The sequence below is a fragment of the Bufo gargarizans genome, chromosome 5, assembly GCF_014858855.1.
Source record: "Bufo gargarizans isolate SCDJY-AF-19 chromosome 5, ASM1485885v1, whole genome shotgun sequence".
Taxonomy (NCBI): domain Eukaryota; kingdom Metazoa; phylum Chordata; class Amphibia; order Anura; family Bufonidae; genus Bufo; species Bufo gargarizans.
The window spans coordinates 233,245,089-234,154,655 of NC_058084.1; the positions used below are offsets into that span (position 1 = coordinate 233,245,089).

The 909,567-nt window shown below is 44.1% G+C and overlaps 1 protein-coding gene across 6 annotated transcripts; it reads right to left on the reverse strand.

Annotated features, from left to right (window-relative positions):
- Nucleotides 1-162,712: 162,712 nt before the first annotated feature.
- TMEM245 (transmembrane protein 245) lies at nucleotides 162,713-881,792 on the reverse strand. 6 transcript variants are annotated; one of them, XM_044293864.1, is made up of 17 exons: nucleotides 881,093-881,792; nucleotides 794,695-794,812; nucleotides 793,835-793,936; nucleotides 721,849-721,962; nucleotides 690,214-690,393; nucleotides 674,674-674,843; nucleotides 619,740-619,844; nucleotides 617,838-617,920; nucleotides 617,136-617,226; nucleotides 557,652-557,750; nucleotides 554,561-554,692; nucleotides 542,039-542,161; nucleotides 439,754-439,899; nucleotides 385,185-385,285; nucleotides 308,776-308,950; nucleotides 282,958-283,152; nucleotides 162,713-162,929 (listed from the first exon to the last, which is right to left on the reverse strand). In XM_044293864.1, exons 1-17 carry the CDS (start codon nucleotides 881,714-881,716, stop codon nucleotides 162,887-162,889), a joined length of 2,601 nt encoding a protein of 866 aa, XP_044149799.1. In that variant the 5' UTR covers nucleotides 881,717-881,792; the 3' UTR covers nucleotides 162,713-162,886. The 6 variants fall into 6 exon arrangements, 5 of the variants coding, with proteins under 5 accessions (XP_044149799.1, XP_044149798.1, XP_044149801.1 ...); XM_044293863.1 differs by having other exon boundaries at nucleotides 690,214-690,396; XR_006390012.1 differs by lacking the exons at nucleotides 162,713-162,929; nucleotides 385,185-385,285 and having other exon boundaries at nucleotides 283,022-283,152; nucleotides 690,214-690,396.
- Between the last annotated feature and the right edge of the window lie 27,775 nt (nucleotides 881,793-909,567).

Genomic DNA, 909,567 nt, shown 5'->3' on the forward strand with positions numbered 1-909,567 from the left:
CGTAGTTATGGAGAGGGGGATCTGTGGACGGCGTAGTTATGGAGAGGGGGGATCTGTGGACGGCGCAGTTATGGAGAGGGGGATCTGTGGACGGCGCAGTTATGGAGAGGGGGATCTGTGGACGGCGTAGTTATTGAGAGGGGGATCTGTGGGTGGCGCAGTTATGGAGTGGGGGATCTGTGGACTGCGTAGTTATGGAGAGAGGGATCTGTGGACGGCGTAGTTATGGAGAGGGGGATCTGTGGACGGCGTAGTTATGGAGAGGGGGGATCTGTGGACGGCGTAGTTATGGAGAGGGGGATCTGTGGATGGCGTAGTTATGGAGAGGGGGATCTGTGGGTGGCGTAGTTATGGAGAGGGGGATCTGTGGGTGGCGCAGTTATGGAGAGGGGGATCTGTGGGTTGCGCAGTTTTGGAGAGGGGGATCTGTTGGTGGCACTATTATGGAGAGGTGGATATGTGGATGGCGCTGTTATGGAGAGGGGGATCTGTGGGTGGCGCAGTTATGGAGAGGGGGATCTGTGGATGGCGCTGTTATGGAGAGGGGGATCTGTGGGTGGCGCAGTTATGGAGAGGGGGATCTGTGGGTTGCGCAGTTTTGGAGAGGGGGATCTGTTGGTGGCACTATTATGGAGAGGTGGATATGTGGATGGCGCTGTTATGGAGAGGGGGATCTGTGGGTGGCGCAGTTATGGAGAGGGGGATCTGTGGATGGCGCTGTTATGGAGAGGGGGATCTGTGGGTGGCGCAGTTATGGAGAGGGGGATATGTGCACTGTTATGGGCATAACAGTGCACAGATCCCTTTCCTCATAACAGTGCACAGATCCCCCTTCCCATAGCAGTGCCATACACAGACCCCCCTCCCCATAGCAGTGCCATAGACAGATCCTCCCCCCTCCCCATAGCAGTGCTATACACAGACCGCCTTCCCATAGCAGTGCCATAGACAGATCCTCCCCCCCCTCCCCATAACAGCCCCGGCCCCAATGCTTGCATCTTTATTTTACCTTTTTACAATGACGCTCCCGCTCCTGTAACAGCCAGGCAGAGCGGACGGCGGCGTAACGTCACTCAATCACGTGACGCACCTGCTTCGCCCACTTCATGAATGAAGGAGGCGGAGCAGGCGTGTCACGTGAGTGAGTGACGTTACGCCGCCGTCCGCTCTGCCTGGCTGTTACAGGAGCGGGAGCGTCATTGTAAAAAGGTAAAATAAAGATGCAGCGACCGCCCGCCCGAATAGCAACGAATCGGCGATTATTCGATAACTGGATTCGTCGACAACGAATCCAGTTATCGAATATAATCGATTACATCGATTAATCGTTGCAGCCCTAGTTCAGAATTAAGAAATCACATTCAAAGGGCATACACTTGCCATCATTTAAAGTGCCTCTGATTAACCCCAAATAAAGTTCAGCTGCTCTAGTTGGTCTTTCCTAAAATTTTCTCAGGGTACTTTCACACTTGCGTTTTTCTTTTCCGGCATAGAGTTCCATCACAGGGGCTCTATACCGGAAAAAAACTGATCAGTTTTATCCCCATGCATTCTGAATGGAGAGTAAGGGCTTTTTCACACCTGCGTTATTGTCTTCCGGCAATCTTGGCCGCGAGTCAGCGGTTCGGGGCCTTCTCTCTACACTACTGGTGCTGGCCTGGCGGTGCTGTGGACCCTCCTGTCCTTCTGCTTTTCTGTGCCTGCAATATAAGAGGTTCATACCTGGAGGAGAAGAAGATCGCTGTGCTGGAGGTGGTGGGGTTATCCCTTATGCTACAGTGAAGACTCATTTAACTCAGTGACGCAGCTGGAGTACGTTTATTCCTGGGGAAAGTGAGGGCTGGTGGCCGGCTGATACTGTCTCTAGCAAGAGTGGCTGCCTTATGGGCCGGAAAACAGGCACCTCAGGACCGGCTATTCCGCCTAAATTAATGCTGGACAATATGAGTCAAACGGAGGATAGAATTGTTGGGGCCCCTTCTACACAGCCGGAGGGTGATCTGACGAAAGTTATGACGGCTATTACTGGTTGTCAGACTGCACTCAGTTAAAATTGATCATGTACAAGATGATCTAACTCTGCTCAGGCATGATATTGACAAGATAAGAGAGAGAACAACCGAGGTGGAAAGGAGACTTAGTGACGTGGAAGACAGATCTCAGCGTGAACATTCTGAAATTCACTCACTCCAGACTCAAGTCAAGACCCTGATGGAGAAAGTTGAGGATGCGGAGAACCGTAATAGACGGAACAATGTCCGCATTATGGGTCTACCCGAAAAGGCGAAAGGTACCGCACCTGAGGAGTTTGCGGAGAACCTCATTAAACAAGTCCTGAATCCGATAAATCTTTCAGGGACTTTTGCAATTGAGCGGGCCCACAGGATCCCTACTCGTCCTCTACCTCCGGGGGCTCCACCCCATCCTTTCATTTTTAAAGTCCTGAATTATAGGGACTGAGATGCTGTGCTGGCAGCTGCCCGTCGTCTAAAGGACATACGTTTTGACAACACTCAGATCTCTTTCTACCCGGACTTCTCTGCAGAGGTGCAGAAGCAACGTAAACAATTTACAGTAGTGAGGACCCGGCTACGGGAGAAGGGACTTGTCTACGCCATGATGTATCCAGCGCGGCTCAGAATCCAGGACGGTGATCTGGTGAAATTCTTTACCAACCCTGAGGAGGTCTCAGACTGGCTTGATCGCAGGGGCTGAGTATAACAAGATGTCTGGGCGGAGGGTCTTAGCATATACTTTCAGATGACTACACTGTATGATGGAGCTGAATGTGTGACGGTTACGATACTTTGCTGTCTAGGTTAGGTTCAGTGGTTTACCTAGACTAGTTGATTGAGTACGGGTCTTCGTCCCTATTTTCTCTAAGAGACGAATGGGGGGAGGGTATTTAGGCTTGGATGTGTTGGGGTTATCTGGGCAGGGTGGGGGGAGGTGTCAGGTGTTTTGGGCTTCTGGGAGACTTTTGGATTTGAATGTGAGGAGCGGGTATGAATGTGTGAATGTATGGCTTGGGTGGTGCAGGTTCTTTTGGGATCATTGTCTTATCAAACCGCCATGATGACGGTCTGTCTGTTCGTCTCCTGGAATGTCAGGTGTCTCAATGATAAAATTAAACGATCTCTGGTCTTTAATTTTCTATGTAATCACAACCCAGACGTACTGATATTGCAGGAGACACATCTGCAGGGACGCAAACTCTTGGCACTGCGGAGGCCATGGGTGGGCGCAGCCTATCACACTGCATATAATTCTAGAGCTAGGGGTGTATCAATTTTGGTGGCGAAATCCTATCCCTTCCGGTTGCATTATGTGCATAATGACATGTTGGGACGTTTTGTGGTTCTTCATGCTGCAGTCAGAGGCATTGACTACCTTGTGGTTGGGGTTTATGTTCCCCCCACCTTTCGGAGGGAAATTTTAGATGAGATTATGAGACGTGTAGCAGCCTTGGCCCCGATGCCTCTGATTGTGCTTGGAGACTTCAATGCGGTCCTATACCGTTCACTGGATCGGCTTCGCCCCAGTGACACCCATAGTGAGACGTTAAGCTCCTGGGCTGAGGTGTTTGATTTAACGGAGGGTTGGAGGTATTTGCATTCAGAGACGCGTCAATATTCCTGTTACTCTGCCTCTCACGCAGCTCTCTCCCGGATAGACTTAGTGTTCCTTAGTAGAGACCTGTTGTCCTCTTTGGTGGTAGCTGATTATTTGCCAAGAGGTGTTTCTGACCATGTTCCCCTGTTGGTGGTCCTGAAACAACCTCTTACACCGGCTGAAAGATTGTGGAGACTCAATAGTAAGTGGCTGGAGGTCCTACCTGTAGTTTGGTCTGCACAGCAAGGATTATGAAGGACTATTGGGAATTTAATGAGGGCTCAACTAACCCGTCAGTGGAGTGGGAGGCTTTTAAGGTGGTATTACGTGGTACTCTGATTCAGGCGACAGCTACGCACAGGAAGGAGTTGAGTGCTACTAGGTCTAAGTTAGAAGGAGAAGTAGTAGAGAAAGAACAGGCTTTTATTGCAAACCCGAATGCAGAGAGTCGTAGGGTATGGGATGAGGCACAGAGGAAACTTAGTTTACACCTAACTGAGTATACCCAGAAGAAGCTATTGTATCAAAGGCGCTTAGTATTTGCTGACGGAGATAAGAACGGGAGAGCTTTGGCCTTCCTGGCTAGGACTGAGATGCCTCAGACGGTGGTCCCGCACATTACGTGTGGGGATGGCTCGAGGGTATATCGGCCGGGAGAGATCTGCAAGCAGTTTGCCCATTTTTACGCAGACCTGTATAGTTCTAAAATTAGCTTGACCCCGGATGAGATCCGATCTTTCCTTCAAACCATTCCTCTTACATCATTAGCGAGGGCTGACTGTAAGTACCTAGAGGGACCTATTGATGAAGGGGAGATTAAAGGTGCGATTGGAGATATGGCAGTGGGGAAATCACCTGGTCCGGACGGCTTCCCAGTGGAATGGTACAGATTGGATGCTGAGTTACAATCTGCACGATTGGTCAAACTGTTTAACTACGCCTATGAATCCGGTGGGCTGCCTTCATCCTTTGGAGAAGCAACCATCGTGATGATTCATAAACCTGGGAAGTCTCCGGACCACTGTGCGTCATATAGGCCTATTTCCCTACTGAATACTGACGCCAAAATTTTAGCCAAAGTTTTGGCCAAGCGACTTAGTAGAGTAGTCCTATCTATCATTGATCCCGACCAATCTGGGTTTATGCCTGGGAAAACAACGGATATCAACCTTAGGAGGCTATTTACAAACTTGCAGGTCAGGCATGATAATGCGGGTTCAAGGGTTCTGGCGTCTCTCGATAACGAGAAAGCCTTTGACTCAGTAGAATGCCATTTTATTTGGGAGACAATGTCCCGCCTTCATTCCCCCCCCCCCTCATTTATTAAATGGGTCCAACTGCTGTATCAGGCGCCCACAGCACGCATCAGAGTAAATGGCTTTACTTCCCGATCTTTTAGACTGTATAGGGGCACAAGGCAGGGTTGTCCCCTGTCTCCTTTGCTGTTTGCCCTGATAATGGAACTCCTTACACAATTAATCAATAATAGCTCCTTGATAGAGGGGTGGTCGATAGCCGGGATACAAGAGAAAGTGTCGCTATACGCGGAAGACCTGTTGGTGTACTTGGCTGACCCTGGCCCTTCCTTAGAATCCCTGCTGGATGTGGTGAACGGATATGGGAGATATTCTGGCTTGCGAGTGAACTGGGCTAAATCCAGTCTATGCATAGTAGATGTAGATGAAGAGGTAGATATTTCTCCGGTGTCCCCCCTGAGAGTGGTGGACAGCTTTATTTACTTAGGGATTCATATCCATAGAGACCCTAGGCAATTCTGTCTTTTGAATCTGAGACCCACTATGGAATACGTTACACGTAAGCTAGAAGCCTGGGAAAATTTACCCTTGACCTTAATAGGCAGAATCAACATTATTAAAATGGTGCTGTTGCCTAAGCTACTATATGTCTATAGAGCAGCTCCGGTAAGGATTCCGAAGTCCCATTTTGATGTTTTAGACAAAGTCATGTCTCGATTCTTGTGGTGTCACCAGACCCCAAGAATAGCAAGAAAGACTTTGAAAGCTTCCTACTTACAGGGGGGTTTGCAACTTCCGGACATGTATATTTACTACATAGCGACACGCCTGATGTATGCTTCCTGGTGGATTAGAGTGGATGCCAATAATCTAGCGGTGGTTTTGGAGGCGGCGCTACTTGGGTCGTATGAAGCTCTGACGAACCTGGTCTATAGGGGAGGCGGGACTCTGGTTCATGGGAGATATACGGAGGCCATGGTGACGGTTATGGAGACATGGGCGAGATTTGTGAATACACATATGGTTACCCAAACAGGAGAATCCTGGTCTCCGTATATCCCACTATGGCGTAATAAGCACCTCCCTGAGCTTTTACACCTGTCAGATATAGAATTTTGGCCTAGGAAAGGGCTTAAGTATTTGACACAGTTGTTCCAAGATGGGATCTTTCGCTCCTTTGAGAGTCTGCAGCCGGAATTCCTGTTACCTCGGACGAGTTTTTACCGGTTCCTCCAATTGAGACACGCTTGTGATAAGCAGTTCCAATCTTTGACCCTAAGCTTAAAGTGTGGTCCTCTGGAATCTGTAGCTAGGAGAGAACAATCACACAAACCAATTTCCTCCTTTTATGCTGAAATTATTAAGATGCAAGACTCCCCTATCCAGCGATCATTTGTTAGATGGTCGGCGGATATCCCAGAACTAGAGGATTCTCACCACTTGGAGGAATGGCGTCTAGGGTGGAGGAAGTCTGTTATAAGCGCCCGGGATCAACTCATTCAGGTCAAATGGATACATAGGGTATATCTGACCCCGTTGCGCTTGTGTCAGATGCGGCAGATACAGAGTCCTGGGTGTGACAGATGTGGGGGGGACAGAGGATCCTTTTTTCACATGGTTTGGAGGTGTCCGACATTGCAGATATACTGGAAGGGTGTGTGCAATTTTATTAGTGTTAAGTTGGGGCTTACAGGGATCTGTGATCCAATAATATGCGTTATGGGATTGGTTTCTGATGTAACCCCATCCAAGTATAGTAGAATTTTGCTACGGTTACTAATGTTTTATGGTAGGAAAAACATATTGTTGAACTGGAAACCACCCAAGTGCCCCACGGTGGATCAGTGGGTGCAACTTATTAATAAAGACCTTCAGATGTACAAATTGACATACGAAGCAAGAGGAGTGCCCGATCGATTTGACAAAATCTGGGGAATATTGGTACAAGCGGAGGGCACTGTTTGAGGTTCATTGATGATTGGGCCTGCATTACCCAAGTGTGTGATTGCGTGTGTGGATGTGGTGTGGGCGAGTGCAGATTTCTCTTTGTGACGACAGTAATGCTCTGTAATAAAGATACATTTATGTTTTTTACTGTTGCGCAATATGATAATGATGGATTTATCTATACTTGCTTATGTGTATGATTGTCATGCTGATTGTTTTTCCCTTTGGGATTGTTGTTTTAACCTTTACAAAATATATTAAATAAAGGCTATTAAAAAAAAAAAATGAATGCTATTATTTTCCCTTATAACCATGTTATTTTCCCTTATAACACAGTGAATAGACTTTCATCCTAGCAACCATGCGTGAAAATCGCACTGCATCCACACTTGCTTGCGGATGCCTGCGATTTTCACGCAGCCCCATTAACTTCTATGGGGCCTGCGTTGCGTGAGAAACACACAACATAGAGCATGCTGCGATTTTCAAGTGATGCATGAAAATCACCGCTCATGTGCACAGCCCCATAGAATGAATGGGTCTGGATTCAGTGCGGGTGCAATGGGTTCACCTCACGCATTGCACCCACGCAGAAATCTCGCCCATGTGAAAGGGGCCAAAGGTGAATAGGACAAGGGTTGCAGCATTGTGATCCGGCAAGCAGTTCCGTCGTCGGAACTGCCTGCCGGATCCGCCGATCTGGATGTGACTGAAAGCATTTGTGAGATCCATCTCACAAATGCATTGCAAGAACGAATCTATCTCTCCGCTTGTCGTGCGGACAGACGAATCAGTCTTGTATCTTTTTACACATTTTTACCGGTCTGCGCATGTGCAGATCGGAAGGACAGATCCTGCATTCCTGCACTAATACATTTATATGGAGAGAAATGCCGGCATTCAGGCAAATCTTCAGTTTTTTTTCGCTAGCATGCTGCGGTTTTATCTTTTGCCTGATCAGTCAAAATGCATGGGGATATGCCTGATCAATTCTTTTCTGGTATAGAGCCCCTAGGACGGAACTCTATGCCGGAAATGAAAAACGCTAGTGTGAAAGTATTCTAAAATATTAAGTTTAAATCCCCCCTTTCCCAATTTTACATATAAAATATATAAACAATAAATAAATAAACCTATTACATAGCGCTGCGTATGAAAAGTCCAAAATATAAAAATTTTGTAAAATATCTCCTATGCGGTGAGCATTCGCCATTTTTTAGTCACCTTGTCACCCCAAAAAATAGGATAGGACTGTTCTATTATGGGCCGAACATTTCAGAAAATGCGAAATGCACGTGGCTTAACAACTCAAAAAGGTGCTTTTTTTTCGCGGTATTAAGTATGGCAATACTTTTTTATGGTGACGAAAGCAAATCAAAATGTTGGTATCGAAACAACCCTACGCCGATCAGATCGGCATATGGTTGTTTCGATACCAACATTTTGATTTGCTTTCGTCACCATAAAAAAGTATTGCCATACTTAATACCGCGGGAAAAAAACACCAAAAAAAAGCTGTGTGCATTTCGCATTTTATGAAACGTTCGACCCATAATCGTCACGATACCAAAATTTTGATTTGGTATTTTTTTTTGTCTGGAACACTGCCTCTACCTAAAAGATTTTAGTTCCTAACATTTTTTATTGAATTTTCTTAGCTCAAAAGTGTAAACACTTGAGATAGCAGTTTACAATTGACATTGTGTGCAAGCATGTCATCATATACATTGAACATATTCATCTCAGCAGAGCCTTAACATGAAAGTCCAGTATATAATTGTCAATAAAGGCATGTGTATCACAGAAAAGTAGCCATTTACAATGGTCAGAATAGTCAGAATTGACGACTTGAAAAAATTATCACAGCGGCGCCATACTATGAGAATTACGCTTATAATTTCCATTGCAGGCAAACATGACATCTTGTATGTTTTACGACTTCTACTTGCACCTGAAGCCAAAAATGGTATATGCATTGTTATAACATATCAGCCAAAATAGAAAAATAACAAGAAACAAAAAGGGGGGGGGGGGGGGAAGGAGAGGAAGGGATTGGGGGAAGATGAATGATTGCAGCACACGTTTCGGCACCTCCTGAAAAAAGAAAAAATTTACCTCACTCTCTAAGACATTGAGGAAGAAGGTGGATAAGCTACCTTAAGTGGATTGGATGCCTCTATATGTTACCCATGGGTCCCACACTTTTTGGAACATATGAGTGGATCTATTCTCCCAACCTGCTATCTGTTCCATTCTATATATATCGTCACATCTAATTTCCCAATTCCCCAATGGAGGGGGGAGTGTTTTCCGCCAATTAACTGCAACTAGTACTCTAGCTGCTGCCAGTAATTGCGTGATGAGGCGTTTGGTATCTACCGAACATTTTATCTGGTCTAATAAGTTAAGTAAACAGATCTGTGGAGAAGGCTGCAAATCAGTCTTGCATACCTTTGTAATAACTAAGCAGATCTGTTCCCAATACGTTTTGATTATCTCACATTCCCACCATATATGTAGAAAGGTGCCTTTACCTCTTTCACATCTCCAGCAACTCTCACTTACCTCGGGGTACATTTTATGTAAAACTTCCGGCGTGTAGTACCATCTGGTTAATATTTTAAAATAGTTTTCTTGCAACCGCACACAGGTTGAAATCTTCGGGGTAAGTGAGAGACACCTGTGTAGAGACTTTTGACCTTTATCTAAGCCCATTTCTGTAAATAAGGGTTAACACCCGGGCTTGTAAGTGCTAGTATCATAGAGTATAAAGTGGAGATTTTTTTAACAGGTTCCTGTCTCTGAAGGACTAGTGTCTCAAACCTCGTTGGGTCCGACTTGTTTATAGGTGGAATTAGCTTTAAGTAATCCCTGACATAAGATTTTTGTAGAAAAGATAAACAGGAAACATTTTCCTCACTATCCCACTTCTCTCTCAGCGCGCCCCATTCGTCTAAAACATCCACTATTGGCTTAGTGATAGCTTTAGCCTCTCCTGAGAGAGTTTGTATAAACTGCGGAGATGCATCTTGCAGGATATCCCTCAGTTGTGTCAAGGGGGAGAGTGTAGCAGTGAGAAAGTTATTTTTCATTTTTTGTCTCCATATCCGTGTCGTATTTTTAGTAATGGGATTCCCAATATTAGTTTCATTAACACACTTGTCGTGTAGAAGTAAGGGTCGTATTGAAGATCGACTAATGGCAAACTCAGATATCAAGTCTATCCCCTTGATAGCGTAGCCACTCCAGACACCTCATCCCCTGAACTGCCAAGTAATAGCCATAAAAATCCGGCATTCCCATACCTCCTCGTTTGACGGGTAAAGTAGTATATTGTTTAGTAAGCCTGGGTTTCTTCTTGTTCCATAAAAACTTAGTGATAGTCGACTCTATTCTAGTAAAAAATGAGCAGGGTATAAAAATGGGTAGGGTTTGAAGAAGGTATAGAACTTTAGGTAATATAATAGTTTTGATAAGTGAACATCTGCCAAACCATGATGTAAATGGTATCTCCCATGAGTCCAGTGTACGTCTGATATCCTCGGAAACGCCTCGATAGTTTTCCTCAAATATCCGAGCAGGATCGGATGTGAGCTTAATGCCCAGAAACTTAAGGCTGGAAGCCGACCATTGATATGGGGTATTGAGCTCCAGTCTTTTCTGCCGCTGCGTGTCTAATGTCACATTTAAAACTTGAGACTTTGTGGGGTTAATCAGGAAGTTAGATAACTCCCCAAAAAGATCAAATAGGGATTGTATAGCCATAAAGGCTTCCTCCGGGTTCGAAATCAACACCAGTAAGTCATCAGCAAATGCAGCCAACTGGTGATGAACCCCCTGTAGCTCAATACCCCGTACTCTGTCGTCTTGTCTGATAGCCTGAAATAGGCATTCAACTGTCAGGACAAATAACAGGGGCGACAAAGGACAACCCTGTCGCGTTCCATTAGAAATTTGCAGAGGGGGAGAGAGCGTACCATTAACCACTACCTTAGCAGATGGCTTGGAATACATGGCCATGATAGCATTGACAAAATCCGCAGGAATTCTAAATTTCGTCAAGGCTTTTTGCATGAACATCCAGTCTATACGGTCAAACGCTTTTTCGGCGTCTGTCCCCAGCAGTACTAGAGGCACAGAACGGCTACGTGCGTGATGTATAATGTTGATAAGGCGAACAGTATTCATTCTACCCTCTCTCCCCGCTACAAATCCCACTTGTTCACTATTTATAAGGTTTGGCAATAGTGGTTTTAGCCTGATCGCCAGGAGTTTGGCGAACATTTTTAAGTCATTATTCAAAAGAGATATGGGTCTATAACTAGCACACATCGTTTCATCTTTTCCTTCTTTAGGTATAATAGTAATGTGAGCCATTAACATCTGTTCTGGCAGAGATTTCCCTTTAAACGTATCATTACATAATGCTAGGAAATGAGGGAGAAGGACTGTTTGAAACTTTCGGTAATAGACCATTGGAAGGCCGTCAGGGCCTGGACTCTTATGCATCTGGATCGATTTAACCACTTCTGTCAATTCCTGCATTGTAAATGGTTTTAATAGAGAGGCAACCTGTTGGTCTCCAAGTGTGGGAAGATTTAAAGAAGCTAACCAATCATCAATCCTTCTGGATCTCTTATCCCTATCTTGCAATGTATCATTGGAACGGATATTATATAATGACTCATAGAATTCCTTGAACCATATCGCTATCTCTTCTGTATTTCTAGCTAATGAGGATGTTGTCGTACGTATCTTTTGAATGTATGACTTAGCTTTCCTCTTTTTGATCTGTGCGAGTAAGAATTTCGAAGCTTTGTCTCCGTGCGCATAGTATTTAAAGCGCGCAGAAAGAAAAAGCTTAGCTGTTCTCTGGTTCAAGAAATTTTTGAGGGAGGAGCGTGTTTGATTCAGAAGGATTAGATCTTCCTCGGATCGGGTTTTTTTGTGTGAAGTTTCTAAAACTTGTATTTTCTTTGTGAGGGATAGTACCTGTTCTTCCCTTTTCTTTTTAAGGAAGGAACCCAGGCTTATAAAGTGGCCTCTGATCACGGCCTTATGGGCCTCCCAGATTATGCCTTGTGCTACATCAGGGGTAGCATTAATCTGAAAATATTCCTCTAATTTTTCTGCAGCCTTCTGAACATGATCCGGTGAGTCCAGCAACGTTTCATTGAGTCTCCAATTTGACATTGGCTTAGGGACAGATTTAAAACCCATTTCTAGAAAAACCGGAGCATGATCCGACAGCAACAAATTTCCTATAGAGGCATCAATACACGAGGTCAGAGTATGAGCAGGTACGAATAGATAATCAAGTCTTTGATATGACCTGTGGGCTACCGAGTAATGAGAGTAATCTTTAACAGTGGGATTTAGTGTCCTCCAGACATCTACCAATCCTAAAGAACTGATAGCTGAGTGAACTCTTTTCAAGGCCATTCGCGAAGTGGATGAGGTGCCCGTAGAGGAGTCTAACAGTGGGAACAACGTGATATTTAGGTCTCCACCCAAAATCAAGGTACCTTCCGCAAAGTCCTTCAAAAGGTTCAGAGTAGCACCTATCCATTTAGTTTGTACAGTGTTTGGCGCATACAGATTGCCAAATGTAGAAGTGCTATTCCCTATTACACCCTTTACAAAAATGAATCGCCCCTCCGGATCCACTAATGTGGCGCTGACATCCAAAGGGAAGTTTTTGTGTAAAGCGATTGAAGCCCCTTTTGAGGCTGAGGAGGGCCATGTACTGTGGTACCACCTATTATAAGTGAGGTGGCTCAGCCGCGGCACATGGTCCTTCTTGAAATGTGTTTCCTGTAGCATTAGGACGCTCACCTTTTGTTTACGCATAAGCTGAATTACCTGACTTCTTTTGGCAGGTGAGTTTAATCCTCTAGCATTGAAGGAACATATCTTTATAGTAGCCATTTCATCACATCTAGTAGGTTCATTGAGCAGCCAGTATGGCCTGAGAGTGAAGAACGCCGAAACGCCTGCTGCAGGGAAAAGGGTGGGACGGAAAGAAGGGAAACACGGAAAAAGCAATCCAAAAAAATAAAATAAATAGCAACATTAGTAGATAAATCCAATGACATATCTAAACTTGTAGCACATATGGTAGGTACTAAAAAGTTAACCATATTAATAAAAGAGTCTCCTCAAGAAGGAGATAGTGTGAGGGGAGAACCCAGCTAATCCGCGCACACTAGCAGATAGAGCTTTCTTATGTCACAACTAGAGATAGCAATATAGATACAGGTAAACAGGTCTATGGATAATAGGCGTGTCTAATAAATCCAACAGAACTATAAAGAGAACTGAGCGCATCGGCTCATTAAAGAGGATCTGCAGGCGATAGGGGAACGTGGGAGATGTACACTTCCTGACATTTATAGATGCTCATTCTATTAAAAACTAGATTAGAGGACATACGAAAAACACTTTTAACAACAGCATAACATATCCCCTAGTTACTCTCTATGTAAGTATAGTGCTCTCCGACGCCCCTTTGCATAGATGTAAGCACAACAGCAGAAATCACCATACAGTTTCAATCAGGATGCAATGTTAGCCTCTTTGGAGTCATCTTAGGAGGATTCCTCTTGTGCCGTGGAAGTCTGGAGGACGAGGCAGGGGTCCAAGCAGCTAATATCGGAACAGCAGGGAGGTCTGTAAGGTTCCGTACAGTGGTCCAGTCCTGGATCTCCAGTGGCTCTATTTCCAGGGTATTGTAAATCTGCATGAGGTCTGCAGGGGACCTGATCACCACCTTACGACCTGGGGTATTCACCAGCAGTCCAAATGGATGGAGCCAACGGTAAATGATGTTCCTACTTCGCAGGATTTCCAGAAGCGGTTTCAAAGCTCGCCTTTTCTGCAATGTCATAGGTGACAAATCTTGGAATAAGGTGATAGTGGAGCCGAAGCAAGCTATTGGGTGTTTATCTCTTGCCGTTTTAAGCAACTTCTCTTTAGTGCTAAAGCTGGTGAGACGGCATATTATATCCCTTGGAGCTTCTTGAGGCTTAGGGGGAGGGCGCAATGCTCTATGAGCCCTGTCCATTGTGAAATCCTCAGTGGCGTCTGGGCCTAGTATCTTGTGAAACAGTTCCACCATTGATGTCATGATGGCGTCTGCAGGCAAGGTCTCCGGCACCCCTTTAATGCGCAAGTTATTCCTACGCCCGCGATTATCTTGATCTTCAATAAGATTGTACAGCTGGTTAATATGGGCTTGGGCATGGTCAAAGCTATTAGTAACCGCTGAGTTAAATGCTAGAGTTCCTTCCCAGCCCGCTTCCAGGGATTCAACCCTGTCTCCAACCTGCTTCAGGTCGGATTTAATGTCCTGAAGGTCCCGTCTCAACGGAGCCAATGCCGCTCCTAATGCTTTTGTGATAAAGTCCCTAGACACTGGGAGGTTATCTCCGGGACATCTGGAACCAGCCTCACTATCCCTACCTCCATCGGAGTCGACCGAGGCGTCTGTTTGCTCTCCTTGTTCGGAGGCTTCTCTTTCCGGCGCCATCTTGGATTCGGCCCGAGTCGGCCCGGCTCCTCTCCTTAAGAATTTCTCCATTTCTCCTTGAGAATGGAGGGATCCACGTGTGCCCGGGGTATCTCTGGTCTTATCCCTTCCGATTTTCCCCATTTCTGGGCTCTCGTTGTGTCTTTAAAAGCTTGTGTGCACGCAGCCGTTAGCAGAGCTCACACAGACATGTGCGTCTCGCTCTGCAGCCAAGCTCCGCCCCTACCTAAAAGATTTTAGTTTGTTTTCCAAATGAGTTGTACAGTTTATAGGGCACATTAAAGGTGGAAAAAAGTTCTAAAATGTATCTTTCTAATTTTTTTACATCACAGAAACCTGCCATTTTAACAGGGGTGTGTGGACTTTTTATATCCACTGTAGGTATAATTATGTCTGTCCATTATGTATTCACTGTATTGCTTATTTTGTATAAATATGATTTACTATATTAGGGCTGATATGGTTGACACTCACTTATAATTGAGTCACTTTTAACACTTCAGCTATAGGATGGTTTTTTATTAATCTTTCTTGGGTATCATGTTTTTTTTTAATGTCCCTATGAGATTGTGGTGTTCCTAGCGTTGTACCTTCAGATTTAGATATCCATGTAATTATCTTGTCTTGTGCATCTTTTATCCAGACATCTATGGAACTAGCTCCCCTGCGTATCTGGATGGCTTGCGTTCCACCCAGTTAGAAAACAGGCGGTCCCCTCTTATCACTTGTGTTTCCCAGTGTCGCGGACCTACGCATGCGCTACCTGGCCCCATCCTGACGTGCTCCGGTGTCGTCATCACGCATTATCGTCATCACGCATACATACACACACACACCCTGTATTTTAATCATTCTTTACCTCCTGCCGAAGACTTCAGGGTGAAATGCGCACCAAGGTTCTTTGCGTGGAGCTGTGCCTCTCCAGTTACCTAACCATGTCTCAGGGTACGTGTGCTCTATTATGAGCTATTGGATGTCTTCTTGCATATTATTATATCTGCACTTGGATTCATCGCTGTGACTACATTGATGAAGTGTTTAATCTATCTTATGGTGTCTCTTGACAGTATTTTACTGTTTAAGACACTCTTGTATGTCATGCATGGTCTGTAATCTATTGCAGAATCAATTCATCTGTGGGTTACTACTTCTTGGTCATATTTTGACTAGTTTAGTGCCGATTCAACTATATATATATATATATATATATATATATATATATATACCCCTTGCTGACCATACATGATCAACATACATCTTTGATAAATACCATCCTTTGAATATGGTTATAGTATATAGTCTTTTTTTCCATCCTGCCTTTTCTCCTACTTTTTTATGTGTATATTATATGTATTATATATCAATAAAATTATTATATTTTTGTTGGTATTTTGTCTGCATTAGTTTTTTGTGTTTGATCTGCATGTTTTCTCTGTGGGCTTGTGTACGATCTCAGCGATAGGGAGGTTTGTAGGTTTTATTAGAATCCTTTCTAGCTGATATAGTGGAACTTGGTGGCGTACCACAACCTAGAGCATTGGCTTCTTACAGTACCAATTTCCTGGATACAGCAGAAATCGTATCCTCCTGTAGGGTGCTGGCGCAGAGGAGGGAGGGCATGGGGGATCATACCTGGTTTGAAAAGCTACTCTCCCGAGACAGCCTCCCCCGTAAGTCGATCTCCATACTATATAACTCTCTTTTAGGTATCATGCACACGGCCACGTTCCGCGGCCGCGTGCATGAGGCCTTAACCAATCAATGTAGAGGGACTCCTGCATACATTTTAAAATGGTCGGAGGAACTTAAGTCCTTTTCTAAGACAGAAATCTTGCACATTCACCTTTGTTCTCATGGTTTTTCTAGGTGTGTGAGAATTCAGGAGCACTCATACAAAGTGATGACACACTGGTATAAAACTCCTAAACAAATGTATTTACTAGGTTTGCAGCCATCAGATCTGTGTTGGAGATGCGAGGACAAAGAAGGTACACTGAGTCACAGCTTCTGGTCTTACCCGAAGATTTCAAATTATTGGAAGATGGTGGCAAGGGAGGTTAATCTGATTACTTTGGCTAATATTAAGCTAACTCCGGAGCCAACTTTATGATACCTGGTGCCAGTCTAAGAGTGACCTTGCTACCCACCTAATACAAGCGGCACGGTTATTGATCCCCCTTAGATGGCTTAGTAAAGAACCCCCTACTTTAGAACAATGGGTCGATAAGGTAGAGCAGATATGTCACCTTGAAGAGCTGGCAGGGTGGGAAACCAGGAACCACCAGAGATATGAGAATTTTGGGTCCCTGGAAGCAGTATCTAAGATCTAATATAGTGCCGTAGATCCCCCACTCTATCCGGGCAGCAATACCTATGAAGGCATAAGGATTAAACCTTGGACTCAATGTTAGTCAACACAGGACAACAATCTGAAATTCCATCCTGTCCTTGTCACAGATCTGCATGGTGGTCTAGAGGGAGAATTGTTGGCCTTATGAACCCCCTCTCCCCCCTTTTCTCCTACCTAATCTTTCCCCAATCCCCATTCCCTCACCCCCATGTTTCATTTATTTCTTTATAGTTTTCACTTCTCTATTCTGTTCTGCAATATTAGACTCAGAGACAGCGGTCAGACTGGGGTGAATAGTCATAACATCTACTAATGGGGCTTCAGACGCTCCACTTTTATTTGCAGTTGTAAACTTGAGATATATGTGATTTACAATATATATTGTTCAATCTGACTGTATCATTTTGCTGATCAATAAAAAGAATTTTGAAAAGAAAAAAATGTGTGAAATCATTCCTTCTTCCTTGTGGCATCGCCGGCGTCTGTTAAGAGACACCATAGAGGAATTCTGGAGTTCTATACCAGCTTTTGAAGAGCTTAAATTAATTATCTTGTATTTTCACAGACAGTGAAAACTCCTCGGAATGAAACATTATAAGGGAGCATTCTAGGAGTGACAAAGAGGTGTTGAGTAAGGATGAGTAAATCCATTCTAAACAAATCAGTTCACCAAAGGAATCCAAAACGTTTGCATTTGGTTTGGACGAATCTGTTAATATTGGTGGGGAAAAATCATGAGGAAGGAAGAAAACAGAGGATCACATGACACTGGGATGTAACAGAGGGAGTGCTTGCTCTGACTGGCCCAGTGGCTGAAATACAGCTTCATTACCCAATCAGGCAGACAGTAGGCAGGGATATGCCTATGCTTAACCAGCAGAAAGCACCATAGTTTGTTCAGGTTCTGACCTGGAAGGAGTGTGTTTAATGTTTTTGTTTTTTTTTGTGTGTGCAGAGCCACAAGCATTATGATGTGATGGGGACACTATAGTGAAAGAATAAAAATATATAATTTAAGGAATTTTATCAGGGGAATTGAGGGGCTGTTCACATTGTGCACCAGCTGCTTGCTGCTGCAGCACCTCAGCCTTGCAATTCTTCATAAGAAAATAAAAATAAATAAGGATTGGTCTCTGTTCATATATATATATATATATATATATATATATATATATATATAAATAATAATATTTCTTGTAGGAAGCACACTTTGAACCATATGACCCTGGTAAATGTATGATATATGCATTGCATGCAAATACAATTAGCCTATTGGCTACTAACAAGCATTTTTTTATTTACGTTATTTATATGCATTAAAACTTTTAACTTTTATTAGATTTATGAAGAACAAAAGGAGAGTGAGTTAAAAATCTCAGGACAATTAACACAATACTACTATCACAATACTTCTATCTGTTACTTATTACTTGTTAACTATTTGTTATAGAATGGTGAAATGGTGTGCTCTCCATTCACATAGTATCTGCTCATTTTCCTGTAAATATATCATTCTTGTTATCGCTCTCCCAAAACGCACACAAACATTCACTTTCTGCCTTTCAACATGTTTCGCCAAATACCTGGTGTTTTGGGGGATTCACTACTCAGATGCCAGGGATTTATCTAAACATGTGGGGGGCAGAAAGTGAATGTGTGCTTTTAGAAGTCGCAATAACACAATAGCAAGAGTGATCTAATTACAGGAAAACTAGCAGATACTATGTGATCAGCGGGAATGCATACCACTTCACCGCTCTATGACAAATATATGATGTATAGTACTATTGCATTAATTGCCCTGAAATTTTTAACTAATCGCCCTTTTGTTCTTAATAAATTTCATAAAAATAGTTTTAATGCACATAAATATGGCAAATAAAAATTGCCAGCAAACACTGAATAATTGCACCTTTTTTTCAGTGCATTATATCTGTTATTACACACATTGCATTGATATCAAATTAGTGTTACTGCCGTAAAATGATTTTTCTATAATGCATAGTTCGAAGCAAACACTGCATTGGTATTTGTGTTAGTGAACACATTACTGCATCAAATTGCAAATTGTCATTTGCAATGTGTTTGTGGACGAACAGGATGAGATTGTGGACTGGATGGCTCAGCAGGATGTTGTGGAGGTCACCTCTGAGTCTGACACTGCCTTGGAGCAATGGGTCACAGCATTCCTCCAGCTCCTCCTCCTTGCAACCCAAGAGAAGTCGCATCCTGTCTTTACTGCCCCCTGCTAATGGGGCACCTTTTTTCCTAAGAGGCAACAAAACCCCACCACGCGCTACGGAAGATACTCAAAAATGTCTCCCTGTTGAGTTGTGTGGAACTGGTCTCTTCTACCACAAGTGGCAGAATCCTCAGCAGCCAGTTCAGTATAATTAACATGATAGAACAGTTATTTCATGTGCTGTTCCAGACTAATGCAAATTAACAAATAGAGAAGTATAACCTCAACACCTAGGTTCAGTCCTACCTGGACTCTGGCCTTTCTCTGTCACATACCGTGTTACTTAACCCCATGGACTTATGGACATGCAGACTGAAACAGTGGCCCAAACTGGCTATGTTCTCTATTGTCCAGCCTCCAGTGTCAAACTCAGAGTTTTCAGCATGTCAGGGTTCATTATGACATCCAGTAAAGTTGTCCTCCTCCAGTGTACAAAACATCACTTTTGTCAAAATGAACAAGGCATGAATTTTCCACGTCACTATTGCCCTACCATTTCCACATCCACACTGTACTTCTGCCGCTCCCAATTAAAAGGGATAATTTATTAGAACAAGCTACTCTTCTGACAACTAACATGCGTTTATAAATATGAGCAGGCATTCTTCCCCATTGACATATAATGTTTGGACTAGGGCTGCAACGATTAATTAAAGTTATTGATAATATTTGATGAGATTCGTTGTCGACAAATCCCGTTATCGAATAATCAGCCAATTTGTTGCTATGCGGGCGGGAGTGGGCGGTCAGGCGCTATGCCTGCAGGTCCTTAACCAGCAGTAACTTTTACTTGAAATTTAAATCAGCGCACATTATTACCTGACAATGAAGCTCCAATAACAGGCAGAGCAGGTGGCGGCCTAACGTCACTCACTCACGTGACGCGCCTGCTTAATTTATAAAGTGGGCGGAGCAGGCGCGTCACGTGAGTGAGTGATGTTACGCCGCCCCCCGCTCTGCCTGTTACCAGAGCTTCATTGTAAGGTAATAAAGATGCACTGATTTAAAGTTCAAATAAAAGTTACTGCCGGTTAAGGAATAGTCTATTGCGGTGAGCTGCCGGGGCTGTTATGGGTAGGGGGATCTGATCTGTGCACTGTTATGGGGAGGGGCATCTGTGGATGTCACTGTTATGGGAAGGAGGATGTGTGCACTGTTATGGGGAGGGTGATCTGGGGATGGCACTGTTATGGGGGAGATCTGTGGATGACACATATAGCATAAGATGCTATATAGTGTCATTCACAGATCCCCCTCCCCATAGCAGTGGCATTCACAGATCCCCCTCCCCATAGCAGTGCCATTCACAGATCCCCCTCCCCATAGCAGTGCCATTCACAGTTCCCCCTCCCCATAACAGTGCCATCCACAGAACCCTTTCCCCATAGCATTGCCATCCACAGATCCCCCATAACAGTGCCATCCACAATTTGTTTTAATATGGCATTTGAACATAATTTTTCAAGTAAAATCATATAAACCACTTTTTCTTTGTCATTGTTTTTTTCCCCGATTAATCGATTAAATTATTGACAAATAATCGTTAGCTCAGGCCCTAGTTTGGACACATGCAGAACAAGCGCTGTTTCTTGTGACATTAACGTGTTTGTGTTTATATAAACAGCAGGGATTTGCCCCCGTTAAGCAGGCTCGGACTGACCCACAGGGGAAGAGGTGAATACCCTGGTGGGCCCCTAAGCAAGCTGGGCCCTTGTCCCCCACCCACTGCAAATGTGGGACATGATGGAATAGACTGACTGCACTGCATACAGCTGTAGCTAAGCTAAACTTGACTCTGATGACACAGAGTTATCTTATGACAAAAGCCATTGAAATCCATTCTTTAATTAATGCATTAACCATGAAGTTTGCTGCCTGTTTATACAGATGCAGCCAAGCTAAACAGCACCTCAACCACCCTTTGGGCATATAACAAAACTGGGTATTTTATTTAGCAAACTATTATAGATGCATCAGGTTGCTGAGAAGACTTCTAGGCACAGAGGTAGTCCAGCTAGTATCCTCTTTTCCCAGGGACCGTCTTTCTTGAAGTTGCTCCATTATCAATGCTCTTGAGCACCTTGCTGCTGTCTGGTAATCCAGAATGAAAGGGGTTCTCCGGGCTCTCCTATTTTGGTGACCTATCCTCAGGATAGTGTAATTTTGTATGTAGAGCAGCATTTCTGTACCTTACTGACTCAAATCAGGAGATATGCATCAGCCTGTCTCGGGCACCAGATCCACGGTTGCCCATGATAGCTGTTCAAATAGTAGGTGACGGCAGCATTATTCTCCATTAACTCTTTATTTGTTGTTAATCCATGACCTATGTGCAAAAAAGACTAATAATTACAGCAACATTTCGACTACAATTTAGTCTTTGTCAAGCCAGGATAGGTCATCAATATCAGATCGTCAGGGGTCTGACACCCTGTACCCGTGCCGATCAACTCTCTTCCTGCTCTGCTTTGCCATAGATAGCAGTGGTGACACCCGGCACCCCCTCTGATCTGATATTGATGACCTATCCTGAGGATAGGTCATCAATATAGGAGAGCCCAGGAGAACCCCTTTCATTTTACTCGTGGGCCCCAGGCACCCCAGTCTGACACTGCCGTTAGGGCATAGTTTTTGGACAATTAGTCACAACAAGCCACTGTTTTGTTTTTTTCCACAACACTGTGTTTAACCCCTTTAAGGACCGGGCTCATTTTCACCTTAAGGACCAAGCCATTTTTTGCAAATCTGACCAGTGTCATTTTATGTGGTGATAACTTTAAAGTGCTTTGACTTATCCAGGCCATTCTGAGATTGTTTTTTCGTCACATATTGTACTTCATGACACTGGTAAAATGGAGTAAAAGAAAAATCATTTTTATTTATAAAAAAAATACCAAATGTACCACAAATGTGGAAAAATTTGCACATTTTTAAGTTTCAATTTCTCTACTTCTATAATACATAGTAATACCTCTAAAAATAGTTATTACTTTACATTCCCCATATGTCTACTTCACGTTTGGATCATTTTGGAAATATTTTATTTATTGCGGGTGTTACAAGGCTTAGAAGTTGGGAAGCAAATCTTGAAATTTCTCAGGAAATTTCAAAAACCAACTTTTTAAGGACCAGTTCAGGTCTGAAGTCATTTTGTGAAGCTTACATGATAGAAACCACCCAAAAATGACTTAATTCTAGAAACTACACCCCTCAAGGTAATCCAAACTGATTTTACAAACGTTGTTAACCCTTTAGGTGTTCCACAAGAATTATTGAAAAATAGAGATACAATTTCAAAATTTCAATTTTTTGGCAGATTTCCCATTTTAATATTTTTTTTTCAGTTACAAAGCAAGGGTTAACAGTCAAACAAAACTCTCCATATTTATGGCCCTGATTCTGTAGTTTACAGAAACACCCCATATGTGGTCGTAAACTGCTGTACGGGCACACGGTAGGGTGCAGAAGGAAAGGAATGCCATACGGTTTTTGGAAGGCAGATTTTGCTAGACTGTTGTTTGTTTGTTTTTTACACCATGTCCCATTTGAAGCCCCCCTGATGCACCCCTAGAGTAGAAACTCCAAAAAAGTGACCCCATTTTAGAAACTACGGGATAGGGTGGAAGTTTTGTTTGTACTAATTTAGGGTACATATCATTTTATATAATTTATATTACACTTTTTGTGAGGCAAGGTAACAAGAAATAGCTTTTTTGGCACCTTTTTTTGTTATTTACAACATTCATCTGACAGGTTAGATCATGTGGTATTTTTATAGAGAAGGTTGTCATGGACGCGGCGATACCTAATATGTATACAATTTTTTTTATTTATCTAAGTTTTACACAATGATTTCATTTATGAAACAAAAAAAAAATCATGTTTTAGTGTCTCCATATTCTGAGAGCCATAGTTTTTTTCAATTTTTTGCGGGATGAGATGACGGTTTGATTGGCACTATTTTGGGGTGCATATGACTTTTTGATTGCTTGCTATAACACTTTTTGTGATGTAAGGTGACAAAAAATTGTTTATTTAGCATATTTTTTATTTTTTACGGTGTTCACCTGAGGGGTTAGGTCATGTGATATTTTTATAGAGCTTGTCGATACGGACGTGGCGATACCTAATATGTACAGTCGTGGCCAAAAGTTTTGAGAATTACATAAATATAGGAAATTGGAAAAGTTGCTGCTTAAGTTTTTATCATAACAATTTGCATATACCCATACTCCAGAATGTTATGAAGAGTGATGATGAATTGCATAGTCCTTCTTTGCCATGAAAATTAACTTAATCCCCAAAAAAACTTTCCACTGCATTTCATTGCTGTCATTAAAGGACCTGCTGAGATAATTTTAGTAATCGTCTTGTTAACTCGGGTGAGAATGTTGACGAGCACAAGGCTGGAGATCATTATGTCAGGCTGATTGGGTTAAAATCGCAGACTTGACCTGTTAAAAAGGAGGGTGGATGCTTGAAATCATTGTTCTACCAGTGTTAACCATGGTGACCTGCAAAGAAACGCGTGCAGCCATCATTGCGTTGCATAAAAATGGCTTCACAGGCAAGGATATTGTGGCTACTAAGATTGCACCTCAATGAACAATTTATAGGATCATCAAGAACTTCAAGGAAAGAGGATCAATTCTTGTTAAGAAGGCTTCAGGGCGTCCAAGAAAGTCCAGCAAGCCCCAGGATCATCTCCTAAAGAGGATTTACCTGCGGGATCGGAGTGCCACCAGTGCAGAGCTTGCTCAGGAATGGCAGCAGGCAGGTGCGAGCGCATCTGCACGCAGAGTGAGGCGAAGACTTTTGGAAGATAGCCTGGTTTCAAGAAGGGCAGCAAAGAAACCACTTCTCTCCCAAAAAAACATCAGGGACAGATTGATCTTCTGCAGAAAATATGGTGAATGGACTGCTGAGAACTGGGGCAAAGTCATATTCTCCGATGAATCTCTTTCCGATTGTTTGGGGCATCAGGAAAAAGGCTTGTCCGGAGAAGAAAAGGCGAGCACTACCATCAGTCCTGTGTCCTGCCAACAGTAAAGCATCCTGAGACCATTCATGTGTGGGATTGCTTCTCATCCAAGGGAGTGGGCTCACTCACAATTTTGCCCAAAAACACAGCCATGAATAAAGAATGGTACCAAAACACCCTCCAACAGCAACTTCTTTCAACAATCCAACAACAGTTTGGTGAATCACAATGCATTTTCCAGCACGATGGAGCACCGTGCCATAAGGCAAAAGTGATAACTAAGTGGCTCGGTGACCAAAACATTAACATTTTGTGTCCATGGCCTGGAAACTCCCCAGATCTTAATCCCATTGAGAACTTGTGGTCAATCCTCAAGAGGCGGGTGGGCAAACAAAAACCCACTAATTCTGACAAACTCCAAGAAGTGATTATGAAAGATGGGTTGCTATCAGTCAGGAATTGGCCCAGAAGTTGATTGAGAGCATGCCCAGTCGAATTGGAGAGGTCCTAAAAAATAAGGGCCAACACTGCAAATACTGACTCTTTGCATAAATGTCATGTAATTGTCAATAAAAGCCTTTGAAACATATGAAGTGCATGTAATTATATTTCACTACATCACAGAAACAACTGAAACAAAGATCTAAAATCAGTTTAGCAGCCAACTTTGTGAAAACTATTTTTTGTGTCATTCTCAAAACTTTTGGCCATGACTGTATACTTTCTTTTATTTATGTAAGTTTTACACAATAACAGCTTTTTTATAACAAAAAAAATATGTTTTAGTGTCTCCATTTTCTGAGACAGTTTTATTTTTTTTTGGGCGATTGTCTCAAGTAGAGGCTCATTTTTTGCGGGATGAGGTGACGGTTAGATTGGTACTATTTTGATGGGCGTACACCTTTTTGATCGCTTGCTGTTGTACTTTTTGTGATGTAAAGTGACAAAAAAAAAAGTTTATTTAGCACAGTTTTTATTTTTTACGGTGCTCATCTGAGGGGTTAGGTCATGTGATATGTTTATAGAGCCGGTCGATACGGACGCAACGATACCTAATATGTCTATATGTCTTTTCCCTATTTTTTTTTACAATTTTTTGGGGGCTGGGCCTCTTAGGCTTCCATAGTTAACAGGCCCCAAGCCTCGGAATGGCTTGGGGCTGCCATGGCAACGATCGAGTCCCCGCCACAGCACAGCGGGGACCCGATCCATCAGGTGAGGGAGCGCAAACCTCCCATATGCCACGGTCAGCGCTGACCATGGCATATGAGGGGTTAATCCACGGTCAGTAACTGCCAGATCTCTGCTGCTGACCGGGGGGGACCGCACGCAGGGGGAGGAACGACTCCAGGACGAGAGCGCTAAGTGCCGGCGTTTGAGGACGAGCCATCTCGTCCTGGGGCATTAAGGTGTTAAACACCATAAGGGACAATTTTTGTAAGTTTTCTAATATGAAAAGCATAAGGCTACGGTACTTTCACACTCTCATTTGGTCCGTCATTAGGGTTGAGCGAACCCGAACTTTAGGATTTTTGGACCCCAAACCTGAACTTTTCAGTAAAAGTTTAAGTTCAGTGTTCGGCGATTTCATGGCTCTGTTTGAAAGGCTGCAGAGCAGCCAATCAACAAACGTTTAACTCTTGTGCCCTTAGAAGCCATCACAGCCATGCCTACTAATGGCATGGCTGTGATTGGCCAGTGCAGCATGTGACCCAGCCTCTATATAAGCTGGAGTCACGTAGCGCTTCACGTCACTCTGCTCTTACTAGTGTAGGGATAGGATGCTGCTGCTGTGAGGGAGAGAATAGGAAAGAAGAATCTATCTGTTATCAGAACTTGTTAACTCTGCGATCTACAGCAATTGTGTTTTGAGGGTGCTGTGCAACATTTTTTTTCTCTGCCCTGAGCCCAGTGACACAGAAAAATAACTTTTATGATAACTTCTAAATCGTTCTGTGACTTCAGGTACTTAGGGGGTGACGTACTCACATTTTTTTCTACAAAGTACAGTCCAAGTAAATCCATCTGTTAGATTCTATGGGGACAAATTATTATTTTTCAATACTAGCGTTGAATACCGCAGTTATATTCAGATTTTTTTTAAAACACCCATTTTCTGCAAGACCCTACATTTGGGGCATTTGCTGCATTTGTGACAGTCAAATACAAGCTTTAAATACTGCAGTTATATTCTGGGTTTTAAAAATACAGTCATTTTGTACAAGACACTTCATTTGCGGCATTTGCTGCATTTCTGAGAGTCCAATACAAGCTTTAAATACTGCAGTTCTATTCTAGGTTTAAAAAAAATACTGTGGCGAAACCAACCTCGCCACTGGGTTTTGGAGAGGCCTGTTTACCAGCCTCTTGCCTCAGGACTACGGCCCTTTAAGATACTTTTACTAACTTTAAAACCCCTGAACCTATTGAAGTGAATTTTGGATAGGTTTGTCCCCAAGTTATACTGGTTTAATTGATGTAAGTTATATATGTATGTACAATGTAAACTCACAAAGTTGTAACAATTTATAAGAAGTGTAACTTTTCAGCGTAGGAGATAGTTCATTAGATACAGAAATTGACTCAATTATCTCCTAGACAGAGGGGAGGAATATGCTGGGTGTGTTTCTATTGTCCCATTGTCCCATTGTGTGTTTAAATGGTGATTTCTGTCCTGTTGTCTCCACATGTGACCAGTGGCGAGTGCCGTGGTGCTTTTTTCTTCTGCTATCATCATAACTACTATATCACCGACAGAGCACCACCGTGAAGGTTCGGGATACAAGTGTTTTATGTGCTCCAGTGACTGTATAGGCACATGTAGCAGTGCCGGTTGCGTTCTTTTCTTTCATTCCCTGTGATTCTTAGGTGACATTAATTTTTTTTTTGCCGTATACAAACCCCTTCTCTGCATAGCGACTTGGCCCTCGCCCCTTGGTTCCTTTGGACGCGGCAGCTCCAACCTGATATCTAGCTAATCCAGCGGACCTTCATCACGGTTGCACCCAATTGGTGCAACCTAAACAGGTGAGCAGCACATACTCATCTTAAATTGAAGAATGCTGTTTCATCTTTACCTATTTACCCTATGAGCGCCTTTCTCATCCTGTGGCCACATATTTGCTGTATTGCCCCGAGTTTACGGGTGAAGAGTGTTTAACTCACTCCGAGATACGGCGGCTCTAGGTTTTTATAAAGGGAATCCAGCAACAGTAAACCGATACAATGGACTACTGCGAACACCGCCTACATGAACGAAAAAAATTGACCAGTATCTGGTCAACGATTGAGTCCAATCACCACACTTCAAAGGGACTGACGGCAGATACAGCCTCCCAACAGACGATCAACTCTAAAGAACTAGCGGAACTATTCTACAGACTACAGTCCAGTCTCAAAGATGAGATACAGCATCATCTAGACTGAATCTTACTGGAAACTTACCTTAAAGAATCCCTTGTCCCACGTGGACTGAGACTTAGGTTCAAGAGCCCGTTTCTAAATGATACAGAATTTACAAAAGACTGGAACAATTATATGCTAGAATGCGCCAGAGGCATGTTAACACGCCTGGTCACCAAACGGGAGTCTTTGTGCCAAGACCTCAAAGACCAGATCGAGACACACACCAACTCACTCCGTAGACATACAAAACACACTGATTACACTAAATTCGATAGACAGATCACCAGTAGGCTTTTACAATATGAACGTGATACTATTGAAAAGAAAACCTCAAAACTTATTAGAGATAGAAACGACTTCAGATCAAATAACATCCAGTTCTGGCTCAACAGCGACAAAAACACTAACAAAAACACAAACAATAATTACACCAACAACACCATAAACCCAACCGCAACCAAACCCTTAATAACAACACGCATGCCTACGGAAACGACAGTCCAATATTCTACTAGGCCCAAAACAGGATCATCCACCATACAACCACTATTCCCAACCATGAGACAGAAACACCATCAATACACCAAATCCACGCAACAATCTTCCACCACCTTTAAGGCCCGTATTCTGTCCAGACCTAGACTAACAATTACCCAGCCCTTCCAAACCAAAGCCACCCCTAAATCCAGCCCCACTATACCAAACGCATCCAAAACCTAGTTCCCCACCAAACCCACCCTTCCAGGACATCAATACCACAACCACATCACCATACTCATTCTCCATCCATCCCACCACCGGGACTCCCATATTTTTCACCCCACCCTCCATACCACTTAGAGAATGCCAGTTACCTTCATCGCCCATTGATCTACCCCAAGGTTGTCCCCTCAACCTGCCACCCACTTCTTTCATTTCCGTCCGTCTTGAGACTGATGACCAACTTTCTCCAAAACACATGATTTTTATCACAGACGCAATTCGGTTCATCTTGAAACATAACATCTTTACATTTGAAAACAGCATATATATACAGCGCAAGGGGACCGCGATGGGAACGCGATTCGCGCCGAGCTTCGCGAATCTCTACATGGGACGATTCGAAGAACAATTCATCTACAGTGACCATGAATGGAGGGACAGGATTGTGTTCTATAAGCGTTACATTGATGACCTTATCATCATATGGAAAGGCAGCAATGAGGAAGCTGAAGCATTCATCACCTACCTCAACGCAAACACCTGGAATCTCACATTTACAGCCAACAGTTCAACAACATCAATAGAGTACCTGGATCTTCTCTTATATTCATGTAATAAAACCATACTAACCAAAACTTTTAAAAAAAAGTAGCCGGGAACAACTACTTGGATTACAGAAGCTCACATTACAAAAAGTGGAAAAACAATATACCATTTAGCCAATTTAAGCGAATACGAAGAAACTGTTCTACCGCGACCGACTTTACTACACAGAGCAAAATATTACGCAACAGATTCCTAAACAAAAACTACCCCAATAGAATCATAGATAATGCCCTTACACGGGCAAGCAACCTTACCCAAGAGGAGTGCCTCAAAATTAAAACAAAACCAATAGCAATGGAAGATCCCAAAAAATTCAGATCCTCCTTTATAACCACATATAATTCCAATCACCAAATTCTGAGAAATATTTTAACAAAACACTGGCACATACTAACGAATGATCCCTATCTCAAACAAGACATCCCTCAGAGGCCAAGAATTACGTTCAGGAGAGAGAGAACCCTAAAAAATGTACTGGCCCCCAGCAAACTTAAACAAAAGACCTCCAGCTCACTCTCAAAGGCCGTTTGGTACCTGGACCGTGCAGGCAGCTATAAATGCAGCCATAGTCTATGTAAATGCTGTAATAACATCTCTCATCAAAACCTTCAAAAGCAACACCACAAATGAAGAATTTCGGATTAAGAACTTCGTTAACTGCTCTTCATCTTATGTAGTTTACCTCTTGGAGTGTGGATGTGGACTACAATATGTCGGCCGCACCATCCAAACACTTAGAGAGCGTTTGAACAAACACCGGTCAAATATTGCAAAAGGCTATATCAAACATAGTGTTTCCCGACACTTCCTTACTGCTCACAACAAAGATTCCAATAGGCTGACCATTACTCCTATCGAACAAATCGAATAAAACTGCTCGGATAGATATAGAACACTCCAGAGAAGGGAGATGTTCTGGATTTTCAAATTACAGACATTGGAACCACACGGGCTCAATGAAAGCTTAGAGAACAAATGTTTTTGAGGCTGTCATGGTCTTACCTTCTTGCTGTTCTCCTTCGTTTGACATGTGCTGGCGCCCATCTTGGTTTCTGGGTTTCTTGTAGCCTCCCACCCTGCGGCTTCTCCTTCCCACTGGGAGGAGCTGGATGCCTAGCTCATATATATAGGAGGTCTGTGGCTTCAGTTCCTTGCTTGGTCCTCCTGTGTTCACATGCTTCTAAGACTGCTGCTGCTTCTGGTTCCTGATCCTGGCTTCGTCTGACTACCCTGCTGGTTCCTGATCCTGGCTTCGTCTGACTACCCTGCTGGTTCCTGATCCAGGCTTCGTCTGACTACCCTGCTGGTTCCTGATCCAGGCTTCGTCTGACTACCCTTCTGGTTCCTGACCTCTGGCTTCACAAGACCCTGCTTCGGTTTAGCCATCCGTTTGGACTTTTGCCTTTCAGCTTGGTTTTCAATAAAGCCTTCTTATTTCCACTTATCTCTTGTTGTACGTCTGGTTCATGGTTCCATGACATTAGGACCAAGCCCTGAATTCTGACGGTACAGGGCCATCCTCGCTACCTACGCTGGTTGCCAGACTTGATCAGCAGGATCACCTGTTGGGTCGGTTCGCTGTGGCGTTGCAAACCCTCCTGGGCCCGCTCCTACTGCCGCTCCGGTTGTTGCGCCAGAGTCTACCCCGACACCTGTTGCTGCGCCTGCGGTGTTTCGGGGTATGACCGGTTCTGCCCCCCTTCCACAGCGCTTTGGGGGAGAGCCAACTCAGTGCCGAGGTTTCCTTAACCAGGTGGGCATTTATTTCGAGTTGCTGCCACATGCCTTTCCTACTGAGAGATCAAAGGTGGGCTTCTTGATCTCGCTGCTCTCGGACAAGGCCTTGGCCAGCCCTTTATGGGAGAACAACAATCCGGTGGTTGCCGAGTTTTCCGGTTTTGTTGCTTCTCTTCGGAAGGTATTCGATGTGCCGGCTCGTGCTGCCTCTGCTGCGAAGCTCCTTATGTCCATCAGACAGGGTTCACGATCCGTAGCTGAATACGCCATTGAGTTTCGTACCCTGGCAGCAGAGGTGGGCTGGAATAATGAGGCTCTGGTCGCTGCTTTCTCTCATGGTCTCTCGGATGCCTTGAAGGATGAGGTTGCAGCTAAGGACCTACCAGTGGAGCTCGAGTCTCTTATTTCTTTCCTGATTTTGATTGACACCAGACTCAGGGAGAGACCTTCCTTTAAGGAGAGCCTGCGGAGGCCTTCTAACAGATTGGCGCCTACGTTTGCTGTCCCACCCGTGCCTCCCTCTCCTCCCACGCCTCCTGGGGATGACTTGTCTGGGGGTGAACCCATGCAGCTGGGGTTTGCTCGCCTGTCCGAGGGGGAGAGGGCACTCCGGAGACGCGAGGGCCGATGCATGTACTGTGGTCTCGGTGGGCATTTTCGGTTGGCATGCCCGAACCGTCCGGGAAACGCTCGCACCTGAGATCCTGTCGGGGGCAGATCTTGGGTGGAGTCTCCTCGTCCCCGGTTTCCCGTGTTGACAAACCACTGATTACTGTTGTCCTCTCCTGGGTCGGGGGCTCGGTGACGACCCAGGCGTTGGTGGACTCTGGTGCTGGTGGTTTGTTCATTGATAGTGTGTTCGCTGCCGCCAATTCCATTCCTCTGCAGCCTCGAGGTTCCCCACTGGCTCTTGAGGCGATAGACGGCAGACCCCTTTTGCCGCCACACGTGACTCATGAGACCCTTCCAGTGGGGATGGCCATTGGTGTCGTTCACAGAGAGTCGGTCTGTCTCCAGGTTATTTCGTCTCCACACTACTCGGTGGTCTTGGGGTACCCCTGGCTCCAGAAGCAGAATCCTCTCGTGGTCACTGCAGTGTGGGGCTAGTTGCATCCATGGGTCTGTCAAGTTGCTGTGTACTTCCTCGGACTCTCTGTTGCCTCCTGAATACGAGGAGTACCGGGATGTATTCGATAAGGTGCATGCGGTTGCCCTACCTCCGCACCGCCCATACGATTGTGCCATAGAGTTACAATCTGGTGCCGTTCCTCCTCGTGGCAAAGTCTATCCACTGTCGGTAGCGGAGAATGAGGCCATGGAGGAGTACGTGAGGGAGGCGCTTTCACGCGGACACATTCGCAAATCCTCGTCCCCGGCAGGGGCTGGATTTTTCTTTGTGAAAAAGAAGGGCGGTGAGTTGAGGCCTTGCATCGATTACAGGGGTCTCAATCGCATCACGATCAAGAACGCTTACCCGATACCCTTGATTTCCGAGCTGTTCGATCGCCTCAAAGGGGCCACGGTCTTTACCAAACTCGACCTGAGGGCGGCATATAACCTGGTAAGGATCAAGGCGGGCGATGAGTGGAAGACCGCGTTTAACACCAGGACCGGTCATTATGAATCCTTGGTTATGCCCTTTGGGTTGTGCAATGCGCCCGCAGTCTTCCAGGAATTCATCAACGATGTTTTCCGTGACCTGTTGCAGCAGTGTGTGGTGGTCTATTTGGATGACATCTTGGTATATTCTGAATCCATGGAGGCCCACATTCTGGATGTCAGACGAGTGTTGCAACGGTTACGAGAGAACAAGCTGTTCGCTAAGCTTGAGAAATGCGAATTTCACCGATCCCAGGTAACCTTCTTAGGTTACATCATTTCCGCTGAGGGGTTCTCCATGGATCCTGAGAAGGTTTCGGCTGTCTTACAGTGGCCCCAGCCCAGTGGTCTTCGTGCCCTGCAGCGCTTTTTGGGCTTCGCCAATTATTATCGGAAGTTCATCAGGGACTTTTCCATGCTAGCCAAGCCTCTCACGGATCTGACCAGGAAGGGCAGTAATCCCCAGGTCTGGCCGCTCGAGGCCATCCGAGCTTTTGAGGCTCTAAAGTCCGCCTTTGTGTCGGCTCCCATTCTGTCGCATCCCAACCCTGGGTTGCCTTTTGTCCTCGAGGTGGACGCGTCTGAGACGGGAGTAGGCGCCCTTCTGTCTCAGCGTAGAACACCAGAGGGTCCTCTGCTTCCTTGTGGGTTTTACTCCCGGAAACTGTCTTCCGCGGAGTGCAACTATCAGATTGGTGACAGGGAGTTATTGGCCATCGTGCAGGCCCTTAAAGAATGGAGGCACTTGCTCGAGGGCTCGGTGGTTCCGGTTCTCATCCTGACGGACCACAAGAATCTGACCTACCTCTCTGAGGCCAAGAGATTGACACCACGTCAGGCCAGATGGGCTCTGTTCTTGTCACGTTTTAATTACGTGGTCTCCTACCTACCCGGTTCCAAGAACATCAGAGCGGATGCCTTATCACGGCAGTACTCCGAGCTGTCCGGGGAGGAGTCGATTCCGACTTCGGTCATACCTCCGAATCAGATCCTGGCCGCCATTCGCACCAGCCTGACCTCTCCCCAGGGTGCGCAGATTTTGGCGGCTCAATCTGGTGCTCCCTCTGGGAGACCCAACGGCAGATGTTTTGTGCCTGAGGAGTTGCGCACTCGGTTGTTGCGAACCTACCATAACTCCAAAGCCGCGGGGCATCCTGGAAAGAATCAGCTGTCCTGGGCTGTTTCACGTCTGTTCTGGTGGCCTTCTCTACGTTCCGACATCGCCGCATATGTAGCGGCATGCTCCGTTTGTGCCCTGAGTAAGTCCCCTCGGCACCGTCCGTTGGGCCTTTTGCAACCCATAGCCACCGGGGAGCGTCCATGGTCACACCTGGGGATGGATTTCATTGTGGACCTCTCTGCATCCCGAGGCCATACGGTCATTCTCATAATTGTGGATCGGTTTTCCAAAATGTGCCACTGTGTTCCTCTCAAGAAGTTACCCTCTGCACAAGAGTTGGCCACGATTTTTGCCAGGGAGGTCTTCCGGTTGCACGGTTTGCCCAAGGAGATTGTGTCGGATCGGGGGAGTCAGTTTGTGTCCAGGTTCTGGCGCTCCTTTTGCTCCCAGTTGGGGATTCATCTCTCTTTCTCCTCGGCCTACCACCCTCAGTCCAATGGGGCCGCAGAACGATCCAATCAGGCCTTGGAGCAATTCCTTCGTTGCTATGTCTCCGATCACCAAGACAATTGGGTTGACCTCCTGCCTTGGGCTGAGTTTGCCAGGAACACGGCGGTGAACTCTTCCTCTGGGACGTCTCCCTTCATGGCCAATTATGGGTTCCAACCTGCCGTGTTACCGGAGGTATTCTCTCCCCAGGATATTCCGGCTGTGGAGGATCACCTTTCTGTCCTACGTGCTTCTTGGGTACAGATCCAGAGGTCCCTTGAGGTCTCCGCGCAGCGCCAGAGACTCCAGGCTGATCGCAGACGAGCGCCCGCTCCTTCCTACCAGGTCGGAGACCGCGTATGGTTGTCCACCCGCAACCTCAACCTTCGAGTGCCCACTCCCAAGCTGGCGCCTCGCTTTGTTGGTCCCTTCCAAGTGCTTCGCAGGGTAAACCCGGTAGCCTATGCCCTTGCGCTTCCTCCTGGCATGCGGATCTCCAACGTGTTTCATGTCTCCCTGTTGAAGCCACTGGTGTGTAATCGTTTCACTTCCTCGGTTCCTCGGCCTCGTCCGGTCCAAGTGGGCAATCGTGAGGAGTATGAGGTGAGCAATATCCTGGACTCACGCCTGGTCCGCGGTCTGGTGCAGTTTTTGGTCCATTGGCGTGGTTATGGTCCAGAGGAGCGTTCCTGGGTTCCCTCCGCAGATGTCCATGCTCCTGCCTTGCTCCGAGCCTTCCACGCACGCTTCCCTCAGAAACCGTTCTTTACTCCGCTGAGGAGGGGCCCTTGAGGGGGAGGTACTGTCATGGTCTTACCTTCTTGCTGTTCTCCTTCGTTTGACATGTGTTGGCGGCCATCTTGGTTTCTGGGTTTCTTGTAGCCTCCCACCCTGCGGCTTCTCCTTCCCACTGGGAGGAGCTGGATGCCTAGCTCATATATATAGGAGGTCTGTGGCTTCAGTTCCTTGCTTGGTCCTCCTGTGTTCACATGCTTCTAAGACTGCTGCTGCTTCTGGTTCCTGATCCTGGCTTCGTCTGACTACCCTGCTGGTTCCTGATCCAGGCTTCGTCTGACTACCCTGCTGGTTCCTGATCCAGGCTTCGTCTGACTACCCTTCTGGTTCCTGACCTCTGGCTTCGCAAGACCCTGCTTCGGTTTAGCCATCCGTTTGGACTTTTGCCTTACAGCTTGGTTTTCAATAAAGCCTTCTTATTTCCACTTATCTCTTGTTGTATGTCTGGTTCATGGTTCCATGACAGAGGCCCACACCATTTTTTATCTTTGATTGACGCGCGCCCCCTCCTTTAATTCGGTCCTTCCGTCCCACATTTCAGCTTGATCACCTTGCAGCCATTGACCTCCCTTGGATGTGGTATCCCTTTCTTACGGTCCCTCTCCGGCGTGGAACCCTGATTCGCCGCTAACCGTGATCAACATGGTAGGCGCAGAAAAGAACATCAAAATTTGATAGACAAGATATCCAATTGGATCAGGGACGTGCGATCAGGCAGAAGTTATTTAGAGTCAACAAAGCAGCAACAGGGCCTCTCCGGTTTAACGTCTTCAAATCCAAAATACCCCGGTGACATTCCATTTTATTAATCATTCCAATAACAGGGCATCTTAAGAGTCCTGTATTATTATTTATCGTCACACAGGGGCGTAGCTAGAAAAAACTGGGCCTCATAGAAAAATTTTTTTTATGGGCCCCCCTCTCCCGGATCTCCCAACCCCACATACCTCTCAGACCCCCACCCACCTCTCAGACCCCCACCCCTTCCAGAGCGCCCACCCAAACACCCTTCCAGGACCTCCCACCCCAACATCCCCACACCCCTCCTAGACCTCCCACCCTAAATCTTCCACCGCCAGTCCCCAGATATAATGGTCCAGACATCAAGTGTCCTGCTCCCCCCTCCTGCCTATATAATGGTCCAGACCTCCAGGTTCATGCTTCCCCCTACTCCCCATATAATGGTCCAGACCTACAGGATCCTGCTTCCCCCTACTCCCCATATATAATGGTCTAGACCCCCAGGATCCTGCTTCCCCCTATATAATGGTCCAGACCTCCAGGGTCCTGCTCCCCCTTCTTAAATATAATGGTCCAGACCTCCAGGGTCCTGATCCCCCCCTTCTCCTTAAATATAATGGTCCAGACCCCCAGGATACTGCTTCCCCCTACTCCCAATATATAATGGTCCAGACCTCCAAGGTTTTGCTCCCTCCTCCTCCCTATATAATGGTCCAGACCTCCAGTGTCCTGCTGACCCCTAAATAGAATGGTCCAGACCTCCAGTGTCCTGTTCCCCCCTATAGAATGGTCCAGACCTCCAGGATCCTGCTCCCCTCTTCTCCTTAAATATAATGGTCCAGACCTCCAGGGTCCTGCTCCCCCCTTCTCCCCAGATATAATGGTCCAGACCTTGGGGATCCCACTCCCCCCTCCTCCCCAGATATAATGGTCCAGACCTCCAGTGTCCTTTCCCCCCCTATATATTGGTCCAGACCAGACCTCCAGGGTCCTGCTCCCCCTTCTCCTTAAATGTACTGGTCCAGACCTCCAGGGTCCTGCTCCCCCCTTCTCCTTAAATGTACTGGTCCAGACCACCAGGGTGCTGCTCCCCCCTCCTCCCCAGATATAATGGTCCAGGACTCCAGAGTAAGTTTTACCAGTCCCAGAGTCAGCCAGCCCTCACCTCACAGCCACTTGAACGTCTGCACGCCCACACTCCAGCAGCGCTGCCAGGCCCAGCAGCACACAGCTTCGCTGTACGCTCCGCCTCCTCCACTTCCGGCCAGTTGGACTGCCGCCCAGACTGGGAGTGGGACCACTCCATCTCCTCATTGCAGGTATGCCTCTCTGCCTCCGGTCGCGCCCTATCTCACCGCCCACAGCCTGCAGGCCCTGCAGATAGCGCTTTCTCTGTCTGCCCTGGAGGGGCCTGCGACCCCTGTAGCTGCGCCACATGAATTAAAAAAATAATAATAATCCTTAGCCATGGCCTGGGCCCCAGTGGCGTTGGGCCCCATAGCCATTGCTATGGCTGCTATGGTGATCCCCACGCCCATGTCGTCACAACCTCCCCGAGTCAGTAGTGGGTAATTACATCACAGGGACGTGCAACACGATAAAGCAGTATGTGTGCACACGCCTACATGTACTGACTGATGGGTCTGCCCCCTTCAACTTCTGGGTCTCCAAATAGGGCACATGGCCTGAGCTTGCGCTTTACTCCTTTGAGGTGCTGACCTGCCCTGCCCTGCCTGGTCTCACAGTAGATTACATAAAAAAATAAAATTTAGACTGTAATATCATTGCAATTACTTGACTGCAAGCATGTGTGTCAGGCCTACAGCGTCAGCGTGTACTGTGCCAACTACTGCCAGTGTACAGTGCCACTCATATCTGGTGTCATAGTAGATAACATAAAAAAAACAAAAAAAATATTTTGACTGTAATATAATTGCACTTAGTTGCCTGCAAGCGTGTATGTCAGGCCTACAGCATGTACTGTGCCAACTACTGCCAGTGCATAGTGACACCACTCATATTTGGTGTCACAGTAGATTACATAAAAAAAAAAAAAACTGCAATTTTGACTTTAATATAATTGCAGTTAGTTGCCTGCAAGCGTGTGTGTCAGGCCTACTGCGTGTACTGTGCCAATTACTGCCAGTGCACAGTGCCACCCGTGCCACCACATATCTGGTGTCACAGCAGATTACATAAAAACAAAACAAAAAACTATTTGGACTGTAATATAATTGCAGTTAGTTGCCTGCAAGCATGTGTGTCAGGTTTACAGCGTGTACTGTGCTAACTACTGCCAGCGCACAGTGCCACCAGTGCCACTCATATCTGGTGTCACAGTAGATTAAATTAAAAAAAAACAGCAATTTTGACTGTAATATAGTTGCAGTTACTTGGCTGCAAGCGTGTATGTCAGGCCTACAGCGTCAGCGTGTACTGTGCTAACTACTGCCAGCGCACAGTGCCACTCATATCTGGTGTCACAGTAGATTACATAAAAAAAAAAAAAATGCTATTTTGACTGTAATATAATTGAAGTTACTTGTCAGGCCTACAGCGTCAGCGTGTACTGTGCCAACTACTGCCAGTGCACAATGACATGACTCATATCTGGTATCACAGTAGATTACATAAAAAAAAAAACATCAATTTTGACTGTAATATAATTGCAGTTACTTGGCTGCAAGCGTGTGTGTCAGGCCTACAGCGTCAGCGTGTACTGTGCCAACTAGTGCCAGTGCACAGTGACACTACTCATATCTAGTGTCACAGTAGCTTGAACGCATAGTACCACTAATTGGAAAGAAAATGACAGGCAGAGGCAGGCCACCCCGCAGGGGCCGTCGTGGTCATGGTGCTGTGATTTTCTTTGGCCCTAGAATAATGCTGTGTTCAGAGGCCACGTACCCTGAACTTGAAAAGTTCTGAGGACATAGTTGACTGGCTAACACAGGATACCCAATCTTCTACAGCTTCCGCTCGGAACCTTGACGCACCATCCTCCTCCAGCTCAGCTTCGGGCACCTCTCAAGTTACCACTAGACCGCCTGCCGCCACCACCAACACTAGCACCACAGCTGCTTCACTTGATCTGTCAGAGGAGTTATTTACACATCAGTTGGAAGAAATGAGTGATCTGCAACCATTATTGCCAGAGGATGTAGATAACAGGGATATGTCTCAGTCAGGCAGCATTACACACATGGACGTACGGTGTGATGACCCGCTGCTGCTTCCTTTGCTGATTTGTCAGATACAAGTGAAGAGGTTGATGATGATGATGTGTCCGTGTATGTCACCTGGGTGCCCACTTGAAGAGAAGAAGAACAGAGGGAAAGTTCAGATGGGGGAGGTCGTCGCAAGGAGCTAGTGGCACAGTCAGACAGCATGTATCGGAACCCGTGGTCAGCCAGACAGCACGCCAATGAACGCATGCTGTTGCCACCACCAGAATGCCGTCATTGCAAAGCTGAGCAGTGTGGCATTTTTTGTGTGTGTCTGCCTCTGATAACAGCGATGCCATTTGCAACCTGTGCCAAAAGAAACTGAGTCGTGGGAAGTCCAACACCCACCTAGGTACAACTGCTTTGCGAAGCCACATGATCTCACATCACAAACGCCTTTGGGATCAACACATGATGACATACAAGCAGCACACAAACTCAAAGCCACCATCCTCCTCCTGGTCCAGCATCTTCAGCCACGTCAACCACTGCTGTCCTCCTTGCCCCCTCTCAACCACCCGCCACTCCGCTTCTCGCCTTGAGCAGTTCCTGCTCATCTGCCCACAGTCAGGTGTCTGTCAAGGACATGTTTGAGCATAAGAAGCCAATGTCACAGAATTACCCCCTTGCCCGGTGTCTGACAGCTGGCTTGTCGGAACTCTTAGCCCGCCAGCTTATACCGTACAAGCTGGTGGAATCTGGGGCCTTCAAAAAATTGTTAGCTATTGGGACACCGCAGTGGAAGGTACCCAGCCGAAATTTCTTTTCACAAAAGGCAATCCCCAACCTGTACTCTATTGTGGAAAAGGAAGTCAAGGCATGTCTGGCACACAGTGTTGGGGCAAGGGTCCATCTGACCACTGATACCTGGTCTGCAAAGCATGGTCAGGGCAGGTATATCACGTACACTGCGCATCAGGTAAACCTGCTGACGGCTGCCTAGCATGGAATGCGTGGCTCTGCAGAGGAGTTGGTGACACCACCACGACTTGCAGGCACGCCTGCTGCCACCTCCTCTACTTCTCCTACTCCATCCTCTTCGCTAACCTCCACGGAGGAGTGCTCTTCTGCTCCGTCTTGCTCCACATCAACTGCACACCCCCAGCTCCCCAGGGGCTATTCCACATCCCAGATACGACAGTGTCACGCCATCTTGGGGTTGACTTGCCTGAAAGCAGAGAGTCACACCGGACCAGCACTCCTCTCCGCCCTGGTGGATCAGTGGCTGACTCCGCACCAACTGGAGATTGGCAAAGTGGTGTGTGACAACGGAAGCAATTTGTTGGTGGCATTGAATTTGGGCAAGTTGATACATGTGCCGTGCATGGCACATGTGTGTAATCTGATCGTACAACGCTTTGTGCATAAGTACCCAGGCTTACAGGACGTCCTCAAGCAGGCCAGGAAGATGTGTGGCCATTTCAGGCGTTCCTACACAGCCATGGCGCACTTTTCAGATATTCAGCGGCGAAACAACATGCCAGTGAGGCGCTTGATTTGCGACAGCCCAACATGTTGGAATTCAACACTCCATCCCATTTGTTTTCTTCCTTGAGCGTGCCCTGCAAAGAGTGCTGGATCAGGCCGTAGATGAGCATGAAGAGGAAGAGTTGTGGTCACCATCACCACCAGAAACAGCCTTATCAGCATCGCTTGCTGGACCTGCGGCAACGCTGGAAGAGGAGTGTGAGGAAGAGGAGTCAGAGGAGTCAGAGGAGGAATGTGGCTTTGAGGAGGAGGAAGCCAACCACAGCAGGCATCCCAGGGTGCTCGTTGTCACCTATCTGGTACCCGTGGTGTTGTACATGGCTGGGGGGAAGAACAGACCTTCAGTGAGATCAGTGAGGACGAGGAGCGGGACATGAGTAGCTCGGCATCCAACCTTGTGCAAATGGGGTCTTTCATGCTGTCGTGCCTGTTGAGGGACCCTCGGATAAAAAGGCTGAAGGAAAACAACCTGTACTGGGTGGCCACGCTACTAGACCCCCGGTATAAGCAGAAAGTACCTGAAATGTTACAGAATTACCGGAAGGATGCAGCAGTTCCAAAACAAGTTAAAAAGTATACTTTACACAGCGTATAAGGGTGATGTCACAGCACAACGGGAATCTAACAGGGGAAAAGGTGAAAGTAATCTTCCTCCTACTACGACCACGTCGGCAAGGACAGGTCGCTTTACAGACGTGTTGTTGATGGAGGACATGCAGAGCTTTTTAAGTCCTACGCATCGCCACAGCCCTTCGGGGTCCACCCTCAGAGAACGACTCGACTGACAGGTAGCAGACTACCTTGCCTTAACTGCAGATATCGACACTGAGGAGCGATGAACACCTTGACTACTGGGTGTGCAGGCTTGACCTGTGACCTGAGCTATCCCAATTTGCGATAGAACTTCTGGCCTGCCCCGCTTCAAGTGTCCTGTCAGAAAGGACCTTCAGTGCAGCAGGAGAGATTGTCACTGAGAAGAGAAGTCGTCTAGGTCAACAAAGTCTAGATTACCTCACCTTTCTTAACCACTTCAGCCCCGCTAGGTGAAACCCCCTTCATGACCAGGCCACTTTTTACACTTCGGCACTACACTCCTTTCACCGTTTATCGCTCGGTCATGCAACTTACCACCCAAATGAATTTTACCTCCTTTTTTTTCTCACTAATGGAGCTTTCATTTGGTGGTATTTTATTGCTGCTGACATTTTTACTTTTTTTGTTATTAATCAAAATGTAACGATTTTTTTGCAAAAAAAATGACATTTTTCACTTTCAGCTGTGAAATTTTGCAAAAAAACCGACATCCATATATACATTTTTCACTAAATTTATAGTTCTACATGTCTTTGATTAAAAAAAAATGTTTGGGCAAAAAAAAAATGGTTTGGGTAAAAGTTATAGCATTTACAAACTATGGTACAAAAATGTGAATTTCCGCTTTTTGAAACGGCTCTGATTTTCTGAGCACCTGTCATGTTTCCTGAGGTTCTACAATGCCCAAACAGTAGAAAAACCCCACAAATGACCCCATTTCGGAAAGTAGACACCCTAAGGTATTCGCTGATGGGCATAGTGAGTTCATAGAACTTTTTATTTTTTGTCACAAGTTAGCGGAAAATGATGATGATTTTTTATTTTTATTTTTTTCTTACAAAGTCTCATATTCCACTAACTTGCGACAAAAAATAAAAAATTCTAGGAACTCACCATGCCCCTCACAGAATACCTTGGGGTGTCTTCTTTCCAAAATGGGGTCACTTGTGGGGTAGTTATACTGCCCTGGCAATTTAGGGGCCCAAATGTGTGAGAAGAACTTTGCAATCAAAATGTGTAAGAAATGACCGGTGAAATCCGAAAGGTGCACTTTGGAATATGTGCCCCTTTGCCCACCTTGGCAGCAAAAAAGTGTCACACATGTGGTATCGCCGTACTCAGGAGAAGTTGGGGAATGTGTTTTGGGGTGTCATTTTACATATACCCATGCTGGGTGAGAAATATCTTGGCAAAAGACAACTTTTCCCATTTTTTTATACAAAGTTGGCATTTGACCAAGATATTTTTCTCACCCAGCATGGGTATATGTAAAATGACACCCCAAAACACATTCCCCAACTTCTCCTGAGTACGGCGATACCAGATGTGTCACACTTTTTTGCTGCCAAGGTGGGCAAAGGGGCACATATTCCAAAGTGCACCTTTCGGATTTTGCAGGCCATTTTTTACACATTTTGATTGCAAGGTACTTCTCACACATTTGGGCCCCTAAATTGCCAGGGCAGTATAACTACGCCACAAGTGACCCCATTTTGGAAAGAAGACACCCTAAGGTATTCCGTGAGGGGCACTGCGAGTTCCTAGAATTTTTTATTTTTTGTCACAAGTTAGCGGAAAATGATGATTTTTTTTTTTTCTCTTTTTTCCTTACAAAGTCTCATATTCCACTAACTTGCGACAAAAAATAAAAAATTCTAGGAACTCGCCATGCCCCTCACGGAATACCTTGGGGTGTCTTCTTTCCAAAATGGGGTCACTTGTGGCGTAGTTATACTGCCCTGGCAATTTAGGGGCCCAAATGTGTGAGAAGAACTTTGCAATCAAAATCTGTAAAAAATGACCGGTGAAATCCGAAAGGTGCACTTTGGAATATGTGCCCCTTTGCCCACCTTGGCATAAAAAAAGTGTCACACATCTGGTATCGCCGTACTCAGGAGAAGTTGGGGAATGTGTTTTGGGGTGTCATTTTACATATAACCATGCTGGGTGAGAGAAATATCTTGGGAAAAGACAACTTTTCCAATTTTTTTATACAAAGTTGGCATTTGACCAAGATATTTTTCTCACCCAGCATGGGTATATGTAAAATGACACCCCAAAACACATTCCCCAACTTCTCCTGAGTACGGCGATACCAGATGTGTGACACTTTTTTGCTGCCAAGGTGGGCAAAGGGGCACATATTCCAAAGTGCACCTTTCGGATTTTGCAGGGCATTTTTTACACATTTTGATTGCAAAGTTCTTCTCACACATTTGGGCCCCTAAATTGCCAGGGCAGTATAACTACCCCACAAGTGACCCCATTTTGGAAAGAAGACACCCCAAGGTATTCCGTGAGGGGCATGGCGAGTTCCTAGAATTTTTTATTTTTTGTCGCAAGTTAGTGGAATATGAGACTTTGTAAGGAAAAAAGAAAAAAAAATGAAAAATCATCATTTTCCGCTAAATTGTGACAAAAAATAAAAAATTCTAGGAACTCGCCGTGCCCCCCACGGAATACCTTGGGGTGTCTTCTTTCCAAAATGGGGTCACTTGTGGCGTAGTTATACTGCCCTGGCAATTTAGGGGCCCAAATGTGTAAGAAGTACCTTGCAATCAAAATGTGTAAAAAATGGCCTGCGAAATCCGAAAGGTGCCCCTTTGCCCACCTTGGCTGCAAAAAAGTGTCACACATCTGGTATCGCCCTACTCAGTAGAAGTTGGGCAATGTGTTTTGGGGGGTCATTTTACATATACCCATGCTGGGTGAGAGAAATATCTTGGCAAAAGACAACTTTTCCCATTTTTTTATACAAAGTTGGCATTTGACCAAGATATTTATCTCACCCAGCATGGGTATATGTAAAATGACACCCCAAAACACATTCCCCAACTTCTCCTGAGTACGGCGATACCAGATGTGTGACACTTTTTTGCAGCCTAGATGCGCAAAGGGGCCCAAATTCCTTTTAGGAGGGCATTTTTAGACATTTGGATCCCAGACTTCTTCTCACGCTTTCGGGCCCCTAAAAAGCCAGGGCAGTATAAATACCCCACATGTGACCCCACTTTGGAAAAAAGACACCCCAAGGTATTCAATGAGGGGCATGGCGAGTTCCTAGAATTTTTTTTTTTTTTGCATAAGTTAGCGGATATTGATTTTTTTTTGTTTTTTTTCTCACAAAGTCTCACTTTCCGCTAACTTAGGACAAAAATTTCAATCTTTCATGGACTCAATATGCCCCTCACGGAATACCTTGGGGTGTCTTCTTTCCGAAATGGGGTCACATGTGGGGTATTTATACTGCCCTGGCTTTTTAGGGGCCCTAAAGCGTGAGAAGAAGTCTGGAATATAAATGTCTAAAAATGTTTACGCATTTGGATTCCGTGAGGGGTACGGTGCGTCCATGTGAGATTTTATTTTTTGACACAAGTTAGTGGAATATGAGACTTAGTAAGAAAAAACAAAAACAAAAACAAACAAAAAATGTCCGCTAACTTGTGCCAAAAAAATGGCTGAATGGAGCCTTACCAGGGGGGGAGTGATCAATGACAGGGGGGTGATCAATGACAGGGGGGTGATCACCCATATAGACTCCCTGATCACCCCCCTGTCACTGATCACCCCCCCTGTAAGGCTCCATTCAGACATCCGCATGATTTTTTACGGATCCATGGATTGGATCCACAGAACGCATGCGGACGTCTGAATGGAGCCTTACAGGGGGGTGATCAATGACAGGGGGTAATCAGGGTGATCACCCCCCTGTCACTGATCACCCCCCCTGTAAGGCTCCATTCAGACATCCGCATGATTTTTTACGGATCCATGGATACATGGATCGGATCCACAGAACGCATGCGGACGTCTGAATGGAGCCTTACAGGGGGGTTATCAATGACAGGGGGTGATCAGGGTAATCAGGGTGATCACCCCCCTGTCACTGATCACCCCCCCTGTAAGGCTCCATTCAGACATCCGCATGATTTTTTACGGATCCATGGATACATGGATCGGATCCACAGAACGCATGCGGACGTCTGAATGGAGCCTTACAGGGGGGTAATCAATGACAGGGGGTGATCAGGGTAATCAGGGTGATCACCCCCCTGTCACTGATCACCCCCCCGTAAGGCTCCATTCAGACATCCGCATGATTTTTTACGGATCCATGGATACATGGATCGGATCCACAGAACGCATGCGGACGTCTGAATGGAGCCTTACAGGGGGGTTATCAATGACAGGGGGTGATCAGGGTAATCAGGGTGATCACCCCCCTGTCACTGATCACCCCCCCTGTAAGGCTCCATTCAGACATCCGCATGATTTTTTACGGATCCATGGATACATGGATCGGATCCACAGAACGCATGCGGACGTCTGAATGGAGCCTTACAGGGGGTTATCAATGACAGGGGGTGATCAGGGTAATCAGGGTGATCACCCCCCTGTCACTGATCACCCCCCCTGTAAGGCTCCATTCAGACATCCGCATGATTTTTTACGGATCCATGGATACATGGATCGGATCCACAGAACGCATGCGGACGTCTGAATGGAGCCTTACAGGGGGGTTATCAATGACAGGGGGTGATCAGGGTAATCAGGGTGATCACCCCCCTGTCACTGATCACCCCCCCTGTAAGGCTCCATTCAGACATCCGCATGATTTTTTACGGATCCATGGATACATGGATCGGATCCACAGAACGCATGCGGACGTCTGAATGGAGCCTTACAGGGGGGTTATCAATGACAGGGGGTGATCAGGGTAATCAGGGTGATCACCCCCCTGTCACTGATCACCCCCCCTGTAAGGCTCCATTCAGACATCCGCATGATTTTTACGGATCCATGGATACATGGATTGGATCCGTAAAAATCATGCGGACGTCTGAATGGAGCCTGACAGGGGGGTGATCAATGACAGGGGGGTGATCAATGACAGGGGGTGATCAGGGAGTGTATATGGGTGATCACCCGCCTGTCATTGATCACCCCCCTGTAAGGCTCCATTCAGACGTCCGCATGATTTTTACGGATCCATGGATACATGGATCGGATCCGTAAAAATCATGCGGACGTCTGAATGGAGCCTGATAGGGGGGTGATCAATGACAGGGGGTGATCAGGGAGTGTATATGGGTGATCACCCGCCTGTCATTGATCACCCCCCCCTGTAAGGCTCCATTCAGACGTCCGCATGATTTTTACGGATCCATGGATACATGGATCGGATCCGTAAAAATCATGCGGACGTCTGAACGGAGCCTGACAGGGGGATGATCAATGACAGGGCGGTGATCAATGACAGGGGGGTGATCAGGGAGTTTATATGGGGTGATCAGGGGTTTATAAGGGGTTAATAAGTGACGGGGGGGTGTAGTGTAGTGTAGTGTGGTGTTTGGTGGGACTGTACTGACCTACCTGTGTCCTCTGGTGGTCGATCCTAACAAAAGGGACCACCAGAGGACCAGGTAGGAGGTATATTAGACGCTGTTATGAAAACAGCGTCTAATATACCTGTTAGGGGTTAAAAAATTCGGATCTCCAGCCTGCCAGCGAGCGATCGCCGCTGGCAGGCTGGAGATCCACTCGCTTACCTTCCGTTCCTGTGAGCGCGCGCGCGCGTTCACAGGAAATCTCGGCTCTCGCGGGAGGACGCGTATATGCGTCCACCCAGAAGAGCAGGACCGCCGGCAGGACGCAATCCTGCGTACGGCGGTCCTGAGGTGGTTAAGATGAATGAGGCATGGATCCCAAAGGGACTGACAGTGGGCGATACATTTGACTAAAAAAGGCCTGATGAGATGCCTTGGCTAAAAATGGTCCACACGCTGCTGTATTTTATCTCTGCATGCCGGATGACTTGCGTGACTTCTCCGCCACCAACTAGGGTTCAAGCCGCAATGTTTTAGGGCACTTTCTGCCTGGAAAACAACAATATCTAATTTTTCAGGCATGTGTCCATGCCTAATTTTTCTGGCCTCTGGTGCTGCACTGTTGGCACACCCCAGTGCTTCATTGTGAACAGACCAAAAGCGATGGATAGGCTGGATAATTTTGTATAGAAAAAACAAATTTTCTTTGTGATCATCTAAGGTTATCATTAAAGCCTAATAGGCCAACAATGGGCCCACACTGCAGAATCATTGTCTTTTGGGTCACTTAACTGTCACTGAACTACCTCAGCACGACCATAGTTTGAAAAACCGCGATTGCCTGCAATCTCCCAAACGTGCGCATGAGCACAGTCATCACTATACCAAGATTGACGCATAGAGGAATAAAATTTATGTCATGAGTGTGTCAACTATTGACAACTCTTTGCGGTTGTCTACAATCTATTCGATACACGTCCCCTGATAGGGGACGTAACAGGGATTAAACTGATAGCAATAGTACTACTTAACACACCACTCATATCTGGTGGCACAGTACATTGCACGGCGCAATGGAATTTTAGTAGGTATACTGGACAGCACTCTATAAAAAAAATCATAAGTGAAGCTGAGTACTCTTTCCTTAAACCAAACTCACCACAGATAGCTAAATTTTATGGGCTACCGAAGATCCACAAAGTTCTGACCCCCTTAAAGGGTTGCCCGATTGTTTCAGGGGTAGACTCCATTACCCAGAATTGTGGAATTTATATTGACACAATTTTAAAACCCTTTGTGTCAGCTCTTTCATCATACACAAGGGACACAATGGACTTTCTCAGAAAGATCGAGACTATCAACATAGATCCATCGTGTTCCTATCACGATCGGCGTAACTGTCAGATACGTGACACGGAGGGAGGTAAAGAGGGAGGCCCTGCCCTAGTGAGAGGGAAGGTGGTGACCCCTGACTCACCTTGCGGCTGGCGCCTGGCTGCCCTGTCGTCCCTAGACGGGTTCCTCACCCGTACGCCGATCACGTGCCTAAAACCCTGGCTTTCCCTAGGATGAGCCCTAGATAGTGAACAGGGCGGTGGGAACACTAGTCCGCACCACTAGCTCTAAAGGAAAACACCAAGGGGAGGACAGACAATACAAACTAAACATATAATCCCAGGTGGGCAACAACAGGAGACAACAAAAGCCCAACAGGGATCCGGAGGGTAGCACTCTGGAACAACAACCAGATTCTCAGCTCCAGTGGGTCAGCATAGATGTCCAGGCAGGAAGCTCTATAACTGGCAACAAGAGAAGTGTGAGAGGAGAATATAAGAAGTTTGGGAGTGGCAGACAAGAAACAGCTGAGGAGGAGAAGCTACGGATCCCTGAGTGAGACAAAAAGGATAGCAAGGCAAACACAGAAAACAAACACTAAGAAACACCGTGATCTTTAGACATAGAGCGCGCAGCCACCCGCTGCGACTTCCTGACCCCGGGTATAACGGAGTCAGACGTGGCTCTTGACACCCTCGTGACAGTTCCCTTGCTAGCATTGACGTTGAATCGTTATATAGTTCCATCCCTCATTTAAAGTGTCTTATGGCAGTAACAGAGTTTTTGAAAACTAGAGTGGTCAGCTTTAACGCACACAATGACTTTGTCCTTACGTTGCTTGAATTCGTGCTTATGCACAATTATTTTCTGTTTGATGCCAGGTTCTTTCACCAGCTCAGGGGGACCGTGATGGGGAGCCCTTGTGCCCCCACTTACGCTAATCTCCTCCTGGGCTGGTGTGAGGATAAGTTGGTTTTTCCTGACGTGCAACCATGGTGTTGTGAAAAAAATATATTCTGGACTTATATTGACGACGTGTTTCTCATTTGGAGTGGTGACTTGGATCACTTTAAGTCGTTTGTAAAAATGCTCAACTCCAATGAGATAGGGCTGTCATGTACGTTCGAGTTCCATCATGAGACACTCACCTTTTTGGACGTCAGGATCACCAAAAACACGGATAGACCGGTAACCACTACCTACAGAAAGAGAACTGCCACAAATAGTCTACTACAATGGGATAGTTATCATCTGACAAACTTGAAGAGAGGGATACCTCGAGGCCAATATCTTAGAATGAAGAGAAACTTCTCAGACCCTGAAAGTTTCCATGACGAATCTAGGAAATTGCAGGACCGGTTTAGAACAAGAGGGTACCCCCAAAATCTACTAAGGGATGCATTCCAAAATGCCAAAAGATGTGACCGAGAAAATCTCCTGGTGCCCAGGTACTCTGACCCGAAAAACAAAATTATGAGAATCATCTCAACATTCGATTTTAGAGCAGGGATGGCCAACCTGAGGCTCTCCAGCTGTTGAAAAACTACAACTCCCATCATGCCCGGACAGTCTACAGCTATCAGCCTACAGCAGGGCGTTGTAGTTTTACAACAGCTGGAGAGCCGCAGGTTGGCCATGCCTGATGTAGAGAATAGGGATATCAGGGAAATACTTAAAAGGTGTTGGCCCATCCTTCTCATGGATGCAGACTTAGCAGAAGCCCTTCCATCTAGCCCAGGCATCACCTTTAGACGGGGTAGAAGTCTAGGAGATTGTTTGGTCAACAGCCATTTTGCACGCCCAAAACCAGCAGGCACTTGGCTTGATCGTAAACCACTAGGTACATTTCGTTGTGGTACATGTTTGGCATGTGGTTATATCAACAAGACTAAATCCAACGTATGTTCGGCTACGAAGATTAGCTATGTGATAAGATATTAATTGTCAGAGTAAAGGAGTGGTTTATTTGTGTCAGTGTTCCTGCCCCCTTGACTACATCGGGAAAACAGCTAGAGAGTTTCGACGTAGGATTCTGGAACATGTTACTGACATAAAAAAAAAAAGAATAGTACTCCGGAGGCCAACCATATTTGGGAACACCATAATGGAGATCCCAAGGCCGTATCATTTTCAGCACTGGAATTGACGACACCCTCTCCTAGAAGGGGTTACTGGGATCGACAGATCCTTCAGAAAGAAACAGAGTGGATCTATAGGCTTCGGTCCAAGTCACCCGGAGGACTTAATGAGAGGTTGACATTCTCATGCTTCATTTAACCCAGTTTTCCTTAGTATATCGCCTCCAATAGTATAGGAATCCATGTATCTACGCAAGAAGCGTTAATAGCTTTTATTGCTATGGTGGCTCTTTATTTTGACCACCTCTGATATCCATTAATTATAAATTTGTAATATATTTTGGTGTTATTTTACTGGGACGTGTACTTTAGGCTAATATCAACATGAACGTGATGTTGCAGTTCTCTCGTGTGTAATATGGGGGGTTAATAACTATATAACTGCACTAGATTGCAGATTTTTCCCAATTCCCCCTTTTTTTTTTTACTGTCCACATGAGGAGGCTTGGAATGCATATTGTTTGGTGCCATGTTGGAGACTGTGGGTGTGTTTCTCATTTCTCACCCTGCCTATCTTGTAGCAGATGGCTTGAGTGATCAGCTAGCCAGCAAACCAGGAGATTGCATGTGACGCCCACACCCTCCTTGCCCCCCATTTTAAATCAGACAGTTCCCAGGTATAATGGAGCTATCATCTGGCCCCAGGAACACATCTCTGGTCACACATTTGGCAGATTGAGAGTTTGTATTAATTCTACTTGCACCTCAAGTGGCTTGGTATGTATGATCCCACTTAGTATCTAATGGAAACAACACAGGATGCAGTGATGCAGGTAATATCAGCCCATAAATTGTGTCACAGTATGACTGTCAAGCAAGTGTGATTATGGTCTCATTGATTGGTTTGTTTATAACCCCTCTGTTACAAACTCAGCATTTCATGAATATATGGTGCATATACTATTAGTCCTTGCACTGTTGCATAGTATGAATGCTAAGGGACTGTGACTTATGTTGTTTCTATCTGTTGGTTACAACTTTGCCAAATTGTTTTGCCATAAACTCTGTATCTTAGGAGTACATGAGTGTACCACTGGTTCGATTTTTGTGCGTTTCTGCCCCTACATCAATGCGCTGTTAGTCCATTAAGAGGCCGCACACTTTTTCTGTATTGACCCATTTAGGTATTGTCCCCCGATGAACCCTCTGTTGTATTAAGAGGGGGAAACGCGTTGGACCCTGTGAAATTGGGATACATCTTGTAATAGGGTCTTTTCAAGGACAGTTCAGTCCTAGGTACGCGGGCAGAGTACACCTACCATTTAGCAGCTGTGGAGGAAAAGTTTAGGGATAGTTATTCCCTGTATTCCTGTTTCTCAGGCTTTTACCGCCCTTTGTTTACCGTTGATAGCTTTCTACGCACAAATTAGGATGCTTTAAAATATTTTATTTTATTGTGATTATAAATAAAAGTTAAGTTTTAGGTCCTTGCCCTATCATCATCTGATTAATGTCCTCCTTGCTCGCTCCACGAGTTTTGGTGGGCGGACGTCTCCTGGCAGGTTTGCTGTTGTGCCATGTTCTTTCCATTTAGTTATGATAGATTTGATGGTGCTCCTGGGGATCATCAAAGATTTGGATTTTTTTTTATAACCTAATCCTGACTTGTACTTTTCAACAACATTGTCCCTACTTGTTTGGAGAGTTCCTTGGTCTTCATGACAGTGTTTGGTTAGCTTAGGTGTTGCAGCCTCTGGAGCCTTTCAAAAAAGGTGTGTATATGTAATGACAGATCATGTGATACTTAGATTGCACAGAGGTGGACATCATTTCACTAATTATGTTACTTCTGAAGGTAATTGGTTGCACCAGAGCTTTTTAAGGGCTTCCTAACATGCACATGCCAATTTTCTGTTTTATATTTCTAAACAATAGTTTTATTGACATATTTTTCTCATTTCACTTCACCAACTTGTGTTCTGATCCATCACATAAAATTCAGATTAACAAAACATTGAACTTAACCCCTTAAGGACTCAGCCCTATTTCACCTTAAGGACTTGGCCATTTTTTGCAAATCTGACCAGTATCACTTTAAGTGCTCATAACTTTAAAACGCTTTGACTTACCCAGGCCGTTCTGAGATTGTTTTTTCATCACATATTGTACTTCATGACACCGCTAAAATTGGGTCCAAAAAGTTAATTTTTTTTGCATAAAAAAAATAAAATTTTTACCAATTTTTTTGAAAAATTAGCAAATTTCAAAGTTTCAGTTTCTATACTTCTGTAATACATAGTAATACCCCCAAAAATTGTGATGACTTTACATTCCCCATATGTCTACTTCATGTTTGTAGCATTTTGGGAATGATATTTTATTTTTTGGGGATGTTACAAGGCTTAGAAGTTTAGAAGCAAATTTTGAAATTTTTCTGAAATCTTCAAAATCCCACTTTTTATGGACCAGTTCAGGTTTGAAGTCATATTGTGAGGCTTAGATAATAGAAACCTCCCAAAAATGACCCCATTCTAGAAACAACACCCCTCAAGGTATTCAAAACGGTTTTTTCAAACTTTGTTAACCCTTTAGGTGTTCCACAAGAGTTAATGGCAGATGGAGAAACAATTTCAAAATTTCAATTTTTTGGAAAATTTTCCAATATAATCTATTTTTTCCAGGAGTAAAACAAGGGTTAACTGCCAAACAAAACTCAAAATGGGTTGCCCTAATTCTGTAGTTTGTAGAAACACCCCAAATGTGGTCGTAAACTACTGTTTGGCCAAACAGGAGCACATAGAAGGAGGGGAACACCATATGGGTTTTGGAAGGCAGATTTTGCAGGACTGGTTTTGTTTCTACCATGTCCCATTTGAAGGCCCCTGTTGCACCCCTTGAATAGAAATTCCAAAAAAGTGACTCCATCTAAGAAAGTACACCCCTCAAGGTATTCAAAACTGGGTTTTCAAACTTTGTTAACCCTTTAGGTGTTCCACAAGAGTTAATGGCAGATGGAGAAACAATTTCTATTTTTTGGAAAATTTTCCAATATAATCTATTTTTTCCAGGAGTAAAACAAGGGTTAACTGCCAAACAAAACTCAAAATGGGTTGCCCTAATTGTGTAGTTTGTAGAAACACCCCAAATGTGGTCGTAAACTACTGTTTGGCCGAACAGGAGCACATAGAAGGAGGGGAACACCATATGGGTTTTGGAAGGCAGATTTTGCAGGACTGGTTTTGTTTACACCATGTCCCATTTGAAGGCCCCTGTTGCACCCCTTGAATAGAAATTCCAAAAAAGTGACTCCATCTAAGAAAGTACACCCCTCAAGGTATTCAAAACTGGGTTTACAAACTTTGTTAACCCTTTAGGTGTTCCACAAGAGTTAATAGCAGATGGAGAAACAATTTCAAAATTTCTATTTTTTGGAAAACTTTCCATTTTAACCCTTACTTTATTACTGGAAAAAATGGGTTAACAGCCAAACAAAACTCAAAATGGATTGCCCTGATTCTGTAGTTTGCAGAAACACCCCATATGTGGTCGTAAACTACTATTTGGCTAAACGGTAGGACATAGAAGGAGGGGAACACCATATGGTTTTTGGAAGGCATATTTTGCTGGACTGGTTTATTTACACCATGTACCCTTTCAAGCCCCCTGATGCATCCCTAGAGTAGAAACTCCAGAAAAGTGACCCCATCTAGGAAACTACGGGATAAGGTGGTTGTTGTTTTGGGACTATTTTAGGGGTAAATATGATTTTTGGTTGCTCTATATTACTCTTTTTTGAGGCAATGTAACAAAAAAAAATAATTCTAAAATTGTTTCTACATTCGCTATTTAGTTTTGTGGAACACCTAAAGGGTTAACATAGTTTGTAAAGTAACTTTTGAATACCTTGAGGGGTGTAGTTTCTTAGATGGGGTCACTTTTTTGGAGTTTCTAGTCTAGGCTACATCAGGGGGGCTTCTAATGGGACATGGTGTCCAAAAATAAACTGTCCATCAAAATCTGCCTTCCAGAAACCGTATGGCGTTCCCTTCGTTCTATATGCCCTGCCGTGCGGCTATATAGCCATTTACGACCACATATGGGGTGTTTCTGCAAACTACAGAATTAGGGCTATAAATATTGAGTTTTGTTTGGCTGTTAACCCTTGCTTTATTACCGGCAAAAAGGATTCAAATGGGTGTTTTGGCACCGGTTTTATTTTATATTTTTAACACAGTTCATCCGAGGCGTTTGGTCAAAAGTTATTTTCATAGCGACGACTTTTTTTGCACGCGACGATGCCCAATATGTATGGCTCTCAGACTTTGGAGACACTAAGCAGGCATCCTAAAACTGCGGCCCTCCAGATGTTGTAAAACTACAATTCCCACCATGCCCTGCTGATGGTTGTAGGTTGTTTGGGCATGCTGGGAGTTTTACAACATCTGGAGGGCCGCAGTTTGAGCATGCCTGCACTAAAACTAATATTTTTTGGGGAAAAAAAATTTGTTTCCGTGTCTCCAAAGTCCGAGAGCCATAGTGTTTTATGTTCTCTAGTGAACTGTTGGGGATTATAAAAATTTAGTACTCCATGGAAGTGTGATACTCCCTGCGGCAATCGATTACGCAGAGGCCCGGATGATCGGGGCACGTGTCGCACTGAGTGGTGGTGTCCTTCCATATCCCCCTCCTGCGACACAGTCTGCACTTTTTTTGGGTTCGTCCCTTCTTTCCAGTATGGGGGACCACACCTGGAAAGTGTTGGCCAGGGACGATCCGGGCACCTCCAGTTTCCGAGGTACTCCGGCCTGCTCTTTCCCGGTCCGAAAAGATCAGGGCCTTGAGGACTGCCTCATATAATTGGAGGAATGTCCCTGTGCTGCCAGCGCTTCGGGATAGTACAAAAGAGTTGTACATGGCAACCTGCACCAAGTAGACCGCAACTTTTTTGTACCATGCCCGGGTATTGCGCATGGCGTTATATGGCTTGAGGACTTGATCAGAGAGATCAACTCCTCCCATTTACCGATTGTAGTCGACGATACAATCGGGCTTGAGGACCGTTGCCGTGGTACCTCGCACAGAGACTGGGGTGGTGCTGTTACCGTGGATTGTGGACAGCATAAGGACATCCCTCTTGTCCTTATACCTGACCAGCAACAGGTTTCCACTGGTAAGTGCACGGGTCTCACCCCTGGGGATAGGTACCTGGATTTTTCCGCACGGTCCCACAAGCGAACGTGGATCTGGCGGCAAGGGACCTGAACAAGGGAATGCTGGTATAAAAGTTATCCACGTACAAGTGGTAACCATTATCCAGCAGTGGGTACATAAGGTCCCACACGAGTTTCCCGCTAACACCCACAGTGGGGGGACATTCTGGGCGTTGAATACGGGAATCTCGCCCCTCGTACACACAAAATTTGTAAGTGTACCCTGAGGTACTATCACAAATTTTGTATAGCTTCACGCCATACCTCGCCCGCTTTGTGGGAATATATTGGCGGAAACGGAGTTTCCCCTTGAACGCAACGAGAGACTCATCAACCGCAACCTCCCTTCCAGGTACGTAGGCCTCCATGAATTTGGCCCCAAAGTGATCGATGACCGGCTGCATCTTATACAGCCGGTCATAGGCAGGATCACCTCGGGGTGGACATGCTGCATTATCGGAATAATGTAGACATTTCCGGATGGCCTCAAACCGGGGACGTGTCATGACCATACTCTACAGTGGGGTCTGGTATAGGACGTCCCCACTCCAGTATTGCCTGACACTGGGTTTTTGGACTAGACCCATATGCAGCACGAGGCCCCAAAATGTCCTCATCTCGGCTGCACTGACCAGCGTCCAGCAACCGGGTCTAGCCAAAAATGAGCCTGGGTTTTGAGCGACGAACTGTTGGGCGTACAGATTCGTCTGCTCCACCATCAGAGTGGCAAGTGGCAGGGGGGGGTCTGGGGTCTGATAGATGGAACAAAGAAAATTTGGAATAAAAGTGCTTTTTTTTTTTCCTAACTAACTTTTCCCTTCTTTCCCTGCCTAACAGTGCCTCTCCCTCACTGACCCTAACCTACCTGGGTGGCGATGGGTGCAGGAGGGTGATGGATGTTGATTAGGGGGACACAGGAGCTGGTGCTTGACGATGCTGCCGGGTGCTCGTGCAGAACAGGAAGAGGAGGGGAGAGAGGAGCGCAGGAAGTTTGAATCTCCCGCTTCTCTCCACTGCACCAATCAGCACCCTGGACAGCAGTGTTCAGCACCAGGGCCAGCACCACCTCTGCAAATCTTCACACTGTGATTGGTGGTGTGTAATCACGCCACCGATCACAGTGTTTTTCCGGTTCATCGGATCACAGGACACCCGAATGGACCGAAAACGCAGAAAACCGCAGGTCTGAATTGACCTGCGGTTTTCTGCAATCGCCGATACGGGGGGTCAAATGACCCTCCCCTGCGTTGTTACGGGATGCCGGCATCCCGTTCCGATTATCCCCCGCGGTGCCGGAATCTCGATTTAAAGTTAGGACGTACCGGTACGCCTTGAGTCCTTAAGGACTCGGGGAATAGGGCGTACCGGTAGGCTTCAATGTAAAAAATAAAAAGTCAAGGGGGTGAATACTTTTGCAAAGCACTGTATGCTAATGCCAGAAGCCTGACTAATAAAACCGATAACTGGAATTAGTAATCTCTGAGGAGGACTATTAGAATAACTAAAACATGGCTGGATGATAGCTATAACTGGGCAGTTAATGTACAGGGGCATACAGTCTGTTTTGAAAGGATCATCAAAACTGCAGAGGGGGAGGGGTTTGCCTTTATATAAATATCCTCTATAAAGCCCTCATGCTGGGAAGATATAAGTGAGGGAACAGATGTGCAGGTTGGGGGTACACCTGGGAAATAGTGGCCATAAAATAATAACCTCCTAATTTTAATTCAAAACAGTGTTCCTTCAGGGAGGCAGAAAAATGCTAAACTTTAAAAAAGCTCAATTTGACCAAAATGTATGTCTCAAAAATAAAAATGCAGCCACAAAATTGGATATTTTTAAAAGCATCGTAAAACTATAATTCTGAGAGGTACATACCATATGTATCTACCGTAAATAGAGCAATGAATACTAAAAATAAAGCGTTCAAATTTCTAAAACAGGATTTTTTCTCGTGACACATTGTACTTCATGAGTCAATATATTTCACCTTTATTTATGAAAAATCCAAAATGTACAATTTTAAAAATGTCAATTTCTCTGCTTTTAAAACAGAAAGTGATACCTCATAAAATATTTATTACTTAACATTCCCCATATGTCTACTTTATGTTTGCATAATTTTGAAAATGTCTTTTTATTTTTTTGGAGAAGTTAGAAGTCTTAGAATTTTAGAAGTAATTCTTTAAATGTTTAAGGGTAATTTCACACTAGCGTTTTTCTTTTCCGGCGCTGAGTTCCGTCCTAGGGGCTCAAATCCGGAAAAGAACTGATCAGTTTTATCCTAATGCATTCTGAATGGAGAGTCAGTCCTTCAGGATGCATCAGGATGTCTTCTGTTCAGTCTTTTTGACTGATCAGGCTTTTCAGAAAAACGTAGTATGCAGTATTTTTACCTCCGGCCAAAAAGCCTGAACACTTTGACTGAACGCCTGATCAGGCTTTTTTCCCATTAACTTGCATTAAAGCCGGATCTGGCCCCGTGTGTTCAGTCAAAACGGATCCGGCTTTTGCATGTTAAACCCGAAAAATGTGAAAAAAACGTTAAAGTCCATAAATGGCGGATCCGTTTTTTCCAATGCATTTTTCCATTGTGATCGAAAGCCTGATCAGGATTCAAATGTAATCCGTTTTCACACGTTTTTCCGGATCCGGCGGGCAGTTCCAGTGTCGGAATTGAACGCCGGATTAAAACAACGCTAGTGTGAAAGTAGCCTAAGAAAATTTCCAAAACCCACAGTTCAGGTCTGAAGTCACTTTGTGGGGCTTAGTTTTTATTTATTTATTTTTACAGCGTTCACCGGAGGGGTTAGGTCATGTGATATTTTTATAGAACAGGTCATTATGGACGTTGCAATACCTAATATGTATACTTTTTCTTATTTATTCAAGTTTTACACAATAATAGCATTTTTGAAAAAAAAATATACATATTTTAGTGTCTCCATTGTCTGAGAGTCATAGTTTTTATTTATTTTTTGGGTGATTATCTTAGGTAGTGTGTCATTTTTCGCGGGATGAGGTGACGATTTGATTGGTACTATCTTGGGGGGCTTTCGCCTTTTTGATCGCTTGGTGTTGAATTTTTATGATATAAGGTAAAAAAAAAATGTGTTTTTTGGCACAATTTTTATTTTTTTTACTGTGTTCACCTGCGGGGTTAAGTCATGTGATATTTTTTTTAGAGCTGGTTGTTACGGACGCGGCGATACCTAATAAGTATGCGTTTTTAAATTTATTTCACTTTAACACAATAATTGCATTTTTGAAACAAAAAAATATTATGTCTTAGTGTCTCCATGTTCTGAGAGCTATATTTTTTTTGTTAGGGAGGGCAATTGTCTTATGTAGGGGCTCTTTTTTCGCGGGATGAGGTGATGGTTTTATTGGTACCATTTTGGGGGGCATGTCCCTTTTTGATCGCTTAATGTTGCACTTTTTGTGATGTAAGGTGACAAAAATGGCTTTTTTTTTAAACCGTTTTTTTTTTTTCATTTTTATGGTGTGTACCGAATAGTGATATATTTATATAGCCGATCGTTACGGACGCCGCAATACTTAATATGTGTGTGTTTTCTTAAAAAATTTTTATTTTTTATATAAGCGCGTTTTTTTCTTTTTTTACTTGAAACTGTATTTTTTTTTATTAAAAACTATTTTTTTTACATTTTTTTAAACTTTATTTCTGTCTCACTCTGGGACTTTACTTTTGGGGGTCTGATACCCTCTGCAATACATTACAATACACTGAGTAATACACTAACAGGTTGCCTAGTAGACCCAGCCTAAGGCTGTATCTCATGGGCACCCGTAGAAGGCAGGTCCCAATCCCTCACCCGCCGCAGTCAGTGCTGATCGCAGCATAGAAGGAGTTAATCCGCACGGCATCAGCTCGTACAGCGATGCCGTCAGATACAGCAAGAGCCCGGATTTCAGGGACTGCCAGGCCCCTGCAGTGATCGGGCACACACTGCTCCAGTGCCCACCCGATTACCATGACATAATAGTACATCAGAATACGGGAACGCACCTGCCTCAATGACGTACTATTATGTAATATGTCGGGAAGGGGTTAAGCGAAAACATAGAACATGTAAAAGACGAATAAAAGCAAGCAGCTGGAGACAGAGAGACACATTAACAACCCTAAAATGTTCTTTAATTACAGTACAGACCAAAAGTTTGGACACACCTTCTCATTCAAAGAGTTTTCTTTATTTTCATGACTATGAAAATTGTAGATTCACACTGAAGGCATCAAAACTATGAATTACACATGTGGAATTATATACTTATCAAAAAAGTATGAAACAACTGAAAATATGTCATATTCTAGGTTCTTCAAAGTAGCCACCTTTTGCTTCCATTACTGCTTTGCACACTCTTGGCATTCTCTTGATGAGCTTCAAGAGGTAGTCACCTGAAATGGTTTTCACTTCACAGGTGTGACCTGTCAGGTTTAATAAGTGGGATTTCTTGCCTTATAAATATGGTTGGGACCATCAGTTGCATTGTGGAGAAGTCAGGTGGATACACAGCTGATAGTCCTACTGAATAGACTGTTAGAATGTGTATTATGGCAAGAAAAAAGCAGCTAAGTAAAGAAAAACGAGTGGCCATCATTACTTTAAGAAATGAAGGTCAGTCAGTCCGAAAAATTGGGAAAACTTTGAAAGTGTCCCCAAATGAAGTCACAAAAACCATCAAGCGCCACAAAGAAACTGGCTCACATGCGGACCGCCCCAGGAAAGGAAGACCAAGAGTCACCTCTGCTGCTGAGGATAAATTCATCCGAGTCACCAGCCTCAGAAATCGCAGGGTAACAGCAGTTCAGATTAGAGACCAGGTCAATGCCATACAGAGTTCTAGCAGCAGACACATCTCTAGAACAACTGTTAAGAGGAGACTGTGTGAATCAGGCCTTCATGGTAGAATATCTGCTAGGAAACCACTGCTAAGGACAGGCAACAAGCAGAAGAGACTTGTTTGGGCTAAAGAACACAAGGAATGGGCATTAGACCAGTGGAAATCTGTGCTTTGGTCTGATGAGTCCAAATTTGAGATCTTTGGTTCCAACCACCGCATCTTGCAGCGGCATGCTATTCCATCCGGTTTGCGTTTAGTTGGACCATAATTTATTTTTCAACAGGACAATGACCCCAAACACACCTCAAGTAAGGGCTATTTGACCATAAAGGAGAGTGAAGGGGTGCTGCGTCAGATGACCTGGCCTCCACAGTCACCGGACCTGAACCCAATCGAGATGGTTTGGGGTGAGCTGGACCGCAGAGTGAAGGCAAAAGGGCCAACAAGTGCTAAGCATCTCTGGGAACTCCTTCAAGACTGTTGGAAGACCATTTCAGGTGACTACCTCTTGAAGCTCATCAAGAGAATGCCAAGAGTGTGCAAAGCAGTAATCAAAGCAAAAGGTGGCTACTTTGAAGAACCTAGAATATGACATATTTTCAATTGTTTCACACTTTTTTGTTATGTATATTATGTGTTAATTCATAGTTTTGATGCCTTCAGTGTGAATCTACAATTTTCATAGTCATGAAAATAAAGAAAACTCTCTGAATGAGAAGGTGTGTCCAAACTTTTGGTCTGTACTGTATATAAATGGTAAACAGTATAAAGCTGAAAGTGTTGGCCCTTTACAGAGTGATAAGAGAAGGGCTGTATAGAGCAATGAGGAGAAAAAGAAAGGAAAACAAACTGTCAAACAAACTGAAAATTAGAGTGTAATAATACATTATCCGTTAAAAGTGGCCTGCAGCGTGGCAGCAGCATCTTAAAAAGATTAAAATAGATAATCACCGGGCTGAAATGGCATACACCCTATATTCTAAGAGAATTAAGTAATGTCAGAGACAGATTCTTATTTCTGATATATAGGGACTCTATATTAACAGTGAATGTTCCACAGGATTGGCACTTAGCCAATGTGGTGCCAAAATGAAAAAAAGAGGTCAAAAACAGAGCCCGGAAACTATAGGCCGGTAAGTTTAACATCTATCATGGGTAAACTGATTGAATATTTTTTAAGAGATGCTATCTCTGAGTATCTCTATGAAAAAAGGGCCTTTCATGGGTCAGAACATTGTAAGATAACAGTCTGGACATGTAGAGCGTCGCCCAGGAATCTCACTGCAGTGATGCTGATGGTGGCATCATAACAGATAAGCGTAATCCGCTTGTAAACAGAAAACATAAATCTCACTTAAAGCAAGTTTAATAATCTGCCCGCTGTGGCCCCGTTACCTTCTCCCGCGCTGTATGGTAATTGCTACTATCGGTAAACCAGGGAGGAGTCTCCCCTGTTTCTCCCTAGGCATTCCTTCTCCCTTGCTGTAGCGCTGTGCAATCGCAGCGTAGAGCTCACAGGCTGGGACTCTCCCTGGTTTACCTATAGTATCATTTACCATACAGCCCGGGAGAAAGTAATGGGGCCACAGCGGGTGAACGGAGCGGCCGCTCTACATGTCCAGATAGTTATCTTAAAATGTTTGGACCCATAAAAAAAGGTCCTCTTCAATATTCCACAATGTAGCAGCTCTAACACCTAAACTTTTAATGCCACGTAAACAGAAAACATAAATCTCACTTAAAGCAAATTTAATAAATTATTTTTCATCAATCAAGTCTCTCTTGAACAACAAAATATTACGAACTTTCCATAATTAATTTTTCAAGCAGTTCACCATAGTCCATAATACCTGCTTCTTACCTGTCTGCGGCACAGTACAAAGTCCAAACATTACTAGTACATGATTCAAGAAGCCCAGATCCCAAGTATGCTTCACCAACACACCCACCCTCCCCTATAAGAAGTTCTATGCATACTGTAGGAAAGCGCAAGGGGCCGTCATTGACGGAAGATATGTGTCACTAAGGTTCCTGGCCTTGGTGAGGTAAGAGCCTGTAATTTTAAGTGCCAGCAGCAGCTAGTGCTGACTGACAATATTGGTTATTTAGTGTGGCTGTAAAGTCGATCCGGGCCGGCTCTTACTGGGAGCAGCCAAAGTGCAGGGTGGGTGGCTGTTCCCCACGTTCCAGGCTGGGTTTTGGTTAGGGATTAGTGATGAGCGAGCACCAAAGTGTTCGGGGGTTCGGTGCGAGCACATCACAATTTTTGTGTGCTCGGCCAAGCACCCGAGTATAATGGAATGAATGGGAGGCGACCAGGCACCCCCTGCTCGGAGGAGGAGAGGGTGCCTGGTTCATAGGAAAAGGACTGAAAGTGATGGAAACACCTCTGAAATCGATCAGGAACAGCAGGGGGACAATGTCTGGATGCATCTTGAACACCAATGTCGCTGCTGGGAACCATGTTCTCCTAGTTGTAGGCCACTTTTACAGACTGACAAAAAAACGCCCAAAACCCGCCCGACAAAAAAAAAAAAAAAAAAAATCCTTTTTAGAGAAAAAGATTGTTAGGAAACATTCTTTCCTGTACATTCAATTGTATATACAGTGTAAGTGCTGCCAAAAATTACAAGGAAAAAGAAATACAGCCTCTATATCACATAAAGGAAGGCCTCATTCACATGGTGCTACAATTGTTCAGGTACTGGGACTCCTACACTCATACAGCTTATGCACTAAGTAAAAGGCCTGCCCAAAATTACAAGGAACAGGCAGTTCAATGCACCTTTTGTTACACATAAATGAGGGCATCATACACACCCTTTAAAAAATTTATAATAGCCTGCTGCTGACCCTCAAAAAACATTAGGAGCAAGGGCCTGCTGGTTACCCTCTAAAACATTACGGGTGAGGGCCTGCTGCTCAGCTGACCCTCTTAAACATTATAGTTGAGGGCCTGCTGGTGAGCTGACCCTGGAAACCATTGGAGGTGAGGGCCTGAAGGTGAGCGAACCCCATAAAACATTGTAGTGAGGGCCTACATGTGAGCAGACCGTATGAAACATTGGAAAGAGGGCCTACAACTGAGCAGACCGTATGAAACATTGGAGGTGAGAGCCTACAGGTGAGCAGACCGTATGAAACATTGGAGTTGAGGGCCTACAGGTGAGCGAACCCCATAAAACATTGTAGTGAGGGCCTTATGGTGAGCAAACACCATAAAACATTGTAGTGAGGGCCTACAGCTGAGCAGACCGTATGAAACATTAATAGTGAGGGCCTACAGCTGAGCAGACCGTATGAAACATTGGAGGTGAAGGCCTACAGGTGAGCAGACCGTATGAAAAATTGGAGTGAGGGCCTACAGGTGAGTGAACCCAATAAAACATTGTAGTGAAGGCCTTATGGTGAGCAAACCACATAAAACATTGTAGTGAGGGCCTACAGCTGAGCAGACCATATGAAACATTGTAGAGAGGGCCTACAGCTGAGCAGACCGTATGAAACATTGGAGGTGAGGGCCTACAGGTGAGCAGACCATATGAAACATTGGAGGTGAGGGCCTATAGGTGAGCAGACCGTATGAAACATTGGAGTGAGGGCCTACAGGTGAGCAGATCATATGAAACATTAGAGTGAGGGCCTACAGGTGAACAGACGGTATAAAACATTGTACTGATGGCATATATACTGTATGGAACCGGAGGAGGATGAGTAAACAAGATTCAAACATATGCCCTTTTTTGGAGGTGAAAAGGGTGCATCTGAATCTTGTGGATTGATTACATTGTAAAGCATACATTTAAATTGCGTGTTTGTTCCTCATTAGCTCAGCGTTCCTCTGGTGGAGTGGAGAAGTCAGGGGCAATCCAGGCCTTGTTCATTTTTATGAGTCAACCTGTCAGCATTGCGAGTGGACAAGTAGATACGCTTATCTGTTATGATGCCACCATCAGCACTAAATGCACGCTCAGACAAAACGCTGGCGGCAGGGCAGGCCAACACCGCCAAGGCGTAGAGTGCAAATTCGTACCGCGTGTCCAGCTTGGACACCCAGTAGTTGTAAGGCACTGAGGGATCATTTAGGACGCTGACACGGTCTATATGAATTCCACCATTTTCCAAAACTTTTCCCTCCTTGTACCACTAGGCCATGCTTCAGGGTGAGGTTGCTGGTGGGGTGTCATGAAAGTATTCCATGCCTTGGAGAGTGTTGCCCTGCCTTTGTTGGAACTGCTGTGTGTTCCCATTCTTTCCCTTACCCGGTTGCCTAAGGAAGTACGGACTCTGGCGCCAGCGTTGTCATATGGAAAATTCCGGAGCAATTACCTTCTGGTATTGCACCATTTTATTCGTCCTCTCCACCACAGGTATGAGAGGTGAGAAGTTTTCTTTGTAGCGGGGGTCGAGAAGGGTGAACACCCAGTAATCCATGTTATCTAAAATGCGTATAACACGACGGTCGCGGGAAAGGCAGCCCAACATGAATTCAGCCATGTGTGCCAGAGTACCAACAGGCAAGACGTCTATCTCGACATCAGGATGGCTTTCCATCTCCTCCTCTTCAGCCCATCCACGCTGAACAGATGAAATTAAAGTTCAATAGGTACTAGCCTCAGTAGCAGAGGCAAAAGTCTCCATCTCCTCCTCCTCTTCACGGCTCAATTTGTGCTGAGAAGACAAACTGTGGGTGGTCTGGGTATCACCCTGTGAGATGTCCTCCCCCAGTTCCTCGTCTGCCACATTCAGAGTGTTGTCCTAATTGTGAGCAGTGATCGTTTGAGTAGACACAGCAGTGGGGTGGTTACGCTGATAATAGCATTATCGCAACTAACCATCTGCATGGATTCTTCAAAGTTTTTTAAAACCTCACACAGGTCTGACATCAATGCCCATTCCTCGCTTGTGAATAGTGGCAGTTGACTTGAAAGGCAACAACCATTTTGCAGCTGGTATTCCACAACTGCCCTCTGCTGCTCACAAAGCCTGGCCAACATATAGAACGTAGAGTTCCAGCGCGTGCTCAAAGTCGCACAACAGTCGGTGTGCTGGAAGCTGCAAGCGCTGCTGCAGCGTTGACAGGCTGGCTGAAGCTGTGGGCGACTTGCGGAAATGGGCACACACGTGGCGCGCCTTCACTAGTAGCTCTGGCAAATTGGGGTATTGAAAGTATCCTTTCCTTCTCAATGCACCTTGATTCCTTTCTTTGTCTCCAAAGACAGGCCTGGAGAACTATCAATGACATACAGTCTGATGTCAGAAACAGCTCTGAGTTTATTCTTGACCATACGGGCCTTTTATACATCCATACATACATACAAGAACAGCTGTGGCTCTCATTACAATAGTGCTGACTAGGAACAGTTCCTTATACAGACAGAAGGTCAATGTAAATATATATTCACCCTCTAGTATGATGTCACCCAACCTCCTGTCCAGGGGCGTAGCTAAAGGCTCATGGGCCCTGGTGCAAGAGTTTAGCTTGGGCTCCCCATCCCTCATTGCTTTGTGGCCAGGGGCAGGGAAGCACATTGCCTTCCTGCTGCCTGGGGGCAAACATTTAAACTGCACCCCCACCATGCCAAATTCTTGACTTAACACCTTCCCTCCAGACAGAGGTGTAACTTGACCAGTGTGCACCTTCTATAAAACAGGTGTCTTCTCATGTGGTACAAGGGTCTTTGGGGCCCCTCAGCGACCGCTACCTCTGCACTCCCTATAGTTACACCCCTGCTCCTGTCCTTCATACAGATCATAAAGCTTATTCTATTTAACCCTTCAACCAGGCATGGGATCCAGCCGGTTCTCTCCGGTTCTGCCGAACCGTTTGTTAAAATTACAGGCGGTTCGCAGGACCGGTGAGAAGCAGGGATCCCGACCCGGTCCTGCAGCTGCGCCTGCACCAGTGGCGTAGCTATAGGGGTGGGGGCGGAGCGGAAGCCGAGAGGAGAGGCCCTGTGTGACGCGCACTGTGCAGGGCAGCTGGGCAGGCGAAGTGAGGAGGGGCCGGGGGAGCGGCTTCAGTTGAGGTGCGACGCAGGACTTAGTCACGTACCTCACTGTGACCTCCTGCGGCGGATCTCGCGAGATGACGCGATGACGCGGCGCGGGAAGGCACAGTGAGCGAGGCATTGGTGACCGCCTGTACCAGGATGCCACAAGCTGTGAAGGAGAGAGAGGTAAGTATTAATTATTTCTCCTAAGCAGGTGCCTACTCCACCTTCCCCTCATCCTGACCCAATGTTTAGATTCTTTTAGCCAAACAAGAGTTATGGATGGGGTTGATGACAATATTTAAGGTGGCCACACACAGGGAAACACATCTATTTTGCCCACAGAGTAAGAGCAGCTTTTTTAAGCGGTACTCCACTATGTAATGGCCCCCTCTTTATTATTAATATAATGGCCCCCTCTTTATTATTAATGTAATGGCTCCCTCTTTGTTATTCATGTAATGGCCCCCTCTTTGTTATTAAAGTGGGGGCCATTATATTAATAATAAAGAGGGGGCCATTATATTAATAATAAAGTGGGGGCCATTATATTAATAATAAAGAGGCGGCCATTATATTAATAATAAAGTGGGGGCCATTATATTAATAATAAAGTGGGGGCCATTATATTAATAAGTGGGCCATTATAATAAAGTGGGGGCCATTACATTAAAAATAAAGAGTGGGCCATTATAATAATAATAAAGAGGGGGCCGTTACAGTAATAACAAAGAGGGGGCCATTATATTAATAAAAAAGAGGGGGTCATTATATTAATAATAAAGTGGGGGCCATTACATTAAAAATAAAGAGTGGGCCATTATAATAATAATAAAGAGGGGGTCATTATATTAATAATAAAGAGGGGCCATTATATTAATAATAAAGAGGGGACCATTATACTAATAATAAAGTGGGGGCCATTAAATTAATAACAAAGAGGGGGCCATTATATTAATAATAAAATGGGGGCCATTATAATATACAGGGGGAATAATATTATGGGGGACTATCTGTCTGGCTCTAGCCCAGTATTGGGGGGCAGCAGGATGAGTTGTTGAGACACCAGGAAGGAGAGGATGAGAGTAAAATGAGGAACCTAAATTTTTTTCTGTGAAACTCTGCAGAGACGAGAAGCGGTTGAAAGAAGGTATCATGGCGGTCTTATCTCTGGATGAAGATGTTGAGAAAAGTCTACATCACAGGAGACGTCACTGGATGTAACAGGTATGGTGCGGCATTCTCCTGTAATAATATTATCCATGCACATATCTGTTTCTTGGTAGGGTAAGGGGTATATAGAATTTGACCCACACTGCCTCAGCCCGGCCCCAGACTTCAGGTCACACTGTCCGTGTTCTGAATTCTGGGGCCTCACACCCATCTACAACATTATCTGTACTCAGAGAGTTATCACTGTGTTACATAGGACTGCTACTGATCTACTACAGTATTTGTTAAAAGAGGCGTGCCCGGGGTAGGGGGGGGCACCATTTTTGGCTTGCCCCGGGTGCAGGCAACCCACGCTACCTGATACTGGTCAAGTTGCCGGCCGGATAAAAGGGGTTAGGTCAGGAATTTGGCATGGTGGGGAGGGAGGTGCCGTTTAAATTTTTGCCTCAAGCAGCATAAAGGCTATGTGCTTCCCGGCCCCTGGCCACAAAGCACTGAGGGAAGGGGGGGCCCAAGCTGAACTCTTGCACCGGGGCCCATGAGCCTTTAGCTACGCCCCTGGCCTGCACCCCTGTATTTTTCAGCCTGCGGCTGTTACTTACAGTCAGTCAGCGTGAGCGTGGCTGTGTGTGTGTCAGCCAGTCTTCCACAGTGCTGCCGCCCTGCCCCCAGCCTCGCAGTCATGGCAACAAAGGGGAGTGTCTTGAGAGTGAGCAGCGCCGCGAAGCTGCCAGCCCAGAACAGAGAAGGAGAGAGGAGTCCTCTCACTGTCTGCAGAGTGCCCTAGTTGCTGACAGTCCACACCCCACACACAGCCATGAAAGATTGAAGAGCCGGCCCCTAGCCTAACAGAAAGGAGTCTGGACAGGTCAGGACTCAGGACAGCCTGGTTGGTTGAGTGTGATTTGTGTGACACTGACAAGTTGGCATCAAGGAGGGGACCACCGATCAGGGGCTGAAATTGAAATGTGACAACATAACAAAAATGGAGGGGGCCATGAATCTGTGGGGAGAAGCTATATGAGAAGTTTGAGAACATGGAGGGGGCCATGAATCTGTGGGGAGAAGCAATGTGAGAACATGGAGGGGGCCATGTGGGGAGAAGCAATGTGAGATGTATGTAAATATGTCGTGACTGTGTTGCATATATATGGTGTATGTAAATATGTGTCGTGACTCGTGACGCGCTGCGTATCCACCGCTGAGTAGGGAACCTGTTGTTAAAAATTTGAATCCCACCCCTGCCTTCAACCCTCTCTTAAGTCATGAATATGACTCATCTTTTTTCTCTCATAGAGAGGTAAGTAGCATATGATTGTCCAGGGTCTCTGGGTTTTGGACACATTACCCAAAACATCTGTATAAGGGAAGGGATATATATGACAGCAGGGGGACAATGTCTGGATGCATCTTGAACACCAATGTTGCTGCTGGGAACCATGTTCTCCTAGTTGTAGGCCACTTTTACAGACTGACAAAAAAACGCCCAAAACCCGCCCGACCCAAAAAAAAAATTCCTTTTTAGAGATTTAAATTGCGTGTTTGTTCCTCATTAGCTCAGCGTTCCTCTGGTGGAGTGGAGTGTCACGGCTGTTTAAGGGTAACAATAGCATACACAGTAAAAAGAGCTACTGACCGGACCCAAACTAGGGAAGAGAAAGGGTGACCCCTGTCAGACCCTCAACACTCTCCCTATGCTGCTAAAGCACATGCCCGGATCCATGTGGTGGAACGAGGCATGCCCGCGTGCCTAAGACTGATGAGCCCTGTAACCCCTACAATAGTGGAAGGGGCACGGCCACCGATGCCCTGCTCAGAATATGGAGGGAACCGTGGCCACCTCAGATCCAGTCAGAAAATCACCAGGTACACAACAATGTCTGCACACTTAGCTGATGGAGCTGCAGCCGCAGAGAAGACGGATCCAAGGGCCGCTGGCAATATCCGGAGTGCTTGCGGCAACAGAACACAGGTCCAGAGAACTAATAGCTTAAGAAGTGAAGATACTCAAGGCAGAGCTACAACTGAAAAGAGAAATATAATCCATGCCCTGCAATAGGAGGAGGGGTGATTTAAAGGCAGGGAAATCAAACGCAGGAGGAACAGCTGAGAGTAAAGACCTCATCACAGGGGCGGAGAGACAGAACAGTGAGAACACCTCCAAACTCTAAGTGACATCATCACAGGGGTGGAGACACAGAGCTGTGAGAACGTCTCAAAGCTCTGGTAGTGACAGTACCCCCCCCTCTACGGGTGGACTCCGGACACCCAGGACCCACCTTCCCAGGATGAGCCCTATGAAATGCCCTGATAAGGCGAGTGGCTTTAATGTCCGACATCGGAACCCATATCCTCTCCTCAGGACCATAACCCTTCCAATGAACGAGGTACTGAAGAGAACCGCGGACAATGCGAGAGTCCACAATTCTGGAAACCTCAAACTCCAGATTGCCATCAACCAAAATCGGAGAAGGAGGCAAAGAGGAGGGTACCGTGGGCTGGACATATGGTTTTAAGAGAGATCTGTGAAATACATTATGTATCTTCCAAACCCGTGGAAGATCAAGGCGGAAGGCAACAGGATTGATGACTGACAAAATTTTATAAGGCCCAATAAACTTGGGACCCAATTTCCAGGAAGGAACCTTCAGTTTAATATTTCTTGCAGACAACCACACCAGATCACCCACATTCAGGTCCGGACCAGGCACACGTCTCTTATCAGCCACACGCTTATACTTCTCACTCATCTTTCTGAGATTACTCTGAATCTTTTGCCAAATGGTAGACAAAGACGAGGAAAATCTCTCCTCCTCAGGTAAACCAGAAAGAGCCCCTCCCGAGAATGTCCCAAACTGCGGATGGAACCCATATGCACCAAAAAATGGTGACTTATCAGAAGATTCCTGACGACGGTTGTTCAAAGCAAACTCAGCAAGAGGGAGAAATGAACACCAATCCTCCTGGTTCTCTGCCACAAAACAGCGCAAATATGTCTCCAGATTCTGATTGAGGCGCTCAGTCTGACCATTCGACTGCGGGTGAAAAGCAGAAGAGAAGGACAGCCGAACCCCCAGGCGAGAACAGAAAGCCTTCCAGAACCTGGACACAAACTGCGTGACTCTATCGGAAACAATCTCAGAGGGAATGCCGTGCAATTTAACAATATGATCGACAAAAGCTTGCGCCAACGTTTTAGCATTGGGTAAACCAGGGAAAGGAACGAAATGAGCCATCTTGCTAAAACGTCCACGACCACCAGGATCACCGACTTCCCTGAGGAACGAGGAAGATCCGTGATAAAGTCCATGGACAGGTGTGTCCAAGGACGGGAAGGTATGGGTAACGGGAGAAGGGAACCTGAAGGTCGTGATCGAGGGACCTTAGCGCGAGCGCACGTCTCACAAGCCGCCACAAAACCCTCCACAGACTTACGAAGAGCCGGCCACCAAAATCTCCGAGCAATGAGATCTACTGTGGCTCTACTCTCGGGGTGACCAGCAAGAACCGTATCATGATGTTCCTTAAAGAGTTTGCGACGTAGCTCAGGAGGCACGAACAACTTCCCGGAGGGACAACGGGCAGGTGCCTCAGACTGGGCAGCCTGGACCTCGGCCTCTATATCGGAATATAGAGCAGAAACAACTACCCCCTCCGCCAAAATGGGACCCGGGTCCTCGGAGTTTCCTCCTCCCGGAAAACAGCGAGAGAGAGCATCAGCCTTCACATTCTTGATCCCAGGGCGGAAAGTAACAACAAAATTGAATCTGGAGAAGAACAGAGACCATCTGGCCTGTCTCGGATTCATACGCCTGGCCGACTCCAAGTACGCCAGATTCTTATGGTCGGTAAAAACAGTGATAGGGTGCCTGGCCCCCTCCAACGAATGGCGCCATTCCTCGAAAGCCAACTTGATGGCCAACAACTCCCTATCTCCCACATCATAGTTTCTCTCTGTCGGGGAGAGTTTTCTAGAGAAAAGGGCACAAGGTCGCCATTTGGCAGGAGAGGGGCCCTGGGACAAAACTGCACCCACACCCACCTCGGAAGCATCCACCTCAACAATAAAAGGTAAGGAAACATCGGGATGCACCAAGATGGGAGCGGACGCAAAACTCTCTTTAATCTTAGAAAAGGCTGCAAGCGCCTCCTCCGACCAAGAGGAAAAATCCGTCCCCTTTTTTGTCATGTCAGTAAGGGGTTTGACAATAGAGGAATAATTCAAAATGAACTTTCTGTAGTAGTTAGCAAAACCAAGAAAGCGCATCAATGCCTTCTGATTTTCAGGAAGCTCCCACTCCAGCACAGCACGGACCTTCTCCGGATCCATGCGAAAACCAGAAGCAGAGAGGAGAAAACCCAGAAATTGAATCTCCGATACCATAAAAAGACATTTCTCCAGCTTGGCATACAGTTTATTTTCCCGCAGTATCTGCAGGACCTGAAAAAGATTATCCTGATGGGTCTGAACATCAGGGGAAAAAATCAAAATATCATCAAGATACACCAATACAAATTTCCCCATTAAATGATAGAAAATACTATTAACAAAATGCTGAAAGACAGCCGGAGCATTCATCAGGCCGAAAGGCATAACGAGGTTCTCGAAATGCCCGTTAGGGGTATTAAAGGCCGTTTTCCATTCATCCCCCTCTCTGACCCTGACCAGGTTGTACGCGCCTCTCAGATCTAATTTGGAAAACACCTTGGCCCCAACAATTTGGTTGAAGAGGTCCGGGATCAGAGGAAGGGGATAGGGATCGCGAATCGTGATACAGTTCAGCTCCCTAAAATCTAAGCAAGGTCTCAGAGAGCCATTTTTTTTTTAACAAAAAAAAACCCCGCGGCAACAGGCGACTTTGAGGGACGAATATGCCCCTTCTCGAGACTCTCGGAGATATAGGTTCGCATTGCGAGTCTTTCCGGTTGTGAGAGATTGTAGAGGCGTGCCTTTGGAAGCTTGGCGCCGGGAATGAGGTTAATGGGACAGTCAAACTCCCGGTGAGGAGGTAGCTCCCAAACACCGCTCTCGGAAAACACATCCGAGAAATCAGAGAGAAATGATGGCAGAGTTTTAGTAGACACCTCTGCAAGAGTGGCTGTGAGACAATTCTCTCTACAAAAGTCACTCCTCTCATTTATTTGCCTTCCTTGCCAATCAATAGTGGGGTTATGTCTAGTGAGCCAGGGTAGCCCCAAAACTAGAGGAGAAGGCAATCCGTTAAGGACAAAACAAGATATCTCCTCCACATGAGTGTCACCTACAGCTAGCCAGATATTGTGAACAATGCCTTTCAGAGATCTCTGCGAGAGTGGGGCAGAGTCAATAGCAAAAACAGGTATATCCTTTTCTAATGTACAAACCTGAAAACCATGCAAGGCTACAAATTGAGTGTCAATAAGATTGACGGCCGCTCCACTATCGACAAAAATCTCACAAGGAATGACTTTGCTCTCTAGCGCCACCCTGGCAGACAGGAGAAAACGGGAACTGCAGGTCAGAGGAAAAGCATCAATTCCCACATCAACTTTGCCCAAAGTAGCAGATGAAGCAGAACTTGATGATCTACCTCTTGAGGTTTTTCTCTTATTATCGCTCTTAGTACAGTTCAGGAATCTCCTAGACGGACAAACATTTGCCAAATGACCTATGCCCCCACAACAAAAACACACCATATTCTGAGGACTAAATCCTCTTTTATCAGGGGCAAGTCGGCCTAGCTGCATGAGCTCCTCCTCAGAGGGGAGCGAGACAGGATGAGACCCCTGCATACTGAATGAGTCCGCACCATTGCCCGTAGACTGACAAGGGCTGGACGGAGAGGTCTTGTTTCTTTCCCTTAGACGCCTGTCAAGGCGTACCGCTAATGACATGGCAGACTCTAAGGACGTTGGTCTCTCATGGAAAGCAAAGGCATCTTTCAAACCCTCTGAGAGACCATGACAGAACTGACTTCGGAGTGCAGCATCATTCCAGCCTGAATCAGCTGCCCATCTCCGAAATTCAGAACAATAAAGCTCCGCAGACAGTTTGTTCTGGCATAGAACACGTAAGTTCGATTCTGCCAGAGCAACACGATCCGGGTCATCATATATCTGCCCCAGGGCCACAGAAAATCTTTCCACGGATCGAAGGGAAGGATCCCCTGATGGCAGCGGAAAAGCCCAAGTCTGAGCATTACCCCTGAGCAGGGAGATGACAATCCTCACCCTCTGTTCCTCATTACCAGAGGAGTGGGGACACAAACAAAAATGGAGTTTACATGCCTCTCTGAAGCGAACAAAATTCTCACTGCCCCCGGAGAACGTTTCCGGAAGTGAGACCTTTGGCTCGCAACAGACTCCATGAGCCGGAGCAGAGCCCAATGCTTGTAGCTGAGTCACAGATTGACGGAGATCCGCTACTTCCAAAGAAAGACCCTGCATGCGGTCAACCAGGTCAGAAAGCGGATCCATGTCAACAAGGACGGTTTTGGTGGATTATAATGTCACGGCTGTTTAAGGGTAACAAGAGCATACACAGTAAAAAGAGCTACTGACCGGACCCAAACTAGGGAAGAGAAAGGGTGACCCCTGTCAGACTATCAACACTCTCCCTATGCTGCTAAAGCACATGCCCGGATCCATGTGGTGGAACGAGGCATGCCCGCGTGCCTAAGACTGATGAGCCCTGTAACCCCTACAATAGTGGAAGGGGCACGGCCACCGATGCCCTGCTCAGAATATGGAGGGAACCGTGGCCACCTCAGATCCAGTCAGAAAATCACCAGGTACACAACAATGTCTGCACACTTAGCTGATGGAGCTGCAGCCGCAGAGAAGACAGATCCAAGGGCCGCTGGCAATATCCGGAGTGCTTGCAGCTAGTGTTGATCACGAATATTCGATTTGCAAATTTTAATCGCGAATATCGGCACTTTGAGAATTCGCGAATATTTCGAAATTCGCAAAATATATTCGTAATTGCGAATATTCGATTTTTGTGAAAATACCAGCCCATGCGAATTTTTAACGCGAAAATTTGTATGCAAATTTTATGCGAATTTTCGCAATCAAGAAAATAATGCCTGGAGATCATGAATTCGCGAATTCTCGAATATATGGCGAATATTCGCCCAAATATTCGCGAAATATCGCGAATTCGAATATTGCCCCTGCCGCTCATCACTACTTGCAGCAACAGAACACAGGTCCAGAGAACTAATAGCTTAAGAAGTGAAGATACTGAAGGCAGAGCTACAACTGAAAAGAGAAATATAATCCACGCCCTGCAATAGGAGGAGGGGTGATTTAAAGGCAGGGAAATCAAACGCAGGAGGAACAGCTGAGAGTAAAGACCTCATCACAGGGGCGGAGAGACAGAACAGTGAGAACACCTCCAAACTCTAAGTGACATCATCACAGGGGTGGAGACACAGAGCTGTGAGAACGTCTCAAAGCTCTGGTAGTGACATGGAGAAGTCAGGGGCAATCCAGGCCTTGTTCATTTTTATGAGTCAACCTGTCAGCATTGCGAGTGGACAAGTGGATACGCTTATCTGTTATGATGCCACCATCAGCACTAAATGCACGCTCAGACAAAACGCTGGCGGCATGGCAGGCCAACACCTCCAAGGCGTAGAGTGCAAATTCGTACCGCGTGTCCAGCTTGGACACCCAGTAGTTGTAAGGCACTGAGGGATCATTTAGGACGCTGACACGGTCCATATGAATTCCACCATTTTCCAAAACTTTTCCCTCCTTGTACCACTAGGCCATGCTTCAGGGTGAGGTTGCTGGTGGGGTGTCATGAAAGTATGGGGGGGTTTTAAACCTATGTAAATACTGAATTGGTAGTTGTAATTACGAACACTATCACAGAAGTCAACTACCTAAAATTTAACTTTTAATCAAGAATCAGCTAAAAGATACACATATATGATCCCTCACTTGGGGATTGATAGACAAACAGAAGACATACACAGAAAAAATAGAGCCATGTTAAGGACCAGGTCAAGGAGGGCCAATCTCGTGATATGGTGGGGCCAGACACACATGGGTCACTAAATGTATCCCTGTGATGTCCCTGTGTTATTCTCAGCCCGGAGATGATCCCTGATGGTGGGAACACTCCGTCCCCGTGCCTAACCTAATTGTCCTTGGAAAGCCCTAATCTCAGAGAGAGACCCATATGGATGTCCGGGTCCTGAGATATCCGCTATACAAACAAGTAATGTCCTATCGGACAATCCAGAAAGATATCTGGATGAAAAAAACAGAGTCACAACTTATACAGATGCCTAAAAAGTGGCGCTCTGAAACAGGGTCTCGACGCGTTTCCCCTCAACTATATGGTTCATCAGGAGACCAGTAACATTATGATAGGTTATGATAAACACACAATGTATAGAAAATAAGTTGCCTTGTAGATCAAATGGCCACTGGTTTTTCAAAACAGTGACCGCACCAGGACTTAATCCATATAAATGGTCAGACCAACAAAAATAAAGAAAAAACAAAATAACTGGGGCACCTCCATGCGGCACCGCACTGTCTGAATTAAAACAGAACAACTAACATCGCATAGAAGGACCATTGATAATGATAAGGTACTTATCCATTCTAGTTGATCTTCAGCAGGCAGTGAACAGCAGCATGGGGTGCTCCAGCGGGCAAAAAAGATATGGCTCCACCATATCACGAGATTGGCCCTCCTTGACCTGGTCCTTAACATGGCTCTATTTTGTCTGTGTATGTCTTCTGTTTGTCTATCAACCCCCAAGTGAGGGATCATATATGTGTATCTTTTAGCTGATTCTTGATTAAAAGTTAAATTTTAGGTAGTTGACTTCTGTGATAGTGTCATGAAAGTATCCCATGCCTTGGAGAGTGTTGCCCTGCCTTTGTTGGAACTGCTGTGTGTTCCCATTCTTTCCCTTACCCGGTTGCCTAAGGAAGTACGGACTCTGGCGCCAGCGTTGTCATATGGAAAATTCCGGAGCAATTACCTTCTGGTATTGCACCATTTTATTCGTCCTCTTCACCACAGGTATGAGGTGAAGGTTTTCTTTGTAGCGGGGGTCGAGAAGGGTGAACACCCAGTAATCCATGTTATCTAAAATGCGTATAACGCGAGGGTCGCGGGAAAGGCAGCCCAACATGAATTCAGCCATGTGTGCCAGAGTACCAACAGGCAAGACGTCTATCTCGACATCAGGATGGCTCTCCATCTCCTCCTCTTCAGCCCATCCACGCTGAACAGATGAAATTAAAGTTCAATAGGTACTAGCCTCAGTAGCAGAGGCAAAAGTCTCCATCTCCTCCTCCTCTTCACGGCTCAGTTTGTGCTGAGAAGACAAACTGTGGGTGGTCTGGGTATCACCCTGTGAGATGTCCTCCCCCAGTTCCTCGTCTGCCACATTCAGAGCGTTGTCCTTAATTGTGAGCAGTGATCGTTTGAGTAGACACAGCAGTGGGGTGGTTACGCTGATAATAGCATTATTGCAACTAACCATCTGCATGGATTCTTCAAAGTTTTTTAAAACCTCACACAGGTCTGACATCAATGCCCACTCCTCGCTTGTGAATAGTGGCAGTTGACTTGAAAGGCAACAACCATTTTGCAGCTGGTATTCCACAACTGCCCTCTGCTGCTCACAAAAGCCTGGCCAACATATAGAACGTAGAGTTCCAGCACGTGCTCAAAGTCGCACAACAGTCGGTGTGCTGGAAGCTGCAAGCGCTGCTGCAGCGTTGACAGGCTGGCTGAAGCTGTGGACGACTTGCGGAAATGGGCACACACGTGGCGCGCCTTCACTAGTAGCTCTGGCAAATTGGGGTATTGAAAGTATCCTTTCCTTCTCAATGCACCTTGATTCCTTTCTTTGTCTCCGAAGACAGGCCTGGAGAACTATCAATGACATACAGTCTGATGTCAGAAACAGCTCTAAGTTTATTCTTGACCATACAGGCCTTTTATACATCCATACATGCATACATACAAGAACAGCTGCGGCTCTCATTACAATAGTGCTGACTAGGAACAGTTCCTTATACAGACAGAAGGTCAATGTAAATATATATTCACCCTCTAGTATGATGTCACCCAACCTCCTGTCCAGGGGCGTAGCTAAAGGCTCATGGGCCCTGGTGCAAGAGTTTAGCTTGGGCTCCCCATCCCTCATTGCTTTGTGGCCAGGGGCAGGGAAGCAGATTGCCTTCCTGCTGCCTGGGGGCAAAAATTTAAACTGCACCCCCCACCATGCCAAATTCTTGACTTAACACCTTCCCTCCAGACAGAGGTGTAACTTGACCAGTGTGCACCTTCTATAAAACAGGTGTCTTCTCATGTGGTACAAGGGTCTTTGGGGCCCCTCAGCGGCTGCTACCTCTGCACCCCCTATAGCTATGCCCCTGCTCCTGTCCTTCATACAGATCATATAGCTTATTCTATTTAACCCTTCAATCCTCTCTTAAGTCATGAATGTGACTTATCTTTTTTCTCTCATAGAGAGGTAAGTAGCATATGATTGTCCAGGGTCTCTGGGTTTTGGACAAATTACACAAAACATCTGTATAAGGGAAGGGATATATATGACAATCAAGGAAACAATTATAATTATAATACTGATCAATAATGTTCTTAACCAACTCAAATCCGGCAGCGAGCTCAATAACCAGTCCCACCAAGAGGATGAATCAACATATTTATTGATATTATTAGCAATTTCATGTAATGCTTGAATATGGGACTGGATTGATCTGGAATGGTAAGATAAATTAAAGCAACACATTACTTTAAAATCTTGACATCCTATATTATGTTTAAATAACAGATAATCCACAGCAAATCTAGTTTCTAGCATTGCTCCTCTTACGCCTTGTATATCTAAAAGCATGTCTGGTAAGGCAATAAATGTATGATTCAGAGATTTAGTCAAGTCACATGCAATAGAATTTATAGTACGAGTATTATATATAGCCAGTCCAGGCACTCCTAATATAGAGGCACCCAAACTTGTATATTCTGAACGGCTGAAAAGGGGTAAAGTAGAGTCACAGTCTTCTGATACAGTCTTGGTAACTGATCTGTAAGCTCTCCTGATAGGGGGTTGACTGGGAAGGGCCAAAGTCAGCCTGGATAACGCACAGGGATCTCCAATAACATTAGCAGGAATGTAATTGTAAGTGTTGTTGGCACAAAACAAAAAACATCCCTTATGGAGCATTATATTATAGATAAAACTGGGAGTCACAATGGTCTTATTACAACTCATGGAATTATTCAGGGAGCTAGCAAGCCTACTATTCTTTTTACAAGTGTTGTCAATATAATCATATACACTATTCTTAGGTAATCCACTTTTTATGTCTCTATTATCACAATATAAAGTCATATCCTGGGAAAAGGTAAAACAAGTCTCTGCTGCAGTCACGTTATAGTAGTTATTCTAATATTATCCCTGCTATTTCCTAATTTCTGACACTCCTCACAGAAGTCATACAAGGGAATAAAGGATTGTGTATTGTTAGCCATTGACCAGACTTCAAGGAGGGATTCATCGGGTGTAGGCACAGCAATAACACATGTTTGTATAAGATCCCGTGGGCTCTGTAAGTCTTTAAGGCACAATGAACTAACATTTAGGGCATCTGCCATCCTGACTATACTATTCTGTTCAGAATAAAAGGGGACGGGAGCAAAGGGATCTTGCTCCTGAGCTCTTTTATATACTGGCCAATCATTGGGTGCACCACAGAAGAAACTCATCTCCTCTGGGTGATAAATACATGAAGTAATAAGCCAGACTGTCAAGAAAACACAAAGATTTATAATTATCAGCAGACAAACAAATCTCCCAGAATATTGTGGGGTCATCATCTTCAGCCTGTGGCAAGGCACTTTTCAGGGAAACTTCTTCTGTGCTCCCCTCTTTGTTCAGGGAATTCACACCTGCTTCACCCTCTTTGTCTTTGTCTGTCTCAGAAGAAGCCTCAGGGACCCTTTTCACTCTGCTAGCGTGAATCCAGATTGGAGCCTCTTCTGTGAGAATCGCTGTTCTGGTGACTGATACCACTCGGGTGGATGGTCCAAACGGGAACTCAGTCTGTTTTCGTCCTTTTGCCAGGCGCTGGACTATCACCACATCTCCTGGTTGGAAAGGATGTGGAGAGAAACAAGAGGCACGAGCAACATCTCGTTCAATTTGATCTAAAGTTTCTACAAGTAACATAGTAACATAGTACATAAGGCCGAAAAAAGACATTTGTCCATCCAGTTCGGCCTGTTATGCCGCAAGTTGATCCAGAGGAAGGCAAAAAAAAAAAAAACCCTGTGAGGTAGAAGCCAATTTTCTCCACTTTAGGGGACTATAAACTTCCTTCCCGACTCCAATCAGGCAATCAGAATAACTCCCTGGATCAACGGCCCCTCTCTAGTAGATATAGCCTGTAATATTATTAAGCTCCAGAAATACGTCCAGGGCCCTCTTGAATTCCTTTATTGTACTCACCATCACCACCTCCTCAGGCAGAGAGTTCCATATTCTCACTGCTCTTACCGTAAAGAATCCTTTTCTATGTTTGTGTACAAACCTTCTTTCCTCCAGACGCAGAGGATGTCCCCTCGTCACAGTCACAGTCCTGGGGAAAAATAGCTGATGGGATAGATCTCTGTACTGACCCCTGATATATTTATACATATTAATTAGATCTCCCCTCAGTCGTCTTTTTTCTAAAGTGAATAACCCTAATTTTGATAATCTTTCAGGGTACTGTAGTTGCCCCATTCCAGTTATTACTTTAGATGCCCTCCTCTGGACCTTCTCCAGCTCTCCTATGTCTGCCTTGTTTACAGGAGCCCAGAACTGTACACAGTACTCCATGTGTGGTCTGACTAGCGATTTGTAAAGTGGTAGGACTATGTTCTTATCACGGGAATCTATGCCCCTTCTGATGCAACCCATTATCTTGTTGGCCTTGGCAGCAGCTGCCTGACACTGGTTTTTGCAGCTTAGTTTGCTGTTTATTAAAATTCCTAGATCCTTTTCCATGTCAGTGTTACCGAGTGTTTTACCATTTAATAAGTACGGGTGACTTGCATTTTTCCTTCCCATGTGCATAACTTTACATTTATCAGTGTTAAACCCCATCTGCCACTTATCTGCCCAAGCCTCCAATCTATCCAGATCCCTCTGTAGTAGTATACTGTCCTCATCAGTGTAAATTACTTTACACAGTTTAGTGTCATCTGCGAAAATTGATACTTTACTATGCAAGCCTTCTACAAGATCATTAATAAATATATTGAAGAGAATAGGGCCCAATACTGACCCCTGAGGTACCCCACTAGTGACAGTGACCCAATCTGAGTGTGTACCATTAATAACCACCCTCTGTTTTCTATCACTGAGCCAGTTACTTACCCACATACAGATGTTTTCTCCCAGTCCGAGCATTCTCATTTTATATACTAACCTTTTATGTGGTACAGTGTCAAATGCTTTGGAGAAGTCCAGATATACAACATCCATTGATTCGCCGCTGTCAAGTCTAGAACTTACCTCCTCATAGAAACTGATTAAATTAGTCTGACATGACCGATCCCTCACGAAGCCATGCTGATATGGCGTTATTTGCTTATTTATGTTGAGATGCTCTAATATAGCATCTCTCAGAAAACCTTTAAACAGTTTACCCACAACAGATGTTAAACTTACCGGCCTATAGTTTCCAGGCTCTGTTTTTGGCCCCTTTTTGAATATTGGCATATGTGGTGCCAATCCTGTGGGACATTCCCTGTCAGTATAGAGTCTGCAAATATCAGAAATAAGGGTCTGGCTATGACATTACTTAATTCCTTTAGGATTAGGGGGCTGTACGTCATTCGGTCCTGGCGATTTGTCTATTTTAATCTTTTTAAGTCGCTGATGTACTTCTTCCTGGGTCAGACAGGACACTTTTAATGGGGAATTTATTTTTGCATTCTGCATGTCATCTGACAATTTATTTTCCTCAGTGAATACATTGGAGAAAAAAATATTTAACAGCTTTGCTTTCTCCTCATCACTCTCTGCGACTTCCCCCTCATTACTCTTTAAAGGGCCGACAACCTTCAGATTTATACTTTTTAACATTTATATAATTGAAGAACATTTTAGGGTTAGTTTTACTCTCTTTGGCAATTAATCTCTCGGTCTCTAGTTTGGCCGCTTTTATTTGTTTTTTACATGTTCTATTTTTTTCCTTATAGTATTTCAGTGCTTCCGTGCTCCCCTCCTGTTTCAGTGAATGATATGCTTTCTTTTTGTCATTTATTGCTTTCTTTACAGTTCTATTTATCCACATTGGTTTCTTTTTGTTCCTTAACCTTTTATTACCATACGGTATGTACCTCTCACAATGAGATTTTAGGATGTTTTTAAAGATATCCCATTTTGTGGCTGTATTTTTATTTTTGAGGACTTTGTCCCAGTTAGTTTGGCCTATGGCCTCTCTTAGTTGGCTAAATTTAGCTTTTTTGAAGTTTGGTATTTTTGTTCCTCCCTGTAGAAACGCTCTTTTGAATGATAATTGGAAGGTTATTACTTTGTGGTCACTATTTCCCAGGTGTCCCCCAACCTGCACGTCTGTTGTTCTGTCCGGCCTATTGGTTAATACTAAGTCCAGTATGGCCGTCCCTCTTTGGTTATTGCCAAGAACCTGTTTCCTTTATGAGATATACAAGTTTCAGTTTCCCAGTCTATATCTGGGTAGTTGAAGTCCCCCATAATAACCACCTCATTATGATTTGCCGCCTCGTCTATCTCGTTTAGTAATAGATTTTCTGTGGACTCTGGTATATTAGGTGGTTTATAGTAAACTCCTATTAGTAATTTATTGTTGTTTTTAGCTCCATGTATCTCTACCCACACTGACTCCACATGTTCATGTCCCTCACTTATATCTTCGCGGAGTGTGGGCTTTAGACCGGACTTTACATAAAGGCAGACCCCTCCCCCTCTCCGGTTTTGACGATCCTTTCTAAACAGACTGTAACCTTGTACATTAACCGCCCAGTCATAGCTATCATCCAGCCATGTCTCAGTTATTCCCACTATGTCATAGTTCTCCTCACACATCACTAATTCCAGTTCACCAGTTTTATTAGTCAGACTTCTGGCATTAGTATACATACATTTGAGAGGTTTATGTATATTTTTTACCCTACACCTTTCTTTCTGAACTGTTCTAGTCCCTCCTTCCATTCCTCCCCCAGTCCCATTACCTTGCCCCCGGTCTCTATCTGCGCTATCTTCCCGTCCTATAACGTAATTACCCTCCCCCCCAGTCCCTAGTTTAAACACTCCTCCAACCTTCTAGCCAACTTTCTCCCCAGCACAGCTGCCCCTTCCCCATTGAGGTGCAGCCCGTCCCTACGATAGAGCCTGTAGCCGATAGAGAAATCGGCCCAGTTCCCCAGGAACCCAAACCCTTCCTACACCAGTTCTTGAGCCACTTGTTAATCTCCCTAATCTCCCGTTGCCTTTCTTGTGTGGCTCGTGGTACAGGCAGTATTTCGGAAAATACTACCTTTGAGGTCCTTGCCCTCAGCTTTTGACCTAAATCCCTGAAATCATTTTTAAGGACTCTCCACCTACCTCTAACTTTGTCATTGGTTCCGATATGGACCATGACCGCTGGATCTTCTCCAGCCCCTCCCAGTAATCTGTCAACCCGATCCGCGATGTGTCGAACTCTAGCGCCAGGAAGACAGCACACTGTTCGGCGATCACGGTCTGCCTGTACTACTTCTAGATCCCCTTTTTCTATCACAGGAGCCTTTGGACCTCAAGGGGCAGTGAAGGGTCTTCCCATTAGGACCTCAAATAGTACCAGTAACCAGTATTCTTATTAGGCTGCATCCTAAATTCTGCTAGGGCTATAGGCAAGAACTTTTTCCAATTAGTGAATGTGCCTCCAGTAATTTTCCTAATTTTCTCTTTAATTGTTCTATTAATTCTTTCTAATACCCCTGAACTCTGCGGGTGATAATGAAGATGAAACTTCCAGTCAATCCTAAGGGCTTTGGAAAGCTCCTTACATATCCTGGACGCAAAAGCTGGGCCATTATCTGAGTCAATTTGAACAGGACACCCCCATCTGGGGATGATCTCCTGTAACAAAATTTTTACAACAATTTGTGTGGTTTCATTGGTGGTAGGAAAGACCTCCGGCAATCTAGAGAACATATCCACAATTACAAGGGCATACTCCTGCTTTCTTCCTGTCTTTGGGATATGTGTGAAGTCAATTTGTAAGTGAGTGAATGGCGAAGTCGGGTAATTCAGATGCTGATGTTGGGCCTTTTTTTAATTATTTGGGTTGTTTCTAAGACATATAATACACCATGAAACATAAGATCGTACCTTTTGTCTAAGACCTGGTATAAAAAAAATTCTCCGAATGAGGTCAGTAGTTGCCTGTGCTCCCCTATGGCCAAGACCATGATATTGTGCAATTAAAATCGGGACGCTTGCAACTGGGATACATGGTTTCCCCTCTTTGCAGATAAGACCCATATTAGGGTCTTGTACTGCACCTACCGACTGCCATTCTATTTTGTCACTACTGGTAGCCAAATCCTGGAGGCTGAGCAATAGATTGTCAGTAAGGGTAATGTCTGGAACTAGGGAGGGCATTTGAACTGTTGCTGCCGTTCTAATAGCAGCCTCTTTTGCTGCCTGATCAGCTAGGGCATTCCCTTTAGCTATGTGCGTTTGGAGACCAGTATGTGCCTTAAAATGGATAATAGCAACTTTGCTTGGTAATTAGATGGCGGCCAGGAGATCATGTACTAGGGTGGAATGTGAGATTTGTCTCCCATCTGCAGCTATGTAGCCTCTCCTCTGCCAGATTACCCCATGATCATGTACAACCCCAAAGGCATACTTGGAATCGGTGTATACATTTACATCTTTCCCCTCAAAAAGACAACAAGCTCTAGTGAGGGCAATCGGTTCAGCTGCTTGGGCTGACTAAAAAGGTATAGGATTCGATTCCAGTAGAACATCAGGAAGCTGAACCACAGCGTATCCTGCATGATAAGTGTTGTCATTAGGGCGGGAACAGGATCCATCCACAAAAAGATCAGGTGCTCCTTCAATGGGTGTGGACTGTACGTCAGGCCTAGGTGAGGTATGTTCATGTATAAGTTCAGTACATGCATGGGGAGGAGGCAAATCATCCTGCTCTCCCTTGTAGCCAAATAGGGCATTCAGTATAGCCATTGGACCGAATGTGGGTGCTGAGTATTTGATATGAAGTTGAGGATTAGATAGCAACAAAACTGCATATCCACTCAGTCTTTGTGCTGACATATGTTGCGTATGTATGTTCCTCCATAGGGCCTGAACATTGTGTGAGGTATGTAGAGTAGTGTGATGACCTAGGGTGATAGGCGTGGCCATCTCAGTGACCATAGCACAGGCTGCCAAACTCCTGAGACATGCAGGCATGCCCTGAACCTGTACGGGAACTATTTTTGAGAAAAAAGCAACAGGGCGGAATTTGCCTCCATGATCTTGCGCCAGGACTCCCTCCATGGTTTTACAATTGTCCCTGGCAAATAAGTGAAACATCACGCCATAGTCGGGTAGGCCCAAACCAGGACTTGAAACCATTGCACATTTCAAATGACTAAAAGCTTGTAACATTTCATCAGTATTAGTGGCTTGTCTCAGAATATTATCATAATAGGAACAATCAGCAATCCATTGGCGGCAGTAACCAATCATGCCAAGAAAGGTCAACATGTCTTTCTTGGTTTTTGGGCAGGGCAGACCCAGTACAGAGGTAATTCTAGCATGGATGATTTTCCTCTCACCTTTACTGAGAACAAAACCCAAATACTCAACACTTTCCATACACCACTGTAATTTCTTCCTAGAAACTTTGTGACCACTTTCACATAACCACAGTAATAAACTAACACAGTCTGCCTGGCAGGCCTCCCGAGTAGAACTACATATGAGGAGATCGTCTACATATTGTAGAAGGACAGAACCATGAGGGGCAGTCCAAGGGCACAGTGTAACTTGGAGTACAATGGAGTAGACTACTGGGGAGTCTACATCACCCTAAGGCATTCTACACCAAGTATACTGGCGAAATTTAAATGTGAAGGCAAAAAGTGACCGTGTCTCTTTGTCAAGTGGGACAGAATTTTTTTTATTTTTTAAATCAATAACAGAGAAAAACTCTGCATGGGCAGGAATAGCCGATAGCAGAGATGGTACGTCTGGAACCACAGGGGCTATAGGTATGATCTGTGCATTTACCGCTCTAAGATCCTGGACAAACCTAAAGGTATTATCTGCCTTTCTCACTAGGTTGATAGGTGTATTATAGGGGAGATAATTTCCTCAATAACCCCTGCCTCTAGGAATTCCATCAACATAGACTCAATCCCCTTTTCTTTTTCTGGGGAAAGGGGGTATTGTTTAATGTAAACAGGTGCAGCGCCGGGCTTAAGCATTGCCTCATATGGTGTAAAAGAGATAAGGCCAACATCTTGGTCAGTATTTGCCCAAACCTCAGGAGGTACCGGATCAAGTAGCGGATCCTGAGGTTGGCATTCCAAATATAAAAAAACAATTATCCTTTGGAACATGAATGGGCATAACTGAGGATGTGACATGTAGGTGTCCCGTCTTGCTAATCCACAACTGCAACTTTAACAGAACAAACAAATCTCTCCCTAATAAATTCACAGGACAATTTGTAATGATCCTAAAACTGTGTGTGAACATTGACTGGTGCTGGTATGGATGTTGGATCGAGAGGGGTCAGCATTCACAGAGGGGTCAGCATTCTCTCTTGCACCACTATAATAATCCTCACATATAGTACTACTAGTAGCACCAGAATCCACAAGAAAAGGTAGAGGATGTCCCGCTATGGTTAACACCATCAGTGGTGATTCCTTATAGTGGTTTGTGATGAGATTGAATGCTGGGATACTGTCCCCCGGGCATCCTCATTGTGATGTCTGCTGCCCCAGGCTACGGGAAAATGAGGGGTATTATTCTGGGGCTGTGGCAGTGGTGGGGGAAGATCTCGGATCTGAGCTTGTGGGTAAGGTTGGGTGCCTTGAGCTTAAGTATCATTTGGGGCATGTTGCCTGAGTGGGTAAGGGCATCGACTGATCCAGTGGTCAGTCTTACCACAATTAAAGCAACCTGCAGGACGATTTCTATTATTCCCTCCTCTCCCAGAGCATGGCCCTCTTCTTCTGCCACTTCCCCTATTGAGCTGATTTGAGGGACAATTCCTATCCTGAGTTTGGTAATGGGCCTCTTTAGGTCTTACTATTTCAAAACAACCCACCATATCTTTCTCCAGTAACTTATTTTGGAATTGATCTTTATTAAGACTAGGCCATTCGAAGATCATTTGTTTAACAGTAAGCTGGAGATATGGCTGTAGATTGGTAAAGAAAGTCTGACTGAGCATAGAATGCATATTATCCTGAATACTCATCCTTCCCCCAGAGTCCAAACTTCATTGAACCTCTTCCAAAAGTCTATAACAGACTCTCCTGATTTTTGTTTACAAGCTACAGCAGTTGGCAATGAGGACCAAGTCTGAAAACACCTCTCCATTTCACACTTAATTTCTTCCCATATTGTGTCTATGCCTGCCTCAGTATTTAATTTATAATTTCCAGCAGGCATATTCGGGGGCTCTACAGTGCGTATAGAGGGGACCTTACTCCAATCCCAGGGGGAATTGTGTCCAACTATCCCATCTATTATAAGGCGCATATGTTCCTGAGTCAGACATCTTCCTTTACAAGCTCTCTTCAAATAATGAAATGTCCCAGATGAAGATGAAGAGGGTTTAGGGCAGTGTTTAACAATCTTATTAATATCATCTACTTCAATAGGTTTCTTTAACAAGGTGTCCCCTACAGTCATAAAAGGGAACTGTTCCTCAAGGTCACTGTCCTCATCATGATGAGGTATATGTTCAGGTTTGGGAAATTCTTTTGTGTTCTAAGGCGCATAGGAGCTATGACATCCCTAGCACCAACAGCACCAGCCGCTGGATCCTGACCACTCTGATCAGGCATAGGTTGTGGTAACTGCGGAGGTGGCTGCGGGGGCTGGGGAGCTGTAGTTGGTTGGATATTGGTAGCAGTATATCCAGCCAGTAAATCTAAGTCATCTTTTGAAAGGGATGGATATATCTGTGGGATATTTCCTAAATAGGGAGGAGGGGACTTCTGGAGTGAATCCCTTGTCAATTATTTTTCTAACTCATGTTTCTTTTTATATCCCTCCTGGTTCTCAGCCTTCTGTTTGTTAACCTTTTTATTTGGTCTATCATACCAATATGGTGCATAAAATAAGCCAATTTTCCCCTCCCGACTTCATATACTGCTTCAGTGTCACCCAAACATAACCCTTTTACCATATCCATATGGAAGGTGTCATTAGCCCCTTCCCGAGGGAACGAATTTATACTCTTTATCCCCTCTGTCCATCCTGCCATATTTTCCACCCAGGGATAACTAAATAATAATCAGTCCCACAGATCCGGGCTACATAATCCTTACATGTTTCTCCTACATTCAGAGGGGGTGGAGAGACCTTTCCTTGCTTTGCACCCATTTCTTATAACTTAATTGAGACGGAGGCAGAACAAAACTCTCCCCAGGACTGGCTGTACTGAACCGTAAAGGCTCTAAAAATTCTTGTCAACCGGGTCAGAGGACTTATGTCTATGCTCAACTTCCTTCTCAACAGACTGTTAGTATTATCCCTTCAAACCGTCACTTGCGTTCACTAATTTCTGGGTTAGCAGGTTTAACCTCACCAGAAAAGTGGGGCGTCTTACGGTTATCCAGGACACACACAATAAAGTTAGTACTGTTTTCAAAGTAACATTTGCTGCTTACCCTCAGCATAAAAATTACTTCATGCTTCATAACATGAAAGCGACAGAAAAGAAGCAATAGAAATTGGGTGACAAGAGAAATCAAGGTGCAGACACTATTTGAATTCTTCCCAAAAGAATTCCTCTTTTAAATCCTACCCTAAATAATGTATCTGTTAGACTTGGCCATTAGACTTGGCCATGTATCTGTTAGACTTGGTCTATCTTGCCTAAAGATAGATACTATTCCTTTCAGTGTGTCTAAAGTGGATTCAAAATAGAAGAAACAGAAAAATTTTCGGAAAGCATCGGAATGTCCTCAGTCTTTAAAGACAGGAATGTTCCGTTATGTACCGAATTCCTGTATACTTTATTCCGGACAGAGCCCCCAGCTGAAAGTATCCTTTCCTTCTCAATGCACCTTGATTCCTTTCTTTGTCTCCAAAGACAGGCCTGGAGAACTATCAATGACACACAGTCTGAGTTTATTCTTGACCATACAGGCTCTCATTAAAATAGTGCTGACTAGGAACAGTTCATTATACAGATCAGGTCAATGTAAATATATATTCACCCTCTAGTATGATGTCGCCCAACCTCCTGTCCTTCATACAGATCATATAGCTGTATGAAGGTTTTGATAAACCGCTGAACCACGAAGTTTAAGACGCGGGCTAGGTATGGGATGTGTGTCAGGTTGCCGAGCTCCAAAGCCGCCACCAAGTTACGGCCATTGTCAGACATAACCATGCCTGGTTGTAGGTTGAGTGGAGAGAGCCACAGCTCGGTTTTTTACCTTATACCCTGCCAAAGCTCTGCGGTGGTGTGCTGTTTGTCCCCTAAGCATATCAGCTTCAGCACGGCCTGTTGACGCTTACCCACAGCAGTCCTACACTGCTTCCAGCTAGCGACTGATGGCTGCTGGAGGTGGAGGAGGATGAGGCAGAAGTGGGGGTTGGAGCCAGTAACATTGCTGCATGCGGAGACCCTGATGGACGAAGGGCCCGCAATGATGGGCATGGGTAGCACCTGTGCCATCCCAGGGTACAACTCACTCCCGGCCTCCACCACATTCACCCAGTGTGCGGTCAGGGAAATGTAGCGTCCCTGGCCACCAGCATTTGTCCAGGTGTCCGTTGTTAAGTGGACCTTCCCAGTAACTGCGTTGGTCAGGGCACGGGTGATGTTCTGGGACACATGCTGGTGTAAGGCAGGCACGGCACACCGTGAAAAATAGTGGTGTCTGGGGACTGTGTACCGAGGGACCGCGGCCGACATCAGGTTGCGGAAGGCCTCAGTGTCCACAAGCCTATATGACAACATTTCAAGGGCCAGTAATTTTGAAAGTTGGCAATTAAGTGGCGTAGCGTGGGTTGCCAGCACCCGGGGCAAGCCATGTATTGCGCCCCCCCCCCCCAAACCTGTGGACTCACCCCTTTTTACAGATAACGTAGTAGATGTCACCTGCAGTCCTATGTAACACCACAGATAACTCACTGAGTACAGATAATGTAGTAGATGGGTGTCAGGCCCCAGAATTCAGAACACGCACAGTGTGACCTGAAGTCTGGGGCCAGGATGCAGCAGGGTGGGCCATATTTTTAATCCACCTCTGAACCCTACCGTGAAACAGATGGGCATAACATACATTGCTACGAAATATACAGTATAATACAGCACCACATACCTCATCCATCCAGTGACATCTCCTGTGACGTAGACTTTCCTCAACGTCATCATTCGGAGATTAGACCGCCATGATACCTTCTTTCAGCTGCGTCTCTACAGAGTTTCACAGAAAGCATTTTTAGATTCCTCACTTTACTATCATCCTCTCCTCCTTGTACCTCAACACTGTTATCCTGCTGCCCCCAATACAGGGGGCTATTATATATTATAATAATACAGAGGAGCCATTATAAATTATAATAATAGCTAGGGGGCTATAATATATACTAATAATACAGAGGCGGCCATTATATATTCTAATCCATGTGGAGGGGGCACAGAGGAGGCAAAACCACTGTGTAGGGATGAGTGAACATTTGTTTGTGCTTCGTTTGGTGGCAGAAGCAGAATTACACAAACGAAGTCTAAACAAATTTCAAAATCTGAAATTATCTCTACCACTGTTGGAGGGGGCACAGAGGACACAAAACCCACAGTGTGGAGAGCGCACAGACGAGGCAAAACCACCATATGGAGTTAAAATACCTAATGTAAGGGGATGTACTGTATGGTGAGCAATGTAACTGTGGGTGACTTTATAAAAGCTTCTAGCAGCTCTCACACCCCTCATATACTCCACTACAAACTACATAAAAATACAGCCCCCAGTCCCCTCACCAGAAATCACTGACCACAGCATACTGTAAGTGCCTGCCCTTTCCCTGCTCTGGATGCTGCTCTGCTTCTCCTTACAGCCCTTTTCCTGCATCTGGCACAGTCTGTAAGGGGCAGGAGGAAGCAGTCACATGATCTCATGACGTCATGCCCTCGAAGAAGCCAATACATTCTAGGCCTGTCCTGAAGCCTATGAGGCAGAATGGAAATACCTGCTGCCCTCCTTTAAAAAATACCTGCTGCCGGGTGCCCCCATCCAATCTGGCACCCGGGGCAACGCCCCTCCACGCTACGCCACTGGGAACACCTACCCCTTGCTAAGGTTGATTTACGCATGGGGGTGATCGGTGTAATGGTTGCGGGCCTGTTTGGTGTGGGCTGACTTCTCCCTTTTGCAACCCCATTGCCTCTTCCAGCCTGTTGCGGTGCTGCGGATCCCACCCCCTCTGTACTGCTGTCCTCGCTCGGCTTTTCACCTTCCCATGTTGGGTCAATTACCTCATCGTCCAACACCTCCTCTTCCACTTCCTCACTCTGATCATCCTCCTGTCTTGACCTAACCACAACCTCAGTGATTGACAACTGTGTCTCATCGTCATCCACCTCGTGAACTAATGATTGACGTTCACCACCGTCATCTTCTTGAGACTGTGAAGGCTCAAGAGGTTGGAAATCAGGGCACAATATCTCAGTTCCCTCTTTAAGCATGCTGGCCGCGAGTGCCAAATCTAATAGTGGGGCTGAAAAGAGCTCCTGGGAATATCCGAGTGTAGGATCACTCGTTTAGCAGGCCTCTCCATGGTGGGAGGAAGGATGATCTGAGCGAGGAGTTGGCTGACCAGACTCTTGGCTACAGAGACTGGACTTGTTGGAAAAGAGGGTGGTGATTAGACGACTGGAAGCATTATCGTCAGCAAGCCAACCGGCCAACTGTTCGCACTGGTGCACCGCCTAGCTAAGTTGGACACAAAGATATTGGACAGTATTTTAGCCACAGATTATTGTAATCTGCAGTACAGACACTGTTTTATGATGTTTTTATATTTATGACTATATTATTCCCAATATATGGGCCTGAAGCGCACAGACGGTACAGAAATGCAATGCACTGCAATTAACGTTTTATACCGCAGACAAGAAAACTGGGTGCTGATTTAGTGAAATGTGTATATATACTGATTTTCAATTTTTCCAAATATATGGGCCTGAAGCACTAAGACTGTAAAGAAATGCAATGCGCTGCAATAAACGGTTTCTAGCGCAGACAAGAAAACTGTGTGCAGATTCAGTGAAATTTGTATATATATTGATTTTCACTTTTTCACAATACATGGGATTGAAGCACTCAGATGGTATAGAAATGCAATGCGCTGCGATAAACGGTTTCTGCCGCAGACAAGAAAACTGCAGATTCAGTGAAATTTGTATTTATATTGATTTTCACTTTTTCCGAATATATGGGATTGAACACTCAGACAGTATAGAAATGCAATGCGCTGTGATAAACTTTTTCTAGCGCAGACAAGAAAACTGTGTGCAGAATCAGTGAAATTTGTATATACAGGTCCTTCTCAAAAAATTAGCATATTGTGATAAAGTTCATTATTTTCTGTAATGTACTGATAAACATTGGACTTTCATATATTTTAGATTCATTACACACCAACTGAAGTAGTTCAAGCCTTTTATTGTTTTAATATTGATGATTTTGGCATACAGCTCATGAAAACCCCAAATTCCTATCTCAAAAAATTAGCATATCATGAAAAGGTTCTCTAAACGAGCTTTTAACTTAATCATCTGAATCAACTAATTAACTCTAAACACCTGCAAAAGATTCCTGAGGCTTTTAAAAACACCCAGCCTGGTTCATTACTCAAAACCGCAATCATGGGTAAGACTGCCGACCTGACTGCTGTCCAGAAGGCCATCATTGACACCCTCAAGCAAGAGGGTAAGACACAGAAAGAAATTTCTGAACGAATAGGCTGTTCCCAGAGTGCTGTATCAAGGCACCTCAGTGGGAAGTCTGTGGGAAGGAAAAAGTGTGGCAGAAAACGCTGCACAACGAGAAGAGGTGACCGGACCCTGAGGAAGATTGTGGAGAAGGACCAATTCCAGACCTTGGGGGACCTGCGGAAGCAGTGGACTGAGTCTGGAGTAGAAACATCCAGAGCCACCGTTTACAGGCGTGTGCAGGAAATGGGCTACAGGTGCCGCATTCCCCAGGTCAAGCCACTTTTGAACCAGAAACAGCGGCAGAAGCGCCTGACCTGGGCTACAGAGAAGCAGCACTGGACTGTTGCATGTCATTCGGAAATCAAGGTGCCAGAGTCTGGAGGAAGACTGGGGAGAGGGAAATGCCAAAATGCCTGAAGTCCAGTGTCAAGTACCCACAGTCAGTGATGGTCTGGGGTGCCATGTCAGCTGCTGGTGTTGGTCCAATGTGTTTTATCAAGGGCAGGGTCAATGCAGCTAGCTATCAGGAGATTTTGGAGCACTTCATGCTTCCATCTGCTGAAAAGCTTTATGGAGATGAAGATTTCATTTTTCAGCACGACCTGGCACCTGCTCACAGCGCCAAAACCACTGGTAAATGGTTTACTGACCATGGTATTACTGTGCTCAATTGGCCTGCCAACTCTCCTGACCTGAACCCCATAGAGAATCTGTGGAATATTGAGAAGAGAAAGTTGAGAGACGCAAGACCCAACACTCTGGATGAGCTTAAGGCCGCTATCGAAGCATCCTGGGCCTCCATAACACCTCAGCAGTGCCACAGGCTGATTGACTCCATGCCACGCCGCATTAAAGCAGTCATTTCTGCAAAAGGATTCCCGACCAAGTATTGAGTGCAGAACTGAACATAATTATTTGAAGGTTGACTTTTTTTGTATTAAAAACACTTTTCTTTTATTGGTTGGATGAAATATGCTAATTTTTTGAGATAGGAAATTTGGATTTTCATGAGCTGTATGCCAAAATCATCAATATTAAAACAATAAAAGGCTTGAACTACTTCAGTTGGTGTGTAATGAATCTAAAATATATTACAGTCTAATGTTTATCAGTACATTACAGAAAATAATGAACTTTATCACAGTATGCTAATTTTTTGAGAAGGACCTGTATATTGATTTTCACTTTTTTCCCAATATATGGGATTAAAGCACTCAGACTGTATGGAAATGCAATGCGCTGCGATAAACGGTTTCTGCCGCAGACAAGAAAACTGTGTGCAGATTCAGTGAAATTTGTATATATATATTGATTTTATCACAAGACACGGAGGCTCCTATTGCTTTAACTCTCTCTACTGTTACCATAGCAGCAAAGAATGAACATGTCAATCACAAAAGAAAACCATAGTAACCGACTCCTCCCCACCATCCTAGTATATAATGCCTCCACACTCTGGGATCATCCTCTTTCTTTGCTGCTGCCATGGCAGATACGTAGCTTTGTGTCATTATCTGTGTTAGGTTCATTGGCTTTGCTGTGTTTTCTCCCCTCTCAGGTTTTATTCCTGGTATTGTGCTTCCCGGTAGCCGTTTTTTCCCCTTGGTATTAGACTGCTCTCCCTATGTTTGGTAGTTGATGCCCCCCTCGCTTCTACCAAATCGCCTAGCTTAAGGGCCCATCTGCGCCTCTGTCTGTTCCGATTTTCCTTCAGCGCTTACCGCTTCGCTCCGATTCTCTGCTGGGCCACCCTATTCTTTCCCTGTTCTTTGCTGGCCGAACTCTCGCGATTCACGAGACTTCGGCCGCCATCTTGGATCGCCCTGCTTGCTATCCCCGCGATCTTGCGGGACTTCAGGCCTCCTCTTGCGACTTCTCGCTGAGATCTCGCGGGATCTCGGCGCCTTTCACCTGCGGTTTTCGCGCCCACACCACGCTTGTTCTTGGGCCCCTTGCACCGGTACTCTTTGTGAGTAGGGCCTCATTAGTTCCTTTTCTTTCCTTCCAGGTTTTTCTTCTACTGTGCAGTCCTTGGTGGTCTGGGGTGAATTACTCCTACCATCTTTCAAGTATGTCTCGCCGTAGAACCCCTTCTACCCCTAGACAGGGTGAACCCGCTACCTCCATTAACCCCTCTGCTGCACTCAGCCACTTTGAGGATCCCTCACATGAGATGCAGAATGCTGCGCTGCAGCAATCTATTTCTAATGCGATTATGGCTGCGATGGGCTCCATGTCCTCAGCACTTTCGCAATCTATCTCCCAGGCCCCGTGTTCTCAGCCCGCCAGGTCCATTCAGAACCCAGGAACGGACCTTAACATGCCATCTGCCTCCAGAACCTCTATGACCGATGGGAATCCATTGCATGATCACGCGGTTGTCCTGCGTAAAAGAGCCTGCCCGCGACAGGCAGAACGGTCTCGCGCGTGAAAAACGGCCAGGACCTTGCCTTGAGCCATTGTCTGATTCAGATAAGGAATCGATTGAGAAGGCACAGAACGAGTCACACTATGACTCAGTTGAGGAGCTCGAGGATGTGGCGGTTGATCCTCTAGATTTATTGCCTGATCCCGTACCAACAACGGCTGCGGCTGTTATGCAAGAGAGTCAGTCTATGCGAGACAACCTTCTAATTGATCCTTTATTTAACCCTGATGAGCTCCATCACCCCCACTCAGCGGAATGGCTCCCTGCCACTCACGTGGCGCAATACTTGGAATCAAAAATCCGCACTCCCTTAAGTAAGGAGTCCCACAACAAGTTGCGAGCCGAGTGCCCTCGTCCTCTAATCCCCAACAAGGTGTGTGAAAACACCTACGGTGGACCCGAAGATGGTCCAGTTTCTGACTAAAACTAGGTTCAACCCCAAGAAAGGGCTAGAATCGGCGCTGCAGGCCGTTCAGGATAAGCTCCTGGATCTCACGGGCCCCCTTGCCAGGATTTTTGACATGGCGGAATCCGCCAAGGCAGAAGGTAGATCTGTAGACCCTATGTTGTATTAAAATACTATGATACTGCTCTTAGGGACATATTACGGTTAGTATTGATGTACAGGTATTACAGATATACTTTATCTGGCACACAGAAGTACAGTCATGTGAAAAAATTAGGACACCCTTTGAAAGCATGTGGTTTTTTGTAACATTTTTAATAAAAGGTTATTTCATCTCCGTTTCAACAATACAGAGAGATTAAAGTAATCCGACTAAACAAAGAAAACTGAAGAAAAGTCTTTTCAAGATCTTCTGTAAATGTCATTCTACAAAAATGCCTATTCTAACTGAGGAAAAAGATAGGACACCCTTGCCCCTAATAGCGAGTGTTACCTCCTTTGGCTGAAATAACTGCAGTGAGACGGTTCTTGTAGCCATCTACCAGTCTTCGACATCGGTCTGAGGACATTTTACCCCACTCCTCAATGCAGAACTTTTTCAGCTGTGAGATGTTTGAGGGGTTTCTTGCACGTACAGCCCTTTTCAAGTCACCCCACAGCATCTCAATGGGATTCAAATCTGGACTTTGACTTGGCCATTCCAGGACTCTCCATTTCTTCTTTTTCAGCCAATCTTTGGTTGATTTACTAGTATGTTTTGGGTCATTGTCATGTTGCATGGTCCAGTTCCGCTTCAGCTTTAATTTTCTAACTGATGGTCTCACATGTTCTTCAAGCACCTTCTGATACACAGTAGAATTCATCGTGGATTCTATGATGGTGAGCTGACCAGGTCCTGCTGCAGCAAAGCAGCCCCAAACCATGACACTTCCACCTCCATGCTTCACAGTTGGTATGAGGTTCTTTTCTTGGAATGCTGTGTTTGGTTTACGCCAAACATGTCCTCTGCTGTTGTGTCCAAATAATTCAATTTTGGACTCATCTGTCCAAAGAACATTATTCCAGAAGTCCTGGTCTTTGTCAACTTTATCTCTGGCAAATGTCAGTCTGGCCTCGATGTTTCTCTTGGAAAGCAAAGGTTTCCTCCTTGCACACCTCCCATGCAAGTTAAACTTGTACAGTCTCTTTCTGATTGTAGAGGCATGTACTTCTACATCAACAGTAGCCAGAGCCTGCTGTAGTTCTCGAGATGACACTTTAGGGTTTTTGGAGACCTCTTTTAGCATCTTGCGGTCTGCTCTTGGGGTGAACTTGCTGGGGCGACCAGTCCTGGGCATGTTGGCAGTTGTTTTGAAAGCCCTCCACTTGTAGACTATCTTCCGGACAGTGGAATGGCTGATTTCAAAATCTTTTGAGATCTTTTTAAATCCCTTCCCAGACTCATAGGCTGCTACAATCTTTTTTCTGAAGTCCTCTGACAGCTCTTTTGCTCTCACCATGGTGCTCACTCTCACTTCAACAGTCAGGAGCACACCAAACTAAATGTCTGAGGTTTAAATAGGGCAAGCCTCATTCAACATGCAGAGTAACGATCTACTAATTATGTGCACCTGGTGTGATATACCTGTGTGAGATCTGAGCCAATTTAAGAGGGAATACATGTGAGGGTGTCCTATCTTTTTCCTCAGTTAGAATAGGCATTTTTGTAGAATGACATTTACAGAAGATCTTGAAAAGACTTTTCTTCAGTTTTCTTTGTTTAGTTGGATTACTTTAATCTCTCTGTATTGTTGAAACGGAGATGAAATAACCTTTTATTAAAAATGTTACAAAAAACCACATGCTTTCAAAGGGTGTCCTAATTTTTTCACATGACTGTATGTCAGTGTACAGGTATTTAGTTGGTGTTACCCAGTGTACCTGCAATGAAGATTTCACTTTGTGCGCTTCTGCTCACGTTCCGGTACTAGGTATGGAGGTTTTTTACTCTCTTTCTGTTTCTCCACTTGGTCCTTCTTAATGCTGGAAATCAGGATCAGTCCAGGTATGGTGTGGTTTGGCGTGCTGCATCGCGCCCCGGGCGGTGGCGCGCAGCTGCTGCAGGTGGGGGTGTGTACACAGGAGTGATTAGCGCTCGCTCGGAGCGGTGAGTGACGTCACTTTCAGCGGTCAACAATGACCGCCGGTACCAGGTATCTCCTCTCCAACGCGTTTCGAACAGACGCTGTTCTTTGCTCACGCTCTTTCTTTTTATGCGCTTCTCTGGGTGTCACGGCCACGGTTATGGTCGTGACTCCTTGGGAGCCGCATACAGTTGCCCGCGGTTGTGGTTGTTGTTTCAACCGCAGCTGAGGCATATTGTAGTTGGCCTCAGTGCGGTTGCCGCGGACAACAGCTATGTGTGCGGTTCCCGGGGAGTTGTGTGCGTGTGTGGATGCACTTTGTTTGCATGTCTGGTGTGCACTTGTTGTTGTTTGATGCGCACGGACATCGTCCTTTCACTGTGGCTGCCCGTGGCAACGTTTGGTATTATGTACATGTGGTGGCAGTGTCTCGGCCTTCGGGCTGTCTCCCTGGACGGCTGCCACCCATGTCATTGCCAGCGGCAACAGCCACAGGGTGATCAGGTTGGTCACTTCCCATGTATGTGTATTTTCCCTTCTGTGTGCTGGAAGGGTTAACTTCCTTCCCAGTGTGTGTGTTGTGTCACTGGGTGTGGGTGAGCGGTGGGTGTGGCCCCTTTGCCCTATAAAGCCTGTGTCTGGTGCACAGCTCAGTAGGTTGCTTTCAGTCATGCTTGGCTGAAGCAGCCTCCTGTGGATTCCATCCTTCTTGTAAGGGCCACCCTTCCGGTCATAAGTTTAAAACCTTTGTTAGTAAAGACTATGTTTCACGGTGTTATCTAGGTGTGTATGGGATTGTGTTATTGCAGCCTATGGTCCAGGGTTCCTGTGTGATGTCTGGTGTGTGCTGTGTCCGTTGGTGTCTTGTACTTACAGCACCTGCACATGGGTTCCTGGTTGTGTTGTCTGTGGCAGGTGAGTGATGAGTTGGTTCCATTTGACTGCCACTGCCATAGCTGTTTTTGTATCCCCTGTGTTGCTTGGCCGTTGAGACTCCTGCTCCTCCGTGTCTAGGAGGAGCAGGTAGTCTTACTCTGTCCCCTAGTTCAGGGCCGACTTGAGGGCTTGCAGGGACTTTTAGGTTCCGGCGTATGAGCCCTCCTACCACCAAGGTCGGGACGCAATAGGAGGTGACCTGCTCCCTAACTCTGTGGTTTTCCCCCACCCCCAGCCATGCGGTGCCAGGAGATGGTCAGGTTACCCCTTGGCCGGGACCACAGAGTTAGGGAGCAGGTCACCTCCTATTGCGTCCCTAACGCTGACCCTGTCTCCTGTCAGTATGAGCCGACCTTGGTGGTAGGAGGGCTCATACGCCGGAACCTAAAAGTCCCTGCAAGCCCTCAAGTCGGCCCTGAACTAGGGGACAGAGTAAGACTACCTGCTCCTCCTAGACACGGAGGAGCAGGAGTCTCAACGGCCAAGCAACACAGGGGATACAAAAACAGCTATGGCAGTGGCAGTCAAATGGAACCAACTCATCACTCACCTGCCACAGACAACACAACCAGGAACCCATGTGCAGGTGCTGTAAGTACAAGACAACAACGGACACAGCACACACCAGACATCACACAGGAACCCTGGACCATAGGCTGCAATAACACAATCCCATACACACCTAGATAACACAGTGAAACATAGTCTTTACTAACAAAGGTTTTAAACTTATGACCGGAAGGGTGGCCCTTACAAGAAGGCTGGAATCCACAGGAGGCTGCTTCAGCCAAGCATGACTGAAAGCAACCTACTGAGCTGTGCTCCAGACACAGGCTTTATAGGGCAAAGTGGCCACACCCACCGGTCAACCACACCCAGTGACACAACACACACACTGGGAAGGAAGTTAACCCTTCCAGCACACAGAAGGGAAAATACACATACATGGGAAGTGACCAACCTGATCACCCTGTGGCTGTTGCCGCTGGCAACGACATGGGTGGCAGCCGTCCAGGGAGACAGCCCGAAGGCCGAGACACTGCCACCACATGTACATAATACCAAACGTTGCCACGGGCAGCCACAGTGAAAGGACGATGTCCGTGCGCATCAAACAACAACCGCGGGCAACTGTATGCGGCTCCCAAAGAGTCACGACCATAACCGTGGCCGTGACACTGGGACTTTAACCCCTTCCCTGCCGATCCTGCATGGATTTATCACCAGTCATTATTCAAAGGCAAAAAGTTCTATCTCTGCATTTAGACCGTTCGGTATTAGGGTGTCCATATTAAATATCCACTTTGATTCTCTTTTGGACATCTCTTTAATGTAGTCCCCTCCCCTTTTATTTGACTGTATTATTTCTACCCCACAGAAACGGGAACCAGCAAAGCTGCCTCCATGTTTTACATTGTAATGGCGGGATAGTGGGTGACCTTCATATTTTCTATTTATATTGTATATATGTTTCCCTATTCTTTTCTTTAGCGCTCTTTTGGTACGACCCACAAGTCTTATTGCAGGGGCATGTTAATGTGTATATAACGCCTTTGCTGTTCCAGGTGATGAAGTGTTTTATAGTCTGTTTATAGGTTCCCTCCGTATTATTTATTTGTGTTATTATTTTCTTATTTTTGGATATTTTGCATCCTCTGGATGTTTTGCATGGATAGAAGCCACCTTTTTTCCTTTCTATTTGTTTTTTATTTTTCTCGTCCGTATTTATTCCTGTTCATCTGCCTGTAGATGCAATTATGTTGCCCACATTTTGTGCCCTTCGAAACACAAATTTGGGGATAATATCGCCTATTATTTTGTCCTCTTTGAGGATATCCCAGTGTTTTTTTATGATTTTTTTTAAAATTGGTACCGGCGGTCATTGTTGACCGCTGCAAGTGATGTCACTCACCGCTCCGAGCGAGCGCTAATCACTCCTGTGTACACACCCCCACCTGCAGCAGCAGCGCGCCACCGGCCGGGGCGCGAGGCAGCACGCCAAACCACACCATACCTGGACTGATCCTGATTTCCAGCATTAAGAAGGACCAAGTGGAGAAACAGAAGGAGAGGAAAAAACCTCCATACCTAGTACGGGAACGTGAGCAGAAGCGCAGAAAGAGAAGTCTTCATTGCAGGTACACTGGGTAACACCAACTAAATACCTGTACACTGACATACTTCTGTGTGCCAGATAAAGTATATCTGTAATACCTGTACATCAATACTAACCGTAATATGTCCCTAAGAGCAGTATCATAGTATTTTAAAACAACATATTGCCTCCCTTTGTGTGGCAGATCTTGTGGTTCTGCCGCGATACCGCTGCTGTTACATATAGTACCCACTGAGCACCACTATAGCAACTCCTTATCTCCTAGATCTGTAGACCCCATTGAATTGGGGGGGATGGATCCAGAGGGCCATCTGCATTACTGGCAATGTAAATACCTCCTTGGCCATAGAAAGGCGAAAAGCCAGAGGTTATCCTTTCAACGACCAGTTGGTAAGTGCCCATCCCGTTCTTCCGTTGTCTTCTTCAACAGATTGTGTCGGGGGCAGACTCCGTTTCTTTTTCCATGCCTGGTCCGAGATCACCTCAGACCGGTGGGTGCTGGACACCGTCAGAGGCTTCACAATAGACTTGGTAGCCTCCCCAGACCTTTTGCCTGTTCCCCCACCCCATACACTTGAACGGCCCACTTCGGCAACACTTACACAGGGAGCTGAGAGACTTAGTCCACAAACAGGCAATAGAACGCACCACGCCTCAAACCGCGGGTGTGATCAGCAATATGTTTCTGGTGCAGAAAAAGAGTGGCCAAATGCGCCCAGTTATCAATTTGAAATTTCTCAACTCACTGGTACAATATCGCCACTTCAAGATGGAAGGCATCCATCTTTTGAGGGACATGCTCCTCGCGGGCGACTGGATGTTTAAACTAGACCACAAGGATGCGTATCTCACGGTCCCGGTGGCTCCTACCTCCAGGGATCTGATTCGTTTTCTTTGGGGAGACCAGATATGGCGTTTCACTTGCCTACCCTTTGGCCTCTCGTCCGCCCCTTGGTGCTTCACCAAGGTGATGAAGCCTGTGGTGGCTTGGCTTTGCAGCAGAGGGGTACACATGATAATTTATCTGGACGATATTCTTATCATGGCGCAAAGTCCGTCCCTTCTCCGTAAACACCTTACCATGTCCACCAATCTCCTCTCAGGGTTAGGTTTTATCATAAACCAAGAGAAATCTTGTCTCACGCCATCTACGTCGATGGAGTTCCTGGGCTTCAGAATAGACTCCTCATCTCTGACCCTTCATCTACCTTTGTCCAAGGTCTGGTCGATTCACAAAGAAATGCGCCATGCACTGCTTCGGCCACAGTTGTCACTGCAACACTTGGCACGCCTTATAGGTCTTCTGGCATCGTCTATCCAGGCCATATTTCCGGCTCCCTTACACTACCGGGCCCTCCAGAGGCTCAAGATTGCCCATCTCCGGGCAGGGGCCACGTATTCGGACATGGTTACTCTAGACAGAGAGACGAGGGACGAGCTACGATGGTGGATCCAGAACCTGTCGGTCTGGAATGGCAAGGCCTTATTCGGTCCACTGCCGGACTTGATCATAGAATCGGACGCCAGCTTGCGCGGATGGGGAGCGCATTGCAATGGGATATCCACCGGAGGCCCCTGGTCCCCCAAGGAATCTCGTCTCCATATCAATGGCCTAGAGTTGCTGGCAGGGTCTCTGGCGATTCGCAGTTTCGCCAATGGCACGATCACGACCTGTATCAGACTGCGGATGGACAACATTTTCGCGGTCCGATACGTCAACGGGACACGTTCTTCGGTTCTGACCTACCTGGCACAGGACTTTTGGGAGTTCTGTCTCGCCAAAGGCATCGTGGTGATAGCGGAGCATCTTTCCGGCCTCCACAATGTGTTGGCAGACTGGAATTCTCGTTACATATTGATTTTCACTTTTTCCAAATATATTGGATTGAACACTAAGATGGTATAGAAATGCAATGCGGTGTGATAAACGGTTTCTAGCACAGACAAGAAAACTGTGTGCAGATTCAGTGAAATGTGTATATATATTGATTTTCACTTTTTCCCAATATATGGGATTGAAGCACTCAGACGGTATAGAAATGCAATGCGCTGCAATAAACGGTTTGTACAGCAGACAACAAAACTGTGTGCAGATTCAGTGAAATTTGTATATATATCGATTTTTACTTTTTCCTATATATAGGATTAAAGCACTCAGACGGTATAGAAATGCAATGCGATGCGATAAACTGTTTCTGCCGCAGAAAAGAATACTGTGTGCAGATTCAGTGAAATTTGTATATATATTGATTTTCATTTGACGGGGGTATTGGTTATCCATAGTTTGCCCCCCCTTTAGTTACCTCAACACACTTTCCTGCATTCCACTCCACCACCATTACATCTCTCCGTCACCATCCCCCGAACCCACATTAGACTCGGACCACCGACTGGAATGAAATGGCCACAGCAGCCGTTTATTAAATAACAAATGCACAAATAACCACAACAATAATACTGATATAAAATGACCTAATAACTTAACCAAATGGGGGAAGGTCCTTGAAGCCCCCAAAAACATCGAGCTGCCATTCTTGCCTCCAGCCGTTACCCCCAGCTCAAAGGCACCACCGAATGACCCCCCTCAATTCACCACAACCGCTCGGTCCACCTGGGAGTCCAGCCCCAACCGTGGGGCCCCCCCAATGTCCTCAGATTCGACCATGACCAACTCCAAGGGCCCCCCCACCGCCCCTAGCCGCAGTGACATAATTAAGCTCTAAAACATATCCCCTCCCCCTGCTCCAACTAACTCCCCAAAACAAAGAAAAGGAAGGGTGGGTGGGAGCTTCTCTCTAACCTAAAATGGCTCATGCCTTCTTCCTCCCTGCCATATTTAACCCCGCAGCTCCTCCCCCTTACTTAAAATGACCTATCCAAACCAATTGCGCCCATTTAGCCACCTCCCCCCTCTAACCTCGTCCTCCAATCCCACTAACTCTGGGGCTCTCTAACCAAACCCCCCATCATGGGGACCTCCCCTAAAGGGGGCTTCGCCCCCCCCTCAGTCCGGCCATTGCTTTTTACGAATATATGGTATTGAACACTCAGATGGTATAGAAATGCAATTCGCTGCGATAAACGGTTTCTAGCGCAGACAACACAACTGTGTGCAGAATCAGTGAAATTTGTATATATATTGATTTTCACTTTTTTCCAATATATGGTATTAAATACTCAGATAGTATAGAAATGCAATGCGCTGCGATAAACAGTTTCTGCCGCAGACACGAAAACTGTGTGCAGAATTAGTGAAATTTGTTTATATATTGATTTTCACCTTTTCCAACATATGGGATTGAAGCACTCAGACGATATAGAAATTCAATGCGCTGCGATAAACGGTTACTGCTGCAGAAAAGAATACTGTGTGCAGATTCAGTGAAATTTGTATATATATTGATTTTCACTTTTTCACAATATATGGGATTGAACACTCAGATGGCATAGAAAAGCAATGCGCTGTGTTAATTGGTTTCTGCCGCACATAAGACAACGGTGTGCAGATTAAGGGAAATTTGTATATATTTTGATTTTCACTTTTTCCTAATATATGGGATTGAAGCACTCAGCTGGTATAGAAATGCAATGCACTGTAATAAACGTTTTCTAGCACAGACAACAAAACTGTGTGCAGAATCAGTGAAATTTGAATATATATATTGATTTTCACTTTTTCCCAATAAATGGGATTGAAGCACTCAGCTGGTATAGAAATGCAATGCGCTGCGATAAACGGTTTCTAGCGCAGACAAGAAAACTGTGTGCAGAATCAGTGAAATTTGTATATATATTGATTTTCACTTTTTCCCAATATATGGAATTTAAGCACTCATATGGTATAGAAATGCAATGTGCTGCGATAATCTGTTTCTGACGCAGAAAAGAATACTGTGTTCAGATTCAGTGAAATTTATATATATATTGATTTTCACTTTTTCCCAATATATGGTATTAAACACTCAGATGGTATAGAAATTCAATGCACAACGATAAACGGTTTCTAGTGCAGACAAGAAAACTGCGTGCAGATTCAGTGAAATTTGTATATATATTGATTATCACTTTTTCCCAACATATGGGATTAAAACCCTCAGACGGTATAGAAATACAATGCGCTGCGATAAACGGTTTCTAGCGCAGACAAGAAAACTGCGTGCAGATTCAGTGAAATTTGTATATATATTGATTTTTACTTTTTCCCAACATATGGGATTAAACCCCTCAGACGGTATAGAAATACAATGCGCTGCGATAAACGGTTTCTGCCGCAGACACGAAAACTGTGAGCAGAATTAGTGAAATTTGTTTATATATTGATTTTCACTTTTTCCAAAATATAGGATTGAAGCACTCAGACGGTATAGAAATACAATGCGCTGCGATAAACGGTTTCTGCCGCAGACACGAAAACTGTGAGCAGCATTAGTGAAATTTGTTTATATATTGATTTTCACTTTTTTCAGTATATGGGATTGAAGCACTCAGACGGTATAGAAATACAATGCGCTGCGATAAATGGTTTCTGCCACAGAAAAGAATACTGTGTGCAGATTCAGTGAAATTTGTATATATATTGATTTTCACTTTTTCCCAATATATGTGATTGAACACTCATGGTATAGAAATGCAATGCGCTGTTAATTGGTTTCTGCCGCACATAAGAAAACTGTGTGCAGATTAAGGGAAATTTGTATATATTTTGATTTTCACTTTTTCCTAATATATGGGATTGAAGCACTCAGATGGTATAGAAATGCAACGCACTGTAATACACGTTTTCTAGCGCAGACAAGAAAACTGTGTGCAGAATCAGTGAAATTTGAATATATATATTGATTTTCACTTTTTCCCAATAAATGGGATTGAAGCACTCAGCTGGTATAGAAATGCAATGCGCTGCGATAAACGGTTTCTAGCGCAGACAAGAAAACTGTGTGCAGAATCAGTTAAATTTGTATATATATTGATTTTCACTTTTTCCCAAATTATACGATTGAAGCACTCAGATGGTATAGAAATACAATGTGCTGCGGTAAACGGTTTCTGCCACAGACAAGAAAACTGTGTGCAGATTCTGTGAAATTAGTATATATATTGATTTTCACTTTTTCCCAATATATGGGATTGAAGCACTCGGATGGTATAGAAATGTAATGCGCTGCGAAAAACGGTTTCTGCCTCAAACAAGAAAACTGTGCAGATTCAAGGAAATTTCTTTTCTTTTCAATTTTCTTTTTATTAGTTTTTGAATAATATATGAAAAATCCAATAAATGTACATTATATACATAATGAGGAAGAAGTACAGTTATTCATTAGGCACCATAACAATGTACAGCATAAAGACAGGTAGTACAACATGTCAGTTTGCGCGTTTTAAATCTAAAAGAGTAACCATAATACAAAGTGGGTGACGGAAGGAGGTGTGAGTTGGTCCAAGGTTGGAGACTACAATATTCCGTCATATAGGAGAGGGCGGAAAGCATCAGGAAGAGGAGGCAAGGGGGGGGGGGGGAAAGAGATGGGAGGACCTCAGTTATATGATGGTGATTATAATCACCCTAGGTGTAATTTAAGATGATTTGGTTAAAAGTTGTATAGCAGGAGTGGAGGAGCAGTATTTAATCCTTCCCCAGTCGTCTCCATGACACCACATGCTGAGATTGACTCCCTCCTGATTGGACAGGAAAAACACAGAGAGGTTAAAACCCCCACCCCCTCCTCACATCACCAGTGTTTTTCCTGTCCCAGCACTCAGATGGTATAGAAATGCAATGCGCTGCGATAAACTGTTTCTCTTGCAGATTAAGTGAAATTTGTATATATATTGATTTTCAATTTTTCCCAATATATGGGATGGTATATAAATGCAATGCACTGTGATAAACGCTTTCTGCCGCAGACAATAAAACTGTGTGCAGAATTAATGAAATTTGTATATATATAGATTTTTCACTTTTTCCAAATATATGGTACTGAACACTCAAATGGTATAGAAATACAATGCGCTGTTATAAACGGTTTCTTATGCAGACACGAAAACTGTGTGCAGAATCAGTAAAATTTGTATATATATTAATTTTCACTTTTTTTCCAATATATGGGTTTGAAGCACTCAGACGGTATAGAAATGCAATGCGCTGCGATAAACTGTTTCTGCCGCAGACAAGAAAACTGTGTGCAGATTCTGTGAAATTTGTATTTATATTGATTTTCACTTTTTCCCAATATATGGTATTGAACACTCAGATGGTATAGAAATACAATGCGCTGTGATAAACGGTTTCTAGCACAGACAAGAAAACTGTGTGCAGAATCAGTAAAATTTGTATATATAGATTTTCACTTTTCCCAATATATGGTATTGAAGCACTCAGACGGTATAAATATGCGATAACCAGTTTCTGCCGCAGACACGAAAAACTGTGTGCAGATTCAGTGAAATTTGTATATATATTTATTTTCACTTTTTCCCAATATATGGGATTGAAGCACTCAGACGGTATAGAAATGAAATGCGCTGCGATAAACAGTTTCTGCCGCAGAAAATAATACTGTGTGCAGATTCAGTGAAATTTGTATATATCTTGTATATATATTCCACATGTGTTAATCACTACAGGACCGCCGTACGCAGGATTGTGTCCTGGCGGCGGCCCTATTATTCCTCCTGGATGCGCCGGGGGCGTCATCTCGCGAGACGCGAGATTTCCTGTGAATGCGTGCACACAGGAACTGCAAGTAAACTAGCTGATCTACAGCCTGCCAGCGGCGAATGATAACAGTGTCCAATATACCTGCTACCTGGTCCTCTGGTGGTCCCTTTTGCTTGGATTGACCACTAGAGGACACAGGTAGCTCTGTAAAGTAGCACCAAACACCACTACACTGCCCCCCTGTCACTTATTAACCCCCTGATCACCCCTGTCATTGATCACCCCCCTGTAAGGCTCCATTCAGACGTCCGTATGTGTTTTGCGGATCCGCGGTGTCCGTCTTTTGCGGATCCACAAAACACATACGGACGTCTGAATGGAGCCTTACAGGGGGGGGTGATCAATGACAGGGGGGTGATTACCCCATATAGACTCCCTGATCACCCCCCTGTCATTGATTACCCCTCTGTAAGGCTCCATTCAGAGGTCCGTATGTGTTTTGCGGATCCACAGATCCATGGATCGGATCCGCAAAACACATACGGATGTCTGAATAGAACCTTACAGGGGGGTGATCAGGGAGTCTATATGGGTGATCACCCCCCTGTCATTGATCACCCCCCTGTAAGGCTCCATTCAGACATCCGTATGTGTTTTGCGGATCCGATCCAAAACACGGACACCGTGGATCCGCAAAACACGGACACCGACAATGTGCTTTCCGCATTTTGCAGATCCACACATTGCCAGAACTATATAGAAAATGCCTTTTCTTGTCCGCAATTGCGGACAAGAATAGGACATGTTCTATAGGCTCTACAAAAAAAAGCAGTGTTCACCCGATCAGGCCTGATCTTGAGCGCACACTTGCGTTCAGTCTGCCAAACCGCAATGACAGAATGGGTATATGTAAAAAGACACCCCAAAACACATTGCCCTACTTCTTCTGAGTACGGCGATACCACATGTGTGACACTTTTTTGCAGCCTAGGTGGGCAAAAGGGCCCAAATTCTAAAGAGCACCTTCAGGATTTCACAGGGCATTTTTAACACATTTGGATTTCAAACTACTTCTCACGCATTAGGGCCCCTAAAATGCCAGGGCAGTATAACTACCCCACAAATGACCCCATTTTGGAAAGAAGACACCCCAAGGTATTTCGTGATGGGCATAGTGAGTTCATGGAAGTTTTTATTTTTTGTCGCAAGTTAGTGGAATATGAGACTTTGCAAGAAAAAAAAAATCATAATTTTCCGTTAACTTGTGCCAAAAAAAAAAATTCTAGGAACTCGCTATGCCCCTCACGGAATACCTTGGGGTGTCTACTTTCCGAAATGGGGTCATTTGTGGGGTGTTTGTACTGTCTGGCCATTGTAGAACCTCAGGAAACATGACAGGTGCTCAGAAAGTCAGAGCTGCTTCAAAATGCGGAAATTCACATTTTTGTACCATAGTTTGTAAACGCTATAACGTTTCTACAAAAAAAAATATACACTTATTGCATTTTTTTTAATCAAAGACATGTAGAACAATACATTTAGAGAAAAATGTATATAGATATGTATTTTTTTTTACAACTGAAAGTGAAAAATTTCATTTTTTTGCAAACACTTTGGTAAATTTTGATTAATAACAAAAAAAGTAAAAATGTCAACAGCAATGAAATACCACCAAATGAAAGCTCTATTAGTGAGAAGAAAATGAGGTAAAATTCATTTGGGTGGTAAGTTTTATGACCGAGCAATAAACCATGAAAGTAGTTTAGTGCAGAAGTGTAAAAAGTGGTCTGGTCATTAAGGGGGTTTAACCACCTCCCGACCGCTGTACGCACCGATGCGTCCGGGAGGTGGTTGATTTGTTCCTCCTGGACGCATCGGCGCGTCTTCTCGCGAGACGCGAGATTACGTCACAGCCGGCCCGCGCATGCGCATCGCGGCCCGGCATTTCGAAGCAAAGTATTTCGTCAGCAGCCTGCCGGCCACGATCATTGGCTGGCAGGCTGCTGATTTTTAAAAAATCCAATCAGCAGCCATTTAACCCCACATATTAGTAAATATGATGGGGTTATATGGCTGCTGTGCTCCTCTGCTCCTTCTTCTGCTCCTTCTTTTGGTCGGTTGGTTCCAGCAGAGGAGCAGAGGAGCACACATCACTGTGAGTACCCACTACACCACACTTAGCCCCCAGATCACCCCAATTAACCCTTTGATCACCCCTGTCAATCACTAGTGAAAGGAAAAAAGTGATCAGTGCAAACTGTCACTTTTTTTTTTTCACTGGTATTGACCGTTAGGTTTCAGTATAGTTTAGGCCCCTTGGTTAGGTAGTTTAGGGATCGGTTAGCGCCCAGCCCACCGCACCGCAGTCCGTTATTCGCTGATTAGCGTATCGCTAATCAGCATTTGTACTTTTATAGTATCTGGAAGTGATCAAAACTGATCACGGTCAGATCTATAATAGTACTAGTGTCACTTTAGTTCTCCCTCCACCCAAAATGCAGTGTTTGCCCGATCAGGCCTGATCGGTCGCCCACACGTGCGTACACCCACGCCCTCCCCACCGCAGTGACAAAAAAAAATATTTTTTGTTGATCGCTGCACATTCACTTTACACGCACTGCGGCGATAAAAAAAACAGTTTTGATATTTTTTATCAACCGCAGCAGCCTCCGGTACTTCGCTAGCCTCCCATTTGTAAGACAGGCTTGCTTTTTTTTTCTTGGGTAGTCTCAGGGAATACCCCGAAATTTAGTTGCCCACATGTCTAACAGGGGGTATTCTTCTGAAGAGGCCTACAGGCTTCTGACCCAGTCGGATGAGGAGTGGGAACCCTCATCTGATGAATCCAGCGGGTCAGAATACGAACCTGTAGAAAGCAGTGGCTCTCTGACCCAAAGTTCGGACGAGGAGGCTGAGGTCCCTGATAGCACCAGGCGTACCCGGCCCCGTGTCGCTAGACCGCAGGTTGCGCAGGATCCGCTTCAAGAGCAGCAGAGTGGGGCTGGTGCTGTCGGATTACGTGGTGAGGCATACACCAGCAGCCCAGCCCTTCCTGGACCTAGTACCAGCACTGCCGTACAACCTGGTGAAGTAGCGAGCACCAGAAGGGCAGTTGAAGCTGGTACGGTGGCACGTGCAGTAGTGACCCCGTCGCAGCCACCGCAAAGACGTGCCCGTAGAGCCCCTAGAATCCCAGAGGTGCTGGCAAACCCTGATTGGCAGTTCCCAACTTCAGCCGCACCCGTAGTTTTCCCTTTCACCGCCCAGTCTGGAGTTCGGGTTGAGACAGCTCAGATCGATTCGGCCCTGGGATTTTTTTAGCTGTTCTTGACTGCGGAGCTTTTAGACTTAGTCGTGGCAGAGACAAACAGGTATGCCACACAATTTATCACCGCTAACCCGGGAAGCTTTTATGCCCAGCCTTTCCGGTGGAAACCAGTCCAAGTTTCCGAATTTAAAACTTTTCTGGGCCTCCTCCTCAACATGGGCCTGACAAAAAAGCATGAATTGCGGTCATATTGGTCCACGAACCCGATTCATCACATGCCCATGTTCTCTGCTGCTATGTCCAGGACACGATTTGAGGTCACCCTGCGTTTCCTGCACTTTAGTGACAACACCGCCTCCCGTCCCAGGGGCCACCCTGCTTTTGACCGGCTCCACAAAATTCGGCCCCTCATAGACCATTTCAACCTGAAATTTGCAGATTTGTATACCCCTGAGCAAAACATCTGCATAGACGAGTCCCTGATACATTTTACCGGGCGCCTTGGCTTCAAACAATACATCCCAAGCAAGCGCGCCCGGTATGGGGTCAAATTGTATAAGCTCTGTGAAAGGGCCACAGGCTATACCCACAAATTTCGGGTCTATGAGGGAAAAGATCAGACCCTGGAGCCGGTCGGTTGCCCTGACTACCTGGGGAGCAGTGGGAAGACAGTTTGGGACTTGGTGTCACCCTTATTCGGCAAGGGGTACCATCTTTATGTGGACAATTTCTACACAAGTGTGGCCCTCTTTAGGCATTTGTTTCTAGAACGGATTGGCGCCTGTGGTACCGCGCGAACTAGTCGCGTGGGCTTCCCCCAACGGCTCGTTAGCACCCGTCTTGCAAGGGTGCAGAGGGCCGCACTGTGTAACGAAGAACTGCTCGCGGTGAAATGGAGAAACAAGCGTGACGTTTACATGCTCTCCTCCATTCACGCAGACACGACAATACAAATTGAGCGAGCAACCCGTGTCATTGAAAAGCCCCTCTCAGTCCACGACTATGACCTCCACATGGGAGGGGTCGACTTCAATGACCAGATGTTGGCTCTGTATTTAGTTTCCCGACGCACCAGACGCTGGTATAAGAAGGTGTCTGTATATTTAATTCAATTGGCTCTGTACAATAGTTTTGTTCTCTACAGTAAGGCTGGGAGAACTGGATCCTTCCTCAAATTTCAGGAAGAGATCATCGCGAACCTCCTGTATCCAGAAGGTTCCATGGCCCAATCCACCAGTGTAGTTAGCCGTCTACACGAGCGACACTTCCCCAGTGTCGTTGCTGGTACCTCAAACCGACCGCCACCCCGAAAAAAATGTTGTGTCTGTAGCAGGAGTGGAATAAGGCGTGACACCCGCTATTTCTGTCCTGACTGTCTCGACCACCCTGCCCTATGCTTAGGGGAGTGTTTCCGAAAGTACCACACACAGGTACACCTAGCATAGGGATCACATCTCACCAGGACAGGCACACAGGGCTATTAGGGCCCATTCACTCACAGCTGCTGCAAACATCTCCTTTCACATGGGACAAAGTGCATAACGCACTTCGCCACATCTTTGGGCGATTTGCGCTTTGCACATTGACCTATGGGGAAGGAGAGGTTTGTTCTATAAAGGTAAAAAAAAAAAAAAAAAAGAAAAAAAAAAAACACCAGTAAGCAAACAGGTTAATGTTTAGTTCCAAAAGTTAAAGTTACATGTTCTGTTCCAAAGTTAATAAAATTATTGCGTTGTGGCCTGTTTTTTTTTTTTTTTTTTACCTTCCAGGTGGACCAACCGATCTACTAGCTGCAGCACCGATGTGCATTCTGACAGAAGCATTGCGCTGCTGTCAGATTACACGCAAGTCGGTGTATGCGGCGCTGCAAGACGGGATTTTCTCCTCTGCAGTGACAGATATGTTTGCCGAGGCATACGAGCTGAGGAGGAGGCGGCGTTCCTATGCTTTGGCAAGCACTTTGTATATATATATATGTATTAAAAAAAAAATCCCGGCAATGATTTATTCATCCACATCGATTGATGCGAATGGAGAAATCTGGTTTGCCAGGGCATACGAGCTAAGTGGGTATGGATGTAGGGCGGAGCTCCTATGTCCTGGCAGATGCCTTTCCCCTCCATTTTTTTTTTTTGGCAGAGATTTTTTCATCCACATTGATCGATGCGAATGAAGAAATCTGTGCCGTTCATTTTTTTCTTTCAGCCCAGAGGCTGAACGGAAAAAAAAAATCTCATTACCTGTATGCTCAATATAAGGAGAATAGCAGAAACTCCTAATGCTGGCCATACATGTAATGATTGCGGAGACCCTCAAATGCCAGGGCAGTACAAACACCCCACAACTGACCCCATTTTGGAAAGAAGACACCCCAAGGTATTTGCTGAGGGGCATATTGAGTCCATGAAAGATTTAAATTTTTGTCCTAAGTTAGCGGAAAGTGAGACTTTGTGAGAAAAAAAAAAATCAATTTCCGCTAACTTATGCGAAAAAAAAAAAATTCTATGAACTTGCCAGGCCCTCATTGGATACCTTGGGGTGTCTTCTTTCCAAAGTGGGGTCACATGTGGGGTATTTATACTGCCCTGGCTTTTTAGGGGCCCTAAAGCGTGAGAAGAAGTCTGGGATCCAAATGTCTAAAAATGCCCTCCTAAAAGGAATTTGGGCACCTTTGCGCATCTAGGCTGCAAAAAAGTGTCACACATCTGGTATCGCCGTACTCAGAAGAAGTTGGGGAATGTGTTTTGGGGTGTCATTTTACATATACCCATGCTGGGTGAGATAAATATTTTGGTCAAATGCCAACTTTGTATAAAAAAATGGGAAAAGTTGTCTTTTGCCAACATATTTCTCTCACCCAGCATGGGTATATGTAAAATGGCACCCCAAAACACATTCCCCAACTTCTCCTGAGTACGGCGATACCAGATGTGTCACACTTTTTTGATGCCAAGGTGGGCAAAGGGGCACATATTCCAAAGTGCACCTTTCGGATTTTGCAGGCCATTTTTTTACACATTTTGATTGCAAAGTACTTCTCACACATATGGGCCCCTAAATTGCCAGGGCAGTATAACTACGCCACAAGTGACCCCATTTTGGAAAGAAGACACCCCAAGGTATTCCGTGAGGGGCATGGCGAGTTCCTAGAATTTTTAATTTTTTGTCGCAAGTTAGTGGAATATGAGACTTTGTAAGGAAAAAGAGAAAAAAAAAATCATCATTTTCCGCTAACTTGTGACAAAAAAAAAAAATCTAGGAACTCGCAGTGCCCCTCACGGAATACCTTGGGGTGTCTTCTTTCCAAAATGGGGTCACTTGTGGGGTAGTTATAATGCCCTGGCAATTTAGGGGCCCAAATGTGTGAGAAGTACCTTGCAATCAAAATGTGTAAAAAATGACCGGCGAAACCCGAAAGGTGCACTTTGGAATATGTGCCCCTTTGCCCACCTAGGCTGCAATAAAGTGTCACACATGTGGTATCACCGTACTCAGGAGAAGTTGGGGAATGTGTTTTGGGGTGTCATTTTACATATACCCATGCTGGGTGAGAAAAATATCTTGGTCAAATGCCAACTTTGTATAAAAAAAAATGGGAAAAGTTGTCTTTTGCCAAGATATTTCTCTCACCCAGCATGGGTATATGTAAAATGACACCCCAAAACAAAATTTCCCAACTTCTCCTGAGTACGGCGATACCACATGTGTGACACTTTTTTGCTGCCAAGGTGGGCAAAGGGGCACATATTCCAAAGTGCACCTTTCGGATTTCACCGGTCATTTTTTACACATTTTGATTGCAAAGTTCTTCTCACACATTTGGGCCCCTAAATTGCCAGGGCAGTATAACTACGCCACAAGTGACCCCATTTTGGAAAGAAGACACCCCAAGGTATTCTGTGAGGGGCATGGTGTGTCACACTTTTTTGATGCCAAGGTGGGCAAAGGGGCACATATTCCAAAGTGCACCTTTCGGATTTTGCAGGCCATTTTTTTACACATTTTGATTGCAAAGTACTTCTCACACATTTGGGCCCCTAAATTGCCAGGGCAGTATAACTACGCCACAAGTGACCCCATTTTGGAAAGAAGACACCCCAAGGTATTCTGTGAGGGGCATGGTGAGTTCCTAGAATTTTTTATTTTTTGTCGCAAGTTAGTGGAATATGAGACTTTGTAAGAAAAAAAAATATATAAAAAAAATCATCATCATTTTCCGCTAACTTGTGACAAAAAATAAAAAGTTCTATGAACTCACTATGCCCATCAGCGAATACCTTAGGGTGTCTACTTTCCGAAATGGGGTCATTTGTGGGGTTTTTCTACTGTTTGGGCATTGTAGAACAGGAAACATGACAGGTGCTCAGAAAATCAGAGCTGTTTCAAAAAGCGGAAATTCACATTTTTGTACCATAGTTTGTAAACGCTATAACTTTTACCCAAACCATTTTTTTTTTTGGCCAAACATTTTTTTTTATCAAAGACATGTAGAACTATAAATTTAGCGAAAAATTTATATATGGATGTCGTTTTTTTTGCAAAATTTCACAGCTGAAAGTGAAAAATGTCATTTTTTTGCAAAAAAATCGTTACATTTTGATTAATAACAAAAAAAGTAAAAATGTCAGCAGCAATAAAATACCACCAAATGAAAGCTCTATTAGTGAGAAGAAAAGGAGGTAAAATTCATTTGGGTGGTAAGTTGCATGACCGAGCGATAAACGGTGAAAGGAGTGTAGTGCCGAAGTGTAAAAAGTGGCCTGGTCATGAAGGGGGTTTCACCTAGCGGGGCTGAAGTGGTTAAGCTAGGGGAGCTGAGGTGGTTAATTCATAGTTTTGATGCCTTCAGTGTGAATCTACAATTTTCATAGTCATGAAAATAAAGAAAACTCTTTAAATGAGAAGGTGTGTCCAAACTTTTGGTCTGTACTGTATATATTGATTTTCACTTTTTCCCAATATATGGGATTGAAGCACTCAGATTGTATAGAAATGCAATGCGCTGCGATAAACGATTTCTGCCGCAGACAAGAAAACTTTGTGCAGATTAAGTGAAATTTGTATATATATTGATTTTCACTTTTTAATAATATATGGGATTGAAGCACTCATATAGTTTAGAAATGCAATGCGCTGCGATAATCTGTTTCTGCCGCAGAAAAGTATACTGTGTGCAGATTCAGTAAAATTTGTAAATATATTGATTTTCACTTTTCCCCAAAATATGGTATTGAACACTCAGATGGTATAGAAATGCAATGTGCTATGATAAACGGTTTCTAGCGCAGACAAGAATACTGTGTGCAGATTCTGTGAAATTTGTATATATATTGATTTTCACTATTTCCCAATATATAGGATTGAAGCACTCAGATGGTATACAAATGCAATGCGCTGCGATAAGTATAAGCAAGATATTGCTGCATTTGTGGGAGGGGAGGCTGATTACAAGGCTATTCATACGTGCCTGTGGGTCCAGGCTGGCTGATTGCTAGGCTATTTTCAGGCACCTGTGGGGCAAGGCTGACGCTGCTTCAGCTGATTTCACTACCTCTGAGTCAGTTTTAGGATACAGCAGCATGGTGTGGAGGCTCCTTACGGCTGGGCGACGGCAGAATGTCTCAGGAGGGCGCTGGAATTCATGGTAGGATCGGAGTTGTTGCACGGGACCCACGCTGCGGTCCGCCACATGTAGTGCTCTGGGATGAAGCAGAGTTTGGCGCTAAGGGTCGAACGATGGTTGTATTGTTTCTCCGGCTATTTCAGAGGCCTGGTGGGGCCATTGCATACAGTATTGGGGTAGCATGTGCTTAGAGTGGGCATGGTTGTATGTTTTCTGATACCTGGTTTACATGCGGGGAGCGTGTCTGCAGCTGGCTTAAGCTATGCATGCTGTGTTTAAGTGATGGTAAATGTGGATCAATGGCGAATTTAAAAAAAGAGAGAAGCCGCTACATTGTGCGGAGGCTCGTTCACACTTTGGCAGCGGCAGAAAGTGCCAGGCGAGTGCTGGTGTTCACGGTAAAATCTGACTTGTTTGCACGAGACCCACATTGCGGTCTGCGCATACGCTGGGACGAATGCAGAGTTGGGCGCTAATGGTCAAATGACTGTTGTTAGTATAGTTTGTCTGGCTGTTTATGGGCTTGTTGGAGGCTATTGCATATTGTTATTGGTGTAGCATGTGCCAGAACGGGTCTCTCACGCATGGCTCCGCCATTAGAGTCTCCCGCGCATCGCTTCTTCGTTTTAGCGTTACACGTATGACTCTGCCATTAGAGTCTCTCACGCACCGCCTTTTCGATGTGTCTGCATTTACGTTTTGTCCTATACACCATTCACCACTAGAGCTGCGTTCATGCGTCCGCTGTTGCATTGCATTAATACTCTGCTCACTTTCAGATTGCATTCATACGGCTGCTTCATACCATGTTCTTCATGCTCATACTTAGAGCCGTGCCCCACCACTCGCATTCAGAGCTGCGTTCACTCACTTGTTCTTACATTATGTGTTATACTCTGCTTCCACTTAAAGCTGCATTTCTTTAAAAAAAAAAAAAAAAAAAAGTTTTTTTTTTTGTCCTGGTTTGCATTCACTCAGACTGGTCTCCTTTACTTCTGGGTTTGCATTTGCTCAGATTGGTCCCCTGCCCCAGTTAACCAAATAGCTTCCTAGCAGTCAGTGGGCCAATAGGAGTAAGTTCCTACTATGTTTTCACAGTTGTTCATTCGTTTGTCACGACAAGGGTCTTCTCTCAGCGAACCGTAATGCCTCTGGCTCTTGCTTTTTCTCCCATCTGTTTCAATTTTGCGGTTGGTTTAATGTTTCATTTAGGCACGTGGTTCAGATCATTAATGTATATGCATTTTCCATTAGGTCTGGCTCACGTTTTAATTACTTATCGTCACTGTAAGGTCAACCAGGTCAGTCTCTTGGCTTCGGGGGGCCTCATGGCTTCGGGGGCCCAATGACCGTGCTTAATGTTGTTCGTTAGGGGTACAATATGGTTGTAGGCTGGTTAGCGTCCTAGGTTTATTGTCGGAGAGGGTCATGGTTATGAGAGACCACAAGTCATACTGGTGCTGCTCACACATGGCTTCTCCATTTAACTTTTACACACAGGACTCTGCCATTAGTCTCGCACGCATGACTCTGCAATTAGAGTCTCACACATGGCTTCTCCGTTTTAGTTTACACGTACGGCTCCGCCATTAGTCTCTCTCGTATGGCTTTGCCATTAGAGTCTCTCACGCATGGCTTCTCTGTTTTAGTGTTACACATACGACTCCGCCATTAGTCTCTCACGTATGGCTCCGCCATTATAGTCTCTCACGCATGGCTTCTCCATTTTAGTGTTACACATACGACTCCGCCATTAGTCTCCCACGCATGGTTTCTCTGTTTTAGTTTTACATATATAACCCCACACCACAGTGTGCGCCCACCATCGCCCCCCCCTCCCTCTATTGTAATAAATCGTTGGTGGCACAGTGCGCCCACCATCGGCCCCCCCCTCTCTCTATAGCAGTAACAACATTGGTGGCAGTGTGCGGCCTCCCATCTCCCCCCCCCCCCAATCATTGGTGGCAGCGTGGTTCCGTTTAATTGCTGGGGCTCCGATCGGTAACCATGGCAACCAGGACGCTACTGCAGTCCTGGTTGCCATGGTTACTTAGCAATAGTACAATAGTAGAAGATTCATACTTACCTGCTTGCTGCTGCGATGTCTGTGTCCGGCCGGGAGCTCCACCTACTGGTAAGAACTGTCACAGACATCGCAGCAGCAAGCAGGTAAGTATGAATCTTCTACAATTGTACTATTGCTAAGTAACCATGGCAACCAGGGCTGCAGTAGCTTCCTGGTTGCCATGGTTACCGATCGGAGCCCCAGCGAATAAACTGGGACTCCGATCGGAACTACGCTGCCACCAATGATCGGGGGGGGAGGATGGGAGGCCGCACACTGCCACCAATGTTGTTACTGCTATAGAGGGAGGGGGGGCGATGGTGGGCGCACACTGTGCCACCAACGATTTATTACAATAGAGGGAGGGAGGGGGGGCGATGGTGGGCGCACACTGTGCCACCAACGATTTATTACAATAGAGGAAGGGGGGGCGATGGTGGGCGCACACTGTGCCACCAACGATATTCAAACTGGGGAGGGGGGTCTGCCCCCTGCTGCCTGGCAGCCCTGATCTCTTACAGGGGGATATGATAGTACAATTAACCCCTTCAGGTGCGGCACCTGAGGAGTTAATTGTGCTGATCACGGCCCCCTGTAAGAGATCGGGTGCTGCCAGGCAGCAGGGGGCAGTCATGTACACAGTTTGTAGTATATTCTAACTAGAAGCGTCCCCATCACCATGGGAACGCCTCTGTGTTAGAATATACTGTCGGAAATGAGTTTCACGATGTAGCTCATATCCGACAGTATATTCTAACATAGAGGCGTTCCCATGGTGATGGGGACGCTTCAAGTTATGTTCGGGTGTCCGCCTGGCCGTGCGGAGGCAAGCGGATCCGTCCAGACTTATAATGTAAGTTAATGGGGACGGATCCGTTTGAAGGTGACACACTGTGGCTCAATTTTCAAACGGATCCGTCCCCCATTGACTTTCAATGTAAAGTCTGGACGGATCCGTCTGAGGCTACTTTCACACTTAGAAATGTTTTAACAATATAATGCAGACGGATCCGCTCTAAACGGAGCCACCGTCTGCATTATATGAACGCAAGTGTGAAAGTAAAGGGACTCCTGACTTTACATTGAAAGTCAATGGGGACGGATCCCCTATTGATTTTCACTTTTCCCCAAAATATGGTAATGAAGCATTCACACGGTATAAAAATGCAATGCGCTGCGATAAACGCCTGTCTGTGCGGTCTTGGTAGATGATATGCTAAGTATAAAATGGTTGTGATGCCAAGACAAATGCTGCTTTTGGAGATGACGGCCACTCCTGACGGCAGTAGTGAATTCCCCCGGCCGGAGGAACCCGTAGAACCCTAGGTATAGGGTGGCTTTGGTGCTGACTAGAGGCCCAAAAGGATTACCGTCCAGAGCCAAAGACAGCTGTCTGAACATGGAGCCGGACAGGGTTTCCCAGACCACTGGCCTACTTGTACCGACTTTTTCAATGCCCCCGAGAGTGGCTTTGATGGCTTGTGACATAAAAAAAGAGACTCGGGCGGGGTCGTGTTGAACTCCTGCCAAGTAAAGGCGGATGGTGTTGGACGTGAGGCCGAGGTTGGAATGACAGTGAGCGATAAAAGCCATCATGAATGAAACGTAGTCGACGTTGCCCTGAGGCAAATCCCTATAGAGATTCCAGCCTGTGCGATAATTCCTGATGGTGTTCCCTGAAAGGCTTTGGTGCAATAGGTCTTTTGCTGTTCTGATCAAAGATGCTAATCCCACACCAGGTCGCTGTATGCTGGAATGCCCGCCCCAGTTGCGTCCACGTGTGGCATGTTCTGGAAAAAAACATTAAAGTTAAAGCGGGACAGAGCATCAGTGGCCGTATTCCTGGAACCCTGAATGTGGGAGCACTCAAATCAGAAATTATGCACCATAGAAAGCCAAACCAACCTACGCATGAGGAACATGATTTTAGGGGATTTCGTTCTGCCACTGCGGATGATATCAACCAAGTCCTGACTGTCAGTGACAAACAACACCCTAGAATCCGACCACTCGTGGCCCCACACATGAGCCGCTGCCACCAATGGATACAACTCTAATAGGGGAGAAGAGCAAAGGGCCTCCTTGTCTACCGTGATATGAGATGGCCAGGAGCTGGCAAGCCAGTGATTCCCAAATATGGCTGCAAAACCCTTTGATGCGGCCGCATCCCAATAAATCGTGGGGGAGGAAGGGCCCTGTGGGGAATGAACTATATCACCCCGTTCCATGAGGACATAAACGTGTTCCACATGGACAGGTCCGCCATGGCTTGTTGGTCCAATCGAATGACACTGTCCTGTTCCGGGGCAGACGGCAGGAGCAGCAAGAGCTGTGAAATGAAGGTACGTCCCTGGGGCATGACCCTCATGGCGAAGTTCAGACTGCCCAGTAACGACTGGAGATTTGTCTTGGTCAGGAAGCAGGACTCGGAAGCCTCCTGGATGGCTAACCAGATCTGCTGCAACTTCTCCTCGGGAAGCCTTGCTTCCAACCAAACTGAGTCAAGAATGACCCCCAGGAAGGTGATCGCCTTGGAAGGGCCTACCGTTTTCCCTGGGGCGACAGGAACCTGAAGCACAGAAAATAATTCCAACAAGGAGGACAAGCTAGAGGGCTTCCGGGAAGGGTGTTCTACCAGAAGGAAGTCGTCCAGGTAATGAATGCACATGGGGGCCTCCCTGTGCTCGACCAGGATCCAGTGCAGGGCCTGAGCGAGCCGGTCAAACAGCCAAGGGCTGCTCTTGGAGCCAAATGTCAGGCGTAGACTCTCCGGCGGCTCATATCATCTATAATGCCCAGATTGGAACAGAAGATATGACACATGAATGGAGTGCCGTTAAGGGATGGCACGCAGGACCACAACCAGCAAGAATCACAGTATTTTTTTTTTTTTTTTTTTTTTTTTTTTTTAAGAACCACAGGGCACCCTCATTGGGTTGCCTGCCTTACGCAGGACAGGACAGGTCCTCCAGCAGGAGCCACTGCCTGCCACTGGTCTGCAATCTAATCATGGACCAAACGAGGATCCAAAATCGGAGACCCCCATCAACTCCAAACCTCTAGCGCAATATTTACATATGAATCCATTGCCTCAGGCTAATTTAGTCTAGTATTAAGTGAACTGATAATAGACACCAAAGTTAAATGAACCCAGATGTAACAGCGTTCTATGTATCACACTAACACACAGCATCATACTACTATAGTGTACAAGTATTCAGAGAACCCACTGCTGTACCGGGCTACTGCAGAAGATCAGATTTAACTCTACTGATTACCGAGGGTAATGAATACCCCCCCGGACAGGACGCCTCTGGCTGTGCAAGGCTCCCCATTGCAGGAGCGATCGTGGCAGGGGGCGGAGCCGCCGTGTGTGCCTAGCAACCGGCAACACAGCGGCCGAACGCTGCACACTTGAGCACGTGACCGACGGGGGCGGGGCTGAGCTGTCCGGCCCGCCCCAGGATCCCGCAATGCTGAGGACCAGTCATCAGCTCCCCCTGCGTCCGACGAGGGTAAGAACCCTGACGCCCAGGGCGAGCAGCCGACGCTGGCGCTGTGCGCGACACCGGAACCCACCGCTTACCTGTGGCCCCATGAACGCCAAGACAGCCGACCAGAAATATTACTTACCTAAGCCAGTCGCGAAGGTGCGGGACGTGCAGGGAACCAGGCATGCGAACATAACCCGGAAGTACCTGGGTGCACATCCCGATTGTAAGTCCCGCCAAGGTTATAAAGGCCAAGGGGGTGTGGCCTTAGCCCCTCCCACAAATACAGGCTGCCTGGCAGCCTTAACTACATATATTGTTTTTCACTTTTTCCCAATATATGGGATTGAAGCACTCAGATGCACGTTTTCTAGCGCAGACAACAAAACTGTGTGCAGATTCAGTGAAATTTGTATATATATTGATTTTCACTTTTTCCCAATATATGGGATTTAAGCACTCATATGGTATGGAAATGCAAAGTGCTGCGATATGTTTCTGCCGCAGAAAAGTATACTGTGTGCAGATTCAGTGAAATTTGTATATATATTGATTTTTACTTTTTACCAATATATGGGATTAAAACACTCACACGGTATAGAAATGCAATGCACTGTAATAAATGTTCTGTAGCGCAGACAACTAAAACTGTTTGCAGAATCAGTGAAATTTGTGTATATGTTGATTTTCAATTTTTACCAATATATGGGATTAAAACACTCACACGGTATAGAAATGCAATGCGCTGCGATAAACTGTTTCTGCCACAGACAAGAAAACTGTGCAGATGCTGTGAAATTTGTATATATATTGATTTTCACTTTTTCCCAATATATGGGATTAAAACACTAACACGGTATAGAAATGCAATGCGCTCAAATAAATGATTTCTAGTGCATACAAGAAAACTGTGTGCAGAATCAGTGAAATTTGTATATATATATATATATTGATTTTCATTTTTTCTCAATATAAGGGATTGAACACTTAGATGGTATAGAAATGCAATGCACTACGATAAACTGTTTCTAGCGCAGACAAGAAAACTGCGTGCAGAATCAGTGAAATATGCATATATATAGATTTTTACTTTTTCCCAATATATGGGATTGAAACACTCAGATGCGCTGTAATGAACGTTTTCTAGCGCAGACAACAAAACTGTGTGCAGATTAAGTAAAAGTTGTATATATATTGATAATCACTTTTTCCCAATATATGGGATTGAAGCGCTCAGATGGTATAGCAATGCGCTGCGATAAACGATTTCTGCTGCAGACACTGTGTGCAGATTTAGTGAAATTTGTATATATATTGATTTTAACTTTTTCCCAATATATGGGATTGAAGCAATCACACGGTATAGAAATGCAATGCGCTGTGATTAAGGCCCCTTTCACACGGGCGACTTTTCCGTGCGGGTGCGATCCGTGCGGCGAACGTATGGCACCCGCACTGAATCCTGACCCATTCATTTCTATGGGGCTGTGCACATGAGCGATGTTTTTAACGCATTACTTGTACGTTCAGTGCAAATCGCAGCATGCTCTATAATGTCCGATTTTGACGTGACGCAGGCCCCATAGAAGTGAATGGGGTGTGTGAAAATCGGATGGCATCCGCAAGCAAGTACGGATGCCATGCGATTTGCACGCATGGTTGCTAGGAGACCATCGGGATGGAGACCCGATCATTATTATTTTCCCTTATAACATGGTTATAAGGGAAAATAATAGCATTCTGAATACAGAATGCATAGTAAACCAGCGCTAGAGGGGTTAAAATAAAATAAAAAATAATTTAACTCACCTTAGTCCACTTGCTCGCGAAGCCCGGCATCTCCTTCTGTATCCTCTGCTGATGAACAGGACCTGGGATGAGCTGCTCCATTAAATAGAGCTTAAGGACCTTCGATGACGTCACTTCGGTCATCACATGATCTTTTACCATGGTGAATCACCATGGTAAAAGATCATGTGACGTACCATGTGATGACTGGAGTGACGTCATGAAAGGTCCTTAACCGGTATTTAATGGAGCAGCTCATCCCAGGTCCTGTTCATCAGCAGCGGAGACAGAAGGAGATGCCGGCTTCGCGAACAAGTGGACTAAGGTGAGTTAAATTATTTTTTATTTTATTTTAACCCCTCTAGCGCTGGTTTACTATGCATTCTGTATTCAGAATGCTATTATTTTCCCTTATAACCATGTTATAAGGGAAAATAATACAATCTTCAGAACATCAATCCCAAGCCCGAACTTCTGTGAAGAAGTTCGGGTTTGGGTACCAAACATGCGCGATTTTTCTCACGCGAGTGCAACGCATGACAATGTTTTGCACTTGCGCAGAAAAAATCGCGCATTTTCCCGCAACGCACCCGGCTCTTAGCCGGGCCAAAAAAATGACGCCCGTGTGAAAGAGGCCTAACTGTTTCTAGCACAGACAAGAAAACTGTGTGCAGAATCAGTGAAATTTGTATATATAGATTTTCACCTTTTCCCAATATATGGGATTGATGCACTTAGATGGTGTAGAAATGCAATGCGCTGAAATAAAAAGTTTCTGCCGCAGACAAGAAAACTGTGTGCAGATTCTGTGAAATTTGTATATATATATTGATTTTCGCTTTTTCCCAATATATGGGATTGAAGCACTCGGATGGTATAGAAATGTAATGCGCTGCGAAAAACGGTTTCTGCCTCAAACAAGAAAACTGTGCAGATTCAAGGAAATTTCTTTTCTTTTCAATTTTCTTTTTATTAGTTTTTGAATAATATATGAAAAATCCAATAAATGTACATTATATACATAATGAGGAAGAAGTACAGTTATTCATTAGGCACCATAACAATGTACAGCATAAAGACAGGTAGTACAACATGTCAGTTTGCGCGTTTTAAATCTAAAAGAGTAACCATAATACAAAGTGGGTGACGGAAGGAGGTGTGAGTTGGTCCAAGGTTGGAGACTACAATATTCCGTCATATAGGAGAGGGCGGAAAGCATCAGGAAGAGGAGGCAAGGGGGGGGGGGGGGGGAAGAGATGGGAGGACCTCAGTTATATGATGGTGATTATAATCACCCTAGGTGTAATTTAAGATGATTTGGTTAAAAGTTGTATAGCAGGAGTGGAGGAGCAGTATTTAATCCTTCCCCAGTCGTCTCCATGACACCACATGCTGAGATTGTGTTTTTCCTGTCCAATCAGGAGGGAGTCAGAGAGGTTAAAACCCCCACCCCCTCCTCACATCACCAGTGTTTTTCCTGTCCCATCAGGATAAGGAAGCAGGAGAGGTGCACGGAGCTTGTTGGGCTCACCTGAATCGTCTCATCCACAGGCCGAGGTCGGATCTGCAGTGCAGCTCTCCCTCCTCTGTTCGGTTAGGCCTGGGCTCGGGCACGCACGTAGTGCCCCTGCGAAGATTCCCTCTGCGGTGGTCCAGGAGGGCTTGATGCAGAGGGAAGGAGGACGCGGCGGATCGGCGCTGAGATGCGTCCCTTCCGGCTGGCAGGCAAGTGACGTCAGACGCTAGGGGGCGGAGCAAGAACGCGCTGACGTCATCCACATGCGCCACAGGTCCTGAAGCGAGGGAACACCATAAAAACACACAGGACCTGGGTTATGGCGCCCTGCTAAGCGTGGCTCATACGAGGAGCATCTGTGGCGGTCGGGAGTCAAGATGAGCACCCCCCTCGCGCCGGGCTCTGGAACCGAGCCTGCATCAAACCCTGGGACAGTGAGTAACATGCTCTCAGGCATATGATTGGTATGGTGGGTTCAGTTTGCTCATCCTTTCCTCCCTTAACATTTTCAGGGAGAAAAGGATTCCACTTCTGCAGCCAAAAAAACCAAAAAATGTGGTATTTGTGGCAAGAGATTATCTAACACAGCATCCAAAGCCCTGTGTAAAGAATGTACAGCCAGTGTCATCAAGGCTGAGTCTTCTGGTTTAATTGAAGACATTAGAAAAGTGGTAAAAGAGGAGGTCCAGCTAGCCTTAGCTGCCAGAGAACCCCCTCCCCCCAAAGTTGCCCCCACTCAGGATTCCCGTAGTGTTAAATCACTCATCCTGGATTCCGACTCTGAGGGACTGGCGGTCTCAGACTCCGAATCGGTGCAAAAGCACCCAGGATCTTCAGACGAAGAGAGCGAATATAAGCGCTTCCTGTTCAATCCTGAAGATATTGAGGAACTTATCAGAGCCATCAGGGCCACCATTCAGATGGAGATGCCTAAAGCCCCTAAGTCCACCCAACAAGAAATATTTGGGGGTCTAGGGGAAAGAAAGAAGGCGGTTTTTCCGGTCCCTGATAGTGTACAAAAACTAATTCGATCAGAATGGGAAAAACCGGATAAAGGATCCTTTATTCCAAGGGGAATTAAGAGACGCTACCCCTTTAGCCAAAAGGATTGTACAGATTGGGAAACTATTCCAAAAGTGGACGCGCCCGTGGCCAAGGTAGCAAAACATACGGCCCTGCCGTTTGAGGACTCGGCACAGTTGAAAGATCCTCTAGACAGGAAAACGGAGAGTCTCTTGCGAAAGACCTGGGAGACTACGGCGGCCCTTCTCAAACCAGGCGTCGCCTCTACATGTGTGGCCAGAACACTGAACCTCTGGCTAGACCAGCTAGAGATACATCTGGTTAACAAAACGCCACGAGATCAAATTCTAGAGAGCTTGCCCCTACTAAAGATGGCAACCTCGTTCCTAGCAGACGCAGCAGCCGAATCAGTGAAACTATCTGCCCGTACAGCGGTTCTCTCAAATACTGCGAGGAGGGCATTATGGCTCAAAGCGTGGTCAGGAGACATCACATCCAAAAATAAATTAATCGCACTCCCCTTCCACGGTCAGTACGTCTTTGGTGAAGATTTGGACAAAATCCTAGACAACGCAACAAATAAAAAAAGGGGGTTTCCCGAGGAAAGATATAAACAAAAGAGACAGCCCTTTCGTGACCGATTTTTTTCAACCCGAAAATAAAAAAGATAAAGGGAAGACTGGGAGGTGGAGTTATGCGAAGGGAGGCAGAGGGAGAAGTTTCCTCTTCAACCCAAACCGGGCAGAGGCCTCCTCATCCAATAGCAAACAATGACGCTATACCTGTGGGGGGAAGACTCAGCTCCTTTCTAAAATCTTGGGAGCACGTAACAAACAGCAGGTGGATCTTAAGTATTATACAGGAGGGTTATCAGATAGATCTTCTTCCCCCCCCCCCCCCCCCACAGAAATATGTACTCACTACCCTTCCTCCATCTCAAACTGTGACCTTAAAAAAAGATATAAAAAACCTATTAACCTTGGACGCCATAGAACCAGTTCCAAAAAATCAGACAGGGCTGGGATTTTATTCCCGCCTCTTCATTATAAAAAAAACCAAACGGGAAATCCAGGGTAATTATAAATCTGAAACATCTAAACAATTATGTAAGATATCAAAAATTCAAAATGGAGACCCTGAAGTCAGCAGTGAAGCTCCTGAAGAAGGACGCGGTGATGGCCACAATAGATTTAAGCGACGCTTATTATCATGTTCCAATTCACAGGTCATCAAGGGAGTTTCTAAGGTTCGCAGTAAAATTGGAGGGAAACATTCAACATTTCCAGTTCAGGTGTCTCCCCTTCGGGATCTCTTCTGCCCCGAGAGTTTTTTACCAAAATGATGGCGGAAGCCTTGACAACCTTGAGAGAAAAGGCAGTTTGTGTGATCCCCTATCTGGACGACCTACTGGTAGTGGCAGACAACATAGAGACCATGAGAAACCATCTCGGGTTAGTCCTGGGGCATCTACAGAACCTGGGTTGGATCATCAATTGGGAAAAATCGGATTTAATCCCATCCAAACTGAAAGATTTTCTGGGCATAACCTTAGACACAGTCTCCCAAAGATCTTTTCTACCACCTCAAAAGATAGTAAAGCTTCAGTCAGCTGTGAGGAAGTTCAAGAAGGAGAAATTCTGTTCGATAAGACAGGCCATGAAGGTATTAGGGAGTCTGTCTGCTTGCATTCCAGCAGTAGCCTGGGCACAGTTCCATCTAAGACCACTCCAGAAATTCATCTTAGACAAATGGAACAGATCGCAATTAACCCTAGAGAGGAGAGTATTCTTAGATACAAAGACCAAAGAATCGCTAACTTGGTGGCTCAGCAGATCCAACCTAGAAAACGGGATTTTCTGGGCACAAGATCTCCCTCTAGTCATCACAACAGATGCCAGTCTCCACGGTTGGGGAGCGATCGTCCAGGGGAACTCCTACCAGGGAACATGGGGGAGTTACGTAAGTCAGCAATCCTCAAATTTCAAGGAGCTGAAGGCAGTGTGGGAAGCACTGAAACATACGAGTCAGCTGGCAGAAGGACGTCACGTCCTAGTCTACTCGGACAACGCTACAGCCGTGGCCTTCATCCAACACCAGGGAGGCACAAGGCATCACCTGTTACAGAACCTGGCGAACAAAATCTTTTCCTGGGCAGAAAACAACATCCAATCTCTTTCAGCAGTTCATCTGAAGGGAGTATTAAACATTCAGGCCGATTACCTAAGCCGGCACAGACTAGACCCTGGGGAATGGATGTTAGCCCCAGAAGTCTTTCATTTAATCACAAAGAAATGGGGCAGGCCGACGATAGACCTGTTTGCATCCAGGAGAAATCATCAGCTAAGCCAGTTCTTCTCCCTCAACCCCAGGGATCATCCGGGGGCAGTAGACTCCTTCAATCAGAGCTGGACAACAAACCTAGTCTACGCATTCCCCCCATTTCCGCTTATTCCCAAAGTATTGCAAAAGTTCCTAAAGGAGAGTTGTACACTAATACTGATAACCCCCTTCTGGCCCAAAAGAAGTTGGTTCTCCCTCTTGAAAGCCCTCAGCGTGGAAGCTCCTTTCCTTCTACCTCGGAGGCCGGACCTTCTAAGTCAGGGGCCCATCACTCACCCAGACCTGGAAATACTAAAATTGTCAGCCTGGATTCTGAAGAATCCAACTTATTAAACTTCGGTTTATCAAAAAAAGTAGTGAACACCTTACTCCTTAGCAGGAAGCAGACTACCAACGATAAGTACCAAAAAATATGGAAGAAATTCGTGGATTGGTCTGGAACCTCCTTCAACCAGTTCAGAGCCAACATCTCACTAATCCTGGATTTTCTTCAAGACGGGCTAGATTTAGGACTATCCCCTAATACCCTTAGGGTCCAGGTATCGGCCTTAGGGGCACTATATAATACCAAGCTAACAGAACATCCCTGGATATCCAGATTCCTTAAAGCAGCAGACAGGATCAGACCTACGATTAAAAACATGGTGCCACCATGGAACCTTAATACGGTACTAGGGGGTCTAACCTCCAATCCATTTGAACCTCTGGACTCTAATCACATCAGATGGCTTACAATTAAAACTATATTTTTGGTGGCAATAACCTCAGCCAGAAGGGTCTGTGAGCTGCAGGCCTTGTCCATACAAGAACCATTCCTTACAATATTTGAGGACAGATTAATTTTCAAATTAGATCCAACTTTCCTCCCCAAGGTAGTCTCGACCTTTCATAGGTCTCAGGACATTGTTCTCCCTTCGTTCTGTAACGATCCGAAAAACGATCAGGAATCTACTTACCACACATTAGACGTCCGGAGAGCGGTATTAAAGTACCTGGAAGCTACCAGTCTTTGGAGAATAGACAAAAATCTGTTTGTCCAATTTTCAGGTCCCAACAAGGGGAGGAAAGCGGCGAAAAGTTCCATCTCTAGATGGATTAAGATGGCCATCTCGGAAGCATACAAAGCTCAGGGAAAAGATGTCCCCGCTTCACTAAAGGCACATTCTACCAGAGGCATGGCCGCCTCCTGGGCGGAAAAAGCTTCAGCCTCCTTACAACAGATTTGCAGGGCAGCAACCTGGAAGAGAGCTCATACTTTCACTAAGCACTACAGGCTAGACTTAGCCGCTAATGATGACCTAAGATTCGGACGTAAGGTCCTGTCGGCAGTCGTCCCCCCCCCTAATGATATCTTTGATATTATCTCAGCATGTGGTGTCATGGAGACGACTGGGGAAATGAGTATTACACTCACCGGTAATCCGGTTTCCTGGAAGTCTCCATGACACCACATGCTGAGATTGACTCCCTCCTGATTGGACAGGAAAAACACAGAGAGGTTAAAACCCCCACCCCCTCCTCACATCACCAGTGTATTTTAACGAAGAACCCCAGGATGAAAGGATAATAGCTAATAGCAGAACAAAGGGTGGGATGTATGTGGTGTCATGGAGACTTCCAGGAAACCGGATTACCGGTGAGTGTAATACTCATTTATGATCTTCAGGAGATGGTGATAATTGATCTGGCTTTTGCCAGGGGTGAGCGGTGCAAGGACAATCGACTGGATCATGATGTGACCTGGATTAGTTGTATCACGAATTCTCATATATTTTTTTTATATACATTATTATTATTTATTCAATTTTGGAGCATTATACTGTATAATCATTTTTTTCTGTACTTAGCACATGGACATTACCATGCACAGCATTGCCATGGGGGACCGACGATGTCCAGACGGTGACCTGCATTTTCTGGCCGGTTATATGGGGGTGTCTTTGGAGTCAGTGGCACCAGAGGGATAGGCGACACTAGGATTTTTCCAATGGGTGTTCATATGATTGCCCCCCAGCCTAGAGGATGATCCCGGGTCTGGATTTCCAGTTACACTGGATTTCCAGGAATGGTATCCTATGAACAGGGGGGTTATTCCAACCTGTGGTTGTGTGGTGACAACCGGGCCACAATGGTTGTGCTCCTCGATATGACTGGGGGACATTATAATAACCATTTTGAGCTAACAACTCGATTGGGTACTTGGCGGTACTACCGCGCACTATGCACCTTCTTCTTCCTCTTTTATAGCTATGGTACTTCCGTCCAATATGTTGCCTGTCAAATTCCCTGATGAACCACTGACCCATATGTATATGCCTCTTACATCGGAGCCGGTAATTTGCGGTTAACACTGACACTCGATCGGTGGTCAGGATATGCTGGTGCATGTGACTGCTTCATGTGTCGAGTTGCAGATCAGCTGTTCTTAAGGAACACTTAGAATCCCCTTTCTCTTTTTGTGATGTGATACATCTAGTCACGTGATCGGGTGCGTGATCACATGGTGAGAGCACATGCTCCAAGGTCCTTGGGACATGCGCACTGTGACCGGCTTACGCGCGATCATGTGACCGGACTGTTTGGAAAGGTCCTCTGACATGCGCACTGCATCGTTTGATACGCCGAGATCCATGTGTCTTGACTCCATCACACACTCCTGCGATCCATATCATCTCCCACTGAAGGTACACCTGTGCACTTTAGATTATTAGGTTATCAAAAAGACCTACACCTGTGTTCACTATTACAATCAATTTATCATGTTATATTTTCTATGGTTATGCTGTAGTGTATAAGAAGGAATAATGTTATTTTGACACACTCAAATGAGTTACAGGCTTTGACTGTTCAAATACAAATGATAATATTATTTTTATTGCTGTTTTCACTGTATTAAATGTGATGAATGTACTTGATTTGCTAATTGTTTAATGATGTTTAAACCGCATAAATATGCACTATGCACTGCTCACTTTTGTCACTGCTTGAAAAAGATCCCATTGAGTGGATCGAAACGTTGCGTGTCTGGTGAATAAAGTCGCTTTTTTACTATTTGGATGTGCTGTGGATTTCTCTGCTTCTATATCTTTGGAGGTGGATCGCCTCCTCAGCCGCTGGCACTCCGACCGTACCGTCCAGACAGCTGTGCTGCCCACACCCCTCTACCTGTGTTATATAGATATATAGATTTTCACTTTTTCCTAATATATGGTATCGAAGCACTCAGACGGTTTAGAAATGCAATGCGCTGTGATAAACAGTTTCTGCTGCAGACACGAAAACTGTGTGCAGATTAAGTGAAATTTATATATATATTGATTTTCACTTTTTCCCAATATATGGCATTGAAGCAGTTATATGGTATAGAATTGCAATACGCTGCGATATGTTTCTGCCGCAGAAAAGTATACTGTGTGCAGATTCAGTGAAATTTGTGTATATATATTGATTTTCACTTTTTCCCAATATATGGGATTGAAACACTCAGATGTGCTGTAATAAACGTTTTCTAGCGCAGACAAGAAAACTGTGTGCAGATTCATTGAAATTTGTATAAATATATTAATTTTCACTTTTTCCCAATATATGGGATTGAAGCACTCAGACGGTATGGAAATGCAATGCGCTGCTATAAACTGTTTCTGCCGCAGACAAGAAAACTGTGTGCAGATGAAGTGAAATTTGTATATATATATATATATTGATTTTCACTTTTTCCCCAATATATGACATTGAAGTACTCAGATGGTATAGAAATGTAATGTGCTGCGTTAAACGGTTACTGCCACAAACAAGAAAACTGCAGATTCAAGGAAACGTACACTGCTCAAAAAAATAAAGGGAACACAAAAATAACACATCCTAGATCTGAATTAATTATTCTTCTGAAATACTTTGTTCTTTACATAGTTGAATGTGCTGACAACAAAATCGCACAAAAATAAAAAAATGGAAATTACATTTTTCAACCCATGGAGGTCCGGATTTGGAGTAACACTCAAAAATAAAGTGGAAAAACACACTACAGGCTGATCCAAGTTTGATGTAATGTCCTTAAAACAAGTCAAAATGAGCCTCAGTAGTGTGTGTGGCCTCCACGTGCCTGTATGACCTCCCTACAACGCCTGTGCATGCTCCTGATGAGGCGGCGGACGGTCTCCTGAGGGATCTCCTCCCAGACCTGGACTAAAGCATTTGGCAACTCCTGGACATCTGTGGTGCAACGTGACGTTGGTGGATAGAGCGAGACATGATGTACCAGATGTGCTCAATTGGATTCAGGTCTGGGGAACGGGTGGGCCAGTCCATAGCATCAATGCCTTCGTCTTGCAGGAACTGCTGACACACTCCAGCCACATGAGGTCTAGCATTGTCTTGCATTAGGAGGAACCCAGGTCCAACCGCACAAGCATATGGTCTCACAAGGGGTCTGAGGATCTCATCTCTGTACCTAATGGCAGTCAGGCTACCTCTGGCGAGCACATGGAGGGCTGTGCGGCCCTCCAAAGAAATGCCACCCCACACCATTACTGACCCAATGCCAAACCGGTAATGCTGGAGGATGTTGCAGGCAGCAGAACGTTCTCCACGGCATCTCCAGACTCTGTCACGTCTGTCATATGCTCAGTGTGAACCTGCTTTCATCTGAAGAGCACAGGGCGCCAGTGGGGAATTTGCCAATCTTGGTGTTCTCTGGCAAATGCCAAACGTCCTGCACGGTGTTGGGCCGTAAGCACAACCCCCACTTGTGGACGTCGGGCCCTCATATCACCCTCATGGAGTCTGTTTCTGACCGATTGAGCAGACACATGCACATTTGTGGCCTGCTGGAGGTCATTTTGCAGGGCTCTGGCAGTGCTCCTCCTGTTCCTCCCTGCACAAAGGCGGAAGTAGCAGTCCTGATGCTGGGTTGTTGGCCTCCTCCACGTCTCCTGATGTACTGGCCTGTCTCCTGGTAGCGCCTCCATGCTCTGGACACTACGCTGACAGACACAGCAAACCTTCTTGCCACAGCTCGCATTGATGTGCCATCCTGGATAAGCTGCACTACCTGAGCCACTTGTGTGGGTTCTAGACTCCGTCTCGTGCTACCACTAGAGTGAAAGCACCGCCAGCATTCAAAAGTGACCAAAACATTAGCCAGGAAGCATAGGAACTGAGAAGTGGTCTGTGGTCACCACATGCAGAACCACTCCTTTATTGGGGGTGTCTTGCTAATTGCCTATAATTTCCACCTGTTGTCTATCCCATTTGCACAACAGCATGTGAAATTGATTGTCACTCAGTGTTGCTTCCTAAGTGGACAGTTTGATTTCACAGACGTGTGATTGACTTGGCGTTACCTTGTGTTTTGCTTAAGTGTTCCCTTTATTTTTTTGAGCAGTGTATATTTATATTGATTTTCACATTTTCCCAATATATGGAATTAAAGCACTCACACGGTATAGAAATGCAATGCGCTGCGATAAATTTTTTCTGTCGCAGACAAAACTGTGTGCAGAATCAGTGAGATTTGTGTATATATATATATATATATATATATTACATAGAAACATAGAATGTGTCAGCAGATAAGAACCATTTGGCCCATCTAGTCTGCCCAATATACTAAATACTATGGATAGCTCCTGGCCCTATCTTATATGAAGGATGGCCTTTTGCCTATCCCATGCATGCTTAAACTCCTCCACTGTATTTGCAGCTGCCACTTCTGCAGGAAGGCTATTCCATGCATCCCCTACTCTCTCAGTAAAGTAATACTTCCTGATATTACTTTTAAACCTTTGCCCCTCTAATTTAAAACGATGTCCTCTTTTAGCAGTTTTTTTTTTCTTTTAAATATTCTCTCCTCTTTTACCTTGTTGATTCCCTTTATGTATTTAAAAGTTTCTATCATATCCCCTCTGTCTCGTCTTTCTTCCAAGCTATACATGTTAAGGTCCTTTCATCTTTCCTGGTAAGTTTTATCCTGCAATCCATGTACCAGTTTAGTAGCTCTTCTCTGAACTCTCTCCAAAGTATCAATATCCTTCTGGAGATATGGTCTCCAGTACTGAGCACAATACTCCAAATGAGGTCTCACTAGTGCTCTGTAGAGCAGCATGAGCACCTCCCTCTTTCTACTGGTAATTCCTCTTGCTATACACCCAAGCATTCTGCTAGCATTTCCTGCTGCTCTGTGACATTGTCTGCCTACCTTTTAAGTCTTCTGTTTGTTTTAAAATTGTTTTTATTGGTTTTACAACAGTAGGACGTACAATCTTTGTTTGCCTTCATAGGCGCAAATACAAGAATGCATCTGAGACAGTACTGTCGTATAATAAAGTGCAAAACACATAATAACAAACAATAAGAGGGGAGACAAGAACATAGGAAGGTCTGAGGGGAGGAAAGGGTCGGGAGGGGGGTCTGAGGGGAGGAAAGGGTCGGGAGGGGGGGGGGGGGGGGTTAAGAGAAAAATCCCCATGTTGCCACATGGATGGACTATTACCAAATACTTGTTGTTGTGCTACAGTCGATGTATACGATAACCCTACAGCTGTACAGGTCAGATCGAGAAACCTCTATAGTCTTTCCAAGGTTTCCATATCGATTCAAATCTGTGTGGTGTTCGGGCCTCCCAGTGAGCTATCTGCTCCAGGCGGTACAACTGGTCACATCTAGTGACCCATTGTTTTTTTTTTTTGTTTTTTTTTTAACAAATTTTCTTTATTTTATTCAAAATAAAATGTCTTGCATAACATCTTCATTGCATGTCACAGATCATTGGATAATGCAAAATACTGTTTACAATGATGGATATCGGTTATACAGCACAGTATAATCAGCAAGATACTTGTTTTACAAAAAAAGGAAAATCATAAGTAAGAATATAACCTTTAACACCCCCCCTCCCACCCCATGCTCATGGATGTCCGATCCTTCGACCTCCTTTACTTGCTGCACTGTCATTACCACATAATACTCAAAAATATGATGCTGAGCTTTACCTTCCCTAGTGTCCTATATGTAGTCTCCCTATGCTCCCACTCAATACCGCCTTTGAATACCACTCCGTATATTTAAAGGATGCCATCAGCTCTCCGACATCCCCCCGCGAGAGGTGTTTTTCAATAAAGGTTTGCCATTTGCGAAAGAAACCCCCCCGTCCTTTTCTCTTTTTGGTGTTCCGTATCCAATTTGTCAATATACATAAAATGAGACATCTGGGAGATCAGTTCACCAACTTGAGGGACACTTGGTTTCAGCCAGTTGTGCAAGAGGCCTCGGAGAGGTGTCAGAAGGGCAACCTCTACTATCAACCTAGGTTTAGAGGTGTCATCGAATATATGGAAAAGGAGTGTCTCAGGTTTACAAGACAGAGTTTCCCCCCACGTTCTCTTAATCCAATCAGTCACCTCTCTCCAGAAGGTTTGAACATATGAACACTCCCACACACAATGTAGCAGATCTGCTCGGTCTGCGTCACATTTCGGGCATTTAGTCAGGTAATCTGACTTGGGACCTTTTTCTCACAATATTGAATGCATAGATCGCCGAGTGTATAAGGCGGAAATGTGATTCTCTCCATTTTTCACAGGGCGCTGCCTTACAAACTCTCATCCATCCCGTCAGCACCTCTTCCACTGGCAAGGATTTTTTCAGTTTCCTCTCCCATTTCTTAAAGAGACCAGCAACTACTTTTTTATCAGCAGACTCTCTGATATTGCTATATATGTGGGAAATAGAGTGTCTACTTTCCCCGTGCGTTAGTGAAAATGCTAGGGACTGACTTGTACATTCACTAGAGACATCCAGTAATCTCTGTTTGCAGAAGTACATAAGTTGTTGGTACGCCAAGAACTGGGATTTTTCAAGGCCAAATCTTTCACACAGCTCTGGAAATGTCAGGTACCTTTTCTCAGACACGTGAAGAACATCCAAAAGTCTGTGTATTCCTTTGGAATTCCAGGTTTTGAACATCTTATTTTGAGCCCCTAAGGGGAACTCTGGATGGGTCCATAATTCCAGGTACCTAGAAGCCAAGAATGATTTCTTAGCTATCTTGCGTACCTCTTTCCATGTTACCATGGTGTCCTTTAATATCAGTGAGTGCCTTATAGGGGGCGGAAGTATCCGTCTCCTCGTGTGTAACAGATTAGACAGTGGCCAATCACCAGCCAGTTGCTGCTCTAAAGAGGTGTTTGAGTAATGGTGAGATCTCTGCATCCAATCTATACAGTGTCTAAACAAACAAGCTAGATTATATAATCTTATATTTGGGATGTTCAAGCCCCCTTGGTGTCTAGGCAACATCAACTTAGGTAGGGACACGCTAGACTTCTTTCCCGACCATATAAAGGATGTAAACATGGATTGTACACCCTTGATATCAGAATGCTTCAAAAGCAACGGCAGTGTTTGCATGGGGTACAAGAGTTTAGGGAAACATACCATCTTAATTAGGTGGCTTCTGCCCGTTATAGACAGTGGTAAGTGCTTCCACCTTTCTAAATCGTTCTTAATTGCTTTAAACAAGGGTATGTAGTTTAAAATGTAAAGTGATTCAGGGGTTCTCCCTATTTTAATACCCAAGTATTTAATATATGCAGTGGCTACTACTATCTGGCTACATGACTCTGGTAACTCAAAATCTGCTGAGGGAGGTCTCAATGGGAGTAATACACACTTGTCCAAGTTTATTTTAAAGCCAGACACCGGTCCAAATGAGGATAACAATTGTAGCACCTTTTGAAGGTCCGTCAGCGGGTCAGCAAGGAAAATGAGTAAGTCATCCGCAAATAGCGACGTACGCACTTCACACTTCCCTACTTTTATACCTTGAAAGATCTCTCCTTCCTCTAATAATCTGATCAGGGGCTCTAGGGCAATATTAAACAACAAAGGCGAGAGGGGACAGCCCTGGCGTGTTCCTCTAGCCAAATCAAAAGTGGATGACAAAAATCCAGGAGTCGAGATTCTAGCCTTAGGGTCACTATATAACGCCGAAATAAAGGTTCTGAATGGACCAAGAATCTGCATTCTGTCCATCACTTTGCCTAACCAATCCCATCTCACATTATCAAATGCCTTTTCTGCATAAAATGCAACTAAGGAAGGCATAGTTGATTTATCAGATTTCCCTCTAACTGCGTCTAGCACTGTGAGGACTTTGCGAATATTGAAAACCGCTGCTCTGTTTCTAATAAATCCCGATTGCGACGGGGATACCAAGTCAGGCATTATAAGCGAAAGTCTGTCAGCCATTATTTTGGCGGCTAGTTTTAGATCGACATTGATAAGTGAGATGGGACGGAACGACGATGGAAGCAAAGCATCCCTTCCGGGCTTGGGAATTAATTTGATATATGCTACATTATCAGAGGAAGACAGAGATGAGCCCGCAAGGAAACCGTTAACTTTTGTGAGAGGTTCTACTATCTCTCTTTCCATGATCTTGTAGAATTCAATTGAGTACCCATCAGGACCTGGCGCCTTATGTAATTTCGAGTATTTAATAGCCCTCGTGACTTCTGACTCAGTAATAGGGGAGTTTAAAGCCTCTAGCTGGGTCTGCGATGGCGAAGGGAGATTGGTGCACTTCAGGAAAAACTCAGACATCGGGTCAATTGGTCCCGGGTCTTCATATAACTTGGCATAAAAGTCACGTAACACAGAGATTATTTTCTCCGGTTTTTGATGCATCTCCCCCCTAGGGTCAGCGATAGTCGTTATGTGGTGTTGTCGCTTAGCATTTTTCACTAGTGACGCTAACAATCTACCTGACTTGTTCCCCTCTCTGAAAAACTTGGCCGTGGAGATTGACATGTCAGTCTTTGCTTTTCGTTCATACCACAACTCGGAGTTTTCCCTAGCTGTTTTCCATTTCGCTCTATTCTGATCAGAAGGATTGGACAGATGTTCAGTGTATGCTGATCGGAGCAATTTACTATACTTTATCAATTCCTGAGCTATTTTCTTTTTGAGTCCCTGTGTATACGCCATAATACGCCCTCTTAACACCGCCTTAGCCGCGTCCCAGTAGATGGACGGCGAATCCTGATAGGAACTATTATCTCCCTTATATTCCCAATACCAACCCCTAAGTAGATCCTGAAAATTCTCATCATGGTATAGGTATGATGGGAATCTCCATAGAATGTCTGAACCTCTAGGCTGCTGTTCTGCTATATTTATAGAGATGGGGGCATGGTCAGATATGATTAGGTCGTGGATCTTGGTTCCTGTCACTCTATTAGAAAGATTACCTGAGGTGAGAAGGTAGTCGATTCTCGACCACGAATCGTGAGGACTAGAGTAAAAAGTAAACTCCCTGCTGTCAGGATTCAATAGCCGCCAGGAATCAATCAACGCCGTATCCTCCAAAAAGTTAACCAAAGCTCCCTCCATTAAAGACGGCTTTTCCCTAGCTATCTTTGGGGATTTCCTATCTTCCTTCACGGAGTGTACAGCATTCAGGTTCCCCCCCCCCCCCACTACCTTAGTGGCAGACGCGTCATTGATAATGATTCCCGCCAAATCGGATAAGAAAAGCCTATTATCTCCATTAGGGGCATAAACATTGTATATTGTAAGTTCGTCCACTCCCACCGAGATTTTTGCCATGCACCATCTCCCCTCATCATCACACGACCGATCCAAAACAACTGAGGACAGATTTTTGTGTAATAATATTAAGACCCCCGCTTTGCGGTTGACCGCTGCAGAGTGACCCATTGTTTTAATGGGGGAATCTCCGTCTTTTTCCAATAAACTGCAATGAGTAATCTGGAGGCCGCCAGTAAAATTTGGCTCAACTTTCGCGTGTCTCTAGGGCACCTGAGATCCCCGAACACCCCAAAGAGGCAAACTTTCGGAGAGACCGGAAATGGTATCTTGCATATCTCAGACAAGACTCTACATATTTTCTGCCAATAGGGAGTAATCTTTGCACACTTCCACCATAAATGGCTATGATTGCCTATCTCCTGTCCACATCTCCAGCAGTTTGGGCTGCATTCAGGGAACATGCGGTTAATTCTTTGTGGCGTATAATACCATTGAGTGAGTACCTTTATAGCTATTCTCTTGTAGTTTGACACACCTGGACACTCCATGAGGAGCCATTAATACACAATGCAATTCTTTCGCTGAAAACTGAATACTTAACTCACTCTCCCACTTGGATATGAAAGGAAACTTGTCTAGGCGGGATTGGGCGATTAGCAGGCTATACAATTTAGATATCTTACCCTTTGAGTCTTTTAATTGCAGAGCCATTTTTTTCAAAAAGGGAGTTTTCTAAAGGGGCACTTAAGTTTTTAAGATGGGATCTCATGGAGTGAAGAAAATGTGCTTTCTGGAAGTCCGATAGGCACGCTACTGTTGGGTGGTTTTTCAGATCTTCAAAAGTTGGGACATCATTATTTGGGCATAACGCCAAAACCGGAGTGGTAATAGCTTTGGCTCTGTCCGATACAGTTTCCCAAAACTGGGTCGAGGAGTGGCAGAGTACATCCCGAACCTGCATTTGAATGAGATAATTAGACAGTAGATGCTGTGTCCATTTGGAATCTTTCCATATGTCCAAACCGTATTTAGTGATGCTGCTACACGTTTGTAGTCTGGCGTGTTTTGGGGAATGATCCAAAAAAATGAGAGAGTGAAGCGGGAGATTTAGCAAATTATCCTCTATTCAAATCTAACCGCTCTGAATATGGTCTCAACCACTCTAGGCATCTAAGTGCAATCACTGCTTTATGATATGTATACAGATCTGGGATACCCAAACCCCCATTTCTAGGGTGTTGCACCATGAGAGTGAGAGGTAGTCTAGCTCTCTTTCCACCCCAGAGGAACTTAGATAGAATTCCCTGCAGTTTTACAAAATAAGTTTTGGGGATCAGAATCGGCAATGCTTGTAGGTAGTATAGAACTGTGGGTAGCAGTATTGTTTTAATCAGTGTTCTTCGCCCGAACCATGAAACAAATGGTATATCCCAAGAACCCAGAAGATCCTGTAAACATTTTGGCAGTGGTTGGAAGTTATCCCGAAACAAGTTTGAAAAATTTGGGGTCAAAGTTATCCCCAAGAAAACTATGGCTTCATTGGTCCACTGGAATGGGGTGGTTTTCTTTAATGAAGCCATGGTTTTCGCCTTCAGGGACACATTTAGCACTGTGGATTTTGATAAATTCACTGAGAAGTTGGATAACAAGTGGTAAGTTTGAAGAGTAGACATAATTGCTGGAAAAGCTCGGATTGGGTTGGTGATGAATAAGGGAACATCATCAGCGAAGGCGGCCGATTGGTGTATAACCATACCCAATTTTATTCCTTCTATTTCAGCATTTTGTCTGAACGATTGGAGAAGCGTTTCTATGACCAATACGAACAATAGGGGTGAAAGGGGGCATCCTTGGCGCGTTCCATTAGAGATCGCGAATACAGGGGACAAGGTACCATTCACCAGGATGCGTGCTGTTGGATTGCTGTACATTGCCATAACCCCCCGTATGAACATATCTGGGATTCCAAATTTTGACAGCGTTTGAGTCATAAAGAGCCAATCAACCCTGTCAAACGCTTTCTCAGCGTCCATACTTAAAATAACTAATGGAGAATTAGATTTGGTGGCTAGCTGTATAAGATTTATGACCCTGACTGTTATTTTTCCCTTCTCTCCCAGGAATAAATCCTACCTGTTCAGCTGAGATAAGTTCCGGTAAGTAAAGTTTTAATCTGTTAGCAAGCATTTTTGCATACAATTTCAGATCATTGTTGAGGAGCGATATTGGTCTGTAATTGGAGCAGAGAGAGTGGTCCTTGTTAGGTTTAGGGATGATGGATATTTGTGCAGCTAACATATCTCTGGTGAATGGTTTTCCCTCCCCTGCATCATTGCAAACCGCCAATAGTCGCGGTAGTAGGACTTCCTTAAAAGTGGAGTAATAAAAGACTGAAAGGCCATCTGGCCCAGGGCTCTTGTTTAATGGAGAACTCCTTAATGCCATGGTCAATTCCGCCAAGGTATAAGGGGAGGATAGTTTTGCTGTTTGTTCCTCAGTTAAAGTGGGGAGATTAAGGGTGTCTAACCATTTTTGGATTAATATTGTCTTTTCACTAATTTGAGACAGGGTTTGATTTGCCTGCAGGTTATATAAATCACTGTAGTATTTGCAGAACTGTTCAGCTATCAATTCCGTTTTATATACGTCCTGCGAGTTTTGGGATTTAATATGAGAAATGTAGGACTTCATTTTCCTTTTTTTAATTTGAGACATGAGGACTTTTGTGGCCTTGTTTCCGTGTGCGTAATATTTATATTGAGTGGATAGGAACAGCTTTGCAGTGTTAGCATTTAGTATATTTTTTAATTCTGACCTCAGGGTGTCCAGGTGTGCCAAAGTATCTTCTTTCAATGTACGTCTATGCTGCAGCTCCAGTCTGGAAATATCAGAGGTGAGTTCCTGTATTTTCTTTAATTTTTGTTTTTTTACGTGAGCTCCCAAGGCAATCAGATGACCCCTTATAACAGATTTATGGGCCTCCCATAATATCACTTTTGTTATATCTGCCGAGTCATTCAAGGTGAAATATTCCTCAATCAGATCTGCTAATTTTGGGACACTGGAGTTGTTTAATAAGGTTTCATTCAGCCTCCACTTATATTCCGTTTTTGGCATGTTGGGAATGGAACATGTGATGAAAACCGGGGCATGATCTGACAGAAGAATATTCCCAATCTTGGACGAGACACAATATTGGAGTGCTGGCATATTAAAGAAGACATAATCTAGCCTCTGGTAAGAGCAGTGAGCAGAAGAGAAATAGGTATAATCCTTCTCACTAGCATGCATCACTCTCCAGACATCTATCAGTCCCTGTTGAGAGAGAGCTTGCCTTATCTTACAAAGCGAAGATTTAAACATGGAAGAGGTTCACGTGGATGAATCCAGGCTGGGGACCAACGCAACATTAAAGTCGCCGCCTAGCACGACGATGCCTTCAGCAAAATTCTCAAGTTTTTTTATGTTATCTAAAAGCCACGTGGTCTGCGCAGTGTTAGGTACATATATGTTGCAGAAAGTGAATAATTGGGGCCCGATCAAACCTTTCACAAATACATACCTCCCGTCCCCGTCCACCAAGGTGTCTTGAAGAATAAATGGAGTATTTTTATGGATGGCAATACTGACCCCCTTGGTGGCCGTGGACGGAGAGGTGCTATGGTACCACTGGCTATAAAGCAAATGAGACAGCCTAGGTACATGATTTGAACGGAAATGGGTTTCCTGTAGCAAAGCTACTTGTATTCTCATTTTGTGTAGATATTGACACACTTGGCTCCTTTTTGAAGGTGCACTTAAGCCCCTGACATTATACGTACAGATCTGTAGGCTAGCCATACACAACTATATGTAGGACGTAAACTGTAGACCCTACCTTAGTCCAGTGGCAGTAGCGTTTACTACAATAGGGGGGGGGGGGAGGGAAGAAAGAGGGTAAAAGAGGGAGGACCTATAACAAGAGGAAAAAACAGTAGTTAACAGTTAGTTACAATAATACAATTAACATAAAGTCTCCATATGTGAGACATCTGAGGTAGGGAGTGGGTCTACCACAGGTGGACCGAGTCCCCACTTGAGCTAGCTGACATGGGAATTATATCCAACTAAATAGAGCAACCTAGGAAACCTGAGTGGTATGCAGGATGACTTGCCATGAATACATCGTAATTATTTCCATTGCCACTAGGTGTCGCCCTTTGATCAATAGACAGTAAACTATATGATTAACCAGTGCAACTCCACATAGAAGTTAACTTTCAAATTATGAAAGAGACCTTATCTGTTAAGGTGAGCAAAATTTGTAAAAGCCCTAAAGAACATTAGATGCATATACCTTAGACTAGAGATAGGGGTGGGTCAAGTATAATGGCACAGAAACCTTCTATAACCGGTCTTGACCGCAACATAACATATATCTCTACTGCACATTTAACACAAGAACATGTGACCTAATATAAATAGGTCGCTAGATATATTTCTTTTAGATGACGTTCCTTGACCGTCCATATTGAACTGTCTTCAGCTGAGTAGTCGTCCCTGGGATTTCTTTGATTTCTGCCTTCTATTTGTTCCTTCCTGCCAGGAATCTCTGATGGGCAGAGAAGGTAGCGAGGCCATATTCTGTGCAAGGCACCAGTCCTGAACGTCCAGATCTTTAATGTCCAGAACCTCACATACCCTCTGTAAATCGGCATGCGACCGGATAACTTGCTTTTTAATCGGTGTGTTGATAAGTAATCCGAAAGGGTGAAGCCAGCGATATGTTAGCTTTTTCTGCTGTAGAATGTCCAGGAGAGGCTTCAGGTGCCGTCTCTTCCTGAGAGTCATGGGTGAAAGGTCCTGGAAAAGTGTAATGACGGAACCTTCAATGTCCGCTGTTTTGTTATTTCTCGCTGCAGCGAGGATTTGCTCCTTTGCTATGAAGCTGGTCATGCGGCAAATAACATCCCTAGGCGGGTCTTGTGGTTTCGGAATAGGCCGCAATGCCCTATGGATTCTGTCCATCTCCAGGTTTTCTAGAGGACACTCTGGTATAAGGCGGGAGAAAAATTGCACCACCTCGTGCTTCAGGGATTCAATGGGAACAGATTCTGGGACCCCTTTGAGTCTTATATTGTTCCTTCTTCCCCTATTGTCTTGAGGGATTGCTGCCCAGACTCGAGTGCTTCCACTCTGGCACTAAGCTGATGCATATCCTGTTTAATTTCAGATAGATCCTGTCTGAGGGGCTCTAAAGCGTCATGCAGGAGGTCTCTCATAAAGACTTGTCATGGTCTTACCTTCTTGCTGTTCTCCTTCGTTTGACATGTGCTGGCGGCCATCTTGGTTTCTGGGTTTCTTGTAGCCTCCCACCCTGCGGCTTCTCCTTCCCATTGGGAGGAGCTGGATGCCTAGCTCATATATATAGGAGGTCTGTGGCTTCAGTTCCCTGCTTGGTCCTCCTGTGTTCACATGCTTCTAAGACTGCTGCTGCTTCTGGTTCCTGATCCTGGCTTCGTCTGACTACCCTGCTGGTTCCTGATCCAGGCTTCGTCTGACTACCCTGCTGGTTCCTGATCCAGGCTTCGTCTGACTACCCTGCTGGTTCCTGATCCAGGCTTCGTCTGACTACCCTTCTGGTTCCTGACCTCTGGCTTCGCAAAACCCTGCTTCGGTTTAGCCATCCATTTGGACTTTTGCCTTACAGCTTGATTTTCAATAAAGCCTTCTTATTTCCACTTATCTCTTGTTGTACGTCCGGTTCATGATTCCATGACATTAGGACCAAGCCATGAATTCTGACAGTACAGGGCCATCCTCGCTACCTACGCTGGTTGCCAGACTTGATCAGCAGGATCACCTGTTGGGTCGGTTCGCTGTGGCGTTGCAAACCCTGCTTGAACGCACGGCTCATTTAGCTTCCATTGCCGATGGGTCGGTTGTCGCTCCTGGGCCCGCTCCTACTGCCGCTCCGGTTGTTGCGCCAGAGTCTACCCCGACACCTGTTGCTGCGCCTGCGGTGTTTCGGGGTATGACCGGTTCTGCCCCCCTTCCACAGCGCTTTGGGGGAGAGCCAACTCAGTGCCAAGGTTTCCTTAACCAGGTGGGCATTTATTTCGAGTTGCTGCCAAATGCCTTTCCTACTGAGAGATCAAAGGTGGGCTTCTTGATCTCGCTGCTCTCGGACAAGGCCTTGGCCTGGGCCAGCCCTTTATGGGAGAACAACAATCTGGTGGTTGCCGAGTTTTCCGGTTTTGTTGCCTCTTTGGAAGGTATTCGATGTGCCGGCTCGTGCTGCCTCTGCTGCGAAGCTCCTTATGTCCATCAGACAGGGTTCACGATCCGTAGCTGAATACGCCATTGAGTTTCGTACCCTGGCAGCAGAGGTGGGCTGGAATAATGAGGCTCTGGTCGCTGCTTTTTCTCATGGTCTCTCGGATGCCTTGAAGGATGAGGTTGCAGCTAAGGACCTACCAGTGGAGCTCGAGTCTCTTATTTCTTTCCTGATTTTGATTGACACCAGACTCAGGGAGAGACCTTCCTTTAAGGAGAGCCTGCGGAGGCCTTCTAACAGATTGGCGCCTACGTTTGCTGTCCCACCCGTGCCTCCCTCTCCTCCCACACCTCCTGGGGATGACTTGTCTGGGGGTGAACCCATGCAGCTGGGGTTTGCTCGCCTGTCCGAGGGGGAGAGGGCACTCCGGAGACGCGAGGGCCGGTGCATGTACTGTGGTCTCGGTGGGCATTTTCGGTTGGCATGCCCGAACCGTCCGGGAAACGCTCGCACCTGAGATCCTGTCGGGGGCAGATCTTGGGTGGAGTCTCCTCGTCCCCGGTTTCCTGTGTTGACAAACCACTGATTACTGTTGTCCTCTCCTGGGTCGGGGGCTCGGTGACGACCCAGGCGTTGGTGGACTCTGGTGCTGGTGGTTTGTTCATTGATAGTGTGTTCGCTGCCGCCAATTCCATTCCTCTGCAGCCTCGAGGTTCCCCACTGGCTCTTGAGGCGATAGACGGCAGACCCCTTCTGCCGCCACACGTGACTCATGAGACCCTGCCAGTGGGGATGGCCATTGGTGCCGTTCACAGAGAGTCGGTCTGTCTCCAGGTTATTTCGTCTCCACACTACTCGGTGGTCTTGGGGTACCCCTGGCTCCAGAAGCATAATCCGACTTTCGATTGGAGATCGGCCGAGATCCTCTCATGGTCACCGCAGTGTGGGGCTTGTTGTATCCATGGGTCTGTCAAGTTGCTGTGTACTTCCTCGGACTCTCTGTTGCCTCCTGAATACGAGGAGTACCGGGATGTATTCGATAAGGTGCGTGCGGTTGCCCTACCTCCGCACCGCCCATACGATTGTGCCATAGAGTTACAATCTGGTGCCGTTCCTCCTCGTGGCAAAGTCTATCCACTGTCGGTAGCGGAGAATGAGGCCATGGAGGAGTACGTGAGGGAGGCGCTTTCACGCGGACACATTCGCAAATCCTCGTCCCCGGCAGGGGCTGGATTTTTCTTTGTGAAAAAGAAGGGCGGTGAGTTGAGGCCTTGCATCGATTACAGGGGTCTCAATCGCATCACGATCAAGAACGCTTACCCGATACCCTTGATTTCCGAGCTGTTCGATCGCCTCAAAGGGGCCACGGTCTTTACCAAACTCGACCTGAGGGCGGCATATAACCTGGTAAGGATCAAGGCGGGCGATGAGTGGAAGACCGCGTTTAACACCAGGACCGGTCATTATGAATCCTTGGTTATGCCCTTTGGGTTGTGCAATGCGCCCGCAGTCTTCCAGGAATTCATCAACGATGTTTTCCGTGACCTGTTGCAGCAGTGTGTGGTCGTCTATTTGGATGACATCTTGGTATATTCTGAATCCATGGAGGCCCGCATTCTGGATGTCAGACGAGTGTTGCAACGGTTACGAGAGAACAAGCTGTTCGGTAAGCTTGAGAAATGCGAATTTCACCGATCCCAGGTAACCTTCTTAGGTTACATCATTTCCGCTGAGGGGCTCTCCATGGATCCTGAGAAGGTTTCGGCTGTCTTACAGTGGCCCCAGCCCAGTGGTCTTCGTGCCCTGCAGCGCTTTTTGGGCTTCGCCAATTATTATCGGAAGTTCATCAGGGACTTTTCCATGCTAGCCAAGCCTCTCACGGATCTGACCAGGAAGGGCAGTAATCCCCAGGTCTGGCCGCTCGAGGCCATCCGAGCTTTTGAGGCTCTAAAGTCCGCCTTTGTGTCGGCTCCGATTCTGTCGCATCCCAACCCTGGGTTGCCTTTTGACCTCGAGGTGGACGCGTCTGAGACGGGAGTAGGCGCCCTTCTGTCTCAGCGTAGAACACCAGAGGGTCCTCTGCTTCCTTGTGGGTTTTACTCCCGGAAACTGTCTTCCGCGGAGTGCAACTATCAGATTGGTGACAGGGAGTTATTGGCCATCGTGCAGGCCCTTAAAGAATGGAGGCACTTGCTCGAGGGCTCGGTGGTTCCGGTTCTCATCCTGACGGACCACAAGAATCTGACCTACCTCTCTGAGGCCAAGAGATTGACACCACGTCAGGCCAGATGGGCTCTGTTCTTGTCACGTTTTAATTACGTGGTCTCCTACCTACCCGGTTCCAAGAACATCAGAGCGGATGCCTTATCACGGCAGTACTCCGAGCTGTCCGGGGAGGAGTCGATTCCGACTTCGGTCATACCTCCGAATCAGATCCTGGCCGCCATTCGCACCAGCCTGACCTCTCCCCTGGGTGAGCAGATTTTGGCGGCTCAATCTGGTGCTCCCTCTGGGAGACCCAACGGCAGATGTTTTGTGCCTGAGGAGTTGTGCACTCGGTTGTTGCGAACCTACCATAACTCCAAGGCCGCGGGGCATCCTGGAAAGAATCAGCTGTCCTGGGCTGTTTCACGTCTGTTCTGGTGGCCTTCTCTACGTTCCGACATCGTTGCATATGTAGCGGCATGCTCCGTTTGTGCCCAGAGTAAGTCCCCTCAGCACCGTCCGTTGGGCCTTTTGCAACCCATAGCCACCGGGGAGCGTCCATGGTCACACCTGGGGATGGATTTCATTGTGGACCTCCCTGCATCCCGAGGCCATACAGTCATTCTCATGATTGTGGATCGGTTTTCCAAAATGTGCCACTGTGTTCCTCTCAAGAAGTTACCCTCTGCACAAGAGTTGGCCACGATTTTTGCCAGGGAGGTCTTCCGGTTGCACGGTTTGCCCAAGGAGATTGTGTCGGATCGGGGGAGTCAGTTTGTGTCCAGGTTCTGGCGCTCCTTTTGCTCCCAGTTGGGGATTCATCTCTTCCTCCTCGGCCTACCACCCTCAGTCCAATGGGACCGCAGAACGATCCAATCAGGCCTTGGAGCAATTCCTTTGTCTCCGATCACCAAGACAATTGGGTTGACCTCCTGCCTTGGGCTGAGTTTGCCAGGAACACGGCGGTGAACTCTTCCTCTGGGACGTCTCCCTTCATGGCCAATTATGGGTTCCAACCTGCCGTGTTACAGGAGGTATTCTCTCCCCAGGATATTCCGGCTGTGGAGGATCACCTTTCCGTCCTACGTGCTTCTTGGGTACAGATCCAGAGGTCCCTTGAGGTCTCTGCGCAGCGCCAGAGACTCCAGGCTGATCGCAGACGAGCGCCCGCTCCTTCCTACCAGGTTGGAGACCGCGTATGGTTGTCCACCCGCAACCTCAATCTTCGAGTGCCCACTCCCAAGCTGGCGCCTCGCTTTGTTGGTCCCTTCCGAGTGCTTCGCAGGGTAAACCCGGTAGCCTATGCCCTTGCGCTTCCTCCTGGCATGCGGATCTCCAACGTGTTTCATGTCTCCCTGTTGAAGCCACTGGTGTGTAATCGTTTCACTTCCTCGGTTCCTCGGCCTCGTCCGGTCCAAGTGGGCAATCGTGAGGAGTATGAGGTGAGCAATATCCTGGACTCACGCCTGGTCCGCGGTCGGGTGCAGTTTTTGGTCCATTGGCGTGGTTATGGTCCAGAGGAGCGTTCCTGGGTTCCCTCCGCAGATGTCCATGCTCCTGCCTTGCTCCGAGCCTTCCACGCAAGCTTCCCTCAGAAACCGTTTTTTACTCCGCGGAGGAGGGGCCCTTGAGGGGGAGGTACTGTCATGGTCTTACCTTCTTGCTGTTCTCCTTCGCTTGACATGTGCTGGCGGCCATCTTGGTTTCTGGGTTTCTTGTAGCCTCCCACCCTGCGGCTTCTCCTTCCCACTGGGAGGAGCTGGATGCCTAGCTCATATATATAGGAGGTCTGTGGCTTCAGTTCCCTGCTTGGTCCTCCTGTGTTCACATGCTTCTAAGACTGCTGCTGCTTCTGGTTCCTGATCCTTGCTTCGTCTGACTACCCTGCTGGTTCCTGATCCTTGCTTCGTCTGACTACCCTGCTGGTTCCTGATCCAGGCTTCGTCTGACTACCCTGCTGGTTCCTGATCCAGGCTTCGTCTGACTACCCTGCTGGTTCCTGATCCAGGCTTCGTCTGACTACCCTGCTGGTTCCTGATCCAGGCTTCGTCTGACTACCCTGCTGGTTCCTGATCCAGGCTTCGTCTGACTACCCTGCTGGTTCCTGATCCAGGCTTCGTCTGACTACCCTGCTGGTTCCTGATCCAGGCTTCGTCTGACTACCCTGCTGGTTCCTGATCCAGGCTTCGTCTGACTACCCTGCTGGTTCCTGATCCAGGCTTCGTCTGACTACCCTGCTGGTTCCTGATCCAGGCTTCGTCTGACTACCCTGCTGGTTCCTGATCCAGGCTTCGTCTGACTACCCTGCTGGTTCCTGACCTCTGGCTTCGCAAGACCCTGCTTCGGTTTAGCCATCCGTTTGGACTTTTGCCTTACAGCTTGATTTTCAATAAAGCCTTCTTATTTCCACTTATCTCTTGTTGTACGTCTGGTTCATGGTTCCATGACAAGACTCTGGACAGAGGTAAGTCATCTGCAGAAGTTGTCTCCTCTGTATCGCTGTCTCTCTCCCCCTCTGAGTCAGCGTCTTTACCTGCAGTCACTGCCGCTCGGCGCGCGGTCGCCATCATGGATTCAGACCTCACTTCGGTCTTCCTCACAAATCTGTCCAGATCGCTTTGATTTGAAGCAGCCCTCAGCTTCCCAGGTGTTTCTTTAGGCTTATCCTTGCTGATTTTTCCCATCTTGTGCTATGAAGATCGCTGTAATATGCTCATAAGGGCTCGGTCAGCAGCAGAGCTCTTCACACAGCCTGCATCCGGCTCGGCTGCTTACCTTTAAGTCCTCTGAAATAATGATCCCCAAGTCCCTTTCCTCAGATACTGAGGTTAGGACTGTATCACTGATTTTATATTCTGCTCTTTTTACGTCCCGGGTGCATTATCTTGCACTTATCAACATTAAATTTTAGTTGCCAGATTTTTGACCATTCCTCTAGTTTTCCTAAGTCCTTTTCCATTTGGTGTATTCCTCCAGGAACATCAACCCTGTTACAAATCTTTGTATCATCAGCAAAAAGACACACCTTACCATTGACGCCTTCTGCAATTTCGCTGATAAAGATATTAAACAATATGGGTCCCAGAACAGATCCCTAATGCCTCGTTTCCACTGAGCGGATCGGTTCGGTACGGTACGGTTCGCTATTTTGGGTGTTTCCACTATGAAAGCGATCCATACAAGCGAACCGTACCGCACCATTCAGGGTCCTGCTTCAGATGTAGGGCCATAGAAAAATGGAATGGTTCGGTTAGGGCGGAGCTACTTGCGTCACACAATACATTCTCCTGATTGGCGGCCTGAATAACGTCAAACGTAAGCGCAACATAAACACCGTTATCGCACTAGCGTGACATCACGCTACACATTTTTTTTCTAAACCACGTATGGACCTGGCGGCCCGAGTTGCAGTGGAAACGCTCACCTAAATAGACCGGACCATTAAAAATCTTCCAAACTGTGCCGACCCGAACCGATCCGCTCAGTGGAAACGAGGCATAAGGTACCCCACTGGTAACAAGACCTTGGTCTGAATATACTCCATTGACTACAACCCTCTGTTGCCTGTCCCTCAGCCACTGCCTAATCCATTCAACAATATGGGAGTCTAAGCCCAATGACTGCACTTTATTGATAAGCCTTCTATGTGGGACAGTATCAAAAGCCTTACTAAAGTCTAGATAAGCGATGTCTACTGCACCTCCTCCATCTATTATTTTAGTCACCCAATCAAAAAAATCAATAAGATTAGTTTGACATGATCTCCCTGAAGTAAACCCATGCTGTTTTTCATCTTTCAATCCATGGGATTTTAGATGGTCCATCATCCAAGTATGGTTTCCATTAATTTCCCCACTATTGATGTCAGGCTTGCTGGCCTATAGTTGCCCAATTTCCTCTCTACTACCTTTCTTGTGAATGGGCACAACATTTGCTAATTTCCAATCTTCTGGGATGACTCCTGTTGCCAGTGATTGGTTAAATAAATCTGTTAATGGTTTTGCTAGTTCACCGCTGAGTTCTTTTAATAGCTTTGGGTGTATCCCATCAGGCCCCTGTGACTTATTTGTATTAATTTTAGACAGTTGACTTAGAACCTCTTCCTCTGTAAAGACACATGCATCAAAAGATTCATTAGTCTTCTTTCCTAACTGAGGTCCTTCTCCTTAATTTTCCTTTGTAAAAACTGAACAGAAGTATTCATTGAGGCAGTCAGCTAGTTCTTTATCTTCTTCCATATACCTTCCTTCTTTAGTTTTTAATTTGGTAATTCCTTGTTTTAGTTTCCTTTATGTATCTGAAGAATGCCTTATCGCCTTTTTTCCCTGACTGAGCTAATTTCTCTTCTGTCTGTGCTTTAGAAGCTCTTATAACTTGTTTGGCCTCTCTCTGACTAATCTTATAAATTTTGTCTTTCATCCTCGTTTTTTTATTTTTTATTTATAATTCCTAAATGCTATCTTTTTGTTTTTAATGATTTTGGCCACTTCTGCTGAGTACCACAGTGTCTCTTCCTTTTTTTGCTTTTACTGACAAGCCTAATGCAATTTTCTATTGCCTTCAATAGTGCCACTTTTAAGTAGTCCCATTTCTCCTGGACTCCAATGAAACTGTTCCAATCTGATAGGGGCTCGTATACCACTAATCTAATTTTAGAAGTCAGTTTTTCTAAAATTTAAAACTTTTTGTGTTTGTGTGGTGTGACTGTCACTGTACTTATAGTAAACCACACTGACTGGTGATCACTAGATCCCAAGCTTTCCCCTACAGTAATATCAGATACCAAATTCCCATTTGTGAATACTAAATCTAAAATGGCCTCCTTCCAGGTTGGCTCCTCCACTACTTGCTATAGAGATAATCCCAGTAGGGAATTTAGAATATTTGTACTCCTGGCAGAACTAGCCATTTTGGTTTTCCAGTTTACATCTGGAAGATTGAAGTCTCCCATAATGATAACTTCCCCCTTCAATGTCATTTTAGCTATTTCCTCAACTAGTAGATCATCTAATTCTTTGACTTGGCTAGGTGGTCTATATATCGCACCTACACGAGTTACCTTATGATTATCAAGCTGCAAGGTAACCCAAACTGACTCCAAATTGTTCTCGCTAACTTGTATCAAATTAGATTTTATGCTATCTTTCACATACAGGGCCACCCCTCCCCCTTCTTGCCTTCTCTGTCTTTCCTGTATAGAGAGAACCCTGGTATTGATATATCCCAGTCATTACTCCCTTTGAACCACGTCTCAGTAACAGCCACTACATCTATATTCTCAGATGCCATTATAGCCTCAAGTTCATTGATCTTATTCCCTAGACTGCGAGCATTTGTAGACAAGACTCTAAACTTGTCATTTCTTAACCTTTGTGCTACTGGCCTCTTCTGGCATTGTCCCGGGGGGCAGTTGGACTGCTGGATTATCACTTTTGCCCCCCTTTCCTGGTTGAAATGCTTCTTAGCAAATACTTGGAACTGTTCACCGAGGACATTCGTTCCCTTGAGAGAAAGATGCAAACCATCTTTCTTGTACAGTTCTTTTTCATTCCAACAAGAGCTAACATGAGACACAAAGCCAAACCCTTGGTTCAGACACCATTCACCAAGCCATACATTGAATTCCTTAATGCGCATCTTCCTGTCATGCTGAAGGTTCTGCACAGGCAAAACTGCAGAGAATGAAACAGTTGATGCAACCTCCTGTATATCCTTTCCAAGTGTGTGTGAAAAGCTTCCTTCACCTTTGAAACCTCATTGCAAGCCAGATTGTTTGTCCCAAGATGGAGAATAACATCCACTTCCCTTTCCTGCTTTGCTTGCCTAACAATATTTAGGATCCGTTGTCTATTCCTGCTAGCGGTAGCACCAGGGAGACATCTCACAACACCATTCTCCTCAAACTTCACACCTCTTATGATGGAATCGCCCACCAACAGCTGCTTACTATCAATCCTCACCTTCTCCTTTTTGTCTTTGGCTGCAGTCTTACATACTTTAGGCATGGGAGATGATTGTTTCTCACCCACTGTGCTTGAGCCATCCTCCATGTTGCTCTTGCACTCTGAAAGTGCTGCAAATGAATTATGGAGAGCCACAGACTGTGGGACATGCCTTCTATCCACAACTCTCCGTCTACCAGAACCTACAGTAACCCATCTTCCGTTTCTAGGGGGCCTCTGTGGTACTGGCATTGCAATGTTCTCAGCCTGAGTTTGTTTAGTGGTTAATTTAAAAATCTCATATTTCAAAAGGGTAATTTCCTGCTGCATTATGGAGAGCTGTCTACAGACCAGACAGTATCCAAGCCTTTGAAGAGTGGAACCTGAAATAAAAGCACAACAATTCCTGCACAGAACCAGGTCTGCCATTGTAAAGAGGGGAAAGATTTTAAACAAACAAATCTTACTTGTTTTAGATTATATCCACCTCCAGATTACCTCCTGAGTATCTCCTGAATATCTCCAATGTACTTATACAAGCAGCACTTGAAATAGCAGCACTCCCACAAAGGCTCCAACCCCAACAGCAAATTAACACCTTACTTGCCTATGCTCATTTGCTATGACAATAGAGTGTCTAGCAAATTCCTTACCTCTTTTGAAACAGTGTCTGAGTATTCGCCAGAAACACCACTGAAGTTCTGCTACAGTGGAAAAACTCTGAGTTAGACTCTTAGTCTCCTGAATATCTCCAATGCACTTATACAAGCATATTGATAATATTGATTTTCACTTTTTCCCAATATATGGGAATTAATCACTCATATGGTATAGAAATGCGCTGCGATTAATGTTTCTGCCGCAGAAAAGAATACTGTGTGCAAATTCAGTGAAATATATATATTTTCACTTTTTCCCAATATATGGTATTAAACACTCAGATGGTATAGAAATATAATGCACTACGTAAAAACGGTTTCTAGCGCAGACAAGAAAACTGTGTGCAGAATCAGTGAAATTTGTGTGTGTGTATGTATATGTATATATATATATATATATATATATATATATATATATATATATATATATATATATATATTTAGAGATTTAGAGATTTTCACTTTTTCCCAATATATGGGATTGAAGCACTCAGACGGTATAGAAATACAATGCGCTGTGATAAACTGTTTCTGCCGCAGACAAAAATTTGTATATACAGTACAGACCAAAAGTTTGGACACACCTTCTTATTCAAAGAGTTTTCTTTATTTTCTAAAATTTTTCTATGAAAATTGTAGATTCACACTGGAGGCATCAAAACCACGAATTAACACATGTGGAATTATATACATAACAAAAAAGTGTGAAAGAGTGTCATATTTTTGGTTCTTCAAAGTAGCCACCTTTTGCTTTGATTACTGCTTTGCACACTCTTGGCATTCTCTTGATGAGCTTCAAGATGTAGTCACTTGAAATGGTCTTCCAACAGTCTTGAAGGAGTTCCCAGAGATGCCTTTTGCCTTCACTCTGCGCTCTAGTTCACCCCAAACCATCTCGATTGTGTTCAGGTCCGGTGACTGTGGAGGCTAGGTCATCTGGCGCAGCACCCCATCACTCTCCTTCATGGTCAAATGGCCCTTACACAGCCTGGAGGTGTGTTTGGGGTCATTGTCCTGTTGAAAAATAAATGATGGTCCAACTAAACGCAAACCGGATGGAATAGCATGCTGCTGCAAGATGCTGTGGTAGCCATGCTGGTTCAGTATGCCTTCAATTTTGAATAAATCCCCAACAGTGTCACCAACAAACCTCCTCCTCCATGCTTCACGGTGGGAACCAGGCATGTAGAGTCCATCCGTTCACCTTTTCTGCGTCGCACAAAGACACGGTGGTTGGAACCAAAGATCTCAAATTTGGACTCATCAGACCAAAGCACAGATTTCCACTGGTCTAATGTCCATTCCTTGTGTTCTTTAGCCCAAACAAGTCTCTCCTGCTTGTTGCCTGTCCTTAGCAGTGGTTTCCTAGCAGATATTCTACCATGAAGGTCTGATTCACAGTCTCCTCTTAACAGTTGTTCTAGAGATGTGTCTGCTGCTAGCTGTGTGGCATTCACCTGGTCTCTAATCTGAGCTGCTGTTAACCTGCGATTTCTGAGTCTGGTGACTCAGATGAACTTATCCTCCGCAGCAGAGGTGACTCTTGGTCTTCCTTTCCTGGGGCGGTCCGCATGTGAGCCAGTTTCTTTGTAGCGCTTGATGGTTTTTGTGACTGCACTTGGGGACACTTTCAAAGTTTTCCCAATTTTTTGGACTGACTGACCTTCATTTCTTAAAGTAATGATGGCCACTCATTTTTCTTTACTTAGCTGCTTTTTTCTTGCCATAATACAAATTCTAACAGTCTATTCAGTAGGACTATCAGCTGTGTATCCACCTGACTTCTCCACAACACAACTGATGGTCCCAACCCCATTTATAAGGCAAGAAATCCCACTCTTATTAAACCTGACAGGGCACACCTGTGAAGTGAAAACCATTTCAGGTGACTACCTCTTGAAGCTCATCAAGAGAATGCCAAGAGTGTGCAAAGCAGTAATCAAAGCAAAAGGTGGCTACTTTGAAGAACCTAGAATATTACATATTTTCACTTTTTTGTTATGTATATAATTGCACATGTTGTTAATTCATAGTTTTGATGCCTTCGGTGTGAATCTACAATTTTCATAGTCATGAAAATAAAGAAAACTCTATATAATAGATGCAGTGTGCACAGGTATATAGTATATACAAAATTTAAACTCAAGGTGGTGGCTCACTTCAGGCAGGGTTCTGGAATCGGTGCTACTAACCCAAATTAGAAGGACACCCACCCTCTAGTAATGAGTAATAAATATATAACCAGGGTTAGGGCGAGCACACAACACTTGGACCACAGTAATGGATACTGTGAATAAAATGTAATTAAATCACAATCAAGCTACACGTGTATAATATAATATAAAATCCAAAATAAGCAATGCTTTATAAAATTCAAATAAAATCAATTATAGTACTAAATTCCACACAAATAAGTTCATAGATAGGATAAGTCCCTTATATTCACAACACGCTAATATGTAGATAGATCTGCACCGTAATGGATTGCTTTAAAGTTGCTGAACTTCAATGTCCAATATGCATGTAAGCACACACAGGTTGATGATAAAACGCCCAACTCCTGCACACTATTCCAGTGCTTATGAAGTCTGTGGGTTCCAGTTTAGCAATGCGGATTTACCCAACTAAACTCCTGCTCATGTGATGTCTCACACCGCAGTTTGGTTTAGCACAAAATGTATGTAGTAGGGTTTTTTATGCTGGTTTTTGTATCGTACCCATCACATAAAATTTCACAAGTAGAGTCTTCTTACCTTCCGATTGATTTGTATCGTGTGTGCCTCTTTGCGGACGTGTTGTCAGCATGGCCATGCATAAAGATGCGGAGGTGCTTCTCTCACAGGTGTGCAGCCCAGGCGCGTTTCGGGAACTCACCTTCCCTTCGCCAGTGGTACAGCATCACCTGTCTGCCTCCGCCTTTTTATATCGTTAATGAGCACCAAATCCTGGATCACTGGATTCACCTCAAAGGAAAAGATTTGCATGCGTTTTTCATATGCGTTTTCCATGCGATTTTTCAGTATACGTGCGCTTTTTCATATGTGTTCCTTCTTGCATTCTACGTATCTTGTATAAACAGAATTGTTACAGATTGCATGTGTAAGTTATTCCTATTTTTCTCCAACATAAGATAATATGGAGTAAGTTATAGTCCGCCCTATTCTGTGGATACATTCATTTGACCTCACTGTTGGTCATTTGAGTTTCATTGCAATGTACATTTTTAAAATATTAATAATAAATACATAATCAATAAAAATATAAAATGTATAAAATATACATTTATTAAGATGGATGAGAGAGAAAGTAAAAATGCACAATCAGGTAAAATGAGAGAGACACAACTTTTGGGGTCCAAATTGTATTTGACTTGATCGTGGCATATAGAAGCTGTGTATCCACCTGACTTCTCCACAACACAACTGATGGTCCCAACCCCATTTATAAGGCAAGAAATACCACTTATTAAACCTGACAGGGCACACCTGGGAAGTGAAAACCATTTCAGGTGACTACCTCTTGAAGCTCATCAAGAGAATGCCAAGAGTGTGCAAAGCAGTAATCAAAGCAAAAGGTGGCTACTTTGAAGAACCTAGAATATTACATATTTTCAGTTGTTTCACACTTTTTTGTTATGAATATAATTCCACATGTGTTAATTTATAGTTTTGATGCCTTCAGTGTGAATCTACAATTTTCATAGTCATGAAAATAAAGAAAACTCTTTGAATGAGGTGTGTCCAAACTTTTGGTCTGTACTGTATATATGTTGGTAAGGCTGATTAGTCAGCCTGCATTTGTGGGAGGGGCGGAGGCTCTTCATATACGAGCCACACCCTCACTCACAGGTGTGTGTTTTCAGGTGCACAGCTGCCGCTGGCTGTCATTAGCACACTAGGTTCTCTGGTGGTAGGATTCTTTCTTTGCAGCATGGAGCTTGTTATTTTGCTCTCTGCTACCGTAGCATGCACGCGCCATACTACGTAAGTAGGTTGGGCCGGGGCCATCTCTCCAGGCCGGTCGGATCCGACTTTGCTAGCCAACGGGAGGCTTCGCCTCAGAATCTGCTCGTTTGGGCCTAAATACTTCCATTTGCTTTTCATTTTTGTTTGTTGGAAATGAGAGTTGGTTCCTATAAATCTTACAAGTTTCACTTTGCTTAGTTCGTCTCATATGAAAAGTTTCTTTACAGCAATCCGGCTGAAGTAAGAGTCACCCGGGCTGCACGTGATGTCCTGTTTGGAGATCGGATGCAGTGTTTATTGTTTAGGCCTTTTGCTGTAGCTGTTCCTTGCCATGTGTCTCCCTCCCCCCTTTTCCCCCCGCTACCACCATCTTTAAACTTCATGTATTTCACTTTCGTAAGCCGGGGTGGGCTCCCCAGGATACAGCAAAGTCACAGACTTGGAAGCAACACTGACACCAGCTTTATATGCAAGAATATAAACTTTACTTTGGAAACAGTATTAACACAAGTACAAACAGTATAAGTAATACCCCAGGCCCACAGTCACTGTCCCTGTCCGAGGGACAGGCCTAGCCTGCTGGCGTACACAGCAGAGCCTACAAGTCGTACTGTGCCGCTATAGAAGACACACCTAACCGGTGGCAGACGGAGCAGAGCCTGCAAGTCAATTACTGCGCTGCAGTCCAGTACAGTAAGGCCTAACAAAGCTATAACCCTATCTAACTAGCGCATACAAGGCCTAGGCTAGTCTCTGTTACTTTAGGCACCAAACAGTGAAGTACAATTCCCACCTTGCTCCACTCACAACCAGAGCTGTGTTTATACCAATTTTGATGCTCTGCTTATACCCAAAGTTGTGTTCACACTTCTACTGCTACACCAGGTTGTATACCCCACTCACCAAAGCCGCTTTCCATGTCTGCGGTCACATCAAGTTAATATTCTGTTCACATCCAAAGCTGCGTCCGCATGTCTGCTTTTCACATCTTGTCCTATACTCCTTTCACTATTAGAGCTGCATCCACATGTCTGCTTTTGCACCACGTCAATACTCTGCTCACTTTCAGGTTGCATTTATACGTCTGCTTTATACCAGGCTTTTCATGCGCTACCCATACTCGGAGCTGCGCCTATACCATGTTTTTAGGTACCACTCACATCCAAAGCTGCATTCACCAGTTTGTTGTTACATCATGTGTTGTACTCTGCTCCCACTCAAAGCTGCATTCTCCTGTTTATTGCTACATCATGGTTTTGCTCAATCTCACCGGGGCAGTCTGCACCCACCGCTCTGGTACCTCTCTCCTGACAAACATAACTGCGTTCTTTTCAGGCTTACGTTCCCTTCCTCGGTGGTCTGTCACATTCCATAGGCCTAGTTTCTGTTTAATCCTGGTTCGTATTCACTCTGATTGGTCTCCTGCCCCAGTTCACCAAACAGCTCCTCAGCGGAGGTCAGTGGGCCAATAGGAGTACATTTCCTGCTATGTTTCCACAAGCTGTTCATTTGTTTGTCACGATAAGAGACTTCTCTTAGCGAACTTGCAATGCCCCAGGCATTTCATGTTTACGTTTATGGTTTGCGGTGGTTAGTGTTTTATGTATGCACGTGTTTTGGATTACTAATGTCTATTTTTAATGCCTGTTGGCAGTCATGGTCCTTAGGCCACCTTCTAGCCAATCCAATCATTCAAGTCGCTTCATATGCCATCAGGTCCGGCTTACATTTAAATTACTTATCGTCACCGCAATGTCACCCCTCTGGCTTCGGGGGCCCTATGACAGATCCGGCCTCATGGCTCCGGGGGCCCCTTGACCGCTTTTCATGTTTTGTTTGTTAAGGGTACGACATGGTTGTAGGCTGGTTAGTCTCCCAGGTTTCTGTTGGAGGTTATGCGAGTCCATGTCTTTGTCTTTCTAGGTTATCGAGTCCCGGTTGCTTACTAAACCCGTTGGGTTAAGGCCCAATCTTTTCCCCATCCGTCCTTAATTCTAAGGTTCGCATCCCGGCGGCTGCCCGGCCCCGTGGGCCCCTGGTGGTTGCTTCAGCCCCATGGCTTCAGGGGTCTGACCAATGGTGTCTGTCCACCTATACAGCTATGCTTTTGAATGACTCATATCTTTACCTGCTTGCCAGCTTATGTTATTAATTTTAGTTAATGTCCTCCATTTTCTGTCACGCTTCCCTTCATCTTTTCAGGTCATGCAGTTGAACTATTGGGGTCACCTTCCACGTCGGTCAGGTCTCGTTCCTAACGATATTTCGCCTTGCATGTTATTGAGGCCACGTAGTTTATCTTGGGTATCGCCTGCCACATCGGTCAGGCTCATGGTTTAATTCACGTGCACCTTATTCATGTCACTTTTCATAGTTATAATTCTTTTTAAAAAAAACGACGACCTGCTTTGGCCCCATGGCTTCGGGGGCCCGACGACCTGCTTTGGCCCCATGGCTTCGGGGGCCCGACGACCTGCTTTGGCCCCATGGCTTCGGGGGCCCGACGACCTGCTTTGGCCCCATGGCTTCGGGGGCCCGACTACCTGCTTTGGCCCCATGGCTTCGGGGGCCCGACGACCTGCTTTGGCCCCATGGCTTCGGGGGCCCGACGACCTGCTTTGGCCCCATGGCTTCGGGGGCCCGACGACCTGCTTTGGCCCCATGGCTTCGGGGGCCCGACGACCTGCTTTGGCCCCATGGCTTCGGGGGCCCGACGACCTGCTTTGGCCCCATGGCTTCGGGGGCCCGACGACCTGCTTTGGCCCCATGGCTTCGGGGGCCCGACGACTGCTTCCCTAATAAGCAGTCGTTCACCCTACAGCATTGTCATGTTTTACGCAGATATTTAGTCTTTCTTTAATTGTTCATGCTTTCGTTCAGGTCCTGCCAGAGGAAGAACAAGTAGGGCAATTCGCTCTAGCATTTCAGTCTCTGATTGTAGTCGATCATATCTTGTCAACCAGGTCCCTGCACAAAGTCTTTGCCTTTTTACCACGACCAGGAATTCATTTTCGCCAGTAGCTTTATTGCATTGCATTCCCTCACTCATGGGAGGGCATAGACAGAATCTTGTATATTATGGCTTCATAGCTTCTTGCCGCACTAACCTCCGACTCCCTACAACCACGTTGAATCGGATTTTGGACAAGGTCCAGCATTTTCTCACGGTAGAAGATTCAGGTAGTAGGTCGGTCTTCACGTCTCAAGCGTAAAAACAATTATCAGGGGCGCACAGTAGAACAAAGCGCAGATAGCTGTTGTCTGGGTAACTATTCAAGGATTCTCTTCCTATCTACATGGTTCTTTTTGGCCCTCGTTCCTGCATAGTCTAGGCAGTTTTTGGTCCCACGATCTCCTGACGCTAGGGCATTGCCAGTACTCTCACTAGAACCAAACTTTACAAGTTTCAGTTGGTTTTTATGATCCATTTCACAACGTTTTCTCGGTCCTCCATTCCGCTTTGGTGCAGTATCCGCAATATTGAGCATCATGTCTCTGGCCTTGTCATCCACAAGATGGGTTGTAGGTTTCCTACTGGTCTTGCCTCACATACCCCAAATTTTCGCTCTAGATCCCAGATGCCTTGCAGTTGGCTTGGGGATTAGTTTGTACATGCCATTCAAATTCCTCTTCTACCCTACTTGGCTTTGTTTTTGCCCACTTATAGGCCTACCCACGATCATGGCTTAGGGCACACAACAAGCCATTTAGTCAGGTCAGCTAAGACACGCCTAGCTGGGTTAGGTTGTTCCCGTTGTTTTCTCCCTAGGGTTCTTCGTATACCTCTTGGCCGTAGCCATGACCACAAATAAATAATATATATATATATATATATATATATATATACATACATATACACACACACACTGCATATATTACACAGTTATAGATGCAATATGTAAAAATATATAGTATATACAATAGTGTACTGATATGTGAGGTACAAGGTATAATAGATGCAGTGTGCACAGGTATATAGTATATACAGCAGTGTACAATGTGAGGTACGAGGTATAATAGATGCAGTGTTTATAGATATATAGTATATACAGCAGTGTGCTGAAATGTGAGGTACGGGATATAATAGATGCAGTGTGTACATGTATATTGTATATACAGTGTACTGATATGTGAGGTACGAGGTATAATAGATGCAGTATGTTTAGATAAATTAGATAAATAGTATATACAGCAGTGTACTGATATGTGAGGTACGAGGTATAATAGATGCAGTGTGTACAGATATATAGTATATACAGCAGTGGGGGCCCAATTCAGATTATTGCTATGGGGCCCAGTGATTTCTATGTACACCCCTGCATCTGACACTGCACTTAGAATGGAGGTACATATGTGATGACAAATTGCCTTTAAAGTGTTTTGCTCATCAATCCAAGCCATATCTATATGCTTATGCTATATGGACATCACATGAAGGAGTACCCTGCCATGGTTGCTCTCTATAAGCAAAAAAATGCTAAGGCTTCTTTTACACTAGGGTGTTTTGCGTATCCGTCATGGATCTGCAAAAACGCTTCCGTTACAATAATAGTCACGTACAGATCCGGTTGTATTATGTCTTTTATAGCCATGACAGATCCATCCTGAACACCATTGAAAGTCAATTGGGGGATGGATACGTTTTCTATTGTTCCAGATTGTGTCATAGAAAACGGATCCGACCCCATTGACTTACATTGTGTGCCAGGACGGATCCGTTTGGCTACGCTTCATCAGGCGGACAGCAAAATGCTGCAGGCAGCGTTTTGGTGTCCGCCTCCAAAGCCAGAGTTCCGTGTGCATTCTGCATCACGGATGCGGACCTATTCACTTTAATGGGTCCGCAAATCCGGAATTGCGGAACGGCTGCACAGAACAGGACCCCTCGGAAGCACTACAGAGTGCTTCCATGGGGTTGCGTCCTGTACTTCCGTTCCGCAAAAAGATTAAACAGGTCCTATCTTTTTGCGGAACGGGCGGATCGCAGACCCATTAAAGTGAATGGGTCCGCGATCCAATGCGACTGACCCACGGCCGGCAATTGTGCATTGTGGCCCGCAGCACAGGCATGGGTCACACACGTTCGTGTGAACTCTGCCTAAGTTGGATAGCTCCTGCAGAGGCCGATTTGTCCATGTAACATTACAAGGTAAATTCATGGTAGCGCAAAATTTCCATAACAATATATTTTTCATTGGGCAGCTGTTTTTAGACAACTTATTGTCTTGATTAGGCAACCCCTTTAACTAGATCCACCATTACTGACTTTATTGCAAATTAATTCTATAAGTCCGTTTAACATGTGGTTTTACTGCTGCTGTACCATGTGACTATTTTCAACAAAAGAAACCACTACCACCACTTGTGCAGAAAACTGTGGGTGGTAATGCATTGATAAAAATGCATTCAGCTTTTAAAAACACACAAAAATACCACTACTCGCCAAACGTTAGGGATATTTGGCTTGTAGGTAAAATCTAAGTAGATCCATTATTACTGACTTTATTGTGAATTAATTCTATAAGTCTGTTTAACATTGTAAGACTTTTGGAAGTTTTCCTTTATTCAGTCAACAAATATGACGCTTGTAATTAAAGTGTTATTTTTACTAACAGACTTCATCCCTTGGCGTCTACAGGGCACAATCACTTCTGTAAAGGTCCATTGAAGGTACAAAAAAGGCCACCACTTTCAAGACAAAGTGAAGAAGTCTCTATCACTCAGGTTGCTTCATCTCTTGTAGATGTTCTTTGAATGGCCTACAAAATATTACAGAATATTACAGAAGGGTTATAAAATTCACATCAACTTTGTATTGCCTTTTAAAAATGTAATTAAGATATGGGAGGGTTTTTTAAAGGCTGTTCAGCTTTCTGCCATACAAAAATTTGGTCTGCTAGATTTCCTATCATTTATGCCAGAAACAGGCATAAATTACAGCTTAAAGGGGTTGTCTCACTTCAACAAGTGGCATTTATCATGTAGAGGAAGTAAATTCAAGTCACTTACTAATGTATTGTTATTATCCATATTGCTTCCTTTGCTTGCTGGATTTATTTTTCCCATTACATTATACACTACTTGTTTCCATGGTTATGAACGCCCAGCAATCCTTCAGTGGTGGCCATGCTTGCACGCTATAGGAAAAAGCATCTGCCTCTCTGGTGGCCGGGACCATACATAGGCTAGTGCTTTTTCCTACAGTGTGCAAGCACGACCACCACTGGTGGATTGCAGGATGGTCATAACCATGGAAACTAACAGTGTATAATGTAACGGAAAAATGAATCCAGCTACCAAAAGAAACAATATGTATAATAATAATAATAATAATAATAATTTAGTAAGTGCCTTGCATTAACTCTCTATACATAATAATAAATACTATTTGTTGAAGTGAGACAATCCCTTTAACCCTTTCAGAACTCAGTTTTCAACATTAATCTGATGTGTCACTTTATGTGGCAATAAATTTGGAATGCTTTTAATTATTCGGGTGATTCTGAGTGTGTTACTTATCACGGAAAATTGGGATGCTAAAACTAATACAATTTATTGATACTAGTTAAAAACAGGGGGAATATATAACATTATTCACTCATATAAAATCTAAAATACCCAATAATCGGGTTGGGTCTATTTCGCACGCCCAATTCCGATATTAAGGTGGATTACAAGACAAAATTGGGTGGATGGTGTCTGTAGGTAGTATGAGAGCACCTAGTGGTCAGTATTCTGCTCACTGGAATATGACCAGCTTACACAGACTGACCCCTTACAGGTGAAACTCAAAAAATTTGAATATTGTGCAAAGTTCATTTATTTCAGTAATGCAACTTAAAAGGTTAAACTAATATGAGAGAGACTCATTACATGCAAAGCGAGACATTTCAAGCCTTTATTTTTTATAATTTGGATGATTATGGCTTACAGCTTATGAAACCCCAAAGTCTCAATTTTGAGGTACCCTTTGCTCAGGGAGTATGGATTAATTAGCTCACTAGAGTGTGACAGTTTGAGCCTAGAATATTGAACCTTTTCACAAAACTCTAATTTGAAGCTGCATTAATACAATTCCTTTATATTTGCATTACTGAAATAAATGGACTTTTGCCCGATATTCTAATTTTTCAAGTTTCACCTGTATATATGATACCCACCGCATGGTTATTAATGACAACAACCAGCCAAAATGGGAAAACGTGAAAATGTGAAGCTCAGAGAGGAAAGAGATCGGTTCTTGGAATTCAGTAGAGTTTCTAATTTTTGTGTGCCAAAGAAGGGTACATTACGGGCTTTGTAAACCATTTTAACTCTTAAGACCTAATTTGAATAGAATCCCTCCCCCTAGGAAAAACTGGTTTTGAGACCTGAAAATGAATCTGAAGCTGTTTGGTCTGGGCAAATTAACATTTCAATGACTGGGTGGGTAGAAATTCTTCTGTACGGTTTCAGGGGAACCCTCCAAGACATTGATTTGTTAATTCAGTCCTATACAATTGTGTTCCTAAGGTTTTAGGTTTTGCATCTGAGTTTTGGGTTTTAAGTTAAAAATAACTTTTTACTGAATCTCAATGTATATAACAAGACTGTAACTGAAGTTTTCTATGTTGTTTTTTTTCTCTCCTGTTTACAGGTCTTCTACTAATCCATTTTTATTTTTAGGTTTTATTGTTGTAATCAAGTTTTTCCTTTTTCATATTTTGGCATCTTTTTCAGTTTTTATTTTGAGTTATTTTTGTCTATTTTTGTTTGGGTATTTCTTTGATTTTATATTTACATTTTTCTGCAGTTCTATATTCAATCTTAACATACTTTTTTCTTTCTATTACTCTTTTCCAAGTGATGGTTCTACACTCCAGGACTCTTTAACAACCAGAGGTTAACACAATATTTATTTTTACTTTATCAGCAGGAGATTGACTGGAGGAGCCACACTGAGCTGGAGAAAAGCGGGTCTCAATTATTGGCTAGTCATTGCTGGCCAAATACAGGCGTAGCTCAGCTGTGTGTATAGCCCCTTTAGGAGGCATACTGGGAATCCAGCAAAAGGAGCTTTGGCTTAAATGCCCTGTGGGAGTGGAAAGAGCATTGAGAGTAGCAATAGGCCACCCTCGGTGCAGGAGATTTCTAGCTGTCTGACATAGGCTGTGTAAAAGTCGGGGTTGGGCAGACGTACCATAAGAATGAGCCGGGCGGTACCCTCCATGTACGGTCAAAAGCGTGTCCCTGGACGCAGGCAACACTGGTAAGGCTTGGTTAACCAAGGATGGGTTGTGGCAGATCCATTTTTGGGGGGGAAAACATAGTTCCCCTCGTGGGGTCAGACGGCTGCTCAGTACATGAGATCTAGTTATGGGGTGAAGGCCACAAAGCCCATTAAAGAATGGAGTAGGTGGTCCAAGGGAACTAACTGGAGTATCCCTCTGGACGTTAGGTAGCGCAATTGTGGCTGCAAAAGTCAATCATGGTAATTAAGCAGGGCATACAGAACCCAGTTTTAATCCGGAAGAACCAAGTGATATACGGCCTGGCCTGAGGGGTAAAGTGAGTTTAGGGATCTGATGCAGGAAGCAGAGGAGGCTCTATCTGGGCTGACTTTGCTGAAACAGGCCGGATCCACTAAACCTGGGCCTACTGAAACAACCAGTACCCGAGGTAAGTGAGTCCCTAACTGTCACTTCCACTACTGAAACGGTTGCTTTTCTCTTTCTCTCTCATCCCTCTATCTAACCTTGAGACGATGCACCATGTTTAATCCAGCTTCTCTTCATCCTGGTTTTAAGGACGATGAGAAGGGGGAAAGTGGTGCAGAAAACAACGATCTTCAAACTTTTTACTAACCATTCCAACCTCTCAAATGTCAATCATTTTTCAAACCTAGTAGAGAATTACGTCGAGGACTATCACAACTGCCTTTTCTTTGACTGTACTTGGGTCAGATTTTTGCAAAGAAGGTAAAAATCACAGCCGATCCATGGCCTGAATGTTTAGCTGTAACCCTTTATTCCATCAGGTATGCCCACAGGCAGCCCCCCGGGTTATCACCCGATGTCCACCACAGGGTTCGGGACTCTCTCCCGGACCCAGACTCAATAACCAGCGTTCATTCTAGTCAACCAGGAGATCTGGTCGTGCTAAAGAAACATCCGAGGACGGGACTAGAGCTGAGATATCTTGGGCTATTCCAGGTGCTGCTGATGACGCCAACCTCTCTGAAGTTTGAGGGACGAGACAACTGGATCCACACGGGTCACTGCAAGAAGCTGCTCAACTACGTCAAAGAATGAAGCGTATCATTTTTGTTTATTTTAATGTTTGTTGATAGCACTGGTTTTACATTCCTATAGGGTAATATCCGCTATAGGTTTAATAGCTCTGGCTCTTGCTCCTCGCTTGTTAATCCTGTATGGGTGTCCAGGCAGCTAGGCGGCCCGTAGATGTGGTAAAGGGCATACGTTTGTGGGATCCTCCAGTTGTGAGGAAGGTATAACTGACAACCTTACTAATGAAACCCCTGATCTCTTTAATAACACCCATAGACCAGATTATATCTGCTGTATAGAAGGGTGTGATGTTGAGACTCGGGGAGCGATCCCTCAGTCTATTCAGTTATTACTGGAAGCCCGTGACCGTCAGAAGTTCTTGTGTGGAGTTGACGGGTCTGTACTATTTCGTATGCAGTTAAGCCGCTTATAAGGTAATTCCCCCTAATACCAGAGGTTCATGTGTCCTGGTGAAGCTTGTCCCTGTATCTTACATTGCAGCCGATTGGGAGAAACTAATGGTGTGGAAGGAGACAAGAAGGGCAGGGAGAGCTGGAAGGGATTTGTTTTCTGGCTGGATGGGATGGGGAGTTGGACTTATGAAGTGATTGAACAATTCCTCGTCCATAGTGGATGAGATGTTCAAAGAAACCGTTGAGGCAGTGAGAGAGATCACCGAGAAACATCAGTAGAGTGTCCAGAGGAGGGTTTCTGTGAATTAGATAATGGTTATACCTGGCCAGCAGACACCATTGACAAGGATCAGGCCCATACTGACAGGAGCAGGGCAGAGGCAGAGTGAGGGTTGGAATCCTTTTTAAAGCTTTGGGAGGTCTTGGGGCTCACTGCTTTTCCATTAGATCTGGGCGAAAGGAAATAGGACATGTAACATAGTACATAAGGCCGAAAAAAGACATTTGCCCATCCAGTTCGGCCTGTTATCCCGCAAGTTGATCCAGAGGAAGACCCCTCTCTAGTAGCTATAGCCTGTAATATTATTAAGCTCCAGAAATACGTCCAGGGCCCTCTTGAATTCCTTTATTGTACTCACCATCACCACCTCCTCAGGCAGAGAGTTCCATATTCTCACTGCTCGTACCGTAAAGAATCCTTTTCTATGTTTGTGTACAAACCTTCTTTCCTCCAGACGCAGAGGATGTCCCCTCGTCACAGTCACAGTCCTGGGGAAAAATAGCTGATGGGATACATCTCTGTACTGACCCCTGATATATTTATACATATTAATTAGATCTCCCCTCAGTCGTCTTTTTTCTAAAGTGAATAACCCTAATTTTGATAATCTTTCAGGGTACTGTAGTTGCCCCATTCCAGTTATTACTTTAGATGCCCTCCTCTGGACCTTCTCCAGCTCTGCTATGTCTGCCTTGTTTACAGGAGCCCAGAACTGTACACAGTACTCCATGTGTGGTCTGACTAGCGATTTGTAAAGTGGTAGGACTATGTTCTTATCACGGGAATCTATGCCCCTTCTGCTGCAACCCATTATCTTGTTGGCCTTGGCAGCAGCTGCCTGACACTGTTTTTTGCAGCTTAGTTTGCTGTTTATTAAAATTCCTAGATCCTTTTCCATGTCAGTGTTACCACTTTGTTTCCATTCCTTCTATACGCCGGAGTAAGATGTTCCTGATGTCTAATCGAACAGATAAGATGCCCTGAAGACCATGGACCAGATGCAGAGGATTACAAACCAGCCGGCGACCAGCTCGAAACACCACCTCCTGAGTCAGCTCCCGAAGAAAAGTATCTCAGAGTCAAGATTTTCTACGTGTCAAGATTAACTTTGTTTTCCATCATCTGTTTTTTTTTTTTTTTTTTTTTTATGGATTCAGGACTTTTCTTAGACAAGACCAGTTTTTTTTTTTTTCAAAGAAGAAGATCGAGATTCGTCAAGGGACTCTGGGGAGCATATGACAAAGAGGAGGGACTGTTGTGGAAATTTTATTAGGATGTGTATTTAATATATTGTTTTGTCATCATGTCTTTCAGTGTCAGGGTAAACCATTGGAGTGGATATCTTCCCGTGTATGTCCTGTCACAGCTGCTGGGCGCAGGAGTCTCCATCCGCGAATGGTCCATGTGCTAAGCACTGGGCTGTGGGCCGGGGGAAACTGATGTGTACAGCAGAGCAGGGTTTTGTTGGCTGATATATGGACGCCGGCTAGGGCCCCCGTGCAAGACGCAGATTTATTGGCTTGGCGTGGATGCATTTGTTAAGAGAACAATATAACGAAAGGAACGTGCGTTTGTTGTCTCTAGTGCGCCTGATCAGCCACTGGAGATAATGACGCTGTACTGTAAATAAACATGCATGTGGATCATATGAGCAAGGCATTGATATGGCATTGATCACTGAGCAAGGCTGGATAAAGTTCGCTCCAGTGGTAATGGTAGATTATTGTATACATGTGTTTGTTGGCTAGGGTATTCTAAATGATGGTGTTTTGTCTTCCTATGTCATCACTTCCTGTTCCCTTGTTTTGGGCCAGCCCCTTTTACACCTTTTGTTAGTAAATAAAAGAGAACAGACTGAGCAGGGCCGGGCAGATGCTCAGCAGAACTTAACATGAGAACACCTTTGGCTGACTGCGGTTGAGATTTTTAACTTTCCTTACACAAAGATATTGGAGAGCAGATTACAACTATTTATATTTCTATTTCACTACTAATGGCATGGCTGTGATTGGCCAGTGCATATGACCCAGCCTCTATATAAGCTGGAGTCACGTAGCACTGAGCGTCACTCTGCTCTGATTAGTGTAGGGATAGGATGCTGCTGCTGTGAGGGAGAGAATAGGAAAGAATCTTTAATCTGAAGTGCTTGTTAACTCGGCGATCTACCTAGATTTTGTTTTGTGGATGCAGTGCACAATCTTTTTACCCTGCCCTGAGCCCAGTGACATATAAAAATAACTTTTAACCGTCTGTTTGTTAGGTGGGCGGCGGTGGCCATTTTATGCAAGTTCAGTGCGCCAGCACAGCATATATGCATTTGTGATACAAGCTTGAAATACTGCAATTATATTATGGGTTTAAAAAAATCACCAATTTTTTTTAAAGACCCTACATCTGTGTCCTTTTGAGCATTTGTCAGTGTGAAATACAATCTTGAAATACTGCAATAATTTTCTGGGTTTAAAAAAAGCACCCATTTTGACAATAGCCTACATCTGGGGCCTATGCTGCATTTGTCAGTGTGAAATATAATCTTGAAATACTGCAATGATTTTCTAGGTTTTAAAAAACACCATTTTTGGGCAAATTACTAAATTTTCTGCCTTTGCGGCATCTATCAGTGTGAAATACACGCTTTAGATATTGCTGTTATATTCTGCTATAAAAAAACACAAATTTTTGTAAAAATACTAAATTAGCGGTGTTTGCTGCATCTGTCATTGTTAAATACAAGCTTGAAATACTGCAATTATTTTATGGATTTAAAAAAGCACCCATTTTTAGCAATACCCTACATCTGGGGCCTATGCTGCATTTGTCAGTGTGAGAAATAATCTTGAAATACTGCAATAATTTTCTGGATTTTAAAAAACTCCCTTTTTGGGCAAAATACAAAATTTGCAGCCTTTGCTGGATCTGTCAGTGTGAAATACAAGCGTTAGATACTGCTGTTATATTCTGTTATTAAAAAAAAACACCCATTTTGGGCAAGATCCTAATTTTGCAGAGATAGAGGAGAATGTCGAATAAGGGACGTGGCCCTGTTCGTGGTGCTGGATATGGTCTATCTGTGCCAGCTACATGCACAAGTAAAACACTTTCCTCAGGTGCGAGTAAGTGACAGAACCTTCAGCGTTATTTGGTCGGGCCTAATGCGGCTCTACGAATGGTGAGGCCAGAACAAGTACAGGCGATAGTAGATTGGGTTGCTGACAGTGCCTCCAGTTCCTTCACATTGTCTCCTGCTGAAAGATCAGTGTTAGCACCTACAGCTGATGTCCATCCGTCTTTCACCTCACCCCCTTGCAAATCAGCCAAGCAGTCTGAGTTCCAAGTCATGCAGCAGTCTCTTCTGCTTTTTGATGACTCTGCTAGCAGGGTTTCTCGATGCCCAACCACTTATGTTTCAAGATGAGTAAATGGAAGGACCACTGCAGGACGTCTCGGATGATGTGGCTTTCTGCAGTGTGCAGACCGACAAGGAGGGCAGGGGTGAAGACTGGGTGGAAAATGATGTGGAGTTCAATGAGGTCCTCGACGCCACATGGAATCAAGGTCATGTGAGTGACCTGTGTAGTTCGGAGGAAGAGAAGGTGGTCACACAGAGCCACCAACACAGCAGAAGAGGGAGCAGGGTGCAAAAGCGGAGCGGCTGTTCCCTAGACAGTACGCCTGCTACTGCCCAACGCAGCGAGGGACTGAGCACACCAAAGCCAGCTCCAAGGAGTTCCCTGGCGTGACAGTTCTTCAGACAATGTGATGACGACAAGACACGAGTGGTTTGCACGCTGTGCAATCAGAGCCTGAGGCGAGGCATATACATTCTCAACCTGAGCACAACCTGCATGACAAGGCATCTAAGTGTAAAGCATGAGTTGCAGTGGGGTAGACACCTCAAAAACAAAGGAAGCTCTCTGGCTTCTCCTGCTTCCTCTTCTGCTGCAGTTTTGGCCTCTTCATCCACCTATGGAGTGACAGTGGCACCTGCCACCCCGCAAACAGAGGATCTGCCAGCAACACCACCACATGGGTCACCAAGCATCTGAACAATGTCCCACGGAAGCGTTCAGCTCTCCATCTCCCAAACACTGGAGCGGAAGAGGAAGAACCCCCCTACCCACCCGCAATCCCTGGCCCTGAATGCCAGCATTTCAAAGTTACTGGCCTTTGAAATGCTGTCATTCCGTCTGGTGGAGACGAAGAGTTTTAAAAGTCCCACAGTACGTCGTGCCCAGCCTCCACTACTTTTCCAGGCGAGCCATCTATTCCCTGCAAAACCAAGTGGGGGACAAAATCAGGTGTGCACTGCTCAACGCCATCTGTGGCAAGGTCCACTTACGGATACGTGGACCAGTAAGCACGGTCAGGGACGTTATATCTCCCTAACAGCACACTGGGTAAATGCAGTGGCGGCTGGGCCTGAGGCGAATAGCGTGCCGTCTGTGTGCACTTTTGGCATTCTCATCCTGCTGCTGCTCGCCTGTCAGCACTGCAGTGTAACTTCGGCCTTCCCTCTCACCGCCTTATATGCGACGTGCCCACAAGGTGGAACTGCACTTTTTGCACATGCTGGCCAGACTATGCTAGGAGCAGCAGGCGATAGTGGAGTTTCAGCTGCAGCTCTGCGGAACAGCACCACTTAACCACCAATGAATGGGCCTCCATGCAAGACCTGTGTTCCTTGTTGCGTTGTTTTGAGTACTCCACCAACATGGCCGGTGCCAATAATGCTGATTTCAGTGTTACTATCCCACTTCTATGCCTTCTTGAAAAAACGCTTCTGGCGATGATGGAAGAAGATGTGGCACAGGAGGAGGAGGAAAAGGGATCATTTCATAGGGTTTCCGGCCAGTCATTCACAAGCGGCTCCGAGGGTGGGTTCCTGCACCCACAAATGCCAGGTACACAATTGTCCAGACAGGACACAGTTCTGGAGGATGATGAGGTGGAGGATGAGGAGGAACAGTGTTCACAACAGAGTGGCACCCAAACCAGCTCATGGCCATCACTGGTGCGTGGCTGGGGGGATACGGAGGACACAGACTATACACCTTCCACAGAGGACAGCTTTTAGTTGCCTCTGGGCAGCCTGGCACACATGAGCGATTAAATGCTGCAGTGTCTCTGCGATGACCGCCGAGTTGCCCAAATTCTTACTTGTGCTGATTACCGAGTGGCCACACTGCTGGATCCCCGTTACAAGGACAACGTACCGCCCTTAATTCCATCACTGGAGCGTGATCGTAAGATGCGCGAGAACATGCGCACGCTGGTAGATGCACTGCTAGTGGCATTCCCACCTGACAGCGGGGCACAGTGGAAGCACAAGGCAAAGGCAGAGGAGGAGGAAGAGGTCACCAACACAGAAGAACTCACTCAGAAGGCAGGGTAAGCATGGCCGAAATATGGAAAAGCTTTCTCAGCACGCCACAACAACCAGCACCACCAGCTGATATAGAACGTCTTAGCAGGAGGCAGCATTTCACCAACATGGTGGAGCAGTATGTGTGCACACGCCTACACGTACTGAATGACGGGTTTGCCCCTTCAACTTCTGGGTCTCCAAATTGGGCACATGGTCTGAGCTTGCCCTTTATGCCTTGGAGGTGCTGGCCTGCCCTGTAGCTAGTGTATTATCTGAACGTATGTTTAGCACGGCAGGGGGCATTATCACAGACAAGTGCAGCCGCCTCTCCACAGCCAATGTGGACAAGCTCACGTTTATTAAAATGAACCAGGCATGAATCCCTCAGGACTTGTCCATACCTTGTGCAGAATAGACATGTATACCGGCCTTACCCAGCCATTGTTATAATACATCGCAATTGCTCATTGTTGTATTTTTTTTTTATATTTCCCACTCTTTTAGGGTGTATTCTAATTTAAAATAAAAAATTAAAACCAGTGTTGGCTACCTTATTCTCCTCCACTGCAGCTTCCACCTACACCGTTACGGCCACCGCCTCCTCAACCCCCTACTCCATATGGACCTCATTTCACTAATTTGCCTGTTACATTTTCGGGTGACATTCAATGATTTTTGGCTGTGATATACCCCTGCTCTACCTAGTGGACAGGTTAATAAATTTCACTAATTTTTCTGTTACATAGTTGGGTGACATTCACCAATTTTTGGCTGTGATATACCCCTGCTCTACCTAGTAGACAGGTTAATACATTTCACAAATTTTTCTGTTCCATTGGGGGGTGACATTAACCGATTTCTGGCATTGAAAACCCCCTGCTCTGCATAGGTGACGGGGACCGAAATTGTAAAATTCATCTTTAATTGGCCCTTTCATTTGATCCTTCCGCTTTAAAAACTTATCCCACATTTCAGCTCGATCACATTGCAGCCATTGACCTCCCTTGGATGTGGTATCCCTTTCTCATGCTCCCTCTTCGGCGTGGAATGCTGATTCGCTGCTAACCGTGATCAACATGGTAGTGTCACGGAAGGTGTACAGGAAACAAGACAATGCAAAATGAATATGACTCACTGGATCCAAAACTAAGGAACAAAAAGGGAGACCCCTGCATAAGACCTGACACTCAACCTGACTGCTCAGCCTATGCGAACATCCCAATGGTAGATGATCACATATCCTCGTACCTCGACTGTATAACACCTGAATACCCTATAATAGTGAGGGGACACGACCACCGGCTCCCTACACTAGACGCGGAGGGAGTTGGGGTCACCTGGGATCCAGCAAACAGAAAATCACAAATGAATGTACAACACTTATCTTGTAGAAGACTGGTAAATAGGATCAGCATGCACACACACTCCAGGAAGTTGTATAAACCACACTCTAATGCATTATGGGGAGGAATTTAAAGGGATACAATCAGTTGAACTACAAGACAGCTGAGAGAGGCTAACGAGATGAGGAACTGAAAACCAAAACAAAGGAAGCTCAAGGAGGAGGTTCTGAAAGGCATCTGTCAGAGCTTCTCAGATGTCTGGTGGTGACAGGTAGGCGCAGAAAAGAAAAACGAAAGTTGATAGAGCAGATATCCAATTGGATTGTGGACATCACGGGGACGTGCAACATGGTGGAGCAGTATGTGTGAATATGCCTACACGTACTGACTGATGGGTCTGCCCCCTTCAACTTCTGGGTCTCCAAATTGGGCATATGGCCTGAGCTTGCCCTTTATGCCTTGGAGGTGCTGTCCTGCCCTGCATCCAGTGTATTGTCTAAACATTTGTTTAGCATGGCTGGAGGGGGTTATAACAGGTAATATTTCCCAATGTTTTGGGGTGTCCCCTAATTTAAATAAAAAATAAAACCAGTGTAAGCTACCTCCTCATCTTCTACCACCACTTCAACCTACACCGCCACATCTACTGCCCCCTCAACCTCCTACTCCATTTGGACCTCGTCCTCTTAGATCAAGATTATTATCTTTTATTTTTACGTATATTATGTTATTTTAAGTCATTTCCCTATCCACATTTGTTTGCAGAGCATTTGCCATGCTCTTAACCACATTTTGCTGCCATTTGCAGCCCTCTAGCCCTTTCCATGACTTTTTTTTACAGCCATTCAGGGCCAGATGGCATGCACCCCTGTATCCGAAGAGAATTAGTAATGTTATAGCCAGACCCTTATTTCTGATATTTACAGACTCTATACTGACAGGGAGTGTTCCACAGGATTGGCACATAGCAAATGTGGTGCCAATATTCAAAAAGGGTGCAAAAACAGACCCTGGAAACTATAGGCCGGTAAGTTTAACATCTGTTGTGGGTAAACTGATTGAAGGTTTTCTAAGAGATGCTATCTTGGAGGATCTCAATGAAAACAAGCAAATAACATGATATCAGGATGGCTTTACGAGAGATCGGTCATGTAAAACTAATTTAATCAGTTTCTATGAGAAGGTAAGTTCTAGACTTAACAGCAGCGAATCAATGGATGTCGTATATATGGACTTCTCCAAAGCATTTTGACACTGTACCGCATAAAAGGTTAGTATATAAAATGAGAATGCTTGGGAGAAAACGTCTGTATGTGGGTAAGTAACTAGCTCAATGATACAAAACAGAGGGTAGTTATTAATGGTACACACTCAGATTGGGTCACTGTCACTAGCAGAGTACCTCAGGGGACAGTATTGGGCCCTATTCTCTTCAATATATTTATTAATGATCTTGTAGAAGGCTTGCACAGTAAAATATCAATTTTTGCAGATGACAATAAACTGTGTAAAGTAATTAACACTGAAGAGGACACTATACAGCTACAGATGGATCTGGATAGATAAGAGGCTTGGGCAGAGAAGTGGCAGATGAGGTTTAAGACTGACAAATGTAAGGTTATTCACATGGGAAGGAATAATGCAAATCACCCGTACATACTAAATGGGTAACACTGACATGGAAAAGGACCTAGGAATTTTAATAAACAGCAAACTAAGCAGTAAAAACCAGTGTCATGCAGCTGCTGCTGCCAAGGCCAATAAGATAATGGGTTGCATCAAAAGGGGCATGCCCATGATGAGAACATAGTCCTACCACTTTACAAATCACTAGTCAGACCACACATGGAGCACTGTGTACAGTTCTGGGCTCCTGTGAATGAGGCAGACATAACAGAGCTGCAGAGGGTTCAGAGGAGGGCAACGGCTGAATCTTGACCAGAGGTTTTGGCTCTGGTTTTGGAGAAGAAAGACCACCAAGACTACCAGTAAGGGCGAGAAGCATGACAGACGCAAGAATATGGTTATCCCATATATAGCTGGGGTGTCTGAGAAACTCAAAAGGATTTTTAATAAACATCACATTCCTGTTTGCTTTAAACCCAGCAACACACTGAGGCAACAACTGGTTCACCCCAAAGACCCAACGCCTAAACACAAGATGGACAACATTGTGTATGCAGTCCAGTGCAATGAGGAATGCTCAGAACTGTATATCGGCGAAACAAAACAACAACTACATCAGCGTATGGCCCAGCATAGAAGAGCCAAAACCTCTGGTCAAGATTCAGCCGTGTACTTACATCTAAAAGGAACAGGTCACACCTTTGAAGACAGTCAAGTATGTGTTTTGGATAAGGAGGCCAATTGGTACAAACGAGGCGTGAAGGAGGCCATCTACGTAAAAATGGAGAAGCCAAGCTTGAATAGAGGTGGGGGGGGTTAGACATCTATTGTCTGCCACGTATAATGCTGTCTTGACACCTTTTTCTGGGAAGTCTTTATCACCTACTGACTCCAATTAGGATAATGGAATCAATACCTTTGACTCAATGCTGGGTCTAATTACCAGATGTGGATTCAGTTACATATTTATTCCCAGAATTTTTTGTACAATCACTCAGAATTGAGAAAGCTCGTTGGAAGAACGAGTGAAACGTTTTCAAGAAATCTACAGTACGTCCAGTTGCCTTGATTTATTCTTTACAGATATATACCATGACCTGGATAAATGAGAACCTTCACAGACAACCTTAGGGTTATTCACTTTAGAAAAACGACGACTGAGGGGAGATATAATTACTATGTATAAATATATCAGGGGGCAGTACAGAGATCTCTCCCATCATCTATTTATCCCCAGGACTGTGACTGTAACAAGGGGACACCCTCTGCGTCTGGAGGAAAGAAGGTTTGTACACAAACATAGAAGAGAATTCTTTATGGTAAGAGCAGTGAGACTATGGAACTCTCTGCCTGAGGAGGTGGTGATGGTGAGTACAATAAAATAATTCAATAGGAGCTTGGATGATTTTCTGGAGTGTAATAATATTACAGGCTATAGCTACTAGAGAGGTGTTGTTGATCCAGGGAGTTATTCCCCTTAAGTGGGGAAAATTGGCTTGTACCTTACAGGGGTTTTCCGCCTTTCTCTGGATCAACTTGCAGGATAACAGGCCGAACTGGATAGACAGATGTCTTTTTTCGGCCTCATATACTATGTTACTATTTTAGTGCTCAAAAGTTCGGGTTCCCATTGACTTCAATGGGGTTCAGGTTCGGGGTCAAGTTCGGGTCCCGAACTCAAACCTTTTTGTGAAGTTCGGCTGAACCCGTCGAACACGAACATCCAGGTGTCCGCTCAACTCTAGTTGTCATTAATAACTATCCGGTGGGTACCATATATAAGGGGTCAGTCTGTAGGAGCTGGTCATACTCCAATGAGAAAAATACTGATCACTAGGCGCTCTCATACTACCTACAGACACCATCCACCCAATTTTGACTTGTAATCCACCTTAATATTGGAATTGGGCATGGAAAATAGACCCAACCCGATTATTAGGTATTTTTCATAGAAGATTTCATATGAGTAAATAATGTTATATATTCCCCCTGTTTTTAACTAGTATTAATAAATTATATTGGTTTTAGTGTCCCAATTTTCCATGATATGTAATTCTTACTGAGACGTACTCCCAAATAATTATTGATTCTGAGTGGGTTTCTTCGTGACATGCCGTACTTAATGTTAGAGGTAAATTTCCATCAATATGTTTTATCTTTATTAGTAGTATAGGGAGACCATTCTCATCAAACTTAAAGTGACAGGTGGCCACGCCCCTTTTCCAGCTGTCCTGACAAGCCCTAAAAATAGCTTGATTTTCTGCGACCTTCACAGACAATTATTTAACTATCAAAAATATAAAATATACAGATATAAATATATGAAAATTATAAATCTATTTAACAAAATAAAATATTAATCAAATTTTTTTTTATATAATATCGTAGCGTGATTTTATCAAAATATTTTATCGATGCATCTAACGCAGATACGTAGCAGTTATATTGTCCTATTTCATAGCCGCATCTATAACAGAAATTCAATATCTGTCTACCTATCTATCAAAAATATAAAATATACAGATATAAATATATAGATTTATAGTTTTTATATATTAATATACAAAATATAAATCTATATTTTATATAATATTGTAGCGTGATTTAATCAAAATATTTTGATTGCCGCATCTAACGCAGATAAGTAGCAGTTATAAATAATTGACAATAGCTAATTACGGCACACAATTTCCCAGGCTGCGACTCTGTCTTCCCATTTTGTCCTATTTCATAGCCGCATCTATCGCAGAAATTCAACATATCTATATGAACAGCTGTTCACAGACATGTTATAGCTATCTGTCTAGCCATCTTTCTATCTACCTATCTTTCTATCTATTTATCTTTCTATCTATTATCTAGCTATCAATTATATATCTATTCTATCAATTATCTATCTTTCTACCTAGCAATCATCTATCTCTCTATCAATTATCTAGCTATTCTAGCAATTATCTATCTTTCTATCAATTATCTTTCCATCTAGCAATTATCTATGTTTCTATCTATCTTTCTATCTATTATATATCTTTGTATCTATCTATCTATCATCTATCTTTCAATCATTCTATCTATCTATTATCCATCTATATATCTGTCTTTCTATCTATCAATCCTTCTATCTATCTATATTTCTAATATCTATCTTTCTATCTATTTATCTTTCTACAGTCTATCTTTCCTAGCCTATGAACAGAGGTTCACAGACATGTAATATATAACTATCTATCTGTTATCTATCTATCTATCTATCTATCTATCTATCTATCTATCTATCCATCTATGAAGTAAAAAAATAGATGAGCAGCACACAATTCCAGTAGGTACAATTCCTTGGGACAGACCACGGACTTCATCCTGATTAGATATATGTAGAAAAAGAATCCAAGGCAGCACACAAATATCCGTAAAAAGCAGAAGGGTATTTTATTCACCCATGTGTGAACAGCAACGTTTCAGCTCTCTTTATGGAGCCTTTGTCAAGCCATAGTGCTTAGTGCAAAATCAGGTGCTTATAAAGCGTACAAAATGACTATGTGATTACATAATTACATTCCAATTAGTACAAAAACCATAAAAATAGTTACTCAATTCTACAAAATCATAATATACAGAATGTAGTCAAACACTACAGTTTATCAAAATAAGTGTCAAAATGTAATAGATAAAATCAACGATACATATAATTATAGTGCATAAACATGATCATTAATCATTGCTTACAGGTGCCAATAATTTTGTTAATTAAAAATATTCATTCATTTACTTGTGGATATCTCACATACTGTTGAAGAACGCAGGACTCACTCGGCGTCCGGAACTCGACACTGCGCATGCGCGGGACCTAATTCATACCGCGAGACTATCTATATTAAGCGGAAACCAGCGGCCCACAACCAAGATGGCCACGCGGCAACACAAGCAGACTGAGCATGCTTGATCCCAAAAATGGGCGGACATAGATCGGCAGGCACAACAATCATGTGAACAATCACATGACACTCACACTAAGTCACGGACCTATCATAATATTAATTATTAAGTTACATAATCGTAACAAAGGGGGTCCAGCGGTGTATTCCAAAGCGGTGGCCAAAGCCACTCCCACATTTTACCACCTCATCCATCTAAATATGGGGATGGGGTGGTAAAATGTGGGAGTGGCTTTGGCCACCGCTTTGGAATACACCGCTGGACCCCCTTTGTTACGACTATGTAAAAACACTTACCAAATGCATAATAAAGGTATAGATTCTTTGCATATATCGATTGGCAGAAATAAAATCCAGAGATATGGTATAATGAGACAGAGTCCATCACATCTACGCTCTGTGACTGCATGGCAGAATGTCATAAAAGCACAAACACCCACGCAAGGCTGTGTGAGTACATCAGCATGTGGTAAAAGCAGATGATGTTTAGGAAACAGCTGCAGAATTGCTGTATAATAAGCAAACAAATTACAAACAATGCAATATTTCTATACATCTTTTTGTCTGTCTAATATCTATTATGTCTATTATGTATTTGGCTATCTATCTACACATAGACATTTCTCACTTAATGTGCAATAAATACTGTGTAACTGTCTAATACACTGCCTGTCCCATAAAAAGGTCGCCACCTGGATTTAACTAAGCAAATAGTTATGAGCCTCCTATTGGATAATTACTGCATGGGCGATTATCTTTCAGCTGGCAATAATTTATTTAACCCCAACTGGTGCAATGAGTTGCTTCTCATTTCTTAAATAACCATGTCGAAAGACACATCTCGTGGTCGTGAAAAAGATGTTAGTCTGTTTGAGAAGGGTCAAATTATTGGCATGCTTCAAGCAGAGAAAACATCTAAGGAGATTGCAGAAACGACTAAAATTGGGTTAAGAACTGTCCAACGCGTTATTAAAAACTGGAAGGATATTGGGGACCCATGGTATTTGAGGAAGAGATGTGTCTGGAAAAAATCCTGAATAATCGCGATCGGCGATCACGTAAACATTTGGTGAAATAAAAATAAAAAAAAAACAACAGTAGAACTCAGGGCTATGTTTAATAGTGAAAGTAAGAGCATTTCCACATGCACAATGCGAAGGGAACTCAAGGGATTGGGACTGTGAACAGCTGTGTAGCCGTAAGAAAACCACTAATCAGTGAGGCAAACCAGAAAAAAAATGCTTCAATTTGCTAGGGAGCATAAAGATTGGACTCTGGAGCAATGGAAGAAGGTCATGTGGTCCGATGAGTCAAGATTTACCCTGGCACGAAATAAAGGAACAAAATAACGGATCAGTTGGTATCCTTGTAAGATAAATGATGTCCTATTCTATAACAACAAAACTGTAACTTAACATTAACTCGTGTTACCCACGTAACATCAGAAACAGGATGCTGTTTTTTCCTTAATTTATTTTAGATGATCTCCTGTTGCTAAATTAATCTGCAGTTGTGTTCAAAATAATAGCAGTGTGTTTGAAAAAGTGAATAAAGCTCAAAATCTTTCTATTAGCTTTTATTTCCATACACACAAATGCATTGGAAACACTACACATTCTATTCCAAATCAAAGACTGTTAAAAAAAAAAATAGCCGTGTTTGTATTCTTCTTTACAAACTCAAACATGCACTATATAAACTGAAAATTGTTTGAAGATTTTGCTTTCCTTTGAATCACTTAACTAATATTTAGTTGGATAACCAATGTTTCTGAGAACTGCTGTACATTTGTGTTGCATGGAGTCAACCAACTTCTGGCACCTGTGAAAAGGTATTCCAGCCCAGGATGATTGGACTACATGCCACAGACCGTGTTCACACCATAGTTAGTGCACCAGAGTTAGCGCAGTGGTAGGACCCCTTGCCATGCTGAGTGACCGTGACGTGGTGCATGATGGGCTCCGATATCTTCCTGACAGGAATATATTGCCAAAAGTCTCAGCTTTTAATATCTGCTTGTATGACCAGCTAGTATAGTCAGTGACATATCTGTTTGGTGCATTTTCTTCAGTGATTCATATAATTGTATTTTCATCCGCACAATGCTCCAGTCTGTGTAGGATGCTTTTTTGGTGCATGTGGACCGCGCTGGTGTCCTCCTTTGTATGCATTATTTGCTCGGGATGGTCGTTTGCTGCGGTACACATGCGGTGGGACTGCTCCCCCAATGAGAAACACGCTACAGTGTTTGGGGTTTGAGCAGCTCCCCCATACTTGCCACTGTATTTCTGTGGTCCATATGTGGTGGGACTGCTCGCCCAATGAGAAACACGCTACAGTGTTTGGGGCTTGGGCGGTTCCCCCATATTGGCCACTATAGTTTTGTGATTACATTCCACAGTTCCTCTCTCTTTCTTGGTTTTGCCTCAGAAACTGCATTATTGATGTCACCTCACAAGTTTTCTATTGAATTACGATCCGGAAATTGGCCTGGCCACTCCATAACATCAATCTTCTTGGTCTGGAACCAAGATGGTGTACATTTACTGGTGTGTTTGGGGTCGCTGTCTTGTTGGAACACCCATTTCAAGGGCATTTCCTCTTCAGCATAAGGCAGCATGAACTCTTCAAGTATTCTGATGTATTCAAACTGATCCATAATCCCTGGTATGCCATAAATAGGCCCAACATCCCCATATGATGATGCTTGCACCAACATGCTTCACTGTCTTCACAGTGTACTGTGGCTTGAATTCAGTGTTTGGGGGTCGTCTGACAAACTGTCTCCGGCCACTAGACCCAAAAAGAACAATCTTTCATCAGTCCACAAAATGTTGCGCCATTTCTCTTTATGCAAGTCAATGTGGTCTTTGGCAAATTGTAACCTCTTCAGCACATGTCTTTTTTTCAACAGTGGGACTTTGCAGGGGCTTCTTGCAGACAGCTTGGCTTCACATAGGCGTCTTCTAATTGTAACAGTACTCACAGGTAACTTTAGACCTTCTTTAATCTTTCTGGAGCTGATTGTTGGTTGAGTCCTTGCCATTTTGGCTATTCTTCTATCCATTCGAATGGTATTTTTTTCGCTTTCTTCCACGTCTGTCAGGTTTTAGTTGCCATTTTAAAGCATTTGTTATCAGTTTAGCTGAGCAGCATTTCATTTTCTGCACTTCTTTATATGTTTTCTCTTCTCTAATCAACTTTTTAGTTTCAAAAACCATTTATTTGGGTTTTTTACATAGTGAAAAAGGAATGCAATTACATGAAAAAAAAGTTCACCTAATAGGTGACATAATACAAGTACGTCTCTTGGGTTTACACAAAAGGCATGGTACAATAAGCAATGCATGTTATGGCAGATCATGCAAGAATATATCAATCTGACATCTAATCAACTTTTTAATCAAGGTACACTGTTCTTCTGAACAATGTCTGGAACGACCCATTTTCCTCAGAATTTCAGAGAGAAATGTACTGTAAACAGCATGTACAACATTTGCTGCCTTCCTTCCTTAAATAAGGGCAATATTTGCCACCTGTTTTTCAAAGAATGAATGACCTCACTAATTGAACTCCACACTGCTATTAATTTGAACATGCCCCTTTCAATAAGTGATTGAATTACAGAGAATCAGCAGCATGCATGGCATGATTGTTGGGTCTGTTGGATTAATATTACTCTACTACAGCTGCTAGTAAATTATTTGCCATGTAGAAATATATTTATTTTTACCAAAAACAGTGATTGATCAGAAATCACATTGCAGCATTTAAGTTGCTTCTTATTTCATATCCAGTCCCCTCTATTTCATGTTTAGTCAATGAACATGAAATGGAGCGGAATTGGAAATTAAATGAGGGGGGACCTGGCTGGCATGGGGGGGGGGGGAATCATACTGACCAATTAAGGGCTAGGTTCTTCTTACCCCTGTGTTGCTTAGCTGGTGTTTACTCTTTCTAGGTGGCAAAACAAGTTATCAAACTGGATAAACCAAAAGACTCAGGCAGTGCAATAGCAGATTTTTCATTGTGGTTCCCCTAAATTTGGAAACCAAAAAGGTACCAATGCCATAATTATTGGCTAATGTTCTTTACACACTTGCTTGGCTTAGATCTTGACAGTTTTTAATTTTTTCTAGAGGAAGAAAACTGGAGAAGACACACAAAGTACAACAACAGATTTATTCACCTACATTAGGCAAGGAAACAGGTATTTGTGCCAATTCTTATATTGCTCTATGCTCTTGCCCTCTCCACAGGTCTATCATGAATATAATGTCTTATTCTTGTTTAATATAACTTTAGAAAGGCAAGTAATAGTTATTAATCATGTCATGTTTAACTTTCCAGTGTGCTGCAAAGTGAAGACCAGGTGAAGATGGATGCAGTTGCCAGCGAGACAGACACTAAAAATGATTTATTGCCTAAAAAAATTGCTATTTTGGCTTTACGATAACCGACACTGAGCAAAAAGAGGTACTCTGCAAAACTTGAAAAGTCAGAATTGCTACGTCATGTGGCAACACAACACATTTATACCAGCACCTAAAACAGCACACAGAAAAGTATGAAGAATGCATGCTGCTGCTCTACAAAACAAAGAACAAGCAAGTCGAACAAGCCAGAGCACAATTACAGATGCGAGTATCACGCCACATGCCAAGTCTTCACAGCAAAATAAAGAAATCACTGACGCCATGACCCAATGCTTGTCAAGAGACATGATGCCCATATACACAGTTAGCAAAGTGGGATTTCAGAAACTGAGCCACACTCTGGACAAGAGCTATCAGCTGCCCTCACGAAACTACTTCTCTCAAACAGCTATCCCCTAGCTTTACAGCAAATGCCATGATGGGGTTCAACAGGAAATGGCTGGGGTGAAATTCTTTCCCACCACTACGGACTTGTGGTCCAGCAGAACAACTGAACCATATATTAGTCTAACTGTGCACTTTGTCAATGAGGAATTTCAACTGAAAAGCCGTTGCCTGCAAACATCCTATTTTACTGATGACCACACAGGAGAGAACATAGCGTTGGGCTTGAAGGAGGTATTGGCTGCATGGAACCTCTGTGCAGATCATCAGGTGGCTATCACAACAGACAACGGAATGAATATGGTCAAAGCTGTGGAGCTTAATCAGTGGACAAGATTTCAGTGCTTTGGGCATAGACTTCTTCTGGCCATTGGTAAGTACATTTTTTGTCTTGTTTGTGTTTCCTAATACAACTGTAACTGTTACTGTACTGCTCTGTTTGGAGGACTCAGGGCAGCAATTTATTCATTGGGTTTGGGGTAGCTGTACCGTCTATTTAACATTCTTAAAAGTATGGTACAACTACACCCAAACTCTATGGTTAACTGCTGTCCTGTCCTCCTAAATAAAATTGAGAAAAACGTTTTAATGTTGTGCTCTTCTCATTCAGAGGAAATGCCATGAAGAATAATGCGCATGCCCAATGTATTAGCAGTGACACTGGGATATGCAGGAAGTTGGTGGGCCACTTCTCCCATATCTGGAAGAAGAGAGTAGCCTTGAGGGAGACACAAAGAGAACTCAACCTTCCAGAACATACTATGGTGACCGACTTCTCAATAAGATGGGGTTCCACTAAGAAAATGATAGCACGAGTCATAGAGCAGCAAAATGCTCTGTGCAAGATTCTTTCCACAGACCGTAAAGTGAGACACCTACTGCCCTCATGGCAGAACCTGGAGGTTTTGGAATCTGTTAACAAGGCCCCTTTTTATTTGGGTTTTTGGCTTTTGTGGCAACCGACAAACTATGGGTGGGGAGGCGGGGAAATATTTATATGCAATTAACTTATGTAACTATGTACTAACAAGATGTTTTATGCAAATTTGAATATGAAATAGATGAATAGAAAAATTGTAATAAAGAACTATTAAAAGAAAAAAGAAAAAGAAAAAAGGCCCTCAGTCAGTCCACTCCAAGATTTCACAGATGCCCTAACAGGTGAAAGTTATGTAAGCATTTCCTGTGTCAAGCCTGCTCTCAATCTCCTGAACACCTCTGTGTTGGCTGAAGAGGAAGAGGACGCTGACCTACCCAAGTAACTAAAACCAAGAATTCTACAATACCTTAATGAAAAATATGAAGTTACCCAAGACCTGTTAAACATGGCATCTTTTATGGACCCACAGTTCAGAACGCAGTACCTGTCAGCCGATGAGACCCAGAGCATCAAAGATTGAGTCATCGCTGTGTTGCTAGTGAGTGAAACCAGTCTGCTTAACTGGTTAGAATTTCATGCAACATTTCTAGAAACATGCATTTTTATTTAATTTGTTTCAGGAACTTCAGCAACAGCAGCCTCAAACCCAAAGCACTGCAGTGATGGAGGGGGATAGTCATGTGGGAAACTCACCTGATGCGAAAACCAAGAAGAAAAGTCTTGCAAGTTGTTTCAAGGAATCTACACATGCAGCTGCAGCAGCACCACTGTCAGGCAACACCACATTTGATCCCATAGAACAGTTTAGAGAAGCAGTGGCTGCAGAACTCAACATTAACAATTATGTGCCACTTATTATGGAGAAAGTTGACCATACTTGAGACATGTAGGCCTAAGCATACAGTAACATAACACATAACATTAACATTGATAACCTGAATACTTCGGGTCCAGACCCGACTAATTCGGGTCCTTAACTCGGGGACCTGCATGGTGTAGAACCGTACAGGTTGTGCTCCCTCCCTCATTACGACTGGGGCATAAAAACTGCTAGTATTAATACATGACATTGGGAAAAATCGACACAGCGTCCACGATTATACTCAGAGAAGTCCCTGAGGATTAAGTGTGCATTCCCAGGAGGCCAACAAAATTGGGCAGCATTCTTAAAAAGTGGCCGGGAAACACTATATCACATAGCAAACATCATTAAAGTCAGGGGGTCCTCAGACAAGTCCCAAATGAAACAGGCATGAGGGAATGATCAATACTTGCTGTGTACAGACGGTGAGTAGATCAGCGCTGTGGAAGGCGCGCAGACTTCCGTGAGGCCCAGTCCTCAGCCTCCCTGGGGTCACTAAAGAAAACGGTTTTATTGCCATCTATGACTCTGAGGTGGGCCGGATAGGCCATAGAGTACTGTAGGTTTAGTTCCCGGAGGTGGTGTTTAACTGCAACAAATGTGGCTCTGCTCTTCTGCAGGTCAGCTGAGAAATCCGGGAAAAGGGAGACCCATGCATTATCATGCCTGATATCCTGCTTGCTTCTAGCCTGGATAAGAATAAGATCGTGGTCTCTCCAATTCAAAACGCGCGCCAGGAGGGGTCTTGGGGGAGCTCCGGGCGGAGGGTATCTGGCTGGAACACAATGAGTTCTCTCCACCGCATACACAGGAGAGAAGGGCGCCTCAGGGAATTGCTCTCTGAATCAAGCCTCCAGGAACGCTGCCGGATCTCTGCCCTCAGCTTTCTCGGCCGTCTGCGCTTTGTTGGGCCCCATATTCGGTGTGTGGGGTCTCCTCCTGCGTCTACACACCGTCCACTCTGTGCCTGGAGTCGGCAGTTTGTCAGGATGGTGCAGGATTGTTGAGGGTAAGCGGAGCTGCTCTCAAACGCGCGCTCTCATGCCGGCTGTTGGCCACGCCCCCTCGTATATTATGTCCACTTATAGATATTGGATCCTTTGAAATAGTGAAAGTTTCACAAAATCAACTTCCCTATGCAAATTAGCACAAAAATATCTGTGTAACCAAGCAACGAGCTCTGCATCAGAGAGGGCTTTTAGCAGCAGTGGTAATATTGTATGTAATCATCGTTCCTGTCTGAAACCAGACAAGGTGCATATGCTGGTGTTTTTGTCAAATAACCTCTTAGTAGTGGTTGCAACTGCAAGTTTTTAGAAATAGGATTTGGGAAGTACTTATAAAAAAGTTTGTGTGGATTTAGTAAGTCTGCAGGCCCAGAGTACAATTGTTTCAGGGTGCAGTACCAAAAGCTGCTTAATTAAAGGGTTTCTCTTTAAATTATGTCCCAAGGAAGGGATAGTTCTCGGATTTATTTATCACATCTTTTTTTAGGATGCTGGACAGATGTCCCGTAGGGTCAGCTCCTTTCACCTGAGGTGGTGGAGCCTTGACTGACTGAAATTAGGTGCGGCGTGCCACTGGGTGATGCAGCAGTTGCTGCGGCAGGCTGGACCACCACATTGGAGCCACAGTTCTCCCAGTGCGCAAAACAACTCAGACTTTACTTTGAAGAGGTCGCCAAAGCCATCCATGAAAACCCTACAAACTGTCAGCCCTGCCTGAAACGGAGGTTGGCTTAATAAATGTCTCTAGTCACGGCTGACACCCTCTATAGAAAAATGATGAAAAATATAGTTATTTTCAGTTATATTTCTCCAATCTCTGGCCCTGACACACAGAAGGCATTGGACAGATGTCTGTAGTCACTGCAGACACCCACTATAGAAAAATTATTGAAAATGATGGAACAATACAGTAATTTTCAATTATATTTCTACAATCTCTGGCCCTGACACACAGAAGGTATTGGACAGATGTCTCTAGTCACTGTAGACACCCTCTATAGATTTTTTTTTTTTAAATAATGGAAAAATATATTAATTTTCAGTTATAATTCTCCAATTTCTGGCCTGACACATAGAAGGTATTGGACAGATGTCTCTAGTCACTGCAGACACCCTCTATAGAAAAATTATTGAAAATGAAGGAAAAAATATATCAATTTTCAGTTATATTTCTCCTATTTCTGGCCCTAACACACAGAAGGCATTGGATAGATGTCTCTAGTCACTACAGACACCCTCTATAGAAAAATTATTGAAAATGATGAAAATATATTGTATTTTTCAGTTATATTTCTCCAATCTCTGTCCTTGACACACAGAAGGTATTAAACAGATGTCTCTAGTCAGTGCAGACACCCTCTATAGATTTTTTGTTGTTGAAAATTATGGTAAAAATATATTCATTTTTAGTTACATTTCTCCAATCTCTCGCCCTAAAACACAGAATGTTTTGGACAGATGTCTCTAGTCATTGCAGACACCCTCTATAGAAAAATTATTGAAAATGATGAAAAAATATATTAATGTTCAGTTATATATCTCCAGTTTCTGGCCCTGACACATAGAAGGTATTCAAGAGATGTCTCTAGTCAATGTAGACAACCTCTTTAGAAAAATTATTGAAAACTATGGAAAAAATATATTAATTTTTAGTTATATTATTCCAATCTCTGGCCCTGACACACATAAGGCATTGGATAGATGTCTCTAGTCACTACAGACACAGTCTATATAAAAAGTATTGAAAATGATGGAAAAATATATAAATTTTCAGTTCTGTTCCTCCAATTTCTGGCCCTGACACACAAAAGGTATTGGACAGATGTCTCTAGTCATTGTAGACACCCTCCATATAATTTTTTGGGAAAATTATGAAAAAATATATTAATTTTCAGTTATATTTCTCCAATTTCTGCCCCTGACACACAGAAGGCTTTGGACAGATGTATCTAGTTACTACAGACAAACTCTATATAAAAAGTATTGAAAATTATGGAAAAAATATATTCATTTTCAGTTCTCTTTCTCCAATTTCTGGCCCTGACACACAGAAGGTATTGGACATATTTTTCTAGTCACTGCAGAAACCCTCTAGAGTATTAAAAATGATGGAAAAATATATTATTTTCAATTGTATTTCTCCAATTTCTAGCCCTGAAACACAGAGGGTATTGGACAGATTTCTCTAGTCACTGCAGACACCCTCTATTGAAAAATTATTGAAAATGACAAAAAAAATATAGCATTTTTCTCTTATATTTCTCTAATCTCTGGCACACAGAAGGTATTAAACATATGTCTCTAGTCATTGTAGACACCCTCCATAGATTATTATTATTATTTTTTTATTATGGAAAAATATAGTATTTTTCAGTTATATTTTTCCAATCTCTAGCCCTGACACACAGAAGGTATTAAACAGATGTCTCTAGTCATTGTAGAGACCCTCTATAGAAAAATTATTTAACATTTTGGAAAAAATATATAAATTTTTAGTTATATTTCTCCAATCTCTGACCCTGACACACAGAAGGCATTGGACAGATTTCTCTAGTTATTGAAGACACCCTATATCGAAAAATTATTGAAAATGATGGAAAACATATATTAATTTTCAGTTGTGTTCCTCCAATTTCTGGCCCTGACACACAGAAGGCATTGGACAGATGTGTCTAGTCACTACAGACACCCTCTAAAGAAAAAGTATTGAAAATTATGGGAAAATATATTAGTTTTCAGTTATATTTCTGCAATTTCTTGCTCTGACACACAGAAGGTATTCGAGAGATGTTTCTAATCAGTGCATACACCCTCTATAGAAAAATGATTAAAAATGATGGAAAAATTTGTTATTTTCCATTATATTTCTCCTATCTCTGGCCCTGACACACAGAAGGTATTGGACAGATGTCTCTAGTCACTGCAGATACCCTCTATCGAAAAATTATTGAAAATGATGGAAAACATATATTAATTTTCAGTTGTGTTCCTCCAATTTCTGGCCCTGACACACAGAAGGCATTGGACAGATGTGTCTAGTCACTACAGACACCCTCTAAAGAAAAAGTATTGAAAATTATGGGAAAATATATTAGTTTTCAGTTATATTTCTGCAATTTCTTGCTCTGACACACAGAAGGTATTCGAGAGATGTTTCTAATCAGTGCATACACCCTCTATAGAAAAATGATTAAAAATGATGGAAAAATTTGTTATTTTCCATTATATTTCTCCTATCTCTGGCCCTGACACACAGACGGTATTGGATAGATGTCTGTTGTCACTGCAGACACCCAGTATAGAAAAAATATTTAAAATGAAGTAAAAATATACAAATTTTCAGTTATATTTCTCCAATTTCTGGCCCTGACACCTAGAAGGTATTGGACAGATGCCTCTAGTCACTGCAGACACCCGCTATAAAATTTTCTTTTTAATTATGGAAAAAATATATTCATTTTTAGTTATATTTCTCCAATCTCTGGCCCTGACACACAGAAGGTATTGGATAGATGTTTGTTGTCACTGCAGACACCCTGTATAGATTTCTTTTTTTTAAATGATAGAAAAATATATTAATTTTCAGTTACATTTCTCCAATTTCTAGCAATGACACACAAAAGGTATTCGAGAGAAAATTATTGAAAATAATGGAAAAAATATATTAATTTTCAGTTATATTTCTCCAATTTCTGGCCCTGACAAACATAAGGTATTGGACAGATGTGTCTAGTCACTGCAGACACCCTCTATAGAAAAATTACTGAAATTGATGGAAAAAATATTGTATTTTTTAGTTATATTTCTCCAATCTCCGGCCTTCACAAACAGAAGGCATTGGACAGATGTGTCTAGTCACTACAGACACCCTCTATAGAAAAAGTATTGAAAATGATGGAAAAATTTGTTATTTTCCGTTATATTTCTCCTATCTCTGGCCCTGACACACAGACGGTATTGGATAGATGTCTGTTGTCACTGCAGACACCCAGTATAGAAAAAATATTTAAAATGAAGTAAAAATATATACATTTTCAGTTATATTTCTCCAATTTCTGGCCCTGACACACAGAAGGTATTCAAGAGATGTCTGTTGTCACTGAACGACACCCTCTATAGAAAAATTATTTAAAATGATTGAAAAAATATATTAATTTCCAGTTATATTTCTCCAATCTCTGGCACACAGAAGGTATTAGACAGATGTCTCTAGTCATTGTAGACACCCTGTATAGAAACAATATTTAAAATGAATTAAAAATATATACATTTTCAGTTATATTTCTCCAATTTCTGTCCCTGACACACAGACGGTATTGTACAGATTTCTCTAGTGACTGCATGCACCCGCTATAAAAAGAATTATTGAAAATGATGAAAAAATATATTAATTTTCAGTTATATATCTCCAGTTTCTGGCCCTGACACACAGAAGGTATTCAAGAGATGTCTCTAGTCAATGTAGACACCCTAGATAGAAAAATTATAAAAAATTATGGAACAAATATATTAATTTTTAGTTATATATCTCCAATCTCTGGCCCTGACACACAGAAGGCATTGGACAGATGTATTTAGCCACTGCAGACGCCCTATATAGAAAAAATATTTAAAAAGATTCCTCTGTATCAACTTGCAGGATAACAGGCCGAACTGGATGGACAAATGTCTTTTTTCGGCCTTATGTACTATGTTACTATGTTAAAAATATATACATTTTCAGTTGTATTTTATCCAATTTCTGGCTCTGACACAGAGAAGGTATTGGACATGTGTCTCTAGTCACTGCAGACACCCTCTATAGAAAAGTTACTGAAATTGTTGAAAAAAATATAGTATTTTTCAGTTATATTTCTCCACTCTATAGCCCTGACACACAGAAGGTATTGGACAGATGTTTTTAATCACTGCAGACACCCTCTATAGAAAAATTATTGAAAATGATGAAAAAAACATAGTAATTTTCAGTTATATTTCTCCAATCTCTGGCCCTGACACACAAAAGGTATTGGACAGATGACTCTAGTCACTGCAGACACCCTCTATTGAAAAATTATTGAAAATGATGGAAACAAATATTTTAATTTTTTGTTATATTTCTCCAATTTCTTTCCCTGACACACAGAAGTTATTGGACAGATGTTTCTAGTCATTGCAGGCAACCTCTATAGAAAAATTATTGAAAATGATGAATAAATATAGTATTTTTCAGTTATATTTCTGCAATTTCTGGCCCTGACACACAGAAGGTATACGAGAGATGTGTTTATTCAGTGCATACACCCTCTATAGAAAAATGATTGAAAATTATTGAAAAATATTTTAATTTTCAGTTATATTTCTCCAATTTCTGGCCCTGACACATAGAAGGTATTCAAGAGATGTCTCTAGTCACTGTAGACACCCTCTACAGAAAAATTATTGCAAATTATCAATTTTTTTTTGTTATTTTCAGCTATTTCTCTAATCTCTGGCCCTGACACAGAGACAATAAATGTCTGTTGTCACTGCAGACACCCTGTATATAAAAAATATTTAAAATGATGAAAAAATATATTAACCCCTTAAGGAACGAGCTCATTTTCACCTTAAGGACCAGGCCATTTTTTGCAAATCTGACCAGTGTCACTTTAAGTGGTGATAACTTTAAAACGCTTTGACTTATCCAGGCCATTCTGAGATTGTTTTTTCGGCACATATTGTACTTCATGACACTGGTAAAATTAAGTAAAAAAAATAAAAACATTTTATAAAAAAATAAAAAATTTGCCAAAAATTTGTAACAATTGCAAATTTCCAAGTTTCAATTTCTCTACTTCTATAATACATAGTAATGCCTACAAAAATAGTTATTACTGTACATTCCCCATATGTCTACCTCATGTTTGGATCATTTTAGGAATGACATTTTATTTTGTGGGGATGTTACAAGGCTTAGAAGTTTAGATGCAAATCTAGAAATTTTAAAGAAATTTTCAAAAACCCACTTTTCAAGGACCAGTTCAGGTCTGAAGTCACTTTGGGAAGCTTACATAATAGAAACCACCCAAAAATGCCCCCATTCTAGAATCTACACCCCTCAAGGTATTCAAAACTGATTTTACAAACTTTGTTAACCCTTTAGGTTTTCCACAAGAATTAATGGAAAATAGAGATACAATTTCAAAATTTCACTTTTTGGGCAATTTTCCATTTTAATATTTTTTTTCCAGTTACAAAGCAAATAAAACTCAATATTTATGGCTCTGATTCTGTAGTTTACAGAAACACCCCAATTTTTTTATTTTTTTTATTTAAGTTTTACACAATGATTTCATTTTTGAAACAAAAAAAATTAATGTTTTAGTGTCTTCATAGTCTGAGAGCCATAGTTTTTTCAGTTTTTGGGCGATTGTCCTATGTAGGGGCTCATTTTTGCGGGATGAGGTGACGGTTAGATTGGTACTATTTTGGGGGGCATATGCCTTTTTGATCGCTTGGTGTTTTACTTTTAGTGATGTAAGTTGACAAAAATGGCTTTTTTATACACAGATTTTTTATTTTTTATGGTGTCTATCGGATGGGGTGGATCATGTGATATATTTATAGAGCCGTTCGTTACGGACGTGGTGATACCTAATATTTTTTATTACATTTTCTATTAGAAAATCAGGGGAATGGGGTGTGTTTTTTTTTTTTTACTTGAAACTTTTTTAACTTTTTTTTTTAAACTTTATTTCTGTCCCACTCTTTTAGGGCTCTGCAATGCATTACAATACATCTGTCATACACTAACAGGTTGCCTAGGAGACCCAGCCTGAGGCTGGATCTCCTCGGCTCCCGTAGAAGGCAGTTCCTGATGCCATGCAAGGCATTGGGCAGCCTCTGCATGGCATCTGGCTGCCTTGTCACGCATCGGGGCCCCGCCACAGCAGCGCGGGAACTCGATGCGATCACTCACCTGCCGCAAACAACTTCTATGTCGCTGTCAGCGCGGACCGCGGCATAGAAGGGGTTAATCCGAAGGACATTGCTGTAAACAGCGATGCCGGCGGATACAGCAGGGGCCCGGCTACCAGGGACTGCCGGACCCCTGCAGTGATCGGGCGCACACCGCTCCGGTGCCCGCCCAATCATCCAAGTGCAAGTACGCCGGAATGCATTCTGGCAATGCATCCCCCGCCGTACAGGTACGGCGTTCTACGCTAAGGGGTTAATTTTAAGTTATATTTCTCCAATTTCTGGCCCTGACACACAAAAGGTATTCAAGAGATGTCTCTAGTCACTGCAGACACCCTCTATAGAGGAATTATTGAAAATAATGGAAAAAATATATTAAAGGGACTCTGTCACCAGTTTCTAACCCCCCCTTTTAAAACTATTGTTCTCTCCATGGTGCCCTTGTGATTACAAAGCTGTTGTTATAAGATAAATCCGCCGTCTAGTTTTGATAAAAATTGCTTTTATCTAACCTGTCAATCTTCTAGATAAGGTGCCCAGGGCGTTTCTGAAGGTCTGAAACTGCCGCTCGCCGCCGCCGCCGTTGGTGCCCAGCTCCTCCCCTGATCCTTTCAGCGCCGCCTGAATGTAAAGAAATCCGCCTCCGGCTCTCCTCAGTGCCCCCTCCTCCTTTTCAAAGATCCCGCGCGTGCGCACAGGCCTGTGCCTGATGCGCCCGTGCGGACTTTTAGATTCTGCCTCGTTGAGCGAAGCGCGCGCGCATGCATGCGCACTTCGCTCAACGAGGCAGAATCTAAAAGTCCGCACGGGCGCATCAGGCACAGGCCTGTGCGCACGCGCGGGATCTTTGAAAAGGAGGAGGGGGCACTGAGGAGAGCCGGAGGCGGATTTCTTTACATTCAGGCGGCGCTGAAAGGATCAGGGGAGGAGCTGGGCACCAACGGCGGCGAGCGGCAGATTCAGACCTTCAGAAACGCCCTGGGCACCTTATCCAGAAGATTGACAGGTTAGATAAAAGCTATTTTTATCAAAACTAGACGGTGGATTTATCTTATAACAACAGCTTTGTAATCACAAGGGCACCATGGAGAGAACAATAGTTTTAAAAGGGGGGGGGTTAGAAACTGGTGACAGAGTCCCTTTAATTTTCAGTTATATTTCTCCAATTTCTGGCCCTGACAAACATAAGGTATTGGACAGATGTGTCTAGTCACTGCAGACACCCTCTATAGAAAAATTATGGAAAATGGTGGAAAAAAATATTGTATTTTTCAGTTATATTTCTTCAATCTCTGACCCTGACACACAGAAGGTATTGGATAGATGTCTCTAGTCACTAAATACATCCTCTATCGAAAAATATTGAAAATGATGGAAAAATATATTAATTTTCAGTTATATTTCAACAAACTCCTGCCCTGACACACAGAAAGTATTGGACAGATGTCTCTAGTCACTGCAATGAGAGCACTAAACCATCTAGTCACTACAGACATGCTCTATAAAATGTTTTGTTGTTAAATTATGGTAAAAATATATTCATTTTTAGTTATATTTCTCCAATCTCTGGACCTGACACACAGAATGTATTGGACAGATGTTTCTAGTCATTGCAGGCAACCTCTATAGAAAAATGATTGAAAATTATGGAAAAATATATTAATTTTCAGTTATATTTTTCCAATCTCTGTCACTGACACACAGAAGGTATTGGACAGATGACTCTAGTCACTGCAGACACCCTCTATTGAGAAATTATTGAAAATGATGGAAAAATATAGTATTTTTCAGATATATTTCTCCAATCTCTGGCCTTGACACAAAGAAGGTATGGTCTATAGAAATATTATTAAAAATTATGGAAAAATATATTAATATTCAGTTATATTTCTCCAATCTCTGGCCCTGACACAAAGAAGTCATTGCATACACCCGCTATAGAAAAAATATTGAAAATAATAGAAAAAAATATATCAATTTTAATTTATATTTCTCCCATTTCTGGCCCTGAAACACAAAGGGTATTGGACAGATGTCTTTAGTCTCTGTAGACACCCTCTATCGAAAAATTATTGAAAATGATGGAAAAATATATTAATATTCAGTTATATTTCTCCAATCTGGCCCTGACGCACAGAAGGTATTAGACAGATGTCTCTAGTCATTGCAGACACCCTCTATAGAAAAATGATAGAAGATTATGGAAGAAATACATTTCTTTTCAGTTCTAATTCTCCAATCTTTGGCCCTGACAAACAGAAGACATTGGACAGATGTCTCTAGTCACTGCAAACACCCTCTATAGAATAATTATTGAAAATGATCAATCTTGGGGTTGCATTTCCCCAGTAACTGGGGCTACTATGTCAGCCCGAGGTACAGGAGAAATCAATAGTGAAAAATAAAAAAGTAAAGTTAAATGTCCCCCAGAGGTCTTGTATGACCTTATGGGGGATGCAAAGTGTATAATAAAAAAATAAAGTATTCTATAAAAAATAAAAAAGGTTTCACACATAAAAAAAGAAAATCCCCAATTAAATAATAAAAAAATAAACAGATTTGGTATTGCCGGGTCCGTGACATCCGGCTCTATAAATATATCACATGATCCACCCCATCCGATAAACACAATAAAAAAAATATAAAAACTGTGTATAAAAATGCCATTTTTGGCACCTTACATCACAAACATAAGAAAATTGCTGAAAAAAAACAAAAAACTATAACTCAAAGAAAATGGAGAAATGTAAACATTTTATTTAGCAAAAATGCAATTACTGTGTTAAAGTGAAATAAATAAAACAGGTATACATATTAGGCATCGCCTTGTCCCTAACAACCAGCTCTATAAAAATATCACATGACCTAACCCCTCACATGAACACCGTAATAAAAATAAAATTAAAATGGTGCCAAAAAAGCTATTTTTTTGTCACTTAACATTACATAAAAGGCAATACCAAGAGATCAGTAAGGCATATGTCCCCCCCAAAATAGTACAAATCAAACCGTCACCTCATCCCGCAAAAAATGAGATCCTAGCTTAGACAATCGGTCAAAAAATAATGGAGACAGTAAAACATAATTTTTGGGGGTTTCAAAAATGCTATTATTGTGTAAAACTTAAAATAGAAACAGTGTACATAATTAGGTATTACCACGTCCGTAACAATCTGCTCTATGAAAATGTCAATTGACTTAACCCCTTAGGTGAACACTGTAAAAATAAATAAATAAAAACTGGACTAAAACAACCAATTTTTTTGTCACCTTGCTCCATGAAGTGTAATAATGAATGATCAAAAAAATCATATGTACCCAAAAATGGTACCAATAAAAACATCAACTCTTCCTGCAAAAAATGAGCCCATGCAGAAGATGTTTGGCAAAAAAATAAAATAAAAAATATGGTGTTCAGATAATAGAGACACAAAAACATTATTCTTTTTTCTAAAAATGCTTTATGTAAAATTGAAACAAGGAAAGTAGTCATATATGATATAATTGTGTCTGTAAGAACCTGTTCTATAAAAATAGCACATGATTCTACCCTGTCAGATGAATGTTTAAAAAAAACAGTGCCATTTTTTGTTACCTTGCCTCACAGAAAACGTAATCCAGAGCAATTAAAATTTATATGTACCCCTAAATAGTACTGATAGAACTGGCACCTTATCCCCAAGTTTCCAAAATGTTTTTTTTGGGGGGGGGGGGGGAGTTTATAATATAAGGGTGCATCAGGGGGGCTTCAAATGGGACATGGCATCTAAAAACCAGTTAGGCTGAGTTCACACGAGCGTGACAGATTAGGTCCGGATGCGTTCAGGGTGCGTTCAGTTAAACTCGCACCATTTTGCAAGCAAGTTCAGTCAGTTTTGGCTGCAATTGCGTTTAGTTGTTCAGTTTTTTCCGCGCGGGTGCAATGCGTTTTGATGCGTTTTTCACGCGCGTGATAAAAAACTGAAGGTTTACAAACAACATCTCCTAGCAACCATCAGTGAAAAACGCATTGCGTCCGCACTTGCTTGCGGATGCAATGCGTTATTAACGCAGCCCCATTCACTTCTATGGAGCCAGGGCTGCGTGAAAAACGCAGAATATAGAACATGCTGCGATTTTAAAGCATTGCAGAAGTGATGCATGAAAAAAAACACTCATGTACACAGCCCCATTGAAATGAATGGGTCAGGATTCAGTGCAGGTGCAATGTGTTCACCTACTGCATTGCACCCGCGCGGAAATCTCGCCCGTGTGAACGCAGCCTTAATCAAAATCTGCATTCCAAAAACCATACAGCGCTCCTTTTCTTCTGCGCCCTGCCGTGTACTGTTACATCAGTTTATGACCACATGTGGGGTGTTTCTGTAAACCACAGAATCAGGATAATAAATATTGAGTTTTGTTTGGCTGTTAACCCTCAATGTGTTAAGGAAAAAAATGGATTAAAATGTAAAAATCTGCAAAAAAAGTGAAATTTAAAAATGTCATCTAAATTTTCCATTATTTCTTGTGGAACACCTAAAAGGTTAACAAAGTTTGTAAAATCAGTTTTGAGTAACTTGAGGGGTCTAGTTTCTACAACGCAGTCAATTATGGGGGATTTCCACTATGTAAGCCCCACAAAGTGACTTCAGACCTGAACTGGTCCTTAAAAAGTGGGTTTGGGACATTTTCTTAAAGATTTTATGACTTGCTTCTAAAATTCTAAGCCTTTTAACGTCCTAAAAAATAAACTTACATTTACAAAATGATGCCAACATAAAGACACATGGGGAATGTTATGTAATAAATATTTTATGAGTTATCACTTTCTGTTTTAAAAGAAGAGAAATAGAAATATTGAAAATTGTGAATTTTTCAAAATTTTGGATTATTTTATAAATAAAGGTGAAATATATCGACTTAAATGTACCACTGTCATGAAGTACAATGTGTCACAAGAAAACAATCTCAGAATGGCTTGGAAAAGTAAACGCGTTCCAAAGTTATTACCACACAAAATGCCACATGTCAGATTGGCAAAATTATGCCTGGTCAGGAAGGGGATAAATGGCCCGATCTGGAAGTGGTTAAGAAATTGACATTGAATCAGATAAATCATTTAGAGAGGGACATTCAATAGGAAGAACTAGAAAGGGCAATGAGATCTGTTAAAGATAAAAAAGCACCTGGAGGAGATGGATTGCCCTTTGAAATTTATAAGGAATTTGGTCAAATATTGTTACCGTAAATTGAAGGAAACTATCTGTGAGGCCATGCGGTTAGGAAAGCTGCCGGAAGAGGCTATCATTGTGGTTATTCCTAAAGCAGGAAAGGATTTATTGACGCCAGAATCATATAGATCTATATCTTTGTTGAATACTGATAAAGTTTTGTTGGATAGAATCTCAAAAGTAATTAATAATATAATTGAAAAAGATCAAACAGTTTTTTTTCCCCTGGGAGACTGATCAATACTAATTGTGATGGACTGAACCATCACTGGGGCTGCTGGAGAAGCCTGAGGGCCAGCCTCCTTCCTACAGACTATGGATTGAGAACTATGGAGACCCCTTCAGACCTTTTGGGGTTACAAGGTACTATGAACCCTGATTTATGTGTGTAATTTATATGCCACATATTTCCTATTGCCCATTAAAAAGGCATGGTGTGGATTCAGCAACACAAAAAGGGTTACCTCTGCACTGAGACTTCCACTGATTGTGTTAGTGATGGGATTAAGATAGTTGATTACAATAGCAGCCGACTCCTATGATACACTGAGGAGATAATCCTATCACATGTGTCTACTCTTCCCATTCTTTCATTATGGAGGGGGTGAAGATATCTGTTTGCATGTTCATTGGTGATTGCGTCAAAGACAATGCCAGTGTGTTTGTTAATTGCATCACAAACAATGCCATTGTGTTTGTTGAAGAGGGTTAGTTTTGTGTTTAAACTGTACAGGATTGGCTGCTATGTCATGTGTATATAAGTAAATGCTGTGTGTTCAATAAAGAGTGCCTGTTTTACATTCAACATAGAGCCTCGTCTCATGTGTATGGGGATTGCTATATGCTGTATACTCCCCTGGCTATAACTCCTAACTCTTGTAAGAGCTGTTCCTGCTCTCTGGATTTAGGAGAGGTTCAACCACTGGAGCCTTGTCGTAGGTCCAGGGTGGGTAGGAGATGGCGAGACCTCAACCAAGCTTCGGCGGTTCGTGGGGTCTGCAGCACTTACAGTGTCAAGTGGAGTGTTTGGAGTCCTCGGGAAGCACTAGGAGCATAATTTGACGGAGGTACCCGGTCGGAGAGCGAGAAGATCCGTTACATTGGTCGCAGCGGTGGGATGGCATCCTAGTGAGAGGAGAAGCAGCTCGGAGACACCTTTCGTGGATTTACAAAATTGAGGGCAACGCTAGTATCCGTACAGCGGCCCTGGCTACAGCAGGATGGAATTGGCTAGTCTTCGAACAGCGTTCCACAACGAGGAGGAGGATGGCCCGGACTGGAGGGATGCAGTCCGTAAAAGGTATCTGGCACGAGGCCCTGGAAGATGTACAGCGTCAACGGGGCGAGTGTCTCCCCAGTGAGGACCAGCAGTTGCGGATGCGAGTGGCCCTGCGAATGCCCCTTCTGGGAGAGAAGCCCCTGGATGAGTGGGTGACAGAACTCAAGAGCCTGGTATGGAAGGAGCTTTGGCTAGACGACACCTACCAGGCACTCTGGTGGTGTGATTCGGCACTCCCCCTGAATGGCTGAGCACGACAGACCCGAGGGTGAGGATTATGATGGCCCTGGCCTGTTGTTTGAGGCCTTTGCAGAACCGGAGTTCGGAAATGCTGGAGAGCCCCGGTTATAAGATATATATGACTACAGGGAGGCTATGCCTGATTACAGCGAGAGAAGCGAGACAAGACCTGGCATCTCTAGTGACAAAGGAGTGGGAGCTGGAGCAGGATTACCAATACTTCTTCAGCTCAATTCGGCCCCAATATACACTGCCAGAGAGCTGGGTGGCAGTCCCAGACCTACAACCCTACAGCTGGGAAGACCCGACTGAATTATCCCCTGCTTCAGTACCAGCTACAGAGGTAGGGGACCTCATAGACTGGTCCTGGGGGGGACCCCATATGGCAGGTGGAGATAGGACCGAGATCTCTCCACCGGCCCTACAGGGATGGTGGGCGGTCGGCCCAGATCCCCAATGGCAGCTAGAGTTTCAGGGAGTAGGGACAGTCGGTCCTGCTCCCCAGCGGCAGTATGTTTTGCAGGGAGAGGAGAGCATCGTCTCCATTCCCCAGCGGCAGTGTACCTTGAAGGGAGAGGAGACAATCGGTCTCTCTCCCCAACCACAGGGGGACAGCACCCCTAACTCCGATGGTTCTGATGGAACCGCAGTCTCTGCACCAGGCCTACCGGGATACTGGACAGTCGGTACGGATCCCCCACCAACCCCGCAGGAATGCCAGGAGGAGGAGTTAAGCGATCCCCCCTCTCCACAGCTGATCCACAACAAGGTCCTGGGGGCAGGATTCCCTGACCCCATTCCAGCGGAAGAGCTGGCATCTGGGAAGAGCGCAGTTGGCCTTTGCCCTCCTCTATCCTCTTCTCCAGAGCCTGACTCCCCACAGGATACCCCAGCGGAAGAGCTGGCATCTGGGCAGAGAGCAGTTGGCCTCTGCCCTCCCCTATCCTCTTGTCCAGAGGCTGACTCCCCACAGGCTACCCCAGCAGAAGAGCTGGCATCTGGGCAGAGAGCAGTTGGCCTCTGCCTACCAAGTACCCACAGCCCCAACAACAATGAAGCAAGGAGTAGCAGATGCCCACTCAACAGCTGGGGACATACAGGACAGAGCCAGGCCCCAGAGTTCAACAGGACCAGTGTTTGTTTATGGGTGGGCTACTCGACTAACTCAGGCACCGACCAACAGGCGGTCAGGTACCTGGTTAGTCTACTGTTGGGAGGGGAGAAATGTGATGGACTGAACCGTTACTGGGGCTGCTGGAGAAGCCTGAGGGCCAGCCTCCTTCCTATAGACTATGGATCGAGAACTATGGAGACCCCTTCAGACCTTTTGGGGTTACAAGGAACTATGAACCCTGATTTATGTGTGCAATTTATATGCCACATATTTCCTATTGCCCATTAAAAAGACATGGTGTGGATTAAGCAACACAAAAAGGGTTAACTCTGCACTGAGACTTCCACTGATTGTGTTAGTGATGGGGTTAAGATAGTTGATTATAATAGCAGCCGACTCCTATGATACACTCAGGAGATAATCCCATAACATGTGTCTACTCTTCCCATTCTTTCATTATGGAGGGGGTGAAGAGATCTGTTTGCATGTTCATTGTTGATTGCGTCAAAGACAATACCAGTGTGTTTACTAATTGCGTCACAGACAATGCCATTGTGTTTGTTGAATAGAGTTTTGTGTTTAAACTGTACAGGATTGGCTGCTATGTCATGTCCTCAGTATGTCATGTGTATATAAGTCAATGCTGTGTGTTCAATAAAGATTTCCTGTTTTACACTCAACAGAGCCTCGTCTCATGTGTATGGGGATTGCTATATGCTGCATACTCCCCTGGCTATAACTCCTAGCTCTTGTAAGAGCTGTTCCTGCTCTCTGGATTTAGGAGAGGTTCACCCACTGGAGCCTGCAGCGCTTACGGTGTCCTCGGGAAGCACTAAGAGCATCATTCGATGGAGGTACCCGGTCGGGGTGCCAGGAGATCCGTTTCACTAATATTAGGAGGGTCTTCTTTAATATAGAAGCAAATAGATATAAACTTAGAGAAAAAAGGGGTAGTAACGTTTTAAAACCTAACTTTTATTAGGACAATTTAAGATCCCAATGATGTGACGGAAACCCCTAACAAACAAACAAAACACGCAACAACAGGGAACCTGGGGTGGCAGGTCGCCTGTGGTCAGGTCCGCGTTAACGCCTCTAGGTGGGGCGGAAGGTGGACTATATGACCTGTAGACATAAACAAAAATGGAGACCGTGGCCGTGGTCAATAAACATGCCATAAGGCGAGATAAGGGTGGGTCTTACTGGTGGTGGACGAACAGGACCTTCAAGTCCAATAACCAAGGAGAGATTGGACATCTGGATACGTCCTCCAGTTGGCGGTCACTTTATACAAGAGAGCCACAGGGAAAATCTGTCCCTGTTAATGCCCTACTTGGCCTATTATGCCCTGAAGTGCCTCCTAACACGGGGTCCTATCCCCACAAGGGGTGGCCCCGTCCGGAACCTAGCCCTAAAGTAGATAACCCTAGGTGACCCTGTGGGGACAGGGAAATGGCCCTATTGGGGCTTGCAGACCCAGGTTAACTACTAATATGAGGGTAAAGAACTAGTATGGAATTATGCTCAAAGTCCCTATGTGTTTCGTTGGAGAATATATCCTACTGTATATTGTTCAGCGACGACACCACTTGCCGTCAGATGTCTGTTTTGCAACTGCCCGACGCCCCGCGACTCCACCTTGTATATGCTTCATGGGATGCTCCAGCAGAAACGTGCTGTTAACGACTACTTGTACGAACTCTGCGGCAGGACAGCTTCCGGGGAGCTTGTTTGTTTTTTTCACTGCGTCAGTGGCTGCTTATGCACGACGCATGCAGACATCTGCGGCCATTTGATGAGATCACCAAACTGGTTAGTCGCAGCCAGGGAGCCATCAGTGACAACGTACCTTACGCCTTCTTTCTGGAGCGTGCATTGTGTCGTGTTATTGATCAAGCTGTCGAGGAGCAGGAAGATGAGGAAGTCGCAATGCTGAATGAATTCCCGGGGGGGGACTACTCCATTTGAGACAAGTTAGCAGAAGTCTGAAGAGGAATCAGAGGAGGATAGTGCCTAGGGGGAGAAGGAGCAAGAAGAGCAGGATTTACTTAGACCCCCGATACAAACACAAAATGGCGGACATTTACCAGCATCACATAGGGCTGTCAGAATGCAGCATTTCCAGCCTTTGATTCGAGAGATGCTGCATTCTGCTGTTGCAGGAGTTGGCAGAGAAATTTCCACCCACAGAGAAACAGTTGTGGGTACAAATCCTACCGCACATGCAAGAAGAGGGCGGTTTGAAGATGTGTTTGTCACTTTGGATATGAGATCATTCTTGCAGCCAACCCATCGACAGCCACCCTCCGGATCCAGCCTCAGGGAACGCCTAGACCGACAGGTGTCAAACTAATTTAATCAATTTCTATGAGGAGGTAAGTTCTAGACTTGACAGCAGCGAATCAATGGATGTCATATATCTGGACTTCTCCAAAGCATTTGACACTGTACTGCATAAAAGGTTAGTATATACAAAAAGAATGCTCGGACTGGGAGAAAATGTATTTATGTGGGTAAGTAACTGGCTCAGTAATAGAAAATAGAGGGTGGTTATTAATGGTACACACTCAGATTGGGTCACTGTCACTAGTTGAGTACCTCAGGGGTCAGTACTGGGCCCTAACCTTTTCAATATATTTATTAAAGGGATTCTGTCACCTCCCCTCAGCCAAAAAACGATTTAAAAGCAGCCATGCAGCACAGCTTACCTGGATTAAGCTGTGCTCTTTTATCTTGAAATCCGTCCAGCAGTTAGTGCAAAAAACGACTTTGATCGATATGTAAATGTGTCCTGAAGGTGCCCAGAGGGGCGTTTTTTCTTCTTAGTGAGCCCAGTACCACCCCTCTTTCAGTGCCCAGCCCGCCTTCCTTGTACTTTCTAACCGCCGCCCCCAGCCTGCCACAGCCTCTCCTGCCTCTCCTCCCCCTCCCTCACGCCGAACGAAGTCTCGCACAGGCGCAGTACCCACTGAGGGCTGCGCCTGTGCGATCATCAGGAGACTGAGGGCGGCAGCTTCATCTTCGTCACTGGGCATGCGCCGAGCCCAGTGACGTCCGATGTTAGCTCTTTCCCTCAGTCAGCCTGGTAGGAAGCGCAGAGGATTGCCGATCGGCTGCTGCACCCTGCGCTTTCTCCAGTCTGCCTGCCTTTACTTAATATAATAATACCTAATTCGCCCCAACAAATACTTATTTCTTTCCTGAAGGGAGGGTGGGGAAAGAAATCGCTGGCCGTCTTCACTGTGGCAGGCAGACTGGAGAAAGCGCAGGGTGCAGCAGCCGATCGGCAATCCTCCCTAAAGTGAGGAAAATTTACTTCTACCTCCCAGTTTTTTTTTTGCCTTCCTCTGGATCAACTTGCAGGATGACAGGCCGAACTGGATGGACAAATGTCTTTTTTCGGCCTTATGTACTACTAACGTACATACTAAATGGTAAAAAATTGCAAATAAATATTAGAGAGGGCTCACCTACTGATCAAGAAATGGTATGGGTGCACCTACAAGGAAGATTCACCAAATCTTCTAGAGGTATTTAGAATAGAAAAAAGGAAGTAGGGCACACCTTCATTCAGCTACACATGGTGAATTTATAACACAATAGATTTATTCAAAATATATTTACTAAATATATCCACACTTTAAATTGTTCCCATAAAATCGATATTACAATCATAAAATTAAAATTAAAACATTAAAACATAAATGCGTAACGGGGAATGATCCTAGTAAATCTCTATATCTGATCAGCACTTTCCATGGAGTCAGTCTATATAGGTAAAAAATGTTATTCCTACAGTGAGTTCACTGGCTGGACTGATCTCACAGTTGGTAGTGTTTAAAGTTATATAGGACAGTCAAATAATCGGATGAAATCCTTGGTATAGTCGCTTGAGTTATTGAATTTAATCGCTTTGTATATTCAATATAGTACTACAGATATCACTTCCTGCATACACAATCATTCAGTATTGTTTTACTCACTATTTTGCTGAGTTTTACCGGTCTTATTTCGTCTCTCGTGGCGTCCCACGTGTAGTGTGATTGCTGCAGGCAGTAGTCTGGTTTCAAGGAGATTTCTCGGAGGCTTGTCCATGATTTTGTGGATCTTCAGTAATTGGTTGTAGGTGTGCCGTGCTAGTAGTTGCCTGTTGTTATTCCTGCGCAGATGATTAATTAAGCGCAAGGACAGGTCACACTAGACTTGTAGATTTTTTGGCTTTTCCTTTATAAATTATATTACCGATCCTTCTCCTCTTTCATTAGCTTGAAGAGCTTCGATTCTCCAGTCCTGTACATTATTTCATGGGCCTGTTGATCACCATACGCGTTTCGGAGTGAACTAAGACTCCTTCCTCAGTGGCTAGGTGTACTCCAAATTAATTGAGTTGTGCTATGTTGAAAATGTGCCACGGATTTCTTAGGATTTCACAATATTGTAAAGGGGCATAATATCTTATTTAGATATAGACTAAAAGTTTCAACTATAAAATTATATAGAGTATCAAGTTTAAAAATATATTAAATCTGTATGTGGATATATATTTATAAACGCATAATAAAGTGACAAAAATAATAAAACATGATATGATAAAATGATATAAAATAAAACAAAAATGGCATAGTTCAACACTATCGTTGTAATATATGGCTGTGTTTCATACTGATATTTCTTAATCTTAATTTTCAGAGAGAACCCTTTTATATATGGAAAAACGCATATTTCACACTTGCAGTTATGTTGCGGTTTCTCTTAAAAAAGTTCTCAATGCGTTTTTCATATTATTAGCTTCCTCCAAATATTTCAAGGTATATCTATGTAATATAGTCTTCTTCTGTGAATGCTAGCGTTGCATTTATACCATTTTTGTTGGAAAACAATATTTTTGTGTCATTTGTAGTTAAATCCCTTTTTTGGGAAATATCATAGAACGTCAATAACTGTTTAATAGCTGTTATGATCTGTAGTCTTAAAGAGTAGAAGATAATAAATAACAAAGTGGTCGGTGGCAAGGTGATAGGTAGCAGAATAAATGATAGGTAGCAGAATAAATGGGGAAGGGACTACCTATCATTGCTACCTATCATTTATTCTGCTACCTATCACCTTGCCACTTTGTTATTTATTACGGTATCTTCTACTCTTTAAAACTACAGATTCCCTTACGTCCTACCAGCAGCACAGATGGGGTTAACTGCCCCCCGTGGACTGGTAGGACCGGCGGAATTTTTAATGAGCCCAAAGACCTAAACCAATAAAAGAACTCCAGCTCCCTTAAAGGGAGGGGTTCATCCCCCAGCCCACCGTGTTTTTTTCTGTCCTTTGGACAGGTGGACTGGCGAGTCTTCTCCCTGGTTTATTTATTTTAGACAGGGTGTTTTGGGACGTTAGCGGTGACCTGAGAAGGTCTCCTTTAGTCCCCTATGGATGCGCTTATTTTTTGCGCCCCATTGCAGTGTGGTTTCACCTGCTCACATGTCGTCCCTCCGTCTTCTCCCCTGCGATACCCGGCAGCGCTCCGCTGAGAGAGCTTGCCTGGGCGCCGCCATAACCGGAAGTGACGCGGGCCATAGCCGCGACGTCACTTCCGGTTTCCCCGGCGTCTGCCGATCGAGTTTCGGCTCTTGTTTTTTCTATGCGCAGGGGGGAATAGGTGATGTGGGGGACACTCTCACTTAGGCTTAGGCCTTCTTTTCCCCTTTTTAACAAGGGAAGGCTGTTTTAAGGTATAGCTGTTTCAGGGGGAGGTTTAGCCCTGAGCCTCACCACTCCCCTGGGCGGAGCTATCCTATTTAAGCTCCCTGATTCCCTCAGTCGGTCTCTGGTTGCGCTGCTTTAACAAGCTAGCTCCAGAGTCTCCTGTCATTTGTGAGACATTGCCTTCAGACCGGTCTTTTTTTGCTTTAACAGCTATCTTTGCTCTCTCCTCTGGTTCGTGCTAATCTGGAGTGTTTTTTCTTTATTTCCATTTTTGTATGATGTTTAAAATTCCTCTCCTTTTGTTTCCTTGTAGCTATGGCCTCTCCTGCAGAGCCCGATCAGCCACGGAAATCAGCCACCAAGAGGAGACACCTGGCTTGCTATGATTGCAATACGCCTCTTGAGGACAGCTGCCCATTCTCCAGATGTAACAGCTGTCATTCCGCCACTGCTACTGAGCCTTCAATGCAGGAAATGTACCAGTGGGCTAAGACTTATGTCGACGACTCCATCAAGGGGGTCGTAAGTCTCCTTAACGAGAGACTACCCGTTCCCCCCTTTCTGTGGGGTCATCTTCCTCGGATGAGGAAGAAGCGACTTCTGGCTTCTTTCCGCCGGAAAAGACCCAGAAGCTTCTAAGGTCCATCAGGTCGGGGGACCATGATGTTGACGTAGGGGAGTCTTCCGATCCCGCCTGCCGGACCCAGCGGGTCTTTAGGGCAGATGAGACCCTTCTCTCTGTGATGCACACGGAGTGGAAAAAGCCAGAAAAAGGCCCAGTCCTTACCAGGAAGTTCAAACAAATGTTTCCTATGGCTATACCCTTAGTGGAATCATGGGGTTCCATTCCTAAGGTGGACATGGCGATTGCCAAGTTGTCCAGGCGCACTCTGGTCCCTGCAGATGATGGGTCTAGCCTGCAGGACCCCCTAGATAGGAGGGCAGAGTGCACCCTCAGAAGAGGTTACTCAGCGGCCGTAGCCTCGGCCTCGACTTCTATTGCTGCCACAGAGGTCTCCTCCTTCCTCAGAACCAAGCTGAACCAGATCCAGACGGATATTGACCAGAGTGTCTCTCGGGATGATATCCTCGTTGCCTTTAAGTCCGTCAACCTAGCCATGGATTTTCTCTGTGACACAGCTCAACTCCAATTAAAGTTGGCGGCTAAGACTATGGCTTTAGTGTCTGCCGCCAGGAGACCTCTGTGGCTCAAACCGTGGAACGCGGATAACGCGTCCAAATACAACCTCTGTGGGCTCCCCTTTGAACCAAATCGTCTATTCGGATCTGAGCTAGACACCATTATGGAGGGTCTATCAGACAAAAAGGGGAAGAGCCTTCCCCAACAGCCCTTTCGAGGCAGGGGAAGACAAGCCCGCGGAGGCCGACCAGGACAGCAGGGACGTAAGGATTGGGGGGGGGCCGCCTAGAAAGTTTTCTAGGCGTTCCCGCAAACCCACCAGGGAGGCAAAGCCCTCCTGACTATGGGCCTCTCAGAGGCTCTTGGATAAACCTTGCTATCCCTGCCGTTACGCCTCTGGATTTTCCCGTACCCCTCCCCCACCTTTCTGTGGGGGGGCGTCTTCTTCACTTCAGCCACGTATGGGCCCAGGAAATCCGGGACCCCTGGGTCCAAAATATAGTAGCCGTCGGCTATCTAATAGACCTTATTTCTCCCCCCCCCCCCAAGGAAGATTCATTGCCACACGCAGTTTTTTGCCAACCAGGCAAAGAATCTTGGAATCCTATATCCAAGACTACCTTTCCAAGGGAGCCCTGGAGGAGGTACCGGCAGGGGAGAAGGGTCTAGGGATTTATTCTCCAGTTTTCCTGGTACCCAAAAAGACAGGAGATCTTCGGATGATTATAGATTTGAGATTTCTCAATCGTTTCATAAGGAGGACCAGGTTCCGCATGGAAACCATAAGGTCAGTCAGCCACCTCCTCAACCCTGGGGATGTGATGGCTACTCTGGACCTCAAAGATGCTTACCTCCACATCCCGATCCATCCTTCCTCCTGGAAGTTTCTCAGGATCGCGGTCCAGATATCAGGAGTGTGCAAACATTTCCAGTTTGCCGCCCTTCCCTTCGGAATCTCGTCTGCCCCCCTGATCTTCACCAAGGTGGTAGTGTCGGTTGTGGCAGCATTGAGACTCCAAGGTCTGACCATTGTCCCTTATCTGGACGACTGGCTTCTTTTAGCCCCTTCAGTCCCGCTACTTTCCCACCATCTTCATGTCGCAATTTCTTTTCTGCTCCGCCTAGGCTGGATAGTCAACTGGTCGAAGTCGAACGTGAGCCCTTCGACTTCTATCCATTATCTGGGATTCATAATCGACTCTCTGCAGATGTCCCTCCAGTTGACACCGGAAAGAAGAATGCGGATTCAGGACCTAGCAAGGTTCCTTTATGTACCACGACGAGTCTCCATACGGACCCTCATGAAGATGGTGGGGCTCATGTCAGCGGCTGCGGATGCAGTCCCTTGGGCTTTATGGCACCTCCGACCTCTTCAATCGGAGGTCTTAAGCAAATGGAACGGCAGCCCCAAGGGGCTAGATTCCCTGTGCTCCCTATCCAACCAAACCCGGAATTCCCTCAGATGGTGGTTCCATCTACCAGAAGGGAAGTCTATGACCCAACCAGCTTGGCTCATATTGACCACGGACGCGTCCCTGGTAGGCTGGGGCGCTCATCTAGACGGGTCCCCAGTTCGGGGACCCTGGTCTCCTCAGGAGCGGCATCTTTCTTCAAACCTCCGCGAGATGCGTGCTATCCGGCTAGCCCTCCTTCACTTCGCCCCTCGGATTCGGGGCAAAGCAGTGAAAGTCCAGTCAGACAATATGACTGCCGTGCTTTATATAAACAAGCAGGGAGGCACAAGATCCATACCCCTTCTTTTAGAGATTGGGGTAATTCTTCGGTGGGCAGAGCTGAACCTATCCCATCTATCCGCCACTCACATCAGAGGCTCCCTCAATGTCATCGCGGACCGCCTAAGTCGCGGCCTACCGACCATGGAATGGTCATTACATCCGGAGATCTTCAAACAATTAGTCTTCAGGTGGGGGATGCCAGAGGTGGATCTCATGGCAACCAAGTTCAACGCCAAGGTACAAAGGTTCTGTTCCCTTTACAGGGAGGACAACCCCCTGGCGATAGATGCTCTGACAATACCATGGAGGTTCAGGCTGGCGTACATCTTCCCTCCCTTTTCCATGATTCCGAGGGTATTGATGAAAATCCGTCAGGATCAGGCCTCGGTAATAGCCATCATACCGTTTTGGCCCAGGAGATCCTGGTTTACCCAGCTCATTCAGATGAGTCGGGGACAATATTGGAGACTCCCCCCAGAGCAGACCCTGGTGTCGTGGGACACTCATCTCTGCCCAGATCTGCACAGATTCAACCTGACAGCCTGGAGGTTGACCAGTCCCTTCCCAGAGTAGAAGGGCTCTCTGAGTCGGTCCTGAGAACATTATCGCATTCCAGAGCAGAGTCTACCAGAAAGGCCTACTCCCGGATTATGAGGATCTTCACCTCTTGGTGTAGCTCCAATCAGGTGGCGTTTGCAGATCCGCCCCTCGCAGCGATCCTACAGTTCCTTCAGGATGGGATAGACAGAGGTCTCTCCCCTTCTACCCTGAAGGTCCAAATATTTGCCATCTCGGCCTGTCTTAACAGACCATATTCTCGGGACCCGCTCATCAAGCGCTTCCTTAAAGGAGCGGAAAGATTGAAGCCTACAATACTGAGACCCGTTCCTCAATGGGATTTGTCAGTTGTTCTTAGGGGGCTAGCATCTCCCCCCTTTGAACCCTTGGAGGAGGCAAGTTTTAAACTCTTAACACTCAAGATGGTTTTTCTTCTGGCCATAACTTCGGCCAAAAGAGTTTCGGAGCTTCAAGCTTTCTCCGCGTTATACCCTTATACCATGTTTTTACAAGATAGGGTCCTTTTGAAATTTCTACCTTACTTTAGACCTAAGGTTTCTACCTTTCAAAATATTAATCAGGTAGTCTCTCTTCCTGTATTACTCTCTGCCTCCTCCCCAGATGCCCCTGTCCGACATCCACTGGACATAGCTAGATGCCTTCAGATCTATGTGGATAGATCCAAAGAGTTCAGGAGGGATGAAAATCTCTTTATCCTGTTTGCCGGTAAGTCAAAAGGCCGTAAAGCGTCTAAGACGACCATTAGTCGCTGGGTTAAGGAAGCCATTAGGGAAGCCTTCATTTCCCAAGCCTTAGATCCTCCGGAGTTTGTGAGGGCCCATTCTACAAGGGCCGTAGCTACCTCTGTGGCAGAAAGAAATCTTCTCCCCCTAGAGTTGATCTGCAAGGCAGCTTCCTGGAGCTCGGAGTCTACCTTCATCTCCCATTATAGGATCGATGCTAGGATATCTGAGTTCTCGGCCTTTGGGCAGACAGTCCTTACTTCTGATGAGCATGAGGACCCTCCCTAGGGGATTCTTCTTGCTATCTCCCCATCTGTGCTGCTGGTAGGACGTAAGGGAATCGTTAATTTCTAACGATAATTTGTTTTCCCTTAGTCCTAACAGCAGCACACAAATTTCCCGCCCTAAAGTACTTTTTTTTTTTTTTTTTCTTGTAACATACACGGTGGGCTGGGGGATGAACCCCTCCCTTTAAGGGAGCTGGAGTTCTTTTATTGGTTTAGGTCTTTGGGCTCATTAAAAATTCCGCCGGTCCTACCAGTCCACGGGGGGCAGTTAACCCCATCTGTGCTGCTGTTAGGACTAAGGGAAAACAAATTATCGTTAGAAATTAACGATTATCACAGCTATTGAACAGTTACTGACCTTCTATGATATTTCCCAAAAAAGAGATTTAAATACAAATGACACAAAAATATTGTTTTCCAACAAAAATGGCATAAAGACAACGCTAGCAATCACAGAAGAAAACTATATTACATAGATATACCTTGAAATATTTGGAGGAAGCTAATAATATGAAAAACGCATTAAGACCTTTTTTAAGAAAAAACGCAACATAACTGCAAGTGTGAAATATGTGTTTTTCCATATATAAAAGGGTTCTCTCTAAAAATTAAGATTAGGAAACATCAGTATGAAACACAGCCATATATATTACAACGATAGTGTTGAACTATGCCATTTTTGTTTTATTTTATATCATTTTATCATATCATGTTTTATTATTTTTGTCACTTTATTATGCGTTTATAAATATATATCCACATACAGATTTAATATATTTTTAAACTTGATACTCTATCTAATTTTATAGTTGAAACTTTTAGTCTATATCTAAATAAGATATTATGCCCCTTTATAATATTGTGAAATCCTAAGAAATCCGTGGCACATTTTCAACATAGCACAACTCAATTAATTTGGAGTACACCTGGTCAGGTGTACATAAATCGACCATTTTCATGGAAAAAACTAGCCACTGAGGAAGGAGTCTTAGTTCACTCCGAAACGCGTATGGTGATCAACAGCCCCATGAAATAAAGTACAGGACCGGAGCATCAAAGCGCTTCAAGAGGAGAAGGATCAGTAATATAATTTATAATGGAAAAGTCGAAAAATCTACAAGTCTAGTGTGACCTGTCCTTGCGCTTAATTAATCATCTGCGCAGGAATAACAACAGGCAACTACTAGCACGGCACACCTACAACCAATTACTGAAGATCCACAAAATCATGGACAAGCCTCCGAGAAATCTCCTTGAAACCAGACTACTGCCTGCAGCAATCACACTACACGTGGGACGCCACGAGAGACGAAATAAGACTGGTAAAACTAAAAAAAATAGTGAGTAAAACAATACCGAATGATTGTGTATGCAGGCAGTGATATCTGTAGTACTATATTGAATATACAAAGCGATTAAATTCAATAACTCAAGCGACTATACCAAGGATTTCATCCGATTATTTGACTGTCCTAGCTATAGCTTGTAATATTACACTAAAAAAACACTGCCGACTGTGAGATCAGTCCAGCCAGTGAACTCACTGGAGGAATAACATTTTTTACCTATATAGACTGACTCCATGGAAAGTGTGCTGATCAGATATAGAGATTTACTAGGATCATTCCCCGTTACGCATTTATGTTTTAATGTTTTTATTTTTATTTTATGATTATAATATCGATTTTATGAGAACAATTTAATGTGTGGATATATTTAACAAATATATTTTGAATAAATCTATTGTGTTATAAACTCTCCATGTGTAGCTGAATGAAGGTGTGCCCTACTTTTTTCTATTCTAAATGGTAAAACAGTGACATGGAAAAGGACCTAGGAATTTTAGTGAACAGCGAACTAAGCTGTAAAAACCAGTGTCAGGCAGCTGCTGCCAAGGCCCATAAGATAATGGGTTGCATCAAAAGGGGCATAGATGCCAGTGATGAGAACATAGTCCTAACACTTTACAAATCACTGGTCAGACCACACATGGAGTACTGTGTACAATTCTGGGCTCCTGTGAACAAGGCAGACATAGTAGAGCTGGAGAGGGTTCACAGAGGGCAACTAAAGTAATTACGTGAATGAGGGAATTACAGTACCCTGAAAGATTATCAAAATTAGGGTTATTCACTTTAGAAAAAAGACGACTGAGGGGGTATTTAATTACTATGTATAAATATATCAGGGGTGAGTACAGAGATCTCTTCCATCATCTATTTATCCCCAAGACTGTGACAAGGGGACATCCTCTGCGCCTCAAAGAAAGAAGGTTTGTGTAAGGAAATTATGTCTGTATCCACACATACATGTATATATATTCAGCCTTATATGCTTGTATTAATGTATACAAAGTTCTTCTTATAACAACAAGTCTAGTAACACAAGCTAACAGGAAATGGCTGTCTGAAGCTCAAAACCGCATGGCTAGAAAGAGATATGCATGCTTTGCAAAAGAATGCCACATTTATGAAGAAGGTACCTGGAGAGAGAATTGCTGAATGCATGACATCATAACTGCAGAAACATATATACGCATATATACCTTTGTACGCTGTAGGGATTCGCTCTGGTAGGCAGGGTAAGCGGACGCAGTACAGAGGCAAAAACAAGGTTGTAAAGCAAAAGTCAGTGTTTATTCACACAACAAGGAACAAAATAACACAAACACTTGGCAGAGTCCTGGTGTTAATTCACACCGCAGGAATTCCTCTGTGGTTTTTCACACAGCAAAAAGTCCAGCAAACTCAAACAAACATGTCACCTGGATATCCACAGCAGGCTTTTAGGGCGCCTGGCTTCCAGCTGGTGGCTCTCATGCAGCTCCTAGAAACCCAGAGCCTTCACAGCTCCACTCTCACTTGGAGGAACATACCACACCCAGCTGAGCTTCTGGCTGAGCTTTTAAACCCCAGCCCAAAACCTGGCCTGGACGTGGGGAACAGCCACCCACCCTGCTCTTTGGCTGCTCCCAATAAGAACCGGCCCGGATCGGCTTTTCAGCCACACTAAGAATAAACAGTGTCAGCGAGCACTAGCTGCGGCTGACACATAAAATAACCAGTTCTTATCTCACCGAGGCCAGGAACCTCGGTGACACGTACCTTCCGTCAATGACGGACCCTTGCGCCTTCCTACAACGCATATATCTAACATGTGCATTAGACATATATTTTACACTTACTGCAATATGGGTTTGTATATTGACGTTCACCTTGGGTTTAGATAAAGTGAAGGACGTTCTATCAGGTAAATGTTGGTACAAAATAAACCAAGATAATTCCGCGAAATATTTGAACAAAGCGAAGGGCGACAAAGATGGTGATTAGATATCTAAATTCTAAGAATAATAAATGCGTCACATATGTACCTTGTTTCTAAGAAATTATCATGACTTTTTTTACTTTGTTTGAATAAAGATGTCCTTGAAAATTCGTTACCTGATTGGATGAAACGTAGGGAAGGTCTATGTTAATTTGCGGTTTGAAGCTATAAATTGTCTACGATGTCTAAATAAAGTAGCAACCATTTTATACCTATCAACGTGTATTGGTCTTCAGTGGTTGTCCGGCCGGTGATTCACCCACAGACAAACCAGGGGCTCCTTTCAGTTTGTACACAAAAAAGAGGATTCTTTATGGTAAGAGCAGTGAGACGATGGAACTCTCTGCCTGAGGAGGTGGTGATGGCAAGTTCACTAAAAGAGCTCAAGCGGGGACTGGATGTATTTCTGGAGTGTAATAATATTACAGGCTATAGCTAGTAGAGAGGGGTCGTTGATCCAGGGAGCTATCTGACTGCCTGGAGTCGGGAAGGAATTTTTTTCCCCTTAAATGGGGAAAATTGGCTTCTACCTCAGGTTTTTTTAGCCTTACACTGGCAAAAGATTGGGTTTGGGTTTATTTATAGGTTAGGGGTAGGGTTGAGCGAACCTGAACGTTAGGATTTTTGGACCCCGGACCCGAACATTTCAGTAAAAGTTCGGGTTCGGTGTTCGGCTATTTTATGATGCTTTTTGAAAGGCAATCAACAAGCGTTTAACTCTGTGCCCTTAGAAGCCATCACAACCATGCCTACTAATGGCATGGCTGTGATGATTGGCCAGTGCAGCATGTGATCCTGCCTCAATAAAAGCTGGAGTCACGTAGCGCTGCACGTCACTCTGCTGGTACTAGTGTAGGGAGAGGATGCTGCTGCTGTGAGGGAGATAATAGGAAAGAATCTTTAATCAGAAGTGCTTGTTAACTCAGCGATCTACCTAGATTTAGTTTTGTGGGTGCAGTGCACAATCTTTGTACCCTGTCCTGAGCCCAGTGACACAGACAAATAACTTTTATCCGTCTTTTAGATAGGTGTGTGGCGGCGGCCATTTTATGCAAGGTCAGTGCACAAGCACAGCATATGTGCTTTTGTGACATTCAAATCCAAGCTTGAAATACTGCAATAATAATCTGGGTTTAAAAAAAACACCAATTTTTGGCATTATCCTACATCTGGTACCTTTGCAGCATTTGTCAATGTGCAATTTAGGCTAGAAATACAGCAATAATTTTCTGGGTTTTAAAAAACACCATTTATGGGCAAAATACTCAATTTTACAGCACTTGCTGCATCGGTCAGTGTGAAATTCAAGCGTTATATACTGCTGTCATATTCTGTTAGTAAAAAAACACCCATTTGGGCAAAGTACTTAATATTGCAGCCTCTGCTGCATCTGTGATTGTTAAAAACAAGCTTGAAATACTACAATAATTTTCAGGGTTTTAGAAAACACCCGTTTGTGGCAATACCCTCCATCTTGGGCCTCTTCCGCATTAGTCAGTGTGCAATTTAAGCTAGAAATAGAGCTATAATTTTCTGGGTTTAAAAAAAACAAACATCCTTTTTGGGCAAAATACTTAATTTGCGGCCTTGTCTGCATCTGTCAGTGTGAGATACACGCTTTAGATACTGCTATGCTATTCTGGTATTAAAAAAACACCCATTTTTGGCAAAATACTTAATTTGCGGCCTTGTCTGCATCTGTACGGCTGAAATTCAAGCATTATATACTGCTGTCATATTCTGTTATTTAAAAAAAACACCCTTTTTGGGCAAAGTACTTAATATTGCAGCCTTTGCTGTATTTGTGATTGTTAAAAACAAGCTTGAAATACTTCAATAATTTTCTGGGTTTTAAAAAAACACCAATTTTTGGCAATACCCTCCATCTTGGGCCTCAGCCGCATTTGTCAGTGTGCAATTTAAGCTAGAAATACAGCTATAATTTTCTGGGTTCTAAAAACCCCCACCCTTTTTGGGCAAAATACTTAATTTGCGGCCTTGTCTGCATTTGTCAGTGTGAGATACATGGTTTAGATGTGCTATTCTGGTATAAAAAAACACACACCCATTTTAGGCAAAATACTTTATTTGCGGCCTTGTCTGCATCTGTCAGTGTGAAATTCAAGCGTTATATACTGCTGCCATATTCTGTTTTAAAAAAAAAAAACACCCTTTTTGGACAAAGTACTTAATAGCCTTTGCTGCATCTGTGATTGTTAAAAACAAGCCTGAAATACTTTTAGGTACAATTATTTTCTGGGTTTTAAAAAACACCCATTTTTGGCAATACCCTCCATCTGGGGCCTCTACAGCATTAGTCAGTGTGCAATTTAAGCTAGAAATACAGCTATAATTTTCTGGGTTTTAAAAAGCACCCTTTTTGCGCAAAATACTAAATTTTACAGCCCTTGCTGCATCTGTACGTGTGAAATTCAAGCGTTATATACTGCTGTCATATTCCGTTATTAAAAAAACACCCATTTTGGGCAAAATACTTCATTTGCGGCCTTGTCTGCAACTGACAGTGTGAGATACACGCTTTAGATACTGCTGTGCTATTCTGGTATAAAAAAAAAAAAACACCTATTTTGGGCAAAATACTTAATTTGCGGCCTTGTCTGCATCTGTCAGTGTGAAATTCAAGCGTTATATATTGCTGTCATATTAGGATATTCAAAAAACACCCTTTTTGGGCAAAATACTTACTTTGCAGCCTTATCTGCATCTGTCAGTGTGAGATACATGCTTTAGACACTGCTGTGCTATTCTGCTATTAAAACAACCTATTTAGGGCAAAAATCTTAATGTTGCAGCATTTGCTTCATCTGTCATTGTGAGATACACCCTTTAGATATTGTTGTTCTATTCTGCTATAAAAAAAATACCCATTTTGGGCAAGATCCTGTATTTGAGAAATTTGCAGAGAGCGTCAAATAACAGACGTGGCCCTGGTCGTGGTGCTTCTGGTGGAGTTTCTTTTGCAGGGAGAGGACGTGGTCGATCTGTGCCAGCTACACGCACAAGTGAAACACCTTCCTCAGGTGCGAGTAGGCGAAAGAACCTTCAACGGTATTTGGTCGAGCCTAATGCGGCTCTACGAATTTTGAGGCCAGAACAAGTACAGGCGATAGTAGATTGGGTTGCTGACAGTGCCTCCAGTTCCTTTACATTGTCTCCCACACAGTCTTCTGCTGAAAGATCAGAGTTGGCTCCTGCAGCCGATGTCTATCAGTCTTTCACCTCACCCCCTTGCAAATCAGCCAAGCAGTCTGAGCCCCAAGTCATGCAGCAGTCTCTTCTGCTTTTTGATGACTCTGCTAGCAGGGTTTCCCAGGGCCATCCACTTAGCCCTGCCCCAGAAGTGGAAGATATTGAGTACACCAGTGCCAAACCACTTATGTTTCAAGATGAGTACATGGGAGGACGACCACTGCACGGTCACGGCTGAGGATGGGCAAAACCCTCAGCCGTGTGATGCCATGAGATGTTAGTGGCTGCTCGGCCAGGACGACAGAATTAGGGAGCAGGTCACCTCCTAATGCATCCCTAATACGACCCTAACTCCTAGCTGCATGAGCCGACCTTGAAGGTAGGAGGGCCCATGCTCAGGAACCTCGGATCCCTACTCACCCTCCGCCGATCCCTGAACTAGGAGCTGGGTAGACCACCTGTTCCTCCTGGATGCAGAGAAACAGCAGTCTCTAAAACTGGCCGAGCTGCAATGGGATATAAACATAAACAGACTATGGATATGGCAGGAGAGTGAAAGACTTCCACCTCTACCTGCCACAGACACACTGACTGTATCCCTGGACACCAGTGCTGGCTGTCCACACACAAACATAAAAGGACACAACACACATAAACACACAGGGACCCAGAGCCATAGCTGCAATAATAACAGACACCACATAGACATAAACTTAACATCACATAAACATATAGTATCACAATTTATGACCACATATTGATTTGCCCATATTCTAAATCCATCCTCTTTGGGTAGAGTGCCCTCTGAAGGAAAAGTTACCAACCTTCAAGAGTCCATTCGGCGGGCGCAAAAAACCAAACCGCAGGCAACTGCATGCAGATCCTGAGTCACGACCATGACCATGGTCGTGACATGCACGGCTCAGATGATGACTAAACACAGGTGCCAACTGCTGTGGCTTTCGAAAGTGTGCAGACCGACAAGGAGGGCAGGGGTAAAGACTGGGTGGAAGATGATGTGGAGGACGATGAGGTCCTCAACCCCACATGGAATCAAGGTCATGTGAGTGACTTGTGTAGTTCAGAGGAAGAGGCAGTGGTCGCACAGAGCCACTAGCACAGCAGAAAAGGGTGCAAAAGCAGAGCGGCCGTCCTCTAGACATTACGCCTGCAACTGCCCACCGCAGCAAGGGACCGAGCACACCAAAGCCAGCTCCAAGGAGTTCCCTGGTGTGGCAGTTCTTCAGACAATGTGCTGACAACAAGACTTGAGTGGTTTGCACACTGTGGAATCAGAGCCTGAAGCGAGGCATAAATGTTCTCAACCGAAGTACAACCTGCATGACCAGGCATCTAAGTGCAAAGCACGAGCTGCAGTGGAGTAGACAACTCAAAAACCAAGAAAGATCTCTGGCTCCTCCTCTGCTGCAGTCTCGGCCTCTTCATCCACCTCTGGAGTGACAGTGGCACCTGCCACCCCGCAAACAGAGGATCTGCCAGCAACACCACCACCTGGGTCACAAAGCATCTCCACAATGTCCCACGGAAGCATTCAGCTCTCCATCTCTCAAACACTGGAGCGGAAGAGGAAGTACCCCTCTACCCACCCGCGATCCCTGGCCCTGAATGCCTGCATTTCAAAATTACTGTCCTTTGAAATGCTGTCATTTCGTCTGGTGGAGATGGAGTTTTACGTGGCTGTCCCACTGTACGTCGTGCCCAGCTGCCACTACTTTTCCAGGCGTAGCATCCCTTCCCTGCACAAGTGGGGGACAAAATTAGGTGTGCACTGTGCAACGCCAGGTCCACCTAACTACGGATACGTGGACCAGTAAGCAAGGTCAGGGACGTTATAACTCCATAACAGCACACTGGGTAAATGCAGTAGCGGCTAGGCCTGAGGCAGATAGCAGTTTGGAGCATGTCCTTTCACCACCGAGGATTGAAGGGCGCTTATCTTTGCCTCCTGTTGCTTCCTCATCCTCTACCGGTTCCTCACCTGTCTGGGCCTTCATGCGAGACCTGTGTTCCTTGTTGCGCTGTTTCGAGTACTCCAACAACATGGCCAGTGCCGATAACGCCTTTCTCAGCCTTACTATCCCATTTTTATGCCTTTTTGAAAAAACACTGCTGGTGATGATGGAAGAGGATTTGGCACAGGAGGAGGAGAAAGAGGGATCATTTCATAGGGTTTCCGGCCAGTCATTCACAAGTGGCTCCGAGGGTGAGTTACTGCACCCACAAACAACAGGTACACAATTGTCCAACCAGGGCACAGTTCTGGAGGATAACGAAGTTGAGGATGAGGAGCTCATGGCCATCACTGGTGCGTGGCTGGGGGGATACAGAGGACACAGACGATACACCACAGAGGGTAGCTTTTCGTTGCCTCTGGGCAGCCTGGCACACATGAGCGATTACATGCTGCAGTGTCTCTGCATCGACCGCAGAGTAGCCCACATTCTAACTTGTTCTGATTACTGGGTGGCCACGCTGCTGGATCCCTGTTACAAGGACAATGTGCCATCCTTAATTCCGTCACTGAAGCGCGATCGTAAGATGCGCGAGTACAAGCGCACGCTGGTAGACGTGCTGCTGGTGGCATTCCCACCTGACAGCGGGGGCACAATGGAAGCACAAGGCGAAGGCAGAGGAGGAGGAAGAGGTCGCCAATGCAGCTGGGGCACCACCAGCACCTCAGAAGTCAGGGTTAGAATGGCCAAAATGTGAAAAAGCTTTGTCAGCACGCCACAACAACCAGCACCACCAGCTGATATGGAATGTCTTAGTAGGAGGCAGCATTTCAGCAACATGGTGGAGCAGTATGTGTGCATACGCCTACACGTACTGAATGACGGGTCTGCCCCCTTCAACTTCTGGGTCTCCAAATTGGGCACATGGCCTGAGCTTGCCCTTTACACCTTGGAGGTGCTGGCCTGCCCTGCAGCCAGTGTATTGTCTGAACGTGTGTTTAGCACGACTGGAGGGGGTTATCACAGGTTATATTTCCCAATGTTTTAGGGTGTACCCCAATTTAAAAAATAAATAAATAAATAAATAAAACCAAAAAGCAGTGTACGCTACCTCCTCCTCCACCGCTGCTTCCACCTACACCGCCACATCCACTGCCTCCTCAACCTCTTACTCCATATGGACCTCGTCCTCCTAGATTAAGATTATTTTTACGTATTTTATGTTATTTAACTGGCTTAGGACCGCCGTACGCAGGATTTCGTCTCCGCGGCGGTCCTGTTGTTCTGGGTGGACGCGCCGGTGCGTCCTCTCGCAAGACGCGAGATTGCGGGGAAAGCCGGCCCGCGCATGCGCATCGCGGGCCGGAAAAATTCAAAGGACAAGTTCGTCATCAACCTGCCAGCCAATGATCGTGGCTGGCAGGTTGATGAATTTCAAAAAAACGAATCAGCAGCCAGATACCACATCATATTAGTAAATATGATGTGGTTATATGGCTGCTGTGCTCCTCTGCGCCTTCTTTTGGTCGGTTGGTTCCAGCAGAGGAGCACACATCACTGTGAGTACCCACCAACACCACACTTAGCCCCCAGATCACCTCCCAGCACCCCAATTAACCCTTTGATCACCCCTTCTTGCCCCTGTCAATCACTAGTGAAAAGGAAAAAAGTGATCAGTGCAAACTGTCACTTTTTTTTTTCCACTGGTATTGACCGTTAGGTTTTAGGTATAGTTTAGGCCCCTTGGTTAGGTAGTTTAGCGATCAGTTAGCGCCCAGCCCACCGCACCGTAGTCCCTTATTCGCTGATTAGCGTATCGCTAATCAGAATTTGTACTTTTATAGTATCTGGAAGTGATCAAAACTGATCACGGTCAGATCTATAATAGTATTAGTGTCACTTTAGTTCGCCCTCCACCCAAAACGCAGTGTTTGCCCGATCAGGCCTGATCGGTCGCCCACACGTGCGTTCACCCACGCCCGCCCCACCGCAGTGACAAAAAAATTATTTTTTTTTGATCACTGCACATTCACTTTACACGCACTGCAGCGATAAAAAAATCTGTTTTGATATTTTTTATCAACTGCAGTGGCCTCCGGTACTTCGCTAGCCTCCCCTTTGTAAGACAGGCTTGCTTTTTTTCTTGGGTAGTCTCAGGAAATACCCCTAAATTTAGTTGCCCAAATGTCAAACAGGGGGTATTCTTATGAAGAGGCCTACAGGCTTCTGACCCAGTCGGATGAGGAATGGGAACCCTCATCTGACGAATCTAGCGGGTCAGAATACGAACCTGTAGAAAGCAGTGGCTCTCTGACCCAAAGTTCGGACGAGGAGGCTGAGGTCCCTGATAGCACCAGGCGTACCCGGCCCCGTGTCGCTAGACCGCAGGTTGCGCAGGATCCGCTTCAAGAGCAGCAGAGTGGGGCTGGTGCTGTCGGATTACGTGGTGGGGCATACACCAGCAGCGCAGCCCTTCCTGGACCTAGTACCAGCACTGCCGTACAACCTGGTGAAGTAGCGAGCACCAGAAGGGCAGTTGAAGCTGGTACGGTGGCACGAGCAGTAGTGACCCCGTCACAGCCACCGCAAAGACGTGCCCGTAGAGCCCCTAGAATCCCTGAGGTGCTGGCAAACCCTGATTGGCAGTCCCCAACTTCAGCCGCACCTGTAGTTTTCTCTTTTACTGCCCAGTCTGGAGTTCGGGTTGAGACAGCTCAGATCAGTTCGGCCCTGGGATTTTTTGAGCTGTTCTTGACTGCGGAGCTCTTGGACTTAGTCGTGGCCGAAACAAATCGGTATGCCACACAATTTATATCCGCCAACCCGGGAAGCTCTTATGCCCAGTCTTTCCGGTGGAAATCAGTCCAAGTTTCTGAAATTAAAACTTTTCTGGGCCTTCTCCTCAACATGGGTCTAACTAAAAAGCATGAATTGCGGTCATATTGGTCCACGAACCCAATTCATCACATGCCCATGTTCTCTGCTGCTATGTCCAGGACACGGTTTGAGACCATCCTGTGTTTCCTGCACTTTAGTGATAACAACACCTCCCGTCCCAGAGGCCACCCTGCTTTTGACCGGCTCCACAAAATTCGGCCCCTCATAGACCATTTCAACCTGAAATTTGCAGATTTGTATACCCCTGAGCAAACCATCTGCGTAGACGAGTCCCTGATACATTTTACCGGGCACCTTGGCTTCAAACAATACATCCCAAGCAAGCGCGCCCGGTATGGGGTCAAATTGTATAAGCTCTGTGAAAGGGCCACAGCCTATACCCACAAATTTCGGATCTATGAGGGAAAAGATCAGACCCTGGAGCCGGTCGGTTGCCCTGACTACCTGGGGAGCAGTGGGAAGACAGTCTGGGACTTGGTGGCACCCTTATTCGGCAAGGGGTACCATATTTATGTGGACAATTTTTACACAAGTGTGGCCCTCTTTAGGCATTTGTTTCTAGAACGGATTGGCGCCTATGGCATCGCGCAAACTAGTCGCGCAGGCTTCCCCCAACGGCTCGTTACCACCCGTCTTGCAAGGGGGCAGAGGGCCGCACTGTGTAACGAAGAACTGTTCGCGGTGAAATGGAGAGACAAGCGTGACGTTTACATGCTCTCCTCCATTCACGCAGACACGACAATCCAAATTGAGCGAGCAACCCGTGTCATTGAAAAGCCCCTCTCAGTCCACGACTATAATTTGCTCATAAGAGGGGTGGACTTCAATGACCAGATGTTGGCTCCGTATTTAGTGTCCCGCAGAACCAGACGCTGGTATAAGAAGGTGTCTGTATATTTAATTCAATTGGCTCTGTATAATAGTTTTGTTCTCTACAGTAAGGCTGGGAGAACTGGATCCTTCCTCAAATTTCAGGAAGAGATCATCGCGAACCTCCTGTACCCAGGAGGTTCCGTGGCCCCATCCACCAGTGTAGTTAGCCGTCTACACGAGCGACATTTCCCCAGTGTTGTTCCTGGTACCTCAAACCGACCGCCACCCCGAAAAAAATGTCGTGTCTGTAGCAGGAGTGGAATAAGGCGTGACACCCGCTATTTCTGTCCTGACTGTCCTGACAACCCTGCCCTATGCTTTGGAGAGTGTTTCCGGAAGTACCACACACAGGTACACCTAGCATAGGGATCATCTCACCAGGACAGGCACACAGGGCTATTAGGGCCCATTCACATACAGCTGCTGCAAACATCTCCTTTCACCTGGGACAAAGTGCATAATGCACTTCGCCACATCTTTGGGCGATTTGTGCTTTGCACATTGACCCATGGGGAAGGAGAGGTTTGTTCTATAAAAGGTAAAAAAAAAAAAAAACACCAGTAAGCAAAAAGGTTAATGTTTAGTTCAAAAAGTTAAAGTTTATATGTTCTGTTCCAAAGTTAATAAAATTATTGCGTTGCGGCCTGGTTTTTTCTTTTTTTTTTTACCTTCCAGGTGGACCAACCGATCGACTAGCTGCAGCACTGATGTGCTTTCTGACAGAAGCATTGCGCTGCTGTCAGATTACACGCAAGTCGGTGTATGCGGCGCTGCAAGACGAGATTTCTACTCTGCAGTAACAGATACGTTTGCCAAGGCATACGAACTGAGGAGGAGGCGGCGTTCCTATGCTTTGGCAAACACTTTGTATGTAAAAAAAAAATCCCGGCAATGATTTATTCATCCACATCGATTGATGTGAATGGAGAAATCTGGTTTGCCATCTGTATGGATGTTGGGCGGAGCTCCTATGTCCTGGCAGACGCCTTTCCCCTCCTTTTTTTTTTTTTTGGGCAGAGATTTTTTCATCCACATTGATCGATGCGAATGAAGAAATCTGTGCCGTTCATTTTTTTCTTTCAGCCCAGAGGCTGAACGGAAAAAAAAATCTCATTACCTGTATGCTCAATATAAGGAGAATAGCAGAAACTCCTAATGCTGGCCATACATGTAATGATTGCGGAGACCCTCAAATGCCAGGGCAGTACAAACACACCACAACTGACGCCATTTTGGAAAGAAGACACCCCAAGGTATTCGCTGAGGGGCATATTGAGTCCATGAAAGATTAAAATCTTTGTCCTAAGTTAGCAGAAAGTGAGACTTTGTGAGAAAAAACAAAAAAAGATCAATTTCTGCTAATTTATGCCCAAAAAATACATTTCTATGAACTCGCCATGCCCCTCAATGAATACCTTGGGGTGTCTTCTTTCCAAAGTGGGGTCACATGTGGGGTATTTATACTGCCCTGGCTTTTTAGGGGCCCTAAAGCGTGAGAAGAAGTCTGGGATCCAAATGTCCTAAAAGGAATTTGGGCACTTTTGCAGCCTAGATGCTCAAAAGTGTCACACATGTGGTATCGCCGTACTCAGGAGAAGCTGGGGAATGTGTTTTGGGGTGTCATTTTACATATACCCATGCTGGGTGAAATAAATATCTTGGTCAAATGCCAACTTTGTATAAAAAAAAATGGAAAAGTTGTCTTTTGCCAAGATATTTCTCTCACCCAGCATGGTTATATGTAAAATGACACCACAAAACACATTGCCCAACTTCTCCTGAGTACGGCGATACCAGATGTGTGACACTTTTTTGCAGCCTAGGTAGGCAAAGGGACCCATATTCCAAAGTGCACCTTTCAGATTTCACCGGTCATTTTTTACAGATTTCGATTGCAAACTACTTCTCACACATATGGGCCCCTAAATTGCCAGGGCAGTATAACTACGCCACAAGTGACCCCATTTTGGAAAGAAGACACCCCAAGGTATTCCGTGAGGGGCATGGCGAGTTCCTAGAATTTTTTATAGCAAGTTAGTGGAATATGAGACATTGTAAGGAAAAAAAATATATAAAAATCTACATTTTCCGCTAACTTGTGACAAAAAATTTAAAATTCTAGGAACTCGCCATGCCCCTCACGGAATACCTTGGGGTGTCTTCTTTCCAAAATGGGGTCACTTGTGGGGTAGTTATACTGCCCTGGCAATTTAGGGGCCCAAATGTGTGAGAAGTACTTTGCAATCAAAATGTGTAAAAAATCGCCTGCAAAATCCGAAACGTGCTCTTTGGAATATGTGCCCCTTTGCCCACCTTGGCTGCAAAAAAGTGTCACACATGTGGTATCGCCGTACTCAGGAGAAGTTGGGGAATGTGTTTTGTGGTGTCATTTTACATATACCCATGCTGAGTGAGAAAAATATCTTGGTCAAATGCCAACTTTGTATAAAAGAATTGGAAAAGTTGTCTTTTGCCAAGATATTTCTCTCACCCAGCATGGTTATATGTAAAATGACACCCCAAAACACGTTCCCCAACTTATCCTGAGTACGGCGATACCAGATGTGTGACACTTTTTTGCAGCCTAGGTGGGCAAAGGGACCCACATTCCAAAGTGCACCTTTCGGATTTCACCGGTCATTTTTTACAGATTTTGATTGCAAACTACTTCTCACACATATGGGCCCCTAAATTGCCAGGGCAGTATAACTACACCACAAGTGACTCCATTTTGGAAAGAAGACACCCCAAGGTATTCCGTGAGGGGCAAGGCGAGTTCCTAGAATTTTTAATTTTTTTGTCGCAAGTTCGTGGAATATGAGACTTTGTAAGGAAAAAAAAAATCATCATTTTCCGCTAACTTGTGACAAAAAATAAAAAGTTCTATGAACTCACTATGCCCATCAGCGAATACCTTAGGGTGTCTACTTTCCGAAATGGGGTCATTTGTGGGGTTTTTCTACTGTTTGGGCATTGTAGAACGTCAGGAATCATGACAGGTGCTCAGAAAGTCAGAGCTGTTTCAAAAAGCGGAAATTCACATTTTTGTACCATAGCGTGTAAACGCTATAACTTTTACCCAAACCATTTTTTTTTTGCCCAAACCTTTTGTTTTATCAAAAACATGTAGAACAATAAATTTGGCGAAAAATTTATATATGGATGTCTTTTTTTTGCAAAATTTTACAGCTGAAAGTGAAAAATGTCATTTTTTTGCAAAAAAATCGTTACATTTCGATTAATAACAAAAAAAGTAAAAATGTCAGCAGCAATAAAATACCACCAAATGAAAGCTCTATTAGTGAGAAGAAAAGGAGGTAAAATTCATTTGGGTGGTAAGTTGCATGACCGAGCGATAAACGGTGAAAGTAGTGTAGTGCAGAAGTGTAAAAAGTGGCCTGGTCATTAAGGGGGTTTTAGCTAGCGGGGTTGAAGTGGTTAAAGTCATTTCCCTATCCACATTTATTTGCAGAGCACTTGCCATGCTTTTAACCACATTTTGATGCCTTTTGCAGCCCTCTAGCCCTTTCCATGACATTTTTAGAGCCATTTTAGTGCTGAAAAGTTCAGTTCACCATTGACTTCAAAGGGGTTCGGGGTCAAGTTCTTTTTTTTGGGGAAGTTCGGCCTAACCCGAACATCCAGGTGTCCGCTCAACTCTAGTTAGGGTTGACATCGCCATATGTGCGGAAACATCTCAATTGGCTGTCCTGTCACACCTAATGGATGTGTCATGGGTCAAAGTTCTGCACAATGCAAAAAAATATGGCGTCGGCGGACATCGCCATATGTTTGCCTGTATGGCGAACCGGGAACGAGCAAAGTTCGCTGCGAAACGATCGCCGGGCGAACCGCAAGGCCATATCTATTCAAGAAGACCCTACAAAAGATTTTTAAAAATCCCTCTACGAATTAGTACTATCAGGATACATAAAAGGCATTTTAACCAAGAATGATAGAGCCTTTCTAAAAATCCAACACCCATTCTCATCCCATTTTTATTTCCTACCAAAAATACATAAATCTCTGGTTAATGCCTCCGGTAGACCCATCATCTCTGGGGTAGACTGTCTTACTTCCAACTTGTCAGCATGTGGACAGTTTTCTGCAGAAATATGTCCCTTCACTCCCCTCCTACCTTAGAGATACTGCTCATCTCCTCCAATTACTTGAATCCTTCATATGGGAAGAAGACTATAGGTGGGTTACTTGACGTTACTTCCCTATACAGTAATATCGTGCACAACTTAGGACTGAAGGCCATAGCAAACACACTAAGCAACGACCCACTATTACCAAAATCCCAGAAGGAGTTTATACTTAGAGCCATTGAATTCATTCTCCACCACATTTATTTTACATTCTACGAAACCTTCTATATCCAAGTCAAAAGTACGGCGATGGGGATGCCGCTTGCTGCATCGTATGCCAATCTGTTTATGGGGGTCTTCGAAGAAACATTTTGTATATCGTCTCATCCCAAAGTAAAGTTCTATTGTCGCTAAAGCGATAATATTATTCTTGTATGACAGAGAGAGACTCGTGTACTCAATGAATTTATCAAATCACTTAACTCTAATAACTGTAATTTATCTTTCAGTCTTCAACATAACCCAACCAAAATACTATTCTTAGATATACACCTTACAGCTCACAACAAAAAATTCCACTAAAACACATTTTAAGTTTCAATGCCAACAGTTATTTGGATTATAATAGCTGCCACCACCAAAAATGGAAGCGAAACATACTCTATAGTCAAATGAAGAGTATAAGAAGAAACTGTTCAGACGATAAGTGTAAGGCCGATTCATTGGCCTGTATTTGTGGGAGGGGCTTGGCCGCCTATATCAGCCGTCAGCACCCTCCCACATGTGTACGACGTACGAAGTTCTCAGGGTCCCGGAGCGTGCGTTGTACCTGTCAGTCCTGCCGAACAGGCCAGGTAAGCGGACGTCCGGTTGTGCGGTCGGCCCTGTTGGTAAGCGGGTCCCGCGCTCCGGTACACTTCGCCCCCCCGTCCCGCTCCCGCTCGTGTCCCCGCTCCCGCTCGTGTCATGGAGGTGGTGGAGCACAGCGGCAGACCGCGCCTCCCTCCCCCGCTTCTGCTCACCTTCACAGGCGCGTCTCACGCTCCATGTCGCCGGCGCTGCCCCGCTCCCCCACGTGGTGTGGGCGTGGCATCCAGCGGCGGGCCCGCCCCCCAGCTGAGGGGTAGCGCCCCTGCCACCGCACTGTGCCGAGGGTCAAGGAGGCTTCATGCGACCCTCCTTACCACAACCGGGGTGGGGCTATGCACACATGCCCCCCCCCCCCCGTCTCTGTCTAAGCCAGGGGGCACCACCGTGTCCCCACACGGCGGATTTGCCCAGCCGACGGTGGGTCGGCCCTCCGGACTCAGGGGGGCACCACCGCACTGGGCACTCCACCAGGGAGCGGTGGGCCTCCCACGTGGCTCGATGTTCAGGGGAACAGGGGGGAAGGCGGCGCCATGTCCAGAACCCCCCCCCTGTTCCAGTTATGCCAGGGGGCTAAGCCGGTTCCCCACGCGGCGGGTGCGCTCAGCCGGCGGAGGGTCGGCCCACAGACGGCAGGAGGGCACCCTCGCACTGGGCGCTCCGCCAGGGACCGGCGAGGCCCCCCACGCGGCATTTTTCATTATCGGCAGGGGTAGGCCCTCACCACGGGGGGTCCTCCCTGCGCCGATCCAGGCCTGAGGGCTGCGCAGCTCCCCACGTGGCAGGTGTGCCCAGCCGGCGGGCAGGTTAGCCCTCGAACGGAGGGCGCCCCTGCACTGCGCACCCTGCCAGGGACACGCGTCACTCTCCACGTGGCACAAAATCGTGTAGTGTGAGGCGCGAGCTGTTGCTCACAAGTATCCCCCCGCTTGGTCCTCTGTGTCAGGGAGCTCCGCGCTCCCCACGCGGTACAGTGGAACATGGTGGGGGATGCAATGGCCAGCGCCGCACACACACTTAAAGTCTGGCACGGGCCGCCGTGCTGCTTAGGTAGGTAGGGGTCCACCACATACGACAGACAGAGTCGGGGGGGCGAGAAAAAAAAAAAAAAAAACGTCAATCAACGCCATCCCCATCCATTGTTCAAATCCACTGCCCACAGCTCGCGCTCCATCAGTTTGTACCTCACGCATTGATTTGTTTTTCTGTGCTGCTTGTTTCCCAGGTCAGAGCAAGGAGAAAAATTTTATATTTTTTTCTCAAACATACACACAAGAGAAGCCAGTCTAGGATTCACCGAGTTCTCACGAACAAGGTAGCGGGGGCTCACGTCAGTGGACGGGAGGTATTGATCACTAGCAAGGGAAAGGTCTCATGCACTCTTTTACGTCCAGGTTTCCTTTTCCATTTAAAAACATCCGTGGGGTTCAGAACACAGTGTTCCTCAGTTGCTGTGATGTCGCACGCATCTGATATCATGGAAGCATCAGTGGATGAGAATGCTGCAGGGACGTCCGAAGGGGGCAGCACGTTATCCCTCCGTGCTTGGACTATCCCCAAGCTGATGGCGGAGCTGACGAGACGGGGTGTTCCTTTCCCGGCGTCAGCTAGGAAAGCAGAGCTATACCGGTTATGGAAAGACTCCCTGGTGCCCAGCGGCGGTGATCCCCCCGCAGCCACGATACAGACATCGCTGGCCCAATTACACCTCATGCTGAACAACTTGACTTCGGCCGTCACGTCCATACAGGCTAGACTCGAGTCAGTCGAGGCTCACAACTCGGCAGTGTCAGTTTCTTCACCCGAGCCTCCGGTCGCCTCCACCTCGGCGGCAGTAGACATTCGCACTGCCCAGCCAGTCCCCAACGTGGCTCCGTCTCACTTTGTCCCCATCAACATCAGAAAGGACATCCTTGAGGGTAGGGACATCAACCTCGCTTCGCTACTGATAGCCTCCAGGGACCTTTCCGACAACAAGGTCATAGCCTGCGGGGAAGTCTCGGTGGTGCTGAGAAGCCGCGACCACCGGCTCAATCGCAAACTGAACATTCCGGAGTTCGTCATGGCTTTCAGCCTTTTCAGGGACGTCATCTGTACTGCCAGGCCGGACAGGAGGGAGGAGCTAGACCTATACCTCTTTAGGGTCACTGAGTTGGGACATAGGTATGGTGGGAATGCGTTCTACGATTACCACTGTTCATTCTCAGCCAAAGCGGCTGCAGCCCTGTCCCAGTTTCAACATGTCACAGACTGGTCCGTCCTGGACACTGAGTTGTTCTGCAGACACTTTGCAGGCCTGAAAGCTCCCTCCTGTTCGGCTTGTCAGTCTATCTTCCACTCAGTAGAGTGGTGCCATAAGTCGGCAGTCGCCACGACGTCATACCCCTCCAGCTCTTCAGCAGGACCACTCGACGTCTTCAGGCCCCCCAATTCAGTAGACAAACTAGGACGACCCATTGTCCAGTTAGGTAGGGCACAGATATGCAACAATTTTAATTACGCGTCTTGTAATTTCGGCCAGTGCCGCTTGTTGCATATCTGTACCAACTGCTTCAGGGCTCACCCCCGAGTAGCTTGTTCATTAAAATCGGTGAAGAATTATATGAGCGTGGTCGATACTAATCGTCTACAAGTAATGTTGCAAGGTCATCACAACCCAGGATTCGTGCAGTTCCTGGTGTCAGGGTTCCATGAAGGGTTCCACACAGGGTTAATCACGACCCCCGAGGTCACGCATGAGTGTGGGAACCTTCAGTCAGCCGAAAGGAATCCTGGCTCAGTAGACACACTCATAGAAGCCGAGTTAGCTAAAGGGTTCTTAATCGGTCCTTTCGAAGCACCCCCATTTCAACGGTGGAGAGTCAGTCCCGTAGGAGTCGTCACAGGCAAGTTCAGTAAGAAGGAGAGACTCATCATTGACTTGTCTGCCCCACATGGTTCACAGGTTCCCAGTCTCAATTCCCTCATTCCTTCGGAAGAAGTGGGTATGAGGTATGCTTCCATAGACCAAGCCATCGCCATCATCATGCAGACAGGTCCCGGGTCCGCATTGTCCAAAGCAGATATATCGGACGCTTTCAAATTGCTCCCCATTATGCCAGCACTCTGGCAATGGCACGGTATCAGGTGGCGAGGCCTGTATTACTTTGCCACGAAACTCACCTTCGGTTCCAAGAGCAGCCCCTGGCTCTTCGATCAGCTGGCCCAAGCCCTCCACTGGGTTCTGGTACACAAGGTGCGCTGTGAATTCGTCATCCATTACCTGGACGACTTCCTATTGATTGAGGGGCCAGGGGCTGCTCCTCTGGGGCTGGGGAAGCTACTGAGGTGTTTTTCCCAGTTGGGGGTACCCGTTTCTTCCAAAAAAGTAGAGGGCCCGTCCACCGTGATCACCTTTTTGGGCATCGAGTTGGACTCCCAACGCATGTTAGCCAGGTTACCCTCGGACAAGCTAACGAGAGTCCGAGAAGTGATCCACAGGTTTTCAGCCACGTCGGTGGTCACTAAGACTGACCTTCAGTCGCTACTGGGTATGCTGAATTTTGCCATGCGCATCATTCCGCAAGGCAGAATGTTTGTATCCCGCCTGCTGGCGCTCCTTAGCACCGCCCCAGAACAGGACAGCCCAGTGCGTCTGGACAGCCAGGCCTTAGCGGATCTCCGTATGTGGGATCATTTCCTGGACCAGTGGAACGGGGTGTCCCTATTCGTCCCCAAGCTGTCGTGCCAGTCCCCCTTAGTCTTCTCGGACGCGGCAGCCGGCACAGGGTTTGCCGCTGTTTTTGGCACGCACTGGGTTGCAGACAGATGGCCGGCTGAGGCGGTACTAATCCCAGGGTTCCTCCACTCCTCGGCACTGTTTGAGCTGTACCCCATTGTGGTAGCTGCTCACATATGGGGCAGTCTCTGGGCGAACCAGTCCGTCCTGTTTGTGACGGATAACGCAGCCGTCGTAGACATCATAAATAGTGGATCGTCAAAGTCAAGCCACGTCATGGGTTTCCTTAGGCGGTTAGTTCAGCTGTCCCTATACCACCATTTCCACGTCCATAGCGCACATGTACCAGGTGAGCAAAACCTGGCTGCCGACGCCTTATCCAGGGCTAACTTTTACCGTTTCTTTCAGATCATGCCAGAGGCAGATGCGACAGGCGCCACCGCTCCTCCTCACGAGTCCTTAATGTTAACATAACCGACCACCTTGAGACGGCCCATGCTCTGATTCGCAATTCTCTCTCGCCCAACACGACCCGAGCATATCACACCGGGTGGAAGATGTTCTGCAGGTTCCAAGGGGAGCATCCTCAGGGGGAATCCAGTTTTCCAGATTACATCCTGGCGTTTATTGGCTACTGCCACTCAGTGCACAAGCTCTCTCACAGTACAGTAAGGTCATACCTAGCGGGAGTACAACATTTTTTCTCCGTCAGTCATCCCGATCAACCATCAGTTTTCGCCATGCATGCTGTTAAAGCAGCACTCAAGGGCTTAAGCAAATGCGGGCCTCAAGGCCGAGGCAGTAGGCAAGGGGTCACCGGGCCCCTCTTCCGCAATCTATCCGACATCCTGGACAGTAATCCGTTCGGGGTTTTGCCCAGCTTGGTACTCAAATCTGCCATCTATTTAGCCTTCTACGGCTTTCTGAGGCCCGGAGAGTTCACCTGCTCTTCCGGCAACAGTAAGTTCCTCACGGTCAGCCAGCTGGTCCAGAACTCCGAGGGGTTCACGTTACTGCTCAGGACGTCTAAGACCTCCCAGGTGGGCCCCCCGGTCCCGGTGTCCTTCTATCCCACTTCACACCAGTGGTGCCCCGTCACGGTGCTCCGTCAGCTACGGTCCGCCTTGTCGGGGTCTGGGCCTAACAGCCCACTGTTACCCTTCGGGGTGGTTCCACTCACCACCCATCAGTTCGTGTCCCATGTCAGGTCACTGGTGGCCAGCCTGGGTGGTGACCCCTCCGCTATCTCGGGACATTCATTCCGCATAGGCGCTGCGTCTGCAGCCTCCAAGAATCAGGTACCTGCACACGTAATTCAGAAGTTAGGGCGTTGGCACTCGGCATGTTTTACCCGATACATACCTCACCCCGATACCGAAATGTCAACAGCGTTTCAGAACCTGGCTTTGTAATTCCGACACAATAAAATACTTTGCCTATCAGTATGTCTCTTGCCCTCTTTCAGGCGTCCCTCCACGACGCGGTTGCGGCACAACTCTGACCGCTTAGGGTTAGGTTCCCTAGGTAAGGGTCAGGTACGTACCTGGTGGCCACGACCACAAAGAGATGAAAAGGCCAAATCCACATTTTAAAAAACGGATTTAAAGACAAGGGTTTCCCGAAAAAACTTTTAGAACAATCCATGAAAAGAATCTCCCAAGTCTCCCAAAAAGAGAGTTTACTATCCCCTGAAGACCCCAAGATAGTAGACGTTGAGGATAACCCACAGAAAGACACTCACCAACTAAACTTGATTACCAGGTTTAACCAACATACCAAGATTAGAAACAGCCTAGTTAAACACTAGACTGTTCTATTTAAGGATGCTATTCTGGGTAAAACCATCCCTTGTGCCCCCAGGGTCATTTTCGGTAGAGCCAAAACACAAAAAAATGTATTAGCCCCTCATGTCTGAACATCAATACCGACAGAAGACATACAACCAAACATCACCAAAAAGAAAACACGGGGGTCTTTAAAGGGAACCTGTCACCAGTTTTATGGTGTCCTAACTAAGGGCAACATAAATAAGTGACTGATTCTCTTAGCACAATGCTGGGTCACTTTCTTTAATTGACCCAGTCAATCTGCCAACATCTTGTATTGAAAAGCTCCAGCTGATAATGATGAGTCATGAATATTTATGAGCTCCTGACTCTCCCCGCACACCTGCTGCTGAGTGACAGTTTGTTTCCATATGAACCAGCAGCAGGTGGGCAGGGGAGTGGCTATATCTCTGAATTAAATATACGGTGGACTCAATGATCTCACACTGGACTCCAATCAGCTCATTTGCATGCGGCATGCGGCATCTGTGTGTGTATATTATGAGGTAACCATCTGTCACACCAGTAAGTGAATACATCTAAGGCACTTTTTAGTAGTTAATGATTGTATATAATTAGTTAGATTATAATCAAATATTCACATGACAGGTTCCCTTTAAGTGTGATACTAACAGATACAAATGCTGTTCATTACACACAATAGGAAAGAAATTTCTATTCCTAACCGTAATGAATCCATAAACATCCGACATAGAATGACCGGTGGGACAACAAATGTCATATCTTTTACAATGTCCCTGCAAGTTGCTATATTTAGGACGCACAACCCAAACTTTAAGAGAAAAGATGAATAAGCACCACTCAAACATCAATAGGAAGATCACAACCCACAGTGTCCCATGTCACTTTGCATTATCTCATGATGGAGACTCGACTCTTACAAGTTACCCCAAATGAAATGGGTACCACAATCCTATCAAATGCTATCCTATCAAATGCTAGAGTATGCCGTAGAGTAAACTAGTGTTGAGCGTGAAAAATTGAATAGCAAATATTAATCGCCAATATCGGCACTTCGAGAATTCGCGAATATTTAGAATATAGTGATATATTATAATTTCATAATATTCATAATTTCAATTCTAGATTTTTTTTTTCATCAGTAACCTCCCTTCTTGCTTGTGGGACACTGAGAAGGCTACAATGTCTTTGTCTGAGCTTAGCAACATCCCTAGCAACCATAAAGAAAGTTGCCTACCCCTTACTTTATAAGAGCCTCCCCAGCAGCCCTTGTATGCAGTATTTTGCAGATGTAAGAGAGATAGCAGCGTTATTGCTGTGCTCTCTGCTTTCCTGTGTCATTACATTAGATAGTTAGCTTATGTATAATACAGATAGTTAGTGGGAGATAGTCAGTGTAGGTTAGATAGTGATATAGTGCAGCAGGTTCTGCTGTCCATACATACATGCTACATACATAGTGCTGTATCTATGTATGTATGCTACATACATACATAGTACTGTCATGTCACAAGTGCACCAATCACTAATAAGTAGTCAGACCTGTTAAAATGTGAAGCTGCATGTATTGCGCCAAAATATTTGCATCATTAGTGCCGATTTCGCAAATGTGAATATATTGGAGCACTCTATCTGCATATAAAGCTATTGTAATATTCTGCCGTGCCAACCATTTTTTCCCCAAGAAACTTCTAGCAGCTTAAAAAATGTAGCTATAGTGACCCACGCAAATATTACATTGCCGATTTTTCGAGATCAAGAAAATAATCTCGAATTTGCGAATATATTCTACCAAATATTTGTGAAATATTGCAAATTCTAATATTGCTGCTGCTCATCACTATTAAACACCATGACTTCTCGTCAGTCATTCCGTCAGCAATCGATCACCTAAGCGATTGCCAAGAGACAACAGTATGCATACACGCTTCCAACGGCACAGAAGATGAACGTTCTGCTGTCCAAGTTGCTGGTGCTGCAGTCCCTCCCTTTACAAATGGTGGACTCTGCACCTTTCAGAGAACTGATGGCTTTTGGCGAGCCGAGGTGGAGAGTCCCAAGCCTTTAGTGACGGATTTAGTCAACGTTCAGCGCTGTAGTTATATGCGGTAAAATCTTTTGTGACGTATTTCGGTCGAAAAACTAAATTAATTCAGCGGTCAGCACTGCAGTTATATGTGGCAAAATCTTTATTGAAGTATTTCGGTCGAAAAACAACATTTATTCAGCGGTCAGCGCTGCAGTAATATGCAGTAAAATCTTTAGTGAAATATCTTGAGGAACTTCGCGACTCTTCCGGGCAACTCCTCTCTTAGGCAACACTTAAATTTTATTGTTAAATTTATTAAATATTGAATATTAAATTGGCCCAAAACTTAATTAAAATTATAAGAAAGTAAACTTAAATTTGCCAATATATTATCCCAATCTTCGATGGAAATTCACAGACAATCAATTTGCCAAGCCTTTTGTGATGTGTATTATTAAATTGTGTTTTAAGCAACACTTTATGCTGCTTCCACCTCCACACTATGTCACCTTGCCACTCTGTGGCCCCCTCATGCTGCTGCCGCTGCCACTGCCACAATCTCTCGTCGTCATGCCACTCTGTGGCCTCCTGATACTGCTGCCATCTCAACAATATGTCACCTTGCCGCTCTGTGGCCTCCTGATGCTGCCGCCACCTCCACACTATGTCACTGTAATGGTCGCGTACACACACACACACACACAGGGGGGAGGGAAGTGACCACTGCGCTCCACCCTTACCCCTGGCCCTGCCTACTTGCCTCGCGAGTCCAAATGACAGGGGACAACTGGACGGCAATCCCTAGCTTGAACTAAGTGCAGGGATGACAGACAGACAAACAACAGAACGTGAACGGACCGAGTCAATACCAGGAAAGCTACAAAGTACAAATGGAGCAAGCAGAGAATAGTCAGGAGAAGCCGGGGTCATAAATACCAGGAGAGTCGTGAAGTACCAAAGGAGTAAACAGAGGATCGTCAGGAGGAGGCCGGGGTCAGAATACCAAGAGAGCAGCAAAGTACACAAGGAGCAGGCAGAGGATCGTCAGGAAACAGCAGGAGGTAAGTACTCCAGGAAATACAAGATCACAGTCCGTTCACCATACAGGTAGAAAAAAAATGACGTTAATATATGCATTTTGCTGCACATTTGTATACATCAAACCAATAGGAGATAAAAAAATTCTAGGCTCCAGCAGGGCACATTTTTGAGTGTTTCCCTTTAAGATGCATAAAAATGGCATGATTAAAATTTGTTGCCAATGATGTCCCTCTGGTATATCATTGTCTGTGTCAGGACTCGAACCGGGAACCTCCAGCGTTCCAGGTGGGAGCTCTGCTGACTGAGCTACCCATCATTCTGGACAGCTCCTTTTCTGTAGATCTTGGTGTTCTACCTCACACCCTAGTTCCCAGTGCAATCAGCTCAATTAGCCTCAGTCGTGCACTCCCTAGCCAACGACTTCACTTCCTACTTGCCTGATTATTCTGTTAGGGGTATACGATACTGTAGCCCCTTGCTAGCGAGGAGTGGTGTATCACACAGGGAGAGGAAGGAGTCCAATGGCAGTGACACTGCTAGAAACGAGGTGCAGGGATGGATGCAGTAGGTAACAGTGGATCCGGAGTGCTGGACTGGGAACAGGAGGGAGACCAGCAGGTCCCAAAGTGTGCTCGAAGGCAGAAGCGTGGTCAAGAGGAGGCGGCGGTCGGTACACAGGATTGTAGTTCAAGCAATGAAGGATGAGGCAAAAACGTGGTCGGTAAGCAGGTAGCGGTCAGTTCACAGGATTGTAGTTCAAGTAGTTGGGAGGAGGCAGAGCTTGACTATGGCTGAGAGCACAATAATCAGGCAAGTAGGAAGTGATGTTGTTGGCTTTAAATAGGGAGTGCACGGCTGAGGCTAGTTGAGCTGATTGCACTGGGAACTAGGGTCTGAGGTAGAACACCAAGGTCTACAGAAATGGAGCTGTCCAGAATGATGGGTAGCTCAGTCAGCAGAGCTCCCACATGGAACGCTGGAGGTTCCCGGTTCGAGTCCTGACAGTCTGTGTTGTGGGACTATTTGTGTACTTCTATTAAGTGTATGCTAGCTGCAAATATGACCTGAAGGTTTTTCAGATTCGCCTGCTATTAAAGTGAATGGGGCCCACCGCAAACACGCAGTTTGCGAACATTTAATCGCGAATCGTCCAGGCCGATGTTCATCCATCACTATTTACATACCCTTGCAGAATTTATGATGATCATTGTTCAGAGAATATGAATAACAACACAAAAACTTTTCTTTCACTCATGGTTAGTGGTTGGCTAAAGCCATTTATTGCCAAACAACTGTGTTTACTCTTTTTAAATCATAATCACAACACAAACTACCCAAATGACCCTGATCAAAAGTTTATATACCCCAGTTCTCAATACCATGTATTGCCCCCTTTAACATCAATGACAGCTTTAAGTCTTTTGTGGTAGTTGTGGAAGAGGCTGTTTATCTTCTCAGATGTTAAAGCTGCCTATTTTTCCTGGCAAAATGCCTCCAGTTCCCCTAAATTCTTGGGCTGCCTTGCATGAACTGCACGTTTGAGGTCTGCTCAGAGTGGCTCAATGATATTGAGGTCTGGAGACTGAGATGACCACTCCAGAACCTTCACTTTATTTTGCTGTATCCAATGACAGGTCGACTTGGCCTTGTGTTTTGGATCATTGTCATGTTGGAATGTCCAAGTACGTCCCATGCGCTGCTTCCGAGATGATGAGTGCAAATTTTCCTCCAGTATTTGTTCATACATTACTGCATTCATATTGCCATCAATTCTTACCAAATTTCCTGTGCCTTTGTAGCTCAAACATCAGCGATCAACCACCGCATTTCACAGTGAACCTTTCATCATACACCTTGTTGACTCCTCTCAAAATGTAGCAATTATGGTTGTGTCCAAACAGTTAAATTTTAGTCTCACCACTCCCAATGACTTTGTGCCAGAAGGTTTGAGGCTTGTCTCTGTGCTGTTTGGCATATTTTAACCACTTCAGCCCCGCTAGGTGAAACCCCCTTCATGACCAGAGCACTTTTTACACTTCGGCACTACACTACTTTCACCGTTTATCGCTCGGTCATGCAACTTACCACCCAAATGAATTTTACCTCCTTTTCTTCTCACTAATAGAGCTTTCATTTTGTGGTATTTCATTGCTGCTGGCATTTTTACTTTTTTTGTTATTAATCAAAATGTAACGATTTTTTTGCAAAAAAATGACATTTTTCACTTTCAGCTGTAAAATTTTGCAAAAAAAACTACATCCATATATAAATTTTTCGCCAAATTTATTGTTCTACATGTCTTTGATAAAAAAAAAATGTTTGGGCAAAAAAAAAATGGTTTGGGTAAAAGTTATAGCATTTACAAACTATGGTACAAAAATGTGAATTTCCGCTTTTTGAAACAGCTCTGACTTTCTGAGCACCTGTCATGATTCCTGAGGTTCTACAATGCCCAAACAGTAGAAAAACCCCACAAATGACCCCATTTCGGAAAGTAGACACCCTAAGGTATTCGCTGATGGGCATAGTGAGTTCATAGAACTTTTTATTTTTTGTCACAAGTTAGCAGAAAATGATGATGATTTTTTTTATTTTATTTTTTCTTACAAAGTCTCATATTCCACTAACTTGCGACAAAAAATAAAAAATTCTAGGAACTCACCATGCCCCTCACAGAATACCTTAGGGTGTCTTCTTTCCAAAATGGGGTCACTTGTGGGGTAGTTATACTGCCCTGGCAATTTAGGGGCCCAAATGTGTGAGAAGAACTTTGCAATCAAAATGTGTAAAAAATGACCGGTGAAATCCAAAAGGTGCACTTTGGAATATGCGCCCCTTTGCCCACCTTGGCAGCAAAAAAGTGTGACACATCTGGTATCGCCGTACTCAGGAGAAGTTGGGGAATGTGTTTTGGGGTGTCATTTTACATATACCCATGCTGGGTGAGAAACATATCTTGGTCAAATGCCAACTTTGTATAAAAAAATGGGAAAAGTTGTCTTTTGCCAAGATATTTCTCTCATCCAGCATGGGTATATGTAAAATGACACCTCAAAACACATTCCCCAACTTCTCCTGAGTACGGCGATACCAGATGTGTCACACTTTTTTGCAGTCAAGGTGGGCAAAGGGGCACATATTCCAAAGTGCACCTTTCAGATTTTGCAGGCCATTTTTTACACATTTTGATTGCAAGGTACTTCTCACACATTTGGGCCCCTAAATTGCCAGGGCAGTATAACTACGCCACAAGTGACCCCATTTTGGAAAGAAGACACCCCAAGGTATTCCGTGAGGGGCACGGCGAGTTCCTAGAATTTTTTATTTGTTGTCACAAGTTAGCAGAAAATGATGATTTTTTTTTCTCTTTTTTCCTTACAAAGTCTCATATTCCACTAACTTGCGACAAAAAAAAAAAATTCTAGGAACTCGCCATGCCCCTCACGGAATACCTTGGGGTGTCTTCTTTCCAAAATGGGGTCACTTGTGGGGTAGTTATACTGCCCTGGCAATTTAGGGGCCCATATGTGTGAGAAGTACTTTGCAATCAAAATCTGTAAAAAATGACCGGTGAAATCCGAAAGGTGCACTTTGGAATATGTGCCCCTTTGCCCACCTTGGCATCAAAAAAGTGTCACACATCTGGTATCGCCGTACTCAGGAGAAGTTGGGGAATGTGATTTTGGGTGTCATTTTACATATACCCATGCTGGGTGAGAGAAATATCTTGGCAAAAGACAACTTTTCCCATTTTTTTATACAAAGTTGGCATTTGACCAAGATATTTTTCTCACCCAGCATGGGTATATGTAAAATGACACCCCAAAACACATTGCCCAACTTCTCCTGAGTACGGCGATACCAGATGTGTCACACTTTTTTGCTGCCAAGGTGGGCAAAGGGGCACATATTCCAAAGTGCACCTTTCGGATTTTGCAGGGCATTTTTTACACATTTTGATTGCAAAGTTCTTCTCACACATTTGGGCCCCTAAATTGCCAGGGCAGTATAACTACCCCACAAGTGACCCCATTTTGGAAAGAAGACACCCCAAGGTATTCCGTGAGGGGCATGGCGAGTTCCTAGAATTTTTTATTTTTTGTCGCAAGTTAGTGGAATATGAGACTTTGTAAGGAAAAAAGAAAAAAAAAGAAAAATCATCATTTTCCGCTAAATTGTGACAAAAAATAAAAAAATCTAGGAACTCGCCGTGCCCCCCACGCAATACCTTGGGGTGTCTTCTTTCCAAAATGAGGTCACTTGTGGCGTAGTTATACTGCCCTGGCAATTTAGGGGCCCAAATGTGTAAGAAGTACCTTGCAATCAAAATGTGTAAAAAATGGCCTGCGAAATCCGAAAGGTGCCCCTTTGCCCACCTTGGCTGCAAAAAAGTGTCACACATGTGGTATCGCCGTACTCAGGAGAAGTTGGGCAATGTGTTTTGGGGTGTCATTTTACATATACCCATGCTGGGTGAGAGAAATATCTTGGCAAAAGACAACTTTTCCCATTTTTTTATACAAAGTTGGCATTTGACCAAGATATTTTTCTCACCCAGCATGGGTATATGTAAAATGACACCCCAAAACACATTCCCCAACTTCTCCTGAGTACAGCGATACCAGATGTGTCACACTTTTTTGCAGCCTAGATGCGCAAAGGGGCCCAAATTCCTTTTAGGAGGGCATTTTTAGACATTTGGATCCCAGACTTCTTCTCACACTTTCGGGCCCCTAAAAAGCCAGGGCAGTATAAATACCCCACATGTGACCCCACTTTGGAAAGAAGACACCCCAAGGTATTCAATGAGGGGCATGGCGAGTTCCTAAGTTAGCGGATATTGATTTTATTTTGTTTTTTTCTCACAAAGTCTCACTTTCCGCTAACTTAGGACAAAAATTTCAATCTTTCATGGACTCAATATTCCGAAATGGGGTCACATGTGGGGTATTTATACTGCCCTGGCTTTTTAGGGGCCCTAAAGCGTGAGAAGAAGTCTGGAATATAAATGTCTAAAAATGTTTACGCATTTGGATTCCGTGAGGGGTATGGTGCGTCCATGTGAGATTTTATTTTTTGACACAAGTTAGTGGAATATGAGACTTTTTGACACAAGTTAGTGGAATATGAGGCTGGCAGGCTGGAGATCCACTCGCTTACCTTCCGTTCCTGTGCGCGTGCGTTCACAGGAAATCTCGCGTCTCGCGAGAAGACGCGTATATGCGTCCAGGAGGAATAAAGCAACCACCTCCCGGACGCATATACGCGTACAGCGGTCGGGAGGTCGGGATACTTTGTGGCATTTGCTTAGTAATGACTTTCTTCTGGCAACTCGACCATGCAGCTCATCTTTCTTCAAGAGCCTACTTAGTGCTCATGCATATGAACGTATTTTCTTTCCACTTCAGTTCTTTTTGCGGACTGTATGCAGAACCATTCACTTCAATGGGGCTGTAGAAAATATGAAAGTTACTCTGTGTGCATTTAGTTTCCGTTTGTCTGAAAGGCCGGTCCGCAAAAAAGTAGTGCATGTCCTGATGTCCAAGTCAATGGGTCCGCAAAAAAAAAACGGAACACATCCATATGTCATCCGTATTCTTTCAGAGAGTTCTGTATTTTACCTGAAGTTATTTGTGGGTTTTTCCTTCCATCCCGAACAATTTTTCTGGCAGTTGTGGCTGAAAGTTAAGGCTACTTTCACACTAGCGTTCATGGGTCCGTTCGTGAGCTCCGTTTGAAGGAGCTCACGAGCGGACCCAGACGCCTCAGTCCAGCCCTGATGCAGTCTGAATGGAGCGGATCCGCTCAGACTGCATCAGTCTGGCGGCGTTCAGCCTCCGCTCCGCTCGGACAGGCGGACAGCTGAACGCTGCTTGCAGAGTTCGGAGGCGTGCGGATCCGTTCAGACTTACAATGTAAGTCAATGGGAACGGATCCGCTTGAAGATGAGCCCATATGGCTCAATCTTCAAGCGGATCCGTCCCCCATTGACTTTACATTGAAAGTATGAACGGATCCGCTCAGGCTACTTGCGAACTTAGAAATTTTTTTGTTAGTTATTAATGCAGACGGATCCGTACTGAACGGAGCGTCCGTCTGCATTAATATGATCGGATCCGTTCAGAACGGATCCGATCAAGCGCAAGTTTGAAAGTAGCCTTAGTTGGTCTACTTTTCCGCTTCTTAATTAAGAGTTTGACCACTGCTGATTGGCATTCTCAAGTCCTTTGATACTTTTTCATATCCCTTTCCTGTTTTATAGTTCAACTACCTTTTCCTGCAGATCCTTTGACAATTTTTTTCTCTTTCCCCATGACATAGAATACAAACAACATCAGTACAACACTGAATGAAAGATGGAAGGGTCTGTCAGGAGTCAAGAAAGTCATTGACCTTGAAAAGACACCCACTAATTACAAGCAAATAGATCACAGGTGAAGATGGTTAACTTTAATAGCCATTGTAACCCTTTTGTGTCAAGTTGTGTGCATGTTATCAGGCCAAATCACCAAGGTATGTAAACTTTTGAAAAAACACATAAAACACAGTGGCCAACTTTTTTTTCACTCATGGTTAGTGGTTGGCTGAAGCCTTTTATTGTCAAACAACTACTGAATAGACTGTTAGAATTTGTATTATGGCAAGATATAAGCAGCTAAGTAAATAAAAATGAGTGGCCATCATTACTTTAAGAAATGAAGGTCAGTCAGTCAGCCGAAAAATTGGGAAAACTTTGAAAGTAAGGGCTATTTGACCATGAAGGAGAGTGATGGGGTGCTGTGCCAGATGACCGGGCCTCCAGTCACCGGACCTGAACCCAATCGAGATGGTTTGGGGTGAGCTAGACTGCAGATTGAAGGCAAAAGGGCCAACAGGTGCTAAGCATCTCTGGGAACTCCTTCAAGACTGTTGGAAGACCATTTCAGGTGACTACCGCTTGAAGCTCATCAAGAGAATACCAAGAGTGTGAAAAGCAGTAATCAAAGCAAAAGTTGGCTACTTTGAAGAACCTAGAATATGACATATTTTCAGTTGTTTCACATTTGTTTGTTATGTATATAATTCCACATGTGTTAATTCATAGTTTTGATGCCTTCATAGTCATGAAAATAAAGAAAACTCTTTGGATGAGAAGGTGCATCCAAACTTTTGGTCTGTACTGTACCATTGAGGAAGAAATTATTAATTTCGAAACGCGTCTGGTTATTTGTTTCCCGTCTATACCTACGTACATTCTCCATAAACAACTTATGTATTGAAGTATCCTAGGCTGGACACGACTACGTAATATTTCAACACCACGAGGCAAACTCAGCGCATACTGCAAAGAGACATGCGCAGGAAACCACAGCGCAGCTAACAATAGTGCCGGTACTTATGCGAAGGAGACTAGCCGAATTCATCTAGCGGGACACTGCCAACAGGATCCGACCAGATTGACGTGACATGAAGTTCCATCTCACACGTATGGGTCAGTAACAGCAGTTATCTGCAGCTTTGTAAATAAAGTGCTGTAAACTGCTACCATAGCCACTTGATGTACAAGCGTAATCAATAGCCATATACAGAAACTGTCCACACACTGAGCACTCCAGAGTGGAATAGATCTGTGATCATTTATAAAACTTACATGGAGAAATTTACATCTAAGATATACGGGACATTTATTATCCTCACTATCAGTGTGTGAGCTCCGCACTAGTGAGGAATAGAGGGACTGTGCTATATATAGTTGCAATATTATTGAGTTGATTTTATGCTTTTTATAACTGTATTTGGTATATTAAATAGGTATTGCATTCTTGTATAGCAGCTGGCCACTGTGTTTTATGCGTTTTTTCATTGAAGCTATCAAGTGGAATAGCGGGCTCAGCCTTGCTTGTTTGCCCCTTGTCCCATCCATCTTATATGCCGGTATACTCAGAAGATCCGATGGTATATTCTAACCCCCAGGCGTTCCCATGGTGACGAGGACGCTTTCCTGGGCGTTAGAATATACCATCGAATCTGAGTTTTCACGATCTCAGTGAGATCGGGAAAACTCAAATCCGATGGTATATTCTAACCCCCAGGCGTTTTCATGGTGACAGGGACGCTTGCCTGGGGGTTAGAATATACAGGGCCACGCCGCTTACAGGAGTACATTTATAAACTAATCAGTAACTTTTATCATTGCTGATCTCTTTACTGGATACCATACTCTGTCTTAGCTCCGGTAACAGCAGGCAGTGTGGGCGGGCAGCGCTCACTCACTGACGTCACGCGCCTGCTCATCTGCACCGTGGCCAACCACCTTAATAGAGACTTCCACAGTGCCCTGTCCCCTTAACAATAACCTCCACAGTGCACACCCCTTAACAGTGACTTCCACAGCAGCCACCTCTTTATTAGTTATCTCCACAGTACCCCGTCTCCTTAACAGTGATATCCACAATAATCCGCCCCCTTAACACTGACCTCGATAGCGATAGTCCCCTTAACTGTGACCTCCACAGCAGCCTGGCCCCTTAACTGTGACTTTGACAGCACTCCGCTCTCTTAACAGTGTCATCCACAGCGCCCTGCCCCTCTAAAGGTGACCTACAGCAGTGAAGAAAAATGGCTGGGTTGTTATGGTAACCTGGTGTAAAACTGTGTGTATGTCGAGACTGGAGGACCTGCGAGCTTCAATTGGCTGAAAAGGGTCATGTGACCGTGTGTGTGGCAGTTGGGATATGAGTGAAAGACCAACAGGCTTCTACTGAATAATGCAGATCATGCCATATTTGCATTTTTTTTTTTTTTTTGCAACGGTACGTCCTAGAGAGCTGAGACCCGGTCTAAAACCTTTCATGACACCTGATGTACCTATATGCCAAATTTTGTGCAGATTGGTCCAGACAGACAGAAATTCATTTGTGCGTATATATATATATATATATATATACACACTCATCTAAATAATTATTAGGAACACCATACTAATACGGTGTTGGACCCCCTTTTGACTTCAGAACTGCCTTAATTCTACGTGGCATTGATTCAACAAGGTGCTGATAGCATTCTTTAGAAATGTTGGCCCATATTGATAGGATAGCATCTTGCAGTTGATGGAGATTTGAGGGATGCACATCCAGGGCACGAAGCTCCCGTTCCACCACATCCCAAAGATGCTCTATTGGGTTAAGATCTGGTGACTGTGGGGGCCATTTTAGTACAGTGAACTCATTGCCATGTTCAAGAAACCAATTTGAAATGATTCGAGCTTTGCGACATGGTGCATTATCCTGCTGGAAGTAGCCATCAGAGGATGGGTACATGGTGGTCATGAAGGGATGGACATGGTTAGAAACAATGCTCAGGTAGCCCGTGGCATTTAAACGGTGGCCAATTGGCACTATGGGGCCTAAAGTGTGCCCAGAAAACATCCCCCACACCATTACACACCACCACCACCAGCCTGCACAGTGGTAACAAGGCATGATGGATACATGTTCTCATTCTGTTTACGCCAAATTCGGACTCTACCATTTGAATGTCTCAACATAAATCAAGATTAATCAGACCAGGCAACATTTTTCCAGTCTTCAACAGTCCAATTTTGGTGAGCTCGTGCAAATTGTAGCCTCTTTTTCTTATTGTAGCGGAGATAAGTGGTACCCGGTGGGGTCTTCTGCTGTTGTAGACCACCTTTCTTTCCCATTCTGACATTCAGTTTGGAGTTCAGGAGATTGTCTTGACCAGGACCACAACCCTACATGCATTGAAGCAACTGCCATGTGATTGGTTGACTAGATAATCGCATTAATGAGAAATAGAACAGGTGTTCCTAATAATTCTTTAGGTGAGTGTATATATGTATATGGAAAAAAATAACTGGCAGCGCCATCCAAACTAATGAGACAGAATAAAAAGGGTGCAATGCCCGAGTATGGTAACTGGTGCTTACCCACTAATACGGAATAAAAAAATCGGACTGCACTCCAGAAGAATCTTCAGTGAAGTATAAGTTTATTCACCCATACGGTGGCACAAGCGACGTTTCGGCTCATACATGAGCCTTTCTCAAGCCATGTATGAGCCGAAACGTTGCTTGTGCCACCGTATGGGTGAATAAACTTATACTTCACTGAAGATTCTTCTGGAGTGCAGTCCGATTTTTTTAATATATGTATTGTAGGGGATTAGCTCTTTTCCAGGGGTTGCAAACACACACTTCTTCACAGAAACCAGGATTTAGGGGCCAAACTGTGCTTTATTGTGGCACACGGCATAAAGCAAAAACACACAAAGCCAAAATAAAATACCTTGCCCGTCTGGGCCCTAACTAAACACATAGGTTTCCCTGACTCACCTAAAGCGTGCAGCAGTTTGGCAAGAGAGAAAAGAAAGGGGAGAGGCGCTCATAGGGTGGTGGGTAGCGGTTGTGTTGTTCTGCGTAATGGTCGAAGTGTGCTCACCTTTTGGTGTTGTGCTGGTTGGAGCTCAACGTCCGTGAAGGTAGGCACACGTGGAGAAATAGGGGGGCGTTGGTTATTTTGGAAAGGTCGGTGCTGCCAATACCCGTTCGGTCCCTTAGGTGGAGTTGCCAGGGACTCCTAGGGACTGTGAAGGAAGAAGTTGCTGGTTTGTGTGCGATTGCACACAGTAGGGTATTTGTTTGGCGCACAAAAGGACGACCTCAGACAGTGGACTTTGGTGAAATAGCTGTTTTTATTGTTCAGTAGACAACGCGTTTCGGAGTTTATAACTCCTTTATCAAGTCTAAAACAAGGGTATAAAAGAAAAAAATGCCGGAGGCAAGAGATGTATCCCCACCTGGTTAGATGGGTGTGGACATGCATTGAACAGTGGAATATTTAGAGAGTTTGTGCGCGTGCCTTTAAGCATTAAAATGTGCATAGTTATATACAAAAAAAAAATAATAATTTATACATAAAATAATGAAGGCAATAATAAGATCTGTAGTTTGCAGAGAAATAAAAATGCAAATGTCAGTGACAGCAGCAGCAGTTGATTAAAAGCGAAGAAAGTCAGTAAGTATTCGGTGGTCCGCGTATGAGGTCACTATTGGGCCCAGGTGTGTATTATTTCTGCTGGCATAAAAGATTGTGTGCTCAAGTATGTTTCAGGAGGACTGTGGTTATCGGATGAGTGAATGTATATGGCGTGTGAAGGCTGGTGTCCCTAGTGCGGTATGTGTGTGTGTTATGACGGTATTAGGTTGAATGTGGTTGTGGGGGGGGGGGGGGGGGGTTTACCTTAATCGGGCGTCAGCATAGAGACAGGCCAGATGGCTGTGGGAATAAAAACACAACAAATGAGAAGACGGACACTGGGCAAAGGGGCATGATGATGTATGTGTTTGTGGTGATGGAACTGAGGGGGGGGAGGTTGCGAGGAAAAAATATGACAGGTGGCAGGTTGGGGGGGGGGGGGGGAAACATGGTGCTGTGCAATGTGATGTAGTATGTTGTGTTTGGAATATGGCTGTGGGGGTAATAAAGAAGGTGGGGGTAATAAAATGAAGGGGGCGGGTGGCCGGTGGTGATGAGAAGGGTGGGTGCAGTGTGTGGTGGTATTTTGATGGTGCTGGAGGGAGGAGGAAGGGTGTCCTGTATAATGGTGGGGATTTTGAGCTGCGCTGGTGGAATGTGGCCCCACATGGTGGTTAGATAGGCTGACCAAGTTATTTGGGGTGCAATGGGGGATGTGGACATCACAAGCGCTGTGGCAGTCTGCCTCTTACCTGGAGCGTCTGGTTAGTGCTGGGAACGCCGCTCTCCATGTGTCTGAGCGCGCGCTTTTTGAGTTCGGGTGGCGGGGGCGGGGTTGTGACGTCAGAAGGGGGCGTGGTCGTGACGTCAGAAGGGCCGTGGTCGTGACGTCAGAAGGGGCGTGGTCGTGACGTCAGAAGGGGCGTGGTCGTGACGTCAGGCGGGAAGGCTACTGGTAATGCTGCGCCGATCAGCTGATGTGCTAAGGGGGCGGGGGAGGGCGGTGTACATAGTTGTTATGCCGATCAGCTGGTGTGCTGGGGGCGGGGTTGTGGCGTCCTTGAGTGCTGCTCGGCTGACGCTGGGCAGTGAGGGAATATGTAATGTGATGAGTAGTGGACAGTTTAATGTGTTATGTTGGCAGCACGGGGGGGGAGAGGGAAAAAGGGGGGGGGGCTGGTGCTGTGTAATGTTATGTGTTGATGGGGTGTTTTGATGGGGTGGCTGTGATGGGGTGTTTTGATGGGATGTGATGTGATGAAGGGGCTGGTGTGTTGTGGCTGGTTTGATTCATTTGAAATGGAGTGGGGAGTATACTAGGGTGGCTGGTTTGAGGCATGTATATGACCTAGAGTGGCGCGGTAGTTGGCAGGTGGGCGGAAGGGATGTGGTGGTGGAGAGAAGGGGGGGGGGATTATTGGGATGGATGGTGGTAAGGTGGGTGGGAACGGAGAGGTGGGAGCGTGAGTGCTGTGGGTGCTGGAGGTGGTGGGCACGTCGGGGGTTTGACATGGTGGGGTAGGATGATTGGAGATGGGGGAGGGGAGTGGATGGGTGTGGAGGGGGGGGCAGTGAAGGAAAGGGCAGTGGTGTGTGTGAAACAATATGGAGTGGTGCGTGGCAGAGTGCGTGGTGTGATTTGAAGGGCAGGGATCCGGGTTTGTTTAGATGCAGTTGGTTTCTAACAGTTCGTTTAGGCAATCTGGGTTTTAGAAGCAGTTGGTTTCTAGCGATTCATTTAGGCCGTATGGTTCTATGGTTTGTAGTTTGAATATCCAGTACATTTCTTTTCTCCTCAATTTCTGGTAGCGGTTACCATGGGTGGCTGGGATTTCTTCAATGGGTAGTAGGGAGAGGTCTCCTGCATCCTTGTTGTGTGCCTGCAGGAAATGTCGGGATACTCCATGTTTGAGGAAGCCGTTCGTGATGTTCCACCGGTGTTTGTTCATCCTCTCTCTCAGAGTGAGGGTGGTCCGGCCAACGTATTGTAATCCACAGCTGCATTCCAATAAATAAATGATGTATGATGATGAACAGTTTAGGAAGTGCTTTATTTCAAAATTTTCTCCTGTTATATTACTGGAGAATTTGGTGGTCCGATTTGAGATGTTCAGACAACACTTACATCTTTGGTGTCCGCATTTATAACTTCCAAGCATTTTGGGAAAGAGGCTCAAAATGGCTGGGGGATGTTTTTTCTGAATGCGCAAGCGACTAGGGGCGATGAGATTTTTGATTGTTTGGGCTCTTCTGAACGTTATGTGTGGTTCTGGTCGTATATGTTTCGTTAGGAAGGGATCCGCTTGTAGTATCTGCCAGTGCTTCTTCAGTATATTTCTCAGGGTCGTGTGGTTGGTATTGAATGTGGTTATGAAGGATGTCTTGTATTTTTTGGTGGTATCTGGATCACTAGGTTTGGTGATTGGTGGTTTTGTTTCTGATGGTAGGCAGTCATCCTGGGTGTATTTCTGTGCTTGCCGTAGTGCTGCTTTGACGACGCCGCATGGGTATCCTTTGTTGCGGAATCTTTTTTCAATTACCTGGCTTTGTAGTTTGAAGTCTTCATCCTTTGTGCAATTTCGACGGATCCGCTTGAATTGGCTGAATGGTATGTTATTTTTCCATTTTTTGTGGTGTGTGCTCCTATAGTCCAGATAACTGTTTCCATCTACTTTTTTAAAAAAGGTTTTTGTTTCGATGATATTTTCCTTAGTGGATAGGACTAGGTCCAGGTATTCAATAGATGTTTCGGAATAGTTGGCTGTAAAGGTGAGATTGAAGTTATTTTTGTTTAGGTGGGTGGTGAAATTGTTGGCCTCTTCTAGGCTGCCATCCCAGATCAAAAGCAAGTCATCGATATAACGTTTGTAGAAGACTAGTTTGTCTTGCCAAGGGTGTTTGTTGTAGATGAATTGGTTTTCGAAGATTCCCATGTACAGGTTCGCGAAGCTGGGCGCGAATCGCGTCCCCATAGCGGTCCCTCTGGTCTGTTTGTAGATTTTGTTCTCAAAATTGAAGATGTTGTGTTTGAGAATGAAGTCGATGCCGTCCAGAATGAATTGTCCCTGTGAGGTTGGCAGGTTCGTGTCTTGTTGTAGGTACTGCCGTATGGCGTCTATCCCTGTATTGTGTGGGATGTTGGAATATAATGAGGCTACGTCAAGTGTGGTCCAAATGTATGATTTTTTCCAATGTACCCTTTTGAGCAAGGTGATTAGAGTGGCGGAGTCCTTCAGGTAGGAGGGTAGTTGGATGACATATTTCTGTAGAAAAATGTCGATGTAGTGTGATAAATTGCATGTGAGTGAGGAGATGCCAGATATGATCGGTCTCCCTGGCGGATTGTGGGTGGATTTATGTACTTTTGGTAGATGGTAAAAAAGTGCCAGGTTCGGGTGGTCTATGGTAATGTATTCTTTTTCCTTTTTGGTTAATATTCCCTGTGATTCTGCTTTTTCCAGAAGGCCCAATAGTTTTTTGGTGTCTTCCTTTATCGGGTTGTGGGATAGGATTTCATAGTAGTTTTTGTCTCCTAGGATTTTTTGTGCTTCGGCCAAATAATCCTCGCGGTCCTGGATCACGATGCCGCCTCCTTTATCAGCATTTCTGATGATGATGCTGTTATTATCCATTAGCTCTTTGAGGGCGATTTTTTCTTTTTTGTTTAGGTTATTTGTTGTATTAAGATCTTTATTAATGGTTCTGAGGTCTTTTGTTACGAGTGCAGAGAAGGTTTCGATGTGGCTCCCCCTATGGTATATCGGGTTGAAAGTGGATTTGGGTTTCAGACCTGTGGTGATGGCTTTTATGATTTCGTCAGGTTGTGCATTTTCGGTGCTACTTGGTTCGGCGATTTTTGGTTTTGCGGACTGGATTTCGAAGTGCCTAGCTAATGTTAATTTCCGAATATAGGAATTGAGGTCGACGAATAGATCAAATTCATTGAATTTGCCGCTTGGGCAAAATGACAACCCTTTTTGTAGCAGGCTTATTTCCGCTTCATTGGGTTTGTGCGATGAGAGGTTGAAGATCCTTACTGATGTTTCGTTTTGTTCCGTTTGGGACTTAGCTGATTTGGGGTCTGTTTCTGGATTGCCCCAGTTTTCTTTTCTTTCTGTATTTGTTCTGCCTCTTCCTCCTCGTCGTCCTCTTCTAGGTTTATTTGTCTTTTTATTCCTCTGTTTGGGACTGGTCTGAAGAAATCGGTGATCATGGTTGTCCCTGACGGATGCCGCAAGGCATATGTTGCTTCCGGGGTCAGGGCCCCGGGGAGGGGTAAAAAAGAAGATGAATGTTGGTGGACTGATGCGGTGATATCCTGGTTGCTGGTGTTGTGGACAGTGATTGAGGAGCAGTTCTGTTGGTGGTCCGGGGGTTCCATAGTACCAAGATTGCTGTGGTTATGGATGGTGATAAGGGAATCTTCAAAGAGAGCAGAGTTTTCGGGTGTTGTGGTGGCGTGTTCGGGAGTCCGTGGTGGGAGGTCGGTGGTGGGCATAGGGCTGGGAGTGGGGGGTGAGGTGGGGGGAGGACAAAATGTGGTGGGGGGGAAATGTAGGCGATTGTTGGATAGGTGATGAAGGTCCGGAGGCGGGGTTGGGCCGTGGTCGTTGGGAATGAACCATTTTATGGAGGTGGGTTTTTGGCTCGGGTCTGTGGGGCCTTTTGGTGTGTGTTTGGAGGTGTTCGGAGGGGCGGGCTGTAGTGCTGTGGGGTGACTGGTCTGGTAGATCAATGGTGGTGTGGAGTGTTTAGTGGATGTGGGGTTTGGAGGTGGTGAGGGTGATGTCTTGCGGGGGGGTTTGTGGGCCTCCCTAACTTCATGATTGGGTTTGTTGTGTGTGATGGGAGGTTTGAACCTATGGCTGTTGTGGAACGTGTTCCTTTGATACCGTTTGTTGGTGGGGTGGTGTTTGTAATGTTTACTGGAGGGGTAGGGGGAGTGGTTTCTGGAATGTGTAGCTCTTGGCGATCTGGTGTGTTGTGGATGACCGTCACTGGTCTTGTCTGTGGTGGTTCTCGGCGGTTGCATTGTTGGGGCATGTTGGTTGTGTGTGGTGGGCAGTGGGTGGTTGTCTGATCCATTGAGCCAAAAATGGATATTGTTGGTGCTAAAGTCAGTTCTATCGCGATCAAGTTTAGAGAGTTTGCTATCTAGTGTTTCTTTCTCGTATTGGAGTACTCTTGTGGTGATGGATCGGTCGTATTTGGTGAAATCTATGTGGGTTGCATACTGAGTTAGGGTGGCTGCTGATTCTTCAATTTGTGCCTTAAGGATTTCACAGAGTTTTTTCTTTTTGTCAATAGCATGATGAGCATGCCGCGTGCGCATTTCAATAGGTATTCATCCCATTCTTTAGAAAAAAAGGGATCGTTTGCGAAACTGCTTCTGAACCTCAGTCTGAGACCTCTCGGGACGAGGTTCTCTTTGAGGTAGATTTCGAGGAGTAACCAGTCTAAATGATGCTGGATTTCCTCTTTTAGTAATTTTTCCAAACCAAAGAATAAGTGGAGAAGGTCTCTACTTTCAATCTTTGGCGTCGTCTTTGTTGGAGTCTCTACGCACTGTGTGTGTTCAGTGGTTGCTCCATTATTTGTCCAGATCGATATCAATTTGGTTCGTTGTTGGATTCTCTTAGAGCAGTAGTCCATAGTGGGCGTTCAAGTTTGTCAAGGTGGGTGAATTCCACGGGGAACCTAGAGCCGCCGTACTCCCAGGCCAAAGGTATTTGAGGCCTTGGTCCTGACGGAGTCAGGAATATACAGCAGTTTGGCAAGAGAGAAAAGAAAGGGGAGAGGCGCTCATAGGGTGGTGGGTAGCGGTTGTGTTGTTCTGCGTAATGGTCGAAGTGTGCTCACCTTTTGGTGTTGTGCTGGTTGGAGCTCAACGTCCGTGAAGGTAGGCACACGTGGAGAAATAGGGGGGCGTTGGTTATTTTGGAAAGGTCGGTGCTGCCAATACCCGTTCGGTCCCTTAGGTGGAGTTGCCAGGGACTCCTAGGGACTGTGAAGGAAGAAGTTGCTGGTTTGTGTGCGATTGCACACAGTAGGGTATTTGTTTGGCGCACAAAAGGACGACCTCAGACAGTGGACTTTGGTGAAATAGCTGTTTTTATTGTTCAGTAGACAACACGTTTCGGAGTTTATAACTCCTTTATCAAGTCTAAAACAAGGGTATAAAAGAAAAAAATGCCGGAGGCAAGAGATGTATCCCCACCTGGTTAGATGGGTGTGGACATGCATTGAACAGTGGAATATTTAGAGAGTTTGTGCGCGTGCCTTTAAGCATTAAAATGTGCATAGTTATATACAAAAAAATAAAAAATAATTTATACATAAAATAATGAAGGCAATAATAAGATCTGTAGTTTGCAGAGAAATAAAAATGCAAATGTCAGTGACAGCAGCAGCAGTTGATTAAAAGCGAAGAAAGTCAGTAAGTATTCGGTGGTCCGCGTATGAGGTCACTATTGGGCCCAGGTGTGTATTATTTCTGCTGGCATAAAAGATTGTGTGCTCAAGTATGTTTCAGGAGGACTGTGGTTATCGGATGAGTGAATGTATATGGCGTGTGAAGGCTGGTGTCCCTAGTGCGGTATGTGTGTGTGTTATGACGGTATTAGGTTGAATGTGGTTGTGGGGGGGGGGGGGGGGGTTTACCTTAATCGGGCGTCAGCATAGAGACAGGCCAGATGGCTGTGGGAATAAAAACACAACAAATGAGAAGACGGACACTGGGCAAAGGGGCATGATGATGTATGTGTTTGTGGTGATGGAACTGAGGGGGGGGGGGGAGGTTGCGAGGAAAAAATATGACAGGTGGCAGGTTGGGGGGGGGGGGGAAACATGGTGCTGTGCAATGTGATGTAGTATGTTGTGTTTGGAATATGGCTGTGGGGGTAATAAAGAAGGTGGGGGTAATAAAATGAAGGGGGCGGGTGGCCGGTGGTGATGAGAAGGGTGGGTGCAGTGTGTGGTGGTATTTTGATGGTGCTGGAGGGAGGAGGAAGGGTGTCCTGTATAATGGTGGGGATTTTGAGCTGCGCTGGTGGAATGTGGCCCCACATGGTGGTTAGATAGGCTGACCAAGTTATTTGGGGTGCAATGGGGGATGTGGACATCACAAGCGCTGTGGCAGTCTGCCTCTTACCTGGAGCGTCTGGTTAGTGCTGGGAACGCCGCTCTCCATGTGTCTGAGCGCGCGCTTTTTGAGTTCGGGTGGCGGGGGCGGGGTCGTGACGTCAGAAGGGGGCGTGGTCGTGACGTCAGGCGGGAAGGCTACTGGTAATGCTGCGCCGATCAGCTGATGTGCTAAGGGGGCGGGGGAGGGCGGTGTACATAGTTGTTATGCCGATCAGCTGGTGTGCTGGGGGCGGGGTTGTGGCGTCCTTGAGTGCTGCTCGGCTGACGCTGGGCAGTGAGGGAATATGTAATGTGATGAGTAGTGGACAGTTTAATGTGTTATGTTGGCAGCACGGGGGGGGAGAGGGAAAAAGGGGGGGGGGGCTGGTGCTGTGTAATGTTATGTGTTGATGGGGTGTTTTGATGGGGTGGCTGTGATGGGGTGTTTTGATGGGATGTGATGTGATGAAGGGGCTGGTGTGTTGTGGCTGGTTTGATTCATTTGAAATGGAGTGGGGAGTGTACTAGGGTGGCTGGTTTGAGGCATGTATATGACCTAGAGTGGCGCGGTAGTTGGCAGGTGGGCGGAAGGGATGTGGTGGTGGAGAGAAGGGGGGGGATTATTGGGATGGATGGTGGTAAGGTGGGTGGGAACGGAGAGGTGGGAGCGTGAGTGCTGTGGGTGCTGGAGGTGGTGGGCACGTCGGGGGTTTGACATGGTGGGGTAGGATGATTGGAGATGGGGGAGGGGAGTGGATGGGTGTGGAGGGGGGGGCAGTGAAGGAAAGGGCAGTGGTGTGTGTGAAACAATATGGAGTGGTGCGTGGCAGAGTGCGTGGTGTGATTTGAAGGGCAGGGATCCGGGTTTGTTTAGATGCAGTTGGTTTCTAACAGTTCGTTTAGGCAATCTGGGTTTTAGAAGCAGTTGGTTTCTAGCGATTCATTTAGGCCGTATGGTTCTATGGTTTGTAGTTTGAATATCCAGTACATTTCTTTTCTCCTCAATTTCTGGTAGCGGTTACCATGGGTGGCTGGGATTTCTTCAATGGGTAGTAGGGAGAGGTCTCCTGCATCCTTGTTGTGTGCCTGCAGGAAATGTCGGGATACTCCATGTTTGAGGAAGCCGTTCGTGATGTTCCACCGGTGTTTGTTCATCCTCTCTCTCAGAGTGAGGGTGGTCCGGCCAACGTATTGTAATCCACAGCTGCATTCCAATAAATAAATGATGTATGATGATGAACAGTTTAGGAAGTGCTTTATTTCAAAATTTTCTCCCGTTATATTACTGGAGAATTTGGTGGTCCGATTTGAGATGTTCAGACAACACTTACATCTTTGGTGTCCGCATTTATAACTTCCAAGCATTTTGAGAAAGAGGCTCAAAATGGCTGGGGGATGTTTTTTCTGAATGCGCAAGCGACTAGGGGCGATGAGATTTTTGATTGTTTGGGCTCTTCTGAACGTTATGTGTGGTTCTGGTCGTATATGTTTCGTTAGGAAGGGATCCGCTTGTATGGCTTTATTCCCACAGCCATCTGGCCTGTCTCTATGCTGACGCCCGATTAAGGTAAACCCCCCCCCCCCCCCCCCACAACCACATTCAACCTAATACCGTCATAACACACACACATACCGCACTAGGGACACCAGCCTTCACACGCCATATACATTCACTCATCCGATAACCACAGTCCTCCTGAAACATACTTGAGCACACAATCTTTTATGCCAGCAGAAATAATACACACCTGGGCCCAATAGTGACCTCATACGCGGACCACCGAATACTTACTGACTTTCTTCGCTTTTAATCAACTGCTGCTGCTGTCACTGACATTTGCATTTTTATTTCTCTGCAAACTACAGATCTTATTATTGCCTTCATTATTTTATGTATAAATTTTTATTATTTTTTTTGTATATAACTATGCACATTTTAATGCTTAAAGGCACGCGCACAAACTCTCTAAATATTCCACTGTTCAATGCATGTCCACACCCATCTAACCAGGTGGGGATACATCTCTTGCCTCCGGCATTTTTTTCTTTTATACCCTTGTTTTAGACTTGATAAAGGAGTTATAAACTCCGAAACGCGTTGTCTACTGAACAATAAAAACAGCTATTTCACCAAAGTCCACTGTCTGAGGTCGTCCTTTTGTGCGCCAAACAAATACCCTACTGTGTGCAATCGCACACAAACCAGCAACTTCTTCCTTCACCTAAAGCGTAGCACAGTTCACACCTGTGATGAGATGCGGCTTTCCCAGGCCAACCTCCAGCAGCCTCCAGGCTGCTCCCACACCAGTGTCTCTTGGGGGATAGTGGTCTCTCAGCCTGTCTGTCCTCAGACCACACAGAGCCACTCCAGCCTTCTGTGTGCAAGTCCCCCAAAGTCCAGGCTATTGCATAGCCTCGTGGCCCCTCAGCCTGGCTTATCTGAGACCACACTGACAGAGCCTCACCAGGCCTCTGTCTGCACACTCTCCAGAGTGAGACACACCCAAGATCCAGTAGCAGGATTAAATAGGATCCCTGGACATGAGCATGCCCTAAGTCCCGGACTGGAACCTGGGGAAAACACTTCAATGTTCACATTGCTACATATCCCCCCCCCTCTGTTCAAACCTGTGGGGGTGAACACATGTACCAACTGGATGCTCGTGACAGGGCATCCACATTTTCTTGCCATCGCCTGGCTCAACCTTCCCCCTGGAAGATGTGGTCCGCGTCAGAGGCTTCCCTTTATTTTGCCAGACCCATGCCATTAGTGCTAGGTTTGTTACCCACACTGACATCTTGCCCAAGAGACATTGTCTGCAATGTTCCCATGTCCATGTGACAGGCAGACCCTCTCTTTTTATTTTTTTATCTTTCTCTCTCTTTGACTTACGCAGCTGCTTCAGCCGAGCACGCTTTTTATGACTCGCCTCTTTTTGTCGTTTTATTTTAACAGCAGATCGTACATTTCTTTTTCCTTTACTCTTAGAATTTCGATCTCGGCTTCTGGAACTCCCGTCAGAATATATTTTTATGCAAACGACAGACTCTCTGTTTGACTTTGCTGGCTCTTGCAGACGCTTAGGCCTTTTTTTCTTGTCTTTGCGAAGCTCCATCAGCAGAGCTGGCTTGCACCCGCTCGCTTCTTTTCCAGCAGTGGTTTTCTCAGATGGTGCCTCAGTTTCAGGGTCTTCTGCCTTTTCACTGCCTCTCCCCACTTCGGCTTTACCCTTGATCTTTGGAACATCCAAGGATTTCTCCCACTTCAAGAGCTCGGCCTTAGCTTCCATGGCCTTTACTTTATTAGCCTTCTCACCCTTCAGGGACATGGCATCATATCCTTGCTTTCTTAATTCCTCCTTCCCTTTCGCATCAAGGTTGGAGGCATTGGGGTCTTCAGCATACTTCTTGTCTTCTGGCGTTTTCTCCAGAGGCTCACCCAGGACACTGGTCTCCTTTTGGGGAGGAGTCAGGAGAGACAGCCCATCGTAATAGCCCGGATCTGCATACTGGTCGTCCATCTCCTCATTTTTCTTCCCCAGCAGGCAGCTGGCTACTTGGAAGGCCTTGTAGGCGGAGGGGACGTCTTTTGCGACCTGGTCCTGGTTACACACTATCATGAGACTCTTGGCCTCTGCATCGACATCAGCCTCATCAACTGGTTCGTGTGGTACACCCTCTAGCCCCGCCACATTGTCTACAATGGGGTCTCCTAGCAGTGTTTCTTCAACATTTATCAACACTTTTATATCAGACACATGTTGACAAACAGGGGGAGCTTTTTCCCCAATCACAGCCTGCAAAGGAAAAGGCATGTCATTATTATCACATATTTCACATGACTTCACATTTCCATTATGCATTTCGGCAAACATGGTATCATCACTGTTTTCAATGGTCCTTTCCCTTACAGGTTCACTTATAGGTACAGGTACACGTTCTGCAGGAGTTTTTGCACTCTCTGCAGAAGTGTCTCCATTACTCCACAACTCCCAGCATAAGGGAAAAGTACACCCCAACACTCCCTCATGCATAAGCTTATCTGTAACATCACGTTCATCAGTCTCTGTTCTCATTGGAGTCTCACGCTCCGTGAAAATCAGCGGATAGTCCTTCTCCGCACGACTGTCCAGCACCTTTATTATTTTACCAGTCTCAGGTTTCAATATTGTGCTACCTCTTACCCGGGCTAGCATGGGATCCCGGATCCTTGTCATCCCATGTCTAGCTTTGGTCATGGGCAACTGAGGTAACACAGAAACCTTCTCCCCTGCAGGTTTCTGCGAGGGAGCAGTCACAGCAGGCTTATCCGCCTGTTCAGACACAGCTTTTTCTCTGTGTGACTTATTACCTACCAGCCCAGCAGGTATCAACTGCCGCCGGCTCACTGTCACTGGCTCTGCCACACAGTTAATAACAGGAACCGTCTTACCCTTTGAAATCAACCATTCTGGTAAAGCAGTGACATTCTCTTCCACGGACTCATCAAGGTTGTGGTTGCTCCTAGCAACAGCTTTACTGCACCTCCGCACTTCCTCTCTAGGACTCCGGGCACAGTCACAGGGAAGATATGCACTCCTGAGAACCGCACCGCTCTCCACCTCCTTTTCTTCCCGACGGTTGCCCTTGGCAACGGCATATCTTTGCTTTTTATCAGGAACTCCGCTCCACAACTGCCCAAACAATGGAAAGTCCTTGCCAAGCACAAACTCCACTTCCAGGGTCTTACATTTTATCAGCTCCCACTGCACAGAGCCATAGTCAGTCACAAAGGTCAGTGACACCGCAGTTTTTGTCTCTGGCCCCCTTGTTACAAAGTCCAGAATTTCAGGCAGGACCCGAGACACTTGCTGGCGAGAGTCTAGAATGACCCCCAGCGGGATTCCCCCGATCACTAAATCGCAGGATTTCTCCCATGGGCTATACCATTTTGTAGCCATTTCCACTGATCAGTCTCTTGTACTGGGCTTCTGGCCCTTTAAATCCTGCACTGTTTGCACCACAGAAAAAAAAATGTCCAGATTAACACCAGCAGTCTCTGCTCTTGCAAACTAGCAGGCTTCCGGCACTTTAAATCACTGCACAGTAACACAGAAATTCCTTGGCAACATTCAGCAGCACCTGCTCTTGCCGTTGCCCCTAGCAACCAGTTATCTTCTTTCAGCAGGGACGCTTGCCCGCATCCGACACCAAATGTAGGGGATTAGCTCTTTTCCAGGGGTTGCAAACACACACTTCTTCACAGAAACCAGGATTTAGGGGCCAAACTGTGCTTTATTGTGGCACACGGCATAAAGCAAAAACACACAAAGCCAAAATAAAATACCTTGCCCGTCTGGGCCCTAACTAAACACATAGGTTTCCCTGACTCACCTAAAGCGTAGCACAGTTCACACCTGTGATGAGATGCGGCTTTCCCAGGCCAACCTCCAGCAGCCTCCAGGCTGCTCCCACACCAGTGTCTCTTGGGGGATAGTGGTCTCTCAGCCTGTCTGTCCTCAGACCACACAGAGCCACTCCAGCCTTCTGTGTGCAAGTCCCCCAAAGTCCAGGCTATTGCATAGCCTCGTGGCCCCTCAGCCTGGCTTATCTGAGACCACACTGACAGAGCCTCACCAGGCCTCTGTCTGCACACTCTCCAGAGTGAGACACACCCAAGATCCAGTAGCAGGATTAAATAGGATCCCTGGACATGAGCATGCCCTAAGTCCCGGACTGGAACCTGGGGAAAACACTTCAATGGTCACATTGCTACAGTATATATATATATATATATATATATATATTAGCAGAAGGACACGGCTTCGCACGGATATATTTCATTTAATGTTTCCGTGTGTCGTAAAAAAACATCAACAGTTTCCCCCATAACAGTGGCCTCTACAGTGCCCGCCCCTTTAACTGTGACCGTCCGTTTAACTGTGACTTTCACTGTGACCGCCCCTTTTACTGTGACTTTCACTGTGACTGCCCCTTTTACTGTGACTTTCACTGTGACCGCCCCTTTAACTGTGACCACCCTTTTTACTGTGACTTTCACTGTGACCGCCCTTTTAACTGTGACTTTCACTGTGACCACCCCTTTAACTATGACTTTCACAGTGACCGCACATTTAAGCAGTAAAGAAATATGTCTGGGTTGTTATGGAAACCTGGAGTAAAACTGTGTTTATGGCAGTTGGGCTTTGAAGAGAAAGAATTGCAGACTTGTATTTAAGGGGGGATAATTTTTGGGGAATATCCCAGTAACGGTACATCCTAGAGAGCTGAGACCCGGTCTAAAACCTTTCCGGACACCTGATGTATCTGTGTGCCAAATTTGGTGAAGATCTGTCCAGTCGTTTGGTCGCGCATAAAGAACGTCCAGACAGACAAACAGACAGAAACTTATTTTTATATATATAAGAGATATATATACATACATATATACACACTAGCAGAAGGACCTGGCTTCGCACGGGTATATTTAATCTATTCCATTTCACGTTTCCGTGTTTCGTAAAAAGATATCAACAGTATCCACCATAATAGTGCCCTCTACAGTACCTGCCCCTTTAACATTGACCTCAACAATGGCTGCCCCTTTAACATTGACCTCCATAGTGTCTGCCCCTTTAACAGTGCCCGTCCCTTTATCATTGACCACCCCTTTTACAGTGACCTCCACAGTGCCCGCCCCTTTAACAGTGAACTCCACATTGGCCGTCCGTTTAATAGTGGCTCCTTCCCCCAATGCATGTAGCAGTGTAGTTGTGCAGTTATACGTCATGTGACTGAATATTTAAGGACCTGTGATCTGCTAAAACCTGTGATCAGTTGTTATGGCAACCTGGAGTAGGACCTGCGAGATTTTATTGGCTAATAAGGGACATGTGATCGTGTATATGGTAGTTCGGATTTAAATGAAAGTCTTGCTGGCTTCAATTGGCTAATGCAGGTAATTTTTTGGGACTATCTCAGGAACGGTAAGTCCTAGAGAGTTGAGACCCGGTCTAAAACCTTCCTGGAGTACCTGTGTGTCAAAGTTGGTGAAGATTGGTTGAGTCGTTTGGTCACGCATAAAGAACGTCTAGACAGACAGACAGACGCTCATTTTTATATATACAAGATATATATAGATAGATAGATAAAAATAAGAAATTCCGCAGCACATCCAGGTGGTAAGAAGGTAAAAAAGGCTTTATTCACCAAGCACCTTCTTACCACCTGGATGTGCTGCGGAATTTCTTATTTTTATACATTTTGGAGGTGGATCGCCTACCCAGCCGCTGGCACTCCGTAGACACCGTACAGACAGTGGTGCTGCCCACACTTTCTTGTTTATATTTAGATAGATAGATATATCTAATATATAAAGCTGAGTGTATGTAAAAAGGATATAAAAAGTCTACACACCACAGGGTAGCCAGTAGTGAACTCTGGAGAGAGTCGCAGTTTAAGATAATATCCATAGGGCGATATATGGCTTCCATTCTTCGAGAGATCCCTCACACAATGTGGAAGGGAAAATACCACATTGTCCTAAATGTCTGGCACTCAATACGGATATAACCCATGGTCTGTGGCTCTGTCCTGATGTTCAAACCTTCTGGGGAAAAATACTTGATGAAATACAATCTAAAGGAAAATTTAAATTAGCTAAGGATCCACAGCTTCTCTTGTTCCATTCGCCCAAAGAGACCGAAAAGACCAAGATACCAAAGGCGATACATGTGTTAATACTTGCGGCTAAAAGAAGCCTGCTCAGCCACTGGCTGTGTCCAGAAGTCCCTCCAATACAGGTCACTTTTCAATTAACACTGGGATGCCTACAATTGGAACGGATGGAAACGGAATTAAATAAATCCAAGTTGACAAGCTCTTTTTTCAAAAAATGGAGGCCATATATGGAAGCTTTCTTGACAAGGGAGGAAACAAAGAGAGTTGTGAAACCCTTCCAACATACTGAATGGTTCCTGAAGTTGAGGGAAACAGATCCATGGTCTTCTCTCTTTACAGGGGTTATTTGAATATATATTAATAAAATAAGTAATAGAAGTTACTCTAGCTGAGGGTGGGTCCTTACATATGGATTATGTACTAGACGTCTACGCATGATGGTTAAATTGTGTATTACAATGAGCATGTCATCTTTATCTTTACTTGCTATGGAAAAAAAAATGGTGTATTCTTAAATAAAGAATAAAAAAAAAAAAAAAGTCTATACACCCCTGTTAAAATGTCAGGTTTCTGTGATGTAAATAAAGATAAATCATTTCAGAACTTTTTCCACCTTTTAATGTGACCTTTAAAACTGTACAACGCAATTGAAAAAAAAACTGAAATCTTTTAGGTAGAGGGAAGAAAAAATATAAAAATAAAATAATATGGTTGCATAAGTGTGCACACCCTTAAACTAGTACTTTGTTCAAGCACCTTTTGATTTTAATACAGCACTCAGTCTTTTTGGGTATGAGTCTATCAGCATGGCACATTTTGACTTGGCAAGATTTGCCCACTCTTCTTTGCAAAAACACTCCAAATCTGTTGAGAGGGCATCTCCTGTGCACAGTCCTCTTCAGATCACCCCACAGATTTTAAATCAGATTCAGGTCTGGGCCATTTCAAAACTTTAATCTTCTTCAGGTGAAGCCATTCCTTTGTTAATTTGGATGTATGCTTTGGGTCGTTGTCATGCTGAAAGATTAAGTTCCTCTTCATGTTCAGCTTTCTAGCAGAAGCCTGAAGGTTTTGTGCCAATATCGACTGGTATTTGCAACTGTTCATAATTCCCTCTAGCTTAACTAAGGCCTCAGATCCAGCTGAAGAAAAACAGGCCCAAAGTATAATGCTGCCACCACCATGCTTCACTGGGTATGGTGTTGTTTTTGCACCAAACATATCTTTTGGAATTATGGCCAAAAAAGATCTGACCATTTTCAGGTTTCATCTGACCATAATACCTTTTCCCACATGCTTTTAGGAGACTTCAGATGTGTTATTGCAACAAAATGTAGCCTGGCTTGGATGTTTTTCTTCGTAAGAAAAGGCTTTCGTCTTGCCATTCTGCCCCATAGCCCAGACATATGAAGAATACGGGAGATTGTTGTCACATGTACCACACTGCCAGTACTTGCAATATATTCCTTTAGCTCCTTTAATGTTGCTGTAGGCCTCTTGGTATCCTCCCAGACCATCTTTTAGTCTTTTTATAAATTTTGGAGCGACATCCAGTTCTAGGTAATGTCACTGTTGTGCCATATTTTCTCCACTTGATGAGGACTGTCTTCACTGTGTTCCATGATATATCTAATGCCTTGGAAATTCTTTTGTACCCTTCTCCTGACTGATACCTTTTAACAATCAGATCACTCTAATGCTTTGGAAGCTCTCTGTGGACCATGGCTTTTGCTGTGGGATGCAACTTAGAAAATTACAGGAAAGACCAACTAGAGCAGCTGAACTTTATTTGGGGTAATCAGAGTCACTTTAAATCATGGCAGGTGTATGCTGACTCATATTTAACATGATTTTAAATGTGATTGCTAAATTCTGAACACAGCTACATCCCCAGTTATAAGAGAGAGAGTGTGTAGACTTTTTATATCCACTGTATGTAAGTCGGCTAAAGGAATCCGCGAACTTTGGCACACAGGTACACCAGGTGTCTGGGAAGGTGCTCGCAGGCCCTTAGTCTCCACATTCACACAGCTTTACACCAGGTTTCCATAACAACCCAGCCATTTTTCTTCACTACTGTAGGTCAGCTTTAATGGGGCAGGGCGCTGTGGATGACACTGTTAAGGGAGCGGAGTGATGTGGAGATCACAGTTAAGGGGGCAGGTAGGGTGGCCATTTAGGCCACCCTCAAAAGATGACTTAAAAACTCTGCCAAGCCATGCCTCCGACCGGTGTCCGCCTGACGATGTGGAGGCAAACTGATACGTCCTGACACACAATGTAAGTCAATGGGGACGGATACATTTTCACTGACACAATCTGGCACAATAGAAAACAGATCCGTCCCCCATTGACTTTCAATAGTTTTCAAGATGGATCCGTTTTGGAAATGTTAAAGATAATACAAACTGATCCATTCTGAACGGATGCATGCGGATGAATTATCGGGCGGATCCGTCTGTGCAGGCGTCTGTGCAGATCCATGATGCAGGAATGAGTCAGAAAGCTAGCTTTGTTACAGAATACCGAAGCAATTATTCATCTTTGCTGTGTTTACAATAAAGGAAGCGGTAAAACCATCTCCTCTATTCTATTCAAAGTAATTTTGTGCTAAAATATAAAAAAAAACTGACACTGATACCACCACTACTTGTAGGCCGAAGAAACGGTGTTAAACACTATATCTTGATATATAGATATCAAGCTACAGAGTTACTATTTACTCAGTGCTAATAAGTAGCAAGAACATTTATTGAACAAGCAAAAAGTGTGAGACGATGTATGTTAATCATTAACCCCTTCAAAACCAAGCCAGTTTTCACCATAAGGACCAAGCCACATTTTGCAAATTTGACATGTTTCACTTTATGTGGTAATAACTCTGGAACACTTTTATTTATATAATTCAGAGATTATTTTCTGGTGATATATCAATATGTTTCACCTTTATTTATAAGAAATTCCAAAACTTTGGAAAAATTCTCAATTTTTTTTATTTTAATTTCTCTGTTTTTAAAGCAGATTGTGATACTTCATAAAATAGTTGTTACTGTACATTTCCCAGATGTCCACTTCGTGTTGGCATCATTTTGTATACGCCATTTTATTTTTTTAGGACATTAGAAGGCTTAGAATATTAGAAGCAATTCTTAAAAAGAATTTCCAAAACCCACTTTTTAAGGACCAGTTCAGTTATGCAGTCACTTTGTGGGACTTACATAGTAGAAACCACCCATAAATGACCCCATTTTAGAAACTGCACCCTTCAAGTTATTCAAAACTGATTTTACAAACGTTGTTAACCCTTTAGGTGTTCCACAAGAATAAAAGGAAAATGGAGGTGAAATTTCAAAATGTCACACTTTTTTTTGCAGATTTTCCATTTTAATATATTTTTCCCTGTAACACAGCAATGGTTAACAGCTAGAGAAAACTCAATAGTTTTTACCCTGATTCTGTACTTTACAGAAGCACCCCATATGTGATTGGAAACTGCTGTATGGGCACACTATAGGGCGCATAGGGAAAGGAGCGCTATGTGGATTTTGGAGGGCCCATGTCACTGGGATTAATTTTAAGTTGCCATGTCATTTGAAGACCCCCTTATGCACCCCTAGAGTAGAAACTCCCAAAAAGGTACTATGGGATGATGTGACAGTTGTATTTGCTACTGTTTTGGGGTACATATGATTTTGGATTGCTCAATATTTTGCTTTTTGTGAGGGAAAGGTAACCAAAAAATGGCTGCTGTGGCACAGCTTTTATTTTTAGATTTTTACAAAGTTCTCCTGACAGGATACATCATGTGTTCCTTTTATAGAGCAGGTTGATATGGACGCGACAATAGCAAATTTTTTGTTTCAGTTTTACATAATAAATAATTTTTGAAAACAAAAATAATGTTTTGTGTCTTCATTTTCTGAAAGCTACATTTCTTTTATATTTCTGCCGATGGTCTTGTGCAAGGGCTGTTTTTTTGAAGGAAGAGCTGCCATTTTTATTGGTACCATTTTGGGGTACATATGATGTTTATGACACTTTTTTGGAGCAAGGTGGGGTAAATCAAGTGATATTTTTATAGAGCAGGTTGTTAGACGCGGCGATACCCAATATGTCTACTTTTTTATATATTAAAATTTTACACAATAAAATCATTTTTGAAAAAAAATAATATATATTTTAGCATATTTATTTTTTGAAAACCAGATATATATATATATATATATATATATATATATAGTTTTCAAAAAATAAATATGCTAAAATATATATTATTTTTTTTCAAAAATGATTTTATTGTGCAAAATTTTAATATATAAAAAAGTAGACATATTGGGTATCGCCGCGTCTAACAACCTGCTCTATACACACCCGACTGTCTTATGTAGGGGCTCATTTTTTGCAGGAAAAGATGACGGTTTAATTGGTACCATTTTGGGGTGTGTATGACTTTTTGATTGCTTGGAATTATGCTTTTTGTGATGAAGGTGACAAAAAATTGCATTTTTGGCACCGTTTTTTTGGGGCGTTCAATTGAGGGGGTAAATCATGTGATTTTTTTTATAGAGCAGATCATTACAGATGCAGTGATTCATAATATGTCAATTTTGTTTACACTTATTTCAGTTTTACACTATAAAAGTTTTAGTGTCTCCATTTTCAGAAAGTCATTTTTTTAATCTTTTGGGCGTAAGTCTGGTGTAACTTTTTGTACAAAGAGGTGACGGTTGTATTGGTACTATTTGTTTTTTTTTGTGATGTAAGGTTACAAAAAATTGCATTTTCTGCTCTTTTTTTTTTTTTTTTTTTACTGCGTTCACCTGAGGTGATTATGTGACATTTTTATAGAGCACACTGTTACGGACATGGCAATACCTAATATGTCTGTTTTTTAAACACTATTTTATGGTGAGGAGCTTTTATTTTTTACTTGAAACTTTAATTTTTTTTTATCATAAAAAATAAAATAAAAATTTCACTTTCTTTTAACTTTTTATTTTTTTCCCCACTTTGGGACTTCACCTTTTCAGGGTTTGATCCTTGTTTCAATTTAGTACAATAAATTATGTATTGCACTGAATTGAACTGTCAGCGTCTTACACAGCAAGACGCTGACAGTTGCCTAGGATACCTAGCCGGCAGACTGGATTTCCTGGGCTTCTGTAGCAATGGCAACCATCGGCCCCCTGTCACCGCAGTGTGGGGGACCGTTGGAGTCAAAGGGGACCCCCTCCCTCTGCAAACCTGCACGTGCCACACTCGGCGCTGACCGCGGCATGTGAAAGCGTTAATCTGCTGGCATCACCGCATACAGCGATGCCGGCGGATGCAGCAGGGGCCTGGCTATCAGTAACAGCCGGACCCGTGCTGCACCTGCCCGATCACATGACATACATGCATGTGAGAATGTGGCAAGAAGACGCATTCCCTCACGTACATGTAAGTGATAATGCGTGACCTTTCAATGAATATGGCCTTAACCATTGTGTATTGCAAATCAATAAGGCAGCGCTGCTGAAAATGATTATTTGATTCTTTAGAAAACCCACTGTGTTTATCAACCAGGCTAACCTGTTGCATTAACATGTGTGTTTGGCAGCTAAAGGCATCTGTGTTCGCCCCATGTTCATATATGTCTGCAACTCACTAGTTTTATCAACCATTGGCTTTTGACCACAACCACAACCCTGCTTTAACCTTGGCTATGCTAATGACTGTCAACAGCAAAAGAATCACAGGTGGCACTGCTGATGCGTGTTCACACTGGTGCGTGCCTGCACAAGCGTCTCGATAACTCCAAACAAAAACCAAAAGATAAAGTCATTAAATATTGCAAACTAAGTCAATGGTTCATTTGCTTCTTTTTTTCAAGCAGACAAGTGCTTCATGCGGCAAGGTAGCAGTGAGCCAGAATCACATACCAGTGGCAAAGGTCATTTTGCGCACGAGTGATCGTGCTTCCTCAGGCCAATACAAGTGCACGCCCATATGTGCTGACCTCTTATACCCCGGCGTCAGGTTGCCATGGAAATCCACAACAACCAGGCGCCATGCACACAAGAGATCATTAATCAACATGTTACAACAAAGAGATACAATATTACAAAAACGCATTTAAATCATTGCGGTCATTCAGACCAAGCTGACCTGTTGCTCCTGTACAAATGATCCACTTTGCTTCTTTTTGCAAAAGGGTGCGGTGTCTGTCTCCTCCCTGAACTGGGTATGGGACAGTCTCTATCCCAGCAAGCTGCAGTGCTTTCACATTACCTCCATGTACCTTTCTCACATGGTCAATTAGTCTGGTGCAACCTTTTCCCGTCTTTATAGAGTTAAAGTATTCCCTGATCCTCTCAAATAAACATCTGATGGTCTTTCCACAAAGAAGTGGCCACAATCACACATCAAAACATATACTACATAAGTACTTACTTCTACAGTTTATGAAACTAGTGATCTTTTTTTGTGATGGGACCTTTCTTTTGGCAATTAAGTTCACATAGTGAACAACTGGCACATTTATAGTTACCAGCCGGCAACCTCTCCTGCAACCAATTAGTCTTTTTTTCGCTCAAAAATCTGCTTCTCGCAATCCTAGCTTTTATTGTGTGACTGCATCACAGTTTATCATCCACTATGCCTCTCAGACTCCCATCTTTTTTCAGGATATCCCAGTGCTTAAATATTGCTGTGCATATAGAATTAGCCATTGGGCTAAATTTAAATGAAAATACACATCTCTTTTTGTTGTTATTTTTATTTTCATGTTGCCCATTCCTACCAATCCCTCTTTTTCCTGCTAATAACTCATCTTGGGACAATTTCTCAACCTCTTATGTTCTCATCCAATAAATGTTCAGGATAGCCTCTCTGCAATAACCGTTCTTTCAAATGCAGTGCTTGTTTTATATATCCTTCATCTTGGCTATTTATGCACCTCAACCTGACAAATTGCCCATAAGGCACCGATCTTTTGACGGGATATGGATGGTGTTGAGGAAGGGTGGCAGGTATGCATAAAAATATATGCATGCCTACTGAGGCATGCATATATATTATATATATTTATTAGTGGTGCATAATGGTCCCCTCAGAGGGCGATGTGCGCAGATGTGCTCAGCACCTGTGCCCATCCGCCTCTGATATTCCCCAGGGGCTCATTCCTGCCCCTGTGGGAATTCATGTATTCAATATGCCCCCCTGAATAATATATGCCCCCTGAATAATATAACATATGCCCCCTGAAAATACATCATACAAATCCCCCCCTACATGGACCCAGATGCATCAATGTGAATGTGCCCCAAGCATTCACATTGATGAATTCTGGGTGAAGGCGCCAGGATGACCGGACAAGGTCCGGTCATTCTGGTGAACTCAAAGGATTCAAATTCTAAAGAATTTTAATCCTTTTGTTCTAATTATCTGCAGCCCTGCTGGAGATAATTAAGCATAATAGAGAGAGAGGAGATACCTCCCCTCCCTCTATTATGCGCATTCCAGCATCGCAATTACCATTGCGCTGCCCGGAATGCCGAAAGCTACAGGCGGGAGATCAAAGGATCTCCCGCCTGTCAGCAAGTGCACACGGCCCTGCGGCGCACGTGCAGGGACGCGCGGTGACTTCATCTCACTGCGCCGGCCCCGCTGTGTGGGCGGTACGGCAGAGCAGGCGGCCGGACATATAAGTCCGGCAGGCCCTGCAGTGAGGAGAAGAGAGCCGGCCGCCCACCCTGAAGAATCATCCCCAGGACGACAAGCATCCCCTAGGCAACGAGCGGAAGGACTAAGTATCCCCCCCACTATCCCACCAACGAATTCTCCATTAACCCCACTATCCCACCAACGAACCCCCACTCCATTAACCCCCCACTATCTTCATTAACCCCCACTATCCCACCAACGAACCCCCACTCCTCCCCATTATATATTTAACCCTATAACCCCTGATACCACTATCCCACTCAACCCTATAACCCCTGATTTACCCCCTTATTATACCCTTTATCCCTTCCACTATCCCACCAACGATTTACCCTTTAAATCCCTGACCCCATACTGCCCCTTGTGAACCCTATAACCCCTGATTTCCTACCACCCCTGATTAACCCTGTATACCCTTGTTACCCTGTACCTGATTTACCCTAGTCCCTGCCTTGTTTGTGTCCCTGATCTATGCTGCTTACTCCCTTGTAGATCATAGTTAACCCTCGTCGCACCCTATAGGGATAGTAAACAGAACCAGGTGGGTGGGCTGTGAATATTACTTGTATGTGTGAACTGTATAGTTAGTTTAAGGGTGGAATTTGGGGACGTGTAGTGCAGTTTAGGCTGTGTATTTACTGTATATCGTGTGCGTCAGGTGTTAATAAATACTGTTATATTTGTACCCTTTGTGTAGCGTGTACTTGTTAGCAGTAGTGAGTTAGTTAGGCGCATGCAGCTAGCGTAGTGATTAGTGTAAAGCATAGCGAAAGTATTGTATTGTTATATAAAGGTATAAATAGGCGGAGTCATCACTAGACGTCTCCTCCTATTTAGGAATATTAATTATCGATATTTGCATAATATTGGTGATTAATATTCCCTCTTTTACAGATGGAAACTGTCGTGGTGTAGCAGAGAGTTGGTCGCCGTGGGCTTGCAATAGCCCTCCGTGACCAACTCTCCACCACAAACCGCGACAGACACATAATTCCAAAGGTGGCCCCCCTGAAACTCATCGTGAATTTCATCGCCATACAATTCTCTTCATTGAGGCGCTGTACAAATACCCTACACATGTTCTCTGTCCCGGACCAAATTATAAAAACATCGCCCACAAACCGTAGGAACAATTTAATGTACTGTAGGTAAGGATTACTGGTATTGAAAATACACTTATCTTCCAATCTAGCGAGGTACATATTCGCAAAAGTACAGGAGACAGGAGTCCCCATTGCAGTATCGATTTTTTTGTCTATACCAGTCCATTCCAAACTTAAAGACATTGTTCTCTAGAATAAACGACAAGGCTTCCTGCACAAAGTCACAGTAAAGAGGGCTCTTTCCTGCTTGATGTAAAACCTCAATCACTGCTGTAACCCCTTCAGTGTGTACAAGAGCTTTAGAAGCAAAAATAATGCAATTGGCTGACCGTGAAGTCTGTTTATTTTGGACTATTAACTCGTTTAGATCTTACAAGGAGAGCAATAGAGTCCCAAAGGTTTGAGATTATATAAGGATCCTAATGCAATATGGAAACGATGAGAAATTCATGAAGGAGTGGCAATATTTACATGCACAATTCTCCGTCCAGATCATAGAACTGGTTTTAAAGAGGGATACGATTGAATATGAAAAAGTGAAAGAGGATCTGAGTAAAGCAAAATCAGAGTTAAAAACAAGACGGAATCTCAACTGCAAAGCTAAACAAAAAATTAATTGTGACACAAGCGGAGGTGAAAGAACGAAAAAAGGATAAATTCCCACGTGATAAGCAAGACTATGATTTCAGGAGGGTTTTTGATTGGAATATACAACGGAAAAAAACAGAAGAAGATTCAGTCGCCAGCAAAGAAGTGGGGGTTGGACTACTGATTCTGACTCAAGCGTATCAGATGATATGGTGCGAACACCCTTTAGGCGACGCACCAGAAGGAGTCGTAGGAAAAAACGACACCAGAAAATCCTCACGCCAGAGGAGACAGGTCTTATGGAGGCATTAGTACCTCCATGTAGAGCTATCCCCCTGACTATTGTTGATAATGTGGTTATTAATTTGATGGGGTATGAACTGTCTCCAGACTGTATCTCAGTCTTTAACAGAGGGCTGGGATACAGTCTTGGTGAACAGTTTGACCCTGTTATGTTTGAGGTTGATCTACATAAAGCAGTCAGGAAGTTGTATTTACAAAAAATGTTCCATGATAAAAACAAATCAGAGGTCCCGAAAAAAGAAGGGGAAATACCATTGCAATCTGATCCACTAGCCTTTAGCATTATTACACAGCTTGATGAGAATAAATCATGCCTGGAGTTACTGACTGGGACTGATTTTGATAACCCGGTTGAGACGGATCCAGGGCATTTTAAAAGAGGTGTTGGATCCACGTTTTGTCCCCCTATGCCGGCTGGCAGTGTTTTCACCAGCATGTTTTGCAAGAAATAAGGACTATTGTTTACCCCCAGGTACAGGAAAATATCACAAATGGGGAGAAAAGAGCCCTTGATTGGTTAAAATCACATGATGATATTATTGTGAAGCCAGCCGACAAGGGGGGCAACGTGGTCTTTATGACCAGGGATTATTAAGTGTCAGAGGCTATCAGACAGCCAAGTGATCAGCTTACCTATGAAAGATTAAAACAGGATCCAGTTGCATGCATTCAGAGTGAGCTAAAACTGTTGGTATCCAAGTACGTTGCCATGGGTTTTCTCCCAAGTAAGTTCTTGGAGAAATTAATACCTCCTCATCCTATGAAACCCTCATACCCAAGGTGCATAAGTCACTGAGCCATCCCCTGGGTCGCCCTATTGTGGCCGGGATTGGCTCAGTGACAAAACCATTGTCACAGTATGTTGACTGGTTATTAAGACCAATATTAAGCAGTGCCCCAGCCTACATCAGGGACACTAATGATTTCCTCCTGTCGTTGAAGCAATTTCATTGGCAGGAGGGTTATCAACTAGTGTCCCTGGATGTGGAGAGTTTATACACACGCATACCACACACTGAAGGGGTTACAGCAGTGATTGAGGTTTTACAACAAGCAGGTAAGAGCCCTCTTTACTGTGACTTTGTGCACAAAGCCTTGTCGTTTATTCTAGAGAACAATGTCTTTAGGTTTAGAATGGACTGGTATAGACAAAAAATCGGTACTGCAATGGGGACTCCTGTCTCCTGTACTTTTGCGAATATGTACCTCGCTAGATTGGAAGATAAGTGTATTTTTAATACCAGTAATCGTTACCTACAGTGTAGGTTTGTGGACGATGTTTTTATAATTTGGTCAGAGACAAAGAACATGTGCAGGGAATTTGTACAGCACCTCAATGAAGAGAATTGTATGGCGATGATATTCACAACAAATTTCGGGGGTCGACGTTTGGAATTTTTGGATGAGTCTGTCGTGGTTTGTGGCGGAGGGTAGGTCACGGAGGGCTATCGCAAGCCCATGGCGACCAGCTCTCTGCTACACCATCCATATTCCATCAAAAAATCTGTGCCTTATGGACAATTTGTCAGGTTGAGGCGCATAAATAGCAAAGATGAAGGATATATAAAACAAGCACTGCATTTGAAAGAACGGTTATTGCAGAGACGCTATCCTGAACATTTATTGGATGAGAACATAAAAGAGGTTGAGAAATTGTCCCAAGATGAGTTATTAGCAGGAAAAAGAGGGATTGGTAGGAATGGGCAATATTTAAGCAATGGGATATCCTGAAAAAAGATGGGAGTCTGAGAGGCATAGTGGATGATAAACCGTTAGTCACATATAGACATAGACACATAATAAAAGATAGGATTATGAGAAGTAGATTTTTGGGAGAAAAATAGACTAATTGGTTGCAGGAGAGGTAACTATAAATGTGGAAGTTGTTCGCTATGTGAACATAATTGCCAAAAAAAGATTGTCAAAATAGGTCCTATCACAAAAAGGATCACTAGTTTCATAAACTGTAGAAGTACTTATGTAGTATATGTTTTGATGTGTGATTGTGGCCACTTCTATGTGGGAAAGACTCGTTAATTTCTAACGATAATTTGTTTTCCCTTAGTCCTAACAGTGGCACAGATGGGGTATTCTGCCCCTGTGGACTGGTTAGGACAGGTGGAAGTTTAATGAAACATAAAAATAAAAAACACTGGCATGCACACGCCCTCCCTGCCCCCTATAAAGAGGGGCGTAGCCCTCATGCTGTTGTGTAGTAACAAGTAGACAAAACCCATAATTAAAAAACAAGGGGGGGAAATTTGTGTGCCACTGTTAGGACTAAGGGAAAACAAATTATCGTTAGAAATTAACGATTCCCTTACGTCCTAACCAGTGGCACAGATGGGGATTTAGCAAGTAGAAACCCCCATGGGAGGGTCCTCATGCCTGGCGGAAGATAACACTGTCCGGCCAAATGAGGAATAACTATGTATTCTAGTATCCACTCTATAGTGTGAGATAAAAGTGGAGTGAGAACTCCAAGAAGCTGACTTACAGATCACATCCAATGGGATCGAGCTTCTCTCTGCAAAAGAAGTGGCCACTGCTCGAGTAGAGTGGGCCCTTACAAATTCAGGGGGCTCCGAGCCCTGAGACATATAAGACTCCCGAATTGCCTCTTTAATCCAGCGACTGATGGAGGGCTTAGAGGCTTTCCTCCCCTTATGGGTACCGGAAAAAAGGATAAGGAGGTTTTCATCCTTCCTAAATACCTTGGAGCGTTCCAGGTAAATCCTAAGACATCTCGCAATGTCGAGGGTATGGAGCCCTCTTTCCTCAGAGGAGGGGGATGGAGCCAATGTTGGTAGGGAGATCACCTGGTTAATATTATCAAAGGAGGGAACCTTTGGGATGAAGGTGGGTAAAAATTTGAGGAGTACCCGATCCTGCAGGAACTTTGTATAAGGCTCAAAGGCAGAAAAAGCCTGGAGTTCCCCAACTCGCTTTGCAGAGGTAACAGCCAACAAGAAGGTGATCTTCCAGGTCAGGAACCTGAATCCCGCCTCCTCTAGGGGCTCAAAGGGGGGAGATGTTAACCCCCTGAGCACGACCGATAAATCCCAAACAGGGATAGGTCTGATTACTGTAGGCTTTAATCTTGAGGCTCCCTTCAGGAATCTCTTGATAAGGGGGTCTTGAGAAGCCGCTCTGTTGAGACAAGCAGAGATTGCTGAAATCTGCACTTTAAGGGTAGCAGGTGATAGCCCTTTATCCAGACCGTCCTGTAGAAACTGTAGGATCATCGGGATGGAAGCTTCAGCGGATGTTTGCTGATGCCTAGAACACCAGGACGAAAAAATCTTCCAGATTCTGGAGTAGGCCTTGTTGGTAGCTTCCGATCTGGAGTGCTCCAGGGTTCTCAAGACAGACCCCGATAGCCCTTCTATCCTTGGAAGGGACTGATCAACCTCCAGGCTGTCAGGTTGAACATTTGAAGATTTGAGGAGACCTGGGTGCCCCCCGACACCAGTACTCTCTCTGGGGGAAGCCTCAGAAATTGACCCTGACTCATCTGTAAGAGTTGGGTAAACCAAGCTCTTTTCGGCCAGTATGGGATAATGGCTATAACTGACGCTTGGTCCTGCCTGATTTTCATCAAGACCCTTGGTATCAAGGAAATTGGAGGGAAGATGTAGGCCAGCCTGAACCTCCATGGGATTGACAGTGCATCTATTGCCACCGGGTTGTCCTCCCTGTAAAGGGAGCAATACCTCTCCACCTTGGTGTTGAACCTCGTTGCCATGAGATCGATCTCTGGCATGCCCCACCTGAGCGTTATCTCCTTGAAGACCTCTGGATGAAGTGACCATTCTCCGGTAGGAAGACCTCGGCTCAGGCGATCCGCAATCACATTGTGAACTCCGCGAATGTGAACGGCTGATACGTGGGTGAGGTTCAGTTCTGCCCAATCCAAAATCACCCCTATCTCTCTCAGGAGACTTTGTGACCTCGTGCCTCCCTGCTTGTTGATATACAACACAGCGGTCATGCTGTCTGATTGTACCTTCACTGCCTTCCCCCGAATGATGGGAGCAAAATGAAGAAGAGCTAGCCTGATTGCTCTGATCTCCAGGAGATTCGATGACAATAACCTCTCCTGAGGTGTCCAGGTTCCCTGGACTGTCTTGTCCTGAAGATGCGCACCCCAGCCTACTAGGGATGCGTCTGAAGTAAGTATGATCCAAGAGGGCTGGATCAGGGACTTGCCGTCCGTGAGGTGGGACCACCACCTCAGAGAGGACCGGACTTTGTAAGGCAGGGAGAGCACGGAATTGAGTCCCCTTGGACTGTGATTCCACTTGGCTAATACTTCCGACTGGAGCGGACGTAGATGCCATAATGCCCAAGGTACCGCCTCTGCGGTTGAAGACATTAGTCCCAACATCCTCATCCATGTTCGGATTGTTACCCGTTTGGGTACAGAGAGGGAATGGGCTGTCTGTTGCACGGATTGCTTTCTTTCGGGAGTGAGATGAATCATCATCCTGACTGAATCCACCATGAACCCCAGGAACCTTACTGAGGTGGCTGGTTGAAGCTGGGATTTGTCCCAATTGATTACCCATCCTAACTGATGTAGGAATGTAACAGCCTGTTGGATGTGTTGGGACAGGATCGCTTGGGAAGGGGCTCTGAGGAGCCAGTCGTCCAGGTATGGAACTATACTCAAGCCTTGAAGCCTTAGTGCGGCCACCACAGAGACCACCACCTTGGTGAAAGTGTGTGGGGCTGAAGAGATCCCAAACGGGAGGGCCACAAACTGAAAATGCTTTAGGACCCCCCCGATATTTACCGCGATCCTTAAGAATCTTCTGGACCCAGGATGGATGGGAATATGGAGATAAGCATCCTTGAGGTCCAAGGTTGCCAAGAAATCTCCCGGCATAAGAAGATTGGTCACTGACTGGATAGTTTCCATACGGAACTTCTTTTGTCTTATGAAACGGTTGAAGAACCTCAAATCTATAATCATTCTCCACCCTCCTGTACTCTTGGGTACCAGGAAAACTGGGGAGTAGATACCTGTTCCCCTCTCTAGGAGAGGAACCTCTTCTAAGGCCCCCTTCTGGAAGTATTCTAGTACGTAACTTTCTAGAATCTTCTGCTTGTTGCTGGGAAGAAGCCTTGTCTGGACAAATCTGTCCAGAGGCCGACTGCTCAGGTCTACAAGGTAGCCCTGGGAGATTACACGCATGGGGGGTCTAGAACCCCGAGAGGATTTCCCTCCTCTACGGGAACCCCAATTCCTCTGGGGTCTGGGTTGCGGTTCCGCTCTGGAACCATACCCTCTGCCCCGACCACGAAAGGACTGCTGGGGAAGGGACTTGCCCTTCTTGTCCGACAGCCCCTCCATTATATGGTCTAGCTCTGCACCAAAGAGCTTGCCGGGTTCGTACGCCATGGCACAAAGATTGTGCTTCGAGGTCGTATCTGCCTTCCAGGGCTTCAACCAAAGCGGACGCCTGCCCGCGGTTGACAGAGCCATAGACTTAGATGCCAGCTTAAGTTGTTGTGGAGCTGCGTCACACAAATAGTCAATGGCAAGGCTGGCCGTCTTGCATGAGGCCAGAATGTCATCCCTAGAGACCCCCTGGTCCAGGTCAGACTCAATTTGGGAAAACCTTGTTTTTAAGAAATTCGCCACTTCGGACGACGCAATCGCGACTGAGGCGGAGGCCGAGGCTGAAGAATAAGCGCGCCTAAGGGATCAGGGTCCTCCTGGAAAGCTTCGCGATGGCCATGTCCACCTTAGGGACAGGCCCCCAGGAAGATACCTGATCCTCCTTGACCGGAAACACGGCCTTAAACCTTTTGGTCAACACTGGACCTTTTTCTGGCTTTCTCCACTCTGTTTTCATCAGAGACAGGAGAGAATCATCCGCTTTGAAGGCCCTAGGCCCCCTAGAGGCAGAGGATGAGGCTTCCCCCGGGTCAACGTCCTGGTCCCCCGACCGGACGGATTTTAGTAGCCGCTGGGCCTTCTCCAGCGGGAAAAAATAGGAGAAACCATCCTCCTCGTCTGAGGAGGAAGCGGAGCCCTCCCTCGCCTCCTGACCCCCCGAGACCTCCATCGCACGATGGGGGGAGGAGGGACGATGACGCTTGGCGACCAAGGCACTCTTCAGCTCCTGTATGGAGGCGTTGACTTGGGACATGTTTGACTCCATGTACCCTTTTACCCAATCCACCACATCGTGGACAGATGGCTCCAACTGGGGGAGTGACTTGGCCCTACAGGGTGGGCAGCGGGAGAAATCGTACGAGTCCTCCAGGACAATCTGGCAATCATGGCACTGCAAGTGGCGCCTCTTGCCCGCGGATTTCCGGCTGGGGTCACGCTCTCCTCCGTCACCGGTAGACGACATGGCTGAAAATCAAAGAAACATGAATTTAACAAAATTCAAGAAAAAATAGAGCTTAATCGCAAGTTTCAGGATCTTTACCCAGAAGATCCTAGCAAGCTCTTTATAATAAGACAACAACTGATTTACAGCACAGAGGTAACAAGACTCTCTAGCACCAAACCACACTCAAGGTTGACAGCAAGCTGCGCTCCAGGAGACTGAACCTGGAGCTTCACCAGGTTTAAATAGGGCTTATTGGCGCCAAAACGAAAGTCCCGCCCCCAAAGGGGGCGGGGTAAACCTCAGATTTTAACTCATTGAAAAACAAGGAAAAAGATCTCTGTATTAGGGCCCAGAAAGGGACCCTGCACATATTAAAGGCCCCTTGGCCTAATTTCACTAAAATACACCTCCGGCCGCGCTAACAAACGGCCGGAGCGAAAAACCGGAAGTGACGTTACTTAACGTCACTCCCGCAAGATGGCGGCGCCCAGCAACATGCGGGACGCCGCTTCACCGCTCCAGCCAACCATCCGTCGGCCGGAGCGAAAACCCGGAAGTGACGTAACCCGACGTCACTTCCGCAAGATGGCGGCGCCCAGCCGAACATGCGGGCACCGCCGCTCCAGCCACTCCACCCCGAACAGAGGTACAACCTAGACAGGGCATAAGGAGACCAGCTAAGGCCGGAGGGTATCCTCCGGCCGCATAGGGGGAGCGGCACAGGTCCTAGGAACCTATAAAGAAAAAAGGGAATCGCACTCTCTCCACCACAAGGATGGAGGAGTGCACCACCCGTCCCGTCCTGTCCGCAGGACAGAAAAAAACACAACAGCATGAGGGCTACGCCCCTCTTTATAGGGGGCAGGGAGGGCGTGTGCATGCCAGTGTTTTTTATTTTTATGTTTCATTAAACTTCCACCTGTCCTAACCAGTCCACAGGGGCAGAATACCCCATCTGTGCCACTGGTTAGGACGTAAGGGAACATTAGATGTTTATTTGAGAGGATCAGGGAACACTAACTCTATAAAGACGGGAAAAGGTTGCACCAGACTAATTTACCATGTGAGAAAGGTACATGGAGGTAATGTGAAAGCACTGCAGTTAGCTGGGATAGAGACTGTCCCATACCCAGTTCAGGGAGGAGACAGACACCGCACCCTTTTGCAAAAAGAAGCAAAGTGGATCATTTGTACAGGAGCAACAGGTCAGCTTGGTCTGAATGACCGCAATGATTTAAATGCGTTTTTGTAATATTGTATCTCTTTGTTGTAACATGTTGATTAATGATCTCTTGTGTGCATGGCGCCTGGTTGTTGTGGATTTCCATGGCAACCTGAAGCCGGGGTATAAGAGGTCAGCACGTATGGGCGTGCACTTGTATTGGCCTGAGGAAGCGCGATAGCTCGTGCGCGAAACGGCCGTCGCCACTGGTATGTGAATCTGGTAAAGGCCTCATGCACACAACCGTTGTTTCATTCCATGTCCGTTGTTCAGTTTTTAGTGATCTTCTGCGGACCCGTTGACTTTCAATGGGTCCGTTGAAAACTCGGCTAATGCACCGTTTGTCATCCGTGTCCGTGATCCGTGGTTTCAGTCCGTCAAAAAAATATAACCTGTCCTATTTTTTTCACGGAAAACGGTTTGTAGACCCATTCAAGTCAATGGGTCCGTTAAAAAAACGCAGAGGCACACAAGATTGTCATCCGCGTCCGTTTTTTTCCTATCATTTGCATGGCAAACTTGACTTAGACTTTTTTTTTTACTTTCCTTCATGTCTGGTGATCATCCAAAAATAAGGGAAGACACACGGAAACAAAAACGGAAACGGATCACGGAACAGCGGAACCCCATTTTGCGGAACGGAACACAACAACGGTCGTGTGCATGAGGCCTAACTGCTACCTTGCCGCATGAAGCACTTGTCTGCTTGAAATAAAGAAGCAAATGAACCATTGGTGAGTGCTGCCTATTTTTTCTTCATCTCAGTTTGCAAGATATGCTAATGACTATGATTCTGCTTTAGGCTACATTCACACTACCACATGTGTTTTGCGGTCCACAAATTGCGGCCGTATGGCATCCGATTTTTTTGCGGATCCATTGTAACAAAATGGACAAGAATAGGACATGTTTTATTTTTTTTGCGGGGCTACGAACAAACATACAGATGCAGATAGCAAATGATGAAATGAATGGGTCCTCATCCAATCCGCAAAAAAAATGGAACGGAAACAAAATACGTTCGTATGAATGTAGCCTTATCATTTGGGATTGGGTCTGTATGGTTTTGACCCTTCTTGAAGAATATGATATCATTACTATCAGTTGTCTCCACATACTACATGCTCCCATATACTCTCGAGAAAATATTCCTCTAGACCACAAACATGCACTCAAGTCCTGTAGCCAAGAGACAAAAGTTGAAGAAAAAAAACAGGTGCTATAGGTGAAATGTGCAGTTTACTTTTTTCTCAAAACCAGGTCTATCATAATACAATAGATAAAACTACACATACAGATTTTTGTTTATCTATCATCCTAGTTGTGCAGTGTTTATTATCAAATTTATATTTAGTTTAATTTTGTAGACTTAAGTTTTTCCTATCTACATATCGTCAACAACATTTTTTCTGTGGCAAGACAAGCAGTGTCTGATGGATTCTTGGCTCCCTTGCTGTCTTTCATACAGTACAGACTGTTCAGGCACCAGAGCTATATTCACCAGGTGTTAAATTAAACTCCACTAAACTCCAACTTACTGGTGGCAGTAAACTCAGTCATAGACATTTTTCAATGCCAACTATTGCAGCAAATGATTGGCCTCAGCAGTGAAGCGTCTCCAAACCGTAGGTCACATGCCATCTGGGAACAAGTCACTGCTGATGCTAGTCATTGGCTGCAGTGGCGCATGTGACCCTATCCATCCGGATATTTACAGGACATGTTCCAGAAGAACACTAAAGGTGCCAAGGATCCATGAAGTCAGAACAGAACAGGCAGCAGGTGAGTATGATGTTTTTAACTGGTAGAGCACATTGCTACTAAAAGTGAATAAAAAAAAAAAAAAAAAATGGGCAACACATTTAAGGTTACATGTAGAGCAATTGCAAATGGGTTTCATGAATAAGGCAGACTGCTCTAGTGTAAGTGCCCACACTTTCTTGGGAAGTGCAGGTGGTCCATATGTGCCATCAGCAAAATATCAAGTCACCACAGTAGCATGGCGATCTGATGGACTCAATTACTACATCATTTGTTTCTAAGCAATGACTAAAACTGAATAGCAAGAGGTGCACCCAAAGACATAAGCATTCAGCACAATACTGCACAATTTTAGGTGAGTAAATATGATATGCCATGAAAATATAAGAACCTTGGCAACTTTAATGCATTAAGACAGCTCACCGATGAATTTGTAAAGGCCACGGAGTTGTTGATGGAGTAGGTAATGTAGAGGTTGGGCTAACTAGCATTGCACTGTAAATATTAGAAGCCACAACAAGGATACAAAGGAGAATAGGTCCGATGATTGCGCCTTCGAGTCCTAAATAATATGCACCTCCTGCCACTGCTAAACCAGTCAAGTAAGGATGACCACCTCTGTATAAGAAACAAAAAAAAGACAATTACATTACACAAAACAGAACTCCTTTACTGTAAAAACAAAGAAGATAGTGATCAGCACTGCTGAGAGTGTAGATGTCAAACATATGCACAAAAGCAATTTTGTTTCTCACGGAGTCTGTGCTCGAAGACAGAACAAAGTCCCAATAACAAAGAAAATAGTCATGGCACTCACCAGCATACAATCTTCCTTTATATCTCCATAAAAAAAAAAAAAAAACAGGGTAGTCAGATGTAGGGCACCCAGGCAACAGCTGTTTCGTGCTGGCCAGCACTTCCTCAAAGCCTGCATAATGACCCGATTGTGCACTGGTCTAATACAGCCATGCGCACTTCACATTAATTCATGCTAAACAGCATGCAAATTTACATATGCAATTACTTCTTAACCACCTCAGTCCCCCTAGCTTAAACCCCCTAATGACCAGACCACTTTTTACAATTCTGCACTACACTATTTTCACGGTTTATTGCTCGGTCATACAACTTACCACCAAAATGAATTTTACCCTCCTTTTCTTATCACTAATAGAGCTTTCATTTGGTGGTATTTCATTGCTGCTGACATTTTTACTTTTTTTTATTAATAAAAAAATTAACGAAATTTTTGCCCAAAAATGACATTTTTCACTTTCTGTTGTAAATTTTTTCAAATAGAACTCAATTTCTATATACATTTTTCTCTAAATGTATTGTTCTACATGTCTTTGATTTTAAAAAAATGCAATAAGTGTATATTTATTGATTTGGGTAAAAGTTATAGCGTTTACAAACTATGGTGCAAAAAAATTAATTTACGCACTTTGACTTTCTGAGCACCTGTCATGTTTCCTGAGGTTCTACAATGCCCAGACAGTAGAAACACCCCACAAATGACCCCATTTCGGAAAGTAGACACCCAAAGGTATTCGCTGGTGGGCATAGTGAGTTCATGGAAGTTTTTTTTTTTTGTCACAAGTTAGCGGAAGCGGAAATTTATATATATTTTTTTCCTTACAAAGTCTCATATTCCACTAACTTGTGCCAAAAAATACAATTTTACATTAACTTACCATACCCCTCACGGAATACCTTGGGGTGTCTTCTTTCTAAAATAGGGTCACTTGTGGGGTATTTATACTGCCCTTGCATTTTAGGGGCCCTAAAGCATAAGAAGTAGTTTAGAATCCAAATGCGTAAAAATGCCCTGTGAAATCCTAAAAGTACTCATTAGAATTTGGGCTCCTTTGCGCACCTAGGCTGCAAAAAAGTGTCACACATGTGGCATTTTTACATATACCCATGCTGGGTGAGATAAATTTTTCTGTAAAAAACAACTTTTCAAATTTTTTTTATACAAAGTTGTCATTTTACAGAGATATTTCTCTCACTCAGCATGGGTATATGTAAAAATACACCCCAAAACACATTGCCCTACTTCTTCTGAATACGGCGATACCACATGTGTGACACTTTTTTGCAGCCTAGGTGCGCAAAAAAAAATCACATTTTATTTAAAAAAATTGCGTAAGAGAACCTATGAAAAAATGGCAAATCGGCCATTTTTACCTTTTTTTTCCCGTTACGCCATTCGCCGTATTGGATTATTTTTTTCTATTTTAATACTATGGGCATTTTCGGTGGCGGTGATACCCATGATGATTATATTTATTATTTAGGTTCACATATGTTTTAACATTTTTAATTCTTTGTGCCTTATATATGAGCTTATTAGTTTTTTATTTTTGTTTATCAGAAATTTATTATTAGCTTATTTTGATAAGGGCTCTTTCACACTTGCGTTGTCTGGATCCGTCGTGTACTCCATTTGCTGGAATTACACGCCGGATCCGGAAAAACGCAAGTGAACTAAAAGCATTTGAAGACAGGATCAGTCTTCAAAATGCGTTTAGTGTTACTATGGCAGCCAGGACGCTATTCAAGTCCTGGTTGCCATAGTAGTAGTGGGGAGCAGTATACTTACCGTCTGTGCGGCTCCCGGGGCACTCCAGAATGACGTCAGAGTGCCCCATGCGCATGGATGACGTGTCCATGCGACCACGTCATCCATGCGCGTGGGGCGCCCTGACGTCACTCAGAAGCGCCCCGGGAGCCGCACGGACGGTAAGTATACTGCTCCCCCGCTCCCCACTACACTTTACCATGGCAAACAGGACTTTAGCGTCCTGGCAGCCATGGTAACCATTCAGAAAAAGCTAAACGTCGGATCCGGTAATGCGCCGTAACGATGTTTAGCTTAAGGCCGGATCCGGATTAATGCCTTTCAATGGGCATTAATTGTGGATCCGGCCTTGCGGCAAGTGTTTAGGATTTTTGGCCGGAGCAAAAAGCGCAGCATGCTGCGGTATTTTCTCCGGCCAAAAAACATTCCGGTCCAGAGCTGAAGACATCCTGATTAGGGATGAGCGAACCCGAACTGTATAGTTCGGGTTCGTACCGAATTTTGGGGTGTCCGTGACACGGACCCGAACCCGGACATTTTCGTAAAAGTCCGGGTTCGGTGTTCGTCGCTTTCTTGGCGCTTTTTGAAAGGCTGCAAAGCAGCCAATCAACAAGCGTCATACTACTTGCCCACAGAGGCCGTCACAGCCATGCCTACTATTGGCATGGCTGTGATTGGCCAGAGCACCATGTGACCCAGCCTCTATTTAAGCTGGAGTCACATAGCGCCGCCCGTCACTCTGCTCTGATTAGCGTAGGGAGAGGTTGCAGCTGCGACAGTAGGGCGAGATTAGGCTGATTAACTCCTCCAAAAGACTCCATCCATTGATTGATCTACAGCTGTGGATGATTGAACTGCTGCTATTGAATTTCTCACTGTTTTTAGGCTGCCCAGAGCGTTTTTCAGTCACTTTTTTCTGGGGTGATCGGCGGCCATTTTGTGTCTTGTGTTGCGCCAGCACAAGCTGCCACCAAGTGCATTTAACCCTCAATGGTGTGGTTGTTTTTTTGGCTAAAGCCTACATCAGGGTGAAGCTGTCACACCAAGTGCATTTATCCAGCAATAGTCTGTTTATTTTTTGGCCATATACTACATCAGGGGCAAGCTGCGCCTGTCACCAAGTGCATTTAACCCTCAGTAGTGTGGTTGGTCAAGCTGTCACACCAAGTGCATTTAACCAGCAATAGTCTGTTTATTTTTTGGCCATATATTACATCAGGGGCAAGCTGCGCCTGTCACCAAGTGCATTTAACTCTCAGTAGTGTGGTTGGTCAAGCTGTCACACCAAGTGCATTTAACCATCAATAGTGTGGTTATTTTTTGGCCATATCCCAGTGTAATTCTGTCCGTAAACGTATACCTGTCACCCAGCGCCTAAATACTAGGCCTCAAATTTATATCCTGCTAAATCTGTCATTACTGCTGTACTGTTGTGGCTGGGCAAGTTATTTAGTGTCCGTCAAAGCACATTTTTTGTTCTGGGTTGAAATACAATTCCCAATTTAGCAATTTCCTAATTTAGTGGTTTCTGCTGTATCAGAGCTATTTTAAATCTATCCCTAAAAGGGTATATCAGATTCAAGGTGCACATAGGGTCATTCTGAATAACTTCACACACACGCTACTGTGCATTTCAAAGTCTAATTCTGTCCGTAAAACGTATACCTGTCACCCAGTGCCTAAATACTAGGCCTCAAATTTATATCCTGCTAAATCTGTCGTTACTGCTGTACTGTTGTGGCTGGGCAAGTTATTTAGTGTCAGTCAAAGCACATTTTTTGTTCTGGGTTGAAATACAATTCCCAATTTAGCAATTTCCTAATTTAGTGGTTTCTACTGTATCAGGCCTACTTTAAATACATCCCTAAAAGGGTATATCAGAATCAAGGTGCTGATAGGGTCATTCTCAATAACTTCACACACACGCTACTGTGCATATCCCAGTCTAATTCTGTCCGTAAAACGTATACCTGTCACCCAGCGCCTAAATACTAGGCCTCAAATTCATAGTCTGCTAAATCGGTGGTTACTGCTGTGCCTGTATTAGTGTAATACGGTACCTAAATAGATAGCCAGATAGTGTTAGGTGTCTGTAAAAAAAGGCTTGAATTTGAATTCAATACATTGGGCCAAATAATATTTTTGTTGTTGTGGTGAACGATAACAATGAGGAAAACATCTAGTAAGGGACGCGGACATGGTCGTGGTGGTGTTAGTGGACCCTCTGGTGCTGGGAGAGGACGTGGCCGTTCTGCCACATCCACACGTCCTAGTGTACCAACTACCTCAGGTCCCAGTAGCCGCCAGAATTTACAGCGATATATGGTGGGGCCCAATGCCGTTCTAAGGATGGTAAGGCCTGAGCAGGTACAGGCATTAGTCAATTGGGTGGCCGACAGTGGATCCAGCACGTTCACATTATCTCCCACCCAGTCTTCTGCAGAAAGCGCACAAATGGCGCCTGAAAACCAACCCCATCAGTCTGTCACATCACCCCCATGCATATCAGGGAAACTGTCTGAGCCTCAAGTTATGCAGCACTCTCTTATGCTGTTTGAAGACTCTGCTGTCAGGGTTTCCCAAGGGCATCCACCTAGCCCTTCCCCAGCGGTGGAAGACATAGAATGCACTAACGCACAACCACTTATGTTTCCTGATGATGAGGACATGGGAATACCACCTCAGCAAGTCTCTGATGATGACGAAACACAGGTGCCAACTGCTAACGTCTTTCTGCAGTGTGCAGACTGAACAGAAGGTCAGGGATCAAGACTGGGTGGAAGACGATGCAGGGGACGATGAGGTCCTAGACCCCACATGGAATAAAGGTCGTGCCACTGACTTTCACAGTTCGGAGGAAGAGGCAGTGGTGAGACCGAGCCAACAGCGTAGCAAAAGAGGGAGCAGTGGGCAAAAGCAGAACACCCGCCGCCAAGAGACTCCGCCTGCTACTGACCGCCGCCATCTGGGACCGAGCACCCCAAAGGCAGCTTCAAGGAGTTCCCTGGCATGGCACTTCTTCAAACAATGTGCTGACGACAAGACCCGAGTGGTTTGCACGCTGTGCCATCAGAGCCTGAAGCGAGGCATTAACGTTCTGAACCTTAGCACAACCTGCATGACCAGGCACCTGCATGCAAAGCATGAACTGCAGTGGAGTAAACACCTTAAAAACAAGGAAGTCACTCAGGCTCCCCCTGCTACCTCTTCTGCTGCTGCCGCCTCGGCCTCTTCCTCCGCCTCTGGAGGAACGTTGGCACCTGCCGCCCAGCAAACAGGGGATGTACCACCACCACCACCTCCGTCACCAAGCATCTCAACCATGTCACACGGCAGCGTTCAGCTCTCCATCTCACAAACATTTGAGAGAAAGCGTAAATTCCCACCTAGCCACCCTCGATCCCTGGCCCTGAATGCCAGCATTTCTAAACTACTGGCCTATGAAATGCTGTCATTTAGGCTGGTGGACACAGACAGCTTCAAACAGCTCATGTCGCTTGCTGTCCCACAGTATGTTGGTCCCAGCCGCCACTACTTCTCCAAGAGAGTCGTGCCTTCCCTGCACAACCAAGTATCTGATAAAATCAAGTGTGCACTGCGCAAAGCCATCTGTAGCAAGGTCCACCTAACCACAGATACGTTGACCAGTAAGCATGGCCAGGGACGCTATATCTCCCTAACTGCACACTGGGTAAATGTAGTGGCAGCTGGGCCCCAGGCGGAGAGCTGTTTGGCGCACGTCCTTCCGCCGCCAAGGATCGCAGGGCAACATTCTTTGCCTCCTGTTGCCACCTCCTCCTTCTCGGCTTCCTCCTCCTCTTCTTCCACCTGCTCATCCAGTCAGCCACACACCTTCACCACCAACTTCAGCACAGCCCAGGGTAAACATCAGCAGGCCATTCTGAAACTCATATGTTTGGGGGACAGGCCCCACACCGCAGAGGAGTTGTGGCGTGGTACAGAACAACAGACCGACGAGTGGTTGCTGCCGGTGAGCCTCAAGCCCGGCCTGGTGGTGTGCGATAATGGGCAAAATCTCGTTGCAGCTCTGGGACTAGCCGGTTTGACGCACATCCCTTGCCTGGCGCATGTGCTGAATTTGGTGGTGCAGAAGTTCATTCACAACTACCCCGACATGTCAGAGCTGCTGCATAAAGTGCGGGCCGTCTGTTCGCGCTTCCGGCGTTCACATCCTGCCGCTGCTCGCCTGTCTGCACTACAGCGTAACTTCGGCCTTCCCGCTCACCGCCTCATATGCGACGTGCCCACCAGGTGGAACTCCACCTTGCACATGCTGGACAGACTGTGCGAGCAGCAGCAGGCCATAGTGGAGTTTCAGCTGCAGCACGCATGGGTCAGTCGCACTGCGGAACAGCACCACTTCACCACCAATGACTGGGCCTCCATGCGAGACCTGTGTGCCCTGTTGCGCTGTTTCGAGTACTCCACCAACATGGCCAGTGGCGATGACGCCGTTATCAGCGTTACAATACCACTTCTATGTCTCCTTGAGAAAACACTTAGGGCGATGATGGAAGAGGAGGTGGCCCAGGAGGAGGAGGAGGAGGAGGAGGAAGAGGGGTCATTTTTAGCACTTTCAGGCCAGTCTCTTCGAAGTGACTCAGAGGGAGTTTTTTTGCAACAGCAGAGGCCAGGTACAAGTGTGGCCAGCCAGGGCCCACTACTGGAGGATGAGGAGGAGGTGGAGGAGGATGAGGATGAAGCATGGTCACAGCGGGGTGGCACCCAACGCAGCTCGGGCCCATCACTGGTGCGTGGCTGGGGGGAAAGGCAGGACGATGACGATACGCCTCCCACAGAGGACAGCTTGTCCTTACCCCTGGGCAGCCTGGCACACATGAGCGACTACATGCTGCAGTGCCTGCGCAACGACAGCAGAGTTGCCCACATTTTAACGTGTGCGGACTACTGGGTTGCCACCCTGCTGGATCCACGGTACAAAGACAATGTGCCCACCTTACTTCCTGCACTGGAGCGCGTGATAGGAAGATGCGCGAGTACAAGCGCACGTTGGTAGACGCGCTACTGAGAGCATTCCCAAATGTCACAAGGGAACAAGTGGAAGCCCAAGGCCAAGGCAGAGGAGGAGCAAGAGGTCGCCAAGGCAGCTGTGTCACGGCCAGCTCCTCTGAGGGCAGGGTTAGCATGGCAGAGATGTGGAAAACTTTTGTCAACACGCCACAGCTAACTGCACCACCACCTGATACGCAACGTGTTAGCAGGAGGCAACATTTCACTAACATGGTGGAACAGTACGTGTGCACACCCCTCCACGTACTGACTGATGGTTCGGCCCCATTCAACTTCTGGGTCTCTAAATTGTCCACGTGGCCACAGCTAGCCTTTTATGCCTTGGAGGTGCTGGCCTGCCCGGCGGCCAGCGTTTTGTCTGAACGTGTATTCAGCACGGCAGGGGGCGTCATTACAGACAAACGCAGCTGCCTGTCTACAGCCAATGTGGACAAGCTGACGTTCATAAAAATGAACCAGGCATGGATCCCACAGGACCTGTCCATCCCTTGTGCAGATTAGACATTAACTACCTCCCCTTAACCATATATTATTGTACTCCAGGGCACTTCCTCATTCAATCCTATTTTTATTTTCATTTTACCATTATATTGCAAGGCTACCCAAAGTTGAATGAACCTCTCCTCTGTCTGGGTGCCGGGGCCTAAATATATGCCAATGGACTGTTGCAGTGGTGGCTGACGTGAAGCCTGATTCTCTGCTATGACATGCAGACTGATTCTCTGCTGACATGAAGACAGATTCTCTGTTACGGGACCTCTCTCCTCTGCCTGGGTGCTGGGCCTAAATATATGCCAATGGACTGTTGCAGTGGTGGCTGACGTGAAGCCTGATTCTCTGCTATGACATGCAGACTGATTCTCTGCTGACATGAAGCCAGATCCTCTGTTACGGGACCTCTCTCCTCTGCCTGGGTGCTGGGCCTAAATATATGACAATGGACTGTTGCAGTGGTGGCTGACGTGAAGCCTGATTCTCTGCTATGACATGAAGACTGATTCTCTGCTGACATGAAGCCAGATTCTGTGTTATGGGACCTCTCTCCTCTGCCTGGGTGCCGGGGCCTAAATTTATGACAATGGACTGTTACAGTGGTGGGTGACGTGAAGCCTGATTCTCTGCTATGATATGAAGACTGATTCTCTGCTGACATGAAGCCAGAATCTGTGTTATGGGACCTCTCTCCTCTGACTGGGTGCCGGGGCCTAAATTTATGATAATGCACTGTTACAGTGGTGGCTGACGTGAAGCCTGATTCTCTGCTATGATATGAAGACTGATTATCTGCTGACATGAAGCCAGATTCTGTGTTATGGGACCTCTCTCCTCTGACTGGGTGCCGGGGCCTAAATTTATGATAATGGACTGTTACAGTGGTGGCTGACGTGAAGCCTGATTCTCTGCTATGACATGCAGACTAATTATCTGCTGACATGAAGCCAGATTCTGTGTTATGGGACCTCTCTCCTCTGCCTGGGTGCCGGGGCCTAAATTTATGATAATGGACTGTTACAGTGGTGGGTGACGTGAAGCCTGATTCTCTGCTATGATATGAAGACTGATTATCTGCTGACATGAAGCCAGATTCTGTGTTATGGGACCACTCTCCTCTGCCTGGGTGCCGGGGCCTAAATTTATGATAATGGACTGTTACAGTGGTGGGTGACGTGAAGCCTGATTCTCTGCTATGATATGAAGACTAATTATCTGCTGACATGAAGCCAGATTCTGTGTTATGGGACCTCTGTCCTCTGCCTGGGTGCCGGGGCCTAAATTTATGATAATGGACTGTTACAGTGGTGGGTGACGTGAAGCCTGATTCTCTGCTATGATATGAAGACTGATTATCTGCTGACATGAAGCCAGATTCTGTGTTATGGGACCTCTCTCCTCTGCCTGGGTGCCGGGGCCTAAATTTATGATAATGGACTGTTACAGTGGTGGGTGACGTGAAGCCTGATTCTATGCTATGACATGAAGACTGATTCTCTGGTGACATGAAGCCAGATTCTGTGTTATTGGACCTCTCTCCTCTGCCTGGGTGCTGGGCCTAAATATCTGACAATGGACTGTTGCAGTGGTGGCTGACGTGAAGCCTGATTCTCTGCTATGACATGCAGACTGATTCTCTGCTGACATGAAGCCAGATTCTGTGTTATGGGACCTCTCTCCTCTGCCTGGATGCCGGGGCCTAAATTTATGACAATGGTCTGTTACAGTGGTGGGTGACGTGAAGCCTGATTCTCTGCTATGATATGAAGACTGATTATCTGCTGACATGAAGCCAGATTCTGTGTTATGGGACCTCTCTCCTCTGCCTGGGTGCCAGGGCCTAAATTTATGACAATGGACTGTTACAGTGGTGGCTGACGTGAAGCCTGATTCTCTGCTATAACATGCAGACTGATTCTCTGCTGACATGAAGACAGATTCTCTGTTATGGGACCTCTCTCCTCTGCCTGGATGCCAGGGCCTAAATATCTGAGAATGGATTGTTTCAGTGGTGGGTGACGTGAAGCCAGATTCTCTGCTATGGGACCTCTCTCCAATTGATATTGGTTAATTTTTATTTATTTTATTTTTATTCATTTCCCTATCCACATTTGTTTGCAGGGGATTTACCTACATGTTGCTGCCTTTTGCAGCCCTCTAGCCCTTTCCTGGGCTGTTATACAGCCTTTTTAGTGCCGAAAAGTTCGGGTCCCCATTGACTTCAATGGGGTTCGGGTTCGGGACGAAGTTCGGATCGGGTTCGGATCCCGAACCCGAACATTTCCGGGAAGTTCGGCCGAACTGCTCGAACCCGAACATCCAGGTGTCCGCTCAACTCTAATCCTGATGCATCCTGAACGGATTTCTCTCCATTCAGAATGCATGGGGATAATCCTGATCAGGATTCTTCCGGCATAGAGCCCCGACGACGGAACTCTATGCCGGAAAAGAAGAACGCAAGTGTGAAAGAGCCCTTACTTTTGCTCATTTCTTATCCTGGCCTGCCACCTGGTGGCCAAAATAAGCATTTAAGTTTTTTATTTATTTATATTTTTATTGATTTTCCAAAAAAAGAAGGAACAAGGGGTAACAGGGCCCCAAGGTATAGGCACGCAGGCCTGACTGACAAAAACTTGTAAGTACATAGTGAAAGTACTGAAATACCGCATTGATCCGATGTTTACAATTTAGCAGGGAAGACCGTACATGGCAATCTTTAGAGAGGCGTACAAACAAGTAATGAGGAGAGGTTTAGGCATCAAAGGATTAAGATAATCAGACAAATTGGTGTGTGCTAAGATAAGACTGTGATTAAGATGACAGTTTGATTAGGGCGCTAGACCATGTATCAGCAGGAGGAGCATTGCGTAGGATAATCCCAGACCCAACCTATAGCTATAGAATTGCAGTTTTAATACTGTTCGCTTACTCAGTAAAGCTACCAGTATTCAGCGCAACTACCTATGCCCAGATTGGACACACAGAGCATAGGTAGAAAGCTCGTGCTTCTGGGTTTTTGCGCATTTAGGTGCCGTGATCTCACTTGATCATGGCATCTAAAGCATTTAATTACCATGATCAGCATTACACAGAAAAAGTTTATGTGCATAACTATTTACCCTCCCTAAAATCAATACTTTGTAGAGCCACCTTTTGCGGCAATCACAGCTCCAAGTCGCTTTGGATAAGTCTCTATGAGCTTGCTACATCTTACCACTGGGATTTTTGTCCATTCCTATATTGGATGGTTTGCGCTTGTGAACAGCAATCTTTAAGCCTGACCACAGATTTTCTATTGGATTGAGATCTGGGCATTGAGTAGGCCATTTCAACACATTTACATGTTTCCCCTTGAACCATTCAAGTGTTGCTTTAGCAGTGTGTTTGGGGTCATTGTCCTGCTGGAAGGTGAACCTCTGTCCTAGCCTCAAATCATGCACAGTGGTACAGGTTTTGCTCAAGAATATCCCTGTATTTAGCACAATTCATCTTTCCCTCAACTCTGATCAGTTTCCCAGTCCTGGCTGCTGAAAAACATCCCCACAGCATGAGATGCTGCCACCACCATGTTTCACTGTGGGGATGGTGTTCTTTGGGTGATGTGATGTGTTGGGTTTGCGGCAGTTTAGAGGGCAGTCAGGTGGGCGTATATATAGATTATATATATGTATCTGCCCCTTCATTTAAATGCGTATATGCCGTATTTTTCGCCCTATAAGACACACCGGCCCATAAGACGCACCTCTCTAGGTTTTTGAGGAGGAAATTAAGAAAAAACATTTTTTGAACCAAAAGGTGCGCTTTTGGTGGGCTTTGAACTAATGGTAGCCTGTGAATGACACTATTATAGGGGATATGTGGATGACACTGTTATGCAGGATCTGTGGCTGACACGGTTATGGGGCTGAAACTGTTATGGGGGATCTGTGGATGGCACTGTTATGAGGGATCTGTGGATAACAGATAAATAGCATCTTATGCTATGTCATCCACAGATCCTCCCACCCATAACAGTGTCACTGTGTACTGTGAATGACCCCCAATGCAGGGTTGGGGGCTAGCATCTACACTAGTTTTGTAATGGCAGCGGGGCCCAGTGCAGTCGTTGTATTCTATTGCACCGAGCCCCGCTCACTGTAGTAATCTTATCTAATTGCAGGCAATGTTTAACTATAGAATATCTTCAATCCAGCAGCCTGTACTTACGTGTCTATAACAGGCAGGAGGCTAGGCGGCCAATATATATTCCCTGTATGGCCATGTATATATTGGCCAGTATGGGCCCAGGTATGTGTGTGTGTGTATATATATATATATATATATATATATATATATACACACACAGTACAGACCAAAAGTTTGGACATACCTTCTCATTTAAATAGTTTTCTTTATTTTCATGACTATGAAAATTGTAGATTCACACTGAAGGCATCAAAACTATGAATTAACACATGTGGAATTATATACATAACAGAAAAGTGTGAAACAACTGAAAATATGTCATATTCTAGGTTCTTCAAAGTAGCCACCTTTTGCTTTGATTACTGCTTTGCACACTCTTGGCATTCTCTTGATGAGCTTCAAGAGGTAGTTACCTGAAATGGTTTTCACTTCACAGGTGTGCCCTGTCAGGTTTAATAAGTGGGATTTCTTGCCTTATAAATGGGGTTGGGACCATCAGTTGCATTGTGGAGAAGTCAGGTGGATACACAGCTGATAGTCCTACTGAATAGACTCTTAGAATTTGTAATATGGCAAGAAAAAAGCAGCTAAGTAAAGAAAAACGAGTGGCCGTCATTACTTTAAGAAATGAAGGTCAGTCAGTCCGAAAAATTGGGAAAACTTTGAAAGTGTCCCCAAGTGCAGTCACAAAAACCATCAAGCGCTACAAAGAAACTGGCTCACATGCGGACCGCCCCAGGAAAGGAGGACCAAGAGTCACCTCTGCTGCGGAGGATAAGTTCATCCGAGTCACCAGCCTCAGAAATCGCAGGTGCCACACAGAGTTCTAGCAGCAGACACATCTCTAGAACAACTGTTAAGAGGAGACTGTGTGAATCAGGCCTTCATGGTAGAATATCTGCTAGGAAACCACTGCTAAGGACAGGCAACAAGCAGGCAGAAGAGACTTGTTTGGGCTAAAGAACACAAGGAATGGACATTAGACCAGTGGAAATTTGTGCTTTGGTCTGATGAGTCCAAATTTGAAATCTTTGGTTCCAACCACTGTGTCTTTGTGCGACGCAGAAAAGGTGAACGGATGGACTCTGCATGCTTGGTTCCCACCGTGAAGCATGGGGGAGGAGGTGTGATGGTGTGGGGGTGCTTTGCTGGTGACACTGTTGGGGATTTATTCAAAATTGAAGGCATACTGAACCAGCATGGCTACCACAGCATCTTGCAGCAGCATGCTATTTGATCCGGTTTGCGTTTAGTTGGACCATCATTTATTTTTCAACAGGACAATGACCCCAAACAAACCTCCAGGCTGTGTAAGGGCTATTGCGCCAGATGACCTGGCCTCCACAGTCACCGGACCTGAACCCAATCGAGATGGTTTGGGGTGAGCTGGACCGCAGAGTAAAGGCAAAAGGGCCAACAAGTGCTAAGCATCTCTGGGAACTCCTTCAAGACTGTTGGAAGACCATTTCAGATGACTACCTCTTGAAGCTCATCAAGAGAATGCCAAGAGTGTGCAAAGGAGTAATCAAAGCAAAAGGTGGCTACTTTGAAGAACCTAGAATATGACATATTTTCAGTTGTTTCACACTTTTTTGTTATATAATATAGTTATGTGTTAATTCATAGTTTTGATGCCTTCAGTGTGAATCTACAATTTTCATAGTCATGAAAATAAAGAAAACTCTTTGAATGAGAAGGTGTGTCCAAACTTTTGGTCTGTACTGTATATATATACATATATATATATATATATATATATATATATATATAGATCCAGAAAAAGGACGGCACTCCGGTCTTGAAGAAATAAAATTAGTCTTTAATCAACCTTGCGGTACAACGTTTCGGCTCCAATACTGAGCCTTTCTCAAGCACAAATACAAATCAAGTGTCTGCAGTTATATAGGTGAGTTAATTGAATTACAAACCATGTGATCACTACACGTCCCACCCCAAGGGGCGTGTTCCAAACTAACCAATACATAAACATGATTGCATAAAATGCATGTGCAAAAAATAAAGCGAATGTCATCAATTACATATATCCAATATTAATACAATGTGAGACATCAATCAGGTGCGTGCATCAGACATTTGCAAACTTATAATGACTAAAATAAAGAAGAGGGCAGACCCATCGGCTGCACTTTTGTACAAGTACATAGCCGGTGGATGCGCTCAAAGCGTGTAAAACATGCTGAGGGAGGAGCTGAGAGACGAGTCAAAAGGCACTTGAAAATTAAGAGCCACAGCTGTGCGATTACTAGATCCTGTATGGATTGAAAACCGCAGCTGTGTGATCGCTGGGTCCCATATCCAACTCACTGTTGTCTCGGCCTGGCACCAGGGAGGGGATGATGTCTGTTGTCCGTCGCCATACGTCATCAAAGGCCGCCCTCCACTACGTCACCACTGCATCATTGCATCCGGCCGAGGTGCTTCACGGCGCACGTCCCGTTCACGTCCCATCTCGGGACGCCATCTTAGAGACTGGAAAGATGCCCTTTACCTGTATCTGGACACCCATAATGAAGTACATCAGCGTATAGCAGACCAGACCGGCACGGACAGCCCAGAAACCAGATTGTCCTCATGCCATGCCCTGATTGGAGCCCACCATCACAACGATAAACGTTATGTGTAGGGGGTTATCCATCACAGGTGTCCGGTCGCTAACATACCCAAGAGGGTTCTCCTCCAGTTTGTACCCAGGTGTTACAGGGAGCAAATCTAAACCAGATAGATGGTGGAACAGCCGTGTCACCATATCGGCCCAGCTGTGGTGCCCCTGGTGCGTGCCAAATCGAACAGTGAAAAATATCAATATGAAAACAAAACGAAAAAGAAAAAAAGCATAGCTGTCAGAGGTATCAACCTCCTGTGTATAATGTGTCAACTTCATCCTCAGGCTCCACCCCTTCGCATGGTGAGTGCTAGTGATCTGTGAAAAAAGAAGAAAAAAGAGAGGAAGAATCAAATTTTCTGTTGATTCAACAGTTTTTAAATAAATGTATGTTCTGCGTGTACACAAACACACCTAGGCATAATCTGCATGCCACAGAGGGCAAGCCACTCATCACAACACCTCTCCAAAGTTGAACTCAATGTTCAATCCATTGGGTTTAAGGCTGTTAAGCCTATGGATCCAGCGAAGTTCCCTATGTTTAAGTAATTTAGACCTGTCACCGCCACGTCTGGGCTGGGGTACATGGTCGATGATCCAAACCTTCAGATCACACTCCCTGTGCCCAGCCTCAGAAAAATGTTTGGAAACCGGTAAATCAAGGCGTTTTTTCCGAATGCTCAGGCGGTGATTATTAAGGCGGGTCTTCAGGTCAGTTGTCGTCTCGCCCACATAGAGTAGTTTGCAGGGACATGAAAGTACGTAAATAACGTAACTAGAATTGCACGTAAGATGGAACGATATACCATGTGATTCACCTGTGAGAGGATGTATGAATGTTCTCCCTTTGCGAATGTACCTACAGTTGACGCACCCCAAGCAGGGGAAACATCCCAGGCCCGGTTGCGCTAATGTGGTTTGTCTACAGGACCCTTTAGGGCCAATATCGGCCCTGACCAATTGGTCACGAAGATTTCTTGACCGGCGGTAGGAGAATAAAGGTGGGCTTTGAAACTCTGGTATCCCCTTGAAACAAGATCCAAGGAGATCACAGTGTTTCCTGACAACCCTGTTGATAGATGGGCTGAGCTCATTATACACTGACACAAACGGAATCCTGGCTGATCTCTGCACCGTCTTCCGCTGAGTCAGCAATGTATCCCTGTCCATACTGCGTGCCTTGGCCATATGTTGATCTAACAGGCGTTTAGGGTATCCCCTTTCACGGAATCTCGTTGCCATAGACTCCAGGGCTATGTTAGACTTCTGCTCATCAGAGACGACCCGTTTTACCCTCAGGAACTGTGAGAAGGGAAGTGACTGCACCATTCTCCTGGGATGGGAGCTATTATAGCATAGGAAGGTATTGGTGTCTGTGGGTTTGGTGAATAGTTCTGTATGTAGTGTTCCCTCCTTGTACACAACCCTGGTGTCCAGGAACTGAATGTCTGTTCTGGAATGTACGAGAGTGAATTGTAAATTGGAATCATAACCATTTGAAAAGGCTTGAAACGCAATCAATTCCGTCTCGCTACCTGTCTATATGAGGAAGATGTCGTCAATATATCTCCACCACCTCAGCACATGGCTGAAGTGGTGGGACAGATAGACGACATCCTCCTCATACATGCGCATAAATATATTTGCATAAGTGGGGGCCACGTGGGACCCCATGGCCACACCCCGCTGTTGCAAATAATAGACATCTTCCTGACCGCCTGAACACCACTCTCATGCGCAATGGACGTGTAAAGTGATGTGACATCAAATGATGCCAGCGTCAGTGACTCAATCTGTGACACATCTGTATCACGTAATTTCACAAGAAAATCCAATGTGTCCTGTATGTAAGAGGACCCACCGGTAGAAAAATCCCGCAATATTTTGTCAAGAAAGATGGCTATGTTGCTCAGGATGGAATCCGAACCCGAGACGATGGGACGTCCCGGGGGATCGATGAGGGTCTTGTGGATCTTGGGCAGCACATAGATCACCAGAGTGACCGGATGTGCCACCTCAAGAAACTCAACAAGACCCCCATCGATAATACCAGCAGCCATAGCATCCTTTAGACGATTGCGGATGATGTCAGCTATTTTAAACCTTGGGTCAGAGTCCAAGACCTTATAGACATCTGGGTCACCAAGTTGCCGCCTGACCTCTTGTGTATATTTAATGGTGTCCATCACCACCACAGCTCCACCCTTGTCTGCAGGTTTCAGAACAAGGGGGAGTCAGACCTCAAAGCATCAAGAGCCTCAACCTCAGCACTAGTCAGGTTCGGATATCTGAATATCACGGAGGCCCTGAGTTCAGAAAGCCCCCTGCGGACCGCATTAATGTAAGCCTCAACGGCTGGTTCATTGATGTTAGGTGTAAAATTGCTCTTCAAAAAAAGATTGAGAGATCCCAGCGTGAATTCACAGGTCTGGGGTTTCTCAAAACTGATTTTATTATGATGCCATACTTTCAGTTTAATGCGGCGGAAGAAAGAAAACAGGTTAGATTCAAGTTCAAACCAGTTCACAGAGGAACTGGGACAGAATGAAAATCCTTTAGATAGGACACTCACTTGTGTGGAGGTCAGTTCTTTAGAGGACAAGTTAATCACAGTCATTTTTTCTTCCCCACGTTGCTCCTGGTTGTCACAGGACGACTTTTGTAGCGTGGTTTGTTTGAACCCCCTGTGTCCACGTCCACCTCTCCTGATGCGTCGCCTCAATCTGCCGGAGTCTGTGGAGCCCGGTCTAAAAAAGACTGCTCGCCTGTGGGAGAACTTTGTGTGGTCTTTCTTCTCTTTCTGACATCCTTCTGAGTGTTGAACTGTCGCTCCAACTGCCAATTGGGGTAAGAGGTCGATTCCCCTGGAACGTGCACCCATTTTTTCTATCTTTGCAGTCAGTGCCGCCATTTTTCGTATTTATATACAGTGGAGGAAATAATTATTTGACCCCTCACTGATTTTGTAAGTTTGTCCAATGACAAAGAAATGAAAAGTCTCAGAACAGTATCATTTCAATGGTAGGTTTATTGTGGCAGATAGCACATCAAAAGGAAAATCGAAAAAATAACTTTAAATAAAAGATAGCAACTGATTTGCATTTCATTGAGTGAAATAAGTATTTGAACCCTCTAACAAAAAAAGACTTAATACTTGGTGGAAAAACCCTTGTTTGCAAGCACAGAGGTCAAACGTTTCTTGTAATTGATGACCAAGTTTGCGCACATTTTAGGAGGAATGCTGGTCCACTCCTCTTTGCAGATCATCTCTAAATCCCTAAGGTTTCGAGGCTGTCTCTGTGCAACTCTGAGCTTGAGCTCCCTCCATAGGTTTTCGATTGGATTAAGGTCCGGAGACTGACTAGGCCACTCCATGACCTTAATGTGCTTCTTCTTGAGCCACTCCTTTGTTGCCTTTGCTGTATGTTTTGGGTCATTGTCGTGCTGGAACACCCATCCACGACCCATTTTCAGTTTCCTGGCAGAGGGAAGGAGGTTGTCGCTCGGGATTTCACGATACATGGCTCCGTCCATTTTCCCGTTTATGCGAATAAGTTGTCCTGTGCCCTTAGCAGAAAAACACCCCCAAAGCAAAATGTTTCCACCCCCATGCTTGACGGTGGGGACGGTGTTTTGGGGGTCATAGGCAGCATTTTTCTTCCTCCAAACACAGCGAGTTGAGTTAATGCCAAAGAGCTCTATTTTGGTCTCATCAGACCACAGCACCTTCTCCCAGTCACTCTCTGAATCATTCAGGTGTTCATTGGCAAACTTCAGACGGGCCTGCACATGTGCCTTCCTGAGCAGGGGGACCTTGCGAGCCCTGCAGGATTTTAATCCATTGCGGTGTAATGTGTTTCCAATGGTTTTCTTGGTGACTGTGGTCCCTGCTAATTTGAGGTCATTAACTAACTCCTCCCGTGTAGTTCTAGGATGCTTTTTCACCTTTCTCAGAACCATTGACACCCCACGAGGTGAGATCTTGCGTGGAGCCCCAGAGCGAGGTCGATTGATGGTCATTTTGTGCTCCTTCCATTTTCGAACAATCGCACCAACAGTTGTCACCTTCTCTCCCAGCTTCTTGCTAATGGTTTTGTAGCCCATTCCAGCCTTGTGCAGGTCTACAATTTTGTCTCTGACATCCTTGGACAGCTCTTTGGTCTTTCCCATGTTGGAGAGTTTGGAGTCTGCTTGATTGATTGATTCTGTGGACAGGTGTCTTTTATACAGGTGACTAGTTAAGACAGGTGTCCTTAATGAGGGTGACTAATTGAGTAGAAGTGTCTAACCACTCTGTGGGAGCCAGAACTCTTAATGGTTGGTAGGGGTTCAAATACTTATTTCACTCAATGAAATGCAAATCAGTTGCTATCTTTTATTTAAAGTTATTTTTTCGATTTTCCTTTTGATGTGCTATCTGCCACTGTTACAATAAACCTACCATTGAAATGATACTGTTCTGAGACTTTTCATTTCTTTGTCATTGGACAAACTTACAAAATCAGTGAGGGGTCAAATAATTATTTCCTCCACTGTGTATATATATATATATATATATATATATATATATATATTCCAAAAAGCAGGCAGCACTCTCCATCAGCCCCCAGTGCCTCTTATCTGCCCCCAGGAGCCTCTCCATCAGCCCCCAGTGCCTCTCATCTGACACCAGCAGCCTCTCATCTGCCCCCAGCAGCCTCTCCATCAGCCTCCAGTGCCTCTCAGTAGCCTAAATATAAAATACAATAAAAACACTTTTCCTGCTCCTGGACACTGCCGAACTGCCGCTCCTCTCCTCCAAAGCGAGCTGCATCTGCTGTCGGCTGAGCAAGGCTGCGCACAGCGTGACGTCACAGAGCGCCTTATGCCTGTGCGCAGCCCTGCACAGCCGACAGCCGATGACCAGGAAGCGGTGAGTACAAAGCCTTCACCACTTCCTGGTCCTCCGGTGCTCAGACTCAGACAGCGGCTGTTTTTACTGTGCTTTAGGGCGGCCTGGGGGGCAATTGCCTCCCTGCCCCTCCCACCATCCAACAGGACTCCGGACCCCCCTCCAGGGAGTTTTGTCGATATGCAAGAAGGCGGTCTCTGTGATGTCATATCACCGTGCCAGCTGACGTGCACGGTCTGCGTGTAAACCTGGAGGTAGAGCGTTTGGCAGTGGAGCTGAACACACTGAGAAATTCATGCCCAAAGCAACAAGCACTCCCCTGGGACAACAAGCAACCCCTGGATAACAAACAATTTATGAGCCTAAAAAGCATTAACCTTTGCCTGTCAATTTCCCCCTAGACAACAAGCATTACCCTTTTCCTACAACATTAATTAATTAATTAACCCTTTCCCTGCCTCTATCATTTACCCCTATTACTCTTTCATTCCACAAGAGCTAGCTGTTTAACCCTTTCTTTGCTAACTGGTTAATCCTTTCCTTGCTAAGAGCTAGCTGCTTACCTTCTTTCTACCCCATATTGTGGTAGGGCCAGATAGAACTAGGCGGGGGAGGGGCCGCTGGTGTGTGTATGTGGGTATTTGTATATTGGGTGGGTAAAGTAATATTTAGAGGGTGTGGGTTTTTATAGTTTGTAGTGTCTAGATGCAGCTTCATATTTATATAAATATATATTATCACCAGCATATTGATATATAAATATACATGTAATGCACTGAGTGTGAAAGACATTGCAGTTGTAACAGGGAATCGGCGGTGCACTCCCTCCTTGCAGCACCGCAGGCGTCCTGCTGATGAAGAGGGAGGAGGAGCTGGCGTCCTCATCTCCCTAATAACAAGGGGGTAGGAAGGACCCGGCGATGCATGCTTTCCCAGCGCAGCCGGCGTCCTCCATCCCCTAGGCAACGAGCAGCAGCAGGAATGATCACCGACAGGTATGAGTCGGTGCTCAGGGTTTTGTCTGGGGCTGATGCAGGGTCACATGACGCTGACCACGTCATGTGACCATTCAGTCTGGCCCATTTAACAGGCAACCTGCTGGCCACAAGTTGCCTGTGATTGGTCTTATGACTCCACTAGTGTTTTCCTGAACGTGAGATTTTGTGTATTCGACCTCGGCTTGTATTTGACCTTGATCCTGTGTTATTCCTGTGTATTGACGAGACCTTGTGGCTTCTGATCTCAGCTTGTAGTTGACCTTGATCCTGTGTTATTCCTTTGTGCCGACGTGACCTCCTGGCTCCTGACCTCGGCTTCCATTTTGTTCTGATTGTTGCTTAAGGTTGGTTATTTGCCTATTTGGTTTCTGACCCAGCCTGGTTGCTTACGTTTCTGTGTTTGCTGTCTTAGTCTCTTGTTTTCTCCCACCTTGTTCCCTCCCTGTAGGCCCCTGCACATATGTAAGCTAGGGACTGCCGTCCAGTTGCGCACGTTGGTTAGAACGGACTGTGCAAGTAGGTAGTAGTAGGGATAGTGGTGTGGGTGGAGCTTAGGGCTGCACTATCCCTATCTATTTGTGACAGTAGTATACAATAAATATATTTTCTTAGTAAATAGCGTGTCAAGTCTCAGTGCACAGGCCTAGAGAGAACAGAACATTAATTGGGAGGCGGAGTCAGCCCTTAACCTTTTACAGAACCATGCCATTGATTGACCATGTGAAAGAGGTTCATGCAGGCAATCCCAATGTGTTGTGGTTTGGGGGCATTTTATACCCCTGGTAAAAGGAGAAGATTGCCTTAAAGTACAATTGCAAAAAGAAGCTTGGTTAATAATACAAACCAGAGCCATGGGTCCAATAGGTTTCAATGACAAAAATGATTTGGGCGTGTTCTTTTTAGGCTACTTTCACATTAGCAGGCTGTCCCTGCCAGATCTGTACTAATGCTAGCCCATGTGCACTGCCGGAAGTCCGCTCCAGCCCTATTCACTATAGGTCTGGCCGCAGCACGGCAAACATGCTAAGAGGTGGCTGGAAAAAAACGGCAGATTTGTACCTATGCAAAAGGCTGACCTGCTGCATTTGCATGTGCGTTTGGCAGCTGAAGGCATCTGTGTTCGTCCCATGTTCTTATATGCCTGCATTGCTAAGAAAAATTATGCTTTAACATATACAAATGAGCCTCTAGGAGCAATAGGGGAGCTGCCATTACTCCAATAGAGGCTCTGCTCTCTCCGCAACTGTAGTGCCCTCTACATTTTGACTAACAGGGCCAGGCAGTGAAAACATCATCACGCTTGGCCCTGTCAATCAATGTGGAGAGGGTGCAGGAGTTGCAGAGAAAGCAGAGCCTCTAGGTGTAACGGCAATGCCCTAGTTGTTTCTAGAGGCTTGTTTGCATGCATTAAAACTTTATTTTTCTCAGCAATGCCGACACAGATACAGATGCCTTCAGTTGCCATGTGCACGGATCAGCCAGTTTCATAGGTACAAACCTGCTGACAGATGCCCTTAAGTTTACATGCATTAAAAAATATATATATATTTAATGTGCTTCAACACATTAGTGACCAAATAGCAGCAATCATGTGACTGATGTGCGGCCAACAGAATAAGGGAAATTCACATGGTGCAGTAACCTTCCCATGACAATGGCAACATATAAATACTCTGTTCAACCACAGAGAAACGACTATTTTCTATTATGGGGCCAAAGTCATATCTTTCCCATCTCAAAAAATTGTGTTGTGTATATTTAGGTACATGTATCTTTGTACAAGCTTTCTGAAACATGCCTATTGTCCACGTTTCCTTTATACACTGATGAGCAAAAGGGTAACAATGTTTTGAACCTTTGACTTTCCGGCTCCATACCTCACCATCCACTACAGCTTCGAATGTGAGACTTACCATCATTTTATAGACAATTATCTTGGCTATCTCATATATAAACAAGACTTCCAACTATTTAGCATATGATTAGTTATGCAGATTATTGTCATGTAACTGCATTGTTACTGTTTTGCTCCTAAAACTCAAAATGTTATTTTTTTTTTGTATTTTGTAAATCCACCTTTGGCTTTCAACACTGCCTGAATCCTTCTGGGCAGCTTTTTCTTCAACTCTACCCACAAGTTTTCGATTAGGTTGAGGTCTGGGGACTGTGGGGGCCAATCCAGCACATCTGCAGTACTTCATTGTCATTGAACCATTTCTTTGTCAATCTCGACGTATGCTTCAGATCGTTGTCCTGCTGGAACACTATGTCGTCCTTTTCATACCTACAGTACTCAAGTATACACAATAGCTAATCTTGTAGGATACTCATACAGTCGGGTCCATAAATATTAAGACATCGACACAATTCTAAGATTTTTGGCTCTATACACCACCACAACGGATTTGAAATGAAACAAACAAGATGTGCTTTAACTGCATAATATCAGCCTTAATTGAAGGGTATGACCGAAGAATTCTTGCCCTGGTGAAGAAAACACCCTTCACAACAGTTGACCAGATCAAGAACACTCTCCAGGAGGTAGGTGTATGCGTGTCAAAGTCAATAATCAAGAGAAGTCTTCACCAGAGTGAATACAGAGGGTTCACCACAAGGTGTAAACCATTGGTGAGCCTCAAAAACTGGAAGGCCAGATTAGAGTTTGCCAAACGGCATCTAAAAAAGCCTTCACAGTTCTGGAACAACATCCTTTGGACAGATGAGACCAAGATTAACTAGTACCATAGTGATGAGAAGAGTATGGAGAAGGAAAGGAACTGCTCATGATCCTAAGCATACCACCTCATCAGTGAAGCATGGTGGTGGTAGTGTCATGGCGTGGGCATGTATGGTTGCCAATGGAACTGGTTCTCTTGCATTTATTGATTATGTGACTGCTGACAAAAGCAGTCACATAATCAATGTTTCAGGCAATATTATCTGCTCATACTCAGCCAAATGCTTCAGAACTCATTGGACGGCGCTTCACAGTGCAGATGGACAATGACCCAAAGCATACTGCAAAAGCAACCAAAGAGTTTTTTAAGGGAAAGAAGTGGAATATTATGCAATGGCAAAGTCAATCACCTGACCTGAATCTGATTGAGCATGCATTTCACTTGCTGAAGACAAAACTGAAGGGAAAGTGTCCCAAGAACAAGCAGGAATAGTTGCAGTAGAGGCCTGGCAGAGCATCACCAGGGATGAAACCCAGCATCTGGTGATGTCTATGCATTCGAGACTTCAGGCTGTAATTGACTGTAAAGGATTTGCAACCAAGTATTAAAAAGTAAAAGTTTGATTTACGATTATTATTCTGTCCCATTACTTTTGGTTCCTTAACAACTGGTAGGCACATATGCAAACTGTTGTAATTCCTACACAGTTCACCTGATTTGGATGCAAATACCCTACTGTATGCTATGGGTCGTTGTCATGCTGAAAGATGAAAATGCCCCAAGAACAAGCACAAACTGAAGACAGTTGCAGTAGAGGCCTGGCAGAGCATCACCAGGGAAGAAACCCAGCGTATGGTGGTGTCTATGCGTTCCAGACTTCAGGCTGTAATTGGCTGCAAAGGATTTGCAACCAAGTATTAAAAAGTGAAAGTGTGATCTATAATTATTATTGTGTCCCATTACTTTTGGTTCCTTAACAAGTGGGAAGCACATATGCAAACTGTTGTAATTCCTACACCGTTCACCTGATTTGGATGTAAATACCCTCCAATTAAAGCTGACAGTCTGCAGTTAAAGCACATCTTATTCATTATATTTCAAATTCATTGTATAGAGCCAAAAATGTTAGGCGACACCTAATGTTTTTGCTATGTCTCTGATGGGTTTGTTTTGTTTTTTTTCAGCCTAATGATGGCTTGCTTCTCTGATGGTGACAGCTCTTTGGATCTCTTCTTGAGAGTTGACAGCAACAGATTCCAAATGCAAATAGCACACTTGAAATTAACTCTGGACCTTTTATCTGCTCATTGTAATTGGGATAATGAGGGAATGACACACACCTGGCCATGGAACAGCTAAGAAGCCAATTGTCCCATTACTTTTGGTCCCTTAACAAGTGGAAGGCAAATATGCAAACTGTTGTAATTCCTACAAAGTTCACCTGATTTGGATGCAAATACCCTCAAATTAAAGCTGACAGTCTGCAGTTAAAAACATCTTATTTGTTTCATTTCAAATCCATTGTGGTGGTGTATAGAGACAAAAATGTTAGAATTGTGTCGATATCCCAATATTTATGGACCTGACTGTATATAGCTCAGCATTGAGACCACCACCGACTTGATCTGGTCAAGTATCCAATGCTTTTGGCTGTGAAACAACCCCTCCGAACTTGATAGTTCCTTCAATTTCTCAAACAATTACCTCCTTTTACCTTGTTTCTTCCAGACCCATTTGCACCCATCAGAGCCCAGTCTCTTGACTTTCATCTCATCGCTCCAGATCACCCGTTTCCAATCTTCTACTGTCCACTGTTTGTACTTTTTTGCAAACTCGAACCGATGCTTCTTTTGATGATATTGATGTCAAGGCTTCTTCACCTTTTTGTCGGGCCATCATTGCAGACTTGTGGAATGCGTGTCGCATGGTGCTTGCATGGACGTCTGTGATCTCACTATTATGAAGCATACAGCCATCTCCACTGCCATGTGTGTTGCAACAGAACGGATAGACCTTGTGATGAGCTGGCTTGTTGACTCCGATATTTTGCCTGGACATCCACCTCTTGGCTTTGGAATGGATGGATTAACTTCATTTTGTATTCTTCCAATGGTCATGGCACTTGCATGCAGTTCAGAAATTTTCTTGCCCGAGATACCGCTATCGATGAGCTGGATGATGTTACAGTTTCTCTTTTTTTGGTAAATCTTCTTCATGGCTGCTCCTCAATTCGAACCAGTGACCTTTTGCTTGGGAATCAACCTAATAATACACTGATACACTGAGCTATTAAGAAATTCCACCACCACGAGCAAAACGGTAACAATACAATTACATGGCAAAAATCAGCATAACTAATCATATGTTAAATAGTTGCAGGTCCAATTTATGTATGAAATACCAAGCTGATTCTCTATAAAATGATGGTAATCTCACATTTGAAGCTGTAGTGGATGGTGAGATATGGAGCCCGAAAGTTAATAGTTCAAAACATTGTTACACTTTTGCCCAAAATACTTGCATGTCTACCCCTTGTGCTGGCTGAATTTGATATGCACCTTTGATCAAAACCATTGGCTGTATCTGAGGTCTTATAATACACAAGAATCAAGTCAGAAATAGGACATCTGAATTGACAGGCTGCTAAAGGCATCAAATCCATCTACTCTTTAATAAAATAGGGTCATTGGTTGGTTACAAACAGTGCTTGATAATTTTGAAATAACCACATTACTTACCCAGATATATCAGAGTAGATAGCAGTGTCAACACAATATGTTGGCAGTAAATGGCTCACAAGCAGTAATACAGCTTTACAGCTTTCACCCTGAGAAAACCACAGGTCCAGAACAGCAGGTATAACGGCCCAGTAAGTCCCCAGAAATGGCACTGCTCCAAGAACTGCCGCCAGAGCTTGCACATAAAAGGGACACAGGGAGATAGTTTAAAATGCTTGATAGGTTATTAAAAATGTACAAAATTATAAAAATACTTTGAATAGATATTGTATTATCATGAGATCGGAAGTTAGGGAAAAATAGACTTAACACAACTTAGGTGCATAAAGAGTTTACAAAAATATGATATATACAAAGATTAAGTAAAATAACAGTCACCGAGAGTCATCTACAAATGGGCGCACTCCTACATCTTACCCTAATGATGTCTTCAGTGGAGCTGGCTCTCTGTTCCAAAACTAAGGGGGTCATTTATGACCAAATAAACACCACTTTTTGGCTTGTGTTTGGTGCAGATTTGGTTGCAAAGGTGATCTACAGCAAAATATGTAACTTTTTCCCCTTCCACACCATGTACGTCAGTTCTAAAAATGGGGACGTGTCATGGGTGGGCCGGCAGGCCCATCTCACTTATTTTCTATGCCAGTTTTTGGTGTAGAATATGATGTAATCATACATCTGTAAGGGTTCATTCACATGGCCATATGTATTTTGTGGTCTGCAAAAAACGGATCTGCAAAAAATACGGATGACATCCGTGTGCATTCTGTATTTTGCAGAATGGAAAAGCTGTCCCCTAATAGAACAGTCCTATCCTTGTTCGTAATGCAGACAATAACTGGACATGTTCTATTTTTTTGCGAAACGGAAAAACGGACATACCGAAACGGAATGCACACTGAGTAACTTCCATCTTTTTTGCGGACCCATTGGAATAAATGGCTCTGCATACGGTCCGCAAAAAAAAATGGAACGGACATGGAAAGAAAATATGTTCGTGCGCATGAGCCCTAAGGGAGCTGGCGTAGATTTAAGGGTTTTGGATGCCACTAAGTTATGCCAGCGCATCAAGTACCAGCGCAGGGTTAAGATGGACGTCTAAAATGTTCATCTAAATAAATTACCCCATAAGTGTTTTCTACTCTCTTGGCACCTCTTAGCCCCACCTAAAGGTTAGTATGCATGTACAGTTGCCTCATACTGCAGAATTGCTGCCAGGTATAGACATCAATATAAAATAAAAACACATTAGGGTCCATTCACACGTCAGCAGAATGGGTCCAGATCCGTTCCGCAATTATCTTAAACGGAGACGGAAAAAATGTGGACAGCATCCACATTTCCGGTCCGCAACCGCAAAAAATAGAACATGTCATGCAGCTGCAGACAAGAATAGGCATTTCTATTGGGGTGCCGGCCGTGGGAATGGACCCTTAGTTTGAATATCTTTTCCTTTGTTGATCTCTTCAATATAAATCTTTTGATATCTTCAGTGTAAACATTGTAACCAGTATTATCAGTTTAATTATATACTCTTGATTATTGATAATAACAATTAACACGATTACTACACATCTATTCAGGAATCTCATAATATCCCCTAATTTTCTCATTGTTATATAGTGGTTAATACTCATATCCTTAGGTATTTAGTTTGCAGATGTACCCAGTTTCATTATGCATTAATTAAAAGCTTTGTCGATTTTCCATAAGGACACATATAATAATATATATTCACAATACACTTGACACACAAACTGAGTGTATATGTCATATCAGGTGTATACTCAGCGAACAAACATCCTAAAAGACAAAAAAACTAAACTTCTTTCTTTGTGGGGGTGGCTTGTAGTGAAGGGAGGAGCAGAAGAGTTTGTCTTTGTGTCCTATGTTGTCCACCTTTTCTCCTCCATCTGCTCTGTGTCATCTAAGTACAACCCTCTTGTTTGGGAAGTGTGATCATCTACAAGTCATTAAGGGACATTTATCAATGGCTTTACTCCATAATTGTGTGCACCATAATTTGCTAGTTTGTTTTAGCTTCTCAACACTTTTCTGAAGTGCCAAGAAAAGGTTGCGTGGTTTCATACCACCCGGCGCATTTACTACAACTTTCACCAGAAAGTGGCAGCAGTTATAGATGAAGTCTACGCCAGCTGCTTCTGTTTCTGGCGCAGGGAAGGGCAAAGATCAGGCGCATCATAAGTCACTGCAGGGAGATCGAGACTGGCAGATGGATCCGCTGGTCTTGATATACAATATCTCCCCCATGGTCTCTTTAGCACTGTATGTGGTCAGACCACCGGAGAAAGAGAAGCAGACGAACATAAAGGGCCAATGTCACACGCAAATCTGAGTTCATTGTACTCCAAAAAATCCCTTGGAGCTCCATAAAAAAACAAAACGCCTATGTGGATTCCATAAAACAATATAAAAATCTAAGTGGTTCCTCTCCACACTCAGTACCTCAATGTATGCCTTAACTTTTTCCTTGCTGTTAATATGCCTTACTGTTATCTCTTAGTATTGTAGTCACGTATAGTGAAAGGAGATGCTAAAACTGCAACTTTATTAGGTATGCACTAAAACCCTCTAAGGAAGGGAAGGAAAACCTTATCAAATCCCTATAAGAAAGCTTCCTACTGGCGGCAGAGCTAGCATCCGCTGTGTACAGAGGACTTAAATACAGGTCCTTCTCAAAAAATTAGCATATTGTGATAAAGTTCATTATTTTCTGTAATGTACTGATAAACATTAGAATTTCATATATTTTTGATTCATTACACACCAACTGAAGTAGTTCAAGCCTTTTATTGTTTTAATATTGATGATTTTGGCATACAGCTCATGAAAACCCAAAATTCCTATCTAAAAAAATTTGCATATCATGAAAGGGTTCTCTAAATGAGCTATTAACCTAATCATCTGAATCAACTAATTAACTCTAAACACCTGCAAAAGATTCCTGAGGCTTTTAAAAACTCCCAGCCTGGTTCATTACTCAAAACCGCAATCCTGGGTAAGACTGCCGACCTGACTGCTGTCCAGAAGGCCATCATTGACACCCTCAAGCAAGAGGGTAAGACACAGAAAGAAATTTCTGAACGAATAGGCTGTTCCCAGAGTGCTGTATCAAGGCACCTCAGTGGGAAGTCTGTGGGAAGGAAAAAGTGTGGCAGAAAACGCTGCACAACGAGAAGAGGTGACCGGACCCTGAGGAAGATTGTGGAGAAGGACCGATTCCAGACCTTGGGGGACCTGCGGAAGCAGTGGACTAAGTCTGGAGTAGAAACATCCAGAGCCACCGTGTACAGGCGTGTGCAGGAAATGGGCTACAGGTGCCGTATTCCCCAGGTCAAGCCACTTTTGAACCAGAAACAGCGGCAGAAGCGCCTGACCTGGGCTACAGAGAAGCAGCACTGGACTGTTGCTCAGTGGTCCAAAGTGCTTTTTACGGATGAAAGCAAATTTCGCTTGTCATTCGGAAATCAAGGTGCCAGAGTCTGGAGGAAGACTGGGGAGAGGGAAATGCCAAAATGCCTGAAGTACAGTGTCAAGTACCCACAGTCAGTGATGGTCTGGGGTGCCATGTCATCTGCTGGTGTTGGTCCACTGTGTTTTATCAAGGGCAGGGTCAATGCAACTAGCTATCAGGAGATTTTGGAGCACTTCATGCTTCCATCTGCTGAAAAGCTTTATGGAGATGAAGATTTCATTTTTCAGCACGACCTGGCACCTGCTCACAGTGCCAAAACCACTGGTAAATGGTTTACTGACCATGGTATTACTGTGCTCAATTGGCCTGCCAACTCTCCTGACCTGAACCCCATAGAGAATCTGTGGGATATTGGGAAGTGAAAGTTGAGAGACGCAAGACCCAACACTCTGGATGAGCTTAAGGCCGCTATCGAAGCATCCTGGGCCTCCATAACACCTCAGCAGTGCCACAGGCTGATTGCCTCCATGCCACGCCGCATTGAAGCAGTCATTTCTGCAAAAGGATTCCCGACCAAGTATTGAGTGCATAACTGAACATCATTATTTGAAGGTTGACTTTTTTTGTATTAAAAACACTTTTCTTTTATTGGTCGGATGAAATATGCTAATTTTTTTAGATAGGAAATTTGGGTTTTCATGAGCTGTATGACAAAATCATCAATATTAAAACAATAAAAGGCTTGAACTACTTCAGTTGGTGTGTAATGAATCTAAAATATATGAAAGTCTAATGTTTATCAGTACATTACAGAAAATAATGAACTTTATCACAATATGCTAATTTTCTGAGAAGGACCTGTACATAGGTAATGAGCCAGCGGGGTGGACACAGTATGATGCTAGTAGGTAGCTGCCACCATTGCTATTGCCGCCTGGAAGTATTTCTGTATTTCTCTTAGTCTGGTTGTTGTTGGTAAAACACTAAACGCAGGGTGTGGTGCGTTAAGAACACCATATACGTATGCAAATGGCACCAAGATAACAACCAGGCAAGAGAGAAACAATGTAGCTTCACTGTTGTCAGCCCCTATCAACCCCTGTATGTTAGAAAAAACAGAGGAAGAAGGTGGGTAAGTAATTATGCACACCTGAGGCTAAACTAACTCAGTGAACACACTAGGCAAGTGGCATTAAAATCCACCAGGGATCCCAACATAAACTAGGGGATTTGATTTATCACCCTGTGCGTGGAGAACTTGGAGGAGCACTACACCATGTGTATAAAAGTAAATCCCTAAACAAGGTGTAGGAAGACACTCCTAACTGCCACTTGCACTCTAGAGCTATATCGCTAACTCAGCTTCAACTAAACATAGGATGTGCATTGGATATAAAAAGTCTACACAACCCTGTTGAAATGTCAGGTTTCTGTGATGTAAAAAAATGAGACAAAGATAAATAATTTCAGAACTTTTTCCACCTTTAATGAGACCTATAAACTGTACAACTCAATTGAAAAATGGAAATCTTTTAGGTAGAGGGAAGAAAAAATATAAAAATAAAATAATATGGTTGTATAAGTGTGCACACCCTTAAACTAATACTTACATTTTATTACAGCACTAGTCTTTTTGGGTATGAGTCTTCAGCATGGCACATTTTGACTTGGCAAGATTTGGCCACTCTTCTTTGCAAAAACACTCCAAATCAGTCAGATTGCGAGGGCATCTCCTGTGCACAGCCCTCTTAAGATCATCACACAGATTTTCAATCGGATTCAGGTCTAGGCAATGGCTGGGCCATTCCAAAACTTTTATCTTCTTCTGGTGAAGCCATTCCTTTGTTGATTTGGATGTACAGTCAGATCCATAAATATAGGGATATCGACAATTCTAACATTTTTGGCTCTATACACCACCACAATGGATTTGAAATTAAACAAACAAGATGCGCTTTAACTGCAGACTGTCAGCTTTAATCTGAGGGTATTCATCCAAATCAGGTGAACAGTGTAGGAATTACAACAGTTTGCATATGTGCCTGCCAATTGTTAAGGAAACAATAGTAATGGGACAATTGGCCTCTCAGCTGTTCCATAGCCAGGTGTGTGTTATTCCCTCATTATCCCAATTACAATGAGCAGATAAAAGGTCCAGAGTCCATTTCAAGTGTGCTATTTGCATTTGGAATCTGTTGCCGTCAACTCTAAAGATGAGATCCAAAAAGCTGTCACTGTCAGTAAAGCATGCCATCATTATGCTGAAAAAAAAAAAAAAAAAAACCATCAGAGACATATCAAAATCATTAGGCGTGGCCAAAACAACTGTTTGGAACATTCTTAAAAAGAAGCAATGCATCAGTGAGCTCAGCAACACCAAAAGACCAGGAAGACCACAGAAAACAACTGTGGTGGATGACCAAATAATTATTTCCCTGGTGAAGAAAACACCGTTCACAACAGTTGGCCAAATCAAGAACACTCTCCAGGAGGTAGGTGTATGTGTCTCAAAGTCAACAATCAAGAGAATACTTCACCAGAGTGAATACAAAGGGTTCACCACAAGATGTAAACCATTGGTGAGCCTCAAAAACAGGAAGGCCAGATTAGAGTTTGCCAAACGACATCTAAAAAAGCCTTTAAAGTTCTGGTACAACATCCTATGGAAAGATGAGACCAAGATCAACTTGTACCAGAGTGATGGGAAGAGAAGAGTATGGAGAAGGAAAGGAACTGCTCATGATCCTAAACATACCACCTCATCGGTGAAGCATGGTGGTGGTAGTGTCATGGTGTGGGCATGTATGGCTGCCAATAGAACTGGTTCTCTTGTATTTATTGATTATGTGACTGCTGACAAAAGGAGCAGGAGGAACTCTGAAGTGTTTTGGGCAATATTATCTGCTCATATTTAGCCAAATGCTTCAGAACTCATTGGACGGTGCTTCACAGTGCAGATGGGCAATGACCCAAAGCATACTGCAAAAGCAACCAAAGAGTTTTTTAAGGTAAAGAAATGGATTATTATGCAATGGCCAAGTCAATCATCTGACTCTGATTGAGCATGCATTTCAATTGCTGAAGACAAAACTGAACAAGCAGGAATAGTTGCAGTAGAGACCTGGCAGAGCATCACCAGGGATGAAACCCAGCATCTGGTGATGTCTATGCATTCGAGACTTCAGGCTGTAATTAACTGCAAAGGATTTGCAACCAAGTATTAAAAAGTAAAATTTTGATTTAGGATTAATCTGTCCCATTACTTTTGGTTCCTTAACAACTGGGAGGCACATATGCAAACTGTTGTAATTCCTACAAAGTTCACCTGATTTGGATGCAGATACCCTCAAATTGAATCTGACAGTTTGCAGTTAAAGCGCATCTTGTTTGTTTCATTTCAAATTCATTGTGGTGGTGTATAGAGCCAAAAATGTTAGAATTGTGTCAATGTCCCAATATTTATGGACCTGACTGTATGCTTTGGGTCGTTGTCATGCTGAAAGATGAAGTTCCTCTTCATGTTCAGCATTCTAGCAGAAGTCTGAAGGTTTTGTGCCAATATTGACTTGTATTTGGAACTGTTCACATGTCCCTCTAGCTTAACTAAACTGGTACAGGCCAAACGGGGTGACAAACGCCGACTTAGGGATGGCGTCTTCGGCTAGGGGAATCTGCCAATACCCCTTACAAAGATCTATTGTGCGAGAAGAGTGATTTGTGTCTGAAAACACACGATAAGGTACCTCTTTGGCGCACAGGGGCGACCACAGTTTCAAGTTTTTTTTGGTATAAATACTATTTATTGTTCAGTTGACAACGCGTTTCAGAGTTTATAACTCCTTTTTCAAGTCTAAAGTGAAACAACAAAGAAAAAAAGGGGAAGAATTGCCGAAGCCAAAAAAAAACTAAAAGTCACAGAAAGGGCCCCCCTACGGTTGGGGGGAGGAGATATATATATATATATATATATATATAGAATATATATATATATATATATATACGCATACAATTCAGTTATAGTAAATAAATCAATTGATTAAAAATTACAGCATATAAAAATATAATTTTTTTGTTGTATATATGTATAAAAAATATATTGCACGTTGGATTTTCCACATTCTGGATGGTTGGTGGAACTAGTGTTAGCCCAAACATGAACGCAAAGAAAGGCTCTAACCACTTCTATTGGCAAGGGCTTAGTGTGCTCCAATCTGTCCAAATTGGACGCTGTTTAAGTAAAGTAAAGTAAATATATATATATATATATATATATATATGTACATACGCTCAAGAATGGTGTGAGGGATGTATAATGTTAGACCATAATATACAATGTACATTGGTATTATACTGATGTAGTAGGGCGTGGTGCTTATGTGGTGTGATATGGACATGAAGTGGAGTGTGATGGGTAGATGTTGGTATTATTAGAATAGTGATGTTGATTAGTCTAGTCTCTGCTTGGATTGATCCTTTTATTTTAATTGGGGAACAGGAGGGAAGTTTAGGGTTTTTCTGATGATATCAGAAAATTAATGACTCTTCTGGAAACAGCTGAATCCCAGAAAATACTAAGTAAAAAGGAGAAGGAATACATTACCATAGATCATCCTAACTTAGCATTGTTCTACCACTTACCCAAAGTGCACAAATCAATCAATAACCCACCAGGGAGACCTATTATTTCTGGAATCTCCTCATTAACATGCAATTTATCCCATTATATAGATTTTTTTTACAGAAATATGTGGTCCAGTTACCATCCTACCTTAAGGACTCCGCCACCCTAATCACCCTCCTTAACAAGGTAAAATGGAAGAAATCCTACATCTGGGCCACACTCGATGTGGCCTCACTATATTCAAACATCCCACATACAAAAGGGATAGATGCTATACGACACTTCCTACAACAAGATGTGAACCTCCCGGCCTCACAAGGACAATTCATTCTGGACGGCATTGACTTCATTTTGAACCATAATATCTTCACTTTCGATAACAAAGTCTACAAGCAAACAAGGGGGACCGCAATGGGGACGCGATTCGCGCCTAGTTTCGCGAATTTATATATGGGGATTTTCGAGGAGCAACTCATTTACAATGAACACCCATGGAAAAACAAAATAGTTTTCTATAAACACTACATTGATGATCTACTACTAATCTGGGATGGCAGCCTAGATGAGGTCAATGATTTCACCAGCCATCTGAATAACAATAATTTCAACCTCACCTTTACAGCCAACTACTCCATGAGATCTATTGAATACCTGGACCTAGTACTTTCCACCACAAATAACACCATTGAAACTAAGACCTTTTTTTAAAAAAAGTAGACGGCAACAGCTATTTGGACTACCGGAGCGCCCACCACAAAAAGTAGAAAAACAACATCCCCTTCAGCCAGTTTAAGCGCATTCGCCGTAACTGCACAAAGGACGACGATTTCAAAAGACAAAGTAAGGTTATTGAAAAAAGATTTTATAATAAAGGGTACCCAGGTGCTGTCGTTAAGGCAGCACTACGGCAGGCACAAGAATACACTCAGGAAGACTGCCTACCATCAGGAAGTAATCAACCAGTGAAGAAACAAACTGACCCAGTCATCACCAAGAAGTATAAAACCTCCTTCATAACCACATTTAATACCAACCATAATATTCTGAGAAACATATTCAAGAAACATTGGCAGATATTGCAAGCGGATCCCTTCCTAATAAAACATATACAGCCGGAGCCACACATAACCTTTAGAAGAGCACAAACAATTAAGAACCTTATTGCCCCCAGCCATTTGCGCTCTCTAAAGAAAGACCCCCCTCCTATTTTGAGCCTATTTCCCAAGGTGCTTGGCAGTTACAAATGCGGACATGGCAGATGTAAGTGCTGCCTCAACATTTCAACCCGAATTACGAAGTTCTCCAGTAACGTAACAGGAGAAAACTTCGAAATAAAACACTTTTTAAATTGCTCATCAACATTTGTGATTTATCTATTGGAGTGCACGTGTGGACTGCAATACATTGGCCGTACCACCCTCACCTTAAGAGAGAGGATAAACAAACACAGCTGGAATATCACAAACGGCTTCCTCAAACACAGAGTTTCCCGGCACTTCATCCAGGCACACAATAAAGATCCAGGGGAACTCTCCCTGTTACCCATTGAAGCAATCCCAGCTACCGATGGGAACCGTTACCAAAAACTGAGGAGAAAAGAAATGTATTGGATTTTCAAACTTCAAACCATCGAAACATATGGTCTAAATGAATCTCTAGAGACCAACTGCTTCTAATCTCCCAATTTACATAGTTATTCCTCATCAGCTCCACCATGCGCCATTTTCACCATTCCCCTGTCCCACATTTCCTTCATACGCGTCCACACACCACTTCACATCCCAACACTTACCCGTTCTCACTCACCGCTATACACCTTACTCCCCCACATCCACCGTCATCCCCTCTGGTCACCTTTCCATTCCCCCCCGCTGTACCATCATTTGCCCCAAACCCCCATCCCCCAGCTCTTTTCCCCAGCCACCAGGTCCACTGCTCTTTCCGCCACCAAAACATTAAAGGTTCACCATACCCTTCATCCATTTACTCATATTCTCCTTCACTCATTCATCCTTCTATTTTTATTTTAGTATTTTATATTCATTTTTATTTTTTATTTTTATTTATATTCATATTTATTCATATTCATTTTTAAATTTTTTCGTATTTTTATTTTTATCTTCATTTCATTCATTTTTTTCATTTATCCATTCACCCATCCCATAATCTCCTTCCATCTGTCATCCAGTTTCACCATACTCCCCCAGCCCCCCCCCCCCTCCCCTATAACCAGCTGCGCTGTACCAGCCTCCAAAACATGTACACACACCATTACTACGTCATCAGCATATCAGCCTGATCCACCCCCTTTGATCTGCTGTGTCCAACTTGCGCTACCCCTGGAGCACCAGCCTGAGCGCTCGATCGGCATAACAGCACTGCAGCAGGAGGATCTCCCTGGCCTCCAGCGCATCAGCCGAATAGCGCCGCCCAGAGAGGCTTCCCCCGTGACGTCACCCAGTCCCCGCCCCCTATGCTTTAGAAGCGTGCGCTCCCAGACACATAGTGAGTGACGCCAGACACAGCAGCAGCACACATCAGGTAAGCCTTACAATAGCCCTGTAGAAATTTAGGTCAATTCCTCTGCACTTTCAACTCCCCCTATATATCTATATAATAAAACATTAGACATTGGATCTTTTTACCCATTTATTTACTTAATCTTTCAATAAGCTGTACAACAGCCCTGTAGAGCTTCATTGCCACTTCCCTCTGCAGCCTATCCTCATTTCCCTCTATACATTCAGGCATTGGGCCTTTTATTCTATTATGTCATTATCATTCATTTATTTATTTTTTCATCCTCTTCCTTCTGCAGCCACCCGACCACCTTTTGCCTGTTGCCCCTTGCTGTCGGTGCCCCCAAGGTAAACCCTATACTTCCCTCCTGTTCCCCAATTAAAATAAAAGGATCAATCCAAGCAGAGACTAGACTAATCAACATCACTATTCTAATAATACCAACATCTACCCATCACACTCCACTTCATGTCGCCATATCACACCACATAAGCACCACGCCCTACTACATCAGTATAATACCAATGTACATTGTATATTATGGTCTAACATTATACATCCCTCACACCATTCTTGAGCGTATGTGTATATATATATATATATATATATATATACACTTTACTTAAACAGCGTCCAATTTGGACAGATTGGAGCACACTAAGCCCTTGCCAATAGAAGTGGTTAGAGCCTTTCTTTGCGTTCATGTTTGGGCTAACACTAGTTCCACCAACCATCCAAAATGTGGAAAATCCAACGTGCAATATATTTTTTACACATATATACAAAAAATATATATATTTTTATATGCTGTAATTTTTAATAAATTGATTTATTTACTATAACTGAATTTTATGCGCATATATATATTTTTTCTATATATATATATATATATATATATATATATATATATATATATATATATATATCTATCCTCCCCCCAACCGTGTGGGGGCCCTTTCTGTGACTTTTTTTTTTTTTTTTGGCTTCGGCAATTCTTCCCCTTTTTTTCTTTGTTGTTTAACTTTAGACTTGAAAAAGGAGTTATAAACTCCGAAACGCGTTGTCAACTGAACAATAAATAGTATTTATACCAAAAAACCTTGAAACTGTGGTCGTCCCTGTGCGCCAAAGAGGTAACTTATCGTGTGTTTTCGGACACAAATCACTCTTCTCGCACCTAACATTCCCTAGGAGTTTTTGGCAACTCCATCCAAAGGGACTGAACGGGTACCAGCAGCACTGAGCTCCCTCACCCTCCCAACCTTTGGTGTGTCTAACCTGTTGTGCGTTTATACCTGCACAACACCCAAAGGTGAGCACATTCAATCCATCACGTTTATCTGCTTATCATCGCTTACTACCCTATGAGCGCCTCTCCCTTTTCTCTCTTGCCATAATTGCTAAAGATCTATTGTGGTGAGGTATTGGCCCCTGGCCATTTTGTCCAGGAGCTCGTCTATCCGGGGCATAGGGTAGGCATCGGATACGGTCTTATCATTAAGCCTCCGGTAGTCTACGCAGAAGCGGGTAGTCCCATCCTGCTTCGGCACCAGAACTACTGGGGAGGCCCAAGGGCTTTCAGAGTGCTCTATGACTCCTAGTTGTAGCATTTCTTCAATTTCCTTGCGCATATTATTCTTTACGGATTCAGGTATGCGGTAAGGAGGTTGGCGGAGAGGGGTCTGCCCTGGTGTTTCTACTCTGTAGGTGGCTAACGGGGTGTACCCGGGGAGATTAGAAAAAGTGGTTCCTTTTTCCCTTATTAGACTATGAGCCTGCGCCCTTTCCTGGGGACTCAGCCGTTCACCTAACTGAACCTCTTCGAGGTCCTCTTTCTGGCCCTCTTTCTCTAGGAGGTCTGGGAGAGGTAAATTGTCAAAGTCCTCTGCGGCAGAGGCGCAAATAGCGGTCACCTCTTCTATGCGCTCGTAGTAGGGCTTCAGCATGTTCACATGGAGCATGTGCCTGCCCCCTGCTCCAGCGCACGGGCCGATCCCATAGGTAGTATCGCAGATTTGCTCCATCACCTTATATGGGCCCTGCCAGGAGGCCTGCAGCTTGTCATTAGGGACTGGCCATAGGATTAGCACCTTCTGCCTGACCTGAAAGCTGCGGTCCCTGGCCCTATTATCAAACCATCTGCAATGTCGTTGTTGGGCCGCTTGGAGGTTAGTACGTACCGTCTGGGTCAGAGCCTCCAAGCGTTCCCTAAACTCCACCACGTATGGGACAATAGGGGTACCATTCGTATTTACCCCTCTCTCCCAGTGTTCTCTGATAAGGCCTAAGGGACCCCTCACTCTCCTCCCGAACAATAAGGGGAGAATCCCATGGATTCTTGGGGTACTTCCCTATAGGCAAAGAGCAAGTGGGGCAAAAACCGTTCCCAGTCTTTTTGAGTGTCTATGAACGTGCGGATCATCTGTTTAAGTGTTCCGTTAAACCGTTCACAGAGCCCATTGGACTGGGGGTGGTAGGCGGAGTTTAAGATCGGTTTCACCCCACACACTTTCCAGAGTTGGTGGGTGACCTGTGCAGTGAACTGGGTGCCCCTATCCAATATAATCTCTCGGGGAAATCCCATACGGGAGAATATTCGCATAAGGGCATCGGCTATAGTCTCTGCATGTACATTGGTCAACGCCACTGCCTCTGGGTATCTAGTGGCGTAGTCCACTACGGTCAAGATGTATTTCTTGCCGGAGGGACTGGGTTTCGCTAGGGGTCCTATTATGTCTACAGCTACTCGACTGAAGGGTTCTTCAATTATGGGCAGGGATCTGAGTTTGGCTTTATAGGGATCCCCTCTCTTCCCTACCCTCTGACAGGTGTCGCACGTTTGACAGTATTGCCTAGTATCCTTTAAGATACCTGGCCAGAAGAAGTTCTGCGTCAGCCGACGTTTCGTTCGGCTGATACCTAAATGTCCTGATAATGGTATATCGTGCGCGATGTGCAGCAGCTCTTGTGTATGCTATCGGGGTACCACTAAGGGCTCTTTCACACTTGCGTTGTCCGGATCCGGCGTGTACTCCACTTGCCGGAATTACACGCCGGATCCGGAAAAACGCAAGTGAACTGAAAGCATTTGAAGACGGATCCGTCTTCAAAATTCGTTCAGTGTTACTATGGCAGCCAGGACGCTATTAAAGTCCTGGTTGCCGTAGTAGTAGTGGGGAGCGGGGGAGCAGTATACTTACAGTCCGTGCGGCTCCCGGGCGCTCCAGAATGATATCAGAGCAGCCCATGCGCATGGATGACGTGCCATGTGATCACGTCATCCATGCGCGAGGGGCGCCCTGACGTCACTCTGGAGCGCCCCGGGAGCCGCACGGACGGTAAGTATACTGCTCCTCCGCTCCCCACTACACTTGTAAAATCCTCATAGGCAGTTCTGTGGTTAGTCCATTAAAAAACTGCTCTATTACTATTAACTGGAACATCTCTTCCATAGTGGTGACCCGTGTAGCTTCCATCCATCCCTTGGCCTCTCGTTTTAGTCGGTGTGCCCATTCAGTGTGTGAGTCTTTTGTTTGTTTGTTGATGTCCCGGAATTTGAGTCGGTATGCCTCAGAGATAATGGCATACTGGGCTAGGATGGCTTGTTTGACTTTGTGATAATTCCTGAAGTCTTCATCTGGGACGGTTTGGTATGCCTCTGCGGCGTGGCCTGACAATCTACCTGCCAGCAGGGGTACTTGGTCGGCTGGGCTGATGTCATGTAGCTGGCACAACCTTTCTAAATCCTGTAGGTATTCGTCAATATCACTTTCTCCTTCTGTGTAATTTTTAAAAGCTTGGTAGGGAATCTTAGCTTTTCCCTGGGTAGTGCTGGTGGGCGCTGGGGCTCCTTCCCCAACTCGCTGAATAGCATTTTGCTTAGCTACAATGTACTCGTGTACATCAGCTATCAGTCTTTCTAGTGTCTCCACGGAGGGGGTGTTTGGGTAAAAACCTGCTATTGAGCTCTCTTGTAAATTCAGTTGGCTCTGTCTCCTGTGGAGTTGCCGCAGTGGTCCCCCTCCATGAGTTCGGCTACAAGAGTAGCTTTGGTTTTGTTGTTGGCTTTTCTTCCCCTTGCTTACAATAATTCCTTTAACGTAGTTCGTTTCAATGGTGCATAATTCGTCTCCATTCACCGTTCGTTCGAATGACTGCACATATTCTCGAACTCCGGTATATCCGAATAGCTGTTTCAACGAACTGTTGCTTTGCTGTGCTGCAAGGCTTGTATCCCACCGCTGCTACCAATTGTTGCGGAGCTAAAAGGTATACCCTCAATATCTTCACTTAAATCCCCTTGTAGCTGAAGAAGCAGGTCAATATCCAAGAGACAATTTCCCCAGTAACTGGACGACACACAGTTTGGGAGTCAACTGACTTTACTAGGCATGCGCACCTGGTTTCAAACCTCCAACAGCCTCATTTACATACAATACATAGATTACTATGGTACAAGGAAAGGTGGGGTCAGACAATAGCAAGGGCTGATGGGAGGTTGAAGGGGGACACTGCAGCAAGTTTAAACTGGTCTCCCAGTGTCCCTGAGACAACACCCTGCTGGGGAAACAATGGGACAGGAAAAGGGGGGAGGGGAAGAGGTACAGACAAGAAAGACATTCTATAAGTGGCGATGTTTGCCACACATGGTATATCTAATGCCTTGGAAATTCTATTGTACCCTTCTCTTGACTGATACCTTTTAACAGTGAGAGCCCTCTGATGCTTTGGAAGATGGCTTTTGCTGTGGGATGCGACTAAGAAAATTGCAGGAAAGACCAACTAAAACAGCTGAACTTTATTTGGTGTTAATCAATGGCACTTTAACTCCTTAAGGACACAGTCATATTTCACCTTAAGAAAAATGCCATTTTGTTGCTAATCTGAACAGTGTCACTTTATGTGGTGATAACTTTAAAACGCTTGGACTTATCTAGGCTATTCTGAGAATGTTTTTTCGTCACATATTAAACTTTATGACACTGGTAACATGGAGTCAAAAAACTTAATTTTTATTTATTAAAAAAATACCAAATTTGACAAAAATTGGGAAAAATTAGCAAATTTCCAAGTTTCAATTTCTCTACTTCTATAATACATAGTAATACAGTGCTGCCCATAATTATTCTTACCCCTGGCAAATTTTGACTTAATGTTACTTTTATTCAAACAGCAAGTAATTTTTTGACGGGAAATGACAGGCGTCTCCCAAAAGATAATAAGACGATGTACAAGAGGCATTATTGTGGAAAAAAAACATTTCTCAGCTTTTATTTACATTTGAGCAAAAAATACAAGATGTTCAGCACTGTGGAAAATCTCAGAGGATGTGGTCGGAAGCAAAAAGTGACACCTGTGCTGGCCAGGAGGATAGTTAGAGAGGTGAAAAAGAATCCAAGGATCACCATCAAGGCCATCCTGGTGAATCTGGGCTCTGCTGGTGGCAATGTCTCAAGGCAGACAATCCAACAGACAATGCACACTGCTGGGTTCCACTTCTCCAGATAAGGCACACAAAAGCTTGCTTGGTCTTTGAAAAAGCTCATCTGGACAAAGAAGAAGACTTCTGCTCTTCTATGTTATGGTCAGATGAACCAAAAATTACATTGTTTGGTCACAATGATGTTTCGTTCATTTGGCATAAAAAAGCAGAAGCCTTCAACCCAAAGAACACCATCCCCACTGTCAAACATGGTGGTGGGAACCTAATGCTTTGGGGGTGTTCTTCAGCCAATGGACCAGGGAACCGAATTACAGTAAACGGCACCATGAATAATGAGCAATACATGAGGATTCTCAACGACAACATCAGGCAGTCTGCAGAGAAACTTGGGATTTGGTCACCAGTGGACATTTCAGCATGACAATGACCCAAAACACACAGCAAAAGTGGTGAAGAAATGGTTAGCAGACAACAACATTAACATTTTGGAGTGGCCCAGCTAGAGTCCAGACTTGAATCCAATTGAGAATCTGTGGAGGGAGCTAAAGATCAGGGTGATGGCAATAAGACCCTCCAACCTGAAAGATTTGGAGCTCATTGCTAAAGATGAATGGGCAAAAATACCTGTGGAGACATGCAAAAAGCTGGTCTGCAATTATAGGAAGCGTTTGATTGCTGCAATAGCCAATAAAAGCTTTTCTATTGATTATTGAGAAGGGTATGAATAGTTTGGGACTGGACACTTTTTGCTCAAATGTAAATAAAAGCTGAGAAATGTTTTTTTCCCCACAATAATGCCTCTTGTACATCGTCTTATTATCTTTTGGGAGACACCTATTTCATTTCCCTTCAAAAAATTACTTGCTGGTTGAATAAAAGTAACTTTAAGTTACAATTTGCCAGGGGTATGAATAATTATGTGCAGCACTGTACCTACAAAAATAGTTATTACTTTACATTCCCCCTTATGTCTACTTCATGTTTGGATCATTTTGGGAATGACATTTTATTTTTGGGGATGTTACAAGGCTTAGAAGTTTAGAAGCAAATCAGAAATTTTCAAAAAAACACATTTTAAGGACCAGTTCAGATCTGAAGTCACTTTGTGAGGCTTAAACCACCCAAAAATGACAACATTCTAGAAACTACACCCCTCAAGGCATTCAAAACTGATTTTACAAACTTTGTTAAACACAAAGATCTAATGGAAAATAGAGATACAATTTCAAAATTTCACTTTTTTGGAAGATTTTCTATTTTAATAATTTTTTTCCTGTTACAAAGCAAGGGTCAACATTCAAACAAAACTCAATATTTATGGCTCTGATTCTGTAGTTTACAGAAACACCCCATATGTGGTCGTAAACTGTTTTAGTGTCTTCATATTCTGAGCCATAGTTTTTTATTTTTTGGGCGATTGTCTCAGGTAGGGGCTTATTTTTTGTGGGATGAGGCGATGGTTAGATTGGTACTATTTTGGTGAGCATGCGGCTTTTTGATCGCTTGCTGTTGTACTTGTGATGTAAGGTGACAAAAAAATGGTTTATTTAGCACAGTTTTTATTTTTTAGGGTGTTAATCTGAGGGGTTAGGTCATGTGATATGTTTATAGAGCCGGTCGATACGGATGCGGCAATACCTAATATGTCTAATCCCCCCCCCCCCTATTTTTTACCAATTTTTTTTAACTTTATTTGGGGAAAATGAAGTTTTTGTTTATTTTTACTTGAAACGTAATTTTTGGGGTGGGAAAACTTTTTTTTCATCTTTATTTTTTGTCCCACTTTGGGACTTCAACTTTTGGGGGTCTAATCCTTTACAATGCATTCCAATACTTCTGTATTGGAATGCATTGGCTGTATGAGTAATACAGTGAGTATTACTCATACAGCTTCCGGCCTGTGAGAACCAAGGGGTTGGATCTCACAGGCTCATCACAGGAAGGCATTGCGCTGCCTTCCATGCCATGGGGTCCCCCATGGGGCACCGCCACCAGCCGCAACATTAAAAAGCCGCAAACTGCAGGTCTGAATTGACCTGCGGTTTGCGGCGATCGCTGACACAAGGGGAGGGGGGGGGGGGTGTAACGGGACCCCCTTCGTGCATTTAGCCAAGGTGCCTGCTGGGTTCCGATCACCGGATGTACCGGTATGCCCTGTGTCCTTAAGTAACGGGACATCAGGGCGTACTGGTACACCTTGTGTCTGGAACAGGTTAAATTATGGCAGGTGTATGCTGACTCCTATTTGTGGTCACGGCTACGGAAGAGAGATAGTACCCTGAATCGGGACCTAACTGATTAATGGCTTGCTGACCTAACTAAATGGCTGGAGGGGTGCCCTTAGCCATGCCTTGGGTAGGCTTATAAGGGGGCAAAAACAAACCAAGTAGGGTAGAGAGTACCTTTATTGAAGCTGAACAACTCACAAAACCAAACTGCGAAAGGCCTTGGATATCTCGGCCTGGGGGTTCGGGATATATAACGCGCAAAGCATGAGGAGTGCCAGCGGCCCATTTTACGAATAACATGGCCGGGGACACTATGCCTTGAAGCTGTGGATGCCGCTCCAATGCAAAAGAGTGGCCTGAAATCGCCTTGGGGTCGAAGCCCAAACAGATGCCAAGATACGAATGTGTGAGATGAACTGGGAAGCCGTGATGGCCCTGACTTAAAACGGGAGCAAAGGACTGGCCGGGGCGGAGTCTCCCAAAACTGACAGCAAACTCCTGAGGACTTGAACTGGGCACCATACGTTGAAAACCAGAAAATACTTCACATCCACTGGTGGCCCTACCTGAGAGGTTTTGGAAGTGAGAAGGTATAGGGAGAAATGGTCGCCGCGCCATACAAGCTGATCCCTAGTTAAACTCTTGGCCCTGGCTGAAACGCTGGAAAATTCGCCGGGTCTTAAGAACTCGTAGAAGCTAAGGTACATGGCTGCCTTGATGACTGTGCTGGAATGGAGCCCAAAAGGAAGACCATCTAGGGAGGTGGAAAGCTACCTGAAGAGTTCCCCTGACACCGGCTGTCTGCTCGGAACAGCCCCTTTGCTACTCTTCTGAACGCCTCCGAGTGTCGCTCTAACTGCCTGGGACAAGAAAACCGACCTACTCTCTGGATCCTCCAACATGGAAAAATGCTGGACCCCGGCCAAGTATAACTTGATAGTGTTATAGGACAGTTTTAGGTCAGTATGACAGTAAGCTATGAAGGCGGTGATGTAAGTGGTCCTGTCAGATTCCTTTCTTGGATGAAGGAGTGTGAAACTGTTGAAAGTATTCCAAGCGTTTTTTTTATTCCTGGCCGTGTTAACAGACAGAGATTCTGCATCAGAGACTTGGCTGAAGAAATGAATTTTTTTAATCCATTATTAGTGTTTGATAAATCGGAGGGGGGAGCCCCACTTGTTCTGCCTCTGGCATGATCTGGAAGAAAGTATCGAAATTAAAACGAGACAAAGCAACTGCGGCGACGTTACGTATGCCCTGAATGTGCCTGCATGACACATGGAAAGGTCAAAGGGGACAACGGAAAATGGACCGATGAGGAACCCCTTCTCTAATTCAGACTTGATTAGAGTCCCCACCGGCTCAGGATCCCTGGCTGCTGACAATAGGCTGGGACCCTCCCAAGTGGACTGGGGAAGAGCTACTAGGCCTGTGTAAAAGCCTGTGGCGAACCCAGAAACCAAAAATTGGACAAACTGCGGGTTGTGGTGGCCCTGCAGAAGGGCTGCCAGTAAATCCACGTTGACTCCGGTTAGTCAGGATGGCCTGGAGGACCTTTGAGGACAAGCCATTTGGGGGTGAGCCCTGAAACATACGGAACATACGTGGAGGGCCCTACATTTATTGTAGTAACAGGCGTTCTGGTTGAAATTGTTACAGGCCTGGCTGTTACCCAGGAAAACTATGGGACGCCCCAACTTATCCGTGGTTGGGCCAGACCGTTGTTGGGACCCAGAGCTACTGGGAAGGGATCTGCCCTGGGACATGGAGGGTCCTGCATTGGGGCACCAATCTGAGAAGTGGGCAATTAACTGGCAGGAGGCACACGCCGGGGCCTTGAGCCCTACGAAGTGCAGGCAAAAAAGCTCCATGTCCATGGAAGCCCAGTTTGTGAAGTGTCGGACTTGGGTCAGAGCGGTGGTAGTTGTAGAACGCGTGCCCACCGTACTTATAGCCCAACTCCGTGACCCGGTAAAGGTAAGTGTCCAACTCCTCCCACCTCTCAGGGTGGACTGAGCAAAGGACATCCCTGAATAGACTGAACGCCAGGACGAACTCAGTGATGGACAGCTTCTTGTTTAGGCGGGGATCCCTGGCCTTGAGGACGATGGACACGCCGCCGCATGCTTTCTATTGTGTCATGTGTAGCTATTAGAATGGAAGCTAGGTTGATGTCTTTACCCCCTAGGATATTTTTTTTGATGTTGCTAGGGATGAAATGTGAGGGAGCTACTTCAGGCGCAATTAGGACCCTACCTGGGGGAACGGGCCCTGTAGTGGAGGCTACTGGCAAGGGTGAAGAAGACTGGGTAGCTGCCGACACTTAGTAGCATTCGACTGCCAGGAGCCTAGTCGGCACATCCGAGACTGAGGAGGTAATGTTGTTCATCATAGAATGAAGTTGAGTCAGAGATGGAGAGTAGACACGGAGACTTGCTCCAAGTCTGGGGCTGCCGATTCAGCCATCAACAGTCTATATAATTCTGCCTTCCGGGCGGAAGCAGGGTGTTGAATTGCTCTCCTGTTTAGTTCTGGGATTTACTTTGGAATTGTCCAATTCCTTAGAAATGAAAACCTGACCCGCTCGGATGCGGGGGTTTCAGGAACCGACAAGGCCTCCTCGATGTTGGAAGTGTGCGACATACTTCAGCTGCGAGATGACAAACAGAAATTAATTGCGGAGCTGGAGGCCCTGCATTTCGGAAGAGAGACCTGAGCCGTGAATAGTGAAGAAAAACGAGTGAGTTGGGCGAGAGCCTGGTGCTTTGAAAAAACGGGCATTACTGTGGAGGACCTGGGCGGACTAGAGCGTGAAATGGCGTAGGGAAGCTAAAGTGACATGGCCACAAACAGGGAGTTTAGAGAAAAAGATGAAAATGAACACCAAACCTGAAATAGTAGCGGAAGAAAAGAAAATGGAATTGAGTCGAAATGTCCGCAGATGTAGCAGAGTGGAATAGGCGGCGATCGGCTAAGACGGAACGACTGATAGACTATTAGAGAGAAGTTTGGCTGACGGTATGCAGCTGGAACAGGGGAGCACCCAGAGTCTGCAAAACAACCAGTATCGTCACGAGCAGGACAAAATAAAAATGTTAACTTTGGGGCATGATGTCCCGGTATTTAAGGACACATGACGTACTGGTACGTTGTGTGCAGTTCCGATCACCGCTGCCGGCAGGCAGTGATCGGAACAAGGTGCCTGCTCAAATCATTGAGCAGGCACCCGAGGACAATTCGCGGGGGGTCCTGTGACCCCCCCCCCCCATGTCAGCGATTGCTGCGAACCACAGGTCAATTCAGACCTGCGGTTTGCGGCTTTTACAGGTTGCGGGGGAGCCATCGGGTCCCTGTGTGGCTGTAGGGGGGACCCGATGGCATGGAAGGCAGCGCAATGCCTTCCTTAAGCATTGGCGCTGCCTTCCGGTGACGAGCCTGTGAGATCCAGCCCCCTGGATCTCACAGGCAGGAAGCTGTATTAGTAATACACACTGTATTACTCATACAGCTAATACATTCCAATACAGAAGTATTGGAATGCATTGTAAAGGGGATTCGATGACAAAAAGTTGAAGTCCCAAAGTGGGACATAAAATTCTGTGAAAAAAAAGTTTAAAAAATAAAGCCCCCCAAAAAATTTTGGGGGGAGTTTCAAGTAAAAATAAACAAAAACATCATTTTCCCCAAATAAAGTAAAAAAAAAAAAACAATGGGAAAAATTAGGGGAAAAAAAAAGTTGACATATTAGGTATCGCCGCATCTGTATCGCCCGGCTCTATAAACATATCACATGACCTAACCCCTCAGATGAACACCGCAAAAAATAAAAAATAAAAACTGTGATAATTAAACCATTTTTTGCCACCTTACATCACAAAAAGTACAACAGCAAGCGATCAAATAAGGTGTATGCCCACCAAAATAGTACCAATCTAACCATCACCTCATCCCGCAAAAAATGAGCCTCTACCTAAGACAATCGCCCAAAAAATAAATAAAAATAGACTCCGGAAACACTAAAACATGTTTTTTTTTGTTTTTTTTATGAAATCATTGTGTAAAACTTACTTGCTCTATAAAAATATCACATGACCTAACTCCTCAGGTGAATACTTTAAAAAAATAAAATAAAAACGGTGTAAAAAAAGCCATTTTTTGTCACCTTACGTCACAAAAAGTGTAATAGAAAATTATCAAAAATCATATGCACCCCAAAATAGTGCCAATCAAACCATCATCTCATCCCGCAAAAATCATACCCTACCCAAGATAATCGCCCAAAAACTGAAAAAACTATGGCTCTCAGAGTATGGAGACACTAAAACATGATTTTTTTGGTTTCAAAAATGAAATCATTGTGTAAAACTTATATAAATAAAAAAAATTGTATACATATTAGGTATCGCCGCGTCCGTGACAACCTGCTCTATAAAAATACCACATGATCTAACCTGTCAGATGAATGTTGTAAATAACAAAAAATGAAAACCAAAACAGCTATTTCTTGCTATTTTGCCTCACAAAAAGCGCAATACAGAGAGCAACCAAAAATCATACAGTCATGTGAAAAAATTAGGACACCCTTTGAAAGCATGTGGTTTTTTGTAACATTTTTAATAAAAGGTTATTTCATCTCCGTTTCAACAATACAGAGAGATTAAAGTAATCCAACTAAACAAAGAAAACTGAAGAAAAGTCTTTTCAAGATCTTCTGTAAATGTAATTCTACAAAAATGCCTATTCTAACTGAGGAAAAAGATAGGACACCCTCACATGTATTCCCTCTTAAATTGGCTCAGATCTCACACAGGTATATCACACCAGGTGCACATAATTAGTAGATCGTTACTCTGCATGTTGAATGAGGCTTGCCCTATTTAAACCTCAGACATTTAGTTTGGTGTGCTCCTGACTGTTGAAGTGAGAGTGAGCACCATGGTGAGAGCAAAAGAGCTGTCAGAGGACTTCAGAAAAAAGATTGTAGCAGCCTATGAGTCTGGGAAGGGATTTAAAAAGATCTCAAAAGATTTTGAAATCAGCCATTCCACTGTCCGGAAGATAGTCTACAAGTGGAGGGCTTTCAAAACAACTGCCAACATGCCCAGGACTGGTCGCCCCAGCAAGTTCACCCCAAGAGCAGACCGCAAGATGCTAAAAGAGGTCTCCAAAAACCCTAAAGTGTCATCTCGAGAACTACAGCAGGCTCTGGCTACTGTTGATGTAGAAGTACATGCCTCTACAATCAGAAAGAGACTGTACAAGTTTAACTTGCATGGGAGGTGTGCAAGGAGGAAACCTTTGCTTTCCAAGAGAAACATCGAGGCCAGACTGACATTTGCCAGAGATAAAGTTGACAAAGACCAGGACTTCTGGAATAATGTTCTTTGGACAGATGAGTCCAAAATTGAATTATTTGGACACAACAGCAGAGGACATGTTTGGCGTAAACCAAACACAGCATTCCAAGAAAAGAACCTCATACCAACTGTGAAGCATGGAGGTGGAAGTGTCATGGTTTGGGGCTGCTTTGCTGCAGCAGGACCTGGTCAGCTCACCATCATAGAATCCACGATGAATTCTACTGTGTATCAGAAGGTGCTTGAAGAACATGTGAGACCATCAGTTAGAAAATTAAAGCTGAAGCGGAACTGGACCATGCAACATGACAATGACCCAAAACATACTAGTAAATCAACCAAAGATTGGCTGAAAAAGAAGAAATGGAGAGTCCTGGAATGGCCAAGTCAAAGTCCAGATTTGAATCCCATTGAGATGCTGTGGGGTGACTTGAAAAGGGCTGTACGTGCAAGAAACCCCTCAAACATCTCACAGCTGAAAAAGTTCTGCATTGAGGAGTGGGGTAAAATTTCCTCAGACCGATGTCGAAGACTGGTAGATGGCTACAAGAACCGTCTCACTGCAGTTATTTCAGCCAAAGGAGGTAACACTCGCTATTAGGGGCAAGGGTGTCCTATCTTTTTCCTCAGTTAGAATAGGCATTTTTGTAGAATGACATTTACAGAAGATCTTGAAAATACTTTTCTTCAGTTTTCTTTGTTTAGTTGGATTACTTTAATCTCTCTGTATTGTTGAAACGGAGATGAAATAACCTTTTATTAAAAATGTTACAAAAAACCACATGCTTTCAAAGGGTGTCCTAATTTTTTCACATGACTGTATGTACCCTAAACTAGTACCAACAAAACTGCCACCCTATCCCGTAGTTTCTAAAATGGGGTCACTGTTTTTTTAGAGTTTCTACTCTAGGGGTGCATTAGGGGGGCTTCAAATGGGACATGGTGTCAAAAAAAACAGTCCAGCAAAATCTGCCTTCCAAAAACCGTATGGCATTCCTTTCCTTCTGTGCCCTGCCGTGTGCCCGTACAGCAGTTTATGACCACATATGGGGTGTTTCTGCAAACTACAGAATCAGGACCATAAATATTGAGTTTTGTTTGGCTGTTAACCCTTGCTTTGTAACTGGAAAAAAATTATTAAAATGGAAAATCTGCCCAAAAAGTGAAATTTTGAAATTGTATCTCTATTTTCCATTAATTATTGTGGAACACCTAAAGGGTTAACCAAGTTTGTCAAATCAGTTTTGAATACCTTGAGGGGTGTAGTTTTCAGAATGGGGTCATTTGTGGGTGGTTTCTATTATGTAAGCCTCGCAAAGTGACTTCAGACCTGAACTGGTCCTTAAAAAGTTGTTTTTTGAAAATTTCTGAGAAATTTCAAGATTTGCTTCTAAACTTCTAAGTCTTGTAATGTCCCACAAAAATAAAATGTCATTACCAAAATGATCCTAACTTGAAGTAGACATATGGGGAATGTAAAGTAATAACTATTTTTGTAAGTATTACTATGTATTAAAGAAGTAGTAAGTAAGGCATGTTACATCAGGACAAAGCGGGGGTAAATCCCACGCAGGGGATACATTGACATCATAATATAACTCAAGAATCTACTTTAATAAAAAGAGAATGTTTTAAAAAAAAAATATATATATATAACTCAAGAATCTTGCATCAGGTCTAAAGAGGAATCTTTTCTCGATCAGACATAATGAAACAGCGGGAGTGTTGAGGCATTAATCTAGAGTCCAAAATCCACATATTATCATACAGCAGGCATATGGACAATATCAGCCACCGAATACATACATGCATTGTGCAATGTTAAAGGAGATGAGCACCACTCTCCCCATACCTTGTGAAACTTTTGTGGACATTTTCTGTTAATAAATACAATTTTGTCCATACTCACAGCGTGATTGACCAATGATTTCCATTGACCTAGTGTGGGTGCTCTATCAACCATCCACCTCAGAGCAATGGCTTTTCTAGCAAAGAATAAAGTCTCACTCAAGAATACCCTGTGGCGATGCCCCCAAACCTCTTCATCTAATATCCCCAGAACACAAATTTTGGGGCATAACGGCACTGCAGTGGGAACCATAGTTGTCAGCACCTCTATTACTCCATTCCAGAAGCCTTTTAAGTACGTGCAATCCCACATGAGGTGCCAGAAGTCAGCACCATCCTGCGAGCACCTATGGCATCTATTGTGTGATATCCTGCCCATTTTGTGTAGTCTAGTGGGCGTTAGGTAACTTCTGTGCAGAATAAACAGCTGAATCAGCCTGGTATTAATTGATGGAGAGACCCTTACTGGAGCCATCAGGGATTCATTCCAGTCATCGGTCGTTAGAGAAGGTATTGAGTTCCTCCACCTTCCGTCAACAGCAAGAGGGTGCATCAGCATTCGGTTGTTGAGCAGATGCGTATAAAGCACAGAGATGATAATACCTCTCGGAGCCTGTGATCTTAGAATACGTATTAGGGGGTATTTTGACATTTTCCGACCTCCTGCCCCGAATTGAACTGTTAACGCGTGCCTCAGTTGCAGATACCTAAAGGAAAATTTGCGAGGTAGTTCAAATTTCTCCTGCATCTGCAAAAAAGAGCATAGAGTGCCCCCAACATATAGGTCCCTCCAATTCTTTCAGATGGGCAAACATAGGGTTATCCCATATCGGTATATTATCCCAGAGATCCTTAAATGATTGCATCTTGGCAACACTCCATACCTGGTGAGCCAATTTGTGTATAGGGAGCAAGCGCATAGGAACAGAACGTGATCCTTCCAGCACTGGCCACAGGGAGGACATGCTTAAATATTCCCTGAGATAATATTATGCATTTGGCAATTCTGACGTTAGAATCCAGGGGGTTAAGAATTTCAGCTAACCAGCTAAATAGTATGGGAAGAAATCAGGCAGAGCGGCACCACCCTCTAGCTTGAATCTCTGCAGAACATTAAGGGAACGTTTCCGTCTAGACTCCCTCTATGAAGTTTGAAGGACTCTAAGAGCGACCCGTTCAACGGTATATTACCTTTGGGAATTAGGTATAGTATCTCCACCCACTTGACGAACTTAGGGCCAAATCCAAAACTCTGCAGCAACTCTTAATAGACATTACGTACACCCACTCCACTGAATCAAAAGCTTTGGCTGTGTCCAGCGAAGCCAGAGCCCAGTGCTTATTCCTTGCCACACCTATCTGCGCGATGGCCTGCACTCTCCTAATGTTATCAGATGTCGACCTACCCGGTATAAATTTTGACTGATCTTTATGCACTATAGTGGTGATTACCTTGTTTAATCTAGTAGCCAGTAGTCTTGTGAGTATTTTATAATCTAGGTTCAGGAGCGAGATTGGACTATAAGACCCACACTCCAAAGGGTCTTTATCTGGCTTCAGGATCACCACTATAGTAGCATCATACATAGATTCTGGTAGCCGATGTCTTTGCTGAGAAGCTAAATATAGTTTAAGAAGTTCGGGACCCAATACATCAGCACATTTAGTGTACACTTCTACCGGAATTCCGTCCAGGCCAGGCGCTTTGCCCGCTGGCAGCTCCGTTATTGCCATTTGAATTTCGTCTAGTGAAATATCGGCCTCTAGTAAGTTCCTTGTCCTCATCGTTAAGCTGGGGGTCTGCTACCTGCGCTAAATAAAACCCTAACTCCTGAGTGGTGTATTGAGCCGCGGACTTGTAGAGATCTTGGTAGAACCCCTTAAAGGGCTTCTGTCACCCCCCCATTTTTCGTTTTTGGGCTACTTAAAATCCTTATACTGCGATTTTTCACTATATAGTGCTCTTACCCTTTTTCGTTCAGTAGTTTCTTTAAAAACAGCACTTTTATAATATGTAAATTACCTCTCTACCAGCAAGTAGGGCGGTTACTTGCTGGTAGCAGCCGCATCCTGCTTTAAAAAAAACAAGCAGGATGCGGCTGCTATCAGCAAGTAACCACCCTACTTGCTGGTAGAGAGGTAATTTACATATTATAAAAGTGCAGTTTTTAAAGAAACTACTGAACGAAAAAGGGTAAGAGCACTATATAGTGAAAAATCGCAGTATAAGGATTTTAAGTAGCCCAAAAACGAAAAACGACTTATGGGGGGTGACGGAAGCCCTTTAAAAGCATTCCAGTATATCGCCGACTGATTCTACCACCACGCCCTCAGAGTTCTTTATTCTGATGACCGGAGGGGACATACTATTACTACGCACAATGTGAGCAAGTAATTTACCCACCTGATTACCCGACTCAAAGGATTGCTGCTTTAAAAATAATAATTTATGCTCACTCTTTTTCCTGAGATGCATCATATAAAGCATTCCCTTAAGCATACAGTCCTGCCTACTCACCTCAGAGGGATTAGACCTGAACGAGTTCTCTGCCTCCTTGCAATTAGTATGTACAGTGCTGCCCATAATTATTCATACCCCAGGCAAATTTTTACTTAATGTTACTTTTATTCAACCCGCAAGTAATTTTTTGACGGGAAATGACATAGGCGTCTCCCAAAAGATAATAAAATAATGTACAAAAGGCATTATTGTGGGGGAAAAAAACATTTCTCAGCTTTTATTTACATTTTAGCAAAAAGTGTCCAGTCCAAAATTATTCATACCCTTCTCAATAATCAATAGAAAAGCCTTTATTGGCTATTACAGCAATCAAACGCTTCCTATAATTGCAGACCAGCTTTTTGCATGTCTTCACAGGTGTTTTTGCCCATTCATCTTTAGCAATGAGCTCCAAATCTTTTAGGTTGGAGGCATCCAGCGCAACACACCTGAGAAACAGCATTTAAGATTTAAGACCACTGAAGAAGGCCTTGACAGGCCGAAACGTCTGGTCATTATCTTCTATATAGCTAGCTGTGAAATTTGCACTGGAACTTGATCATGTGATGACATAAAATTAAAATTTCCTAAATAAGCAAAAAGAAAAACTGTGTGCTGCAATCTTTCTATTATTTGAGTACGACTGAACAAGTCCTTGCTGGCACCAGTGAACCAAAACGGAGTGCGGTACTCCAAAACTCAACATTATCTGGAGAAGTGACGTCCTCCTTGGTCTGCATTGTGCAGTGTCCGTTGAATTGTCTGCCTTGAGACAATGCCACCAGCAGAGCCCAGATTCACCAGGATGGCCTTAGTGGTGATCCTTGGATTCTTTTTCACCTCTCTAACTATCTTCCTGACCAGCACAAGTGTCACTTTTGGCTTCCGACCACGTCCTCTTAGATTTTCCACAGTGCGGAACATCTTTTATTTTTTGCTCAAATGTAAATAAAAGCTGAGTTGTTTTTTTTTCCACAATAATGCCTCTTGTACATCGTCTTATTATCTTTTGGGAGACACCTATGTCATTTCCCGTCAAAAAAATTACCTGCTGGTTGAATAAAAGTAACTTTAAGTCAAAATTTGTCAGGGGTATGAATAATTATGGGCAGCACTGTAGTTCCAGTTCTTTGCGTACCGAATCTCTTTTAAATTATAGGATATAGAAGATTTGAGGCATCCCCTCAAGTAGGCTTTCAATGTCTCCCAGAGTAACAAATCATTCGTCGTCTCATCCTGCACTTCCAGAAATATCTGAAGCTGATCAGGAATTCTATCATTTGTGGTCATAAGAGACAACCAGAATGGATGAACACGTATTTTGACACTCTGATACGATCATAAAGTCTAAGTTGAGCAAAAACCGGTGCATGGTCCGAGGGCCCCTGTGATCCATACCTAATATCTTTGAGATCTGTGTATACTGCAGCACTGCCAAGAAGATGGTCAATTCTGGACAGTGCGCCCCTGGCTGGAGTGAAGCAGGAGTACATAAGGACCAATTTCCTCAGACCCTCTCCTGCATACCCTCTGCGCTGCAATATTGTGATTAGTGTACCATGCCTTTAACAGAATAAACGGTATATAACTTAACTGTAGAGTAACAAATAATTGAGTGAACCAGTAAATGATGACATCACTGCCATCCTGTATTGTGGCTGAGTTACCGGAGACCTGCATAGTGCAATATGATGTTAAACCCAGGGCTGTGGAGTCGGAGTCGAGGAGTCGGAGTCAATTTTGGGTACCTGGAGTCGGAGTCGGCAAAAAATGAACCGACTCCGACTCCTACTAAATTTAAATTGGAATAAAAAAATAAAAAAGCAAGTTTAAATGTCCGAATTCATAAACAGTTATAATTAATGACTTCTCTACTGTAAGAATAAAGGCCAATGCATGCAGTGCCTCATGTAACCGCAAAACAAACGCGTTCAGTGATGTGAAGAAGCATGCTTTTCATATGCTTCACTATATGGCACGCAATGCACAATTAGGAGTGGCAATACATATACTTTCCATTGTGTTGTGTTCTGATGTTACAGGGAACACAATGCCCATGGTTTACCTCGCCTCTCACTGATAAGGGATTAAGTAAATATGTGTTTTGCAGGACTAGAGACACTTGTATAAGTGAAGGGAATGGAGGGGCAATAGTTCAAGACTGAAGCTGTAAACCATGGATGTCAAACTCATGGCCCTCCAGATGTTGCAAAACTACAACTCCCATCATTCCATGATAGCTGTAGTATGCCCAGGCATGATGGGAGTTGTAGTTTTGCAACAGCTGGAGGGCCACGAGTTTGACATCCCTGCTGTAAACCATTGGAAAAACTGCTGTCATTCAGCTAAGGCTATAAAACGTGTAAACTCAGAATGTTATCTTAAACTTTAAACATGACTATGGGATTCTTCTAGGGAAATCATGTTTTAAAATAAATGTCCCTTCTTGGATCCTCCCACTGCTCTGTCTTCAGCAGAAGATCAGCACACAAAGGAGAAGGCAGCAGCTTCTGCCCAACTACATCTCTGTGCTAGAAGAGCTTAGAAGAACTTCTTTCTTTCCTTCAAGGAATGTATAAAATACATTTGCATATTAAATACAGAGGAGTCGGAGTCGGGGAGTCGGAGTCGGAAGTACAAAAAACTGAGGAGTCGGAGTCGGAGCATTTATCTACCGACTCCACAGCACTGGTTAAACCTATGCAGGTGTCTGCTCGGCCCCGTAACAATGGGATAATACTGCTTAATGCATGCACATGTAACGATAATAGAAAGGAGAAAAGGTATAGAGGAGGGAGGAAGAAGGGATGAGACAATGAGGGGGAGGATGAGAGAAAAGAAAGGGGTAATGGCGTTTCCACCATCACATCAACGTGAAGTACTGCGAGCTCAATCACGTCTCCAGTATAAAATGAGGGAATTCCTCCCTAGTCCCGGACAATGATGTTAAAAGTCAGCGGAACGCATCTAGCAGGCAAGTATAGTAGTGTGAGCAGGATACTTGCGGCATCTGCCGTGGTAAAAGTATCAGCGAGGTCCTGGACGACTTGGCCTCTTGGAAATCCACTCTTCCGCCTCTTTAGGATCGACAAAGAAGACCGTCTTCTCTCCATCTATCACCCGAAGACGTGCTGGATAGGGCATGGAGTATTGCAGGTTTAGATCACAGAGTCGACGCTTAACAGAGATGAAGGTGGCTCTTTTCTTTTGCAGCATAGCTGTAAAATCAGGACGCACTTGTGGGGCAGTATAACTACCCCACAAGTGACCCCATTTTGGAAAGAAGACACCCCAAGGTATTCTGTGAGGGGCATGGCGAGTTCCTAGAATTTAGTGGAATATGAGAATTTGCAAGAAAAAAAATAAATCATCGTTTTCCGCTAACTTGTGACAAAAAATAAAAAATTCTAGGAACTCGCCATGCCCCTTACAGAATACCTTGGGGTGTCTTCTTTCTAAAATGGGGTTTTAGGGGCCCAAATGCGTGCAAAGTAGTTTTAAATCAAAATCTGTAAAAAAATGACCGGTGAAATCCTAAAGGTGCTCTTTGGAATGTGGGCCCCTTTGCCCACCTAGGCTGCAAAAAAGTGCCACACATCTGGTATCGCCAAGTTGGGCAATGTGTTTTGGGGTGTCATTTTACATATACCCATGCTGGGTGAGATAAATATCTTGGTCAAATGCCAACTTTGTATAAAAAAATGGGAAAAGTTGTCTTTTGCCGAGATATTTCTCTCACCCAGCATGGGTATATGTAAAATGACACCCCAAAACACATTGCCCAACTTCTCCTGAGTTCGGCGATACCACATGTGTGACACCTTTTTGCAGCCTAGGTGGGCAAAGTGGCCCAAATTCCTTTTATGAGGGCATTTTTAGACATTTGGATCCCAGACTTCTTCTCACGCTTTCGGGCCCCTAAAATGCCAGGGCAGTATAAATACCCCACATGTGACCCCATTTTGGAAAGAAGACACCCCAAGGTATTCAATGAGGGGCATGGCGAGTTCATATAATTTTTTTTTTTTTTGGCACAAGTTAGCGGAAATTTTTTTTTTTTTTGTATTTTCTCACAAAGTCTCTCTTTCCGCTAACTTGGGACAAAAATGTCAATCTTTCATGGACTCAATATGCCCCTCACGGAATACCTTGGGGTGTCTTCTTTCCGAAATGGGGTCACATGTGGGGTATTTATACTGCCCTGGCATTTTAGGGGCCCTAAAGTGTGAGAAGAAGTCTGGAATATAAATGTCTAAAAAATGTTACGCATTTGGATTCCGTGAGGGGTATGGTGAGTTCATGTGAGATTTTATTTTTTGACACAAGTTAGTGGAATATGAGACTTAGTAAGAAAAAAACAAACAAACAAAAAAAAACAATTTCCGCTAACTTGGGCCAAAAAAATTTCTGAATGGAGCCTTACAGGGGGGTGATCAATGACAGGGGGGGTGATCAGGGAGTCTATATGGGTGATCACCCACCTGTCATTGATCACCCCCCTGTAAGGCTCCATTCAGACGTCCGTATGTGTTTTGCGGATCCGATCCATGTATCCGTAAAAAACATACGGACGTCTGAATGGAGCCTTACAAGGGGGTGATCAATGACAGGGGGGTGATCAATGACAGGGGGGTGATCAGGGAGTCTATATTGGTGATCACCCCCCTGTAAGGCTCCATTCAGACGTCCGTATGTGTTTTGAGGATCCGATTCATGTATCCGTGGATCCGTAAAAAACATACGGACGTCTGAATGGAGCCTTACAGGGGGGTGATCAATGACAGGGGGGTGATCAGGGAGTCTATATGGGGTGATCAGGGGTTAATAAGGGGTTAATAAGTGACAGGGGGGTGGTTTAGTGTAGTAGTGTTTGGTGCTACTTATTACTGAGCTGCCTGTGTCTTCTGGTGGTCGATCCAAGCAAAAGGGACCACCAGAGGACCAGGTAGCAGGTATATTAGACGCTGTTATCAAAACAGCGTCTAATATACCTGTTAGGGGTTAAAAAAATCGCATCTCCAGCCTGCCAGTGAACGATTGCCGCTGGCAGGCTGGAGATCCACTCGCTTACCTTCCGATCCTGTGAACGCGCGCGCCTGTCTGCATGCGTTCACAGGAAATCTCACGTCTCGCGAGATGACGCGTATATGCGTCACACTGCGCAGAGCTGCCGCCTCCAGACCGCGATCCTGCGTTAGGGGGTCCGGTGGCGGTTAAGCATTCGCGCCAAATTGGGCCTTGGGGGAGCTCCTGGAGAAGGAGGTCTGGCGGGAACCCGGTGCGCTCTTTCAGCGACGTAGGCGCCAGAAAATGGCGCTTAAGGAAATTGTGCCTTGAACCAAAGTTCCAGAAAAGTAGCTGGATCTGAGCCCTCCGCTCTCTCTGGTAGCCCCAGGATCCTGAAGTTGTTACGTTGGGCTCTGTTCTCAAGATCATCGCACTTTTGATGCCATAAGCTCACAGACCTCTCCACATCATGCACTCTGCTTGCAAGTGGCTTAGTAAGATCTTCCAGAGCCGAGACCCTGTCTTTTGTATGACGCACACGCTCCCTGAGCTGCTGCACATCTTGCCTCAGCAGGCCCAAATCTACCTTCACTTCCTCTATTTTGCAGGATAGCGATGTCTGGCAGGTGGAGATTGCTGTCAGGAGCTGATAAGAGACAGTTTTTAGGGTTACCTCTGGCTCCCCCGAGCCCTCCGCCTCTGTCTGCTGCGCTGCATGAACTCGCGTAACCGCCGCTCGCGGTGTAGCAGGAGCGGCGGCGCTATTTTGGGCCTCTTGCCTCACGTATTATTTAAGCTTTTCAGCCGCTGATTGCGCCTTGCTGTGGCCCTTTATCGACTTCCCAGGTCTTCTGCACCTGCCACTCGATGTTCGGAGCGGCCAGTATGTCAGGATGTTGCAGGATTCAGTACGGGGTATGGAGCAGACATAAAAGTGCGTGCGCTCATGACAGCCGTTAGCCACGCCCCCGCAAATTTGGTATTTAAAAAAAAAATAATTAATACATTTTTTTTACTCCATTTTACCAGTGTGATGAAGTACAATATGTGATTAAAAAACAATCTCAGAATGGCCTGGATAAGTCAAAGCGTTTTAAAGTTATCACCACATAAAGTGACACTGGTCAGAGTTGCAAAAAATGGCCTAATCCTTAAGGTGAAAATGATCCCGGTCCCTAAGCCACGACGATTGAGTGGGTGCCTGGAAAAAGCTGTGGCAAAGGTGATCTTTAAGGCTACTTTCACACTAGCGTTCGGGCGGATCCGTTCTGAACGGATCCGCTCATAATAATGCAGACGGAGGCTCCGTTCAGAACGGATCCGTCTGCATTATTTTTAGCATAGAACAGCTAAGTGTGAAAATAGCCTCGTACGGATCCGTCCAGACTTTCAATGTAAAGTCAATGGGGGACGGATCCGCTTGAAGATTGAGCCACATTGTGGCATCTTCAAACGGATCCGTCCCCATTGACTTACATTGAAAGTCTGGACGGATCCGCACGGATCCGCACGCCTCCGCACGGCCAGGCGGACACCCGAACGCTGCAAGCAGCGTTCAGCTGTCCGCCTGTCCGTGCGGAGGCGAGCGGAGCGGAGGCTGAACGCCACCAGACTGATGCAGTCTGAGCGGATCCGCCTCCAATCAGACTGCATCAGGGCTGGACGGCTGCGTTCGGGTCCGCTCGTGAGCTCCTTCAAACGGAGCTCACGAGCGGACCAGCGAACGCTAGTGTGAAAGCAGCCTTAGATTGCGACCCCTGTGGTATGTAATCGCAGGAGTGGGGCTGACACAGTTCCCGACGTCAGGATCCATCTGTAAAATCCCCCAGTGTTTGAGGAGGATCTCCCGTATTGGACCATTTGATGCATCAAAAGTGGCAATCAGCCTAACCTGTCCCTATGCACTCTCCCTTTTCACAGGGATTCAGGAGTGATTCATGGGCACAAGATAACGAATGTTGGTAGGCTGAAAAAAGTACCTTACAGGGGGTAACCTCTTTGAATAAGTCTATGAGTCAGATCATCAGCCTTAGCCTGGAAGTCTTAAAGGGACGAGCAGTTCCAACGTACCCGAAGAAATTGCCCCTTCGGTATCCCCTTTTTTAGCGGGTAAGGGTGACAACTCTCCCAGTGTAATAAGGTGTTTGTTGTTGTACTCTTATGGTATAAACTGGTGTGTATCATCCCATCTTCCGCTTTCATGATCAACAAATTCAAAAATGTGATCTTACTGGGGTTAATTTCCAAAGTGAAAAACAGGCCATAATTGTTAATATTAAGGGCCGTCACAAATTCATTGAACTCCTGTACAGTCCCATTCCAGAATATCAGCACATCATCGATGTACTGTACTCACATCGTAATGTGCCCTGACCAGGCGTTCATCTCATCACCAAAAACTGTATCCCTCTCTCACCAGCCCAGGTACAGATTAGCGTAAGATGGCGCACATGGACTACTCATGGCCACGCCCCTGAACTGGTGGTAGACATGCCGATTAAACAGGAAGACATCATGGTGTAAGATGAAATCAAGCAGTCTGACAATAAATTCATTGTGCAAGGCATATTCGCTGCCTCGTTCTTGCAAAAAGTGCCTAACAGGTCTGCAGCCTTCAACATGGGGTATGGAACTATGTATAGTGCCTCCACGTCTAAACTCGCAAGGTCATCGACGTGGAGGCCATCCAACTTGTTGATAATTTCCATTGAATCCCTCACATAAGATGGCAAAGCCAACATGAAAGGACGCAAAATAGTATCAACATAGGTGTTGATCTGATGGGTAAGGCTATTGGTGCCTGTTACAATTGGTCTGCCCTTAAGGGGATGTTGGCTCTTATGCACCTTGGGCAGACTATAAAAACATGCCATCTGAGTATGACTGGGTAAAAGTGTCTCAAATTCCCCCTTACTGATGAAAGGAGTCTCAAGGGCTGAACACAGAATCTGCTTAAGTTCTCTAAGGTACAGCTTTGTTGGCTTGGAGGGGAGAATATTGTAACAGTCGTTATTATTAAGAATGTCCCTACACATCCCCACATACTGGTCCAGAAGGACAATATTCCCCCCTTTGTCACCAGGCTTAATAACAATAGTGTCATCTCCCTCAAGAGACAAAAGGCCCTCAAGCTCCTGCTTGGTAAGGTTGCTCGTACCCCACCCATGTCCCTCCAATCTTACTAACTCATCAGTCACTACCTTCAAGAATACAACCAGAGGAGTGATGTCGTTTATAGGGGGTTAAAGGTGGGAGCATTTCCTCATAGAAGTGAAAGGGCCCTCGCCAGGAGTCCTCTCGCTCTCAGACAGAAGATCGGCGAGATTACATACATCCTCCAGATCAACGCCCAATATCTCACATTGACGTTTATCATGATGGGCAAAAAACTTCTTCCATTTGAGGAGAAACAGATTGAAATCCTTGACCCATGTAAACACGTCAATGAGTAGGAACAAAGGAGATGCCTTTCTTAAGAAGGCTAATTTCACCATCAGATATAAAGTCCTATGTGACAAGTTAATAACTTGCAATTCATCTACTGTAGATTGTACAAAAAGAGGGTTGGACCAACACATATTCATTGGTCCTTCCTCTCTCTCAACAAGTATGTCAACAGGGAGGTCCCTGGCCTAAAAAATTCTCCCTGGACTGAGCACCTCAACCTCTGCGTGGTTTCCCCCTATAGTGTCCCCTAGATGACCGGGGGGGGGGGGGGGGGGGCTGTAATTGTAACCTACTAGTACGCGGGGGTTCGGTGTAGGTGTCCCCTTCCAATGAAGAGGGCTCAGATTCTGCTTCAAGGCACTTAGCAGGCCTGGCCCTATAGTCAAATAACCACCCTTCTCTAAAATCGGCGATATCTCGTAGATATTGTGCATGCTTTCTTTCCTTGAGCTGGGCGGTATTTTTTTGCACTGCCTGTTTTAATCGCTGTTCCTTCTTTTGAAACTCAGTGTGGTTTGAAAACTTTTTTGCTGATTCAATTAACTCTTAAAGGGCTGTGGTATTTTTTTCAAAAATAGATTTCTCTTCCTCTATCATTCATCCCATTGGCTGAAGAGATGACTCTATGGATGTGGATTCCCACCTTCTTGATAAATTCAGAAGACCTCAGGCGTGTATATGGGAACAGTGGGATCCTAAGGCCTCTCGGCAGAATCTTATGTTTCAGATATGTATCTCCCACCATTCCCTGATATTTTCTTTATAGTTTTAAAGGTCCCATTAATAGTCACTGTATATTCATTGGCGGAAGATTACACTCAGAGAATACCAGACCTGCCTCACTGTCCCAGGAGTCTCTATTTATCCCACCTGCAAGAAATCCTGCCATACCACAAACGAGCAAAAAATCAAATATAGAATATTCAAGGATAATTGATGTTAGAAAATTATAACGTCTAATGGTTAAGTGTAGTCACGGATAGGGAAAGGAGATGCTAAAACTGCAACTCTATTAGGTATGCACTAAAACCACCTTAGTATTGCACACACTCCTCTTTCACATTCTATTATCAAATTCCAGTGTTGTGATGTCACTCCACTCACAGCTACTTGCCCCCGTGGTCTCCCTTCATACAAGCACCCAGCTTTCCTATAACTCAACAACATACATACATAGACACACCCAGAGAGAGAGAGACACATCTTACAAACTCAATTGCCCATTTCTGGCTGTGCACATGATGAGGAAAATCCGCTCTGTAGGTCATGTACATTTTATTCTATGAGAAATTGAAAATGTCGTGTACACAATGCGGATTCTTTCCGTTCAAGTTTTGACCTGCGGTGCGGATTTTCTCCATTCACTATAATGAGGAAAGTAAAATCCACATGCTGAAAACCCACATGAAAATCCGCACCAATTGATGTGGATTGTCTGCACGAATTTCCCTGCAAACCCCTCGGATTTCAGTGCGGATTCTCCACACATAAATCCTGATCTTGTGCATTTGCCCTAATAATGGACTTGATTATATAAAGGATATTTTATATTAGGCTAGTTTCACACTAGCTGCAGGGGACTCCAGCAGGCTGCTCCGGCGGATGAACATCCTGTCGGACCCATCCTGCTGCTAGTTCACGTGTGCCTCCGACCTGCCGCTCCGTCCCCATTGACTATAATGGGGTGGGGGTGGAGTTCTGGCGGCGGCACGGCGGGCAGACTAAAAGTACATGCATTATAGTCAATGGGGACGGAGCGGCAGTCCAGGGGTACACGTGAACTAGCGGCAGGACGGATCCGACAGGCTGTTCACCTGCTGGAACAGCCTGCCGATAATGTGAAAGTATACCATCATTAAAGGGGTATTGCCATCACAATGATCACTGTCTAATCTGGTAATGATGTGACAGTGATCATTTTTGTAAATATAATCTATTTGTGGTCCTGGCTACGGTGGGAACAGAGTGGACGAACCAAGTTAGGGAAAAGTGACTTGACTGTCAACTATAAATGAGGGGCAAAAATCAATCAGGTAGGAAATGGCTAATTACGGAACTCATAGAGCTAAACTAGTAAAGGCTTTGGCCATCTCGACCTGCGGGTTTGGAACGTAGTGCATAAAACAGGAAGATTGCCATCTGCCCATTTTTTGGATGACATGCGCTGGGACCCCATGACTTGACGCTGCGGATGCCGCGCCTATGCGAAACGAATGTCCCAAAATGGCCTTGGCATTAAACTCTAGTCCGGAAGCTAAGATTCTGATGTGGTGAACGAACTGTGATGCCGTGAGATGTTTGGAGTTGAAGGGGAAAAGAGGGCTGCATCGAGTAGGATCTTTTAAGGTGCCGAGTAGCTGTTTGAACACGGCAAACGGGCACCAGTCATTGAAGGTCTGGAAATAGCAAATTTTAACTGGTGGTCCCACCTGAGAGGTTTTGGTGGAGTGGAGTGATAGGGTGCAATGTGTCTGCTGCCAGGCTAATTTATCTAATGTGGGGCCTGCGTGTCCAGGAGAGCTGGTGAATTCACCGGGTCGTAAGAACCCGTAAAAACAGAGGTACATGGCTGCTTCGATCACTATGCTTTTGTATGGCCCGAAAGGATCATTGTCTAGGGAGGTGGAAAAGGCCCTGAACATTGCCCCGGTGACTGGTTTCCTATGGGACTCTGGCTTATTGCTGTTCTTTTGGATTCCTCTCAGAGTGGTTTTAATGGCTTGAGAAGAAAATATGGACTGGCTGGCTGGATGATCTAAAGTAAAAAATGTACCCCTGCCAAGTATAACTTGATGGTATTTAATAATAGGTGAAGTTCTGTGTGACAATAAGCCAGAAATGCCATGACGTAAGTTGGTTTGGTCCAATTGTTCTTGTGGATGCCTGAGGGAGAATTGCATGAAGGTTTCCCACCCTGTCTTGTAGTTCCTGGCTGTTCTGAGGGACAAGGAATTATGGATGAGTGACTTAGCCGTTCTGACGTGCTTGCTTAGTTGATCGTCAGTGTCTCGAGGGTGGGTGGAGGGACCCCTGATGGATCTGCGTCTGGCATTACCTGAAAGAAAACAGGGAAGTTGAAATGAGAGAGGACATCGGCCGCTTTGTTTGCTGAACCCTGTATGAACCTACATGAGAAATGAAAATTAAACTGTAAAGCAAGACACACTAGTCTGCGGACAAAAGGCATGATTTGTGGAGAACGGCCTTTGCTGAGGATTTCTACGACTGCCTTATTGTCTGTGACGAAGATGACTGGCTTATTCCTCCAAAGCTCACCCCAGATCTGGGCAGCTGCGACAATGGGATAGATTTCTAGAAGTGGAGAGGATTTGATGGAACTATGAACTGAAGAAATCTGAAGTGGCCAAGGACCTGTGAACCAGTGGTTGTTAAAAATGGCTGCAAAACCTTTTGAAGCTGCTGCGTCGGAAAAGACTGTGGGTGAATTGTGGTCCCACGAAGGGACGAAGAGGGAGATGCCATTACAGTTTGAAAGGAAATGGTGCCACATGTGTAAATCGGCCGTTGCGGCGGCATGGAGATGGATCAAGGCATCCTGATCCGAGGCAGCAGGTAAAAGTTGCAGCAATCTGGAAATGAAAGCTCGGCCCCGAGGCATGATCTTTGAGGTGAAGTTTAACATTCCCAAAAGTGACTGGAGTTCGACCTTGGCGAGGGTCCTGGCCGTGACTGATTTCCTGATGGAATCTTGGATTTTGTTTTTGTTTTTCGTCGGGCAGTCTGGCTTCCATCCTACCAGTGTCCAAGATGATACCCAGAAAGGTTATTATTGAAGATGGACCTTCAACTTTTGCCGGGGCAACCAAGACGTTTATAGTTTTGAAAATATGTCAAGAAGTACCTGGAGCTGCTTAGGTGCTTGATCTGAGGTCTCGATTAGCAGGAAGTCATCAAGGTGGTTAATGAACCTGGAACATTCGCCGTAATTGACCAAGACCCAGTGGAGAGCTATGGCAAATTGATCAAACAACCAGGGGCTGCTCTTTGATCCAAACGTCAATCTGTCTGCAAAATAGTACAGTTCCCTCCACTTGATGCCATAAAACTTCCAAAATTGAGGTGAAACTGGAAGCAATTTAAAGGCATCGGCAATGTCTGCCATGGAAAGCCAACCGCCTGGTTCCAGCTGGAGAATCAACCGAATGGCTTCATCCAAGGAAGAGTATTGCATGGAAAAGTCTTCCGAAGGAATTAGCTAATTTAAACTAGGTGTGCTGGAAGCATGAGGAGCAGAGAGGTCAAATATCAGCCTTTTTTTATTTGAAATTTTTTTGGTGACCAGACCAATGGGGTTGACCCTCCAGATGTCAAAGGGGGGACTGCAAATGGACCTAGGAGAAAACCCTTGCTGATTTCGGACTGGATGAGGGAGTCCACTGACTCTGGATCTGCCGAAGCCGGAACGGAGATTGGAGCATTACCGTGTTGTCTGCAGGGATGAAACTAGCCCTGTGTGGAACCCCTGTGAAAACCCAGAAATCAAAAACTGCACGAATGTGGTGTCATGATTATGCTGAAGGAGGGCACCTAATAGATAAATATTGACTCCAGCTAGTCATAGATGTTTGGAAGATCTTTGCGGACAAGACGACTGGGGATGGGCCCTGAAACAAATGGAGCAAACGTGCAAGGCCTTGCATTTTGCAAAATAACATTCAGACCAATTAAAATTATTGCAGACCTGACTCCTGCCCAAAAACACTATGGGCCTGCCCCATTTGTCGACGTTCTGCCCTGAACGTGAGGAACCGGAAGGGTTGGCAGAGGGTCTACCTTAGGCCAGAGATCCTGAATTGGGACACTAGTCGGAGGAATGCGAGATGGATTGACAGGTGGCACAAGTGGGCGCTTTTAGACCCGCAAAATACCTGCAGAACAGCTCCATGTCTAGTGTGGACCAATCCGTGATGTGCTGGAATTGGGACAGAGCAGCAGTGGCTTTGGCAGAGAACGAGCGATGGTAGTCATAAAAAGCATGACCTCCATACTTGTGACCCAAATCAGTGACCCTGTATAGGTAGGTGTCAAGTTCCTCCCTACGGTGTGGTTGGGCAGAGCATAGAATATCCTGAAATAGGCTGAAAGCCAGCACAAACTCCGGAATGGACAGTTTTTTGTGCAAGCAGGCATCTTTGGATTTAAGAACCACTGACACGTCTCCACATGCAATGGTCTTGTTTTGGTTGGAGTCGTGGGTGGAAATGAGGATAGAAGCCAGGTTTATATCTTTACCTGCCAAAATATTCTTCCGGATGTTGTCAGGAACGAAGTGTGACGGGGCAATGGTAAAGGAGCTGGGAGCCCTACCTGGGGTTGGGGCATAAGTGGTTGAGGGGCCTGGAACCGGAGAGGTAGGAATGTTCGGAATTGACGGCCTGGTCTCCACAGCCAGCAACCTGGTCTGGATGTCAGACACTGAACTAGCAAGAGTGTTGATTGAAGCTGGGCCAGCGATGTCTGGATTGTAGACAGGGACACTTGTTCTTCTGCAGCTAAGATAGGCTCAGCAGCTAGCAATCTTTACAACTCTGCTTTGCGAGCCGAGGCAGGATAACGGATGCCTCTCCTAGTTAACTCGGTCATTAGCTTAGGAATGGTCCACTGCCTGAAGAAAATCTTGCTTCAATGAGCCGAGCCGGGCAATTCCGGGATGGAAAGCGAGTTTCGGCGATATCGGAAGCGTGGGACATCGTGCTGTGAAATAAATGATTGAAAAATTAAAACGGAAGCGAGGAGGGTGGTGACCCTGCGGAACCCTCTGAATACAACACTAAAGTGTGACAGTAAAAGCCGTCACCAAGAAGAGGGATCAGAGGCTGACCCACCTGACTAGCTGGCCTAGATTCCCTAAGAAAAAGACGACATACATGATTCCGCCATGATCTTGAAGGATGAAATAGTGAAACATCGAAACTTACCTGGATTAGGCGTATGATGCCGTAGAACTTGAATGATCTGGATGACCAAGGACCTAAGACTGATACCTGGAGAAATCACCTAAGCGAAACTGAACCAGACAGACCTCTAGGAAAACATGGAGTGCGGTTTGAGCGATGCTGGAGACGTTGGATGTATGGAACATGGGACCTGACGTGGATCAGGGAGCTGGAAGCCTGGATGTATGGAGACCGAATCATGCCTGATACATTTGAGGTGAAACGCATAGCCTGGAGTCAGAATTTAAAGACCTATGCATGGCAGGTGAACAAGAACACGTATGCTGGCTGCGTGGCCAGTGGCAAGCTGCGCCTGATCCGCAACTGGGCAAAACAATCAAAGAATCGACCGACATGCCTGACGCGCGTCGATGACCCGGTATGCCTGCCGCGTGGCAGGACCGTTAAACCGAGACAAGTGAACATGTTGAAACAATGCGTATCAGGGTGGCAGATGAACCTGAAGCATTGAGAACCTTGAAAAAGACATTAATATGCAATGGCAGATATCTGACCGGATGACCCAGATGCGTATCAGAAAAATAAAAATGACATGAATCTGCTGGTGACAGATACTGGACCAGACAACCCTGATGCATGTCGGGAAACAAAATTGACATGAATCTGCTGCGTGACAGATACCGGACCAGACGGACCTGATGCGTGTCAGGAAAATAAAATTACATGAATCTGCTGCATGACAGATGCCGGACCACATGGACCTGATGCAGGTCAGAAAATAAAATGACATGAATCTGCTGCGTGACAGATACCGGACCAAATGTGTGTCAGGAATTTTTTATTTTCTTTTCTCTCTCTTTCTGATGCGTGTCAGAATAGGAACCTAACCTGTGCCTGATGCGCGTCAGGCAACTCAGCATGATCGTGAGTGTGCGGCAAAGTAAGTCGGCGCTAAAAATGTAGAATAAATGTGACTGCGATGTAATGGCAAGGGAATTGCGGATGTGTGATGCGTTGAGGCAATTATGCGTGGACTAAATAAATGTAGAAGAAGAAATGGATGATATCCATGATGAATCCTTCTAAGGTTTTTTTTTTCCCCCTTTCTTCTTCTTCCTTTCTTCTCTTTGGGGGGTGCTGGGGTTACTATTTGGGTATTCCTGGCTTGTAATGTTTTGGTTTCATGATGTGAATTGAGGACTGATGAGGTATGTGGCTGTGGTTTAGCAGAGTAACATTTGTTAGCACAATAATCTATGCTGTCGACGTGCTGGAAAAAATTTGAGCTAGCCAGAAGACGCGGCCGGCTTTGCCCAAGAGACCAAGCGGGAGCCGGGGGCCAAGTCTCGCGAGAGGACGGCGAGTATACTGAAATAAACTGGTGCCGAGGCTCCCAGAACAGGGAGCAACTCAAGGCACTACGAGCTTACCGGAGGGACGAGAGGATGGTTGCGGGAGTCAGTGCAGCTCAGGCGGTGACGAAAATCGGGCGGCAGCGAGGTAGGGCGAGTGGCGGCGTGCGCAGGAGACCTGGAACTCAGAAGGGACCTCACGTAAGAGAGCAGAATCCATGATGAAAAGCGAGGCGGCGCTATATAGGCCTCCTTCGCCCCTCCCATAAACGCAGGCTGAGCTTCAGCCTTAACCACTAGCCAATTCCCACCCTTCTTTATAAAATCCTTCCCCATCTTACCCATTGTTGTCATTGGTTTCCCCCTATTTACGGCCACATCTCGTCTGCCGAATGCAGGGGCCGCACATGCGCAGATGATTCAAAGCGATCCAGTGTCTGGCCCTGTCTTTCATTCATGTACACGCACGGCGCCGGGCGGCCACGCATGCGCTGATCTTGATTCCTTTGTGCTTTGTCTAAAACAGAGCCGCGCATGTGCGGCTCCGTTTGGGAAGCGGCACAAAGAAATAAAGATCAGCGCCGGGCGGCCTCGCGTGCATTGATCTTTATTCCTTTGTGCCGCGTCAGGCTACTTCTCAGAGCCTCCTCAGTGCTTTCATCTGCAGAGGGCTAGACTCAGGGTCAGACTCTGGAAAGCAGCATGCCTAATCTGGTTCCTAATCTGAATGGAGGAACACAGAGGGGATGACATTGAATGGAGGGACACAGAGGGGACGCCATTATGGAGTGAAGGGACACAGAGGGAAGGGCATTATAAAGTGGAGAGAATGGAGGGACATTGCTTCCCCTATGGTCCTCTACTTCATAATGTCTTACCCTCTGTGTCCCTCCATTCTATAATGGCGTCACCTGTGTCCCTCCATTCCATAATGGCGTCCAATGTGTCCCTCCATTCAATAATTATAAGTCTACCAGATAACATGCTTTTGGGCTAATGTATATTATGGAATTATAGTTTTTGCTGCCCAGAATGGGTTTGTAAAAGATAAGACAGATTGTGTGTAAAATTGTGCCTGATAGCCACACACTGAGCTCACTTATCACAGCTCTCTGAGTGATGATTCCCCAGCAGGGGTAAGGGGCCTCACAGATACTGTAGGCTGCCCGGCTGATGACTCATTCTATCCACATGAACTAGCACGCAAGGACTGAGTTCTCAGTGTGATGTCATAAGGAGGCGTGGCCGGCCTTCGCTCAAACTGCCTAAGCCCACCCAGCCTTAGCAGCAGGAAACCAGGAAGTGAACAGCATAGCTGGCTGCAGGTGAGGATGAAAGAGCAAGATGGGAATACCCCTTTAAAATAAAAAAAATAAAAAAATAACAGATGTGTTTTTTCATGATGTTTTCAAAACATTTGTGCACTCTTCCTTATTAACCCCTTCAGGACAGCCATTTCTCACCCTCCTGAGAGCCTATTTTTGCAAATCTGACATGTCACTATGTGGTAATAACTTTGGTAATAACACAGCAATTCTGAGACTGTTTATTCATGACACATTGTACTTTATAGTAAAGGTAAATTTGAGTCAATATGTTTTACAATGGCAGGCGAGATGTGGCCGTAACAAAAAAATTCTAAATTTAAGAAAAAGTTCTAAAAAAAATTCTAAATTTAAACCTCTCTGCTTTTAAGACAGATAGTGATACCTCATCAAGTAGTTATTAATTAACATTCACTATATGTAAACTTGTAGAAACTTATAGAGCCAAAGTGTACCTTGTTGTTGTCTTCTTCTGGCACCTACTACTCAGGAAGGTGAACAGGAGTGCATCACGCAGTATTTAAATATAGAACATACTAGTCACTTGTGAAACAGCAGCAGTAGCGATACCGCTGCAGTACCGCAGCGTCAGTAATTAAAAGTGTAAGAGCGCCTGTGTAACAGTAATAAAAACATTCACTTTTTTTGTTATGTTAGAAGGCTTAGAATTTTAGAAGCTATTTTTACGAAAATTTCAAAAATCAACTTTTTTAAGGACCAATTCAGTTTTGAAGTCACTTTGTGGGGCTTACATAGTAGAAACCACCCATAAATTACCGAATTTTGGAAACTACACCAATAACGAAATTTATTGAGGGGTGTACTGACCATTTCGACCCCACAGGCATTTCATAGAATTTAGAAACACTTTTTTTCCAATGTTGCATAAGTTCCCCAGTTTTCATTTTTACAAGGGTTAAAAGAAGAAAAAGCACCCCAATTTTTTTAAGCATTTTCTCCATAAACAGCTGTTTGGGCAAACGGCATGGATCAGAAGAGAAGGGGCGCCATATGTTTTTGGAGGGTAGATTTTGGTGAACTTGTTTATGGGCGCCATGTTTCTATTGATCAGCCTCTGGAGACTAGTAGAGCCATTTTCTGACATTCATACATTTTATTTTTCTGTCAATGGAGCTTTTATCATTGGTGATGTTTTGGGGTACACTACTTTAAACTTTTTAATTGCTTTCTTATTTAGCATTTTGGGAAGCAGGATAAAGAAAAAGCAGCAATTTTGCTATTGGTTTTTGAATTTTGTTATCGGGGCAAACATCGTGCAGGAACAATTACATCTTACCTTTATTCTTCTGGTCAGTATGAATACAATTTTATATAGTTTTTTTTTTTTTTATGTTTGCCACTTTTACACAAAGCATTTAAAAAAGAAATCCTGCTTTTGTGTTGCCATTTTATGAAAGCCATATTTTTTTAGTTTTCTGCCAATTGTCTTGTGTGGGGCTCATTTTTGTGGGATGAGTTGAAGTTTTATTGGTACCATTTTGAGATACATAGTACTTTTTGATCGCTGGCTATTACATTTTTTTTGAGGCAAGGCGACAAGAAAATGATTGCTTTGACACAGTTTTTTTTTTTTTACAAAGCTCACCTGACGGAGTAGATCATGTGATATTTTTATACAGCTGGAGGTTATTGACTCGGCGATACCTAATATTTGATAATTTTTTTTTATTCTTCCACAATAAAAGCTTTTTTAAAAAAAAAAAAAAAATGCTGTTTTGTGTTGACATTTTCTGATATACAGTGGGATGCGAAAGTTTGGGCAACCTTGTTAATTGTCATGATTTTCCTGTATAAATCGTTGGTTGTTACGATAAAAAATGTCAGTTAAATATATCATATAGGAGACACACACAGTGATATTTGAGAAGTGAAATGAAGTTTACTGAATTTACAGAAAGTGTGCTATAATTGTTTAAACAAAATTAGGCAGGTGCATAAATTTGGGCACTGTTGTCATTTTACTGATTCCAAAACCTTTAAAACTAATTATTGGAACTCAAATTGGCTTGGTAAGCTCAGTGACCCCTGACCTACATACACAGGTGAATCCAATTATGAGAAAGAGTATTTAAGGGGGTCAACTGTAAGTTTCCCTCCTATTTTAATTTTCTCTGAAGAGTAGCAGCATCGGGGTCTCAAAACAACTCTCAAATGACCTGAAGACAACGATTGTTCACCATCATGGTTTAGGGGAAGGATACAGAAAGCTGTCTCAGAGATTTCAGCTGTCTGTTTCCACAGTTAGGAACATATTGAGGACATGGAAGACCACAGGCTCAGTTCAAGTTAAGGCTCGAAGTGGCAGACCAAGAAAAATCTCGGATAGACAGAAGCGAAGAATGGTGAGAACAGTCAGAGTCAACCCACAGACCAGCACCAAAGACCTACAACATCATCTTGCTGCAGATGGAGTCACTGTGCATTGTTCCACCATTCGGAGCACTTTACACAAGGAGATGCTGTATGTGAGAATGATGCAGAGGAAGCCTTTTCTCCGCCCACAGCACAAAAAGTGCCGCTTGAGATGGGCTAAAGCACATTTAGACAAGCCAGCTTCATTTTGGAATAAGGTGCTGTGGACTGATGAACCTAAAATTTAGTTATTTGGCCATAACAAGGGGCGTTATGCATGGAGGAAAAAGAACACAGCATTCCAAGAAAAACACCTGTTACCTACAGTAATATATGGTGGTGGTTCCATCATGCTGTGGGGCTGTGTGGCCAGTGCAGGGACTGGGAATCTTGTCAAAGTTGAGGGACGCATGGATTCCACTCAGTATCAGCAGATTCTGGAGACCAATGTCCAGGAATCAGTGACAAAGCTGAAGCTGCGCCGGGGCTGGAGCTTTCAATAAGACAATGACCCTAAACACTGCTCAAAATCCACTAAGGCATTTATGCAGAGGAACAAGTACAACGTTCTGGAATGGCCATCTCAGTCTCCAGACCTGAATATAATTGAAAATCTGTGGTGTGACTTAAAGAGAGCTGTCCATGCTCGGAAGCCATCAAACCTGAATGAACTAAAGATGTTTTGTAAGAGGAATGGTCCAACCTTCAACCTGTTAGCGAATCTACGATACATAAAACTCTAAACAAGAATGGATTTCATGGGATGATACCACAGAGGAAGCCACTGCTGTCGAAAAAAAACATTGCATGGCGTTTACAGCTTGCACAAGAGCACCTGGATGTTCCACAGTAGTACTGGCAAAATATTCTGTGGACAGATGAAACCAAAGTTGAGTTGTTTGGAAGAAACACACACTATGTGTGGAGAAAAAGAGGCGCAGCACACGAACATCAAAACCTCATCCCAACTGTGAAGTATGGTGATTGGGGCATCATTGTTTGGGGCTGCTTTGCTGCATCAGGGCCTGGACGGATTGCTATCATCGAAGCAAAATGAATTTCCAAGTATAACCTTCCAAGTCGTTTTTTATTTTTTTTTTGAGTATTGGATTGTGGTGATTAATATCTCCTTGGTGGCCCTATTTCAACTTTTCACTGTGTATTAAATTACCCCTTAATTCCACAGTTTTGTTCCCTGTACTGCCTATTTTTATCTGTGCTTGAAATAGACGGACCATGCCTAGCAACCCTATGTGTTGAAGGACGGAGGACGCAGAAGCACGCAGCATGCAAGATCAGATTACTGACAGCCAGGGACTGTAAGTAAATGATTAAAGCCAGGTCCTCCCCAGCAGCTAATAACAGTGCCTGGGCTGTGTGCACTTCTCCCTGTCCCTGCGCTTGGCAGACGCTCCCTCACTCAGCAGAGCTGGAGAAGTAGGGTCGAAGCAGCGCAGACAAGGGAAGGGAGATCTGCCATCTGCTCAGTGTATAAATGAAAGCAACATGTGGTAAAAGGACCCCTTTGTGCTGCATGAGATTAACCCTTTAGGGGGGAGGGCTCTGGTTACTGACACTTTTGGGGGGCTATTGTTACTGGCTAGTGAGGGCAGGCGGGATTAGCCTCAGGGTGAGGGCAGTGGCGGCCATCTTAACTGATTAGTGAAATTGCAGTTTTATGCAGACTGGTTGCTAAGGGCTGAATCTTATTACATATGGGGTAAGTCAGTCTAATAGTAACTGATTCTGGAATATCATGTTATTAGTAACTACATATATGAAAATTGAAATTAGGGTCTAAGTGTGACAGTTATCCTTTAAGGCCATCAGTCCACCAGCTGAAGCTCAACAGAAGATGGGTGCTGAAACAGGACAACGACCTAAAGCATAGAAGTAAATCAACAACAGAATGGCTTAAATAGAACAAAATACGCCTTCTAGAGTGGCCCAGTCAGAGTCCTGACCTCAACCCGATTGAGATACTGTGGCATGACCTCAAGAAAGCGATTCACACCAGACATCCCAAGAATATTGCTGAACTGAAACAGTTCTGTAAAGAGGAATGGTCAAGAACTATTCCTGACCGTTGTGCACAAATGATCTGCAACTACAGGAAACATTTGGTTGAAGTTAATGCTGCCAAAGGAGGTTCAACCAGTTATTAAATCCAAGGGTTCACATACTTTTTCCACCTGCACTGTGAATGTTTACATGGTGTATTTCAATAAAAACATGGTAACATTTAATTCTTTGTGTGTTATTAGTTTAAGCAGACTGTGATTGTCTATTGTTGTGACTTAGATGAAGATCAGATCACGTTGTATGACTAATTTGTGCAGAAATCCATATAATTCCAAAGGGTTCATATACTTTTTCTTGCAACTGTATATAAAAATTAATTTCTGTCTGTCTGTCTCTCTGGACTTTCTTTATGCGCGACCGTAAACGCAGTTTTACTTCAGGTTTCCATAACAACCCAGCCATTTTTCTTTACTGCTTAAAGGGGCGGTCACTGTGAAAGTCAGTGTTAAAAGGGCAGTCACTGTGAAAGTCACTGTTAAAGGGGTGGTCACTGTGAAAGTCACTGTTAAAGGGGTGGTCACTGTGAAAGTCACTGTTAAAGGGGAGGTCACTATTAAAGGGGCGGTCACTGTGAAAGTCACTGTTAAAGGGGTGGTCACTGTGAAAGTCACTGTTAAAGGGGCGGTCACTGTGAAAGTCACTGTTAAAGGGGAGGTCACTGTGAAAGTCACTTTTAAAGGGGCGGTCTCTGTGGAGGTCTCTGATAAATGGGCGGGCACTGTTAAAGGGGCGGTCACTGTGAAAGTCACTTTTAAAGGGGTGGGCACTGTGGAGGTCTCTGTTAAAGGGGCAGGCAAAGTTAAAGAGGCGGGCACTGTGAAGGTCATTCTTAACCCCTTAGGGACGCATGACATACCGGTACGGCATGTTTCCTGAGTCCTTAAGGAAACATGAGTTTAAAACGGGCTTGCCGAAATGCGTGGGTTAATTGGAACAGGATGCCCGCTGAAATAATGCACCCCATAATAATTTTATGCCGATGCAGGGGGTGTTGCAGGCGGTGCGGCAGGCGGGATCGCGATCCCCCGCCCGCCTCCTCTTGAATATTCATTGGTGTCCAGTGGTTATACCAGAGTGTCAGCACATCTGGTATAAACGGTTGACATCTGTGCTGCAATGTCAGCCATTTAACCCTTTCCATACCGCTGTCCATATGGAAAATGATAAAAATTAAAATACACTACACATATTAGGTATCACCGCGTCCAAAAACTGAAAAAACTATGGCTCTTAGACTATGGAAAGACTAAAACATGATTTTTTTTTTGTTTCAAAAATGAAATCATTGTGTAAAACTTACATAAACAAAAAAAATAAGTATACATATTAGGTATCTCCGTGTCCGTATCGACCGGCTCTATAAAAATATCACATGACCTAACCCCTCAGGTGAACACCGTAAAAAAATAAAAGCGGTGTAAAAAAAGCAATTTTTTGTCATCTTATGTCACAAAAAGTGTAATAGCAAGCGATCAAAAAGTCATATGCACCCCAAAATAGTGCCAATCAAACCGACATCTCATCCCACAAAAAATGAGTCCCTAACTAAGATAATCGCCCAAAAACTGAAAAAACTATGGGTCTCAGACTATGGAGACACTAAAACATGATTTTTTTTGTTTCAAAAATGAAATCATTGTGTAAAACTTACATAAATAATAAAAAGTATACGTACTAGGTATCGCCGCGTCTGTGACAACCTGCTCTAGAAAAATACCACATGATCTAACCTGTCAGATGTATGTTGTAAATAACAAAAAAAAAACGGTGTCAAAAAAGCTATTTCTTGTTACCTTGCCTCACTAAAAGTGTAATATAGAGCAACCAAAAATCATATGTACCCTAAACTAGTACCAACAAAACTTCCACCCTATCCCGTAGTTTCTAAAATGGGGTCACTTTTTGGAGTTTCTACTCCAAAAGTGCATCAGGGGGGCTTCAAATGGGACATAGTGTCCAAAAAACTGTCTAGCAAAATCTGCCTTACAAAAAACGTATGGCATTCCTTTCCTTCTGCGCCCTGCCGTGTGCCCGTACAGCTGTTTATGACCACATATGGGGTGTTTCTGCAAATTGCAGAATCAGGGCCATAAATAATGAGTTTTGTTTGGCTGTTAACCCTTGCTTTGCAACTGGAAAAAAAAACATTAAATAGAAAATCTGCCAAAAAAGTGAAATTTTTTAATTGTATCTCTATTTTCCATTAAATCTTGCGCAACACCTTAAGAGTTAACAAAGTTTGTAAAATCAGTTTTGAATACCTTGAGGGGTGTAATTTCTTAGAAGGGGGTCACTTTTATGGAGTTTCTACTCTAGGGGTGCATCAGGGGGGCTTCAAATGGGATATGGTGTAAAACAAAACAGTCCAGCTAAAACTGCCTTCAAAAACCATACGGCGCACCTTTCCCTCTACGCCCTACTGTGTGCCAGTACAGTAGTTTACGGCCACATATGGGGTGTTTCTGCAAACTACAGAATCGAGGCAATAAATATAGCATTTTGTTTGGCTGTTAACCCTTGCTTACTGAAAAAAATGTATTAAAATTGAAAATTTGCCAAAAAATCTAAATTCAGAAATGTTATCACCATTTGCCATTAACTCTTGTGGAACACCTAAAGGGTTAACAACGTTTGTAAAATCAGTTTTAAATACCTTGAGGGTGTAGTTTCTAGAATAGGGTCATTTTTGGGTGGTTTCTATTATGTTATCCTCACAAAGTGACTTCAGACCTGAACTGGTCCCTAAAAAGTGGGTTTTTGAAAATTTCTGATAAATTTCAAGATTTCATTCTAAACTTCTAAGCCTTGTAACATCCCCCAAAAATAAAATATAATTCCCAAATTGATCCAAACATGAAGTAGACAAATGGGGAATGTAAAGTAATAACTATTTTTGTAGGTATTACTATGTATTATAGAAGTAGAGAAATTGAAAGTTGGAAATTTGCCATTTAAAAAAAAAAGGTAAATTTTATTTATTTTTTATAAATAAAAATATTTTTTTTTACTTCATTTTACTAGTGCATGAAGTACAATATGTGATGAAAAAACACTCTCAGAATGGCCTGGATAAGTCAAAGTGTTTTAAAGTTATCAGAACTTAAAGTGACACTGGTCAGATTTGCAAAAAATGGCCAAGTCCTTAAGGTGAAATAGGAATGAGTCCTTAAGGGGTTAAAGGGGCGGGCACTGTGGAGGTCATTGTTCAAGGGGCGGGTACTGTGGAGGTCACTGTTATGGGGAAAACTGTCAATATCTTTTTACACAGAAATATAAAATGAAATAGATTAAATATACCTGTGCAAAGCCGGGTCCTTCTGCTAGTCTCTTATATATATAAAAATGAGAATGCAAACTACAGAATCAGGGCCATAAATATTGAGTTTTGTTTGGCTGTTAACCCTTGCTTTATTACCGGCAAAAGGGATTCAAATTGAAATTTTGCCCAAAAATGGGTGTTTTGGCACCGTTTTTGTTTTATATTTTTAACACCGTTCATTCGAGGCGTTTGGTCAAATGTTATTTTTATAGCGACGACTTTTACGCACGCGACAATGCCCAATATGTATGGCTCTCAGACTTTGGAGACACTAAGCAGGCATCCTAAAAACTGCGGCCCTCCAGATGTTGTAAAACTACAATTCCCACCATGCCCTGCTGATGGCTGTAGGTTGTCTGGGCATGCTGGGAGTTATAGTTTTACAACATCTGGAGGGCCGCAGTTTGAGGATGCCTGCTCTAAAACTAATATTTTTTTGGGGAAAAAAAATTGTTTCTGTGTCTCCAAAGTCTAAGAGCCATAGTGTTTTATGTTCTCTAGTGGACTGTTGGGGATTATAAAAATGTAGTACTCCATGGAAGTGTGATACTCCCTGAAGCAATTCGATAACGCAGAGGCCCGGATGATCGGAGCACGTGTCACATTGAGTAGTGGTGTCCTTCCGTATCCCCCTCTTGTGACACACTATGCATCTTTTTTGGGTTGGTCCCTTCTTTCCAGTATGGGGGACCACACCTGGAAAGTGTTGGCCAGGGACGATCCGGACGCCTCCAGTTCCCGAGGTACTCCGGCCTGCTCTTTCCCGGTCCGAAAAGATCAGGTCTTTGAGGACTGCCTCATAGAATTGGAGGAATGTCCCTGTGCTGCCAGCGCTTCGGGATAGTACAAAAGAGTTGTACATGGCAACCTGCACCAAGTAGACCGCAACTTTTTTGTACCATGCCCGGGTTTTGCGCATGGCATTATATGGCGTGAGGACTTGATTAGAGAGATCAACTCCTCCCATATACCGATTGTAGTCGACGATACAATCAGGCTTGAGGACCGTTGCCGTGGTACCTCGCACAGAGACTGGGGTGGTGCTGTTACCGTGGATTGTGGACAACATAAGGACATCCCTCTTGTCCTTATACCTGACCAGCAACAGGTTTCCACTGGTAAGTGCACGGGTCTCACCCCTGTGGATAGGTACCTGGACGGGGTGGGCAGGGAGGCCGCGCTGATTTTTCGGCAAGGGACCTGAACAAGGGAATGCTTGTAATTTGTAAGTGTACCCTGAGGTACTCTCACAAATTTTGTATAGCTTCACGCCATACCTCGCCCGCTTTGTGGGAATGTATTGGCGGAAACTGAGTCTCCCCTTGAACGCAACGAGAGACTCATCAACCGCGACCTCCCTTCCAGGTACGTAGGCCTGTTCAAATTTGGCCCCAAAGTGATCGATGACCGGCCGTATCTTATACAGCCGGTCATAGGCAGGATCACCTCGGGGTGGACATGCTGCATTATCGGAATAATCCAGACATTTCCGGATGGCCTCAAACCGGGGACGTGTCATGGCCATACTGTACAGTGGGGTCTGGTATAAGACGTCCCCACTCCAGTATTGCCTGACACTGGGTTTTTGGACTAGACCCATATGCAGCACGAGGCCCCAAAATGTCCTCATTTCGGCTGCACCGACCGGCGTCCAGCCACCGGGTCTAGCCAAAAATGAGCCTGGGTTTTGAGCGACGAACTGTTGGGTGTACAGATTTGTCTGCTCCACCATCAAATTCACCAGTGGGTTACTGAAAAAAAAACTAAAAAAGTCTATTTCAGTAAACCCCACTGTGGGAATCTGGATTCCAGGATTGCCAGCAAAATCCAGAATCTCAGGCTCAAAGTCCACTGGGGGACACCAGCTAAGTTCATCGGCAGGGGGCTCCGGTGAACTTATTTGGTGGGCCGGGAAACCAGTACGAACCCCAGTACGAAGCAAGTGGCAGGGGGGGGGGGTCTGGGGTCTGATAGATGGATCAAAAAAGTTTTGTGTAAAAGTTATTTATTTTTTCCTAACTAACTTTTCCCTTCTTTCCCTTCCTAATGGTGCCTCTCCCTCACTGACCCTAACCTACCTGGGTGGCGATGGGTGCAGGAGAGTGATGGATGCCGATTAGGGGGACACAGGAGCTGGTGCTGGACGATGCTGCACGGTCAGGGTGCTGGACGGGAAGGGTGCTGAAGGAATGTTCCTGAGTTGCCAGCGCTCCAGGAAAGCACAAAAGAGTTGTAGAAGGCAAACTGCACCAAGCAGACCGCAACTTTTTTGTACCATTCCGGGGTTTTGCGCATGGCATTGTATGGCTTGAGGACTCGATCAGGGAGATCAACTCCTCCCATATACCGATTGTAGTCGACTATGCAAGTGGTAACCCTTATCTAGCAGTGGGTGCATAAGGTCCTACACAAGTTTTCTGGTAACACCCAGCGTGGGGGGACATTCTGGGGGTTGAATATGGGAGTCTCGCCCCTCGTACACACGAAACTTGTAAGTGTACCCTGAGGTACTCTCACAAAGTTTGTACAGCTTCACACCATACCGCTTAGAGGGAACATACTGGCAGAAAATGAGTTACCCCTTGAAAGCAATGAGAGACTCATCAACTGCGACCTCCCTTCCAGGAACATAGGCTTGCACAAATTTGACACAAAAGTGATCAATGACTGGCCTGATTTTGTACAGGTGGTCATAGGCAGGATCACCTTGGGGGGGGGGACATGCTGCATTATCTGCATAATGCAGGCATTTCCGGATGGCCTCAAACAGGGAGCGTGTCATGGCCATACAGTAGAGTGGGGTCTGGTAGAGGACGTCCCCACTCCAGTAATGCCTGACACTAGGTTTCTTGACTAGGCCCATGTGCAGCACAAGGCCCCAAAACGTCCTCATCTCGGTTGCACTGACCGGAGTCCAGCCACTGGTTCTAGACAAAAAGGAGCCCGGGTGTTGAGCAATGAACTGTTGGGCGTACAGGTTTGTTTGCTCCACCATCAGATTCACAAAGTAGTCACTGAAAAAAAGACTAAAGTAGTCGTATTCAGTGAAGCCCACTGTGGAAATCTGGATTCCTGGTTGGCCTACAAAATCAGGAATCACAGGCTCAAAACGCTCTGGAGTATACCAGACAAGTTCACCAGTGCGGGGCTCCGGTGGACTTAACTGGTGGGCCGGAAAACTAGTACAAGCCCCAGAGGTGGAGTGTGCGATGCGCTAACAGTGGCCGGACGCTAAGAGTGCCGATGTAGATCGGGAAATCCTACTTCGTGAGATTTCCCTACCTCCTGACTTCCCGTCGCTGTGCTAATGACGTGAGGAGGCGTTTCTGAGTTTTGACGATAGAAATGCTTGCACCCCAAAAAAAGTTGTGGGGGGGGGGGCAAGCTGCAGCACACCTGGGGGGGTCTAGGGTCAGGGTTAAAAACATGGGGTGGAAAGTGGGCGGGGTTTCAGCAAATCAAGCGCGCAATATCTCGGAAACCAAAGCAACGCAAACGTTCATTTTTGCGGCACAAACGCAGCACAAACGAATGGTGTATTTATTTTTGACATTTAAGAACATGGGATGGATAGTGGGCGGGGCTTCATAAAAATCTAACGCACAATATCTCAGGAACCGAACCGGCACAAACGTTAATTTTTACGGCACAAACGCAGCACAAATGAATGGTGTATTTCTTTTTGAAATTTAAGAACATGGGGTGCCAACTTCACACAGGTAAAATCAATGCGGCCTCCCTACCTACCCCCTCCAGGTAACTATACCCAGGGGTTAGACCCATACCCTTACCAGTGGAAACCTGTTTCTGGTCAGATATAATGACAAGAGGGATGTCCTTGTACTGTCCACAATTCACGGTAACAGCATCACCCATGTCCCTGTGAGAACTTCCGCGGCAACGGTCCTCAAGCCCCATTGTATTGTCGACTACAATTGGTATATGGGAGGAGTTTATCTCTCTGATACGCCATGCGCAAAACCCGGGCATGATACAAAAAAGTTGCAGTCTACTTGGTACAGGTTGCCTCCTTCTACAACTCTTTTGTGATGTCCTAGAGTGCTGGCAACACAGGGAAATTCCTTCAGCTCTATGAGGCAGTCCTCAAGGAGTTTTCAAATCTTTTCTGGCCAGGAAAGAGCAGGCTGGATTACCTCGGGAACTGTAGGTGCCCAGATCGTCCCTGGCCAACACTTTTCAGGTGTGGTCCCCCATACTGGAAAGAAGGGACGGAGCCAAAAAAGGTGCAGAGTGTGTCACAAGAGGAGGAGACGGAAGTACACCACCACTGTGACACGTGCCCCAATCATCCAGGCCTCTGCATTATTGGTTGCTTCAGGGAGTACCACACTTCCATGGAGTACTAAATTTATAATCTCCTTCCCCAATTTTAACTCCATTTAGCCATCGACAATCGAAAAAAAAAACTATGGTTCTCAAACGTGAGGCACAAATTTTTATTTTTTTATTATATTTTGTAAAACTAGAATAAAAAAAAAAGCAGACATATTAGCCGCATGCGTAAGAATCTGTTCTATAAAAATACCCCATGACCTAACCCCTAAGGCCTCTTTCACACTTGCGTTGTCCGGATCCGGCGTGTACTCCACTTGCCGGAATTACACGCCGGATCCGGAAAAACGCAAGTGTACTGAAAGCATTTGAAGACGGATCCGTCTTCAAAATGCTTTCAGTGTTACTATGGCACCCAGGACGCTATTAAAGTCCTGGTTGCCATAGTAGTAGTGGGGAGCGGGGGAGCAGCATACTTACCATCCGTGCGGCTCCCGGGGCGCTCCAGAATGACGTCAGAGCGCCCCATGCGCATGGATCATGCGGCTCCATGCGATCACGTCATCCATGCGCCTGGGGCGCCCTGACGTCACTCTGGAGCGCCCCGGGAGCCGCACGGATGGTAAGTATGCTGCTCCCCGCTCCCCACTACAGTTTACCATGGCTGCCAGGACTTTAGCGTCCCGGCAGCCATGGTAACCATTGAGAAAAAGCTAAACGTCGCATCCGGCAATGCGCCGAAACGACGTTTAGCTTAAGGATCAATGCCTTTCAATGGGCATTCATTCCGGATCCGGCCTTGCGGCAAGTGTTCCGGATTTTTGGCCGGAGCAAAAAGGGCAGCATGCTGCGCCATTTGCTGCGGCCAAAAAACGTTCCGTTCCGGAACGGAAGACATCCTGATGCATCCTGAAGGACGGACTGTCCATTCAGAATGCATTAGGATAATCCTGATCAGTATTCTTCCGGCATAGAGCCCCGACGACGGAACTCTATGCCGGAAGACTATAACGCAGGTGTGAAAGAGCCCTAAGATGAATACGGCCTAAAAAATTAAATTAAAACGGTGCAAAAAAAAAATGGTATTTTTTGTCACCTTACATCATAAAAAGCTATCAAAAAGTCATATGCCCGCCAAAATAGTGCCAATAAAACCATCCTCTCATCCCACAAAAAATGAGCCCCTACCTAAGACAATCAGCTAAAAATAAACTGACTCTTAGACTATCGAGATACTAAAATGTTTCTTTTTTGTTTAAAAAAGGATAATATATTGTAAAACCTAAAAAAAAAAGACATATTAGGTATCGCCACGTCCGTAAGAATCTGCTCTATAAAAATACCCCATGGCCTAACCCCTCAGATGAACACGGTCAACAAAATAAAATAAAAACAGTGCCAAAACAGCAATTTTTGGGCAAATTTTCCATTTTTATTAATTTTTTCCAGTAACAAAGCAAGGGTAAACAGCCAAACAAAACTTAATATTTATTTCCCTGATTCTGCAGTTTACAGAAACACCCCATATGTGGTCGTAAACTGCTGTATAACCAAACGGCAGGACGCAGAAGGAAAGGAACGCCATATGGTTTCTAGAAGGCAGATTTTGATGGCCTTTTTTTCTTGGCACCATGTCCCATTTGAACCCCTGATGCACCCCTAGAGTAGAAACTCCATAAAAGTGATGCCATCTAAGAGACTACACCCCTCAAGGTATTTAAACTGATTTTACAAACTTTATTAACCCTTTAGGTGTTCCTCAACAGTTTATGGCAAATGGAGATTAAATTTCAGAATTTCTATTTTTGGTAACCTTGCCTTACAAAATTGTAAAAAAGTGCAACCAAAAATTATATGTACCCTAAAAATAGTCCCAACAAAACTGCCACCTTATCCTGTACAGTCGTGGCCAAAAGTTTTGAGAATTAGTTAAATATTAGAAACTGGAAAAGTTGCTGCTTAAGTTTTTATAATAGCAATTTGCATATACTCCAGAATGTTATAAAGAGTGATCAGATGAATTGCATAGTCCTTCTTTGCCATGAAAATTAACTTAATCCCAAAAAATCCTTTCCACTGCATTTCATTGCTGTCATTAAAGGACGTGCTGAGATCATTTCAGTAATCGTCTTGTTAACTCAGGTGAGAATGTTGACGAGCACAAGGCTGGAGATCATTATGTCAGGCTGATTGGGTTAAAATGGCAGACTTGACCTGTAAAATGGCGGGTGATGCTTGAAATCATTGTTAACCATGGTGACCTGCAAAGAAACGCGTGCAGCCATCATTGCGTTGCATAAAAATGGCTTCACAGGCAAGGATATTGTGGCTACTAAGAGTGCACCTCAATTAACAATTTATAGGATCATCAAGAACTTCAAGGAGAGGTTAAATTCTTGTTAAAAAGGCTTCAGAGCGTCCATGAAAGACCAGCAAGCGGCAGGAGTGTCTCCTAAAGAGGATTCAGCTGTGGGATCGGAGTGCCACCAGTGCAGAGCTTGCTCGGGAATGGCAGCAGGCAGGTGTGAGCACATCTGCACGCACAGTAAGGCGAAGACTTTTGGAAGATGGCCTGGTGTCAAGAAGGGCAGCAAAGAAGCCACTTCTCTCCAAAAAAAACATCAGGGACAGATTGATCTTCTGCAGAAAATATGGTGAATGGATTGCTGAAGACTGGGGCAAAGTCATATTCTCCGATGAAGCCTCTTTCCAATTGTTTGGGGCATCAGGAAAAAGGCTTGTCCGGAGAAGAAAAGGTGAGCGCTACCATCAGTCACGGTAACGATATATTATACATTTAGAAAGTTAGAAGATACACCGCACCTGCAGATTCTGAGGCTTTATTGTTTTTCCTATCTGAACATGAATTTGACAGTGTGAGAATGGTCTAGATGTTTCTCAAAGTATATATTCATGTATCAAAGTTTGTCCCTCAGCCCTGAGACAAGGCCCCAGATGTCAGAGGTGTGAAGTGTTGAAAATATTAGGCATGTATGAGTTAACCCTTAATGGTATGATGCTTATTGCTTATACAACAGTGCCACCTAGATATAAGCGGTTAATACTACATCAGTAGCAAAAGTGCATTCTGGGTAGTATTATGACGTCATGCTCCTTATCAATGCACCCACCCATCCAACAATGATTGGAAAGTTCCAAACTCGGAGGGCGTGTTCATCTGATAAGTTTTGGGTTAAGTAACCAGTTACCAGAAAGAAAAAAAAGGAGAAAAAAAAAAAGAAAGAGGAAACAAACATTTGGATTATAGATCTCTGGAGAATCATTTGGATTATTGGGAAAAACTCTTGAGAGCTGGCTGCCTCAAGACTCTGCACATCACTTGACCCTTGGGTAATGTATATTTTGTTTTATGTAGTATTGATCTAAATTAATTGGCTTGATACTTAGCCAGATACCAGCTCATTTGCGAACGTGTTACGTTAGTTGCTACATCCGTATTTTCTCTGATTTCAGTTACGATGCATATAACTGAAACAAGGGGATAATATTGGAGAAACTCTTTGTTGGGAATCTTTGAATTCCCTAGTTTGATATCAAGCCAATAATTTATAAGTTTTGTTGCAATACTACCATTATCTGAAAGATTGGTCATCATTTTTGGGTGGAGCAAGGGCCTCGTATCTGTCATCTTCTTGATTGAGTTTTCCGCATAATCCATTGATTGTATATCTCTCACAGATTTAAAGCTGTATTGCATAATATTCTTGTGTTGGTTGAGTAGTGTTTTGTTGGTATCATATAGTGGTGAATTCTGGGTACTGCATATCATTATATATTACTGAAATTTATGTTGATTCATTTTTTTTGTATTTTAACCTATTATATAATAAACCATTTATATTTTTGCATAGACGCTTGTACCCTGTTTTACTGATTGCACAAAATAATCAGGTTCTTGATTGAACTCTTTGAGATGTTTATGTCCATCTCACGGGTCAATATAGTTTGCATAATTTTTCTTTTGACCCGATAATTTTTTTTTATATTTATATAAAGCATTTGCTTTATATACCCGACAGGTGGTTTCTATTATGTAAGCCTCACAAAGTGACTTCAGACCTGAACTGGTACTTAAAAAGTGGATTTTTCAAAATGTCTGAAAAATTTCAAGCTTTACTTCTAAACTTCTAAGCCTTGTCACATCCCTAATAATAATAATAATAATAATAATAATAATAATAAAATGGCATTCACAAAATGATCCAAACATGAAGTAGACACATGGGGAATGTAAAGTAATAACTATTTTTGGAGGTATTACTATGTATTATAAAAGTAGAGAAATTGAAACTTGGAAATTTGCAATTTTTTTCTAATTTTTGGTAAATTTGGTATTTTTTTACTCTATTTTACCAGTGTCATGAAGTATAATATGTGACGGAAAAACAATCTCAGAATGGTCTGGATAAGTAAAAGTGTTTTAAAGTTATTCACACATAAAGTGACACTGGTCAGATTAGCAAATCACCCTTTCATGACCAAAGGTCATTGATGCCCCAGTGTCCAAGTCAAAATTTACAAATCTAACATTCGTCACTTTATGTGGTAATAGCTTTGGAACGCTTTTACTCAGGCTCGGACTGGCCTACAGGGGAATCCCCCGGTGGGCCCCTGAGCAAGGTTGGGCCCCTAGTCTCCCACCCCCTGTACAAGTGGCACATAAGATATTAGATTTACTGCACTACATACATACTGTAAATTCAATGTACCGCACCTCAACCAGCCTATGCTCATATAAAAAACATGTTAGATTATTTATTATATTTGAATGTATCCGTACGGTGGGCCCCCAAAATAAATTTTACTAATGGTCTCTAGGTAACCCAGTCCGACACTGCTTTTACTTATCCAAGCCATTCTGAGATTGTTTTATCGTGACACATTGTACTTCATGACAGTCATAAATTTGAGTCAATATATATCACCTTTATTTATGAAAAAATCCCAAATTTACAAAAAAATAAATCTCAATTTTCAAAATTTCTATTTCTCTACTTCTAAAACAGAAAGTGATACCTCATAAAATATTTATTACTTAACATTCCCCATATGTACACTTTATGTTGGCATCATTTTGGAAATGTTATTTTATTTTTTTAGGACGTTACAAGGCTTAGAAGTTTAGAAGCAATTTTTAAAATTTTAAAGAAAATTTCCAAAACCCACTTTTTAAGGACGAGTTCAGGTCTGAAGTCACATTGTGGGGCTTACTGTACATAGTGAATACCCCCCATAAAAGACCCCAATGTAGAAACTACACCCCTCAAGTTACTCAAAACTGATTTTACAAACATTGTTAACCCTTTAGGTGTTCTACAAGATTTAAGGGAAAATGGAGATGAAATTTCTCAATTTCAGTTTTTTGGTAGATTTTCCATTTTATTACATTTTTTTCTTTAACACATTGAGGGTTAACAGCCAAACAACACTCAATATTTATTACCCTGATTCTGCGGTTTACGGAAACACTGCACATGTGGTTGTAAACTGATGTAAGGGCGCACGGCAGGACACAGAAAGAAAAGAACTCCACATGGTTTTTGGAAGGCAGATTTTGCTGGACTGGTTTTTAGACACCATGTCCTATTTAAAGCCCCCCTGATTTTGGAAACTAGGGGATAAGGTGACAGTTTTATTGGTACTATTTTAGGGTACATATGATTTTTAATTGCTCTATATTATGTTTTTTGTGAGGCAAGGTAACAAAAAAATTGTTGTGTTGGCACTGTTTTGTCATCTTTAATTTTTTACAAGATTCCTCCGACATGGTAAATCATGTCCTATTTTTATAGAGCTGACACTCGCTGGAATGGAGCCGCCGCCATCACACACCGCAGGGGAACCGCATCAGGGGCAGAGCTGGAAAAGGGGGGGGGGGGGGATACGGCCAGCATTCAGAAATTACAGATCAGGGCAGGATAAATGTATTGGGCGGGGAGGGGGCGGACCGCATCAGGGGAAGATAACATTGATGGGGGGCGGGGACCGATGGCAGAGGCAGGGCTCACGGTGGTGGTGGGGGGTTGGAGGCACACAGGAAGGGGGCACAGATCGGGGGCTTCAGACACTACCTGATTTCAAGCTCTGATCTGAAAAGTGCAGATAAGAGCCTGAAACCGGCATTTTAACACTGCTAACTGATAGACTAACCAATCAGATTGATTGCCGGCAAGGGACCACTCTGATTGGTCCCTTGCTGGCATTACTAGACTGTATGCTGTCAGTGACAGCAGCAGGACGGTGCAGAAGCTTTAATCCAAGCGCTTTACAGCGATTGGATTAAAGAACTGCAATGACGTCTATACACGTGGTAGCTGCACGGGGTATGTGCAGCTATCACGTATATAGACGGATGGGGGCGGCGGGTTGCGATCTGCGGATGGCACAGTTATGGGCTGGGGGGTCTGTGAATGGCACTGTTATGGGCTGGGGGGGGTCTGTGCATGGCACTGTTATGGGCTGGGGGGGGTCTGTGCATGGCACATATATAACAGTGCCATCCACAGATCCCCCCCTGTAACAGTGCCATCCACAGATCCCCCCTGTAACAGTGTCAGCCACAGATCCCCCCCCCTGTAACAGTGCAAGCCAGAGATCCCCCCCATAACAGTGTCCGTCATCCACAGATCCCCCCATAACAGTGTCCGTCATCCACAGATCCCCCCCATAACAGTGTCCGCCATCCACAGATCCCCCTATAACAGTGTCCGTCATCCACAGATCCCCCCATAACAGTGTCCGTCATCCACAGATCCCCCCATAACAGTGTCCGTCATCCACAGATCCCCCCCATAACAGTGTCCGTCATCCACAGATCCCTCCTATAACAGTGTCCGTCATCCACAGATCCCCCCCTATAACAGTGTCGATCATCCACAGATCCCCAGTAATAGTGCCATCCACAGACCACCATTAGTTCCAAACCCACTAAACACACAGCACACCTTTTGGTTAAAAATATTTTTTTTCTTATTTTCCTCCCCAAAAACATAGGTGCGTCTTATAGGGCGAAAAATACGGTATTACAGAAGTAGAGAAACTAGAGACTTTACATACATTCCCCACATGTTTGTATCATTTTGGGAATGATATTTTATTTTTTAGGGATGTTACATAGGTTAGAAGTTTTTCAGAAATTTTCCAAATCCCACTTTTTATGGATGAGTTCAGGTCTGAAGTCACTTTGTGAGGCTTATGTATTAGAAACCATTCAAAACAGATTTTAAAAAACTTTGTTAACCCTTTAGGTCTTCCACAAGCGTTAATGGCAGACGGAGAAACAATTTAGGAATTTCAATTTTTTTGAAAATTTTCCATTTCAACCAATTTTTTCCAGTAATAAAGTAAGGGTTAACTGCCAAACAAAACTCAATATGGGTTGCCCTGATTCTATCGTTTGCAAAAACACCCCATATGTGGTCCTAAACTACTGTTTGGCCAAACGGGAGGACATAGAAGGAGGGGAACGCCATATGGGTTTTGGAAGGCAGATTTTGCAGGACTGGTTTTGTTTATACCATGTCCCATTTCAAGCCCCCCGTTGCACCCCTAGAATAGAAATTCCAAAAAAATGACTATCTAAGAAAGTAGACCCCTCAATGTATTCAAAACTGGGTTTACAAACTTTGTTAACCCTTTAGGTGTTCCACAAGAGTTAATGGCAGATGGAGAATGGCAATATGGGTTGCCCTGATTCTGTAGTTTGCAGAAACACCCCATATGTGGTCGTAAACTACTATTTGGCTAAACGGCAGGACATAGAAGAAGGGGAACGCCATATGGTTTTTGGAAGATTTTGCTGGACTGGTTTATTTACACCATGTACCCTTTCAAGCCCCCTGATGCACCCCTAGAGCAGAAACTCCATAAAAGTGACCCCATCTAGCAAACTACGGGACAAGGTGGTTGTTGTTTTGGGACTACTTTAGGGTAAATATTTTTGGTTGCTCTATATTACACTTTTTTGAGGCAAGGTAAAAAAAAAAAAATATTCTAAAATTGTTTCTACATACGCTATTTAGTTTTGTGGAACACCTAAAGGGTTAACAAAGTTTGTAAAGTAACTTTTGAATACATTGAGGGGTGTAGTTTCTTAGATGGGGTACTTTTTTGGGAGTTTCTAGTCTAGGCTACATCAGGGGGGCTTCTAATGGGACATGGTGTAAATAAACCAGCCCATCAAAATCTGCCTTCCAGAAACCATATGGCGTTCCCTTCGTTCTATGCCCTGCCGTGTGGCTATATAGCCATTTACGACCACATATGGGGTGTTTCTGCAAACTACAGAATCAGGGCAACAAATATTTAGTTTTGTTTGGCTGTTAACCCTTGCTTTATTACCGGAAAAAAAGGATTCAAATGGAAAGTTTGCCAAAAAATAGGTGCTTTGACACTGTTTTTATTTTACTTTATTGACCCTGTTCATCCGAGGGGTTTGGTCAAATGTTATTTTTATAGGGCAGATTCTTACGGACGCGGTGATACCTAATATGACTACATTTTAAAACGTATTTAGATTTTACACTAAATTATCATTTTAAGAACCAAAAATGTTTTTATTTTAGTATCTCCATAGCCTGGGAGCTACAGTTTTTTGTTTTCTTGTTGGGCGACTATCTAATGTAGGGGCTCATTTTTTAGTGGATGAGATGGCGGTTTTATTGGCACTAATTGGGGGTGCATATGACATTTTGATTTTTGTAATGTTAGGTGACAAAAAATTGCTTTTTTTTTTTTTTTTTACCGCTGTTCATCCGGGGGGGGGGTTGGGTTAAATAAATGTTATTTTTTAAAGAGAAGCAAGTGGCAGGAGGGATCTAGGGTCTCAAAGCTAATAAACAATAAGTTTAGATAAAGTTTTTTTTTTCTTCCCCCTAACTAACTTTTCCCTTCTATCCCTGCCTAACGGTGCCTCTCCCTCACTGACCCTAACCTACCTGGAGGGTGATGGGTGTCGATGGGGGGATTGCAGGAGCCTGGTGAGAAAGGTGCCGGACGGAGCAGGTGCTGTACAGGAAGAGGAGGGGAGAGAGGAGAGCTGGAAGTTTGAATCTCGCACATCTCTCCCTGCACCAATCAGCACCCTGGACAGCGGCATTCACCACCACGGCCAGCACAGCCTCTCCCAAATGCACGGACTGTGATTGGTGGTGTGTAATCACACCACCGATCACAGTCCTTTTCCGGTTCATCGGGTCACCGGAGACCCGAATGGACCGGAAACGCAGCAAACCGCAGGTCTGAATTGACCTGCAGTTTTCTGCGATCACCGATATGGGGAGTCACATGACCCCCCCCCCCCCCCCCCCCGGCGTTGTGACAGGATGCCTGCTGAATGATTTCAGCAGGCATCCTGTTCCGATTAACCCCGCCGCGCCGCAATCGCGTTTTAAACCTATGACGTACCGGTACGTCATGGGTCCTTAAGGGGTTAAGGTGAAATATGGCCGTGTCCTTAAGGGTTTAAAGATGCAGGTACTGTGGAGGTCACTGTTAAAGGGGCGGACACTGTAAAGGTCACTGTTAAATGGGCAGGCACTGTAGAGGTCACTGTTTAAGGGGCAGTCACTATTAAAGGGACGGGCAATGTGGAGGTCACTGTTAAAGGGACGGTCACTATTAAAGGGATGGGCAATGTGGAAGTCACTGTTAAAGGGGTGGGCACTGTGGAGGTCACTGTTAAAGGGGTGGGCACTGTAGAAGTCACTGTTAAAGGGGCAGGCACTGTGGAGGTCACTGTTAAAGAGGTGGCCACTGTGGAGATCACCGTTAAAGGGGCGGGACTGTGGAGGTCAGTATTAAAGGGGCAGACACTGTGGAGGTCACTATTAAAGAGGTGGCCACTGTAGAGGTCACTGTTAAAGGGGCAGGCACTGTGCAGGTCACTGTTAAAGATGCAGTCATTGTTAAAGGGGGCGGGCACTGTGGAGGTCAATGTTAAAGGGGCAGGCACTGTGGAGATCAATATTAAAGGGGAGGGCACTGTGGAGGTAAATGTTATGGGGGATACTGTTGATAACTTTTTACAACACACGGAAACATGAAATTAAATAGATTAAATATACCAGTGCGAAGCCGGGTACTTCTGATAGTATATAATATATTTCTAGTTTACAACAAAATAATCACTGTAGATAGTGATATCTTGTATTTAATATAATGAATCAGGTTCTTGGATAGCAGTGTTTTGTGATATGCCATGTCCTATTTCACTGCATATACCAAAGTTTTAGAGAGGCCTGTCTTAATAAATGTGCCCCAATGGGCACATTTATTAAGACAGGTCTCTCTAAAACTTTGGGACATCAAGCGCCAGTTCAAAATATCAGCCATCTTCCTTGCTGTCTTACATTTAGACAATTTTCTATGGAAAAATTTCACATGGAAGTGTGGTTTGTTTATACTGTTGGGGTTTAAAAGTATGAAAGAGACACAAAAATGCTAAACACATCTTAACCACTTCAACCCCCCTAGCTAAAACACACTTAATGACCAGGCCACTTTTTACACTTCTGCACTACACTACTTTCACCGTTTATTGCTCGGGCATGCAACTTACCACCCAAATGAATTTTACCTCCTTTTCTTATCACTAATAGAGCTTTCATTTGGTGGTATTTCATTGCTGCTGACATTTTTACTTTTTTTGTTATTAATCAAAATGTAACGATTTTTTTGCAAAAAAATGTCATTTTTCACTTTCAGTTGTAAAAGTTAGCAAAAAAAAAAAACGACATCCATATATAAATTTTTCGCTAAATTTATTGTTCTACATGTCTTTGATAAAAAAAAAATGTTTGGGTAAAAAAAATGGTTTGGGTAAAAGTTATAGCGTTTACAAACTATGGTACAAAAATGTGAATTTCCGCTTTTGAAGCAGCTCTGACTTTCTGAGCACCTGTCATGTTCCCTGAGGTTCTACAATGCCCAGACAGTACAAACACCCCACAAATGACCCCATTTCAGAAAGTAGACACCCTAAGGTATTCACTGATGGGCATAGTGAGTTCATAGAACTTTTTATTTTTTGTCATAAGTTAGCGGAAAATGATGATTTTTTTTTTCTTACAAAGTCTCATATTCCACTAACTTGTGACAAAAAATAAAAACTTCCATGAACTTACTATGCCCATCACAAAATACCTTGGGGTGTCTTCTTTCCAAAATGGGGTCACTTGTGGGGTAGTTATACTGCCCTGGCATTTTAGGGGCCCAGATGCGTGAGAAGTAGTTTGAAATCAAAATCTGTAAAAAATGACCGGTGAAATCCGAAAGGTGCTCTTTGGAATGTGGGCCCCTTTGCCCACCTAGGCTGCAAAAAAGTGTCACACATGTGGTATCGCCGTACTCAGGAGAAGTTGGGGAATGTGTTTTGGGGTGTCATTTTACATATACCCATGCTGGGTGAGAGAAATATCTTGGCAAAAGACAACTTTTCCCAGTTTTTTATACAAAGTTGGCATTTTACCAAGATATTTATCTCACCCAGCATGGGTATATGTAAAATGACACCACAAATAACATTGCCCAACTTCTCCTGAGTACGGCGATACCACATGTGTGACACTTTTTTGCAGCCTAGGTGGGCAAAGGGGCACACATTCCAAAGAGCACCTTTAGGATTTCACCGGCCATTTTCTACATATTTTGATTTCAAACTACTTCGCACACATTAGGGCCCTAAATTTCCAGGGCAGTATAACTACCCCACAAGTGACACCATTTTGGAAAGAAGACACCCCAAGGTATTCCGTGAGAGGCATGGCGAGTTCCTAGAATTTTTTATTTTTTGTCACAAGTTAGTGGAATATGAAACTTTGTAAGAAAAAAAATAAATAAAAAATCATCATTTTCCACTAACTTGTGACAAAAAATAAAAAATTCTAGGAACTCGTCATGCCCCTCACGAAATACCTTGGGGTGTCTTCTTTCCAAAATGGGGTCACTTGTGGGGTAGTTATACTGCCCTGGCATTCTAGGGGCCCTAATGTGTGGTAAGTAGTTTGAAATCAAAATGTGTAAAAAATGACCTGTGAAATCCTAAAGGTGCTCTTTGGAATGTGTGCCCATTTGCCCACCTAGGCGGCAAAAAAGTGTCACACATGTGGTATCGCCGTACTCAGGAGAAGTTGGGGATTGTGTTTTGGGGTGTCATTTTACATATACCCATGCTGGGTGAGAGAATATCTTGGCAAAATACAACTTTTCCCATTTTTTTTTATACAAAGTTGGCATTTGACAAAGATATTTCTCTCACACAGCATGGGTATATGTAAAATGACACCCCAAAACACATTGCCCAACTTCCCCTGAGTACGGCAATACCACATGTGTGACACTTTTTTGCAGCCTAGATGCGCAAAGTGGCCCAAATCACTTTTAGGAGGGCATTTTTAGACATTTGGATCCCAGACTTCTTCTCACGCTTTCGGGCCCCTAAAATGCCAGGGCAGTATAAATACCCCACATGTGACCCCATTTTGGAAAGAAGACACCCCAAGGTATTCAATGAGGGGCATGGCGAGTTCATATAATTTTTTTTTTTGGCACAAGTTAGCGGAAATAGAATTTTTTTTGTATTTTCTCACAATGTCTCCCTTTCCGCTAACTTGGGACAAAAATTTCAATCTTTCATGGACTCAATATGCCCCTCACGGAATACCTTGGGGTGTCTTCTTTCCAAAATGGGGTCACATGTGGGGTATTTATACTGCCCTGGCATTTTAGGGGCCCTAAAGCGTGAGAAGAAGTCTGGAATATAAATGTCTAAAAAATGTTATGCATTTGGATTCCGTGAGGGGTATGGTGAGTTCATGTGAGATTTTATTTTTTGACACAAGTTAGTGGAATATGAGACTTTGTAAGAAAAAAAATAAAAATATCTATTTCCGCTAACTTGTGCCAAAAAAAAAAAAGTCTAAATGGAGCCTTACAGGGGGGTGATCAATGACAGGGGGGTGATCAGGGAATCTATATGGGTGATCACCCCTCTGTCATTGATCACCCCCTGTAAGGCTCCATTCAGACGTCCGTATGTGTTTTGCGGATCCGATCCATGTATCCGTGGATCCGTAAAAATCATACGGGCGTCTGAATGGAGCCTTACAGGGGGGTGATCAATGACATTGATCCGTATGTGTTATGCGGATCCGATCCATGTATCCGTGGATCCGTAAAAATCATACGGACGTCTGAACGGAGCCTGACAGGTGGGTGATCAATGACAGGGGGGTGATCAGGGAGTCTATATGGGGTGATCAGGGGTTCATAAGGGGTTAATAAGTGACAGGGGGGGGGGTGTAGTGTAGTGTAGTGGTGTTTTGTGGTACTTTACACAGCTACCTGTGTCCTCTGGTGGTCGATCCAAACAAAAGGGACCACCAGAGGACCAGGTAGCAGGTATATTAGACGCTGTTATCAAAACAGCGTCAAATATACCTGTTAGGAGTAAAAAAAAAAAATCGCATCTCCAGCCTGCCAGCGAACGATCGCCGCTGGCAGGCTGGAGATCCTGTCTCTTACCTTCCGTTCCTGTGAACGCGCGTGCCTGTGTGCGCGCGTTCACAGGAAGTCACGGCTCTCGCGAGATGACGCGTATATGCGTCCCTCTGCGCAGAGCTGCCGCCTCCGGACCGCGGATCTGCGTTAGGCGTTTAAAGCCTATGTACACCTTTGGGGCCATTTTTTTTTATCATTGCATTGTACTCATTCTGAGCTAAAATAATGTTTTAAATTGGTCTTTATTACAAATATGGAACCCTTTTTTCTGTACAGGGCTAAGAGGGATCTGAATTTTCTCTCAGCTCTATCAGAGCTCCTTATCTCTGCTCTATGACATTATGAACACTCACAGATACCAATGTGGCTTAACCACTTCAGCCCCGCTAGCTAAAACCCCCTTCATGACCAGAGCACTTTTTACACTTCGGCACTACACTACTTTCACCGTTTATCGCTCGGTCATGCAACTTACCACCCAAATGAATTTTACCTCCTTTTCTTCTCACTAATAGAGCTTTCATTTGGTGGTATTTCATTGCTGCTGACATTTTAACTTTTTTTGTTATTAATCAAAATGTAATGATTTTTTTTGAAAAAAAATGACATTTTTCACTTTCAGCTGTAAAATTTTGCAAAAAAAAAAACGACATCCATATATAAATTTTTCGCTAAATTTATTGTTCTACATGTCTTTGATAAAATAAAAATGTTTGGGTAAAAAAAAAAAATGGTTTGGGTAAAAGTTATAGCGTTTACAAACTATGGTACAAAAATGTGAATTTCCGCTTTTTGAAGCAGCTCTGACTTTCTGAGCACCTGTCATGTTTCCTGAGGTTCTACAATGCCCAGACAGTACAAAAACCCCACAAATGACCCCATTTCGGAAAGTAGACACCCTAAGGTATTCGCTGATGGGCATAGTGAGTTCATAGAACTTTTGATTTTTTGTCACAAGTTAGCGGAAAATGATGATTTTTATTTTATTTATTTTTTTCTTACAAAGTCTCATATACCACTAACTTGCGACAAAAAATAAAAAATTCTAGGAACTCGCCATGCCCCTCACGGAATACCTTGGGGTGTCTTCTTTCCAAAATGGGGTCACTTGTGGGGTAGTTATACTGCCCTGGCAATTTAGGGGCCCAAATGTCTGAGAAGTACTTTGCAATCAAAATGTGTAAAAAATGGCCGGCGAAATCCGAAAGGTGCACTTTGGAATATGTGCCCCTTTGCCCACCTTGGCTGCAAAAAAGTGTCACACATCTGGTATCGCCGTACTCAGGAGAAGTTGGGGAATGTGTTTTGAGGTGTCATTTTACATATACCCATGCTGGGAGAGAGAAATATCTTGGCAAAAGACAACTTTTCCAATTTTTTTATACAAAGTTGGCATTTGACCAAGATATTTTTCTCACCTAGCATTGGTATATGTAAAATGACACCCCAAAACACATTCCCCAACTTCTCCTGAGTACGCCGATACCACATGTGTGACACTTTTTTGCAGCCTAGGTGGGCAAAGGGGCACACATTCCAAAGAGCACCTTTAGGATTTCACCGGCCATTTTCTACATATTTTGATTTCAAACTACTTCGCACACATTAGGGCCCTAAATTGCCAGGGCAGTATGACTACGCCACAAGTGACCCCATTTTGGAAAGAAGACACCCCAAGGTATTCCGTGAGGGGCATGGCGAGTTCCTAGAATGTTTTATTTTTTGTCGCAAGTTAGTGGAATATGAGACTTTGTAAGGAAAAAATGAAAAAAAAAATGAAAAATCATCATTTTCCGCTAACTTGTGACAAAAAATAAAAAATTTGAGGCACTCGCCGTGCCACTCACGGAATACCTTGGGGTGTCTTCTTTCCAAAATGGGGTCACTTGTGGGGTAGTTATACTGCCCTGGCAATTTAGGGGCCCAAATGTGTGAGAAGTACCTTGCAATCAAAATCTGTAAAAAATGGCCTGTGATCAATGACAGGGGGGGTGATCACCCATATAGACTCCCTGATCATCCCCCTGTCATTGATCACCGCCCTGGTAAGGCTCCATTCAGACGTCCGTATGATTTTTACGGATCCACTGATACATGGATCGGATCCGCAAAACACATGCGGACGTCTGAATGGAGCCTTACAGGGGGGTGATCAATGACAGGGGGTGATCAGGGTGATCGCCCCCCTGTAAGGCTCCATTCAGACGTCCGTATGATTTTTACGGATCCGTGGATACATGGATCGGATCCGCAAAACACATGCGGACGTCTGAATGGAGCCTTACAGGGGGGTGATCAATGACAGGGGGTGATCGCCCCCCTGTCATTGATCACTCCCCCTGTAAGGCTCCATTCAGACGTCTGTATGATTTTTACGGATCCATGGATCGGATCCGCAAAACACATGCGGACTTCTGAATGGAGCCTTACAGGAGGGTGATCAATGACAGGGGGGTGATCAATGACAGGGGGGTGATCAGGGAGTGTATATGGGTGATCACCCGCCTGTCATTGATCACCCCCCTGTAAGGCTCCATTCAGACGTCCGCATGTGTTTTGCGGATCCGATCCATGTATCCGTAAAAATCATACGGACGTCTGAACGGAGCTTGTCAGGGGGGTGATCAATGACAGGGGGGTGATTAATGACAGGGGGGTGATCAGGGAGTTTATTTGGGGTGATCATGGGTGATCAGGGGTTTATAAGGGGTTAATAAGTGACGGGGGGGGGTGTAGTGTAGTGTAGTGTGGTGTTTGGTGCGACTGTACTGAGCTACCTGAGTCCTCTGGTGGTCGATCCAAACAAAAGGGACCACCAGAGGACCAGGTAGCAGGTATATTAGACGCTGTTATCAAAACAGCGTCTAATACACCTGTTAGGGGTTAAAAAAATCAGATCTCCAGCCTGCCAGCGAGCGATTGCCGCTGGCAGGCTGGAGATCTACTCGCTTACCTTCCGTTCCTGTGAGCGCGCGCGCGCGTTCACAGGAAATCCCGGCCCTCGCGAGATGACGCGTATATGCGTCGTCGTGCGCAGGGCTGCCGCCTCCGGACCGCACATCTGCGTTAGGCGGTCCGGAGGCGGTTAAATAAGTGTTTTTTGACCTCTTAGTAAATTAGAGATAATGGTTACTAGATAACCGGCACAAAGTGAAAGTAATAAGTAATTCACACAGCTCAACAAACAGTTTGTGACAGAACGGCTCAATAATTTTAATAAAGATCAAAATGAGTAAAATGCAATCATAATATTTGCCTCCGAAGGTGTAAATAGCCTTTAAATAAATATGCGGATGTACTGTACATGGTAACTATTAAAGAAACATAACAGCACTCTCGAAACTCTAAATGTAAAATATATCGATTAATTAATAACACATTTGATAAAAGAAGTTGAAGTTCAGATTGTCAGCTTTAATTCAGTGGGTTGAACAAAATGATTGTATAAAAATGTGAGGAACTAAAGCATTTTTTAAACTCAAGCCCTTCATTTCAGGGGCTCAAACGTAACTGGACAAATTAAATAATTGTAAATAAAATGTAAATGTCTAATATTTGGTTGAAAACCCTTTGTTGGCAATGACTGCCTGAAGTCTTGAACTCATGGACATAACCAGATGCAGTGTTTCCTCCTTTTTAATGCTCTGCCAGGGCTTTACTGCAGTGGTTTTTAGTTGCTGTTTGTTTGTGGGCCTTTCTGTCTGAAGTTTCACTTTAACAAGTGAATTGCATGTTCTATTAGGTTCAGATCGGGTGACTGACTTGGCTATTCAAGAATATTCCACTTTTTTGCTTTAAATAAACTCATGGTTGCTTTGGCTTTTTGCTTTGGGTAACTGTCCATCTGTATTATGAAACGGCGACCAGTTTGGCTGCATTTGAGCACACAGTATGTCACTGAAAACCCCAGAATTAATTTGTCTGCTTCTGTTCTGTGTCACTTCATCAAGAAACACTATGGATCCAGTGCCACTGGCAGCCATGCATGCCTAAACCATCACACTGCCTCTGCTGTGTTTTACAGATTATGTGGTATGCTTTGGATCATAAACTGTATCATGCCTTCTCCATACTGTTTTCCTTCCATCATTCTGGTAGAGGTTGATCTTGGTTTCATCTGTCCAAAGAATGTTCTTCCAGAAGTACCTGTAAAGAATAAATCAAGGCAACTGGACTTGAAAATGTTTCTTCCAACGAGCTTTCTCAATTCTGAGTGGACTTTTTTTTTAGCAAAGTTTAATCTACCCTTATTATTCTTGAGGCTTATGAGTGGCTTGCATCGTGAAGTGAACCCTATGTATTTATTTTTATGCTGTCTTCTCTTTATGGTAGATTTGGATATTGATACGCCTATATCCTGGAGAATGTTGTTCACTTGGTTGGTTGTGAAAGGGTGTCTTCCGTGGGCGTCCAGGTCTTTTTGCATTGTTGAGGTCACCAGTGCTTTCTTTCTTCAGATGTACCAAACTGTAGATTTTGCCAATCCTAATAGTGTAGCAATTTCTCTGATGGTTTTTATCTGTTTTCGCAGATGAAGGGTGGCTTGTTTCACCTGCATGGAGAGCATCTTTGACCGCATGTTTACTTCTCAGCAAAAACTTCAAAATGCAAGCACCACACCTCAAATCAACTCCAGGCCGTTTATGTGCTTAATTGAGAGTGAAATAATGAAGGAATTGCCCACACCTGCCCATGAAACAGCCTTTGAGTCAATTACTTTTGGTCCTCTCTAAAAACAGGATGCCACGTGTAAAGGAGCTGAAACTCCTAAACCCTTCAACCAATTTTAATTTGGATAACCTCAAATGAAAGCTAAAAATCTAAACTTTATGTCCATTATATAACTATAACTTGAATATGTTTTAGTAAACAGGTAATAAAAACAAAATTTGTGTTAGTGTCCAAATATATATATGGACCTAACTCTAATTCCTATCTCTATGCCAGTGGGCATCTACATTCATGAGAGCACAACCTGCACACATTCTGTGCTGCCACTTGTTATCTCTGTGTGCATTCAAACATCCAATGAGAGGAAGCACAAACACCACTTTATGTATCAACACAGGCTGCTTTTAATTAGGTGCTCTTATGATATCAATCTGTAGACATGTTTTAACTATAATAAATGAATCTCTGCAAACTGTAACCATAAGGCACCTTTCACATAAACGAGTATTTCGCGTGGGTGCAATGTGTGATGCGAACGCATTGTGCCCGCAAGGAATCTGGAACCATTGGTTTCAATGGGGATGTGTACATGTGCGCTGGCTTTCATGCATCACTTGTGCGTTGCGTGAAAATCACGGTACGTTCTATATTCTGCAATTTTCACGCAACAATGGCCCCATAGAAGTGAATGGAGCTGTGTTAAAATCCCATCACATCCACAAGCAAGTGCGGATGCGATGCATTTTTAATGGATGGTTGCTAGGAGATGTTGTTCGCAAAACATTCAGTTTTTATCACGTGCATGCAAAACGCATTAAATCACATTGCAACTGCACAAAAAAAAACTGAACAACTGAATGCGATCACAAACAGAACTAAATGAATTTGTTTGCGAAATTGCACATTTCTCACTGAACGCATCCGGACATGCTCACATCTGCAAGGGGCCTAATAAAACGCATCTCAAACTCTGATATACATCTCCTAACCTACCCTAATAAAACAATCTAACCTAATCTAAATAAAAATATTTTGAATTAGTTGTGAATTGAAACCTGCAAAACCGAATTTAATGAAAAAGATCAAACAGAAATCATATTTATGAACTAAATGACTAGAGTAATTTCAGTGAAAGGAATTAAACTTCTTACCAGAAGGTATAAAGATAATATTTATCCCAAAGACTGTATGAGTAAGCCAAGTATATAGTCCATAGAAGCAAGCCATTTTTAGGGAAGCATCAAATACACCCCTAAACACAAAGAATACAAAATTACAGTAAACTGCAGCATAGTGTATAGAGTTTATAGATAAAGGGATCACTATTATGCGCCCTTTTTGGTAGTATGTTCAATGCTATATATATATATATATATATATATATATATATATAAATATACAGTACAGACCAAAAGTTTGGACACACCTTCTCATTCAATGAGTTTTCTTTATTTTCATGACTATGAAAATTGTCGATTCACACTGAATGCATCAAAACTATGAATTAACACATGTGGAATTATATACATAACAAAAAAGTGTGAAACAACTGAAAATATGTCATATTCTAGGTTCTTCAAAGTAGCCACCTTTTGCTTTGATTACTGCTTTGCACACTCTTGGCATTCTCTTGATGAGCTTCAAGAGGTAGTCACCTGAAATGGTCTTCCAACAGTCTTGAAGGAGTTCCCAGAGATGCTTAGCACTTGTTGGCCCTTTTGCCTTCACTCTGCTGTCCAGCTCACCCCAAACCATCTCGATTGGGTTCAGCTCCGGTGACTGTGGAGGCCAGGTCATATGGCGCAGCACCCCATCACTCTCTTTCATGGTCAAATAGCCCTTACACAGGCTGGAGGTGTGTTTGGCGTTATTGTCCTGTTGAAAAATAAATGATGGTCCAACTAAATGCAAACCGAATGGAATAGCATGCCGCTGCAAGATGCTGTGGTAGCCATGCTGGTTCAGTATGCCTTCAATTTTGAATAAATCCCCAACAGTGTCACCAGTAAAGCACCCCCACACCATCACAACCTCTTCCTCCATGCTTCACGGTGGGAACCAGGCATGTAGAGTCCATCCGTTTACCTTTTCTGCGTCGCACAAAGACACGGTGGTTGGAACCAAAGATCTCAAATTTTGACTCATCAGACCAAAGCACAGATTTCCACTGGTCTAATGTCCATTCCTTGTGTTCTTTAGCCCCAACAAGTCTCTTCTGCTTGTTGCCTGTCCTTAGCAGTGGTTTCCTAGCAGATATTCTACATGAAGGCCTGATTCACACAGTCTCCTCTTAACAGTTGCTCTAGAGATGTGTCTGCTGCTAGAACTCTGTGTGGCATTGACCTGGTCTCTAATCTGAGCTGCTGTTAACCTGCGATTTCTGAGGCTGGTGACTCGGATGAACTTATCCTCCTGAGCCAGTTTCTTTGTAGCGCTGATGGTTTTTATGACTGCGCTTGGGGACACTTTCAAAGTGTTCCCAATTTTTCGGACTGACTGACCTTCATTTCTTAAAGTAATGATGGCCACTAGTTTTTCACAAGAAATCACACTTATTAAACCTGACAGGGCACACCTGTGAAGTGAAAACCATTTCAGGTGACTACCTTTTGAAGCTCATTAAGAGAATGCCAAGAGTGTGCAAAGCAGTAATCAAAGCAAAAGGTGGCTACTTTGAAGAACCAAGAATATGACATATTTTCAGTTGTTTCACATTTTTTTGTTATGTATATAATTCCACATGTGTTAAGTCATAGTTCTGATGCCTTCAGTGTGAATCTACAATTTTCATAGTCATGAAAATAAAGAAAACTCTTTGAATGAGACAGTGTGTCCAAACTTTTGGTCTGTACTGTATATATATATATATATAAATACACACACACACATACATACTTCCTTAATTCCTGACTACAGACTGCAGGAACTTACTTAGATCCCTTTATAGCAGAATCGAAGTAACACACATCCATTTATGCAAGGAAGAAGTCAGCAATTCAAAAATAATGCAGACATAAAGAAAGTAAGATATAATAATACATTTACTTCTAAATATGTAGCTTTTGTAGGGCAGCAAAGGCATGGATGTGGTACATGCAGAGCGTTGAGAGGTTTGAACAGGTGTTTTCTAAAATTCTAAAGCAACCCACCAGTGGCCAAGTAAAATTTGACTACCGTATACATTGGAATTGTACAGTCAGTACACCTTGTGCCCTCCACTGGAATTATAGTGCTTCCATGGCTGAGGTTTGGTACCCCAGACTGAGTTGGGGGACCATATTTAGGCCAGGGAGGCCCCATAATTTCAATAGTGGGCAGCAGGTATGACTATACATTTTTCATATGGTTAGTGCAGAAGTAAAGGGTCATTTTACAGACAATGGGTGCAATTTATCATGAGGGTTATATCTGAAGTCAGTTTCCCTTAAGCCTGCATTGTTGAACTTGGCCAGAAATGTATCAAACTGCACACGTTGTTTGTTAAATCTGGCTCATCTTTAAATCTTACACTTTTGTCTAGAAAAGCTACTCCAGTTTACTGCACCACTCCCCTATTGGAGCAACTTTTGGACTTATTGCGACTTCTTTAAAAAGTCTCAGTGATAAATCTGTAGTGAAACTCATTAATAGTTAACCACACTCACTTTTCCACTTACTTTTCAAAACTGGAGCGAGTGGCGTATAAATACAAAAAGTGCAAAAGCACTATTTTGTGACTTATTGAAGACAGAATTTTGGAGTGCAAAGCTTGATAAATATCTCCCAATGGCCCTAATATAAAAAGGTTGCAAGCCTTGGCAAAAATTACATACCTTACAATCAGGTCCATAAATATTGGGACATCAACACAATTCTAACATTTTTGGCTCTGTACACCACCACAATGGATTTGAAATAAAACGAACATGATGCTCTTTAACTGCAGACTGTCAGCTTTAATTTGAGGGTATTTACATCCAAATCAGGTGAATGGTGTAGGAATTACAACAGCTTGCATATGTGCCTCCAACATGTTAAGGGACCAAAAGTAATGGGACATAATAATAATCATAAATCAAACTTTCACTTTTTAATACTTGGTTGCAAATCCTTTGTAGTCAATTACAGCCTGAAGCCTGGAACGCATAGACATCACCAGACGCTGGGTTTCATCCCTGGTGATGCTCTACCAGGCCTCTACGGCAACTGTCTTCAGTTCCTGCTTATTCTTGGGGCATTTTCCCTTCAGTTTTGTCTTCAGCAAGTGAAATGCATGGTGAATTGGATTCAGGTCAGGTGATTGACTTGGCCATTGCATAACATTCCACTTCTTTCCATTAAAAAACTCTTTGGTTGATTTTGTAGTATGCTTTGGTTCTTTGTCCATCTGCACTGTGAAGCTCTGTCCAATGAGTTCTGGAGCATTTTGCTGATTATGGTCACATAATATTGCCCGAAACACATCAGAATTCATCCTGCTGCTTTTGTCAGCAGTCACATAATCAGTAATTACAAGAGAACCAGTTCCATTGGCAGCCATACATGCCCAAGCCATGAAACTACCTCCACCATGCTTCCACTGATGAGGTGGTATGCTTAGGATCATGAGCAGTTCCTTTCCTCCATATTCTTCTCTTCCCATCACTCTGGTACAAGTTCATATTGGTCTCGTCTGTCCATAGGATGTTGTTCCAGAACTGTGAAGTTTTTTTTAGATGTTGTTTGGCAAACTCTAATCTGGCCTTCCTGTTTTTGAGGCTCACCAATGGTTTACATCTTGTTGTGAACCCTCTGTATTCACTCTAGTGAAGTCTTCTCTTGATTGTTGACTTTGACACACATATACACCTACCTCCTGGAGAGTGTTCCTGATCTGGCCAACTGTTGTGAAGGGTGTTTTCTTCACCAGGGAAATAATTCATTGGTCATCCACCACAGTTGTTTTCCATGGTCTTCCGGGTCTTTTGGTGTTGCTGAGCCCACCAGTGCGTTCCTTCTTTTTAAGAATGTTCCAAATAGTTGTTTGGGCCACACCTAATGTTTTTGCTATCTCTATGATGGGTTTGTTTTGTTTTTTCAGCCTAATGATGGCTTGCTTCACTGATAGTGACAGCTCTTTGGATCTCATCTTGAGAGTTGACAGCAACAGATTCCAAATGCAAATAGTACACTTGAAATAAACTCTGGACCTTTTATCTGCTCACTGTAATTGGGATAATGAGGGAATAACACACACCTGGCCATGGAACAGCCAAGAAGCCAATTGCCCCATTACTTTTGGTCCCTTAACAAGTGGGAGGCACATATGCAAACTGTTGCAATTTCTACACCGTTCACCTGAATATAGACCGTCACTGACTATAGGGCTCGGGCGCAGGAAATATCACATCGCAAGCCGTTGTCCCTAGTGTGCCTAATATTTCCATATAGTGCATAATAATGAGGTTGCGGCATCCGCAATGTCGGCTAAATCACTCAGACATCACAAGCCGTCGGCCCTGCTGTGCTCTCTCATTATCATGTTAGTGCAGCAAGGCAGGCGGCTTGTGAATTTACACTGCGCACGCCACAAGCCCATACTCTTATTATCATGATACAGTATAAGTGACTGACAGGCTAGTTCTGGGCCGGCAGTTTACCAATGCCATGTGGCAGATGGGAAAAGGAGGGGTGCGGTAAAAAGGAAGACTAAAATAACTTTTTTTATTAAAATGAAAATAAAATATGGTATTCTGAGAATAAATAAAAAATACATGTAAATGGCCCTATTCATATGAGCATATTTTTGGTCCGCATCCAATCTGCATTTTTTGCGGATCAGATGCAGACCCGTTAATTTTATTAGAACTGCAAAAGTTGTGGGCACCACATCCGCATCTGTATGCCTGTTCTGCAGCCCCGCAAAAAAAAAAAAAGAAGGCATTTCTAACATAGGGTGGAATGTGCAGGATGGTAAAATGTGGGACGTACACAGCCAGTATCCCAGTTTTGCGGACCGCAAAACGGATAGGCGCTTGTGAATGGGTCTAAACTCAATGTCAAAGGCTTACAGGGAGTGCAGAATTATTAGGCAAGTTGTATTTTTGAGGATTAATTTTATTATTGAACAACAACCATGTTCTCAATGAACTCAAAAAACTCAATATCAAAGCTGAATATTTTTGGAAGTAGTTTTTAGTTTGTTTTCAGTTTTAGCTATTTTAGGGGGATATCTGTGTGTGCAGGTGACTATTACTGTGCATAATTATTAGGCAACTTAACAAAAAACAAATATATACCCATTTCAATTATTAATTTTTACCAGTGAAACCAATATAACATCTCAACATTCACAAATATACATTTCTGACATTCAAAAAACAAACAAAAACAAATCAGTGACCAATATAGCCACCTTTCTTTGCAAGGACACTCAAAAGCCTGCCATCCATGGATTCTGTCAGTGTTTTGATCTGTTCACCATCAACATTGCGTGCAGCAGCAACCACAGCCTCCCAGACACTGTTCAGAGAGGTGTACTGTTTTCCCTCCTTGTAAATCTCACATTTGATGATGGACCACAGGTTCTCAATGGGGTTCAGATCAGGTGAACAAGGAGGCCATGTCATTAGTTTTTCTTCTTTTATACCCTTTCTTGCCAGCCACGCTGTGGAGTACTTGGATGCATGTGATGGAGCATTGTCCTGCATGAAAATCATGTTTTTCTTGAAGGATGCAGACTTCTTCTTGTACCACTGCTTGAAGAAGGTGTCTTCCAGAAACTGGCAGTAGGACTGGGAGTTGAGCTTGACTCCATCCTCAACCCGAAAAGGCCCCACAAGCTCATCTTTGATGATACCAGCCCAAACCAGTACTCCACCTCCACCTTGCTGGCGTCTGAGTCGGACCGGAGCTCTCTGCCCTTTACCAATCCAGCCACGGGCCCATCCATTTGGCCCATCAAGACTCACTCATTTCATCAGTCCATAAAACCTTAGAAAAATCAGTCTTGAGATATTTCTTGGCCCAGTCTTGACGTTTCAGCTTGTGTGTCTTGTTCAGTGGTGGTCGTCTTTCAGCCTTTCTTACCTTGGCCATGTCTCTGAGTATTGCACATCTTGTGCTTTTGGGCACTCCAGTGATGTTGCAGCTCTGAAATATGGCCAAACTGGTGGCAAGTGGCATCTTGGCAGCTGCACGCTTGACTTTTCTCAGTTCATGGGCAGTTATTTTGCCCCTTGGTTTTTCCACACGCTTCTTGCGACCCTGTTGACTATTTTGAATGAAACGGTTGATTGTTCGATGATCACGCTTCAGAAGCTTTGCAATTGTAAGAGTGCTGCATCCCTCTGCAAGATATCTCACTATTTTTGACTTTTCTGGGCCTGTCAAGTCCTTCTTTTGACCCATTTTGCCAAAGGAAAGGAAGTTGCCTAATAATTATGCACACCTGATATAGGGTGTTGATGTCATTAGACCACACCTCTTCTCATTACAGAGATGCACATCACCTAATATGCTTAATTGGTAGTAGGCTTTCGAGCCGATACAGCTTGGAGTAAGACAACATGCATAAAGAGGATGATGTGGTCAAAATACTAATTTGCCTAATAATTCTGCACTCCCTGTATATTATTGAAGCCAGTTGTGCAATAAAATGAATATTTTTTTTTTTTAACTATAATAAAAATACAAAGCCAGAAATTAAAAGTGAAAATTGATAGAAAAGTGGCCAAGAAAAATGCTTAACCACTTCCTGACATAGCGACTTTCCCTTTTTGCATTTTCAATTTTTATTTCCAGCTTTCCCGGAGCCTTAAGGTTTTTTTTTTCTATTCACAGAGCCGTATGATGACTTGTTTTTTCCAGGCCAAGTTGAACTTTATAATGGCACCATTTGATATTGCATGCAATGTAGTAGGAAGCTGGATTTTTTTTGTAATGGTGTAAAATTACAAAACAAAGTCTGCCACAGTTTTGTGGGATTTGTTTTTACTATGTTCATTATGCAATAAGACTGACTTGTGCTCTTTATTGTCAGTACAATTATAGCAATACCACATTTATATAGTTTTTCTTGTTTTTTAATACTGAAAAAAATAAAAAATCTATAAAAAAAACCTACAAATTCTTTCATTGTCATATTCTGAAACCCCATAACCTTTTCACACTTATGTCTATGGAGCTGTATGAGGGCTCAGGATGTTGATATCAGTACAGCAGGGAGATGAAGGCCAGTGACAGAGACCGAGCTCAGCAGCGGGGACCAGGTAAGTAAGATCACCATCGCGGGTTGGCCACTCTGTGAGGTCTGATATAATGTTGGATAAACCCTAAGCATTTTTCTTGGCCATTTCATTTCCATTCTTTTTCATTTTTATTCTAATACAGTCTATCGGCCTAGCGATCAGACAATTGCATGTACATGTTCCCTAGGTGGTTTCCTATCTGTTGTAGGCAACCCATGTCTCTAAAAGAAGTGCAGAGAACATTTGCAGGCAAAATGGAAACTCTTCTCAGAATCCACATGCTTTGTTAAATATACAGTTAGGGATTTTTTATACCCCGTCTACTTGGTTTGACCACATCTTCTACAGGTTTGTCTCTGCCTAGAATACAAGGCCACTTCTACATTTTTTTCCAGGGCCACTTTGAGTTCCCAATCCGCTTCGTGGAATGCCCTAGTAAATATGCCTGTTTGGCTGATATTAGGGATGAAAGCCCAGGGCCAGCAACACTGCGAGGGCGTTTCTCCTAGCAACCAGGAGGATGACTGCTGCAGGAAGAATAGGAAAAGGAGTGTAGCAAAGGTCAGACAGATGCTGCTGGTAGGGGACTCTATTATTAGGAGGACAGACAGGGTCATCTGTTGCAAAGACTGTGAATGCCAAACAGTGTGTTGTCTTCCAGGTGCTCAGGTTCGGCATACTGCGGATCGGATTAACAGGGTGGGGCTGGGGAAGACCCGCTGGACATGGTACATTGGCACCAATGACAAAGTCAGGGGGAGATGGAAGGCCCTTAAAAATTATTTTAGGGAACTAGGAGAGAATCTCGAGTCCAGGACCTCCAGAAAGTAGTAGAAATACTACCAGTGCCACAAGCGTCACCAGAGAGACAACGGGAGCTTAGGGAGTTAAATAAGTGGCTCAGAAGCTGGTGATGGAAGGAAGGGTTTTGGTTCATGGAGAACTGGGCCAACTTCTCTGTCGGTTACAGGCTCTACAGTAGTCCCTACTGTAGCACCTTGGTGGTGGCACTTTAATGGGGAGGGTGCAACTGCTCTGGGGGAAAAAATGGTTGGCTGGAGGAGCTTTTAAACTAGGATCTGGGAAGGGGGTAGATAGGGTGGGGGGGTCATACTAATAAGGGGGTAGATAGTGTAGATATAGAGTGGGATATAGGAGGGGACAGTGGGGATTTAGTGAGGGCTGAGTTTAGTGAGGAAAGTAGGGAGAAGACTGGGAAGAACTGTACACCGATGAAAAATAGAGCTGCTGGTAACATGAACCTGTTACATACAAACATCAACCAAGGTAACTAAAAAATCCCAGATATTCACTTTACAGGTAATAGTAATTTAAAATGTATTTTCACAAATGCCAGAAGTCTAGCTAGCAAAATGGGGGAGCTGGAGGCTATGGTACTAGAAGAACATATAGATCTAGTTGGTGTGGCTGAGACATGGTTGGACTCTTCACATGACTGGGCTCTTAATATTGAGGGTTTTACACTATTTAGCAAAGACAGGGTCAATAGAAAAGGCGGTGGCGTGTGCCTGTATGTGAAGACCGATCTGAAGACAAGTGTGAAAGAGCCAATTGTGGGTGCGGATGGTGAGGATGTTGAAACCTTATGGGTGGAATTTTAAAGGAATATAAACACTGAAAAAATAATACTGGGTGTAATCTATAGACCCCTAAAATCACAGAGGAGATCGAAGCTCAACTGTATATCCAAATACAGCGGGTTGCACAGTTTGGTACAGTGGTCATAATGGGAGATTCTAACTTCCCAGATATTGAATGGTTCTACCTCAACCGCAAAAGGGAGAAAATTCATCAACTTACTGTAGGGCCACTTTATGGGCCAGTTTGTAGAAGCTCCCACTAGGGGCAATGCTCTGTTAGATCTGGTAATTTCTAATGATGCAGAGCTTGTTGGAAATGTTACTGTTTGAGAAACACTAGGCAATAGTGACCACAATATAATTATATTTCCACTAAACTATAAGAAGCAAACTCTGTTAGGCAGAGCAAAAATACTGCATTTTAAACAGGCTAATTTCCCTGGGTTGAGGGCAGCATTTCAGGGCATAGTGTGGGAGCAGCTACCGTCACATAATACTACTGAGGATAAATGGGAAAGCATTAAAACCAGATTGAGTAATTGCACTAAACAATTTATTCCTTTAGGTAACAAGTAAAAACGGCTAAAATTAAACTCCCCATGGCTAACAACTACTATAAAATGACCAAAATAAATGACCAAAAAATACAAATCTGAGGGGTCAGCTGTAGCTTTTGAAGTTTACAAAGGGCTTAATAAAATCTGAAAAAAGGAGATAAAATTAGCAAAAATACAAAACGAACAGCAGATGGCAAAAGAGAGCAAAACAAATCCCCCAAAATTCTTTAACCCCTTAATGCCCACCGCCGTACGTGTACGGCGCACTGATCGGGCAAGTGCAGGAGCTGAACCGGCCCTATCCACTGCAGGGGTCCGGCAGTAACTGATAGCCGTACCCCTGCTGTATGCGCAGGCATCAGTGTTTTCATCACGCATTAACCCTTGATGTGCCGTGGTCAGCGCTGATCGTGGCACGTGCAATGTCCTTGCGGGGATTGGGGACGCGGTGGCAGAGAAGGCAGCCGATGGCTTCCTTAGGCATCGTGGCTGCCTTCCGTGACAGCCTGTGAGATCCAGCCCCCTGCAGTTTATTACCACATATGGGGTGTTTCTGTAAACTGCAGAATCAGGACAATAAATATTGAGTTTTGTTTGACTGCTAACCCTTGCTTTGTTAGCAGATTATTTGTTTTATTAAAATGGAAAATCTGCCAAAATCTGAAATTTCATCTCCATTTTCCATTAATTCTTGAGGAACACCTAAAGGGTTAACAAAGTTTGCAAAATCAGTTTTGAAACCCTTGAGGGGTATTTCTATTATGTAAGCCTCACAAAGTGACTTCAGACCTGAACTGGTCCTTAAAAAGTGGGTTTTGGAAAGTTTGTGAAAGATTTCTAAACATCCCCAAAAAATAAAATGGCATTCATAAAATGATCCAAACATGATGTAGCCATATGGTGAATGTAAACTAATAACTATTTTTGGAGTTATTATTATCTATTATAAAAGTAGAGAAATGTGTGCAAATTTTTCAAAATATTTGGTATTTTTTTTATAAATAAAAAAAAATTTGGGACTCAATTTTATGACTGTCATAAAGTACAACATGTGACAAGAAAACAATCTCAGAATGGCCTGGATAAGTAAAAGCGTTTTAAAATTATTAACACATAAAGTGACATGTCAGATTTTCTAAAAATGGCCTGGTCCTTAAGGTGAAAAATGGCTTGGTCCTGAAAGGGTTAAATATATAAATGCTAAAAAAGCTAAGTTCTGAGCAGGTAGTTCCCCTAAATAATGGTTAGTCACTGAAGATAAGGAAAAGGCAGTTACTAAATGTTTCTTATTTTAGCTCTGTATATACAAAAGAAAAGAAAGGAACTGATATCTGTGGTGCTGGGGCTGTAATATACTCCATCCAGTAATATACTCAATTGGCTAACTGTAGATATGGTCCACGCTAAGTTAAATAAAGTAAATGTGAACAAGGCTCTGGGTCCAGGTGGATTACACCCAAGAGTTCTTAAATAGCTCAGTTCAATCAATGCTGTGCCCCTGTTCATAATTTAAAAGATTTTGCAGGTATTGGTAGGGTGCCAAGTGATTGGCACAAGGCAAATGTGGTGCCCATATTTAAAAAAGGATCTAGGTCTTCCACAGGTAATTATAGACCAGTTAGTTTAACTTCTGTTGTGGGAAAAATGTTTGAAGGACGCTTAATGGACTATATACAGGAGTATGTGACTGTATATAATTTTATAAGTGATAACCAACATGGGTTTACAAAGGACAGAAGTTGTCAGACTAACCTGATTAATTTTTATGAGGAGGTCAGTGGTAGCCTGGACAAAGTGGCGGCTGTGGATGTAGGGTTTCTGGATTTTGCAAGGGCTTTCAATACTGTCCCTCATAGACGTTTAATAGGTAAAGTAAGGTCTATAGGCTTGGAAAGTATAGTTTGTAATTGGATTGAAAACTGGCTTAAGGACCGTGTCCAGAGAGTTGTGGTCAATGATTCCTATTAAGAATGGTCCCGGGTTATAAGTGGTGTACCTCAAGGTTCAGTGCTGGGTCCTCTATTATTTAATTTATTTATTAATGATATCGAGGATGGGATTAATAGCACCATTTCTATTTTTGGAGATGACACTGAGCTATGTAGTACTGTGCAGTCTATGGAAGATGTCCATAAAAAAACAAGCCGACTTGAACACTCTGAGTGATTGGGCATCAACTTGGCAAATGAGGTTCAATGTGGATAAATGTAAAGTTATGCATCTTGGTAGTAATAATTTCTGTGCTTCATGTGTCCTAGGGGATGTAACACTGGGAGAGTCACTTATAGAGAAGGATTTGGGTGTCCTTGTAGATGGTAGATTAAATAACAGCATACAATATCAATTAGCTGCTTCTAAGGCTACCAGGATATTGTCATGCATTTAATGAAGCATAGAATCGCAGGACAGGGATGTAATAGTACCACTTTACAAAGTGTTGGTGCGGCCTCATCTGGAATATGCAGTTCAGTTCTGGGCACCAGTCGATAGAAAGGAAGCTCTGCAGTTGGAAAAAGAACAGAGGAGAGCAACAAAACTGATAAGGGGCATGGAAGAAAAAGTTCAGTCTCCAGAAACGTCAAAGCTTCTTTACTGTAAGAACTGTGAATCTGTGGAATAGACTTCCTCAGGATGTGGTCACAGCAGGAACAGTGGACCGTTTTAAAAAGAGTGCAGATGAATTCTTAAAAGTAAATGAAATTAATGCATATGAAAAAGTGTAGAAATCTGAGTCTCACTTCCTTCTGGCATTCGTGTCCCCTCCTATCCCTTGGTTGAACTTGAAGGACTTATGTCTGTCTTTTTCCAACCATATTAACTATGCAACTAAGTGGTGTAAAAATGCTAGCTGCAACAAAAAAAAATCGCAATGGCATTTAAAAAGCCGATAAAGCATTGTTTTGTGGCTTTTTAACGCCAAGAAAAGGCATAAGGGGAATGATAAATCCCTCTCAATGTATGTTATCAAATAAGCAGGTTGTAACAAACCAGCGGCTGAGTACCCACTGTGCCACTGACTGTCAATACTCTGGAGGGGCGTAACTAAGCAACACCAGGTCTTCAATAGCGCATCTGGTGGTGAGAATAGACTTGAGCCACGATCATTGCCAGGGGTGTAAACCGAGTCAGTGGCAGCTGATCAAGCAGACCAGAAGATACCAACAATGGTACCAGCAGAGTCAGACAGCCATACCGATACAGATACCACAGACAGGCAAGGCATAACAAAGGCAGAAGCAGTTACCTGCTCTACAAGCGATAGAAGCTAAGCGGACCCAGGTAGAGCTGCACACTGATGGGGATTCCCCCTCTGGGAATGTCAGGGACCCTCTTCCGAAGGCAGACAAGCAGATATAGACATGGACAGAAACCGACAAGAACAGAAACAGATGCAGATAAGCTCTGCTAAGCTAACAGACACAGCAGGACACCACTGCCAGGCTCTCAGATGCAGTTATGCACTGCTAGGCACTCAGATGCAGTTACGTACTGCTAAGTGAAAATGGACAAGACATAGATCATGGAAAAGATACAGAGCAGGAAGGAAGCTTAATACAGGAAAGATACAGACAGAACAAAACATGGCATAAAAAAAGATACAGAATACAACAATGTAAACCTAGGCGGAATCATAAAAACAGGCAGATGGTAAGACCCCTTGGGTCAGCAGCAAGGAGCTACACCTAGAACGGAACAGGACAACTGACCCCAAGGCCCACAGCTCACAGGAACTTAAAGCTGCATAACGAGGCACCTGAGAAGACCAACCTAGCCACAGAACAGGGGAGTTACCACCAACAGAACCAGAGTCTAAAACAGACCAAAACAGACAGACTGCAGCACAGGCCATTGCCCCGGCAACCGGCATACACAGAACACCACAGCCAGAACGTGAGGGCATACAACAATCTGAGAACTGGAACTAAACCACAGAACACAATCGGGGAGGGAAAACATACACAAGCAGTTCAACGCGGATACCACAGCCAGCACGCAGCCCTTAGCAACCAGCCTGCACAGGATTTCGACCTGCAGCCAGTACGCAAGGGCGCATGCAGCCAGCCTACACGGCAACTCAGATACAGAGAAGTGCACTGTGACACAGGTATTATAAAAAAATGCTAAATTATTGATATTGTGGTGATTTCTTATGAAAGCTTCTCATTTAAAAGCTGCAATAAAGTGAGAGCAGAGCATCAAAAGTAAAAAAGATGCAAGTAAGGGTACATTCACACCTCCGTTGTTTCTTTCCTGATCTGTTCCGTTTTTTGCTGAACAGATCTGGACCAGATCTGGACCCATTCATTTTCAATGGGTCCTGAAAAAAAATCTGACATTGTGCTGTCCGTTTTTTTTCAGGACCCATTGAAAAAGAATGGGTCCAGATCTGGTCCAGATCTGTTCAGCAAAAGACGGAACAGATCAGGAAACAAACAACGGACGTGTGAATGAACCCTAACAAGCAGGCCCACGTGCATATACTACTGTGAAAATATAACACACACTAAATTACACCCAGACACCATGCAGTTTAGTAATGTGCAATATCCCCACCAGAGAAAGCAAAAAAAAAAATGAGTAGCAGAATGCAAGGACATGGATCATTTAGAAAAAGAACAAGCCTAAATGGGAAAGGGGCAATTATTTATGCAAACATGCACACACTAAGCTATTAAAAGGTTTCCAAACCACAGGGACCGCCAGCAATCACGAGAATGATAGTTCTGTGCCCCTTTCTGCATGGAGTGGAGTTCAAGTTATTCTCTATGGAACTGCCAGAGATAGATGAGAGCTGTATTTGGCTACAACTAGAAGCTTCATAGAGAACAACTGGAATGGCAACACGAATATGCTTGGCCTGTGCTTTACTAATATGGGTACAATGTTATCATGATCAGTGGGGGACCCAGAGGTCCGATTCCCATTACGGTCCATTCACACGTCCACAAAATGGGCCTGCATCCATTCCGCAATTCTGAAGAACAGGTGTGGACCCATTCATATTCAATGGGGCCAGAATGTGCAGTCCGCATCTGCGGATCCACACTTCCGTTCCGTAAAAAAATAGAACATGTCATATTCTTGTCCGCAATTGTGGACAAGAAAAGGGAATTTCTATGAGTACCGGCGATGTGCGGTCCGCAAAATAAACTAATGTGTTTAGTCCTCTTCTCACTCTTGGTGGTGTGGATGGGGATACTGAGAATGTACTTTTGTCATTTACCGGTAGTACCCAATTTCTCCTGCATGCCAAGGTGGCGCTAGACTTGAAAACCGTGGGAATTAAAGTATTTATTGACAGTGGGTCAGGGGTTAACCTAGTGGATGGCCAATTCGTCTGTATGCATGGTTTGACAAGTGCATTAGACAAAAATATTTCGGTGTTTACAATTGATTCCGCTCCACTTTCACAAAGTATTAGTCACAAATGGTGCAGGACATTCGTCTAAAGGTGGGAGATTCTCACCAAGAATCCATTTCATGTTTTGTGCTGGAGGGTCTGCCTGCTCCTCTGATGCTGGGTTTACCGTGGTTATCGAAACATAACCCTACCATCAATTGGCAAGAGACAGATTCTTGATAAGAGTGATTTTGCAACTGTCTTAGCACGTCGCTTTACATAGTAACATAGTACATAAGGCCGAAAAAAGACATTTGTCTATCCAGTTCGGCCAGTCATCCTGCAAGTTGATCCAGAGGAAGGCAAAAAGAAAACAACAGTGAGGTAGTAGCCAATTCTCCCCACTTTAGGGGAATAAAAAAATCCTTCCCGACTCCAATAAGGCAATCAGAATAACTCCCTGGACCAAAGACCGTTCTCTAGTAGCTATAGCCTGTAATATTATTACATTCCAGAAATACATCCAGGCCCATCCTAAATTCCTTTATTGTACTCACCATCAGCACCTTCTCAGGCAGAGAGTTCCATAGTCTCACTGCTCTTACTGTAAAGAATCCTCTTCTATGTTTGTTTACAAACCTTATTTCCTCCAGACGCAGAGGATGTCCCCTCGTCACAGTCACAGTCCTGGGGATTAATAGATGATGGGATAGATCTCTGTACTGACCCCTGATATATTTACAGTCAGGTCCATAAATATCGGGACAACGACACAATTCTAACATTTTTGGCTCTATACACAACCACAATGGATTTGAAATTAAACGAACAAGATGTGCTTTAACTGCAGACTGTCAGCTTAAATTTGAAGTTATTTACATCCAAATCAGGTGAACGGTGTAGGAATTACAACAGTTTGCATATGTGCCTCCCACTTATTAAGGGACCAAAAGTAATGGGACAATTGGCTTCTCAGCTGTTCCATGGCCAGGTGTGTGCTATTTCCTCATTATCCAAATTACAGATGAGCAGATAAAAGGTCCAGAGTTAATTTCAAGTGTGCTATTTGCATATGGAATCTGTTGCTGTCAACTCTCAAGATAAGATCCAAAGAGCTGTCACTATCAGTGAAGCAAGCCATCATTAGGCTGAGAAAACAAAACAAACCTATCAGAGAGACAGCAAAAACATTAGGCGTGGCCAAAACAACTGCTTAGAACATTCTTAAAAAGAAGGAACGCACCGGTGAGCTCAGCAACACCAAAAGTCCCGGAAGACCACGGAAAACAACTGTGGTGGACTGAAGAAATCTTTCCCTGGTGAAGAAATCACCACTCACAACAGTTGGCCAGATCAAGAACACTCTCCAGGAGGTAAGTGTATGTGTGTCAAAGTCAACAATCAAGAGAAGACTTCACCAGAGTGAATACAGATGTAAACCATTGGTGAGCGTCAAAAACAGGAAGGCCAGATTAGAGTTTGCCAAATGACATCTAAAAAAGCCTTCACAGTTCTGGAACAACATCCTATAGACAGATGACACCAAGATCAACTTGTACCAGAGTGATGGGAAGAGAAGAATATGGAGAAGGAAAGGTACTGCTTATGATCCTTAGCATGCCACCTCATCAGTGAAGCATGGTGGTGGTAGTGTCATGGCGTGGGCATGTATGGCTGCCAATGGAACTGGATCTCTTGTATTTATTGATGATGTGACTGCTGACAAAAGTAGCAGGATGAATTCTGAAGTGTTTCGGGCAATATTTGCTCATATTCAGCTGAATGCTTCAGAACTCATTGGACGGCTCTTCACAGTGCAGATGGAAATGACCCAAAGCATACTGCAAAAGCAACCAAAGTGTTTTTCAAGGGAAAAAAGTGAAATGTTATGCAATGGCCAAGTAAATCAACTGACCTGAATCCGATTGAGCATGCATTTCACTTGCTGAAGACAAACTGAAGGGAAAAAGGCCCAAGAACAAGCAGGAACTGAAGACAGTTGCAGTAGAGGCCTGGCAGAGCATCACCAGGGATGAAACCCAGCGTTTGGAGATATCTATGCATTCCAGACTTCAGGCTGTAATTGACTGCAAAGGATTTGCAACCAAGTATTAAAAAGTGAAAGTTCGATTTAAGATTATTATGTCCCATTACATTTGGTCCCTTAACAAGTGGGATGCACATATGCAAACTGTTGTAATTCCTACACTGTTCACCTGATTTGGATGTAAATACCCTCAAATTAAAGCTGACAGTTTGCAGTTAAATCACATCTTGTTCGTTTCATTTCAAATCTATCGGTGGTGAATAGAGCCAAAAAATTTAAAATTGTGTCGATGTCCCAATATTTGTGGACATGACTGTATACATAGCAATTAGATCTCCCCTCAGTTGTCTTTATTCTAAAGTGAATAACCCTAATTTTGATAATCTTTCAGGGTACTGTAGTTGCCCTCCTCTGGACCCTCTCCAGCTCTACTATGTCTGCCTTGTTCACAGAAGCCCAGAACTGTACACCGTTTTCCATGTGTGGTCTGACTAGCGATTTGTAAAGTGGTAGGACTATGTTCTTATCACGGGCTTATATGCCTTATATATCTTATTGGCCTTGGCAGCATCTGCCTGACACAGTTTTTTGCAGCTTAATTTGCTGTTTATTAAAATTCCTAGATCCTTTTCCGTGTCAGTGTTACAGAGTGTTTTACCATTTAGTATGTACGGGTGACTTGCATTATTCTTTCCCATGTGCATAACTTTACATTAGTCAGTGTTAAACCTCATCTGCCACTTATCTGCCCAAGCCTCCAATCTATCCAGATCCCTCTGTAGTAGTATACTGTCCTCTTCAGTGTTAATTACATTATACAGTTTAGTGTCATCTGCGAAAATGTATATTTTACTATGCAAGGCTTCTACAAGATCATTAATAAATATATTGAAGAGAATAGGGCCCAATACTGACCCCTGAGGTACTTCACTAGTGACAGTGACCCAATCTGAGTGTGTACCATTAATAACCACCCATTGTTTTCTATCACTCAGCCAGTTACCCACATACAGACATTTTCTCCCAGTCCGAGCATTCTCATTTTATATACTAACCTTTTATGTGGTACAGTGTCAAATGCTTTGGAGAAGTCCAGATATACAACATCCATTGATTCGCCGCTGTCAAGTCTAGAACTTACCTCCTCATAGAAACTAATTAAATGAGTCTGGCATGCCCGATCCCTCATGAAGCCATGCTGATATGGCGTTATTTGCTTATTTCCATTGAGATGCTCTAAGATAGCATCTCTTAGAAAACCTTCAAACAGTTTACCCACAACAGATGTTAAACTTATCAGCCTATAGTTTCCAGGCTATGTTTTTGGACCCTTTTTGAATATTGGCACCACATTTGCTATGCGCCAATCCTGTGGGACATTCTCTGTCAGTATAGAGTCTGCAAATATCAGAAATAAGAGTCTGGCTATGGCATTACTTAATTTCCTTAGGATGCGGGGGTGTATGCCATCTGGTCCTGGAGATTAGTCTATTTAAATCTTCTTAAGTCGCTGTTGTACTTCTTCCTGGGTCAGACAGGACACTTTTAATGGGGAATTTATTTTTACATTCAGCATTTCATCTGACAGTTTATTTTCCTCAGTGAATACATTAGAGAATTTTTTTTTACCAGCTTTGCTTTCTCCTCGTCACTCTCTGGGATTACTCTTTAAAGGACCGACACCTTCAGATTTATACTTTTTACCATTTATATAATTGAAGAACATTTTAGGGTTAGTTTACTCTCTCGGTCTCTAGTTTGGACGCTTTTATTTGTTTTTTACATGTTCTATTGTTTTCCTTATAGTTTTTCAGTGCTTCCGTGCAACCCTCCTGTTTTAGTGATTTATATGCTTTTTTTTGTCATTTATTGCTTTCTTTACAGTTCTATTTATCCACATTGGTTTCTTTTTGTTCCTTAACCTTTTATTCCCATACGGTATGTACCTCTCACAATGAGATTTTAGGATGCTTTTAAGGATATCCCATTTTGTGGCTGTATTTTTATTTTTGAGGACTTTGTCCCAGTTAGTTAGGCACATGGCCTCTCTTAGTTGGCCAAATTTAGCTCTTTTGAAGTTTGGTATTTTTGTTCCACCCTGTAGAAATGCTCTTTTGAATGATAATTAAAAGGTTATTACTTTATGGTCACTATTTTCCAGGTGTCCCCCAACCTGCACGTCTGTTGCTCTGTCAGGCCTATTGGTTAATACTAAGTCCAGTATGGCCATCCCTGTAGTCAGGTCCTGAACCAGTTAGGAGAGGTAATTGTCTTTGGTTATTGCCAAGAACCTGTTTCCTTTATGAAATATACAAGTTTTAGTTTCCCAGTCTATATCTGGCTTTCTGCTGTAACCACTAAAATAATACCTTCTTTTATTTCTGATGAATTCTCTGAAAGTGGAGACCAGGAGTTACCGCCACATCAGGAGTATGATTGCTCCGTCAACCTTATTCCCGGAGCTAGATTGCCCAAGTCTCGGTTGCATAATCTTTCTGAACCCGAAAGAGTAGACATGCGAGAATATATCACGAGAGCTTGGCTAAAAATCATATTAGACCATCCAAATCACCAGTGGCTGCAGGGTTCTTCTTTGTAAACAAAAATCAAATAAAAAAAAAAAGGACAGTACCCTTAGGCCATGTTTAGACTTCCGTGAGATTAATCACATTAGTGTCCGTGATCCCTATCCCTCTTCCTTTGATCCCAGATTTGTTCAATCAGATTGTCGTTGCCAAGGTGTTCTCTAAGTTGGATTTGTGGGGGGCATATAATATGGTAAGGATCAAGGAGGGGGACCAATGGAAGGTCATTTTGAGAATTTGGTCATGCCTTTTGGGTTGACAATGCTCCTGCTGTTTTTCAACATTTCATCAATGACATCTTTCATCATCTGGTGGGTGGGCAGGTATGCGGTGGTGTATCTGGATGATATTTTAATGTATTTTCCCGACATGGAAAAGCATCAGGATCACATGATACAGGTCTTACAGATCCTAAGGGAGAATAAATTGTATGCCAAGATGGAGAAGTGTGCGTTTGCGGTTCTGGAAGTGCAATTCCTGGGTTACCTACTCTCATCTTCGGGTTTTCCTATGGCCCTGGAAAAAGTCTGTGCTGTGTTGGACTGGGATTGACCCAAAAATCTGAAAGCACTCATGCGATTTTTGGGGTTCACCAACTACTACCGCAAATTTATCTTGAATTACTCGACTGTTGTTAAACCATTAACAGATAAGACTAAGAAAGGTGCAGATTCCTCAGTCTCGTCTGATGAGGCATTACATGCCTTTTCAGCAGTGAAGGAGTGTTTTGCTTCTGCTCCTATACTGGTGCAACCTGATGTGTCACAGCCATTCATTGTGGATGTTGACGCATCCGAGGTAGGGTTGGAACAGTCTTGTCGCAGGGTCCTTCTTCTAGCAAATGGCGTCCATGTGCTTTTTTCTCAAAAAAAACTCTCTACTGCTGAAATAAATGATGGTGTAGGTAATAGAGAGTTGCTGGCCATTAAGTTGGCTTTAGAGGAATGGCGTCGTTGGTTGGAAGGAGCAATACATCCCATTATGGTAATTACTGAACACAAAAGTCTGGCTTATCTGTAGTCGGCTAAACGTCTGAGCCAGATTTAATTTTGTTGTCACCTATCGCCCGTAGCTTTCCCGGGGGGTGATTCGGAGGATCCTGAACTTGAGGCAGAGGTGTTGGAGGCCCAAGGAGATGCACCTGATACTTGTCCTTCAGGGAAGTTGTTTGTTCCTTTTGAACTAAGGCACAAGGTGTTTCAAGAACATCACAGTACTGTTCTTACGGGACACCCTGGGAGAAGATTCACGGTCGATCTCCTTTCCCGGAGATTCTGGAGGCCAGGATTGCGAAAAATGAATTGAGGGCTATGTTTCAGCTTGTGAGACTTGTGCGCATGCCAAGGTAACATAGTAACATAGTACATAAGGCCGAAAAAAAGACAGTTGTCCATCCAGTTCGGCCTGTCATCCTGCAAGTTAGTCCAGAGGAAGGCAAAAAACCCCTGTGAGGTAGAAGCCAATTTTCCTCACTTTAGGGGAATAAAAATTCCTTCCTGACTCCAATCAGGCAATCAGAATAAATCCCTGGATCAACGATCTCTCTCTAGTAGTTATAGCCTGTAATATTATTAAGCTCCAGAAATACATCCAGGCCCCTCTTGAATTCCTTTATTGTACTCATCATCTCCTCAGGCAGAGAGTTCCATAGTCTCACTGCTCTTACTGTAAAGAATCCTCTTCTATGTTTGTGTACAAACCTTCTTTCCTCCAGACGCAGAGGATGTCCCCTCGTCACAGTCACTGTCCTGGGAATGAATAGATGATGGGATAGATCTCTGAACTGACCCCTAATATATTTATACATATTAATTAGATCTCCTCTCAGTCGTCTTTTTTCTAAAGTGAATAACCCTAATTTTGATAATCTTTCAGGGTACTGTAGTTGCCCCATTCCAGTTATTACTTTAGTTGCCCTCCTCTGGACCCTCTCCAGCTCTGCTATGTCTGCTTTGTTCACTGGAGCCCAGAACTGTACACAGTACTCCATGTGTGGTCTGACTAATGATTTGTAAAGTGGTAGGACAATGTTCTCATCACGGGCATCTATGCCCCTTTTGATGCAACCCATTATCTTATTGTCCTTGGCAGCAGCTGCCTGACACTGTTTTTTGCAGCTTAGTTTGCTGTTTACTACAATTCGTAGATCTTTTTCCATGTCAGTGTTACCGAGTGTTTTACAATTTAATAAGTACGGGTGACTTGCATTATTCCTTTCCATGTGCATAACTTTACATTTGTCAGTGTTAAACCTCATCTGCCACTTATCTGCCCAAGCCTCCAATCTATCCAGATCGCTCTGTAGTAGTATACTGTCCTCTTCAGTGTTAATTACTTTACACAGTTTAGTGTCATCTGCCAAAATTGATATTTTACTATGCAAGCCTTCTACAAGATCATTAATAAATATATTGAAGAGAATAGGGCCCAATACTGACCCCTGAGGTACTCCACTAGTGACCCAATCTGAGTATTTACCATTAATAACCACCCTCTGTTTTCTATCATTGAGCTAAGGTGACACATACTCTGCCTTCAGGATCTCTACTTCCCTTGTCTATCCCGTCCCGATCATGGACTCATTTGTCTATGGACTTTATCACAGATTTGACTAATTCCTCAGGGAAAACTGTGATTCTGGTGGTTGTTGATCGTTTCAGTAAGATGTCGCACTTTATAACATTATCAGGTCTACCTAATAGTAAAACTCTCGCGCAAGTGTTTGTCGATAACATTGTGAAATTATACGGTATCCTCTCTGATGTGGTGTCTGATAGTTTGTTTCCAGATTTTGGAAGGCGTTCTGTACTTGCCTGGGGGTCCAATTGTCCTTCTCTTAGGCCTTTAATCCTCAGTCGAATGGACAGACTGAGCGCACTAACCAGATTCTGGAGACTTATTTGAGATGTTTTGTCTCAGAGAGAGGAGTGGTCTTCCATTTTGTCGTTGACTGAGTTTGCCATAAATAACCATAGGCAGTTGTCCACTGATAAGTTGCCGTGCACTGCCGTCCACTGATAAGTCTCGTGCACTGGAAAGGTTACGGTCCAGAGAAAAGAATGTGGGTTTCTGCGACCGACGTTAATACCAGTCACCTTGGGTGCATCCTGATAAAGTCGGCCCTGGGTGTCCAGAGTTCACCCGTAGAGTGTGTGTGTGGGGGGGGTACTGTCATGGACAGAGGTCAGAAGATCTGAGAGACTGGCAGCACGTGAGGGTATCTGATACTCTGTTTTTTTCTTGCAGTGTTGTTGTTTGGTAATGACCACACCTCTTGTAAGGTGCAGGAGCTTGTGGTTAATACTGAGGCTCTATTTATTGTCAACCAATATTAACCGGACAGAATGATATAAAAAAAAAAAAAGGACCCTTAAGGAGTCCTAATAATCACCAAAAAATGAAGCTGACTTTAGTGTATATGAAAATCCAAAAAGCTTTATTGTAAATATAAATGAACAGTACATACATGTATTATAAAACAGGCAGCACAAGGCGGGACACACAAATGAGGAGCAGGACCCAAGGAGAGACCGGGAGATCAGTGCACGAAAATACAGGGAAAAAGAATACTGGCTGAAAGAGCATACCTCAGAGCCTCATGGCAGCAACGACCCAAACACAATGCAAAAGAGGCAATTGTAGAGACTGATGTTAAGATGCAAGGAACACAAAGGAACACAATTAAACATACCCTGAATGGTGCAAAGATCTCTCGGCCAACTTCTGACCCAACGCCATTTCGCCAGTAAATCTGGCTTCTTCTGGGGATGAGGCTCTATTTAGTTCTGACTCTCACTGCTTACCATGCAGTTGATATTTCCTGCTGGAGTTGGTTGATCTGGTGTGTTGTTCCTTTGGATCTACTGCTCCTCCATTCTTCTTTAAGCTAAGTGCATTTTGTTTTGCATTTTGTTGTTCGCTTGTGTTTGTTGTTTTCTAGGCCTCAGGGAGACGCTGGTTCCTTTATCTGGGAAGGAATAAGTAGTCTCATTCCCTGCCACCACTCCTAGGGCTTTCCAGGGTCTCCAGGGCTAAGGTTACGGTGCATAAATATTTCCAACTTCAGGGTCTACTCACATTGGCAGGAGTCAGGAAGAGGTCTAGGGATTCCTAGGAGGGAGAGGCCCTTATCTTTGAGGCCTAGACTCCGTTCTATTTCCTTTTGCGTGTTATCTGGTTTTTTCCCCTCCCCATTACCTGTGACAAATTGTCATGCTGGAAGACCCAGCCACGACCCATCTTCAATGCTATTACTGAGGGAAGGAGATTGTTAGCCAAAATCTCCCGATACATAGCCCCATCCATCCTCCCTTCAAATATGGTGTAGTCGTCCTGTCTCCTTTGCAGAAAAGCACCCCCAAAGTATGATCTATCCACCCCCATGCATCAAGTTTGGGACAGTGTTCTTGGGGATGTACTTATCCTTCTTTTTCCGCCAAACACGGCGAGTGGAGTTTATACCAAACAGTTCTATTTTTGGTCTCATTTGACCACATGACCTTCTCCCATGCCTCCTTTGAAATATCCAGATAGTCATTGGCAAACTTCAAACAGGCCTGGACATGTGCTGGTGTGAGAAGAGGGACCTTGTGCGCCCTGCAGGATTTTAATCCATGACAGCGTAGTGTTTTAATAACGGTAATCCTCGAGACTGTGGTCCCAAGCTCTCTTCAGGTCATTAACCAGGTCTTCCCATGCAGTTCTGGATTGATTCCTGAACGTCCTCGGAATCATCCTTACCCCACGAGGTGAGAACTTGCATGTAGCCCCAGACCGAGGAACACGAACAGTCACCTTGTGTTTCTTATATTTTCTAATAATTGCGGCAACAGTTGTTGCCTTCTCACCAAGCTGCTTGCCTATTGTCCTGTAGCCTATCCCAGCCTTGTACAGGTCTACAATTTTGGCCCTGGTGTCCTTCCACAACTCTTTGGTCTTGGCCATGGTGGAGAGGTGTGATTGATTGAGTGTGTGGACAAGTACCTTTTATATAGGTAACAAGTTCAAAAAGATGCAATTAATACAGGTAATAAGTGCAGAGAAAGAGGGCTTCTTAAAGGGATTCTGTCACCTCCCCTCAGCCAAAAAACGATTTAAAAGCAGCCATGCAGCACAGCTTACCTGGATTAAGCTGTGCTCTTTGATCTTGAAATCCGTCCAGCAGTTAGTGCAAAAAACGACTTTGATCGATATGTAAATGTGTCCTGAAGGTGCCCAGAGGGGCGTTTTTTTCTTCTTAGTGAGCCCAGTACCGCCCCTCTTTCAGTGCCCAGCCCGCCTTCCTTGTACTTTCTAACCGCCGCCCCCAGCCTGCCTCTCCTCCCCCTCCCTCACGCCGAACGAAGTCTCGCACAGGCGCAGTACCCACTGAGGGCTGCGTCTGTGTGATCATCAGGAGACTGAGGGCGGCAGCTTCATCTTCGTCACTGGGCATGCGCCGAGCCCAGTGACGTCCGATGTTAGCTCTTTCCCTCAGTCAGCCTGGTAGGAAGCGCAGAGGATTGCCGATCGGCTGCTGCACCCTGCGCTTTCTCCAGTCTGCCTGCCACAGTGAAGACGGCCAGCGATTTCTTTCCCCACCCTCCCTTCAGGAAAGAAATAAGTATTTGTTGGGGCGAATTAGGTATTATTATATTAAGTAAAGGCAGGCAGACTGGAGAAAGCGCAGGGTGCAGCAGCCGATCGGCAATCCTCTGCGCTTCCTACCAGGCTGACTGAGGGAAAGAGCTAACATCGGACGTCACTGGGCTCGGCGCATGCCCAGTGACGAAGATGAAGCTGCCGCCCTCAGTCTCCTGATGATCGCACAGGCTCAGCCCTCAGTGGGTACTGCGCCTGTGCGAGACTTCGTTCGGCGTGAGGGAGAGGGAGGAGAGGCTGTGGCAGGCTGGGGGCGGCGGTTAGAAAGTACAAGGAAGGCGGGCTGGGCACTGAAAGAGGGGCGGTACTGGGCTCACTAAGAAGAAAAAAACGCCCCTCTGGGCACCTTCAGGACACATTTACATATCGATCAAAGTCGTTTTTTGCACTAACTGCTGGACGGATTTCAAGATCAAAGAGCACAGCTTAATCCAGGTAAGCTGTGCTGCATGGCTGCTTTTAAATCGTTTTTTGGCTAAGGGGAGGTGACAGAATCCCTTTAAAGAAAAACTAACAGGTCTGTGAGAGCCAGAATTCTTACGGGTTGGTAGGTGATCAAATACTTATTTCATGCAATAAAATGCAAATAAATTATTTAAAAATCATACAATGTCATTTTATGGATTTTTTTTTAGATTCTGTCTCTCACAGTTGAAGTGTACCTACAATAAAACAGACCTCTCCATTCTTTGTAGGTGGGGAAACTTGCAAAATCACCAGTGTATAAAATACTTAATTTTAAACACTGTATCTATTATTCTGTGTATAAGGGATAAGCTGATATCTTGGCATAATCCTTTTAACTTCCAGGTCACTGTATATATGAATTAAGTAGTAGACAATTGCAGCAAACAGTTACGTTTTAATAGTATTTCATCATATGAAAATCATGATCCAGTGCAATTACAGGACGTGTAGGACAGTCATGTACATATCAATATGGCGACTGGACTTTTCGGCCTGTCAGGGCCTTCTTCAGTGGTCTATAATCTAGAATAAAATCATATACACTTCTGTGAGCAGTAGGATACATGCATCAAAATTAAAAAACAAAAATTAAAAAAAATACATGAAAAACAGGAATCAGGACATAATAAACAAATACAAAGGGGCAAAGGGACTAAAAACAGGAGTTAGAGTCCTAGTAGAATCGTATCATAAAACACGGTATAAGTATTGAAATAATGACATGGTAATATACATTGTAGCGGTCTGGTTTATCATGGTGGGTATAAAAACCTTACAGACAACCCCCATGGTTGGGCCAATATGACTGCAGTGATGACACGCTAACGTGCCTTGTGGTGGTCTTGTTGTAATGGCAGAAATAGCAGCCAAATAGACATGTCAGTAAGCCATGTGTAGGCCAGGAGGATCGGAAGATACCATATCATGCATATAATTAAGTCTTAAAGTCCAGTGGTGGTAAAATTACATGGGAGGCAAGGGGTTAAAGATGCTGTTGGTGTTTACCTGTGGCTGACTTCCTGTCAAGGATGGCGCTGGATACTGGGCCGTGTATCCATAAGCGCACCCTTATGACCGAAAGCCGCTGGTCACGTGCGGCGCGAGTCACGTGACACATGCGGTGTGCCGGCGCGCGTTCCATCTGCGTGTCACATGCCCCAGCTGGACATCCGGCGCGCTATCCGGTCTGCAGAAGCAGAAAGATGGCAGATAATGTCATGTTTGCGTCACATGTCTCAAGAATAGTTCTGTTTTAACCCTTACTGGTAAGTGGAGTATAATTTGATGTAATAAGAGGCAGTGTGGGTGGAGTGGATAAACATGATGTGGATCTGAGGTTGGTACCAAACTGTGTAGGAGGCAAGAAAAAGGGTGAAAGATCAGTACGATAGTTGGAGGATGCGTACATAATCATGCATATTAGAATTACCGGTACATAAATTAGATGCAAGTGCATAATTAGATAATATCCCTAAATTTAGGAGGTAGTGGGGAGTAATGGGGGAAAAGGGAAAAAAAAGGGGGAGAAGGGAAAAGGAAGTGTATGGGGAAGGGGGAAAAGGAAGGGTAGAGGGGGAGGGGGAGAGGCATATCTCGCCCTTACTAGTTGTAATTTCAACGAGTCTGAAAAATAAAAAGAATGTGTTAGGCTACTTTCACACTTGTGTTCGGGGTTCCGCTTGTGAGTTCCGTTTGAAGGCTCTCACAAGCGGCCCTGAACGGATCCGTACAGCCCCAATTCATTCTGAGTGTTCTCATAGTGATGGGGACGCTTCAAGTTAGAATATACTGAGTACATGACTGCCCCCTGCTGCCTGGCAGCACACGATCTCTTACAGAGGGCTGTGATCCGCACAATTAACCCCTCAGGTGCCGCACCTGAGGGATTAATTGTGCGTATCATAGCCCCCTGTATGAGATCAGGTGCTGCCAGGCACAGGGGGCCAGACCCCCCCCCCCCACCAGTATTAAATTCATTGGTGCCCCCCCCCCCCCATTGGTGGCAACGGAGAGTTCAGAATTTTAGAAGCATTATACTTACCTGCGCTGTCTGTGGCCGGCCGGGAGCTCCTCCTACTGGTAAGTGACTTACCATTAGGAGGAGCGCCCGGCCGCTCACAGACAGCGCAGGTAAGTATAATGCTTCTAAAATTGCTAAGTAACCATGGCAGACAAAACTGCAGTAGCGTTCTGGCTGCCATGGTAACCGATCGGCGCCCCAGCGATTAACCTAGGACTCCGATCGGAACTCTCCGCTGCCACCAATGATGGGGGGGAGGGGTGATTTTAATTAGGGGGGGAAAGGGGGGGCCGCACTGGCCACCAATGAATTTAATATTGGGGAGGGAGGGCCGCACTGGCCACCAATGAATTTAATACTGGGGAGGGAGTGAGGGGGGCCGCACTGGCCACCAATGAATTTAATACTGGGGGTGGAGGGAGGGGGGCCGCACTTGCCACCAATGAATGTAATACTGGGGAGGGAGGGAGGGGGGCCACACTGGCCACCAATGAATTTAAAACTGGGGAGGGAGGGGGGTCTGGCCCCCTGCTGCCTGGTGCGGCACCTGAGGGGTTAATTGTGCGGATCACAGCCCCCTGTAAGAGATCGGGTGCTGCCAGGCAGCAGGGGGCAGTCATGTACACAGTTCTTAGTATATTCTAACTTGAAGCGTCCCCATCACCACGGGCATGCCTCTGTGTTAGAATATACTGTCGGATCTGAGTTTTCACGATGTTAAAACTAGATCTGAAAAAGCTGTCTAATGCAGACAGATCCACATCACATACCTGTTCCACACCACTTCAGTGAAAAAAAGCCCCGGGTCTCGCAACTATGATTTCAAGTGTTGAAACAAATTGATTCCCCAAGATGCGGCGGTAACCGGACCCTACTTTTAAAACAGAGAGAGGCGTACATTGGGAACTTTATCACCACACGGCCTTAACCATGAATGCGATTTCTTTATACATGTTTAATTTGACTGTAAAAAGCTACTGATTCCATGAGACTAACACATTCTTTATTTCTTTTTCAGACTCCTTTTCCCCTTCCCCCCCTTTTTTCCCTTTTCCCCTTCCCCCCATTACTCCCCACTATCTCCTGTTTAGGGATATTATCTAATTATGCACTTGCACCTAATTTATGTACAGATTATTTTTTATTTATTTTTTTTAAATCACATTTTATTAAAGGAGATTCATTTTGCATACAGACACTGTATAATGTTCCATACATCGAACTCAGTGCACAATTACAATGCCATCCTTTTGCAAGACAACAAAATTCCAATTACCATCTCCTCATACATTTTTTAGAATTCCCTTCCCCCCCCCCACCTCCCCCCTGCAACAAACCAAACCTTACAACCATAAACCTTTGGTCACAATCCATACATTTCTCAGCCGATCTGGGCCCGATTTTGATACCATCCTGCCTCCCATCCGTTCGGTCCTCCCCAAGTGCCTTGTCATCTTGTATATTTCGTTAAACCCCTTAATCCATAGACAGATTTCTTAACGTCCCCTTCAGTTGTTCCTCCAAATACCATCTGGAGTTAAGGAAAGGAGTCACAACCTCTTTCCTTTCTACCAAATCCAAGGAGAATTCTATGAACTGTCTCCACTTATGGAAGAACTGCTTGGTCGCTTTCTCCTTAATGCTCTCCGCGTCTAACCTATCCATGTAAAGAACATGCTTCATTGTCCCTATCGCCTCATCTAATGTGGGAATAGACGCCTTTATCCAGTGTCTAAGAATAGTTTTCTTGACAGCTAATAAGAATAAATGGACCCCCTTTATTTGTGTAGAGTGTGTGATTTCACCCCTCTTATCCAACGGAACATAATGGAAGATGCAATTAAGTGGGGTAAGCTGGGGTTCTATCCCCCATACCTCTTTTATATAACTAATAGTTTCATGCCATAGCGTCTGCAAAACTGGGCATTCCCACAACCCATGTAACAAGCCTGCTTTCGGAAGGTGGCATTTTGGGCACCACCTTAGGTAGTGACTTGGTGCATCTCTATACGAAAGATCAAATGCGTATGTCGCCTTATGTAATATTCTAAAGTGCATCTCCCTCCAAGATTCACTGGAGATGGCCCCTCTCACCCTTTCCAGGCCTTCCCGAAGTTTTCCTATCAGAGAAGTGTCTCCTAATTCCTCCTCCCACTTCTTAAACACCTTTGCCCCAGTCGGAGACAAATAAACGTTTCTAATCTTTTTGTATAAATCAGACAAGGATGTCTCCTGAGATCCCACCAAGTGCTCAAACCATGCCATCCTCTCTGCCTCCCCCAAAATTGCTGATTGTGACTTACAGTACGACACAATCTGCCCATATGGTAAAAAATGAGAGGCCGGCAAATCATATTTAGACTGGAGCTCTTGCCACCCCATGATCCCCGTCCCTGAGGCAGACAGGATCTGTTTTACCGTGTGTATGCCCTTCTCTCTCCACTGTACGAACATCTTGGATTGCCTACCCTGCAAGAAACCTGGCAGGGACCACAATGACATATACGGAGTAATATACATGGGCAACTTATATAGCTTTCTTACTAATCTCCAGGCCGTCATAGTGTCCCTAATCAAACTAAGGTGTTTTATTCCCACTGGAGTATCCCTGATCCTGGTATGTAAAAGGGCAACCAGATCCCAGGGGTGCGCCAATTCCCTTTCGAGGGGGGTATTGGAAAACTGCGATGTACACTTCACCCAATCTCTCACATGTCTAAATAATGCTGACAAATTATAAAGTCTGATATTCGGTAGCTGTAAGCCCCCCTCCCATTTTGTTAAACACAGCTTGTCATATGCGATACGCGCTCTCTTTCCCCTCCATAAGAAACCGGAGAAAGCTCTTTGTAACCTGCTCACATCCCTATGCTTTATCAACAATGGTATGGTCTGCATAGGGTATAGCAGTCTGGCGAAGTTCACCATTTTCAAGAGGTGTGCCCTCCCGAACAGTGTTAATGGCAAGTGCACCCACTTCTCCAATTCCAGCTCGATTTTCCTGATCAAAGGTTCATAGTTTAGCTGGTAGAGAGCAGAAGATTTTCTCCCTATCTTAATTCCTAGATAGGTCAGGTAAGTGTGAGCTATGTCCACCTCTAAACTCCCTTCCCCTCCTTCCCTCCCGGGCCCTCTGTCTCCTAGATATAGTAGTTGACTCTTGCCCACATTTATTCGATACCCCGTAACCTTCCCGTAATATAGGATGGAATCCAAGATATTCTTTAGGTGAGCCTTCGGTGAGTTCACAAATAGCAAGACATCATCCGCAAAGCAGATCAACTTTACCTCTCTATTCCTAATTTTAATACCCTTATATACCGTAGACTGCATTAGGAACTGGACCAACGGTTCCAAAGCTAAATTAAAAAGTAAAGGTGATAAAGGGCAGCCCTGCCTTGTACCCCTAAAGAGACAGAAAGGTTCCGACAAAAATCCCGGGGTATTCACCCTCGCCTGAGGATTTTTATATAGTCTGTCCAAGAAAATCCCAAAAGGACCACTCAAACCAAAGGCTTCCAGGGATCTCTTGAGCCATTTCCAGTTCACATTGTCGAAAGCCTTTTCTGCGTCTACTGATAGCAAGGCAGGGCTGCAGTGAGTAGTATCACTTCCTGACAGAAAATCCTGGACTGCCAAAACCGTCCTTATGTTTGATACTGCTGCCCTACCCTTTATAAAACCTACCTGGTGGGGGCCAATCAAAGTAGGCATGTATATGGCTAACCTATTTGCCATCAACTTGGACAGTATTTTTAAATCCTGGTTAATTAGCGAGATTGGCCTATATGAGCCAGGTAGTGTTAAATCCTTTCCCGGTTTAGGGATAAGTTTTATATGAGCCATGTTGCCCGAGGCCATTATATCCCCTCCCTGTAGGCATGTATTAAAAAGGGCAGTCAAAGTTGGGGCCACTTCAGTATGTAATGCCTTGTAGAATTCTGCCGAGTACCCATCCGGGCCCGGCGCCTTGCCGTTTTTCAGAGATTTTATAGTCAGTTTAACCTCCTCCTCAGTGATCTGTCTGTTTATTTGAGATAGCATCTCCTCTGACAATTTAGGAAGGGAAATACCCTCAAGGAGTTCCTCCGCCCTAGTTGACTCATATTCTTCCTGCATATATAAACGCTCAAAATATCGTCCCAGGTGATCTGCTATTTTTTTGGGATCAGTCAATTTTTCCGCCTTATCATTTTTAATACATTTAATGTGTGAGGGCTGGTATTGGGGTCTCAGTAGGTTAGCCAACATTTTGCCCGACTTATTCCCAAACTTAAATAATGATGCTTGCTTATGGTCCATATATAGTTTTGCCTGCTGATGTAAATGGTGATCATAGCTATGTTTCGCGGTAACCCATTTAACTCTATTCAGATCCGAGGGATCAATTAAAAAAGTGGTATAGGCTGCGCGAACCGCTTCCGTGGCCTGCTGTAAATTCAGCTTTATTTTCTTCTTTTTTGCCGCCGTGAAAGAGATTATCTGTCCCCTAATCACAGCCTTAGCCGTATCCCAGAACAAACTATGATTCTCCCTATGACCCTCATTATTGTCTGAGAACTCCCACCACCATCCTCTCAATCTATCTATGAATTCCTCATCTGTAGCTAGATATGTGGGGAGCCTCCAGATATAATCCGTCCCCCTTGGAATAATGTCAGCTAAAACTATGGAGACTGGTGCATGGTCAGATATTACCATATCCGATATTTCGGTCGCTACTACTCTCTCCATGAGCTTATTAGAGGACAAGACATAATCCAGTCTGGACCAAGACTGATGAGAATGGGAAAAGTGAGTAAATTCCCTCTCCACCGGGTTAATGGCTCTCCACGTATCTATCAAATGTGTGGCCCCCAAAAAAGGTTGGAGAGTGAACTTTCCCCTTGTTTTAACTATCGAGTCCTTCCTCCGATCAGTCTCCCCCAGGTGTCTTCTGTCTTCATCAATATGATGGACCGCATTAAAATCTCCTGCCACGAGAATCTGGCCCCCCTCTTCCCGCAGAATTTTTGATTCCAGTTCCCTATAAAAGGGGGCCTGGGCAGAGTTAGGGCCGTAGACATTGAATATATTTAAAATGCCCGCATCAGTGTCAAGTTTCACCCTCAAAATCCTCCCCTGCCTGTCACAATCAGTGGAGAGAATCTCATGTCGTACCCTCTTGTGTATGAGCAAGATGACCCCTGCTTTCCTCCCATTGGATGGAGAACCCAAAACCTTGCCCACCCATAGCCGGTGCATACGGTACAGATCCGCCTCCTCCAGGTGTGTTTCCTGTAGTAGTGCTATATCCGCCTTCAATTTTTTCAAGTGCCTGAGGACCATTATTCTTTTCTGAGGGGCTCTCAACCCCTTCACATTCCAGGTGATAATCTTTATAGTGCTCTCTCTGTTTGGATTAAGTGTAAATGACAACCTGGAGGAGGCCGATCTCCCACCCAGCAGTACAGCATCATCAAAGCTTTAACGTTATAGATCATGACCACATAATAAAGAAAAAACGCAAACCCTCCCAAACCCCTAGAACCTTTTCTGTAACCTAAACACAGAACTTTTCCCCTCATGGAGGTATGTCCAGCCTGGAGACCCTCTGGACTTCAATTTTTTCGCTCCCACTTGGCCGAGACCGCTGGAAGTCCGCGTGCCAAGCTCGATCTGGTGTAACAAGAAGAACTCCCCAACCAGCTCCCCCCCCCCCCACCACAACGGCCTAATATGCTTGAAAGCCCGACTATTCCTCCCTCCACTTTTAATTCTAGCATCCCAAACTCTTTAGCATTCTTTCATAACAGTTACAAATGAAACCTAAGCTAGTACCCCTACCCTTGGTGCACTCTTCCCTATCCCTAACATACTGGCTGTCCGTCACTCCCTCTCTTCACATCAATCAGCTCTCGACCTCTTGCGAGGAATAACCTCCCATGTCCAATACTTGCAGCAGGACTTTCAATCCCATTCCGGGCTGGATGACGGGTCTCTCTCCCTCGCCGGCGATCTCCGAACCCGACCAGTGGCTGTGTTATCGTTGCCAACCTCTTGACCTCTTCCCCTGGGTGAAGATCTTCCTCTAGGTGCAGCAGCCTTCCCGCCATCTACCCCGGAGTCGCCAGACTCTAAAGCCTCCCAAGCGTCTTTGGGCGACATGAAAGTGTCAATCCTGCCATCATGCCTGAAGACCCTCAAGATAGCAGGGTATATAAGAGCAAATTTTATCTTCTGCTGCACCAAATGGGTGCATAGCTGCGAGAAGGCCCTCCGCTTCCTGGCCACCTCCGCCGAATAGTCCCCAAAAAGCAAAATTCGGTGGCCTCTCACTTTCAAAGGCTGGTTAAGGCGTCTGTATTTTTGGAGGACAGCTTCCTTGTCCGCATAATTCAAATATTTAGCAATCGCAGGACGCGGTCTCGCTCTCGACCCATCTGTTGTGGTTTCTCTCGGTGGGCCTGTTCTATGCGCCCTCTCCACGGTCACAGGGGATTGGAGTCCCAGAGCTTTTGGTATCTCTTCTGCGCAGATATTCACCAGCTGTTGTGCCGACACACTTTCTGGGATACCAATTATGCGCAGATTGCTCCGGCGCGAGCGATTCTCCAAATCCTCAACTTTCTCTCTGAGCATTCGGTTATTACGCAAAACTTCTCCAATTTGAGACTGGGCCTTCTCCAATTCTTCCTCTATCAGTCCCACTCTCTGTTCCAGCTCCGCAATCTGAGCCGCATTCTGTGCTACTTCCCCCTGCAGCTGCTTCAAGGTAGACGCGACCGTTGCTTCCAACGTGGCCTTGATGTCTGGGGCGAGCAACTGTGCTACCGCTATGGCCATTTCTTTGCACGATAGGTCAATGCCTTGCACCTGCTGGGATGTATCTTTCAGCAGCTCCTGGGAGTCACTTACTTCCGAGCAATGAGGTGGTTGCGAGGAGGCGCGGGTGTTTCTTTTTTTCCCGTCCGCCATCTTCTCCCTCTGCTTCTCTGCCGACTCGCGCTGCGGGCGTGGAGACTCTGTCAGTAGGGCGCCGCCACGAGTAAGATATTTCTCCATTGACCTCCTGAGTACTGCAGGAGGAGAATTCGGTGGGATTTTATCCCCGGTCTGCAGCGATTCCCCACGTTATGTGGAGGGGTGGTGCGGAGCTCTCACCCGCCGTCTCCTTACATTCGTGCGCCGGAACCGGAAGTCTCGATTATTCTTTAATATGCATGATTATGTAAGCATCTTCCAACTATGGTACTGATGTTTTCCCCTTTTTCTTGCCTCCTACACTGTTTGGTACCAACCCCAGATCCGCATCATGTTTTTCCACTCCACCCACACTGCCTCTTATTACATCAAATTATACTCAGACATGCCAGTAATGGTTAAAACAGAACTATTCTTGAGACATGCGACACAAACATGTGACCTGATCTGGCATCTTCCTGCTTCTGCAGACCGGATAGCGTGGCGCACGTCTGGCTGGGGCGCGTGGCCAGTGTTCTCGGCGGCCCGCACAGTCATAAGGGCGTGCTTATGGACACACGGCCCAGTATCCAGTGCCATCCTTGACAGGAAGTCAGCCACAGGTAAACACCAACAGCATCTTTAACCCCTTGCCGCCCATGTAATTTTACCACTACTGGACTTTAAGACTTAATTATATGCATGATATGGTATCTTCCGATCCTCCTGGCCTACACATGGCTTACTGACATGTCTAATTATGCTTCACTGCAGTCGTATTGGCCCGACCATGGGGGGGTGTCTGTAAGGTTTTTATACCCACCATGATAAACCAGACCGCTACAATGTATATTACCATGTCATATACATCTGTTCCTCCATTATTAGGGGAACAGATAGGGAAATCTGTCACAAAGACCGTGATCGCCGAACAGTGTGCTGTCTTCCTGGCGCTAGAGTTCGACACATTGCGGATCGGGTTGACAGATTACTGGGAGGGGCTGGAGAAGATCCAGCGGTCATGGTCCATATCGGAACCAATGACAAAGTTAGAGGTAGGTGGAGAGTCCTTAAAAATGATTTCAGGGATTTAGGTCAAAAGCTGAGGGCAAGGACCTCAAAGGTAGTATTTTCCGAAATATTGCCTGTACCACGAGCCACACAAGAAAGGCAACGGGAGATTAGGGAGATTAACAAGTGGCTCAAGAACTGGTGTAGGAAGGAGGGGTTTGGGTTCCTGGAGAACTGGGCCGACTTCTCAGTCGGCTACAGGCTCTATCGTAGGGACGGGCTGCACCTCAATGGGGAAGGGGCAGCTGTGTTGGGGAAGAAGATGGCTAGAAGGTTGGAGGAGTGTTTAAACTAGGGGGGAGGGTAATTATGTTATAGGATGGGAAGATAGTGCAGATAGAGACCGGGGGCAAGGTAGTGGGACTGGGGGAGGAATGGAAGGAGGGACTAGAACAGTTCAGAAGGAAAGGTGTAGAGTAAAAAATATACATAAACCTCTTAAATGTATGTATACTAATGCCAGAAGCCTGACTAATAAAACTGGTGAACTGGAATTAGTGATGTGTGAGGAGGACCATGACATAGTGGGAATAACTGAGACATGGCTGGATGATAGCTATGACTGGGCAGTTAATGTACAGGGTTACAGCCTGTTTAGAAAGGATCGTAAAAACCGGAGAGGGGGAGGGGTCTGCCTTTATGTAAAGTCCTGTCTAAAGCCCACACTCCGGGAAGATATAAGTGAGGGACATGAACATGTGGAGTCACTGTGGGTAGAGATACATGGCGCTAAAAACAATAATAAATTACTAATAGGAGTTTACTATAAACCACCTAATATACCAGAGTCCACAGAAAATCTACTACTAAACGAGATAGACAAGGCGGCAAATCATAATGAGGTGGTTATTATGGGGGACTTCAACTACCCAGATATAGACTGGGAAACTGAAACTTGTATATCTCATAAAGGAAACAGGTTCTTGGCAATAACTAAAGACAATTACCTCTCCCAACTGGTTCAGGACCCGACTAGAGGGACGGCCATACTGGACTTAGTATTAACCAATAGGCCTGACAGAACAACAGACGTGCACGTCGGGGGACACCTGGGAAATAGTGACCATAAAGTAATAACCTTCCAATTATCATTCAAAAGAGTGTTTCTACAGGGAGGAACAAAAATACCAAACTTCAAAAAAGCTAAATTTAGCCAACTAAGAGAGGCCATAGGCCTAACTAAATGGGATAAAGTCCTCACAAATAAAAATACAGCCACAAAATGGGATATCTTTAAAAGCATCCTAAAATCTCAGTGTGAGAGGTACATACCGTATGGGAATAAAAGGTTAAGGAACAGAAAAAAAAACAATGTGGATAAACAGAACTGTAAAGAAAGCAATAAATGACAAAAAGAAAGCATATAAAACACTAAAACAGGAAGGTAGCACGGAAGCACTAAAAAACTATAAGGAAAAAAATAGAACATGTAAAAAACTAATAAAAGCGGCCAAACTAGAGACTGAGAGATTAATTGCCAAAGAGAGTAAAACTAACCCTAAAATGTTCTTCAATTATATAAATGCTAAAAAGTATAAATCTGAAGGTGTCTGCCCGTTAAAGAGTAATGAGGGGGGAGTCGCAGAGAGCGACGAGGAGAAAGCAAAGCTGTTAAATATTTTTTTCTCCAATGTATTCACTGAGGAAAATAAATGACATGCCGAGTGTTGAAATAAATTCCCCATTAAAAGTGTCCTGTCTGACCCAGGAAGAAGTACAACAGCGACTTAAAAAGATTAAAATAGACAAATCGCCAGGACCGGATGGCATACACCCCCCTATCCTAAGGTAATTAAGTAATGTCATAGCCAGACCCTTATTTCTGATATTTGCAGATTCTATATTGACAGGGAATGTCCCACAGGACTGGCGCATGGCAAATGTGGTGCCAATATTCAAAAAGGGGCCAAAAACAGAGCCTGGAAACTATAGGCCAGTAAGTTTAACATCTGTTGTGGGTAAACTGTTTGAAGGTTTTCTGAGAGATGCTATGTTAGAGCATCTTAACGGAAATAAGCAAATAACGCCATATCAGCATGGCTTTGTGAGGGATCGATCATGTCAAACAAATTTAATCAGTTTCTATGAGGAGGTAAGTTCTAGACTTGACAGCGGCGAATCAATGGATGTCGTATATCTGGACTTCTCCAAAGCATTTGACACTGTACCACATAAAAGGTTAGTATATAAAATGAGAATGCTCGGACTGGGAGAAAACGTCTGTAAGTGGGTAAGTAACTGTCTCAATGATAGAAAACAGAGGGTGGTTATTAATGGTAAATACTCAGATTGGGTCACTGTCACTAGTGGAGTACCTCAGTGGTCAGTATTGGGCCCTATTCTCTTCAATATATTTATTAATGATCTTGTAGAAGGCTTGCATAGCAAAATATCAATTTTCGCAGATGACACTAAACTGTGTAAAGTAATTAACACTGATGAGGACAGTATACTACTACAGAGCGATCTGGATAGATTGGAGGCTTGGGCAGATAAGTGGCAGATGAGGTTTAACACTGACAAATGTAAAGTTATGCACATGGGAAGGAATAATGCAAGTCACCCGTACTAATTAAATTGTAAAACACTCAGTAACACTGACATGGAAAAAGATCTAGGAATTTTAATAAACTGCAAACTAAGCTGCAAAAAACAGTGTCAGGCAGCTGCTGCCAAGGCCAATAAGATAATGGGTTGCATCAAAAGGGGCATAGATGCACGTGATGAGAACATAGTCCTACCACTTTACAAATCGCTAGTCAGACCACACATGGAGTACTGTGAACAGTTCTGGGCTCCTGTAAACAAGGCAGACATAGCAGAGCTGGAGAGGGTCCAGAGGAGGGCAACTAAAGTAATAACTGGAATGGGGCAACTACAGTACCCTGAAAGATTATCAAAATTAGGGTTATTCACTTTAGAAAAAAGACGACTGAGAGGAGATCTAATTAATATGTATAAATATATCAGGGGTCAGTACAGAGATCTATCCCATCATCTATTCATTCCCAGGACGGTGACTGTGACGAGGGGACATCCTCTGCGTCTGGAGGAAAGAAGGTTTGTACATAAACATAGAAGAGGATTCTTTACAGTAAGAGCAGTGAGACTATGGAACTCTCTGCCTGAGGAGGTGGTGATGGTGAGTACAATAAAGGAATTCAAGAGGGGCCTGGATGTATTTCTGGAGCGTAATAATATTACAGGCTATAGCTACTAGAGAGAGATCGTTGATTCAGGGATTTATTCTGATTGCCTGATTGAAGTCGGGAAGGAATTTTTATTCCCCTAAAGTGAGGAAAATTGGCTTCTACCTCACAGGTTTTTTTTGCCTTCCTCTGGATCAACTTGCAGGATGACAGGCCGAACTGGATGGACAAATGTCTTTTTTCGGCCTTATGTACTATGTTACTATGTATGTTACTATGTATTATTTCAATACTTATACCGTGTTTTTTTACACGATTCTATTCACTCCGGGACTCTAACAAGCTGTCTCCTGTTTTTAGTCCCTTTGTCTTTGTTTATTATGTCCCGATTCCTGTTTTTCATGTATTTTTTTATTTTTGTTTTTTCATTTTGATGCATTGTATCCTACCGCTCACAGAAGTGTATATCACTTTATTCTAGATTATAGACCGCTGAAGAAGGCCCTGACAGGCTGAAACGCCATATTGATATGTACATGACTGTCCTGCACGTCCTGTAATTGCACTGGATCATGATTTTCATATGATAAAATACTATTAAAACGTAACTTTACAGCAAAGAAAAAAACACCAGTGATAACGGTGTGCGGTACTCCACATTCAACAGACTGTATATATGAATTATACATGGGGTTTAATTATATAACTTGAGCTTAGTGAGTGAAATAGTGTTACAGAAGGATAGAGGGTTTCTGCCTGCGAGGGCTTACAATCTGTAGAAAAAGAGACAGAAGATGAGGGAAGAAGCTGCTTATACTCTTTTGTGGTGGTTGCAGGTTTTAAAGGCTATGTACTCCCCTTTGGTATGAATTTTTGTATGACTGCATTTTACTCATTTTTGGCTAAAAATCATATTTTCAATTGGCCTTTATTAAAAATATCAAGCCATTCTGTCACAAAGGGTTAACTGTTTTTATAGCTTTTTGACGGGTACTTTCACTTTCTGCCAGTTATCTAATAACCCCAATTTCTAAACTTCTACTAAGAGGTCATAAACACCACATAGAGGCCAAATTAAGAGAACATTTTCAGATACATTTTACTGATAAGCTCTGAGATACGAGCCGAAGGAACTAGGTTCAAATCCCAGGGAGGAATTCTGCTCTTGCTCATTGGTGTCAACCTAGAAACTGCTGTAAAAAATTTACAAAAGGCTCTCCAAACCCTTCGATAAATCGTAGAAGTGACTTTCTTATGACTAGCTAGCAGCGAAGTATTACCATCCTCAGTGTTGTGTAAAAATTATTGTTCGCCGTATTGTCGCCATCTATCCTATGGAGATGCGCAGATTAGTTTGCATTCGTGTTCGCATCTGCGCAGAGACTTTCGCACGATGGTCTGGTCGTCCCGACCTGTAGCTGATTTTTGCCCAGCCTGGTATTACTGCAGGATACCAGTATCATGGTGCTGACTGAGGGAGGGAGGGAAAAGGGCCTTCGAGCAAAGGTTTCTTTATTCATGAGGATAAGCCTGGCAACGGAAAGGGTGCGAATAAGTGTGCGAACGGGCAAACATAAGTTTGCGCGATCATTCACATCTTCGCCAGCCAATCACTTCTTACCATAACCTGTCTCCTCATTGGTCATGATTGTAAGACCGCCTCCCATCTTCTGGTATAAATAAACCACGCCTAGCCATTGGAAGCAGGCACATTATTGGAACCTACTTGAGAACGTCTCTGTGATGTTATTTTGGAGGAACTGCGCACACATCGACGCACACTACACCAAGGATTTCCTGATTGTACTTCTGGTGGTCGTTTTCGGTTGTGAGAACGAGACAAAAGAGCACACAGCAATATCAGTTGGCGAGCACAGTTAAAGAGCTAATTTTCCCCCCATTACCAGCAGAGCTTAAATGAGACACAGCGTAATTTTCAAAAAGCAAAAAACGCCGGCATAAGGTAAGAAAATCCTTTTCCTCACTCTCATTGTGAAAGTTTTGCTCTTTGTGAATTGAAATCTGTGTACTCCAATCTACTGATATCAGGAAAAAAATCTACTGAAAGAACCTTTTGGTGTATGTGGTTTATGTTTTTCCAATAATAGCTGCCTAGTTACTTGTTGTTGCATATTTGCATAACTGCTGTGGGGGTTTCTGAACTGTAAAGGGCGGGTCAGTGCTCTGCTGGGACAAAAGGATCTATGGTGGGAGATCCAACAGAGGGCTTTGTGTGTAAGGTCGGCTGTTTATAGTTAAACACCACAGCAGGCATATATTGCCTTCAGTATCTAAACAGGGGGTTTGTTGAGGTACGTGCTTTTCCGTTGTGTAGTTTTTAGTGGATCTGAGTTGATTGTACAGAGATTGTATGGTGAGATTGTGATGTGTGTGCTGAGCAGTACAGAGTATTGTGTTTTTGTTGTAGCTTTTTAATTTTTATATTACTGTGAGTTTTTCGACCATTTTATTTTCCATTGTGTGTGTGTGAAGACTGTGGGTTTGGCAGACAACTTGATTAGTTTGGTTGTGCCCTAACTGTTGTATTGTTAAAAACTGTTTCGGAATATAGCTCTCTCTATCTATATATTTATATACAGTCCTGATCAAAAGTTTAAGACCACTTGAAAAATGGCAAAAAAACATATTTAGCATGGATGGCTCTTAACAAGGTTCCAAGTAGAGCTTCAACATGGAACAAGAAGAAATGAAAGTGAGACAATACATTTTTTGAGCATTCAATTTAACGAAAACAACAAATTAACTGAAACAGGCTGTTTTTCAGCTGATCAAAAGTTTAGGACCACACCACCCAAAAAAATAAACTAAACCCCACCAAAACAGAAATCCAACTTCCAAACATGAACTTAGTAATGAGTAGCTCCGCCGTTATTGTTTATCACTTAAAAAATTTGTTTCGGCATGCTTGATGCAAGCGTATCCATGAGGTGAGTGGGAGCATTTCTCCAAGTGGTGAAGACGGCCGCACGAAGGCCATCTACTGTCTGGAACTGTTGTCCATTTTTTTAAACTTCCCTTGCCATCTATCCCCAAAGGTTCTCAATTGGATTTAGATCAGGGGAACATGCAGGATGGGCCAAAAGAGTGATGTTATTCTCCTGGAAGAACTCCCTTGTCCTTCAGGCATTGTGTACTGTAACGTTGTCCTGTTGAAAAACCCAGTCGTTACCACACAGATGAGGGACTTCAGTGATGAAGAATGCTCTCTGCAACATCTGGACATAGCCAGCGGCCGTTTGACGCCCCTGCGCTTCCTGAAGCTTCATTGTTCCACTGAAGGAAAAAGCACCCCAGACCATTATGACGCCCCCTCCACTGTGGCGCGTAGAAAACATCTCAGGTGTGATCTGCTTGTCATGCCAGTAACGTTGGAAACCATCAGGACCATCAAGGTTACATTTTTTCTCATCAGAGAATACAACTTTCTTCTACCTTTAAATGTCCCGTGTTTGCTACTCTCTTGCAAAGTCGAAATGAGCAGTTCTGTGGCGTTCAATGAGATGAGGTCTTTTAAGACGCTTTTTGTTTTTGAAGCCCTTCAGTCTCAGATGCCGTCTGATGGTTATGGGGCTGCAGTCAGCACCAGTAAGGGCCTTAATTTGGGTCGAGGATTGTCCAGTGTCGGACAGCCAATTGGATCCTCCGGCTCAGTGCTGATGAATTTTTTTTGGGTCTTCCACTTGACTTTTTTGTTCCATAACCCTCAGGATCATTTAAGAATTTAAGAAATTCCAAATGACTGTCTTACTGCGTCCCACCTCAGCAGCGAATGCGCGCTGTGAGAGACCCTGCTTATGCAGTTCAACAACCCGACCACATTAAAAAAGTGATTTTTTTTGCCTTTGCCATCACAACGTGTGACTACCTGACAGAAAATGACAATGAATCCACATGTTCTCATTCTGTTTACGCCAAATTCGGACCCTGCCGTTTGAATGTCTCAACATAAATCGAGACTCATCAGACCAGGCAATATTTTTCCAGTCTTCAACAGTCCAATTTTGGGGAGCTTGTGCAAATTGTAGCCTCTTTTTCCTATTTGTAGTGGAGATGAGTTGTACCCGGTGGGGTCTTCTGCTGTTGTAGCCCATCCGCCTCAAGGTTGTGCGTGTTGTGGCTTTGCTGCAGCACTCCTTTAAATATAAAATGTGGTCTTTATTTACACATGACAAATTTTGACAACGTTTCGGTTCTCTCACAGAACCTTTCTCAAGTCAGGTGAAACAAAGTGCAATCGTGCAAGTATAAATACATCATCAGGTTGTTACCAATTATTTCATCAAGCAATACAAAAACAGTGCACTCCCCTTTCTGGACATGTTACAATTCATTCATTAACACCACATGCTAACGTGAATACAGACGGATCAAGTGTATTGCATATATATTGTGTCATTATAACTTCGATATCAATAGTAGTTTTCATAATCATAATAAATGTGTTAAAGTGCATATAGTGCATAGTGCGATAAAAACTCCTAAAACTATAGTACCTTGCTGAGGATTTATGGAGTGCAAGGAGATGGTGTCTTAGTTTCTGTAAATGCACGTCGCTACTCCGCATCTATTGCTCGTCAGGGCGCATGTGTCAATCCTTTTCCTCCTGTTAGGCGGTACATAACCGCTGTACATCACCGGCAGGCGGAGACCAAGCGTTGTGACGCCTGGTAAACTGCGTCCGCACGCATCACGCGCATCATGTGCCCGCGATGTGGTGCAACAGTCACCTGCGTCACTTCACTTGCCTTTTCCGCCATTTTACAATAGGGCAATCATTTGGGCAATGACTATATCTGACACCTTTCTTACTCCTACTGTTTGCCACTACCTAAATTATCGACCCAGCATGGTGAATGCCTGATTATACTTTCAAGTAATGCAAATATATAAACACATCACATTGTAACGTGATTAATCCGTGTAACTTCCATTGGGTCCACCCCATACAGCATGCTGGATACATCAGAGCATAGGCACTATGAAGGGGTATTAGCTAACCATCCCTCCTGTTACCCTAAATTCGACATTTAACCCTTTGGGTTTCAGAGTATCCAACCGAAAAATCCACCTGAGCTCGGTTTTCTTTAAGATAGTTAACCTATCACCTCCTCTTTCTAGCGCTTTTACATGATCCAAGATCATAAATCTTAGGTCATTTTCCTTATGATTTTTTTTCCCACAAAGTGTTTTGACACCGGCAAATCTTTTCTTTTATTTCTGATGGATTGTCTATGATTATTTAACCTGGTTTTCATATCACATGTGGTTTCACCCACATATGGTGCCCTTGCAAAATGCTCTAACACATATATTACCAATGATGAATCACATGTGAGGTAATATTTTATGTTAAATATTTCTCCCGTGTCTGGATGTGTGAATACCGATCCCTTGTGTATCAGTTTACAATTCACACATCCCAGATACGGGAAAGATCCTGTGCGCCTTGTCTTCAAAAACGTCTGTCTTAGCTGACCCTTTTTAGGCAATCTAGAGGTTTTTTAAAAGCAGCTATAGTGGGGTGACCACTACTAAGTAGCCCCCAATGATGCCTCACTATCTGTTCTACACTTGGGCTCAACTCATTGTATGATGACACAAAGGGAAGTCTTTCACTGGCCTGTTTTTGTTTTGTAGTTAAAGGGGTTGTCCGGGTTCAGAGCTGAACCCGGACATACCCTTATTTTCACCCCGGCAGCCCTCCTGAGCCTGGCATCGGAGCATCTCATGCTCCGATGCGCTCCCGTGCCCTGCGCTAGATCGCACAGGGCACAGGCTCTTATGTTTTCAATAACACACTGCCGGGCGGTAACTTCCGCCCAGCAGTGTGTTCGGTGACGTCAACGGCTCTGAGGGGCGGGCTTTAGCTCTGCCCTAGCCGTTTTACTGGCTAGGGCAGAGCCAAATCCCGCCCATCAGTGCCGGTGACGTCACCGGGCTGCCTGTCAGCCCCATAGAGAGCCCGGTATGTCACCGGAACTCAGAAAAATGCCTTTGCCCTGCGCGATTTTGCGCAGGGCAAAGGAGAGCATCGGAGCATGAACTGCTCCGATGCTCATGTCAGGGGGGCTGCTGGGGTGAAAATGGAGGGATGTCCAGGTTCAGCTCTGAACCTGGACAACCCCTTTAACAGTTCATCTCTAGGTATTTCTCTTGCTCTGTCAGCATGCCTTTTCACCAAACTTCTAGGGTAACCCCTATTTACAAAAGATTGTTCCATGTTTCTTAGTGCTTGATTCATATTCTCATCCTTATCTACTATTCTCCTCACTCTAAGCATTTGACTGAACGGTAAAGAATTTACCATCCTCCTCAGGTGTCCACTTGCAAAATGCAATAATGTGTTCTTATCAGTGGGTTTAATATTCAAATACATGTGTATTTGTTCATCCTTTATGTATACCTGAGTATCTAAATACTGCACCCGGTTGACCGATGCTGTTAGTGTAAATTGGAAATCCTGGTCAATGGAGTTCAAAAATACATGAAAGTCCATCAGTGCCTCCATGGTGCCAGTCCAAATGAGGAAAATGTCATCTATGTATCTCTACCACGTCAAAACCTGATTGAAATGGGGAGATACATAGACAAGACATTCCTCAAATGACCGTACAAATATATCTGCGTAGGTGGGCACGGCATTGAGCCCCATTGCCGCGCCCATCAACTGCAAATAGAACTGTCCCTGGAACACAAAATAATTGTTCCTCAGTGACAACTCCAATAATGTCAAAATAAACTGGCGGGTTGGAGCGGGATAATCAGAATCCCGCAACATCTCCGCTACAGCCAACAAGCCCTTTTCATGGTTAATCGAAGTATATAATGACACAATGTCAAAAGATGCCAAAATCGCCCCTTTCGGGATCCGCATCCCTCTGATCTTGCTAATAAAATCTCCAGTGTCCCTAATATATGATTTTGCACCCATGTCGTATTCTCTCAATATTTTGTCAAGAAAGACATTAATATTTGAGAAAATCGAATTCCTGCCTGAAATTATCGGCCGTCCCGGAGGGTCAATCAGCCTCTTATGTATTTTGGGTAATACATATATAGTTGGTGTAACTGGAGACTTCACTACCAAAAATTCTTTAAGTTGTTTATCAATGACACCCTTTTCCTCTGCTATAGTTAACTGTACTATAGTTAACACCACATGCTAACGGATCGGGGTGTGATCTATGACAGGGGGGAGCCTACCCACACAGTGTATATTTGTAATATCTTTGATATTTTAATAAGAAGCTGTTGATACAGTCAAGATTATTTCCAGGTCTGACACTGACCATTCAGTGCACCGGGTAGATGGTGAGGTGGGTTATGGGGGGCAGGGACAGTTTGCGGCATTGACACGGCTGGTGACTTGTCCATTGACATGGCTGGTCCCCGCTGTGGGACACCAGCCTTCCCTGTGTTGTGCACGTATGAGTGGATTTAGAACCGGACCTTGGGGTTGATAGGACGCTGGAGCCTGGATCCCCATGTGTGCGTGAATCGCATAATATTGGGAGTCCTGGTATCCATACGATCCAGATCTATATGCTAGTATTGAATTATCCAAAACTATTTGTTTATCTGTTGTTGGCTAATCATGTGATAATGATGGCTCCGTCTGTCCATCCACATTGAGACCAATGTCCAGGAATCAGTGACAAAGCTGAAGCTGCGTCGGGGCTGGATCTTTCAACAAGACAACGACCCTAAACACTGCTCAAAATCCACTAAGGCATTTATGCAGAGGAACAAGTACAATGTTCTGGAATGGCCATCTCAGTCCCCAGACCTGAATATAATTGAAAATCTGTGGTGTGACTTAAAGAGAGCTGTCCATGCTCGGAAGCCATCAAATCTGAATGAACGAAAAATGTTTTGTAAAGAGGAATGGTCCAAAATACCTTCAACCAGAATCCAGACTCTCATTGGAACCTACAGGAAGAGTTTAGAGGCTGTAATTTCTGCAAAAGGAGGATTTACTAAATATTGATTTCACTTCTGATTTGGTTGGGAGACCTTTCTTTAGCTACTGGGGGTCTCGTGATATTGTGTGGGAACTACTGTCTGAATTCAAGGGTTGATGCTGAGCGAGAGGTTTTTGATCAGTCACTGCAAAAAAAATATTTTTGTGCTGTTCAGCTTGACTATATAGAATCATATCGGCAAAGGAAAGTGAGTTGATGAGCTTTTCTTTAACCGCTTCCCAATCGCCTAACGCAGGGATGCGTCCTGCGGGCGGTCGGTTTATTCCTCATAGACGCATATACGCGTCATCTCGCGAGACTCGAGATTACGAGCATAGCCGGCCGCACATGCGCAGTGAGGGTCGGGAAAAGTTGCAGGAGAAGTTCGTCACAAGCCTGCCAACAAATGATCTGCGCTGGCAGTTTGGTGACTTTTTAAAAAATCGAATCACAAGCCATTTAACACATATTTATAAATATAATGTGTTAAATGGCTTCTGTGCTCTCTGCTGGTTCCTTTTTGTCGGTTCGTCCCATCAGAGAACACACATCACTGTGAGTACACCAAGCACAACACATTTAGCCCCAGATCACCCCCCCCATCACCCCTGTCAATCACTACTGAAAGGGAAAAAAATGATCAGTGTAAACTGTCACTTTTTTTTTTCCACCAGTATTGACTGTTAGGTTTAGGATAGTTTAGGCCCCTTTGGTAGGTAGTTAGCGCCCGACCCACCGCACCGCAGTCACTGATTCGCTGATTAGCGCATAAAGAAGACCCTGCTCCCACAATTGGGCAAAGGTGTCTATTCCTGCTGGAAGATCTCTGGGGGAGAGGGAAAAGAATATTACTTTGTGTTCCCCACCGAGAAGGACTAGCGTCTGTGTTAAGGGGAAGAACGTCTTCTCTTTTCCAAGGGATTCCCTTCTCCAGTTTCTCCAGATTTATCCACCACTTCAACGATCTCAAAGTTTGAGGAGATAGAGAGGTCTCTGAATCCAGAGAATGCTGGTATCTGTCCCACTCTGCTAAAAAATGAATTTGCAGTTCTTTTGAATGATATTGGGCCCATTCTACCCCCAGAATACCAGTTGTCATAAGACTCAGAACCAACATTGCCTCCCTCAGAGAAATTGACTGACGAACAAGAAGTTCCTCAACTCTTGTCTGGATTGGAATTGATTTCTGGTTGGGCATAATTTACAGCTCTGACTTGGGGACAAACAGGATTTCTCTAGATTAACTCCCATCCCATATTTTCTAGGATCGCTCCCAACCAGTAGATCTGTCCCTGAAGATCCGGCTCTGAATCTGCAATGAGAAGAAAGTCATGCAGGTAGGAAACTATGACTACCTCTTCCTCCCTCTGTTTTTCTCTCACATGGGCCATCATCTCTGCTACAATCTTTGCAAATACTCTTGGTGCTTGTGACAACCAGAAGAGAAAGGCCCAGAACTGAAGGTGGAAAATCCTTTCCTTTAAGTGAAAGGCTACTCTCAGGAATATGTGGTGGCTAGGATGGATTCTGACACGATGGTATGCATCGCATAGATCTCTATTCCCCATGAATAGATTTTATAGTGCAGACGTGATGGCTTCAATCCAAAACTGTACACCAGATACTGATTCAAGCATTTCAAGTTTATTACCATCCGGAAGGAACCATTTGGTTTTCTGACAAGGAAAAGTATTGAATAAAACCCTCTAGTCACCACCTGCTCTGGGACTTTGATCAACGCACTCTTCTTTAAGACAGAGAATACCTCTCACAATGGCCTTTTTTTCAGGGGGGGGGGGGGGTCTGTGATGATAAATCTCTCTCCTGGAAGTTTCAGAAATGCTAGCTTTAGCCCCTCCTTTATCACAGACTTTATCCAGGTACTGTTGAAGATCTTTTCCATTGTGGGAAGAAACGTGTTAGCTGACCTCCCACATGGTCCTGGCATCATTGGGACTTCTTTTTTGAGGCCTTGGAACTAGAAAAAAAGAAATCCCTTGGATCCCCACTTCCTAGCGCTGTCTTTTCCTTTAAAATCCTCCCTTCTATTTTTGGGACAAAAGGACCTATTAACAGGCTGCAGACTGGTAGAGGGAAACCCCTTGTTCCTATCCAAAGACTTCTCTAACAAATCACCTAATACGGACCAAAAAATATATATATTATCCTGACACGGGATGGCACATAGCATAGCTTTTTAGCTCATATCTCCATTCCACTCCTTCAGCGAAATAGCTCTGCGTGCAGAATTAGACAGGGCAGTAGCGCTGGAGGATAATCTTAAGGAAGCTGCAGAGGCATCAGCCATAAAAATCTAGGGCGTTATTAATCATAGGGAATGAGGATAGTAACTGCTCTCTAGGAATTCCTCCTTTTATTTTAGCCTACATTTGTCCCAACCATAGTGTGAGGGACCTAGAAGTAGCAACAGAATTAGCAGTAATGGCTGGCTTAAAGGCTGCTGCAGAAGATTCCCAGTCCTTCCTTAAAAGGGTTGTTCCGACCACCTCCTGGTCAGGAAACAGCAGAGTGCTCTGATGCTCGCTGTTTCAGTATCTCCTATTGCGGTGCATGAGAGCTAAAGAAACAGCATAGCACAGCAAGTTATGCTGTTTCTCTGACTCAGAAACAGCACAAATTGCTGTGCTAAGCTGTTTCCGTAGCTCTCATGCACCGCAACAGGAACTGCTGAAAAAGAGAAGGCCAGAGTGCTCTGCTGTTTCCCAGCCAGCTTGGGACTGTGTCTCATCTCAACTTAGTAACGGCGAGATGAGACAACCTCTTCAAACAAACTGCAGCCCTCTTGTCCATTGCATCTTGAAAGGGAACCTGTCATCAACTTTACGCTAGTGCAGGAGAGGATTGCAGGAGATTATGAATAACCATGACTCTTCTCAAGTAGATATAGGTAATATGTGGCGCACAGGGCTGACAAAATCTCTGGTGGAGGTGCTCACAGTACAAGAGGAATCACCCTTCCTCTCAAGATATAAAAAATGGAAATAAGGAATACTGGGCACTCTCACTATCTATGAGACCACATAGTTTATTAAGACAATGTTTAGAATAACAGTATAATAAAATGGATACAATATCTAAAATGTAACATTATGCATGCCAATATATTACATAAAATGAATACAATACCTAAAACGACACATATATCATACAATGTAAAATCCGGATATTTGACTTTAAAAACAATATAATACCGCCTGATGGTTTGGGTTAGGGGTGTCCTATGATGCTAACAAAGTCTGTGGAAAAGTGCAACAATGCAATCTCCTTGAGATATGCAATCTTATAGTTAAAACCTCTTGCGTTCAGAGGATATCAGTTAGTGATTTGGTTACAGTGATGGGTATGCGGCGTCCCGCTGTACTCAGTGTTTTATTCAAACTAAGTTGATTTTTTCTAGTTGCTTTATCTTGCTGGTGTTCCGGTACACTGGATGTCTGTGTCCGGTCCTCGTTCGTGCTTTTCTTGTTCCTCTCGATCCCTTCTGACTGCCGCTCCGTAGATGTAAGAGCCGGCACTCCGCGCTTGGACTTTGTTTGCACATGTGCTTGGTATCTCGTGCTTCTGTGTCCAAGTCCTGTGTAGATGCGCGTCTTGGGATATAGGTTCATGATCCGCCTAATTCATATATGAACTGTGTATCCATATACATACCTCTCCCCTATGCAACCTATATTGCTAAACCAAGACTGAGAACACGTAGAAAATAATAATGAAAAATAGCTAATAATAATTATGAAGTGCCATATGTTTTCGTATATGTAGGTTCCCATATAGAAGGGCGAATTATCTAAAAATACAAAGTATAAAACCGCATGAATAACGCAGGTTTTTACTAAGTGTGCGGTTACCTCCTGAATACATACTGATGAGATTACCAGTGGATCTGTTATTTAGTACATCTCTACATATATATTTATTGATAGCATGATTTTTGTATGTCTTTTTAACTTTTTAACTATTGATATAAATTATAATGAAATGTAGAAGTTACAGAACATAATGTTCTAACGCTGCTAATTCCGATGGATGTTTAACCAAATAGCCACTGGGAATCCAAACCAGGATTTGAGGAAAAAAACTAAGCTGCACAGCAGGTTTGCAAAATCCAATTAGGAGAAGACTTTATAAGGAAAGCTACAAGGGGGAGTCATTACCACTGAGGAAGGGGTATTAACACCCCGAAACGCGTTTGGTGCAAAGAGACCCCCTGACGGACGACAGTTTTACTTCCGGTGATACCTCCAGTGCCTACCTATATCCCAAGACGCGCATCTACACAGGACTTGGACACAGAAGCACGAGATACCAAGCACACGTGCAAACAAAGTCCAAGCGCGGAGTGCCGGCTCTTACATCTACGGAGCGGCAGTCAGAAGGGATCGAGAGGAACAAGAAAAGCACGAACGAGGACCGGACACAGACATCCAGTGTACCGGAACACCAGCAAGATAAAGCAACTAGAAAAAATCAACTTAGTTTGAATAAAACACTGAGTACAGCGGGACGCCGCATACCCATCACTGTAACCAAATCACTAACTGATATTCTCTGAACGCAAGAGGTTTTAACTATAAGATCGCATATCTCAAGGAGATTGCATTGTTGCACTTTTCCACAGACTTTGTTAGCATCATAGGACACCCCTAACCCAAACCATCTGGCGGTATTATATTGTTTTTAAAGTCAAATATCCGGATTTTACATTGTATGATATATGTGTCATTTTAGGTATTGTATTCATTTTATGTAATATATTGGCATGCATAGTGTTACATTTTAGATATTGTATCCATTTTATTATACTGTTATTCTAAACATTGCCTTAATAAAATATGTGGTCTCATAGATAGTGAGAGTGCCCAGTATTCCTTATTTCCATCTTCTCAAGTAGAGTTGACTTGTTTCAAGGCATGTGCTGCAATAATTATGATGCTGGTTCTCAGCAACAGCTTACTTTTAGCTCATGAGTGACATACTGCTGAAATCAGCATTTCTGTCACTGAGGTCAGCATAAAGTTGATGACAGGTTCCCTTTAAGGGACCCCATATCATCAAAGGGCAACGCTGCTTTTTTGGACATCTTAGCTACTGGGGTGTCAAGTTTAGGGGCTCTGTCCCAGGCCACAGAAACCTACTCATCAAATGGGAATTTCTTTTTACAGAGGAAGGGATAAAGAATTTCCTATCCGGCTTCTTCCATTCTTTAAAGATAACTGCTTGAATATTTTTGGGCAAATCAAAAAACTTCCAACTTTTTCAGCCCCTGGACCGACAGTGGCAACTTTTTCTCGCCCAGTTCCATAGTAGCTTTAACAAGGGCATTAGTATCTTCAGCATGAAAGAGCGGCTTCCCAGGAGATCTGTTCTACTCTAATTCCCCCTCTTCCTTCAAATAAAACCTCACTATCACAGCAACTGCAGAAGTGCTAGGGCGACTCTTAAGCAAGCAACTAACAGACTCCTTAACTTCTTCTCGAATCAGTCGCTTAATATTTCCCACTCCCACTTCTGGACTGCAGCGATGATCTATTCCTCCCTCTGACAAAACCAGAAGCACACAGGAGTATGCAGTGACGCCATCCACAAACACAAAAACATACAGGTAGGGCCAACAGAAGTCCACAGATGCCTGGACCTGCAGAAAAAGACCCTGGCTTGTCCAGGCTGGAAAGATGATCGGAGTGGGGTAAGAAGAGAAATCGAATGCCCAGACTCAAAGCAGCAGTTCCTAGTTGAGTCTAAGTCTGTGAACGTTCTCATTTATCCAGGTCATGGTATATATGTAAAGAATAAATCAAGGCAACTGGACGTACTGTAGATTTCTTGAAAACATTTCACTCATTTTTCCAACGAGCTTTATTATTCCCAGATAATTCTTGCACAGTCACTCAGAATTGAGAAAGCTCGTTGGAAGAACAAGTGAAACGCTTTCAAGAAATTTACCGAGAGATTAATTGCCAAAGAGAGTAAAACTAACCCTAAAATGTTCTTCAATTATATAAATGTTAAAAAGTATAAATCTGAAGCCCTTTAAAGAGTAATGAGGGGGAAGTCGCAGAAAGCGATGAGGAGAAAGCAAAGCTGTTAAATATTTTTTTCTCCAATGTATTCAGATGACATGCAGAATGTAAAAATAAATTCCCCATTAAAAGTGTCCTGTCTGACCCAGGAAGAAGTACATCAGCGACTTAAAAAGATTAAAATAGACAAATCGCAAGGACCGGATGGCATACACCCCCGTATCCTAAAGGAATTAAGTAATGTCATAGCCAGACCCTTATTTCTGATATTTGCAGACTCTATACTGACAGGGAATGTCCCACAGGATTGGCGCATGGCAAATGTGGTACCAATATTCAAAAAGGATCCAAAAACAGAGCCTGGAAACTATAGGCTGGTAAGTTTAACATCTGTTGTGGGTAAACTGAAGGTTTTCTGAGAGATGCTATATTAGAGCATCTCAACGGAAATAAGCAAATAACGCCATATCAGCATGGCTTCGTGAGGGGTCGGTCATGTCAAACTAATTTAATCAGTTTCTATGAGGAGGTAAGTTCTAGACTTGACAGCGGCGAATCAATGGATGTTGTATATCTGGACTTCTCCAAAGTATTTGACACTGTACCACATAAAAGGTTAGTATATAAAATGAGAATGCTCGGACTGGGAGAAAATGTCTGTATGTGGGTAAGTAACTGGCTCAGTGATAGAAAACAGAGGGTGGTTATTAACGGTACACACTCAGATTGGGTCACTGTCACTAGCGGGGTACCTCAGGGGTCAGTATTGGGCCCTATTCTCTTCAATATATTTATTAATGATCTTGTAGAAGGCTTGCATAGTAAAGTATCAATTTCCGCAGATGACACTAAACTGTGACACTGATGAGGACAGTATACTACTACAGAGGGATCTGGATAGATTGGAAGCTTGGGCAGATAAGTGGCAGATGAGGTTTAACACTGATAAATGTAAAGTTATGCGCATGGGAAGGAAAAATGCAAGTCACCCGTACATACTAAATGGTAAAACACTCGGTAACACCGACATGGAAAAGGATCTAGGAATTTTAATAAACAGCAAACTAAGCTGCAAAAACCAGTGTTGGGCAGCTGCTGCCAAGGCCAATAAGATAATGGGTTGCATCAGAAGGGGCATAGATGCCTGTGAGAAGAACATAGTCCTACCACTTTACAAATCACTAGTCAGACCACACATGGAGTACTGTGTACAGTTCTGGGCTCCTGTAAACAAGACAGACATAGCAGAGCTGGAGAAGGTCCAGAGGAGGGCAACTAAAGTAATAACTGGAATGGGGCAACTACAGTACCCTGAAAGATTATTAAAATTAGGGCTATTCACTTTAGAAAAAAGACGACTGAGGGGGGATCTAATTAATATGTATAAATATATCAGGGGTCAGTACAGAGATTTATCCCATCATCTATTTATCCCCAGGACTGTGACGAGGGGACATCCTCTGCGTCTGGAGGAAAGAAGGTTTGTACACAAACATAGAAAAGGATTCTTTACGGTAAGAGCAGTGAGACTATGGAACTCTCTGCCTGAGGAGGTGGTGATGGTGAGTACAATAAAGGAATTCAAGAGGGGCCTGGATGTATTTCTGGAGCGTAATAATATTACAGGCTATAGCTTCTAGAGAGGGGTCGTTGATCCAGGGAGTTATTCTGATTGCCTGATTGGAGTAGGGAAGGAATTTTTTATTCCCCTAAAGTGGGGAAAATTGGCTTCTACCTCACAGTGTTTTTTTCTTTGTTTGCCTTCCTCTGGATCAACTTGCAGGATAACAAGCCGAACTGGATGGACAAATGTCTTTTTTCGGCCTTATGTACTATGTTACTATGTTACAGTACGTCCAGCTGCCTTGATTTATTCTTTACAGATATAGTTGAGTCTAAGGACAGGAAACAAAACTGAGGATAGAGAGGAAGGTCTCTCTTTTAAATCTGTTCTGGTTCCTATCCTGAGATGAAGGAGGCGACCCCTCCAGGGGTGCTGTCAAGAGGAAAATTTAATAAAGAGTTTGTTTGATGTAACTAGATAAAGACATGGATTCCGATTATACTACCTTATAGCTTCTTCTACCGACTGTCCAATTATATTGGAAGATGGGCCGGGTTGAGAGAGAGGTGTGAGACTTATAACCCATTTTACTGGCTTGTAGTACTCATCACTGGAACTCAGGAGATAGAACAATGTTGTAAGAAAAATCACCTGAAAAACAGAACAGAAACTTATAGCTTATTTTAGATCAAAATGCACAATACCATGCAACAATCATGCAGCAATGTTTTAAAGGGCCCATTAACAAGATAGTGTACTATGAATTTAGCCATACGGTGGTGCATGAAATGTACTATTGGTCCGCACTCTGATGATACAAAATAGCAGCATTAACCCCTAGCAAATCAATGCTTTAATTGCATATTATATTTGACAATTTGGAAAAAGAGGGAGACGCACAACAAACAAACTATACAACTTATAGCCCAAGGCTAATAATTTCCAATCTTATTTTACCCACTGTTTATAAAACTTAAAGGGGTTATCCTGGAAAAGATAATGATGACTGATTCTGATGATAGGTTATCATTATAACATCAGCGGCATCCCCAACGATCAGCTGTTTCAGGGAGCTGCAGCACTCACCGGTGCTCTGGTGAGCAATGCAAGATCCTGGCTGCTTTCCAAGGACTGCGCCGTATAGTACATAGTATAGTGGCAGTTCTTGGTACTGCAGCTCAGGCCCATTGACTTGATTGGGGCTGAGCAGCAACTAGGTCATGTGGCTGATGAACAGTGATGTCACTGGCTAGGAAGAGGCTGCATCGCTCAAAGACACTAACAGCTGATCGGTGGGGGTCCTGTGGGTCCCACTCCCGCAAATTTGATACTTATGACCTATCCTGAGAAGTCAAATATATTTTCCTGGAAAACCCCTTTAAAATGGGTTTAGCTATTAAAAGTAAGAACAAAAAAAAACATTATTTACAGAAAAACTAATATTGCCAATTTACAGAAACACCTCATATGTGTTCAAAAAACTGCTGTATGGGCGCACATCAGGGATCCGAAGGGAAGGAGCGCCATGTGGCTTTTGGAGGGCCACCCAAAGTAACCCCATTTTGTAAACTACACCCCAAAGGTTTTTTCCCCCTGAAACAAATGTCTAGTGGAAGGTGAAAAATGTAATAGCAATTTTTCCACAGATTTGCCAATTTAGAACTCAATATGTTGTACTCAATTTGTGCCATTGTGATTAGAGATGAGAGAATTTAATATTTTGAAATTCGTTCACATATCCTTTGGTGGTAAAAGGCGAATTGCGTCCTAGATTCCGTTACCACGGACCAGAACTCAATTCTATGACGGAATGCATAACTGAATGTCTTTAGAGGCATTCCGTTATTTATTCTGTCATAATAGAAGTCTATGGACTGCAAATGGATCCGTCCCGTTTCCGTTACGCAGGGGAGTCCTCTCATAGAAGTGCTTTATGGTTCTTGGTAACGGAATCCATAACGCTATTCACCTTTTACCACCAAACGAAGTGTGAATGAATTTCATAAGAGGAAATTCACTCATCTCTAATTGTGATTATTGTATTGTGTGTCCTGTCCTAGGTGTGGCCCTAAACTGTTTTCTCTATATATGACCGGGCTCAGGAGCACCATGTGAATTTTGAGGCCTAATTTGGCATTTTTTACAGTATTGGCAGACATCTATTTTGGAAACTCCACCCCCGCATGAACATTTTAAGTGGTGGAAAGGGCAGTTATGAGCAAAAAGGAGTTTCACAAAATGCAAAAAACATTTGTCAAATAATTTAGAAGTGCACAGCTGTGAAATTTAGACGTTTAAAATAAAATATAATTTTATGCCCAGATTTTTCCATTTCAGAAGGGGTAACAGGAGAAAATGCACCCCACTAATTGTTACCCATATTCTTCTGAATATGGCAACACCCCATGTGTGCTCCTATCCTGTTGTATGGGCACACTGAAGGGTTTAGGAGTCCTGAATTTACAGACATTGCTTTTAGGTGACATGTCACAAGTAAAACAAAAGGCCTGAGGTCCTCAGACAATAGAAAACCCCAAGACGTCACCCCATTTTGGAAAGTGTACCCCTGTACAAACATTTTAAGGGGTGAAAAGGCACTTTTGAGTAAACAGGTGTTTCACAGAAATGAATATGTAGTGGTTGGTGAAAAGTGAATATACAAACTGTGCAGACTATATGAGAAAGCAATAAGGTACAACAATGACTGGGAGCATAAATGAAAAAAAAAAAATAATAATCCATGGATGTATGGAAGACTCTGAAACAATCGTTTATGAAGTGGGCAGGTATCGCAGTGGTAAATTTTGTCCTTCCTTATGCTCCTTTTGGAACACACCATGCATCTGTTTTGGGTCCTTCCCATCCTTGCCATTTGCAGGACTTTACCATGGAAATGTTGCCCTGGTACGATACAAGCACCATAACATCCTGATTTTGAAAAATAAGGGAATTAGGGCCTTCATTACCAACTCTTGAAATTGAAGGAAAGTTTGTGGGTGGCCTGCAGATTGAAATCGCATGTACTCATTGTACAGTGCCGTCTGTACAATGTGCAAGGTCAGCTTTTTGTACCACACCTTGGTTTTTCATGTGACACTGTATGGTTTAGAAACTTGATCTGAAAGATAAATCCCTCCCATGTGTCTGTTGTAGTCTAAGATGCAGTCTGGTTTGGAGGTAGTGGTACCTTGTACAGGGGCAGTGTAGTAGTCCGTAAAAGGACATCCTTCTTGTCCTTGTACTTAAAGGGAATCTGTCACCTGCTTTTAGCATTTTAAGCTGTCACCATTGCCATGTTCACTAAAGTACCTTATTTCCTGCAGTCTTCTTCTTACTTTATTTTGTTTTGTCATTTTGATAAAAAAAAAAGCCCTTTTTATGATATGCTAATGAAGCTCCAAGGTGCCCAGAGGCGCGTTTTTTTCCTCTCTGGTGCCCAATGACGCTCCCCTGCAGTGCCCAGCCCGCCTTAATTTGAATCCCAAGAACGCCTCCTGATCCTGAAATAACCTCCCACAGCCCCCCTCCCCACCGTCATCTTCTACCTTCTAGAAATGCCCCGTCCTTCCTGTCGGCGGCCAGAAATCTCGCACAGGCGCAATACCGCCTGCACGATCATCAACAGCCTCAAAAGTCTCACTGGGCATGCGCCGAGCCCAGTGACATAATTTGAGCGCTGTTGTCCTGAGTAGGGTGATGATCACGCAGGCGGTACTGCGCCTGTGCGAGATTTCTGGCCACCGACAGGAAGAAGGACGGGGCATTTCTAGAAGGTAGAAGATGATGTGGGGAGGGGGCGGAACTGTTTGCCGGGGCTGTGGGAGGTTATTTCAGGATCAGGAGGCGTTCTTGGGATTCAAATTAAGGCAGGCTGGGCACCTTGGAGCTTTATTAGCATATCATAAAAAGGGCTATTTTTTTAAATCAAAATGACAAAACGAAATAAAGTAAGAAGAAGACTGCAGGAAATAAGGTACTTTAGTGGAGGGCAAACGCATTCGTGTTAAGAAGCCGCCTCACTCAGGGTCCCTGTACTACAATTATAAACAGTATTTCTTTGTCGTGCTAATGGACTTGGCTGACAGTAATTACAAGTTTATAATTGTGGATATTGGGGCATATGGGAGCACTGCAGATGCGCACATTTTCAGTGCTTCCAGAATGTGTGAGAGACTTCAAGCCAAGCAGCTTGCTCTACCAGAGCCCAGATTGCTGCCGGTTCTGCGGGACCACCGACTCCATTTGTAATTGTGGCTGATGAAGGGTTTGCTTTGGCACCACGTCATGCGACCCTTCCCCAGACGCAACCTGGATGACAGCAGACGTATCTTCAACTATCGGCTGAGTAGAGCCCCCCGGTATGTTGAGTGTGCGTTTGGAATACTCACACAGAAGTGGAGAGTATTCCTGTCATCCTAACAGATGGCACCGGAGAATGCCACCCGGATTATTCTTTTTTTTAATCTTTTTTTTAATTTTATTTATAATACAAAAAATAAATATCCATATAACCTTAGTAATATTATAAGTCCTAAAGTCCGTAAATTTCTGATTTATAAGCATAATTTATAACAATTACAAATCAAATGGAGATCTCACTTGCTAAGAGGGAGGCGGGGTTCGCCCGACATCAGGCAGACATACACAGCATCTAAATTAGCATGTCAATATCTATAGAGGGCAGAGATCGGGGGCCCGCGACCCGGGCGGCCATCAGGGAGCGAGCACGTGCTCCACGCGTCCTCTCCCGAATATGGGTACAGAAAATGGCAGGATTAACAATCTTAGATCCATTCACCTGGTGCTCACATTAACCATGCATAGCGGGCTTACAGCGATCTTTAACCGCAGACGTTTCTTGGAGCAACCTGGGGGGTCCAGCAGTCTTCTGTCACAGTGGAGGGAGAGAAAAAAAAGACCACATGCATATTTTGCTGCCTCATTCCCATATAGTTAAGATTGGAAATTAGTGCCCAACTCAACCATGCCTCGCATACAATCGCACCAATATCTCAGGTGCAAGGGGACTCAAATCGAGTATCACTCAACAATCACCGGCATTTAAAATAAATGTGGACGGAAACACCACCAAAGTTCGGCACTGTCCCCTAATTGCACCCCTACAACATGCATCGTATCACTGCCTGCAGTCCAACCACATATCAGACAGAGAGAACCGCATTTCGGATCACACCCGGTCACCGGGCCGCCCAGGGTCCCGAGCCCCAGGTCCCCGCCCATAAAACACACAGTGCCCTGGTTTAACAAAAACTTTGGCCATTGTTCAGTGCCGGAGAGTCCCGCCGTCCTCCAGCGTTCCTAGAGATACTCCAATGCTCAAATGCAGCTTCACATCCTTCATCAATTACAGTACATACAGAAAAACCGGACTAATGAAATCATCCCCAACCCCCCCCCCCCCCATGCCCCACCTTGCAGGAAAAATAAAATAAAAATAATAATAATTCCAGATTAATTAATTACCCTTGTCCCAATCTTCCCACAGTTTACCCCACTTTAAGTAGGATCCTCTTTGTTTATACAGAATCCTCTCATAGCTTTTCACTTTCTCGACCAGGGCCAACCAGTTACTGCAATCTGGAGCGGAGGAGCAAAACCATAGTCTAGAGACCAGGAGCCTGGCCAAGAACATAACCTTAATCAGTAATTGGCGTTTTATGGGCTGATAGTTAACCTCCGATAAGTCTCCCAGGACCCATATCCTGGGGGACAAAGGAACAACAATATTAAGTTTACGAGCCAAGGTAATTTGGACCGATCTCCAATAGCTACCCACCATCGGGCAGTCCCAGAACAGATGTAAATGATCTGCCTCGGAGTCGCCACAATGTGGGCAGTCAGAGGAGGCTCTAAGTCCTCTCCTATATAACCACATAGGTGTCACATATATTTTGTGCAGAATATTGAATTGTACAACAGTGTGGTTAAAATTCTGTGAAACAAATTTTAAGCTTTCCCCTATATTATCCCAATCTGGGGGACCCACCTCTGAGAGTGTCAATGACCAGGATTTCTGTCCTGGAGAAAGAAGACCCCCCAAATTTTTTTTCGTTAAGTGTCTATAGCAATGTGATATTTTAATTTTCGTGACAGTTTTCTTGGTAATTAGATCATGTAAGAATTCAGGAGTATCTATAAAAAGAAGGTGACTATTTAAAGTGCTAGAAAGTGCTGACCTCAATTGGAAATATGCATACCAAGCCACCTCACCCAAATTTGCCCTTTGCCCTAACTCTATCGGGGGCAGAATTTGTACGCCACTAACCACCTGATGTAGGTACTGAACATTCTTAGTCCTCCAATACTGGCAGCAGTTCAAGTCCCTTAAATTCAAAAGCTTTTAATTATGCCACAATGGAGTACAAATAAGTGATGCCTTAATTCCACACCAACTTCTAATAGCCAGCCAGGTCTTTATAGCCATTCTGCAAAAAGGTGTATACCCAGTCTGTATATTTAGTAAATAATCGGACTCCAATACAGTAAAGAAGTCCTTAAAACCTGAGTCTTTCACCACCTTGTTGCAGAAATGGCTGTTTTCCCAGTCATTAAAAAAGCAAAGTTGAGAGGCCATAAAATAACCCCTAAAATAGGGGAGATTAAGACCTCCCTGATTGTAAGGCATAGAGAAATAGAGTGCCTTCAGTCTCACACGCTTCCTCCCCCATAATAGATCATTAAGCATCCGCTCTATCAATCTAAAATACTTGTCTACGATCCATACAGGCGAGTTGCGCAGGACATAGAGGACCTGGGGCAGTACTACCATTTTTATTAAAGAGATTCTGTCCGCTCTTGCATGTACAATTTTTTGCCATATCTTGATTTTAGCCCTCAGTTTTATCAACAAGGGAATCAGGTTAAGTTGTAAATATTCCTGAGGTTTGGCAGAAACTGAAATCCCCAGGTACTTTATTGAGTCAGAAACTGTTAGCTGGTTATCCCAGTCGCCTCGCAACTCGTCTATAGAAAGGAGAACCGTCTTCTCCCAATTGATTTCCAGACCAGACGGCACAGAGAAAGAGCCAACCAGATCCATTATACGAGGGAGAGTGATTTCTTTTTGATGAACAAAAACCAAGATATCATCTGCATAGAGAGATACGAGGTCATGCTTCCCCATTATGCCGAAACCGGCCACCTGCGGATCCTGCCTTATACTGGCTGCTAAGGGTTCAATATAAATATTGAACAAGAGAGGGGAGAGAGGGCAACCTTGACGGGTGCCTCTTCCTAGGGTAAAGCTCTCTGTGATCGTATCATTAATCCTAATCCTAGCAACTGGGGAGCTATATAACTGAACCATCGCCATAAATCTAGGGCCAAAGCCCATTTGGCGGAGAGAGGGCAACCTTGACGGGTGCCTCTTCCTAGGGTAAAGCTCTCTGTGATCGTATCATTAATCCTAATCCTAGCAACTGGGGAGCTATATAACTGAACCATCGCCATAAATCTAGGGCCAAAGCCCATTTTTTTCATTACCTCCCAGAGAAAGGTCCACTCCACCCTGTCGAATGCTTTGGTGGCATCCAGCGACAGGATGGAGCGGGTACCACATCCCGGGGACTGAATATTCATAAATAGCCTATGCAGATTGTGATGGGTACCCCTTTTTGGCATAAAGCCATTTTGGTCTGGGTGGATAATGGAAGATATCACCCATGAAAGCCTCCTAGCCAAGACTTTTGATAATAACTTAACGTCTGTATTTAATAACGAAATTGGTCTGTAAGAACTCATTTCTATCGGGTCTTTATCCTTTTTAGGAATTAGAACAATAAGAGCCTCCATCATAGAGCATGGTAGGCTCCCTCCCTGTATTGCCTGGGAGAAAACCTCTAACAACTGAGGGAGAATCACATCACTATACTTACGATAAACCTCATATGGAAGGCCATCCATCCCTGACGACGAATTCCCAGAGACAGATCCCAAAGCCTCCTGGAGCTCCGAAAGAGATAGCTCCTCTTTCAGATATTCTATTTGGGCTTAATTTAAAGTGGAAAGTGGAATCCTCTCCAGGAACCGCGTCGCCAGTTCAGATGACAAGCCAGAGGAGGAGCTATATATCCGAGTAAAGTATTGTAAAAAGGTGTCCCTAATTCCTTCTGGGTCTGTTATAATTTCCCCCGCTATATTGCGAATAGAGACAATAGATTGATTTTTCTTGTCTTGTTGTGTAATTATCCTAGCTAGCAACCTACCGGGACGTCCAGACTCCGAGAAATATTTTAAGCCCTTAAAGAATAATCTATGATTTGCTTTCTCTATTATATATTTTTCCAAATAACAGCTGGCCTTCTGCATCTCTTCCCTGTTATACTCAGTAGGTTGACTGGTAAATCGCTCAGTTGTGTCTGCAGCAGCCTTGGCCAGTTCCCCCTCTTTTTTTTTTAAATGTTCTCTTTACTGCAGCAATCTCGCTTATAAAGACCCCCCTCAGATATGCTTTCAAAGCATCCCATACTACATTGATGTTAGCAGAGGGAAGATTAACCCCCCAAAAGGAGGACATCAGAGATTTAATGGGCTGAAGATTATCCATAATAGTAAGCCAGTATGGATTCAGCCTAAATCCTAACCCCCGGTTATCCTTATTCCTCCCCGTGCAGACCTCAACCAATACGGGTGAATGGTCCGAAACTGTTCTTACCCCATATCGTATCTTCCGGATATTACTCAGATTGCTCTCATTAGTAAATGCTAAGTCAATCCTAGACATTGCTCTACCACCCCTGCTGACACAAGAGTATACTCTCTTTCCCCCACCAAGATATTTCCATATATCCACCAGTCCCAACTCCGAGCAGAATTGTGGCAGCGGTGAATTACATACATTCCTCACCCGTTGTGCATCTAGTGTGAATCTATCTTTAATGGGGTCCATGACCGCATTAAAGTCCCCCATAAGAACTAGCCAGCATTCTGATCTCCCTTCAGAGAAACGTGTTAGTTGGATCAGTGGGTACATTGAGAAGGGCGGAGGTATATAAAAAAAAAGCAAGGATATAGCTGCAACCATACAGCTTACCATGCAAAAAGATAAACCTGCCTTGGTCGTCTATATAAGATTCTATGAGGGTGAAGTCCACAGAGTTATGGATCAGAACTGAGATGCCCCTAGAGGAGCTGCTAAAAGTGGAGTGATAGGATTGAGAATACCATCCCCAAGCGGAACACGGTTTCTTTAGTAAGATGAGTTTCTACCATGCAAATAATTGCTGGAAGGTATCTCTTTAATGCATCCATAATAGCTTGTCTTTTAACCCTTTCCCCAAGCCCTCTGATATTCCAAGTTACAATTCTAGTGGACATCCTTCACTACAACAAAAAAAGAACAAAAAAAAAAACAACCCCATACCTGCAAGGTGGGTTGTCCCCTCCCCCCTCCCCTCTCCGTTGGTCCGCCCGATCTAGTCAGCAAACCTCTAGCCTCCGGCCATTCTCCCTTACCCTAACCCCACCTCCACTCCATGATAATATTACACAATTTCATATGCCCATTTGCTCCATCCAGTCTACCACGTGTTGTGGCTTTTCAAAAAATTGGGAAGTCCCGTTATGAATCACTCTTAATTTTGCTGGATATTGTAAAGAATATTTAATGTCCTTAGACGCCAAACGTTTCTTTATCTCTATAAAGTTTCTTCTTTTTTCCTGAGTCTGCCGAGCAAAGTCTGGAAAAAAAAGCAGTTTAGTGCCCTGATATTCAATAGGTGTGCATTCTCTTGCTCTTCTCAATATCATGTCTCTATCGGCAGATAATAATAATTTCATTAAAATTGCTCGCGGTGACCTCCCTGGGATAGGCCTCCCTCATGGTATTCGGTGGGCTCTTTCTATTTGAAACGTAGAGGAAAAATAATCACTGCCAAGATTGTTCAAAACCACGTCTTTAAGTTGTTCCTCTAACTGTCGGCCTTCAGCTCCTTCTGGAAAACCAATTATACGAACATTATTTCGCCTTGCCCTGTTTTCTAGATCCTCCAGCTTATTTTGTAGTGATTGATTTTCTGAAGCTAGCAGGACGGTTTTAGATTTTAAAATATCTATATCAGTTTGCAAAGAGTCCACTGTTTTTTCCACGTTATGGACTCGGTCCCGGATATTTACTAGATCTTCTCTTATTAAGGCAATATCGCTCTGCACCGAACCCAGCTGAGTAGACATCCCTTGTACTAATGTGCCGTTGTTTTCCACGGCACACAAAATTTTATTCAAAACTAAAGGGTCATATTCAGTTCGCATTTGTGCAGCTTGCGTTTGTGCAGAGAGACTTTTCTCGTCTACCGCCTGACCTGCCTCTACTGATTCATCATCAGAAGATTCATCAGTTTGGGGGATTTTCGCGGGTTTCTTCAAATTAGCAGACAATTTTGTCTTAGCTGTATTCTTTTCATTTGGGAAGGGTGATTTCAAAAACTTATCAATTTTATTCTCGGGCGTCTTAGACGCCGGCTTCGCTGCAGAGGAATCCACCGAACGTTGTTTTGGGGCCATTTTGCCTCCCTTTTTTTTTCCCCCTCCCCCCTTCCCTTTTCTTTATAAACCCTCTATCCCCTCCTCTCCAAACTACACGAAAAGAAAGGGGTAAGACAAAAAAAAAGTTCTGCGCCTGTTTGACAGGGGGCTTAACAAAGCAAAAAAAAATAAAGTCACAAATAACGGATAGCAATATTCTCACGTGTCCAATACGCTAACAATCCCAATTTTCGCCACAAGCCAGGCGGAAAGTCCAGGGCCGGCCAGAAGAGAGGAGGTGAGGAATCTTTGCAGGTAGTGGATTGCTGGTCGCCCGGATAGTAAATGGCCAGAAAATCCGCGGATCCAGGTGCCTGGCTCAAGCCGCAAGGTAAAGACCAGCTAGGAGAAAGCAGCAGGGAGGAATGAGGATGGAATTCCATGGACCACCAGCAGAGGGCAGGCAACGCACATGCAGAGGAGCAGCCAACTCAGGCAAACGCCGGCAGCCACCGCACACCAGGACAGAGAGCCAGAACCAGAGACCGCCGGAGGGGAAGACCAGGAGACCCCCAGGGCCAGCCGGAACCACAGACCGGGAGGACACGCACCGACAGCACCCCCAGCCAGCAGCGGACGGAGCAGCCGACCGACAAGCCAGCGGGGCAGAGAAGAAGGTAAGCCGCGCCGGGACTCAGCGTCAGGGTATCAGCTGTTTCGGCACAGGAGCATGGAGGGAGGCGGCTAGCGAAAAGGGAGAGCGAGACGCGTCGCTCACGTCATCACGCCCACGACTACCATGACACCCGGGTTATTCAAGCGTGTGTGATCCTGCATAACTTTGTCAGGATTAATGATGGTCCCTCAGTTGATGAATTGGAATCTGGTACATCTTCATCAGGAGGATTGGACCAGACCCTTCACAGATGACCTGGAACTGCAGCCCTTGCAGTTCGGGACCTCTATGAAGAATATTTTTCAAGTCCTGAGGGAGCAGTGCCGTGGCAGATGGGCGTAGTTCATGGCAGAGTGTAAATTAATCTGGACTCTGGTAATCCTAGTAACTTTATTTTCCTAGGTTTTATTTACGTTTTTTTTGGTGGTGGGGTTATATGTTGATAGTGCAGGGACTCACAAGACAAAGAGGACCCTTGACGTGGGCTTGTGGGCTGGGGTTATATTGTATAAATTGTCAAATAACATTAGGCCATTTTCATGACTACAGAAATCTTATATTTGATTGTCTACAACAACCCTCTAGTATCTCGTAAAAAACATAACTAAATCGGACCTACGTTATAATTGCATATGCACCCATATGTTGCAATACTTATTCCAAACTTGTTGTTTTTCCAAAGGCATGCAGAAGACTTCAAGATGCTGTCCAAGGTCCTGGATTCAGAGATTATTCAAGCACATACAACATGTTTCGAATAGATGTTGAATATGTTTTTTTGGGGTTAAGCTGGTCTGGCCATCCTGTGTCCCTGCAATTGTATACAAACTACAATTCCCAGTCTGGGTTGATATTTTAGAGCTCTTGGGGCATGCTTGGAGTTGTAATTTTTATACAGCTGGATGGCGGAAGGTTGAGCAGCGTTGACTTACGTATATTGCCGTCCCGAGTTGTAATGATTCACCAATAAAAAGATGTGTATGACGTTTGGAGTGTAGTGATATAAATAATACATGTAATGTTGTATACCGTAAAAATGTTGATGGTTTGCAAATAAAAGGCTAGAGATTTTTGGATTCTTTGTTTATATTTAGAACGAACATTTCCCAGGTAAAAAATAAAAGTGCTTAATATTCAGCAATAAAAAACATAAGACATAACATACAAATTAAAGTTGGGTTAATTCCCACATAAAAGGGCCCTGTGTGCTAAGGCCAGCCACATTAGGGGGTGGTGGGTATCTTATCCTTGGTACAGGACAAGGGGGGCGAGGGTCAAAATCTGGTTCTTGCGAAAATAGGGGCTGGGAATATGTTGGTTGGATGGGCTGCTGGTAAAACATACTGGGCCCAGGTTGGGCTTGTGTGCCACTGCTTATTGTTAAAGCACGACAATGGACATTATGGACGGCCCGCACTAGCTCCACTGGGTCCATAGGGCTTTTGTTGGCTACAGTAGCCTGAAACTGAAACAAAAATGTCTTGCTTTTTGGCAGACAATGGTTCTATAAGTGGCGCTAGGCCACTGACCATTCGCTCTACTTTGCCCTCAGCCCTTCTCTGCCTTAAATACTCAAACACCTGACTTTCTACAATGGCTCGAGTATTTAACCACTTAAGGACCACAGGTTTATACCCCCCTAGTGACAAGGCCCTTTTTTACAAATCGGCACTCCACAACTTTAGCGGTTTATTGCTCGGTCATGCAACTTACCACCCAAATGAATTTTACCTCCTTTTCTTCTCACTAATAGAGCTTTCATTTGGTGGTATTTCATTGCCGCTGACATTTTTACTTTTTTTGTTATTAATCGAAATTTAATGATTTTTTTGCAAAAAAATGACATTTTTCACTTTCAGCTGTAAAATTTTGCAAAAAAAACGACATCCATATATACATTTTTCGCCAAATTTATTGTTCTACATGTCTTTGATAAAAAAAAAATGTTTGGGCAAAAAAAAAAAATGGTTTGAGTAAAAGTTATAGCATTTGCAAACTATGGTACAAAAATGTGAATTTCCGCTTTTTGAAACAGCTCTGACTTTCTGAGCACCTGTCATAATTCCTGAGGTTCTACAATGCCCAAACAGTAGAAAACCCCCACAAATGACCCCATTTCGGAAAGTAGACACCCTAAGGTATTCGCTGATGGGCATAGTGAGTTCATAGAACTTTTTATTTTTTGTCACAAGTTAGCGGAAAATGATGATTTTTTATTTTTTTATCTTTTTTCCTTACAAAGTCTCATATTCCACTAACTTGCGACAAAAAATAAAAAATTCTAGGAACTCGCCATGCCCCTCACGGAATACCTTGGGGTGTCTTCTTTCCAAAATGGGGTCACTTGTGGCGTAGTTATACTGCCCTGGCAATTTAGGGGCCCAAATGTGTGAGAAGTACTTTGCAATCAAAATGTGTAAAAAATGGCCGGTGAAATCCGAAAGGTGCACTTTGGAATATGTGCCCCTTTGCCCACCTTGGCATCAAAAAAGTGTCACACATCTGGTATCGCCGTACTCAGGAGAAGTTGGGGAATGTGTTTTGGGGTATCATTTTACATATACCCATGCTGGGTGAGAGAAATATCTTGGCAAAAGACAACTTTTCCCATTTTTTTATACAAAGTTGGCATTTGACCAAGATATTTTTGTCACCCAGCATGGGTATATGTAAAATGACACCCCAAAACACATTCCCCAACTTCTCCTAAGTACGGCGATACCAGATGTGTCACACTTTTTTGCTGCCAAGGTGGGCAAAGGGGCACATATTCCAAAGTGCACCTTTCGGATTTTGCAGGGCATTTTTTACACATTTTGATTGCAAAGTTCTTCTCACACATTTGGGCCCCTAAATTGCCAGGGCAGTATAACTACGCCACAAGTGACCCCATTTTGGAAAGAAGACACCCCAAGGTATTCCGTGAGGGGCATGGCGAGTTCCTAGAATTTTTTATTTTTTGTCGCAAGTTAGTGGAATATGAGACTTTGTAAGGAAAAAAGAAAAAAAAAAGAAAAATCATCATTTTCCGCTAACTTGTGACAAAAAATAAAAAATTCTAGGAACTCGCCGTGCCCCTCACGGAATACCTTGGGGTGTCTTCTTTCCAAAATGGGGTCACTTGTGGCGTAGTTATACTGCCCTGGCAATTTAGGGGCCCAAATGTGTAAGAAGTACCTTGCAATCAAAATGTGTAAAAAATGGCCGGTGAAATCCGAAAGGTGCACTTTGGAATATGCGCCCCTTTGCCCACCTTGGCATCAAAAAAGTGTGACACATCTGGTATCGCCGTACTCAGGAGAAGTTGGGGAATGTGTTTTGGGGTGTCATTTTACATATACCCATGCTGGGTGAGAGAAATATCTTGGCAAAAGACAACTTTTCCCATTTTTTTATACAAAGTTGGCATTTGACCAAGATATTTTTCTCACCCAGCATGGGTATATGTAAAATGACACCCCAAAACACATTCCCCAACTTCTCCTGAGTACGGCGATACCACATGTGTGACACTTTTTTGCAGCCTAGATGCGCAAAGGGGCCCAAATTCCTTTTAGGAGGGCATTTTTAGACATTTGGATCCCAGACTTCTTCTCACACTTTCGGGCCCCTAAAAAGCCAGGGCAGTATAAATACCCCACATGTGACCCCACTTTGGAAAGAAGACACCCCAAGGTATTCAATGAGGGGCCTGGCGAGTTCCTAGAATTTTTTTTGCATAAGTTAGCGGATATTGATTTTTTTTTGTTTTTTCCCTCACAAAGTCTCACTTTCCGCTAACTTAGGACAGAAATTTCAATCTTTCATGGACTCAATATGCCCCTCACGGAATACCTTGGGGTGTCTTCTTTCCGAAATGGGGTCACATGTGGGGTATTTATACTGCCCTGGCTTTTTAGGGGCCCTAAAGCGTGAGAAGAAGTCTGGAATATAAATGTCTAAAAATGTTTACGCATTTGGATTCCGTGAGGGGTATGGTGCGTCCATGTGAGATTTTATTTTTTGACACAAGTTAGTGGAATATGAGACTTTGTAAGAAAGAACAAAAACAAACAAAAAATTTCCGCTAACTTGTGCCAAAAAAAATGTCTGAATGGAGCCTTACCAGGGGGGGGGGGTGATCAATGACAGGGGGGTGATCACCCATATAGACTCCCTGATCACCCCCCTGTCATTGATCACCCCCCTGTAAGGCTCCATTCAGACATCCGCATGATTTTTTACGGATCCATGGATACATGTATCGGATCCACAGAACGCATGCGGACGTCTGAATGGAGCCTTACAGGGGGGGTTATCAATGACAGGGGGTGATCAGGGTAATCAGGGTGATCACCCCCCTGTCACTGATCACCCCCCCTGTAAGGCTCCATTCAGACATCCGCATGATTTTTTACGGATCCATGGATACATGTATCGGATCCACAAAACGCATGCGGACGTCTGAATGGAGCCTTACAGGGGGGTTATCAATGACAGGGGGTGATCAGGGTAATCAGGGTGATCACCCCCCTGTCACTGATCACCCCCCCGGTAAGGCTCCATTCAGACATCCGCATGATTTTTTACGGATCCATGGATACATGTATCGGATCCACAAAACGCATGCGGACGTCTGAATGGAGCCTTACAGGGGGGTTATCACCGACAGAGGGTGATCAGGGTAATCAGGGTGATCACCCCCCTGTCATTGATCACCCCCCCTGTAAGGCTCCATTGAGACATCCGCATGATTTTTTACGGATCCATGGATACATGGATCGGATCCACAAAACGCATGCGGACATCTGAATGGAGCCTTACAGGGGGGTTATCAATGACAGGGGGTGATCAGGGTAATCAGGGTGATCACCCCCCTGTCATTGATCACCCCCCCTGTAAGGCTCCATTGAGACATCCGCATGATTTTTTACGGATCCATGGATACATGGATCGGATCCACAAAACGCATGCGGACGTCTGAATGGAGCCTTACAGGGGGGTTATCAATGACAGGGGGTGATCAGGGTGATCACCCCCCTGTCACTGATCACCCCCCCTGTAAGGCTCCATTCAGACATCCGCATGATTTTTTACGGATCCATGGATACATGGATCGGATCCACAAAACGCATGCGGACGTCTGAATGGAGCCTTACAGGGGGGTTATCAATGACAGGGGGTGATCAGGGTAATCAGGGTGATCACCCCCCTGTCACTGATCACCCCCCCTGTAAGGCTCCATTCAGACATCCGCATGATTTTTTACGGATCCATGGATACATGGATCGGATCCACAAAACGCATGCGGACGTCTGAATGGAGCCTTACAGGGGGGTTATCAATGACAGGGGGTGATCAGGGTAATCAGGGTGATCACCCCCCTGTCACTGATCACCCCCCCTGTAAGGCTCCATTCAGACATCCGCATGATTTTTTACGGATCCATGGATACATGGATCGGATCCACAAAACGCATGCTGACGTCTGAATGGAGCCTTACAGGGGGGTTATCAATGACAGGGGGTGATCAGGGTAATCACCCCCCTGTCACTGATCACCCCCCCTGTAAGGCTCCATTCAGACATCCGCATGATTTTTTACGGATCCATGGATCGGATCCACAAAACGCATGCGGACGTCTGAATGGAGCCTTACAGGGGGGTTATCAATGACAGGGGGGTGATCAGGGAGTGTATATGGGTGATCACCCGCCTGTCATTGATCACCCCCTGTAAGGCTCCATTCAGACGTCCGCATGTGTTTTGCGGATCCGATCCATGTATCCATGGATCCGTAAAAATCATGCGGACGTCTGAATGGAGCCTTACAGGGGAGTGATCAATGACAGGGGGTGATCAGGGAGTGTATATGGGTGATCACCCGCCTGTCATTGATCACCCCCCTGTAAGGCTCCATTCAGACGTCCGTATGCTTTTTGCGGATCCGATCCATGTATCCGTGGATCCGTAAAAATCATACGGACGTCTGAACGGAGCCTGACAGGGGGGGTGATCAATGACAGGGCGGTGATCAATGACAGGGGGGTGATCAGGGAGTTTATATGGGGTGATCATGGGTGATCAGGGGTTTATAAGGGGTTAATAAGTGACGGGGGGGGGGGGGTGTAGTGTAGTGTTTGGTGCGACTGTACTGACCTACCTGAGTCCTCTGGTGGTCGATCCTAACAAAAGGGACCACCAGAGGACCAGGTAGGAGGTATATTAGACGCTGTTATGAAAACAGGACCTGCGCAGATAGTTGTCCCTTATCGCTATCCTGGACCTGCGCAGATAGTTGTCCCTTATCGCTATCCTCACCTGTTTATAATGTCAGCCATTTGTGCAGGTCATATCAGGATAAACAATGGTAGCTGGAATACTTTAACGATCATTGTGGTGACAAGGCCAGTATATTCCCACAAGATATTATAACAACATGTACCTGGCTTGTGCACTCCAGTCCTAGTTGTATACTAGGCTATAAAACATTACTGGTAAAATGAGAACAATTTTACCCCAAAAAAAGCCACTACAAATATTTTTGGGGACATTTCTAAGATAACATTAAAAATAATCTATACATTTTATACTAACGGCCTAAGGTCCAGCACTGGTTTTAAGAAACCCAACTGCCGGGTATAAATATAGGGCTTCTTTCGGACGCCTCCATCGCCACTTTTCCCCATGGCCTGGACTCGTTCCCGGTGGAACTGATCCCGGCACGACTGCCAGCGAGTCTTTAAGCGTTGGACTGTAGAAATATCATCACACGTATAAAATCACATCACCAAATATTGTTACTACTACATTAAAACCAGCAAATACTTAATTATATACAGGAGATTTTCTATTTTCCTAGGCTGAATAACCTTATGTTCACATCACTTCACAAACTTTGTGTTTCTATTGTTGTAAATACTATCTAATCCATCCACATGGACTGCGCTTGACCAGTACACAAAAAAAAGATGAACTAACCCAGTTTCAGTGATCCCAGCCAACAGAGAGTGAGGAACATTTTGGAATAATATGCAAGCATGGCCACCACTGCGAGATAGCAGGGTTGTTGTAACCCGGTAATCATAACAGGCCTTCAAACATTATTCAGACTTGATATTTTGACATTACAGGGATACACAATATGAAGCTATAAAGCAGTTTAAAATGTATACCTCTAAGCATGTCCACACATAAAAAATATATCAGACTGCAGCAGGCCATGATTATAATTGATGTTTTACTACAGCAGGTAAGCCACCGGTGGCCATGACTGATGAATAATCATATAATATATAGTGCTGAGCACTTTCACATTGAAAAAACAAGTGGTACACAACATCCTCATGGTGCCCATTAACCACTTCAGCCCCGCTAGGTGAAACCCCCTTCATGACCAGAGCACTTTTTACACTTCGGCACTACACTACTTTCACCGTTTATCGCTTGGTCATGCAACTTACCATACAAATGAATTTTACCTCCTTTTCTTCTCACTAATAGAGCTTTCATTTGGTGGTATTTCATTGCTGTTGGCATTTTTACTTTTTTTGTTATTAATCAAAATGTAACGATTTTTTTTGCAAAAAAATGACATTTTTCACTTTCAGCTGTAAAATTTTGCAAAAAAAACGACATCCATATATAAATTTTTCGCCAAATTTATTGTTCTACATGTCTTTGATAAAAAAAAAAATGTTTGGGCAAAAAAAAAATGGTTTGGATAAAAGTTATAGCATTTACAAACTATGGTACAAAAATGTGAATTTCCGCTTTTTGAAACAACTCTGACTTTCTGAGCACCTGTCATGATTCCTGAGGTTCTACAATGCCCAAACAGTAGAAAACCCCCACAAATGACCCCATTTCGGAAAGTAGACACCCTAAGGTATTCGCTGATGGGCATAGTGAGTTCATAGAACTTTTTATTTTTTGTCACAAGTTAGCGGAAAATGATGATGATTTTATTTTTTTCTCTTTTTTCCTTACAAAGTCTCATATTTCACTAACTTGCGACAAAAAATAAAAAATTCTAGGAACTCGCCATGCCCCTCACGGAATACCTTGGGGTGTCTTCTTTCCAAAATGGGGTCACTTGTGGCGTAGTTATACTGCCCTGGCAATTTAGGGGCCCATATGTGTGAGAAGTACTTTGCAATCAAAATGTGTAAAAAATGACAGGTGAAATCCGAAAGGTGCACTTTGGAATATGTGCCCCTTTGCCCACCTTGGCAGCAAAAAAGTGTGACACATCTGGTATCGCCGTACTCAGGAGAAGTTGGGGAATGTGTTTTGGGGTGTCATTTTACATATACCCATGCTGGGTGAGAGAAATATCTTGGCAAAAGACAACTTTTCCCATTTTTTTATACAAAGTTGGCATTTGACCAAGATATTTTTCTAACCCAGCATGGGTATATGTAAAATGACACCCCGAAACACATTCCCCAACTTCTCCTGAGTACGGCGATACCAGATGTGTGACACTTTTTTGCAGCCTAGATGCGCAAAGGGGCCCAAATTCCTTTTAGGAGGGCATTTTTAGACATTTGGATCCCAGACTTCTTCTCACGCTTTAGGGCCCCTAAAAAGCCAGGGCAGTATAAATACCCCACATGTGACCCCACTTTGGAAAGAAGACACCCCAAGGTATCCAATGAGGGGCCTGGCAAGTTCATAGAATTTTTTATTTTTTTTTGCATAAGTTAGCGGAAATTGATTATTATTTTTTTTTCTCACAAAGTCTCACTTTCTGCTAACTTAGGACAAAATTTTAAATCTTTCATGGACTCAATATGCCCCTCAGCAAATACCTTAGGGTGTCTTCTTTCCAAAATGGGGTCAGTTGTGGGGTGTTTGTACTGCCCTGGCATTTGAGGGTGTCCGCAATCATTACATGTATGGCCAGCATTAGGAGTTTCTGCTATTCTCCTTATATTGAGCATACAGGTAATGATATTTTTTTTTCCGTTCAGCCTCTGGGCTGAAAGAAAAAAATGAACGGCACAGATTTCTTCATTCGCATAGATCAATGTGGATGAAAAAATCTCTGCCCAAAAAAAAAAATGGAGGGGAAAGGCGTCTGCCAGGACATAGGAGCTCCGCCCTACATCCATACCCACTTAGCTCGTATGCCCTGGCAAACCAGATTTCTCCATTCATATCAATCGATGTGGATGAATAAATCATTGCCGGGATTTTTATTTTTATATATATATACAAAGTGTTTGCCAAAGCATAGGAACGCCGCCTCCTCCTCAGCTCGTATGCCTCAGCAAACGTATCTGTCACTGCAGAGGAGAAAATCCCGTCTTGCAGCACCGCATACACCGACTTGCGTGTAATCTGACAGCAGCACAATGCTTCTGTCAGAATGCACATCGGTGCTGCAGCTAGTCAATCGGTTGGTCCACCTGGAAGGTATAAAAAGAAAAAAAAAAGAAAAAAAAGAAAAAACCAGGCCGCAACGCAATAATTTTTATTAACTTTGCAACAGAACATATAAACTTTAACTTTTTTAACTGAACATTAACGTGTTTGCTTACTGGTTTTTTTTTTTACCTTTATAGAACAAACCTCTCCTTCCCCATAGGTCAATGTGCAAAGCGCAAAGCGCCCAAAGATGTGGCGAAGTGCGTTATGCACTTTGTCCCATGTGAAAGGAGACGTTTGCAGCAGCAGTGAGTGAATGGGCCCTAATAGCCCTGTGTGCCTGTCCTGGTGAGATGATCCCTATGCTAATAGTGTACCTGTGAGTGGTACTTCCGGAAACACTCTCCAAAGCATAGGGCAAGGTGGTCCGGACAGTCAGGACAGAAATAGCGGATGTCACGCCTTATTCCACTCCTGCTACAGACACGACATCTTTTTCGGGGTGACTGTTGGGTTGAGGTACCAGGAACGACATTGGGGAAATGTCGCTCGTGTAGACGGCTAACTACACTGGTGGTTGGGGCCACGGAACCTCCTGGATACAGGAGATTCTCGATGATCTCTTCCTGAAATTTGAGGAAGGATCCAGTTCTCCCAGCCTTACTGTAGAGAACAAAACTATTGTACAGAGCCAATTGAATTAAATGTACAGACACCTTCTTATACCAGCGTCTGGTGCGCCGGGAAACTAAATACGGAGACAACATCTGGTCATTGAAGTCGACCCCTCCCATGTGGAGGTTATAGTCGTGGACTGAGAGGGGCTTTTCAATGACACGGGTTGCTCGCTCAATTTGTATTGTCGTGTCTGCGTGAATGGAGGAGAGCATGTAAACGCCACGCTTGTCTCTCCATTTCACCGCGAGCAGTTCTTCGTTACACAGTGCGGCCCTCTGCCCCCTTGCAAGACGGGTGGTAACGAGCCGTTGGGGGAAGCCCGCGGTACCACAGGCGCCAATCCGTTCTAGAAACAAATGCCTAAAGAGGGCCACACTTGTGTAAAAATTGTCCACATAAAGATGGTACCCCTTGCCGAATAAGGGTGACACCAAGTCCCAAACTGTCTTCCCACTGCTCCCCAGGTAGTCAGGGCAACCGACCGGCTCCAGGGTCTGATCTTTTCCCTCATAGACCCGAAATTTGTGGGTATAGCCTGTGGCCCTTTCACAGAGCTTATACAATTTGACCCCATACCGGGCGCGCTTGCTTGGGATGTATTGTTTGAAGCCAAGGCGCCCGGTAAAATGCATCAGGGACTCGTCTATGCAGATGTTTTGCTCTGGGGTATAAATATCTGCAAATTTCTGGTTGAAATGGTCTATGAGGGGCCGAATTTTGTGGAGCCGGTCAAAAGCAGGGTGGCCCCTGGGACGGGAGGCGGTGTTGTCACTAAAGTGCAGGAACCGCAGGATGGCCTCAAAACGTGCCCTGGACATGGCAGCAGAGAACATGGGCATGTGATGAATCGGGTTCGTGGACCAATATGACCGCAATTCATGCTTTTTTGTCAGGCCCATGTTGAGGAGGAGGCCCAGAAAAGTTTTAAGTTCGGAAACTTGGACTGGTTTCCACCGGAAAGGCTGGGCATAAAAGCTTCCCGGGTTAGCGGTGATAAATTGTGTGGCATACCTGTTTGTTTCGGCCACAACTATGTCTAAAAGCTCCGCAGTCAAGAACAGCTCAAAAAATCCCAGGGCCGAACCGATCTGAGCTGTCTCAACCCGAACTCCAGACTGGGCAGTGAAAGGGAAAACTACAGGTGCGGCTGAAGTTGGGGACTGCCAATCAGGGTTTGCCAGCACCTCTGGGATTCTAGGGGCTCTACGGGCACGTCTTTGCGGTGGCTGCGACGGGGTCACTACTGCACGTGCCACCGTACCAGCTTCAACTGCCCTTCTGGTGCTCGCTACTTCACCAGGTTGTACGGCAGTGCTGGTACTAGGTCCAGGGAGGGCTGGGCTGCTGGTGTATGCCTCACCACGCAATCCGACAGCACCAGCCCCACTCTGCTGCTCTTGAAGCGGATCCTGCGCAACCTGCGGTCTAGCGACACGGGGCCGGGTACGTCTGGTGGTATCAGGGACCTCAGCCTCCTCGTCCGAACTTTGGGTCAGAGAGCCACTGCTTTCTACAGGTTCGTATTCTGACCCGCTGGATTCATCAGATGAGGGTTCCCACTCCTCATCCTAATGGGTCAGAAGCCTGTAGGCCTCTTCAGAGGAATACCCCCTGTTAGACATTTTGGGCAACTAAATTTAGGGGTATTCCCTGAGACTAACCAAGAAAAAAAAAGCAAGCCTGTCTTACAAAGGCGAGGCTAGCGAAGTACCGGAGGCCGCTGCGGTTGATAAAAAATATCAAAACTGATTTTTTTATCGCCGCAGTGCGTGTAAAGTGAATGTGCAGTGATCAAAAAAAATTTTTTTTTTTGTCACTGCGGTGGGGCGGGTGTGGGCGAACGCACGTGTGGGCGACCGATCAGGCAAACACTGCGTTTTGGGTGGAGGGCGAACTAAAGTGACACTAATACAATTATAGATCTGACCGTGATCAGTTTTGATCACTTCCAGATACTATAAAAGTACAAATGCTGATTAGCGATACGCTAATCAGCGAATAACGGACTGCGGTGCGGTGGGCTGGGCGCTAACTGATCGCTAACTACCTAACCAAGGGACCTAAACTATACCTAAAACCTAACGGTCAATAACAGTGAAAAAAAAAGTCACAGTTTGCACTGATCACTTTTTTCTTTTCACTTGTGATTGACAGGGGTGATCAAAGGGGTGATCAAAGGGTTAATTGGGGTTCAGGGGGGTGATCAGGGGCTATAGTGTAGTGTTTGGTGTACTCACTGTGAAGCCTGCTCCTCTGCTGGATCCAACCGACGAAAAGAACCAGCAGAGGAGTAGGCAGCCATATAACAGATCATATTTACTAATATGATCTGCTATCTGGCACTTTGATTGGATTTTTTAAAAATCAGCAACCTGTCAGCCACGATCATTGGCTGGCAGGTTGCTGATGAAATACTTCTGTGCGAAATGCCGGCTCGCGAGATGACGCGTATATGCGTGACTGTGCGCAGCGCTGCCACCTCCGGAACGCACATGTGCGTTAGGCGGTCCGGAGGTGGTTAAAATAAACAGATACTGATTTACCTGCTTCTCTAATATACTCCAATATACACCATTGCTTGACAAGTAACAATTACATTATAGGCATTTTATACATAAAACACATCAACATGGGTTCTCATACCTAATTTTCACCTTTTGGAGGAACTGGCTTTCTCCCAATCTCTGGGCAACATGTCACGGGTCACCTCGTCCCACGACCGCTCCTTGCAGATGCGGTCCTGATATTCCTCTGTTCGAGTGTCCCAAAGCAGGGGACGTTTCTGGATCAGCAAGATAAACTTTTCAACATCCATGTTGAGTTGCTGGTATCTTGCAAGGCAGACAGGCTGGGGCCCGTTTCAGCACATGCACATGTGCTCTTGGCAAAGTTTGTAAACACACAACACATGGCTAAAGTAGGGTGGGCCTAGAATTTCTAAATTAGTGATCCACAAAAAACGGATAAAATACGGATGTGTTCCATATGCATTCTGTGGACCCATTGACTTTAATGGAGCTACGACCCGTGATTTACGGCCCAATATAGGACAAGCTCTTTATTTATACGGAAATACAGAAACGGAATGCTTACGGAACACATTCCGTTTTTAATGTGGAACCATTGAAATGAATGGTTCCGTATACGGAACACAAAAAAAGGCCCGTACACTCGCAAAAAAAACTTTCGTGTGAACTAGGCCATACTCTCATAAAGTTTGTACATTTTAATTCCAAAACATGCCCTCTTGCTGGGCAGATACTGAGCAGTTGTCTTTTTTCTAAAGTGAATAACCCTAATTTTAATAATCTTTCAGGGTACTGTAGCTGCCCCATTCCAGTTATTACTTTAGTTGCCCTTCTCTGCACCCTCTCCAGCTTTGCTATGTCTGCCTTGTTCACAGGAGCCCAGAACTGTACACAGTACTCCATCTGTGGTCTGATTAGCGATTTGTAAAGTGGTAGGACTATGTTCTTATCACAGGCATCTATGCCCCTTTTGATGCAACCCATTATCTTATTGGCCTTGGCAGCAGCTGCCTGACACTGTTTTTTGCAGCTTAGTTTGCTGTTTATTAAAACTCCTAGATCCTTTTCTATGTCAGTGTTACCGAGTGTTTTACCATTTAGTATCTATGGGTGGCTTGCATTATTCCTTTCCATGTGCATAACCTTACATTTGTCAGTGTTAAACCTCATCTGCCACTTATCTGCCCAAGCCTCCAATCTATCCAGATCCCTCTGTAGTAGTATATAGTCCTCTTCAGTGTTAATTATTTTACACAGTTTAGTGTCATCTGCGAAAATTGATATTTTACTTTGCAAGCCTTCTACAAGATCATTAATAAATATATTAAAGAGAATAGGGCCCAATACTGACCCCCTGAGGTACCCCACTAGTGACAGAGACCCAATCTGAGTGTGTACCATTAATAACCACCCTCTGTTTTCTATCACTGAGACAGTTACCCACATACAGATATTTTCTCCCAGCCCAAGCATTCTCATTTTATATATTAACCTTTTATGTGGTAGAGTGTAAAATGCTATGGAGAAGTCCAGATATACCCTTTTTGAATACTGGCACCACATTTGCTATGCGCCAATCCTGTGGGACATTCCATGTTTGTATAGAGTCCGCAAATATCAGAAATAAGGGTCTGACTATGACATTTTATGACATGATACTTAATTCCCTAAGGATACGGGGGTGTATGCCATCCGGTCCTGGTGATTTGTCTATTTTAATGTTTTTAAGTCGCTGTCGTACTTCTTCCTGGGTCAGACAGGACACTTTTTATGGGGAATTTATTTTTACATTCAGCATTTCATCTGACAGTTTATTTTCCTCAGTGAATACATTAGAGAAAAAAATATTTAACAGCTTTGCTTTCTCCTCATCGCTCTCTGCGACTTCCCCCTCATTACTCATTAAAGGGCCGACACCTTCAGATTTATACTTTTTAACATTTATATAATTGAAGAACATTTTAGGGGTAGTTAAACGCTCTGTGGCAATTAATCTCTCGGTCTCTGGTTTGGCCACTTTTATTTGTTTTTTACATGTTCTATTTTTGGTGGTAACCCTTATCAAGCAGTTCGTGCATAAGATCCCACACAAGTTTCCCGTTAACACCCAGAGTGGGGGGGATATTCTGGGGGTTCAATACAGGAATCTCACAAAGTTTGTACAGCTTCACGCCATACCTCGCCTGCTTAGAGGGAACATACTGGCGGAAAATGAGTCTCTCCTTGAAAGCAATGAGAGACTCATCAGCTGCGACCTCCCTTCCAGGTACATAGGCCTGCGACATGCTGCATTATCTGCATAATGCAGGCATTTTCAAATGGCCTCAAAACGGGAACATGTCATGGCCATACAGTAGAGTGGGGTCTGGTAGAGGATGTCCCCACTGCCTGACACTTTTTTTTTTTTTTTTACTAGGCCCAAGTGCAGCACGAGGCCCCAAAACATCCTCATCTCAGTTGCACTGACCGGAGTCCAGCAACTCGGACCTAGCCAAAAAGGAGCCCGGGTGTTGAGCAATGAACTGTTGGGTGAACAAGTTTGTTTGCTCCACCATTAGATTCACCAAGTGGTCACTGAAAAAAAACAAAAAAAAGTCATATTCAGTGAAGCCCACTGTGGGAATCTGGATTTCTGGTTGGCCAACAAAGTCAGGAATCATGGGCTCAAAATCCTCTGGGGTTCACCAGACAAGTTCACCGGTAGAAGGCTCAGGTGGACTTATCTGGTGGGCCAAAAAACTAGTATTAGCCCTCGGGCGGCTCATACTAGTATGGGCCACAGGGTCCCGGGCAAGGGGGTCCCCTGGCTCCGCCTGGTGGATTCTCCGCCGCCTTAGGGGCTCATCATCATTACTAGATGATGAGGAGGACGCGGATGAAAAGAGCAAAGTGGGGTCGTCCTCGCTGGGGCTATCGAAGACAAGCAGGGCGTATGCCTACTCGGCCGAGAACGTCTGGCGGGCCATAGGACAGTGTGTATGCGTGTGTGTAAAACTTTATTTAGTGTGCGTGTGTGGGAGGAAACGGGTGTTCACGCTCACTACCCTAACCCACCCTAAACTTAACAGAGAAAAAAAAAAAAAAACATTCAAACTCTCTGATCAGCGGTCTGAAGCTCTTTAGCGGTGGGGTGGGTGATGCGCTAACAGTGGCCGGACACTAAGAGTGTCGGCCACAGTCAGTGCACGCACACAAAAAAAAAAAAAAGGCGCTTGCGCCCCCAAAAATGTGTGTGTGACTGGGGGCAGGTGGGCAATTTGGTGGGCTGCCTCAACTGTTGTCGTGGGTCATCTCCTTGAAGGTCCCACATCAATGGATAATGATGAGGGAGTAGAGGAATGTGGTATCCTCTTCTCTCTCGCTTGCACACCCAGTTTCAGAGGCAAGATACGCGTATTCTTCCTCAGCTGAATACATTCTTTGGGATGGATGGGCCATCCTTACTTCTAGGGAAAATGTGTAGGAACACCTGAAAGGATCTGGCAAGACAAGACCAGATATAGTTTAAAAATGTTTTTTACTTTCCCCCAAAAAAACAAAAAAAAAAAACACTCAGGCCAGTATAAACCACTAGTACAACAATGAACAATTAATATAATAAACATATGATAATTATAAGTACTTAATATAAAAATACAAAGGTAAAACAATATAGTTTACGGTAAAAATAAATATCAAACACTGTATGTATACAATCATGGGCAGTAATTCTGAAAAGTGATTGTAAAAAGCTCCACTTATTTCTATTGTCTAAGCTGTGCAGCATTGGGTGTACCTAATTCCAGCGTATAAAAAGGTAATCACAGTGTTAGGCCTCTTTCACACTACAGTTTTTTGCGTTCCGTATACGGTCCGTTTTTTGCGTTCCGTATACGGTCCGTATACGGAACCATTCACTTCAATGGTTCCGCAAAAAAACGGAATGTGTTCCGTATGCATTCCGTTTCCGTATTTCCGTTCCGTTGAAAAGATAGAACATGTCCTATATTTGGCCGCAAATCACAGTCCGTGGCTCCATTCAAGTCAATGGGTCCGCAAAAAAAAAGGAACACATACGGAAATGCATCCGTATGTCTTCCGTTTCCGTTCCGTTTTTTGCGGAACCATCTATTGAAAATGTTATGCCCAGCCCAATTTTTAATATGAAATTACTGTATACTGTATTTGCCATACGGAAAAACGGAACGGAACAACGGAACGGAAACGGAACCACAACGGAAGCAAAAAACGGAACAACGGATCCGTGAAAAACGGAACGCAAAACACTGAATTCAACATACTGTAGTGTGAAAGAGGCCTTAGACTGATTTAACAAAAAACTTCAACAGTGTCTCCGTATAAATGTTGCTAAAGATGAGCTGTTGTAACAATGAGCTGGTTAGCTCTTACCACCATTCGTTATATCAGGCTGTTTGAGAAGACTCAAAATATCCCTCTGGCTGCATAGATCTCAGGGAGAGGAATGCTGTAATTAGTAGCACGCTAAGATCGTGCAGAGATTATTCCAAATATGTTAGCTGTGGTGCTCCCACTTGTCTTGGTTACTGACAGCAGGTCTGTGCAGTTTGTTCATCGTTCAGAGTGGGCGGAGATACATAAGCTGTAGCACTATGGATTATGCTGATATGGATGATCGTGGAGGATGGTGGCATGCATATTCTTGTCAGTCTTTTCTTACTGGGGTACCAGACGATACCAAGAGATTTAGTTAGATTATCATTAAACTTCTCAACCAAGCCCGTTCCAGAGTGTCCACCTCCTTCAGTGGTTAAAGTTTGATCTCCAACAGTTGAACTTTTATAGAGCCTCTTATTAAATAGTGTGCTGGGCTATTTTGGCTGGCTTCATTAATTGTTCATTATTGTAACACAATAGCCCTTGTTGAATCCCTTTTTGGAAAGCCAACTCTGTCCGGCAGAGCAAAGACACTGAATTTCAAAAAGGCTAAGGCTATCCCTAGGTTGAGGGCAGCATTTTAGGACATAGATTGGGAGCAGCTACTGTCACATAATAACACAGAAGATAAATGGGAGAGCTTCAAATCCACATTGAGTACTTGCACAAAAAAAATTATCCCTTTAGGTAACAAGTATAAAGGCTAAAATTAAACCCCCCATGGCTTACAGCTACTGTAAAAAGAGCAATAAAAGACAAAAAGAGGGTATTTAAAAAAATACAAAACATGGGTTGGACGATATCAAAAATATTCAGACGATAACGATATTAACCACTTCATCCCCGCTAGCTGAAACCCCCTTCATGACCAGAGCACTTTTTACACTTCAGCACTGCACTCCTTTCCCCGTTTATCGCTCGGTCATGCAACTTACCACCCAAATGAATTTTACCTCCTTTTCTTCTCACTAATGGAGCTTTCATTTGGTGGTATTTTATTGCTGCTGACATTTTTACTTTTTTTGTTATTAATCAAAATGTAACGATTTTTTTGCAAAAAAATGACATTTTTCACTTTCAGCTGTAAAATTTTGCAAAAAAACGACATCCATATATAAATTTTTTGCCAAATTTATTGTTCTACATGTCTTTGATAAAAAAAAAATGTTTGGGCAAAAAAAAAAAAAATGGTTTGGGTAAAAGTTATAGCGTTTACAAACTATGGTACAAAAAGGTGAATTTCCGCTTTATGAAACAGCTCTGATTTTCTGAGCACCTGTCATGATTCCTGAGGTTCTACAATGCCCAAACAGTAGAAAAACCCCACAAATGACCCCATTTCGGAAAGTAGACACCCTAAGGTATTCGCTGATGGGCATAGTGAGTTCATAGAACTTTTTATTTTTTGTCACAAGTTAGCGGAAAATGATGATGATTTATTATTATTTTTTTTTCTTACAAAGTCTCATATTCCACTAACTTGCGACAAAAAATAAAAAATTCTAGGAACTCACCATGCCCCTCACAGAATACCTTGGGGTGTCTTCTTTCAAAAATGGGGTCACTTGCGGCGTAGTTATACTGCCCTGGCAAATTAGGGGCCCATATGTGTGAGAAGTACCTTGCAATCAAAATCTGTAAAAAATGACCAGTGAAATCCGAAAGGTGCACTTTGGAATATGTGCCCCTTTGCCCACCTTGGCATCAAAAAAGTGTCACACATCTGGTATCGCCGTACTCAGAAGAAGTTGGGGAATGTGTTTTGGGGTGTCATTTTACATATACCCATGCTGGGTGAGAAAAATATCTTGGTCAAATGCCAACTTTGTATAAAAAAAATGTGAAAAGTTGTCTTTTGCCAAGATATTTCTCTCACCCAGCATGGGTATATGTAAAATGACACCCCAAAACACATTCCCCAACTTCTCCTGAGTACGGCGATACCAGATGTGTCACACTTTTTTGCTGCCAAGGTGGGCAAAGGGGCACATATTCCAAAGTGCACCTTTCGGGTTTCGCAGGCCATTTTTTACACATTTTGATTGCAAGGTACTTCTCACACATTTGGGCCCCTAAATTGCCAGGGCAGTATAACTACGCCACAAGTGACCCCATTTTGGAAAGAAGACACCCCAAGGTATTCCGTGAGGGGCACTGCGAGTTCCTAGAATTTATTTTTATTTTTTTGTCACAAGTTAGTGGAAAATGATGATTTTATTTCTCTCTTTTTTCCTTACAAAGTCTCATATTCCACTAACTTGCGACAAAAAAAAAAAAGAATTCTAGGAACTCGCCATGCCCCTCACGGAATACCTTGGGGTGTCTTCTTTCCAAAATGGGGTCACTTGTGGCGTAGTTATACTGCCCTGGCAATTTAGGGGCCCATATGTGTGAGAAGTACTTTGCAATCAAAATGTGTAAAAAATGGCCTGCGAAATCCGAAAGGTGCACTTTCGAATATGTGCCCCTTTGCCCACCTTGGCATCAAAAAAGTGTCACACATCTGGTATCGCCGTACTCAGAAGAAGTTGGGGAATGTGTTTTGGGGTGTCATTTTACATATACCCATGCTGGGTGAGAAAAATATCTTGGTCAAATGCCAACTTTGTATAAAAAAATGTGAAAAGTTGTCTTTTGCCAAGATATTTCTCTCACCCAGCATGGGTATATGTAAAATGACACCCCAAAACACATTCCCCAACTTCTCCTGAGTACGGCGATACCAGATGTGTCACACTTTTTTGCTGCCAAGGTGGGCAAAGGGGCACATATTCCAAAGTGCACCTTTCGGGTTTCGCAGGCCATTTTTTACACATTTTGATTGCAAGGTACTTCTCACACATTTGGGCCCCTAAATTGCCAGGGCAGTATAACTACGCCACAAGTGACCCCATTTTGGAAAGAAGACACCCCAAGGTATTCGGTGAGGGGCACTGCGAGTTCCTAGAATTTATTTTTATTTTTTTGTCACAGGTTAGTGGAAAATGATGATTTTTTTTTTCTCTTTTTTCCTTACAAAGTCTCATATTCCACTAACTTGCGACAAAAAAAAAAAAGAATTCTAGGAACTCGCCATGCCCCTCACGGAATACCTTGGGGTGTCTTCTTTCCAAAATGGGGTCACTTGTGGCGTAGTTATACTGCCCTGGCAATTTAGAGGCCCATATGTGTGAGAAGTACTTTGCAATCAAAATGTGTAAAAAATGGCCTGCGAAATCCGAAAGGTGCACTTTGGAATATGTGCCCCTTTGCCCACCTTGGCATCAAAAAAGTGTCACACATCTGGTATCGCCGTACTCAGGAGAAGTTGGGGAATGTGTTTTGGGGTGTCATTTTACATAAACCCATGCTGGGTGAGAGAAATATCTTGGCAAAAGACAACTTTTCCAATTTTTTTATACAAAGTTGGCATTTCACCAAGATATTTATCTCACCCAGCATGGGTATATGTAAAATGACACCCCAAAACACATTCCCCAACTTCTTCTGAGTACGGCGATACCAGATGTGTCACACTTTTTTGCAGCCTAGATGTGCAAAGGTGCCCAAATTCCTTTTAGGAGGGCATTTTTAGACATTTGGATCCCAGACTTCTTCTCACGCTTTAGGGCCCCTAAAAAGCCAGGGCAGTATAAATACCCCACATGTGACCCCACTTTGGAAAGAAGACACCCCAAGGTATCCAATGAGGGGCCTGGCAAGTTCATAGAATTTTTTTTTTTCCGCATAAGTTAGCGGAAATTGATTTTTTTTTGTTTTTTTCTCACAAAGTCTCACTTTCCGCTAACTTGGGACAAAAATTTAAATCTTTCATGGACTCAATATGCCCCTCAGCAAATACCTTGGGGTGTCTTCTTTCCAAAATGGAGTCAGTAGTGGGGTGTTTGTACTGCCCTGGCATTTGAGGGTCTCCGCAATCATTACATGTATGGCCAGTATTAGGAGTTTCTGCTATTCTCCTTATATTGAGCATACAGGTAATTCAGCCTCTGGGCTGAAAGAAAAAAATGAACGGCACAGATTTCTTCATTCGCATCGATCAATGTGGATGAAAAAATCTCTGCCAAAAAAAAAAATGGAGGGGAAAGGCGTCTGCCAGGACATAGGAGCTCCGCCCTACATCCATACCCACTTAGCTCGTATGCCCTGGCAAACCAGATTTCTCCATTCGCATCAATCGATGTGGATGAATAAATCATTGTCGGGATTTTTTTTATTTATTTTTTATATATATATACAGTCATGTGAAAAAATTAGGACACCCTTTGAAAGCATGTGGTTTTTTGTAACATTTTTAATAAAAGGTTATTTCATCTCCGTTTCAACAATACAGAGAGATTAAAGTAATCCAACTAAACAAAGAAAACTGAAGAAAAGTCTTTTCAAGATCTTCTGTAAATGTAATTCTACAAAAATGCCTATTCTAACTGAGGAAAAAGATAGGACACCCTCACATGTATTCCCTCTTAAATTGGCTCAGATCTCACACAGGTATATCACACCAGGTGCACATAATTAGTAGATCGTTACTCTGCATGTTGAATGAGGCTTGCCCTATTTAAACCTCAGACATTTAGTTTGGTGTGCTCCTGACTGTTGAAGTGAGAGTGAGCACCATGGTGAGACCAAAAGAGCTGTCAGAGGACTTCAGAAAAAAGATTGTAGCAGCCTATGAGTCTGGGAAGGGATTTAAAAAGATCTCAAAAGATTTTGAAATCAGCCATTCCACTGTCCGGAAGATAGTCTACAAGTGGAGGGCTTTCAAAACAACTGCCAACATGCCCAGGACTGGTCGCCCCAGCAAGTTCACCCCAAGAGCAGACCGCAAGATGCTAAAAGAGGTCTCCAAAAACCCTAAAGTGTCATCTCGAGAACTACAGCAGGCTCTGGCTACTGTTGATGTAGAAGTACATGCCTCTACAATCAGAAAGAGACTGTACAAGTTTAACTTGCATGGGAGGTGTGCAAGGAGGAAACCTTTGCTTTCCAAGAGAAACATCGAGGCCAGACTGACATTTGCCAGAGATAAAGTTGACAAAGACCAGGACTTCTGGAATAATGTTCTTTGGACAGATGAGTCCAAAATTGAATTATTTGGACACAACAGCAGAGGACATGTTTGGCGTAAACCAAACACAGCATTCCAAGAAAAGAACCTCATACCAACTGTGAAGCATGGAGGTGGAAGTGTCATGGTTTGGGGCTGCTTTGCTGCAGCAGGACCTGGTCAGCTCACCATCATAGAATCCACGATGAATTCTACTGTGTATCAGAAGGTGCTTGAAGAACATGTGAGACCATCAGTTAGAAAATTAAAGCTGAAGCGGAACTGGACCATGCAACATGACAATGACCCAAAACATACTAGTAAATCAACCAAAGATTGGCTGAAAAAGAAGAAATGGAGAGTCCTGGAATGGCCAAGTCAAAGTCCAGATTTGAATCCCATTGAAATGCTGTGGGGTGACTTGAAAAGGGCTGTACGTGCAAGAAACCCCTCAAACATCTCACAGCTGAAAAAGTTCTGCATTGAGGAGTGGGGTAAAATTTCCTCAGACCGATGTCGAAGACTGGTAGATGGCTACAAGAACCGTCTCACTGCAGATATTTCAGCCACAGGAGGTAACACTCGCTATTAGGGGCAAGGGTGTCCTATCTTTTTCCTCAGTTAGAATAGGCATTTTTGTAGAATGACATTTACAGAAGATCTTGAAAAGACTTTTCTTCAGTTTTCTTTGTTTAGTCGGATTACTTTAATCTCTGTGTATTGTTGAAACGGAGATGAAATAACCATTTATTAAAAATGTTACAAAAAACCACATGCTTTCAAAGGGTGTCCTAATTTTTTCACATGACTGTATATATATATATATATATATATATATACAAAGTGTTTGCCAAAGCATAGGAACGCCGCCTCCTCCTCAGCTCGTATGCCTTGGCAAACGTATCTGTCACTGCAGTGGAGAAAATCCCGTCTTGCAGCGCCGCATACACCGACTTGCGTATAATCTGACAGCAGCGCAATGCTTCTGTCAGAATGCACATCGGTGCTGCAGCTAGTAGATCGGTTGGTCCACCTGGAAGGTAAAAAAAGAAAAAAAAAAAAAAGAAAAAACCAGGCCACAACGCAATAATTTTATTAACTTTGGAACAGAACATGTAAACTTTAACTTTTTGAACTAAACATTAACGTGTTTGCTTACTGTTTTTTTTTTTTTTACCTTTTTTTTATAGAACAAACCTCTCCTTCCCCATGGGTCAATGTGCAAAGCGCAAATCGCCCAAACATGTGGCGAAGTGCGTTATGCACTTTGTCCCATGTGAAAGGAGACGTTTGCAGCAGCTGTGAGTGAATGGGCCCTAATAGCCCTGTCCTGGTGAGATGATCCCTATGCTAGGTGTACCTGTGTGTGGTACTTCCGGAAACACTCCCCTAAGCATAGGGCAGGGTGGTCAGGACAGTCAGGACAGAAATAGCGGGTGTCACGCCTTATTCCACTCCTGCTACAGACACGACATCTTTTTCGGGGTGATGGGTGGGTTGAGGTACCAGCAACGACATTGGGGAAATGTCGATCGTGTAGACGGCTAACTACACTGGTGGATGGGGCCACGGAACCTCCTGGATACAGGAGGTTCTCGATGATCTCTTCCTGAAATTTGAGGAAGGATCCAGTTCTCCCAGCCTTACTGTAGAGAACAAAACTATTGTACAGAGCCAATTGAATTAAATATACAGACACCTTCTTATACCAGCGTCTGGTTCTGCGGGAAACTAAATACGGAGACAACATCTGGTCATTGAAGTCCACCCCTCCCATGTGAAGGTTATAGTCGTAGACTGAGAGGGGCTTTTCAATGACACGGGTTGCTCGCTCAATTTGCATTGTCGTGTCAGCGTGAATGGAGGAGAGCATGTAAAAGTCACGCCTGTCTCTCCATTTCACCGCGAGCAGTTCTTCGTTACACAGTGCGGCCCTCTGCCCCCTTGCAAGACGGGTGCTAACGAGCAGTTGGGGGAAGCCCGCGCGACTAGTTTGCGCGGTACCACAGGCGCCAATCCGTTCTAGAAACAAATGCCTAAAGAGGGCCACACTTGTGTAAAAATTGTCCACATAAAGATGGTACCCCTTGCCGAATAAGGGTGACACCAAGTCCCAGACTATCTTCCCACTGCTCCCCAGGTAGTCAGGGCAACCGACCGGCTCCAGGGTCTGATCTTTTCCCTCATAGACATGAAATTTGTGGGTATAGCCTGTGGCCCTTTCACAGAGCTTATACAATTTGACCCCATACTGGGCGCGCTTGCTTGGGATGTATTGTTTGAAGCCAAGGCGCCCGGTAAAATGTATAAGGGACTCGTCTACACAGATGTTTTGCTCTGGGGTATACATATCTGCAAATTTCAGGTTGAAATGGTCTATGAGGGGCCGAATTTTGTGGAGCCGGTCAAAAGCAGGGTGGCCTCTGGGACGGGAGGTGCTGTTATCACTAAAGTGCAGGAAACGCAGGATGGTCTCAAATCGTGTCCTGGACATAGCAGCAGAGAACATGGGCATGTGATGAATCGGGTTCGTGGACCAATATGACCGCAATTCATGCTTTTTAGTTAGACCCATGTTGAGGAGGAGGCCCAAAAAAGTTTTAAATTTCAGAAACTTGGACTGGTTTCCACCGGAAAGGCTGGGCATAAAAGCTTCCCGGGTTAGCGGTGATAAATTGTGTGGCATACCGGTTTGTCTCTGCCACAACTAAGTCTAAGGGCTCCGCAGTCAAGAACAGCTCAAAAAATCCCAGGGCCGAACCGATCTGAGCTGTCTCAACCCGAACTCCAGACTGGGCGGTGAAAGGGGGAACTACAGGTGTGGCTGAAGTTGGGGACTGCCAATCAGGGTTTGCCAGCACCTCTGGGATTCTAGGGGCTCTACGGGCACGTCTTTGCGGTGGCTGCGACGGGGTCACTACTGCACGTGCCACCGTACCAGCTTCAACTGCCCTTCTGGTGCTCGCTACTTCACCATGTTCTACGGCAGTGCTGGTACTAGGTCCAGGAAGGGCTGGGCTGCTGGTGTATGCCTCACCACGTAATCCGACAGCACCAGCCCCACTCTGCTGCTCTTGAAGCGGATCCTGCGCAACCTGCGGTCTAGCGTCACGGGGCCGGGTACGCCTGCTGCTATCAGGGACCTCAGCTTTCTACAGGTTCGTATTCTGACCCGCTGGATTCATCAGATGAGGGTTCCCACTCCTAATCCGACTGGGTCAGAAGCCTGTAGGCCTCTTCAGAGGAATACCCCCTGTTTGACATGTGAGCAACTAAATTTAGGGGTATTCCCTGAGACTACCCAAGAAAAAAAAAAGCAAGCCTGTCTTACAAAGAGGAGGCTAGCAAAGTACCGGAGGCCGCTGCGGTTGATAAAAAATATCAAAACTGATTTTTTTATCGCCGCAGTGCGTGTAAAGTGAATGTGCAGCGATCAAAGTGAATGTGCAGCGATCAAAAAAAAAATTTTTTTTTTTGTCACTGCGGTGGGGCGGGCGTGGGCGAACGCACGTGTGGCGACCGATCAGGCCTGATCGGACAAACACTGCGTTTTGGGTGGAGGGAGAACTAAAGTGACACTAATACAATTATAGATCTGACCGTGATCAGTTTTGATCACTTCCAGATACTATAAAAGTACAAATGCTGATTAGCGATACGCTAATCAGCGAATAACGGACTGCGGTGGGCTGGGCACTAACCGATCCATAAACTACCTAACCAAGGGGCCTAAACTATACTGAAACCTAACGGTCAATACCAGTGAAAAAAAAAAGTGACAGTTTGCACTGATCACTTTTTTCCTTTCACTAGTGATTGACAGGGGCAAGAAGGGGGTGATCAAAGGGTTAATAGGGGTGATCTGGGGGCTAAGTGTGGTGTAGTGGGTACTCACAGTGATGTGTGCTCCTCTGCTGGAACCAACCGACCAAAAGAAGGAGCAGAGGAGCACAGCAGCCATATAACCCCATCATATTTACTAATATGATGGGTTAAATGGCTGCTGATTGGTTTTTTTAAAAATCAGCAACCTGCCAGCCAATGATCGCGGCAGGTTGCTGACGAAATACTCTGCTGCGAAATGCCGGCCCGCGATGCGCATGCGCGGGCCGGCTGTGACGTAATCTCGCGTCTCGCGAGATGACGCGCCGATGCGTCCAGGAGGAACAAATCAACCACCTCCCGGACGCATCGGCGCGTTAGGCGGTCGGGAGGTGGTTAAAAAATGTATCGCGGTAACGATATATACCGCAATAAATACCCGTTTAAAAGAAGAAAACACACAAGGAGACGTTATACTGTATGGGGGGCCACAAGGAGACGTTATACCGTATGGGGGCAGCCACAAGGAGACGTTATACTGTATGGGGGCAGCCACAAGGAGACGTTATACTGTATGGGGGCAGCCACAAGGAGATGTTATACCGTATGGGGGGCAGCCACAAGGAGACGTTATACCAAATGGGGGCGGCCACAAGGAGAGGTTATACCGTATGGGGGCAGCCACAAGGAGACGTTACACTGTATGGGGCAGCCACAAGGAGGCGTTACACTGTATGGGGGGCCACAAGGAGGCGTTACACTGTATGGGGGGCCACAAGGAGGCGTTACACTGTATGGGGGGCCACAAGGAGGCATTACGCTGTATGGGGGCCACAAGGATGCGTTACACTGTATGGGGGGCCACAAGAAGGCGTTACACTGTATGGGGGGCCACAAGGAGGCGTTACACTGTATGGGGGGCCACAAGGAGGCATTATAAGGTCTTGTGGCCACAGGCCACCATACATGCAGTAATACTTTGCGATATACCTTTCCTGCGGCTGCCTCGCTTGTGTGCTCCGATTCTGACATCAGATGCCGGTGGGCGGAGATTTGAATATGGGAGCAAGGAGGAGGGAGAGCCGGGTGGCCACTGCGGGAAGTAGTAAGTTTATAATTTCGTCATCAGACAGAGCACACTAGTGAGGCAGCCGCAGGAAAAGTCTCTCCAGAGACACCAGTACTCACACAGGGGATCGCCACATATACAATAGAGCCGGCACTGGTGGGTGACGACGGTGATGATGTCAGATGGTGGGTGGAGACTTGACTAAGGGAGGCGGAGCAAGAAGGAGCCAGGCCAGGAGCGAGAGGAAGTAATGTTACCCAGCGGAAGCGCTATGCAAGGTGCAGGGGTGGGCGGGCGCACGTTTAGAAGCGGTCAGCGCACAATGTGCGCTGACCGCTTTCATGACGTCACAAAATACTGCGGTATTTTGGAAACAGCGATATCGTCGTTTTTTTTAATACCGCGGTATATCGTGATACCGGTATATCGCCCAACCCTATACAAAACTGAGGGGTCAGCTGTAGCGTTTAAAGATCACAAAAGGCTTAATAAAATCTGCAAAAAGGAGATAAAATTAGCAAAGATACAAAACAAACAGCAGGTAGAAAAAGAAAGCAAAACAAATCCCCAAAAAGTTTTTTCAATATATAAATGCTAAAAAACCTAGGTCTGAGCAGGTAGGGCCCCTAAATAATGGTAAAGGGGGGGGGGGGGGTAGTCACTGAAGATAAGATAAAGGCAGAGTTCCTAAATATTTTTTTTTTAGCTCTGTATATACAAAAGAAGAGAAAGAAGCTGATATCTGTGGCGCCGGGGCTATTAGTACATCCAGTGATATACTCAATTGGCTAACTGTAGATATAATCCAAGAGAAGTTAAATAAGGTAAATGTGAACAAAACTCTGGGTCCAGATGGATTACACCCAAGAGTGCTTAAAGAGCTCAGTTCAGTCATTGCTGCGCCCCGGTTTATAATTTTTAAGTATTCTATAGGGACTGGTACAGTGCCAAGTGATTAGTGCAAGGCAAACATGGTGCCCATATTCAAAAAAGGATCAAGGTCCTCCACAGGTAATTATAGACCAGTTAGTTTAACTTCTGTTGTGGGAAAAATGTTTGAAGGACTCTTAAGGGACTGTATACAGGAGTATGTGACTATAAATAACATTATCAGTGATAACCAGCATGGGTTTACCAAGGACAGAAGTTGTCAGACTAACCTGATTTGTTTTTATGAGGAGGTGAGTAGTAGCCTGGACAAAGGAGCGGCTGTGGATGTAGTGTTTCTACATAGACGTCCCTCATAGACGCTTAATGAGTAAAGGTCTATTGGCTTGGAAAGTATAGTTAGTAATTGGATTGAAAACTGGCTGAAGGACAGTGTCCAGAGAGTTGTGGTCAAATATTTATATTCAGAATGGTCCCAGGTTATAAGAGGTACACCCCAAGGTTCAGTGCTGGGCCCTTTATTATTTAATTTATTTATTAATGATATTGAGGATGGGTCTAAAAGCACCATATCTATTTTTGCAGATGACACTAAGCTGTGTAGAACTGTACGGTGTATGGAAGATGTCCACAAACTACAAGCTGAATTGAACACTCAGTGATTGGGCATCAACTTAGCAAATGAGGTTCAATGTGGACAAATGTAAAGTTATGCATCTTGGTAGTAATAATCTCTGTGCTTCATATGTCCTAGGTGATGTAGCACTGGGAGAGTCACTTATAAAGAAGGATTTGGGTGTCCTTGTGGATGGTAGATTAAATTACAGCATACCATGTCAATCGGCTGCTTCTAAGGCCACCAGGATATTGTCATGCATTAAATAAGGCATGGACTCGAAGGGGGCAGGGATGTAATACTACCACTTTACAAAGCGCTGGTGGCAGTCTCATCTGGAATATTCAGCCCAGTTCTGGGCACCAGACCATAGAAGGGATGCACTGCAGCTGGAAAGAGTACAGAGGAGAGTGACTAAAATGATAAGGGGCATGGAGGGTCTTAGTTATAAAGAAAGATTAAAAGAATTTAATTTATTTAGTCTTGAGAAGAGACGTCTAAGGGGGGGGGGGGGGGGGGGGACATGATTAACCTATACAAGTATATGAATGGGCCATACAAAAAATATGGCTAACAGCTGTTCCATGTAAAATGTGCTCAAAAGACAAGGGGGCACTGCCTCTGATTGAAGAAGAGAAAGTTCAGTCTCCAGAAGCGTCAAAGCTTCTTTACTGTAAGAACTGTGAATCTGTGTAATAGAGTTCCTCAGGACGTGGTCACAGTAGGAACAGTGGACATTTTCAAAAAGGGTTCAGACAAATTCTTAAAAGTTAAAAACATTAAGGCCTCATGACAATGACAGTTGTTGTGTTCCGTTCCGCAAAATGGGGTTCCGTTGTTCCGTGATCCGTTTCCGTGTGTCTTCCTTTATTTTTGGAGGACATAAAGGAAGGTAAAAAAAAGTTTAAGACAGGTTTGCCATGCAAATGATAGGAATAAAGCAGACGCGGATGACAATTTTGTGTGCCTCCGCATTTTTTAGCGGTCCCATTGACTTGAATGGATCCGCGAACCGTTTTCCGCAGACAAGAATAGGACAGGTTATATTTTTTCTACAGACTGGAACCACGGATCTCGGACGCGGATGGCAAACGGTGCACTATCCACATTTTCAACAGCTCCATAGAAATAAATGGGTCCGCATCTGAAATGCTAAAATCGACAAACAACGGTAGTGTGCATGAGGCCTAATGCTTATGAGAACGTGTAAAAATCCGAGTCTCACTTCCTTCTGGGATTCGCGTCACCACCTATCCCTTGGTTGAACTTGATGGACGTTTCTTTTTCAACTGTATTAACTATGTACGTAACTATGTTTTTTAAACTGTACATGGTCGTGTCTTGCCAGATCCTTTCAGGTGGGGTGTACCTACATATATTGCCTATACATTTGTTCTCTATCAGACTGTGGGTTGGTCTGTTGGTGGTGCACCCCCTTTCCATACACCCAGTCGTGGTGAGCAACCATACTTTTATGCCTCTATCCTTATTGGAACGTGTGATTGAACACCTCTAAAATTGTATTTATTCTCAGGGGTGTTTTGTGCTTTCACATGTGAAGGGGCTAGTAAATTTCAAATAAAATTTAGGAGACAAAAATTACATTATAATATATTAGCTACCACTAATGGATAAAAAAACATGCACAGAAAACTGAGCACTGTGATCAGTAATAAATGTTGGGTGTAGGACACACGCAAGCCGATGTTTTGATGTTTTTTGTGTCCGTGTGTCCAAAAACTGTGGTATAAAAATTACCACAGTAAAAATGTATTACACCAGCTAAAACTCTCTTTCGAAATAAATAATATATATATATATATATATATATATATATATATATATACAGGTCCTTCTCAAAAAATTAGCATATTGTGATAAAGTTCATTATTTTCTGTAATGTACTGATAAACATTAGACTTTCATATATTTTAGATTCATTACACACCAACTGAAGTAGTTCAAGCCTTTTATTGTTTTAATATTGATGATTTTGGCATACAGCTCATGAAAACCCAAAATTCCTATCTCAAAAAATTAGCATATCATGAAAAGGTTCTCTAAACGAGCTATTAACCTAATCATCTGAATCAACTAATTAACTCTAAACACCTGCAAAAGATTCCTGAGGCTTTTAAAAACTCCCAGCCTGGTTCATTACTCAAAACCGCAATCATGGGTAAGACTGCCGACCTGACTGCTGTCCAGAAGGCCATCATTGACACCCTCAAGCAAGAGGGTAAGACACAGAAAGAAATTTCTGAAAGAATAGGCTGTTCCCAGAGTGCTGTATCAAGGCACCTCAGTGGGAAGTCTGTGGGAAGGAAAAAGTGTGGCAGAAAACGCTGCACAACGAGAAGAGGTGACCGGACCCTGAAGAAGATTGTGGAGAAGGACCGATTCCAGACCTTGGGGGACCTGCGGAGGCAGTGGACTGAGTCTGGAGTAGAAACATCCAGAGCCCCCGTGTCCAGGCGTGTGCAGGAAATGGGCTACAGGTGCCGCATTCCCCAGGTCAAGCCACTTTTGAACCAGAAACAGCGGCAGAAGCGCCTGACCTGGGCTACAGAGAAGCAGCACTGGACTGTTGCTCAGTGGTCCAAAGTACTTTTTTCGGATGAAAGCAAATTTTGCATGTCATTCGGAAATCAAGGTGCCAGAGTCTGGAGGAAGACTGGGGAGAGGGAAATGCCAAAATGCCTGAAGTCCGGTGTCAAGTACCCACAGTCAGCGATGGTCTGGGGTGCCATGTCAGCTGCTGGTGTTGGTCCACTGTGTTTTATCAAGGGCAGGGTCAATGCAGCCGCTATCAGGAGATTGTGGAGCACTTCATGCTTCCATCTGCTGAAAAGCTTTATGGAGATGAAGATTTCATTTTTCAGCACGACCTGGCACCTGCTCACAGTGCCAACACCACTGGTAAATGGTTTACTGACCATGGTATTACTGGGCTCAACTGGCCTGCCAACTCTCCTGACCTGAACCCCATAGAGAATCTGTGGGATATTGGGAAGAGAAAGTTGAGAGACGCAAGACCCAACACTCTGGATGAGCTTAAGGCCGCTATCGAAGCATCCTGGGCCTCCATAACACCTCAGCAGTGCCACAGGCTGATTGCCTCCATGCCACGCCGCAGTGAAGCCTCCTGGGCCTCCATAACACCTCAGCAGTGCCACAGGCTGATTGCCTCCATGCCACGCCGCATTGAAGCATCCTGGGCCTCCATAACACCTCAGCAGTGCCACAGGCTGAATGCCTCCATGCCATGCCGCATTGAAGCAGTCATTTCTGCAAAAGGATTCCCGATCAAGTATTGAGTGCATAACTGAACATAATTATTTGAAGGTTGACTTTTTTTGTATTAAAAACACTTTTATTTTATTGGTCGGATGAAATATGCTAATTTTTTGAGATAGGAAATTTGGGTTTTCATGAGCTGTAGCCAAAATCATCAATATTAAAACAATAAAAGGCTTGAACTACTTCAGTTGGTATGTAATGAATCTAAAATATATGAAAGTCTAATGTTTATCAGTACATTACAGAAAATAATGAACTTTATCACAATATGCTAATTTTTTTAGAAGGACCTGTATATGTCCCTAGCTATTTTTTTTTATATAAAAAAAGAGCACTGATCGGATAAGAAAAAAAAGACTCCTGTGCCAAAAACTGAGCACGGGTGCTCAATAGGCATGTACTCACTAATCAGCGCTTGGCAGTCACAGCTCTCACACAGAAAAATTTGTGCAAAACTGGAAAAGCCACACACAAAAAAAAATGTGCTAAAGGGACAGGTATTGGAATAGATTAGCCTGGATTGCCTAAACTTGGGGTGAAATAAGCTCTGGCTTATTCAACATCAGTCACCCCTGTCAAAGGGTAAATCTATTCAATACTTTCTGAATTACACAAATTTAAATTATTACCTCTAACCCATATGTTACTGTGGATTTGTTAGGTACAGTAAAAATGTTTGGTATGCATTAGTGAATACCGTATGTCACTAGTGGCAGGGTCAGGTGATGCAGTAAAAGAAAAACCTTTGTTTAATCCTTTTGAGCGGTGAGTATCTAAACTATGAGTTTGGCAGGCCTCTTCTTGAAGCAATGTTGTATCTAGGTTTTCTAGGGCACAGCTTTAATTGATAAATACTCAAAAAAAATTCTGTCTGGGCACTCAAATGGCCCAAGATGCATCGTCAAAATTCTTGTATTGTCTAATCTATATCTACACAATGTAGGACAGGTACAGAAAACAACATCCCTTGGCTACAACAATTAAGAAATTACCTAAGCGGATTGGTGAACTCTTGCTTTCAAAATAAACCTAGAGAAAATACAATTGCCGCAGGGAAAAGATCATCTTAGAGATTATTTAAGTCCACTTTTATACTTGAAAAGGGACTATGAACTAAACTCGCAGATTTCGTCCTCGTCTACAGGTCACAGTACACTGGTATATGCCGTCACCACCTCTGCCAAGTCTGGATCCAACCTTAAAATTGGCTAGTATCTGAGAAGGGTCTTATTCACTTATGCATCTTAACTTACCAATACATTTTACTTGTTTACAGTTATCATTTTCTTGTAATTTCGCAGACAGTCTATCTTGTTTGTTTTGCTGTACTATAAGCCCTCCTCAAGGGTTTATCCAGGTAACCTCTAGATATGAATGTCTAAAAAATGTATTGCACGTCGATTCGAAATCTTTTGACGTACTGTTCTGTCTAGCTCTTAAATACTAGCCTACTGCTATTTCTTTTTTTGAAGTATGAGGATGCCAATTCTCCCAATGTAAAAAATGATTTGTGGCTGTAAGCTTCCTGAAGATATTTGTGAGCATGCGACCACCAGGATATTTTTATTTTTAAATCTTCTTAAAATCTCTATATCATTATTATTGAAAACATGTACAAAATCAACAAAAAGGTGTATTTATGTTCCTCCCAGAAAATGTCATCAATATAATAGCCCCAAAATAAAACTTATATGCGTATAAAAACTCAATTCCTCTGTAAATACATGTTAATCTTCTCACCACCCAAAAATAAATTTACATAAGTTGGTGCACAAACTGTACCCATTGCAGTACTTTTTATGTGGTGTTAAAACAAACTGATGTTAATTCTGAAAAGTGAAACCTTTTGTGCCAAATATGGTTTTAACACTCGTAGGCCCAGTGGGTGTTATATGTCGCTTCACAATGACTCCACATCCGAGCTATCACTCAGAAAGAGTGATTTCACAGATCTTGGTGGTATGGTCTTATGTAGGATGGTAGACTGCTGACAAAAGGTTTTAGAATTGCAGCCATATACATGCCTAACCCCTAAGTAAAATAATCATAATCCAAGACAATTTGTAGCCTGGAATCGGGTGTTGATTCTTATTCACTTTTGGTGGTACATAAAAAGCCACAATAGTTAGACTGGAATTATATATAAACTTCCATTCATCATCAGATACAAGGTTCTCTCTTTTTCTCTGCTACATCAATAATTTTGGTTTTGCTATATAATTTTCAGATGCATTTGGTGGGGGGAATATATGTTCCTCTGTCTTGTAATCTTAGTGTCAGGACTCAAACCCAGGGACTCCTGTGTCCCAGGCATTAGCTCTTGCAAATGATCTATTCTGCTTTCTGGACAGCTCCTGTGCTGAACTTATGCCTAGTTTCTGTGCCTTTAGTTTCGGTTCCCGCCTCCCTCGTTTGCTCCACCCTGTTCCATGATTGAATATCCTATTTAAGCCCAGCCTTGCACTTCCTGCCTTACAAGATTATTGTGCTCCTAGCCTGTAATCAAGCTAGTTTCTACTGCTTGCCGACGTTATCCTGTGCATCGACCACTAGCTTCCTTCTGACTACGGTATTGGCCTTCTCCTGCTTGCTGACATTATCCTGTGCATCGACCACTGGCTTCCTTCTGACTACGTTACCCCAGGTAGTTGCTATAAAGACTCGGAACCAGACCCAGACCGTTACACTTAGAAACACATTTACATAGTCAGATCTTGTACTACCGTATTTGCGCCATTATGACTAGGTTTTATAAAATCTTAATTTTCCTTCAGTTCGAGGAGAGCTTGCTACTCGTCCTGACAAATTTGATATTTTATTTTTATTAGGTTTTATTTTTTCAAGATCTTGACTTACTAAACTCACAAAAGTTGCTATCTGTTGATAATGGAAAAAAGGTAGGTCTCAACTTTGAATCTGGTTTGAGTGATGTCAGGGAAGGATCAATTTAATAAAAAAAAAACTTAATTTTCTAATTCTAAATCCTCTAAAGTTTCTATTGCTTTCCTTTCTTTATACTGTAGTCATTTAATGTTGCAAATTTTTTACACTCTATGTGAGGTCTGTTTTACACTGGTGTTAATGGTTTTGGCAGTTATGGATCCGGCAGGCTGTACCCCTACCGGAAATATTAATGCCAGTGTGAAAAAAGGCCTAAGAAAATTTATGTGCAAATAGATTGATCTATTCATTGGATTAAAAATGTCAAACAAACATGCAGGTGTACAAGTAAAGCCTTTACATAAAAAGGAAAGCTGGAAACATGTGAGAGCATGAGAAGGTTTATACCCTAAGTGGATTATTTTACAAAACATCTCCTGGTTGGGATCCATTCTGTTTGATATTCTAACTCCAGCTGTTCCAAACTTTTGGCTTCATTCCTGGCTGTCCCAAAAAGAGGGCCGCACAAGTAGTACTGATGTTCGAATGGTTCACTGATACAGGTAATAGATAAGATAAAGGTAATAATGGATTTGAACCCATATTGGCATTTAATACTGGCAGAGAATGGATTTTATTCCAAGACACGGAGGCTCCTATTGCTTTATCTTCCTTTACTGACAACCACAGCAGCAAAGAAAAAATGGAATACATTAACATATTGCCATGGCAACTGACCCTCCCCACACAGCAGACCCTATAAATGTCCACCAGTCCTCCTAACTTCCTCTTTCTTTGCTGCTGCCACAGCTAAGTATACTCTTATCTTGCAGCATCTATTTCAAGTATTGTATTTCATTTTGGGCTTGTTTTTTCACCATTAGTCTTGTTGTTGCCTAGGGGGGACATTTATTTGTATTAGGTATCTCCTATATAGGTTTTTTCTTTTAGGTTTTATCTTTATTTACTGATTTCCTCATCTGGTTCCCTCTGCCTTCCCGCTCCTGTCTCCCTTCTGGAAGCGTGTTCGGGGGTCGTAGGGGTTAATTTCTGGTCCCTTTTTTCTCCTGGTGCGGCGTCCCTGCTTCCCCCCGTCTCCCCCCTCTCTTCCTGGTGAGCGCCCGCTCCGTTTTATCGCTTACCGCTTGCCTTCCCTGTATCCAGCCGGTGCCTGGTGCTGGGCCGCAATCTCGTGGGACTTCGGCCGCCGGAGTTCTCGGCGGCCATTTTCTTGTAGTCTTTTCTTCGTCTGCCTATTTTCCCTCTGGCGCGGCGGTCTCTCTTCCGGCTGTTGCCACGCCCACTTCCGCCCAGCGCCAGTTCCGTTCTACTCCGTCTCTGCGCGCACACTAGCTGGGTGACTACCCTCTGTGTGCCTCCGGTCCTCTTGTTCTATTGCGGTTAGGCAAGTTTTCACCCCCCCCCCTTTTGTGCTGGCCTGCCTTATAGTTACCAGACCCATCTGATTTTTGCTGGCCACTGTCTGGGCATATATCTATACCGTTCTACAACATCATGTCTCATTCTGGGCATCCCTCACAGGCGGGTGAGACAGGGAGAGACGCACTGATCTCTTCTCCTGCACCTGCAGCTGCTGGCACCGCATTCTCTGCGGAGGCTTTTCAGCGGTCCGTCTCTGAAGCCATCATGGCTGCTATGGGGTCAGTTACCAACACCCTCACTAGGTCTATTTCTGATGCCCTTTCAGCACGCTCTAGTGTCTCTAGTGACACATTACAAGCTGAAGTACCTATACCTCACGCCTCCAGAACCACTGTGATTGGTGAGTCCAATGCCACCCAAGAGAGCGCGTTATCGCGCAAAAGAGCCTCATCCCACCGGGCAGAACGGGCGCGGAATTGGAAGTGTGCGAGAACGCACCCTGAGCTAGAGATCGACTCTGAGGTTGACTCTGATGAGGAGGTGAGATTTGAGGACATGGTTTTCCCTGAAGACGAGCTGTCCGATTCTGCCCCTGCCGACCTTGTTTCGGCTCCCACCCCGACGCCTCCGGGCGCTTCGTCCTCTGACGGTATACAGGGGCCTTCGGGCGTCCTAACCGACCCTCTTGGAGAACCTCTCTTTGATCCCGACAGTCTCCACCACCCGAGATCTGCCGAATGGCTGCCCATTGATCATGTGGCACAATACCTAGAGGCCCGGGTGCGTTGCCCTCTGTCTAAAGAGGCTCGCAACAAGATGAAAGCGGAATGCCCTAGACCTATCGTGGCGAATAAGGTTTGTGAGACCCCGTCGGTGGATCCTAAAATGATCCAATTCTTATCAAAATCAGGGTGGAACCCCAGAAGGGGCTTGGAATTGGCCTTAAAAGCGTGCCAGGACAAACTCCTGGATGTTTTCGGCCCACTGGCCAAAATCTTTGAGATGGCTGAGGTCGCCAGAGAGTCCAACACATCTGTGGATCCGGAGGAACTCCATGGGTGGATACAAAGGGCCATCTGTATAGCAGGCAACGTGAACAGTTCCCTGTCTATTGAACGCCGTAAGGCTATTTTATTTAAGATTGAGCCTAAATTAGTGAACTTGTCCCTCACTGAGGCCGGAAGTGCTGCGCAGGGTCTCCTGTTCGGAGATTCCTTTATTAAGGATATGGGGAAATTCGTTGGAGCCTTTACGGCTCTTGACAAGGCCCAATCTTCCATGAGGAAGGTATTCCCAGGGACGTTTTTCCTCAAGGGCCGGCAAATTCAGGGGCCTTTCTGCCGGCCGCTCCTCCTTCCATGCCCTCCTTCACGTCGGACGGCTGGGTGTTAGCCACTATCCAGGGTTTCCAGCTAGAACTGGTTCAGTCCCCTTATCATCTCCCTGCTTCCCCTCCTATTCCAGCTTCCCGGGCTGCGTCACTAGCCATAGACAAGGAACTCACAGACCTCTTCCTCAAGAGCACAATCAAGTTGGTTCCGCACCCTTCGGTGGGTCTGCTCAGCAGTATTTTCCTTGTTCGAAAGAAAGGGGGGCAGATGTGCCCCGTCATAAACCTCAAACCTCTGAACAGATTTGCTTGCTACAGGCACTTCAAAATGGAGGGTATTCACCTACTCAGAGATCTCCTTCTTCAAGGGGATTGGATGGTGAAGTTAGATCTGAAGGATGCCTATCTCACTGTCCCGGTGGCGGCGCCATCCAGGGATCTCCTCCGCTTCCTATGGAAGGATCAGGTTTGGCGTTTCACCTGTCTCCCCTTCGGGCTGTCCTCGGCCCCCTGGTGCTTCACCAAGGTCATGCGCCCGGTGGTAGCTTGGCTCCGCAGTCGCGGAATCAGGTTGATCATCTACCTGAACGACCTCTTTCTAATGGCCCAGGACCCCGCTGTTCTCCGCTCGCAGTTACAGGTAAGTATGAACCTCCTATCCCGTTTCGGTTTCCTCATCAACTATGAGAAGTCGTCCCTGGACCCCTCCAGAGTTATGGAATTCCTCGGCTTCTCTGTGGATTCCGTCTCAGAGACTCTCAGCCTCCCTCTGGCGAAACTCCTGTCCATACGCAAGGAGCTACGCAAGACGCTAGCTGTTCCTCGGATTACGCTTCCCCACCTGGCGCGGATTATAGGACTCCTCTCCTATTCCATTCAAGCGGTGTTTCCGGCTCCTCTCCATTACCGGGCTCTTCAGCGATTGAAGCACGCTCACCTTCAGTCCGGGGCTTCATACGCGGATACGATCTCGCTGGATTCCGAGACTCGGGACGAGTTGCGTTGGTGGATCCCGAACCTTCAGGCGTGGAATGGGAAGGCGATTTGCGGTCCTCGTCCGGATTTCACCATTGACTCCGACGCCAGCCTGCTCGGGTGGGGGGCCCACTGCGGCGGAGTTTCCACTGGAGGTCCCTGGTCTCAAGAGGAGGCCTCACTCCATATCAACGCCCTGGAGCTCCTGGACGGCTCTTTTGCCATCCGCAGTTTAGCCAAGAACAGTGCCAGTGCCTGCATTCGCCTACGCATGGACAACGTATCGGCTGTCCGATATGTCAACTCCATGGGAGGTACCCATTCGAGCATGTTATCTCACTTGGCCAAGGAGTTCTGGTCCTTCTGTCTCAACCAGCAGGTTACGGTGGTGGCGGAGTACCTCCCGGGTCTGCAGAACGTCCTGGCGGACTGGAACTCTCGGTATCTCAGGGATGGCAGCGATTGGAAGTTAGATGGTCTGGTGTTCTCACACATCTCCTCCCTCTGGGGTCAGTTCTGTATCGACCTGTTTGCCTCTCGGTTGAACACTCAGTTGCCACGCTTCTTCAGTTGGCGCCCGGATCCAGACGCAGAGGCTGTGGACGCATTCCTGCAGGATTGGCACGGATCTCTACTTTACGCATTTCCACCGTTTGCGATGCTTCAACGGGTCCTATCTCAGGCGCGTTGGCAGCAAGCGGAGTTGGTGTTGATTGTCCCGTTTTGGACCTCTCAGTCATGGTTCCCTCACCTGCTGGACCTGCTCATCCTACCACCGTTGCTCTTACCGGATCTTCCAGAGCTTCTCTTAGGCGCCAGAGGCGCGCAACACCCGCTCCTGCTGGAGGGATCTCTCCGTCTGCTAGCGTGCAGAATATCAGGCGTTTCGGACAAGGCGAGGAGCTTTCAGGACGTGGCTAGAAGACTCTTGGAGCAGTCGTGGGCTTCTGGCACCAGAAGAGCCTATAGAGCGGCCTGGGGATCATGGACTAGTTGGTGCGTCGCACGGAGTGTGGATCCCTTTTCAGCTCCTGCCTCTGTCGTCTTATATTTTTTGACCTCTTTATTCGAGGCGGGTAAGGCATACCGTACCATCAACCTCTTTCGGTCTGCAATTTCCTCCTTCCATCAGGGTTTTGAGGGTCGTCCTGCGGGGCAACATCCTCTGGTATGTCGTCTCCTTAAAGGTTTGTGTATGTCGCGGTCCCCTCGGCCGCGTTTTTCTTCCACCTAAGATGTTTCCTTGGTCTTAGATCTTTTCACGGCTTGGCCGTCTAACTCCCATCTTTCTCTACGCCAGCTCTCTGCCAAGTTGGTTACCCTCTTTTGCCTGGTATCTTGCAAAAGGGTTTCCGATGTCAGGGCATTGGATTTCGATGCCAGGTCTTTTTCCCCGGAAGAGGTCACCTTCAATATTTCGCGCCGAACCAAAACGCATATTCGCTCGGTCTCTTATCCCAGCTTTCCGACCATTCCAAATCTTTGCCCAGTTGCTTGTCTCCAGGAGTATGAGGCTCGTACCTCTTTGCATAGGTTGACCGACAGTTTTCAATTGTTTCTCTCTTATCGGCGCCCTTTTGCTCCGCTTGCGACTCCCACGCTGGCTCGTTGGGTTTAATGGGTTTTACTGTCATTTTATTGCTTAACATATTTGCAGGTGCTCTGATGCGGATGGAACATTTCTTTTATGCATTTTTATTCTCTTGCAGGTTGAATAGGATGGCGATTTACATCCAGGTGTTCATACGGGGTGCCTTCTGCCTGTTCCAGTTCGGCAGTTACGTATTCGCAGGAGGACTCCTTTTTTCCGTCTGTTCCGTGAATGGAGTTGGTCGCTGTCCCTCCGGCCTTCCAGTTTCTGTGGGTTTGCAGTTTCTTGAGGTCCATTTCAGAGTATCCAGTATCGGTTCCGGTAGAGGTGGCATTCGCCAAGAAAGAGGAAGTTATGAGGATTGGTGGACATTTATAGGGTCTGCTGTGTGGGGAGGGTCAGTTGCCATGGCAATATTTTAATGTGTTCCATTTTTTCTTTGCTGCTGTGGTTGTCAGTAAAGGAAGATAAAGCAATACTCGCCTCCGTGTCTTTCATAAAATCATGGTAAACAGAGTATGGTGGCTCTCTGTCGCCTATAACTATGAGTGGGTGCTGCTAAGCCTGAGTGACTCACCCAGTCACAAATGGAAATAAATGTAATATATAGAAAGGCTGAGCACTCTCCCGATGGACCACACAGAAACTATTCAAAGATTATTTAAATTTATTACACCAATATATAGATCTAAAATTCAACAAAATTACAATAAAACTATAATAAAAATAAAGATGCTCTATAAAAATGCACTACAAGTGTGATAAAAGGTTATACAGATTAAGAGCATAATTAGTTAAATGGCGTTGGCTTACAAAAGCATAATGTATCTAACTTTGATGAAAAATGTCCTGGATATGCAGAAAAATCGATGATAATTTGCGGATAATTCGATGTATAAATATTCGACAGTCAAAAAATATATGATGATATTTTCGGATATATATTCGCATAAATGTCCAGACTGGAATTGAATATGTGCTTGCGATAATTAGTCAATATCCCCTGTGGGGCAATTTAAAGGAAACACTTACTCTTGCAGACAGCCGTCTGACTATCGCACACGGTGGCGTCCCACGTGGCTAATGGAGTTGAATTTCGGCGGTGTCTGTTACTTGCAGTACAGCAGGAGCAGTGTAAGCGATATAGCCCTCCGTATAGAGATTCTTTGTAAAAGAGGTTAAGATTGTAGCTCTACTTCATGGGACTAAATGTTCGCTTTATGCCATAAAGTTCCTCAGGGTAAAAGGAATCGATTCAAATTGTTAACATCGGGACGTCCATCAGCTGATGTGCGGGTCTTTTGAAACCAGACGCGTTTCGGGGTCTTTTCCTAGCCCCTTCCTCAGTGGTAGCCCGCAAAGGGAAATAAACCCCTTTTTATACCAAAAATCCTCCATAATTCAACAGATTGGAAAATCTGGAGTGGATTTGGCGATTTGTGTCAGCCAGTCGCATGTTAAATCCGGTATGGAATAGAAGATGGATGTGCATATTAGATACATCAGTAAATGCCAGTTTTCCAAATATAACTCTTATGAAGAATCCTAAATGGTATCTCATAGGGTTATATATACACATACATATCAATTTATAAAACGTCTGTGCAATTTTCCGAAAAAACGCAGATGCGATTTCTTCAACCTTTATGCGTTTTTAATGCGTTTTTTGCGTTTTTTCAAAATCTTGCATCTACAGCCTATGAATATATATGAGGTACCAATTTTCAAAGAAAACACTCTCCTAAAAGTGTTTAACAGTATCTTATATACAGACGTGGACAAAATTGTTGGTACCCTTTGGTCAATGAAAGAAAAAGTCACAATGGTCACAGAAATAACTTTAATCTGACAAAAGTAATAATAAATTAAAATTCTATAAATGTTAACCAATGAAAGTCAGACATTGTTTTTCAACCATGCTTCAACAGAATTATGTAAAAAAATAAACTCATGAAACAGGCATGGACAAAAATGATGGTACCCCTAGAAAACACAGAACATAATGTGACCAAAGGGACATGTTAATTCAAGGTGTGTCCACTAATTAGCATCACAGGTGTCTACAACCTTGTAATCAGCCATTGGGCCTATATATATGGCTCCAGGTAATCACTGTGTTGTTTGGTGATATGGTGTGTACCACACTCGACATGGACCAGAGGAAGCAAAGGAAAGAGCTGTCTCAAGAGATCAGAAAGAAAATTATAGACAAGCATGTTAAAGGTAAAGGCTATAAGACCATCTCCAAGCAACTAGATGTTCCTGTGAGTACAGTTGCACATATTATTCATAAGTTTAAGATCCATGGGACTGTAGCCAACCTCCCTGGACGTGGCCGCAGGAGGAAAATTGATGACAAATCTAAGAGACGGATAATCCGAATGGTAACAAAAGAGCCTAGAAAGACTTCTAAAGAGATTCAAGGTGAACTTCATGCTCAAGGAACATCAGTGTCAGATCGCACCATCCGTCGTTGTTTGAGCCAAAGTGGACTACATGGGAGACGACCAAGGAGGACACCATTGTTGAAAACGAATCATAAAAAAGCAAGACTGGAATATGCCAAACTACATGTTGACAAGCCACAAAGCTTCTGGGAGAATGTCCTGTGGACAGATGAGACAAAAATCGAAGTTTTTGCCAAGGCACATCAGCTGTATGTTCACAGACGAAAAAATGAAGCATATCAAGAAAAGAACACTGTCCCTACTGTGAAACATGGAGGAGGCTCTGTTATGTTCTGGGGCTGCTTTGCTGCGTCTGGCACAGGGTGTCTTGAATCTGTGCAGGGTACAATGAAATCTCAAGACTATCAAGGAATTCTAGAGAGAAATGTACTAGCCAGTGTCAGAAAGCTTGGTCTCAGTCGCAGGTCATGGGTCTTGCAACAGGACAATGACCCAAAACACACCGCTAAAAACACCCAAGAATGGCTAAGAGGAAAAAATTGGACTATTCTAAAGTGGCCTTCTATGAGCCCTGACCTCAATCCTATTGAGCATCTTTGGAAGGAGCTGAAACATGCAGTCTGGAAAAGGCACCCTTCAAACCGGACACAACTGGAGCAGTTTGCTCATGAGGAGTGGGCCAAAATACCTGCTGAGAGGTGCAGATGTCTCATTGACAGTTACAGGAAGCGTTTGATTGCAGTGATTGCCTCAAAAGGTTGCGCAACAAAATATTAAGTTAGGGGTACCATCATTTTTGTCCATGCCTGTTTCATGAGTTTATTTTTTTACATAATTCTGTTGAAGCATGGTTGAAAAACAATGTCTGACTTTCATTGGTTAACATTTATAGAATTTTAATTTATTATTACTTTTGTCAGATTAAAGTTATTTCTGTGACCATTGTGACTTTTTCTTTCATTGACCAAAGGGTACCAACAATTTTGTCCACGTCTGTATCTGTATGTGGATATTAGTCACTGTCTGTGAGTGACCCAGCAGTACGATTTTCTAATTGAGCTCATACTCAATGGTTTCATTAATTTTATTAAACTCTGATATATAGAAAGTTTTAATACCTATTTTATAAGATTTATTGTTTATCATACGTTTTAATTATTCAAAATGTCTGTTATTATTATATGCAAAATATATCTATATGTGGAATGAAAATGGAGAAAAAAATCCAGAAAATTTATAAAAAAAAACGCATGTAAAAACGCACGAAAACCGCATTGGTCATAAAAAAACGCAGTTGCGTTTTTTAGAAAATCGTACTGCTGGGTCACAGACAGTGACTAATATCCACATACAGATATATAAGATACTGTTAAACACTTTTAGGAGAGTGTTTTCTTTGAAAATTGGTACCTCATATATATTCATAGGCTGTAGATGCAAGATTTTGAAAAAACGCAAAAAACGCATGAAAAACGCATAAAGGTTGAAGAAATCGCATCTGCGTTTTTTCGGAAAATTGCACAGACGTTTTATAAATTGATATGTATGTGTATGTATAACCCTATGAGATACCATTTAGGATTCTTCATAAGAGTTATATTTGGAAAACTGCCATTTACTGATGTATCTAATATGCACATCCATCTTCTATTCCATACCGGATTTAACATGCGACTGGCTGACACAAATCGCCAAATCCACTCCAGATTTTCCAATCTGTTGAATTATGGAGGATTTTTGGTATAAAAAGGGGTTTATTTCCCTTTGCGGGCTACCACTGAGGAAGGGGCTAGGAAAAGACCCCGAAACGCGTCTGGTTTCAAAAGACCCGCACATCAGCTGATGGACGTCCCGATGTTAACAATTTGAATCGATTCCTTTTACCCTGAGGAACTTTATGGCATAAAGCGAACATTTAGTCCCATGAAGTAGAGCTACAATCTTAACCTCTTTTACAAAGAATCTCTATACGGAGGGCTATATCGCTTACACTGCTCCTGCTGTACTGCAAGTAACAGACACCGCCGAAATTCAACTCCATTAGCCACGTGGGACGCCACCGTGTGCGATAGTCAGACGGCTGTCTGCAAGAGTAAGTGTTTCCTTTAAATTGCCACACAGGGGATATTGACTAATTATCGCAAGCACATATTCAATTCCAGTCTGGACATTTATGCGAATATATATCCGAAAATATCATCATATATTTTTTGACTGTCGAATATTTATACATCGAATTATCCGCAAATTATCATCGATTTTTCTGCATATCCAGGACATTTTTCATCAAAGTTAGATACATTATGCTTTTGTAAGCCAACGCCATTTAACTAATTATGCTCTTAATCTGTATAACCTTTTATCACACTTGTAGTGCATTTTTATAGAGCATCTTTATTTTTATTATAGTTTTATTGTAATTTTGTTGAATTTTAGATCTATATATTGGTGTAATAAATTTAAATAATCTTTGAATAGTTTCTGTGTGGTCCATCGGGAGAGTGCTCAGCCTTTCTATATATTTCATAAAATCATGACTTTACGTCATAGACTAGTAAAATCCAACAATTATCATCCATATTTGTGTTTTATTGTCACAACCAGACAGCTGAGAAGCTCTGACAGAAGCCTTTCAGAACCTCCTCCTTGAGTTTTCTTTGTTTTGGTTTTCAGTTCCTCATCTCGTTAGCCTCTCTCAGCTGTCATGTAGTTGGACTGATTGCATCCCTTTAAATTCCTCCCCATAATGCATTAGTGTGCGGTTTATACAGCTTCCTGGAGTGTGTGTGCGCATGCTGATCCTATTTCCCAGTCTTCTACAAGTTAAGTGTTGTACATTCATTTTTGATTTTCTGTTTGCTGGATCCCAGGTGACCCTGACTTCCTCCGTGTCTAGTGTAGGGAGCCGGTGGTCGTGTCCCTTCACTATTGTAGGGTGTTCAGGTGTTATATAGTCGAGGTACGAGGATATGCGATCATCCACCATTTGGATTATCGCATAGGCTGAGCAGTAAGGGAGAGAGCCAGGTCTGATGCAGGGGTCTCCCTTTTTGTTCCTTAGTTTTGGATCCAGTGAGTCATATATTCATTTTGCATTGTCTTGTTTCCTGTACACCTTCCGTGACATTATAAACCGCCAAAACCGTCTCAAGCATGGATCTGGTTTCACTTTTGACTGAACGCTTCCAGGGTCTTTCATTTGAGGTAGCTGATCTCCGTAAGACTCTTTCTCAGTTTCTAGTGACCGGTTCAGCTTGCGTTCATGGAGTTTGTTCTGAGCCTAAGATCTCGCTCCCGGATATGTTCTCCGGCGGTAGTGAGAATTTTGTGCGTTTCAGAGAGGCTTGCCAACTCCATTTTCGCCTTCTTCCCCATTCCTCTGGTGATGAGGAACGGAGGGTGGGGATCATTATATCGCTGCTCAGGGGTAACGCTCAGTCGTGGGCCTTTTTGCTGCCGGTGAGGGCACGGCCCCTCCATTCAGTGGATGAATTCTTTTTAGCCCTGGGTCAGATATATGATGATCCGGATCGTGTTGCTTTGGCTGAGTCTAGACTATGTCTGTTATGCCAGGGTAAACAATCCGCAGAGATATACTGCTCAGAATTTCGGAGATGGGCAGCTGATACTGGTTGCAATGATGCTGCACTCCGAAGTCAATTTTGCCATGGTCGATCAGAGGGATTGAAAGATGCATTTGCCTTTCATGAGAGGCCTATCTCCTTGGACTCTGCTATGTCTCAGGCCGTTCGTATTGACAGGCGTCTTAGAGAGAGAGGAGAGATCTCTCCTTCCTGTCATACTCAGTCCCAGGACAGTGCAGTGGTATCATTCTGTGCGCAGGGGTCTCAGTCGCTGTCAGCCCCTTCTGAGCAGGAGCCCATGCAGCTGGGGTTGATTGCCTCTGACAATAGAAGATTCAGCCCGCATGGGAAGGTTTGTTTTTGTTGTGGAGGTAAAAAAAATCATTTGGCAAATGTTTGTCCCTCTAGGAGATTCAGGCAGTTTTCTGGGAGTAATAAAGAAACAAAAAGGAAAAAATCTTTTAAAAATGTTCCATCTGTTACTATTGGTAGGGTTGAGGCGGAAATTGAAGGTTTTCCGTTTGCTTGTAGTTCCCGTTTTGTCCTGCCTGCCAGGGTGGCGCTAGAGAGCAAGAACATTTTTGTAGATAGTGGAGCAGCTGTCAATCTCATTGATAATCATTTTGCGATAACTCATGGTTTCCAGGTGTGCACTTTGGGAAAGGATATTCCTGTTTTTGCTATTGATTCCGCTCCACTTTCTCAGAATAGTCTCAGGGCATAGTTCACAATATTCGTTTAATTGTGAGTGATGCTCATGTTGAGGATGTGTCATGTTTCGTCCTTAGCGGATTACCTACTCCTCTTGTGTTGGGGCTACCCTGGCTCACTAAACAGAACCCCACCATTGATTGGCAAGCAAGGCAAATAAATGGTTGGAGTGACTTTTGCAGAGAGAATTGCCTCACGACATCTGTTTCTGAGGTTTCTACTAAGACTGTACCACCTTTTCTTTCTGAATTTTCGGATGTCTTCTCAGAGTGGAGTTCAGGATTTGCCCCCGCACAGGGAGTACGATTGCCCTATTAATCTCATCCCAGGCGCCAAGCTGCCTAAATCTCGTTTATACAATCTTTCCTAACCTAAAAGGGTCGCTATGCGTGCTTATATATCAGAGAGTCTGAGAAAAGGACACATACGACCCTCGAATTCACCTGTTGACGCTGGTTTTTTCTTTGTTAAGAAAAAAGATGGTTCTTTAAGAACTTGTCTGGATTTCAGGGAGCTGAACAGTATCACTATTCGTGACCCTTATTCGCTTCCTCTGATCCCGGACCTGTTTAACCAGATTGTTGGGGCTAAAGTCTTTTCCAAATTAAGCTAAGAGGGGCATACAACCTGGTCAGGGTCAGAGAAGGAGACGAATGGAAGACGGCCTTCAATACCCCTGAGGGGGTATTCTGGTTTTCGCATGGACCCCGAGAAGGTCCGCGCTGTGCTTGAGTGGGAGCTTCCTGAGAATCAGAAGGCGCTGATGCGTTTTTTGGGCTTTGCCAATTATAACAGAAAGTTTATTTTGAATTATTCCTCTATTGTTAAACCACTCACTGATATGACCAGAAAGGGGGTAGATTTTTCTTCCTGGTCGGTAGAGGCGCGTAAGGCCTTTTCTAATATCAAGGAGAGTTTTGCTTCCGCTTCCATCTTGGTACAACCTGATATTTCTCTACCCTTCATAGTTGAGGTTGATGCTTCTGAGGTGGGTGTGGGTGCGGTCTTGTCTCAGGGTTCCTCTCCTGCCAAATGGCGACCGTGTGCCTTTTTCTCGAAGAAACTCTCCTCAGCAGAGAGAAATTACGATGTGGGAGATAGGGAATTGTTGGCCATCAAGTTGGCTTTTGAGGAATGGCGCCATTGGCTAGAGGGAGCCAGAAACCCTATTATGTGTTTACTGACCATAAAAATCTGGCCTACTTGGAGTCAGCCAAGCGTCTGAACCCGAGACAGGCCAGATGGTCTTTGTTCTTTTCAAGGTTTAATTTTGTTGTCACGTTCCGCCCTGGGGTTAAGAATGTGAAGGCAGATGCCCTGTCACGTTGTTTTCCGGGAGGTGGGAATTTTGAAGACCCGGGTCCCATTTTGGCTGAAGTTGTGGTGGTATCTGCTCTTTTTCCTGAATTGGAGGCAGAGGTGCAGGCAGCCCAGTCAGAGGCTCCTGATCTTTGTCCTCCTGGGAGGTTGTTTGAGCCTCTCGCTTTAAGACACAAGATTTTTAAGGAACACCACGATACGGTCCTTGCTGGGCACCCAGGGGCAAGAGCCACAGTGGATCTCATCGCTCTGAGATTCTGGTGGCCTGCGCTTCGAAGTCGGTTGATGGTTTTGTGGCAGCCTGCGAGACTTGTGCTCGCACCAAAGTCCCTCATTCACGGCCATCAGGTCCTCTCCTTCCCTTACCCATTCCTTCCCGTCCTTGGACACATCTGTCCATGGACTTCATAACGGACCTGCCTCGTTCCTCGGGGAAGACTGTGATTCTGGTGGTGGTGGACCGTTTTAGCAAAATAGAGCATTTCATCCCTTTTCCTGGTTTGCCCAATGCTAAGACGCTGGTGCAGGCATTTATTGATCACATTGTCAAATTGCATGGTATTCCTTCAGACATAGTCTCTGATAGGGGCATGCAGTTTGTTTCCAGATTCTGGAAGGCTTTCTGTTCTCGCTTGGGGGTTCGGTTGTCATTCTCTTCTGCTTTCCACCCGCAGTCGAGTGGCCAGACAGAGCGCGTCAATCAGAATCTGGAGACATGTCTGCGCTGTTTTGTGGCGGAGAATCAGGAGGATTGGTGTTTTTTTTTGTCCCTTGCTGAGTTTGCTTTAACCTCCTCACGACCGCCGTACGCAGGATTGCGTCTTCTCGGCGGTCGTGCTCTTCTGGGTGGACACGCCGGTGCGTCCTCTCGCGAGACGCGAGATTTCCGGGTATGCCGGCCCGCGCATGCGCATCGCGAGCCGGCAAAATTCAAAGAAGAAGTTCGTCATCAACCTGCCGGCAACGATCATTGGCTGGCAGGTTGATGATTTTCAAAAAATCCAATCAGCAGCCATTTAACCACACATATTAGTAAATATGATGGGGTTATATGGCTGCTGTGCTCCTCTGCTCCTTCTTTTGGTCGGTTGGTTCCAGCAGAGGAGCAGAGGAGCACACATCACTGTGAGTACCCACTACACTACACTTAGCCCCCAGATCACCCCAATTAACCCTTTGATCACCCCTTCTTGCCCCTGTCAATCACTAGTGAAAAGGAAAAAAGGATCAGTGCAAACTGTCACTTTTTTTTTTCACTGGTATTGACCGTTAGGTTTTAGGTATAGTTTAGGTCCCTTGGTTAGGTAGTTAGCGATCAGTTAGCGCCCAGCCCACCGCACCGCAGTCTGCTATTCGCTGATTACCGTATCGCTAATCAGCATTTGTACTTTTATAGTATCTGAAAGTGATCAAAACTGATCACGGTCAGATCTATAATTGTATTAGTGTCACTTTAGTTCGCCCTCTACCCAAAACGCAGTGTTTGCCCGATCAGGCCTGATCGGTCGCCCACACGTGCGTTCGCCCATAAAAAAAAATCAGTTTTGATATTTTTTATCAACCGCAGCGGCCTCCGGTACTTCGCTAGCCTCCCCTTTGTAAGACAGGCTTGCTTTTTTTTCTTGGGTAGTCTCAGGGAATACCCCTAAATTTTGTTGCCCAAATGTCTAACAGGGGGTATTCTTCTGAAGAGGCCTACAGGCTTCTGACCCAGTCGGATGAGGAGTGGGAACCCTCATCTGATGAATCCAGCGAGTCAGAATACGAACCTGTAGAAAGCAGTGGCTCTCTGACCCAAAGTTCGGACGAGGAGGCTGAGGTCCCTGATAGCAGCAGGCGTACCCGGCCCAGTGTCGCTAGACCGCAGGTTGCGCAGGATCCGCTTCAAGAGCAGCAGAGTGGGGCTGGTGCTGTCGGATTACGTGGTGAGGCATACACCAGCAGCCCAGCCCTTCCTGGACCTAGTACCAGCACTGCCGTACAACCTGGTGAAGTAGCGAGCACCAGAAGGGCAGTTGAAGCTGGTACGGTGGCACGAGCAGTAGTGACCCCGTCGCAGCCACCGCAAAGACGTGCCCGTAGAGCCCCTAGAATCCCAGAGGTGCTGGCAAACCCTGATTGGCAGTCCCCAACTTCAGCCGCACCTGTAGTTTTCCCTTTCACTGCCCAGTCCGGAGTTCGGGTTGAGACAGCTCAGATCGGTTCGGCCCTGGGATTTTTTGAGCTGTTCTTGACTGCGGAGCTCTTAGACTTAGTTGAGGCCGAAACAAACAGATATGCCACACAATTTATAACCGCTAACCCGGGAAGCTCTTATGCCCAGTCTTTCCGGTGGAAACCAGTCCAAGTTTCCAAAATTACAACTTTTCTGGGCCTCCTCCTCAACATGGGCCTGACAAAAAAGCATGAATTGCGGTGATATTGGTCCACGAACCCAATTCATCACATGCCCATGTTCTCTGCTGCTATGTTCAGGACACGATTTGAGACCATCCTGCGTTTCCTGCACTTTAGTGATAACAGCACCTCCCGTCCCAGAGGCCACCCTGCTTTTGACCGGCTCCACAAAATTCGGCCCCTCATAGACCATTTCAACCTGAAATTTGCAGATTTGTATACCCCTGAGCAAAACATCTGCATAGACGAGTCCCTGATACATTTTACCGGGCGCCTTGGCTTCAAACAATACATCCCAAGCAAGCGCGCCCGGTATGGGGTCAAATTGTATAAGCTCTGTGAAAGGGCCACAGGCTATACCCACAAATTTCGGATCTATGAGGGAAAAGATCAGACCCTGGAGCCCGTTGGTTGCCCTGACTACCTGGGGAGCAGTGGGAAGACAGTTTGGGACTTGGTGTCACCCTTATTCGGCAAGGGGTACCATCTTTATGTGGACAATTTTTACACAAGTGTGGCCCTCTTTAGGCATTTGTTTCTAGAACGGATTGGCGCCTGTGGTACCGCGCGAACTAGTCGCGCGGGCTTCCCCCAACGGCTCGTTACCACCCGTCTTGCAAGGGGGCAGAGGGCCGCACTGTGTAACGAAGAACTGCTCGCGGTGAAATGGAGAGACAAGCATGACGTTTACATGCTCTCCTCCATTCACGCAGACACGACAATCCAAATTGAGCGAGCAACCCGTGTCATTGAAAAGCCCCTCTCAGTCCACGACTATAACCTTCACATGGAAAGGGGTGGACTTCAATGACCAGATGTTGGCTCCGTATTTAGTGTCCCGCAGAACCAGACGCTGGTATAAGAAGGTGTCTGTAAATTTAATTCAATTGGCTCTGTACAATAGTTTTGTTCTCTACAGTAAGGCTGGGAGAACTGGATCCTTCCTCAAATTTCAGGAAGAGATCATCGCGAACCTCCTGTACCCAGGAGGTTCCGTGGCCCCATCCACCAGTGTAGTTAGCCGTCTACACGAGCGACATTTCCCCAGTGTCGTTCCTGGTACCTCAAACCGACCGCCACCCCGAAAAAAATGTTGTGTCTGTAGCAGGAGTGGAATAAGGCGTGACACCCGCTATTTCTGTCCTGACTGTCCTGACCACCCTGCCCTATGCTTAGGGGAGTGTTTCCGGAAGTACCACACACAGGTACACCTAGCATAGGGATCATCTCACCAGGACAGGCACACAGGGCTATTAGGCCCCATTCACTCACAGCTGTTGCAAACGTCTCCTTTCACATGGGACAAAGTGCATAACGCACTTCGCCACATCTTTGGGCGATTTGCGCTTTGCACATTGACCCATGGGGAAGGAGAGGTTTGTTCTATAAAGGTAAAAAAACAACAACAAAAAAAAAAACACCAGTAAGCAAACACGTTAATGTTTAGTTCAAAAAGTTAAAGTTTACATGTTCTGTTCCAAAGTTAATAAAATTATTGCGTTGTGGCCTGGTTTTTTCTTTTTTTACCTTCCAGGTGGACCAACCAATCTACTAGCTGCAGCACCGACGTGCATTCTGACAGAAGCATTGCGCTGCTGTCAGATTACACGCAAGTCGGTGTATGCGGCGCTGCAAGACGGGATTTTCTCCTCTGCAGTGACAGATAAGTTTGCCAAGGCATACGAGCTGAGGAGGAGGCGGCGTTCCTATGCTTTGGCAAACACTTTGTATGTGTATATATATATATATATATATATATATAAAAAGAAAAATGTGTGGCAGCACCAATTTATGCCAAAAAAGAGAAAATAGGGTGCTAGGTCCAGGGAATTCACTGCTTACCCTTGTATTTAGGCGAAAACGGACAGCAACTCCAAGTAGTACAAAAATATTAATTTATTGGGCCACAGTGGCACAGAGGCGACGTTTCGGCTCAAAATCCAGAGCCTTTCTCAAGCATCGATGCTTGAGAAAGGCTCTGGATTTTGAGCCGAAACGTCGCCTCTGTGCCACTGTGGCCCAATAAATTAATATTTTTGTACTACTTGGAGTTGCTGTCCGTTTTCGCATATATATATATATATATATATATATATCAAAAAAGAAAAAAAAATCCCGGCAATGATTTATTCATCCACATCGATTGATGCGAATGGAGAAATCTGGTTTGCCAGGGCATATGAGCTAAGTGGGTATGGATGTAGGGCGGAGCTCCTATGTCCTGGCAGACGCCTTTCTCCTCCATTTTTTTTTTGGGCAGAGATTTTTTCATCCACATTGATCGATGCGAATGAAGAAATCTATGCCGTTCATTTTTTTCTTTCTGCCCAGAGGCTGAACGGAAAAAAAAAATCTTATTACCTGTATGCTCAATATAAAGAGAATAGCAGAAACTCCTAATGCTGGCCATACATGTAATGATTGCGGAGACCCTCAAATGCCAGGGCAGTACAAACACCCCACAACTGACCCCATTTTGAAAAGAAGACACCCCAAGGTATTTGCTGAGGGGCATATTGAGTCCATGAAAGATTTACATTTTTGTCCTAAGTTAGCGGAAAGTGAGACTTTGTGAGAAAAAACAAAAAAAAAATCAATTTCCGCTAACTTATGCGAAAAAAAAAAAATTCTATGAACTTGCCAGGCCCCTCATTGGATACCTTGGGGTGTCTTCTTTCCAAAGTGGGGTCACATGTGGGGTATTTATACTGCCCTGGCTTTTTAGGGGCCCTAAAGCGTGAGAAGAAGTCTGGGATCCAAATGTCTAAAAATGCCCTCCTAAAAGGAATTTGGGCACCTTTGCGCATCTAGGCTGCAAAAAAGTGTCACACATCTGGTATCGCCGTACTCAGGAGAAGTTGGGGAATGTGTTTTGGGGTGTCATTTTACATATACCCATGCTGGGTGAGATAAACATCTTGATCAAATGCCAACTTTGTATAAAAAAATGGGAAAAGTTGTCTTTTGCCAAGATATTTCTCTCACCCAGCATGGGTATATGTAAAATGACACCCCAAAACACATTCCCCAACTTCTCCTGAGTACGGCGATACCAGATGTGTGACACTTTTTTGATGCCAAGGTGGGCAAAGGGGCACATATTCCAAAGTGCACCTTTCGGATTTCGCAGGCCATTTTTTTACACATTTTGATTGCAAAGTACTTCTCACACATATGGGCCCCTAAATTGCCAGGGCAGTATAACTACGCCACAAGTGACCCCATTTTGGAAAGAAGACACCCCAAGGTATTCCGTGAGGGGCATGGCGAGTTCCTAGAATATTTTTTTTTTGTCGCAAGTTAGTGGAAAATGAGACTTTGTAAGGAAAAAAGAGAAAAAAAAATCATCATTTTCCGCTAACTTGTGACAAAAAAAATAAAATTCTAGGAACTCGCAGTGCCCCTCACGGAATACCTTGGGGTGTCTTCTTTCCAAAATGGGGTCACTTGTGGCGTAGTTGAACTGACCTGGCAATTTAGGGGCCCAAATGTGTGACAAGTACTTTGCAATCAAAATGTGTAAAAAATGACCGGCGAAACCCGAAAGGTGCACTTTGGAATATGTGCCCCTTTGCCCACCTAGGCTGCAATAAAGTGTCACACATCTGGTATCGCCGTACTCAGGAGAAGTTGGGGAATGTGTTTTGGGGTGTCATTTTACATATACCCATGCTGGGTGAGAAAAATATCTTGGTCAAATGCCAACTTTGTATAAAAAAATGGGAAAAGTTGTCTTTTGCCAAAATATTTCTCTCACCCAGCATGGGTATATGTAAAATGACACCCCAAAACACATTCCCCAACTTCTCCTGAGTTAGTGGAATATGAGACTTTGTAAGAAAAAAAATAAAATAAATCTTCATCATTTTCCGCTAACTTGTGACAAAAAATAAAAAGTTCTATGAACTCACTATGCCCATCAGCGAATACCTTAGGGTGTCTACTTTCCGAAATGGGGTCATTTGTGGGGGTTTTCTACTGTTTGGGCATTGTAGAACCTCAGGAATCATGACAGGTGCTCAGAAAATCAGAGCTGTTTCAAAAAGCGGAAATTCACATTTTTGTACCATAGTTTATAAACGCTATAACTTTTACGCAAACCATTTTTTTTTGCCCAAACATTTTTTTTTATCGAAGACATGTAGAACAATAAATTTGGCGAAAAATTTATATATGGATGTCATTTTTTTTGCAAAATTTTACCGCTGAAAGTGAAAAATGTCATTTTTTTGCAAAAAAATTGTTACATTTTGATTAATAACAAAAAAGTAAAAATGTCAGCAGCAATAAAATACCACCAAATGAAAGCTCCATTAGTGAGAAGAAAAGGAGGTAAAATTCATTTGGGTGGTAAGTTGTATGACCAAGCGATAAACGGTGAAAGTATTGTAGTGCCGAAGTGTAAAAAGTGCTCTGGTCATGAAGGGGGTTTCAGCTAGCGGGGCTGAAGTGGTTAAATAACCGTCGTCAGGAGTCCTCTGATAAGTCACCATTTTTTGGTGCATATGGGTTTCATCCGCAGTTTGGGACTTTCTCGGGAGAGGGGTCTTCTGGTTAACCTGATGAGGACAGATTCTCCTCGTCTTTGTTATCTATTTGGCAAAAGATTCAGGATAATCTAAAGAGCATGAGTGAGAGATATAAGCGTGTGGCAGATAAGAGACGCGTGCCTGGTCCGGACCTGAATGTTGGTGATCTGGTGTGGTTGTCTACCAAGAATATCAAATTGAAGGTTCCCTCCTGGAAGTTGGGTCCTAGGTTTATTAGGCCTTACAAAATCCTGTCTGTCATCAATCCTGTTGCCTACCGTCTTGATCTTCCTCAGACTTGGAAGATCCATAATGTTTTTCATTTGTCCTTATTGAAACCTTATGTTTGTACCCTCGCCTTTGCCTCCTCCTCCGATTATGGTTGATGGGAATCTTGAATTTCAGGTCTCTAGGATTGTGGATTCTCGTCTTGTCCGCGGTTCTCTCCAGTACCTCGTTCATTGGGAGGGTTATGGTCCTGAGGAGAGGATGTGGGTCCCAGTGACGGACATTAAGGCCACTCGTCTCATCAGGGCTTTCCATAGGTCCCATCCTGAGAAGGTGGGCTCTGAGTGTCCGGAGTCCACTCGTAGAGGGAGGGGTACTGTCACAACCAGACAGCTGAGAAGCTCTGACAGAAGCCTTTCAGAACCTCCTCCTTGAGTTTTCTTTGTTTTGGTTTTCAGTTCCTCATCTCGTTAGCCTCTCTCAGCTGTCATGTAGTTGGACTCATTGCATCCCTTTAAATTCCTCCCCATAATGCATTAGTGTGCAGTTTATACAACTTGCTGGAGTGTGTGTGCATGCTGATCCTATTTCCTAGTCTTCTACAAGTTAAGTGTTGTACATTCATTTGTGATTTTCTGTTTGCTGGATCCCAGGTGACCCTGACTCCCTCCGTGTCTAGTGTAGGGAGCCGGTGGTCGTGTCCCTTCACTATTGTAGGGTGTTCAGTTGTTATATAGTTGAGGTACGAGGATATGCAATCATCCACCATTGGGATTATCACATAGGCTGAGCAGTAAGGGAGAGAGCCAGGTCTGATGCAGGGGTCTCCCTTTTTGTTCCTTAGTTTTGGATCCAGTGAGTCATATATTCATTTTGCATTGTCTTGTTTCCTGTACACCTTCCGTGACATTTATTTAGTGTAGGCGGTGCAGATTTTTTTATATTTCCTATTTTCTTTTTTACACTATGGGAGCTCTTATGGGAGTTCTTAACTAAGCTTTCGGCACCTGATGTCTCAGTTTCTGAAAGGTCAGTATAATTTTACTGTTCAATAAATTTTTATTGGATTTTTAAGAACCAGTGACAGCAAAATAATGCATAAAAACAGAAAGACAGTACAAAAACAATACAAAGGGTGCATATGTAGATACCCAGCATATAAAGGTATACAGTGTATAAATTCATCAGTCAAAGTCTCCTTTGACACTCTAAAAGTGAAAAACATTAAGACTTAGTCTTTGCATGAACCCCCTCATTGAGTACTATGCAATATGCCCAGCCAACAGTATGGGATCCCCAGGGGACCCTTACCATACTGGATCTCGAAGAGAAGCATGTGGATTATAGATCCATGGTAACCAGTGATTATGTGCCTTAATCCTGGATTATGAGGTGGGAGCATAGTTTTACTTATGCTGCATATGTTGGTCCAAAAGTTAAGTCATCTCCTCGAGTTTAATTTGAGCATGGGTATTGGATAGGGGAAGACAGAGTGGATAATCTTTCCCTAGGTCCAGATATTTTATTAAACAAATTAGCAATCTCAGAAGTCTCCATGTCCCCATGTGATAGGGAAGAAAAGAAGTGTCCAATATGAAGAAATTAGTAAAAATAAGAGTTAGGGAGGGAATACAGAGTATGTAGGATTTCAAATGAGTGCAGGAGAGGGCTATCATAGAGTTCAGCTATTGTATCTATCCCATGTGCCACCCAGAGGGAGAGATGAATATCAGCTATAGGAAATATTAGTGCCAGTAAAGGAAAGTGATATTTATCCAATGTGAGGAGTCTGGACGTGTACATTATCCATATCCAGCTGCTTAACGCGGTGCTCATGGTGTCTAGGGGCAGTGGGAAATTAAAAGGTTTCAATGCTTGGGCAGCTAGAAGGTTTATTAGGGAGGAAGTCTTAATTAGAGAATTTTCTATTTGTAGCCACCTTTGGGGGGCTATGGGAGACCTCCATTCTCTAAACTGGTCCATTAGGTTGCCCAATAATATGATTTTAGATCCATCACTACCAATCCACTTCTGATCATGGATGGGTATAGAGTGTCACTACCAGAGCTTTGAGACGTTCTCACAGCTCTGTTTCTCCACCCCTGTGATGATGTCACTACTAGAGCTTGGAGGAGTTCCCTCTGCCCTGTTTCTCTGCCCCTGTGATGAGGTCTTTACTTTCTGTTTCCTTCCTCCCAGCTGTCCCTCCTGTGTTTGATTTCGCTGCCTTTAAATCACCCCCTCCTCCTTTGTAGAGGTGCGGATTATACTTTTCATTTGAGCTGTATCTCTCGCTTGAGTATCTTCACCTGTGTGATATCTTTTCACTGGATCTGTGTTCTGCTGAAGCAAGTACTTCGGATATTGTCTGCTGACTTTGGATCTGTTTTCACTGCAGCTCCTTCAGTTAAGTGTTCAGACATTGTGTGTTTCTGTTTGTTTGCTGACTGGATCCGAGACGACCCCGGTTCCGTCCATATACTGAGCAGGGCACCGGTGGCCGTGCCCCTTCCACTATTGTAGGGGTTTCAGTGGTCATCAGCCTTAGGTACGCGGGCATGTCTTGATCCACCATCTGTATCTGGACATGTGCTTAGCAGCTTAGGTAGAGCTTTTAGGGTCTGACAGGGGTCACCCTTTATCCTCCCTAGTTTGGGTCCGGTCAGTTGCTACTCACTGTGTAGGCTCTTGTTGCTCACTTACAGCCGTGACATAGAGCTGACTTGCAAACCCTAGATCTAATTCGGACCCAAATAAATATAAGCATGTCAGATTGAAGCTGTCCTATGGTATGTAGAGGGAATTTTAATGGTATGCAGCGAATCCTATATAGAATTTTGTGTAGAATCATCATCCTTGCTATATTAATCCTTGCAATCCATGACAAACATTTAGAAGACCATGCCTCATAATCCTTCTGCAACTCTGTGATCAAAGGTTGGCAGTTAACTTTTAAAATGGATTTTAAAAAAGGGAGTTTACCCACTGATATCTAAGTCTAATATTTGGCCCCTGGTTTCTTCTGATATAAATAAAGACAAAATATGTGATTGAGTAGTGTTCAATTTTAGTTATGAGACTTTAGAGAATTGTTGTAATACGTCCCCATACTGCCGACAGTGAACACTCGGGGTCAGTTAAGGACAGAATAACAAAGAGTGACAGCATGGGATTCTGTACAAGCTTGAATACCTTTATTATGTGGGTTAGACCGTATGGCATCAGCCAGGGTCTCCATAAGGAGAACAAACACCCATGGTGAAAGCGGGCACCCCTGCCTGGTGCAGTTGGAGATACGGAAACCAGAGGCCAGCACTAGCATAAAGCAAAGAATACATCCCCATAAATTCTGTAACTATAGGTGCCTGTGAACCAGAACTCGCAGTCCTTTCTCTATTTACCCCCAGTGCACTCGGTCAAAATCTTTCTCTGCATCTAGAGATAAGAAGAGTGTGGGAGAGGTGCAGTAGAGGTGCAGTGTGGGGGAGGTGCATTTGTAACAAGGTTGATGTTCCTGGAGGGATACACCAAATGAAAAACGATTTAGGAAAACTAGAGGAATGGTCAAAAATATGGCAACTAAAATTTAATGTTGATAAGTGCAAGATAATGCACCTGGAGCGTAAAAACCCAAGAGCAGAATATAAAATCAGTGATACAGTCCTAACCTCAGTATCTGAGGAAAGGGATTTAGGGGTCATTATTTCAGAAGACTTAAAGGTAGGCACACAATGTCATAGAGCAGCAGGAAATGCTAGCAGAATGCTTGGGTGTATAGGGAGAGATTACGGCAACCTTACAAGACTACATTACATATCCCTAAAATCCTTTTTTAAAGAAAAAAGCACACAGCCCAATAGGACAGGTATATTGCGGACATGCTAGCGGCGATCGAGCCGTGCATGTCCGCAGCTCTATAGCCTAAAACTTGGTGACAGAATCCCTTTAACATGTATAGCTTGGAAGAAAGACGAGACATAGGGGACATGATAGAAACTTTTAAATACATAAAGGGAATCAACAAGGTAAAATAGGAGAGAATATTTAATAGAAGAAAAACTGCTACAAGAGGACATAGTTTTAAATTAGAGGGGCAAAGGTTTAAAAGTAATATCAGGAAGTATTACTTTACTGAGAGAGTAGTGGATGCATGGAATAGCCTTCTTGCAGAAGTGGTAGCTGCAAATACAGTGAAGGAGTTTAAGCATGCATGGGATAGGCATAAGGCCATCCTTCATATAAGATAGGGCCAAGGGCTATTCATAGTATTCAGTATATTGGGCAGAGTAGATGGGCCAAATGGTTCTTATCTGCCGACACATTCTATGTTTCTATATGACCTGGAGAGTTATTTGCAAAAGGTTAAATATGCGACTGGTCCCATCTCTACATTGCCTACCGCTAACAAATCCCACTTGGTCTATTGCCACCAATTCTGGAAGAACCTTATGTATTCTAGAGTCCAGAACTTGAGAAAACAATTTGAGGTCTGTGTTTAAATGGAATATTGGTCTAAAGTTAGCATCTGCCGGTTTACCGGGCTTAGAAAGGGTTATTACTGTAGAACCCAACATATCAGGTGGAATTTGACCAGTGGTAAGAAAATGGTTAAACATGGACATCAAATAGGGGGTAGTGGTTGTTGGAACAACTTATGATGATCATTTACATAACCATTGGGCCCGGGTGCTAATTGAAGTTTTGCCGACTTGACTGCGGATAAGATCTCCTGATCCGAGATCGGCCCATTCAAACTGAATAGGGCAGACTCAGACAAGGTGGGCAGGGAGACTGAATCTAGAAATGCTATAGATTTCGAGTCAGGCTGAGGTGTCCATGAGTCTGACTTACGGTTATACAGTGACTCCTAATAATCGGCAGATGCAATTTTCTGTGGATACTTTACTACAGGTGAATCTGGCTGATGAAGAAGGGATGTCTTTTCCAATGCTTTTTGCAATGAGTTTTAATTTTTTAGCTAGAATAACGCCAACCTTGACCCCCCAATGATAATAAATGGCTTTAGTACATTTCAGGGAACTTATATAGGTATATAATAGCAGACTGCTAATTGTTGCGTTCCTGAAATATGCCTGTTGTGACAGAAACCTTTCCCATTTGTCAGAAATATACTAGATCTTCACCTCTAGTGATAGTCATTAGAGATGAGCGAATCGAAGTTGACGAAGTGGAATTCGATCCGAATATCAGAAAAAATTGATTTGCACCGAAGCTGAATTTCCTCGCGATTCGTGGTAATGAATCGCATTTTTTCCTAAAATGGCTGCTGCACGTGGAGGACATGGAGAAAGGAACTCTGGGAAGGAGGGATCACCCATAATGCCATGCATGCAGCCAATCAGTAGCCAGCCCTGTGATGTCACAGCCCTATAAATAGCCTCAGTCATCTTGGATTCTGCCATTTCCAGTGTACTAAGTGCAGGGAAAGTAGTCAGCAGGCGCTAGGGACAGTACTAGAAAAAACGTAATTGTGCAAAAAAAATAAAAAATCCAAATTGCCATTATGAAAAAAATACTATTATGAAAAAAATGTATTGCGGTCCTATTGGTCTAAGGACCCAATACATTACATGCCAATGTTCTCTGCTGCTATGTCCAGGACACGTTTTGAGGTCATCATGCGCTTTATGCATTTCACCGACAATAAAACCTGCCATCCAAGAGGCCACCCTGCTTATGACCGGCTCCACAAAATTCGGCCCCTCATAGACCATTTGTCATCCAGGTTTGCAGATGTGTATACCCCCAATCAGAACATCTGCATAGACGAGTCCCTTGTACATTTTACCGGACTCCTTGGCATCAAACACTACATCCCCAGCAAGCGCACCAGGTATAGGGTCAAACTGTATAAGCTCTGTGAAAGGGCCACAGGCTATACATATCGTTTTAGGGTCTATGAGGGAAAAGACTCAAAACTGGAGCTGGTCGGATGCCCTGACTACCTGGGGAGCAGTGGCAATATTGTCTGGGACTTGGTGTCACCCTTACTCCACAAGGGGTACCATTTATACTATATGTAAGTGCCTATTTCGGCACTTACATATAGTCGGAATTCAATGCTCTGGCACCGCGCGACCTAGTCGCCGGGGCCTCCCCCAACGGCTCGTTAATACCCAACTTGCATAGTCTTGTCGCCATTTGCGCCTAGACCCTCCGCTGCTCTGCCGCTTTAAGAAGATCGGCATTTCATCCAGCAGGCAGAAGGCAATCCAATAACAGAGCTCCGCACAGTGGATAGAGCTCTGTTAGAGAGGAGGCTGCTGATTGGCCTTAGTATTCCCGGGCTGCCCTGCCATTGGCTGCTCCTCTCACCCCGCCCCCATTCTCCTGTACTGAACACAGCAGACGCTTGATCTCAGTAAGAGTAATGAAGAAGACAGGGAGCCATGCCATGCGGACTGCTCCATAGAACGGAGGTTAGCTTGAGAAGGAATAATTAACAATCCACAAAGAGACAGTCACTCACCCCTGCGCTGATAAAGGCTAATCCTTGTCTTTACAACCCTGATAACACTCAGGGGGCCCGCTGCTGGTGCTCCGTGTGAGCTCCCTGCCTGGGCTCACAAACATTCTTAATAAGGGAATAAAAGGGTTAATAGGAGCCCACACTGGTCAAGACACTAAAAAGCCAGTGAACCATATCTCTTTCAATAGTCGTGCTTAGTAGGAGGGGAGGTTATCTCCTATGCACGGACTTTTGAAAGAGATATGGTTCACTGGCTTTTTAGTGTCTTGACCAGTGCGGCTCCTATTAACCCTTTACATACTTAACATTAGCAAGTGGCGAGATGACTGCTGATCACCCCCCCACTTGCTAATGGCTGCCGCTGCCCAGTATCCCCCCCCTCCTAACTTTCTCTGTGCATCTCCAATTTTATGCTGAAGTGTTGGGGGGGGGGGGGGAAAGACACCTTTTCTTGTGTGAGCCTGATAAGTGCAATTGTGACCAGATCCATCAGTTGCCGCACGTGTGGCGGTATTGAGGGAGCACTCCGCCATTTGTACAGCCTACAATGTACTCCAGAGCTGCACTCACTATTCTGCTGGTGCAGTCACTGTGTACATACATTACTTATCCTGTACTGATCCTGAGTTACATCCACTCCAGCTGCAGATTGCATCGCTACGCTCCTTACTCTTTGCAGTCTCCGGTCTGACACAGTCCCGCCAAGTGCCAGAGTCTGCTAAAAACAACTCAGCGCTCCAGATGGCGATCAAAATGGTCGCCAATGCGCCTTAAAATTTGCAGATGGCGACAAGACTTTTTAGCCTTGTCGCCATTTGCGACCAGGCTGCCGCGCTGTAGCTGGATATTGTGGCGGGGCACGGGCATAAGTGACGCGCTGTCATCTCAGACTCCTAGAGAAACAGACAGGAATGGAGCGGAGCTGAAGTAAGTGTCCATGGTGCTGTAACAGGAAGAGGCAGAGCCCACAGTCATGACAACTTAGCGGCGGCCTCGCTTTTTGGCAGTGTCGGGAGCAGCTTTCAGCCGGGGTGTGTGAGATAGGCGCTCTTAGCGGGAAACTCTGTTGTTCTCGGGGCTGCTGTGTGAGTGGCACTGGTGTTCGGGGAGCAGGGCAGAGCCAAAATGGGCGCAGCCGATCGGGAGATCATCCGTATCGCTAAGAAGATGGAGCGGATGGTGCAGAAGAAAAACACGGTCAGTGGTGCCTTCTGTGCCCGGCGGGTGAGGGGGAGCTGCCTGCTGTGGGCTCACTGAGGACGACTTACCTGCGGCCAGCGGGAGTCACCTGAGGACAAAGCAGGCTGACTGCTCTGCTCTGGGCCCTCAGGTCCTTCTCGGGTGGTATCAGAAGTGCCCCCTGATGCAGCAGAATACAGGCTGCTGTGAATGGAGGGCTGTATCTGAGGCATCAGGGTGACCAGCCTCACATAGGGTACTTTCACATTAGCGTTTTTCTTTTCCGGCATAGAGTTCCGTCACAGGGGCTCTATACCGGAAAAGAACTGATCAGGCATATCCCCATGCATTCTGAATGGAGAGTAATCCGTTCAGGATGCATCAGGATGTCTTCAGTTCAGTCATTTTGACTGATCAGGCAAAAGATAAAACCGTAGCATGCTACGGTTTTATCTCCGGCCAAAAAAACTGAAGACTTGGCATTTTTTCCCATAGGAATGTATTAGTGCCGGATCCGGCATTCAAAATACCGGAATGCCGGATCTGTCCTTCCGGCATGCGCAGACCGGTAAAAATACAAGACCGATCCGTCTGTCCGCATGACATGCGGAGAGACGGACCCATCCTTGCAATGCATTTGTAATCCGGATCCGTCTCACAAATGCTTTCAGTCAGCGGCGGATCCGGCGGGCAGTTCCGACGACCGAACTGCCTGCCGGATCACACTGCCGCAAGTGTGAAAGTAGCCGAATACTCTAATTATTCCCTTTCTGATCAGGTTCTGACGTTAGGGATCTGTTCATGTTCATCGGTCTGTCAGGATCTCCAGTATCTGTTATACCGTAATTACATGTATTTTAAATTTGGCGACTAAAAATGTAATTTGGCTCCTAAATTTTTCAGGTTAGGAGCCAATGGCTCCTTGATATTTTTTTTAGTCTGGAGCCCTGGCCCCAAGTCCCTGATGCAGTTAGCCGGCTACATGACAGACACTTCCCGAGTGTCTATCCTGGTACCCCAACTCACTGTTCCCCAAGAAAAAGATGTGTCTGTTGCAGGGCTGCAATAAGGAGTGACACCACCGGTTTTTGTCCTAACTGTCCGGTCCAGCCTGCCCTATGCATAGGGGAGTGTTTCCGCAAGCATCACACACAGGTACACTATTAGTGTAGGGATCGCGTGACACAGGACAGGCACACAGGGGTCTTAGGGCCCTTTCACACAGAGCTGCTACAAACTTCTCCTTTCACCTGGGACAAAGTGCATAATGTACTTCCCCACATCTCTGGGTGATTTGCGCTTTGCACATTGTCCCATGGGGAAGGAGAGGTTTGTCCTCTAAAGGTATAAAAATAAAAAATAAATCATAGGTAAGCAAAAAAGTTAATGTTCTGTTTCAAATGTTATATAAAGTTTATAAAAGTTCATGTTAATAAATTTATTGCGTTGCTGCCTGTATTTTTTTAGTTTTTTTTTTTAGCTTCTAGGTGGACCAAGCGATCAACCAGCTGCAGCACTGATGTGCATTCTGACAGAAGCATTGCGCTGCTGTCAGATTAAACAAAGTCGATGTATGCGGCGCTGCAAGACGAGATCTCTCCTCTGCAGTAAAAAAGATACGTTTGCCGAGGCTTATGAGCTGAGGTGTTCATATGCTTTGGCAAACACTTTGTATAAAAAAAATAAAAATAAATTCTGGCAATAATTTATTCATCCACATCGATTGATGTGAATGGAGAAATCGGGTTTGCCAGGGCATACGAGCTGAAGTGGGTTTGGATGTTGGGCGGAGCTCCTATGTCCTGGCAGACGCCTTTCCCCTCCTTTTTATTTTTTTGCACATTTTTTGGCAGAGATTTTTTCATCCACATTAATCGATGCAAATGAAGAAATCTGTGCCGTTGATTTTTTTTTTGAACGGAAAAAAAAATCTCATTACCCGTATGCTCAATATAAGGAGAATAGCATAAACTCCTAATGCTGGCCATACATGTAATGATTGTGGAGACCCTCAAATGCCAGGGCAGTACAAACACCTCACAAATGACCCCATTTTGGAAAGAAGACACCCCAAGGTATTCGCTGAGGGGCATATTGAGTCCATAAAAGATTCAACTTTTTGTCTCAAGTTAGCGGAAAGGCAGACTTTGTGAGGGAAAAAAAAATATCAATTCCCGCTAACTTGTGCCCAAAAAAAAACCTATGAACTCGCCATGCCCCTCACGGAATACCTTCGGGTGTCTTCTTTCCAAAATGGGGTCACATGTGGGGTATTTATACTGCCCTGGCATTTTAGGGGCCCTAAAGTGTGAGAAGTACCCATACTGTGTGTGAGAAATATCTCTGTAAATGACAACTTTAAAAAAAAATTATACAAAGTTGTCAATTTACAGAGATATTTCTCTCACCCAGAGTGGGTATATGTAAAAATACACCCCAAGACACATTGCCCTATTTCTTCTAAGTACGGCGATAGCACAGGTGTGAAACTTTTTTGCAGCCTAGGTGCATAAAGGGGCCGAAAGTCCAACGAGTACCTGTAGGCTTTACAGGGTTGCTCACAATTTAGCCCCGCCCAAAATGACAGAACAGTAAACACACCCCACAAATGATCCCATTTCAGAAAGTAGACACCCCAAGGTATTCACTGAGGGTCATAGTGAGTCCGTGGGAGATTTTTTATTTTTTTTGCCAGAAGTTAACAGAAATGGAAACTTTATTATTATTTTTTTCCTCAGAAAGTGTAATTTTTTGCTAACTTGTGAAAAAAAAATTAAATCATACATGAACTCACTATGCCCCTCCGCGAATACTTTGGGATGTCTTCTTTCTAAAATGGGGTCATTTGGGGGGGTATTTATACTATCCTGGCATTCTAGCACCTCAAGAAACATGACAGGTGCTCAGAAAGTCAGAGCTGCTTCCAAATGCGGAAATTCGCATTTTTGTACCATAGTTTGTAAACGCTATAACTTTTGCGCCAAACCAATAAATATACGCTTATTGGATTTTTTTTTTATCAAAGACATGTAGCACAATAAATTCTGACACAAACTTGTATAGAAATTATATTTGAACAATTTTACCCCAAAAAGTTAAAAATACATTTTTATTTGAGAAAATTACGGTCTATTTTGATTAATATCAGAAAAGAAAAATCTCAGCAGCAATCAAATACCACCAAAAGAAAGAAAGCTGTATTTGTGAGAAGTAAAAGGAGGTAAAATTCATTTGGGTGCCAAGTTGCATGACCAAGCAATAAACCGTTAAAGTTGTGAAGTGCCGATTTGTAAAAAAAGGGCCTGGTTACTAGGGGGGTATAAACCTGTGATCCTTAAGTGGTTAAAAGGTATCAGCCAAGAGAAGGGCACAAAAGAATTTCCAAGGCATTAGATATACCATGGAACTCATCATCAAGTGGAGAAAATATGGCACAACAGTGACATTACCAAGAACTGGACGTCGCTCCAAAATTGATGAAAAGACGAGAAGAAAACTGGGAAGCTACTAAGAGGCCTACAGCAACATTAAAGGAGCTGCAGGAATATCTGGCAAGTACTGGCTGTGTAGTATATGTGACAACAATCTCCCGTGTACTTCATATGTCTGGGCTATGAAGAAAAACATCCAAGCCAGGCTTCATTTTTCAAAAACACATCTGAAGTCCCCCAAAAAGCATGTGGGAAAAGTTGTTATGGTCAGATGAAACCAAAATGTAACTTTTTGGCCATAATTCCAAAAGATATGTTTGGCCCAAAAACACTGCACATCAAGAAAAGAACACCATACCCACACAGTGGAGCATGGTAATGGGGGCATCATGCTTTGGGGCTGTTTTTCTTTAGCTGGAACTGGGGCCGTAGTTAAGCTAGAGGGAATTATGAACAGTTCGAAATACCAGTCAATATTGGCACAAGACCTTCAGGCTTCTGCTAGAAAGCTGAACATGAAGAGGAACTTCATCTTTCAGCATGACAACGACCCAAAGCATACATCCAAATCAACAAAGGAATGGCTTCAACAGAAGAAGATTAAGGTTTTGGAATGGCCCAGCCAGAGCCCAGACATGAATCTGATTGTAAATCTGTGGGGTTATCTGAAGAGGGCTGTGCACAGGAGATGCACTCGCAATCTGACAGATTTGGAGTGTTTTTGCCAAGAAGAGTGGGCAAATATTGCCAAGTCAAAAATGTGCCATGCTGATAGACTCATACCCAAAAAGACTGAGTGCTGTATTAAAATCAAAAGGTGCTTCAACAAAGTATTAGTTTCCCTAATATCTGGAAAGAAATCTTGTGGGGGTCACAACTCTCTAGGACATACCATTCCTGAGATATTCCCCAAAAATTACCTGCATTAGCCAATACAAGCTTGCAAGTCTTTCTCTTCATATCCCAACTGCCATACACACAGTCACATGTCTCTCAGCAGCCAATAGAAGCTCGCAGGCCCAGTCTCCACATACACAGTTTTACTCCAGGTTTCCATAACAACCCAGCAATTTTTCTTCACTGTTGCAGGTCAGCTTTAGGCTAGGGCGACACGACCACATGTGTCGCAAGACAATAAGTAACACGACACATAGGGCACAACTACACTGCTACATATGTTGCGCGACAATTTTTATAATGATAGTCTATTTTTTTGCACTGCGACATGTGACATGCGACTTCAACAGTCGCAGAAAAATCCATCTTGGATGGATATTTTGCAACTGTCGTGTTACATGTTGCAGTGCAAAACCATAGACTATCATTATAAAAATTGTTGAGACAAAGTGTGTAGCCCTGGAATTAAAGGGGAGAGCACTGTGGAGGTCATTGTTAAGGGGACAAGGGCCACTATTAAAGGGGCAACTTCTGTGGAGGTTACTGTTAAGGCAGCAGGGTACTGTAGAGATCACTGTTAAGGGGGCAGGCCCCTGAGGAGGTCACTGGCAAGGGAGTGGGGTGCTGTGAAACTCACTGTTAAAGGGGTGGGCTGCTGTGAAAGTCAAAGTTAAGGGGATAGGCTGCTGTGGAGGTCCCCATTTTAAAGTGGCGGGGAACTGTGGGGGTGGGGGGTCAGTGTTAAGTGGTGGGGTTCTGTGGAGTTTACTATTAAAGGGGCGGGGTGCTGTAGAGGTCACTGTTATGAGGGATACTGTCGATATCTTTTATTGACACACACAAACATTTAATGAAATAGATGAAATATACCCGTGCAAAGTCAGGTCCTTCTGCATATATATATATATATATATATATATACACTGTGGCAATGTGAACGTTGAGGTGTTTTTTCCCAGGTTCCAGTCCAGGACTTAGGGCATGCTCATGTCCAGGCATCCTATTTAATCCTACTACTGGATTTTGTGTGTCTCACTCTGGAGTGTCTTGTGAAGAAAATTCCTGGTGAGTGGTCTCTGCCGGATGGGCTGAGGGGCCACGAGGCTAGGCGATAGCCTGAACTTTGGGTGACGCGGTGACGCCTGTGAAACAAGGATCACAAGGCCAGAATCGGGAGAACTACTGGGCCACAATACCCCAAAAGGTATTGAAGTGTCACAGGCTGGAGGTTGCAGGACTGTATGGCTGAGGAAAGTCGCATTTGAGTTCCATGTGTGAACAGGTGAGTCAGGGATACGCTTATGTGTTTAGTTAGAGCCTAGCCGGGCAAGGGTTTGTTATTTTGTGTGGATGTCACACGTGATAAGTTGAAGCTGCGACTTCTTAACCTGTGCTTTGCTAAATTGTCTGAAATAAAGCAAGAGTTTGGACATTATAATCATGTGTGTGAAGATATCTGTGAGTGTGACCCCCTGAAAAGAGACGATCCCTTACAATACCCAAATATATATATATATATATTATGAAACCTGTCCAGGGCTGTGGAGTCGGTAGATAAATGCTCCGACTCCTCAGTTTTTTGTACTTCCGACTCCGACTCCCCTGTATTTAATATGCGAATGTATTTTATACATTCCTTGAAGGAAAGAAAGAAGTTCTTCTAAGCTCTTCTAGCACAGAGAGGTAGTTGGGCAGAAGCTGCTGCCTTCTCCTTTGTGTGCTGATCTTCTGCTGAAGATAGGGCAGTGGGAGGATCCAGGAAGGGACATTTATTTTAAAACATGATTTCCCTAGAAGAATCCCATAGTCATGTTTAAAGTTTAAGATAACATTCTGAGTTTACACGTTTTATAGCCTTAGCTGAATGACAGCAGTTTTTCCAATGGTTTACAGCTTCAGTCTTGAACTATTGACCCTCCATTCCCTTCACTTATACAAGTGTCTCTAGTCCTGCAAAACACATATTTACTTAATCCCTTATCAGTAAGAGGCTAGGTAAACCATGGGCATTGTGTTCCCTGTAACATCAGAACACAACACAATGGAAAGTATATGTATTGCCACTCCTAATTGTGCATTGCGTGCCATATAGTGAAACATATGAAAAGCATGCTTCTTCACATCACTGAACGCGTCTGTTTTGCGGTTACGTGAGGCACTGCATGCATTGGCCTTTATTCTTACAGTAGAGAAGTCATTAATTATAACTGTTTATGAATTCGGACATTTAAACTTGCTTATTTTTTTTTTTATTCCAATTTAAATTTAGTAGGAGTCGGAGTCGGTTCATTTTTTGCCGACTCCGACTCCAGGTACCCAAAATTGACTCTGACTCCTCGACTCCGACTCCACAGCCCTGAACCTGTCAGCTATATTTGATGCAGGTTGTGAATCTCGTCCCTCAGGAGAACAAAAGGAATGGTACACGATTCGATGCTCCCTTAGATGTAAGAGATGTGCTGATGCCCATCGGCATTTATTATAGTATTCATAGAGACAGCCACGAAAAAGTTCTCTCTGTATCATGGATTTAGTAACAATACCGTCTTTCAGATTCTCATGAACTTAGAGAATTTCGTTTATAGGTGTCTATTTATAAGCTGCCTCCAGTAATCAAAATTCAGGGTATTGAGAGGGACAAAGGATCTGCCGGAGGAGAAATCCAGGACCGTATATCTGTAAAGAATAAATCAAGGCAACTGGACGCACTGTAAGACTTACCTCTTACAGTAAGTCCAGTTGCCTTGATTTATTCTTTACAGATATACCATGACCTGGATAAAGGAGAACCTTCACAGACAATCCAGGACCGGTTCCATAGTTATTCTGAAATCCCCCACAATGAATTGCACTCCCTCTATAAAAATCATCCACTTTATGAAATATATCTTGTAGGGTTTTGCCCGGGTCCACATTCGGAAGGCACACACTTCCAATAGTGTAGACCTTGCCCTGGATGGACAATTTACCAAAAGCAAATCTGTCTTTAGGGCAGGTCAAGGTTTCAAACAGGGAATGATTTAAAGACCTGTACAGAGTAGTCTAAACTCCTTAAGATATCAACTCTGATTTAGAGTTGTGTAGCCAAAATGTGTAGTGTTAGATTGCATACCTGGAATATAGCCCTTTTTAAAGTGTGATTCCTGCGGAAGTAAGATGATGGCATAATGACATAATCCCAAAGACTGAGCGACAACACATAAAAAAATAAAGAGTGGGTGGGAGAAAGAGAGAGCAAAGAGAGAGGAAAAAGAAAGATGAAGAAGAAGAAGTCAGTAGTGAACAAGCACTACCACGTAGGTCATGATATGCTATCTTGCTTCACCACTTAACACTATGACTACGGCCGTGATCAAGGTCTATTGTTGACCAAAACGTTGGCCAGTGGCTCCAAAAAAACTTTTGGATGGATATAATAAGACAATAAAAATAAGCATTTGACGTAACAGCAAAAAGAAAGTGCTGCTGTCTTTCCTTCAAATACATGAACTTGTATACCACTGAGCACCTCCCTGCACACATTGAGGAGTGCCTTTCAAACTTTTCTTTACATGATATGAACTAGTGCTTACAGAAGAGCTCCGCAACTGTAAGGTAACTAAAGCGCAAAGAAATTGTAATTGGTTAAATAAACACCTACTGATGTTCACCTAGGTTAGGATTGACCGACAATGGCAGAGTAAGTAGAGGCTGCCACTTTGCTAAACTCAAAGGGGTTCTGCAGATTTTTTTTTTCACTGATGTTCTGGATAAATCATCAGCATCTGGATGACGGCGATCCAACACCCAGGCCCCTTGCCAATCAGCTGTTTGAGAAGGCAGTGGAGTAGGCAGTAGGGCTGCAGCCTTCTCACTTTACCTCAGGCCCAGTGATGTCACGACCAGTATCACTGGCCCTGGCGTGGCTAAACCATATTCAAGTGAACAGCGCTTAGCCGGGCACAGGCCAGTGATACTAGTAGTGCCCCTTGCATATAATTCAGCAGTGTATCATTTTAAGCATATTTTGATAAATAAGAATACTACTTGCACTTCTGAAGAACCTTCAGTACTTTTATTATTTTATTCTCCAAAATTAAAAATGTTGCATGGCTCGCAGGCATATATTTTCAGAGAACGCCAAGTTGTAGCACGTACAGTACATTCAAGTGCAACATTTTGGGGGTCACTATCCCTTACTCATGCATGACACCCGAAACGTCGCGTTTCAATGTACGTGCTACAACTTTGCGTTCTCTGAACATATGGGGGGAAAATAGCAGTGTGTCTTATGGGTGAATGCTGCAATTTACAATGATACACGGCTGCTGCGATGCCGCACAGCACGATCAATGGGTGTATCAAAAGAGAGGGAGGAGGGCCTGGGGGCCGGCATCTGGATTAGGAATGACAGCGGGGACCGGTGCAGTCCCTGTATTCTAATGCACCGGCCCTGCTCACTGTTGTATAATCTTATCTAACCAGTAGTCATTCTTAAAATATAATCATCATGTGCATCCATCTGTAATACTTACAACATTAAGTTCCGTAGCAGAGAGGAGGCAGGCCAGGAGGGCGGCGCGTCACTCACTATGTCATGCGCCTGTGCCACCAACTTTATGTATGAAGCAGGCGGAACGAGCGCGTGGCGTAGTGAGTGACGTGCCGCCCGCCACCCCAGGCCTGCCTCCTCCCTCCTCTCTGCTACGGAACTTAATGTTGTAAGTCATACAGATGGATTACACATGATTATTATATTTTAACAATGACTACAGGTTAAATAAGATTATACAACAGTGAGCGAGGCAGAAGCATCAGAATACAGGGACTGCACCGGTCCCTGCTGTCATTCCTAATCCAGATGCAGGCCCCCAGCCCCTGTGTTGGAGGTCATTCACACTGCAGAGACACTATTATGGGGGAAATCTTTGGATGGCACATAGCACAAGATTATTATTATTTTTTATTATAATTTATTATTAAAGCGCCATTCATTCCATAGCGCTGTACATATGATAAGCGGTGCACATACATAACACAGACAATTGCACTAATCATAAACAAGATGAGTTACAAACTGGTACAGAAGGAGGGGGCCTTACAATCTACATGGTATGGGAGAAGGACACAGTAGGTGCGGGTTAAGCTGGTCATGGCGGTATAGAGGCAGCAGTGTCACTGGTTGTAGGCTTGTCTGAAGAGATGGGTTTTCAGGTTTCTTTTGAAGGATTCCACTGTAGGTGAGAGTCTGATATGTTGGGGTAGCGAGTTCCAGAGTATGGGGGATGCACGGGAGAAATCTTGGAGTCGATTGTGGGAAGAGGCGATAAGAGGAGAGGAGAGAAGGAGGTCTTGTGAGGATCGGAGAGTGCGTGTGGGGATGTATCGGGAAAGTAGCTCAGAGATGTAGGGAGGGGACAGGTTATGGACGGCCTTGTATGTGTTTGTTAGTACTTTGAAGTGGATTCGTTGGGCAATGGGGAGCCAGTGAAAGGATTGGCAGAGGGGAGAGGCAGAGGAGTAATAAGGTGAGAGGTGGATTAGTCGGGCAGCAGAGTTGAGGATAGATTGGAGGGGTGCGAGAGTGCTAGATGGAAGGCCACAGAGGAGAATGTTGCAGTAGTCTAGGCGGGAGATAATGAGGGCATGTACGAGAATTTTCGCAGATTCAAAGTTAAGGAAAGCACGGATGCGGGAGATGTGTTTGAGTTGGAGGCGGCAGGTGGTAGAAAGGGCTTGGATGTGCGGTCGGAAGGAAAGGGCAGAATCTAAGGTCACTCCAAGGCAGCAGGCTTTGTTGACTGGGGATAATGTGCAGCCATTGATCGTGATAGATAGGTCTGTTGGGGGGGGGGGGGTTGAACAAGATGGGGGAAAGATAACATGGATAAGACAGAATTCGTAAAGTTTAAGAAAGCGAGAGGCGAAGAAGGATGATATAGAAGATGGACATTGTGGGATTCTTGATAGTAAGGTGGTGATGTCTGGACCAGAGAGGTAGATTTGTGTGTCATCAGCATAGGAGTGATACTGAAAGCCATGGGACTCTATGAGCTGTCCCAGGCAAAAGATTGAGAAGAGCAGGGGTCCTAGGACAGAGCCTTGCGGGACACCAACAGAGAGGGCATGAGACGAGGAGGTGGTGCGGGAGTGGGAGACGCTAAACGTCCGGTCTGTGAGGTATGATGTGATCCAGGAGAGAGCCAGGTCAGTGATGCCAAGAGATGAGAGAGTTTGCAACAGAAGGGAGTGGTCAACAGTGTTGAAGGCAGAGGACAGGTCAAGGAGAAGGAGGACAGAGTATTTTTCTTGGTTTTGGCTGTCAGTAGGTCATTGGTGACTTTGGTAAGGGCAGTCTCGGTCGAGTGGTGGGTTCGGAAGCCAGATTGTAGGCGGTCAAAGAGGGAGCAGGAGGAGAGGTGGGAGGAGAGTTCTGAATGGACATGTTGTTCAAGTAGCTTTGAGGCATATGGAAGAAGTGATATGGGGCGATAACTGGACAAGGAAGATGGGTCAAGTGAAGGCTTTTTGAGGATGGGTGTAATGGTAGCATGTTTAAAAGCAGAGGGGAAGACACCAGAGTTTAGTGATAGATTGAAGAGATGAGTTAGGGCTGGGATAAACACTGCGGTGAGGTTAGGGATGAGGTGGGATGGGATCGGGTCAAGTGCACAAGTAGTGAGATGTGATCTGGAGAGTAGAGTGGAGAGTTTTTCTTCTGTAATGGTGGAGAAGCGGGATTTGGGGGGAGAGGACCGAGCAGTTGTGTAGAGGGTCTGTGGGGACAATGCAGTAAAGCTTTCTCTGATGTGGACTATCTTTTGTTTGAAATATTTGGCAAAGTCCTCAGCTGAGAAGAGAGGAGAGGGTGGGGGTGCTGGGGGGCGGAGCAGGGAGTTAAAAGTGCTAAAAAGTTGTTTAGGGCTGTGTGACAAGGACGATATGAGAGATGTGAAGTAGGCCTGTTTTGCATCAGCGAGTGAGGATTTGAATATGAGAAGGGATTGCTTGTATGCAGTGAAATGATCTTTAGAAGGGGATTTTTTCCATCGCCGCTCAGCAGCCCTGGAAGCTTGTCTGAGTTTCTTGGTCAGGTTGGTGTGCCAGGGTTGTCTGTTTATTTTCCGGATTTTGTTATGTGTGAGGGGGGCAACAGTGTCCAGAGCTGTACTTATTGTGGTGTTATATAGGGTGGTAGCAGCTTCTGGGTCTTGGAGGCAACAGATGGTAGAGAGTGGGAGAAGAGAGTCAGAAAGCAAGTGAAAGTCGAGATGTTTAAGGTTCCTGCGGGGGTGTGCTAGTGTGTGGATCGGGGGGGGCTACAGAAGAGACCAGTGAAGAGAAGGTGAGTAGGTTGTGGTCGGATAGGGGGAGAGGCGAGTTAGAAAGGTTAGATAGGGAGCAAAAGCGGGTAATGATCAGATCCAGAGTGTGACCATCTCTGTGGGTGGGAGCTGAAGACCACTGTGATAGGCCGAAGGAGGAAGAGAGCGACAGGAGTTTAGAGGTGGCCGAGTGACAGGTGTCAATAGGGATGTTGAAGTCACCCATGATGATAGTGGGGATGTCGGCAGAAAGAAAGTGTAGTAGCCAGGTGTTGAAGTGGTCAAGAAATATGGTGGCTGGGCCTGGAGGGCGGTAAATGACTGCTACTTGAAGGTTGGAGGGAGAGTAGATGCGAACAGAGTGTACTTCAAATGAGGTGAGCGTAATGGAGGGTGGCAGTGGAGTTGGGCTGTAGGAGCAGGTGTCTGATAGGAGAATACCAACTCCTCCACCATGTTTGCAGCCGGGGCGGGGGGTGTGAGTGAATTGAAATCCACTATAAGAGAGTGCAGCAGCAGGGGAGGAGGTGTCTGATGGTGTCAGCCATGTTTCTGTGAGACCCAGAAAGGAAAGGTTTTGAGAGATAAACAGTTCATGAATGTACAACAGTTTGTTACGGACAGAGTGTGCGTTCCATAATGCTCCTGCAAGAGGAACCAAAGGGGCATGGGTCAGAGGAATGGTAATTAGGTTTAAGGGGTTGCAGAATTTTGCAGAAGGAGATTTGTAGTGGGACATGGAGGTGATAGTGGGGATTTGCTGAGGGGGTCCTGGATTTGGAGTGATATCACCAGCAGTAAGGAGAAGCAGAGAAAATGTTAATAGATGAGAATAGGAGAGGGCATGAGGTGTTTTATGTTTGCAAACAGGTTTGTGCAAGCGGTCAGATGAGAAGGTAAGATGGAAGAAGAGATGAATAGTTCCTTGCTGGGTGAATGGATGTGGGGGTATTTCAGGAGGTTGTGGAAAAGTAGGAGGAGTAAGAGGAAAAATTTAAACATTGTTAGCATTTACTATGTCTGGAATTACCTGTGGTCCCCTTCTGGTATAATTCAGTCTATGCACTTAAAGAGTTGCACTTGAGAGATGTTGCATGTGGAAAGACCAAGGTCTGAGAAGACCTAGGATCTTAGATTTATACCACTCAGTGATCAATCAGGTGTGACCAAGAGGGGAGGGGGCTACATATGTCCTAATCAAGGAGGACCAGATACAGGGGTGAAATAGTGTAAACAAATACTCAATAAATCCAGCAGGAAAAGAGACATTAATAGTTCAGACAGACATACCAGGATTTAGAAGGAGAGATGAGAGGGGGTGGACAATATCAGACTGGAAAAGCTGGGTGTAGCAGTAAGGTTCAATACAGACATACAAGGATTAAGAAGGAGAGATGAGAGGGGGTGGACAAGATCAGACTGGAAAAGCTGGGTGTAGCAGTAAGGTTCAATGCAGACATACCAGGATTTAGATGGAGAGATGAGAGGGGGTGGACAAGATGCTATTTATGTGTCATCCACAGATCCCCCCCATAGCAGTGTCATCCACAGATGTCTCCATAACAGTGGCATCCAGAGATCCCCATAACAGTGGCATCCAGAGATCCCCATAACAGTGGCATCCAGAGATCCCCTAGACAATGCCATCCAGAGATCCCCATAACAATGCCATCCAAAGATCCCCATAACAATGCCATCCAGAGATCCCCATAACAGTGCAATCCAGAGATCCCCCATAACAGTGCCATCCAGAGATCCCCCATAACAGTGAAATCCAGAGAACCCCTCCATAACAGTGTGTCATCCACATATCCCAAATAACAGTGTCCTCCACAGATCCCCCATAACAGTGTCTCATCCACAGATCCCCCATAACAGTGTCATCCACAGCACACCTTTTGGATCAAAATACACCTTTTGGTTCAAAATATTATTATTTTTTTCCTCCTCAAAAACCTAGGTGCGTCTTATGTGCAGGTGCGTCTTATAGGGTGAAAAATACAGTATCTGTTCTTTCCTGTAAATATCCATGCTTCTTTTGAGATTTTTTTCATTCCTGGCCTGAAGAAGAGACCTCAATCTCGAAAGTTTGCCTTATAACATCATGTACCCTAGTTAGACATTAAAAGGTATCAAATTACAATATTTTATATTGTTTCTCTTCTGAAGAGCATCAAGACTTCCACAGCACTAATGGAAATTAGAGCTTCTCCTGCAAAAAACAAGCCCCTATACAGTCATGGCTACATTTTTTGAGATTGACACAAATTTTTGTTTTCACCATGTTTGCTGCTTCAGTGTGTTCAGATCTTTTTGTCAGATGTTTGTCAAGTTGTTTTTTACTTATTAACAAATACATCACGTTTATTTATCTATTTTTACAATGTTGACCCTTCTTTTTCAAGACTTCTTCAATTTGCCCTGACGTGCCAAATCCTGAATCATGGCCTAATTCTTGCCTAATTAGTTCTTGGAGTGTATCACCATTTCTGTGCTTTTATTTGTCCACCTGCTTTTTAGGATTGACCACAGATTCTCAATGGCATTAAGATCTTGGGAGTTTCTTGGTCATGGACACAAAATTTTAATACTTTGTTCACCAGACCACTTAGCTATCACTTTTGCCTTGTGATACAGTGACAGTGCTTCATCATGCTGGAAAAAGCATTGTTCATCACCAAATTGTTCCTGGAGAAGTTGCTCTTGGAGGATGTTTTGATACAATTCTTTATTCATGGCAGTATTCTTAGGCAAAACTGTGATTGGGCCACATGGTTAGTCTCAGAAAGCTTAACTGGCGGCATGAACCGGGACTCTTGGTAGCACTCACCTTTTCTTCTCTGGACAATCATTTTCCTAAATGTCCCAAACATGTCTGAAGGGGCTTTCTTCAGAGAAAATTACTTTACCCGAGTCTAATCCCTGTACTTCCTGTAGAATGGCAGTCTCTCTCTGAAGTGTCTTCTTGACACCAGGCCATCCTCCCAAAGCCTTCGTCTCACTGTGCATGCAGACACACTCACACCTTTCTGCCGCTATTCCTGAGCAAGCTATGCACTGGTGGTGAACTGATCACTGAATTCTTAGTGAGAAGATCCTGGAACTTGCTGGACTTGGGCACTCTAGAAACATAGAATGTGTCGACAGATAAGAACCATTTGGCCCATCTACTCTGCCCAATATACTGAATACTATGAATAGCCCCTGGCCCTATCTCATATGAAGGATGGCCTTATGCCTATCCCATGCATGCTTAAACTCCTTCACTGTATTTGCAGCTACCACTTCTACAGAAAGGCTATTCCATGCACCCACTACTCTCTCAGTAAAGTAATACTTCCTGATATTACTTTTTAAACCTTTGCCCCTCTAATTTAAAACTATATCCTCTTGTAGCAGTCTTTCTTCTTTTAAATATTCTCTCCTCTTTTACCTTGTTGATTCCCTTTATGTATTTAAAAGTTTCTATCACATCCCCTCTGTCTCATCTTTCTTCCAAACTATACGTCTTTCTTTCCTGGTAAGTCTTATCCTGCAATCCATGTACCAGTTTAGTAGCTCTTCTCTGAACTCTCTCCAAAGTATCAATATCCTTCTGGAGATATGGTCTCCAATACTGAGCACAATACTCCAAATGAGGTCTTACTAGTGCTCTGTAGAGTGGCATGAGCACCTCCCTCTTTCTACTGGTAATTCCTCTCCCTATACACCCAAGCATTCTGCTAGCATCTCCTGCTGCTCTATGACATTGTCTGCCTACTTTTAAGTCTTCTGAAATAACGACCCCTAAATCTGATTTTATATTCTGCTCTTTGGTTTTTACGCCCCAGGTGCTTTATCTTGCACTTATTAACATTACATTACAGTTGTCAGATTTTTGACCATTCCTCTAGTTTTCCTAAATCCTTTTCCATTTGGTGTATCCTTCCAGGAACATCAACCCTGTTACAAATCTTTGTGTCATCAGCAAAAAGTCACACCTTACCATTGAGGCCTTCTGCAATTTTGCTGATAAAGATATTAAACAATATGGGTCCCAGAAAAGATCCCTGAGGTACCCCACTGGTAACAAGACCATGGTCTGAATATACTCCATTGACTACAACCCTCTGTTGTCTGTCCCTCAGCCACTGCCTAATCCATTCAACAATATGGGAGTCCTAGCCCAAAGACTGCAATTTATTGATAAGCCTTCTATGTGGGACAGTATCAAAAGCCTTACTAAAGTCTAGATAAGCGATGTCTAGCGCACCTCCGCCATCTATTATTTTAGTCACCCAATCAAAAAAATCAATAAGATTAGTTTGACATGATCTCTCTGAAGTAAACCCATACTGTTTTTCATCTTTCAATCCATGGGATTTTAGATGTTCCATCATCCAAGTATGGTTTCCATTAATTTCCCCACTATTGATGTCAGGCTTACTGGCCTATAGTTGCCCGATTCCTACCTACTACCTCTCTTGTGAATGGGCACAACATTTGCTCATTTCCAATCTTCCGGGACGACTCCTGTTGCCAGTGATTGGTTAAAAAATCTGTTAATGGTTTTGCTAGTTCACAGCTGAGCTCTTAATAGCTTTGGCTGTATCCCATCAGGCCTCTGTGACTTATGTGTATTAATTTTAGACAGCTGACATAGAACCTCTTCCTCTGTAAAGACACATGCATCAAAAGATTCCTTCATTTTCCTTTGTAAAAACTGAACAGAAGTATTCATTGAGTCAGTCAGCTAGCTCTTTATCTTCTTCCATATACCTTCCTTCTTTTTGTTATTAATTTTGTAATTCCTTGTTTTAGTTTCCTTTTTTCATTTATTGTATCTGAAATACGCCTTATCGCCTTTTTTCCCTGACTGAGCAAATTTCTCTTCTATCTGTGTTTTGGAAGCTTTTATAACTTGTTTGGCCTTTTCTGCCTAATCTTATAAATTTGCCTGTGATCCTTTTTTTTTTTTTTTTTTTTTTTATAATTCCTAAATGCTATCTTTTTGTTTTAAATGATTTTGACCAATTCTGCTGAGTACCACAGTGGTCTCTTCTTTGTTTTTGCTGTTACTGACAAGCCTAATGCAATTTTCTGTTGCCTTCAATAGTGCCACTTTTAAGTAGTCCCATTTCTCCTGGACTCCAATGAAACTGTTCCAATCTGATAGGGACTCGTATACCACTAATCTAATTTTAGAAAAGTCAGTTTTTCTAAAATCTAAAACTTTTGTTTTTGTGTAGTGTGACTTATAGTAAACCACACTGACTGGTGATCAATAGATGCCAAGCTTTCCCCTACAGTTATATCAGATACCAAATTCCCATTTGTGAATACTAAATTTAAAATGGCCTCCTTCCGGGTTGGCTCCTCAACTACTTGCTGTAGAGATAATCCCAGTAGGGAATTTAGAATATCTGTACTCCTGGCAGAACTAGCTATTTTGGTTTTCCAGTTTACATCAGGAAGATTGAAGTCTCCCATAATGATAACTTCCTCTTTCAATGTCATTTTAGCTATTTCCTCAACTAGTAGATCATCTAATTATTTGACTTGGCTAGGTGGTCTATATATCACACCTACATGAGTTACCTTATGATTATCAAGCTGCAAAGTAACCCAAACTGACTAAATTGTTCTTGCTAACTTGTATCAAATTAGATTTTATGTTAGCTTTCACATACAGGGCCACCCCTCCCCCTTCTTGCCTTCTCTGTCTTTACTGTATAGAGAGTACCCTGGTATTGTTATATCACAGTCAATACTCCCATTGAACCACATCTTCGTAACAGCCACTACATCTATATTTTCAGATGCCATTAAAGCCTCAAGTTCAGTGATCTTATTCCCTAAACTGTAAGCATTTGTAGACAAGAATCTGAGCATGTCATTTCTTAACCTTTGTGCTACTCGCATCTTCGGGCATTGTGCCGGGGGGCAGTTGGACTGCTGGATTATCATTCTTTTGCCCCCCCTTTCCTAGTTTAAATGCTCCTTAGCAAATACTTGGAACTGTTCACCAAGGAAATGTGTTCCCTTGAGAGAAAGATGCAAACCATCTTTCTTGTACAGTTCTTTTCCATTCCAACAAGAGCTAACACGAGACACAAAGCCAAACCCTTGGTTCATACATCATTCATCAAGCCATACATTGAATTCCTTAATGCGCATCTTCCAGTCATGCTGAAGGTTATGCACAGGCAAAACTGCAGAGAATGAAACAGTTGATGCAACCTCCCGTTTATCCTTTCCAAGTGTGTGAAAAGCTTCTTTCACCTTTGAAACCTCATTGCAAGCCAGATCATTTGTCCCAAGATGGACAATAACATCCACCTCCCTTTCCTGCTTTGCTTGCCTAACAATATTAAGGATCCGTTGTCTTTCCCTGCTAGCGGTAGCACCAGGGAGACATCTCACAACACCATTCTCCTCAAACTTCATACCTCTTATGATGGAATCGCCCAACAACAGCTGCTTACTATCAGTCCTCACCTTCTCCTTTTTGTCTTAGAATGCAGTCTTGCATACTTTAGGCATGGGAGATGATTGTTCCTCACCCACTGTGCTTGAGCCATCCTCCATGTTGCTCTTGCACTCTGAAAGTGCTGCAAATGAATTATGGAGAGCCAAAGACTGTGGGACATGTCTTCTATCCACAACTCTCAGTCTACCAGAACCTGCAGTAACCCATCTTCCATTTCTAGGAAGCCTCTGTGGCAGTGGCATTGCAACATTCTCAGCCTGAGTTTAACGGTTAATTTACAAATCTCATATTTCAAAAAGGCAATTTCCTGCTGCATTATGGAGAGCTGTCTACAGATCAGAGAGTATCCAAACCTCCGAAGAGTGGAACCTGAAATAAAAGCACAACAATTCCTGAACAGAACCAGGTCTGCCATTGTAAAGAGGGGAAAGATGTTAAACAAATGTTACTTGTTTAGATAGTATCCACCTCCAGATTACCTCTTGAGTATCTCCGGAATATCTTTAATGCACTTATAAAATCAGCACTTGGAAAATTCAGTAAGCTATAATTAGGCAAGCTAATACTATGTTGCTATATATACACACACTCCCACAAAAGCTCCTCCCCCAACAGCAATTTAACACCTTACTCGCCTATGCTCATTTGCAATCAGACAATAGTGATAACCTGTCTAACAAATTCCTTACCTGTTTTGAAACACAGTGTGAGTATCCACCAGAAACACCACTGAAGTTCTGCTAAAGTGGAAAAGCTCGGAGTTAGACCAAGTTAGTCTTCTGAATATCTCCAATGCACTTATAAAATCAGCACTTGGAAAATTCAGCAAGTCTTCTTCACAGCAAATAAACCTCTCTCCTTGAATTTCTTGGTATCTGATGGTTGACTTATGTACAATCTCATAAGCAGCAATGTCCTTGCCTGTAAAGTCCTTTGGATGCAAATAAATGATGATTGCAGGTGTTTACTTGTAGGTAATCGTGGATAACAAAAGTTAAATTAATTTAAGTACGCCCCCTACCTTTTAAAATAACCAATCTGCTTTTCTAATTCAATTAGCATGACATTGTGAAATCAGCTGCCTTGTCCTCGATAACAGTTCTTCTTGAGCTGCATTGTGGCAGGACTGAAATGCAGTGTAATTTTTTTTATTGTTAATGCAATTAACTGCAATTCATCTAATAACTCATAACAATCTAGAGTTAATGCAAATTGCCACCATAAAAACTGAAGCAGCAAACTCTGTGAAAACTAGGCCTGCACAATATATCGCCAAAGCAATCGCAATTAATCGCCATATCGCAATCGCCAATTGGCCGACCCAAAAATGCTGCAATTATATTACCATATTTTTTGCTTTATAAGACAAACTTTCCCCCCCCCCCCAAAAGCGGGGGGGAAATGGCAGTGCGCCTTATAAAGCGATGGTTGACTTTTTACGTGGTTGACACGGATGTATCGCCCGCCACTATGCTGCACAGCGCGGCCGGCGATACATCAGTTACAGTATGGGGAGGGAGGAGGGGCTGGAGGCAAGTCGTTATTTTAATGAACAAATGTTCTTTTATTTATTCTATTTTATTTATCTGTTCTGTGCAGTGCTATTAAGAAAATGGCAAGATTTGCATTTTGTACTTTTGCAGTAATGCAAATATGTTATTTAATTTAGTAAAAGATGTTTTATTTTGAAAAAACACTGTGCATTTCAGTTCTTGAGTTAAGCATAACTACATTTCAGCATTATCAGTAATTTGTGTGTGCTTTTGCCTTGAAAATCCAAGCAAATAGACCTCTAGCACAATTCCCTTAAAATATCGCATCGCATACCGTTATCGCAATTTTTAGGGCCCTAATCGCAATCACACAAAATTCCCATATCGTGCAGCCCTAGTGAAAACCAAAATTTGTGTCCCTACAGCTTCTTAAAAAAAACAATAAAGAAATGATGACTCCTAGCATATGACAACACACAATGTAAATGGTAAAAATGTCATGGTTTAAAATGAATTAAACAAAAATCTATATAAATTTGTCATCACAGTAATCATATCAACCCATAGAATAGGCGGGACTGTCTGCTCATACTCCTACCTCCACGTAAGATACGGCTTGAGTCGTAGCCACGAAAAGAAATATGCAAATCAGTAAATTATTACTTTTTACCACATGAAGTCATTCAATAAACAACTTGGTTTGCATATATCATGCTACAGTATTTACTCCACATGGCGATCCCCATATAAAAATAAAAACACGCTGACAATCTTTTTTGGTTTACCTCATCTCCCAAAAGTGATCATAATACCACATGCTGGACCCCATAATAAAATAAAAACACACAATATAATTACAGAGACACCTCACCACTGAAGCTAGTCATTGGCTGCAGCGTAGCAGGTGAGCATGCCCATGCCAGGGAGGAAGTAAACAAGCCACAGACCAGAATACACATGGGGACCAACATGCATGACCAGAGCAGCAGGGAGCATGCAAGTATGTTGTTGTTTTTTTTTTTTTTCACTAGAGAAGGCAAGTTGTGGGCATTATGGAAAATTATTTATTCCTAGACAGCCCCTTTATGGGGTTAAAGGAACACAACCTAGACACTAATTTTAAAGGACACATAAAAACATAGTTATCCTCAATGTTTACAGCACTATCTGCATAATCCATACACAAAAGGACTTGTAGAAATCCTGTAGAGGACACATCTGCTGATCTCTTACATCTTTGATGGCCAGCTGCTTATGATGGGGGTGCTTAACCCCTTCCCGACCGCAATCCGTATATATAAGTGATAGCTGCACATACCTCGTGCAGCTACCACGTATATAAACGTTCCGGCAGCTCTATAATCCAAGCGCTGCAAAGCTTCTGCCCCTGCCCTGCTGCTGTCACGGACAGCATACAGTGCAGTAATGCTGGCAAAGGACCGATCAGAGAGGCCCCTTGCCGGCAATCGATCCGATTGGTTAGTCTGTGCAGACTAACCAATCGGATCGAGGCAGTAAAAAATATGCCGGTTTCAGGCTCTGATCTGCGCTCTGCAGATCAGAGCCTGAAATCACAGTGTCCTCGTGCCCACCTTCCCCCCAATCTGTGCAGCCCTCCATCTGTGCCCCCTCGATCTGCTCCCCACCTTGTGTCCACCTGTCTCAACAGTGCCCTGATGTCCGCCCCTCCTTGAGTCCGCCCCCTCCATTCCTCCTGCTGCCCCACCTCCCTCAATGCTGGCCATGACCCCCCCCCTTCCAGCGCTGCCCCCGCTCAGTCCCTCTGCTGTGTTTGATGGCGGCGGCTCCATTCCTGAGCCGCCGCCATCAGCAGAGAGTGTCAGTTGTATGCTGACACACTGCTGTAACCCCATAGATGCCGCGGCATCCATGGGGTTAATAGAGGGAGGGGGCTCCCTCTCTCCACCACTGGGGCTGCCACGATGCGATGGTAGCGCCCAATGGTTGCCATGGCAACCAGATGCTTTGCAAAAGCGTCCTCTGTTGCCACCTACAGGGCATCTGATTGTATTATACTTTGCAATGCAAGAGCATTGCAAAGTATAGTACAGCCATCAGCCCCACTGGATCTTCAAGATCCAAGAGGGACTTGATAAAAAAAAATAATAAATAAATAAAAGTAAAAATAAATAAATAAAAATGTCAAATTAAAAAAATAATTGCCTTTTCCTATAAAAAATGAAAATTACATAATATAAAAACTACACATATTAGGTATCACCGCGTCCGTAACGACCGTCTCTATAAAGATATCACATGATGGACCCCGTCCGATAAACACCATAAAAAAAACAGTGCAAAAAAAAAAGCAATGTTTGTCACCTTCCATCACAAAAAGTGCAACAGCAAGCGATCAAAAAGGCTTATGACCCCCAAAATAGTACCAATCAAACCATCACCTCATCCCTCAAAAAATGATACCCTATTTAAGACAATCGCCCAAAAAATAAAAAAGCTCTGGCTCTCAGACTATGGAGACACTAAAACATCATTTTTTTTTGTTTCAGAAATGCTATTATTGTGTAAAACTTAAATAAATAAGAAAAAGTATACATATTAGGTATTGCCACTTCTGTAACGATCTGCTCTATAAAACTGTCACATGACCTAACCCCTCAGATAAACGCTGTAAAAATAAATAAATAAAAACTGTGTCAAAACAGCCAATTTTTTGGTCAGCTTGCCCCATAAAGTGTTTCTGCCCTCAACTCTTTCTGCAAAAAACGAGCCCCTGCACAAGACGATCGGCAGAAAAATAAAAAAACATATGAATCATTTAAAAAAAAAAAAAAAACTGTGCCAAAACTATTTTTTTGTTACTTTGCCTCACAAAAAACTTAATATACAGCAATTAAAAATCATATGTACCCCAAAATAGTACCAATAAAAATGCCACCTCATCCCCTAGTTTCCAAAATAGGGTCACTTTTTGGGAGTTTCTACTGTATGGGTGCATCAGGGGGGCTTTAAATGGGAGATGACATTTAAAACCAGTTTAGCAAAATCTGCCTTCCAAAAACCATATGGCGTTCCTTTCCTTCTACGCCCTGCCACGCGCCCTTACATCAGTTTATGACCACATGTGGGGTGTTTCTGTAAACCGCAGAATCTGGGTAATAAATGTTGAGTTTTGTTTGGCTGTTAACTAGGGCTGAAACGATTATTCGAATAACTCGATTAAATCAAGTAAAAAAATTCATCGATGCAGTTTCCCTGCATCGAGGAATCGTTTAGGTCACGTGATCACGGAGCGGGAGTGAAATTAAGCGACTCACTCACTGCTTCCGTGTCCTCCGGAGGCCAGAGAGGTAGGACTGAGCCGGCCGGCACAGCTGAGGAGGAGGAGGGAGTCTCTCCCTCCCCACTGTGCGCGGCTGCCGCTGAAGACCAATGAGGACAGAGTAGGAGGAGGAGGGGAGGGACTGTGGCCACTGCGCTACCAATGACTTTGCCGGCCATATCCCACAGGGTCCCCCTCCTCCCCCCCATCATTGGTGGCAGTGGCAGTTCCGATCGGAGCCCCAGCAGTGTAATGCTGGGGCTCCGATCGGTTACCATGGCAGCCAGGACGCTACTGAAGTCCTGGCTGCCATGGTATGTTAGTGAGCAGAGAGCAGCGCATTATACTCACGTGCGCTGTGGCCGGCTGTCGCTCCTTCTCATAGGTCTGTGTGGCGCATTGCTAATGCTGTAAGCATTAGCAATCCGCCGCACAGACAGAAGAAGAAGCGACCGGCGGCCACAGCGCACGTGAGTATAATGCGCTGCTCTCTGCTCACTAACATACCATGGCAGCCAGGGCTTCAGTAGTGTGACTCCTGGCTGCCATGGTAACCGATCGGAGCCCCAGCATTACACTGCTGGGGCTCCGATCGGAACTGACACTGCCACCAATGATGGGGGGGAGGAGGGGGACCCTGTGGCCACTGCCACCAATGATTAATACTAGGGAGGGAGGGGGGGTTGCGTTACCAGAGGGGGCAGGCAGATCAGAGGCTGGGGGGAGGGGGGCAGGCAGAACAGAGGCTGGGGGGAGGGGGGCAGGCAGAACAGAGGCTGGGGGGAGGGGGGGAGGCAGATCAGAGGCTCGGGGGAGGGGGGAGGCAGATCAGAGGCTGGAGGCAGGCAGATCAGAGGCTGGGGGGAGGGGGGGAGGCAGGCAAATCAGAAGCTGGGGGGATGAGGGGAGGCAGATCAGAGGCTGGGGGGAGGCAGATCAGAGCCTGGGGGGGAGGCAGATCAGAGCCTGGGGTGGAGGCAGATCAGAGGCTGGGGGGGAGGCAGATCAGAGGCTGGGGGGGAGGCAGATCAGAGGCTGGGGGGGAGGCAGATCAGAGGCTGGGGGGGAGGCAGATCAGAGGCTGGGGGGGGAGGCAGATCAGAGGCTGGGGGGGAGGCAGATCAGAGGCTGGGGGGGAGGCAGATCAGAGGCTGGGGGGAGGCAGATCAGAGGCTGGGGGGAGGCAGATCAGAGGCTGGGGGAGAGGCAGATCAGAGGCTGGGGGGGAGGCAGATCAGAGGCTGGGGGGGGAGGCAGATCAGAGGCTGGGGGGGAGCCAGATCAGAGGCTGGGGCAAGCAGATCAGAGGCTGGGGGCAAGCAGATCAGAGGCTGGGGGAGGCAGATGGAGTGGTTAATAGAGGCTGCAAGCGCCACCTTGGCATCTATAAAGTTATTGGTTTAGAGAGGGGTTAATGAAGGCACCTCCAAGGTGCTTTCATTAACCTCTTCAAACCAATAACTTTATACATGCCTAATGCCAAGGTGCTTGCATTAACCCCTCCAAACCCAATGGGCATTTATAAAGTTATTGGTTTGGAGGGGTTAATGGAAGCACCTTGGCATTAGGCATGTATAAAGTTATTAACCCCTTCAAACCAATAACTTTATACATACCTAATTACGTACGTTATTTTAAGTAGCTTTTTCTTATTAGATTACTCGATGAATCGAGAAATATAATCGATAGAATACTCGATTACAAAAATATTCGTTTACTGCAGCCCTACTGTTAACCCTCAATGTGTTAAAGAAAAAAATTAAATAAAATGGAAAATCTGCCAAAAAAGTGAAATTTAGAAATTTCATCTCCATTTTCCTTTAATTCTTGTGGAACACCTAAAGGGTTAACAAAGTTTTTAAAATCAGTTTTGAGTAACTTGAGGGGTGTAGTTTCTACAATGGGGTCATTTATGGGTGGTTTCCACTATGTAGGCCTCACAAAGTGACTTCAGACCTGAACTGGTCCTTAAAAAGTGGGATTTGGAAATTTTCTTAAAAATTTTAAGAATTGCTTCTAAACTTCTAAGCCTTCTAACATCCTAAAAAAATAAAATGACATTTCCAAAATGATGCCAACATAAAGTAGACATATGGGAAATGTTAAGTAATAAATATTTTATTAGGTATGACTTTCTGTTTTAGAAGCAGAGAAATTGAAATTTTGAAAATTGTGAATTTTTCTTTTTTTTTTTATAAATTTGGGATTTTTTCATAAATAAAAGATGACATATATTGACTCAAATTTATGACTATCATGAAGTACAATGTGTCACGAGAAAACAATCTCAGAATTGCTTGGATAAATAAAAGTGTTCCAAAGCTATTACCACATAAAGTGACGCATTTCAGATTTGTAAATTTTGACCTGGACACCTTGACCTGGACACCTTTGGCCCTACTGCAGACTGGGATCAGTAGGGAGGCCCCTCCTACAGTCATTTGTCTTACAGCCTGTTAAAGGATAGTGAGGGTGACATGGTTGAGTTTGTGGGACATGTAGATATTTCTATATGTTTATCAGTTCTAACTGTGATGTGAAATAGAATAGGACATAGGGATTGAAGAGATAAGTGATGGAAGTGCAAAGGTATTTTTCAAACTTTTTGTCCATTATCTGTGTTTAAGCATATTATAGCTGAAGATGTGAAGTATATACATACAAACATCATGTGTTCAGCAGTGCACTTCCTATTGACTCTTTGTACATGTATTTGCATTTGTCTAACCTAACTCTGCTACAATTAGGGGCTTTCGGTGTACCTGAAAAGCTTAATTTAGCTTTTGCGTTGTTTTACACTTTTTGATTTTGACTCTTATGCCATTAACTCCTTAATACCATACATGTACAAAACCATGCACAAGGATTTGTATAAAGCGGGCTGCTGCGCTGAGCCTGCTTCATAGATTGTGGGTGCCGGCTGTGTATACAGCAGGCACCCAGACGCATTGACGGTGATCAACGAAGATGCCAAAAGTGGCCATTTAACCCCTCAGATGCAGCGTTCAATAGCGGCATCTGTGGAGTTAGGCAAAGCGAGGCAGCTCCCTCTGCCTTCCGATCAGAGCCCCTGCAGTGAAATTGCAGTGAAGGTTCCCAGTCCTGTCATGGTAAGCTGCTTGTTAAGCTGTGCATGAGGTACAACTTCACCATAATAGTTCTCTATTATGGTCTATTGGAAAAGCGAACAGAAGATAGCATAAACCCCTCTGATGGGCGCTATAAGTAAAAAAAAAGAATAAAAAAAATATATAAAACACACACAAAAATTATAATCACCCCCTTTCTCAATTTACAAAAAAAAAAAATAAGTCTACAATAAAAGAAATAAACAAAAAAGATACCATCACGTTTGAAAACGTCTGAACTATTATACTATAAAAAAAAAAAATTGTAATATGAAAAGGATATTAAAAACTCTGCAATTCACAATCTTTCAGTCACCTTGTCCCCTCAAAAAAACTGACTATCACAAATAAAAAAGTTGTATGTAACCCAAAAATTGTACAAATAAAATTAAAGTTTTTCCCGCAAAAAACAAGCAGCTCTGTAGACTGAAATATAAAAGTTGGTTGTAAATAATGGCGCTGCAAAGAAAAGTTTGCAGTGCCAAAAAATTGCGCTGCAAATTTGGTATTGCCGTAATTGTATTGACTAGCAGAATAAGTCACTTTTTAGCACAAAGTGAACGTCCTAACATCAAAACACAAAGAAACTTTTCCAGAATTGTGTTTTTTTTTCCAATTCTTCCCATTTTACAATACAAGACATGGTAAATTTAATGGTGTCATAACCAAATGCATTTTGTCACGTGATAAATAAGCCCTTATACAGCTATGTGAATAGAAAATTTTATTTATTGCTTTTAGAAAGAGGGAAAATTCAAAAATTAATATACTTAGGGGGTTAAAGAAATCTGATGATTTTATCGACACTCGCTGGTGCTGTGCTATTCTGGCTCATTTGTGCCAGAAAATAGGTGTTAACAAATTAATAAATTTGCCATGTTATGTTCATTTCAATAAAAATGTAAGAGTTACTGCATCATGCTCAAATGCATAACTATTTAAAAAAGGGTATCAACGTCTGCCGATCGATATGCATGGCATTACACATCTAGTGCTATATGAGCGTGCAACCATGTAACACCGCCAGAAAGAAAATGTGTCACCAAAAATTTTATCTGACAGTTAAAACCAGATATCCTTTTTATCTAATCTGTGTTTATTTTCTGATTGCAGATTTGTTCTTAACACCTTAAGAAACCCAGCCATTTTTCACCTTAAGGACCAGGCCAATTTTAGCAAACCTGACAAGTCACTTTATGTGGTGACAACTTTAAAACGATTTTACTTATCCAGGCCATTCTGAGACTGTATTCTCAGCACATATTGTACTTCATAACAGTGGTAAAACTGAGTGAAAAAAATTTAATTTTTATTTATAATAAAATACCAAATTTACCAAAAATGTACCTCTACTTTTATTATAGATAGTAAAACCTTTCAAAAATAGTTATTACTTTACATTCCCTATATGTCTACTTCATGTTTGGACCATTTTGTGAATGACATTTTTTTTTGGGGGGGGGATGTTAGAAGGCTTAGAAATTTTGAAGCAAATCTTTACATTTTTCAAAAAATTTCCAAAACCCTCTTTTTAAGGACCTGTTCAGGTCTGAAGTCACTTTGTGAGGCTTACATAAAAGTAACAACCCAAAATGACCTCATTTTAGAAACTATACCCCTCAAGGTCTTCAAAACTGATTTTACAAACTTTGTTAACCCTTTAGGTGTTCCTCAAGAATTAATGGAAAATGGAGATGAAATTTCAGAATTTCACTTTTTGGGGAGATTTTCTATTCTAAAAAAAAAGTGTTCATCTGAGGGATTTTTTTTCCCCTATTTTTTTTCAATTTTTATTTATTTCATTTTGGGAAAAGCTTTTATTTTTACTTGAAACTTTTAATTTTTTTAATAAAAAAAACACTTTTGTTTTTACTTTTTATATTTGTCCCACTGTGGGACTTTACCATTTCATGGTTTGATTCCTGTTTCAATTCAGTACAATTCACTCTCAGCCCTCAGGCTGGATCTCTTGGGCTTCCATAGCTGGCAGGCCCCAATGTCTGTGCCAGGCATCGGGGCTGCCATGGCAACCATCCGGTCCCCACCACTGCAGCGCGGGGACCTGATGGTTAAGGAGAGGGAGCACAAACCTCCCATATGCCGCAGTCACTGCGGCATATGAGGGGTTAATCCACCGACATCGGCGTTATCACTGATGCTGGTGGATGCAGCACGGATCCCGTGCTGCTGTTTGCAGCAGCGCACATGGGGGAAGGAGGGATCGCAGGATGAGCATGCTCGTCCTGGGGAGCAAAGTACCGGCCATTTAGGACATACACGGCATTTAAAAAAATTGCTAACCTCTATTGGAGACTTTTCTAGGCATGCTCTGTGACCTGAGAAGAGGTCAATGTAGAATGAAAGAACAGATCAGCTCTGACAATCACCTATTGTGAATGGTGGATCTTGTCTTATCTATACACAAAGGTGTTATCTCTTCACTATTACAGGCAGGTTTAGAATAATATATAAGTGCAGTAAAGTGTTCTGTCTAGACCAATAAATGGTGCCTATTAGGCTTAGTGACGAGTGTGAAAACTGCAAGAATTAGTTTTTTTTATTTAAATATAGATACTGACATGGAAAATTAAAAATATAAAAAATTCTTTAAAAATATGTTGAACATTAAACAATAGGTCATTTTCTGATGACACATTCCCTTTAAATAGTGTAAGAAACTTTTTGCCAGGTCTCTCTGCTATGACTAATAGATGGGTGTCCTGAGTGGGGTAAACTCCTTAGTTAGTGTTTATTATTCAAGGGTGAAAACCCCTTTAAAATAATGTAATTCAAATTTTATATTAGGCACTGAAGAATCCCACACATAATTATGAATTTTTACAGTAATTACAGCAGTCCAATTTTACATAGCAAAAAAGCACTACAGGTAACTCAAAAGTGTAAAACATACCAAAGACAGGACGAAATTAAGAAGTGCCGTGCCACTGTAGATGATGACTGTAAAGAGTGTTGTTACGGAGGTAAAAAGTAAACTTAAATTCCGACTCATCACAATCCAGAGGGATTCTAATATCTAAAGGCAAAAGAATAGAGAAAATATATTATCAACTAGAATACTAGAAAATAACGGTGTGAAAATAATCTGTCACCATGTTTATGCTGTCTTCACACTGATTTCATCATTGTTTACTTTTGCCATTGTAGAACTTTTTGTGAAATTTAGTTTTTTAGTCATAGCACACTGTGAGCCAGGGGTAATGGCATTTATGAGCTATGGGCTTATCACACTCTCCTGTTGTCAACCGACATGTTTTCCCCTATCTAACACAGAGAGCTCAGTTAAGGCTACTTTCACACTTGCGGCAGTGTGATCCGGCGGGCAGTTCCGTCGTCGGAACTGGCCGCCGGATCCGCCGCTGACTGAAAGCATTTGTGAGACGCATTGCAAGGACGGATCCGTCTCTCCGCTTGTCATGCGGACCGACGGATCCGTCTTGTACATCTTTTCTCATTTTCACCGATCTGCGCATGCGCATGCCGGAACGACGGATCCGGCATTCCGGTATTCTGAATGCCCGATTCGGCGCTAATACATTTCTATGGGAAAAAATGCCGGATCTGGCGTTCAGGCAAGTCTTCAGTTTTTTTCGCCAGAGAGAAAACCGTAGCATGCTGCGGTTTTCTCTTTTGCCTGATCAGTCAAAACGACTGAACTGAAGACATCCTGATGCAAACTGAACGAATTACTCTCCATTCAGAATGCATGGGGATAAAACTGATCAGCTCTTTTCCGGTATAGAGCCCCTGTGACGGAACTCTATGCCGGAAAAGAAAAACTCAAGTGTGAAAGTACCCTAAGTGGCTCACAAATACTGACTACTGGATCACAACACAATCCAAATGTTACAACTAAAACTAAATTTTACAAAAGATACACCAGAAAGGCATAACAGCATACATTTAGTAATAGATTCCTTTAAAGTTCAAATTCAACAGGCCTAACAAATATTTATAATTCATAATATTGTATTTAACAATGAGCAAAGGATCAAGAAAATGTGTTTGTATATTAATAAGCATGCACTAGTAGTTTTTAGGTGTTGATCAGTACTGTGTAAATGTGTTTATCAGTGAAAACCACAGCCACATTAAAACCATGGCAAAAATGATTTTATTTTTAAACATTAAACTGCACCTGAATACAAACCGGATTCCAAAAAAGTTGGGACACTATACAAATCGTGAATAAAAACTGAATGCAATGATGTGGAGGTGCCAACTTCTAATATTTTATTCAGAATAGAACATAAATCACGGAACAAAAGTTTAAACTGAGAAAATGTACCATTTTAAGGGAAAAATATGTTGAATCAGAATTTCATGGTGTCAACAAATCCCCAAAAAGTTGGGACAAGGCCATTTTCACCACTGTGTGGCATCTTCCCTTCTTCTTACAACACTCAGACATTTGGGGACCGAAGAGACCAGTTTCTTAAGTTTAGAAATAGGAATGCTCTCCCATTCTTGTCTAATACAGGCCTCTAACTGTTCAATGTTGCACCTTCCTCTTTATGATGCGCCAATAGGTGAAAGATCTGGACTGCAGACTGGCCATTTCAGTACCCGGATCCTTCTCCTACATGATGTTGTGATTGATGCAGAATGTGGTCTGGCATTATCTTATTGAAAAATGCAGGGTCTTCCCTGAAAGAGATGACGTCTGGATGGGAGCATATGTTGTTCTAGAACCTGAATATATTTTTCTGCATTGATGGTGCCTTTCCAGACATGCAAGCTGCCCATGACACACGCACTCATGCAACCCCATACCATCAGAGATGCAGGCTTCTGAACTGAGCGTTGATAACAACTTGGGTTGTCCTTGTCCTCTTTGGTCCGGATGACATGGCGTCCCAGATTTCCAAAAAGAACTTCAAATCGTGACTCGTCTGACCACAGAACAGTCTTCCATTTTGCCACACTCCATTTTAAATGATCCTTGGCCCAGTGAAAACGCCTGAGCTTGTGGATCTTGCTTAGAAATGGCTGCTTCTTTGCACTGTAGAGTTTCAGCTGGCAACGGCGGATGGCACGGTGGATTGTGTTCACTGACAATGGTTTCTGGAAGTATTCCTGAGCCCATTCTGTGATTTCTTTTACAGTATCATTCCTGTTTGTGGTGCAGTGTCGTTTAAGGGCCCGGAGATCACGGGCATCTAGTATGGTTTTACGGCCTTGACCCTTACGCACAGAGATTGTTCCAGATTCTCTGAATCATTGGATGATGTTATGCACAGTTGATGATGACAGATGCAAAGTCTTTGCAATTTTTCGCTGGGTAACACCTTTCTGATATTGCTCCACTATCTTTCTGCGCAACATTGTGGGAATTGGTGATCCTCTACCCATCTTGGCTTGAGAGACACTGCCACTCTGAGAAGCTCTTTTTATACCCAATCATGTTGCCAATTGACCTAATTAGTGTTAATTGGTCTTCCAGCTCTTCGTTATGCTCAAATTTACTTTTTCCAGCCTCTTATTGCTACTTGTCCCAACTTTTGGGGGATTTGTTGACACCGTGAAAATTTGAATCAACGTATTTTTCCTTTACAATGATACATTTACTCGGATTAAACATTGGATCTGTTGTCAATATTTTATTTGTAATAGAACGTAGATATTTGCCATCTCCACATCATTGCATTCAGTTTTTATTCACAATTTGTTTAGCGTCCCAACTTTTTTGGAATCCGGTTTGTACATCATCTCAATACATCCTGAATAAGAAACTGTAAAATCTTATTATGACAGTCTGGCAAGAAAATATAACCTAGTAGATTCTGATTTTAGGAAATATATACAAGGAAGAAAAAAAAAAAAAAGAGCATCTGCATCAACTAAATGACCCTCAAAACTACTCTTGGAAGTCCAGTGATTGAGGTTTCTTTTGCCTAACATTTTTATAATTTCCTGTGTCTAAATCCATGTTAAAAAAAGAAAAGAAAAAACACATAATACAAATTATCTAGCTGATTTATATTGCAGAAAAATAGAATTAGCCTATTTGAATAGGACTAAGGCCCCATACACACGACTGTATTTTTGGCCACCCAATAGGCATTGTTACAATGTGTGAGCAAAAAAGCTGATGCAACATGGGTGTTACCCTTTTTTATTTTTTTGCAGACCCACATTTTACGGACAACAAAATATATACGGTAGTGTGAATGCACCCTAAATCTGTGGGCAATTGGCTGCAGAGACACAGGCAATTGGCTGCAGGGACACACCACTCCTGACACGCCTGTTTTAATAGCTGCATGCATCCCCCACGTATAAACAATTCAGGAGCATCTATTCTTATGGCTCCATGAAACAACACTGGAGCTCCAAAATTAAAAGGCCTATCCTTACCTAAGCCAGTTAATAATAAAGGGCATGGAGATGATGCAAGAAAAAAATCTTTTAAATGAACAGAATAATATCAAACAAGGTAATTATAAATGGGGGGGGGGGGGGGGGGCAGTGGCGTTAAAGAGGAGTTAACCCTTTTCCCGGCGCCTCCCCAAAGGCAATAACAGGAGGAATAACAGAGAATGAAACATAACTTAGGGTGGAATTAGCTGCTAGGCCCTTATTAGGACCCTGGAACTGGAGAAAGAGATGGTCTGACTTCCTGAACTGCTTTATTCTCTCTAGGTAACATATTAGGCAAAGTCCATGGAAGGTGAAGAGCAGTAGGGTGGCAGCACCACTTTCAGATTGCAATAGAATTTAGAAACCACTTTCTAAAGGAAGGATGGGCAATATTTTAGGACCATCAGATTTTCCTAAATTTTCAGATATGGTGGACGACAATAGAAAGCCTGCATTTCACCAATTCTTCTAGCAGTTGTTATGGCTAAAAGGAAAGTGTTTTTTAGGGACAGAAGTTTCATGGAAATGTTATCAATTGGTTTAAATGGTGACTCTATTAAGGCTGTAGCAGCGCCGCGGCCTTCTCACTGTTTACAGCCGGCCCACTGACGTCACGACTAGTATCAACCAGCGTGGGCGTGGCTAAGCTCTGTTCACGTGAATGGAGCTTAGCCGTCCCCACGCTAGTTGCTACTAGTCGTGACGTCAATGGGCCAGTGCTGCTGCCTTCTCAAACAGCTGATTGGACCCCGGGTGTTGGACCCCCACCGATCAGAAGCTGATTATCTATCCAGAGGATAGATCATCAGTTAAATGAAAGTGCAGAACCCCTTTAAGTCCCAGGTCGGAGCGGTAGAGCGTATGGTAGGTGAGATTCTGACTGCACCTTTAATAAAACGTTTGACTAAAGGTTGTTCTGCTAGTCTTGAGACCAGAAAAATACTTAAGGCCGATATTTGCACTTTGAGGGTAGAGGGCTTGAGGCCCTTGTTCAACCCTGCTTGCAGGAAATCTAGAATAACTGGAACATTTGTAAGTGAATTTCGATAATCTTTGCCTTTCGTAAAGGCAAGGAAAGCCCTCCAAGTTTGAAGGTAAATTCTAGATGTTACTGATTTCCTACCTTTTAGTATAGTTGAGATTACCGGATCTGAGAGACCTTTATTTCTTAGGGCTAGGCGTTCAATCTCCAAGCCGTCAATCTGAGTTGATGGACTCTGTGATGATAGATCAGACCCAGAATAAGAGCCCTGGAAATACTGAAGATATCCTCCTGCTAACAAGTTGAGAAGTTTAGTAAACCAGGCCCTTCTTGGCCAATAAGGAACTATCATGATTACCTGCGCCTGTTCCTCCGCCACTTTCATAAGAGTCCTCGGCCTCAAGCTGAAAGGGGGAATGTGTATAGCAGTCCTTTTGGCCATGGGTGAGATAGGGCATCCAGAATCTCTGGTTGATCATGTGGGGATAGAGAACAAAATCTCTGTACCTTCTTGTTGCCCAGATTTGCAAACAGGTCCAGGATTGGAACTCCTCATCTTACCGTTATCTGATGAAAGATATTGGGATCCAGGGCCTATTCTCCTTTTATTGTCTGCCTGCTCAGAAAGTAGGCCACGCAATTATTGCTTCCTTTTAAGTGGACTGCTGACAAGGAAGTCAGATGTTTTTCTGCCCGGAGAAAAATTTCCTTTGCAGTGGTGGCAAGAACCTTGCTTCGAGTGCCCCGTCTGTTTATGTAGTCAACTGTAGTTGTTTTTTCCTATAGGATTTTTACATGACCTAAAGGTATCTTTGAACGGAGTGCCAGAAGAACCTTCAGAACTGCTGTAAGTTCTCTTTGGTTTGACGAGGCGTTTGTCATGGAATTGTCCCAAATTCCTTGAACTGTTGGGTCTGTGGTGTGACCACCCCTGTCTCGGTTGCTGGCATCTGTAGTGACTACTAACAGATCTTTTTCTTTAAAATTTGCCTTATTTTCCACCAGGCTAGGGACTGCAATACTTTTAATGGAAGACCTACCCTTTTGTCTAGGAAAGTCTGTGAGCCGTCCCCGGAATCTAGGAGAAAGGACTGTAGAACCCTTGTATGGCTCTGTGCCCATATGACTGTGGGTATTGACAATGTTAGATGACCCAGAACAGTCATAATATTCCTGATGGTGGAGGTTTCTAACCTGCAAAACTGAGAAATTTTCTGATATAGAGTCAATTGTCCTCTGGAAGAGAAGACATCAGCCGAATTTTTGTTGACTCAGGATGAAATCGGACTTTTTGAGATGTATTATCCATCCTAAACCGAGGAAGGTCTTTTTTACCAGGTCTAGATGGAGTAGGAGAAGCTCTTCTGTTCTGGCCGCAATTAGAACGTCGTCTAAGTAGGGTATTATAAGAATTTCCTGTAGATGAAGGTAGCCTGTTACCTTGGCTATTACTTTAGAGAAGATCCTTGGAGCAGAAGATATAGCGAAAGGAAGAGCTTGGCATTAAAAGTGACAAAGGTGACTTTCTATGTAGATGGCAATTCATACAGTAAATACTTCTGGTGTTCTCAGAGGATGGGCATATGATAATAGGCATCCAGTAAATCTATAGTTACCATATAGCAGTTCTGGTAAAGGAGGTTTATGGTATATATGATGGTTTCCATTTAGAATTTTTGGTAGGTTAGGCATTTGTTTAATCTCTTTAGATTTATAATGAGCCTGAATGATCCTTCGAGGTTTTTTTTATTAGAAATACTGGAGACTAGAAACCTTCTTTGAGTTGATCTTCTGGGACCGGAAGTAATGTTTTTTTTCTGGAGAAGAATGGAGATTTCTGACCCCAGGGACAGTTACTTCTCCATGTGAGGCAATGGCTTGTTGATTATAAAATAATCTGTTGGATAGGTATCGAATTCTAGACTGAAGCCTCTTTGAATGGAAGACAGAACCCATGGGGAGTTTCCCATTTCTTTCCATTCTGGAAAAAAAAATATTAATCTTGCTCCAACTTGATATCTGGCATCATTGAGTGGATTTTGCAGTATTGAGCACTCTCAACCTGGACCACACAGAGGCTGACGCAATAAATAATGATGATAATATTTATTACACCTAAATGCAGATCAATTACTAAGACAATAAAACAGAATAAGCAATAAAATATTCAAAATAAAAACAGCATCATAAATAACTGAACATACAATGAATTGCAATGGGTGCTTTGTAAAACTCGGAATAATTAATATATCCTAGGTATGTATATAATCGATGAAAGTTCGATATTAAATAATCAAAAGTGTGAAAAAAAAATCGAGAGGTATTTTTGTCGAATAAATGCTCAGATATTTGTTCGGGTAAGTGTCCGGGACAACATTCGATAAATTTCTTTCGATTATTTCATTCGATTATTTCAATATATTCAACGGATATCCACTATCTCGCAAAACAATAATCACACTTGCGATTGCCGTCTGACTAGAGCACACAGTGGCGTCCCACATGGCTACTGGTGTCAGATCCGGCGGTACCTGATTATAATAGTTCAGCTGGAGCGGTGCAGGTAAGTTGACAGCCCTCGATATAGGTATTCTCCAGTGGTCTTCTCGGCTTTTTCAGGTGTAGCGAGTGAAAAAAGGAAGGGGCTAGGAAAAGACCCCGAAACGCGTCTGGTTTTTAAGACCCGCACATCAGCTGATGAACGTCTTGTCCCCAACAACTTGGATCGAAAATTTCACCCTGACAAACTTTTACAGCATACAGCTCATATCCTGACCTATAAACCAACAGAGTCACGATAAATGCTATACTTGATTCACAACTGAAAAAGTCGAGAAGACCATTGGAGAATACCTATATCGAGGGCTGTCAACTTACCTGCACCGCTCCAGCTGAACTATTATAATCAGGTACCGCCGGATCTGACACCAGTAGCCACGTGGGACGCCACTGTGAGCTCTAGTCAGACGGCAATCGCAAGTGTGATTATTGTTTTGCCAGACAGGGGATATCCGTTGAATATATTGAAATAATCTAATGAAATAATTGAAAGAAATTTATGGAATGTTGTTCGGACATTTACCTGAACAAATATCTGAGCATTTATTCTGATTATTTAATATCGAACTTTCATCGATTATATACATACCTAAGATATATTAATTATTCCGAGTTTTACAAAGCACCCATTGCAATTCAATGTATGTTCAGTTATTTATGATGCTGTTTTTATTTTGAATATTTTATTGCTTATTCTGTTTTATTGTCTTAGTAATTGATCGGCATTTAGGTGTAATAAATATTATCATCATTGTGGCGAAACCAACCTCGCCACTGGGTTTTGGAGAGGACTGTTTAAAAGCCTCTTGCCTCAGGATTATGGCCCATAGTAACTGTAAAGGAGAAGACAGACCGGCCGCACAGCTTAAATCTGTCTGTAGAATTGTATTTTATGTTATTATGCGTCCGGTTAAATTGTATGTTATGTGAGGGCACCCAGATAGCTAATATTATTGTATTCGTGTATTCTGAGTGCCATTCACCTAATGATATGCACTCAGAATTGAGCTATCTGGGGATATGTTAAATGTCTGTGTTTGCTGTGGGGGTGTGCCATTGTGTGTTTGGGTGGTGATTCCTGTCCTGTTGTCTCCACATGTGTATTGGTGATCTCCCCTTTGTCCTGAGAGATAATTGGATTGTCTTTGGTCGTCTCCGGGACAGAGGGGAGGAAACCATGATGCATTGTGGGGATATGTTGTATCTGCAACAAACTGTAATAAAAACCAGGCTGGGTGTGCCAGCACTTCAGACCACTGCTGACCCTCAAGACGGAGCCTTGTCTCGTTATTGGGAGGATTCCCTGTATGCTGTTGGAGACTGATTGCCAGGAGTGTAAGCGGACTGAATGCTTTTCCTGTTCGTCTGCCGGCAGCTACTCACGAGGTTCCAGTTTGGAGTGCTATGTTGTATCCAGTTCGGGAGGTTGGTGTTCTGCAGTAGCTGTGCCTGCATCTCGGAAAGGGGCATATCGCCTAAACGGATTTAAACCCCTTGTCTGCTGAAACGGTGCCGTTACATTGGTGGCAGCAGTGGGATCGTTCCTACAGCCAGAAGGACAGCTACAGGAGACACCATTTCTTTGGATTTTACAACTTAAGGGCAACGCATGTCTCAGTACAGTGACCCTAAAAGCACCAGGATGGAACCAGCAGTGGAGTACAGATACTCTGTGGAGGAATTTGACCGTATGATGTGGTTGCGGCTGAACTTCTTCGGACCCAATCCAGCTGAGAAATACGTGAAGTTCGTGAGGAATCTAGTGTCTAAGACCCTACTATACCGGGCAGAAGGTGACGGTCAGCTGCCACGTTGGGTGGACCTCCATCGGAGGTTACGGTTGCGGGACAGTGGGAGCCTAGTCTCCATTCCCCAGCGTCAGTGTGAAGTGCAGGGAGAGGAGAGCAGCGGCCTCCCTCCCCAGCGGCAGGCTGAGTTACAGGGGGCAGAGGTAGTTGTTCCTGCCCCCCAGCAGCAGAGTGATGTGCCGGGAAGGCAGTGTGAAGTGCAGGGAGGGGAGAGCAGCGGCCTCCCTCCCCAGCGGCAGGCTGAGTTACAGGGGGCAGAGGTAGTTGTTCCTGCCCCCCAGCAGCAGCATGATTTTTTGGGAATTGGGAGCCGAGTCTCCATTCCCCAGCGGCAGGCGGAGTTACAGGGGGCAGAGACAGTCGGTCCTGTCCCCCAGCGGCAGAGTGTCCTACAGGGAATAGAGAGCCCAGTCTCCTTTCCCCAGCAGCAGGACACTGTATTGGGAGCGGAGGCGGTCGGTCGCACTCCCCAGCGGCTGGAAGTATGTATGGGAGAGGAGCTCGTTACCCCCTCTCCCCAGCGGCAGCTTAACGCACCAGGGGGAGACAGTAAGCCCCACAACAGTGCAGATGGGACCGTGGTCTCTGCACTTACAGCACAGGGGGTAGAGACAGTCGGTCTCCCCCTCCACCAACCAGGCTCCAACCAGGCTTCTTCCGTGGTAGCGCTGGCACCAGGGCTGAGTACCGCTGATCCCTGCCCACAAAGCAACCTCCACTCCAAGCCAGGGAGCAACACAGAGACCGGGAGTACCAGCTTCCAACATCACCTTGGTGGACTTACTGGACAGAGACAGGCTACGAAATTCAGCAGGTCCAGTATTGGGTTGTGGGTGGGCTGCCAGACTAACTCAGGTACCGACCGGCGTGAGGTCAGGTATCTGGTTAGTCTTCCCTGGGGGGGGGAGATGTGTGGCGAAACCAACCTCGCCACTGGGTTTTGGAGAGGACTGTTTAAAAGCCTCTTGCCTCAGGATTATGGCCCATAGTAACTGTAAAGGAGAAGACAGACCGGCCGCACAGCTTAAATCTGTCTGTAGAATTGTATTTTATGTTATTATGCGTTCGGTTAAATTGTATGTTATGTGAGGGCACCCAGATAGCTAATATTATTGTATTCGTGTATTCTGAGTGCCATTCACCTAATGATATGCACTCAGAATTGAGCTATCTGGGGATATGTTAAATGTCTGTGTTTGCTGTGGGGGTGTGCCATTGTGTGTTTGGGTGGTGATTCCTGTCCTGTTGTCTCCACATGTGTATTGGTGATCTCCCCTTTGTCCTGAGAGATAATTGGATTGTCTTTGGTCGTCTCCGGGACAGAGGGGAGGAAACCATGATGCATTGTGGGGATATGTTGTATCTGCAACAAACTGTAATAAAAACCAGGCTGGGTGTGCCAGCACTTCAGACCACTGCTGACCCTCAAGACGGAGCCTTGTCTCGTTATTGGGAGGATTCCCTGTATGCTGTTGGAGACTGATTGCCAGGAGTGTAAGCGGACTGAATGCTTTTCCTGTTCGTCTGCCGGCAGCTACTCACGAGGTTCCAGTTTGGAGTGCTATGTTGTATCCAGTTCGGGAGGTTGGTGTTCTGCAGTAGCTGTGCCTGCATCTCGGAAAGGGGCATATCGCCTAAACGGATTTTAACCCCTTGTCTGCTGAAACGGTGCCGTTACAATCATTATTTATTGCGTCAGCCTCTGTGTGGTCCAGGTGGAGAGTGCTCAGCCTCTCTATATATCCTATATTTCCTTTTGACTGGGTGAGTCATTAGGCTTGGTAGCACCCACCCACAGCTACTAGCGGAGTGAGCCACCATACTCTCGATATATATCTTTTACGATTTTGCAGTATTGTCCGGATTGAAGAAGAATCCTTTCCCTCTCCCTCTGCCATCTTCCTGAGTAATTTCTTCTCTTCTGGTCTGTCTTCTGTCTGTTCCTTTCATTCCGGCAGGACCGCTTGCCTCTGGTGAAAAAAATCTGCCTTCTATAGGGAATCATTTTTGCTTATCAGAAGTCTTCTCCAAGATGTCATCAAGGACTGATCCAAAAAGTCGATCCCCTTCACAGGGGATGGAACAAAGCTGTTTTTTTTAGGTTTTCTCTGAAATGCGGGCTACAGGCGCATCAATCTTTGGAGTCTGATCCCAAATATTGGAATCAGAATCTGCAAGAGGATATTTTCTCTTAAAATAGCTTGTGACAAGGGCTCTTTTCTCAGGGTCTCTTCATTATTTAGAGATTAGATCATTAATGCTATTATGGACAGGGAAAACTCGTCTTTTCCTTTTCCCCAGACCCTGGAACATCTGGTCCTGGACTGATTGGCTTTCTCTAGAATCCACTAAGTTCATGGTAGCCCTTATGGTTTTTAGAAGACTTTGAGAATCTACTGGAAGGAACAACAGTTTCCCATAACCATCTTCTGAGGAGTCAGAGCTGTCATCAAGGATTTCCCCTTCATCAACATCAAATCCATATAACTGGAAATTGTGGGATTTTTGAGAGGTGGAGGCTTGTGGAGACAAGGGAGACGACCTTGATTCCACTGCCGCATTTACTTCCTCTCTAACCATACTCCTCATGGAGTCTAGAAATGAGCAAGATTCTTCTGATACAACATTTTCTGTGCAGTTCACACATTGTGACTTCTTAGATTTAGATATAAAGGATTTTCTGGATATGGCGCATTTCTTGCGCCCTGAATCTCCCGCTGGTGTCTTGGAGGTGGAGGTTTTTCTTTCCTAGAATAATCAAAATGATTTGAAAAAGGGTCTAGTAGAAAAAAACATTTTAAACCTCCAGCACCAGACACCCAGTAAGTGCATGAGAAAAGAGCCTCACACCAGAATATCTACCCAAGTTTGCAGGAGAGGACGCTTACCGGGCTGAGGGCTTTGGAACCAGGATCCACAGGCGTGCGGGCCGAGACTGCGTCCTGAGGAGCTGACATACTGCAGCAGGGAAACACCCCCCAGTCTCTGCTATGGCCATCTTCTTTTAATATCCCCGCCAGCACCGGCTTTCTGGTACAGGGACGCCTGCGAGTGTGCGCACCTTATGTGCCGAGGCACCTTTACCGTGTCATGACATTACTGTGCTCTGCCTGCCGTATCGGATTTACAACCTCTTTATTTGAAAGGGATTATGCCTAAGGAAGGGGAAGGGAGCACAGCATCCCTGGAGCCCTCGACCTCAGCAGCGCCCCTCCCAGTCCTGGGGAAAACATAAGGCCGTGCGGTAAATATTCTAGCATACCAGCCAGAGCAGGAGCTCCTGCGCTCTCCAGAGATAGGAAACAACACTGGCTTAGGTAAGGAGAAGAGGCTTTTTAAATCTGGAGTTCCAGTGTTGTTTCCTGTCCAGGAGGTGGGGACACCCTCCTGTCAGTGCCGTTGGGGAGGCACCGAGAAAAAATGCTTTCCTTCCTCAAAGTATAAACGGTTTTATACTAAGAGGAGGTTCTATATTATCCTGCCATATTTAAGCATAATATTGATGGAGTGCTTCTTTAACATTGCTGGTAACTTTCAGTGGGTGCAGAGATCTAGCATTTGTTAAAATGATTGCTCTCATGGTATGCTACTAACATGAAATCGCATAATTTCAATGAATGTTACATCAGTGCAACCACACATTAGGGTCTGGATAATCTTTAATAACCAATGAAAGAAGAGAATTAGAAAAAGTCTAAAGTCTCACCGATAGAAATGTTTCAATGTTCTCATGAACAAAAGAAGCAATATCCTGCCAGTCCATAATATCTCCCAGCCAACTGTTCTGACGATGTATTGTCATCTTTTGACCCTTGTGCCTGCCTGAATTTGTCACATTCTAACAACATAAGATAAAAGAAGTTAGGTTTCAACTTAAAAAAAAACCTAATTGATATTATTTCTGTACAAAGACAGGACTGAATACTTACAGATAGGCAAAATGGTTCCACATCAGAAATATATTACATATGTGCATGCATGTTTTTAAATTCATAAAAGCATTCATATTCAATTAAGCTAAAGGGGTTATCCAGTCCTAAAAAAAAAGCCCCCTACCATATGCTGGGCCCTCACACTGAATATACTTACCCAGGTCCCCACACAGCTGCTCCTACTTCAATGCAAGGGAGGCTGGTCCCAGCCTGCCATTGGCTGCTCCCCCTCCCATCCCCCGACACCAGATGTTTTCATCTGTGGACAGGGAGAAACAGCAGTGGCGGGACCATGAGCATCGCAAGGAGCGTGGACTTGGGTAAGTATATTCAGCGTGAGGGGGCACGGCATATGGGAGTTTTTTTTGGGGGGGGGGGTATTGCAGTTACCATAAATATAACTTATGTTTTAGACTAAGGCTACTTTCACACTTGCGTTAGAAGCGGATCCGTCTGGTGTCTGCACAGACGGATCCGCTCCTATAATGCAAACGCTTGCATCCGTTCAGAACGGATCCGTTTGCATAACTGTTTATTTCAGATCAGATTTTTCACTTCGGAAAACTCAGATCCGACAGTATATTCTAAACACAGAAGCGTTCCCATGGTGATGGGGACGCTTCAAGTTAGAATATACTGAGAACTGTGTACATGACTGCCCCCTGCTGCCTGGCAGATGCTGCCAGGCAGCAGGGGGCAGACCCCTCCCCCCCTCCTGTATTTAACTTATTGGTGGCCAGTGCGGCCCCCCCTCCCTCCCCAGTATTAATTGTAACCAGTGCGGCCCCCCTCCCTCCCCAGTATTAATTGTAACCAGTGCGGCCCCCCTCCCTCTATATTCATCGGTGGCCAGTGCGGATTCCCAGTATTAAATATGACCAGTGCGGCCTCCCCCTCCCCAGTATTAAATATGACCAGTGCGGTCCCCCTCCCTCTATATTCATTGGTGGCCGGCCAGTGCGGATTCCAAGTATTGTGACCAGTGCGGCCCCCCCCCCCCCCATCATTGGTGGCAGCGGAGAGTACCGATCTGAGTCCCAGTTTAAATCGCTGGGGCTCCGATCGGTTACCATGGCAGCCAAGACGCTATTGCAGTCTTGGCTGCCATGGTTACTTGGCAATAAATACAAGCATTATACTTACCTGAAGAGCTGCGATGTCTGTGTCTGGCCGGGAGCTCCTCCTACTGGTAAGTGAAAGGTCTGTGCGGCGCATTGCCTATAGCAATGCGCCGCACTATAGCACAGACCTGTCACTTACCAGTAGGAGGAGCGCCCGGCCGGTCAAACATCGCAGCTCTTCAGGTAAGTATAATGCTTGTATTTATTGCTAAGAAACCATAGAAGCCTAGACTGCAATAGCGTCTTGGTTGCCATAGTAACCGATCGGAGCCCCAGCGATTTAAACTGGGACTCCGATCGGTACTCTCCGCTGCTACCAATGATGGGGGGTGTGATTTTAATTAGGGGGGGGAGGCCGCACTGGTCATAATACTTGGAATCCGCACTGGCCACCAATAAATATAGAGGGAGGGGGAGGCCGCACTGGTCATATTTAATACTGGGAATCCGCACTGGCCACCAATGAATATAGAGGGAGGGGGGCCGCACTGGCTACAATTAATACTGGGGAGGGAGGGGGGGGGGGGGGGTCGCACTGGCCACCAATAAGTTAATTACAGGAGGAGGGGGGGTCTGCCGCCTGCTGCCTGGCAGCATCTGCCAGGCAGCAGCAGCAGGGGGCAGTCATGTACACAGTTACCAGTATATTCTAACATGAAGCGTCCCCATCACCATGGGATTGCCTCTGTGTTAGAATATACTGTCGGATCTGAGGTTTACGATGTAACTCAAATCCGATGGTATATTCTAACATAGAGGCGTTCCCATGGTGATGGGGACGCTTCAATTTAAAATATACCATCGGATCGGAGAAAACTCCGATCTGATGGTATATTAATAGGGACTCCTGACTTTACATTGAAAGTCAATGGGGGATGGATCCGTTTGAAATTGCACCATATTGTGTCAACGTCAAACGGATCCGTCCCCATTGACTTGCATTGTAAGTCTGGACGGATCCGTTTGGCTCCGCGTGGCCAGGCGGACACGAAAACGCTGGAAGCTGCGTTCGGGTGTCCGCCTGCTGAGCGGAGCGGAGGCCAAACGGTGCCAAACTGATGCATTCTGAGCGGATCCGCATCCACTCAGAATGCATTGGGGCTGTACGGATCCGTTCGGGGCCGCTTGTGAGAGTCTTCAAACGAAACTCACAAGCGGAGCCCCGAACGCTAGTGTGAAAGTAGCCTAATTCATTATCAATAATTACCGGTACCTAATATGATGTCAATTTCACATATTTACCGTTCAGTAGTTATAAAATTAGTTTTCTTCCTTTGCTACCCACTGTGTTTCCTCATAAATTACTATGGCATCGACCTGTAGTTCTGAACCTTTGTTAGGTCAAGCATGTTCAGTGTGTAGAGTAGAGGGGGCGTGACCGGACTGGTAGATCAAGCAGCCAATCAATAAATATCAACACTCATGAACAAACAGAAACTCACAGCAGGAAAGATTGTAGTTTTGTGAGGGAAGATCAGGCGCCATGATACTCAGGCTCACACAGAAGCTAGACAAATGGATTGCAAGGTAAATTGAAGCTCTGGTTGTATGTATTGGCATGGGTTCTGGTTGGGTCGCAGCTTGCAGCCTTAATGCAGTTTTTCAATAATTAAGTTACTTTACCGGAAAACCTCTTTAACTATACAGAGGATATGGTACAACTGAGGTATAACACAAACAATTGTTGTACTGTAGTAACCTTAATGTTCATGCAAATCATACAGTGTATTAAGAATTTACTTACCTTAATGACCCAAGAGTGGTACAATCTGTCCCAAAGTTCTAGGACTTGCTTCTCAATGATAGCTGTGTTGTTTACCTTTTCCCCTAGCGCTTTGTGTAGCTGTGAGAAAATAGTAGTTATTGATTTTTATGTAAATAATAAACAATATCATGGTAATTCTTTATACATTTGAGCTGAATGGGCAACCACAATTGATGGGTGTCTGCTGTTTTACAAAGCAACATCTCCCAGCAGTGTCTGTAATCAAGCAAGGGCTTAATATGAAGATTGCCGTTTTACCACAGACTGCAATACCATTTGATTGCACTTTGTGATAAAATATATCTAATGTTTGCATATTTAAAGTTAGAGGGGTTAAAAATAAAGTTAAACACAAACAATTTTTAATAATACAGTGGTCCCTTGGGATACAATATTAATTAGTTTCAGAATGACCAGTGTAAGTTGAAGCCAATGTATGGTAACTTGAGTCCATAATTCTATGGAAAATCAGTAATTGGTTCCAAAGCCACAAAATATCATCTGCTAACAAGAAACAGTGAGATTTTAAGAAAAATAATCATATAACCAAGAGAGATAAAGCAAGTCATTATGTACAATAGACAGGAATAGATGATGGAATCTGAAAATTACTTTCTATGATGGGGGCAGGGGCTTCCTTAGGGTCTTGCATAGTACACACATGTACCAGAAAGAGAATGAAGCTGCAGCTCACCTGGTGTCCAAATGAGCAGCTCATCCTGGCACAGAAAGGGGACAGTACAGAACATGTAGTACCACAGAGTACAGAACATGTAGTACCACTAGACAACCAATAAAGATGTTTTACCATTGAAATGGCCATGTTGATTGGTTGGATCTGGATCTAAGACATTGCATGTTGAGTCTAGTTTTAACTTACGATGGCCCAGAAAAGACTATTGCATATTGAAAATGTCGGATCCTGAGGTCATTATGTCTTGAAGGATGACTAGTATATAAAAAAAATATGTAAAATTTCCGCATTTTACAAATAAAAAGTAAAAAAAATAAAAAAATTATATATATATATATATATATATATATATATATATATATATATATATATAGAGAAGGAAAGTCCGCAGCACTCCTTTAAGTAAAAAAGTGAATTTTATTCACACATGTCAGACAACGTTTCGGTCCTCTCACAGGACCATTTTCAAGTCAAGTGAACAAAAAAGTGCATAGTGCAAAAATAAATACAACTCTACAGCATGACACAATCCATTATCAGCCAATAGAGTACTAGTGCACTCCCATTCCTGGGTGGACTACAATTCATATAATTAACTCCATATATTGCCGTGCATATCAACTTCAGTAGCAGTACATCAGTGTTACATTCAATAGTAATTCATCATAATATGTGTACATAAAGTGTATATAATAAAGTGAACCGTGCAGTTTTTTAAAAAAATCTTGACTGTATTACCTTGCCTTAAGCCTGCTGGAGAACCGAGAAAGTTTGTGGAGAAGGTTTATGGAGAAGGCGTCTCTACATGTGTCTGAACACGCCACTCATCCGCGTCCTCTACTCCTTACTGCGCATGTACTCAGCCCTGTTCCGTTCACGCAGCTTCTAATGCTCCTACGTCACGTCACCTCTATGGTGGAAACCAACGCGATGACGTACGGTCGATCACGTCCAGGCGCCGCACACAGACGAGTCTGCGACAGCGTATGGACAGATCGTTCACGCCCCATCACGAGTACCTATCCACCATCTTTTTTTAGGTAATGTTTTCGGGCAAAAGTATCATGCCTCCATACCTCACATAGTTATCTCGTCTCCATCTATATACGGCCCGGCACTGGCAAAAAAAGTCAACATCCATCTATGTCATCAGGCAAATCATTGTAGTTTCCATTTAATTCACTGCATATAGAGAGCAGACAACATCAGGGTATAGGCTATGTAAGCTGGGTATCTAGCTAACCATTCCTCCTGTCACCCTAAATTCTACATTTAACCCTTTGGGTTTTAGGGTATCGAGCCGAAAAATCCACCTAAGTTCAGTTTTTTTTAATTTACTTAATCGATCACCTCCTCTTTCCAATGGTTTAACATGATCTATAATCATAAATTTCAAGTCACTTTCTTTATGAGAAACCAACAAATGGGTGAGAAACAAAGATGCCAATGATGACCCTAATTCTAGCCAATCTGGAACTTTTTTAGGCTCACGAGTTGCTATGGGAGACGCCCCACAAGACGGGGAGGGCTCAGACATAGAAGAGCCTGGAAAAACCAGAGCGCAGAGATTAATGAGGACCAACAACTCCAAACAGCTGAATACAAACAAGAAAAAATAGAATCGAACGTGGTGGTCAACATTTCATCCTATACATTGACTGAACATGAATTGAAAGCCCTAAATAAGGGATTGTCCTTTTGCCCACAGGCTAGGCCGGATTGGTTTCAGTTGGAACTGGACTTGAACCGCCTCCTCAGGAATCTTAAACTGAGGGTGTGGTTCGACTCCGGTTCCACTGACGCCATGAAGGTGAATGCTAATGAATCTGGTAATGCTGATGGTCAACTTACTTTGAAACAGTTTGATTTGTACCTAAAAAGTGATTTCGTTCCACTTGTCAATTCACATGCTTTAGAATGCTTCACTGAAGCGGTCAAAAGAGATGTAGCTATGTTGAGAAAAAATACTCATCCCAGTATGTATATGAGGCCAAACATTTCGACACAGGAAATGTCTGCTCTGGAGGGATTGTCCAGTAACCCCGATCTCACCATCAAACCCGCAGATAAGGGTGGTGGGATCGTGGTGATGGACACCATTCAGTATGTTAAGGAGATAAGAAGACAATTGAGCGAACCTGGCGTCTACGAGCCATTGGCCAGGGACCCCAGGTTCGACATTGCAAGGAAAATTGATGCACATCTGACTGAGGCGATGCAGAGTGGCATTATTGATGGACAACTTAAGGATTTTTTGGTGGTGAAGTCCCCGGTTACACCCACGATATATGCATTACCAAAGATACATAAAAGGTTGGTTGACCCTCCAGGTCGGCCGATAATTTCGGGTAGGGGCTCTATACTATCCAACATTAATGTATTTCTGATAAAGATACTGAGAGAATATGCTATGGGTGCTAGATCGTACGTTAGGGATACCGGAGACTTCATCACCAAGATCAAAGGGATGCAGGTACCAAGGGGGGCCATCATAGCCTCCTTTGACATAGTGTCATTGTACACCTCGATTGACCACAACAAAGGCTTGTCGGCTGTGGCGGAGATGTTGGCACATTCGGAGCATCCCGCCCCAGTTCGACAATTTATATTGACATTGTTGGAATTGTCCTTGAGGAACAATTATTTTGTGTTCCAGGGACAATTTTTCTTGCAAAAGATGGGCGCGGCGATGGGCTCTAATGCCGCGCCCACTTATGCAAATATTTTTGTGCGGTCATTTGAGGAGCGTCTCGTCTATGTATCTCCCCACTTCAATCAAGTGTTGTCGTGGTGGAGATACATAGATGACATTTTCCTCATTTGGGATGGCACTATGGATCAGTTGATGGATTTTCACGTATACTTGAACTCCCTGGATCGGGAGATCCAGTTTACGTTAACGGCATCGACTGACCGGGTGCAATACTTGGACACACAAGTATACATTGAGGATGAACAGGTGCATATGGATTTAAACATTAAGGCCACAGATAAGAATACATTGTTGCATTTTACCAGTGGGCACCCAAGAAGGATGGTAGATTCTCTGCCGTTTAGCCAAATGCTTCGGGTGCGGAGAATTATTGTTGATAAGGATGAGAATATGTGTACAGCAATGAAAAATATGGAACAATCTTTTATAGACAGGGGATACCCTAGAAAGTTAGTGAAAAGACATGCAGAAAGGGCTAAAAAAATCCCCAGAGATGAGTTATTGACCCCGAAAACTAGGAGAAATGATGACAGAATGCCGTTTGTATCATCATATAACGAGTTGAGTCCTGAAATTGAAAAAATAATAAGGCGACATTGGAGTATACTGAGTAGTGGACACCCAAATGTTGCTGCATTTAGAAGTGTGCCAATGATGGCATATAGAAGAGCAGGCAACATCAGGGATAAGGTAGTACACTCCAAAGTACCAGATAAAGGACAATCCAGACAGACATTCCTCAAAACAAGGCGCACGGGCTCTTTCCCGTGTCTGGGATGTGTGAACTGTAAACTGATGGTCAAGGGATCGACGTTCGCACATCCAGACACGGGCGAGACCTTTGATATAGTGCATTATCTCACCTGTGATTCGTCATGGGTGATATATGTACTATGGTGCCCTTGTAAAAAATTATATGTTGGTGAAACCACTTGCGATCTAAAGACCAGGTTAAATAACCATAGGCAGTCTATTAGGAATAAAAGAAGAGATCTGCCTGTATCAAAGCATTTTGCCGAAAAAAATCATAAAGAAAGTGACTTGAAATTTATGATTATAGATCATGTTAAACCATTGGAAAGAGGAGGTGATCGATTAAGTAAATTAAAAAAAACTGAACTTAGGTGGATTTTTCGGCTCGATACCCTAAAACCCAAAGGGTTAAATGTAGAATTTAGGGTGACAGGAGGAATGGTTAGCTAGATACCCAGCTTACATAGCCTATACCCTGATGTTGTCTGCTCTCTATATGCAGTGAATTAAATGGAAACTACAATGATTTGCCTGATGACATAGATGGATGTTGACTTTTTTTGCCAGTGCCGGGCCGTATATAGATGGAGACGAGATAAATATGTGAGGTATGGAGGCATGATACTTTTGCCCGAAAACATTACCTAAAAAAAGATGGTGGATAGGTACTCGTGATGGGGCGTGAACGATCTGTCCATACGCTGACGCAGACTCGTCTGTGTGCGGCGCCTGGACGTGATCGACCGTACGTCATCGCGTTGGTTTCCACCATAGAGGTGACGTGACGTAGGAGCATTAGAAACTGCGTGAACGGAACAGGGCTGAGTACATGCGCAGTAAGGAGTAGAGGACGCGGATGAGTGGTGTGTTCAGACACATGTAGAGACGCCTTCTCCATAAACCTTCTCCACAAACTTTCTCGGTTCTCCAGCAGGCTTAAGGCAAGGTAATACAGTCAAGAATTTTTTTAAAAACTGCACGGTTCACTTTATTATATACACTTTATGTACACATATTATGATGAATTACTATTGAATGTAACACTGATGTACTGCTACTGAAGTTGATATGCACGGCAATATATGGAGTTAATTATATGAATTGTAGTCCACCCAGGAATGGGAGTGCACTAGTACTCTATTGGCTGATAATGGATTGTGTCATGCTGTAGAGTTGTATTTATTTTTGCACTATGCACTTTTTTGTTCACTTGACTTGAAAATGGTCCTGTGAGAGGACCGAAACGTTGTCTGACATGTGTGAATAAAATTGGTATTGCTGTTGTCAAAAATGGCTATAATATTACAATTTAAAAGTATTTATTACACACAGTGAATGTCATAGTGTGAAAAAAAAGTACAAATTGACGCTTTTTGGTTGCATCTCCTCCTCCCAAAAAAATTGGAATAAACAGTGATCAAGTCATAAATCCACCAAAATTGAATGAATAAAACTACAGTTTGGCCCGAAAAAAAATTATCCCAAACACAACTTAATAGAAAATATAAAACATAAAAAAATATAAAAAAAACATAAAAACAATAAAGTTAGCACCATGGTAACTGCATTGACCTGCAGAATAAAGGTGTCATTTTTATTGCCCATTGAATGTTGTAAATATGACATTTGCAAAACAATGGCAAAATTGAGGGGTTTCCCCATTAACCCCTTAAGGCGGGACTAATTCTTATTTTTGCATTTTCATTTCTCTGCTTTTTAACTCCTTAAGTACACAATCAATTTTCACCTTAAAGGGCTTCTGTCACCCCACTAAAGTGATTATTTTTTTTTTGGGCTGGTGAAATTAGTTATATTGCGATATATCACAATATAATTGTGTTACTTACTTTGATCCAGCAGTTTCTTCAAAAAACGAAGTTTTATCATATGTAAATTCGGTCTCTAACAGCAAGTAGGGCGGCTACTTGCTGCTAGCTGCTGCAGAAATCCGCCCCCTCGTCGTGTTGATTGACAGGGCCAGCCGGGATCTCCTCCTCTGGCCAGCCCTGTCGGCATTTCAAAAATCGCGCGCCTCTGTTGATTCGGCGCAGGCGCTCTGAGATGAGGAGGCTCGTCTCCTCATCACTCCCTCAGTGCGCCTGCGCCGATGACATCACCGAAATAGAAGACGTCATCGGCGCAGGCGCACTGAGGGAGTGCTGAGGAGACGAGCTGTACAGAGTAGTATACCACTGTACAGCCTCTCTAGGGGGTGTATTCCCCCTGTAACTGGGGCTACTATGTCAGCCCCAGTTACAGGAGAAATCAATAGCGAAAAAAAAAAAAAAGTGTAGTTAAATGTCCCCCAGAGGTTTGTATGACCTTATGGGGGACGAAAAGTGTAAAAAAAAAAAAAAAAGTTAAAATATGGCATAAAAAATAAAAATAAAGGTTTCATTTGTAAAAAAAAATAATACAGGGAGTGCAGAATTATTAGGCAAGTTGTATTTTTGAGGATTAATTTTATTATTGAACAAAAACCATGTTCTCAATGAACCCAAAAAACTCATTAATATCAAAGCTGAATATTTTTGGAAGTAGTTTTTAGTTTGTTTTTAGTTTTAGCTATTTTAGGGGGATATCTGTGTGTGCAGGTGACTATTACTGTACATAATTATTAGGCAACTTAACAAAAAACAAATATATACCCATTTCAATTATTTATTTTTACCAGTGAAACCAATATAACATCTCAACATTTACAAATATACATTTCTGACATTTAAAAACAAAACAAAAACAAATCAGTGACCAATATAGCCACCTTTATTTGCAAGGACACTCAAAAGCCTGCCATCCATGGATTCTGTCAGTGTTTTGATCTGTTCACCATCAACATTGCGTGCAGCAGCAACCACAGCCTCCCAGACACTGTTCAGAGAGGTGTACTGTTTTCCCTCCTTGTAAATCTCACATTTGATGATGGACCACAGGTTCTCAATGGGGTTCAGATCAGGTGAACCAGGAGGCCATGTCATTAGATTTTCTTCTTTTATACCCTTTCTTGCCAGCCACGTTGTGGAGTACTTGGACGCGTGTGATGGAGCATTGTCCTGCATGAAAATCATGTTTTTCTTACCTTGCAGACTTCTTCCTGTACCACTGCTTGAAGAAGGTGTCTTCCAGAAACTGGCAGTAGGACTGGGAGTTGAGTTTGACTCCATCCTCAACCCAAAAAGGCCCCACAAGCTCATCTTTGATAATACCAGCCCAAACCAGTACTCCACCTCCACCTTGCTGGCGTCTGAGTCGGACTGGAGCTCTCTGCCCTTTACCAATCCAGCCATCTGTCCCATCAAGACTCACTCTCATTTCATCAGTCCATAAAACCTTAGAAAAATCAGTCTTGAGATATTTCTTGGCCCAGTCTTGACGTTTCAGCTTGTGTGTCTTGTTCAGTGGTGGTCGTCTTTCAGCCTTTCTTACCTTGGCCATGTCTCTGAGTATTGCACACCTTGTGCTTTTGGGCACTCCAGTGATGTTGCAGCTCTGAAATATGGCCAAACTGGTGGCAAGTGGCATCTTGGCAGCTGCACGCTTGACTTTTCTCAGTTCATGGGCAGTTATTTTGCACCCTTGGTTTTTCCACACGCTTCTTGCGACCCTGTTGACTATTTTGAATGAAACGCTTGATTGTTCGATGATCACGCTTCAGAAGCTTTGCAATTTTAAGAGTGCTGCATCCCTCTGCAAGATATCTCACTATTTTTGACTTTTCTGAGCCTGTCAAGTCCTTCTTTTGACCCATTTTGCCAAAGGAAAGGAAGTTGCCTAATAATTATGCACACCTGATATAGGGTGTTGATGTCATTAGACCACACCCCTTCTCATTACAGAGATGCACATCACCTAATATGCTTAATTGGTAGTAGGCTTTCGAGCCTATACAGCTTGGAGTAAGACAACATGCATAAAGAGGATGATGTGGTCAAAATACTCATTTGCCTAATAATTCTGCACGTAGTGTATATATATATAAATCCCCAAGTAAAGATAAAAAAAAAAATTCAAATAGAAAAAAATGAAATAAAATAGACATATTTGGTATTGCCGTGTCTGTGATGGTCGGCTCTAAAAATATATCACATGATCCACCCAGTCTGATAACATAAAAAAACTGTAAAAAAAAAAAAAAAAAAAAAGGAAATTTTTATCACCTTACATCACAAAAAGTCCAGCACCAAGTGATCAAAAAGGTGTATGTCCCACAAAAATGGTACCAATAAACCGCAAAAAATGAAGCCCCTACATAAGGAAATTGCTAAAAAAATTCAAAAAAATATAGCTCTCAGAACATGGACACATTAAAAAAAAATTGTTTCAAAAAAGCTATTATTGTGTTATAGGGAAATAAATAAAAAAGTATACATATTAGATATCACTGCATCCGTAACAAAGTGCAAAAACAAGTGATCAAAAAGACATGTCCCACAAAATTGTACCAATAAAACCATCACCTCATCCCACAAAAGAATAAGCCCATACATAAGAAAATAATTGAAAAAATTATAACTCTCAGAATATGGACACATTAAAACATAATTTATTTTGTTTCAAAAATGCTATTATTGTGTAAAACTTAAATAAATAAGAAAAAGTATACATATTAGGTATTGCCACGTCCGTAACGATCTGCTCTATAAAAATGTCATAACCCCTTGGTAACCTTGCCCCATAAAGTGTTATAATGAATGATCAAAAAATCATATGTACCCAAAAATAGTACCAATAAAACTGGCACCTTATCCCCTAGTTTCCAAAATGGGGTCACTTTTTGGGAGTCTCTAATTGTAAGGGTGCATCAGGGGAGCTTCAAATGGGACATGGCATCTAAAAACCAGTTCAGCAAAAGCTGCCTTCCAAAAACCATGTGGTGCTCGTTTTCTTCTGCGCCCTGCCGTGTGCCCATACAGCAGTTTATGACCACATGTGGAGTGTTTTTGTAAACCGCAGAATCAGGGTAATAAATATTCAGTTTTATTTGGTTGTTAACCCTCGATGTGTTAAAGAAAAATATGGATTAAATAGAAAATCTGCCCAAAAAGTAAAATTTTAAAATTTTATCTCCGTTTTCCTTTAATTCTTGTGGTACGCCTAAAGGGTTAACAAAGTTTGTAAAATCAGTTTTAAGTAACTTGACGGGTGTAGTTTCTACAATGGGGTCATTTATGGGGGAATCCACTATGTAAGTCCCACAAAGTGACTTCAGAACCGAACTGGTCCTTAACCCCTTAAGGACACAGGGCGTACAGGTACGCCCTTGTGCCCTGGTACTTAAGGACACAGGGCGTACATGTACGCCCTGTGTATTTTCAATCACCGCCGCGCGGCCGGTGGCGATCGGAACCCCGTGCCTGCTCAAATCATTGAGCAGGCACTTGGGGCAAATGCGTCGGGGGGTCCGGTGACCCCCCCATGTATGCGATCGCAGAAAACCGCAGGTCAATTCAGACCTGCGGTTTTCTGCGTTTCCGGGTCTCTGAAGACCCGATAACCCGGAACAGGATGGTGATGGTGGTGTGATTTCACTCCACCAATCACCATCCAGCGATCCTGAGTGGTGATGGTGACATCACCACTCAGGATCGCTTTCTCATTGGTCTGTGGGCGGTCCGGTGGCAGATTCAAAAGAGGCAGGCGCCCCTCTCCTCCTCCTTTTGTGTTCCGGAGCCAGAGGAGAGAGGAGCTGCCTGCACGTGCCTGCTGCCACCGCTGCCTGCACCCCGATCTGTGCCCCCAGGACCCGATCTCTGCCACCAGCACCCCCCCATGAGGTACATAGGGACAGCTAGGGAAAGTTTGGGTTAGGCAGGGAAAAAAAAAAGGGAAAGGTAGTTTTTTTTTTTACTTTTGCATCACTCCAGTTAGGGTGTCTGGGGTCCACAGCACAGCTGTGTGACCCTAGACCCCCCAGGGGTGCTGCCACTTGCCCCCCCCCCCCACCTTTTTTGGGGTGCTTTTTTTTTTTTGTGTACGCTGACTGTGGCTGGCACTTAGCGTCCGGCCACTGTTAGCGCATCGCACACCCCACCGCTGATCAACTTCGGACGGTTGATCAGCGTTTTTGAATTTTTTTTCCCACATTTTTTGCCCTTTTTTAGTTAGTTTTTTTTTTTTCTCCTCTGTTAGTTTTAGGGTGAGTTCGTGAACACCCGTGCCCCCACACACACGCACACCAAATAAAGAGTTACACACACGCACATATACACGCAGACACACACACCCCTATGGCCCGCCGGACGTTCTCGGCCGAGGAGGCATACGCCCAGCTTGCCTCTGACTCCGAGAGTCCCAGTGAGGATGAGGATGACCCCACATTCCTGTTGTCACCCGCATCCTCCTCATCATCTAGCGATGATGATGAGCCCCCAAGGCGGCGGAGACGCCGCCAGGCGGAGCAAGGGGACCGCCATGTTAAGGACCCTGTGGCCCACACTAGTACGAGCAGCTCTGGGGCTCGTACTGGTTTCCCGGCCCACCAGTTAAATCCACCGGAGCACCCTGCCGGTGAACTTGTCTGGTGTAGCCCAGAGCGATACAAGCCCGTGATTCCTGATTTCGTAGGCCAATCAGGAATCCAGATTTCCACAGTGGGCTACACTGAATATGACTTTTTTTTGTCATTTTTTCAGTGACCCACTGGTAAATCTGATGGTGGAGCAGACGAATCTGTACGCCCAACAGTTCATCGCTCAACACCCAGGCTCCTTTTTGGCCAGGCCCAGTGGCTAACGCCGGTCAGTGCAGCTGAGATGAGGACATTTTGGGGCCTCGTGCTGCATATGGGCCTGGTCAAGAAACCCAGTGCCAGGCTGTACTGGAGTGGGGACGTCCTATATCAGACCCCACTTTACAGTACGGTTATGACACGCTCCCGGTTTAAGGGCCATCCGGAAATGTCTGCATTATTCCGATAATGCAGCATGTCCACCCCGAGGTGATCCTGCCCATGACCGTCTGTATAAAATACGGCCGGTCATCGATCACTTTGGGGCCAAATTCATGGAGGCCTATGTACCTGGAAGGGAGGTCGTGGTTGATGAGTCTCTCATTGCGTTCAAGGGGAGACTCAATTTCCGCCAGTATGTGCCTTCCAAGCGGGCGAGGTATGGCGTGAAGCTATACAAAATTTGTGAGAGTACCTCAGGGTACACTTACAAATTTCGTGTATACGAGGAGGCGATATTCCCGGATTCAACCCCCAGAATGTCCCCCCACTCTGGGTGTTACCGGGAAACTTGTGTGGGACCTTATGCACCCACTGCTGGATAAGGGTTACCACTTGTACGTGGATAACTTTTATACCAGTATCCCCTTGTTCCAGTCCCTTGCCGCCAGATCCACGTCCGCTTGTGGGACCGTGCGGAAAAATCAACGCGGCCTCCCTGCCCACCCCCTCCAGGTACCTATCCCCAGGGGTGAGACCCGTGCCTTTACCACTGGAAACCTGTTGCTGGTCAGGTATAAGGACAAGAGGGACATTCCTTCAGTTCTATAAGGCAGTCCTCAAGGCCCTGATCTTTTCGGACCGGGAAAGAGCAGGCCGGAGTACCTCGGGAACTGTAGGCGCCCGGATGGTCCCTGGCCAACACTTTCCAGGTGTGGTCCCCCATACTGGAAAGAAGGGACGAACCCCAAAAAAGTGCGGAGTGTGTCGCAGGAGGGGGATACGGAAGGACACCACTACTCAGTGCGACACATGCCCCGATCATCCGGGCCTCTGCATTGATGGTTGCTTCAGGGAGTATCACACTTCCATGGAGTACTAAATTTATATCCCAATTTAGCACTGACATCGGATAAAAAAAAAAAATGGTTCTCAGACTTGAGACACCCAAAAAAACTAAAATAATTTATTAAAAGTAGACATATTAGGTATTGCCGCGTCGGTAATAATCTCCTCTATAAAAATGCCCCATGACCTAACCCCCCAGATTAACACGGTCCAAAAAAAAAAAAAAAAGGGTGCAAAGTTTTTTTTTGTCACCTTACATAATAAAAAGTTTAATAGCAAGCGATCAAAAGGTCATATAGCCCCCAAATTAGTGCTAATAAAACCGTCATCTCAACCCGCAAAAAATGAGCCCCCACATAAGATAATCGGATAAAATAAAAAAATTGAAAATGACTCTTAGACTTTAGAGATACCCAAAAATTTTTAGGGTATCAAAAAGGATAATATAGTCTGAAAACCTAGATAACTGTAAAAAAAGTTGACTTATTAGGTATCGCCGTTTCCGTAAGAATCTCCTCTATAAAAATACCCCATTACCCAACCCCCCAGATTAACACAGTCCAAAAAAAAAAAAAAAAAGGGTGCAAAGTTTTTTTTTGTCACCTTACATAACAAAAAGTTTAATAGCAAGCAATCAAAAAGTCATATAGCCCCCAAAATAGTGCCAATAAAACCATCCGCTCATCCCGCAAAAAATGAGCCCCCACATACGATAATTGGATAAAAGAAAAAAAAAATGACACTTAGACTTTAGAGATACCCCAAAAAAATGTTGCATCAAAAAAGATATTAGTCAAAAACCTAAATAATTGTAAAAAAGAAAAGTAGACTTATTAGATATTGCCGCGTCCGTAAGAATCTCCTCTATAACAATATCCCATGACCTAACTACCCAGATTAACACGGGTAAAAAATGTAAAGGAAAAAAGAAAAACGCCAAAACCGCTATTTTTGGCACTTTTCCATTTCAGTCTGTTTTTTCTGGTAACAAAACAAGTGTTAACAACCAAACAAAAGATACAATTTATTACCCTGATACTGCAGTTTACAGAAACGCCACATTTGTGGTCGTAAACTGCTGTATCCGTAAAAGGGAGGCTGCAAAAGGAAAGGACCGACATGGTTTCTGGAAGGCCAATTTTGATGGGGTTTTTTATTGACACCATATCCCTTTTGAAGCCCCCCTGATGCCCCCCTAGAGTAAAAACTCCCTAAAAGTGACCCCATCTAAGAAACTACACCCCTCAAGGTATTCAAAACTGATTATACAAACTTTATTAACCCTTTAGGTGTTCCTCAACAGTTAATGGCAAATGGAGATGAAATATCAGAATTTAAATTTTTGGTAACCTTGCCTCACAAAAATGTAATATAGAGCAACCAAAAAATATATATACCCTAAAAATACTCCACAAAATAATGCCACCTTATCCTGTAGTTTCCAAAATGGGGTCACTTTTAGGGAGTTTCGACTCCAGGGGTGCATCAGGGGGGTTGAAACTGGACACGGTGTAAATAAACCGGTCCATAAAAATCAGCCCTCCAAAAACCAAACGGCGCACCTTTCACTCTACGCCCCGCTGTGTGGCCGTACAGTAGTGTACGGCCACATATTGGGTGTTTCTGTGAACGGCAGAGTCAGGGTAATAAAGATACAGTCTTGTTTGGCTGTTAACCCTTGCTTTGTTAGTAGAAAACATGGGTTAAAATGGAAAATAAGGCAAAAAAATTAAATTTTCAAATTTCATCCCCATTTGCCAATAACTCTTGTGCAACACCTGAAGGGTTAATGACGTATGTAAAATCAGTTTTGAATACCTTGAGGGGTGTAGTTTCTTAGATGGGGTCACTTTTAGGGAGTTTCTACTCCAGGGGTGCATCAGGGGGCTTCAAATGGGACATGGTGTAAATAAACCAGTCCATAAAAATCAACCTTCCAAAAACCATACGGCGCACCTTTCACTCTACGCCCCGCTGTGTGGCCGTACAGTAGTTTACGGCCACATATTGGGTGTTTCTGTAAACTGCAGAGTCAGGGCAATAAAGATACAGTCTTGCTTGGCTGTTAATCCTTGCTTTGTTAGTGGGAAAAATGGGTAAAAATGAAATATTAGACAGAAAAATGAAATTCTCAAATTTCATCGCCATTTGCCAATAACTCTTGCGCAACACCTAAGGGGTTAACAACGTATGTAAAATCAGTTTTGAATACCTTGGGTGGTTTCTATTATGTAAGCCTCGCAAAGCGACTTCAGACCTGAACTGGTCCCTAAAAATTGAGTTTTTGTAAATTTCTGAAAAATTCCAAGATTTGCTTCTAAACTTCTAAGCCTTATAACATCCCCAAAAAATAAAATATCATTCCCAAAATAATTCACACATGAAATAGACCTATGGGGAATGTAAAGTCATCACAATTTTTGGGGGTATTACTATGTATTACAGAAGTAGAGAAAGTGAAACTTTGAAATTTGCTAATTTTTCAAAATTTTTCAAAAACCCCACAAATGACCCTATTTCGGAAAGTAGATATCCTAAGGTATTCGCTGATGGGCATAGTGAGTTCATAGAACTTTTTATTTTTTGTCACAAGTTAGCGGAAAATGATGATGATTTTTTATTTTTATTTTTTTCTTACAAAGTCTCATATTCCACTAACTTGCGAAAAAAAAATAAAAAATTCTAGGAACTCGCCATGCCCCTCACGGAATACCTTGGGGTGTCTTCTTTCCAAAATGGGGTCACTTGTGGGGTAGTTATACTGCCCTGGCAATTTAGGGGCCCAAATGTGTGAGAAGAACTTTGCAATCGAAATGTGTACAAAATTACCGGTGAAATCCGAAAGGTGCACTTTGGAATATGTGCCCCTTTGCCCACCTTGGCTGCAAAAAAGTCACACACATCTGGTATCGCCGTACTCAGGAGAAGTTGGGGAATGTGTTTTGGGGTGTCATTTTACATATACCCATGCTGGGTGAGAGAAATATCTTGGCAAAAGACAACTTTTCCAATTTTTTTATACAAAGTTGGCATTTGACCAAGATATTTTTCTCACCCAGCATGGGTATATGTAAAATGACACCCCAAAACACATTCCCCAACTTCTCCTGAGTACGGCGATACCAGATGTGTGACACTTTTTTGCAGCCAAGGTGGGCAAAGGGGCACATATTCCAAAGTGCACCTTTCGGATTTCGCAGGCCATTTTTTACACATTTTGATTGCAAGGTACTTCTCACACATTTGGGCCCCTAAATTGCCAGGGCAGTACAACTACGCCACAAGTGACCCCATTTTGGAAAGAAGACACCCCAAGGTATTCCGTGAGGGGCACGGCGAGTTCCTCGAATTTTTTATTTTTTGTCGCAAGTTAGTGGAATATGAGACTTTGTAAGGAAAAAAAATAAATAAAAAAAATCATCATTTTCCGCTAACTTGTGACAAAAAATAAAAAATTCTAGGAACTCGTCGTACCCCTCACAGAATACCTTGGGGTGTCTTCTTTCCAAAATGGGGTCACTTGTGGCGTAGTTATACTGCCCTGGCAATTTAGGGGCCCAAATGTGTAAGAAGTACCTTGCAATCAAAATCTGTAAAAAATGGCCTGCAAAACCCAAAAGGTGCACTTTGGAATATGTGCCCCTTTGCCCACCTTGGCTGCAAAAAAGTGTCACACATGTGGTATCGCCGTACTCAGGAGAAGTTGGGGAATGTGTTTTGGGGTGTCATTTTACATATACCCATGCTGGGTGAGAGAAATATCTTGGCAAAAGACAACTTTTCCAATTTTTTTATACAAAGTTGGCATTTGACCAAGATATTTTTCTCACCCAGCATGGGTATATGTAAAATGACACCCCAAAACACATTGCCCAACTTCTCCTGAGTACGGCGATACCAGATGTGTGACATTTTTTTGCAGCCTAGATGCGCAAAGGGGCACAAATTCCTTTTAGGAGGGCATTTTTAGACATTTGGATCCCAGACTTCTTCTCACACTTTCGGGCCCCTAAAAAGCCAGGGCAGTATAAATACCCCACATGTGACCCCACTTTGGAAAGAAGACACCCCAAGGTATTCAATGAGGGGCCTGGCGAGTTCCTCGAATTTTTTTTTTTTTTGCTTAAGTTAGCGGATATTGATTTTTTTTTTGTTTTTTTCTCACAAAGTCTCACTTTCCGCTAACTTAGGACAAAAATGTCAATCTTTCATGGACCTAATATGCCGCTCACGGAATACCTTGGGGTGTCTTCTTTCCGAAATGGGGTCACATGTGGGGCATTTATACTGCCCTGGCTTTTTAAGGGCCCTAAAGCGTGAGAGGAAGTCTGGAATATAAATGTCTAAAAATGTTTGCGCATTTGGATTCCGTGAGGGGTATGGTGAGTTCATGTGAGATTTTATTATTTGACACAAGTTAGTGGAATATGAGACTTAGTAAGAAAAAACAAAAACAAACAAAAAATTTCCGCTAACTTGTGCCAAAAAAATGTCTGAATGGAGCCTTACAGGGGGGTGATCAATGACAGGGGGGTGATCAATGACAGGGGGCTGATCACCCATATAGACTCCCGGATCACCCCCCTGTCATTGATCACCCCCCTGGTAAGTCTCCATTCAGACGTCCGTATAATTTTTACGGATCCATGGATCGGATCCGCAAAACACATGCGGACGTCTGAATGGAGCCTTACAGGGGGGTGATCAATGACAGGGGGGTGATCGCCCATATAGACTCCCTGATCACCCCCCTGTCATTGATCACCCCCCTGTAAGGCTCCATTCAGACGTCCGTATGATTTTTACGGATACATGGATCGGATCCGCAAAACACATGCGGACGTCTGAATGGAGCCTTACAGGGGGGTTATCAATGACAGGGGGTGATCAGGGTGATCACCCCCCTGTCACTGATCACCCCCCCTGTAAGGCTCCATTCAGACGTCCGTATGATTATTACGGATCCATGGATACATGGATCGGATCCGCAAAACACATGCGGACGTCTGAATGGAGCCTTACAGGGGGGTTATCAATGACAGGGGGTGATCAGGGTGATCACCCCCCTGTCACTGATCATATATATCAGAATTGTGATTTTTCCCAATTCTACCCCATTTGGAATTTTGTTTACAGCTCCATACTACATGGTATGCAACTGAAAATGGTGTCATTAGAAAGTACACTTGTCCTGCAAAAAATAAGCTATATGAATAGAAAAATTAAAAAGTTAGGAATATGGGAAGGCGGGGAGTGAAAAACAAAAACGCAAAAATGGAGAATCCCAGGGTCCTTAACGGATAAAGGACTAATTCAGTTATGAAATCAGTTTGTGGGGCTTACGTAGTGGAAACCAGCCATAAATGATACTATTTTAGAAACCACACCCTTCAAGTAATTCCAAACTGATTTTACAAAATTTGTTAACCCTTTATATATTTCACAAGATAAAAATGAAAATCGTATTTTTGCCGATTTTCCATTCTAATCCATTTTTTCTTCTAAGTAAGCAAGAGTTAACAGCAAAACAAACCTCAAATATTACCCCGATTCTGTGGTTTACAGAAACATTCCATATGTGGTCGTAATTTGGTCGCAGGGATCAAAAGGGAAGAAGCGCCATATGGTTTCTGGAGGTCAAATTTTGCTAGAATGGTTTTTGGGTGCCATCTCATATTTAGCCCCTTAGGGACCCATGACGTACCGGTACGGCATGGATCCTGAATCCTTAAGGATCCATGACGTACCGGTACGTCATGGCTTTAATTCGTGATTCCGGCGCTGTGGGGGATAATCGGAACGGGATGCCGGCTGAAATCATTCAGCCGGCATCCCGTAACAACGCAATCAGAAAATCCTGTATCGACGATCGCAGAAAACCGCAGGTCAATTCAGACCTGCGGTTTTCTGCGTTTCCGGTCCATTCGGGTGTCCTGTGACCAGATGAACCGGAAAAACACTGCGATCGGTGGCGTGATTACACACCACCAATCGCAGTGCGAAGATTTGCAGAGGCGGAGCTGGCCCTGGTGCTGAACACTGCTGTCCAGGGTGCTGATTGGTGCAGGGGAGAGAGGCGCAAGATTCAAACTTCCTGCGCTCCTCTCTCCCCTCCTCTTCCTGTCCAGCACCCTGACCTGCAGCACCAGCTCCTGCGTCCCCCTAATCGGCATCCAGCACCCTCCTGCACCCATCGCCACCCAGGTAGGTTAGGGTCAGTGAGGGAGAGGCACCATTAGGAAGGGAAAGTTATTGAGGAAAAAAAAATAAAAATAACTTTTACACAAAACTTTCTTTGATCCATCTACCAGACCCCAGACCCCCCCTGCCACTTGCCCCCCCCCCCCACCAGCCAGGGGCCGCACATGCTAGGGATCCTGTGGCCCACCCTAGTACGAGCCGCCCTGGGGTTCGTACTGGTTTCCCGGCCCACCAAATAAGTTCACCGGAGCCCCCTGCCGATGAACTTAGCTGGTGTCCCCCAGTGGACTTTGAGCCTGAGATTCCGGATTTTGCTGGCAATCCTGGAATCCAGATTCCCACAGTGGGGTTTACTGAAATTGACTATTTTTTTTTTTTTTTCAGTAACCCACTGGTGAATCTGATGGTGGAGCAGACGAATCTGTACGCCCAACAGTTCGTCGCTCAAAACCCAGGCTCATTTTTGGCTAGACCCGGTGGCTGGACGCCGGTCAGTGCAGCCGAGATGAGGACATTTTGGGGCCTCGTGCTGCATATGGGTCTAGTCCAAAAACCCAGTGTCAGGCAATACTGGAGTGGGGACGTCCTATACCAGACCCCACTGTACAGTATGGCCATGACACGTCCCCGGTTTGAGGCCATCCGGAAATGTCTGCATTATTCCGATAATGCAGCATGTCCACCCCGAGGTGATCCTGCCTATGACCGGCTGTATAAGATCCGGCCGGTCATCGATCACTTTGGGGCCAAATTTGAACAGGCCTACGTACCTGGAAGGGAGGTCGCGGTTGATGAGGCTCTCGTTTCGTTCAAGGGGAGACTCAGTTTCCGCCAATATATTCCCACAAAGCAGGCGAGGTATGGCGTGAAGCTATACAAAATTTGTGAGAGTACCTCAGGGTACACTTACAAATTTCGTGTGTACGAGGGGCGAGATTCCCGTATTCAACCTCCAGAATGTCCCCCCACTCTGGGTGTTAGCGGGAAACTCGTGTGGGACTTTATGTACCCACTGCTGGATAACAGTTACCACTTGTACGTGGATAACGTTTATACCAGCATTCCCTTGTTCAGGTCCCTTGCCGCCATATCAACGTTCGTTTGTGGGACCGTGCGCAAAAATCAACGCGGCCTCCCTGCCCACCCCCTCCAGGTACCTATCCCCAGGGGTGAGACCCGTGCCTTTACCACTGGAAACCTGTTGCTGGTCAGGTATAAGGACAAGAGGGATGTCCTTATGCTGTCCACAATCAACGGTAACAGCACCACCCTAGTCTCTGTGCGAGGTACCACGGCAACGGTCCTCAAGCCCGATTGTATCGTCGACTACAATCGGTATATGGGAGGAGTTGATCTCTCTGATCAAGTCCTCAAGCCATATTATGCCATGCGCAAAATCCGGGCATGGTACAAAAACGTTGCGGTCTACTTGGTACAGGTTGCCATGTACAACTCTTTTGTACTATCCCGAAGCGCTGGCAGCACAGGGACATTCCTCCAGTTCTATGAGGCAGTCCTCAAAGACCTGATCTTTTCGGACCGGGAAAGAGCAGGCCGGAGTACCTCGGGAACTGGAGGCGCCCGGATCGTCCCTGGCCAACGCTTTTCAGGTGTGGTCCCCCATACTGGAAAGAAGGGACGAAACCAAAAAAGATGCAGAGTGTGTCACAAGAGGGGGATACGGAAGGACACCACTACTCAATGTGACACGTGCCCCGATCATCCGGGCCTCTGCGTTATCGATTGCTTCAGGGAGTATCACACTTCCATGGAGTACAAAATTTTTATAATCCCCAACAGTCCACTAGAGAACATAAAACACTATTATATAAAATATAATATTATATAAAAACATAAAACAGCCAATTATATAAATGTTAAAAAGTATAAATCTGAAGGTGTCGGCCCGTTAAAGAGTAATGAGGGGGGAGTCGCAGAGAGCGACGAGGAGAAAGCAAAGCTGTTAAATATTTTTTTCTCCAATGTATTCACTGAGGAAAATAAACTGTCAGATGACATGCCGAATGTTGAAATAAATTCCCCATTAAAAGTGTCCTGTCTGACCCAGGAAGAAGTACAACAGCGACTTAGAAAGATTAAAATAGACAAATCGCCAGGACCGGATGGCATACACCCCCGTATCCTAAGGGAATTAAGTAATGTCATAGCCAGACCCTTATTTCTGATATTTGCAGATTCTATATTGACAGGGAATGTCCCACAGGATTGGCGCATGGCAAATGTGGTGCCAATATTCAAAAAGGGTCCAAAAACAGAGCCTGGAAACTATAGGCCGGTAAGTTTGACATCTGTTGTGGGTAAACTGTTTGAAGGTTTTCTGAGAGATGCTATGTTTGAGCATCTTAACGGAAATAAGCAAATAACGCCATATCAGCATGGCTTTGTCCCTCACATCGATCATGTCAAACAAATTTAATCAGTTTCTATGAGGAGGTAAGTTCTAGACTTGACAGCGGCGAATCAATGGATGTGGTGTATCTGGACTTCTCCAAGGCATTTGACACTGTACCACATAAAAGGTTAGTATATAAAATGAGAATGCTCGGACTGGGAGAAAACGTCTGTAAGTGGGTAAGTAACTGGCTCAATGATAGAAAACAGAGGGTGGTTATTAATGGTAAATACTCCGATTGGGTCACTGTCACTAGTGGGGTACCTCAGGGATCAGTATTAGGCCCTATTCTCTTCAATATATTTATTAATGATCTTGTAGAAGGCTTGCATAGTAAAATATCAATTTTTGCAGAAGACACTAAACTGTGTAAAGTAATTAACACTGAAGAGGACAGTATACTACTACAGAGGGATCTGGATAGATTGGAGGCTTGGGCAGATAAGTGGCAGATGAGGTTTAACACTGACAAATGTAAAGTTATGCACATGGGAAGGAATAATGCAAGTCACCCGTACTTATTAAATGCTAAAACACTCGGTAACACTGACATGGAAAAAGATCTAGGAATTTTAATAAACAGCAAACTAAGCTGCAAAAAACAGTGTCAGGCAGCTGCTGCCAAGGCCAATAAGATAATGGGTTGCATCAAAAGGGGCATAGATGCCCGTGATGAGAACATAGTCCTACCACTTTACAAATCATTAGTCAGACCACACATGGAGTACTGTGTACAGTTCTGGGCTCCAGTGAACAAAGCAGACATAGCAGAGCTGGAGAGGGTCCAGAGGAGGGCAACTAAAGTAATAACTGGAATGGGGCAACTACAGTACCCTGAAAGATTATCAAAATTAGGGTTATTCACTTTAGAAAAAAGACGACTGAGAGGAGATCTAATTAATATGTATAAATATATCAGGGGTCAGTACAGAGATCTATCCCGTCATCTATTTATTCCCAGGACGGTGACTGTGACGAGGGGACATCCTCTGCGTCTGGAGGAAAGAAGGTTTGTACACAAACATAGAAGAGGATTCTTTACGGTAAGAGAAGTGAGACTATGGAACTCTCTGCCTGAGGAGGTGGTGATGGTGAGTACAATAAAGGAATTCAAAAGGGGCCTGGATGTATTTCTGGAGCGTAATAATATTACAGGCTATAGCTACTAGAGAGATATCGTTGATCCAGGGATTTATTCTGATTGCCTGATTGGAGTCGGGAAGGAATTTTTATTCCCCTAAAGTGAGGAAAATTGGCTTCTACCTCACATGGTTTTTTTGCCTTCCTCTGGATCAACTTGCAGGATGACAGGCCGAACTGGATGGACAAATGTCTTTTTTTCGGCCTTATGTACTATGTACTATGTTACTATGGCTCTTAGACTTTGGAGACACAGAAACATTTTTTTTCCCCCAAAACAATATTAGTTTTAGAGCAGGCATCCTCAAACTGCGGCCCTCCAGATGTTGTAAAACTATAACGCCCAGCATGCCCAGACAACCTACAGCCAACAGCAGGGCATGGTGGGAATAGTAGTTTTACAACATCTGGAGGGCCGCAGTTTTTAGGATGCCTGCTTAGTGTCTCCAAAGTCTGAGAGCCATACATATTGGGCATCGTCGCGTGCGTAAAAGTCGTCGCCTCGGATGAACGGTGTTAAAAATATAAAACACCCATTTTTGGGCAAATTTTCAATTTGAATCCTTTTTGCCGGTAATAAAGCAAGGGTTAACAGCCAAACAAAACTCAATATTTATGGCCCTGATTCTGTAGTTTGCAGAAACACCCAATATGTGGTCGTAAATGGCTATATAGCCGCACGGCAGGGCATAGAACGAAGGGAACTCCATACGGTTTCTGGAAGGCAGATTTTGATGGACAGTTTTTTTTTTTGACACCGTGTCCCATTAGAAGCCCCCCCCTGATGTAGCCTAGACTAAAAACTCCAAAAAAGTGACCCCATGTAAGAAACTACACCCCTCAAGGTATTCAAAAGTTACTTTACAAACTATGTTAACCCTTTAGGTGTTCCACAAAACTAAATAGCGAATGTAAAAACAATTTTAGAATTTAATTTTTTGTTACATTGCCTCAAAAAAGAGTAATATAGAGCAACCAAAAATCATATTTACCCCTAAAATAGTCCCAAAACAACAACCACCTTATCCCGTAGTTTCCTAGATGGGGTCACTTTTATGGAGTTTCTACTCTAGGGGTGCATCAGGGGGCTTGAAAGGGTACATAGTGTAAATAAACCAGTCCAGCAAAATCTGCCTTCCAAAAACCATATGACGTTCCCCTCCTTCTATGTCCTGCCGTTTAGCCAAATAGTAGTTTACGACCACATATGGGGTGTTTCTGCAAACTACAGAATCAGGGCAACCCATTTTGAGTTTTGTTTGGCTGTTAACCCATTTTTTCCAGTAATAAAGGAAGGGTTAAAATGGAAAAGTTTCCAAAAAATTGAAATTTCAAAATTGCTTCTCCATCTGCCATTAACTCTTGTCGAACACCTAAAGGGTTAACAAAGTTTGTAAACCCAGTTTTGAATACCTTGAGGGGTGTAGTTTCTTAGATGGAGTCACCTTTTTGAAATTTCTATTCTAGGGATGCAACAGGGGGCTTAAAATGGGACATGGTATAAACAAAACCAGTCCTGCAAAATCTGCCTTCCAAAACCCATATGGTGTTCCCCTCTTTCTATGTCCTGCCGTTTGGCCAAACAGTAGTTTACGACCAAATATGGGGTGTTTCTGCAAACTACAGAATTAGGGCAACCCATTTTTAGTTTTGTTTGGCAGTTAACCCTTTTTACTCCTGGAAAAAATTTATTATATTGGAAAATTTTCCAAAAAATTGAAATTTCTAAATTGTTTCTCCATCTGCCATTAACTCTTGTGGAACACCTAAAGGGTTAATAAAGTTTGAACAGTTTTGAATACCTTGAGGGGTGTAGTTTCTAGAATGGGGTCATTTTTGGGAGGTTTCTATTATCTAAGCCTCACAATATGACTTCAAACCTGAACTGGTCCATAAAAAGTGGGATTTTGAAGATTTCTGAAAAATTTCAAAATTGTATAAACTTCTAAGCCTTGTAACACCCCCCAAAAATAAAATATCATTCCCAAAATGCTACAAACATCAAGTAGACATATGGGGAATGTAAAGCCATCACAATTTTTGGGGGTATTACTATGTATTACAGAAGTAGAGAAACTGAAACTTTGAAATTTGCTAATTTTTCAAAATTTTAAGTAAAAATTGTATTTTTTTGTGCAAAAAAATTAACTTTTTTGACCCAATTTTAGCAGTGTCATGAAGTACAGTATGTGACGAAAAAACAATCTCAGAACGGCCGGGGTAAGTCAAAGCGTTTTAACGTTATGAGCACTTAAAGGGACACTGGTCAGATTTGCAAAAAGTCCTTAAGATGAAATAGAGTCCTTAAGGGGTTAAGGAACTTGCCATTTTTCACCTTAACCACTTCCCATCTGGGCCATTTGCCCCCTTCCTGACCAGGCCTAATTTTGCAAAACTGACATATCTCACTTTACGTGGTAATAACTTTGGAGCGCCTTTATTTATCCAAGTCATTCAGAGATTGTTTTCTCGTGACACATTGTACTTCACGATCGTCCAAAAAATTTTTAGGACGTTAGAAGGCTTAGAAGTTTAGAAGAAATTCTTCAAATTTTTAAGAAAATTGCCAAAACCCACTTTATAAGGACCAGTTCAGGTCTGAAGTCACTTTGTGGGGCCTACATAGTGGATACCCCCATAAATGACCCCATTGTAGAAACTACACCCCTCAAGTTACTCAAAACTGATTTTACAAACTTTGTTAACCCTTTATGCGTTCCACAAGAATTAAAGGAAAATGGAGATCAAATTTTTAAATTTCACTTTTTGGGCAGATTTTCCATTTTAATCCAATTTTTTCTTTAACACATCGATGGTTAACAGCCAAACAAAACTCAATATTTATTACCCAGATTCTGCGGTTTACAGAAACACCCCACATGTGGTCGTAAACTGCTGTATGGGCACACGGCAGGACGCAGAAGAAAAGGAACTCCACATGGTTTTTAGATGCCATGTCCCATTTGAAGCCCCCTGATGCACCCTTACAGTAGAAACTCCCAAGAAGTGACCCCATTTTGGAAATTAGGGGATAAGGTGCCAGTTTTATTAGTACTATTTTTGGGTACATATGATTTTTTGATCATTCATTATAACACTTTATGGGGCAAAGTGACAAAAAAATTGGTTGTTTTAGCACAGTTTCTATTTATTTATTTTTACAGCGTTCACCTGAGGGGTTCAGTCAAGTGACATTTTTATAGAGCAGATTGTTACGGACGTGGCGATACCTAATATGTATACTTTTTCTCATTTATTAAAGTTTTACACAATAATAGCATTTTTGAAACAAAAAAATTATGTTTTAATGTGTCCATGTTCTGATAGCTATAGTTTTTTTATTTTTTGAGAGATTTTCTTATGTAGGGGCTCATTTTTTGCGGGATGAGGTGACTGTTTTATTGGTACCATTTTGTGGGACATACGCGTTTTTGATCACTTGGTGTTGCACCTTTTGTGATGCAAGGTGACAAAAATTGCTTGTTTTGACACCGTTTTTTTTTGTGTTTTTTTTTTACGGTGTTCATCTGAGGGGTTAGCTCATGTGATATTTTTATAGAGCTGGTTTTTACGGACGCGGCAATACCTAATATGTATACTTTTTTTTATTTGTTTCACTTTAACACAATAATAGCATTTTTGAAACCAAAAAATGATGTTTTAGTGTCTCCATGTTCTAAGAGCTATAGTTTTTTTTATTTTTTGAGAGATTTTCTTATGTAGGGGCTCATTTTTTGCGGGATGAGGTGACGGTTTTATTGGTACCATTTTGTGGGAGATACGCATTTTTGATCACTTGGTGTTGCACCTTTTGTGATGCAAGGTGACAAAAATTGCTTGTTTTGACACAGTTTTTGGGGGTTTTTTTATACGGTGTTCACCCGAGGGGTTAGCTCATGTGATATTTTTATAGAGCTGGTTTTTACAGACGTGGCAATACCAAATATGTCTATTTTATTAGACCTCTGGGGGACATTTGCTTCACTTTTTCTTTTTCTTTTCACTGTTGATTTCTCCTGTAACTGGGGCTGACATAGTAGCCCCAGTTACAGTGGAAATGCACCCCCCAGAGAGGCTGTACAGCGTGATTCGGCGCTGTACAGCCTCATAGCAGGGCTGATCGAGGTCTCTGAGAGACCTCACACAGCTCCTGCACGCTCCGGTCCCGGCGGTCACATGACCGCCGGGCCGGAACAGGAAGCGCATAGCGCTTCCTGCTCTGCAGACACAGCGCTCGGTGAGCGCTGTCTGCAGCGATCTAGAAGGCAGGGACACCTGGGCACTGTCCCTGCCTTATCTCCGGGTTGCCCTGCTGTCACCGACAGCGGGCAACCCGATCAGAAGCTGCACGATTAGCGTGCAGCTGCTATTTCTGAAAGGACGTTTTAAAACGTGCTTTCAGAAATGGAGGTCCACCCATAGGACGTTTATATCCTATGGGCGGACTTAAAGCGGTTAAGGACAAGGCCATTTTTAGCAAATCTGACATGTGTCACTTTATGTGGTAATAACTTTAAAACACTTTTACTTATCCAGGCAATTCTGAGATTGATTTCTCGTCACATATTGTACTTCAAAACAGTGGGAAAATGGAGTCAAAAAATGCAATTTTAATTATAAAAACATACCAAATTCAAATTTAAAAAAAAAAAAATATTTCCAAATTTAAATTTCCCTACTTGTATAATAGATAGTAATAGCTTCAAAAATAGTAATTAATTTACATTCCCCATATGTTTGAATCATTTTGAAAATAACATTTTATTTTTTGTGGAAGTTAGAATGCTTAGAAGTTTAGAAGCAAATCTTAAAATGTTTAAGAACATTTCCAAACCCCAATTTTCTCATGACCAGTTCAGTTATGAAATCACTTTCTGGGTCATTCGGCACAACTGCGTACATTCTTATATGTGACCTATTCTTTCTGCTTACTGCACGTACACATACCATATAAGGATGTTCCGGTAGTATTTGTATGAGCACCAATGTTTATCTTTATGATTGGTTTAATACTGTTGTTATGCAAACTACTGCCTATATAATGCCAAGCGATAGCATAATAAAGTTAGAGTATTTCTCAGTGATACCCGTGTGTGTCATGTTCTTGCTAGCAGAGAATTGCTATCTCTCCTAATATTGCTATCTCTCCTGTTATTGCTATCTCTCCTAATGTCAGTGACATCAAACCAAGGTGGTCGTAGAGGTCCAGAAAGGTCCAAATCCTTTAAGTTTGGGGGCTCTGTCCGGGATAGAGAAGGCCATCCTTGTGTCCGGTAAGAGAGACATCCCTTTTGTCCACTGCCCGGTCCGAGGGCACTGGCCACAACTCTACCCGTGTTTTTTTTTTTTGTGTTTTTTTATATTATGTATCCGGGATACATTGTTGAGCCTTAAAAATAGACTCATGTAGTTTATAATAAGTACTTGGAGTACTTTCATGAATGAGGCCGGCACTTGGAGTGCCACGCATGGCATAGAATCTCAGGGAGATCTATTCATAAGTTGTTTTGTGTCAGGGACACACCATAGGATCTCAGGGAGATCTATTTACTTTATCTAACTGTCGACATAGATTTTTTAGTACCAGGGGTAGATGTAAGAGAACAGTCTCGGGGAGACCTGACTTGCCACTGTTTGATGCATACCTATATTTAGAGTATAAGATTCATAGTGTGTTAAGATTCATCTGTTTGTGTTAGAGCTATTGTTCTGGTGGTAAGTGTAAGAACATATCTCACTGTAATATTATCACTGTCATTTGGTGAATTTTCTTACTGTGGGTGGAGGAAAATCGAAATGTGAGTTTCCCCCTACCAACATAGGGACTACAGACTGCAAATAGTGACAGCCTAGTTCTCCTTCACAATCTCATGTTGATTGTAAAGCAGAGTGTTTCCTCATGGACCACAGACAAAATACAAGACTTTGAGAAACACTTATATGAGAAGGAGGCAGTGGGATGCTTTGAGATCAGGAAGATACAGACCCCCACACATAGTTACAAAAGTTCAGGAGCCAACACAGTGAGCAAACAGACAGCTGAGACATTTCTCAGTTGCTTTTATCTATCTGTGCAGATGCTGTCTGTTTCAGCGTGATAGATCTGAAGGATGCATTCTTCTCTATCCCGGTTGACAAGCAGACCAGACTCCTTTTTTGCTTTTTCCTTTGAGGGTCGTCAACTCACCTGGTGCAGGATGCCCCAGGGATATGCTGATTCACCTATAGTGTACAGCATTGTCCTCAAGCCAGTTTAAAACCATGGCAACCCCCCCAGGGTTCTGTACTCTTGCAATACATGGATGATTTGTTATTGTGCAGTGTGTCAGAGGAGGTAAATTTAACAGATGGTTTATCTTTGTTGAAATGGTTGTCTCAATGTGGACACAAGGTTTGGGGCTCCCTGACTTACAAACTCACATTACACGTATATGCTCGACAAAATTGTAAAACCATGGCGGGTGTGCTGACACAATATCACAGAGACAAGTTACGTCCTTGTGCCCTTTTCTCAAAGGTGATTCCGGCATCCGTCCAAGATCTCTTGCAGGATAGTCTCACAATGGGACATGAGACTATCCTGTACACCCCACAATGTAGTAGGCGTTCTCAAAGGCATACACAAACAGCACATGTCTGCACAAAGACTATCTGGATATGAGTTTCTACTCCTCAGCAATCCCTCCCTCCAAATAAAATACACAACACACACCTCAGGTCCAGCACCTATCTTGAATGCCCTATTAGGACTTAAAGAACCTGAGGATCACTTGACAGAGGCACATGATTGTATACACGCCATACAACATGAGACATCACCCAGCTCAGCAAAGATGTCAATGGTCACCAAACACTTTGAAATAAGAGATATGTGTCAATCCTCAGAATGGACATACCCTCAGAAACAAACATACTCTCTAAAAACCCAGTCCCTAGGAAACATACTGGCTATTTCTGACCCTACCTATAAGAATACCCTGGCAGCAGAAACTGGGTTCTCTGATGCCAACCTATGGTTAGAATGGATGAAGTACAATGCAGCTTCAGTAAATAAAAGTAATTGTTATATATGTGGGACCGCTAAGCCTCACCTAGGTACTGTGCCCTTAATATTGCCCTCTAGTGTTGAGGAATGTTTTTTGGAATTATTCTCAAATTCATCTAGTTACCAGTCTGCATGTGAAGAATGGAAGCAAAAATACCCACTCGTAACAAAAACTCCCCGCCCTGGTGCAGGTATACATATCTATCCTGGTAGCTAAACCTGCCACAGAGGGGTAGATCAAGGAAGATTCCTGGGTAATTTCACTGAAGTATACTGTGCAACTTACAGTGGAACAGATACCTCCCTCACACAGAATCAAGTATACTCGATTGGAGATGTATATTGGATCTGTGGGGATTAAAAAAAAAAAGATCTAGACTAGAGGGTTCCTGGAAAGGTGAATGTGCTCTTGCTAAAGCCATAATGAATAATGAATATATTTAGCAAACAAGAGACCCCTAGTGTAGGAAGAGTGACAAGGACCAAAAGATCACTCCCCATGGGTAGTTTTAATCCTCATGTGTATATAGACACAATAGGTGTCCCAAGAGGGGTCCCTGATGAATTCAAGGCCAGAGGTCAGGTGGCAGCAGGATTTAAATCCATAATTCCCTACATAACAATCAACAAAAACGTAGACTGGATCAACTATATTTACTATAATCAACAAGGTTTGTAAACTACCGCATGGTACTCGATATGATACTTGCAGAAAGAGGTAGTGTCTGTAAGGTGTTGGCGGACCCCTCATCCTGCTGCACGTTCATAACCAACAACACCGGCACGGTCACACTGGCAATAAAGAAACTCTAGGATTTATCAATCGAGTTCAAAAGAAACTCGGGTATCGATAACCCTTCGGATCAGTATTTTGGCTGGTTCACTAACTGGAAACGGGCACTTGTACAGTTGGGAATCATCCGAATAATTATTAATAGTAATAGTTGCAACATGCATCATACCATGTGTACGGAAACTGATAATGAAAGGAGTATCAAATACGTCATTTTATGAGACTCTGCTGCCTAATCCTTAAGACAACTGACATGAAGGATATAGAAAATATCTGGCGGTATACAGGGAAAAGGGTAAGAACCATATTATCTAAGAAATTTGGTTTTAATAGGGGATTGAAGAGATATGTGACTCCATCTTGTTTCTTCAAAATATGTAAAGAATTTAAATAACATCTCACCCACACACTTTTCAAGTTCCCCCTCTGTGAGATAGGTTTGCTTATCTGTCCCAGGACAGATTCTGGGAATCTCCCAGAACTAGTACAAACGTTCTTGCCTTATTCAGGGTCATTCGGCACAACTGCGTACATTCTTATATGTGACTAATTAAAACCTATTCTTTCTGCACGTACACATACCATATAAGGATGTTCCGGTAGTATGTGTATTAGCGCCAATGTTTATCTTTTATGAGTGGTTTAACGCTGTTGTCATGCAAACTTTTCTACTGCCTATATAAGGCCAAGCGATAGCATAATAAAGTTAGAGTATTTCTCAGTGATACCTGTGTGTGTCATGTTTTTGCTAGCTGAGAAATATCTCTCCTGACATCAGTGACATTAAACCAAGGTGGTCGTAGAGGTCCAGAAAGGTCCAAATCCTTTCAGAAACCACTGATAAATCACCCCATTTTAGAAACGACATCAAGCTTTTCAAAACTGATTTTACAAACGTTGTTAACCCTTTAGGTGCCCCATGAGAATTAAATGAATATGGGAATGAAATTTCAAAATGTCATCCTTATTTTTTAGCAGATTTTACATTTTAATCAATTTTTTCTTCAACACAATAAGGGTTAACAGGCAAACAAAACTCAAAATCTATTAAAGCTCTAATTGTAAATAAAGCTGGTGGTCGCTAAACTAATTAATCACTATCACCGAAGTACGACTACCTAAAAATTAACCTTTAATAGGATAATCTAAAATAAATACTCCCTAGAGAAGGGAACACAATGGTGCAAAAACAAACACAACAAAAACACAAAACAATTTACACACAACAGAGCAGGATCAGACGGGCGGATCAGCTTGAGGAAGATGAAGGGGAGGAAAGCATCGGGGCAACATGTGCCAAATCAGTGTCTGTCCCTATGATATCCCTTTTAGAGTCCTCAGCCCGGAGATGTGTCTTAATGGTAGGCACACTCCGTCCACGTGCCTATACTGTCTATCCTTATGAAGCCCTTGGTATACTAGCCCATATGGATATTTGGGTACTAGTATATATTAGATATCAGTTGTACTATCACGTGTCCCGACGCGTTTCCCTTCCTTTCATTAAAAGGGGTTCATCAGGGGACATAAATCAATGTCAATCAAACACACCAAGTGTTCAACAAATATCAGAAAAGATGGGTCAAAAATGATAAACTGAAGGCCAAAACCAAGACGTATTCACACGATGCATAAGACCACGCGCACGGTTGTTTAATGATAAAACAACCCTCAAGTAAACAAGAATGTACTTAGCTGATGGTCAAGATGAAGATCCAGTTGAACGGTCCAGGGTGAACGTCTTGGGAAGGGCCTTCAGGGGGCAAAATATGATGTCTATTACCCTGAATCTGGAGTTTACAGAAACACCCAATGTGTGCTCAAAAACCGAAGTATAGGCGCACAGCAGGCTTCAGAGTGGAAGGAACACCATATGGCTTTTGGAGAGCGGATTTAGCTGGAATGGTAATTGGGAGCTATGTTGCATATGAAGACATCCTGAGGTGGCCCTACAATGAAAACCCCCAAAAAGTGACCCCATTCTGGAAACTATAACCCTCAAGGAATATTTCAAGGTGCGTAGTGACCCATCGGGCGTTTCACAGAATTAGGAAAAGCTTGGCTGTAAAAATGAAAAATTACAATTTTTGGCAGAAAAAGTTGCTTTACACCCACATTTTTCACTTTCACAAGGGTTAACAGGACAAAATGCACCTCATATTTTGTTACCCATTTCCCCCTGAATACGCCAATACCCAATATCTGCTAAAAAAAAAATGATGTATGGGTGCATGTCAGGGTGCATGTCAGGGTCCAAAAGGGAAGTAGCGTCATAGGGCTTTTTGAGGACAGATTTTTGAAGGATTTGCTTTTGTGACCTACAGTTGGTCACTAGACCATTAATGTCTCTAGGTTAACACTTGTAATTTTGATACTAAAATGTAATATTTATTACTTGTCCATAAAATTAACTGGAACTACATTAAAATTATCAGCTGTGCCTGCTATATCACTGGCTATCATTCATCTGTAATTAGGATATTATCCTTAGGCAATACCACTAGAGGGCAACCTTCAGTTATAACTGTGTGTCTATTTGCACTGTTACCACTTAGAGTCCTTCTGTGCTTAGTTTGGTGCACACTGTTAATTCCACAGTGCTCTGCCTCCTAACAGTGACTACTCCTCTAGTGTTTACTTAATTCCTATATCATATTTCTCTGCTTAGCATGGCTCACGCTGGCTAAAACACATTTGATTTACTCTCTGCCCCCCATGTTTCGCCAAATGCCTTGGCGTCTTCAGGGGTATGGGCCAAGGCATTTGGCGAAACATGTCGGGGGGCAGAGAGTAAATCAAATGTGTTTTAGCCAGCGTGAGCCATGCTAAGCAGAGCAATATGATATAGGAATTAAGTAAACACTAAAAACTAAGCACGGAAGGACTCTAAGTGGTAACGGTGCAAATAGACACACAGTTATAACTGAAGGTCGCCCTCTAGTGGTATTGCCTAAGGATAATATCCTAATTACAGATGAATGATAGCCAGTAGAGTTGAGCGAACACCTGGATGTTCGGGTTCGAGAAGTTCGGCCGAACTTCCCGGAAATGTTCGGGTTCGGGATCCGAACCCGACCCGAACCCCATTGTAGTCAATGGGGACACGAACTTTTCGGCACTAAAAAGGCTGTAAAACAGCCCAGGAAAGGGCTAGAGGGCTGCAAAAGGCAGCAACATGTAGGTAAATCCCATGCAAACAAATGTGGATAGGGAAATGAATAAAAATAAAAATAAAATAAATAAAAATTAACCAATATCAATTGGAGAGAGGTCCTATAGCAGAGAATTAGGCTTCACGTCACCCACAACTGGAACAGTCCATTGTCATATATTTAGGCCCCGGCACCCAGGCAGAGGAGAGAGGTCCCATAACAGAGAATCTGGCTTCATGTCAGCAGAGAATCAGTCTTCATGTCATAGCAGAGAATCAGGCTTCACGTCACCCACCACTGGAACAGTCCATTGTCAGATATTTAGGCCCCAGCACCCAGTCAGAGGAGAGAGGTTCCATAACAGAGAATCTGGCTTCATGTCAGCAGAGAATCAGTCTTCATGTCATAGCAGAGAATCATGCTTCACGTCACCCACCACTGTAACAGTCCATTGTCATATATTTAGGCCCCGGCACCCAGGCAGAGGTCCCATAACAGAGAATCTGGCTTCATGTCACCAGAGAATCAGTCATGTCATAGCAGAGAATCAGGCTTCACGTCACCCACCACTGGAACAGTCCATTGTCAGATATTTAGGCCCCGGCACCCAGGCAGAGGAAAGAGGTCTCATAACAGAGAATCTGGCTTCATGTCAGCAGAGAATCAGTCTTCATGTCATAGCAGAGAATCATGCTTCACATCACCCACCACTGGAACAGTCCATTGACAGATATTTAGGCCCCGGCACCCAGGCAGAGGAGAGAGGTCCCGTAACAGAGAATCTGTCTTCATGTCAGCAGAGAATCAGTCTTCATGTCATAGAAGAGAATCATGCTTCACGTCACCCAACATTGGAACAGTTCATTGTCATATATTTAGGCCCCGGCACCCAGACAGAGGAGAGGTTCATTCAACTTTGGGTTGCCCCGCAATATAATGGTAAAATTAAAATAAAAATAGGATTGAATGAGGAAGTGCCCTGGAATAGAATAATATATGGTTAAGGGGAGGTAGTTAATGTCTAATCTGCACAAGGGATGGACAGGTCCTGTGCGATCCATGCCTGGTTCATTTTTATGAACGTCAGCTTGTCCACATTGGCTGTAGACAGGCAGCTGCGTTTGTCTGTAATGACGCCCCCTGCCGTGCTAAATACACGTTCAGACAAAACGCTGGCCGCCGGGCAGGCCAGCACCTCCAAGGCATAAAAGGCTAGCTCTGGCCACGTGGACAATTTAGAGACCCAGAAGTTGAATGGGGCCGAACCATCAGTCAGTACGTGGAGGGGTGTGCACACGTACTGTTCCACCAGGTTAGTGAAATGTTGCCTCCTGCTAACACGTTACGTATCAGGTGGTGGTGCAGTTAGCTGTGGTGTGTTGACAAAACTTTTCCAAATCTCTGCCATGCTAACCCTGCCCTCAGAGGAGCTGGCCGTGACACAGCTGCCTTGGCGACCTCTTGCTCCTCCTCTGCCTTCGCCTTGGGCTTCCACTTGTTCCACTGTGACATTTGGGAATGCTCTCAGTAGCACGTCTACCAACATGCGCTTGTACTCACGCATCTTCCTATCACGCTCCAGTGCAGGAAGTAAGGTGGGCACATTGTCCTTGTACCGTGCATCCAACAGGGTGGCAACCCAGTAGTCTGCACACGTTAAAATGTGGGCAACTCTGCTGTCGTTGCGCAGGCACTGCAGCATGTAGTCGCTCGTGTGTGCCAGGCTGCCCAGAGGTAAGGACAAGCTGTCCTCTGTGGGAGGCGTATCGTCATCGTCCTGCGTTTCCCCCCAGCCACGCACCAGTGATGGGCCCGAGCTGCGTTGGGTGCCACCCCGCTGTGACCATGCTTCATCCTCACCCTCCTCCACCTCCTCCTCCTCATCGTCCTCCAGTAGTGGGCCCTGGCTGGCCACATTTGTACCTGGCCTCTGCTGTTGCAAAAAAACTCCCTCTGAGTCACTTCGAAGAGACTGGCCTGAAAGTGCTAAAAATGACCCCTCTTCCTCTTCCTCCTCCTCCTCCTCCTGGGCCACCTCCTCTTCCATCATCGCCCTAAGTGTTTTCTCAAGGAGACATAGAAGTGGTATTGTAACGCTGATAACGGCGTCATCGCCACTGGCCATGTTGGTGGAGTACTCGAAACAGCGCAACAGGGCACACAGGTCTCGCATGGAGGCCCAGTCATTGGTGGTGAAGTGGTGCTGTTCCGCAGTGTGACTGACCCGTGCGTGCTGCAGCTGAAACTCCACTATGGCCTGCTGCTGCTCGCACAGTCTGTCCAGCATGTGCAAGGTGGACTTTTTTGTGCAGAAATTATTTTATTTTATTTTTTTGCAGAAAACTTTATTTTTTACAACTTTTCTTCTAAATTTTATTTAAAATTTATTACAAGCCCCTTCACGTGCAAGAAGCACTATATACACACCCCACACTAAATAAAGGTTTTATACGTTTCACACATCACACCCCAATGAAATAAAAAATGGCCCGTCCATCCTAACAAGTGTACTCAGCTGAAGAGGCATACACCTTATCTTGCCTCCGATATTGAGTTGGCCTCTGAGGAAGAAGAGGATGCCACTTTCCTCTATTCCTCTACCTCCCTCATCTTCATCTGCTGATGAGGGATGCTCTAGAAGGCGCCCCAGGGTAGCAGCGGAGGCAGCCCCCTAGAGTGAGCCCACATGGACCCCACCTTCTGACGATCATCAGCCCCAAATTCCTGAGTTCGTGGGCAACTCAGGAATTCAGATAGATTGTGTGGACTTCACTAAGCTAGATTTTTTCAAAATCATCTTCTCTGAAGATTTAGTAAATCTAATGGTGGCCCAAACCAATTTGTACGCCCAACAATTGATTGCTCAGAACCCTAGTTCGCCATACGCTAGACTCCTAGGTTGGACCCCAGTAGATGCAGCAGAGATGAAGAAGTTTTGGGGACTCGTGCTGCATATGGGCGTAGTAAAGAAGCCAAACATTAAGCAATATTGGAGTTCTGACATTTTCTACCAGACTCCAATTTACAGTCAGTCCATGACCCGGAAGCGATTTGAATCTTTCCGAAAATTCCTATACTACAATGACAATACACAGTGCCCATCCCAAAACGACGCAACATTTGACCAACTGTTCAAGGTTAGGCCTGTCAATGACCACTTCAGCAACAAGTTTGCTGAGGTGTACAACCCAGAGAAAAATGTCAGTGTAAATGAGTCCCTATTATTGTTCAAAGGGAGGATTAGATTCCGCCAATACCTGCCTAACAAACGGGCAAGGTATGGCATAAGGTATGGGGGTATTCTGGGGGTTCTATTCTGGAATATTTCCCTTTGTAAACGCTGAATTTTTGGGTGTACCCGGATCTACTCTCACAGAGTTTGTATATTTATACAAACTCTGTGAGAGTCGATCCGGGTACACCCAAAAATTCTGCGTTTACAAACTGAAAGATTCCAGAATAGAACCCCCAGAATACCCCTCCCACCCCGTCCTAGGAGTTAGTGGGAATATTGTGTAGACTTACTGCACTTACTGCTGGATAAGGGTTACCACCTCTATGTGGATAACTATTATACCAGTATCCCCCTATTCAGGTCCCTATCTGCAAGGAGGGTTGGATCTTGCAGATCAAAGTATGAAGCCCTACAGTGCCACACGAAAAATAAAAGTGTGGTACAAAAAGCTGGCCAGAAGGCAATGTGCAATGCGTACATCTTATTTCAATCTTCAGGCCACAGAGGAACTTTCCTCCAGTTCCACGAGGTGGTAATCAAGGCCCTAATTTTTCAAACCCAGGCCGTCAAGGGTCCCAGTGCTTCAGGAAGTCATGGTGCTGGAGTTGTGCCAGGGCAACATTTTCCAGGTCAAGTCCCTCAGACAGCAAGGAAGGGAAGGACCCAAAAAAGATGCAGGGTGTGTCACAAAAGAGGGATAAGGAAAGACACCATTTACCAATGCGAAACCTGCCCTGAAAAACCTGGCCTGTGCATGCAGGACTGCTTCAGAATCTACCATTCTTCCATGGAATATAAATTTTTATGCTCCCTGAAATATTTCCACTTTATATCTGATTTAGTCCACCTCGCTTGTATATCCACTTTCCAACAACCACTACATATTCTTTTCTGTGAGACACCTGTTTAGTAAAAAGTACCCTTTCCGCCACTTAAAATGTTTGTAGGGGGGTGCTGTTTTCGAAATGGGGTCACTTCTTGGGGTTTTTCATTTCTGGGGACCTCAGGATTTTTTTTTATGCGACATGGCAGCTAAAAGCCATGTCTGCTAATTCAGGCCTGCAATACCCATATTTCGCATTTTACCTGTACAGGCCTGCTGTGCGCCAAAACAGCAGACTACGAGCACATATGGGGTATTCACAAATAGGGATAAAATGGGGAACATATACTGGGGTGCATTTTCTCCTTTAACCCCTTGTGAAAGTGAAAAATTGGGGTTTGCTAGTAATTTTTCATTTTTACAAATGTGTGCTTTGAAATCCTCTGTCTAGTATTTCTGCCTTTTCTGAGACACCTGTTTGGTAAAAAAGTTCCCTTGTAGTGTAGTGTAGTTTCTGGAATGGGGTCACTTTGGGGGTTTCCACTATGTGGCCACCTCAGGGTGTCTTCATATACGACATAGCTCCCAATTACCATTCCAGCTAAATCTTCTCTCCTAACCGTCATATGGTGCTCCTTCCACTCTGAAGCCTGCCGTGTGGCTATACATAATTTTTTTAGCACATATGGGATGTTGGTGTATTTGGGGGGAAATGGGTAACAAAATGCGGGGTGCATTTTGTCCTGTTACCCCTTGTGAAAGTGAAAAATGTGGGTGTAAAGCAACTTTTTCGGGATAAAAAGTTTTTATTTTCACAGCCAAGCGTTTCCTAATTCAGTGAAATGCCTGATGGTTCAATATGCTCACCAGTGATGACCAGTTTGCCGTGTTCGCCCGTGAACACATGCGGGCTGCCATCTTAAATCACAAGTCCGGCGATGCACAGGTAAGTCCTTACCTGTGCCTGCGCCACGAGTCGGTCTGAAACAAATGCGGTCAGCGGGAGCAGGCAGTTCTGAGAACAGCCCGATGAAGGCCCCCGGTGGCTGTTCTCAGAACTGCCTGCTCCCAGTGACCGCATTTGTTTCCGACCGGCTTGCGGCGCAGGCACATGTAAGGGCTTACCTGTGCATCGCCGGACTTGTGATTTAAGATGGCAGCCCGCATGTGTTCGCGGGCGAACTGGCCATCACTGATGCTCACTACACACCTTGAAATATTCCTTGAGAGGTGTAGTTTCCGGGATGGGGTCACTTTTTGGGGTTTTCCATTCTAGGGTTAACTCAGGGTGTGTTCAATTGCAAGATGGCGCCTGTGAATTATTCCAGTGAATTTGCCTTCCAGAAGCCATTTGGTGCTCCTTTCCTTCTGACCCCTGTGGTACGCCCATATAGCAGTATACAAGCACATATAGGGTATTGCTGTAATCAGGATAAAATGGGTAATAAATTAGGGGCTACATTTTCTCCAGTTCCCCCTTTTAAAAATGAAAAATTTGGGCCTAAAGTCCATTTTTCAGGAAAATATTTTAATTTTGCATTTTCACAGCCAATTCCATAATTTACCTTTGAGGACAAAGTTATCTCTACACATCTTGAAATATTCCTTTAGGGGTGTAGTTTACAGAATGGGGTCGCTTTTTGGGGGTTTCCACTCTAAGGGTACCTCAGGGTGTCTTTATATGCAACATGCTTTATTTACATTTGACCCTATAACAAGTGTTGAGACGTGGCAATCTACTTATTTACAGTTGGTCACTAGACCATTAATGTCTCTAAGTTAACACTTGTAATTTTAAGACAAAAATGTAACATTTATTACTTGTCCATAAAATTAACTGGAACTACATTAAATTTGTCAGCTGTGCCTGCTATATCACTGGCTATTAGGGATGAGCGAACCCGAACTGTATAGTTCGGGTTCGTACCGAATTTTGGGGTGTCCGTGACACGGACCCGAACCCGAACATTTTCGTAAAAGTTCGGATTCGGGTTCGGTGTTCGTCGCTTTCTTGGCGCTTTTTGAAAGGCCGCAAAGCAGCCAATCAACAAGCGTCATACTACTTGCCCCAAGAGGCCATCACAGCTATGCCTACTATTGGCATGGCTGTGATTGGCCAGTGCAGCATGTGATCCAGCCTCAATTTATGCTGGAGTCACGTAGCGCCGCACGTCACGCTGCTCTGAACAGTGTAGGGAGAGGTTGCAGCTGCGACCGTTAGGGCGAGATTAGGCAGTGATTAACTCCTCCAAAACACTTAAGTCAGTGATCGATCTACAGCTGTGGATCATTGAACTGCTGCTATTCAATTGCTCACTGTTTTTAGGCTGCCCAGAGCGTTTTTCAGTCACTTTTTTCTGGGGTGATCGGAGGCCATTTTGTCTTGTGGTGCGCCAGCACAAGCTGCCACCAAGTACATTTAACCATCAATAGTGTGGTTATTTTTTGGCTATATCCTACATCAGGGGCAAGCTGTCACCAAGTGCATTTAACCATCAATAGTGTGGTTATTTTATTGGCTATATCCTACATCAGGGGCAAGCTGTCACCAAGTGCATTTAACCATCAACAGTGTGGTTATTTTTTGGCTATATCCTACATCAGGGGATTGGCTGTGCTTGCTATTTTATTGAGGGGTGAAATACAATTGCCAAAATAGCAGTACCCTAAATCTGGTGTTTCAGCTGTGGCTAGCCAATTGTAATACTGTCTGCTGTCTGGCAAAGGATATATTTTTGTTCAGGGTTGAAATACAATTCCCAACTTAGCAATTTCCTAAATTAGCGGTTTCTGCTGTATCAGGCCTACTTTAAATCTATTCATTAAAAGGGTATATTAGATTCAAGGTGCTGATAGGGTCATTCTCAATAACTTCACACACACGCTACTGTGCAATTCCAAGTCTAATTCTGTCTGTAAACGTATACCTGTCACCCAGCGCCTAAATAATAGGCCTCAAATTTATATTCAGCTAAATCTGTCATTACTGCTGTGCCTTTATTAGTGTAATACGGTACCTAAATAGATAGCCAGATAGTGTTAGGTGTCTGTAAAAAAAGGCCTGAATTTGAATTCAATACATTGGGCCAAATAATATTTTTCTTATTGTGGCAAACGGTAACAATGAGGAAAACATCTAGTAAGGGACGCGGACATGGTCATGGTGGTGTTAGTGGACCCTCTGGTGCTGGGAGAGGACGTGGCCGTTCTGCCACAGCCACACGTCCTAGTGTACCAACTACCTCAGGTCCCAGTAGCCGCCATAATTTACAGCGATATTTGGTGGGGCCCAATGCCGTTCTAAGGATGGTAAGGCCTGAGCAGGAACAGACATTAGTCAATTGGGTGGCCGACATTGGATCCAGCACGTTCACATTATCTCCCACCCAGTCTTCTGCAGAAAGCGCACAAATGGCACCTGAAAACCAAGCCCATCAGTCTGTCACATCACCCCCATGCATACCAGGGAAACTGTCTAAGCCTCAAGTTAGACTAAAACAAACAAGTGGAAATAATGTATCAAAATATCAATTTATTATAAAATATATAGTATGGTGAAAAGACAGGATGGTATACAGTATACAGAAAAGGGTCAAAGACACCCTAACATACACCTGTCAACATATGTATCAATCAGACACAGGATAGTGTAGCACTCAAGGAACGAGGGATAAAAGCACAGGGGCAACTAATACTGCATAGCATAAAAATATCCACCACAAAAGGGTTGTATGCTGTCAAATGCAAGATATCATACCATGGTGTCCATGGGCTATCTCTCACATCCCATAAAACATATGCGGCATGACTAATGATTATAAAAGGATCTATCAATATCCTAAAAAATAATAATCACAGTGGTAGGCCTGAGGAATCTAGGACCCACTATGGATGTAATGAAAGTGCCGGGGGGATGCCAAGCTAGGCTAAACACAGGACGTACCTGAAGACATGGTGACTGGAAGGATGTCAGACCCTAAGCGCGAGACCTCGACGCGCGTTTCACCTCAGCGGCTTCGTCAGGAGGTACCGAATGATATACAAGCAGAGTATATATAGTCTAAGTAGGGGTGGGGAGATATTACCTCCATGATCCACGACGTCATCTCTCAGCGCGTCTATGTCTGCGTGCCGCGCATGCGCGGCAGATACAGACGTCACAGAGCACATTGAGATGGCGTCGTGCAGCACATGCGTGATCCGCGACCCCATGGAACGCAGGGGACCCGAACCAACCAGTAGTGGATCTAAAACAGGAAGTAATAGTGGTCGCATGAATCGCATAGCGTATATGAAAGGGAGGGGAGCACTCTATACATCCATATTGGGTCCCACACAGCTCGCATGCCCAAGTCAGAGAGATATATGTGTACATTCATGTGAAGATCTAAAAAGTTTTTTTATATATAGAATCGCATAGACAATCTATGCACTAAAATAACATAGTGAGTGAAGAACATTAAGGATACCATTATTTCCACTTGTTTGTTTTAGTCTATTTTGTACAGGTGGAAATCATAGCTGTCTAGTCTGACAGAGAGGTTTTTTTTTGGTTAACTGAGCCTCAAGTTATGCAGCAGTCTCTTTTGCTGTTTGAAGACTCCGCTGGCAGGGTTTCCCAAGGGCATCCACCTAGCCCTTTCCCAGCGGTGGAAGACATAGAATGCACTGACGCACAACCACTTATGTTTCCTGATGATGAGGACATTGGAATACCACCTCAGCATGTCTCTGATGATGACGAAACACAGGTGCCAACTGCTGCGTCTTTCTGCAGTGTGCAGACTGAACAGGAGGTCAGCGATCAAGACTGGGTGGAAGACGATGCAGGGGACGATGAGGTCCTAGACCCCACATGGAATGAAGGTCGTGCCACTGACTTTCACAGTTCGGAGGAAGAGGCAGTGGTGAGACCGAGCCAACAGCGTAGCAAAAGAGGGAGCAGTGGGCAAAAGCAGAACACCCGCCGCCAAGAGACTCCGCCTGCTACTGACCGCCGCCATCTGGGACCGAGCACCCCAAAGGCAGCTTCAAGGAGTTCCCTGGCATGGCACTTCTTCAAAGAATGTGCTGACGACAAAACCCAAGTGGTTTGCACGCTGTGCCATCAGAGCCTGAAGCGAGGCATTAACGTTCTGAACCTTAGCACAACCTGCATGACCAGGCACCTGCATGCAAAGCATGAACTGTAGTGGAGTAAACACCTTAAAAACAAGGAAGTCACTCAGGCTCCCCCTGCTACCTCTTCTGCTGCTGCCGCCTCAGCCTCTTTCTCCGCCTCTGGAGGAACGTTGGCACCTGCCGCCCAGCAAACAGAGGATGTACCACCAACACCACCACCTCCGTCACCAAGCATCTCAACCATGTCACACACCAGCGTTCAGCTCTCCATCTCACAAACATTTGAGAGAAAGCGTAAATTCCCACCTAGCCACCCTCGATCCCTGGCCCTGAATGTCAGCATTTCTAAACTACTGGCATATGAAATGCTGTCATTTAGGCTGGTGGACACAGACAGCTTCAAACAGCTCATGTCGCTTGCTGTCCCACAGTATGTTGTTCCCAGCTGGCACTACTTCTCCAAGAGAGCCGTGCCTTCCCTGCACAACCAAGTATCCGATAAAATCAAGTGTTCACTGCGCAACACCATCTATGGTAAAGGTCCACCTAACCACAGATACGTGGACCAGTAAGCACGGCCAGGGACGCTATATCTCCCTAACTGCACACTGGGTAAATGTAGTGGCGGCTGGGCCCCAGGCGGAGAGCTGTTTGGCGCACGTCCTTCCGCCGCCAACGATCGCAGGGCAACATTCTTTGCCTCCTCCTTCTACTCTGCTTCCTCCTCCTCTTCTTCCACCTGCTCATCCAGTCAGCCACACACCTTCACCACCAACTTCAGCACAGCCCGGGGTAAACGTCAGCAGGCCATTCTGAAACTCATATGTTTGGGGGACAGGCCCCACACCGCACAGGAGTTTTGGCGGGGTATAGAACAACAGACCGATGAGTGGTTGCTGCCTGTGAGCCTCAAGCCCGGCCTGGTGGTGTGCGATAATGGGCGAAATCTCGTTGCAGCTGTGCATGTAGAGTTAGACCTCTACATGCACAAACTGGTAGACCTGGGCAACAAATATGGAGGGTCAGCTTTCTATGACTACCATAGATCTTTTTCGGCGAAGGTGGCAGGGGCTTTCTCCCAGTACGGAGTCCGCTCCAACTGGGCAAGAATCGACACTGTCATATTTTGCCGGCACTTCGCAGGCCTGAGGACACCAGCCTGTGCGTACTGCTCCTCAATGGCCCACACCACCAATTTCTGCCCGAACGCGGCGGATAGACAGGCCCCCTCTCAAGAGGCCGGCCCCTCCGGGGTCGCGGAGAAATCGGCCCGGGACAAGCTGGGACGGCCAAATAAGTTTCTGGGCAAGTCCCAGATTTGCAACAATTTCAATGAGGGGTCCTGCAATTACAGCGGGTGTAGATTGTTGCATATTTGTACCAAATGTTTCCGGGCACATGCCAAATCCATGTGTCCAAATAAAATGTTTGCAAAGCCGTATCTATCGACCGTCAATATGCCAGTTTTTATAGCATTCATGTCACAGCACCCATCCAGGCATCTCACGGATTTCCTTGTTGCAGGGCTGACAGAAGGCTTCCACACGGGCATCCTGCACATGCCAACAGGCACCCTGGAGTGTCCTAATCTCCTATCCACCCAATGCAACCCCACCGCAATTGACGCCCTCATAGTCCAGGAAGTTGCAGAGGGCTTCGTGCTAGGACCTTTCAAAACCCCCCCATTCGCCACATGGTGCACCAATCCCATTGGCATCGTCACTGGGAAATCTTCCCAGAAACAGAGGCTAATCATCGACTTGTCGGCACCACACGGTTCAGCCAACCCCAGTCTCAACTCCCTCATTCCCTCGGACGAATTCTCACTACAATACACCACCATAGATCACGCCATCACAGCCATCATGCAAGCAGGGGTCGGAGCATGGCTCAGCAAAACCGACATCGCCAACGCGTTCAAATTGCTACCAATTCACCCGTCGCTGTGGCACCTTCATGGCATTAAGTGGTCCGGAAACTATTATTTTTTCTCCCGGTTGACTTTCGGATCCAAGAGTAGCCCGGCCATTTTTGACACATTTGCGGAGGCACTATGCTGGTTGCTCTTAAACGTAGCAAGATGCCCGATGGTATTGCATTACCTTGATGATTTTCAACTCGTGAAAGAAAACACCTCCCCTCCCGCCAGCCTCAGAGCCACCATCAAGCTGTTCAGGGAACTTGGGGTACCAATCTCCACAAAGAAAACAGAGGGGCCGGACACGGTCATCACCTTCTTGGGCATTCAGTTGGATTCAGCCTCAATGCAAGCCAGTTTGCCATCCGGGAAGATCCAGGTTATTCTCGGCCACATAGACAACTACCTTCAACTCGGCACCTGCAACCGCAAAGAACTACAGTCCCTGCTGGGTTCCCTGAACTTTGCCATGCGCATTATTCCCCAGGGTCGCTCATTCATATCACGGCTTCTGCACCTCTTCCCTCTTTTTCTTCACGACTCTCACAGGCTGCCCCTGGATGCCCACGCCACGGCAGATCTGGGTATGTGGAGGAGATTTCTGTCCACCTGGAATGGCAGGAGCATGTTCCTCCCTCAGCTATCGGACTCTTCCCCCTCTATCTGGTCAGATGCGGCATCTACCACAGGCTTCGCGGCCATTTTCGGGAACGATTGGCTGTGGGGTAGCTGGTCTCCTGCGGTCCGGGATTTGGAAGGATTTTCCACTACCTCAGCTCTTTTCGAGATCTACCCCATCGTGGCAGCTGCCGTGGCATGGGGTCATTAATGGTCAACAAGGGTCGGTCCAAATCCCTCACAATCATGAGGTTCCTACGAAGGCTTATTTGGTTGGCAGCTTGCAATAATTTCTTCTTACACTGCTTCCATGTCCCGGGGATGTGCAATACGGCAGCTGACAATCTATCTCGCTTCAAATTTCAGGCATTTCATCAGGCTCTCCCGCGACGCCCACGCCCTCCATCGCCCCATCATTTCATCAGCTCATTCTGGATTAGATGTCATCATGCGCCATAGCCAGTCATTGTCCCGTTTGGCACTATCACACAACACACGCAGGTCGTACAACAGAGCGTTCCCGCTATTCAACAGGTTACTGTTGGAGCACAACATCACGCACCCATTTGTCATGACTTCTCTGCTGGGGTTTGCTTCCTTTTGCCACCTTAAACTCAAAATGTCATACAACACCATCAAACTCTATCTCACCGGCATTCAACATCATATGCTAATCATACACCCCAACAACATCAGTTTCATGGCCTCGCACCAGATCAAAACAATACTCAAAGGAATTCAGAAGACAGAACCCGCACGACCAACCCAGAGACTACCCATTAACAATCACGTTTTCAAGGCATTATCCGACTTACTAGACACCAGGCCTTTTGAAGCAGATACCAACTCCATCATCAAAACAGCAATGTACTTGGCTTTCTACGGATTCCTGAGGCCCGGGGAATTCACCACGACCTCCACGACCCAAGCCACACCTTGTCTTCTTGTCTTCCACTTGACAAAACACGTGGATCATTATATCCTGACCTTACCTCACTCCAAGAGCAGTCAGCTCTCACCCGTGAACATTCCATATTACCCCATGCACAACAGATGGTGTCCAGTCGGGGTTCTGGACGCTTACAAACAGCGTCACAAGTTCCTACCCTCTCAACCGCTACTTCAACTGCATGGGTCAGTACTCACCACCACCACCTTCATGACCTATGTCAGGTCATCCCTCACACAACTGGGCCTCAACGCAGCCAACTACTCAGGGCACTCCTTTCGCATTGGGGCCGCGTCCACGGCCTCCAGTGCCAACATCCCGGCTCATGTCATCAAGAAATTGGGGCGCTGGAAGTCATCCGCTTACTCACGTTACATCCCCAATCCAACACGGGAGTTAAGAGATGCTTTCCAAAACATGTCGGGTTGAGCTTTCATGTAAATTGAATACAAAAATCTTTCTCAGGCCTACCTCATCCTCTGTTTCGGCACACCACAACCGACTACGCTTATTCCCTGATTTCCAGGTTTCTTCACTGTACTACCGTAAGCGCCTTACACAAGTGTGAAGTGTCATGGTCTTACCTTCTCACTGTTCTCCTTCGTTTGACATGTGCTGGCGGCCATCTTGGTTTCTGGGTTTCTTGTAGCCTCCCACCCTGCGGCTTCTCCTTCCCACTGGGAGGAGCTGGATGCCTAGCTCATATATATAGGAGGTCTGTGGCTTCAGTTCCTTGCTTGGTCCTCCTGTGTTCACATGCTTCTAAGACTGCTGCTGCTTCTGGTTCCTGATCCTGGCCCCGTCTGACTACCCCGTTGGTTCCTGATCCTGGCTTCGTCTGACTACCCCGTTGGTTCCTGATCCTGGCTTCGTCTGACTACCCTCCTGGTTCCTGACCTCTGTCTACGCTAGACCCTGCTCGGTTTAGCCATCCGTTTGGACTTTTGCTTACAGCTTGATTTTCAATAAAGCCTTCTTATTTCCACTTATCTCTTGTTGTACGTCTGGTTCATGGTTCCTTGACATGAAGGCTTTTGCCTGGATTTGTGGGAGGGGCTGAGGTCCGCCTCCAGCCTATTTAGGGCACCCCTCTACCTGGCTCCTGTACCGTCCGAGGTCGGAGCTTGACCCTCCCACCACTCCACTCATTTACAACTCATTTCTTCCACATCTCTTTCCTTGGGTGAGCCCTCTTCTTTCTCAGGCCTACCTCATCCTCGGTTTCGGCACACCACAACCGACTACGCTTATTCCCTGATTTCCAGGTTTCTTCACTGTACTACCGTAAGCGCCTTATACAAATATATATATATATATATATATATACACACACACACACACACATGTGTGTGTATATATACAGGGTGGGCCATTTATATGGATACACCTTAATAAAATGGGAATGGTTGGTGATATTAACGTCCTGTTTGTGGCACATTAGTATATGTGAGGGGGGAAACTTTCCAAGATGGGTGGTGACCATGGTGGCCATTTTGAAGTCGGCCATTTTGAATCCAACTTTAGTTTTTTCAATAGAAAGAGGATCATGTGACACATCAAACTTATTGGGAATTTCACAAGAAACACAATGGTGTGCTTGGTTTTAACGTAACTTTATTCTTTCATGAGTTATTTACACGTTTCTGACCACTTATAAAACGTGTTCAATGTGCTGCCAATTGTGTTGGATTGTCAATGCAACCCTCTTCTCCCACTCTTCACACACGGATAGCAACACCGCAGGAGAAATGCTAGCACAGGCTTCTAGTATCTGTAGTTTCAGGTGCTGCACATCTCGTATCTTCACAACAGACCAAAAGTTTGGACACACCTTCTCATTCAAGTTTTCTTTGTTTTCATGATTATGAAAATTGTAGATTCACACTGAAGGCATCAAAACTATGAATTAACACATGTGGAATTATATACATAACAAAAAAGTGTGAAACAACTGAAAATATGTCATATTCTAGGTTCTTCAAACTAGCCACCTTTTGCTTTGATTACTGCTTTGCACACTTTTGGCATTCTCTTGATGAGCCTCAAGAGGTAGTCACCTGAAATGGTTTTTACGTCACAGGTGTGCCCTGTCAGGTTTAATAAGTGGGATTTCTTGCCTTATAAATGGGGTTGGGACCATCAGTTGCCTTGTGGAGAAGTCAGGTGGATACACAGCTGATAGTCCTACTGAATAGACTGTTAGAATTTGTATTATGGCAAGAAAAAAGCAGCTAAGTAAAGAAAAACGAGTGGCCATGATTACTTTAAGAAATGAAGGTCAGTCAGTCCGAAAAATTGGGAAAACTTTGAAAGTTGCAGTCACAAAAACCATCAAGCGCTACAAAGAAGCTGGCTCACATGCGGACCGCCCCAGGAAAGGAAGACCAAGATTCACCTCTACTGCGGAGGTTAAGTTCATCCGAGTCACTAGCCTCAGAAATCGCAGGTTAACAGCAGCTCAGATTAGAGACCAGGTCAATGCCACACAGAGTTCTAGCAGCAGACACATCTCTAGAACAACTGTTAAGAGGAGACTCTGTGAATCAGCCTTCATGGTAGAATATCTGCTAGGAAACCACTGCTAAGGACAGGCAACAAGCAAAAGAGATTTGTTTGGGCTAACGTACACAAGGAATGGACATTAGACCAGTGGAAATCTGTGCTTTGGTCTGATGAGTCCAAATTTGAGATCTTTGGTTCCAACCACTGTGTCTTTGTGCGACGCAGAAAAGGTGAACGGATGGACTCTACATGCCTGGTTCCCACCGTGAAGCATGGAGGAGGAGGTGTGATGGTGTGGGGGTGCTTTGCTGGTGATACTGTTGGGGATTTATTCAAAATTGAAGGCATACTGAACCAGCATGGCTACCACAGCATCTTGCAGCGGCATGCTATTCCATCCGGTTTGCGTTTAGTTGGACCATCATTTATTTTTCAACAGGACAATGACCCCAAACACACCTCCAAGCTGTGTAAGGTCTATTTGACCATGAAGGAGAGTGATGGGGTGCTGCGCCAGATGACCTGGCCTCAACTGTCACCGGACCTGAACCCAATCGAGATGGTTTGCGGTGAGCTGGACCGCAGAGTGAAGGCAAAAGGGCCAACAAGTGCTAAGAATCTCTGGAAACTCCTTCAAGACTGTTGGAAGACCATTTCAGGTGACTACCTCTTGAAGCTCATCAAGAGAATGCCAAGAGTGTGCAAAGCAGTAATCGGGTGTGCACAAACCAAATGGCATGGGTAAAAAAAGGAGGGGAGGGGCCCGGCCCGTAAAACGGGACGGGAGTGGCCCGGCCTGTAAAATAGGACAATGATGGAGGGATCTAGACCAGCTGCAAATGAAAAAAATAAAATCTGTGCAGCTATTCCAGATGTTGTTGTTCTTTCTTCTTTCCAGCAGTAAAGGGGTTAAATTAGCAGTGGTGGTGCACCATAAATCACAGCAAGCCACAGCAGCAAAGGCACAGAACCTCTCTGCAAGCAGTCACCAGCTAGAATGGCTGCTTGCAGGGACGTTCTGCCTCTTCCTGTGCAGCTAATAGCGCTGCCATTGGCTGGCTGGCCATTGGCAGCGCTGGCAGGGGACCCAAAACACTGGCGTCCCCTGCCTCACCTCGGATGTGACCGATGCTAACCAGTTCAGCACCGGCCACTGACCTCCTCCCGACACAGGCTATCCAGTGAGTCGAACGCACGCCGAGCCGCTACTTCCAGTCCCCTGGAACGCAAACGATACTTACGGTTTACTGGAGCGCAGATGTCACTTCCGGTTTAGTGACGCTGCGACGCTCCAGATTTAACCCTGAGGAGTTGTAGAATAAGAGGAATTGGTGCTTCAGGTAATTGCACCGATTGTAACCCTATCTGAAATCATATTTTATGGCAAAATACAGAAGGGTAGAGGGGAGGTGTGTATGGGGTTTGTTTTTGTCACCTCTGGCACATAACCAGAGGGAAAGATATAACCCGATTTGCTGAAAGAATATATAATTCTATGTCACAATATGGGCTATTCTATGATGTATATTCCCCATATAGATGGACAACAAGATTTTAATATTATGCCTCAAACTACTACAAATAAAAAAGGACACAGATACAACAATTGTAGCTCTTCTGATCTGGGGGTGTATAATTAAATATTTATACTCATCACCTGACAGGATCATGAAAGTTTCTAAGATATAATTAATGTTCATAGGGTTAATCCTGATATAACTGAAAACCGTTTTTAGTTCATTTTTTTGAGTGCTTTTTCAAACTGTACTTTGCTTCTTATGGAAACAAGAGGGTAAGATCAGGGCAGTTTCTTGGCAACTACACCTCCCGGTTTTACGTCGCTATTCCATTGATCAGGGACAGTGTTTTACTACAAAAAACATGTGTGGGTAAGCCTTTCATTAAGACCAGAGGGTGCTTGTGAGTGACACCTGTATATTCATTCTGCTTCATTCCTCAGTATCTTATTATCCCAGTCTCCTTTCCTAGGGGATATCGGGATGAGTTTAAGGACTCGCCACTGGGGTGATTTTATTATTTTTTACATCATTAACATGCTCCCCTACCCTTTTCCTGAACTCCCTGAAAGTTTTTCTGATGTAATCTTTGGGGCATGGGCACTGGCAGATATAGATTACGCCTCTGCTTTTACAGTTTATAAAGTCCCGAATAGCGTATGTTCTTTGGGTGGCTGATCATGTGACAGTCTTGACTGTGGAGATGAACTCACATGTTTTGCAGATCCCACACCTAAAGATCACCAGGGGACAGCGATCGAGCCATGTTCCTGGTGTCACTGGGGGTACATAGTGACTATGTACCAATCTATCTCTAAGGATTCGGCCTCTCCGGTAAGTTATACTCGGATGAGGTGAGATGTTCTTAGCAACACTAGAGTCCATTTGTTTTTAGGGGTGAGTAGCGTCTCCCTCTGTGTGGTCAATGCATGCTGGAAGGCATTTCTAAATTGCCCTTGGGGTATCCTCTGTCATTCTTTTGTACAGTTTCTTGGATTCACAATAGAAGTCAGTTAATCCTGAGCAATTCCTGCTTATCCTCAAATACTGTCCTCTAGGGATACCTCTTTTTTTGTGGAATAGGATGATGGCTTCCCTACTGCAAGATAGAGTTGGTGGCTGTCAATTTTCTAAAAATCGTGCTGGTAAGTTTTTCACCCCTTTTACGTACAGTTACATCAAGGAAGTTGATGCATTCCTTCTGCATTTCAAAGGTGAACTTGGGATCTATGTCATTGATATTAAGGACATCCAAAAATTTGAAACTCCTTACTGCTGCCACTCCAGAGCACAAACACATTGTCTATATGCCTTGTCCAGTAGGCTATTTTATCATTTCACCAAGTATGATGGCCCGGAAAAACGATGTTGCCCTCCCACCAGCCCAGGAAGAGATTGGCATACGTGGGGGCACAAGGACACCCCATTGCCGTCCCCCTGAGCTGGTGGTAGAACTGCCCAATGAACAGAAGAAATTGTGCCTTAGAGTGTAGTCAAGTAGAGTCAAAATGAAACGATTGTGGTCCTGAAAATGGTTCCCTCATGTGCTCAGGTAGTGTGAAACCGCTAGGAGACCATTGTCATGGGGGATACTACTATACAGGGACTCCACGTCAATACTGAATAATAAAAAGGAGGATAATAAAAAGGAGGAATCTATGACTAAGGTTTCAATTTTTTTCAGAAAATCGATAGAATCTCTTATATATGATGCGAGAGACAGCACAAACTCATTCAGCACTTGGTCAAGGTATAGTGCACAATTTTGTGTGATAGAATTCACGCCAGATACTATTGGGCGGCCTTTTAAAAGGGTCATCCATTTGTAGACCTTGGGAAGCCCGTAAAAAGTTGCAATTTGTGGTGTGCCGGGTAACAAAGTGGTATTCTGACTTGCCGATGACCCTTCTCTCCATTCCTGCCTTCAGGATTTGCTGGAGTTCTACTAGATACAAATCAGTGGGGTCACCCGGCAAGGAGATCTAAACAATTATTTTTTTATACATATCATGATTCAAAATTACTAGGATTCCACCCTTATCCGAGGGCTTGATAACAATGGAATAGTCTTTTTCCAGTGTCCTCAAGGCCTCGGATTCTCCTCTAGTCAAGTTTGTAGGCTATGAGGGGGAGATCTTCAGTTGCTCCAGTTCAGAGGTTACCAACTGTTGAAAGAAGTCAACATATTTGCAGTAAGATAGTGAGGGCATTTTTGTACTTTTTAGGCAAGTTTTTGTGAAAGGGCCCTCTCCTGCTTTTCTTGAGCCCTACTCCCATAAATCCATCAGGGTTGCAAGATCTGCTAGGTCACTTTCTTGTATCCCTAGTCTGTCATATGATTGTTGATCTGTTATATCAAAGTACTTCCTCCAAAAAAGGTTGAGGTCTTTGAGCCAAGTGAAAGTCTTAAACTCGGTTGTAGGGACAAATGATAGTCCTTTATTCAATACCGAGATTTCCAGGGCATTTAAGTTACGTGCAGAGAGGTTTATGACCTGCAGGAATATGTAAAAAACTAATAAAATGTAAACAGAATGTAAAAGTAAATTCCCCATTAAAAGTGCCCTGTCTGACCCAGGAAGAATAACAGCAGCAACTTTTAAGATTAAAATAGACAAATCGCCAGGACCAGATGGCATAGACCCCGTATTCTAAGAGAGTTAAGTAATGCCATAGCCAGACCCTTATTTTTGATATTTACAAACTCTATACTGACAGGGAGTGATCCACAGGATAGGCACATAGCAAATGTGGTGCCAATATTCAAACAGGGTGCAAAAATGCACCCCACAAACTATAGGCCGGTAAGTTTAATTTCTGTTGTGGGTAAACTGTTTGAAGGTTTTCTAAGAGATGCTTTCTTGTAGGATCTCAATGAAAACAAGCAAATAACATCATATCAGCATGGCTTCATGAGGGATCGGTCATGTCAAACTAATTTAATCAGTTTCTATGAGGAGGTAAGTTCTAGACTTGACAGCGGTGACTCAATGGATGTCGTATATCTGGACTTCTCCAAAGCATTTGACACTGTACCACATAAAAGGTTAGTATATAAAATGAGAATGCTCGGACTGAGAGAAAACTTCTGTATGTGGGTAAGTAAACTGGCTCAATGATAGAAAACAGAGGGTAGTTATTAACGGTACACACTCAGATTGCGTCACTGTCACTAGCGGGTCAGATTGGGTCACTGTCACTAAGGGGTTAAAAATTCGGCCCTATTCGCTTCAAAATATTTACTAAATATTTCCAAAATTGTAAAACACTGGGTTACACTGACATGGAAAATGACCTAGGAATTTTAATAAACAGCAAACTAAGCAGTAAAAAACAGTGTCAGGCAGCTGCTGCCAAGGCCAATAAGAAAATGGGTTGCATCAAAGGGGCATAGATGCCCGTGATGAGAACATAGTCCTACCACTTTACAAATCACTAGTCAGACCACACATGGAGTATTGTGTACAGTTCTGGGCTCCTGTGAACAAAACAGACATAGCAGAGCTGGAAAGGGTTCAGAGGAGGGCAACTAAAGTATGATTATCAACATTAGGGTAATCCACTTTAGAAAAAAGACGACTGAGGGGAGATCTAATTACTATATATAAATATATCAGGGGGCAGTACAGAGATCTCTCCTATCATCTATTTATCCCCAGGACTGTGACGAGGGGACACCCTCTGCGTCTGGAGGAAAGAAGGTTTGTACACAAACATAGAAGAGGATTCTTTACGGTAAGAGCAGTGAGACTATGGAACTCTCTGCCTGAGGAGGTGGTTATGGTGAGTACAATAAAATTCAAGAGGGGCTTGGATGAATTTCTGGAGTGTAATATTATTACAGGCTATAGCTACTCGAAAGGGGTTGTTAATCCAGGGAGTTATTCTGATTGCTTATTGGAGTCGGGAAGGAATTTTTTCCCCCTTAACCGCCTCCCGACCGCTGAACGCACGGATGCGTCCGGGAGGCGGTCGATTCATTCCTCATGGACGCATCCGTGCGTCATCTCGCGAGATTTCGGACTGAGCCGGCCCGCGCATGCACATCGCAGGCCGGCAAATGAACGAGAACATTTTCGTCACCAGCCTGCCAGCCAATGATCGTGGCTGGTGGGCTGGCGATTTTTAAAATGTCGAATCAGAAGCCATCTAACACATCATATTAGTAAATATGATGTGTTAAATGGCTTCCCTGCTCCTCTGCTGGTCCTTTTGGTCGGTTGGTTCCAGCAGAGGAGCAGGCTTCACAGTGAGTACACCAAACACTACACTTCAGCCCCAGATCACCCCCCTGCACCCAAATTAACCCCTTGATCACCCCTTCTTGCCCCTGTCAATCATTAGTGAAAGGGAAAAAAGTGATCAGTGTAAACTGTCACTTTTTCTTTTTCACCGGTATTGACTTTTCGGTATTAGGATAGTTTAGGCCCCTTGGTTAGGTAGTTTAGCGATCAGTTAGCGGCCAGCCCACCGCACCGCAGTCACTTATTCGCTGATTAGCGTATCGCTAATCAGCATTTGTACTTTTATAGCATCTGTAAGTCATCAAAACTGATCACAGTCAGATCTATAATAGTATTAGTATCACCTTAGTTCGCCCTCCACCCAAAACGCTGTGTTTTCCCGATCAGGCCTGATCGGTCACCCACACGTGCGTTCACCCACGCCCGCCCCGCCGCAGTGACAAAAAAATTATTTTTTTTGATCACTGCACATTCAATTCACAAGCGCTGCGGCGATAAAAAAAATCAGTTATGATATTTTTTATCAACCGCAGCGGCCTCCGGTACTTTGCTAGCCTCCCATTTGTAAGACAGGCTTGCTTTTTTTCTTGGGTAGTCTCAGGGAATACCCCTAAATTTAGTTGCCCAAATGTCAAACAGGGGGTATTCTTCTGAAGAGGCCTACACCCAGTCGGATGAGGAATGGGAACCCTCATCTGATGAATCTAGCGGGTCAGAATATGAACCTGTAGAAAGCAGTGGCAGTCTGACTCAAAGTTCGGACGAGGAGGTTGAGGTCCCTGATAGCACCAGGCGTACCCAGCCCTGTGTCGCTAGACCACAGGTTGCGCAGGATCCGCTTCAAGGGCAGCAGAGTGGGGCTGGCGCTGTCGGATTACGTGGTGAGGCATACACCAGCAGCGCAGCCCATCCTGGACCTAGTACCAGCACTGCCGTACAACATGGTGAAGTGGTGAGCACCAGAAGGGCAGTTGTAGCTGGTACGGTGGCACGTGCAGTAGTTACCCCGTCGCAGCCACCGCACAGACAGGCCCGTAGAGCCCCTAGAATCCCTGAGGTGCTGGCAAACCCTTTTTGGCAGTCCCCAACTTCAGCCGCACCTGTAGTTCCCCCTTTCACCACCCAGTCTGGAGTTCGGGTTGAGACAGCTCAGATCGGTTCGACCCAGGGATTTTTTGAGCTGTTCTTAACTGCTGAGCTCTGGGACTTAGTTATGGCAGAAACAAATCGGTATGCCACACAATTTATAACCGCCAACCCGGGAAGTTTTTATGCTCAGCCTTTCCAATGGAAACCAGTCCAAGTTTCCGAAATTAAAATTTTTCTGGGCCTTCTCCTCAACATGGGTCTAACTAAAAAGCATGAATTGCGGTCATATTGGTCCACGAACCCAATTCATCACATGCCCATGTTCTCTGCTGCCATGACCAGGACATGATTTGAGACCATCCTGCGTTTCCTGCACTTTAACGACAACACCACTTCCCGATCCAGAGGCCACCCAGCTTTTGACTGGCTCCAAAAAATTTGGCCCCTCATAGACCACTTCAACCAGAAATTTGCAGATTTGTGTACCCCAGAGCAAAACATCTGCGTAGACGAGTCCCTAATACATTTTACCGGGCACCTTGGCTTCAAACAATACATCCCAAGCAAGCGTGCCCGGTATGGGGTCAAATTGTATAAGCTCTGTGAAAGGGCCACAGGCTATACACACAAATTTTGTGTCTATGAGGGAAAAGATCAGACCCTGGAGCCGGTTGGTTGCCCTGACTACCTGGGGAGCAGTGGGAAGACAGTCTGGGACTTGGTGTCACCCTTATTTGGCAAGGGGTACCATCTTTATGTGGACAATTTCTACACAATTGTGGCCCTCTTCAGGCATTTGTTTCTAGAAAAGATTGGCTGCTGTGGCACCGCGCGAACTAGTCGCGCGGGCTTCCCCCAACAGCTCGTTACCACCCGTCTTGCAAGGGGGGAGAGGGCTGCCTTGTGTAACCAAGAACTGCTCGCGGTGAAATGGAGAGACAAGCGTGACGTTTACATGCTATCCTCCATTCACGCAGACACGACAATCCAAATTGAGCGAGCAACCCGTGTCATTAAAAAGCCCCTCTCAGTCCACGACTATAACCTTCACATGGGAGGGGAGGACTTCAATGACCAGATGTTGTCTGTATATTTAATTCAATTGGCTCTGTATAATAGTTTTGTTCTCTACAGTAAGGCTGGGAGAACACGATCCTTCCTCAAATTTCAGGAAGAGATCATCGAGAACCTCCTATACCCAGGAGGTTCCGTGGCCCCATCCACCAGTGTAGTTAGCCGTCTACACGAGAGACATTTCCCCAATGTCATTTCTGGTACCTCAACCCAACCGTCACCCCGAAAAAAAATGTTGTGTCTGTAGCAGGAGTGGAATAAGGCGTGACACCTGCTATTTCTGTCCTGAATGCCCTGATCACCCTGCACTATGCTTAGGGGAGTGTTTCCGGAAGTACCACACACAGGTACACCTAGCATAGGGATCACATCTCACCAGGACAGGCACACGGGGCTATTAGGGCCCATTTACACACACAGCTGCTGCAAACCTCTCCTTTCACCTGGGACAAAGTGCATAACGCACTTCGCTACATCTTTGGGCGATTTGCGCTTTGCACATTGTCCCATGGGGAAGGAAAGGTTTGTCCTATAAAGGTAAAAAAAAAAAAAATTAAAAAAAAATCACCAGTAAGCAAAAAGGTTAACATTCAGTTCAAAAAGTTAAAGTTTATATGTTCTGTTCAAAAGTTATTATAAAGTTAATAAAATTATTGCGTTGCGGCCTGTTTTTTTCTTTTTTTTTTTTTTTTTTTTTTTTTACTTTCCAGGTGGACCAACCGATCGACTAGCTGCAGCACTGATGTGCATTCTGACAGAAGCATTACGCTGCTGTCAGATTACACACAAGTCGGTGTATTTTATTTATACCACATATGTGACACTTTTTTGCAGCCTAGATGCGCAAAGGTGCCCAAATTCCTTTTAGGAGGGCATTTTTAGACATTTGGATCCCAGACTTCTTCTCACTCTTTAGGGCCCCTAAAAAGCCAGGGCAGTATAAATACCCCACATGTGACCCCACTTTGGAAAGAATACACCCCAAGGTATTCAATGAGGGGCCTGGTGAGTTCATAGAATTTTTTTTTTTTGTGCATAAGTTAGCGGAAATTGATTTTATTTTTGTTTTTTCTCACAAAGTCTCACTTTCCGCTAACTTGGGACAAAAATTTCAATCTTTCATGGACTCAATATGCCCCTCAGCGAATACCTTGAGGTGTCTTCGTTCCAAAATGGGGTCATTTGTGGGGTGTTTGTACTGCCCTGGCATTTGAGGGTCTCCGCAATCATTACATGTATGGCCAGCATTAGGCGTTTCTGCTATTCTCCTTATATTGAGCATACAGGTAATGAGATTTTTTTTTTCGTTCAGCCTCTGCGCTGAAAGAAAACAAATGAACGGCACAGATTTCTTCATTCACATCAATCAATGTGGATGAAAAAATCTCTGTCAAAAAAAAAAGGAGGGGAAAGGCGTCTGCTAGGAGCTCCGCCCAACATCCATACCCACTTAGCTCGTATACCCTGGCAAACCAGATTTCTCCATTCACATCAATCGATGTGAATGAATAAATCATTGCCGGGAATTATATATTTTTTTCATATACAAAGTGTTTGCCAAAGCATAGGAACACCGCCACCTCCTTAGCTCCTATGCCTTGGCAAACGTATCTTTTACCGCAGAGGAGAAATCTTGTCTTGCAGCGCCGAATACACCGACTTGCGTGTAATCTGACAGCAGCGAAATGCTTCTGTCAGAATGCACATCAGCAGTGCTGCAGCTAGTCGATCGGTTGGTCCACCTGGAAGGTAAAAAAAGAAAAAAGAAAAAAAAACAGGCCGCAACGCAACAATTTTATTAACTTTTGAACAGAACATATAAACTTTAACTTTTTGAACTAAACATTAACCTTTTTGCGTACTGGTGATTTTTGTTTTTGTTTTTTACCTTTATAGGACAAACCTCTCCTTCCCCATGGGACAATGTGCAACCTTCCCCATGGGACAATGTGCAAAGCGCAAATCGGCCAAAGATGTGGCGAAGTACATTATGCACTTTATCCCAGGTGAAAGGAGAGGTTTGCAGCAGTTGCATGTGAATGGGCCCTAATAGCCCTGTGTGCCTGTCCTGGTGAGATGTGATCCCTATGCTAAGTGTACCTGTGTGTGGTACTTCCGGAAACACTCTCCAAAGCATAGGGCAGGGTGGTCAGGACAGAAATAGCGGGTGTCACGCCTTATTCCACTCCTGCTACAGACACGTCTGATATTTTCCCTCATAGACACAAAATTTGTGGGTATAGCCTGTGGCCCTTTCACAGAGCTTATACAATTTGACCCCATACCGGGCACGCTTGCTTGGGATGTATTGTTTGAAGCCAAGGCGCCCGGTAAAATGTATTAGGGACTCGTCTACGCAGATGTTTTGCTCTGGGGTAAACAAATCTACAAATTTCTGGTTGAAATGGTCTATGAGGGGCCGAAATTTGTGGAGCCGGTCAAAAGCTGGGTGGCCTCTGGGACGAGAGGTGCTATTGTCACTAAAGTGCAGGAAACACAGGATGGCCTCAAATCGTGCCCTGGACATAGCAGCAGAGAACATGGGCGTGTGATGAATTGGGTTCGTGGACCAATATGACCGCAATTCATGCTTTTTGGTTAGACCCATGTTGAGGAGAAGGCCCAGAAAAATTTTAAGTTTGGAAACTTGGACTGGTTTCCACCGGAAAGGCTGGGCATAATAGCTTCCCGGGTTGGCGGATATAAATTGAGTGGCATACCGGTTTGTTTCTGCCACGACTAAGTCCAAGAGCTCCGCAGTCAAGAACAGCTCAAAAAATCCCAGGGCCGAACCGATCTGAGCAGTCTCAACCCAAACTCCAGACTGGGCAGTGAAAGGGGGAACTACAGGTGCGGCTGCACGTGCCACCGTACCAGCTTCAACTGCCATTCTGGTGCTCACCACTTCACCATGTTCTACGGCAGTGCTGGTACTAGGTCCAGGGAGGGCTGCGCTGCTGGTGTATGCCTCATCACGTAATCCGACAGTGCCAGCCCCACTCTGCTGCTCTTGAAGCGGATCCTGCGCAACCTGTGGTCTAGCGACACAGGGCCGGGTACGCCTGGTGCTATCAGGGACCTCAACCTCCTCGTCCAAACTTTGGGTCAGAGAGCCACTGCTTTCTACAGGTTCATATTCTGACCCGCTAGATTCATCAGATGAGGGTTCCCATTCCTCATCCGACTGGGTCAGAAGCCTGTAGGCCTCTTCAGAAGAATACCCCCTGTTTGACATTTGGGCAACTAAATTTAGGGGTATTCCCTGAGACTACCCAAGAAAAAAAAAGCAAGCCTGTCTTACAAATGGGAGGCTAGCGAAGTACCGGAGGCCGCTGCGGTTGATAAAAAAAATATCAAAACTGATTTTTTTTTTTTTATCGCCGCAGCGCGTGTAAAGTGATTGTGCACTGATCCAAAAAAAAATATTGTTTTGTCACTGCGGCGGGGCGGGCGTGGACGAATGCACGTGTGGGTGACCGATCAGGCAAACACTGCGTTTTTGGGTGGAGGGTGAGCTAAGATGACACTAATACTATTATAGATCTGACCGTGATCAGTTTTGATCACTTCCAGATACTATAAAAGTACAAAAGCTGATTAGCGATATGCTAATCAGCGAATAAGTGACTGCGGTGCGGTAGGCTGGGCGGTAACTGATCCCTAAACTACCTAATGAATTAATCAATCTAAGTCAGCTGTAGTTGTTGCTATTTAAGAAAACTTGTGGCATTTACCTTATTGGTGATCCACTCTCTGCCATATTGATAGACATTGTTAGCAGCAGAGTTAAGAGCCTTTTGGATAACTTGTGCTTCAGGCAGCCAGCTACATTCCAAAGGAAAAAATGTCAAGTTATAAGTGAAATCAAACCAATAATTAATACGCAAAACAATTGTATCAACTGGCACATATTTTGTTCATTTCTCTTGTGATGTTGAGCAAAACTTTTGTACATTTTAATAATCCTGTTTAAAAATTCATTGCCTACCAAAATAACTGCATCTGGCAATGTTTCACCCCTTTAATTTCTGTGTGTGCATATATAACCACACTTGTAAGACTGTTTTATCTGCAACTGAGAAAATTGACGGTCCGTGGGTGAAACGCATTGTGCTTGTATTCTATTTTTCTGATACCAAAAAAATTGTTATTTTACCCTAGAAAGGCAGGATCTCAAATCTGTTATTTTTTATCTACACTACTTCATACATCTCTATGAGACTGCCTCCTTGGGAAGCGACCCCTACTCCATTTCAGAGGGCCCCATATGGGACGGTGCCCCCGTTCTCATAATCCTTAGGGGTACCATAAGGTTTGACCGCCTTCCCTGATCTAATAGTTATCCACTATCCTGGATATAACCAGAATACACCTTTACTAAATTATTGCACTCAATTATTAATGTATATACTGTTGTGTAGCTATGAGCGACTTACTTTGCCCATTCCGGATGATTAGAAACAGTTTCATTAATTAGATTGCTGGTAACTTTAATTATATGCACGCTTTCCTCATGAACCTGGAGAGAAACATTAGAAATAAAATAAAAATATAATAAAATGTTTCTATGATTGACTTCAGAAACAGCATATTCACATGCTTTGTTACACTGTCCAACATGTTTAACCTCAGCGTATACAAGGTACTGACACTAACAATGGTTTTGCTAAAACCGTTAACCCCTTCAGGACCCTGACATTTTTCACCTTAAGGACCAGGCTGTTTTTTGAAAATCACTTTATGTTGTAATAACTTTGGAGCACTTTTAGTTATCCAAGCCATTCTGAGAGTGTTTTCACATTACACAACTTAACGATAGTGGTAAATTTGAGCAAATAAGTTAGAAACCTGATGTTAACAGCTGTAAGGTACTGCTGGTGGTTTATGGTCCATTTTGGTGCTGACAGGTTCCCTTTAAATCTAGTGGACATCGGCGCAGGCGCACTGAGGGAGTGCTGAGGAGGCGAGCCTCCTTATCTCAGAGCGCCTGCGCCGAATCAACACAGGCTCGCGATTTTTGAAATGCTGACAGGGCCAGCCGGAGGAGGAGATCGCGGGTGGCCCTGTCAATCAACAAGAGGAGGGGGTGTTTTTTTGCGGCTGCTACCAGCAAGTAGATGCCCTACTTGCTGGTAGACAGGTAATTTGCATATCTTAAAAGTATGTTTTTTAACATATCTACAGAACGAAAATGATTAATAACATAATGTATAGCAATATCACAGGATAGGGATTATAAGTACCCCCCCCCCCCCCCCAAAAAAAAATAATGAGTTTAGTGGGGTGACGGAAGCCCTTTAAGAAATACTTATATAGACCAGGCACTACTGGACGCGGCAATACCAAATATGTTTATTTTTTATAAGATGGGGAAAGGGGTGCGATTTCTTTTTCCATTTATGTTTTTATGGGGGGGGGGTTTCAGAAAATTTGATCATTAGCTTGCTTACACCATAGAGTGCAGTGGTTTACCATTGCAAACTAAGGCAAAATTACAATTTTCCTTTTGACAGGAACCTAACTATGGCAGGCCTGAGAGCCTTCACAAGAGCCAGGCTTCCATAGCTACCCAACGGCTCAAACAATGTTGTCGCAGGGGATCTTTCTATGACCAGAAACATCTTGCTCCTGCTAAATGAGTTAAAAATTAACCCTGGCATCTAACATTTGCCATACATGTTAATTTGAATAGAAATGAGCTGTCAAAGAATAAAAATATTTAAAAAAAAACGCTTTCAAGCATTTGACTGCAAAAGTAGACCTTCCTATTAAGAGCATATTTACACAGCCACATTTTTATTTCATGAGCTGTTTAAAAAAAGGACAGCACTTGTACCCATACAACTCAATGGGGTATTCAAATATCCATATATTAGATTCATGTACCTGATTTGAGAAAACTCAATATATATCCTATATGGTCCGTTTCTGTTTCAGAGTAGAAAACTTTATGTATGCAAGTAAGAAAAAATGGAATGCAAATGTTTTTGCATACAAAAAATTAGGCACGGCTGTATGAATAAGCTCTTATTTGGAAAACATCAAATTCTTTATGAATATTTTTTTGATACAAACTTAATCATATCACATTTGAAACAGCAGCTTGTTTGTTTCTGCTCACTCATTACCTATCTTGAATATAAATTTTTAAGTTATACCTTGAAAAAAAAAAAAGAAAAAAGTTGTATGACCACAGTTATAGTGTGAAGTTAGTGTGTTTTATAATTACTGTAACATTCATTGGATTTCAGCTGGAACAGTGTCAATTGGTCTTTAGTAATTTTACTTCTGGGACTTTCTTTACCATAATAATTTATTATTTAATAATTTAAAATTACCTTTGCTGTTAAGAGTAAGGCTAAAAGTAGAGTGCTGATGACAAGCAGGAATATAATGAATATGCTTATTATTTTGTCAAGAGTTTTCTCCAACCAAACAATCATCTGCAGAAATTAGGAAAAAAAACAGATTCTGAAATATTACATTAATTCCTTCTCCGCACTACTGAAATGCAAGTGGTGTAAACACATTCTAAAACTACAGTATGCACAGAAAAGCTGACCAATATCTAAAATGTCTGGTGAGCAACAACATTAAGTAGAAGGAAACATTGCAGATAAATAATTACAGTCCAGGTGTTCATAAAGTTAGTAAATTAACATGTACATTGCACACAAAGTTTATAAAGCTATGTTCTATATGCAACCTACATATCCTACGTGCCCTTCCTTACTATTTCTCTTGGCACAACATATCCTGAAAGACGAGGCATGAGATGACCAGCCTTTTAAAAAAAAACATGATTTTGAAATCCTGCGTTATGAGATGTTTATCCGGTATGGGTTTGCATGGGAAGGGATTAGCTAGCATGTCACAATATTGTATTAAAGTGGATTTATGATAAAACGGGAGTCCTTAAAGGGGGTTTCCAGGATTACTATGTTTTTTAACAAAAAAATTTTTTTTAAAAAGTACTACAAATCACACTGTATACCTATAGGAATGCATGCATATAGTTTGCCTCCAATATACATTTTCATCAACAATATGAACTCATTGCTAATAAATTTTCCCAGGACATTATGTTACTCAACTTGGAATTCCTATAAAGGGATCTGGCTAATATAATACAAAAAGACAAGCTTTTGAAGGCACGGTAAAATCTTACATTTTCACTCAGGAATTTGAGGATTACCTGACAAAATTCAAACTGTAATTTTTTTAAAAAAAATCTAAAAACTGAAATACACAATTCAAAAAGGAGAAAATGGCAAAGGGACTCATTGGACTATGCTTCCGAGAATGCATATAATTGAATTGGAAATCAATATCCACAACCTCCGGTTATAAAGGTTGATAACATTTCTAACATGACGTGTCACTTTGTAAGAACTTAGAATGGCTTTGATAAGTAAAAGTGTTTCAGAGACTGTTTTCTTATGACACATCGTACAATTTTGTGAGCGATTGTATTATATAGGGTCTAATTTTTTTTCGGGATGAGATGGCGGTTTGATTGGTACCAGTTTGGGGTACATACGATTTTTTTTTATTGCTTTGTATTACATTTTTTGTGAGGCAAGGTGACCAAGAAAATGGCAGTTTTGGCACAGTTTTTATTTAAATTATTAAATTATTTTTTTAAGGCATTATATTGTCACGAACAGTGTGTTGGTGGGAGGGGAACTCCACACTGAACACAGGAGGAAAGGGGAACAGTAACTGGGCCTGGAAACTAAGGAAGAAAAAGGTCACTTCCTAGACAACCCTAATCCGGCCCCTGACTACCTATCAAGATATAGTTACATAGTTAATACGGTTGAAAAAAGACAAACGCCCATCAAGTTCAACCAAGGGATAGGTGGGGACGCGAATTCCAGAAGGAAATGAGAATAGATGAATAGACATTGAAGGTAGGAATATTCATATGCAATATACCTAGGCCCTGATTTCCCTACAAGGCCCTGGAATAAGTTTAGGACCAGAGACAACTCATTCCTTTCCAGATGGATGAATGGAAGTCTCTGTCTCAGATACAGCAACAGGGAATAAAACAAATACAAACAAACACGACACTTAACTTCTGTAGAGATGGAAGAATGGGAACACCAGAGATGACCTCCCACCAGCTCAGCCAAACCCAAATGAAGCTATCTACCGTATAGTCAGAAGGGTGGGGTCAGACTATAAAGGGTAGAAGTGATGACCACTGAGCAACAGCTGAGAAAAAGGAAGTGGTAACCATATCAACACTGAAAAATGAGGGTGTTAGATTCCTCCACGCTCAGCCAATCTCCTTGATTTCCTGACATCAGTCACCTAAGGGACCGTGACAGATATTTTTATAGAGCTGATCGATACAGATGCAGCAATACCTAATATGTCTATTTTTCTTTTTTTCCCCCTATTTAACAATTAGATGACTTAATTATGGGGAAAAGGGTGCTTTTTTTATTACTTGGAACTTTTATTTTTTTATTATGTAAAATACTTTTCACAGTTTTTTTTGTCCCACTTTGGGACTTCAACTTTTGGGCGTCTAACTTCCCTCTACAAGGCATTACAATACATGTTTATTGTAATGCATTAGTTGTCAGTGTATTACAAGGGTAATACACTGACAGCCTTCTTGCCTATGAGACCCTGTGGGTCTAACAAGCTTCCGTAGAAGGAAGCCCTGATGTCTGTCGAAGGCATGGGATTCCTTCACAGCCATCGGATCCCCCTCACTCAATTAATCCTATACAAGCCACGGTCATATAGAAGGTTAAAGCACACCAAAATTCATAGCTAATCCCTTTTGTTAACCCCTTCATGACATATGACGTAATAGTACGTCGTAGCGACAGGTGACTTGACGCAATTTGACGTACTATTACGTCAGGGTGATTGGGTGAGCAATGCTCCAGTGCCCGCTCAATCAGAGCGGGGGCCTGGCAGTCACTAATAGCCGGACCTCTGATGTTTCTGCTTTTACAGCGATCCCGGCAGATTGAACCCTTCTATGCCCCTTTCAGCGCTGACCACGACATAGATGGTGTTTGCGGCGGGTGAGGGATCCCATCGGGTCCCCACCCTGCGGTGATGGGGACCGATGGGTGAGAAGGAAGCCTCATGCCTTGCAGAGGCATCAGGACCTGCCTTCTACGAAAGACCCAGGCTGGGTCTGCTAGGCAACCTTTTAGCATATTATACAGATGTATTGTAATGCATTGGCGAGGGGATCAGACCACCAAAAGTTGAAGTTCCAGAGTGGGACAGAAATAAAGTTAAAAAAAAAACCACTAAGTAAAAAAAGTGTTTTTAATAAAAAATAAAGTTTCAATAAAAAAATGCCCCTTTCCCCTGATTTTATAATAAAAAAATAGAAAAAAAACACACATTAGGAATCGGAGCATCCGTAACGACCTGCTCTATAAATATCACATGATATACCCCGTCAGATAAACATCATAAAAAATAATTAAAAACTGTGCCAAAAAGCCACATCACAAAAAGTGCAACACCAAGCGATCAAAAACTCATATGCCCCCCAAAATGGTAAACAGTCACCCTCATCCCACATAAAATTAGTCCCTACATAAAACAATCTGCCAAAGAAAAAAAATAAGTCTTGGGCTCTAAGGCCCGCATATGGAGGAGGAAGCAGAACGGCGAAACGTACGTCGAGGAGGCAGCGCCCACATTTCCTGTCACTTTCTGGTATGATTATTCTCTTTTACTCCAGTAGTCTTTCCAGACATCTTATTATTATTTGGTCTTGGTATATGGCAAAAGAGAGTGTTGTTTGTTTCAAGCACAGTGATACATTTTCAGAGGGTGGATCTCCCTGTTATACTTAATTCAGTGTATAGTATGTCTACTATATCTCACTCTCTACCTAGTACCTTTACATTGACCTATTACTGTAAAGGTGCACTAATTCAGGTTAGGTGGCGCTTCTAATTGGATATCTTCACTATATGCCAACCACTATTATGGAATTGATATGATTACGATTTGTTTTTTTTAATTTGTGTCTTTTGAATAAACATTATACTTTTAATCTATGGGAAGTAAAATTACTCTTTTTTGTGTGGTATTTATATTATAATAATAATAGAGTATCCCAGTTACAGTGATTGTAGCAGAATTTGACCTATTGGTTATTAACTAAAAATAAAAAACTTAATATAGAGCAATCAAAAATCATATGTATCCCAAAATAATACCAATAAAACTGTCACCTTATATCGTAGTTCACAAAATGGGGTCACTTTTGGGGAATTTCTATTGTAGGGAAGCATCAAATGGGGCATAGTGTCTAAAAACCAGTCCAGCAAAATCTGCCTTCCAAAAGCCATACGGCGCTCCTTTTCATCTGCGCCCTGTGGTGCGACCATACAGCAGTTGACCACCACATGTGGGGTGTTTCTGTAAACTGCAGAATCAGGGTAAAAAATAGTGTTTTGTTTGGCTGTTAATCCTCGATGTGTTAAAAGTAAAAATTGATTAAAATGGAAAATCTGCCCAAAAAGTGAAATCGAGAAATGTTATCCCCATGTTCCTTTAATTCTTGTGGAACACCTAAAGGTTTAACAAAGTTTGTAAAATCAGTTTTGAATAACTTAAGGGGTGTAGCTTCTAAAATGGGGTAATTTATGGGTGGTTTCTACTAAGTAAGCACCACAAAGTGACTTCAGACGTGAACTGGTCCTTACAAAGTTGGTTTTGGAAATTGAAAGCCTTTCAATGTCCTGAAAAAATTAAATTTACAAAATGATGCCAACATAAAGTAGACATATGGGGAATGTTAAGTAATAAATATGAGTTATCAATTTCAGTTTTAAAAGCAAATAAATGGAAATTTAGAAAATTGTGAATTTTTCAAAATTTTGGGTAAATTTTAGATTTTTTTCCCATAAATAAATGTGAAATATATTGACTCAAATATATGACTGTAAACGTAAAAGTACAATGTGTCATGAGAAAATAATCTCAGAATGGCTTGGATAAGTAAAAGTGTTCTAAAGTTATTACCACATAAAGTGACATGCCATATTTGCAAAAAAAATGGCAGGAGGATGAAAACTGGCCAGGGTAGAAGGGGTAAACAAAAAGAAAAGCATACAGTAACCTTCAGTAAAGCAAAAAAACTGGGTGCGCCCCTGCAGAAGCTCTGTGCAAATGGCTCCTTACAGAAACAAAAAGAAATGGAGGCAGTGCCAATAAAGTAGTGGAGAGAAAAAATGTTCTTTTAATGCCTGTTGTGGCAGCCCAAAAACATGCTTTTTAATCCCTTCTGTTAGCTGTAGATCTACTGTGCATCAGTATTACAGGTAAGTGTTACAGTCAGGTCTAATTTATTGCCATGGACTATGCAGTGACCCAAGATTCAAGTAGTTGCCCCATGACATAGTGGAGAGAGCGGCAGCAGCGGCAGTAACAGTGACAACAGTGGCCCCATGAGTGGGGAGGGTGGCAGCCATGGCAGTCCCAGTGACAGTAGTGGCCCCATGACAAAGTGGGGATAGGGGCAGCAGCAGTGACAGCAAGGCTGTGATCACATCACTGTGTATTTTTCCATTCTTCTGACCCGTCATTATACAAAGTTTTGTTTTTATCGCGCCTGTTAAATGCAATGGTAATTATCAAGTGGGTACTACACTATATACACTTATGATCATCATGAGAAATATGATTTAATATCATGTAGCACCATTTTTTATATACTTTATGAAATGAAAGTTTGGAATATTTCTTCAAAAATCATATTTTAAAACTAACTGTGAATCATCGAATTGTAATTAATGTGGTTACATATATCTATCATAGAACAAAGTTAAAAACATCTTGCTGACATATTTCAGGTGACAACACCATTAATCATGGAATACAAGAAGGTACTTGCATAAATGTACATTTAGGCAAGCACCTTCTTGTATTCCATGCCAGGTTTTATTGCATTTCATTTTCCCAGCATGCTTTGAACACTGTTTTTAAACTTGCCATTTTTTTATATATCATGCTACGATTAAGGGTGCTTTCATCTGAAATGCGTCAGCAAGATGTTTTCAACTTTATGTTCTCAGATGAAAAGGTTTTTTTTTGTAATTTTTGGCGAGTGCTGAATATTGTATGCTACCTAATTGTGTAGCAATACACATACAACTTTCTCTGCACTTGAGGAGCACTGTAAATATCCAACATGTCCAATAACAAAGCTCCATACTTGCAGTTAATGGTAGGCGGCAAGTAAACAGCTTTGTTAGTTGTAAGAAGGCTGCAGCCGGCAGCTGACCGATCAATTTAGGTGGCCTGCTGGACCACTTAACACTGCCAGTGGTCTGAGGTGAACTCTGAGCAATGAGCTCTAGCGGATGTTATGCTGGGTGCCTGCTTGGGATTTATAAAAAAGCTAATTGGACATAATGTCCAAAAATGGGCTGGATAAAATTATTGGCACCCTTAACTTAATATTTGGTTGCACACCCTTTGGAAAAAAGTTACTGAAATCAGTCACTTCCTATAACCATCCATAAGCTTCTGACACCTATCACCCGGAATTTTGGAACACTCTTCCTTAGTAAACTGCTCCAGGTCTCTCGTATTCCTTTTCCCAACAGTAATTTTAAGATCTCTTCTCAGGTGTTCAATGGAATTTAGATCTGGACTCTCCAGCGCTTTGTTTCCATCCATTTCTGGGTGCTTTTTGACGTATGTTTGGGGTCATTGTCCTGCTGGAAGACCCAAGATCTCGGACGCAAACCAAGCTTTCTGACACTGGGCTCTACAGTGCGACCCAAAATCCGTTGGTAATCCTCATGATGCCTTGCAAACATTCAAGGCACCCAGTGCCAACAAAACAACCACAAAACATCAATGAACCTCCATCATATTTTACTGTAGGTACTGTGTTCTTTTCTTTGTAGGTCTCATTCCATTTTAGGTAAGCAGTAGAATGATGTGCTTTACCAAAAAGATCTATCTTGGTCTCATGTGTCTACAAGATGTTTTCCCAGAAGGATTTTGGCTTACTCAAGTTCATTTTTGCCAAATGTAGTCTTGCTTTTTTATGTCTATGTGTCAGCAGTGGGGTCCCTCCTGGGTCTCCTGCCATAGCGTTTCATTTCATTTAAATGTCGACGAATAGTTCTCGCTGACACTGATGCTCCCTGAGCCTGCAGGACAGCTTGAATATTTTTGGAACTTGTTTGGGGCTGCTTATCCACCATCCGGACTATCCTCTGTTGACACCTTTCATAAATTTTTCTCTTCCGTCCACGCCCAGGGAGATTATCTACAGTGCCATGGGTTGCAAACTTCTTGATACTGTTGCGCACTGTGGACAAAGGCAAATCGAGATCTCTGGAGATGGACTTGTAACCTTGAGATTGTTGATATTATTTCACAATTTTGGTTCTCTCCTCCTCTTTCTGATGTCTTTGCTTAGTGTGGCGCACACGGACACACAATGCAAAGACTAAGTGAACTTCTCTCCTTTTTATCTGCTTTCAAGTGTGATTTTTATATTGCCGACTCCTGTTACTTGCCCCAGGTGAGTTTAAAGGAGCATCACATGCTTGAAACAATCTTATTTATCCAGTTTGAAAGGGTGCCAATCATTTTGTCCAGCCCATTTTTGGAGTTTGGTGTGACATTATGTCCACTTTGCTTTTTTTCCTCCCTTTTTTGGTTTTGTTCTAATACACACAAAGCGAATAAACATGTGTATAGCAAAACATGTGTTACTGCAATACTTTTCTGTGAGAAATACTTCATTTTCTTGAAAAATTTCAGGGGGCCAACATTACGGCCATGACTGTATTTAAACAAAAACAAAATCCTGCAGTTTTTACACTAGCCACTATGTTTAATAATTGGCGCCACTTCTTAATTTATATAGACCACTTTATTGCAATTAACTCATTCTAATCCTGACTGTGATGATATCACCTCTGTGTATAGATAAGACAGGATACACCATTCACAATGGGCCATTGTCAAAGCTTAGGTATCTTTTCTTTCCTTGAACAATGACCTCTGCAAAGGTCACAAAGCATGCCAGATAAAGCCCTGTCAATATAACGCATTGGCTGACAATAAATATCAGAGGAATAACCAATCCATGAGGAGAGAAGAACTGCCTGCAGAGCTCAGAGACAGGAGGATCGTGTGGGGGCACAGATCTAGAGAAGGGTACAACAATTTCTGCTGCACTGAAAGTTCCCAAGAGTACTGTGGCCTCCATAATTCTTAAATGAATGAAGTTTAGAATAACCAGGACTCTTCCTAGAGCTGGTCGCCCCACCAAACTAATCAGGGAAGAAGGGCATTGGTGAAAGAAGCGACCAATAGCCACTCTCACCGAGCTCCAAAGATTCTGTACACAGATGAAAAACTTCAAGAAGCTCAACAATCACTGCAACACTCCACCAATCTGGGCTTTATGGCAGAGTGGCCAGAAGAAGCCTCTTCTCAATAAGACACATGAACGTTCACCTGCCTAACACAATGTATAATCTGTGAATGTCCTTGAGTGGCTCAGCCGCAGCCCTGACTTCAACCCACTGGAACATCCCTGGAGAGATCTAAAAATGGCTGTCCAACAACAGTAGCCATCTAAGGCTACTTTCACACTAGCATTCGGGGCTCCGCTTGTGAGTTCTGTTTAAAGGCTCTAACAAGCGGCCCTGAACACATTCGTACGGCCCCAATGCATTCTGAGTGGATGTGGATCCGCTCAGAATGCCTCAGTCTAGCACCGTTTGGCCTCCGCTTCGCTCAGCAGGCGGACACCCGAACGCTGCTTGCAGCGTTCGGGTGTCTGCCTGGCCGTGCGGAGCCAAACGGATCCGTCCAGACTTACAATGTAAGTCAATAGGGACGGGTCCGTTTGAAGTTGACACATTATGGCTCAATTTCAAACGGATCCGTCCCCCATTGACTTTCAATGTAAAGTCTGGACGGATCCGTCTGACTAACTTTCACACTTAGAATTTTTTCTGAAATATACTGCAGACGGATCCGTTCTGAACGGATCCCATCGTCTGCATTATAGGAGCGGATCCGTCTGTGCAGACACCAGACGGATCCGCTCCGAACGCAAGTGTGAAAGTAGCCTTACCTGACAGAGCATGAGATAATCTGCAGAGCAAAACAAATGTAATGGCTTTTGGGCCCTAAAATTTACCCCATTTTGGAAATCCAAAGAATTTGAGACTTGCATTGAGTGCTTTGATCCCTCATGTGTTTCAGAAAATTTAGAGACGCTTGGCCGTGAAAATGAGAATTTAACATTTTTGCAAGAAAATCTCACTTCGGTCCCAAGGATAAAATGCCCACAATTTGAGCACTTAACAACTTTTTCTTGAATATATCCACACCCCATTTAGGATCGTAAAGTGCTGTATGGGCACACAGCAGTGCTCAGAAGGGAAGGAATGCCAAATGTGACTGTTGGAGGGCAGATTTCACTGGAATACTTTTCTGGCACCCTGTTGCCAGAAACCCTGAGGTACCCAGTTAGTTGAAACCCCTAAAAATTTACCCCATTTGGAAACTGCTCCCCTGGAAGAATTTTTCAATGAGCATTCTGACCCCACAGGTGTTCTCCAGAAATGAATGTGTAGGTAGTAAATGGTGACAAATTAAAATTTCCATTTCTCTACAGATATGCCATTCCTGTGCCCAAAATGTGGTGCCCAGTTGGTGCCACTATGAAAAGTTAGACTGTAATTGTAGAAACACCCAAAATTTGCCCCTAAACTGTACTCTGAATATACGACAGGGCTCAGGAGTAACAGACCACTGTCTGCATTTAAGACCTAATTTTGTGATTTACATAGCACTGGCTGACATTTGTTGAAGCCCTGAAGTGAAAAAAACTTTTCATTTCCACAAGGGCTAATGGGAAAAATGCACCTCTCTAATTTTAAAAAAAACAAAACGTGTTGTTGGGTTGGAATCTCAACTCAGTATGATGCTATCAAAAACGAACGAATGACTATGGATTTACAAAAACATCGCACTAATATTGAAGTCACTAAATGACAAAAATGGTTTTGAGATGTGGAGGACTACACAAAAGGTGAAGTCTATAAGAAATTACAAACTGGACGACCAAAGAATCAACCAAGTAAACTAAAATCCAAACCTAGACATTCCAACACAAAAACCCATGCAGGAACAACAACTACAGAATCATCTGAGGATCTGAGTGACTGTAATCCTTTTTTAGGACAAAGACGGAATCTACATCTAGGAGACCAAAGCGACAAAGGAGGGGAGGACTCAAACACAGACAGTGGAGGAAACACTATAATGACCAGATCAAATAAACCACCTTTGGCAGCAAACCGGATGGGACAACTGGGACTACAGAAAGACTCTCTCCAAACCAAACCATGATGGACACTCTGGTGGTAAATATCTCTTAACAATCCTTTTCATATATAGAACATTCTCTTCTCAATAAGGGACTTTTCTACTGTCCTACCACACAGATTGATTGGTTTAACTGTGAGATAGACCTGTTTGCATTTTTTAGTCGCTTAAGGGTCCATTCACACGTCTGTTGAATAGGTCCGCATCCGTTCCGCATCATGGACACGGAGAAATATGAACAGGAGATTCTACGCCAACTCGATGAAACATCAGTATACAGTCAGATTGACCATGATCCAGAGTTTTAGATTATGCACCAAATTAAACTATTGGTTGATGACGCATATGCTGATATCATTGATGGCACTTTACATGACTTTCTTATTGCCACACACTAGATGACTCCGCTTTTTTACATCTTGCCAAAGATTCATAAGGACAGGGATAATTCTACCGGATGACCCATTGTCGCAGGCAGTATCTCACCACTAGCCATCTTTTTAGATAGAGTTCTCCAGAACTTTGCTATTTCATTTGTGATAGACACTTCACATTTTTTGCTTAAAATACATGAAAAGAGGTTTGAGGAAAGTAATTTACTTGTCTTATTTGTTGTGGTCAGTCTCTAGATGAGTATAGAACACAATAAAGGTCTGGAGGCAGTGAAACACACACTGCATAGGTCAAGCTTCTCTTCACAAAAGATACAGTTTTTTCCTGTCCCTTTTGGAGATCATCCTAACCTGTAATTATTTTCTTTTCAAGAATGTTTCAATATACAATGCAGGGGGACTGCTATGGGGTCCAATGTGGCTCCATCTTATGCAAATATTTTTATGGCACATTTTGAAGAGACCCATGTGTATCCCTCCAGCCACTTCCAAAAAGTGAAGGGCTGGATGAGATACATAGACAACATTTTTTTCATTTGGACAGGCACAAGAAAACAATTACATGAATGTAAAACCTATCTCAATAGCATACATTAGTAACTGGAGTTCACTATGGTTTGTTCAACTGCAGAACTCAAATTTTTTGATACTTTGGTATATCTGGTAGGTGAGACCCTCCAGACGGCTCTATAAGTAAAAACAATGGATAGGAATAATATCCTCAATTTTAAAACCTCACATCCACTGGGAATGATTGAATCTCTTCCTTACAGTCAATGTTTGCAGGTTCGAAGGATTGTAAGCGAGGATAAAAATATCCAAATAAGACTAAATTACATGAGCCGTAAATTCATAGAGAGAGGGAATCCCCCAAAACGAATCCAAAAACATCTGGAACCCAGTGATAACATACCAAGAAATGAACTTCTGACAGATAGAGGGATTAAGAAGACTACTAACAGAATCCCCCTTGTCACAAGCTATACCCCTCTTACCAATAGAGTAGCAACGGTAGTTAAAAAAAAATTGGAGAATACTTACTCAAGCATTTCCTGATATCCCAGAATTTCAGAACCCTCCTCTATTTTCATACAGGAGAACTACTAATCTGAAAGACAGGCTGGTACATGCAGATCTCCCCCCTCCATGACCTCTACAGAGTAAAAAGACAGGGTGTTTCCCTTGTTTGAACTGCTGCCACTGTAGCACTCAAACCCAAAGGCCTCAACAGGGAGTTTAAGATTGGCTCACTCTACTGACTATACGGAGTCCAGTCCTCTTCCCACTTGTTTAACGAATACTATATTCTATCTAAGTATTGCATATGTTTTAAAATTAAGATTGTACCCAACCTGATAGGCTGAGATTATTTATAAGTGCGTATGCAAGTGAGACCTGGGGATGCGGACTGAGGAGACCGAACATAGACAATCGAATGGTAGCCAATTCTGTAAAATAATGCTTTGGGCTTATTATTGTATTCATCCCATGGGGGGCAAATCTTGGGTCTGTTTATGAAACATTGGATTGTAATATATGGTTTCCATCGCTTGCTCCACTTATGGACATTTGAGATACACAGCCTTTATTGAGTGGCCATGTGGTCTGTGTTTTCCCAGTGGAGGGGGTTGAATTGTATGAGATGACCTGGGAATGTTGGGTTTAAAGAGGTATACCCGGAGACAGAGATACTTACTACCTGACAGGACAGGTTTGAGTGGTTTGACATCGAGGAAGGACGTCCCTCCTGGTTGGAGGGTACGCCCCCCTAGAATTGAATGGGGTGGTCCCATGTTGTGCACGTCGACCCCATAACAGGGACAGACGTGCCACCATTGTGATCATCACAATTGTTTGATGGGGGAGGGCGCTGGTCCACTCTAGGACAGAAGTGGTATTTACCTCTTGTGATCTGGACTGGATAGTGCCGCCCTGTGAATACGAGTGTATGAGCCCCAAACTATTTATCATGAGGCTAAACTCAATTTAACACTATATATATCCACGGCACACTCATATATTGCATTTGATTCAATGTAGTTTATTTGTTTAAACAACACCAACTTTGTATTTCGTGTCATAAAGGCAGGGCCAACGTTTCGGTCCACTCGGGACCTTGATCACGGCCTATAAACAGTACAAAAAATATATTTAACATCAGTGGGATGTTGAATAACAATTCTTTTTCAAAATATAGAAGAATAGAGAAACAAAAAGAAAAACAAGTCTTTGTTGTCATAAAAGTGTACCAATTGATATTATGCCATCATGGGACCAACGTTCTATCAGAATTCCGGAATCTCAGGATGAATTTTTTTTAAAAGAGGCCAGTGTTTACGAATAATTTGATGTATCTTGGGTACAAACGAATGATAGGTGGTAATAAATGGTATACGTGGGGGAGAGGCAGGCTTAGTCAATACGTCAAAAAAATCGTTACCTAAATCTCAGTTCATGAGAGTCAAGCGAATCGTGAGCCCCACATCAGGAGGATTCGTCTACACGAAATGTCTCAAAGGTTTCTTGAACGGGGGTATCCACAATCACTCCTAGACACCGAGCTTAAAAAAATCGTTGATAGTACTGACGTATTGACTAAGCCTGCCTCTCCCCCATGTATACCATTTATTACCACCTATCACTCGTTTGTACCCAAGATACATCAAATTATTCGTAAACACTGGCCTCTTAAATAAATTTCATCCTGAGATTCCGGAATGCTTGCATCCCATGAGAATGTGCTATAAGCGACCACGCAATCTGAGGGATTCCCTGGTGCATGCTGATATAGGCCCGTATAAACCTAGATTTATCCAGTCCACATTGGCTCCTTCTAAAAATGGCACGTTCCCCTGTTTAAATTGTGCCCAATGTACTCATGTTAAAAAAGGAAATACCTTTTCACATCCTCATTCTGGGAAAATTTATAATATCAAAGGATACTATACCTGTGCATCATCTTACGTAGTTTATATGATCAAATGCCCTTGTGGCCAGGCCTACATCTGGGAAACCTCTCAATGTATTCGTGATAGGATTAGTAAGCACAAATCTGATATTAGATGTAAAAAAGCAGAACTTCCAATTCCTCATCACTTTTTACAGATGCAACACACGGTTAGTCAGTTGCATCAGATAACAAAATAAAGCAAAGTGGAAGTCTGATCAAGCCTATGTCGTCTATCCTGAAAGTTTGGCGATCACATAGACTATGTAAAGATTTATGAACAAAGTCGCATCTCTGCTTCAGATATGACAACTAGGCGATCAGATATCCATTATAATCGATATCCACAAAAGGAAAACAAGATATCAAAGAATATAGTGCAGCAGACCCCATACTTCATATATAAACGGCCCCCATTATATATAAATAAATAGCGCACAAACAGAGGTATATGACATAAAGCAAGGTACATACAGACAAGGACTGCTACTCAAATATAAATTAAATTAGTAAGCGACATAGATAAAATATATATACCTATTGAGGCAGAGACGATGTGTGCTCATTGGTGGTATAGGGGAGACTGGCCGCAGAGCGCCAGTTATAGCGAGTCTACCACGTGCTTGTCAGTGTCTGACGTCATAGCTGCGCGTCTGGTTAAAGTTGGAACGCAAGCCGTCCATGCGCCACACTGCGCATGCGTGAGAGCGCTGAAGCTCACATCTATTGCGATCGCTCCCCTATACACCAATTCTGAGCATAGAGGCTAAATTATTACAGTACACAAGGTAAACATAGACATATTAAGCACATAGATTATATATAAACAAGTTGGGCACGAATTTACAACATGAATACAGTGGACACAAATCGATCACAAGATGGACACAGGTTTACAACATGAATACAGTGTTTAATAAAACAACACCGATTAGTCACCCCTAGTTAATATGGAAAACATATAGAAGACAATTCTATAAGTGCTAAATATGCACATTTCGTAGTATTGATCATCATATATTAGGGGCGCTTTTGAAGTATAATCTTTGTATATCATGTACATCCATTTTCCCAAACGAATCCTTGCATGCCGTATATATACATTTCATGGTATTGGTCATCACTTATCAGGTTAAGTACCTTGATTATTCACAAAATTAAATAAAACCAAAGTTAGTATATATTAGAATATAGAAAAAAGACAACAGAAATTAAAGCATACCTAGACCTATGTATCAGCGTGTCTAGATAAAAGAGAAATGGAAAAAATCAGTAGATATACAAAAATGATCAGAATTAAACAAGAAATATCAAAAGAGAAGAAGAAACTATTTTTATAGACAGACAACAGACAGACATCCATATATCATAGTCATAATCATATTAGTAAATTAAATTCCCGATTGAGTCCATATGGTGATACCGTTTAGAGCTCATAGATCCAGAAGGACTCTTTTTTTTTTGCAATAAAAGTTTACGATTACCCCCCCCCCCCCATTCTCGGCATAGGGACATGATCTATAACTTGGTACTGCAACTGACCAACCGTGTGTTGCATCTGTAAAAAGTGATGAGGAATTGGAAGTTCTGCTTTTTTACATCTAATATCAGATTTGTGCTTACTAATCCTATCACAAATACATTGAGAGGTTTCCCCGATGTAGGCCTGGCCACAAGGGCATTTGATCATATAAACTACGTAAGATGATGCACAGGTATAGTATCCTTTGATATTATAAATTTTCCCAGAATGAGGATGTGAAAAGGTATTTCCTTTTTTAACATGAGTACATTGGGCACAATTTAAACAGGGGAACGTGCCATTTTTAGAAGGAGCCAATGTGGACTGGATAAATCTAGATTTATACGGGCCTATATCAGCATGCACCAGGGAATCCCTCAGATTGCGTGGTCGCTTATAGCACATTCTCATGGGATGCAAGCATTCCGGAATCTCAGGATGAAATTTATTTAAGAGGCCAATGTTTACGAATAATTTGATGTATCTTGGGTACAAACGAGTGATAGGTGGTAATAAATGGTATACATGGGGGAGAGGCAGGCTTAGTCAATACGTCAGTACTATCAACGATTTTTTTAAGCTCGGTGTCTAGGAGTGATTGTGGATACCCCCGTTCAAGAAACCTTTGAGACATTTCGTGTAGACGAATCCTCCTGATGTGGGGCTCACGATTCGCTTGACTCTCATGAACTGAGATTTAGGTAACGATTTTTTTGACGTATTGACTAAGCCTGCCTCTCCCCCACGTATACCATTTATTACCACCTATCATTCGTTTGTACCCAAGATACATCAAATTATTCGTAAACACTGGCCTCTTTTAAAAAAATTTCATCCTGAGATTCCGGAATTCTGATAGAACGTTGGTCCCATGATGGCATAATATCAATTGGTACACTTTTATGACAACAAAGACTTGTTTTTCTTTTTGTTTCTCTATTCTTCTATATTTTGAAAAAGAATTGTTATTCAACATCCCACTGATGTTAAATATATTTTTTGTACTGTTTATAGGCCGTGATCAAGGTCCCGAGTGGACCGAAACGTTGGCCCTGCCTTTATGACACGAAATACAAAGTTGGTGTTGTTTAAACAAATAAACTACATTGAATCAAATGCAATATATGAGTGTGAAGTGGATATATATAGTGTTGTTTAGTGGCTTAACAGCCCCTTCACAGAGCACCTCTTTTTGGGATTGGTAATCCCTTTCTTTGACGGTGTGCCTTTCAAATTTATAATAAACTCAATTTAACCACTTCAACCCCCCTAGCTGAAACCCCCCTAAAGAGGACCTTTCACTACTCTACAAACGAAAAACTAACTATACCTGTGGGCAGAGCGGCGCCCAGGGGTCCCCCTGCACTTACTAGTAAGTCTGGGCGCCGCTCCGTTCGCCTGGTATAGGCTCCGGTGTCTGCGCTCCCTCTGACTGCCCACAGGGATAGTTAGTTTTTCGTTTGTAGAGTAGTGAAAGGTCCTCTTTAATGACAAGGCCACTTTTCAAACGTCTGCACTACACTACTTTCACCGTTTATTGCTCGGTCATGCAACTTACCACCCAAATGAATTTTACCTCCTTTTCTTCTCACTAATAGAGCTTTCATTTGGTGGTATTTCATTGCTGCTGACATTTTTACTTTTTTTTGTTATTAATCGAAATTTAACGGCTTTTTTGCAAAAAAATTACATTTTTCACTTTCAGTTGTAAAATTTTGGAAAAAAAACAACATCCATATATAAATTTATTGTTCTACATGTCTTCGATATAAAAAAAAAATGTTTGGGCAAAAAAAAATGGTTTGGGTAAAAGTTATAGTGTTTACAAACTATGGTACAAAAATGTGAATTTCCGCTTTTTGAAGCAGCTCTGACTTTCTGAGCACCTGTCATGTTTCCTGAGGTTCTACAATGCCCAGATAGTACAAACCCCCCACAAATGACCTCATTTCAGAAAGTAGACACCCTAAGGTATTCGCTGATGGGCATAGTGAGTTCATAGAACTTTTTATTTTTTGTCACAAGTTAACGGAAAATGATTATTATTATTATTATTTTTTTTCACGAAGTCTCATATTCCACTAACTTGTGACAAAAAATAAAAACTTCCATGAACTCAGTATGCCCATCACAAAATACCTTGGGGTGTCTTCTTTCCAAAATGGGGTCACTTGTGGGGTAGTTATACTGCCCTGGCATTTTAGGGGCCCATATGCGTGAGAAGTAGTTTGCAATTAAAATCTGTAAAAAATGACCGGTGAAATCCGAAAGGTGCTCTTTGGAATGTGTGCCCCTTTGCCCACCTAGGCTGCAATAAAGTGTCACACATCTGGTATCGCCGTACTCAGGAGAAGTTGGGGAATGTGTTTTGGGGTGTCATTTTACATATACCCATGCTGGGTGAGAGAAATATCTTGGCAAAAGACAACTTTTCCCATTTTTTATACAAAGTTGGCATTTGACCAAGATATTTATCTCACCCAGCATGGGTATATGTAAAATGACACCCCAAAACACATTCCCCATCTTCTTCTGAGTACGGCGATACCATATGTGTGACACTTTTTTGCAGCCTAGATGCGCAAAGGTGCCCAAATTCCTTTTAGGAGGGCATTTTTAGACATTTGGATCCCAGACTTCTTCTCACGCTTTAGGGCCCCTATAAAGCCAGGGCAGTATAAATACCCCACATGTGACCCCACTTTGGAAAGAAGACACCCCAAGGTATTCAATGAGGGGCCTGGCGAGTTCATAGAATTTTTTATTTTTTTTTGCATAAGTTAGCGGAAATTGATTTTTTTTGTTTTTTTCTCACAAAGTCTCACTTTCCGCTAACTTGGGACAAAAATTTCAATCTTTCATGGACTCAATATGCCCCTCAGCGAATACCTTGGGGTGTCTTCTTTCCAAAATGGGGTCATTTGTGGGGTGTTTGCACGGCCCTGGCATTTGAGGGTCTCCGCAATCATTACATGTATGGCCAGCATTAGGAGTTTCTGCTATTCTCCTTTTATTGAGCATACAGGTAATGAGATTTTTTTTTTCCGTTCAGCCTCTGGGCTGAAAGACAAAAATGAACGGCACAGATTTCTTCATTTGCATCGATCAATGTGGATGAAAAAATCTCTGCCAAAAAAAAAAAAAGGAGGGGAAAGGTGTCTGCCTGGAGCTCCGCCCAACATCCATACCCACTTAGCTCATATGCCCTGGCAAACCATATTTCTCCATTCACATCAATCGATGTGGATGAATAAATCATTGCCGGGATTTTATTATTTATTTTTTTATATACAAAGTGTTTGCCAAAGCATAGGAACACCGCCTCCTCCTCAGCTCATATGCCTCGGCAAATGTATCTTTTACTGCAGAGGAGAAATCTCGTCTTGCAGCGCCACATACACCGACTTGTGTGTAATCTGACAGCAGCGCAATGCTTCTGTCCGAATGCACATCAGTGCTGCAGCTAGTCGATCGGTTCATCCACCTGGAAGGTAAAAAAAAAAAAAAAGAAAAAACCAGGCCGCAACGCAATAATTTTATTAACTTTTGAACAGAACATATAAACTTTAACTTTTTGAACTGAACATTAACCTTTTTGCTTACTGGTGATTTTTTTTTTTACCTTTATAGGACAAACCTCTCCTTCCCCATGGGACAATGTGCAAAGCACAAATCGCCCAAAGATGTGGCGAAGTGCGTTATGCACTTTGTCCCAGGTGAAAGGAGAGGTTTGCAGCAGCTCTGTGTGAATGTGCCCTAATAGCCCTGTGTGCCTGTCCTGGTGAGATGTGATCCCTATGCTAGGTGTACCTGTGTTTGGTACTTCCGGAAACACTCCCCTGAGCATAGGGCAGGGTGGTCAGGGCAGTCAGGACAGAAATAGAGGGTGTCACGCCTTATTCCACTCCTGCTACAGACACAACATCTTTTTCGGGGTGATGGTTGGGTTGAGGTACCGGCAACGACATTGGGGAAATGTCACTCGTGTAGACGGCTAACTACACTGGTGGATGGGGCCACGGAAACTTGGACTGGTTCAAGGCTGGGCATAATAACTTCCCGGGTTGGCGGTTATAAATTGTGTGGCATACCGGTTTGTTTCTGCCACGACTATGTCCAAGAGCTTCGCAGTCAAGAACAGCTAAAAAAAAATCCCAGGGCCGAACCGATCTGAGCTGTCTCAACCCGAACTCCAGACTGGGCGGTGAAAGGGGGAACTACAGGTGCGGCTGAAGTTGGGGACTGCCAATCAGGATTTGCCAGCACCTCAGGGATTCTAGGGGGTCTACGGGCCTGTCTGTGCAGTGGCTGCGACGGGGTAACTACTGCACGTGCCACCGTACCAGCTTCAACTGCCCTTCTGGTGCTCGCCACTTCACCATGTTGTATGGCAGTGCTGGTACTAGGTCCAGGGAGGGCTGCGCTGCTGATGTATGCCTCACCACGTAATCCGACAGCGCCAGCCCCACTCTGCTGCCCTTGAAGCGGATCCTGCGCAACCTGTGGTCTAGCCACACGGGGCCGGGTACGCCTGGTACTATCAGGGACCTCAACCTCCTCGTCCAAACTTTGAGTCTGACCGCCACTGCTTTCTACAGGTTCATATTCTGACCCGCTAGAATCGTCAGATGAGGGTTCCCATTCCTCATCCGACTGGGTCAGAAGCCTGTAGGCCTCTTCAGAAGAATACCCCCTGTTTGACATTTGGGCAACTAAATTTATGGGTATTCCCTGAGACTACCCAAGAAAAAAAGCAAGCCTGTCTTACAAATGGGAGGCTTGCAAAGTACCGGAGGCCGTGGTTGATAAAAAATATCCAAACAGATTTTTTTATCGCTGCAGCGCGTGTAAAGTGAATGTGCAGTGATCAAAAAATAATAATTTTTTGTCACTGTGGCGGGGCGACGTGGGTGAACGCACGTGTGGGCGACCGATCAGGCCTGATCGGGCAAACACTGTGTTTTGGGTGGAGGGCGAACTAAGGTGACACTAATACTATTATAGATCTGACTGTGATCAGTTTTGATCACTTACAGATACTATAAAAGTACAAAAGCTGATTAGCGATACGCTGGGCTGGGCGCTAACCGATCGCTAAACTACCTAACCAAGGGGCCTAAACTATCCTAAAACCTAACGGTCAATACCAGTGAAAAAAAAATGTGACAGTTTACACTGATCACTTTTTTCCTTTCACTAGTGATTGACAGGGGCGATCAAAGGGGTGATCAAAGGGTTAATTGGGTGCAGGGGGTGATCTGGGGCTAAAGTTTGTGGTGTTTGGTGTACTCACTGTGAAGCCTGCTCCTCTGCTGGAACCAACCGACCAAAAGGACCAGCAGAGGAAGCCATATAACACATCATATTTACTAATATGATAGGCTTCTCATTGGATTATTTTTAAATCATCAGCTTGCCAGCCACGATCATTGGCTGGCAAGCTGATGACGCGACCCCCCCTGGAACAAATGCCGGCCCGCGATGCGCATGTGCGGGCCAGCTGAGCGCGTCGTCTCGCGAGATGACGCGTATATGCGTCACTCTGCCTGCAGCTGCCGCCTCCGGACCACGGATCTGCGTTAGGCGGTCCGGAGGCGGTTTATGACTGGGTACTCTGATCCTATGACATGGACGAGTAGTGGACACCTAGCACATTTAGTTATTTGCGTTCCCCTTATTTAAAGCTTTTGAGTCAACATCTATGTTCAATTAACCCCCGATAGAAATGATCACGGACCGATTTGCCCCTCTAAATGAGCCTTTTTCAAGATGAAAAAAATGTGATTCCTTTATTCAACCATCCGGTGCAACGTTGCATTGAAAAAGGCTCATTTAGAGCCGAAACGTTGCACCTGATGGTTGAATAAAGGAATCACATTTTTTTCATCTGATTGGAGTGCCGTCCACTTTCTGGATTTTTATATATATATATATATATATATATATATATATACACACACATACACAGAAGCCTTTATTATAGACTTCATTTAGAAGAGAAACATACACAAGGTTACCATGGCACCGGCTGTAAGGGCGTTACGCGGTGACAGGAGGCCCAACGCCGGATCCTGTCACTACGGGAGTTGGGCGCGCATGTGCGCTTTGCGCTAGTGGTGACGTGGATGGGAGGCGTCTGGTCTCCATGGCACCAGGCGAGCGTGCTGTGGCTGACGTCATGGAGGGAACACGCAGGCGCATTCGATATGGAGGAACGCTGAGGGAAGTGAGGCGATCGGCCGCACATGTTGTTGGAGTTTGGTCCACCTCAGTGACGATATCCCCAGGTCCACATTATGCATCGCAGTAAGTGGATAGAGTCATTTGTATATTTTCATGTATGCACAGTATAGGATGATTGAGAATGACATGTCAAGTTAACACGGAAAGGGGCGGTACTCACAGTCTTTGCAAATTGTTTATTACCATAATTGATTGTGTCATGTGACCGGCTAAGTAGGGTATATGTATCCGGTTTTTAGTTCACATTGTTAAATTGCTTGAGAAAGATCATATGGATCGAAACGTCGCATTGAATTGGTGAATAAAGTTTGAAAAGACCAAGGCTGGAGAGTGCTGCAGTTTTCTGTTAGAAATTGCATCTGGATTTGGGGAAGCACTAGACTGGCTTCTGATACAGCGGGCACCACCACAGTAAGGAACAATATTTTATTTTTTGTAGTGCTGCTACATTTTTAATTTTCTGCCACTGTAGCATCATGATCAAGGGAAACTCGTTTGTACATTCTCGATCAAGAGTTAGATATCCGATTTGACATTACGATACGTGTAACTCCTCCTTTGTAATTTACATTTTGCAATGTCCCTCTGGCCTACTATATGTAGGAGAGACCACACAGGAGATCAAAAAAAGAATTACCCAACACAAATCCAAGATTCTAATTCTGTACTTGAACTTCCGGTTTCTGAACATTTTAGCAAACATCGACACAACATTTTCTCAATTGAGATTTTTGATTATTGATGGGGTCCCACAGCCTCCCAGAGGTGGCAATCGCGAATCTATGTTGAAAAAACTGGAACTAAAATGGATTTACAAATTGGACACCTTAGAGCCGAAAGGACTTAATACAGACTTTGGTCTGAATATTTTTATTTAGAAGGTGTGAATATTTTTATTTAGACGGTATTTCACTTTATATATGCTTCCTGCCCCTCTTTCCAACCTGGTAGTCTTTGTTACATAGAAACAAATTTTGTGCCTAACAATTGTATTTTGTTGTGAAACCTTCTTATATGTCTTATGCTTTTATCTCTTCTAGGCGGCCTTCCATGTGGAACTAGGCACTCCCTCTTTTATGCCTCTGTATTAACCTCAGACTGCACAGACGTTTACAGCCAATTCTGCTGAGGATACTCTATTTCTTCTAGAAAACAGGATCCTCCATTATTCCTCCTAAAAATTATAGAGGATGAGTTGCTTTATTTTCCTCTTTTTCAGGTTGTTCAGCGATGCCAGTTTGAATGGTGGGGATTGTGCACTTGTGACTCCCATTTGGTGGTCATCCATATGATGAACCGCTGGGTGGTTATATATGCACCCCTTTATATCTTTCAGATACCAACAGTTTTGGGGATTAGGTCCATTCAGCTATTGGATTGTGTGAATGTTCACTGAGATCCCCCTAAAAAAAGATGAGTATCCCCTAAATAGTGATTCCTTGCTGGAAGGTGGTCTCAGTATAATAAATTAAGATCCCTTGACATGGTGGAGTGTCATTTAAATAATTATCTCAGCCTATAGGTTTTCTTAATTTAAGGCACAATCTGACAACCTGTTTTGAGGTATTGGCACAGCCCTCTCCTTCCCATCATAAGCCATGTTTGCGATATGCCCTGTTAATTATAGGAGATTCCTGCTTCTAGTGAATAGTTGCCTCTTCCCTAATCTTTCTAGCAACTATGTATGTCATGATTACATATTGATGCCTAGCGCTCTGATAGGCTATTATAATAAAAGGAGGATCTTGCCTTTAGCAAGTACCCGCCTTTCTGGTAATCTTCCTAGTAACAACTGACACCATAGACGCCCTCTGCTCTCATTGGCTGTTTCCCTTTTTTACTCTCTGGTGCAATGTCTTGCAACTGCGCAGTCTGGGCCTGAGCACGTCGAGATCTGGCACCTTGTTGCCCTAATGCAGCAGATCCTAGGGAGCCACATGGAACTACTCCTTTTTGTAAGTAATCTCTTGGTGATTTGCTGACATTATCACTAATATGTATGTATGTTAATTGTATAAACACACTTATTTGATAGGAAGCTGTTTCCACACCAACTAACTATTTAAGCACACTATGTACCCCACTCTCATTGCTTGATAAAGACTTATTTAAAGGGGTTCTGCACTTTCATTAAACTGATGATCTATCCTATGGATAGATCATCAGCTTCTGATCGGCGGGGGTCCGACACCCGGGACCCCCGCTGATCAGCTGTTTGAGAAGGCAGCGGCGCTCCTGAAGCCGCGGCCTTCTCACTGTTTGCCGCCGGCCCACTGATGTTTTGACTAGTATCAACTAGCGGGGCTAAGCTCTGTTCACTTGAATGGAGCTTAGTCACGGCCACGCTAGTTGATACTAGTTGTGACGTCAGTGGGACCGGCGGTAAACAGTGAGAAGGCTGCGGCGCTGATCAGCGGGGGTCCCGGGTGTCGGACCCCCGCCGATCAGAAGCTGATGATCCAGAAGATAGATCATCAGTTTAATGAAAGTGCAGAACCCCTTTAAAGGGGTTGTCCCACTTTATAATGTCCAGCAGTATTGATCCCTTTAAAACATAACTTTTACTCTTCAAATTATATAAAAAAATTACCACCGTGGTGGTTCACCAATGAATAAGTGAAAAGACAAACAACAATAATAGTAGATACAGAGATGTGTCTGGGAGCTAGTCGTCAATACACTTACAGAGGGATGAGTGAACACAGGGCAGCTGAGGGGAGCAGTGGGCATACCTGTACTCTCCCTAAGCTCACCCTAACCATAACCTCAGCCCAGGGACGTCCCCTTGTGGTGGAGACTCCCTGTCCTCGTTCCTGGGCTGACTGCCCTGCGTTTACCCTCCTCTTAAAAAATAACAAAAGATGCTCCCCAAGACGCTGATGGGTGTAATCATGTGTCCCTGGTAATAAAATACTTGCAGGGCCACTGGGATGGATAAAGACCAATACAATGAAAGGGTGAATTGGATAGATATCACCTTTAAACCTATGGAGTCGAACCCTGGTGCAACGAACCGGTGCGTTCCCAGGTTGGTTCCAAAAAAGCCCCTACGCGTTTCCCCTATCACTAGGTTCATCAGGGGGCATACATGGTCAGAGATACAACCATCACAGAAAATAAATCAAAGATACTTAAGATATGGTTGAGGCAACAGGACCAGAGACGCAGATGATGTTTAAGCATAGGACCAAGGGACCCATTTGATATGTCCCACCTGTAAGAGATAGAAATGCTCTCAGTTCATGTGCTAGATACAATGCAGTACATGTGTATCCCCTATATCTCCTTCATGTCGGCACTTACTTAATATCCTGTGCAGTCAGGAGGAAAAAGAGCCCACATGATACGGGCCAATACTTCACTCAGGAATCTGTGAGCAAAGAGTCAGATATAGTGTGAAACACACTACATACTATAGTGATGTCAATTCTCAATAAATGGTCCAAACTTACGATTAAGCTGCGTCCTGGTATCGTCCTGTTCCTCCTCTCATTCACATTCACTCCCGTTCCCCTAAATAGCCACCCACCAGCTGTATCTAATCCGAGCTGATTAGCATGTGTTCGGCTAATGCCAAGGATGAGGCATCATAGCCGGCGTCACTTCCGGCCTGAAAGCCGTATGTACATGTCGCAATTCGTCCCTCCTGTAGTTAGGGGCACATCCCCGAACACTCGGAGCCGGCCGGATCAAGTGGAACGCACTCGGACCTAACATCCGGTTGCGTGGAACGCATAATCACGTCACTTCCGGTCCGTGCGGCGCCTCACCCAGGTGGAACGCATAGGGCAGCCACATCCTGTTCTATGGAACGCAGAATCGCTTCCTATCCGGTCCATCAGGCGAATCGCTTACACTAGATACAGATCTCATCCCAGTAGAGGCAGGGCGACGCTTAATACATGAATAAATCCAGCCAGTTTCATCTGGCATAGTAGTGTTTATTCTGGCGTTCTGTTTAGGAAAGGGGAGCGGGGTCTGAGAGATGTTGATGATGCAATCATGTACTTTTCACTTAAGGTGTATTACTGTGATGGATAAAACACCCAAAGCACATTGGATAACTAATGTGCAACCTGGATACTTTTAAGTAGTATCCTACTTCTTTTATCATGGCTATTGGTAAGATTACTGAAGTGGCGTTATTTTTGACAGAGGGATAGAGGAAACGTACAGCCAAGTGGATAGACGCCCCCGGGGGGGGAGTGGATCATAGGAAACAAGAGAACGTGAGTCTCTCATTAATCCCTAATGGTGCCTGGGATCTAAAGCGGTGAATCCATACGCACTCTTTTTGGAGGATTTTGCGGTCCCAGTCACCACCCCTTGGTGACAATGGGATGGTTTCCAGGACCGAAAATCGCAAGCATTTGGGATCGCCGCCGTGCATATCAATTACATGTGACGCGACGGGTGTGATCTTTTTCTTCACCACGTCGTTCACGTGTTCACAGATCCGACGCCTGACCTCACGGATGGTTTTGCCTATATAGTCCATGGGGCAAGGGCATTGGCATAGATATACCGCACCCTTGCTTCTACAGTTGTAGAAATCTCTGATTTCATAGGCTTGACCGGTGGCTGAACAGATGTTAGATTTAGAGGTGGAAATGAACGCACAGGCTTTGCAGGAGCCACATTTAAACATCCCGCAAGGTTTCCGGTCCAGCCACGTGCCGGCTCCAGTCGGTGCAGTATAATGGCTATGAACCAGACGATCTCTTATGCTCCTCCCCCGCCTATAGGTGACACTCGGTTGCTTCGTCAGCACATCCTTCAGGTCAGGGTCCATGTGGAGAATTGGCCAGTACCTTTTCAGGACTGACATTATTTCCACATTTGCACAGTCGAATACAGATATCAGGCGTATGGGTTGTTGTCCGCCCTGTACCTTGGGTTTTGGGACAAGGAGTTCGGTACGTTCCCTGCTTGCGGCGTTCCGGAACGTCCCTCCAAGGACCGTTTGGGGATATCCCCTCTCTCTGAATCTCGTCTGTAACTTCTTGGCCTCAGTGTGAAAAGCCTTGCCCTCGGAGCAGTTTCTCCGGGTCCTCAGATACTGGCCCCTTGGTATACCGCGTTTAAGCGGTGGTGGGTGATGGCTCTCCCAATGCAACAACGAGTTGGTCGCGGTTTCCTTTCTGAATATATTGGCAGTGAGTTTTTCTCCCTCCCTGGTTATCCGTACATCAAGGAAAGAGATAGAATGATGGTCAAACGCAGCCCAACATCGTTGTTGTTAAGGGACCCCACGAACTCCTGGAGTTCCTCTGACCCACCCTTCCAGATCACGAAGATGTCGTCTATATATCGTGTCCAGAAGGTGATCTTCTCAGACCACCAAGTCTCATCGTCTGGAAACACGCAAGTGTCCTCCTACCAGCCCAGGAAGAGGTTGGCATAAGTGGGGGAACAAGAGCTCCCCATTGCCGTCCCCCTAAGCTGGTGGTAGAACCGTGAATTGTAAAGGAAAAAATTGTGGGTCAGAGTGAACTCCAGGAGTCTGAGTACAAAGATGTTATGTGCTCTGCAGTGGATATCCCTAGTCTTCAGGTAGTGTTCAGTAGCAAAGATCCCTTTGGTATGTGGGATGGAGCTATAAAGGGACTCGACATCTATACTCGCCAGTATGCAGTCCTTGTCCACATTGATCGCGTCGATCTTGCTGAGGAAGTCCATCGTGTCCCTCGTATATGAGGGTAAAGACACGACGAACTCCCTCAGCACGCGATCGACGTAGATCCCACAATTCTGGGTCAGGGAGTTAACCCCGGAGACAATGGGGCGTCCCTTGAGGGGTGTAACCCCCTTATGGATTTTAGGTAATCCATAAAAGGTAGCGATGGTGGAGTGAGCTGGAAGGAGAAAGTCGTACTCGGCCGCCGAAATCAATCTGTCTACTAGAGCGTCAGTCAAGATGATCTTCAAGTCCTCGTAGAAAGGGGTCAGGGGGTTCGTATCCAACAGCCTGTAACCTTCCCAGTCTTTCAGGAGGTCCAGACACATAGTCTGATAAGCTACATGGTCAAGGATGACCAAATTGCCACCCTTATCAGATGGTTTGATGATTATAGATTTATCTTTCTCAAGGGCAGTCAAGGCTGACATCTCCATTCGAGACAGATTGAAGTGGCGGGGAGACATTCCCTCCAACCTCTCCAGCTCACTCGTCACCATTTGCATGAATATGTCCACGCACTCATACTTCATGGGTGGGGGCATCTTCCTACTTGTTGGTTTAAGATTGGTATATGGTCCCTGACCTGGGCACCGGCTACCTTCCTCTCCCAGTTCACAAAGAGTCTGCAACGAGGTAAGATCACATTCACTCAAGCCAAGTCTGGCACATGTTTGTCTGTCATTATCCCTGAAGAATTTATGCCACTTAAGGCGTCTAGCAAAAAGACTCAGGTCCTTAATCCATGTAAATAGACAGAAATTGGTGGTTGGGACAAAGGAAAGACCCTTGCTCAGCACCCCAAGTTCAAGTGCACTTAGGGTCCGTGATGTTAAATTAATGACTTGTAGCCCACCCTTCAGGCTCTGTCGGTTTTGTCGTCGTCGTCCCCCCCCCCCCCCCCCCCCCCGCAGATTGTAAGGGATCAGATTGTCCCACTTTGCTGTTTCAATCTTACCAGCAGTAAATGTCCTGATAACTTCCTGGTTCTCAGGCAGTTGAGTGAAGGCCACGCCTCCTCATGACTCACCCTCAGAGCTCAGTCCTTGCGCGCTCGTTCATGTGGATGAGTCATCCACATGGAGCCTGCAGAGTATGTAAAGCCCATCCCCCTGCTGGGGAATCACTCAGTGACCACTGACCAATGCTAGTGAACTAATGGAGTAACTTGTGGCTGTCCTGCATTCTAATACACTTTTACACATAAAACCTGTGTTACAAACCCATTCTGTGCAGCAAAAACAATAAATCACTACAGCCCAAATGCATGTTAGCTAGTAGCCATATGATCTGTGCTAGATATAGATAGATATATTCACTGACTTATTACCCAACTTTCCCGGTGTACAATATTATCACTGACTTATTACCCAGCTTTACCGGTATCAGATATTATCACTGACTTATTACCCAGCTTTCCCGGTATCAGATATTATCACTGACTTATTACCCAGCTTTCCCGGTGTACAATATTATCACTGACTTATTACCCAGCTTTCCCGGTGTACAATATTATTGTACACCGGGAAAGCTGGGTAATAAGTCAGTGATAATATCTGATACCGGGAAAGCTGATAATATTGTACACCGGGAAAGCTGGGTAATAAGTCTGTAATAATATTGTACACCGGGAAAGCTGGGTAATTAGTCAGAAGTCAGTGATAATATCTGATACCGGGAAAGCTGGGTAATAAGTCAGTGATAATATCTGATACCGGGAAAGCTGGGTAATAAGTCAGTGATAATATCTGATACCGGGAAAGCTGGGTAATAAGTCTTATAGACTTATTACCCAGCTTTCCCGGTGTCTGATATTATCTCTGACCTATTACCCAGCTTATATGGAACTCGGCCACATATCAGTGTATTACCCTATCTCTTCACCATTCTTTATATGACATATATTGATAATCCCCACCTCACCAATCACTGAGAATGTACCAGCGCATTCCTAGCTCTGCTACATATCCATTTTATGTCAGTCCTACACCTGTACTATCTCTCCACCATTCTTTATATGCCATATATTGATAATCCCCACCTCACCAATCACTGAGAATGTACCAGTGCATACCTAGCTCTGCTACATATCCCTGTTATCTCAGTCCTACACCTGTAATATCTCTCCACCATTCTTTATATGCCATATATTGATAATCCCCACCTCACCAATCACTGAGAATGTACCAGCGCATACCTAGCACTGCTACATATCCCTGTTATCTCAGTCCTACACCTGTAATATCTCTCCACCATTCTTTATATGCCATATATTGATAATCCCCACCTCTTCAATCACTGAGAATGTACCAGCGCATACCTAGCTCTGCTACATATCCCTGTTATCTCAGTCCTACACCTGTAATATCTCTCCACCATTCTTTATATGCCATATATTGATAATCCCCACCTCACCAATCACTGAGACTGTACCAGCACATACCTAGCTCTGCTACATATCCCTGTTATCTCAGTCCTACACCTGTAATATCTCTCCACCATTCTTTATATGCCATATATTGATAATCCCCACCTCACCGATCACTGAGAATGTACCAGCGCATACCTAGCTCTGCTACATATCCCTGTTATCTCAGTCCTACACCTGTAATATCTCTCCACCATTACTTACGGGCCCACGTTTGCAATATATTTATGTCCATTCATATAATATAGTTGCCCCCAGTGTGCATACATATAATATAATTGCCCCCCAATGTGCATACATATAATATAGTTGCCCCCAATGTCCATTCATATAATATAGTTGTCCCCAGTGTCCATAGATATAATATAGTTGCCCCCAGTCTGCATAAAATTCATATAGTTGCCCCCAGTGTCCATACATATAATATAGTTGCCCCCAGTGTCCGTACATATATAGTTGCCCCCAGTGTCCATACATATAATATAGTCGCCCCCAGTGTCCATACATATAATATAGTTGCCCCCAGTCTGCATAAAATTCATATAGTTTCCCCCAGTGTCCATACATATAATATAGTTGCCCCCAGTGTCCATAGATATAATATCGTTGCCCCCAGTCTGCATAAAATTCATATAGTTGCCCCGTGTCCATAGATATAATATAGTTGCCCCCAGTGTCCATAGATATATTATAGTTGCCCCCAATGTCCATTCATATAATATAGTTGCCCCCAGTGTCCATAGATATAATATAGTTGCCCCCAGTCTGCATAAAATTCATATAGTTGCCCCCAGAGTCCATACAGATAATATAGTTGCCCCCAATGTCCAAATATATAATATAGTTGCCCCCAGTTTGCATAAATATAATATAGTTGCCCCCAGTGTCCATAGATAGAATACATTTGCCCCCCCAGTGTACATAAAAATGCCCCCATGGAATTTCCTATGAAACCCCTTTATTGCAGAATATTCAATTATCGTTGGTCGATTAGTGGGACAGCAGATATTATACTTACAGTATCCCGTTCCTCCGACGTCCGTCCGCTCGCTCCGCTGACTCGCCCGAACTGTTGTGACGCCCGCGCATGCGCAGCTTTATCCAAGACGCGGCGGATATACTGCGCATGCGCGGTCGTGCGCGTTCACGTAGTGGAGAGGCCTGGCGAAAAATTTACTCCACTGTAGTGCGCAGGCGCGGCAAAAGGATGCGGCCGGCGAAAAGCGGCCGTATCCAGGGGAGATATGAGTAAACAAAGCATTGCAATATAAGCTGTTTTAGGGTGAAGGAAAGTTTTTTTTAACACACATATATAGGAAGAAATGTTCACTGGGGGACAATAAATTAGGATAAACCTATTTAATGAAGTGGGACAACCCCTTTAAGTCAAAACGTCGCATTGTATGCTGCTGATTTTTTTTGCATAAACTGAAGAGTGCTGTGGCTATCTTTATTAATTTGCTATCTGAAGGGAACCCTAGCCTACTGGCAGGGAATGTCCCACAGGATTGGCGCATGGCAAATGTGGTGCCAATATTCAAAAAGGGTCCAAAAACAGAGCCTGGATACTATAGGCCGGTAAGTTTAACATCTGTTGTGGGTAAACTGTTTGAAGGTTTTCTGAGAGATGCTTTGTTAGAGCATCTTAACGCAAATAAGCAAATAACGCCATATCAGCATGGCTTCGTGAGGGATCGGTCATGTCAAACTAATTTAATCAGTTTCTATGATGAGGTAAGTTCTAGACTTGACAGCGGCGAATCAATGGATGTTGTGTATCTGGATTTCTCCAAAGCATTTGACACTGTACCACATAAAAGGTTAGTATATAAAATGAGAATGCTCAGACTGGGAGAAAACGTCTGTAAGTGGGTAAGTAACTAGCTCAATGATGGAAAACAGAGGGTGGTTATTAACGGTACATACTCAGATTGGGTCACTGTCACTAGTGGAGTACCTCAGGGGTCAGTATTAATGATCTTGTAGAAGGCTTGCATAGTAAAATATCAATTTTCGCAGATGACACTAAACGGTGTAAAGTAATTAACACTGAAGAGGACAGTATACTACTACAGAGGGATCTGGATAGATTGCAGGCTTGGGCAGATAAGTGGCAGATGAGGTTTAACACTAACAAATGTAAAGTTATGCACAGGGGAAGGAATAATGCAAGTCACCCACACATACTAAATGGTAAAACACTCGGTAACACTGACATGGAAAAGGATCTAGGAATTTTAAACTGAGCTGCAAAAACCAGTGTCGGGCATCTGCTGCCGAGGCCAATAAGATAATTGGTTGCATCAAAAGGGGCATAGATGCCCGTGATGAGAACATAGTCCTACCACTTTACACATCATTAGTCAGACCACACATGGAGTACTATGTACAGTTCTGGGCTCCAGTGAACAAGGCAGACATAGCAGTGCTGGAGAGGGTCCAGAGGAGGGCAACTAAAGCAATAACTGGAATGGGGCAACTACAGTACCCTGAAAGATTATCAAAATTAGGGTTATTCACTTTAGAAAAAAGACAACTGAGGGGAGATCTAATTACTATGTATAAATATATCAGGGGTCAGTACAGGGAGCTATCCCATCATCTGTTTATCCTCAGGACTGTGACTGTGAAGAGGGGACATCCTCTGCGTCTAGAGGAAAGAAGGTTTGTACACAAACATAGATGAGGATTCTTTACGGTAAGAGCAGTGAGACTATGGAACTCTCTGCCTGAGGAGGCGGTGATGGTGAGTACAATAAAGGAATTCAAGAGGGGCCTGGATGTATTTCTGGAGTGTAATAATATTACAGGATATAGCTGTAGATATAACTAGAGAGGGATCGTTGATCCAGGGAGTTATTCTGATTGCCGGATTGGAGTCGGGAAGGAATTTTTTATTCCCCTAAAATGAGGAAAATTGGCTTCTACCTCACAGTTTTTTTTTTTGCATTCCTCTGGATCAACTTGCAGGATGACAGGCCAAACTGGATGGACAAATGTCTTTTTTCGGCCTTATGTACTATGTTAGACCTTTTCTCTGCGGGCACCACTGTCTGGACCTGATTCTTAGGTACCAGGACCACTGGTATGTTTTATCTTATTATGGGATTTGTAGTGCTGCTTACTACTTTATATCTTCTCTAATTTTTACCCATTTTCTGCCAAGTACAGCAATATACCATATGTGATGCTAAAGCTCTGTATGTTGCATACTGCAGGATTCAGAAGGGAAGCAGCGACATATGGATTTAGGAGGTGAGATTTCACTAACATGATTTTTAGGTGCCATATCACATTTAAACAGATCCTGAGAAACGGATCCACATTTAAACAGATACAGTAGAAAATGCCAGGAAGTGACCCAATTTTGGAAATTATACCCCTCAGAATTTATGAAGAGCCCTGTGGCTGCTTGTGGCGGGTACACTTATACACCCAGATTATGACCCACTACTCAGAGGCACTTGTGCTGTGTGGCTCCCTCTAAAAGACACTCTGGCCCCCTTTCCATCACCACTCCTCCCATCTAGTCTACTACCGGTAGCTCTCACTAAGATTGACTTCCCCTACTCAGAGGAAAGCTCGACTCTATCTCCATTTCTGATTTCTTCCCTTTAGGTAAGGTGCCCTCACAAAAGGCCCTACAAGATCTATTGCAACCAAACCAATTGACCCCACTACATTTAGCACATTTTCAGAAGCTAGCAATGAGATTCCTACAGGCTTTGCCATTTAGACAACTCACTCTCTTGGAAGTCGCTTTGTCGACTGTCTTGCCATTGCCCAGGAAGGTGGGATGGATTTATTCTTTGATCCTTACCCCCAAATCTCCATCTAAACCTGCTTTTATCTCTTAATGGGAGACAGAGCTAAACATATCCCTTACTGATGCAGAAGTCTAGACAGTTCTCTGCTCCTCACATGGCTTTTCCTCTTGAGTGAGACTGCAGGAGAACCACTACAAGCTTCTTACATGGTGGTATAAAAACAATGGAATTTCTATGCGCACAAAATCTGTCTCAGTCTAACAAGTGCTGGAGGTGTGGGATCCATGTCGGCTCTCTCTCACATATCTGGTGGGAATGTCCCCTTACTACGCCATACTGGAAGCATATTGAGCAGGCCATTCAGAGGATTTGCTCTCCCTCTTTCCCCTCAGATTTGAATAACGAGATTTTGTGAAACTCACCTGTAAAAATCTGTTTCTCGCTTGATTCAATGGGGGACACAGACCATGGGTATAGCTGCTTGCTGCCACTAGGAGGCGACACTAGGCTAAAAACGGTTAGCTCCTCCCCCACCAGCTATACCCCCTCCGGCCAGGAGAGAGCTCTCAGTTCGTGCCAAAGCAGTAGGAGGAGCAGAAGGATATTACAAAAACCAAACGCACATGGTCAACGGACCCAAACAGGGGTGGGTGCTGTGTCCCCCAATGAATCAAGCGAGAAAAAGATTTTACAGGTGAGTTTCACAAAATCTTGTTTTCTCGCTTATATTATTGAGGGACACAGACCATGGGACATCCCAAAGCAGTCCCTGGGGAGGGAATACAAAAACAGAGTAAAGAAGGTAGAGAACCTCGTTGCAGTCATCACAGAAGTGAGAGTGTGAACCCTGTAAAACCTCGTAAAAGTGTGAAGGGAGGACCAGGCCGCGGCTTTACACAACTGAGCCGCTGACGCCTGGTGGAAGTGAGCCCAGGAGGATCCAAGTGCCCTGGTAGAGTGGGCCGTGAAACCCGGAGGGGGCGTCCTGTCCCGAACACGGTAACATTCCAAAAAAGTGGAGCGAATCCACCGGGAGATCGTCACCTTAGAAGCTGCCAATCCCTTCCTAGAACCCTCCAGAAGGACGAACAAGGCGTCGGCAGGTCGAAAGGGGGCCACGGCCGAAAGGTAAATCCGCAGAGCCCGCACCACATCCAAACGGTGCAACAACACCTCTCTCGGATGGAAGGGCTTGGGACAAAGGGACGGCAGGACAATGTCCTCATTGAGGTGAAAAGCCAACACTACCTTGGGTAAAAAGGAAGGGACCAGACGGAGGACCACCTTGCCCTGATGAAAGACTAGGAATGGTTCACGGCATAACAGAGCTGCCAACTCTGAAACTCTTCGTATGGAAGTGATGGTCACCAGGAAGGCAACTTTCCAGGACAGCAGGCGGAGGGAAGCAGCGGCTCGAAAAGAGAAGCTTGCAGAACCCCCAATACCAAGTTGAGATCCCACGGATGAAGCGGGGGACGGTAAGGCGGAGCGGAGTGCGCAACGCCCTGAAGGGAGGTCTTAACAGGACCCAGTCCCGATAAGGATCTTTGAAAGAAAATAAGGGGCCGACACCTGGCCCTTCAAGGAGCTGAGCGCCATGCCCAGTTCCAATCCGGACTGAAGGTAGGCCAAAACGACCGGCAGGGAGAAGAATCTGGAACATAGGTCCCGCTCTTCACAAAAACAAAGGAAGGACTTTCAGGTTCTATAATAAATCCTGGAAGAGGTAGGTTTCCTGGTCCGAATGAGCGTCCAAACCACAGCATCGGAAAAACCCTGCTGCTTCAAAAGGAAGATTTCAAGAGCCACGCCATCTAACGTAGAGTATCTAAAATCGGGTGGAAGACGGGCCCTTGCGACAGAAGATCGGGTCTGAGAGGGAGCGGGTACAGAACGTCCCCTAGTAGGAGGACAAGATCCGAATACCATGCTCGGCGTGGCCAGTCCGGAGCAATCAGCAGGGTCTGAACGCCCTCCCACTTGATGCTGCAGAGAATCCGAGGCAGGAGGGACAACGGCGGAAAGACATAGAGGAACGTGAACCTGTCCCACAAGAGCGTCCACTCCGCAAGCTGCAGGATCCCTTGCGCGGGCGAAGTAGAACGGAAGCTTGTGATTGAGGCCATCAGATCCGCGTCCGGCCGTCCCCAGCGATGACAGAGGGCGTCGAACACTTCCGGATGGAGAGACCATTCCCCGGGGTCTATCGTCGTCCGGCTCAGGAAATCTGCCGTCCAATTGACAACGCCGGGAATGTGGATCGCCGACAGGGCCGGAACATGGGTCTCCGCCCACCTGAGGATCCTTGCCGGTTCCGACATGACAGTCGATCTGCGACTCCCCCCCCCCCCTGATGGTTGACGTACGCCACAGCTGTGGCATTGTCTGACTGGACTTGGACATGAAAGCCCTGCAGGAGGGGAGACCAATGGCGCAGTGAGAGGAAAATCACACAAAGCGCCAAAACATTGATAGATAGTCTGGACTCCAACAGAGACCATGCGCCCTGGGCAGTCCGAGTGCCGAAGACCCCTCCCCAATCCTGAAGACTGGCGTCGGTCGTAATGACCATCCATCTGATCGGAAGGAAAGACTTCCCCACCTCCAGGTGAGTTGGGGAGAGCCACCAATGGAGGTCCGACCGGACCGAACCTGTTGAGGAAGGGCAAACCGACGATCCAAGGACTCCTGGGACTTGTCCCAGGTCGAGAGGATCACTCGCTGAAAAAAACAGGTGTGAAATTAAGTGAATGGCACCGCCTCGAACGAGGCCACCATAAAACCCAACACCCGCATACAAGCCTGGATGGAGACTGCGCTGCCGATCCAACCGGAGCACTGCGCTGCGAAGGTCCTTCACCTTGTCCGCTGGAAGACGCACCCGAGCAGCCCTAGAGTCCAGAATCATACTGAGGAACCGAATCCGAGTGGACGGGATCAGGGAGGATTTCCGAAGGTTCACTATCCACCCAAAGCGGACCAGAGTGTCCAAGGATATCTGCAGACTCTCCTCACACTGCTGGAACGACGACGCTTTAATGAGAATGTCGTCCAGGTACGGAATCAAGGTGATGCCTCTGGAGCGAAGAAGGCCCATAAGCGGAGCGAGCACCTTGGTAAACACCCTCGGCGCAGTCGCCAGACCAAACGGCAGGGCGACGAACTGGTAGTGGTCTGAGTGGACCGCGAATCGCAAAAACCGCTGGTGGGCGACGGTTTACCATCTAGAGGTCCAACACCGGGCGGACCGCTCCCTCCTTCTTGGGCACAATGTAGAGGTTGGAGTAAAAACTGGAAAACCGCTCCCTCGCCAGAACGGGGGAGATCACTCCCCTGACTAGCAGATCTTGAACTGGCTGAAAGAAGGCTCCCGCCCGAGACGGCTCACTGGGGGGACGGGACAAAAAAAAAAAAACGGTTTGGAGGCATTGATTCCAACTCCAACTTGTAGTCCGAAGTGACCACCTCGAGCGCCCAAGCGTCTGAGATGTGGGCCTGCCAAACCTCCTGAAAATGAAGGCGCCGACCCCCCACCCAGGAAGGTGGTGGCGCACCTTCATGCTGGGGATTGCTTGCCAGAGGAAGAACGCTGAGGCTGCGCTCAGGAACGCCAGGCGGGCTGTGGCTTGAATAAAGGCTTCCGCCGTTGCTCCTGGGTGGGCTGTCTTGCAGTCGAGGGAGCCGCCGGGCAGGTGCCCGTGAAGCGGCGAAAGAACTGGCATGGCGCGGAAGGACGCGGTCGGGAAGAACGCTTGGGTTTGGGCTGCGGAAGATGGGTGCTTTTCTCACTCGTGGCCTTAGAAATGAGAACCAGCGAAAGGAAGGTAACGCTTGGAAGAGAAATCGGCCTGCCAGGCCTGTAACCAGAGTTCTCGCCGAATGGAGACGGAAAAGGCGGAGGACCGCGACACCATGGAGCCTCCTCGCAAAGGTACTTCACCGCCTGGGATATCTGGGCCGCCAGAGCCTGGAGTTCTGTGCGGGAAAAGTCTAAGAGTCTAAGTCCTGATGTAAGCGCAGGGCCCATTCAGAAACCGCATTAGCCACCCACGTTGAAGCAAAAATGGGACGGAGTGCCGAAACGGTGGCAGAAAAGACCGAATTCGCCGGTCCACCGGGTCTTGCAGTGAGGAGTCGTCCGCAATCGGAATAGTGGTATTTTTGGGCAGGCGAGCCACCGGCGGGTTCACCTTTGGAAGGGAAGAACACTTACCCATCCAATCTGGGGGGAACGGAAAAAGAAGATCCAGCTGCTTGGGGATCAGGAAACGTGAACCTGGCTGTTCCCATGCTTTAGCTGTGAGAATGGAAAAGTCGACATGTACAGGGAACGAATTGGGAGCCTGCTTGTTACGCAGGAAAGAAACTCCCTGGTGACTGGATGAGGGGCCCTCCTCTTGAAGTTGAAAGGTGTCCCGGATTGCCAAGACCAGATTGTCCACTAAGGCGGCCATCTGGGTCGAGCGGTCCGGATCCAGATCTCTATACGACTCGGCGAGTTCTCCTTCGGACGAAGGGTCCCCAACCAACGAGGACGCCCCGGAGAGCGAACCGGGAGGAGGAGGTGAAGGCGATGCATCCGAGGAGGAGAGGAGGTCCTGCCTGGGACGCTTGCTGGGGTGTCTGCTCCTGGATGGTACACCCTGGGCGAGAGCAGGTTGCGCAGGTGACGACGTCTACACCAAGCGACCTATTAAGGAATGATAGGTCAGTCACCACCTGGGCCCATTCCGGTTCCATACTTCCAGCGGAAGGGTGCACGTCAGTGAACTGCGACTGAGGGGGCACACTCTGGGTGGCCTGGCATGAGGCAAGGAAGGGGTTCACCTGACCCCTAGGAAACTTCACATTACATGAAGTGCAGGCATAATAGGTAGCCCTACCGAGGACCTGGGGTGCGGGATCTGCTGGGTCCAACATGACCTGTGTCAGGGAGCCAGAGAGGGTACAGAGGAGGGGAGCAGTTTAACCCTTGCTGGAACGTGTCTCCTGGAGCAGGATGTGGCGGGGAGGTGGTCTGCAACGAGAAGATGTTTTCCTCTCAGGCTGGAAACGCGCGCACGGTCAAGGCACTTTCAGATGGAGCAGGCAGTAAAGGAAGCGCGGCGGGAAAATTAGGCCGCACCACCCTCCAGCCACCTGGCGGAAGAACGGACTGACGGCACGATGCTCCGTCCCCACGCCCCTCGCTGCAGAGGAGAAGGGGTCCCGGCCAAACCGAATGTTTAAATGGGAGATCTCTACTAGGACCAGAAAAAGAGGGGGGAGGGTGGTGGCAAGTGCAGCGCTGCCGCCCGCGAATCGCTGAGGCCGGAAGAGAAAAAGCCGCCGCACATGCTGAATTAACTCCCCCCGTGCCGGCGGTGTCCTGCAGACAGGTCCCTAGGTATAATCTTCGTGCCTCCCAATAATAGAGAATACAGACCCTTGGTTACACAGAACACAGACATACTTACCTGCCTTCATCTGTGTTCTTCACCCTTCTGAAATGGACAAGCGGGGCCACCTCTTCAGTCCCTGGCACAAGTGACAGGGACCGGGTTGAAGGGCAGGAAAAGGTGGCCCCATGGCTGGGGGGAGCAGGAAGGTCAAGCCCTCCTGGTCCACTTTGTCTTCTTGTAGGAGGCAGAGCGGTGGAATAAGCATCACCGGTCAGATAGGGCCTTGATCCCCCACCTCTTGAAAATGAAGAAAGTATCCTGTCTGGCCTGTAGGTTGAAAAAATACGTAAGCATTGTACAGTGTCATCTGTGAACAGCCAGCTTTTTGTACCACGTGGCTCTGTAAGGCTTCAGAACTTCTTCAGAAAGATCAACCTCTCCCTATTGTAGTCTAGGATACAGACTAACCTAGGGGTAGTGGTACCTCATACAGGGGCAAGGGAGGTGGTATTCAAATGAGGATGAGGAAAACCCTCAGCTGTGCGATGCCAGAAGATGGTGGTTGCTGCTCGACCAGGACGACAGAATTAGGGAGCAGGTCACCTCCAAATCGCATCCCTAATCTGACCCTTAGCTGTATGAACCAACCCTGATGGTGGGAGGGCACATACACCGGAACCTAATAGTCCCTGCTAGCCCTCAGGGTGGCCCTGAACTAGGAGCAGGGTAAGACGACCTGTTCCTCCTAGGCACGGAGGAACAGGAGTCTCACTAGCCAAGCTGCAAGGAAAAGGGGTACAAAAACAGACCTATGGATATGGCATGTGCAGTGTCGGCATCAAGTTCATTCCCTGTACTGGCATCAGCACAGGGAACGAACTACGCATGCGCTAGCCCATGCATCGCGAGATTTCGGCGCTCCAGCTCTGTGACGTCAGCCAGCAAGGAGGAGATTCGGAGGACGCGGGGCGGTGCTGGGCTCCTTTCCGCTTGACTCATCTCCGGATACAGGACTCATATCAGGTCATTTGCATATGGATCAAAACTGTTTTTTAACACAATAAAAGCGCAGAGAGCTATGGGGACTAGGTATTGCAGATGTGCTAGTGGCCATCTAGCAGCCCATGTCCCCAGCTCTATGCAAAAAATCCTGGTGACAGGTTCCCTTTAACATAGCCAAGACGGGATCCGGGATTCAATTCAATGGAGGACAGATCCGTTTTCTATTGTGCCAGATTGTGTCAGTGAAAACGGATCCGTCCCCATTGACTTACATTGTGTGCCAGGAAGGATCCGTTTGGCTCAGTTTCATCAAATGAACACCAAAACGCTGCAAGCAGCATTTTTGTGTCAGTCTTGAAAACGGAATGGAGACTGAACTGATGCAAACTGTTGCATTCTGAGCGGATCCTTTTCCATTCAGGATGCATTAGAATGCCAACTGATATGTTTTGGACTGCCCTGAACGGATCTCACAAACGTAAAGCCAAAACGCCAGTGTAAAAGTAGACTAAACACTGGATCATTCAGTGTACATGGTGAATATTTCAACATACAGAGTAGCAGAGAAGCATAATACAATCAAAACCATATCAGGGATGCTCAACCTGCGTCCCTCCAGCTGTTGCAAAACTACAACTCCCACGATGCCCTTCTGTAGGATAATCCCTGTAGGCTTTAAGGGAATGATGGGAGTTGTAGTTTTGCAACAGCTGGAGGGCCGCAGGTTGAGCATGCCTGCCATACATACTGTAAAAAAGATAAAAAATATAGACAAGCACATCCACGGGAAGTTTAGTCGGCAAACCAACCACACTACGGGGAGTGGTAAGAAGCGTACAGTGCTCAAACCTACACATTGCCTCCAACAGGAATTGGCAACACACACATAACTTTCCATGCACTACACAAACACAGGGATATTTGAGATACATGTGACTAGAACTTTGGATGCTTGTTTTAAGATATTTAATGCCCAATTTGGATGATTTATATTATATGGTTTTAAATAACCAAAGGAATATACTGGCAGACAGTTTTGTTTTTTTTGTGGCGCAAGGACTCTGCAACCATCGGCTATTGAGATCAATATATGTGCACAAAACTCCACAACCTGGATTAATATTTTAATTTGGTGTTTTACTGATTAGACATTGTGTTTCTTGTTTTATTATGTTTTTATTATATTTGTGGCGATAGGTGGATAGATTTTATACTGGACCAACCTTTTTTTATCATTGTTGCCAAAGTGTGGATGTGCTTGTCTGTATTTATAATCCTTTTTACTGCTACTCATCTGGTCTCAGATTGTCAGTAAGATTCTGGCACCTATTTTATCCACCTTTAGATGAAGTGAGCCACCTATGCTGTGTATTGATAGTACATAATGTGTGTGTGTGTGTGTGTGTGTGTATGTATATACACATATATATATATATATATATATATATATATATATATAAAAACAAAAAAGAAGGCAGCACTCCACTCTTCTCTTTTTTTTTTTTTTTTTCTATCACTAAACAATGATGAAAGAAAAGTATATAAAAGGAAATTGGAAAATGCTACCAGCATTATGCTAAAAATAAATGATCAGGTTAAAAATAACCGATTAACCCTCAGGATACCAGAGTTTTTTTTTTTTCGTTTTTACCATCTTCTTTTTCTTCCCTGTCCTCCTGGAGGCATAACTTTTTTATTTTTCCATCCACATACCCATATGTGGGCTTGTTTTTTGCAGGACAAATTCAACTTTCTAATGCCACCACTTAATGTGGCATACAATGTAGTCAGAAGCAGGAAAAAAAAATCCAAATGGTGTGGAATGGGAGAAGAAAAAAATAATAATTTCTACACAGCTTTATGGGTTTTGACCCTATGGCATTCATTAAGCGGCAAAAGCGACCTGTGCCCTTCATTCCCTGGGTCATTACAATTACAACTACAGTATACCACATATGTATAAGTTTTATATGTTTAAATACTGGGGGGAAAAAAATTACTTCATGACTATATTCTGACCTCAACTTTTTAATAGTTATGTCTACTGAGTTTTATGGGGGGCTATTTTTTTGCGGAATGATCTGTAGTTTTTATTGATATCATTTTGGAGTGTGTGTGGTTTTATTACATTTTTGGGGGTAACAGAAGTGATGGCAAAATGGCAAATCGGCCATTTTGATAATTTTTCCGTTATGCCATTTGTCGCATTGGAAAATGTTTATATTTTAATAGTAAGACTACTTTCACACTAGCGTTTTGGCTTTCCGTTTGCGAGATCTGTTCATAAGCGGTCCAAAACAAATCAGTTTTGCCCTAATGCATTCTGAATGGAAAAGGATCCGCTCAGAATGCATCAGTTTGTCTCCGTTCAGTCACCATTCCGCTCTGGAGGCGGACTCCAAAACGCTGCCTGCAGCGTTTTTCTGTCTGCCATGTGGTGCGAAGCAAGACGGATCCATCCTGGCACACAATGTAAGTCAATGGGGACGGGTCAGTTTTCTCTGGCACAATAGAAAACGGAACCGTCCCCCATTGACTTTCAATAGTGTTTAAGACAAATCCGTTATGGCTATAGAACACATAATACAACCGGATCCGTTCATGTCCTTTGAATCCAGAGAAAAAAAAGCAGACTGGTTTGGAAGCTGCATTTATACAAGCAGACAAACTTGTTCGTGTGTTTGATTTCCAGAGTGTGTCTATATTAAGTGTGTGACTTTAGATTACGTGACTTGAGATTCAGAGACTTTAGGAGGGAAATACAGTAAGTCAGTTTCTTATCACTCTATTGTTGCGTAATCCCCATTTAGGGTCTATTCACACGACTGTAGAATGGGTCCGGATCCGTTCCGCAACGTTGCTGAACTGCCTTAGGGTTCCGCATTTTGCGGACCGCACATCGTCTGCACTTAATAGAAAATGCCTATTCTTGTTCGCAATTGCGGACAAGAATAGGACATGTTCTATTTTTTTCGGGAATGGAATTGCGAACCCGGAAGGGCGGATCTGGGCAGCACATCGTGCGGCACCATAGAAATTAATGGGTCCGCAATTCCGTTCCGCAAAATGCGGAACAGAATTGCGGACGTGTGAATGGACCCTTAGGGAGTTTTCCGATGCAGTGATACCCATGTTTATAATTTTTATTTATTTGTTTTTGTATTCTAAGGAAAGGGGGCTTCTCTAGGAGGCTACAATGTCTACTTTTTTTTTTTTTAGGATCGTTACTATATTTCAATGGGCGTATAGTAAAATCTGTAATAGCTGATCTCCTATGTTGGCTTGCCACCTGCTGGCCAACATAGGAACTTCAGCTCTAATACGTTGGGTCTCTTCAGAGAGACTCAGTGTATTAGTATACATGACCGACATCCCTAATTGCCGCATGGGGGTGCCACACTTCCAGTTGTTTTGGAATTAGATGACGTGATCACACTAGAACAGGGATGGCCAACCTGAGGCTCTCCAGCTGTTGCAAAACTACAACTCCCAGCATGCCCAGACTGCCTACAGGTATCAGCCTACAGCAAAGCATGGTGGGAGTTGTAGTTTTACAACAGCTGGAGAGCCACAGGTTGGCCAGCCCTGCACTAGAACATGGCATCTAAAGGCTGTAATGACCGCGATCGTCATATTAATGCTGGTCGTTTGAAACAGCAGAGACTCGCCAGCTATGGCACCAGCTCGCGTGATTTAAACACCCTCATTTTAAGCGAAACGCTTAAAATGAGCTTAGGTGAAAAATATGAGTATTAGGGCTCATTCAGACGGCAAAATGCTGTCTGCAAAAATGCGGATCCGTTTTTTTGCGTATTTATCCATTCCACGGCTCCGCAAAACAAATGAAACATGTCCTATAGTTGTCAGTTAAAATCAGGACGTGTCCCCATTGAAGTCTACGGGTCCGCAAAAATACTGAATGCTATCTGTTTATTTGTGGACATGCTGAACTGTCCGCAAAAAAATTGATCTGCATTTTTGCCGGCAGCATACGGTCATCTAAGTGAGCCCTTAGAGACATGTAAACATTAAAGGGGTTTTGTCACTTCAGCAAATAGCATTTATTATGTAGAGAAAGTAAATACAAGCCACTTACTAATGTAACGTGATTGTCCATATTGCTTCCTTTGCTGGCTGGATTTATTTTTCTATCACACTATACACTGCTTGCTTCCATGGTTGCGACCACCCTGCAATCCATCAGTGTGGCTGTGCTTGCACACTATAGAAAAAACACCAGCCTATGTGCATTCCTACGGTCCCGGACACTACTGTTTGATTGCAGGGTGGTCATAACCATGGAAATAAACTGTGTATAATTTGATGGAAAAATAAATCCAGCCAGCAAAGGAAGTAATATGAATAATAACAATACATTAGTAAGTTGCTTGTATTAAAGAGGACCTTTCACTAGAATAAAACATCTAAACTAACTAAAGACACATGGAGAGCGGCGCCCAGGGATCTCCCTGCACTTACTGTTATACCTGGGCGCCGCTCCGTTCTCCTGGTATAGTCTCCAGTATCTTCATAGTTAGGCTCCACCCAGGGGAACCTGCCGGCGTCTCATTCTCCCATGCTGTAGCGCTGGCCAATCGCAGCACTCAGCTCATAGCCTGAGAGCACCCCAAAAAGCTCTTTTTAGGGCTAGTACATCAGTCTGCTTTTTTTTTTTCTTTCTCTGTAATCTAATTGTTGTTGCCTGCCAGCGTGTGTGTCAGGCCCACAGCGTGTACTGTGCCCACTACTGCCAGTGCCACCACTCATATCTGGTGTCACAGTAGCTTGCATTTAAAAAAAGAAAATAAAAATTCACTGTAATAGTTATCACTACACAGTTATCACTACACCAAGATTGACTCATAGAGGAATACAATTTATGTCATGAGTGTGTCAACTATTGATAGGGGACGTAACAGGGATTAAACTGATAGGAATAGTACTACTTAACATACCACTCAGATCGGGTAGCACAGTACATTGCACGGCGCACGCGCAGTGCCCCAAATTGGAAGTAAGAGGACCGACCAAGCATCTTTTTCCATCTCCCGGTTCCAAAAATCTATTCCATACACCGGCCCCTGATAGGAGACGTAACAGGGATTAAACTGGTAAGAACAGATTTTTTTTTTAATTTAAAAAAAAGAGGACAGCCTCTGCGGAGCTGGGTATTTTTTGGCCGTGTTACTGAACGCTCATGCACAATGGCTGTAGGCTCATGCATCCTTTTGCGGAGGTGACAAACCTGGTCAGTTAAACCCAAGGCAACATCATCGACCTCATCCCATATGTGTTTTTTCTGGAGCGTGCCCTGCGAAGAGTGCTGGATCAGGCCGTAGATGAGCATGAAGAGGAAGAGATGTGGTCACCATCACCACCAGAAGCAGCCTTGTCGTCGTCGATTGCTGGACCTGCGGCAACGCAGAGAGAGGAGTATGAAGAGGAGTCAGAGGAGGAAGGTGGCTTTGAGGAGGTGGAAGACCAACCACAGCAGGCGTCTCAGGGGGCTTGTTGTCACCTTTCAGGGACCCTTGGTGTTGTACGTGGCTGGGTGGAGGAAAAGACCTTCAATGACGTCAGTGAGGACAAGGAACGGGACATGGCTAGGTTGGCATCCAATCTTGTGCAAATGGGGAGTTTGCAGTTGTGCAAATGGACTGTTTGCGGTGCGTTAAACGGGGAGTTTGGTCTGTCATAGTTTGGTCTGTCATTGTGAAGTGAGCGTAACCCTTACACTACCTGATCGATACAACATCATACCTGATGTTTTAAAGCACGTTATTCCAAACAATTTAGGAATGTTAAGTGATTTATGACTTTTATAGATTAAAACCTGACTCTGCGTCAACTACGTAATTTTCCATGGGAGTTTTGACATGGATCCCCCTCCGGTATGCCACAGTCCAGGTGTGAGTCCCCCTTGAAACAACTTTTCCATCACTATTGTGGCCAAAAAGATTCCCTGCGGGTTTTAAAATTCACCTGCCTATTGAAGTCTATGGCGGTTCGCCCGTTCGCGAACATCCGTGGAAATTTGCGTACGCAAACAGAAAATTTTATGTTAGCGACATCTCTATTGCTGAAGTGAGACAACGCCTTTGATGGTCACACCTAGAATATACAGAGGGAAATCCCAAAAAGCCAAAGTGGAGGGATAATGGTCATTGGAAACAGGCAGCAGTCAGACATATGATGCAGCATGCAGAGCACGCTGGCCCAAGATAAGCAGAAGACAAGAGGCACAATGGAAGTGGGAAGACCTGGAAGACAAGCAACGAAAAGAGATTGTTAAGGAAATAATAAACTGTGCTTATTACACCTACACTGTGACAACACTGTGTTTATTATCACTGCACCGTGACATCACTGCTTATCATCTCTGCACTGTGACATATGCTTATTATCCCGTGGAGGAACGATCTCTACAGGTCCTTCTAAAAAAATTAGCATATTGTGATAAAGTTCATTATTTTCTGTAATGTACTGATAAACATTAGACTTTCATGTATTTTAGATTCATTACACACCAACTGAAGTAGTTCAAGCCTTTTATTGTTTTAATATTGATGGCTTTTAAAAACTCCCAGCCTGGTTCATTACTCAAAACCGCAATCATGGGTAAGACTGCCGACCTGACTGCTGTCCAGAAGGCCATCATTGACACCCTGAAGCAAGAGGGTAAGACACAAAGAAATTTCTGAATGAATAGGCTGTTCCCAGAGTGCTGTATCAAGGCACCTCAGTGGGAAGTCTGTGGGAAGGAAAAAGTGTGGCAGAAAACGCTGCACAACGAGAAGAGGTGACCGGACCCTGAGGAAGATTGTGGAGAAGGACCGATTCCAGACCTTGGGGGAGCTGCGGAAGCAGTGGACTGAGTCTGGAGTAGAAACATCCAGAGCCACCGTGTACAGGCGTGTGCAGAAAATGGGCTACAGGTGCCGCATTCCCCAGGTCAAGCCACTTTTGAACCAGAAACAGCGGCAGAAGCGCCTGACCTGGGCTACAGAGAAGCAGCACTGGACTGTTGCATGTCATTCGGAAATCAAGGTGCCAGAGTCTGGAGGAAGACTGGGGAGAGGGAAATGCCAAAATGCCTAAAGTCCAGTGTCAAGTACCCACAGTCAGTGATGGTCTGGGGTGCCATGTCAGCTGCTGGTGTTGGTCCACTGTGTTTTATCAAGGGCAGGGTCAATGCAGCTAGCTATCACGAGATTTTGGAGCACTTCATGCTTCCATCTGCTGAAAAGCTTTATGGAGATGAAGATTTCATTTTTCAGCACGACCTGGCACCTGCTCACAGTGCCAACACCACTGGTAAATGGTTTACTGACCATGGTATTACTGTGCTCAATTGGCCTGCCAACTCTCCTGACCTGAACCCCATAGAGAATCTGTGGGATATTGGGAAGAGAAAGTTGAGAGACGCAAGACCCAACACTCTGGATGAGCTTAAGGCCGCTATCGAAGCATCCTGGGCCTCCATTACACCTCAGCAGTGCCACAGGCTGATTGCCTCCATGCCACGCCGCATTGAAGCAGTTATTTCTGCAAAAGGATTCCCGACCAAATATTGAGTGCATAACTGAACATAATTATTTGAAGGTTGACTTTTTTTTGTATTAAAAACACTTTTCTTTTAATGGTCGGATGAAATATGCTAATTTTTTTAGATAGGAAATTTGGGTTTTCATGAGCTGTATGCCAAAATCATCAATATTAAAACAATAAAAGGCTTGAACTACTTCAGTTGGTGTGTAATGAATCTAAAATATATGAAAGTCTAATGTTTATCAGTACATTACAGAAAATAATGAACTATCACAATATGCTAATTTTTTTAGAAGGACCTGTATGTGTAAAAAGATATAACAGCACAATAATCTCAGTGCTACTAACAGGGCTCACACCAGCCAATTACAGTGAAAATACTCGCAGATCAGGAACCAGAGATACAGCAAGGACCAATGTGAGCAGGAGTGAATCCCACAGGATCACCAGTATAGGAGATAAGGAGGAACTGAAGCAGAAGGATCAACCCTTTGCAGGTGAGTGAATGTAATCCAGAGATGGATAATCACAAAGATACAACTGCATCCAGAGATAAGAAATAAAAAAACAAATATGTATATACCTGTAAAAGTAGAATATGCAAAAAAAAAAAAAAAAAATATACAACAAACATAAGCAAGATCAAACTTATAAAATTATATATGTATATAAAAAGACACAAACTTTTGATGGTCTCAATCATCTTGTTTAGGCCATCTGGAAATAATGTATTTAACTTTAAAATCTAGAAAAAATTCTCTTTTGACTAATTTGGCGATTTTAGATGTATAGGACACAGGGATGTGATCACCAGTCGAAGATCACTGGAGTCCTTGTCATGTGCCAGAGCGAAATGTCTGGACACACTGTGTATGGAGGTCTTTCCAGATATTATACCGATGTTTATTAAACCTGATTCTCATGGGTTGTGTAATGCAGCGTACGTACTGTATATAGCAACTACACAAAAGTAGGTAGACGACAAAGGTACTGGCAAATGTCAGATAATTCTTAATGTCATATAATTAATCTTAATTAATTAAGGATTCAGCAGTGGACTGTGAAAAATAGGAAATTGCACCATGGGAAATAATATTGCAAAAGGTGCACAAAGATCTGCCACATTTATAGCAGCCAAAGGGTTCGCTAGAGGAGGTAGAAGCTGTAACTGGGCTTGCTCTGAGGGCACTGGGTGCCAATAATCGTTTCAGATTCTGAGAGTCATTTCACTGTAATTGGCTGGTAGGGGGTCTCCTTCACTTATTTATCACGCTGCTTATAGCGCTGCTTACCTTCCATCACTGACACAGTGCAGAGAGAATAAACACAGTGAGGTCACAACACAGAGAGAAACAGTTATGTCACAGTACAGGGCTAATTAACACAGTGATTTCACAGTATAGGCATAGTTAACACAGTTTATTATTTCCTTAACAGACTCTTTGTTGCTTGTCATCCAGGTCTCCTCACTTCCATTGTCCCTTTTGTCTTCTGCTTATCTTGGGCTAGTGTGCTTTTTCTCCTCTGACTGTATACTGCATCATACTTCTGACTGCTGCCCATTTCCAATCACCGTTTTCCTCCACTCTGGCTCTTTGGGACATTCTAGATGTGTACATGAATGTTTACCTGTTACTAGGTAACCCTTGTGATGTCACTTCTAGGGATGAGCGAACCCGTGGATGTTTGGGTTTGGTGGGTTTGGCGAAACCTAAGTTCAGTTCGGGTTCCCGAACTTGACCGTGAACCCCATAGAAGGTCAATGGGGACCCGAACTTTGGTGCTGTAAAATAGTCATAGTAAGGGCTAGAGTGCTGCAAAAGGAAGCAAAATGGGGATAAGAGCAGGACAAAAAATAATAATCTTGAACCAGGAGGCGGAGGTCAAAGAGGCAGTGGACATGGCGGTGTAGGTGGAAAAGGTGGCAGAGGATGGGGAGGAGATAGCCAACACTGTTTTTTTTGTTTTTTTTGGGGGGGGGGGGGTGTTCTTTCATTTTTTATATGTCTGTTTATTCTGTGTGTGTTCTATAGCCATTTTTTGGGGTGGGGCCGGTATACTTCTACTTCTCTATATAACAAATAATAATCTTTAACCAGAAGGTGAAGGTCAGAGTGGATAAGGAGGTAGGTGGAAGAGGTTGAGCAGGTAGGCCCCATAACATTGGAAAATGACAAACAGAACAAACTGCGGTGGAGTATAACAGTGGCAGCCGGTATACTTCTTTACTCTGCCCAAGGTCCTGTGGGATTCATGCCTGGTTAATTTTAATAAACGTCAGCTTGTCCACCTTGGCTGTGGACAGGCGGATGCACCGGTCCATGATCACACCCCCTCTGCTGTGCTAAAAACGTTCAGACAATACACTTGTCTCAGGGCAGGCCAGCACCTCCAATGAGTAAAGGGCAAGCTCAGACCATATGTCCAATTTGGACACCCAGAAGTTAAATGGAGAAGACCCACCATTCAGTACATGCAGACGTGTGCACACGCACTCTTCCACCATGTTGCTGAAACGCTGCCTCCTTCTAAGATGGCCCATATCAGATGGTGGTGCTGGATGTTGTGGCTTGCTGACAAAGCTTTTCCACATTTCGCCCACGCTAGCCCTCCCTTCTGAGGTGGTGGCGGTGGACAAGCTACTTGGGCGATGACTTCTCCTCTGTCTCATGCTACCACTGAGTCCCTGCTGTCACGTGGGAACGCCGTCAGTAGTGTGTCTACCAGCGTGTGCTTGTATTTGCGCATCTTGCGCTCAGGCTCCAGTTGCGGATTTAAGAACGGCATGTTGTCCTTGTAGCAGGGATCCAGCAAGGTGGCCAACCAGTAATCAGGGCAACTCGGTGGTCATTGCGCAGGCATTGCAGCATGTAGTCGCTCATATTTATCAAGCTGCCCAGAGGCAAAGACAAGCTGTCCACGGTGGGAAGTGTATTGTCTGTGTCCTCTGTATCCCCCCAGCCATGCTCCAGTGATGCCCTTGAGCTGCTTTGAGTGCCACCCTGCTGTGAACACAGTTCCTCCTCCGCCAAAACTGTGCCCTGGCTGAACAGTTGTGTATCTGGCCGTTGCTGGTGCAGAAACCCATTCTCCGAGCCACGTGTGGACGACTGGCCTGATAACCGAGTGAATGATCTCTGTTCCTTCTCCTCTTTCTCCTGTTCCACCACCTCATCCATCATCACCTGTAGCGTTTTTTCAAGAAGGCATAGAAGTGGGATAGTAATGCTGATGATGGCATCTTCAGCACTCGCCAAGTTGGTGGAGTACTTGAAACCGCGCAACGCGGCACACACATCCCGTTTGGTGGTGAAGTTTCGCAGTGCGGTTCACCGTGCCTGCTGCAGCTGAAACTCCATATCACCTGCTGCTGCTCGCAGTGTCTCTCCAGCATGTGCAAAGTTGAGTTCCACCTTGTGGGTACATCGCATATGAGGTGGTGAGCAGGAAGGCAGAATTTACGCTGCAGCACAGACAGGCAAGCAGCAGTAGGGTGAGAATGCCTCAAAGTTTGCACAGACGGCCCACACTTTCTGTGGGTCAAGGGATGTGTATCAAACTGGCTAGACACAGAGTTGCTATGAGAATTTGACTTATCGTATACCACCAGGCTGGGCTTGAAGCTCAGTGGCACCAACCACTCATCGGTCAGTTCTTCAATGCTCGTCCACAGCTCCTCCGCAGTGTGGCGTTTTTCACCCAAACAGATGAGTTTCAGAACAGCCTGCTGTTGGTTCCCACTGGCTGTGCTAAAGTTGGTGGTGCAGGTGTTGTGCTGACTGGATGAGTAGGTGGCAGAGGAGGAAGCAGAGAGGGAGGAGGAGGCAACAAGAGGCACCGAGAAACATCCAGCAATCCTCTGTTGTGGTAAGACATGCGTCAAACTGCTTTCCGCTCCAGGCCTACCCGCCACTACCTTGACTAAGTGGGCAGTTAGGTGGTTATGTGGAACTTGCAACTGTTGGCATTGCACAACATACACCTGATTTTGCTACCACTGTGTGTGCAGGGCAGGGATGGCCCGCCTGGAAAACTAGTGGTGGCTGGACCACATAATGTGCCACCACTATAAGGTTATTAAACTGTCCGTCTCCACCAAAGGCCAGGAATTTTTAAATGCTGGAATTCAGGTCCAGGGCTCGAGGGTGGGTACATCCTCTTTCTTTTCAGTGTTTGGGGGATGGACAGCTGAACGCTTCCATGGGACAGTGTGGAGATGCTCGGTGACACTGCTGGTGGTGGTGCTGTCACATCCTCTTTCTGCAGGGAGCCATGTGGACCTGTCGCTCCAGAGGGGGAGCAGGAGGAGCCTCAGATCTTTCGTTGTTCTTCAGGTGTCTACTCCACTGCAGCTCGTGCTTTGCATTTAGATGCCTGGTCATGCATTTGGTGCTCTGGTTTAGAACATTTATGCCTCACTTCAGGCTCTAACTGCACAGCATTCAAACCACCCATGTCTTGTCATCAGCACATTACCAGAAGAACTGCCACGCCCGGGAACTCCTTTGAGCTGGCTTTGTTGTGCTCAGTTCTCTGCACAGTGAGCAGTAGCAGACATAGTGGCTAGGGGCCGGCCGCTGTGCTTTTACACACACCCTCTTTTGTCTATGTGGCTGGCGCCACGTAACCACCACCTCTTCCTCTGAACTGCACATATCACTCTGATGACCTTGATCTGGGACCTCATCATCCTCCACCCAATCCTCACCACTGCCCTTCTTGCCGGTCTGCACACTGCAGAAAGCCTGTGTTTCGTCATCATCAGAGATGTGCTGCATCCTCATCCTCAAATATAAGTGGTTGGGCATCATTGCACTCAATCTCTTCCACTTCTGGGGCAGGGCTAGGTGGATGGAGCACCGAACCCCCCACCAGCAAAGTCATCCATAAGTGACTGCTGCATGACTTGGGGCTCAGACTGCTTGGCTGATGTGCAAGGTCGTGAGGTGGAGACAGTTGCTCATGGGTTGCCGCTTCAAACTCTGCGCATTCAGAAGGGGACCAGGTGGAAGACAATGTGCAGGAACTGGAGGCACTGTCAGCTATCCAATCTAATACCGCCAATAATTGTTCTGGTCTCACCATTCGTACAGCGGTATTCGGGCCTACAAAATTACAAAGAACTTCCTGTTGCTTGAGTGTACCAGAGGAAGGTGTTTCATTTGGGTGCATAGTTGGCACAGATCGACAACATTCTCTCCCTGCAAAAGGAGGGAGACTAGCAGCACCACGACCATGTCCCTTAGTTGATGCTCACATTCTTTGAGGGCACCCACAAAATTGACAGCCAGATTAACTATTGTATTTCAGTGTCACAGATACGAAGGAGGTGTTTTGCACCCGAAAAAATGGGTTTATGTCACCCACAGAATTAACAATCAGATTATTGTATTTCAGGGTCAAGGATGGAAAGGAGGTTTATCTCAACCCCAAAAATTGGCTTATATCATGGACAGAATTAACAGACAGATTAAGCATGGTATCATTGGTGCAAAGGAGGTATATTGCACACAAAAAAAATGGCTATAGGTCATCCACAGACTTAACATACAGATTAAAAGCCTAACACTGTCCCTCAATGCAGCTGCATCCTATCCCTACACTAGTTAGAGCAGAATGGTGGCGCAACACATAATACAGCATTTATACTGGCCGTGTGATGTGCTGCGCGGGCCAATCACAGCCATGCCAATATTAGGCATGACTGTGATGGCTTCTAAGTGCCCACCACTTAAAAGCCTGTTGACTGGCTGCGCCGCAGCCTTTTAACAAGCTTTATTCAGAATCCAAAACCAACACGGACTTCCGCGGCAAAGTCTGTGTTCGGACGCCAGGAAGCGGAAATGTTTGGTACGAACCTGAACTTTCCCGTTTGGGTTAGCTCATTCCTAGTCACTTCCTGTCTAATGTATTTCACCTTAGCCTATTTTATTTATTTTATTTTAGCGCAGCTGTCCTAATGCTGGCATCATTTTTCAATTTCCTTTATAAACTTTTCTTGCATCATGTATTTATCAGTGTTTTACATTACAACCAATTATGTACTTCTGAGTCATTATTGTGTATATATATCTTGCACCTCCCTTGAAGAAGAAGCCTAAAGAAGACTGCAGACCGCTGTTAAAATGTGCAGCCTTTTGGGCGTTTTTATAAAATAAAACACCTACCTCAACGTATCTGGTTAAGTGTACTTTCACGCTAGAGGCAAGGAACTCCAGCAGGCTGTTCTAGAGCGGGTGAACAGCCTGTCGGATCCGTGCTGCCGCTAGTGCACGCGTGTCCCTGGACTACTGCTTCGGCCCCATTAACTATAATGGGGCAGCCAGAGTTTCGGCTGCACGCATGCACTAGCGCCAGCACGGATCCGACAGGCTGTTCACACGCCGGAATTTCTTGCCCCTAGTGTGAAACTAGCCTTAGTGTGTTACCTTTGGTACCTTTTTTTTTTTCTTTTCAATTTTACCTATTATAGAATTGAAAGGAGGATTCTGGGAGTTGCGGTTTCAGGTCAGCTAAAGTGCCAGAGGTTGCCGAATCCTTTCTTACAATTTTCAGCTAATGTCCTGTACAACATCTGAGAAGGGAAAAAAACTGTCCAAATAGTGGCACATATTGCCGCATCTAGGGTTTCTATACTTTTTCAACACCGATGGGCTTGATAGAAAGGGCGTGGAGCTTCACAGTAAAAGGGGGAGGGACTTCCGATGCACCATTTTGTGTTAACTAACAATTGGTATAGAATCAGAGCAAAGTGTCTGCCCATGCAGCACATTTATCATCCAGCCTGAGCCCCTGTGATAAATCTGATGCTGGTCTACACAGCCTGTCTCAGCTTACGCCATCTTTAGTATTCAGAAATCTGGGCTATAGTTTTGACACAATCACATTAGCTTGGGCTACTGCTTCATTAGCCTAGAGTCCTAGACTACCATACCTGGTAAAAGCAACTTTTATCTTCTCATAAAAGAAAAAGTCAAATGTGGCTTGGTTAATATATCACATAATTTCAGACACAACTGGATTTTGTTACAATTGTTACAAAGTCATTTTGCTGTAACGGCCAGACAATGCTGTTATGCGATATTAGATTCTTCTATACAAATGATTAAGGGGTAGGTTTTTTAAGACCAACGTTGTGTATGTGTCTTAATCAGTGCTGCGCTTGCCTGAGATTTGCCACAATTTTCTAAAATACAGGTCCACATAGAAATGTGGCGAGGGTTTGTAAAAAGGGCATCAAAATGTGCAACTTTTCTAGACCCGAAAGCTGCCACTGAACCTTAACAAATGTCTTAGTATTAATATGGATAGCCTCACCTTACTGTCACCCCCTGTAATGCTCTTTGCTCAACCACTGCGCTATATGGAGGAAACAAATTCATTTTCATATAACTTATTCCATACTCTAATAGCATACAATTTGGGAATGTAATACTAGTATTTACATTGTTTATCAAATTATAATAGCACAGCAATTATAAAACAAAGTATATTAGAGAAAGCAACATGATAAATCAACAACTGATATACACCGTGGCTAAATAGGAGATTAATATAACTGTCTGAAAGTTAAACTGCCTATAACAACCAATTACAGTACAGTGTTCATTTTGTTTTCTATCAATTTGCATAAACCTGCCATTTGGTACAAGGCGGCATGGCATGTTAGTCATATGCGACATAAAAAAATAAATTCAATATTAAAGAAGAAAACAAATGTCCATACTTTCTATTAAGGCATATTGACATTAAAGAAGGTGCTCCCCGCTGTGAGTCAAAACAAAAAGCTGCTGGCAGATTTTTTCCATTCATTTTTTACATGGGTGGACATTCATTTGGAAGCTGCAGTGGACATGCCTGACCGGCCTTGGCTTCCCTTAGCAAAACAAGATGTTTGCTGGGTGCCAGGAGGGGGACAATCAGTTGATCACTCCAGGGGATGTTTGTAGAAAGAAATTGTCCCTTTAAGGTCAGCATAGATTGAAATAAGAGAAACTTACCTTACTATCAACTTTCAGAACACATTTTCCCAGCCCACGAATGGGTCTAGGCGCCAAAGCCTCCTTACGTGCCCTCATAAACTCTTCTATTACATGCCACCAGCAGCCAAAACGATTCCCCAAGAAGTCAATTACTCCAAAGTGGATCACCAGCTTTTTAACTGCAAAAACTAATATAGACAAATTAGATAATTTAGCAGAGTTTTTACAAAACATCTCTCTCTCAGAATTGTCATACCAAATACACCCCAGGGGCATGCCTAGCCTGTTTCTAACAAAACCTTTTTACTTAATTCTGGACAACCACTGGGCATATGCCGGAGATGTCATTTTATTATAGCCATTGTCTTGTGTCAGGCTTATAAGACAACTGGCTAGATCAGGAGCCTTCTCCTCAGAAGTGGGTCTGCAGAACAACAACAAAAAGTTAAAAGAAATGTGTCACCAAAATGTTTTCTGTGAGTTAAAACCAGATAAAACATATATCCTTTTTGTTCTAATCATTTTCTAATAACGTGCAGCTGTATTTGTCCGGCCGTCTCTTCGCATATTTCCTGTGCTGCGGCCAGATCTTCGCCGGTTCCCATTATAGTGAATGGGGCCGGACAGACTTCCGGCAGCACATGGCTGCACGCTGTAGTTACAGATCTGGCAGGCTGTTCCCCTGCCGGAACCATTAACGCCAGTGTGACACAGGCCTAAGCATTCTTGATAATTCATTCTATGTAAAAAAGCATTGTAAAAGATGTTGTCTGGTATTGCATAATTTCTGACAGGTACAGGCAGCATGTCTCCCCTACTGAAAGGATCATACTTACCTGTTCCTGCTGCTCTGGTCCTCCGAGATAGTTCACGTATCTTTAAGGTTCAGATAGCCTGGCGGCTAATAGATTCCCGTTTTCGGTCTAATTTAAAATATAACGTTTATTACATTTTCTTTAAAAATATATACGGGAAGGCAAAAAAGAAAAAAGAAAAAGAATATTTTAAAATTAAGGTACTGTTGTGCTGGCAGCAGTAATATTTTCTTTTACAGTAGTTACTGCTTTTATTTGCAGTCTATTTTCTCTACCACTCTATCCTATATAATTACTCCTTTTCAAATTCCCTACTCTGGTTTAATGGAAGTGTGACGAGATAACTTCTCTCTATCAGTCTAACACCAGAGTAGCTAGGGTATATATGCCTCTAACCTTTGATTACTCTTAATGGATAGAGTGTTGCTGTTTGTATCGGCTTACTCGGTGTCTGCAGTGCACCGAGAGCCGAATACCAAGCACAACCTTACTAAATTAAAACCTAAATGGCAGCTGCCATTTAGGTTTTAATTTAGTAAGGTTGTGCTTGGTATTCGGCTCTCGGTGCACTGCAGACACCGAGTAAGCCGATACAAACAGCAACACTCTATCCATTAAGAGTAATCAAAGGTTAGAGGCATATATACCCTAGCTACTCTGGTGTTAGACTGATAGAGAGAAGTTATCTCGTCACACTTCCATTAAACCAGAGTAGGGAATTTGAAAAGGAGTAATTATATAGGATAGAGTGGTAGAGAAAATAGACTGCAAATAAAAGCAGTAACTACTGTAAAAGAAAATATTACTGCTGCCAGCACAACAGTACCTTAATTTTAAAATATTCATTTTTTTTTTTCTTTTTTGCCTTCCCGTATATATTTTTAAAGAAAATGTAATAAACGTTATATTTTAAATTAGACCGAAAACGGGAATCTATTAGCCGCCAGGCTATCTGAACCTTAATTATTTGAAATCCCGGGTCCAGAGGGTCCCTGAAGGGAAGTTCACGTATCTCCATCTTCTGGTAAGGGGTTTTGTTTTTTTTCATCCCTGGCATGGCCACCTGATTCTGTTCAGTCAACCGCTGATGTGCCTTTTGTGGTAAGTGGTTGGCTAAAGAAGATCAGGTGACCATGCCGGGAACAAAGAAATACAGCAGACGAAAAATCTACATTTTGGTAACAAATATTTATGTGGAAAACCACTGAAGAAATAACACATTTCTGGATGACGGCCCAATATTGTATGGCTGCTGTTTCTGTGTTTTAAGAGAACAAAGCTCTTGTGGTACACCAAAATTTATTTTTAACACTGTTTTTGTATGTAAACTTCTGTTTGGATTTGAGTATCAGGTGCAAACGCTTGTTTTTATTCAGCTTATTTAAATAATTCCCGTTTGTCACAAACTTACATAAAGGCAGACCTGGCTAAAAACAACATGAAATGGCAAAATAACTCTCATTGTTCAGATCTGATAAGTGTCACTGTGCAAATACTGTAACTTTTGAATGCTTTTGCTTATCCATGTGATTCTGAAAATGTTTTTTGTTACATATTGTACTTCATGCTAGTGCTAAAAAAATTATCTAATGTTAACAGAAACATTGACAGCACCATGAGAGAGGGTTCTCCGCCCAGGACATGACACCCATAGGTATTTAACCACTTCATATCCGGGCCATTTGCCCCCTTCCAGACCAGGACTAATTTTGCAAATCTGACATGTGTCAATAGCTTTGTGACGCTTTTACTTATCCAAGCCATTCAGAAATTGTTTTCTCATGACACTTTGTACTTCATAACAGTCATAAATTTGAGTCAATTTATTTCATCTTTATTTATGAAAAAATCCCTAATCTACCAAATATTTTGAAAAATTCAGAATTTTCTAAATTTCCATTTACAGAAAGTGATACCTCATAAAATATTTATTACTTAACATTCCCCATATGTCTACTTTAGGTTGGCATCATTTCGTAAATGTCATTTTATTTTTTTAGGACGTTAGAAGGTGTAGAATTTTAGAAGCAATTCTTAAAATTTTTAAGGAAATTGCCAAAACTTACTTTTTAAGGACTAGTACAGATCTGAAGTAACTTTGTGGGGCTTACATAGTGGATACCCCCATAAATGACCCCATTGTAGAAACTACACCCCTCAAGTTACTTCCACAAGAATTAAAGGAAAATGGAGATAAAAATGAAAAATTTCACTTTTTTGACAGATTTTCCATTTTAATCCATTTTCTTCTTTAACACATCAAGGGTTAACAGCCAAACAAAACTCAATATTTATTACCCTGATTCTGCGGTTTACAGAAACACCCCACATGTGGTTGTAAACTGATGTAAGGGCATACGGCAGGGCGCAGAAGAAAAGGATCACCACGTGGTTTTTGGAAGGCAGATTTTGCTGAACTGGTTTTTAAATGCCATATCCCATTTGAAGCCCCCTGATGCACCCTTACAGTAGAAACTCTCAAAAAGTAACCCCGTTTTGGAAACTATAGGACAAGGTGCCAGTTTTATTGGTACTATTTTTGGGTACATATGATTTTTTGATCATTCATTATAACACTTTATGGGGCAAAGTGACCAAGAAAATGGTTGTTTTAGCAGTTTTTATTTATTTATTTATTTTTACAGCGGGGTGATATGTGACATTTTTATAGAGCAGATCGTTACGGACGTGGCGATACCAAATATGTATACTTTTTCTTATTTATTTAAGTTTTACACAATAATAGCATTTTTATAACAAAAAAAGATGTTTTAATGTGTCCTTGTTCTGAGAGCTATAGTTTTTTATAATTTTTTTATCTTTTTTTTTTTTTTAGATGAGATGACTGGTTTATTGGTACCATTTTGTGGGACATACACCTTTTTGATCACTTGGCGTTGCACTTTTTGTGATGTAAGGTGACAAAAATGGCAGTTTTTTTTTTTAATGGTGTTTTATCGGACTGGGTAGATCATGTGATATAATTATAGAGCCGACCGTCAAGGACGCGGCAATACCAAATATGTCCATTTTAAATAAAATGGACATATTTGGTATTGCCGCGTCCTTGACATCCTTACTTGGGGAATTATTATTTTTTTTACATGTGAAACCAATTTTTTTTTTACACTTTGCGTCCCCCATAAGGTCATACAAGACCTCTGGGGGACATTTAACTTCACAGAGAGGCTGTACAGCGGTATACTGCACTGTAGAGCCTCAGTGCAATGCTGATCGAGGTCTGTGAAAGACCCGACAGCTCCTGGACTCCCCCGGCCCCGGCAATCACATCACCGGTGGGCCGGAACAGGAAGCGCATAGTGTTTCCTGCTCTGAATATATAGCGCTTGGTGAAATCCATGCTTCTGATCTATCTGAATCCACATCGAACTCTTTTCTCTTTTTTTATGCTCACCCTGTGCACCATAACCAAGACCCATCTACAACACCATGAAACAAAAAAGAAGGGGGGGGGGATAAGGGTGCTGTCATGGACTCAGAAAAATCTAATTACCGGTAAGAGTAATAATCATTTTTCCCCTCGTCCTATGCCAGCACCATGAGAGATCCCAGAGATAGAAATTCAGGATGGGATAACAAGCTTGCAGAACATTGCGACCGAAAGAAAGGTCAGAAACAGAGGAAAGGTCCAGGCTATAGTACGGCTAAGTAAGGGCAGAAGACCAGGTAGCTGCTTTGCAAATATCCTGGATCGATGCATTCACTCTTTCTGCCCAGGAGATGGATACTGCTCTTGCAGAGTGCGCTGTCCAGCCTTTAGGTATTAGCTTCTGTAAGGAAACATAAGCTAGACAGACAGCCTGTTTAATCCACCTAGCTAGGGAACCCTTGCTAGCAGACATCCCTTTACTAGGGCCAGAATATTAAATGAAAAGGGACCCTGATTTTCTCTATTCCCTAGTAGCATCTAGGTATGCTAAAACACACCTCCAAATAACTGAACTCAAACTCCTTCTGGCACCTGGGATTAGGGCAAAAAGATGGAAGAACTACCTCCTGAGTCTTATGAAAACTGGACACTACCTTGGGAAAAAAAGCTGGCTCAGGCCTAAGGTCATTTCTATCTTCTAGGTCTGAATTTCCCCTATCCTTCTGGCCGAAGTAATGGCTACCAAGGACACACACTTCAGAGTTAACATCTTGATAGAGGATTCAGCAATGGGCTCAAATGGTTCTCTTACTAAGCTCTGCAAAACTAGATTCAAATCCCAGGGGGGTTCTCTGGAAATTCTAGCAGGAATATCCCTAGCAATAGCCTTACAAAACCTCATGATAAGAAGATAGGAGGCTAACAACACACTCAAGGCCACAATCTGAACCTTTAAGGTACTAAGGGATAGACCTTTTTCCAACCCTTTTTGAAGAAAATACTAAATCCTGGGAATAGAGAGGCTACAATGTGAAACAGAATTAATTCCCAGGAAGGCAAAGTAAGCTGCCCAGGTTCTAGCATAGATGGTGGTTACCGATTTCCTACTTTTGAACAAAGTAGAAATCACAGGCTCAGACAACCCTCTATGCACTAGTAGTGACCTTTCAAAAACCAGGCAGTCAAGTGGAGGCCTTTTACCGGAGGACAGATGACTGGGCCCTGGCTCAACAGGTCTGGAATCTCAGGTAGCACCTAAGGCTCCCTGAACGAAAGAGGCCTCATCCACGAGGGCTCCCTCCAAAGCTGAACTAGCTGGGAGAAAACCCCCAAATTCATAGACCACTGTCTCAAAAAAATGTTTAAAAAAAATGTACCCCCTGGTTGTCTACCCCTTCGATATGAAGGGCAGAGAAGGACAGGACTCTTCCCTCCAGTAAATAAAAAAATCTGAGCCGCTATCTGTTGCAATTCTATGTATCTGGTTTCCCCTTGATAAATCAGGTAAGCTACTACGGAACCATTGTCTGACGATAGCAAGATAGAGAAAGATTCTGGAGCAAGGGCAAAATCTCCTGCAATGCTCTCAGTACCGCCATCAGCAGAAGAAGCGGCACAAATTAATCCTACCCAAGGACTTTAAAGAACCCTGTTCTGGATGTAAGCCCCCCAACCGACAGGCATGGCATCTGCAGCCACTACTAATGGCTCTGCACTTCTCCAAGGAACTATGCCCAGGAATTGTTGAACCTTTTTAGGAAACATCCTGGACTTCTCCATATTGATCAACCAGCCTAGAGAGCTCACAATGGTAATTGCCTGCTCCATCTGGACGAGACAGGTCTGTTCAGACAGGGCAACAATCAAGAAATCGTTGAGGTAAGGCACGAATAAGATGTCTTTCTCCCTTATGTGGGCAGCCATCTCTGCTACCAGCTTCGTAAAGATGTGAGGGGTCATGGAAATCCCAAAGGGTAGAACCTGGAACTGAAAATGCTTCAGATATCCCTGTATTTTCATCGCCACTCAAGTACTTTTAGTGAGCCGGCCATATTGGGAGATGATAATACGCGTCCCTTATATCTAGAACCACCATATAATAGTTCTAGTACAAGAGGTCCACCACCGACTATTTTCTGAATCTTGAACTTTCTGTATACTAAAAACCTGTTTAACCCTTTTAAGTTTATGATGGTCCTGAACTCTCCACTTGGCTTTTTTACCAAAAAAAGCTGGAGTAGTAGCCTGTACCTTCTTCTGATGGAGGACAGGAGATGAGCGCACCTTTAAGAATAAGATTTTCTATTTCTTTCTTCAAAGCCTCCTGAGCCCCCTGATCTACCTTGGTTACTAAGAACTTTTCTGGGGGAAGACCTTTGAATTCTAGTTCTACCTGTAAAGACTCCAAAATCCAAGCACTGTTGGTAATTTTGCACCAGGCTGGGAGGAAGTCCAATAGCCTCCCCCCCCCCCCCCCACCCTGGCGTCATTGGGGGTCGTCTTTTTTGGATGGGCCGGAATTGTGATTTCTAAAAAAGAAACCCCTATATCTGGAGGAGGAAAACTTCCACTTGGAATCTCTTTTGGTCTTTTCTCTCTACCGGGAAACCTTCTATTTTGACGAAAGCTAGAGGGAAACACCTTTCTTCTATCTCCCGCCTTTTCAAGAATATCATCTAAAGCAGAACCGAAAAGATATTTCCCCTCACACGGAATATAACAGAGCCAATTTTTAGGAGCCACGTCCCCTGAGCAATTATTATAATTTTTTTATTTTTATGGTTTTATTGAGTAAGATCTTCAATACACAATTTGGAGAATCAAGTTCCTCCTAGAAAAAAACATGTAAAGAACATAGTGTGAGATTTAAGTAACTCTAGGTCTTTGTTGTGGTTGTGTATATATTGTATCTGGAGAAGTCTGTTTCATCGGTCATAAGCAGACATTTGAGCTTGGTCTACGAGTATCAGAAAAAATTCCTCTGGAGATTTGTGCAAGGATGATCTGGAGCGGGTTGGGTGCAGGTCCAAAATGCTGAGAGGCAGGAAGTCATATTGGAGCTTGAATTGCTTAATTTCTGGGTGTGTCATTGTTCTCTAAAGACCTTCCATTTATACATAGTCTACTTTAAGAGACCATTGTTCAATTGATGGAACGTCCAAGGAGAGCCAATGCCTCGGTATAAAAAACCTAGCTGCCATAATCAGATGTCTAAACAGCTGTATTTCAGAGCTATTGTAATTAGGTGTGTAGAGTTTTAGAAGGGTGGACTCCGGGGATGGCCGAATCGAGGTCCTGCATATTTGGTTACCATATTTGGAAAATCTGCACCCACCATTGGTTGATACTAGGGAAAGACCACCAGATATGGAGGAAGGTGCCCCCCTCCCCCAGACACCTCCAACAAGTGTTGGAGGCAGATGTCGAGAATCTATAAGTCTTGTTGGGGGGGTTTATACCATCTTGTGATGATCTTACAGCTATTTTCTTGTAACCTTATGCATCTGGAAGATTTATGGGGTAAGGAGAGGACAAACTCAATTTATGAGTTAGTGAAAGTAACGTCCAGATCTTTCTCCCATTGTCTAATAAAAGTTGGGGTAACCTTGGTTGGAGGGATTCTGAGTTTTTTATAGATTTGTGAAATGAGCTTCAGGGGGTTTTGGTAGCTACTAACTAGGCTCTCAAGCCATACTTTGGGCCTATAGAGGTCATTTAGACTCACAATCTGGGAAAGATAGGCTTTTAAGAAATGTAGAGAATTGATATAAGGGTTGTGAATTTCTAGTTTTTGACTTATGTAATCCAGTGTGGGAGCTTGGGAGTCCAGGGGAAGTTCGTGTATCCCTATAGTAGAGTGTCTTGTTTTGAGCGGGAGGCTGTCGTATAAAGCTTCGGGGGCTAAGCTGAGGACATGCCAAGGTGTCATATGAGAGTCGAGCTCTCTTTTTATTCCAGACAAAGGATCTACCTAAGGATAGACCTAAGGGATTTATAGAAGACTTTAGGGACTGGGATGGGAAGGACTTGTTGGAGGTAGGTTAATTTTGGCAGAACTAGGGATGATAGAATATTTTTCCTACCAAACCATGATAAAATAGGGAGGTCTAGGTTGTTTAGTATCTCTGTAATATTTTTCAAAAGGGGGGTATAGTTAAGAGAGAAGAGTTGGTTCAGATCAGGGCTAATTTTCACTCCCAGGTAAGTTAAATAAGGTGAGGACCAGTTGAACGGGGAGCATTGTTCTAATTTTCTCCTGTGAGGGGTGGAGATGCCTAGGCTAATAATCAGAGATTTGTTATGGTTAACTCTGAAATTGGAAAAGGAACTATATGTCTCTAGGTGATGGTAAATCCTAAGAAGGGCAGTGTCTGGATTGCTTATTATAACAAGCAGGTCATCTGCAAAAGCAGCTGTTTTGTGATCCTGATCCCCTAGAGTTAATCCTTTAAATGATAACTGTCACATTTAGACCCTAATTTCAATTTTCATATATGTAGTTACTAATAACATGATATTCCAGAATCAGTTACTATTAGACTGGCTTACACCATATTTAATAAGATTCAGCCCCTAGCAACCAGTCTGCATAAAACTGCAATTTCACCATTCAGTTAAGATGGCCGCCACTGCCCTCACCCTGAGGCTAATCCCACCTGCCCTCATTACCCACAATGCATTGAGCTCCTCACATACACTAGCCAGTAACAATAGCCCCCCAAAAGTGTCAATAACCAGAGCCCTCACCCCTAAAGGGTTAATCTCCTGCAGCATAAAGGAGTCCTCTTACCACATGTTGCTTTGATTTATACACTGAGCAGATGGCAGATCTCCCTTCCCTGTTGTGCGCTGCTCCAACTCTGCATTCTCCAGCTCTGCTGAGTGAGGGAGTGTCTGCCAAGCGGAGGGACAGGGAGAAGTGCACACAGCCCAGGCACTGTTATCAGCTGCTGGGGAGGACCTGGCTTTAATCATTTACTTACAGTCGCTGGCTATCAGTAATGTGAGCCTGCACGCTGCGTTATGTTTTAGAGCCTGCAGGATTCTTTGAGTTTGTGGACATAATCGCATAATCTTCTTTTCTTTAGTTTTTGCATCACAAATTTGGAGGCTTTATTACCATGCGCAAAGATTTTATGCTGGGAGTGAAGGTAAAGCTTTGCTGATAATGAGTTGAGAAGGTTTTTGAGTGTGGTCCTATAAGAGGTTAGTTTGGTTAGGTGATGCTGTAGTAGTGATTGTTTATGTAATTTCTCAAGATGTCTGATGTTGTTATGTAGGTCTTCAATTTGTTTTTGTTTTTTCCTTTTTAATGTGAGATCCCATACTGATCAGATGGCCTCTTATGAAGACCTTGTGGGCGTCCCACAAAGTTTGGGATGAGATTTCAGGGGTGTCATTAAGAGTGAAATAGTCTGACAGTAATTGTTGTAAGCGGGCTTTGGTGTCAGGAAAGCCTAAAAGTTGCTCATTCAAACGCTAGGTCTTATAGGTGCGTTGTGGCTTAGGGCTAGCTTAAAGACAGGTAAATTGGAGAGTGGTCTGAGAGTAGGAATGTCCCGACGTCTGCCCCCAAGCACAGGTGGAGGTGGTCTTTTGAGATGAATAAATAATCCAGCCGCTGGTATGAGCCATGAACTGGAGAAAAGAAAGTGTAATCAATGGTGTCTGGGTGCAGGGTCCTCCATGCGTCAATCAGATGAGCTTTCCAGAATTTGGAGATAAGGGAGCTTAACGCTCTCTGAGAGTGAGAGGATTTGTGTGATGATGAATCTATTAGAGGGTTGATGACCAAATTAAGGCCCCCCTCGAAGATTGTAATACCTTCCCTGAAAGAGTCCGCCTCATCAATCACCCTTTTAAGCCACTGAATTTATTTGCTGTTTGGTGCATAAACTTTATTGAGGGTATATATATATGGTGCCCAATTTGCCCTTTTAACATTAAGAATCTCCCTTCTGGGTCCCTTCTCTGATCTGTTAATTGAAAGTGAAAACCATTCTGGTAGCCAATACTGACTCATTTGGAATTAGATGAGGGGGAACCGCAATTAAACCATTGGGAGTAGTAGGAATAGTCAAGATTTGGAAAGTGGTTAATGTTCAAATGAGTTTCCTGTAGGAATATCACATTAACGTTATCTTTCCTCAGGACCCTAAAAATGTGGCTTCTTTTAGAGGGAGAGTTGAAGCCTTTGACATTATAGGAGGTTTTTTCACATCAGCCATTGGGTATATTTAGAGAGGTGAGAAGAGTCGAGATGAATATGTATGAGATGTTGAGGTATAGACGTTAAAGGTTGGTAATCATCTTCCTGAAGATGTAAGGGGAGAGCTTTAGACCTTCCCCTGTAGCACCCGGCCCGCTCCAGATGGTGTGGTTGTGTCCTAGAGTGGCAGAGACAACAAGAATAATAAACAAAAACAAAAAATAAAGATAAACATAAACTTAGGGTAGTCTGACACATAGACCAAAAATGTGGTCATTAGGGGGAAGGATGGTCCGAAAACGTTTAACCGGCCTATCTCCTACCCTTGTTTAGAGTGGTGGGTGGGCTGGGGCAACAGACAGGTCCAATCAGACCAAACTGAAAAATGAATAGCCCCCTGCCTTAGAGGAGTATCCATTGTTCCAAGCTACGGTAAATGTGTGGGGGGAGGGAAAACTCCCAAAAGGTTCAGAAAAACAGTAGTTAGGAAAGGGGGGTAGAGAAAGTAGAGGGGGTGGGAATGGGAAGGGATGGGATTAGGAGGAGAGGTTTTAGGGGTGATGAAAGGAGTATGAAAATGAGTTGATTCTTATCTGAACACTGCAACAAAAGTGGTGAGGAGATAGAAGTCCAAATCATAGGAATATTGTGGAGTGACCCTTCAGATGTTTTCTTTTTTTCTTTTAGGTTTCATGAGAGATGAAGTCTTCAAGTTTAAAGGTGAGCTTCAGAAGGTGCCTGTGGTGAGTCTTCTTGGAGCTAACGGTGTGTTTTTCTTCTTTTGACGCTGGGATTTCGGGGTTTGGAAAAATTCAAACGGGGTGATCTTTGGAATATACGGGAGGGAGTCCAAATCTTGGATAAGGTCCAAATTTTCAATTTCCAGGGGTGGGATCTCTAGATGATCATATACTTGATCCAGATCTGTGTGTGACCTGATGGTGAAACGGCAGCCATTGTGAAAGAAAGAAAGGCCAAATGGAAAAGTCCAGCGATAGGGCACATTGTGAGATCTGAGCAAGTCGGTTAAGGGTTTAACCACTTTGCACTTTTTCAGGGTCGCAGGTGCTAAATCTTGATAGATGTTAATTTTGTTCGCGAAAAGTACTTCGGATGTATCACGCGCTTTAGACAGCACTGCTTCTTTTTCTTGGAAATTGAGAAAACAACAGGGGGTTCTGATGGTTTTGGCTGAGGGCGAAGAGCGCGGTGAGCCCTTTCTATAATAACAGGTAGGGGACATCCCGGGCCTAATAAGTCTTCACATATGTTTTTTGTTATCTCAGGTATTTCTCTGGGATTCCACGGAACCTTAAGTTGTTTCTCCGTCCGCGGTTCTCCTGGTCTTCCAGAGCTGTGTGGATTGCATTCAGGTAAGTTTAACATTTTTGCAGGTTAGAGGAGGTAGCGTGTTGAAAGTCGACGATGGCAGATTGGGTCGACTCTAGGGCCTTTACTCTAGTCCCCACATGCCGGATATCCTGACGGAGGGAGGGAAGTTCGTTAAGAACCGGTTCCATGGCTTTAGTTAGAGCCAGCTTTAGGAATTTTCTGGAAATTGGGAGGCTTTGTTTGCTTCCTGTCTCCTCTGCCTCACTATCTCTCTACCATGTTTCCGGCCCGTCTTCTTCAGCGTCACTCGGAGCCGCGGGCGCCATCTTTGATTCTTTAGCCATGCCTGCAGCTCAGCTTTTTTGATACATTTATCCATCTCCCCGCTTCCTGGGGGTAACTTATGTTGGTGGGAGGAATCCCCGGGTTTAGCATTCTGGATTTGGACCATTTCTGGCCGGGTTAGCTAGCGTTAGCTGAGGTAGGGGTGAGCTTGTGGATCGGAGTTCAGAGACACGCAGTCATTCACTTCAGGCGCTGGCTCGGCCTCCCCCCCCCCCCCCCCTTCCTGACCAATTCTTAAGCCAAAGGGCCCTATGAGCAAAATTAGCCAGGGAAGATGAATGGGCAGACAACCTAACAGTGTTGGCGGTAGCGCCCGCCAGAAAATCAGCCGCTTTGGCAATAACAGAGATAACATTAAACCTAAAAGTTTGATTGTTTGTCTTGTAACCTTAAGAACCTGTTAGCTCCATGAACAGTGTGTGTGCAGTCTGAGTCTGTATGTTGTTTTTTCGTGAGGCTTGCTACTGTGTGGGTGTCTGCTTGCAAGTGGAAAGCTCAGGGTTGTCCCGTCGACCTTATAACTGACGAGTGGTGGCAGTGAAAGTTTTGTGTTAGTGCACGGGTGTGCTTGCAGGCTTCAGGTGGCGATTTATGCCCGGCCCAGGGCGTAACAGTGCGTGGTAGCGTGAGGTGAATCAGCCTGAAGGGCCTGGGCAACCCCTGTCATGTGACGCGGTGGTCTGGTCTGGTCCCCGGTACTTGACACATGGATTCTGAAATCACCCATTCATTACTCTAACTGCCCTGTTAGATTTCAGGCTGTAGGCTCAGAGCCCTTTGTGCTGCAGATCAGATCTCCCTGTAACCATAACAGCATGTAACAATACACATAATGGCAGATGAAGGAGGAACTGAGGATGTGTGTCTACCTCAGCAAAGTAAGGCAGCGTTCAGATTTTCCGTTCTCCTGCTCAGTTATAGGAGCAGGAGAACAGAAAGGACAGATTTGGCACATAACTGAGCCTACAGACACCATAGACTATAACGGGATCCGTTAGGATTCCACTCAGAGGAAGATTTTTGTCTCCGCTCCAAAATAATCTTCTGAGCGAAAACCTAACGAACCCCATTATAGTCTATGGAGTCCGTAGGCTCCGTTCGGTATCTGGCAGTGGCTTATTGCCCTCTCCCTGAGCACATGCTCTGCCCAGCCAATCGTGCAAGTGTATTGGGTGGGTGGGATTTGTTTTAATAGCTATTGCTCAAATGTTCATCCGGCATTTATTTAACCTGTATGTGCACTTTACACTGACGAGTAAAAGGGTAACAATGTTTTCAACTTTTGATTTTCAGGCTCCATATTTCACCATCCACTACAGATTTGAATGTGAAACTACCATCATTTTATAGGCAATCACCTTGGCACATAAATTGGACTTGCAACTATTTATCATATGATTAGTTATGCAGATTCTTGTCATGTAACTGCATTGTTACTGATTTGCTCCTAAAATTCTAAATTTGTATTGTTTTGTCAGTATTTTGTAAATCCACAATCAGATTCAAGCATGTCTCACCCAAAATCTGTTCCCAGGTTTTTTTCTACACTTTCCCATTGCTGGTGCATACTGGTCAACTCAGTAGGGTACAAATGCAGCTTTTTCTTCAACTCTATCCACAAGTGTTCAATTGGGTTGAGGTCTGCGGACTGTGGACGCCAACCCAGCACCTCTACTCGATTGTCCTTCAACCATTTATTTGCCAATCTTGACGTATGCTTTGGGTCATTGCACTGCTGGAACACTATGTTGGTTCTTTTCATAGGCATAGCACTCGAGTGTATGAAGTAACTTTTCTTGTAGGATACTCACATATAGCTCAGCATTGAGACCACCATTGATCCTAGTTAAGTACCCAACGCCTTCGGCTGTGAAAAAACACCAAATCATCAGGCTTCCTCCACAGAAACTCGACAGTTTCTTTTAATTTCTCCATCCATTAGCACCCTTTTCCCTTATTTTTTCCAGACCCATTTGTACCTATTAGAGCCTAGTCTATTGAATTTCATCTCATCGCTCCAAATTACCCGTTTCCAATCTTCTACTGTCCACTGTTCGCACTTTTTTGCAAACTCGAGCCGACACTTCCTATGGCAATATTGAACGCGAGGCTTCTTCACCTTTTTAATACTTAATTTTGTATTCTTCGAACTGTCATGGCAATCACATGATACAGTTTGCCTTGGCTGAGATACCGCTATCGATGAGCTGGATGATGCCGTTTCTCTTTTCTTGGGAAATCTTCTTCATGGCTGCTCCTGTATTACTTTCTCTGCTTGCAATCTTTCTGTCATTGGCCCCCGCGCACACGGCTTTTACTCCCGTTATATTACGGGCTTTCAAATAACACATGGCACATGCGCAGTGTCACTCTGAAGCAGCGACCGCCATCTTAGGAATTCCTTCTACCCGGTCTTCCTCTCCTCTCCGGGTGCCACCTACCCGCACTACCTGACGCAGCAGCCATCACTCTGACATTTCTCCTCCCTTCCTCCGCCCCTAAACCGCCCTCCTCTCCTTCCAAGGCACCAATGTGGCAGGATATAAAATGCCACACGTCCCACATGGTTCATGGTGCCGTTTCTGATGATACCCTTGCTAGGCAGCTACCGCTGCATTATACTACCACAAAGTGTTGCCATTGACGATACCCCACCTAATACTGTTGCCTCATTGCTCTGATATACTGCTGTGTTTTTAATTTCTTTTCCACACAGTGAATATGTTAATTATTTTCCTAGATACCCATTTTCGGCTAGATACCTTTTTATATGGATTTTTTCCAGCTAACCACCTAGACCCAGCGGAAGACATCCCTCCCCCATTAGGCAGATTGCTGTACAGAGATTATTATTCTTTATAGTCTCTCGGGATTACTCACTTTGTGAATTTATGCTTTGACTAGAACATTCTCTATTGAATTATTGTGTGTATATAACGCTACATTATATTATTCTTTGCACTATTTTCTAATAATTAAATGTCTGTAAATTATTCCAGTGTTCTGAAGAAGGCTAAATGCCGTATATTTCATTTAAACTGGAAATCCGGTTGTTAAATAAAATACAACACTTGAAGCAATCTAGTGGAGTACAGGAGTTTACATTTTTCTATTGCTCCTGTATTCAAGCCAGTAATCTTTGGGAAAACTTGGTTTAATTTGCAGTATACAAGAAAAAGATTGCTCCACCACCAGGAGCAAAACAGTAACAATGCAGTTACATGAGAAGAATCTGAATAACTAACCATATGCTAAATTGTTGCAAGTCCAATTTATGTATAACCTAGCCAAGATGATGGTCTATAAAATTATAGTAGTTTCAGCTGTAGTGGATGGTGATATATGGAGTCAAAGTCAAAAGTTCAAAACATTGTCACCCTTTTGCTCATCAGCGCAAGTCTCTTCAGTTCTCTACATGTCAGAATACAGTTCTCACTCTTAAGAACACATGAACATATAGCGATTACCTGCAATAGGTACTGGAAGGAGCTGTATGATCCACAGATGAAGCCATAGTTGAACAATGATAATGGCCCACACGAGTAATACAAAATAGATGTCGCTGGTTTTCTTTCTCTTAAGAAATGATCCAATGTCACTTCTTCGTCTTCCAACTGGTGTGGATGGTGTCTCATTTGTAACAGGCTCTGCTAGAAAAACAAAACATGAATTACTTATAACATATTAGACTTGGTCAAGTATTAATTGTGGAAACTGATCCAATATCAAACTTCTGAAAGTGGCAAACTTATGTGAACCTTAAAGGGGACCTGTCACCACTTCTGACATGCCTGTTTTAAAGGGTTTCTGTCATCACAAAATTCATTATGTAGCTGGCTGACATTAGAGATGTGCTAATGTCAGCAGTACATAACTGTGTAACTTTTATCTGCCTACATGCCGCCGTTCGCCCAGAAAACTAACTTTTAAAATATGCAACTGAGCCTCTAGGTGCTATTGGGGTGTTGCTGCAGCACCTAGAGGCTCCGTCTCCTCACCTTTCGGCATGCCCATTTTGCTTTGATGCACATTTCTGCTCTGAGCTTTTTTTTTTTTTTTGTAATAACATTTTATCAAAGCATGTTATTCCAATGATTTCTCAACCATCATTCTTGTACAAATGCACTCATAGATGTACAAAATCCAAATACATTTCCATAGTTATACAAGTGTGGCATATACGCAAGAGTACAATGCATGCTTCTAACATTTATTACCTCAACCACCCCCCCCCCCCCCACCCTCAACTTTTCTCTGGGTGTGTCTCATTGTACCTTCCCTCCTACTGTTCGTATCATTACTCAATCACTTTCAAATTCCCTAATGTCCCTCTTAGATCCTTAGTTAGGTACTACTCTGTATGTCTAAAATTTTTCATAATCTTCTGAATATCATCTTCTGACAGATTTTTACGAATACATTTTTTCCACTTGTTTAAGAAGTGTGTCGACGTGCTATTTTTGTGCGATTCTGCTTCTAGTTGGTCCATCAACAAGAAATGTTTCATCTGACCTACAAATTCAGTGATAGACGGAGTTTCTTGCTCTAGCCACTTATTGAGCAAGCACCTCAGCGCTACCAACAGCGTCCCGTCTACCAGTCTTGGGACCCTTAAATGATCTTCGTACACATGAAAGAGCACCACTTGTGGTTCACAAACTAGATCAATATTCCATGTACGTTTAATCCACGTGAGCACCTCCTTCCAATATGTTTGTGTCTTTTGACATTTCCACACACAATGGTCTAAAGTAGCTTTTGGCTCTTTACACTTAGGGCACATCACCAATCTATTAGGGCAAGCACTATTCTGAGGTATATTAAAGGCATATATGGCCCTATGGAGTAGTTTAAACTGGGTTTCCCTCCACCTTTCAAACGTAACCGCCCTGCGCACTCTCAACCATCCATCTACCATCTTGTCTTTTCAGTCCGATGTACCTAGGAGTGGTTCCCATTGCTGAAACAACTTGACCTCCGTTCTCTTGTCCTCCCCGTCTCTAATCTCCCTATACACCTCAGAGAGGGACATTTTGCGTTCAAGGCCCCTTCATTTTTCAAATCTTTCAGCCTATTTTAGCAAAAGTGCATTACCTGCAAATAGGGGAGGACCTGGCCTGCAGGGAGAGCATATTTTTCTTGCATCTCGCCGAAGGTCAAGTATCTAGACTCTTTGTAATAACTTGTCGCATAGCAATTATTTCCTTGTGCCTCCAGATTTTAAACAATTTATTGGATCGCCCTGGCTCGAACTCAGGATGCCGAATAACAATATATGCTTAGACGCTAAAAAGGACAGCCCATAGATCTTTCTCATCTCTTTCCAGGTTACTACCGTGTCCCTGATCACCACTGAGTTCTTCAAATCTGGATGTAGTAATGCCAATCTGGAGTGTAAGAGTCCTCCTAATTCACAGCCTCCAGCTAACTCTTTTTCCAAGACCACATTCGAGTAATGTGCCATTTGATTAATCCAGTCCCTACAGTGACGAAATATCCCCGCGAGGTTATACCACCTTATGTCTGGGAATTGTACTCCTCCCGCCTTCTGTGCCCTCCATAACGTTTTCATACCAATACGTGCCCTTTTCCCAGACCAAACAAAATCTACGAAGGCTCTATTGAGTGCCGTTATATCTTTGTGACGCAAAAGAATTGGTATTGTTTGCATCGGGTACAACAGTTTTGGAAAACTTATCTTTATTAGGTGGCATTTCCCCAACAATGATAGGGGTAAACTTTTCCATCTACCCAATTCTTGCTGGATTTTACGGATTAAAGGTATGTAGTTGAGAGCATACAAGGAATGGGGGGACCTGCCTATTTTTATTCCAAGGTATGTAATATATTCCTTTGTCACTTTGACTGGGACCTGGTGTAAGTCATCTGACTTCCTCTCTGCTTGTCCCTTCAGATATAATAGTTCACATTTAGCGATATTAACTTTAAAACCAGAGTACGCACCAAACTCATCTAGTGCTCCAAAGATTTTTACTAGATCTCTTTGAGGGTTAGCTAGGTACATTATTATATCATCCGCAAATAAGGACGTAAGGACCACTTTTGTTCCTACTGTGATTCCTTCAAAAACCTCTTTTGATTCTAGATATCTTGCTAATGGCTCTAGTGCGATATTGAATAATAACGGCGATAGGGGGCATCCCTGTCTTGAACCTTTTAATAACTGAAAGGGACTAGACAAAAATCCTGGCAACGCTATCCGCGCCTTTGGGTCAGTATATAATGTCCTCAGGAATACTCTAAACACTCCCATGATCCCCGTTTTATCCAGCACTGCCGTCAGCTAATCCCACCTTACATTATCGAATGCCTTTTCGGCAATAATGGTTAGTAATGCTGGATCCTTCAAGTCAGGCGTCTTGCGATAAGAATAATCTAATATGGTCAGTACCTTTCGTATATTAAATACGGCCGACCTGCCCTTGACAAATCCAACCTGCGAAAAACCAATCAAGTTTAGTAAAATATAGGCTAATCTGTCTGCCATAATTTTTGACAGGATTTTTTGATCCACATTTATAAGAGAAATAGGCCGATAAGATGCCGGCAGTGTCGGATCCCGCCCCTGTTTTGGTAACAGCCGTATATACGCTGTGTTGTCCGATAAAGTCGCCTGCTCCCCTTTCAGTATACCATTATATTGTCTCATCAATAGTTGAGCAACCTCATTCCCTAACACCTTGTAGAATTCTCCTGTGTAACCGTCAGGCCCAGGCGCCTTCCCTGAACTTAAAGACTGTATTGTCCGTAATACCTCTTCCTGTGATATTTCCCTGTTTAAGTCCTCTAGTTGTTCAACCGATACTTGTAGGAGGGGGACCTTGTCTAATAGGGTATTTGTCAATGGCCGTGATAGATCATCTCTGGAGTACAAGTTTTGGTAGTATGTTCTAAAAATTTCTAGAACTGATTCCGGGGACGACTGTAGGTGACCTGCCCTATCTTTCAAAGAAGGAATGCACAGTTGTTCCCTAGGTCCCCTTGACAGCCTTGCCAAGATTCTACCCGCTTTATTTCCGTATTTAAAATATATGGATTCCTTCTTAATTCTATGCATCACTTCCCACCTAGTACACCAGAGGTCATAATCCTTTTTTGCTAATTGCCAGGCCCGCTTGCGTTCTGCCGTGCCATCCACCAAGAAAGACGTGTATGCATTACGCAATATGTCCGTGGACCCATCCACCTTCTGCTTTGCTTTCCTTTTCATAGCACACCTCAACACCGCTTTAGCAGCATCCCACAGCAAAGACGGGTTTTCTAAGTGTCCCTCATTGTCATGCATATATTCCAGGAACCAAGCTTTTATAAGCTCTTGGAAGTTTTCATCACTTGCTAGGTACGCTGGAAAACGCCATATGTAGTCTGTACCTCTCTGAACCTTATCATACAGTTCCACCTGGACCGGGCTGTGATCCGAAATTACCATGTCTAGTATAGTAGTGGATCGGGTTTGAGGGACCAAGTCTGAAGAGACCAGAATATAGTCTATCCTAGACCACGAATCATGTGGCGTAGAATAGAATGTATATTCTCCCCCCCTTTATGAATCTGTCTAAAGTCTTATCACGTGAGCTTTGAGATATTTTTCTTCCATGTGAAGCTTTCCTATCTTCTCTATAATCCACCACTGCGTTCATATCTCCTCCCACCATCATACTTCCCGTTGCTTCTCCACCTACCAACCGACTTATGGAGTTGAAAAAAAGATCCATTCTCTCCATTCGGAACATAGATATTATATATGCATATCTGTTTGCCCTGACACTTTATGGTCACTTTTTGCCACCTCCCTCCAGTATCCGCAGTATGATCTATCACCTGATACTTAAAATTCCTATGAAACAGGATCAGAGTCCCCGCTTTCTGTCCCTGCGCAGGTGACCCCAAAACCATTCCCACCCACATCTTTTTCATGCGTGTGAAATCCTCTTCCAATAAATGCGTCTCCTGGAGTAAAACTATATCTGGTTTACATCTCTTCAGATGATGAAGGATCATGTTCCGTTTTGAGGGCCATCGTAACCCTTTAACATTCCAAGAAACAACACGCATTAGGGAACCGGCACATGAAAAAGACGTTGGTGGAAAGCACAAGAACAGCCAGAGAATAAACTGACCCACCCCCCAAAACCCAAAACTAGATAAACAGTACATTTTATACTTGACTATCCCTCCTCTGCCTATTATACACCTCTCTAGTGGTGTATGGAACTCCCTTTTTTTCCGACATGGTCGGTATATTCTTACATTGCTATATAAGACAACTTATCTGAGCCCTGAATAGTGTTAACCTGCCAGGCGCACTATTACTTCCTCTGCTCTATAGGGAAAAACAAAAACAAAAAAAAAACAGGAACATCTTATAACATCAGAACAGTCACCAATCTTCTAGGTTCCACCGGTATGAACGTCTTGTGGTCGCCTGGTGGCCTCTGCATATGAACCGCCTTCCTCAGTGTCATATACGCCTCTGCTCTCGTTCTTATCCGGGCGTATATAGCAACCTAATGGCCTTTGACCTGGTAAGTCCAGGTCTAGTTGTCGTCGTGCTTCCTCTGATGAAGTATAAGTAGATACTGTACCATCCGCATGGAAGACTTTCAAAACTGCCGGATATAATAACGCAAATCGAGTACGTTTTTCAAATAACTCTGAGCAAAAATTAGAGAACTCTCGCCTCTTCTTCTGCACCTCTGCTGAATAGTCCCCAAAAATTAGTATTTTCTGGTTTCTGATCTCCAGCGACGCTTTTTGGCGCTTGTACATGCGCAGGATCGCAGTCTTGTCGGTAAAGTCTAAATATTTGACTATGACTGGTCGCGGCCTCCTCATGAGCGCAGACGGTGCCTTTTGATTGCGATCCATACCACCACACAGGTCTGGGCCTATGCGATGCGCTCTTTCTACTTTGCATGTGCCCTCCAGCCCCAAAGCTTTCGGGATTTCATGCTCACAAAAAAGTACCAGATCTTGAGCCGGAATTGACTCCTGCAGGCCCAGAATGCGCAAGTTATTCCTGCGCGACCTGTTTTCCAGATCATCTACTTTTACTTTAAGGGCTTTGGTTTCACTCACAGTTTTCTCCAGGAGCACCTGGAGGTCAGAGCAGGATTCCTCCAGCGCATGAATTCTGGTTTCTGCGTTGTCAAGCCTGTTGCCATGTTCGGCCGTGGTCACCTGCAGGGATTGAAGCGTCTGCCCGACTGTGCTTGCCAATGATTCCTGCAGGTCCAGTAGTATTCGGTTCGCAACCTCGATTGCTAATCTAACATAGTTCACCTGCGGGTCTCCTCCCTGTGTAAGCCGATCGCACTGATCACTCAGCTGCTCAGGCGGGAAAGATTCCTCCTCATCTGTTTCATGCTCCCGCGCTGCAGGCTTTCCCAGCTTCTGGGCTTTTGTCTTATTCCTCGTCCCCATGTTCATAATATAGCGGTCCATATGCCCTCGCCGTATCAGCAGGTACGATGGTCCCGGAATTTATCCGGTTTGTATGGGGGATTTAGCTCGCTTTTCACCAACTAGCACGGAGCCGAGATTAGCTGCGTCCCTCCATGTCGGCGCCGGAACCGGAAGTCCTGCTCTGAGCTTTTAAAGTAAAATCCCTCGCCTGCGCCGTCCCGTTTACTGTTCGGCGCAGGCGCAATGAGTGAAGGACGCTCGCCTGCTGCCAGCTGTCATCACTTCCGGGGAGCTCTGCAACATATTCGACGCAGGCGCAGTGAGGGAGCAGGCGAGTGTCCTTCACTTACTGCGCCTGCGACGAATACTAAACGGGGCGGCGCAGGCTATTACTTTCAAAGCGCAGAGCAGAGATGTCCATCAAAGGAAAATGGGCGTGCCGAACGGTGAGGAGCAACACCTCAATAGCACCTAGAGGCTCATTTTCATATTTTAAAAGTTTGTTTTCTGGGCAAACGGCGGCATGTAGGCAGATAAAAGTTACACAGTTATGTACATCGCTAATGTCAGCCAGCTACATAACGAATTTTGTGATGACAGAAACCCTTTAATAGCTACATGTATTCCCCATGTAATAACAATTCTGGAGCATCTATTTGTATGATGACTATGCTGTGACATTCTTTATTTCTACAAGAAGTTATTAAAGAAATGCTAGAAGTCTTCAGTAATGGTACAGAGGGATGTGAGCCAGTTAGGGGGGAGGAGGGGGGTTCCTGCACAGTATGACAATGGCAGCCCTGACTGGAGTCATAGGACTAGATGCTCCAGAATTGCTATTACATGGGAAATGCATGTACAGATGCGTCCTCTCTTACCTGATCTCCAAACTGTAAGTGGTGTAAATTTTGTCCTGAGAGCAAAACAACATCATATCGCAAGATTGTAACTAAACTCTAAAAAGCTGCAGGGGGGGGGGGGGGGGGGGGGGGCAGCGCTTGGAAGAAATGGCCGCTTGAGCTCACAGCTCTCTCCAGCCACAACGAAAAAAGCAACTAAACCCCAGTAAACTAGAAAATATCGGACTTTTACTTCTCTCAGCCTCAGGAGTTAGCGCAGACGGGCGCTACCTCACCTGCCTCCTCTCTCACGTCTGAACCTGCTCCATTTATAGAAGATGATGCGACTCAGATTCCTACCAGAAGACACAGCGGATCGGAACCCCGGGCCTTCCCTACGCAATCGAGTACGCAGAGAAGTCCTCCATCAAACACGGAGGGTGAGTGTGCAGCACATGGCAGCAGCCATTTTGACGGCGCTAGCAAGCCGCGATCCTCTACCCTGCATACTGCCTCAGGTAAGCGAGAGTCATTAGAAGGAGACACCTCTGCTCTCCTAGTAACAAAAGCCGGCTGTATATTTGAAGACATGCCTGCTTTGGAACAGGCTGTAACAGAAATATCCCTCAAAAACATGCTGCAAGCTTTTAAACACTCTCTGCACTCATCGATGAGAGAAGTTGTTCAGCCGCTTAAAGCAGCAGTATCTGAAGTGGAGAACAGAGTTGAACACATAGAGACTAAAATGGGGGAACTGGTCTCCTCACATAATGAACTGATTGATGCACATTATAATCTAGAAGCGGAGGTCAAAACGATGCAATAAAAAATGGCCGACATTGACAGTTAAACTCAGAGGAGTCCATGAATCAATTTTACCAGCAGATATACCAACTTATCTGCAAGCCCTTATCAAACTTCTTCTGCCTCAATCACTGCCAGCGGATCTAGTCATAGACAGGATACACAGAATAGCTAAACCTGCATTCCTAGCCGAGTCAGTGCCAAGAGATGTGCTTGCAGGTGTGCATTTTTTTCATGTAAAAGAACGCTTACTCCAAGCAGCCAGAAAGCAAGTCCTGCTACCTGAGCCATACAGTAAAGTCACACTCTACTCAGATCTTTTGGCAGCCAGCGTAGAGAATTTCTACCGATCACTATTGCTTTGAAAGACAATAATATTTTCTATAGATGGGGCTTTCCCACACGCTTAATCATCAAATACAATAAGGATCTGCATGTGATCAAAAATCTCACAGAGGGTACTAAGCTCCTCCAGGATCTCAGGATCAAAGCATCTACTGAAATAAAGAGAAGACCCTCTCCTCAACACGCCGTACAAGATTGGCGTCGTGCACCGGATTGATGGAGTACATACCATAGTGCTCCCAAGCTCTTCGAGTATTGGTTGGAGGGAACCTGTTTCGAGTTCAAGTTGAACTTTCCCCTTACTTTCTTGGATGGAAACTGAGGACTTGGACTCAACCCATCCTTACTACCAGATAAGTTTTACTGAAATACTGTTTCTGCACTACAAGCTCTTATTCCAACTACAACTTCAAAATAGCAGAGACCTTTATTTTTATGTTTATTCTGTTTGCTTTATTTTTCTTTGTGTTATAGTAGTTGATAAGAGATCAGTGATAACCAGTATGAGATTAAGAGACCTATGGGAATACATTGTTGTGGGTTTGGAACCATTGGAAGTCCTCTGGTATCAACTTACCCTTCTGTATTAAAATGGTTCTGCAGATAACAGCTCTCAATGTCAATGGGCTGAATAGCCCACACAAACGGAAACAAATGTGGGCTGAGACAATGACCCAAAAAAGTGATGTCTTTTGTGCAGTAGAAACACATATTCTTCTTAAAGATGCACATCGCATTAGGAACCGAGGATTTCCGGAGGTGTTCCAGTCTCACTATTCTACTAAATCCAGGGGTGTTTTAATTGCGGTCAGAAATACTGTGGCGTTTAAGTTGATAGACCAATACAAGGATGATCAGGGTAGATTTGTAATCTTACTATGTTCCCTTAATAACATTGTATACACCATAGCTGTGATATATGCACCAAACAAACATCAGATACGCTTTTATACAAAAATGATGACCCGTATAAATAGGATGAAACAAGGCAAACTCCTTATATTAGGCAGATTTTAATTGTATAATAAACCCACAGCTTGACACGACAACACCCTCTAGATATACATCCACTAACTCACTGAGGACACTGATATGGCAAGAAAGTCTATACCATGTTTGGAGAACGTTACATGATTCGGAGAGGGATTACTCTTTTCATTCGGCATCACATAATAGCTACTCCAGAATTGATATCATACTAGCAGACAAAGACGTGCTTCTCCAAACTACCAAGGCATCTATAGGCACAATATCATGGTCAGATCATGCTCGAATTAACATTATACTGGAGGAAAGCTACAGAAACGCTCCAGCTTCAGTATGGAGTTGCAATTCAAATCTCTTAAATAACTCATCCTATAAAAAGATTATTGAGCAAGATGTTAAAACATATTTTGAGTTCAACCAAAATTCAGTTAACGATCCGTTCTGTCTTTGGAATGCACACAAGGCGGTTATCAGGGGCTCCTTTCTAAAATTAAACTACTTAGTGAAGAAACTAAGAACCCAAAAACTGAAATCTTTAACCCAGGAAATACAAAAACCTTGAATCCCAAAACAAAGCCCTGTAAACTAAAACTCTTCAGTTACAACTACACACCTTACGGTTACAACTAAGAGACCACTTACTAGCAGAATATAACAAACAACTATTTTACACCAAAGCACGCTCTTACTCACAAAACAACACAGCTGGGAAACTACTAGCTACTAGACTTAAACAACAAACTCAGAAGTCCCAAATTCCATATCTCATAGACCAACATACTATGACAAAAATTTTGCATCCCATTAAAATTGCAGAGCAATTCAGATGTTATTATTAATCCCTATATAACTTAAAATCGGATCCACTTACTACTCAACCCTCCTCATCTGACATCCAAACTTTTTTGCAAAAACTAAATCTCCCATCCCTCACAGATAAACAACTGGATACCCTAAATGAAGCCATTTCACTAACGGAGATAACATCAGCTATACACAATATACCATCAGGTAAATCACCATGACCAGATGGTCTAACAGGAGAATATTATGAAACGTTTACTCAGCTATTGGCAAAACACCTCCAAGTGATTTACCAACAAGCTATGATTAGTGGCTCATTTCCACAAGAAAATTAAGAAGCTTTAATAGTCACATTACTCAAACCAGGCAAAGATCCTGATAAGCCTCAAAATTTTAGGACAATATCTTTACTTAATGTAGACTTGAAAATCTATGTTAAGATATTATCTATGAGAATAGCCCCCTACTACTAAACCTCATACATGAAGACCAAGTAGGTTTTGTTAAGACTAGACAAGCATTTGACAACACCAGAAGAGTGCTGAATATATTGCATTATGTTAAGTCTTCTAAAATTCCATCTTTATTGGTATCCTTAGACGCAGAGAAGGCATTTGACCGCATTGGCTGGTCATACGACTTCTCAGTATTATCTCGCTTTGGATTTAAAGATGGAATACTGCAAGCTATTAGAGCCCTATATTCAGCACCCTCAGCCAGGGTACTAGCTAATGGAACCCTGTCAAATAAATTTGAAATCACAAATAGCACACGCCAAGGTTGTCCGCTTTCACCACTAATATTTGTTCTATTTATGGAACCGTTCGCTACCCATCTGAGGACTGATCCAGATGTGAAAGGGACTATATAGGACTCTTACCTTTGTCTGTGGCTTTGTTTCCTTAAAAATCGATCTTTTAAAATATGCAAATCACTTCACTACCAGCAAGTAGGGCATCTACTTGCTGGTAGCCGCCACAAAAAACCGCCTCCTCCTCCTGTTGATTGACAGGGCCAGCGAACGCTCTCCTCCTCCAGCTGGCCCTGTCATTCTGCGCAGGCGCTCTGAGAGAAGGAGGCTCGCCTCCTCAGCACTCCCTCAGTGCGCCTGCGCCGATGACGTCACTGAAAGAGAAGACGTCATCGGCGCATTATATACTGGCACTACTGGTGGAAATGGAGGAGCATTAAACACTGGAGCCAATATATATGACACTTTAGGGGGCATTATAATACAGGGCACAGTACAGGGCAGTTATAACTGCAGAGGGCATTAGAACTACATGGGGACCTGCAGGGGCGGCATTATAAATACTGAGGGCACTATGGTGAAATTACTTGGAAATATGCTCGTTATTGAAATAAGCTTGTTATTGAAGGAGACTGCTGCTATTACATGTAGTGATCTCCTTCATACTAATGGACAGGAGCAAACACTAATCCCATCGCCCCTCCCCATATAGAATAGGTTGGGAAAGGGTTAAATTACTCACAGTCCCAAAGATGTATTTTACACTTCTGATTGTAAAGTACATTTTTTATACCTTTTGCTATATTATTTTATTTACTGTCCTTTTGTGTTCATTGTGCCTACAGTCATATTTTTACTTTACAATTAGAATATAAAACCCAACAGATACATGTGGTTATTTTACTTACAATAACACCAGCAAAACAATCACACAAATCTAAGTACATTCTGTAGCATGGCAGAAATACTGTTTGTTAAAAAAAAAAAAAAAAAAACTTGCTTAAAAAAATTCTTGTGTAATGTCTTCTCACACAATAAAACTGTTAATTTACAGAATCTAATAACTTGCAACTTCCTCGGACTGTCAAATTTATAAAGTGAAATACAGTTGGAAAGTGAATGAAATGTCACTCTGGGCATTGACTCCAATGACTCTGGGCATTCATAGCAAGGAATTCAAGGTGTCACAGATAATGCCAATCTATGTTAGTCCCAACCTGAACCTATTCTGCCATCTGGATAAAATATCCTCTTTCAAGTTGCTGGGCAGAGCTCTTTGCCCGAATGCCATCAAAGTTCACAGTCTTGACCCAGGTCAAGTACATCGCATGGGGCACATGCTCTTGAAAGATTGCTTGTGCAAAACTATGCAGCTGTCCGTGACTTGCAGAAAACAATAACTTGGGCAGTTCTGGGGTGATGACAGTCAGAGGAATGTCAGGTACAGCTCTCCCAGAGAAAGCAAGGATGTCATTTCTGGGTAGGTCCTGCGTTGGCCGTGCTGGTGTACTAAACCTGTATAGAATTCCAGGAGATTTATAAGGTCTGAAATAAAGCCAAGGACTAAGCAGGAGTTGACTGATGGGATACTTAGGTTCTGGGATCATGTACTAACTGTACAACAATGCAACAATCACATTGATCATTTGTATAAAGTCCTTCCATTAGTGATAGAAAAGAAAGGCCGTGCCACTGGCATGTAACATTCTATATCACTAAAGATTTTCATGTTAGCCATGGAAGAGTAAACTGCAGACCTACTGTAATTCCATGATGTGGTCCTGGACTACAGCTGCACGATTGTAATTCATTGGGATTGGGAAATGTTGTAAATGAAGATGGTGCAATTGTTATTTTGTGCATTAAACCCATAATTAAAGTTTATTCAAATTAAACCCTGAATCAGGAGTAGTCAAGCATTTTTTCAAAAGGTCCACATACCTGGGTCTGCCACAGGGTGAAGGTCCGAACCACCCCCCCCCCAAAAAAAAAGGTTAAGGGGGGCAAAACCAGTGGCATGTAGTGCTCTGTGGAAAGTGTTTTGCTTTCTTTGTTTTTTCTAAAAATAAGCACCGCCTCAGGGACCCAAGACAATAAGGCCCCTTCCACGCAGGTGCAATGTGTGAGGTGAAAGCATTGCACCCACACTGAATCCGGACCCATTCACTTCAATGGGGCTGTGTAGATGAGCGGTGATTTTCAAGCATCACTTGTGTGAAAATCGCAGCATGTTCTATATTCTGCGTTTTTCACACAATGCAGGCCCCATAGAAATTAATGGGGATGCGTGAAAATCACAAGCATCCGCAAGCAAGTGCGGATGCGGTGTGATTTTCACGTATGGTTTCTAGGAGATGATCGCGATGAGCAACCCCATTAAAGTTAATTTACTGTATTATTTTCCTTTATAACATGGTTATAAGGGAAAATAATAGCATTCTTAATACAGAGCGCTTATTAAAATGTGGCTGGTTCGTGCAGCCAGCATCATCTTCTTTCAAGACCTACATAGTAACATAGTACATAAGGCTGAAAAAAGAAATTCGTCCATCCAGTTCGGCCTGTTATCCTGCAAGTTGATCCAGAGGAAGGCAAAAGAAAAATCCCTGTGAGGTAGAAGCCAATTTTCCCCACTTTAGGGGAATAAAAAATTCCTTCCCGACTCCAATCAGGCAATCAGAATAACTACCTGGATCAACGACCCCTCTCTAGTAGCTATAGCCTGTAATATTATTACGCTCCAGAAATACATCCAGGCCCCTCTTGAATTCCTTTATTGTACTCACCATCACCACCACCTCAGGCAGAGAGTTCCATAGTCTCACTGCTCTTACCGTAAAGAATCCTCTTCTATGTTTGTGTACAAACCTTCTTTCCTCCAGATGCAGAGGATGTCCCCTCGTCACAGTCACAGTCCTGGGGATAAATAGCTGATGGGATAGATCTCTGTACTGACCCCTAATATATTTATACATATTAATTAGATCTCCCCTCAGTCGTCTTTTTTCTAAAAAGACGACTATTTTTCCTTTTTGACTTTGGAAAATGAAAGGTGGAATCTGATTGGTTGCTATGGGCAACTAAGCCAGTTCTACTTAACACCAGTTTGATGAATCTCCCCCAATTAACTTTTTGTCCAAGTTCTGATAATCCCCATGCCAGTTTTAAATGATATACAGGGAGTGCAGAATTATTAGTCAAGTTGTATTTTTGAGGATTAATTTTATTATTGAACAACAACCATGTTCTCAATGGACCCACAAAACTCATTAATATCAAAGCTGAATATTTTTGGAAGTAGTTTTTAGTTTGTTTTTAGTTTTAGCTATTTTAGGGGGATATCTGTGTGTGCAGGTGACTATTACTGTGCATAATTATTAGGCAACTTAACAAAAAACAAATATATACCCATTTCAATTATTCATTTTTACCAGTAAAACCAATATAACATCTCAACATTCACAAATATACATTTCTGACATTCAAAAACAAAACAAAAACAAATCAGTGACCAATATAGCCACCTTTCTTTGCAAGGACACTCAAAAGCCTGCTATCCATGGATTATGTCAGTGTTTTGATCTGTTCACCATCAACATTGCATGCAGCAGCAACCACAGCCTCCCAGACACTGTTCAGAGAGGTGTACTGTTTTCCCTCCTTGTAAATCTCACATTTGATGATGGACCACAGGTTCTCAATGGGGTTCAGATCAGGTGAACAAGGAGGCCATGTCATTAGATTTTCTTCTTTTATACCCTTTCTTGCCAGCCACGCTGTGGAGTACTTGGACGCGTGTGATGGAGCATTGTCCTGCATGAAAATCATGTTTTTCTTGAAGGATGCAGACTTCTTCCTGTACCACTGCTTGAAGAAGGTGTCTTCCAGAAACTGGAAGTAGGACTGGGGGTTGAGCTTTGACTCCATCCTCAACCCGAAAAGGCCCCACAAGCTCATCTTTGATGATACCAGCCCAAACCAGTACTCCACCTCCACCTTGCTGGCGTCTGAGTCGGACTGGAGCTCTCTGCCCTTTACCAATCCAGCCACGGGCCCATCCATCTGGCCCATCAAGACTCACTCATTTCATCAGTCCATAAAACCTTAGAAAAATCAGTCTTGAGATATTTCTTGGCCCAGTCTTGACGTTTCAGCTTGTGTGTCTTGTTCAGTGGTGGTCGTCTTTCAGCCTTTCTTACCTTGGCCATGTCTCTGAGTATTGCACACCTTGTGCTTTTGGGCACTCCAGTGATGTTGCAGCTCTGAAATATGGCCAAACTGGTGGCAAGTGGCATCTTGGCAGCTGCACGCTTGACTTTTCTCAGTTCATGGGCAGTTATTTTGCGCCTTGGTTTTTCCACACGCTTCTTGCGACCCTGTTGACTATTTTGAATGAACCGCTTGATTGTTCGATGATCACGCTTCAGAAGCTTTGCAATTTTAAGAGTGCTGCATCCCTCTGCAAGATATCTCACTATTTTTGACTTTTCTGAGCCTGTCAAGTCCTTCTTTTGACCCATTTTGCCAAAGGAAAGGAAGTTGCCTAATAATTATGCACACCTGATATAGGGTGTTGATGTCATTAGACCACACCCCTTCTCATTACAGAGATGCACATCACCTAATATGCTTAATTGGTAGTAGGCTTTCGAGCCTATACAGCTTGGAGTAAGACAACATGCATAAAGAGGATGATGTGGTCAAAATACTAATTTGCCTAATAATTCTGTACTCCCTGTATGTCTGATGTGTCTTGAAATTTATCTGAGCCAATGCCACTGCTGGTATGCAGGCTGAAATTACCCCAGAACTGACACTGCAGACCTGACAGTGACTCTGGGATTTAAAATTTAAGTCTTTTTTGTTGGTTCCATTTTAGTTTTTAGTTTTTTTGCAGCGGAACCATTCAATGGGGCCAGAAAAAAGGGAAACAACTGTGTGCATACATCCATTCAGCAAAAAAATAGAACATGTCTTAACCTCCCTGGCGGTATGATTATGTCAGGAATTTTGTTCCAAAAGCGGTACCATTTTTTTGCATGGAAATTTGGTATTATGTATTGTAGGCCTGCAATTCTTCGTAATTACTTACTTAAACCTGACCAAAGAAGACTCTAGTAGACCTCTCATATGTGATAAAGTTTGAAAAAATAAAATCATGAGTTATAATCTAATAAATAATATAATTTTATTCAGTAATGTAATTAATAATGAAATTTGTCAAACAAAAGAAAATTCAGTAAACATCCTGGGTGTGGTAAATTTTGAAACATGGGACTGAACATAGACCAACGTCACAATCAGGGCAATGGAACCTGGTTTCCTTTCGGATTTTTTTTCCATTTCCATCTCGCTTTGAGCAGCAAACTACACACATCCTTGTAGGTGCTGCCTTTTTTGCGCTTGGCGGGATGTAATCCATAAAGTGACGACCAGTCAGCCTCTCTGGGTTTACAACGTCAACAGCGCGACGTCCAGATCTGTTCACGGCCACCGATGGCGTTTGGTAGTTCACAAAAATCTGCTCCGCCACCTTCCAGATGAAGTCAGAGTGAACAAGAGGCTTGTCACTCTTTCCTTTGTACAGTATATTGGCATTCCGCAGACATTGTTCCAGGAGATGCCTGAATATTTTTTTGTAGTATTTTTTTTGTTGCTTCCGCATTGCTGGATAGAATGTCATCGCCTGATCGGCTCTATCGACTCCTCCCATGGTTTTATTATAGTCGATCACAAGTTGTGGCTTTATGACATCTTTCCCACCTCTTGTGTAGACCGTGGTAGTGGAGGTGTTATGTACTGTACTCATTAGGCACACGTCTTTTTTGTCATGCCAACGCATTGCCATCATCTTTCCTTTCTGCCAGGCCACCATTTCTCCTGTTTTCAGTTTTTTCTTGGAAAACATACATGGCAGGCCACGTCGGTTGGCCCTAACGGTTCCATATCCGTCAGTCTTGTTTTTCAGTAGAAACTCGTACAGCTCAGGCGACGTGTAAAAGTTGTCTGTTGTCACACAATACCCCTTATTGAGCAATGGTTCAAGCAGTGAAAGGACTGATGACGTTGCCATCCCATAGCCGCTGTACCTGGGGCTGAATTGTGTTCCTTTGCCGGTGTATATGATGGAATTCCATATATAGCCAGTTGTAGACTCGCAGAGCATATAGGATTTTATTCCAAACCGCGCTCTCTTGGATGCGATGTATTGAATCCAGCTGAGGCGTCCTTTGTAAGCCATCAGACTTTCATCAATGCTGATGTCTCTGTCTGGCACATAGGCCTGCTGGAAATTTGTTATGATCATTTGGAATACTTCCCAGATCTTCTTCAGTTTTGGCGCTGGATGTGTGGCTTCGTCAAATTCCTCATTGGTGGTGAAGTGTAAATTCTTCATTATGAGGGAAAATCAGTACTTGGACATGATGGTGCCAAAAAATGGGGTTGCCAGCAATTTATTGGTAGTCCAGTACCATTTCTGCAGGGGTTTCCCCACCACCCCCTGAAGAAGTATTAGCCCCAGAAATTTCCATATGTCCTCCTTACTCACCGGTTCCCATTTTCTGGTTCTGGAAAACTTGCTGTGCAGAGTAGCTGCTCTTTGTAGCGGTTTGTCTCCGTGACAATCTTTTCAATGACGTCATCAGTCAGAAATAATTTTAGGTACGCCAAAGGATCATTGTGATCAACTTCTACCTTCATCCCAGGCGATCCTGTAAACGGGAATCTTGGCGGTGGAACTGCATCCATACCGCAATCAATAGGGCACCAAGAGCGCACCTCACTGAGCTCAAGTGCAGATTCGTCGCTGTCGCCACTTCTCTGGTCAGGTTCAGAGTCTGATGATGAATCTTTCCACGAATCGCTATCGCTGTCGCTCAATTCTGCGAGGGGCTCTGTGTCGCTGTCACTTATCTGATCCAAACCCGCTTTGGTGATGCTAAAGTGACGCTTTGATGCCATGGTAAAAAATATATATTTTTTTTATATATTTTTTTTGGCTTAGAAAAAACAGCCAGGGCAGTCAGGGCAGTGTAGAATGATCAGATCAAATCTGTCAAATCTGAGGTGATAGTGTAATCTGACAGGATTGTATCACCTAACTTTATGTGTGTGTGTTTGACTTCTATACAATGAGCGCTGCGGCTCACAGAGGCGGAACCAGGAAGAGAGATGAGACATCCGCCGGGGCTCTCACCGGTGATCACAGCGGGGAACATCGCTGGATCGCCGGGATTAGGTATGCACACCCGCGGCTCCCTCTGCAATCTACCTGCTTCTGGCAGCGAAAATTAACCCCGAGTCACGCTCGGGAATACCGTCAGGGAGGTTAATATTTTCCGCATTATGGACAAGCATAGGACTGTTGTATAATGGGGCAGCCATTCCGTTCCACAACCTGTGTCCATGTTTTGCAGATCCGCAATTTGCGCACCGCAAAACAACAGTGGTGTCCAGGACTTGTCCAGATTTACTTTCCATCATTATTTTTTTTAAATGGAGAGCAATATCCTTGTCTGACCAGAAAGGGATTCTGGTGAATCCTCCACCAATAGAAAGTCTTCTAGGTAGGGTATGAAAATAATCCTCTGTTCTTATATGAGCTGCCATCTAATGTTAAATAATATGTGATCTATGTATTAATTGGTATTTAATGTAAAGGATTATTTACACTACACACCGACACCATCTATGGTAATACACAAGGGCGATGAGGTCTGTATGGGGACTAGGGCTGAACGATATTGTAAATTTTGTGTGATTGCGATTAGGGCCCTAAAAATTGTGATAACGCTATGCTATGTGATATTTTAAGGGAAATGTGCTAGAGGTCTATTTGCACTGTTGTGGAGGGGATCTGTGGATAGCACTGTTATGGGGGATCTGTGGATGACACTGTTATGGAGGGGATCTGTAGATGACACACTGTTATGGAGGGGATCTGTGGATGACACACTTATGGAGGGGATCTGTGGATGACACACTTATGGAGGGGATCTGTGGATGACACACTTATGGAGGGGATCTGTGGATGACACACTGTTATGGAGGGGATCTGTGGATGACACACTGTTATGGAGGGGATCTGTGGATGACACACTTATGGAGGGGATCTGTGGATGACACACTTATGGAGGGGATCTGTGGATGACACACTTATGGAGGGGATCTGTGGATGACACACTGTTATTGAGGGGATCTGTGGATGACACACTGTTATGGAGGGGATCTGTGGATGACACACTTATGGAGGGGATCTGTGGATGACACACTGTTATGGAGGGGATCTGTGGATGACACACTGTTATGGAGGGGATCTGTGGATGACACACTGTTATGGAGGGGATCTGTGGATGACACTGTTATGGAGGGGATCTGTGGATGACACTGTTATTGAGGGGATCTGTGGATGACACACTTATTGAGGGGATCTGTGGATAACACACTGTTATTGAGGGGATCTGTGGATGACACACTGTTATTGAGGGGATCTGTGGATGACACACTGTTATTGAGGGGATCTGTGGATGACACACTGTTATGGAGGGGATCTGTGGATGACACACTGTTATGGAGGGGATCTGTGGATGACACACTGTTATGGAGGGGATCTGTGGATGACACTGTTATGGAGAAGATCTGTGGATGACACTGTTACGGAGGGGATCTGTGGATGACACACTGTTACGGAGGGGATCTGTGGATGGCACTGTTACGGAGGGGATCTGTGGATGGCACTGTTACGGAGGGGATCTGTGGATGGCACTGTTATGATGATCTGTGGATAGCACTGTTATGATGATCTGTGGATGGCACTGTTATGAGGATCTGTGCATGGCACTGTTATGAGGATCTGTGCATGGCACTGTTATGAGGATCTGTGGATGGCACTGTTATGAGGATCTGTGGATGGCACTGTTATGAGGATCTGTGGATGGCACTGTTATGAGGATCTGTGGATGGCCCTGCTATGGGGATCTGTGGATGACAATGCTATGGGGATCTGTGGATGACAATGCTATGGGGATCTGTGGATGACAATGCTATGGGGATCTGTGGATGTCACTGTTATGGGGATCTGTGGTTGGCACCGTTATGGGGACCTGTGGTTGGCACCGTTATGGGGGATCTATGGATGATGCACTGTTATGGGGGATGTGTGCTATGACACATAGGGCCATGGGGGGGGGGGGGGCAGCATAAGATGATATGTGTGCGGATGACACACATATAGCATATTATGCTGGTCCCCCTCATGGCCCTATGTATCACAGCATTACTTTATTAATGTCCCCTCATGTGTCCTAAACCGCGCACATAACTGTCTTTGTATGCAAAGTCTTTCTTTACTGCTGAAACAATCTGTCTCCTATTGAAACTCCTATTGATAAAATCCCCAACCTCTGTACTCACTATGAATGCACTACAACGAGCGGGCCGGCCGGCGCATGACTAACGTCACTCAGTCAGTCACGCTCCTCCCACTTCATTAATAAAGCAGGAGTGTGACTGATTGAAGTCATACGCCGGCCGGGCCGCTCGTTGCAGTGCATTCATAGTGATGTACTCACTATGAATGCACTGCAACGAGCGGGCGGTCGGCGCATGACTTCAGTCTGGTGATTTTATCAATAGGAGTTTCAATAGGAGAGAGATTGTTTCAGCAGTAAAAAAACACTTTGCATACAAAGACAATTATGTGCATGGGGCCCGCCGCAACTTGCCTCCAGCCCTTCCCTGCACTGTAACTGATGTATCGCCGGCAGCACTGTGCAGAATAGAGGCCGGTGATACATCAGTGTCAGCGACATAAAAAGTCAACCATCGCTTTATGAGATGCATAGTGTGTCTTATAAAGCGAAAAATAATCACAGCATTTTTGGATCGGCCAAATGGCCATATCGCAATCGGCGATTATCGCGATACGATTGCTTTGGTGATATATAGTGCAGGCCTAATGGGGACTTCAAGATCTACGGTATATTTGAAGTTTCCATATATGACAATGTAACATCAAATACATGTGTAGGACAAGCCTAGATCTATGCTATAAATGACTGACAGAGAGACAAGTGGGTCGACATATTCTTGCTCTCACTCTGTTGGGGATTGCTGCTGAAGATGGAAGACACATATGGAACCTAAGGAGGTATCTTGTAGATCCAGGCCTTGTTTAGGGGCTTCAAGAAGCTGATTATGGTTCTGAACGTCCCCTTTGGTTTTTGCACAAAAATTTAAAGGCCCCTCCCTCCATCACCAGAGTTTTCTCGATCACCACACCAGGATAGATGCAAATCTATTTATTTATTTATTTTTACATGCAATCCATCACAAAAAAACAAACAAAAAAAACGGGAGGGAATAAGGAGGGTACTGTCGTGTCGGACTCCTGAAAAAACCATTTACTGGTAGGTCTAAATCCTACTTTCCAGGACGTCCTTGATGACAGCACCACATGGAGCAATACCAGATCAACTTTTTTATGGCGGGACTATGGCCTTGAGGACTTTCTGTCCAAAAGCCAAATCACTAATGGCAGCAAGGTCCAATCTATAATGTCTGCAAAAAGTACTAACACTGGACCAGGTTGCTGCTCTGCAGATCTGTTCAATTGAGGCATTTGCCTTTCCCACCCAAGAAGCCGCCATTGCACTGGTAGAATAGGCCGTAACTTTTAAGGGAAAACCCATTTCCCGAGAAGAATAGGCATGAAGAATCTAAGCTTTTATCTATCTTGCAATTGTGGTTTTTGATGCTCGTTCTACTTTATTATTCCCTGAAAACTGTAGAAATAAGTCTTTTCTAAAGGGGTACGTAGCGTCCAAGTATTCCAGGACTGAACATCTGACATAGAGAGTATGAAATCTTCATATTTTTTAATCATTTTTTTCAGATTTTTTGAATCTGTACAATATGAAGGAATAATTATTTCCTGATAACGATGATATGCCGACAATACTTTTGGGACAAAATCTGGACCAAGCTTAAAAATCGTTCTATCTTCCAGGATTTTCAAATATAGGCTCTATCTATCAGAGAACCATATCTCTCCTACTCTTCTTGCCTAGTTTATAGCTACTAAAAAAGCCATTTTCATAGACAACATTTTTATGCTACACTCCTTAAGAAGTTCAAGAGGAGGATTACATAGGCAATTTAGAACAGACTGTAAATCTCAGGGCAGAACAGTCGATTTAAGGACTCCATCCTGAATCTCTTGTATTTTACCCTCTGGTTCAAGAATTCTAGATTTAGAATGGATCAGAATGTGCCATTGGGTTTCTTTATCAGGAATACGCTTGAATAGTGACATGAAAAATTTTCTTCTGGGGGTACCGGCCTGATGGCATGGAGAAAAAACTGCTCGTTGAGATCTTCTCTGACAGCTAAATTCCGATCTGGCTGTCTGAAACTGGTCAAGATTAATTTTTGGGGTGCGGAGCCTGAAAATTCTATTCTGTAGCCTCTCTTTATTATCCTGAGGATCCAAGGGTTGTCTGTGATTTATTTCCACTGTGGGAGAAAGAACTTTATTCTCCCCCTTCCCCCACAGGAAGACAGTCATTGCTTATTTTGGGATGGACTTGGATTAAAGAGAAAGCCCCTCCCTTTCTTACCTTTGGGAAAACAACAGCTCATCTTGCCCTTCCTTCGATATGTTGATGACTGGTAATGAAACCCTGGTTTCCGAAAGGACTGAGTCTTTCTAGATTTCTCTTCTGGAAACCCCTTCTTATTTGTAGCCTTTTCCAAAATGGCATCCAGGACAAGTTCAAATACGTAACAGCCAGAAAAGGGGATGATAAACAGTTTGTTTTTAGAAGGGATGTCACCAGACCAGGTTTTAAACCACAAGGCTCGTCTGATGGAGTTAGACAGTACACTGCCTCTTGCTGCGAACCTGATTGACTCTGCAGAGGCATCTGCAACAAATGCTGTAGCCATTTTCAAAAGTGGTGTTGATTCTAAAATTTCCTCTCAGGAAGTTTTCATCTTTAGGTGCTCTTCTAATTGGATTAACCATAAAAATAAAGATCTGGCGACAGACGTGGCAGTAATGTAAGTAATGATGAGGGTAGAAGAAGTTTACCAAGACTTTAAGAGACTGACCATTTTTCGGTCCATGGCCTCTTTTAGCTGAGAAGAATCCTCAAACGGTAAGGTAGTCAATTTTGGGGGTTTCCCATAATTTAGTGTCTTCAGGATTAAATGCCAGGCGATTCTTAAATTCGCGAGAGGCATGAAGTCTCTATTCTGTCTCTTCCCACTCTTCAATGACAAGCGATTTAAGATTCTCATATACAGGAAAAAGGTGTCTTTTCGCTTTTAGCCCGCCAAACATTTCATCCTGTATAAAGCAGGTTTGTAAAAACTCTTCTACCTCCATAGTTTGACAAACCACACAAATAAGAGAGTTCAGATCTTCTGAGGAAAATAACTTTTTATCTTCCTCCATAGAGCATGAGGGAACATTATCTTCCTCATCATCTTCTAACTCTCCCTCAGACCTTAATTAGTACGAAGTTTCCTGATCTGAGTCTGAATCCATGTCTGCTCTTGGTCTCTTTTGTTGGCCCTGAGAGATGGATGGCTGAGGAATCATTTTAGCTACTTAAGACTGAACGTAGTCTTTAACTAACTTCTTAATCTCTGCCAAAAAGGAGGACTGCTCTTCCCTCAGTTTATCTATGCAGCTACTACAAAGTTGCGTGGAATGGGAGTCAGGCACATCTCTTCTTTTTAGGCTCTGTGGGCGTCTAATAAACCGCCTCTTTATCATTCTAAAAATTATGAGGTGCTTGCGGCCTGCTGCAGTGGTGAAGCCCAGCAGTAACATAGTACATAAGGCCGTAAAAGGACATTTGTCCATCCAGTTCGGCCTGTCATCCTGCAAGTTGATCCAGAGGAAGGCATAAAAAAATTCCTTTCCGACTCCAATCAGGCAATCAGTATAACTCCCTGGATCAACGACCCCTCTCCAGTAGCAATAGCCTGTTATCCTGTAATATTATTACGCTCCAGAAATACATCCAGGCCCCTTTTGAATTCCTTTATTGTACTCACCATCACAACCTCCTCAGGCAGAGAGTTCCATAGTCTCACTGCTCTTACCATAAAGAATCCTCTTCTATGTTTGTGTACAAACCTTCTTTCCTCCAGACGCAGAGGATGTCCCCTCGTCAATCACAGTCCTGGGGATAAATAGATCATGGGATAAATCTCTGTACTGACCCCTGATATATTTATACATAGTAATTAGATCTCCCCTCAGTTGTCTCTTTTGTAAAGTGAATAACCCTAATTTGTATAATCTTTCAGGGTACTGTAGTTGCGCCATTCCAGTTATTACTTTAGTTGCCCTCCTCTGGACCCTCTCCAGTTCTGCTATGTCTGCCTTGTTTACAGGAGCCCAGAACTGTACACAGTACTCTATGTGAGGTTAGTGATATCAAAAACTGCGGCCCCAGATCAGAAAGATGCTGCCGCCACATGGCCCGTCATGGCGCTACCCAGAGCACTGGAGCGCTGCCGCCGGGATGAGGAACAATGCAGAGCCCAACCTTAGGGAAACAGCTTCTGCACCAGACCTGGAGCCAACACAGGGAACTGGTAAGGCCAGGGGACCTCAACCACGACGGGTGCTAGCTGAGACCCAACATAAGGGAAGAAGGAGAGGCTAAACCCCTGATGCTCCCCAAGGCTATTCCATAGGTCCATCTTCATTCCCCAACAGGGAACCTCTCTGTTGCTGCTGACTTGTAAGGGACAGGAAGAACACTGGTGATAGAGGGAGGGGCATTTTAACCTCTCTGTGCTTCCTGTACCTTAGAGGTCAATGTGGTGCTGTCATGGAGTACTTCCTGGAAAAATCTATGGGGTTTTGAATAGGGTTGAGGAAAGGATTTTTTATCATCCAAAGCCTTGGCTAGCAAGTCGTCCAAATTTGTTCCAAAAAGAGAATTCCAACTGAATTTTTGCTACCATTTCTCCTATGTCTTTAACCAGATGGTCCTTTGTGCCTAGTTGGCTGAAGCTGAAGCTCTGGATGCCAGCCTGTCCGCATCTGTAATAAACTCTATTGCCTTTTTGACGGTTGTTAATGAAGTTAAAACTTCCTCACTAGGAATGTTACTATTTAGCTGGGATTCTAATCTAACCAGCCAAGCATAGTCCTGGAGGTGTAAGTTGCTGGAATACTGGGTTTTAAAAGATGCTGTTGCTGCTTCCCATGACTTTTATAAGAAAACTATCTGCTTTGCAATCCATAAGTCCCATATGCTCATATGGGAAGGAGTTTTTTTTTTCATAATACCTTGGCTAGAGAGACAGTTAATTTTGGGGATCTATCCCATGTTGAAGTCTCAGTTTCCTCAAAGGGTTACTTACGCTTTATAGCCCAAGAAACATATAGTATGACTTTTTCCCTGGGGCTGGGTGTTTCCATTCCTTTTTAATGGAATCTTGAATAGCTTAATGTATTAGAAACACACAGCATTTTGACACCCTGAGTTCTGCAAATAGGGAATATTCAACCAATCTACAGTCGTGGCCAAAAGTTTTGAGAATGACACAAATATTAGTTTTCACTAAGTTTGCTGCTAAACTGCTTTTAGATCTTTGTTTCAGTTTTTTCTGTGATGTAGTGAAATATAATTACATGCACTTCATACGTTTCAAAGGCTTTTATCGACAATTACATGACATTTATGCAAAGAGTCAGTATTTGCAGTGTTGGCCCTTCTTTTTAAGGACCTCTGCAATTCGACTGGGCAAGCTCTCAATCAGCCAATTCCTGACTGATAGAAACCCAATCTTTCATAATCACTTCTTGGAGTTTGTCAGAATTAGTGGGTTTTTGTTTGTCCACCCGCCTCTTGAGGATTGACCACAAGTTCTCAATGGGATTAAGATCTAGGGAGTTTCCAGGCCATGGACCCAAAATGTCAACGTTTTGGTCCCCGAGCCACTTAGTTATCATTTTTGCCTTATGGCACGGTGCTCCATCGTGCTGGAAAATGCATTGTGATTCACCAAACTGTTGTTGGATTGTTGAAAGAAGTTGCTGTTGGAGGGTGTTTTGGTACCATTCTTTATTCATGGCTGTGTTTTTGGGCAAAATTGTGAGTAAGCCCACTCCCTTGGATGAGAAGCAACCCCACATATGAATGGTCTCAGGATGCTTTACTGTTGGCATGACACAGGACTGATGGTAGCGCTCACCTTTTCTTCTCGGACAAGCCTTTTTCCTGATGCCCCAAACAATCAGAAAGAGGCCAGTGCTCCAGACTAAAAAAAATACCTGGTAGCCATTGGCTCCTGAACTGAAAAATTTTGGAGCCAAATCAAATTTTTAGTCGCCAAATCGAAAACAAATCAAAATTTTGGTATTGTGACAACGCTACTCCGATCAGATCGGCATAGGGTTGTTTTGATACCAAAATTTTGATTCGCTTTCATCACCATAAAAAGGATTGCAATACTCAAAACCGCGCAAAAAAAAACAAAAAACGACAACACCAAAAAAAGCAGCGTGCATTTCGCATTTTATGAAATGTTCGGCCCATAATAGAACAGTCCTATCCTATTTTTTGGGGTGACAAGGTGACTAAAAAATGGTGAATGCTCACCGCATAGGAGATATTTTTTAATAATTTAATAGTTTGGACAGCGCTATGTAATATGTTTATTTATTCTTTATATATTTTATATGTAAAATTGGGAAAGGGGGGATTTAAACTTAATATTTTAGGGTACTTTCACACTAGTGTTTTTCTTTTCCGGCATACAGTTCCGTCCTAGGGGCTCAATATCGGAAAAGAACTGATCAGGCATATCACCATCCATTCTGAATAGAGAGAAATCCGTTCAGGATGCATCAGGATGTCTTCAGTTCGGTCATTTTGACTGATCAGGCAAAAGATAAAACCGCAGCATGCTACAGTTATATCTCCGGTGAAAAAAAACCTGAAGATTTGCCCGAATGCCGGATCCGGCATTTTTTCCTATAGGAATGTATTAGTGCCTGATCTGGCATTCAAAATACCGGAATGCACCCGCACTAAATCCGGACCCATTCACTTCAATGGGGCTGTGCACACGAGGGGTGATTTTCACACATCACTTGTGCGTTGCGTGAAAATCGCAGCATGCTCTATGTTGTGCGTTTTTCACGCAACGCAGGCCCCATAGAAGCTAATGGGGCTGCGTGAAAGTCACAAGCATCCTCAAGCAAGTGTGGATGCGGTGCGATTTTCACTCATGGTTGCTAGGATGAAAGTCTACAGGCAGTGCAGAATTATTAGGCAAATGAGTATTTTGACCACATCATCCTCTTTATGCATGTTGTCTTACTCCAAGCTGTATCGGCTCGAAAGCCTACTACCAATTAAGCATATTAGATGATGTGCATCTCTGTAATGAGAAGGGGTGTGGGTCTAATGACATCAACACCCTATATCAGGTGTGCATAATTATTAGGCAACTTCCTTTCCTTTGGCAAAATGGGTCAAAAGAAGGACTTGACAGGCTCAGAAAAGTCAAAAATAGTGAGATATCTTGCAGAGGGATGCAGCACTCTTAAAATTGCAAAGCTTCTGAAGCGGGATCATCGAACAAACAAGCGTTTCATTCAAAATAGTCAACAGGGTCGCAAGAAGCGTGTGGAAAAACCAAGGCGCAAAATAACTGCCCATGAACTGAGAAAAGTCAAGCTTGCAGCTGCCAAGATGCCACTTGCCACCAGTTTGGCCATATTTCAGAGCTGCAACATCACTGGAGTGCCCAAAAGCACAAGGTGTGCAATACTCAGAGACATGGCCAAGGTAAGAAAGGCTAAAAGACGACCACCACTGAACAAGACACACAAGCTGAAACGTCAAGACTGGGCCAAGAAATATCTCAAGACTGATTTTTCTAAGGTTTTATGGACTGATGAAATGAGTGAGTCTTGATGGGCCAGATGGATGGGCCCGTGGCTGGATTGGTAAAGGGCAGAGAGCTCTAGTCCGACTCAGACGCCAGCAAGGTGGAGGTGGAGTACTGGTTTGGGCTGGTATCATCAAAGATGAGCTTGTGGGGCCTTTTCGGGTTGAGGATGGAGTCAAGCTCAACTCCCAGTCCTACTGCCAGTTTCTGGAAGACATCTTCTTCAAGCAGTGGTACAGGAAGAAGTCTGCATCCTTCAAGAAAAACATGATTTTCATGCAGGACAATGCTCAATCACAAGCGTCCAAGTACTCCACAGCGTGGCTGGCAAGAAAGGGTATAAAAGAAGAAAATCTAATGACATGGCCTCCTTGTTCACCTGATCTGAACCCCATTGAGAACATGTGGTCCATCATCAAATGTGAGATTTACAAGGAGGGAAAACAGTACACCTCTCTGAACAGTGTCTGGGAGGCTGTGGTTGCTGCTGCACGCAATGTTGATGGTGGACAGATCAAAACACTGACAGAATCCATGGATGGCAGGCTTTTGAGTGTCCTTGCAAAGAAAGGTGGCTATATTGGTCACTGATTTGTTTTTGTTGTTTTTGAATGTCAGAAATGTATATTTGTGAATGTTGAGATGTTATACTGGTTTCACTGGTAAAAATAAATAATTGAAATGGGTATATATTTGTTTTTTGTTAAGTTGCCTAATAATTATGCACAGTAATAGTCACCTGCACACACAGATATCCCCCTAAAATAGCTAAAACTAAAAACAAACTAAAAACTACTTCCAAAAATATTCAGCTTTGATATTAATGAGTTTTGTGGGTTCATTGAGAACATGGTTGTTGTTCAATAATAAAATTAATCCTCAAAAATACAACTTGCCTAATAATTCTTCACTCCCTGTATTCACTGTATTATTTTCCCTTAGAACATGGTTCTAAGGGAAAATAATAGCATTCTTTAATACAGAATGCATAGTAGAAGGTCAATATAAGAAATATTGGTGGCGCAGTGCGCACCCCCCCAACACCCCAGTATAATAAACATTGGTGGCGCAGTGTGCCCCCCTCAATATAATAAACATTGGTGGCACAGTGCGCACCCCCCCAACACCCCAGTATAATAAACATTGGTGGCGCAGTGTGCCCCCCTCAATATAATAAACATTGGTGGCACAGTGCGCACCCCCCAACACCCCAGTATAATAAACATTGGGGGGCGCAGTGTACCCCCCTCAATATAATAAACATTGGTGGTGCAGTGTGCACCCCCCCCCCAACACCCCAGTATGATAAACATTGGTGGTGCAGTGTGCCCCCCCCCTCAATATAATGAACATTGGTGGCGCAGTGGGCAGTGCCAATGAGGGTTAAGAAAAAGGTAAAAATTAACTCACCTCCTCCAATTGATCGTCTCCTGTTCTTTCTTCAGGACCTGTCAAAGGACCTGTGGTGACATCACTGTGCTCGTCACATGATACATCACCATGGTAATGGACCATGTGATGAGCTCAGTGACATCACCACAGGTCCTGAAGAAAGAACAGGAGACCGGCAGCTACGCGATCAACTGGAGGAGGTAAGTTAATTTTTTTAAATTATTTTTTAACCCTCATTGGCACTTCCCACTGTGCCACCAATGTTTCTTATACTGGGGTGTTGGGGGGGGGCACACTGTGCCACCAATGTTTCTTATACTGGGGTGGGCACACTGTGCCACCAATGTTTCTTATGCTGGGGTGTTGGGGGGGCACACTGTGCCACTAATGTTTCTTATACTGGGGTGTTGGGGGGGCACACTGTGCCACCAATGTTTCTTATACTGGGGTGTTGGGGGGGCACACTGTGCCACCAATGTTTCTTATACTGGGGTGTTGGGGGGGGGCACACTGTGCCACCAATGTTTCTTATACTGGGGTGTTGGGGGGGCACACTGTACAGGGAGTCTAAGAAAGAATCGAATGAGTCACTAAGTCGGATCTTTAGTTCTTTTCACCTGTGACTCATTTGATTCTTTCTCCCTGTACTTGTCAGTGACTCAGAGCTGCCTTGCCTGAGCTCTGATTGGTTGGTGGGCGGGGAGGGGAGGGGCTGGCAGAAGCAGCTTCCACTCTAGGATCAGATTACACTCCTCCCGAGCCCCTCCCCTCCCTGCTGCCAGCGTCTCTGTGTGCTGTGACAGAGCTGACTGAGACTGAGAAGAACATCGGCAGCGGTGGGCAGAGAACTATCAGCTCCTGTGCCCGTCGCTGTTCTACTGCAGAGCTGCCGCGGAGGGTCTAGTCGCAAATGGCGACAAGACTAAAAAGTCTTGTCGCCATTTGTAAATTCTAAGTCGTATTGGCGACCATTTTGGTCGCCATCTGGAGCCCTGAAAGAGGCTTCATCGGAGAATATGACTTTGCCCCAGTCCTCAGCAGTCCATTCACCATATTTTCTGCAGAAGATCAATCTGTCCCTTTTTTACTCAAGAATCAGCATCCTCACCAGACCCTGGAAAAGACTCATTATCCATCACTAGTTCCTCTTCCTAGTCAGAATCCAATATAGGAGGTGGGATTGCTTTTGTACTTCGGTTTTTGTAAGGGTTTTTATCTCTTCAAAGAGAGACTGACTCTTCTGAGACCACCTTTTGAATACACATTTGCCGCTACTTTTTAGTGTATTCCATACCAATCCTTCATAAATTACTTTATCTATAGATATACTTAGACATATATTGATGTAGACATGTATATTTATAGTTGACCCCATTACCACTATCCAATTTGCTTTGTGTTTTCCATTTTGATTTACCTTACAGTATTACCACCTCTTTTTTTTACTTTTATACTTCCTTATTCCATTGGTTTCAATATTTATTTTATTTATTATTTTATAACTTTTTTCCATTCTCTCAAATTACCTTCTCCATTACTATTTCATCCTCCATTAATTTTTCTTTATTTTTATTATTTTCTTTTTACCCCATCTTTTTCATCTTCTTCATTATTTTAAATGTTTCCCATTTCTTCAATTCTATTTTGTCCTCAATTTTCCAAACATCCACTTTTTACAACATTTTTCTCCCCACTTTTTACAACATTTTTCTTATTTGTTTTCCCTATTTTTCCTATTATTTCCCCATCTATCTATTATCTTATATCACATACTATTCCCATGGTCTACCACTTGAAGGCAACACCTCACATAGATCTTCATCTCCCATTGCCAGCACCATACGGTACATCTCCACAATAAAGTGCATGCTGGCGTCGCTAGCATCGTTGTGGCAAAAAAACACTTTTAATGTGCATGCAAATGAGTCTGTGAAGGTGCCCAGGGGTGGCGTTACAACGGCCGATGCCCGGGCCCCTGAGTCATTTTCATACGAAGGCACTCCCCCTCCGCCGCGTCTGCCCGCCCTTAGTCTCTGTTCTAACCTCCCTCCTCCCGTCTGTAATCCCGCGCATGCTCACTCTAAACTGCGATGCCCCGGCCAGACAGTGCTCATTCAATGCGCACACGCCGATATCGCGTTCATCGGCGCATGCGCGGGATTACAGACGGGAGGAGGGAGGTCAGAACAGAGACTAAGGGCAGGCAGACACGGAGGAGGGGGAGTGCCTTCGTATGAAAATGACCCAGGGGCCTGGGCACCGGCCATTGTAACTCCGCCCCTGGGCACCTTTACAGACTCATTTGAATTCGGATTAAAAGTGTATTTCTCCACAACAATGATAGCAAGGAACAAACGGTAAGCACCGTTTTAATAGAGGGGATGCCGTGGACATAACACTGTTATTAGGTTAATAGGGTGAATCTGCGTGAAAGACTCCCTTTAAAGCATTTAGTTTAGATAACATGTTTCATAAAGCCTGCTACATCCGTATGCCATATACTATTATATGCATATACACACACATATATATCATACACATACAATACTCCTCACTACCCATACACATATCTCCCCTCCCCCTTTTCCTTCCTACACTCCTCGGTGTGCTTTTCCACTATACATTCACTATAGAAGTAAAAAAAGTTATGGCTCTTGGTATGAGATGGTAAAAATGTCTTGTAGGTGTTAAATTAAAATAGTATTGTATGTAATATTATTTAATCATTTCAGACCTCATCACACATTTCACTTATCAATAAAGATGCTTTTCAATGATTTTTATCACATGCTCTACTGTAGAGTCTACAGTATGGTACACTTAGTCACCTGGAAGTTGTGTTGTGGTCAGCTCTTCCTTGTGCTCCTCAAAACCCGTGATGGATATTGCCATGGCAATAGTTGCAGCTGCAATGGTTATCACTTGGCCAGGAAGTACAGTGGCTGCCAATTAATAAAACAAATAAAATAAATGTAAAAGTCCCACAAGATGGTTACCTCAGTCAACACTTTATGTTGCCATTAGGCTATAATAAATTCACCTATGAAATAAAATTTAATTAAATTCTTAATAAAGTTAAATATACCTGTCCCATATCTCTGAGTGGTTTTATTGAGTGTAAAAAAAGATTTTATATATATGTAAATTAGCCTGGTAAGGAGCCCAAGGGGCTGCACTAACTGTTCTGGAGCCCAGCCACACCCCCCTGTGGAGCCCAGCACCGCCTGTATCCAGGAATCTCTTCCTTGCTCACAAAGTCAGATCGCCGTAATCTCGCAGTGCGCGAGCTCACGCATGCGCAGTTCCTTTCCTGAGGTTGATGCCAGCACAGGGAAGAAACAGTATGCTGGAACTGGGCATGCGCGAGCTTGTGCATTGCGAGATTACGGCGATGTGACTTTGTGAGCAGGGGAGATTCCTGGATACAGGCGGTGCTGGGCTCCTTCACAAGGGGGCGTGGCTGGGCTCCAGAACGGTTAGTGCAGCCCTTGGGGTCCTTACCAGGCTGATTTACATATATATAAAATCATTTTTTACACTCAATAAAAACACTCAGAGATATGGGACAGGTATACTGCAGACATTCTAGCGGCGATCTAGCCGTGCATGTCCGCATTTCTATAGGGTAAAAAAAAGGTGACAGAATCCCTTTAAGGGTGAAGGGTCTCTGTACTCAGCCACTCATGTCACCACGGCAGGAAGAAGAGGAGAACTGGATCCTAGGAGCAGCAGCGGCATCCAGAGCAGGACAGATACATTTTTATTTTTTTCTCTGAGCATGGGGTTCTGATCTGTATGGGGGCACTTATTCATATTGCGGATCTTATCTGAGGTCTGGGGGCCATTCAAATGGGAGTCTGATCTGAGGTTTAAATGAGGGGGGGTCTAATCTGAGGTCTATTGAAAAAAAAATTCTTACTCTAAAACATAGGTGCGTCTTTTGGGCAAGTGCATCTTATAGGATGAAATACGGTAATTTTTATTTAGCAAAACTGCAAACATTTCTATTATGCTGTGTAAATGACAAAATATACTATTTAAATTATACTGCAAAAATATATTATTTTAATTAGGGCTGCAACAATTAATCGATGTAATCGATTATATTCGATAACTGGATTCGTTGTCGACGAATCCAGTTATCGAATAATCGCCGATTCGTTGCTATTCGGTCGGGCGGGCGCTGCATCTTTATTTTACCTTTTTACAATGACGCTCCTGTAACAGCCAGGCAGAGCGGACGGCGGCGTAACGTCACTCACTCACGTGACACGCCTGCTCCGCCTCCTTCATTCATGAAGTGGGCGGAGCAGGTGCGTCACGTGATTGAGTGACGTTACGCCGCCGTCCGCTCTGCCTGGCTGTTACAGGAGCGGGAGCGTCATTGTAAAAAGGTAAAATAAAGATGCAAGCATCGGGGCCGGGGCTGTTATGGGGAGGGGGGGGAGGATCTGTCTATGGCACTGCTATGGAAAGGGGGGTCTGTGTATAGCACTGCTATGGGGAGGGGGAGGATCTGTCTATGGCACTGCTATGGGGAGGGGGGTCTGTGTATAGCACTGCTATGGAGAGGAGGGGGGGTCTGTGTATGGCACTGCTATGGGAAGGGGGATCTGTGCACTGTTATGAGGAAAGGAATCTGTGCACTGTTATGCCCATAACAGTGCACATATCCCCCTCTCCATAACTGCGCCACCCACAGATCCCCCTCTCCAAAACAGCGCCACCCACAGATCCCCCTCTCCATAACTGCGCCACCCACAGATCCCCCTCTCCATAACTACGCCGTCCACAGATCCCCCTCTCCATAACTGCGCCGTCCACAGATCCCCCTCTCCATAACTACGCCGTCCACAGATCCCCCTCTCCATAACTACGCCGTCCACAGATCCCCCTCTCCATAACTACGCCGTCCACAGATCCCCCTCTCCATAACTACGCCGTCCACAGATCCCCCTCTCCATAACTACGACGTCCACAGATCCCCCTCTCCATAACTGCGCCGTCCACAGATCCCTCATAATAGTGTCGTCCACAGATCCCCCATAATAGTGTCGTCCACAGATCCCCCATAAGTGTCGTCCACAGATCCCCCATAATAGTGTTGTCCACAGATCCCCCATAATAGTGTCGTCCACAGATCCCCCATAATAGTGTCGTCCACAATTTGTTTTAATATGGCCTTTGAACATAATTTTTCAAGTAAGATCATATAAACCTCTCTGTTTTGTAATTTTGTCGTTTTTTCCGATTAATCGATTAATCGTAGAAATTAATCGGCAACTAATCGATTATTCAAATAATCGTTAGCTGCAGCCCTAATTTTAATAAAGTTTTTTTTGTAATAGTCTTATAGCAGGGAGAAATGATGTTTACATAAGTACAACTTAACCACTTAAGGACCACAGGCTTATACCCCCCTAGTGACCAGGCCCTTTTTTACAAATCGGCACTCCACAACTTTAGCGGTTTATTGCTCGGTCATGCAACTTACCACCCAAATTAATTTTACCTCCTTTTCTTCTCACTAATAGAGCTTTCATTTGGTGGTATTTCATTGCTGCTGACATTTTTACTTTTTTTGTTATTAATCGAAATTTAATGATTTTTTTGCAAAAAAATGACATTTTTCACTTTCAGTTGTAAAATTTAGCAAAAAAAACGACATCCATATATAAATTTTGCGCTAAATTTATTGTTCTACATGTCTTTGATTAAGAAAAAATGTTTGGGTAAAAAAAAAATTGGTTTGGGTAAAAGTTATAGCGTTTACAAACTATGGTACAAAAATGTGAATTTCCGCTTTTTGAAGCAGCTCTGACTTTCTGAGCACCTGTCATGTTTTCTGAGGTTCTACAATGCCCAAACAGTAGAAAAACCCCACAAATGACCCCATTTCGGAAAGTAGACACCCTAAGGTATTCGCTGATGGGCATAGTGAGTTCATAGAACTTTTTATTTTTTGTCAAAAGTTAGCGGAAAATGATGATTTATTATTATTATTATTTTTTTCTTACAAAGTCTCATATTCCACTAACTTGTGACAAAAAATAAAAACTTCCATGAACTCACTATGCCCATCACAAAATACCTTGGGGTGTCTTCTTTCCAAAATGGGGTCACTTGTGGGGTAGTTATACTGCCCTGGCATTCTAGGGGCCCTAATGTGTGGTTAGTAGTTTGAAATCAAAATGTGTAAAAAATGGCCTGTGAAATCCGAAAGGTGCTCTTTGGAATGTGTGCCTCTTTGCCCACCTAGGCGGCAAAAAAGTGTCACACATCTGGTATCGCCGTACTCAGGAGAAGTTGGGGAATGTGTTTTGGGGTGTCATTTTACATATACCCATGCTGGGTGAGAGAAATATCTTGGCAAAAGACAACTTTTCCCATTTTTTTATACACAGTTGGCATTTGACCAAGATATTTATATCACCCAGCATGGGTATATGTAAAATGACACCCCAAAACACATTGCCCAACTTCTCCTGAGTACGGCGATACCAGATGTGTGACACTTTTTTGCAGCCAAGGTGGGCAAAGGGGCCCACATTCCAAAGAGCACCTTTAGGATTTCACCGGCCATTTTTTTACAGATTTTGATTTCAAACTACTAACCACACATTAGGGCCCCTAAATTGCCAGGGCAGTATAACTACCCCACAAGTGACCCCATTTTGGAAAGAAGACACCCCAAGGTATTCCGTGAGGGGCATGGCGAGTTCCTGGAATTTTTTATTTTTTGTCACAAGTTAGTGGAATATGAGAGTTTGTAAGGAAAAAAAATAAATAAATAAAAAATCATCATTTTCCGCTAACTTGTGACAAAAAATAAAAAATTCTAGGAACTCGCCGTGCCCCTCACGGAATACCTTGGGGTGTCTTCTTTCCAAAATGGGGTCACTTGTGGGGTAGTTATACTGCCCTGGCATTCTAGGGGCCCTAATGTGTGGTAAGTAGTTTGAAATCAAAATGTGTAAAAAAGGACCTGTGAAATCTGAAAGGTGCTCTTTGGAATATGTGCCCCTTTGCCCACCTAGGCGGCAAAAAAGTGACACACATCTGGTATCGCCGTACTCAGGAGAAGTTGGGGAATGTGTTTTGGGGTGTCATTTTACATATACCCATGCTGGGTGAGAGAAATATCTCTGCAAAAGACAATTTTTCCCATTTTTTTATACAAAGTTGGCATTTGACCAAGATATTTCTCTCACCCAGCATGGGTATATGTAAAATGACACCCCAAAACACATTCCCCAACTTCTCCTGAGTACGGCGATACCAGATGTGTGACACTTTTTTGCAGCCTAGATGCGCAAAGCGGCCCAAATTCCTTTTAGGAGGGCATTTTTAGACATTTGGATCCAAGACTTCTACTCACGCTTTCGGGCCCCTAACATGCCAGGGCAGTATAAATACCCCACATGTGACCCCACTTTGGAAAGAAGACACCCTAAGGTATTCAATGAGGGGCCTGGCGAGTTCATCGAATTTTTTTTTTTTTTGGCACAAGTTAGCGGAAATTGATTTTTTTTGTATTTTCTCACAAAGTCTCCCTTTCCGCTAACTTGGGACAAAAATTTCAATCTTTCATGGACTCAATATGCCCCTCAGCTAATACCTTGGGGTGTCTTCTTTCCGGAATGGGGTCACATGTGGGGTACTTATACTGCCCTGGCATTTTAGCGGCCCTACAGCGTTAGAAGAAGTCTGGAATATAAATGTCTAAAAAAATTTACGCATTTGGATTCCGTGAGGGGTATGGTGAGTTCATGTGAGATTTTATTTTTTGACACAAGTTAGTGGAATATGAGACTTAGTAAGAAAAAACAAAAACAAACAAAAACTTTCCGCTAACTTGGGCCCAAAAAAATGTCTAAATGGTGCCTTACAGGGGGTGATCAATGACAGGGGGGTGATCAGGGAATCTATATGGGGTGATCACCCCCCTGTCATTGTTCACACCCCTGTCATTGATCACCCCCCTGTAAGGCTCCATTCAGACGTCCGTATGATTTTTTACGGATCCACGGATACATGGATCGGATCCGCAAAACACATGCGGACGTCTGAATGGAGCCTTACAGGGGGGTGATCAATGACAGAGGGGTGATCACCCATATAGACTCCCTGATCACCTCCGTCATTGATCACCCCCCTGTAAGGCTTCATTCAGACGTCCGTATGATTTTTTACGGATCCACGGATACATGGATCGGATCCGCAAAACACATGCGGACGTCTGAATGGAGCCTTACAGGGGGGTGATCAATGACGGAGGTGATCAGGGAGTCTATATGGGTGATCACCCCTCTGTCATTGATCACCCCCCTGTAAGGCTCCATTCAGACGTCCGCATGTGTTTTGCGGATCCGATCCATGTATCCGTGGATCCGTAAAAAATCATACGGACGTCTGAATGGAGCCTTACAGGGGGGTGATCAATGACAGGGGGTGATCAGGGAGTGTATATGGGGTGATCACCCCCCTGTCACTGATCACCCCCCTGTAAGGCTCCATTCAGACGTCTGTATGCGTTTTGCGGATCCGATCCATGTATCCGTGGATCCGTAAAAATCATACGGACGTCTGAATGGAGCCTTACAGGGGGGTGATCAATGACGGAGGTGATCAGGGAGTCTATATGGGTGATCACTCCTCTGTCATTGATCACCCCCCTGTAAGGCTCCATTCAGACGTCCGCATGTGTTTTGCGGATCCGATCCATGTATCAGTGGATCCGTAAAAATCATACGGACGTCTGAATGGAGCCTTACAGGGGGGTGATCAATGACAGGGAAGTGATCAGGAAGTCTATATGTGTGATCACCCTCTTGTCATTGATCACCCCCCTGTAAGGCTCCATTCAGACGTCCGTATGCGTTTTGCGGATCCGATCCATGTATCCGTGGATCCGTAAAAATCATACGGACCTCTGAATGGAGCCTTACAGGGGGGTGATCAATGACAGGGGGGTGATCAATGACAGGGGGGTGATCAGGGAGTCTATATGGGCTGATCAGTGGTTTATAAAGGGTTAATAAGTGACAGGGGGGGTGTAGTGTAGTGTAGTGTAGTGGTGTTTGGTGCTACTTTAGTGAGCTGCCTGAGTCCTCTGGTGGTCGATCCTAACAAAAGGGACCACCAGAGGACCAGGTAGCAGGTATATTAGACACTGTTATCAAAACAGCGTATAATATACCTGTTAGGGGTTAAAAAAAATCACATCTCCAGCCTGCCAGCGAGCGATCGCTGCTGGCAGGCTGGAGATCCACTCGCTTACCTTCCGTTCCTGTGAGCGTGCGCGCGTTCACAGGAAATCTCGGCTCACGCGAGATGACGCCTATTGGCGTTAGTGTGACCTGGGAGAGCCGCCGCGATGACGCCTTTCGGCGTTAGCGTGGCGGCAAGCGGTTAAACACAGGAAGCAGCAGCAGGACTCCAGAGAAAATAAAGCGGCTATCATATACTATATAGTATATGACAAGGGGGAAATGAATTCCTTGTCATATTTAAGACTTCCAGCTGTCACTCAATGCTGTACTGAAGCTGCAATTTAATCTGAACTAACAAACTAAACCTGTGAGGACATAGCTTAGCCATGTGTAGGAGGCTGTACTACGAAGCCCCAGTGTTTATTCAGTATACCATGCTGCCTCCTTGACTTCAAGCATGGATAAAACAATGTTTTCATTACTTTTGCTGCATGTGCCTTCAGGAAGAAAGGCATCATCAGAAACACACTGCTGGCTACACGCAGGCACTGTGACAGCTTGGGATGGTTTTGGGAGGTGACAGCTTCCCTTTAATAAGTAAAGTAAAATGTTCTAGGTCTTCATAGCAGTTCAGCTCTAAATGTCTACAGATGAAAACTAGGCTACAATGCACACCACTGTCACAATATATAGACCCAGTAATGCAATTATGCTATTATCACATATGGTGTCTAAGGCTAAATTAACATGACAGTGAAAAAATTGCCACTAAGATAGACACACTGTCAGTTTTGCATGGCCATTCTGCACCTATTTTCTAGTCAGTTGCCATTTTTCATGGCCTTTAACTCCTTGGGGACTCCGGATGAGAATACTCGTCCTGAACAGCAGGTACTTTCCACATTAAGACTAGCATTCTCATGGGAACCTGTCACCGGGATTTTGGGTATAGAGCTGAGGACATGGGTTGCTAGATGGCCGCTAGCACATCCGCAATACCCAGTCCCCATAGCTCTGTGTGCTTTTATTGTGTATAAAAATCGATTTGATACATATGCAAATTAACCCGAGATGAGTCAGAGCTTTAAAATGTGACATATGACTCTTCTCTGGTCACACAAGTAAGATATGACTCTTATGTAAATTTGCATATGTATCAAAAAAAATTTTTACACAATAAAAGCACACAGAGATATAGGGACTAAACATTACGGATGTGCTAGCGGCCATCTAGCAACCCATGTCCTCAGCTCTATACCCAAAATCCCGGTGACAGGTTCCCTTTAAGCCCCCTTCCCTACATGCACCTTCAATCACTAGCAGGGGCCCAGCTGTCAGTAACAGCTTAACCCGCCAGCAATGATGAAAACAGTGATGCAGGTGGATTAACCCCTTTAATGCTGCGATCAATGCAGACCGCGGCATATAGGAGGTTCGCAGAGGGAGGGGGATCCCTCTCTTAACTTTTTGGCAAGGCTACAGAGTCCTATGAGCCCCAAGGTTGAGTGGCATAGGTAAAATGTCAGTGTACTCACTGACAGTCAAACCATTAAAATACAGCATGCATTGTACTGCATTGAAACAGGGACCAGACCCTGAAATGTTGAAGTCCCATAAAAAAGTGAAAAAAGTGGTTAAAAAAAATATGTTTCAAGTAAAATATAAAAAAAAGCACCCTTTCTCATGATCAAGCCATGTATCCCAAAAAAAAAAAAAAAAAAAAGACATATTAGGTATCACCACGTCCATAACGACCGGCTGTACAAAAATATCACATGATCTACCCTGTTAAATGAACACCATAAAAATAAATAAAAACAATGGCAAAATAGTAATTTTTTGTTACATTGCCTTACAAAAATTGTAAATCGTGAGTAATCAAAAAGTACTATGTATCAAAAAATTGTACCAATGAAAACATCATCTTATTACCCAAAAAATTGCCCCCATTACGATCAGCAGAAAAGAAATGCCAAAAAAAAAATGTGGTTCTGAGAAAATAATAGCAACACAAATACAATTTTCAATAATGCTTTTTTTTTTTTTTTTTTTTTGCAATATTACACAATAAAAGTATTGGGTATTGCCGCATCCATAAGAACCAGATCTATATAAAAAGCACATGATCTAACCTGCCAGATCACTGCCTTAAGAAAAAAGGGAAAAAAAGTCAAAATCATTTTTTGGAAAATTGTCAAAAACCTCAAAATGGTACCAATAAAAACATCAACTTATCCCGCAAAAAACAAGCCCACACACAGTGGGACAAAAAATAAATATGGGTCTCAGAATATGGCTACACAAATACAGGATTATTATTTTTTTTTAATCAATTGTGTAAAAATGGTAAGATATGTAAAAAAAAAAAATTATATATATATATATATATATATATATATATATATATATATTTGTAATTGTACTGACCAGAAGAATATATAAAGTGCCATTTTTCCTGCACGGTGTTCGCCGAAACAACAAAACCCAAAAAGCAGTGACAGAGTTGCAGCCTTTTGTTTATTTTTCTTGCAAAAAGCAAAATAAATAGTGATCAAAAAGTTGTATGTGCCTCAAAAAAGAACCAATGATGATGGCAACTCATCCCACAAAAAATAAGCCCTCACACAGCTCCATTGAGAAAAAAAAATTACAAAAAACATATGGTTCTCAGAAAATGGCTGTACTACTACTACCACAGAGGCTTTTCAATCGCAACATGGCGACCATAAACTAATCCATCAAACACTGCGCTGCAAAAGCCAGTGGTGGTCTTTCCTTTCGGAACCCGGCAGTGTACGTCCACATTTATGGCATTTCAGTAACCAGTAGAACCTGCCAAACATTTGAAAGGTGTGTCTCAGATGGTACACGCTGGACACAACATACCGGGTAAATATGCAATTTTCACTTTGCACGGTCCGCTATGCATTCATTTCAGCAAAATCTCTCTGGCATCAAAAATGTTCACTCCACTTCTCAATAAATGCATTGAGGGGTGTAGTTTCCAAGATGGGGTCACATTTATTATTTCACCCCATAGCCTCTACAGTTGTCAGCAAACAACATTGCGTAAATCACCACAATGTGAATCAAATTCTCATGGTGCTCTTTTACTCCTGAGCCCTAAGGTATGTACAGGCAAAAGATTGGGATCACAATTAGGGTGTTTATAAATCCAGAAAGCATGGCATTATAATACGAGGGCGTGCATTTCACACTGGTACACAATGGGCACAAAACATTGGGCACTGAGATGGCATATCTGTGCAAAAATTGCAATTTTCTCTTTGCACCATCTGCTGTGAATTTATATTTGCAGAACATCTGGTCAAAATGTTCGCTACCCCCCTCCATACATACTGTGAGGGGTGTGGTTTTTAACATGGTGCCATTTCTCTTTGGAGCCCTTTTGTGTGCATATACAGTAGTTTAGAACCACATATGGGGTTTCGCTGTATTCAGGAAGAAATTGCAAATTGTGGTACCTTTTTTCTTGAGTAACCCCTGAAAAAATACTAATTCTAGGCCTAAAACTACATTTTCATATATATATATATATATATACACACACACACACACACTCACCTAAAGAATTATTAGGAACACCTGTTGTATTTCTCACTAATGCGATTATCTAGTCAACCAATCACATGGCAGTTGCTTCAATGCATGTAGGGTTGTGGTCTTGGTCAAGACAATCTCCTGAACTCCAAACTGAATACTGAATGTCAGAATGGGAAAGAAGGGTGATTTAGGGCCGCTTCACACGAGCGGATGCAGTGCGTGGCATCCGCTCCGTGAAAGAGTGCCAAGACCCGCTGCAGACTGCAGAGGCACGGAGCGGTAACATGACTGTTAATGCTCCGTGCCTCTCTGTGATCTCTTTACTACGAAATCACAGTGACAACTGTGATTTCGTAGTAAAGAGATCACAGAGAGGCACGGAGCATTAACAGTCATGTTACCGCTCCGTGCCTCTGCAGTCTGCAGCAGGTCTTGGCACTCTTTCACGGAGCGGATGCCACGCACGGCATCCGCTCGTGTGAAGCGGCCCTTAAGCAATTTTAAGCGTGGCATGGTTGTTGGTCCCAGATGGGCCGGTCTGAGTATTTCACAATCTGAGGTCAGAGGAGAATGGGCCGACTGATTCAAGCTGATAGAAGAGCAACGTTGACTGAAATAACCACTGCGTTACAATGCAGCAAAGCATTGGTGAAGCCACAACACGCACAACCTTGAGGTGCATGGGCAACAACAGCAGAAGACCCCACCGGGTACCACTCATTTCCACTACAAATAGAAAAAAGAGGGTACAATGTTGGCCCATATTGATAGGATAGCATCTTGCAGTTGGAGATTTAAGGAATGCATATCCAGGGCACAAAGCTCCCGTTCCACCACATCCCAAAGATGCTCTATTGGGTTGAGATCTGGTGACTGTGGGGGCCATTTTAGTACAGTGAACTCATTGTCATGTTCAAGAAACCAATTTGAAATGATTCGAGCTTTGTGACATGGTGCATTATCCTGCTGGAAGTAGCCATCAGAGGATAGGTACATGGTGGTCATGAAGGGATGGACATGGTCAGAAACAATGCTCAGGTAGCACGTGGCATTTAAGCGATGGCCAATTGGCACTAAGGGGCCTAAAGTGTGCCCAGAAAACATCCCCCACACCATTACACCACCACCACCAGCCTGCACAGTGGTAACAAGGCATGATGGATACATGTTCTCATTCTGTTTACGCCAAATTCGGACTCTACAATTTGAATGTCTCAACAGAAATTGAGACTCATCAGACCAGGCAACATTTTTCCAGTCTTCAACAGTCCAATTTTGGAGAGCTTGTGCAAATTGTAGCCTCTTTTTCCTATTGTAGTGGAGATGAGTGGTAACCGGTGGGGTCTTCTGCTGTTGTAGCCCACCGTTCTTTCCCATTCTGACATTTAGTTTGGAGTTCAGGAGATTGTCTTGACCCGGACCACAACCCTACATGCATTGAAGCAACTGCCAAGTGATTGGTTGACTAGATAATCGCATTAATGAGAAATAGAACAGGTGTTCCTAATAATTCTTTAGGTGAGTGTGTATGTATACAATCGTATAAGAGATATATATACATACACATACATAAGAGATATATATATATACATACACACTCACACTCACCTATATATATATATATATATAGGTGAGTGTGAGTGTGTATGTATATATATCTCTTATGTATGTGTATGTATATATATCTCTTATACGATTGTATCCCTCGTCTTCAACTCAGCGCAAATAACAAAATCGTGTTAAGGAAGTTGGGAATCTCCTTGCGCGTTTTCATAGAAAGAAAACGGTTTATCAGAACAGTATAAAACAGTCTGACAACTCTATGTCTCTTCAGAGAGACCCAGGGCATTCAAATCAGCTACCGGCATACCCGCTGACTGCAGGGGATGCCGATAGGATTGACAGAAGCGCATGCTTCCGGGTATTTGACACTATAGATGCCATGATCTAACTTGATCACAGAATCTAATGGCTTTAATGACCGCCATAGTCATTATTTCTGGTTGCGGTAATTAGTGTCAGGTCTGTGTTTAACTGAAACAGCAGAGACCTGCCGGCATTGATGCCTGCTGCACGTGCGAGCGGGCGCCATGTTTGCCTATAAATACAGCGCCTCATAGGTAAGGTGCTGGTAGCGAAAAAGTTAAAGACCAGTTCAGTTCTGAAGTCACTTCATGGGGCTTACATTATAATGACCATAAATGACCCAATTTTAGAAAATACAACCCTCAAGTTACCCCTTAACCGCCTCCGGACCGCCTAACGCAGATCTGCGGTCTGGGAGGCGGCAGCTGTGCGCTCAACGACGCATATACGCGTCATCTCGCGATAGCCGAGATTTCCTGTGAACGCGCGCACACAGCGCGCGCGTTCACAGGATCGGAAGGTAAGCGCGTGGATCTCCAGCCTGCCAGCGGCGATCGTTCGCTGGCAGGCTGGAGATGCGATTTTTTTTAACCCTTAACAGGTATATTAGACACTGTTTTGATAACAGCGTCTAATATACCTGCTACCTGGTCCTCTGGTGGTCCCTTTTGTTTGGATCGACCACCAGATGACACAGGTAGCTGTGTAAAGTATCACCAAACACCACCTACACTACACCCCCCCCCCCCCCCCCGATCACTTCATATAGACTCCCTGATCACCCCCCCGTCATTGATCACCCCCCTGTAAGGCTCCATTCAAACGTCCGTATGCGTTTTGCGGATCCGATCCATGTATCCGTGGATCCGTAAAAATCATACAGACGTCTGAATGGAGCCTTACAGGGGGGTGATCAATGACAGGGGGGTGATCACCCCATATAGACTCCCTGATCAACCCCCTGTCATTGATCACCCCCTGTAAGGCTCCATTCAGACATATTTTTTGGCCCAAGTTAGCGGAAATTGTTTTTTGTTTTTTCTTACTAACTTGCGTCAAAATAAAATCTCACATGAACTCACCATACCCCTCACGGAATCCAAATGCGTAAAAATTTTTAGACATTTATATTCTAGACTTCTTCTCACGCTTTAGGGCCCCTAAAATGCAAGGGCAGTATAAATACCCCACATGTGACCCCATTTTGGGAAGAAGACACCCCAAGGTATTCCGTGAGGGGCATGGCGAGTTTCTAGAAATTTTTTTTTTTTTTTAGGGCACAAGTTAGCGGAAAATGATTTTGTAAGAGAAAAAAAATAAAAAATAAATAATTTTCCGCTAACTTGTGCAAAAAGACAAATATTTTAGGAACTCGCCATGCCACTCACGGAATACCTTGGGGTGTCTTCTTTCTAAAATGGGGTCACATGTGGGGTATTTATACTGCCCTGGCATTTTAGGGGCCCGAAAGCGTGAGAAGTCTGGGATCCAAATGTCTAAAAATGCCTTCCTAAAAGGAATTTGGGCCGCTTTGCGCATCAAGGCTGCAAAAAAGTGTCACACATGTGGTATCGCCGTACTCAGGAGAAGTTGGGGAATGTGTTTTGGGGTGTCATTTTACATATACCCATGCTGGGTGAGCTAATATCTTGGTCAAATGCAAACTTTGTATAAAAAATGGGAAAAGTTGTCTTTGCCAAGATATTTCTCTCACCCAGCATGGGTATATGTAAAATGACACCCCAAAACACATTCCCCAACTTCTCCTGAGTACGACGATACCAGATGTGTGACACTTTTTTGCCGCCTAGGTGGGCAAAGGGGAACACATTCCAAAGAGCACCTTTAGGATTTCACAGGTCATTTTTTACACATTTTGATTTCAAACTACTTACCACACATTAGGGCCCCTAGAATGCCAGGGCAGTATAACTACCCCACAAGTGACCCCATTTTGGAGAGAAGACACCCCAAGGTATTCCGTGAGGGGCATGGCGAGTTCCTAGAATTTTTTATTTTCTGTCACAAGTTAGCGGAAAATGATGATTTTTTAATTTATTTATTTTTTCTTACAAAGTCTCATATTCCACTAACTTGTGACAAAAAATAAAACATTTTCGGAACTCGCCATGCCCCTCACGGAATACCTTGGGGTGTCTTCTTTCCAAAATGGGGTCACTTGTGGCGTAGTTATACTGCCCTGGCAATTTAGGGGCCCAAATGTGTGAGAAGTACTCTGCAATCAAAATGTGTAAAAAATGGCCTGCGAAATCCGAAAGGTGCACTTTGGAATATGTGCCCCTTTGCCCACCTTGGCTGCAAAAAAGTGTCACACATGTGGTATCGCCGTACTCAGAAGTTGGACAATGTGTTTTGGGGTGTCATTTTACATATACCCATGCTGGGTGAGATAAATATCTTGGTCAAATGCCAACTTTGTATTAAAAAAATTGGAAAAGTTGTCTTTTGCCAAGATATTTCTCTCACCCAGCATGGGTATATGTAAAATGACACCCCAAAACACATTCCCCAACTTCTCCTGAGTACGGCGATACCAGATATGTGACACTTTTTTGCAGCCTAGGTGGGCAAAGGGACCCACATTCCAAAGTGCACCTTTCGGATTTCACCGGTCATTTTTTACAGATTTTGATTGCAAACTTCTGCTCACGCATTTGGGCCCCTAAATTGCCAGGGCAGTATAACATAGTAACATAGTATGTAAGGCCGAAAAAAGACATTTGTCCATCCAGTTCGGCCTGTTATGCTGCAAGTTGATCCAGAGGAAGGCAAAAAAAAAAAAAAACCCTGTGAGGTAGAAGCCAATTTTCTCCACTTTAGGGGAATATAAAATTCCTTCCCGACTCCAATCAGGCAATCAGAATAACTCCCTGGATCAACAACCCCTCTCTAGTAGCTATAGCCTGTAATATTATTAAGCTCCAGAAATACGTCCAGGCCCCTCTTGAATTCCTTTATTGTACTCACCATCACCACCTCCTCAGGCAGAGAGTTCCATAGTCTCACTGCTCTTACCGTAAAGAATCCTTTTCTATGTTTGTGTACAAACCTTCTTTCCTCCAGACGCAGAGGATGTCCCCTCGTCACAGTCACAGTCCTGGGGATAAATAGCTGATGGGATAGATCTCTGTACCGACCCCTGATCTATTTATACATATTAATTAGATATTCCCTCAGTCGTCTTTTTTCTAAAGTGAATAACCCTAATTTTGATAATCTTTCAGGGTACTGTAGTTGCCCCATTCCAGTTATTACTTTAGATGCCCTCCTCTGGACCTTCTCCAGCTCTGCTATGTCTGCCTTGTTTACAGGAGCCCAGAACTGTACACAGTACTCCATGTGTGGTCTGACTAGCGATTTGTAAAGTTGTAGGACTATGTTCTTATCACGGGAATCTATGCCCCTTCTGATGCAACCCATTATCTTGTTGGCCTTGGCAGCAGCTGCCCGACACTGGTTTTTGCAGCTTAGTTTGCTGTTTTTTAAAATTCCTAGATCCTTTTCCATGTCAGTGTTACCGAGTGTTTTACCATTTAGTATGTACGGGTGACTTGCATTTTTCCTTCCCATGTGCATAACTTTACATTTATCAGTGTTAAACCTCATCTGCCACTTATCTGCCCAAGCCTCCAATCTATCCAGATCCCTCTGTAGTAGTATACTGTCCTCATCAGTGTAAATTACTTTACACAGTTTAGTGTCATCTGCGAAAATTGATACTTTACTATGCAAGCCTTCTACAAGATCATTAATAAATATATTGAAGAGAATAGGGCCCAATACTGACCCCTGAGGTACCCCACTAGTGACAGTGACCCAATCTGAGTGTGTACCGTTAATAACCACCCTCTGTTTTCTATCACTGAGCCAGTTACTTACCCACATACAGATGTTTTCTCCCAGTCCGAGCATTCTCATTTTATATACTAACCTCTTATGTGGTACAGTGTCAAATGCTTTGGAGAAGTCCAGATATATGACATCCATTGATTCGCCGCTGTCAAGTCTAGAACTTACCTCATCATAGAAACTGATTAAATTAGTCTGACATGACCGATCCCTCGCGAAGCCATGCTGATATGGCGTTATTTGCTTATTTCTGTTGAGATGCTCTAATATAGCATCTCTCAGAAAACCTTCAAACAGTTTACCCACAACAGATGTTAAACTTACCGGCCTATAGTTTCCAGGCTCTGTTTTCGGCCCCTTTTTGAATATTGGCACCACATATGCCATGCGCCAATCCTGTGGGACATTCCCTGTCAGTATAGAGTCTGCAAATATCAGAAATAAGGGTCTGGCTATGACATTACTTAATTCCTTTAGGATACGGGGGTGTATGTCATCCGATCCTGGCGATTTGTCTATTTTAATCTTTTTAAGTCGCTGATGTACTTCTTCCTGGGTCAGACAGGACACTTTTAATGGGGAATTTATTTTTGCATTCTGCATGTCATCTGACAATTTATTTTCCTCAGTGAATACATTGGAGAAAAAAATATTTAACAGCTTTGCTTTCTCCTCATCGGTCTCTGCGACTTCCCCCCTACGCCACAAGTGACCCCATTTTGGAAAGAAGACACCCCAAGGTATTCCGTGAGGGGCATGGCGAGTTCCTAGAATTTTTTATTTTTTGTCGCAAGTTAGTGGAATATGAGACTTTGTAAGAGAAAAATAAATAAATAAATCATCATTTTCCGCTAACTTGTGACAAAAAATAAAAAGTTTTATGAACTCACTATGCCCATCAGCGAATACCTTAGGGTGTCTACTTTCCGAAATGGGGTCATTTGTGGGGGTTTTTCTACTGTTTGGGCATTGTAGAACCTCAGGAAACATGACAGGTGCTGAGAAAGTCAGAGCTGCTTCAAAAAGCGGAAATTCACATTTTTGTACCATAGTTTGTAAACGTTATAACTTTTACCCAAACCATTTATTTTTTGCCCAAACGTTTTTTTTTATCAAAGACATGTAGAACAATAAATTTAGCGAAAAATTTATATATGGATGTCGTTTTTTCTTGCAAAATTTTACAGCTGAAAGTGAAAAATTTCATTTTTTTGCAAAAAAATCGTTAAATTTTGATTAATAACAAAAAAAGTCAAAATGTCAGCAGCAATGAAATACCACCAAATGAAAGCTCTATTAGTGAGAAGAAAAGGAGGTAAAATTAATTTGGGTGGTAAGTTGCATGACCGAGCCATAAACGGTGAAAGTAGTGTAGTGCAGAAGTGTAAAAAGTGCCTGGTCATTAAGGGGGTTGAAGTGGTTAAAGAGGACCTTTCACCGATCCTGACATTGTGAACTAAGTATACAAACATGGAGAGCGGCACCCGGGGATCTCACTGCACTTACTATTATCCCTGGGCGCCGCTCCGTTCTCCTGCTATGCCCTCCGGTATCTTCGGTCACTAAGTTATAGTAGGCGGAGTCTGCCCTTGTTATGCTGTAGCGCTGGCCAATTGCATCACAGAGCTCACAGCCTGGGAGAAAATAACCTCCCAGGCTGTGAGCTCTGCGCTAAAAGTCCCTTTTAGAGACCCTGGGGATATAAATTATAATTTAGATGTGGTCTGTAGGACCAGAAATCCCTTTAGGGGTCGCTAACTAATAATACAATCTTATCTTTATTTAATTTGCTTAAAACAAACCATAAGAAAACCTATTGTTAAAATTATCAGAGTTCAGTGAGGTATGAGATAGGCTATACTTTATTAGTCCTGGTTGCTAAGGGCAACCTTATGTTTGTACAGTGATACCTCGGTTCACGAACTTAATTCGTGAACTGACTCTGGTCGCAAACTGAATTGGTCGCGAACCGAGGCACATTTTCCCATAGGGTTCAATGTAAATCCGGTTAATCCGTGCTGACCTTTTTTTGGGGTTTTTTGAAGCACAAAAATATGAAACAAATTACAATACACATTAGTACAGTATAGTAATGTATAAAGAGAGGACACTAACCTTGCTTGAGATGACTTCTGGCATGGAGGAAGGCAGGTAGGAGGCAGTTATTGTTTGGAGGGAGAGTCCCCCTCCATAAGGACATCAGGGGGATCTCCTTCAGGGGTTTCCTCTCTCCTTTGTCTCCTAGCTGCAGGCTCAGTTTGTCTGAAAAATCTGTCCAATGTCACTTGTCTCTTCCTGCGCTGCATAACCCTCCGAAAATGAGAGACCACATTATCATTCATGAGATTTAGCACTCTGTTCACGACAGTTATGTTGGGGTGGTGCTTTTCAAAAAAATCATGGCACTCATTCCATTTTTGCATAATGGATTTTATGGCATCACTGCTAACCTCCTCCCTTTCTTCTTCTTCCTCAGTGGAATGCTCCTCAAGAAGTGCCCTCTGCTGCTCACCGTGGAGTTCAGAAAGTTCTTCCGTGGTCAGCTCCTCCCTATGTTCCTCAACAAGCTCTTCCACATCAGCACCATCAACGTCCAGACCCATACTCTTGCCCATGGACACAATTACCTGCACTACCTCTGCATCAGACCCATCAAAGTCATGTTCACGTTCAGCGACACATTCTGGCCACAGTTTCCTCCAGGCTGAATTTAGGGTTCGGGGAGTGACCTCTTCCCAGGCTTTGTCAATGAGGTTAATGCAGTGGACAACATTGAAACGTTTCTTCCAGAATTCTTTCAAAGTCAAGGACGTCTCTTCAGTGACATTAAAACACCTAGTGAAGAGCGCCTTTGTGTACAGCTTCTTAAAGTTGCAGATGACTTGCTGGTCCATGGGCTGCAGAAGTGGTGTTGTGTTGGGGGGGAGGAACTTTACCTTGATGAAGTCATACTCTGCATCCATATCATCCACCAAGGCTGGAGGGTGTGCCGGGGCATTGTCCATCAGAAGAAGGCACCTTTCAGGCAGCTGGTTATCAGAAAGATATTTTCTGACGGTGGGTGCAAACACCTCGTGCAGCCATTCCATAAACAATTGCCTTGTGACCCAAGCTTTGGCATTGGCTCTCCACATGACGGGCAGTCTGGCCTTGTTCACATTTTGTTCCCTAAATGCACGAGGGGTCTGAGAATGGTACACCAGTAGTGGTTTAATTTTTAGATCGGCACTTGCGTTGGCACACAGCAAAAGGGTCAATCTGTCCTTCATGGGCTTGTGCCCTGGTAGTGCCTTTTCCTCCTGCGTGATATAGGTTCTGTTCGGCATTTTTTTCCAGAAGAGCCCTGTTTCATCACAGTTGAACACTTGTTGAGGGACGTATCCTTCTGTCTTCATGAATTCCGCAAAGTCTAACTTGTAGGCTTCTGCTGCAGCCTTGTCAGAACTGGAAGCCTCACCATGTCTAATCACACTGTGGATGCCACTTCTCCTGCGGAATTTTTCAAACCACCCCCTACTGGCTTTAAATTCGTCACTTGCTGCACTTGTAGAGGGGCTTCTTTGCAGTAAATCACTGTGCAATTTCCTGGCTTTCTCACAGATCATAGCTTCACTAACGCTATCACCTGCCAGCTGTTTCTCATTCAACCACACCAACAAAAGTTTTTCCACCTCTTCCAGAACTTGCGTCCTCTGCTTGGTTAACATTGTCACTCCTTTTGCAACATCAGCTCCTTTGATGGCGGCTTTGTTTTTCAGAATAGTCGAGATTGTTGACTTTGCCATCTTGTACTCCGAGGCCAGATCAGTCACACGAATACCACGGTCATGTTTTTCTATAATTTCCTTCTTCAGCTCAATGGTTATTTTCTTCACAACCTTGCTGTCACCTTTACTACTGCTCTGCACTTTCTTTTTGCCACCATGCTTGCGCTGCACATTCTTGTCACCTGCATTTCCACTTTGCACATTGTCACCTGCATTTCCACTTTGCACATTGTCACTTGCATTTCCACTATGCACATTGTCACCTGCATTTCCACTATGCACATTGTCACCTGCATTTCCACTTTGCACATTGTCACCTGCATTTCCACTTTGCACATTGTCACCTGCATTTCCACTTTGCACATTGTCACCTGCATTTCCACTTTGCACATTGTCACTTGCATTTCCACTTTGCACATTGTCACCTGCATTTCTGTTCTTGTCACCTTCATTGCTGCTCCGCACTTTCTTTTTTCCACTATGCTTCTTGGGAGCCATATTGGGTGTCCAGTGAACTGTACAGTACTGTATGTGCTAAAAAGCACACCAAAAAGCACTTAAAATGTTTGCAGAGTACTCACAGTACTTCTTTCTGTGTCTCTTCTTCTCTCCACGGTCTTCCTACAGGAAGTCACGACCATGTGACATGCATTAAAATGGCCGCGGCTCCTGTTCGTGAACCGAGGCGGAGTTCGTGAACCGGAGCATATTTTTATGAACTTTTCTGTTCGTGAACCGAGTTGTTCGCGAACAGAAGCGTTCGTGAACCGAGGTATCACTGTATATGGATGCCTATGAGGTGCATTCCTATTGCCACTCTCCAGGGCCACCTTTGACAGTAAAAGTAGTCGTCCTTCAGAGTCCTAACACTGAAATGCGCCCCCTATATGAGCACAATTTGTGTTGAATTGTCTGGGAGGACGTTCCAAGATTGGCGAAAAATTGCTACTCCACAGACTTGTGCTACTGCCCCATAGGCTGACAAACAAACCGGGGCATACGTCAGTCACCTGCTGGTAACTGCTGTTGTCTTCTCAATGACAATTGGTTTGTAGATATGAAGTATATCGCACTTTGTCCCTTACTACCTTACTATCTATGGCTACCTATACCGCTCGTAATGCTCCTTATTCGCCTCACTGGTTCTGTCTAAAAATGTTTGCTCTACACTAGTACACCCCTCCCGAAATGTTTTGCCACTTGCGTGGCTTCGTCAGGGGAAGTGGGGTATAGGTGCGCGCGCTCATCATGACCTCTGTTTGTATAACAGGAAATCCCGCCCATCCTTTCGCTTTAGCCACTGAATGTGCCGCTGCTTCCAAATGGCACATTTCAGGGCCTATCAGGGAGGAACGTCATCTTGCATGTATACTGTGCGCTCCTAGCTCTGTAGCATCATCGCAAGTTCAATCAGACCGGTGCGCATCCTCTGACGTTTGTATTATGCGCTCCTTGTTCTGTGGCTCCGTCGCAGGTAGATACGATGTTATGATTACCTCCCCTTTTGAATGACGTACCTCCTCTCTCCAAAACCATTAACTCACTCCTGCCGGTTGCTCGGGGGTTCTGGTGAGGGCATATACAATTCTACTGTGCCCACCTCCAAAATTATTTCTCTATTTACCTCCTTACATTTCTACTTTTGTATAGAGGATGGATAATGAATCAATCTTCCACCTAGAGCTATTTCTTGAACACAGCACTGACTGGTATGAGTACCCTTCTCCTCCACGTTACCATACATCTAATTAAGATACCCCTCTACTTCAGTATCAATTGTTCGTGATATTCTATAGTAGCTGTTATTTTACATTGACACATATTTAAGGCATTTTATGGTCCATCTGTGGAGGGATTATCAATATAATTCAGAGGTCACTCATCATACATCCATTGCTCCTACCTGTATACTATTTCTTTTCATTTTTTATTTATATTGTTGGTTATCCTTGATTTTTATTTTCTACATCTGTAGGGGCCATTTTCATTAGGGGAGGACCTTTCTATAAACTACTGTATCTCCTGCCACCCTGTAGCGGAGAGGCAGGGTGAAGTGCAGTATCTCCGCTGGTAGACAGGAAGCATCAGAATGAAATGCAGGTAGCGTGTATCAATCCCATCCCTCCAAGAACTAGGCGACACATAGCTTGGAGGTGAACTAACTTGGCTGCTAGCTTGCAGCCCTTTTTATTACATGCTCCCCTGAAGGAGAGGGACACACACATTATCATACATTACCTGATAACATTGTAGTTACAACCCACACATATTCCTCCCCTCTGTCTAGGAGATAATTGAATCAATCACTGTGTCTCCCCCATTATCTCCTGAACTGAAAAGTTACTACACAATGGGACAATAGAAACACACCCAGCATGGTACAAATGAATCCATTAAGCCCAGAAACAGGGAAATAACATGCAATATGCCCAAGTTCTGTATTTAAAGGGCCAGATCGCCCAGGGCCCATAGTCACAGGCATTGTCACGGATACAGTCCAACCGTTCTCAATGTGGCTGGATTTGCCACACACCCCACAGTACACAAGGATTCTAGCCTGGGTTTCTGCATACTTGTCCTTCTTATACTCAGATGGACAAGTCAAAAGGGTCAGATAGTGTTTTCTTTTGTCTATTACTATAGCATTCTTATAATTATATACTGCTTTTATATGTATGGCTCTGTTTCTATTAAATGAAGGCCGTAAAAGAAAAGCCCTCATTTAGGCCTCTTGGACTAACGGTCTGCAGTTTATGTATCCATTTAGCTTCTTCCCGTAAAAGTTTCTGATCTAGGTTACCACTCCTTGGTCCCAGAGTCATCTTAGTCAGTCCCCAAAATTTTAGGACTTCAAGGTTTCCACCGTGGGCATATGTAATGTGCCTATAGAGTGACGTGTCTTTACCTGTATTTATGGCGCTGATATGCTCTGATATTCTCCGTCTTTGTTCTTGTGTGGTTTACCTACATACAATTTTGGGCAATTACAGGATGCAACATAAATAATGCCGCTACTGCGGCAATTGAAAAACTCTCTTATTGTATATTCACGTCCGTCTGTTGGATTCTTAAATTTCTTTACTCTCGGTACATATTTGCAGAAGGTACAATTGCCACACGGGAAGGAACCTATAATGTTAGATCTTAACCAATTTGTGTTTGTCGTCTCTCTTTTAGGAAGAAAGCTATGGACTAGCTTGTCCCTGAGGGTTTGTCCCCTCCTGTACCTGACACTGGGATACGATGACAGCACAGTGCTCAGTTCTTCTTCACTGGTAATACCCTCCAATGTTTTATTTTAAGGATTCTCATTATCTGTTATTTATTACAATCAAAGGTACCAATGCATCTGATCCTTTTTTCCTCCTGTATATGATCTTTTCCACTTTTTTAGATATTAAATCCTCCCTGTTGACTCCTTTTGCACGATTAAACGCTTTTTTTGAGGCATTTCGTGGGTAGCCTCTGGCTCTGAATCTTATAAACAGCTCATCTGCTTCATTTTTTTTTTAAATTTTCTTCTGTGGTGCAGTTTCTCCTAGCTCTTAAATACTGCCCCACAGGTATTCATTTCTTCAGAGCCGCAGGATGCCAACTCGTCCAGTGGAGGAGGCTATTTGTCGAGGTGGGCTTTCGATAAATTTCTGTTAATAACTGCCCATCCACTCCTTTCTGGATCAAGTGGTCCAGAAAGCAGATTAGGATTTTGTGGATTTCAAAGGTAAAGTGCATCCCTATCTCATTTTGATTCAACGTCTTGACAAAATTAATGAACTGCTGTTTCTCGCCCTCCCGAAATAACATTGTCAATAAATCTACCCCAAAATAAAATGTGACTAGTGAAATGTGCAAGTGTATCTGAAAAAACTATAGTGTCCTCCCACCACCCCAAAAACAAATTTGCAAAAGTCGGTGCACAGGGGGTCCCCATTGCGGTACCCTTCATCTGCTGGTAAAAGGTACCGTTGCAAAGGAAGTAATTGTGAGTAAGAATGAATCTTAACAGAAGAATAACAAAATCATTGTGTTTGTGAAAACTTGTGCTCTTGGTGTCCAGAAAATATTTGATGGCTTTTATTCCTAGCTCAAGTTCGATGTTACTATACAAAGCCTCCACGTCCAGGCTGGCCAGGTATGAGGACGGAGATGGTGAGATTTCCCTGATTTTGGTCAGTACATCAGTGGTGTCCTTTATGTGTGAAGGCAATGATGCAACAAAAGGTCTCAGTATCTCATCCACATATTCACTGGCTGGTTGGCTTAGGGAGTCAATCCCTGACACTATCGAGCGCCCAGGTATTGGGTTCTTCTTTTTGTGCACCTTTGGCAGTGCATAGAATGTAGGGATAGTGGGGGTTTTATTGTATAGAAAATCAAACTCTTCTTTAGATATCAGACATTCAGTGTTAGGACTCTGAAGGACGACTACTTTTACTGTCAAAGGTTGCCCTGGAGAGTGGCAATAGGAATACACCTCATAGGCATCCATAAGGTTGCCCTTAGAAACCAGGACTAATAAAGTATAGCCTATCTAATACCTCACTGAACTCTGATCATTTTAACAATAGGTTTTGTTGTGGTTTGTTTTAAGCAAATTAAATAAAGATATCATTTTATTAGTAGTTAGGGACCCCTAAAGGGATTTCTGGTCCTACAGACCGCATCTAAATTATAATTTATAGCCTGAGGGTCTCTAAATGGAACTTAAACTATTTTCTTGAAGGAAAAAGGGGTCATTTCCCCATTAACTGTGCCCTAATTTTGGAATAGGTATTCCTATCGTTATGGCAGTTTTTTTGGCACAGGGCATTAACAAAGACACATTTACCCTAGAGGCCAATCAGGTCTTTTCAAAATGTGTTTTCACAAACACAATGATTTTGTTATTCTTCTGTTAAGATTCATTCTTACTCACAATTACTTCCTTTGCAACGGTACCTTTTACCAGCAGATGAAGGGTACCGCAATGGGGACCCCCTGTGCACCGACTTTTGAAAATTTGTTTTTGGGGTGGTGGGAGGACACTATAGTTTTTTCAGATACACTTGCACATTTCACTAGTCACATTTTATTTTGGGGTAGATTTATTGACAATGTTTTGTTATTTTGGGAGGGCGAGAAACAGGAGTTCATACATTTTTTTCAAGACGTTGACTCAAAATGAGATAGGGATGCACTTTACCTTTGATATCCACCAAACCCAAATCTGCTTTCTGGACCTCTTGATACAGAAAGGAGTGGATGGGCAGTTATTAACAGAAATTTATCGAATGCCCACCTTGACAAATAGCCTCCTCCACTGGACGAGTTGGCATCCTGCGGCTCTGAAGAAAGGAATACCTGTGGGGCAGTATTTAAGAGCTAGGAGAAACTGCACCACATTAGATAGTTTAAAAAAAGAAGCAGATGAGCTGTTTAAAAGATTCAGAGCCAGAGGCTACCCACAAAAATGCCTCAAAAAAGCGTTTAATCGTGCAAAAGGAGTGAACAGGGAGGATTTAATATCTAAAAAAGGTGGAACAGATCAGATACAGGAGGAAAAAAGGATAAGATGCATTGGTACCTTTGATTGCAATAACCAACAGATAATGAGAATCCTTAAAAAAACATTGGAGGGTACTTACCAGCGATGAAGAACTGAGCACTGTGCGGTCATCGTATCCCAGTGTCACGTACAGAAGGGGACAAAACCTCAGGGACAAGCTAGTCCATAGCTTTCTTCCTAAAAGAGAGACGACAAACACAAATTGGTTAAGATCTAACATTATAGGTTCCTTCCCGTGTGGCAATTGTACCTTCTGCAAATATGTACCGAGAGTAAAGAAATTTAAGAATTAACAGACAGACGTGAATATACAATAAGAGTTTTTCAATTGCCACAGTAGCGGCATTATTTATGTTGCATCATGTAATTGCCCAAAATTGTATGTGGGTAAACCACACAAGAACAAAGACGGAGAATATCAGAGCATATCAGCGCCATAAATACAGGTAAAGACACGTCACTCTATAGGCACATTACATATGCCCACGGTGGAAACCTTGAAGTCCTAAATTTTGGGGACTGACTAAGATGACTCTGGGACCAAGGAGTGGTAACCTAGATCAGAAACTTTTACGGGAAGAAGCTAAATGGATACATAAACTGCAGACCCTTAGTCCAAGAGACCTAAATGAGGGCTTTTCTTTTACGGCCTTCATTTAATAGAAACAGAGCCATACATATAAAAAGCAGTATATAATTATAAGAATGCTATAGTAATAGCCAAAAGAAAACACTATCTGACCCTTTTATAAGCTAAGTTAGCACATCCCGTCCATCTGAGTATAAGAAGGACAAGTATGCAGAAACCCAGGCTAGAATCCTTGTGTATTGTGGGCTGGCAGGAGATACAGTAGTTTATAGAAAGGTCCTCCACTAATGAAAATGGCCCCTACAGATGTATAAAATAAAAATCTATGATAACAAACAATATAAATAAAAAATGAAAAGAAATAGTATACAGGTAGGAGCAATGGATGTATGATGAGTGGCCTCTGAATTATATTGATAATCCCTCCACAGATGGACCATAAAATGCCTTAAATATGTGTCAATGTAGAATAACAGTTACTATAGAATATCACAAACAATTGATACTGAAGTAGAGGGGTATCTTAATTAGCTGTATTGTAATGCGGAGGAGAAGGGTACTCATAGCAATCAGTGTTGTGTTCAAGAAATAGCTCTAGGTGGAAGATCGATTCATTATCCATCCTTTATACAAAAGTAAAAATGTAAGGAGGTAAATAGAGAAATAATTTTGGAGGTGGGCACAGTAGAATTGTATACGCCCTCATCAGAACCCCCGAGCAACCGGCAGGAGTGAGTTAATGGTTTTGGAGAGAGGAGGTACGTCATTCAAAAGGGGAGGTAATCATAACATTGTATCTACCTGCGACGAAGCCACAGAACAAGGAGCGCATAATACAAACGTCAGAGGATGCGCTCCGGTCTGATTGAACTTGCGATGATGCTACAGAGCTAGGAGCGCACAATATACATGCAAGATGACGCGTTCCTCCCTGATAGGCCCTGAAATGTGCCATTTGGAAGCAGCGGCACATTCAGTGGCTAAAGCGGAAGGATGGGCGGGACTTCCTGTGATACAAAAGTAGGTCATGACGAGCGCGCGCACCTATACCCCACTTCCCCTGATGAAGCCACGCAAGTGGCGAAACATGTCGGGAGGGGTATACTAGTGTAGTGCAAACATTTTTAGACAGAACCAGTAAGGCGAATTAGGAGCATTACGAGCGGCATAGGTAGCCATAGATAGTAAGGTAGTAAGGGACAAAGTGTCCGATATACTTCATATCTACAAACCAATCGTCATTGAGAAAACAACAGCAGTTACCAGCAGGTGACTGACGTATGCCCCGGTTTGTCTGTCAGCCTATGGGGCAGTAGCACAAGTCTGTGGAGTAGCGATTTGTCGCCAATCTTGGAACCTCCTCCAAGACAATTCGACACAAAATGTGCTCAAATAGGCTGACACACATAGGGGGCGCATTTCAGTGTTAGGACTCTGAAGGACGACTACTTTTACTGTCAAAGGTGGCCCTGGAGAGTGGCAATAGGAATGCACCTCATAGGCATCCATATACAAACATAAGGTTGCCCTTAGCAACCAGGACTAATAAAGTATAGCCTATCTCATACCTTACTGAACTCTGATAATTTTAACAATAGGTTTTCTTGTGGTTTGTTTTAAGCGAATTAAATAAATATAAGATTGTATTATTAGTTAGGGACCCCTAAAGGGATTTCTGGTCCTACAGACAGCATCTAAATGATACCTAATATGTATACGTTTTTTTATTTATGTAAGTTTTACACAATGATTTCTTTTTTGAAGCATGTTTTAGTGTTTCCATATTCTGAGCCATAGTTTTTTCAGTTTTTGGGCGATTGTCTCACATAGGGTCTCATTTTTTGCGGGATGAGGTGACTGTTAGATTGGTACTATTTTGGTGGGCAAGGTGACAAAAAAATGGTTTATGTTTTACGGTGTTCATCTGAGGTGTTAGGTCATGGGATATGTTTATAGAGCCGGTTTATACAGACGCGGCGATACCTAATATGTATACTTTTTTTCCCCCCATCTTTTTTTTTAATTTTATTTGTGGAAAATTGCGTTTTAGTTTATTAATTTTTTTGAAACGTAATTTTTGGGGAGGAAAACTTTATTTTTTTTTCCCTTTATTTTTTGTCCCACTTTGGGACTTGAACTTTTGGGGGTCTAATCCTTTACAATGCATTCTGTATTGGAATGCATTGGCTGGATGAGTAATACAGTGTGTATTACTTATACAGCTTCCGAGCCTGTGAGACCCAGGGGGCTGGATTTCACAGGCTCTTCACCGGAAGGCAGCGCGATGCCTTCCTTAGACATCGCGCTGCCTTCCATGCCATCGGGTCCCCCCCACAGCCGCATGGGGACCCGATGGCATCGCCCGATCGTGCCGCAAACCCCCCCCCCCCCCCCTCCCGCCCCGGCGTTGTGACAGGATGCCCGCTGAATGATTTCAGCGGGCATCCTGTGACAATTAACCTTTTTAAACTTAGGACGTACCGGTACGTCCTGAGTCCTTAAGGACTCGGGAAACAGGGCGTACCGGTACATCCTACGTCCTTAAGGGGTTAACTGAGAGGTTAGGTCATGTGATATTTTTATAGAGCATGTTCTTACAGACGCGGCGATAACCAATATGTATACTTTTTTTATTTACTTAGGTTTTACAAAAAAGCATTTTTTAAACCCAAAAAAAATGATATTTTAGTGTCTCCATATTCTGAGAGCCATAGTTTATTTAGTTTTTTTGGGGGGGCGATTGTCTTAGGTAGAAGCTCATTTTTTGCATAGTTTTTTTTATGGTGTTCACCTAAGGGGTTAGGTCATGTAATATTTTTATAGAGCCAGTCGTTACGGATGTGGCAATACCTAATATGTATATATTTAAAGTTTTACATAATATTTAAAAAAAATTATAATAAAATCATGTTTTAGTGTCTCCATAGTCTGAAAGTCATTTATTTTATATTTTTTTTAGATCTCCCCACCAGATGATGAAAGATGTCATTGACAAACTGTTGAAAAACCGCAAAAGCATTGGTTAACGCAAAGGGCATGACCAGGTTTCAAAAATGACCCTCAGGGGTATTAAATGCGGTCTTCCACTCATCTTCCTCATTGATCTCTTACCAGATTATATGCCGCCCCTCAGATCCAATTTAGAGAACACCTTGGCACCGACAATCTGACTAAAGAAATCTGGAATCAAAGGAAGGGGGCAAGGATCATGGGGGGTAATACTATTGAGCTCACGGAAGTCCAGACATGGTCTCAGGGTATATAGAAGAATATAGAGTGCTCATAAAAACAATACCTTTATTATACATAATTGGGTAGATGGAGCAGAATACTGCTCATTTAGTGATCAAGACTCAAAACTAATTTGTTTTAAGTCTTTTTACAGAAGCTCCTACTTAAGTTTGGATGCCACAATTTGATTAAAATAACCTGATAAAGAGAGAGTGTACGGTCAACTAGGTATTAGATCTAAGGACAGGAATTATGGGTTATCAGACGGGAGGGAAATCACTTTCCCTAGATGTCCCTGACAAGCTAGGCCCTCAGCCCAGGGATATCCCCATATGGTAGAGATACCCTGTCCCCGTGCCTATGACTAAAGTTAACCTAAGAACGCCCTACCTATATAAATGATAACAGATTGGAAAAATTATAATGAAACGGCCACATCTGCTCTCTCCTATGAAGTTCATTGAAATAAGACAGTGGGATTGCCCTGCACAGCTATCTACTGGCAGGACCTTAGTATCTTTACACTCCCACTGATTAACAATAGGAGCTAAGTATCAGATATTCATAATCTTTATATCACTGTTTGTATTAATTTTTGTCTATCACCCCCTGATGATCTGCCGGGCGCAGGTGAAACGCGTCGGGGTCGTTTCATTATAATTTTTCCAATCTGTTATCATTTATATAGGTAGGGCGTTCTTAGGTTAACTTTAGTCATAGGCACGGGGACAGGGTATCTCTACCATATGGGGATATCCCTGGGCTGAGGGCCTAGCTTGTCAGGGACATCTAGGGAAAGTGATTTCCCTCCCGTCTGATAACCCATAATTCCTGTCCTTAGATCTAATACCTAGTTGACCGTACACTCTCTCTTTATCAGGTTATTTTAATCAAATTGTGGCATCCAAACTTAAGTAGGAGCTTCTGTAAAAAGACTTAAAACAAATTAGTTTTGAGTCTTGATCACTAAATGAGCAGTATTCTGCTCCATCTACCCAATTATGTATAATAAAGGTATTGTTTTTATGAGCACGCTATATTCTTCTATATACGCTTAATACTAAAGACGTGTTGACTATCCAATATATCATACTATTTTCTTTTGAATTATGGTCTCAGGGTACCATCCCTTTTCTATACAAAGAAAACTCCAGCAGCTACTGGGGACTTGGGTGGTCTAATATGTCCTTTTGCCAAACTCTCGGTAATATACTCTCGCATGGCCTTTCTTTCAAGTTCCAAAAGATTATACAACAGAGATTTGTGCAATCTCTGTTGGCTGCCCCACGGTTGGTGTTTGTGCATTGTGGCCCACAATTTGCCACTGGGCCTTACTATAACAAAGTGCCCAATTAGATCAACCAATTTGCTTGGAGGAGGTACTACAACCGATATTGGAACTTAACGGGAAATCTCCAGGCCCAGACGGGCTCCCCAAGGAGGTGTATGCTAGATATGTGGAGGTGCTAGCCCCCCAATTGTTAGCCACCTTTCATTCGGCCCTGGAGATGGGACGCATACCCGACCCATTTATGGAAGCCACTATAATACTTTTTCTTAAACCTGAGAAAGATCCCCTCGACTGCAGCCCATAGCACTGCTAAACGTAGATTACAAAATCCTGACTAGAATATTGGCAACTCGCCTTAATCGGGTAATTCAGTCACTAGTCCACCAAGACCAGACAGGTTTTATGCCAGGGAAGTCCACCACTGAGATCATCAGACGGGTTCAGGTCGTTACGCAGATGGGCTATTCCCTGAATGCGGACTGGGCCTTGGCCTCATTGGACGCTGCCAAAGCATTTGATTCTATAGAGTAGGCATACTTGCTTGGCTGCCTAAGGGGCTTTGGATTTGGTCCACAGCTCCTCAGATGGATTAATATCCTATACAGCAGCCCGGTAAGCAGGCTACTGATAAATGGAGAACGGTCGGAAAGCTTCCCCCTCCACAGAGGAAAAAGACAGGGTTGCGCCCTTAGCAATTAGGGTGAGTAGTTCTAATATAACTGGAGTGACCATGGGAGAGAGAGAGGCTCACATAGGACTTTATGCTGATGATATGATCCTGTATCTGTCCTCACCTGACTCATCCCTCAGAAGCGCGGTGGCTCTGATAGATGAATATGGGGAATACTCGGGCCTAAGAATTAACTGGGGGTAGTCAGTATACATGCCTCCGAGCAGGGTAGACTTGACGGGCCCTTCTCATGTAGCTCAATTAAAGGTGGTAGACACATTGAAAGGGAATCTGTCACCTGGCTTTATCATTTTCAGCTGTCACCATTGCCATGTTAAACAAACTACCTTATTTCCTGCAGTGGTCTTATTTCTTCATTTTGTGTTGTAATTTTGATTTTAAAAAAAGTTTTTATGTTATGCAAATGAACCTCCAAGGTGCCCAGAGGGGCGATTTTTTTCATCTCTGGAGCCCAGTAACGCAGTGCCCAGCCCGCCTTAATTTGAAGCCCAAGCATGCCTCCTGATTCAGAAATATCCTCCCACAGCCGAGGCAAACGGCACCGCCCCCTCAACTCCGTCATCTTTAACCTTCCAGATAACACCCCATTAATCTTCATGTCGGCCGCCGGAAATCTCACTCAACATTTACCCCTTAATTGATCACATACGGAATATGGGCGTATAACTTAATTAAAATGATCATACTCCATAAGGTGCGGCAGATCTCGGGCTAAGCTCAGCCTAGATATATTAAGGCGCCCAAAAACGGAGGGAGGCATGGCATTAATGGATTACCTTTTTTATACTACCTGGCTGGCCAACTGCGGCTCATTAACACCTGGTACACAACAGAAGACCTGCCCACCTCAGAGTATTTTTTTAATCTAAATTGTAACACATGGAGTACTGTGTACAGGTCTGGGCTCCTGTAAACAAGGCAGACATAGCAGAGCTGGAGAGGGTCCAGAGGAGGGCAACTAAAGTAGTAACTGGAATGGGGCAACTACAGTACCCAGAAAGATTATCAAAATTAGGGTTATTCACTTTAGAAAAGACGACTGAGGGGAGATCTAATTAATATGTATAAATATATCAGGGGTCAGTTCAGAGATCTATCCCATCATCTATTTATCCCCAGGACTGTGACTGACGAGGGGACTGTGATGAAGGTTTGTACACAAACATAGGAAAGGATTATTTACGGTAAGAGCAGTGAGACTATGGAACTCTCTGCCTGAGGAGGTGGTGATGGTGAGTACAATAAAGGAATCCAAGAGGGGACTGGATGTATTTAGGCAGAGTAATAATATTACAGGCTATATCTACTAGAGAGGGGTCGTTGATCCAGGGAGTTAGTCTGATTGGAGTCGGGAAGGATTTTTTTTTCCCCCCTAAAGGGGGGAAAATTGGCTTCTACCTCACATATTTTTTTTTTGCCTTCCTCTGGATCAACTTGCAGGATAACAGGCCGAACTGGATGGACAAATGTCTTTTTTCGGACTTATGTACTATGTTACATTATGGTCGGTACTGGAGGCGTCCCCCAAATTTCAGAAGCCACTGTTGCCATTGCACAAATTGGCTCAGACGGTCTGGAAAGAGGCTAAATCATTGGCCCAATTTACGGAGGTTGTCTCGGACATACCTCTATGGGACAATCAATCCTTGCCGCATTTGCAGGTGGTTATGGGAGTGGACAGATGGAAATTTGCAGGTGTCAAAACCCTTGATGACATTTATAATCAGGGAGTAATAATGAGGTTTGCGGAACTGTCACAAAAGTATGATATCCCTCCTACCCACTTCTTCTCATATCTACACTTTAGAGCTGCCATACAAAGTAAGTTTCCAAACAATAGCACCGGGATCTCTAAGTATCCACTCATAGGAGGTGTCAAAACCCAGGATCCCAGAGGATTAGTATCGGCAATCTACTCACACCTAGTATACAAGAGGAGCAGCGCCAATCCCCCCCCAGTAATAGACAAATGGAAGAGATTGATACCCACACTCACAGAAGAATCCTTAACGGTTTTATTGGAATCACATTTACAAGTATCACCATCCACAGCATGCCCGCTGTGTGGGGAACTGGAGGCGCACTTCTAGCATATGATATGGAGTTGTAACCTGATTGTTGCATTCTGGAGGAAGGTGACTGGTTTTCTTTCCACTCTATTGCCAGTACGGGTGGTCTACACCCCTGAGGTCTGCCTGCTGGGAGTGCTAAACAAAGATAATTGGGATCACTATATGACAATATTCTTGAAGGAATCACTGTTTATGACATGTAAATATATTGCTCTGAGATGGTATAGCCCCAATACACCAAACTTGACCATGTGGAAGTTACAGATAAACCAGATCCTACCATGATATAGTGTTAGTATTTAAACACCGCAATAAACCACAAAAGTTTGATAAAGTTTGGGGCTTATGGTGTGGGTCATCTGACACTATGTACTCGGCCTTGAGACTGCAACCAGCTTTGTCGTAAGCTCGAGGAATCATGGATCAGTCGATTTAGTGGGTCACATGAAAAAATATACATTTTTATAATGCTATGTCAGTCAAGGTGTAAGGAAATTTCAACAATGCAATGGTTGGTTAGAGAAGTTGACAATATGGTCTCTGTATAACTGTTTATACTTTATTCTATTCTGTAACAAGAGTTTATTTAGTTTTTTTTTTTACTTTTATTAACAAAACACCCCTTCCACCTCCAGATTACTACACTAGGGCCGGCGTGGCCTGCAGGCGAATGGCGCCTGGCGCTTGATCTGTTCTCTCCGCTCATAGCACCTGTACCTCGATCTGTTCTCTCCGCTCATAGCACCTGTACTTCGGCTCACACCAGCTGTCCCATAAAGCCTACAGCGAGTCATCCAGTTTCCGAATGAATCCACCAACGATGGTAAAGATAAAGAAGCATGCAGCACCGGCCATGTTGACTGATGACATTGCCAGATTGGGCCTACCGTCAGACCAGACACCTACACACTCCACGCACTGAGCCTACAGAGAAGACATAACTCATCACCAACCTTCCAGCCATTGTTGGAGGACACTATGCAACATCTGCTTGAGTCCCTCCGGGCTTCACTGAAGGAGGATATGCAGGGTATGCTGAGGGAGATTAAAGGTACCTGCAGGTCCTTGGTGACTGCACTTCACAGGTTGAGGGAAAGATGGCGGAGTTTGCTGAGTTGCACAACTCCCTCATAGATGCACATGAGGCACTGGAAGAAGAATGCGCAAACTTCAAGACATGGAAGAAGGCAATCAATGACACAATGATCGCCTCCGGGGAGTACCAGAATCCGTGGACTCTGAAACTTTAGAGGGCATGCTAAAAAAGATCTCATCAAGGCTGCCATCCCTACACTATAGATAGGATCCCCAAACATCTGGCCAAGATCCTGCTATACTGAGGGACAAACTCGGTAGAATCCATTTTTAGCACATTAAAGAGGTCTTTCTCCATGTGCTTCATGAGAACGCTACTCCTACAGATCTGTTCATCAGGATTTTGGTCTACCCTGACCTATCTGCAAGTACCCTGGCTAAGCGCAAAGAGTTTGCAATTGCCACTAAAGCTCTTCAGGAGATCATCAGATACAGGTGGGGGTTCCTGGTTAATCTTTTGATTTATTACAAGGGCATGCTGCATGCCTGCTGATCCCCTCAAGTAGCCCATACGAAGCTGCACTCTTGGGGCCTCAAATCAGCCCCCCCTCAGCGTCCTACAGGTAACTCTGCAAGACCAGATAAGGTGGCGCTGGAATGGGAACGGTCCTTGGAACATTACATTACCTCACAGGGGTTTTTAAAGCCCATGTTATGCGAGTAACCCCATTTGTCATAGGACTCTGTAGTTGATCCTACTCATACTTTGGCAACGAATGGTGTCGCAAGCAGGTGGGAACTGCATACGTTTTTTGTTTGCCATTTTTTTTCTTTAGTTTTTTTTCTTTTCTTTTTGTTATTACCATTTGCCACCTGTAGATGGGACAGCCTTCACATCACCACCTCGCATAGCTGAGAACCACCTTCTGTACAATATGTCTTGAGGTGTAAGGGCCTGGACAATGAAGGTCCTCTCGCTCAACGTAAAAAGTTTAAATTCCCCCTTCAAGAGGTCCTTACTTTGGAAGGAGGTCTTACCCTCCCACTGTCATATCTTTACACCCCAGGAAACACATCTAATACATCTGTAAAGGTTCTCATTCATCCAGGTCATGGTATATCTGTAAAAAATAAATCAAGGCAACTGGACTTACTGTAGATTTCTTGAAAACGTTTCACTCGTTCTTCCAACAAGTTTTCTCAATTATGAGTGAGAAATGGAGAAAGCTCGTTGGAAGAACGAGCGAAACGTTTCAAGAAATCTACAGTAAGTCCAGTTGCCTTGATTTATTATTTACAGATACAGCTAATACAATTAAGGATTAGCAAATCGACTTCAAATGCTTCATCTGAAGTCGATTTGCATAAAACTTCATTGTAATACTGTACGGAACGGGAGCACCATACAGTATTAGAATGTATTGACTCAGAAGAGCTGAAGTTATTACTTCGCTAAGTCTCGAGAGACTTTGTGTAATAACTTCGGGAATACATTTTTACTGTAAAAATCCTTGATACAGAACTCTGGTTCAGTTCCAAGGTACCACTTTGAAGCATCTGAAATCGAATCACTCATCCCTTAATACAATCTCAGAGATCTTCGCATCACGTTTCCTCATATATTTCACTTCCCATGAGTAAAGAAAGGGAAAGCGGGAGTATCTCTGGGCGTCAAATGTTCTGTGGTTTTCTGGCTTCAAGAGTGTATTACAGACTCAGGGGGACGCTATATCATAGTTAAAGGTCTTATAATGTGCGGGGGCGTGGCCTGACCGAGCTAGATGGCGGCTGCTTGTTAGCAGAGCTCTTGCCACCAGGACCCAACTTAGCCTCTATAATAGCACCATCCTACTAACGGAATGAAGATTCAGTCAAAGGACTGCATGCAGAATTCATCAGGGCACAAAGAAGACCCCAGCCCAAGTCAGGACATGGAGAAATATCTTAATAAACCGAGCTTGCAGCAGCCGGCGAGGAACTCCAAAATGGCGCCGAAACAGCATGGAGCGGCCGCGGACAATCCCGCTTCCTCTCAGGCACCCAAAGCAATGCGAGAAAGTGAGTGTTTGAATGATAACAACTCAGCATCGGGTGGGGAGAGGTCCGATATCACCAGGGAGTTTCTGGAAGGAGCTTTGCAGAGAGCGCTGGCTCCGTTAGCTGCAGATCTGGTCTCCATAAAAGCAGATGTCCACCATATAGGGGACCGAGTAGAGACACTGGAACAAACACAAGATGCAATGCTGAACTTTAACTCAGCGGTGAAAGAGTCTCTCCTCTCCCACACCAGGGCAATGAATACACTCCTGCTCCAAATGGAAGACCAGGAGAACAGAAACAGGAGAAGGAATATAAGGCTTAGAGGCTTACCTGAAGCTGAAGATAAAGAGGACCTGTTTCAAGTTATGGACTCCTTATTTACTATGTTAATTGGCCCTGAACAGGCAGTACATGTTACAGTGGAGAGAGTACATAGAGCCTTGAAACCAAAGCCGGCGTCTCGTGAGAATCTGAGGGATATAATCTGTGGAATACTGAGTTATAGAGACACTGAATTACTCTTGCAGGCAGCAAGGAAAAAGGGAGATATAAAGCTCCAAAGAGTCAGTGTCCAGATATATCAAGATTTAGCGGCCTCCACACTGCAAAAACGGAGATTACTGAAGCCACTTACAGACCTGTTGCGGTCAGCCAAGTTTCCGTATCGATGGCTTTTTCCGTTTGGGATACAGATCACAGCAGAGAATCGCTGAATAACCGTTAGAACACCTGATGATCTTCAACCGGTTTGGGAAGCGCTGAAACAACCGCCAGTTGAGATTCCCTCCTGGCTGCCCGTCCCGCATATGGAGGACTTACCACCAATCCCCTCAGCGTCGAGATGGATGAAATCTAAGCCCCAAAGATCCGGGAAGAATAGGAGAGCGTGGTCTCAAGGAGCCCCTGATTGAGGGTTTGCAGCTAATGCCACTTTTTTTTTTCTCTACCTCTCTGGCAGTTAACATGGTTTCTTTCTATTTTTTTTTTTCCTTCTTTGCCAGGGACAGATGCTGCTGCTTGTAAAGTTGCTGCATATTTCTGACATAATGCAAATTAATATTAATATGTACCTTTCTTTAATATCTCTATTTGCTCACCAGGAGATTTTTTTTTTTTTTGCCAGGATGGTATTTTTCTCAGTTTATGGTTTAAAAAATGCTGAGGCTAAGGGTTTATGGGGTTCTGGGCTGGTCGGGATACACATGTTGGTCACATGTGCACTTACTTTAATCTATACGCGCCCAATGTGAAACCAGTTAGTTGGCTAAAAGATCTACTGGGAAAAATTGATGCCTTTGCAACGGGTATACTGCTAGTCGGGGGGGACCTTAACCTCACCCTGAATCCTCTGCTTGACTCCTCTGCCCAGAAATCAGCGGTGTCCTTCCGCGCTCTTAAATCAGTTCAGGTTCACCTCAGAAAATTACACCTTAGTGACGTTTGGAGGTCGGCGCATGGTGACAGACGTGATTATACGTTCTACTCCAACCCACACAGAACGTATAAGAGGTTAGATTACCTCTTCGTACAAGACAAGCTTCTGCAAAACATTAAGTCCTCCACTCTCCACAATATCACGGTCTCTGACCATGCGCCGGTCTCCTCCGTTATCTGCTTCCCGGAAATGTGTGGTAGGGAATGGACCTGGAGGTTGAACCACACTCTCTTAGATTCACAAACTCGGGTTGATTCTATATCACAAAAACTGCAGGCATATTTTACTGCTAATGCAACTCCCAATATGTCTAATGCGATAATTTGGGAGGCGCATAAGGCAGTAATTAGGGGGGAGTTTATCGATTTGGGATCATACATTAATAAGAACAGAGCGAGAAAATTGACAGAACTTATATCCCGTATCGCTTTATTGGAATCGTCGCATAAACGCTCTCAGGCGCTTAAAGATCTAGAGGAATTGAAGGTCGTGAGACGAGAGTTGCAGGAGTTGCTAAATATTAGGGCGTCCAAAGCCTACTTGAAGGTTAAACATAAACACTACGTGCACGGAAACAGAGGTGGCAAGATAATGTCTGTGCTTATAAAAAAACGGGAGGATCAGGTTTTCATTAAACGCATGAGGTCGCGGGAAGGGGCCCTGGAAACAGATACTCAAAAGATATCTAAGATTTTTAGAGATTACTATCAGGAATTATATAATCTTAGGAGTGAGGAACAGACAGAAGTACAGGCAGCTCGTAAGGGGAGAATAGATAGCTTCCTAGGGACATTGAATCTGCCGGTTATTGGTGACAACTCTAGAACATCTCTGGTGGCCCCTGTCACTTTAGCTGAAGTAAAAAAGGTCCTAAACACTACACCATCTGGCAAGAGCCCGGGAACTAACGGACTCACTGTGGCTTACTACAAAAGGTTTTTCTCTGTCCTGGGCCCACATCTAGTGAATTTCTTCAATGCCCTGCTGAATGGTACACCTTTAACTAGACAGGCTCTAGAGGCACACATAGTTGTGCTACCAAAGCCGGGTAAAGACATTGAGACCCCCTCTAGTTTTAGCTAGTAGGCTATCCCCTTCTCTACCAGAAATAATATCTTCTGAGCAATCTGGCTTTGTGGGGGGCAGGGAGTGCAGAGACAGCACCTTCAGAACCTTGCAGGCCCAGCAATTTGCCTTGAGAAAGGGAAAGAAGTTAGTACTACTCAGCACTGATGCTGAAAAAGCATTTGACAGTTGACTGGGAATATATGAAAGCCACACTGCTGAAATTTGGGCTTCCCCCTCAGTTCGTGGGGGCGGTGCCGTCTCTGTATTCTAACCCCTCCGCAAGAGTACAGGTAAATGGAGTTCTATCACCCCCCTTTGAGATCCTAAATGGGACACGTCAGGGTTGCCCACTTTCGCCCACATTGTTTATCTTATGCTTGGAAACATTTATACAGTCTATGAGGCAAGACCCCGAAATTATAGGGCTTACGGTGGACAGAGATGTGCATACAGTTGCCGCATTTGCGGACGACATGCTTATTTTTTTAACAAACCCAGAAGAGGCGCTGCTGGCCCTACTAAGGAAATTAGAAATTTACGGTTCCTTGTCCAATTTTAAAATTAACCTATCCAAGTGCACGGCAATGGGCTTTAATATTTCCCTTACCTCCGTAGCAAAATTCGAGAGGTATTTCCCATTTACATGGCATAATTCACATATCAAATATTTAGACCCTGGCCAACTTTTTCAACAGAACTACTTGCCACTGCTCTCAAACATTAAACAACAATTAGCTGACATAAAGATCCCCTTCTTATCGTGGATGGGCAGAATTTTTTTTTATTAAAAACATACATTCTACCGAAATTATATACTATGCAGACCCTGCCTATACCCCTATCCTTCCTGGCTAAGGTACGTAGCCTTTTCACTTCATATATATGGAATGGAGGTAGACCCAGGCTAGCGTACAAAGTCCTTTCTAAACCCATTTCGGGGGGGGGGGGGGGGGGGGGGGCTTTCTGACGTGGCAACTTATTACAAGGCAATTCAACTCAGATTGCATTCCGAAATTAGTAATCCCACAAATTCCAAGCTGGGGTGTAAGATAGCCAGACATCTATTGGGACCAGGGGGTATGGCGACTTTATGGGATCCCAAACCGGCGGCGACAAGAAGTATAGACAAAAAAGGGCTTGACCCTTTAAGAGGAGTTATAAACACATGGTCTAAAATATCACCATCACTGCGTGCTCCCACCTGCATTTCCCCTTTCACTCCTATTTGTTATGTCCCATATTTGACAATGCAGGGCTTTCAGGATGATTTGGGACTTTGGACAGCTTTGGGATCTGAGGCTATAGGAGATGTCTTGAAACAAAGGTGTGTCCCTAATATCCAAGACTTGAAAATCCGGTTCCCTCGCATCGCTTGGTCAACTATAAGCTATTCCCAGTTCTTGAAAGTATGCAATCAATACTTAGCGAATACCCCTAGTAAAATTGATCCCACTTGGTATGACATGTTTATATTACAGCTGACAGGCACAAAAGGGTCAGTCTCTAGATTGTACAATAAATAAACTGTTAGATGATGTAGGGTCCAATAAACCCTGGTTCATATCCCAATGGGAAAAGGAGTTGAATATCACCTTTGATGACAACACTGTAAAAGAGATCCTATGTCACTCTCATGGATATTCAAGGTGTATTAGGATACAGGAGAACGCCTATAAGCTGGTAACTAGATGGTACAACACGCCAGTCAAGCTTCATGCCATGGACCCCACTCACTCAGATCAATGTTGGAGATGTGGAGCATCTGCTGGTCCTGCCCCATGATTTCCCAGTACTGGGACATGATTTCTAAGCACATTCTGGAAATTATCCCCTCCTCGCCACCAATCACCCCCACAATGGTCATACTGAACCTACCTGGTAAAAAATCGGTATTGGCCAAACACAACCTGCTGTCATCTCTGGTAGCAGCAGCAAAATTGCTGATTCCAATGTTCTGGCTTAACACAAAAATACCAGGACTGGTGGATTGGATTGATAAGGTACAAGAGATCCGCTTGATGGAAGAGATGTCCAGCTGGGAGTCCTTGTCGCATGACAAATACTTACTGACGTGGTCTCCATGGCTGAAATGGCAGACAAACTGCCAGAATGACATGTTGTCTTCACTATTGCAAACTCCTAGTACTGTCGATTAACACAGAGGTTGTTTTCTTATTGAATACTCAACTACTACGTATATATTGCATAAGGTAGTTTATTCTGCTCCAAATGTTCCCCACATCCTTTAGATGAGAGTACTGTCAGTTTCAGTATCTTTTTTTTGATTGTTATATTACTCATATGACTACAACCATCTAGCCATCGCGGGTTATCCATGGCAAATATTTGTGTCAATGTGCGAATATATGTAAAGGTGAATATTTACGCATATGTATTTTTGGCGAACTGAAATTATGCATCATGAACGCCAAGTATCACAATGTGGATGTACTCCTTTGTTTGTTATTTCCTTTTCCGGTTACTAAGGACTTGATCATTGTCTTTACAAATGCTGAAAATCTTAAATAAAGATTTGTTAAAAAAAAAAAAAAAAAGGTCTTATAATGTGCCAAATACTATTGTAGCCTTGTATGCTCACAATTCCTACCAGATCACCTATCTTAGAAGATTTTTTAAGAAACTGAAAAAGCTGTTGAGGCAGTAATTATTGGGGGACAATTTAATATCCCAATTAACACCAACATTCACTGCTCTAGAGCGAGCTCCCAAAGACCCAATCTCCGCCAACTTATTAAAGAAACTTGCGGTCCCTGAACTTACCTGACTCGTCTAAAGTCACTCATCCACAACAGATACTTTCACTTATTATTCCTCTCTATATAACTTATAGGTGGACAGTCACACTGCTCAAACCACAGAAGCCTCTATTGCTGCTTTCTTAAAAGACACTCCCTTACCCTCACTTGCCATAAGTTAACCCTCAATAAAGCGGTCTCTGATGTAGAAATTGAGAAGGCTATACTGGCCTCTAAGCCACATAAAACCCCTTGACCCGACAGGTTCATGGTTGACTATTATAAAACCTTTCAGTCTTGGCTACTTCCTTATACAGTGGGGCAAAAAAGTATTTAGTCAGCCACCAATTGTGCAAGTTCTCTCCTGTGGAGCCCAGTGCCTGCTGAATTCAATTAGCAGGCACCGTGGGTCAATGCGCTAGGGGGAGTCCTGTGATGTGATCCCCCCGTGTCTGCGATCGCAGCAAACCGCAGGTCAATTCAGACCTGCGGTTTGCTGCATTTCCGGGTTATTCGGGTCTCTGGGGACCCAATAACCCGGAACAGGATTGTGATTGGTGGTGTGATAATAAACCACCAATCACCATCCTTAGACCCTGAGAGGTGATTGTGACATCACCTCTCAGGATCACTCTCATTGGTCGGCTGCAGGGGCGGGCATTTCAAATTGCATCGGCGCTCCTCTCCTCCTCCTTTTCAGACCGGCAGCCGAGGAGAGATGAGCGCTGCACGTTTCTCCAGCCAGCACCCCATCTGTTGAGAGATCTAGAGGATCGTCCAGTGCCCCAGCAACTCCCAGGTATTTAGGGAAAGGTTAGGTTAGGCAGGGATATTCAGGGAAAGTTGGGGGAAGAAAAAAAAAAGTTTCTAATTGCATCACCCTAAATCAGGTGTCTGGGATCTACAGCACAGCTGTGTGACCCTAGACCCCCCAGGGGTGCTGCAGCTTGCCCCCCTGCCCCTCCCAATTTTTTGGGGGGCACAAGCAGATTTTTTTGTTTTGTTTGTTTTTTGTGTGCGTACGCTGACTGTGGCCGTAACTCTTAGCGTATGGCCACTGTTAGCACATTGCACACCCTACCGCACACCCCACCCCAACGTCGGACAGTTGATCATCGATTTAGATTTTTTTTTTTTCACATTTGCCTTTTTTCTTGTTGTCTGTTAGGTTTAGGGTAAGTTTGCAAACACCAGTACTCCCACACACACGCACACCAAATAAAGTTTTCCATGCATGCACACACTCCTCTATGGTCCATCGGATGTTTTCGGCTGAGGAGGCATAAGCCCAGCTTGCCTCAGAATCCGAGAGCCCCAGTGAGGACGAGGATGAACCCCACTTTCCTTTTGTCATCCGCGTCCTCCTCATCATCTAGTGATGATGATTAGCCCCCCAAGGCGGCGAAGACGCCGCAAGGCGGAGCAAGGGGACCGCCATGCTAGGGACCCTGTGGCCCACCCTAGTACGAGCAGCTCGGTGAACTTGTCTGGTGTACCCCAGAGCGTTTTGAGCCCGTGATACCTGACTTTGAAGGCCCACCAGGAATCCAGATTTCCACAGTGGGCTTAACTGAATAAGACTACTTTAGTCTTTTTTTCAGTGACCACTTTGTAAATCTAATGGTGGAGCAAACAAACCTGTATGCCCAATAGTTTGTTGCTCAACACCCGTGCTCCTTTTTGGCTAGGCCCGGTGGCTGGACTCCAGTCAGTGCAGCTGACATGAGGACATTTTGTGGCCTTGTGCTGCACATGGGCCTAGTCAAGAAACCTAGTGTCAGGAATTACTGGAGTGGGGACGTCCTGTCCCCGCCCGGGGGTCATGTGACAGTCGGGGCCAGGAGAGTGCAGGAGCTGTCGGGTCTTCTACAGACCTCGATCAGCCCTGCACTTAGGCTGTACAGCGTTGTATTCTGCTGTAAAGCCTCTCTGGGGTGGTGTATTTCCCCTGTAACTGGGGCTTTCAAACTGTCCAAAAAAGCCATTTGTCACCTTACATTACGAAAAGTGCAACACCAAGTGATCAAAAAGGCATATGTCCCACAAAATGGTACCAATAAAACATCATCCCGCAAAAAATGAGACCCTAACGAAGACAATAAGAAAAAGTATACATATTAGGCATTTCCACGTCCGTAACGATCTGCTCTATAAAAATGTGACATGACTTAACCACTCAGGTGAACGCTGTAAAAAGAAAAACTGTGCTAAAACAACAAATAGTTTGGTGACCTTGCACCACAAAGTGTAATAATGATCAAAAAAATAATATGTACCCAAAAATGGTACCAATAAAAACATCAACTCTTCCTGCTAAAAACGAGCCCCTGCACAAGATGATTGGCAGAAAAATAAAAAATATATGGCATTCAGAAAATGGAGACAAAAACATTTTTTTTAATGCTTTATTATGTAAAACTGAAACAAACCACGAAAGTAGACATATTGGGGTAAATTTTTTAGAGTTTCTTCTGTAGGGGTGCATCAGGTGGGCTTCAAATGAGACATGGCATCTAAAAACCAGTTCAGCAAAATCTGCCTTCCAAAAACCATGTGGCGCTCCTTTTCTTCTGCGCCCTGCCGTGCGCCCTTACATCAGTTTACAACCACATGTGTTTTTTTTGTAAACCACAGAATCAGGGTAATAAATATTAAGTTTTGTTTGGCTGTTAACCCTTAAAGAAAAAAAATTGATTAAAATAGAAAATCTGCCAAAAAAAAGTGACTACAGACCTAAACTGGTCCTTGAAAAGTGGGTTTTGGAAATTTTCTTAAAAAGTTTAAGAATTGCTTCTAAAAGTCTAAGCTTTCTGAAGTCTTTTACAAAATGATGCCAACATAAAGTAGACATATGGGGAATGTTAAGTAATACATATTTAATGAGGTATCACTTTCTGTTTTAAAAGCAGAGAAATATAAAACAGTGAATTTGTTAAAAAAATTTTGTTAACGTTTGGATTATTATTTTTTTTATAAATAAAAGGTAAAAACATATTGACTCAAGTTTACCTTTAACATGAAGTACAATGTGTCATGAGAAAACAATCTCTGAATGGCTTGGATAAAGTCATAAAGTGACACTTCAGATTTGCAAAATTATGCCTGGTCAGGAAGGGGGCAAACGGCCCGGTCTGGAAGTGGTTAAAGTATTGAAGATCAGGAGTTCATGCATATGTAATATATATACTGGGTAAAATATATATATATATATATATATATATATATATATATATTTGTGGTCATGGCTACGGCCAAGAGGTATCCGAAGAACCCTAGGGAGAAAACAACGGGAACAACCTAACCCAGCTAGGCGTGTCTTAGCTGACCTGACTAAATGGCTTGTTGTGTGCCCTAAGCCATGATCGTGGGTAGGCCTATAAGTGGGCATACCCTGTGGAAATGAGAAGATAAGGGAGGAAGGGTGGGGCACCTGAAAACACACACCTGAGAGTGAGGGTGTGGCTAGTATATGAAGAGCCTCCGCCCCTCCCACAAATGCAGGCTGACTAATCAGCCTTACCAACTTGTGGTCATGGCTACGGCCAAGAGGTATCCGAAGAACCCTAGGGAGAAAACAACGGGAACAACCTAACCCAGCTAGGCGTGTCTTAGCTGACCTGACTAAATGGCTTGTTGTGTGCCCTAAGCCATGATCGTGGGTAGGCCTATAAGTGGGCAAAAACCAAGCCAAGTAGGGTAGAAAAGGAATTTGAATGGCATGTACAAACTAATCCCCAAGCCAACTGCAAGGCATCCGGGATCTAAAGCGAAAATTCGGGGTATGTGAGGCAAGACCAGTAGGAAACCTACAACCCATCTTGTGGATGACAAGGCCAGAGACATGATGCTCAATATTGCGGATACTGCACCAAAGCGGAATGGAGGACCGAGAATACGTTGTGAAATGGATCATAAACCAACTGAAACTTGTAAAGTTTGATTCTAGTACGAGTACTGGCAATGCCCTAGCGTCAGGAGATCGTGGGACCGAAACCTAACTGCCTAGACTATGCAGGAATGAGGGCCAAAAGAACTATGTAGATAGGAAGAGAATCCTTGAATAGTTCCCCATCCGCGCTTTGTTCTACTGTGCGCCCCTGAGAATTGTTTTTACGCTTGAGACGTGAAGACCGACCTACTATCTGAATCTTCTACCGTGAGAAAATGCTGGAAGTTGTCCAAAATCCGATTCAACGTGGTTGTAGGGAGTCGGAGGTTAGTGGGGCAAGAAGCTATGAAGCCATAATATACAAGATTCTGTCTATGCCCTCCCATGAGTGAGGGAATGCAATGCAATGAAGCTACTGGCGAAAATGAATTCCTGGTCGTGGTAAAAAGGCAAAGACTTTGTGCGGGGACCTGGTTGACAAGATATGATCGACTACGATCAGAGACTGAAATGCTAGAGCGAATTGCCCTACTTGTTCTTCCTCTGGCAGGACCTGAACGAAAGCATGAACAATTAAAGAAAGACGAAATATCTGCGTAAGACATGACAATAATGCTGTAGGGCGAACCGGACCAGTTTGCGATCAAAACATAAAGTGAGCGCTCAACATGGATTATTAGGAAATTAGGGAAGCAGGTATGTATGCGATACATAGGGGCCAAATCAGCCTAGATGCACAGATGGACAACCAACCAGGCAATCAGCCCAGCAGGTTTGAAAACAGTCGTCGGGCCCCCGAAGCCATGGGGCCGAAGCAGGTCGTCGGGCCCCCGAAGCCATGGGGCCGAAGCAGGTCGTCGGGCCCCTGAAGCCATGGGGCCGAAGCAGGTCGTCGGGCCCCCGAAGCCATGGGGCCGAAGCAGGTCGTCGGGCTCCCGAAGCCATGGATCAACATGGAGCGATCAACATGGATTATTAGGAAATTAGGGAAGCAGGTATGTGTGCGATACATAGGGGCCAAATCAGCCTAGATGCACAGATGGACAACCAACCAGGCAATCAGCCCAGCAGGTTTGAAAACAGTCGTCGGGCCCCCGAAGCCATGGGGCCGAAGCAGTCGTCGGGCCCCCGAAGCCATGGGGCCGAAGCAGTCGTCGGGCCCCCGAAGCCATGGGGCCGAAGCAGTCGTCGGGCCCCCGAAGCCATGGGGCCGAAGCAGTCGTCGGGCCCCCGAAGCCATGGGGCCGAAGCAGTCGTCGGGCCCCCGAAGCCATGGGGCCGAAGCAGTCGTCGGGCCCCCGAAGCCATGGGGACGAAGCAGTCGTCGGGCCCCCGAAGCCATGGGGCCGAAGCAGTCGTCGGGCCCCCGAAGCCATGGGGCCGAAGCAGTCGTCGGGCCCCCGAAGCCATGGGGCCGAAGCAGTCGTCGGGCCCCCGAAGCCATGGGGCCGAAGCAGTCGTCGGGCCCCCGAAGCCATGGGGCCGAAGCAGTCGTCGGGCTCCCGAAGCCATGGGGCCGAAGCAGTCGTCGGGCCCCCGAACCCATGGGGCCGAAGCAGTCGTCGGGCTCCCGAAGCCATGGGGCCGAAGCAGTCGTCGGGCCCCCGAAGCCATGGGGCCGAAGCAGTCGTCGGGCCCCCGAAGCCATGGGGCCGAAGCAGTCGTCGGGCCCCCGAAGCCATGGGGCCGAAGCAGTCGTTTTTTAGAATTATAACTATGAAAAGTGACATGAATAAGGTGCACGTGAATTAAACCATGAGCCTGACTGATGTGGCAGGCGATACCCAAGATAAACTACGTGGCCTGAATAACATGGAAGGTGAAATATCGTTAGGAAAGAGACCTGACCGACGTGGAAGGTGACCCCAATAGTTCAACTGCATGACCTGAAAAGACGAAGGGAAACGTGACAGAAAATAACGGACATTAACTAAAATTAATAACGTAAGCTGGCAAGCAGGTAAAGATATGAGTCATTCAAAAGCATAGCTGCACAGGTGGACAGACACCCATTGGTCAGACCCCTGAAGCCATGGGGCTGAAGCAACCACCAGGGGCCCATGGGGGATGCGAACCTTAGAATTGAGGACGGCTGGGGAAAAGATTGGGCCTTAACCCAACGGGTTTAGTAAGCAACCGGGACTCGATAACCTAGAAAGACAAAGACATGGACTCGCATAACCTCCAACAGAAACCTGGGGCACTAACCAGCCTACAACCATGTTGTACCCTTAAACAAAACATGAAAAGCGGTCAAGGGGCCCCCGGAGCCATGAGGCCCGATCGGTCATAGGGCCCCCGAAGCCAGAGGGATGGCGTTGCGGTGATGATAAGTAATTAAAACGTAAGCCGGACCTGATGGCATATGAAGCAACTTGAATGATTGGATTGGCTAGAAGGTGCCCTAAGGAACATGACGGCCAACAGGCGTTAAAAATATAGACATTAGTAATCCGAAGCACGGGCGTACATAAAACACTAACCACCGCGAACCATAAACGTAAACATGAAATGCCCGAGGCATTGCAAGTTCGCTAAGAGAAGTCTCTTATCGTGACAAACAAATGAACAGCTTGTGAAAACATAGCAGGAAACTTACTCCTATCGGCCCACTGACCTCCGCTGAGGAGCTGTTTGGTGAACTGGGGCAGGAGACCAATCTGAGTTAATACGAACCAGAAGTAAAAGGAGACCAGTCTGAGTGAATACGAACCAGGATTAAACAGAAACTAGACCTATGGAATGTGACAGACCACCGAGGAAGGGAACGTAAGCCTGAAAAGAACGCAGTTATGTTTGTCAGGAGAGAGGTACCAGAGCGGTGGGTGCAGACTGCCCCGGTGAGATTGAGCAAAACCATGATGTAGCAATAAACAGGAGAATGCAGCTTTGAGTGGGAGCAGAGTACAACACATGATGTAACAACAAATGGGTGAATGCAGCTTTGGATGTGAGTGGTACCTAAAAACATGGTATAGGCGCAGCTCCGAGTATGGGTAGCGCATGAAAAGCATGGTATAAAGCAGACGTATAAATACAACCTGAAAGTGAGCAGAGTATTGACGTGATGCGAAAGCAGACATGTGGACGCAGCTCTAGTAGTGAAAGGAGTGTAGGACAAGATGTGAAAAGCAGACATGCGTACGCAGCTTTGGATGTGAACGGAATATTAACTTGATGTGACCGCAGACATGGAAAGCGGCTTTGGCGAGTGGGGTATACAACCTGGTGTAGCAGTAGAAGTGTGCACACAACTTTGGGTATAAGCAGAGCATGAAAATTGGTATAAACGCAGCTTTGGTTGTGAGTGGAGCAAGGTGGGAACTCCAGGGTGGTGCGTCCAGAGCATGAAAACGGAGTAACAGTAGCAGCTATGGCTGTAAGCAGAGTATACAACATGTAATAACAGGCATGTAATACGGATCCGGCTGTCGGCTGGGGACGGAATGAGATGTAACAGCCAACAGGTGAGCGCAGCTTGAATGTGAGACCAATCTGAGTGAATACGAACCAAGAGTAGAAAAGTGCAGTACAGTAAGGACGTGCGGATGCAGCATAAGACATTAAATAAAAGCCGAAAGTGTAAAAGCTGCTCAGGATAACAGCGGAGCATGAAAGTGTGAGATTGTGGATAAGCTCTGCCTGTATATTTATGTTTAAATTGTACTGGTGCTGTCATTTGGCATTCTGGCCACTAGAGGCCGCTGTTTTGCAGCACAGTCAGCATGCTTCTGGGTGAACCAGGAGGTGATGATCTGACATGGTGGAAGGATTGTGCTGTGAGGGGCTGAATCCGATTCCATCCTGGCTAGCAGATGTCCGGCAGTGAATGGATACTCAAAGGAAGGAGAGCATCTGCTGTCCCCTGTCTGGATCTAGCACTTTGAAAGAGAGGTTGTCCCAGGAAGACCAGTTCCAGTGTATGGACAGAAAACCTTAGCATCAAGCAAGGCCGCACGGTTGCTGAGAGCTTGGTGGCCATCCCGGGTAAGCGGCATCCTAGGGCCCAGAACGGACGCAGGTCAGTACACCTGATTACCAATTGTACTTCACTGTTTGGCGCCTAAAGTAACAGAGACTAGCCTAGGCCTTGTATTAGCTAGTTAGATAGGGTTAGAGCTTTGTTAGGCCTTACTGTACTGGACTGCAGTGCAGTAATTGACTTGCAGGCTCTGCTGCGTCTGCCACCGGTTAGGTGTGTCCTCTATAGCGGCACAGTACGACTTGTAGGCTCTGCTGTGTACTCCAGCAGGCTAGACTGTGGGCCTGGGGTAATGCTTATACTGTTTGTACTTGTGTTAATACTGTTTCCAAGTAAAGTTTATATTCTTGCATGTAAAGCTGGTGTCAGTGTTGCTTCTATGTCTGTGACTTTGCTGTATCCTGGGGAGCCCACCCCGGTACACAGCTTACGAAAGTGAAATACATGAAGTTTAAAGATGGTGGTAGCGGGGGGGAAGAGACACATGGCAAGGAATAGCTACAGCAAAAGGCCTAAACAATAGACACTGCGTCCGATCTCCAAACATGACGTCAGGTGCAGCCCGGGTAACTCTTACTTCAGCCGGATTGCTGTAAAGAAACTTTTCATACGAGACGAACAAAGCAAAGTGAAACTTGTAAGATTTATAGGAACCAACTCTTATTACCAACAAACAAAAATGAAAAGCAAATGGAAGTATTTAGGCCAAAACGAGCAAACCTGAGGTAGCAGATTCTGAGGTGAAGCCTCCCGTTCGCTAGCAAAGTCGGATCCGACCGGCCTGGAGAGACGGCCCCGGCCCAACCTACTTACGTAATATGGCGCGTGCATGCTACGGTAGCAGAGAGCAAAATAACAAGCTCCATGCTGCAAAGAAAGAATCCTACCACCAAAGAAGCTAGTCTGCTAATGACACCCAGCGGCAGCTGTGCACCTGAAAACACACACCTGAGAGTGAGGGTGTGGCTCGTATATGAAGAGCCTCCGCCCCTCCCACAAAGGCAGGCTGACTAATCAGCCTTACCAACATATATATATACACACACACACACAAAAGATGAGGCAGCACTCCAGTAGATAAGGTGAAAAATATGCTTGATAAAGACTGCATTAAGCAGTTGAAACGTTGCAGAGGGGTCAATAAAGGGTCCACTATTTTTCACCTTATCTACTGGAGTGCTGCCTCATCTTTTGGATATATATCATCTACTGTAATTTGCTGTTGAGCCTGCGGCTTGGAGGATTTTGCACCGTGGTCTATTGGAGATATATATATATATATATATAGAGAGAGAGAGAGAGAGAGAGAGACACTTTGGCATTGTGGTATTTAATTGACAGTATATAAAACCCCCACAGAATTTGTATACACTTAAGGTCATGTGAGTTACACCAGCCTCTAAAACAACGTTGGCTAAGCGTCGCAATCAAAATCATTAACTCACACATAAGCTGTCTTATACTAAGAATGTCCTTGGTTGCTATAGGCAACCAATTAGAGCTCATATTAATGACCTGTAGCAAAAACTGAACTGTAATTGGTTGTTATATGCAATCTGATGAATATCCAGGCTAACTGCCAAAACAGGCAACAGACAATGGCTCCAGTAGTTTGGCGGTTAGGTTACTAAGCGTATTTTTTGGAACGCACAGGGTGAAAATTTCCACTCAAAACATAGTCTATGACGTTCCCCAAGTAACAGGAGGCAGCTGTGCAAAATTTTGTGATTGTAAATGCAACAGTGCAGATTCCTTTAGCGGACATACAGTCAGATTTATATATTATATTTTTTATTTTTATATATATATATATATATATATATATATTATATTTATTTTTTTATTATTAGAAATAAACATTGGCAGCACCACCCACAATGCAGGCACTGAAAACAGTTGTGTTATCTGTAGATCCAAGACATTTACACATCCTAGTACGGGACTAATATACCCCATTAAGTTCCATTTGACATACGATTCTGCCTTTGTAGTGTATATTCTATCGTGCCCTTGCCAACTGCTATATGTAGGCGAAACCTCTACTGATTTAAAGACTAGGCTGAATAATCACTGTTTTACCATCAGAAAGGAGTGTACAGATCTTCCGGGTACCCAGACACTTTGGACTAAAAAAGCATAATGAAAAAGATCTTAGATGCTGGATCATAGACCAGATCCAAATGCCTCAGAGGGGTGGAGACCGTATAGCTTTACTTAAAAAAAAAAAGAGAATTGTATTGGATTCAGACTTTAAACAGTCTGCATCCCAATGGATTAAATATAGACTATAGATATGGTGGTGGAATGTGAAAAGGCTCATTTGCCCTTTATGGCTGTAGATGATATGTGAAGTATTTTCTCCTGCAGGAGACAGATTCATTGGTAAAAATACAAAAAAAAGAAAAATTGGAAAAAGTAGTAACAAAGATAAGTAAAACAAGGTTATAAGGTTCTTTGGGTTATATGCATCACTGATATTTCTTTATCATTTCAGGAACACTTGCATTATCGGGTAAGGTATCTTGGAAAACTGATGAGCCTGGACGGTGGATGAGGAGCCCACAATGAACTGTGAAAGTGTTATGTTTATTCTCTGGGGTCTATGCGCATGTCCCGATTGTACATAATGGAGGATGTTTCCCTTCTCTCCCTGTTCCTTTTTTAAGATAATGATTTAGCTCATATTGCTGACTTAAAGTCAGGTATTGAAGCAGGATTGGGACCCACAATGTGGTTGGCACTGACGTGCTTGCAGCATTGGGGTAACAACTAGAATAGAGTTATCCCTCTTGGTTTTGGTGGCCCTCTTTGGCAGCCGACGTATGCTCCTTCATAGAGTCCGTGTTCCGTGTGTGCACTCTACAAACGTCCCACCTCAAAACCCGTTATTACAGCCTCTGCCAGTGCCAACCCTTCCATGGCGCAACATAGCCATGGATTTCATTGTGGACTTACCGCCTTCACAAGCCTGTACCACCATCATGGTGGTGGTGGCCAGATGTACCAAGATGTCCCACTTCATTCCGACCTCCGGTCTCCCGATGGCCCAACAAACCTCAAAGTTGTTCCTCCAACACGTGTTCTGGTTGCACGGGCTCCCTGATTCCATTGTCTCAGACCGGGGCTCGCAATTCACCTCCCGCTTTTGGACCCAGTTTTGCCATAGCCTTCATATCACTCGCAGCCTGTCTTCTGCCTATCACCCCCAGTCCAATGGGCAGACCGAAAGGACCAACCAAAGCCTCGTACAGTTCCTTCGCTGTTACACATCCTATCTACAAGACGACTGGGTGAGCCATCTCCCCTTCGCTGAATTTTCCTTCAACAATCAGCTTCATTCCTCCACCGGGCTCTCACCATTCTATGCCAACTATGGCTATCATCCCGCAACTCTCCCGGATCTCCCCCTTGATGTCCCGGTGCCTGAAGTGGCTCAACGGCTCCGGCTCCTACGAGAACTGAGGCGGACCCTAACGCAACAACTCCAGGCCGCTCAGCAGCAGCAGCACAAGATGCAGGCAGACCGTAGATGCACAGAGTTCCCCAGGTACAAAGACGGGGACAAGGTGTGGCTTTCAACACAGCACCTCAAGCTGTCCTGTCCCTCCCGAAAACTGGGACCCCGTTACCTTGGTCCCTTCGAGATCGTGAGTATGGTCAACAACGTTGCCTACTTCCCTGGGAATCCACCCGGTATTCCACGTGTCCTTGATGAAACCACACCGGGCCAACCCGTTCCCGGATCGGGCGCCTGCTCCACCACCTCCCATCCAGGTGAATAACGATGACGAGTACGAAGTCCAGGAGATCCTGGACTCCCGCCGCCGGCGTAGGGTCCTGGAGTATCTCATCCACTGGAAGGGGTACGGTCCCGAGGAGCGTTCCTGGGAGCCCTTGGGGAATGTCCATGCGGCCGCCAAGGTACGGGGGTTCAATCTGGCTCACCCCGAGAGGGCTTCCCAGGGTCGCGTCCGGAGGCCGCTCCTTGGTGGGGGGGCTCTGTCAGGAAGCAGGGGGTGTTACCCCTACTCGGGGACCGCGGGCACGGCACAGGGCACGGGTTCCCCTTCAGCTTGGTAGAACACCTGGTGCCCGAGGTGCGGGTGTGCGCATGCGCAGTATGCAGGCTGCGCACGCATTCCCGGGTGCATAGCGTTCCTCCATTATCAGGCTGTCAGGTGTGAGCCTTGTTGGGGGAGGTTCCCAGTACACACCTTCCACCTTCTAGTGAACACCTAGCCTCCCTGCAGATCCTCCTATTGCCTGTTGTTTCTTTGCATCCTTCCCGGCTACTGACCCCTGGACTGTCTTCCGCCTTGAACCTTCGCTGCTTGCCTCGGCCCGGATTGGACATTGACTACCCCTCTTGGATTATCCCTAAACTTGTACCGCGTTCTGGGCTGTCAGCTGCTTACTGCAAGTGGGTTCCTCATCCCACTACTGGCTCCCTGGGAGGTTTGACAATAAGCACATAGGATGCCCTACCAAATTCTGGAGTATCTGGGGGATCATGGTGCTCTTCTCCACATGCTTTGTACTCTGCTCAATCACTAAATGTTACCTTACCCTCTATTTCTTAAACGCATGTCTTAACTTATGGAGCTTGACCTTTGAATTTCAGGACTATATATGTATGACTATGTATATTGGTATTAGTGTAGGCCTTGATGTGGGTTCTATACCAAATTCCTTTTGCTAATGCTTTATTTATTGCAACTTTTTTCACTCTTTGCTTAATAACTATGGCCTCATCTGGAATAAGCAGTTCAGTTTTGGGCATAAGTTCAAAAAAAAGGATGCCTTGAAGTTAGAAAAAGTGCAAAGGAGAGCAACTAAACAACTCAAAGGGCCTGGAAGATTTTAGTAAGGGAAAAGAAAAAAAGCTGAGAGAAGCTATTCTCTGTTCTATCGTGATATACAGTTGCAAGAAAAAGTACGTGAACCCTTTGGAATTATATGGATTTCTCAACAAATTGGTCATAAAATGTGATCTGATCTTCATCTAAGTCAAACAATAGACAATCACAGTCTGCTTAAACTAATAACACACAAAGAATTAAATGTTGCCATGTTTTTATTGAACACACCATATAAACATTCACAGTGCAGGTGGAAAAAGTATGTGAACCCCTAGAGTAATGACATCTCCAAGAGCTAATTGGAGTGAGGTGTCAGCCAACTGGAGTCCGATCAATGAGATGAGATTGGAGGTGTTGGTTACAGCTGCCCTGCCCTATAAAAAACACACAAGTTCTGGGTTTGCTTTTCACAAGAAGCACTGCATGATGTGAATGAAGCCTCGCACAAAAGTGCTCTCAGAAGACCTACGATTAAGAATTGTTGACTTGCATAAAGCTGGAATCCTAGAGTATCAGCTAAAGACTTACAAAAGTCTCTGGCATATTCTAACATGCCTGTTAGCGAATCTACGATACGTAAAACACTAAACAAGAATGGATTTCATGGGAGGATACCACTGAGGAAGCCACTGCTTTCCAAAAAAAACATTGTTGTACGTTTCCAGTTTGCACAAGAGCACCTGGATGTTCCACAGCAGTACTGGCAAAATATTCTGTGGACAGATGAAACCAAAGTTGAGTTGTTTGGAAGAAACACACAACACTATGTGTGGAGAAAAAGAGGCACAGCACATCAACATCAAAACCTCATCTCAACTGTGAAGTATGGTGGTGGGGGCATCATAGTTTGGGGCTGCATTGCTGCCTCAGGGCCTGGACGTATTGCTATCATCGAAGGAAAAATGAATTCCCAAGTTTATCAAGACATTTTGCAGGAAAACTTAAGGCCATCTGTCAACAGAAGACGGGTGTTGCAACAGGACAACGACCCAAAGCATAGAAGTAAATCAACAACAGAATGGCTTAAAACAGAAGAAAATACGCCTTCTGTAGTGGCCCAGTCAGAGTCCTGATCTCAACCCGATTGAGATGCTGTAGCATGACCTCAAGAAAGCGATTCACACCAGACATCCCAAGAATATTGCTGAACTGAAACAGTTCTGTAAAGAGGAATGGTCAAGAATTACTCCTGACTGTTGTGCACGTCTGATCTGCAACTACAGGAAACGTTTGGTTGAAGTTATTGCTGCCAAAGGAGGTTCAACCAGTTATTAAATCCAAGGGTTCACATACTTTTTCCACCTGCACTGTGAATGTTTACATGGTGTGTTCAATAAAAACATGGTAACATAAATTTTTTTGTGTGTTATTAGTTTAAGCAGACTGTTATTATCTATTGTTGTGACTTAGATGAAGATCATATCACATTTTATTTGTGCAGAAATCCATATCATTCCAAAGGGTTCACATACTTTTTCTTGCAACTGTATATCGCACATGCTTAAAATTATATTGCAATATAGATTTTAGGCCATATCGCTCACCCCTAATGGAGGCTTATGGAAATGTATAAAAAATCTTGTTTCCCTTTGGCTTAACACCTCCTTAAAAGGAAGGATGTTGATCCAGGGATTTTTTCGATTGCCACATTTGGAGTCGGGAAGGATTCTTTTCTCCCTTATAGGGTTTTTATTTTTTCAAGGCCTGGGATCTTTTGATCCATTATCCCATTCACCCTAATAGATCTATTAGGATGAATGGGATTTTGACGCACTCCCTGCTGAGCTGTGCCTTTTGCACAGATTAAAGGGGTTATCCGAGTTATATTTTTGTTCTTTCTATGTTCTTAACTAAGCAAATGTAATAGCTTTCCAATTCACTCATTTTATCTCCGGTGCCTGGTTTCTCAGATTTCACTGAGGGTCACATGACCTGTGATGTCAGCTTCTCTCCCTGCTCTGATAAAGGTTGTTTACAAGCCTGTAAACGAGACATTACTGTACTGGCCACGCCCCCCTTCACTGCCGTTTACTCTCTGCTAGGATTCTTAACTCCGTCAGCTGCACTGCTCTGCAGCAGGGACAATTCTGGGCACTGGAGCTGATATACTAGAGAGAGCATTACACAAGAAGGTAGGGGGAAGATCCTGTGTGTATTAGCAGTGTCATTATACAGCTGGGACATGCAGTCCTACACATGCAACATGCTGCAGAGTCTCCCAGCACTCAGGGCAGCTCTTGTATCCACTCCCTTAGCAGTGTCATTATACAGCTGGGACTTGTAGTCCCAACATACTGCAGAGTCTCCTAGAAGGCAGACATGTCACTCAGGGCAGCTCTTGTATCCACTCCCTTAGCAGAGTGGGGGAGGGGCAGAGATGGTTTTTATTGCATGTAAACAAAGGCCCAGAAACGAACCAGGGAAATGAGGAAAAATATTTATTTATTTTTGCGTAAAACTTGCTTAGCTCAGTTATATATCAGATTTTCAGTGCTATATTATTTTTTTTCATAACTCGGACAACCCCGTTAAGCAACGGCCAAAGGGTGAGAGAGGCGCGCATAGGGTAAGTAAATCGAGGTACAACAGCTTCCGTCAAAGAGCTGGTGGATACGATAGACTCACCTGTTTTGGTTGCACCGGAGTTGATTGCAACCGTATTGCAGGTGGGCTGTAAAAATATAAAAGTCGCAGCTCGGTGCTGCCAGATGCGTCATGAGACCCCTTGGGGCGACGGCCAGGTCACCACTCGGGTATATAAATAGGAAAACGTATCTCAGCTTGTCACTATGGAGTGATCCAGCTGATAGACGATCATAAGGCGCAATGTCCACAACCCGGTACAGGATACATCAAAATTTATTATGAGACAACGCGTTTCGGGGTCTTGACGGCCCCTTTATCAAGTCTGTGTCACCCTAATTTTATGTGCAGCTGGGTGTATACTGCCTGCTTTCTTCTAAAAATTGCATATGTCCATACCTTGTCTTAGTTGGAATAGGTGTAGTGGTGGCACCGCTACGGTCCTGTGTGTGGCACGTGTGGAGAGCTCTGCCTACGCGCCTTTTCCACACGTGCCGCACACAGGATCGTAGCGGTGACACCGCTACACCTATTCCAACTAGGACAAGGTACGGACATGCGCCATTTTTAGAAGAAACCAGGTAGTATACACCCAGCTGCACATAAAATTAGGGTGACACAGACTTGATAAAGGGGCAGTCAAGACCCCGAAACGCATTGTCTCATAATACATTTTGATGTATCCTTTACTGGGTTGTGATTATTGCGCCTTACGATCGTCTATCAGCTGGAACACTCCATAGTGACAAGCTGAGATGCACAGATTAGCAGGGTGGTTACTATGACAGCCCTGGGAAGCCTCAACAGCCCCAGGCTGTCAAGGTAACAGATCTGAGACCGTGATCAGAAGGCAGAGGGCGCTTAAAATTTCTGCCTTACCTCAAAGATGCAGCGATAGCTTTTGAACACAGCATCTGAGGGGCTAAATAACGAGCTTCAGCTTGGTCGCCGTGCCCTGTTATTGCAGCCGGGTGCCTGCTGTAATATGGCTCACATAATGCCATAAATTTGTGGTATTATGTGTTAAGGGGTTATCTGCACATGAAGGAGCGATACTGTTTTCCTGGGGAACACATAAGTATAAGTGGCAGACTAGTTAGCCATATCAAAGTTGTATGATACAGTCACCGAAAAAGTGAAAAAAAATATTTCTGTATAAACTTAGCATCTAAAGGTTAAATATCAATTTTAAATTTAAGTCTGAAAAAAACATGGGAGTGTTTCTTTAATGTAATTAATTCACAAAAGGCAAACTACAGATTGTTAGACCTGCAAAAGATTTAGATCTGCAACTGACAAACCAAAATGGTCGCTGTTTCTTAATAAAGTCATATCCACAAGAGGCGCAAAACACCTGTGTGGATTCACTTATCTGAAAATCTGTCTGCGTTGTTCACTTGCCAATTTTTGTATATGTGCTGCCAAAGCAGCATCGATATTGTCATGCAGCTTCTTCTAAAACTTGCATACAGAACGTTGGTAAGGAGGAGGAATCATTCCTATTCCAGCTCCTGGCTATTTCAAGCACACTGAGGCGCGATCCTGCTGAACTCCTCCCAAGGAACAGCGGATCTAACCTCCATAAACCCATAGCCATCACTAGTTTGGTAACCACAAACCCCATTACCTATTTCAACAGGTTTAAGACCAAGCCAGAGAACATCCCGTAGAAGGTGCTAGCACAGCCAATTATATGGTAGGTAGGAAGGAAGGAAGGAAGAGGATGATGACTTTCTCCCCTCCCCCAGAGTTAGGCTCTAAAAGTCTCTTTTAGAAATATCTTCATCCACAGAGCAGGGAACCTCTGAGCATCTATCCTCTGTAGAGACAAGAAACACACTGGAGGGGTCTTTTTAACCGCTCTGTTTCCTGTCCTAAGAAAGTCAAAGGGGAACAACCTCCTATGATGCGGTCATGAGGTAAGAACTAGAAAAGAGTTTTAAAAAATCTATCACATAAAAAAAAAGTTAATAAAGAATCTCACAGTGTGTTAACCGCTTCCCGACCGCCTAACGCAGGGATGCGTCCTGGCGGTGGTCGATTTGTTCCTCCTTGACGCATCATCTCGCGAGACGAGAGATTTCGAGCATAGCCGGCCTGCACATGCGCAATGCGGGTCGGGAAGAGGCGCAGGAGAAGTTCGTCACCAGCCTGCCAGCCAATGATAATCGCTGGCAGGTTGGTGACTTTACAAAAAAATTGAATCAGAAACCATTTAACACATTATATTTATAAATAGGTGTTAAATGGCTTCTTAGCTCTCTGCTGGTTCCTTTTTGTCGGTTGGTCCCAGCAGAGAGCACACATCACTGTGAGTACACCAAGCACAACATATTTAGCCCCAGATCAGTACTGATCACAGTCAGATCTATAATAGTATTAGTGTCACCTTAGCTCGCCCTCCACCCAAAACGCAATGTTTGTGTTTTGTTTGCCCGATCAGGCCTGATCGGTCGCCCACACGTGCAATCACCCACGCCCGCCCCGCCGCAGTGAAAAAATGTTATTTTTTTTTTTTATCACTGCACAATCACTTCACAAGCGCAGCGGCGATTAAAAATATCAAAACTGATTTTTTTTTAATCAATCGCAGCGGCTTCCTGTACTTCGCTAGCCTCCTATTTGTAAGACAGGCTTGCTTTTTTTCTTGGGTAGTCTCAGGGAATACCCCTTAAACTTAGTTGTCCAAATGGCAAGGAAGGGGTATTCTTCTGAAGAGGCCTACAGGCTTCTGACCCAGTCGGATGAGGAATGGGAATCCTCATCTGACAAATACGAACCTGTAGAAAGCAGTGGCAGTCTGACCCAAAGTTTGGACAATGAGGTTGAGGACCCTGATACGACCAGGCGTACCCGGCCCTGTGTTGCTAGACCACAGGTTGCGCAGGATCCGCTTCAAGGGCAGCAGAGTGGGGCTGGCGCTGTCTGATTACGTGGTGAGGCATACACCAGCAGCGCAGCCAATACTGGACCTAGTACCAGCACTGCCGTAGAACATGGTGAAGTGGCGAGCACCAGAAGGGCAGTTGAAGCTGGTACGGTGGCACGTGCAGTAGTTCCCCCGTCGCAGCCACCGCACAGACAGGCCTGTAGAGCCCCTAGAGTCCCTGAGGAGCTGGCAAACCCTGATTGGCAGCCCCAAACTTCAGCCGCACCAGTAGTTCCCCCTTTCACCGCCCAGTCTGGAGTTCGGTTTGAGACAGCTCAGATCGGATTGGCACTAGAGTTTTTTGAGCCGTTCTTCCCTGCGGAGCTCTTGGACTTAGTTGTGGCAGAAACAAACCGGTATGCCACTCAATTTATAGCCGCCAACCCGGGAAGCTTTTATGCCCAGTCTTTCCGGTGGAAACCCGTCCAAGCTTCCGAATTTAAAACATTTCTGGGCCTTCTCCTCAACATGGGCCTGACAAAAAAGCATGAATTGCGGTCATATTGGTCCACGAACCCAATTCATCATGCCCATGTTCTCTGCTGCCATGTCCAGGACACGATTTGAAACCATCCTGCGTTTCCTGCACTTTAGTGACAACAGCACCTCTCGTCCTAGAGGCCACCCAGCATTTGACTGGCTCCACTAAATTCGGCCCCTCATAGACCACCTTAACTCCAAATTTGCAGTTTTGTATACCCCTGAGCAAAACATCTGCATAGACGAGTCCCTGATACATTTTACCAGGCACCTTGGCTTTAAATAATACATCCCAAGCAAGCGCGCCCGGTATGGGGTCAAATTGTATATGCTCTGTGAAAGGGCCACAGGCTAAGGGCACAAATTTCGTGTCTATAAGGGTAAAGATCAGACCCTGGAGCCGGTCGGCTGCCCTGACTACCTGTGGAGCAGTGGGAAGACAGTCTGGGACTTGGTGTCACCCTTATTTGGCAAGGGGTACTACCTTTATGTGGACAATTTCTACACAAGTGTGCCCCTCTTCAGGCATTTGTTTCTAGAACAGATTGGCTGCTGTGGCACCGCGGGACCTAGTCGCCGGGGCTTCCCCCAACGGCTCCTTAACACCCGTCTTGCAAGGGGGGAGAGGGCTGCCTTGTGTAACGAAGAACTGCTCGCAGTGAAATGGAGAGACGAGCGTGACGTTTACATGCTCTCCTCCATTCACGCAGACACGACAATCCAAATTGAACGAGCAACTAGAGTCATTGAAAAGCCCCTCTGTGTCCACAACTATAATTTGCTCATAGGAGGGGTGGACTTCAACGACCAGATGTTGGCTCCCTATTTACTGTCCCGCCACACCAGACGCTGGTATAAGAAGGTGTCTGTATATTTAATTCAATTGGCTGTATATAATAGTTTTGTTCTCTACAGTAAGGCTGGGAGAACAGAATCCTTCCTTAAATTCCAGGAGGTTCCGTGGCCCCAACCACCAGTGTAGTGAGCCGTCTACAAGAGCGACATTTCCTCAATGTCGTTGCTGGTACTTCAACCCAACCGTCACCCCGAAAAAGATGTTGTGTCTGTAGCAGGAGTGGAATAAGGCATGACACCCGCTATTTCTGTCCTGACTGGCCTGCCCACCCTGCCCTATGCTTAGGGGAGTGTTTCCGGAAGTACCACACACAGGTACACTTAGTATAGGGATTGCGTGACACAGGACAGGCACACAGGGGTCTTAGGGCCCTTTCACTCACAGCTGCTGCAAACCTCTCCTTTCACCTGGGACAAAGTGCATAATGTACTTCGCCACATCTCTGGGCGATTTGCGCTTTGCACATTGTCCCATGGGGAAGGAGAGGTTTGTCCTATAAAAGGTAAAAATAAATATAAAAAAATCACAGGTAAGCAAAAAAAAGTTAAGGTTCCAAATGTTATATAAAATTAATGTTAATAAATTTATTGTGTTGCGGCCTGTATTTTTATATTTTTTTACCTTCTAGGTGGACCAACCGATCAACCAGCTGCAGCACTGATGTGCATTCTGACAGAAGCATTGCGCTGCTGTCAGATGACATAAAAGTCGTGTATGCGGCGCTGCAAGACGAGATTTCTCCTCTGCAGAAAAAAAGATATGCTTGCCGAGGCTTATGAGCTGAGGGGCGGTGTTCATATGCTTTGGCAAACATTTTTTATAAAAAAAAAAAATAATTATAAAAAAAAAAATAAAAAATTCCGGCAATGATTTATTCATCCACATCGATTAATGTGGGGCGGAGCTCCTATGTCCTGGCAGACGCCTTTCCCCTCGTTTTTTTTGCACATTTTTTGCCAGAGATTTTTTCATCCACATTGATCGATGCCAATGAAGAAATCTGTGTCGTTCATTTTTTCTTTCAGCCCAGAGGCTGAACTGAAAAAAAAAAATATCTTATTACCTGTATGCTCAATATAAGGAGAATAGCAGAAACGCCTAATGCTGGCCATACATGTAATGATTGCGGAGACCCTCAAATGCCAGGGCAGTACAAACACCCCACAAATTACCCCATTTCGGAAAGAAGACACCCCAAGGTATTCGCTGAGTATATTGAGTCCATGAAAGATTGAACTTAGCGGAAAGGGAGACTGTGAGAAAAAAAAAAATATATATATATATATATTTCCGCCAACTTGTGCCCAAAAAAAAAAATCTTCTATGAACTCGCCATGCCCCTCACTGAATACCTTGGGGTGTCTTCTTTCCAAAATGGGGTCACTTGTGGGGTATTTATACTGCCCTGGCATTTTAGGGGCCCTTAAGCGCGAGAAGTAGTTTGGAATCCAAATGCGCAAAAAATGCCCTGTGAAATGCTCAAGATACTCATTGGAATTTGGGCCCCTTTGTGCACCTAGGCTGCAAAAAAGTGTTACACATGGGGTATCGCCGTACTCAGGAGAAATAGGGCAATGTGTTTTGGGGTGTATTTTTACATACAGACGTGGACAAAATTGTTGGTACCCTTTGGTCAATGAAAGAAAAAGTCACAATGGTCACAGAAATAACTTTAATCTGACAAAAGTAATAATAAATTAAAATTCTATAAATGTTAACCAATGAAAGTCAGACATTGTTTTTCAACCATGCTTCAACAGAATTATGTAAAAAAATAAACTCATGAAACAGGCATGGACAAAAATGATGGTACCCCTAACTTAATATTTTGTTGCGCAACCTTTTGAGGCAATCACTGCAATCAAACGCTTCCTGTAACTGTCAATGAGACATCTGCACCTCTCAGCAGGTATTTTGGCCCACTCCTCATGAGCAAACTGCTCCAGTTGTGTCCGGTTTGAAGGGTGCCTTTTCCAGACTGCATGTTTCAGCTCCTTCCAAAGATGCTCAATAGGATTGAGGTCAGGGCTCATAGAAGGCCACTTTAGAATAGTCCAATTTTTTCCTCTTAGCCATTCTTGGGTGTTTTTAGCGGTGTGTTTTGGGTCATTGTCCTGTTGCAAGACCCATGACCTGCGACTGAGACCAAGCTTTCTGACACTGGCTAGTACATTTCTCTCTAGAATTCCTTGATAGTCTTGAGATTTCATTGTACCCTGCACAGATTCAAGACACCCTGTGCCAGACGCAGCAAAGCAGCCCCAGAACATAACAGAGCCTCCTCCATGTTTCACAGTAGGGACAGTGTTCTTTTCTTGATATGCTTCATTTTTTCGTCTGTGAACATACAGCTGATGTGCCTTGGCAAAAACTTCGATTTTTGTCTCATCTGTCCACAGGACATTCTCCCAGAAGCTTTGTGGCTTGTCAACATGTAGTTTGGCATATTCCAGTCTTGCTTTTTTATGATTCGTTTTCAACAATGGTGTCCTCCTTGGTCGTCTCCCATGTAGTCCACTTTGGCTCAAACAACGACGGATGGTGCGATCTGACACTGATGTTCCTTGAGCATGAAGTTCACCTTGAATCTCTTTAGAAGTCTTTCTAGGCTCTTTTGTTACCATTCGGATTATCCGTCTCTTAGATTTGTCATCAATTTTCCTCCTGCGGCCACGTCCAGGGAGGTTGGCTACAGTCCCATGGATCTTAAACTTATGAATAATATGTGCAACTGTACTCACAGGAACATCTAGTTGCTTGGAGATGGTCTTATAGCCTTTACCTTTAACATGCTTGTCTATAATTTTCTTTCTGATCTCTTGAGACAGCTCTTTCCTTTGCTTCCTCTGGTCCATGTCGAGTGTGGTACACACCATATCACCAAACAACACAGTGATTACCTGGAGCCATATATATAGGCCCAATGGCTGATTACAAGGTTGTAGACACCTGTGATGCTAATTAGTGGACACACCTTGAATTAACATGTCCCTTTGGTCACATTATGTTCTGTGTTTTCTAGGGGTACCATCATTTTTGTCCATGCCTGTTTCATGAGTTTATTTTTTTACATAATTCTGTTGAAGCATGGTTGAAAAACAATGTCTGACTTTCATTGGTTAACATTTATAGAATTTTAATTTATTATTACTTTTGTCAGATTAAAGTTATTTCTGTGACCATTGTGACTTTTTCTTTCATTGACCAAAGGGTACCAACAATTTTGTCCACGTCTGTATACCCATCCTGGGTGAGAGAAATATATCTTTGTCAAATGACAACTTTGTACAAAAAAATGGGGAAAGTTGTCATTTAGAGAGATATTTCTCTTACCCAGCATGGGTATATGTAAAAAGACACCCCAAAACACATTGCCCTACTTCTCCCGAGTACGGCAATACCACATGTGTGACACTTTTTTGCAGCCAAGATGCGCAAAGGGGCCCAAATTCCAATGAGTACTTTCAGGATTTCACAGGGAATTTTTACGCATTTTGATTCCAAACTACTTCTCACGCTTTAGGGCCCCTAAAATGCCAGGGCAGTATAAATACCCCACAAGTGACCCCATTTTGGAAAGACACCCCAAGATATTCCGTGAGGGGTATGGTTAGTTCATGTAAAATTTTATTTTTTGTCACAAGTTCTGCTAACTTGTGACAAAAACTAAAAACCTCAATGAACTCACTATGCCCATCAGCGAATACCTTAGGGTGTCTACTTTTCGAAATGGGGTCATTTGTGGGGTGTTTCTACTGTCTGGACATTGTACAACCTCAGGAAACATGACAGGTGCTCAGAAAGTCAAAGCTGCTTCAAAATGCGGAAATTCACATTTTTGTACCATAGTTTGTAAACGCTATAACTTTTGTGCAAACCAATAAATATACACTTATTGCATTTTTTTTTCATCAAAGACATGTAGAACAATAAATTTAGAGAAAAAATTATATAGAAATGTAGTTTTATTTGAAAAATTTTACAACTGAATGTGAAAAATGTAATTTTTTTCAAAACTTTTGGTCAATTTCGATAAATAACAAAAAAGTTAAAAATTTAAGAAGCAATGAAATACCACCAAATGAAAGCTCTATTAGCCAGAAGAAAAGGAGGTAAAATTCATTTGGGTGGTAAGTATGACCGAGCAATAAACCGTAAAAGTAGTGTAGTGCAGAATTGTAAAAAGTGGTCTGGTCATTAAGGGGGTTTAAGCTAGGGGAGCTGAGGTGGTTAAAGATGTAGGAATGAGGTTCACAGAAAAATCATGTACAAGTACACAGTAATAACTTTATACATAAACTAGTAGACATGGTCTGTCTAGCACATATAGTAAAGTGCCTATTGCAGTATGATAACTAGGGATGAGCGAATCGACTTCCAATGAAACATCCGAAGTCGATTTGCATAAAACGTTGTTTCAATACTGTACGGAGCAAGTGCTCTGTACAGTATTAGAATGTATTGGCTCCTAGGAGCCGAAGTTATTACTTAAAGGGAATCTGTCACCTATTTTGAGCATATAAAACCATTAACATAGCAATGTTCAATAAAGTACCTTCATTCCAGCATGTCTTCTTGCTTTTATTCAACTTTTCATTTAGATCAAAAAGCGATTTTTCTGATTTGCTAATTAAGCCTCAAGGTGCCCAGAGGGGCGTTATTACTCTCCTCTAGTGCCCAATAACGCCCCCCTGCAGTGCCCAGCCGGCCTTCTAAAAAAAAAAAAATGTACTCCCACATCCTTTCCAAATGGCCCCGCCCCTCCACTACGTCCTATAATTTATTCACCTCACCATCCTTGCGTCCTCCTTTCTTGGCCTCCGAAATCTCGTGCAGCCGCTGTATCGCTGACTGCCTGCGCCTGTACGATACTCCGGCTCCTGAGGGCAACAGCGCTCTGATTATGTCACTGGGCTCGGCGCATGCCCAGTGACACTATTGAGGCTGTTGCCCTCAGGAGCCGGAGTATCGTACAGGCGCAGGCGGTCAGCGATACTGCGGCTGCGCGAGATTTCGGAGGCCAAGAAAGGAGGACGCAAGGATGGTGGGGTGAATAAATTACATGACGTAGTGGAGGGGGCGGCGCTGTTCGGCAAGGATGTGGGAGTAAATTTATTTCTTAGGAGGCGTGCTGGGCTTGAAATAAAAGCGGGCTGGGCACTGCAGGGAGGTGTTACTGGGCACTAGAGCAGAGTAATAACGCCCCTCTGGGCACCTTGAGGCTTCATTTGCATATCAGAAAAATCGCTTTTTAACAAGAATGAAAAGTTGAATAAAAGCAAGAAGACACATGCTGGAATGAAGGTACTTTATTGAACATTGCTATGTTAACAGTTTAATATGCCCAAACTAGGTGAAAGATTCCCTTTAACGAAGTCTCACGAGACTTTGCGTAATAACTTCATAAATTGATTTCTACTGTAAAAAAAAAACATTTCCCGAACTCTGATTCGGTTCCAAGTGGTACCTTGGAACCGAACCCGAATGCGGGAAGTGTTTTTTTTTTTTTTGTTTTTTTTTTTACAGTAGAAATAAATTTATGAAGTTATTATGCTAAGTCTTGCGGCACTTCGCGAAGTAATAACTTCGGCACATAGGAGCCAATACATTCTAATACGGTACGGAGCGCTCTCTCTGTACAGTATTGAACCAAAGTTTTATGCAAATCAAATTTGGATGTTTTTGATCCAAAGTCGATTCGCTCATCCCTAATAACCATAGGAAGCAATGAAAAAGCTACTGATGCCAACCCATGTCAGTAGTGTCCAAATCACCTGCGTCCACTCTGATACATATTTCATTTTCTGCCTTGTCTTGGGCTCCTTATTCCTGTGTCCATGTTTACATGTATCTTATTCATAACTAACTTTTTTAACCGCTTGCCGCCGCGCTAACGCCGAAAGGCGTCATCGCGGCGGCTCTCCAAGGTCACACTAACGCCAATAGGCGTCATCTCGCGAGACGCGAGATTTCCTGTGAACGCGCGCACACAGGCGCGCGCGCTCACAGGAACGGAAGGTAAGCGAGTGGATCTCCAGCATGCCAGCGGCGATCGCTCGCTGGCAGGCTGGAGATCCGAATTTTTTAACCCCTAACAGGTATATTAGACGCTGTTTTCATAACAGCGTCTAATATACCTCCTACCTGGTCCTCTGGTGGTCCCTTTTGTTAGGATCGACCACCAGAGGACTCAGGTAGGTCAGTACAGTCGCACCAAACACTACACTACACTACACCCCCCCCCCCCCCGTCACTTATTAACCCCTTATAAACCCCTGATCACCCATGATCACCCCATATAAACTCCCTGATCACCCCCCTGTCATTGATCACCGCCCTGTCATTGATCACCCCCCTGTCAGGCTCCGTTCAGACGTCCGTATGATTTTTACGGATCCACGGATACATGGATCGGATCCGCAAAAAGCATACGGACGTCTGAATGGAGCCTTACAGGGGGGTGATCAATGACAGGCGGGTGATCACCCATATACACTCCCTGATCACCCCCTGTCATTGATCACCCCCCTGTCAGGCTCCATTCAGACGTCCGCATGATTTTTACGGATCCGATCCATGTATCCATGGATCCGTAAAAATCATGCGGACGTCTGAATGGAGCCTTACAGGGGGGTGATCAATGACAGGCGGGTGATCACCCATATACACTCCCTGATCACCCCCCTGTCATTGATCACCGCCCTGTCAGGCTCCATTCAGACGTTCGCATGATTTTTACGGATCCGATCCATGTATCCATGGATCCGTAAAAATCATGCGGACGTCTGAATGGAGCCTTACAGGGGGGTGATCAATGACAGGCGGGTGATCACCCATATACACTCCCTGATCACCCCCTGTCATTGATCACCCCCCTGTCAGGCTCCATTCAGACATCCGCATGATTTTTACGGATCCGATCCATGGATCCGTAAAAATCATGCAGACGTCTGAATGGAGCCTTACAGGGGGGGTGATCAGTGACAGGGGGGTGATCAACCTGATTACCCTGATCACCCCCTGTCATTGATAACCCCCCTGTAAGGCTCCATTCAGACGTCCGCATGTGTTCTGTGGATCCGATCCATGTATCCATGGATCCGTAAAAAATCATGCGGATGTCTGAATGGAGCCTTACAGGGGGGGTGATCAGTGACAAGGGGGTGATTACCCTGATCACCCCCTGTCATTGATAACCCCCCTGTAAGGCTCCATTCAGACGTCCGCATGCGTTTTGTGGATCCGATCCATGTATCCATGGATCCGTAAAAAATCATGCGGATGTCTGAATGGAGCCTTACAGGGGGGGTGATTACCCTGATCACCCCCTGTCATTGATAACCCCCCTGTAAGGCTCCATTCAGACGTCCGCATGCGTTTTGTGGATCCGATACATGTATCCATGGATCCGTAAAAAATCATGCGGATGTCTGAATGGAGCCTTACAGGGGGGGTGATCAGTGACAGGGGGGTGATCACCCTGATTACCCTGATCACCCCCTGTCATTGATAACCCCCCTGTAAGGCTCCATTCAGACGTCCGCATGCGTTTTGTGGATCCGATCCATGTATCCATGGATCCGTAAAAATCATGCGGACGTCTGAATGAAGCCTTACAGGGGGGGTGATCAATGACAGGGGGGTGATCAGGGAGTCTATATGGGTGATCACCCCCCTGTCATTGATCACCCCCCCTGTCATTGATCACCCCCCCCTGGTAAGGCTCCATTCAGCCATTTTTTTTGGCACAAGTTAGCGGACATTTTTTGTTTGTTTTTGTTTTTGTTTTTTCTTACAAAGTCTCATATTCCACTAACTTGTGTCAAAAAATAAAATCTCACATGGACGCACCATACCCCTCACGGAATCCAAATGCGTAAACATTTTTAGACATTTATATTCCAGACTTCTTCTCACGCTTTCGGGCCCCTAAAAAGCCAGGGCAGTATAAATACCCCACATGTGACCCCATTTCGGAAAGAAGACACCCCAAGGTATTCCGTGAGGGGCATATTGAGTCCATGAAAGATTGAAATTTTTGTCCTAAGTTAGCGGAAAGTGAGACTTTGTGAGAAAAAAAACAAAAAAAATCAATATCCGCTAACTTATGCAAAAAAAAAAAAAATTCTAGGAACTCGCCATGCCCCTCATTGAATACCTCGGGGTGTCTTCTTTCCAAAGTGGGGTCACATGTGGGGTATTTATACTGCCCTGGCTTTTTAGGGGCCCGAAAGTGTGAGAAGAAGTCTGGGATCCAAATGTCTAAAAATGCCCTCCTAAAAGGAATTTGGGCCCCTTTGCGCATCTAGGCTGCAAAAAAGTGTCACACATCTGGTATCGCCGTACTCAGGAGAAGTTGGGGAATGTGTTTTGGGGTGTCATTTTACATATACCCATGCTGGGTGAGAAAAATATCTTGGTCAAATGCCAACTTTGTATAAAAAAATGGGAAAAGTTGTCTTTTGCCAAGATATTTCTCTCACCCAGCATGGGTATATGTAAAATGACACCCCAAAACACATTCCCCAACTTCTCCTGAGTACGGCGATACCAGATGTGTCACACTTTTTTGCAGCCAAGGTGGGCAAAGGGGCACCTTTCGGATTTCGCAGGCCATTTTTTACACATTTTGATTTCAAGGTACTTCTTACACATTTGGGCCCCTAAATTGCCAGGGCAGTATAACTACGCCACAAGTGACCCCATTTTGGAAAGAAGACACCCCAAGGTATTCCGTGGGGGGCACGGCGAGTTCCTCGAATTTTTTATTTTTTGTCACAATTTAGCGGAAAATGATGATTTTTCTTTTTTTTTCTTTTTTCCTTACAAAGTCTCATATTCCACTAACTTGCGACAAAAAATAAAAAATTCTAGGAACTCGCCATGCCCCTCACGGAATACCTTGGGGTGTCTTCTTTCCAAAATGGGGTCACTTGTGGGGTAGTTATACTGCCCTGGCAATTTAGGGGCCCAAATGTGTGAGAAGAACTTTGCAATCAAAATGTGTAAAAAATGCCCTGCAAAATCCGAAAGGTGCACTTTGGAATATGCGCCCCTTTGCCCACCTTGGCAGCAAAAAAGTGTGACACATCTGGTATCGCCGTACTCAGGAGAAGTTGGGCAATGTGTTTTGGGGTGTCATTTTACATATACCCATGCTGGGTGAGAAAAATATCTTGGTCAAATGCCAACTTTGTATAAAAAAATTGGAAAAGTTGTCTTTTGCCAAGATATTTCTCTCACCCAGCATGGGTATATGTAAAATGACACCCCAAAACACATTCCCCAACTTCTCCTGAGTACGGCGATACCAGATGTGTGACGCTTTTTTGATGCCAAGGTGGGCAAAGGGGCACATATTCCAAAGTGCACCTTTCGGATTTCACCGGTCATTTTTTACAGATTTTGATTGCAAAGTTCTTCTCACACATTTGGGCCCCTAAATTGCCAGGGCAGTATAACTACGCCACAAGTGACCCCATTTTGGAAAGAAGACACCCCAAGGTATTCCGTGAGGGGCATGGCGAGTTCCTAGAATTTTTTATTTTTTGTCGCAAGTTAGTGGAATATGAGACTTTGTAAGGAAAAAAGATAAAAAAAAAAAAAATCATCATTTTCCGCTAACTTGTGACAAAAAATAAAAAATTCTAGGAACTCGCCATGCCCCTCACGGAATACCTTGGGGTGTCTTCTTTCCAAAATGGGGTCACTTGTGGCGTAGTTATACTGCCCTGGCAATTTAGGGGCCCAAATGTGTGAGAAGAACTTTGCAATCAAAATGTGTAAAAAATGGCCTGCAAAATCTGAAAGGTGCACTTTGGAATATGTGCCCCTTTGCCCACCTTGGCAGCAAAAAAGTGTCACACATGTGGTATCGCCGTACTCAGGAGAAGTTGGGGAATGTGTTTTGGGGTGTCATTTTACATATACCCATGCTGGGTGAGAGAAATATCTTGGCAAAAGACAACTTTTCCCATTTTTTTATACAAAGTTGGCATTTGACCAAGATATTTTTCTCACCCAGCATGGGTATATGTAAAATGACACCCCAAAACACATTCCCCAACTTCTCCTGAGTACGGCGATACCAGATGTGTCACACTTTTTTGCTGCCAAGGTGGGCAAAGGGGCACATATTCCAAAGTGCACCTTTTGGATTTCACCGGTCATTTCTTACACATTTTGATTGCAAGGTACTTCTCACACATTTGGGCCCCTAAATTGCCAGGGCAGTATAACTACCCCACAAGTGACCCCATTTTGGAAAGAAGGCACCCCAAGGTATTCCGTGAGGGGCATGGCAAGTTTTTAGAATTTTTTATTTTTTGTCGCAAGTTAGTGGAATATGAGACTTTGTAAGAAAAAAAAAAAAAAAAAAAATCATCATCATTTTCCGCTAACTTGTGACAAAAAATAAAAAGTTCTATGAACTCACTATGCCCATCAGCGAATACCTTAGGGTGTCTACTTTCCGAAATGGGGTCATTTGTGGGGGTTTTCTACTGTTTGGGCATTGTAGAACCTCAGGAATCATGACAGGTGCTCAGAAAGTCAGAGCTGCTTCAAAAAGCGGAAATTCACATTTTTGTACCATAGTTTGCAAATGCTATAACTTTTACCCAAACCATTTTTTTTTTGCCCAAACATTTTTTTTTTATCAAAGACATGTAGAACAATAAATTTGGCGAAAAATGTATATATGGATGTCGTTTTTTTTGCAAAATTTTACAGCTGAAAGTGAAAAATGTCATTTTTTTGCAAAAAAATCGTTAAATTTCGATTAATAACAAAAAAAGTAAAAATGTCAGCGGCAATGAAATACCACCAAATGAAAGCTCTATTAGTGAGAAGAAAAGGAGGTAAAATTCATTTGGGTGGTAAGTTGCATGACCGAGCAATAAACCGCTAAAGTTGTGGAGTGCCGATTTGTAAAAAAGGGCCTGGTCACTAGGGGGGTATAAACCTGTGGTCCTTAAGTGGTTAATGCAATGAGTTTTCATTATACTATAGTTTGTTTTATTTTTACTTTTGGCATTTTTGTCACTTTGGAAGTGGAAGATATGGATTTCACCAAACTTCAATAGCTGCATCTGAGACACTGGCATTTGCAGTACTCTACTCCAAAAGTTTCTGTTCTTTTTGCGTTTTAGGTTTAGCAAACAAGACAGTTCACAGCTTGCGTTTTTTTTTTAATCCAAGCTTACCTGATGACCCCTGCACAGGCTGTTTCTCATGCAGCGTACCCACTGTCATCAGGAATACTACCAAAAGAAAAACTGGAATTTTCCAAGACCCAGCAACAGATGCTGAATAAGAAAAGAAAATAACATTATATAAGTGAAGTATATTATTACATACAAGACTAAAAAATAAGGTGATAAAATTTAAAATAATTACACCATACAAATCTGCACTTTATTAAATAACATTGTGATAACTAATGTTACATACAGTATCTTCTAATATGTCAGACAAGTTTTCACAATATTAAATTATAAAACTGGGAATTGGGCGCTGCACTATAATAACATAATTAATGATCCACACATAAAAGTATGAAATGAGTACTACATGTTAGAACGGCAAGCTACATCTTCCTCCAAATGCACCAGAGAAAGATGGCAGCCCATCATCAAAACACATAGTGCTCCTTATATACTGTTCTTACATATGGATTAAAGGGAATCTGTCACCTAAAAATCGCCTCCCAAACTGGCAGCATTACCTTAAAGTAGCCAGCAGTGTGTTCCTAAAGATCCTTTTCTTCCTCCGGCCAGATACACCAAAATCTTGAAAAACTAACTTTAACTCCCTGCACGCGCTATGTAACAGCAGAGTTTGAAGTCAAGGGGGCAGCGGCCTCCTTGCTTCAAGTCAGGATAACCACGCCCCCTTGCCCTCTTTAGGAACATACTACTGGCTACTTTAAGGTAATGCTGGTGGTTTGGGAGGCTTTTTTGTGAGTGAAGACCTGTGCACGCCATGCCACATGAGGACTACAACTGAATAAAAAAAGAAAAAGAAAAAAGAAAATAAATCACTGTTATGAATATCAATGACTGACCCAAATGGAAGAGAAGTATGAGCCACACAGGAATGGAACAGGCAGTGAGACAGCGCTGAGTATTTGGATTCCACTTGAACGAGACTGCCAGAGCATACCCAATGAAGAGTGTCCAAATCTAGAAAACAACAACAGTTACGGAGAACACCTGCATAACTGTTCACACGTAGCAGATTTTGTTCCAGAACATTTCTGCAACTGAAAACCAGTTCCATTAATCTGACTGGGGTTGTTTAGGTGGAAGCCACGGATTTTCAAATCCCAAATTTTCTGCAACAAAATCTGCCATATGCGAACACACCCTTAGGTTAAGGCATCGTTGATTCCGTTTTCATTAATGGCCACACATTAAACTACAAAACTACAGTAAGGCCCAATGTCAGCCGCATCTCCCACACTGACCACATCATAGTTATTTATGATAGTCTGTTTCTGGTTTTGGGTCTATTGTACTGTACTTACAGTACAATAAAAAAAAACGATCAAACAGGAACTGACTATCATAAATCACTATGAAGGTGTTTGTTCAGGTCAGGGGAGCAGTGGTCAGTCTGGGAGATGTGGCTGACACATAGGCCATGTTTCCCTGGCTGAGGACGGTCATTTGAATCACTCCCAAGGCGTCTTTCATATTGACTCCTTCCCGACAAGTGCCGTAATAGTAAGGCGCAGCGGGACAAGACTTGCCACCAAGCACCGTACTATTATCAGCTGCAGGGAACCAGTTGTTCCCGTTAGCCAGATTACTGCTGTATGCGCTGACATTTTGAAAATTACATTTTATTTTTTGGGAACGTTAGAAGGCTTAGAACTTTGGAAGCAAATCTTGAAATGTTTCGGAAAATTTCCAAAACCCACTTTTTAAGGACCAGTTCAGGTCTAAAGTCACTTTGTAAAGGCTTACATAATAGAAACAACTCAGAAATGACTCCATTTTAGAAACTACACCTCTTAAGGTATACAAAACTGATTTTACAAACTTTTTTAACCCATTAGATGTTCCACAAGAATTAATTGAAAATGGAGATTACATTTTCGAATTTAACTTTTTAGGCAAATTTTACATTTTACTCCATTTTTTCAGAAGCAAAGCAAGGCTTAAGAGCCAAATAAAACTCAATATTTATTACACTGATTCTGCGGTTTACAGAAACACCCCACATGTGGTCGTAAACTGCTGTACGGGCACACAGCAAGGCTCCGTAGGAAAGGAACGCCATATGGTTTTTGGAAAGCAAATTTAGCTGAACTTGTTTTTAGATGCTAGGTCCCATTTAAAGCCACCCTGATGCACCCCCTAGAAACACAAAAAAGTGACCACATTTTGGAAACTACGGGACAAATTGCCAGTTTTATTGGTACTATTTTGGGGTACATATGTGCTTTTAATTTCTCTATATTAATTTTTTTTGTGAGGCAAGGAAACAAAGAAATAGATGTTTTGGCACAGTTTTTATTTTTTATTTTTAAAGTGTTTTACCTGAGAGAGTAGGTCGTGACTTTTTTATAGAGCAGATCATTACGCACGTGGCAATACCTAATATGTCTACTTTTTCTTATTTATTAAAGTTTTACACAATAATAGCATTTTTGAAACCAAAATAATGATATTTTAGTGTCCCCATCGTCAGAGCCATAGCTTTTTATTTTGTGACCGATTCTCTTTTTCTCTTTTTTTTTTTGTGGGATTATTACTATTTTGGGGGGCATACACCTTTTTGAACACTTGCTGTTGCAATTTTTGTGATGTAATGTCACAAAAATTGCTTTTTTTACACTTTTTTTTATAGTGTATCGGACAGGGTGGATAATGTGATATATTTATATGGCTGGTCATTACTGACGCGGCCTGCTCCCCAATTAACCCTTTGATCACCCCTGTCAATCACTAGTGAAAGTGAAAAAAGTGATCAGTGCAAACTGTCACTTTTTTTTTCACTAGTATTGACTGTTAAGTTTTAGGGATTAGTTTAGGCCCCTTGGTTAGGTAGTTTAGGGATCAGTTAGCGGCCAGCCCACCGCACCACAGTCACTTATTCGCTGATTAGCGTATCGCTAATCAGCTTTTGTACTTTTATAGTATCTGGAAGTGATCAAAACTGATCACGGTCAGATCTCTAATAGTATTAGTGTCATCTTAGCTCACCCTCCACCCAAAAACGCAGTGTTTACCCGATCAGGCCTGATCGGTCGCCCACACGTGCGTTCGCCCACGCCCGCCCCGCCGCAGTGACAACATTTTTATTTATTTTTTTATCACTGCACAACCACTTTACATGCGTTGCGGCGATAAAAAAATCAGTTTTGATATTTTTTTATCAACCGCAGCGGCCTCCGGTACTTCGCTAGCCTCCCATTTGTAAGACAGGCTTGCTTTTTTCCTTGGGTAGTCTCAGGGAATACCCCTAAATTTAGTTGCCCAAATGTCAAACAGGGGGTATTCTTCTGAAGAGGCCTACAGGCTTCTGACCCAGTCTGATGAGGAATGGGAACCCTCATCTGATGAATCTAGCGGGTCAGAATATGGACCTGTAGAAAGCAGTGGCTCTCTGAGCCAAAGTTCGGACGAGGAGGTTGAGGTCCCTGATAGCACCAGGTGTACCCGGCCCCGTGTCGCTAGACCACAGGTTGCGCAGGATCCGCTTCAAGAGCAGCAGAGTGGGGCTGGCACTGTCGGATTACGTGGTGAGGCATACACCAGCAGCGCAGCCCTCCCTGGACCTAGTACCAGCACTGCCGTAGAACATGGTGAAGTGGCGAGCACCAGAAGGGCAGTTGAAGCTGGTACGGTGGCACGTGCAGTAGTTACCCCGTCGCAGCCACCGCACAGACGGGCCCGTAGTCCCCAACTTCAGCTGCACCTGTAGTTCCCCCTTTCACCGCCCAGTCTGGAGTTCGGGTTGAGACAGCTCAGATCGGTTCGGCCCTGGGATTTTTTGAGCTGTTCTTGACTGCAGAGCTCTTGGACTTAGTCGTGGCAGAAACAAACCGGTATGCCACTCAATTTATATCCGCCAACCCAGGAAGCTATTATGCCCAGCCTTTCCGGTGGAAACCAGTCCAAGTTTCCGAACTTAAAAATTTTCTGGGCCTTCTCCTCAACATGGGTCTAACCAAAAAGCATGAATTGGGGTCATATTGGTCCATGAACCCAATTCATCACATGCCCATGTTCTCTGCTGCTATGTCCAGGGCACGATTTGAGGCCATCCTGCGTTTCCTGCACTTTAGTGACAATAGCACCTCTCGTCCCAGAGGCCACCCAGCTTTTGACCGGCTCCACAAAATTCGGCCCCTCATAGACTTCTTCAACCAGAAATTTGCAGATTTGTATACCCCTGAGCAAAACATCTGCGTAGACGAGTTCCTTATACATTTTACCAGGCGCCTTGGCTTCAAACAATACATCCCAAGCAAGCGCGCCCGGTATGGGGTCAAATTGTATAAGCTCTGTGAAAGGGCCACAGGCTATACCCACAAATTTCGTGTCTATGAGGGAAAAGATCAGACCCTGGAGCCGGTCAGTTGCCCTGACTACCTGGGGAGCAGTGGGAAGACAGTCTGGGACTTGGTGTCACCCTTATTCGGCAAGGGGTACCATCTTTATGTAGACAATTTCTACACAAGTGTGGCCCTCTTCAGGCATTTGTTTCTAGAACAGATTGGCGCCTGTGGCACCGCACGCGTTTTCCCCAACGGCTCGTTACCACCCGTCTTGCAAGGGGGGAGAGGGCTGCCTTGTGTAACGAAGAACTGCTTGCGGTGAAATGGAGAGACAAGCGTGGCGTTTACATGCTCTCCTCCATTCACGCAGACACGACAATACAAATTGAGCAAGCAACCCGTGTCATTGAAAGGCCCCTCTGTGTCCACGACTATAATGCGCTCATGGGAGGGGTGGACTTCAATGACCAGATGTTGTCTCCGTATTTAGTTTCCCGCAGAACCAGATGCTGGTATAAGAAGGTGTCTGTATATTGGATTCAATTGGCTCTGTATAATAGTTTTGTTGTCTACAGTAAGGCTGGGAGAACAGGATCCTTCCTCAAATTTCAGGAAGAGATAATCGAGAACCTCCTGTATCCAGGAGGTTCCGTGGCCCCAACCCCCAGTGTAGTTAGCCGTCTACACGAGCGACATTTCCCCAATGTAGTTCCTGGTACCTCAACCCAACCGTCACCCCAAAAAAGATGTTGTGTCTGTAGCAGGAGTGGAGTAAGACGTGACACCCGCTATTTCTGTCCTGACCACCCTGCCCTATGCTTTGGAGAGTGTTTCCAGAAGTACCACACACAGGTACACTTAGCATAGGGATCACATCTCACCAGGACAGGCACACAGGGCTATTAGGGCCCATTCACATACAGCTGCTGCAAACCTCTCCTTTCACCTGGGATAAAGTGCATAATGTACTTCGCCACATCTTTGGGCAATTTGCGCTTTGCACATTGTCCCATGGGGAAGGAGAGGTTTGTCCTATAAAGGTAAAAAAACAAAAAAAAATAAAAAAAATCACCAGTAAGCAAAAAGGTTAATGTTCAGATCAAAAAGTTAAAGTTTATATGTTCTGTTCAAAAGTTAATAAAATTGTTGCGTTGCAGCCTGTTTTTTTCTTCTTTTTTTTTTTACCTTCCAGGTGGACCAACCGATCGACTAGCTGCAGCACTGATGTGCATTCTGACAGAAGCATTGCGCTGCTGTCAGATTACACGCAAGTGGGTGTATGCGGCGCTGCAAGACGAGATTTCTCCTCTGCAGTAAAAGATACGTTTGCCAAGGCATATGAGCTGAGGAGGTGGCGGTGTTCCTATGCTTTGGCAAACACTTTGTATATAAAAAAATAAATAATCCCGGCAATGATTTATTCATCCACATCGATTGATGTGAATGGAGAAATCTGGTTTGCCAGGGCATACAAGCTAAGTGGGTATGGATGTTGGGCGGAGCTCCTATGTCCTGGCAGACTCCTTTCCCCTCCTCTTTTTTTTTTGGCAGAGATTTTTTCATCCACATTGATCGATGCGAATGAAGAAATCTGTGCCGTTCATTTTTTTTCCTTTCAGTCCAGAGGCTGAACGGAAAAAAAATCTCATTACCTGTATGCTCAATATAAGAAGAATAGCAGAAACTCCTAATGTTGGCCATACATGTAATGATTGCGGAGACCCTCAAATGCCAGGGCAGTACAAACACCTCACAAATGACCCCATTTTGGAAAGAAGACACCCCAAGGTATTCGCTGAGGGGCATATTGAGTCCATGAAAGATTGAAATTTTTGTCCCAAGTTAGCGGAAAGTGAATCAATTTCCGCTAACTTATGCCCAAAAAAAAAAAAAAAATTCTATGAACTCGCCAGGCCCCTCATTGAATACCTTGGGGTGTCTTCTTTCCAAAGTGGGGTCACATGTGGGGTATTTATACTGCCCTGGCTTTTTTAGGCCCTAAAGCGTGAGAAGAAGTCTGGGATCCAAATGTCTAAAAATGCCCTCCTAAAAGGAATTTGGGCACCTTTGCACATCTAGGCTGCAAAAAAGTGCCACACATGTGGTATCGCCGTACTCAGGAGAAGTTGGGGAATGTGTTTTGGGGTGTCATTTTACATATACCCATGCTGGGTGAGATAAACATCTTGATCAAATGCCAACTTTGTATAAAAAAATGGGAAAAGTTGTCTTTTGCCAAGATATTTCTCTCACCCAGCATGGCTATATGTAAAATGACACCCCAAAACCATTCCCCAACTTCTCCTGAGTACGGCGATACCAGATGTGTGACACTTTATTGCAGCCTAGGTGGGCAAAGGGGCACACATTCCAAAGAGCACCTTTTGGATTTCGCAGGCCATTTTTTACACATTTTAAATGCAAACTACTTCTCACACATTTGGGCCCCTAAATTGCCAGGGCAGTATAACTATGCCACAAGTGACCCCTTTTTGGAAAGAAGACAGCCCAAGGTATTCCGTGAGGGGCATGGCGAGTTCCTAGAATTTTTCTATTTTTTGTCGCAAGTTAGTGGAATATGAGACTTTGTAAGAAAAAAAAAATATAAATCATCATTTTCCGCTAACTTGTGACAAAAAATAAAAAATTCTAGGAACTCGCCATGCCCCTCACGGAATACCTTGGGGTGTCTTCTTTCCAAAATGGGGTCACTTGTGGCATAGTTATACTGCCCTGGCAATTTAGGGGCCCAAATGTGTGAGAAGTAGTTTGCAATCAAAATGTGTAAAAAATGGCCTGCGAAATCCGAAAGGTGCACTTTGGAATATGTGCCCATTTGCCCACCTTGGCTGCAAAAAAGTGTCACATCTGGTATCGCCGTACTCAGGAGAAGTTGGGGAATGTGCTTTGGGGTGTCATTTTACATATACCCATGCTGGGTGAGATAAATATCTTGGTCAAATGCCAACTTTGTATAAAAAAAATTGGAAAAGTTGTCTTTTGCCAAGATATTTCTCTCACCCAGCATGGGTATATGTAAAATGACACCCCAAAACACATTCCCCAACTTCTCCAGAGTACGGCAATACCAGATGTGTGACACTTTTTTGCAGCCTAGGTGGGCAAAGAGACTCACATTCCAAAGTGCTCCTTTCGGATTTCACTGGTCATTTTTTACAGATTTTGATTGCAAACTACTTTGCACGCATTAGGGCCCCTAAATTGCCAGGGCAGTATAACTACGCCACAAGTGACCCCATTTTGAACTCACTATGCCCATCAGCGAATACCTTAGGGTGTCTACTTTCCGAAATGGGGTCATTTGTGGGGGTTTTCTACTGTCTGGGCATTGTAGAACCTCAGGAAACATGACAGGTGCTCAGAAAGTCAGAGCTGCTTCAAAAAGCGGAAATTCACATTTTTGTGCCATAGTTTGTAAACGCTATAACTTTTACCCAAACCATTTTTTTTTTTGCCCAAACATTTTTTTTTATCAAAGACATGTAGAACAATAAATTTAGCGAAAAATGTATATATGGATGTCGTTTTTTAAAAAAAAATTACAGCTGAAAGTGAAATGTCATTTTTTTGCAAAAAAATCTTTAAATTTCGATTAATAACAAAAAAAGTAAAAATGTCAGCAGCAATGAAATACCACCAAATGAAAGCTCTATTAGTGAGAAAAAAAGGAGGTAAAATTCATTTTGGTGGTAAGTTGCATGACCGAGCAATAAACGGTAAAAGTAGTGTAGTGCAGAAGTGTAAAAAGTGGCCTGGTCATTAAAGGGGGTTTCAGCTAGCGGGGTTGAAGTGGTTAATCCATTTTTCCCCATAACAAAGCAAGGGTTAACAGCCAAACAAAACTCAATATTTATTGCCCCGATTAATGCCCCATATGTGGTTGTAAACTGCTGTATGCCCACATGGCAGGGCGCAGAGGGAAAGGAACACCATATGGTTTTTGGAAGGCAGATTTTGCTGGACTGTTTTTTTTACACCATGTCCCATTGGAAGCCCCCTGATGCACCCCTAGAGTAGAAACTCCAAAAAGTGACCCCCATTTAAGAAACTACACCACTCAAGGTATTCAAAACTAATTTTACAAAAACAAAAGGGCATTCCTTTGCTTCTGCGTCCTGCTGTGTGCCGTACAGCAGTTTACGCCCACATATGGGGTGTTTCTGTAAATTGCAGAATCAGAGTAATAAATATGAGTCAATAGGCACCTATAAAATATTACTAAAAACATAAAATAACACTATATGCTTACATAAATGGCTAAAATATGCAACCAATGAGGTATTGAGTATGTGCACGACTGTATTCACAGTCTACTAGATTGCTATTAGACCATGGCAAATGTATTATTTGGTCAGCTCTTCAATTGTTTGATACACCTATGGAGTGCATGGTTCCTCTTCCTGTCAGCAGTTTTTTTTTAAAAAGACTGCGATTGTTTTATATACTAAGTTCCAATATAGTCAGTATCTTTGCAAATGAAGATACTTTTCCTCTCAATTGAAAGAATATATTATCACCGCTATAGTGTATTCATCTACTAGTGCACAAAACTCTCAGGCTATGAGCTGAGCTCTGCGATTGGCCAGCACTCCAGCCTGGGAGAAGGACACGCCCAGGAGAACAAGAATAGGCTCCTACCAGTTGAGCCGAAAATCTGAAGATACCGGTGCCTATACCGGGAGAACGGAGCTGCGCCCAGGGATAATAGTAAGTGCAGGAAGAGATCCCTGGGCGCCGCTCTCCATGTCAGCATACTTAGTTTAGATTTTTTATTGTAATGAAAGATTTTTTTGATTTGGCAAATTTTTCCATTTTTATATATTTTTTTTTCCAGTAACAAAGCACGGGTTAACAGCCAAACAAAACTCAACTGATTCTGCAGTTTACAGAAACACCCCATATGTGGTTGTAAACTGTTGTACGGGCACACAGCAGGGTGCAGAAGGAAAGGAATGCCATTTTGTTTTTTGAAGGCAGATTTTGATGGATTGGTTTTTAGACACCATGTCCCATTTGAAGCCCCCTGATGCACCCCTAGAGTAGAAACTCCCAAAAATGGTGACCCCATTTTGGTAACTACGGGATAAGGTGGCAGTTTTGTTGGTACTATTTTAGGGTAAATGGGGTCACTTTTTGGAGTCTCTACTCTAGGGGTGCATCAGGGGGGCTTCAAATGGGACATGGTGTCAAAAAAAACAGTCCAGCAAAAACTGCCTTCCAAAAACCATATGGTGTTCCTTTCCCTCTGCGCCCTGCCATGTGGCCATACAGCAGTTTACGACCACATATGGGGCATTTCTGTAAGTCCTCAGGACGGCAATACAATTGAATCTAATGCACTGGAAGAGCTGAAGGACCTGTGATGACATCAGTCATGTGATTAGTAATGGCAGTGGTTGAAAAGGACCTGCAATGATGTCACCATCATGTGACCAGTGCAGGAGAGGGCGTTCAGCAGTGAAGAGGAGAAGTCCTGGGGAAGAAGCTATGGTGAGGTCTGTACATGAGAGTAAGTGAAGGGGGAGGCAGAGCAATGCTGGGAGTTTTGGTTATTTAACTGGGACTGTATGTTAGGGCTGAAGGGAGGGATGTTATTTACATAGGACTATGTTTGAGGTGGCTGTGGAGGGGAGTGACGTTATTTACATGGGGCCGAATGCTGAGAGGGCAATGTTTTTTACATGGGACTCCATGCTGAAGGCGGCTAGGGGAGGAAGTGATGTTATTTACATGGGACTACATGTTGAGGGGGTGATGTTTACATGGGATAGCATGTTGCAGGAGGCTGGGGAGGGGGTGATGTTATTTTCATGGAACTGTATATTGGAGGGGCTGGAGAGATGGTGTGAGGTTATTTACATAGGACTCTACAGCAGAGGGAAATAGTGTTATTTACATGGGACTGTATGGTGGAGGGGACACTAAATGGAAGAATATAACAGGGGGCACTGTGGGGGCAGTATAAATACTGGGGGCACTACAGGGCGAGCATTATAATAGTAAGGAGCAATATAAATACTGGAGGCACTGTAGGGGGCATTATAGGCGCTCTTATTACTACTGGGGCTCTATAAGAGGGACTTCTAGATCCACCTTCTTTCTACTAAGAGCGCTTTGGGGGCCCTTATTACTACTGAGGGGTCTGTAGAGAGCTTTATTACCATTGGGGGCAAAATAGGGGGCCTTATTAATACTGGAGGGCTCTTCTACTAATTGGGGTCATTCTTTTGGAGCATCATCACTCTTGGTGGCACTGTAGGGGGCAATATTACTAATAAGGGCACTCTAGAAGGGAATTACTATTGGTGGGACTTTGAGGAGCACTATTATTATGGGGGGGCCTCCTTTTTCTTCAGGATATGATAGAGGTTGGGGGAGAATGATAGAGAAGTGAGGAAGCCAAGATGTCCATTTGTCACACTCTGCACAGATGAGGCAGCTGAAGAAGTTGTCTGGGCCGAATGGAGAAGATCTACATCAGAGGAGACCTCACCTGGGAGGCCCTGGATGTGAGAGGTATGTGCTGTTGTATAGCAAGTACAGGTAAATGCTGTGTGTGGGTCAACTTAGAGAATTAGGCCATAATTATTGGGGCTTGGGCCCTGGATCTTTTGAGACCCTAGCAACGCCCCTGCTGCTGAGGATAATAAATACAACATCCTGCGCACAGCAGTATTATAGCTTGACTTTGTACAGAGCCATAATAAGGAACCTTTAGAGGTGTATGGGGTCTTTACTATGGTTCCATATGCCTCCAATTTCATACAGAGAAAGAAATAGTGGCATACTCTAGTTGTTGCACACATCTCAATTTAGTAATCATTTTAGGGTAAATATATGGTATGCATTTATAGGAAATGTATCTTATTATCGGATTGCCGATTTATTTTATTTTTTTTTCAATTTATTTCTACATCATTATGGGAACAGCTATTTTGCCTAAGCTGATATTACCGGCTTTTAAAAATATACTTAGCAGCCACAGGTGCAATGAGAACAATGGACTGGAGGGGTCTCTTCTACACAAACTGCGACCTGTGCAGAAGTCACTGAAGGAAGGGTGCTAAATAAGCTGTAATATGACCTAATGTGTATAGCATGTAATAAGACCCATTCTCAATGGCAGATCTTGCATTAGGCTACTTTCACACTAGCGTTTTTGCCGAATCCAGCAGGGTCCAGCGAAAACACTTGCGTTACTGATAATATAACCATCTGTATCCATTATGAACGATCCCGGTAGTATTATCTTTAACATTACAACTCCTATTACACTAAAAAAAAGCTACCACACAAGAAAATATTATAAACTTTAATACTTTATTGAAAATCCACATATAAAAAATATAGCATAAATTAATTATAAAATACATAAAGCAGCAGACATGAAAAAGAACTGGAGTGTGACAATAATAATGGGCTCCAGACATCAAAGGACTAGTATAATAACAAATAGCAGCATAATCACATAAGGCTCAATGTGGCAAACATGCGTCCATGTAAAGCAGTTCACCGCTCAACACTGAGGTGTGAGGGGCGGTGACATACCTCTGCATTGCCTAAGCGTAATGCTGTTAAAAAATAATAACATCAAAGTTACTGACCTAGCCTGGAGCGTGCCGCCCAACGATCGTTTCGCTATGCGCTTCCTCACGTCATTGCCAAGACTGATCAGTCATTAACTCCATTGAAAGTCAATGGGGGACGGATCAGATTTCTATTGTTGCAGAGAAAACGGATCCGTCCCCATGGACTTGCATTGTGGGTCATGCCAGATCAGTCTTGCTCCACATCCCAGGTTGGAAAATCAAAATACAACATGTTGCAGTTTGCTCTCCAGTCTGGGAACACAACTAAACGGAATGCATTTTGGAGCATTCCGTTCTGTTCAGTTTTGTCCCCATTGACAATGAATGGGGACAAAACTGAAGCATTTTTTTTTTTCCAGTATTGAGCTCCTATGAAGGAACTCAATAAAGCATAACTTAAACGCTAGTGTGAAAGTACCCTTATCTTATACAGCTGTTTTATCTGTGTCTATGAAGACCATTGTCTATGGAACTATAATTGTTCTTTTTATATGTTTCAGTGTTAGAGGCAATTATCAGGAATGAACCGTTCATTCCCAATAACTGCCTGCAGTTATCAGAAAGAGGTGGTGAGCTGCATTTACATGCAGCAATCATCTACTCTGTATAGGGACAGCAATAGCTATATCTCATAGAAAACCAATGTTTCTGGGCAACAGATCCATTTGCAAAAGGGAGCTGTGTGGCACCAAAACAATGATTTTTGGCACAGGCTTAAAGAGAAGATCACCCAATTAACAAGCATTTATTCATTAATCAAATGATTGTGGGTACCTTTTTGCAGGGCAATCATTGGCAGCAAGGGTTTCTCTCGCCCAGGGTACGATTACACGGAGCAGACATGCTGCGCTTGTGATGGGACCATCTGCGGCTAAGTACCATGCAACCGCACAAGTCAGCGCTTTTGTAATTAGTTAATAGGATGCAGCTGCAGTTCACAAAGCTTTGCGGTACTCTGTCGCAGACAGCCAGATCCCTAGCATAGCACATCCGCTCCATGTGGTCATACCCTGCTGAAGTTCGTAGAAATACTTGTTGCCAATAATTGGCAAATGCCCATCCATCAGGCGATTATGTCTTTAGGCCAATACCAAAAATCACTATTTCTGTGCACCACCTCTCCAATAATAGGCCTGTTATCGTTATTTGCAAAAGGACCTTTACTGTCATGTTATTACATTTATTAGTCAGTGTGAAAACTGCAGGGATTATATTATTTTTTTATATATATACTGACAGGTAAAAGGTATCCACCAAAAAAGTATTGAAAAATGTGTAATATTAAAACTTAATTCAATTACATTCCGATCGGTTACCATGGGAGCCAGGACGCTGCTTAAGCCCTGGCTGCCATGGTATGTTAGTAGTGAGCAGAGAGCAGCGCATTATACTCACGTGCGTGCGCTGTGGCCGCCGGTCGCTCCTTCTGTCTGTGCGGCGGATTGCTAATGCTTACAGCATTAGCAATGCGCCGCACAGACCTATGAGAAGGAGCGACCGCCGGCCACAGCGCACGTGAGTATAATGCGCTGCTGTCTGCTCACTACTAACATACCATGGCAGCCAGGACTTAAGCAGCGTCCTGGCTCCCATGGTAACCGATCGGAGCCCCAGCATTACACTGCTGGGGCTCCGATCGGAACTGACACTGCCACCAATGATGGGGGGGGGGACCCTGTGGGATATGGCCGGCACATTCATTGGTGGTGCAGTGGCCACAGTCCCTCCCCTCCTCTCCTCCTTTGTCTTCAGCGGCAGCCGCGCACAGTGGGGAGGGAGAGACTCCCTCCTCCTCCCTCCCTCCTCAGCTGTGCCGGCCGGCTCAGTCCTGCCTCTCTGGCTCCGGAGGACACTGAAGCGGTGAGTGAGACGCTTAATTTCACTCCCGCTCCGTGATCACGTGATCTAAACGATTCCTCGATGCAGGGAAACTGCATCGATGAATTTTTTGACTCGATTTAATCGAGTTATTCGAATAATCGTTTCAGCCCTAGATTGACATCACCTAGGTCATGCTATGTCATCTCCAGCTATCCCCAAATCTCATGAATGCACCGTTCTGGCATACTCCTGCAAACTGTGCAGAAGCAGCATACTTATCCTCTGCTTTGTGTATTGAAGCCACTAGAGAATAGCAAATTTCATATTTTGAATTCTATTATGATGGAATGTCATAACGCCTCTAAAGACATTCAGTTATAGAATTGCGTTATGGTCCGTGGTAACGGAATCCATAATGTAATTCACCTTTTACCAGTAAACAAATCGCAAACAAATTTCATAACCGGAAATCCGCTCATCTCTGGAAGCCACAGAAACCTCACTTGAGTGAGCATACCCCAGGAGAACAGCAGATCTAGGGTTTGCTATAGGTTAATTTGCATAGCCTAGGATAGGGATCAGTAACCTCCAGCACTCCAGATTTTATGAAATTACAACTCCCAGCTCCATTCACTTCTATGGGAGATACAAGAGCAGCCAGGCTGGTGTGTATGTTTCACAGTAGCTGGAGTGCCAGGGGTTGCCGATACCCCTGTTAGGTACGGTGGCTAAACCCAGATGATGCCTAGTTACAGTGGCAAATTTTGGGTCAAAGTTATGATGAAATAATGTCCAAAAGGCATAAAGCTGACATGTTTCCTTTGTGTTTTATGCAAAAACATTAGTTTTTTAATCTACATAGTTAATACGGTTGAAAAAAAAGACAAGTCCATCAAGTTTAACCAAGGGCTGGGTGGGGACACGAATCCCAGAAGGAAGTAAGACTCATTTCTACACAATTTCATAAGCATTAATGCCATTTATTTTTAAGAATTCATCTGAACCTTTTTTTAAATTGGCCCACAGGACTTGTTTCGAAAATGCATCAGGCTTGTTTAGATGTTCTTTTGCAAACCTCAGAGACTGAATTTTGTCGTGATTATGCAGGAGAGGTTTTTATTCTGATGACTTCCATGAAGGTCAACCATGTACCACAATTCCAAGGTCTGCTAAATCTTCCTGAATTAAGAACTATGTATATTTACCTGCTATTATGTATACATATACATGCTCACATTTGTGAAACTTCTTACAACCTACACTCCTCCAAAAAGATAACACATTTTTATTCACTTTCTACATTGTCCATTACCATATATATATATATATATATATATATATATATATATATATATATATATATATATATATATATATATATATATATATATATATATAGTAGACGAAAGAACGAGGCAGCACTTCCAGCTTCTAGTGTACGGGTGAAGACCCCAAACTTTAATCCAAGCGACGTTTCGGCCTACTCAATGAGGCCTTTATCAAGCTACATAACAGTGCAAATAACTGGGTATATATACCCACACTACATAGACAAGTGAGTGACAATCAGTGATTACACCTGTTAACAATCAAGTCACATGACCTGGGACTGCATAGTCACATGGTGTTCAGATATAATAAACATAATACTTTTACACATTTACGTGCATCAAAGGTGTACATCTTGTTCATAAAAACATAAGTGATGTGCACAGCAGTTATAGTGCATATACAATACATGATATATAGAGGATCCAAGCCCCTTTTATACAGTGACCATTATATAGTGCTGTACACACAGAGTTAAAATCATATGCTGCAGTTGCAGCTGAACCATATTAAAAATTGGAGGGAGCTCACCATCTACGCACATTATGCTTGTCAATATCGCCATGCCTTCAGCGTTAGCGTCCCCCAGTCGGCAGTGCGCATGCACCGGACCCGACAGCTCTGGCCGCGCCCCCGACGGCGCCACGTCCCCACGTCACGCTCCAATGGACCGCAGCGTCATCCACCGGAACGCACGCAGGAGCCGCAGCTGCTGGGGGAGGGAGGCCAGACCATGTGGTTCAGCGCACGTCACGTCGCAGGCGGGACCCCGCCGTCACCATGGCGATGTAAACAAGCCTAGACAAGCGGACGAGCCCAGCGCGGCCAGGGCAAATACATGCGCACAAATCCAGACTAACAGTATGGTTGGAAATGGCCAAGGGGCAGGAAAATCAAGCCCAGCCATTAGCTCAGGCGATTATGTCATCTCCCTTTGCCATCACCAATGACTTCATGTAGTGTGGCTGTCATGGGACACACTCCTCCCATCAGCATACACAAATTCAAGATAGCGTGTATGTCAAGTCACTGACCCTCAATTGTGTGGTCAGAGACGCGCATACATCAGCAGTCTATAAGTACAATATAAAACAGTGTTGGACATATAGTGCAATCATGTACTGATCCCAGGCCGTCTGACGTCGTCCCATATGCGTCCACATGTAATTTCAGAATCAGATCCTTATCCAAGGACTAGGGTGGCTCCATCCAATACCAAGATAAAAGTTCATCAAGTTAATCAAAACATCCTGGAATAGAAAAAATACAGTGTCAATATATCATATTAGTATGTTCAAAAAGGCGTGCACTGTTATGTTTCTCCTACACCAGACTCCACGAACAAGAAACCCCCACGTTGGTGAGCTACACACATATTTCCTTTATCCATATAGTCCCCATCTACACTCCGCATTGAGGCCATCTGGCTTCAGTGTGTGTAGTCTGTGTATCCACAGGATCTCACGTTGTTTCAACAATTTCTCCCTATTGCCTCCCCTTTTAAGTGGGGGGATGTGGTCTATGACCCTGAATTTAAGATCCTTTTCTTTGTGTCCTGCTTCAACAAAGTGTTTGGGCACCGGGAGGTCTCTCCTCTTCTGTCGGATCGAATACCTGTGATAGTTCATTCTGGTCTTGACCTCGCAAATAGTCTCCCCCACATAAAGTAGATTGCAGGGGCAAGACAGGAGGTATACCACGAATGAACTATCACAGGTCAGAAAATGTCTGATTTCAAACCGGGTGTTCAGTACCGGATGTACGAATTTATCCCCTTTCAACATATAGTTGCAGTTAACACAGTTTAGACATGGGAAGCACCCATTTTTCTTGCGGCCTATGTAGGTTTGAACTGGGGCCTTACCCCCGGTAACATCAGCCCTCACCAATTTGTCCCTCAGACTGTCCGCTCTCCTGTACGACATCAAGGGGGGCACAGCAAACTCCTTCACCTTTTTGAAGCTATTGTTCAATATCGGCCAATGTTTCTTAATGGCTCGCGCTATCTGGTAGCTGCCCTCATTATATGTGGAAATGAAAGGCACCCTACTCTGTTTGGTAACCTCACTAGTCCTCCTAGTTCCGATCCCATCCAACTGTCTGCATACCAAACTCCTCGGATATCCTCTCTGGGTAAATTTGTCTGCCATCTGCAACAACCTTGTCTTACACAATACTGGGTCTTTCACTATGCGTTGCACACGGAGAAACTGACTCCGTGGCAAAGTCTTAACCATAGATCTCGGATGGCAGCTCTCAAACCTCAATAGCTTGTTACAGTCAGTTGGCTTTGTGTATAGGTCAGTGACCAGTGAGGTACCCTGTTTTCTTACCATGGTATCCAAAAATTGGACCTGCTCGGTGGAGTATACAAGCGTGAACTGGATCTCAGGATCCATATTGTTCAGAAACGTGTGGAACTCTGCCAACTCATCCTCAGTGCCCTCCCAGATGACAAAAACATCATCTATGTATCTCCACCACCCCCGCACTCGGCTGTAGTGGTGGGATACATAGACGTGTTCAGCCTCTAGGGCAGACATGAACATGTTGGCATAAGTAGGCGCCATATTTGAACCCATTGCGGTTCCCCGCTGTTGTAGGTAATACCCATCCTGAAATGCAAAATAGTTGTATCTTAAGACTACACCGAGCAGGTCCAATATGAACTCCCTACATTCATCAGTGTATGGGGATTGAGCCAGAAACCTTCTGACTGCCTCCACACCTCTATCATGGTTGATAGAGGTGTAGAGGCTCACCACATCAAAAGAAACCAGCAGCGTATGTGTCGTCACTTGTACATTAGCAATCTTATTCAGAAAATCACCAGTGTCTCGTACATATGATTTTGCCCCAACAGCATAACATCTCAGTATCTTATCTAAGAAGATGGCCAAATTTGAGAACACTGACTCCCTCCCGGACACTATGGGTCTCCCAGGGGGATTCTGTAAGCTTTTATGAATTTTAGGTAACACATATATCAATGGTGTCTTGGGCTGTGTGATCAGTAGATATTTGTACAGGGCTTCATCAATCAGACCCCTTGACAGGGCTCCATCCAATAATCCTGTGATGACCTTAATAACCTCAAACTTAGGGTCATGATTGAGTCTCCTATATACCAGGGAGTCTCCTAATTGTCTCAGTATCTCGGAGATGTACCATTGGGTGTCCATCACAACCACGGCTCCCCCCTTGTCGGCCGGTTTGACCGTGAGGGAGCCGCTGCTGCAAAGTTCACCCAACGCACACATCTCCGCAGACGTCATGTTAGGATGTCTGAGGCCTCCCACAGTTATGGACTCCTTCAGTGTCTCAATGTCAGCCCTCACTGCATTGATATATGTGTCAATGGCTGGATTCTTAATCTGTGGTGTGAAGTCCCCCTTGGCGTGTAAGCCTACACCGCGAAGGGAGAGTTCACACCCACGCTGGGTATCGACATTATTCATTTGTCTATCGGTTTCAGAAAACCACACCTTTAACTTAAGGCTTCTAAAAAATTTTTGCAGGTCTACTTCTAATTGGAACCAGTCCACTCCCACCGCGGGACAAAAAGATAGACCTTTAGATAGAAGATCGGTCTGTGCATTGGTCAGTTCATGGGAAGATATATTTACCACTATGGATTCTTTTTCCTTGCTGGCCGATTCCTTACACTCCGTTGTTCTTTTTCTCCATTTGAATTGTCTCCGCCCACCACGTCTGGTCCTTTTGGATCCATAGCAGGGCCTAAAAAATCATCATGCTGCTGTGTGACTTGAATGGCTCCTTCATCATTGGTAGGTACCATTTTCCTCCTAGGGTTGGGGTTGTTCCATTTGTTGTTATTGGAATTACCAGAGAATGGTTGACGTCTCTGTCCTTTTGGTTCTTGCCAGGTATAGACATTACCTCGTCTATAGTCCTCTTCATCCCGCTGCCATTTGCGTCGTTTGATCGCTTCTTGTTCTTTCCTGTATTAATCCAAATAGGTGGAGCAACTGGTCAAATATGTATCAAAGTCCTGTACAGGGAGGGCTTCCTTGAGCCTAATCAGAGCTCCTTCAAAGTGCTCACGTACCGTGCCCAATTCATATTGCAGGAACTCCAAATTCAATAGTATCACATCAAGGGCGTATTTGTTTGAAATTTGTGTAAATTTATGCGCAAACTTACTGTCCGCTGGAAACAGACTTGGTTTCAATTGGGAGCGCATTCCCCTTGGGATTCTGTGCGACTTATAGTATTCCGCTAGAGTCGCCAGATGCAGCTCCATAGATGCCAGTCGTTTACCATCCGCCTCATAGCCTTTTTTCAGCTCTGTAACTGACGGGGTGGACAAAAACGTGCAGTCGCTCACCAGATCGTGGAGGATCCTCTTCATCTTGCCTGGTGTAGGAGAACACATCAGCGGGGTCTCTCTCAGTAGTTTCCATGTTTTGGTCAATACAGTGCTAAGCTGCCAAGTCCTTATATACAAAACACAAATAGTGCAGCAGCACAGTCAGAGCCAATGGACTGGGTGCAAATCCCCACAGAGGCAGGCCGCTCCTCCACGGTATATAGTAGACGAAAGAACGAGGCAGCACTTCCAGCTTCTAGTGTACGGGTGAAGACCCCAAACTTTAATCCAAGCGACGTTTCGGCCTACTCAATGAGGCCTTTATCAAGCTACATAACAGTGCAAATAACTGGGTATATACACTACATAGACAAGTGAGTGACAATCAGTGATTACACCTGTTAACAATCAAGTCACATGACCTGGGACTGCATAGTCACATGGTGTTCAGATATAATAAACATAATACTTTTACACATTTACGTGCATCAAAGGTGTACATCTTGTTCATAAAAACATAAGTGATGTGCACAGCAGTTATAGTGCATATACAATACATGATATATAGAGGATCCAAGCCCCTTTTATACAGTGACCATTATATAGTGCAGTACACACAGAGTTAAAATCATATGCTGCAGTTGCAGCTGAACCATATTAAAAATTGGAGGGAGCTCACCATCTACGCACATTATGCTTGTCAATATCGCCATGCCTTCAGCGTTAGCGTCCCCCAGTCGGCAGTGCGCATGCGCCGGACCCGACAGCTCTGGCCGCGCCCCCGACGGCGCCACGCCCCCACGTCACGCTCCAATGGACCGCAGCGTCATCCACCGGAACGCACGCAGGAGCCGCTGATGTATGCGCGTCTCTGACCACACAATTGAGGGTCAGTGACTTGACATACACGCTATCTTGAATTTGTGTATGCTGATGGGAGGAGTGTGTCCCATGACAGCCACACTACATGAAGTCATTGGTGATGGCAAAGGGAGATGACATAATCGCCTGAGCTAATGGCTGGGCTTGATTTTCCTGCCCCTTGGCCATTTCCAACCATACTGTTAGTCTGGATTTGTGCGCATGTATTTGCCCTGGCCGCGCTGGGCTCGTCCGCTTGTCTAGGCTTGTTTACATCGCCATGGTGACGGCGGGGTCCCGCCTGCGACGTGACGTGCGCTGAACCACATGGTCTGGCCTCCCTCCCCCAGCAGCTGCGGCTCCTGCGTGCGTTCCGGTGGATGACGCTGCGGTCCATTGGAGCGTGACGTGGGGGCGTGGCGCCGTCGGGGGCGCGGCCAGAGCTGTCAGGTCCGGCGCATGCGCACTGCCGACTGGGGGACGCTAACGCTGAAGGCATGGCGATATTGAAAAGCATAATGTGCGTAGATGGTGAGCTCCCTCCAATTTTTAATATGGTTCAGCTGCAACTGCAGCATATGATTTTAACTCTGTGTGTACTGCACTATATAATGGTCACTGTATAAAAGGGGCTTGGATCCTCTATATATCATGTATTGTATATGCACTATAACTGCTGTGCACATCACTTATGTTTTTATGAACAAGATGTACACCTTTGATGCACGTAAATGTGTAAAAGTATTATGTTTATTATATCTGAACACCATGTGACTATGCAGTCCCAGGTCATGTGACTTGATTGTTAACAGGTGTAATCACTGATTGTCACTCACTTGTCTATGTAGTGTGGGTATATATACCCAGTTATTTGCACTGTTATGTAGCTTGATAAAGGCCTCATTGAGTAGGCCGAAACGTCGCTTGGATTAAAGTTTGGGGTCTTCACCCGTACACTAGAAGCTGGAAGTGCTGCCTCGTTCTTTCGTCTACTATATACCGTGGAGGAGCGGCCTGCCTCTGTGGGGATTTGCACCCAGTCCATTGGCTCTGACTGTGCTGCTGCACTATTTGTGTTATATATATATATACACACACACACACACACACACACACACAGTACAGACCAAAAGTTTGGACACACCTTCTCATTCAAAGAGTTTTCTTTATTTTCATGACTATGAAAATTGTAGATTCACACTGAAGGCATCAAAACTATGAATTAACACATGTGGAATTATATACATTACAAAAAAGTGTGAAACAACTGAAAATATATGTCATATTCTAGGTTCTTCAAAGTAGCCACCTTTTGCTTTGATTACTGCTTTGCACACTCTCGGCATTCTCTTGATGAGCTTCCAGAGGTAGTCATCTGAAATGTTTTTCACTGCACAGGTTTTTATTATGGCAAGAAGAAAAGCAGCTAAGTAAAGAAAAATGAGTGGCCATCATTACTTTAAGAAATGAAGGTCAGTCAGTCCGAAAAATTGGGAAAACTTTGAAAGTGTCCCCAAGTGCAGTCACAAAAACCATCAAGCGCTACAAAGAAACTGGCTCACATGCGGACCGCCCCAGGAAAGGAAGACCAAGAGTCACCTCTGCTGCGGAGGAGAAGTTCATCCGAGTCACCAGCCTCAGAAATCACAGGTTAACAGCAGCTCAGATTAGAGACCAGGTCAATGCCACACAGAGTTCTAGCAGCAGACACATCTCTAGAACAACCGTTAAGAGGAGACTGTGTGAATCAGGCCTTCATGGTAGAATATCTGCTAGGAAACCACTGCTAAGGACAGGCAACAAGCAGAAGAGACTTGTTTGGGCTAAAGAACACAAGGAATGGACATTAGACCAGTGGAAATCTGTGCTTTGGTCTGATGAGTCAAAATGTGAGATCTTTGGTTCCAACCACTGTGTCTTTGTGCGACGCAGAAAAGGTGAACGGATGGACTCTACATGCCTGGTTCCCACCATGAAGCATTGAGGAGGAGGTGTGATGGTGTGGGGGTGCTTTGCTGGTGACGCTGTTGGAAATTTATTCAAAATTGAAGGCATACTAAACCAGCATGGCTACCACAGCATCTTGCAGCGGCATGCTATTCCATCCGGTTTGCGTTTAGTTGGACCATCATTTATTTTTCAACAGGACAATGACCCCAAACACACCTCCAGGCTGTGTAAGGGCTATTTGACCATGAAGGAGAGCGATGGGGTGCTGTGCCAGATGAGCTGGCCTCCACAGTCACCGGACCTGAACCCAATCGAGATGGTTTGGGCTGAGCTGGACCGCAGAGTGAAGGCAAAAGGGCCAACAAGTGCTAAGCATCTCTGGGAACTCCTTCAAGACTGTTGGAAGACCATTTAAGGTGACTACCTCTTGAAGCTCATCAAGAGAATGCCAAGAGTGTGCAAAGCAGTAATCAAAGCAAAAGGTGGCTACTTTGAAGAACCTAGAATGACATATTTTCAGTCTGTACTGTATATGATATATTTGATATATATTTTTATTATATATTAATATATATAATATATATTTTTATTATATATTAATATATATGATATATATTTTTATTATATATTAATATATATTTTTATTATGAAACGAGTCTTTGCTAAAACAAAAAATAAAAAATACTTTGTATCCCCAAATTGGGTTGTGAATTGCGTCTTGTGTCCATCCGCTCACAGCACGAACCAAGTGCAGACGAGCTCCCTTTCATTAATTACAATACGCACCAAAACAGCGGCTTGGGGCTCCCGCCCATGGTCAACTTGGACGATATTCGGCTGCACCAACCCAGATCACCCCTACGATTTCAACTCTACCGGAATTGTACTGTACACAGTGCAACTAAACCAAGGTGAGTAGCAATCACTCACCCTAGTTAGGAGTAAGTAACAACATATCTTGTCCACCACCACCTATTAGCGCCTTCTCCCCTTTCTTTTTGGCCATTTAATTAAATCTTCCTGAAGGTCTCTTAAAGTCAAGTCAAGGTTCTGATTTGCCTTTCTAGCAATCCTAGAAGCAGCTGTCTCTGAAATATTACTTGGTCTTACAGAACTTCAGTTGACCTCCCCCGTTTTCTGTTAACGGTCGTTTCTTAATTACATTTCAAACTGAGGAAATGGCAACCTGAAAACGCTTTGCTACTTTTCTATAGCCTGCTCCTGCTTTGTGGGCCTCAACCATTATCATTTTCAGAGTATTATGCAGCGGCTTAGAAGAACCCATGGCTGTTGTTCTTTGGTACATGGTTAGAGGAGTCGAGGTATTTATTAAAGCTTTGAAATTTGTTTTATAACAAGCCTTAATCCTAAAGCTTTATTACCACATCAGTGTTTTGGTCAATGATTTCCATCAGTGATTGTGAGCCAAAACCAGAAGTGAAAGCTACACAATATGGAAGGCCTCATGCACACAACAGTATTTTTTCACGGTCCGCAAAACAGGGTTCCGTTCTGTGATCCGTTTTTTCTTGGAGGATCACCAGACATGAAGGAAAGTTTAAAAAAAAAGTCGTTTTGGTGTCCGCCTGGCCGTGCAGAGCCAAACGGATCCGTCCTGCCTTAAAATGCAAGTCAATGGGGACGGATCCGTTTGACGTTGACACAATATGGTGCAATTGCAAACGGATCCGTCCCCATTGACTTTCAATGTAAAGTCAGGGGTCCCTATCGGAGTTTTCTCCAATCAGATGGTATATTTTAACTTGAAGCGTCCTCATCACCATGGAAACGCCTTTATGTTAGAATATACCATCGGATTTGAGTTACATCGTGAAAACTCAGATCCAACAGTATATTCTAACACAGAGGCGTTCCTATTAATTTTATATATGTGTAACGGCACCATTTCAGCAGACAAGGGGTTAAAATCCGTTTAGGCGATATGCCAGACAGGCACAGCTACTACAGAACACCAACCTCCCGAACTGGATACAAAATAGCACTCCAAACTGGAACCTCGCGAGTAGCTGCCGGCAGACGAACAGGAAAAGCATTCAGTCCGCTTACACTCCTGGCAATCAGTCTCCAACAGCATACAGGGAATCCTCCCAATAACGAGACAAGGCTCCGTCTTGAGGGTCAGCAGTGGTCTGAAGTGCTGGCACACCCAGCCTGGTTTTTATTACTGTTTGTTGCAGATACAACATATCCCCACAATGCATCATGGTTTCCTCCCCTCTGTCCCAGAGACGACCAAAGACAATCCAATTATCTCTCAGGACAAAGGGGAGATCACCAATACACATGCGGAGACAACAGGACAGGAATCACCACCCAAACACACAATGGCACACCCCCACAGCAAACACAGACATTTAACATATCCCCAGATAGCTCAAGTCTGAGTGCATATCATTAGGTGAATGGCACTCAGAATACATGAATACAATAATATTAGCTATCTGGGTGCCCTCACATAACATACAATTTAACCGAACGCATAATAACATAAAATACAATTCTACAGACAGATTTAAGCTGTGCGGCCGGTCTGTCTTCTCCTTTAAAGTTTCTATGGGCCATAATCCTGAGGCAAGAGGCTTTTAAACAGCCCTCTCCAAAACCCAGTGGCGAGGTTGGTTTCGCCACACATCTCTCCCCCCCCCCCCCCCCAGGGAAGACTAACCAGATACCTGACCTCACGCCGGTCGGTACCTGAGTTAGTCTGGCAGCCCACCCACAACCCAATACTGGACCTGCTGAATTTCGTAGCCTGTCTCTGTCCAGTAAGTCCACCAAGGTGATGTTGGAAGCTAGTACTCCCGGTCTCTGTGTTGCTCCCTGGTTTGGAGTGGAGGTTGCTTTGTGGGCAGGGATCAGCGGTACTCTGCCCTGGTGCCAGCGTTACCACGGAAGAAGCCTGGTTGGAGTCTGGTTGTTGGAGGGGGAAACCGACTGTCTCCCCTTTGGCTAAACAGCCCTGTTGCTGGGGGGCAGGACCGACTGTCCCTACCCCCTGTGCTGTAAGTGCAGAGACCACGGTCCCATCTGCACAGTTGTGGGGCTTACTGTCTCCCCCTGGTGCGTTAAGCTGCCGCTGGGGAGAGGGGGTAACGTGCTCCTCTCCCATACATACTTCCAGCCGCTGGGGAGGGCGACCGACCGCCTCCGCTCCCAATACAGTGTCCTGCTGCTGGGGAAAGGAGACTGGGCTCTCTATTCCCTGTAGGACACTCTGCCGCTGGGGGACAGGACCAACTGTCTCTGCCCCCTGTAACTCCGCCTGCCGCTGGGGAATGGAGACTCGGCTCCCAATTCCCAAAAAATCATGCTGCTGCTGGGGGTCAGGAACAACTACCTCTGCCCCCTGTAACTCAGCCTGCCGCTGGGGAATGGAGACTAGGCTCCCAATTCCCTGCAGTACCGGTGGAGAGACCTCGGTCCCATCTCCACCGGCCACCTGGGGTTCTTCCCAGTAAACATCAACAATATCCTCCCAGCTGAAGGGCTCTGGATCTGGGTCCGTCACCTTACCGTCCTGCTGAGCCGTCCCAATGGAGTGGAAGAGATCTCGGTAGTCCTGCTCCAGTTCCCACTCCAGGGTTGCTAGGTGAGCCAGGTCTTTCTCTACTTCATGGGGGTCATCCCACTCATGCCTAGCCTCCCTCTCATAGAAAATGTCCTGAAGTCTGGACTGTGCAGGGCTCCCGAAGTCAGGCTCTGCAAAGGACTCCCATAACAAGCCAGGACCATCAAACTCCTCTCCCTCTGGCTTGTCATGCTCAGCTGTCCAGGGTATAAACTGTGCCACATACCACCAAAGCACCTGGTAGGCATCCTCCAGCCATAGATCCTGCCATACCCGGTGCTGTAGTTCTATCACCCATTCCTCCAGGGGCTGCTCTCCCAGGAAGGACATCCGCAGGGCCACTTGCTTCTGCAACCGCTGCTCTTCACTGGGGAGACTCTCACCTCGCTGGTATTGTACATTATCCAGGGCCTGGTACCTGATGCCTTTCCTTAATGCATCCCGGCCATCCAGGTCCTCCTCCTCGTATAACACTGCTGGTTCCATCCTGGTGCTTTTAGGGTCGCTGTACTGGGACATGCGTTGCCCTTAAATTCTAGAATCCAAAGAAATGGTGTCTCCTGTAGCTGTCCTTCTGGCTGTAGGAACGATCCCGCTGCTTGCCACCAATGTAACGGCACCTTTTCAGCGGACAAGGGGTTAAAATCCGTTTAGGCGATATGCCAGACAGGCACAGCTACTACAGAACACCAACCTCCCGAACTGGATACAAAATAGCACTCCAAACTGGAACCTCGCGAGTAGCTGCCGGCAGACAAACAGGAAAAGCATTCAGTCCGCTTACACTCCTGGCAATCAGTCTCCAACAGCATACAGGGAATCCTCCCAATAACGAGACAAGGCTCCGTCTTGAGGGTCAGCAGTGGTCTGAAGTGCTGGCACACCCAGCCTGGTTTTTATTACTGTTTGTTGCAGATACAACATATCCCCACAATGCATCATGGTTTCCTCCCCTCTGTCCCGGAGATGACCAAAGACAATCCAATTATCTCTCAGGACAAAGGGGAGATCACCAATACACATGCGGAGACAACAGGACAGGAATCACCACCTAAACACACAATGGCACACCCCCACAGCAAACACAGACATTTAACATATCCCCAGATAGCTCAAGTCTGAGTGCATATCATTAGGTGAATGGCACTCAGAATACATGAATACAATAATATTAGCTATCTGGGTGCCCTCACATAACATACAATTTAACCGAACGCATAATAACATAAAATACAATTCTACAGACAGATTTAAGCTGTGCGGCCGGTCTGTCTTCTCCTTTAAAGTTACTATGGGCCATAATCCTGAGGCAAGAGGCTTTTAAACAGCCCTCTCCAAAACCCAGTGGCGAGGTTGGTTTCGCCACAATATGTTTTAAATATTTCTAACCCGCTTACCTTTTAGGGTCATCGCTGATCGACCTAATATTGCTGTCTTATAGTAGTATATGATTTGAGAGATAGGACCATATACTGGGAGCATAGCATGAGATAGGCTACATTGTAGAAATTAGACAACTAGACGGTTATTGGGCTGGCCAACATTAACAGAGGGCAGTGTGGTTCTATCCTCCCCTCCTTTGTTCTCACTCCTTTTCTTCTTTCCTTTCCCTCCCCTCCTATTGTGTTCCTAATAATTCTTTAGGTGAGTGTGATTAAAAAACAAAACAAAAAACAAACAAAATTATTATATATCTCTCATAAGAGGCTCGCACGAGTGGCTCTTCGCTTATAGGACTTCACGGCATAGTCATACGAAGTTTGCACGGTCATCTGATACTTGTTCCGCCATAAGGGGCTCGATGGAGTGGCTCTTGGCTTAGGAGGATTTCTCAATTGTCATCGACACTGGTAGTTACACCATATACAGCCATCTGATACTATTTTCCATGGCACACCTTTCAGGAGTTTTCTTTTCTTCATTTATATTTTACAGATTAGTACTTGCGGTTCATTTCAGCCTCATTTCATTAAGAAGCTTCACCCATGTCGGTCTTTCTAGGTTATCGAGTCCCGGTTGATTACTAAACCCGTTGGGTTAAGCCTCAATCTTTTCCCCAGCCGTCCTTAAGTCTTAAGGTTCGCATCCCGGCGGCTGCCCGGCCCCATGGGCCCCTGGTGGTTGCTTCGGCCCCATGGCTTCAGGGGTCCGACCAATGGTTGTCTGTCCACCTGTGCAGCTATGCTTTTGGTTTTTAATGGCTCACATCTTTACCCGCTTGCCAGCTTATGTTATTCAGGTTTAATTTTAGTTCATGTCCATTATTATCTCCATTTTTTGTCACATTTCCCTTCGTCTTTTCAGGTCATGCAGTTGAACTCATATTGGAGTCACCTTCCACGTCAGTCAGGTCTCGTTCCTAACGATATTGCGCCTTGCATGTTATTCAGGCTAAGTACTTTATCTTAGGTCTCGCCTGCCACATCGGTCAGGCTCATGGTTTTTCATGCTTTCACCTGCACCTTATTCAGGTCCCTTTTTATAGTTATAATAAAAATAAAATAAAAATAAAATTAAAAAACTTGGCCCCCACGGCTTTGGGGGCCTGATGACAGCTTCGGCCCCACGGCTTCGGGGGCCCGATGACTGTTTTCAGTCCAGCTGGGCTGATTGTCTGGTTGGTTTTCCATCTGTGCATCTGGGCTGATTTGGCCTCTATGTATCGCATACATACCTGCTTCACTAATTTCCTAATAATCCATGTTGATTGCTCACTTTATGTTTTTACCGCAAACTGGTCCGGTTCGCCCTACAGCATCATTGTCATATTTCATCTTTCTTTAATTGTTCATGCTTTCGTTCAGGTCCTGCCAGAGGAAGAACAAGTAGGGCAATTCCCTCTAGCATTCCCTCGTAACATAGTACACAAGGCCGAAAAAAAGACATTTGTCCATCCAGATCGGCCTGTCATCCTGCAAGTTGATCCAGAGGAAGGCAAAAAAAAAAAAAAAAAACACCCTGTAGGTAGAAGACAATTTTCCTCACTTTAGAGAAATAAATTAGTTCCTGACTCCAATCAGGCAATCAGAATAACTCCCTAGATCAGTGATGGCGAACCTATGGCACGGGTGCCAGAGGCGGCACTCAGAGCCCTCTCTGTGGGCACCCGCACTGTGAAAAAAGTCTATGGTGTACCATTATATCTTAGACTTTTCCTGTTATTCATCAGCGCAGGGCGCACTATGAACAGCACAGGCAGGGCACTGAATGTAGGCAGGCTTTAATAGCTAAATGATAAAGTACATGGAATATATACTATATTGAACTATAGTATTCAGGTTCAATTGCCGTGTTGGCACTTTATGATAAGTGGGTTTTGGGTTGCAGTTTGGGCACTCGGCCTCTAAAAGGTTCGACATCACTGCCCTAGATCAACGATCCCTCTCTAGTAGCTATATCCTGTAATATTATTACACTCCAGAAATACATCCAGGCTCCTCTTGAATTCCTTTATTGTACTCACCATCACCACCTCCTCAGGCAGAGTGTTCCATAGTCTCACTGCTCTTACCGTAAAGAATCCTCTTCTATGTTTGTGTACAAACCTTCTTTCCTCTAGACGCAGAGGATGTCCCCTCGTCACAGTCCTGAGGATAAACATTGCCCCATTCCAGTTATTAATTTAGTTGCCCTTCTCTGTACCCTCTCCAGCTCTGCTATGTCTGCCTTGTTCACTGGAGCCCAGAACTGTACACAGTACTCCATGTGTGGTCTGACTAATGATTTGTAAAGTGGTAGGACTATGTTCTCATCACGGGCATCTATGCCCCTTTTGATGCCCCCTGTATGCCCTGTGTCCTTAAGAGGTTAAAACCAGAGCTTCAAGACAACTGATTCTTGGTTGCAAAGTTGCAGGTTACTGTGAGTATCCTCCCACACTAATACAAGTAGTACAATGGTACATTTCCTTCTGATCCAAACCAAGTGAATTGTCTAACCACTTCATTACCGTAGTGTTTAGCCAATCTACATGTGTTTAATATTTTTCACAGGACAACTTAGACCTTTCTTTTATGTCATTAGAAGACAGATACAATTTTTTTAAAGGAAAAACAAAAAATATGAAAAATAATTCATCACATTATTAGCAATATTTTTTATCTGTTACAAAAGATTTCAAGAAAAATGTCAAACCATTACTACTACAACCATAGTGTACTATGAAAATTGATGCCATTTGTGAAGTTTACCTACTGGCGGGGCTTACCACGAGACCTGAAATGAGTGGAGTGCATTTAGAATGATACCCTTATGTGTATTTTACAGATATTTTGGTCTCACAGGAAGACTTCAAAAGATTGCAGCGCATTTTGAATTATGGAGGCCTACTTTTCTATTGCTGGTTTTATAGCACCATACCACCAAAACATGTTACAATACCAAAACCTGACAAACACCCACAAAGTGACTACTTTTTATGTTAACCCCCTAAGCCTCTAGGAATTCATCTTGGGGAAATTTGTACTTTTGGCTTTTTTTTTTTTAGGAAAAGTGAATAAAATTTAGGTGGACAAAATGAAAATACTTTTTCACCATACTGCCAAACCATAAAAAAGCACCTTCCATATGATAAGGCCCCCGCCCCTCTCTTCGTGAAAGATTTTTATTTTGGGTTTAGGCACAGCAAGAAATATACGTTCCATCACAGCCCATTTACGACAGAACAGAATGTTTTTGGCCAAAGCCACTGATTTATTTATTTTGTGTTTTATGGCAATATACAGTATGAAAATTTGGGGCATGGTACATTTTGGCTAATAATGTAAAGACGTGTGATATTCCGTGAAGATGTTTTTACACAAAGACCAGTGTTTGATGGGCACTGGGGACAATAATATCAGGTGTCTCTTTGCACCTCTTCTGCCTGTTAGCTTGGCTTCCGGATGTAGGAATGGAGTCAGGGAAATACCTTTCGCTCACTCTACTGATAGGCTCAGACCTCACAGGAATATCAATTGTTGGGTACAGTAGTGATATTCAAAAATTTAGAAAAGAACCCTGATTTCCAGAGTCATTGTATACCACATAGGAATTGTATACTGCTAACTGCAGCAGATACAGAGAAACCTTTTTGTACCAATGTATGGATTTTCGTAGTGCCAGGTATGGTTTTATTTGGTTGTTGAAATCTACTGCCACCATGTACAGTCGTGGCCAAAAGTTTTGAGAATTACATAAATATTGGAAAAGTTGCTGCTTAAATTTTTATAATTGCAATTTGCATATACTCCAGAATGTTATGAAGTGATCAGATAAATTGCATAGTCCTTTGCCATGAAAATTAACTTCATCCCCCAAAAAACTTTCCACTGCATTTCATTGCTGTCATCAAAAGGACCTGCTGAGATCATTTCAGTAATAGTCTTGTTAACTCAGGTGAGAATGTTGATGAGCACAAGGCTGGAGATCATTATGTCAGGCTGACTGGGTTAAAATGGCAGACTTGACCTGTTAAGAGGGTGATGCTTGAAATCATTGTTCTTCCATTGTTAACCATGGTGACCTGCAAAGAAACGCGTGCAGCCATCATTGCGTTGCATAAAAATGGCTTCACAGGCAAGGATATTGTGGCTACTAAGATTGCACCTCAAATCAACAATTTATAGGATCATCAAGAACTTCAAGGAAAGAGGTTCAATTCTTGTTAAGGCTTCAGGGCGTCCAAGAAAGACCAGCATGCGCCAGGATCGTCTCCTAAAGAGGATTCAGCTGCGGGATCAGAGTTCCACCAGTGCAGAGCTTGCTCAGGAATGGAAGCAGGCAGGTGTGAGCGCATCTGCACACACAGTGAGGGGGAAGACTTTTGGAAGATGGCCTGGTGTCAAGAAGGGCAGCAAAGAAGCCACTTCTCTCTCAAAAAAAAAAAAAAAACAAAAAAAAAAAAAAACACATCAGGGACAGATTGATCTTCCTAAGAAAATATGGTGAATGGACTGCTGACTGGGGCAAAGTCACATTCTCCAATGAAGCCTCTTTCTGATTGTTTGGGGCATCAGGAAAAAGACTTGTCCGGAGAAGAAAAGGTGAGCGCTACCATCAGTCCTGTGTCATGCCAACAGTAAAGCATCCTGAGACCATTCATATGTGGGGTTGCTTCTCATCCAAGGGAGTGGGCTCTCTCACAATTTTGCCCCAAAACACAGCCATGAATAAAGAATGGTACCAAAACACCCTCCAACAATAGTTTGGTGTAGAACAATGCATTTTCCAGCACGATGGTGGAGGCAAAAGTGATAACCAAATGGCTCGGGGACCAAAACGTTGACATTTTGGGTCCATGGCCTGGAAACTCCCTAGATCTTAATCCCATTGAAAACTTGCGGTCAATCCTCAAGAGGCGGGTGGACAAACAAAAACCCACTAATTCTGACCAACTCCAAGAAGTGATTATGAAAGAATGAGTTGCCATCGGTCAGGAATTGGCCCAGAAGTTGATTAAGAGCTTGCCCAGTCGAACTGCACAGGTCCTGAAAAAGAAGGGCCAACACTGCAAATACTGACTCTTTGCATAAATGTCATGTAATTGTCGATAAAAGCCTTTGAAACGTATTAAATGCGTGTAATTATATTTCACTACATCCCAGAAACAACTAAAACAAAGATCTAAAAGCAGTTTAGCAGCAAACTTTGTGAAAACTAATATTTGTGTCACTCAAAACTTTTGGCCACGACTGTACTTATTAATAAATAAATAATAATCTAAAAAAAAGCAACATTTGGACTTTAACCCTGTGGTCTGCAAGAGAATCTGTCATTGCCGCCCTGCCTAAGAGTGTAACCCCTTACACTTGAAAAAACCTCCAGGGAGACCAATAAAATAAAAATCAGGATTCAGTTCCCTTACATCCAACCTCTTGGCTTATGTTGATAGACAACCTATTTCTGGAGGAAGTTAACTCCCTTCTAATTTAAAGGGAACCTGTCACCTGGATTTTTTGTATAGAGCTGAAGACACGAGTTGCTAGATGGCCACTAGTGCATCCGCAATACCCAGTCCCCATAGCTCTGTGTGCTTTTATTTTGGGGGGGAAAAACTATTTGATACATATGCAAATTAACCTGAGATGAGTCCTGTATGTGAGATGAGTCAGGGATAGGACTTGTCTGCGGTTAATTTGCATATGTATGTTTTTATACACAACAAAAGCACACAGAGCTATGGGAACTGGGTATTGCGGATGTGTTAGCGACCATCTAGCAACCCATGTCCTCAGCTCTATACACAAAATCCCAGTAACAGGTTCCCTTTAACCACCTCCGGACCGCCTAACGCGCCGATGCGTCCGGAAGGTGGTTGCTTTTCTCCTCCTGGACGCATCGGCGCGTCATCTCGCGAGACGCGAGATTTCGCCGCAGCCGGCCCGCACATGCGCATCGCGGGCCGGCATTTCATAGAGGAGTATTTCGTCAGGACCTGCCAGCCAGCGATCATTTGTAAATATGATCTGTTATATGGCTGCCTGCTCCTCTGCTGGTTCTTTTCGTCGGTTGGATCCAGCAGAGGAGCAGGCTTCACAGTGAGTACACCAACAGTACATACTTAGCCCCAGATCACCCCCCTGAACCCCTATTAACCCTTTGATCACCCCTTCTAGCCCCTGTCAATCACTAGTGAAAGGAAAAAAAGTGATCAGTGCAAACTGTCACTTTTTTTTTTCACTGGTATTGACCGTTAGGTTTTAGGTATAGTTTAGGTCCCTTGGTTAGGTAGTTAGGGATCAGTTAGCGCCCAGCCCACCGCACCGCAGTCCGTTATTCGCTGATTAGCGTATCGCTAATCAGCATTTGTACTTTTATAGTATCTGGAAGTGATCAAAACTGATCACGGTCAGATCTATAACTGTATTAGTGTCACTTTAGGTTCGCCCTCCACCCAAAACGCAGTGTTTGCCCGATCAGGCCTGATCGGTCGCCCACACGTGCGTTCGCCCACACCCGCCCCACCGCAGTGACAAAAAAAAATTTTTTTTTGATCGCTGCACATCCACTTTACACGCACTGCGGCGATAAAAAAATCACTTTTGATATTTTTTATCAACCGCAGCGGCCTCCGGTACTTCGCTAGCCTCCCCTTTGTAAGACAGGCTTGCTTTTTTTACCTGGGTAGTCTCAGGGAATACCCCTAAATTTAGTTGCCCACATGTCAAACAGGGGGTATTCCTCTGAAGAGGCCTACAGGCTTCTGACCCAGTCGGATGAGGAGTGGGAACCCTCATCTGATGAATCCAGCGGGTCAGAATACGAACCGGTAGAAAGCAGCGGCTCTCTGACCCAAAGTTCGGACGAGGAGGCTGAGGTCCCTGATAGAACCAGGCGTACCCGGCCCCGTGTTGCTAGACCGCAGGTTGCGCAGGATCCGCTTCAAGAGCATCAGAGTGGGGCTGGTGCTGCCGGATTACGTGGTGAGGCATACACCAGCAGACCAGCCCATCCTGGACCTAGTACCAGCACTGCCGTACAACCTGGTGAAGTAGCGAGCACCAGAAGGGCAGTTGAAGCTGGTACGGTGGCACGAGCAGTAGTGACCCCGTCGCAGCCACCGCAAAGACGTGCCCGTAGAGCCCCTAGAATCCCAGAGGTGCTGGCAAACCCTGATTGGCAGCCCCCAACTTCAGCCGCACCTGTAGTTCCCCCTTTCACCGCCCTGTCTGGAGTTCGGGTTGAGACAGCTCAGATCGGTTCGGCCCTGGGATTTTTTGAGCTGTTCTTGACTGCGGAGCTCTTAGACATAGTCGTGGCAGAGACAAACCGGTATGCCACACAATTTATAACCGCTAACCCGGGAAGCTTTTATGCCCAGCCTTTCCGGTGGAAACCAGTCCAAGTTTCCGAATTTAAAACTTTTCTGGGCCTCCTCCTCAACATGGGCCTGACAAAAAAGCATGAATTGCGGTCATATTGGTCCACGAACCCAATTCATCACATGCCCATGTTCTCTGGTGCAATGTCCAGGACACGATTTGAGACCATCCTGCGTTTCTTGCACTTTAGTGACAACACCGCCTCCCGTCCCAGAGGCCACCCTGCTTTTGACCGGCTCCACAAAATTCGGCCCCTCATAGACCATTTCAACCAGAAATTTGCAGATTTGTATACCCCTGAGCAAAACATCTGCGTAGACGAGTCCCTAATACATTTTACCGGGCGCCTTGGCTTCAAACAATACATCCCAAGCAAGCGCGCCCGGTATGGGGTCAAATTGTATAAGCTCTGTGAAAGGGCCACAGGCTATACCCACAAATTTCGTGTCTATGAGGGAAAAGATCAGACCCTGGAGCCGGTCGGTTGCCCTGACTACCTGGGGAGCAGTGGGAAGATAGTTTGGGACTTGGTGTCACCCTTATTCGGCAAGGGGTACCATCTTTATGTGGACAATTTTTACACAAGTGTGGCCCTCTTTAGGCATTTGTTTCTAGAACGGATTGGCGCCTGTGGTACCGCGCGAACTAGTCGCGCGGGCTTCCCCCAACGGCTCGTTAGCACCCGTCTTGCAAGGGGGCAGAGGGCCGCACTGTGTAACGAAGAACTGCTCGCGGTGAAATGGAGAGACAAGCGTGACGTTTACATGCTCTCCTCCATTCACGCAGACACGACAATACAAATTGAGCGAGCAACCCGTGTCATTGAAAAGCCCCTCTCAGTCCACGACTATAACCTCCACATGGGAGGGGTGGACTTCAATGACCAGATGTTGTCTCCGTATTTAGTTTCCCGCAGAACCAGACGCTGGTATAAGAAGGTGTCTGTATATTTGATTCAATTGGCGCTGTATAATAGTTTTGTTCTCTACAGTAAGGCTGGGAGAACTGGATCCTTCCTCAAATTTCAGGAAGAGATCATTGAGAACCTCCTGTATCCAGAAGGTTCCGTGGCCCCATCCACCAGTGTAGTTAGCCGTCTACACGAGCGACATTTCCCCAATGTCGTTGCTGGTACCTCAACCCAACCGTCACCCCGAAAAAGATGTCGTGTCTGTAGCAGGAGTGGAATAAGGCGTGACACCCGGTATTTCTGTCCTGACTGTCCTGACCACCCTGCCCTATGCTTAGGGGATTGTTTCCGAAAGTACCACACACAGGTACACCTAGCATAGGGATCACATCTCACCAGGATAGGCACACAGGGCTATTAGGGCCCATTCACTCACACAGCTGCTGCAAACGTCTCCTTTCACATGGGACAAAGTGCATAACGCACTTCGCCACATCTTTGGGCGATTTGCGCTTTGCACATTGACCCATGGGGGAGGAGAGGTTTGTTCTATAAAGGTAAAAAAACAAAAAAAAAAACAAAAAAAAAAAAACACCAGTAAGCAAAATGTTAATGTTTAGTTCAAAAAGTTAAAGTTTATGCATTCTGTTCCAAAGTTAATAAAATTATTGCGTTGCGGCCTGGTTTTTTCTTTTTTTTTTTTTTCTTTTTTTACCTTCCAGGTGGACCAACCGATGAACTAGCTGCAGCACCGATGTGCATTCTGACAGAAGCATTGCGCTGCTGTCAGATTACACGCAAGTCGGTGTATGCGGCGCTGCAAGACGGGATTTTCTCCTCTGCAGTGACAGATATGTTTGCCGAGGCATACGAGCTGAGGAGGAGGCGGCGTTCCTATGCTTTGGCAAGCACTTTGTATATATGTATATATATATATATATATATATATATATATATATATATATATATATATATATATATATATATATATTTAAAAAAATCCCGGCAATGATTTATTCATCCACATCGATTGATGTGAATGGAGAAATCTGGTTTGCCAGGGCATACGAGCTAAGTGGGTATGGATGTTGGGCGGAGCTCCTATGTCCTGGCAGACGCCATTCCCCTCCTTTTTTTTTGGCAGAGATTTTTTCATCCACATTGATCGATGCGAATGAAGAAATCTGTGCCGTTCATTTTTTTCTTTCAGCCCAGAGGCTGAACGGAAAAAATAATCTCATTACCTGTATGCTCAATATAAGGAGAATAGCAGAAACTCCTAATGCTGGCCATACATGTAATGATTGCGGAGACCCTCAAATGCCAGGGCAGTACAAACACCCCACAACTGACCCCATTTTGGAAAGAAGACACCCCAAGGTATTTGCTGAGGGGCATATTGAGTCCATGAAAGATTTTAATTTTTGTCCTAAGTTAGCAGAAAGTGAGACTTTGTGAGAAAAAAACTAAAAAAAAAAATCAATTTCCGCTAACTTATGCCAAAAAAATACATTTTTATGAACTCACTATGCCCCTCATTGAATACCTTGGGGTGTCTTCTTTCCAAAGTGGGGTCACATGTGGGGTATTTATACTGCCCTGGCTTTTTAGGGGCCCTAAAGCGTGAGAAGAAGTCTGGGATCCAAATGTCTAAAAATGCCCTCCTAAAAGGAATTTGGGCACTTTTGCAGCCTAGATGCGCAAAAGTGTCACACATCTGGTATCGCCGTACTCAGGAGAAGCTGGGGAATGTGTTTTGGGGTGTCATTTTACATATACCCATGCTGGGTGAGAGAAATATCTTGGTCAAATGCCAACTTTGTATAAAAAAAATGGGAAAAGTTGTCTTTTGCCAAGATATTTCTCTCACCCAGCATGGTTATATGTAAAATGACAACCCAAAACACATTCCCCAACTTCTCCTGAGTACGGCGATACCAGATGTGTGACACTTTTTTGCAGCCTAGGTGGGCAAAGGGGCGCATATTCCAAAGTGCACCTTTCGGATTTCGCAGGCCATTTTTTACAGATTTTGATTGCAAAGTACTTCTCACACATATGGGCCCCTAAATTGCCAGGGCAGTATAACTACCCCACAAGTGACCCCATTTTGGAAAGAAGACACCCCAAGGTATTCCGTGAGGGGCATGGCGAGTTCCTAGAATTTTTTATTTCTTGTCGTAAGTTAGTGGAATATGAGACTTTGTAAGGAAAAAAGAGAAAAAAAATAAATAAATCATCATTTTCCGCTAACTTGTGACAAAAAATAAAAAATTCTAGGAACTCGCCATGCCCCTCACGGGATACCTTGGGGTGTCTTCTTTCCAAAATGGGGTCACTTGTGGCGTAGTTATACTGCCCTGGCAATTTAGGGGCCCAAATGTGTGAGAAGTACCTTGCAATCAAAATGTGTAAAAAATGCCCTGCAAAATCCGAAAGGTGCACTTTGGAATTTGGGCCCCTTTGCCCACCTTGGCTGCAAAAAAGTGTCACACATCTGGTATCGCCGTACTCAGGAGAAGTTGGGCAATGTGTTTTGGGGTGTCATTTTACATATACCCATGCTGGGTGAGAGAAATATCTTGGTCAAATGCCAACTTTGTATAAAAAAATGGGAAAAGTTGTCTTTTGACAAGATATTTCTCTCACCCAGCATGGGTATATGTAAAATGACACCCCAAAACACATTGCCCAACTTCTCCTGAGTCCGGCGATACCAGATGTGTGACACTTTTTTGCAGCCAAGGTGGGCAAAGGGGCACATATTTCAAAGTGCACCTTTCGGATTTCACCGGTCATTTTATACAGATTTTGATTGCAAAGTTCTTCTCACACATTTGGGCCCCTAAATTGCCAGGGCAGTATAACTACCCGACAAGTGACCCCATTTTGGAAAGAAGACACCCCAAGGTATTCCGTGAGGGGCATGGCGAGTTCCTAGAATTTTTTATTTTTTGTCGCAAGTTAGTGGAATATGAGACTTTGTATGAAAAAAAAAAAAAAAAAAAAATCATCATTTTCCGCTAACTTGTGACAAAAAATAAAAAATTCTAGGAACTCGCCATGCCCCTCACGGAATACCTTGGGGTGTCTTCTTTCCAAAATGGGGTCACTTGTGGGGTAGTTATACTGCCCTGGCTTTTTAGGGGCCCAAATGTGTGAGAAGTACTTTGCAATCAAAATCTGTAAAAAATGACCGGTGAAATCCGAAAGGTGCACTTTGGAATGTGGGTCCCTTTGCCCACCTAGGCTGCAAAAAAGTGTCACACATCTGGTATCGCCGTACTCAGGAGAAGTTGGGCAATGTGTTTTGGGGTGTCATTTTACATATACCCATGCTGGGTGAGAGAAATATCTTGTCAAAAGACAACTTTTCCCATTTTTTTATACAAAGTTGGCATTTGACCAAGATATTTCTCTCACCCAGCATGGGTATATGTAAAATGACACCCCAAAACACATTGCCCAACTTCTCCTGAGTCCGGCGATACCAGATGTGTGACACTTTTTTGCAGCCAAGGTGGGCAAAGGGGCACATATTCCAAAGTGCACCTTTCGGATTTCACCGGTCATTTTTTACAGATTTTGATTGCAAAGTACTTCTCACACATATTGGCCCCTAAATTGCCAGGGCAGTATAACTACGCCACAAGTGACCCCATTTTGGAAAGAAGACACCCCAAGGTATTCCGTGAGGGGCATTGCGAGTTCCTAGAATTTTTAATTTTTTGTCGCAAGTTAGTGGAATATGAGACTTTGTAAGGAAAAAAAAAAAAAAAAAAAATCATCATTTTCCGCTAACTTGTGACAAAAAATAAAAAGTTCTATGAACTCACTATGCCCATCAGCGAATACCTTAGGGTGTCTTCTTTCCGAAATGGGGTCACTTGTGGGGTTTTTCTACTGTTTGGGCATGGTAGAACCTCAGGAAACATGACAGGTGCTCAGAAAGTCAGAGCTGTTTCAAAAAGCGGAAATTCACATTTTTGTACCATAGTTTGTAAACGCTATAACTTTTACCCAAACCATTGTTTTTTTGCCCAAACATTTTTTTTTTAATCAAAGACATGTAGAACAATAAATTTGGTGAAAAATTTATATATGGATGTCTTTTTTTTTTGCAAAATTTTACAGCTGAAAGTGAAAAATGTAATTTTTTTGCAAAAAAATCGTTACATTTTGATAAATAACAAAAAAAGTAAAAATGTCAGCAGCAATGAAATACCACCAAATGAAAGCTCTATTAGTGAGAAGAAAAGGAGGTAAAATTCATTTGGGTGGTAAGTTGCATGACCGAGCGATAAACGGTGAAAGTAGTGTAGTGCCGAAGTGTAAAAAGTGGCCTGGTCATGAAGGGGGTTTCAGCTAGCGGGGCTGAAGTGGTTAAAAGACACAACCCATCTTATTAAATACACTTCATTCTGTAGAATGGAAGGAGGGTTTTATATGGGTCACCCTAAAATGTATCCTCACTTTATAGCAACATTAAACACAATCTGGAGCTCCTAGCGATAAAAAGCTTCCTCAAAAACAGACCTCACTATGCCCGAACTTCAAAAATAAAACATTTTGAAGGCCATTGAATTTATATTATATCATAACAATTTTACCTTCAATGAAGTTTTCTACATTCAAGAAAAGGGGACTGCTATGGGGACTAAATTTGCCCCGTCCTATGACAACCTCCTTATGGGGATTTAGGACAAATTCGGCCTACTTTCCCATCCAAAATTTTTAATCAGAGATATGTTGATAATGTCATCCTCATTTGGGAAGGTGTGGAGAAACTTATTTGTTGAAACGCTGAATACTAATGATTGGGGGGCTAAAACTTAGCCTTGAATATAGCTACACTCATCTTGTCTCAATAGTTAATACAATTATTACCAAAACTCACTTTAAAAAGGTTGACACCAATAGCTATCTGGATTATACTAGTTGCCATCACCAAAAATGGAAAAGAAACATCCCTTTTAGTCAGGTGAAGAGGATTAGAAGAAACAGTTCTCCGGACCATACTATGAAACTACAACTTGAGATCCTCAAACACAGTGTTGAGGAAAAAGACTAACCTAAAAAGCTCATAAGGGAATCCCCTAAAAGAATCCTCAAATAAAATGAAAAACAAAGAGGCCTTGAAACCAAAACGTGTGATACTCAAAAAAGCACAACAAGATATCCCTACCAATTCCCGACTTAAGAAACAAAAAAACAAAAAGGGGTCCTCGTGCCCAGATTAAAGTCAGCACATGCAATACATATTGCGGCAACAATACGAGGGTCAACCTATCAAAAATCATGAGTACCAGTTCACAATACACAAAACCTAAGGAAAAAAAAAACGGAGCTCACAACGTACCATTATCAAAATAAATAAATACTTTATTGAATTCATAACATAATATATATAAGCGACAGTCATTAAAAACAGAAACAACCACCACCCTAATGGGGCTTATGACAATATTTAGGTGTAGCCTACGCCCCATCAGAGTGGTGATTCTTTCTGTCCACCTGGTTTTAATGACTGTCATAATTATATATTTTATGAATTCAATAAAGCATTTACATATTTTGATAATAGTACGTGGTGAGCTCCGTTTTTTTTGTAGGTTTTGTGTAATTCCCAACTTAACCAGATATCGGTAATAATTCCGCCAAATATATATATATTTTTTTTCTGAAACACAATATGAGCTGTGGGACATGCTATTTATCTATTGCACTGTACATGTAACCTGCAATATGTATGTAGAGCTACCCAAACCCTCAGGAAAAAAAAAGAATGAACAAGCATTGTTCAAACATCAAACAATGTCCTCACACGTAGGGCTAGATTTATCATTACACTTACATCTTACTCCACTTTTACATAGTCAGATATAGGGTCCAGTCACACGTCCGTTGTTTCTTTCCTGATCTGTACCCATTCATTTTCAATGGGTCCTGAAAAAAAAAAAAAAAAAAAAAAAAAAAAAAAAAAAAAACACGGACAGCTCAATGTCTGAGTTTTTTTTTTTCAGGACCCATTGAAAATGAAAGGGTAAAGATCTGGTCCAGATCTGTTCCGCAAAAAACAGAACAGATCAGGAAAGAAACAACGGACGTGTGAATGGACCCTTATTATTGGTCCTTTAATACTGTGATAAATGTGGTTTGACAGTAGCAGTTTATCCTTCAGTAAGCGGCTTTACAAAAGTTCTATTTAAAAGTCGCAAAGGTAAGCATGGTTCTCACTGGATTGAAATTAAGCAATTTTTTGCTACTTAAATTGTCGCAACAGTAAATCTGTCTAGAGATTAATTTACATAAGAAAACACTCCCACTTTCAGAAAACTGCAGAACCAAAAAAATAAATAAAAAATCTTCGACTTTTTAACTCTATTATTTTGACTTGGGCTAATGATAAATCTGGACTATAGTTTTTCCGGACATTTCTCCATTTGCCATGATAACGACCCTTTTCTCCTCCAAGTCACCCCCCTAGAGTGGATCCCCCAATCCTACCAATTATTATGTAGAAAGGAGATGTATTGGATTTACCGTCTCAATACTTTATCTCCCTTTGGCCTTAATGAGTCTCTAGAATATACAAACTATTTGCCCGCCTGAGTCATCTAGATATTTTTATTTCCAATACACCATTACTGTCAGAACCAGTGTGTGTGTGTGTATGTGTATGTGTGTATATATATATATATATATATATATACATACACACATACATATACATACACACACACACACACACACACACAGGGAGTGCAGAATTATTAGGCAAGTTGTATTTTTGAGGATTAATTTTATTATTGAACAACCACCATGTTCTCAATGAACCCAAAAAACTCATTAATTTCAAAGCTGAATATTTTTGGAAGTAGTTTTTAGTAGGGATCGACCGATTATCGGATTTACCGATATTATCGGCCGATATTCTCTCCTCCTCTCCCCCCCCCCCCCCCAGTATTAAGCATTGGTGGCCTAGTCTTGACGTTTCAGCTTGTGTGTCTTGTTCAGTGGTGGTCGTCTTTCAGCCTTTCTTACCTTGGCCATGTCTCTGAGTATTGCACACCTTGTGCTTTTGGGCACTCCAGCGATGTTGCAGCTCTGAAATATGGCCAAACTGGTGGCAAGTGGCATCTTGGCAGCTGCATGCTTGACTTTTCTCAGTTCATGGGCAGTTATTTTGCTCCTTGGTTTTTCCGCACGCTTCTTGCGACCCTGTTGACTATTTTGAATGAACCGCTTGATTGTTCGATGATCACGCTTCAGAAGCTTTACGATTTTAAGAGTGCTGCATCCCTCTGCAAGATATCTCACTATTTTGGACTTTTCTGAGCCTGTCAAGTCCTTCTTTTGACCCATTTTGCCAAAGGAAAGGAAGTTGCCTAATAATTATGCACACCTGATATAGGGTGATGATGTCATTAGACCACACCCCTTCTCATTACAGAGATGCACATCACCTAATATGCTTAATTCTTAGTAGGCTTTCGAGCCTATACAGCTTGGAGTAAGACAACATGCATAAAGAGGATGATGTGGTCAAAATACTCATTTGCCTAGTAATTCTGCACTCCCTGTATGTCTGATGTGTCTTGAAATGTATCTGAGCCAATGCCACTGCTGGTATGCAGGCTGAAATTACCCCAGAACTGACACTGCAGACCTGACAGTGACTCTGGGATTTAAAATTGAAGTCTTTTTTGTTGGTTCCATTTTATTTTATTTTTTTGCAGCTGAACCATTCAATGGGGCCAGAAAAAAAAGGAAACTACTGTGTGCATACATCCATTCAGCAAAAAAATAGAACATGTCTTAATATTTTCCGCATTATGGACAAGCATAGGACTGTTGTATAATGGGGCAGCCATTCCGTTCCACAACCTGTGTCCATGTTTTGCAGATCCGTAATTTGCGCACCGCAAAACAGTCGTGTCCAGGACTTGTCCAGATTTACTTTCCATCATTTTTTTTTTTTAAATGGAGAGCAATATCCTTGTCTGACCAGAAAGGGATTCTGGCGAATCCTCCACCAATAGAAAGTCTTCTAGGTAGGGTATGAAAATAATCCTCTGTTCTTATATGAGCTGCCATCTAATGTTAAATAATATGTGATCTATGTATTAATTGGTATTTAATGTAAAGGATTATCTACACACCAACACCATCTATGGTAATACACAAGGGCGATGAGGTCTGTGTGGGGACTAGGGCTGAACGATATTGTAAATTTTGTGTGATTGCGATTAGGGCCCTAAAAATTGTGATAACGCTATGCTATGTGATATTTTAAGGGAATTGTGCTAGAGGTCTATTTGCACTGTTACGGAGGGGATCTGTGGATGACGCACTGTTACGGAGGGGATCTGTGGATGACGCACTGTTACGGAGGGGATCTGTGGATGACGCACTGTTACGGAGGGGATCTGTGGATGACGCACTGTTACGGAGGGGATCTGTGGATGACGCACTGTTACGGAGGGGATCTGTGGATGACGCACTGTTACGGAGGGGATCTGTGGATGACGCACTGTTACGGAGGGGATCTGTGGATGACGCACTGTTACGGAGGGGATCTGTGGATGACGCACTGTTACGGAGGGGATCTGTGGATGACGCACTGTTACGGAGGGGATCTGTGGATGACGCACTGTTACGGAGGGGATCTGTGGATGACGCACTGTTACGGAGGGGATCTGTGGATGACGCACTGTTACGGAGGGGATCTGTGGATGACGCACTGTTACGGAGGGGATCTGTGGATGACGCACTGTTACGGAGGGGATCTGTGGATGACGCACTGTTACGGAGGGGATCTGTGGATGACGCACTGTTACGGAGGGGATCTGTGGATGACGCACTGTTACGGAGGGGATCTGTGGATGACGCACTGTAGTGAGGATCTGTGGATGGCACTGCAGTGAGGATCTGTGGATGGCACTGCAGTGAGGATCTGTGGATGGCACTGCAGTGAGGATCTGTGGATGGCACTGCAGTGAGGATCTGTGGATGGCACTGCAGTGAGGATCTGTGGATGGCACTGCAGTGAGGATCTGTGGATGGCACTGCAGTGAGGATCTGTGGATGGCACTGCAGTGAGGATCTGTGGATGGCACTGCAGTGAGGATCTGTGGATGGCACTGCAGTGAGGATCTGTGGATGGCACTGCAGTGAGGATCTGTGGATGGCACTGTAGTGAGGATCTGTGGATGGCACTGTAGTGAGGATCTGTGGATGGCACTGTAGTGAGGATCTGTGGATGGCACTGTAGTGAGGATCTGTGGATGGCACTGTAGTGAGGATCTGTGGATGGCACTGTAGTGAGGATCTGTGGATGGCACTGTAGTGAGGATCTGTGGATGGCACTGTAGTGAGGATCTGTGGATGGCACTGTAGTGAGGATCTGTGGATGGCACTGTAGTAAGACAACATGCATAAAGAGGATGATGTGGTCAAAATACTCATTTGCCTAATAATTCTGCACTCCCTGTATGTGTCCTCCACAGATCGCCCCCCATAACATTGTGCGTCATCCACAGACCACCATTAGTCCAAAACCCATCAAAAACAAACCTTTTGGTTCAAAATATTTTTCTTAGTTTCCTCCTCAAAAACCTAGGTGCGTCTTATAGGGCAAAAAATACAGGTTAATTTGCATATGTATCAAATCAGTTTTACACAATAAAAGGCACACAGAGCTATGGGGACTGGGTATTGAGGATGTGCTAGCGGCCATCTAGCAACCCATGTCCTCAGCTCTATACACAAAATCCCGGTGACCGATTCCCTTTAACCCTAAATAAAGTTCAGCTGCTCTAGTTGGCCTTTCCTGAAATTTTCTTAGTCGCATCCTACAGCAAAAGCCATGGTCCACATAGAGCTTCCAAAGCATCAGAGGGATCTCATTGTTAAAAAGGTATCAGTCAAGAGAAGTGTACAAAAGATTTTCCAAAACATTAGATATACCATGGAACACAGTGAAGACAGTCATCATCAAGTGGAGAAAATATGGCACAACAGTGACATTATCAAGAACTGGACACCCCTCCAAAAGTGATGAAAAGACAAGAAGAAAACTGGTCTGGGAGGATACCAAGAGGCCTACAGTAACGTTAAAGGAGATGCCGGAATATCTGGCAGGTCTGTGTGGTACATGTGACAACAATCCCCCATATTCTTCATATGTCTGGGCTATGGGGTAGAGTGGCAAGACGAAAGCCCTTTCTTACGAAGAAAAACATCCAAGTCAGGCTACATTTTGCAAAAACACATCCGAAGTCTGCCAAAAGCATGTGGGAAACTGAGTTATGGGTCTGATGAAACCAAGGTTGAACTTTTTGGCCATAATTCCAAAAGATATATGTTTGGCGCAAAAACACTGCACATCACCAAAAGAACACCATACCCATAGTGAATCATGGTGGTTGCAGCTTTGGGGCTGTTTTTCTTCAGCTGGAACTGGAGCCTTAGTTAAGCTAGAGCGAATTATGAACAGTTCCAAATACCAGTCAATATTGGCACAAAACCTTCATGCCTCTGAACATTTAGGCCCCTTTCACACGGGTGAGTTTTCCGTGCGGGTGCGATCCGTGTGGCGAACGTATGGCACCCGCACTAAATCCTGACCCATTCATTTCTATGGGGCTGTGAACATGAGCGATGTTTTTAACGCATCACTTGTGCGTTCAGTTGAAATCGCAGCATGCTCTATATTTTCCGATTTTGACGTGACGCAGGCCCCATAGAAGTGAATGGGGTGTGTGAAAATCGGATGGCATCCGCAAGCAAGTACGGATGCCGTGCGATTTGCACGCATGGTTGCTAGGAGACCATCGGGATGGAGACCCGATCATTATTATTTTCCCTTATAACATGGTTATAAGGGAAAATAATACCATTCTGAATACAGAATGCATAGTAAACCAGCGCTAGAGGGGTTAAAAAAAAAAAAATAATAATTTAACTCACCTTAGTCCACTTGCTCTCGAAGCTGGCATCTCCTTGTGTCTCCGCTGCTGATGAACAGGACCTGGGGTGAGCTGCTCCATTAAATAGAGCTTAAGGACCTTCGATGACGTCACTCCGGTCATCACATGGTCTTTTACCATGGTGAATCACCATGGTAAAAGATCATGTGACGTACCATGTGATGACCGGAGTGACGTCATCGAAGGTCCTTAACCTGTATATAATGGAGCAGCTCACCCCAGGTCCTGTTCATCAGCAGCGGAGACACAAGGAGATGCCAGCTTCGCGAGCAAGTGGACTAAGGTGAGTTACATTATTTTTTATTTATTTTTAACCCCTCTAGCGCTGGTTTACTATGCATTCTGTATTCAGAATGCTATTATTTTCCCTTATAACCATATTATAAGGGAAAATAATACAATCTTCAGAACATCAATCCCAAACCCGAACTTTTATGAAGAAGTTTGGGTACCAAACATGCGCGATTTTTCTCACGCGAGTGCAAAACATGACAATGTTTTGCACTTGCGCAGAAAAAAATCGCGCATTTTCCCGCAACGCACCCGCCTCTTATCCGGGCAAAAAAAAACTCACGCCCGTGTGAAAGAGGCCTAAGAGGAACATCTTCCAGCATGACAACAACCCAAAGCATACATCCAAATCAACAAAGGAATGGCTTCACCGGAAATAGATTAAAGTTTAGGAATGGCCCAGCCAGAGCCCAGACCTGAATCCGATTAAAAATCTGTGGGGTGATCTGAAGAGGGCTGTGCACAGGAGATGCCTTCGCAATCTGACAGATTTTTAGTGTTTTTGCAAACAGTGGGAAAATCTTGCCAATTCAAAATGTGCCATGCTGATAGACTCATACCAAAAAAGACTGAGTACTGAAATAAAATCAAAAGGTGCTTCAACAAAGTATTAGTTTAAGGGTGTGCACACTTATGCAATCATTTTTATATTTTTGTCATCCCTCTACCTAAGATTTAAGTTTGTTTTTCAATTGAGTTGTACAGTTTATAGGTCACACTATAGGTGGAAAAAGTTCTGAAATTATTTATCTTGGTCTCATTTTTTTACATCACAGAAACCTGAAATTTTAACAGGGGTGTGTAGACTTTTTATATCCAATGTATATTTGGCTGCAAATAAGTCCAACAAATCCACACCTCCCATATATTTATTGTAGACATCCACAATGTAAGGCCTGTCAATTTCAATGTAGGTTTTTGTGGCTTTGTCCCAGCGTTGAATCTTCTGCACAGGCTCTGGGCCTGCAAAGGTAGACACAGGCGTGACCGCCCTGTTGTCATACCATTTGACAGCACAGATGTGGTTCCCTTCCACTCTGATATCAAAGCTTCCTGTCCCTTTTTCTTCAAACTCTTTTCATCTTCAAATCTCCTTTTTCTTCAAACTCTTTTCATCTTCAAATCTATAGTTGGGTAAGCATACTTGCTTGGCTGTTTCCACATAATGAATTCCACAATCAAGGAGCTTAGCTACCAACGGGACAGACATGAAGTAGTTGTCTGCAAAAATCTTGTGGTTTTGACTTTGTGGAAGCAAGCTTCATCACAACATCACCTGACAGTCCAAGTTCAGATTTGGCTCGTATGAGAGTCACAGAGCATACCAGTTATTCCAGCTCTTACCCAGAGTTTGAACCCCCAGGGGTGGGCCTCATATTGCTTGATGGAGTTGAATTTCCCCTTGAAAGGAATTATCATCTCATCCAGAGAGTTGTGCTCTTTTGGTACCACCTGCAAGCATTTCGCTCTGAATGAATCAAGCCATGTCTTGGTTTCCAGGTATCTTTCTTTTCTCTCTCCGACATTGTAAAGTTAACTATAAAATGTAATTATGACAGAGATTGAAATCTGTTGCGTGAGATCGCATCAGAAACAGGGGTGTACCATGTGTCTGTCTCCCAATACAGTCGAACTCCAGGCATTTGAACTATCCCCATCTTCAAGTACATGCCAATCATCTGCTCAATTTCCTTTGTGTTGGTGTTTATTGATTTTCTTTGTAAGTTTAACTTCTGATGTGGGTAAACTGTTTGAAGGTTTTCTGAGAGATGCTATGTTAGAGCATCTTAACGGAAATAAGCAAATAACGCCATACCAGCATGGCTTTGTGAGGGATCGATCATGTCAAACAAATTTAATCAGTTTCTATGAGGAGGTAAGTTCTAGACTTGACAGCGGCGAATCAATGGTTGTCGTGTATCTGGACTTCTCCAAAGCATTTGACACTGTACCACATAAAAGGTTAGTATATAAAATGAGAATGCTCGGACTGGGAGAAAACGTCTGTAAGTGGGTAAGTAACTGGCTCAATGATAGAAAACAGAGGGTGGTTATTAATGGTAAATACTCAGATTGGGTCACTGTCACTAGTGGAGTACCTCAGGGGTCAGTATTGGGCCCTATTCTCTTCAATATATTTATTAATGATCTTGTAGAAGATCTTGTAGAAGGCTTGCATAGTAAAATATCAATTTTCACAGATGACACTAAACTGTGTAAAGTAATTAACACTGATGAGGACAGTATACTACTACAGAGCGATCTGGATAGATTGGAGGCTTGGGCAGATAAGTGGCAGATGAGGTTTAACACTGACAAATGTAAAGTTATGCACATGGGAAGGAATAATGCAAGTCACCCGTACTTATTAAATGGTAAAACACTCAGTAACACTGACATGGAAAAAGATCTAGGAATTTTAATAAACTGCAAACTAAGCTGCAAAAAACAGTGTCAGGCAGCTGCTGCCAAGGCCAATAAGATAATGGGTTGCATCAAAAGGGGCATAGATGCCCGTGATGAGAACATAGTCCTACCACTTTACAAATCGCTAGTCAGACCACACATGGAGTACTGTGTACAGTTCTGGGCTCCTGTAAACAAGGCAGACATAGCAGAGCTGGAGAGGGTCCAGAGGAGGGCAACTAAAGTAATAACTGGAATGGGGCAACTACAGTACCCTGAAAGATTATCAAAATTAGGGTTATTCACTTTAGAAAAAAGACGACTAAGAGGAGATCTAATTAATATGTATAAATATATCAGGGGTCAGTACAGAGATCTATCCCATCATCTATTTATCCCCAGGACGGTGACGAGGGGACATTGTCTGCGTCTGGAGGAAAGAATGTTTGTACACAAACATAGAAGTGGATTCTTTACGGTAAGACCAGTGAGACTATGGAACTCTCTGCCTGAGGAGGTGGTGATGCTCAGTACAATAAAGGAATTCAAGAAGGGCCTGGATGTATTTTTTGCAGCGTAATAATATTACAGGCTATAGCTACTAGAGAGAGATCGTTGATCCAGGGATTTATTCTGATTGCCTGATTGGAGTCGGGAAGGAATTTTTATTCCCCTAAAGTGAGGAAAATTGGCTTCTACCTCACAGGGGTTTTTTGCCTTCCTCTGGATCAACTTGCAGGATGACAGGCCGAACTGGATGGACAAATGTCTTTTTTCGGCCTTATGTACTATGTTACTTCACTGGCATCTTCATCTGCCTGCTCATCACTTGCATCAGTGTCATCTGATCCCATCTCAAAGTCACTCTCCATTTTGGATGGTGGCAATAGGTCCTGTGTACACTGTGCAGGATGTTTTCTTTGCTGGTGGAATTCTAAAATGGAAATAGTAAGTATAGTAGACAAGGTAAATAATAATAACCCTAGTAACACCATACACCATTATGCCCACTACATACCATACTAAAAGTATTTCATGCCCCCCCCTCCCCCAGACATCTAACACATGATGTGCAAAGTCCTCAGGTAATATGCTATTTTGACTACCAACCTAAACCAATGTTATAGAATTACATTCTATGTTTCTATAGGTGTAATTTTTTGCTAAATAAATTCCATTAATCCATTCACAATGTCATGTTCTTCCAGAGGTTTTTGTAAGATTATTGGGCAGTTTCTCTGCCTACAAGATAGTATCACAGATACTCGGTTTACTTTTGCAGTTCTCAAAACTGAATTTGACTCAGCAGAGATCACATGCGTCTTCATAGCAAAAATGTTATAACATGAACAGAGTTGATAAAAAGACCTTAATCCTAACTTCTACAAACCTATGAATACAGAATCAAACTAATATGAAAAGTTATTCTAAAAATCTTCATCTACTTGCATATTATAAGTTATACCAGCAAGAATTTGTCTTTATGTAGAAAACTATGATTTAAATTAAAATATTCATTACAATCATTAATATTTTCACATTATAGAATATAATACAATGTAAATACCATTTATAAGTTACCTTCCCCAATGACCCCCAACGGCCCGCATCAGCTGTATCGGCTCGTACTGTGGTGAACGGATGTAGCCACAGTGCAGCATATCGCTCCCGACTCTGCTGCCGCTCGACTGCCTCTGGACTATATTGCACGGTCCCCGGAGCTTAGACTGCTGTTCTCCCCGCTTATGGTGCCTTGTTCGTTGGATGGGCCTGAATTCCTTGGCTGATCGTGAAGACGGGACGGCAGGTGAGCAGTGGCGGCTGGAACATGGTGCCGGAAGCTGGATTGTTTGATGCCTGAGAGCACGGAGCCGACCCCCGCCCCCCTCCCCTCGTTTGTTCCTTCTGTCTACCGCGTTTAGATCCCCACAATGTCAGGATCAGCCTTGAGGTGAGAGGCACATAGGCTGGTCCGGAGGGGACTTGGCTGGTGGGGTCCCACCTGACCGGGTGGGAGGTAGGGGTGTGGGGGCGGAGGAGGGATTGGGACGAGTCGAAGAATATCTCTAGACGGGGCACTACCCGGTTCTAAATTCACCCCCAGGATAGGGGGGAACCCTGAGACGAGGGAAGTGACAGTAGAAAGAGGGGAGACCGCCATGGTAAAATCAAATGATATAAAAAAGTATAAAATCCCTTTTCTGCATATTGTATAAGGCTGAGTTCACACCAGCGTTCAGCCTTTCCGTTCTCCTGCTCCGTTATAGGAGCAGGAGAACGGAAAGGACGGACTCGGCACATAACTGAGACGAGCGGAGCCTACGGACCCCATAGACTATAATGGGGTCCGTTAGGTTTACGCTCAGAAAATGATTTTGGAGCGGAGACGAAAGTAGTGCATGCAGGACTTTTGTCTCCGCTCCAAAATCATTTTCTGAGCGTAAACCTAACGGACCCCATTATAGTCTATGGGGGTCCGTAGGCTCCGCTCGTCTCAGTTATGTGCCGAGTCCGTCCTTTCCGTTCTCCTGCTCCTATAACGGAGCAGGAGAACGGAAAGGCTGAACGCTGGTGTGAACGAGGCCTAAGACTATAAGGCCGATTCCTTTGATTGGAGATATATTGAAGATATATGGCAGTGTAAGGGGGTGAACCCTGGGAGATATTTGGAGAGTAATGCATCCAAAATTAAGGAAATATTCGTGCTTCTCCAAAAACGCACAAATGTTTATCACGGATCGATTTAGTATTCACTAATAAGGGTTCACTAGAAATTGGACGAGTCAAGTATGGACAGCGGAGGAATGTCTCAGACCATAACCCTATTGTTATAAATACAAAAATAGGTGGCGGAAAAAAAAAAAGAAAAAAAAAAAAGGAGGCATGAATAAAAATATAGGTTAGATAAATATAATGGGGGTACACAACAAAATTTTGAAAGAAATTAAGGAATATTTTTTCATAAATGGAGGGTTCAGCGGGAATTAACACTGTTTGGGAGGCCGCAAAAGCCTATATTAGAGGGATCATTATAAAATACACAGCAATATATAAAAATAAAAATAAAATTAAGGGGGAAAATATCAGAATTAGAACACGAAGCAGAAAGTTATGAAAAAAATATATATTGAAAACACCACAGAGCAAAATTTATAAAGTATGGTTAGATAAAGTTACTTTAATGGAGGATGAGTAGTTCTTGATGGCGGTAAAACAAAAATAATTTTGTGAGAGAAAAAAAAAAAAATAGATCTACCTAAAGAATACTTTAAAGATATTTATAGTAGTAAAATAAAGAAGAGTGCAGCGGAAATACAGCACTTTTTGGAGAAAATTACAATTAAGATACTTACTGTAGATCAAAGGGATAGATTGGATCTATGGGGATTTCCAACAGAAGTGGAGAATATATTGTTAAAGATAAGTAAAAACAAGACCCCAGGTACTGATGGTATCCAGTTTGAAGTCTATACCCAGTATAGGGAAATACTGATCCCGAACTTGCTTAAAATGTGGGACTACTCGAGAGTGTCAGGGAAATTGACCGACTCCCTGAGGGAAGCCTAAAATTACCCTTATTTTAAAACCAGGGAAAAATCCAACGTCTCCAGATTCATATCTCCCCATTTCTTAGATTAACACTGATAAGATATTAGCAAAAATATTGGCGAATAGGCTTAGGGAGGTGCTGCTGGTCCTTATACATGAGTATCAGTCAGGATTCATGTCAGGTAAAACGACAACCGACAACCTTATTAGATATTTTGTAAACACCCAGGTGGAACCCACAAATAGCGGTGAGAGGATGATATTGATCTTAGACGCCTCAAAAGCTTTTGATACCATATAATGGCCCTTTTTTATGGCAAAATAAAAATAAAAAAAGGGAGTTGGAGAGATATTTGTTTCTTGGGTTAAATTATTATATACTGATATATCTGCAAAAGTGATATTGAATGGAGAACACTCTGATAACATACCAATCGGTAGAGGGTGCTAGAGAGGGGTGTCCCCTTTCCCCTCTATTATTTGCCATATCCATGGAACAGTTAGCGGATATGATCAGGCAAGATAGGGAGATTGTGGGTTTTAGGTATGGTTCCCACGAAGAAAAAAATTGCCTTATACGCGGATGATATTATGCTATTTGTGTGTTCACATTCTAAGATTTTCCAGATATTTGATGATTACAGTAGATATTCTGGCCTTAAAATAAACTGGGCTAAAATCAGCATGTATTCCAAATGACCCTCTAAAGAATGTAATACCGGGCCAATTGGAGATTAAGGAAATAGATGAGCCGGTAAAATACCTAGGTATTCAGATCACTCCCAACCCCAAGGATTACTTACATCTAAATGTGCTTCCTAAAATACAGGAAAAAATTACAGGTTTCAATGGCAGGCCGCATCTCACTGGCGAAAATGTCTATTTTACATTCCTTGAATTAGAGTATGTGGAACGCTCCGATAATAATCCCCAAGAGAATTATTAAAAGGATAGTATCCCTATTGATGGATTTGATATGGCGCAGTAAAAAAACGGTCCCCGACTTGGAACTTTATATTTTTTTTTTCTGGTCAAATTAGAAATATGGTAAACTGGAGCAATTCACAAAGATATAAGGTTATGTTAGCAGGGATTAATAAAAACTTAGATAAATGCAGTATTTTTCAATTAGTGGAAGCTAATACCTTGTTGCATCAGTAAATTATTTAAGTACCACTCTTTGGCCCCTTTCACACGGGCGAGTTTTCCGCATTGTGCCCGCACTGAATCCAGACCCATTCATTTATATGCGGCTGTGCACATGAGCGGTGATTTTCACGCATCACTTGTGCGATGCATAAAAAAACGCAGCAAGCTCTATTTTGTGCGTTTTTTACGCAACGCAGGCCCCATAGAAGTGAATGGGCTTGCGTAAAAATCTCAAGTATCCGCAAACAAGTGCGGATCCTGTGCGATTTTCACGCACGGTTGCTAGGAGACGATCGGGATGGAGACCCGATCATTGTTATTTTCCCTTATAACATGGTTATAAGCTACTTTCACACTAGCATTTTGGCTTTCCGTCTGCAAGATCCGTTCAGGGCTCTCAAAACTGTCTAAAACATATCAGTTTTGCCCTAATGCATTCTGAATGGAAAAGGATCCGCTCAGAATGCATCAGTTTGCCTCCGTTCAGTCGCCATTCCGCTCTGCCTGCAGCGTTTTGCTGTCCGCCTGACGAAGCGGAACCAAACGGATCCATACTGGCGCACAAAGTTAGTTAATAGGGACAGATCCTTTTTCTCGGACAATAGAAAGCGGATCCATCCCCCCCATTGACTTTCAATGGTGTTCAAGACGGATCCGTCCGGTTGTATTATTGTAAAGGAAGCGTTTTTGCAGATCCATGATGGATCGGCAAAAAAACGCTAGTGTGAAAGTAGCCTAAACTCTGCTGCCTTCTCTGGATTTTTTGGTGGCATGTGGGTATCCCAATCAGAGCCACCAGAGCTTGCAGCCAATGTGTCATTGCCTTGAATGGGTTCATACTCTGAACCAGACTATTCCCCACTACTTTCCTCACGTGTGTTTTTTTTTAAATACATTTTTAAGATAAAATTAGATAGATATAATATAAATATATCTATCTATATCACACTTCGCTATTCTAATCATTAATTATTTTTTTTAAATAAGTGTATAAACAAAAAACGTACAGACAGTTAATATAATTTACGTAGGGCTATACACTAACGATAAAAAAATAACTTTCACACGCCAAAAACGTATTAGTGTTAGCATAGAAACATAGAATGTGTCGGCAGATAAGAACCATTTGGCCCATCTAGTCTGCCCAATATACTACATACTATGGATAGCCCCTGGCCCTATCTTATATGAAGGATGGCCTTATGCCTATCCCATGCATGCTTAAACTCCTCCACTGTATTTACAGCTACCACTTCTGCATGAAGGCTATTCCATGCATCCACTACTCTCTCAGTAAAGTAATACTTCCTGATATTACTTTGAAACCTTTGCCCCTCTAATTTAAAACTATGCCCTCTTGTAGCAGTTTTTCTTTTAAATATTCTCTCCTCTTTTACCTTGTTAAATCCCTTTATGTATTTAAAAGTTTCTATCATATCCCCTCTGTCTCGTCTTTCTTCCAAGCTATACATGTTAAGGTCCTTTAATCTTTTCTGGTAAGTTTTATCCTGCAATCCATGTACCAGTTTAGTAGCTATTCTCTGAACTCTCTCCAAAGTATCAAGCGTAGTTAGTATAAATCTATAACTATGCGCTATGATAAAATGCACGCGCTTTTGACCATTACGCATGCACACAAAAGAACACCTACACTAACTAGCTATATTATTGGAGGGGAAAAAGTTTGGGTTTTTAACAGTGAGGGCAAGAAGGGGTAAATAGCTGTTACAGCAGGAACAGTGTAACAGCTGTGTCCTGAGGAAACTTCAGCAGTATCTCTCTGAACACCAAAAGGACACTCAGCAGAGAAAGGGACCCTGCTGACTTTTAACACATAGGATACCAGCACCGTACGGCGCTGATATCCGGGACAGAAATCCCTGCGCCGTAGTACTACGGCGCTCTGATCGGGCGGGCGCAGGAGCTTGCTCAGCCCGATCCGCAGCAGGGGTCCAGCAGTCACCAATAGCCGGATCCCTGTTGTATGCGCCAGCATCGGTGAAAACACTGATGCTGGCGCCATTACCCTTGCACGGCAGCAGTCAGCGCTGACCGCGGCACGTGCAAGATCCTGCCGGGTGCGGGAGGCCATCGGGTCCCCGTGCTGCTGTGACGGGGACCCGATGGCAGCCCGATGCCTTCTTAAAGTCCCAGAGTGGGACAAAGGGAAAAGAAGTTAAAAAATATAAAGTCTCACGTACCCCAAAATGGTACCAAAATGTCACCTCATCCCGCAAAAGGAAAAAAAAAAATCTTAAAATCTGCCTCCAAAATCCATATGGCGCTCCTTTCCTTCTGACCACTGCCACGTGCCCATAGAGCAGTTTACCTCCACATATGGGGTATTTCTGTAAACTGTCGAATCATAGTAATATATAGAGGTTTATTTTGCTGTTAACCCTTGCTGTGTTGCAAGAAAAAGAATAGATTAACAAAACAAATAAAAATCTACCAAAAATGTGAAAATTTTGAAATTTAAAACACCATTTTCCTTATTCTTGTTAAAAGGGTTAATTTTTGCAACTTCAGTTTTTAATAATTTGATGGGGTCATTTATGGTTTTCCATTACCTAAGCCCCCCAAAATCACTTTTATAACCGAATTGGTGCTCAAAAAAAAAAAAAAATTGGTTTTGGAAATTCCATTGAAAATTTGCTTCTAAACTTTTAAGCGTTCTAATGTCCTAAAAAATGTAAATGATATACACAAAATGATGCCAACATAAGGTAGACATATGGGGAATGTTAAGTAATAAATATTTTATGAGGTAACACTTTCCGTTTTAAAAAGGCAGAGAAATTGAAATTGCAAATTTTTCAAACTTTTTGGTAAATTTGGGATTTTTTTCATAAATCAAGGTGAAATATTGATTCAAATTTATGACTGTCATGAAGTACAGTGTGTCAAGAGAAAGCAATTTCAGAATAGCTTGGATAGGTAAAAGGGTTCCAAAGTTATTACCATATCTAGCGTCACATCAGATTTGCAAAAAATCAGCCTGGGATTTAAGGTGAGAAGTGGCTCTGTACTGAAGGGGTTAAAAAATAAAAATAAAAAAAGATTTTTACTTTTCCTCACTCTGACAGGCTGTATGTTTACAGCGCGGCCCTAATGAATTTCACCATTGGATGGTGCCAGGTTACAGATACAAGCCTACTGCAGTTGAAGAGGTTTGCCCATCTCATACATTGGAGGCATATTGCTAAGAGGTGGGACCCACATCTATTTCTTGAATGGTGCCTGCAAAGTGGAGGAGAGCAGACCGCACATACGTGGCCACCCTCCATTAATTTCTACGGAACTGACAAAAATAGCCCAGCATTGGTACAGCCATTTCCATCAGCCCCATAGAAGTAAATAGAATTGTGGCCACGCATTCAATTACTATAGGACTTCCAAAAAATAATTGTTTAGTATATTACATTTAAGGTCCATTCACACATCCGTAAGCGTTTTTGCTGATCCGCAAATTTGCAGATCAGCAAAACACAGACACCTGCAATGTGCGATCCGCAATTTGCGGACCACACATCAGACACTATAATAGAAAGTAAGAATTAATCTTACCGGTAATGATGTTTCCAGGAGTCCGACATGACAGCACTACATAGAGGTTGTCTCCCCCGCCCACTATTGGGACAGGAAACAGAGAGAGGTTAAAAGCTCCCCCCCACCCCCCTTCACCAGTGTTTTATAGATTATCACACAATAATGGATATCGTAATACAAAAGAAAAATACTTCAAACATTAGGGAGGGAACTACCAGTGCTGTCATGTCGCACCCTGGAAACATCATTACTGGCAAGACTAATTCTTACTTTTCAGGACGTCCTCCATGACAGCACTACATGGAGTAGAAATACCAAATTAAACTAATAACTAGGGAGGGACCACAGCCTGAAGAACTTTACATCCGAATGACTGGTCATTATTCCCTGACACATTTAATCTGTAATGCTTACAAAAGGTATGGGAACTTGCCCAGGTGGCTGCCTTACATTTCTGGTCAATAGAAGTATTTGCATGTTTGGCCCATGAAGCCGAGACTGCTCTCGTTGAATGAGCCATAAATCTTGAGGACAGGGAAGCCCCTGGCCCCGATAGGCCTCTTTAATGACTATTTTGATCCATCTTGCTAATGTCGCTTTAGAAGCTTTCTTGCCTTTATTGCGGCCTGAAAATTTAACAAACAGATTAGAATCCAATCTGAAGGTACCGGTAACGTCTAGTTAGGAAATGAGAGAACGTCTAACGTCTAGAAGATGGAACTCCTCCCTTTCGGTCTTCAGATCTGTATAGAAGGTTGGTAGTACTATTTCCTGATTACGATGAAAGGAAGAAACCACCTTGGGTATAAAAGGATGGGTCTAGCCTTAGTATGACTATCCTCACAAATTGTAAGGTATGGCTCACGGATGGTAAGGGCTTGGATTTCTCCTAGTCTACGAGCTGATGTGATTCAGGGTTAAGTTTCTTAAGCTGCTTTCATGTAAGGGTTCAAAGGGTGGCTTTGTTAAGGCATTGAGAACTAGCGACAGATTCCAAGGTGGAACCGGAAGCCTTAGTGTTGGTCTAATCCATGTGGTTGCCTTTAAAAACCTGTTTATCCATCAATTTTCTGAAAGGGAGTAATTTAGAAACCAGCTCAGGGCTGCAGTCTGAAACTTAAAGGTACTGGGTTTAAGACCCATGTTGAACCCTTCCTGGAGGAAATCAAGAATATCTCCCAGACTCGGGAGTAGAGGATTCTTCTCTCAGTGTCATCCAGGAACAGAATTTTTTCCAGATTTTATTATAAAATTGCAAATGTAACCCGTTTATGGCCTCTCTGAATGGTGGATATTACCTTGTCTGAGAAACCTTGTAATTTTAACTAGAGGTGCACCGAAATGAAAATTCTGGTCCGAAACCGAAAATTCAGGATGCCCTTGACCGAAACTGCCTTTTTGCCCAAATACTTTTAAAATACTTTTTTTTAAGTAAAAAAAAAAAAGGAAAGTGAATTAAAATATAAAGTTTAAACAGATATAGATTTTAATACACACAATCCCACCCAAAGTGGTTATTTAAAAAAAATGTCACTCTCATTCTACCCCCCCCTCCCTTGTCACTCTCATTCTACCCCCCCCTCCCTTGTCACTCATTCTACCCCCCCCCTCCCTTGTCACTCTCATTCTACCCCCCCCTCCCTTGTCACTCTCATTCTACCCCCCCCCCTCCCTTGTCACTCTCATTCTACCCCCCCCCTCCTCCCTTGTCACTCTCATTCTACCCCCCCCCCCTCCCTTGTCACTCTCATTCTACCCCCCCCTCCCTTGTCACTCTCATTCTACCCCCCTCCCTTGTCACTCTCATTCTACCCCCCCTCCCTTGTCACTCTCATTCTACCCCCCCTCCCTTGTCACTCTCATTCTACCCCCCCTCCCTTGTCACTCTCATTCTACCCCCCCTCCCTTGTCACTCTCATTCTACCCCCCTCCCTTGTCACTCTCATTCTACCCCCCTCCCTTGTCATTCTCATTCTACCCCCCCTCCCTTGTCACTCTCATTTTACACCCCCCTCCCTTGTCACTCTCATTTTACACCCCCCTCCCTTGTCACTCTCATTTTACACCCCCCTCCCTTGTCACTCTCATTTTACACCCCCCCCCCCCCCCTTGTCACTCTCATTTTACACCCCCCCTCCCCCTCCCTTGTCACCTCTAGTGTAGCCTTTGCAGCGTGGCCGAGCTCTGTTCGGTCCGCGGTACAAGAGCATTTGTTTCTTGTACCCGGCCGGACTGAAAGGAAGTGCACACTAAGGCTGTATTCACACGTCCGCAATGTGTTTTGCGGATACACTGAGACACGGATACGCAAAACACGGAAAGCGGCAATGTGCTTTCCGCATTTTGCGGACCGCACATTGCCGACATAATAGAATATGCCTGTTCTTGTCCGCAATTGCGGACAAGAATAGGACATGTTCTATTTTTTTGCGGAAACTGAAGCACGGATGCGGAAGTGCGGATCCGCAAATGTGGATGCGGACAGCACATTCCGTCCCCATAGAGAATGAATGGGTCCGCACCCTTTCCGAAAAATTGCGGAACGGATGCGGATCCATTTTGCGGACGTGTGAATGGACCCTAAGTGAGCACTTCCTGTCAGTCCGGCCGGGTACAGGAAACAAAAGCTCCTGTACCGCGGAACGAACAGAGCTCGGCCACGCTACACTAACAACAGCAGTAGCACAGAGCAGACACAGCAGGCTGCGCAGCACTGAGCCAGAGATTCTTTAGAGCGGCAAGCGTTTAGGAGGCACTGCATGAGGGGCGCCGCCGGCCGGCCGCCCGAGCGTATATAACCAACCATATTTTCTGCCGATATGTACCAATATCGGCCGAAATGGATTAGGCCCATTTTCGGCCTATATTTTCGTCCGCCGGAATTTCGGTGCACCCCTAATTTTAACAAGTCCCTTTCAGAAGCCACGCTGTTAATTTCAGCTTGGTTACTTACGGATTCCAGATTGGACCCTGATGCAACAGGTCTGGCCCGAGAGGGAGAGGAAATCGGATTTTCTTGACTTAGTGAGGACAGAACCGGGAACCAGGCTTGTTTTGGCCAAAAGGAGCTATGAAGATCACTCTGGATGATTCCTTGCTGATCTTCCCCAGGGCTATTGAAATCAGGGGGAAAGGAGGAAACTCATAAGCTAGTTTCATGTTCCAGGGCTGGGATTTTTGTTTGTCAGATTCTGAAGGAGAGGATATTTTGTTCCCCCTTGATGTTTGAGGAAGGAGACCGCTGTCATATTGTCTGATAGGAATATTATATTCTGTCCGCTCAAAAGATCTTGACTCTGAGTGTCTCCCAAACGGCCTTAAGCTCTCTGAAATTTGAAGATCTGTTCTTTACTACTTCCAGGGAACCTGGAATCAGACCATAGATATCAACCTTTGCGCCCCATCCTTGTTGGCTGGCATCTGTTGTCACTACAATATATGGACTTAGATTCCAGGAGACTCCTTTTGATTGGATTGGTGGCAAATATCAGACAACCAGAGATATCCGATAATTTTTTCTTATAGGGATTTTCCGGTCTATGGATCGATTGTCTCCATCCCAGACCGCTAGGATCATTTTTTGTAGGACTCGTGTGATGTACAGTACAGACCAAAAGTTTGGACACACCTTCTCATTCAAAGAGTTTTCTTTATTTTCATGACTATGAAAATTGTAGATTCACACTGAAGGCATCAAAACTATGAATTAACACCTGTGGAATTATATACATAACAAAAGAGTGAAACAACTGAAAATTTCATTCTAGGTTCTTCAAAGTAGCCACCTTTTGCTTTGATTACTGCTTTGCACACTCTTGGCATTCTCTTGATGAGCTTCAAGAGGTAGTCACCTGAAATGGTCTTCCAACAGTCTTGAAGGAGTTCCCAGAGATGCTTAGCACTTCTTGGCCCTTTTGCCTTCACTCTACAGTCCAGCTCACCCCAAACCATCGCGATTGGGTTCAGGTCCGGTGACTGGAGGCCAGGTCATCTGGCGCAGCACCCCATCACTCTCCTTCATGGTAAAATAGCCCTTGCACAGCCTGGAGGTGTGTTTGGGGTCATTGTCCTGTTGAAAAATAAATGATGGTCCAACTAAACGCAAACCGGATGGAATAGCATGCCGCTGCAAGATGCTGTGGTAGCCATGCTGGTTTAGTATGCCTTCAATTTTGAATAAATCCCAACAGTGTCACCAGCAAAGAACCCCCACACCATCACACCTCCTCCTCCATGCTTCATGGTGGGAACCAGGCATGTAGAGTCCATCTGCTCACCTTTTCTGCGTCGCACAAAGACACAGTGGTTGGAACCAAAGATCTCAAAATTGTACTCATCAGACCAAAGCACAGATTTCCACTGGTCTAATGTCCATTCCTTGTGTTCTTTAGCCCCAACAAGTCTCTTCTGCTTGTTGCCTGTCCTTAGCAGTGGTTTCCTAGCAGATATTCTACCATGAAGGCCTGATTCACACAGTCTCTTCTTAACAGTTGTTCTAGAGATGTGTCTGCTGCTGCTAGAACTCTGTGTGGCATTGACCTGGTCTCTAATCTGAGCTGCTGTTAACCTGCGATTTCTGAGGCTGGCGACTCGGATGAACTGATCCTCCGCAGCAGAGGTGACTCTTGGTCTTCCTTTCCTGGGGCGGTCCGCATGCGAGCCAGTTTCTTTGTAGTGTTTTTTGTGACTGCACTTGGGGACACTTTCAAAGTTTTCACAATTTTTCGGACTGACTGACCTTCATTTCTTAAAGTAATGATGGCCACTCGTTTTTCTTTACTTAGAATTTGTATTATGGCAAGAAAAAAAGCAGCTAACAGTCTATTCAGTAGGACTATCAGCTGTGTATTCACCTGACTTCTCCACAACGCAACTGATGGTCCCAACCCCATTCATAAGGCAAGAAATCCCACTTATTAAACCTGACAGGGCACACCTGTGAAGTGAAAACAATTTCAGGTGACTACCTCTTGAAGCTCATCAAGAGAATTCCTAGAGTGTGCAAAGCAGTAATCAAAGCAAAAGGTGGCTACTTTGAAGAACCTAGAATATGACATTTTCAGTTGTTTCACACTTTTTTGTTATGTATATAATTCCACATGTGTTAATTCATAGTTTTGATGCCTTCAGTGTGAATCTACAATTTTCAGTCATGAAAGATGTCATTAGGCCCAGAATGCTCATGGTCTCTCTGATGGTGCGCACTGATTTCTTCTGAAACGCTTCCAATCTTTTGACAAGATTCTGCCGTTTTTGAACTGGAAGGAAAGATTTGAATCTAGCATCATTCCAAGGAAAGATTTTCTTGTTTCTGGTCAGATTTTTCCCAATTTATGATCGAGCCTAAATCCTGTAGGAGGGATATTGTTGTCTGTGTTTGCTCCGTTAGTACTATCGCGGAATCTGCGGTTAGGAGAAGATAGTCTAAATAAGGTACAAATCTTTATTCCCTTCAGTGAGGAAGGCCACTATCTCTATTACCAGCTTTGTAAACAGCCGAGGGGCTGTTGATATCCCAAAGGGCAGGCATTGAAACAGATAATGATTTACTTTCCCCGCTTAGGAATATTTGGTGGTCCAGATGTATTGGTACATGGTAGTAAGCATCCTTTAAGTCCAAGGTGCACATTACCGCTCCCTGAGAGATGGTGTTGTTGATCTTATTGATTCCATCTTGAAGCGGCGATGCTTTATAAAGACGTTTAGGGGCTTTAGGTCGATTATAGTTCTGAATGAACCATCTGGCTTTTTGACCAGGAATAACCTTGAACCTTCCTGATCTGCAGGGACGCGAGTCACCGCGCCTAGATTCCTCAATTTCGCGACGCCTTTTTAGAGATTTGCCTGTGATGTCAGCACAAATTTTTGCTGCGGAGCTGATATAAATTCAATTTTGTATCCTTCTTGAATAATTTGGAGCACCCAAGGGTTTTGAGTTATTTGGCTCCATGCTGGGAGAAAGTATCTTAATCTCCCCCCGACTGGCCTGGCGTCATTGATTGTCTTGGGAAATGTTGGGGTTAAGCAGAAATCCTCTGCCCTTACCCCCCTTTTGGATAGGACCATCTTCCCGACTTTCCCTTCTCTTTATACGTTTGTTTTTTTTGGCTGGACTTGTTCACGAAAAAAATGTGTCTTCCTAGTTTTCGTTTCTGGAAACCCTATTTTTTTATCTGAGGATTTCTCAAGCATTTTATCCAGGCTAGGCCCAAACACATATGATCCCGAAAATTGAATGGCACACAATTTATTTTTTGAGGTAAGATCGCCAGACCAGTTCTGTAACCACAAAGCTCTCCTTGCGGTGTTCAGAAGGGCCCCCACTTCTAGCTGCGAACCTGACCGACTCAGCCGAGGCGTCCGCTGTAAAGGCAGTTGCCATCTTTAGGAGCGGGATAGTCTCCAAAATGTCTTCCCTGGGAGTTCCCACTGACAAATGATTCTCCAGCTGAGATAACCATATTAGTAGGGATCTAGCAACTGATGTAGCTGCGACGTTAGTTGAAATCAAGGCCGCAGAAGCCAACCAAGATTTTCTCAGGAGACCATAAGCCTTGCGGTCCATGTGGTCCTTCAGCTTGGAGGAGTCCTCAAATGGGATTGCCGTTTTATTTTAGCTACCCTGGCGACTGGGGCGTCTATTTTGGGGGTTTCTTCTTATAGTGCAGTATCCTCTTTGTCAAAGGATAAGCAACTTTTGAATTCCCTAGTAATAAAAAGCCTTTTTTTCTACATCTTCCCACTCATCTAGGATCATTTGTTTTAAGCTAGAATTCAAGGGAAAAAAGTTCTCTTTTTTGTAATTAGGCCAGCAAACATTTCTTCCTGAATGGATGTTTTTGTCGGTTCATCCGAGATATCCATAGTCTGCCTAACTGCGGTCAGAAGGGAATCCATGTCCTCAGTTGAGAAACAGTATTTACGTTTCTCCTCAGATGAAGGCAAGGACTCCTCTTCTGAATATTCCACCTCTATAACCTCTGGGTCTGATTCTAAGGCTTCTCTAGGTCTTTTTATCCCGGTGGTTTGCTCAGCCACCTTAGGCATTATCAAGGAGGAAACTGACGCTTTAACTTCTTTAACCCCTTAAGGACACAGGTCGTACAGGTACGCCCTTGTGCCCTGGTACTTAAGGACACAGGGAGTACATGTACGCCCTGTGTATTTTTGATCACTGCCGTGCGGCTGGCAGTAATCGGGACGCGGTGCCTGCTCAAATCATTGAGCAGGCACCTAGGCTAAATGCGCGGGGGGGTCCCGTGACCCCCCCCCCCCCATGTCGGTGATCGTGGCAAACTTCAAGTCAATTCAGACGTGCGTTTTGCTGCGATTTCTGCAGTTTCTGATCCCCGCTGTCCATGACCACAGGGATCAGAAACTTTATAAATGCCCAAAATATATATGTTTTTCCTCCCCCTGCACCCCTGAATGATATTATGTGGGCGGGTAGTGCAGGGGGAGGGCTGTGGGCGGTGCAGCAGGCGGGATCGCGATCCCCCGCCCGCCTCCCATTGAATAATCGTTGGTGTACAGTGGGTATACCAGGGTGCCAGCACATTGCTGGCACCCTGGTATAAACGGCTGACATCGGTGATGCAATGTCAGCCGTTTAACCTTTTCCATACAGCGGTCCTTACGGACCGCTGTATGGAAAAGGTTAGCAGCTCAGGGAGCACCCTCCCTCTTCCATCGGGGGGCTGCTGTGCCTTTGCAGCCCCCCGATGGGAGAGGGAGAAAGCCCCCAGACAGCCCCCCCGAGAGCCCCGTCCTTACCCTCCCCAGTCTGCGAAGTTGTGGCTACAACTGAGCAGACGGGGAGGGTTCCCATGGCAACAGGACGCCTTCTCAGGCGTCCTGCTGTCCATGGTGCTGAACAGATCTATGCTAAAGGCATAGATCTGTTCAGTGTAAGTAAAATACAGTACAGAACCCTATATAGTGTTCTGTACTGTATTATACAGACATCAGACCCAACCCCTCAACTGACCACTGTAAAAAAATAAAAATGGTGTAAAAAAAAAATCACCCAAAAACTGAAAAAACTATGGCTCTTACACTATGGAGACACTAAAACTTTTTTTGTTTTAAAAATGAATTAATTGTGTAAAACTTACATAAATAAAAAAAATGTATACATATTCGGTATCTCCGCGTCCGTGACAACCTGCTCTATAAAATTACCACATGATCTAACCTGTCAGATGAATGTTGTAAATAACAGGGGGAAAAAAACGGTGCCAAAAAAGCTATTTCTTGTTACCTTGCCGCACAAAAAGTGCAATATAGAGCAACCAAAAATCATATGTACCCTAAACTAGTACCAACAAAACTGCCACCCTATCCCAAAGTTTCTAAAATGGGGTCACTTTTTTAGAGTTTCTACTCTAGGGGTGCTTCAAATGGGACATTTTTTTTTTTTTTTTTTAACACAAACAGTCCAGCAAAATCTGCCTTCCAAAAACCGTATGGCATTCCTTTGCTTCTGCGCCCTGCCGTGTGCCGGTATAGCAGTTTACGACCACATATGGGGTGTTTCTGTAAACTAAAGAATCAGGGCCATAAATAATGAGTTTTGTTTGGCTGTTAACCCTTGCTTTGTAACTGGAAAAAAAAAATATCAAAATGGAAAATCTGCCAAAAAAAGTGAAATTTCGAAATTGTATCTCTATTTTCCATTAAATCTTGTGCAACACCTAAAGGGTTAACAAAGTTTGTAAAATCTGTTTTGAATAACTTGAGGGGTGTAGTTTCTTAGATGGGGTCACTTTTATGGAGTTTCTACTCTAGGGTTGCATCAGGGGGGCTTCAAATGGGACATGGTGTCAAGAAACCAGTCCAGCAAAACCTGCCTTCCAAAAGCCAAACGACGCACCTTTCACTCTACACCCCGCTGTGTGGCCGTACAGTAGTTTACGGCAACATATGGGGTGTTTCTGTAGACGGCAGAGTCAAAGAGTTTTAAAGTTATCACCACTTAACGTGACACTGGTCAGATTTGCAAAAAATGGCCTGGTCCTAAGGTGTAATAAGGCTGTGTCCCTAAGGGGGTTAATGATGGCTCTAAGGTCTGTTAACAGGGACGACTGTTCCTCTTTCATCATTATATTAATACATTCCGCACAAAGCTTCTTTGTATATGAATCTTGAAGCCTTCTCCACCTTGAGGGTAGGATCTTTTTCTCCCTAAGAGACATGATTACAGGTTTAGCGAAGCATTATAGCCTGCTTATTCGATCATTATTCCCTTCCATGTAGTGCTGGGTTACTCGCATGTCCCTGGGCAGGGGGGTCTGGGGACTGCTCTCTCATACCGGATGAATCCACAAGTGAGTGACTCACACTTAGCCCAACCAGATTTTTAAATGCCACTGGCACTTACCCCTCCTGGCATGGATGGTCCTCCCAAGTAACAAATAAAAAAAAAGGTCCAAAAAAAAAAAAAAAAAAAGAAAGAAAGAGATCCTCCCTCTGCCCCGTCCATTATTGGGACAGGAAAAAAAACACTGGTGAAGGTGGGTGGGGGGAGCTTTTAACCTCTCTGTTTCCTGTCCCAATAGTGCGCGGGGGAGACAACCTCCATGCAGATTCGCATTCGTTCCAGCCTAATTGAAAGTGAATGGGTGCACAAATTACGGAACGAATGCGGACCCAAATTACGGACGTGTGAATGAACCCTAAAGGGGGTTCTCTGAGCTTTTAATATTGATTACGTATCCTCAGGATTGGTCAGACAACCCTTGGATCCACTGCTGGAAAGCGGTGCTCAGTCCATCTACTACATCGGAGTAGCTGTCATGTGGTCCACGTTGGAGAGACCAGAATCATTTGCGATACACCTTACGCTGGGTTCACACCTGAGCGTTTTACAGCGCGTTCCTACGCGCTGTAAAACGCACAACAGGCAAGAACCAATGATTCCCTATGGGAATGGTTCTCACCTGGGCGTTTTACAGCGCGTACGATCGCGCTGTAAAACGCCCGACGCTCAAACAAGTGCTTGAGCTTTTTTTTTGGGCGTTTGTCGCGCGTTCCCGCACATAGAAATTCGGGAACGCGCGACAATGTGTGAACGCCAGTCTCTGTATGCGCGATTGTAAACGCCCGTACAATCGCGCATACAGAGCGCTCGTTTCCGAACGCTCAGGTCTGAACCCAGCGTTATGGATTAAGGCTTGTTTAATCTTTGTCTCAGGGAAGAGCTGCACTTTCAAAGCTTTACCTCTTAGCCCTGGTGTCAAGTACCGCGCCCATTGCCCATTGCTGTCACCTAAAAAACGTGTCCCAAATCGCCAGCATTACCTTAAAGGGGTTGTCCAGGATCAAAATATTTTTTACAAAAAAGTTTACTCACTATTAATAGCTGTTCAAAGGTCCCCCCAGATGTTTTTATGTATTTTTCGATATCGGCAGTGCTCCGACCGATTGTTGACATCTATGTTTATGTCTGCAGTAACTTCCTGCCGCACTACCTCCTGGGTCCCAGCGCAGAGCAGCATCGCGTAGTTTCTGGTGTCTGTCTGCTCCTCCGTGCATCCGCCCCCTGCCCGGGGATGTCACCGGACCAGAGGGGCGTGGCTTAGCACGGTTTGTTGCCGCCTAGCTAACACCCATCCATGCGCTGTGAATAAGTACTTTGGCTGACTGTGACGTCACAGGGCTCCTTGCGAAGCAGAAGAAGAGGCTTCGCTCTGCAGAAAGGGACCCGGTACATCACTGACTAAGAAGAACAGCACTGCCGGCTGAGATTTTGTGAACTGCAAAAGGGGGGATCAGAAATGTCTGTTAAAGGTAGTACACATACAACAAAGTCCCCAATCCCGGACAACCCCTTTAAAGTAGCCAGCAGTATGTTCCTGAAGATCCTTTCTTCCTCCAGCCAGATGCACCAAAATCTTGAAAAGCAAACTTTAACCCCCTGCACGCGCTATGTAACAGCAGAGTTTGAAGTCAAGGGGGCAGCGGCCTCCTCGCTTCAAGTCAAGCTAAGGCTACTTTCACACTCGCATTTTGTGCGGATCCATCACGGACGGATCTGTTTAGATAATACAACCGTCTGCATCCATTCAGAATGGATCAGTTTGTACTATCTTTAACATAGCCAAAACCGAATCGTCTCAAACTCCATTGAAAGTCAATGGATGATGGATCCGTGTTCTATTGTGCCAGATTGTGTCAGAGAAAACTGATCCGTCCCTATTGACTTACATTGTGTGTCGGGACGGATCCGTTTGGCTCAGTTTCATCAGACGAACACCAAAACGCTGCAAGCAGCGTTTTGGTGTCAGTCTCCAAATCGGAATTGAGACTGAACTGATGCATTCTGAGCGGATCCTTTTTCAGCCAGAATGCATTAGGGCAAAACTGATCCATTTTGGACCGCTTGCGAGATCCCTGAACGGATCTCACAAACGGAAAGCCAAAATGTGAGTGTGAAAGTAGACTAATCCTGTCCCTTACCTGTCCTCCCTTCACTGCGATTGACATCCTGATCCTGCAAGTCTCGCGCATGAGCAGTGCGCTCCTTGTCACTGCACCATCCCGTCTTCCGCACTCAGCCGACGCAGAGGGAGAAAAGCTGCCGTCTGAGTGAGGGAGCTGGAAATGGGATTGCGCAGTGACAAGGAGCGCACTACACATGCGCAAGACTTGCACGATCCCAGCCTCACAGCAGGATGTCAATCACAGTGAAGGAAGGATAAGTAAGGGGCGGGCTTAGCTCGGCTTGAAGCAAGGAGGCCACTGCCCCCTTGACTTCAAACTCTGCTGTGACATAGCACGTGCAGGGGGTTAAAGTTCGCTTTTCAAGATTTTGGTGCATCTGGCTGGAGGAAGAAAAGGATTTTTAGGAACATACTGCTGGCGGTTTGGGAGGCTTTTTTTTTTAGGTGACAGGTTCCCTTTAACCCTTTCATGACCAAGGGTCATTGATGCCCCAGTGTTCAGGTCAAAATTTACAAATCTGACATGCGTCACTTTATGTGGTAATAGCTTTGGAACACTTATTTATCCAAGCCATTCTGAGATTGTTTTCTTGTGACACATTGTACGTCATGATAGTCATAAATTTGAGTCAAATTTATTTCACCTTTATTTATGAAAAAAATAAAAAATATAAAAAGTACCCAAAATTTTGAAAAGTCGCAATTTTCTAAACTTCAATTTCTCTGCCTCTAAAACAAAGTGATACCTCAAATATTTATTACCTAACATTCCCCATATGTCTACTTTATGTTGGCATCATTTTGGAAATTTTATTTTATTTTTTTAGGACGTTAGAAGTAGTGTTGAGCGAACTTGTGTTTTAAGTTCGGCGTCTAAAGTTCAGGTTATCGAAGTATCCCGTTATGGATTCCGCCACCACGGACCATAACGGAATTTAGAATCCATAACAGGATATTTTGATAACCTGAACTCTAACTTTAGACGCCGAACTTAAAACACAAGTTCAGGACCAGTTCAGGTCTGAAGTCACTTTGTGGGGCTTACATAGTGGATACCCCCATAAGTGACCACATTGTAGAAACTACACCCATCAATTACTCAAAACTGATTTTACAAAGTCTGTTAACGATTTACATGTTCCCCAAGAATTAAAGGAAAATGGAGATTAAATTTCAAAATTTCACTTTTATGGCAGATTTTACATTTTATTAAAGAAAACAATTAATTTTTAATTTTTTTACTCATTTAGGGTTCACAGCCAAACAAAACTCAATATTTATTACCCTGACTCTGCGATTTACAGAAACACCTCACATGTGGTCGTAAACTGATGTAAGCGCGCACGGCAGGGCGCAGAAGGAAAGGAGCGTCACATGGTTTTTGGAAGGCAGATTTTGCTGGACTGGTTTTTAGATGCCATGTCCCATTTTAAGCCCCCTCCAGTAGAAACTCCCAAAAAGTGACCCAGTTTGGAAACTAGGGGATAAGGTGCCAGTTTTATTGGTACTATTTTGGAGTACATATGATTTTTAATTGCTCTATATTACGTTTTTTGTGAGGCAAGGTAACAAAAAAAAAAAAAGGCTGTTTTTGCAGTTTAGTTATTTTTAATTTTTTACAAGATTCATCTGACAGGGTAGCTAATATGCTATTTTTATAGAGCAGATTATTACGGACGCAATGATATCAAATATGTCTACTTTCTTTATTTGTCAGTTTTACATAAAGCATTTTTTTAAATAAATTGTCTTGTGCAGGGGCTCGTTTTCTTGCAGAAAGTTTAGGTTTTTAATGTTACCACTTTTGGGCAAATAAGATTTTTTGATCATTCATTATTACACTTTATGGGGCAAGGTGACGCAAAAAAATGGCTGTTTTGGAACAGTTTTTATTTACCTATTTATTTTTTACAGCGTTAGGTCATGTGACAGTTTTACAGAGCAGGTCGTTACAAACGTGGCAATACCCAATATACTTTTTTTTTATTTATTTAAGTTTTACACAATAATAGCATTTCTGAAAGCAAAAAAAAATATGTTTTAGTGTCTCCATAGTCTGAGAGCCACAGCTTTGTTATTTTTGGGGAATTTTTTTTAACCACTTTAACCCCGCTAGCTGAAACCCCCTTAATGACCAGGCCACTTTTTACACTTCTGCACTACACTACTTTCACAGTTTATTGCTCAGTCATGCAACTTACCACCCAAATGAATTTTACCTCCTTTTCTTCTCACTAATAGAGCTTTCATTTGGTGGTATTTCATTGCTGCTGACATTTTTACTTTTTTGTTATTAATCGAAATTTAACAATTTTTTTGCAAAAAAAATGATATTTTTCACTTTCAGCTGTAAAATTTTGCAAAAAAACGACATCCATATATAAATTTAGCGAAAAATGTATTGTTCTACATGTCTTTGATAAAAAAAAAAATGTTTGGGCAAAAAATAAATGGTTTGGGTAAAAGTTATAGCGTTTACAAACTATGGTACAAAAATGTGAATTTCCGCTTTTTGAAGCAGCTCTGACTTTCTCAGCACCTGTCATGTTTCCTGAGGTTCTACAATGCCCAGACAGTAGAAAACCCCCACAAATGACCCCATTTCGGAGAGTAGACACCCTAAGGTATTCGCTGATGGGCATAGTGAGTTCATAGAACTTTTTATTTTTTGTCACAAGTTAGCAAGTCTCATATTCCACTAACTTGCGACAAAGAATAAAAAAATTCTAGGAACTCGCCATGCCCCTCATGGAATACCTTGGGATGTCTTCTTTCCAAAATGGGGTCACTTGTGGCATAGTTATACTGCCCTGGCAATTTAGGGGCCCATATGTGTGAGAAGTAGTTTGCAATCAAAATGTGTAAAAAATGGCCTGCGAAATCCGAAAGGTGCTCGTTGGAATGTGTGCCCCTTTGCCCACCTAGGCTGCAATAAAGTGTCACACATCTGGTATCGCCGTACTCAGGAGAAGTTGGGGAATGTGTTTTGGGGTGTCATTTTACATATACCCATGCTGGGTGAGAGAAATATCTTGGCAAAAGACAATTTTTCCCATTTTTTTTTTAATACAAAGTTGGCATTTGACCAAGATATTCATCTCACCCAGCATGGGTATATGTAAAATGACACCCCAAAACACATTCCCCAACTTCTCCTGAGTACGGCGATACCACATGTGTGACACTTTTTTACAGCCTAAATGCGCAAAGGTGCCCAAATTCCTTTTAGGAGGGTATTTTTTAGACATTTGGATCACAGACGACTTCTCACGCTTTAGGGCCCCTAAAAAGCCAGGGCAGTATAAATACCCCACATGTGACCCCACTTTGGAAAGAAGACACCCCAAGGTATTCAATGAGGGGCCTGGCGAGTTCATCGAATTTTTTTTTTCGGGCATAAGTTAGCGGAAATTTTTTATTTTATTTTTTTCTCACAAAGTCTCACTTTCTGCTAACTTGGGACACAAATTTCAATCTTTCATGGACTCAATATGCCCCTCAGCGAATACCTTGGGGTGTCTTCTTTCCAAAATGGGGTCATTTGTGGGGTGTTTGTACTGCCCTGGCATTTGAGGGTCTCCACAATTATTAAATGTATGGCCAGCATTAGGAGTTTCTGCTATTCTCCTTATATTGAGCATACGTGTAAGGAGGTTTTTTTTTTCCGTTCAGCCTCTGGGCTGAAAGAAAAAAAATGAACGGCACAGATTTCTTTATTCGCATCGATCAATGTGGATGAAAAAATCTGCCAAAAAAAAAAAAAAAAAAGGAGGGGAAAGGCGTCTGCCAGGACATAGGAGCTCCACCCAACATCCATACCCACTTAGCTCGTTTTTGAACTAAACATTAACCTTTTTGCTTACTGGTTTTTTTTTTTTTTTTTTTATAGAACAAACCTCTCCTTCCCCCATGGGTCAATGTGCAAAGCGCAAATCTCCCAAAGATGTGGCGAAGTGCGTTATGCACTTTGTCCCAGGTGAAAGGAGACATTTGCAGCAGCTGTATGTGAATGGGCCCTAATAGTCCTGTGTGCCTGTCCTGGTGAGATGTGATCCCTATGCTAGGTGTACCTGTGTGTGGTACTTCCGGAAACACTCTCCAAAGCATAGGGCAGGGTGGTCAGGACAGTAATAGCGGGTGTCACGCCTTATTCCACTCCTGCTACAGACACAACATCTTTTTCGGGGTGACGGTTGGGTTGAGGTACCAGGAACGACATTGGGGAAATGTCGCTCGTGTAGACGGCTAACTACACTGGTGTACACTGGGTACAGGAGGTTCTCGATGATCTCTTCCTGAAATTTGAGGAAGGATCCAGTTCTCCCAGCCTTACTGTAGAGAACAAAACTATTATACAGGTCCTTCTAAAAAAAATGTTCATTATTTTCTGTAATGTGCTGATAAACATTAGACTTTCATATATTTTAGATTCATTACACACCAACTGAAGTAGTTCAAGCCTTTTATTGTTTTAATATTGATGATTTTGGCATACAGCTCATGAAAACCCAAATTTCCTATCTAAAAAAAATTAGCATATTTCATCCGACCAATAAAAGAAAAAAGTGTTTTTAATACAAAAAAAGTCAACCTTCAAATAATTATGTTCAGTTCTGCACTCAATACTTGGTCGGGAATCCTTTTGCAGAAATGACTGCTTCAATTCGGCGTGGCATGGAGGCAATCAGCCTGTGGCACTGCTGAGGTGTTATGGAAGCCCAGGATGCTTCGATAGCGGCCTTAAGCTCATCCAGAGTGTTGGGTCTTGCGTCTCTCAACTTTCTCTTCCCAATATCCCACAGATTCTCTATAGGGTTCAGGTCAGGAGAGTTGGCAGGCCAATTGAGCACAGTAATACCATGGTCAGTAAACCATTTACCAGTGGTGTTGGCACTGTGAGCAGGTGCCAGGTCGTGCTGAAAAATGAAATCTTCATCTCCATAAAGCTTTTCAGCAGATGGAAGCATGAAGTGCTCCAAAATCTCCGGATAGCTAGCTGCATTGACCCTGCCCTTGATAAAACACAGTGGACCAACACCAGCAGCTGACATGGCACCCCAGACCATCACTGACTGTGGGTACTTGACACTGGACTTCAGGCATTTTAGCATTTCCCTCTCCCTAGTCTTCCTCCAGACTCTGGCACCTTGATTTCCGAATGACATGCAAAATTTGCTATCATCCGAAAAAAGTACTTTGGGCCACTGAGCAACAGTCCAGTGCTGCTTCTCTGTAGCCCAGGTCAGGCGCTTCTGCCGCTGTTTCTGGTTCAAAAGTGGCTTGACCTGGGGAATGCGGCACCTGTAGCCCATTTCCTGCACACGCCTGTACACGGTGGCTCTGGATGTTTCTACTCCAGACTCCAGAATCTTCCTCAGGGTCCAGTCACCGTTGTGCAGCGTTTTCTGCCACACTTTTTCCTTCCCACAGAGGTGCCTTGATACAGCACTCTGGGAACAGCCTATTCGTTCAGAAATGTATTTCTGTGTCTTATTGCTTCAGGGTGTCAATGATGGCCTTCTGGACAGCAGTCAGGTCGGCAGTCTTACCCATGATTGCGGTTTTGAGTAATGAACCAGGCTGGGAGTTTTTAAAAGCCTCAGTAATCGTTTGCAGGTGTTTAGAGTTAATTAGTTGATTCAGATGATTACGTTAATAGCTTGTTTAGAGAACCTTTTCATGATATGCTAATTTTTTTTAGATAGGAATTTGGGGTTTTCATGAGCTGTATGCCAAAATCATCAATATTAAAACAATAAAAGGCTTGAACTATTTCAGTTGGTGTGTAATGAATCTAAAATATATGAAAGTCTAATGTTCATCAGTACATTACAGAAAATAAATGAACTTTATCACAATATGCTAATTTTTTTAGAAGGACCTGTACAGAGCCAATTGAATTAGGTATACAGACACCTTCTTATACCAGCGTCTAGTTCTGCGGGAAACTAAATACGGAGACAACATCTGGTCATTGAAGTCCACCCCTCCCATGTGAAGGTTATAGTCGTGGACTGAGGGGAGCTTTTCAATGACACGGGTTGCTCGCTCAATTTGTATTATCGTGTCTGCTGTGAATGGAGGAGAGCATGTAAACGTCACGCTTGTCTCTCCATTTCACCGCGAGCAGTTCTTCGTTACACAAGGCAGCCCTCTGCCCCCTTGCAAGACGGGTGGTAACGAGCCGTTGGGGGAAGCCCGCACGACTAGTTCGCGCGGTGCCACAGGCGACAATCTGTTCTAGAAACAAATGCCTAAAGAGGGCCACACTTGTGTAGAAATTGTCCACATAAAGATGGTACCCCTTGCCGAATAAGGGTGACACCAAGTCCAAAACTGTCTTCCCACTGCTCCCCAGGTAGTCAGGGCAACCGACCGGCTCCAGGGTCTGATCTTTACCCTCATAGATCCAAAATTTGTGGGTATAGCCTCGTACAGAGCTCATACAATTTGACCCCATACCGGGCGCGCTTGCTTGGGATGTATTGTTTGAAGCCATGGCGCCCGTTAAAACGTATAAGGGACTCGTCTACGCAGATGTTTTGCTCAGGGGTATACAAATATGCAAATTTCTGGTTGAAGTGGTCTATGAGGGGCCGAATTTTGTGGAGCCGGTCAAAAGCTGGGCCTCTGGGACGAGAGGTGCTATTGTCACTAAAGTGCAGGAAACGCAGGATGGCCTCAAATCGTGCCCTGGACATAGCAGCAAAGAACATGGGCATGTGATGAATTGGGTTCGTGGACCAATATGACCACAATTCATGCTTTTTGGTTAGACCCATGTTGAGGAGAAGGCCCAGAAAAATTTTAAGTTCGGAAACTTGGACTGGTTTCCACCGGAAAGGCTGGGCATAATAGCTTCCCGGGTTGGCGGATATAAATTGAGTGGTATACCGGTTTGTTTCTGCCACGACTAAGTCCAAGAGCTCCGCAGTCAAGAACAGCTCAAAAAATCCCAGGGCCGAACCGATCTGAGCTGTCTCAACCCGAACTCTAGACTGGGCGGTGAAAGGGGGAACTACAGGTGCGGCTGAAGTTGGGGACTGCCAATCAGGGTTTGCCAGCACCTCTGGGATTCTAGGGGCTCTACGGGCCCGTCTGTGCGGTGGCTGAGACGGGGTAACTACTGCACGTGCCACCGTACCAGCTTCAACTGCCCTTCTGGTGCTCACCATGTTCTACGGCAGTGCTGGTACTAGGTCCAGGGTGGGCTGCGCTGCTGGTGTATGCCTCACCACGTAATCCGACAGCGCCAGCCACACTCTGCTGCTCTTGAAGCGGATCCTGCGCAACCTGTGGTCTAGCGACACGGGGCAGGGTACGCCTGGTGCTATCAGGGACCTCAACCTCCTCGTCTGAACTTTGGGTCAGAGAGCCACTGCTTTCTACAGGTTCATATTCTGACCCGCTAGATTCATCAGATGAGGGTTCCCATTCCTCATTCGACTGGGTCAGAAGCCTGTAGGCTTCTTCAGAAGAATACCCCGTTTGACATTTGGGCAACTAAATTTAGGGGTATTCCCTGAGACTACCCAAGAAAAAAAGCAAGCCTGTCTTACAAATGGGAGGCTAGCGAAGTACCGGAGGCCGCTGCGGTTGATAAAAAATATCAAAACTGATTTTTTTATCGCCGCAGCGCGAGTAAAGTGATTGTGCAGTGATCAAATCACTGCGGCAGGGCAGGCGTGGGCGAACGCACGTGTGGGCGACCAATCAGGCCTGATCGGGCAAACACTGCGTTTTTGGGTGGAGGGTGAGCTAAGATGACACTAATACTATTATAGATCTGTGATCAGTTTTGATCACTTCCAGATACTATGAAAGTACAAAAGCTGATTAGCGATACGCTAATCAGCGAATAAGTGACTGCGGTGCGGTGGGCTGGGCGCTAACTGATCCCTAAACTACCTAACCAAGGGGCCTAAACTATCACTAAAACCTAACAGTCAATACTAGTGAGAAAAAAAAAGTGACAGTTTGCACTGGTCACTTTTTTCACATTCACTAGTGATTGACAGGGGTGATCAAAGGGTTAATTGGGGTGCAGGGGGTGATCTGGGGCTAAAGTGTGGTGTTGGTGCTACTCACTGTGAACACTGCTCCTCTGCTGGATCCAACCGACAAAAAGGACCAGCAGAGGAGCAGGAAAGCCATATAACAGATCATATTTACTAATATGATCTGTTATCTGGCTTCTCATTGGATTTTTTAAAAATCAGCAACCTGCCAGCAACGATCATTGGCTGGCAGGTTGCTGACGTGACCTTCCTTTAACTTTTGCCGGCCCGCGATGCACCTGCGCGGGCCGGCAAAGCGCGTCGTCTCGCGAGATGACGCGTATATGCGTGACTCTGTGCAGCGCTGCAACCTCCAGAACGCAAATCTGCGTTAGGCGGTCCGGAGGTGGTTAATTAGGGTATCGTTTTTTGCGGGATGAGGTGACGGTTTGATTGGTACTATTTTGGGGGGCATATGCCTTTTTGATCGCTTGGTGTTGCACTTTTTGTGATGTAAGGTGACAAATGGATTTTTTTTACAGTTTTTTTATGGTGTTTATTGGACGGGGGTCGATCATGTGATATATTTATAGAGACGGTAGTTACGCACACAGTAGTACCTAATGTGTAGTGTTTTTTTTTATAGGAAAAGGCAATTTTTTTAATTTACTTTTTTTTTCTTACTATTATTATTTTCACTTTTTTTTTTAAATCAAGTCCCTTTTGGATCTTGAAGATCCAGTGGGGCTGATGGCTGTAATATACTATCAGATTTCCTGTAGGTGGCAACCACCGGATGCCTTTGCAAACTTCCGGTTGCCATAGCAACCATCGGGCGCTGCCATCACAGCGCAGCAGGCCCGATGGTTGAGAGAGGGAGCTCTCTCCCTCAATTAACCCCATGGATGCCGCTGCATCTAAGGGGTTACAGCAGAGTATACAGGAGAGAAACACACACACCTGATTCAACAGGATCCATTTTATTTTATTTTTTATTTTATCTTTTCACTATACCAGATCTTTTTTTTTCCCCCCTCTCTCTTCTTTTGACGGATCAGAAGAACAGAAAGCTGAATGCACCTCGCTGATTTTATGGCTATAATTAGGGATGAGCGAATCCACTTTGGATGCTTCATCCGAAGTCGATTCGCATACAACTTTGCTAGAATACTGTTGGCTCCGATGAGCCAAAGTTATTACTTTGTTAAACTTCAGGTTGCTTCGTAAATATTTACTGTAAAAAAAAAATAAAAAAAATGGTTCGGTTCCAAGGTACCAGCAGTATTCTAACAAAAGTTTGGATGCTTCATCCGAAGTCGATTGGCATAAAAGTCGATTTTCTTATCCCTAGTTACAATCTCCTAACCTGGCGGGGGGCTAGGATATGCCCCCATTGTCTGATAGGTGCAGGTCCCACCGCTGGAGAACGAAGAGGGGAGTGCTGTGGATTTCCAGGGGTCTGTCCACCACCAAGCGCTGCTCTGCGCAGATGTAAATGGGAGCGCATGCACGGCCAATGCTCCATTTCATTTGTATGGGGCCGATGAAAATAGCCAAGCCAGCTCTTGGCTATTCTCGGTGGCCCAATAGAAATATAGAGAACGGCACCTTCCATTCATTTCTATTGGGCCACCGAGAATAGCTGAGAGCTGGCTTGGCCATTTTCACCGGCCCCATACAAATGAAATGGAGCATTGGCCACGCATGCGCAACCATTCACATCTGCGCTGAGCAGCGCTTGGTGGTGGACAGACCCCTGGAAATCCACAGCACTCCCCTCTTTGTTCTCCAGCGGTGGGACCCGCACCTATCAGACAATGGGGGCATATCCTAGCGATATGCTTCCATTGTCTGTGATGGGAAAACCCCTTTAATGTCGTTATTGTGTGACTTTGATATTGCCCAACCCTAGACCACCATGGTGACTTCTCTCTGCAGAGCTTGACAAACAGACATCTTAGTTTGTTACTTTTCCATCATCCTCCCACCTTTTCAACACCCCGTTCTGCCACCTAATATTTTCTGCTGTGCTCCCCAATACTATACTGCAGAAACCGTTCCCCTGAAAATACTGGTACCACACAGAGTGCGCAAGTACAAGAGAAAAATACCCTCTTAACTTTAAGATTAGCCCCCCCCCCCCATATCAGACCCCTCATCTAAGGCCTGCATGTCAGAAAACCCTCCATGTATTAGACCTCAGACCAGGCCTCTCAGACCCAACCTCAAGACCCCCATTAGACCTCCATATGAAAACCACATTACACCTCTGGGCCCCCATATCAGATTTCAGACTAGACCCCATTAGACCTCCAGACCTCAGACCCCACTCAGATTAGCCCCCCCCCCCCCCAAACCAGACCTCAAGAGCCCCATATCAGACCTCCAGATATCCCATATCAGACCTCAATAAGATAGCTCATCAGTTTAAACAAAGTGCAGAACCCCTTTTAATACTGACCAACAATTCTGCCCTTTGATCAGTGCTCGTTTTCATTAGCCTTTTACACAGGTGGATGCAAACAATCACTGTATACTGAGCGATCCTGCCTCCTGCATACTTCTCTATACTGTTGGCAGCGTGCCACCCTGGTTACACGGTACAACCCACTGCTAACACTATAGAGAAGTCTGCAGGGTCCAGATGTTACAGCGTACGGTCAGTGCATACAGTACATGCACAAAGTCAACAACTGTTCGTCAATTGATTGAAGGGCCTCTTACACAGCCCGATTAGCGGTGACGAGCATTCATATGAACACTTGTTACCCAATAATCCCACCTTTTAATTGGGACCTAATGGTACATTGACACTAACAAGTTATCTGATGGATTTTATAAACAATTATTGTTCAAATGGCCGTTATCACACATCTTTTGTTACACACAGGAATTATTGGGCTAATTAGACAGAAATTTGTGACATAATCTGATGGTGCAAATACACTTTTCAGACCATTCCTTATCTACTTGTCAATGATCCACAATGATGTTCTTCAACTTGAGAGCAGAATGCAGTTTCTGGTAATAGACTCTGGTGACAAGGGGTGACTTGATGGCCCCGGATCTTTTACTCAAAACCACTTGTTTTATTTTTAACAGGCATGCTCTGAAGCAGATGTCAACGTGACGGGAGAGACGGATGAAGATTAATGTAATTACATTTTTAAATAAAGAAAAGTGTATTTTTATTGATTAAAAAAAAACACATAGGGACTTTAGATTTAGTTTACAATAACCAGAGGTCGCAATAACACCTGTACAAGCGTCAGACGCCTGTTCAGGCCATTTTACTCTATGGAAAAAGTCTAAGACGTAGCAATACACCTTAGACTTTTCCCTGCTTTTCATCAGCATAGGGCGCGCTATGAACAGCACAGGCAGCACAGCGATGCTGCCTGTGCCTGCAATAACCAACAGCAAAGCTCAAGACAGCAAGAAGCTTTGCTATTGGTTAGTATGGGCAGGAGCGATACAGGTCCTGCATCAGGGGAAGCCGGCAGGCGCTGGCTCCCGGATCATGTTTGAATATGGAGTGCCGAGCGCGCTGCACAAGGACCCTGGCGGCTGTGGAGCTAAAGATTGGGCCCGGACATTTTGGACACAGAACAAGGTGACAGCAGTGTGTAACGTAACGATGCATGTGATGTATGTAGTGCAGTGTGTGATCATCACACCCATGTATACATGACATGCTGTACTACATACAGTGCAGACCAAAAGTTTGGACACACCTTCTCATTCAAAGAGTTTTCTTTATTTTCATGACTGAAAATTGTAGATTCACACTGAAGGCATCAAAACTATGAATTAACACATGTGGAATTATATTCATAACAAAAGTGTGAAACAACTGAAAATATGTCATTCTAGGTTCTTCAAAGTAGCCAACTTTTGCTTTGATTACTGCTTTGCACACTCTTGGCATTCTCTTGATGAGCTTCAAGAGGTAGTCACCTGAAATGATCTTCCAACGGTCTTGAAGGAGTTCCCAGAGATGCTTAGCACTTGTTGGCCCTTTTGCCTTCACTCTACGGTCCAGCTCACCCCAAACCATCTCAATTGGGTTCAGGTCCGGTGACTGTGGAGGCCAGGTCATCTGGCGCAGCACCCCATCACTCCCTTTCATGGTCAAATAGCCTTTACACAGCCTGGAGGTGTGTTTAGGGTCATTGTCCTGCTGAAAAATAAATGATGGTCCACCTAAACGCAAACCGGATGGAATAGCATGCCGCTGCAAGATGCTGTGGTAGCCATCCTGGTTCAGTATGCCTTCAATTTTGAATAAATCCCCAACAGTGTCACCAGCAAAGCACCCCCACACCATAACACTTCCTCCTCCATGCTTCACGGTGGGAACCAGGCATGTAGAGTCCATCCGTTCACCTTTTCTGCGTCGCACAAAGACACGGTGGTTGGAACCAAAGATCTCAAATTTGGACTCATCAGACCAAAGCACAGATTTCCACTGGTCTAATGTGCATTCCTTGTGTTCTTTAGCCCAAACAAGTCTCTTCTGCTTGTTGCCTGTCCTTAGCAGTGGTTTCCTAGCAGATATTCTACCATGAAGGCCTGATTCACACAGTCTCCTCTTAACAGTTGTTCAAGAGATGTGTCTGCTGCTAGAACTCTGTGTGGCATTGACCTGGTCTCTAATCTGAGCTGCTGTTAACCTGCGATTTCTGAGGCTGGTGACTCGGATGAACTTATCCTCCGCAGCAGAGGTGACTCTTGGTCTTCCTTTCCAGGGGCGGTCCGCATGTGAGCCAGTTTCTTTGTAGCGCTTGATGTTTTTTGTGACTGCACTTGGGGACACTTTCAAAGTTTTCCCAATTTTTCAGACTGACTGACCTTCATTTCTTAAAGTAATGATGGCCACTCGTTTTTCTTTACTTAAAATTTGTATTATGGCAAGAAAAAAAAAGCAGCTAACAGTCTATTCAGTAGGACTATCAGCTGTGTATCCACCTGACTTCTCCACAACGCAGCTGATGGTCCCAACCCCATTTATAAGGCAAGAAATCCCACTTATTAAACCTGACAGGTCACACCTGTGAAGTGAAAACCATTTCAGGTGACTACCTCTTGAAGCTCATCAAGAGAATGCCAAGAGTGTGCAAAGCAGAAATCAAAGCAAAAGGTGGCTACTTTGAAGAACCTAGAATATGACATTTTCAGCCGTTTCACACTTTTTTGTTATGTATATAATTCCACATGTGTTAATTTATAGTTTTGATGCCTTCAGTGTGAATCTACAATTTTCATAGTCATGAAAATAAAGAAAACTTTGAATGAGAAGGTGTGTCCAAACTTTTGGTCTGTACTGTACATCACACACATGTATACACTGCACCACACATATCACACGCATGTATGTGGTGCAGTATGTAGTGAATGCAGACAGGCCATTATAGCCGAGTGGTAAAGTACAGGGAAGATGCGCCTTATTGGACTGGACTTTATAACTTTGCTATAATAGCTTGATATTATTTAGACCAGTAATGGTCCCCTGTAGGGATGAGCGAATTTCATGTTATGAAACCCCTGGATCTGTTCCGTTATGCAGGGGAGTCATCTCCTGATCCTGAATCCTGAATCCTCTCCTGCATAACTGAGACAGGACGGATCCGTTATGCAGCCCATAGACTTCTATTATGACCGAATGACTAACGGAATGCCTCTAAAGCCATTCTGTCATAGAATTGCGTTATGGTCCGTGGTAACAGAATCCATAAGGCAATTCTGCTTTTACCACCAAACACATTTCAAAATATGAAATTCGCTCAGCTCTAGTTCCCTGCATAAATCCCCAGCTCTTAGGCCCCGTTCACATCACAACTATTTCTTTCTATTGTTCTGCTCATCTAATGGAGCAGAAAAACGAAAATAACGGAAGTGCTGGATCGGGAATGTAAGGGTTTTTGTCATATGATCAGGATGCAGGATGGGATAGCAAAGTATAGTTTTTTTTCACCCTGCAAAGTCCAACAAAAAACATGTAGGTTAACTTATTTTATTTTTTTACAAAAAAATAAAAAATACGGTGACAGATGCCACAGTATGGAGTCTGTGTGAGGAGTCTTAACGTATATACAGTTTGTGTGTACGTTAAATATATAGCAAACATTTAATGTAAACCAGGACTAACTGACAGGGAAGAAGTTGAACATACCCCGCTTACTATGATGGATCTGTTCAGATTCCTTCCACGAGCCCGTCTTTTTTTCCAGACCAAAAAAAGTGCTGCATACAAGGCTTTTTTGTCTAGTCTTTAGTAGGGATCGACCGATTATCGGTTTTACCAGTATTATCAGCCAATATTCAGGATTTTGACCGTTATCAGTATCTATTTTGCGGATATTCCGATAACGTATCGGGAACACAGATCGCGCTGCTCTCCGTGTTCCCTCAGCAGCACAGGGGAGAAGGAAGCAGTGTCTTCCTTCTCCCTGTGCTGCTGCTGCCAATGAAGAGACAGATAGGAGGAGGAGGGGAGGGGCTGTGGCCACTGCGCCACCAATGCAGATAAATCTCTCATTTATTCATATACAGGAGGCGGGAGCTAGCTGCATTATGACATAGCCGGCTCCCGACCTCTATGAGCGGTAGCCGCGATCCGCGGTAGTTAATACCTCAGGTGCCGCACCTGAGGGGCTAACTGCCGCAGATCGCAGCTACCGCTCATAGAGGTCAGGAGCCGGCTCCCGCCTCCTGTATATGAATAAATTAGAGATTTATCTTCATTGGTGGCACAGTGCTCCCCCCCCACCCAAGCCCCACAGTATTAATCATTGGTGGCAGTGGCCACAGGGTCCACTCCTCCTCCGATCGGAGCCCCAGCAGTGTAAGCCTGGGGCTCCGATCAGTTACCATGGCAGCCAGGACGCTATTGAAGCCCTGGCTGCCATAGTAAGCTCCATGCTGCTGTGTGCATAGAGCAGCAGGGACAGTGCGAGATCCTATTCACCCTGATAGAGCTCTATCAGGGTGAATAGAACAAGGGTTTTAGTCCCTAAGGGGGCTAATAGTTAGAAAAAAAATAATAAAGTATAAATGAAAGAAAAAAAAAAAAAAAAAAAATACACGTTAACAATAAACATTCATTTTCAGCAGATTTGTGTAGGAATTTTTATTTTTTTTCAAAAATTAAAATTCACAGAATATCGGCATAAATTACTGACTATCGGCCTGAAAGTTCACAAATTATCTGCCCAAAAAAAAAAAAAAAAAAAAAAAAAAAAAAAACACACACCACAAAATATAGGTCGATTCCTAGTCTTTAGACAGAATCTGCAACAGAGGCTCCAAACACAGATGTGAGCAAGTGTAGGCCGATATATATTATGTATTTGAATTACTACAAGTTAAGTACTCCTCAAAAATGGTCGGAGGAGTATTTCTACTCTTCTGGAAAAAAAATGTAGTGCTACCTCTGACAGTAACTATATGCTGGCACACTTTTGCACAGGGCTGTGGAGTCGGTAGATAAATGCTCCGACTCCGACTCCTCTGTATTTAATATGCGAATGTATTTTATACATTCCTTGAAGGAAAGAAAGAAGTTCTTCTAAGCTCTTCTAGCACAGAGAGGTAGTTGGGCAGAAGCTGCTGCCTTCTCCTTTGTGTGCTGATCTTCTGCTGAAGACAGGGCAGTGGGAGGATCCAAGAAGGGACATTTATTTTAAAACATGATTTCCCTAGAAGAATCCCATAGTCATGTTTAAAGTTTAAGATAACATTCTGAGTTTACACGTTTTATAGCCTTAGCTGAATGACAGCAGTTTTTCCAATGGTTAACAGCAGGGATGTCAAACTCGTGGCCCTCCAGCTGTTGCAAAACTACAACTCCCATCATGCCTGGGCATACTACAGCTATCAGGGAATGATGGGAGTTGTAGTTTTGCAACATCTGGAGGGCCATGAGTTTGACATCCATGGTTTACAGCTTCAGTCTTGAACTATTGACCCTCCATTCCCTTCACTTATACAAGTGTCTCTAGTCCTGCAAAGCACATATTTACTTAATCCCTTATCAGTGAGAGGCGAGGATAACCATGGACATTGTGTTCCCTGTAACATCAGAACACAACACAATGGAAAGTATATGTATTGCCACTCCTAATTGTGCATTGCGTGCCATATAGTGAAGCATATGAAAAGCATGCTTCTTCACATCACTGAACGCGTTTGTTTTGCGGTTACGTGAGGCACTGCATGCATTGGCCTTTATTCTTACAGTAGAGAAGTCATTAATTATAACTGTTTATGAATTCGGACATTTAAACTTGCTTTTTTATTTTTTTATTCCAATTTAAATTTAGTAGGAGTCGGAGTCGGTTCATTTTTTGCCGACTCCGACTCCAGGTACCCAAAATTGACTCCGACTCCTCCTCTGACTCCACAGCCCTGCTTTTACATGCAATCATATTGTGGTTGTGCTTAAAGAAACTAACCAGTGCATAATGACCTACAGTTCAAGCGATGATGGCATAGGACTTTGTGTCATTATAGAAGAGGATCGAACACACGTTTCAGAAAAGCAGCAGATTATTGCTGTTCCCCAAGCAAGTCTGTTAGCATGTGAAAATCTGCAGCACTTCTGCAACATGTTCACATCCCATGTGTCAGTGCAAATTGTGAGTAATGAGTGCAGTACTTACATGTGGGACTGGTAAGAGCATGACCATATGTGGCATAAATGGTATTCAATGGAAATTTAGCATGACAACTAGGTAAATTGTAATGAACTGCCTAAACTAACATTATGCGGGTTGTAGCACCTAACCTGGAGTAGGTGACGGATGACCAGGAAGAATAGAGTCTATAAAACAAGTCTCAAAGGGTCAGGCAGGAGCAGTGACTGAATACAGGCAAAGGTAGTCAGTCATCTAGTCAGGGCCAGTAGCATAGGTGCAGGTCGGGTCAGGAGCGGTATATCAGAACAGGGATTATAGGTCAAAGAACAGGAACACAAGCCGGGGTCAGATACACGGATACATAGAATTTCTCCCTCTTATTAGAACATGCACTTTCCTCATAAAACATCAGGAAGGGAGCACACGCCACACCACGTGCAGACTCTGTGCATGTGTGTCCCAGCATGGAGGAGCAGTGAACAGACAGCATGTATGGAAGTTAACAGGGATACTATGTCTGCTGGGAGAAGTAGTACACTTTCATTATATAAATATATCTGTCTTAGATAAATTAATTTTACAAATCCATTTTTAGGATACACATTCTGCTTAATTCGTTTGCATTGGACGCCTAGAAAATAGTACATTTAAAAAGGTGTTTTCCCGTTTACACAAGTGTGCGGCATACTATGGAGTCACTCTACCATAGGCTTCTTTGGGAGAGCAATCTATCCTATAGAAGTCTATTGAAGAGCGGCTGCAGTACACAGCCACACCACAGCATCGTAGATGGGGTCTAGTCTAAGAATACTACAAGGTTGACCACATTTCAACAGTATGTCCTGCAGAAGCTCGGGTTGGTTTTTAAATATTTGTTAGAAGAAACAAACGCTGAGTTCATAAAGTGTATCATAGATGGATCTATGTGCTGCAAATGTGTCAGAGGAATCCCGGCCTAACCTCCCATAAAACAATGAAACAGGAAAAGGACCTTCTGGAGTCCAGGATATAGTCACTTCTATGTAATCTGGCTGTATCCCATCACTCAGAGGGACCTCTCCTATATGTCACCTCAGTATGTAATAGATAGAAAAGGTCCCTCTGGGAAATAGGAAATAACTATAAAGACTTTATTATCCACCGTTCACCTGTCTTACTTTAGTCAATGCCACAAAGTGAACCAAATACAAATAATAATAATAATGTCACCAAAGCATACCAGAATGGTTCTTGTGGAAAGAATGGGATTTAGCTAATGTGACGCTAAATACTATGATAGATCAGGTCCAGGACAATAGGAGAATAAATGGTCCCTGAAGATTATAGGAAATAGACGGCTGCTATAGAGCTGGCCAATCTCCATTATTAGTGAGGACCAGGTCCTTCTGAGTCATGGGAAATAGCCAATTCACTGTGACATGGCTAAATACTGTATCTATGCAAGACCTCACCACTAGGGGGCAAAAATGGCCTTACTAGTTATGGGAAATAGGCAGCGAATGCAGAGCCGACTAAATACCATGATTGGGGAGGACCAGGTCCCTCCCAGTCATGGGATTTAGTCACAACCATTTCAAAATACTGCAGATCATGACCATGGAGGAGATTTTCAGCGAAGGGAAAAAAGACAAAGTGCAGCAGTTTCCCCTAGTAATCTATAGGAGCGCAGCTCTCCTAAGGAGACACTATCATGTCCACTAGAGTGTAGACACCCAAACGTAAAAACCGTCACATGTGAACTTACCCACAGTGTGCTGAAGTAATCCAGAGCCCCGCAGATCAGTCCACACACATGAGACACTAGCTCACGCACTCCGAGGTAGCTTCCGGCCAAGTATATAAGGTACAAGAGGGGTGCCCCAGCCAGGACTGGCACCATTACCCGCAGCCTGCGGGCAATAAATTCACCCAGAGCCTCCAGGCTGCGATTGACAAAGCTGACGGGCAGCAACAGAGTTGCGAGTACAATGGATGAGCCCTGACGCTGGAGCCGGCATAGCCAGCGGCGGCATACTCCAGTCAACGAGTGCTTAAACGGGTGAAGAAAGGTGCCGCATAGAGCGGCCCATAGCAGCGGCCGCAGGAAGGCCTCCAGGATAAAGTAGACGAGCACAGCCGCCCCACAACATCCGGCCGCAAACAACAGAGCTCCTGTGTTGTAGAAAGCCTGCTTGATGTTCCGATCAAAACGGAGCTGGAACCCGGGAGGAAGCTGGAGTAAAGCGGGCGGGCTTCGGGACCAGGTTTGCCCTACAGGCGTTTCGGGCAGAGGTGTAACGATTGGCGGGGTAGGGATGCCAGGCCTGGAGCCCAGTATAGGGCTAGAGGAGCGAGTGTTGCTGTGGAGCGGCTCCTCATTATCTTCCATGTCTGTAGTGTCCACTACCAGAACAGAACGGTAGTGTCTAAACTTCAGACACCAAACGGACCTTCTGACGTCACACTATCACGTGACATTTCTAGGTCACGTGGGTCGGCAGCCAGCGCGCGATTCAGAAGTTCTATTACAGCGCTACCATGTAATGGGTTGTGTCTAAACTCCATACACGGTGCGGACCTGGTCCTTTTGCAGTATGGGAAATAGCCAGCTCTCTAGGAGCTGTCTAAACTCCATACACGGTGCGGACCTGGTCCTTACTATGTATGGGGAATAGCCAACTCTATAGGAGCTGTCTAAACTCCATACACGGTACGGACCTCTCAGCCTCCTAGTGGTCAGGTACAGAACTATGATGGGATTTAGCTGATTCACAGTGAATTGGCTAAACTCCATACTCCGTAAGGACCTTCTTAACCCTTTGTGGTATGTGATCTATTACAATTAATTTTGCCAAATAAAGTTGAACAGATGAGTGGTAGAAAATCCGTTTTTTATTTTTAATTATAAGGCCTCCTGCAGAAGACTGGATGGTTTTGTGATCCGTTTTAAACGGATCAGTTTTTACATTTATTTTGTTTCAGTACTGTCTCAGTTTCCGTTCCGTTTCAGTTTTTTGAGGAACGGAAACAAGGAATATACAGTAATTACATTGTAAAATTCGGCTGGGCACAACATTTTCAATAGACGGTTCCGCAAAAAATGGAACAAATACGGAAAACATACGGATGCATTTTGTATCCGTTCATTTTACAGCACCATTGACTTGAATTGAGCCACGCGACATGATTTGCAGGCAATAATATGACCTGTCTTATCTTTGAAATAAAAGACGGAAACTGAATGCATACGGAGTACATTCCGTTTTTTTGCGGACCCATTGAAATTAATGGTTCCATATATGGAATTGAAAAATCTTTCTGCCAAACGGAAACAAAAAACATTTGTGTGCAGGAGGCCTTACTGTTTAATATCACCATAAAACATGAATCCATATCATGGACGCCCTTCACCCCGAGTCCTGTGAGAACAGGGTCTGAGCTCAGATGATGCTGCAGAGGAGCCTCTAATCACTGAGAAATGTCCGCCTTTCAGTGTACGAGAAAACTAAAGTATCGGCTCAAATTCTCTATTTATCAAGAGTTATCTGTGAAATGTTCCCATCAAAGTCTACATTCAGATTGCAATATTCTGGCGGTAACCTGTGATTTCACCATCATCATGGTCAAAGGAAAGCTCAGCATGTTTTCCCATCAGTTTTCTTTCAGGTGAGGTCCTCTTCAGACATGGAGTTTAGCCTGCTCACAGTGAACTGTCTATTTGCCATACACCAGACGGACCTTTTCTATGTGTTATATATAGAGAGATTCTCCTGCTGGTGAGGTCCTCTTCAGGCATGGCGTTTAGCCTGCTCACAGTGAACTGTCTATTTCCCATACACCAGACAGACCTTTTCTATGTGTTACCTACAGAGAGGTCCTCCTGCTGGTGAGGTCCTCTTCAGGTATGAAGTTTAGCCTGCTAACAGTGTAATGTCTATTTCCCATACACCAGACGGACTTTTTCTATGTGTTACCTACAGAGAGGTTCTCCTGCTGGTGAGGTCCTCTTCAGACATGGGGTTTAGCCTGCTCACAGTGAACTATTTCCCATACACCAGACGGACCTTTTCTATGTGTTATATAGAGAGGTTCTCCTGCTGGTGAGGTCCTCTTCAGACATGGAGTTTAGCCTGCTCACAGTAAACTTTCTATTTCCCATACACCAGACAGACCTTGTCTATATGTTATATACAGAGAGGTTCTCCTGCTGATGAGGTCCTCTTCAGGTATGGAGTTTAGCCTGCTCACAGAGAACTGTCTATTTTCCATACACCAGATGGACCTTTTCTATGTGTTATATATAGAGAGGTTCTCCTGCTGGTGAGGTCCTCTTCAGGCCTGGAGTTTAGCCTGCTCACAGTGAACTGTCTATTTACCATACACCAGACGGACCTTGTCTATGTGTTATATACAGAGAGGTTCTCCTGCTGGTGAGGTCCTCTTCAGACATGGAGTTTAGCCTGCTCACAGTGAACTGTCTATTTCCCATACACCAGATGGCAATACAGGTGCAGAAGATGTCTGGCTTTGCAGTTGTAGTAGCAGTTGGTTGCAGCAGTGACAGTGTGGAACATGATGGACAAGGTGCAGGAGATGATGTCTGGCTGTGGTGGGTTTGCAGTGGCGGCAGGAGCGGACATGTTACTAGTGGACGAACCTAGAAATGATTTTCTTTTGCCAAACATTTGCTAACCAAATCTACCTCTGTCTACCACACACCAACATTTTTCCCTTTCACAAGGGGGTAAAATGCACCCCACATGATGTATGGGCGCACAGCAGGCTTCAGAGTGGAAGGAGCACCGTATGGCGGTTAGGAGAGAGGATTTAGCTGGAATGGTAATTGGGAGCTATGTCGCATATGAAGACACCCAGATTTTGCCCTAGAGTGGAAACCCCCAAAAGTGACCCCATTCCAGAAACTACACCCCGTACGAACATTTTAAGTGGTGGAAAGGGTACTTTTTACCAAACAGGTGTCTCACAGAAGGAAGAAATACTAGAGAGAGGATTTCACAGCACATATTTGTAAAAATGAAAAATTACTAGCAGACCCCAATTTTTCACTTACACAAGGGGTTAAAGGAGAAAATGCACCCCAGTATATGTTCCCCATTTTGCGAACACCCCATATGTGCTCGTAGTCTGCTGTATTGGCGCACATCAGGCCTCTACAGGCAAAGTGCAAAATATGTTTTTTGCAGGCCTAAATTGGCAGACATGGATTTTAGCTGCCATTCAAATCGCTTCCGGTTTATGGTCTGACTGTAAATTGGAGTCTGGTAGAAAATGTCAGAATTCCAATATTGTCTAACGTTTGGCTTCTTTACTACGCCCATATGCAGCACGAGTCCCCAAAACTTCATCATCTCTGCTGCATCTACTAGGGTCCAACCTAGGGGTCTAGCGTATGGCGAACTAGGGTTCTGAGCAATGAATTGTTGGGCGTCTAAGTTGGTTTGGGTCACCATTAGATTTACAAAATCTTCAGAGAAGATTTTGAAAAAATCTAGCTCTGTGAAGTCCGCACAATCTATCAGAATTCCTGAGTAGCCCACGAACTCTGGAATTTGGGGCTGATAATGGTCAGGGGGTGGGGTCCATGTGGGCTCACTCTGGGGGGCTGCCTCCGCTGCTACCCTGGGGCACCTTCTAAAGCAGGCATGCTCAACCTGCGGCCCTCCAGCTGTTGCAAAACTACAACTCCCAGCATGCCCAAACAGCCTACGTCAGGGCATTGTGGGAGTTGTAGTTTTACAACAGCTGGAGGGCCGCAGGTTGAGCATGCCTGTTCTAAAGGGTCCCTCATCAGCGGATGATGATGAGGGGGTAGAGGAAAGTGGCATCCTCTTCTTCCTCACTGGCAGACTCTGTATCGGAGGCAAGCATGGCGTATGCCCCTTCAGCTGAATATAGTCGTTGGGATGAATGGGACATTTTTATTTTATTGAGGTGTGACATGTGAAACGTGTAAACCTTTATTTAGTGTAAGGAGTGTATGTAGTGTTTTCACACGTGAAGGGGCTTTGTAATGAAATTTAAATTTAGAAGAAAAGTTCTAAAAAAAAAAACATTTTCTGCAAAAAAAAATTAAAAATTACTTGCAGCGCAAACTGAGCAGATGCGATCAGTGATCGGTGCTCAGTGGTTGCAAAATGCACGTACACAGATGGTGCGTTCGTGCTGAAATCTAAACAGACACTAAGTGAAATTGAGAGAGATATCTATGTATGTATCTATCTAACTAACTAACTTAAACTAACTACCACTAACTGCAGTTATTTTTTCACACACAAATGTGAAAAAGAAAAAACCCTCAAATGTGCAAATGCTACTGAGCACACTACTGATTGTGCACGCTGCAGAGCACCAAAGATCGTATAAAACGTTACTACATTGGCTAAAAATTTTACTTATATCTATATAGAAATATATAACGCTATATATATTTATATAAAGCCCTAACTACCAGTTCTTTTTTAACCCCTAAAAATTTTATATGAAAAAAATTTGCCAAAAAATCAGCACAAATAGTCCGCAGGTGCTGATCAGGCAGGTACGCACTGAAAAGCACTTGCCGGTCACAAGTCGCACACAGAAAAAGTGATGCAGAGCTGGAAAATGGTTAAAATAAATAAATAAATGCACAGACCGAATGGTGTCCTTAAAAAAAGGATGGGGGGGACGGAGGGTGGGAAGGGACAGGGACGGAGGGATCTGGAACAGCTGCAAATGAAAAAAAAAATTGTGCAGCTATTCCAGATGTTGTTGTTCTTTCTTCTTTTCAGCAGCAAAGTCATTAAATTCGTAGTGGTGGTACAGCACAAGTCCCAGCAAGCCACAGCAGCACAGAACCTATCTGCAAGCAGTCACTAGCTAGAATGGCTGCATGCAGGGACATTCTGCCTCTTCCTGTGCAGCTATATCGCTGCCATTGGTGGAGCGTTGTTTCAGCCAATCGCAGCGCTGGCAGGGGACCCAAAACACTGGTGTTCCCTGCCTCACCTCGGAGGTGACCGGTGCTGACCAGTTCAGCACCGGCTACTGTCCCCTGACCTCCTCCCAACCCTCCCCGCAGCTGCTGACTGCTTCCTGTGCTGCGATGTGACGACACATTGATCATCCAATCACAGCGCTTGGAGCTGCAGGGGAGTGGATCGGCACCATGCTGCTCTTTCCCGGCATAGCTGCCTGCCAGAAGAGCAGCCATGGTGCAGCGATTCCACCCCGATCTTCCCCCAGACCTTATGAAGTACATGTACGTCATGGGTCCTTAAGGGGTTAAAACAGCACCCAGCAGCTATGGTGTTCGCGAGCGGCCGCCATATTTAAATACCCACCCACCGAGGTACAATCCTGATCAAAAGTTTAAGACTACTTGAAAAATGGTAAAAAATCATATTTTACGTTGTTGGATCTAAACAAGGTTCCAAGTAGAGCTTCAACATGCAACAAGAAGAAATGAGAGTGAGACAAAAGATTTTTTGAGCATTCAATTAATTAAAAATAACGATTAAACTGAAACGGGCTGTTTTTCAGCTGATCCAAATTTTAGGACCACATGCCTTCAGGCTTCTTTCACACGGGCGTTGCGGGAACATGCGTGATTTTTCCACGCGAGTGCAAAACATTGTAATGCATTTTGCACGCGCGTGAGAAAAATCAGCATGTTTGGTACCCAAACCCGAACTTCTTTACAGAAGTTCGGGTTTGGGATCGGTGTTCGGTAGATTGTATTATTTTCCCTTATAACATGGTTATAAGGGAAAATAATAGCATTCTTAATACAGAATGTATAGTACAATAGCGCTGGAGGGGTTAAAAAAATAAATAAAAAATGTAACTCACCTTAATCCACTTGATCGCGTAGCCCGGCTTCTCTTCCGTCTTCTTTTTTGCTGTGTGCAGGAAAAGGACCTGTGGTGACGTCACTGCGGTCATCACATGGTCCGTCACATGATCTTTTACCATGGTGATGGATCATGTGATGACCGGAGTGAAGTCACCACAGGTCCTTTTCCTGCACACAGCAAAGAAGAAGACAGAAGAGATGCCGGCTGCGCAATCAAGTGGATTAAGGTGAGTTAAATTTATTAATTTTTTAACCCCTCCAGCCCTATTGTACTATGCATTCTGTATTCAGAATACTATTATTTTCCCTTATAACCATGGTATAAGGGAAAATAATAATGATCGGGTCTCCATCCCGATCGTCTCCTAGCAACCGTGCGTGAAAATCGCACCGCATCCGCACTTGCTTGCGATTTTCACGCAGCCCCATTCACTTCTATGGGGAATGTGTTGCGTGGAAAACACACAATATAGAGCATGCTGCGATTTTCACGCAACACACAAGTGATGCGTGAAAATCACAGTTCGTGTGCACAGCCCCATAGAAATGAATGGGTCAGGATTCAGTGCGGGTGCAATACTTTCAGGGGAGCACCCAGGAATTTTGTCTAGGGGGGGGGGGTCCGAAAGGCAAAAAAATGTGGCATGTGTAGTGCGCTGTGCTAATTCAATTTTTCAAAGCCCCCTTTATATTTAAAACTGCATGGACGGGGGTGTAGCATGTTGCGCTGATTCTTTTACTTGGCGATTCTAAATCTCTGCAGGAAAACAACAATGTCCCGTCCATTATTAAAAGCCCCTCCTACATATAATAGGCCACTCCCAACAAACACTGTACAGCTGACATTCTATAGTTGCGGCCTGTCTCTACACATCATACGGAGAGAGGGGGAGGTCTGTCCTGGCTGCACTGCCTGCTTCACATCATACAATAGACAGCAGGCTGCAGCCAGGAAGCTCCTCCGCTCTCCTCCCTCCCAAGATCCTGCTCAAGGCCGGTGGTTCCCCCCACCATCTGCCTGCTGCCCCCTTTGGCTGTCCTCACCCAGCTCTGAATCCTCCTTCTGCAAATGGCAGGGGAGGAGCCGGAGCATCTCCTCTCCTACATAGCGCCCCATACCTCTTACATCCAGTGATGTCACCTTTGTTGTAGACGTTCTCTTTCCTCATCTTCTCCATTCAGACCAGACCGCCATGATGATTTTTCAGCCATCTCCCATCTCTGCAGAGATTGACAAACAGACATTATTTTCCCACATTTCCATCATCTTCACATCTTCTGAACACCCTTTCCTGCCACCCCAATACTGTGCCTGCTGTGCCCCCAATACTATACTGCAGAAACAGTCCCCCTGGAAATACTGCTACCACACAGATAGTGCCCCCTTCAACAATTATTGTCATACAGTGCTCTAAAAAAATAACTGCGCCCAGACACTACTAGTATGAAGATAATGTCCCCCAAAAATTATTTTTCCTTCAGTGGAACAATGGAGCTTCAGGAAGTGCAGGGGCATCAAATGCAGGGCTGTGGAGTCGGAGGCAATTTTGGGTACCTGGAGTCGGAGTTGGCAAAAAATGAACCGACTCCGATCCCTACTAGATTTAAATTGGAATACAAATTTGAAAAAGCAAGTTTAAATGTCCCAATTCACAAAAAGTTATAATTAATTACCATATTTTTCACCCTATAAGACACACCTAGGTTTTTGAGGAGGAAAATAAGAAAAAAATTTTTTTAACCAAAAGGTGTGCTTTTGGTGGGTTTTGAACTAATGGTGGTCTGTGGGTGGCACTGTTATGGGAGCATCTGTGGGTGGCACTGTTATGGGGGATCATTGTGGGGGCATCTGTGGATGACACATATATAGCATCTTATCTTATGTGTCATCCACAGATCCCCCCCCATAACAGTGTCCCTGTGTAGTGAATGGGGGCCGGCTTCTGTTTCTGTAATGGCAGCGGGGCCCGGTGCCTGCTTCATTCATAAAGTGGGCGGAGCAGGTGCGTGACATAGTGAGCTACGCTACAAGCGCCCGCCCGGCCACCTGACTGCCAAGAAGTTTTTAAGATGATTGGAATACTTTAACAATACCCACAAGTTAGATATGATTACTGTATACTACAGTGAGCGGGGCCCGGTGTAGTAGAATACAGTGACTGCACCAGGCCCTGCTGCCATTACAGAAACAGATGCTGGCCCCCAGCCCCTCCTCCCTCTCAGCCTATTCACCGGACGGTCGTAGCATTCGCCCCATAAGACCCACTGCTAATTTCCCCCCACTTTTGCGATAAATACGGTACATCTCTACTGTAAGAATAAAGGCCAATGCATGCAGTGCGTCACGTTTCCGCCAAACGAACACGTTAAGTGACCATGAAGAAGCATGCTTTTCATATGCTTCACTATATGGCACGCAACACACAGTTAAGGAGCGGCAATACTTATACTTTCCATTGTGTTGTGTTCCGCTGTTACATGGTTATCCTAGCCTCTCACTGATAACTGATTAAGTAAATATGTTTTTTGCAGGACTAGACACTTGTATAAGTGAAGGGAATGGATAGTCAATAGCTCAAGACTGAAGCTTGTAAACCATTTGAAAAACTGCTGTCATTCAGCTAAGGCTATAAAAACTTGTAAACGCGATTGTTAGCTTAAACTTTAAACATGACTATGGGATTCTACTGGGGAAATCATGTTTTACAATAAATGCCCCTTCCTGGATCCTCCCACTGCCCGATCTACAGCAGAAGATCAGCACACAAAGGAGAAGGCAGCGGCTTCCTAGCCAGTAGTTCTGTGGTAATGACATTCGCATATTAAATACAAAGGAGTTGGAGTCGGAAGTACCAAAAACTGAGGAGTCGGACCATTTATCTACCGACTCCACAGCCCTGGTCAAACGGCCGCTGGCTATGTCCAGATGTTGCAGAGAGCATTCCTCATGACTGAGGGCCCTCGTCTGTGTGGTGACGACTGGGTTTTTCAACAGGACAACGCTACAGCACACAATGCCCGCAGGACAAGGGACTTCTTCCAGGAGAATAACATCACTCTTTTGGCCCATCCTGCGTGTTCCCCGATCTAAATCCAATTGAGAACCTTTGGGGATGGATGGCAAGGGAAGTTTACAAAAATGGACAACAGTTCCAGACAGTAGATGGCCTTCGTGCAGCCGTCTTCACCACTTGGAGAAATGTTCCCACTCACCTCATGGAAACGCTTGCATCAAGCATGCCGAAACAATAACGGTGGAGCTACTCATTACTGAGTTCATGTTTGGAAGTTGGTTTTCTGTTTTTTTTTTTTTTTTGGGGTGGAGTGGTCCTGAACTTTTGATCAGCTGAAAAACAGCCGGTTTCAGATTATTCGTTGTTTTCATTAAATTGAATGCTCAAAAAATGTTTTGTCTCACTCTCATTTCTTCTTGTTGCATGTTGAAGCTCTACTTGGAACCTTGTTAACCACCTCCCGACCGCCTAACGCACGGATGCATCCGGAAGGTGGTTGATTCATTCCTCCTGGACGCATCCGTGTGTCATCTCGCGATAGCCGAGATTTCCTGTGAACGCGCGCACACAGGCGCGCGTGCTCACAGGAACGGAAGGTAAGCGAGTGGATCTCCAGCCTGCCAGCGGCGATCGCTCGCTGGCAGGCTGGAGATGTGATTTTTTTAACCCCTAACAGGTATAGTAGACGCTGTTTGGTTAACAGCGTCTAATATACCTACTACCTGGTCCTCCGGTGGTCCCTTTTGTTTGGATCGACCACCAGAGGACACAGGTAGCTGTGTAAAGTACCACCAAACACCACTACACTACACTACACCCCCCCCTGTCACTTATTAACCCCTTATGAACCCCTGATCACCCATGATCACCCCATATAGACTCCCCGATCACTTCCCTCTCATTGATCACCCCCCTGTAATTGATCACCCCCCTGTAAGGCTCCATTCAGACGACCGTATGATTTTTATGGATCCACGGATACATGGATCGGATCCGCAAAACACATACGGACGTCTGAATGGAGCCTTACAGGGGGGTGATCAATGACAAGGGGGTGATCACGCATATAGACTTCCTGATCACTTCCCTGTCATTGATCACCCCCCTGTCATTGATCACCCCCCTGTAAGGCTCCATTCAGACGTCCGTATGATTTTTATGGATCCACGGACACATGGATTGCATCCGCAAAACACATACGGACGTCTGAATGGAGCCTTACAGGGGGGTGATCAATGACAGGGGGGTGATCAATGACAGGGGGGTGATCACCTCATATACACTCCCTGATCACCCCCTGTCATTGATCACCCCCCTGTCATTGATCACCCCCCTGTAAGGCTCCATTTAGACGTCCGTATGTGTTTTGCGGATCCGATCCATGTATCCGTGGATCCGTAAAAATCATACGGACGTCTGAATGGAGCCTTAAAGGGGGGTGATCAATGATGGGGGTGATCAGGGAGTCTATATGGGTGATCACCCCTCTGTCATTGATCACCCCCCTGTAAGGCTCCATTCAGAAGTCCGTATGTGTTTTGCGGATCCGAACCATGTATCCATGGATCCGTAAAAATCATACGGACGTCTGAATGTGGAGCCTTACAGGGGGGTGATCAGGGAGTCTATATGGGTGATCACCCCCCTGTCATTGATCACCCCCCTCCCCCCCCCCGTAAGGCTCCATTCAGACATTTTTTTTGGCCCAAGTTAGCGGAAAATGTTTTTTCTTTTTTTTTTCTTACAAAGTCTCATATTCCACTAACTTGTGTCAAAAAATAAAATCTTACATGAACTCACCATACCCCTCACGGAATCCAAATGTGTAACATTTTTTAGACATTTATATTCCAGACTTCTTCTCACGCTTTAGGGCCCCTAAAATGCCAGGGCAGTATAACTACCCCACATGTGACCCCATTTCGGAAAGAAGACACCCCAAGGTATTCCATGAGGGGCATATTGAGTCCATGAAAGACTTAAATTTTTGTCCCAAGTTAGCGGAAAGGGAGACTTTGTGAGAAAAAACAAAAAAAATTTTTTTTCGCTAACTTGTGCCCCAAAAAAAAATTCTATGAACTCGCGATGCCCCTCATTAAATACCTTGGGGTGTCTTCTTTCCAAAATGGGGTCACATGTGGGGTATTTATACTGCCCTGGCTTTTTAGGGGCCCTAAAGCGTGAGAAGAAGTCTGGGATCCAAATGTGTAAAAATGCCCTCCTAAAAGGAATTTGGGCCCCTTTGCGCATCTAGGCTGCAAAAAAGTGTCACACATGTGGTATCGCCGTACTCAGAAGAAGTTGGGGAATGTGTTTTGGGGTGTCATTTTACATATACCCATGCTGGGTGAGAGTAATATCTTGGTCAAATGCCAACTTTGTATAAAAAAATTGGAAAAGTTGTCTTTTGCCAAGATATTTCTCTCACCCAGCATGGGTATATGTAAAATGACACCCCAAAACACATTCCCCAACTTCTCCTGAGTACGGCGATACCACATGTTTGACACTTTTTTGCCGCCTAGGTGGGCAAAGGGGCACACATTCCAAAGAGCACCTTTAGGATTTTACAGGTCATTTTTTACACATTTTGATTTCAAACTACTTACCAAACATTAGGGCCACTAGAATGCCAGGGCAGTATATCTACCCCACAAGTGACCCCATTTTGGAAAGAAGACACCCCAAGGTATTCCGTGAGGGGCATGGCGAGTTCCTAGAATTATTTTTTTTGTCACAAGTTAGTGGAAAATGATGATTTTTTTTTTCTAACAAAGTCTCAAAAAATGTGACAAAAAATAAAAAATTCTAGGAACTCGCCATGCCCCTCACGGAATACCTTGGGGTGTCTTCTTTCCAAAATGGGGTCACTTGTGGGGTAGTTATACTGCCCTGGCAATTTAGGGGCCCTAATGTGTGAGAAGTAGCAATTTAGGGGCCCTAATCTGTAAAAAATGGCCGGTGAAATCCTAAAGGTGCTCTTTGGAATGTGTGCCCCTTTGCCTACCTAGGCTGCAGAAAAGTGTCACACATCTGTTATCACCGTACTCAGGAGAAGTTGGGGAATGTGTTTTGGGGTGTCATTTTACATATACCCATGCTGGGTGAGATAAATATCTTGGTCAAATGCCAACTTTGTATAAAAAAATGGGATAAGTTGTCTTTTGCCAAGATATTTCTCTCACCCAGCATGGGTATATGTAAAATGACACCCCAAAACACATTCCCCAACTTCTCCTGAGTACGGCGATACCAGATGTGTGACACTTTTTTGCAGCCTAGGTGGGCAAAGGGGCACACATTCGCAGTATAACTACCCCACAAGTGACCCCATTTTGGAAAGAAGACACCCCAAGGTATTTTGTGATGGGCATAGTGAGTTCATGGAAGTTTTTTTTTTTTTTCACAAGTTAGTGGAATATGAGACTTTGTAAGAAAAAAATAATAATCATCATTTTCCGCTAACTTGTGACAAAAAATAAAAAGTTCTATGAACTCACTATGCCCATCAGTGAATACCTAAGGGTGTCTACTTTCCGAAATGGGTCATTTGTGGGGTGTTTGTACTGTCTGGCCATTGTAGAACCTCAGGAAACATGACAGGTGCTTAGAAAGTCAGAGCTGCTTCAAAAAGCGGAAATTCACATTTTTGTACCATAGTTTGCAAATGCTATAACTTTTACCCAAACCATTTTTTTTGGACCCAAACATTTTTTTTTTTATCAAAGACATGTAGAACAATAAATTTAGCGAAAAATGTATATATGGATGTCATTCTTTTAGCAAAATTTTACAACTGAAAGTGAAAAATGTCATTTTTTGGCAAAAAAATCGTTAAATTTTGATTAATAACAAAAAAAGGAAAAATGTCAGCAGCAATGAAATACCACCAAATGAAAGCTCTATTAGTGAGAAGAAAAGGAGGTAAAATTCATTTGGGTGGTAAGTTGCATGACCGAGCAATAAACGGTGAAAGTAGTGTAGTGCAGAAGTGTAAAAAGTGGACTGGTCATTAAGGGGGTTTCAGCTAGCGGGGTTGAAGTGGTTAAGAACCAACAATGTAAAATATGATTTTTTGCCATTTTTCAAGTAGTCTTAAATTTTGATCAGGATTGTACCTCGGTGGGTGGGTATTTAAATATGGCGGCCGCTCGCGAGCACCATAGCTGCTGGGTGCTGTTTTAACCCCTTAAGGACCCATGACGTACATGTACTTCATGAGGTCTGGTGGAAGATCGGGGTGGAATCGCTGCACCATGGCTGCTCTTACCGGCAGGCAGCTATGCTGGGAAAGAGCAGCATGGTGCCGATCCACTCCCCTGCAGCTCCAAGCGCTTTGATTGGATGATCAATGTGTCGTCACATCGCAGCACAGGAAGCAGTCAGCAGCTGCGGGGAGGGTTGGGAGGAGGTCAGGGGACAGTGGCCGGTGCTGAACTGGTCAGCGCCGGTCACCTCCGAGGTGAGGCAGGGAACACCAGTGTTTTGGGTCCCCTGCCAGCGCTGCGATTGGCTGAAACAACGCTCCAGCCAATGGCAGCGCTATAGCTGCACAGGAAGAGGCAGAACGTCCCTGCATGCAGCCATTCTAGCTAGTGACTGCTTGCAGATAGGTTCTGTGCTGCTGTGGCTTGCTGGGACTTGTGCTGTACCACCACTACGAATTTAACGCCTTTGCTGCTGAAAAGAAGAAAGAACAACAACATCTGGAATAGCTGCACAATTCTTTTTTTCATTTGCAGCTGTTCCAGATCCCTCCGTCCCTGTCCCTTCCCACCCTCCGTCCCCCCCATCCTTTTTTTAAGGACACCATTCGGTCTGTGCATTTATTTATTTATTTTAACCATTTTCCAGCTCTGCATCACTTTTTCTGTGTGCGACCTGTGACCGGCAAGTGCTTTTCAGTGCGTACCTGCCTGATCAGCACCTGCGGACTATTTGTGCTGATTTTTGGGCAAATTTTTTTCATCTAAAATTTTTGGGGGTTAAAAAAGAACTGGTAGTTAGGGCTTTATATAAATATATATAGCGTTATATATTTCTATATAGATATAAGTAAAAATTTTTGCCAATGTAGTAACGTTTTATACGATCTTTGGTGCTCTGCAGCGTGCACAATCAGTAGTATGCTCAGTAGCATTTGCACATTTGAGGGTTTTTTTCTTTTTCACATTTGTGTGTGAAAAAATAACTGCAGTTAGTGGTAGTTAGTTTAAGTTAGTTAGTTAGATAGATACATAGATATCTCTCTCAATTTCAGTTAGTGTCTGTTTAGATTTCAGCGCGAACGCACCATCTGTGTACGTGCATTTTGCAACCACTGAGCACCGATCAGTAGTGTCCATTACTGATCGCATCTGCTCAGTTTGCGCTGCAATAAATTTTTAAATTTTTTTTTTTTGCAGAAAATGTTTTTTTTTAGAACTTTTCTTCTAAATTTAAATTTCAAATTTATTACAAGCCCCTTCACGTGTGAAAACACTACAAACACTCCTTACACTAAATGAAGGTTTACACGTTTCACATGTCACACCTCAATAAAATAAAAATGTCCCATTCATCCCAACGACTATATTCAGCTGAAGGGGCATACGCCATGCTTGCCTCCGATACAGAGTCTGCCAGTGAGGAAGAAAAGGATGCCACTTTCCTCTACCCCCTCATCATCATCTGCTGATGAGGGACCCTTTAGAACAGGCATGCTCAACCTGCGGCCCTCCAGCTGTTGTAAAACTACAACTCCCACAATGCCCTGACGTAGGCTGTTTGGGCATGCTGGGAGTTGTAGTTTTGCAACAGCTGGAGGGCCGCAGGTTGAGCATGCCTGCTTTAGAAGGTGCCCCAGGGTAGCAGCGGAGGCAACCCCCCAGAGTGAGCCCACATGGACCCCACCCCCTGACCATTATCAGCCCCAATTTCCGGAGTTCGTGGGCTACTCAGAAATTCTGATAGATTGTGCGGACTTCACTGAGCTAGATTTTTTCAAAATCTTCTCTGAAGATTTTGTAAATCTAATGGTGACCCAAACCAACTTAGACGCCCAACAATTCATTGCTCAGAACCCTAGTTCGCCATACGCTAGACCCCTAGGTTGGACCCCAGTAGATGCAGCAGAGATGATGAAGTTTTAGGGACTCGTGCTGCATATGGGCATAGTAAAGAAGCCAAATGTTAGACAATATTGGAATTCTGACATTTTCTACCAGACTCCAATTTACAGTCAGACCATAAACCGGAAGCGATTTGAATGGCAGCTAAAATCCATGTCTGCCAATTCAGGCCTGCAAAAAACATATTTTGCACTTTGCCTGTAGAGGCCTGCTGTGTGCCAATACAGCAGACTACGAGCACATATGGGGTGTTCGCAAAATGGGGAACATATACTGGGGTGCATTTTCTCCTTTAACTACTTGTGTAAGTGAAAAATTGGGGTCTGCTAGTAATTTTTCATTTTTACAAATATGTGCTGTGAAATCCTCTCTCTAGTATTTCTTCCTTCTGTGAGACACCTGTTTGGTAAAAAGTACCCTTTCCACCACTTAAAATGTTCGTACGGGGTGTAGTTTCTGGAATGGGGTCAATTTTGGGGGTTTCCACTCTAGGGCCACCTCTGGGTGTCTTCATATGCGACATAGCTCCCAATTACCATTCCAGCTAAATTCTCTCTCCTAACCGCCATATGGTGCTCCTTCCACTCTGAAGCCTGCCGTGCGCCCATACATCATGTGGGGTGCCTTTTACCCCCTTGTGAAAGAGAAAAATGTGGGTGTAAAGCAACTGTTTCTGGAAAAAATGGTGTGTGGTAGACAGAGGTAGACTTGGTTAGCAAATGTTTAGCAAAAGAAAATCATTTCTAGGTTCGTCCACTAGTAACATGTCCGTTCCTGCCGCCACTGCAAACCCACCACAGCCAGACATCATCTCCTGCACCTTGTCCATCATGTTCCACACTGTCACTGCTGCAACCAACTGCTACTACAACTGCAAAGCCAGACATCTTCTGCATCTGTATTACCATCTGGTGAATGGGAAATAGACAGTTCACTGTGAGCAGGCTGTACTCCAGGCCTGAAGAGGACCTCACCAGCAGGAGAACCTCTCTATATATAACACATAGAAAAGGTCCGTCTGGTGTATGGAAAATAGACAGTTCTCTGTGAGCAGGCTAAACTCCATACCTGAAGAGGACCTCACCAGCAGGAGAACCTCTCTGTATATAACACATAGACAAGGTCTGTCTGGTGTATGGGAAATAGACAGTTCACTGTGAGCAGGCTAAACTCCATGTCTGAAGAGGACCTCACCAGCAGGAGAACCTCTCTGTATATAACACATAGAAAAGGTCCGTCTGGTGTATGGGAAATATTTCAGTGTGAGCAGGCTAAACCCCATGTCTGAAGAGGACCTCACCAGCAGGAGAAAATCTCTGTATATAACACATAGAAAAGGTCCGTCTGGTGTATGGGAAATAGTTCAGTGTGAGCAGGCTAAACCCCATGTCTGAAGAGGACCTCACCAGCAGGAGACACTCTCTATATATACAGACGCCTCGGAGGGCCCAGAGCGCTGGGATCTGCTATATAATGCTTCCTGATGTAGTTACAGCATTGTATACAAATCACAACAGATTCTAGACACTCTCTTGGGCCCAGATTGCTAAAATCTGCCCTACAGACATGGTTTTCCGATGTATTACACTGTGAACTACAGAACACCACCGATTATGGACCCTACAGGATGCCCAGAGCTTTGAAATCTGTGATATAGGCCCAGTTTTCTGTTGAACTATACAGTATTGGTAACAGGGCTCCACCGATCAGGCCCAGTTCATTGGAACCTGCCACACACAACACTGTTTTCTGACTTAGCACACTGCTGGCTACAGAATGCCACTGATTTCAGAGGATTCAGAGGGCCCAGAGCGCTGGGATCTGCGATACAATGCTTCCTGATGTAGTTACAGCATTGTATACAGAACACAACAGATTCTAGACACTCTCTTGGACCCAGATTGCTGGAATCTGCCCTACAGACATGGTTTTCCCATGTATTACATGGTAAACTACAGAACACTACCGATTATGGACCCTACAGGATGCCCAGAGCTTTGAAATCTGTGATATAGGCCCAGTTTTCTGTTGAAATATACAGTATTGGTAACAGGGCTCCACCGATCAGGCCCAGTTCATTGGAAACTGCCACACACCACACTGTTTTCTGACTTAGCACACTGCTGGCTACAGAATGCCATTAATTCCAGAGAATTCAGAGGGTCCAGAGCACTGGGATCTGCGATACAATGCTTCCTGATATAGTTTCAGCATTGTATACAGAACACAACAGATTCTAGAAACTCTCTTGGGCCCAGATTGCTGGAATCTGCCCTACAGACATGGTTTTCCCATGTATTACACTGTAAACTACAGAATACCACTGATTATGGACCCTACAGGATGCCCAGAGCTTTGGAATCTGTGATATAGGCCCAGTTTTCTGTTGAACTATACAAAATTGGTAACAGGGCTCCACTAATCAGGCCCAGTTCATTGGAAACTGCCACACACCACACTGTTTTCTGACTTAGCACACTGCTGGCTACAGAATGCCACTGATTCCAGAGGATTCAGAGGGCCCAGAGCACTGGGATCTGCGATACAATGCTTCCTGATGTAGTTTCAGCATTGTATACAGAACACAACAGATTCTAGACACTCTCTTGGGCCCAGATTGCTGGAATCTGCCCTACGGACATGGTTTTCCCATGTATTACACTGTAAACTACAGAATACCACCGATTATGGACCCTACAGGATGCCCAGAGCTTTGAAATCTGTGATATAGGCCCAGTTTTCTTTTGAAACATACAGTATTGGTAACAGGGCTCCACCGATCAGGCCCAGTTCATTGGAAACTGCCACACACCACACTGTTTTCTGACTTAGCGCACTGCTCTCTACAGAATGCCACTGATTCCAGAGAATTCAGAGGGTCCAGAGCACTGGGATCTGCGATACAATGCTTTCTGATGTAGTTTAAGCATTGTATACAGAACAGAACAGATTCTAGACACTCTCTTGGGCCCAGATTGCTGGAATCTGCCCTACAGACATGGTGTTCCCATGTATTACACTGTAAACTACATAATACCACCGATAATGGACCCTACAGGATGCCCAGAGCTTTTAAATCTGTGATATAGGCCCAGTTTTCTGTTGAACTATACAGTATTGGTAACAGGGCTCCACCGATCAGGCCCAGTTCATTGGAACCTGCCACACACAACACTGTTTTCTGACTTAGCACACTGCTGGCTACAGAATGCCACTGATTCCAGAGGATTCAGAGGGCCCAGAGCGCTGGGATCTGCGATACAATGCTTCCTGATGTAGTTACAGCATTGTATACAGAACACAACAGATTCTAGACACTCTCTTGGGCCCAGATTGCTGGAATCTGCCCTACAGACATGGTTTTCCCATGTATTACACTGTAAACTACAGAATACCACCGATTATGGACCCTACAGGATGCCCAGAGCTTTGAAATCTGTGATATAGGCCCAGTTTTCTGTTGAACTATACAGAATTGGTAACAGGGCTCCACTGATCAGGCCCAGTTCATTGGAAACTGCCACACACCACACTGTTTTCTGACTTAGCACACTGCTGGCTACAGAATGCCACTGAATCCAGAGGATTCAGAGGGCCCAGAGCGCTGGGATCTGCGATACAATGCTTCCTGATGTAGTTACAGCATTGTATACAGAACACAACAGATTCTAGACACTCTCTTGGGCCCAGATTGCTGGAATATGCCCTACAGACATGGTTTTCCCATATATTACATGTTAAACTACAGAACACTACCGATTATGGACCCTACAGGATGCCCAGAGCTTTGAAATCTGTGATATAGGCCCAGTTTTCTGTTGAAATATACAGTATTGGTAACAGGGCTCCACCGATCAGGCCCAGTTCATTGGAAACTGCCACACACCACACTGTTTTCTGACTTAGCACACTTCTGGCTACAGAATGCCACCTATTCCAAAGGATTCAGAGGGCCCAGAGCGCTGGGATCTGCGATACAATGCTTCCTGATGTAGTTTTAGCATTGTATACAGAAAACAACAGATTCTAGACACTCTCTTGGGCCCAGATTGCTGGAATCTGCCCTACAGACATGGTTTTCCCATGTATTACACTGTAAACTACAGAATACCACCGATTATGGACCCTACAGGATGCCCAGAGCTTTGAAATCTGTGATATAGGCCCAGTTTTCTGTTGAAACATACAGTATTGGTAACAGGCCTCCACCGATCAGGCCCAGTTCATTGGAAACTGCCACAAACCACACTGTTTTCTGACTTAGCACACTGCTGGCTACAGAATGCCACTGATTCCAGAGGATTCAGAGGGCCCAGAGCGCTGGGATCTGCGATACAATGCTTCCTGATGTAGTTACAGCATTGTATACAGAACACAACAGATTCTAGACACTCTCTTGGGCCCAGATTGCTGGAATCTGCCCTACGGACATGGTTTTCCCATGTATTACACTTTAAACTACAGAATACCACCGATTATGGACCCTACAGGATGCCCAGAGCTTTGAAATCTGTGATATAGTCCCAGTTTTCTGTTGAAACATACAGTACTGGTAACAGGGCTCCACCGATCAGGCCCAGTTCATTGGAAACTGCCACACACCACACTGTTTTCTGACTTAGCACACTGCTGGCTACAGAATGCCACTGATTCCAGAGAATTCAGAGGGTCCAGAGCACTGGGATCTGCGATACAATGCTTCCTGATGTAGTTTCAGCATTGTATACAGAACACAACAGATTCTAGACACTCTCTTGGGCCCAGATTGCTGGAATCTGCCCTACAGACATGGTTTTCCCATGTATTACACTGTAAACTACAGAACACTACCGATTATGGACCCTACAGGATGCCCAGAGCTTTGAAATCTGTGATATAGGCCCAGTTTTCTGTTGAACTATACAGTATTGGTAACAGGGCTCCACCGATCAGGCCCAGTTCATTGGAAACTGCCACACACCACACTGTTTTCTGACTTAGCACACTGCTGGCTACAGAATGCCACTGATTCCAGAGAATTCAGAGGGTCCAGAGCACTGGGATCTGCGATACAATGCTTCCTGATGGAGTTACAGCATTGTATACAGAACACAACAGATTCTAGACACTCTCTTGGGCCCAGATTGCTGGAATCTGCCCTACAGACATGGTTTTCCCATGTATTACATGGTAAACTACAGAACACTACCGATTATGGACCCTACAGGATGCCCAGAGCTTTGAAATCTGTGATATAGGCCCAGTTTTCTGTTGAAACATACAGTATTGGTAACAGGGCTCCACCGATCAGGCCCAGTTCATTGGAAACTGCCACACACCACACTGTTTTCTGACTTAGCACACTGCTGGCTACAGAATGCCACTGATTCCAGAGAATTCAGAGGGTCCAGAGCGCTGGGATCTGCGATACAATGCTTCCTGATGTAGTTACAGCATTGTATACAGAACACAACAGATTCTAGACACTCTCTTGGGCCCAGATTGCTGGAATCTGCCCTACAGACATGGTTTTCTTATATATTACATGGTAAACTACAGAACACTACCGATTATGGACCCTACAGGATGCCCAGAGCTTTGAAATCTGTGATATAGGCCCAGTTTTCTGTTGAAATATACAGAATTGGTAACAGGGCTCCACCGATCAGGCCCAGTTCATTGGAAACTGCCACACACCACACTGTTTTCTGACTTAGCACACTGCTGGCTACAGAATGCCACTGATTCCAGAGGATTCAGAGGGCCCAGAGCGCTGGGATCTGCGATACAATGCTTCCTGATGTAGTTACAGCATTGTATACAGAACACAACAGATTCTAGACACTCTCTTGGGCCCAGATTGCTGGAATCTGCCCTACAGACATGGTTTTCCCATGTATTACACTGTAAACTACAGAATACAACCGATTATGGACCCTACAGGATGCCCAGAGCTTTGAAATCTGTGATATAGGCCCAGTTTTCTGTTGAAATATACAGTATTGGTAACAGGGCTCCACCGATCAGGCCCAGTTCATTGGAACCTGCCACACACCACACTGTTTTGTGACTTAGCACACTGCTGGCTACAGAATACCACTGATTCCAGATGATTCAGAAGGCCCAGAGCGCTGGGATCTGCGATACAATGCTTCCTGATGTAGTTACAGCATTGTATACAGAACACAACAGATTCTAGACACTCTCTTGGGCCCAGATTGCTGGAATCTGCCCTACAGACATGGTTTTCCCATGTATTACATGGTAAACTACAGATCACTACCGATTATGGACCCTACAGGATGCCCAGAGCTTTGAAATCTGTGATATAGGCCCAGTTTTCTGTTGAAATATACAGTATTGGTAACAGGGCTCCACCGATCAGGCCCAGTTCATTGGAAACTGCCACACACCACACTGTTTTCTGACTTAGCACACTTCTGGCTACAGAATGCCACTGATTCCAGAGGATTCAGAGGGCCCAGAGCGCTGGGATCTGCGATACAATGCTTCCTGATGTAGTTTCAGCATTGTATACAGAACACAACAGATTCTAGACACTCTCTTGGGCCCAGATTGCTGGAATCTGCCCTACAGACATGGTTTTCCCATGTATTACACTGTAAACTACAGAATACCACCGATTATGGACCCTACAGGATGCCCAGAGCTTTGAAATCTGTGATATAGGCCCAGTTTTCTGTTGAAACATACAGTATTGGTAACAGGGCTCCACCGATCAGGCCCAGTTCATTGGAAACTGCCACACACCACACTGTTTTCTGACTTAGCACACTGCTGGCTACAGAATGCCACTGATTCCAGAGAATTCAGAGGGTCCAGAGCGCTGGGATCTGCGATACAATGCTTACTGATGTAGTTTCAGCATTGTATACAGAACACAACAGATTCTAGACACTCTCTTGGGCCCAGATTGCTGGAATCTGCCCTACAGACATGGTTTTCCCATGTATTACATGGTAAACTACAGAACACTACCGATTATGGACCCTACAGGATGCCCAGAGCTTTGAAATCTGTGATATAGGCCCAGTTTTCTGTTGAAATATACAGTATTGGTAACAGGGCTCCACCGATCAGGCCCAGTTCATTGGAAACTGCCACACACCACACTGTTTTCTGACTTAGCACACTGCTGGCTACAGAATGCCACTGATTCCAGAGAATTCAGAGGGTCCAGAGCGCTGGGATCTGCGATACAATGCTTCCTGATGTAGTTTCAGCATTGTATACAGAACACAACAGATTCTAGACACTCTCTTGGGCCCAGATTGCTGGAATCTGCCCTACAGACATGGTTTTCCCATGTATTACACTGTAAACTACAGAATACCACCGATTATGGACCCTACAGGATGCCCAGAGCTTTGAAATCTGTGATATAGGCCCAGTTTTCTGTTGAAATATACAGTATTGGTAACAGGGCTCCACCGATCAGGCCCAGTTCATTGGAACCTGCCACACACCACACTGTTTTCTGACTTAGCACACTGCTGGCTACAGAATGCCACTGATTCCAGAGGATTCAGAGGGCCCAGAGCGCTGGGATCTGCGATACAATGCTTCCTGATGTAGTTACAGCATTGTATACAGAACACAACAGATTCTAGACACTCTCTTGGGCCCAGATTGCTGGAATCTGCCCTACAGACATGGTTTTCCCATGTATTACATGGTAAACTACAGAACACTACCGATTATGGACCCTACAGGATGCCCAGAGCTTTGAAATCTGTGATATAGGCCCAGTTTTCTGTTGAAATATACAGTATTGGTAACAGGGCTCCACCGATCAGGCCCAGTTCATTGGAAACTGCCACACACCACACTGTTTTCTGACTTAGCACACTGCTGGCTACAGAATGCCACTGATTCCAGAGAATTCAGAGGGTCCAGAGCGCTGGGATCTGCGATACAATGCTTCCTGATGTAGTTACAGCATTGTATACAGAACACAACAGATTCTAGACACTCTCTTGGGCCCAGATTGCTGGAATCTGCCCTACAGACATGGTTTTCCCATGTATTACACTGTAAACTACAGAACACTACCGATTATGGACCCTACAGGATGCCCAGAGCTTTGAAATCTGTGATATAGGCCCAGTTTTCTGTTGAAACATACAGTATTGGTAACAGGGCTCCACCGATCAGGCCCAGTTCATTGGAAACTGCCACACACCACACTGTTTTCTGACTTAGCACACTGCTGGCTACAGAATGCCACTGATTCCAGAGGATTCAGAGGGCCCAGAGCGCTGGGATCTGCGATACAATGCTTCCTGATGTAGTTTCAGCATTGTATACAGAACACAACAGATTCTAGACACTCTCTTGGGCCCAGATTGCTGGAATCTGCCCTACAGACATGGTTTTCCCATGTATTACACTGTAAACTACAGAATACCACCGATTATGGACCCTACAGGATGCCCAGAGCTTTGAAATCTGTGATATAGGCCCAGTTTTCTGTTGAACTATACAGTATTGGTAACAGGGCTCCACCGATCAGGCCCAGTTCATTGGAAACTGCCACACACCACACTGTTTTCTGACTTAGCACACTGCTGGCTACAGAATGCCACTGATTCCAGAGAATTCAGAGGGTCCAGAGCGCTGGGATCTGCGATACAATGCTTCCTGATGTAGTTTCAGCATTGTATACAGAACACAACAGATTCTAGACACTCTCTTGGGCCCAGATTGCTGGAATCTGCCCTACAGACATGGTTTTCCCATGTATTACACTGTAAACTACAGAATACCACCGATTATGGACCCTACAGGATGCCCAGAGCTTTGAAATCTGTGATATAGGCCCAGTTTTCTGTTGAAATATACAGTATTGGTAACAGGGCTCCACCGATCAGGCCCAGTTCATTGGAACCTGCCACACACCACACTGTTTTCTGACTTAGCACACTGCTGGCTACAGAATGCCACTGATTCCAGAGGATTCAGAGGGCCCAGAGCGCTGGGATCTGCGATACAATGCTTCCTGATGTAGTTACAGCATTGTATACAGAACACAACAGATTCTAGACACTCTCTTGGGCCCAGATTGCTGGAATCTGCCCTACAGACATGGTTTTCCCATGTATTACACTGTAAACTACAGAATACCACCGATTATGGACCCTACAGGATGCCCAGAGCTTTGAAATCTGTGATATAGGCCCAGTTTTCTGTTGAACTATACAGTATTGGTAACAGGGCTCCACCGATCAGGCCCAGTTCATTGGAAACTGCCACACACCACACTGTTTTCTGACTTAGCACACTGCTGGCTACAGAATGACACTGATTCCAGAGAATTCAGAGGGTCCAGAGCGCTGGGATCTGCGATACAATGCTTACTGATGTAGTTTATAGCATTGTATACAGAACACAACAGATTCTAGACACTCTCTTGGGCCCAGATTGCTGGAATCTGCCCTACAGACATGGTTTTCCCATGTATTACACTGGTAAACTACAGAATACCACCGATTATGGACCCTACAGGATGCCCAGAGCTTTGAAATCTGTGATATAGGCCCAGTTTTCTGTTGAACTATACAGTATTGGTAACAGGGCTCCACCGATCAGGCCCAGTTCATTGGAAACTGCCACACACCACACTGTTTTCTGACTTAGCACACTGCTGGCTACAGAATGCCACTGATTCCAGAGGATTCAGAGGGCCCAGAGCGCTGGGATCTGCGATACAATGCTTACTGATGTAGTTTCAGCATTGTATACAGAACACAACAGATTCTAGACACTCTCTTGGGCCCAGATTGCTGGAATCTGCCCTACAGACATGGTTTTCCCATGTATTACACTGTAAACTACAGAATACCACCGATTATGGACCCTACAGGATGCCCAGAGCTTTGAAATCTGTGATATAGGCCCAGTTTTCTGTTGAAACATACAGTATTGGTAACAGGGCTCCACCGATCAGGCCCAGTTCATTGGAAACTGCCACACACCACACTGTTTTCTGACTTAGCACACTGCTGGCTACAGAATGCCACTGATTCCAGAGAATTCAGAGGGTCCAGAGCGCTGGGATCTGCGATACAATGCTTACTGATGTAGTTTCAGCATTGTATACAGAACACAACAGATTCTAGACACTCTCTTGGGCCCAGATTGCTGGAATCTGCCCTACAGACATGGTTTTCCCATGTATTACACTGTAAACTACAGAATACCACCGATTATGGACCCTACAGGATGCCCAGAGCTTTGAAATCTGTGATATAGGCCCAGTTTTCTGTTGAAACTATACAGTATTGGTAACAGGGCTCCACCGATCAGGCCCAGTTCATTGGAACCTGCCACACACCACACTGTTTTCTGACTTAGCACACTGCTGGCTACAGAATGCCACTGATTCCAGAGAATTCAGAGGGTCCAGAGCGCTGGGATCTGCGATACAATGCTTACTGATGTAGTTTCAGCATTGTATACAGAACACAACAGATTCTAGACACTCTCTTGGGCCCAGATTGCTGGAATCTGCCCTACAGACATGGTTTTCCCATGTATTACACTGTAAACTACAGAATACCACCGATTATGGACCCTACAGGATGCCCAGAGCTTTGAAATCTGTGATATAGGCCCAGTTTTCTGTTGAAACTATACAGTATTGGTAACAGGGCTCCACCGATCAGGCCCAGTTCATTGGAAACTGCCACACACCACACTGTTTTCTGACTTAGCACACTGCTGGCTACAGAATGACACTGATTCCAGAGGATTCAGAGGGTCCAGAGCGCTGGGATCTGCGATACAATGCTTACTGATGTAGTTTACAGCATTGTATACAGAACACAACAGATTCTAGACACTCTCTTGGGCCCAGATTGCTGGAATCTGCCCTACAGACATGGTTTTCCCATGTATTACACTGTAAACTACAGAATACCACCGATTATGGACCCTACAGGATGCCCAGAGCTTTGAAATCTGTGATATAGGCCCAGTTTTCTGTTGAAACTATACAGTATTGGTAACAGGGCTCCACCGATCAGGCCCAGTTCATTGGAAACTGCCACACACCACACTGTTTTCTGACTTAGCACACTGCTGGCTACAGAATGCCACTGATTCCAGAGAATTCAGAGGGTCCAGAGCGCTGGGATCTGCGATACAATGCTTCCTGATGTAGTTACAGCATTGTATACAGAACACAACAGATTCTAGACACTCTCTTGGGCCCAGATTGCTGGAATCTGCCCTACAGACATGGTTTTCCCATGTATTACACTGTAAACTACAGAATACCACCGATTATGGACCCTACAGGATGCCCAGAGCTTTGAAATCTGTGATATAGGCCCAGTTTTCTGTTGAACTATACAGTATTGGTAACAGGGCTCCACCGATCAGGCCCAGTTCATTGGAAACTGCCACACACCACACTGTTTTCTGACTTAGCACACTGCTGGCTACAGAATGCCACTGATTCCAGAGGATTCAGAGGGTCCAGAGCGCTGGGATCTGCGATACAATGCTTACTGATGTAGTTTCAGCATTGTATACAGAACACAACAGATTCTAGACACTCTCTTGGGCCCAGATTGCTGGAATCTGCCCTACAGACATGGTTTTCCCATGTATTACACTGTAAACTACAGAATACCACCGATTATGGACCCTACAGGATGCCCAGAGCTTTGAAATCTGTGATATAGGCCCAGTTTTCTGTTGAACTATACAGTATTGGTAACAGGGCTCCACCGATCAGGCCCAGTTCATTGGAAACTGCCACACACCACACTGTTTTCTGACTTAGCACACTGCTGGCTACAGAATGCCACTGATTCCAGAGAATTCAGAGGGTCCAGAGCGCTGGGATCTGCGATACAATGCTTCCTGATGTAGTTTCAGCATTGTATACAGAACACAACAGATTCTAGACACTCTCTTGGGCCCAGATTGCTGGAATCTGCCCTACAGACATGGTTTTCCCATGTATTACACTGTAAACTACAGAATACCACCGATTATGGACCCTACAGGATGCCCAGAGCTTTGAAATCTGTGATATAGGCCCAGTTTTCTGTTAAAATCTATACAGTATTGGTAACAGGGCTCCACCGATCAGGACCAGTTCATTGGAACCTGCCACACACCACACTGTTTTCTGACTTAGCACACTGCTGGCTACAGAATGCCACTTATTCCAGAGGATTCAGAGGGCCAGAGCGCTGGGATCTGCGATACAATGCTTCCTGATGTAGTTACAGCATTGTATACAGAACACAACAGATTCTAGACACTCTCTTGGGCCCAGATTGCTGGAATCTGCCCTACAGACATGGTTTTCCCATGTATTACACTGTAAACTACAGAATACCACCGATTATGGACCCTACAGGATGCCCAGAGCTTTGAAATCTGTGATATAGGCCCAGTTTTCTGTTGAAACTATACAGTATTGGTAACAGGGCTCCACCGATCAGGCCCAGTTCATTGGAAACTGCCACACACCACACTGTTTTCTGACTTAGCACACTGCTGGCTACAGAATGCCACTGATTCCAGAGGAATTCAGAGGGTCCAGAGCGCTGGGATCTGCGATACAATGCTTCCTGATGTAGTTACAGCATTGTATACAGAACACAACAGATTCTAGACACTCTCTTGGGCCCAGATTGCTGGAATCTGCCCTACAGACATGGTTTTCCCATGTATTACACTGTAAACTACAGAATACCACCGATTATGGACCCTACAGGATGCCCAGAGCTTTGAAATCTGTGATATAGGCCCAGTTTTCTGTTGAAACTATACAGTATTGGTAACAGGGCTCCACCGATCAGGCCCAGTTCATTGGAAACTGCCACACACCACACTGTTTTCTGACTTAGCACACTGCTGGCTACAGAATGCCACTGATTCCAGAGAAATTTAGAGGGTCCAGAGCGCTGGGATCTGCGATACAATGCTTCCTGATGTAGTTTCAGCATTGTATACAGAACACAACAGATTCTAGACACTCTCTTGGGCCCAGATTGCTGGAATCTGCCCTACAGACATGGTTTTCCCATGTATTACACTGTAAACTACAGAATACCACCGATTATGGACCCTACAGGATGCCCAGAGCTTTGAAATCTGTGATATAGGCCCAGTTTTCTGTTGAAACTATACAGTATTGGTAACAGGGCTCCACCGATCAGGCCCAGTTCATTGGAAACTGCCACACACCACACTGTTTTCTGACTTAGCACACTGCTGGCTACAGAATGCCACTGATTCCAGAGAA

Bases quoted from the DNA above. Each gene is read 5' to 3' on its own strand.
- TMEM245 (XM_044293863.1), bottom strand. From the start codon at position 881,716: ATGGAAGATAATGAGGAGCCGCTCCACAGCAACACTCGCTCCTCTAGC. The intron at 721,963-793,834 runs GTAAGCTTGGAT...ATTAATTGGCAG, and splicing joins GCCTGTGCAGGGGTCATCAG to CCACTGTACTTCCTGGCCAA. The intron at 674,844-690,213 runs GTAATCGCTATA...TGTCTATATTAG, and splicing joins CCTTCCAGTACCTATTGCAG to TTTTTGCAGTTAAAAAGCTG.